The sequence below is a fragment of the Bubalus kerabau genome, chromosome 7 (assembly GCF_029407905.1).
Source record: "Bubalus kerabau isolate K-KA32 ecotype Philippines breed swamp buffalo chromosome 7, PCC_UOA_SB_1v2, whole genome shotgun sequence".
NCBI lineage: Eukaryota > Metazoa > Chordata > Mammalia > Artiodactyla > Bovidae > Bubalus > Bubalus kerabau.
In genome coordinates, this window is record NC_073630.1 from 99,107,858 (window position 1) to 100,215,089 (window position 1,107,232).

At 39.1% G+C, this 1,107,232-nt stretch overlaps 4 protein-coding genes and 3 long non-coding RNA genes across 8 annotated transcripts; 3 read left to right on the plus strand and 4 right to left on the minus strand.

The window, feature by feature from the left end:
• Window positions 1-48,568: 48,568 nt before the first annotated feature.
• Window positions 48,569-51,300, minus strand: LOC129658036 (uncharacterized). The gene is made up of 2 exons (XR_008717236.1): window positions 49,908-51,300; window positions 48,569-49,472 (listed from the first exon to the last, which is right to left on the minus strand). It is a non-coding gene; the product is annotated as an uncharacterized LOC129658036 (long non-coding RNA).
• A 240-nt stretch (window positions 51,301-51,540) lies between these two features.
• FGF5 (fibroblast growth factor 5) lies at window positions 51,541-74,716 on the plus strand. Of its 2 annotated transcripts, XM_055588901.1 has the most exons (3): window positions 51,569-52,248; window positions 60,392-60,495; window positions 73,333-74,716. In XM_055588901.1, exons 1-3 carry the CDS (start codon window positions 51,888-51,890, stop codon window positions 73,678-73,680), a joined length of 813 nt encoding a protein of 270 aa, XP_055444876.1. In that variant the 5' UTR covers window positions 51,569-51,887; the 3' UTR covers window positions 73,681-74,716. The 2 variants fall into 2 exon arrangements, with proteins under 2 accessions (XP_055444877.1, XP_055444876.1); XM_055588902.1 differs by lacking the exon at window positions 60,392-60,495 and having other exon boundaries at window positions 51,541-52,248; window positions 73,333-73,483.
• A 506-nt stretch (window positions 74,717-75,222) lies between these two features.
• LOC129658035 (uncharacterized) lies at window positions 75,223-111,996 on the minus strand. Its single transcript, XR_008717235.1, has 3 exons — window positions 110,667-111,996; window positions 101,239-101,301; window positions 75,223-79,002 (listed from the first exon to the last, which is right to left on the minus strand). It is a non-coding gene; the product is annotated as an uncharacterized LOC129658035 (long non-coding RNA).
• Window positions 111,997-123,273: 11,277 nt separating this feature from the next.
• CFAP299 (cilia and flagella associated protein 299) lies at window positions 123,274-820,043 on the plus strand. The gene is made up of 6 exons (XM_055588903.1): window positions 123,274-123,619; window positions 137,967-138,097; window positions 390,236-390,326; window positions 709,353-709,495; window positions 790,009-790,138; window positions 819,891-820,043. Exons 1-6 carry the CDS (start codon window positions 123,509-123,511, stop codon window positions 819,984-819,986), a joined length of 702 nt encoding a protein of 233 aa, XP_055444878.1. The 5' UTR covers window positions 123,274-123,508; the 3' UTR covers window positions 819,987-820,043.
• Window positions 659,042-659,797, minus strand: LOC129658037 (uncharacterized). The gene is made up of 2 exons (XR_008717237.1): window positions 659,693-659,797; window positions 659,042-659,337 (listed from the first exon to the last, which is right to left on the minus strand). It is a non-coding gene; the product is annotated as an uncharacterized LOC129658037 (long non-coding RNA).
• Window positions 820,044-905,781: 85,738 nt separating the features above from the next.
• On the plus strand, window positions 905,782-937,515 carry BMP3 (bone morphogenetic protein 3). Its single transcript, XM_055588905.1, has 3 exons — window positions 905,782-906,595; window positions 924,435-925,348; window positions 933,356-937,515. Exons 1-3 carry the CDS (start codon window positions 906,274-906,276, stop codon window positions 933,545-933,547), a joined length of 1,428 nt encoding a protein of 475 aa, XP_055444880.1. The 5' UTR covers window positions 905,782-906,273; the 3' UTR covers window positions 933,548-937,515.
• Window positions 937,516-973,015: 35,500 nt separating this feature from the next.
• On the minus strand, window positions 973,016-1,088,732 carry PRKG2 (protein kinase cGMP-dependent 2). Its single transcript, XM_055588906.1, has 20 exons — window positions 1,088,535-1,088,732; window positions 1,087,561-1,088,034; window positions 1,059,879-1,060,045; window positions 1,053,855-1,053,968; window positions 1,050,935-1,051,040; window positions 1,049,871-1,049,954; window positions 1,047,286-1,047,349; window positions 1,039,138-1,039,215; window positions 1,036,684-1,036,778; window positions 1,033,654-1,033,722; window positions 1,030,023-1,030,121; window positions 1,028,390-1,028,543; window positions 1,026,363-1,026,499; window positions 1,023,401-1,023,490; window positions 1,020,766-1,020,907; window positions 995,817-995,980; window positions 989,717-989,839; window positions 988,953-989,015; window positions 978,243-978,309; window positions 973,016-976,054 (listed from the first exon to the last, which is right to left on the minus strand). The coding sequence occupies exons 1-20, from the start codon at window positions 1,088,609-1,088,611 to the stop codon at window positions 975,959-975,961; spliced, it is 2,463 nt and encodes an 820-aa protein (XP_055444881.1). The 5' UTR covers window positions 1,088,612-1,088,732; the 3' UTR covers window positions 973,016-975,958.
• Window positions 1,088,733-1,107,232: the final 18,500 nt, after the last annotated feature.

A 1,107,232-nucleotide genomic window follows, 5' to 3' on the forward strand; every position in this document is an offset into this window, starting at 1 on the left:
TATGAGAGAGAGAGAGAAATGGCTAATTTTCCAGAGTAAACTTATTCTAATAAAAGCTCAGAAAGTTGCTTCTGACAGTTGAAGAGAACAGAGAAGACATCTAGGGTCTCATTTTTTCTTCCTAGAAACTTTTTGTAATAATTGATTATTAGGTGCATATTGTGGTATTTGTTGCCCATTCTATTTTCAAACAAGCAACACCGAAGAAAAATGATGTTCTCAGTCTCAAATATGCAGCTAGAAACTATGTGCCTTCTTAGAATATGTAACTTTCTCCTCTATTGTTTTTTCTACACAGATAACCAGATTCCCCAAGTTTCAGAGGTAAAAAATTTCAGTTAACAATGTGAAATACTGTTTATTCTGTCAGATTATATGGCTGCTTCACATCACTTTCATTGTCAATGTCACCAGCCTATTATACAGTGTCAAATTTCTCAATAGGAAGGTAGTTTCAGCAATAGAATATGAGAGAGGGGTACTGCATGCTTGAAACAACAGTTGTACTTGACAAGGACAAATTAAAGGTCATGACACATGTCATTAGGGAAGCAATTTCTATAGGTTTGGGGAGAAACTCAGATTGATCTATGACTTAAATTTCAACATAATTTAATATATCTGTTCCTTGAACAGATACATCTGTCAACTAATTACCATTATTGTTCTCTTTAAGGTAGCATTTTCCCCTGCATTGTACTAGAACAGTGTAATAATAATATGATTCCCTCTCTAGTAATCTATTATTATAATATTGTGTAATAATGAATGATTCCCCCTCTAGCAATCTAGACTTTCTTGGTGGCTCGGAGGGTAAAGAATCTGCCTGCAATGTGGGAGACCTGGGTTCAATCCCTGGGTTGGGAAGATCCCCTGGAGGATGGTAATCTATTCTCCACTTCCCTGGAGAATCTCCGTGGACAGAGGAGCCTGGTGGGCTACAGTCCGTGGGGTGTCAAAGAGTCGGACACGACTGAGCCACTAAGCACAACAGCTAGTAATCTATTATGAAAACGTTCCATTTCGTCTAAAGAAGGCATCCTAAGTACAGACCCATGGAATGGGTACTTTGTAAGGTAACTTTGTTTAGACTGCCTTGATTTTTTTCTTTTTATTATCCAAACGCACTTTCATTTGATACACATTCCAGGGAAGATGAATTTAAAAAGTCAAAGGTTTTTGTCATAATAAATGAAAAGAAATTTCTGAAGTCATACTTGTGAAATTCCAGGCATTTTCTATGGCTTCTAATAGAAAGCAGTTTTAAGATACTGAGATAATTTGGAAATATTGCTCACACTTAGAATTCTGAGTGTTAAGATAGAAACATGTCCCAGAAATACAGGCAAAATTGACCATGGTCCTTTCTGGTAAAATATTGGTCTGCCTAGGTATAAAATGTTATATTAAGCTTCAGTTCTATTATATACATTTACACATGTGCATGATAATAAGCTTATTTATATTCAACCAAACATTCATTTGGCATGCAGCCTAGAATACTCTAGTGTTGAAGAGTCAGTCAAACAAATGCCTGAGAGATTCAAAGTCTTTGTTCCTTTTTCAGTACCTCAAGTCAGAACAGTTGTTTGTGCTCTTGTTGCTGTACTCTGAAAAGCATCTTAATTGACAGGCTACACAAGCTGCCTAAACGGCTTTCTCAACCTTAGAGGTGGAGGCTTCATTTGGGGCTTGTATCTGCTGTCTTTTATAACTCTGATTACATCTGGTAGACAGAGTACCTGAAGAACTATGGCTGGAGGTTCATAACACTGTACAGGAGGCAGTGACCAAATCCATCCCAAAGAAAAAGAAATACAAGAAGCAAAGTGGTTGCCTGAGGAGGCTTTACAAATAGCTGAGGAAAGAAGAGAAGCAAAAGGCAAAGGAGAAAAGGGAGGATATACTCAACTGAATGCAGAGTTCCAGAGAATAGCAAGGAGGAATAAGAAGGCCTTCTTAAATGAACAATGCAAAGAAATAGAGGGGAAAAAAATAAACTGGGAAAGGCTAGAGATCTCTTCAAGAAAATTGGAGATATCAAGGGAACATTTCATGCAAGGATGGACACAATAAAAGATGGAAACAGTTCAGACCTAACAGAAGCAGAAGAGATTATGAAGAGGTGGCAAGAATACATGGAAAAACTATACAAAAAAGGTCTTAATGACCTGGATAACCATGATGGTGTGGTCACTCACTTAGAGCCGGACATCCTGGAATGTGAAGTCAAGTGGGCCTAGTCAAGTGGGCCTTAGGAAGCATTACTACAAACAAAGCTAGTGGAGGTAATGGAATTCCAGTTGAGCTATTTAGAATCCTAAAAGATGATGCTATTAAAGTGCTACATTCAATATGCCAACAAATTTAGAAAACTCAGCAGAGGCCACAAGACTGAAAAAAGTCAGTTTTCATTCCAATACCAAAGAAAGGCCATGTCAAATAATGTTCAAACTAGTGTACAACTGCACTCATTTCACATGCTAGCAAGGTAATGCTCAAAATTCTTCAAGCAAGACTTCAACAGTACGTGAACCGAGAACTTCCAGATATACATACTGGGTTTAGAAAAGCAGAGGAACCAGAGATCAAATTGCCAACATTCGTTGGATCATGAAGAAAGCAAAGGAATTCCAGAAAAATATCTACTTCTGCTTCATTGACTACATCAAAGCCTTTGACTGTGTGGATCAAAACAAACTGGAAAATTCTTAAAAAGATGCAGTTATTGGATTGCCTTAACTGTCTTGTGAGAAACCCGTATGCAAATCAAAAAGCAGCAGTTAGAACTGGACTTGGAACAACTGACTGGTTCAAAATTGGGAAAGGAGTATGACAAGGCTGTATATCATCACCCTGCTTATTTAACTTCTATGCAGAGTACATCATGTAAAATGTCTTGGCTGGATGACTCACAGCTGGAATCAAGATTACTGGGAGAAATATCAACCTCAGATATGTAGACGATACCTCTCTAATGGCAGAAAATGAAGAGGAACTAAAGAGCCTCTTGATGAAAGTGAAAGAGCAGAAAAAAAAGCTGGCTTGAAACTCAGCATTCAAAAACCTAAGATCATGACATCTAGTCCCATCACTTCATGGCAAATTGAAGGGAAAAAAGTGGAAGCAATGACAGATTTCATTTTCTCGGGCTCCAAAATCACTGCGGATGCTGACTCTGGCCATGAAATTCAAAGACTCTTTGGAAGGAAAACTATGACAAACCTAGACAGCATATTAAAAACCAGATATATTACTTTGCTGACAAAGTTCTGTACAGTCAAAGGTATGTTTTTTCCAGTAGTCATGTACAAATGTGAAAGCTGGACCATAAAGAAGGCTGAGTGCTGAAGAACTGATGCTTTTGAATTGTGGTGCTGGAGAAGATTCTTGAGAGTCCTTTGAGACTACAAGGAGGTGAAAGCAGTCAATCTGAAAGGAAATCAACCCTGAATATTCATTGGAAGGACTGATACTGAAGCTGATGTTACAATACTTTGGCCACTTGATGGGAAGAGCTGACTCTTTGGAAAAGACCCTGAAGCTGGGAAAGATTGAAGGCAAAAGGAGAAGGGGGTGGCAGAGTATGAAATGGTTAACTAGCACCACTGATTTAATAGACATGAATTTGAGCAAACTCTGGGAGATGGTGGAGGACAGAGGAGTCTGGTGTGCTGCAGTCCATGAGGTTGCAAAGAGTCAGACGCAACTTAGCAACTGAACAACAACATTCAGATGTTGGAATTACTGATGACTTAGGGAATGACCACTGCCCTTCCTTGCTTTTCTAGGTTTTCTTCAGTTCAGTTCAGTTCAGTTCAGTCACTCAGTTGTGTCCCACTCTTTGCGACCCCATGAGTCGCAGCACACCAGGCCTCCCTGTTCATCACCAATTCCCGGAGTTCACTCAAACTCACGTCCATCAAGTCAGTGATGCCATCCAGCCATCTCATCCTCTGTCCTCCCCTTCTCCTCTTGCCCCCAATCCCTCCCAGCATCAGAGTCTTTTCCAATGAGTCAACTCGGCCAAAGTACTGGAGTTTCAGCTTTAGCATCATTCCTTCCAAAGAACATCCAGGACTGATCTCCTTTAGAATGGACTGGTTGGATCTCCTTGAAGTCCAAGGGACTCTCAAGAGTCTTCTCCAACACCACAGTTCAAAAGCATCAATTCTTCGGCTCTCAGCTTTCTTCACAGTCCAACTCTCACATCCATACGTGACCACTGGAAAAACCATAGCCTTGATTAGACGGACCTTTGCTGGCAAAGTAATGTCTCTGCTTTTGAATATGCTATCTAGGTTGGTCATAACTTTCCTTCCAAGGAGAAAGCATCTTTTAGTTTCATGGCTGCAGTCACCATCTGTAGTGATTTTGGAGCCCCAAAAAATAAAGTCTGACACTGTTTCCACTGTTTTGCCATCTATTTCCCATGAAGTGATGGGACCGGATGCCATAGGTTTTCTTACTCCAGAAAAAGATATTGGAGACAGAAAGACCGTGGCATTGTTCCAAGAGTTACTACTCTTGGTAGTGTCCTGTGCAGAATGTACTGTTGGTAAGCGCCTAACTTTTCTGAACCTAGTTTTCTTCCCTGTAAACTGAACGTTGGAAACCACATCATGTTGTAAAGATTGGAGATGAAGTTTGGAAGTCCAAGCCACCTAGTAGGCAGTAGGAGCATAACAATGATTATTTTCATAACTGCATTTCCTGTGTCTTCATGAGTTTTCTATTTCCTTGGGGTTTCTCAACTTCATAAACGGCTTTCTCCTTTTTTGTGAATGACCCGAAGAGTCTTTGGTACTCTGTATAAAGAAGAGGATGGGAAACTGGGAAGCTATGACAAACCTGGACAGCATATTAAAAAGCATTTTTTTTTCCTACAGCAAAGCTTAGATAGTTTAACATAAGAATTTGTACAATAATTTTTAAAAATCTTTGGCCTCAGTGGCCTCTTACACACTAACTATGCCGCAGTCACCAGTGTTTGGGAGAGATCATTGGTCTTCAAAAACCATGAACTGACAGGATTTCAGCACAGTAAGTTTTCCAAATTGCAGTGTGTAGTACGCATAACAGTGAGCAAGGTCCTGGATAATACGGAGGAGGATGCCTAATTTAGACAATCTACTTTAAGTAAAAAAAAAAAAATTCACAGATACCCATCAGTTACTACTTTAAGGTTCTAACAGCGTCTTAATCTGAGAAACAAAGGCTTCACAAAATATGAGCTTACTGGGATTAAAAAGCATTTTTTAATATGAGGCTTCCTGGGATACGGATCATTTCTTGAGAATTGTAGGTGGAAAACTAAGACAAATAAAGTTGGAGTCTGAACTATGGATTCCACTTGACAGAGTAGGTTCCTTATCTCCCTTCAACATCTTCTGTAAAAATCCACTCCCTCAAGTCTCCTTCGGAAGCTCACCACTCCAGAGAGCTCCCTTCCCTGGTGGTCTGGTGGAGCCCAGGAATGCTGGCCTTTAGGGCACACCAGCCAGACCTGTTTGCTCACTCAAGTTTAGAGTGAGCAGCATGGGAGGTCCTGATAAGCTGGCTTCTTAAGCATGTAAGGTAGGTTCTGAGCACTTGAACAGGCTGGTGAGACAAATTGTCAAGTGGTCCCTAGGAAGTCTACATTAAAAAAAAAGAATAAAAGCATGAATTTGATTAGCAAACTGTCCTATTAGAGCCCTAAAAGATGATTCTACTTAGAACACTTTCAAATCTCTTATGTTTAACCTTGGAAAAGAATCATCTTATCTATCTCTTTAAATAGTGTTTCAGGACTCTTTTTTTTTTCTCCTAAATTACCTGGATGCTAGAAAAATTTAAACCAAGAAGGATGAAAAACTGGTGGTTCTGCAGTTTTCAATCTAAGGGAATTGACCAAGAAGAAAAAACAAAACATGGACAGTAGATGAAAGTAATACTATGCTCACACACTCATTTCATATTAATATTTCTCAGAATGGCTGTAGAAGAGATTTTCCCATTACTGAAATCTTATTTTTCCCATAAAACTATGTTATATTAGTTGAAAAGGACCTGTAAAGTTTTCCTTCTGAAAATCTCCTCATCTCAAGATGATTACTGATTCATAACTTATCAGAACTTAATTTTTAATTAATTTTAACTCTAATAAAAAATTACGGTTTTTCTGGTTTAGAAAGTAAAATGATCATTCCAGGAATTTTCAATGCTCTTTGGAACTGGTACAAGATTCCTATGTTTACTTGGAAATATGGTTTCTGAACATATTTCCTTTTATATTTGAGAAATTTCATCTAAACTATTTTTGCTCTTTGGAAAAAAAAAATGATTCTCTTCTTTCTTTTAATAGTAATATCTTCAGAGTGATTTAAAAAAAGAAATCTCATCTTTAACTTGGTGGGGACCTCTTTTACTTTTACTATTTTATCACTCTATTGTAAATCAACATCTTGTTTCCAATTTGTGCTTTTTAAGAAATTTCCTTCAAGATACTGAAGTCAGGAAACAACTGGTGATGGTTTGGGTCACTTATTCATCAGAGAGTCTAGGCCCCTGCAGAGAATCCACCCTATTTTTTTTTCTTGGTATACAGTTGATTTACAATGTTGTGTTAATTTCTGCTGTACAGCAACGTGATTCAGTTATACATATAATTATTTTCCACATATTTTCCATTGTGGTTTATCATAGGATATTGAATATATATCCCTGTGCTATACAGTAGGACACTGTTGCTTACCCATCCTAAACGTACTAGTTTTCATCTGCTGATCCCAGACTGTCGCTCCATCCATCCCCTGCATCCCTCTCCCTTGGCAACCGCCAGTCTATTCTGTGTCTATTTCACAGATAAGTTCATTTGTGTCATATTTTAGATTCCATGTATAAGTGATATCCTGTTCGTTGTTCTCTTTCTTACTTGCTTCACTTAGTGTGATAATCGCTGTCTAGGCCCGTCCAGGTTGCTGCTGGTGGCATTATTTCATTCTTTTTTATGGATCAGCCTTATTAGAAACCAGCAAGTGCTGTGGGTCAGGTTTGTTGGCGTGCCGTTGGCCGGAAAAGTGGAAGGTTGAACGCAGTGAAGCACTGGGTCCACAGAAACAAGTGCTGATGGGAGCCTGTCCCTCAATTCCCATGGGTCTAGACTGTGTCTGTCCTGCCCAACTAGAAATGCATTTTGGTCAATAAAAACTGTTCCATGTGTGAAACGTACTTTTTAAAGTTTATTTTAAATATATTAGATTATATCAGGAGAATTTGTGAACTCCTTTTGAAATAATGATTTTCAAATTTTTCAAACCATCAAAATAAATACATTATATTACTAAATGTGTTTTTAAAATATGTTATCCAGATCTATATCCTCAGCAATTTATATTCATAACAAAACCTTTATTTTTTTTAAATGGAGTCAGCTTTATACATGAAGCTAAGAGTCCACTAGAGGTCACTTTTTCAACTTATTTCCCTTAAAAATGGAAAAATTTAGCTGTGATTCCTGCCATTGAATCTTTTTTACATGCCTTTGTTTCCCATATTGGAATTTTTGACTCCTCCTAGAAAAAAATGTCTATATTTCAAACATTTTTCCCCTGAAATCTTTCTGAGACTGATATGTTCTTATGTTTCAAGCATATTTTCTATTGTGACATTTTAAATGATTAGATATCTAAGTCTGTATTAATTTTTGATTATTTAAATATCTCTTTGAACATTAGTATATAGAATACGTGTGACTATTTCATAAAGTTTTCATGGATTTTACAATGCTGTATTAGTGTGATTTCCCTGGAGGCTCAGTGGTAAAGAATCCGCCTACCACTGCAGGAGACTCTGGTTTGATCTCTGTTCTGGGAAGATCCCCTGGAGAAAGAAATGGCAACTCACTCCAGTATTCTTGCCTAGGAGATCCCATGGACAGAGGAGCCTGGCGGAATATAATCTGTGGGGTTGCCAAGAGTCAGACATGACCTAGCAGCTGAACAATAACTTTAGTGTGAAAGAATCAGACTAACTGCTATTACATTACTAGTAACAGTACTTGTGCATAAAAAGTAACTTTACAAACATATCTTTGTGTATATACAATCTTGTGTATTTTCCACTAAACCATCTGGCATAAAGGTATAATTTTCTGGCCTCCCAGTTCAATAAATGTCCTCTCCATAACTATATTGATTTTAAAACATTTTCAGTTATTAAAATTTACCCCAGATTAATGGTTTTTAAACTCAGAAATAATGCAGTGCAGTATCTCATTTCTCTATGAAATGGAGGCATTTAAAGGGAAATATTGTAGAGAGATTTATTCTTAGCTTCCAAAAGATTGTCTCTGTATCATTCACTAGACACTCATTCATGTAAATGATTCCTTTAACAACAAAGATCCCTTTAGCATAATTTTTACCAATGTTGAAAAGATCTTATTGAAGAAAATATTTGATATCTGAAAAAAAAGTTAAAATCATTCTACATATACTACTTAATTTTGATATTATGTTATTTTCATACTTGAATGTAATATATGAATAATTTCTCCATGTAAAGTACTGAAATATTACAGAAACTCGCTATAATCCAAACCTTCCCAAAGGTATGACACTTTATATGTATTCTCCTCTGACGTAGGTCTTGTAATAAAGAGTTACATTTAAATGTTTCAAACACCTATTAATAGAATATATACCTATATTTTGCTTTATGTACACATGTTTTAAAGATAAATATAAGATGCAACAAATTGTTCTGTCATTTATGTACTTGATTTTGATTTAATAATAGGTGTTGGAATTATTTACAAGTTGGTTCCTATAAATCTCTCTCATTCTTTTGATCTACAGCATGAAGTCTTTGAGAATGATTATAGTTGAATTCGCCATTTTCCTAGAGAAGTCCAGTTCATTTCCTTTTTTCTCTTAGAAACAGCGTGTGTGTGTGTGTGTGTGTGTGTGTGTGTGTGTGTGTATCCTCCTGTATGTGGTCAAGCATTCCTCTCCACAGGATTCTATGAAGAGAATTTCTAGGTCATAGGGAAGAAGCATTGAACACATTAGTTGATACTGCCAAGTGGCTCTTCTCTCAGGGTCTCACCAATGCCCTCTCAACCAGTAACAACTGGAGAAGAGCAGACTTCCCACACTGAAGCCAACATTCATTACCTATCTTTACATTTTTTTTTGTCATTTCTATGGTATCTCATGTCTGAAATTGCATTTGCCTAGTTATTAGTACTATTCGCATTCACCCTCTATCCATTCCTTTAGTGAGCATTTGTATTTCCTCTTTCGTGCATTTCTTATTTATATTTTTTGCCCATTTTTCTACTTCATCATTTGCTTTTTCTTTCTAATCTCGAGCAGATTTTATGTATTTTGAATACTAAGTGCTTCCTAGGTGAAAGTGAAAGTGTTACTTGCTCAGTCATGTCCCACTCTTTGTGACTTCATGGAGTGTAGCCTATGAGTCTCCTCTGTCCATGGAATTCTCTAAAGAAAAATATTGGGATGGGTAGCCATTCCCTTCTCCCAGGGATCATCCCCACCCAGGAATCCAGCCCATGTCTCCTGCATGGTAGGCAGATTCGTTACCGTCTGAGCCACCAGGGAAGCCTAGTTATATTTATGCAAATTTATTTTTCCAGTTCATTTCTTGACTTTTAACTTTATAATTTCTCTGTGGTAAAAAATTTTTAATTTTTAAGCTGTCAATTTACCAATTCTTTCTCTTGTAGCTTTAATTTTGGTATCTTGGTTAAGAAGATCACTCCAGGATTTCCTTGGGGCTCCAGTGGTTAAGAGTTCACCTGCCAATGCAGGGGACACAGGTTCAATCCCTGGTCCAGGAGGATTCCACAGGTCACAGGGCAGCCAAGCCTGTGCGCCGCAACTACTGAGCCCCTGGGCCCTAGAGCCTCTGCTCCACGACAGCAGAAGCCACCGCAAGGAGAAGCCCACACACTGCAATTAGAGAGTGGTCCCTGCTTGCCACAACTAGAGAAAGTCCTCGCACAGCAATGAAGAACCAGCACAGCCAAATATAAATAACATTTAAAAAGACCACTTCTACTCGCCAAACTTATAGTTCATCCAGCTATCTTATATCTTATATTTTCATCTAATTCTCATATAGTTTTATTGTTATAATTGTTGTCTTCAAATTTCATGAGGATTAGGTTTGTGTGTGAGGCACAAATCTCATTTCACTCTTTTTCCCAAATGGATGGTGAATATTCTTTATACCCTTTGATGTGTAGTTACATCTTCTTATTGATTTAAAATGTTATTCTTATGATAATGTAAATTTCCTTTCACAGAATTATTTCTGGGCACTTCACTATTAATTTATCATTATTAATGGATACTTATACAATATCACATTTTTAAAAGTAGCACACATTTGGCTATCTGGCATATCACACTCTTTTTTCTTCCTTAAAATGGCAAAATTAATAACAAAGTTACCTTCGCTATTTTGATTTACTCTTTCACATTAGTTTTTTTGTTGTTCTTAAATATTTACCTATTTATTTGACTGCTCTGGGTCTTCATTGTGGTGTGTAGGAAAACAGACACCATGTTTTCCTTTTTTTCTTTTAAAGAAATGTATTTATTTATTTGGCTGTGCCAGGTCTTAGTTGTGGCATGCGGAAGCTGGTTCCCTGACTAGGGATCGAACCCAGGCTCCCTGTGTTGGGAGCATGGAGTCTTCGCCACTGTATCATCAGGGAAGTCCCTCACATTGATTTTAGAATTAGCTTGTGAAGGTTACTGAAAAATCCTATTGAAAGTGAGAATTAAACTGAATTCACATGTTAATTCTGGGGCAAAACGATACGTACAGTCTTCTTCTCAGTGAATATATGTATCTAAAATTTTTAGGTCATAATATGTTCTTCAGTTAATGCATTTTCCTAAGACGACTGGTCTTACCAGGTTTATTCATGGTCATGCTACAATTATTGATATTGTGAATTAAATTTTTTATTCTTTCACCATTTCTCATGATTGCTTGTGTAAAAGAAAGCTAATTTTTGAAGACTGACCTGGTGCCTGTCTACCTAAAAGGATTAATTCTAAATATTCATTCTAATAGCTTGTCAGGTGACCCTCTTAGATGATTTTTCCATCAGTAATCATATCATCATTCAATGATGACAGTGTTGTTTCTTCCTTTCAAAGATTTATCCCTCATTTATTTTTCTGGCTTATTGCATAAGCTAGAATCTTGAAAATGTTGAATTGAAGGAATATTGAGCATCTATATCTTCTATTGGCTTTAATGAGGAAAATTTTAGTATGTCATTATAATGATTTTGCTAAAATTTTTGACAGTCATTCTTTATTAAGTTAGGGAACATGATGTTAGCATTTAATTTGTATATAACATAATAAAATGTCATTCTTGTCATACAGTGTAATTACTATTTTAAAAGTGTTAAACAATAATGGATTATTTTGTTGCTCAGTGCTTCAAATAAACTGCATACAATATGAATTAGTCTATTTGACATCTAATGTGAGTGAAGCTGGGGCTTATCCTTGAAAAATATTCAGAAGCAGCTAAAACCTTTGATCTGAGCTTTAGGTTTTCTTTCAACTGAAATTGTAGTCAAGGCTATGGTTTTTCCAGTAGCCATGTATGGATGTGAGAGTTGGACTATGAAGAAAGCTAAGTGCTGAAGAATTGATGCTTTTGAAATATGGTGTTGGAGAAGACTCTTGAGAGTCCCTTGGACTGCAAGGAGATCCAACCAGTCAATCCTAAAGGAAACCAGTCCTGAATATTCATTAGAAGGACTGATGCTGAAGTTGAAACTCCAATACTATGGCCACCTGATGTGAAGCACTGACTCATTTGAAAAGACCCTGATGTTGGGAGAGATTGAAGGCGGGAGGAGAAGGGGATGACAGAGGATGAGATGGTTGGATGGCATCACCAGCTCGATGGACATGAGCTTGAGTAAGTCCCAGGAGTTGGTGATGGGCAGGGAGGCCTGGCGTGCTGCAGTCCATGTGGTTGCAAAGAGTTGGAAACAACTGAGTGACTGAATTGAACTGAACTGAAGGCTGTTTGTCAGAGAAATCTGAACCAAAGCTGTAAAGAATGCACCACTGGTGTGGATTAAAATATAAAATACAACACACCTTTAAACTACATATTAATTACTTTGTCCAGTTTTTCCTAAGAACATTGATGCTTAAAACTAACCAACTACTAGGTACCCCACTATTAGTCTTGACATTGTTATAATGAATATCTCCAACCAATGATAGTATAGGGAGTCTGTGATTTATTTAACGGACATTTAAAGAATACTCATTTTTTGCCAGGCATAGAAGATGAATATTAAAGTTAGAGGAACGTTATACCTCTGAAAATCTGAGTCGATTCAATTGTCATTGTCATATTCTAGAAGTCAAAACAGGCACCCAAACTTAAACATTTATCCCTGGTGTACCACAACAGTTCTGAACATTCAGATATCCCCAGGACACTTGTGGAAAGTCCATCATGTCAGTACAACTTCATATAATCTCAGTCTCTCACACTTGAGTGTTTCAGAATCTTTAGGTGACATGCTGTCAGAATGGACTGAATGCAGATAAGAAAGTCCACTTCTCTTTTAACTCACATAGTAAAGAGATTTATAGAAATATAAGACAAGTCTTCTCTTCCCACTAAATTACTTTTGACTCTGGGAAATATGATTATTCTTCATAAAATATATACAATTTCTCATACTAAAAGCCTTGGAGTTATCCTTCATTCCTCTATTTTTCTCCTATTCTTCATGCAAATTATCAATGAATCCTGTTGGCTCCACATCAAAATGTATCACAGTATGATACATATCTCATCATCTTTGCCACTACCACATTGCCTGGCCCATGCAAAGATGGTATCAAGCCTGGATTATTATAATAACCTTCTATTGCTTCCCTTTAGTGAAGGCCTTTCTTAGCTTCACTGACTTGATCTGGCTTAAATTTTATTTTATTTTTCCATCTATTTTTTCTTTTTCTAAAAAAATCTTTTTGAAGTATAGTTGATTTACAATTTGCAATGTAATATTAGTTTCAGGCACTGTGTCTCTTTACTAAACTTCCCCATCTTTACAAAATCATTTATTATTAACAGTCCACATTATGAAGCTATTATTTGTCTAATTTTCTTGTTCCTTCTGAAATGTGTCTTGCGAATAAAATGCATTTCTACCAAAATTTTTCTTCATGAGTAAATCCATCATCAATTTTCAAGATGGAAAGGCAATTGTCTCCTTGTAAGAGTAGCAGTAGTAAATACTTTGCCTCTTCCAACTTTGGTCCACATGACTTGGTTTTCTGTTTTAAGTATTTGTATCTTCCAAACTTCAAGTTTTTCTAAACAAGTAGAAACTGAATTATCTTTCTTCATATGTATTTTATCATGTACTGTTTTCATTTAGTTGAGTCATCAGTAATGCACATTTGCAATGACTTTTATTTTAGAAGAAATATGGATAATAATAGAGTTTGTATTTCTTTATCATTTTGTACTTACCAAAGCATTTCATTTACACTTTCTCACTTAATCATCATAGTGACCCTGGAAATGGTCCACATACGTATTTTTTAGGCTTAAATTAATAAATAAAATTTTGTTTTATGTAATTTTAACCATTTTTATTTTTCTTTCTCATTTTATTAAGATATAATTGATGAGCTCGATAAAGGACAGAAATGGTATGGACCTAACAGAAGCAGAAGATATTGAGAAGAGATGGCAAGAATACACAGAACTGTACCAAAAAGATCTTAACGACCCAGATAATCACGATGGTGTGATCACTGACCTAAAGCCAGACATCCTGGAATGTGAAGTCAAGTGGGCCTTAGAAAGCATCACCACGAACAAAGCTAGTGGAGGTGATGGAATTCCCGTTGAGCTATTCCAAATCCTGAAAGATGATGCTGTGAAAGTGCTGCACTCAATATGTCAGCAAATTTGGAAAACTCAGCAGTGGCCACAGGACTGGAAAAGGTCAGTTTTCATTCCAATCCCAAAGAAAGGCAATGCCAAAGAATGCTCAAACTACCACACAATTGCACTCATCTCACACGCTAGTAAAGTAATGCTCAAAATTCTCCAAGCCAGGCTTCAGCAATATGTGAACCGTGAACTTCCTGATGTTCAAGCTGGTTTTAGAAAAGGCAAAGGAACCAGAGATCAAATTGCCAACATCTGCGGGATCATGGAAAAAGCAAGAGAGTTCCAGAAAAACATCTATTTCTGCTTTATTGACTATGCCAAAGCCTTTGACTGTGTGGATCACAATAAACTGTGGAAAATTCTGAAAGAGATGGGGATACCAGATCACCTGATCTGCCTCTTGAGATATTTGTATGCAGGTCAGGAAGCAACAGTTAGAACTGGACATGGAACAACAGACTGGTTCCAAATAGGAAAAGGAGTTCGTCAAGGCTGTATATTGTCACCTGTTTATTTAACTTCTATGCAGAGTACATCATGAGAAACGCTGGGCTGGAAGAAACACAAGCTGGAATCAAGATTGCCGGAAGAAATATCAATAACCTCAGATATGCAAATGATACCACCCTTATGGCAGAAAGTGAAGAGGAACTAAAAAGCCTCTTGATGAAAGTGAAAGTGGAGAGTGAAAAAGTTGGCTTAAAGCTCAACATGCAGAAAACGAAGATCATGGCATCCGGTCCCACTACTTCATGGGAAATAGATGGGGAAACAGTGGAAACAGTGTCAGACTTTATTTTTCTGGGCTCCAAAATCACTACAGATGGTGACTGCAGCCATGAAATTAAAAGATGCTTACTCCTTGGAAGGAAAGTTATGACCAACCTAGGTAGCATATTCAAAAGCAGAGACATTACTTTGCCAACAAAGGTCCTTCTAGTCAAGGCTATGGCTTTTCCTGTGGTCATGTATGGATGTGAGAGTTGGACTGTGAAGAAGGTTGAGAGCCGAAGAATTGATGCTTTTGAACTGTGGTGTTGGAGAAGACTCTTGAGAGTCCCTTGGACTGCAAGGAGATCCAACCAGTCCATTCTGAAGGAGATCAGCCCTGGGATTTCTTTGGAAGGAATGATGCTAACGCTGAAACTCCAGGACTTTGGCCACCTCATGCGAAGAGTTGACTCATTGGAAAAGACTCTGATGCTGGGAGGGATTGGGGGCAGGAGGAGAAGGGGAAGACAGAGGATGAGATGGCTGGATGGCATCACTGACTCGATGGAGATGAGTCTGAGTGAACTCCGTGAGTTGGTGATGGACAGGGAGGCCTGGCGTGCTGCAATTCATGGGGTTGCAAAGAGTCGGACACGACTGAGAGACTGATCTGATCTGATGGTATAAATTTAAGAGGTACAGCATAATGACTTGACCAACATATATTATGAAATGATTACCACAACAGACTTAGTGAACATTCTTATATAGATTTTTTAAAAAAGAAAAAAAAAATTTTTTCCCTTGTGATGAGAACTCTTAACAACTTTCAACTTTTATAAGAACTTCGTTGAAAATGATACAATAGGCTCCTTCTCCCTCTGCTAAAGAAAAGTTATAATAGAAAGACTATCAGGTCTTCATGGCAAACAAATAAACATAGCCATTTTGAGGTCAAGTCAGTTGGGTTGATTGCCTCTTATGGTTAGTCACAGTCTAAAAAGCACAAAAGAATAACTTTAAAAGAAATACATTTTAAACTTGCCCGGTGCTTATTTTCCAGCTCAAATGTAGAGTGTGCATAATCAGGCCAGGGTTTGTGTGTGTGCGCGTGTGTGTGGTAGTCTCTAGTGGGCTTCCCAAGTGGCTCAGTGGTAAAGAACCCACCTGCCAATGCAGGAGACACAGGAGATGAGAGTTCAATTCCTGGGTCAGGAAGACCCCTTTGAGATGGAAATAGCAACCTACCCCAGTATTCTTGCTTGGAAAATCCCATGGACAGAGGTGCTGGGTGCCCCAGTCTATGGGGTCACAAAGACTAGTATACAACTTAGTGAGTAAGCAGACACTGGTGCTGAGCAGAACTCAGTATTTCATGGTTAGAAAACATGAGTACAAACATATCACAAAACTAGACCCAAGCTTCAATTTCCCTGAAAATATTTCATACATTTTCTCCTTCCAAAATTTCAATTACATATATTCATTCTTGAGATTACAGTTGCTGTAAAATATTCTTTCTTACCATAGCAATATCTGAAGAGAATTTGAAAAACCATTCAGCTTTCACTGTTGGTCAAGTGAACCAACATTCCCTGTTCACATAACAGCATAGTTAGTAGAATCCAAAATGCATTCTAATTCTGACTATAGCATCCAGTTAACGCTCATGGAAATTATGTGTATATATTACATAATATTTATAATTATATGATGTATAAATATGTCCCTATAATTTGTAGTAATTTGACAGAGGCTCTAAGTTTTCTATTCTTAGGTAAGTTCTAACAAAGGTCTTACTGCTTGCCGCCTTCTTTACATGTTATTCTGATGACCGATTTCTATTTTAAATTCAGATTTCTCTTCCTTCTGCTCACTTTCCATTCCTTAAGCAGGGACTCTCTAATTCTTGGAATACCTTTGAACCTTCACACTTCCTCTCTCCATGGTTTCACTTTCCTTCCTTTTCCTTTCTCGAGTGTTCAGTTTCTCCACCCTCAGGTCCTTCCATCCCCTCCCCTCACCACTCCTTCCTTCCAGTTGGTATAGCTGACTAGGGGTCGCCAATTCCCAAAGAGGAGAAGGGAAAAGCATAGATTCCTATCCTATACTTTTTGGCTACTTTGCAGCTGTTTCTCTGCCTCTCCCTCTCCCTCTACCCTTGCCCCTTCCTTTCTGCGACTATTAACTTCTTTTCTATTCTCCCCTTTCCTCCTTTGGTAATTTCCTATAGCTTCTACTGGAATTCTTTCAATCATTACTTACTTCTTTTCTTTTCTTTCTTTCTTTATTTTATTTTTGGGTGCATTGGGTCTACATTGTGGCATGTGGGCTTCTCTTTAGTTGTGTCTCCGGGCTTAGGTGCCTGGTGGCATTTGGGATCTAAGTTCCCTGAAGAGGGATCGAACCTGCCTCCCCTGCATTGGAAGGCAGATTCTTAGCCACTGCACTGCCAGAGAAAAGTCTCAACTTACTTCTTATTCTTTTAGGTAGTAGTTACCATGTTGCTTTTTCATAAGGGCATCACTGACATGAGTTTGAGCAAGCCCTGGGAGGAGTTGATGATGGACAGGGAAGCCTGGTGTGCTGCGGTCCGGTCCATGGGGTCGCAAAGAGTCAGACAAGACTGAGCAACTGAACCGAACTGACTACCATGTTGCAGTTTCAGGATACAGGTAAAAAGATACGGCTACTGTTAAAAAAAAGAAACGTCAGTTATTTAAGTCACCAAGTAAAAGTCACACTGACCATTATCTTGGAGCTTAGACTAGAGGCTGCTGTCCCCACTCTTAGGCAATTCCAGTGATCTCCCATACTGCTTGAATATTATGAGTCATTATAGTGAATCTTGGGTTTCCCTGGTAACTCAGATGGTAAAGAATCCGCCTGCCAATGCAGGAGATGAAAGTTCAATCCCTGGATTGAGAAGATCCCCTGGAGAAGGGATTGGCAACCCACTCCAATATTCTTTCCTGCAGAATTCCATGGACAGAGGAGCCTGGTGGGCTGTAGTCCCTTGGGTCGCAAGAGTTGGACACAATTTAGCAATTAAAGAACAACAATAGAGGATCTTGGCTTGCCACTAACAATGTAGAAGTGAGTGCCCCTAGTTTTGCAAGAGGCCAATAAGGAATATTATAAGATAGTTATGCATTCATGAAAGAAACAGAATTGTGGATATTGTCAATGTCTTAAAAGAAATATCTGTTAAGTGTGTTAAGAAACCCTGAGGATATATTCTCTTGCTTATAGAGAAAAAGAAGCCTTATAGTTTAGCTTCCACGGCCCCATAAAAATGATTCACAGCAAAATTTAGTTAGTTCAGTCACTCAGTCGTGTCTGACTCTTTGTGACCCCATGAATTGCATCACGCCAGGCCTCCCTGTCCATCACCAACTCCTGGAGTTCACTCAAACTCACGTCCATCGAGTGGGTGATGCCATCCAACCATCTCATCCTCTGTCATCCCCTTCTCCTCCTTCCCCCAATTCCTCCCAGCATCAGAGTCTTTTCCAATGAGTCAACTCTTCGCATGAGGTGGCCAAAGTACTGGAGTTTCAGCTTTAGAATCATTCCTTCCAAAGAAATCCCAGGGCTGATCTCCTTCAGAATGGACTGGTTGGATCTCCTTGCAGTCCAAGGGACTCTCAAGAGTCTTCTCCAACACCACAGTTCAAATGCATCAATTCTTCAGCGAACAGCTTTCTTCCCAGTCCAACTCTCACATCCATACATGACCACAAGAAAAACCATAGCCTTGACTAGACGGACCTTTGTTGGCAAAGTAATGTCTCTGCTTTTGAATATGCTATCTAGGTTGATCATAACTTTCCTTCCAAGGAGTATGCGTCTTTTAATTTCATGGCTGCAATCACCATCTGCAGTGATTTTGGAGCCCAGAAAAATAAAGTCAGCCACTGTTTCCACTGTTTCCCCATCTATTTCCCATGAAGTGATGGGACCAGATGCCATGACCTTTGTTTTCTGAATGTTGAGCTTTAAGCCAACTTTTTCGCTCTCCACTTTCACTTTCATCAAGAGGCTTTTGAGTTCCTCTTCACTTTCTGCCATAAGGGTGGTGTCATCTGCATATCTGAGGTTATCGATATTTCTCCCGGCAATCTGGATTCCAGCTTGTGCTTCTTCCAGCCCAGTGTTTCTCATGATGTACTCTGCATAGAAGTTAAATAAGTAGGGTGACAATATACAGCCTTGACATACTCCTTTTTCTATTTGGAACCAGTCTGTTGTTCCATATCCAGTTCTAACTGTTGCTTCCTGACCTGCATATAGGTTTCTCAAGAGGTAGGTCAGGTGGTCTGGTATTCCCATCTCTTTCAGAATTGTCCACAGTTTATTGTGATCCACACAGTCAAAGGCTTTGGCATAGTCAATAAAGCAGAAATAGATGTTTTTCTGGAACTCTCTTGCTTTTTCGATGATCCAACAGATGTTGGCAATTTGATCTCTGTTTCCTCTGCCTTTTCTAAAACCAGCTTGAACATCTGGAAGTTCACGGTTCATGTATTGCTGAAGCCTGGCTTCGAGAATTTTGAACATTACTTTACTAGCGTGTGAGATGAGTGCAATTGAGCGCTAGTTTGAGCGTTCTTTGGCATTGCTTTTCTTTGGGATTGGAATGAAAACTGACCTTTTCCAGTCCTGTTGCAACTGCTGAGCTTTCCAAATTTGCTGGAATATTGAGTGCAGCACTTTCACAGCATCATCTTTCAGGATTTGAAATAGCTCAACTGGAATTTCATCACCTCCACTAGCTTTGTTCGTAGTGATGCTTTCTAAGGCCCACTTGACTTCACATTCCAGGATGTCTGGCTCTAGGTCAGTGATCACACCATCGTGATTATCTGGGTTGTGAAGATCTTTTTGGTACAGTTCTGTGTATTCTTGCCATCTCTTCTCAATATCTTCTGCTTCTGTTAGGTCCATACCATTTCTGTCCTTTATCGAGCCCATCTTTGCATGAAATGTTCCCTTGGAATCTCTAATTTTCTTGAAGAGATCTCTAGTCTTTCCCATTCTGTTGTTTTTCTCTATTTCTTTGCATTGATCGCTGAGGAAGCCTTTCTTATCTCTTCTTGCTGTTCTCTGGAACTCTGCATTCAGATGCTTATACAAAATTTACAGCAAAATTTACCAGCATGTAAAATTGGTTGATGGAATTAGGAATGATTAACTCAAAAGAAACCAGATAAGACATGATAACTGTCTTGAAATAGTTGAAGTACTATTAAATAATTAATAAATTATTTACTTCTGGAGGATTTTCTACTATATTTTTTTGCTTTTAGTATGTTAGGTACTGTTCTGGCTGGGCTTCCCAGGTGGTGCTAGTGGTAAAGAACCCACTTGCCAATGCAGGAAAAGTAAGAGATGGAGGTTCAATCCTTAGGTTGTGAAGATGCCCTGGAAGAGGGCATGGCAACCCACTCCAATATTCTGGCCTGGAGAATCCCATGGACAGAGGAACCCAATGGGCTACATTTCTAGAGTTGCAAAGAGTCAGACACGACTGAAACAACTTAGCACACATGCATGCACTGTTCTGGGTACATTTACTTATGGAGGATGATAATTGGACCAAAAGTGGAAACATATTTTTATTGTTTTAAATAAAGTAAGGGAGATTTTGCCCAATTGTACATTTTCCCCTCTATTCAGATTATATTCTTTTTTATGGCTTAGCTACTCTAGGTGAAAAGGATATTTTCTCCATCCTTTGAAAGATTCTATCATGTATTAATAAGTTGTTCATATACTTATATATGAATGATATACTAAACAGTGCTGTGCTGAGTCACTCAGTCATGTCCTACTCTTTGCAACCCCATGGACTGTAGCCTACCAGGCTCCTCTGTCTACGGGGATTCTCCAGGCAAGGATACTGGAATGGGTTGCCATTCCCCTCTCCAGAGGATCTTCCCAACCCAGGGATTGAACCCAGGTTTCCCTCATTGCAGGCGGATTCTTTATCATCTGAGCCACCAGGGAAGCCCATACAAAACGAGACTAAAGGAAATATATGAAGTCTTCTACCACAGTGGTTCTCAACTAACAACAGCTTTTCCCTCCAGGAGATATTTGACAGTATCTGGAGACTTTTTTTAGGGACATCACAGTTTGGGTGAGGTGCTACTATGTAGAAACTTGGGATGCTGTTAAACATCTTATTAACATAATGCACAGGACAGTCTCCCCCAAACAAAGAAACTTTTCTGAGGTTGAGGAACCCTGGCCTATCACAATAGTAGCCCATTCTACAGAGGTATTCCGAACCAGCCCTGCTTCCCAATTGTATTCTCCATGTCATAAGTAAATGTTAATTTACCCTTTCTCTTCGTTTTCTAGTAAACTCTTACTATTAGTTTCCCTTTCAGCCACTTGTATATTTGAGGTCGGCTTGATAAAGTTTTTTTTTTCTTTTTTAATTTATTTGGCCATGCCAATTTTTTGGCCTTGCCTGGTCTTAGTTGCAGAATGTAGGATCTAGTTCCCTGACCAGGGGTTGAATCTGGGGCCCTGTGCATTGGGAACATAGAGTCTTAGCCCCTGGACCACCAGGGAAGTCCCCAACTTCCTAAAGCTCTTATACTCAGATAAAAGAGAGAAGTACATTTACAATGCTTCTCTTGTGCTCCATACATTCTATCCATCTCCATCAGCTCCTGCTGCTCTATCTTCACAATGTATCCAGCATCCGACCACTTCAGTTTCTTTCACTGCAAATACCACAGTTCAACCACATCATCTCAGCACTAGATGACTTCAGTAGCCTTCTAACAGAACTTCCAACTTTGACCTTTGTGTCCCTGACAATCTATTGTCCACCCAAGAGCCAGAGTGACTCTTTGGAAAACTAAGTCAAATCATGTAATTTTGCTCAGAAACCTTCAACAGTTTCCCTTATCTCTTAGAATAAAATTCGCAATCCTTTCCATCATCTATAGGGTCACACATAATAAGCATTCCTTTCCTCTTTAACCGAAGGCTTCCTAGATATCTTGAATGGTAAAGAATCTGCCTGCAAAGCTGGAGACCTGGGTTGAATCCCTGGGTCAGGAAGATCCCCTTGAGGAGGGCATGGCAACCCACTCCAGTATTCTTTCCTGGAGAATTCCATGTGCTGAGGGGCTTGGTGGGCTACAGTCCATGGGGTCACAAAGAGTTGGACAGGACTGAGTGACTTTCACTTTCCTCTTTTACCTGTTCTTCTATAACTCATTGTCTCTCTGTTTCTATCACATTGGCCTCCTTGATCTACCTGAATTGCATCAAGCATGTCTTTTTCAGAATATTTTTTTTTCTCCATATCTGCACAGTTTGCTTCATCTCTCTGCAATGGCCATTTGTCAAAATTGTTCTTGAATACTCTATATTTTAAAAGCAACATTCTATCCTTCAAACAAATATCTCTATCTTGCTTACTATGATTAAGATTTCAGTGGTTTAATTATCATTATCCTCCCTTCACTGTGATGAAAGTTCAATAAAGGTCTAAGTTGTTTTGTGTTGTTATTTAGTATAACATTTCAAGCACCTAGAACAGCACCTGATACAAAATAAACACTAAGAAAAAACTTTTGAATGAATATTGCTCTTGTTCAGTGGCTCAGTCATGTCCAACTTTACAACCCCATGGACTGCAGCATGCTAGGCTTCCCTGTCCTTCACCAACTCCCAGAGCTTGCTCAAACTCATGTCCATTGAGTCAGTGATGCCATCCAACCATCTCATCCTTTGTCATTCTCTTCTCTTCCTGCCTTCAGCTTCAGGGTCTTTTCTAGTGAGTTGGCTTTTCTCATCACGTGGCTAAAGTATTGGAGTTTCAGCTTCAGCATCAGTCCTTCCAATGAATATTCAGGATTGATTTCCTTTAGGATTGGCTGGTTTGATCTCCTTACTGTCCAAGGGACTCTCAAGAGTCTTCTCCAGCACCACAGTTCAAAAGAATAAACCTATCCTATACCTATAGGTTGACATTTTAAAAAGTGAAGTGAAAGTGAAGATCACTCAGTTGTGTCCAACTCTTTGCAACCCCATGGACTATATAGTCCTTGGAATTCTCCAGGCCAGAATACTGGAGCAGGCAGCCTTTCCTTTCTCCAACCCAGGGGTTGAACCCAGATCTCCTACACTGCAGGCAGATTCTTTATCAGCTGAACCACAAGGAAAGCCCACTTAAAAACATTTTAAAAACCACCATTTAAAAATTATTATTAAGTATATCAGAAAACATAATATATTGTACAGTACTTAAATTAAACTCTGATTTGTAGCACAACTCTCTCCTCAGCAGGACTGACACTTTGGAATCCTGGAGGAACATCCTTTCATGTGAGACAATTTGTTAAAACAAACATGATAAAACATTGATGCAATTCTATCACAGTGAATTAAAATGTCATCTTACCGTATAGTTATGTAGTGACAAGGCAGAATCCAAATGCGGCCTAATAGCAGTCCTCAGTGACTCCTTATTTTATAGGACTTTTAATGCAATGTTCTGGCATCTGTGAATATTTACTCAATTGAATTGTATGAGAGAAGTGTTTTGTAATCATTTGTATTTAGCCATCTTGATATCTGGTCTCAACACAGCTACAGAGCAGATAGAATTGGGGCCGTAACAAGATGCTTAATCTCTGAGGCTCATTCTAAGAACTCTGGGTTCTTAGAGCACTTGGGGACACCCAGATGTGCCTCTCAAATCGTGCTTCCTTGAGTAGAAAAAAATCAAAGCCTCAATGACTGATGAAAAACAGTTATGACTAAAGTCCCTTTCTCTTTGTCTTCTTCTCGCTTTGTGGCTGCTGCGTGTGGACTGCCTTCTGGCGTGGGAGCTCTGGGCGACTCACACGTCTGCTGGGGTACCACCGGCTTCTCTGTCATCCTGCTGTGATTCCCTCAAGCTAGTTTGGGGCTGCAGGCCACCACTTCCATTCTCATCCCATTTCCTGTTTGTTCAGGAGGTACCTGCCATCCTGCTATGACAGTCTGTTCTGCCCGGCTCTCTATCCCCACGCCACTGTCTCTGCGATCAGTAGTTCCTGAACTCTGGTTCCCGACAGCTTGCCAACAGCACACTCTGCCCTTGTCATCTCTCGCCTATCACACCTGCTGCTGCCACCTGTTCCGGTACCTTGCCAACATCTCCCCTACCGCCTTCAGTGCTGGCTATGCTCCTGCAAGGGAGGAAGAATATTTTTTTCCTAATCAGTGGCTGCTGTTGGACAGTGACACAACCAAGCAGTGACGTCTGGGAAATATTATGTCGTCTGTCCTTGAGATAGTGCACTCACTTTCATTGTTGCCAAGACATTTAACCACAAAGCTCTGAGGTCTGTGGTGCTTACTGTTCTAGAACTCTCCCCACTGCCACCATCCCCCACCACGACTGCCAACTTTCTAAGAACTGCAACCTCTACCAATCAACATAAGATCCAACTATTAACTCAAACTCCTCCATTAAACTTGTTTTTAAAGTCTTCTTCTTTGATTCTCATATCAAAATTTAGCTATAGGGAGAGAAAGGGAGGGATATTTTGCCAAAGTCTGGTTTCAGCATTTCTGACATTGGCTAGGCTATAGAGATAAGTCAAAATCAAAGAGTCCTGTTATTTCTACTTCCCTGGTGGCTCAGCTGGTAAAGAATCTGCCCGCAATGCGGGAGACCTGGGTTCAATCCCTGGGTTGGGAAGATTCCCTGGAGAGGGGAAAGACTACCCACTCTAGTATTCTGGCCTGGAGAATTCCATGGACTGTACAGTCCATGGGGTCACAAAGAGTCGGACAAGACTGAGTGACTTTCACTTTCATTATGTTTACAGGTAAGTGTGAATTAAGCTTTTAGATTTTAAGGTGAATATTAAGTTGGTATACGATCTGTAAAAGATACATGATTAGGATGTTGATGGTTATACTGCATACTTCTGTGTGACGGATGTGCACTATGATAGTCTGTTTTTCTCCAAAGTGCCAAAGTGAAAACTGGGGATGAGAGAGACGGAAGGAAAATGAGTGAGTATGTTAGAGATTAACAAATTTTCAGAAAACAAGATTTCTTAAAAACTTGCATATTTATAGAATAATAGATTAATGGAGATGCAAAGATCAATAGAAATGAAGTGATATGACATGTTATGTAAGCAATAAACTATTATACACACGTAAGGATTATTATAAGCAGGTTATTTCCAAAGTACAGCTTCCAGAAACTGATCTCTTAAAATGGCAGTCTATTTCCTTTAGGAAATGCTCTCATTTTAGAAAAATTACATCAAGCCAAAAGCTAATTTCACTTACACTCTGTTCTAGAACATTTGATACAAAATAGTCCAATCTCATTAGCAAACCTTTCAAAGCAATCAAAGGTGTAAATGTAAAATCTAGAATATCTGTGATTTGTAAAAGTGAAGAATCAAGAGTTTTGTGCTGAGGGGTCTGTGGAGAGATATATAGCTTTTTGATAAGTGATCTGATAATATACATTCAAATAAAAATTGCTCAAAACCTTTGACTTAGCTATGCCACAGAAATAAAATCAAAGGTACATCTGAATGTTTTGCATTGTAAGTAATTATAGTTAAGAAAATACTGGAAACAACTGAAATAACCACAAAAGAATATATATTTATTCTTTTGATCCTATGGAATATAGAGTGATTATTTAAGATTATTTAAGAGGATTCATATGTATTGATCTAGCCTAAGATGGCTGCCTTTGGCATATTTTTATGTGAGGGAAGCACAACCATGTACACTATAAGATCTCATTTCTTAAAACAATCAGAAAAACAACCCAAATACATATATTTGGGGATATGTGTTTGAAATAGCATGGAAAAAGGCATGGAAGAATATACTATAAACAACGTTGATCAACTAAAAAAAGAAAACATAGGTCTTTTATATTTGAATAAGCTTGTATTCTTTTTTAAATTTAAATTATCTAACATCTAACATCCTGATGTTCAAGCTGGTTTTAGAAAAGGCAGAGGAAACAGAGATCAAATTGCCAACATCTGCTGAATCATGGAAAAAACAAGAGAGTTCCAGAAAAACATCTATTTCTGCTTTATTGACTATGCCAAAGCCTTTGACTGTGTGGATCACAATAAACTGTGGATAATTCTGAAAGAGATGGGAATACCAGACCACCTGACCTGCCTCTTGAGAAATTTGTATGCAGGTCAGGAAGCAACAGTTAGAACTGGACATGGAACAACAGACTGGTTCCAAATAGGAAAAGGAGTACATCAAGGCTGTATATTGTCACCCTGCTTATTTAACTTTTCTATGCAGAGTACATCATGAGAAACGCTGGGCTGGAAGAAGCACAAGCTGGAATCCAGATTGCCAGGAGAAATATCAATAACCTCAGATATGCAGGTGACACCACCCTTATGGCAGAAAGTGAAGAGGAACTCAAAAGCCTCTTGATGAAGGTGAAAGTGGAGAGTGAAAAAGTTGGCTTAAAGCTCAACATGCAGAAAACGAAGATCATGGCATCGGGTCCCATCACTTCATGGGAAATAGATGGGGAAACAGTGGAAACAGTGTCAGACTTTATTTTTCTGGGCTCCAAAATCACTACAGATGGTGACTGCAGCCATGAAATTAAAAGACGCATACTCCTTGGAAGGAAAGTTATGATCAACCTAGATAGCATATTCAAAAGCAGAGACATTACTTTGCCAACAAAGGTCCGTCTAATCAAGGTTATGGTTTTTCCAGTAGTCATATATGGATGTGAGAGTTGGACTGGGAAGAAAGCTGAGAGCCGAAGAATTGATGCTTTTGAACTGTGGTGTTGGAGAAGACTCTTGAGAGTCCCTTGGACTGCAAGGAGATCCAACCAGTCCATTCTGAAGGAGATCAGCCCTGGGATTTCTTTGGAAGGAATGATGCCAAAGCTGAAACTCCAGTCCTTTGGCCACCTCATGCAAAGAGTTGACTCATTGGAAAAGACTCTGATGCTGGGAGGGATTGGGGGCAGGAGGAGAAGGGGACGACAGAGGATGAGATGGCTGGATGGCATCACCGACTGGGTGGACGTGAGTTTGAGTGAACTCTGGGAGTTGGTGATGGACAGGGGGCCTGGCGTGCTGTGATTCATGGGGTCGAAAAGAGTCGGACACGACTGAGCAACTGAACTGAACTGAACTGAACTGAATATCTAAAAACATAAAACACATTTTAAAAAGTGAATCTAACTCTATGCTGATCTATAAAGGTACATGAAATTGAAGTTGCTTCTAGGATTTCTTCCGGTGTGGAAATTATACACTAATTTTCCCAGTCACAGTGATACATTTATACCTAAAGGACTCTCGGTTTTCATACACGCATCATTAAGGGTCCTGTTAATTGTTCAACTCTAATAAAATTATGGGAATAAAATCTTTGTTTTTTTTGAAGTACTCAATTTTAAATTGGGGTTGAAATTGGGACATCAAGGTAAATGTCAGAAAGTTATAACTTCCCAAAAAGGTGTAGTTCTTCCAATTCTATTTTCTGTGATAAACATCCTCAGAGCATTCAATCAAATAATATTTTTAGATCTTTTGTACCATATTGGCTGTGATTCTCTGGCTTTATTTTGAAATATGTTCTTCTGCTTTGTCAACAGTTATCTGTACTTAAAGTATCCTGATATTGCAATTGATTTTGAGAAGCCTTGATTCAGGGGAAATTTACACTGAGATTGTGGCAAACTAACAATCCCAAAGGAATTGGGAACATTATTTTAAAATACAGCCAGAGAATCACAGACAATATGGTAAAAAACATCTGAGAATATTATTATTTGATTGAATGATCTGAGAATGTTTATCATGGAAAATAGAATTGAAAAGATTATACCTTTTCTGGAGTTAATAATTTTTTTGACATTTACTTGCATGTATTCCCAATTTCAATCCAAATTTAAAATTGAGTCAATCATAAAGGAAATCAATCCTGAATATTCATTGGATGGTTGGAGGGATTAATGCTGAAGCTGAGCTCCAATACTTTGGCCACCAAATGTGAAGAGCTGACTTGTTGGAAAAGACTCTGATGCTGGGAAAGATTGAAGGCAGGAGGGGAAGGGGACAACAGAGATGGTTGGGTGGCATCACCAACTCAATGGACATGAGTTTGAGCATGCTCCAGGAGTTGGTGAAGGACAGAGAAGTGTGGCATGCTGCAGTCCATGGGGTCGCAAAGAATCAGACACGAGTGAGTGACTGAACAATACAACACAACAGTCCCAAGGTCTTTCACCTGTGTTGTGTTTGTGAATGTTTTAATGCAAGTGATGTAAGAGTCTCCGCCACATCTGTCTTGTACTGGAGCAAATGACTTTTTAAGGCTAAATGTAGGGCTTTATCATTCTCCATTTTCAGATTGACTGTGTTCATCATGTTAAAATTTGAAAAGGAACTAAACTGCACATATAGTACGATTAAAACAAGGAACTTTTCTGGTGATTCGGGGCCAAGACTCCACACTCCCAATGCAGGGGGCCAAGGTTTGATCCCTGGTCAGGGAACTATTAAAAGATCCCACATGCAGCAACTAAAGACCTCACATGCTGCAACTAAGACCTGGCACAGTCAAATAAATAAAAAATATATTTTTTAAAATAAGTAAATTAAAAAAATAAAGAAGACGGGAAAGCAAAATGAAAAGAAAGTTATGTAAAAAATACATATACTTGTTAAAAGAAATTTAAAAAAGAAAGTGTACTTGTGTTCAGTTATATCTATATCTTTGTGACCCCATAGACTGTGGCCCACCAGGCTCCTCTGCCCATGGAATTTTCCAGGCAAGAATATTGGAATGAGTTGCCATTTTCTACTCCAGGGGATCTTCCTGACCCAGGTATTGAACCTACATCTCCTGTATCTCCTGCATTGGCAGACAGATTCTTTACCACTAGCACCACCAGGAAAGCCCCTGAAAAAGAAAATAAACAGATCAAAATGACCGTGAGTATGGTTGAGTGTTAAGAATCACAAGTAATTTGCTCTCCTCACACCGTTTTGATAATTTTCTTTCATGATATTTCAATGAAAAGTTACATTCTTTTAAATAAAAAAAAAAAGACCTTCATCTTGTTTGTTTGAACAAACTGCTATATATCTGATGATGACATAAGAAAAAGAACCTGGGGACATTTAATCGTGAAGTAGCAAGAATTCCTAGTTGATGGGTGCCAATGTGACCTGTTTCCTGACCTAAAAGGCTAAAAGGCAAAGGGAATAGGGGATCAGTTGTTTAATGGGTATAAATGCTCAGTTTTGCAAGATGAAAAAGTTTCAGAAGTCTGCTTTACAACTATGCGGCAGTATTTAACGGTGCTTGAACTAACATTGTTTTAAAATGGTTAAGATGGTTAAGTTTTGTTTTATGTGTGTTTTACCACAGTTAGAAAAAAGTGTGAAAGGAACAAGCTTCAATGTTAGATATGGTGGATGGGAAAGGATCTGATCACTCAGAGCATCCTGGCTTGGTAGAGGGTGATTGTATAAATGGCAAAACTGAATATGTATGAAGAGGAGGAGGGGCTTCCCCGGTTGCTCAGCAGTCAAGAATCTGCCTGCAGTGCAGCAGACATAGGGAAGCAGGTTTGATTCCTGGATTGCAAAGATCCCCTGGAGGAGGAAGTAGCAACCCACTCCAGTATTCTTGCTTGGAAAGCCCCATGGACAGAGGAGCCTGGTGGGATCCGGTTCATGGGATCGCTAAGAGCTGGACACTACTGAAGGGACTGAGCACTGAGCACTGATGAAGAGGAGCAATTTGGAGAGAAAACATTAATAGTGTGGTGGTCTGCACCACCTCTCCTTTTTCCAAGTATTTCAGCGTTGCTTTAATAAGCAGTTCCCTGTGTATCTCCAGGGTCCCATCTCATATGGGAAATGTTGTACATATCTGCTTTTCTGCTCCAGGGCTTTCCTCTAAGGCATGCTGTTGCGACCTGGAAATGGGAGGAAGAGGGAATCAATGGATAATTGCTCCAACTTCCCCATTCTTCTATAAGTTAGTTTTGAGGCAGGTTCTACATGGTGCCCAATATGTCTCTAGTGAGTTTGAGCCCCAGTTACTGATGATGGTAATCAGTTCAGTAATCTATCCCTCCTTTTTTTTTGGCCTTTTCCTCAGGTCTGGCTTCATTCCCTCAACTTCCTCTTTCTGCTTTTCTGCTGTATCATTTTCTAAATAAACTATCTACACCCAAGCCTTGTCTCAGACTCTGAGTAAATCAAGATAAAGATATTGAATGATATTAATATTTAGGATACATAACATTTAGGAGTCATTGGGAGATTCATTGAAGATATCCATTAGAAGGTTAAAAATTAGTGTCATTGCCCCAAAAGTATAGTCTTTCCATTGTCTTGATCCATTTTGCTCTTCATCCTTTCAATAATTTTTCTTTCTGCCACTCATTTATATTTATCATTGTTCTCTGCTCCTTCTCCTATTTTACTGTTTTGCTTCTTTTTTTTTTAAGTCTGAGATCTTAAGAAAATTCACTGAAGAGAAATTTTGTTTAAAACACCTCACATTGTCCTTCCTCAAATGAATCATAGGTGACTGCCTACAGGTCTAGTTTCTGTTCAGAGATTATTTGGTCCCTCTTGAGTTTTTGGCCCCAGGATCACTCCAAATTTTTTCTCAATCTGATTGCTCTGAATAAGGGCATGTTCTCTTTTTTACACCTTTATTTCATCTGATGCAAAGTAGTGTTGTTAAAAATGATGTGAACGAATATAATAAAAGATATTTTGATTCTCCCTCGTCTTGTCAGTCTAAGAGAGGTTCGCTATTGTAACAAAGTAAGTTTTATTTTTTTAAAAAGACATCTCTAGGAACCCATTATGTCCATATGTCATATCTCATTGGATGCACAGTGTTGGAAATGTGGTTAAAATCTGGAGGAATCATGGATCTTTGGCACTTTTCCAAATGCTAAAAGAAATTCTTGCAATAATGAAAGGTGCTTGTGTCTGGGAGAAGTAAAGTCATTCTGTTTAAATCAAAATTGTTGTTTCAAAGAGAACAAAAGGGGAAGGGTATGGAAGAGAAATTATGTTAATCCACTCTCGTAAGTTAGAGTCTTCTTCCTCTCCTCATGGCAAGGATGCTGTGATCATGTTTCCTTATCCTAATCTGTCTGCAATTACAGTGATCCCCATCTCCTGGGGTATCAGTTTTCCGCTGTGCTTTGTTTCTCCTAGTTTTATATCTACTCTCTGTTGTCTTTTTCAGAAATAACTCTTTCCTACAATATTTATCACCTTTATAAGGTTTAGGGGACTTTGTTAGCTTGACAAGCTTAAAGAAAATCATTGGAAATTAGGCATTTAAATGACACCAATTCAAAATTTTTCTAACTTTAAGCAAAAATATTTTTTAAAAAACTAGAATAATCTAGTTTGTGATTAATCAAGGTGGTGATTAAACAAAAGTCAGAACTATCCTAAGATTGTATACAAGAAATGAATGACCCGTGCACTTTACATAATATGCGAAGCCATATACTAACAATCAGCATCACCAGGACTAAGATATACTCTTTCCATTATTTAATGTGGTTTATTTGAAACAAGCTGCAATATCATAGACTGGTGGCAGGTCTGGTCTCGTGCCACTTATTGGTCTGTAAAGCCTGAGATAAGGTAGAGACAAGTGACTTTTTCTTATTGATCTTGTGAGTTTGTAACATCTCTCTCTCTCTTTTTTTTAAAGACTTAGTGATTATCTAACCTAATTGCTTTTTCAGATTTTACCAGTTGAGAAAAGCCTGATAATATGGAGAAAGTGAGTAATGGTCAACCATGGAGTTGACTGATGGCAGAGCCAGAACCAGAAGCCATTCACTCCTTTCTTCACTTAGGCAACAAGTATCTCCTGAGTACATTCTCAGTCACAGGCATCATGTGGATTCAACTAGGGACCAAAATAGATAGATTCCTCTGGGATGGAGTTCATGGTAGAGATGTCCAGGCTGTTGTAGATCTGAAGGAGACATAAGAAAGAGAACTTGAGAACATCTAACTGTGGAGTAGCAAGCATTCCTCATTGATAGGATCTTGGCTGCTGGGAATGCCCTGTTCCCCCAGAGCCTAGAAGTTTAAGAGGCTTATAGCTTTTGTCTCCTCTTACCTGATCTGTTATTAAAGGATTGAATAAATCAGCACAGCTCTGTGCACATAGTAGAGTGAGGAACTAAGGAGAAATGGTCGGTCATGTACATTCCCTTGTAAAATCTTTCAGTACGTAAGCCTTACTCTACATGTCTGCTGGTTCTGTAGTAAGACAAAGTGAAAGAAATCTTTGTTAGCATCTTGGTTGTCTTTCTGGGCTTTCCAGGTGGTGCTAGTGGTTAAAGAAACCACCTGCCAATACGGGATACATGAGACTGAGTCAGGAAGATACCTTGGAGGAGGGCATGGCAAGCCACTCTAGTACTTTTGCCTGGAGAATCCCATGGACAAAGGAGCCTGGCAGGCTACAGTCCATAGGGTTGCAAAGAGTTGGATACAACTGAAGCCACTTAGCATGCACGCACGCATGAACTGTTGCCTGTCCTGCCAGTGTTTGAACCTAGATCAACCTTTGTGGCCCAGCCTGGCTTAGAGCTGATTGTCCAGTGAAAGCTACTAAAAAGTGTAACTGATTGGAGAAGAGAGACCGGTGGCAGGTCTGGTCTGATGACACTTCTTGGTTGGGAGAAGTTGATACGAGGAAGTCTCCATATTTAACTTTGTTTATGTGCTTTAGAAACCCTACTGCTTATGCTCAGCTATACACACTGATCTTTACTTTCACATAGGTTTTACTTGACCTTTAGAGGAAAATTGGTACAGTTGGTGCAGTTAAAAATTTAATAGTATTAGACTTATTTTATCCTAATGGCTAAAAAACTTGTTGAAATCCATTTTTTGGAGAGATTAGCAAGACCAACCACACTACCTCCCCTGCTTACAAACTTTTTTTTTTAATTGCAGTGTAATTGCTTTATAATGTTGTGTTAGTTTCTGCTGTACAATGAAGTGAATCAGCTTTATGTATACATATATCCCCTCCCTCTTGGATCTCCCTCTTCCCCCTCATCCCACCCCTCTAGATCATCACAGAGCACCAAGCTGAGCTTCCTGTGCTTTACAGCAGGTTCCCACTAGCTATTTATTTTATACATGGGTGTGTATATGTGTCGATTCTAATCTCCCAACTCATCCCATCCTCTTTTTTCCCCTACTGATACAACCATTAAGGACAGCAGTACAGAGGTTCCTTTAAAAACTAAAAGTAGAACTACCATATGATCCAGCAATCCTACTACTAGGCATATACCCTGAGAAAACCATAATTCAAAAAGACACATGTACCCCAATGTTTACTGCAGCACTATTTACAAAGCCAGGACATGGAAACAACCTGAGTGTCCATCGAGAGATGAATGGATAAAGAAGACGTGGTGTGTATATAGTGGAATATGATTCAGCCATACAAAAGAGTGAAATTGGGCCATTTGTAGAGATGTAGATGGACTTAGAGTCTGTCATGCAGAGTGATATAAGAAAGAGAAAAACAAATATTGTATATTAACACATATATGTGGAATTAAAAAAAATGGTACAGATGAACCTATTCACAGGACAGGAAGAGAGACCCAATCACACTCTCCACTTACGCAGTGTGGGAGATGGACTTTGGCTAATTATCTCATGAAAAGTCATGTAGGAAAAAGCAGTATAGATGCAAGTGTGCTAAGTAAGAATCCTTTATAAAGAATGGGGTACTTTGAAAACACAGGCCTTCATAGGAAGACCTAATTTAGATTCGAGTGGGAGATGAATTAGGGAACACGCTTGAGAGAAAACAGTTTTTAAGCATCTTTTCTTAAAAAAGAACAAAAGAGAAGAATCAGTTAAGGAAAATTACAGAAAGTAAAGGGCTTATTTTAGAAATCAGAAGCACATGTACCTTTCTTCTAATATCCGCCCCCCTCAATTCTCTGTATTTTCCATTTAAAGGACTGAATCTGTTACACGTTATCATTTATATTGCATTACCTATATCTTGGGCTTCCCTTGTGGCTCAGCTGGTAAAGAATTTGCCTGCAATGCAGGAGACCTGAGTTCGATCACTCGGTTGGAAAGATCCCCTGGAGAAGGGAAAGCCTACCCACTCCAGTATTCTGGCCTGGAGAATTCCATGGACTCTATAGTCCATGGGGTTGCAAAGAGTCAGACACGACTGAGTGACTTCCACTCTCACGTATATCTTAGAGCCAATTACAACTAAATGAAGGTCTTGACTATGATGATGATTACTATACTATGTTTTTGTAAAACTGAGATCAGTACACCAAAAAGAATGAAATTTTACTACATATAAAGCTTTCAAAGAAAGAGAACCAAAATAAAACAAGAGTACAGCATTGACTACTGTTGTCCGGTTGTTCCTTGACCTTCATATTAAGAAACAGCAAGTAACACAGAAATGTGCACGGGATTATGTGTGCTTCCTGGAAATTCGAATCCTCCCCTGGAGAATGGACTGTTCGCACTTGATATTATTTGAATGTTTTATGTTTCTAACCCAAGAAGGACTCTTTAATCTGCCTCTAATATGTAGACAGGCTGGGAAAATTCCTGCAAGAAAAATATTTCTTGTGACATACAGACGTAACAAACGGAGTGGCATTTGAAAGCTTTATTCTGGCATGACGTGACAGGTGTCTCTGTTATCTAGAAGAGATATGCTACCCGTGCTGGTAGAACCCATGATATAGGTGCCTGAATGTCACCACTCCAGTAATGGGAAGATGAGCGATCCTTATCCCATAGCCCACAAAACTTGTGTACTATTGTTGTTAACTTGGAGGCTGGCACTTCTCTGTGCGTCATCTGATGACACTGTCTCTGGTGTTTATGACAAAGGAAATCTGTTGCAATTTTTACCCATCAGGATAAAGAACATTTTCTTTTCCTTTCACAGAATTGAAGAAATCTGACTTAGAAAAGGAAGTTCCATTTAGACGCATTTGTTGATTTGCACCAGAATGTAAAGCCCTACGGCCTCCAAAATGATTTCACCTGAAGTATGTGAGGAACAGAGAGATTGTATTTTGATGGTTAACGGTATTGAGGCAACCAATGTGCCAAGGAAGGATAGTGCCGCCTTGTTTATGAGCCTTAGCTCCTTAGCTTTTATACCAATAATCAAAACAGCACTTGGCAGCAGAGGTTATCGCTGGTACCATTTCACCAATGAGGAGAGTCAGGCCCAGAGAGGTTCAGAAATTTGCTCCAGGTTGCAGAGCTAGGAGCGTTGTGCCTGTGCAGAAGACTGAATGTGTGTTTTACGTGCCAAGGTCAGGTGTGTTTGTGGAGAGGAGTAAGGCTGTTTAATTCATCCAAGCAGCCCTTAAGACTGATGTTTAGGTGCATGTGGATTTCTTCATGTTGGGCCTGCGTCTTGTGTCAATTCATATTAAAACCTCAGTATTGTACGTCCTGGTTCCCTGCATTTAAACAGAAGATATGTTCCTGTGATTCCCTTTAAGAAGCAGTAACCAAAGTGTCCCCCAGATTCTGCTTCCTTAATAATCCTCCTTTCAGTAGCAACAGATTGGGTGTGAAACAATTGCAGTGGAGGGTGCAAGAGTTTTATTAATCAATGCAAAGTTTATATATATATATATATATATATATATATATATATATATATATATACACACACACACACACACACACACACATATATTTTGACAGCACTGGGTCTTCATTGCAGCTTGTGGGCTCTTTGTTGCGACCCTGGGGCTTTTACTTATTTGTGGCATGGGGGCTTCTGGTATTGCAGAGCATGGGCTCTAGAGTTCCCATGCTCTCCAGTTGCAGCACGTGGGGCTTAGCTGCTCCATGGCATGTAGGTTCTTAGTTTCCCAACCAGGGATTGAACTCTCATCTCCTGCACTGGAAGGAGAATTCTTAATCACTGGGCCACCAGCAAAGTCCCTACAAGGGATAATGATAATTTGAAATTCATGATAATTTCAAATGTTTCAAAATGCTTTACCTTGGTAATAAACTAAGAGTGGTCTTTACCACTGAAATAGACAATTCTTTTATGATTTTTTTTTTCTTACAATGCATTGGCCTTTAAAATCTTTAGTCTGGGACTTCTCTGGTAGTACAGTGGATAAGACTCCATGCTCTCAATGCAAGGGGCCCTGGGTTTGATTCCTGGTCAGGGAACTAGATCCCACATGCTACAACTAAGACCTGGCCCAGCCTAAACAAATAAATATTGTTAAAAAAAATCAATAAAATCTTTGGTCTTAGACATGTCCTCAAATTTCCCCTAAGTTGCCTTGTTATAGTACACCTGCAATCCTGTTGCTTATCTTTTTCCAAACAAATCAAAACACATTATAGATGAAGCTTAATGCAGTAAAAGACCCTAAAATACTTTTTAAAAAATACCTTTTTTTTTTGGTACAATATTTCTTTTTTCTTTTTTTTGGCCATGCTACAGAGACATTTATAATCTTAGTTTCCCAACCAGAGTTGAAACCTGTGCCCCTTGCATTGGAAGCACAAGCTTAACTATTGGACTGCCTGGGAAAGCCCTAAAGAAAGCTTTGAAAAGTAATCAAAGGAAATTAGTATATAAGGAAAACTCTTAAAGCTGACTAGTTTGTGTCTCAGTTTTACTCACGGAGAAGATGAGGTGGAAAAAGAGTTTGTTCCAAGTGATCTCCTCTGAGCCCTCAGTCACTGTGAGATTATTCAACTCCATCTATGGGAGATTATCATTTGATTTGAAGACTAGTAGCTTTCTGTGGGGAGAAGGCAATGGCACCCACTCCAGTACTCTTGCCTGGAAAATCACATGGACGGAGGAGCCTGGTAGGCTGCAGTCCATGAGGTCACTAAGAGTTGGACCTGACTGAGCGACTTCACTTTCACTTTTCACTTTCACACAATGGAGAAAGAAATGGCAACCCACTCCAGTGTTCTTGCCTGGAGGATCCCAGGGATGGCGGGGCCTGGTGGACTGCCCTCTATGGGGTCGCACAGAGTCGGACACGACTGAAGCGAGTTAGCAGCAGCAGCAGCAGCAGTTTTCTGTGGTGTCAAAGTGTCTGCTACCAAGGTGTTCCCATGTGGAAATCTGAAGCTAACTCCCTTTCCTTTAAAGGGCGGACAGGTTATCTGGACAAATTCTCCAATCCTGCAAACTGCTGTACCTGCTAAAAGCCTTAGAGTCAGAAAAGATGACACACCAGTAACTCTTGCTGCCTTAGAAGTGTTAGTAGTATTAGGATCACTATTTGAAGAAGACAGTGGCCAGTACAGATTGGGCTTCTGATTTATTTATTTTTGGCCATGCTGCACAGCATGAGGGATTTTAGTTCCCGGATCAGGGATCAAACCAGTGCCACCTACACTGGACGCACAGTGTCCGAACCCCTGGACATCCAGGGAAGTCCTCAGGCTGGGCTTCTTTACTTTGATTATCTTCCTTTCCTTTAGCTTTCCTTAGAATAAGGCCGATAAATTTCATTCATCTCATGATTCACAAATGTTCACTACAATTGTCTTTCAGCTGCTGAAATACCAACAGGGAATCATAGTCCAACCTTGTAAAAAGCTGCTGGACCCAGCTCTTCTGTCACAAATTATGACACCCCAGTGTATTAAATTGACTTATTTTACTACCTGCATTTTTCCAAAGGCAGGATGAGTTGATTAAAATATCTTTATTTCATACATTGTTAGATTTTTTTTGTATGTTAAGGAAATGCATTATTTTGACAAATTTAACATAAACAATTCTAATTCTTATAATTATATAATTTGAATTCTAAATTAAGTTTGCATACTAATTTCACATTTACAGTCACACCTGTGTTTTTATTTACTTCTCAAAACAAAGGGCACCTGAACAGAAATTATTACCTCTATTTTTACAGAGAGTGAAATGAGGCTCTAAGGTTTGACTCATCACACTATTTACCTTGTGTGTGTGTGTTTACATGTGGAGGTGAGCTCCGGAATTAGAATTAGAGTATATTTGTTCTCATGAGAGATCTTTCTCACACCATCGCTCCTACTGTCTTTAAAAAACGAACTGAGTTTTGAAGCCCTGCAGGCGTCCACTCTGCTGTGCTGGAATTTTTAAAAATCTGGAAGCATGTGGTTTGCTTTGTTTTGTTCTTTGTACCACAGAGAGCCAGCAGGAATTCCCAGTGGTCAAATGGTTAAGACTTGGACTTTCACTGCTGTGGATCTGGGTTTCATCCCTGGTCAGGGAAGTAAGATCCCACAAGCTGTGCAATGTCACACACACACACACACACACACACAGAAGAGGCAGTTGCGTCGCTGTCACACTGTCTCGTAGTCCATCCCCACTTTCTGGCTCCTGATCTCTCCGTCTTTGCATTGTCAACACTACAAAATTCTTTGAGAAGGTAAGGTTTAAAGCCTAAACCTTACTTCCCCATGGGTAAGACTGGTGCTGACTCAATGGACATGAGTTTGAGCAAATTCCAGGAGACAGTGAGGGGCAGGGAAGCCTGGCGTGCTGCAGTCCATGGGGTCGCAAAGAGTCCGACACAACTGAGCAACTGAACAACGGCAACAAAAGGCTAACTGGTGGTTAGCATGTGCGTGTAAAACCAAGAACGAACCCTGATTTCTTTCCTTCCTTCTCTCCGCTCATGTCTAGGGTGGAGAGGGGTAGGTGGAGTTGTAAAGGAAACAAAGTGAAAAAATCAGAGGGAAATAATAGCAGCATCTCTGAGGCTGTTTTTCTCATTCAAAAACTATACAGTGAAATAAAGTATCTGAACTAGAAGGCTGTTTCTCCTTGTTCTACTCTCCCTGAAGCCCCTGGAGGATAAACTGAGAAGTGGATGTTTTAGTAATGAGCCCAGAATAAAGTATCTCTAGCTGGGGAGCAGACTGTCAGTCATTAAGTTTATTTATTCATTCAACAAATATTTATTGGGCACCCACAATATGTGTCAAACATCATTCTAGGTGGATGATAAATATTTGTAAACAGAAGATCCTTACCATTGTGGAGCTTACATGCTAGTAGGGTGAAAGAAGTCAACAATAAACACAACACAGAAGTAGATCGTATAGTGTATTAGAAAGTGATAAGCACTTCAAGCACAGTTGCAAGGGTATTGCTCCTAGAATCAGACTGAGCCTGAACCTCAGCTCTACCACTTCCTAGCTGTGTGACTTGGGTAAGTTAGTTACCTTCTCTGTGCCCCAGTTTTCTTATGACTATAAGGTAGACAAGACAATGGCACCTACTCCGTAAGATTGTTATGTGCATGAAATGAATTAATACCTGGCAAGAATGCCTGGCTGAGAGTAAGAAAGAACCACATAACTGTTTGTTAAACAAACAGCTGCTATGAAAAAACTTAAGAAAAGCAATGTGAATATTATGGAATATGAAGAGTGTAATTTTGTAGAGGATGGTCAGGTAATGTTTGAGAAGAAAACATATGAGCAAAACCTTAAAGGAGGGGACAGTTCAGTCAGTCGGTTCACTCACTCAGTTATGTCCGACTCTTTGTGACCCCATGGACTGCAGCACGCCAGGCCTCCCTGTCCATCACCAACTCCTGGAACTTGCCCAAACTCATGTCTGTTGAGTTGGTGATGCCATCCAACCATCTCATCCTCTGTCTCATCCTCCCCTTCTCCTCCCGCCTTCAATGTTTCCCAGCATCAGGGTCTTTTCCAATGAGTCAGTTCTTCCCATCAGGTGGCCAAAGTATTGGAGCTTCAGCTTCAGCATCAGTCCCTCCAATGAATAGTCAGGACTGATTTCCTTTAGGATGGACTGGTTGGATCTCCTTGCAGTCCAAGGGACTCTCAAGAGTCTTCTCTGACGCCACAGTTCAAAAGCATCAATTCTTCAGTGCTCAGCTTTCTTTACAGTCCAACTCTCACATCCATACATGACTATTAGAAAAACCATAGCCTTGACTAGACCTTTGTTGGCAAAGTAATGAGAATTTGTAATGGCAAAGCTTTGAGAACTGCCAGGCAGCAAGTGTAGCTTGAACGATGTGAGTCTGGGGTTCAATTAGGAGCTGGAAATCCACTGGGAGGAGTTTAGCTTTTCCTTTAGGCATGAAATGAGAGGTGATTGGCAAACACTGACTTTCCTTTTTAAAAAGATTACTACCCAGCATTGAAAATAAATTGAAACCGTGGAAAAATTAAAGGCAGGGTCTTTGGGGAGATGGTGATGGCTTATACCTGGGTGGTTGCAACAGAGATGTTAAGTAGTGGGTGGCTTCCGCGTATATTTGGAAGATAAAGCCGAAAGAAGGTCCTGATGGATTGCATATTGAGTGCAGGAAGGAGGAAAATCTAGAGTGAATCCAAGATTAAAAGTTCTTGTAGTGATTTCTCCTGTCTGCTTTCCTTACCTACAATTTTATTCATCCACCCCCGTTTCCTCTTTGTATCTAATGCCAAGATAGCTCCGAGACTAGGAAAAGTCATAATGTAGGGAAAGGAGAATGTATTTGTGAGAGATAGTGGGACAGAAGAGAAAAGCAAAATCTGTCTGGAAGAAGAATTTAAGGCTGATGGCTCCTCCCACAGAATATAGTGGAAAAGAGTTCCAACTGGAAAAGGATGCAAATGAAAAGGCTCGATGGCCCCATTTTTATATTTCCCAGATCTCTGGGCGATCTTCCACCAGATGAGGCAGGATCAAGACATTTCTCTGAGCTGGAATGTATTTCTATATATCTTAAAGATGGGGAACAAAAGGTTAGCAAAACTAAAAATAAATATTGGTGTTAAAATCCGTCTTTGAAAAGCGTAGGCTTATCTCCTCTCTCCTACCCAAACCTTCGTGTCATTTCATTCTCTTCCTTCTTTGTGTGTGGACATAACCATGTCTAAACTAAACTGTCAAAGAATAATTAATGAGTGTATTAGTCACTCAGTCATGTCTGACTCTGCGACTCTATGGACTGTAGCCGTCAGGCTCCTCTCTCCTTGGAATTCTCTAGGCAAGAATACTGGAGTAGGTTGCCATTCCCTTCTCCAGGGGATTTTCCAGACCCAAGGATCAAACCTGCATCTCCTGCACTATAGGCAGACTCTTTACCATCTGAACTACCAGGGAAGCTCAAATAATTAATAAGCGCAGGAACTGACACTGACTTTTTCCAGTGAAGTCTATTAAGCTCAATCTCTACACAATCTCTTTTTATACCTATCTCTACACAAATGCAGTGCAGTACCATGAATGTGCTCCAAAAGGTGATTTTTTTCAAGGAGGTTACATATGGAAAAACTTTCTTTGTCCTACTTTTTTTTTGCCCTCTCAACATTTCTCTCCAACCTCTCTTTTCTTCTTGCTTCCCATCCTCCACTTCCTTCAGCTGGATATTCATCCATAAAAGCCATTTACAGTTTGATGCTGCAAAACACTCATAGCTGTTAAACTAGTCTCCGTTGGAAAGGAATTTTCCTCGAATCTGGCCACATTCAGTCACTCACTAACAGATGTTGTGGCCCCAGGCTGCGTTTCTGGGGAGTAGGTAGAGAAAGAGGAAGGGATTCATCGACATCCTCTGTCAGAAGTCAATAAGCCATCATTCAACTCTCCCGGGCCCTAAGCAGGTGCTCTTTCCTTTTTTCTGACAATAGCAAAGGTTCCCAAGACCCAGATGACAGTCTCTATGTTAGCACTTAGTGGCTGTACTGACAGGTGTTTCTCTGTATAACCAGACAACAGGTGTTTGCCCGGTGCAGCATGCCAAAAGCCAAGGAGCCAGAGTAGAAAACAAAGCCCATTTGTGAAAATGATTACTGTAATTGAGAGCTACGGCAATGCAAACAATGAAAACTCATACACTTTCTGCAACTCACAACCTCTCAAATTCTTTGTCCCCTGGATAGAGGAAATGACAGACTACAAATCACCCAGCATTACAATATAGTTTTAAACGCTAAAGTCCTCAGTTCTTTGGGGGAAGAGATTGAAATGATGATTAGGGCGTCTTTTGAAACTATCCCTCATAAGGTTCTTCTTTTAAAATGTGTATCATTGTACTCTTGGGGGATTACAAATCAGTGTATGCTGAAGGAGACTGCCTTTGAGAGAGGTATAATTTGCTTGAGAGGCCTATATACCCCTAAATAAAAAGAAATAGCTAAGCAGTATTCAAATCACAATATGTCTGGGGGTGACCCTCATTACAGCAGAACATCCAGTTTGATCCCTGGGTCAGAAAGATCCCCTGGAGAAGGGAATGACTACCCACTCCAGTATCCTTGCCTGGAAAATTCCATGGATGGGGAGCCTGGGTCACAAACAGTTGGACACAACTGAAAGACTGAGCATGCCCCTGGGAGTTGAGCCGGGAGGCATGTGGTTTGTTCATTCTAGCTGTTACCTCGGAGAAGGCAATGGCACCCCACTCCAGTACTCTTGCCTGGAAAATCCCATGGACGGAGGAGCCTGGTAGGCTGCAGTCCATGGGGTCGCTAAGAGTCAGACACGACTGAGCGACTTCACTTTCACCTTTCACTTTCATGCATTGGAGAAGGAAATGGCAACCCACTCCAGTGTTCTTGCCTGGAGAATCCCAGGGACGGGGGAGCCTGGTGGGCTGCCGTCTGTGGGGTCGCACAGAGTCAGACACGACTGAAGCGACTTAGCAGCAGCAGCAGCAGCAGCTGTTACATACTGTGATTATTATTATTACTATTATTTTTGCCATCAGGAACATCTTTATTTTAATTAATTTATAGAAGTGGAAAATATATTCTTTTTTCCAGTAAACAATATAATTTTTATTCATCATATATGATTTAAAAACTCTTATATAGGGGCTTCACTGGTGATCCAGTGGCTAAGTCTCTGAGCTCCCAGTGAAGGTGCCTGGGTTCAATCCCTTTTTGGGGAACTAGATCCCATACACTGCAGCAAAGATTGAAGATCCCACATGCTGAAACTAAGACCCAGCAAAGCCAAAGAAATAAATTAATCAATTAAAAAAAATTCTTGCACAATTTTTGATTTTGTAGGTCTTTATATTCCTCTCTCCCAACTCCTTAGCCAAGTTTAAAAGTTTTATGCTTTTCATTTTGATTTTCTTAGTATTTAGTATTACATAGTAAAGATCATCGGAGAAGGCAATGGCACCCCACTCCAGTATTCTTGCCTGGAAAATCCCATGGACGGAGGAGCCTGGTGGGCTGCAGTCCATGGGGTCGCTAGGAGTCGGACACGACTGAGTGACTTCACTTTCACTTTTCACTTTCATGCACTGGAGAAGGAAACGGCAACCCACTCCAGTGTTCTTGCCTGGAGAATCCCAGGGACGTGGGAGCCTGGTGGGCTGCCGTCTATGGGGTCGCACAGAGTCAGACACGACTGAAGTGACTTAGCTTAGCTTAGCTTAGCTTAGTAAAGATCATATTTTATTTCAGTAATTATTAAAGGGATAAGTAATGTATCATGAAAACAGAATAATAAATAACTTATATACTGCGGTTATTGAACACCTTTGTATTGTGATTGCCAAAAGAATAGTCCAAGATTTTTTAGGTAGCTATTTTGCAGTGTTAAAAAAAAAAAAGAAAGAAAGATTGAAAGAAGTAAAAAGAGCAGTTCACAAATAATTCTTTTAGAGGTCATAGGAATGGGATGCTTTTTTTTTTTTTCAAACCACTTTTGGTTAAGCTGAAAAGTTTTTGAACTTCTCAGAAAATTCTTGATTTTAGAAAAAGTATGCAAGGAGTATTCCTCTAGAATGTTCTGCCTAAACTTTTCTCGGGGAAAAACTAAACTGACATGAAGCATCCACTTGCTATTGTTGATATCTTTCAAATGTTGTGTACTTCCTTTTAATGGTTCCATCTTCAATTTTGGTCCCCTTACCTCTTGAACACTGAAGAAAAATAAGCATCTTATTATGGGGAGAGGGAAATTTAGTATGTGTGGACCAGCTCTCAGACTTAGTATGAGAAATCAGCTTTGATCAAATTACTTTCTGAACAAATGGTCTTTGACTGGGCTGGTGAAAGGATAGGCCATGTGCCCTGGGTTTCAGTAGCTTCCTATCTGTTTATCACTGGTACCAGGCTTGGTCTCACTTCTGTTTTCTTCCTCCTGTCTCATCTGGCACAAGAGGGATGTCCTAGAAAAGACACTGTGCTTCCTTTCTCTCCTTCCCACCCCCTTCTGATTTTTCTTGAATGAGAGCCCTTTTCCTTATGGTCTGTCTCTCTGGATACCAACCAAACATCCAGAATGCTAAAGCTATTCCAATACCAGCAACTCTAACTGACCCTCTTTTTCTCTCATAGATGAGAAAAGTCTCTGATTCCTCATCCTCTTTGCCACCCAACTCACTTCTTATGGAGAATTAAGGCTGGAAGTACCATACCTCTCCACCTATGTTGAGAATGACCTCTCTAGACATTATTAGAGACACACTGTGCTGAGCGCTGAAGAATTCATGCCTTTGAACTGTGGTGTTGGAGAAGAATCTTGAGTGTCCCTTGGACTGCAAGGAGATCCAACCAGTCCATCCTAAAGGAGATCAGTCCTGAATATTCATTGGAAGGACTGATGCTGAAGCTGAAACTCCAATACTTTGGCCACCTGATGAGAAGAACTGACTTATTTGAAAAGACCCTGATGCTGGGAAAAATTGAAGGCAGGAGGAGAAGGAGATGACAGAGGATGAGATGATTGGATGGCATCACCGACTTGATGGACATGAGTTTGAACAAGTTCCAGGAGTTGGTGATGGACAGGGAGGCCTGGCATGCTGCAGTCCATGGGGTTGCAAAGCGTTGGACACAAATGAGCAACTGAACTGTGCCAGGAACAAAAGCAATCACTAAGAGCAAAGTGGGTTTTGCAGGGTATGGTGGCATTATCTCAAATCATGACCTTTCTTAGGGAGTTTAGGATTGAAATATACACCATCTGAGCCACCAGGGAAGCCCAAATTGTACACAATGCTGTATTTAAAGTGGATGACAAACAAGGACCTACTGTATAGCACAGAAAACTCAATGTTATAAGACAGACTGGATGGGAAGGGAGTTTGCGGAGGATGGATACATGTATATACATGGCTGAATCCCTTTGCTGTCCACCTAAAATTATCAACATCGCTTTTTGTTTTTGCTTTTTGGTTGTGCTGGGTCCTTGCTGCTGCATGTGATATTTCTCTGGTTGCAGTGAATGAGAGCTACTCTTGCTTGTGGGCTTCTCATTTCAGTGGTTCTCTTGTTGCTGATCATAGGCTCTAGGTGTGCAGGCTCAGTAGTTGCGGCACATCAGCTTAATTGCTGCATGCGGAATCTTCCTGGGCCAGGGATCGAAATCACGTCCCCTGCATTGGCAGGAGGACTCCTATACACTGTACCACCAGGGAAGTCCTATTATAACACTGTTTAATAGCTATTAGTTCAGTTCAGTCGCTCAGTCGTGTCTGACTCTTTGCGACCCCATGAATCGCACCACACCAGGCCTCCCTGTCCATCACCAACTCCCGGAGTTCACTCAGACTCATGTCCATCAAGTCAGTGATGCCATCCAGCCATCTCATCCTCTGTCTTCCCCTTCTCCTCCTGCCCCCAATCCCTCCCAGCATCAGAGTCTTTTCCAATGAGTCAACTCTTTGCATGAGGTGGTCAAAGTACTGGAGTTTTAGCTTTAGCATCATTCCTTCCAAAGAAATCCCAGGGCTGATCTCCTTCAGAATGGACTGGTTGGATCTCCTTGCAGTCCAAGGGACTCTTAAGAGTCTTCTCCAACACCACATTCAAAAGCATCAATTCTTCGGTGCTCAGCCTTCTTCACAGTCCAACTCTCACATCCATACATGACCACAAGAAAAACCATAGCCTTGACTAGACGGATCTTTGTTGGCAAAGTAATGTCTCTGCTTTTCAATATGCTATCTAGGTTGGTCATAACTTTCCTTCCAAGGAGTAAGCGTCTTTTAATTTCATGGCCACAGTCGCCATCTGCAGTGATTTTGAAGCCCCAAAAATAAAGTCTGACACTGTTTGCACTGTTTCCCCATCTATTTCCCATGAAGTGATGGGACCAGATGCCATGATCTTTGTTTCCTGAATGTTGAGCTTTAAGCCAACCTTTTCACTCTCCACTTTCACTTTCATCAAGAGGCTTTTTAGTTCCTCTTCACTTTCTGCCATAAGGGTGGTATCATCTGCATATCTGAGGTTATTGATATTTCTCCTGGCAATCTGGATTCCAGCTTGTGCTTCTTCCAGCCCAGCATTTCTCATGATGTACTCTGCATAGAAGTTAAATAAACAGGGTGACAATATACAGCCTTGATGTACTCCTTTTCCTATTTGGAACCAGTCTGTTGTTCCATGTCCAGTTCTAACTGTTGCTTCCTGACCTGCATACAGATTTCTCAAGAGGCAGGTCAGATGGTCTGGTATTCCCATCTCTTTCAGAATTTTCTACAGTTTATTATGATCCATGCAGTCAAAGGCTTTGTCATAGTCAATAAAGCAGAAATAGATGTTTTTCTGGAACTCTCTTGCTTTTTCCATGATCCAGCGGATGTTGGCAATTTGATCTCTGGTTCCTCTGCCTTTTCTAAAACCAGCTTGAACATCAGGAAGTTCACGGTTCACATATTGCTGAAGCCTGGCTTGGAGAATTTTGAGCATTACTTTACTTGCGTGCAATTGTGTGGTAGTTTGAGCATTCTTTGGCATTGCCTTTCTTTGGGATTGGAATGAAAACTGACCGTTTCCAGTCCTGTGGCCACTGCTGAGTTTTCCAAATTTGCTGGCATACTGAATGCAGCACTTTCACAGCATGATCTTTCAGGATTTGAAATAGCTCAACTGGAATTCCATCACCTCCACTAGCTTTATACTCCAATATAAAACGGTTTAAAAAAATCAAATCACAACTTTTGCACTCATGTGTCACCAGCACAAAGAACTATGTCTTCCATCTTCCATGGCTGGCCCTGGACAGAATAAGGGGCTTCTAGTACTTTAAGAAGAGAATGTATTTTCTCCAATTGGATATCATGTGCCGAGGTAACTGGGGGACCTATAGTGCTTTGGGACTCAGTGCATGGATGCACCAGAAGCTAAACTAGTCACAAAGTTAGTTGGAAAGCACCAGAAATTAGTTTTATGAGAAAAAGTAACTGATTCCATGCAGTCAATTCACAAAAGGTCTCCTTCTACTAGCAAAGGCTGCTTTGCTTTCTGACTTCACAGATACGGAGGAGACCAGGTGCCTGTGACCATTTCAAAGCAGCTGCCTCTTCAGAGAGGAGTAGTAGGCCCTGGAGAAAGAGGAGGAGATCTAACCTCCGGACCCGCAGAGTTCCTAATCACTCGTCAGCACCCTGCCTGTGCGCCCCTCCTCTCTGCTTCCTTGCCACACAGCCGGCCCTTCCCACCCTTCTCAGCCTGCTCCCGGCTCCTTTAGCCACAGGCTATTTGTTCTTGTAGTTGCTGCCAACTTGGCTGGTGAGAAGCCAGGCCTGGAGGAAACGGAGGGTCCTGGCAGGAACGTGGACTGAGGGCTCCAACGGGGTCAGTGCCCGGCTCCTCCCACAATGCAACTGTGCCTGCATCAAAAATCCTATGGAGCTAGAAGTCGCTGTGGGGTCAGCAGGGACCCTGTTAGCAAAAAAAAAAAAAAACCAAAAAACAAAAAACAAGTGGTGCTGCTGTCTGGATACAGCTTCTGAGTGTGTGGAAGGGCAGCAGGAATGGAGAGGGAGGGCCAGACTGAAGCCCTTCACGAAGGAAAAAATTTCTGAGATCCTCTGGACTTTTGCCTGCATGAATCAAGCCAAGAAAACCAGCCCTTGCCTTGCACTGTAGCAAACCTATACCAAGGTGGCGCTTGTGATAAAACTGGCCAGCCAATGCAGGAGACAGACCCGGGTTCCATCCCTCCTTGGGAAGATCTCTTGGAGGAGGAAATGGCAATCCACGCCAATATTCTTTCCTGGAGAATCCCATGGACAGAGGAACATGGCAGGCTACAGTCCATAGAGTTGCAGAGAGTCAGACACAACTGAAGTGACTGAAGTGACTGAGCACCTCCAGCAGCAGAGATGTGTAGAGACTGACTGGCTCTGAACAGAAGCCTGTGTGAGGTCCAGAGGCTCCCCCCAGCAGCCTAGTTCTTGGGTTGGAGAACCTTCTGGGAAACTGGTGTGCACTGTCCAGGGTTGCTCATTCAGTCTCATCATCTACCTCTGGTCCTTCCTTCAACCCAGCATGAAGCACTATAGATAGGATGGACCAAGTTTTGGCCTCACCTCTGGTCTCAGAGACCTCTGACCTCTGTTTCCAGCCAGAGGAAGATTGTAAATAGTAAGCTTATCCCTCACGTGAAGGGAACCTTGGGCGCTGACCTCTTCATCCCCATCTCTTTCTCCCTAGACTTTTGAGTACCAATCTAAGGATACAAGTCATTATAGCTTGCTTTTCAATTGACTCCCGTCCCTAGAGACTGGACCATAGGTACAGCTACAAAAAGCTAAGAGAAATTCACCTCCGGGTTCTCACGCAGAACTGGGGGAGGACTGGAAAGAAACTCAGGTGCTAGGGCTAGGAAAGGTAAGTCTAAGGAGATAGGGCTACTGAACCTGAGGCTGAGGGGTTGAGGAACTGAGGAAAATAAATCCCCAAAACTGGGGACACAGCTGATGCCTGGATGATTGGTGGGACCCATTAACCTGTTGGTTAGTTTTTCGGTGACCCTGTCAGGGGGCGATGAGTGGAAGCTAGCCTTGGAGGACCGTTTGCTTTCTCTCTGCAGGCAGCCAGGAGCACACACCTTCTCTCCGACCTCACTTCCGAGGCTGGGAGAGTGCAGGAATTAAAAACAGCATGGCGCACTGGCCTCGGGGCCTCCACCTAAGCCCTGGCGACCTTGACCAGGCTCATTGGCCTGTGAATGGACTGAGGGAGCGTCCCCAGTCAGGGGGCTTTTGATGATAAAGAAAGAAAAAAAAAGCGGTACAGGATTGCACTCTTTTGAGTGGAGCTGGTAGGAGTAGAGACCGGGTAGCCAAAACCGTGAAATGCGAGTTTTTTCGACCTCAGATGTGTGGTGGACACAGGCTCAGCTGATCTGCTGTGCCCCGAGTTAGGCAGGGAGGGCGCAGGCCAGGACGGATGCAGTTCGAAGAGAGGGGCGACTGGTCCCTTTCTCTACGGAGCTGCTGAGGGATGGAGGGGGGCTTGGCTGTTCAGAGCAGAGGACAGGCGCAGCCCTGTCTTCTTTCACTGTTCAGCTTGTTCTTTTTTTTAACGACCCAAATACATGTTCAGCCCTCTTCTAGATTTTTAAAAGTCCAGTGGTACCCACTCTACATGCTCCTGCACACCATACTCATTCAGTTTTAATCGCAACTTCAAAAAAAACAAAACAAAAAAAACACCCAGCATCCAGCAGAGTTGAGAAGGAATCTGAGATCTGATTTGCCAGACTCAAACCACTCTTCTCCACTGGTCACTCCTCCGCTTAGCGAATGCTCTGCTTTCCCTGACGTTTTACTCTCAGAGGAAGTCGGAGGGCACCTCCCCACCCTCCAGGTGCAGCTGAGCTAAAATTTGAGCAGGTGTCTTGGCCTTCTGGGGTCATCCCTAGGCAAAAGTTTGATCCCTGGCTGGAATCTTGCAGGAGATGAAAGGGATACAAGAATGGCTGTTTCACTGGGGGTGGGGTTGGAGAATCTGAAAAACAGAGGAAAAGAAAAGGAGGAATTTCACTGAGAGAGGCTCAGCCTCAGAGTCTCTTTGGCCCTAGGGTTTGGAAAGGAGGTTGATGGTGTTTTCAAGGTCAGTCACTTTCCTGCTCTTTCAGCAGACCCCCAGGGAAGAGGAGGGGGAGACACAAGCAACTGGATTTGCTTTGGAAAATCTTTGTCACTTGAGGCATAGGTGGTATACGGTGTCACAGGCAGGGGAACTTACTGATGCCATGGGTCTTAAACCCTGACAGCTTTGTCAGAGGCCCAAGGGCATCACCTGCAGAAGGCACAGTGCCCAGGCTCAGCATTCTTTACTCATTCATCCTGAAAAGAGGTAATGTCAGTCAAGGAGATTGTTGTGAGGGACCACCTGTCCTCAATCTCCACTTTCAGGATTGCCTTGCAAGGGTCTGCTTACCTGTGGTAGTTAAGCCAGAAGCCTAGAGCTTGAGCCAAGCACAGCAGAAAGAGAAGGGGTGTTCAGCCCAGGATGGCTTCCTACATAGGGCTTCCCTGGTGGCTCAGACAGTAGAGAATCTGCCTGCAATGTGGGAGTCCTGGATTTGATCTCTGGGTTGGGAAGATCCCCTGCGGGAGGGCATGGCAACCCACTCCAGTGTTCTTGCCTGGAGAATTCCATGGACAGAGGAGCCTGGCAGGCTACAGTCCGTGGGGTCACAAAGAATTGGACACGACTGAAATAACTTAGCACTGAAGTGATTTAGCATCTTATGCAGTATGTCAGGAGCATTGTGCCCAGGCCATGCACATCTGCGAGTGATGCACTCTTTCTTTCCCCTCTCTCCCTCCACCCAGTGGCTTCACTAAGTTGTCCAGGTGACTTTCTGTTTACAGCTGCCTTGATGTTAAGTATTCCAGCCAAGGAAGATTACCAATCCTGAAAAACAAACAAGTGCTTTATAGGCTTCTAATTATTGAGATAGGACTCCTCAAGTGGGACTCAATAATAGAGGAAGCAAGTTCTTCCCATCAGTCTTAGACCTTATCGGGCCAAATTACCTTATCAGGCCAAATTACAGCCTTTTCATTAAACTGAACGGTGAATAATGTACTAGAATGTAGTTTCAAGCTTCAAATATGTTTCCAGACGGAAATATTTCAAGAATGTAAGCCAGGTATACTTCTCAGATAAATGACAGTAGGGGCATCGCCTTACACGGGAATTCTCGGTTCTCAGATTTCCTGAAATCCAGAGCGCGCATCATTAATCATTCAGTGGGGTCGGCCCTTCAGTCAGTGGCAGCTCTGAGTAAGCTGAAGCGAGCCGTGAGCTAATCCTTCCTGCCACGGGGATCCTGGCGCGAGAGAGGACAACTGGACAGTCGGTCACATGCGTCGGTGGTGCCCAGACCCTGCCTCTCTTGCCGGGCTCAGAGCACGGTGGGCGTGTGCGCTCACCCTCCGGAACGCAGACCCGGAGCTGCCCAGAAGGAAAAACCGATTTGGCGGCAGGATGTTTAGCGCTACCAAGAGTTTCCCATCAGGAAATCAGCTCGAGCCCTGGCGTTAATAGCTTAAGGTGGCTCTCTAAACACTGAATAAATCCACTCCTTAGCTCTTTAGTAAATCAGTAGCCACAACAACGGCCAGAGCCTTCTACCCAGCGCGCCACACCAAAGCCTTCCCAAGTTGGGCTGCGAATCCTTGTTTGGTTCCTGGCGGCCAACACTTGGAGCACGGGCGGGGGATTCCTCCCCGCCGGGATGAATCCCGCCTCGGGATGCAGTTCCCGAGGCACCCCCGGGGCGGGGGTGGTGACAGTCGGGTCGGCTGGGCACCAGGGAAGTAAACTTGGAGACTGGATCCTGGGTAGGTGAGGGCGCGTTGCTGGGGCGCCAGCGTTCCGCGGAGGTGCGAGAGGATGAGAACTCACTCACTCGGCATTTCAAGCCCCCATCCCAGGGGCTCGAGCGGGGCTGAATTCGGCGCCGCGTTGGCTCTAGTGGAGGTGGCCGTGCGGCGCGTGAGAACTGCTGGGGTGCGTGGCCCGGGTGCGCGCGCGCCGGGCGTCGGGGTGCAGCTTCCCTCCGCCCGGCTTCCCCTCCCATTCGCCCTCTCCCATCTCCTCCCTCCTCCACATCCCCGCCCCTCCCCGCACCGGCCGGAGAGTACACAAAGCGGCGGGTGAGGGGAAGCTTCGCAGGCGTGCACGGAGCAGTGAGATCACTGGCGTTATAAATATCCCAGTGCCAGCGCCGAGATCCGTTCGGGTGGCCTCCCTCTCTCTCGCTCCCCACCTCTCCCTCTCTCTCTTCCCCGAGGCTATGTCCACCCGGTGCGGCGAGGGGGGCAGCGCCAGAGGCACGCAGCCGCGCGGGGGCTACGAAGCCCAGAACCAACCCTGCAAGATGCACTTAGGACCCCCGCGGCTGGAAGCATGAGCTTGTCCTTCCTCCTCCTCCTCTTCCTCAGCCACCTGATCCTCAGCGCCTGGGCTCAAGAGGAGAAGCGCCTCGCACCCAAAGGGCAGCCCGGACCGGCTGCCACCGAGAGGAACACGGGAGGCTCCAGCAGCCGCCGGAGCAGCAGTAGCACCGCGTCTTCCTCTTCTTCCCCTGCCTCCTCCTCCTCCGCGGCTTCTCGGGGCGGCCCAGGAAGCAGCTTGGAGCAGAGCAGCTTCCAGTGGAGCCCCTCGGGGCGCCGGACCGGCAGCCTCTACTGCAGAGTGGGCATCGGTTTCCATCTGCAGATCTACCCGGATGGCAAAGTCAATGGCTCCCACGAAGCCAATATGTTAAGTAAGTTGCTTGCTCTCCTCCAAAACGTGTCCTGAGCGGGTGGCGGGAGCATCGAGAGGGACCGCCGGTTATTCCCCGGGCTGTAAGCGCACCTTCCGGAGCCTGGGCCACTGGGATCCAGCCGGCCCTCCAAACAGCCGGGCGGGCTGGGTTGGAGGTGCGGCTGGGTGGCACGCACACCCTTACCGGTCTCGTGGGGATGGGGAATGGAGATTTCTGAGGTACAGGCTACCCCGAGGCTGGTGCAGACAGGCACCTTGTTTCCAGCTTGCCCTGGTCCCAAAGGGGAGCTCCAACCTGTGCCCGGAAGAAAACAAAAAATCTTCTTTCTCCTTGTTTAGTTTCTGTTTACCTTCTGCTTCTGTTTACCAGACTAGCATTTTCCACTGGGCAGCAAAGTGCACCCCTTTACCTGCCCATAACGGAACAGTTCTTTTAAAAATAACCAAATCTCACATACTCCCCTCTCACAACCGCTACCACAAACCCCAAATTGCTACATAATGTGTGTGCGTATATGTGTGTGTGTGTATCCGTATATGTCTCTTGTAGGTAGGTACATATTTGCACATCATATACATATAGGATATATAGGTATACCAGACGGGAGACCAGACGTTCTCTGATTGGAAGAAGACAGTGATCTAGAAAACTGGACACGTTTCGAGAGGGAGACGTGATGGACATTCGAATTATTAATTCCGGAGTTGGGTTTAGCAACGTTTAGTATCTTGAGACCATGACCAGACCTTGTGAGGAAGAGTGGCCGGCCTTTTGTCCTCCAAGGACAATTAAAGGAAAGTTCGGTATTTTAGAGAACATTTAGAGGCAGTTCAGTTCAGTACAGGTGAAAAATTTGTGGGTTTTTAAATTTAAGCCAAGTTTAAAATTTTCTTTCTTAGTTTAGCTCTCTCTCTCTCTCTTTCCCTCCTTCATTGTCTCCTCCCTTCCACTCTGTCGGAGTTTCCAGACCATCACTGCGGTTCCTGATTCTTCTCACTGTTTCTCCAAGGCAGCAGAGGGGAAAGATGTGTGGGACTGGGGACATCTCTGCGGACGTTTTCCTCGGTAGGGCCAGATGGCTCTTCCAGCTGGGGCTGGTCCAACAGATAGACTCACGGCCCGGGCCTCAGGGACCCAGGGAGAGCGGAAACGTGGCCAGGAGACAGCGCACAGTCATCCGGCCCGGAGTGTCAGCCTGGTGGCTCCCAGGTGTACTTAACTTTCTCTGCCTCAAGCCAGTGACCCCACAGATTTCTTCTTAACCAAGCTCCGGAGGAGCGGAGCGAGGGCGCCACTGAGGGGCTGGCAGCCGCCCCCACGGGGGGTTGGAGATGCGCACATCGGTCGGGGGCCGGCTGGCAAGCTCTCTCTTGGGAGTTCAGGAGGCGGGAAGTGGAACGCGAGCGCGTCCACGCCTGCCCCTTGCCCCTGACTGCTCCTACCGCCTCTGCCTTTAGCTTACTGTGCTGCCCGTGGTGAGGTGGCTTGGAGCACCGAACCCCAGAGACGGCCTTCCGTCAGCCCTAGCGAATGCCAGGGCCTCCCACACGCTCTTCAGAGGGGACTTTTTTTTTTTTTTTTTTAAAGAATGTATTTATTTTTGGCTGGGTCTTCCTTGCAGTGGCAGTCTTTCTGTACTTTCAGGCCCCGGCTACCCTTCCTTGTGGTGCATGGGCTTCTGATTGCAGTGTTTCTCGTGTTGCAGAGTGCAGACTTCACTAGTTGCAGTGTGTGGGCGCGGTAGTTGAGGCACAGGGCTTAGTTGCTCAGGGGGATATGCAATCTTCCCGGACCAGGGATTGATCCTCTGTCCCCTGCTTTGGGAGGTGAACTCTTATCCACTACATCACCAGGAAAGTCCGAGGGGCCTACTTCTGTGTTTTAAGGTTCATTGCACTCGTTAAACTTCTCGCCATATTTGGTGATGAAAGGCAAGGTCAATTAGGGTGAAGGGGAATTTCCGGAGATTTCAGGGTAAGCAAATGTTATGTCTAAGCAAGTGTTATTTCCATCTGTCCTCATTTTGTCCCACCCAGCTCTCCTTCCACCAGACATCAGAGCTCATTTCCCCACTTGTGGTAATCTTTCCCCCTTCCTCTTACAGGAACACTGTTTCTATTCTGTTCTTCCTGTTGTTCAGTAGCTAAGTTGTGTCTGATTCTTTTGAGATGCCATGGACTATAGCCCACTAGGCTCCTCTGTCCATGAGATTTCCCAAGCAAGAATACTGGAGTGGGTTGCCATTTCCTTCTCCAAGGGATCTTCCCAACTCAGGGGTCAAACCCACATCTCCTGCATTGGCAGGTGGATTCTTTACCACTCAGCTGCCAGGGAAGCCCATTCTTCCTGTAGTTTATCCCCAAACTCAGCCTCAACAGAGAATGACTTCTATGTTCCCAAGGGAAGATTCAAAGCTAACCTGCAAGGAGCCACAGGTTGGATCCCAGGGTGGGTAAAAGGAGGTGTTGGAGCGGGTTTTGGTGTGCTAGGGATCTCTGAAAACCAGACTCATTCCCACAGTATTTACCCTCTTCTCTTGGAAGAAACCACAAGAAACAAAGATTTTTTGCAGCTTAGGCCTTTTGGAGGGGAAGTTATAGAAAAGTATAGAAAGGAAAATGAGAACAGATCAACAGAGAATACATTCAGCTAAAGAAGAAAGACATTGGCCGGTATTTATTTCCAAGGTACCTTTTATTTTAAAATCCACTTTGAAAGATATCTTAACAAGAACAGACACAAAATGCTGCTTTGTTTCTTAAGCAAAACTAAATAAAAGTGCCTAAATAAACTTTCTTAATTTAACTAAGAAATTTAGTGCTTTCCTAATTCATTCCAGTTTATAACAGCAGCCTTTCACAGTTTAGTCTGTATCTTTTGCTTGTCTTTCAATCAATTCACTTATTCATTCATGCATTTGTTCATGTACCCAACACAGGATACCTAGCTCAGCAAGCTTGATATTCTGGTTACTTGATATTGGGTTAGTTGGGATTTTTTTTTCCTTTGCCTTCTATAGGATTTTCTCACAGAGGAAAGTATAATTTGTTTACATCATGGTGATTTTCAGCTTTGTGATGTCTGGAATGTCCTATACTGTATCATAAGATTTTGCTACCATTGATCCATGAAGAATTTATAAAATATGTCATGTTTAAAAGGATAGCATGTAATTTGAAAGTTTAAAATGAATCTCTGTCTTTAAGTAGCTGTGAAAGAGAAACAAGATCTGCTAATTGAAGTTGGTCATAGACCTTTTTGAAGATAGCACATGATGGTTTCCTGATACATATGTAAACACAGGAGTTGTTTATGGACTATTGGTTGGAGTAGATGAGGAAACATTTGCCCAAATCTCTTAAGAGATGCTGAGAGAGCTTGGACCATGAGAACCATGGAGGATACATCAGTTTTACCTCATCATCTAATTCTACTGTCTATGAGTTATCAGTGATGGAAAACATACATTATTCTGACACAGCTTGTTACTTCTGTAAAGAGTCAAAACTCTGCCATGAAACTGCATTCTAACAGGTTCTTCTAAACTCCATAATTTTCTGTAATGTTTGTCAGAAGAGAGAAATATATATGCGTGTATGTTTCATGTCTATCATTTGACATTAAAATTTTTCCAAAACCCTGAATATTTTTTGTTTTGTTATCAAAAGTACATTTCCCATAGATTTTGAAACATAATTTGTTTAGTTAAGGTATACCACTTAATATAGTCTTAGCTTCTCATACAAGAGTTATCCCAAGTTTTAAAGACAAGAATCAAGCTCACTGCACGTAAACTCTTATCATAGGAAACACTAAGGAGGGATGAAGATGGGCAAGACAGGATAGATCATAGAATTCCACTACTGAAAGAAAACAAAACTTTCCTTTAATTTCTACATTTTCAAGTTTAGTTTCAATACAATGCTTCTGTTGGCTTATCTTGGGCCACTGAAGAAGAGGCAGTCAAGTAACTGTCAGTTCAGGGAGCAAAAGCTTAAGGCTATAGCTACACAAAGACTAACCGTTCACATAAAATTATGGAGATTAGAGTCATGTATTTTGGCTAGCTTTTAAAAATCTGAATTCACTGTCAACCTTGATATTAATGCACAGTCAACCTTTATATAGTCCCCGAAGCCTAAATAAACCAGAATCTATATGTAAAAACTCAAGTGGCAAATTTGCTAACTTAATGAAGACTGCTAAACTCAGATTTCAAGACTCAGATTTGATAGTGACTTATCATGTTTGTTGCTGTGTGAAGCCAAGTAGAGAAACTTCAACTTTAAATGATTTATCTTTGAGAGTTTTCAGATGCGCTGTTGAAATCTTCTGAATACATGGAATATTTGTGTATCTTATTCACTGATAAAATAGAAAAAAGGGAGATGTCTACATAACTGTATCAACCATCATTGATAAGAGTCTTACTGTATTAAAAATTCTAGAGGGGACTAAGTGAACAAATCTAGATAGAGATTTTCTTATGGGAATAAGTTTACTTTGTAATGAACACCTAATGCTTGTAAGTGGATTAAGCAGTACGAGACCCTGAATCCTTGCATCCTTCAACCTAGATGTCAATCCCAGAATTCCACCAACAGAGAATAATTCCTTCAATTTAACACTGCTTTTTACTTTTGATCCTCTTAAATGTGAGCACCCTAGGAAAGATAACACATTGTCACTTGTACTTTAATGTGAATTAATTTATACTGATATCTCTCCCTTTCCCATTCCCCCTGCTGCTGCTGCTAAGTCACTTCAGTCGTGTCCGACTCTGTGCGACCCCATAGATGGCAGCCCACCAGGCTCCCCCGTCTCTGGGATTCTCCAGGCAAGAACACTGGAGTGGGTTGCCATTTCCTTCTCCAATGCATGAAAGTGAAAAGTGAAAGTGAAGTTGCTCAGTCATGTCCAACCCTCAGCAACCCCATGGACTGCAGCCTTCCAGGCTCTTCCATCCATGGGATTTTCCAGGCAAGAGTACTGGAGTGGGGTGCCATTCCCATTCCCCCAGCAGGACCAAAATAGCAGGAGATTACTAAGACATATATTCATACATGTGTACACATGGAGTATCCTGAAAAGGAAGAGAGGTAGTGAGATGATCAAAGAAACAATCCAACTTACAAACATTCACTGACTGTAATCTGAGACACTTGGCCTTCCACAGTTTTTCTTCGGGCTACCATTTGGGCTTCCATGGGAATTGTAAATTCCCATCAAATTTATTATTGCTGACTCCTAAGCAGAAATTACTAAAATTGAAAAAAAAATCAATTTTAGAGAAATGCTTTCTGAAATTTATATACGTGTGATTTAGTGCACATAGGTTTAAAACACTTAGAATTCTTTAATGAGTTATTGAGATTTGGCATAAAAATCAATAGGCCTGTGATCTTTTTAGGCAGGTGAGGGGAAAGAGGTTGAATTGTGGGGCTTGAAGAATCTACTCCAATATTCTATGAAAAAAGACATTGTGAAATTACTGTTGAAATGACTTTAAAACTATAATCTTACGAGTGTTCCCAATAGTACACTATAATTACATTAAAATTTAGAACATCATACCAAAGTTAACTTTTGAAAAAACAATTATTTCATTTAATCTCAGCTTGTTTCTTTCCTTCATTCTTCATAACTTGAAATATAATGATTTTTGTAGAATTATATTTTCAAGGTTTCAATTAAATATAATTTTCTTAAAATTATAAAATCCTTTTATTCTCAGGCAATATATCATTTTTTTGTACTGGAACTTACAAGAAAAGAAGCCATGTAGTATGTAATAAAATAACACTTTCACACATATTGTTTCATCTTCCCCATATTTAAAATGTATTACAATGCAAATTTTATATAACATATACATGCAATTGGGAAATGAGTTAAGTCAAAATGGGTCTTTCTTAAAAATAGAATATGTTGTCAGAAGCCAGTTATATAAACAAAATAGTTTCCCATTAAACAAATATTTACAGAGCCCTTTTGTCTTGACCTCTTAAATGTTAACCTGCAAACACATGAGAATTAATGAGAATTTTTTTCCCCCGCTAATACACAATAGATTACAAAACCAGGTGATTTTCCAGACAATAATACAGAAAACCTTTACCAATGCAGAGCCAGGAGTTAATTGAGGGAAACATACAATCAAGTCTTTTCTACCAACTCCACATTGTCTGTTTTGTATCTGTCATTCTACACATAGATGATTTCTTGTGTTCTCCCTGTCTCATTTTTTAACAGATGTCTACATAGTATTCTCAATTGTATTCACTATCTCCGAAATATAAAAAATCATTAATGCTATTTTCAATATCACCCCGTAATTTTGATAGAAATATAACTTTGCATCAGGTATTCTAATCATGCTTTATTAATAATATTATTATTATTGTATGTAGTAAATCTATCTTTACAAAGCATTCTGCGTGCTTTGTTACTATTTGATAAAATGATAATGCTTCTAAGTCTTTGGATACGCATCACAATCAGTCTGTATCATAACATCTATTATAAATTGAATTTTGAAAACATTTTGAAGAAAAGAATTTCTAAGACACAGTGTTGTTTTGATTTTTTTTTAGGAGTTTTTTTTCCTGAAAGCAAAAGTAGTTCCTTTCTAATAGTTTTTAGATTTGGGGGAGTTCGTTTTAAAGAAACACCTACTAATAAAGTGGTAGTGGTAGTTTTCTTGAGATGTGTTTTATTTACTCCAGGCTAAGAACACGTATTCATAAGAACAGTAGTTTCCCTATGAACTTTCTGTTCAAGTATTTTTTAAAAATGAAGTTGAATAAATAAGTGGCAGGATTTGCTACAGTTATAGGTATTAGGTCACATTATGCAACATTTAAGTGCTCTATAAAGATACTTATATATGTGTTTGTATGTATTATATACATGTATATCCACAATACACTGCTTCTTGTATATTGAATAATTTTATATATACTTCAAATACTGTAGGAGGAGATACTATGTTGAGAAAATCTGATGAACTTCCCTATTCATCAGAGTCCTATTGAAATATGCTAATTAGAATATATGCTCAAAATACTACAGATTGAAATATTGAGATTTTTTTTTTCCTTCTCTCTTCCACTCCCACTTGCTTCCTTCCTTTCTTCCAAGGCAGGTCCCTTTATAGCTTTAATGAATAATATTATTTTATCTTTTTTATTTTTGCAATTTGATGTAGGCAGTTAACAAAAAGCCTTACGCTTTTCTCTTGTTCATATGGCATTACATATGAGTTTATGGTAAACAGGCAGGAATTCCAATTATATACAGACTATGAGTTTCAGCTTCTTAAAAATACCCTATGAACTGTGGTGTGCAACTCTTTTGAACCAGTGGATGTGAACTTTCAAATTATTATAGGAGACAGAGGGACATAGACTTGGTAGTTCTCACTATGAAATACCAAATATAAATGATAACATAATAAAAATAATAAAATACCTCATGAGATTTTTTCCAGAAGAGTCATTCAAAATGCAAACCATAATCCATCAAACACTTCATTGAGCTAACAACCCCAAATTATCTATGGTGCTTTCAGTGTCTTGTTATGTGTAATCTTGAAATAAGCAACCACTAAATGATAGGGTATGATATATATTGATTTGTACTTTTATAATTATGGTCATTTGAGAAGAGGGGTTTTTTACTTCATTGAATATTGTTTTCAAGGCTTCCAGTGATTTATATTAATCTTGAGTGCAGTTGTATGTACTTTAATATTCACTGGACTGTCTTATCTTTGACAGAACAACAATGCCTGAGAATTATTTTGTAAAACATTTTAAACAGTCTTTTCCATTTCCTTAGAACTTGAAAAGATTCTTCTGTCAAACACTGATTACGAATAGTGACATCATTTTAGGAAAAAATGAATGCTAATGAAGCACAACCAAATTTTGAACCTTGAAATGTATCATTTTAAATGAATACTTGAGTGCTAAACCTTTTTTTCCTTTTACATAATAAATGTCACAATAAACAAGGATGTTCAATACTTTTTTAAAACATCACAGTAATAAGGAATGGAAAGAGTCTCTGTAGAAATTTAAATCTTCACAATGATATATAGAGGAGTCTGTGTTTTATTTTGGGATTTCTGTCATCCTAGGTATTTTGGAAATATTTGCTGTGTCTCAGGGGATTGTAGGAATACGAGGAGTTTTCAGCAACAAATTTTTAGCGATGTCAAAAAAAGGAAAACTCCACGCAAGTGTAAGTAGAACCACTTTATATTTGTTAAAGGTGTTATAGAGATTTTACACGTGTAAAATGGAATGAGTGATTTTCCAAATTGATAGATGAGACAATTTGCCCAGAGAACTTTACGTTTTTCATTTTTATAAGATTATGTGTCCATTAAACCAAGAGAATTGTATGTGTTTTTGTAAGTAATAATTTAAATATTTTATTTATTTGAAAAGATAATATAGAATCCACAAAAAGGTTTAAGGATAAGTTTATTTGAAAAAAGCGTTCTCTAAGTGATTGTCATTATTTATGTCTTAATAGTGGTCCAAGCAAGGAGAAACATTATGGAAATACGATATTATATTTTAAAGTTACATAGTGATGGTGATTGTGTAACTAGTAGATCATGTTCTTAATTTTAAAAGCTACTTATTATGTCAAAAATGGAGTCTAAGTAATAAAACATTTATTTTAATAAGTATGGTGGGAAGAAACCAATAATGAGATGATTTTGACCTTTAATAGAGAAATTTCATTTGAGACATTTTCATCTTGTAGTTTTTGTTATATCAAAAACAATTACTTCTTAAAACTACGAAGACTGATTCTGCACTCTTAAACACTTTTTTTGGACTAGTTACACAGTTTGTAATCAATTTATAAATTATAGATTTCTATGCTTTGTTCTGAAAATGCTCATTACTTGGGAAACACTAAAATGTTTTAAAGTTAGTAAAATATATTTAGCTTAATTTTCCTGTTGAGAGATTCTTTCATTAGTATTAGTGTGTATGCACAGCCCTTAAAGTTATTTATGCTTTGTCTGTGGTGTACAAAGTTTTGTCACACTAAATCATTTTAAAAAGCAGTTCTTCTTTAAAGCTACTCCTTTAATCCTTATTCACTTTAATTCTTATTAAATTGGAGAAATATGACTTTTCCAGTTTTCAAAGTATATAGGAAGTTTTAATTGAGCGCAGTCAATTGAAACTTACTAATTATGATTTCTGCTTTACAGAGAATTTCACTTGGTTTAATGTTTAAGACTTTGTTTTCCTTCCTCTAGCATCTAAAGGTGGCTTGTTAATAGCTTTTGGAGGAGATCATAAAACTGAAGCTATTTCTACAGTTATTTGGGCATTAAATGAGATAATATATACAAAGCTTTTTAGAACAATATTAGGTACAATGTAAGTGCTCAATAAATATTACCTATTATTAGATAATTCAAATTTAAATACAATAAACTACTATAATCTCAGTTTATTAAATCTTTGTTAACTTCTTCAATTATCCATTGCAAGAGTTATAGCTAGATTTACTTATCTCATTTTCTGAGCTGATTATTTTATTCTAGCAAATTACAATATTCATAGGTTTATAACCTATTTTAAGGGGCAAAGTTCTGCTGTGGAAAGCAGGACATGCCATTTTATTTTTAAAAAGATGTTCTAAAAATCCACATACAGAATGGAAAACAATCATCAAATGCTTCTGCACTGAATAACTTTTCTTCGATCTACTTTGGTCATTAAAGATCGCAACACCTTCAAACTCTAAGCATTATGATAATATGCAATTCCTGAAAAAAACTTCTGTTATTGGTTTGCTTATTTTGGGTGAAAATCTTAATTTTTAAAATATTCTGATCCAAGCCTTAGCACATGCAAAAAATAGACTACCTTGGCCAGCTTAAGGATAATTGTCGCAGCAAGCAAAGTATTACAAATGGATGCCAATTAGAAAGGTCAGACTGAAAGGTTAGGATACATGATTCCTCTGTCAAATGCAAGCAACAAATTTCCAGAAACTTGACCCAAATGTCTAAGGAAGGCTGGCCGAAATAATGCAGATAATGCAAAAACAGCATCTGTTATTCTTTCTCATCTTGGCAGGCTAAAAGTTATTTCATGGAATAATGACTTTTAAACAGTACAAAGCAAGCCTTGCTCTTGTCACTCATTGAAGCTCTTTGATATAAAAGTCATTCTGATGACTTTGAGCTGAATTGTAGATAAAAAATTAAGCCCTATGATTATGTGAATTTTTTTTAAACCAATTGTCCAAACCCACTGTCTCTTATTTGAGCTTTTATTAGCACTTTTTCTCTCGATAGAAACCTAATTAAATTATAAAGTGACTTATTTTTGAGGAAGTTGAATTTAGATATAGTATTAGCCCTAATGTTTATTAGTTATATGCCAGATGATTTCCTTCTTCTTTTCAGTTACTAGTTAAACATGTTGAAAAATTGTTCTTATAACTTTAAATATAATTATTTGATTTAGTTTGAATTTTGCAAAGGTTCAGTGTAAGGCTAAAATGCCTTACACTTTCAGGATTAAATATATAATTAAGTGAGTTGCTTTAAATTAATAATTGTGCAGAGGCATTTAAAGAGTAACTTTATAATCATTTCAAAAAATAGCTATATAAAATCATCATGTTGTATATCTTAAACTTACACAGTGTTGTATGTCAATTGTATCTCAATAAAACTGGAAAAATTTTAAATTAATGAAGAGTAACTTTGGGGTTCTATTTACAAACTGTGAACTATAAATGTAAAGTATTCATATAATTCTGGGGAAAGTAAACCCATAGTATGTCGAGAAATATTCATGGATTATAGTAGATTTTTCTTGTTTTATATAGTAACAATCAGACTATTACAAATTAGTTACTAGGTAGAGATAAAATATCTGTATATTTCTTTCAAAGTTCTTTCACTTACATTCTCTCATTACCTGGTTAGGTGAGGCAACAGTCTCAGTCAGAGATGTTAAATATTTTCCTAAGTTACCACAGTTAACAAAAACTTGAACCAGAATGCTGCTGCTGCTGTTAAGTCGCTTCAGTAGTGTCTGACTCTGTGCGACCCCATAGACGGCAGCCCACCAGGCTCCCTGTCCCTGGGATTCTCCAGGCAAGAATACTGGAGTGGGTTGCCATTTCCTTCTCCAATGCATGAAGGTGAAAAGTGAAAGTGAAGTCGCTCAGTTCTGTCCGACTCTGAGCAACCCCATGGACTGCAGCCTACCAGGCTCCTCCGTCCATGGGATTTTCCAGGCAAGAGTACTGGAGTGGGGTGCCATCGCCTTCTCCGTCTGAACCAGAATAACATGCTTTAAAAATTCTCTCTCCATTTAAATGCTATAATGCTTGGTATGGAAAATTTAGCTCGAAAGAAGATATTTTGTTTCATTTGGAACTATTTACACTATTTTCAGCTATTATTTTATGGAAATTAATAGTTGCATGTTTTAATAATATTTTTATGCTACATTTTAAAGAGTAAATACTGTGGTTCATCCTTAGACTATTTTTGCTTTCTTCTCTCTCTTTCTCTCTCATTCCAAGCTCTTTGGGAGGATCTTTTTCCCCCATCTACTTCTGTGTCTCCTGTATCTGATTTTAAAGTCTAGAAAGGAGGAGACGTGTGCACCATGAAACTTACCACACTGTTTTGTAAATGTTGGTCATTCAGTGTGATGAGAAGCTGCATCAGGAACCTCTTTTAGGATGTACTTCCGGAAGAGAAAGGAGATCTGTTTCACTCACAGAAAATCTTCTTTCAGAAAATGCTTCATGGTCAGTGGACACGAAGATGGTGAACAGTATTATCAGCCCGGAAAGCTCAGGTTTAGGCAACATTTATGCTGACCTCCTTTGTGTGCTAAGTTTGTTAATTCTGTAAGAGAAGTTTTATCTGGACTTCAGCCATCTCAGTGTGCTCTGCTCTGTGCACTCAGTCAACCAACACACTCATATTAATCTCCACGCAGCTCTGCTTGAGACCTTTAACTGCTGCTGCTGCTGCTAAATCGCTTCAGTCGTGTCTGACTCTCTGTGACCCCATAGACGGCGGCCCACCAGGCTCCCCTATCCCTGGGATTCTCCAGGCAAGAACACTGGAGTAGGTTGCCATTTCCTTCTCCAATGCATGAAAGTGGAAAGTGAAAGTGAAGTCGCTCAGTCCTGTCCGACTCTAGCGACCCCATGGACTGCAGCCTACCAGGCTCCTCTGTCCATGGGATTTTCCAGGCAAGAGTGCTGGAGTGGGGTGCCATTGCCTTCTCCGGACCTTTAACTGGAAGACCCTAAATAGACAATGCAGTCAGATCCCTAGTGTGCAGGTTTTTTTCAGCATCCGTCACAAGGATGAAGGTGTCTGGTCTTCTTCTCAAGATGCCTTGAGAATCACTGAGAGAAGCACAAGGTAATTGTTTCCCCAAGACCCTGAGGGTTAGTCAGAGCCTTCACTGTGGCCTCTGTCCTTTGTCCACTTACTCCCAGGCTGAGGTACTAGGTGAGGCTGAGCACCCTTCTCTTTTGGTCTCTCTCTGCCTGCCTGTCTGTTCATGCTCCCTCCTCACTCTGTTCTTGCTCTCTTCTCACGTTGCTTGTCTTTATCCAGAGTCTCATATACGGTGCCTTCCTGGATTTATCTGAGATGGGTCTGGATGTAAGAGAGGGAGATCTTGAATCTGGTAGTTAAATTGTGTCATTCTTCTTAAACCGTATTGTTTTACTTAATCTTTCTATTCCTTGGCTTTATCAGCTGTAAAAGGAAGAAAATTAAACTAACAATACAGGGTGATAGTGGAGCATTTTAAATGAGATAATACATATAAAACACTTAGAATAGTTCCTGGGAAGTATTCAGCATTTAATGTTAGAACAGATCTTCCTGAATTTGCTCTCAGGCAGCTGTTTCATGATCCTATATCCCCTCTCTCCTCTTTCTGATTTTGGGGTCAGGCAGCTGTGACCCCCTTGGATATTTAGACCAGCCTCAAATCGCATTCATTATTGGCCTTTTTGTTTTTTTCTTTAGGTCCCAACTCGTCTTGCATACAGTAACCTCTTATGTCCTGGGTTTTCCTTTTCCCAAGGAACTTAATTTGAAAGCAAGGATTTCCAATGGTCATAATCTCATAACTTTTTAAGATCCTTCTCGTGCATCGTGTTTTTTTCCCTTAAAAATCTAAATCTTAGAAAAAGTGGTTATCATGAATTTGTCAGTCTTTTCATAAACTATACGCGATCACCCATTGGTTGTTGGGGGAAAACATTTTAGCTTATTTTAAACATACAGAAAGAAGCATGTGGTGGAATTATTTTTGTTTCTCGGGGTTTTAGGGGATCATGCTTGGAAGGAAAGCTAATTGCAGAGTTTACGAAACAGGCATGGAATGTATGCTTGATCACCCTGAGCAAGGACTAGAAAAGCCTCCTTTCTTGGTTTCAGAGGGTGCCAGCTGGCTTGCCCAGGATGAGAGTCTGGACTGGACTTCCTGAGCTGGGGGCAGAGTGAGGAGGAGTCCGCAGCCCCAGAGCTGGGCATGTTTATTGAAAGGAGAAATGAAGGTTTAAGTGATGGCTATCATCATCATTAAAAAAATAATTTATTGGCCTCTGTAAAGGAATTGAATAGAAACTTCCCTTATCCTCTGTGTTGTGCTGTGCTAAGTCGCTTTAGTCACGTGTGACTCTTTGGGACCGTATGGACTGTAGCCCGCCCCCTCCTCTGTCCGTGGGATTCTCCAGGCGACAATACTGGAGTGGGTTGCCATGCCTTTCTCCAGGGTATCTTCCCAACCCAGGGATCAAACCCCTGTCTGTTATGCTTCCTACATTGGCAGGCAGGTTCTTTACCAGTAGCGCCACCTGGGAAGCACCCCCATCTTCTAAGAGCTTTCAATTTACACAGTAAAATTGAGTATCTAGTAACTCAGACTAAAAAAAAAAAAAATGGGTTCAGGATTCTACCTTTGCAGTAAATGTCAGTTTTCCCTTAATTTCACACTATGTTTATCTGGTTGTGCTGTGCTCAGTCATGTCTGACTCTCTGGGACCCCATGGACTGTAGCCTTCCAGGCTCCTCTGTCCATGGGGATTCTCCAGGCAAGACTACTGGAGTAGGTTGCCGTGCCTTCCTCTAGGGGATCTTTCCAACACTGAAGCTCTATTTTATTGAGGAAAATTACATGTAATGAATTGACTTGTAGCTTCAGAGATCCATTTCAGCCTAAAGTGAGAGATGGTGTTCTATGTCTCCAGTGGCTTGGGGAGTGGCACTTGTTTTTATCAGTATTTTAACATGGAGCAACTTTAGGGCAAGGTAGTACTGTACAGAAGCCTAGGAGATGCCCTTGGATTTGCACGTTGTTACTGAAAGAGCTTGAATCTAGGATTCAGTAGATGAGATTTAAGGCTTACCTTGGCATTTGGTAAATGTGGGGATTTAGAGGAACTAGTTTCTTTATTTTTCTGGCTGGAAAATCAGATAATAGCATCCTAATAGTTGTGGAATTATGTGAGAATGAAATAATATACATAAAACACCTGGCCTCAATAGCCCAGTTCTTTTGAGCAAGGTGACTCAGACAGTAAAGAATCTGATTCAATGCAGGAGACCTGGGTTCGATCCTTAGGTCAGGAAGATTCCCCTGGAGAGGGCAACCCACTCCAGTATTCTTGCCTGGGAAATCCCATGGACAGAGGAGCCTGGCAGCCTACAGTCCATTGGGTTACAAAGAGTCAGACATGACTAAGGGACTGAGGACTCATGCCTGAGCACTCACATATATTCCCTTGATTGCTCAGCATGAAGTATTGAGACACAGAATGGCCAGATTAGAGATTGCTAAGCAGGAAATATGGCCAAGCTCTGGAGATGGCACGGCTTGCCTACAACTGACCCATACAATGCTTGTGAAGAGTAGGAGGCCACCCTCAGGGTGCGTGCTGCCCTGTTCTGGAGTTCTCTGCTTGGGAGCAGTTGGAGCAGGGTCTGGCTTTCGGCTTTCACTCACTACCGAAGGTTGGTACTTTTGTGCTGGGAACATCCTGCACAACTGTACAAAACAGCCTGGGCTTAGGGCACTTGACCTGGGCAGTCCCATTGGCATGGGTAGTACTGGGAACCAAAACACACTGAAAGAACATAGAGGAACCGGAAGTAGGGATGCAGGCAGCAATAAAGTGTTGTTTTAGAGCACAATTTGGTCTATAATTGCGTTGATTACAGTCTATAAGAATAGTTTAATGATTTAATAATATTATATAGCCTTCAATAACATTTTAATTATTTGTATTTATTACTTAACTTTATAAAGTTTTGCAAGAGGCAAATCAAATAAAAAGTGAAATAAAGAATTAAAATTGATTAAATACCCCACAGACTCGAGGGTTTATACTCCAAGGCTTTGCTATTAGCCTGAATTCAATCCTCTTTATACACCTCTTTCATACATAATATATTTACTTCGATAGTTGCACATAATGAGAATTGGGACCCTATTAACATGCCCTCAGTTCACTTGCTATAAGATTCTCAATCATCTTAGAGCATGTTGACTAAGAAACAAAACTATATTAAGAGGTTTTAGAAAGTTTTTTAAAAATATTGTTTCAGAAAGAATTCTCTGGTTTAATTGACCTTCAGATTTCAATTAAGCAGACTTGTTCTTTTCTGGAATATTACTTTCTTTGAACTGAACTGAATTTGATTTTTCTTTTAAATATCCACTGTGTGCCCTCTCCCTGTGAGGAGATGAGTAGAATCAAAGCAAAGTGTTCTCCTAAGCCCAAAATTCTTGTTTTATTTAACAGCACTGTGTTGCCCCACCTCTGAATTATTTCCATAGTTTCAAGCAAAAGTAGTGTAATTTAGTTTTTATTTGTTCTGTCACTTAAGACTATTTTAAATTATGTAGAAATCAGCCAATTTAAACATTTCATTTTAATTTTGCAGTTATGGCTTGTTGACTGTAACTTATTTTTACACTTGCAAAATCAAGGAGAAATTAAAGAGAAAAATACAGATAATTTAAGTCAACAAAGAACACAGGCAGAACTATATTAAATTGTCTTTCTTCATAAAAATGGCAACCAGCAGTGTCTGGGATGTGATACATAGTCAATAAACATCTATTGAATAAATTCAGAAAAAAATGAATTAGAAACAAAGATAGGGGTTCTTTATGAACATGTTAATGATTGGTTTTGTTGTAGTGACTGATGGTGGTAGGATGAAGGTGATGTGGGTTCTGTTTTCAGTAGCTTATTTGAAATCTGATTCACCTCTCTACTTCACACCTGAACTGTAGATAAAGTCTTTATGTTGACTTCACTTTTTCTAGGGAAATAATCCAGTTCTTTTACTTATTTTTTAAGTTTTTAATTGGAGGATGATTGCTTTACAATGTTGTGTTGGTTTCTGCTATAAAACAACATGCTGCTGCTGCTGCTGCTAAGTTGCTTCAGTCGTGTCCGACTCTGTGCGACCCCATAGACGGCAGCCCACCAGGCTCCGCCGTCCCTGGGATTCTCCAGGCAAGAACACTGGAGTGGGTTGCCATTAGCGATAAATATACATGAATCTTCTCCCTCCTGAGACTCCCTCCCACCCCCACATCCCATCCCTTGAGGTTATCACAGAACACCACAGCTCTATTATTTTAAAAGTATATATTTTGCAAAAGGAGTTTTTATAATTCCAGAAGAATTTCAAAGGTTAAACTTAGCCTGGTAGATTTATTATCTAAAATTGTATAATGGCAAATGTACATTTAAATAATTCTGCCGCTTGATGACTCTGCTGTAGAGATGTTTAATGGGTAACGTTAAGGATAGCCATGCACTGCTTCCCTGGTGGCTCACAGGTTAAAGCGTCTGCTTCCATCCTTGGGCTGGGAAGATCCCCTGGAGAAGGAAATGGCAATCCACTCCAGTATTCTTGCCTGGAGAATCCCATGGATGGAGGAGCTTGGTGGGCTACAGTCCACTGGGGTTGCAAAGAGTCAGACACGACTGAGCGGCTTCACTTTCACTTTCATGCACTGCTTGGGGTTCCCATCTTGTCTGAAAAGGGCCAGGAATATTGACAGGAACAGTCAGTTTCTCCAGAAGAAACTAGATGTCCTGATGAAAAAAACTCACTGAAAGGTTCATTTCAAATGATTCTGTTCCATCGTAGCTGGAAGAATTTTTCAGACAAAACATTAAATTAGAAGTCAATTAAGAAAGCCAAAACTGTCTGACTGCCTTTGCTTCTGTTTCAGTGTGAAGTTTGGAATGGCTAAGGGCCTACAAGTAGTGTGTGGGTCCTCAGAATTCTATCTGTATACCCCATGTGACAATTAAGTGCCCCTTGAAAAACCTAGAGCCTGAACAGTCATCCTGGTAAAGGCTTCTCTTAAGAAAGAACATGAATCTTGAGCAGAGGAGGGGGAGAGGGAGAAAGTTTTTAGATGCAATAATTTTAGGGGCAGAATTGCTATAAGTTAGGTGTGTGTATGCATGTGTCTGTTGGTCATATCAATTTAAAAAAAAGACAGGTTTCTTCTTTATTTTCTTTGACACTGTTAGGAGAAAAAGGTTAAATTATACAGTGCTGCTAAGTCGCTTCAGTCGTGTCTGACTGTGCGACCCCAGAGATGGCAGCCCACCAGGCTCCCCCATCCCTGGGATTCTTCAGGCAAGAACACTGGAGTGGGTTGCCATTTCCTTCTCCAGTGCATGAAAGTGAAAAGTGAAAGTGAAGTCGCTCAGTCGTGTCCGACTCTTAGCAACCCCATGGACTGCAGCCCACCAGGCTCCTCCATCCATGGGATTTTCCAGGCAAGAGTACTGGAGTGGGGTGCCAACACTTTTAAAAAATTTGTCAAAATTGAATTAAGTAATCACTGCTGTCTTTATTTCAGGAAAATGATTTGTGTGTGTGTGTGTGAAACTGGGGTAGAAGTCAAGTCAAAGTTTAATGTACTGTACATTAGAAATGTTATTCAGACATATTTTAAGAAAAAAAATCTGAGGCAGGATGAATGTACGTGCTACTGTTTTTTAATGAAATCTTCCACACCCTTCTAAAATGCTTGTCCATTTATGTAGCAGAAACTATTCCAGAAGACTATTGCTGTTGTTCAGTTGCTAAGTTGTATCTGACTCTTTTCCACCCCATGGACTGCAGCACACCAGGCCTCCCTGTCTCTCACTGTCTCCCGGCGTTTGCCCAAGTTCATGTCCACTGAGTCGGTGACACTATCCAACCATCTCATCCTCTGCCACCTTCTTCTCCTTTTACCACATGACTACAGTTTTTATTTTACAATAAAACTTTGAGATTATCTAATTGAATGGGAGAGCACTGATATCCTTTTAAGAGCTAAGTTGATAAATCTATGTTTGGTTTGTAAGAAAGCCTTTTTAATTGAAAGCCAATAAGAACAATAAATGTCTCCTCTTCTAAAGGAATGTCAGCATAGCACCCTTGTCCTAGGTGTGGGCCAGTAAGTTAGGATGTGATGAGAGAAAGCCATAGACAATGGTTCTTTAAAACACTAGATTATAGCCTGCTAAAGACCCAGTCAAAGGAATCGCCAGTAGACAGATTCTCAAGATACATAGTTTCATAGCACTCAAATAAAGAGCTTTTTGATTGAACTACACTCTACACTCAAATGTAAATAACTTAGGTAGACTGTCATGTGTAAGATAAATGTGCTATTGGAAATACTCTGAGATTGGTTGTCTTCTGATATTGTCAGTACCTTTCAAAACTCAAAAATTCTATGTGGCCATCAACAGTAGGTATATGTAGATTGTTTTGCAGTGTTCAGACTTCCAGATACAGGGTTTGGATCTGTACTGCAGAAGAAAGCTTGATATTATTAGAGAAGCAAGGAAACTAGAGGACTGTTAGTTCCAGTGTGGAACTGAAGCAGAGCATATTAAAAAGCAGAAACATTATTTTGCCAACAAAGGTCCGCCTAGTCAAAGCTATGGTTTTTCCAGTAGTCATGTATGGATGTGAGAGTTGGACCATAAAGAAAGCTGAGCACCAAAGAACTGATGCTTTTCAACTGTGGTGTTGGAGAAGAATCTTGAGAGTCCCTTGGACTGCAAGGAGATCGAACCAGTCCATCCTAAAGGAAATCAGTTCTGAATATTCATTGAAAGGACTGATGCTGAGGCTGAAACTCCAGTACTTTGGCCACCTAATGCAAAGAACTGACTTATTTGAAAAAGACCCTGATACTGGGAAAGATTGAAGGCAGGAGGAAAAGGGATGACAGAGGATGAGATGGTTAGATGGCATCACCAACTCAATGGACATGAGTTTGAGCAAGCTCTGGGAGTTGGTGATGAACAGGGAAGCCTGGTGTACTGCAGTTCATGGAGTTCCAAAGAGTCAGACTGAAGGACTGAACTGAACTGAACTGATGGAACCTCTACGATATATAAAGAATTATATATATAAACAAATATATATATATTATATATAATATATATATAGTTGTTTAGTCACTAATTCATGTCCAGCTCTTTTTTCAACCCCATGGACTGTAGCCTGCCGGTCTCCTCTGTCCATGCGATTTCCCAGGGAAGAATACTAGAGTTGGTATTTAGTGTTTATATATATGGGTCAAGATACTTAGTATTCCAAAGCCCAAGATGTTTGTACAAATGTTCCTCCCTGAAATTGTAAAACCTAGTCCAGGATAGGGAATTCTACTTCTTTGGGAGTTAAGGACTCTTTTGTATTTGATGAAAGCTAAACTCCAGATCCTTTTCCTAGAAAAATGTTTTGATTCTCACAATAGCCTTATGGCTGCACGTATTGTGAACAAGGAGCCTAAAGCCAAGAACTCAACTGGCAGAACTAGCATTTGATTGCAGGTCTACTTGGCACCATCTCGCGCTCTTCCCCTATGCTGTGTTCATTCAACTTCCTCAGTACGGCACACTGAGCCTTTTCAGAGCTGGTACTGGCCTACTTTGTCATCTTTATCTCTTGGTCCTTTCTCTATGCATCCTAAGTGAAAGTCACATTGAACAACTTATAGTAGCTTCCTGATGACCTGTGAACACACCGTTGCTGTTCCCTGAAAAACCTCTCATGTCACCTGATTACTATTATCTCATTGTACTTTGAGACTCAGCTCAAAAGTCACTTTTTCTGGGAAGACCTTCCTGCCCTCTTCGCTGCCACCTCTATCCTTTTAGCTGTCTTGTACCCTCTGCATACCACTATCATAATTCCATTTATCAAACTGCACCGTGATGAATGTCTACTTCTTTGCTTATTCCACTGTTCTGTGAGCATTTTCAAGGGCAGGTGTGTGTGTGTGTGTGTGTGTGTGTGTGTAGAGGGAAAGAGAGAGGATATCTGCCTGAAGTGTTGCTAGTGACTCCAAAAGGTAATTTTTTTCTTCCTGGCATCAAATAGACTCTCCTGTATCACTGTGTGAAGATGAAATTTTTCCTAAAGAACTCTTAACACATGCAATATTAATAGGGCCATATGCTACCCTTTCTCAGCACCAGGAAGCACACTGATGAGACTGGAAACTGTATTCTTGTTTCAAAGGATAACATGACCCCATTTCTCTGAATGAATTCATGTTTTACCAGGCAATTGTTTCTTAGTAATATTAATATAGTACTATTTACTTTCTTGATGGTTTAGGAGGGGGAAAATCTTACGTTAAAAGTCAAATTTTTAACTAAAATTTTCAAAGTACGTTAAAGAGTGACAGAATTTAAATATATTGAATTCCTGTTATTTTAATATACACTGATATTATTTCACAATTCTGTAATTCATAGTAAACAACCAGCATTACAAAGATGAATGAAGTAGGAATATAGAAATGAAAATAGTAATTTTAAAGCAACTTTAAAAGAGGCAAATGTGTCTTTATAAAGAGAATGGAGTCGGAGAGCAGGGGCCAGTGGAATTCTTGTTTTTCTTTATAGTCTTCTATAAAGACTTCTTTATATTACATGCTGAAAATATTATCATTGCTTGAATTTCCTCCTCCTCTTTTTTTTTTTTTTTTTTTTTTCCTCTAGGCCAAATTTACAGATGACTGCAAGTTCAGGGAGCGATTTCAAGAAAACAGCTATAATACCTATGCCTCCGCAATACACAGGACTGAAAAGACGGGGCGGGAGTGGTACGTGGCCCTGAACAAGAGGGGGAAGGCTAAACGGGGCTGCAGCCCCCGGGTTAAACCTCAGCACGTCTCTACCCACTTTCTGCCAAGATTCAAGCAATCGGAGCAGCCGGAACTTTCTTTCACAGTTACTGTTCCCGAAAAGAAAAAGCCACCTAATCCCGTCAAGCCAAAGGTTCCCCTTTCCACACCTCGGAGAAGTCCTAACACCGTGAAATACAGACTCAAGTTTCGCTTTGGTTAAGACTTACTTTGGTTTTGTGAGAAACCATGGAGTCTCCTCAGGAGTTTCTGTAGCTGTCTTTCGTGCTCTGAAGACAACTTCTTGGACACAGCTTCAGCTATACACTACACTGTATTGAAGTCAGGTCATTTGTTTCAGCTTGACTGAAACAAAAATGTTTTCTGATAGTAACTGAACTGGAATTCTTTGTACCAATATAGGGAGTTCACGACGACATAAAGCCTTTTGCTTTATGCTTGGTGCATACAGGGATTCTTTTTCGGAAAGTTCAACAGTGGGGACTATGTATTTTTCTGACTTTTACAGATCAACCTGAAGAAAACATACATGATACATTTTTATTTTTGGTTTCCAAAGAATATTTTGATGGAGATAAGAGTATTTTATTAGATTTTGTTTTTTGTTTTTTTTTTAAAAAGTACCTCTGCATTGAGCATATTTTCTTACTTTTATTATTTCTAATTGATAAGATATGAAACAACCATTTTAATGCAGTTTATGAATTATAAATATGTTTATAGACCATTTTTAACACGTGGATTTCTTTTTCATTGTTCTCATTCATTGCACTTTTAATTTTTATTATGATTGTTTTTCTACCATACCTCAGATCATGTAAGTTTAATTTTACATCTTAAAATGTTTAAATTCTCTTCAACAGCACCAAAGGCTCAGCTTGTGTTTGTGTGTGTGTGTGTGAGTGAGTGTGTGTAAATTCATGATTTTATATATGGAATCCTGTCTCTGTGGTGGCTGGGCTATAATGGGTTAGAAGTAAGGAGAAAATGTAAGGAATTTTTGGTGGAATTAAAAGTTGAGGCAAGGAAAAGAATTAGAGGTTCAAGTGCACTGATTTTGCAGTGTTTATTGATAGCTAATTCTGCCTTGCCTTCACTCCCCGTTTTATCTACCCCCTGCCCTCATTCTTTAAAACTGGAGAAATAGATTTTATTCTGTCCATCAAGCATAGACTATGAAACCAGAGTGCTTAAAATACCTCCTCTATGACCTTCTGCTATCTCCACTGTATAGATCCACAGGGAGCAACCCACTTAGTGGAAAAACACGGAGAACCGAAGGAAATGAATCATGTAACAGTTATCCATGTCAAGTCCCATTATCTAAAATATTCTTATTACTCAAACACTCTTTGAGTTTCCTATCCTAAAGGTAACCACCTTAGTGAATAGATCTGCCCTTTTATAAGGAAAATTTCTGATGTATATTTTTAAATAGTTGGCTATGTGACATGGGAAACTTAATCTGATGAGTTGAAAATGGCACTTAAATGTCAACCCAAATACTGAATGTTCGGTATAAGACAGAAAATTTAACTGAAAAGAATTTACATAATTTATTTTCTTGGGTAATCATTTTTATGGAGTTCTATGAGATAGAAGTATTTTCTTCAGAAAGGTGGCAATAAAAATGGTAAAGCTAATGTTTAAAAGTATGTCCCACAGGAAGAGCAAAAATTATACACAGAAAGTTTGTGATTTGTATTTAAGTACATTTCTTTTCTTTTAAAAGATATTGCTAAACTTTTTTTTTTAGAAACACAGTATAGTTTATTTTGATTCACAAATGCAAAGTGGAAACGCAACAAAATTGAACTTACTACCATTTAAACAGATTGCTTTGTTTCAATAGAAACTATACACATACATATTATATATAATTTATATAAAATCCATCCATCAACTAAAACATCATATGTATATCTAGTATGGTGTTTTTATTATAGAACCAACAATCTGATTAAATGTTGCTTGCATTTAATGCATGACTTAAAAAAAATAAAATTCTACAAAAGTTTTAACTAATTTATATATTAAAAATCTCCTGGATTAAATGAAACAATGAAATTTTGCCAACAAAGGTGTGCCCAACTCTTATCTAATTATCATATTTTCTTACATACATGGTAAAAGCAAAAAATAATCCTCTAGTTTATTCTGATATATTGTTTAAAATTATACACTGTATATCAAGTTTTTAGTGCACATGAAAAATAAAATTGCAGAACAGGAGAGCAGTAGACATGTGTCCCAAAATGGGCAAGGAAAAGGTAGTATTAATGATGGCTAATAATAAAGTTAATACAAATGTTGTATTGGGCAAATATTGCTGGTAGTTTATGTTAAACTAAAAAACACTACCTTATCTTGTAATCATAATTTGATTTGATTAGCATATGGAAGTTAAAGTAGAATAGCTTTAGTAGAATATACATTATGCAAATCAAGACTCATTAATTTCAAAATTTAAAGCAAAGCTAAAAAATATTTAAATTACACTTCTCTTTAGTTTACTGGCCATAAACAATTATATTTAATTAAGTCTCACTGAAGCAGAAAGTTACTCAAATTAATTAATTGAAAGAACTCATGTAGAGGAAATATGTATAATTCCTGACTAATACGTAGCACTTTTTAAAGGGGTCTTTGCTTATGTAGTTTTTGGTGATTTTGAAGTAACTAGACCTACTGAATAGTCAATAAAGTTATTTAATTGTGATTGTGTTCACCTAAAAATGTCAATGAATTTTACATTACAGTTTAGGAAACTTGTTCAGAAGAGAGACAACAAACACCTTCAGACTGACATTTCAGTTTTATTAATTATATTTAATTTAGTTTTGATAATCTTTATTTGGAACATCAGTAGAGGTAAATAGAAGCTTTCAATAAGATGTAATAACACTGTGGTTTTTATTTCACAGAATATACCATCACTTTTTAAGGAACTCATTTGAGAGTGTGGCTTACATAGACCTTAGTTCTTTTAGCTGAGTTATAATGACTCAGCTGTACAAGATTGTGTGGTGGTGATAAAGGGTACTGACAAAAGATTTTCCAAACTTAACAATTTTATCATCTTAGATAACTTTTATTTCTTGGACCTGAGAATAAAACAACATAATTCTGGTAGGTAGATTTTCTATAAAGTTGATCTTGAAATAGGAAACTGAACAAATTTCTTAAATTAACATTTTTACCCTTCCAAAGGAAAGAGGCATTTAGCCATAACCTCTCACATTTTCAATAACAAAATGAAAATACTGCACTAACTAAAATCTTGAATTCTGGCACTATGTTTACAGCTGCAGAAAATTTCTTGTACAGTTAATTTTTAAAATGAAAACAATATTGTGGACACTGCAGCAATGGCATGCTAACAGAAACATCTTGTCCAAAGAATTCTACACCTTCTGTAAGATTTATTTCATTGTTACATCTAAATTTTGATTACTTAAAATATATATTTTTTAAGATCAATCATCTTTTTACACCTTTTCAAAGAAAGAAACTTTCAGGCAAATGAACATGACTCCTCTATTTTTCTTCTAGAAGTCAGTCCAATTGTACTGAAATAGGATTATCATATGATTAGGCATTAGTGGAAGAAAAGCACTGCCTGCTCTATCTCATTCCCTGGGAGAACAGGGAGGAGAACCCAGCCTGAGTCAGTAGAGGCATTTTTTTTCATCTGAGAATCACATACAAAGTTCAGATATACCATCAGACAATGGCACTACAAATCATCCGTGAGTATTTAAGCAATTTTATGTAATAAAAAGATAGAAATCAATAGCTCTTACATACTTTTATTTCAAATCTTCTTTTGTCCTGACTGACACATATTTATTTATCCAAAGTCACTCTCTAGCCTTATTCCACCATAGGAACTTGAACGCCATTTCCAGTTTTGTCATCAATGATTATGTGAGCCTTAAACTGTTGAGGTACCAAAAAGAAGACATGGTCCTCTTCAGATGGAACTAAAAGTCTGTCCAGATGAAACCGGGCAGCCATGTGAAAGGGATCATTGAAGAAGTAATATGCTATTATTTTTTAAGGCCTTGTCTTACATTAAGAAAAAAATTGAGTATGCCATTGGATTAAGAGATTTTAAATATAGGGATCAATCCCCGGCTTACCATTTTGTGAGGAATTTTGCAAATTTGTATTAACTGGTCAGGAATGGTCAGAGTAGCAACATTGTTCATAATAAATACCTCAAGATCTTAATTAAATATGTAATTTTTTAATATCTATGTTTTGACCAAAATACCACCTTCTTCATGAAGATTTCTGGAAATTCATGAAGAAATATGAATTATCTTTTCTTGACACCAGTCCTTCAAATAGGTATAGCTCATGACATAACTTTCTATCACCTTTCCCTTATTATCCAATTAATTTAGTATTTTCTGAGATCCTGCTTAGCTGAGGCACTCAGCAAGTGAAATGTTTCTTCATTTGCTCAATACTCATTCAGTATGTTCCAGGTGGAGGTGAATAAAAGTATTCATTGCTTTTGAACTTATGTAGAGAATATAGCTGCTCTCCTTGCATGCTGGCCAACCCAAATTCAGGCTAATAAAAAGAAAATAAGAAATGTTCTTAGGCGATAGCAATTTTGAATAATGTATTCCCCTGACTTTAACATTTTGTGGAGGCTATTGGACATTCTACTTATTCAAGGCACTAGCTACATAATTATAGGTTCCTTGAATGTTAGGTGCTCCAAAATGCTTATAGAATGGATAAAGGTGCTGAATAAGATTTATTTGATGAAGATGATGATGGTTAAGAGAAATTCCTGCAAGATATGAAATGGATCTAAACAACAAGAGTCAGAATACCGGCTGCCTCCCTCACTGTACATGGATTTCTCAAACACAAATCCGAAGCCCAGACTAAAAATATCAGGCACTCACAAGCTGCATTGAAGTATCAATAAATTTAGTTACCGTATGAAAGTTCAATTTCATCCCCAATCATAAAAATAGGTGACAGTGCAAATCCCCCCCCCTTTTTTTTTGGCAGTTTGCAGGCCAAACCAGCAATCCAGTGGGATGTCAGTAGGTATCAGTGGGAGAGTGAAGACATTACTTTTTGGTAATTTGTTTCTTGATGCTTCCCTTGCCCCTCCTCCTTTTTGCAGATAAACTCTCTCAGTGAAGACCGCGTTTTTCTGTACCCTACAGAGAGATTAGTGAATGCATAATCACACAGTGACAGGTCCAGTTCCAATGTGTTTCTCATTAAATTCTCTGTCATCCCCTCTGTGGGAAACTGGGAAATTTATCAGATTTTCCTACAGGGAGGTGAATTTCTGCTGAGGAGGCAACACAGTGTCTTTTACTCTCCGGAGTGCAATTATGGCTCGGCTTCCACAGCTCCGCTTCGTTGACCATCAGGCTCTCTTTGGGGGAGGTGTGCATTCCATAACCTGTCTCCATGCTTTGAGACATGTTATATATTTACATTTTTTAAAGTTGGCTAGTTGTTCTACATTCTTCTCCAGAAAAGGCCTCTGAAAGCAAGGGGAAATATACTATTCAGTGTACCGGAAGAGGCGATACCAAGACCTCCCTAACAGTCACCATCCTAATAGAAAATGAGACAGAACGTGTTTAAATTCTAGAAGAGAAAAGCAGTTTAAAATTGTATGTTCCCTATTTGTTCTCTCTCTTTCTCTTCTCTCTCTCTTTTTCATACAAGATGCATTACAAAGGGGTGAAAACATGTTTTCTGTTTAGGTAATGAAAGAATGGCAGTCATGCCAATGACTCCTATAAATCTCCTCTGAGACCTGCAGTTCCTCTAAATGATGATTAGGAGGAATGCCATGCCCATTTCTGTTGCCACATTTGTTATGTCACTGGGTTCTAAAACTGGTTCAGCTCTGAGAAAGTTTGTTTTCACCTTAGTAATTGTGTTGTCTGAGATCCTCAGCCTTTACCATCTGCACAGCAGGAGGACAAATGAGAAAAAGACATAGAGCCTGGCACTGGCACAGACACAAACCACAAGATCTCACTGCCACCTAAGGGAGGGGGTTCCCAGGTGGCACAGCTGTAAAGAACCACCTGCTGATGTAGAAGATACAGGAGACACGGGTCCCGATCCCTGGGTTGGGAAGATTCTCTGGAGGAGGGCGTGACAAGCCACCCCAGTATTCTTGCCTGGAGAATCCCATGGACAGAGGAGACCGGAGGGCTACAGCTCATGGGGTCACTACAGCCCACGGCGGTCGCGAAAGAGTCAGACATGACTTAGCGACTAAACAACAACACATCATTGAAAGATAACCCAATAGAGCATGGGAAACGGGAGGTATATTTTTCTACATGCACGTTAAGTTGCTTCAGTCGTGTTTGACTCTTGGTGACCTTATGGACTGTAGCCTGCCAGGCTTCTCTGTCCATAGAATTTTCCAGGCAAGAATACTGGAGCAGGTTGCCATGCCCTTCTCCAGGGGATCTTTCTGACACATAGATCAAACCGGCATCTCTTTTGTCTCCTGCTTTGGCAGGTGGGTTCTTTAGGACTGGAGCCACCCAGGAAGCTCCACATTTTTCTATGGAGACCTCTAATTCTGTCACAACACTGACCTGATAGCTGAGATTGGAAGATCAATGGCCATCTAATTTCAGTATTGCTTCGACAGGGAAAAACGGACTTGTGCTTCTCAGCATCTGATATATTTCTCATGATGTAGACGTCCATGGGATAGAACATGTGTGGGTTAAAAAATTGAAAGGGGAAAGTAGCCCTGACTTTGCCGTAACTTTTCAGCTCTTTTCTACCTGTCTGCAGGAAGCTGGACAATTGTTAACCATTTAGCACTTAAAACACACACATACCCCCACACAACACACACACACACTACCTCCCACCATTGGTCTTAAAGGATTATATCAGCTCCTTCTGAAAACAGCTGCTCCTTTGGGGGCTGCAAGGATTAGAGCAAAGCAACCTCCTCCAAGACATGTGAAGGGGTTGGCAAGTGTTGCTGCATCTACCTTGAATATTACAGAGGCACCCTTGCAGTGCCTCCAGCCAGAGTTCCTGTAACGCTGGCCTGCAGTCAATAAATATTTCATGTCTCTTGCCCCCAGGGTGTGCTCAGAGGACCACCCTGTTTGTGTCTGATTCGGCGCTCATGGCTTCGTGCTGTGGGCGGAAAGGTGGGTGTGGAGCCAGAGGCGGAAAGTGCAGGCAGGATCCAATGTGGTTAACATTTGGGATCATTGGTCTGGCTGTAGGGGATCTGCAGAATTCTTCATGTCAACACTCATTCTGGGAGACGGAGCAAGTCCACCAGAGGATTATCATCCAGCATCAGTGTGACTCACTCAAGGGTTAATAGAAGGAAGCATTCATAAGAGGTGAGGTTGCAGATTCAGAGAGAAATAGAGGCCTCATGGACTTCTCAACAGGGCTTTCACTGTTGAGTGTGTGGGTGTGTGTGTGCTCAGTTGTGTCTGACTCTGTGCAACCCCATAGACTGTAGCCTACCAGGCTCTTCTGTCATGGGATGTCCCAGACAACAGTACCGGAGTGGGTTGCCATTTCCTTTTCCATTTCACTGTTGAGGTAATGTAGAATGTCATCTCCCATTTAGGAAGGAAACTCTCAGAATTTCCCAAAGGCAGGCACCCAAATGGGAAAGGGTTCTTGTCTCCTTGGGGCTTCCCTGGTGGTTCAGATGATAATGAATTTGCCTGTAATTCAGGAGACTCACATTCTATCCCTGGGTTGGAAAGATTCCCTGGATAAGGGTATGGCAACCCATTCCAGTACTCTTGCCTGGAGAATCCCATGGACAGAGGAGCCTGGCAGGCTACAGTTCATGGGGTCCAACAGAGTGGGATGTGAGTGAAGAGACCTGAGCACAGCACAATCTATTTAGATACACAGCTAAAACACCTAAAGGGAAATGAATAGTTAATAAATTGTTGGCATTTGAACCTTGGCCCCTGTATTGTTCTATGCAGATTCCTTCTTCAGTACTATGACATTCATTCCCCAACTGCTGGAAATGTGCCCTTTGACCCTTAGGGAACTGTCCCATCCAAGGTTATACCCACTCCCAGGGACACCATGAGGACAGTGATTTGCTGTTTCAGAGATACAATAGCCTAGCCCTCTTGCCAGAATTTGTAATAAAAATGGAGGACCATACTAGCTTCTTCACTTCCTTACAGGGAAGGATGTAGATAAAATACAACACATTCAGTTTAATTAAAATCCCAGGTATAAACAAATAATGTTTTAGTATATTCAAATATTGCATGGGCACTCTGTATTTTTATTTATGAGATTTGGCAACTATACTTATGGATGTTACTCTCAAGAGGACTCCCCAATAAACCTGTGTACTACTCTGAAGTAGCTGAAGATTATTTCCAGATAATCCATTCTTCAGGAAAAGATTGTCGTTGTTATTCAGTTGCTAAGTCGTGACTGACTCTTTGGAACCCCATGGACTGCAGCACAGCAGGCTCCTTCACTATCTCCCAGAGTTTGCTCAAACTCATGTCCATTGAGTCAGTGATGCCATCCAACCATCTCGTTCCTCTGTCGTTCCCTTCTCCTCCTGTCTTCAATCTTTCCCAGCATCAGAGTCTTTTCCAATGAGTCAGCTCTTGCATTAAGTGGCCAAAGTTTTGGAGATTCAGCTGCAGCATCAGTCCTTCCAATGAATATTCAGGGTTGATTTCCTTTAGAATTGACTGATTTGATCTCCTTGTAGTCCAAAGACCTCTCAAGAGTCTTCTCCAGCCCCACAGTTCAAAAGCCTCAATTCTTCTGCGCTCGGCCTTCTTTATGGTCCAACTCTCACATCTGTACATGACTACTGGAAAAACCATAGCTTTGACTATATGGACCTTTTGGAGAAGGTATTATGGTCAATAAACACCAAGAAGTACCTTGAATTACAAAAATAACTTACAGAAGAACATGAAGAGATCTAGAAATTTGTCTTTCCACATTTGGGGGATCATAGTTCAACATTCTCATGGTCATAAAAACCTTTATACTCATAAACAATGCCAAATTCAGAAGTTTTGGTGGCTATACAAACTCTGAATTATTATTTATTCAGAGTGGGATCTTAAGGCATCAACCTTTCACTCCACCAAGATATTAGCTGGCAGTCTGCTTGTTTGTATGTTTTATGCTGAGTGGACTGCATTTTCCTAAAATTATACAAGGAGTGTAATCATTTTGTGATTTATCAGCAACATTTCTGAAAGTCTCTTAGAAAGTTTGTTACTCCCTCCTTCATGAAATACATTTTTTAGTTATTTTCCAAAGTGCCCTATTCTCCTGGTTAGGTTTGCTAGCTCAGTGGCTCCTTCTTCCTCATCTCTTTGGCTAACTTCTCTTGCACCTGACTTCTAAAGCTTGCAGATCCTCAGGGCTCAGGTTTTGGCTCTTTTCTACTCTCTCTTTCTTTCTCAAACTCACTCCCTGTGTAATCTCATCTCTGCTTTAAAAAACCATCTGTATGCTGATGACTCTCCAATTGAAATCTCCAGCCTCAATCTCTCCCAGAGTGCCAGGCTCACACAGTCAACAGCCTCCTTGACATTGCTCCTTGGATGTCTAACAGGAATTTCAACCTTAGTATGTCCAAAACAACTCAACTCTTGTTCCTGAACCGGTTAAGCTTCCAGGCTTGCACAGTTTAATAAACAGCATGATGATATATTTAGTGATGTGAGCCAAAAATCCAGGAATAATTCTTGTGCCTCCTCTTTCCTTCATAATCCTCATCCTAACCCTCATCAATCTACCAGTAACTCCTTTTGCCCAAACTTTCAAAATAAGTCCTGATTCCTACCACCCCTCTCTCTACTCTATACTTCAGTCCAAGCCACCCTCACTTTTCATTTCATTTACCCCTACAGCCTCTCAACAGGTCTATCTTTGTCTCATAAGAATGGATTTGACAGAGAAGTCAGAGTAAAATTTTTAAAACTTAAATGCTGTCACTGAGCAGCTTAGAACTCTTGAGTAGCTTCTCCACCCACTAGAATGAACCTGGTCCCTTCTTCACTCTTCCATCACATCTCCACCCTCGGCCAGCCTCACTCTCTCTACTCCAGCCACAATGGCCGGGAATGCCTTCCCTTGAGTTCTTCACCAGTTGCATTCTCTTTCTCCTGAGAGCTGTCCTCCGTGATGGCACTGTTTAAAACCTCTTCCTGAGCTGCTCCATCATCTCCTCCTTAGTTTCTTTAAGTGCATGTTACACACTCCTCAATGATGTTAAGTTCTTCTTGTGTTTACTGGATTCCCAAGGGGATTGTAAATAGTTGTCTCCTCCCAGTAGAATGTAAGCACCTTGAAGGAAGAAGCCACCCTGTTGGGTTTATTCACTGTGGTATCTTGGGCACCAGGCAATGTACCTGGCACATAGGAGTCACCCCGTGTTCACTGATTGAATGAACACATACCATCCATTTTGTTGCAAGTTTTCTTTTGAAAAATGCTAATTTGTTCCAATTTGATTGATACCAAAAGGAAAAACTTGAACAAAAGGTGAATTTGTGTTTGCCTACAGGTAATTCCAACCTGTCCATTCTAAAGGAGATCAGTCCTGGGTGTTCACTGGGAAGGACTGATGCTAAAGCTGAAACTCCAATACTTTGGCCACCTCATGCGAAGAGTTGACTCACTGGAAAAGACTCTGATGCTGGGAGGGATTGAGGGCAGGAGGAGAAGGGGACGACAGAGGATGACATGGCTGGATGGCATCACCAACTCGATGGACATGAGTTTGAGTGAACTCCGGGAGTTGGTGATGGACAGGGAGGCCTGGCGTGCTGCGATTCATGGGGTCCCAAAGAGTCGGACACGACTGAGTGACTAAACTGAACTGATATGTAATTTCATCCGGGAGAAATATTCTGTATTTCAGATGAACCAAATTGCATCGATGTGCATAATATATACTGCACACTTCTCATGAAGTCAGCAAGCTACATCTGTCCACATCTGGGTTTACAACTTTCCACCTGATTTAGAGCACCACCTTCAAACATTTATGGACGGAACATACATATGTTGGAAGTTCTAGCCCCCAGTGTATTTAAAAATAGGGCCTTTAAGAAGATAATTAAGTTTAAACAAATGTATAAGAGTGCGGCCCTACTCTGATAGATCTCATATAAGACTGATGCCCTAATAAGAGGAAAAGGCGGCCGAGAGCTCTCCCCACCCCTTATGGATACAGGCGCATGTGCACACAGAGGAAAAAAGGACACAGAGCAGGCAATCCGCTGAAGCCAGAAGGAGAGCCTTTACCAGAAACTGAGTGGGCTTGAACCTCAATCTTGAACTATGAGGAAATAAATTTATGTTTAAGTCATCCAGTCTGTAGGCTTTTGTGATGGCAGCCCCAGCCAAATAGTACAAACCACTTGAAAACTCAGAAGCCACATCTCTTCCAACAGCCACTCTATCACACAGTCCTGTGCTGTCCTTTCTCCTCTCAGCCTTTTTGGTATTTTTTCCTCTCCTTTTAAAAAAATTTATTTAATATTTATTTTTATTTCTTTGGCTCCACCACGTCTTGGTCATGGCATGTGGGATCTAGTTCCCTGATTAGGGATGGAACCCAGACCCCTTGCATTGGGAGCTCAGAATCAATCACTGGACTGCCAGGGCAGTTTCTCTCAGCTCTCTTTTATGATATAAGTATTGTCTCACATTTTTTCTATGGATCTGTCTCTGTTACTCACCCTGGAAGCTTAACTATAAGCAAACTTAAGACTTTTTTAAGGTAAAATGACATATTTATATATTTCTTAAACATTTAAGGTATATAAACTGTGCTGAGCCACCAGGGAAGCCCCAAGTTTATCCATATATTTGTGCAAATATAAATATATACAACTATATGGAGATATACATATATATATATAACAAATATACAGCAAAAAAATTATAGATGAAGCAAAAGATTGAAGCCTTAGGCATAAATTGTAATGTATTTTCTACTATCCCAGGCAAGCTTCTGTCCTGTATTTTCTGATATTAACCCTTATTTTTAAACATTACCAATTATCTTTGGTACATTCCAATTATGGAGTTGGTGATGGACAGGGAGGCCTGGCGTGCTGCAGTTCGTGGGGTCACAAAGAGTCGGACTTGACTGAGCGACTGAACTGAACAGAACTGAACTGAATTATCTTGAATCTGATCATTTTTGAAATGCTTTGTCTCTTTGTGGTGATACTTGCATTGGAAAAAGACATGAGGATATGACTTAGATAACTTCACTCCAAAGTCTTTCACTGACAGTGCTGTACAGATTGAAATTTTAAATGCTATATCAATGGATTCAATAAGTTAAGAGTTGGAGTCATGCTTTATTTCATTTTGAAGGTCAAATACCCATTATTATTATTAAATAATATCAGCTTCAAGTCACATAGTTCAGCCTCAAATAAAAATATAAAGTCGATTGACACATAAACTATCATTTTATTATAGTTAAGAAGCCATGTATTTTATTATCAGATGATATTTATTGAACATGTGTGTTTGTGGAAGTCACTTAATCTTGTCTGCCTCTGTGCAACCCCATAGACTTTAGTCCACCAGGCTTCTCTGTCCATGGGATTGTCTAGGCAAGAATACTGGAATGGATTGCCATGCCCTGCTCCAGGGGATCTTTGTGACCCATAGATTGAACCCGGGTCTTCTACATCGTAGGCAGACTCTTTACCATCTGAGCCACAAGAGCAGCCACCAAACATGTCCTGTGTGCAAATCTATAAAAATGACTAAAGAAGACTTCTTCTGTTAGTTGTTCCATTTGCTATGTACATTCTCTAATGGGGGACCCATTGGGTGTACTGCTTGTAACAGGAAAAGTAGCAACTGGCAGCTGTGCGTCTGTGTCCTGATCTTAGCCCTGCCATGAATTAACTGGAAGGGCTTGGACCTTTAAATGGGGCTTAATTTGACGATTCATAAAGTTTCCCAGCAATGTGAGCTGGTGTAGTAGTTCTGTAGAACAGTGGTCCCCAACCTTTTTGGCATAAGGTACTGGTTTAGTGGAAGACATTTTTTCCATGGATGGAGGCGGAGGATGGTTTCAGGGTGATTCAAGCTCATTACATTTATTATACACTTCATTTCTATTATTATTACATTGTTATAATAATGAAATAATTGTACAAATCACCATAATGCACAATCAGTGGGAGCCCTGAGCTCATTTTCCTGCAACCAGACAATTCCATCTGGGGGTGATGGGATACAGTGACACTTGAAGTGTGTTGCTTATGTCCAGTCTACTCTATAACCTCATTTTCGTTGCATCTCATGGTCCGTGGTCCAGAGGGTTGGGGACCCCTGCTCTAGAGAAACAGAACCAGTAGGATCTATTTATTTATATAGGTATTGGTTCATGTGATTATGGAGTCTGAGAAGTCTCAGGATCTGTTATCTGCAATTTGGAGAAACAGGAAAGCCAATGGTACAATTCAATCTAAGTCCAAACATCTAAAATCAGGAGCACTGATGTCTGAGGGCAGGGAAGGATAGATGACCCCTCTCAAAGAGAGAGAGGGAATCTACCCTTCATCTCTTGCTACTCTATGGGCTCTTGGTGGATTGAATGATACCACCTACACCGGAGAAGGTGATCTTCTTTACTCAGTCAGCCCATTCAAACATTAATCTTGCCTGGAAACATGCTAACAAACACATTTTTAGAAATAATTTTTAAACCAGTCATCTGTGATCCCTGAGTTGACATGTAAAATTAACCATCACAGCTGGGTTTTCTCTGTTTCCCCTTCAGCCCGGTTTCCTAGTTGGCTGCATTTAAGGCTGAACCACTGTTCAGGTTGTAAATGATATTGTGGAGAATACTATTCTTCCACCAGAACTCCACAGACCTCTGTAAGCTTCCTTTAGGAAGGCTCTAGTGGGAGAAGAGGAGTAAGGCAAAGTCTTCTGTAAGAACACATAGAACATGTGTGCACTCAGGAATAATCTACTTAATAATAATTACATACTATGAGGGGAGAAGGGGAGAGAATGTGTATAAGACATGGTTAGTTTAATCAATACAGTTAATTGAATGAATGAAACAAATTACCAATGATTTCCTTACTTTCTTTGCCGGTAGAGGCCAGCTCTCCAAGGTCTTTTAACAACATTCCACTGTAGGGTAGAAGGAGTTGATGAATTATTTCAATTCAGAGGTAACCAAAACTTTAAACTCTCCTACTAGATTTAAGGGGCTTCCCTGATAGCTCAGTTGGTAAAGAATCTGCCTGCAATTCAGGAGACCCCGGTTTGATTCCTGGGTTGGGAAGATCTCCTGGAGAAGGGATAGGCTACCTACTCCAGTATTCTTGGGCTTCCCTTGTGGCTCAGCTGGTAAAGAATCCACCTGCAATCCAGGAGACCTGGGTTCAATCCTTGGGTTGGGATCCCTTGAAGAAGAAAGGCTCTCCACACCAGTATTCTGGTCTGGAGAATTCCATGGACAGAGGAGCCTGTCCATGGGGTCGCAAAGAGTTGGACATGACTGAGTGACTTCACTAGATTTAAATCTTGTTTTCAACTTGACTTTCTCAAAATAAATCACACTTCCTAATACAGCTTCTATCAATCTACTGATATAGAAACCCAATACTCTTTTAAGACTTTTCTTTCTTATAGTGAATTATTTCCAAATTAAAAGAAAGAGGGAGAAAAATATGACTGTTTTAAATACAAATGTGACAAAAAACAAGACAAAGAGAAATATTTATAGTAAGATGTAGGAAGTTGCCTCTTAAATTGCTTCTAAGGCACTATCCAAATTTAAGCTTTTAAAATCACATAAAACTCACTAGTTGTAAACATGGTGATTGACCAGCTGCTATATTACTTATAATTTTAGTCATTTTTTGAAAATCTCACTGAAATGGAAAACCATAGTAATAGCCCTCAAAGGAACTGACCTTAAGACATGCTTCAATATTTTGGTGATAAGCCACACATTCAAATAGTGAGGTATTCATTCAGAAAGCTTGTGATCTTTTCTCTGAGAGAGCTAAGATTCATTTTCCACATATCTTGAGTGGGAGAAATGAGAACACTATTGTTATCAACAACAACAAAATGAGTGGACGGCTGAATTCTACAAAAGATGGTCTGTTTTGTCTTCAAAATACAGTAGAGGGCAAAGGAAAGGGCGCTTTAGGAAAAATGACACATATTTTTAGCAGAAATTATGACCACTCATGTCATCCAATAAAAAATATGTCTCATCTACATAATAGCTTCATGCTTACTATTGTGCTAATTGAACTATGTACTTTTGATGCATTCTCTATTCATGTGAAAGTGTGGGTAACAAGTGATAAAAGTCAACAGTCACGGCAATTGGACACACTGAAAATCTTTCTTCTATGACTCTGAGTCAGTCTCCTCAGTGGATTACTAAACACATTCCAGAAATCTCATAAGTTACTACTGGTCTAAAAATGGATATAATTAAAGATGAGTAAACCTACCGCAGAGCTTGATGTAATCTTTTACGGTAATTAACCCAAACTATTTACAATGGATTTTTATTCCACTTTTCTAAAGATTGCATATATGTTATTACAAGTTCATATATCTTTCCATTACAAAAGCAACTCCCCCTCCCACCCTCCACCTCCCCAACATAGTCACACAAAGTGAAGAGATATCTGCATTGTAACAGTTTTAGAGCAGGTAAGTCCAGTAACCATGGTTGTAAGTTTGATCACAGCCAGACCAAGATCTGGGGATACTACATGAATTTCACCACATCAGAAATTTACCAGTATATATCTCTAGGTTTGGGAGTAGTATGATTTGGATTGATAATTTCCAATGAGATATTGTTACAGGGAAGAGCTGACTCCATATTGGATCTGCTGCTTTCACTTTAACATTTCTTCCTGTTGCTTTTTTCACTAAAAGGATACTGTTTACACATAATGACCTGCCTTGGGGAGCGCTGAAACCTCTGCCTAAAGGTTAAACCATTATGTCTTTGTTCAGGATCCTGTCCACCTGTGGATGGATACAGGAAGGAAAAAATTAACACATTCTCTCCCCAAAGCTAGCCATTCAAGGAGATATTTGTAAGATAAATGGTCTTCAAAAAATTTTACTTCCTCACCTCCCCCCACTCTCTGTTCTATAAAAGAACCTGGCATCCAGACTCTGGTAAGATGATTATTTTGAGATATTAGTCTGCCATCTTCTCAGTTAGCTGAATTAATTGACCTATCATGCAGTGAGCAAAGGGAGCTTGGACTCAGAAAAAAATACGCTTGTCTCAACTAAGTTGCTTTTATTGCTATGCCACCAAGTTGCTTTACATGGTGGGGGAAAGGTGACTCTTTACTAAAATTCTCTCTTTTTTTTTTAACATCTGATTATGGCCAACCTAGATAGCATATTGAAAAGCAGAGGCATTACTTTGCCAACAAAGGTCCGTCTAGTCAAGGCTATGGTTTTTCCAGTGGTCATGTATGGATGTGACAGTTGGACTGTGAAGAAAGCTGAGTGCCGAAGAATTGATGCTTTTGAACTGTGGTGTTGGAGAAGACTCTTGAGAGTCCCTTGGTCTGCAAGGAGATCAAACCAGTCCATTCTAAAGGAGATTAGACCTTGGTGTTCTTTGGAAGGAATGATGCAAAAGCTGAAACTCCAGTACTTTGGCCACCTCATGTGAAGAGTTGACTCATTGGAAAAGACTCTGATGCTGGAAGGGATTGGGGGCAGGAGGAAAAGGGGACGACAGAGGATGAGATGGCTGGATGGCATCACTGACTTGATGGACGTGAGTCTGAGTGAACTCCAGGAGTTGGTGATGGACAGGGAGGCCTGGTGTGCTTTGATTCATGGGGTCGCAAAGAGTCAGACATGATTGAGCAACTGAACTGAACTAAACTGAAGTGTTATTAAATTCTAGAAAATAAGGATCCTTTTCTTGCTGTCTGGTAGTTTTCTCTTAACTCAAACTCTTAACTTTCCATAGTAAGGCTTTCCATTCTATGTGGATTCACTAAAACACCTATGAAATAAGGCCATTTCTGGATAATTAGCTCTGTCTTTTCCTTCATAATTGACCATTACTTCTTATAGTCCAGCTACAGTGCTCAGGGCTTTCACCCTATCTCTTTAGCCCTCATAATCACCGTATGGAGTATATAATTTCCCCCTTTTCGGGTTGATGAAACTGAGGCTGGGGGATTAAATCTTCCAGGATCACAAGGCAAAGTTGAGAGTCAAATCAGGTTTGTTTTTTGCCCCTGTCTTCCCCAAGTTTTAGCTTAAACAGTGTGTTCATCCTTGAAATTCTGTTATATATTACATCATTCAAAACCTAAATGCTTCCCTCTATTGAGAGTTATAGAAAGTGGGTTGGGGTGTCTAGGGTTTAGAAAAGAAGAGCAAATAGTCAGATGTAAATTTGACTTCCTGACTCTGCACGTTAGAAGTTTGTGAGTCCATGTGCTGGTATATAGAAGAGATGTAACAAAATGAGAAGTAACAAAAATGAGTGATTGGATAAGGATTACAGATATTGAATGACATGGTGTTGGAGAAGACTCTTAAGAGTCCCTTGGACTGCAAGGAGATCCAACCAGTCCATTCTGAAGGAGATCAGCCCTGGCATTTCTTTGGAAGGACTGATGCTGAAGCTGAAACACCAGTACTTTGGCCACCTCATGCGAAGAGTTGACTCATTGGAAAAGACTGATGCTGGGAGGGATTGGGGGCAGGAGGAGAAGGGGAAGACAGAGGATGAGATGGCTGGATGGCATCACTGACTCGATGGATGTGAGTCTGGGTGAACTCTGGGAGTTGGTAATGGACAGGGAGGCCTGGTGTGCTGTGATTCATGGGGTCGCAAAGAGTTGGACACAACTGAGCGACTGAACTGAACTGAACTGATATCACCTTGTATATCTTAAGATGCCCACTGATCTTTTAGGGTATCGAATCCTTTTTTTAACTTGTCCATCCTGATTTTTGGTGAATGACACACCATTTTACTTTCTGTAGTTACATCTAGATATCAGGGATTAATGCCATCTTTAATTTTTTAAGTTTTACATCAAAGAACCAAAAACAAATGGTAGGAATCAATTATCATAAAACTCAGGACCTGCATCCTGTTGTTGTGATACCTTTGTCTCATTAAAGTGTGACCTTATTGTAGCTGAGGAGTCGTTGAGAATATTTCCCTTTTTCTTAGCTGTCAAAATTCAGTTGATACATCACAGATCCCTAAAGCTATGTAGGGAACTCTTCCCTTAATTCCATTCGCTTCATTTCTAAGCATCTGTAATAGTCACGGCTGGGTTCAGTGAGAGTTCTGCTTGCCATGAGTGTGAGATCATGCCCTAAGTAATTATAGTGAGCATGCAATGAAAATATGTGGTAAGTATAATGTCAGGAAATCATGCAAATTTTATTATTATCAGTGAAGTGGTGGCTGGTGGAGAACTTGTCAGTATTCGCAACTTGAGGTTTCTAATTACCCTGATTTACTTGTAGCTCCATTCATAACCTTGCTGCTGTGTTGCTCCTGACAGTACTTTTGCATTTTGCAGGAAAGGGATAATACCACGTAAATAATTTAAAAACAATAAATCATTTAGAGTGGCTTTAAACCAAAACCTAATGCAGTAGCTGGCTGAGGACTTGCTACACTTGACAGGTAGCTGGCATGCAGAATTCATCTATGCATCATAAGTATTTACTTTAAAAATTCCCCAATCCAAATCAGGCAGGTTGAAGAAAAAATAAGACCTAATCCTCCTCCATCCTGAAGAGTCCATTTTACCTTCTTGAGGCAAAATGGGAAAGAGAGAAAATAAGTTCTGTATAGGATAGTAGTTCTACTTAAAACACAGATTTGCTGAGTTATGCTTGCTAAATGACTAATTAAGGCTGAGTCTACCAGCAGAGCTGGCTGAGTGTTGGAAGAGTTACACAGACATGCCTGTGGCAGCACCCCACCCCTCCCTACCCCCCATTTCACCCCTCCTTCTCCTCCCTGGCCCCCACTATAGGGAAAGACTGGAAAGACTGGGAGCAGGAGGAGAGAGCTAGCTGATACCTAACCAACTCCCAGCTACTTGCAGGGGAAGTGGACGCTCTTTCTCTTTGGTTATTTCTATTCACACAAAACAAAGCAGATAATGAAAAGCAGAAACCCATCGAGAAAAGCTTCAACTCAAAGAAAAAAGGTAGGACTCCTTCCATTATGCCGGAGGGAGTGCTGTGTCTGCCAGCTGCCTTTGGACAATTGAGTTCCTACTGGGTGCCAAGCAGGTCATTATCTCTTTTAATCCTCTCAACAATTTTCTGAGGTAGGTATGATTATCCCCTTTTATAGATAAGGAAAAAACCTGAGTTAGATTAAGTAATTCCCTGAGATCACCAGCTAGGGAAGTGACTTTCGGAATTAAGTCTGAATCTCTCTGACTCAGGCAGCGTTTTCCCTCCATCCCTTGCTTTGTACTCTCCATCCCTCTCTACAAGCCCGATTTCTTGCTTCAGTTCAGTTCAGTCACTCAGTCATGTCCGACTCTTTGGGACCCCATGAATCACAGCATGCCAGGCCTCCCTGTCCATCACCAACTCCTGGAGTTCACTTAAACTCACGTCCATCGAATCGGTGATGCCATCCAGCCATCTAATCCTCCGTCGTCCCCTTCTCCTCCTGCCCCCAATCCCTCCCAGCATCAGAATCTTTTCCAATGAGTCAACTCTTCACATGAGGTGGCCAAAGTACTGGAGTTTCAGCTTTTGCATCATTCCTTCCAAAGAACACCCAGGACTGATCTCCTTTAGAATGGACTGGTTGGATCTCCTTGCAGTCCAAGGGACTCTCAAGAGTCTTCTCCAACACCACATTCAAAAGCATCGATTCTTCGGCGCTCAGCTTTCTTCACAGTCCAACTCTCACATCCATACGTGACTACTGGAAAAAACCATAGCCTTGACTAGACGGACCTTTGTTGGCAAAGTAATATCTCTGCTTTTGAATATGCTATCTAGGTTGGTCATAACTTTCCTTCCAAGGAGTAAGCGTCTTTTAATTTCATGGCTGCAATCAGCATCTGCCCTGATTTTGGAGCCCAGAAAAATAAAGTCTGACACTGTTTCCACTGTTTCCCCATCTATTTCCCATGAAGTGATGGGACCAGATGCCATGATCTTCGTTTTCTGAATGTTGAGCTTTCAGCCAACTTTTTCACTCTCCACTTTTACTTTCATCAAGAGGCTTTTTGGTTCCTTTTCATTTTCTTCCATAAGGGTGGTGTCATCTGCATATCTGAGGTTATTGATATTTCTCCCGGCAATCTGGATTCCAGCTTGTGCTTCTTCCAGCCCAGCATTTCTCACGATGTACTCTGCATAGAAGTTAAATAAACAGGGTGACAATATACAGCCTTGACGTATTCCTTTTCCTATTTGGAACCAGTCTGTTGTTCCATGTCCAGTTCTAACTGTTGCTTCCTGACCTGCATACAAATTTCTCAAGAGGCAGATCAGGTGGTCTGGTATTCCCATCTCTTTCAGGATTTTCCACAGTTTATTGTGATCCACACAGTCAAAGGCTTTGGCATAGTCAATAAAGCAGAAATAGATGTTTTTCTGGAACTCTCTTGCTTTTTCCATGATCCAGCAGATGTTGGCAATTTGATCTCTGGTTCATCTGCCTTTTCTAAAACCAGCTTGAACATCTGGAATTTCAGGGTTCACGTATTGCTGAAGCCTGGCTTGGAGAATTTTGAGCATTACTTTACTAGCATGTGAGATGAGTGCAATTGTGCAGTAGTTTTAGCATTCTTTGGCATTGCCTTTCTTTGGGATTGGAATGAAAACTGACCTTTTCCAGTCCTGTGGCCACTGCTGAGCTTTCCAAATTTGCTGGCATAGGCTGCGTGGGTGCAGGAGGGCTGAGAGGAGCTACTCCATGTTCAAGGTCTGGAGAGGTGGTGGTGAGGAGATACTCCTCGTCCAAGGTAAGGAGCAGCGGCTGTGCTGTGCTGGGGCAGACGTGAAGAGATACCCCAGGGTAAGAGAAACCCAAGTAAGATGGTAGGTGTTGCGAGAGGGCATCAGAGGGCAGACACACTGAAACCGTAATCACAGAAAACGAGTCAATCTAATCACGAGGATCACAGCCTTGTCTAACTCAATGAAACTAAGCCATGCCGTGTGGGGCCACCAAGTCAGGCTTTCTCTACAACATTGTACTTCCAACAGACTTGTGGCTGCCAAGGGGGAGTGGAATGGGGGAGGGAAGGATTGGGAGTTTGAGGTTAGCAGATGCAAATTTTTATATATAGAATGGATAAAGAATAAAGTCCTACTCTATAGCAAAGGGAACTATACTCAATATCTTGTAATAATCTATAATGGAAATAATCTGAAAAAGAATATGTATACAATCTGAAATATAATAATCTGAAAAAGAATATATATATGAGAGTTAGACCATAAAGAGAGCTGAGCGCCAAAGAATTGATGCTTTTGAACTATGGTGTTGGAGAAGAGTCTTGAAAGTCTCTTGGACAGCAAGGAGATCAAACCAGTCAATCCTAAAGGAAATCAGTCCTGAATATTCATTGGAAGGACTGATGCTGAAGCTGAAACTCCAATATTTTGGACACCTGATGCGAAGAACTTACTCACTGGAAAAGACCCTGATGTTGGGAAAGATTGAAGGCAGGAGGAGAAGGGGACAACAGAGGATGAGATGGCTGGATGGCATCACTGACTCAATGGACATGAGTTTGAGCAAGCTCTGGGAGTTGGTGATGGACAGGGAAGCCTGGTGTGCTGCAGTCCATGGGGTCGCAAAGAGTCAGACATGACTGAGTGACTGAACTGAACTGAACTGAGATATATACACCACATACATGCTATGCTATGCTATGCTAAGTCACTTCAGTTGTGTCCGACTCTGTGTGACCTCATAGACGGCAGCCCATCAGGCCTCCCGGTCCCCGGGATTCTCCAGGCAAGAACACTGGAGTGGGTTGCCATTTCCCTCTCCAATTCACGAAAGTGAAAAGAGAAAGTGAAGTCGCTCAGTCGTGTCTGACTCTTAGCGACCCCAACGACTGCAGCCTACCAGGCTTCTCCATCCATGGGATTTTCCAGGCAAGAGTACTGGAGTGGGGTGCCATTGCCTTCTCCAACACCACATACATAGGTAGGCCAAAAAAGTTGAAGTTCATTTGGATTTTTCAGTAAGATATGGGAAAATTCAAACAAACTTTCTGGCCAGCCCAATATATATCTGAATCACTTTGCTGTACAGCAGAAGTTAACATAACATTGTAAATCAACCAGTCCTGGGTATTCATTGGAAGGACTGATGCTGAAGCTGAAACGCCAATACTTTGGCCACTTCATGTGAAAAGTTGACTCATTGGAAAAGACCCTGATGCTGGGAGGGATTGGGGGCAGGAGGAGAAGAGGAGGACAGAGGATGAGATAGCTGGATGGCATCACCAACTCGATGGACATGAATTTGGGTGAACTCCGGGAGTTGGTGATGGAGAGGGAGGCCTGGCGTGCTGAGATTCATGGGGTCGCAAAGAGTCGGACACGACTGAGCGACTGAACTGAACTGAACTGAATGCTTTAATTAAAAAAAAAAAATAAAGCATCCCTCTTCCACGCCTCCGCAAAGGGTCCACTAGCTTATTCTGTGAGCACCCCACAATAGGGCACACACATAGATTGCTTGAAACAGATGACTTCTGTTTTTGTTCTACACATTGCTACTTCCTGTCCCCCTCCCTCTACAAATAATCTCCCCAAGTTCCCAGCTATCCTGTTTTTTCATTAGGTGTTTCTCTTGGGGGAGACCTCACTTGACCTGTGAAAATGCCTTTTTTCTTCTTCTGAAATACCAGCAGTCAAATATTATTTCTTTAGATTAATGATTTTCAAACGTTTGCATAAGAATTACTTGGAGCACTTATTAAAACACAGATTGCCATCTTGTGAATTAAAAATGTGTAATACTTTGGCTCCTAGTAGACACTCAATAAATGTTATTTCCTTTTTTAGTCTACATTTTAAGTTATCCTCACATCTTCCCAATGTGAGGTTTACCCTGATGTTCCCCAGTCTTTGAATATCATTTTCCTATTAACGAACAACAGGTTTCTTTAATTAATGCATTTAGAAAAAGGAAAATGAAGGGTATTTCTACCCACTTATTTGTACTGCAAAAAGAAGCAAAATCTACCTGGCATCAAGAGACAGTGTGGTGTAACCACAGCTGTGCTGCCTTTATGGAAAAAGGTCATGTCTTTAGAAGGTTACTCCGTTCAAAGTTATTCAAACTTTGTTTTGAGGGAAAGAGGGCTGCTCTTTAAGAACTGAAAGTAAATGGCAGAGTCCAGCTAATGAAATGTGCCAGAACCTCTTTAAAGTTATGGAGAGGGAAGCACATTTGATAGAAGTTAGGTACTGATCAGAAGGGGCCTTGGCAGTTAGTTGTCAAAGAATCTTGCCTTCCATGGAGAAGATCTGTAAGGAATAAGGAAACTGGTGAGCTTTATCAACTGCTCAGAGTAGTAGTTCTTTTTTTTTTTTTTCTTTTAAAACTTAATTTCACTTGTTGTTTGTTATTTATTTATTTATATATTATTGGTTGTTCTGGGTCTTCATTGCTGCGCAGGCAGGCTTTTCTCTAGCTGAGACGAGGCAGGGGGCTACTCTTCATTGCGGTGTGTGGGCTTCTCATTGAGATGACTTCTTTTGTTGCTAAGCACAGGCTGTAGGAGCATGGGTTTCAATAGCTGTGGAGTACAGGCTTAGTTGTTCCGAGGCATGTGGGATTTTCCCAGACCAGGGATCGAACCTGTGTCCCCTATATTAGCAGGCCAATTCCCATCCACTGTACCACCAGGGAAGACCCTAGAGTAGTAATTCTTTCAGTGTGTCCCGTAGACCAGCAGCAATAGCATCTCCTGTGAAATACGAATTCTCTAGTTTCATCCCAGACCTAACTGAAGTAGAACCCTGGGCAAGGGCCCAGATCTGTGTTTTAGCAAGTCCTTCAGGGGATCCTGCTGAACAGGAACATTTGAGAACAGTCTTAGGGCAATTTTCCTAAAGAAAGACACCAAAGTGTAGATAGTACACTGACCTAAGATATGAGCTGTGACTCTGCTGTGTTACCTCCAGTGGAGTCTTTCATAATGACACTTTAAAAGTAGAGCAGGAGAAAGTTCCAGGTGATTGATTCTCAACCCTGGCTGTACATTTGAGTCACTTGGGTCCCTTTGAAAAATACCACCAACCATTTTGGGCTACATCCCAGCAATTTCTTTTTCCTTGACGTGGGCTCTAGGCTTTCATATTTTTAAGGCTTGCTCAGATGCCTGTAAAGTGGTGGCCTGGGTTAAGAATATCTGTTGTAGAGGCTTGAAGTTTGGAACTTGGGATACCATAAGAAAAAGTTACTGGTATTACTTTAAAGCATAACTTAAGTACTGCATGATAACAGCTACCAGTTAGCTGAGTTATCAGAACTCCTGTCACAGTTAGGAGATGGTCTAGGAGTGGGAAATGGTAACCCATTCCAGCATTCTCGCCTGGAAAATGTCATGGATAGGGGAGCCCGGCAGGCTATAGTCCATAGGCTTGCAAAGAGTTGGACATGACTGAAGCAACTGAGTATGAGTATACACACGTGCTAGAGTGCAAGGCCATTGCCACTGCTCCTAGTTAGCAGCCTTTGCAGACTGCTGGGCACATGCACAAGTAGAGTTGTGTGCCTTGAATTGAGCCCACTGCCCTTTTCACAACTATCCCCTGTGTGAAGGGAAAGTCATAAGACTCATGGAAAAAGCTTGGTCTCAGAGAAAGAAAATCTGCCCAGGAGTGCCGGCTTCACCACTAGCAACACCTACAATGGGGAAAAAAAAAAAAAAAAAAAAAAGACCTACAATGAGATCATATATAACCAGAGTACTCTGCAGCTGTGTCCTTGTCTGTACTACTCAGTAGGCTTCCTCCAGCTCTAAAATAAAATCTTTACTCATACCATGGCTTCCCTGATGGCTCAGCGGGTGAAGAATCTGCCCGCAATGCAGGAGACATAAGAGACACTAGTTTGATCCCTGGGTTGGGAAGATCCCCTGGAGAAAAAAATGTCAACCCACTCCAGTATTCTTGCCTGGGAAATCCCATGGACAGAGGAGCCTGGCGGGCTACAGTCCAAAGAGTCGTAAAGAGTCAGACACAACTGAGAACTAAGCACACACACACACATAGCTTCTTTAGTTTCATGCAAAGTGGACAATTGCACATTTGTCTGTTAAGAGCCAACATGGTCAATCACAGATCTCTAGCCTTGAGTCTTACTCCTTTGACTTTTTATTAAAGCAAAACTTTCCCCTTTGGATAAATAAGATGGATGTATGCATGCACGCTAAGTTGCTTTAGTCGTGTCGGATTCTTTGTGACCCCACAGACTGTAGCCTGCCAGGCTTCTTTGTCCATGGAATTTTTCAGGCATGAAGAACCCACTAGAGTGGGTTGCCATGGCCTCCTCTAGGGGATCTTCCTGTCCCAGGGATTGAACCCGAGTCTCTTATACATCTCTTGCATTGTAGGCAGGTTCTTTACCACTAGTGCCATCTGGGAAGCCCATTAAGATGGATGCTCTAAGGGAAATACAGAAACTGCTGAAATTAAGTTCACACTATGAACTGAGAGTGTTCATTTTACCTCCTTCAACTGTAAAATCAGTTGAAAGCAATCCATTCAGGTACCTGTACTATCATGTTTTCGTAAAAAGAATGGAATTGATTCTAGAAAGTATGAAGCTTCTCTGGCTGCCTTAAAAAAAAAAAAAACTACTATTAGATGTGCTTAAATTTCATTTCATGATACTTTTTGTTTATGAAGCCAACTTATAAGCTGAGAAAGGCTTGGACATTCCTGTCCTCTCATAAATGATGCTCCAGATATTATACTATTCTGAGAGGTACCATATGAAGCGTATCATATAATTATCACGGTCCATTCATTATGCTTGGTTTCAACTGATGTATTTGGAAACCATACAAGGATCAGATTCTAAATGGAGTACTTAGGCAGGAGATAGACATGACCTCTATCTTTATTGCTCACATACTCTATCCTTCTTACATGGTAATATTGTAAATCTTACTTCTTCTGTAGCAGAAAATAATTCTTTTCCCATCTCTCACTCGCTCTCTCACCCTCCCCTCCCCTTTTCATTCTAATTTAACATATCTCCAAGTATTATTAACTCTGAAAAATTCACTTAAGATGTTCATGTAAACATTTATTTATTTGGCTGCAGTGGGTCTTAGTTTCAGCATGTGGGATCTTCAGTCTTTGTTGCGGCACGCGTGGTCTTCAGTTGCAGCATGCAGAGACTCTAGTTGTTAGCACATGGGATCTAATTCCCTGACCAGGGATGGAATTTGGGCCCTCAGCATTGGGAGTGCAGAGTCTTAGCCACCATACCACCAGGAAAATCCCAAAGTTCATGTAACCTTTAATTTTTTCCAAGTCATAGGTCAATTGATAAATGCCAATTTTCATTCACGTGCTTTTGACAAGCTTCAAAATACATATGTCGGTATGGATATATATATGTGTGTGCACATGTGTGTGCGTGCACACACACACACACACACACACAAGCACATTTGCAGCCTTATTAGCAAAACCATTCCCTTCTCTTTAACCAAACCACGGTCTTGAAGGCAGGCACATGCGCCAAGGCAAAAGGCTGAACAAGGAAATATGAACTGGAGGAAATGAGACCTCTCCTAGTTTAAGATGCACAGTACTTTCTAACTAGCATGAAAGACTATTATCACAGAAGATAGAGATGTATGTGCTAGATATCAACAAAACTCTTTTACCTAACTGGCAGATGAGATTGAAAAAAGTTACTGTGATTCAGTAAGCAGTGCCTAGTTGCACCTCTTCCATATGGGTCTAGGAAGCTTATGAAGAATATTTTTTAGTTATAACAGCTATTTAAAATCATGTATTTTAACATGATGACTCTGGACGCATAGCTTTGAATTGCTATACCACAAAAGGTTAGAAACATTATAAGACACTCAATCACTTTGCTTTCAATTAAAATATATCACAGAAAAATTATGTACTATTTGTCAATAACCAAAATTGTTTAAAATGTTATGAATTACATTAAAAAATTTTTGTCCATACTCTAACCGTGTGAGACCTTAGTTTCCCAAGTTGAACCCATGGCCCTGCATCAGAAGGCAGGGTCTTAACCACTGAACCACTGGGGAAATCCCGTGAATTACATTTTTATCTCATCCTTTTCAATTTCATATATATTTATAACACATACATTATATATAATATGTATTACATATTCATCTTTCATGTTTATAAAGGAAGGTCAGCTATATAGGGGCCAACCTATAATAGAAAATTAGTAGCAAAAAGGACTGTAGGTGAATGAATTAGAGTATTGAGTTCATCCACAAAGGCAACTATAGTTTTTTTAATATAAAAACAGATTTAAAAAATAATAATCCAAAACCTCCACACATCTTATTGAAATGTTTCTGATACATATTAAGAGTTTGACAAGTAGAGTTACTTTGATGGCATAATTTGCATAGTACCTATGAGAATTGGGGAATTAGATGCTAAGAGACTTTCCACAATCCATTTTATAACCACTGATGATCAACCATACCTCCTGTTTTCTCTTCCATCATATCTGGATATAAACAAAATTTCAGGTGAGAGGAATTTCAAGCTGAAAAACAAAAGGGTGGACCAATAGGTAGATTGATGTATAGGTAGATGAGTCGAATCATTCCAGCCCCACCCCTTGCCTTACATTTTAAAATCAACTCTATTAATAAAAGAGTATTTGAACCCAACCCCCAAATTTTATATCTTTATAAATTACATAAAGTACTATTGTACCAATATATTATTATCAATAATATGTATCAAAACAGAGTAAATATTTTTATATTGGCTTATAGCATATTGAAGGGGACTATTTTTTGTATTATTGAGTTTTTTAATCTACCTTATCATCTCCCCCTATCTTTCACTAGGTATGAGATGTAGTTTTTGTTCAGTGAACACTTTTTTGAACTCCTACTATTTCCATATACAATACTAAGATCTCTAGGTGATAAATATTTGAAATAGGCTTGTCATATCTATCTATTGTGTGCCCAGTATCTCTGAAAAAGGTGCATCCTGGACATAATATAATAGCCCCTGTTGAATAAATGTAGTCATATGGTTCAGTGCAGGCTGTGGTTTGCTATTTGCTAGTCCTCTATCTAGGGAATACTGTCTTCCTGGAAGTAAGGGAGATAATAAAGTGAACGCTAAGGTAGAAAAGTTGGAAAATTATGTATAAAAGCGTTAGTCATTCAGTTGTTTCCTACTCTTTGTGACCTGGACTGGACTATAGCCCACCAGGCTCCTCTGTCCATGGAATTCTCCAGGCAAGAATACTGGAGTGGGTTGCCATTCCCTTATCCAGGGGATCTTCCCAACCCAGGGATTGAAATTGAGGCTCCCACATTGCAGGCAAATGCTTTATCATCTGAGTCACCAGGGAAGCCCATGTATATACATCATATATAGCCTATATGTACTTTATATGTAAATATATATGCTTTTATACAGCATATGTGGAGAAGGCAATGGCACCCCACTCCAGTACTCTTGCCTGGAAAATCCCATGGGCGGAGGAGCCTGGTAGGCTGCAGTCCATGGGGTCGCTAAGTCAGACACGACTGAGCGACTTCACTTTCACTTTTCTCTTTCATGCATTGGAGAAGGAAATGGCAACCCACTCCAGTGTTCTTGCCTGGAGAATCCCAGGGATAGGGGAGCCTGGTGGGCTGCCGTCTATGGGGTCACACAGAGTCGGACACGACTGAAATGACTTAGCATACAGCATATGTGGTATATATATATATGTTATTTATCTTGTGAATTTAAAGTGTTTCAGGAATATTAATAGTAGACAGTATCAATGCATATAAGAGGAAATTATAGGATATTCTTGTTAGCTCTCAATGATCATTAAAATAAATGTGAGTATAAGACAAATTATTAGCTAAGATTTTCAGATAAGTACATTAAGAAAGAAACATAATTCAAAGTCTATTTGAGAACTTACCATGTGCCAAGCATTGCGCTAATTTTTTCGATGTGCATTTTCTCATTTCATCTTTTATGATAATTCATAAGCTAAGTAGTTCTATTACTTTCAGTTTACAAAGAAGAGATTTTGTGATTTACCCAATATGACAGCCATGAAAGGGAAGATCCGAGATTAAAATTCTGATTATCCTGGTAAATAGCTAAGGCTCTGGAGCCAATGCTAGACTGATTTTCCTACCTCTTTACTAACAGGGATGCTCCAGTGTTTTCACTGAGATTAAAATCAACAGTATTTAAATACAGTTTATGGGGGCATGTTCGGATAAGTTACTTGTAAGTAAGCATTCTTGCGGTTTGTTTTGTTATGAATTAATGATAACTTAGGCTGTCGACTCTGCCAAACTTTAATATATGTTTGATAACTGTTTTTATAATTGTTAAAGCTTGGTCTTAAAAAAATGTCTGAGTGGTAACGGTCAAAAACATGAAATACAACCAGCTAGACTAGAAGACTAATTACTTAAACCGTCCCTGTGATTATATATATTTCCTTTATAGACGCATATAATACGAAAACATCTCAGAACAGGGGTGAAGTTCTATCACAGATTAGTCTGTTTCCTTCTGATGAGGGATTTCAAGCTCATCCTAAATGCAGGATCTTTCTCTGTGTGTCACTGCCTAACTTCCAGATAAAACTCCTTAAGAGAGATTTTCTCAGAGCAACATCATGGCCATATTCCTTATAATATACCTTGATTGTGGGGTAACCCCACTTCCTGGGGTCAGGAAGTTGCCCCTAAACTCAATGCCCTCCTTGGTAACATACTAACCCCTCAGCTGAGCTCCTTAATGAGTGCCTCAGAAACATAATTCTGTGAAGACAGCCATATGGGGATGATAGATGCATTTTGGACAGAGACAGAGAGACATGTTGAAGGCCTCACAGTGTTCCCAGAATCAGTTATATAATTCTTGACTAATTTTGATTGCTTTGCTATCAGTCTTGTGCCAAATTCTGGTAGTATTTTTTGTTTGTTTGTTTTTTAATTCAATGTGTTACAAAGTGATTGAAGGTTTTCTAGGTAGAGGAAAAATTAGCCATAGTACTCCGGGAGTTGGTGATGGACAGGGAGGCCTGGCGTGCTGCGATTCATGGGGTCGCAAAGAGTCGGACACGACTGAGCTACTGATCTGATCTGATCTGACAGGTATGTTTTGTGATGTGGCGGGGGCACGTACATTAAAACTTTAATTGGCGTTTTGTGGACTGATGTTCTAGTCTCTCATTTATATTACTACAAACTTACTGCCATAGTGATGGGATATTGCTTTTCTGTGCCTTTTTTTTTTTTTTTTTTTTTTTTAGAAAAAGAGATTAGTATTTATTTATTTATATGTTTTTGGCTGGGCTGGGTCTTCATTGCTATGTGGGCTTTTCACTAGTTGCAGCAAGTGGGAGCTACTCTAATTAACCATTCAAGGGCTCCTCATTGCCCTGGCTTTTCTTGTTGCAGAGCACAGGCTCTGGGGCACGCGGGCTTCAGTAGCTGTGCCATGTGGACCCAGCAGTTGTGGTTCCTGGGCTTTAGAGCACAGGCTCACTAGTCTAGTGCACAGGCTTAGTTGCTCCGGGGTGTGTGGGATCTTCCCAGATCAGGGAAGTCACCTAGGTCTCCTGCATTGGTAGGCAGATTCTTTACCACTGAGCCACTAGGGAAGCCCTGCTCTTCTGTACTTCTGATTGCTGTGTAAACCCTATTCTAAAGAAATTTGTCTTATTTTACTGAATCACATACTACTGGCCTTGGGATTGGTTAGGTAGCCTAATCCTTTTGGCATAAATGGTAATAACATTTTAATTTTTTTGCAGAAAGGTGACAGTTTTACTGTGGGAAGTAAAGCAGTCAAAGGAAACAATTGTCCAAGCATATATTAAAGAACAGAGAACAAAAAGAGAAGAAATATTTTATCAGAGAATCACATATTAGTGAAAAGTGCATGCATGCATGCTCAGTCCCTCAATCGTGTCTAACTCTTTGCAACCCTGTGGACTGTAGCCCGCCAGATTCCTCTGTCCCCGGGATTCCCCAGGCAAGAATACTGGACTTGGTTGCCATTTCCTACTGCAGGGGATCTTCTAGACCAGGGATTGAACCCACGTCTCCTGCATTGACAGGCGGAGTGTTCACTGCTGTGCCACCTGGGAAGTCCGTTAGTGAAAATAGATTTGATAAAACGGAAAAATCCATGTATAAATTCTTACATCTGGACTTATTACATTCAGTGATTTCATTAAGGTCAAAATGTAGTAAATGATTACTTTAAAAGCATTACTAAGAAGTAAAACTTTCTCTATTTGAGATAACATGTATTGTATATAGTAAATACTAAGGAATCAACTAAAACTTCCATTAGAAGCAGTGGACAAAATCAGCTGGGTTGTGGCATATAAGATAAACATATAAAAATCTATGTATTGTATGTACATATAAGAGTATATGTTCTAGACTCTTGAAGTGAACAATCCAAAAACAGAATCTAAAACGCTTTGATTATAAATAACATCAAAAGAATACAATGCAGGCTATAGTCCATAGGGTTGCAAAGAGTCAGACATGACTGAGTGACTAACACCATCTTCATTTTATTGATAAGATGGCAATATTTCCCATACTGACCTATAGATTCAACAGTTCCTAGCAGATTCCCAGTGTCTTTTTTGTAGAAATTGACATGCTGATCCTAAAATGTATATAGAAATTTAAAGTACCCCAAATCACCAAAACAATTTTGAAAAAGAAAAATTGGAGAATTATACCTAATTTCAAAGCTTACTACTACAAAGCAGCAGTTACTAAGACAGCATAGTATTGGCATAGGATAGACATATAGATTCCATAGAAAAAGACCCAATATATCTATGGTCAAAAATGATTTCAATAAAGATGCCAAGACCATTCAATGAGGAAAGAAGTGTCTTTTCGACAAATGTCAGTAGGACAACTGAATATCCATCCACCTTGAAAAGAAACGTTGGACTACTACTGAATACTCCATGTGAATATTAACTGGAAATGTGTTTAGTAGAAAATATAAAACTATACAATTCTTAAAAAAATTGGGGTCAGTCTTCATGAATGACCTGGACTTAGCAATGATTTCTTAGTTGTTGTTGTTGGATGGGAATGTAAAATGGTGCAGCCACTTTGGAATCTTTGGGAAGTGTGGCAGTTTCTCAAAAAGTTAAGCATGGAGTTACTATATGACCCGAGAATTCTAATTCCAGGTATATATTAAAAGGAAATGAAAACACATTCATACAAAGACAGACGCATTCATCTTCACAGCAGTATTATTCACAATTGCCAAAGCATAGAAACAACCCAAACGTCTGTCAGCTAATGAATGGATAAACAAAATGTGATATATCCATAAAACGGAATGTTATTCTCAAAAATAAGTATGAAGTATAGATACATGCTATAACACAGATGAACTAGATGCTAAGAGAAGGAAGTCGATCACAAAATAGCATGTATTTTGAGATTCCATTTACATAAATTGTTCAGAATAGGCAAATCTATAGAGACAGAAAATAAATCAGTGGTTGCCTAGAACGGGGTAGGAATCTGACTGGCTGGAGATGGTAACTAAAGGGTACAGGGTATCTTTGGGGAGCGATAAAATGTTGTAAAATGAATTGTGTTAATTGGTGGCACAACTCTTTGAATATACTAGAAACCATTGAGTCATACACTCTAAATTTGTGAATTGTATGGTATGTGAATTATATCTCAACAAAGCTGTGACCAAAACAGCATTATATCTGAGGCAGCAGTCACACACTTTTAATGTAAGTATCCAGCCCCTTCAACATGGGTTTTCCAGTTACAAAATACCTGTGCAAAATAAGGAAACATTTTTTAAGAGAACTTTGGTTTGGATGGAAAAACATCCAATGTACTTCAAAAATATGGATTCATTTAAACTTTGGTATGTCACGAGCTTATTAGCATTGTGAAGTTAATGGTTGTAAAGGTCAAGGGATGTGAAATAGGAGAACAAATTCTTTAGACTTTTTTTTGTTTTTTAACAGGTGCACCGTATCCAGAGAAACAGTTGGTGTAACCCTTACATCCATCTTTTTTGTTGATATCTCAGCAGAAAATACTATTTTCAGAAAGTATTGTCTTGCCAATGAGTTATACATTTACAACCTATCATTCTTGCCCAGCTATGAAAATAATCCTAGGGCACCGAACCAGAATCCTGAAGAGCTGGTGCAAGAGCCAATTCTGTTTGCTTCTTGCCTTTCTTTTGCCTCTGAGCCTTTCTACTTAATAAATCTGAAAAATGTATTAGTCACAGTGGTTTTGACTCTAAGCTAAAGCTCTAAGTGAGCTGTTGCACTTCTGAACTAAAATTTCCCTGCTCTTTGCCATCTCTCACCCTGTGCTTTTCCAGACCTAAAATGTCAAAGTATCAGGCAGATGGAATTACATTTGGAACGTTGGTTTGGTAGGGAATAACTCCATGCTTTTAGCAGATCTGTAATCGTAGTATTTTTAAAAACAGTAGACTGTTAATAAAGGACTCATTGAAACCAGTTCTCTGTCTCAAGTAACTATTGTGTTTAGATAAAATATTCAGTACTATGAAACAAAATCAGTACTGGCCATTTGCTAAGGTGTCTAGGAAGTTATTGTAGGCCAGATTTTTGTCTAGCAAACCTTTAGAAGAAAGGGTCTTAGGTAGATGGAAATACTTCAGTACTTTTTTGGGGGGTGCATCTTGGCTAAAGAAACTAAAACACTTCTAGCCTTATTTCAGCAGAACATTAGAGTAGCTTCCTTTCTGTCAGGGCCTTGTGCCCATGAAGCATCCGGCAAAGACATTCTGTTATACTTTGAAATGACTGGCATTATGTTTCCTTTACCTATTGAGCTTAGTCGCTCAGTCTTGGCCAATTCTTTGTGACCCAATGGACTGTAGCCTCCCAGGCTCCTCTGTCCATGGGATTCTCCAGGCAAGAATACTGGAGTGAGTAGCTTATCCCTTCTCCAGGGGATCTTCCCAACTCTGGAATCCAACCAGGGTCTCCCGAGTTGCAGGCAGATTTTTTACCAGCTGAGCTTTTTACAAAATTGCATTTCTGTGATTGGGAGTGCATTTTTTTTTTCTTATTGAATTTTGGACCTTCATGACTACAATTATGTCTCATTGCATTGCTGACTCTGGCTGGGGAAAACGTGAGGACGAAACAGAGCCAAAACAACTGACCAGGAAGTAGGAGTCCTTCTGGCTTCTAACACCGGCTTCTCTGTCACTATCTCTGCCTTTGGGTGATATTTCCATCATCCAACAAATATTTATAAGCACATACTGTGAGTACGCAAAGTATCGTCTAGATGTCTAAACTCATAAGATTTCAGTTTCTTCCGCTGTAAAATGAAACATGATTTTTAAGCTGTAAAGCTGATTATTCTCTTATGATCCAGAGAGCAGAGGTTAACACACTTGACCTCAGTTCTAGGGAACTCAGAAATTATACCCATATTTGTACACTTAGTACAATACTTTCTCATTCATAGAGAAGTTCTCTATTTTTAAGTGGTGTTTTGTACATGCCTTAAATTCAGTTTTGAAAGTCACTTTAAATGAAAATTGTGTGTGCGTGCTCAGGCCCACAATAAAGTCAGCAATGGAAATGTGACACTGGGCAACTTACGGTGTGGTGTCACAATTTTAAATGGCTGGAAATTCCCTCTACTTTGAATAGGGAGAAATGACAAGATATTTTGTTAGTCGTGAAAAACTGCTGGATTCTAGCCCATCTGCTTTTTTATTCGTCTTCCCTTTTTCAAGAAGAAAAAAAAAAGACCAAATGCAGTGAGGACCAATGTGGCAGCGGCCCAGTCGTGACTGGCAAGTGTTCTCAGTTGCAGTCACAGTAGTGTTAAGGGCCACTTTATAGACTGCCCTTTGCGGCTTTAGCTCTGCTCACCAGCAGTCGACTTCCTCGTGGTGGGAAGTCGGAAGGAGAAAACTGAAGCCTGGGCCCTGTATTTTTCAGTGGAGCCTACTTTTCTGCCCCCGCTCTTCCCCAGACTTAAGTGGCCAACAGAACAAATCCACCCAGGTGTGAGTCCTTACCTCTTGGACTGGGCTTTGGATACTGGGATTCCAGAATTCTCTGTTAACTGAGCCTCCACACTGCAGGTGTGCGGACTTTGCCTGAAGGGTGGTCATATCAGCTGTGGACCCTGATTAAACCTCTACGTGTGCATCAGGGATGAGAGGAGAGGGGAGGACTGGGCTCCAAGCCATGGAAACTGTGGGGCTGGGCCTGAGAGTAGATATTCACCACTCTTTAGAAGACATTCTCCTATGAGTATGTTTCCATGGTTACACCCTCTCTTCTACAAGGAGCACACATTTTCAGAACAATTTAACTCTAAACCCTGGGCAAAATGGTAAACTTGGTTAAGACCTCCGTTTGGGGGATGGGAATCATTGGTGCAAAAACAAGAACTGTAACATTTTAGTAGTGGCGAGAAGAAATATCAAGTAGAAGGAGAAGAAGGATTTGGGAGGATACTGGAAATATTTCTTGTCCTGGGGGGAAATAATATGGGTATTCACTTTGATATAAATCATTCTGGGTATTTTTCTTTAGGTGTGCTACAATTTTCAATAAAAGCATTTTTTACATTTTTAAAAAGCTTTTTAGAAAAAGATTCTTTGGTTCTTTTTTCTAAAAAGCTGTGGCGGATTCATTTTGATATTTGGCAAAACTAATACAATTATGTAAAATTTAAAAATAAAATAAAATTAAAAAAAACCTTAAAAAAAAAGAATCTTTTTAGAAAAGATTCTCTGTGCTGCATTTATGTATATCTCTCAGTCACGCTGGTGATTTCTTCTCAACACCCCATCACACTGTATTCCCATATGTTTATCACTATATGCTCAGATGCTCAGTTGTGCCCAACTCTTTGCAACCCCACGGACTGTAGCCCACCAGGCTCCTCTGTCCATGGGATTCTCCAGGCAAGAATACTAGACTGGGTTGCTATTTCCTTCTCCAGGGGATCTTCCCTACCCAGGGATCAAACCTGGGTCTCCTGCATTGCAAGTGGATTCTTTGCCAACTGAGCCACTAGGGAATCCCTGTTTATCACTGACTTCCCAGGTGGCACTCGTCGTAAAGAACCCACCTGCCAATGCCGGAGATGCTGGCTGCTCTTAATTGCCTACCAAAGAGTCTACCTCTCCTGGACCAAGCTCACTCCTTTGATTCCTCATCCTTTCCTACCCTGGGTCAACGTGACTAGGTCTCCATTTGTTCCAGGAAGTGCTGTGCTGCTCTTGGTAGCTTAATCAATGAATTAAATATATCTTTAATGATCCATTTACTAATTAATGTGTTCCTTGTCCCAGGCAACAAAAAGATTCATAATGTTGAAAGTTACTTCTGCTCAGAAGGCATTATAAGGAAAATAACCTCCACAGGGCTTCCTTTGTGGCTCAGCTGGTAAAGAATCTGCCTGCAATGCAGGAGACCTGGGTTGGGAAGATCCCCTAGAGAAGGGAAAGGCTACACACTTCAGTATTCTGGCTTGGAGAATTCCAAGGACTATATAGTCCACGGGGTCACAAAGAGTCGGACATGACTGAGTGACTTTCGCTTCACTTCACTTGAAAGGAAAACTCAGAACTTCCTGAGTTTTAGGAAGAAGAGTCCTCTGGGGAGGAATGTTCCCTCAGGGTCCCTGCTTGCTTGGATTTTTCTCAACCTGTTACAGTTTCTATCACTTTGTTACTGTCACCTGTGGGCCTCTCTCCCCCTGTGTGCATACAATCTCTTGTCTGTAGGCAAACTAATTTTTAACACCCTTCCCCCCCATTCTAAATACTAAAGTAGTACTTAGTATTTAGTAGAAAGAATGAAAGGATTACAAAAAACATAAAAATCTTGCTTACCAAGTGCCATCTGTTCTGCTATAACACAACTGCTGAAATTTACGAAACCTCGAGTTCTCAATAATCATGTAGGGAAACGATTATTCCAATAGGAAAAGGTAGGAGTGGGGGCAAGAAGAATTGAGTCAAAACAACAAAGTTATTTTAAGGAGCAACACTAATGATCCTTGGCTGGAATTTCAGGTAGGCTGCCAGGGGAGGTTTTGGCTGGCAGGCCTGATGCCCTTCAAACCACACCATATTACAGCTTTCACCTGTGGGTGAAGCTGTTTCTGCAGAGAACCATTGGCAGACGTAGAAGTAACCCTTAGATGTTGCTTTCCGGTTGGGGAGCCTCAGGCAGGAGCGCCACCCACAGGAAGCTGGAATAAATGCATTACTCGCGGAAAGATGAAAACAACAAAGAAGAAACATCCATCTCCAGACCAGAAGCAATGCCCAGGGTCATAACTGAGAAAATAGGGTAACATGTGGTGAAAAGGCAAAGTTAGATTGTAAATGGAGGAATAAAAAAATTCAGGAATAGAAAGGTCAGAAACTGGGTGGAACACAGTGTATGGTGCATGCTAAGCCGCTTCAGTTGTGTTGGACTCTTCGCGACCCTGTGGGCTGTTGCCTGCCAGGCTCCTCTGCCCATGGGATTTTCCAGGCAAGAATAGTGGAGAGGGCTGCCATGCCCTCCTCCAGGGGATCTTTCCGACCCAGGGATTGAACCGGCGTCTCTTACCCCTCCTGCATTGGCAGGCGGGTTCTTTACCACTAGTGCAACCTGGAAGGCTAGAGCACAGTGTATAGATTAGGGCAATTGGTTCTGGACCAAGACCCTTGAGTAGTGATTACAAACCAGCTTCAGGACTTCTTTGGTTGCCCAGTGGCTAGGACTTTGTGCTCCCAGGGCCTGGGGCCCAGGATCAATCCCTGGTCAGGGAACCAGATCCCACATGCTGCAATTAAGACCTGACACATCGAAGTAAGTAAATAAATGAAGAAGCCAGCTATCATGTGATGTCTTGGGTGCAGAGCTTATGGATTGAAGAGCTCTTGACTTAAAAAAATAAAGAAAGAGGGACTTCCCTGGTGGTCCCGTGGCTAAGACTCCGAGCTCCCAATGCAGGGGACTGGGGTTCAATCCCTGGTCAGGGAACTGGATCCCATGGGCTGCAACTAAGACCTGGCACAGTCAAATAAATAAACAATTTTTTTTTAAAGGAGGAAAACAAGGTCTCTGTTTTATGTAGCTCATTTCTCTTAATTAACTTCATTGTTTAACTATGACTTGAAGCTATAATTTATTATTAGTGTCTCTCAATAACGTAAGATAGAAAGGAGTTATAGGATTTGACCATGGTTCCCAACTAAATAAAAATAATTGAGCCTTGACTTTTTTAGAACCTAAACAAACACTTAATCTCTTAAATGTTGGCTTCGCAGGAAAATGGACTTATTTTTTTCTTGACCCAACAACAGGTTTGACAAGTGAAAGCCACTCAGTCATGTCTGACAAATTTCCAGGTCAGAAGATTGTGGGGTAGCCTTTCCCTTCTCCAGGGGATCTTCCCAACCCAGGGATCAAACCCAGGTATCCTGCATTGCAGGCAGATTCCTTACCAGCTGAGCCGCAAGGGAAGCCCAAGAATACTGGAATGGGTAGCCTATCCCTTCTCCAGGGGATCTTCCTGACCCAGGAATCGAACTGGGGTCTCCTTCATTGCAGGTGGATTCTTTACCAACAACACGTTTAATTACTTTTTTTCTCTTAGTATCCAAAACCTATTAATTAGGGTTTATTAGCATGTGGAGCAGAGAAGGCAGTGGCACCCCACTCCAGTACTCTTGCCTGGAAAATCCATGGACGAAGGAGCCTGGTAGGCTGCAGTCCATGGGGTCGCTAAGAGTCGGGAACAACTGAGCGACTTCACTTTCACTTTTCTCTTTCATGCATTGGAGAAGGGAATGGCAACCCACTCCAGTGTTCTTGCCTGGAGAATCCCAGGGATGGGGAAGCCTGGTGGGCTGCCGTCTCTGGGGTCGCACAGAGTCTGGCACGACTGAAGCGACTTAGCAGCAGCAGCAGCAGCATGTGGAGAAACAAATCAGTTACATAATCATATATATTATAATGATCAATAAATTATATAAGCCTATAATAGAAAATGTGCCAGTATTTCATAAAAATAATATAATTCTTCACTCTTGAATAATTATGCAGGCCAAACTTCTAGAAATCAGTAGAAGTTTTAATTTCAAAATTACTTAGCCTATTTTTAGTTCATTTTAAATTAACAATTAGATTTCCTCCTGCGTATTAATAATTATTTGGAAATGTTGAGTGATTTAGGGCAATCAGAATGTTTGCCAACAGTCACTTGTTCTTGGTAGCTGCTATTGTACTCATACTTTAAGGCAAATATTAGATTTTTTAAATTAAAGTAAGAGACAATATTCTTAAGCTACATTTTTAAAAAATTCAGGAATCTACACGTACACTCTTTCTGGAATATGTAATCTACTGGGAAACATTATGAAAGAACATAACATAAAAAAAAAACTCTTTTGCTCTCCAGAGTGGTTATCATGAAAGGCTCTCAGAGTACTTTGCAATCAATTTTTATGATCAGCCCTTTACAAAAACCCTCAAAATCCAGTAATTGACTCATAAACTAAATGGTAAGTGGAAAGGGGAAAAATTCAGAAGCACAGTGCATTACACATGGTATCATAAACAGAGGCCTAAGTTACCATTATTAATGCATTTGGTTATTGATAAGCATGCATACAGAGCCACATTTTTTGTGATAAAACTTTATCACAGACTCACAGCCATTTCAGGTCTGTTGCTGCCCTCGTCTCCTCGGTCTCAATGTTCTAGAATGCAAATCAGAGACATTAACACTGAGGTATGCGGGGAGGAAACGGTTTTTAAAGAAATTTGAAATTTTGAGACTAGCAAAAATTTTGAAAAAGAAAATATGAGCCAGTAATTGCATATGTCAGTAGATACTCTGAATGGACATGGAAAAGGGGTAGTTTTAGAAGAAAGGTAAAAAGAATCTGAGAAATAAAAAGGTTTACAGGTCCAGACAGAAAAGGCGGCAGCTGGGGATCCATTAACATGGTTGTACAAGAACACGTTTGTGACATATTCATTAAAATAACTTTACATTTAATGTGCATACTACTGAAACACTATAGTTGCTAGAAATATTCTCTCTTGGTTATTGACATTAATATTTTTGTGTGCCTTTGGCTAAAGTTGACCACATCATTTTGACCAAAGGTGACAGAGTCTATTTATATAAACTTTTCATTTTTCTTCATAAGTACATGCTATGGTATTAATATGCTTAGTGTTCATATTATTTGGCAAGGGTTAGCTTTATCTGTCTGAATTATCCTAAAAATAATGTTCATCTAATTTGTTTCTGTATTTAAAAATTAAAGTAATTATTGGGTAGATGTATTGGGTGGGTAGTGGTGATGGAGGCAGGTGGAGAAAGGAGAAGAAGAGAGATAATTATGAATAAAAGAAAAGATGGGAAATACACATTTTTTGACACTGACAAAAAATCTTGCCAACCATACTGAGATTTATGGTTATAAAATAACTTAGTACAATATGTATTTTCTTATCGCATGGGGGAGCAATTCTACTCTTTCCCCTTCTCAGAGACTTTCTTTAGGTTAAATCCAAACACTGAATAAACACATATGTTATGTTATATCACACAATTTTCCATCTAGATGTGATCTTACAGACCATCCAGTTCTTTTAGAGAAGACAAAATTATTTTCTGATTTCTTAAAACAAATTCCTGCATTCTTTCTATTAAGTCTGTTGTTCACACACAGGGCCAGTTTTTTTCACCTATATCCCATTCTGTATATTGTAAATATTTTTTATCATTTAGCTCCTATAAAATTGAATTGTCCTCATTTATTTAAAGATGTATTTCCCAAATCTGCTTAATTTATCTCCTTCTTTTCCTCCCCCCAAGCACTTACCAGTTCAGGACCTCTATCCCCCTTGCCTAAATTGTGATATCCTTGAAGATGTGAAGGACCAGGTTTTATTTTTTGTGGCACTTTCAGAGCCTTTTTGAGCTTCCCAAGTGACCCTAGTGGTAAAAAAAAAAAAACCGCCTGCCAATGCGGGAGACGTGGATTCAATCCCTGACTTGGGAAGATCCCTGGACAAGGAAATGGCAACTCACTCCAGTTTTCTTGCCTGGAAAATCCCATAGACAGAAGAGCCTGCAGGGTTACAGTCCATAGGGTCACAAAGAGTTGGGCACAAGTGAGTGACTGAGCCTGTATGCACACACCGTGCCTGCTCCAGTTATCTTAAATTATTGCTGAGTGATTAAGTTAATTGCTTTGATGAGTGTCAGTGGCAAAGATGGACCAAAACATCTTTTATTGTAATTATTGTGATAAATTTATCCATACTCAGAGAATGTTGGATATCCTGGAAAATTAGAGCCAAGTTGAATGAGTGAATTAGCTCTTAATGGAGTTGGCATCCCTTCCTTAAATGCTTCTTCTAGTGTTTAATGAAGACTAATGAAGGTTAGGTCCTCTTTTTGTGTTGGCTTAGTTGTGAGTGGGGTTGTTGTATTATTACCATGGCTGCAAAAACACTTTGCTACCTGATGAGCTCTGACATTGTATTCAGAGGCTAGAAAGAAGATGCTGATTTAAAATAGATCAAGTTTCTCCTCTGAGGAATTCTATAGAGGTCAGTGAGTATTTTAGAGGTGCTAAATATACTGCTCAGAAAAGCAGCTTGTTTCCACCTTGTCTCTAGAGTTTTAAAGATGTCACTTCTTATTTTCTCCAGAAATTTCATCTGAATTTTTTTTTACCTTCAAATCAGTACCTAATTATTAGAGTTTATTAAGTACTTGCAAGCTTTCATTAAAAACCAACCACATCACTGTATTTCTTATTTTGATCTCAAATGAAAATCTTTTGACTCTTATTTGAGGATAAAAAGTGCTCAGTTGCGCCTCTATACACTTTATCCCAGTAGTTTCTGGAATCCGTCTCTTCTACATGTAATGTGTGAGACGGTGAAAATGTCAGATGAAGGAATATGGAGGGCCTTGTTAGCCATGTTAAAAAAAAAAAAAAAAAAAGAAAAGAAAGAAAATTTAATCCAAAGGTAGTGGAAAGCCAATGGAGGTTTTCAGAGAAGTGTGATGAAATCAGATCACTGTTTTTAAATAAACCCTCTAACTCAGTTGTGAAGAGTGGAATGGAGAGGGTGCCCAAGGGATCTAAGGAAACCAGAAAAGAGGCTATCTTTGGAGTCTAGATGTCAGTTTCTGGCTTAGACAAGAATGCAAAAGCAATGAGGTTGGAAAGAAATCAAAGCCTTTAAGTGATTTATTTGGGAGAATGAAATAACAGGTCATGTATTTCAGGGGTAAAGCAAAGTCAAGGTCACAACTGTCTTCCAGGTTTCTTCCATGAACCATGGAGAGAAGAGAGAAAGATGTATTCTGAAGGAGGGAACACATGTGGAGCAGCAAGTTTAGGAAGCATGGAAGAGAAAAATTCAATTGTATACTCATTTTCATCTGGTGATGTCTTGTAGGCAGCTGGACTTGTGGGCTGGAGCTCAGGAGAGTGATCTGGCTAGTTATTTAAACCTGAGAATCATATGGATGTAGGATATAAGTTATGGATATAGACATACAGTAAGTCCCCTACATACGAACCTTCAAGTTGCGAACTTTCAAAGATGTGAATGTGTGTTCCATTACCGTCAGGCATGAGTGAAATTGCAGCTCGTCCTCTGTCTCCTATTGCTGACAATCCTTCAGCTCTACCATCTCCCACCTCCTCTCCCTCCTCCATCAGTAACTCTTGTTGCCTGTTTACTTGATGCCAGCCACCTGTATGCCAGCTGTTGTACTGTGCTACTGCACTTTTCAAGGTACTGTACTGTAAGATTAAAAAGGTTTCATTTCTGTTTGTTTTTTATGTATTATTTGTGTGACAAGTATTATAAACCCGTTACAGTACAGCACCACGTAGCCAACTGTGTTAGTTGGGCGCCTAGGCTAACTTTGTTGGACTTATGAACAAATTGGACTTATGATTGTGTTCTCAGAGTGGAACTTGTTTGTACATAGGGGACTGACTATAGTCTCAGAACGTATAGAGGCAGGAAAAGGCCTAGAAAAGAACTCTAAGACCATTGAACTTTTAAAAGCCAGTTAAGGGGAAGAGGAGCCTGCAAAGAACACAGGAAAGACAGCTCATGGAAAATCAGCCATCTAGTTGACCAACCAAACAACTGGTCACAGGGCAGAAATGATGTGATGGCAACTGAAGTAGAGTTTTGAAGAGACAAGAGTGGTCACAGACTCATATGCCCCTGAGAGTGACGTAGTATGAGAACAGAAAAAATTGCCTAGGAGGCCTTCCCTGGAGGTTCAGTGGTTAATACTTTGAGCTCCCGATGCATGGGGCATGGGTTTGATCCCTGGTTGGGGGACTAAGATCCCGCATGCCACTCAGCCAAAAAAAAAAAAAAATGCCTAGGATATCATCATTGCCTGTGATAAAGATAGTTTCAGTGGACCAGTGCATAACACTAGATTGGGAAGGGCTGAGCAGAAACTGTATGGTTAGAACATGGGAATAGGGGCAGTTGCTAACTCTTTCAGGAAGCTTTGCTGTGAGAGATGAGAGAGCTTGTAGCTGAAGTAGACTGTGGAGTGGAAGGCTTGTTTTAGGGTTCATTTGCTTGTTCTAAAAATGGGGAAAGAAGTGGGGGAGAGAGAAAAGGAAAGAGAGAGGAAGAGAGATAATGATACAGGAGTGAGAAGGTATAGTCAAAATAAGAAATCCTGAGAAGGCAGGAGAGAGCCAGGGTAGAATGAAGGTCTAAGAGGAGGTGAATCTCTTCTTTTGAAACCAAAGGGAAGAAATTAAAGCATTGATATGTGAGTAATCTCGTAGGATATCTAATCTGATACCTTTTACTTCCGTTGTGAAGTAGGAGTTAAGATGATCTGCTTTGAGACAGGAGGATATAGGGTTAAAGAGAGAAGACAAAGGAGGAAAAGTCACTGCAGAAAATAAGAGTGATTTGAAGGGAAAAACACATAGTAAGATCGGGGGTGGTGCCGAGCAACCACCTGAAACTGGCAGCTCTGCGCTGGTCGCAGTGGCCATCTGTTCACCTGCGATGCCTTCCGAGAGCGTTTGGCCCCTCAGCGGGAGTGGTGCATTAGGGGAGAGCCTGATATCCATGTAGGCAAAGAGGTTGAAGGAATTTTCAGTGGAATTGCTAGGAAAACCTTAGAGAGTCGCTGAGAGCCCAGTTCTGAGAAGATTGTTGCAGCTACCGTACCCACCATTTGTTCCAGAAGAGAGATGGTGAAGGCTTAAGTCTATGGGGTCACAAAGAGTCGGACATCACTTAGCAGCTGAAAAGCAACAACAACAGAAATCCCATAGCGCAGTAACTTCCAAACTTTTATTAGCTTCTGTCACATTCCAGGAATGCTACCCCATTCCTGGTAGCAGTTACCTCTGGCCTTTCTTATGGATCCTTCCTTTTACATTGTCAGAGGCCAGGAGAAAACTGGAATTATGACACCTGGACATATCATGTCTGCATGAGCTAGAAGCTGTGGAACCAGAACGCCAGCACTTTAGAATAACAGACGATGTGGAAGTCCAGTGATCTCATCACAAGAAATAAATACATTCAGTGTTGTTTTTATTACAAAGTGCAAAAGAGCTCTCCTTGACTGATGATTAAGCACTAGTCCTCATCTGCAACCCACAGGAAGTTCATGAGCAATAGGCAACATCAGACACAAGTCTCTTATCCTTTTAGAGTGAGCATTATGTTTCTCTTTCTTACAATATGGTAATGTATTAAGTGCAGTTTAATAGAACCTCAAGTTCTTACTCAGAGTGTTTAGCATCTTATTAGCATAATAAACAAGGCATTTTGTTTCTATCATGTCAACTTACCTAAAGTATGTTTTCTAGTCACTTTCCCAAATACCATGGTATATTGCTGGATATTTGGAAATAGAAAAGCACAAAGCTTAATTGGAAATTTTTTCATACACTTCCACTTATACTTTGGTAAGTATAATACAAAAGCCTTTTTATTTCAAAGAGATAATGATGCTTAGATTTTTGCCTACATTCCCATGACTTTTATTTTTATATTGTGTCATTTTTTAAACTCAGTAAACTGAACTAAGTGCTTCCCTGGTAGCTCAGTGGTAAAGAACTCATTTGCCAATGCAGGAGATGTGGGTTCGATTCCTGGTCGAGGAAATGGCAGCCCACTCCAGTATTCATTCATGTCCTGGGAAATCCCATGGACAGAGGAGCCTGGAGGGCTACAGTCCATGTGGTTGTAAAAGAGTTAGACATGACTTAGAGACTAACAGCAACAAAACTAAGCTAAATATGGTATATATTTTGTTATTCTTACATAGCACATGTTTCTTTCATCTTTTGGAGAATTGTTGTGAATATAGATAATCCTTGCTGGTCCTCTTGCAAAGAATGAAATATCTGGGATTGGGTGCTAAATTCAGGTTTCCATCTTTAAAAATCCTGGACTATAAGTAGGAATGCATGTTACCCAAAATAACTGATCATAACAAAGACTTTAAAATAGGAAATAGAGATCTGCCAAAGCTCATTAATTTCTCAGGCACAGGTCTGAAAGTGCTTTTAAACTTAAATTGAAGGTTAAGAAAAATACAATTGAATTAGGCCTACCATCATTCAAGCTTTTCTTGAGAAGTAAGGCTGAATTGATATTTTTTTCTTTCACTATGTATAACTTTGGCCACCTCATGCGAAGAGTTGACTCATTGGAAAAGACTCTGATGCTGGGATGGATTGTGGGCAGAGGGAGAAGGGGATGACAGAGGATGAGATGGCTGGATGGCATCACCAACTTGATGGATGTGAGTTTGAGTGAACTCTGGGAGTTGGTGATGGACAGGGAGGCCTGGCGTGCTGCGATTCATGGGGTCACAAAGAGTCGGACACGACTGAGCAACTGAACTGAACTGATGTATAAAGAAACTAATTTGTTGAAAATCATCCTCAGTGTTCTCCGTTGGAACACATTGCTAGATTCATTGACTTGAAGCATTTTCATGATTTTTAAAATTTAGATGTTTTAGGGATTCCTTCATCAAAGAGCTGATGGCCAAATGGTATGTTTAATGAGGTTTCCACCAAAAATACATAGTCACAGTGGATCCTAATAGAAGAATATACAGGCAAACAGTAATCTCAGATTTTACTAACATATAGGTCCTTGTAATCAAATTGCTATGGTTGAATAAACCCAAAGATTCCACCTGCAATGCAGGAGACACAAGAGATGTCGGTTTGATTCTCTGGGTTGGGAAGATGCCCTCCCTGTGTACGAGACAGCAAAAGAGACACTGATGTATAGAACAGTCTTATGGACTCTGTGAGAGAGGGAGAGGGTGGGAAGATTTGGGAGAATGGCATTGAAACATGTAAAATATCATGTATGAAACGAGTTGCCAGTCCAGGTTCGATGCACGATACTGGATGCTTGGGGCTGGTGCACTGGGACGACCCAGAGGGATGGTATGGGGAGGGAGGAGGGAGGGGGGTTCGGGATGGGGAACACATGTATACCTGTGGCGGATTCATTTTGATATTTGGCAAAACTAATACAGTTATGTAAAGTCTAAAAATAAAATAAAATTAAAAAAAAAAACAAGATGAAGAAAGAACATTTGTGAAAAATTAGGTTTAGTATTCTGACAGAATACTAAATTGAAAAGTTGAAACTGAAAAGAAATGATACAAATGATCTCTTCAGACTTATCCCAGAGAGTTCTGGAAAAATAAAGTACTTTATTGTTAAAAAAAAAAAAAAAAGGAGGAAATGGCAACCCTCTCCAGTATTCTTGCCTAAAAAATCCCATGGACAGAGGAGCCTGGTGGGCTACAGTCTACGGGGTCGCAAAGAGTTGGACACTACTGAGCAACTGAGGATGCCCACGCATGCCCGTGCACACACATACACACAGACAGACAGACAGACACACACACAGTTTCTCCAGATTCTTTATGGTTTCTCAGAATGCATGAGATCATGAAGGAGGAGGACTTCAAAGCTGATATGATAATATAAGCACTCTGGAGGCTTCAACAGTGACATGTTTTGTTTGTACGTGATCATCAGTCATTTTCTTCGTACCCTGTCTTACTCTAAGATTATTACCTCTGCAAACTCTTCATTCAAGCATTCAAAGCCTTCCTATCAATTTGCCTCCTTAGTCAGATTCCTTCCTTCTGTGCTCCTTCCCGGGTTTCTCACAACTGTCAAATTGATGTGCAGCTTTTTCCTACACAGAACCCAATCTTTCTTTGCCTCCACATCTTGGAATACGCCACCCCTTTTGCTTCTTTATTTGTGCTGATCCACGTTCCCTTTCACAATTTGACATATATATGTATTTCTAATAAATACAAAACCCCAACTTTGATAGTTAATTCCATGTGGCCCTTCAAACCTCGATTCACCTTTCTTTTTCTGGGAAAGCACGAGTAGTGAGTTGTTTTGCTATTTTTATCTCTAAGACTTTGGCCAATCCACTTAGATTCATTCTGTTTCCATATTACGAATAACGCTAGTGCTACTTTCCTGGTGGATTTGTAGTCATGATTAAACAAGATAATGCATATAAAGCATGCATTTAGAACAGGGCTGGCACATGATAAAGTTTAAATAAATATCATCATACTAAATCAAATATATATTTTCTAAGCCTTTCCTTGTGCTCAGTTCACTCAGAATAATGAGGAGACATTAGATAATCCAGAATACTGAGACCTAGATAACCCAGATGGAGAAGGCAATGGCACTCCACTCCAGTACTTTTGCCTAGAAAATCCCATGGACAAAGGAGCCTGGTAGGCTGCAGTCCATGGGGTCGCGAAGAGTCGGACACGACTCAGCGACTTCACTTTTACTTTTTACTTTCATGCATTGGAGAAGGAAATGGCAACCCACTCCAGTCTTCTTGCCTGGAGAATCCCAGGGACGGGGGAGCCTGGTGAGCTGCCGTCTATGGGGTCGCACAGAGTCAGACACGACTGAAGCGACTTAGCAGCAGCAGCAGCAGCAGCAGATAATCCAGAATACTGAGACCTCTGTCTCTTATCAGGTAGAATGTCTTAAACCACATGGATTTTTCCCTCTGTCTTGAGCTATTTGAATTTTCATGTCTTTTTAGGCATTAGATGACGTCAAAGTGTTGGTGGTTGTTAATTTTAGCACAGATACTAGTTAAAGATGTAATCCATTGTTGGTACTTGGGACAGTGCCTAGCATGCAGGGTGCACGCAATAACTGGTATTATTATTATTATTAATGTCATTGTATTATGAGTGTCCAGGGTTTCTTTCTCTTTTCTGTTCTCCTAAATCAAGACTACATTGTATTTAAAAATAATGTCCAAAGTGCCACTTAAAATGTAGTAATTAATTAAAAGACAAGTTACTGATATCCTAGAGATTATTGTTTCCAGCACTTAAAATCGAACATTCATGACATTCTAATTTTGAGAGGGCCTTTTTAAAGTAAGAAAGCTAACTCAAGGTGAAGTATCTTAACAGATGTTTTCATTAAAAATTTTTTTTGCACTTCTGTGGAAAGCTTCAAAATCAACTCAGTAAGTACTTAGAGAGCAACTACCACAGGCTCAAGTGTTGTACTATGTGTTAATTCCCAAGGATGATTTGTAGAACATTAAAATCCAAAAATGGATTCTGAAAAATTTTGCCAGCTGCCAGGGTGGATTACTTTAAATCCATGTTTTCAAAATGTAAAACTGTTCTAAAGGAAAAGTCTTTAGTAAAAACCTTTGCTTTCTAATTTTCCACAGATATTTTACCCTTTAAAAGAAGGCAGCTTCCACAGGCCAAGGTCTTTGTGTGTTTACTGAAACGTAAAGGTTAAAAAAAAAAAAAGTTAAAACAAGCTCCTGGGGCCAAAAGAAGTCTTCAAAGATATTTTCGTTCAGTTAGTTTCCTTTGGGAAATTCATAAATTCTTTCTCATATCCAAATCTTAGCAATAACTTAAAAATAGGTGGCCCAGTGGTAAAGAATCCTCCTGCCAATGCAGGAGACGTAAGAGACGTGGGTTCGATCCCCGGGTCGGGAAGATCCCCTAGAGAAGGGAATGACACCCCATTCCAGTATTCTTGCCCCGGAAATCCCATGGACAGAGGAGCCTGGCAAAGCTACAGTCCATGGGGTCTCGAAAAAGAGTCGGACTGACTTAGCAACTAAACAACAACAACAACAATTTGAAAATGTTATTAATGTTTCTTTTGTTAATGGATTTATTCACAAGTCCATTTCCAGAAATTTCTGTTTTGAGACACTCTGCAAAAATGGAACTTCAGTTACCAGAGAACTAACCTTGGTAATCTGGTCCTTCACAGCATTGTTTTAGAATGAGACTAGGAGCTCTGATCTGTAGTATTTTGTCTACATATCCTGGCAGGAGTTTCACCCTTTCAAATTTTGGATTGCAACTGCCTCTCTTCCAAGACTACTCATTTTTATCGAAGTGCGAGTCTACTGAAGTCGTCAGACCTGAACTTGGGGAGGGTAATTTGAGACAGTGTTCCTAGGAGTGAGGCGGGAACCTGAAACCGTAACCAGACACGGGGGTGGGATTAACGCCCCAAACTCCGCACCGGTTTCTAACTGATTGGAAGGGACGAAGTGGGTGGAATCTTCTGACCCTGCCCCCGGGCCTCCGTAGCTAGGGACGCTTCGGCCACGGCAACAGCGATGGATCAGGACGAAGCGTTGACCACCGTGGACAATATAGTCACGCAGTTCAACACCTACGAAGATTTCCTGGACTCGCAGATCACGACCCTGGACTTGTACTACCTGGAGGTAAGGGCAGCCGCCCAGTAGGGTGGCCACCGCCTTTGCGTTCCCTGGGTCCGCGCACGATCCTGAGCTCCCGGGTCGTGGGGTGTTCGCCCCCTGGCGGTAAATCTTGGGGACTGCAGGCGCGGCAGTTTCCCGACCGCGGCTCCAAAGCCACCGCGGTGGAGTGCCGCCGTGTCCGTGTCCCTACCTGCCCCCCGCCCCCTCCACTACCTGGGTCTGAGCGGCATTCCGGCCCCTTTTGTCCGTGGCGCCGCGCAGACCCGTGCCCGTGCGCACGCGCACCACACGCGCCGCGGAACCTCGGTTGTCTGCCCAGCGCCGCCCTCGCCGTCTCCTGGCCGCCCCGCCTCCAAAATCCTCCCTCTCCGAGCTGAGGGGCTGGATTCGGAGACCCGCGGAGACCCTTCCGGGGGCTGCAGTTCAGGTCTGACACCCTGTTTCTTTTCGCCAGTTTGTACCAAAGAACAGAAGGCAGTATCCTTCCAGGTGTATCTCGTGTTCTACTGGGCATTTGGTTCCCAGCTAGTTGGTTCAGAAAGCGCTTTAATTACAGGTACAGTTACAGCTCCCTGTAACTGCAGGCATAAGCTGACTCCTGTTTACCGAGTTGATGGAGCACAACTGTTGTTGACAGTTAAAAAAAAAAGCCTGCAACACAGCAAAATCGGACGTAATTGGGATTGGCTACAGTCCTCTGGCTTCTTAAAGGTGTTGGGGATGGGTGGGGAGCAAGTGGGGGGCTGGGAGGAGGGCAGAATGATTAAGTGCTTGGCCTCCTGGAGGAGAATCAGGATGGGGGGGGGGGTGTGGATAATGGGCTGCGGGTCCTGAGAAGCAGGATATGGACCGAATGTCCCTGTAGCCCTGATATAGTCCCCAGACCAGGCCGACTAAACGGACACTGACTTGGAAATTCTGCTGTTTTGGACCCAGACCCCGGACCCCCAAGTTGCCCCATATTTAGGCCAGAGAGAGCAAGCACTGCTATGTGGGTCCACTCCACATGTGAGTCTGAGAAGGATCTGTATCCTGCAGTGAACTCCGCAAATACTTATTCAGCACCACAGTCATTCTGTCTTTTAGTGGATTGAAATTTTTGGATTTGGAGTCCAAAATGATCGTATTAAAACTTAGATTTTACTTCAGTGGGGATTCCAAGGTCTGAAAAGTGCTTCTTCAAAACACATTTACGTGCTACATAGGAACATAATTTTTTAATACAATATATTTGACATGTTCACAATGCTTTCATTTATTTGTATATCCTTAGCTGCACTGGGTCTTTGTTGCTGCACTGTAGCTTTCTCTAGTTGTGGTTCTCGGGCTTCTCATTGCTGTTCCTGGGCTGCTTCTTGCCGTGGCTTTTCTTGCTGTGGGAGCACAGGCTCTAGGCGTGAGGGCTTCAGTGGCTGCTGCACAGGCGCTCAGTATTTGGGGCTTGCAGTTCCTGGAGCTTCAGTTCAGTTCAGTTCAGTTGCTCAGTCATGTCCGACTCTTTGCGACCCCATGGACTGCAGCACACCAGGCTTCCCTGTTTATCACCAACTCCTGGAGCTTGCTCAAACTCATGTCCAGGGAGTCGGTGATGCCATCCAACCATCGCATCCTCTGTCATCCCCTTCTCATCCTGCCTTCAATCTTTCTCAGCATCAGGGTCTTTTCCAATGAGGTAGTTCTTTGCATGAGGTGGCCAAAGTATTGAAGCTTCAGCTTCAGCATCAGTCCTTCCAATGAATATTCAGGACTGATTTCCTTTATAATTGACTGGCTTGATCTCCTTGCCGACCAAGGGACTCTCAAGAGTCTTCTTCAACACCACAGTTCAAAAGCCTCAATTCTTCGGCGCTCAGCTTTCTTTATAGTCCAACTGTCACATCCATACATGACTACTAGAAAAACCACAGCTTTGACTAGACAGACATTTATTGGCAAAGTAATGTCTCTGCTTTTTAATATGCTGTCTAAGTTGGTCTAAGCTTTTCTTCCAAGGAGCAAGAGTCTTTTAATTTCATAGCTGCAGTCACCATCTGCAGTGATTTTGGAGTCCCCCAAAATAAAGTCTCTCACTGTTACCCCATCTATTTGCCATGAAGTGATGGGACTAGATGCCATGATCTTAGTTTTTTGAATGTTGAGCTTTAAGCCAACTTTTTCACTCTCCTCTTTCAGTTTCATCAAGAGGCTCTTCAGTTCTTCACTTTCTGCCATAAGGGGGTATCATCTTCATATCTGAGGTTATTGATATTTTTCTTGGCAGTCTTGATTCCAGCTTGTGCTTCATACAGCCCAGCATTTTGCATGATTTACTCTGCATATAAGTTAAATAAGCAGGGTGACAATATACAGCCTTGTCATACTCCTTTCCCAGTTTGGAGCCAGTCCACTGTTCAAACTACTGCACAATTGCTCTCATCTCACATGCTAGCAAAGTAATGCTCACAATTCTCCAAGCCAGGCTTCAATAGTACGTGAATCGTGAACTTTCAGATGTTCAAGATGGTTTTAGAAAAGACAGAGGAACCAGAGATCAAATTGCCAACATTTGTTGGATCATTGAAAAAGCAAGAGAGTTCCAGAAAAACATCTATTTTTGCTTTTATGACTATGCCAAAGCCTTTGACTGTGTGGATCACAACAAACTGTGGAAAATTCTTAAGGAGATGGGAATACCAGACCACCTGACCTGCCTCCCTAGACTTCAGGCTTCAATAGTTGTGGCACATGGGCTCAGTGGTTTCAGCTGGAGGGCTCTAGAACACAGGCTCAGTAGTTGTGGCTCATGGGGTTAGTTACTCTGAGGCATGTGGAATCTTCCCAGCCAGGGATTGAACCTGCGCCCCCTGCATTGGTAGGTGGATTCTTACCCAGTGTGCCAGCAGGGAAGTCCAGGAACATAATTTTAAGGAAGTAGAAACATCTCACTTTAGTCCTATCTTTTCCATGAACAAATTGTGTGACCTTGGGCAGAAAATTTGATCTTTATGTGTTAAAAAAAAGCTGGGTGGTATTTCCAACATATTTTCTGACTTCAAAATCAAGCTTTTAATATTTTATACAGATAATATAAAGTTAAAATCATGAAGGTTCAGTTTTATGCCTTGCAATGGAAGTCACTGAAATAAATGAGGGGCAAAAGGTAGTGGGGCCAAACAGTGTTTGAATGTAAAATTTTGAATATCTAAATAAATAATAATGAAATATAGACAATAAATACCCCAATAGGATATAATTATCTTTGTAGCACATGTGCACAATTGCCAAGCTTCAGCTTAATATTGTTAAGAAAGGTTTCAATTTTTTTTAAGGCAGAGTTTTTCATGTGAGTTAGCAATGAAACTTATTGATTAGAAGTGAGAAATTAAAACTTTGTGTTATATTAATCATAATTTCAAAGGTCTCCAAAATGGAAAATGATGACTATGTTTGGGGGAAAGGTAAAGAAATTTACTTTTAAATTTGATGTTAGTTAAGCCATTTGCTGTCAGCCAACTTCTTTCACTGGCCACTTTAGTGCTGGCATGATGGGCACATGGAGGAAGACGGAGGCTACACATGGGCCCAGTGGCATGGGTGCCCTCTTGCAAAGGCTGATGTTGCTGAATATCTGACTCAAATGACAGGCGTTTGACTGTCAGCAACCAAGTTGAATACCTGCAATATTGCACCATTTCTCAAGGGAACCAACCAACCACTTGGTGGCAAATTGACCACATTGGCCCCTTCAACCTTGGAAAGGTCAACAGTTCAATCTGATAGGAACAGATACATTTGGTAGTAATGGATTTGCCTCTTCTGGCTGTAGTCATAAGTCTGCTCCACTATCTAATGGCCTATGGAGTATTTTTTTCATTACTATGGAGTATTTTTTTTTTTTCTCTTGGAAAAACCTTTTAAATATCATGAAACTATATCAAATGTTTTTCCCTTTCATGATGGAGGTAGTCATGGGTAACTAACCTGCTACCAAGTGGCTGGCTAATCCCTAAGACTTGGGCTTTTCATTTTCTTTTCCCAAAGCATTCAACATGCTTAGAAGCAACCAATGCCATTATCTTTCTTATTGCCACTAAATTATACTCTGGCAAAAAACACGTGGTTACCCAAAGCCCTGACTTCACTGCAGGTCTGTAAAGTTGATAAATCAAAACTTGGCCTCTGCACGTCACTGACTACAGCAAAATCTTTTCTACTGTAAAGAGGGCTTGTAATACCTTTAATAAGGTCAGAGAACCAATTCTAGGTAACCTAGAACCATTCAATCTGTCCTTTAAATTTCCATTCCTCTGGAATCATTGCCAGTAGCCAACTGTGACTCATTCAGGGTTCACTAAAAGAAGCAGAACATGCACACATACACACACATACACACACACACACACACAAGTAGATGCAAATATGTGTGTGTCATGTATGTTTACTTTTTTATAGAGATTTTCCCCTGCACCATTATGAGAACTGTTTAAATGGTTGATGAAGGGCTGTTTCTTTAGTGTCTGGAACCTGAAGTCATTAGGACAGACAGCCAGGAAGTAAAGTTACATGAGAAGTGGGGGAAACTAGGGGAAATGGACCTGTAAAAGTACGCTAGAATTCAAAAGGACAAACTGGAACTTGGATCAGGCTGTCACCTGTTCTACACTTCGAACTTTGATGGTAGGAAGAGATCTGCAGAAGAAGCTAATATCTTTAGTCACAGAGATAAACATACTCATACACCTGACCCAGGAGTTGGAGGAGGTAAAGGAGAAGATCCTGTAAGAGCTAGAACAACATGGTTGCTCTTCTTCTATCATCCAAATCTATTGCAAATGTCTCTTGGGGTCCAACCTAACTGTAACTAACTAAGGAAGGAAAGTTATGGAAACAAAGCTCTAACTTAGTTAAGTTGACAGAATACAAATTCACTGCATCTGTCACATTTTACTTTTCACAAGGAGACTGAATTAAAGTCTAACTTACATACTTAAAAATTAATAAAATGAAAATCATGTAATTTTCATAAGTCATTTATAGGATTTGTATAGCCCTGACATCAGTCCAGAAAATGATAGCACAAAATGGAAAGCTAAAGACTAATTTTACTAACTGAGTGAGAAATGAATCTAGAAATATAATAAGAAACAATAGATCATGTTGGGGGCCGGCGTGAGGCACTCCGCCCATGAGGCACTCCGCCCATGGCAAGATCAGAGACTGCTAAATACTACTCTTAAGTAGTATGGTTTATCATACGAATGCAAAGATGGACTCAGACAGGAAGGATTTTACTTCTCATCAGGAGTAATACAAGCCGTGGTATAATGGGATAACATTCTCTAAAATGCTGAAAGGTTAAAAAGTCAACCTGTAACACTAATCCAGCAAAAATGTCTTTCAAAAATTAAGTGAGATAACTGAAGAAATCAAAGAGAAAACAACAAGTTCCTGAAAAAGATAAAAGAGAAGACCAACAATCCAAAATCTAGGGGATGAAAGCAAAAGCAGTTCTAAGAGGGAAGTGTATAATGAAAGAAGCTTTTTAGGAAACAAGAAAAATCCCAAATAAGCAACCTAAACTTGCACTTAAAGGAACTAGAAAAAGACAAACAAACAAAACCTGAATTGAGTAGAAACAAAGAAACTGTAAAGATCAGAGCAAAAAATAAGTGAATAGAGACTAGAAAAACAATAGAAGAGATCAATGAACTTAAGTTATTTCTTTGAAAGGTAAATAAAATTGATAAACTTTTACCCAGTCTTATCAAGTGAAAAAGAGAGAAGGTCCAAACAAATAAAATAAAAAATAAAGAAGGAAATGTTATAATTGATACAACAGAAATACAAAGGATTGTTTAAGAGATTACTATGAACAACTGTATGACAATAAAATGGACAACCCTGTAGAAATGGACAAATTCCTAGAAATGTACACTCTCTCAAGTCTGAACCAGGAAGAAATAGAAAATATGAACATACCAATTACCGGTAATGAAATTGAATCAGTAATAAACTAACTCTCAGCAAACAAAGTCCAGGAGCAGATAGCGTCTCAGGTGAATTCTACCAAGCATTTGGGGAAGAGTTAACTCCTGTCCCTTTCAACACTTCAAAAAATTAAAGCAGAAGTAATGCTTCCAAACTCATTCTGCAAAGCCAACATCACCCAGATACCAAAACTGGACAAAGATATCACACACAGAAAAGAAAATTATAGATCAATATCCTCAAAAATCCTCAACAAAATGTTAGCAAACTGAATTCAATAATACATTAAAAGGATCACACACCATGGTCAAATGGGATTTATTCTAGAGATACAAGGATGGCTCAATATTCACTAATCAAAGGGCTTAATATTCACTAATCAAATTTCATTCAACAATTTATTAATGTGATGTTATTAGCAAATTGCTGAATGAAAATGATATGATCATTTCAATAGATGTAGTAAAAAGCTTTTGACAGTATTCAGTATCCATTTCTGATAAAGACTCTCAACAAAGTAGGTATAAAGGAAACATACATCAAAATAATAAAGGCTATATATGACAAACCCCCAGCTGTCATCATACTTAACAGTAGAAAGTTGAAAGCATTTTATCTAAGGTCAAGAATAAGAGAAGGCTGCCCACACTTGCCACTTTTGTTCAACATAGTATTGTAAATCCTAGTCATAGTGATTAGAGAAGAAAAAGAAAGAAAAAGAATACAAATTGGAGAGGAAGAAGTAAAACCACCACTCTTTCCAGGTGATATGATACTATACATAATAAATCCTCAGTCATGTCCAACTCTTTGAGACCTCATGGACTGTAGCTTGCCAGGCTTCTCTGTGCATGGAATTCTCTAGACAATAAAACTGGAGCGGGTTGCCATTTCCTTCTCCAGGGGATCTTCCCAACCCAGGGATTGAACCTAGGTCTTCTGCGTTGCAGGCAGATTCTTTACTGTTTGAGCCACCAAAGAAGCATTGCAGTGGATTCTTTATCATCTGAGCTACCAGGGAAGCCCCAATAAATCCTCAGACACCATCAAAAAATTATGAGAACTCATCATAAGATTAAGTAAAATTGCAGTATACAAAATTAATATGCAGAAACCTGTTACTTTTCCATATGCTAACAGTGAACTATCTGAAAGGGAAACTGAAAAAACAATCCTGTTTGTAACTGCATCAAACAGAACAGAATACTTAAGAATGAATTTAACTAAGGAGATAGATTACCTGTACTTGGAAAACCATAAGACACTGATGAAGGAAACCAAAGACAACACAAACAGATGGAAAGATATACAGTGCTCATTGGTTGGAGGAATTAGTGTTGTTAAAATGACTCTACTACCCAAGACAATCTATAGATTCAGTGCAAACCCTATTAAAATACCAGTGGGATTTTTCATAGAACTAGCACAAATTCTAAAATTTTATGGAAACACAGGAGACGTCAAATATCTAGAGCAACCTTAATATAGAAAGAACTGGATTTAAAACTATACTGCAAGGCTATGGTAATCAAAATAATATAGTATTGGCACAAAAGCAGACACAGATCAATAGAACAGAAGAGTGAGCCCAGAATGAACCCAGACTTTAGTGGGCAATTAATCTATGACAAAGAGGACAAGAATATACAATGGGAAAAGACAGCCTCTTCAATAAATGCTTTTGGGAAAACGCGACAGCTGTGTGCAAAAAGGTCAAACTGGAGTACTTTCTTATACTATGTACAAAAATAAATTCAAAATGGATTATAGACTTAAATGCAAGACTTGAAACTATGAAACTTCTAGAAGAAAGCATAACCTGTACATTCTTTTACGTTGGTCTGGGAAATACATTTCTGGATATATCTGCCCAGGCAAGGAAAACAAAAACAAAAATAGGCAAATGGTACTACATCACATTAAAAGGCTTTTGCATAGAAAAAGAAACTATCAGCAAAACAAAAGGCCGCTTAGTTAATGGGAGAAGATATTTGCAGATGATACATTTGAGAAGGGATTAATACCCAAAATATACAAAGAACTCATACAATTCTACATCAGAAAAACCCAAACAAGATGATTAAAGAAATGAGAGATAATCAGAATAGACATTTTCCACAGAAGATACACAAATGGCCAGCAGATGTATGAAAAGTTGCTTGGTGTCACTAGTCATCAGTTCAGTTCAGTTTAGTTCAGTCACTCAGTTGTGTCCAACTCTTTGCGACCCCATGAACCGCAGCATGCCAAGCCTCCCTGTCTATCACTAACTCCAAGAGTTTACCTGAACTCATGTCCATTGAATCGGTGATGCCATCCAACCATCTCATCCTCTGTCATCCCATTCTCCTCCTGCCCTCAATCTTTCCCAGGATCAGGGTCTTTTCCAATGAGTCAGTTCTTCACATCAGGTGGCCAAAGTATTGGAATTTCAGCTTCAGGATTGTTCCTTCCAATGAATATTCAGGACTAATCTCCTTTAGGATGGACTGGTTAGATCTCCTTGCAGTCCAAGAGATTCTCAAGAGTCTTCTCCAACACCACAGTTCAAAAGCTCAATTCTTCGGCGCTCAGCTTTCTTTATAGCCCAGCTCTCACATTCATACATGACTACTGGAAAAACCATAGCCTTGACTGGACGGACCTTTGTTGACAAAGTAATGTCTCTGCTTTTGAATATGGTGTCTAGGTTGGTCATAACTTTCCTTCCAAGGAGTAAGCGTCTTTTAATTTCATGGCTGCAATCACCGTCTGCAGTGATTTTGGAGACCCCCAAAATAAAGTCAGCCACTGTTTCCCCATCTATTTGCCATGAAGTGATGGGACCAGATGCCATGATCTTAGTTTTCTGAATGTTGAGCTTTAAGCCAACTTTTTCACTCTCCACTTTCACTTTCATCGAGAGGCTTTTTAGTTCTTCTTCACTTTCTGCCATAAGGGTGGTGTCATCTGCATATCTGAGGTTATTGATATTTCTCCTGGCAATCTTGATTCCAGCTTGTGTTTCTTCCAGCCCAGCATTTCTCATGATGTACTCTGCATATAAGTTAAATAAGCAGGGTGGCAATATACAGCCTTGACATATTCCTTTTCCTATTTGGAACCAGTCTGCTGTTCCATGTCCAGTCCTAGCTGTTGCTTCCTGACCTGCATACAGGCTTCTCAAGGGGCAGGTCAGGTGGTCTGGTATTCCCATCTCTTTCAGAATTTTCCACAGTTTATTGTGATCCATGCAGTTGAAGGCTTTGGCATAGTCAATAAAGCAGAAATAGATGTTTTTCTGGAACTCTCTTGCTTTTTCGATGATCCAGCGGATGTTGGCAATTTGATCTCTGGTTCCTCTGCCTTTTCTAAAACCATCTTGAACATCTGGAAGTTCACAGTTCACGTATTGCTTAAGCCTGGCTAGTCATCAGGGAAATGCAAATCAAAACCACAAGGTAACACCTCACAAATTTCAGAATGGCTGTTATCAAGGACAACAAATAACAATTATTGATGAGGATGTTGAGAAAAGGGAAACTTCATGCAGTGTTGAAGAGCATGTAAATTGCTGCAGTCACTGTGGAAAAGAGTATGGAGACTCCTCAAGAATTTAAAACTAGAGCTACCATATGATCTATCAATTCTACTCCAAACGAAATGAAAATATTAATTCAAAAAGACATAGGCACCCCTATGTTCATTGCATTATTATTTATATTAGCCAAGATATGGAAACACCTAAGTGCCATCAACAGATGAATGAATAAAGAAGATGTGGTTACAATAGAATATTACTTAGCCATAGAAAAGAATGAAATCTTGCCATTTCTGCCAACATGGATGGACCTAGAGGGCATTATGCTAAATGAAATAAATCAGACAGACAAAGACAAATACTTCTTGATCTCACCTATATGTAGAATCTAGAAAATCAAAACAAATGTACAGCTATGTTTAACAAAACTTAAGTAGAGTGATAGATACAGAGAACAAACAGGTGATTGCCAAACGGGAATGAATTGGAGGAGAGAAATAGATGAGGGATATTAAGAGATAAAGACTTCCAGGTGCACAGAATTGCGTGAGTCGTGGGTATGAAATGTACAGTGTGGGGAATAGAGTCAATAACTATGTAATATCTTTGTATGGTGAGATATTTGTTAATTAGACATCATGGTTATTATTTGATAGGAATATGAAATCTCCTTGCTGTGTAACCGGAACTAACAGTGTTATAGGTCACTGTACTTTAAAACAAACAAACAAACATATGCTTAGAAAAAGAGAGCAGATTTGTGGTTACCAGAGATTGAGGAGGGTGGAGGGAGGGGGAATTAAATGAAGGCCAGTGTAAAGGTACAGACTTGCAATTATAAGATGAATAAGTACTAGGGATATAATGTACAACATGACAAATACAATTAATGCTGCTTTATATCATTTTTGAAATGTGTTGAGAGTAAATTCTAAGAGATCTCATCCCAAGGGGGAAAAATATATATTTTTCTATTTCTTTAATTTGGTATCTGTATGAGACAGATGTGAACTAAACTTACTGCAGTAATCATTCTATGATGTATATAAATCAAATCATTATACTGCACACCTTGAACTTATATAGTGCTGTATGTCAATTATATCTCAGTAAAACTTGAAGAAAAAATTAAGGTGAAATAAATATTTCTTTAGTTAAAAAAAAAAAAGCCAAGATAACTTGTTGTTAGCAGGCCTGTTAAAAAAATATTTATTTTATTTATTTGGCTGTGCCAGGTCTTAACTGCGACACAAGGACGTGTGAGCTCAGCAAGTTGTGGTGTGTGAACACCTAAGTTGTAGGATGTGGGGTCTAGTTCCCTGACCAGGGATTGAACCTGGGCTCCCTGCAATGGGAGCATGGCATCTCAGCCACTGGACCACCAGGGAAATCCCTTAGCAGACCTTTCCTACAAGAATTGTTAAAGTTTTTGAGGTAGAAGGAAAATCGTGTATCTGTAAGAAAGTTGAATCTACACAAAATAATGAAAATCACCAGAAATGCAAATGAGTGAATGAATATGTGAATGAATAAAACTGTTTTATTTCTGTTTCTTTAAAGATAAGTTATTTAAAGATGATTAACCATTTAAAGTAGAGAGATGACTTGTGATTCCACCAGTTAGAACATGGTTATGGTTAAATGGGGAAACAACTTCAACTTTCTGCTTGATCTTGTCATTTTTTATAATACAAAGAAGGCTGAGCACCAAAGAATTGATGCCTTCAAACTGTGGTGCTGGAGAAGACTCTTCAGAGTCCCTTGGACTCTCAAGGAGAGAGATCGAACCAGTAAATCCTAAAGGAAATCAACACTGAATATTCATCGGAAGGACTGATGCTGAAGCTGAAGCTCCAGTACTCTGGCCACCTGATACGAAGAGCTGGCTCATTGGAAAAGACCCTGATGCTGGGTAAGATTTAAGGCAGGAGGAGAAGGAGAAGGAGATGACCGAAGAGATGGTTGGATGGCATCACCAACTCAATGGACATGAGTTTGAGTAAGCTCCAGGAGATAGTGAAGGACAGAGAAGCCTGGCATGCTCCAGTCCGTGGGGTCATAAAGAGTCAGACATGATTTAGCGACTGAAGAACAACATATTTGTGTCAGTGAGCACAGAACTATCCAAATGATTCAGTGTGGCTCTGGCAGGGTACACAACAATAATTCACTCCATATGCAAAGTTAATAGTGCAGTTGGGTTGGGTTTAATTCAATCACTGATGAATTATATGTGATGAACCATGGTTCCTTATACCTGGCTGGTTAGTTCCATAGCACACTGTGGTATAGAGCAGAAAGAGGTATAAGAAAAAGAAGAACTAGTCAATACAGCAACTTTTTAATGGTCTTTATTATATAAAATGCTCTGTTGACCACAGGCAACTTATGTTTTGCTGCTAGAAGAACCCCACAGTCTTACAGAGCTCAGCTATGAATTCTTCCCCTGAGCTTACTTTTAGTAATGTATTTAAGAAAATTTATACTCAAGTCATCTCATTTTTTGTAAGTCAAACTCAAAATCTGCATCCCTTTTCTAATAAATGTTGACTCCACTAGGTGGAGGCATTTGCTCAGTTTTGTGGTTCAGAGGAACGTAGCCTGGGATCGAGAGTATACTGAGCAGGGGAACAAGTCAAGAAAGCCCTGGCAAGCCCTCCTGCTTTGCATTGTCTTCACTTGGCAAATGTACCCATATTGCTACACAGGTTTCAGTATTTGCTTTTAGTGTTTAGCAAAGCAAAGTAGTCAGGTTTTCCATGTTGATAGTATCTGAATTTTTTATTTTGTTTGAGTAGTTTGAACTTTAAAATAGCCACTGTGGGTTGAATAGATTATTAACCATGAATTAAGTTTTCTCATTTTAATTCTGCTAGACAGAAAGTGAAGAAGAACTAAAGAGCCTCTTGATGAAAGTGAAAGAGGAGAGTGAAAAAGCTGGCTTAAAGTTCAACATTCAGAAAACTAAGACCATGGCATCTGGTCCCATCACTTCATGGGAAATAGATGGGGAAACAGTGGAAACAGTGGCTGACTTTATTTTTTTGGGCTCCAAAATCACTGCAGATGGTGACTGCAGCCATGAGATTAAAAGACACATACTCCTTGGAAGGAAAGTTATGACCAACCTAGACAGCATATTCAAAAGCAGAGACATTACTTTGTCAACAAAGGTCTGTCTAGTCAAGGCTATGGTTTTTCCAGTGGTCATGTATGGATGTGAGAGTTGGACTATAAAGAAAGATGAGCTCCTAAGAATTGATGCTTTTGAGCTGTGGTATTGGAGAAGACTCTTGAGAGTCTCTTGGACTGCAAGAAGATCTAACCAGTCCATCCTAAAGGAGATCAGTCCTGGGTGTTCATTGGTAGGACTGATGCTGAAGCTGAAACTCCAATACTTTGGCCACCTGATGGGAAGAGCTGACTCATTGGAAAAGACCCTGCTGTTGGAAAGATTGAGGGCAGGAGGAGAATGGGATGACAGGGGTTGAGATGGTTGGATGGCATCACCAACTCAATGGACATGGGTTTGGGTGAACTCTGGGAGTTGGTGATAGACAGGGAGGCCTGGCGTGCTGCAGTTCATGGGGTCGCAAAGAGTAGGATATGACTGAGCGACTGAACTGAACTGAACTGAGACAGTTCTTACATTCAGCAGTGATGTATTAAGTGAGGGTCTGTAACAATAAAATAAATGCTATTTTCACGATATTACAGACATTTTCTGTTTAATTAAGATGGTAATATAAGGGATAATATAAAATGTTAATATACATATTGTTATATAATACTTAGGGGTTTCCTAGGTGGCAGTAGTGGTAAAGAACCCGCCTGTTAATGCAGGAGATGTAAGAGACATGGGTTTGGTCCCTGGCTCCAGAAGATCCCCTAGAGGAGGGCATGACTACCCACTCCAGTATTCTTGCTGGGAAAATTCCATGGACAGGGGAGCCTGGTGGGCTAGTGTCAATAAGGTCACACAGAGTCAGACACAACTGAAGCAACTTAGCGTGCATGCACAGACAAGTAATACTTAAGCCTTTATATCAGTAACTTCTGGTAAAATATCACCTCTTCAGTGGGGAGATGCTTGTCTCTTTTGAATATGCTATGCAAGTAACAGAAATGTGTGTGACAATTTTTAAAATAACTGAAATATAAAAGGTCCAGAGAATTGTAGGGAAATATATATATATATATATATATATATATATATATATATTTTTTTTTTTTTTTTTTTCAGTTTGAAGCTTTTTGTGGTCATCTTGGGTTTCTACTTCTCTGTTTTTATTGGTACCGACATTATATGGAAACAATATCCTTCTACTCAAATAGGAAATTCATCTGCTCTTTGCTTTGTATTTGAAGTTATAATGCCCCGTGTCATCAGTTAATGGACTTCAAGGAAGTAGCTCTCTGAAGTATTGAACTTTCTGAAAGCAATCCAGTTTTCTTTTTTGTGCAGTTGCTTTTTATAAAGTCTTTTTTGTGTAAATACTGTTGTCTTGTATAAGTACTATTGTCTCTAAGTTTTATTGTTTTAAGAATACTTTATTAATTATCTACAGCTCTTCTCATAAATTGATTAAAAACATAACAGACTTTTGTCTTCCAATCCCTTAGAGGAAATTTAGTGCATGATGTTATTATCATTTTTTTGTCCCATCTTACATCTCTGGGAAAGGGATGACAAATCAGATGTTTATAAAATTACTGTTGGAAAGAATTCCAACTTTTCATGTCTAACATATCTTGTCTCATATTTAAATAACACATTTGCTTTTTCATTTGAAACAATTATTCCGTATACATTGATAAAACGTCTCATTCATCCACAAACCTAACAATCGATCTTCTTTTCAGGATGAAGGTCTGGCCCGCCAGTTGGTGGAGCTAGGCTACCGAGGTACTGGAGAGGTGGTGAAAAGAGAAGATTTTGAAGCAAGGAAGGCAGCGATAGAGATTGCAAGGTTGGCTGAAAGAACTCAGAAAAAGTAAGTGTCCATGTTCCAAACTGATTTTATATTACATTGTAGAGTCTGTGAAAAAAATCCAGTTTTGTTGGCATTGTGGTAATTTAGAAGCACTGGTTGGAACTGGTAGAACTTGGAATATTCTAAGTTGTGCAGATCAGGGATTGGAGGAACTGTGGTATGGTTGCAAGAAAGCCACAGGCAACTGTGAGCTACTAATTTAAAAAATATAGATACTGAAATATGGTCATCATACCAATAAAGTCCTATTAAAACACAATTCTATATAATTGGCTTTACACAAAAACTGCGAGTGATTTTTGCCTTTGTACTTTTGAGGCCTGTAAATCTTTGGCTTCATTTATATTCTCACGTTTTTGTAAATACTGATTCACTGGATTCTATTAGCAGTCACTGACTTTTGTTAATGTGACTCATACCTGGGTATATGAAATGTGAATTTAATAAAATACATTAAATGTATTAGGAAAGAGATGTACATCTAAAGTGAATAAACAAGTAAGACAATTTGAAAAAGTCTTGATAAGTAATTATCTATTTTCTTTTTAAAAGTTAATGCTAAAGTTGTAAATGTTGGAGAAGATAATTACTTCGAAATTGGTATATTATTCTTGCTGTTGTTGTTTAGTCATTAAGTCGTGCCTCTTTCTGACCCTATAGACGTAACCTGCCAGGCTCCCCTGTCCATAGGATTTCCCTAACTATGGTTGATTCTTGTTGATGTTTGACAGAAAACAACAAAATTCTGTAAAGCAACTATCCTTAAAAAACAAATAAATTAAAAAAAAAGAATACTGTATCTTCCCAACCCAGGGATCGAACCCACATCTCTTGCTTTGGCAGGCAAAGTTTTTACCACTGAGCCACCAGGGAAGCCCACATTATTCTTAGGTAACATTTAAAAAAAATACCCAGTAATTACGAGTAGAAATCTCCCATGGATTTGCTATAAAAATAACATTTGGTAGTGGACTGTGAATCTGTTCTGGAAATGTGCAGTTTTAATGGATCTTTCCATTAAAGTGGTGGTTCTCATACTTCAGAACCGTAGAATATTGGAATTTAATATGCTGACATTCAGTAATATATTAGTCTTCTGTTGCTGTCATAACACACTGCTACAAACTGCGTGGCTGAACACTACACAAATGTATTTATTCATCGTCCTATAGGTCACAGATCAGAGTACAGTGGCTTGGCTGGATTCTCTGCACTCTATCACAAAGTTGAAATCCTGGTGTTGGCTAGATTGAGTTCTTTTCTGGAGACTCTGAGAATGAATCTGCTTCCACACTCATTTGGGGCTTCTGTGATAGCTCAGTTGGTAAAGAATCCGCCTGCAGTGCAGGAGACCCCTGTTCGATTCCTGGGTCAGGAAGATCTGCTGGAGAAGGTATAGGCTACCCACTCCAGTACTCTTGGGCTTCCCTTGTGGCTTAGCTGGTAAAGAATCCGCCTGCAATGTGGGAGACCTGGGTTCGATCCCTGGGTTGGGAAGATGCCCTGGAGAAGGGAAAGGCTACCCACATGTGGGATGGGCCCCACATGTTTCCTCTTGCCCCATGTGGGAGTTCCTTTGTTCTCTTCTCTGCCCAGGTCCATTGTCGTGTTATTGGCAGCAGGGCCAGCAGAGTCTGAACACCAAACATGTCCTATACCTATTATACTGAGGATCACTTTGAAAATATGTGTGAACATCTGCCTGCCCGCCAACTGGTACCAACTTGAAAACATATGATTCTACTATGAGATTATTTGAGTTAGCTTCTCTAATGTGTGGGTGAGCAGCCCCATGCAGATCACAACCCTATTCTCCAGCAATCATAGAGCACTCATTAGCAGCAAGAGTATGTCACTTTCTTAGAATAGTTTCATGGATAAAAGTGGCTGGTTAAAGATATTGGGAGAGAGTATTTTGCTGGAAGAAAGCACAAGGTTGAAACAAATTCCTTAGTTGTTCGCTTCACAAATACTCATAGACAACCGTGCTACCCTAGGTGTTATGCTAGGTACGGGGGCTGTTATAGAAGACTTATTAGTCCCTGCCCTCCAGAAAACTGAGGGCTGGATAAAGAAAAGACAGTGATGTTGCTGGTGGGAGTATACATTGGGAAATAGTTTGGTGGTTCTTCAAATAGTTGTCATATGACCCAGTAATCCCACTCCTAAGTGTATATCCAAGGGAATTGAACACTTCAGTTCAGTTCAGTTGCTCAGTTTTGTCTGACTCTTTGTGACCCCATGAATCGCAGCACACCAGGCCTCCCTGTCCATCACCAACTCTCGGAGTTCACCCAGACTCACGTCCATCGAGTCAGTGATGCCATCCAGCCATCTCATCCTCTGTCGTCCCCTTCTCCTCCTGCCCCCAATCCCTCCCAGCATCAGAGTCTTTTCCAATGAGTCAACTCTTTGCATGAGGTGGCCAAAGTACTGGAGTTTCAGCTTTGGCATCATTCCTTCCAAAGAAATCCCAGGGCTGATCTCCTTCAGAATGGACTGGTTGGATCTCCTTGCAGTCCAAGGGACTCACAAGAGTCCTCTCCAACACCACAGCTCAAAAGCATCAATTGAACACAATTGACCACTGAAAAACTTATACACCAGTGTTCATAGCTGGATTATTCATAGCAGCTAGAAAAGGGCAGAAACTCCGGGACTTTCCTGGTGGTTTAGTGGTTAAAACTCTGAGCTTTCACTGCAGGGGGTATGGGTTCAATCCCTGGTCAGAGAACTAAGATCCCACATGCTGCATGGCATGGACAAAAGAGGGAAAAAAGGAAAAAAAATGGGGACGCAATCCAAATGTCCATCAACTGATGAATGGATAAAAAAATGTAATATACATAGATAACAATGGAATATTATTCAGTCATAGAAAGGAGTGAAATATTCTTCTCTGCTATGATATGAATAAACTTTGAAAATATTAGGTTTAGCAAAGGAGGCAGGTAAAAAAATTTATAAATTATATAGTCCCATTTATGTAAAGTGTCCACAATTGGTAGATCCATAAGGACAAAAGTAGATTTGTGGTTGTCTTTGTCAAGGTCTGGAAGGAACAGTGAAAGAAGAATGATTGCCAGTGGGTATGGGGTGTTTTTCTGGGGTGACAGAATGTTCTGGAAGTAGATATTGGTGATGGTTGTACTGCTTTGTAACTGTATTAAGAACCATTGAATTGTGGACCTTGGAAGTTTGAATATTATGGTTTGTGAATTATATCTCAACTTAGGAAGGCAGTTAAAACAGAAGATAACATATGCTATCATAGGTCTCACAGCAACACCCTGAAGTAGTACTAAGTCAAGATTTGAATGTGAACAGGGAAGGCTCTTCTTAAGGCATGTCAGCTGAATTTACTTTTAAAGGGCAAGTAGGAGTCAATGAGGAAGACAAGGGTATGAAGATGGACACACATTCAGTTTGCCTCAATTCATGATAAACTTGCCTTCTTCACAAATCATCCTCTCTACCTCTTTGTCTTAATCTGTACCTAGTCCTTTGCTAAGATGTCCCCCCACGTCCAACCCAAGTTGTACCAACTAGAGGTCACTCATTTCCACATTAACTGGGTTGGTGGCCGTGGTGGTGGTGGGTGAGCTCTGCATTCTCCTAGCTCCCTCAGCCTTTGCTTCAAAGCCCTCTCTGCTTCATTATCACATAAACACCATCTCTCATCCCCCATCCACTGAGATTCATGCCAGCTGGGTAGCTGCAAGGCAGAGACTTTTTGTAAAGGTTGGAAAGAAAGGATGGGATTAGTTTAGCTGGTGTTTACTGAGGTAGCTCCCCTCATAAGTCCTGGAGAATCTCTATTTGTAGTGAGAAGTTCAGTTGATTTCCATGGGTGATAGAGAAAAAGATGTTGACTATATGTACACAGGTTGGATATTGGATTATTGGGATCTAGTTAGTAGTTAATATCTGAGTAGTTATATCTCAGCCTGAACACTCTCCTGGATGACCTTGTAAGATCATCAGTCTCTTAGCTTTGGACCAGTTTATGTTTTTAGGAGATGAATTAGCTCTTTAAACTGCTTCTGAGATAATGACCTTATTTTTACTGAAATGCAGAATCTGAAACACAGAGGGCATAAATAGTAGCCCTGGAGGAACTGAGAATTGTACTGCTTGGCTGTTGCCATCTTCTTGAGAGACTTTGTGATGCGCCTTTGGGAATTCCTGTAAAGGGAGCTTGACAGGCATCTCAGATGCCAAATATATAGGGATCCCTGTGATCTTTCTTGCTGAAATAGAGAGGATATCTGTGGTGGTTTGGGCTTCCCAGGTGGCTCAGTGGTAAAGAATTCACCTTTCAATGCAGAAGATGCAGGAGATCTGGGTTCGATCTTCCCAGGTTGGGAAGATCCCTGGAGGAGGAAATGGCAACCCACTCCAGTATTCTTGTCTGGGAAATCCCATGGGTAGAGGATCCTGGTGAGCTACAGTCCATGGGGTTGCAAAGAGTTGGACATGACTGAGCATGCATGTATGCATAGTGATTTTGGAGAAGGCCCTATATTCTTTTATCCTCAAGTACATTGGGGACTAAATTTATAAAGTTGGACAAGTCCCCAACCTTTCTTATTCCAACCAATTGTCAGCTTATCATCTGTCCACTATTTCTAAGTGGAGTATGCTTCCTCAATTTATTTTTAAAAATAGGAGTTGGAAGTATCTATTAATTGATAGCATACTTTTCCTGAAGATGATGTTAGATACAAGGTCAAAATTTGTTTTATAATTCACTTTATGATCAAAAGGGAATACCACATGCTAGTGAATTAAATGAATTTCTGCAAGTTTAATGTTTTCTGCTAGTTAACATCTGATTTCTATAAAATGGTTTCACCTTTTCACTTTGTTTCAAGTAGTTTATGCTTTTAAAGTCATTCTTGTGCATTTAATCGTGCTCAAGCAAGAAATCTAGAGTTGTGGCTTGTCTGAGATTAGCTTCTCCAGGAAACAGACAGTGGGGGTCAGAAGAGACATTTGCTGGGGAAGGTAACACCTGTGAAAGGGAAAGTGAGGAAGCAGGACTAAGCAGGGTCAGAATCTTCTTTTTTTTTTTTTTTTAATATTTATGTATTTATTTGGCTGTGCTGGGTCTTCATCGCCACATGTGGGATCTTCAGTCCTGGTTGCGGCACTCAGGATGTTTTTAGTTGTGGCATACAAACTAGTGGCAACATGTGGGACTGAGTTCCCTGACCAGGCATCAAACCGGGGCCTCCGGTGTTGGGAGCACAGAGTCCCAGCCACTGGACCACCCGGGAAGACCCAGGGTCAGACTCTTTTTTTTTTTTGGCCAGTAAACAACTTAGTCTTTTATTTGCCCAAGGCCAGCTGTTGCAGGCATTGAGGCCCCAAGACTTCCAGAAGGGATGGGGGAGGGGGTGAGCCATCCTGCCTCCCAGGTGCTGCCTGCCCCATCCTGCTTCCTGCAGGAGATGGGAGAGTAGATAGAGTGGACACTTGCACTATCAAGTATGTCCTCAGTTTTGTGTGTGTGTCAGTCGCTCAGTCGTGTCTGTCTCCATGACGTCATGGACTGTAGCCCACCAGGTTCCTCTGTCCAAGGGATTCTTCAGGCAAGAGTACTGGAGCATCAGACTCTTGATACCAAAGTTACAAAGACTCTCCCAGCACCTCAGAAAGCTCCAGAGTAAAGGCTGTTTGTTAAAGTTTGGGTGAAGCGTTCAGGCCCTTAGTACCTCTTTTGCGTCTAGTCATTGCCTGAGGGTTGCCCTCCAAGTGTGATCTCAGCTTGAAAATGAGGCAGATCCTGGAAGGGTTAACAGCTGGAGGCTGTCATTTCAGCATCTTCCCACAGTCAGGCAGCGAGGCCTTTTTCCAAGGGGTATCTGAGTGCTGCATCCCCATGCCTGCTATGGATCACCCCATGCGATGTATGGATCCATTTTATGCTTGCAGGGAGCAGCTCTTCCACAGCACCAAGGGCCTTTCTCCCAGGGAGGTCATTCACAGGAGGAGACTTAGTGGGATGAGCTACAGTCCCCATCACTGCTGTTGGTTTGGGGGCCAGAGGTGGTTCTCATTATCTCATTCTACTGTTCATCCTGTATCTTCTGTCTTCAGCTGTCACCTCTTAGTCTCAACCATAAGATGATGGAGGCCATGGTAATCCTACTGTGCTCATGTTGAAGTGGCTGAATTTCTCATCCTCATTTAAAATTCTGTTAGGAAGTACCAAGAGGTACTTGGGTGAGCCACTCAAGTTTGTGGCTTGTTACTCTCTACCCCATTCTGTAACAGCAGTGCCATCTCTCTTGCCCATCAGCAAGAGTAACTCTTAACAAGACAGTGTCTCTCCATCTTGTTTGCTGGGATGTGGGCACAAGAAACTTAAGAGTGCTCACATGGAAGTCAGAGTTTGTAGTTCAGTGACACACTTGCTGTTTTTCCTGGTAAGAGTATTCTCAAAGACAGCGCCATATCCTAGAACAATATTGCTTCTGAGCTGGAACTTCAGCTGTGCCTCCTGTCGACTGTTCCAAACTATTGTTTTAGGCTGACAACTTCTGATGGGGCACTAAGTGATTTGGCCAGAGGATCCCATGATTATGAGCTCTCTTCCACACCTTTCTTTTGGTTGTACAGTGGGTTTCCTGGTTGGGGTGCTGTGTTGTATTGGATTTCATGCCTGTGGATTAGGCATTTTGTAGGCACCCAGATAGTGGTGCCAACTAAGGTCAGGTGGGCAGCAAAAAGCACATTCATATCAGGAATAGGTAGGTGTTCCCATGGGAATAAATTTTTGTCCCTTCAGGGGAGAGCAACTGTCAACAAGAGTTCATTGTTCTCCTCGAGGACTAATGCCCTCCCAGAGACTCAACATTGGTCTCTTTTGCTGGAAAATTGGACCTGGAGAAGTAGAGTAGCTGGATCTGCCTTAGTGAGTGGGAGTCTGCTGTTGGGTCCTTGATCTGTTGTACTTTGTTGATGTGTCTATCATGCTGGTGTTGAGAAGACTGCTGACAAGGCTGAGTGACATCAACTGGCTGAGCCCTTTTGTCTGTTTGGTTGTTTAGTGCATCATTTTTGATGGGTGTTATAAGAATCTTCACACTTGTACTCATTACCCTATATCCATCCATGTGACACCACTTCAGATATTCTTAGTTTCCACCTTTTTTCTTCCCAGTTTCCTGCCCAGCCAGTTAGCCCATTCACCATTGCCTATGACTCTTTGTTTTTCCTTATCCTTATGCCTATTTGTTTTTCCTTATCCTATACAGAGATGTATAGGGATGATCAGGGACTTCTCTGGCAGCCCTGTGGTTGAGACTCCATGCTTCCACTGCAAGGGGTGTGGGTTTGATCCCTGCTCAAGGAACTAGGATCCCACATGCTGGGCAATCAACAAACAAATAAACAACAAAAACAAAGTAGATAATCAGATGTGTCACTGAAAATTCTGCCTATTGGGAAGTTTTCTTTCTCACTGTAATTTACAGACATTCCTAGATTTTATGGCTTGAATTGGATTTTCCAGCAAAGGTTTGTTGAAATCCTGATCCCCAGTACCACCAGTACCACAGCATGTGACTTTATTTGGGAATAAGATCATTGCAGATATGACCAGTTGTTGTTGTTCAGTCACTCTCTTGTGTCTGACTGTTTGTGACCCCATAGACTGCAGCATGCCAGGCCCCTCTGTCCTTCATTATCTCCCAGAGTTTGCTCAGATTCATGTCCACTGAGTTGGTGATGCTATCTAACCATTTTATCCTCTGCCACCCCCTTCTCCTCTTGCCTTCAATCTTTCCCAGCATCAGGATCTTTTCCAATGAGTCGGCTCTTCACATCAGGTGGCCAAAGTATTGGAATTTCAGTTTCAGTGTTAGTCCTTCTGATGAATATTCAGGGTTGATTTCCTTTAGGATTGACTGGTTTGACCTCTTTGCTGTCCAAATGACTCTCAAGTCTTCTCCAGCACCACAATTCAAAAGCATTAATTCTTCAGCACTCAGCCTTCTTGATGGTCCAACTGTCACATCAGCATGTTACTACTGGAAAAATTAAAGCTCTGACTATATGGGCTTCCCTGATAGCTCAGTTGGTAAAGAATCTGCCTGCAATGTGGGAGACCTGTGTTCGATCCCTGGGTTGGGAAGGTCCCCTGGAGAAGGGAAAGGTTACCCACTCCAGTATTCTGGAGAATTCCATGGATTGTATTGTCCATGGGGTCACAAAGAGTTGGACACAACAGCGACTTTCACTTTGAGTATATGGACCTTTGTAGGCAAACTGATGTCTCTACTTTTTCATACACTGTCTAGGTTTGTCATAGTTTTCCTTCCAAGGAGGAAGCATCTCTTAATTTCATGGCTGGAGTCACTGTCCTCAGTGATTTTGGAGCCTAAGAAAATAAAATTATAATCAGTTAATTTAAGATAAGTTTGTATTGAAGTTGGGTGGGCCCCTAATCTAGTATGACTGGTGTCCTTATAAGAAGATGGCCATGTAAAGAATCTGCCTGCAATGCAGGATACCCCAGTTTGATTCCTGGGTTGGGAAGATTAACTGGAGAATGGATAGGCTACCCACTCCAGTATTCTTGGGCTTCCTTCGTGGCTCAGCTGGTAAAGAATCCGCCTGCAGTGTGGGAGACCTGGGTTTGATGTCTGGGTTGGGAAGATCCCCTATAGAAGGGAAAGGCTACCCACTCCAGTATTCTGGCCTGGAGAATTCCATGGAGCGTATAGTCCATGGGGTCAGAAAGAGTCGGACATGACTGAAAGACTTTCACTTCTCTTTCATCTGAAGACAGATACCCAGGGAAAATGCCATGTGACAATTAAGGATTCAAGTGATTACAGACGAAGGAATGGCAAAGATTTCCAGCAAGCCACCAAAAGCTATGAAAGGCAAGAAAAGATTCCCTTTAAGTTTCCAGAGTAAGCATGACCCTGCTGATACATCTTGATGTTTGGATTTTAGCTTCTGGGCCTATAAAGGTGATCAATTTCTGTTGTTTTAAGCCACCCAATTTGCAATGCTTTGTTGTAGTAGCCCTAGGACACTACTACACTGAGGAAGTCTTTATCTTGGAAAGCTTTGAAGTGGCAAATACCCACAATTTTTAGGATTTACTCTGTCTTTCGGAGTCCATGTGTCTTATAAAAGGTATGTGATGGCCGCCTCTTGTTCATTCTTTCAATCAATGTGGTGTCACTGGTGGAATTAATCAATGTTATGTTCTGTGGAATGTCCAGTTGGCCCAGATTCCATTTTGAAAGGGGATAGTTACTGTAGCCCCGAGGCAAAACTGTGAATGAGTATTGTTGTTGTTTATTGTGAATTCATTGATTTTGACCTCATTTCCCAATTGGCAGAGAAAAGGACTCACTCACCAAATCAATAGCTATATTCCATGTATTTGAAGTCATAATTTGTTCTAGCAACTCGCACAACAAATGCAATCAATACTATGACGTGAATGAGCTTGTGGTAGTCTACAGTCATATTCCAGGATCCAGTGTGGGGATTGTGCCAGTTGCTAAGTATGGCAATCTGAATTAGATGTTTGGATCAGTGACCCCTGGGTAGATCAGTAAGCACAGTGGGCCTGTTGTAAACTGACCCTTTCGTCAAATGGCCAGGACTCCATCTGTTATCTCCTCCCCACGTGCCTTCACTCTAATAGTGGGACCATGACGATGCTTTGGATCTCCAGATACCAATCTCAGCTGTGACCCTGCACCCAGTAGTCTATCAGCTGTCTGGGTATTCTCCTTTCTTTAGTGTCTGTTAATCTAAGTAAATGGTTGAAGATCCCTTTGGCAAAGAACAGAGGGACTCATTGCAACAGATACTTGATATTGGGTTACAGGTCCATTCCTCTAGGACAGGGTAACTTCTTCAGTCAGCAGGTTCCTAGTCTGATACTGGATCAGGTATGGATATTGGGCAAGATGTCCTAACTTCCTACTGTGATGGCTTCCTTCAACCTCAAATAATCAGCTTTGATTTCTTATTGTGATACACATTGAGTAGTACCTTTGTTGACGGAGCATCTGTTTTGCTCCAAGGGATGACATGTTCAACACACCAACTGCATGATTTTCTCCGCGTGAGGGTCCTAAGTGGCCACTCTGAGCTTGTTGGTCAAGTCCCTGGATTAAGCTCTTTATCTGAGTCTGCAAATTATGATATTGATAAATGCTCAGTATTAACTAGCTTTATATTATAACATCACTGAGATTACATTCTCAATTTTTCCTCCTTTCCTCTTTCCTTCTCTCTGCCTCTCTTTCACTTTTTTTCCTTCCACCAGTCTTTCCCTCCCTCCCTTTCTCTCCAACAAGCAAGTGATTATAGAGGGTGCTGATCTTTTTAGGAACGTCATGTCTATCTATACCTGTCAGCCTATCAGCAAATGTATCCATATTATTATACTTTCAGTTCAGTTCAGTTCAGTCACTCAGTCGTGTCTGGCTCTTTGTGACCCCATGAACTGCAGCACACCAGGCCTCCCTGTCCATTTCCAATTCCCGGAGTTTACTCAAACTCATGTCCATCAAGTTGGTGATGCCATCCAACCATCTCATCCTTTGTCAGCCCCTTCTCCTCCTGCCTTCAATCTTTCCCAGCATCAGGGTCTTTTCAAATGAGTCAGTTCTTCTCATCAGGTCGCCAAAGTATTGGAGTTTCAGATTCAGCATCAGTCCTTCCAATGAACACTCAGGACTGATCTCCTTTAAGATGGACTGGTTGGATCTCCTTGCAATAGTCCCTTTATAGGCAAATTCAAGGATGTCTTCTCAGATTCACCTTACTTGCTTGACTTCTTCTGATGCCTTTAATAGCAATTTGGAATTATCCATTTCTTCAAATATTCCCTACCTTTGACTTTTATTACCTTTAACCTTCCGTTTTCTTCTGTGTTTGCTATTGTCTACCAGCTTTGCTATATCTTCTCCTTTCTCACTAACTTGGATCTCTCCCAAAGGACAGTTCTTCTTCTTTTTTTTTTTTTTTTCACTCTTTATATTCCACTGTTTTCATATCTCAAACACTTTACGTTTCCAGTTTCCTAAACCAGATCTCCAGTCCTGACATCTTTCCTGGGCTTTTAGTTCCATGTTTGTTTTTTAAATAACTGTGTTGTTAAACCAATACCAAAATACCAAAAAGTCGTACTATTGTTCCTTTATAGAGATCCACTCCCCATACAAAGATTCCTTTTTAAGTGCTGGTAATACCATTTTAGAAAACTATAAGCATTATATTTTACAATATCTTCAAAAGACTATTTGTGAGCAATTCTAAAAGACAATTAACACTGGATTTCTGTTGAGTCCTTTGTTCAGATTTGTTCATACCTTCATATATTTTTCACTCTTCTTACATCTTGCTAATCCAATTTTTCTTCAGATTGACTTAGTTTATTACAATCTCACATGATTGCTCAATCTCAACTTTATCATCTAATACTATGCTGCCCAATCATATGTCTGTGGAACAGCCTTCAAAACATTTTCTTTCCTCCCATTCCTTCCTCTTTCCATTCTTTCTTCTTTCTAGCTTGTGCTCATGCTCAGTTGCTCAGTCATGTCTGACTTTTGTGAGCCTATGGACTGTAGCTCTCCAGGCTTCTCTGTCATGGGATTTCCCAGGCAAGAATACAGAATGGGTTGCCATTTCCTCCAACATGGGAATCTTCCTGACCCAGGGATCAAACCCACAACTCCTGCATCTCTGCATTGGAGGTGAGTTCTTTATCACTGAGCCACCTTGGAAGCCCCCTCTTTCTATCTTCAACATTTGAATTTTCATCCCTACAAAAGGATATTAGGTGGCTTGCAAGAGAAATAGGAATATCTCATAGCAACAAGACTTTGAAAGGTAGAAGATAAAGTAAAGGTGGAAGAAATGCAATGAAGCTGAGGTTGTATGCCAAATTTGGGAAGGTAATTCAAAGAGGAAAATATTTACATTACATAATTCATATGTCCACTTGGAACAACAAAACTATTGATAAGAAGTGTAGATATTCCTGGTTCTAAGAGCTATAGGGGAAGAAAAATTTTCCTCGACCATCTTAGAGTCCCTGAATGGGTTTGAAAATTAAACTGACAAGCACATTAACAGGAGAAAAGGATACAAATGTATTTAATATAAGGAGCCTTCAAGAGGAAATAAAAACCTAAAGAAACAGACCTAAGTAGTTTGTACTAGGTTTGATGAAGAATGGACAGTTGTCAAGGAATATGATCGGTTAAGGAGCATGAGATAATTACAGTAAACTGGAGAAACTTCGCTTGTTTGTTAGGATTCTTTTTGGCACTTCTTTGTCCTCAGAGATGCAGGGATTTTTCAGTATCCACAAATCAATCAGTATGATATACCACATTAACAAATTAAAGAGCAGAAACCACATGATCATCTCAGTAGATACAGAAAAAGCTTTTGACAAAATTCAACATCCATTATGGTAAACTCTCCAGAAACAACACTGTAAGTTAAGTATATTTCAGTAAAACTTAAAAAAACTACCAAGGTATTTGTTTCAGAAAGCAAAACTATGTCATGCCTAAGTCTCTTTCATTTAAGGATGTCAGAAACACAGAGTTTAGTTGATTTTGCTCTTCTTTCCATTCCATGCTGTTTCCTAGGGTGGGTATATAAGGAGAAAGAGGAATGTGATTGGAAATGAAGGATAAAGTAGGAAAACATTAAATTTTTTCATTAGAGAGGAGCCTAGCAAGGACTCATGGAAAATAAGTAAACAAAGCAATAGATATTTTCCACAATGCTATATATATTGCTCTCGTCTTTCAGCATATTTGATTAACTAATTTGCTTAACTGACAAATTATTTTTCTTATTGGTTTAAATTTTTTTTTGATGGGAAAATTCCTTTTAACCATCAAAGAGAAGGATGGTTTGATCTAGGAGAAGGATGGCAGAACCCCATTACAAGGGTCCTTTGATCTACTTAGAGATGTTCATTTCTAGTAATCAGTGCATAATAAGGAGGGGTGTTAGAAGAGGGATAAACAGGGTTTTTCCACTTTCTTATGGAGTCAGTTCATTACATCATAAACACCCCTGTTTGCCTCAAACACATTTTCAAGGGTAATTGTAAACATCCATTGAGAAAATAAAATATGTTTATATATATATATATAAATTTATACATAAACATTTCATGCCTAATATTCAGATAATTTAAAAATTTTATACTGTGAATTTTATTAGCAACAGTATTCATTTTATAGATGAGTAATAAGCATTACGTTCTTTCAAGTGCACAGAATCTTGCTAGTAGAATTATTCTAATCAAGATGATTAAAAGTGATCTTTTAAAATTCAAATGTTGAAACAATTTCCAGATGTGAACTGATTTCTTGACTTGACACAACTTATACATTCTAAAAAAAGACAAATTTTCTTTTAAACCAGAGGGGTTTTTATCTGTTTTTGCCATAACATTAAATGATTATATGTCACATCCTTGAAACAAATTATTGTAAAACTACTAGATTTTAACACTAAAATTTAATTTCTGTAATTGTTAGGTTAATATTATGACTTTTAAATTTTGTACTTGATTTAGTTTATATATTCTCTTTTTATTTACATCTATATGTGATTGCAGCCATGAAATTAAAAGCTTACTCCTTGGAAGGAAAGTTATGACCAACCTAGATAGCATATTCAAAAGCAGGGCATTACTTTGCCAACAAAGGTTTGTCTAGTCAAGGCTATGGTTTTTCCAGTAGTCATGTATGGATGTGAGAGTTGGACTGTGAAAATAGCTGAGCACCAATGAATTGATGCTTTTGAACTGTGGTGTTGGAGAAGACTCTTGAGAGTCCCATGGACTGCAAGGAGATCTAACCAGTCCATTCTAAAGGAGATCAGTTCTGGGTGTTCTTTGGAAGAAATGATGCTAAAGCTGAAACTCCGGTACTTTGGCCACCTCATGCGAAGAGTTGACTCATTGGAAAAGACTCTGATGCTGGGAGGGATTGGGGGCAGGAGGAGAAGGGGACGACAGAGGATGAGATGGCTGGATGGCATCACTGACTCGATGGACATGAGTCTGAGTGAACTCCAGGAGTTGGTGATGGACAGGGAGGCCTGCGGTGCTGGAGTTCATGGGGTCGCAAAGAGTGGGACACGATTGAGAGACTGAACTGAACTGAACTGTAGATGTATCCATATATCATAGATCAATGATGTATACATATATGGGCTTCCCAATTGGCACTAGTGGTAACCCACCTGTCAATGCAGGAGACATAAGAGACATAGGTTTGATCCCTGGCTCGGGAAGATCCCATGGAGGAGGGCATGGCAACCCATTCCAGTATTTTTCCCATGGACAGAGGAGCCTGGCAGGCTGCAGTCTGTAGGGTTGCACAGAATTGGACACAACTGAGGTGAGTTAGCACGTGTGTGCACACACGTGTGCACACGCACGTGTGCCCACACACACATACATATGTATTTAGAAACAAACTTTCATGGCAGTGAATCATTTGCCAGTACAGTGATCTGTGTATATTTTGTGTATAACACAATAATTAGTCGTATTTTAAGTATCATTTGCTAATATCTGCCAAGCACTGTAGAGCATTTTATGTGTTTTAACTTAGTTAATGTTCACAACTGTCTTCGTGGATATAAGTATAATTATCTCCATTTTACAGTGGAAAAACTCAGTACATAGAGTTTACAAACAAGTTTAAACAGCCCTTAAGAGGCAGATGTGGGGGAAAGCTCAAGCAGCTTGGTGTTAGAACCTGGATTCTTACACTCTGGATTCTACACTCTCTTACCTCATATAATGAAATGTGTCATTAAATGCCATATCCTCAGAACAGAGCGCCTTCCTCATACGTTGTTCTCTGTATTCTCAATCTGTATGTGTTATGACTGAGGTAATATTAGAGTGAAATCATAAGCACCAGTACTACTTGATAATATTGAATTGAGAGAGGAAGGCACGAAATGCAGGTTTATCTTTATCAGAATCCAAGTAACTTGTCTCATTCACTTTAAGTAACACATTGGGCAATAGAGCTTTTTGATGACTAAACCTTCATGTCCTTAATATGTTTACTTTAACACAATATTAAGTCAGTTCTGAAAAGGTGCAGGTGTGTTTGGGTAGCTTTTCTCTCTAAGTAGTGAATTTGTAACATTAGCAATAATGTTTTTGCACCTGGATTTGGACGGCGATAACAGACTTTCTCAGCCTAAGAATAAATTTGGACTCCTTTAAATTTTTTTTCCTCCTCTGATTTAAAAATATTCTAAACCTAAATAATTTTGGAAAACCCCACAGTAATAAATAAAATTTGTTTACTTAGGTGCAACAAAATATTTTCTTGTAACAGGGATTGTTTCTACTTGTAATAAGTTTATAATCTTGAAGCAAAAGGGGCTAGATTCAAGGCCGTCATTTGTGGAGTCCGAGGCTGTTATGCACAGGCTTAAAATGATTCTGCTCTTCTGAATCCTTTTCCTCTTTTACTTCAATATTAACTGGTGGTTCTGATTTGTTTCTTTTGTGAACATGAAGCTTGTTCCTGATGTAGAGTCTGCACTGGCCTTCTTTTTGTTTGGAAAACTCTTCTGCCTAATTGATCATTATGTTGTTGGTTTCCTTTTGTCATTCAGATCACAGTCCCTATCTCCATATCTCCATAGAGGCACCCCAGACTTTAGCCATGCAGTCGCTCACTTCAGCACTGCTGTTTTATTCTTCTCTGAGGTCAGAAACTTCATAGGTTTTGTTTGTGTTGATTGATAAAATGCAATTTTTCTTTCTTTCTTTTTTTTTTTTTTTTGCATTTCTTTTTCTTGGGGATGGTCTTGATCACTGCCTCCTGTACAATGTCATGAACCTCCGTCCATAGTTCATCAGGCACTCTATCTATCAGATCTAGTTCCTTAAATGTATTTCTCACTTCCCCTGTATAATCATAAGGGATTTGATTTAGGTCATACCTGAATGGTCTAGTGGTTTTCCCCACTCTCTTCAATTTAAGTCTGAATTTTGCAATAAGGAGCTCATGATCTGAGCCAAAGTCAGCTCCCGGTTTTGTTTTTGCTGACTGTATAGAGCTTCTCCATCTTTGGCTGCAAAGAATATAATCTGTTTATAATAGCCAGGACATGGAAGCAACCTAGATGTCCATGAGCAGATGAATGGATAAGAAAGCTGTGGTACATATACACAATGGAGTATTACTCAGCCTTTAAAAAGAATATATTTGAATCAGTTCTAATGTGGTGGATGAAACTGGAGCCGATTATACAGAGTGAAGTAAGTCAGAAAGAAAAACATCAATACAGTATACTAACGCATATATATATGGAATTTAGAAAGATGGTAATGATGACCCTGTATGTGAGACAGCAAAGGAGACACAGATGTAAAGAACAGAGTTTTGGGCTCTGTGGAGGGGGGTGATTTGGGAGAATGGCATTGAAACATGTATAATATCATATGGGAAACGAATCGCCAGTCCAGGTTCGATGCAGGATACAGGATGCTTGGGGCTGGTGCGCTGGGATGACCCAGAGGGATGATATGGGGAGGGAGGTGGGAGGGGGGTTCAGGAGTGGGAACACGTGTATACCTGTGGTGGATTCATGTTGATGTATGGCAAAACCAGTACAATATTGTAAAGTAATTAGCCTCCAGTTAAAATAAAATAAAAAAAAAAGAATATAATCAGTCTGATTTTGGTGTTGGCCATCTGGTATGTCCATGTGTAAGAGTCTTCTCTTGTGTTGTTGGAAGAGGATGTTTGCTATGACCAGTGTGTTCTCTTGACAAAACTCTATTAGCCTTTGCCCTGCTTCATTCTGATTCGAACTCCAAGGCCAAATTTGCCTGTTACTCTAGGTGTTTCTTAACTTCCTACTTTTGCATCTCAGTCCCCTATAATGAAAAGGATATCTTTTTTGGCTGTTAGTTCAAAAAGGTCTTCTAGGTCTTCAAAAACCGTTCAAGTTCAGCTTCTTCAGCGTTACTGGTCGGGGCATAGACTTGGATTACCGTGATATTGAATGGTTTGCCTTGGAAATCAACAGAAATCATTCTGTCATTTTTGAGATTGCATCCTAGTACTGCGTTTTGGACTCTTGTTGACCATGATGGCTACTCATTTCTTCCAAGGGATTCCTGCCTACAGTAGTAGATATAATGGTCATCTGAGTTAAAGTCACTCATTCCAGTCTATCTTAGTTTGCTGATTCCTAGAATGTCAAAGTTCACGCTTGCCATCTCCTGTTTGATTACTTCCAATTTGCTTTGATTCATGGACCTAACATTCCAGGTTCCTATGCAGTATTGCTCTTTACAGCACCAGACCTTGCTTCTATCACCAGTCCCATCCACAACTGGGTGTTGTTTTTGCTTTGGCTCCATCCCTTCATTCTTTCTGGAGTTATTTTTCCACTGATCTCCAGTAGCATATTGGGCACCTACCAACCTGGGGAATTCATTTTTCAGTGTCCTTTCTTTTTTTCTTTTCATATTGTTCATGGGGTTCTCAAGGCAAGAATACTGAAGTGGTTTGCCATTCCCTTCTCCAGTGGACCACATTCTCTCAGACCTCTACACCATGACCCCTCCGTTTTGGGTGCCCCCACATGGCATGGTCTAGTTTCATTGAATTAGACAAGGCTGTGGTCCCTGTGATCAGATTGGGTAGTTGTCTGTGATTGTGATTTCAGTCTGTCTGCCCTCTGATGCCCTCTCTCAGTGCCTACTGCCTTACTTGGGTGTCTCTTACCTTGGACGTGGGGTACCTCTTCATGGTTACTCCAGCAAAGCGCAGCTGGGGCTCCTGACCTTGGACATGGGGTAGCTGCTCCCCGCCCCTGCGCCGCCCAGCCGCTGCCCCTGCACTGCCCAGCTGACGTCCCTGCACCGCTGGATGCAAAAAATGCAAAAAAGCAAAATGGCTGTCTGAGGAGGCCTTACAAATAGCTTTGAGAAGAAGAGAAGTGAAAAGCAAAGGAGAAGAGGAAAGATATACCCATTTGAATGCAGAGTTCCAAAGAATAGCAAGGAGAGATAACAAAGCCTTCCTCAGTGATCAATGCAAAGAAATAGAGGAAAACAATAGAATGGGAAAGACTAGAGATCTCTTCAAGAAAATTAGAGACACCAAGGGAACATTTCATGCAAAGATGGGCTCAATAAAGGACAGAAATGGTATGGACCTAACAGAAGCAGAAGATATTAAGAAGAGGTGGCAAGAATACACAGAGCTGTACAAAAAAGATCTTCATGACCCAGATAATCATGATGGTGTGATCACTCACCTAGAGCCAGACATCCCAGAATGTGAAGTCAAGTGGGCCTTAGGAAGCATCACTACAAACAAAGCTAGTGGAGGTGATGGAATTCCAGTTGAGCTATTTCAAATCCTAAAAGATGATGCTGTGAAAGTGTTGCACTCAATGTGTCAGCAAATTTGGAAAACTCAGCAGTGGCCACAGGACTGGAAAAGGTCAGTTTTCATTCCAGTCCCAAAGAAAGGCAATGCCAAAGAATGCTCAAACTACTGTACAATTGCACTCATCTCACACGCTAGTAAAGTAATGCTCAAAATTCTCCAAGCTAGGCTTCAGCAATACGTGAACTGTGAACTTTCAGATGTTCAAGCTGGTTTTAGAAAAGGCAGAGGAACCAGAGATCAAATTGCCAACATCCGCTGGATCATGGAAAAAGCAAGAGAGTTCCAGAAAAACATCTATTTCTGCGTTATTGACTATGCCAAAGCCTTTGACTATGTGGATCACTACAAACTGGAAAATTCTTCAGCAGATGGGAATACCAAACCACTTGATATGTCTCTTGAGAAACTTGTATGCAAGCCAGGAAGCAACAGTTAGAACTGGACATGGAACAACAGACTGGTTCCAAATAGGAAAAGGAGTACATTAAGGATGTATGAAAGTGAACAGTGAAAGGGAAGTCGCTCAGTCGGGTCCAACTCTTCACGACCCCATGGACTGCAGCCTACCTGGCTCCTCTGTCCATGGGATTTTCCAGGCAAGAGTACTGGAGTGGGGTGCCATTGCCTTCTCCAGTGTTCTTGCCTGGAGAATCCCAGGGACGGGGGAGCCTAGTGGGCTGCCGTCTATGGGGTCGCACAGAGTCGGACACAACTGAAGCGACTTAGCAGCAGTAGCAGCAGCAGCAGCAAGGATGTATATTGTCCCCCTGCTTATTTAACTTATATGCCGAGTACATCATGAGAAATGCTGGGCTGGAATCAAGATTGCCGGGAGAAATACCAATAACCTCAGATATTCAGATGACACCACACTTATGGCAGAAAGAAAAGAAGAACTAAAGAGCCTCTTGATGAAAGTGAAAGAGGAGAGTGAAAAAGTTGGCTTAAAGCTCAACATTCAGAAAATGAAGATCATGGCATCTGGTCCCATGACTTCATGGGAAATAGATGGAGAAACAGTGGAAACAGTGGCTGACTTTATTTTTGGGGACTCCAAAATCACTGCAGATGGTGATTGCAGCCATGAAATTAAAAGATGTTTACTCCTTGGAAGGAAAGTTATGACCAACCTAGACAGTATATTAAAAAGCAGAGACATTACTTGCCAACAAAGGTCTGTCTAGTCAAGGCTATGGTTTTTCCAGTGGTCATGTATGGATGTGAGAGTTGGACTATAAAGAAAGCTGAGCTCTGAAGAATTGATGCTTTTGAACTGTGGTGTTGGAGAAGACTCTTGAGAGTCCCTTGGACAGCAAGGAGATCCAACCAGTCCATCCTAAAGGAGATCAGTCCTGGGTGTTCATTGGTAGGACTGATGTTGAAGCTGAAACTGCAATACTTTGGCCACCTGATGTGAAGAGCTGACTCATTTGAAAAGACCCTGATGAGGGGAAAGATTGAGGGCAGGAGGAGAATGGGATGACAGAGGTTGAGATGGTTGGATGGCGTCACCGATTCAGTGGACATGAGTTTGGGTAAACTCCTGGAATTGGTGATAGATAGGGAGGCCTTGCGTGCTGTGGTTCATGGGGTTACAAAGAGTTGGATACAAATGAGTGACTGAACTGAACTGAACTGATATGCAGTATTTTTTCCTCAGCCACATGTAAGCTCTGTATGAGCAAGTGTCTTTCTTTTGCTCACTACTGTCTCACCAAAGTCAACTATAGTCCTGATGAATAGCAGATTCTCAGCTACTAGTTGAATAAATGACTTTGTGATTCAGGAGTTGAGAGCGCCCGGTGCTGGATGTGTTTTGGACAAGGTAACAGTAAAATGGGCTTTGCAGGTGGTTCAGTGGTCAAGAATCCACGTGCAGTGCAGGAGACATGGATTCAATCCCTGGGTCAGAAAGATCTCCTGGAGAAGGAAATAGCAATCCACTCCAGTATTCTTACCTGGAAAATCCCATAGACAGAGGAGTCTAGTGGGCTACAGTCCATGGGGTCGCAAAAGAGTCAGACGTGATTCAGAGACTAAACAACAATAGTAAAATGGTTTGTCATCCAATCTGTAACACTAATGTTTATCTAGTATGGACAGTCAAGTCCTAGATACGACACCCATAGCTTTGCAACATAGTTCAGCAACTTAACCCATGTACTTGAACCCACATTGTTAAAAAAAATTCCCATCACAAAACCTATACCTACATACATCTTTTAAAACTTTACTTCTCTGTGAAACTATGTACTTGGGCAAATTGCGTCTAAGTTAGATTGCAAGTCAGTGGCAATAAATAACAAGTCAATTGTCAAGTAGCAACTATATATATATAACATATATAGTATATAAATATACATAATATAAAATTTATATCCGTTGTATAAATACATTACATAAAATTTTCCATCTTAACCATTTTAAAGTGTACAGTTCAGTAAAGTATATTCACATTATTGTACAACCAATCTTCAGAACTTTTTGGTCTTGCAGAACTGCAACTATATACTTGTCAAACAAAATTCACTCTTTCTCCCCTCCCCCAGTCCTGGCAACCACCATTTTACTTTCTGTCCCTGTGAATTTGACTACTCTCTCGAAGATATCTCATATAAATGGAATCATACAATATTGTCTATTTTATGATGGCTTGTTTCATTTAACATAATGCCCTCCAGGGTTCATTCACGTTGTAGCATGTCCCTGCCCACTTTTTGGTCTTTGATGGTCAGCCTCAGAACTGTCATGGCACGTTTGAGTATGTCGTTTAGTTTGCTGATGTGTTGTTGTTCAATCATTAGGTCCTATCTGAATCTTTGTGACCCCATGGATTGCAGCACTCCAAGCTTCTCTGACCTTCACTGTCTGCTGGAGTTTGCTTAAACTCATGTCCATTGAGTCAGTGATGCCACCAACCATCTCGTTCTTTGTTGCCCCCTTCTCCTTTGCCTTCAGTCTTTCCCGTTATTGGGGTCTTTTCCAATGAGTTGGTTCTTTGCATCAGGTGGTCAAAGTGTTGGAACTGCAGCTTCAGCATCAGTCCTTCTAGTGAATAATCAGTATTTATTTCCTTTAGGATTGACTGGTTTGATCTTCTCGCTGTCCAAGGGCCTCTCAAGAGTCTATTCCAGCAACGCAGTTCGAAAGCATCGATTGTTTTGTGCTCTGCTTTCTTTATGGTCCAACTCTCATATTCATACATGACTATTGAAAAAACCATAGCTTTGACTATATGCACCTTTGTTGGCAAAGTGATGTCTCTGCTTTTTAATATGCTGTCTAGGTTTGTCATAACTTTTCTTCCAAGGAGCAAGTGTCTTTTAATTTCATGGCTTCAGTCACCATCTGTAGTGATTTTGGAAAATAAAATCTGTCACTATTTCTATTGTTTCCCCATCTATTTGCCATGAAGTGACAGGACCAGATGCCATGATCTTAGTTTTTTGAATGTTGAGTTTTAAGCCAGCTTTTTCACTCTTCTCTTTCACCTTCATCAAGAGGCTCTTCAGCTCCTCTTAGATTTCTGCCATTAGAGTGGTATTATCTGCATATCTGAGCTTGCTGATATTCTCCTGGAAATTTATCCAGCTTGTGATTCATCCAGCCCAACATTTCACGTGATGTACTCTGCATATAAGTTAAATAAGCAGGGTGACAGTATAAAGCCTTAACATACTGCTTTTTCAATTTTGAACCAGGCCATTGTTCCACATCCAGTTCTAACTATTGCTTCTTGTCCTGTATACAGGTTTCTCAGGAGGCAGGTCAGGTCGTCTGGTATTCCCATCTCTAAGAATTTTCCACAGTTTGTTGTGATCTACACAACAAACTGATGTGTTGTAATGAGTGTATACTGAAATTCAAGGTCGAGTGGAAGTCAGGTCATCTGATGTGAGGTTATGAAGGGTCATAGGGTGGGTCATACATTTGCATTGTTATACATAGAACAGAGATGCATATTGTCCTCTCTTCCATACATTCCTTAGATTGTGTTCTGCTATTTGAGGGAATGGTTAAGAATGACAAATACCCATAAGAGGCTCTGAAATTATGGGACAAATTGGGAAGAAAATTCCCTATTAAAAAAAAAATAATTTCTAAAATGAAAGCATAGTCTTTCTTCTACTTTTTTCTTCAAATCATTGTAACATTTTTCTTTTTACATCTTTCAGTTTTAGCATTCCTAAGCAATAAAATGGACTTTCCTAGTGGCTTAGATGGTAAAGAATCCACTCGCAATTCAGGAGACCTGGGTTCGATCCCTGGGTCAGGAAGATCCCCTGGAGAAGGGAATGGCTACCCACTCCAGTATTTTTGCCTTGAGTATCCCATGGACAGAGGAGCCTGGTGGGCTATAGTCCATTTGGTCGCTGAGTCAGACACAACTGAGTGACTAACCACACATACAAGCAATGACGTGGTCAAGTGATGGTTTAAAACATAAACAACTGATAAATATATGTTTTATGGAACTATTCTAGCTTAACATGTTTGTGATGGGAGAATTTGTACATAGTTTGGTATCTTCATGAAGGTAAATAGAAAAAGAAAAAAATTATGAGAAATTTAACTGGTTCCAAACATATTAATTTATAATAGTTCAAAAAAATAGTTATTGCCAATTCTAATACCCTTAGAAACATATCCCTTGGTACATGCATTCAAACATTTAAAGCAATACAGGGGTCAGAAAATGTTTAACGTGTATTATTAAGAAGTAGTGTCTAGATTAAAATTGTAAAACTCGAATCAGATTTAAAATGTGTGTTGAGTCACCATTTTCACAAATTCATTGACAAATTCATCTGTAACTTTTAACTTTTCAATTATTACATGTTTACAAGTTACTCCTGTAAAATCTGTCAGGTTGTATCATCTTAAATTAGAAGAAAATGGATTTCTATGTACATGTGAAGAAAACAGATTTCTTAAATGTCATCAAGAGGTAAACATTGATGGTTATTTCATGGATTGTATGAATTTTGATTTTGTTTTCACAGCTTTTCTATTTTAGCTTTTATAGAAGGTAGAAAAATGTTCTGAAGCCGTGTGCTTCTAAATTTGGTCCTTACTGACAGGGAGGAATTATTTGAAGCACCTGAAATCTGATCTGAGCCTTGGAGAAAGGTACCACAAGATGATAGCGTACATGATTACAAAGCAAGGAGGATTAGCAAGAGCAATATATTTTTGGAAAAAAGGGCAAGCACACCACTTGGAATGTTTTATCAAGAGAGGGATACAGAAGTGAAAAGTAATCCTTCTGCTTTATTTGGCATTATTGCTGTGTTCGATTTTGGTCTTTGCATTTGGCAAAGTATATGGAGACTCTGGAGAAGGTCCAGCGAAGATCAGCAAAAGTGATGTAAGGAATGGGGACCAGCTCCTACGAGAGGGCTCAGTGGGATCAGGACTGTTTAACTTGGAGAAGGGAAGACTAAGGGGTGATTTAACTGTCTTCAAGTATTTGAAAGGTTATTATATAGAAGATGCAGAACAGATGTTCTTTACTTCCACAGGAGAGCAAATAAAAGGAAATAGTTTTAAATTGTAGCAAGAGAAAAAGTTCAGTTGGTCATAAAGATGGACATAACTATGAAGAAGGGATTAAACACTGAAACAGGTAACCAAAGAATACAGGGAAATCCAGTCCTGAGAGATCTTTAAAACTAGGGCTGGATAGCCATCTGCCTAGGGAGCTTTAAGTATCTTCCACCTCAGTGCAGTGAGTTACCCTGTTTCTCGTTTTGAAACTCTTCCAGCTTTGAGATTTTATGCTCGTTGTTTCTACTCTTGGAGTTACCTGAAAGACAGTCAGTTAGGAATAACTGTCTATCCAAGGACAGAGGCTAGATCTCAGAAAAGGCAGAGATCAAAGGGCTACCTGGTGTTCCCCTGAGTGTCTCTGATCTCTTCCTAACCCCACAGGTATTAGTGAGTGGATCAGAGAGGAGAAACCTGTTTCTCACCTGTTCATTTGTAGAACTATGTGTAGAAAGAACTATATATGTTCTTTCTTCTTAGAACTTTCTCAGTATGTAGTGATTATTTAGGAAATTATGCTAGCTACTGTGATACGGAAGGTCATTGTACTAAATTGTCTCAGTCGTAGGGAGGTGGCATGTTTCTTCTTTCACAGATAAGGAATCTGAGACTTCAAAGAATTATCTTAAGGTCCTTCAACAAGTTAGCAAGAAAAGTATTAATAGGACTCCTTTTAGGACTTCTTGTTTGTCTCATTGTTCTAAGGAGAGGTTATACTCATGTAGAAGTATTTTCCAAGTTATATTAATTTTGTTATATATTATATTTATATATATATACTTTACATATTAATTTTGTTAATATTTCCAATATTAACAGAAGTTGATAATGGCAACTTTTGTTAATATTAAGAATAGAATATGGGTACAAAAGTAATAACCTTCATTAGGAGAATATAAGGAAATATGTGTTCAATAAATAATGACCAAGACTTCGATTTGAAGTTGAATCTGGTGATGTGTTGTGATATGTGTCATAATTAAGGTGCTCGCCTTCAGTAAAGCAGCACTGTATGTAACCAGAGATGATTATTTCCTTTGGCCTTTTGATCCACAATTAGGACAACTGAATAGTGGGCCCATGAATCACAAAGCCTTTACAATTCAAGTAAACTTTGAAGTTTGAGCATCTGCATTTCCTAAAGACATGAGAGACATGGCATATTGCAAACTTCCACAATTAAATTAAACACAAAATGATAATATAACTATTTTAGAGTAAATGTAAATGAATAAAATAGTATGTGTTTGATGTTTGATTCACTGATTCTTCACTGTCCTCCATCAGTGCTTCATTTAAATTTATCACAGCCTGAAGTTTGTATAGAGTTAATCTGACTTTTTGTATTTCTAGTAAAAAAATACTTCTGGGAACATCCAACCAGATGTAAAAAATCAATTTTCTAAACTAAAAATTAGCAGTGAACATACTACAGAATTTATCTTGTTTTTTAGAAAAATAATACCTTTCTCATTAATTTATTCAATTAAAAACTTTAAAGGCACTACAGCTAGGTGTTGGGAGCTCTTAATTTGTTAGGGTAGTAGGAGTATGAATTCTTCTACCCTGTTTTGTTACTGTTTCATTTCTATGATTCTTGGGAAGCTTATCAGCCAAATAATGTTAAGAGCACTTGAATGTTATTTTCTGGAATAAAATTTCTTTTTGCCTAATGTCTCTTTTATATTCTGTAATTTAGACTTCTTTTACTTCATGGTAAAGAGAAAGAAACAGGTAACATTTATTGACCACTCAGGGCTTCCCAGGTGGCTCAGTGGTAAAGAGTCTGCCCGCTAATGTAGGAGACGTGGGTTCTGTCCCTTTGTCAGGTAAGATCCCCTGGAGAAGGAAAGGGCAACCCACTCCAGTATTCTTGCCTGGAGAATTCCATGGACAGAGGAGCCTGGCGGGCTGCAGTCTGTGGGGTAGTAAAAGAGTCGATCATGACTTAGCAACTAAACAAGAAAAATTCAGCTTTCACTGTCAGTGCCACTGAAGGCATCATCTATGGTGTCGTCAACGAGTGGTCTCTTTCAGGTGTTCCTCTAAATGCTCTGCCAGTACTGTCAAATCCTTATACTCATCCTATTGAGTGGGGCTTTGATTAGGCTCCTTTTATGGGATGAGAAACTGAGTGTGTACTGTGCAGACCACAGTCACAGAGAGGTTAACTAATGACCCTTGTCACTCAGCTAGAAAATGGAAGAGTAAGGATTCATGCTCAGGCAATCACATGACCACGCTTTGGACTTCATACCATGCTGCCTGTTCTTTTGGAGACTGTTTGCCTGTGTAAAATCTTATCATTGTCATTTCAGATGTCCCAAGTTTTCTGCATTTTATTTCTAATTAATAGCCTGAATCAATCTTGAGTTCTTCTTATTTTTTTTTGCTTATTAAACACTAATCATTAAAACCTTTACAATACAAATAAATATTTGTTTATTCTAAGCTGTGATTTAAAGGGACTTCTTTTGTATGACACATTTTAGGGTAAAAGTTAAGCATGAAAAAACTCCTTTTGTTTCGTTAAGGAACTTACAGTTCAGAGAGATTAACACGCAAATTCAGCTAGATATATTTCTTGAAGCAGAATGTGCTAACTGGTATGAGAGAAGTATAAACAACATATTCCAGAAGCACAGAGGAGGGAGAGTTTCATTCTCATGAGGCAAGTGTAGAGCCATGGAGCTTGCCATAGGGTGAGAGAGCTAAAGGATCTGTATTAAATAGGATAACAACAAGACCTGTGTGCACAGACAATGTGCAGGACAGGGAGGAGGGACATTCTTGCCAGTGGCTTATGCCCACTGAGGATATGGGGGGATGCGGCACCATGTAGATTATGTCTCTATTATTTGCTGGATTATAGACATCAGGAAACTGTACCTTGACACCCACCCACACACACCCACCCACCCACCAATCTGGCTACTCACTTTTTAAAATCAAATCTCTGGTTAAAGTAGTCTCAGTTAATTGGGATGGTGATTGTTTTCCTTAATAGGTATGCATTTTTTAAACCTCAGGAAGATTTAAAACAGAGTGTAAAAGCGTTTAAGACTCAAAATTTTAGAGCACTGATATCTATGTGTTAAGGAAGAGTCTTCATAATTAGTATTGTATTTGCTTAAAATGAGCAGATCTTGGGCTTTTAAGATGATATCCTAGTAGCTTCAAGTTAAAATGTGTAATTGAGTAAGTTGTTTCAGCTTGTTTTTTATATAAAAGTTTCTAAATTTATATGTTGTATTTGGACATTTAAGGGCTTCTCTGATAGCTCAGTTGGTCAAGAATCCACCTGCAATGCAGGAGATCCCCCGTTTGATTCCTGGGTCAGGAAGATCCTCTGGAGAAGGTATAGGCTATCCACTCCAGTATTCTTGGGCTTTCCTTTGTGGCTCAGATGGTAAAGAATCCACCTGCAATGTGGGAGACCTGGGTTTGATCCCTGGGTTGGGAAGATCCTCTGGAGAAGGGAAAGGTTACTCACTCCAGTATTCTGGGCTGGACAATTCCATGGACTATGTATGTCCACGGGGTTACAAACAGTCAGACACGACCAAGCCACTTTCACTTTCAGGATATTTAAGAAAGCTTAAGATTTCTGTTTTTATGTGTTTAATTTACTAAATATATAAAAAATACTTAAGCATTTTAGAAAGTTTTCTCTTAGTAAGACAAAGTGTTTAAAAAGGAAATTGAATATATTGAGTTTATGATGTACTTTAGTATGTGTGAAGGTATTTAGTTTTAGAAATAGATCCAAATGTCAATCAAAAGCTACTTAAATAGACCCTTAGAAGTTTCTCAGCTTATCACTGAGATTTATTAGCAGAGTTTAAAAGGCTAAAAGATGGTTGTTTGTATCCCAAAGCTGCCTGTGTGATGACATCAATAATAGTGGATCAAGGCTGATTGGAATGGGTTTTAGAGAGAATGGGAGGAGTGGAATTGGAGAGCACGGTCCAGACATTGGTGTCATTACTTGGGTACTGACTGTGGTGCGGCTGCAGCTTTGAGGCCTCACCCTTAGATGACTGCACGCAGCAGCCTTCCTGGGAAGAGACCAGGGCTGGGGGAAGAGAACAAGGCTGTGTATGAATGAATTCACCTGTGATGCCTCCCAGGATGGGATTCAGGAGCTGGAGATACAGCTATACCGGCAGGTGCTTACAGCTACAGAGGTAGCTTATTTCCTTTCAGTTCAGTTCAGTCACTCAGTTGTGTCCGACTCTTTGAGACACCATGAATCGCAGCATACCAGGCCTGCCTGTCCATCACCAACTCCTGGAGTCCACCCAAACTCATGTCCATCGAGTCGGTGATGCCATCCAGCCATCTCATCTTCTGTCATCCCCTTCTCCTTCTGCCCCTAATCCCTTCCAGCACCAGGGTCTCTTCCAATGAGTCAACTCTTCGCATGAGGTGCGAAGTTTCAACTTCAACATCAGTCCTTCCAATAAACACCCAGGACTGATCTCTTTTAGGATGGACTGGTTGTATCTTCTTGCAGTCCAAGGGACTCTCAGGAGTCTTCTCTAACACCACAGTTCAAAAGCATCCATTCTTCGGTGCTCAGCTTTCTTCACAGTCCAACTCTCTCATCCATACATGACCATTGGAAAAACCATAGCCTTGACCAGACGGACCTTTGTTGGCAAAGTAATGTCTCTGCTTTTTAATATACTGTCTAGGTTGGTCATAACTTTCCTTCCAAGGAGTAAGCGTCTTTTAATTTCATGGCTGCAATCACCATCTGCAGTGATTTTGGAGCCCCTCAAAATAAAGTCTGACACTGTTTCCACTGTTTCCCCATCTATTTGCCATGAAGTGTTGGGACCAGATGCCATGATCTTAGTTTTCTGAATGTTGAGCTTTAAGCCAACTTTTTCACTCTCCTCTTGCACTTTCATCAAGAGCTTTTTAGTTCCTCTTCACTTTCTGCCATAAGGGTGGTGTCATCTGCATATCTGAGGTTATTGATATTTCTCCTGGCAATCTTGATTCCAGCTTGTTCTTCATCCAGCCCAGCATTTCTCATGATGTACTCTGCATATAAGTTAAATTATTTCCTTTAGCAAAACCCTATTTGTAACATGCAGATTTCTGAGGCTGAAACTCACTCTACAAGAGTGAAAGAAAAGCAAGAAGAGTCTGGAAGGGGCCAAGAGTCTGGAAGGGGCCAAGAAATTGGAGGAACCATGGAGAGTAGATGCCTTAGAATTCTGGATGAAAAGGACAGAAGCCTGTTTGGTGGCTCAGTCTCATAAGGCCAGAGCCCAGGAATTGCGAAGTCAGGAATGAAGCTTACTTTTTCTGTCTCTCCAGTGTCTCATAGTTCCTCACTTCTGCTTTTGTGTGCCTGTCTGTGTCATTCTTTTCAATCTTTAGCTACAAACCTGCTCCACTATTACTCTGGGTTTATGCCTTAAAGTGACAGATACAGCCTTAGATGTCTCTCCATTCAAGCCATCAGAAACTCATAAAAGGCGTGAGTCACACTGGCAATAATTGTGACGGACCTGGATCCAGTTACTTATGGCTGAAAGAGCAAAGTCTAGGGTCCATTGCCCTCTTAAGAAGCATGAGGATCTTTGAAAAGGAGACTCAGTTGTTGTCTTGCAGTGTGATGAGCCTGCAGGACATGGGTGGGCAGTTGTGCAGTGGCATATGGCTGGGAAATGCAGCTAGAGAAGAATATTATTCCAAATCTAGTTTTTAAATAGAAACCAGTTCAAAACTTTATCCTTAATAATCAAAGGATTTTTACATAGTTCTGAAGTAGTTTTTCATCAAGTTTAAGGAAGAAAATAAAGCATAGTAACCAGGTTGGTGGTTTTCAAAGGTTTTTGCTTTTCCTTCACCAGAAACTTTTTGCCACTAAAATCTCATGTGTAGCACCAAAAGACAGAACAGATGCGGGTGGAGTGCTATTGCAGAAGTATTTTCAAGGGGCATGGAACCCTCCCTGCCCCATTCTTTGAAATATATATTTTATATCCTAATAGGTTCCATCTTCTATTTCTAGTCCCCTTTCTACCCATAACATCCACGTGAAACTATCCTTGGGGTACCTTAGAGGAATTGCATCTTTCTTGGTATGTTTATTTTGATTATACATATTCTTCATTTGGGGTGAGGTATCTGTTAAGGTCTTAGGTCCATTTTAAAAATCAGGTTGTTTGTTTGGTTTTAAGAGTTCTCTGTATATTTTGGAAAACTCTCCTTTATCAGATGTGTCTTTTGGAAATACTGAAAGTCATGACTTGCCTTCTCATTTCTCTCTGTTGGCTTTTTGAAAAATATTCTTTTCTTGAAAAACTGCTGAAAGCATGCAAAATTATCATTAGTATAAATGCTGGAAAGGCAGTTGATACCCATATTGCCAGGGTTACTAAAAAGTTATGTCCAGTCAAGTTGAGTCGCTCAGTTGTGTCCAGCTCTTTGAGACCCTGTGGACTGCAGCACGCCAGACTTCCCTGTCCATCACTAACTCCTGGAGCTTACTCAAACTCATGTCCATTGAGTCAGTGATGCCATCCAACCATCTCATCCTCTGTTGTCCCCTTCTCCTCCCACCTTCAATCTTTTCCAGCATCAAGATATTTTCTAATGAATCAGTTCTTTGCTTCAGGTGGCCAAAGTATTGGAGTTTCAGCTTCAGCGTCAGTCCTTCCAATGAACATTCAGGACTGATTTCCTTTAGGATGGACTGGTTGGATCTCCTTGCAGTCCAAGGGACTCTCAGTCTTCTCTAACATCACAGTTCAAAAGCATCGATTCTTCCATGCTCAGCTTTCTTTATAGTCCAACTGTCACATCCATACATGACTACTGTTAAAACCATAGCTTTGACTAGAAGGACCTTTGTCGGTAAACTAATGTCTCTGCTTTTCAATACACTGTCTAGGTTGGTCATAGCTTTTCTTTCAAGGAGCAAGCATCTTTTAATTTCATGGCTGCAGTCACCATCTGCAGTGATTTCACAAATATCTTAATTATGGGATGTGTTTTTGATGGTCTCTTTGACTTTACCATCAAAATTATGGTTTTGTTACAGGACGAAATTGTCAATACTGTGTTCTAATTATTATTTACCTCATACATATTTTATTATTCTAATTTCTATATTGTTTTATTTTTGTTAGCTTTTGACGAAAGACCTACTATCCTGCTTTTGAACATTTATAATTTAAGACATATTTGTCTGAAATGTGTTAAAAGCAGATATATTCTGTATCTCAGCATATTTGGTATAAATAGCTGGACTACTTATCTGTCTGAAATTGTAAATTCACACATTTCTGTGCATCAGAAAGAAAAGAAATATGGCAAGTTTTTCTGTGGCATTTACATAAACTTTGTCTCACCTCTCACTACTTTGAGTAAAATGAGCACAATTGTTATAAAATTCTATTTTAATGAGCAAATTAGATAATTGTTGTTGTTTGGTTCCTCCAGTGAAAGCCAGGCTTCCCTGTCTTTCACTGTCTCCTGGAGTTAGCTCAAACTCATGTCCACTGGGGCTTCCCTGGTGGCTCAGATGGTAAAGAGTCGGCCCATAAAGCGGGAGACCTGGGTTCTATCCCTGGGTCAGGAAGCTCCCCTGGAGAAGGAAATGGCAACCTACTCTAATATTCTTGCCTGGAGAATCCCATGGACAGAGGAGCCTGGCAGACTGCAGTCCATGGGATTGCAAAGAGTCGGACACAATTGAGTGACTTCACTTACATGTCCATTGAGTCCGTGATGCCTTTCAACCATCTCATCCTCTATTGCCCCCTTCTCCTCCTGCCCTCAATCTTTCCCAGTATCAGGGTCTTTTCCAATGAGTTGGCTCTTTGTATTAGGTGGCCAAAATATTGGAGCTTCAGTTTCAGCATCAGTCATTCCAATGATTATCCAAGGTTGATTTCCTTTAGGATTGACCGGTTTGATCTCCTTGCAGTCCAAGCGACTCTCAATCATCTTCTCCAGCACCACAGTTCAAAAGCATCATTTCTTCAGTGCTCAGCTTTCTTTATCCAAATCTCACATCCATACATGATGTGATAATACATGGAGTTATTTTAGAAATATAAAATACTGGAAAAGACCTTGATGCTGGGAAAGATTGAAGGCAGGAGGAGAAGGGGATGACAGAGGATGAGATGTTTGGATGGCATCACTGGCTCTATGGACATGAGTTTCAGCAGGCTCCAGGAGTTGGTGATGGACAGGGAAGACTGGTGTGCTGCAGTCCATGGGGTCACAAAGAGTCGGACATGACCGAGTGACTGAACTGAATAACTGATTTTATAAATTACATCGTCGTATTATAATTACTGACTTAAAATGAGTTTAAATGATCTCCTGTGTATAGATGCTGAAGCTTGGCGGTTTGGTAAAGGCCTATAACATTGACACTCAGAAAAGAAAGACACTGTGACAGGAGTGCTATCACAGCAGCTCATCAGCAGTAGAATAGCCCCGTCCTGGATGTGAGGTCAGATGCAAATGCTCTGATGTTGTGCTGCTGGCTCTTTCCTTGAGGTGGTACTCAGCATGTTCTGTTTCTGTTTTGGCACTATTAGAGCATTTTTTCCTACTATAGAAGGCTTAGTTTCACAATTGGGTGGCAATTCGAAATCCAATTATCTTTTCTGTTTCATTACATTAAAGAGTGTTTCCAGGGCTTTGCGCCCAAGATGCTGGGTGATGCCTTGCCATGTATTAGGGAGGTTTTGACAAGAGGGTGGTTATGACATGTCTCATGATTCTATGCCTCCCAGCCACCCTCTCTGCCCTTAGATCTTATGTTCTGCTCTGTTCCCATTAAAACGCAGCTCTGGTTTTCTTCTCCCTAGCTTATAAACCCTCTGACAGTTTTCCCTCACTTATTGTTTTAACCTACTTTTCTATCTGATTCCTCACAACTCATTCATGTTTTTGTTGTTCAGTTGCTCAGTTGTGTCTCTTTGCGACCCCATGGACTGCAGCATGCCAGGCTTCCTGTCCTTTACCATCTCCCAGAGTTTGCTCAAACTCATGTACACTGAGTTGGTAATGCCATCCAACCACCTCATCCTCTTTCGTCCCCTTCTCCTGTCTTCAATCTTTCCCAGCATCAGGGTCTTTCGCAGTGAGTTGACTCTTCACATCAGGTGGCCAAAGTACTGGAGTTTCAGCTTTAGCATCTGTTCTTCCAATGAGTATTCAGGGTTGACTTCCTTTAGGATTGACTGGTTTATCTCCTTGCTGTCCAAGGGACTCTCAAGAGTCTTTTCCAACACCGAAATTTGAAAGCATCAATTCTTCAGTGCTCAGCCTTTTTTATGGTCCAACTCTCACATCCGTACGTGACTGCTGGGAAAATCACAGCCTTGACTATATGGAACTTTGTTGGCAAAATAATGTCTTTGCTTCTTAACACGCTTTCTAGGTTTGTCATAGCTTTTCTTCCAAGGAGCAAGCGTCTTTTAATTTCATGGCCTTAGTCACCATCCTCAGTGATTTTGGAAACCATGGAAATAAAGTCTGTCACAATTTCCATTGTTTCCCCATCTATTTGCCATGAAGTGCTGGGAACAGATGCCATGATCTTCATTTTTTGAATGTTGAGTTTTAAGCCAAGTTTTTCACTCTCCTCTTTCACCTTCATCAAGAGGTTCTTTAGTTCCTCTTTGCTTGCTGTCGTAAGCGTGGTGTCATCTGCATATCTGAGTTTATTGAGACTTCTCCTGGCAATCTTGATTCCAGCTTGTGCTTCATCCAACCCAGCATTTCACATGATTTACTCTGCATAGAAGTTAAATAAGCAGGGTGACAGTATACAACCTTGATGTAGTCCTTTCCCAAACTGGAACCAGTCTGTTGTTCCATGTCCAGTTCTGAGTGTTGCTTCTTGACCTGGATATAGGTTTCTTAGGAGGCAGGAAATGTGGTCTGGTATTCCCATCTCTTTAAGAATTTCCCACAGTTTGTTGTGATCCACACAGTCACAGGTTTTAGTGTAGTCAATGAAACAGAAGCAGATGTTTTTCATGAATTCTCTTGCCTTTTTTTAAATGATCCAACAGATGTTGGCAATTTGATATTTCATATTTATAAGTATTATTCATATTTATTTCATACTTACTTTCACTAAAATAAGCTGCTCTTTGTGGCTTACATAGGGTTTTCACTGATTGCTTCTTTGTCTTTTCCCAGCCTGTTGTTTGTTCATTTGTTGAAAAACTATATGTTGGGGCTGCTTCCTGCCAGGCACTTGTTCTTCTAAGAAGACCTCTTTCTTAATTTCCTCATATACTGTACAGTCCCTGTTATTCAAAACCCAGCTGAAACACTTCATGAAGCCTTTTAAGATACACCTTGATAGCCCAATTCTCCTTTTCTTCTGAGAACTCATTACCTATTGTCATATTATCTGTATTTTTCTCATGTCACATTTTCTCTAGTCACATTCAAGTTTATGATCATGACTTATGAAGGCTTTTAGTGCTTCTGTTTGATTATAATCTCCTTGAGGACATAGACTATGTTTCAGTCCTTCTGCTTCCCTCATAATCCCTTGGACAGTACTTTGTAGATCATCATAGGCATTTGTGGAAAAAATAACCAAAATTATATTTTAAACTAGTTTTAATTCAAATTGATTTCCATCTTGAGAAATTAGGAGGCCAGTATATCTACTTTATGACATTTTGTGGTCTTGGTACAGCAGCTTTCTAAATAATTAGCAATTACTGATTACTTACATTCCCATGAATTTTTATTTCCTTCTGTCTTGTGATTCTCTTACTTAAAATGTTTAGATAAGAAAGGTAAGTAGGGGAAATAATTTAAGACCAAATCAAGTTTTAAACCTCGGTTCCCCAAACTCATTGGAGAGGGGACTCCATGAAAGAACTTTACGTATTTTTGACTTAATTTGTGTATGTATGTATTTATTTTTTTTTATGAATGGACTTTCAAGGGCCTGGGAACTCCATGATACTCTGTGCAGATCTTGCAGTGGGTGAGTCAGTGGTTTTTATCCAATGCTCAAAGGTGCCTTTTACACAAAAATAAAGCAAAACAACAATAACAAAAACCCTACTATTCTCATTGGTCTTCTTTATCCTCATACTTTATCCTGGCATTTCAAAGAGTGTCACTGATGTGAAAGGCTTTTGAGGAATTAAATCCTATATATGAATTAATTTTAGAGATTATTGTTGTCAGCAAGAGTCCATACCATAAAAATAGTCACTTGATATAATTCTATAAGACACCATTCATCAGTAAGACTTAGAGAAGTGAATGTCAAAGTTGTTTTCTTCCCCCATCTTAATGAGATAAAATACAATGATATGAATTTAACGGTCCCAAAGGCTGGTGCACAATGTTGAAAGAACAGGTGATTTGTTCCCTATATAGTAAAAGAGTGAAAGAATGATTCCTTGCTTGAAGCTGGCCAAGGCTTAAGGAAGCAGAGAATGCGGTGATTCTGGGATGTCACTCTCGGTCCACTAAATTTGGACTCGTAACTGTCCACCATAATTCAGTGCCCTATAAAGTTGTTGGTATTTCAGACCTGATGGAAAACAGTCCTCTGTAGCTGAGGAAATAGTTTTCCCCTTTACTAATCTGAAAGCATTGCTTTTTCCAGTGCTACCCAAATTAAGAAGAGAATCTTCAGCTTAGCCCTCCACTTCATGGTAATGAACTTCGTTTCTAACTGCATCTCCCGGGACTTTCTTATGAGGAATCCAGGTTTCTTACAAATGAGGTTACTTGCAGAGCCTTGCACTTTCTTAGCTTTTTACTTTTCCTCATCTCGTTTTTTGTTTGTTTGTTTTTTCTTAAATGGAATTAACTAACTCAATTATTTATTTAACCATTTTTTATTGAGTAAGTACCCTGTACCAGGACTGAGCACCAGGGATTCAATGATAAGATATTTTAGGCAGTCAACACCCTGCCCTGGACATGTGAGTAATTAAATAGGGCAAAGTATTACTAGGTAGTCTGGGAAGATCCCCTGGAGAAGGAAATGGCAACCCACTCCAGTATTCTTTCTGAGAGAACCCCATGGACAGAAGAGCCTGGCAGGCTACAGTCAATGGGGTCACAAAGAGTCGGACACGACTTAGCGACTGAGCAACAACAACAATCAGTAGATGATCAGTATAAATTTTATATATGTGAAGATGTATATAAAATCAGCCTTATAGTTATTTATACATTTTCTTGTAGAGAACCTATTTTCTTCTGCTTGGATACTTTTACTGTGTATGTGTATACACATACACACACACACACATACACACATATATATATACACCAGACAAACATTTTGACCATCTATTAATACATTTTTACCTATGTGCCTTTCTTGAAAATGTTATTTTAATAAGTATTCTTTCTGGTCAGCTAATTTTTTACAAGGAAACTGAGAATACTCAATAGAGAAGACAGTCTCTTCAATAAATGGTGTTGGGAAAATTGTAAATTCACATGTAAAAGAATGAAACTGGACTCCTATATCATACCATCACAAAAAGAAAATGAAATGTATTAAAGACTTTAATATAAGACCTGGAATCATAAAACTCCTAGAAGAAAATGTAGGAAAAAGTCTTCCTAAATCTTTGCAATGATTTTTTTTTTAATATGTAATCTAAAGTACAATAAAGTAAAAACTAAACAAGAAAAATCTAGGAAAAGAAAATGGCAACCCACTCTAGTATTCTTGCCTGAGAAATCCCGTGGACAGAGGGGCCTGGTGGGCTTTAGTCCATGGGGTCACAAAAGAAGCAGACATGACTTAGCGACTAAACAACAACACATCAAACTAAAAACTTCCATATAGCAAAAGAAACAATCAACAAAATAAAAAGATAGCTTACAGAATGGGAAAAAATATTTGCAAATATATTTGTAAATTATAAATTTGATATCCAAACTATATAAAAAACTCATACACCTTGATAGCAAAAAAAAAAAAAAATCAATAAAAAAATGGGCAAAAGACCTGAATAGACATTTTCCAAGGAAGCTTTATGAATGGTCAACAGATAAATGAAAAGGTCGGCTCAGTATCACTATTAGGGAAATGCAAATAAACACCACAATAAGATGTCAACTCTTGCCAATTAGAATGGCTGTCATCAAAAACATAAGAGATAACAAAAGTTTATGAGAAGATGAAGAAAAGGAGAGCCTCTATGAACTATTGGTGAGATTGTAAACTGGTACAGCCCCTTTGGAAAACAGTATGGAGGATTCCTCAAAAGAATTAAAAATCGACCTATTATGATCCAGCAATTCCATATATTCCATATATCTGGGACTATATCCACAGGAAATGATAACATTATGTTGAAGACCTACCCGTTGCTGTCCATTGCAGCATTATTTATAATACTCAAGACATGGAAACAACTTAAGTGTCCATCAACATATAAATGGGTAAAGGAAAGTGGTGTATATTGGTAAAATGAAGTATGGTTTAGCCATTAAGCAGGCGAGCCTGCCTTTTGTGATGACATGGGTATACCTAGAAGATATTATGTTAAAGTGAAATAAAGTCAAACAGAAAGGCAAATACTGTATAGTCTCATTTATATCTCAAATCTAAAAGAAGAAAAATAAATCTGAGCTCATTGTATAAGAGATTAGATTTGTAGTTACCAGAGTTGGGTGAAAGTGGGAGGGGTAATCGGAGGAAAGTGGTCAAAAGGTACAAACTTCCAGTTATAAATAAGTATTGGTGATGTAATAGACACATGATGACTAACACATGATAGCTAAATTTGGTGACCTGGAGTCCTTTCCTCAATGTTTGGGGTCCTCCTCTGGTTCCTGGGATCTGCTAAGATGGGTGGTGGGTTCTGGAGCAGCCCCTGGCAAGTTCTGGACAGTGTGAGCTGCAGTCCCTGTGTCTTCCGCTAGGGGGGTTCTCCAACTTTCTTCCTTGAGAATGGAAGCCAATTAGATGTCCTGAGAGCTCTGGGACTTGAGTTTTCGGGTCATTTCAGCCCATTTCAGTTGGGCTAGAGTTCTAGGAGAGGCAGTCTGCTGGGCAGACCCCTCTTCTGACTGGTGTAGCATTTCTTTCTCTGACTGGGCAGCACTGAGTGACAGGAATGGTGCTGATATACTGATTATTGGTAACTCACTCACGCATGTCAGTGAACAAATGCAGCATTCTGGGAGACTGAAAGAGTCTTGGGCTGGAACCACTTGGGTGTAGGTATTGTCATTGTGTTCCAAATGTGGTGCTGCCTTGAGGTTATACATCCTGCTCTCAGCAGCACCCCTGCCCCCCACCTCTGCTAGCATCCCCGAAGGCCACCCACCTCTCTGCAGGTGGTCCTCCTAAGTGGCCAAGTTCCTGCCCTCTGAGAACTTCAGAAATCATTGCTCTCAACAGCAGTGGGCCCTCTTGATTGGTATCCCGTTTTGTCTCGGATCTATGTAGATGTATGTTCTCCTAGTCAATCTTAAGCCATGTTGGAAGAGAAGGACGTTCCTTGCTCCAGTGGGACTCTTCTCTCACCGACCATGGTTCTTCTTCTAACCAGCGCTCTATTGTCAGTATGTGGGAGGTGGGGTTACAGTTTCAAAAGAGTTCACATTCGATGAATTCAGTAATTATTTATATCCAGAAGACTTCAAGAAGAGACACTATTGGAAGATGTTTGCTCTGTGTTACAAAGCTCCGAAGACAAATTTATCATGACCAGAAAAAGGACTATTATTCACACTTTCCTGCATGCTCTGGGTAAGACTTGCTTTTGTAAAGCAAGTGTCATCTTTTGAATGTCGCTGGATGCCAGCATTCATGAGTGGCACCACGGATGAAGCAACTTCCTTAGGAATGATTCAATTAGCGTGAAAGACCTGGTACTGGAAAAGTAGAGAGGCAAATATTATTTCAATATAAACAAGTTCCAAAGAGTCATGGTGATATGAGTAATAATAGCATTTTTACCTTTTTCTTGCCAAAGGGGATAGGAAATTAATCAAGAACATGAAGAGAGAGTTCCAGGACCTGTTCAAGAAGAAATGGTACCTAAACATGAAGAGGAATTGTCACATGTATTATTGGAGTGAACTTGAGTTCACTTGCCAACCGCACAGCAAAGCCAGTTTACTGACACTATTGGGTGGTCATGAAGGAAAGTATAGCATTTATTGCAGACAGCAAACAGGAACAGGTAGCTTGGGCTCAAAAGGCCTGAACTCCCTGATGGCTGTCAGGGAAGGGTATTTGAAGGCAACATTTGGGGTGAGAGTCTATTCTTTGGAACTCAAGGAAGGCCTAGGAGACTAAAGCTTTTTTTCCACCACGGAAACCCTTTTTTCTCCCAGGGAAGCCCTACAAACGGCGGAGGACAAAGAAAGGCTTTTGTACTCAGGAAGACCCCACAGGGTCCCACTTGGTTTCAGTCTCCCTCTTTCTTTGATATTTCTCAATCCTAAGAGGAACAGAGGGCAGGACAAGAAAAAGACTAATGTTTTGGATAGAGAAGTTAATTGTAAACCCAGTTTTTGGGACACCCAGATTCACATGCACTCATTGGACCCTAAAAAAAAAAAATTTAAGTGCTTGTTTTCTACCCATTTTCCTCAATTGTCATCAATCACTAGACATTGTATAGACTCATGAATTTTTGAAGTAAATCATTTAACCAACTGGGTTATATAGATAGGGACCTGATACATTCTAGGGGCAGCCCAGCCAAGAATCAGCATTTGTCCACGAATTATTGGAAGATATGGTACCATCTGTTCCTGGAGACTATTCTGTTTATTATTATTAGTCATTTTTACCTCTTTCAAGGCCTAACCCATAATTTCTCACATGACTTTTTTTCACGTTGTACATTGAGGGTGTATGGTAGGCTATCAGTAAATAGTTGTTGAGTGAATAGTAGTTGCTTAATACATGCCTGTTGCATTGAAAAGGATAACTGTATAACAATGGCACAGAGAAAATTAGCTCTTACTCCTGGTAACTATTTTGCCATTGGAGAATGATAAAAAGTATTTTCCAATTATAATCTAACACATTAACTGCTGCTGCTGCTGCTAAGTTGCTTCAGTCGTGTCCGACTCTGTGTGACCCCATAGACAGCAGCCCACCAGGCTCCCCCATCCCTGGGATTCTCCAGGCAAGAACACTGGAGTTGGGTTGCCATTTCCTTCTCCAATGCATGAAAGTGAAAAGTGAAAGGGAAGTCGCTCAGTCATGTCCAACTCTTCACTACCCCGTGGACTTCAGCCTACCAGGCTCCTCCATCCATGAGATTTTCCAGGCAAGAGTACTGGAGTGGGGTGTCATTGCCTTCTCTGAACACATTAACTACTACACTTAAATTTCTGAGAATACACTTACATAGTTCTGGAAAAACCTTTGCTAGATCAAGGATTATTCTCACCCCTTCTTTTCCTTGGGGAGAACTGATTCAGGCTTGTGTGAAGAAAGTGTTTAGTATTGTTTTCTTGGTTCTGTTATCTGTTCCTTGGTCTTTTCACTTAGAATCTTTATAAAACAGGTGTATAAATAGAACTATTTTCAATGAAGGGGAACCTTGCCCTTCGCAAGCCTCTGAACAGTTGTTTTCTGCACCTGCAGCAATAAAATTCGAGAGAGATAATGTATTGAATTTTAATCACATGCCGCCTTGTTACATATTCACTGTTTAAAAACATTCCGTTTATCCTGGAGTTGTTAGTAAAAGGGCGGTGTCGCCATTAAGCCACTGAATGGCCTGGGGAGTGATTTTACACTGGGGAATGATTATAGTCTTATGTAAAAATAGCAGACTCTTAGGTTAAAGTGAAAAAGACTGGTAAAAATGCTTGATGAAAGCTGTGCTCACTAGAAATGCTTCAATTGAATGTGTGTGTGTTTAAAATTATAGATGAAGTTGGATTTTTATCTCAGTACGCAGAAAGGGATCATTAAGTCTACAACTATGAGTATTAAAATTTTGATAATATTCTATATTTAGTAAAACTGGTCTCTGAAGCAAAGAGGAACATTTTTTTGTCTCTCTGAGATATGCCTCTTTTTGGCATAAGGATCCTCTTTGCCTGGTGTTTTTTAAGAAGCAGCAGATACAGAGAAGTTTCAAAGACTGAATAGGGGAAGTTTGGGCTTTCAAGGTGGTGCTGGTCACATGGACCACAGCCTGGTCTAACTCAATGAAACTAAGCCATGTCGTGTAGGGCCACCCAACATGGACAGGTCATGGTGGAAAGTTCTGACAAAAACGCGGTCCACTGGAGAAAGGAATGGCAAACCACTTCAGTATTCTTGCCTTGAGAACCCCATGAACAGCATGAAAAGGCAAAAAGATAGGATACTGAAAGATAAACTCCCCAGATCAGTAGGTGCCCAATATGCTGCTGGAGATCAGTGGAGAAATAACTCCAGAAAGAATGAAGAGACAGAGGCAAAGCAAAAACAATGCCCAGTTGTTGATGTGACTGGTGATGGAAGTAAAGTCTGATGCTATAAAGAGCAATACTGCATAGGAACCTGAAATGTTCAGACCATGAATCAAGGCAAATTAGAAGTGGTCAAACAGGAGATGGCAAGAGAGAACAACAACATATTAGGAATCAGCGAACTAAAATGGACTGGAATGGGTGAATTTAACTCAGATGACCATTATATCTACTACTGTGGGCAAGAATCCCCTAAAACAAATGGAGTAGCCATCATAGTTAACAAAAGAGTCCAAAATACAGTACTTGGATGCAATCTCAAAAATGACAGAATGATTTCTGTTGATTTCCAAGGCAAGCCATTCAATATCACAGTAATCCAAGGCTATGCCCCAACCAGTAGTGCTGAAAAAAGCTGAAGTTGAACCATTTTTGAAGACCTACAATACCTTCTAGAACTAACACCCAAAAAAGATGTCCTTTTCTTTATAGGGGACTGGAATGCAAAAGTGGAAGTCAAGAGATACCTGGAGTAATAGGCAAATTTGGCCTTTGAGTACAAAATGAAGTAGGGCAAAGGCTAACAGAGTTTTGCCAAGAGAATGCACTGGTCATAGCAAACACCCTCTTCCAACAACACAAGAGAAGACTCTACACATGGACATCACCAGATGGTCAGTACCAAAATCAGATTGATTGTATTCTTTGCAGCCAAAGATGGAGAAGTTCTATACCGTCAGCAAAAACAAGACCAGGAGCTGACTGTGGCTCAGATCATGAACTCCTTATTGCCAAATTCAGACTTAAATTCAAGAAAGTAGGGAAGACCACTGGACCATTCAGTTATGATGAGCTAAATCAAATCCCTTATGAAGAAACAGTGGAAGTGACAAATAGATTCAAGGGTTTAGATCTGATAGAGTGCCTGAAGAACTTTGGATGGAGGTTGTGATATTGTACAAGAGGCAGTGATCAACAAAAAGAAATGCAAAAAGGCAAAATGTTTGCCTGTGGAGGCCTTACAAATAGCTGAGAAAAGAAGGGAAAGGCAAAGGAGAAAGAAAAGATATACTCATTTGAATGAGGAATTCCAAAGATAACAAAGAGAGATAAGAAAGGCTTTCTCAGTGACCAATGCAAAAAAATAGAGGGAAACAATAGAATGGGAAAGACTAGAGATCTCTTCAAGAAAATTAGAGATACCAAGGGAACATTTCATGCAAAGATGGGCACAATAAAGGACAGAAATGGTATGGACCTAACAGAAGCAGAAGATATTAAGAAGAGGTGGAAAGAATACACAGAAGAACTGTACAAAAAAGATCTTCAAACTTCATGACTCAGAAAACCAAAATGGTGTGATCACTCCCCTAGAGCCAGACATCCTGGAATGCAAAGTCAAGGGGACCCTAAGAAGCATCACTATGAACAAAGCTAGTGGAGGTAATGGAATTCCAATTATTTCAAATCCTGAAAGATGATTTTGTGAAAATGCTGTACTTAATATGCTAGCAAATTTGGAAAATTCAGCAGTAGCCACAGACTGATAAAGATCAGTTCCGTTCCAACCCTGCTGCTGCTGCTGCTAAGTCGCTTCAGTCGTGTCTGACTCTGTGTGACCCCACAGATGGCAGCCCACCAGGCTTCCCCATCCCTGGGATTCTCCAGGCAAGAACACTGGAGTGGGTTGCCATTTCCTTCTCCAATGCATGAAACTGAAAAGTGAAAGGGAAGTTGCTCAGTCATGTCTGACTCTTAGGGACCCCATGGACTGCAGCCTACCAGGCTCCTGTGTCCAAGGGATTTTCCAGGCAAGAGTACTGGAGTGGGGTGCCATTGCCTTCTGCAATTCCAATCCTAAAGAAGAGCAATGCCAAAGAATGTTCAAACTACCGCACAGTTGTACTCATCTAACATGCTAGCAAAGTGATGCTCAAAATTCTCCAAGCCAGGCTTCATGAATACGTGAACCATGAACTTCTAGATGTTCAAGCTGGATTTAGAAAAGGCAGACCCAGAGATCAAAATGCCAACATCTCTTGGATCATTGAAAAAGCAATAAAGTTCCAGAGAAACATCTTGGTTCACTTCAGTTCAGTTGCTCAGGCATGTACCACTCTTTGTGACCCCATGAACCGCACCATGCCAGGCCTCCCTGTCCATCATGAACTCCCAGAGCCTACCCAAACCCATGTCCATTAAGTTGGTGATGCCATTCAACCATCTCAACCTCTGTCGTCCCCTTCTCCTCCTGTCCTTAATCTTTCCCAGCATCAGGGTCTTTTCAAATGAGTCAGCTCTTTGCATCAGGTGACCAAAGTATTGGAGTTTCAGCTTCAACATCAGTCCTTCCAATGAACACCCAAAACTGATTTCCTTTAGGATGGACTGGTTGGATCCCCTTGCTGTCCAAGGGACTCTCAAGAGTCTTCTCCAACACCACAGTTCAAAAGCATCAATTCTTTGGTGCTCAGCTTTCTTTATAGGCCAACTCTCACATCCATACATGACTGCTGGAAAAACCATAGCCTTGACTAGAAGGACCTTTGTTACAAAGTAATGCCTCTGCTTTTTAATATGCTATTTATGTTGCTATAACTTTCCTTCCAAGGAGTAAGCATCTTTTAATTTCACTGCTGCAGTCACCATCTGCAGTGATTTGGGAGCCCAGAAAAATAAAGTCCGTGACTGTTTCCACTGTTTCATCTATTTGCCATGGGGTGATGGGACTGGATGCCATGATCTTAGTTTTCTGAATGTTGAACTTTAAGCCAACTTTTTCAGTCTCCTCTTTCTCTTTCATCAAGAGGCTCTTTAGTTCCTCTTCACTTTCTGCCATAAGGGTGGTGTCATCTGCATATCTGAGGTTATTGATATTTCTCCCAGCAATCTTGATTCCAGCTTGTGCTTCTCCCAGCCCAGCGTTTCTCATGATGTACTCTGCATATAAGTTAAATAAGCAGGGTGACAATACACAGCCTTGACATACTCCTTTTCATATTTGGAACCAGTCTGTTGTTCCATGTCCAGTTCTAACTGTTGCTTCCTAACCTGCATATAGGTTTCTCAAGAGGCTGATCAGGTTGTCTGGTATTCCCATCTTTTGAAGAATTTTCCACAGTTTATTGTGATCCACAGTCAAAGGCCTTGGCATAGTCAATAAAGCAGAAATAATGTTTTTCTGGAACTCTCTTGCTTTTTTGATGATCCATTGGATGTTTGCAATTTGATCTCTCGTTCCTCTGCCTTTTCTAAATCCAGCTTGAACACCTGGAAGTTCTGCTTTATTGACTACACCAAAGCCTTTGACTGTATGGATCACAATAAACTCTGGAAAATTCTTCCAAAGATGGGGATATCAGACCACCTGACCTGCCTCCTGAGAAATCTGTATGCAGGTCAAGAAGCAACAGTTAGAACTGGACATGGAAAAATGGACTGGTTCCAAATGGGAAAAGGAGTATGTTAAGGCTGTATATTGTCATCCTGCTTATTTAACTTATATGCAGGGTACATCATGCAAAATGCCAGGCTGGATGAAGCACAAGCTGGAATCAAAATTGCTGGGAGAAATATCAATAATCTCAGATATGCAGATGACAGCACCGTTATGGAAGAAAGCAAAGAAGAACCAAAGAGTCTCTTGATGAAAGTGAAAGAGGAGAGTGAAAAAGTTGGCTTAAAGCTCAACATTCAGAAAACTAAGATCATGGCATGCAGTCCTATCACTTCATGGCAAATAGATGTAGAAATGATGGAAACAGTGAGGGACTTTATTTTGGAGGGCTCCAAAATCACTGCAGATGGTGACTCCAGCCATGAAATTAAAAGACGCTTGCTCTTTGGAAGAAAAGTATGACCAACTTAGACAGCATATTAAGAAGCACAGACATTACTTTGTCAACAAAGGTCCATCTAGTCAAAGCTATGGTTTTTCCTGTGGTCATGTATGGATGTGAGAGTTGGACTGTGAAGAAAGCTGAGCGCCAAAGAATTGATGCTTTTGAACTGTGGTGTTGGAGAAGACTCTTGAGAGTCCCTTGGACTGCAAGGAGATCCAACCTGTCCATTGTAATGGAAATCAGTCCTGAATATTCGCTGAAAGGACTGATGTTGAGGCTGAAACTCTAATACTTTGGCCACCTGAACTGGCTCACTGGAAAAGACCTTGATGCTGGGAAAGATTGAAAGCGGGAGGAGGAGGGGATGACAGAGGATGAGATGGTTGGATGGTATCATCTACTCAATGGACATGAGTTTGAGTAAGCTCCAGGACTTGGTAACGGACTGGGAAGCCTGGTGTGCTGCAATCCATGGGGGTGCAAAGAGTTGGACACGACTGAGTGACTGAACTGAGTGGTAAAGAATCTGCCTTCCAGTGCTGGTGACATAAGAGATAAGAGTTAGATCCCTAGGTCAGGAAGATCCCCTGGAGAAGGGAATGACAACCCTCTCCAATATTCTTGCCTGGGAAATCCCATAGGCAGTGGAGCCTGGTGGGCTACAGTACATCGGTTTGCAAAGAGTGAAACACAACTGAGTGACTAAACGGCAGCAGGAAGAAACGTTTACATTCATAAGAGAGGTCTCCATTTTTAAGGATGTTTCCCAGCTCTAATGGGAATAGGAGGATAAACAAATCTCTGGAAACTCTTTATCAGTGGAGAAGGCTGTAACTTAAATCTGCATAACAACCTTGGTGGTGGTTTAGTTGCTAAGTTGTGTCTGACTTTTGTGACCCCATAAACTGCAGCCTTCCAGGCTCCTCTGTCCATGGGATTTCCCAAGCAAGAATACTGGCATGTGTTGCCATTTCCTTCTCCAGGGGATCTTCCTGACCCAGGGGTTGAACCCACATCTCCTGCATCAGAGGTGGATTCCTTACCCACTTAGCCACCCAGGAGGCCCTGCATAACAACCTTAACCTTGCTTATTGTGCTTTGCCTGATAATCTCCCATGACTGGCTCCCTGTCTCCCATCTGTTTAGTTGGAGATCATATTTAAGATGATGCTTGGGCCATTTCCTGGGTACTCAGTTTTTTTGGGCATCTCCCATATTTGTAAGAGGTGTGCATAGTATTAAGCTTCTGTTTGTTTTCTCCTGTTAATCTGCCTTTTATTATAGGTGATCTCACCTGAGAACCTAGACGGGTGGAGGGAAAATGATAATTCCTCCCCTGAACAACCAAAGACAGTTTCATAGTGTTCCTATGGATGTTAGTTTTAATTTTGTTGTTAGACTTTTTAAAAAAACATTAGACTGAAGTTTATCATATCGACTATTTCCACACTCTTTAACCGGAACAGATTCAATGTTTATTTAATGGAGATTATTTTAGTTATTTTTAAAGAGGATTATGAGAGGAAAAAAGTTGTTTTTATTGGCCTTTATTTTTTCACTCTATATTTTAATATGATCAATACATCATGTTTTGCTGTTTTCTGGAAGGTTCTAGATATTTTCTTTGGGATGTGGAGTTCTCTAATATGGAGTACATCTTAAAAGATGGGGGATACATGGAGATGGAAAACTATGTTTTTTTATCCTCAAATTAAAATAGTACATAAAAAATTAAAATGTAGGAATTTCTGTGAACATATGCTAGAAATTTACACATATGTTACACATATGTTAGAATTTAGGTTATGTGTACATTAGAATTTTCATTGATTTGGCATAACATAGGGTGGGATTTCCCAAACTTACTTGTTCATAAGAATCTTGTTGGTGTATTATCCGAAAACTGGGTTCACCTCTTGGTGGGTGTCAAGGCAAAAGGCACAACCAAGCCAAAGATCTAGAGAGAGTGAAAGTGAAAGTGTTAGTTGCTCAGTTGTGGCTGACTCTTTGTGACCCCATGGACTGTAGCCCACCAGGATCCTCTGTCCATGGGTTTCTCCATGCAAGAATAATGGAGTGGATTGCTTCTCCGGGCGGGGGGAGGGGTCTTCCTGCCCCAGAGATTGAATCGAGTCTCCTGCATTGTAGGCAGACTCTTCACCGTCTGAACCACTGGGGAATCCCAAATGTCCATTACTTGAAATAGTATGGAAATTTTCGAAAGTAGTGTGTCCTTGAACAGCAGAATTAGGGAAGTTTTAAGCTGAAGGTCATGTATATTCATAAAGAGGCTTGAGCACAGGAGAATTCAGTATAGAAGTGGGGCAAAGGTTGACAGAGTCTTGTTCAGTTCAGTCTCTCAGTCGTGTCTGACTCTTTGTGACCCCATGGACTTCACACCAGGCTTCCCTGTCCATCACCAACTCTCAGAGCTTGCTCAAACTCATGCCAGTTGAGTCAGTGATGCCATCCCACCATCTCATCCTCTGTCATCCCCTTCTCCTCCTGCCTTCAATCTTTCCCAGCATCAGGATCTTTTCCAGTGAGTCCATTCTTTGCATCAGGTGGCCAAAGTATTGGAGTTTCAGCTTCAGCATTAATTCTTCCAATGAATATTCAGCACTGATTTCCTTTAGGATGGACCGGTTGGATCTCCTTGCAGTCCAAGGGACTCTCAAGAGTCTTCTCCAACACCACAGTTCAAAAGCATCAATTCTTTAGCGTTCAACTTTCTTTATAGTCCAACTCTCACATCCACACATGACTACTGGAAAAGCCATAGCTTTGACTAAGCAGGCCTTTGTTGGTAAAGTTAATTAAAGTCAAGAAAGGTAAATATCATCATCCATTCTCCTACTTGGGTGAGGGCCTTTAGTTCCTACAGAATTCAAAGATATGTATCAGGTTGTTATGTATATTCCTTGAGGAGGAACTCAGAATCTGTTTCATTGAACAATGGTTTTTCCAGTAGTAGTCATGTGTGGATGCGAGAGTTGAACCATAAAGAAGGCTGTGCACTGAAGAATTGATGCTTTTGAAGTGTGGTGCTCTCGAGAGTCCCTTGGACTTCAAGGAGATCAAACCAGTGAATCCTAAAGGAAGTCAACCTTGAAGATTCCTTGGAAGGATTGATGCTGAAACTGAAGCTCTAATACTTTGGCCACCTGATGTGAGGAGCCAACTCATTGGAAAAGACCCTAATGCTGGGAAAGATTGAGGGAAGAAGGAGAAGGAAATGACAAAGGATGAGATGGTGGGATGGCATCACTGACTCAGTGGACATGAGTTTGAGCCAGTGCTGGGAGATAGTGAAGGACAGGGAAGCCGGGTGTGCTCCAGTCCACGGGGTTGCAAAGAGCCAGAAACAACTTAGAGACTGAAGAACAACAGAAACAGCAACAACAATTCTTTATTTTTTAAATTTAAATTTATTTATTTTTAATTGAAGGATACTTGCATTACAGAATTTTGTTGGTTTCTTCCAAACATCAACTTGAATCATGAATCAGCCATAGGTATACATATGCCCGCTCTCTCTTGAAACTCCCTCCCCATCCCACCCCTAACAGTTGTTTCTTGACTGCTTTTCCTTTGTCCTTGCCTTCCCTCCCTTCCCTAAAGATCCTTAGTTACTGAGCTCTGTTTAAGGACAGGCACTTTTGCCAGGCTTAGATCACAAAAGGGCTTAAACCCAAAATAGCTTCTCTTATGTCAAGAAAGCCATGCCTGGTTCTCTTTTTCCAGGGATCTCCCTACCCTATCTGCTTACAAGAGGACTTCTTGCTTATGTAGATTCTTAGGTCCCTTAGGCCTACAGAATCAGAATCTCCATGGGGAGGGCCTAGAGTGCTTGTTTAGAATAGAAACGTTGAGTAATGGCTAAGAACAGATGTTAGAGACTAGAATATCTGAGTTAGAACCTTGAGTTCATCACTTTTCCACCTGGGCTTCCCGGGTGGTGCAGTGGTAGAGAATCTGACTGCCAATGCAGATGATGTGGGTTTGATTCCTGGACAGGGAAGATCCCCTGGAGAAGAGTGTGACAACCCACTCCAGTATTCTTGCCTGGAAAATTCCATGGACAGTGGAGCCTGGTGGGCTACAGTCCATGAGGTCAAAAAGAGTTGGGCACAACTACTGGAGCAAAGCTGATCCATGGAGGAAGTATTATTGAAAAAGGCTCTACACCTCAGTTTTCTTATATATAAAATAGGGGCAATGGTAATACCTACTAAGAGGGTTGATGTATGGATAGAAAGAGATGTAAATTGTATCATGTATTTAGCACAATGCCTGGCACTAGTTAACATTCAGTAAATATTAGCTGACTGTGGCTCAGATCATGAACTCCTTATTGCCAAATTCAGACTTAAATTGAAGAAAGTGGGGAAAACCATTAGACCATTCAGGTATGATCTAAATCAAATCCCTTATGATTATACAGTGGAAGTGAGAAATAGATTTAAGGGACTAGATCTGATAGACAGAGTGCCTGATGAACTATGGACGGAGGTTCATGACATTGTACAGGAGATAGGAAGCAAGACCATCCTCAAGAAAAAGAAATGCAAAAAACCAAAATGGATGTCTGAGGAGGCCTTGCAAATCGCTGAGAAAAGAAGAGAAGAAAAAAGCAAAGGAGAAAAGGAAAGATATACCCATTTGAATGCAGAGTTCCAAAGAATAGCAAGGAGAGATAAGAAAACCTTCCTCAGTGATCAGTGCAAAGAAATAGAGGAAAACAATAGAATAGGAAAGACTAGAGATCTCTTCAAGAAAATTGGAGAAAGCAAGGGAACATTTCTTGCAAAGATAGGCTCAATAAAGGACAGAAATGGTATGGACCTAACAGAAGCAGAAGATATTAAGAACAGGTGGCAAGAATACACAGAAGAACTGTACAAAAAAGATCTTCAAGACCCAGATAATCACGATGGTGTGATCACTGACCTAGAGCCAGACATCCTGGAATGTGAAGTCAAGTGGGCCTTAGGAAGCATCACTACGAACAAAGCTAGTGGAGGTGATGGAATTCCAGTTGAGCCGTTTCAAATCCTGAAAAATGATGCTGTGAAAGTGCTGCACTCAATATGTCAGCAAATTTGGAAAACTCAGCAGTGGCCACAGGACTGGATAAGGTCAGTTTTCGTTCCAGTTCCAAAGAAAGGCAATGCCAAAGAATGCTCAAACTAATGCACAATTGCACTCATCTCACACGCTAGCAAAGTAATGCTCAAAATTCTCCAAGCCAGGCTTCAACAGTACGTGAACCATGAACTTCCAGATGTTCAGGCTGGTTTTAGAAAAGGCAGAAGAACCAGAGATCAAATTGTCAATATTTGCTGGATCATTGGAAAAGCAAGAGAGTTCCAGAAAAACATCTATTTCTGCTTTATAGACTACGCCAAAACCTTTTACTGTGTGGATCACAATAAACTGTGGAAAATTCTGAAAGAGATAGGAATACCAGACCACCTTGACCTGCCTTTTTCTGTATGCAGGTCAGGAAGCAACAACAGACTGTTTCCAAATAGGAAAAGCAGTACATCAAGCCTGTATATCGTCACCCTGCTTATTTAACTTATATGCAGAGTACGTCATGAGAAGCTCTGGGCTGGAAGAAGCACACGCTGGAATCAAGATTGCCAGAAGATATATCAATAACCTCAGATATGCAAATGACACCACCCTAATGGCAGAAAATGAAGAAGAACTAAGAGCCTCTTGATAAAAGTGAAAGAGGAGAGTGAAAAATTTGGCTTAAAGCTCAACTTTCAGAAAACTAAGATCATGGCATCCATTCCCATCACTTCATGGCAAATAGATGGGGAAACAGTGGAAACAGTGGCTGATTTTATTTTTTTGGTCTCCAAAATCACTGCAGATGGTGATTGCAGCCATGAAATTAAAAAAAGCTTACTCCTTGGAAGGAAAGTTATGACCAACCTAGACAGCATATTCAAAAGCAGAGACATTACTTTGTCAACAAAGGTCCTTCTAGTCAAGGCTATGGTTTTTCCAGTAGCCATGTATGGATGTGAGAGTTGGCTTATAAAGAAAGCTGACCGCCAAAGTATGGATGTTTTTGAACTGTGGTGTTGGAGAAGACTCTTTAGAGTCCCTTGGACTGCAAGGAGATCCAACCAGTCCATCCTAAAGGAGATCAGTCCTGGGTGTTCATTGGAAGGACTGATGTTCAAGCTGAAACTCTAATATTTTGGCCACCTGATGCACAGAGCTGACTCATTTGAAAAGACACTGATATTGGGAAAGATTGAGGGCAGGAGGAGAAGGGGACAACAGAGGTTGAGATAGTTGGATGGCATCACTGATTCAATGGACATGAGTTTGGGTAAACTCCGGGGTTAGTGATGGACAGGGAGGCCTGGCGTGCTGCGGTTCATGGGGTCGCAAAGAGTCAGACACAAGTGAGCTACTGAACTGAACTGAATTGAAATATTAGCTATTACCATTTGTAGTATAATACTTAATACATTTTCAAATACATTTTCTCAAAAAAATTTAAAAAATCCACTAGATAGTTAAGTAGGTTGAGTATTATTTAATGTGAGAATCAAATGAACTGAAATGCTGTTTCCACTCTTTGAGGCTAGTTCAGTCTTCCCAGCTTTTCCTTAAAAGAAAAGGAACTTGGAGAAGGAAATGGCAACCCACTCCAGTGTTCGTGCCTGGAGAATCCCAGGGACAGAGGAGCCTGGTGGGTTGCCATCTATGGGGTCGCACAGAGTTGGACACGACTGAAGTGACTTAGCAGCAGCAGCATGCACATATATTCTGCACATTTATTCACATATGGCATTTAAATAAGCATATTTAAATGCTATATTTAAAAAATATATAGCATTTTCCTGAAGTAAAATACTGCAACAGATCTTAAAGGCAGTTTTTGTTATATTGTCTATAAGTTACTTTTAAAAACATATAAATAGCAAGTGTGATATATATGTGTAACTTATTTTTAAACCACATCTGTTAACATTTGAAATGACCTAGTCAGGAATCCACAGACTGAGAAGTTAGCATTTCAAACAGAGAATTATCTAAATCTGCAAGAGATTCTATTAACTACCATAAATGATTTTAGACAAACATTTTCATTGATTAAATGTGAATTTTTAATATATATGAATTAAGCACCACCACTTTTGCATGGCTGTGGTAGAAGAACTAGGAGTGTCCCTCAGTTTAATCCATCGGGATTGGTACAGATACATAGACTTTCCTTCAGTCTCGTATCCCAAGACTTAAAGGATGGGCCATTGTGTGATTCAGTCAGACACTTAGATCAGCTCATCCGGCTTGCAGAAAGCTGTGTTTGTCTCTGAATCTTTCATATGAGGCTCTTGTTGGAGCCTAGTGGCCCGTGAGGACTTCATCTTGCTGACAGACCTGGGTTTGTGTCCCTTTGCCATAAATGCTTATACACGTGGCAGAATTCATTGTGCAGCTAACTTTGTTTTCCACGTATTCTAGTGGTGAGTTGTAGAAAAGGAGACTTTCAGCCCTCACTTGCCTTTGATCATTAGAGCCTACTAAGCAAGAGATATTCAGGGGGGAAAATGTGACCAATTTTGAGTGACCACTGTTAAAAGATAAATGAGGCATAGTAAAATTTTTAAAAAGTTTATTTGAACAAAAGTTGATTTGAACTGGGCAGTGCCAAACCAGAAGTCGTTAGGAGTACTCCTTGGACAGGAGCCAGGGTAAAGCCTTACCTAGAGAGGATGCAGAAGCAAAGAAAGGAAATTGCTGATTGGCTATAGCTTAAAGATTGAAGGCAAAAGGAGAAGGGGGCGGTAGAGGATGAGATGGTTAGATATCATCACTGGCTCAAAGGACATGAATTTGAGCAAACTCTGGGGAAATAGTGAAGGACAGAGGAGCCTAGCATGCTGCAGTCCATGGGGTCGCAGAGTTGGACACAACTTAGCGACAGAGTAACAACAACAAATGACGTAAAGCCCTGTTGGCTGTTTGTGATTGGTTGTCCTTAGCATTTTTTTAAAATAGAAATATATTTGTTTTAATTGGAGGCTAATTACTTTACAACATTGTATCGGTTTTGCCATACATCAACATGAATCTACCACGGGTGTACACTTTTAATTTCATAACCTTGAGGCATTTACAGGCTGAGATTTTGTTTTGCCTACATAGGCCACCCAGGCATTAGCACCACTTCAATCTGATGGCTTGTTTCATTAATTTAACATCACATAAGTTTATTTAAGTTCACACATATCTCCTAGTTCCATTGCAGTTTTTAAAGTTGAAGGTCAAAATCTTGGGCATTTTAGTATTTGTTTTTCAACCCTTGGTATCATATTCTTACTCAAAAGAGGCCATTCTCCATCTCTCTTCCAGTTCATTAGTAGTTTGAAATAGAACATGGCAGGAATGTTTGCGTTCGTGGGTGCTAAGTTGCTTCAGTCAGGTAGGACTCTTTGTGACCCTATAGACTGTAGCCTGCCTGGCTCCTCTGTCCATGGGATTCTCCAGGCAAGATACTGGAGTGGATTTCCATGCCCTCCTCCTGGGGATCTTCCTGACCCAGGGATCAAACCTGTGTCTCTCTTGTCTCCTGCATTGGCAGATGTGTTCTTTCCACTGGTGCCATCTGGGAAGCCTCAGGAATGTTTACGAGTTGGCAAGCTTTAGAAATTCCCTCACCATCCTCACCAAGAGCTGTTTACTAAACATGTAGCTGGCCTTTCATGGAATGGTGTTCATTCTGATAGGTCTGTATTCATGATTCACTGGCTTTAAAAAAAGATTCATACTAGTACCCCTGCAGTAGAAGAACATGAAAACAGTGACAGATTTTCTTTTCTTGGACTCCAAAATCACTGTGGATGGTAACTGCAGCTGTGAAATAAAAAAATGCTTTCTCCTCAGAAGAAAAGCTGTGACAAACCTAGACAGCGTATTATAAAGCAGAGACATCACTTTACCAAAAAAGGTCCAAAAAGGACTGTATGGTCAAAGCTATGGTTTTTCTAGTAGTCATGTATGGATGTGAGAGTTGGACAATAAAGAAGGCTGAGTGCTGAAGAATTGAGGCTTTTGAACTGTGGTGTTGGAGAAGACTCTTGAGAGTTCCTTGGACAGCAAGGAGATCAAACCAGTCAATCCTAAAGGAAATCAACTGTATATATTCATTGGAAAGACTGATGCTGAAGCTGAAGCTCCAATACTTTGGCTACCTGATGTGAAGAGCCAACTCACTGGAAAAGATCTTGATGCTGGCAGAGATTGAGGGCAGGAACAGAAGAGGGCAACAGAGCATGAGATGTTTGCATGATATTTCCAGGGGCTTCCCTGGTGACTTAGATGGTAAAGAATCCATCTGCAATGTGAGAGACCCAAATTCCATCTCTGGGTGAGGAAGATCCGCTGGAAAAGGAAATGGCAACCCACTCTAGTATTGTTGCCTGGAGAATCCAGTGGACAGAGGAACCTGGAGGGCAGTTGGACACGACCGAGCAACTAACATTTTCACTTTCACTTTTAACCGACTCAATGGACATGAATTTGAGCAAACTCCTAGAGATAATGAAGGACCAGAAAGCCTGATGTGCAGCAGTCCATGGTGTCACAAAGACTCGCACAGGACTGAGTGACTGAACAACAAGAAGAAAAAGGTCAGCAAATACATAAGAAACTCATAAATGTCTGGCTTTTTTTCTGGGCCACCATAGCATTGTTGGAAGAAGACGTGGAATACAGTCAGCTAGAAGCACAGAATTGGTGGGGGCCTTTGGCAGAAGAGGTTGGTTGAGAAAGTATTCAGAGATATAACCCAGATAAAACCCAGACAGGTAATGGAGCTGAACAAAAACAATCTAAGATTCATGTATTAATTTCCACAATCATCTCTTAATTTTCTGTTGATAATAAATACTGGTAGCACATTTCTTAATCTTTATGTAAATGTTTTTGAATATAAAATTTTATTTTGGGATATTTGTAGATTTAGTTGTAGATGTAAGGAATAATAGAGATCCCATGTATCCTTTAGCCATTCCCCCCTCAGTGGTAACATTCTACAGAAATATAACACACTGTGGCCTTGATATTGACATTGATGCGGTCAAGATAGACAACATTTTCCTCACTACAAGGATCTCTTCTGGTATATGCCCTCATATAACCATAGTCACTCTCACTCACCACCACTCCTTCCTTATAACCCTTGACAACTGCAAATGTGTTCTTCATTTCTATAATTTTGTCATTTCAGGAATGTTACATTAAATGGAGTGGTACAATAGGTAACCTGGGTTGGCTTTTTTTTTTTTTTTAACTCAGCATAATTTTCTGGAGCTTCACTGAGGTCATTGTGCGTATCAAAAGTTCATTCCTTTTTATTGATTGGTAGTTATTCATCATATGGATTGTACCACAGTTTGTTTAATCATTCACCCATTGAAAGATACCTGAGTTGTTTTGGCTGTTATGAATAAGGCTGCTATAGACATAGGTGTACAGGTTTATCTTGTGAATGTGATTTTTTTTATTTCTCTGGGATATATGCCCAGAAGTGCAATTGCTGGGTTATATGATAATCACATTTCAGCTTTTTAGGAATATGCCCAACTTTTTAGAGTGTCTGTATCAACAGCAAAGTTTGAGTGATCCAGAGTCTCTGCATCCTTGCCAGCTTGTGGGGTTGCTACTGGTTTTTGTCTTAGCTTTCTCGCAACTGTAGAGTGATATCTCCTTGTGGTTTTAAGGCATTCCTACTGGCTACTGATGCTGGCCATCTTTTCCTGTACTTACTTGCCACCTGTGTATCTTCTTTGTTGACATGTCTCTTCATGTCTTTTGCCCATGTTCTAGTTGCACTTTTTTTTTTTAACTGTTCTTTATGTATTTTAGAGACTAGTCCTTTGTGTGGTTTGTAAGTATTTTCTTATGGACTGCAACTTGTCTTTTCACATTTATTACATGATCTTTTATAGAACAAAGGTTTTTAATTTTGACAAATTCCAATTTATCATTTTTTTCCTTTTGGTGTTGTCTAAGAACATTCTGAGAGTCCCTTGGACTGCAAGGAGATCCAACCAATCCATTCTATTTTTTTTTTTTTAATTTTATTTTATTTTTTAACTTTACAATATTGTATTGGTTTTGCCAAATATCGAAATGACTCTGCCCCAGGTATACATGTGTTCCCCATCCTGAACCCTCCTCCCTCCTCCCTCCCCATACCATCCCTCTGGGTCGTCCCAGTGCACCAGCCCCAAGCATCCAGTATCGTGCATCAAACCTGGACTGGCGACTCGTTTCATATATGATATTATACATATTTCAATGCCATTCTCCCAAATCATCCCACCCTCTCCCTCTCCCACAGAGTCCAAAAGACTGTTCTATACATCAGTGTCTCTTTTGCTGTCTCGTACACAGAGTTATTGTTATCATCTTTCTAAATTCCATATATATGCGTTAGTATACTCTATTGGTGTTTTTCTTTCTGGCTTACTTCACTCTGTATAATAGGCTCCAATCCATTCTAAAGGAGATCAGTCCTGGGTGTTCTTTGGAAGGACTGATGCTAAAGCCGAAACTCCAATACTTTGGCCACCTCATGCGAAGAGTTGACTCATTGGAAAAGACTCTGATGCTGGGAGGGATTGGGGGAAGGAGGAGAAGGGGACAACAGAGGGTGAGATGGTTGGATGGCATCACCGACTCAATGGATATGAGTTTGAGTGAACTCCGGGAGTTGGTGATGGACAGGGAGGCCTGGTATGCTGCGATTCATGGGGTCGCAAACAGTTGGACATGACTGAGTGACCGAACTGAACCGAACTGCTGAACATTCAGCCTAAACCTTGATTTTCAAGATTTTCTTTTTTTTTTTCCCTCTAAAAGTTTTGTAATTTTGTGTTTTATATTTTCATTTGTGGTCCATTTTGAGCTGATTTTTGTATAAAGAGTAAGACTTAGTTTAAGTTTCATTTTCTGGCTTATGAATGTTTAATTGTCCAGCATTTGTTTATTTAAGAGGTGATTTTTTTTTTTTTACATTGAATTGCTTTTTCACCTCTGACAGATATCAGATCAGTCAGATCAGTCGCTCAGTCATGTCCGACTCTTTGCGGCCCCATGAATCGCAGCACACCAGGCCTCCCTGTCCATCACCAACTCCCGGAGTTCACACAGACTCACGTCCATCGAGTCAGTGATGCCATCCAGCCATGTCATCCTCTGTCGTCCACTTCTCCTCTTGCCCCCAATCCCTCCCAGCATCAGAGTCTTTCCCAATGAGTCAACTCTTCGCATGAGGTGGCCAAAGTACTGGAGTTTCAGCTTTAGCATCATTCCTTCCAAAGAAATACCAGGGCTGATCTCCTTCAGAATGGACTGGTTGGATCTCCTTGCAGTCCAAGGGACTCTCAAAAGTCTTCTCCGACACCACAGTTCAATAGCATCAATTCTTCCACGCTCAGCCTTCTTCAGAGTCAGTTGGGTGTTATTTGTGTGGGGCAATTTTGGCTTCTCTGTGCTGTTCCAATTTCATTAGTTTCTTCTCCTTACTTTTTTTCATCCTTCTGCTTGCTCAGGGTTTATTTTGCTCTTCTTTATCGAGGTTCTTGAAGTAGGAGCTTAAACTATTGATTTGAGAATTTCCCCCTTTTCTACTGCAGTAAGTTCATGCTGTAAACTTTTTTGTCTCAGCACTCTTAGCAGTCTCCCATAGATAGATGCATTTTTGTTCTGTTCAATGTATCTTTAAATTTTTCTTGAACTTTTCTTTTTCTTCTATTTATTATTTGAAAGTGAAAGTGTTAGTCACTCAGTTGTGACCCCATGGACTGTAGCCTGTCAGGCTCCTTTGTCCATGGAATTCTCCAGGCAAGAATACTGGAGTGGGTTGCTATTTCCTTCTCCAGGGGATCTTCCTGACCCAGGCATCGATCCTGGGTCTCCTGCATTGTAAGCAGATTCTTTACCTTTGAAGTGTGTTATTTAGTTCCTAAGTGTTTGTAGATTTTCCTGTTATCTTTCTTGTTCATTTCTAGTTATTTTCCATTTGGAGAACCCACTGAATGTGATTTGAATTATTTTAAATTTTGAGACTTGTTTTATGTCCCATAATATAGTCTATCATGATATATATTTCTCATGCATTTGAAAAAAATGTGTATTATGCTGTTGTTGGGTTAATTGTTCTATAAATGTTGCGATTCTTTTGGTTGATGATGTAGTCAAGTTCTTCTGTATACTTGCTGGTTTTCTGTCTGATTGTTTTATCAGTTGTTGAGAGAGAAGTGTTGAAGGCTCCAAGCCTTCAGGATCCAGGGGATCTTCCTGACCCAAGGATCGAACGTGGGTCTCCTGCATTTTAGCTCTACCACAGCCATCATAAATAATTTCCAGCAACAGGTAACAAGTGTTTTGAGGAAAATTGGACTTCATGGTAAAAAAAAATGGTACATAACCTATCCCACTTTTGTGTATTGATATGGTAGCAACTCTCAAAAGTTGTGTAGTGAACAAATTCCTGCTTAAAGTTGTCTAATCTAGCATTTAATTATATAATTCTACATGCTAATAATTGTTGTTTAATTGCTCAGTCATGTCTGACTCTTTTGCAACCCCATGGACTGTAGTCTGCCAGGTTCCTCTGTTCATGGTATTCTCCAGGCAAGAATATTGAAGTGGGTTGCCATTTCATTCTCCAGGGGATTTTCCTGACCCAGGGACTGAACCTGCATCTCCTGCATTGGCAGGTGAATTCTTTACCACTGAGCCACCAGGGAAGCTCTACATAATTAAACTTTCTCTCCAACATATTTCATTTTGTTTTACTTTGCCTGTCACCAGTTAACAAAATTTAGTCTATTAATACCTATTAAAGCTAATTTTAGCTTGGGGAATATAAATTCAAAGTAATTTGTTTCCTGTAATATGTGGGATGTTATATGATGCACTGATATAATTAATCTTTCTTGGCTTTTTAAAGAGGTAATAACAAATCTGTAACTTTATTGTCATTTCCTCTTTAGGACGTTTTCTTAATCTGGATCTTATGGGCCTTTTCAGGTTTCAATGAATGGCATGAATAGTCCCCAAATTGAGTATGGTATTTTGTATAAGATGTGCACATTTCTGTAGAGAGGGCTCGTTGTTTTACTGTTCAATCCTCAGAGAGTCATGTGACCCTTGCAAGATTAAGATCTAATGTTCTGTAGGATGTAGGTGTCACCATTAGTGAGTGTAGTTTTTTATTTCTCAAATCAAGGTACTTCATAAACAGCAATTTATGTATCTAAACAAGAAATAAAGGTACATTGCAATATATTGGTGAAGGCATTTAGGACTTTTTGTTTTTCTTTCAACTACCTATAATGCTTAGAAGTTGTATAAAAGGGCAGAGGAAGTCATACTCATTATGTTTTTATATTTAATAGCAGATGCAAATTTTATTTTTCATTGTGGTTTACTTTCCTGATGTGTTTTTCTTTGTCCATTTATATTAATTCACAAATGGCTATTTAATGTCTACTATCTGCCACGTATTAAATATCTTATTATATATCATGAAATAAGAAGAAGAATCATCAGGTGATTTTACAGAATAGCTCTTCATTTGAGCTTTACATTTCTCAGAAGATAATTAGTAAGGTTAATATGCTACACATTGCTAGACATTGAAGAAACTGTATTCCTCTCCCCCATGAAAAATCAGCAGAAATTTAGGGCTGCAATTTTGCAGTTTATTGAGCAGCCCAGCTTGCTCCTGTTTGTTACTTTAGACACCTGTTTTGATGCTGTTCCTTGGCTCTGTATTACAACTGTTGTTGTTTAGTCCTTAAGTTGTGTCCAACTCTCTGCGACCCCATGGACTGTAGGATTCTTTTCCACTGAGCCACCAGGGAAGCCCCTGATTATAGCACTTTCCATTAATGACTGTCCTTTTATTTCCAGTTGGATTCTTGATTCTCCAAAGTTTCTGTTTTCATTCTTCCACTATTTGTATCCATCTAATATCTTCTTATTAAAAGTATATTTTATATTGAAAACAGGGGCAATTTTTTATCTGTATTCTATAAAGTGATGTGGGCAGAATTTAGGTCACAGGGTATAATTTTAATAATTTAAGAATTCCTCATGGGAATGAGGAATGGCTGGGGGTGCAAAATCAGAAACCCTGACTTCAATAACATCATATTTTAAAAAGCTGAATTAATTACTCTAAAAAAAAATAATGTACAAGTGTAATAACATGTGAAGAAAATGTTTCCTTGGGAGAAAAATGAACTAATTATGGTAAAAATATTTCAGCAGAAACAACACTGCATTCTTTTAAAGTGAAATCATAAATAGAGGTAAACTAATATTTCCGGAATTATTGACACTCTATACACAATGTGTGTATTTTTCTTGGCCTTCAACATTTTTTTCCACTAAATCAGATTCATTGCATTTGGCAAGATTTTTCAAAAAGAGCATGAGGTTATTTGTGGGATGTGTATTTGACATGTTCACACAATGTACAGTTCATAGTTCAAAGTTGAAATCACAGCACTGTTTTTCTTGACAAGAATTCTCTCTGGCAAATTGCCTAGGAAAATTCTGGTAGATTTGTTTGCATCCCACCCAATATTCAACTAATATTATAAAATCAGTCATCAGCTGGGACTAACTAATTGCTCTAGAATTATTTACTGAATAAGATGACTCTCCATTAGACTTGCTGAAACAATTGTTGTTTAGTCACTAAGTCTTTTCATACTGTTCATGGAGTTCTTGAGGCAAGACTACTGAAGTGGTTTGCCATTCCTTTCTCCATGCAGGAGGAGAAGGGGACAACAGAGAATGAGATGGTTGGATGGCATCACCAATGAGATGAACATGTTTCTGATTTTGAGTAGGCTCCGGGAGTTGATGATGGACAGGGAAGCCTGGTGTGCTGCAGTCCATGGGGTCACAAAGAGTCGGACACGACTGAGCGACTGAACTGACTGAATCACTAAGTCAAATCCAAATTTGTGACCCTATGGACTGTAGCATGCCAGGCTCCTCTATCCATGGGATTTCCCAGGCAAGAATACTGAAGTGGGTTTCTATTTCCTCATCAGGGGATCTTCCCACCCAGGGATTGAACCCGCATCTCCTGCATTGGCAGGAAGCTTCTTTACAGTTGAGCCATCTGGGAAGCCCCTGCTGAAACAATAGGACACGTTTAATTGAAAGACTTAAGTACTCTTTTACCTAAAACTTGATTGGAAAAATATATGTTGAATTTGTATCTTTGATAATATGACAGTTATATTATTGGTAACTTGGGAAGATCCCCTGGAGGAGGGCATGGCAGCCCACTCCAGTATTCTTGACCTGGAGAATACCATGTATGGAGGAACCTGGTGGGCAGTCCATGGGGTCGCAGAGTCAGACACGACTGAAGTGACTGAGCATGAACATGCATATTATTAAAACTTACACGATATACAGATATCTAGTCTTGCATATCTCAGGATAAAATCTAGGTAGGAACTCGGTAGAAATGTTCTGCTCTAACTTCACTTAATGACATGTTACTGTTGCACCCTGCCTGTGCCATCAACATTCTTCACTTGTTAATTTATTTTGGTGGCTATAGTGCTGAAATTTTATGTCATTTTGAACTATAAACTCTGCCTCATGGAAAGTATTGTGCCACATTCAGAGAGTTTAGACTCCAATTGGCAATGGTAGCACGAGTCTAAAATTTGATTTTAAGAGTGTGAGCTTGTTGCTAAATCCAAGTTTGTGCGCCCGACACACAGTGAGGCCAAACAGACTGAAATGTCGGAATTTGGAACTGAGAGCAGTTTAATATGAGGGCAAAGCAAAGTGAACAGGCAACTGATGCTAAAAAACTGCCAAACTCCCTGACAGTTTTCAGAAAAGAGGTTTAATTTTAAAGGCAGGATTTGGGGTGAGAACTGCAGGGTACATGACTTTCTTCTGATTGGTTGGTGGTAAGGTAACAGGGCAGTGCTCCAGGGATCTTGTGCTCAGCCTGAAGTTACCATCCTCCACCTGGGTGGGGTCCTTACTTCCTGCAGGAGAACTCAGATAGTTAGGTATATCTCTTGAGAAGGAGCTAAGATTTTATCACTGCATTATAGTTTGACTTCCCTGGTGGTTTAGTTGGTAAAGGTAAAGAATCTGCCTGCAATGTCAAAGACTGGGATTCAATCCCTGGGTTGGGAAGATCCCCTGGAGAAGGGCATGGCTACCTACTCCAGTCAGTATTCTTGCCTGGGAAATCCCATGGATAGAGGAGCCTGGCAGGCTACAGTCCAAGGGGTTCCAAGAGTCAAATACAACTTAGTGACTAAACCATCACATTGTTTGACAGCTTTTCCTTTATCTCTGCATTCCTTCACTTTCCTGATTAGTAATGGTTTGCACCTGATCTTTGAAACTCAGGGAAGTAAGTTTAGGTGGCTGACGCTTTTCCCTACAAATGAAAGTGGGGACACAAAAAGGCCTTTTTTTCTTTTAAACTTGGGATGGCCCCACATGTCCTGCTCAGTTTCAAGCAGTCTGTAAAATGTTATATAACTAATGTGATTCTAGTGGAGTTCTTCAGCGTCTGTCAATTAAGAGCTGTAATTTGTAATGTAATGTGTCATTGCAAAACATTATATAAAATGGCAGTGTTTGTAAATGTGCAAGGTTTAGGTAAAATAAGTAATCTGGATACTAAAGCAGAATTAGGGATGCAAATTGTTGTTTTATTTCCAAGTTTTTCTTTTCTAGATACTGTTACCTCTCTAAATTTTGTAAAGTAGTGTCATCTAGAACCTGAGATTTTACAGCAAAGTCCTACTTTTTTCTAACAATGTTTATGAACAATTTACCATCATTTAAAATGTTATTTTGCATTGCTTTATTTATATTCATAACAAAGATCTATTTGTTTATTAATATGCATTTATTTAACATGAATTATGTACCAGACACTGTTCTAGTCACTCAGAATTTACTATTGTCATTTTAGTTGCTAAGATGTGTCTGGCTCTTTGTGACCCCATGAACCATAGTCTGTGAGGCCCCTATGTTCATGGGATTTTTTCCAGGCAACAATTCTGGAACGGGCTGTCATTTCTTTCTCCAGGGGATCTTCCTGACCCAGGGACTGAACCCACATCTCCTTCATTTGCAGGAGGATTCTTGTCTGCTGAGCCACTAGGGAAGCCTTAAGAATTTACTAATGACTAAGAAAAGACTTCCTGTAATAATGATGTTCACATCACTGCAGGAGAGAAGACAAACAAGACCAACAAATCCATTGGCCAATTCTCAGTTCTCATCTTGCTTGACTTATAGCAGCATCAACACAAAGGATCTTTTTCTCTATTTTGCAACAGTTTCTTCACTTAGCTTTGGGATTTCCCCAGGTTTTCTTCTCTGGCTGTTTATTCTCTATTTCTTTTGCTCATTTCTCCTTATTTTCTTGATTTCTTAATGTTGAAGTGCTCCAGGATTGTCCTTGAACTTCTTGTTCTTTTTCCATCCTTGATGGTTGTATTTATTAGCATGGCTTTAAATACACTCTCTTCTCTGACAACTGCCTACTCATTAATCTCCAACTTGGACTTCTCCCCTGATCTCCAGATTCACCATGGATTTGTTTATTCTATATGTCTTCCGTATAATCTGATACCCACAAAGTCCTGATTGTCTCTTCCAGATCAGCTTGTCCTGCAGGCTTTTCCATTTTAGTAAATGGTAACTCTAGCCAAAAATCTAAGTTACCATTCACTTCTCTTTCTCTACTAACACATCTCCAATCCACCGTCTTTTTGATCTCATTACTCCTCATTTTCCCAAGTCCAGCCATTCTAGCCTCCTTGCTATTGCTCCAGTACATCATATATGGTTCAGCCTTAGGGCCTTGTGCTGGATCTCTCATCTCCCAGATAAACTTACCTTGTGAGACTCTCCCTGACCAATCTGTTTTAAAAATTGTATACCCCTTCCCCCCATAACTGTTCTCTCTGACATTTAAAAAAAAAATGTTTGGTTTATTTATGTTCCTTGTTTTTCTTCATTACATCTATCCCTGTCTGATATACTATATATTTTACTTCTCCTGTACTTTTTCCTAGCTTCTCCCTTTTCTAGAACATGAGCTCCATGGCCAGGAAATTTCATGTTTTGCTCTGTACCAAAAGTGGGATCTGGCCTGCAGTAAGTCCTCAGTGGAGTGAGTGGCTCCAGTGCAGAGGAGCCACGTCTCTGCAGGGTTCCCCCCGTCCTTCTTCCCTCATCATATCTAGTTCTTCAGGCACCCTACTATCCACCCCACTTCCTTCCATCCATCCCTGTCTTCCTTTTCCTAGTCCCCCACATCCCTCCACCTCCTCCTTCATTGTTCTTAATAAACTTGGAGAAGCCACTGAGTTAAGGCTAGTTTTCTATTCATGGCTCTCTGGTTGGCAGTCATTTGGTCACATGGTAAATCTATGTCTCGTTTGTCTGATGTATAAGCTGCCTGGATATCATAGAGAAGCCTCTTCATCTTCATGGTCCCTGCCTGCTAACCATTCTATTTGAATTCTGCTGCTGGTGGCTCAGCAGTCATTGAATGCCACTGATACGTGGCTGCAGAAGTTCTGTTTGGGAAGTGGCTGGTTCCTGTATGAGTGTCCCAGCTGCTGCCCGCATCACGGCTCTGGATTACCCTCCTCAGTACCTGAGGTGATACTGTGCTGTATTCATAGACTCATTTATGTTCTTCATGGTAGTAAATTGTAAGCTCTATGAGGATAGGAACATATTCTGAATATCAAGGCCAAGGATGGTGCCTCATTCATGAAAATAAATATTTATTGAATAAGGACCAAATATCTAAATTTCACTTATAGAAAGAAAAATCTAAAAACAAATAAAGATGGAAGCTATTTTATAATGGTAAAATATTGGTAATAAGCACATCACTTTTTCTTTCATTTGTCTTGTCTATGCTCTTTCTGGAGCTTCCCAGGTGGCGCTAGTGGTAAATAACCTGCCTGCCAATGTAGGAGACATAAAAAGACATGGGTTTGATCCCTGAGTCAGGAGGATTCCCTGGAAGAGGGCATGGCAACCCACTCCAGTATTCTTGCCTGGAAAATTCTGTAGACAGAGGGGCCTGGTGGGCTACAGTCCTTAAGGGTCACAGTGAGACATGACTCAAGCAACTTAGCATGCACACATTCTTTTCCTAAGAGAAAGTCTTTGTAGTTTTTGGAACAAGGTTTACAGTTCTTATACAGCATGCATCCTACTTTTTTGTATACTTTTGTTCATATTAATGGGAATCAGGCATTGTAGAGAGGGGAATAAATTGGCCTAGATTGCCATCTTGTCCAGAATATTTTCACTAGTGTTTGCTTTTTAATGACAAATATTTCTCAGCTTTTACTCACCTTCTATGCCTGATAGAGCACTAATCAACTGTCCATTATCACAGAACAAAAATTTACTCTTATCAGGAGACTTAAAAAATATGTTCTTGGTGTTTTAGGGCAGGTATTGAGCAGTTGTTTTCCTGTGCTTAATTGTCCTTAATTTTTTTCTCATCATCTTTTCATTCCCAAGTATGTAAACTGTGGAGTAAAAAATAAAGAGTTATAAAAGGCTAAAGATGTATAATTTCTGTTAAGACATTATCTTGTGGAAGAAACAATCTGGATGTGTCATGTACCTGAATGGTTAAAACACATTTTATATGTGTGTGTGAATAAGTCATTTCCCTTAATGTGTAGACAGCTTTCTAAATACTATATCTGTGATATAGTATGCTGTGATCTATAGCAATGCATTCCTAAAAATGATCTGTGGTGATAGCTAAATGCTACAGGGTATTAGATCTGGTAGACAGAGTGCCTGAAGAACTATGGATGAAGGTTCACAACATTGTATAGGAGGTGGTGACCAAAACTATCCCTAAGAAAAAGAAATGCAAGAAGGCAAAGTGCTTGTCTGAGGAGGCCTTACAGATAGCTGAGAAAAGAAGAGAAGCCAAAGGCAAAGGGGAAAGGGAAGATATACCCATTTGAATGAAGAGTTCCAAAGAATAGAAAGGAGAGATAAGAAAGCCGTCATAAGCGAACAATGAAAAGAAATAGAGAAAAATAATAGAATGGGAAAGACTAGAGATCTCTTCAAGAAAATTGAAGATACCAAGGGAACACTTCACGATAAAGGACAGAAATGACAAGGACCTGACGAAAGCAGAAGAGATTAAGAGGTGGCAAGAATACACAGAAGAACTGTACAAAAAAGATCTTCATGACCCAGATAACCATGATGGTGTGGTCATTCACCTAGAACCAGACATCCTGGAGTGTGAAGTCAAGTGGGACTTAGGGAATATTGCTATGAACAAAGCTGGTGGAGGTGATGGAATTCCAGCTGAGGTATTTTAGGTCCTAAAAGATGGTGCTGTTAAAGTGCTGCACTTTCCAGATATGCCAGCAAATCTGGAAAACTCGGCAGTGGCCACAGGACTGGAAAAGGTCAGTTTTCATTCCAATCCTAAAGAAGGGCAATGCTAAAGAATATTCTAACTATGGTATGATTGCACTCATTTCACATACTAGCAAGGTAATGCACAAAATCCTTCAATCTAGACTTCAGCAGTACATGAACTGAGAAATTCCAGATGTACAAGCTGAATTTAGAAAAGGCAGAAGAACCAGAGATCAAATTGCTAACATTCCTTGGATCATAGAAAAAGCAAAGCAATTCCAGAAAAACATCTGCCTCATTGACTACACTAATGCCTTTGACTGTGTGGATCCATAGTAAACTGTGGAAAATTTTAAAGAGATTGGAGTACCCAATCACCTTACCTGTCTCCTGAGAGACTTGTGTGTAGGTCAAGAAGCAACAGATAGAACCACACATGGAACAACAGATTGGTTTTTAACTGGGAAAGGAGTATGTCAAGAAGGACGTGTGTACTATCACCCTGCTTATTTAACTTAAATGCAGAACACATCATGCAAAATGCCAGCCTGGATGAATCACCAGCTAGCATTAACATTTGCTGGGAGATATAACAACCTCAGATATGCAGATGATACCATCCTAATGGCAGAAAGCAAAGAGAAACTATTAAGCCTCTTGATGGGGCTAAAAGAGGAGAGTGAAAAAAACTGGCTTAAAACTCAACATTCAAAAAACTAAGATCATGGCATCCGGTCCCATTACTTCATGGAAGGTATAAAGGGAAAAATTGGAAACAGTGACAGATTTTCTTGGGCTCCAAAATCACTGCTGATGGTGACTGCAGCCATGAAATTAAAAGACATTTGCTCCTTGGAAGGAAAGCTATGACAAACCCAGACAGTGTATAAAAGGCAGAGACATCATTTTGCTGACAAAGGTCCCTATAGTCAAAGGTATGGTTTTTCTAGTTGTCATGTATGGTTGTAAGAGTTGGACCATAAAAAGGACTGAGCACCGAAGAATTTTCTTTTGAATTGTGGTGTTGGTGAAGACTCTTGAGAATCCCCTGGACTTCAGGGAGATAAAACCAGTCAATCCTAAAGGAAATCAAACCTGAATATTCATTGGAGGGACTGATGCTGAAGCTGAAGCTCCAGTACTTTGGCCACCTGATGAGAAGAGCTGACTCATTGGAAAAGACCCTCGTGATGGGAAATTTGAGTGTAGGAAGAGAAGGGAGCAACAAAGCATGATGTGTTTGTATGGCATCACTGACTCAATGAACATGAGTTTGAACTAACTCCTGGAGACAGTGAAGGACAGGGTAGCCTGGCATGCTGCACTCCATGGGGTTGCCAAGAGTCGGACTCAACTTAGCAACTGAACAACAGCCAGAAGGATTGGAAGAATAGAAAAGAGAAACATCTGTGGAAAAGTGAGAGTAATACTTCAATGAAAGTATTGCTTCAAGTTCTGCTTTTCTCAGTTTCTCAAAACTACAGATGAATTAGTTTATTCTTTATATAAAAGCACACATAGCTTTGATGTTTATGAAGAAGTAGTTCCCTTATTTGTTATTGATTTTAATTTACTTGAAAACCATTCCAATTTTAAGCAAATAATTACATGTCAGAATTTCATGCTAAATGTGCAGTTTTGTGTGTGTGTTACTTGCTCAGTCATGTCTGACTCTTTGCAACCCCATGAACTGTTGTAGCCCACCAGCCTCTTCTGTCCATGGAATTGTCCAGACAGAAATATTAGAGTGGGCAGCCTTTCCCTTCTCTAGGGGATCTTCCTGATCCAGGTATGGAACCTGGGTCCCCTTGATTGTAGGCAGATTCTGTACTATCTGAGCCATTTTTTTTTTTTAACTAAAATCTAAGTATAAGGTTTGGTATAATATGAATATACAAGTTTGGTGTAATATAAAATTTACATGAATAAATGCAAATTAATTCATTTGCTCTTAGCATAACCTTCTCAGCATAAATTAAAAAGAGGTATTTTATTTGAAATTTTTAATTTATTTTAAGAAAAAAATTAATTTGGGAAAGTTTTATTTTCTGTACAATCATTGGGAATAGTGTTGAAAATTTCTTTCTTATATTATTTGTATATTATTAATGTTTTACATCTATATTAGATGGGTATAGTGCTTCATGTTGCCAGTATTATCAAGTAAGATGCTGCCAATCTCTTTCACATGTCATACATTTAAAAATATGTCTTGGGTGTCCAACATGGTTATGGTCCCATAGCAAGGACTCAAAAAATATTTGTTAACTGGTCACTTTATTCATTCTTTCCATGCTGTAATTATTTATCAAATATTGATTATGTATCAGTTAGAAACAGCAAGAGAATTCCAGAAAAACATCTACTTCTGCTTCATTGACTATGCTACAGCCTTTGTGTGGATCACAACAAACTGGATTCTTAAAGCAATGGGAATACCAGACCATCTTACCTGCCTCTTGGGAAACCTGTATGCAGGTCAAGAAGCAACAGTTAAAACCATACAAGGAACAATGGACTGGTTCCAAATAGGAAAAGGAGTACATCAAAGCTGTATACTGTCACCCTGCTTATTTAACTTATATGCAGAGTCCATCATGTGAAATGCCAGGCCGGATGAAGCACAAGCTGGAATCAAGATTGCTGGGAGAAATATCAATAACCTTAGATATGCATATGACACAACCTTTCTGGCAGAAAGTGAAGAGGAAATAAAGAGCCTCTTGATGAAGGTAAAAGAGGAGATTGAAAAAGCTGACTTAAAACTCAGCATTCAAAAAAAATATATATATCAGGACATCTGCTCCTATCCCTTCATGGTAAATGGATGAGGGAAAAATGGAAACAATGACAGACTTTATTTTCTTAGTCTCCAAAATTACTGAGGATGTTGACTGCAGCCACGAAATTTAAAAGACGTTTGCTGTTTGGAAGAAAAGCAATGACAAACCTAGACAGTGTATTAAAAAGCAACTTTGCCAACAAAGGTCCATACAGTGAAAGCTATGGTTTTTCCAGTAGTCACATATGGATGTGAGAGTTGGAATACGAAGGATGAGTGCTGAAGAGTTGATGCTTTTGAGCTGTGGTGTTGGAGAAGACTCTTGAGAGTCCCTTGGACGGCAAGGAGATCAAAACTGTCTATCCTAGAGGAAATCAATCCTGAATATTCATTGGAGGGACTAATGCTGAGACTGAAGCTCCAATACTTTGGCCACCTGATGTGAAGAGGCAACTCGTTAGAAAAGTCCCTGATGCTGGGAAAGATTGACTGCAGGAGGAGAAGGGATGACAGAGGATAAGACAGTTGGATGGCATCACTGACTCAATGGACATGAGTTTGAGCAAGCTCTGGGTGATGGTGAAAGACAGGCCTGGTGTGCTGCAGTCCATGGTGTCACAAAGAGTTGGACATAACTGAGTGCTGAACAACAACAAAAATTTAATGCAAAAGATGAGCTGCAAATTTACATTTATTTATGCCACAATTTATATTTGGATGTTGTGCCTTATAAAATATTCTATAAATATCATTAGGTGAACAGTTGTTCTTAAAATAATGTTCTAGTCAACTTAGTTCTTTTTCTTTAAAATAGGATATTGTTGGATTTGTGTTTTTATTTTTTTAATTAAAAAAGATTTAAAAAATTTATTTGGCTGTGGATTCTTAACCACTGGATTACCAGAGTAGTCCCCTTAGTTCTTATTGTTTTAATTCTGTTTCATAATACACTAACATGTTAGATCCAAATAATGTCACTTGTTTTAAGGTTGTCACTAAGACTGTTTTTTGCTTCCTGATATCCATGATCCTCTTTTCTATAATGAAAGGACTCCTGTCTTGTAGCAGGGTGTGTGACTACAGAGTAGGGATGACATTTGCTAAGCTCCTTTGGATGTGATATATGCAACCTTCAGACTTGCCTTGAAGGGAGGAAGAGTTGTCCCATGGCTAACTTTTTCCTATCGTGCTGCTTTGAGAAGTGTTTGTGGTGATGGGTTATCTTGTATCATGTGGATAATAGCAGTATCTTAGAGATGACAGAGCTACATGATAGAAAGAGCCTGCATGCCGTCTAATGCTCAATTGTATATGACTATTTGTGACTCCCTGGACTGTAGCCTGCCAGGCTCCTCTGTCCATGGAATTCTCTAGGCCACAATACTAGAGTGGGTAGCTGTTCCCTTTTCCATGGGATTTTCCCAACCCAGGGATCAAACCTGGGTCTCCCATATTCATTTCAAACTTACATCCTAACTAAGAAAGAATTTGGTATTACCAGACAGGGGTGTATAAAAGTGGCATAACCTAGCTCTGTGTTAATATGTTTAACGTTTGGGAAGCAGAACCACAGATATTGGAGATTGAAATGCTGGTTGATCCTTGATAAGCTTTGATATGGTTGTTGCTTTCAGTATTTTAGAAGGCACATGAAATGTTGACAGAGGCCATACATAACATTTGGGGAAATCATTGCAAAGCTGCAGAGTTTTCATGTGTGTTGGCAGCTGCTTGCTCCTCCAGCAAATTTCTATGACAGAGATGAACTCAAGCTAGAGTTAACCAGTCTGTGATCAGAGGTGGAAAGGAATACAGTTCTCTTAAGAAAAGCTCTTTGTGTCAGGCTAGCAAAATAATTTCACTGAGAGTCCTATAATTTGAGGCCTTTGAGGGTTGAAAAAGTCAACTTCTGTATTCCAAACCCAAGCAATCATAACTGGTAGCTTCAAAGCCACTGCCTTAGTAGGAGATAAGCTCAATGCCCTGCCAGATTTGGGAGCCAGACCAGAGGCACAATCAAATTAAAAAAGTATTGCTTTTCCACCCTTACAAGATGGTTTAGATAGCCTGGATATAGCTTCCATCCAGAGAAGGGGTAAGGAAAATACAAGCATCTTCAGGTTTAAAGACTACACTCAGATTAAATCTTTGGCTATAGTTACTTACATATGGAAGTAATCCAAAACAAATTGCCTGGAAGCTTGCTATGGTTTTGAGGGAATTGTATGGCTACAGAACAACAACACAGACTGCAAAAGCCTGTAATTGTTCAGCCCTTTAGGAAATTCCTCAGCCGCCAAATCTGGACCAGCCAGGAGCAGGCTACAAAAACACTTCAGTCTTCAAGGAGAGCAATCTTGTAAGGCCTACTGGATTCATAGCAAGGGAGGACAAAAGATAAGAAAGCTCCTTCTTGGGGATAGAATTATAGGCTGTGTTAGAAAATGGACATTTCTTCCCAGGAAAGCAGAATCAGGGCCTTCCAGTTGAGACTAGTCTATTGTTGGCTCATGGAATATTTGTAACTCCTACCTAGTAGGATTTGATCATTGCCATGGCCCAGTGGCGGCTGTAAGTTTACCTATCCCTCTTTGTTTAGTGGGGGCAGCTTAGTTTGCATTATGCACTTTGTTTATAAGTTTTGAGTATTGAGTGTATGGGCACAGATTAACTTGTTGTAGTTTGTAGGCTGCTAAACTATGAGACTCCACCTCCATGATTAGTTAAGGGAAAGCATTATATGTCATCCAGAGAGGAGAGACTTTTAGCTGGGTGCAGTAACCAGTGGGTAGTAATGGGCTTCCCAACTGGCTCAGTGGTAAAAGAATCTGCCTGCCAATGCAGGAGACACAGGTGATGCAGGATTGATCCCTGGGTGGGGAAGATCCCTTGGAGGAGGAAATGGCAACCCCCTCCAGGGGAGGCAAAGAGTTGGATACTACTGAGCATGCACATAATTACATTAGTATTCCTTTTAGCAACAAGTATAGAAATGAGAAATCCATGGAGAATTGCCTGCCAACTGCTTTTGCCAAAGTCATTTATGAGTTTCTAATTTTTGTTCTAATGTGCCCTTTTCCTACTTATCTAACTTGAGCTTTTACAGCTTACAGCTCTATTGTCATTTTACCCATTCTGACTTAATTGTACCATTTTCTCTAGAGTTTCTTCTTATTCCTTTGACTTAAAAAAAGTATTTTATTTTTAGATGCATTGGGTCTTTGTTGCTGCACGTGGTCTTTGTCTAGTTGTGAGTGGGGGCTACTCTCGAGTTATGGTGCACGGGCTTTTCATTGTGGTGGCTTCCTTTGTAACAGAATATGGCTTCTAGGGCACTCGAGCTCAGTACTTGTGCTCGTGGGCCCAGCAGCTGCAGCTCACAGGCTTAGTTGCCCCATAGCATGTGGCATCTTCCCAGACCAGGGATTGAACCTGTGACCCCTGAACTGACAGGTGGATTCTTAACCACTGGACCACCAGGGAAATCACCCCTTCGCTTCTTTATTCATTCTTTCCTCCATTTATCAAATATGTTTTCAGTACTTCATATACTCCAAGCAGTCCTGTAGGCACCAAGAAGTGAACAATATGGAAAAAGCACCTTTGTTTTCTTAAAGCTAGCAGGGGAAGCTTAAGGTGAAGTCAGGTAATAAGTGAGATAAATTAAATGATGTGTAATGTTTTAGATGGGGCAAGTACTAAATGGGGAAAATAATGCAAGGTAAAGGAATAGAGAAATAGGAAGATTAGGGTAGGTTACAGTTTGAGAACAAAGGTTTTACTGAGGAAATAGCATTTGGATAACCATCTGAAATATGTGAGCAAACCTTGAGGTTATTTGGGCCCTATTTGAGGGTTGATGGAAAAGGCCTGGGCTTCCTAGGTGGTGCTAGTGATAAAGAATCCACCTGCTAATGGAGGAGACTAAAGGGATGCAGGTTTGATCCCTGGGTTGGGAAGATCCCCTGGAGGAGGGCATAGCAGCCTTCTCCAGTTTTCTTGCCTGGAGAATTCCATGGACAGAGGAGCCTGGCATGTACCAGTCCATGGGGTTGCAAAGCATGACTGAAGCAACTTGGCATGCATGCATGGAAAAGGTCTAGGAAAAGCCAACAGGAAATGCAAGACCTTGAACCCATGGTGGGCCTCCTATGTCTGAGGACTAGCAAGAAAGAGCCCTGTTACTTATTCCTTTATTGTCTATCTTCCAAAGGTCATCCTAACTCTTGACAATATAAAATTAATTTTATTTTTTTCTTCTATAAATTTATGGTTTTGTGTGTGTGTATTTGTGAGACATGCTTCATCCATTTGTAATAGTTAAGGTAGAGAGTTCTCCAAAAGGTATATAGTTTTTCTAAGATAATTTATTCATTAATCTTTTACTTTCTCCATTGATTTTTAATGTTACCTTTGTCATTTAAGAATTAAAATAAATTCTTATATGAATAGGCTTTTTTTTTTTACTTCTGTTCCATTCCTGTTTGTTGATTTTTAAAATTCATTAAGAAGCTATTTTAATTATATGACTTTTTTTTAGAAATTTCTAGACTGTCCTCCTTATTTTTCCAATTGAAATGTATAATTCTTGTGTCCAATTTCAACATCTTCTAGATATTTTAATTTATGTTGTGCTTAATAGATGATAGATAAATAGATAAATGAACATGGCAACTGTATTATGTTGTCATCCCACACAAGATTATGATTTATTAACTTATTTAAATATTATTTTATACTCCTCAGTACTTAAAGTACAGTAACATGTCTTTTTGGTTATTGGGTTTATAGTTGTGGGCTGTGCTGTTCTAAGCCAGAATACTGGAGTGGGTAGCTGTTCCCTTCTCCAGGGGATCTTCCCAACCCATGGATCTTCCCAACCCAAGGTCTCCTGCATTAAAGACAGATTCTTTACCAGCTGAACTACCAGGGAAGCCCTGGGTCTATTGTTATGCCTTTTTCTTGTTCAGTTGTGTTTAAGTCTTAGTAACATTGAACATAATAGAGAAATACATATCTCTGGACTCAATTTTAGCATTTAATGTGCTTTATTGTTAGCCTCAAGTAATTCTTAGAATTCAAGTTGAAATTATTTTATTATTCTAATTAAATTATGACATATCCCACATAGAAAGTTGTCAAACTTTCTAAATGTCAATATTTCTAAATGAGAGTTTTGGTGTTCTGGGCTTTGCATACAAAACAGTGATGAGAGGGTTACTGATCCTGAGACAGGAACATAACCTAAGTGATATAATCTAATCTTTTGTCTCCCCCTGGATAGAACTCTGTGAAACCCATCAAGCAAGACAGTTTAATATACTTTTTGGAGATTTAAGTCAGACAAGAAGATTCACATATTCCTCTGGTACAGTCCACAAATTATAAAGTTGTTTTGCAGGTGGTTGTATATCCCGATGGGGTAAAATATTCGGGTTTGTTTTGATTTTTTAGTCAAAGTTTGCATGATGGCATGGAGACTCTCCCATTCACTTTCCTACCATAATCTGATTATTATGTAAGTCCTGATGTTTATCAATAAAGTTCTTACTTTGTAGGTACAAGTCAAATATTCATTTTTTCTTAAGATTTAGTTTGCTCTGAATTTTCACAATGAACTCATTTCATGCTTAATTTTATTTTTATCACTCACCTATTATTAGTATTCACAAATAATTACTTTGTTAGTTGCCGACATTCTTGTTTTCCTTTTTTTCTGTTGATATTAAAAATTTGTTATATTAACAATTTGATTATATTGTTTCAATGATTTGTTGATATTAACACTTTGCCAAGGCTAATTCTTGATGGAATTTCATAATTTAAAAAAAATCAACTTCTGAACCATTTTTAAGTATATAGTTCAGTTTTTTTTTTATTATTTTTTCATTTGGCTGCACTGGGTCTTAGTTTTGGCATAAGGGATCTTTAGTTATGGCCTGTGGGATCTAGTTCCCTGACCAGGGATGCAACCTGGACCCCCTGCACTGGGAGCTCTGAGTCTTAGCCATTGGTCACCAGGAAAGTCTGCATAATTTTTTTCATGTAGGTGTATAAAATATTTACTTTTAAAAGCAGATAACTGAAAACAATTTAATAAAGTTATCGAAGACGATTGTGTATCTTACTGGGTTTAAAAATGTATTTTTAAAAAACATTTACAGTGATGATTTTAATTGATATTATGATTATATTTTTGAATTTTCCAGGATTACAATGAAACGGAATAATATTTTTATTTGGAGGATAATTGCTTTGCAATATTATGTTAGTTTCTGCCATAATCAACGTGAATCAGCCATAGGTTGACATATGTCCCCTCCCTCTTGAACCTTGCTCCCACCTCCCACCCCATTCCACCCCTCTAGGTTGTCACAGAGCACTGGGTTTGAGAAACTGGATAATTCATCAATATTTTCTGCTTTGCTAACCACATTTTTCATCATCAGATTCTCAATCCATTTTGTTATGTGTAATTTCTACGAATGCCAACATCTAAAAAACACTGACAAATTTATTTTCTGAAGTTAGAGAGTCCCACAGTCTCCTTCAGTACTTTATTTTTAATTGGATTCACTATTTATGGATATTAATTTTTCATCAAAAGGTTAACTTCCTTCTCAAAGCTAAAAAGTTACTTATTCATAAGGTAGACTCTCTTGTCATTAATTCAGATAGGTTTTTTGTTCCCTAATAATTTCTGCCTTCTTCTGCCTAAATGTCTTACTTGCCTGGAAGAGATATGCAGTTGAGCAGTGGAGCAAAGTACAATATATTAGCACAAAATTAAAAATGAAACCATTATTTTTAGACTGCTTATAACAATGTCAAATCAAAGCCCAAGAAACTAGTTTTAGAGTTAATTCCTGATACCAGAAAAAAAGATATCTCATATCACTGCAAACCTTTAATTTTACCAGCCTGTATAAAAACTTATCCATACTGTATTTGATACCAAAAAGGGAAAGAGAATAAAAAGTTGCCTCTTCAAATAATGTGTTAGTACATACGTTGACATTTCATATCAAATATGAGACAGACAATATGAATCCAGAAGATTGGTACATCAAAAAATTTTCATTACACATGGATGATTTCACAAAAGTAGTATACTTACCGATATATTACTGCTTGGAATTCTTGAAGACAAAGGCTTGGAAGAATATTATTTATTCCAATGAAGCTCTGTATCAAACATCTGAGAATAAAGTGGTAAAGGAATACTTGAAACCAATAATATACTGAAGAAGCACTCCCCAAAATATCTGGGTGATGAAGGTTATATGAGGTTATAGGAAAGCATCTTGAGATTTACATCAAAAGTTCTCTTTATACCCTAGAATTCAGAAATACATTATTAATTAACATTAGAAATATTCACATATGTCAATGTTTGTCCATAGATCTATAATCTGTATTAAAAGATGTTACAAAGATTGTGATGGGTACTAAAAATGAGGATAATTATATACATAAAGTGATAATTAAATCCAAGCTGATAAAATACCATTTTCATCTTTATTCAAAGAAATATGTTCAGAACATAATTTCATACTGAAGTACATTGGTGACCCAAGGAGAGTTAGGCAAGAATTTATACAATTATTGATAAATTGTGTGTGTGTGAGAGAAGGAGGGATGGAGAGAGAGAGAGAGGACGAGATATGAAAGAATGTAAGGAAGTGGAGGGGCTGGTTTCTTTGCCTGTTTTTTAGAGGTGTTGTTGGCTTTCAAAACAGTGTACTTCACTGATATTTTTTCAGCTTCCAAGGAGCTTAATTAAAGTATTTTAGCAGGTACTAATAGAGTTAATAGAGACATTTGAATCTTGAAACTTTAAGATGAGCAGAGCAACATCTGTGTAGGCTTGAGGAAAATCTTTAATATTTTTAAATAGTTGAAATTTTAAAATCAGCGTTACTACAAGACTACTCACTGTTAAATTTGTCACACAAAAAAGAAGGAAGTGAAAACTGTTTTAAAGGACTGATTGCTCCTGTGACATATAATTTAAACAGAATTATCTGAATTCTGGTAATTTTACAAGAAAGCAATGGAAATACAAGCAACATATATTCATTTGATACGGCCTACTTTGTGTGAACAAAATGTGTTATTAATATCACTATGAAAAATTTAAGGAGATCATCCTTAAACAGTTTTGACAAGGATTTGTGTATAGCCATTTTGAACATAAAACCATATACTAAAGCATTATGCCCACAGAAGAAATGTCACATTTCTTATTAAAAGTAAAAAAATCTTTTTTTGGAAAGTGCATTTATAGTCAATATTTTAAATCTTCCCTAATATTTTGTATTTTATATTATAATCATAAAATGCAAAGAACATGTAATACTTTCTTCTCTTAAGTCTCATAGTTGCTCCCAGGGGCAATTTTGTAAAAAATTTATTTTAATGTGTGTCATAAAAAAAAAGGCTGTTAGTCACTTCTTTATAATTCAGCAGAGGAGACTAGTGAGTCAGTAACTGGTGAAATTATAAGGGCTGAAAAAAACAGCAGCTTTGGAGATGGCAGTGGTATAAAAGATTGTGCTAAATGAGTTGGATAATTTTCATCAGACTAAAAGCACATGAGGTAAATCTAAAGTAGCTTAGGGAAGACAATTGTTCTTGGGAAGCTGAAAAAGCTATGTTGATTTTTAATAGTTTTTCTCTTCTCTCTCTCTCTCTTTTTTAAAGTAATTATCTTCTCAGTCACATAAAGCATTTCTATAATGCCCTGAGCAGCTTAAAATGGGAACAGTCGCCCAGGCTGTACCCAACCCAGCAACTAGCGCCGTCTAATTCCACCATCTTTCTCAGATAGTATCTGGTGCATGCATGCGAGCTAAGTCACTTCAGTCATAACTGACTCTCTGTGATCCTGTGAACTATAGCCTGCCAGGCTCCTCTGTCCATGGGATTCTCCAGGCAGGAAATACTGGAGTGGGTTGCCATGCCCTCCTCCAGGGATCTTCCCCACCAGGGATCAAATTTGTGTCTCTTATGTCTCCTGCATTGGCAGGCAGGTTCTTTACCACTAGTGCCACCTGGGAAGCCCAGTATCTGTGAGTGAGAGGGTACTGTATTAGTTTGCTCAGGCTGCCATTACAAAGTACCACAGACTGGATGGCTGGCTTGAACAATAGAAATTAATTTTCTCATGGTTCTAGAGGATGGAAGTCCAAGATCAGAATGTTGGCAGGGTTGGTTTCTTCTGAAACTTCTGTCCTTGGCTTATGGGTGGCTGCTTTCTTGCAGTGTGCAAGCATCCTTGGTATTTCTTTCTGTGTCTAAATTTCCTTTGGTTATAAGAGTACCAGTCAGATAGGAACAGGGTCTACCTGTACAATGGGAAAGGAGTACGTCAAGGCTGTATGTTGTCACCTTGCTTATTTAACTTATATGCAGAGTACATCATGAGAAATGTTGGACTGGAGGAAGCACAAGCTGGAATCAAGATTGCTGAGAGAAATATCAATAACCTCAGATATGCAGATGATACCACCCTTATGGCAGAAAGTGAAGGTTAACTAAAGAGCCTCTTGATGAAAGTGAAAGAGGATAGTGAAAAAGTTGGCTTGAAACTCAACATTCAGAAAACGAAGATCGTGGCATCTGGTCTCATCACTTCATGGCAAATAGATGGGGAAACAATGGAAACAGTATCAGACTTTATTTTTTTGGGCTCCAAAATCACTGCAAATGGTGACTGCATACATGAAATTAAAAGACACTTGCTCCTTGGAAGAAAAGTTATGACCAACCTAGACCGCATATTAAAAAGCAGGGACATTACTTTGCCAACAAAGGTCTGTCTAGTCAAAGCTATGGTGTTTCCAGTAGTCATGTATGAATGTGAGAGTTGGAGTATAAAGCTGAGCACTGAAGAATTGATGCTTTTGAACTGTGGTGTTGGAGAAGACTCTTGAGAGTCCCTTGGATAGCGAGGAGATACAACCAGTTTCCATCTTAAAGAAAATCAGTCCTGAATATTCATGGAAGGACTGATGTTGAAGCTGAAACTCCAATACTTTGGCCACCTGATGCAAAGAACTGACTCATTGGAAAATACTCTGATGCTGGGAAAGATTGAAGGCAGGAGGAGAAGGGGACGTCAGCAGATGAGATGGTTGGATGGCATCACTGACTCAATGGACATGAGTTTGAGTAAGCTCTGGGAGTTGGTGATGGACAGGGAAGCCCTGCATGCTGCAGTCCATAGAATTGCAAAGAGTCAGACAGCACTGAGTGGCTGAACTGAACTGTACAACATATTTGACTTTAATTATTTTTAAAGGCCCTGTCTCCAAATGTAGTCACTCTCTGGGTTACTGTGGCTTGGGACTTTTGCTTATGAGTTTTAGGGGGATACAATTCATCCCATAATAGGGATCCAGCAGTGCAGTTGGGACATTGTAAGGGCTTATTTTTAAAAAATTTAAGTTAATATTTCTCAGTGTAGGAATGATTTTCATGTTATTCTGTAATGATAAAGGAAACATAGTCCTGTCTAGCATATAATTAATAGTTATCTATAGATAAACTGCTTCCATTTAAGCCTTTTTAAAATGCTTGATTTAGTGTTAGCTTTAAATCTTTTGACAATATAATCCATTTATTTCCTTTCCTCTTTGACAGTAGTTATAAAGCATTATACTGTTAAAGGATGGAAACTTCCAGTGGTTGATCTTTAATTTAGTCTCCTCCTCACTTTCACCCATTACTCTAACAAACTATGCTGTAGAGAAGATGGAGCCTCATTTAAGACTGACTTAAATTACTCAGTGAAAGACTAGATCCCATCATATCTAAAGCCTGATCCTGTTACCTGGAAAATTGTTCCTAGGAAACTGATGGCACACCAGTAAACACTCAGGTTCTGCAGTCAACACTCAGAAGAACGCTAGGGATGTTACCATTGATTTGTGCCTCCTGGGCACAAGCATGGTTGCTGAGGGTAGAAATATAAACCCATTGGAAGAAATATAAAGGAAACTTCTAGAAGGTCATAGGGACTTCCCTGGTGGCTCAGCAGTAAAGAATCTACTTGCCAATGGAGGAAATGCAAGAGATATGTGTTCTATCCCTGGGTAGGGAAGATCCCCTGGAGAAGGAAATGGCAACCCACTCTAGTATTCTTGCCTAGGAAATCCCATGGAGAGAGGAGCCTGGCAGGCTCCTACAGTCCATAGTGTTGCAAAAGAGTCACACATGACTTAGTGAATAAGCAACAGCAAAGAAGGCCATAGGAGATCTTCACTGTAAACAGATAGGACTCCAGGCTTTCCTGGTGGCTCAGTGGTAAAGAATCCTCCTGTCAGCGCAGGAGACACGGGCTCGATCCCTGATCTGGGAAGATCTCACATGCCCAGGAGCATCTAATCCTATGTGCCACAATTATTGAGCCTGTGCTCTGGAGCCCAGGAACTGCTACTACTGAGCTCACAGCTGCAACTACTGAAGCCCTAAAGCTTGTGCTCTGCAACAAGACAAGACATCACAACGAGAAACCCCCTCTTGCCTCAACAAGAGAAAAGCCTGCACAGCAACAAGACCTAGTACATCCATAAATAAATAAACTTATTAAAAAAGAGAGGGAGAGAGACCCTGATAATAGATGTTTGGTGGGGATTTGAGGCAGAGAAGTCTGCCCCCGGCTGGGAGCATCACACGTCGTCACTGGTGCGTGTAGTAAGCTGTATGTTGTGAATGGAGTCCTTTCCTTCTTTAAAGGAGCGATGTAGTCTTAGCATGCCTGGCTCTTTGGGTATCTTTTAGTCAGTTATCCTGTTGGGGAAAACAGGCCCTCAGCTATTTATTTCATTTCCCACTTCTTTCCCTTGATACAGAGGAACACCCAACAGAATAAATTACAGGACACGTAAATCCAAATTAGTTTTTTCTGGCTACTGTCATTTCTGGGAAAGGGAAGTGGATAAAATTACTTTTAGAATTTCTTCTGAGAATTGTTGGTCTCTCAGTTTGTGAAGGCTCTGGGTATCCTGTGTGGAACTAGCTGAGTTTATGTTTAACATGCTGCTGTTTGGGTAAAGACTATTGTAAAATACATCTGATGGTTTATTTTAGATGACGGAAATTTAATGCCTTTTGGAGCTAAAGTTATTATTGTTAATATTGTGAACATTAAAAGGGCCATCAAACCAAGCTGAATGAGAACAATGCAGTACAACAATAAGTTTGAAAAATAAGGTAATTAAATTACTGTATTTTACTTGATTACTTGTTAAGCAGTAGGAGTTTTGGGGGTAGATTATGGGATTTGTTTGAAGGGATATAACACATTTCCCCAAATGAAAACATCTGTCTTCATTGATGTTTTCCATTAGTCATCTTCAGAGACATTAATTTAACTTAAAACAATTCACACGACTCTGTTGATGATTAATTTGAAAATGATGTTTGCATTATTAGTTGAAGTCAGAGACACCATGAGAAATGGTAGTAAAAACAGATCGCTATGATGATGCCTTTGGTCCTTAGATTGTTTACATTAAAGTGGCCCCTGGTGTTTGCATAGGGATTGAGAGCAGAGGAGAAACTAAAATTGGCACAAGTTATTAAAATGCCTGACTCAAAGAGTCAACATAATCCCTGCACAGAGTCTCATAGAAACTGCAGTCTTATCGAGTTTCATGTGATTGACAGTAGCTTGCACTTACCCATTATTCTACAGGACTAGAGTAAGCAGGGAGAACTCAATCCCTTTTATTTATTTATATTTAAGAAAAGGTTTTAAAATCATAAAAGCTATTAGAAGAGATCATGCTTTTATCTAATGAATCTTGTGTATCACAAACATTCCAGTTTTTAATACACAGTAGAGTTTTCTGTGAGCATTCAGGCAGAGGCATTTAAACTCCTTCAAGAATACTCTCATACTAAGAGTGTATTGTCATATATCATCCTTTTAAATCATTTGTTCCCAAATTTTAATGTGTATGTATCCTGTCCTATATATCTTAATTAGTAAGGATTTTAGCTGAATAAGGGTAAAGAATCCACCTGCAATGCAGGAGACCCCGGTTCAATTCCTAGGTCAGGAAGATCCGCTGGAGAAGGGATAGGCTACCCACTCCGGCATCATTAGGCTTCCCTTGTGTGGTTCAGCTAGTGAAGAATCTGCCTGCAATGCGAGAGACATGGGTTCAATCCCTAGGTTGGGAAGATGCCCTGGAGAAGAGAAAGGCTACCCACTCCAATATTCTGGCCTGGAGAATTCCATGGACTGTATAGTCCATGGGATCGCAAAGAGTTGGACACTACTGAGCGGCTTTCACTTCACTTCACTTTTGTTGAGTTAAGATGCAAAGAGCCAACTCATTGGAAAAGACCCTGATGCTGGGAAAATTGAGGGCAAAAGGAGAAGGAGGTGACAGAGGATAAGATGGTTAGATAGCATCACCGACTCAATGGACATGAGTTTGAGCAAATTCCAGAAGATAGTGAAGGAGAGGGAAGCCTGGTGTGCTGCAGTCCATGGAGTTGCAAAGAGTCAGACATAACTGAGCAAGTGAACAACAAGCTTTATTATCTAAATTTTCAGCAAGCTTTAGAAGTGCTTTTCTAAAGAATAATTTTTAAAAATTCACATATACCTATTCCTTAAATTATTTCTTAAAAATAATCTCCCACAAGCCTGATGTTCTTTTTTTCTTAAACCAATCTAGCTGTTTCCCTAGCATTTAGCTTTGTGGTTACTGTTGAGTATAGCTTAAGAGTAGCTTTAATAAGAGAAGATATTTGGTTTGGGGAAGATATTTGGTTCACAGTGACACACTAATCACACAATACTGTGTCCTTTATCATTTCAGACACTCCAAAGGGATTAAATGTATAAACACATCACAGTGAAGGTAATAGGTGACCATCAGTAGCTGACAATTTTCAATGATTTTCTGTTAGACAGAAAGCAATTTGGGGATAGCAATTTGAGAGGATAGAAGGATCTGGGACCTGAGAAGGAGTAGATTTTTATTTTACTGAATCCTGGAGATCCTCAAGATTCTAGAATGCCAGTTCTGATGAAGAACAGAAGTGAAGAGTGAGTTGAAAAACAAGACCATTTATATCTATACATGGAAAGGCTTCCTTGGTGTCTCAGACAGTAAAGAATCTGCCTGCAATTCAGGAGACCTGGGTTTGATCCCTGGATTGGGAAGATCCCCTGGAGGAGGGCATGGCAACCGACCAGTATTCTTGCCTGGAGAATTCCATGGACAGAGGAGCCTGGCAGGTTACAGTCCATGGGGTTGCAAAGAATCAGACACGACTGAGCAACTAACATTTTCACTTTAACTTCATGGACGGTCACAATAATGTTATACTTCACAGGGTCGACAAAATACCCAACAATGAGCATCAACCCACTTAGGCAAAAATCAGAGGGTTCTTCCTTTTACAAATAAGTGACTGTCTGAATTGCATGCAGACAGTTGGTGTGGGAGTTCGTGCCCAGATCGAAGACCTTAGCATTCTGGGAGGTAGGAGTTCTCCAGCGTGAGGACCACCTCCCCACTGAAACGTTCCACCAGCACCCATGTGCCCATTCCCACATGTTTAGGTTTTTATCGGCTCATTCCTAAATGTGAAGAGATAACTAGGGTCAACAGATATTTAAGGAAAACTTGAAACATAAGAAAGAAAAATTAAGGTAAACATATTAAAAAAAATGCCCATAGATGGACACATGATCACAAATGAAACAGATATTTATTCAAATTATTTGGGGATTTTAGTGAATCCTCCCACCACACACTCATACACACTTTCACTATTAACACTCTATTCATTATTCTTAAAAATAAGGATACAGTGCTATCCGAAAGCAATATGGTGAACAAGAAAGATTTTTAAAAGTATAAGCAAAATAAAAGATTTAAAACGTAGGACCAGTAAAGTTGAAGAAAATTCCTAGAAAGCAGGAAAAAATATATACTGACTGGCCTATTTCATTTTCTATTATATTTGTTGTTCAGTCGCTAAATCGTGTCTCTTTGGTGACACTATGGGCTGTAGCCCTCCAGCCTCCTCTCTCCATGGGATTTCCCAGGCAAGACTATTGGAGTAGGTTGCCACTTCCTTCTCCACAGGATCTTCCTCGATGCAGTATGTCCTGCATTGGCAGGCATATTCTTTACCACTGAGCCACCATGGAAGCCCTTTTCTCACACAGAACCCAAGGAAATAAAGCACCTCCTTGAAATGTCTTTAAATTTCTTATGTTACTGTTTTCAAATACAAAATCTGACAGTCACCAGTGTACAGTATGCAGTGATTCACATATCAATGAATTATCCTTTATTCTTTCATTATCTGGTATTGATTGAGCATCTACTATTGATCTATCATTACTCTAAGCACCAAATAGTGACCAGTACAGTGATCAAGGGAATTCCCTGGTGGTCCAGTGGTTAAGATTCCATGCTTTCACTGCTGAGAGCATGGGTTCAATCCTTGGTCAGGGAACCAAGGTCTCCACAAGTCACAGAGTGCAGGCAAAAAAAAAAAAAAAAAAAAAAAATCAGTGATCAAAACATACAAAAATTTCTGTATTCACAGAGCTTATGTTTTCATTGGGAAAGATAGGCAATAAACAGAAACCAAAAAAAAAAAAAATAGTATGATAGATGGTCATAAGTACTTTGAAAAAATAAAGCAGATCAAGGAGATAGGAAGGTGCTGCTTGGTATGGGGTTTGGAAGAGGACTTTTTAAAAAATACTTATTTATTAATTATCATTTTTAAAATTTGGCTATGCCAGTTCTTCATTGTCGCATGTTGAATCTAGTGCCCTGACCCAGGCCCCCAGCATTGGGAGCATGGAGTCTTGGTCACTGGACCACCAGGAAAGTCCTGGGAGGAGGATTTTTGGAGGGTTAGAATCCATAGAGTTTGTGTTTCAGGCATATCAAATTAGAGACGCCATGTAGAAATCCAAGTAGAGATGGTAAGGGCGGTTGGGCAAACATTTTGGAGTTCATTGGAGGGGTCTGGGCTGGAGATACTGATTTGTGAACTGTTCAAGTATAGTAATATTTAAAGTCACTTGAATGGATAAGATAAAGAAGAGTTACAGGGAATGAGCCGTGTAATATTCTTAACATGTAGAAGTTCACACCATGAGGAAGAACTTACTAACAAGAGACTGAGAAGGGTTAGCCAGGAAGAGACCAAAGGGAATATGGTGTTCTGGATACCAAGATTGGAAGGTATTTTGGGAAGGAGGCAGTAATCAATCATTCCAAATGATTTTATAAAAAAATGTTTTCATCTGCAAATGGGTAGTGGCAGTGCTCTTCTTATTTTATGAGGCTATGAGCTGAAACTCTAATACTTTGGCCACCTCATGTGAAGAGTTGACTCATTGGAAAAGACTCTGATGCTGGGAGGGATTAGCGGCAGGAGAAGGGGATGACAGAGGATGAGATGGCTGGATGGCATCACCGACTCGATGGACATGAGTTTGGGTGAACTCCGGGAGTTGGTGATGGACAGGGAGGCCCGGTGTGCTGCAATTCATGGGGTCACAAAGGGTCGGATATGACTGAGCGACTGAACTGAACTGAACTGAGAGTAAGTAAAAATGGAAGCGTTACATTGCATAAGTAGTTTGCACTACACCAAAATGTAGCCACTTCAAATACAACTTTGAAGTAAGCAGAGTAGAAACAAATTATTCAGTCAACCACTCAATTGAGAGGCAAGGGTCACACCATTTGATGATCCAGAGCCAGGATTTCCTACCGCACCCCCCGCCCACCCCACCCACCAATAAATCACATGGGAAATTGAGTAACTGTCTTTGTTATTTGTGTATGTCTGGACAGAGGAGCCTGGTGGGCTGCCGGCTATGGGGTCGCACAGAGTCAGACACGACTGAAGTGACTTAGCAGCAGCAGCAGCAAGAGCATCTCTGAAACCTGGAATCATTATTGGGGCATGTTGGAAAGTTGTTTTTGGTAATTTCCCTAGTTTGGAGATGAGGCTACCCGTTTGTGGTATTTGAAAACATATTCTTTTGAGTTTTCACACTTTTGCAAAATTAAGTGGAGTCATAGATGTTTATCCACTGAAATCCCTTTGGGTTGGATGGATTGGCAGAATAGCAGGAAATATGCTTGCTTTTATTTATTTATCTATTTATTTTAAAAATATAAATTTATTTATTTTAATTGGAAGCTAGTTACTTTACAATATTATATTGGTATATCCTTTGGGTGCCTAGAGTACTGTTAAGACTCCACTTATTATAAATGCAGCAATATATGTTAATTGTTGAGATACTATTTTTTGGTCCTTTGCATTTTCTCTCCTCATTTATTTTCTTAGAGATTCTGCTTAGTGTTCTGAATGGTAGAGAGAACCCAATCTTTGAAGGTAAGGAGAGGAACAGAACAGCTTTTCTTCCTGATTCAGCAGGATGGAGGTTGTCAGATCTTCTGAGTAGGAAGGAATCCATTCCCACCTTAGAGCAGTGCCTTGCACTGTGGGCCCAGGGAGCCCGGTCCCTAAGAACGGAGAGTCCCAGCCACACCAGCTGTGACACAGCCTTCAGCTCCCAGGGCCAGTGCGGCTGGAGGCAACGAATGCCATTCTTCTCTCACCTCCAGGAGGCGCTGGAGCAAATTTGTGTGTAAGAATTTCATATAGCAGCAGTCTCCTACCTTTTTGACACTAGGGACTGGTTTCATGGAAGGCAGTTTTTCCATGGACAGGGTTGGGGAATGGTTTCAGGCTGATTCTCAGAAGGATTACAGAGTCTAGATCCCTTACACGTACAATTCCCAGTAGGGTTCACGGTCCTATGAGAATCTGATGCCACTGCTGATCTGACAGGAGGCTGAGCTCAGGTGGTAATGTGAGTGATGGGAGGTGGCTGTAAATATAGATGAAGCTTCATTTGTACACCCGGGGCTCACCTCCTGCTGTGTGGCCTGGTTCCTAACAGACCTCTGCTATAAAGTACCCTAATGCGTACTTCTGCCCTTGAGATCTTAGGCAAAGAACTCAAATTCAAGACTTTTTAGTCATAGCTTTTCTTCTGAGCCAGTCCTCTTTTGCTGGTTCTTCCCTGCCCCATAGATCATTTTCAGATGCCTTTCTGACTTCTTTAGCTACGTTCTACTGTAACACTCATTTCTCATAGTATGCTTCATACGACGCCTTTGCCCTAACTGAAGCTAGCCCCCCCTGCTGAGGAGATGATTTTGCTGGCAACTATCTGCCGTAGAGATCGTTTATACACTGCATGTTTAACTGGGCTTGTCATTCCCTATTGGTTTTCTAGACCATTTCCTGCATCTTCCAATAAAAATCTTCCTTCTGCTTCGAAACTTATTCCTGACATCCATCTCCATCCTTCTGTGACATGTTTATCTGTGACATCTCTTGTATTTGTCAAGTATTTTGGCAACTAGGTCAAAATTTTATTTGTCATTCCAAGTGCTTTCATTGTTTATTGTTACTTCCTGTGGTTCACGCAACTCTTGAAAGTTCACAGTTCTTATGATAGCTTGACAAGTGGCTACATTCTGGAACCTCTCATTCTCTGTCTTTGGACTCCAAAATTCTACTATCTTTAGTTCTAGTCACAGTCTCTGCTATTTCTAGTTTTCTGTTTCTTACTCAGAAATCCTAATCTCCAGTTCCTTAACTGCTTCATCTCTCCTTCCCCTTCTAGTAAAACTTCATTTTTAAAAAATCACTACTTACATCTTCCTTTGCTTGAGTTCTCAACCTCTTAGTCTGTCTCTGTCTTTCCCTCTTTCCTTCCCCTTCTCTTCCTTCCTCCCTCCCTTGCTTTGTTCCTGCCTTCATCTTTAGTTTTTTCTTTGTATTTCTTTTTATCTAATCTATCTATCTATGTATCCATCCATCCTAACTTATTGAAACTTATACCCTGTGTCAGAAACTTGGTTAAGTTCTTAATCTAAAACCTGTCTTTCTCTCTTTCTAGCACTCAGGCCTCCTGTTAGGTTTTGGCATATGTCTGAGGTCTAACCAACAGGCTGTGAATAGAAATGATGTGTGCCACTTTTGTATGAACCTCTGGCATGACCCTTCTTCTTTCTCCCAATCCCATCTGCTGGTTGGATGACAACACTCGAGGTGTTCTTGGAAGCTGCCTGTTAAAGACAGATGGGCCTTGCTATCTTGACTTCCTAAAGACTTCATGAATAAATCCCTACTTCTATTCCAGATAATTTTAAATGAATGAGAAATAAGCTTCTTTTGTGTTAAATTATTGACATTTCTAAAAATTAATCTGTTATAGCAGTTCATGTTATCATAACCTAAGATAGATCCAGACCTCTGCTTTTTTTTTTTTTTTCTTCCCCATGTTTGGTCTGCCACTGAGTGGTACTGGAGAAATTCATACCACTGTGTGGATTAGTACCAAAATCTACCACCTTCAACTTTGGCTGGATTGTCAGTTTTGCTCAGTGATCACTCTGGGTGTCATATTACATCTTTTCCTCATTTCCCCCAATAACTATTTTTTTTTTAAATTTTATGAACATGCTCAGTTGGGTATATGATTTGTATCCTATGTTATAGAAATATGAAAGACCTTGATAAATTGGAATTCTTTAAACTTCTATTCAACTCCTATTCCCCCTTCCCTTCATCTACAAGCATGCCTGCCTTCATCATGTCCACTTTACCCTCATACAATGAAACAATTGATTCTCTTTCTTTTTGAGGTTAATAATTCCACTTGGATATCCATCTCATTTATCTTCTTAGAGCCTTTGGTCCACCTGGGATTCTTAACAGGGCATTCTTAACAGGCTAATTTAACCCACCCTTGTATTTCCAACATGAAACATAGTACATGACACATACTGGGTGTTCAAAACAAGTTTCTTCAGTGAGAAAATAAATTGTATTTTCTTTATTGTATTTTCAACATCATCCTTTCTACTGATATTTTTCCTCTTCAATATAGAGTCAATTCTGTTCCTATGAAATACAAATGGAAGTAAATAAAATCTTCTCAACCTTTAAACTCCTTGAATTCCTACTCTATTTCTTTTCTATGAGCAACCTTTCTGGGAATTATCTATATGCACTCTCCTTCTCAACCCACTATGGCTAGACTTCTCTCTCCCTTGCTTCACTAAGATGTTTTTCACCAAGGTCAGCAGGACTTTGTAGTTCTTGAAATAAAAGAACAGCAACACTCTATGTTAGTTTCCTTGACTTCTCTGCTGAATTTCACACTGTTGTTACTCCCCTACCCCCACCATAACATGTTCCCTTGTCACATAGTTTTGCTCTTCTTTTTATCTCTCTGCTCTTGCCCTCCCACCATCCGTTTGTCTGTTCATGCTGGCGGTACTGATTTGCTTTCTTCTCCGTTTATAGACTCTTAGTGATCTTTTCCCACCAATGCTTTCCCAATTTACAACAGCTCAAGCCTCTTCCCAGTTTCAGATCTATTTATTCAACTGTTCACTGGATGACCCAAATGTCCTAAAGTCCTCTCATCAGCCTATTATCTGGAGAAGCTTCTCCCTCTCCCTAATATTCCTTTTAATGAATATCGAAGTCATAATAACAGCCTGTATTGGAAGTGTTAGTTTTTTTTTTTTTCTTTATCATACCACTTTAGTCTAGACTATTAGAGACTGAGGTAGTAATAGCAGAAGAAGATGATTCCTCAGGACAACAGGATAGGACCAAGTGAATATCTGAGAAAAACCACAAGTGGAAGAGGAATTTTTGCCCACCAGATTGTTTCAAAGTTGTGGATCTGAAAGAAGAAAGACTGCCTGCTGCCCCCAAATAGTGAATAGGAGAGGAAAAAAAATCTTCAAAATTTATCTTCTGGTAATGGCAAGTCAGAATAAAATGATTAAATATTAAAACTTTTTTTAACACAAGGCTTATCAAAACTTTTACATAATAGAGGAAAATAAACATGAGACTAAACATTCAGAAGAAAAGTAAAACTCCTGAAAATCCTGTGTAGCAAGTGGGTACTTTAGAAACATGATCATGGGAATGAATGCTGTAAAACTACATGAAGAGAGAACATGAGATATGATCAAGAAACTGTTATGAAGAATTTAATGAACAAAAGGAAATGACCTTAAAGAGATAAAGACATAAATATGACTCCATCCAACCATCTCATCTTCTATCACCCTCTTTTCATTTTCCTCTAATCTTTCCCAGCATCAGGGTCTTTTCCAATGAGCCAGTTCTTCACATCAGATGGCCAAAATATCAGAGCTTCAGTTTAATCATCAGTCCTTCCAATGAATATTCAGGGTTGATTTCCTTTAGGATTGACTGGTTTGATCTCCTTGCAGTCCAAGGGACTCTCAAGAGTCTTCTCCAGCACTACACTTCAAAAGCATCAGTTCTTTGGTGCTATGCTTTCTTTATAGTCCAACTCTCACATCCATACATGACTACTGGAAAAACCAGAGCTCTGACTAGAGGGACCTTTGTTGGCAAAGTAATGTCTCTGCTTTTTAATATGCTGTCTAGGTTGGTCATAACTTTTCTTCCAAGGAGCAAGTGTCTTCTAATTTCATGGCTGCAGTCACCCTCTGCAGTGATTTTGGAGCCCCAAAAAATAAAGGTCACCAAAGTGCCACACAGATGGACAGGTCATGGTGGAGCTTTCTGACAAAACGTGGCCCACTGGAGAAGGGAATGGAAAACCATGTCAGTATTCTTGCCTTGACAACCCTGTGAACAATATGAAAAGGCAAAAAGATAGGACATTGAAAGATGAACTCTGCAGGTTGGTAGGTGCCCAATATGCTACTGAAGATTAGTGGAGCAATTACACTAGAAAGAATGAAGAGACGGAGCCAAAGCAAAAACAATGCCCTGTTATGGATGTCACTGGTGATGGAAGTAAAGATGCTGTAAAGAGTAATATTGCATAGGAGCCTGGAATGTTAGGTCCATGAATCAAGGCAAACTGGAAGTGGTCAAACAAGAAATGGCAAGAGTGAACATCAACATATTAGAAATCAGGGAACTAAAATGGACTGGAATGGGTGAATTTTACTCAGATGACCATTATATCTACTACTGTGGGCAAGAATCCCCTAGAAGAAATGAAGTAGCCATCATAGTAAACAAAAGAGTCTGAAATGCAGTACTTGGATGCAATCTCAAAAACGATAGAATGATCTCTGTTCATTTCCAAGGCAAACCATTCAATATCACAGTAATCCAAGGCTATGCCCCAACCAGTAATGCTGAAGAAGCTGAAGTTGAATGGTTCTATTGAAGACCTACAAGACCTTCTAGAACTGACACCCAAAAAAGATGTCCTTTTCTTTATAGGGGACTGGAATGCAAAAGTAGGAAGTCAAGAGATACCTGGAGTAACAGGCAAATTTGGCCTTGGAATGCAAAACGAAGTAGGTCAAAGGCTAACAGAGTTTTGTGAAGAGAATGCTCTGGTCATAGGCTCACATGAACAAATATTAAAGCTCTGCCAGTCAGACCTCTTCTCCATTATCCACAAATGTCTGCAACATTTCATTTTTAAAGTTAAGACTGATTTAAAATTAGAGATGCACAAAAGTATCAAGACCATACCCAAGAAAAAGAAATGCAGAAAGGCAAAATGGTTGTCTGAGGAGGCTTTACAAACAACTGAGAAAAAAGAAGCAAAAGGCAAAGGAGAAAAGGAAAGATATAGGCATCTGAATGAAGAGTTCCAAAGAAGAACAGAGAGATAAGAAAGCCTTTCTCAGTGATCAATGCAAAGAAATAGAGGAAAACAATAGAATGGGAAAGACTAGAGATGTCTTCAAGAAAATTCGAGATACTAAGGGAACATTTCATGCAAAGATGAGCTCAACAAAAGATCGAAATGGTATCGACCTAACAGAAGCAGAAGATATTAAGAAGAGGTGGCAAGAATACACAGAACAACTATACAAAAAAGATCTTCATGACCCAGATAACCACGATAGTGTGATCACTCACCTAGAGCCAGACATCCTGGAATGAGAAGTTAAGTGGTCCTTAGGAAGCATCACTATGAATAAAGCTAGTGGAGGTGATGGAATTCTAGTTGAGCTATTTCAAATCCTGAAAGATGATGCTGTGAAAGTGCTGCATTCAATATGCCAGCAAATATGGAAAACTCAGCAGTGGCCACAAGACTGGAAAAAGTCAGTTTTCATTCCAATTCCAAAAAATGGCAATGCCAACGAATGCTCAAACTACCACACAATTGCACTCATCTCACATGCTAGCAAAGTAATGCTCAAAATTCTCCAAGCCAGGCTTCAACAGTATGTGAACCTTGAACTTCCAGATATTCAAGCTGGATTTAGAAAAGGCAGAGGAACCAGAGATCAAATTGCCAATATCTGTTGTATAGTTAAAAAAAGTAAGAGAGTTCCAGAAAAACACCTACTTTTGCTTTATTGATTACGCCAAAGCCTTTGACTGTGTGGATCATAAGAAAACGGAAAATTCTGAAAGAGATGGGAAAACGAGACCAACTTACCTACCTCCTGAGAAATCTGTATGCAGGTTAAGAAGCAACAGTTAAATCCTGACATGGAAGAATAGACTGGTTCCATATTGGGAAAGGAGTATGTCAAGGCTGTATATTGTCACCCTGCTTATTTAACTTATATGTAGAGTACATCATGAGAAATGCTGGGCTGGATGAAGCACAAACTGGAATCAAGATAGTCAGGAGAAATATCAATAACCTCAGATACACAGATGACACCACCCTTATGGCAGAAAGTGAAGAGGAACTGAAGAGCTTCTTGATGAAAGTGAAAGAGGAGAGTTAAAAAGTTAGTTTAAAACTCAACATTCAGAAAACTAAGATCATGGCATCCGATCCCATCACTTCATGGCAAATAGATAGGGAAACAATGGAAGCAGTGAGAAACTTTATTTTTTTGGTCTCCAAAATCACTGCAGATGGTGACTGCAGCTACAAAATTAAAAGGCACTTGCTCCTTGGAAGAAATGCTATGACCAACCCAGACAGCATATTAAAAGCAGAGGTATTACTTTGCTGACAAAGGTCTATCTAGTCAAAACTATGGTTTTTGCAGTAGTCATGTATACATGTGAGAGTTGGACTCTAAAGAAAATTGAGAGCTGAAGAATTGATGCTTTTGAACTGTGGTGTTGGAGAAGACGCTTGAGAGTCCCTTGGATTGTGGGGAGATCTAACCAGTCCACCCTAAAGGAAATCAGTCCTGAATATTCATTGGAAGGACTGATGCTGAAGCTGAAACTCTTATACTTTGGCCACCTGATGTGAAGAAGTGACTCATTGGAAAAGCCCCTGATTCTGGGAAAGATTGAGGGCAAGTGGAGAAGGGGACAAGAAAGGATGAGATGGTTGGATGGTATCACCGACTTGATGGACATGTGATTGAGCATGTTCTGGGATTTGGTAATGGACAGGGAAGCCTGGTGTGCTGTAGTCCATGGGGTTGCAAGGAGTCGGACACAACTGAGCAACTGAACTGAACTGAAAAGTATCTAAATTCTAGCCAAGATCATGTTATTTTTGGCCACCTTTAGCTAAATAACAAGCAAACTAATTTTGACTCTATTTTGTAAAGTCAAAGGAAAAATATTGCACATTCTAGTAAAGAACTTCTATGCCAAGTTTAAGCCTGGATCCAATGTTAAAACTAACTTATAACTCCCTAAAATGTAGAAGTTTGCTAGAACCTTAACATTACTGTGCTGCCAATTGCTTACTGTTTCATTTACTTACATTACTGGTACTTAAGCTAAAGGAAACTGAATGTGGCTGATTAAGACATAAGAAACTATGTACTGTATTTTCTATGTAGTTTACTCTTTTAAGAAAGTGATGATTTTTACCTAAGAAATGAAGAAGGTGACCTTCATGGCCACTCAAAATGTTGCAGTGCTAAATAGTACACCCAATAGTGTGTGATGCAGAACTTTAAAAACAATGAGTGTTTTTCAATATTTAAAACTTTGCTCTGAACATGTCAGAGCTTTACAGATGAGATATATTGTCCAGGATCCCAAACTTCAAAGGCCTAAAAAATAAATTGCAAACTAGCAAACTTTTGGTTTTTGTTTTACTTCCATTATTTTTGTAACCTTTCCTTTTAAGCACACTTTTTGCTTTTTCCATTTGCAGATAAAGTTAGTAGTACTGAAATAATTCATTTTAAAATAAATTTGAAATGGGTTGAGCTTTCTTTGAGTTGTACCAAATGACATAAAACTGTGAGTTTCAGAGATTTTATATTTTCTCCTACCTTGTCATAATATTTTGACATCTTCTAGTGAGCTTAAAGTTGAAAAATGTACCTGGACTATTATTGATTAATAGAAAAACAATGATCCTATAAACTGCAGGGAATACTTCTGTCTTTTACTTTTTCAGTCATTTAATTTTCTATTCTGAAAGATAAATCTGACTAGCATCTTTTTCTCTTCTATGATGAGCCTAATCTTTTTTTTTAAAGTTTGAGAGTGGTAGTCACTCAGTTGTGCTGGATACTCTGTGACCCCCTAGACTGTAGCCTGTCAGGCTCCTCTGTCCATGGGATCTCCCAGGCAAGAATTTTCATTCCAATTTCACTGGAGTGAATTGCCATTTCCTTCTCCAGGAGATCTTCCCAACCCAAGAACTGGACCCTGGTCTCCTGAATTGCAGGCAGATCCTTTATTGCCTGAGCCACCAGGGAAGCTGATCTTTTTATTAAGAATGGCATTAAAATGATAAATTATGTCAATGGTTCCTTTGAAAATTATTTTACCATGATGAAGTTGTTTTCAGGTATTGATTTGCAATTGATAGTGCAATAAAAATTACAGTTCTTGGGTGTGTGTGTGACTTAAATGATCTGGGTTATTTTATTAAATACCATGCATTGTATGTTGTTTAGTTGCTAAGTCATGTCTGATTCTTTGCAGTCCCATGGACTGTAGCCCTCCAGTTTCCTCTGTCTTCCACTACTTCCTGGAGTTTGTTCAAACTCATGTCCATTGAGTTGATGATACTACCCAACCATCTCATCATCTGTCGCCCCCTTCTTCTGCCCTCAGTCTTTCCCAGTATCAGGGTTTTTCCCATTGGATGTACTGGACCTTATTTTCTAGCAGGCAGAAGTCAAGAATAGATAAAGATAGAATTTGACATTTCTGTTTTATAGAATACTCTAATTTAGGTAACAAAAATGTGAGAGGTACTGACTAAGCTGACAGGAGGAGAGTGGTGATGTTGCTGCTGCTGCTGCTGCTGCGTTACTTCAGTCGTGTCCTACTCTGTGCAACCCCATAGACAGCAGCCCACCAGGCTCCCCCGTCCCTGGGATTCTCCAGGCAAGAACACTGGAGTGGGTTGCCATTTCCTTCTCCAATGCATGAAAGTGAAAAGTGAAAGTGAAGTCACTCAGTCGTGCCCGACTCTTAGCGACCCCATAGACTGCAGCCCACCAGGCCCCTCCGTCCATGGGATTTTCCAGGCAAGAGTACTGGAGTGGGGTGCCATTGCCTTCTCCGAGTGGTGACATTAGGAGGTCATCAGTTCAGTTCATTTCAGTCGCCCAGTCGTGTCCGACTCTTTGCGACCCCATGAATCGCAGCACACCAGGCCTCCCTGTCTATCCCCAACTCCCAGAGTTCACTCAGCTCACCTCTATCAAGTCAGTGATGCCATCCAGCCATCTCATCCTCTGTTGTCCCCTTCTCCTCCTGCCCCCAGCCCCTCCCAGCATCAGAGTCTTTTCCAATGAGTCAACTCTTCGCATGAGGTGGCCAAAGTACTGGAGTTTCAGCTTTAGCATCACTCCTTCCAAAGAAATCCCAGGGCTGATCTCCTTCAGAATGGACTGGTTGGATCTCCTTGCAGTCCAAGGGACTCTCAAGAGTCTTCTCCAACACCACAGTTCAAAAGCATCAATTCTTCGGTGCTCAGCCTTCTTCACAGTCCAACTCTCACATCCATACATGACCACAGGAAAAACCATAGCCTTGACTAGACAGACCTTTGTTGGCAAAATAATGTCTCTGCCTTTGAATATGCTATCTAAGTTGGACATAACTTTCCTTCCAAGGAGTAAGCGTCTTTTAATTTCATGGCTGCAGTCACCATCTGCAGTGATTTTGGAGCCCCAAAAAATTAAGTCTGACACTGTTTCCACTGTTTCCCATCTATTTCCCATGAAGTGATCCCTGTAAAAGGAGAAACAGGGAGGGATGAAGATTCCTGTGTTAGGAACGAAGTGATAGAGAGTCTCAGAGGCAAAGATCCCTTTTTGGGATTTTTTGGATTTGCCTCACAGATCCTGAGAGCAACATGAGATCATTCTTCAGGACTGGAACCTGGGAACCAAGTGCTTCAATTTTCTATATATATAAATCACCACCCTTCCATCTCTTCCACGTTCTAAAAACTGTTGTTATATTATGAGGAAATTAAAATAGATCCCTCTCCCTCCCTTGGGAGAGTGAAAGAGAAGGAAACCAAGGGAAGCAATGGAGTGACACAAAAAGAAAAAACAAACCAAACCAGGGCACAAACTAACAAATTGCAGCCTTCCGATACATTTTGGAGTTTTTCCTTCATGTGTTAACCCTCTGTAGACTGTTCTTTTCTTCGACCTACTTGAGCAAGGCTTCTGAGACATACAGTCCCAAAGAAAACAAAAAAGGAGTGCCTAATGAATAAACACTTTGATTGATTAACATTCACAGCCCTGAGGATTGCAGCCCAGCAACTCAAGCTGTATTTCACATGCAGACGAATGTAAACTTCTCTTTCATTCAGTGGCCGTAATTTCTGGGAAAACACAGATCCTCTCACAGGTTGAGAGAAGCACAGAATCTACAGGTTTTGAGGGCCCCAGCTGCAGTTTTTTAATTTCAATGAAGATACCTGAAAATAATTCAGGGTACCTTAAAAAACTCAAATAAGTTCCTAATAAGTTAACTATGTTGTTGTTCAGTCACTCAGTCGTGTTTGATTCTGACAACCCCATGGACTGCTGCACGCCAGGCTTCTCTGTCCTTCACTATCTCCCAGAGTTTGCTCAAACTCATGTCCATTGAGTCAATGATGCCATCCAACCATCTCATCCTCTGTCGCCCTCTTCTCCCCCTGCCCTCAGTCTTTCCCAGCATCAAGGTCTTTTCCAGTGAGTTGGCTCTTTACATCAGGTGGATGAAGTGTTCAAGCTTCAGCTTCAGCATCAGTCCTTCCAATGAATCTTCAGGGTTGATTTCCTTTAGGATTGACTGGTTTGATCTCCTTGCTGCCCAAGGGACTCTCAAGAGGCTTTTCCAGCACCACAGTTTGACCAATTCTTTGGTGCTCAGCTTTCTTTATGGTCCAACTCTCACATCCATAAACGACTACTGAAAAAACTATAGCTTTGCATATATGGACCTTTGTCGACAAAGTGATGTCTCTGCTTTTTAATATGCTGTCTAGGTTTGTCACAGCTTTTCTTCCAAAGAGCAAGCGTCTTTTAATTTCAGGGCTGCAGTCACAATTTTCAGTGATTTTGGAACCCAAGAAAATAAAGCTTGTCACTGTTTCCATTTTTTCCCCATCTATTTTCCATGAAGTGGTGAGACTGGATGATGATCTAACTATGAGCTAATAATCAAAGGAAAAAAAATCTGTTTTTTTGTGACATCATGAATATTCATTAGAAGGACTGATGCTGAAGCTGAAGCGCCAACACTTTGGCCACCTGATGCGAAGAGCCAGCTCATCAGAAAAGACCCTGATGCTGGGAAAGATTGAAGGTAGGAGGAGAAGGAGGTGACAGAAGATGAGATGGTTGGATGGCATCACTAGCTCGATGGACATGCGTTTGAGTGAACTCTGGGAGATGGTAAAGGACAGGGAAGCCTGGCACACTGCAGTCTCAGATCAGATCAGATCAGATCAGTCGTCCAGTCGTGTCCGACTCTTTTGCAACCCCATGAATCGCAGCACACCAGGCCTCCCTGTCCATCACTAACTCCTGGAGTTCACTCAAACTCATGTCCATCGAGTCAGTGATGCCATCCAGCCATCTCATCCTCTGTTGTCCCCTTCTCCTCCTGCCCCCAATCCCTCCCAGCATCAGAGTCTTTTCCAATGAGTCAACTCTTCGCATGAGGTGGCCAAAGTACTGGAGTTTCAGCTTTGGCATCATTCCTTCCAAAGAAATTCCAGGGCTGATCTCCTTCAGAATGGACTGGTTGGATCTCCTTGCAGTCTAGGGGGTTGCAAAGAGTCAGACACTACTGAGCGACTGAACGACAACAACAAAAATTGCAGACCCAAATGTCTTCGACTTAAATATTTTAAAAGATGGCACAAAGTATAAATTAGTGCCCTTTTGAGCCCATATCTTTCTAGACCCTTTCTGCAAAAAGGATAACAAGTGTAAGTCGTGGAATACCACCAAGATATTCATTGTTCTGTTCTTTCAAACAAAAGGAACCAAGTAATTGCAGGTTTTAAAAATTGTGAATTGCTTATCAATGTCTGAAGCAAGGAAACATGCAACAATTTCTTTTGAGTATTTTTAAAATAGATATGTATAAAAATAAAAAATAGGTACAAAATATTTAGAGCTATACTTCAAAATGTTTAACCTGAAGGTTCAGTTTGGAGGTATGGTCCTGCTTATGAAGTGTTGACCAGCACTGGAACTATAAGTGATTATGGGGGCCTTCTTCTTTTTTTAAATTTATTTTTATTTTTGGCTGGGTCAGGTCTTTGTGGTGAGTGAGCTTCTCTCTAGTTGAGGTGTGCAGGCTCAATAGTTGAGGAGGCATAGGCTTAGTTGCCCCACGGCATGTGGGATCTTAGTTCCTTGACCAGGGATTGAACCTTTGTAAGGTTCAGTTGTAAGGTGGATTCTTATCTGGGAAGTCCCCTCATGGAGGCCTTCTGCTCCTGGGCAATTGTTTTCCTTCTCATTCCCTTGAGGCTAACTGTGGTAGAGAGACTTATCCTCTTCACCAGCCCACTCCAAATCACAGAGTCAGCTAAAGACAATATTTCTCATCCCTCAGCTCTTGAATTCTGTTTTCACCCCTGAAGCTGACTGCAGGTCATCATTACCACCCCATCAAATGCTCTCTCACCCCAGGCTGCTGCAGTCTTGCATTACGTCAGACCTTTGCTCTGCAGGATATCTGTACAATGAGAGCAGCTAGATACGTGTATCAGCACCGAAGGAGGAAATATCTGCATGCTAAGGTTTTGTTTAGAAGCTTGAAGGAAGGCAATCCTATGCCTGTCCCTCAGTTACAGAGAAGAGATGGTTCTCCATCTTTTACAAGGAAGATTCTGGGGTCAAAATTCTAGCAGAGGGCTGCGGATAAGCCTGTAGAGCTGTTGTCCCGAAGCTGTATTTGAATAGCAGGTCCACTGATTTTCTCTTAGTTTGTGTTTTCATGTGTGGATTTGAGACAGGGATGTGTTGGAGCTAGCTTTCACGAACTAGCAAGACCACTGGGCACTTCTCTTCCCAGATAGGCCATCAGTTGGTAGCCCGAAATTGGCCAAGGTGGTTGTATTTATGCCTTTATACCATGTGTGCTGGCAGATGCTATCAGTCAGGGCCCCTGTCTCTCCTCTAGCCAACCCCAGCCGGATTTGGGGATATTGATGGTTGATTGGAGCAGAGCTGCTAAAGCCATTCTAGGTCAATGACTTGGTGGCACATATGTCTTAACCACTTCCTAAAATGTAGACCTTGTTTCTTTCATTTTTCTTTTTTTTCTGATCTTCATTTTGCTTTTGGTTTCCTCTCCAGACTAATCCGCCTCTTGCTCTCCAACTTTCAGTATTCTACTTTTCTCATAAAGTCGTCTGCCTCCTGAATCTCTTCCCAGAAAATTCCCCAATTTTTTGCCTTGTCTCAGTTTGGCAGGCGTCTAAACCTGCACCTTTACACCTGCATCCCTCTTGTTAAATGTGGGAGAATATTTTCCTTTCATGGGCTCTCCAACACAGGAATATGTAGTAGAGACTAAATAACGTAGATTTTAATGCTAAGTGCGATGATGCAAGTGGGGATGAGAGTCAGCTTACAGGAAGAAGAAGTTGGTACCACATAGGTGTGGTGTTACATATGATTTGTTTGTTTGTTTTTTGTCCTTATATGTAATCCACATTTTTCACTATGAAATGAGATTGAACAAAAGAAATGTGACCACTGTAGATATCTTAAATAAAAGAAGATAGTGAGAACCAAAGTGAACATTGGTTTGTTAGCTTTAGAAAACTCATTGGCGAATGTGGTTTAGAAAAGGGTGTTAATTACAGTAGAATAATATCCAGCCTTTACAAGGAATGAAGTTCTCATACATATTATTAATACAATATGGATGAATCTTAGAGCAAGCCAGGCACAAAAGGACAATATTGTAGGAAATATATAAAGAGAGATAGTAGATTAATTTTCATCAGGAGCTGGAGAGAGGGGTGATGGAAAGTTATTGTTTGATGGGTACAGAGTTTCTGTTTGGGATAATGGAAAGTTTTAGAAATAGTGATAATGGTACAGAAAATTGTGAATAATTAATGCCACTAAATTGTGTTCTTAAATATTGTTAACATAGCACATTTGTGTTATATTTATTTTACCACAATAGAAAAATACCTTAATTGAAAAAAAAAAAAAAAAAAGAAAGTGGTGTTATTTATAGATACCACCTGGGTCCTCTTTCATTATTCTTTATCTCAGTGACTGGACCTGCATTACCAAATAAATTTGGATGACTAATAAAAAGCATTCAGCAAAATACCCTATTAAGTGTGATATATATTTGGAAGCTTTCAAAATTATAGGCCAGTACTTCTCAATCTGTAATCTCTGACCAGCAACATCAGCATCATGTGGAAATTTGTTAGAAATATAAATTCTCTGTCTGCATCTCAGGTCTACTAAATCATGATCTCTGATGGAGCTTGGGCCCTGTGATTTGTGTTTTTCACAAGCCTTCCAGGTGATGGATGCTTGCTGGCTTTGAGAACTAGGTTTTTAGGCTGTGACCACAGAACTGACTGCCAATGAGGTGGTATCTTTTTGTCTGAAGTAGAACATGGGATTTGGAGTAACAAGATGTGCAGAAGTCTTGATGATAAAATGCATGAGAATTTACTATTTATGTGACCTCGGGCAAGCTACTAAGTTTTCTCATTTATACAGATGTTTTCTCATCCATTAAGTTGGGATAATATCAGTACTTAATTCAAAAGGTATTTATGTGAAAACACATAAAATTATGCATTATTATTCATTTAATATTAATAATAGTATTAACAACAGCAATACATAGGAGGATGCTGGGTTAGGCTGTTAGGAAAGGACATTATTTAATATATTATCTGTGGGCCTTCAGTTGAAGAAAGGAGGAGAGAAATTTCCTTTAAATTTTAATGACAGAGAGACTTCCCTGGTGGTCCAGTGGCTAAGACTCCTCATTCCCAATGCAGGTAGCCCAGGTTCAATCCCTGGTCAGGGAGCTAGATTCCACATACCACAACTAAGAGTTTGCATACTGCAGCTAAAGATTGAAGATGTAGCATGTCACAACAAAGACTGAAGATCCTGTGGGTGAAAACAAAGACCCATTGCAGCCAAATAAATAAATAAAAATAAATAAAAAAATAACTATTTAAAATGTTTAATGACTGGAAAAATGACTTATCTGCAAGAAATAAGTGCCCCTGTTTGTTTCTGCTAATGAGAATTATATAGTTTTTCATGTGTTCATTTTTAGTTTGGTTGATAAGATACTCGGCCAAATTTGATACTCAGTCCCATCAATTACTTAAGACTTTTTGTGTAATATGTACTTCTTTTCATTTTTTTATGTGATTCTATTTTTAAAATTCATCCAATTTTATTTGTTGCTAAGTCATTTCTGACTCTTTGTGACCCCATGAACTGCAGCATGCCAGGCTTCCCTGTCCTTCACTATCTCCCAGAGTTTGTTCAAATGCCCATTGAGTCATTGATGCTATCTAACTATCTTATCCTCTGTTGTCCACTTCTCCTCCTGCCCTCAATCTTTCTCAGCATCCAGGTCTTTTCCAGTGAGTCAGTTCTTCGCATCAGGTGGCCAAATTACTGAAGCTCCAGCTTCAGCATCAGTCCTTCCAATGAATATTCAGGGTTGATTTCCCTTAGGATCGACTGGTTTAATCTCCATCCAGTCCAAGGGACTCTCAAGATATGTCCCCAATTATAACTTCCTTTACACTTACTTTTTATTTTGCCTTAGTAAAAAATGGAAGAGAGAAAGAAGGAAAATACCTAGGTATATCACTTGATTTAGTAAAATAACTACTTAAGAATGCTAGGAATACCAGGAAAGTCTCCATATTGAAAGAATTCCTCTGTGTTCTTTCTGTGGTCATAAGATTTCTTAGGCTTAGCCTCTCCTCTGCATAATGAAAAATGATTTTCCAGTACCATGTAGTGAAAAGAGCCCTAGCCAGTATTTAGAAAAACCAACCATATGCCTCTGTCACATTGGACATGCTATATGTTCACTTCCCTCATCTCTTGAATAGATTATGAAGATCAAATAAGAAAATCTATGTAAAAATGCTTGGTAAATAACAAAGCTATGCACAAGTTGAAGCTGATGTATATAAAATTTTGATCACATAGATACCATTTGTTAAATAAATGAGTAAACAATGAACGAATGGATTCTTCATCTGCCTTTTTCTCCTTCTCTCTCTCTCATTTGTCATGCCTGAATGTATTGGCTTCTAGAACACAGTTTAGGACAATGTTTTAATAAAGGAAATTCATTTTGTCATTAAGAACATGGTGTTCATTTCATGTAGCTATAACCTCAAATGGAAATTGATATTTTTAAGTACCTAAGACAAATGTAATTGTTGTTATACATGTTATTACTGAGTCACTTGATGTCATTTAATGGCACATACTTGTTTTTATTTTCTTCATATTCAGTTGCAGATATGGCAGTCTTCTCAATTTCATGAGAATATTTTGTTGACCTTAACATTTGTCAGTTTTGTGAATTAGGAATGATAGCATGACATATTTTTAATGAAATCTTGGGATGCATTTCAACAGTCTAGCAAAATGTCATCTTTCACCCAGCAGAAAACTGACTCAAGAGAAATGCTCAAAACTGACAAAATAAGATAGGGGAGAGAGAATATATTTTAGCAGAGAAGTTAATTACAAATTTATTTATTTGTATTTATAGTCAGTCATTTCATATAGTCAAACAATTTGAAAACAATATGAAATGGAGTTAAAGTTACTTCTATATGAAGTAAGTAGACATTATTAAATAGTGATACTAATGACATTAATAGCTATTTGACATTATTAAGAGGCACTGTATAATGCAGAAAACTACCCTCTGCTGGGAGATATCACAATTAGTCCAGTTTGCAAAGGAAGCCCTGAGACTTGAGAATTTACATAATCTGCTCAAGCCTCACAGTAGTGGGTTGTTCAGCTAAAATATGAACTGAGACTGTCTGCCTTTAAATCCTATATTTATTACCATTTGCTACCCTATGGGTTATTGTACACTATTTTAGCACTATTTTTGATAACAACAGACGGATATATGGGAAAACTAAACCAACCCCCAAAAAAAGACTCCAAAATAAAGCCGAAAACAAATTAAAAAAAGCAGAACCCTAAAAAATAAAAAATCCCCATAAACCCAAACCTATTAACAAATGTTATTGATACATTTATTAGTCTTCTATTGCCATAGTCCTAATATATTTTTGTAAAGCACTGCCGTGCCATTTAACAGACATTGGCAGGAAAAATCCTCTTGTGGCATTAATTCCATGCAACCATAAAAAGAATCCTTGCTAAATGCCAGCAAATGAGGTGGTAATAACTTCAAACTTCTTTACTCAGCAGGGAGATGCTCAGCAGGGGTAAAAAAAAGATCTGCTTTCCATCTCAAATTTTTCAGTGTAAAACAATGATATTAGGTTCAAGTGTTCTTCATGACCCCTTTAAGATGAGGATGTATTAACATGCGAGTTAAGATGTAGCAGTTTCACAAAAACGATCTATTTTCAAAATTTAGCATTCAGACTCCACAGCGTGACTGCCAGTGTTTCTTTAGCTGCTCGATGGGAGAGACCTTGCGCTCCTTCCCACACACCTGTGTTTACATTGAGGCCTTGGCAGCACATGACCCTGCAGCCATCCCTCACAGCACTGGGTTTGCCTTCAGCCATGGCAAGCCGCACTGTCCCTGCACTCTCACTGGCTAGCACTGTTAGAATGTTGACTTAGGAGTCCTAAGCTTGGAATTTAATATAAATCAGTTTGTTGAATTTCACTCATTTTAGAATGTTACACAGATATTTTCTTAAATCCTAAACTGGAATTGATTATGTCGTGTAAATACTGTGGACCTTTAAAAAGGGAATGGGGGCGTTGTTTTCATGTAACTTTTTTGCTTTATATGGACTTAAGATATTTCTCCCCATTTGCATCTCTTGGAAAATAGGGATCATGGGCTTAAAATGAGTTGGTTATTTAGCAAAATAGATAGCAAGAGAAGAGGGGGATAATATTTCTTTGAGGCTTCTTAGGTTTCAGGTACAAGATATTAAGGCAAAAGAAATCTAAAACAATACAACTTTGGAGTGATGGTTTAAGTTTTTAGATGCTACTTTTCATGAAAAAATTGATGCATAATTAATCTTTTCATCAAAGTATATGACATTGCTTTTAGAGCCTAATGAATGAATAGTACGTAGAATGCATTGACCTCTAGATTTCTCAGGAAATAGCAGGTACTGTGGCTATATTCAACTACATGAGTGTGACTGATGTGATTAATTGATTCTTGAAAACTATGCTTTCCTAAAGTTCATTCCTGAAGAAGATAATCAGTTCCTGCCCACAAGGAACTTAACATTGTTTAGGGGTTAGAGATAAGCAAATAGATGGTTACAAAAAGAATAAATAAGAGAATTGCAGAATCCACAGGAGGCTCCTCTAATCAAAATGCTGTGTGGTCAGGGAAGCCTGAGCAAAGAGGGAGATACAGTCAAGTTCAGACCTGACAGCTGAGTAGGGGCTAGCCAGGTAAGGCTCTGGATAAAGAATATTCTAGGCAGCAGGTAGAGATGTGTGAATTCCCAAAACCAAAAACAGATTTCTACAAAACAAATTCCATAAAATGAGTCTAAAGCCAGTATGATTAATCCTTCGGAAAGGGATATAAGGTTTAACTTTAAATTTATAATTTCTGATAGGTTTAAATCATCCCATCTTTAAAAAAGAATCTAAGGTGCTATTTCTTTAGGGAGGTGAACTGTTTCTCATGGAATATCTCTTTTATTTATATATTTTGTGCCCTTTTGGAGTAAAATGGAAAGGGCCCCACTCGTTCAAAAAAAATTAGAAATTTTGTTTCAGTCAGTGAACTACTAAAAAGAGGTTGGTTATAAGCTATGTTAGAACCAAAAATTTTTTGCTATTAAAATTTTTCTAGTATTAAAAGATTTTATTATAAATCATTCTTTTTACTACTTAAAATATATTTTGACCATTTAAAGTTATGATTTTAAAATGGAAGTTAAATTAATTAAATGAATAAATTTAAAATATAAATTTAATTAAATTAATGAATATTTTGAAATCAAAGTTGAAATTTAATGAACAAGTTCTGGGGATCTCAGGTACAGTATAGAGATTACATTTTGTGATACTGTATTGCATACTAGCAAGTTGCTGTGAGAGTAGATCTTAAATGTTCTCACTATAATATAGTGGAAATATGTGATATAATGCAGGTGTTAGCTAAGACTGTAGTGGAAATCATTTTGCAATATCAAGTATATTAAATCAACATGTTATATACTTTAAACTTACACAATGTTAGTATTCAGTTATATCTCAATATAGCTGGAAAAACATTTAAGTTTTCATCACATTGTGGCTGTCTCGAGTTTCTCCAATTTTATATTACCACTATTTTCATTAAGCAAAGGAACATGCTGAGTACTGAGAGTAGGAAAAATGTGTTTATTTGAACAATAATGTTTGAGTACCTAATTTATCTGATAAATATTATTTTATTATATATACATTTAACTTACTGAATTATAAATCTTTTCAAAAAGCTGAGAAGTGAGGTTACTGACTTAATAAATAATACTCCTTATTTTAAAAATGGAAATAAAAAAGTGATTGTAATTAGAAAAATTTTTTCTATCTAGAAATTTCCTGCTGCTGCTGCTGCTAAGTTGCTTCAGTCGTGTCCGACTCTGTGCGACCCCATAGACGGCAGCCCACCAGGCTCCCCTGTCCCTGGGATTCTCCAGGCAAGAACACTGGAGTGGGTTGCCATTTCCTTTTCCAATGCATGAAAGTGAAAAGTGAAAGTGAAGTTGCTTAGTCGTGTCCGACTCTTAGCAACCCCATGGACTGCAGCCCACCAGGCTCCTCTGTCCATGGGACTCTCCAGGCAAGAGTACTGGAGTGGGGTGCCATTGCCTTCTTCAAGAAATTTCCTAGATGGGGCAATAAATTTAAAGTCAGTTTCTGAACACTTAAGGTTAATAAGGTATTAAATAATTCCCTTTTCATCTATAAAAAACAAACAATCTGAGACAAATTCACTTTTCTTTTTTGACATGGTAGGGTGGGATGAGCAATATATATATTCAAATTGAATTTAAAACCATTTTCTGAGGGCCAGTTCAAGATGGCAGTTTAGGAAAATCCTTAAGACTTATCCCCTCCCACAGACATACCAAATCTACATCTCTGTTTTGAACAATTCCTTCTAAAAAATACCTTAAAACTAGCTTATTGGTCCTCTCCAACAAAGGTTAAAAAGGCTACATCGAGGCAGTAAGAGAAGCAGAGATGTGGTCTCACAAAAATTCCACCCTTCCACAGTCAGGAGGAAGTCTTACAAACACAGAGTTTCTTTCTGAAGAGCCAGGTGTTCATGCTCAATATCAAGCACCCCAACCCTTGGAGCCTGCACCATAAGAGGAGCCCCCAAAAGGTACGGCTTTGAAAACAAACAGGACATATTCAAGAGGCCCACTGGGGTATAGGGTACAGAAATTTCACTCCTAAAGGACTCACACATAGAGTCACTCACCCTGGGACACAGCATAAAAACAGCAGTTTGAAAAGCACATAGACCATATGTCTATGTGCTAATCTTAAAACATCTGTTGGAGGGGAAGGTGCCTATTGGCACTCTCTCTGGGAACAGAAGTGAAAGTGGGTGCCATTTCCATGTTCTTCATCTATCTTGCTAGCAACAGTGGGTGTGACCTGGTCCCAGACTCTCCTACAGTCCCACAAAAGCTGGTGGGTGTGCCCCAGCTTCATGCTTACTCACGGACCTGCTAAAGTCAGCAGGAGCACACTCGCCCCACTGTCCTCTTGTTCAGTTAAAGTATGTGGGGTACACAATTCACACAGAGAAGTCTTGTTGAGCACCTGGCTCTGGTGGCATCAGGTTGTACATTTTTGGTCCCTGCAGAACTGAAAACAATCAGAGAGACAGTTTTTGTCAGGCTTTGCACAGACAGTAGACTTCAACACATCCCCAGTCATCCTGTGAAAAAGGCCTACTGGAGCTTCCGCCAGAGCAATAGGCTTCAGGTTTTCCACATATCTAAAGGCTACTGAGTTGCTCGGAGTTTATGTGGGCTGGAGGAACCATCTTTCCACTCTCCTGTGGCCTTGCTGGAGCAGGAAATGGCAACCCACTCCAATATTCTTGCCTGGAGAATTCCATGGAAAGAGGAGCCTGGTGGGCTACAGTCCATGGGGTCACAAAGAGTCGGAGAAGACTGAGTGACTAACACTTTGGCCTTGCTACAGCTTGCCAGCACTCCCAGAAAGGAGTTGATACACCTGCCTGGACCCCTGATTTTTGTACCTTTCTTCAAGAAGACACATCCAGATCACATGCTCAGGAGGCCAGCAGGGTTTATCTTTGAGGTTCCACAAGACAGTATGTGTGTATCTGCTTTAAAAGCTGCTGCCTGAGGGTCTGGCTTATCAGCCTGAAACTAGGTTCTAACTGAGATCTCTCTGTCTGGAATGCTAACAAGTCTTGGCACACCCTCAACAACTAGGACCTATCAAGAATAAATCAGGCTGCTTAAACAATCACAAAGGTTCAAGAGACAACTAAGAACTAGGGCAAGGTTGAATGATAAAGTTCATTTCTTACATAAGGCCACTCCTTCAAATAGGAGGGAAGGAGTCCTCCCCACCACCCCCAAGTATATAGAAGCAAACGTGGAGAGTCAAATAAATGAGGAAATGGAGGAATATGTTCCAAATGAAACAATAAGATAAAATCCCAGGGAAAAAAATCCTTAATGAAATGCAGATAAATAATTTAGCATATCCCTGGGATTTCTTTGGAAGGAATGATGCTAAAGCTGAAACTCCAGTACTTTGGCCACCTCATGCAGAGTTGACTCATTGGAAAAGACTCTGATGCTGGGAGGGATTGAGGGCAAGAGGAGAAGGGGACGACAGAGGATGAGATGGCTGGATGGCATCACTGACTCGATGGACGTGAGTCTGAGTGAACTCCAGGAGTTGGTGATGGACAGGGAGGCCTGGCGTGCTGCGATTCATGGGGTTGCAAAGAGTTGGACACGACTGAGCGACTGAACTGAACTGAAAGAGTTCAAAGTAATGGTCATAAAGATGAGACCTTCAACAAAGAGAAAATATAAGAAAGTAACAAATGGAAATTGAAGTTGAATTACAGAATATAATAACTGTGCTGAAAAATATGCTAGAGGCATTCATCAGAAGACCAGATGAACTAGCAGAAAGGATCAGGGACCTGGAAGGCTGGCCAGTGGAATTCATCCAAACAGAATAGCAAAAAAAGTGTTTAAAAGTGAAGGTATCTTAAGAGACCTATGAGACAACACGAAGCAGAACAACATTTACATTATAGGAATTCCAGAAGAAAGAGAGAAAGGGGGCAGAAAACTTATTTGAAGAAAATAATGGCTGAAAATTTCCCTAACATGGGAAGGAAATACAATCCAGATCCAGAAAGCCCAGAGAGTTCCAAGTAAGAGGAACCCAGAAAGATTTACACCAAGATGCATTATGATGAAAATGTCAGAGTTCAAGAGTTAATCTTAAAAGAGCAAAAAAAAAAAACAAACACACTTTTTATATACAAAAGAATCTCCCAACAACTATTAGATTTTCAGCAGAAACTTTGTAAGCCAGAAAGGAGTGGTGTGATATATTCAACGAGCTGAAAGGAAAAAATTTCAAACAAGAATAATCTGCCTTGTCAGATTATCATTCAGAATTGAAGGGAGATAGTTTTTCAGACAAGCAAAAAGTAAAGGTATTCATTACCATTAAACTGGCCTTGCAGGAAATGTTAAAGGGACTTCCTTAAGGTAAAAAATAAGGACACTAATTAGTATCAAGAAAACATATGTTTATGAATATCTCACTGGTAAAGGTAAATATGTAGTAAAGGTAGGGGATTGATAACTTATAGAGCTAGTACAAAGGGTAAAAGGCAAAAGTAATAAAAATAGCTGCAACTATAATAATTAGTTATATAGAATAAAAAGCTGTAATATGCAATGCCAAAAACATAAAATGTGGGAAAAGAGTAAAAATATACAATTTTAAAATGTGTTAGAACTTAAATTGCCAAGAACTTAAAATAGACTGGTACTCACACACCACTCATACACACACAAACACATGCACATACATGTATATGCATACATACATAATAGGCTATTAAGTATGAACCTCTTGGTAAATACAAATGAAAAATGGACAGTACATACCAAGAAATAATGAGAATGAGTTCTAAGCATAACACTAAAGAAAATCATCAAACCATAAGGGAGGAGAACAAGAGAAGAAGAAACAGAGAGGAGCTACAAAACAGCCAGAAAACAATTAAGAGAAATGTAAATGGGCTTAATTCTCCAATCAAAGTAAGTGACCAAATGGATAAAAAACAAGACCCTGTATTTGCTCCCTATAAGACACTCAGTTCAGATGTAAGCACACACACAGACTGAAAGTAAAATGATGGAAAAAAGATGTTTCATATAGGCAGAGAGCAAAGAAGGCTGAGGTAGCTATATTTACATCAGGCAAAATAGGCTTTAAAACAAAGTGAAAGTGAAGTCACTCAGTCGTGTCCGACTCTTTGTGACCCCCATGGACTGTAGCCTGCCAAACTCCTCTACCCATGGGATAGTCCAGGCAAGAATACTGGAGTGGGTCGCCATTTAAAACAAAGACGGTAATAAAAGATAAAGATGATCATTACATAATGGTTAAGGGGTCAATCCAACAAGAAGATATAACATTTGGAAATATTTATTCACCAAACATAATCTGAGCCACAGTCAGCTCCCAGTTTTGTTTTTGCTGACTATATAGGCCTTCCCCATCTTTGACCGCAAAGAATATAATCAGTCTGATTTCGGTATTGACCATCTGGTGATGTCCATGTGTAGAGTCATATTTTGTGTTGTTGGAAGAGGGTGTTTGCTATGACCAGTGCATTCTCTTGGCAAAACTCTATTAGCCTTTGCCCTGCTTCATTCTGTACTCCTAGGCCAAATTTGCCTGTTACTCCAGATATCTCTTGACTTACTACTTTAGCATGCTAGTCCCCTCTGACGAAAAGGACATCTTTTTGGGGTGTTAGTTCTAGAAGGTCTTGTAGGTCTTCATAGAACCATTCAACTTCAGCTTTTTCAGCAGTACTGGTTGAGGCATAGACTTGGATTACTGTGATATTGAATGGTTTCCCTTGGAAATTGAGAAAGTAGGGAAAACCACTAGACCATTCAAGTATGAGCTAAATCAAATCCCTTATGATTATATAGTGGAAGTGACAAATAGATTCAAGGGTTTAGATCTCATAGACAGAGTACCTGAAGAACTATGGATGGAGGTTCATGACATTGTACAGGAGGCAGTGATCAAGACCATCCCCAAGAAAAAGAAATACAAAAAGGCAAAATGATTGTCTGAGGAGGCCTTACAAATAGCTGAGAAAAGAAGAGGAGCTAAAGGCAAAGGAGAAAAGGAAAGATATACCTATCTGAATGCAGAGTTCCAAAAAATAGCAAGGAAAGATAAGAAAGCCTTCCTCAGTGATCAATGCAAAGAAATAGAAGAAAACAATGGAATGGGAAAGACTAGAGATGTCTTCAAGAAAATTAGAGATACCAAGGGAACATTTCATGCAAAGATAGGCACAATAAAGGACAGAAATGGTATGGAACTAACAGAAGCAGAAGATATTAAGAAGAGGTGGCAAGAATACACAGAAGAACTATACAAAAAAGATCTTCATGACCCAGATAACCACGATGGTGTGTTCATTCACCTAGAGCCAGACATCCTGGAATGTGAAGTCAAGTAGTCCTTGGAAGCATCACTATGAATAAAGCTAGTGGAGGTGATGGAATTCCAGATGAGCTATTTCAAATCCCCAAAGATGATGCTGCGAAAGTGCTTCACTCAGTATGCCAGCAAATTTTGAAAACTCAAGAGTGGCTACAGAACTGGAAAAGGTCAGTTTTCATTCCAATTCCAAAGATAGGCAATGACAAAGAATGTTCAAACTACCGCACAATTGCACTTATCTCACATGCTAGCAAAGTAATGCTCAAAATTCTCCAAGCCAAGCATCAGTAGTATGTGAATCATTAACTTCCAGATTTTCAAGCTTGATTTAGAAAAGGCAGAGGAACCAGGGATCAGATTGCCAACATCTGTTGGATCACTGAAAAAGCAAGAGACTTCCAAAAAACATCTACTTTGCTTTATTGACTACGCCAAAGCCTTTGACTGTGTGGCTCACAAGAAATTGTGGAAAATTCTTCAAGAGATGGGAGTACCAGATCACCTTACTTCATCTGTATGCAGGTCAAGAAGCAACAATTAGAACTGGATATGAAACAACAGACTGGTTCCAAATTGGGAAAGGAGTATGTTAAGGCTATATATTGTCACTCTGCTTATTTATCTTATATGCAGAGCACATCATGCGAAATGCCGAGCTGGGTGAAGCACAAGGTGGAATCAATATGCAGATGATACCACCCTTACGACAGAAAGTGAAGAAGAACTAAAGAGCCTCTTAAAAGAAGAGATTGAAAAAGTTGGCCTAAAACTCAACATTCAGAAAACTAAGACCATGGTATCTGGTCCCATCACTTCATGGCAAATAGATGGGGAAACAGTGGCAACAGTGAGAGACTCAATTTTTTTGGTCTCCTAAATCACTGCAGATGGAGACTGCAGCCACAAAATTAAGACGCTTGCTCCTTGGAAGAAAAGCTATGACCAACCTAGACAGCATATTAAAACACAGAGACATTACTTTGCTGACAAAGGTCTATCTAGTTAAATCTATGGTTTTTGCAGTAGTCATGTATGGATGTGAGAGTTGGACTATAAGGAAAGCTGAGTGTCAAAGAATTGATGCTTTTGAACTGTGGTGTTGGAGAAGACTCTTGAGAGTCCCTTGGACTGCAAGGAAATCCAACAGTCCATCCTAAAGGAAATCAGTCCTGAATAATCATTGGAAAGACTGATCCTGAAGTTGAAACTCCAATACTTTGACCACCTGATGTGAAGAACTGACTCATTGGAAAAGACCCTGATGCTGGGAAAGATTGAAGGCAAGAGGAGAACGGGACGACAGAGGATGAGATCGTTGGATCACATCACCAATTCAATGGATATGAATTTGAACAAGCCTTGGGAGTTGGTAATGGACAGGGAAGCCTGATGTGCTACAGTCTGGAGTCACAAAGAATTAGACACAACTGAGCAACTTAACTGAACTGATTCACCCAACATAGGAGCAGCTAAATATATCAAGCAAGTATTAGTAGACCTAAAGGGAGAAACTGACAGCAATATAGTAATAGAGAACTCTAACACCCTAGTTATGTTAATGGACATATCATCCAAACAGGAAGTTAATAAGGAGGCATTGTCAGTGTCACATTGGATAAGATAAATTTAATAGACATATAAAGAATATTCCATCCCCCAAAAGGAGAATACATTTTTCTCAAAGGTACACAGAACATTCTCCAGGAAGGCTCATATGTTAAGCTCCACAAGTCTCAATCAATTTAAGAAGATTTAAATCATTTCAAGCATCTTTTCCAACCATCTGGAAATGATTCCAAGCATTATTTCCCACCAATGTGTGCAAAAGATACAAAGTATTATAATAGACTGCAATGAATAATTATACACTAACCAATTGGACAAGTAGAAGAAATGGATAAATTCCTAGGAACATACAATCTTCCAAGACTTAATCATGAAGAAACAAAGTCTAAATAGACTAATTATTAGTAGAGTGATTGAAACAGCGATCAAAAATCTACCCCGAAATGAAAGTCCAGGACCAGGTTGCTTCACTGTTGAATTCTACCAAACTTTTAAAGACTTCCGAGATTCTCAAACTCTTCTAAAAAAATGAAGAGGAGAGAATGCTTCCAAATTCACTTTAGAAGGCCAACAAAGCGCACAAAAACAAAATTATAGGCAGTATCTCTCACCAAAATGTTAATAAACCAAATTTAATGATGTATTAAAAGGATCATATGCCATGATCAAGTGGGATTTGTTCCAGGGATGCAAGGATTGTTTAACATCTGCAGATAAATTACTGTGATATGTCATGTTAATAAAATGAAGGATAAAAATCATATGATAATACCAATTGATGCAGGAGAAACTTTTGAGAAAATCCAGCATCCAGTTATAATAATAAAAAACCTTCAACAATGTGAGTACAGAGGGACTATATCTCAACATAATAAAGGCAATATATGACAAACCCACAGTTATCATCATACTCATGGTGAAAGTTGAAAACTTTTCTCTACGATGAGGTATAAAATAGGGATGCCCACTCTCACTACTTCTCTTAAACATAGTATTGAAAATCCTAGCCGTAGAAGTTAGGGAAGAGGGGAGGAGCTAAGATGGCGGAGGAATAGGACGGGGAGAACACTTTCTCCCCCACAAATTCATCAAAAGAACATTTAAATGCCGAGTAAATTCCACAAAACAACTTCTGAATGCCGGCAGAGGACATCAGGCACCCAGAAAAGCAACCCATTGTCTTCGAGAGGAGGTAGGAAAAAATATAAAAGACAAAAAAAGAGACAAAAGAGGGAGGGACGGAGTTCCGTCCCGGGAAGGGAGTCTTAAAAAGAGAGAAGTTTCCAAACACCAGGAAACATTCTCACTGCCGAGTCTGTGCTGAGCCTTGGAAGCACAGAGGGCAACATAACAGGGAGGAAAAATAAATAAACAATTAAAACCCACAGATTACGAGCCCTATGGTAACTCCCCCAGCAGAGAAGCAGCGCAGACACCTGCACCCACCACTAGCAAGCGGGGGCTGGGCAGGGAGGCGCGACGCAGGCTGAATCGCTTAGAGTAAGGATCTGGCCTGAATACCCCGAGCGCTACCTGAGTGAAATAATTTGGGCTGGCAAACCAGACTGTGGGATATCTACCATGGGAAAAGCCAGCCCTAACCCAAGACACCGCCAGGCCCGTGCACGGAGCAAAGGACTGTACAGAGATAGCCGACTGCCGACCGTCCCCCTCCGGTGACAGGCAGCCAGAGCTGGAAGGGGGCAATCACAGCCCCAGAGAGACATTATCTACAAAACTGTAAGCAGGCTTCTTTGCTAACTAAAACTTCTTGGGGTTCTGGACAGTCAACATCTGCTTGAGAAGGTGCGCCAGTTGTACATCCAGATAACCGAGCGGCAGGGAAGCGATAAGTCGCAGCAACCGGGCTCGCCAAACACCTCATCATTGAAAGACAAGTATATGTCTTGTCTTTCTTGACTGAGCTGCTTGGACCTGGGAAGGGCACAAAACGCAGGCCCAACCGAGTCTGAGCCTCTGAGGACTACCCGAGTGCCTGAACCTGAGTGGCTTAGACCTGGGAGGCACAAGCAGCCCAGGGCTGGCCGTGGATGGTTCCCGGCGGAGCAACCTAGAGCCTGAGCAGCGGGGGCAGGGAGGCTACATGCGCCGTGAGCCGGGGCAGGCACAGTGTGGCTGAGGCACTGCGAGCACACGCCAGTCTTATTTATTTGCAGCGTCCCTCCCTCCCCACAGCACGACTGAACAAGTGAGTCTTAAAAAAAAAAAAAAAAGGTGTCCACCACCGTCCCCTTTGTATCAGGGCGGAAATCAGACACTGAATAGACCAGCAAACAGAAGAAGCTATAACAGAGGGAACCGCCTTGGAAGCAACAGGCAATAGATTAAACCCCCGTGATTAGTACCGACTACATAGGAAGGGGCCTATAGATCTTGAGAAATATAAGCCGGACCAAGGAACTAGCCGAAAATGAACTGAATCCACAATACCCACAACAACATCAGAGAAAGTCCTATATATTTTTTTACTATTTTTACAATCATTGTTTTTTCTTTTTTTTTTAATTAAAAAAAATTTTAAGTCCTCTATTACTCCTTTAATTTTCACTTTTATAACCTACTATTACTTTGCAAAAAAAAAAAAAAAAAAAAAGACCTTTTTTTTTAAAAAAAAGCAAACCATGTATATATTTTTTATAACTTTTGTGACCTTGTTTTTTTTCTTTTTTCTTTTCTTCTTTTCTTTAACATTGTATTTTTGAAATTCCAAACTCTGCTCTAGATTTTTAATTTTAGCTTTTTGGTATTTGTTATCAATTTTGTATCTATATAGTTTTTTATAACTTTTGTGACTTTTTTTTCCTCTCTCTTCATCTTTTCTTTAATATTGTATTCCTGAAATTCCAAACTCTACTCTAGATTTTTAATTTATGCTTTTTGGTATTTGTTATCAATTTTGTACCTATATCTTCTTTATAATTTTTGTGACTTTGTTTTTTTTTTTTTTTTTTCTATTTCTTTTTCTTCTTCTTTTCTTTAACATTGTATTTTTGGAATTCCAAACTCTACTCTAGATTTTTAAACTTTTGCTTTTTGATATTTGTTATCAATTTTGTACCTATATTTTCTTCATAATTTTTGTGACTTTTTTTTTCTTTTTCTTTCTCTTTTTCTCTCTTTCTTTTCCTTCTTCTTTTCTTTAACATTGTATTTTTGAAATTCTAAACTCTACTCTAGATTTTTAATTTTTGCTTTTAGGAATTTGTTACCAATTTTGTACCTTTAAGAACCCAATCTTCAGTACCCATTTTTTACTAGGGAGCGAGATTACTGGCTTGACTGCTCTCTCCCCCTTCAGACTCTCCTTTTTTTCCACCAGGTCGCCTGTGTCTCCTCCCTAACCCTTCTCTACTCTACTCAACTCTGTGAATTTCTGTGTGTTCCAGACGGTGGAGAACACTTAGGGAACTGATTACTGGCTGGATCTGTCTCTCTCCTTTTCATTCCCTCCTTTTATCCTCCTGGCCACCTCTGTCTCCTTCCTCCCTCTTGTCTTCTCTGTATAACTCCGTGAACATCTCTGAGCGGTCCAGTTGTGGAGTGCACATAAGGAAGTGATTACTCGTTAGCCCACTTTCTCCTCTATTGATTCCACCTCATCTCATTCGGGTCACCTCTAACTCCCTCCTCCCTCTTCTCTTCTCCATGTAATGCTGTGAACCTCTCTGGGTGACCCTCATGGTGGAGAAACTTTTCATCTTTAACCTAGATGTTTTATCAGTGGTGCTGTATAGAAGGAGAAGTTTTGAGACTACAGTAAAAATAAGACTGATAACTAGAAGCAGGAGGCTTAAGTCCAAACCCTGACTCCAGGGAACATTAATTGACAGGAGCTCATCAAATGCCTCCATACCTACACTGGAACCAAGCACCACACAAGGGCCAACAAGTTCCAGGGCAAGACATACCAAGCAAATTCTCCAGCAACACAGGAACACAGCCCTGAACTCCAATATACAGACTGCCCAAAGTCACCCCAAAACCATAGACATCTCATAACTCATTACTGGACAGTTCATTGCACTCCAGAGAGAAGAAATCCAGCTCCACCCACCAGAACACCGACACAAGCTTCCCTAACCAAGAAACCTTGACAAGCCACCTGTACAAACCCACACACAGTGAGGAAACACCACAATAAACAGAACTCCACAAACTGCCAGAATACAGAAAGGACACCCCAAACTCAGCAATTTAAATAAGATGAAGAGACAGAGGAATACCCAGCAGGTAAAGGAACAGGATAAATGCCCACCAAACCAAACAAAAGAGGAAGAGATAGGGAATCTACCTGATAAAGAATTCCGAATAAGGATAGTGAAATTGATCCAAAATCTTGAAATCAAAATGGAATCACAGATAAATAGCCTGGAGACAAGGATTGAGAAGATGCAAGAAAGGTTTAACAAGGACCTAGAAGAAATAAAAGAGAGTCAATATATAATGAATAATGCAATAAATGAGATAAAAAATACTCTGGAGGCAACAAATAGTAGAATAACAGAGGCAGAAAATAGGATTAGTGAGTTTGAAGATAGAATGGTAGAAATAAATGAATCAGAGAGGAAAAAAGAAAAACAAAAGAAATGAGGGCAATCTCAGAGACCTCCAGGACAATATTAAACGCTACAACATTCGAATCATAGGGGTCCCAGAAGAAGAAGACAAACTCCTCTGAAGGTTCTTTAGCCTGCCTGACAGGCTTGTCTGGCCACATGTGATTGCTCACGGCCTCCCAACTGTGAGAGGCACGAGATGCTTTAAACCTTCTAAAAACAGGTTCCTTAGAAAAGTGAGAAAGCTATTAGTATAAGTATAATGGGCTGATTAGAAATTGTATTGGTGAAGGGTTTTTTCATTTGTTAAGCCAATGTTTGTTGCTAAGTCTCCATATCCCCTGCCCTTACACACATTAATGAATATATAAAAGAAGTAAGTATTAACCTTTGATATAAATCACGTTAGACCTTAGGCTAAGTAAATTCTTTCCTTAACTAAAACCCACTATACCCTCACCCTATAGGAATGTAACTTTATTTGGGTGGCGTCTGTTTAAGAATAATCACCCCTGGAGAAATAAGTGTCCTGGTTGACTAACCGCTGTCACAAGGAGAGGGTCATAAATTGTCAGCAGGCCCCCTGGCCAGAAGATGATGTAACACCCCTAAGACCTCTGTATACATTTGTATGAAGCACCTGACTTTGATAAAAGTCAGGACTGCTGACCCCACGTGACTTTTGCATAATATCTCAGTGTATAAAAGTAGACCATGGGAAATAAAGAATTGGGATCAGTTTCTCGAAATACTGGTCTCCCCATGTTGCTCTCTCTCTCACTCTGGCTGAGTCTCCATCTGGAGCGCGGAACCCACCATGCTTACTAATTATGCCTGGGCTTCTAAGATCCGACCGGGGAGGCCTCAGTGTCTCCTCTCCTTCGGGAGAACGGAAGGACGCCTGTGGCCTACGTAAGTGGTGCAAACTTCTTGTCTTGAAGTTTTATTGGTCCCCCGCGTAAACCAAGCTACTCAGCCTCTTTTCTCCACTGAATTTTCCTACTGAGCTATCCTCATTCTATTACTCTTTATATCTTTGATGAATAAATAATTAAATAGGTCGCCGACGCCGTCCCCGCTTCGAATACCCTGGATCAGCCGGGGCTGGACCCCAGGAGTCAACCACTTGTAAAAGAATGAAACTAGAGCACTTTCTAACACCATACACAAAAATAAACTCAAAATGGATTAAAGATCTAAATGTAAGACCAGAAACTATAAAACTCCTAGAGGAGAACATAGGCAAAACACTCTCTGACATACATCACAGCAGGATCCTCTATGACCCACCTCCCAGAATATTGGAAATAAAAGCAAAAGTAAACAAATGGGACCTAATTAAACTTAAAAGCTTCTGCACAACAAAGGAAACTATTAGCAAGGTGAAAAGACAGCCTTCAGAATGGGAGAAAATAATAGCAAATGAAGCAACAGACAAACAACTAATCTCAAAAATATACAAGCAACTCCTGCAGCTCAATTCCAGAAAAATAAATGACCCAATCAAAAAATGGGCCAAAGAACTAAATAGACATTTCTCCAAAGAAGACACCCAGATGGCTAACAAACACATGAAAAGATGCTCAACATCACTCATTATCAGAGAAATGCAAATCAAAACCACTATGAGGTACCATTTCACGCCAGTCAGAATGGCTGCGATCCAAAAGTCTACAAGCAATAAATGGTGGAGAGGGTGTGGAGAAAAGGGAACCCTCATACACTGTTGGTGGGAATGCAAACTAGTAAAGCCACTATGGAGAACAGTGTGGAGATTCCTTAAAAAACTGGAAATAGAACTGCCTTATGATCTAGCAATCCCACTGCTGGACATACACACTGAGGAAACCAGAATTGAAAGAGACATGTGTACCCCAATGTTTATCGCAGCACTGTTTATAATAGGCAGGACATGGAAGCAACCTAGATGTCTATCAGCAGATGAATGGATAAGAAAGCTGTGGTACATATACACAATGGAATATTACTCAGCCTTAAAATGAATACATTTGAATCAGTTCTAATGAGGTGGATGAAACTGGAGCCTATTATACAGAGTGAAGTAAGCCAGAAAGAAAAACACCAATACAGTATACTAATGCATATATATGGAATTTAGAAAGATGGTAACAATAACCCTGTATAAGAGACAGCAAAAGAGACACTGATGTATAGAACAGTCTTTTGGACTCTGTGGGAGAGGGCAAGGGTGGGATGATTTGGGAGAATTGCATTGAAATGTGTATAATATCATATATGAAACGAGTCGCCAGTCCAGGCTCAATGCACGATACTGGATGCTTGGGGCTGGTGCACTGGGACGACCGAGAGGGATGGTGTGGGGAGGGAGGAGGGAGGAGGGTTCAGGATGGGGAACACATGTATACCTGGGGCAGATTCATTTTGATATATGGTAAAACCAATACAATATTGTAAAATAAAATAAATTAAAAAAAAAGAAGTTAGGCAAGAAAAATAAAAAAGGGTATTTAAATTGGAAAGTACCTCCACTAGTTTGTCAGGAGAAATAACAGTAACCTCAGATATGCAGATGATACCACCCTTATGTCAGAAAGTGAAGAAGAACTAAAGAGCCTCTTAAAAGAAGAGATTGAAAAAGTTGGCTTAAAACTCAACATTCAGAAAACTAAACTCATGGCATCTGGTCCCATCACTTCATGGCAAATAGATGGGGAAACAGTGGAAACAGTGTCGGACTTTATATTTTTGGGCTCCAAAATCACTGCAGATGGTGATTGCAGCCATGAAATTAAAAGATGCTTACTCCTTGGAAGGAAAGTTATCACCAAGAAGTGACTTAGCAGCAGCAGCAGCAGATAGCATATTCAAAAGCAGAGACATTACTTTGCCAACAAAGTTCCGTCTAGTCAAGGCTATGATTTTTCCAATAGTCATGTATGGATGTGAGATTTGGACTGTGAAGAAAGCTGAGTGCCGAAGAATTGATGCTTTTGAATTGTGGTGTTGGAGAAGACTCTTGAGAGTCCCTTGGACTGCAAGGAGATCCAACCAGTCCATTCTAAAGGAGATCAGTCCTGGGTGTTCTTTGGAAGGAATGATGCTAAAGCTGAAACTTCAGTACTTCGGCCACCTGATGCGAAGAGTTGACTTATTGGAAAAGACTCTGATGCTGGGAGGGGTTGGGGGCAGGAGGAGAAGGGGACGCCAGAGGATGAGATGGCTGGATGGCATCACTGACTCGATGGACGTGAGTTTGAGTGAACTCCGGGAGTTGGCGATGGACAGAGAGGCCTGGCGTGCTGCGATTCATGGGGTCGCAAAGATTCGGACACGACTGAGCGACTGAACTGAACTGAGCTGAACAAGTCCATCAAAAAGTAGTTAGAATTATTGAAAAAATTCAGTGAAGTTTAGACACAAAATCAATTTATAAGTTCAATTCATAAATATCTGTTGTGTTTTTATACACTAACTTTGAGCTATAAGAAAGAGAAATTAAGAGAGAAATGCCATTTACTACTGCAGCAAGAGAATAAAGTATCTAGGGATTAAGTTCACCAAGAAGGTTAAACACCTGTATGCCGAAAAATTTAATACTTTGATGAAAAGAAATTGAGGAAGATGGCAAATAAATAGAAAGAAGTTCTGTGCTCATAAATTGGAAGAATGACTCTTCACATTGACTGTTGTGTAAGGGCCAGAGTATAGGGGAAAACAGAAGTAGGCATGAGCCAGTTAACAGGTACTGCAGTAGCCCATGCAAGAAAAGATCAGCACTTTTTCTGGGGAGATAGTGGAGCAGGACCCAGTTAGGAATCCTTTTGTTTTTTTCAATTAGAGGGTCAGGATATACTGATAGATTTGATATGCAGAGTAAAAGAGAAGAATCAACTTGGATGTCTAAGTTGATGTCTAAGTTATTGTTTTTTGTTTTAATTTTTTAATTCAAGGATAATTGCTTTTCAATGTTGTGTTAGTTTCTGCTCTACAACAACTCGAATCAGTCATAACTCTATAGATATATCATATCTCCTCCCTCTTGATTCTCCCTCCCATCCCCATTCCCCTACATCCCACCCTTCTAGGTTGTCGCAGAGCACCAGGTTGGGCTCTGTGTGCTATACAACAGCTTTCCACTAGCTAGCTATTTTACATATGGTAGTGTATATATCGGAGAAGGCAATGGCACCCCACTCCAGTACCCTTGCCTGGAAAATCCCATGGACGGAGGAGCCTGGTGGGCTGCAGTCCATGGGGTCGCTAAGAGTCGGACATGACTGAACAACTTCACTTTTACTTTTCACTTTCCTGCATTGGAGAAGGAAATGGCAACCCACTCCAGTGTTCTTGCCTGGAGAATCCCAGGGATGGAGGAGCCTGGTGGGCTGCCGTCTATGGGGTCACACAGAGTTGGACACCACTGAAGTGACTTAGCAGCAGCAGCAGCAGTGTATATATGTCGATGCTACTTTCCCAATTCGTCCCACCCTCTCCTTCCCTTGCTGTGTCCATAAGTCCACTCTACATCTGTGTCTCCATTTCTTTCTTGCATCTAGGCTCATCAGTATCATCTTTCTAGATTCCATGCATGTGTGCTTAGTCGTGGCTGACTCTTTGTGAATAGATATACACATTAATGTATGATATTTGTTTTTCTTTCTGACTTACTTGACTCTGTATGACGGGCTCTAGACTCATCTGCCTTACTACAGCTGACTCAAATTTGTCCCTTTTTATGGCTGAGTAAATATTATTTTTGGCCTGAGAAACTAGGTAGATTTTGGTGTCATTTACTGAGATGAGGAAATGTGTGAAAGCAGAGGGTTGTTCTGGGGACATGAAGGGCATATCAGTAGTTTTTGGACACATCAAAGTTGAGATAGCTTCTGTCATCCGTGTGAACCTCTTAGGTCATCTCTTGATATGTGAATTTTGATCTCAAGCCAAAGTCAGGCTACGAGCTGTACATTAAAAAAAAAAAAAAAGAATCATCAAGGAATATTTGATGTTTAAAGCTAATTTAGTGGGTCTTATTGCGACTCTCCAGGGAGAGTGATGGAGTAAAAAGGACCAAGGACAAAGTCCTAGGCAATTTTTGTCTCCTCCAGTCTCCCAGCTTCGGAAATCACGTCTTCAGACGATAGAGTCTACTGCCCCTGCTTCTTGGTGTTCTCTACAGACTTGAGTTTAAGCTCCTGGATTTGTCTGTCTTTTCAAATTATTAAAAGATAAACTGAAGTGTATGAAGAATTTCAAGAGTTCATTTTTTGAGCAAAAAGTGGTTTTAATCATGCAGAACCAAACTGGAAGTGGTTAGGAGAGCTCTGTCAACAGGAGTTCAGAGAGGAACTTTACAGAGAAAAGGCAGAAGCAAAGCAAGGAAATTATTGGTTGATGACATCTTACGGCCTCCCTGACTGTTTCTGATTGGTTGTCCTTAGGTTTTGATTTTGTAACCATGAGAAATTTATGGCTTAGATTTTGATTTATTTACTTATGTAGGCTTCCAAGACATTAGAGTCACCTCAGTCAGATGACTTATTGTTTAAATAATTCAATGATCCTTATGCCCATCATACTCTCAGAGGTTCAGTGAGCATGGAGATAAACCTTCCAGTCTGGCCACTCAGATCCTGGCTCTCTTCTCCTCCAATGAGTTTCCCTGACAACAACCTTATGCATCTCATCCCACCATCAGACTCTAGATCTTGCATTACTAATATCTGCAATCCATCCACGATCACAATGTCAAGGTGATGACATCACAATGTCTCAGCACTACCACCGAACTTTCCACAGTTCTCACTCTAGTTCTCTAGATTTATTCTCTGACTCTCATGAGCTCTATAGCTCATTGTTCCTACACCTTTTAAAAGTATCCCTAAAGTCTCTATTCTCCCATTTCCCTCCCAACTTGGTTTTGATTCCATGGTCCATCATTATAATCACTCCCTTGCAGACACTGTCAACTCACTTGCGTCTATTTTCTGCTTTATTATTGTTGCCTGGCAAGACTCCAATGTTGGTTAAATCCAACTCTCCTCTTTCTCCACACCTGCACTTGCAGACCTGAATATAGCTGGAGAAAATCCTGCAAAAGTGACTAGTGTCATTAAAAAAAAAAAAATGTATTGGTGGATAGCTGCTCTACAGTGTTGTATTAGTTTCTGCTGTACAGTGAAGTAAATCAGCTATATGTATCATATGTCCCCTATTTTTTGGATTTCCTTCCCATTTAGGTCACCACGGAGCACTGAGTAGAGTTCTCTGTGTTATGTAGTAGGTTCCAGTTAGTTATCTCTTTTGTACATAGTAATGTATAATGTCAGTCCCAGTCTCCCAGTTCATCCCACCCCTCCTTTTTTTGAATTCATGAGAACTAACCTGCATGAATCCCCTTACTGCTCCAGCAATCCTTCTACATTGTTCCTTAGGCCATTTGTTTACTCTCCCTCTTTCCTAAATCAGTGGTCTTCAAACATTGCTCATTTAGTCCTAAGAATTTTGAAATACATTCCTCATGTATTTTTCAAGTTTATGTCTAATAATTTCACCATAATTTCAATTGTTCTAAAGGATGTCACACCTGGTATATTGGATGCCACTTTTTAAAATGTATCCAGTGGTAACTAAATGCCAAAGCAGATATGTCCACTCTTTCCCATTTAAAAGGTCAAACAAGCTATTCCATAACACTTCAAAATGTTTATCACTGATGTTTCTTCCTGACTTTGATTCCATTCTACTTACCCCACAGGATTTTATTTTGTGCTAATGACGTTTTCTTTGTGTTTGCTAGCCTTTCATTTATTACCTTATCATACTTATCTGGAATAGCAATGCATATAAATAAAATTTTAAGAATTCTTTTTATTGTATGAGCATAATCCTCTAATTGTTAAAGTAGTTAATGGATTATTATCAGTACAAATATTTTTTGTAAGCAGCTGACCAAATAAAAAATCTTTTATGCATTTTGAAAAATAAGAAGTTTAAAAACATTGCTGGAAATTCAGTGTCAAAAGAGACTGACAGTTTTTAAGCAGCAAAAAATATGTGCACCTAATGAAACCATTTTGTTTCTGAATGCAGTAGTTGGATATAAATTGATTCTATTTCCTTGCATGTTCCTTAGATGGAAGGAACTTTCACTCCCTGTCTTCATGTATTTATGATTTAATTGATTATCTTTTTATCTTTGAAATTAAAATCCTTGGTTATAAAGACATGGCTGTAGTGGAGAGCCCTGACAAAAGAGGTATACTTTGGAGGGTAGGAGTGAGAGAAGAGGGTGCTGATACATTGATGCCACATTCACTAGACTGATATGCCTAGTGTCAATTATCGCAATTCAAAATGATTGTAGATACTTTTGAAAAGTATGATTCCAGAAGAATTATCACATGAGTATAAACTGTGATATATAAGGGAAAAAATAGTAGGATTTTGGTCAATTTAGTCTACCAAAGTGAAAAGTAAGGGGTGATATAACAATTTTACAATAGCAAGCATACTATCTTGGTGAATATTTACTACATTGAGTTGGATTATGTAAAAGTGGAAGTTAAGGTTGCCAGTTTATGAGTAGCCTCTATTTTAAAAAAAAGAATGAGATGTAGGGGCTCTAGGTGAAAAAATATAATTGGAAAAATGTGAAAAATTATTTAAGAATTAGACATGAAGTATCCAAAGAAAACTTGAAGGTATCTTTTCTGTCCCTAGCCTTTTAAAGTACTCTCTGCATGAGGTTACTATCTTTATGGGATATAAGAATTTTGTAGTCAAGTAAATTTGAGAGGTGCTTAGTTAGAAAAAAATCATACCAACGTTTTAAAATTAGACTTTAAATAAATGCTTCTAACATTCATTGTTTTTTACAACTGTTAGGTAAGACTAGAACACATCTTTGGTCAAAAGTACAAATGTTTACCACCAACTGACAAAGTAATGAATTATTTATTATAAAAACTGGTCTATTTGGAAAAGTAGCATTGTAAACAAATTGATTAAATAAAAAATTAAAACTAGTTATTTTAATGTTAAGTGGTCATGTGAAATTACTGAAACATTACTACAGAGCTACATTACTTTTGTCCAATAAACTTGTTTAGTTCAGTACATTTAGACTACGTCTTGAAAAATCTTTATTGTATTGGTACTAACTAAATTAAGTGGACACCTGGAACATTTACACATTTTGGGAGGCCTTAATAGAACCAAGTGACAAAAAGCTCACAGCCTATTGCCATAAAGCTGAAACACGTGTTCTGACTTATGCTGGCCAAGTATCTGCTGATAGTCATATCCAGATTTTTTAAAAATGGTTATACCCAGCTGTAACAATTTAATGTGAACCTGGGCAATACTTAGTTGATATATTCTTTTCTTCATATACTAGGGCATTTTCCTTAAAAACAAATTAATACAAAATTTTAAATTGTGTGTTCTTTGTTCAGGTATTATTCGCATGCTTCTTTATTGATTGTATAGTACTCCAAGACTGAAAGTGTCTAAGTTGATATTGTAAAGAAGCTGCTAGTTGCTTATTGGATGGATTGTTTCAGATAATTGCATTTTTAAGATATTATATTCCAACCAAAATAAATTTCCAGTTACACTATAAGTAGAAAAACCTCTGAAGTTCTGGTATTGAATTTGTTCATATTATTCATAGCTCAGTTCAATTTATAAAGAGTGTAATATAATATGCATTTGTCCATGAAGTCTGTTTTTAAAAAATCATTCTATATTAAAAATTTAGCTCATAAATTTATCTAAACAAGTAAGTGTTACTGTTAAAGATCAATCGATGGCCAGAAAGTCAATCATTATCTCTGGAAAAATGTCAGAATGCCCCAAAGACATATGTTTAGACTATTGGTCTCTTTAAGCCATGAAAGCAGAAATGTCATGTTCAAAGACTGACTTTGTCATGTGTGGCAGAAGGAAAAGCATAGTCATAGATACTTCCAAGAAGAGGCAGCACTTTGCTGAAAAAGCTTAATGTCAGTAGGGGCAGCCAACAGATATTCTGAGGACTTTAGGTCTGACTTCTAAAGACATAGTCTAGACAAGGATGCCAGTACTCCACTGAAATGAAGATGCTCTTGTCAAGTTCATACCTTGTTGTTTCAGAAAAAGTTTCCATATGCCACAGAACAAAGTAATGTGCTAAACTAATTAATTACTACCATTTAAATCCCTCAAAACTCAAAGCAAATAACATGTTTTAAGACCTATATGTGGGTTTCCCTGGTAGTCCAATGGTTACGAGTCTGCCTTGCAGCACAGGGGACACTGGTTTGACTCCTGGGTGCCTGCGTACCAGAGCTACTGAGCCCACATGCCACAGTACTGAAGCTGCACACCCTTGAGCTCATGCCTGACAACTGAGGAAGCCATTGCAGCCATGCAGCGAGAAATCTGGGCATCAGAACTGAATGGTAGCCCCTGCTCGCTGCAACTAGAGAAAGCCTGTGCACAGGCAAAATTAAGTAAAAATGTTTTAAAAAGATCTATAAGTATTGGTGAAGTATTGATTTTTTTAAAAAATCGACAAAATTGAAGCTCACTTCAGAGCCTGCACTCAGTTTAGGGCATTTAAAAAGACTCTATTGAAGGCATAAATTCATCTATTTTACTGGCTTTGCAAAGTACATATGAAATAATTTTGTTAATATGAATTTTATTTTCTTTAGAGAATTTCGATTACTGACCATTAGCAACTCAATATGGATAAAATTTTAAAACTAGAAGGAAACTTGGAGACCTAGTCTTTACTTATTTAACAGAATGAGGACACCATGCCTGACTCTGAGGGCTTAAAAATGAGTTGTTTAAAAATTTCATGCTAATTAGTGTCAGAACTGGGACTTAAATACAGGTGTTCCTACTTCTAAGCTGAAAATAGAAAATATAATTGAACAAGTATGTACTTACTGTTATCAGTTAGCCTATGATGATAGCAGTGCTACCGTGTATCCCCCGTCCTCCCATTTATTCTGTCCATCTAAAAATTTTCCAGTATGTCTGGTTTGTTTCGGACCTGTTGTTGCTGATGTTTAGTCACTAAGTCATGTTCGACTCTTTTGCAACCCCATGGACTGTAGCCCACCAAGGCTCCTCTGTCTATGGGATTTTCTAGGTGAGAACATGGAGTGGATTGCCATTCCCTTCTCCAGGGGACCTTCCCAACCGAGGGACTGAACCCACGTCTCTTACTTGGCAGGTGGATTCTTTACTACTGAGTCACCAGGGAGGCCTGTTTAAGACCTAGTATCTGGCTAATGCTCAGTATCACACGTTTAATTTAGAAATCCTATTTCAAGAAGCGAAAAGACAGAATCTTTTGTGTTCTGGTATATGTGACATTATTTGAAAATATGGGAACACACATGTTTTGAGTGATTATATGAGAAAGGATTACTGTTTAAAACTGGATAGTAATAAAAGAAGTAGAAGAGTCAGACAATCTTGTATAATGGCCCTGTAACCTCACAGGTGGCAACTCTATCTGGGAATATACAATTCAAGCAAAGAGTTTATGATGCTTGAAGTTCTTTTACCAGAAATGTGTACTATATCAATAAGAAAGTACATACTGCTCCTTGCAGTAACATCAGTACTGGCTCTAACTGCCTCTTCTCTTTTCTCTGACCTTAACGAGATATTTATTAGAGGACGAGAAGAAATTCAGAGTGAAGTCTCATGGACTGTCACTTTTGTCTAAATGACATTTCTATCATTGGTTTCATAATAATATTACTCCAAAGTATTCCTTTTGGGTAGATCAAAATACCATTCAAGATTAAAATACTCTTAAGAAATCTCTTATTAGGTCATCCAAGAAATGAGAAAGTTTTAGCACATGAACTTAATAAAATGTCTTGGCATGCAGGCCCAGAGTAACATATGCATTTGAGGAATTATTTTTTTCAATTTTATGTATTTAATTAATTTATTTTTCACTGCACTGGGTCTTCATTGCTGTGTGTGGGCTACTCTCTAGTTGGGGTGTGCAGGCTTCTCACTGTGGTGGCTTCTCTTGTTGCAGAGCATGGGCTTTTGAACATGGGCTCAGTAGTTGTGGCCCACGGGCTTAATGGCCCTGAAGGACGTGGAATCTAACCAAACCTGGTATTAAACCATTGTCCCCTGCACTGGCAGGCAGATGCTTAAACATGGACCATCAGGGTGGTCCAGCAATTGTTGAAGTTAGTAAAACAATAAGGAACAAAGCAGTAGAGAATAAAGAAAAGTGTGAAAGTGTAGTTGGTCAGTTGTGTCTGACTCTTTGCGACCCCACAGATTGTAGCCTACCAGGCTCCTCTGTCCATGGGATGTTCCAGGCAACAGTACTGGAGTGGATTGCCATTTCCTTCTCCAAAATTAAAGAAAACCAGGTGCAATTTTAGCATTCTCTTTCTTTTTACTTATGTTTTAGATGCATTACATTGATGATTTCTTTTTTCTATGGATAAAAGTATTTTAAAAAATGTTTGCATCATTCTCAATTTTGTCTTCATTATATATTGCATTTCTCTGTAGTCTTTTGAAATGTGTGTATAAACAATATTAAAGTGTACTTATAACTAGATGAAGTATGGGGTAAGTTTTTAAAATCCTGAATGAAAATATAAAAAGGTCCTTAGGAGTTTTCTGTGGTAGTCAGTTCCAAACTGTCTACATCAAATGTTAAAACTATTTTAAAAGTTGTATTCTTAAAACTTGCCTTCCTCACTCTGTATGACAGTTCCTAGGTCCATCCACATCTCTGTAAATGACTCAATTTTGTTCCTTTTTATGGCTGAGTAATATTCCATTGTCTATATGTACTACATCTTTATCCATTCATCCGTTGATGGACATTTAGGTTGCTTCCATGACCTGGCTATTGTAAATAGTACTTCAGTGAACATTGGGGTGCATGTGTTGTTTTTTTTTAATTTTGTTTTTTTCAGGGTGTTTGTCCAGTAGTGGGATTACTCGGTCATATGATAATTCTATTTTTAACGTTCAGAGGAACCTCCCTAAATCCAAAAAGAGAAAAACAAATATCCTATATTAACACATATGTGTGGAATTGATAAAAATGCTATAGATGAACCTGTTTTCAAGGCAGATATAGAGACACATACGTAGAGGGGGAAGGAAGGTGGGGTAAATTGGGAGATTGGGACTGATGTGTAGACACTGATATGTATAAAATAGGTAACTAATAAGAACGTGGTGTATAGCACAGGGAACTCTACCTAATGCTCTCTGGTGACCTAAATGGGAGTGAAGTCCAAAACAGGGATATATATATATATATATATACATACATACACATATGGGTTTTCCTGGTAGCTCAATGGTAAAGTGAAAGAAAGTTAAGTCGCTTGCTCAGTCGTGTCTGACTCTTTGCGACCCCGTGGACTGTAGCCCACCAGGCTCCTCCGTCCATGGGATTCTCCAGGCAAGAATACTGGAGTGGGTTGCCATTTCCTTCTCCAGGGGATCTTCCTGACCCAGGGATTGAACCCAGGTCTCCTGCATTGCAGGCAGACGCTTTAACCTCTGAGCCTCCAGGGAAGCCCAATGGTAAAGAATCCACCTACAGTGCAGGTGATGCAGGAGACGGAGGTTTGATCCCTGGGTTGAGAAGATCCCCTGGAGGAGGAAATGGCGACCCACTCCAGTATTCTTGCCAGGAAAATTCCATGGACAGAGGAGCCTTGTGGGCTATGGTTGCAAAGGGTTGGATGACTGAAGTGACTGAGCAAAAAAAAAAAATAAAAAAGTATGCATATAGCTGATTCACTTTGCTGTACAGTAGAAACTAATACAACAGTAAAGCAACTATACCCCAATAAAAAAACAAAACAGAACTTTCCTCTTTTTTTCTTTCTTTTGTCCCAACCACATACCTTTGTGAATCAGAGACCTGGACTCCTGCTTTTGTTGTTAATTATTTAAATCAACTCTTAATCTTTAGTTAAAATATTTTCTTTTATCACAAATAATTAGGACACTTGAATGTTCAAATTACTGTATTACTTTTGTGTAAAAAGTTTTTTTGAGTTTATAAAATTTTATTCTGTCTTGGATTTATATATATATGCGTGTGTGTGTGTGTATGTGTGTGTATATATATAGGAGAAGGAAATGGCAATGTATAATCATATGCAGAAAGACACCACACCCAAATTTAAGGTATCCTAGAGTACTGAGTACTATACCTTACTGTTAGTGGTTGATTGTCTGTTGTTCTTTCTTTACTTAAAAAAAAAAAAACAACTTTCTGTTTTATATTGTAGTATTGCCAATGAACAATGTTGTGATAGTTTCGGGTGCATAGCAGAGTGACTCAACCATCATATGCATGTACCCATTCTCTCCCAAACTCCTCTCCCATCCAGGCTGCCGCATAACATTAGCAGAGTTACCTCTGCTATGCAGTAGGTCCTTATTGGTTATCCATTTTAAATACAGCAGTGTATACATGCCCATCCCAAACTCCCTGATTATCCATTCCCCCGACCTTTCCCCTCTGTGCAAAAGGTTTGAAACAAGTTCCTTTGATGACTCTACTATAGCATTGAAAGTTGGCAAACTGCTTGGCAAATACATCCTGGAGTTATGATCTATCAGGCTGCTAATTATAACTTTATTTTTTATTGACCATTAAGACTATTCAGCTCTCTGCTCTTGTTGGCATCTATGGCCATTGAAGGCACCTTCTGATTTTAAATTTGCTCTCTTTGTAGAATTTTCTGTTCTGAGGAAACAGGGTAATAACTTGCAAACTTACTAGTTAAAATTCTCAGTGCAAATTAGCTGTCTGGTTTTACATCAATTTCTCAGAGGTTTGGTTAGCAGGAATCAGTATCCCCTTAGCCTTATTACCTGTGACAACCAGCTGGTGTGACCTGCCAACTGCTTCAGGCATTTTGAGTCTTATTTGCAACTTGACTTTATATTTTCTAGACCCATACTATCTCCTGTAGACTATATCATTCTACTAAGCAGAACTTTCTTCTTGAATGTCAAGTCCCAAATATATTTGGGCACTTTCTATAGCTTGGCCTCTTTTCTCTCCATTTCTAGGTGCTGCTCTATGTGTAACATTATTTCAATTATGTCAAATGCTTTGGAAAGATGTATAGAACTTCTATCACCAAAGGCATACAAAATAATCAGTTTAGTAATTTTAGTAATTACTTTATTATTTTAGCAATAAAGGTACATTTAATTTAAAAATTACTTTATCAACAATGACCTTTGTCAACTATGAAGATTTTGTTCATTTAAAAAAGTAACGTGCATTCTATTGTTTCCTGACATTTTGATTTCACAAGTCACCATCTACTTTTGTTCTACTTTATCGGTGTCCATCCTATAGAGTGTAAGATCTGTGGGTGCAGAAACCTCTTCTGTTCTGTATTTACTCTCCCTTTGTGAAACAGTAAAGTCAGGGGTTTCTGGACTTAGCTGTAAGGGTCTCTTCTTACATGGCAAATGTATTGATATCTTTCTGCCTTAGGTATAGCCTCTCAAGGCTCTCTGAATCCTTACCTTTGCCTCCTGATTCTGTATCTTCTAAACTGAGCTTCTTTGGCACTTGGTGTTTCTGTGTTTCAGCCTGCCTATGCTGTCTCTTTTACAGAGCTTCCTGACTTTGATTTCACAAGTCACCATCTACTTTCTTTCTGCTTTACCAGTGTCCATCCTATAGAGTATAAGATCTGTGGGTGCAGAAACCTCTTCTGTGTCATTTACTAGTACTATCTCTGGATAAAACAGAGGTTAGATATTATATAAATGCTGAACTGAGTGGCTCCTTATCCTAATTTTCTTCTTCTAGAAATGATATAATTTATATATTCTGAGAATTCCCAATTTATGTTCTTCACAGTTACCAAAACTTTTCTGGAGTTTTGTTGTTGTTGTTTAAATCAGTGCTTAAGAAAAATAAAACACATTTGTTCTGTGATCTCATAGTTTGAAATTCAGTGCATTAAATAGTCATTATGTATAAGATTTAAACCATAATAACTATCCAATAATTCAGTAAAATGTTCTACAGAAGGGATTACTGCCTTTTAAAAGGCAATTTAACCCATAAATATTTACTATATAAATATCATTTTCTCTAGTATTTCTACAAAGAGGGTGTTTTTCTTGGTTAATTAATCTTGTTTGTTTCTCCATTTTACAAAAGACAAATTTTTCATTTTAACAGTGCCTGAGTAGCTTGTCATTCTCCTAGCAAAAAGTTCAATTTAGCACTTAACAATATTTGGCAAGAGTAAAAATATTCTGACATGAAATACTTTGTTTATATATTTAATTTTGTCTAATATGAATATCATTATGTTACAGATAAAAATTATTTAACTGTAATGAAAATAATTGTAATATGCTTCTCAGGAAAGACCACATGTTTTATGTGATGATTGTTTTAATGAGCAAGATCTTAAAAAAATTCTAAGGATAATTTTATGGTTTAAAAATAGAATTAATATAGGCTGGACACCAGATTTTCTGTAAGTTTAACATGTTCATAAAAATAGAGGTATAGCAAATTAAACTTAGAATTCTGAATTCCATTTGATAAAAGCACTTAAACAATAATGAGTTTTGCTCAGGCTTTAAAAAAGAACTCATCTGGAAAATATGTTCTAAAGGACAACACATGTAATACACATACAAATACCATAGTTAACATTCGTAAACAGGACATAAGAGTAATATAGCCATTTTTTCTCTATTTAAGGAAATGTTTTATTGTAGTTAGGTTGACACAATATTGGGGCTTCCCTGGTGGCTCAGATGGTAAAGAATCTGCCTGCAATGCAGGAGACCTGGGTTCAATCCCTGGGTCAGGGAATATCCCCTGGAGGCGGGCAAGGTAACCCACTCCCATATTTTTGTCTGGAGAATTCCATGGACAGAGGAGACTGGTAGGCTACAGTCCATGGGGTTGCAAAGAGTCAGATATGACTGAACATCTAACATGGACACAATATCACACAGCCCATATCTATATATAATAACTCTGAAAAACTACATTTCTTTCATTATCACCAGATTTCATAGGTTAATATTTTTGACAATCCAGTGTCAAGAAAAATTAACAACAGAGATGTTTGTGAAAAGTAAATAAGCATAAAGTGGCTCATGGTAAACTTGTTCTTTAGCTGGGGCAGGGAAAGCAATTGTGACCAATAGAAGGTCAAGGCAGAGAACTCTTGTGTAGGATAAAGTGAAGGGACTTGGAAGTATGTGTAAAGGAGTTAGGAAGAAATACAGCTTGGTATAACATAATGCTAGTTGCTAATTTAAATAGTTTCAACCAGCTCTGAAGTATGTATAAGGCTGTCTCTCTAGTTGTATGGTACTTGGGTACACGTGTAATGCCTTATCCTTCTGGTCTGGGCCCAAATGGCAGTTATGTTGAGCAGTCTTCCTTGATCCCTTGAGTTAATGAAGGCATCCTCTGCTGTTTAACTCTATGTCAATTTTGTTTATTTCTTTCACAGCATTTTTTAAAATTGCAATTTATAATTATCTTGAGTTTTTCAGGCATTTGGTATTGTCTTTTCCTCCACTGAGCTGAAACCCTTGACTGCTGAGACCTAGCCTGGCTTTCTCTCCCTCTTTCCCGTTGCTGTAAACCACCTCTGTGTTTTAGTGACTAGAATATGATACACATAGTCAATATTGGTGGAATAAATGAATATGTTAAAATATGTCATTGTGTGTGCTCAGTCGCTCAGTGTTGTTTGGCTCTTTGTGACCTCATGGACTGTAGCCTACAGGCTCCTCTGTCCATGGGACTTCCCAGGCAAGAACACTGGAGTGGGTTGCCATTTTCTTCTCCAGGGGATCTTCCTAACCCAGGGATCGAACCTGCATCTCCTGCTTGGCAGGCTGATTCTTTACCACTGAGCCACCAGGAAAGCCAATTATATGTGGTAGACTCAGAAAAATAAAAATGATCATCTGCGATAGTTAAGAACCTTAATTCCAGTATATCTGACTCTAAGTCCATCACTTTCTCAATTATAATCTAAAGATAGATGTGTATCTCTTTTACCTTATGTTTTAAAAGAAAACCATCACAATTTAAATGCTAAATTTTATTTTGTTTTGTTAATGCATATAAAGCTAGGCTAGATTTTATGGATTTGGTGTTCATCCGCAGAGTGGAAATTCAGTAATAGCTATGTTTTACAATGAAAGTAGCAAGGGGAAGGAGAAGGAAAAGCTATTTAATTTGGCTGAAACTCTGATTTCCTTCTTGAAATATATCCTTATACAGCTTACTTTCCTTGCAAAAAAGGATCTGCAGCAAGAACAATTTTTACCTATTATATTTAAAATAACATTTTAGGAAATCATATAAACATCACAGACACATTGAGCTGCCAATTCTTGGTCATTGTGAGATTTTTAGGATGGGTAAAAAAAATTGTAGTTGGTTTCACTTTATTTGGAAGAATATTTTCTTTAATTTCTACCAAAGTAATTATATGATTCATATCAAATTTTTGGTTTAAATTTTCTTAAAGCCGTAATGCAATATTTGTAATTTACAAGTGACTTTGGCCATTTCTTTCTTTCTTTCTTTCTGTTTTTTTTTTTTTTACTTTTTAAAACATTTTATTTTTATAAAATTTTAGAGGTTACTTTCCATTTATAGTTATTACCAAAAACTGGCTACATTTTTTGGGTATATAATATATCCCTGAGCTTATCTTACACCCTAGTATTTGCACCTCTCACTTCCCCTTTTCCATACTCACCCTCCCCCTCCTTTCCACTGGTAACCAGTAGCTTGTTGTCATTTCCTTTTTTTTTTTTTTTTTTTTGGATGGAGATTTCCTTAAGTGGTTTTGATAAATGAGACTCTCAAACAGAAATGTGTTAGTTATATTAAAAAAAAAAAAAAGGTAAAGAATAGAGAACTAAATAAGATAAAGTCCATGTTTATTATTCTAAAAGTAAATTTCTATAAAAATGATACATATTCAGTATAGAAAATTTCAAAAAATAAGCAAAAAGTGATAAAAAATTGCCTGTAATTCTGTCAACTGGTTTTGGTATATTGATATATATGGTGGGCTCTGTATGGTGTTCAGTCACTAAGTCATATCCCCGCTTTTATGATCCCAGGCTATAGTCTATGGGATTCTCCAGGCAAGAATACTGGAGGGTTGCCATTTCCTTCTCCAGGGGATCTTCCCAATCCAGGAATTGAACCCAGATCTCCTGCATTGCAGGCACATTCTTTACTGACTGAGCTATGAGGGAAGGCCATCTATCTCTGTGAATCTATATTTTATATACTATTTAAAATTTGGATCATGCTATACATTCCATTTTGAAACTTACTTTTTAACCTAAGAGTATATTATGCGCAATATCCAAAGTCATTGGATTTTTCTTGGGTAACTTATTTATTTATTCATGAGTATATTTTTAATAAAAATTTCACATATTTAAGGCATACAACATGAAGATTCAGTATACATACAAATTCCCACAATTAGCACATCTATCACCTCACATATTTACCTTTTTAATTTATTTATTTGTTTTGGTGAGAACACATTAAGTACTACTCTCTTAGCAAATTTTAATTATGCAATATAATATTATCAACTGTCATCACCCTGTTATATATTTATCTTATAATTGAAGGTTTTTACCCTTTAACCAGCTTCTATTTCTTCCTGCACCAAGCTCATGGCAACCACTGTTTCCACTCTGTTTCTATGAGTTCTACTTTTTTTTTTTAAAGATTGTGCATATAAGTGAGACCATGCAGTAATAGTCTGCCCTCCCAATCCATCGGTTTTGCATCTATGAATTCAGCCAGCCACAGATAGCAAGTATTTGAAAAAGAAAATTCTAGTAAGCTCCAAAAAGCAGAACTTGAATTTGCTTTACACTAAAGCAGATGACACCACCCTTATGGCAGAAAGTGAAGAGGAACTCAAAAGCCTCTTGATGAAAGTGAAAGAGGAGAGTGAAAAAGTTGGCTTAAAGCCCAACATTCGGAAAACTAGATCATGGCATCTGGTCCCATCACTTCATGGGAAATAGATGGGGAAACAGTGGAAACAGTGTCAGACTTTATTTTTTTGGGCTCCAAAATCACTGCAGATGGTAACTGCAGCCATGAAATTAAAAGATGCTTACTCCTTGGAAGGAAAGTTGTGACCAACCTAGATAGCATATTCAAAAGCAGAGATATCTTTGCCAACAAAGGTCCGTCTAGTCAAGGCTATGGTTTTTCCAGTGGTCTTGTATGGATGTGAGAGTTGGACTGTGAAGAAAGCTGAGCACTGAAGAATTGATGCTTTTGAATTGTGGTGTTGGAGAAGACTCTTGAGAGTCCCTTGGACTGCAAGGAGATCCAACCAGTCCATCCTAAAGGAGATCAGTCCTGGGTGTTCATTGGAAGGACTGATGCTGAAGCTGAAACTCCAATACTTTGGTCACCTCATGCGAAGAGTTGACTCATTGGAAAAGACTCTGATGCTGGGAGGGATTGGGGGCAGGAGAAGGGGACGACAGAGGATGAGATGTCTGGATGGCATCACCGACTCTATGGACATGAGTTTGAGTGAACTCCGGAAGTTGGTGATGGACAGGGAGGCCTGGCGTGCTGCGATTCATGGGGTCGCAAAGAGTCGGACATGATTGAGCGACTGAACTGAACTGAACTGAACTACTTACATAGCATTTGTTTAATTTACAATTATTTATATAGTAGTTACATTGTATTAGGCATCCTAAAGAAGACTCATAATATATGAGAAGATGTGCATAAGCTATATGCAAATACAACACTTTTATGGAAGGACATCTGTGAATTTTGTGTATCTGTGGGGGGTTTTGGAACCAATATCTCATGGGTACTGGGGACAATTGCATTTGTCTTCCTTTGTCTGGGTTATTTCACTTAGCATCATTCCTTCCAGGTTGATACATGTTGTTGCAATTGCCAGGATTTTTCTTTAAAGACTATAATATTCCATTGTATGTGTAAGCCACACTTTCTTTATTCATTCATTTGTTGAAGGATGCTTAGGTTGTTTTTATACCTTGGATGAGGTGAATAATGCTTCACTGAACATGGGAGTACAACTAACCCTTCAAGATAGTGATTTCATGTAACATAATTTTTAATGTCAGTATTGTAATATGGATATATTCAATACCATGTTTAGTTTAGGATTTATTACATTTTGTATTTCAAATTCTTTTCTTGCATTATAATGATAATATGCTTAATATAATAATGATAATATGTTTCAAAATTGAATTTGCATCCTAGACCACTAGTGTTCCTAGACACTAATAAATATTTTTACAATGTAATGTTTTAACCTTGAATGTAATGTTTCTGGCATTAACATTTCTACATTATTGTACATACCACTAACATTTACCCATGGACTTTTTTCATCCCTTTAATTTTTACCTTTTCTTGGTATTTTTATATATGTTGATATATGTTGATGAGCTGTGTTTCTTATTAATAATGTGTGTAGGCTTTTTTTTAATATTCATCTAAGTGGAAAATCACTGCTACTTAAGAGGAGAATTTAACCTATTTTCAATATTTTTTGTATAATTAATTTTAGTGGATGGGTGTATGTGGGTACAATTTAGGTACAGGAGCTACTTTGGTCATTTTAGTTATATCTTCTCCCTTTTTCGATTGAGGTATAATTGACATATAATCATTGTATTAGTTTCATCACAACACAATGATGTGATATTTGCATATATTGTGAAATGATAACCACAATAAATCTAGTTAACATTCATCTCCATCAGTTCAGTTCAGTTCAGTCGCTCAGTCATGTCTGACTCTTTGCAACCCCATGAATTGCAGCACGCCAGGCCTCCCTGTCCATCACCAACTCCCGGAGTTCACTCAGACTCATGTCCATCGAGTTGGTGATGCCATCCAGCCATCTCATCCTCTGTCGTCCCCTTCTCCTGCCCCCAATCCCTCCCAGCATCAGAGTCTTTTCCAATGAGTCCACTCTTCGCATGAGGTGACCAAAGTATTGGAGTTTCAGCTTTAGCATCATTCCTTCCAAAGAAATCCCAGGGCTGATCTCCTTCAGAGTGGACTGGTTGGATCTCCTTGCAGTCCAAGGGAGTCTCAAGAGTCTTCTCCAACACCACAGTTCAAAAGCATCAATTCTTCGGTGCTCAGCCTTCTTCACAGTCCAACTCTCACATCCATACATGACCACTGGAAAAACCATAGCCTTGACTAGACGAACCTTTGTTGGCAAAGTAATGTCTCTGCTTTTCAATATGCTATCTAGGTTGGTCATAACTTTTCTTCCAAGGAGTAAACGTCTTTTAATTTCATGGCTTCAGTCACCATCTGCAGTGATTTTGGAGCCCCCAAAATAAAATCTGACGCTGTTTCCCCATCTATTTCCCATGAAGTGATGGGACCGAATGCCATGATCTTCATTTTCTGAATGTTGAGCTTTAAGCCAACTTTTTCACTCTCCTCTTTCACTTTCATCAAGATACATAGTTACAAATTTTTTGGTGATAAGACCTTTTCAGATTTACCATATCAGTAGCTTTCAAATATTTATTTTAATATTATTAATTATATTTACCATGCTGTATATCACATTCCTGTGTCTTATTTGTTTTAAAACTGGACATTTTTATCTTTTAATTTGCTTCACCTATTTCACCACTCCTCATACCCTGCCTCTGGCAACCACCAATCTGTTCTCTGTATCTAGGAAGTGGTGGTGTTGTTTTTTAAATTATACATATAAATAAGATTATGTGATACTTGTCTTTCTCTGGGTCTGACATATTTCACTTAGCATAATGCCCTCAGAGTCCATGTGTGTGGTCAAAAATGGCAAGATTTCATGTTTTTATGGCTGAATATATTCATATATATATATGTGTGTGTGTATATATATATATATATATATATATATATATATATACACTCCATTTTCTTTATCCATCAATGCACATATAGGTTATTTTCTCTATCTCCTCTTGAGCTTTTCTCCTAAGATTAATAATAAAATCAATATTTCTCTGATTAAAGCCCATACTCTGAAGTATGATGGCAAAATGTCTCATAACTTCCAACTAAACTTTACCATTTCACATCTAACATTTATTTATATAAAATAGCCATAAATAGCCAGCCTAGCTCTAAGGAATTTAGAAACCTACTTTATTGAGTTCATTTTGCTGTTGTTGCTGTTTTAATGATAAGCCAATGTATTTGCATTTTGAAATAGTCACATTTTGGTTTTTTTGGTCGGGGGGAATCTTACCTAAACTTCTATTTAGTCCTCAGACTATTGCAATCAGAATAGAACTCCCATCTCAACCAAAATTGCCCTTGTGAGCATCATCAGTGACTTCTAGTTAATCAATCCATTGATCATTCAATACTGCTCTCCTAACTAATGTCTCTTGATGCTTTTGGCATTATTGCAAAGAGGTTCCCAGAAGAATATGGTAGGACACCATCAGAAAGTGATCCCTTAATCAGCATTCTTTGGGCAGCCTTCTTATATGCATAGAAAATGGTTTTGTTCAGTTTTCAGTCTTTGAGTTTGTTCTTTTCTGATTATTAATTTCCCCTTGGGAGAACTTGTTGAAAAGCTGTTTCCTAACTTTTCCTCATATAAGAGCCTGAAATATTCAATTATAATAAAATCCTTAAATTTAGACCTGTGTAGATTATAGAACATGAATAAAATTATGCCAAACTACCGCATTTTAAATTGCAATAATTCTATTTCAATATACTCCATCTTCTCATTTGTTGAAATAGCCAGCTATTTTGTTGAAACTGCTGTCAAAGCAATAGTAAATTTATTCTAAAATTTTTTAATATTTGTGGTATTTGGCAGTATATTCAGTAAGTCTTTAATTACATCTGATAGAAATACAAGTTCCATCTGTCTTGCACGTGCGTCCTACTCAAAGGATGGCACCAATGCAAGTCCGTTTCTGATGCTCATAAATAAGATACCAACAAACCCACAATATTGGTACAGACTGTTCTGGACCAGGTCCTAAAATGTTAACCACAGGAAGTGATTTTAGTTCTTTTTTTAAAACCTTTTTAAAAAAATTTTTTCCCTCCATCAGACCGCCTACGTGCTCATTGTGGCACTTTAGGTTTCCTGGATCTTCTAAGTGCTCAGAATTACTGGAATAACCAAATGGAAGGCAATCTTATTTAATGACATAAAATGTTAGACATAGAACTAAAGCGATAGCTAGCTAAGTCTGATCATTCTAAAATGAAGGTTTTTCAAAAAAAGACCACTAAAGCTTGTAAAATGTGTGGTCACAGCAAATACAGATCAGCGCATTAACAGTCAACCTTTCTGATAATTTGTAAGATAATTTGTAATTCATAAGCCTTCATAAGTCTAGCTTACCTTATTACCACTCTTCGACATTTGTATTTACAATATTGAGTTATTTGCTATTGACATTTAAATTTTAAATGCAAACAAAAATACTAAGAAGGAAATTAGTGTGCTGTACTTAATAGTTGACTCAATTTTTCTCAGTAGGTGCTTTCTTTTGTAATTAAAATAATGTGTTATTAATATATATTTATATGAAAATATATAAACTGCAATTAATTTGTTTAATTTGTTAAATTAATTTTAAAATTAAAAAGTATTCATATAACTTTGGATAAGTTTCTAAGAGTTTCCTTAGCAGTTTGGATTTGTCTCAACATTTCTGGACACACAGTAAAATTTCCACAGTGTTCACAGATGGCTCTGTTCTTGATGTAGTGTTCTCTTTTCTTCTTTATGACATAAGAGAGAAAATGACGCATATGAAGTTTAGTAGTTTGGAAAATATTTTTTCATTTTTTAGGATGAATTTTAATTATTTTGATCATTTTGCTAAGGTTATCATTCAGTTTTGGTTCTGTTCTGCTGAACTGTCTAACATTTTACCTCATGGTAAATAATTTGAAATACTTTAATGTTTTGTATGATCCATTTAAATTATTTTGATCAAGATGGCTGATCTTATAAAAGACTATGATATAATATCTCTCCCCATGTTTTTATATTATGAAATGCTTAGATGAATGAATCAAATTCGATGCGTTAAGTTTTGTAACACATACCCACTTATCAAGTACATTAAAACAGCAATTTTCCTTTACTCAGGTGGTTCTTTTTTCCAGATAGAAACTGGCAAATAAGAGATTATGACTAAGTGCTCTTCATTTACTGAGAATTCAGTATGGTGCACAATTAATAAAATCCTTGTGGTAACATAAGCTTAGGTGGGGGAATGGACAAGTGTAGAGAGGGGCAGAAAAGTGTCATTAACTTCCTGAAGGGCATGTGAGAGAAAATGTAAGATCCAAAGATCTTTCTGTAGGATTTTGAAAGACCATCTCCTCTCCATGATTGGAATTATTGAGTTATCACAGAAAACACGAGGAATTACATGAAACTATAAACTGAGATTGTTCTCCTTTAATGTCTGAATAAGCTTACTCTCAACTCTTGATTTCTCCAAGACATCCTTATAGTTATCTTTAGCATGGAATTTCTTTAAGAGGTAGTCTGTGTTCGTTGATTTTACTTCTCAGTCCTTAAATGTCAATATGATTTCCTCCCACCTTTTTATGAGTTCTTCTGGAAAAAGCTAGGTTCACTACTGTTTATATCTACATCTTACCCAGTCTCTTTATAGCATTTGTCACTGAGACCAGTACTTCCTTGATAATATCTTAGCTTCTGCCTATAGTGGAGAAGGCAATGGCACCCCACTCCAGTACTCTTGCCTGGAAAATCCCATGGACGGAGGAGCCGGGTAGGCTGCAGTCCATGAAGTCGCTAAGAGTCGGACATGACTGATCGACTTCACTTTCACTTTTCACTTTCATGCATTGGAGAAGGAAATGGCACCCCACTCCAGTGTTCTTGCCTGGAGAATCCCAGGGACGGGGGAGCCTGGTGGGCTTCCGTCTATGGGGTCGCACAGAGTTGGACACGACTGAAGTGACTTAGCAGCAGCAGCAGCAGCAGCATAGTGTTACACCTCTCTCTGAGTTTATCTTCTGTCTCCAAGGAAATTTTTTGGGTTGTTTCCCCTGAATCTGCTTCTTTAGTCTAACCTTGTTGTTGTTGTTCAGTCACTAAGTTGTGCCTGACTTTTTGCTTCCCCAGTGACTGCAGCATGCCAGGCTTCCCTGTCCTTCACTATCTCCCAGAGCTTGCTCAAGCTCATGTCCATTGATTTGGTGATGCCATCCAACCATCTGATTCTCTGTCACCCCCTTATTCTCCTGCCCTCAATCTTTCCCAGCAACAGGGTCTACCCTTACTAGTTAGGTATCTTACATACTGTATTTTGTCGTCCTTTTGGCTGTTTTCCTTTGTCTATCTCATTTATTCCTATGGCTTCAACTTCTGAGAACTCCCATTTTACATGCATACAAACCCCTTTCTTAGCTCATGAGCCTGCATCACCCACGAAGCATAATTACAAGCTGTGGTAGGTGTTAGAATAAAGCTCAGGGGAGCTATGGAAATAAAGAAATAATTTAGAAAAATAAAAGGGAGAATCTGACCTGTTGGGAAAAGGTAGTTGAAGAAAGCTTCCTGGAGGAACTGATTGATGAGGAGGCATTTGAAGGCAGTGGTGTAAATGATGTTGTGAGGAGGTAGAAGAACAAGCAAGATTCTTGCATGCTCTCTAAAACTGAATTTGCCGAACATCATTCTCATAGTAGCAATACTAAAATCCTGCAGTGATATCTCATCATCTACAGAATAAGGGTAAAATCCTTTAGCCTAGGACTTGAAGTCCCTCATATCCTAGACTCAAGTTAACTTTCATCTGATTTCTAGCACTCCCTCTGATCTACTTTGTTGTTCAGTTGCTATGTCGTGTCTGACTCTGTGACCTCATGGATTGCAGCAGGCCAGGCTTCCCTGTCCTTCACTATCTCCCAGAGTCTGCTCAAACTCATGTCCATTGAGTCGGCAATGCCATCCAACCATCTCATCCTCTTTTGCCCCTTGCCCTTCTGCCCTGATCTACTTGGTTGCTTCCTAAACTTCAATGTACATTTAAGACTTTATCATTTGTTTTACACTATTTCTTTACCTGGATTGTCCTCTTTCCTCCACATTTTGTTCCTGGCCAGCATGTCTTATGTATCATTCAAAGCCCAGTGAAATATGATACCTCTGTAAGTCTCCTACACACTGGGTTTTTGCAGAACATTTTGCAAGACTTTATTATGTTCTTATCATATCTTGCTCACAAGAGGTGTCGTTGTATTGATGCTCAGACCATGGCTGAGACTGAGAGTCAGTATCCTGTTTCCCCTGATTGTTACCTGTGCAATCTCGTATAAGCTAATGATAATACCTCCTTCATCAAGTTGTTGTAAGGGCCATAGGTATTTATTTCTTAGAATAGTAACTGACTTAACATTAAGCAGTCAGTTTCTTAGTTATTGTCACTTTAAAAAAATTATATATCATCCTGCACATTTAAGCTACAACTCTTTTGGAGACAGAAGCTATCCTTATTAACCTTTTTGCTGGCCACAAAGTAAATGAAAAAATAGATATTTGCAAGATTGAGTTTTCTATTTCTCTGAAATTCTTTGAATGACATTCTTACCACCACCTTTGTTTTAATATCTGTTCATGGTTTTGTAGGAAAAGAGAATTGTGGTAATGAGATTTAATTTCTCTGTTACTTGAATTAATGTCTATGCACTGACTAATGTCTTGATATAAAGTACTCAGCATATGTGTAACTGAATCACTTTGCTGTACACCTGAAACTAACACAACATTGTTAGTCAGCTATACTCCGATATAAAATTTAAGAAATAGAAGTACTCAGGAAGCCCTTGACTGAATTGTGAAATAGACAAAAATTGTCTTTTCCCCCTTTCATTATTTCCCCAAAGTTCTTCTCCTATTCCTAATCTCAAATAGCTATTCTTTTTCTGTCTCATGAACTTCAACTCTCAATTATCTGACAGGCATTTCAAAAGCAATAGTATGTAAGAAAATAACAAATGGATTAATGCATGGATTGGTGTGAATGATTGTCAGTGTTATAATTCTAGAGTTGGTTGTTCAGTTCATGGAAGTTCAGTATAAAAAAGGAAAAGTTGATCATATGTGGCCCATGATAATTAATCTAGTTCTATGAACTGAAGTCTACCTGACAATATTTTCCATTTTTAGATTATAAACCTGCAGTACTTTCTAGAGTTATTTACATTTTAATGGAGATCTGAATTTATTTCAAGGAATTCATCTCTTAGTCATTTGAAACTCAACGTCTGATTGTCCTATTATCTCCAGTTCTAGAGATTTTGGTTCTCCTATATCTTATGTCTGCTCACACTCTTTCACAGATGTTTATTTCTTCATGTTCTGAGGAAACAAATATTTGTTAGTATGTGGATAGTTGGGGAAAGGACTTGTCCATATCAGCTCAGGTCACTGTGTTGCCTCAGATTCCTGAAGGCATTGCTTATAGTGAGATTTAAGATTAACAAGCCTTGGACAGTGTGATGGAGGGACATTCTTTGGAGTATCACATGGTTTTCCCACTTTGTTTATGGGTAGATCCTGATTATACTTGAGAATACTGTCAATGTGTTTGGGAGCCTTTAAAACTGTATCATCTAAAGAGAATTGAGGCAATTTCCTAAGTAGTACTTTTAGAGAATTGCATTAATTTTATAATACTAACTTTAGAGGCATTACTTTCTTGGATCTTTCACAAGTATTCTTTTGGAAGATTCACTTTTAATTAAAATCTAATCTATCACCAAATCGAGTTGATCCCAGTTCAAAAAGAGATTTTAAATTGATTGACATGTGCCAGTTTTCACTGCCACTGTTCTGGTCCAATTGTGTCACTTCCTCTGCAGAAAATCACCACACTGGCCTCCTACCTGGTCTGGGCGCTTGCTGTTGGCTGTTGGGCTCTTCTTCTCTGCAAGCTTCTCTCTGATGCTTTTACAGCAGATACATTATGGGTGCCAAGCTCCAAACCTCAGGAACTTTTGTGATGGACCCTTAGATTCCATAAGCTTCACTTATTGGAGATTTGTTATATTTCCTTGATTCAAAAACAATAAATTACAACTGATTTCCATATAAAGACAGATGACACTTTTGTGTCAGTTTTTTATTTATACTGTACACTATAATTAGTCAGACCCCAAAAAAACTTTAATTATACTATCTAGATACATTTTTAAAGTTGGTCTCATCTGGTAGACAAGAATAATACATAATTGAGACCTCAAAATTATGTCATGTCTGCTGTACCCTAGGAAAAAACAAAATTTAAAAAATCTATATTTAGATTATACTGTGAAAGGTGTTATTTCTCTAGGGGAAAGCAGTTAGTATGAATTTGATTTTTTTCCTACTCATTTATTTATATTCTGAAAATTTCCACATTTATGCCTATTTAATATTAATATCCAAATAAATTGACCCATACATGCAATAACTTGCTTCACAGAGACGTGCTATGTAACAATATTTTTCTGTGATATAGTTCAGTACAACAATTATTCTTCTATCATATGGTAAAAAGATATAACTTTTTTCTGATTACAACCATTTCTATGAAATGGATGGTCCTGTAAAAGCAATTGTTTCTTTTGATTTATTTTCTGTCTAAGGTAATAAAATAAAGAAGAAACTTTTGCAATAAAAACTTAGTTGTATAAATCTTGTAATGACCATGTCCTGTATCAAGTATGTCTTGTCTTCAGATTCCCTTCATCTTGTCAATTTTAATCAGTTCTGTTAACTATACAGGGCTTCCCTGGTGGCTCAGAAGGTAAAGAATCTGCCTGCAATGCTGGAGACCTGGATTTGATCCCTGGGTTGGGAAGATAACCTGGAGGAGAGCATGGTGACCCACTCCAGTTTTCTTGCCTGGAGAATCCCTATGGACAGTAGTCCGCCGGGCTCTCTGTCCATGAGGTCACAAAGAGTTGGCCACGATTGAGCAATTAAGCACAGCACAGCAGTGATTATGTAAAATAAATTTACTGGAAAAATAATACTCTGATGTATATATACACACAATGTGTGTGTTGGAGGAGGTGGCCAGAGAAAGAGAGAAGACACACCATAAAAACCAGGGAGAGAGAAGACTAAGGATGATGTGGTAGATTATAATTTAATTTTAAGGTTTCTTTTATAACAAAATTTCATTTTAGCTGTTAATTCAACAGACAGTAGCTGAATATCATCTACACTTTGATAATCGTCAGTTCTTACAGATAGAAGGTTGTGGTTTATATTAGTTCCTATAAAACATTTCTAGGTGATTTTAGTATCTTTTACTAGAAATAGCAACCCAGTCCAGTACCCTTGCCTGGAAAATCCCATGGATGGGGGAGTCTGGTAGGCCTATAGTTCATGGGGTCGCAAAGAGTCGGACACGGCTGAGTGACTTCACTTCACTTCACTTCAGTTTAGCAGTTTCTTGGCCTACTATCTTCTATTTATGTCATCTTCCAGTCTACTTTAGTTTCTCAGTTCCAGTACCATAATCTTGACCTTATCATTGTTGGTAAAGTCAACCTATCTTTAATCTCAGTTTCAAGGAGACCATTCTCTGACCACCTTTTATCTCTACAATTCACTTGCACAATGACACCAATTTCAAAGATTCTTCAAACCCATCATGACCTTACAATTCCCTTATTTTATGCCTTTTTTCACTACCTACTCACATTTCTCACATTCTCACTCATGTTCCCAGTTGCCACTTATCCATTCAAATGCCGCGGTCCATCACTATAACCACTCATTTTCAGACCCAACTGCTTACTCCTGTGACCCTTTCTCACTCTTTCATATTTACATGATATAATCCAAAATTTGAAAAAGCTGACTTTCGACTTTGTGCCTGTACCTGTGGAGCTGAACATGTCTAGAAAAAAATGCTATGTTGAAACTCACTCCTAAGCTCACAATCATCAACCCATGTGCCTTATTAGTGTTTTCAGTAGTCCTATTACATTTACCTAATCCATTTGCTTTCCCACACTCCTCAATGACTTTTTTATACCTTATTCCATCTTTTCAAAACACCCCACCCTCACTCTCATTATCTTCACTCTCAGCTGATAATCCTTCTTTTCATCTTCCTGAGATACAGAAACAATAAATAAAAAATTTAAAAGCTACTACCATTGTAGCAAATCTACATTGTACAAATCTACACTTGTACCCTTATGCTTTGATCTTCCTCCTTTTAAAAATTAATTAACTGATTATGCTTCAATCAAAAGCTAATATTTTCACTGATATACTAGAGCCCATCCCCTCTTGCCAGCTTAAGGACATCACTCCAGCCACCCTCTCTTCTTTCAACATAAACTTTTTTCTCACTATTCGGTCAACTATGTCAGTGGAAAATTTTTATGTAATTTTTCTCATCTCATAAATCTCTATCTTTAGTCCATATTTCACACCAGATATCACCTCATCTCTCTGTTTCTCTTTACAACAAAACAATACTTGAGATACTTATTTGTACTTTCTGCATGCAAGCCTTCTCCTGTTACTATTTCTCACTTTAGAAAAAATTATATTCAGATTTATTGATTAGCACCATGTGGTATACAGGATAAGTTTTATTCTTTCATGATTTCTTGAACTAGTGAGCTTTATATAATTTTTCCATTGACTATATTAAAACTTTTTACTTTCTGTCATCTTAAAAATATGGCTTTTTAAATAGAGTCTGACTTTTAAAAATTCTCAATGAGAAGATACTTAAATGTGACATTTCACTTTTAAAAAATTTCATGAGATATTTTGTGCTTACCTTTGTGACACAATTTGTTGTTGTTCAGTCACTCAGTCATGTCCGACTTTTTGTGACCCCATGGACTAGAGTGTGCCAGGCTTCCCTGTCCTTCACTATCTCCTGAAGTTTGCTCAAACTCATGTCCATTGAGTCGATAATGCCATCGTGGTTCGATGTAACCTCATCCTCTGTAACCCCCTTCTCCTGCCTTTAATCTTTTCCAGCATCAGGGTTTTTTCTAATGAGTTGGCTTTTTGCATCAGGTGGCCCAAGTATTGGAACTTCAGTATCAGCCCTTCCAATGAATATTCAGAACTGATTTCCTTTAGGATTAACTGGTTTGATCTCCTTGCAGTCCAAGGGACTCTCAAGAATCTTCTCCAGCAATACAGTTTGAAAGCATCAGTTCTTTCATGCTCAGCCTTCTTTATGGTCCAGCTCTTACATCTGTACATGGCTAGTGGAAAAACCATAGATTTGACTATATAGGCCTTTAATATATGTGACACAATAATTACCATTTTATCTTCAGTTCACTCAGTCATGTCCGAATCTTTGCAGCCCAATGGACTACAGCACACCAGGCTTCCCTGTCCATCACCAATTCCCGGAGCTTGCTCAAACACACATCCATCGAGTCAATGATGCCATCCAACCATCTCATCCTCTTCTCCTCCTGCCTTCAATCTTTCCCAGCATCAGGGTCTTTTTCAGTGAGTCAGTTCTTCCCATTAGGTGGCCAAAGTGTTGGAGCTTCAGCTTCAGCATCAGTCCTTCCAATGAATATTCAGGACTGATTTCCTTTAGGATGGACTGGTTGGATCTCCTTGCAGTTCAAGGGACTCTCACGAGTCTTCTCCAACACCACAGTTCGAAAGCATCAATTCTTTGGTGCTCAGCTTTCTTTATGGTCCAACTCTCACATCCATACATGACTACTGGAAAAGCCATAGCTTTGACTAGATGGACCTTTGTTGGCAAAGTAATGTCTCTGCTTTTTAATAAGCTGTCTAGGTTTGTTACAGCTTTTATTCCAAGGAGCAAGCGTCTTTTAATTTCATGGCTGCACTCACCATCTGCAGTGACTTTGGAGCCCAAGAAAATAAAATCTGTCAGTGTTTCCATTTTTTCCCCTTCTATGTGCCATGAAGTGATGGGACCATTTTAGGTTGGTGTTAATTATATTCACTAATATGGAAAGTAGTTTATTAGCAATGTTGTCTGGTTTGGTCTTACTGAAGGATACTATGACTTGAAATACATACCCATATATTTCTGTCATAAAGTTGCAGGGCCTTTTTTCTTGAACTTGCTCTAACCAGGTTTTTTCCCTCCCCATCTCTCCACTGAATCTACTTCTACTCAGGTCACCACTGATCTCCACGTTGCTTTTTCCAGTGGCTGATCCTCAGTCCTGGTATGACAGAGACAATCTTTTCTTCTCCTTTTTCTCTTTTAAAAACACTTCATTCTTCTTGAAACATCTCTGCTATGTTTCTAAGACTCTTTCAGGAAACCGTACCCTCCTACCTCATTGGTCATTTCTGCTCAATCTCACTGACTGACTACTTTTCATATTCCATACTAAAAAAGCTTGGGTACTCTGGAACTAAGATCTTGATCTCTTCATATCCACTTACATGTTTTCACCTCCAGATTTATACTTTCAATTTAGACTTATTTCCCCTAAACTCCAGACTTTTATATTCAGATGCCTAATGGATATCTCTACTTAGATGTCTACCAGGCAGCTTAAACTTACCATGTCCAAAACTGTACTGTACTTCTAACCTCTCATTCCATCCAAACCATCTCTTCCCACAGGCTGTCTCATATCAGGAAGCAGAAAATCCATCCATCCAGTGGCTCAGGTCAAAATATATGTATATATTTGAGTCATCTTGATCCTTCTCTTCCTACCTCACCCCAAATCAAGTCTGTCAACAAATCATGTAAGATCTATCTTGAAAATATAAGTAGAATTGAATCATTACTCACTAACTCTACTACTACCTTTCTCATCTAAACACCACTTTTCTAGTCTGGAATATTATGTGCCATATAACAGCCTCTTAAAAGGTCTGCTTGATTCTGTGCCGTTTCTGTTCCCCCATCACTTTCTTTTCTCAACTCAGTAGCCAGATTGATCGTATTAAGTTATATCAGTTTAGTTCTCTACCCCAACTTTCACTATAGATCCTTTTCCTTCACTGTACAGGTCAAAATTCACAGAATGACTTACAAAGCCTACCCAAACTGTCTTCTTTTCACCTTTCTGACCTTACGTCTTGCCAGTCTCCCCATTACCTACTGAGTTGGCCAAAAAGTTCTTTCAGGTTTTAGCCAACTTTTTGGCAAACCCAATACTTCAGAGAAGGCACATTAACCTTACACATGTTGCACAAACTCCTAACTCAAGGACTCTGCTCTTGTTCTTCCTGCTGCCTGAAACACTCTTCTTCCAGATCATACTGTTCCTCATGGATCATACCCTTTCCTTCTTTGCACCTTTTCTTATGCAGCCAACCATACCACCTACCATATGACTGAATGGATATTTACTTGCCTAATGTGTTCATAGTCTGTCTCCACATTGGATTGTAAGTGCCTGGAGGGTAAGGATTTTCATCTAGTGTTTTCCTTTGCTGATTTTCAAGTGCCTAGAACAGTGTCTGGCTAGGTTAATAACAAAGCTTATAAAACGAATCAACGAGGAAAACACAATGCATATATTCTCCATTTTCACTCTCTAATTTTATTCATTCTTCAATTGTTATTTGATCCATTACCTACTTTGAGAAGGCTTTATTTCCCATCCTGCCCCCATATCAAGAGTGAATTAGCTGCACCTCTTACCTGCAGTCATTGCATCCTATACTAAGCTGTATTTTTGTACCTCATCACCCTGCCTGTTTTCATACGTGTCATCATGGAAGGCAAATACAAAGTGTTTACCACTACATGTTCAGTACCTGCATCCTAAGAGCTTTTCAAATAATTATTTCTTGAATAAATGAATCACATATATATCCTTTATTGAGATTCTACTGCATCACAGAAATAGTATGTGTTGTACATCTCATATTTTCTTGAGGATCATCTTTATTGTATGCTAAGATTTGTTTGATGTTTTCAAAACTCCTCTTAAATAAATGGGTATCTTTTGAATTAAATATTAAAACGTTGACAACCTTGAAAACTTGACTCTAGTAAATGTTTTGAATGATATCCTCATTAATCTTTGATTAATTTTCAGACCATATTTTCTCTCTCAGGGAATGGTGTTGATTAGTTGCCTGTTACCAGATTGAAAGTGAAGTCGCTTAGTTGTGTCCGACTGTTTGTGACCCGTGGACTGTAGCCCACCAAGCTCCTCCGTCCATGGGATTCTCCAGGCAAGAATACTGGAGTGGGTTGCCATTTCCTTCTCCAGGGGATCTTCCTGACCCAGGGATCGAACCTAGGTCTCCCACATTGCAGGCAGACGCTTTAACATCTGCACTACCAGGGAAGCCCTTAAATACGAGAATACAGTCTCTCAGAAAACCTCCTATAGAGACATAGAACTTCAGATCCAAGTACTAACATCAAAGATTTCAAGGGAGGAAAGGAAGCCAGGTAGAAAGAAGAAGGGAGAGAAGGCGGGAGATGGGGCAAAAGGGGTGGCCTTACAGACGTCTCCTGCCACCTACAGATACCCAGGTGTTATGGGACTTTTCCCTGGGCCTCCAGAGAAGGGAGGACTGGAACTTGGCCCTACCAGAAATCAGATCAGACCAGAACAAGAATTCAAGTTCTCTGCCAAGAGGAGGTGATCAGTCTCCAATCCTCAGCTCAGGCTGAGGGCCCTTTGACCAGATTCCTGCATCCAGGACTGAGGGACTAGAAAAACAGGGAAGGATAGGAAGAGTTAAGGAGAGGAAAGAGAGAGGGAAGAGGAGAGATGTCAATAAAGTCTCTTGTTCCTTACCCGGTCAGGGCACTCTGGCTAGTTGTCCACGTCAGGAGGAGACCAGGAACAAAAGGGTCCTAGTTGTGGCTGCTGGGTCTGGTCCATTGGCAGGCAAGCTGGCCCCTGAGTACCCCGAGTGGTCAGGATGTCAGTCTCAGCAAAGAAGAGTCCCCGCCAGAGTTGCCATTTGTTGCAGGAAGGCGGACCCCTCCCAGGGCCCGAAACTGGCCTCTTGTCTAAAACTCGGAAATGAATTGTCCGAGGAGACCCATGTGCTGACAAAGCAAGAGATTTTATTGGGAAAGGGCACCCGGGTGGAGAGCAGTAGGGTAAGGGAACCCAGGAGAAACCCTAGATAAAATCCAAGTTCAACAGGTTCAATAATCTTTATTAGTGTTATGATCTTTATTTTATTTTATTTAAAAATATTTTGGAGTATAGTTGATAAACAATGTTGTGTTAGTTTCAGATGTACAGCAAAGTGATTTAGTTTTACATGTGCATGTATTCCCTGTTTCTCAGATTCTTTTCTCATGTAGGTTATCATAGAGTATTGAGTAGAATTCCCTGTAGGTCCTTGTTGTTTCTCTCTCTTATATGTAATAGTGTATGTTAATCCCAAACTCCTGATTTATCTCTCACCCCTATGTTTCCCCTTTGGCAGCCATAAGTTTGTTCTCAATATCTGTAAGTTTGTTTCTATTTTGTAAATAAGTTAATTTGTGTAATTTTAAAAATTCAATTCCACATAAATTTGTATGATATTTCTTTTTGACTTACTTCACTTAGTATAATAATCTCTAGGTCCATCTATATTGCTATAAATGACATTATTTCATTCTTTTTGTGGCTGAGTAATATTCCATTGTATGTATGTGCTGAATCTTCTTTATCTATTCATCCATTGATGGATATTTAGGTTGCTTTCATGTCTTGGTTTTTGTAAATAGTGCTGCAATGAGCATTGAGGTACATGTGTCTTTTAAAATTATCTTTCTGGGTATATGCCCAGCACTGGGATTGCTAGATCTTACATGCTCAGTCACAGTTATGTCTGACTCTTTGCTGAATCATATGGCAACTCCAGTTCTAGGTTTTCTTTTTTTTTTTTTAATATAAATTTATTTATTTTAATTGGAGGCTAATTACTTTACAATATTGTATTGGTTTTGCCATACATCAACATGAATCCGCCACAGTGTACACGTGTTCCCCATCCTGAACCCCCTCTCCCACCTCCCTCCCCATACCATCCCTCTGGGTCATCCCAGTGCACCAGTCCTGAGCATCCTGTATCATGCATCGAACTTGGACTGGCGATTCATTTCACATATGATATTATACAGGTTTCAATGCCATTCTCCCAAATCATCCCACCCTCACCCTCTCCCACAGAGTCCAAAAGACTGTTCTATACATCTGTCTCCCATACAGGGTTATCGTTACCATCTTTCTAAATTCCATAGATATGCATTAGTATACTGTATTGGTGTTTTTCTTTCTGGCTTACTTCACTTGGTATAATAGGCTTCAGTTTCATCCACCTCATTAGAACTGATTCAAATGTATTCTTTTTAATGGCTGAATAATACTCCATTGTGTATATGTACCACAGCTTTCTTATCCATTCATCTGCTGATGGGCATATAGGTTGCTTCCATGTCCTGGCTAGTATAAACAGTGCTGCGATGAACATTGGGGTACATGTGTCTCTTTCTATTCTGGTTTCCTTGGTGTGTATGCCCAGCAGTGGGATTCCTGGGTCATATGGCAGTTCTATTTCCAGTTTTTTAAGGAATCTCACACTCTTCTCCATAGTGGCTGTACTAGTTTGCATTCCCACCAACAGTGTATGAGGGTTCCCTTTTCTCCACACCCTCTCCAGCATTTATTGCTTGTAGACTTTTGGATAGCAGCCATTCTGTCTGGTGTGTAATGGTACCTCATTTTGGTCTTGATTTGCATTTCTCTGATAATGAGCGATGTTGAGCATCTTTTCATGTATTTGTTAGCCATCTGTATGTCTTCTTTGGAGAAATGTCTGTTTAGTTCTTTGGCCCATTTTTTGATTGGGTCATTTATTTTTCTGGAATTGAGCTGCAGGAGTTGCTTATATATTTTTGAGATTAGTTGTTTGTCAGTTGCTTCATTTGCTATTATTTTCTCCCATTCTGAAGGCTGTCTTTTCACCTTGCTAATAGTTTCCTTTGTTGTGCAGAAGCTTTTAAGTTTAATTAGGTCCCATTTGTTTATTTTTGCTTTTATTTCCAATATTCTGGGAGGTGGGTCATAGAGGATCCTGCTGTGATTTATGTCAGAGAGTATTTTGCCTATGTTCTCCTCTAGGACTTTCATAGTTTCTGGTCTTATGTTTAGATCTTTAATCCATTTTGAGTTTATTTTTGTGTATGGTGTTAGAAAGTGTTCTAGTTTCATTCTGTTACAAGTGGTTGACCAGTTTTTTCTTAAAGAGCCTCCATTCTGTTCTCCATAGTGGGTTTTATCAATTTACATGACCACCAACAGTATAGGAGGGTTCCGTTTTCTCCACACCTTCTCTAGCATTTATTGTTTGTAGACATTGTGATGATGGCCATTCTGACTGGTGTGAGGTGATATTGTAATTTTGATTTGCATTTCTCTTATGATTAGTGATGTTGAGCATCTTTTCATGTGTCTCTTGGCCATCTATGTGTTTTCTTTGGAGAAATGTCTAGTATATTTAGATTCTCTGCCATTTTTTAATTGCGTTGTTTGTTTTTTTGATATAAACCTGCATGAGAGAAAGAAAGATAGTGCTAAATCATGTCTGACTTGCGATCCCATGAACTGTAGCCTGACAGGCTCCTCTGTCCATGGGATTCTCCAGGCAAGATTACTGGAGTGGGTTGCCATCTACTTCTCCAGTGGAACTTCCCAACTCAGGAATTGAAACCAGGTCTCCTGCATTTGAGGGAGATGCTTTACTGACTGAACTATGTGGGAAGCCCAACCTGAAGACCTGAATGAGCTGTTTGTATACCTTGGAGATTAATCCTTTGTGAGTTCCTTTGTTTGCAAATATTTTCTCCCATTCTATGGGTTATATTTTCATTTTATTTAGGGTGTCCTTCGATGTGTATGAACTGTATTTTAACATCTTGCTTCTCTTTGGAGGAAAGAGGTCAAGTTGCTTTAGATGAATCTAACTTCTTATAATATTTCCTTAAGAATTAACTGACTTCATTTAGAACTTAGGTGTAATGATGAAAACCAAATGTTGACTATACTTATGGTAAAGTTTAAAACAAAGTAAAAATTGATTTTCATTTTATTTCTGAAACCAAATACAACAGAATATCATTTTAACAAAGTCCAGTTGTTTCACATTTTCAAATATTTTAAAAGCCTCATAATGTCTTCAAATAGACCACCACACATTGCATAAATTTGTAGGAATGTTGCTGGTCTGGAATAAGAATGTCAGTCCTGCAGTCAGCACCATATGTATTTTTCAGAGATTCAACTTTATAAAAAATTATCAAGATTTTAGGAATTTTGAAGCAACAAAATGAGATGTAGAAAAAACAATTAGAAGGTGTCTTCATGTCTAGCCTTATTCCTTATTTAAGGAGTAAAAATACATATTTTAGAAGATATCCATAAATTGTTAAAATAAATTTTATTTATAAATGCTTATAGTCATTTTGGCTATCTGAAAAATGTATATAAGTAGAGCTATCATTTCTAGATTATGTTAGATACAGGAAATGTCATTTCACACTTTTATTCTAACTAGTTCTATGAAAAAATTAACCTAAGTGTAGTTGTTTTAAAAAGATATTATATGCTGCTGCTGCTAAGTCGCTTCAGTCGTGTCCGACTCTGTGTGACCCCGTAGACAGTAGCCCACCAGGCTCGCCCGTCCCTGGGATTCTCCAGGCAAGAACACTGGAGTGGGTTGCCATTTCCTTCTCCAATGCATGAAAGTGAAAAGTGAAAGGGAAGTTGCTCAGTCGTGTCCGACTCTTAGCGACCCCATGGACTGCAGCCTTCCAGGCTCCTCCGTCCATGGGATTTTCCAGGCAAGAGTGCTGGAGTGGGGTGCCATTGCCTTCTCCAATTATACGCAAGTTACATTAATTTTTTTATGATTAAAAGTTAGCAATCTTTATTTAAATTATTTTGGCTTACAAAGAACAAAAATGTGACATTTGTATTTTGAAAAAAATTATTTTGAAAACTTAATAAGTTAGTTTTCTGTTTTATTTTTTTATTTTTATTTTATTTTTTTACTTTACAATATTGTATTGGTTTTGCCATACATTGACATGAATCTGGCACGGGTGTACATGTGTTCCCCATCCTGAAGCCCCCTCCCACCTCCCTCCCCATCCCATCCCTCTGGGTCATCCCAGTGCACCAGCCCTGAGCACCCTGTATCATGCATCAAACCTGGACTGGCGATTTGTTTCACATATGATATTTTACATGTTTCAATGCCATTCTCCCATATCATCCCACCCTCACTCTCTCCCACAGAGTCCAAAAGACTGTTAAATACATCTGTGTCTCTTTTGCTATCTCCTATACAGGGTTATTGTTGCCTTCTTTCTAAATTCCATATATATATATGCGTTAGTATACTACATTGATGTTTTTCTTTCTGGCTTACTTCACTCTGTATAATAGGCTCCAGTTTCATTCACCTCATTAGAACTGATTCAAATGTATTCTTTTTAATGGCTGAGTAATACTCCATTGTGTATATGTACCACAGCTTTCTTATCCATTCATCTGCTGATGGGCATCTAGGTTGCTTCCATGTCCTGGCTATTATAAACAGTGCTGTGATGAACATTGGGGTGCATGTGTCTCTTTCAATTCTGGTTTTATTGGTGTGTATGCCCAGTAGTGGGATTTCTGGGTCGTATGGCAGTTCTATTTCCAGTTTTTTAAGGAATCTCCACACTGTTCTCCATAGTGGCTGTACTAGTTTGCATTCCCACCAACAGTGTAAGAGGGTTCCCTTTTCTCCACACCCTCTCCAGCATTTATTGCTTGTAGACTTTTGGATAGCAGCCATTCTAACTGGCGTGAAATGGTAGCTCATTGTGATTTTGATTTGCATTTCTCTGATAATGAGTGATGTTGAGCATCTTTTCATGTGTTTGTTAGCCATCTGGATGTCTTCTTTGGAGAAATGTCTGTTTAGTTCTTTGGTCTTAAAAATTAGAGTAGAAATAAATGCAAAAGAAACAAAAGAGACCATAGCAAAAATCAACAAAGCCAAAACCTGGTTCTTTGAGAGGATAAATAAAATTGACAAACCATTAGCCAGACTCATCAAGAAACAAAGGGAGAAAAATCAAATCAACAAAATTAGAAATGAAAATGGAGAGATCACAACAGACAACACAGAAATACAAAGGATCATAAGAGACTATTATCAGCAACTATATGCAAATAAAATGGAAAACTTGGAAGAAATGGACAAATTCTTAGAAAAGTACAACTTTCCAAAATTGAACCAGGAAGAAATAGAAAATCTTAACAGACCCATCACAAGCATGGAAATCAAAACTGTAATCAGAAATCTTCCAACAAACAAAGGCCCAGGACCAAACGGCTTCACAGCTGAATTTTACCAAAAATTTAGAGAAGAACTAACACCTATCCTACTCAAACTCTTCCAGAAAATTGCAGAGGAAAATAAACTTCCCAACTCATTCTATGAGGCCACCATTACCTTAATACTAAAACCTGACAAAGATGCCACAAAAAAAAGAAAACTACAGGCCAACATCACTGATGAACATAGATGCAAAAATCCTTAACAAAATCCGAAGAAACAGAATCCAACAACATATTAAAAAGATGATACATCATGACCAAGTGGGCTTTATCCCAGGGATGCAAAGATTCTTCAATATCCACAAATCAATCAATATATTAATTTTAAGAATTATTTCAGACTCAATAATCCTTTATTAGAAATGCACTTAAATAATTGTGAATCAAGTTGGGCAATCAACCTATAAACATTCTGCTGCTGCTGCTAAGTCACTTTAGTCGTGTCCGACTCTGTGCAACCCCATAGACGGAGGACCACCAGGCTCCCCTGTCCCTGGAATTCTCCAGGCAAGAACACTGGAGTGGGTTGCCATTTCCTTCTCCAATGTGTGAAAGTGAACAGTGAAAGTGAAGTCTCTCAGTCATGTCCTACTCTTAGCGACCCCATGGACTGCGGCCCACCAGGCTCCTCCATTCATGGGGTTCTCCAGGCAAGAGTGCTGGAGTGAGGTGCCTTTGTATGAAACCATTTGTAGCTGATAGTATTTTAAAGTATTTCCCCCACTGCTTCTGCAGATTTTTGGTGGATCTCGGTCCATCAGCTACTCAGTATGCTAGGGAAGTCTTTGTTCATTTCTCCAGAGAAGGGAATACTCAGAAAAATTTTGAGGATCAAGGGAAAAGCAAGAGAATGATTACATTCAAGAGTGTGTAGGGATGGAGATGGGGAGAAATTCAAAGGAGAGTTGATAATGGTTTTGATTCAGTCTTGGGGATCCCAGAGAAAATAGCTTATGGTGAAATATGTCAGATTTGTGATCTCCAAAGAAGATTTAGCTTCAAGATCAGGGACCAGGCTTGATCACCCAGGGCTCTTATGTGACAGAAGTTTTATTGCACTGAAGAAGAAACTGAGAAAGCTTCTGACGTAGACCCACTTCTACAGCATCAGTTAAGTTCAGTCGCTCAGTCGTGTCTGACTCTTTGAGACCCCCATGAATTGCAGCATGCCAGGCCTCCCTGTCCATCACCAACTCCCAGAGTTTACCCAAACTCATGTCCATCAAGTCGGTGATGCCATCCAGCCATCTCATTCTCTGTCATCCTCTTCTCCTGCCCCCAATCCCTCCCAGCATCAGGGTCTTTTCCAATGAGTCAACTCTTCACATCAGGTGGCCAAGGTATTGGAGTTTCAGCTTCAGCATCAGTCCTTCCAATGAACAACCAGGACTGATCTCCTTTAGGATGTACTGGTTGGATCTCCTTGCAGTCCAAGGGACTCTCAAGAGTCTTCTCCAACACCACAGTTCAAAAGCATCAATTCTTTGGCACTCAACTTTCTTTATAGTCCAACTCTCATATCCATATATGACCACTGGAAAAACCATAGCCTTGACTAGATGGACCTTTGTTGGCAAAGTAATGTCTCTGCTTTTGAATATGCTATCTAGGTTGGTCATAACTTTCCTTCCAAGGAGTAAGTGTCTTTTAACTTTATGGCTTCAATCACCATCTGCAGTGATTTTGGAGCCCAGAAAAATAAAGTCTTACACTGTTTCCACTGTTTCCCCATCTATTTCCCATGAAGTGATGGGACCAGATGCCATGATCTAGTTTTCCGAATGTTGAGCTTTAAGCCAACTTTTTCACTCTCCTCTTTCACTTTCATCAAGAGGCTTTTTAGTTCCTCTTCACTTTCTGCCATAAGGGTGGTGTCATCTGCATATCTGAGATTATTGATATTTCTCCAATCTTGATTCCATCTTGGGAATCTTAACTGTGACTGTGTCTTAAAATAACAAGTTTAGCCAGAAGGTTCTTGTTAAGGAGAAACATGTCCTTGAGCAAGATACATTGTTGTTATATAATCATTAGTACAGAAAAGAGTGACTGAACTCAACTGAACAGAGCTTAAGGAAAAACATACCCTTGAGCAAGATGAGTTGTTTTGTTGTTTAATCATTAGCTCTGGGCTTAAGAAAGTTAGTCTTAAAGACTGTTGTCATAAAAACTCAGAGTTTAAGGAAAAAAACCTCTTATGTGACTAAAACAAAGCAATGTAGAAAACATTTGTCCCTGTCTCCTCCTAGAAAGCCCAGGAATCCTTTCTCCTCCTTCACCTCCTCCTCCTCCCCCTCCTCCTCCTCCTCCCCCTCCTCTTTCTCCTGCCCCTCCTCTTCTTCCTCCCCCTCCTCGCCCTCCTCCTCCTCCTCCTCCTCCTCCTCCTCCTCTGGGACTCAGGAGTTCTTATCAACCTACCTAAGAATTAACTCTCTCACTGAGTACCCTTCTCTAGTAGTTGAGCCCCAGGTGAAGATCAGTAGAGATCTCGGTTGAGATCCCAGAGCAAAACAGACCTAGACCTCCTTATCCTATGGCAGAGTCTATCAAGCGTGTCGAGAGGGGTCTACTCCAGGGAGCAGAGATGCCTGCATAACACCTCTAAGCAGCCTGGCCTGAGGTTGACCCGTAACTTTCTCATGGACCACCATGCTCTGCAGTGACTGAAAATCTTCAGGCACACCCAAGAGGATCGTGAAAATACAGGAGAGAGTTACTGGACAAGGTCTTATGGATGAGAATTAGGTTTGACAGAATTGTAACCTGACTAGACTAACTTCCAAGGATCAGACCACAGATGAGGTAAGATTCAGTAGCATGGACAGATGTCACCATGGACCAACCACCCCTGAACCCCACTGCCTATGTTTTATTACTCTGTTAGACCCTTGGTGTGTAGACTCAATCCTAAGCAAAAATCCTAGAGTTTGGATGAGTTCAGAGATTAAATTGCTAGATAAAAATAAAGGTGTTTTTTGTTTGTTTTCCCCTCACAACTGAATATATGGATAGAGCTCCATACCTACTTCAAATATTTTTTTTTTTTTCAAACAAATTGAAAGGGTATGTTTTAGCTTGTACATATCCTTAACTCAATAGATAACCCACAATCATATGATGACAGTGGAGAACTGCTTAGGTAGGTACGTTTCAGGGGCCATATAACTGGCATGTGGAGTACTTTATACAGCCCTGATTGGCAAAAAATAACTTTTACGAGTGTAGAATAGTGATTACCCTCACCTTCAGAACATTTGAGATCTATACGAGAGGAGAATCCAGATAGTTTTCATTTATATATACAAAAGCACTATGGGTAAATCAGTTTCTATCTGCTGTGCTGAAGAACAAGTAAAAACACCACACTCAGAGATTTCCAGGCTTCCGGATCCAACACTGATTAACTTCCAAGTTCATGGAGGATTGCCTCCTCCCCTCAGTGTTTATAGGTTTTCTCTGGAACACAGCTCTCCAGACACCAGAACAAGCCAAATGACAAGTTGCCAACAGAGAAATATGGGAAACAGTGGAGAGTACTTTTTAAACTGAGGCCCACAAAACTTCTAAAGCCAGAGGTCAACTCTAGAAGCTTAGCCTCTGTTGGATATAAATCCTGAAGATAACATCTTGACCCCAGATGCTTCCATGATGATCTTGGTGACTAATGAAGGGAATGAAGGAAGATGTTTAAACCACAGAATATAGTGTGGTTGGAATTAGATACCTAACTATGGCTGATATAAATTAAATGTTAAACACATTTGCTTATATATTCTAAATATGTGAAATTATGTAATTTTTGTTTTAAACACCTTATAAAAAGTAATAGCGTGGCACCCCTTTATTTTTATTAGTTTATAGCATGCTGAAATATATTGTTCAATCTTGAATTTATGTGAAAGCATTTTAGAACAGGCTTGAGTACAGGAGGTGGAATTAAATGCGAGAATTTATTGACAATAGGACTGCATGCTGAGGAAACAAATTTAAGCTGTATTTGCTTTTACATGAAGTAGGCCTTACTTGAAAGCTGAATAAATAACAAAATCCTTGTTATTTTCATGTGTGAATGTGGCTTTTAGTCAAAAATATATTGTTATATATACTCATAGCAATTTTCCTTAGTCAGACCTTCAATCTTGACATTTAAGTGTGAATATTAGAAGTCTATATTATGATCTTATAAAATTGCCTATTTCTGAAAAAAATAGTAACTAGCAACAGAATTTATCAGGTAATAAATAACTTGAAGAACACTACACATTAGGGATATATCATTATTATTTCTGCACATAGGATTGACTATTACAGATGTTAGTATTAATGAATCAGCAACAAAAAATAACCATACATTTTGAAAGTTGAATATTTGTTTCATTGAGATAAGTAATGATGACACTATCTAGAAAAAATCATGAATTTATCACAAAACTCATTCCCTGATCACCCTTTGCCTGCTTCTAGAAACTACTTTTAAAAAATATTGTTGGAACTTATATCTCATCTCTTTCAAGATTCTGTTGTTTCCTCATTGTTCACAGATTCCTCACGTTCAGAGCCAGCTCCCTGGGGAGTGACCTGTGTAGTTGCAGAGTCCTACATTTAGAAGGCCCAGGTTCAATCCCTGGTTGGGGAACTAAGATCATACATGCACATGGCCAAATAGGGGGTGGGAAAGAAGAAGGGCTGCTTGCTTAGTTTAAAGCTCTGTAATAATTTTGAACAACATGCTCCACATTTCATTTTCTACTGGGTCTCATAAATTATGTGGGAATCCTTCTCCTAATGTTCCAAACAGAATTTATTCTCCTTTTTGTCTTTATACTTCTTTTGTACCAGTCTGAACTATCATACCAAGTTACACTATAGCTTGATTAGCATCTACTTTCTCAGACAGTTGTAGTAGATGCTCTTGGTACTCAGTTCTCTTTTACCAGCCAGCTTACTCGTCTCCTAGATGCTGTGAGTACTAGCCTTCTCCAGAGAATTGTGCTGCAGATGCAGAAGGCCCTCTGCCTTCAGGTGAAACTGCTCTGCCATGCCATGCATGTTGCACAGCTCCTTGTGGTCTCCCGTAGGATCAGCTAAAGTCTAAAGTAAACTTTAGCTGAGCCTACAGCCTTGCTTTGGTTTATCCTCTAACTTATCCTCCTTCCCTCACTGCTCTTCTCCTCTGAGAATTCCCTTAATGGTACAGAAGTATCCGAATCCCTGTCTCAGGCTCTGCTGCTAGGTCTTCCTGTCTAAGGTACACAAGACAATGATATTTACAGGGGAGGAAAGTAAAGGGACTTGAAGAGAGATGTTCACAGTTAAGTGGAAGTGGTAAAAATGTTGATACCGGTAAATGATTATGTCACATGTGTATATTATAATTCTCTGAGTAATACTATGAAAACTATGCAAAGAGATAGAGTCAAAAACACTATAAATCAATCAAGTTGGAATCCTAAAATATATTCAGTTAACCCACAGGAAAGCAGGAAAAGAGAAACAAAAGAATGAATTTCAGGAGAAAGAAACAGAAAAAAAAAAAAAAAAATGGAAGTCTTAAGTTCTAGAGCATTAACAGCTCAGTGATACCACTCAAAATACACCAATCAAAACACAGATTGGCAGAATGAATTAAAAAAAATACAACCAGATGTTCTTTGCAAGAGATTCACTTCAAATTCAAGGACATAGTTAGGTTGAAAATAAAGGACTGAAAAAAGTATACATGAAAATACTAATTAAAAAATCAAGAGTAACATATTAATATCTGGCAAATACCAGGGCCAATAAAATTACTAGGAGCAAAGAGCATTGATAAAAGGATGAATTTATGAGAAAGACAAAATGATCCTAAATATTTATACACCAAACAATAAAGATTCAAAATTTAAGACGCAAAGCTGAAATGAGAATTAGACAGATCTACAATTATAGTGGGTGTCTTCAACACCATCCCCTTGGTAACAGATAGAACTACTAGATAAAGTCAGCAAAGGTAAGAAAGATCTCAACAATGTACTGAAACCAATATCTAATTGACATATATAGAACACTCCACTCAACAAATAAAGAACAAGTGCCCATGGGACATTCAGATAAATAGAATAATTCCTTGGTCATAAAACAAACCTCAACAAATTTGAAAGAATTGAATTCACACATAGAGTGTTGTCTGACCATAATGTAATGAAACTAGAAATCAATAACAGAAAGATAACAAAAATATCTCTAAACATGTGGAAATTAAATAATACACTTCTAAATAATCCATGGATCAAAGAGAAAGGCTAAAAGGAAAGAGAAAAAAATTTTATAGAACTGAATGAAAATGAAAATAAAATATTAAAATAAATTGACTGCAGCTGAAGTGTCATGTAGAGGGAAATTTATAATTTATAAATTGTTTATAATTGACAGCTTCCATTGGAAATGTGGTAAGGCCTTAAATAATCTGAGTTCTTATCTCAGAAAGTAGAAAAAGAGAGCCAGATAAACCAAAAACAAAGAAATCCAAAGCAAAAGGAGGGAAATAATAAAGATTATTGTAGAAACAATGACATAGTAAAGTAGGAAAACAATAGAGCAAATAAACTGAAACAAAAAATCCATAAAAGTAATAAACTTCTAATAATACAAAAAATAAAAGAAGAATGAAACAGACAATATTAGAAATAGATAGTACTCCAAATTCTTCAGCCATTAAAAATTAAGAACTTAATAATCTGAATAACTTTAATATATTGGATGATATAGAAGAAAGTAGCCAATTCCTTGAAAACCACAAACTATCAAATTTCAACCAAGATGAAGAAAATAATTTCAATAGCCCTTGAACAATTAGGAAAGTTGAATTCATAATTAAAAAATTACTGAAAAAATATCACCACATCCAGATAATTTCAGGAGAGATTTCTAGTAAGCCTTCAAAAAGAATTAACAGTTATTTTAAAGTCTCTTAGAAAATAAATGAGATGGGAATACTTCCGAACTCATTTTAGAAGGCCAGTATTATCCTACAGTAAAGCAAGAAAAAGATAATAATGCAAATAAGACAACATGAAGAAAAGTATCTCAAATAAATTCAGACTCAAAATTTGTCAGCAAAATATGAACAAACTGAATTCAACAATGTACAAAGAGAATTAGTGGAATTTATTCCAGGTGTGCAAGGCTTGTTCAGTTTTCAAAATCATCCAGTGTAATTCACCTTGTCAACAACTTAAAGAAGAAAAAGCATATGATCATATCAATTGACAGAGAAAACATTAGAATAAAATTCAACATAGTTTATGATAAAATTCTTAGGTTAGAAATAGGATGCATTTAACAAAGCATGTATGCTGGAAATTCTTTAATATGCTTATGAAAGAAATCAAAGATCTAAATAAATGAAAAGGTACTACTGGGTTCATGGATTGGGAGCTCAGCATAATAAAAATGTCATTTCCCTTCTACCTGATCTACAAGTAGAATGAAATTCATGTAAACTTTCATCAAGCTTTTTTTTTTTTTTGGTAGATGTAAAAAAGCATATTCTAAAATTTATATGTAAGGCACAGAAGTAGAATAGCTGAAATAATCTTAACAAAGAATAATAAAGTAAGAGGGATTGATGTATATACACTACTGATACTATGTTTAAAATAGATAACTAATGAGAACCTACTATATAGCACAGGGAACTCTACTCAATTCTCTGTGGTGACCTAAATGGGAAAAAAATCAATAAGAGAAGGGATATATGTATACGTATGACTGATTCACTTTGCTATCCAGCAGAAACTAACACAGCATTGTAAAGCACCTATATTCCAATAAAAATTAAAAAGAAATAAAGTTGGAGGAATCACTCTACCTGTACTATTTACTACATTCTACCGCATAATGTTTACTGTGCAGATTCAGCAATAAGGATGGTGTGCTATTGGTAGAGGGATAAACTAGTCAGAATAGACTACAGAACCCAGAAGAAGATGCACACAAATATGCTCAACTGATTTTTTATGAAAAATGCAAAAAAGTTCAGTGAAGTAAGGATTGTTGTTCAGTCTCTAAGTCGTGTCCAACTCTTTGCAACCCCATGAACTGCAGCACACCAGGCTTCCCTGTCCTTCAGTATCTCTCGGAGTTTGCTCAAATTCATGTCCACTGAGTCAGTGATGCCATTGAGCCATCTTATCCTCTGTCACCCTCTTCTTCTCCTGCCCTCAATCTTTCCCAGCACCAGGATCTCTTCCAGTAAATTGGCTCTTCACATCAGGCAACCAAAGTATTGGAGCTTCAGCTTCAGCACTAGTCCTTCCAATGAATATTCAGGGTTGATTTCCTTTAGGATTGACTGGTTTGATCTCCTTGCTGTCCAAGGGACTCTCAAGAGTCTTCACCAGCACCACAATTTGAACGCATCAGTTCTTCGGTTCTCAACTTCTTTATGGTCCAACTCTCATATCAGTACATGACTACTAGAAAAACCATACCTTTGACTATATGGATGTTTGTCGTCAAAGTAATGTCTTTGCTTTTCAATACACCGTCTAGGTTTGTCATAGCTTTTCTTCCAAGAAGCCAGCATCTTTTAATTTCCCAGCTGCAGTTACTGTCTGCAGTGATTTTGGAGCCTAAGAATATAAAATCTGTCACTGTTTTCACTTTCCCCCCATCTATTTGCCATGAAGTGATGGAACAGCATGCCATGATTTTAGTTTTTTGAATGCTGAGTTTTAAGTCAGCTTAAAGTAAGAATAGCCTTTTCAACAACTGGTGTTGGAATGATTGGATCTCCATCGGTAAAAGAAGGAGGATGAACACATGTATACCTGTGGTGGATTCATTTTGATATTTGGCAATATCATCAACTAATACAATCATGTAAAGTTTAAAAATAAAATAAAATTAAAAAAAAAAAGGAGGATGAAAAGGAGAAGGAGAAATAGGAGAAGCAGAAGGGGAGCATCTCAACTTAAATCTCACATCTTATGTGAAAACTAATTCAAACTGTATCATAGAATTAAATACAAAATATAAAAATATACAACTTTTAGAAAAACAGTTTAGAAAATATTCAGCCCTTAGAGCTATTCAGATGTTCTTAGATGTGATACAAATAGCGTGATCCATAAAAAGAAAACTGAATAAATTGGATTTCATCAAAATTTTAAGTTTTGCCATGTGAAAGTCCATGTTAAAAGGATGAAAAAAACTACAGATTGGGGGAAAATATTTGCAGGCTATTTATTCAACAAAAGGTTAAAATGTAGAGTATATAAAGAACTCTGGAAACACAACAGTAAAAAAAAACAACAACAGAAAATGGAAAAAGGACATGAAGAGGCATTTCAGTGAAAAGGAAATACAGATGGCAAATAAGCACATGGAAATATGTTCAACATCAAAGAAGCACAAATTAAAACCTCAATGAGGCATTCCTGCACATCTATCAGAAGGGAAAAAATGAAAAAAAAAAATAGTAACAATACCAAGTACTTGAGAGGATGTGGAAAAACTGGATCTGTCACAGGTGGGAATGTAAAATGCTACAGCCTCTTTGGAAAACAGATTGGCAGTTTGTTATAAAACGAAACATGCAATTTCCATATGACCCATTAATTGTCCTCCTAGGCATTTATCCTAGAGAAGTGAAAACTTATGGTCACTTAAACTCCTGTAAAGTTCATAGCAGCTTTCTTTGGAGTAGCCCTAAATTGAAATAAGCCCCAGGGCTCTTCAGCAGATAAGTGATTAAACAAACTATCATGTGTATATACCATCGAGTACTGCTGCTGCTGCTGCTAAGTCGCTTCAGTCGTGTCCGACTCTGTGTGACCCCATAGACGGCAGCCCACCAGGCTCCCCCGTCCCTGGGATTCTCCAGGCAAGAACACTGGAGTGGGTTGCCATTTCCTTCTCCAATGCATGAAAGTGAAAAGTGAAAGGGAATTCGCTCAGTCATGTCCGACTCTTAGCGACCCCATGGACTGCAGCCTACCAGGCTCCTCTGTCCATGGGATTTTCCAGGCAAGAGTACTGGAGTGGGGTGCCATTGCCTTCTCCAACCATGGAGTACTTACTACTCAGGAATAAAAAGAAAGGACCTGATTCAGACAGCAAATTGGATGAATATCTAGGGAATTCTGCTAAGTGAAAAACAGCCAATTGCCAAAGGTTACATACGTTGGTTCCATTTGTAGAACATTTTAAAAAATTGAAGCCCAGTTGATGTACAATATTGTATGTTACAACTGTATAATATATGATTCAAAAATCTAAAGGTTATATTTCATTTATAGGTATTATAAAATATTGGCTATATTCTCTGTGTTGTACAGTGTATCACTGTAGCTTGTTATATACATAATAGTTTGTACCTCTTAATCCCCAGCCCCTATATTGCTGCTCTGCTGTTCACTCTCCCCACTGGTAACCAATAGCTTATTCTTTCTATCTGTAAGTCTGCTCCTTTTTTGTTCTAGTTTGCTTTTTTTTTGTTTTCAGTTATAGTGACTATTAAAAAAAAAGGAGCAGACTTACAGATAGTTTTTGTTTCTTTTAGACTCTAGTTATAAGTGACATCATACAGACTGTGTTTTTCTCTGTCTGACTTATTTCACTCAGCATGTTCTGTGCTTAGTCGCTCAGTGGTGTCCGACTCTGCAACATGGGGTAGACTGTAGCCCATTAGACTCCTTTCCATGTGGATTCTCCAGGCAAGAATTTTGGAGTGGGTTGCCATGCTCTCCTCCAGGGGATCTTCCAGATCCAGGAATCGAACTGGGGTCTCCTGCATTGCAGGCAGATTCTTTACCAGCTGAGCTACCAGGGAAGCCCTCACTCAGCATAATACCCTCCAAATTATAGAGCAGTTTTTGAATAACAAGATTTTAGAAATGGAGGACAGATTAGCGGATATCTGAGGTTAGGAACAATGGAAAGTTGAAGGTGGAAGGGAGATGGGTGTGGTTACAGAACTGAGTTCAAGTCCCACTTCACTTATCTGTATATTATCTTGGGCAATCTCTTTGTGCTTCTCCCCAACTGTAGTAAACATACCTACCTACTTCATGAATGAACTAGGGTAGTACATATAAGAAGTTTAAAAAAAAAAAGTTTTGAACTTCGGACACATAGAAAGCATTCTATTGATGTTGGTAATTATTACTTTTGACATGAAATACGGGAGATGCCCATAGCATTTGAGAATTTATGTCTGAATGCATTATAGCTATAGTCACTGTTATTTTGTAAATGACTTTTCCTGAATTGATAAAATGATTGCATATCTTAATTTGGCTAAAATTTTCTGTGAGGGAATAAAATTTTGGTTTAATTTAATTGTAATACATTGAAGTATTCAGAACTACTTATTCATATTTTTCCACTAAAGTGAATATGACTGATGTTTTCATATCTATTTTTTGTTAGTCAGTAGTTAGTGATAATGAAATCGTTCATTGAACAGCACTTAGGGTGAATTTATTTGCCTTGAATTTATTAAAGACCAGAATCTTCAGACAAACCATATATAGCATTTATAAAACTATTGACCCCAGGCCCATCACATGACCTAATGATTGACTAAAGAGAGTCTTTATGTATCTTAATATGTCCAATAACTGTAGTCAAACCAAGCATAAAATAACAGGTCCTCTTCTCTTTCAAGTTGTATTAACTCAGGAATTGCCTTAATGCTAATTTCTTTTAGGATAATAGTAAGGCTCACGACACTGATGTTAAGATTTCCTATGAAAACCTGAGAGACTCATAGAGGCCTGGAAGTGGATTTTTCAAAATTATGAAGTTTTAATGATTGACAGTTTTAATTATTAACATTTATAATATATATATATACATGCACGCACACACACACACACGCATATATATATATATATATATTTTTTTTTTTTTCTTTTTGGAGAGCATCCTTCCTTCCCTGCTTCAGTTTTTTCAGGACCTCAGACAATCAAACTGTTCATCTCTAACTTCAAACACTTAGGTATGTGAAATCAGATTAAAACGAGGGTTAAGTACAATCACAGAAGAGGAGAATAAGGAAAAGGTCAGTTCTGCTTGGCCGTGAAGGCAGGTACACGTTGTACACAGTATATACTAGTACCTTGGGAATTTTTTAAAATGTAAAATAGAGCACATCTTTTCCCATCAGTCATATCCCTGACTGACTACCTTGATATCTACTGATTTGAAGAATCAGAAAGTGGGAGAAAGTGAGAGAAAGTGATGCAACGTGGTATACTAGGAAGAGTTATGTCTTGCTAGAGAAAATTGTTGTAGTTTAGTTGCTAAGTCATATTAGACTGTTGCAACCCGATGGACTGTAGTCTGCCAGGCTCCTCTGTCCATGGGATTTCCCAGGCAACAATATTGGAGTGGGTTGCCATTTCCTTCTCCAGGGGATCTTCCTGATCCAGGGATTGAACCCAAGTCTCCTGCAGTGGTAGGCAGATTCTTTACCACTAAGCCACCTGGGAAGCCCTGACAAAATTGTATTTAACTTACAGAGCAACATGCTTATGGAGCATGTGTGGAAAACAGCTCTGAATGGCAGTACTCAGTATAGCGACACATATTTTAGGCCCAGATAAGGATGCAGTCCTCACAGCTTTTAGTGAATAAGTTACATGTTATATGTGTGAGCTGCCCAACAAGATAACTATAGCCATTTAGTAGGGGTTCTATAAGCTAAGAGCCCCAGTTATGCTCAAGAGGTTACACTGCCTGGGTTCAAATCTCCAGCTGTACCATTTATCAGCTGTGGGTCCTTGTGTAAGTTGCTTAACTTCTTATTGTCTCAATATTCTCATTTGAAAATATGGAAATAATAATAGTTACCTGCTAGAGTTATTATTAGGAGTAAGTATTGCAACTCCATGGACTGTAGCCCACCAGGCCCCTCTGTATGTGGGATTTCCCAGGCAAGGATACTGGAATGGGGAGCCATTCCCTTCTCTAGGGGATCTTCCCAACCCAGGGATCAAACTCAGGTCTCCTACATTGTAGGCAGATTCTTTTCTGTCTGAGCTACCAGGAAGTCTAAGATTACTGTACTGGGTGGGTATTTTCTTCTTCAGGAGATCTTCCTGACTCAAGGATTGAACAGGAGTCTTTACCATCTGAGCTACTAGGAAACCCCTCTTAGAGCAATGCCTAGCACTTAATAACCATTCAATAAATGGTATTTTAAATTTTGTTATTTGGAAATTTACTAATAAATTCTGTACAGAATTCAAGAGAACTTGCCTACTTTTACTTCTACCTTGTAGTGATTCAAGATTCTTCGCCCTTTGGTGCCTGTTTTCTACATCTATTGTTACATTCTTTAAAAATACGAAATTTGAAATATTTTTTACTCCATGTAATTTTTAGATATGATTATGTCTGGCTATACCAGGGAGGATTTTTTATTAATAATCATAATTATAAAAATCTAATTTTCTTTATTATGTTTCTTATTAACATATCTTAGAAAACTGAAAGATTGTAAATAGGAACCAGATGCTATGAATCTTTAACATATAGCTTCAAAGTCATTGCAGATTTTTAAAGCTAAATACCATAAAAAATATTTAACTCCCCAGAACAACGGTGGAAAGATACATAAGGTAGAAAGCACACAAGTGAGGCCATATGTCTATTCGTATATCACAATTCCACTGTTTAAATTCACTCTGAAAGCCAGCTAGTGAAAAAACAGTGCAAAACCAGTTGGTTTGTAGTTCTTATTTTTACTTAAAAAGTTGCCTGTTTAAATAAAGAACATTCCATGTAATTAAAACTTTTATTAAATTCAATCAAGGAGCATTTGAAGCTATAGTTTATAAAGTACAAATTTGAAAATTCAATTTTGACTTAAATGCTAACAGATTGTAAGTAACTGTACCTTACCCTCAACTGTACCAGTCCCAAAATAAGATATCAGAGGAGTCAAAAGTCCAAACACCAGGGACAGATTGTGTAAGTTAAAATCCGAGGTTTTATCCTTGCTGGGAAGGACAGGGAACCCTGGTGTGCTGCAATCCATGGGGTCATAAAGAGTCGGGGACGACTGAGCCACTGAACAACAATCCTTGCTGGAGGCATGATTCTGACTACGGGGAAATTATTTAGCCTCTCTGTGCCTCAGTTTCCTCATCTGTGACACCAGTTAAAATAGTACCCAGTTCATCGGGTTTCTGCAAGGATTACAGAATGTATATATTCTGTGTGTGTGTGTGTGTGTGTGTGTATATATGTATATACATAGTGTAGAGTTGGTCACTCAGTTGTGCAGATACTGCAACCCCACAGACGGTAGCCTGACAGGTTTCTCTGGCCATGGGATTCTCCAGGCAAGAATACTGGAGTGGGTTGCCATTCTCTTCTCCAGGGGATCTCTGAACCCAGGGATTGAACCCAGGTCTCCTACATTGCAGGCAGATTCTTTACTGTCTGAGCTACAGAGGAGTCCTGTAGCTTTACTGTCTGAGCTACAGGGAGGTACTATATATATGTATATGTATGTTTACACACACATGTGACTGTCTATGTAATAGACACACACATTAATAAATATGTTGTGTGTGTGTATAGATGAGTGTGTGTGTATATATGAGTGTGTGTGTGTGTGTGTGTATATATATATATATATGTATAAAATATGTATGAAAAATTTTCATGTCCCTATATTGGGCTTTCTCCTAAACCATTATTGTTAATCTTGCTGCCTTTCCTTAGGTATGAAAGAAGAGAAATCAGACTTTTCAAAAACACCTTCACTGGCCTGGCCTGGGAAAAATAATGAAGCTGCTGAAGTTTGTTTTTTTGTCGTATGCTTTCTCCCTTGAACTTGGGTAAACTCCAGGAGATGGTGAGAGACAGGGAGGCCTAGCGTGCTGCAGTCCATGGGTTTTGCAGAGTTGGGCACAACTTTAGCAACTGAACAACAGCCTCTCTTTCTGTACCCTTGTCTCTTTTCCAGTACTCAGTACACTCTTTTTAGCTACTTTTATAAACATAATGCCTTTTAGCTGCCACACTGGTTTTCTGAAGTCCATTTCTCTAGTGCTTTCCTTGTGTTTGCCTTATCACAAAGTGTTAAAATAACTTCTTACCCTCTTGCCCATTCCCACCAGTTCGAAACTGTTTTTTTTTTTTTAAACCTGGTCAGCACCTGGGACCACACCTATTTGTAAATACACACTAAGTTGTGACGTACTGGTAGCCTTACCTGTGGCTTCTTTCCTCTGATAGGGGAAAAAAAAAATCTGTGCCTCTGCGCTGGAGTAGTGAAGTTTGAAATGTGCATTTTGATTTGTATTAGTGGGTATGAGTAGTTGGAGAGGTGGCTGACACCTTTGAGGTGAAGTAGACTATAATGAGAAGTAGGTAGCCTTGGTCCTCATATTTAGTGAAAATAAATGTCATGGAAAAGTAAAAACAAGACTCTAGAAACATAAGCAGTCTTTATTTAGAGTCACTGTCTTCCATTTACTTACTTAGAGTACTATTTATTTCTGTAACTGCTCCTAAGCTACTACCTAAAATTTTCTTGTGTATTTTCATAACTTTTTGAGAAGGGGATACATAAGAACACAGATGTGGGTCTTGTTTACTTGTTATATTTCCTACGGTAGATGCTAAATAAATGCATGGTGAATATAAGATATAGAAATGGACCTATTTCTGGCTTCCTTCTGGCTTATTTGCTTCAACAGACTTTTTGTTTTTAAATAAAATTTGAATTTTTGTGAAGTCTAAATAAAAATTGATAATGAATAGAGAAATCTAAAAAACCTGTTCAAGCACAACTTCTGCATTTTTAACTCTGTTTTATTATTTTTTATTTTTTTAAATATAAATTTAATTATTTAATTGGAGGTTAATTACTTTACAATATTGTATTGGTTTTGCCATACATCAACATGAATCCGCCACAGGTGTACATGTGTTCCCCATCCTGAAACCCCCTCCCTCCTCCCTCCCTGTACCATCCCTCTGGGTCGTCACAGTGCACCAGACCCAAGCAACCAATATCATGCATTGAACTTGGACTGGCGATTCATTTCATATATGATATTATACATGTTTCAGTGCCATTCTCCCAAATCATCCCCTCCTCCCTCTCCCACAGAGTCCAAAAGACTGTTCTATACATCCGTGTCTCTTTTGCTGTCTCGCATACAGGGTTATTGTTACCATCTTTCTAAATTCCATAGATATGCGTTAGTATACTGTATTGGTGTTTTTCTTTCTGGCTTACTTCACTCTGTAAAATAGGCTCCAGTTTCATCCACCTCATTAGAACTGATTCAAATGTATTCTTTTTAATGGCTGAGTAATACTCCATTGTGTATATGTACCACTGCTTTCTTATCCATTCATCTGCTGATGGGCATCTAGGTTGCTTCCATGTCCTGGCTATTATAAACAGTGCTGTGATGAACATTGGGGTACACGTGTCTCTTTCCGTTCTGGTTTCCTCGGTCTGTATGCCCAGCAGTGGGATTGCTGGATCATAAGGCAGTTCTATTTCCAGTTTTTTAAGGAATCTCCACACTGTTCTCCATAGTGGCTGTACTAGTTTGCATTCCCACCAACAGTGGAAGAGGGTTCCCTTTTCTCCACACCCTCTCCAGCATTTATTACTTGTAGACTTTTGGATCACAGCCATTCTGACTGGCGTGTAATGGTACCTCATTGTGGTTTTGATTTGCATTTCTCTGATAATGAGTGATGTTGAGCATCTTTTCATGTGTTTGTTAGCCATCTGTATGTCTTTTTTGGAGAAATGTCTATTTAGTTCTTTAGCCCATTTTTTGATTGGGTTGTTTATTTTTCTGGAATTGAGCTGCAGGAGTTGTTTGTGTATTTTTGAGATTAGTTGTTTGTCAGTTGCTTCATTTGCTATTATTTTCTCCCATTCTGAAGGCTGTCTTTTCACCTTGCTTATAGTTTCCTTTGTTGTGCAGAAGCTTTTAAGTTTAATTAGGTCCCATTTGTTTATTTTTGCTTTTATTTCCAGTATTCTGGGAGGTGGGTCATAGAGGATCCTGCTGTGATTTATGTCAGAGAGTGTTTTGCCTATGTTCTCCTCTAGGAGTTTTATAGTTTCTGATCTTACGAAAATACACATATGTACCAATGGCAACTACATTATTCCTAGGGCTAAGAGCCTGAAGGGAATGCACAAAAGATGCTGACACAGCTGCAAGTGAAACCAAAGCCATCGCAATACAAATGGGTTTTAACCAGTTTTTATCTCGGAGTGTTTCATTGACCTTCTCTGGGATAGTCAGGCCTGGGTATTTCCACAGCTCTTTTGAAGAGCACTCAGCAAATAAATTCACAACAAAAGCCATTTTAGGGGGAAGTAGTTGGGCAATAATATTTAAATCACTCGACAAATAAGTGATTTCAAGCAGTTATAATGTAACTTCTGATAATCACCTTTAATCCATTTTCAATTCTCAACTAATATGTTAACTAACTCCTCATTATTCAGCTGCAGAGAAATTACATTGGAGCCTTTGTGCAAACATAATCTCTGGATATCAAGACCAGGAAAGTTTAGATGTATTGGATGATTAAGTGGTATTAATATTGAGAAAAACAATGGTTTGTACTTGCCTCTGTAGGATTAATTTCAATTACATCTAGTCCCACATTTGACCTTTTTAGAATTCACTTTTTCTATGTGTACATAAATGATTGATGATAATGATTAAAATAAATTATATAATAGCATGTTTTTAAAGTAATTCAGTTGAACGCATAATAGTAGCTCAAGAATATTTCCAATTGTAAACTAAGCTGGGTTCAAATTTTTTAACTTTGCTGCATTTTCATTTGAATAAAAATGTGTAGAAGAACTATACATTCACTCTTTGGTCCCCTGATAATAAGGAGACCACTTTCACTTTTGACTTTATCTGGATAATCTCAGGTTGTATCAGTTGTCCCAGCATAATAATTCATGACACTGTCTTCTATTCTCAAAAATGTTGTGCTTTCACTAATAAAGCATGCTACCTAGTACAGAGAATTTGTTTGTGATGTACTTTTATAGTCTAAAAAATTCTGGAACTTATCAGATTGTGAGTCACATATAATGGTAGCTAGTCATAGCAAGCATCAATTCCTCTGCTTTGTCATACTTAGCATTGCTTCTTTATGAGACATTCCTCCAAATATTTTGCCATGTTCTTTAAAATAAAAAAGTATTGCTCCTTTCTAGTATGTTTTATTCCGAACGTTCACAAATACAAGCTCATTTTTCCCCCTAACATAGTAACATGTTAAGATTTTCATTTCTACAGTACTTAGTAGTTTGTGTTATTTTTCAGAAGAGGAAAGATCTTTTGAAAACCACACCTTCATTAGTCAATTTCATCCTTGGGTAAACTCTTGGCTTCTGGAAATGTCACCCTGAATGTAGTATAATGTTTACTATGCAGCAGGCACCTAATAGATATTTGTTAAATGAGTAAATGAGTAGTGATGATAGTGTTCTAAATTTTAAAAATATTACTTTGTTTTAGTAAATGGCATTATTTTTCAAGTCATCCAAGCTACAATGGGAATAATAAAATTCTTAACTTGAGAAATAGCCAATCACTAGTATCTATATTTATTAGGATACACTACAAGAATTAATTAAATTATCCCATGTGAGATAGTAACTGAGAAACCTTAACCCATATATGTTTCAATATGAGGGAGGGAAAGAGATGATGTGGAGAGGAAAGTTGTTGTTCAGCTGCTCAGTCATGTGCGACTCTTTGAGACCCCATGGACTGCAGCACGCCAGGCTTCCCTGTCTTTCACCATCTCCCGGAACTTGCTCAAACTCATCAGTTGATGATGCCATCCAACCATCTTGTCCTCTGTCATCCCCATTTCCTCCTGCCTTCACTCTTTCCCAGCATCAAGATCTTTTCCAATGAGTCAGCTTTGTGTCAGGTGGCCAAAGTATTGGAGCTTCAGCTTCAGCACCAGTCCTTCCTATGAATATTCAGGGTTGATTTCTTTTAGGATCGACTGATTTGATCTCCTTGCTGTCCAGGGGTCTCTCAAGAGTCTTCTTCAGCACCACAGTTTGAAAGCCTCAATTCTTCAGCACTCAGGCTTCTTATGGTTCAGTTTTCACAGCCATACAAGACTATTGGAAAAACCATAGCTTTGACTGTACGGACCTTTGTCAGCAAAGTGATGTTTCTTCTTTTTAATACACTGTCTAGATTTGTCATAGCTTTTCTTTCAAGGAACAAGTGTCTTTTAATTTTGTGGCTGCAGTCACCATCCACAGTGATTTTGGAGCCCAGTAAAATAAAATCTGTCACTGTGTTCACTTTTACCCCATCTATTTTCCATGAAGTAATGGGACCAGATGCCAAGCTCTTAGGTTTTAAATTTTGAGCTTTAAGCCAGCTTTTTCACTCTCCTCTTTCACCTTCTTCAAGAGGCTCGTTAGTGTCTCTTTGATTTCTGCCATTAGAGTAGCATCTGCATGTCTGAGGTTGGGGAGGGGAGATTGCTTTGCTCTGCTAAGTTGCTCTGTCATGTCATACTCTGTGTGACTCCATGGACTGTAGACCGCCAGATTCCTCTGTCCATGGGAATTCTCCAGGCCAGAATACTGGAGTGGGTTGTCATGCCCTCCTCCAGGGGAGGGGAGAGTACCATAAAGTAATTGAATTTCTTGTCATGGTGAATGGTATACCCATTAATTTCTTCAGACTTATTATTGAAAATGTATCAATAATTATTCTGGAGCCCCTTAAGAATATACTTTCCATGTTATGTTACAAATTTCTGTCTTCAGTGAGGTGACTTGTGATTTCAGCCCAACATCAATTAAGAAATATACACCATATTACAGAGGAGAAGACCTTGAAGGCTCATCAGTAGGCCATGAACTTTTCAGACAGTAATTTGAAAGAAAGTTTGAGAATTGCACTTAAAGGAATGGGCTTTGCTCTTTGATCATGTTATTAATCTTTCAGGAATTTAATAACGCTTAAGCCAGTTTTACAATTAAACTAAGAGGTAGTTGATAATGACAATAAACTTTAAGTGTCTGTAATAGCATATGATGGGGAATAAAAAGACCAGAGTTTTAAAAGTTTTTAATTCTTTAAGTCAATTGGAAGAGAATTATTGGCATCAAAATAGGCTTTGACTGGCAAGCCACTATCAAATTAAAATAATTGTTTAAAGCCCTCTAGTCCCTTGATGTTGCAATCGAATCCCATTAAAGACTAAGCTCTATATCCCCTAGTTATTCCTTCCTAACCACATTTTTGTATACCTGGTGTATCTTTCCCTACTTTCTCACTCCTTCCACTTAGTTTCATACACCTCTTTTAGTTGTTAAAAAGGAGTATAATTTTGTGTCCTTTTTAGGAAAAAGAAAACTAATGAAGATAAAGCGTCATTGCTTCAAAGTTAAATAACTACATATTGAAATTTCTGGAATAAGTAAAAAATTGCCCTTACTGGGTGGCCAAATCCCTCTCCCTCTGTAATAGGTGAGAAGACAGAAAACAGGCATACTGATGTAGCTGTTTGTACCTGTGTTGGCAGAAAATTGAAGGGATTCTCTGTTGTTTTGTAATGCTAAGGTTTTTGTTTTATAGTGAACAAGGAAGTGGCCAGAGCTTTGAAATGAGTGGAGACTTTTTTTTTTTAAATGGCTGCACGAGGACTGGAAAGAGCATTCACTAGTGATACCTGGAAGTAACCTCGATAGCAGCGAGTGCAGGTCACAGATCTTTAGTGACACTGACATGCACTTCTTATTTTCTCTAGCAAGATACAGCTTTCCAGATTTAGAAGGCAGACATTCCACTTAAACTGCGTAGATGTATTATAGGGACAAGCAAGGGAGTTGAGGACATAGTAACAGCAACTGATACATTGCACTATGGAGTTGAATATAGGGGAGATAGAGTGGAGATATGATGAGTGTATTTGATAGGCAGAAAGTAGAAGCATTAGAAATTGGATACCCGGGCTTCCCTGTTGGGGCTCAGTGATAAGGAATCCACCTGCCAGTGGAGGAGACACAATTTTGATCCCTGGGTGGGGAAGATCCCCTGGAGGAGGAAATGGCAACCCATTCCAGTATTCCTGGAATGGGAAATCCCATGGACAAAAGAGTCTCATAGGCCACAGTCCATAGGGTTACAAAGAGTCAGACATGACTTAGCAAGTAAACACAACTAAACAGCAACAACAATAAGATACTTTATAGCTGGTAAAACCATAATTCTTCAGTATTTGAGGGGAGGATTTAAGGATTATTAAAAAAAAAAAAAGACATTGGATTTGTTACTAAGATTCAAGTCCTGGTGCAAGGAGGGAAAAACTGAGTGATTTGCTACATACTAAACAACCAATAGGGCTTCCCTGGTAGCTCAGAGGGTAAAGCATCTGCTTGCAATGCAGGAGCGGAGAAGGAGATGGCACCCCACTCCAGTACTCTTGCCTGGAAAATCCCATGGACGGAGGAGCCTGGTAGGCTGCTGTCCATGGGGTCGCGAAGAGTTGGACACGACTGAACGACTTCACTTTCACTTCTCAGAGCTAGGATTATAGACAGCTGCTGTTGTTTGAGTTTCAGAGTTTAGCAGTGAACCAGTTACAGGTGATGACAAGACCCAGGGTGTAGACAATAGAGCTGGGTGGAAAGTGGAGTAGAAGTGAGATTCACTAAAGAGGAGGAAGCAGAGGAACTGAGATGTTAAGATTGTACCTTTGAACTTTGAAGATGCTCAAGTTGATATTAGCAATTTGTGTATAGGAAATAATGCTGAGAGAAGTGCAAAGACTTCAGCGAATGTGGGGGGAATGGCTAAAAGATTGATAGGTAAATAGTAATGAGGTAATTTAGGCAGTAGAAAGCTGGGATGCTCCATGAGCCTTTAAAGATAAAGGTTCTCATGGAATTATGTTGTCAAAAAGATCTAGCGGTATCACTGAGGCTCTAGGACAATGGTAGCTAATTATCTTGACTCTAACATAAAACACAATATGAGAAAAAAAATGGATTTTACTTGTGAGTTCCATATGGGAGAGCCTGGTTTGAATCAGGGCAAGCACATAGAGAAAACATTCAGTGAAAATGTTCAGAATACATGTCTTTTCCTTCTTTGTGAATACTTTTTTTGGAACCACTCTCTTTTAAGAGATAGGAAAACCAATGTTCCATCAGATGAAAGGAATTACAGAACTGTATGGAGACATGAATTTAAGAGAGAGAAGATGATGATGAAGCTTACGCCTTGGGTGGAAAGATTACAGGACTGTGTGAGGCATGCTGGCTTAACATGCACAGGTTGTCTATAAGTTAGTCTATGCTTGGAGCCTCATTTTGAGTTCTGAGCACATAATTTTATGATTCATATAGTGTAAGAACTATAGTAAGTGAGTGTTGGGATGGAGGACAAAATGAGATATAGGCTTGCCTGCCTCTTGCCTGCCCCCAAATCTCCAAATCTCCATTTGAGGCAACCATTATTTTGGGGTCTCATTGGAGAGCTGCCAACACATTATTGGAGACAGTATGAAAGAAGCACGTGTTGACTCTTAAAGCTCTTTATTTGATTTTCTACGTGTTCACTCTGTTTTGAGTACCTCACATGTTTAATTGTATCATGTGACACAACCAGAGAGAAATAAGCCTCCTATCTAAAACATTGTTCTGGGAGGGGCATTCCCTAACTAATTTTATCTCCTCTGAGCACCAAAATATTGACTTTTACCAGCTAGGTGGGGTGAATTTAGTGGCATACTTTAGAGTTAGTGCACTTGGCCCTGTTCTCTATCAACATTCTTTCTGTGATAACCTCCTCTGACACACTAGGGAGGGCTGTACTTCACTCTGATATGCCCAAATAATCTACTTATTGTTTAAGGTTCTTTTTTTTCTTAAAATTTCCTCCTTACCTTTAATATGAAAAGTGAAATTGCTAGTTGCTCAGTCGTGTCTGACTCTTTGCGACCCCATGGACTATGGTCTGACAGGCTCCTCTGTCCATGGGATCCTCTAGGAAAGAATACTGGAGTGGATTGCCACTCCCTTTTCCATGGGATCTTCCCTACCCAGGGATCAAACCCGCATCCCATAAGTCTCCTGCATTGCAGGTGGATTCTTCACCGTCTAGACCACCAGAAAAGCTCACCTTTAATATGGAACAGCCAAAACATTTCCCAAGAAGGTAGTGATGTGAGCATCAAAGTAAATTCCTCATTTTTATTCCCTCCCATAATAACAAATGGGCTTCTCTGATGGCTGAGTAGTAAAGAGTCCACTTGCAATACAGGAGACATAGGAGATGTGGGTTTGATCCCTGGGTCAGGATGAACCTCTGGAGGAGGAAATGGCAACCTATTCCAGTATTCTTTCCTGGGAAATCCCCATGGACAGAGGAGCCTGGCGGGCTACAGTTCATGGAGTTGCAAAGTCGTATATGACTTAGGACCAAACAACAACAGCACAACAAAAATTTGGCATTGATTCATCCACAAATGAAACTGCCCCTGTGGGAGCTGTGGGATCCAACACCATCTGCCAAGGGACCCAAAAGAGTCTCGCCCACCTGTGTATCGGGTAATAGGCTGACAGACCTCAGTACCAGCTGTGGACCCTGCTGTGGCCTGTGAACCAGTTCCAGCCCTCTCGCAGCAGGCCAGAGCACCTGGAGAACACCGATTCAAGGCAGTTACCCACAGAGGAACAAGAGAGCCTTTGTGAAAGTTCAGGTTTCCAGAGAAGAAGTTGTAGCACTCCGCTGGAGAAAAAAAATAAAATATGAGTTTGGATGAATTGGAGTGGATGAGAAGAAGAGCTTGACTTTGCCCCCATCACCCCACCCCTGGGAGGCACAGCTTCGGCCTAAATGAGACCCATTTGGTCTGAGATTTCTCCTGTGGGAGAAGGGAGACCTGGTGAATGAGTGTGAGACTTGTCCAGTGGTGAGGCATTTTGCCAAAGAGACTCATTTCTCTCTCCCAGCCTGTGTGCCTGCGTGTATGCTGTAGCTTCAGTCGTGTCCAACTCTTTGAGACCCCATGGACTCTAGCCCGCCAGGCTCCTCTGTCCATGGGATTCTCCAGGCAAGAATACTGGAGTGGGTTGCCATGCCCTCTTCCAGGGGATCTCCTCAACCCAGGGATCAAACCTACATCTCTTATGTCTCCTGTGTTGGCAGGTGGGTTCTTTACCACTAGGGCCACCTGGGAAGCCCCTCTCCCAGCATCCAGAGTCCTAAACTGAGTGCTTCATGAGTGGACAGCAGTATGTGGGGTGGGGGTTGGGCTGGGGGTGGAAGGACATTGGGAAAGAGGCCGCTATGAATCTGAGAGGGTGTTAAAGAAATGTAGTTTCTGATGGCTGCCTAGTGGGCTCCATTAGGAAGCTGGCCCATGAGCTACCGGGGAAGCCTTATGTGTGAATTCCCTCAACTGGCCCATGGGCACCCCCAGTACCTGCATGCTTTTCCGGCTCCCCCTGCTCTACTGCAGGCTCGTTGTGGTCACTCCAGAAAGCAGAAAGCTAGCAAGCATGCAGAAAAAGCAGGTCAGGGCCTGTGGGCCAGAGGGAAACCACTAAAATGTTCCATGGTATGGCTTCCTTAAGAACAACAAAGAGGCTGTCAGTAGCCAGCCTGGTGCTCTGCAGGACTGAGAGAAGACATACAAGCTTAATCATTATGCCAAGAACAAGAAGTGTGGAGCAGGTATATTCACACAGGATCTGAGAAAGCCTCAGAATCTCTAATAGGACTGATGGAAGGTATAACTACACTCAAGTCAGTCAGTAAAGATTGGAGGAGGTGACTGCTAACACAGAGGTGAAGACAGCAATACAAAACTACAAGAAACATGAAAAATCAAGGAAACATTATGAAAGATCATGAAAATCAGTGTATGTGGGCTCAGTAATGTCCAACTCTTTGCAACTCCATGGACTCTAGCCCACCAGGCTCCTGTGTCCATAGGATTTTCCCAGCAAGAATACTGGAGTGGGTTTCCATTTCCTTCTCCAGGGTTATCTTCCTGACTCAGGCATCAAACCTGCATCTCCAGTGTCTCCTGCACTGGCAGGCAGATTCTTTACCACTGAGCCACCTGGGAAGCCCTGTAATCTCCCAGTAAATAAAGCCAAAGACGTGGAGAGCTATGATTTATCCAATACAGAATTTTAAGAAAGTACTTTAAGAGAACTCCATGAACTACAATAAAACACACAAAGACAATTCACTGAAACCATGAACACAATGAGAAATTTAATACAGAGATAGAAATCCTAAAAAAGAACCAAACAGCAATTCTGGAGCTGAAGAATTCAGTGAACAAAAAAAAAAAAAGTGCAGTAGGAAGCATCAAGCACAGAATAGACCAAATTGAAAAAGAATCTGTGCATTAGAAGGTAGGAATTTGAAAACAAAGGAAATGATTACCAAGAAGAAAGTGAGGGAGATTGGGTTTGACATATACACTATATAAAATAGATAACTAATAAATAACTACTGTGTAACAAAGGAACTCTACTCGGTTCTCTGTAATGACCTTTATGAAAAAATAATCTTAGAAAGAGTGGACCTATGTATCAATATATTTATTACTGATTCACTTTGCTGTACAGCAGAAATTAACACAACATTGTAAATCAAACTATACTCCAATCAAAATTAGTTAAAAAATAGGACTGCATTCTTTAGGGGATATGTGTTTTCTCGCTATAAGCAGGTATTATCATATGGAAAGTGTTTATGTTAAAATACCCAGCTTTAGTACTTATTAGCTGTGTAACTCGGACAATCACAAAAAACGAGCCAGTCTGAACACATGGACCACAGCCTTGTCTAATTCAATGCAACTAATCCATGCCATGTAGGGCCACCCAAGATGGAAGGGTCATGGTGGAGAATTCTGACAAAATGTGGTCCACTGGAGAAGGGAATGGCAAACCAATTCAGTATTCTTGCCTCGAGAACCCCATGAACAGTATGAAAAGGCAAAAAGATAGGACACTGAAAGACGAACTCCCCAGGTCAGTAGATGCCCAATATACTACTGGAGATCAGTGGAGAAATAACTCCAGAAAGAATGAAGGGATGGAGCCAAAGCAAAAACAATACCCAGTTGTGGATGTCACTGGTAATAGAGGCAAGGCCCGATGCTGTAAAGAGCAATATTGCATAGGAACCTGGAATGTTACATGAATCAAGGCAAACTGGAAGTGGTCAAACAAAAGATGGCAAAAGTGAACGTCGACATTCTAGGAATCAGCGAACTAAAATGGACTGGAATGGGTGAATTTAACTCAGATGACCATTATATCTACTAGTGTGGGCAAGAATCCCTTAGAAGAAATGGAATATCCATCATGGTCAACAAAAGAGTCTGAAATGCAGTACTTGGATGCAATCTCAAAAACAACAGAATGATCTCTGTTTGTTTCCGAGGCAAACCATTCAACATCACAGTAATCCAAATCTATGCCCCAACCAGTAATGCTGAAGAAGCTGAAGTTGAATGGTTCCATGAAGACCTACAAGACCTTTTAGAACTAACACCAAAAAGAGATGTTCTTTTTATTATAGGGGGCTAAAATGCAAAAGTAGGATGTCAAGAAACAGCTGGAATAACAGGCAAATTTGGCCTTGGAGTACAGAACGAAGCAGGGCAAAGGCTCATAGAGTTTTGCCAAGAGATAGCACTGGTCATAGCAAACACCCGCTTCCAACAACACAAGAGAAGACTCTACACATGGACATCACCAGCTGGCCAACACTGAAATCAGATTGATTATATTCTTTGCAGCCAAAGTTGGGGAAGCTTTATCAGATCAGATCAGTCGCTCAGCAAAAACAAGACCGGGAACTGACTGTGGCTCAGATCATGAACTCCTTATTGCCAAATTCAGACTTAAATTGAAGAAAGTAGGGAAAACCACTAGACCATTCAGGTATGACCTAAACCAAATCCCTTATGATTATACAGTGGAAGTGAGAAATAGATTTAAGGGATTAGATCTGATAGAAAGAGTGCCTGATGAACTATGGACAGAGGTTCGTGACATTGTACAGGAGACAGGGATCAAGACCATCCCCAAGAAAAAGAAATGCAAAAAGGCAAAATGGCTGTCTAGGAAGGCCTTACAAATAGCTGTTAAAAGAAGTGAAGCAAAAAGCAAAGGAGAAAAGGAAAGATATATTCATTTGAATGAAGAGTACCAAAGAATAGCAAGGAGAGATAAGAAAGCCTTTCTCAGGGATCAATGTAAAGAAATAGAGGAAAACAACAGAATGGGAAAGACTAGATATGTCTTCAAGAAAATCAGAGATACTAAGGGAACATTTCATGCAAATATGGGCACAATAAAGGACAGAAATCATATGGACCTAACAGAAGCAGAAGATATTAAGAAGAGGTGGCAAGAATGCACAGAAAAACTGTACAAAAAAGATCTTCTCGACCCAGATAATCATGATGGTGTGATCACTCACCTAGAGCCAGACATCCTGGAATGTGAAGTCAAGTGGGCATTAGAAAGCATCACTATGAACAAAGCTAGTGGAGGTGATGGAATTCCAGTTGAGCTGTTCCAAATCCTGAAAGATGATGCTGTGAAAGTGCTGCACTCAATATACCAGCAAATTTGGAAAACTCAGCAGTGGCCACTGGACTGGAAAAGGTCAGTTTTCATTCCAATCCCAAAGAAAGGCAATGCCAAAGAATGCTCAAACTACTGCACAATTGCACTCATCTCACACGCTAGTAAAGTAATGCTCAAAATTCTCCAAGCCAGGCTTCAGCAATACGTAAACCGTGAAATCCTGATGTTCAAGCTGGTTTTAGAAAAGGCAGAGGAACCAGAGGTCAAATTGCCAGCATCTACTGGATCATGGAAAAAGCAAGAGAGTTCCAGAAAAACATCTATTTCTGCTTTATTGACTATGCCAAAGCCTTTGACTGTGTGGATCACAATAAACTGTGGAAAATTCTTCAAGAGATTGGAATACCAGACCACCTGACCTACATCCTGAGAAACCTGTATGCAGGTCAGGAAGCAACAGTTAGAACTGGACATGGAACAACAGACTGGTTCCAAATAGGAAAAGGAGTATGTCAAGGCTGTATATTGTCACCCTGTTTATTTAACTTATATGCAGAGCACATCATGAGAAACGCTGGTCTGAGTTGGATAAAGCACAAGCTGGAATCAAGATTGCCAGGAGAAATATCAATAACCTCAGATATGCAGATGACATCACCCTTATGGCAGAAAGTGAAGAGGAACTAAATAGCCTCTTGATGAAAGTGAAAGTGGAGAGTGAAAAAGTTGGTTTAAAGCTCAACATTCAGAAAACTAAGATCATGGCACCTGGTCCCATCACTTCATGGCAAATAGATGGGGAAACAGTGGAAACAGTGACAGAATTTATTTTTTGGGAATCCAAAATCATTGCAGATGGTGACTGCAGCCATGAAATTAAAAGATGCTTACTCCTTGGAAGGAAAGTTATGACCAACCTAGACAGCATCTTAAAAAGCAGAGATATTACTTTGCCAACAAAGGTCCATCTAGTCAAGGCTATGATTTTTCCAAGAGTCATGTATGGATGCGAGAGTTGGACTATAAAGAAAGCTGAGCCCTGAAGAACTGATGCTTTTGAACTGTGGTGTTGGAGAAGACTCTTGAGAGTCCCTTGGACTGCAAGGAGATCCAACCAGTCCATCTGAAGGGAGATTAGTCCTGAGTGTTCATTGGAAGGACTGATGTTGAAGCTGAAACTCCAATACTTTGGCCACCTGATGGGAAGAGCTGACTGATTTGAGAAGACCCTGATGCTGGGAAAGATTGAGGGCAGGAGGAGACAGGGACAACAGAGCATGAGATAGTTGATTGGCATCACCAAGTCAATGGACATGGGTTTGGGTGGACTCCGGGAGATGGTGATGGACAGGGAGGGCTGGTGTTTGTGGTCCATGGGGTTGCAAATAGTCGGACTCGACTGAGTGGCTGAACTGAACTGAAATGGGATAATTATATAACCTCAGCTTCTTAAACTATAAAAGGAGGATAGGTAGTAATGATCTGTTTCAAGCATTGTTATTCAATAATTTAGAGCATTATCTAGTACACATGAAGTATCAGTAAATTTACTGAGTGTGTTCTGAAATGTACCTTCATTTTCATATGATAGCCTAGTTTTTTTTTCAAAGTAGGAATGTATCTCCCAACTCAAACCAAATAAAGATTTTTAAACAAAAACAATGAAAAGGTAACCTCCGGAATCTGTGGAATATAAGAAATTATTTGCAGTCCATATATGTAATAAAAGGATAGCTCATACAACTCAGAACAAAAACAATCTGAATAAAAATTGGGCAGAGGATCTGAATAGACATTTTTCTAAAAACAACATACAGATAGCTAAAAGGTGTATGAGAAAGTGCTCAACATAACTAACATCAGGGAAATAGAAATTAAAACCAGAGTGTGATACTGCTTAGGACCTGTTAGAGAGAGTCTTATTCAAAAGGCAAGGAATAACAAATATTGGAAAGGATATGGAACAAAGAGAACCTCTGTGCACTGTTGATTAGAATGTAACTTGATGGATTTGTGCAAAACAGTATATAAGTTTCTCAAAAAATAAAAAGTACAAGTATCATATGATTCAGAAATCCCACTTCTGGGTATACAGCCAGAGGAAATGAAAACAGGATCCTGGTGAAGTACCTATACTTCCATATTTATTGCACCTTATTCACAATAGCGAAGATATGGAAACAACCCAAGTGTCCATCAAGGATGAATGGATGAAAAAATGGTGATATATATATATATATATATATTTCTCTTGTTGTTCAGTTGCCAAGTCATGTCCGACTCTGTGACCCCATGGACCGCAGCATATCAGGCCCCCCTGTCCGTCACCATCTCCTGAAGTTTGCCCCAGTTCATGTCAGTTGCATCGATGATGCCATCCAGCCATCTCATCCTCTGACACCCTCTTTTCCCTCCACCCTCAATCTTTGCCAGCATCAGGGACTTTTCCAATGAGTTGGCTATTCGCATCAGATGACCATCAAATCACTTCACCTTAAGCATTAGTCCTTCCAGTGATTATTCAGGGTTGATTTCCCTTAAGATTGACTGATTGGATTTCCTTGTTTTCCAATGGACTTTCAGGAGTCTTCTCCAGCACCGCAGTTAGGAGGTATCAGTTCTTTGGTTCTCTGCCTTCTTTACCGTCCAGCTCTCACAACTGCACATGACCACTGGGAAGACCATAGCCTTGACTATACAGACCTTTGTCAACAGAGTAATGTCTCTGCTTTTCAACACACATAGATACATATATAATGGAATATTATCCAACCATGAGAAAGAAGGAAAAAATTCTGCTATTTGGGACAGCATAGACAGACCTTGAGGACATTATGCTAAGTGAAAGGTCACCTGTGAAAAGTAAATACATGTATGATAACACATATGTGGAATTTAAAAAAAAATTAAACTCGTGGAGACAGATAGTAGAATGGTGGTTACCAGGGCTTGAGAGCTTAGGGATATGGAGAATGTTGGTTCAAAGGGTAGAAATTCCCAGTTAGAAGATGAATAAATATGGAGCATCTAGTATACAGTATGATGTCTATAGTTAACAGTTCAGTTCAGTTCAGCTGCTCAGTTGTGTCCGATCCTTTGCGACCCCATGGACTGCAGCATGCCAGGCCTCCCTGTCCATCACCACCAACTCCCAGAGTTTACTCAGACTCATGCGCATTGAGTTAGTGATGCCATCCAACCATCTTATCCTCTGTTGTCCCCTTCTACTCCCACCTTCAATCTGTCCCAGCATCAGGGTATTTTCAAATGAGTCAGCTCTTTGCATCAGGTGGCCAAAGTATTGAGGTTTCAGCTTCAATATCAGTCCTTCCAATGAATATTCAGGACTGATTTCCTTTAGGATGGACTGATTGGATCTCCTTGCAGTCCAAGGGACTCTCAAGAGTCTTCTCCAACACCACAGTTCCAAAGCATCAATTCTTCAGCACTCTGCTTTCTTTATAGTCCAACTCTCACATAGTTAACAGTACTGTATTATATACTTGCAAGTTGCCAAGAGAGTAGATCTGAAATGTAATCCTCACAAAAAGGAAATGGTAATTATATCATGTGATGGGGGTAGTAGTTTATGAGACAGTGGTAATCATTTTGCAATATATAAGTGTATCAGATGAGCACCTTGTACCTTTTAAACATACACAGTGTTAATTGTGTTATGTTATTGTTATGTGTCAATTATATCACAATAAAGGTGGAAAAAAGTTGCCCATGGATCATCATTAAATAGTCCCTGCAAGCAGTAGCTCAGCTGTAATACACTTTCACCAAATCATGCCCCACTAGTGTGCAAGTTCAAGGTACTGAGTTCAGCATTGTATGTGAGAAGATGACACCTTCGTGGGCCATATATACTCAGGCATAAGTAGTTGTACTAGCAGAAAACACTCAAGTAATATATAGTTTAAGAAAGGTGACTTTAAAGACAGTAGAATTACACATGTTTTAAAAATTAAAACTACAGCTATAGTTATGCACATTTAAGAACACTTGTAAACATTTAAATTATGGTGTAGCTTATTCTATAAATAATTTAAGGAACCTTAGGATGAGTAAATGGAGCTGTCCTGGTGGCTCAGACAGCAGCTACAGGAGACCCAGGTTTGATCCTTGGGTTGGGAAGATCCCCTGGAGAAGAGTGTGGCAACCCACTCCAGTATTCTTGCCTGGAGAATACCGTGGACAGAGGAGCTGGGTGTGCTATAGTCCATGGGGGTGCAAAGAGTCAGACGCAACTGAGTGACTTTCACTTTCAGAGTAAGCAAACATAATTTAGAAACAAAAAAGAAAATGAAGAAAAAGTAAAGATATTTGGAATTAGGTCTTTGATGTCTATGAAAACACATGCCATAAATGTGAATATGCTCATGAAAATGGGCCACCAATTTAGGTTTTTTATCAGTCAATTAAAAAAGGAGTAACAGACTCACAGAGATAGAGAACAAACTAGTGTTTACCAGTCAGTGGGGAGGGGCAATAGAGCAATATAGGAGTTGGGAATGGGAGCTATAAACCATGGGTGTAAGACAGGCTCAAGGGTGTATACCATGGGGAATAGAGCCAATATTTTGTAATAAATGGTAAATGGAAAGTAAGCTTTAAAAACTGAATAACAAATAAAAACTTTAAAAAAATGAATAGAAAAAAAGGAATTATGTAAGAAAAGAAATAGAGAAAGCTTTTGCCATTTAAGCAATGACACCGAATAAATAGATAAAAGAAATCTTAGAGTCACTTGAAAATGTAAAAATAGTACAAAAAAGTTAGGTATTAAAACAGAGTCATAGTGATTTGGGGTTCATTCCTGGAGGATTAAACTGATGAAAAACAGTTCTTATATATATTGTCTAAGTAAGAAGTGAAACTTTCACCAAATGACAATAGATTTGGTGCAGATTTTCCCTAGGCACAATAAGAGATAAATTTTATTCTGATTCTTATATGACTAATGCAAAATTGATGTTCACTTGAATATTTTATTCCTTGATTTAAATTGCAGTGGTTTCTATTTCTGTTATATGAAGCTAATGTTTTCATACTTGAATTTTATGGCATGTAGTCTTTGGCTTCGACAAAAGTAAGAGAATAGTTTTATTTTACCATGTATAAAATGTCTTGTTCTGTGCCATTTTCTGAAATGGTAAATTACTTAAGTAAAATTTTAAAGAGTTATTTTACCACTTTTGAAATTTTCCTGAAATAAAAGGTAAATACAACAAATAAATGATACAGTAAATTCAGTTCCGTTCAGTTCAGTTCAGTTGCTCGGTCATGTCCGACTCTTTGCGACCCCATGGACGGCAGCACGCCAGGCCTCCCGGTCCATCACCAACTCCCGGAGTTTACTCAGACTCATGTCCATTGAGATAGTGATGCCATCCAACCATCTCATTCTCTGTCATCCCCTTCTCCTCCTGCCCTCAACCTTTGCCTGCATTAGGGTCTTTTCAAATGAGTCAGCTCATCGCATCAGGTAGCCAAAATATTGGAGTTTCAGCTTCAACATCAGTCCTTCCAATAAACACTCAGGACTCATCTCCCTTCGGATGGACTGGTTGGATCTCCTTGCAGTCCAAGGGACTCTCAAGAGTCTTCTCCAACACCACAGTTCAAAAGCATCAATTCTTCCATGCTCTGCTTTCTTTATAGTCCAACTCTCACATTCATACATGACCACTGGAAAAACAATAGCCTTGACGAGACGGACCTCTGTTGGCAAAGTAATGTCTCTGCTTTTTAAGATGCTGTCTAGGTTGATCATAACTTTCCTTCCAAGGAGTAAGCGTCTTTTAATTTCATGGCTGCAGTCATCATCTGCAGTGATTTTGGAGCCCCCCAAAAATAGTCAGTCACTGTTTCCACTGTTTCCCCATCTATTTGCCATGAAGTGATGGGACCAGATGCCATGATCTTAGTTTTCTGAATGTTGCGTTTTAAGCCAGCCTTTTTTACTCTCCTCTTTCACTTTCATCAAGAGACTCTTTAGTTCTTCTTCACTTTCTGCCATAAGGGTGGTGTCATCTGCATATCTGAGGTTATTGATATTTCTCCCGGCAATCTTGATTCCAGCTTGTGCTTCTTCCATCCCAGCATTTCTCATGATGTACTCTGTATATAAGTTAAATAAGCAGGGTGACAATATACAACCTTGACGTACTTCTTTTCCTATTTGGAACCAGTCTGTTGTTCCATGTCCAGTTCTAACTGTTGCTTCCTGACCTGCATACAGGTTTCTCAAGAGGCAGGTCAGGTGGTCTGGTATTCTGATCTCTTGAAGACTTTTCCAGTTTATTGTGATCCATACAGTCAAAGGCATGAAGGGGAGATTATTCCTAAATACTCAAAATTTTGAATCTCATGCACAATTCTGATTTTTATCACAGTATGCTCTTGAACAAATCTGTTTACAGTGCATTTCACCGATTTGCTGAGCATACTTCTCTGATGTAAAGGTTTTGCTGGGATTCAGAAAGTTGTAGTGGATCATATGGGTAGCAGACCACCAAACAGTGACCATGACTATTTTTTGATGCAAGTTTGGCTTTGGGAAGTGCTTTGGAGCTTCTCTGTCTACTCACTGAGCTAGTCATTGCAGGTTGTATAAAATCCACTTTTTGTCACATGTCGCAATCCAGTTGAGAAATGGATTGCATATTATAGAAGAGAATGACACTTCAAAATGATTTTTTTTTTGATTTTTGGTCAGCTCATAGGCACCCCTTATCAAGTTTTTCCTTTCCAATTTGTTTTAAATGCCAAACTACCATAGAATGGGTCAATGTTGAGTTCTTTGGCAACTTCTTCTATAGTTGTAAGACAGTAATCTTTGATAAGTGCTCTTGGTTGGTCGTCAACTTTTGATGGCCGGCCACTGCACTGCTTATCTTCAAGGTTCTCATCTCCTTTGCAAAACTTCTTGAACCACCACTGCCTTGTACTATTCATCAGCAGTTCCTGGGCCAAATGTGTTGTTGATGTTGCAAGTTGTTTCTGCTGCTTTATGACCCATTTTGCACTAAAAAAATATCACTCAAATTTGCTTTTTTGTCTAACTTCATTTCTGTAGTCTAAAATAAATATAAAATAAGCAGCAAGTAATAAGTCATTAGCAAAAAAAAAAAAATAAAGCGAGACGTGCACATTAAAATGATGTATAACATAACCACATTTGTTTAAGAGTGCATTCTAATATTAAATGGCAAAGTTCGACAATGCAAAACCACAATTACTTTTGCACCAACCTAATGAAAGATGCTAAAGCTGAAACTCCAGTACTTTGGCCACCTCATGCGAAGAGTTGACTCATTGGAAAAGACTCTGATGCTGGGAGTTATTGGGGGCAGGAGGAGAAGGGGACGACAGAGGATGAGATGGTTGGATGGCATCACCGACTCGATGGATGTGAGTTTGAGTGAACTCCAGAGTTGGTGAGGGATAGGGAGGCCTGGCGTGCTGCAATTCATGGGGTCACAAAGAGTCGGACACGACTGAGCAACTGAACTGAACTGAACTGAATGAAAGATGAATCTATGTCCTGCTTGAAATAGATTATTCAATATTCACTATATTATTTGGGTTCACTCTCACCTTCCATGGAACTGGGAGGCACCTAGAACTCCTCTCACAGTCTCGCTCCCAGTTTCTGGTCAATTGCCTATATCTACCTCTTTTACCTCAAAAATATATCCAGAAGATTCTTTTCTCCTATCCATCTTCAATGCCACTTCTCTATTTCCAATCTACTTTGCCACTGCTCCGATCTCCTTTATTTTTTCACATTCTGTCAACATATTTCAGGCCCTTAGGATACTCCTCTCTAAACTACACCATAAGTTCAGTTCAGTTCAGTCACTCAGTTATGTCTGACTCTGCGACCCTATGGACTGCAGCATGCCAGGCTTCCCTGTCATCACCAACTCCTGGAGCTTGCTCAAACTCATGTTTATCGAGTCGGTGATGGCATCTGACTGTCTCATTCTCTGACGTTTCCTTCTCATCCTGCCTTCAATCTTTCCTAGCATCGGGGTCTTTTCCAAAGAGTCAGTTCTTCGCATCAGGTGGCCAGAGTATTGGAACTTCAGCTCGGCATCAGTCCTTAAAATGAATATTCAGGACTGATTTCCTGAATAAACATCCCTGTATTTAAAAGAAAAATCATATTGCACTTTTCTAAATCTCTTGTCTTTATCCTGGCTCTTTTCCAGTTTGTCCTTCAACTGCATTCAATTGCTTTTAAGGGATATATTTAAAAAATGCATTAAATTTTCCATGCATCATTCATATTGGGTAGTTTATTTTATTATTAAATCTATGTTTGAGGAGAATTTTAGATATACACATATATGTGGAGAAAATATAATCGTTTTTTTTAAAACTAGCATGATTTACTGGAGTTTTTCAGGTTGAAGTTATTGCCATTTTTTATGGAAAATTTTTGTATTATGGTTTTTCTAGAATATTTTATTATAAAATAATATATATTTATTTTAAAAGTTAAAAAAATAAAACTGAAATAAAAAGTGGAAGTCTGTCTATATCCTTAATTCCCTCCTTGGAGTAAGCTACTGAAAATATTATGGTAGTCATTTTTTGCACATTTTTTAATAGAAGGTAGTTATAGTTTTTATGTATTTACACATGCAGGTACTTACTACATGTAAATGGAATAATATAAGATATTGTGGCCTTTTTCATCATTTACAAATTTATTTTTTATATATTTTTTATTGTGGTAAAAGTCACATAATATAAAACACACTATTTTAACCATATTTATCTGGTTGGCCTTAAGTGCATTCACATTGTTGTGCAGCTCTCACCATCATCCATTTCCCAAATTTTTCACCTTTCTAGATTCTGTCTCCGTTAAACATTAACTCCCTTTCCCCCCTCCCCACCTCTCCACCCTTTGGCCCCGGGCACGTATCAATGTATTTTGGATATCACTTCACTTTGTGGATATAGGTTTACATCATTACTTTAATATATGGATGTCCTATAGTTTATTTAACTAAGTTCCTATTGGTGGACACTTAGATTTTTCCTAATTATTTACTTTTATCAAAATGCTACAGTGCTTACACAGGAAAGGAAACCATCAACAAAAGGAAAAGACAGTCTACAGACTAAGAGAAAATATTTGCAAACAATGGGACTGACAAGGGTTTAATTTTCAAAATACATAAACAGTTCATACAGCTCAACATCAAAACCCAAAACAACCCAATCAAGAAATGAGCAGAAGACCTAAATATATATTTCTCCATAGAAGACATATAATGGACAAAGACACATGAAAAAATGCTCAACATTGCTAATTATTAGAGAAATGCAAATCCAAACTACAATGGGGTATCATCTCACCCTTGTCAGGATGGCCATCATTAAAAAGTCTACATATAAATGCTAAAGATGGTGTGGAGAAAAGGGCACCCTCCTACACTTGTTGGTGGGAATGTAAATTGGTGCAGCCACTATAAAAACAGTATAAAGCTTCCTTAAAAACTAAAAATAGAGTTACCATATGATCCAGCAGTTCCACTCTTGTGCATATATGCAGACAAAATTATAATTTGAAAAGATACCTGCACCCTTATGTTCATAGCAGTACTATTCATAACAGCCAAGACATGGAAGCAACCTAAATGTCTATCAACAGATAAATAGATAAAGAATATGTGGTACATATACACAGTGTGATATTACTCAGCCATCAAAAATGCCATTTTCAGCAACATGTATGGACCTAGAGGTTATCATACTAAGTGAAGTAAGTCAGAAAGAGAAAGACAAATATATGATATCACTTACATGTGGAGTCCATAAAATGATACAGATGAACTTATTTATGAATCAGAAACAAACAGAAACTCACAGACATGGAGAACAGACTTGTCCTTGCCAAGAGGTAGGAGTTGAAGGAGGGATGTATTGGGATTTTGGGAATAGCAGGTGCAAACTATTATATATAAGATGGATAAACAAAAAGGTCCCACTGTATAACATAGGGAGCTATATTCAATATCCTGTGATAAAGCATATACATACTTTTCATATATATGAATCCCTTTGCTGTACACTAGAAATTAATACATTATAAATCAACTCTACTTCAATAAAAATAAATTTAAAAATTCTGTAGCTAATATCCTTATACTAACCTTGTATTAAAACTTTGCTTTGTTTTATTAGAATATTTATGTATTAAATTCTGAGAAGTGGATCCTTGTACTAAACTATGTATATTTTTAATTTTAATAGATATTTCCAAATAGTCCTCCAAAACAGTTTTACCAATTTACATTCCTAAAAGTGGGCTATGAGATTTACTGTACTCAGCTATCACAGGCTATTATGAAACTTCTTTTTTATCTTTTCAAATTCCTAAATGAAAATGGTACCTCACTATATTTTTACCTGTACAGTTGACCCTTGAACCACATTGGTTTGAACTGTGTGGGTCCACTTATATGTGGATTAAAAAGATAAATAAATATGTACTGCGGTATTATAAGACCTGCAGCTGTTGAATCTGTGGATGGAGAGCTCCTGATAATGAAGGCTGGAGGGCTGACTATAGATTTAAACTTTGATTTTTCAACAACGCTGGGGAGGTTGGTGTCCTTAATCCCCATGTTGTTTAAGGGTCAGAAGTACTTAGTTAAGTTTGAGTGATGTTGAGCAACTTTTAACACATTTATTCATGACAAGAACATTGATCAACCATATTCACAATACTGCAGTCATTGAGACCGCTAAAATTCAAGGATTTCTTTTGACCTCCAGGAGACTGTTTATATCTATGCCTAGAAGATCATGTTTGAGCACTCTCTAAGACATGAAAGAAGAGTAATATGTAGATACTTACTTGAGAACATATGAAATATTTTGGATTCATATTGTACAAGGAAAGACAGACGATTTGACTTAAATTTCTAAGACCATGGACACTATGATTGAACATAAACTTACTCATTCTGATGAAATACTATAATGTGTTCATTACTGGGTGAATGTTTTTATTGGCCAGGCATCTTAGTTAAGAATGGGAATTGACTTGGATGATTTTTTTAATATTAATCCACTGATATCTGAGAACAGAGTAATGGGAATCAAAGCGTATACCACTGAGTTTTACAACAGCCAAGCCTTGGAATTAACCCTGGAACACTCACTTCTCTTGAAACTCAATAGTGGGTGAGATCATTGAAGGAGAGTACAGCTTAGAAGGCAAAATACCTAGGACAAATTATGGAAGAACTCAAACTTCTTTTATTTATTTTTATTTTATTTTATTTTTTTTCATTTTTAAGATGTTGTGTTGGTTTCTGCTGTAGAACAACGCGAATTAGCTATAATGACACATTAGCCTTTCCTCTTGAACCTCCTTTTCCTCCCCGCCCGATCCTACCCCTCTAAATCATCACAGAGTGCCAGGCTGGGCTCCCTGTGATATACAGCAACTTCTCCCCAGCTATCCATTTATTCATGGTAGTGTATCCGTGTTGATGCTACTTTCTCCATTCGTCCCACTCTCTCCCTCCCCAACTGTGTCCACAAGTCCACTCTCTACATCTGCCTCTCCATTCCTTCCCTGAAAATAGGTTCATCAATACCATTTTTCTAGATCATATATATATATATACACACACACACACATTATTATGTATATAATACATAAAGCCTGTGTAACAGGCTCTAGGGAACTCAAACATCTATTTTACACAGTACTCTTTCTTCTACTTTCCTCGCAACTCCATCTTTGTTTCCTTTGCAGGTTAATCTTTCTCTTTCCAGCCATAAAATGTTGATCTTACTGAAGGCTCAGTTCTAAGTTGCGTCAACTTTTCACTTTATACTTTTTTTCTAGATAATCCAATATCATGCCCATTGACTCATACATAATTTACACACCTATGTATACATTTATACAGCTAGCCCAGAGTTTCTCAATCTTATCATTATTGATAATTTTTGTGTTTGTCTTTTGCTTTTTGACATATGGATCATCTGTCCTGTGAATTTTAGGGTGTTTGGCAGAATTCTTGTTTTTTCCCACTACATACCAGTAGTAACCTCCATTTGTAGCAATCAAAAATGTTTCTAGACATTGTCAAATGTTCCTGAGGGGCAAAATCACCATTGTTCTAGCCAAAGGCTTATTTTAGCCCCATATATACAAATATCTAATTGCCATGCCTCTTGAATATTTCAAAAAACCTCAAATTCAAAATGCCCAAAGTGAAACTAGTTGCGGAACTCCTGTCTTTAAACCTGGGTGTTTCCCAGTCCTTGTTCACTCAATGAAAAGCACCTCACCCTCTAGCTGTGCAAACCTAGCCTTGATATCATATCTTCTTTTTCTAGATGTATTTGTTTTCTAGTGATATGTGACAAATTACCACAAATTTTGCACCTTAAAACTGGAACAGGCTTATTTTGTTACAGTTTCTGTGAGTCAGGAGGAGTCCTCACACAGCTTTACTGACTCCTCTGCTGAGGGTCTCACAAGGCTGCAGTCAAAGCCTCAGGTTTTCATCTCATTTGAGATGAGGTTAAATTTTACCTCAAGCTCCTTTTGATTGTTGGTGAAGTTCGTTTCACTGTGGCTGTATGAGCGAGGGCCCTGCCTGTTTGCTGGCTGTTGTTTGGAGGCTGTCCTAGAGACTGCCCACAGTTCCCTGCCATATGAGCGCCTCAATAAGCAGTTCACGGTATCTGATATTTGCTTCTCCAGGGCCAGTAAAAGACTCTCCCTCTCTCCCGTTTGCTAAGACAGAGTCTTCTATGGCATAAGGTTATCAGGAGAGTAAAATCTCACTACCTTTGCCACATTCTGTTAGTTAGAAGAAAGTGACAGGTTCCACCTGTGCTCAAGGAGATAGGCTTATTCAAGAGCACAACTCATTGGGGATCATCTTAGGGTGTTACTAGAGAATCAGTCTGGAAAAGGCAATGGCACCCCACTCCAGCACTCTTGCCTGGAAAATCCCATGGACGGAGGAGCCTGGTGGGCTGCAGTCCATGGGGTCGCTGAGGGTCGGACACGACTGAGCGACTTCACTTTCACGCATTGGAGAAGGAAATGGCAACCCACTCCAGTGTTCTTGCCTGGAGAATCCCAGGGACGGGGGAGTCTGGTGGGCTGCTGTCTATGGGGTCGCACAGAGTCGGGCACGACTGAAGAGACTTAGCAGCAGCAGCAGCAGGGAATTAGCCCATCACCAACATCTGTGAATTTCATCCACCAGCTTCCATCTGTCTTCTCTTCAGTGTTTATCATGAAGCTGTCCCAGCCTATCATCACCACTTACCTAGATTGTTGCAGTATCTTCGTTAATATTTGTCTATATCTGTTTCCCTAGTAGCTCAGTGGTAAAGAACTCACCTGTAGTGCAAGATTTGACCCCGGGATCAGGAAGATTCCCCTGAAGGAGGAAATGCAACCCACTCCAGTATTCTTGCCTGGAGAATCCCATGGACAGCCTGGCAGGCTATAGTCCATGGGGTTGTAAGAGTTGGACATGACTTAGTGACTAAAACACCACCACATCCACTCTGGCCTTCTCCAGTCCACTCTCAACCACGTAGCCCATATGATCTCTTTGAAATGCAAATACGTTCATGGCTTCCTTTTGCTTAAATCTTTTTGAAGTCTTTCAAGAGTTCTTGATGTGATTAAACTCCTTAGCAAACTGTTATTCAGTTGTGTCCAACTCTTTGTGACCCCGTGGACTATAGCCTGCCAGGCTCCTCTGTCCATGGGGTTCTTCAGGTAGGAATACTGGAGTGGGTAGCCATTCCCTTCTCCAAGGAGTCTTCACAAACCAGGGATCTAACCCTGGTCTCCTGCATTGCAGGCAGATTTTTTACCATCTGAGCCATCAGGGATTCTTAGCAAAATTTCCAGGATCATTTTGGCTTCTTTCAAATCCTTTGTTTTCCCTGTCACAGGATTTCTGTATGTATTTTCTTCCTTTGCCTAGAAAGATTTTACACCTTATCCTTCACCCAGATCACTTCCTCATGGAAACTTTCTGACCTCTATGAATATATACTCTCCTTATGACAAATTCTTCCTCTTGGAATTTATAGTGGTCTCAATATTATAAATGAGTTTATGATTAGTTGAATAATCTCTCTCTCTTTTCCACTAGGCAACACACTTTATGAAGGCAGAGACTATGTCTGGTCTTGCTCACTCTTTAGCCTCTGCATGAAGCACTACGTCTGGATCATAATAGGCATTTAAATCGTTTTGTCTTAGTGGATGCATGATTGATCAGAGAGATAATACAGGAAATTGGAATCATATAGGAGATACGGATACTTTGGTTTTTTAATATCAACTGATTCCAGAATGAGAACTGTACATACATGTACTACTTACCAGTTATGTATCTCACAGTTTATGTGGATCAGGAGTCTGAGTGTAGCTCAGCAGGGTCCTTGGCTTGGGATTTATTATGATTTGAATATTTTATCTCTGGCCCTTCACACCCCCCTGCCCCTGACCTGACCTCACCATTCATATGTTGGAAGTCCTAACCTCCAAAGATGATGATATTAGGAAGTGGGGTCTTTGGGAGGTGCTTAGGTCATGAGAATGAAGCCCTTGTGAATGGTTAGTGCCTTATATAAAGATGATCCAGAGAGGTCTCTGTCCTTTCCACCATGTGAGGACAGAGAGAGAAAGTGCTGGCTATGAACCAGGAGAGTCAGCCCTCACCAGGGAATGCGATTATGCTGTTGCCTTAATCTTGGACTTCCAGCCTCCAGAACTGAGAGAAATAAATTTCTGTTGTTTATAACCTACCCAGTCTGTGGTATTTTGTTACAGCAGCTGGAATAAACTAGATAAGCTGCAGTTAAATACTTTTAAAACTTCAACTGAGATGAACTACTCAGCAATTATAATCAAGAAATTAAGAAAATATATTCACTTGGAAAATAGCTTGAAAAAGTACATTTTGGCATAAGAAACACAAATTTCATTATATAAGAATAAACAGAAGTTCAAAGTGAAAAATAATTCTCGGTTCCTTCAGAGCTCCAAATCTTTCTGCTGCTGCTGCTGCTAAATCGCTTCAGTTGTGTCCGACTCTGTGTGACCCCATAGAAGGCAGCCCACCAGGCTCCCCCATCCCTGGGATTCTCCAGGCAAGAACACTGGAGTGTGTTGCCATTTCCTTCTTCAATGCCTGAAAGTGAAAAGTGAAAGTGAAGTCTCTCAGTTGTGTCCAACTCTTAGCGACCCCATGGACTGCAGCCTACCAGGCACCTCTGTCCATGGGATTTTCCAGGCAAGAGTACTGGAGTGGGGTGCCATTGCCTTCTCTGCAAATCTTTCTACTACCCGCTTAAAAAGGTCTTTCATGCAAATTCTCCTAACACATACTAAATCAAAATCATAAATCTCTAGAGACTAGTACTGTAGCTTCTACTACTTATGCCAAGGTATATTTGTGTGTGTGTATATTAGTTGCTTAGTCATGTCTGACTCTTTGCAACCCTGTGAAGTGTAGCTTGCCAGGCTCCTTTGTCTATGGGATTTACCAGGCAAGAATACTGGACTGAGTAGCCATTCCCTTCTTCAGAATGTATATTTATTGAAGAGAAAATTTAAATGAAAAAATCTGTATGTCATCTCTTCAATATCATTCTGTCTTTCCAATTAAAACAGAAATAAAACCTTCTAAATATTCTAATGATTTTTAATAATGAGTACAAATTTTTTGTATTCATAAAATCCTACAATTGCAATTTATAGCTTTAAAATTGAATGAGATATTGCCATTTTAAAATGGGTTCTCTTGGCAATCTGTTATTTTAGTAAATAAGGTTATTCTGTAGTTTGTAAGGTAGACAAACAAATGTGATTCTAATTAAAACTAACAAACAAATGTAAATAAATAGACAAATAGGCAAGTGGAATGGATTTACTTAGCTGTTCTATTGTATCATGTCTTATATCACTGTTATTATAATTATATGAATAGTTTCCAGCCTAGCTATCTCTGTGCACATCCTAAGAACCTAATATCTAGTTCTTGAACAAACACGTATACAAGGCCTTTAGTATGAGATGTTACAATTGCTTTGAACTTTTTCCATCTCTTTCTAAAGCATACTGTATGAGAGCAAGATACCAGTTGTGTGTTATTTGGGCAGATACTTAAACTTTTTAAGCTACATTTTCCTCATTCAGTACCTACATCTTTTTATTGTGAGGTACAAAGAGCTAAGGCTCACAGTGCATAATAGAATGCCTGCTGCTGCTGCTAAGTCGCTTCAGTTGTGTCAGACTCTGTGTGACCCCATAGATGGCAGCCCACCAGGCTCCCCCATCCCTGGGATTCTCCAGGTGAGAACACTGGAGCGGGTTGCCATTTCCTTCTCTAATGCATGAAAGTGAAAAGTGAAAGTGAAGTCGCTCAGTCGTGTCCAACTCTTAGCGACCTCATGGACTACAGCCCACCAGGCTCCTCCATCCATAGGATTTTCCAGGCAAGAGTACTGGAGTGGGGTGCCATTGTCTTCTCCGAATAGAATGCCTAGTTCATACTAAGAATATTCAGGTAATATTAGCAGTTGTTATTTGCTATTTGAGACTTCCATGCTGGCTCAGCAGTAAAGAATCCGTCTGCAGTGCAAGAAACACAGGAGTTACAAGTTCGATACTTGGGTCAGGAAGATCCCCTAGAGAAGGAAATGGCAACCCACTCCAGTAATCTTGCCTGGGAAATCCCAGGGACAGAGGAGCTTGGTGGGTTATAGTCCGTGGCGTTGCAGTCGGACATAACTTAGTAACTAAACTACCACCACCATTTGCTGTTGATATAAATTCATCATCATCTTCAAGAATTGTGTTCCTCAATCTCATGTCAAGCTTGCTCATCATGGAATCACTGGAAACTTCCTTGTAAGTACTTTTAATATTAACCACTAACATTTGTTTCCATAAAAAATATTATCCTACTCAGATTGGAAGCAGTTTTCATGACAGATTAGTATAGGAAGTTGCTCAGTTGTGTCCGACTCTTTGTGACCCCATGGACTATACAGTCCATGGAATTCTCCAGGATAGAATATTGGAGTGGGTAGCCTTTTCATTCTCCAGGGGATCTTCTCAACCCATTTCTCTTGAAGTGCAAGTGGATTCTTTACGAGCTGAGCCACAAGGGAAGCCTTTCAACAATACATGAACTGTGAATTTCCAGATGTTCAAGCTGGTGTTAGAAAAGGCAGGTGAACGAGAGATCAAATTGCCAACACCTGCTGGATTATTGAAAAAGCAAGAGAGTTCCAGAAAAACATCTATTTCTGCTTTATTGACTATGCCAAAGCCTTTGGCTGTGTGGATCACCACAAACTGTGGAAAGTTCTTAAAGAGATGGGAATACGAGGCCACCTGACCTGCCTCTTGAGAACCTGTATACAGGTTATGAATTAACAATTAGAACTGGACATGGAACAACAGACTGGTTCCAAATAGGAAAAGGAGTACGTCAAGGCTGTTTATTGTCACCCTGCTTGAGTACATCATGAGAAATGCTGGGCTGGAGGAAGCACAAGCTGGAATCAAGATTACCGGGAGAAATATCAATAACCTCAGATATGCAGATGACACCACCCTTATGGCAGAAAGTGAAGAAGAACTAAAGAGACTCTTGATGAAAGTGAAAGAGGAGAGCAAAAAAGTTGGCTTAAAGCTCAACATTCAGAAAACTAAGATCATGGCACCTGGTCCCATCACTTCATGGCAAATAGATGGGGAAACAGTGTCAGACTTTATTTTTGGGGGCTCCAGAATCACTGCTGATGGTGAGTGCAGCCATGAAATTAAAAGACACTTGCTCCTTGGAAGAAAAGTTATGACCAACCTAGACAGCATATTACAAAGCAGAGACATTATTTTGCCAACAGAGGTCCATCACATCAAGGCTATGGTTTTTCCAGTAGTCATGTATGGATGTGAGAGTTGGACTATAAAGAAAGCTGAGTGCTGAAGAATTGATGCTTTTGAACTGTGATGTTGGAGAAGACTCTTGAGAGTCCCTTGGACAGCAAGGAGATCCAACCAGTCCATCCTAAAGGAGATCAGTCCTGAATAATCATTGGAAGGATTGATGTTGAAGCTGAAACTCCAATACTTTGGCCACCTGATGTGAAGAACTGACTCATTTGAAAAGACCCTGATGCTGGGAAAGGTTGAGGGTGGGAGGAGAAGAGGAGGACAGACGATGAGATGGCTGGATGGCATCACTGACTCAATGGACATGAGTTTGGGTAAACTCTGGGAGTTGGTGATGGACAGGGAGGCCTGATATGCTGCAATCCATGGGGTCATAAAGAGTCAGACACAACTGAACAACTGAACTAACTGTGTGTAGGAAGAGACTTGGAGGGTTTTTAGAGAATTTATCTGTGACCCTTTTCTGTTTATTGCATCTTTCTTACATGAATCCACCTGCAATGCAGGAGAACCTGGGTCAATTCCTGGGTTGGGAAGATCTCCTGGAGAAGGGATAGGCTACCCACTCCAGTATTCTTGGACTTACCTGTTGGGTCAGCTAGTTAAGAATCCACGTGCAATGAGGGAGACCTGTACTCGATCCCTGGATTTGGAAGATCTCCTGGAGAAGGGAAAGGCTACCCACTCTGGTATCCTGGCCTGGAGAATTCCATTGACTGTATAGTCCATGGGGTCACAAAGAGTCGGACATGAGTGAGAAACTTTTACTTTCACAATATTTGCCTATGTGGGTGTTGGCAATGACAAAGCTAAAGGACAATGGCACCCCACTCCAGTACTCCTGCCTGGAAAATCCCATGGACGGAGGAGCCTGGTGGGCTGCAGTCCGTGGGGTTGCTGAGAGTCAGACACGACTGAGTGACTTCACTTTCACTTTTCACTTTCATGCATTGGAGAAGGAAATGGCAACCCACTCCAGTGTTCTTGCTTGGAGAATCCCAGGGACGGGGGAGCCTGGTGGGCTACCGTCTATGGAGTTGCACAGAGTTGGACACGACTAAAGTGACTTAGCAGCAGCAGCAGCAGCAGTATTCCTAAAATGCCACTCTTTTCATTCACCCAGCTTTTACAAAAGCCCTCCATGACTTTCTGTTGTTTGGAGAACAGTGTGCAAAGCCAAAATCAGAAAGTGAAGGTCCCTCTATAATAAGACCTTTCCTGGGACTTCCCCAGTGGTCTAGTGGTTGTAACTTTGCCTTCCAATGAAAGGATTGCATTCAGTCCCTGGTCAGGGAACTAAGATCCCACATACCTTGAAGCCAAGAAATCAAAACACAAAACAGAAACAGTATTATAACAATTTGAATAAAAATTAAAAATGGTTTACATTAAAAAAAATCCTAAAAAAAAAAAAAAAATCAAGTCTTCCCCCATCTTTCACCAAATGATTCCTCTTCCCCCTTGAACACTGCCTCACCAGGACTGGTCTGCTCTCCCTTTCACTGGAACTGCCTGACCATGCTCACCTCTGCACTTCCATTCGTCTCCTTTTCATATCCTGGTGAACCCCCTCTGTTTCAGAGTTTATTAAATCTTCACAGCTTCTTATGATTGCTTTTTCCAACATTATGTGTATGCCTGAAAAAAAGGGATACTCTATGGCATTGTTACATTAAGAAAATAATTGTTGGAGAAGGGCGGTTAAAGAGCTTAGCCATCTCAGACCTTGAAGAAGGGAATGCTTGCTGTTTTCCTGGCTGACAAATCTCGTAAGCTGTCCATTAGGTTTGCAAGCAGCTGAGGGGTTGGCTATTACCCCCTAACTTCCTTCTCCTGTTTACTGATTCAGAGCCCCACCTATCTTTTGGTTAATGGACAATTCTTACAATCTGGTAGATTATTGATTAAGATTCTTGGTTTCTCCTGTGGTTGTGTGTTATTCTCATAAATCTCCAGAAGGGGATACATCAGAAGCTGCTGGATAAGGAATTCCCCAATGGTCTAGTGGTTAGGACTCTGCACTTCCACTAAGATCCTGTGAAAAGAGTGGCCTGGCAAGCTACAGTCCATGGGGTCACAGAGAGTCAGACCTGGCTGGGTAGGCACATGCACATTTCTATAAATAAATGGAAGGGGATACATCAGAAACTGCTTGATTGGGATTTCCCCAGTGGTCCAGAGGTTAGGACTCTGTACTTCCACTGCAGGGGTTATGGGTTCCTACCAGGGTCCAGCCGCGGTGGATCCAGGGAATTCGAAGCAGGGATGGCATCGGCGAGGATCAGGAAACAATTGCTTAATTAAATGTTAATTAAGGATATAAAGAGTGGCTAAATAAGGATAACTCAGTGAGGAAGTTCAGTGGAGAAAAGAGGCTGAATAATTCAGCCAGAAGGTGAGAGAAAGAACGACATGGGGAGACCAAGTTTCGGTGAACAAGGCCCGCACTTTATTTTCCAAAGTACTTTTTAAACCTTAAGTTATGCATAGAGGATAATGGGGGAAGGGGTAGAGTCATGCAGTAATCCAGGCTTTCTTCCTGCAAACTTATCATATGCAAAAGTTTAGGTGATTTTCATCATCTTCTGGCCTGGAGGCCTGTTAACATTTTAAGACCCTTTCTTCAGAAAACTTATTTTTCTCTAAAGGTGATTAGTCAGGCGCAACCCTCCAAAAGCATTAGATAAAGTTGCATTCCTATAGGGCAAAGGTGTGGTGGGCTATAACAAGAAAAAGAATTAACTCAAGGGTCCAAGGTTACAAACATTAAAGCTACTACTTACACCGAGTATATTAATCAATACACTGCCAGGGACACAGCAGGTAAGGGATATGGAGACTTAGCAGCAAACATTGGCCCAAAAAGTGAAAAACCCTTCACCAATACAATTTCTAATCAATCTTTTAACTGCTCAAAGGAATCTGTATTTAGACAGTTTAGAACATCTCATGCCTCTCACAGTTGGGAGGCTCTGAGCAATCACATGTGGCTGGAAAAACCTATTCAGGCAGGCTAGAGTTCTTCCAAAGGAGTTTGTAGGTTGAAACACTATCACACCCAGGAACTTTATTAACTGGAGCTGTAAGTTAACTCTTTTTTTTAGAGAGAGGTAGTGAGGGACAGCCCCCCATAAAGTCAGAGGTGTAGGTGAAAGCACAAAGCAGAAAGTAGGCAGACTCTGGTTTTGGGGGTAGATGCTCGAGAATTTCCAGGGGGACTCCTGAGGCTCGATCCCGCCTTTGCGTATGCTGAGCCTCCTTCCTCATGACCTTTGCCAGGGGCGGAGCTCCTGCTCCCGGCAGGTTCCATCCTTGGTCTGTTAACTAAGATCCCACGTGCCTCATGCCGTGGCAAAAAAAAAAAAAAAAAAAAAGAAGGAGCTGCTTGATAGTTTCCATCTTACTGGAGTAGCAGTTGTAGTCGCTCAGTCATGTCTGACTCTTTGCAACCCTATGCACTGTAGTCTGCCAGGTTCCTCTGTCCATGGGATTCTCCAGGCAAGAATATTGGAGTGGGATGCCATCCCCTTCTCCAGGAGTTCTTCCTGACCCAGGGATTGAACCTGGGTCCTCTGATTGCAGGCAGATTCTTTACCATCTGAGACACCAGGGAAACTCTATCTTACTGGGAGCCCTTCCATATTTGAATTTAATGCCAATCCTTAGAATTCCTCTAATCCTCTTTTGTGCCCATTAGACCCACTCCCCTGTATTTGAAACCTCATCCCACTTACTGCATCTTTACCTACAACATGCTTAAACCATTTGGTTTGAAAAGAAAAAGGCAGTCCTTTCCTGTATCTCCTAGCCCTTTGTCTTTAGAGTCATGGATTATGGAAACTCCTGTGTCCGTCTGTCTCCATGACCCCATTTGCAGTGGACAGCATGGAGAGATGGCTCAGTCCCTATCTTACTCTCTTCAGGCTGCCATAACAAAAATACCATCGATTGAGTGACTTATTAACAACAGATATTTATTTTTCACAGTTCTGGAGGATGGCAACTCCAAAATCAAGACTGCTGATCTGTGTCTGATGAAAACCTGCTTCCTGATTCACAGAAGACTGTCTCTCACTTTGTCTTCACAGAACAGAAGGAGCGAGGGAGCTGTCAACCTACTATTCTTGACAATATTCCTCTTTTAGAAAAAAATCTTTCCTGTTTTCAGCTGATGGTTACTAAGTTCTGCTGTTCCTGCCACTTCACTCCCCTCTAACCTCTACTCTAGCCAGACCCGGTTATTTGTACTTCCAGAAACATGAGATGTTGTTCCTCACCTTCTACTCCTGGTCTTTGAACTTGCCCTTTGTTTTCCCTTCAGAAATTCCATATCTCTCCCATATTCTTTGCTGTTCTCACCATCTTCCAGACCCAGGTCACAAGTCACTGCCAACCCCACAACCAAAAATGTGACTTTACAATCTCTTGGGCAATGTTGTATTTTTAATCACAGTGTCCCGCATTGTATGATAATTATTTGCAGTCCTGTTTTCATCACTAAACTGTATGTTCATTGATTCATTTCTCTTGGCATTCACAGACCTAGACAGCATAGTAAAAAGCAGAGACACTACTTTGCCAACAAAGGTCCATCTAGTCAAAGCTATGGTTTTTCCAGTAGTCATGTATGGATGTGAGAGTTGGACCATAAGGAAGGCTGAGTGCTGAAGAATTGATGCCTTTGAACTGTGGTATTGGAGAGGACTCTTGAGAGTCCCTTGGACTGCAAGGAGATCCAACCAGTCCATCCTGAAGGAAATCAGCCCTGAATATTTATTGGAAGGACTGATGCTGAAGCTGAAAATCCAATACTTTGGCCAACTGATGCGAAGAGCCAACTTGTTAGAAACCCTGATGCTGGGAAAGATTGAAGGCAGGAGGAGACGGGGACGACAGAGGATGAGATGGTTGGATGACATCACTGACTCAATGATATGAGTTTGAGCAAGCTCTGGGTGATGGTGAAGCACAGGGAAGTCTGGCATTCTGCAGTCCATGGGGTGGCAAAGAGCTGGACATGACTGAGTGACTGAGCAACAACAAAGTATTATATCTGGCATGTAACAGAGAGCTAATGATTTTTCTTTAATCAAGAAGCTCAAGAAGTTTCTTTTTTGTTTGTCTTTAAATTTATTAACTTGGCTGTACCAAGTCTTAGTTGTGGTATCTTTGTATGCTGTGCTAAATTACTTCAGTTGTGTCTGGCTCTTTGCGACCCCCTGCACTGTAGCCTACCAGGCTCCTGTGTTCATGGGATTCTCCAGGCAAGAATACTGGAGTGGGTTGCCAAGCCCTTCTCCAGGGGATCTTCCCAACCCAGGAATCGAACCCTGCATTGGCAGGTGGGTTCTTTACCACTCGTGCCACCTGGGAAGCCCTATGCTTAGTTGCACGGGATTTTTAGTTGAACACAAACTGTTAGGTGAGGCATGTGGGACCTCGTTCCCTGATCAGGGATCGTATCTGGGCCCCCCTGCATTGGGAGCTCAGAGTTTTAGCCTTTGGACCACCAGAGAAATCCCGAGAATGTTTTTTTGAATGAGTGGATGAATGAATGCAGTGGCACAGGAGACTGAGGAGAAGAGACAGAACCAGAGACACTTTAGGTACTAGATTCATTAAAGCTTCATAACTGTTGGTTTGTGAGAAAGAAAGGAGCTATCTGTCAGGGAATAATAAAATACCAGGTAGTGATGAACACTGTGTCATGAAGACAAATAAGAATGTTTAAACAGAAAAGGGTGGGGGTGGTATTTTCAATAGTCTCACAATGGGTTCATCAGGGATGCTGCTGCTGCTGCTGCTAAGTCGCTTCAGTTGTGTCTGACTCTCTGTGACCCCATAGATGGCAGCCCAGCAGGCTCCCCCGTCCCTGGGACTCTCCAGGCAAGAACACTGGAATGGGTTGCCATTTCCTTCTCCAATGCATGAAAGTGAAAAGTGAAAGGGAATTCGCTCAGTCGTACCCGACTCCTAGCGACCCCATGGACCACAGCCTACCAGGCTCCTCTGTCCATGGGATTTTCCAGGCAAGAGTACTGGAGTGGGTTGCTTTTGCCTTCTCCATCATCAGGGATGACTTCTCAATTATGTGACCGAGTACAGCAGTGAGCTCTGTGGATATGTGAGTGCAGAGTGTTCCAGGCAGAAAGAGGCACACATACAGAGCCTTGAGATGGAAGCATGCTTGACTTGTTTGAGAAATGGCAAGGAGAACGGTGTGGGTTGGGGGAGGGAGTTAGAGACGTGATCAGAGATGCAGGAGTTGGGAGGGACATGACCTTGGAGGCTATGCTATGCCTTTGGATTTTATTCTGTGTGAGATGGGAGGTCTTTGGAGGGTTTGAGCCAAGCAATGACACAATCTGACTTAAATTTAAAAGGATCACTCTGGCTGCTATACTGAAAATCAATTATAAAGGGACACGGAGGCCAATTAGGAGACTTGCAATAATCCCAGAGCAAGATGGTGGTGTCTTGGACTAGGATAAGAGCAGAGCAAATGGTGAGAAGTGCTCAGATCAGATTCTAATAGGTACATTTTTGAAGTTAGAGCCAATAGGCTTTACTTGTGGACTGGATGAGAAAAGAAAAGGGCCCTTCCTGGATTTTGGACTTGAATATTCTACAGTGATTTTAAAGACAGTGTATTCAAAATGAAACTCATTCTCTCCAGCTTTCATTTCGGTATTTAAATTTAAGCATCCCAACATTTCTTTCTTATTCTGATCACCTTTTCTCCTTTCTGTGTCTACCCAAACAATTCCTAAATCCTGACACCTTTACTGCCTTACTGATACCAAATACATTCACTTCTATTCACCCACTCTCTTATTTCAGGCCATGAAATGACCTGCTTGGATTACTCCCACAAGCTTCTATATCTCCCTTTAGTAAATATCTCCATTTCAATCTCTCTGCAGGTAGCCAGAACAATCTTTCTCAGTGAAACATTTCAGTGATTTCTAGACTCTCTGACCTAGCAGTCTTCTCTCTTGCTGAATTCTTAAAGCCGCTGTGCCTTGCACCTTTGCCTGCGCCATATTCTCTTATGGGGCTTCCCTGGTGGCTTAGTCTGTAAAGAAGCTGCCTGCATTGCAGGAGACCTGGGTTCAATCCCTGGGTCGGGAATATCCCCTTGAGGAGGGAATGGTGACCCACTTTAGTATTCTTGCCCTGAAAATCCCACAGACAGAAGAACCTGGCGGGCTACAGCCCATGGGGTCGCAAGAGTCAGACATGACTGAGCGACCAAACCACCACATATTCTCTTACATTCAGCCCTTCGCATGTGCTGTGTTCTCTGCTAATCGGAGCACTTCAGTTCCTTTCTTGGAATAGGTGTGACTTGTGTTTTGGGTCTCAGTTTAGTCATTTAAATAGCTTAAGAAACTTTCCCTGGTTCATTTTTAGAATATAAAGTGTCATATTACATGAATTTTTTTTTTCATTTTCTAGTTGAATTTTCATAAAATACTCAATGCTTTTGTATCTCTGTGTTGTATTGTTCATTTTCTCTCAATCTGTGCTTATAGTTTCATTCATTTACAGTAAAATTAGTTGGCCCTTTGAATCATCCAACTTGTGTTTTAATTATTGCTGGAATACAGTCATGTGTTTCACATGAACACATTTTTATCTTGAATTTTTGTAGAGAAACATTTTAAAGAGCTATTTTGGAACTACTGTGTTGTGTTTTTGTTTTTCTTTTCTCTGTGTGTGGAGAGAGGCCAAGGACTCTTTGCTCACCTGTACCTGCTTATTCCCTGATTAGGTACAGTGCCTTCCTTTTGTTGATAAACAAGGTAGGTTGTAAGAAAAACCCAATGAGGTGAGGGGACCTGTGGATGCAAAGGAAGGACAATGCATTACTTATAAATTAACTGCATTAGAAGACACCAGATTTCCCTTTCTTTGTGTGAGTGCTAAGTCACTAAGTCATGTCCGACTCTTTGTGACCCTATGGACAGTATCCCGCCACACTCTTCTGTTCGTGAGATTCTCTAGGCATGAATACTGGAGTGGGTTGCCGTGTCCTCCTCCAGGGGATCTTTCTGATCCAGGGGTTGAACCCGCGTCTCTTATGTCTCCTGCATTGGCAAGCAAGATTTTTACCATGAGTTCCACCTTGGAAGCCCTTTCTTTGATATAGTACAACATTTTTAAACACCTAGTGTCTTGTTTGGAGAGCAGTATTTGAATAGTGAGGGAAAAAGAAATGTGACCTGAGGGGAGAAATTGTATTAAATCACCAAGACAAAATATTTTCCTTACAGACTGTAAATACTGGTTTTTAAAATGCATGTGAGTTAGCAAAGCAGGTCACACGTTCACCAGTGTGGCGAGGATATTTATGTGAAATACACAAGGGGTTTTGGCTTCCAGATGTTTGCCTTGGAATGTGATTGCAATGCCATCACAGATACATTTGAAAGTACATCTGCGACTATGATGATGGTGTTTCAAAATTTGAAATGGAAAGAATAGCAGAATAGATCATGTCAATATTGGTGATTTCTTTCAGAAATAGTAGAGATTTTATTTGTAAGATATAACTACTTCTTGAAACAGTCAGTGAAAAACTTTTAAGATACTTTAAAATAACCTTGCTACCAAGATTATGTTTTCTGGAGAATAGCATTTGTAGAAATTGTATGCAAAAAGAAGGCAATTTAAGTAAACTGTAATCTAGACCTTTTTTCTGAAATCTAAGGCTTTTCTTCTTTATATTAACTAATAATGTTCATCAAGAGATTCAACAAGTACTTATTATCTTCTATGTGCCAAAGGTGTTCAGGTGCAAGGATTAACCAGTTAACAGAAAGTAAAGTCCCTGCTTTGTTAGAGGTTACTCTGTACAGGGAAGAGAGACAATAAACAAGGAAGACAGCATTGTAAGTTACAAGGATGATAAATGTAGGGAAGGAAAAGAAAGTAGAAGAGGTTGGATACAGAATGCTGGAGGAGAGTCATTTTCCATAGCGTCCCCGCCAGTGCCTAATCAATATTCCAAGGGCACAGCCAAATAAATCGAAATAAATATAGGAAAAAAACAAAGAAAGTGAGGGGAAAGCCAAGCAATTTTGGAGAAGAAAGTGTTCCAGGCAGAGTGAAATCATGTGCAAAGAGCTTGAGGCAGACATGTGCTTCCAGGAGTGGCTAGAGGTGATAAGTAATAGAGCCGATAGGAAATGACATTCAAGATCTGTGATGTGGGGCTGGGTGATGGCAAAGATCACATGGGACCTTGTAAATCAATATGCAAACTTGAAGTTTTGTTTTGGAAAAATACTGGAATCTTTTAGATGGTTAAAAGCAGAGACAAAAATGATTTACATTTCAGAAGTCTGACTGTGGCTGCTGTGTTGAGAGGCAAAGGAGGAAGTGGGGAGACCAATTAAAAGTCTAGTTTCATAATCTATGAAAGAGATGAGGATAGCTTGATCATGATGGTAAGGGAGTGGAAATAGGAAACGATGGCCAAGTTCCAGATATATTTTGAAGGTAGCTTTCAAAAGATTTCCTGATGTGCATGCTCAATCATTACTGTCTGACTCCTTGCAATTCTATGGGCCTTAAACCCACCAGGCTCCTCTGTCCATTGTATATCCCAGGCAGTAATACTGTAGTGGGTTGCCATTTCCTTTTCCATGCGTAATTATTTAAATGTTAAAGTATTATATGTGAAATATGAGTGAAAGAAAGAAATCATGATTTAAGATTTTTTACCTTTGCATTTCTTTTTATCATTAAAAATTTTATGCATAGTTGATATAAAATGTGTTAATTTCTTCTGTACAGTAAAGTGACTCAGATATGCATAGTTGTATATTCCTTTCATATTCTTTTCCTTTATGATTTGTCACAAGATATTGAATATAGTTGCTTATTCTATACAGTGGGACGTTGCTGTTTATCCAGCCTGTATATAATAATTTGCCTCTGCTAATCCCCAAATTAATCCCATTCCTTACTCCCTTATCTGCCTCCTGCTTGGAAATCACAAATCTATTCTTTGTATCTGTTTTTGTTTCATAAATAAGTTCATTTGGTATCATATTTTAGGTTCCGCATATAAAATATGTCATAATGACATTTGTCTTTCTCTTTCTGATGCGCTTCACTTAGACTGATAATCTCTAGATCTAACAATGTTTCTGCAAATGGAATTATTTCATCATTTTTGATGGCTGAATAATATTACATTCATCTGTTGATGGACACTTAAATTGCTTCCATGTCATGGCTATTGTAAATAGTGCTGCTATGGACATGTGCACGCTTAGTCGCTTCGGTCATGTCTGACTCTTTGTGATGCTGTGGACTGTAGCTCATCAGGCTTCTCTGTCCATGGGATTTTACAGGCAAGAATACTGGAGTGGGTTGCCATGCCCTCCTCCAGGAGATCTTCCTGACTCAGGAACTGGACCCGTGTCTCTTACATCTCCTGTGTTGGCAGGCGTCTTCTTTACCATCAAGGCCATCTGCTGCTGTTCAGTCTCTCAGTCATGTCTGACTCTTTGCAACCCCATGGACTGTAGCACACCAGGCTTCCCTGTCCTTCACCATCTCCCAGAGCTTGAGCAAAACCATGTCCATTGAGTTGGTGATGGTATCCAGCCATCTTATCCTCTGTCATCCCCTTCTCCTCCTGCCTACACTCTTTCCCAGAATCAGGGTCTTTTCCAATGGTTCAGTTCTTTGCCAAAGTATTGGAGCTTCAGCTTCAGCATCAGTCCCTCCAAGGAATATTCAGGGTTGATTTCCTTTAGGATTGACTGGTTTGATATCCTTCAGTCCAAGGAACTCTCAAGAATTTCCTTGAACACCACAGTTCAAAAGCATTACTTCTTTGGCACTTAGCCTTCTTTATGGTCCAACTCTCACATCCATACATGACTATTGGTAAAACCATAGCTTTGACTATATGGACTAAATGGACTATCTTGGCAAAGTAATGTCTCTGCTTTTTAATACACTGTCTAGGTTTGTCATAGCTTTTCTTCCGAGGGCAAGTGTCTTTTAATTTCATGGCTGCAGTCACCATCTGCAGAGATTTTGGAGCCCCCTGAAATAAAGTCTGCCACTGTTTTCACTAAAGTTTCCCCATCTATTTGCCATGAAGTGATGGGACCGGATGCCATGATTTTAGTTTTCTGAATGTTGAGCTTTAAGCCAACTTTTTCACTCTCCTCTTTCACTTTCATCAAGAGGCTTTTGAGTTCCTCTTCACTTTCTGACATAAGAGTGATGTCATCTGCATATCTGAGGTTATTGATATTTCTCCCAGCAATCTTGATTCCAGCTTCTGCTTCATCCAGTTCCGCGTTTCTCATGATGTACTCTGCATAGAAGTTAAATAAGCAGGGTGACAATATATAGTCTTGATGTACTCCTTTCCTAAAAAACAGTCTGTTTTTCCATGTCCTAACCCTTGCTTCTTGACTTGCATACACATTTCTCAGGAGGCAGGTCAGGTGGTCAGGTTTTCCCATCTCCTTAAGAATTTTCCATAATTTGTTATGATCCACACAGTCAAAGGGTCTGGCATAGTCAATAAAGCATAAGTAGATTTTTTTTCTAGAATTATCTTGCTTTTTCAATGGTCCAGTAGATGTTAACAATTTGATCTCTGGTTCCTCTGCCTTTTCTAAATCCAGCTTGAACATCTGGAAGTTCTAGGTTCATGTACTGTTGAAGCCTACCTTGGAGCATTACTTTGCTAGCATGTGGAATGAATGCAATTGTGCAATAGTTTGAACATTCTTTGGCATTGCCTTTCTTTGGGATTGGAATGAAATCCAGTCCTGTGGCCACTGATGAGTTTTCCAAATTTGCTGGCATATTGAGTGCAGCACTTTTAACACCATCATCTTTTAGGATTTGAAATAGCTCAGCTAGAAATCTATCACCTCCACCAGCTTTGTTCATAGTGATCTTGACTTCCTACTCCAGGATATCTGTCTCTAGGTGAGTGATCACACCATCGTGGCTATCTGAGTCATTAAGATCTTTTTTATATAGTTCTAGGTTGGGAAGATCCACTGGAGAAGGGATAGGTTACCTACTCCAGTATTCTTGGGTTTCCCTGGTGACTCAAATGGTTAAGAATTCACCTGCAATGTGGGAGACCTGGGTTCAATCCCCAGGTAGGGAAGATCCCCTGAAGAAGAGAAAGACTACCCACTCCTGTATTCTAGCCTGAAGAATTCCATGGACAGAAGAAACTGGCAGGCTGCCAGGGGTTTGCAAAGAGTTGGACATGACTGACTGACTTTCACTTTTATTTTCTGTGTATTTTGCCACCTCATCTTAATATCTTCTGCTTCTCTTAGGTCCATACCATTTCTGTCCTCTATTGTTCCCATTTTTGCATGAAATGTTCCCTTGGTATCTCTAATATTCTAGAAGAGATCTCTAGTCTTTCCCATCCTATTGTTTTCCTGTTTCTTTGCATTGATCACTTAGGAAAACTTTCTTATCTCTGCTTGCTGTTCTTTGGAACTCTGCTCAGATGGATATATCGTTCCTTTTCTCTTTGCCTTTCACTTCTCTTCTTTTCTCAGCTATTTGTAAGGCCTTCTCAGACAAACCATTTTGCCTTTTTGCATTTTTTTCCCCCTTGGGGATGGTTTTGATCACTGCCTCCTGTACAATGTTATGAACCTCTGTCCATGGTTTTTCAGCACTCTGTCTATAAGACCTAAACTCTTGAATCTATTTGTCACTTCCACTGTATAATTATATGGAATTCGATTTAGGTCATGCATGAATGCCCTTGTGGTTTTCCTTACCCTCTTTAGTTTCAGTCTGAATTTTTCAATAAGTAGTTCATGATCTGAACTCCAAGTCTTGTTTTTGCTTACTGTATAGAGCTTTTCCATCTGGTTCCAAATAGGAAAAGGAGTATGTCAAGGCTGTATATTGTTACCCTGCTTATTTAACTTCTATGTAGAGTGCATCATGAGAAACTTTGGGCTGGAAGAAGCACAAGATGGAATCAAGATTGCCGGGAGAAATATCAATAACCTCAGATATGCAGTGGAGAAGGCAATGGCACCCCACTTCAGTACTCTTGCCTGAAAAATCCCATGGATGGAGGAGCCTGGTGGGCTGCAGTCCATGGGGTCGCTAAAAGTCAGACATGACTGAGTGACTTCACTTTCACTTTTCACTTTCATGCATTGGAGAAGGAAATGGCAACCCACTCCAGTGTTCTTGCCTGGAGAATCTCAGGGACAGGGGAGCCTGGTGGGCTGCCATCTCTGGGGTTGCACAGAGTTGGACACGACTGAAGCGACTTAGCAGCAGCTGCAGCAGCAGCAGCAGATATGCAGATGACACCACCCTTATGTCAGAAAGTGAAGAGGAACTCAAAAGCCTCTTGATGAAAGTGAAAGAGGAGAGTGAAAAAGTTGGCTTAAAGCTCAACATTCAGAAAACTAACATCAGGGCATCTGGTCCCATCACTTCATGGGAAATAGATGGGGAAACAGTGGAAGCAGTGTCAGACTTTATCTTTTTGGGCTCCAAAATCACTGCAGATGCTGACTGCAGCCATGAAATTAAAAGACGCTTACTGCTTAGAAGGAAAGTTATGACCAACCTAGATAGCATATTGAAAAGCCCAGGCATTACTTTGCCAACAAAGGTCTGTCTAGTCAAGGCTATGGTTTTTCCAGTGGTCATGTATAGATGTGAGAGTTGGACTGTGAAGAAAGCTGAGCACCAAAGAATTGATGCTTTTTAACTGTGGTGTTGGAGAAGACTCTTGAGAGTCCCTGGGACTGCAAGGAGATCTAACCAGTCCATTCTAAAGGAGATCAGCCCTGGGTGTTCTTTGGAAGGAATGATGCTAAAGCTGAAACTCCAGTACTTTGGTCACCTCATGCGAAGAGTTGACTCATTGGAAAAGACTCTGATGCTGGGAGGGATTGGGGGCAGGAGGAGAAGGGGATGACAATGGATGAGATGGATGGATGGCATCACTGACTCGATGGACGTGAGTTTGAGTGAACTCTGGGAGATGGTGATGGACAGGGAGACCTGGCGTGCTGCGTTTCATGGGGTCGCAAAGAGTCAGACACGACTGAGCAATGAACTGAACTGATAGAGCTTCTCCATCTTTAGCTACAAACAATATAATCACTCTGATTTCAGTATTGATCATCTGGTGATATCCATGTGTAGAGTCATCCATTGTGTTGTTGGAAGTGGGTGTTTGCTATGACCAGCACGTTCTCTTGGCAAAACTCTGTTAGCCTTTTCCCTGCTTCATTTTGTATTCCAAGGCCAAACTTGCCTGTTACTCCAGGTGTCTCTTGACTTCATACTTTTGTATTCCAGTTCCCTATGATGAAAAGGACATCTTTTTTTGATGTTAGTTCTAGAAAGTCTTGTAGGTCTTCATAGAATCATTCAACTTCAGCTTCTTTGTGTTTGGGGCATAAACTTGTATTACTGTGATATTGAATGGCTTGCCTTGGAAATGAACAGAATGAAATGAACATTCTGTTATTTTTGAAATTGCACCCAAATACTGCATTTTGGGCTCTTTTGTTGACTATGAGGGATACTCCATTTCTTCTAATGGATTCTTGCCCACAGTAGTAGATATAATGTTCATCTGAATTAAATTTGCCCATTCCAGTCCATTTTATTTCACTGATTCCTAAAATGTCAATGCTCACTCTTGCCATCTCCTGTTTGACCACGTCCAATTTACCTTGATTCATGGACCTAACATTCCAAGTTCCTATGCAATGCTGTTCTTTGTAGCGTTGAACTTTACTTTCACCACCAGACACGTCCACAACTGGGTGTTGTTTCCACTTTGGCTCAGCCTCTTCATTCCATCTAGAGGTATTTCTCCACCCATCTCCAGTAGCAATTTGGACACCTGCCGACCTGGGGAGTTCACCTTTCAGTGTCGTATCTTTTTGCCTCTTCATACTGTTCATGGGGTTCTCAAGGCAAGAATGCTGAAGTGGTTTGCCATTCCCTTCTCCAGCGGACCACGTTTTGTCAGAACTCTCCACCATGACCCTTCCATCTTGGGTGGCCCTACTGCGTGGCTTATAGTTTCATTGAGTTAGACAGGGCTGTGATCCATATGATCAGTTTGGTTAGTTTTCTGTGTTTTTCGTTCTGTCCTCTGATGGACAAGGATTAAAGGCTTGTGGAAGCTTCCTGATGGGAAGGATTGGCTGTGGGGAAATCTGGGTCTTGCTCTGGTAGGCAGGGCCTGCTCAGTAAATCTTTAATCTAATTTTCTGCTTACGGGTGGGGCTGAGAAGCCAGCTATAAACATAGGGAACATATATCTTTTCAAATTATAGTTTTATTACCTTTATATTTCAGTTTAAACACTGCTTTTTAATGTTCAGAATACAATTTTAAATATTTCTTAAATTGTGAAATCAAGTGCTTGCTAATTTTGCTAGTTTTTTGTTATTTCAGTTTGTGGTTCAAAGATTTACTTTAAAATGTTACTCTATTTGCAGCTTATATAATTGTCCAATTTAGAATTAAAATTTTCATTATAATACTAAACTATAGTCTTTTATTATCTTTCAAAATCTACAGAAAAAAAAAAAACAGGCTATATTTTATTCTCTTAGCAGCAACTGATAGTGACCTATTGAATATCCATTCTTTTCTTCATTAAACATAAATCTCTGATTTGTTTCAAGATGGAAATGTGCCCAACTAATTATAATCACTTTCTCAGCTTCCCTTTCAACTAGACGTGGCCATGTGACCCATTTCTGACCATTCAAATGTAATAAGCAAGCACAGGTGATAAGACTCTCGGAAAGATTTTTTAAGGTACAAAGATGAAGATGACCTTGTGTTATGCCATACTACCTTCTCCTCTTCTTCCTACTTAGACTGGAGCCATCTTAAAATCTCAGTTGAATATTTAATCTCTTGGACATCTGAATATTTGGGGTCTATCTTATCACAGTTTAATACTTCTACTTTTTAAACAAGAGAAATTAGCATATGGAAGAATGTGTCGCTTTTCTAGATATTTTATTGCTAAGTGTTGGGAAGGGTTTGTCAGAAGGGTACATGATATTAAAAAAAAATAGTAATTAGTTCATTATAAACTCCTTGACTTTTTTGTTCATTTCTCTGCAACATTCTGGGAAAGAAAGGCATATTTATCTTGCCCTTTTCTCTGTAGTTTGAGTTAGAATTGTCTTCTTCTCTGTCTCTTAATCATTATGCGTTGGCTAAGGCTCAGTTCCCTCATTTGTAAAATAAGGTCAATAGTTATTTTCTCATTAGTTTTTTTTGTAAGGATTAAATGACATAATATTGGCAAATTATGTAAATCCCATGAAATCCTATAATCTATATCTTGCACAAGGTAAAAGCTAATTGAATGTTAACTGCTATTATCATTGGGCTTCCCTGGTGGCTCAGATGGTAAAGAATATTGTAAAGTTATAAAATAAGTAAATAAATAAAATAGAATCCTCCTGCAAGGCAGGAGACACTTGTTCAGTCCTGGATTGGGAAGAGTCCCTGGAGAAGGGAATGGCTCTCACTCCAGTATTCTAGCCTGGAGAATTCCATGGACAGAGGAGCCTGGTGGGCTAAAGTTCACGGAGTTGCAAAGAGTCGGACATGACTGAGCAACAGTGCACACACACTATTCTTGCTGCTGCTATTTCACTGATATGCAGAAAGCCATATGTTATTTGGATAACACAGTAAAAAATTTTGCAAGTAAAGTTTAAGTTGAGCACATTGTTATAAAGCAGAAAGAGAACTCCCCAGGGCTGCCGTCTATGGGATTGCACAGAGTTGGACACGACTGAAGCGACTAAGCAGCAGTAGCAGCAGAGAGACTACAGATCTGATGCTGCTAAGCAAGTACAAAGGATCTCCTACAATGCGAAACCTAGTGGATAGCTAAGTATTTTTCTTTACGTTTTTTCCTCGTTATTTTAATGTCACTCGGCCCAAGCATCTCAATACTAACAGACTTCTTAATAATTTATTATACTCCTGTTGTGTCTACTTTCCATCTGACAATGTCTAAGCCTTGTGTATACTCTGCCTTATTGAATTCCTTGAAAGTATTGTCTCCATTTGAAAAGCTTTTCACCTGCTCTACTGTAATCTGAGTTGAGCAATCTCACGTGCTTGTCTGCAGAACAGGATTTAAGTACTCATTAGAAATATTAAATCCAGAGGCAAGCACAGGTGCATGAATTCTGGCTTTAGTTTCATTTGCATAATAGTAGCTGGGTAATTGAAGCTGTCAGTTGTTACCTGGCCAAACACAAAAGATAAAAACACTGTATTCAAGCATGGGTTCCTAAATCCGTCTACTTGAATGAATGTTGTTACCATTTATTAGTATGCACAGGTGTGGAATGCTAGGATTCCTATTTATAAATTCATTTCCTGGAATGTTGCAGTCCCTTCTTTAAACCTTATTTTAGACTCCTCTAGCTAGAAAGGAAATTTTGGCCACTAAATACTTTTTTCCTTTCAGGGTGGGTGCCTTTTGCAATTTTAATTATAGAAGAGCATAACTGTTGGCAAAACAAAGCTACTGGGTTTCCGCCCTCAGAGAAACTTTAAAAAAGGATTGGGGCTCGATTCCATGGACTAAATATGTAAGACCCAGTCATTTCTCACAGTCTTCCAATGTTTGAAACCAAAGACAAAATATTTTGTGTTTTTTGGTGTTGTCAGTGGGAAGGGAATCCAAAAAAGAGGGGATATATCTATGCATATGGAGATTATCTTTGCTGTACAGCAGAAAATAACGTCATAAAGCCATTATATTCCAATAAAAATAAAAAAAACCCTTTCTAACAAAAATTAAGCAATATATCTCAGAAACTTTTTTAATATCCCAGTGAATTCTACATCATATGCATACATACTCCAATGACGTTCTTCATAGAGTTATTTATAAGACAAAACCTAGGAAACTTTCCATAGTAAAATGTGGATGCTACATACAATTGAATCCTGAGGTGATCTTTAAAGTGATAAAGATTTGGGAGAATGGCATTGAAACATGTAAAATATCATGTATGAAACGAGTTGCCAGTCCAGGTTCGATGCACGATACTGGATGCTTGGGGCTGGTGCACTGGGACGACCCAGAGGGATGGAATGGGGAGGGAGGAGGGAGGGGGGGGTTCGGGATGGGGAACACATGTATACCTGTGGCGGATTCATTTTGATATTTGGCAAAACTAATACAGTTATGTAAAGTCTAAAAATAAAATAAAATTAAAAAAATTAATTCAAAATAAAAGATATTAAAAAAAAAAAGTGATAGTATAAAAAATCTGTTCTATGACCTGGGAATATGTTCATAATTTCTTAAGTAACAAATATAAGAAATATAAAAATCGTAAATATAAGAAATATAAACAACAAATATGTTGCATAATATTACATACAAATGGTGGTGGTTTAGTTGCTAAGCTGTGTCCAACTCTCGTGACCCCATGGACTGTATCCTGCCAGGCTCCTCTGCCCATGGGATTCTCCAGGCAATAATACTGGAGTGCATTGCCATTTCCTTCTCCAGGGGATCTTCCTGACCCAGGAATTGAACCCGGGTCTCCTACATTGGACGCAGATTCTTTACCGAATGAGATACGAGGGAAGATACATTATACATTATATACAAGTAATGGAAATACATATAACTGTTGATTAGATCTAGTACTGTGCTCAGAAGAATTGCAGGGCAAATAATATCCTCAGTAGGAAAGAATATTAAGATTTATTATCAACCTCTGCCATGGGTAAAGCAAAGGATACTAATATCTGAATGTTATATATTAAAAATTCATGCCCCAAACAGTAAACGTGGTCACTTCTGGGTGAGGAGATTAAAGGGGATTTAATTTTTTTTACTTTTGGTTACTCGTCATTTTCAAACCTTTGAGAAATTATTTTATTTTATTACATTGAAAAAAACCCCAACAAAACTTTTTTAGGGATCTTTCCTTAAAAGCACATTATCCACAACTTAAAGAGAAAACAGAAAGAAAGCAAAGTTTTTCTAATATACTTTTGTGAAGGTTTAAAAGGTTCAGATAAGTTTTATGACATTTTTATAGGAGGTAATTCCATTGGCAATATATGCTGGCCTGGTCTTAGTAGTTAAATATACTTAAGTACAATGCACAATTATTCTTAACAATTAGAGATAAAAAATCATGTCTTATGATTTTGATGATTTTCTTTGAGTTTAACAAGTTTGCTTTTGTTCTGTTTATCTACAGAAATGATATGATTTATTGTGATATTAAAAGAAAATTTTCCACAGACAATTTACTGATTTAGTTGGCTTTTATTTAGTGAATCATGAAGGATCTAGTCTAGAAAATATCAATACAAGGGAGTTTCAAAGAGTTATACAAGGTGAAGGGGTTTTATAGACCAAAGTAAGCAAGAATAAAGAATTTATACTGGAAATTTGCTGATTGGTTAAAGCAAGGTTATTTTCCTTTTGTTGTTGTTTATTTGCTAGTCACGTCTGACTCTTTTGTGACCCCGTGGAGTATAGCCCATTAGGCTGCTCTGTCCATGAAATTCTCCATGAAGTGGGTTGCCGTTTCCTTCTCCAGGGAATCTTACTGACCCAGAAATCGAACCCACATCTCCTGCATTGCCGGCTGATTGGGTTCTTTACTGCTAAGCCACCAGGGAAGCCCAGCTTGCCTTTTGGTGGAGCAAAGTATTGGAGGCAGGTCAGGTCACTTGTGCTGAGTAGACATGTGTTGAGTGGTTAACTTAGTTCTTCCTTTTCTGAGAGAGTCAAGCATGGAAGCATAGTTAAGTTTCGATTTGGTGATATGTGGCTAAGCATGCATTACTCTATCTTGGGCCTTATCTAGTTCAATAGTAGTAATTAGTTGAATATAAAAAAATAAAAATTTTAATTTATAGTTTTATGTCTGGAATATAAAAATTCTTGTTTCAGAAAGTAAATCATGGGCTCATGTTACTAAAATAAAGACATTTTATTTTAAAATATTTATAGGACAAAGATATTTTAAGAGTCACACTAGGAAATTTATGAATGGCATCTGCCAATTTAAAAAAAGTAAATGGAATTCCTTAGTCATCAGTATTTTTTAATTTATTTTTTTTATTGATGGATACTTCTTTTACAGAATTTTGTTGTTTTCTGTCAAACTTCAACATGAATAAGCCATAGATATACATATATCGCCTCCCTTTTGAACCTCCTTCCCCTCTCTCTCCCCATCCCATCCCTCTAGATTGATACAGAGCCCCTGTTTGAGTTTCCTGAGCCATATAGCAAATTCCTGTTGGCTATCTATTTTACATATGGTAATATAAGTTTCCATGTTACTCTTTTCATACATCTTACCCTCTCCTCCCCTTTCCCCATGTCCATAAGTCTATTACAGGGGCAGCAATGGAGAAATAGACTTATATTCATCAGTATTTTTAATTGAACACAGATTCTTTTTCCTTTTTTAAAAAACTTAGGAATGATTGAAACCTTTGAATGATAGGAATAACCAAAGAATTTTTAAGAATATCAAGAAATCTTTTAAAAATTCTAGATTCAACGGGGTTTTTTTATTTTATTATTTATTTATTTAACCTCCAATTAAAATAAATAAATTTATATCAACGGGTTTTTTAACTTGATTTCTGAACAGTAAAAGTAATAAGGATTAAAAGAGAACTTTCATTCCATCTGTGCCAGTCCTGGATGAGATGATGGGACAGAGGTACATGACAGAGGAGAAAGATTCAGAGTTTAGCCAGGTTGTGAGTCTGCCTATTTATTTGAGAGGAATCATCTTCAACCTGGGTACAGCAAAGTACACATCATAAAAATATAAAAAGTTAAGAATGAAGCATATTTACTAAGTCTCATTATTTTTAGCGCCCGCAGCTCACATGTTAGGTGTAGAATAGAATGGCCATTTTGTTTTCAAAGTTATCTCTTAAGAATGAGAGACCTGAGCGGGGATCCTTCTTCATTTTTCCAAAGGGGAAGAGTTGAGTTTCAGAGACTATAGACTGAGGACTTTCATGTCAATCCCAATCCTATGTTGGAATATATAATACACAACTGATTGGTGGACACTTAGCAAAGGGGAGATATTAACACTAGAAGAGAAACTTGATTCTTTGTAATAGAAATTTAACAAGTTCTTTTCCTGTTTTGATAAATTTACAAACTTGATAGTCATTCCTTTAGCCTTATGCTATAGTGGGTATGACTGAATACCTTGGGCAGTTAGCTAAAAGTGACTTTAAGGTTTTTTAAAATCAGTATGTGTCAACAGCATGATGTACGTGCTTACACGTGTCGAGCACAAATGGTTTGTCATTGTACCCTTAGTTAAGTTCTTACAGAGTATAGTTCTGAGTTGTGAGAACTTTATTTTGTAGGAAATAATTAAAATTGGGGATTATTCAGAGGAGGATCATCAAGCTAATGAGAGCTCTAGAACCATGTGTATTGAAGTTATTAAGGAACTGGTAATGTTAAGCATAAAGAGGTGACTTTTATGTGGTCACAGAAAAGCTACACTCAATGTTGAAAATATAACTGATTGTTGGACATGACAGTGGAGCTTTGGAAAATAAAGTAGAAGCGTTGGGTGGTAATTACACACAGGAAAATTTCAGCTGTCTCAGGAACCATTTTCTAGTTCTTAGAACTGCACAACTATGGGATAATCGCCTATAGAAATTTCCTGCCATTGAAAATCTTGCTGCAGAATCCAAATTAATGCCTTTCAAGGATGTCACTAAGTGGATTCCTACACTGGTTAGGAACCCTTAGATCCTCTGATTTAATGACTCTAGTTTTTTTTTGTTTGTTTTTTTTTTTTTTTACATAAGCTAATCTGCAGAATTATTCCACTAGATAACTATGAGTCATGGTATACATGTATCATTTAAAGGTGTTGTAATTATGCTACTCTGAGATACATTAGATAAATACTATTTCATTAACAAAATCTAATAAAAGAGTGCTACATCATCTACAACTGTTAGATTAAGGTACTGTAACATGTTTTGTATAAACAACAGAGTTCACATTTCTGCACTGTGACTTTCTTAGTAGGTTTTTAATTGCCTCATAGCTCTAAAGACATCTTCAGATCAAGAACAAGTTTAAAGGGCATATTGGTGGTTTTCCAAGGAAGTATCCTAAACTGAAATTTGTCTACAATTTCTCTCACTAAATTTAATTAACAGGAAAAGTTTCTGTTAATAAAATGATCTCATTTACTTAGTAGATGTACTGGCTATTTATCACATTTGTGGCCTTACAACATCTTTGAAACACCTGTTCTATATTTGGATAGTTCCTCAGATTATATGCCTTGGACTTATGGTCTGAGATTTGTATCTTGGATTTTGTTTTAATTAGGTATGGTAAGGTGGCAGACAAGGGGGCATCTGCCTTTGAAAGAAGAATTTATTACTTATATTTTCTAAGAGAAGGGACCTGCCATGTCACAGAGGGCCACATGGAAAGCACCAGGTTTTGTCAGGTTGCAGAAACAGGAGTGAAGGGGAGAGCATGACTGAGAGCCTTTATCACGTTTTCTGTGGGAAAGGCAGGCAAGGGAAACCAGTAAAGACTGGCTAGATTGAATAATCTCAGAACGCTCTGGGCAATGGGTACAGTGTCTAGTTCTTTGGTACCTGGTGGAGCATGATTTAGTACAAGAGGAATGTTGGCTTGATATGTGTGAGGTAGGTAAAAGAGATGGTTGGGAGAATGGAGTCTTGATTGGCTGGAGGGTTTGTTATATCACTTTCATATCCCTGCAGAAGCTGGAATGGAAGGGAGATATAAACAAGTTTGGCTGTTAATTTATCTCTGTGATTATTTGGTACCAAATAAACAAATATAGAATTAACAAAAAATAGAGAATGCTTCCTCAAAGTAGAAGTCAGGATCTTTATCTTAGCCTCTCTTGCTTCTAGAGCACATACATGTGACTTCAACTTACAAATCTCTTGATTTGCAAGAGATCTGTACTTGGAGGTGTCCAAGATGAGGGAATCAAGCACACTGGGAATACTTTTTTTTGGTGGGTAAAGCATCTAGTTTTGGGGTCCTGCAGTGGAGAAGCTTTTGGAATCTAGTCTTAGTATTTTTGATATGAGCCATGCAGTCTATAAAAGCACAATGTCTTGGTTAAGTGCAGAGGCCATAGTGTTTTTGCTAAAGCTATCAATTCAGTGTAATTGAGTATTTTTCCATAGCTTCTTTTTCTGGATTTCTGACCTTTTTCAAAGTTATATGATCTCCCTAATATCCTTTGATAAATTTGATTTCTGCTTAACCTTGCTAGAGTGGATTCTGTTATTCACAATTAAGAACCTTGAGAGATACAATGACTTTCTAAGAGTTCACATTTTCCTGAATTGTCTTTTAATAAATAGAGAAGCCAGGCATAAATAGTTGAAAGTATATTTTACCTATTTTAATTAAACATGAATATCAATAAAATAATTATACTTTGAAACATAAATACCTACTGTACCATATGAGGAGATGGAGAAATTGTAAGCAGGTTCAGCAAATAGTATGTTGCAAAACTCTATAATTCCAATACCCCAAACAAGGACAGGAAATCAAAAATAGGCCAATTAACTTGTAAATTGTAGTTGTAAATATAGACTTTTATGACTATTTTGATGGCACAAAGAGATTTAAAGGAAAACAACTCTTTATGATGAGCAACTTTAGCCAGAAACCCAAACAAAGTCTGTTTATGTGGAACAGAGAAAGACAGAGCTGGTGATCATACATCAGAATATCCAGCACACCCTTACCCATGGATAGCAAGCTGAAAACCTCTGGTTCAAATAAGAATGATGAAGTGTATATTTTCTCTATGTAGCTTTTATTTCCATGATGTAAAGTAAATAATGTATGCTTGAAACTTACAAATAATAAAGAGTTCTTAATGTCCCACAAATGGCCCAAATATTTTTTCTTATGCTGTATAAGAAATTTTGTAGGGACTAGTAAGGAGCTATCTAACAGACTTTTTTCAACTCTTGAAAAACTCACATGTTTCTTTGATGAGGATTTTTATTCTTGATAATTATCAAAGCCACTAACCACAGAGAAGGATCAGAGAACCAGATGATTCAATTCTTGCTCTGATTTCTGTGTCCTGGTCAAATGAAAACCTTGTTTTAAGAAAGAAATTTGCTTTCTCCAAGATATTTAGTAATGTATTTTGCATTTTCCAAGAAACATGATGGAGATTTTGTTTTATGTGATTTAGACGTAATATGAACAGAAAATAAATGTTTCATATGACAGGAAAGATAATTGTGAGAAATAATATACATGCTGTTTTTTATAACTTTCTTTAGACATTGAAGAAATATAATTTCTCTGTTTATGTATATTCCAGATAAACATGGTTAAGTTTATTTGAATTCTTTTTTTCCATATTACTTCATTGTGGTTGGTAGTTTTGACCATTGTAAGGATTAAACATTCTTCAAAGAGACAGTTGGGTTAGTTAAATCAAAGTTATAAATGTGTTAAATATGTACATTTGCATATGTATATTATGAGTATTTTTCTTCTTAACATTTTGTATTAGTTAAGAGAACCTCAGAGTATTTTTGATGTAGTACTATATGCCTTTTCTACAGGCTTATTTGGCACTCATTGTACCTCACTTGTAACTTTTTAAAGGAAGCATGTATAATCACATTTCTTCTTCTAGTTTTTATAAAAGTAACTGATTCAGTTCACAGACATTTGTGGAAGCACTGTGCTACTCATTGGGTATGCAGAGTTAACTAAGATAGACGAGGTTCATGGTCTCATCAGATTCAGCCCAGTGAGGATAACAGACATTTCACAATTAAACACAAAAATAAATGTTATAGGTGCCAAAAAAGAAAAGAATTCTATGTGAATTTATGGGAAACCTTAAATAAGGTGGTTGGAATTCTAAATAGTTTATCAAAGTACGAGGCCACTACTGAGCCACTGGCCAAGGACTGACAAGCAAATCAAGGTTAGAAGGCATATTCACAAGAAAAATAAGAAAAAGTCATGAGAGTGAGGATGTAGAAATATCCAGCTACGTACTTAATCATGGAAACTCTTAAGATTATAAGAAATTTAGTTTGTATATGACTGCAGCGTTTTGTCTTTTCCCCATGAAGGGAACTGTGGCCCTATCAATCTCTTTTGTCAGTTGTTTGTGAATTAAAACTCTGATCAGGATGTGATGGTTTGCTTATCTCACTATCTTATGTAATAAAACTTTAGTTTTAATCTGCTGTATTTTCAAGTGCTATACTTATCTTTGATTGAAGCTGTGTAATTGCCTAAATTAGAAAGGAGATCAGGAAGGGCTCTCTGAGGAATAGACATTTAACCTGTTATATTATAGATAAACAGGAATTAGACAAAAAAATTCTGGGTGGTATTTTCAGCAAATATCTGTGGGGAGATCTCAGGTGGGAAAAAGCATCACAAGTGTCAAGAACTATACACTGACCAGCACGACCAGGGTAGTGAGAGGAAGAGAGTGGCAAGAAGACTCTTGCAAAGCTTTTAGAACAGGTTTGTGACCTTTATATTTTATTCTAAATTCTATAGGAAACAATTAATTAGAAGGGTTTAAGCAAGTAAGCAACTCACATACACATATACACATGCAGACACATATATTTTTAGGGTACTGTGGCTTCAGTGAGGAAAACTGGAGATAAATTGAGAGATGCCAGCTAAGAGGCCTTTTTAAAATATGATATTAAACTAAATGATGATGATGTATTAGATTTAGGATAAGTAGAGGCAAAGTAGAGGAAGTTGAATGGATTCTAGATATATTATAGATGGAGGCTTAGCAAGACAGTGAAGAGTGATGGGGTTCCTCGTGACTCAGATGGTAAAGAATCTGCCTGCAACACAGGAGGCCTGAGTTTGATTCCTGGGTGGGGAAGATCCCCTAGAGAAGAACCCACTCCAGTATTCTTGCCTGGAGAATTCCATGGACAGAGGAGCCTGGCAGGCTACAGTCCATGGGTTGCAAAGAGCTGGACATGACTGATCGACTTTCACATTTTCCATGGGGGTAAAGGTGAATGCAGCCATGAAATTAAAAGATGCTTGCTCCTTGGAAGAAAAGCTATGACCAACCTAGACAGAGTATTAAAAAGCAGAGACATTACTTTGCCGACAAAAGTCCATTTAGTTAAAGCTATGGGGTCGCAAAGAGTCGGACACGACTGAGCGACTGATCTGATCTGATCTGATGGTTTTTCCAGTAGTCATGTATGGATGTGAGAGTTGGACTATAAAGAAAGCTGAGTACCGAAGAATTGATGCTTTTGAACTGTGGTGTTGGAGAAGACCCTGAGAGTCCCTTGGACTGCAAGGAGATCAAACCAGTCCATCCTAAAGGAAATCAGTCCTGAATTTGCTCTGGAAGGACTGATGCTGAAGCTGGAATTCCAATTCTTTGGCCACCTGATGTAAAGAACTTACTCATTGGAAAAGACCATGATGCTGGGAAAGATAGAAGGCAGGAGGAGAAGGGGACAACAGAGGATGAGATGGTTGGATGGCATCAATGACTTGATGGACATGAGTTTGAGCAAGCTGCAAGAGTTGGCGATGGACAGGGAAGCCTGGCATGCTGCAGTCCGTGGGGTCGCAAAGAGGTGGACACAACTGAGCGACTGAACTGAACTGAAAGAGTGAGAGGGAAGGATATTACCAGATTAAACTACTGAAAAATTTACAATGTTTCTAAAAAAATTTTTTGTATGTTTATGCACATACTTGTTACACATATATTAATAGATGTTCTGTGAAATGACAAAACTCATTCTATGGTCAGATAAATTTTGGAAACACAGTTTAGGGCAAGTTAGAAAGATTACTATAAGACTTTTCAGTGTCTTTAATATACTATTGTAAGGTGTAGATTGTCAGCGGGGTGACCAAAAAACTCTTGTATTTGTTGAAGTTCTTGTAGTATTTTCCTGAATGTGCTTTGTGATTTGCTGCTTAAAAGAGTAACTGAACTCTCATATAAATTTAATTGTTCATATTAAATTCTGATTTTGAATAATTTTTTCTTTTAACTTACTGAGAGTATTTATAAGATAAATTTTGGGATTTAGCCCCAACTCATGTCCCAAATTCATAGACATGAATTTGATCAAATTCTGGGGAATAGCAAAGGACAGGGAAGCCTGGCATGCTGAAGTTCGTGGGTCACAAAAAGTGGGACATGACATAGCAACTAAACAACAACAACAAAGTTTTACGCACTATAACATTAGTCCTTCAAAGTAGATTTTTGTCTGTTCAAGAATCATTTATTGAGCTAAATATTATCTTAGACATATATTGCATATAAAATTATAAATAAGACATGAAAATTGTGTCTAATAAGCGTTTAACCAATATTAATATTTATTGATTGATGTTAACTGCATGTACACTTTTATATTTTAGATGAATCATCTGAACCTTATGTCACCATATCCAACTCTTTCTTTCTTGCATTTACTATTATCTGCATAGGTTTGGCTCATTTGATATAGGCCAATTTTACTTTTTCTTAGCCGTGTCTCAATTTAATGCTTAAATGTCTTTAGATTTTTTTTCTTGGGTATTATTGGACGTGAGTTTGAGTGAACTCCAGGAGTTGGTGATGGATAGGGAGGCCTGGCGTGCTGCAATTCATGGGGTCGCAAAGAGTCGGACACGACTGAGTGACTGAACTGAACTGAACTGATCATCATCTTAAGTGGCTTCTAAATAGGTTTGTTTTATGATTTGCTATCATTAATTATGCACCTTGAAAATAAAGTTAGAGTTTGACCCTGATCCCTCATCTTTTAATCCCTACCATTCTTATCCTGAAATTAATATAGTTCCTAACTAAATGTCCCATACGATTCAGGGTATAGCAATGTATGTAACATAGGCTATTTTCTAAACCTTTAAAAGTATCACTCAACACACACACACACACACACACACACACACACATACACACAGATACACACACAGACACATGTTCTAAGTATGAAATTTAAAGAAGAAAAATTACCTCTTCACATATACTGGTCTATGCTATAACCATATAAGGAGAGCTTCTCAGTCATAATTTTCCCCCTTTCTGGAAGTGGTGCATTTTACAAACTTAGCAGAAAGTTGATAAAGAAACTTATATATATATATATATATATAAATGTATATATATAGTTAGTGCTGGGTAAGTGACATGAGGCATGCCACTGGTAGCTTTGTTAACTGTTTAAAACATTTGTGCCAATATTTGGTCAGGTGTCGACTTCCCAGTGTAAGCCAAAACTCCCATAACCATGGAAACTGTTCAATTGAAGTATGTGAGCAATAATAATATTTTTTAAATCATTTACTCTGTGGAGTTTCAGATATCATATACTAAGTGTAGTTTTTACAATTACTTGTTCATTTTATTCAACAATAAAATATGTGATATTAAGATCCTTACAAAGACATTTCCTGTACATTAGATTATGTCAGTAGCAATGAAATTTTTATAGTAGATTTTTCAGCTGACAACATGCCAGAAATATCAAGATGACTAACAATCTATGCTTTAAAAAATGACTTCCTAATCTAATTATTTCTTGTAAAGGATAGCACATTTTTAAAGTATCTTTAATTTAAAAATAAAATACATGATAGATAGACCAATGTTTATTCTGACAATATATACGTTGTTATTTCTAATTCATATATATTTTTAGTCCAGGTATCAGCTAAATGTACTATAAATAATATCTTGTGTTAAATTTTTTTCTCTTGGAATAGAGTTTAGTTTTATACATGGAAATTTATAGCTACATTCCTCCAATACTAAACCTAAGACTTCTTCACATGACTAATACTTGAATTTTTGTGTATAAAAGATTTTCTTTTTAAGTTATATATAGAATTTTTTAATCTATTAATGTTTTTAAAGAAACTGTAACTGTTTAATTTACTTAAAAACAATACAATTCTTTGCCTTTCAAGGAAGTATTTAGATACAAATAGTTGTTCAAATAATCAGATCAGATCAGATCAGTCACTCAGTCGTGTCCGACTCTTTGCGACCCCATGAATCGCAGCACACCAGGCCTCCCTGTCCATCACCAACTCCCGGAGTTCACTCAGACTCACGTCCATCGAGTCAGTGATGCCATCCAGCCATCTCATCCTCAGTCGTCCCCTTCTCCTCTTGCCCCCAATCCCTCCCAGCATCAGAGTCTTTTCCAATGAGTCAACTCTTCGCATGAGGTGGCCAAAGTACTGGAGTTTCACCTTTAGCATCATTCCTTCCAAAGAAATCCCAGGACTGATCTCCTTCAGAATGGACTGGTTGGATCTCCTTGCAGTCCAAGGGACTCTCAAGAGTCTTCTCCAACACCACAGTTCAAAAACATCAATTCTTCGGCGCTCAGCCTTCTTCACAGTCCAACTCTCACATCCATACATGACCACAGGAAAAACCATAGCCTTGACTAGACGGACCTTTGTGGGCAAAGTAATGTCTCTGCTTTTGAATATGCTATCTAGGTTGGTCATAACTTTCCTTCAAGGAGTAAGTGTCTTTTAATTTCATGGCTGCAGTCACCATCTGTAGTGATTTTGGAGCCCAGAAAAATAAAGTCTGACACTGTTTCCACTGTTTCCCCATCTATTTCCTATGAAGTGATGGGACCAGATGCCATGATAGACTCCTATTTGTTTTCCTTATTGGGGTAAACTAACAAATAAGTGATATGCTTCCCAGGTGGCTCAGTGGGTAAAGAATCTGCCTGCAATGCAGGAGGTGCAGGAGACATGAGTTCTGTCCCTGGGTTGGGAAGATTCCCTGGAGCAAGGTATGTAAACCCACTCCAGTATTCTTGCCTGGAAAATCCCATGGTCAGAGGAGTCCAGGTGGCTACAGTCAATAGGGTTACAAGAAGTTGGACATGACTGACGTGACTGAGCACACACACATGAGACTTTAGTTAATAAAATGTATTAAAATATTGCTTGTTTAAATTGGACTATGGTACTGGTTAACACAGGTTATCACAATTGATTACTTTTATAATTGGGGAAATATAAATAGATTCTGGACTCCCCTAATGGCTGAGTGGTAAAATATCTTCCTGCAATGCAAGAGAGTGGGTTTAATCCCTGGGTCAGGAAGATCTCAAGGAGGAGAAAACAGCAACCCACTCCAGTATTCTTGCCAGGAAAATCCCATGGATTAAGGTGGGCTACAGTCCGTAAGACATGACAGCAAGTAGGTCAGGTCAAATAGACTCTGTTTTCAATGAAGTAGACAGTGCCTACAATTGGAAATAAAGAAACAAAAATATCTTTTACCTGGCCCTGACCTGTTAAATATTTTCCTAAAATATATATAATTATGCCACCAACTCTGAGCCAGCCAGGTGAAAGTCCCAACCAGAATAGCATGGACCATAGGGCTTTTTATTGGAAGTGAGTGGTTTATTTTATTATCTAGACTTTAAAGTCTTCTAATATGTCTCCTAAGTATTTGTATGGTCTAGAATATTACAAAGGAAGCTCTAGAGAGAAAAAGAATTATAGAAAAAGGGAAATATTTTGCTAACATGAAAGCTGACTTTACAAAAATTTAAATACATTTCGAACAAGAGCTTATTACTACATCCAGTAGCTTTATTCTTAGAGCATGTGTGAATGAATAGCCAGTTATGAATGGGAGACAAATTTATGAAATGAAAAGTAAATGAAAATAAAATACGTCTTTCCATTCCCTGAATGTAAGAATCATTTATTTGGAGCATAAACATAAATGTTTATATTTTCCATAGGAAATACATTTCATTCCACATCTTCTAAGTAAATATGTATTATGATTATCTCTTTTTATGCAAAGCACACCACAGCTTTAAATATCTGCTTTGTTTTGCTCACAGTTTTGTGAGTCAGGACTTCAGGAAGGGCTCGTCTGGAAATCTGGTCCTTGCTCAATAGACTCTGCGGCGGCTGGAGTTAGAGGGTCCACTTCCAACATGGCCTCTTCACTGATATGCTTATGCCTCAGTATTCTGTCTACCAGTGTCTGTCTGTCTCTCTCCTTCTCTCCAAGTGGCAGCTCCTGCTTCAGGTTTTCTCCATGTGACTTGGGCTTTTCACAGCATGGATGTCTTAAGTGTAGTTGGCTTACATAGCAGTTGGCTTCTAAGACAGTATGTTCCAAGAGAGATGGGGAGAAGATGCCAGTTCAATTACCATCTGGTAATTAGAACTGGTACAGTGTTACTTCCCTGTATTCCATTGTTCAGAATAATCAGATTCAAAGAGGTGGAGAAAAAGGACTACTCCTGTGGAGAAGGATGGCATGAGCACAAAGAAGATGCTATTTTGCCATTTTGAAAAATGTCCAATAAGTCTTTTAAAAAACAGTGGTCTAGACAGATACTTTATGATTAGTGTATTTGGAAAACTACACATCTTGATTGGAGCATAGGGAGAGACAGATGAAGAGATTCAAAATTTAGATGTCGAAATATAACTTTACTACACGAGCTGTCTTTTCCTGTTTTGATCCTTCATCAAATAAGGAAATGCAAGCATATGAAAATATGTTCGCTTTTGTTTATAATAAGATAAATACAAAAAATGTACTGTTAGTTTCTCACCTATGAAATCAGCAGAAACCTAGAAGCTTTGGAATATACTTTGTTGATGAGAGTATGCAAAAACTTGTAAATAATATTCTTATAAATGACAGAAAGGACTACCGAATGGCCCACCCATTGAAGGAGAGTTTGATAATATTTAACAAAATAAAATACTCATTTATTCTAACCAGGAATTCTACACCTAGGAATTTATCCTAAAAATATACTGGCAAAAATATGAATGACCGATGCCCAAAGCTATACATTAAAGCAGTATTTGTCTTAGTAAATAAGAGGGAGCAACCCAAATGACCATCAGTAGCCAAGCGACTGTACTGGAATATATCCATATAGTAGAGTACTATGCAACTAAGAAAGGAGTGACAATGTCTCTTACTACTATGTTGTAATTTTCTGACTGTAATGTAAGTGAAAAAGAAAAGTTGAGATAAATGGGTATAAGATGCTACTATTTACAAAATAAATATAAAACTAGCAAGATAATAGATAGATATGCTTATCTTTGAAAAATAGCAATTAAAAAAGCAATATCAAGTCAATCCTTTTGTTTAAATTGAGGATCTATATAGAAGGGAGGGAATAGAACAGGATAGAAAAAAACTAAGGAAGATGCAAGCTAGGCTTCTTTAAAATCTCTACATTGTAGATTTGACTTTAGGATTCTAAGAATATTTTCTATAATCATAAGGAAAAATTTTACATATCTTAAAAACTTAAATAAAATTAATAAATGAACCTAATTGTGTACATAACTGGGATCACAGTTACAAAGAAGGTATCTTTTTCAAGTGTGGTGACTTTATTTTTTTGTTAATTTTAAAATTTCTTACTCATGCTGAGTATCATGCAGGATGCTAATTCTTTAACCAGGGATCCAACTTGCGCCCTCTGCAGTGGAAGCATGGAGTCTTAGCCAGTGGACCATCAAGGAAGTTCCCAAGTATGGTGACTTTAAAACACAGTTATCTGGTCATGTGTCCCTAGTGGGATATAGCTTAAAAGGAAAAAAAAAAAAAAGATTTGCATATGCACCTTAAAGTATTTTCAAAGCATATTGTTGATGATAATATTGGCTTATGATAATTATCATAAAACTTATGATAAAAGTTTTATTATCATAAAACTTATGATAATAAGTTTTATTTGGGACTCTATGATAAAGCAAATGAGATATTAGCTCTTTCCCTGGTGGTTCAGTGATAAAGAACCCATCTGCCAATACAAGAGACACAGGTTCAATCCCTGCATAAGGAAGATCCCTTGGAGAAGAAAATGACAACCCACTCCAGTATTCTTGCCTGGGAAACCCCATGGACAGAGGAACCTGGAAGGCTACAGTCCATGAGGTCACAAAGAGTCAGACACAACTTAGTGACTAAACAACAATAAAAATGATGTATTATGTTGGTGTTTTTGAACTTAAGGATTTTTGCTTTTGGATGGAAGGAGACTGATTGTAAGAATAAGGCACCTTGTATAAGGAGCGTAATTCACTGAGGGCCCCGTCAGATGCTCTTTGAAACCTGTTGTCCATTTGTACCCATGCCACACCTGCCATAGGCTGCTTTCCCCCAATGACTGAGTGTGGCAGGAATATTAAGGGTGGATCCATTTCTGGGAGCCATAACTCTTTATTGGCTAACTTTGGTTCAGGGACTTAGAGCTTTGCTGAATCTTCCTTAGCATAGCAGTTTAGGATACTTATTTCTCTCTCTGACTCTCTCTCTCTCTCCTCCTTCCCCATTCTAATGCTGTCCCATCTTTTCTAAACTCTTCTTTGTCACTAAAGGTCAGAATTATATCCCAGTTCTGCAATTCTTATTGAAAGGGTAACACAGAGGTTCATACAGGGGGACAACAGGAACCAAGGCTTCCTAACAGCCTTCTTTAGGTATCTTTCCCCCTGAGGTCCCACATGGATACTCCTCTCCTTCAGTATACCCCCTCCTACTGTATCCCCCTCATTTGTATACTCTTCTGCTTTAAGTACCCATTGTCTTGATGCTTGAAAGTCTCTACCTGCCTCATATGGTTGTTGAGAACTGCAGCGTGGCTTTTCTGCTTAGACTGCTTTTCTCTGGTGAGTAGTTGCCCCCTGGAATTTCATCATATCAGATTCTCTTCCTCCTTGTATAGAATTTTTCAAACATTATTAACAAGAGACACACACATACAGACTAGTTATAAATAGCATCAAGATGTTGAGCCTCAAGACCTTCAACTTTCTAAAGCCTCGTGTGCATGATCGACCTCAGTGTTCTATTGTAAATGTAAATAATATTTTTATGATGTAAAGCAGTAAGACGGATACCTGAAGAGAGTTTAGAGGCTAGTATATCAAACACGGGGTTATTTGCCTTGCTTTCTGTTTTCTCATTGGCTTGTATAAATATAACCAGGAGATCAGGGAGTATATTTCAAATCAGATAAATGATTTAGTTGCCTCTCAGAGGAGAGTGAAAGTGAAGTTATATTTTAATGTTTATAGAATAAAAGCGAACATATTCAGAAACTAAGAACTTTTATTTCCTCTCTAAGTTGTCTTTTTTCTCCCCTCAAAGTGTGAGAACATCTTATCCTACCATATTTAAGGACTGACTTGATAAATTTGCCAAAAGTACCAAGAAATGAGGAGTCCATTGACACTTTCTCACACAGAAGCCAAACCATTTTGTCCCCTCAAAGACAAGCACAAGTTTTCCTCCAGGGGGAGTGGAGTTTGATGTAAGATACCACAGATTTCAGGACTCCCACTTGGGTTTTCCTCAAAATAGAAAATGAAAAGAAACAGCTGTCCAGGGTGTGTGTTAGCACTTCTCGTCTTTCGTCTGTGTTCTTCTGACAGTTAAAGTTTTTCCCAGAGATGCTGAGAGCTTTACTGTACGTTTGATAACTTAAAAACTCTTTCACACAGAAAAGGGTGGGAAGGTGGTGCCATTCATCTTCCTAACGGAAATTTGATTCTCATTCCTTCTCACCAATAAATGAACCTCATTCCTCAAGTATTCTACTCCTTTTCTGAAAGTTATTAGAATATAAATTGATGACCTCCTGGAAATTCTATGGAAATCATAGTATGTAGTGTAAAAGTTCTGCATTCATAAATCTCTCTAAATGCAATCCTGACTGACCTGACTCCTAAGGACCATTGTTTCAATTACATTTGAAGAAAAGAAAGAAAGAAAAACCACCAAGAATAGATTACAAGAAAATACAGGAGACTCAAAAACCACACACTGGATTTAGCTCCATTGTTTTTTTCCTTTTGAATCTTCAGAAAATTATCCCTTGGTATTAAAGGTAGATTCTCCTATTAATTTATACTCAAAGGAAAGGACTTGAAATTGCTCACTGGTTGCTTTTTTTCCCCTTCTGTACATTTTCTTGTATTCGTTCTGTTATTCAGAGGACATGTAGATCAGACGTAAAAGTATGTACATACGAAACATAAAAGTAATCAGGGGAAAGCAAATTAAAGGCATGACAAGACAGTACAAACACACCAAATTACTTGCTATGAAAAACTCCAGTATAATAACACATATATATGGAATTTAGAAAGATGGTAATGATAACACTGTATGTGAGACAGCAAAAGAGACACAGATGTATAGAACAGTCTTTTGTACTCTGTGGGAGAGGGTGAGGGTGAGATGATTTGGGAGAATGGCACTGAAACATGTATATTATCATATGTGAAACGAATCACCAGTCCAGCTTCGATGCATGATACAGGATGCTCGGGGCTGGTGCACTGGGTGACCCAGAGGGATGGTATGGGGAGGGAGGTGGGAGGGGGGTTAACACATGTACACTCATGGCGGATTCATGTCAATGTATGGCAAAACCAATACAATATTGTAAAGTAATTAGCCTCCAAATAAAATAAAAAAAAATTTTAAAAACTCCTAAAATACAACATTTGGGGAGTGATGAAGATCAAAAGGAACTCTCATGTTCACATGGATCAGAAAGAACCCTCATTTTCTGGTAATGGTAGTGTCAGTTGGTTCAACTGTTTTGGAAAGGAGTTGGCATTGTTTTGTAAAGTTAAAGTTACAAATAACCTACAACACAGGTATTCCACTGCTAGCTACATTTCTTAGACAAATTTCTGCTCAGGACACATGTACAGGAAATTCTGGTTTATAATAGACCCAAAGGAGAGACAACTTTGAGGTCTATGTTAATAAAAATGATAAATAAATAGTTGTATGTTAATATAAAAGAATTCAGTGAAAATGAGAGTCAACCACAAGCATCAAGATGTGTGGAACATACAAACATGTTAATGAAAAGAAACAAAATTTGAAAAACACATACTTCATGATACCATTTGTAGAAACTTCAAAAACAGGCAAATTAAACTACATTGTTTAGGGGGTACAGTGATACTTATGTGATAGAAGGAAATGGTGATCATGAAAGTTGAAGACATATAAGCCAAAAGCAAGGAAGTGGATTTCATAAGAGTGAGAAAGTGGTTACCTTTGGTGATGGTGGTGATGGGAGATGGAGTTGTGAGCAGGAAGGAATAATCGGAGTTCTACACTGTTGTCATTGATCTGTTTCTTGACTTGGTGATAAGTTACAGGGGTTGGCTTTGAAATAATTGGTTAACTCTATATTTAAGTTTCATGCTGTTTTTATGTTTGTTAGTTATATTTCACATATATCCTATAATGAGTATATTATTGTTTAAATTCACATTCAAGATAAGAAACAGAAAGTTTTTCTCTAGGCTATTTGAGGCAAATTCCTATGGTCTGTCATTTGGGCTTTTTAAAATTTTTTGTGGTTACATGACTTGAAATTGCTTGCACCTTGCTAAAGATAGCTGGAGAGGAACAAATAATTGTCTGTCGTAACTTAATCTAGCATATCTCAAGAGGTCAGTTCAGATCAGTTCAGTTGCTCAGTCGTGTCTGACTCTGCGACCCCATGAGCTGCAGCATGCCAGGCCTCCCTGTCCATCACCAACTCCTGGAGTTCACTCAGACTCATGTCCATCGAGTCAGTGATGCCATCCAACCATCTCATCCTCTGTCATCCCCTTCTCCTCCTGCCCCCAATCCCTCCCAGCATCAGAGTCTTTTCCAATGAGTCAACTCTTCGCATGAGGTGGCCAAAGTACTGGGGTTTCACCTTTAGCATCATTCCTTCCAAAGAAATCCCAGGGCTGATCTCCTTCAGAATGGACTGGTTGGATCTCCTTGCTGTCCCAGGGACTCTCAAGAGTCTTCTCCAACACCACAGTTCAAAAGCATCAATTCTTCAGTGCTCAGCCTTCTTCACAGTCCAACTCTCACATCCATACATGACTACTGGCAAAACCATAGCCTTGACTAGACGGACCTTTGTTGGCAAAGTAATGTCTCTGCTTTTCAATATGCTATCTAGTTTGGTCATAACTTTCCTTCAAGGAGTAAGTGTCTTTTAATTTCATGGCTGCAGTCACCATCTGTAGTGATTTTTGGAGCCCCCTGAAATAAAGTCTGACACTGTTTCCACTGTTTCCCCATCTATTTCCCATGAAATGATGGGACCAGATGCCATGATCTTCCTTTTCTGAATGTTGAGCTTTAAGCCAACATTTTCACTCTCCTCTTTCACTTTCATCAAGAGGCTTTTTAGTTCCTCTTCACTTTCTGCCATAAGGGTCGTATCGTCTACCTATCTGAGGTTATTGATATTTCTCCTGGCAATCTTGATTCCAGCTTGTGCTTCTTCCAGCCCAGCATTTCTCATAATGTACTCTGCATATAAGTTAAATAAGCAGGGTGACAATATACAGCCTTGACATACTCCTTTTCCTATTTGGAACCAGTCTGTTGTTCCATGTCCAGTTCTAACTGTTGATTCCTCACCTGCATATAAGTTTCTCAAGAGGCCAGTCAGGTGGTCTGGTATTCCCATTTCTTTCAGAATGTTCCACAGTTTATTGTGATCCACACAGCCAAAGGCTTTGGCATAGTCAATAAAGCAGAAATTGATGTTTTTTTGAATTCTCTTGCTTTTTCAATGATCCAGCGGGTGTTGGCAATTTGATCTCTGGCTCCTCTGCCTTTTCTAAAACCAGCTTGAATATCTGGAAGTTCACAGTTCATGTATTGCTGAAGCCTGGCTTAGAGAGTTTTGAGGATTACTTTACTAGCGTGTGAGATGAGTGCAATTGTGCGGTACTTTGAGCATTCTTTGGCATTGCCTTTCTTTGAGATTGGAATGAAAACTGACCTTTTCCAGTCCTGTGGCCACTGCTGAGTTTTCCAAATTTGCTGGCATATTGAGTGCAGCACTTTCACAGCATCATCTTTCAGGATTTGAAAGAGCTCAACTGGAATTCCATCACCTCCACTAGCTTTGTTCGTAGTGATACTTTCTAAGGCCCACTTGACTTCAAATTCCAGGATGTCTGGCTCTAGGTGAGTGATCACACCCTCGGGATTATCTTGGTAATGAAGATCTTTTTTGTACAGTTCTTCTGTGTATTCTTGCCACCTCTTCTTAATATCTTCTGCTTCTGTTAGGTCCATGTGATTTCTGTCCTTTATCGAGCCCATCTTTGCATGAAATGTTCCCTTGGTATCTCTGATTTTCTTGAAGAGATCGCTAGTCTTTCCCATTCTGTTTTTTTCCTCTATTTCTTTGCATTGATCGCTGAGGAAGGCTTTCTTATCTCTTCTTGCTATTCTTTGGAACTCTGCTTTCAGATGTTTATATATTTCCTTTTCTCCTTTGCTTTTCGCTTCTCTTCTTTTAACAGCTATATGTAAGGCCTCCCCAGACAGCCATTTTGCTTTTTTGCATTTCTTTTCCATGGGGATGGTCTTTATCCCTGTCTCCTGTACAATGTCACGAACCTCAGTCCATAGTTAATCAGGCACTCTTATCTATCACATCTAGTCCCTTAAATCTATTTCTCACTTCCACTATATAATCACAAGGGATTTGATTTAGGCCATACCTGAATGGTCTAGTGATTTTTCCCTACTTTCTTCAATTTAAGTCTGAATTTGACAATAAGGAATTCATGATCTGAGCCACAGTCAGCTCCCGGTCTTGTTTTTGCTGACTGTATAGAGCTTCTCCATCTTTGGCTGCAAAGAATATAATCAATCTGATTTCGGTGTTGACCATCTGGTGATGCCCATGTGTAGAGTCTTCTCTTGTGTTCTTGGAAGAGGGTGTTTGCTATGACCAGTGCTTTCTCTTGGCAAAATTCTATTAGCCTTTGCCCTGCTTCATTCCGTATTCCAAGGCCAGATTTGCCTGTTACTCCAGGTGTTTCTTGACTTCCTTCGTTTGCATTCCAGTCCCCTATAATGAAAAGGACATCTTTTTTTGGGTGTTAGTTCTAAAAGGTCTTGTAAGTCTTCATAGAACTGTTCAACTTCAGCTTCTTCAGCATTACTGGTTGGGGCATAGTTTTGGATTACTGTGATTGAATGGTTTGCCTTGGAAATGAACAGAGATCATTCTGTTGTTTTTGAGATTGCATCCAAGTACTGCATTTTGGACTCTTTTGTTGACCATGATGGCTACTCCATTTCTTCTGAGGGATTCCTGCCCGCAGGAGTAGATATAATGGTCATCTGAGTTAAAGTCACCCATTTCAGTCTATTTTAGTTCTCTGATTCCTAGAATGTCAACGTTCACTCTTTCCATGTCCTGTTTGACCTCTTCCAATTTGCTTTGATTCATGGACCTAACATTCCAGGTTCCTATGCAATATTGCTCTTTACAGCATCAGACCTTGCTTTTATCACCAGTCACATCCACAGCTGGGTATTGTTTTTGCTTTGGCTCCATCCCTTCATTCTTTCTGGAGTTATTTCTCCACTGATCTCCAGTAGCATATTGGGCACCTACCGACCTGGGGAGTTCCTCTTTCAGTATCCTATCATTTTGCCTTTTCATACTGTTCATGGGGTTCTCAAGGCAAGAATACTGACGTGATTTGCCATTCCCTTCTCCAGTGGACCACATTCTGTCAAACCTCTCCACCATGACCGGCCCGTCTTGTGTGGCCCCACAGGACATGGCTTAGTTTCATTGGTTTACCAGGCTGTGGTCCCTGTGATTAGATTGACTAGTTTTCTGTGATTATGGTTTCAGTGTGTCTGCCCTCTGATGCCCTCTTGCAACACTTACTGTCTTACTTGGGTTCTCTTACCTTGGACGAGGGGTATCTCCTCACTGCTGTTCCTCCTGACCTTGAACGTGGAGTGGCTCCTCTTGGCCCTCCTGCGCCCGCACAGCCACTGCTCCTTGGACGTGGGGTTGCTCTCTCAAGAGGTAAAACTTGCTAACATTCTCCATAGGATAAAAGAAAATCTGAAATAGCTCCAAGTTGTACCAAAGAAGTGATAAGACAAGCAAGACAGAATATTGCAAGAAAAAAGGTGGGAAATGAATTCTGAAGAGAGGAAAAAACCATGTTATAAATAGAATTGTGTACCCCATCCACCCCACTTGACCCTACCAAGTCATATGTTGAAACCCTAATCCCCAGTGGGATGGTATTTGGGGGCTGACCTTTGAGAGGTAATTAGGTTTAGAGGAGATTCTGATGGCTGAGCATTCGTGATTGGTTTAGTGTTCACATAAGAAGAGACACCAGAGAATTTGCTCTTGTTCTCTCTCTGCTGTGGGGGGACCCAATGAGAAGGCAGCCAGGTGCAGGCTAAAGGAAGTGCTCCCCAGGTACAGAACATGCTGGTACCCCAACTTCAGACTTCTGATGTACAGAACTTGATAAATTTCTGTTATTGAAGCCACCCAGTCTATGGTATGGTAAATTCCATAGTATTTTGTTATGGCAGTCTGAGCTGACTATTGGGCTTCCCTGGTGGCTCAGATGGTAAAGAATCTGCCTGTAATGCAGGAGATGTGGGTTCGACCCCTGGGTGGGGAAGATCCCCTGCAAATATACAATGATACATTGAGGAAAGGAAAGTGAGGGTTTACCAATTAAAAGATAGTTATAAAACACTTTATTTAGGGGAAAGTAAGATTTTTCTTCTCCTAATTTATGCAAAGGACTAAAGCAAAATGTATCGTGTTGTCCTGGAAAAGTACAGAATCATCTCTCCCTGACAAAGTAAAAGACTATGTTAAAGTACTATAAAAACATTTCCTACTGAAACACGCAAATGAATTATCTAAAAATTCACACATTGTTTTAATTGAAATTATGTATTTTTTAATCAAGTTTGCCAACAACTTTTTTTCTATTTTGGCCTTTAAAAAATCAAAGTTAAATTATTTGAGACCGTACAAATACACATACTTACAAATCATTTTCTCAGTAAACTTATCATGGGAAATAAAGCTACTCATGAAAAACTGCTCTTTCATAAATTAGTGTGCTTGTGTCTAAAGAAGATAATATTATAGAGTTTTTATAATAAATATTTTACCCATTTACTATTTTTTACTTTACTCTGCACTTAATGTTTCCAAACCGAATATACAAAACATCCTTTTAAACAAACTGAGGTACAGAGAGGTTAAATTAAAACACATTTTCAAACAAGTACTAATGAGCTGGATATAAATTCTAGAAATATGAAATGTGAATGTGGGTTATTTAAACAACATAATTAAATCATAAAACCAGTAGCTTAATTTTTGAGGATTAAGAATATATTTAGAGTCATTCATGTAGAATTATATAAATACATTTAGCTAATGATTAAATAAGGTTGGTAAAAATTAACTCATACATATGACTTTTACCCTATTTTGAAAGTGTGGTGGAGTGTAAACAACATAGATGGAGTGTTTGCCTTTTGAAAACTTATAACCCTCAGATTTTGTAACAGAAATACTTCACTTCTTAAGGAAGTGACTCCTTTTGTAATATTTATTTAAGCAAGGTTTCTCAGGTCACTGACTGTTAAATAAATCTAGTTAAGTAAGAGTAAATCATGTTAAAGATTTAAGAATTCCTTACCACACACTCTGTATTACCTTTCTTTCCCAGTATTTCTTCTTGCTGAGAAGTTTCAGGTTCTCAGATGTAACATGTTATAATAATTGATTATTTATATAACTTTTTTTTACCCTGCTGCAAATAGCTTAGGGCTTTTAGACTGTATCCTCTCTGTTCCTAGTTTAGATAACAAAAATACTATTATCTTCCTCATAGAGGTTATAAGAAATGATGTTAAGTCTGTGTATGTAAGACTTGAATAATATTAAAAAGGAACAATATTGTCTTCATGTATTGTCAGTGTGGCAGTCACATTTCTTAAACTGATTATAAATAAATGATGTTTGGTGCTTGATGATGGAGTATGATCATTTTAAATTAAAAGTTTAAGGCTTCCCTGGTGGCTCAGATGGTAAAGAATCTGCCTGCAATGTAGGAGACCAGGGTTTGATCCTTGGGTTGGGAAGATCCCCTGGAGAAGGGAACGGCTACCCACTCTAGTATTCTTGCCTGGAGAATCTCATGGACAGAGGAATCTCATGAGCTACAGTCCATGGGGTTGCAAAGAGTTGGACACAACTGAGCAACTAACACACACAGCTGCTAGGCTACTTAGAGATTATTCAACTCATCATGAAACCCAGGTTCAGAAAAACTTGATGACTTGGACTAATCAGTTGGTAAGTGAGTAAGAATTAAAGACTGATGTCCTGTCTTATATTTCAGTTTGATTTCCATTATCTCATGTTTCCATTTTAAATACTTAACATTTTGACTATTTAAAAAGCAATTCATTTTAATTAGATAAATTGTGCAGTCTCCTGGGGTATCTTCAGTATATTACAGATTAGGTTAAAGTCTAATTTGATCATCAAGCCAATCCCACAACAATATCTTTGTTGAAAGAGTGAGCATTTCATATGGTGAAAGTATCAGTTTAGATTAAGTTTAGTTAGAAATAGGGGTTCCCTGGTGGCTCAGATGGTAAAGAATCTACCTGCAATGCAGGAGACTTGTGTCAGGAAGATCCCCTGGAGAAGGAAATGGCTACCCACCCCAGTATTCTTGCCTGGAGAACTCCATGGACAAAAGAGCCTTGGAGAGCTATAGTCCATGGGGTCACAAAGAGTTGGACATGACTGAGAAGTTAACACTTAGTTAAAAATAATTGAAAACCCCAAAGTGACAGTGACTGAAACCAATTATAAACTCTTTTTATTTAGTCTTATATTCCAGAGATTTTTCATGTCTGATAAACCTGGGAATAAATTTGATCTTCCTTGACACTTGCATAAACGTCTATTCCTAGGAACAATAACAATTCAGTAAAACAGTAAGTTGCAAAATATGTAATAAAATGAACCACTCACAAAATGATATTGATACAATATATACTTTTATGGGTACATGAGTATATGCATAAACAACTGAAAAAACTGAAGGCTGTGTGCAAAATGATAATGATGGTTACTTTGGATGTTTAAGGTCGAGATTGGTAATCTGATTGGACTTTATCTGTAATGTTATAAGGATTTACAACAAAATAAGGTGTGTTTGGGGATAGGAAAAGTGGGGAGTAGACTTACTGTACAGAAATCTTTAGGACTGCTGCAGTATTGTTTTTTTTTTTTCTCCTGGTTATGTTGCCCTCTGAGATTCCCAGACTCCCCACAGACCTGCCAGTGAGAGGGGGTCCTGCTGTTTGGAAACTTCTCCTCCTTCACGACTCCCTCCCCAGCATGGGTCTCTGTCCCTAACTCTTTGTCTCTCTTTTTGTCTTTTACATTTTGTCCTACCTCCTGGTAGGAAAGGGCTGCCTTTCTGGGTGCCTGGTGTCCTCCGCCAGTGTTCAGAAGTTGTTTTGTGGCAGTTGCTCAGCATTCAAACGATCTCTTGATGAATTTGCTGGGGAGAAAGTGGTCTCCGCATCTTATTCCTGCACCATCTTTGGACCTCCCCCTAAAGTAACTTAAAAAAATTTTTTTTTTATTGTGGTAAAATTCATATAATATGAAACATCCTATTTTGACTATATTTGACTGTATGGTTCAGTGGCACTATGTGCATTCCTATTGCTGTGTAGCTCTCACCACTCATCATTTCCCAAATTTTTCACCTTGCTAAACTGAAACTCTGTCCTCATTAAACACTAACTCCCCATTCCCCCTCCCTCCCCTCTGACCCCTTGATCCTGTCATCTACTATTGCACTTCCGGATTCTATTAACTTGACTATTCTAGGTATCTTGTACAAGTGGAATCAAACAGTATTTGTTGCTCTGCGGTATCTTAACTGGATAGCCATCATATCAATTATAGGTTTTGTTTGTGAACAATAGAAACCAATTCCAATGAACTAAATCAAAAAGGGGGTTACTGGAGGGACACTGATTATTGTAGATTTGAGGAAAAAGTTGAATGATGAGGCTATCTAGTAGGAATTAAGGACAGCTTAATTCAGCTTAATACAACTCCAGTTTCTTCACAACCTTGGATCTCTCTCTTTATGATATGCATTCCCATAAGGTGACGTGACATTGGCTAAGTCTGAGGCATAGTCATCAGCTGAGCTTTGGGAGGTAAGAGCTGTGAGTGAGTGGGTACCATTTACTGTGTCACCAGAGCAAAGAATGTGAGAGGGACCATTTTCCAAATAAAAAGTGTATGTGTGCTCAGCCACTCAGTTGTGTCTTGACTCTTTGTGACCCATGGACAGTAGCCCGCCAGGCTCCTCTGCTCATGGAATTTTCCAGGCAAAAATACTCAGTAGAGTGCCACTCCCTTCTCCAGGGGACTCGATCCAGGGATCAAACCCACGTCTCTTACATCTCCAACATTGGCAGGCAGATTCTTTTACCACTAGTGACACCTGGGAAGCCCTCCAAATAAAAATTAGGGTTCTGTTTTCAAAAAATGCGAAGGTTGTCAGGAAGGCAAAATCAATAAGTGTCTATAGCTATCACAGAAGAACACAGACCGAAGTCTATCTCATTTCTTCAACCATAGTTTTTAGATGTTCTGTGGGTCTGTGGAAAGATATTCTTCTGTGGAGCTAAGTTTAGTGATCATACTGTCCAAAAGTGTCTTTATTTTGTTAAAATGCAATCAACTGCATGAACACATTTTCTGTACCTTTAAATTTTGCTCAGAAATTCTTTTCTTTATTGCTCTTGTTTACTGAGCTATGTACTCATCTTTGGTTATGCTGTTGAAGGCAATGGGTACATGGGATACTGTTTACAAATATTTACTACTTTTCCGTAGGCAGGATTATCCTTTTCCATTCTGTTGATTTCAGGCATGGCACTTGCTGTCTCCAATGAAATAGAGTGGAAGTGACATGAGTCTCTTACAGGCAGATGTTCTAAGAGCCAGCAAGTGATGGTGTTCCCTCTGCACAGTAACAAAGATGTCTCAAATAGAGGTTATTTTCAGGAGCCTCCCAGTACATCCATCCAAGGTGAAGAGCCACAGTCAACCTGCTGTGGATGCACAGCTTTTTGAGAAACAATCATTTGTAATTTTAAACCACAGAGATTTGGGGGTATTTGTTACCACAGTATAAGCTAACCAGTCCTGACTGAAACATTTGTAAAACTAATTTTCTGTTCAGACTTCACAGATAATTTCTAACTCATTGTGGTTTTAAATATTTCCTATCATAAGTAGGAAATTAGGTAGAAAGTGATGAAGTGAAGAGAAGATTATTTTGTGAGCATTGGAGAAGCAATACTTCTCTCTGGGCAAGCTTCTGACAAAATAAATTTGATATTTTGGAGATTTAATGTCAGAAGTACATAGGTGTATTATAATATGGAAGACTTACTTTTAAATAGAGCAACAGATTGAGAAATTTCTCAAACATATGATTCTCTCCATTAGTACCAATTAGTAGTTATTTTTATGTATAGTTAGATGTCTGGTGGCCCAGTGGTAAAGAATTTACCTGCTAATGCAGGAGATTTAGGAGACATGGATTTGATCACTGGATTGGGAAGATCCTCTGGAATAGAAAATGGCAACCCACTCCAGTATTCTTGCCTGGAAAATTCCATGGACAGAGAAGCCTGGTGGGGTACAGTCCATCAGGTTGCAAAGCATTAAACATGACTGAGAGACTGAGCATGAACACACAGGTGTTTTGATTGTTAGTTGATATTGATACTATGCGTGTGTGCATCCTAAGTCACTTCAGTCGTGTCTGACTGTGACCCCATGCACTATAGCCCACCAGGCTCCTTTATTCATGGGATTCTCCAGGCAAGAATATTGGAGTGGATTGCCATGCTCTCCTCCAGGGGCTTTTCCCAACCCAGGGATCGAACCCACCTCTCTTACATACCCTGCATTGGCAGGTGAGATCTTGACCACTAGCATCACCTGGGAAGTCCACTGATCCTATAAGCCAAGGCGTATAAAACTAGTAAAGAAGAAGCTGACAAGTTATGATTAGTTTAATAAGTTGCATGTATTGTTCAACAAAATAATCATTAGGTTACATGTTGTATATGCCCATATTGATTTAAAGAAACCTGGTAATAATCTCTCTTCAACTTTTTAGAAAAAGAAATCCCAGGTCTATTTCCCTATTAAGTATTTCCCAAATCTACCTCTTCTTATTCTTACCACTGCTGCTTTAAGTCACGTCTTCATTATCTCTTACCAAAGCTCTCTAATTAATATTTCCAGTGTGCTTCTCCTCCAGGTTATATTTATCACAACCACTGGATGCTATAACTAAAATACAACATTGACCATCGTATTTCCTTGCATATGACCCTGTGGTTCAACATGTCCTAGAAGACAAGGTTCAGGCTCCTTAGTGTAGCATATAAGGACTTCCTGGAAAGGCAGCATGGCCTGTTGGTTATGAGAATGAGTTTTAGAACCACACTTCTGGGGTTTGAAAATAGATCTGCTCTAAATTAGCTGAGTGACATTTACTAAATATTTACAACAGTGTGTCTATAAAAATGTTAGCTTTTGTTAATTTTATATGGTTTCTCCCTCACTTCCTGTACTTACTCTCTGATTTTTAAAAAAATTACCCAAGGATAATGATTACCCAATTAATTTTTTAATAATTACTCAATGCTTTCCTGGTGGCTCAGACAGTAAAGAGTCTACCTGCAATGTGGGAGATTGGGTTCGATCCCTGGGTTAGGAAGATCCCTTGGAGAACAAAATGGTAACCCACTCCAGTATTCTTGCCTGGAGAATTCTGTGGACAGAGGGGCCTGGGAGGCTACGGTCCACAGAGTCACAGAGTCAGACATGACTGAGCAACTAACTTCCACTTTCAAGGGTACCTGGCAGATTTTCATCTCTATTCTTGAATTCCTTTGTAATTACTCATAACTCTTTGCCTCTTCCACTGCCCCCACCCTCCAACTGGCTAATGCTGTCTCATCTTTTAATGTTTAGTTCAATGATAGCTTTAAAGCTTAAGACTAAGTTGACTTTTCTTCGACTACCTAGGATATTTCTCTTATGAACTCAAAATCCATCCGTATCTCTATTATTATACTTATCACACAGTATGATATTATAATGTTTCTGTATCTACTGACTTCTATGAGACCACAGGCAACTTGAGAGCAGGAGTCATATCTCATTAATTTTTTCTTAGTATAGTTCCTGGTGCATAATAGACACACAGTAGAAATGTTTGTTGAATATATAGAATATTGCCAAATAAAGAAAGGATTATTATTTTGTAATTACTTTTGAACTCACTCTTTATTTTGTGGTTCAGTGTTGGTTGATCAAGATCATTGTGATAAATTTCCTTTAAAATTTATTTCCAGAGAAAGTCATTTCTCTCTTGTATTCTTAATACTTTTTTTTATTTGACAAAGAGAACCTAGTTTCCTGTCTTGCCTTGAGTATCTCCACTCATAGAGTTAAAATAGTGTTCTATTCCAGTAACTGAATTGGCCTAAGTGGCTAATATTTTACTTTTATTATATTAAATAATTGTGCTTAAATTACAGTCCATTTTAAATTATTGTGGGTAGTGAGGAGAGTACATAGTTTCAAATTCCATGACATGATAAAAAGAATAAAATGGACATGTAAGTGCAATTAACTGTATCTGGCATGAGTATTGATATTATTTATAATCTTGATTCCAATTATTTTAAAATAAAGACTCTAAAACTATATGAAATTAAATTTAAGAATCTGATAGTTTATTATAACTATGTATGATTTATAATGATTGTGAATTGTGTATACTGTTTATATGTAGTTTTCCTGTTGAAGGAATTGTCACTTGAAATAAAGAAGGCTGTTTTTTTGTACCCAGATTATTTTCAATATATTTGTTTAGCTAATATATTATAACTGGATCTGCCTTTTTTTTTTTCTTAGGACACTAACAAGTGCTGGTAAAGACCTACATGATAATTTTCTGAAAGCTTTGGCAGTGAGAGAAGAAGACAATCGCAGTGGAAAAGTGAGCGTGAGTACATTTCATTCAGAGATTAAAAATGTATACCTTAAAGGCACATTCGCATATAATATCTAGTTAGTTAATAATATAATTTTAAATACTGTCTCTGAAAGGTAGTTCATTAGGGATATAATAGAGCTCTTTATTATTGGAATATATGTGGAAAAATTATGTCAGTTTATATCTGTAGAAGTAGCTACATGGTGAAAAATATTAGTATCATTCTGCATATTTGTTGTGGAGAAAATGCCTATATGTGGCAGACTGGTTGTCATCTCCAACTTTGTGCTACTGCTATGTTGAAATTCCTGCTTCTTTTCAGCCCCATCTCTTAACACTCATCTTGAAGGTTTTCCCACTGCATACCTGATTTTATGCTGTCTCTAGAAGATAGAGTCTTCCCTATAGTCCTACGTTGGGAGGTGTGTTAGAAACCACATAATGGAGAAAGATGATTTTGAGTCATCCAAGGAGGATATGCTTTTGCTTTACTAAAACTTGTGCTAAATCAGATATTTAAAATCGCTAATATTATTTGGAATATTTACTTTCATGTTTTACTAATATAATACTGGTGATAACAGTCTTCTGTATGTAAAAATAGACAAATATTCATGCTGAAACTGTAATGAGTGACTTACAGGAAAAGAATCAGAAGTAGCAGGATGCAAATTTTAGAGCAACAGGAAAATATGTTATAAGAGTGTCTATTTTTACCTAAGTTTTCTCAATTAAAAAAGTCGTATTTTTTTATCATGTCACTTGAAGATGTCACATGCAGATAAAATACTCAGTGTACCTCAGAAAGGAAAAATATCACTTCTTTGGTTAGGTAATTGTATAGAATGATCCTGGACTTGAAATCAGGGGAAGTTTCTTGGTGGAAGTGGGCTGAGTGAAATTTAAAAGAGGTGAGGTTGGAAATATGGGTGGACACTAGACTTGGGGGATTTTGTAAATCACAGCAGAAAAGTTGGAATTTATCTGACTCTTTTTGGAAAGAGCAGCTAGAAAGGAGGAAGACAGGTAGAAAAATGTGGTGTCATAGTAATCCATGGTAAGGATCTTCAAGAAAAAGCAAATGATCATCAGTGATCAAGCAGGATAGGTCTGGAAAAGGATCTGTTGTGCTTGGAAACATTTACTTTAAAAAATACTTGACAAGAACAAATTCTATCCATAGTAAGGACAGAAGTCAGGTTTCTCAGGGTTGAAAAATGGCCCATGGTTAGGCAGTAGCACCAAAAAACACAAACAGCTTTAGAGACCCGAGGCCCATGTTTTGTTCCGAAATGGTCTAATGCCTCTCAAAAATGCCTTTTTAACCTTTCTATCCCATTGGTATTTCCTTTAACAATGAATAACAGCATCATTCACTTATTTACTCAATCAGAAGTATGTCAGTTATAATAAACTCTTAATTCTTTCTCACCCATGTTGACTTGAGCTACTGCTGCTGCTGCTAAGTCGCCTCAGGCGTGTCCAACTCTGTGCGACCCCATAGATGGCAGCCCACCAGGCTCCCCCGTCGCTGAGATTCTCCAGGCAAGAACACTGGAGTGGGTTGCCATTTCCTTCTCCAATGCATGAAAGTGAAAAGTGAAAGTAAAGTCGTTCAGTCATGTCTGACTGTTCGCAACCCCATGGACTGCAGCCCACCAGGCCTCTCTGTCCATGGGATTTTCCAGGCAAGAGTACTGGAGTGGAGTGCCTTTGCCTTCTCCGGAATGAGCTACTAAGTTCTTCTAAATATGTCAAATTACATCACTTTTCACCATCTCAAATAGCATTTATCTAGAGTCAAACCCCCATCACATCTTAAATATATTACTATAACAGCCTCTTAAATGATAACACCTGTTATCATTTTCTTGGCTGCCTCTGATCTATTTTCCAATCTCATGCTTCTTATGCACCTGCTCAAGCCTGGAACTGTTTTAGTCTCTGGGACACTGGGACACTGACGAATCTGTGACCTTAAAGCATTTGTATTTTGGAGCATGAGATAGAGAATGCTATGCTATGCTAAGTCACTTCAGTTGTGTCCGACTCTGTGCGAGCCCACAGACGGCAGCCCACCAGGCTCCCCCGTCCCTGAGATTCTCCAGGCAAGAACACTGGAGTGGGTTGCCATTTCCTTCTCCAATGCATGAAAGTGAAAAGTGAAAGTGAAGTCGCTCAGTCGTGTCCGACTCTTAGCGACCCCATGGATTGCAGCCTACCAGGCTCCTCTGCCCATGGGATTGTCCAGGCAAGAGTACTGGAGTGGGGTGCCATTGCCTTCTAGGTGAGTAAAACAAAAATGGAACAGTTAATTTCAACATTGGATGAGTGCTATGAAGAGTACAGAATTAGAATATCAGATATAGAGATTGAATAGACAGTAGTTGGATGCTTTAGCTACTGTGTATAGGAAAATCACTTTAAGGAGGTTACATCTGTTGAGACTGGAATGAAATGAGGAAGGTAGTCGTGGAATGTGAAGAGTAAGACATCCCAAAGAGATAAATATTTGAGAGGGTGCAATACATCCCATTAAGAAGGAACGTGTATTAAAGTCTCCCGAGATAACAGCAATCATGGCATAATCAAGAGATGATAAGAAAACTGAAATGATTGGAAGGCAGTTATTGAAGGAGATTATAAAGACAGATGAGGTCAGAGAAAAGGTCAGAAGCTGGACCATACAGATTATAAGGAATTTTTATTTTATTCTTTTTTAATGTTTATATTTATTCTTTTATTACTGTGATAGGAAGTCAATGGATGGATGATGTTAAGTAGAGAAGTGACATGATCTGGCTTCCACTTTAGATTGACTTCACCACTGCTGTGTACAGTAGGATAATATGGGGAAGAAGTCAAGCAGAAGCAAGCAGATAAGTTAGGGAGCTCTTCTAGTCAATCAGCAAAAGAAGAAGCTCTTAAAACAGGATGGTTGTAGTTGAGATAGAGGGAAGTTCATCTCAACTGAATCGTGTCCATGTTTTAGAGGCAAAGCAGACAAGACTCAGTGATGGATTGGATGTAAAATCTTAAAGAAAGAGGAAATTAGGATGCCTTCTAGGTGTATCATTTGAACAGGTGGGGATGATGGTGGCATTTTGTGTGGCTGGGGAACTTATTTCAGGAATCAATAATGAAATAGTTCTATTTTGGCTACATTAATTTTGTGATGCCTATTAGATGCCCAAATGGAGAATTGGATTGGTCATTTACATATATTGGTTTGGAAATTGTGAGAAGTCTTGGCTTGCATATAAATCTGAAGGTTATCAACATCTAATATTAGTCACTCAGTCGTGTCTGACTCTTTGAGACCCCATTGACTGTGACCTGCCAGCCTCCTCTGTTCATGAGATTTCCCAGGCTAGAATACTGGAGTGGGTTGCCATTTCCTTCTCCAGGAGATCTTCCCAACGCAGGGATCCAACTCAGGTCTCCACCATTGCAGGCAGATTCTTTACAACATCTAAATGGTATGTAAAATCATGAACTTGCAAAAGTTAAGTTAACCAGGAAGAGAGTATGGGTAAAAAGAGTGAGGTTCTATGACAGATTTTTAAGACACTCCAACATATAGAGATCTGAAATGTGTCGAAGAAGTAGCTAAGGAAGCTGAGAAATAGCACGTAGGAGAAAAATCAGGTGAGAGCCATGCTGTGAAAAGAAAAATTAAAAAAAAACTCCAAGGAAAGAATGCTCACCATGGCAATTGCTGCTGAGAGAGGCTACATAAGAGGATGTATCAATTTCCCAGGGCTGCCATAGGAAATTACCATAACCCAAGCGGCTTAAAACAACAGAAATTTGTTCTCTCACAGTTCTGAAGGCTAGAAGTCTGAAATCACAGTGTCAGCAGAAACATTCTGAAGGGTCTAGGGAAGAATCTGTTCCATTCCTTTCTCAGTTTCTGGTGTTGCTGACAATCATTGGTGCCGGGGTCCAGCCCCGTGGATCCAGGGAATTCGAAGGGGAGACGGCATCCGCGATCAGGAAACAACAGCTTATTTAAATGTTAATTAAAGATATAAAGAGTGGTTAAATAAGGATAGCTCAGTGAGGAAATTCAGTGGAGAAAAGAGGCTGAATAATTCAGGTAGAAGGTGAGAGAAACAACAACATGGGGAGACCAAGCTTTGGTGAACAAGGCCTGCACTTTATTTTCCAAAGTAGTTTTTATACCTTAAGTTATGCATGGAGGATAATGGGGGAAGGGGTAGAGTCATGCAGTAAGCCAGGCTTTCTTCCTGCAAACTTATCATATGCAAAAGTTTAGGTGATTTGCATTATCTTCTGGCCCGGAGGCCTGTTAACATTTTAAGACCCTTTCTTCAGAAAACTTATTTTTCTCTAAAGGTGATTAGTCAGGCTCCACCCTCCAAAAGCATTAGATAAAGTTGCATTCCTATAGGGCAAAGGTGTGGTGGGCTACAACAAGAAAAAGAATTAACTCAAGGGTCCACAGTTACAAACATTAAAGCTACTACTTCCACCAATTATATTAATCAATACACTGCCAGGGACACAGCAGGTAAGGGATATGGAAACTTAGCAGCAAGCATTAGCCCAACAAGTGAAAAACCCTTCACCAATACGATTTCTAATCAATCTTTTATTTATTTTTATTTTTATTTTTTTCTTTTTAAAGTATAAATTTTTAATAGATACTAATTCACATAGTTCAGAATTTGAAGTGTAAAAAAGGGTATAAAGTTATCTCTTAAATACTACCCTTGTCTTTCATATTACCCCTGTCTTCCGGCCACCCAGAAAACATTCCCAGAGGCATACTGCATCTACTACAATATACTCCTTACTTGTTTTCACTTGACTTGTGAACTGCATTGGATATAGTTTCATATCAGTAAATTAAAGTCTTCTTCAAGTTTTTTTTTTCCAAAGTAAACATACCATTTTACATTCCCACTAGAAATATATGAAGTTCCAGTTTGTCCAAATCCTCAACACTTGTTACTATATTTTTATTATAATCATCATAGTGACTGTGAAGTAGTATCTCATTGTAGTTTTGGTTTGCATTTCTCTTGTGACTAATGATGTTGAGCCTCTATTCATGTACTTTATGGCTATTTGTAGATCTTGTTTCGAGAAATATCTATTAAAATTCTTTGCACATTTTTAAATTGGGTTGTCTTTTTGTTATCGAGTTGTAAGAGTACTTTATATATTCTGGTTAATAGACCATTGGCTATATGATTTGCAACTTGGATATATGATTTCCCCATTTTGTGGGTTTCCTTTTCATTTTCTTGATGATATGTTTTGAAGCACAAAAGTTTCTTTTTTTTAATATTTATTTTATTTTTGGCCTTGATGGGTCTTTGTTGCAACACATGGGCTCTTTGTTGCTTCATGGAGGCTTTCTCTAGTTGTGTAGTATGTGCGCTTCTTTAACTGCTCAAAGGAATCTGTATTTAGACAGTTTAGAACAGCTCATGCCTCTCACAGTTGGGAGGTTCTGAGCAATCACATGTGGCCGGAAAAACCTATTCAGGCAGGCTAGAGTTCTTCCAAAGGAGTTTGTAGGTTGAAACACTATCACACCCAGGAACTTTATTACCTGGAGCTGTAAGTTAACTCTTTTTTCAGAGAGAGGTAGTGGGGGACAGCCCCCCCGTAAAGTCAGAGGTGTAGGTAAGAGCACAAAGCAGAAAGTAGGCAGACTCTGGTTTTGGGGGTAGATGCTCGAGAATTTCCAGAGGGGCTCCTGAGGCTCGATCCCGCCTTTGCGTTCGCCGAGCCTCCTTCCTCATGACCTTTGCCACGGGCGGAGCTCCTCACGCCGGCTCCCGGCACACTGGTTTACTTCGGTTGGTTTGTAGAGACATCACTTTGATCTCTGCTGCTGTCATCACAAGACATTTCTCCTTGTGAACCTGTGTTTGGGTTTTCTGTTCTCATAGAGGCACCAGTCATATGGGATTAGCAACCCCCTACCCTGAATATGACTTAATATTAATTCCATTATGCCTACAAAAAAACCTATTTCCAAATAAGGTTGTCTTCACAGGTACTAGAGGTTAAGATCTTAACATATATTTTGAGGGGGACAGAATTCAATCCATGAAAAACCCATCAATTCAACAGATAAAATATTTGCTGTTGTTTTGGGTAGGTAAATATCATGGATTGTACTGGCAAGGGCAGTTTCAGTGGAAGACTGTGGTTAAGTGTCTCCTTAGAGTAAGTAAAGAAAAAGTTGTATAGGTGAAGATAAGGAAGATCAACTGTTTTTGAGGATTTCTGCAGTGAAGTATCACTTAGATATTGATTGATAACTGGTACAGGGTCAAGAGTCCAGGAAATTTATTTTATTATGCTTTAAGATGGATCATTGTTGTAGTTCAGTCACTAAGTTGTACCTGACTCTTTGCCGCCCCATGGATTGCAGCACGCCAGGCTTCCCTGTCCTTCACCATCTGCCAGAGATTGCTCAAACTCATGTCCATTGAGTCTGTGATGCCATCCAACCATCTCATCCTCTGTTGTCCCCTTGTCCTTTTGCCTTCAATATTTCCCAGCATCGGGTCTTTTCCAACGAGCCAGCTCTTCACATCAGGTGGCCAAAGTGTTTATTAACCAAGTTTATGTCAATGGGAATGACCCATAGAGAGAGGAGTGTTGATGCTGTAGAGGACAGAGGGGATCTTTGCTGGAGGAATGGGATTCAGAACACAAGGAAAGGGCTTGCCTTTGAGAGAGGAAAAGGCCACTCACAGGAGGGAAAAAGGAATCTATAGGTCTATGTATTAGGTAGACTGGTGAATTTGGATTTGGGAAAATGAGATAACTCTTCTGGGAGTTTATTTTTTTTTTTGACATTGCTGCTAAATGACCTTTAATTACATCAGTATAGGTTTGTTTTTTTTCCCCCCCCCTTAGAAAAACATCCTAAATTTAACTTTTTTGAGTCATTTAATGTTTGGTAGGCTGTCATTGATTTGGAAACTAGCATCTTTTTTAGACTCGTTGCTGACTCTGAAAATAACATATGGTCACTTGTTTGGACCTTTGAATTTGTGATACTATTATAATCAGCAGAATGCATGTCATTGTATCAAGGGCAGCATTTAAGGCTTAATTTTCTGTATCTAGTCTTGTCTTAATGAAGACTCCAAATTGTTTTAGAGCAAACTATTTACAACAGAATACAGTATGTTTTAGAAAGATCTAATTATCAATATTAAGATCATAAGCTTACTTAAAAGCCATTTACTAAATGGATATGCTTTAAAAAAGTAATCCTATAAAATATACAATATTCATGAGATTTGAATCTATATTAATTTGCTGTCAGCAGAAATTATATGTGAATTTTATGAGGTCTGAACTCTCCAAGGGAAATGACTATTTCCTGAGCATTGAGATTTCTCTGCATAATGCATAGATACAAAAATACATGGAGAACTTCATTTCAGGGGCACATTTGCTACTCTTTTTGTTTCGTCTTATTGAAAGTAAATAGTAAAAATGTTATGATATAGTTTTAGAACTGGCATACTTGACCTGCATGGCCTAATAAGATTTGAAGCTCTAATTTTGCAGCGATTTTCCCAGGTAATTTTCTTTAAATGTAGCTAGGAAATAAGAAGAAGATGGGATTTACTTTCCCACACTCATAACTTTTGAGTATATTTTTAAGTTTGGTGATCCCAGGTTTCAAATGCTATTTAGTGTAATTGGATCTTTTTCTGAGTGTCCTCTTTCTCCCTCTGGTCAACTAATTGCAAATGTGATTTATTAGTTTTTTTTATGCTTTGAGTTGACACTGTTATAGAGCCTGGAATTTAGAAAAAGCAGGCCTCCTCTCAGTCCTTCATCCCCAGGAGCCCCCACCTAATATTTTCAATGTGTAAGTTATAAGGTTATTTGCTTATTATACACATTTATACAGTCCCCACAAAGCTGCTGCCTGGGGATGTAGTCTTGGGCTATGCCCTGGGAGAGAATAGGGTTTTATGAAAATTAAAAGTTTATAGAGCTGCTATTTAAAGACTAAAATTTCTTGAAAATGTACTTCCTTTAAAGGTTTCAGTGGTTCAGATGTTTTAGACATAGATATTATTTCTATAAGTTCCTTTTAAAAGAAATGTGATAGACAGAGTCGTGTCTGACTCTGTGCGACCCCATAGACAGCAGCCCACCAGGCTACCCCGTCCCTGGGATTCTCCAGGCAAGAACACTGGAGTGGGTTGCCATTTCCTTCTCCAATGCATGAAAGTGAAAAGTGAAAGTCAAGTCGCTCAGTCCTGTCCTAACTCTTCGTGACCCCATGGACTCCAGCCTACCAGGCTCCTCGGTCCATGGGATTTTCCAGGCAAGAGTACTGGAGTGGGGTGCCATTGCCTTCTCCAAATGAAATGTGATAAGCCAGAGGTAACTCAGTTGAATTCAAGAATTAGTATTATTTCATAGTTACCTATGAATGTTGTATATAAATGTTGTATATAATGCTTGCAAAATACTATGTATGTATAGTATCTGAATATGTATATATCTATATCAGTTCAGTTCAGTTCAGTCGCTTAGTTGTGTCCGACTCTTTATGACCCCATGGATCGCAGCACGCCAGGCCTCCCTGTCCATCACCAACTCCCGGAGTACACTCAGACTCATGTCCATCGAGTCAGTGATGCCATCCAGCCATCTCATCCTCTGTTGTCCCCTTCTCCTCCTGCCCCCAATCCCTCCCAGCATCAGAGTCTTTTCCAATGAGTCAAGTCTTTGCATGAGGTGGCCAAAGTACTGGAGTTTCAGCTTTAGTATATAAACATATACAAACACCATGTATAAGTATATATATATATGTAGATATGTATGCATAAGCACACATTATTTTACATCTTTTCCAAAATACTCCATTTTAAATTACTATGATGCTGCATGTTGTTTAGACAAAGCATTGAGCCTTATGTGTAATTCATGTACAGAAAATGTTTGAAATAATTTTGAAGTACTTCAAATGTCAGGTATCATGAGTATTTTTTCCTAGTAACAGAGTATTTAATTATATTTTAAATGCAAGCTGTTCATATAAGAAAACATTTCTACCTCATACCTCATAAATTTCAGATTTAAAACTTCTTTGAAGACTAAAATAGCTAACCATTTTCTTCTCATTTGTAAGCAGATTTATTGTTTCCTGAGAAGGTGTAATTTTCTGATTGCTCCATCTATGAAGTGTTTAACACTGTCCCCACAATGAGGCATTTATTAAGAATATAACAAGTGCTTAGAAAAGCACATTAAACAGGTCTGGTTCTAGATGGCCCGAAACTCAGATCAGAAGCAAATCATAGTGATGCTGGTGGACATAAAAAGTTCTCAGAAAGCTGAACACATTGTGTAAACATATGTTGTTGTTGTTCAGTTGCTCAGCTGTGTCTGTGTTGCAAAGAGTCAAACATGAGTTAGCAACTAAACAACAACCACAGTAAAGAAAAGACTAGATAAACAACAGAGTGAAGAGGTAAAATGGATTATGCTGAGATGATAATTTCTTCCTAAATTGCCTTGAGGTATTTATGTAGTTGATAAATCTTTTTTCTCTCCTATCTTGGTATCTATGACATGATTATTGTATAGTTTCCCAACTGTCTTCTGATTTTTGATCTCAGTCTCTTTCTTGGACTGACTACTGTATATCTCAGTTTGAGCTCCATTTTTTTCATTATATACATTTCCCCTTGGTGAATCACCCAGACCCATGAACTCACTACTCTATGCTTCTTGCTACCTAAAAAGAGGCTTACCTCTGTTTGCTTCCTTCTATTTATTAATTTATTCAATTATTTATTAAATGGTGACAACTTGTTCTTTAGAAGGCCTTGTATCAGCTTCTGGGGGAGGCAGTGGATGGCAAGTGCCTTAAGGAGTTTAGAGCTGCTTGAAAAATAAAATGTATGATCCAGTAAACATACAGATAAAGCAAAATTGAAAGTGTGATAAGTGCTATTGATATGAATGAAAAACACAAAAAGTTTTGATTGCGTTTAAGTGGGTTGAGAAATGATACGATCAGATTTTCAGACAAAAAAAGATCAGTGTGTTTTCAATATAGAGAATAAATGATAGAAAGCATAAAGCAGTTGCTTTAATTTTTGCAATACGATAAATGCATTTCAAGAGCTAATAAGAGAAGATGAGATGGTAGCCTGGACCAGGAAGATGACAGGGAAGATAAAGAAGATTTGAGAGTTATTTAGAAGGTAAACTGGGCAGAAATTGGTAAGTGGATATTGCTAAGGAGGGGACTGAGACAAAGGGAGTGGCCATGGATGTTGGCCTTCACAGTTGGATAGAAGGTGCTACTACTCTTTGGGACATGGGACACTCTAAGATTGTGAATGGGGCACAGAGATCATGGCTCTGATTTTGGACATACATATTTGATGAAAGACATTGTTTAGGTATTAAGTAGAGATCTGGAGAAGAAGAATTCTTGGACTGTATTCCAATGTTTATCTCCACATTTTGCTATACCTCAAAATACTTCATTTAATCTCCTCCTAAACCAAATTTCTGTTCCTCTTCCATTCCCCAGGTATCACATCCAGTTGGTGACCAAACCTGGTCATCTCTACCTTGTGTATATGTCTCAGATAAATGTGGGGGAGATGGCAAGGAAGCCAAAGAGGTCTGAGGACTCCACTGTGCTGTGCTCAGTAGTGTGGATAATGTCCTGGAGGTGATGGGTATCCCTGAAAGAATTTAGTCACAAATGGTCTGTGTGATCAGATGTGTACTTAAGGGTACAGCAGGGTCAGTACGTAAGATAAGTATATGTCTGTAGGGATAGGACGGGGAGGTCATTGTGACGTTACAGATAGATAATAAAAGACTAGAATAAAGAAACGACAAAACGAATAGTGAGAAAAAGATGGATTGGAGTAATTCAGGAGATAACTTTGTTTTGATAAGGAAATGGTGAGAGGGAGCTTTGAATACTATTCATGCATTTCTCTTTGGAGAATGCGATGGCATATATAAGCAGCTGATGATAATTTTATTAATGGGAAGAGGAGTGTGATCCTGGCTTTAGAGGTCTAAAGTTCCCAGTTTACCACTTACCTAGTATTAACATTTGCCAAAGGACTATTAAGAGTACCCTCATCTTAATATCGGGGCCTCCCAGGTGGCACTAGTGGTAAACACCCCTCCTGCCAATGCAGGAAATGTAAGAGACTCAGGTTTGATCCCTGGGTTGGGAAGATCCCCTGGAGAAGGAAATGGCAATCCAAAACTCCACTTGCCTGGGGAATCCCATGGAGAGGAGCCTGGTGGGCTTCAGTCCTTAGGGTCGCACAGAGTCGGATGCAACTGGAGTGACTTAGCACACATCTTAATACTGATTGAGCACTGAAAAGAAAATATAGGTTAAACATTTGGCACAGTGCATGATAAAGTGAAGTGAAGTCACCCAGTCATGTCCGACTCTTTGTGACCCCATGGACTGTAGCCTCCGTCCATGGGATTTTCCAGGCAAGAATACTGGAGTGGGTTGCCATTTCCTTCTCCAGGAGATCTTCCCAATCCAGGGATTGAACCCGGGTCTTCCGCACTGTAGGCAGACGCTTTACCATCTGAGCCACCAGGGAAGTCTACACTGCATGATACATGATAATAATTTAGTAAATAATGTGATTTTTCTGGTAAATTATAACATTGCTAGAGCTAAAATTGTAAATAAAATAGAAATTTTAGAAAGTATGAAATACTTTTGTTAAGTTTCTAAGGTAAGTATTGAACAGTTTTGAATCTTTCTTTAGAAAATATTGTAGAGAGGGTTCCTTGAGACCATAGATACTTGCAGATTTTATTAGAAATCTAAAGATTGTCAGTCATTGGCAAGATATTATAGCAGTCAGAATATTTTCTAAAAGCCTTTATATTATAGATTTTTTAATGTTATAGGAAACCACAGTCCATTTCATTAGTTTTCTGCTGTGTGCAAGCTTTGCTACTTGCATAATATTTGCTATTTTCCAAAGACAAAAAGGACAGGCTGTCCCTGCAGGGTTTCTAATGTAATAGGATTATGTAACTCTTTTAAGTTAGTGACCTGGCAGGGTAGGGGTGGGTGACAGGAGTTGTTATTTTTTGAGATGGTAGTAAACAAAGACTCCAGCATTTATTGATTCCACTAAAATAGTCCTTTCCTGATCAGAGACTGATGAGGATTGAAATGGAGGGTCACACGCTGTTCTTGGTTGGGGAAGTGGATCCTGTTGACACTTATTTTCCCACTGAATGTTGACTGTGTAAACAGTTACATGGCTGACCCGTTTGGGCTTTGAAATATGCATTATTGAAGCTGGTATAAAAGCACTACTTACAGATTTTCCTTCAGAGTCATTCAAAGAAACTACTGTATGTGGCTCAGGAAAACCTATGAATTAGGCAGTTCCTAATATACCCATTTCCTGTGTTGAAATCTCTATGAAACATAAGATTGCGTTGTATATGACCAGAAACATTGTGCTGACATGATCTTTTCCCTCCTTGCTGTTTTCCAACTTCTATAAAATGTTCCCTTTCAGGAAAATGAAGGTATTATACAGATGTTTATTTCCTTTTTAATTGAATCCATGCTTGTCCACTAATAAACCCTATGGAAATTATATGACTCATACAGTTTTACCTTCATTTTAAACAAATTACATCAATGTTTGGAAAACAGAATGCACATCAACTTCTATGTCAATAAAAAATGTATAGTCAAATAGATCTTTAATTTTTTATTTCCTGGATAAAAGTATGATACAGAGGCAGTGAGAAATTCTAAAGAGTAGAGATTATGGAGCCATATTCATCTGAGTTTGATTCTGGGATTTCCTACTTATTATACACTAAGTTCTTCAACTTTACAATCTGAGTTTACCCACCTACCCTATGGGGATCATAATTTTCATATAACTGAGATACTTCTAGAATAAAATTATACTGTGTTCTAATCTTTAGTACATGTTGTGGGTGTGTGTGTGTTTGTGTATGTGCCGTCAATACTCATGTCTGAATCTGTGATCCCATGGATTATAGCCCGTCAGGCTGCTCTGTCCATGGAATATTCCAGGCAAGATACTGGGAGCAGGTTGCCATTTCCTATTCCAGGGGAATCTTCCTGACGCAGGGATTGAACCCACGTCTCTTGTGTCTCCTACATTGACAGGCAAGTTCTTTATCATTAGTGCCATCTGGGAAGCCAGGTGGATCACAACAAACTGGAAAATTATTAAAGAGATGGGAATACCAGACCACCTGACTTGTCTCCTGAGTAATCTGTATGCAGGTCAAGAAGTAACAGTTAGAACTAGACATGGAACAACAGACTGGTTCCAAATCAAGAAAGGAGTAAGTCAAGACTATATGTTGTCACCTTGCTTTTTTAACTTATATGCAGAGTACATCATGCGAAATCCCAGGCTGGAAGAAGCACAAGCTGGAATCAAGATTGCCAGGAGAAATATCAGTAACCTCAGATAGACAGACGACACCACCCTTATGGCAGAAAGCGAAGAAGAACTAAAGAGCCTCTTGATGAAAGTGAAAGAGGAGAGTGAAAAAGTTGGCTTAAAACTCAGCATTCAGAAAACTAAGATGATGGCACCTTAGTCCCATCACTTCATGGGTCCCATCACTTCATGGCAAATAGATGGGGAAACACTGGAAACAGGTCAAGTGGGCCTTAGAAAGCATCACTATGAACAAAGCTAGTGGAGGTGATGGAATTCCAGTTGAGCTATTCCAAATCCTGAAAGATGATGCTGTGAAAGTGCTGCACTCAATATGCCAGCAAATTTGGAAAACTCAGCAGTGGCCAGAGGAATGGAAAAGGTCAGTTTTCATTCAATCCCAAAGAAAGGCAATGCCAAAGAATGCTCAAACTACCGCACAATTGCACTCATCTCACATGCTAGTAAAGTAATGCTTAAAATTCTTCAAGCCAGGCTTCAGCAATATGTGAACCGTCAACTTCCTGATGTTCAAGCTGGTTTTAGAAAAGGCAGAGGAACCAGAGATCAAATTGCCAACATCCACTGGATCATGGAAAAAGCCAGAGAGTTCCAGAAAAACATCAATTTCTGCTTTATTGACTATGCCAAAGCCTTTGACTGTGTGGATCACAATAAACTGTGGAAAATTCTGAAAGAGATGGGAATACCAGACCACCTGATCTGCCTCTTGAGAAATTTGTATGCAGGTCAGGAAGCAACAGTTAAAACTGGACATGGAACAACAGACTGGTTCCAAATAGGAAAAGGAGTACGTCAAGGCTGTATATTGTCACCCTGTTTATTTAACTTATATGCAGAGTACATCATGAGAAACGCTGGACTGGAAGAAACACAAGCTGGAATCAAGATTGCCGGGAGAAATATCAATAACCTCAGATATGCAGATGACACCACCCTTATGGCAGAAAGTGAAGAGGAACTCAAAAGCCTCTTGATGAAAGTGAAAGTGGAGAGTGAAAAAGTTGGCTTAAAGCTCAACATTCAGTAAACGAAGATCATGGCATCTGGTCCCATCACTTCATGGGAAATAGATGGGGAAACAGTGGAAACAGTGTCAGACTTTATTTTTCTGGGCTCCCAAATCACTGCAGATGGTGACTGCAGCCATGAAATTAAAAGACACTTACTGCTTAGAAGGAAAGTTAGGACCAACCTAGATAGCATATTCAAAAGCAGAGACATTACTTTGCCCACAAAGGTTCGTCTAGTCAAGGTTATGGTTTTTCCAATGGTCATGTATGGATGTGAGAGTTGAACTGTGAAGAAGGCTGAGTGCCAAAGAATTGATGCTTTTCAACTATGGTATTGGAGAAGACTTTGAGAGTCCCTTGGACTACAAGGAGATCCAACCAGTCCTTTCTGAAGGAGATCAGCCCTGGGATTTCTTTGGAAGGACTGATGCTAAAGCTGAAACTGCAGTACTTTGGCCACCTCATGCGAAGAGTTAACTCATTGGACAAGACTGATGCTGGGAGGGAATGGGGGCAAGAGGAGAAGGGGACGACAGAGGATGAGATGGCTGGATGGCATCACTGACTCGATGGACATGAGTCTGAGTGAACTCCAGGAGTTGGTGATGGACAGGGAGGCCTGGCGTGCTGCGTTTCATGGGGTCGCAAAGAGTCGGACACAACTGAGCGACTGATCTGATCTGATCTGATCTGATTTTTTTTTTTGGACTCCCAAATCACTTCAGATTGTGACTGAAGGCATGAATTTAAAAGATGCTTGCTCCTTGGAAGAAAAGCTATCACCAACCTGGACAGCATATTCAAAAGCAGAGACATTACTTTGCCAAGAAAGGTCCATCTAGTCAAAGCTATGGTTTTTCCATTAGTCATGTATGAATATGAGAGTTGGACTATAAAGAAAGCTAAGTGCTGAAGAATTGATGCTTTTGAAATGTGACATTGGAGAAGACTCTTGAGAGTCCCTTGAACTGCCAAGAGATCCAACCAGTCCATCCTAAAGGAGATTAGTCCTGGGTGTTCATTGGAAGGACTGATGCTGAAGCTCCAATACTTTGGTTACCTGATGCAAAGAACTGGCTCATTAGAAAAGACCCTGATGCTGTGAAAGAATGAAGGCAGGAGGAGAAGGGGATGATAGAGAATGAGATGGTTGGATGGCATCACCGTTGTGATGGACATGAGTTTGAGTAGGCTCCAGGAGTTGGTGATGAACAGGGAAGCCTGGCGTGCTGCAGTCCATGAGGTCACAAAGCATCAGACAGGACTGAGTGAGTGACCTGAAGTGAAATAATATGTATTGTGTTAGCTTATGTCCTCTAGACAACAGTTCCCAACCTTTTTGGCACCAAGGACAAATATTCCACGGACCAGGGTTGTGGGGGTGTGGATGGTTTCAGGATGATTTAAGCACATTACATTTTTGTGCACTTTATTTTTTTATTATTACATCAGCTCCATAATTAAATCAGCTTTACCTCAGATCATCAGGCATTAGATCCTGAAAGTTGAGGACCTCTGCTCTAGAAGCAGAGTCTGAGATGCAGATTTTGGGGTATGTGATTTAGTGAGAAAGGTCTCTTATGTGAAACCTACTAAGGGAATGAAGGAGGCATGATTGTATAGAGGAAAACGAAGGCAGAAATGTGGTTTCATTGGAAATCTAGCCTCAGTCTGATCAGGCAGGGATCTCGGGAGCATGAATTGTATGAGATCTATTCTGCCTGAGATAAGGGGAATGTGCTTATATGTATAATTTCTGTCCCCTCTCCTGTCTCCATCTGTTAATCCTCAGCTGTCACAGGGGTTGGGGGAGAGGGAAAGTGACTCAAATCACCTAAAGGCAGTCCTTTTCGAAGGGAATGCAGGTGTGAACCATTAACCATTAACACATGCAGCATCTGCAGCTGAGTGACCAGCCTACGAAACGAACCTAGGAGGCCCCCACCAACATGTTCTGAAGGTGCAAAAGTTTTTAGTTTCAGCCATATTTGAAAGAAAAGAATGCCCCCTTTTCAATACTGTAATCTTATATAGGCAAAAATATTTTTTAAATAGTTAAATTCATCAATTATTTTTATATGAAAATTTAATTATATCTTTGGTGTTCTCAGTTGCTGCATCTAATATCCTCTTTCCATGTATTATACTGCAGAAGGCTCTTCACTTACAAATAATCAGAAGTCCAAACACAGTTTTGAGGTCCAGAAATGTTGTGCATATTATAAACTTTCCCATTTAAATCTTATTTGCGCTAGAACCTTTTCCCATATAGAACAGGGACTATTTTGTTTGGATTGACATAATCAAGCCAGTGACTCTACTTAAGAATGGGCAACCAGCATCATGTTTGAGGGTATTCACAAAAGACAGGTTTGTGAGTATAAGAAAAAAGTCATCATAAAAAATGAAGATACAGTTCATTACTTAATAAACACTACCCATTTTCAGATCAAGTACAACATATTTTGGATGCTTTTGGTTGTTTGTGGAATATGAAAAAGAGTAAAGTTGATACAAAGTCACCAAAATTTGAAAATGAATCTCTTTGCCATATTATGGAGCTATTATAGCCCCAATATTCTATGCAAACAAGTTACCTTGGTTCTTTGTCTAATGGTGAAATGCAGTAGGATTGTTTAGACAGTAACAGAGGTCTGAATATCCTAAGATTGCATCACTTCTCTCCACAAATGAAAATAGAGTTAAAAATTGTTAAAAAAAAAAAAAAAAAAGGTGTGTGGGGGAGTGCCAATATTCTAACAGCAAGTGCCCTGATGTGAAAGATTATGTGAATTTCCAAGTCCACAATCCCTTAGCTACCAACCTAAAATCCATGAAGTTCTGAGACAGCAGGGGAGTACATTGTTACATGCACTTCAGAGAGAAATTTGGCAATATCTGGTAGAAATAAACATGAGTACAAGCTTTAAACTAGTAGATATATATCTAAGAGAAACTGTCAATTGTATATATATACTAATATATATGAAGATCATTACTCGCAGGTGCATTAAAGCATTGCTTAGAATAGCAAAATAACCTAAATGTTCTTAAACTTGATAATAAACTTGTGGTCTCTTTATGGAATGGGATACTGTACAGCATCAGTCTGAAAAACTAGGTGTATTCTGTATATCAACATGGAATCATCTTAAAAACACCATGTTAAGTTAAAAGAAAAAAGGTATGTTCCAGAGTGACATGTGCAAGATGACCTTCCTTCAGTCACTAACAAGCTCTGTTCCTTTCTTTGTCTTAGTTTCCTTATCTGCCTATTGAACTAATAACAGTATCAGGTTAGTAGAATGGGTGTGAGAATTAAAGGAACTAATCACTGCAGATGGTGACTGCAGCCATCAATTAAAGACGCTTACTCCTTGGAAGGAAAGTTATGACCAACCTAGATAGCACATTCAAAAGCAGAGACATTACTTTGTGAACAAAGGTCCGTCTAGTCAAGGCTATGGCTTTTCCAGGAGTCATGTATGGATATGAGAGTTGGACTGTGAAGAAAGCTGAGCGCTAAAGAACTGATGCTTTTGAACTGTGGTGTTGGAGAAGACTCTTGGGAGTCCTTGGACTGCAAGGAGATCCAACCAGTCCATTCTGAAGGAGATCAGCCCTGGGATTTCTTTGGAAGGAATGATGCTAAAGGTGAAACTCCAGTACTTTGGCCACCTCATGTGAAGAGTTGACTCATTGGAAAAGACTGATGCTGGGAGGGATTGGGGGCAAGAGGAGAAGGGGATGACAGAGGATGAGATGGCTGGATGGCATCACCGACTCGATGGACGTGAGTTTGAGTGAACTCCAAGAGTTGGTGATGGACAGGGAAGCCTGGTGTGCTGTGGTTCATGGGGTCACAAAGAGTCGGACACGACTGAGCAACTTAACTGAACTGAACATAAGCAAAGTGCTTGGAACTCTATTTGGACAACAGTAAATTATCAAGAAACACCATTATTACAAACATTTACATAAATCTTAAAAACATACAAAATAACTGATTTTTTAATGGATATATCCATGTTCCAATTTTATAAAAACTGCGTGGCGACAATGTACACAAATTTTGGAAATTGTGCAAGGTAAGAGAAGGTTGGAAAGAGGGGAGAATAATAGAACTGGAGAGCAGGCTTTTATGTAATGCTTTATTTCTTTAAAATTTATGATGCCAGTTAGAGTGAATGTAAAGATTTAAGCTTAACTGGATGTTGGCTAAGGGGTATTAGTTATGGTAGTTATATTAATAAATGCTATTTATGTTTATCTCTTTGCAATTGTTTATGCTTAAAATATTTCATAGTTATAAATGTAAGCAAAACAAGATTGTGATATTTTTAGAAAAAAAATTAAATTATTATGCTAGTAAAATTTTTATAGGGAAATAAACAAAAAATGCAGCCAAGAGGTCAAACATAAAGGACAAACTTTGGGTGGCAGCTCACAACAATTCTTTTTCCTCTGGGAAAGGAGCCCAGATCCAGAAGAGGGCCCTTAGAGGCCACAGGGGTCCTGCTTTTTCCTGTCTATCCCAGATGATTGATTCATGTTGGGTCAGTAAAATGTATTCTGGTGTGAAGCAATATTCAAGAAGATACACAGGCTTGCAGACACTAAAGCTAAAAGAGACAGTCTAACTCCAAATGCTGGGTTCTTGGAGTTGCCTATGGATCTTCTGTTGTATTTTGAACATTCAATCCTACCTTTGAATCTGGGAGATATTACAAGAGCATCCAACAAAACCTCCATTTTGCTTAGAGTTCAGTTCTTGGCTCACAGCAAAGAAATCTACAATCTTAAAATTAGTAGTTTATCTCTGATGCAGAGAGGGTAATCACTTAGCAGAATCCTTCTGTGGGCATAGATTATTTCCAGTTTCATCCAGAGGAGACTTCCAGAAGCATTTCAGAGTTGGAATCTATGGATTCATACTCTGTCCAATTCTTTGTGACCCCATGTACTGTAGCCCTCCAGGCTCTCTGCCCATGGAATTCTCCAGGCAAGAAAACTGCAGTGAACAGCCATTTCCTTCTCCAGGATATCTTCCCAACCCAGGGATCAAACCTGGGTCTCATGCATTGCAGGCAAATTCTTTACCATATGAGCCACCACAGGAGCCTCAATAAAGCTATTCAGTTCAGTTCAGTTCAGTTCAGTCACTCAGTCGTGTCCTACTCTTTGTGACCCCATGAATCGCAGCACGCCAGGCCTCCCTCTCCATCACCAACTCCTGGAGTTCACTCAGACTCACATCCATCGAGTCAGTGATGCCATCCAGCCATCTCATCCTCTGTCATCCGCTTCTCCTCCTGCCCCCAATCAATCCCAGCATCAGAGTCTTTTCCAATGAGTCAACTCTTCGCATGAGGTGGCCAAACTACTGGAGTTTCAGCTTTAGCATCATTCCTTCCAAAGAAATCCCAGGGCTGATCTCCTTCAGAAAGGACTGGTTGGATCTCCTTGCAGTCCAAGGGACTCTCAAGAGTCTTCTCCAACACCACAGTTCAAAAGCATTAATTCCTCGGCGCTCAGCCTTCTTCACAGTCCAACTCTCACATTCATACATGACCCCTGGAAAAAACATAGCCTTGACTAGACGGACGTTTGTTGGCAAAGTAATGTCTCTGCTTTTGAATATGCTATCTAGGTTGGTCATAACTTTCCTTCCAAGGAGTAAGCGTCTTTTAATTTCATGGCTGCAGTCACCATCTGCAGTGATTTTGGAGCCCCAGAAAATAGAGTCTGACACTGTTTCCACTGTTTCCCCATCTATTTCCCATGAAGTGGTGGGACCGGATGCCATGATCTTCGTTTTCTGAATGTTGAGCTTTAAGCCAACTTTTTCACTCTCCACTTTCACTTTCATCAAGAGGCTTTTGAGTTCCTCTTCACTTTCTGCCATAAGGGTGGTGTCATCTGCATATCTAAGGTTATTGATATTTCTCCCGGCAATCTTGATTCCAGCTTGTGCTTCTTCCAGTCCAGCGTTTCTCATGATGTTCTCTGCATAGAAGTTAAATAAGCAGGGTGACAATATACAGCCTTGACGTACTCCTTTTCCTATTTGGAACTAGTCTGTTGTTCCGTGTCCAGTTCTAACTGTTGCTTCCTGACCTGCATACAAATTTCTCAAGAGGCAGAGGTGGTCTGGTATTCTCATCTCTTTCAGAATTTTCCACAGTTTATTGTGATCCACACAGTCAAAGGCAATTCTGTGTACTTAATTTGTCACACAGCAATTCAAAGGTAAATTGCTACAAATTTTTTGAGATATATCATGCAAAATGTGTAACAAAATGTAAAATTAATGGGTGTGCCAATTGTGATGATATACTAAGAGCTTTTATTTTTTTTGTTTTATGTTAATGAAATTAATGTAGACTTTTAATGAAATTATTAACATAAAAATTTATGTTAATGAAATTATTAACATAACAGAGGATTAGATGGTTGGATGACACTGATGGACATGAGTTTTAGCAAGCTCTGGGAGTTGGTGATGGACAGGGAAGCCTGGCGTGCCACAGTCCATGGGGTTGCAGAGGCAGACATGATTGAGCGACTGAACTGAACTGAATGAAATTATAAATCTGTTATTCTGTGTAACTGAGAAAATGTTTACATATTGTTTTGTATTTGGACATGTGCAATGGAGGCCAAGTATATTCATGAGGCTGACAACTGATTCAACATATAGTAATAGTTCTTTCTTCAAATCCATAAATTTTAAGGAAAAACTTGTTAAAATTAACAAATAGGATGATTTTCATAACATGAGTGATACAAAACAATGGGAAAAGAGGACTTTTTGATATATAATATATGCTATTATATATGAATGGATTAACTAGGTCTTCTGTCAACAGGTTTCACTTCCCGAAATTAAGAGGATCTCTTTATGAGATCTTCTTTAGAAGATCATAAAGTAGAAACTTTATGAAGTTTCTACTGAAAATCAGCTGTCAGGAAAGAGGTTGACTGTAGTATATTAAATAATAGAGCTTCTTCAAAACAATAAAAGGGATACAACAAAGATTACTCTTTAAAATTTATTAACATTTTTGCTCAACCTAATTTGCAAAACGTGATGGTGAATTTGAAAGAAAGTTGCAATTTAATGTTTGTGCTATCAGAAGAAAATTATATTCAAAACATTTTTTCTTTTGATTTTTCAACTGAATATAATTTAGCACTTTAAGAGGTTAGTAGATAGGCTCTCAACAAGATTTGGATCACAAACAAATTTAGCAATCATGCTAATTTCTGTTTTCCTCCTTAACTCCAGTATGTGGTGAATTAAGTGCTCTCCTTTTTTTTTTCACTTTCTCTAGAGCAGGGGTTATAGCTGTACACACAGGACAAAGTTATGTTTCTTTAGATGAGGAAAACAGTGCAGTGTTGTCTGGTGCTCTTCTTTGGACATTTTATATGTCTGACCAGTGCTGGTCTCTATATTTACTAAACCTAGGGAAAGAGTTTCAAGGAGAGGGACAAGATCTGAACCAATGTCTCATTAAAGCCAAGATATCAAAAATACCTGCTTCCTTTGACATGGGTTGGCGGGGGGAGCTCAAATAATACATTTTTACTCAACTTTAATCCTTGAGTGTTGGAGGAAAACTCTCAAAAGGGTCAGTTTATCTGTTACTCTTTTTTTTTTTTTAAATATAGCTTTGTTCCTCTTCATATAGATAGAAGCTTTGACTGTTTTTAGATTACAGTTATATTTAAGATAATTATCTTCTGTTGACTGCTCATTTTTTGTTGGCTCTTGTAATTTGTCAAATTTATTAGCATAAGCTGATTCATAATACTCCTTGATCATTTTACCATTTGTAAGATCTGTAGTGATATCCACTCTCATTCCTGATACTGCTGGTTTCTGTCTTCTCTGTTTTCCTGAGCTGTCTAGTCTGAAGTTTATCAATATTCTTGGCCTTCCTATAAAAACAGTTATTTGTTTCATTGATTTTCTTATTAATTTTGTATTGTTTATGCCTTTGATGTCTGCCCTTTATGATTTTGTTTCTCCTGCGTACTTTGGGTTTATTTTGTGTGTGTGTGTTTTTCTTAAGATGAGAGTGTAGGTCATTGATGTGAAGATTTTTTTTCTTTTATCATATCGGTATTTTAGTGCCATAAATTATCCTCTAAGTGCTGGTTTATCTCCAGCAGGTATTTTGATAGGTCATGTTTTAATTTTCAAAAATTCATTTGATATGCAGTACAAATTACTTTCTGATTTTCCTTTGGATTTCTTTTTAATCCATGGGTTATCTAGAAGTTATTGTCTAGTTTCCAAATATCTGGGAATTTTCCAGCTTCCAATATGCCAGCAAATTTGGAAAACTCAGCAGTGGCCACAGGACTGAAAAAGGTCAGTTCTCATTTCAATCCCAAAGAAAGGCAATGCCAAAGAATGCTCAAACTACTGCACAATTGCACTCATCTCACATGCTAGTAAAGTAATGCTCAAAATTCTCCAAGCCAGGCTTCAGCAATACGTGAACCATGAACTTCCAGATATTCAAGCTGGTTTTAGAAAAGGCAGAGGAACCAGAGATCAAATTGCCAACATACGCTGGATCATCAAAAAAGAAAGAGAGTTCCAGAAAAACATCAATTTCTGCTTTATTGACTATGCCAAAGCCTTTGACTGTGTGGATCACAATAAACTGTGGAAAATTCTGAAAGAGATGGGAATACCAGACCACCTGACCTACCTCTTGAGAAACCTGCATGCAGGTCAGGAATCAACAGTTATATCCGGACATGAAACAACAGACTGGTTCCAAATAGGAAAAGGAGTACGTCAAGGCTGTATATCGTCACCTTGCTTATTTAACTTCTATGCAGAATACATCATGAGAAACTCTGGACTGGGAGAAGCACAGCTGGAATCAAGATTGCCAGGAGAAATATCGATAACCTCACATATGCAGATGACACCACCCTTATGGCAGAAAGTGAAGAGGAACTCAAAAGCTCTTGATGAAAGTGAAAGAGGAGAGTGAAAAAGTTGTCTTAAAGCTCAACATTCAGAAAACGAAGATCATAACATCCGGTCCCACCACTTCATGGGAAATAGATGGGGAAACAGTGGAAACAGTGTCAGACTTTATTTTTGGGGGGGCTCCAAAATCACTGCAGATGGTGATTGCAGCCATGAAATAAAAAGATGCTTACCCCTTGGAAGGAAAGTTATGACCAACCTAGATAGCATATTCAAAAGCAGAGACATAACTTTGTCAACAAATATCCGTCTAGTTAAGGCTATGGTTTTTCCAGTGGTCATGTATGGATGTGAGAGTTGGACTCTGAAGAAAGCTGAGCACCGAAGAATTGATGCTTTTGAACTGTGGTGTTGGAGAAGACTCTTGAGAGTCCCTTGGACTGCAAGGAGATCCAACCAGTCCATTCTAAAGGAAATCAGTCCTGGGTGTTCATTGGAAGGACTGATGTTAAAGCTGAAACTCTAGTACTTTGGCCACCTCATGCGAAGAGTTGACTCATTGGAAAAGACTGATACTGGGAGTGATTGGGGGCAGGAGGAGAAGGGGACGACAGAGGATGAGATGGCTGGCTGGCATCACCAACTCGATGGACATGCGTTTGAGTGAACTCTGGGAGTTGGTGATGGACAGGGAGGCCTGGCATGCTGCATTTCATGGGGTTGCAAAGAGTCGGACACAACTGAGCGACTGAACTGAACTGAACTGAAGCTGGTCCCAGGGTCTAGGATTAATGTATTAAATTTGATTACTTTATGCCTCTTTTTCCTTTACTGTCACAGTTGTATCTTTTGAGATCAACAGGCTGAAGTGGTGAGTCACTGATTTAACTGATATTCTTTCATCATAGTATTGTGTTCTTACGTGATCCTTGAGGAGACTGGAGGTCTTTATTTTGTTTTGGTTGTTTTCTCTGTTGCCTAAATTACTTCTATGTCCTCTGGGGTGAATAATTTTGTATTTATTTTTGTCTATCATGTTGCAAGACTTTTTTCCTCCCAAACTTTTAGTAATCTTTGGTTCTTCATTCATATTTAAGAAAGAGGCAATCTAAATGCTGACTCTGAGCTCTAATGGGTTTTGCATCAACCTACGACTGGTCAGGGAGCCTCCCATTAGGCACAAGCTATCTTAATTGTGGAAGACTTAGTTCTGGAGCACCAAGTGCTTGTTCTGATTCTCCCCAGGGATTTTGTGCACTCTCTTTAGATATTATTCTTCAGTTCTTTGTCTGGGTTTTTGAGGGGCGTAATTGTCTAGCTACTGATAATTCTGTTCATGCAGGTGGAGTATATTTTGATTGGCTTTCTTATTTATAGGTCACTTCTCATTGTTTGATATTATGTAACTGGAATCTCTGAGCTCTGAGCTTCTCCAGGGTTCAGCTAATAAAACTGGTTTTCTTCTTAGATTCAGTCCTCTATATACTCCTTCCTGCCAGCCATTCTTCCTTTCTTCCTTTGTGAGTGGGTCCAATTATATCTGATTCTCTTTTATTATTATTAATATTAATAGGTATATTTTAATCCCTGATAGTTACAGAGCTTTATTTTTTCAAACAGAATCATGCCATTGTATCCTTACTGCCAGGAATCATTTGATAGGGGCATAGTACGCTCATGTGTATGTGCGCTCAGTTGCTCAGTCGTGCCCAACACTTTGTGGCCCCATGGACTGTAGCCCACCAGGCTCCTCTGTCCATGGCATTTTCTAGGCAAGAATAACTGGAGCAGATTGCCATTTCCTACTCCAGGCGATCTTGACCCAGGGACCAAACCTGTGTCTCTTATATCTCCTGCACTGGCAGGTGAATTCTTTTCCACTAGTGCCACCTGGGAAGCCTGTGTTCTCATATATGTGTATAATTTATAAATTATACAAGAAAAGGTGCTGTTCATTGATTAATGTAATTTTTTATAAAGAAGATTTTCCCATATGTTAGAGATTTCTAGGAATATAGGAAATATATGTAAAAAATGATGCAGAAACTCTTTGGGAATTATGTTGCAGGGGCTTGTTCAACACTTTGTATATATGTTGTTGCTTTGTAATAGATGCTATTTGATAGGCTAGAACGAAATTGATTTTTTAATTAAATGCTTTCTACCAGGTTAAACGTAATCAAATAAAATGACATCTCAATTATTTGAGAACTAATGCGCTGAAATGTATATAAAATTCAACAAAATGCTATTGTTCTGAAGACCTAAGTGACGAGGTGTCAATGAGACGATGCTGCATAACACTTTGGTATCTGTAGTCGAGTTTGTACTTTATTAAGCACGTATTTTCTTGTATGTTTTCCAAGGTAGTGGAGTTCCTCAAGATTCTTGGAGTAATATTTGGGCAGGAAAAGCATCCAGTTCTATAATATTTTCTCCTTTGGGGGTAGTTGGCTGGGAATGAACTATGTAGCACCCATATCTGGCCCTTGATGAGGGTTCCCATCACAGTTACCAGGCTGTGTGTGACTCACTGGGAGGAAATAGATTTAGGAAAACAAAAGATCTGATTTTCTCTTGTCTATTTGGAGTCTGGGGGATAGAGATACTGTGGAAGGAAGGCAAGGAGAAGGGAGAGAGGGAGGAGAGAAAGACAGATGCATTTGACACCAATGTTATCATGAATCATAGAATCTCAGAAAAGCAGAGTGCATCTTATTCAGCCCCCTTTCCAATATGAATCAACCTTTCCAGCTTCTTTAACAGAATGGTTTAAATACTTGCATTAGTGGAAGCTCAGTTCTCTGTAGGCTGTCATGTATTAATATATTTCAGATCTAACAGAGCTGGGAAAAATCTACCACCTTGGTTACTTGTCTTCTGGAACAACATAAAATAATGCTACTGCCACTCTGGTTTTTGAAGATGGATTTCAGTTTTTTCTTTTACATCTTCTGTCCTTTTTAAATTAAATGTCTTATTTCCTTCAATCACACTTTACTTAAACACGCAGTGTTTTGACTGATTTTTTACTTGGTACTCCCTAATTTTCAGTATCCCTTTACAAGCTTATTGGGATTCCCTCATAGCTCAGCTGGTAAAGAATCCACCTGCAATGCAGGAGACCCCAGTTCGATTCCTGGGTCGGGAAGATCCCCTGGAGATGGGATAGGTTACCCACTCCAGTATTCTTGGGCTTCCTTGTGGCTCAGCTGGTAAAGAATCTGTCTGCAATGTAGGAGACCTTGATTCGATCTCTGCGTTGGGAAGATGCCCTGGAGACGGGAACAGCTACCCACTCCAGTATTCTGGCCTGGAGAATTCCATAGACTGTATAGTCCATGGGGTTGCAACAAGTTGGACATGAATGAGCAACTTTCACTTCACTTTACAAGTTTATTAAGATTGAATTATAACCTACATATGAAAGTGAAGTCACTCAGTCATGTCCGACTCTTAGCGACCCATGAATCCTACCAGAATCCTCCGTCCATGGGCTTTTCCAGGCAAGAGTACTGGAGTGGGTGGCCATTTCCTTCTCCAGGGGATCTCCCCTGATCCAGAGATTGAACCCGGGTCTCCAGCATCGTAGGCAGATGCTTTACCATCTGCACCACCAGGGAAGTCAAGTTGTAAATGTGCAGCTCCGTAATTTACCATAATTTGATCAGTACCCAGAGTAAGAAAAATAGTGTTACAGATATCAAATAAACCCCCTCTATGCCCGTTTATTCACTACTCTCATACCCCCAAATATAATCATATTCTAATTTCTAATACCATTGAACAGTTTTGTCATTTTTGACATATTTTATAAAATTAGGACCAGATTGTCTGAATGTCTCACAGTTCTGTTTACAAGAGTCACCCATGTTGTTGTGTGTAGTTGTAGTATATACTAATTCATTTATGTGGTTTTTCCACTATATGATAACATGATTTATTTTTGTTTTACTGTTATGCACAGTGGATTGTTTACAGTTTGGGGCTGCTATGAAGGTGCTGTGAACATCCTTGTACATGTCTTTGTGTACATATGTGCATAAGCTTTCTATTTCTATTGGATATATACTTATAAATAAAATTGTCAGATTATAAGTTATTTATATATATGTTTAATTTGAGCTTCTCAGGTGGCACTAGTGGTAAAGAACCTGCCTGACTATGCAGGAAACATAAGAGATGCGGATTTGATTCCTGGGTTGAAAAGATCCCCTGGAGAAGGGCATGGCAACCCACTCCAGTATTCTTGCCTGGAGAATCCCATGGACAGAGAAGCCTGGCAGGCTATAGTCCATAGGATTGCATAGAGTCAGACACAACTGAAGTGACTTAGCATGGACACGTGTTTAGCTTTAAGTAAGTAGATAATGCCAAATGCTTTGTAAAGCAATTGAGACAATGTACATTCCCAGCAGTCATACATAGGAGTCATGGCCCCAGTCTCATTAACATTCATTTATTTTAAATTTTGATCTTAGAAATTCTCATAAGTGTGTGATGTTATCTCACTGTGATTTAAATTTGCATTTCTCTGATTATTGATGTGGTCTTCCGTATGTTCATTAGTCATTTGGATGTCCTTTTTGAGAAGTGTCTGTTCAAGATTCTTCCATTTGTCTACTGTAATTTTGGCCTTTTCATAATTGATTGTATTTTCCATATGTTCAGCATAAAATTTATTTGTTGATTGTGTGTGCGGCAGATATCTTCTCCCACTCTGTACCTTGACTTTTTCTCTCAATGAAAGTTCCCAATTTTGATGTAATAGTTCAATTCATTAATTTCTTCCTTTATGACCAGAGCTTTAGTTTTATCCTGTTTTACATATCTATGCTATCCCAAGATCATAAATATATACTCCTATGTTATCTTATAGTAGTTTTATTGTTTAATGTTTACATTAGATATGTATTTTGCCTGCATTTACTTTTTCAAATAGTATGAAGTAGAGGTCAGCTTCCAGTGAGATGCCTGTTATATCAGTACATCCTAGCAAAGATGTCAGGCAGGCACAGATATAAAAATTTGGATTTCCAAGTAGAGTTCTATATTGAAGTTAAAGTTCTGGGAGTGTTTAGTGTGCAAATGCTCAGTTATGAGATTGCTGTTACTAGAGAAGTGAGCATAGGTTGAGAAGAAACCTGAAGACAGAGTCCAGGGACACTCCAGCGTGTCACCTGAATCTTCACTCAGGGCTCTGCTGGGTGCGAATGTGGAGGACAGTGTACTATCATAGGGTAGCGTGTACTCCATAATTCTGACTGTCTGGATATCACCTTCAGTAGCGCATCCCATGACCATGTTGGCTTATGCCACAGTCAAGTCAGAATATAAACTTAGTTCAATGTCACGTAAGCTAGAATATCATATTTTAAAATATGAGTTGTTATTAAGCCAAATGCTTCATTCTGTCCTAATGGAGTTAACTAGTTGGCATACAAAAGCAATGATTTGTATTTTTTTTTTTTTCCTTGAGCATTTTATGAGCTTTTCATGTTCCTTGAGTTATTTGTCCCAACCTATCAGGATATTTTGGGATTCTAAATAATGAATCCAACATGTTAGCTATGTCTCATACATCCGGACATTCAACACTTTCAGGTTTGATAAGTAAGGGATTAATAGGGATTATTGGATACTGTAAGGTCATATCTTGAAATCTTTGACACTAGAAAGACTAGAAACCTTTCTAGATACACTACAAACCTTCCTCTTCTAGCTGACATTGTTCCCAAAACTTGTTTGAGCAAAGCTGTTCAACTGTATGTAACTTACTTCATCCCGGTCATATTCCCTTGGCTCTTCTAGGAAGGGAACTTTCCTAGAACCTTTCTCTCAGCTTCTCATGAGAGAAGCCATCTTTCTTTGAATTCTCACTTTATGTCGCCTAATGCTGCAATCTCACCCCCATTCTTGACAGTGTAAATCACTTCCAGTGTCAATTTATTTCACTTCTGCCAAAAGGGATAGCCAAAAGATGGTATGATATGTGCTCAAATGTCACAGTTGGCCTCCAGCCACCTCCAGCAATGTGAAAGTAAAAATTGTGCAGAGTAACTTTTATTCAGCCAAATGCAAAAAGAAAAAGTCTCTTAGCATGAAGACATTTCAGTTGCAACATTTATGAAGTGCCTGTTTTATGCCATGTGCTATTTTAGATGCTATGAGGAGTATAATATGAATTATGGTTCCCTGCCATCACACTGTCTATCTGATCTAGAGGTCTGTCACTTACATTGCTGTTGAGCCCACAACTCTATAATTTTCTTAATTTTTCGCATAATTTGTTCTCCAGTCGTTGCCTGTGATTTCATTGCTTCTTTAAGACACCTCTATAAGTTGTTACAAGGCACTTTTCTAAGTTATTTCTACAAGTGACAGTATTGGACTCTTTACATCCACATGCTTAGTATTCATATCCTGTGAACCACCTTTTCTTCTATACTGTCATACAGAGTTTATAATGAGAAATAAGAAAAAATAAGAACAGAGTCTTTTAGAGGTTAAACCATATAGTTTCTGGCCAGCAGGGTCTAGAAAATGAATGCCTTCATCTCCAGTTCTGTTCTTTTTTTTTCTAGTCCACAAACTGTGACTTCAAAATAGCAGAGGCATTGAATTTAAGGACCCCTAGTAACCGTGAATACAGACTCAACTCTCTCTTAACTCTACCTCATGACTGTTATGAATGCCATGTAAAATGAGATACTGCTGCTCCTGATCTTAGGGGCAGTCTACTACTATTACACTCCCAGGAAATATTTGAGGTCTGAAACTTGTGTCTCGGTTACAAGGGATCATTTATTCCTGAAATATTTGCAGTAGTATTTTTATAAGGCATGTGACCAAATCATAATATGTGCCTTTAGCAGTGAAGGGATAAAGGTGGTTGATTATCAGTAGGAAACTTGGATGTTATATACTTGAAATCAGGATACAAAACAAAACAGACAGCTCAAGATAGAAAAGGGAAAAATTAGTAATCCATGAATAATAAACAGGAAAAATATTTTTAAAAGGTAGGATGTCAGAATACCTCTGAGATCAGTTTAACATATATGATCCGCACTTATGTATAGCAGATTACCTAAATTCAAACTGACCTTGGCCACTGTATGGAGGCAGTATTTTTGAAAGAATGAGCTGTACTAAAACAGTTTCTGCAATATATTAGGCACAACTATGCTTTCCTTCCATGTTAGGCACGCAGAACTTTTTCCCACCTGTTTATTTTTCCTTAAACAAATATATTATCTGATATAACTTGTCCAAAGAAAATTTTCTCTTCCTCTATATGAATGAACTCCCCTCTTACCCTTTTGCTAAATCCTGGAGTTGTGATGTAGTTCAGGATCTTATATTACATCCATGTCACTTTTTGGAATCACTTCAATGGTATAGTGACTTGAATTATTTTCAAGCATTTAATCAGCTTCTGTTTAAGTCGATTTTCTCCTTTGATGATGTAAATTTATTTTCCAAATGCAAATGTATGATAATACAGATTGGACTCCCTGTACTGTTATAAGATTTGAAACAAATAATAAGCTTTTGTCTTAAAGTCTTTTATAGCTGTAAAAAGTAGAAAAATTAAAAATGTTTTATCAAGTCTGTACTGTAGGTTTCATGTATGTGTGTGCTAAGTCACTTCCATCGTGTTCAACTCTTTGTGACCCTGTGGACTGTAGCCCAACAGGCTCCTCTGTCCATGAGATTCTCCAGGCAAGAATACTGGAGTGGGCTGCTATGCCCTCCTCCAGGGGATCTTCCTGACCCAGGGATCGAACCTGCGTCTCCTGGATTGGCAGGCGGGTTCCTTACCACTGGCACCACGTATGGCAGCTATTAAATACTGTAGTCGTTTATTTTCTTTTGATTGTTGAAAATTTAAGGTGTTATTCCATGGGGATGGATGGCTCCTAAAGAAATGGTTCTGAGTGTCCAAAATGTAAGGAAGAAGTTTTTTAATAAATGGATTTAGACTTTGTGGGAAAAAATACTAGGTGTCTAAGTCAAAGTTTTAGATTTATAATTAAGCTGTGATATTTACTTGTTTGAGCTCTTTGGGAAAATAATATGCCTTTTCTGTACCTCAGTTTTCTCAGCTATGGATTCAAGGTGAAAACTGGCTCTTGGTCATTCAATTATGGAACACTTTAAATGAGATAGAGTGTGTAATGTTCTTAGTGAGTGCTCAGTAAATATTAGTTATTACTAAAATACAAGAAGAGTATTATATAAAGTAGTGATCTTCCCAGAGGGTTGAAGAAAGGAACAACTAGGAAAAATTAAGAAGTTTCAGTTACTTTTAGTGGGCTTCCCCAGTGGTTCTGATGGTAAAGAATCCACCTGCAGTGCAGGAAACTCAGGTTCAATCCTTGGGTCAAGAAGATGCCCTGGATAAGCGAATCGCTACCCACTCCAATATTCTTGCCTGGAGAATTCCATAGACAGAGGAGCCTGGTGGACTTCAGTCCATGGAGTCACAAAGAGTTGGACATGACTGAGCAACTAACACTTCTGAAATTGAGACTCAGAAGTAACAGTTTATTATAGCTATATTAAATACCTAAGAAGGTAAATTGAGGAGGTTAAAGTTTTAATCTCACTGTTTTATCATATAGCATTGTTTGTGTAATATATAAAATTAATTTTTATTGGAGTATAGTTGCTATACTATGTGCTGACCATGGGACAGTTGCACTTATCTCCCATGCTATAAGGTCATGCTTAAAATCTTGCATGCTGACTTCAGCATTATTTGAATCAAACCCTTCCAGGTGTCCAAGTTGGATTTAGAAAAAGAAGGGGAACCAGAGATCAAATTGGTAACATTCACTGGATCACAGAGAAAGCTAGGGACTTCCACAAAAACATCTATCCCTGTTTCATTGACTGCACCAAAGCCTTTGACTGTGTGGATCATAATAAACTGTGGAAAGCTCTTAACAAAATGGTAATACCAGAACATTTATCTGTCTCTGGAGAAACCTGTATGCAGTTCAGGAAGCAACAGTTGGAACCAGTTCAAGAGTGAGAAAGGAGTATGACAGGGCTGTCTGCTGTCACCCTGTTTGTTGAATCTATACACTGAGCATATCATGAGAAATGCCGGACTGGATGAGTTACAAGCTGGAATCAAGATAGACAGGGGAAACATCAACAACCTCAGATATGTGGATGCCACTCTATTGGCAGAAAGTGAAGAGGAACTAAAGAGTCTCTTGATGAAGGTGAAGAAGGAGAGTAAAAGAGGTGGTTTAAAAATAAATATTAAAAAAGCTAAGACCATGGCATCCAGCCTCATTACTTTATGGCAAATAGAAGGAGAAAAGGTGGAAGTAGTGACAGATTTACTCTTCTTGGGCTCCAAGATCATTGCAGATTGTGAATGCAGCCATGAAATCAGAAGATGTTTGCTTCTTGGCAGAAAAGCTATGGTGAACCTAGACAGTGAGGTGAAGAGCAGAGACATTACTCTGCTGACAAAAGCCCGTATAGCCAAGGCTTTGGACTTCCCAGTGGTCAAGTACAGTTGTGACTGTGGAGGAGGCAGAGTGCTGAACAACTGATGCCTTTGAACTGTGGTGCTGGAGAAGATTCCTGAGAATCCCCTGGACAATAAGGAGATCAAACCAGTCAATCTTAAGGGAAATCAACCCTGAATGCTCATTGGAAGGACTGATGCTGAAGCTGAAACTCCAGTATTTTGGTCATGTGATGCAAACAGCTAACTCATTGGAAAAGTCTCTGATGATGGGAAAGATTGAAGGCAGAAGGAGAAGAGGGTGTCAGAGGATGAGATGTCTGGTATCACCAACTCAATGGACATGAACTTGGGAAAACTTCAGGAGATGGTGAGGGACAGAGAGACCTGGTGTGCTGCAGTCCATGGGGTTGTAAAGAGTTGGACACGACTGGGCAACTGAATAGCAACATAGTTGCTTTACAATATTGTATAAGTTTCTACTGTATGGTGCAATTAATCACCCACACATATGCATATATCCCCTCAGTTTTGGACTTCCTCTCATTCAGGTCACCCATTAAGTAGAGTTCCTTGTGGTGTATAGTATGTTCTCATTAGCTATCTATTTTATACATAGTATCAGTAGTGTATACATGTCAATCTCAATCTCCCATCTCCTTCCACTCCCCTTTTCCCTCTTGGTATCCATACATTTGTTTTCTCTATCTGTGATACAGGGTTATTTAAAGTGGAAATTTGTGCTTTGTTATTGTTGTTTTAAGTCACTAAGTTGTACCCAACTCTTTGCAACCCTGTTGACCGTAATACCAGGCTCTTTTGTCTATGGGATTTCAGACAAAAATACTGGAATGAGTTGCCACTTCCTTCTTCAGGGGAACTTCCTGACCCAGGGATGGAACCCTCACCTCCTGCTTGGCAGGTAGGTTCCTTACTGCTGAGTCACCAGGAAACAATAATTCAACTTTTGCCTACATTTTGAGTTTATCTGATTAAGATAAGTAACATTTTTCACTTGATGAACTTTCCTTGATAGAAAATATGCCATTTTTGTGCATTTTGAAATATAAGTGTATGAATAAATAAATAATAAATACCACTGGAGTTTGAGGGCATTATATGTATATCCTTTCTCTGTTCTTCACCTAAATTTGGATTTGATTGAGAGAATATCCTAAGGTCAGATGGAAAAAGATGTTGTTCTTCAAACAGATAAATCTCTATTGAATTGATGTTTATGCTAAAAGCACATGCACTTGCTATTGCTACTATTTTTCCCGGGATAGGTTTTGGAACAACTAGCCTAAAAGGGAATGCTTTGCTCTACAGCAGACTTTAATTTATCTAGGATCACTCTGGCGGCTCAGTGGTAAAGAATCTGCCTGTCAATATAGAAGTCATGGGTTCAATCCCTGGGTCAGGAAGATCCCCTGGAGAAGGAAATAACAACCCACTCCAGTATTCTTGCCTGGGAAATCCCATGGGCAGAGGAACCTGGTGGGCTACAGTCCATGGGGTCCCAAATGAGTCAGACACAACTTAGCAACTAATCAACAATGAGATCACTATACCACTTCACACTTACAGCTTTATTAGCTCCACCCAGTTGAGAGAAACAAGGATTACCAACTTGTCCAATTCTATGAGGTAGAACAAAGCAATTTTCTTAAAAATCAAGAGGTTCTACAGCTTTCTTATCCATTCATCTGCTGATGGACATCTAGGTTGCTTCCATGTCCTGGCTATTATAAACAGTGCTGCAATGAACATTGGGGTACACGTGTCTCTTTCAATTCTGGTTTCCTCAGTGTGTATGCCCAGCAGTGGGATTGCTGGGTCATATGGCAGTTCTATTTCCAGTTTTTTAAGGAATCTACACACTGTTCTCCATAGTGGCTGTACTAGTTTGCATTCCCACCAACAGTGTAAGAGTTCTAATGAGGTAGATGAAACTGGAGCCTATTATACAGAGTGAAGTAAGCCAGAAAGAAAAACACCAATACAGTATACTAACACATATATATGGAATTTAGAAAGATGGTAATGACAACCCTGTATGCGAGATAGCAAAAGAGACACAGATGTATAGAACAGTCTTTTGGACTCTGTGGGAGAGGGAGGGGGGGTGATTTGGGAGAATGGCATTAAAACATGCATAATATCATATAAGAAACAAATCGCCAGTCCAGGTTCGATGCAGGATACAGGAAGCTTGGGGCTGGTGCACTGGGATGACCCAGAGGGATGGTATGGGGAGGGAGGTGGGAGGGGGGTTCAGGATGGGGAACACGTGTACACCCGTGGCAGATTCATGTTGATGTATGGCAAAACCAATACAATATTGTAAAGTAAAAAAATAATAATAATAAAAAATTTTTTTGAAAACCCATAAAAAAAAATCAAGAGGTTCTAAGTAAGTGTAAATGATGCATACCTAGATGCATACCTGTTAAAGCTGGACTACTTGGCAAGATCATTGGCATTCACTGAAGTTGTATAAGATGATCAATATTCTAAATGTTCTAGCCTAAAAAATAACCTAACAAAATAAAATACATTTGTACATATAAACATGGAAAGTGAAAGTGAAGTTTACTCAGTCATGTCCGAGTCTTTGCGATCCATGGCCTATACAGTCCATGGAATTCTCAAGGCAAGAATACTGAAATGGGTAGCCTTTCCCTTCACCAGGGCATCTTCCCAACCCAGGGATCAAACCCAGGTCTCCCACATTGCAGGTGGATTCTTTACCAGCTGAGTCACAAGGGAAGCCCAAGAATACCAGAGTGGGTAGCCTATCTCTTCTCCAGTGGATCTTCCTGACCCATGAATCAAACCGGGGTCTCCTGCATTGCAGGCAGATTCTTTACCAACTGAGCTATGAGGGAAGAATTCAAAGGGCTAAAAGCAGACAATGATGTCATTTTTTTTCAAATTTCAAGATAATTAAATGAAAAATTATTGAAACTACTAAGTAAAAAGACAAAATATCAGTTCTTTGCTTTTTGTCATATCATTCCAGTATAAAATTGAAATATAAAAAGTAATCATTAGGTTTAGGTTGTGTGGGTGTGCTCAGTTGCTCAGTCATGTCCTATTCTTTGAGACCCTACAGATTGTAGCCCTCTTGCCAGGCTTCTCTCTGTCCATGGGATTTCCCCATCAAGAATACTTGAGTGGCTTGCCATTTCTTCCTCCAGAGGATCTTCCTGACCCAGGGATCGAACCAGCATCTTCTGCATTGGCAGGTAGATTCTTTATCACTGAACCACCAGGGAATTCATCAGCCTGGTGACTAACTTCTTTTCTTACCTTGGTTGCTTAGCAGGAAGCTGGCTCAGCAGGTGTGAGTTAGTTCAATAGAAGAATAGTCACTGGGGTCCAAAGGCAATCCCTTTCAAACAGGGCCTCTCCCCTGACAAGAAAGTTTCTACTGATACAGATCACATAGATTTCCTTGGCTCTTAGCCTTACACATACATGGGGCGTTACTGATGCCAGTTTCCTCTCTGCTGGAAAGTTGGCCATGTGCACGTGGATTTGAGCAGTGGATGATGAGCACTGAGGGCTGGGCATGCTGTGTGCTCTACTGCTTCTCTGCTTATCAGTTTTCTCTTGATAACCCCCATATTCTGTCTGCACTGTGAAATGGTGGTGGTGTGTGCCCATGACTAGCAACTAGGAAGTAGAGAGGGACAGTCATGTTTCAAGGTAAATACAGGGACAACCATCAAAAGCCAAAAGTATGAATTACTTGGCTCAGATGGTAAAGGATCCATCTGCAATGTGGGAGACCCGAGTTCGATCCCTGGGTCAGGAAAATCTCGAGAAGGGAATGGCTACCCACTCTGGTATTCTTGTCATGGACAGTGGAGGCTGGCAGGCTACAGTCCATGGGGTTGCAAAGAGTCAGACATGACTGAGCAGCTAACACACACACACACGAATTATACACTGCATCAGAAAGGCAGAATGGGTAGATGTCAGTGAACTTGGATTGGACACCTGTCCTCTGAGGTCAGTGTGATACTAGAAGGAGAAATTTAATCTTAAGAAGATCAAAAAGAGATTGATGATGAAGAGAATTTCGAGCTATTGGAATATTTTCCTCAGAGAAAGTGTGTTTAAACTAGGAAGAAAGGAATTGAGTTTATTTTGCACTGGCAAGATCACATATTTTGCCACCAGTTGAAATGAAGGATCACAAGGTAAGTTCAGTTACAGAGAAAAAATTTTAAAGCTCCATCTTTCATGACTCAGTTATAAAAATTCAAAACTCAATTAAAAGAGAAATTGTTATTTGTATTCTAGTTGAGGTCATGTTAAGATAAATTATTTGTATTTTTAAAAATAGGAGTTAAATGATTTCTCTTGGAGAGATCTGTGCAAATACATTTCCTTTGGAACAGCATTTACTTTTCAACCAAATGCTTACTAAGCATGTCTTTGACTTTATTTTCCAAAGGTAAAAATTGGCCTAATGGAAGAAGAAAAATATCAAAATGATTTTTCTACTGTGTTTTCGTAATAATCATCTTTCCTTAAACATAAAAGAAGTTATACTAGTACATCTAACTCTAGATACAGGCTGGAAGACTGAAAAAGATTGTATCACCAAGAGGAAATAACATTAAAAAATCCTCCTACTGATTTACTACTGTGTTGTATGCGCTAGTCATGTCCAACTCTTTGTGACCTCATAAACTGTAGCCCGCCAGGTTTCTCTGTCCATGGAATTTTCCAGGCAAAAATACTGGAGTAGGTTGTCATTTCCTCCTCCAGGGGATCTTCCCGACTCAAGGAGATCAAACCCACTTCTCTTGTGTCTCCTGCTTTGGCAGGTGGATTCTTTACCACTGCACCACCTGCAAAGCCCACTGACTTACTACATCACCTTTTAAATGAAAGAAATGGAAACAAATGTCAAGAATGTGCTTTCAAAATGAGCTTTTTGCTTGTGGTATTTCATTCTGGCTCTAAACATAACCTACAAATGCAATGAAAAGAGGACATTTGTTTTTACAGAAACCAAAACCAGTTTGTTTTGTCACCTACTCTGTGACATTTCATTATGCCAGCTGTTGTTTTTCTGTTTTTGAATCTTTTCCTTTAGAAATAATTTTAAACTATTGAAAAGACACAAGAATAATACAATATCTGTATACCTTTTACCCAGATTCACCTATTGTTAGCTATTATTTTTAATGACACTTGTCAAAATTTTACTATGTTGAGTACTAAAAGCTAGTCATGCTGCTTTCTATTGTGGGTTTGATGTGCAACATTCCTGTTTCCAGGGATGGTGAGCTCTGGCCAGTCCATGTAAGTCCTCTTAGGGCAATGGGAATCAAATTACCTTTCTTTTGTAATCCTTAGGGAGGCCTCTCCACTTGTTGACGGAAGAGTCAGTGAAGCTCCCAAGAATAGGTATAGAGTTTAAAAGTTAAAGTCCCATTTTCCAATCTCATTACTGCTTCTGAAACTAACAGTATCTTGTAAATCTTTCCAGAAACATTCCATGGATGTACAAAGATATATGGCTATTATTATAGCAACAGGCACATAGTTGTAGACACATGAAGAGGTATAAATACATTTGTAAATGGAATTACAGATATAGATTTAGAAATAATTTTCCATATATACTCTAATGGGATTATGCTGTATATGCTTTTCTGCAGCTTGCTGTTTCCATGTGGCAATAAATCTGAATTCATTTGTGAAGCTGGTCATATAGATTTGTCTCAATCTTTTTTAAAAACTGCATAGTATTTCATTGGGTGTATATGCCATAATTTTTAATCTATACCACAAATGATAAGCATTTTTTTTTTACCTTTTTCTGTTATAAAACTAATAAATATGCTTAGCTTACCTGAGAGTTTCTGTAAAATAAATTTATAGCAGGGTGTGTGTGGATTTAAATTGTGATAACCAGTTTTTAGATAATTTTGACAATAATTGATATTTCTTGTGTTTGGAAAATAGTATGCATTCAGAAAATATTTACAGAAAAAGGGAAGGGAGGAAAAGAGGTAGACAGGGAGCGAAAGAAGTAGTGAAGGCTAGTCTCTTGGGGACAGTTATCTTTACCTACGTGAAGAAGAAGATGGACCTTTCAAACAAGATTATGATTGCTTTTATTTAACAGTTTTCTATTATGCTTTATATTTTTGAATTTATGTACTTTTTATGTTGTGTAATTTTTATATCTTTCAGATACAAACTTGACTGTTACTTCATTAGGAGGAATATAAAAAATAGAATGTTAAATAATCTTATTGTATGGTCTTGTCATACCCTAAACTTCTTCATCACACCTGCATTTTCTTTCAATATCTGTCTCCTTAGATAGACCAGAGGCAAGAAGCACCATAGGAATGAGATCATGTCTGTTTTTTCAGTGTATTCTCTAAATAAGGATGTTTAGGTGTTCAGCATTTGTTAAAAGCAAAAAGGTGGGGAGGAGAGAATTAGAGAGACACAGAGATAGAGAGAGAAATGGACACAGAGAGAGAGAGAGAGAAATAGAAAGGAAGGAAGGGAGGGAGGGAGAAGAGGAAGGAAATGAGCAGGGTGATGATGCCAGGAGTTAGAGCTGTAAATATGGGGGAAATCGGTGAAAACCACTGCAGACAGTGACTGCAACCATGAAATTAAAAGACACTTGCTGCTTGGAAGAAAAGCTATGACAAAAATAGACAGCGGATGTAAAAGCAGGGCCATCACTTTGCTGACAAAGGTCAGTATAGTCAGAGCTATGGTTTATCCAGTATGTATGGATGTGACAGTTGGACCATGAAGAAGGCTTAAGACCAAAGAATTGATGCTCTCGAATTGTGCTCCAGAGAAGACTCTTTAAGAGTCCCTTGGACAGCAAGGAGATCAAAGCAGTCAATCCTAAAGGAAATCAATGCTGAATATTCATTGGAAGGACAGATGCTGAAGCTAAAGCTCCAATATTTTGGTCACCTGATGCAAAGACCCGACTCCTTTAAAAAGACTCTGATGCTGGGAAAAATTGAGGGCAGGAGGAGAAGGGGGCAACAGAGGATGAGGTTGTTGGATGGCATCATCGACCCAATGGACATGAGTTTGAGCAAGCTCTGGAAGAGAGTGAAGGACAGGGAATCCTGGTGTGCTGCAGTACATTGGGTCACAGAGTAAGACATGACTGAATGACTAAACAATAACAAGGTGAAAAGTCAATGGTAAGAAAGAAAAAAACTCACAGGTATATGACTGTCAGTATTTTCTGACTTTAGAATTGAGAAACATTGGGTCATTTTCCTGAAAACCAGAGGAGTTGACCGTAGCTTAGTTTCTGACTGCAGAGTGAAAGCTGTGAGTGTTGGAAGGTCTAGAGTAAGAAGGATTGTTTGCAGGACTTGCTTTTCCATTTCAGTGATACAGAGAGAACTAGGAGAGGTATCACTGTAAAGATGATACATGCTTTCTACTATTAATGCTAGGAAAATATGAATATAATTCCAATCATGAGTCCATCATAGAGGGGCTATTTGGAAATTGCACTGGACTCGAAGCTTATGTAATTTAATAGCATGGGTTCTCTGAGGTGGTTTTGCTTATTTTTATTTTAGATTAGAGTGTAATATAGTAGAGACATTTATAAAACATTTCCTAGCTGAAATTTCTTTTTGAATCTAGTACATCATAATTATATAACTCTTCATCTTAATATTTCTCAATGTCTGTATATACCTGGTCTTCCCCAGTGGCTCAAATGGTAAAGAATCTGCCCACAATGCGGGAGACCTGGGTTCAATCCCTAGGTCAGAGAAGGTATTTATATAATTATACTATGTAGAGACATTCACACTAAAGAAATGAACCGTCTTAAATTCAATACCATTCACAAGTGTTGCTAAACATAAAACAGTAAGAAGTAAATTATTCAATTTATAAGCTTCTTGCTTTTTCTGTTTCACTTTCATTCTTGGGCTTGTGTGTTTTCGCCAACATTTAAAAGTGGGTTCTTTGCCATATATCAACATGAATCCACTACATGTATACAATATTGTAAAGTTAAAAAATAAAATAAAAAAAGATAAAAGCAAGAATTAAAAAAAAAGTGGGTTCTTGAAAGGAAAATAAATGATATATTTAATTATTAACAGGTTGCATATTTTGTTCATTATTTCACTTATCGGTATGCCTGACTGATGGCTGATTCCAGTAATAACAGAGAGTGGGCTTCAAAGTTTACTCTAATAGGGTGAATTGTTAACCTATGGAACATGCCTCATTTGGATTTCCTCTCAATTATCGGAGTTAAATCAACAGGAGGCTGATGCTGCTCATACCTTTAAGAAGAAACTGGCAGAAAGTAGTGCTCATGGCAAAGTTTCCTTTACAAGTTAGGAAAACATTTTGGCTTCGTCCTACGTATACTACACTCCAAGGTCTTTTGCTACTGTTTTCCGAATTACTCACTGACTTGATGAATGGCAGTTATAAGTAGTGCTTTTATTGCAATACACAGATGTTGGTATTTTCCACAATTTTCTGGAGGTAAATGGAGAGCTTTCATATAGAAAAACTTATTTCACATGTAATAAAAGAACCTAGATTTCTATTTTTTAAAGATCCATACAACTCCTAGATTTTTATTTTTACTTATTTTTTAAAGAAGTCTATTTAAAGAGCCTGTCTTTCTTGACATTGATAGAAAGCAGATGTTACCTGATGGGATGAAGCCAGGAGGTTTAACCCAGAATAATACAGAGATAGAAACATCACACTAGTATCTCAGACGGTAAAGCATCTGGCTGCAATGGGTTCAATTACTGGGTTGAGAAGATCACTTGGAGAAGGAAATGGCAACACTCCAGTATTCTTGCCTGGAGAATTCCATGGACAGAGGAGCCTGGTGGGCTACAGTCCATGGAGTTGCAGAGTTGGATATGACTGAGCGACTAACACACACACAGAAACATCATGTCAAGGGTCAGAAATGGCTTAGAATTTTAATATACGACTGAGTAAAGCTAAGAGAGTAGGTGTGTGTGTTTGTGTGTATAAACTTGTGGGTATGTATGGAGAGAGAGAGAGGTTCAGATGGAGCTGATGATGAAAGTTCAGTTCAGTTCAGTCACTCAGTTGTGTCCGACTCTCTGAGACCCATGAACCACAGCTCGCCAGGCCTCCCTGTCCATCACCAACTCCCGGAGTCCACCCAAACCCATGTCCAATGAGTCAGTGATACCATCCAACCATCTCATCCTCTGTCATCCCCTTCTCCTCCTGCCCTCAATCTTTCCCAGCATCAGGATCTTTTCCAATGAATCAGCTCTTCATATCAGGTGGCCAAAGTATGAAGTTTCAGCTTCAACATCAGTCCTTCTAATGAACACCCAGGACTGATCTCCTTTAGGATGGACTGGTTGGATCTCCTTGCAGTCCAAGGGACTCTCAAGAGTCTTCTCCAACACCACAGTTCAAAAGCATTAATTCTTTGGCACTCAGCTTTCTTTATAGTCCAACTCTCACATCCATACATGACCACTAGAAAAACCATAGCCTTGACTAGATGGACCTTTGTTGACAAAGTAATGTCTCTGCTTTTGAATATGCTATCTAGGTTGGTCCTAACTTTCCTTCCAAGGAGTAAGCATCTTTTAATTTCATGGCTGCAATAACCATCTGCAGTAATTTTGGAGCCCCCCCAAATAAAGTCAGCCACTGTTTCCACTGTTTCCCAATATATTTGCCATGAAGTGATGGGACCAAATGCCATGATCTTCATTTTCTGAATATTGAGCTTTAAGCCAACTTTTTCACTCTCCTCTTTCACTTTCATCAAGAGGCTCCTTAGTTCTTCTTCACTCTCCGCCATAAGGGTGGTGTCATCTGCATATCTGAGGTTATTGATATTTCTCCCGGCAATCTTGATTCCAGCTTGTGCTTCTTCCAGCCCAGTGTTTCTCATGATGTACTCTGCATATAAGTTAAATAAGCAGGGTGACAATATACAGCCTTTTGACATACTCCTTTTCCTATTTGGAACCAGTCGGAGGTGAAAATAAGGAAATGTTTTATGAAAATATTCTATGTTAAAATTCAGTTCTCCAAATAATTTGGCATTACTTTCATTCATTCCTTCCTTCCGCTTATTTTAGTTTTTACTGGACTGTAGTTGCTTTAAACAGTGTTGTGTTAGTTTCTGCTGTGTAGGAAAGGGAATCAGCTTTATGTATATATGAATGAGTGCTCAGTTGTTCAGTCATGTCCCACTCTTTGTGACCCCATGGACAATAGCCCACCAGGCTCCTCTGTCCATGGAATTTTCCAGGCAAGAATACTGGAGGGGGTTGCCATTTCTTACTCCATGGAATCTTCCCTGACACAGGGACTGAACCTGCATCTCCTGAGTCTCCTGCATTGGCGGGCAGATCCTTTACCACTGTGCCATCTGGGAAGCCCCTATATGTGTAAATATATCCCCTCGTTTTTGGATTTCCTTTCCATTTAGGTCAGCACAGAGCATTGAGTACATTTAAATTTATTTCAGTTGTTTTAAGTTTGCAAAGTGTGTGAGACTTTTAATTAGAAATTATAATTCAATATAAAGAAATGTAGGGATGAATTTCTCAGAAAAGTTTCCAAGGGTTTTTTTTTTTTTTTTTTTATAACTATACCGTTTTCTTTTTGAGCACCTTACTATATTCAGAAACTTAAGACTGTTTCAGAGGAGGGAAAAAAGCTTACATTTTGTTAAATAACGTGACTTTGTAAATCAGTAAGACTTTTGCCTTGTGTATAATTATGTATACTAGCAAAGCTTTACATAATGAAATCTGAATAATATTCATAGTTGTTAATTTTTTCCCATATGTCTGCTTTATCCACACACATAGCCTTCCCTGTTATCAACATCAATGGAATGAGGGATGTAGGTTCATCAATTCATTACAACTGATGAACCTACATGGACGCATCATGATCACCCAGTGCCCATACTTTACATTATAGTTGACTCTTGGTAATGTACATTCTGTGGGTTTGGACAAATGTAAAATGACATGTACCCATATGCCCTGAAAATCCTTTGTGCTCTGCCTTTTCATCACTCTCCACTGCCTGGCCCCCAAACCTTTGGCTGTACAGTATACTTGAAATTTGCTATGAGAATAGATCTGTGTTCTCACCAAGAAAAAACTGATCTTTTACTGTCTTCATAGTTTTGCCTCTTTCAGAATGTCATATAGTTGGTATTGTACAGTATGCAGCCTTTTTCGGGTTGGATTTTTTTTTTTTTTTTCACTTAGCAATATGTCTTTAAATTTCTTCTTTGTCTTTTCATGACTTGGTAGCTCATTTCTTTTTAGCACTGAATGTTATCCCAGGGTTCATTTATCTATTCATTTTGGTTGCTTCCAAGGTTTAATAATTAACAATAAAGCTGCTCTAAGCATCTATGTGCAGGTTTTTCTGTAAGCATAATCATTCAACTCCTTGGTGTAAATATCAAGGAATTCTCCAATGATTTTTTGATAGTGCTTTGAATATTTAAAATTTCCCTACATTTTGTTTATATGGCATTAATGGAATTTTTTTTACAGTTTCTATTTTATGTGCAGTAGTATGTTTTTGTAGCTTTTCACCAATACCTAGCCTGTCTAGATATTAACCTGTTTGTATGCTACCTTCTGTGATTTTTTTGTGACCATATATCTGTGCCAACTAGTGGATTTGTGTCAATAAAAATAATGATTTTGTTTGAATAGTTCATAAATGACCCTCAAAATGATAAAGTGAAATGAAGTAAAAAATTCTAAATGATGTTTGAACAAATCAAATGAGTTTTCATAGTTATCGCTTTTGAATTGTATCTCACCAATATTTTACCCACTGAAAGTTTGTTAAAACTTTAAGGCAGAATAATATTCATTAATATCTATAGGTTTTCTGGTAACTTACATATTCATTTAATCTGTATTTTATGAAGTTGTAATTTATTATTTGAAGAGATTTCAGTTCCCCTTTCTGATCATATTAACAACTTCTTTAATAGAAGTTCTAATAATAATAAATAACATCAATAAGATGCAGAGGGAAATGAGTCTTCTCTCTGTTCACAGAAGACCATTACACTGGTTTCAAAGTTGTGAATACCCTAGACTTACCTGAACCCCCCCAATCCACCTTGATTGGACATAGCATTGAAGTAGTAAAAAGTTGCACACTTAAGAAAAAGAGAGCAATTTCCCCCCAACTTTATTGAGATATAATTGACACATAAAAGCCTTATCTATTTAAACGTACAATATGATGTTTTTATATATGTAAATATCATGAAATCATTACCACAATGAAGCTAATTAACATGTTCATCATCTCACATACTTTTTTCTTGGTGAGAACACAGATCTATTCTCATAGCAAATTTCAAGTACACTGTACAGTATTATTCACTACAGTTATCATGCTGTACATTAGATCCTCAGAATCTGTTCATCTTATAACTATCCTTATACCCTTGACTAACATCTCCCTGTTACCTACCCCTCCACAGCCCCAAGCAACCACCATTCTAGTCTTTTCTTCTTTGAGTCTGACTATTATAGTTAAGATTCCACATATAAGTTAAATCATATGGAACTTGTTTTTCTGTGTCTGGCTTCTTTCATTTAGTGTAATGTCCCCAAGGTTGATCAATATTGTTACAGATAGTAGGATTTCTTTCTATGCCTTAATACTATTTCATAATTATAATCTTATAGCTGAATTTTATATATATATATATATATATATATATATATATATATAATATATGTGTGTGTGTTATCTCTTTGAGGTCCAGATATCATTTCCTCTGGCTGTATAGCTGGAAATGGGATCTTAGTTTTAAGGAACCTCTGTACTATTTTTTGCAATGGCTGTACCCATTTACATTCCCATCAACAATGTACAAGGGTTCCTTTTTCTCCATATCCTCTTCATTGCTTATCTCTTAATGTTTTGATTATAGCCATTCTCTGACAAGTGTGAGGTGATATCTCACTGTGGTTTGGATTTGCATTTTCCAGTGATCAGTGGTGTTGAGCACCTTTTCAGATAATTGTTGGTCATTTGTAAGTTTGCTTTGTAAAAATGTCTATTCAGATCATTTACCCATTTTTTAAACCAGATTATTTCTTTTTTGCTGTTGAATTGCATGAACTCCTCATATAATTTGGATATGAATTTCTTATCAGGTGTATGGTTTGCCATTATTTCCCCCCAAAGAGTTAATTCTAACAAAACGCATGCTATTATTATATCTAAAGAGAAATAGCCACTTGCTTTTTCTCTCCCATTCTCTCCCATGTCTTTCCTGTGATACTCATTACATTCTTCCTTACAGTAATTTGCACTCACATATTCTCTGCTTCATGTTTTAAATATTTTTCTTAAACTCAGTGTTGCTATGCCCAGTTCCTTAATGATAATAGTACAGAATGTATGTTGGCTTAGTTAACCAATATAATTTAAAGACCTTTTATCAGAATGGACCTTAAGCTACAAAGTCCTTTGGAACCTTCTTGTCAATACTGTATAATCTACAAAAGTGAAATAAGATCCTTCCTAAATGTAAAACTATGGTTCATGTTCAATGATAATTATAAAGGCTTTTTACATCTTAAATCTTGTGATTAACCCAGAAACTTGCTGGCAGGAGGGTTTCATCAGCCCTGGTTCAATTGCTCCGGGTGGCCTATAACCATTATGTCATTATCAGCTGCAGGGTGAGCTAGTCTCACTGTGTGTAGGTTCACTAAGTTGGTCTATCAGTTCTCCAGGAGAAAATGCAAATAAACGGGTTCCAAACCCCTTCAGAGCACACTGTAAATCTTTGTAACTTCATGGCCGAATGGTAAACCGCAGGACCACATGACTCAATTCCCTTGAGACAGTCATGTTATTCCTGTCAGACTTTTCGTCCCTCATACATCAGCTGGAAGCTTTCATCTCCTTTTAAAGTCATGGCCCCTCAAGTAGGGGTGAAATTACACCTGTCAGTAATAAATGTGCCCAGTACTCTATATCATTCTGTCATGTCACAGAAGATATTAAAAGGAGGCAGAGCTTATTCCAAATTGTTAGTAACACTTTTTCCCCCTTTTCTCCACAGTACGTTTCAATACCTTCCAGTTGTGTAATTATTGAGAGAATTTAAAACTTTCTCACCTAAGATAGTTTTAAAAATATTCCCCATAAATTGAGGAGCCTTGAAGAAATTAGCTTCCATGTGGACTATACGTTATATTCAGTAACTGTGTTAAACTTCTTTGACAGAACGATTTAACTGTATACATAATCTACAACGGCAATCTAAATGTGCCCCTTAGCACACTTGTTCTGTTTATTTTTTGTACGTTACCCTCTGATAATTTTCTGTTTGCCTGTAATACCATACGGCAGGTGCACCTGGAGCACCACCGCTTTATTTACACAGAGAACAAAGTTAATGTTTTATCAAATGCAGGTCACACCTGGGTTGAGACATTAGTAGGAAACAGGGTTCAAATCAAAACTGCGACTTGCTCTTAGCTTGATATTTGAACTCCATTGAGCAAACCCTCTTGAGTTCTCTTGAAAGTTCTGAGAACTTAGTCTCTTAACTCCCCATTTACTGAAGGATGAAAGGCAAGCTGGGAGACTGAAATGCATTACTTGTAGCTACCACCCCTATGATAGATCTTGACCTAAACAATGAGAGACACTGAATGGTGTCATTACTCCCCACAACATGTACTTCATATGCTGTCCCAGGTAGAGAATTCTTGAAATACATTTGTGTGTGAGGGAAAACGTTTGGGTCAGTGTCCTAAAACTGAGCTATAGAGGAGTGAATGCATATTGTGTGAACTTCACAAATCTCTGATAATGGCCATGCTCTAAAGGGTTTTTGTTGTCAGTGTTATCCCTCAAGGAGAGAGTATGGGCCAGTTATTTTTAGATTAGTGATCCAGTGAAGAGTACATGAATACAGTTATCTACTAGAATTGTTATATTTTGTTTGCCACAGACATGGTATTTTATTTTTTCAGAGCCCAAAGGAAATAATATAATTCTTCGTTTCTATACCTTTCTTTCTCATCCTGTGCTGTCCTTTCTCTTATTTCGCCTAAGGATAAAAATAACACAGCAAGCTAAAGCACAGAGCCTAAAATTTAGTGAAAAGGATAGATTGACTTGCTTATTACTAAACTAAAGAATTTATCTCAAAAGAACAATATAAATTTGATTTCTCTGAAAATGATTACACTAGAGTCTGATGAGAAAAAAAAAATCCTAAAGTATCTATTTCAAGCTTTATCAACTAATATGGCTTAGATGGTAAAGATTCTGCCTGCAATGCAGGAAACCTATGTTCTTTCCCTGGGTTGGGAAGATCCCCAGGAGAAGGGAATGATTACCTACTCCAGTATTCTAGCCTGGGAAATCCCATGGACAGAGGAGCCTGGTGGGCTACAGTTCATGGGGTCTCAAAGAGTGGGACATGACTGAATGACTAACACTTTCACTCTCATCCTTATTTACAGAAACCCACCCTAAACCATATGTAAGGCTAAAAATTTATTATTATTATTTAATATTATGTGGTTTATTGTTTGTTTCTTTTTAAATTTTTTATTTTATATTGGAATATAGTGGATATGTGACATTGTATTATTTTCAGGTGTACAACAAAATTATTCAGGTATACATATACTTACATCTATTCTTTTTCAGAATTTTTCCCATATAGGTTATTACAGAATATTGAGTAGTGTTCCCTGTGCTATTTAGTATGTCTTGTTTATTATCTATTTATTTATATATAGTAGTATGTATGTGTTAATCCCAAACACTGAATTTATCCCTCCCCTCTTTACCTTTTGGTAACCATAAGTTTGTTTTCTGTATTTGTGAGTCAATTTCTCTTTTTAAATAAATTCATTTATATCATTTCTTTAGATTTCACATATAAATGATATCATATTAATATATGATATCATTTATATGTGAAATCTAAAGAAATTTATATGTGAAATCTAAAGTCTTTCTCTGTCTGATTTACTTCAATTAGTATGACATTCTCTAGGTCTGTCCATATTGCTGCAAATGGCATTCATTTTTATGACTGAATAATATTTCCTTGTATGTATGAACCACATCTTCTTTATCTAGTCATCTGCCAATTGCTTCCATTCATCTGTTGGTTGCTTTCATGTCTTGGCTATTGAAAATAGTGCTGCAGTGAACATCAGGGTGTGTGTATCTTTTGAATTGTGGTTTCTCTGGATATGTGCCCAGGAATGGGATTGCTGGATCATACAGTAGCTCTATTTTAGTTTTTTAAAGAAACTCCATACTGCTCTTCTTAGTGGTTTCACCAACGTACATTCCCACCAACACTGTAGGAGGGTTCTTTTTTCTCCATACCCTCTCCAGCATTTATTTTTTATAGACATTTTGATGAAGGCCATTCTGACCAGTATGAGTGATGTCTCAATGGTATGGACCTAAAAGAAGCAGAAGATATTAAGAAGACGTGGCAAGAATACACAGAAGAATTGTACATAATAGATCTTCATGACCAAGATAATCACGATGGTGTGATCACTGACCTAGAGCCAGACATCCTGGAATGTGAAGTCAAGTGGGCCTTAGAAAGCATTACTACGAACAAAGCTAGTGGAGGTGATGGAATTCCAGTTGAGCTATTTCAAATCCTGAAAGATGATGCTGTGAAAGCGCCACACTCAATATGCCAGCAAATTTGGAAAACTCAGCAGTGGCCACAGGACTGGACAAGGTCAATTTTCATTCCAATCCCAAAGAAAGGCAATGCCAAAGAATGCTCAAACTACTGCACAATTGCACTCATCTCACACACTAGTAAATAAATGCTCAAAATCCTCCAAGCCAGGCTTCAGTGATATGTGAACCGTGAACTTCCAGATGTTCAAGCTGGTTTTAGAAAAGGCAGAGGAACCAGAGATCAAATTGCCAATATCCGCTGGATTGTCGAAAAAGCAAGAGACTTCCAGAAAAACATCTACTTCTGCTTTATTGACTATGCCAAAGCCTTTGACTGTGTGGATCACCACAAACTGTGGAAAATTCTGAAAAAGATGGGCTACCATACCAACTGACCTTCCTCTTGAGAAATCTGTATGCAGGTCAGGAAGCGGACATGGAACAACAGACTGGTTCCAAATAGGAAAAGGAGTACATCAAGGCTATATGTTGTCACCCTGCTTATTTAACTTATATGCAGAGTACATCATGAGAAATGCTGGACTGGAAGAAGCACAAGCTGGAATCAAGATTACCGGGAGAAATATCAATAACCTCAGATATGCAGATGACACCACCCTTATGGCAGAAAGTGAAGAGGAACTAAAAAAGCCTCTTGATGAAAGTGAAAGAGGAGAGTGAAAAGGTTGGCTTAAAGCTCAACATTCAGAAAACGAAGATCATGGCATCTGGTCCCATCACTTCGTGGGAAATAGATAGGGAAACAGTGGAAACAGTGTCAGACTTTATTTTCTGGGGCTCCAAAATCACTGCAGATGGTGATTGCAGCCATGAAATTAAAAGACGCTTACTCCTTGGAAGGAAAATTATGACCAACCTAGATAGCATATTCAAAAGCAGAGACATTACTTTGCCAACAAAGGTCCATCTAGTCAAGGCTATGGTTTTTCCAATGGTCATGTATGGATGTGAGAGTTGGACTGTGAAGAAAGCTGAGAGCCAAAGAATTGATGCCTTTGAACTATGGTGTTGGAGACGACTCTTGAGAGTCCCTTGGACTGCAAGGAGATCCAGCCAGTCTATTCTAAAGGAGATCAGTCCTGGGTGTTCACTGAAAGGACTGATGCTAAAGCTGAAACTCCAGTACTTTGGCCACCTCATGCGAAGAGTTGACTCACTGGAAAAGACTCTGATGCTGGGAGGGATTGGGAGCAAGAGGAGAAGGGGATGACAGAGGATGAGATGGTTGAATGGCATCACTAACTTGATGGATGTGAGTTTAAGTAAACTCCAGGAGTTGGTGATTGACAGGGAGGCCTGGTGTGCTACAATTCATGGGGTCACAAAGTGCTGGACATGGCTGAGTAACTGAACTGAACTGAACTGAATAATTAGCAGTGTTGAACATCTTTTCATGTGGCTTTTGGCCATCTTTCTGGAGAAATGTCTATTTAGGTCTTCTTTCCATTTTTTGATTGGGTTGTTTATTTTTTTATATTGAGCTGCATAAGCCATTTATATATTTAGGCTGTTTGTATATTTAGGCTATTCGGTGTCTTTTGTTTTCATACAAATTTTAAGTCTTGTCAACTGTATCATTTGCAAATATTTTCTCCCAATCTGTGGGTTATATTTTTGTTTTGTTTATGATTTCCTTTGCTATGCAAGAGCTTTTAAATTTAATTATGTTCCATTGTTTATTTTTGTTATTTTTATTGCTCTAGGAGGTGGATCAAAAGAAGATCTTGCTGCAATCTATGTCAAAAAGTCTTCTGCCTATGTTTTCCTCTAAGAGTTTTATTGTATCTGGTCTTACATTAGATCTGCAGTCTACTTGGAGCTTATTTGTGTGTGTATGGTGATAGAAAATATTGTAACTTCATTCTTTACATGTAGCTCCAGTTTTCCCAGAACCTCTTATTGAGGAGACTATCTTTTCTCCATTGTATATTCTTGTCTCCTTTGTCATACATTAATTCACCATAGGTGTGGGGGCTTTTTTCTGGGCTTTCTATCCTGTTCCATTTATATACAATTCTGTTTTTGTGCTAGGACCATACTGTTTTGATTACTGTAGCTTTATAGTATAGTTTTAAGTTGAGGCATCTGACTCCTCCAGCTCCATTTTTCTTTCTCAAGATAGCTTTTGCTATTCAGGGTCTTTTGTGTTTCCATGCAAATTTTAATAATTTTTTTGTTTTAGATCTGCAAAAAAAAAATTCCATTGATAATTGGATAGGGATTTCATTCAGTTTATGGCTTGCCTTGAGTAGTACAGTCAATATTAATCCAATCCAAGAGTATGGAATATCTCTTCATATGTTCATTTCATCATCAATTTCTGTGGTCAGTATCGTATAGTTCCCAGAGTACAGGTCTTTTGCCTCCTTTAGGTATGTTTATTCCTAGGTATTTTATTGTTTTTGATGGGACAATATGTGGTATTGTTTCCTTAATTTCTCTTTCTGATCTTTCATTGTTAATTTATAGAAGTGCAACAGATTTCTTTGTATTAATTTTGTATTCTGCCAATTTCAGGAATTTATTGATGAACTCTAGTAGTTTTTTGATGGTCACTTTAGGATTTTCTCTGTAGCTGTGTGTGTGTGTGTGTGTGTGTGCGCACTAAGTCACTTCAGTAGTGTCTGACTCTTTGTGACTCTATGGACTGTAGCCTGCCAGCTCCCCTGTCCATGGGATTCTCTAGACAAGAATACTGTAGTGGCCTCCATGCCCTCCTCCAGGAGATCTTCCAAATCCAAGGATTGAAACAGCGTCTCTTACGTCTCCTGCATTGGCAGGCAGGTTCTTTACCATTAGCACCACCTGGGGAGCCCCTTTCTAGGTAGACTATCATATTATCTGCAAACAGTGAGAGTTTTACTTCTTTTTTCCCCCTTTGGATTGTTTTTATTTCTTTTCTTCTCTGATTGTCATGGGTAGTACTTCCAAAAATATGTTTTGTGAAATTTTTTTATATAAAAAATTTGTGAGAATTCAATTATTCCCATTTCTGTACTCAGATCATCCTTATACCAAATAACTTTCTATGGTTTAATTTAAAGTTTTGTGATACTATTTTCACTTAAACAGAAGTTGAGCAATCCTCTCAATCCTCTCAATTAAGTGTGAAATAGCTTTGAACACCCCAAACCCTAACATTGCTCTTTGGACTCTCACTAGAAGTCTTCCATTTAATACATAGTACTTAAGAAGCTGGTTTTTCTGTTCTATTTACCTTTAGAATATAAGAAGCACCAACCTTAAAGAATTAAGTACGATAGAACAGAAAAAATAACAGCCATGGAGGGAAAGGAAAATAACAGTAATGTACTAGATATGTTATTAGGTTCTTTCACATTTAATGCTCAAAACTGTACGTGAGGTACATTACTTGTTGCCCCAAAAAACACATTACTTGTTTCCTAGGCTAAGGCATAGGGCATAAGGCACGCATTTTTCTTCAAGACTGGTAAGGAACAGAACTGGGATGTTAACTCAGAATATTCCCTCAGGGGTAAAGAATCTGCCTGCCAATGCAGGAGATGCAGCAAGGTTGATCCCTGGCTTGGGAAAATCTCTTGGAGAATGAGATGGTAACTCACTCCCAATGGGACAATCTCTTGGAAAATGAAATGGCAACCCACTCCAGTATTTTTGCCTGGGTAATCCCATGGACAGAGAAGCTGCTGGTTTACAGTGCATAGGGTCACAAAAGAGTTGAACATGACTTAGCGACTAAACAACAGCAAAATTTTACCTTAAATGAGTGGGGAAAAGTTAGAAGAATGACAAGTCACCTATATAATGTAAGTGTTGTCTAGTGTGTTTGTCAGAGAAAGAAGTAGTAGAAAATTCATTTTAGGGAGATCCATAGAAATGGGTAAAAGCTACAGAGCTTTGAAGTCACTGGCGTCATGTCTTTTCTGGAACCTCTCATTTTCTAAGGATAATTAAGACATTATTTCACATATTTTTGTTGTCATTGCCTGAATCATTTAACTCTAAATCTGATGGGACCCCTATGGTGTTGCAAATAAATTTAAGTAACTCAGTTCCTTAAATTCAATTCATTATAATCCCAAATTACATTACTTCCTCCATTCTCTTTGCAGAACTTGGTCACATCCATAATGTCAGTCAGGACAAACAGAAGCACTTGTCCTCTGCCCCATTTCAGTTGGCTTTAGTGTTTTACTGATATGCATCCATGTAACAAAATTTTGCAAAATGCAGTCCACACGTGACCTCCATGAGAAACCCCTATGTTGCTTTTGTAGAATGCTGAATTAGTTCATCGGGAACTGAGGCTTAAGCACTTAAACTCTGAGAACCACTTTCAGTTCATCATTTCCTTTTGTACATATGATGGTGCTGTTTTGAAACTGATGCTGTTTTATAATCCATCTACACCTGCAAGGACTAATGCTTGTTCAGAACACTGTTGACTGAGACAAAAGTGATGGGAAAGACAAGAATCTGTCTTCAGTTTATAACTCTGAACACTGTTGGCCATGCTTTTCCCTGTATCTTTGCCAGAAAAGCAGGCAGGCACATATTTGATTTATTTTCTCTAATTATTTTAAGTTATTATTACTGCCTTCCAGTTAGTATGGAATTGGGTTTTGTTAATTGCTGCTATGGTTCATAGGCCCCTGTCCTATTTTTAAGTACATTTGTTATCTTTCCATTTTTTTTCTCTCTGTAAATATAACAAATGATCCATTTACAAGTTAAGTTCACCCCAACAGATTGTTAATGTCAGTTTGGACTGAAGTTATATTCTTCCTATCTTAATGAGAAGAGTTTTGATTAAAATTTGCTGCTATCTTTGCATATTTCAAGTCTCAAGGGGTGATTCAAAACATATAGAAAGAGTGTTCCTGATAGAAAGTGTCTTAAGAGGTGCATTTATATGACTAATAACCATGTGGTGGCAGCCAGCAGCTCTATATTTAATAGAGATGACAGACAGTCCATAGCAGTTGTGAGGCACTGACTCTAAATTAAAGGCAGTTCTACTGAAAAGGAGCTCTTGATGTAACAGATATCACAGATACTCTCATTGGAGAAGTTGGCACTGATTGGATGTGGGTGATGTGGAAGAACTGGTGCCAGATCTATTCTGGAAAAGCATAAGTTACTATGTTCTTGGAAGTCTGGCTGCACTCCTGAAAAGTTAACAGGCAAAATTCATGTAGTTTGTTTGACAGAGAAGTTGGGTGATATGGGAAAATGCTTTTTTGTTTTTTAACTTGGAAAAATAAATTTTGACAATGTCTGGCAATGTGGCTCTTTTTAAATGTGGTTACAAGTCTTTAAATGAATTAGGGGAAAATTAGGGATATACAATTAAGAGACACAAACTACTATCTATGAAATAGATAAGCAACAAGGATATATTGTATAGCACAGGGAATTATGGTCATTATTTTGTAATAACTTTTAATGGAATATAATCTATAAAAATACTGAACACTATGCTGTACACCATAAAATATTATAATACTGTAACTCACCTATACTTCAGTAACAAAAAAATACTGCTTTGAATGTCAGTTAATGGGACTTCAGTGTTAATAGAGCTTGATGTCAAAACTAGATAATGAAATTTTTGGTTATCCCCTGCCTCAAAAAAAGTAGATATATTAGTCCCACTTATCAAAAATTAAAAAAAAAATTGAACATCACTGTTATGAATATGTTGTTTGAAGGTGACATGTTTGAAATGTTTTTGATCAGAAGAGAAAAACATGATTTTAATGTCAACATAAATAAGACACCTTTGGTTGCACTTACACCAAAGCTTTGTGAGCTATATTTAATTATAGATTCACTTCCCATTTCTTCAGTGATATATTTAAATGTTTATTAACTAATTATATTTTAAACATCATTTTATTATGGATAGCCTCACTGGTGAAGAGTACTAAAACATCATTTGTATCTTAATAACATACTTTACTTATTCGAAAATCTCTTCATTTTATTGCATTAACTTTTTCCTTCTTTCTGTGTAGTCAATAAATTTTGGCTAATACTGAGAACTGAAAGTACTAATATTTACTAATATGAATAAATTAGTGTACTAGTCTTTAGAAATCCTGATTTGAGCTTAGGGAACTGCAAACAGAGTGCAGAATTTAGAAACTGTTGGCTGTTTACTGGTCAAACATTGTTCGCTGGCTAGGTAAATAGTGATATGGAAGCAAACTTATATAAGTACAAAGTAAATAGCAGTGTATTTACTTTTTTCTAATATTTTCAACTATTTATAACAAAGTATTGTGGATTCCTGAAGCCAAACTTCTTTACACAGTAAAGCTTTCAGAATATTTAAATACCCAGCTGCAGTGTGTCTACCTGGGAAAAGAAAACTGGCACCACTGATCCACCCTGGGTTGATGCATCTTGGTACTTCCAGCAATGGTAGCTTAGGAATAATTTCTGTCTTCTGTATTTAACTCCACAACCTCTGCAAGAATTTTAAGACATTGTTAAAGAATCACATTATTGCTTGTGGGAATGGCGTTTAGCTGTGTGGCAATCTGGGCCCTCATGGTCTCCTTTAAAGTAGAGCAATACCATTCCTTCAGGAGCTTGGGAGCTGGTAATTAGCCTTAGTTATCCACCGCTTAGTTACTAACCTTCTCCAGGAAAGGGCTTCCCTCGTGGCTCAGCTGGTACACAATCCACCTGCAATGCAGGAGACCTGGGTTCGATCCCTGGGTTGGGAAGATCCCCTGGAGAAAGGAAAGGCTATCCACTCCAGTATTCTGGCCTGGGGTCCCAAAGAGTGGGACACGACTGAGCAACCTTCACTTCACTTCTCCAGGAAAGAGTAGCTATTTCCTTTGATTGCTCAATTCAGCTTCATATGTCTAAGAGTTTACCTCACATAAAATTATAACAAATATCACCTTGTTTTGTATTATGTTGTATTATATTCTATTTTCATGTAAATTTTATTTGTGTGTCTTCCCAAGTTAACTGTGAACTGTTTACTTTGGGTGCCAAGACTGGAACCAGACCAAAGTGGCTCTTTTCTGTGAACATAGCAAAGCCTTCTGGCTGCCCCTAAACATGTAAAATTACAATGAAGAGTTGCTGCTGCTAAGTCGCTTCAGTCGTGTCCGACTCTGTGCGACCCCATAGATGGCAGCCCATCAGGCTCCCCCATCCCTGGAATTCTCCAGGCAAGAGTACTAGAGTGGGTTGCCATTTCTTTCTCCAATGCATGAAAGTGAAAAGTGAAAGTGAAGTCGCTCAGTCGTGTCTGACTCTTAGCGACCCCATGGACTGCAGCCTACCAGGCTCCTCTGCCCATGGGATTTTCCAGGCAAAAGTACTGGAGTGGGTTGCCATTGCCTTCTCCGCTGGCTGCCCCTAAACATGTAAAATTACAATGAAGGGTTGCTGCTGCTAAGTCGCTTCTGTTGTGTCCAACTCTGTGTGACCCCATAGATGGCAGCCTACCAGGCTCCCCTGTCCTGGGATTCTCCAGGCAAGAACACTGGAGTGGGTTGCCATTTCCTGCTCCAATGCATGAAAGTGAAAAGTGAAAGTGAAGTCGCTCAGTCGTGTCTGACTCTTAGCGACCCCATGGACTGCAGCCTACCAGGCTCCTCTGCCCATGGGATTTTCCAGGCAAAAGTACTGGAGTGGGTTGCCGTTGCCTTCTCCGCTGGCTGCCCCTAAACATGTAAAATTACAATGAAGGGTTGCTGCTGCTAAGTCGCTTCTGTTGTGTCCAACTCTGTGTGACCCCATAGATGGCAGCCTACCAGGCTCCCCTGTCCTGGGATTCTCCAGGCAAGAACACTGGAGTGGGTTGCCATTTCCTGCTCCAATGCATGAAAGTGAAAAGTGAAAGTGAAGTCACTCAGTTGTGTCCGACTCTTTGCGACCCCATGGACTGCAGCCTACCAAACTCCTCTGTCCATGGGATTTTCCAGGCAAGAGTACTGGAGTGGGGTGCCATCGCCTTCTCTGACAATGAAGGGTTACAAATGCCTTATAACCTATAAGCATCTCGTGGCTATTAATGAAGGTCAAGTATGGAAAGAATAAGCTTTTACTCTTTCAGGTCTTTGAAGGAAAAATAAGAAGTCAAGCCAGGTATACTTTTGGAATTAAGATGTAGGAGGTATTGTATAAAGTCAAGTTATTTTTGAAGAAAAAAGTATTATCTACAGTGTGTAAAATTTTTCATCTCATGTATATGTAAGTAAAGAGAGTAAACAGTTTTTCTCAAACAGAGGGATAGGACTGAAGGACAACCAAGCAAATAATAATTTGATAATAATTAAATCTAAGTCTTTCAAATTTGTGACCAAGTGTTCTTATATTCAGAGTTATGCCATGGACACAAAGATGTTAAGGACCTCTACTGTTTTAGGAAAAAATTAGAGCTATATAAAAATTATTTAGAGGTGAAATAATATGAAGTAAAGATCAGTGAAGTCTTTGAAGATAAAATGGAAACTCAAACCAAAATCATATAAATCAGGAAAGGAGTTTTTTCTGAAGGGTCTTGCAGCCAAATCAGTCACATAAGCTCTGACTATTTCCATGATTTTTAATTACTAATAAGCTAAAAAATACATTATATAAATTTTTCTTAATTCAGAATTGAAGGTGAGATACTTAATGACAAGTGGATTTTTATTTAGTGTAGTTACAGTAGGGTTTACTATGTTATAAACAGGACAAACTCTTACTTAAAATAACTATATTCTAATAGAAATGAAATAAAAATAAATTTTTTATTTAAAATACCTATGAAACTCATATACCATAAACTATTAAAACATGGAGGAAGTGTGACATCTATACATGTAATATTGATTACTCTTTTGGCTTCCTGGACTCAGTTTCAATGTGTGTGTATATCTGTGTGTGTGTGTAGGGGGGGTGGGCGGAATTTGAATTATTTCTGACAATGTCTACTTGGAGATAGTATCACATTACCCAGGTAAAGGGCTCAATCAGTGACATGAGACCATTCTCCACTTCAGATGCCAATCACAAGTCCCACTGACTTTAAATCAGTGGTTCCCCATGACCCCCTCCTTGGGTTCAGTTAATTTACTGGAATGGCTCACAGAATTCAGAAAAGCCTCTTTATTCACTAGAGTACTGATTCATTGGAAAGGATAATAAAGAATATAGGTCAGTAGCCAGTTGAAGGAATGCATAGGGAGAGTCCCAGGAAAAATAGCTTCCTTCCTTGTGAAGTTTGGTGTCTGGTATGGTGGCACCTGGAAGTGTTCTCGTTCACCAGCCTGGGTTTCTGAACTCCCTCCTTTTGGGTTTTATGGAAGCTTCATTGGTTATTTTTGCTCAGGTGCTCACTTGTGTCTGACTCTTTGTGACCCCACGGACTGCAGCATGCCAGGCTTCCCTGTCCTTCACTCTCTCCTTGAGTTTGCTCAAACTCATGTCCATTAAGTCAATGATGCTATCCGACAGTCTCATCCTCTGTCACCCGCTTCTTCTACTGCCTTCAATCTTGCCTAGCATCAGGGTCTTCTCCAAGGAGTGAGTTGTTTGCATCAGGTGACCAAAGTATTGGAGCTTCATCTTCAGCATCAGTCCTTCCAATGATACCCAGTACTGATTTCCTCTAGGATTGACTGGTTTGATCTCCTTGCAGTCCAAGGGATTCTCAAGAGTCTTTGCTAACACCACAGTTCAAAAGCATCAAGTCTTCAGCACTCAGCCTTCTTTATGGTCCAACTCTCACATCTCCTTCATTACCTGGGCATAGTTGATTATATCTTTCAGTTCAGTTCAGTTCGGTCGCTCAGTCATGTCTGACTTTATGCGACCCCATGAATCGCAGTGTGCCAGGCCTCCCTGTCCATCTTTATCCACTGGTGATTGATATAACCTCTAGCTCCTCTCTCTCCGTGGAAATCATGGGGTCGAACTGAAATTTTCAACCCTCTATAATCACATGGTTGTTTCTCCTGGGCACCAGCCCTCATCCTTAGTATTTTCCAAAAGTAACCTTCCATAGTATAAGCTCAATTGTTATGGAAGGGGATTTGTTGAGAATAACAAAACACCCATTTCACCTTTGCAGCTCAGAAGCCCTTTCAGGCACTCAGGATAAGAGACAAATACAGTCATAAAAATTGTTCCCATTCTTCTATTGGCTTATAAAATTCCAAGTGTTTGGGAAGCTATAAGCCAGGAACTGTGGAGGAAGAGGAAATATGTGTAAGATTTTGTCATCTGAATGACCAAATCTATATTTCTTATAAATCAGGATATCGCATTTAATAAAGTGATCTTTGGTTATCTTTCAGTTTTTCAGTCATTCAAAACTCAGGTTCTACATTGAGTTGTTGAATATTTTATTTTATTAGGAGGTAATTGACTTATTTGTCTGAATATGTGAAAATAGAAACTAGATATGAAAAGAATTACCTATACAGCATTAAAATCCAGTAAGAATCAGTTTACCACTTTACCACCAAAGTTAATAATCCAAAAACACTGCAGATGGTGACTGCAGTGATGAAATTAAAAGACGCTTGCCCCTTGGGAGAAAAGCTATGACAAACCTAGACAACATATTAAAAAGCAGAGACAAGGGTGCCCACTTTCATCATTACTATTCAACATTGTTTTGGAAGTTTTGGCCACAGCAATCAGAGCAGAACAAGAAATAAAGGGAATCCAAATTGGAAAAGAAGAAGTAAAACTCTCACTATTTGCAGATGACATGATCCTCTACATAGAAAACCCTAAAGACTCCACCAGAAAATTACTAGAACTAATCAATGATTATAGTAAAGTTGCAGGATATAAAATCAACACACAGAAATCCCTTGCATTCCTATACACTAATAATGAGAAAACAGAAAGAGAAATTAAGGAAACAATTCCATTCACCATTGCAACGGAAAGAATAAAATACTTAGGAATATATCTACCTAAAGAAACTAAAGACCTATATATAGAAAACTATAAAACACTGGTGAAAGAAATCAAAGAAGACACTAATAGATGGAGAAATATACCGTGTTCATAGATTGGAAGAATCAATATAGTGAAAATGAGTATACTACCCAAAGCAATTTATAGATTCAATGCAATCCCTATCAAGCTACCAACAGTATTCTTCACAGAGCTAGAACAAATAATTTCACAATTTGTATGGAAATACAAAAAACCTCGAATAGCCAAAGCGATCTTGAGAAAGAAGAATGGAACTGGAGGAATCAACCTACCTGACTTCAGGCTCTACTACAAAGCCACAGTCATCAAGACAGTATGGTACTGGCACAAAGACAGAAATATAGGTCAATGGAACAAAATAGAAAGCCCAGAGATAAATCCACGCACATATGGACACCTTATCTTTGACAAAGGAGGCAAGAATATACAATGGATTAAAGACAATCTCTTTAACAAGTGGTGCTGGGAAATCTGGTCAACCACTTGTAAAAGAATGAAACTAGAACACTTCCTAACACCATACACAAAAACAAACTCAAAATGGATTAAAGATCTAAATGTAAGACCAGAAACTATAAAACTCCTAGAGGAGAACATAGGCAAAACACTCTCCGACATACATCACAGCAGGATCCTCTATGACCCACCTCCCAGAATATTGGAAATAAAAGCAAAAATAAACAAATGGGACCTAATTAAACTTAAAAGCTTCTGCACATCAAAGGAAACTATTAGCAAGGTGAAAAGGCGGCCTTCAGAATGGGAGAAAATAATAGCAAATGAAGCAACTGACAAACAACTAATCTCGAGAATATACAAGCAACTCCTACAGCTCAACTCCAGAAAAATAAATGACCCAATCAAAAAATGGGCCAAAGAACTAAATAGACATTTCTCCAAAGAAGACATACAGATGGCTAACAAACACATGAAAAGATGCTCAACATCACTCATTATCAGAGAAATGCAAATCAAAACCACTATGAGGTACCATTTCACACCAGTCAGAATGGCTGCGATCCAAAAGTCTACAAGCAATAAATGCTGGGGAGGGTGTGGAGAAAAAGGAACCCTCTTCCACTGTTGGTGGGAATGCAAACTAGTACAGCCACTATGGAGAACAGTGTGGAGATTCCTTAAAAAACTGAAAATAGAACTGCCTTATGATCCAACAATCCCACTGCTGGGCATACACACTGAGGAAACCAGAAGGGAAAGAGACACGTGTACCCCAATGTTCATCGCAGCACTGTTTATAATAGCTAGGACATGGAAGCAACCTAGATGCCCATCAGCAGATGAATGGATAAGAAAGCAGTGGTACATATACACAATGGAGTACTACTCAGCCATTAAAAAGAACACATTTGAATCAGTTCTAATGAGGTGGATGAATCTGGAGCCTATTATACAGAGTGAAGTAAGCCAGAAAGAAAAACACCAATACAGTATACTAACGCATATCTATGGAATTTAGAAAGATGGTAACAATAACCCTGTGTACAAGACAGCAAAAGAGACACTGATGTATAGAACAGTCTTATGGACTCTGTGGAGAGGGAGAGGGTGGGAAGATTTGGGAGAATGGCATTGAAACATGTGTAATATCATGTATGAAACGAGTTGCCAGTCCAGGTTCGATGCACGATACTGGATGCTTGGGGCTGGTGCACTGGGACGACCTAGAGGGATGGTGTGGGGAGGGAGGAGGGAGGAGGGTTCAGGATGGGGAGCACATGTATACCTGTGGCAGATTCATTTTGATGTTTGGCAAAACTAATACAGTGTTTGAGGTTTAAAAATAAAGTAAAATTAAAAAAAAAAAAGCAGAGACATTATTTTTGCCGATGAAGGTCCTTCTAGTCAAAGCTATGGTTTTTCCAGTAGTCATGTATGGATGTGAGTGCTGGACCATAAAGAAAGCTGAGCACTGAAGAATTGATGCTTTTGAACTGTGATGTTGGAGAAGACTCTTGAGAGTCCCTTGGACTGCAAGGAGATCCAACCAGTCATTCCTAAAAGAAATCAGCCTTCCGTGTTCATTGGAAAGACTGATGCTGAAGCTGAAGCTCCAATACTTTGGGCCACCTGATGCAAATAACTGACTCTGAAAAAAAAACCCTGGTGCTGGGCAAGACTGAAGACAGGAAGAGAAGGTGACAACAGAGGATGAGATGGTTGTATGGCATCACTGAAATGATGGACATGAGTTTGAGCAAGCTCTGGGAGTTGGTGATGGACAGGGAGGCCTAGCATGCTACAGTCCATGGGGTTGCAAAGAGTCGGACATGACTGAGTGACTGAACTGACTTAAAATAATCTGAAAAGATCCATACTCCAGTTCACACTTCATCATGATATGTTAGGTAAGGTTGTTGTTGTTCAGTCACTAAGTTGTGTCTGACTCTTTGTGACCCCATGGACTGCAGCACTCTAGGCTTCCCTGTCCTCCACTATATCCTGGAGTTTGCTCAAGTTCTTGTCCATTGAGTTTGATGTTATCTAACCATCTCATCTCTGTTGGAAAGATTGGAGGCAGAAGGTGAAGAGGGCGGCAGAAGATGAGATGGTTAGATGAGGTGTTAGAGATGGATCCCTTATCAAAACTCACTGAGTTGAGTTGGCACGGTGGCCATGGTCTGCTCAAGGTGGCGGCCTTTCTGAGAGCACTGAAGGCCCTTCTCTTTAGAGTGACTTTCTACTTCCTTATATTTTTTTGATAGTTGACCTTACTGCTTTGAGACCTGTGGCATTTTCTGAATACATTTAGGGTTGGAAAACATCTAATAACTCATTTCCTTAACCTTTATTATCCTCTCCAATCATAAAAAGAAAGAAAGATGAAAATATTTTATTTAATGTGCCAGCCATCTAACTAGATGCCTTACATATATTATGTATCTAGAATATAGTTAAATATTCAGCAGATACTTAACACTGTTGAAGGACTGAAATGCAGTATATTTTCTTTCATCTTAAAACAATGCAAACAAGTCTTCAGTAAGCACCTATTAAACCTCTCACTCTCTAAGCTCCCATCACTGGCTGTGACAGTTCATTTGATTTGCCCATGGAAAATATCTGCCTAATTATACAGTTTATGTTTAGGCATATATTCCAGGATGATTATGTCTAATGCACTGGTTGGTAATATTTCTTTCTCTATTGCAATGGAATAAGCTGAGGTTGAGAGAATTTGTCACAATGCTGTTAGCAGCCCATTTTCTGCTATAAAAATGACTAAACACTCTTTAAAATTGTTGTTTTCCAATTTCCATATAAACCCATTGATATAGTTGTGATGGTTGGTGATGGACAGGGAAGCCTGGCATGTTGCAGTCCATGGGGTTGCAAAGAGTTGGACATGACTGAGCAACTGAACTGAACTGATGCTCCTGAAAATACCATCAACAATCAGAAGCATTGAAAGAATGAGATAGCATAGAGGTGTGGAAACAATTTTAAAGTATGTGATATAAAATACAAGTATTTTGTCATTGTTATTGTCTTTAGGTTGAATGCAATCAGTTCAGCTCAGTTGCTCAGTTGTGTCTGATTCTTTGTGACCCCAAAGACTGCAGCATGCCAGGCTTCCCTGTCCATCACCAACTCCTGGAGCTTGCTCAAACTCATGTCCAATGAGTCGGTGATGCCATCCAACCATCTCATCCTCTGTCGTCCCCTGCTATATATCTTCACACTTTACATTTATGGAAAATGATACCAAAAAAATCTATCAAACAATACACACTAGTCTCAACACCTGTAGGCATATATTCCACTGGTCAAGGCTGTCCAGTGAATTTATAGACAAGAATCTTTGGAGTTGAATGTTTGCCACTACCCATGATCTTTGATAAGAGAAATAATACAGTGTATAACTTTACTTATGGAGGGTTTATCAGTGGACTCCAGAGGGGAATAAAAAGAACAATTTGTTGAAAAGGGGGTGACTGCAGAGTCACTGGGATGTTGTGGTGATGAAGGAGATGTGTTTCCCCTCTCAGAGATAATGGAGAATGTCTGAAAGGGCTTTGTAATTGACAGTCATTGTGACTTTCTCCAAAGATGTTCACAAAACAGTTTTGAAATGTTTTTAATAGGTATTTCTTTTGTATTTTCTGTTTGATCTACAATCAAGTGAATTTAGACTATGTTACTCTTGCTTCAGGGTGATGGCTTGATTCCTGATGCCATATTGATAAATTGATACTGAACATCTCATCCCTGTCAACCTTCTCATCACTTGATTTAATTAGTTCTTTGAGGTCCTGTTTAATCAACTCTACACTGACTGAGTGATAGTCTCTCCTTTCTCTTTTTTCCTCCTTAAATATGTGCCTTGTAGGAAGTCAGAGGACTGGCTATACAGCAGAGTAGAGCTGGGTTCAAATTTTGGCCCAACCACTTTTTTGCATGAGATTTTTAGCTATTTATCATCTATAAATGTTACTTTCCTAGTACATAAAATGAGAAAAATAATTTCTGCCTTTGGGGATTGGTTTGTGATGAAGACTAAATAACACAAGTATGTAGAACATCTGGCCTGGAGTATTTAAATAAATTGGAGCTATTGTGTGACTTAGACAATACGTAGTGGCAACTGTAATGTTCATATAATTTATCTAATCATATTTTGTTCATTTCAAGGCAAGTGAAAGACATACACTTTTAAAATTTTTATTTATTTATTTTTGGCTGCACCGGGTCTTCATTGTTGCATGCGAACTTTCTCTAGTTGCGGCAAGGGCAAGAGAGAGCTGTGCTTTGTGGCTCTGTGCAGGCTTCTCATTGTGGCTTCCCTTGTGGAGCACAGGCTCTAAAGTGTGGGCTCAGTGGTTGTAATGCATGGGCTTAATTGCCACCCCACCCCGGTTTGTGGGATCTTCCCGGACCAAGGATCGAACTCATGTCCCCTGCATTGGCAGGTGGATTCTTAACCACTGGACCACCAGGGAAGTTCAAGCTTACTTTTTTAATAGCTGCTGCTGCTAAGTCGCTTCAGTCATGTCCAGGGTCCAACTCTGTATGACCCCATAGACAGCAGCCCACCAGGCTCCTCTGTCCCTGGGATTCTCCAGGCAAGAATACTGGAGGGTGTTGCCATTTCCTTCTCCAATGCATGCATGCATGCTAAGTCGCTTCAGTCATGTTCGACTCTGTGCAACCCTATGAACAGCAGCCCACCAGGCTCCTCCATCCACAGGATTCTCTAGGCAAGAGTACTTGAGTGGGTTGCCATTTCCTTCTTCCTTTTTAATAGCAAAAGCTGGATATCTGCCATTTCAGTAGGTATAGTTCAGTGATAGCTAGTGATCATAGTCCTGACTCTAAATACGTTCCAAATTACCCAATTTCTTAGAAAATAAAAACAAACAAACAAACAAACCACGAAACTAGGTGATGTAGTATGTTGAAATTTTGAGAGTATTTTAATAATGCAGTTGTAGATCCCATGGATGGAGGAGCCTGGTGGGCTGCAGTCCATGGGGTCGCGAAGAGTCGGACACGACTGAATGACTTCACTTTTAACTTTCATGCATTGGAGAAGGAAATGGCAACCCACTCCAGTGTTCTTGCCTGGAGAATCCCAGGGACAGAGGAGCCTGGTGGGCTGCCGTCTATGGGGTCACACAGAGTCGAACACGACTGAAGCGAATTAGCAGCAGCAGCAGCAGATAGACTATTAATAGTTTTGCTAAAGTATATGATATACAGGCATACTACATCACAACTATAAATCAATATCTCAGGATTCTTATTTTCTGTTAAGGGCTTGTTTATAAATATACCTTTCATAGTTTCCTAAAAATTATAATTTATAAATAAGTTTCCTTGGTATAGTATTTGAAAATATTAATTCTCTTTATATTTTAGAAACAGAAATAGTTTTATATTTTGATTTTCTTACTTGAAGATCTTCAATTTTTCTTCTACTTGGATAAACATGTCAAAAGTTTGAAATAGCCCATGGGCCTGGAAAATGCATTTCTTTAGGGTCATGGGACTCATTCAAAGAAGGACAAGGTTATGATGATTAAGTTTTCAGCATATACATTTACATAATATTTACAATATGGCATTAAAATTATTATATTCATTGCATGCTATTACTATAGACAGAAATTAATGATCTATTTATTAAGTAATATATTGACCATAACTGCATAATGTTTTTATAATTATTTAAATGATATTACTTGTTTCATGGTAGATTTTCTATGAAATAAATGCCAAGAATAGGTAGACTTGTAAATTATTTTTTTACTCAAATACACTTGAGTCATGTTAACTTATTACTTTCAGATCAGTTCAGTTGCTCAGTCATGTCTGACTCTTTGTAACCCCATGAATTGCAGCATGCCAGGCCTCCCTGTCCATATTACTTTAGGACAGTACATTTTAGAAATTAATTAGGTCTAAATTGAGACTGGACTGTCACCAAATCTGCTTAATGACACGAAGATTCTATTTAGACTGTTAAAATATAACAGTTAAAATAGAAACAGAAAGCAAAAAGGAAGTATGATCAGTTGTAGGGCTATTCATAAAATAGTTTCTTCCTGTATTAGAAAATAGTGCTGTATAAATTAATTATTAAATAACATTAAACTGGTATAGTCACTAGAATTATCTTCTTGACTTTAATAAAAGATACAAAGGTACTTTAATAAAAAGTCCAGTAAAAGTGTTGATTTAGTGATTATTGAATTTTACCAGATTGGTAGATAGAAATAGTAAGCTCTATTGCTATTTTATAATTGATTTTATATGAATTATTTGTTGAGACAGTATTATATAATATATATGTCTTATTAAGTGTATTTACATATATTTTATTGACTGATAAATTATATAAATGTCATTAGATTTAACACAGACACTTGAAATAGATGCTGATATAAGTATGAAGCACAGATTATGAATTAAGGACTAAGGCTGGAAATTAGTAGGTGATAAAATTAAACATTAAAAAATAAAAATATATATGGTGGGATTCCTGGCCATATGCATTTCTTCCCTTTTAATAATTTTCCAGTAAGTAAACATCCTTATCTTTATACTTTTTTGTATATTATAATCCTGGTACCTCAGATTATCGAGTATTTGAATGTTTTTCATTTTGAAAATGAGAAAGCACTTCACATTGTATCTTGCATTGTTCTAACATAGTTCTGACTGTATAAACATATTGTTTTCAAAGCAAGTTACATAAATTTTTTTCAAATCTTTTCTTTTTGATTCATATCATCATGGATTATGATTGCTTTTATCATGTTAACAATAATAAAAGTATTTTAGAAAATTAGAGCTATTCAGACCATTTTTGCTGAGGTTTCATGTTGTAGTTCATATTATTGATATATTTAGTTATGGTATGAACATTTTTAACAAAAATTATTTTCTTGTATCAAAATTATTTTTATAACTATGAATTTGTTTTCAGAAGGGCCCAAAATGCCTGGTTATTATTAATACTTAATTGTTTATTTCCTATTTTCCCTATATATTTATTCATCATTTTTTATGTGCTTAGCAAATGTTAGATGCTGGTAATGAAGTCTGACAAGTCCCTGGATATCATGGAAATTAATGCTCCATGGGAGAGGTGGACAATAAACAAGTAAATAAATGAAGAAAATCTAGTGATAACTACAATACTATGAAGAAAACAAAGAACAAGAATAAAGACTTATATGGAACAGACTAATTAACATATACATACTTATGAGAATATATACACTTGCTACTTTTCATATGTATAAGTGAGAAGTAAAATCATTTTTTGGTGAGGAGGTGTTTTTTTGCAAGTGTCTTTGTATATATTTAACACACTGATAATTGAACTAGAGAAAATGTATTATCAAGTAAATAGAAATTAAATATTTCCTAAAATAGCACTAATGGAAAAATTTTAAACCTATTTACCTGATTTGTAAAAGAAAAGAGCTTAAAAATTGTCTTTTGTTTGAGTAATATAATTTTAATAAGCACTCCACATTGTGTTGAAAACTCACAATATGAAGAATGAAAAATTTTATGTGAGTGACTTATTTGATACAACAATTAAGCCATAAAAATTTACTGAAAGAACGTGCATTAAACATGGTTGTTTTTCATCTCTAAAATGCCATTTTGAAAAAAAAAAATTTATCTTATCACTCATTTCTTCTTAAAATCTGGAAACTTGTAAATCATATACATTATAGTAGTAGAATCCTCTTAAAATCTAACATTACTACTTAACTCTTAAAATTACAGTTTAAAAATTAAATTGTTGATTTTAATAGGTTTCATTACTTGGTTTACTGTTTTGTACTTAGGACACATTTTATTAGATTATGTCATGCTTTTAGGATTTAACATATGACAGGATACTATCAGGAATGTAGATTCTTGAATTCTGAGTCTAATTAAGATTATAACTACACCGGCCATTAAAAAACAAAATCTTGTTCCTTTGCTTGCTTCTGAATTTCATAGGAGAATAATTTATTTTGAAATGTACTTATATATACTGATTATATACTTTGCTCAGAGACCAAATTTTGTACAAGAATGCCAACTTCGTTAATATGTGAGAAGCAATATTTCCTGAAACTAATTAGTCTTAACTACAGGTTTTTCTTCATGGCTTAATGATTCTCTCTTTAAACATTTCTAATAATGTAGAGAATGGGAAACTATGGAACTATTAAAACAAAAAGCTGAGTGTGAACTCTTGCTGCTGAGAGAAAAGCTTTTGAGATAGCATACAATAATGAAGAGTAGAGGTGAAGGGATGAAAGCTAAATCAAGTTCATTTCAAATCAACTCTGCTATCAGCTTCTTAGGCAGGATGATCTCTATGGTCCTCAGTGCCAGCATGTGTAAATTAGAGAAGGTAATATGTTCCTCAGATTGTTGGTTTCATTATATATATGATATAATAAATATAATATAATAGCACATTTAAAAGAGTGTGCATGTTATTTTATAAACACTGTTAATGATGCAAAGAGCTGACTCATTTGAAAGGACCCTGATGCTGGGAAAGATTGAGGGCAGGAGGAGAATGGGATGACAGAGGATAAGATGGTTGGATGGCATCACCAACTCAATGGACATGAGTTTGGGTGGACTCCAGGAGCTGGTGATGGACAGGGAGGCCTGGCGTGCTGCAGTTCATGGAGTCGCAGAGTCAGACATGACTGAGTGACTGAACTGAACTGAACTGAATGTTAGCCATTATTTTATAACATTTTCACTTAGTTGTTTAAGCATTCTACCTTGATTACAATGATCGTAAAGTGGTGTGATCTTAGAACAGCCATCCCAAACGTTTTTTGAACCATGGACTGGTTTCATGGAGGACAATTTTTCCAGGGACTCAGGACAGGGAGATAGATGGTTTTGAGATGATTCGAGCCTATTACATTGATTATGCTGCCACTGACTTGACAAGAGAGGAGCTCAGGTGGTAATGTGAACAGCGAGGAGTAGCTGTAAATACAGATGAAGCTTCAGTTGCCCACTACTCACCTCCCATCATGTGGCCTGATTCCTAACATGCCACGGACTGGTACCAGTCCAGGTGTTGGGGACCCTGGTCCTAGAGCATATAGGTTGAACATGTGTAACAAAATATGCTTTTTCTGGTAGGCCACTATAACTGAATTATTAGATTGCATCTAAAAGCACAGCCACGTTGGACCTACTAATTTGAATTTTCTAAGCTTCTGAAAGCATTTAGGGTACGCTTTTTTTTAGTTCTTTGGAGACACCATTATAAATACCTGAAAGTGAAAGTGAAGTCGCTCAGTCGTGTCCAGCTCTTTGCAACCCCATGGACTGGAGCCTACCATGCTCCTCTGTCCATGGGATTTTCCAGGCAAGAGTACTGAGTGGGGTGCCATTGCCTTCTCCAGAGCATCTTCTCAACACCTAGTATCATTAAATTGTAGTTGTATTAAAGTTACAGTTGACTAAGAGTTCCATTTAGTGAAGACCAATTAAACTTGAATTGTTAAAATGTCAAAGATGTAGGAAACCCACTGTCTAACCTGAAATGATTAATGTGAATAGTGAAATACAACAAACCTTATGTATTCCACTGAGACCATTGCAAATCATTTCATATTATGCTATCTCCCAAAGGAATTTAATATAGGAAATGATTAATTGTACAAAAATCATACTTTCTTAATATAGGCATCCTTAGAGTTCAGTTCTGGAGAAGGCGATGGCACCCCACTCCAGTACTCTTGCCTGGAAAATCCCATGGACGGAGGAGCCTGGTAGGCTGCAGTCCATGGGGTCGCTAAGAGTCAGGCACGACTGAGTGACTTCACTTTCACTTTTGACTTTCATGCATTGGAGAAGGAAATGGCAACTAAGATGAAAACAGCTGAAATAGTGACTGTCATATGTACCTTTTCTCAACATAAAATGTGCTTTGTGAAAGAAAGCAACCCCTACAGAATACTTAATCTGGAATGGACTATCCCTACCATAAATTAAAGATCTAGAATCTACTTTTTCTTCTCCTTTTATTTTTTCGCCTACTGCAAACAGTCCAGTGTTCTTGCCTGGAGAATCCTAGGGATGGTGGAGCCTGGTGGGCTGCAGTCTACGGGGTCACACAGAGTCGGACATGACTGAAGTGACTTAGCAGCAGCAGCAGCAGCTGAGTTCAGTTCAGTCGCTCAGTCATGTCCAACTCTTTGCTACCTTAGAGTAATCCTTAGAGTAATCTAGTTTTATAAAATTCTGTAATTCTTAGAATTATAAAGTAGGAAATTAATTTCATTCATGTTTATAGATATTTTTCATTTGTAACATTTTAGCTCATCTTGAGTTTAGTATACATTAAACTAAGATGAAAACAGCTGAAATAGTGACTGTCATATGTACCTTTTCTCAACATAAAATGTGCTTCGTGAAAGAAAGCAACCCCTACAGAATACTGAATCTGGAATGGACTATCCCTACCATAAATTAAAGATCTAGAATCTACTTTTTCTTCTCCTTTTATTTTTTCACCTACTGCAAACAGTCATCCTATAACAAACAGTTGTCTTATAACTAACAGTCACTTGCACTCTTACTTTACTTGACTGAAGTGAAGTGAAAGTCAGTCATGTCCCATGGAATTCTCCAGGCCAGAATACTGGAGTGGGTAGCTTTTCCCTTCTCCAGCAGATTTTCCTGACCCAGGAATCAAACCAGGGTCTCCTGTGTTGCAGGCTGATTCTTTACCAACTGAGCTGTGAGGGAAGCCCATTTTACTTGATTACATTTAGACTAAATAATACTCAGTTCAGTTTGGTTCAGTTCAGTCGCTGAATTGTGTCCGACTCTTTGTGATCCCATGGACTGAAGCATGCCAGGCCTTCCTGTCCATCACCAAGTCTCCGAGATTACTCAAACTCATGTCCATTGAGGTGGTGATGCCATTCAACTATTTCATCTTCTGTTGTCCCCTTCTCCTCCTGCCGTCAATCTTTGCCAGCATCAGGGTCTTTTCCAAGGAGTAAGTTCTTCACATCAGGTGTCCAAAGTATTGAAGTTTCAGCTTGAATATCAGTCCTTCCAATGAACACTCAGGACTGATCTCCTTTAAGATGGATGGGTTGGATCTCCTTGCAGTCTAAGGGACTCTCAAGAGTCTTCTCTAACACCACAGTTCAAAAGCATCAATTCTTCAGTGCTCAGCTTTCTTTATAGTCCAGCTCTCACGATCATACCTGACAACTGGAAAAACCATAGCCTTGACTAAACAGACCTTTGCTGGCAAAGTAATGTCTGCTTTGTAATATGCTGTCTAGGTTGGTCATAACTTTCCTTCCAAGGAGTAAGCGTCTTTTAATTTCATGGCTACAGTCACCATCTGCAGTGATTTTGGAGGCTCCCAAAAATAAAGTCTGACTCTGTTTCTACTGTTTCCCCATCTATTTCCCATGAAGTGATGGGACCGGATGCTATGACCTTCGTTTTCTGAATGTTGAACTTTAAGCCAGCTTTTTCCACTCTCCTCTTTCACTTTCATCAAGACGCTCCTTAGTTCTTCTTCACTCTCTGCCATAAGGGTGGTGTCATGTGCATATCTGAGGTTATTGATATTTCTCCTGGCAATCTTGATTCCAGCTTGTGCCATATCCAGCCCAGCGTTTCTCATGATGTACTCTGCATATAACTTAAATAAGCAAGGTGACAATATGCAGCCTTGACGTACTGCTTTTCCTATTTGGAATCAGTCTGTTGTTCTGTGTCCAGTTCTAACTGTTGCTTCCTGACCTGCATACAGGTTTCTCAAGAGGCAGGTCAGGTGGTCTGGTAGCCCATCTTTTTCAGAATTTTCCACAGTTTGTGGTGATCCACACAGTGAAAGGCTTTGACATAGTCAATAAAGCAGAAATAGGTGTTTTTCTGGAACTCTCTTGCTTTTTTGATAATCCAGCAGATGTTGGCAATTTGATCTCTGGTTCCTCTGCCTTTTCTAAAACCAGCTTGAACATCTGAAAGTTCACGGTTCATGTATTGTTGAAGCCTGGCTTGGAGAATTTTGAGCATTACTTTACTAGCATGTGAGATGAGTGCAATCGTGCGGTAGTTTGAGCATTCTTTGACATTGCCTTTCTTTGGGATTGGAATGAAAACTGACCTTTTCCAGTCCTGTGGCCACTGCTGAGTTTTCCAAATTTGCTGGCATATTGAGTGCAGCACTTTCACAGCATCAACTTTTAGGATTTGAAATAGTTCAACTGGAGTTCCATCACCTCCACTAGCTTTGTTTGTAGTGATGCTTCATAAGACCCACTTGACTTCATATTCCAGGATATCTAGCTCTAGGTCAGTGATCACGCCATCGTGATTATATGGGTTGTGAAGATATTTTTTGTATAGTTCTTCTGTGTATTCTTGACACCTCCTTTTAGTATCTTCTGCTTCTGTTAGGTCCATACCATTTCTGTCCTTTATTGAGCCCATCTTTGCAAGAAATGATCCCTTGGTATATCTAGTTTTCTTGAAGAGATCTCTAGTCTTTCCCATTCTATTGTTTTCCTCTATTTCTTTGCACTGATCACTGAGGAAGGTAGGTTTAATTTTTTATTTTTTTAAAAAATGCAACATTTTATGAAAAGCTAAGATAAATTCTCCAAAACAAAATTGCCCTCAAGCTTAGTGTATGTTAATGACTGCTGTGTACTCTTTATCTGTAACTTATTTTTAGATTTGAAATTAATAAAAGAAAATGTGAATAAAAAAGCAGATTATTTCATTGTTTTTCATGCTTATTTTCATTCTCACAACTGCTCTCTGATTCCCCTCAGGTAATACAGCAGTAATTTGTTAGGAAGTGGATTTTTATGACCCATGTTAGTATTGAAAGTAGCAACAGGCATTCATCTGTCAATAATAGTATTCTAACAACCATGGGCTCTCACTTATTGAACTTTACTACCTTAGCAACTGCAGAGCATTTGGAGATCTTAGATCTTTTGTTAAATATGGCCCACTAATAATTGGATTGTTTTACATTCTGATAGAATTATAAATTATATGTTTCCTGGAAGAAACTTTGCATAAATTCACTAATACCCAAAGTAAATGTACCATGAAAAGCAAATCTTATCTGCATTTCAGCTAGTTAATAGGAGTACTATATTATTACCTAAATAACAAAACTTTTGGATATGACCTCAGTTGTCATGTATTATGGCCACTAATATTCTTCAGAGGGTTTAGAGAATAACAGCCCATCCTTCCCCTGAAAGCTCACTCTCTTCTTCAGGGTTACAGACAGGAATTAGAGAGGGAAAAAGAGGGCCTCTGCCTGGTAGGACAAAACAGCAGCCTTAACCTTGGCTACTCAAGTGGTATCAGATGCCACATTCTCAAACCCTTCCTTTTCAGTATTAAAAGTTCAGTTATGGATGAACATTTATAATTACTTAGAAAAATTTTGAGTGATTCTGAAAGTTTACTTTTCAAAGAAAAGCAATAAAAAATAAAATAATTTGCAAAAAGGACTTAAAAAAAAAAAAACAAACTTATTCACAAGTTGTAGCATTTAGCTTCTTAGCATTTGTCCACAAGTTGTGAAGGGGATCCTCAAGTGACTATTGAAATGTTAGGGTTTGATAACATTCACTTGGACCAGACAACTTCGCATTACAAATGAAGAAGATCAGAAAGACTAAGAGGCATGCTCAAAGTGACATAGCTGATGGAAAAGCTTGCTCTAAATGAACATATTTTGCATTCCTATGTTTAGGATTTGCACAACACTATATATAGAAGGCTATAGAGCAGGAGTGGGCCGACTATGGCCTGTGAGCCAAATCCAGCCTGCTGTGTGCTTTAGTAAATGAAAGTTTATTGGCTTACATCTGTGTTCATTCAATATCATATTGCTTATGGCTACTTTTGTGCTATTTGACAGTATATTAATTATAACAGACTGTAATACCCCCCAAATATAAAGTACATATTATCTGGCCTTTTACAGAAAAAGTTCACCAAACTTTTTCTGTATACAAAACTAAGGTATGAGGATATGCTAATGAAGAGAAAATTGAAATACTTTTATAAAAAGTGTTGCTCAATGTGCCTATCAAAAAATAGTTTGAAACTTTACTCTGAATTTCCAATCAAAAATAAAGATTATGGCCATCCATGAATGTCATAAAGCCTGAGTCTTTCGTTAATTACTTTTGTTCATTTTTTAAAGATCAAGAATCTGAAACCTATTGTATTACATTTAATGAAGATAAAATGTTAGTATGGAAAAGCTATATAAAAGGTATGGATAATATTCTCTAAATTGTATTCTAACAAAATAGAAGGAAAATGAGAAAAGAAATCATTGTCAGCAAGGTATAATAGATATGATATAATGTACAGTAAGAAGGGGAAGTGATAGACATGCGATTTCATTTTTGTGAAACTCCCTTACTTTGGAAAGAAATGGTTGTCAATGCCTGCGCATTTCCTTGACAGGTTATCCCACACTGCACAGTGGCAGCATTTGTCTTTGGTCTGTGGACCTAAGACATTCAGTACTGATGGGGCCTTGTTCAGTACAGGTAATAATAAGATGGTCAGTCAAGCAACCGAAAGATCGAGTTTAAAGTTAAAATTAAAGAAGAATTCCCAGCACTATAGCATTTCATTTTATGTAAAGCTCCTCACCAGCCAGGCTCGTTTACTTGTCATAGGTCCCCAAATAAGAATATAAGGTTGACATGAAAGATATTAACATGTAAGGTAGCTTCATTCCATGGAAAAGGAACTAAAAGAAACACTAGAACAAGCCTATTAGATGACTTAAAAGAATGGCAGAAAGAGTAATTAACAAAAGTCTCTAATCTCTATCATGTCCTTTAAAAAAATAACATGTCCAAGCAGCAGTTCATCCAAAGGTCATGGAGCCTTACTTCCCGGTTTTCACTGGAGAAGCCACTGTTAAATTAATATTATTTAAATTATTATTAAAGCATCAGTACAATGTTCTGATGCTTTTGTTCTGATTTCTTTTGTCACACATAGTTGTCTCTCAAAATATTTAATGTATAGTCTTATGGTTGATTTCTAGCAATAAAGACAATTCTTTTTTAACTTTCTATGTGTACTTAACATTTAGATGGGAGGGAAACTGGTGACTTCTGCAGTGTTCAGAGCTCAGGGTGATTCACCTTACCAAACCATCTTGTGTTGATGGATGAGGAAACTGAGGCTCAGAGAGCCTTTATTTCCAGAGTTACACAATGAATGAGAGCGTGGCTGGCAGGCAAGAAACAAATGACCCCAATCTCTGTCATAGACTCTTCTCACAGTGCCACTCTAATTCCCCACTTGGAGAACTTTAATTCAGTTTCCTTATTGAGATATGGCAAGGAGTTAAGTTATGACAAAGAGCTCCAATTTGAGGACATTTCCTTCAATGTTTAAATATTATTGTGTGCTTTATTGATATGGGTGCTTGTGATACTATACGTTTTGAAGCATGTTTAGCCATTCTTGGTAGGTCTAGTCATGGGTCCCCAGATGAGCATACAGGGTGGGCATGAGAGATACAAACAAGTAAGGTAGCCTGATCCTTATTTCTCATTCCAAAGAAAAGGAGCTGGAGACTTCCCAACTCAGAAGCGCTAGGACAAGCCTATTAGATGACTAACACGTGGAGTCTTGGGTCACATTTTCCTGAGACTGGAAGCGCTAGATCAGTCTTCAGTAACTAGATCAAGTCCCTGACCAGAGTTTCTGGATCAGCAAAGCTATCACATTTCCCAGTATTCTGTTGTTTCCCCATAAGTTATCATTGAATGTAAAGTACTGCAACAATGCCAGGTGTGATTCCCTAAGGGAGCAAGCAGCGATTCTTATATTTGGTGAACATATCAGAGCACTCATTGTTTTTCAGATTGTCTTAACCCACTCAGGCCACCGTAACAAAATGTCTTGGGGTAGGTGACGGAAACAACAGAAATGTATTTCCTCACACTTTCTGGAGACTGGAATTCTTAGATCAGGGTCCTGACATGGTCAGTTTCTGGTGAGGACTCTCTTCCTGACTTCCAGATGGCCAGCTTCTCAATGTGTCTTCACACGGCAGAAAAAACAAGGACAAGTTCTTTGGTTTCTCTTCTCCTAAGGGGAGTAATCTTATCATGAGTGTTGTAACCCCCTCCCCTGACTTCATCTAAACCTGATTACCTCCCAAGGGCCCCATCTCTAAATATTATCGCAGTTGGGATGGGAGCTTCTGCATATGCATTTTTGGGGAGGGAAACACAATTCAGGAGCTACACCAAGCACGAAGGACACAAGGGTAAGACATAGACGTTTCCTCTAGCAGGGAAGACGGACTTAAACAGAAAGTATCACAATACAATGCAAACAGTGCCATCAGGGGCCATTTCATCTGTTATTCCTCTCATAGAAGGACATGGAGATGTGTTTTTGGTGTGGAGAATGCAGAGATGCCATTCACAGTAGGATCAGCTACATCATTTGTCAGAGGACCAGTGCAAAGTGAAAATGGAGGGGCTCTTTTTCTAAAATTGCTAAGAATTTCAAGGCAGTGACAGTGAAATATTAAACCCAGTATGGGCAAAGAACAAATATTGTATGATTCCATTTATGTGGGCTAGCCAAGACAGTCAAATTCAAAGAGACAGAAAATAGGTGAGGGGCTATAAGGGTGGAGGAGGGGAGAAGGAGATACTATATTTTTTAAGGACTTTTAGTCTGGGGTGATGAAGAAGTTCTGGCAGAGGATGGTGGTGGCAGTTGCACAACAATGTAAATGGACTTAATGCCCCTGGATTTGCACTTAAAAATGGTACAGATGGTAAATTTTATGTTATGGCTATTTTACCACAGGGAAAAATAAATGAACCAAGCATGGGGCTCTTCTGAGTCCAGGGCACTATGTGGCTGCTGGGAGGTATACTCTGATTTTTAGCAGCGAGGAAAATGTTTAGTCTTTAGATCTGCTGGAATGCCAGAGGAGTGTGTGTGTGTGTGTGTGTGTGTGTGTGTGTGTGTGTGAGAGTGTGTGTGCACGTGCATGTACCTGGGCTGGCAGGAGATGAGAGTTGGAACAGTAGACTGAGACCAGGTCATTCTGACCCACAGTATTGCTTGCCTCCCCTAAGAGGTTTGCCCTTGTTTCCTCTTAATTAGCCACCTGTTTTGTTCAGGTATACATCCCTTGGGCACAGTAATCCTGTCTCAAGTTCTGAGCTTAATACTGATTAGCCTATCAAAACCGAGCAATACTCAGAGGATTCCCATTGCCAGTGGTTAGTTAAGCAGCAGCCCCAAATTTGTCTTCATATATTTTCCTCCGTGGAGTGCTACGAAACACATGTAGTCATGTTTCAGGATTAGTCCTGGGAATTGTATAATTCCTCCGAAGTGAACTCTAGCAGTGACACTAGATATCACCTATAATACTCATTGCATTTGTTTAAATGTCGTCTGTTTTTTCTCTGTGTCTATTTTCTGGTGAATTATTATTTTCCTCCTGTGTGCACATTACTTACATTCTGCATCTAGAGGGTTATTCAAGATTAATGAGTGGCCCCCTGTGTATAGAAAGTGACAACCTCTGCAGGTTATTATTTTTTGTTTTTACCAATTGCCTTTTTTTCTTTTCTTTTTTAAAAGTTAATTTACTATTACTTTACAATATTGTAGTGGTTCTTGCCATACATTGACATGAATCAGCCATGGGTGTACATGTTTCCCCCATCCTGAACCCCCCTTCCACCTCCCTCTGCATCCCATCCCTCAGGGTCATCCCAGTGTAGTGCCCCTGAGCACCCTGTCTCATGCATCAAACCTGGACTGATGATCTATTTCACATATGGTAGTATACATGTTTCAAGGTTATTCCCTCAAATCATCCCACCCTTGCCTTCTCCCACAGAGTCCATAAGTCTGTTCTTTACATCTGTGTCTCTTTTGCAGTCTCTCATGTAAGGACACTGTTACCATCTTTCTAAATTCCATATATATGTGTTAATATACTGCATTTGTGTTTTTCTTTCTGAATTCCTTCACTCTGTATAATAGGGTCCAGTTTCATCCACCTTGTTAGAACTGATTCAAGTGCATTATTTTTAATATCTGAGTAATATTCCATTGTATATATGCACCATTGCTTTATTATCCATACATCTGCTGATGGACATATAGGTTTTTGCAGGTTATTAGAGAATATCATCCATCCTTTGCTCAGCAAAATCCAGATGAAAATATTTTACATTTCCATGCAAGTATTAATGTGATATGTAAATAAATATGCTATGTTCATTAATTAAATTTTCTGTATATTTCTGTCACTATAGATAGAAAGTATTAATATCTGCTAAATATGATTACAGATGAATTATAGGAGTTTGAAAAATTTTATTACACAGTGTACTATTTTGCAAGACTTATTTTATGCTCATTCAAGCATTTTAAAGACTAGATCATTGTATCTGTACAGATGTAACATCATTATATCCAAAACTTAAAAGTCATTTCTGCAACATTAATATATTCATCATAGTATGAGTGAAGTGAAAGTCACTCGATCATGTCTGACTCTTTGCAGCCCCATGGATTATAGTCCATGGAATTCTCCAGGCCAGAATACTGGAGTGAGTAACCTTTCCCTTCTCCAGGGGATCTTCCCAACCCAGGGATTGAACCCAAGTTTCCCGCATTGCAGGCAGATTTTTTACCAGCTGAGCCACAAGGGAAGCCCAAGAATATTAGAGTGGGTAACCTATCCCTTCTCCAGCAGATCTTCCCAACTCAGGAATCAAAACTGGGGTCTCCTGCATTACAGGCAGATTCTTTACCAACTGAGCTATCAGGGAAGCCCTGATAGCATATTTAGCTACATTAACGTTTTCTCTTTTAAACTCAATATCACACTGGTATTTATCTGGAGATTTCACAACACTTGATCCTTTTTAACACCTTAGTTTAATTACTTTTTAAATTAAGTATGGACTTCCTTGGTGGCTCAGATGGTAAGAATCCACTTGTCAATGCAGGAGATGCAGGTTCAGTCCCTGGGTTGGGAAGGTACCCTGAAGAAGGGAATGGCAACCCACTCCAGTATTCTTGCCTGGGAAATTCCATGGACAGAGGAGCCTCGTGGATTACAGTCCATGGGTCACAAATAGTTGGACATGACTGAGGAACTCACACACACACACAAATTAAGTATATACTCTTTAGTAGGTGTTGTGCTAGGTGCTAAACAGAATTTAATCATGAATAAGTAATCTATGCTTTTGAACTGTGGTATTGGAGAAGACTCTTGAGAGTCCCTTGGACTGCAAGGAGATCCAACTAGTCCATTCTGAAGGAGATCGGCCCTGGGATTTCTTTGGAGGAAATGATGCTGAAGCTGAAACTCCAGTACTTTGGCCACCTCATGCAAAGAGTTGACTCATTGGAAAAGACTCTGATGCTGGGAGGGATGGGGGCGGGAGGAGAAGGGGACGACAGAGGATGAGATGGCTGGATGGCATCACTGACTCAATGGACTTGAATCTGAGTGAACTCCGGGAATTAGTGATGGACAGGGAGGCCTGGCGTGCTGCAATTCATGGGGTCACAAAGAGTCGGACACGACTGAGTGACTGAACTGAACTGAACTGAAGTAATCTACCCACAGCTTACATTTCATACAAAAGTGCAGATGAGTGTAACAAGGAACAGTAGAGAGGGCATCACATGGATATGGCCACAGAGTGGGGGATATTCACAAATCATGAAGCTGAACAGTAAAAGTTGTCATATGAGTTAAGCAAATGGTATGAGAAGAATCTATGTAAGCTGAAATTAAGCAAAGTACAGTTTGTCAGTACTTAATGAAGTTGTCATTCGGGTAGCAAGGAACCTGCAAAATCAATGGTAGGTGCCTACTTCAGGAATCATGGATATTTAGGGGTAACTAAGGGATAACTAAATGAAGCTAACAGAGGGGAATGGTTCTGCATTTAATAGGGTCTTAAAGACTATTTCTGAGAAGTTTGTAGTTAATCTGAGGCTTTTAGGAAGTTAAAAAAATTTTTAAATGGCAAATTATTATTCTAAATCTTCTGTTTAGGAAAGATTAATCTGTTAAGAGCGTGAAGAGTCATTTAAACTATGGAAAGATAGAGGTCATAGGATCCAGTTGGAAGGGATACGGTAAACAGAAAACCTCAGGGGAGTTGGCAACAGACAGAACTTGGATTTAAGCACTGTCCTGAATAATATAGTTGGCTGGGGAAATGAATGCTGGCATTATTAATTGAACTAGGAAAGTCAGGAGAAAAGTTGGCTTATGAGAAGATATAATTAATTCTGTTTTGGCATTTTATAAATTAATAGAAACTCTTCAGGTCCACTGTGCCAAAATTACCACTGTCTACCTTGATACTTCAGTGAAAAGTCAATAGTTTTACAAACACATCATAGATCAGCTACATTGTCTACTACATGCAAGACACTACTTTAAGTGCTGGGATATGTAATGGTTAATAAAACAGACAGAAATAAAGACTTTTCCCTCATGGAGCTTACATTTGGTGTTAGAAAAACAGCAAAGGACACTTGAACGAAATAGGAAAATCCAGAGAGATGCTAAACTGGAATAGAAGCAAAGGAATTGTTTAAACAAAAAGAGAGTGATCTACTGGGCCACATGCTGCTGGTAAAGTAGTGAAGTGGAGTGAAAGTCACTCAGTCATGACTGACTCTTTTTGACCCCATGGACTACACAGTCCATGGAATTCTCTAGACCAGAATACTGGAGTGGGTAGCCTTTCCCTTCTCCAGGAGATCTTCCCAACCCAGGGATCGAACTCAGGTCTCCTGCACTGTGGGTGGATTCTTTACCAGCTGAGCCACGAGGGAATCCCACTGGTAAAGTAAGAGTAAGATAAATAAATGGTCATTTGGATTTGGTAAGATGAACATTGTTGGTGACTTTATGACAGTAGGTGAGTGGGGTGTGTCCAATTTAAATTAAAAAAAGAGGGAATGAGTATAAAAGACTCAGCCGCTTATTAGATGATTATGGTGTAATGAAGAGTACGGAAATAAGCCAGGGCTGATAGAGGGTTTGTGAAGTCCTTAGCTTGTCTGTTTTGGAGTGGATGAAATTGTAGGATATTTGTTTATTGATGAGAAAATCCATTAGAGAAGGAAAAGTTATGATTAAGTAAAGGGAGGAATTCTAGAGCAATGTCTTTGAGTAGATAAGGGGCAATAGCATCCAGCGTACAAGTTGGGGAATTGGCTTTTGGATGGGAAGATGGATGACTTATCCTAGTGGAAAGTGGAGTTTGGGAGTCCAGTGTAGATGGATATGATTGAGGGAATTTGTGAAAGTTCTGTACTTACTGCCTCTATTTTCTTTGTTTCAGAATAAAAAGAATCAAAGAAGTTACTAAGAGTGAGTTTTTTGTGTAACTCTCATCAATAATCAGAAAGATATTATTGTATAATAGATTTAATGGAAAAAACAGTTTTGTTTTACAATGTAATACACCTTTTTAAAAGACAGTTGTAGGCATTATAGGATGTTTTAATATCTGTATGAGATATGGATTTTTGTGTCATGTGAATTATAAGATAAAGCATCAATAGCTCTGATGTCCCTCGGTGGAAAAGTAGTTGAATGCATTATGGTACATCCACACTGGGGACTACTGTGTAGTTATTAGAAAATGAATTTGTTAGTTCCACAGCTGCTTGACTGGAGGGATTTCCAATGTATCTTTGTCAGGTGAGAAAAGTTCCAGATACGGGTAATATAGTTATTATGATCCCAGATTTTATAAAAATGAAGCAAGTGTCTTGTGTGCATTTTTGTATATCACATTATTAATATAAAAAGCAATTAAAATGGATATATAGTGACATATTAGCATTTTGTAGAGTGAGAATGAAGGTGTGATGGAGACAACAGTAGCTTTATTTTTATAGATCTTTTCATTGTTTCACTGATGATAATGAGTATACTTTTTTAAAATTAAAAGTTAAAGAAACTTCCCTGGCAGTCAGTGGTTAAGATTCTGTGCTTCCAACATAGGTGGCACGGGCGGGTTTGGTCCCTGGTCTGGGAACTAAGATCCCACATGCCTCCTGGTGTGGTCACATATTAAAAAAAAAATTAAAGAGCAAACAGATCCAGAGATTCTGAATTATTCAATATCATCTTTATGTAACACAATATCTTAAAAATTGTTAACAGACTTAATTCCTTTTTATGGTTCTTTTTATGAAAAGTATCTATATCAACTTTTTCATATTTTCCATTTGTTGTGGTTTAGTCACTAAACCGTGTCCATCTCTTTTGCAACCCCATGGACTGTAGCCCACCAGATTTCTCTGTCCATGGTATTTTTCAGGCAAGAATACTGGCGTGGGTTACCATTTCCTTATCCAGGGGATTCTCCTTGGGCCCTGGGGATTGAATCCGTGTCTCTTGCATTGAAAGTAAATTCTTTACCACTGAGCTTCCAGGGAAGTCTATGTTCTTCATACTACTATTTTCTTCCTGTATCCCCATAGAATGACAGATTAATTGGTAATTGGGTTGAAGGAGATAATAGTAGGTATCTATGTGTTCTATGAAGCCTAATTCAGATGAGCAGGATGGCAACTTGTGTTCCTCGGGTGTACTTGATGACCTATGGAGAAGAATTTTATGCCAGATGCAACTTGCTGCCCCTGTAAACGGGCTTATGTGTGACTCTGGGCCTGTTGCCTAATTTCATGAATAAATATTTCTCATGCTTTGTTATGAAATGAAATAATTTTTAAAATGCCGAATTCATAGCAAAATGTGAGCAAAGAAAGAAAAAAGGATAATAGTTGCAGAAGTATTTTTCACCCCCATTCTTACTGATCTTTCATCAGTGTTTATCACTTTGAGTTGAGCTTTCCTTCTTGGAAGACTTTATTAACTGAGCCTCTATGACATAACGCACTCCCACAGAAGTCTCACCCCAGTTATGTCTTCCAGTTCAAGCTTCTTGCCTGGGTTTCAGTGTACCTACTTTAGGTACAGATATTCTTCACTAGATCAAAACTTGAAACCTGACATTGCTCAAGCTGAACTCGCCATCTTTCCCATTGCTGTTCTCCAATATTTGCCGTCTCAACAAATGTTGAGGGTCCTTATAAATGCTTAGAGTCCTTATAACTGTAACACACAGTTGCAAGAGAGGGGGAACCAGAGACATGGCTATCCTTTATCCAATTGTGGAGATGTACTTCAGCAGCTAGCAAAGAAGTGTGGCCCACAGTTCAACAGTTTATAAAGTATTTCATCTTATCCCTCCAGAAGCCAGGAGAGTGATCTTAGAAGTGGATTCTCTCCCAGTTGAGCCTTCAGAAAGTCCAGTCTTTAGCGTCTTTTATTCCCTTTGATTTTTTCTGTTTCCTTAGACTGTATTCATTTCCTGTTGCTGCTGTAACCAACTACCACAAAGCTGGTGACTTAACACAAATTCATTGTTCTAAGATTCTGGAGGTCAGGTGCCTGAAACAGGTATCACTGGGGTAAGATAGGACTTCAGTCCTGCTGGGGCCTCAAGGGTAGAATTTGTTTCCTTGCCATTTCCAGCTTAGGGTGACCACCTACATTCCTTGGTTTGTGATCTGCCTACCAGTGATGGGATGCATCTTTCTCATACTGCCATCTTTTGTGTTTCCCCTTTTCTGCCTCTCTTTTTGATTATGAATACATTAGGTCCATCCAGATAATCCAGGATAATCTTCGCACCACAAAATCAACTGATTAGTAAACTTAGTTCCATCTCTAGCCTTTAACTCCCCCTTGCCCACTTGGCAAGTTCTAGGGATTAGAATGTGAATACTTTGGGGGCCACTGTTCTACCTAACGGGCTTCGCTGGTAGCTCAGCTGGTAAAGAATATGCCTGCAATGAGGGAGACCTGGGTTTGATCCCTGGGTTGAGAAGGTCCCCTGGAGGAGGAAAAGGCTACCTACTCTAGTATTCTTGCCTGGAGAATCCCAAGGACAGAGGAGCCTGGAAGACTATAGTCCATGGGATTGCAAAGAGTCAGAGAGGACTGAGCAACCACAGCATAGCACGGCATTCTACCAAACACATGGGTTCACCCTTAAAAAATGTATGCAAATCGATATGCACACACACCAAAAGGAGAGTAGAGTGGGGTGTCAAATACTTATCAAGTAATCAAAGGGAGAGAATGTGGGAGCAAACGTAACGTGAATGGCATGAGTGGTGATGGGGTCAGGAATATTCTCTCCTCTGATGTGTTCTTAGGTGTTCCAATAAAATCACACTTGTCCAGTAAGAGTTCAATGGATACCTTTGGAACCACAGGAGACTAAGAGGATGGCACAAATTGGTTATTGGCGATAATTAGTGCTTATTCTTCCCCCATGTCTAGGCTATTTGGTGACAGTGAATTTCTGTTGCCACACTTGTTCAGAGTGGCTGGAGCTATGCAATTGGGAAGATCAATACCAGCTGAGTCCCCGCTTTTATTAGCTCCCTTTCTTGGGCGAAATACAACTTATGTCTCCACCTAGAAAATGAAAAATTCTCTTCCGCTTCCACAACCCGAAGACATTTGTGGCCAATGCTAGTCTAAAATCATAATGCCAGGGAAAACTCCCTTCTAAATTGTAGAGATGCTGTGCTGTGCTTAATTGCTCAGTTGTGTCCAATTATTTGCGACCCCATGGACTCTTCTGGTAGAGTCCTCTACCAGGCTCCTCTGTCCATGGAATTCTCCAGGCAAGAATACTGGAGCAGGTAGCCTTTTCCTTTTCTAGGAGATCTTCCCAATCCAGGGATCAAACCCAGGTCTCCTGAACTGCAGGTGGATTCTTTACCATCTGAACCACCAGGGAAGGTCCCATACTGTAGAGATAATCTGACTTTATTTGTATTGAAAGAATAGATGAAATGTCAGTTATTCAATTTGATGACACTGAGTGCAGGAGGTTTGACTTTATGTGATGCAAGTAACTGCCTAGAGTCATAGCTGATTTAAATTAGAGTTATCTTCAGAATTTGAATTAATAAATATTTTAGGTCACCCTTTAACAGTCTGTTGCAAGTCATCTAACTTAGGAAATGTAAAATAACTAGGAAAAAAGGGAGAACTAATAGCTCTTTGGGTACTTGAAATATCTTCCCATCACTCGGATTAATTTTGAGGTGGGTAAGGGACATTTGGCTTCTATTGTGTGAGGTTCTTTCTATTACCTGGCATATTTTCCAAGGCTTTCATGACTCAGAAGGTTAAGTACTGGTTGTGCCTTTTCTCACAAACAATAAGTAGCAAGTAAAAATGAGGAAAGCGCTTGGTAGACGTTATCTGCAAAGAATTTTTGTTTAGAACCCTTGTTTTTACTGTGGTTGAATGACTTTCAGTCTGAAATATTTGAAATTTAGCATGATCTCCCAACTTGTGGCTGTTTCCACTCTTCAGCTTTTAGGACTGAGCTTTTAACACACAGTCCCTGAAAAGTCAACATCCATCCCTAAACATGGTCCCATCTTTGAGCCACAAGTTAATGAGAATGGACTATTTCAACCGCCAAACCACAACAGTGCCTCCAGTGTCTGTACTCTTGCTTTGAGTTACCATAGAAGCATGTGTTCTGCATCTGTGTTAGAAGGGTTAGCCTTGACATTCCTTCCTCCCATGGAATATTTGTTTTTTTTTTAAAAAAGAAAGGAGCAGATGTGCTTCACGCAGATATGATATTTGGTCAGACTGGAAATTCTTCCACCATGTCTTTCCTGTCACTGAGTAGTACCACACCAGGGCTGGCCTTCTGTATCCAATTGAAACTGATGACTGCTGGTGACTTACTAATTATAATAGATCTACTGTCTAGAGTACAAGTGCTGTAATTTATTCCAAAAAGACCCTTATTCCCAGTTTCACATTTACAATTTCAACATTTAATCAGTTATCTCCTGTGTGAACCACTCTTATTTTTGAGTGTTTTGAAAGGTTAGAAAAAAAGCCATCCAAATCATTTTGAAAGTTTTATTAGAAAACAAGGCATGTGTCACACTTTTCACATATTCATTTCTGGAAAATCATGCACTGTAAACTGAAAATCACTCAGTTGTGTCCGACTCTTTGCAACTCTGTGGTTTATACAGTCCATGGAATTCTCTGGGCCGGAATGCTGGAGTGGGTAGCCTTTCTCTTCTCCAGGGGATCTTCCCAACCTAGGAATCAAACCCAGGTCTCCTGCACTGCAGACAGATTCTTTACCAGCTGAGTCACCAGGGAAGCTCATGCACTGTAAGGATCTGGTTTATTTTACTTGGGCTTCCCTAGTAGCTCAGCTGGTAAGGAATCTGCCTGTAATGCAGGAGACCTGGGTTCAGTCCCTGATTCAGGAAGATCCCCTGGAGAAGGAAATGGCAACCCACTCCAATGCTCTTGCCTGGAAAATTCCATGAACATAGGAGCTGGGTAGGCTATAGTCTATGGGATCGCAAAGAGTCGAACATGACTGTGCAACTAACTTTCTTTCACTTACATAATGAAATCCAGGTCCATCTATTTTGTCCCAACTGGAAGATTTTCCTTCCTTTATATGGCTATATGCTATGCTATGCTAAGTCACTTCAGTCGTGTCCCGACTCTGTGCGACCCCATAGACGGCAGCCCACCAGGCTCCCCCGTTCCTGGGATTCTCCAGGCAAGAATACTGGAGTGGGTTGCCATTTCCTTCTCCAATGCATGAAAGTGAAAAGTGAAAGTGAAGTCGCTCAGTCGTGTCCGACTCCTTGCGACCCCATGAACTGCAGCCTACCAGGCCCCTCCGTCCATGGGATTTTCCAAGCAAGAGTACTGGAGTGGGGTGCCATTGCCTTCTCCGATATGGCTATATACTATATATATAATACTATTCCATATTATATATACATATATATGAGATATACATATATACTCACGTGTACATATGTATTATGCTTTCTGCATCCATTCATCCATTGATGACGTTTGGGTTGCTTTCATATCTTGGCTATTGTGAGTTATGCTGCAGTGAACATGGAAATTCAGGTGTGTCTTCAAGATCCTAATTTAAATTCCTTTGGATAAATACCCAAAAGTGAGATTGCTGGATCATATGGTGGTTCTATTTAATTTTTTGAGGAAAAATAATGGTTGCCCCATTTTCATTACCACCAACAGTGTGTAAGGGCTCCCTTTAACTCCACATCTTTACCAACAATGATGATGATGTTAGTCATCCCAACATATTGATGATATTAATCATCCTAACAAGTGTCACGTACTGTCTCATATGATTTTGACTTACATTTCCCTGATGATTAGTTATGTTGAGCATATTTTCACTTACTTTTTAACATCTTTGGAAAAATGCCTTTTTGGTTCATTTGTCCATGAAAACCATGCATTTTGACTGGTGAAAGTCACTGTCTCCATTCAGACATAGACTCCAGATAATGTGGGAATCCTTGATGTTGGTTTGTTCTTTTTTCCACCTTCCCTTTCCTCCCTTCCTCTGCCCCCCTCTCTTCCCTTTCCCTCTTTCTGCCCCTTTCAAACTATAAGCCACACTTAGTTGTGCTAATAGCATAATTCTCTGGGGGCTCAGCAGTAGAGAATCCATCTGCAATGCAGGGGATGCAGGAGAAGCGGGTTCTATCCCTGGATCAGCAAGCTTCCCTGGGGAAGGAAATGGCAACCCTCTCCAGTATTCTTGCCTGGGAAATCCCATGGACAGAGGATCCTGGAGGGCCACAGTCCATGGGTTCACAAAAGAGTTGAACACAACTTAGCAACTAAACAACAGCAAATTGTGCTCATAAAGTAACATAAGTGCAGAATGGATTAACAGATGTTTCAATTGTATAGTAATTTTCCGATCTGACACTGTGATTTTGAAACATAGTGAAAGTGAAAGTCACTCAGTCGTGTCGGACTCTTTGTGACCCCATGGCCTATACAGTCCAGGCCAGAATACTGAAGTGGGTAGCCTTTCCCTTCTCCAGGGGATCTTCCCAACACAGGGATTGAACCCAGGTGTCCCACAATGCAGGCGGATTCTTTACCAGCTGAGCCACCAGGGAAGCCCAAGAATACTATAGTGGGTAATCCTTCCCTTCTTCAGTGGATCTTCCCGACCCAGGAATGCAACCAGGGCCCCCTGCATTGCAGGTGGATTATTTGCCAACTGAGCTGTGAAACATAGAGTGAAACAAAAAGGCTCGAAACTGGATTTCAATTCAGTTTTTCAGTTCTTTGAATGTATAAGTATTTCTAAGGCATTGAAAAATGAAGTATACAATATAGTTTTCTGTTCAAGTATATGAGCAATTCTCTTTAAAATAATGTGAATCAAATCATAAATACTATGTAGAGCGCATCTGTGTCAGTGGACTCCATACCTCTGAGCAGAGAGCAGTGGCCTTCAAACCAGGTGCTAGTGAATGCTAGGGTTTTGTAGAGACCCTACAAACATTCCTTAAAATATAATTTAAAACCTCTCACGTGTGTTGTAAAGCTTTTTAGGTCCTTCAATTTGTCAACTTATTAAGACAAGTTGTTTTTTTTTTTTTTTTTCACTGTAGACCATGAAATAAACTCTCTTTTCATCACCATGATGAGTTTGAGCAAACTCTGGAAGATGGTGAAGGACAGGGAAGCCTAACATGCTGCAGTCCACAGGGTTGCAAAGAGTTGGACACAGCTGAGCTACTAAACACCCACCACCATCAAGGTGAAGTTGGCTTATATGATAACTGTTTCATCAAAAGGATGACTTCATCTTCGCCCTGGTCATGTTGCAAAGAAAAACTTATTTCCGTGCATGTTCCCTTATATAAAATTGTGGAAGTAACAATTTTACCACATTCAGAACCACAGATTGCAAAGGTGACTCTACATATTTCATAAGCCATTATATGTACAGATGTGCATCACATAATTTATAAATATACATACATGTGAATATATGCTGCTGCTGCTTAGTCACTTCAGTCATGTCTGACTCTGTGCAACCCTATGGACTGCACCTGCCAGGTTCCTCTGTCAATGGGAACTGGTGTTTGTATATATATATATATATGTATATGTGTCCCTTTCGTCTTGAACCTCCCTTCCACCCCTCTAGGTTGTTGCAGAGCCCTGGTTTGAGTTCCCTGAGTCATACAGCAAATTCCGACCGGCTATCCATTTTACATATGGTAGTGTATATGTTTCCGTGGTACTCTCTCCATTCGTCCCACCCTCTCTTTCTCTCTCTGTGTCCGTAAGTGTGTTCTCTATGTCTGCATCTCCATTGCTGACCTGCAAATAGACAAGAGTGCCCCCTCTTGCCACTATTATTCAACATAGTTTAGGAGGTTCCAACTGCGGCAATCAGAGAAGAAAAAGCAATAAAAGGAATCCAGATTGGAAAAGAAGAAAGATCTCACAGTTTGCAGGAGATATGATATGATACATAGAAAACCCTAAAGATACTATCAGAGAATTGCTAGAGCTAATCAGTGAGTTTAGTAAAGTTGTAGGATACAAAATCAATACACAGAAGGCCTGTATATAGAGAACTATTGATAGAAGAAACCAAAGACAACATAAACAGATGGAAAGATACTCCATGTTCCTGGACTGGAAGAACCAATATTGTGAAAATAACTATACTACCAAGTGCAGTCTACATATTCAATGCTACCTCTATCAAATTACCAACAACTTTTTTCGCAGAACTAGCATATCAGTGTTTTAATGCTGCTGCTGCTGCTAAGTCGCTTCAGTCGTGCCCGACACTGTGCGACCCCATAGATGGCAGCCTGCCAGGCTTCCCCGTCCCTGGGATTCTCCAGGCAAGAACACTGGAGTGGGTTGCCATTTCCTTCTCCAATACGTGAAAGTGAAGTCACTCAGTTGTGTCTGACTCATAGTGACCCCATGGACTACAGCCTACCAGTCTCCTCCATCCATGGGATTTTTCCAGGCAAGAGTACTGGAGTGGGTTGCCATTGCTTTCTCCGCATATCAGTGTTTTAATGGCAAGTACTAAAATGGTATCATAGAAAGATTTCATATGTATTTTATTTTTCTTCTGTATTTTATATTTCTAACCGGAAGTCCAGATATCGTTAAGTAATTAATGCAATAGTAAGCCTGTAAATCTACATTTCATTAGTCCCTGAACTATGAAATTATTCATTTCCTCTGAAAGTCCATGGTAGGATAGTGAAAGTGAAAGTGTTAGTTGCTGAGTTGTGTCCAACTCTTTGCGGCCCCATAGACTGTAGGCAACCAGGCTCCTCTGTCCATGGAATCTTCCAGGCAAGAATACTGGAGTGGGTAGCCATTCCCTTCTCCAGGGGACCTTCCTGACCCAGGGATCAAACCTGGGTCTACTGCATTATAGGAAAATTCTTTACCATCTGAGCCCCCAGGGAAACCCCAGTAGTATAGTCTGGATGTTCAAAATTAACAATAAACTTGGTAGAAGCCCCATGCACTCCTGCTCCCTCTGGCTGTGCTGTATGCCAGCCAGTCAAGAGCAATTTATTTTTATTTCCAAACCTGTCTGTGTTAGTTGTTCTCTTATTTACTAATACATTAAATTTATATTTAATTGTTCATATAATTAAATGGTATGAAAAGAGATGAAATTTGGGAGCAAAAAGAAATGTTGTTTCTAAGACAAGTAAGTTAAATGCTTTGGAAAGCTTTGGTTACAATCACAGCTAAATTAGGTGTAGAAAAAAATGATGAATTATTGGAAAAAGAATCATCAAAATCTAGATGATTTTCATGTGCAAGTTGCTTCTAAAGTATTTTCAGTTCCGCTATGTCTTAAAGACACTAGACTTCATACGTGATGCATTGGAGCAAAAAGGAATGTAAGAAGCTCTGAGGAGCAGCTGCTTACTTAGAAAACACCTTATCCATAGTTTTAAAATGGCAACTATGCGAACCTTTGTATGTTTTACATAAAAATTAAATGGTTTGTATCATTTTCTAGAAAGGGCTTCCCAGGTGGCTCAGTGGTAAAGCATCTGCCTGCCGTTGCAGGAGTCGCAGGTTCGATCCCTGGGTCGGGAAAATCCCTTGGAGGAGAAAATGGCACCCCACTCCAGTATTCTTGCCTGGAAAATTCTGTGGACAAATAGGCCTGGTGGGCTGCAGTCCATGAGTTCGCAGAGTGGGACACAACTAAGCCAGTGAACACGCATGCAGGCATCCTTTTATAATCCTCTCCGTAAGTGTTTTTTTTTCTTTTTTCTTTTTTTTTTTTTATGTATCGACTACTTACCAGTCTAACTGAGTCAGTGGAGAGGATATCTACCATAACTCAACCGTGATATTTCCTTTTACCCTCTTTTAATGCTTCCAGGGCGATGTTATTGAAAGATATCAAAATTGAAAAGGTGCTAAAAATCTATTACCACTTTCAATTTAATTGTGTGAGTCATAATTTTTTTTAATATTGTGCAACCTAAAGAAAATTTAAAAATAAGGGAAAAACTACAGGTGATAGACATGAAAATAAATGTTACTCCGATTCTTGTTTCAAATGTCTCTCAAAGTAGCCTCATTATTTTCATTGAGTAAGTACCAAAAAAAAAAAAAAAAGTAAAGATCATAAATGCAAACAGAAGCAAGAGATTTTAAAACACAATTTAACAGGTTGAGAGATTTATGTAAGTTTTCATCAAAAAAGTATTTCTTTATCAAAATGTGTCTCAAATACTCTATTTTAGAGTGTACAAAAGTGATTCAGATGCTGCTTGAGCTTCCTAGCAACAGAGGAAGAACAGGATGCTATCAAATTGACACAAAGGGAATCAATAAGCTTCATTTTCAGTAAGAGGATAGGGGAGACGTCACATAGGAAGTAGGTTTAAACTCAGCCTTAAAATTTTCTGGCAAATAGAGGGAGAGGTAATTTCTGAGAGTGGAAACTCAGCAAAGGATGGTACAAGAGCAACAGAGACTATTTATAGAGAAGGGTAGAAGCTCTTGGTTGGCTTCCCTGGTGGCTCAGTGTTAAAGAATCCGCCTGCCAATGGAGGTGACGCAGGTTCACTCCCTGGGTCGGGAAGATCCCCTGGAGAAGGAAATGGCAAACCACTCCAGTATTCTTGCCTGAGAAATCCCATAGACAGAGGAGCCTGGAGGGCTACAGTCTGTGGGGTCACAAGATTGGACACTACTTAGCGGCTAAACCATGACTGCTACCAGAAGCTATTGGTCCTGGAGTTTGGGGAGGGAGAGAGCTGCCTAAAGACCAAGGCATTGGTCCTTTCAAATAAAGTGGCTTTTTTGAACCACTGATGTTGCCTAAGTCTGAGAATGACACAATTTATGGAACATCTGTTGAGATGGGTATAAAACATTCTAGAAGAACCTGTGAAGCTGTGACTAATTCTGCCTGTAGGAAAGCTTCTTTATAGAGCAGATGATGCTTCATTTTAACTTGATGGATGCATATTTCAGATCTGCTTGTTGGTCATAGTTTGAAGGGAAAAATAGACCAGAGGCAGAGACAGTGATATGGATATGATATGGATAATGGAAAATAATTTAAGACTTTAGTCCAACAATTTCTATCTTTAGTCAATTTTAAGGCAATTACTGTTGATGTTTAAAAATAAATTCCAAATTCATGGAATTGAAGATATTTTCATGTCCTTCTACTTTATTTGTCCTTTTCCCTTATATTCAGAAAGTTCACCATGAAGTAAGCATCTTGGAGTCATTTGACTAAAATGAAAAAATTAATTTAAAAAATCTTTCTATCAAAACCGGTCATTATTTCTAAATAAAATGAGAGGTAAAATAAAAGTACAGTTTTATTGTATAGAAAGATAAAATGTTTGCTCAAGTTGTTGTATTATTAAAAGACAACTAAAATTGGATTTTAAATGTTTTTGAAAGGTTCCTAATTGTTGTCATATGGTTCAGTTTCATGTATGTTTAGGCATTAAGTACTTGCCATCCATAAATCACTGAAGAATATGTTCCTTATGAAATGAACTTTCAGTTGTATTCATGATTAATAAAAGAAAGAGGTACAATTGTATCATTTTTTTTTTTTCAATACTGTTCTGGCTTTCAGTTAAGAGGTTAGCATGTAAATAGTAAAATAATGACAAAACAGCTTCACTGTACAGAAATACCTATATAATACTTATGGTATAAGAAATATGAATACATTTCACATGTAGAATCATTTAAAGTATATTGGGAAGGTTAATATTTGCAAGATTTGCATACTTCATAGTATTTATAAATTGAGCGCTATAATTTTTGTGTATTAGTGTACTTATTTTTGAAATAACAATTTTAAATTAATACTTAGTGAAAAATTTTTAGAAACCTCAATAAAATAAAAAAAAAATTTTTATCCTACCATCCCCCCAAAATATTTTGTAGGATATATCTTTTATGTATACATAAAACTATATATAAGTATAAATATAAACTATATATAAATATAAGTAACCTACTTATATTTTTTACTGTTTTCTTATAAAATTTATATTGATACTTCATTTTTAAAACTTAAGTTCTTAGCATATCCTTTAGCATATTTTAATATTATAAATCATTTTTTAAATTATGGGATCTTAATCGTTCACACGCTAGTAAAGTAATGCTCAAAATTCTCCAAGCCGGGCTTCAGCAATATGTGAACCGTGAACTTCCTCATGTTCAAGCTGGTTTTAGAAAAGGCAGAGGAACCAGAGATCAAATTGCCAAAATCCACTGGATCATGGAAAAAGCAAGAGAGTTCCAGAAAAACATCTATTTCTGCTTTATTGACTATGCCAAAGCCTTTGACTGTGTGGATCACAATAAACTGTGGAAAATTCTGAAATAGATGGGAATACCAGACCACCTGATCTGCCTCTTGAGAAATGTGTATGCAGGTCAGGAAGCAACAGTTAGAACTGGACATGGAACAACAGACTGGTTCCAAATAGGGAAAGGAGTTCGTCAAGTCTGTATATTGTCACCCTGTTTATTTAACTTATATGCAGAGTACATCATGAGAAACGCTGGACTGGAAGAAACACAAGCTGGAATCCAGATTGCCGGGAGAAATATCAATAACCTCAGATATGCAGATGACCCCACCCTTATGGCAGAAAGTAAAGAGGAACTCAAAAGCCTCTTGATGAAATTGAAAGTGGAGAGTGAAAAAGTTGACTTAAAGCTCAACATTCAGAAAACGAAGATCATGGCATCCAGTCCCATCACTTTATGGGAAATAGATGGGGAAACAGTGTCAGACTTTATTTTTCTGGGCTCCAAAATCACTACAGATGGTGACTGCAGCCATGAAATTAAAAGACACTTACTCCTTGGAAGGAAAGTTATGACCAACCTAGATAGCATATTCAAAAGCAGAGACATTACTTTGCCAACAAAGGTTCGTCTAGTCAAGGCTAGGGTTTTTCCAGTGGTCATGTATGGATGTGAGAGTTGGACTGTGAAGAAGGCTGAGCGCCGAAGAATTGATGCTTTTGAAGTGTGGTGTTGGAGAAGACTCTTGAGAGTCCCTTGAACTGCAAGAAGATCCAACCAGTCCATTCTGAAGGAGATCAGCCCTTGGATTTCTTTGGAAGGAATGATCCTAAAACTGAAACTCCAGTACTTTGGCCACCTCATGCGAAGAGTTGACTCATTGGAAAAGACTCTGATTCTGGGAGGGATTGGGGGCAAGAGGAGAAGAGGACGACAGAGGATGAGATGGCTGGATGGCATCATTGACTCGGTGGAGTCTCAGTGAACTCCGGGATTTGGTGATGGACAGGGAGGCCTGGCGTGCTGCGATTCATGAGGTCGCAACGAGTCGGACACGACTGAGCGACTGATCTGATCTGATCTGAATGGTTTACGTAAAGGTTATTGTATTGGTGTTTTTGTTTTTTATTTAGCCAGTCATTTGTGGTTGGCATTTACACTGTTATTATCACCCTGATGTAACTATGAAGGTGAACTGCCTGAAACTTAAATATTTGGCCCCATCTCCTAGAGGGCAGTACAGGGATGTAGGCAGTAAGCATCTTAAGGCTTTTGATTCATAGTGTGAAAAGGCCATGTAGAAGGCAATGGCACCCTACTCCAGTACTCTTGCCTGGAAAATCCCATGGATGGAGGAGCCTAGTAGGCTGCAGTCCATGGGGTCGATAAGAGTCAGACACGACTTAGGGACTTCACTTTCACTTTTCACTTTCATGCATTGGAGAAGGAAATGGCAACCCATTCCAGTATTCTTGCCTGGAGAATCCCAGGGACGGGGGAGCCTGGTGGGCTGCCGTCTATAGGGTCGCACAGAGTCGGACACTGAAGTGACTTACCAGCAGCATTGAAAAGGCCATCCAGCTTAAATGCCTACTTTCTTTAAATTTTGCCATCCCAGGAATCATCAGTATTTCATTATTATTTTTGTTATTTTTAATACTTTGGAGTTTTCTGTTTAAAATTATTTATTTGATATCGATTGTTTTACATTTATTGACAATTTGCATTTTTATGAGTATCTATTATTCCTGTGAATTTATATTATGCCTTTTGTCATTTGATTTTCCTACTTTTGGATTCCAATTCCCTACAATGAAAAAGACATTTTTATTGGTGTTAGTTCTAGAAGGTTTTATAGATCTTCATAGAACCAGTGAATTTCAGCTTCTTCAGCATCAGTGGTTGGGGCATAGACTTGGATTACTGTGATTTTTAATGGTTTGCCTTGGAAACAAACAGATCATTCTTCATCTTTCAGACTGCACCCAAGTACTGCATTTCCAACTCTTTTGTTGACTATGAGGGCTACCCCATTTCTTCTAAGGGAATCTTGCCCACAGTAGTAGGTATACTGGTCATCTGAATTAAATTTGCCCATTTCCATCTATTTTAGTTCACTGATTCCTAAGATGTCGATGTTCACTCTTACCATCTCCTGCTTGACCATGTCCAATTTACCTTGATTCATGGACCCAACATTCCAGGTTCCTATGCAGTACTGTTCTTTACAATATCAGATTTTGCTTTCATCACCAGACACATCCATAACTTAGCATCGTTTCTGCTTTGGCCTAGCTGATTCATCCTTTCTGAAGCTATTCGTAATTGCCCTCTACTCTCCCCCAATAGCATATTGGACATCTTCCAACCTGGGGGGCTCGTCTTCCGGTGTCTGATCTTTTTGCCTTTTCATACTGTTCATGGGGTTCTCAAGGCAAGAACGCTAAAGTGGCTTGCCATTTTCTTCTCCAGTTTTCTCCTCTTGTCCTTTGCTTTGGTATTTTGTTTATGGCACATGCGTGTGTGTGTGTGTGGTCTGAGGCTGTAAATGGGCACATAAAAGGAAAAAGCACTCAGATAAATTTTCAAATATTAATCCACTACGTATTGATATTATTCCGTTTCATTTAGGACAAAGTCAAAGCCTATTTAAACAGTCCATATATTTATGAATTTGAGGATTCACTTAGGTTGCAAGGTTCCTTTCTCTTACAATCAGAAACTAGGATACACTCTACTCAAAATTAGTGTATTTGGGTGATTTTGAAAATTGAACAGAAGAGAGAATTCCTAGGAAAATGAAAAGCTATCTTATGCTTAGAGATAAAAATCGGTGGTATGATTAAGTCTCTCAAAACACTCAAGACAAATTAGGCTGTGATTGTCACAACAAAATTTTCATTTGATGAGAACTTGAAGCTGACTGCATGGTTGCCAATAAATGTTTCCCATTAGACGTGACACTGGACATTTTAGATGATGAAAGACTGTTGTTAATGGATGTAGAGCTTCAACGCCAAAAATATTTCATCAAGTGGATTCTCTGCATGCGGTGAAGTTTCACCACGTACAAATATTTTATGAACAATATTTTAGAAAATACATATTTATGTAGTTGGCAAAGCTGTAGAGAAAAGTAAAAAATGAAAAACATGAATCTTAGGTTAGTAGTTACCTCTAGGAGAGAGAAGAGGGAGTGTGATCAAAGTGGGTAAACAGGGGCAACACATGTGCTGAGAATGTTTAAATTGGTGGTAGTTACACAGGTTGCTGTTACTATTATCCCTTTTATATACCTTATGCATAGGCTTTGTTTGAATAAGCTGTTAAAATATATTTTAATAATTTTTAAAATCACAAAAAATATCTAAAAACAGTGATAGTCAAAACTTCTTAATGTGTTCTATGTGCCAGGTACTCCCCCCACCTTTTTTTTTCCCCTTTCCCCATCATGTTCGCACACTGTATTGTCCTTCTTATTTCTACTTGCATCTAAGTAAGTTTATCTTTTTTTCTGTTCTGACAGACATCAACAGCAAGTGGTAGAATGTAGAATCAGATTTTAAAAGCACTGTTTTAGGAACTATTAGGTATAAATGGGGGCCGGGGGTGGGATGATACATGTTTATTTTAAAAAATTCTGCATTTCATCTCTAGTGTATCCTTTAAAAATATATATTTGATGTATGTTTAAACATACATCCAGGATAGTAAAATAATGCATATATATATGTATATATTTGTCTCAGTAATAAAAAAGGCACAAATGTAAAATACTTCTGTGCTTTATTTTTGCCTATTGTGCATATTTTTAAAAGGTTAACAAAGACAGGCATACAGCTAGGATATTTATGGAATATAGGCTATTTAGGAAGGGATGGATAAAATTAAGCATTTTGATAAAATAAAAAGGGCTATTCATTAAATCCTGTCCATCTAACTTAAATATAATGTATAATAAATTTCACTATTTGGTTTCCCAATTCTCCTAGAGGAAAGTACTTGTGAGATTAGCATAGGCAAAATAAGTGTAAGAGCTGACATCCTGAGAGCAAAGGCAAAATTAGAAATTATTTCAAAAGTGATTACTCAATTATATAATATTTTATATAATACAAGATGGACATTCATGATGTGGTATCAAGAAACACTTCACTTTTATATTAAAATGATTTTCATTTTCACTAAAATTATTCAGTTTATCACTTGAATTATTATACTCCAATATTGAATTTTTTTTCCCCAGACTAAGACTTTTTTTCTCAATAAATTAGACAACAATGTAGTGTTCTTTTCTTGCTGGACATTTCATGTGACTGTTTTATGAAATCATTCACTGTCATGAAGTCTGTGTCCAGTCTACCTATATACCAGTAATGTCTGTTATGTAGATATAGGTATACACAGCATGCTAATTAAGGAAAATTCATTTTCATATATAAATGCAGTAAGCAAATATTAAGCTGATTTTTTTTCAGATGCTCACTCATTGCAGTTACTATATTTCAGTTATAAGATTTTCTTCAGATTGTGGCTACCTGATGATAAATCTCCATGAATATTGGGGTACTGGGGAATGATGGACATCTTCTGAAAGCTGATTAATAGAATCAACAGTAGCGATACACTGTTGCGTTCCTGTGTATCTTCTAACTGCTCATGTTCAAGGAAGATGAAGCATATTTAGTGATTCAGTATGCTCTCAGAATAGAGGGGCAAGAGAAAGAAAGACCTAAATTTAGATGGCAGGTATTTAGGTTGTATTTATTGGTTAGTGCAGATGGCTCATGGAGATTTCATAAACTCTGCATTGCTCCAGAGACCTGATAGATTTTATTAGGTCTTGTTAAAGTCTGATGCTGGGAGGGATTGGGGGCAGGAGAAGGGGATGACAGAGGATGAAATGGCTGGATGGTATCACCGACTCGATGGACATGTGTTTGAGTGAACTCCGGGAGTTGATGATGGACAGGGAGGCCTGGCGTGCTGCAATTCATGGGGTCTCAAAGAGTCGGACACGACTTATTGACTGAACTGAACTGAACTAAAAGTCTATACTGGGGCTTCTCAAGTAGTGCAGTAGGAAAGAATCCATCTGCCAATTCAGGAGACACTGAAGATGTGAGTTCGATCCTTGGGTAGGGAAGATCCCTTGGAGTAGGAAATTGCGAAGAGTCAGACACAGCTGAGCAAACACACATACCTATACACTCTATACTAAATAATGTGTATACAGTTCTTGGTCTCTTTCCTTTTTTCAGCTTCTTGGTCACTCTGTATTTAGATCTGATTGACCTTGCCTGGAAAATCCCATGGACAGAGGAGCCTGGTGGGCTGCAGTCCATGGGGTCGCTAAGAGTCGGATACGACTGAGCGACTTCACTTTCATTTTTTACTTTTATGCATTGGAGAAGGAAATGGCAACCCACTCCAGTGTTCTTGCCTGGAGAATCCCAGGGACGGGGGAGCCTGGTGGGCTGCCATCTATGGGGTTGCACAGAGTCGGGCATGACTGAAGTGACTTAGCAGCAGCAGCAGCAGCAACCTTACCATGAAATATTCCGGTGTTAGTGAATGAAAGAGTGTGTATGTATGCTCAGTCATATCTGACTCTGCAACTCCATGGACTGTAGCCCGCCAGGCTCCACTGTCTATGGAGTTTTCCAAGCAAGAACACTGGAGTGGATTCCCATTTCCTATTCTAGGGGATCTTCCTGACCCAGGGATCAAACCTGCATCTCTTGCATCTCCTGCATTGGCAGGTGAATCTTTACCACTCAGTTCAGTCACTCAGTCGTGTCTGACTCTTTGCGACCCCATGAATTGCAGCACGCCAGGCCTGCCTGTCCATCACCAACTCCCAGAGTTTACTCAAACGCACGTCCATTGAGTTGGTGATGCCATCCAGCCATCTCATCCTCTGTTGTCCCCTTCTCCTCCTGCCCCCAATCCCTCCCAGCATCAGAGTCTTTTCCAATGAGTCAACTCTTCGCATGAGGTGGCCAAAGTACTGGAGTTTCAGCTTTAGCATCATTCCTTCCAAAGAACACCCAGGACTGATCTCCTTTAGAATGGACTGGTTGGATCTCCTTGCAGTCCAAGGGACTCTCAAGAGTCTCTTCCAACACCACAGTTCAAAAGCATCAATTCGTCAGCACTCAGTTTTCTTTATAGTCCAACTCTCATATCCATACATGACCACTGGAAAAACCATAGCCTTGACTAGATGAACCTTTGTTGGCAAAGTAATGTCTCTGCTTTTGAATATGCTGTCTAGGTTGGTCAAAACTTTCCTTCCAAGGAGTAAGCGTCTTTTAATTTCATGGCTGCAATCACCATCTGCAGTGATTTTGGAGCCCCCCAAAAATAAAGTCTGACATTGTTTCCACTGTTTCCCCATCTATTTCCCATGAAGTGGTGGGACCAGATGCATGATCTTAGTTTTCTGAGTGTTGAGCTTTAAGCCAACTTTTTCACTCTCCTCTTTCACTTGCATCAAGAGGCTTTTTAGTTTCTCTTCCCACCTGGGAAAATGTCAATGGAAATATGTCCACAGATACACCATCTATATTGTACTTTTTTATTAATTTTTGCAATTTTATATTCATTATTCTTAATTACTGTTTTTAAAGATTAATAGATAATTCCATTTATATAGGTAAAAATATTACAAGACTTCTGTTTCCTGTTCTCCTTAGTCAAACCACACCCACCACCAAAGGGAATATTTTCATAAAAGACATTAGGGGTGAATTCTAGGGTGATACCACCTAATTATCAGTATTAGCTTATTTTATTTATAAAATAATGTGGTAGGAGTTTGTGTTATGCAGAATTAACAGAAGATAGTGAAAGTTACCAAAGAATCTGATTAATTTGAATAGGTTTTCTCCATTAAATTATTGATTAAGTATCAACTGTCTATTTATCATTTCCAGTAATTAATTCTTTGCTAAGCAGTCTCTCTAGCATGATGGATAGAAAGAAAGGATTTACCATGAAGTAAAGGTGACACTGGAAACTACTAAGGATTAGCTTTCTTCCATAGGTGTCTGATATAATATAATTGAAATACTGATTTTAAAAGCAAATATCCTGGAGTCATTGCAGGAAATACATTTCATGTGTCTTTAAATTTGAATCTATATAAAAGCTAAGAGGGATCCTGGGTAGACAGAATTGGTATGCTAAGTGGGAGCTGCAGCTGTGTTGGCTTCGCAAATGCTTTGCATGTGTTGTTCTCCAAGAGCAAATAATAAAGCAGTCCCCTCATCGTCCAAGGCCATGAGAATATTTTTTTCCCTTTTAATAATAGTCCCAAATATGATCTTCATTTTATTTTCTTAAAATGTTTGAAACAGTGAGCAGACACTTCAACTTGAAGACACAGCTGTTCAGTTGATCAGGCACAAAAGAAGCCCAACAATATCCTCAAAGTGAAATTGAAATTGCAATTATGTGGATTTAAAGTACTGAATTTATAAATGTGCCCCTCCCCCCAAAGAAAGTTGGAAAGCTGCCAACTGCATTTTATGACAACGACCACACATATCACAAAGAAATTTACATTTTGTCGCCCTCTTCCCTTTATTGACATGTAAACCATCTCCTTGCTCTCTACCACTTACTTCTATTTGAAGGTGGAAGTCAGGTGCTTGGAAGTTGGTTTAATGATTTCCTCTCATTTGTTCTGGATAAGCAGCTGCACTAAATTGTATAGCGTCATTTTGAATATGCATAGACCAAAGCTCAGCTCCAATCAAAAGGAAAGTCTGACTTTATCTTCTTGGCTATTTCAGTTTGCATTGAACATTTTTAAGGCAGAACGATTAATGCTGCATTTTGATACCATGCAAAATGGACTATTATTGTTATGGGATCTTTGAGACATATTTTAAGCTACTTCATGTTCACTTTGAAAATTCTTAACAGCTTCTGACAAAAGCTAGAGAAATTTTTCCTTTAAGTTTCCAAAAAAATCTATTTAGTTTTCTCTATAATTGCCCCTTAAAATTATTAATACTATATTTGGTTGTCAAAGGTAATCATTGGCTTTGTCAAAGCCATGTGAAATAATTAATATGATTCCTGCCATATATTTTTCATTATTAGGACAAAGTGAAAACTTTTTGACTTTTCATTAGTTTTCATTTTTTAATTCAATTCTTGAGTTTGTCCAGCTATACATTTGTTCTATTTTTAAATTATTTTTTTTTAATTCATTTTATGGAAGTATAGTTGATTTATACTGTTCATGGGGTTCTCAAGGCAAGAATGATGAAGTGGTTTGCCATTCTGTTCTCCAGTGAACCATGTTTTATCAGAACTCTCCACCATGACCCATCTATCCTGGGTGGCCCTACGTGGCATGGCTCATAGTTTCATTGAGTTAGACAAGGCTGTGATCCACGTGATCAGTTTGGTTAGTTCTCTGTGATTTTGATTTTCCTTCTGTCTGCCCTCTGATGATGAGGATAAGAGGCTTGTGAAAGCTTTGTGATGGGAGAGACTGGCATGGGGAAAATAGGTCTTGCTCTGGCAGGCAGGGCCATACTCAGTAAACCTTTAATGCAATTTCTGCTGATGGGTGGGGCTGTGTTCCCTCCCTGTGGTTTGGCTTGAGACCAAACTATGGTAGGGATAATGGGCTCCAAAATCACTGCAGATGATGACTGCAGCCATGAAATTAAAAGAAACTTGCTCCTCGGAAGAAAAGCTATGACAAACCTAGACAGCATATTAAACAGCAGAGACATTATTTTGTCAAAAAAGGTCTGTCTAGTCAAAGCTGTGGTTTTTCCTATAATCATGTATGGATGTGACAGTTGGACCATAAAGAAGGTTGAGCGTAGAATAATTGATGCTTTTGAACTGTGCTGTTGGAGAAGACTATTGGGAGTCCCTTACACTGCAAGATCAAACCAGTCAATCCTAAAGGAAATCAATTCTGAATATTCATTGGAAGGACTGATGATAAAACTGAAGTTCTGATACTTTAGTCATCTGATGACAAGAGCTGACTCATTATAAAAGACCCTGATGCTGGGAAAGATTGAAGGCAGGAGGAGAAGGGGATGACAGAGGATAAGATGGTTGGGTGGCATCACCGACTCAATGGACATGAGTTTGAGCAAGCTCCAGGAGATGGTGAAGGACAGGGAAGCCTGGCGTGCTGCAGTTCATGGGTTGCAAAGAGTTGAACATGACCGAGTGACTGAGCAACTTCAACAATAGTTAATTTATGATGATGTGTTAATTTCTGCTATATAGCAAAATGAGTCAAGTATACATATAGATACATTATTTTCATAGTCTTTTCCATTATGGTTTATCACAAAATATGGATTGTAATTCTCTGTGTTGTACAGTAAGATCTTCTTGTTTATCCAATCTATATATAGTATTTTGCATCTGCTAACCCCAAACTTCCAATCCATCCCTCCTCTACCCACTACCCCCTTGGCAACCACAGCTCAGTTCTCTATGTCTGTGAGTCTATTTCTGTTTCGTAGATAAGTTCATTCGTGTCATATTTTAGATTCCACATGTAAGGTATATTATATGGTATTTGTCTTCCTGACTTCATTTCTTTTTTAATTTAACTGAAATTTTTAATGTTTTGAAAATGTTAGCTCTCTGAATATACCTTATTATTACCTTGACTTGGCATTTATTGTTCATAAAATAGCTTCAGATTTTTTTCATAAAAATCTCCAAACAAAAAGAAAAATATTGATTACATTTGTATTTGGGGTCAGCTTACACTATTTAAAATAACACTGTAAACATGTAACTTTTATCTATGGTAATCCTGTTTCATGAAGATTCTAAATGCTAAAGAATTCCTTGGAAGGAAAAAGAATATTTAAAGTGTAAAAATGTTTTGATATCCATTATTATGAGTTTTGAAGTGGCAAATGACTTTGATTTATTATTAACATTTAATAAACATTTTCCAAATGTTGATAATAGCCACCTGATGTGTATCATTGAAATATTTTTTAAAATATATTATTTGTATTTCTCAAAATTATGAGATATCTTGGGTTAGACTTGTTTCAGATCAGATCAGATCAAATCAGTTGCTCAGTCATGTCCGACTCTTTGCAACCCCATGAATTGCCGCACACCAGGCCTCCCTGTCCATCACCAACTCCCGGAGTTCACTGAGACTCATGTCCATCGAGTCAGTGATGCCATCCAGCCATCTCATCCTCGTCGTCCCCTTCTCCTCCTGCCCCCAGTCCCTCCCAGCATCAGAGTCTTTTCCAATAAGTCAACTCTTCGCATGAGGTGGCCAAAGTACTGGAGTTTCAGCTTTAGCATCATTCCTTCCAAAGAAATCCCAGGGCTGATCTCCTTCAGAATGGACTGGTTGGATCTCCTTGCAGTCCAAGGGACTCTCAAGAGTCTTCTCCAACACCACAGTTCAAAAGCATCAATTCTTCGGCACTCAGCCTTCTTCACAGTCCAACTCTCACATCCATACATGACCATTGGAAAAACCATAGCCTTGACTAGACGAACCTTTGTTGGCAAAGTAATGTCTCTGCTTTTGAATATGCTATCTAGGTTGGTCATAACTTTCCTTCCAAGGAGTAAGTGTCTTTTAATTTCATGGCTGCAGTCATCATCTGCAGTGATTTTGGAGCCCAGAAAAATAAAGTCTGACACCGTTTCCACTGTTTCCCCATTTATTTCCCATGAAGTGATGGGACCAGATGCCATGATCTTTGTTTTCTGAATGTTGAGCTTTAAGCCAACTTTTTCACTCTCCTCTTTCACTTTCATCAAGAGGCTTTTGAGTTCCTCCTCTTCACTTTCTGCCGTAAGGGTGGTGTCATCTGCATATCTGAGGTTATTGATATTTCTCCCGGCAATCTTGATTCCATCTTGTGTTTCTTCCAGTCCAGCGTTTCTCATGATGTACTCTGCATATAGGTTAAATAAACAGGGTGACAATATACAGCCTTGACGAACTCCTTTTCCTATTTGGAACCAGTCTGTTCTTCCATGTCCAGTTCTAACTGTTGCTTCCTGACCTGCATACAAATTTCTCAAGAGGCAGATCAGGCATGGGTAAATCTGTTGCTCACTTCTAAAGATTTGATTGAATTCTCTTTGTCACATTTGAAGGTATTAGTCATTTAAGTTTTTTGCTTCTTTCAAAGTCTCCCTCTACTCCTATACCTGGTACTTTTTCATAGCAGCATCTCATGCCTCTGCTAGCCTCTTAACTTTATCTGAATTTTATTTGTGTTGTATATTCCTTTCTTAATTAAGTTTACCCTGGGTACTTCTTCACCTACCACCCCAAGTTTTCACCTTATGCTTAAGGCTCTCAGATCTTCTCGATTCTTTCCTCTGAACTCCAGAACCATATCATCAAACTGCTATTGGAAATCTCTACTAAGTTTTTCTACAAATACTTTAAACTCAGCTTATCTAAGTAAGACTTATCATTTTTCATTTTCCTCTATTCCATCTGATCACAGCCCCATGTTTCCCCACTAGTACTTGAATAGGCTGGGAACACAGACATCATCCTGTAGATACTATCTTCCTTCTCAGATTATCTCCCACAATATTCATCAAGGTTTATCAAGTGTCTCATTCAATATCAATGCCAACCCCTTTCTATTTTAACTTCTCGTATTCTATTAATAGGAGCTGGAAAATAACAAAGTTACGTAATTCTAGACTGTCTGCTGCTGCTGCTGCTAAGTCGCTTCAGTCGTGTCTGACTCTGTGTGACCCATAGACGGCAGCCCACCAGGTTCCCCCGTCCCTGGGATTCTCCAGGCAAGAACACTGGAGTGGGTTGCCATTTCCTTCTCCAACACATGAAAGTGAAAAGGGAAAGTGAAGTCGCTCAGTCATGTCCGACTCTAGCGACCCCATGGACTGCAGCCTACCAGGCTCCTCCATCCATGGGATTTTCTAGGCAAAAGTACTGGAGTGGGGTGCCATTGCCTTCTCCACCTAGACTCTCTAGGGAAGAGCTAAGCGAGAAGATGCAGTGGTCAAACTCAACAAGCATTGTATGTTCTGTCGAACTGTGGTGGTTCCATCTGGTTTTTTTTGACAGCTGAAGCAGACTCCCTAACATTCAAATTCCCAAGGGAATGAAGAGTGATTACACATTTCTTCTGCGTTGCCTTCAATTTCCATAGTCTGGCATTCAAGACTCTCCCAGATCAGCTCATCTACCTTTATTTTCTTTTTGTCCTTCTATTACTCTGTACTACAGACAGACAGAACTGTTTTTATTGTTCATACTTAAATCATAATTTCATGTGGTTAAGTGTCTATTCCAAATTTTCTTCCCATATGGAGCTGTAACCTCACCCCCACAAATGTAGTCTTACTGTTCCTGGATTGCTTCAATTCTGTCACTTCTCTTATCATTTTATACACTGGAATTCATTTATTTACAGGATGGTTTTTCTCTTCTATAATTTCTTAAGAAATAGTTTATATTTTCTCTGTATCCCTACATCTTTTAGTTTTGGGAATTTGAATATTTAAATATTTTGGATAAATAAATGGTTTTTATTAAGAATTACTGAAGTACGAATGTAATTATTGACCAAGATTTTATATCGTGGTAAAACAGCCTAAAATTTGCTATTTTTTGACTGTACAGTTTAATTGCATTAAGTACATTCATGTTATTGTGTAGCTATTAGCACCATCCATCTCTGGGACTTTTTCATTTTTCCAGACAGAAACTTTCTACCTGTTAAATCAACACTTTCCATTTCACAATAACTAGCCCCTGCCCTGGGGAACCGCCCTTCTACATTCTGCCTCTATGAATTTGACTACCCCAGATACTTCATGTAAGTAAAATCACACAATATTTGTCCTTTTGTAACTGTTTGTTTCATTTAGCATAGTATCCTTAAGGTTCATCCAGGTTAAGAATTTCATTCTTTTTAAAAATTGTATAGTTTTTCATTGTATGTATATACCAACATTTTATTTATCCTTCATCCATCAATGTGCATTTGGGTTGCTTCCATGTTTTGGCTGTTGTGAATATGCTTCTTTGAATATGAGTGTACACATATCTGTTCAAGTCCTTGCTTTCAGTTATCTTGGACGTATACCCAGAAGTGGATTGCTTGATCATATGACAATTCTATATTTAACTTTTGAAGGAACTGCTTTACTTTTTTTCATTGTGCCTGTACTGTACAATTTTAAATTTCCACAAGCAGTACTCTCATTTCTCCACATCCTTGCCAATACTCCTTATTTTCTTCTTCTTCTTCTTCTTCTTTTTTTTTTTTTTTTGGTAACAGCCCTTGTTTTTAGTAAGTATGAAGTAGTATAACCTTGTAGTTTTGATTACAATGCCCTCATAATTAAGGATGTTGAGCACCTTTTCATGTGCCCATTGCCCATTTTTATGTCTTCCTTGGAAAAATGTGTATTCAAGTCCTTTGCCTTATTTGTTAATAGAGTTGTTTATTTGTTTTTGTTGTTGTTGAGTTATAGAAGTTCTTTTATACATTCTAGATATTAATCCTTTATCAGATATATGATTTGAAAATACTTTCCATTTTATGGATTGCCTTTTCACTCTGTTGATAGTGTCCTTTGGTGCACGACAATTGCAATTTTGATAAAATCCAATTTATCTACATTTAATTTTTTGTCTATCAGTTTGGTGTCATATGTAAGAAATCATTGCCAAAACCAGTAGCATGAAGCTTTCCCCTTTTGTTTCTTGTAAGAGTTCTATAGTTTTATATCTTTGTTTAGGTCTCTGATCCATTTTGAGTTCATTTTTTGATTGTGCTTGAAGGTAAGGGTCTAACTTCTTTTTTCTGTATGTGGATATCCAGTTTTCTCAAAGAAAAAAGAAAAAAACTATTGAAAAGACTGTTCTTTCTCCATTGGATGCTCTTGGCACCCTTGTTGAAAATCATTTGAGCATACATTTGAGGGCTTATTTCAAGGCTCAATATTCTATTCTCTTTGTCAACATGTCTCTCATTAAGCTGGTACCACACTGTTTGATTACTTTGTAGTAAGTTTTGAAATCAGGAGATGTGAGACCTCCAACTCTGTTGTATTTCAAGGTTACTTTAACTATTTGGGATACTTTGAGATTTCAGATGAATTTTAGCTGTCAGCCAAATTTCTTGTCTTCCCTTTGCTTGAAAATGTATTCACTCAGTCATGCCCAACTCTTGCAACTCTGTGGACTATACAGTCCATGGAATTCTCCAGGCCAGAATACTGGAATGGGTAGCCTTTTCCTTCTCCAGGGGATTATCCCAACCCAGGGATCAAACCCAGGTCTCCCTCATTGCAGGTGGATCCTTTACCATCTGAGCCACCAGGGAAGTCCAAGATTACTGGAGTAGGTAGCCTATCCCTTCTCCGGGGGATCTTCCCAACCCAGGGATTGAACCAGAGTCTCCCACATTGCAGGTGGATTCTTTACCAGCTGAGCTACCAGGGAAGCTTAGTTACACAAATATCGAGAAGAATAAAAACAATTAGTATTCCATCAATTTTTAGTGTCAAAGAACTTGAATATTTTTGGATATTAATAATACACAAACCATTAGAGTACAAAGAAGACAATGTTATATAATGGAAACAACCTTAGAATAGCAGTTGAGAAGTTGTGAGATTTTGGTTGTAACTTCTAACTACCTTTGTGGTCTTCAGGAAGCTATTTAATCCATCTGGGCCTCAGTTTCTTTTTTCTCATTGTGAGATCATTGAAATTGATTATCTCTAAGATGTGCTCTAACTCAGATTTGTATGAAAAGTAAAATCTTTGGAAACTCTGCAAGATAGTGTTTTAGTTCCTTTCCCTGCCTATTCCTAGCTAATATTATGCTTATGAAAAACAGTCTTTCTGTCCATCAAATGTATATTATGTGTATCTCTTCCTCTGGCAGAGGGGAATCTCTCTTGTGAATTCTGTTCGTGCTTGTGTTTGTTAATGTTCCATCAATCAGGAGATTGATGAGGTGGAAGTTTAACAAAGGATGAAAGACAAGTTGTACCCAGGTGTGCAGAAAGGAGTAAGTTGCATAAACAAGAAAAACCACAAGAGGTTTAGCACCAGAGGCAAACAAGTATGAGAGGCCAGTCAAGAAAAGGAGGTGGGAAGCCTGTGGAACTGAAAAGTTTGGCACTGGACTGCTGGAAACTGGGGCAGTAGAGGATACTTTTATTTAGGTATCTGAACTAGAACTAGGACTACCCACTTCTTTAGTTGCCTGGGGACCTAGAGATATAGAAACAGAGAAAAAGAGCTATTCCTGAAGTGTTGAAAGGGAAGAGGGAAGCATAGAAACAGGATGCAATTAGAAAGAGGAGGTAACATAGCATACACTAGCCAAAGGCAATTTAACAGATGGCAAGATGTGTAAGATGCTTATTGTGATGCTGGCCAGTAACTCTGTTTCCCCAGTGACTTAGTGGTAAAGAATCCGCGTGCAATGCAGGAGGCACAAGAGACAAGGGATTGATCCCTGTGTCAGGAAGATCCCCTGGAGAAGGAAATGGCAACCCACTTCAGTATTCTTGCCTGGAAAATTCCATGGACAGAGGAACCTGGCAGAGCTACAGTCCGTGGGGTTGCAAAGAGGCGTTCATGACTGAACATGTACTTACCAAATACTCAGTAAAGTCCCCTAAGCTCATGAATGCTTTTGTATGAGAAAAATTTTGGTGCCTGGGAAATCCCATAGACAGAGGAGCCTGGTGTGCTACAGTCCATGGGGTTGCAAAAGAGTCAGATGAGGCTTAGTGACTAAACAACAATAGCAATCTGACAAAGGGCTATCTTTCATGCCAGCATTCATGTAGCCTGATGCAAAGGCAACCCTTGGGGATTCAAGAACCTGGAGAATGTTAGACCATCAGACGTCTCCAGAACTTTGGGGAAGGCTTTGGAAACTTATGACTTCAGGAGCTGGTGAAGAGAAAGGGTACAAGATGATATTGGAATACCTGTGAAACAGAAAAGAGAGAAATTCCCTGTTGAACAGGCTGATTTCAGTGAGATATACAAAAACGGTTAATTTTGTTTTCCTCCAACTGCTGCCTTCAAATTTGTCCTGTGGAATCTGCCTTCTTTTTCCCTGGACAGTATCACAGTCTTATTTTGTATTTTTTTCCCCCACTAAAAATAGTCTTATAGCTAATTCAAATTCACTTTTAGTTTTTAAGAGTCCGGTCCAGTCTAAATCAAACCCTTGTACTAATGTGCATTTATTATCATCAGATAAGGTCTCACATTACATTTGGGGTAGGAAAATGTGACTCTGTTTTGTTTATTTTATATTCTTTTGAATAAGAATAACAGTAGCTAAAACTTGAGTGCTAAACTTTGCATTCTATATGCATGCACATTTATTCTTTGTAAAAAACTTACTGTTGCCTCCCTCATGTAAATGAGGGAACTGAGACAGAAGGTGAAGTCTCTTTCTCAAAGGTCTTATTTTCATTGTTTCTTCCCCTGAATCTTTCTCATCAAGGCAGCATTTTACACGTATCACTTATAGATTTCATTTTTAAAGTTGCACTCCATCAATTCCGGCTCATTGAGATCCTTCCAGTGTTTCTGTCATCCCACCTCTTTCTCCTAGCTCTTGAAGGCTGCCAGTGGATAAAACCTTCCCTGTCATCATCCCCGTTGTTGATAAAAAGATTGAACAGATTGGTACCAAGAGCAGAGCCTGAGGTCCTCTGCCAGAGAACACTCCTCATGTTGTATTCATTTATCCTTCAACAGTCTATGAGTGCTGTTGACTTACAGGTTGTGAATTAACTCTCATTCAGCCCATTGAGAAAAATCTGGTTCACAGATTTTATCAAATTCTTTCTCCTTCTCTAGTATAACACATCTATCTCAAAGATAATATGAGAAAAAATTGCTGTTCTATGGGCAGATGTGACGGTGGTGGAAAGAATACAGTATAGATATGAAGCCTCTGTAAACTATTATTTATAGGTTCACAAAGGTGAAGATATCTCAAGGGGTCTCCCAATATGCTTTTCTTACCATTACATTAATAATTATATCATTTAATTCTATAAGTCCTCATGCTTCTTAGTGACAAAACCTAGGGCCTGATGTTTAAATTTTCACAAAGTCAAAAGTCCTGGAGAAGTTCCCCTTATTGGAGCAAATATTTTCTTTTGTATCATTACCAAAAGATGTTTAATAGAAGATACCGATGTTCATTTTATAACATAAAAACTACAGGTATGCTTGGAAAATCTCTACTTTCTTTTAACTAACCTAATATGGATCTATCTACATTGAATGTAATAAAATATCTCTTGAACATATTTTTATTTTTACCTTTTAAAGTTAATGAGTTCCATATGTTTACCACTTAACTGCCTAAAATAACTATTTTTTAATTTCTAAATAATTTTAGTTTTGAAAAATAGCACAAAATTAAATACATATCGTCCCTGTAGCTCAAACGGTAAAGAATCTTCCTGTAACTCAGGAGACCCAGATTCTATCTCTGGGTTGGGAAGATCCGCTGGAGAAGGGAATGGCAGTCCACTCCAGTATTCTTGCCTGGAAGATTCCATGGATGGAGGAGCCTGGCAGGCTACAGTCCCTGAGATCACAGAGTCAGACACGACTCAGCGACTATCACTACTGCTCCTACTGTTTATACTGTGCCTTATCCGTAGCAGATGCTCAATAATCACTTACGTAAAGAGCTTTTGTGTTATATGGAAATCTAGTCCATTTTCTTTTCTGTATTTTAAAACGTCTTTCTTTGAGTGTCTAGGAGTGCACATTAGTTCTAGTCTTAATATTGGGAGAGAAGTTCATTTATATAAGTTTTAGGATTTTAAATACTTTAATCATATCTGTTTTTATCTTTCACTTTCTAAACTGGAGTCTCAGTTGTTCTCAATATCGTCTTGTATGAGAGGTATATACCATCCTTGCTCATTGCAGCTGTCCATTTCTGAACCTTTGCCAGATTAATTATATATTTTCTGTCCCACACATGATTAATCAGAATGTAAGCTTTCAGGTCTGAGTGATCATTATTGGTTGTTTTCAGGGCATCAGAACATTTTTCTTTGCTTTATTTCTGTCATTGATCCTGACATATCTTTTTAAAAACCTTTCTAACTATTATATGCTGGTTTAATTCTTTAGAATAAGTAAGTCATTAATATTATCTAAATACGAACCTTTCTGTTCCAAATGAATTCCATTTTCTCTTGTTCTTTACCCAGTGATAAGGTTTGGCCACAATTAGCCAGGACTACTAGTCTTTTTGGAGAAGGCAATGGCACCCCACTCCAGTACTCTTGCCTGGAGAATCCCAGGGACAGGGGAGCCTGGTGGGCTGCCGTCTATGAGGTCGCACAGTCGGAGACGACTGAAGCGACTTAGCAGCAGCAGCAGCACTAGTCTTTTACATCATTAAAAACTCTTACTTCTATCACCTTCACACTTTTCTTTTTCTGAGTAAAAGAATATCTTTTTATAGATTCTATCCTGTCTGTTTACAGTCTCAAAAGCCTGTTTCTCTTTTCTTGAAGCCTATCCACTTCAGACATATGTGTACATGTTCCAGTAAAGCCTCAGAAAAAAATTTTAATGGATATAAATGGTAAAATACTAAAGTTCATATAAAGGGTGTGATGATATTGATATGTATTATTTGTGTGATGGTGGTTCATCCGGTAAGTTGTGTCCAACTCATTGTGACCCCATGGACTCTAGCCCATTATGCACAAATTAAAGTATATTAGAAATTATTTAAAATTTGTTTCTAATGTCGCTTTCTGAAGGCAACAGAAATAGGAGACTTATTCATAAAACCAGAATTGAACACTCTATGCAGTTCTGTCATCCTTTTAAATTTTCAGATAAAGGAGACTTTGAGGCTGGCCTCACACCTTCACCTAAGATTTCTCTGGAGTTTTCATCACTTATCCTAAGAAGCTCTTGTTCAGCAAATGAATTTTCAGAATGTTATTAAATTTAGGTTACTAGTTTCTTAGATTTAGTTTGAGATCTCCGAGGGGAAAACTCCAGAGCGTCACCATTAGCTACCCAATGCATAACGTCTGCTTTCAAAACAATGAGCAGGGAAATGTGACCCCGTGCTTGGGAATTGAAATCTTGCCAATTGCACTGAAGTGTTACATTCATTATGTCATACCACACACATCTGATAAGGGAAGACATAATGCTGTTGGATAGGCTCTTGTATACAAGAACTCTCTAGGTCAAGTAAAGGGCTGTTTTTCATTTAATAACTGAACTATGCAGGTGCTAATTTGGACCATATGTAGGACAATGCAGAAATATGTTACTCTGCAGTGGAATGGTAGCATGTGTGTGAGTTGATAGCAAGGGGGGGGGTTTGATTAATTAAGGTGACTATGTTCTGGTTAATTTAAACCGTGGAAATCAATTAACGTAACTTTGTAAAAACATAAAGCTTGCAGAAAACTGTCATAACGCTGAAATTTTTTCTGTTCCTTCTCTTCATACACCCTGACTTTTTGAAGCTCCCGGTGGACCAGTTCATCTGAGAGAAACATATTGGACACAGGGAAAGGCCAAATGAGAACTGAGGCAGCAATTGACTCCCTCATTACATATGCCTGCCATGGGATCTACAGAGTGTATCTGGCACAAGAAATACTGAGTGATTCAGGTTCTTAATATTTTTCATCTTCTTGTGGGAACTAAGTTAGAAAAAAGGGCCCCAGAGGTAACATGCTAAGAACCATTTTCAAGATTTAATTGCAAATTTGTACTAACCAACCAATACGTAGATATAACCTATGTATTGAGGATTAAGTAAATCCATGAGAACTTTGATGAAAATTTTGTTTGAATGCTAACCCCTAAGAGAACTTTTTAGGTTGTTGACCTATCCAGTGAAAGCCATGTTTCACAACCTTCTGCCCTCCAGTTGCTCATACGCCTCTCTAACATTTTTATATTTTCTTCTTGTTTGTTCCTTTTTTGAGATTCTGTTATAAAAATCCTCTTATTTTCATTACATGTATTGTGTGCTCAGTTGCTCAATTGTGTCTGACTCTTTGCGATCCCATGGATTATAGCCTGCCAGGCTCCTCTGCGCTTTGGATTTTCCAGGCAAGGATACTGTTGCGGGTTGCCATTTCCTATTCCAGGGGAATCTTCCTGACCCAGGATCAAACCTGCATCTCTTGCATCTTCTGCATTGACAGGCAGATTCTTTACCACTAGTGCCACCTGGGAAGCCCTGTTACATATAGTATTCTCCTACTAAAATTATCATTAGAGATGAGTAATATTTTGGTTCATTATGATCACACAAAGGCTTGTGAAGAAAAATTTTTATTACCCTACTGGGTACAGAAATGCTGCCCCCCAGGAGGAAAAGGGGGATGGTGGGATAAATTGGGAGGTTGGGACTGACATATATATGTGTTGCTGCTGCTAAGTTGCTTCAGTCGTGTCTGACTCTGTGTGACCCCAGAGATGGCAGCCTACCAGGCTCTTCTGTCCCTGGGATTCACCAGGCAAGAACACTGGAGTGGGTTGCCATTTCCTTCTCCAATGCATGAGAGTGAAAAGTGAAAGTGAAGTCGCTCAGTCGTGTCCAACTCTTCGCGATCCCATGGACTACAGCCCACCAGGCTCCTCCGTCCATGGGATTTTCCAGGCAAGAGTACTGGAGTGGGGTGCCATTGCCTTCTCTGATATATGTGTATGTATGTGTGTATATATATATAGACATATATATGTGTATATATATACACACATACATACATATATATATATATGTATATATACACTATTGATACTATGTGTAAAATAGGTAACTATTGAGAACCTACTGTACAGCACAGGAAACTCTATGTTCTGTGGTGACCTAAATGGGAAGGAAATTCAAAAAAGAGGGGATATATTTAAACATATAGCTGATTCACTTTGCCGTACAGAAAAAACTAACACAACATTGTAAAGCAACTCTACCCCAATAAAAAAAGAAATGCTGCCCTGGTTCTCACTATTTCATGGGTTTTCATTGCTATTGCACAATGATAGGATTTATTGAGCAGTGGTAGCACTTAGATGCCATTCTTAATTCTGAGAAAAAAAGATTTCCAGAGAATACAATTATTGATCATATCTTTGGCACTTTATCAGGATATGAACTTTCCTGAGCCTAGATTTCTACTGTGATGTGAAGCATCTGTCCTGCGAAATGAAAGCATGGACTAAATTTCCTCCAAAGATGCATGTAAAACTGATATCCACCCTCCAGTGTAGTGATTTGTAGACCATGTGCATGGTATAACATTTTTGTTTTTCCCTTTATACTTACAACAGAAATCCCCTGAGTTATCTGCCTTACAGACATGTTCCTATTTCTCTAGAACTTTCTAACTGAACTTATCACCTCTAAAACACCCACACCCATCAGTTTCATCAATCTCTATAAAACGTACTTTGCAAACGTTACCCCTTCTCCTTAGAAAACACTCTTGCCTCTAAAATAAATCCTGAAACCCAAGTTTCAAGAGAATCAAGTCATTACGCCATCTGGCCCAACTTACCAGTCCACTTCCTCTCCTTCTACCCTCCAGTATGTCTCCACTTGAGCAAGGGTGACCCATCACTGGACTTCTGAAACTATTTGGTCAGCTCTTCTCTAATCTGTGCTCGCCCAATTCCATTTCCCTGGAATGTGCTCCTCCCTCCGCTCTATTTATTAAACCTCGATATTTCACATTCTTATCTCAAGCTCCAGCTCTACCACCCATGATGTCCTCAGCCTCAGAACTCTTGAAATTAGTTAGTGTAGAATCTCAGAAGTTGCATACCTAAAGGGGGCTTTATAAGTGACCTGTCTGAATAAACTCATTTCAGTAAGAAAACTGAGAGCCATGGAAGATAAAATTAACAGCTTGCTATTGCAAAAAGCTTAAAAAATACACAGAGAAAGGTTTCGTCCCTGGGGAGAGGAGGAAATCGCAACTGTAAATTCTTTGAGATTGGGATTTGCGCCTTATGCTTGTCACCTAGCAAGTGTGAAACGGGTGCTTCGTAGATAATTTGATGATGACATCCTGAGAAGCTTCACATGATAGAATACAGTGGGCATTTTTAATCATCCAAAGTAAAGGCTACGTAGAAAACGTAGAGGACTGGCTTCCATCATTAGAAAAGCTGCAACAAAAATAATTTGTAAAAATTATTCATTCATCTCAGCAGATTAGTGCTATCAAAAACAGCTATTAGTAGCTATCAAAAACAGCTGCATTTAATCATAATGGAAACGAGTGCTAGTACTTACTATTTATACATAAAAATGATTTTAAAAACTTCTATTTTAAAGTTTGTTATGAATAAAATTGTCACTGCCCTAACAATTGTGGTGTTTCTGCCTCACCACTTAATATTGGAAATACAACGGTTGAGTTCTGAAAGTCACACATGGAGTACATTCTTTGGAATCTTCTTTGTTTGATCACTGCCGAACAACATGCAAAGCTTTGTATTTTTTCACCTGAATAAATAGTGCCCTGCATTTCACCCTTTGAGGTCAATACATATGTCTCACAAGACAGGCGTTCTTCAGCTCTTTTCCTGCAGATTCCAATGAAAAGCAAAAAGCTCAGCACTCATACCACCTGACTAAGAGTGGAAGGGCCTGTGTTTCTTATTCTTATTTTGCAAGGCAAGATTGTGATCTCCACTAGTTTTATATATGGTGATGTTTTCTCACTAGAAAAGAACTGTATGTATCTATATGCCTCTCTCAATTTTGTTTATCTACCAACATAGCTTTAAAGCAGATGACTTGTCAAATACTCTGAATATTTGAATTTCATTGTAATTTGCAATAACCGGTGTGCAAAAGAGTTGCCAATATCTGCACAGTGTTTGTGAATTTAATGATTATTTGTCAGGATAATTAATGTTCAATTGATATCTTGAATTCTAACTTGGCAGTAGCCCTTTAAAAAGTTTCAGCTTTCATTACAAATCATTTATTTATTATTTATAAATGTTAATTGTGGGTAGAGAACTTGTTTACTATTTTAAAGAAATCTCAGATTATCTATACCATGTATTTAGTTAAAAGTGTTTGTTTTGGGCCTGTCTTGAATTTGACACTTTTAAAATAACATTAAAAAAAAAAAAACTACTGTGATTTAATTGTGCAAAACGAATGTATGATCGGAGAAGGCAATGGCACCCCACTCCAGTACTCTTGCCTGGAAAATCCCATGGATGGAGGAGCCTGGTGGGCTGCAGTCCATGGGGTCGCTAAGAGTCCGATATGACTGAGCGACTTCACTTTCAATTTTCACTTTCACGCAATGGAGAAGGAAATGGCAACCCACTCCAGTGTTCTTGCCTGGAGAATCCCAGGGAAGGGGGAGCCTGGTGGGCTGCTGTCTCTGGGGTCGCACAGAGTCGGACACGACTGAAGTGACTTAGCAGCAGTAGCAGCAACGAATGTATGATAAGTTTTAGAGTACAAAGCAGAAACAAAAACTTCATTTGCATAGCTTCAATGAGTCTCCATAACTTGACGTTTTTTTTAGACACAGGGACCAGGTTTGGGGAGCTGAAATTGTTCTACTGGTTACTGGATATTTAAGGTTTGCTAACAAATACTATACACTCTGTAGTATTTGGAAATGTCTCATAGTAGCATCATTAGACAAACCAAGTTTTCATTTAGATGTGATGAAAGCCAAGTACATATAAATGTGCACACGGTTTTCTCATTTGGGCACAGGGAAATATTTCTATAGTACTTTCACACCTCGTCATTCATGTGGGGAAATTATTTGATGTGTTGTTAATTAATAGTGTGGACTACTCTGGATAATCTTAGATATATTAGAAAACTGATTTTATTAGCAGATCTTACCAATTAAGTCTAGTGATAATATATGGACCGCTAGAAACTTCTTGTTTATTTTTTGTTTGTTTGTTTGTTTTTTAAACACCTAGATTTTTCCCACTTACTTTATTCCAGGGGCAGCTTCCTCACATGTCTTGAGGTCCAATTGCCATTCTTGGCAGATACCATCACTACCCAGATGGAACAACTTGTATTCTGTGAGTGCATGCTAAGTTGCTTTAGCCATGTCCAGCTCATCTGGACTGCAGCTCATCAGGCTCCTCTGTCATGGTATTCTCCAGGCAAGAATACTGGAGTGTGTGGCTATGCCCTCCTCCAAGGTATCTTCCTGATCCAGGGATCAAACCCACATCTCTTATATATCCTGCATTGGCAGGCAGGTTCTTTACCACTAATGTCACCTGGGAAGCCCAACCTGAGTTCCATCCATCTGCATATTCTTTTTAAAATGAAAATCTGGCCCAAATGGAAATGAGCATCTGCATAAATTTTGTTTGTATTACTCCCCACCACCAAATCCTCAAATGATCCCCTCCTTTAATAGGCTAGAGTTGACTGTATCAGAAATTGACCAATACAAACCACATCATTATCATCTTAAATGCTATAAAAACTTGGACATAGACAAACCAAAGTCTCATATATGAAAAATTTTTAAAATTATAGAAGAACAATTTGACTCACTATGTCTTAAAGTTAGTAATTTCAAAGTTATTTGTTTATTGAGTCATTTGTTCAGTGGACATGTAAGAAAGAGAAGAAAATGGATTTATGAATCTGTGGACTTCCTGCCCCATGCAAAGGAGGACCTCCTGACATCAGTCAAAAGTGACAAATGATAATCAAATACCAAGATAAGAGACAGGAAAATAAAGAAAGCAGCACATGATCTGTAAAAGTATAGTGAATCCAAAAACTTCATCACCTGGTCTCAAAAGTGTTTCTGTCTTTAATAATTACTGTCTACTGAGTTCTAGATAGTAAAGACACAGAATGGTGAATAAGGATCTAGAACAGTGAGTAAGGATATGGACATTGAAGATTTAGAGCAGAAGGCTTGCCTGGTGATTCAGTGGTAAAGAATCTGCCTGCCAATGCACGACTCACTGGTTCAATCCCTGGTCCAGGAAAATCCCCCATGCTGCAGAGCAACTAAGCCCATGTGCCGCAACTACTGAGCCTGTGCTCTAGAGCCTGGGAGCCGCAACTACTGAGCCCGCGTGCCTCAGCTACTGAAGCCCACATACCCAAGAGCCTGTGCTGCACAACAAGAGAAACCGCTGCAATGAGAAACCACGCACCACAACTCTAGAGTAGCTCCCACTTGCCACAACTAGAGAAAAGCCCGCACAGCAATGTAGAACTAGCACAGCAAAAAAATATATAAATCAATGTTCCAAAAGATTTTTATTTTTTAAAAAAGATGTAGAGCAGAGGATAAAACAGACAAAGCCCCTCTTTCTGTATAATTTATGTTCTATTTTGAGGAGACAGACACTAAACACACAAATAAAAATAAGCTTGATCATTTTATGGGATAAATGCAAAAGGGAATAAAAACAAGGTATGATAAAAACGTACAATGGGTGGTTATGGAAGGCTTCTCTGAGACAGTGGCATTTGAGGGGAGGGCTGCTGCTGCTGCTGCTGCTGCTAAGTTGCTTCAGTTGTGTCTGACTCTGTGCCACCCCATAGATGGCAGCCCACTAGGCTCCTCTGTCCCTGGGATTCTCCAGGCAAGAATACTGAAGTGGGTTGCCATTTCCTTCTCCAATGCATGCATGCATGCTAAGTCGCTTCAGTCATATCCGACTCTGTGCGACCCTATGGACAGCGCCCACCAGGCTCCTCTGCCACAGGATTCTCTAGGCAAGAATACTGGCTGCTAAGTCACTTCAGTCGTGTCCAACTCCGTGCGACCCCACAGACAGCAGCCCACCAGGCTCCTCCGTCCCTGGGATTCTCCAAGCAAGAATACTGGAGTGGGTTGCCATTTCCTTCTCCAATGCATGAACGTGAAAAGGGAAAGTGAAGTCACTCAGTTGTTCCCTACTCTTAGCAACCCCATGGACTGGAGCCTACCAGGCGCCTCCATCCATGGGATTTTCCAGGCAAGAGTACTGGAGTGGGGTGCCATACTGGAGTGGGTTGCCATTTCCTTCTCCGGAGGGGAGGGCTGAATGTCTAGAAAAGCAAACAGAGGGACTGATGAAAGTATTCTAGGCAGAAGGAAGAGTAAGTGCATAGACCTTGAGGCATAAATGAGCTTAACGTGCATGAAGAAGTAAGAAAGGCCAATGTGCTTGAACGGCAAGTACTGGGAAGAGTAGTATGAGAAGAGAGTGGGAGCAGGCAGCCAGACACAAATCACATGTTACCTTTTGTGAAGAGAAGCGATTTGAATTATAGTCTGTTTTGTCAGTGGAAAAGATGAAGTGAAGTTCAGTACCCTTGAAACATATTGATGTTAAGTACACACCGCTGTATTTAAAATGGATAATCCTTGAGGACCTACTGTTTTACACATGGAACTTTGTTCAACATTATGTTGCAGCCTGGATGGGAGGGGAGTTTGGGGTAGAATGGATACATGTGTGTGTATGGCTGAGTCCTTTCCCTGTTCACCTGAAATATCACAACATTGTTAATCAGCAATACCCCAATACAAAATAAAAAGTTTTTTTTTACAAAGTATTATGGAAAATGATGGTAAGATGTTATGGAAACATTTGAACAACATTTTGGCCAACCCAATATAAGGACTAATGCTCTTATAAAGATTTGAATAAAAGTAGAGTTAGAACGAACAGTAAGCAGGTCAGGTTTATCTGGAAAATTACAAAGTCTTTAATATTACTGGCACAGTTTGAATTTACTGAGTCCCTATAAGCTCACTGGCACCTCGGAAGTCATTTAACAGTGATATTTAAATTCTGCAACTTCTTTCTTCTTTACAGTAAGTGCCTTAGGCTCCCTGACACCAGGGGAGTATAATTGATATACCTCGCCACCTGGCAACCTAGTTGTGACTAAGATTAGTCAATATTATCTCTAACATGTTTATGACAGACTTCTTCCAAACAGGTTCTGCATTTGCTCTGTTGTACTGGGCAGGCTCTCTGTTGGGCTGTGGGTGGCCTGTCAACATTTCACTCTATAGCACTTCATTGCTGTTTCAACAGATACCATGTTATCTGTGGCTGCTTTTCCAGACCCAACAGTTCCCAACCAATGGCCACATTGCTTCCAGATGCAGGAAGCACACTTACTATTCCACCAGGAAGTGCCAGAAACACTCGGAATTCCCATAGTGCCCAAGATGGGAAGCAATCTGTGGCAAAATGGATAACGGGAAGGTGACTTTCTCTCCTCTGACTTAGACTTTATTAGACGATCCCAAGATGCTGTTAGCTGATATTTTACAGCTCTTCAATTGTTGTTGAGTCGCTAGGTTGTATCTGACTCTTTGCAGCCCCATGGACTGCAGCATGCCTGCTTCCCTGTCTCTCACTATCTCCCAGAGTTTGCTCAAAGTCATGTCCATTGAGTTACTCCTACCACCTCACCCTCTGTTTCCCTCTATCCTCCTGTCCTCAGTCTTTTGCAGCATCAGAATCTTTTCTGATGAGTCGGCTCTTCACATCCGGTGGCCAAATATTGGAGCCATAACTGGTGCAGCCTTCCACAGTTCCTCAGTATTCCTACATTCAGCTATGACACTGGCAATTTTTGTCATGTGTGTGCTAGTCCCTCAGGCGTGTCCAACTCTTTGAAACCCTGGGGACTATAGCCCGCCAGGCTCCTCTGTCCTTGGGATTCCCCAGGCAAGAATGCTGGAGTGGGTTGCCATTTACTTCTCCAGGGCATCTTCCTGACCCAGGGATAGAACCCAGGTCTTCATTGCAGGCAGATTTTTTACCGTCTGAGCCACCAGGGGGTGGAAAACTTTTTCACATCAGGTACTATTTATATTTTGGTCTTCAGTTGTTATAGACAGTCAAGTTCCAGAAGAAAGAGTTGAAGGAATAGTCATTGTGATCTATTTGGAAGAGCTCCTTACCTCTGATAGCCAAGGGCTTTGTTACTAATGCAAGTTCATTTGTTGTACATTGCCATGTGGATTTGCTACTGGTGCCTCAACCTCAGTATGTCCAAAATTAACTCATTGTGTTATTTTTCACACTTACCCTGACTCCTAATCTCCTATCCCTTTTTTCTTTTTTGTCTAGTTTTTGTTTTTTTTGAGTTTATTTATTTTTTGGCCTTATGCTTACAACTCTCCCAGTCTTCTGCTTAATAGACTGCTGAGTTATCACACATACCTGAACTTCAGCTCTGGACACAGTCTATACTCAATTTGGAACTCCCTAGTTACACATGTGGATGAAAGTGACAAGAGTTGGCACTGAAGAGGTAAGCAGTTTCTGATATTGAAACTTAGTTTTTATACTCAAAGTAAATTGGGACCATTGAAGCAGGGAAGTAACTCATCAGAATTTAATATTAGACAGATCCTTTTGGCAGGATTAGGGTAGGGGGATTGGAAAGAACTAGAAGCAAAGAATGTAGTAACCATATAGGTGAGATAAAATGAGAATCTGAAGAGATCTCTTTTTTAGATATATAGGAGCTAAAATAAGCCGAGTATGAAATACTAACACAATAAAGGAGTTGAAAAGGAAATTGAGAAGTTAAATGTGACTTTCATCTTCTTGGCTTCCAAGTTGAGGTAAAAAAAGTAAAGTTTGGTTAAATGTACAGATTCACAAGGCAGAACACTGGTTTTACTATTTACTAGCTGTGTGACCTTGGGCAAGTTACTTAAGCCTTCTTTTCATCAGGTATGTATAGTTATTACTTCCTAGGATTTTTTTTTGACCACTAGTAAGTTAATGTTTGTAAATTCTTAAAACAATACTTGGTATGCAATAAATAGTTTTAGTTATTGCCGTTCTTCAGTTTAGTTCAGTCGCTTAGTCGTGTCCGACTCTTTGCCATCCCATGAACTGCAGCACGCCAGGCCTCCCTGTGCATCACCAACTCCCAGAGTTTACCCAAACTCATGTCCATCGAGTCGGTGATGCCATCTAACCATCTTATTCTCTGTCGTCCCCTTCTCCTCCTGCCTTCAGTCTTCAAATGTGTCAGCTCTTCACATCAGGTGGCCAAAATATTGGAGTTTCAGCTTCAACATCAGTCCTTCCAATGAACACCCAGGACTGATCTCCTTTAGGATGGACTGGTTGGGTCTCCTTGCAGTCCAAGGGACTCTCAAGAGTCTTCTCCAACACCACAGTTCAAAAGCATCAATTCTTCTGCACTCAGCTTTCTTTATAGTCCAACTCTCATATCCATACATGACCACTGGAAAAACCATAGCCTTGACTAGACGGACCTTTGTTGACAAATGTCTCTGCTTTTTAATATACTGTCTAGGTTAGTCATAACTTTTCTTCCAAGGAGTAAGCGTCTTTTAATTTCATGGCTGCAATCACCATCTGCAGTAATTTTGGAGCCCCAAAAAATAAAGTCTGACACTGTTTCCACTGTTTCCCCATCTATTTCCCATGAAGTGATGGGACCAGATACCATGATCTTAGTTTCTTGAATGTTGAGCTTTAAGCCAACTTTTTCACGCTCCTCTTTCACTTTCATCAAGGGGCTCTTTATTTCTTCCCTTTCTGCCATAAGGGTGGTGTTATCTGCATATATGAGGTTATTGATATTTCTCCCAACAATCTTGATTCCAGCTTGTGCTTCATCCAGCCCAGCATTTCTCATGATGGGGAATGTGCATATAAGTTAAATAAGCAGGGTGACAATATGCAGCCTTGACGGACTCCTTTTCCTATTTGGAACCAGTCTGTTGTTCCATGTCCAGTTCTAACTGTGGCTTCCTGACCTGCATACAGGCTTCTCAAGAGGCAGGTCAGGTGCTCTGGTATTCCTATCTCTTTCAGAATTTTCCACAGTTTATTATGATCCACACAGTCAAAGGCTTTGGCATAGTCAATAAAGCAGAAATAAATGCTGCTGTAGTTTGTACTTAATATAATATTATTTTAATATTATAAAATGAGTGGTAATGGTGCTGCTAATTGGAATGGGCTATAGAAGAGGCAAAATATACTTGAAAATTAAGATTATGTTTTAATTTAGACTTACTGAGTCTGAGATGTCAGTCATATTTCCAGCTAATGAAGTACTACCAGAAGATGAGCCTGCAGGTCTAGCAAGGGCTCTCGATAGAAGAATGTAAATAGGCTAAGGTTGCCTTCAAAAACGTGCTAGGGTTTGGGAACTAAACAGAAACTAGTGTATTCGGGAATAAATAAAATGAGAATGTGGTGATAGAATATCTAGCATATTCTTTCAATAAGTTATAGATGAGAGAAAAATAGGCATGACAGTAGCCAGAGAGAGGAAGAAATTTTTAATAAAGTTTTTAAAAATAAAAGTTTTAAATATTTTAAATGAAAGAATAGCTTTAATATATTTATAGACTGAGTTTGTATAAAACCAGAGGAGGGAAAGGAAAGGAAAATGCTTAATAAAAATCAAGATTAAAACTAATATTAACTGTTTACTAATGGAAAAGACATTTATTCTGAGCAGCCACTGTTCTAAGCATTTACATGAATTATCTCACTGGACCCTCAGAAGCAAGCAAGATGGGTACCAGATGAGGAATCTTGAAGTCTAAGAGGCTAAGCTGGAGTGCGTGACCTTGAACCCAGGACTGCCTGTTACCAAAGTTGTTATCTCTAGGTACTATATGATTTTGCTTCCCATACTTGGAATGAAAGGGATAATGGACAGTGATCCTTAAAACAATAGTAGAGATTACAATAAAGAGAAAAAAATGGAAAAATAAAAGTAATAATCTATAATGGAAGAGAATGTAAGAGAAGTATATATGTGTATATATATATATTTATTTATATATGTGGATCACTTTATGTACATCTGAAACAAACAAGATACCATAAATCAACTGCATTTCAATAAAAATTTTTAAATGGAAAAATCAAAAGCATCAAAGAGTTGAGGATATGATTTAAGAATCTTTGGGTTGGGTTAGAAAGAAAGATATTAAATGAGTAAAGGGATAAAGAAAACATATTTCTCATACCTTCAGTTCAGTTCAGTTGCTCAGTCATGTCCAGCTATTGGCTACCCCATGGACTGCAGCACTCCAGGCTTCCCTGTCCATCACCAACTCCTGGAGTTTGCTCAAACTCATGTCCATCGAGTCAGTGATGCCATCCTTCTCATACCTTGGCCCCTGTTAAAATAGAAATTATATTTGTATTAAAAATGTCTAAATCTTGATATTCAATTATCAAATCCCAGTCACCAAAAAAGTTTAATGAAGTTACTTGTTTTTAAAAAATTACCTAAAATTTTTGGTTCTCTTGAAAAAGTGCTAAGACTCCTTTGGCTATAAGGATTGAAAATGATATTTAAAAGTATTAAACCTAATCTAGATGCATGGGATGAGGGGGTTGGAGAGAAGTTCAAGAGGAAGGACTTGGATATATATCAGTTCAGTTCAGTTCAGTCTCTCAGTCCTGTCTAACTCTTTGTGACCCCATGACTTGCAGCATGCCAGGTCTCCCTGTCCATCACCAATTCCCGGAGTTCACCCAAACTCACATCCATCGAGTTGGTAATGCCATTCAGCCATCTCATCCTCTGTTGTCCCCTTCTCCTCCTGCCCCTAATCCCTCCCAGCATCAGAGTCTTTTCCAATGACTCAACTCTTCGCATGAGGTGGCCAAAGTATTGGAGTTTCAGCTTTAGCATCAGTCCTTCCAAAGAACACCCAGGACTGATCTCCTTTAGAATGGACTGGTTGGATCTCCTTACAGTCCATGGGACTCTCAAGAGTCTTCTCCAACACCACAGTTCAAAAGCATCAATTCTTCAGCGCTCAGCTTTCTTCACAGTCCAACTTTCACATCCATACATGACTACTGGAAAAACCATAGCCTATATACATATATGTATATGTATACATATAGCTGATTCACTTCATTGTACTGCAGAAACTTTACATTGTAAACAACTATATCTCAATTCCAAAAAAGAAGAAATATATTTACATTAAAAAAGTAATAATCCTAGATGAGAGTCCATTTATCTACACTGGTTTTAGGCAGAAAATACAGAGAGATTTACTGATGTGTGTCTATTTTTTTTTTCCCCACCAGAGTTTAAATGTGGTTAACGGGGTAATTGTTAGCAGAAACCTTTTCCTTACAGCAATGTTGGTGGGCTTTAAAATCCCTTGTACTTAAATTATCTGTTTTCCCCCTTGTTTTAGCTATGCAGTATTTACTCCAGAAGGGGAAAAAATTCCTACTGATTCATACCAGGCTTATAAAACAGAATGTGTGCTTCTACTTTTTATAGGCAAATGAAATAGAATGATTATAAACAATGAACTTGCCAACGTGATACAGCTAATCAGCTTGTTTAAACAAAATCCATACCAAGTGCCAAATACCTGCCATCTTGTTAAGGAACAGTTTGTGTTCTTTGTATATGGCCAGATTTGATTCCCCAGAGATTTGATGCTATGAGGCTGGAATTCAATTTGTATGTGGTTAGGAATGATATTAGGTTCTAGACACACTGCCAGGGCATATCTTTTCAAACAGGTGGGAGAATGAGGCAGAGTGGAAAAACTCTACGGTGATGCTTGAGGAGATGCATAAATAGATTTATTTTTATAATAGCCTTTCAAGAATCTTCTTAGCCCTTTTCCATTACTCAAGTTAATCACAAATTTAGGAAGTTCTCTTTACATACTTTGTGTTTTCTTTAGCTTAATGCAGTATAGAGAATGTAATTCAATGTTTATAAATATTCATTTTTCAGAAACCCTTTTTACATATGTTTCATGAATCCATATTTAATTTACTTCATTTTCCCCTTCTGTTAAAGAGACATTTAACAATTAAGAAAACGTATGGCACAGAAAATTTGTCTTGGAAATTCTGCAGGAATAAATTACTTCTCTGCTTTAATATACTGCACTAAGCTGTTTTTTTAGTGGAATGAAGATAAATATCTTACCAAATGTCTAAAATATTGGCATCAATGAAGGCTAATCTAAATGTCTGTGATTGATATTAGGTTATTCTAGAACACTGTACTCAGATAAGACCATATGACTAGGGTCCCTTTTAAAGTTATGGGTCCCTTTTAAAGTCATTGCTATTTGGGTAAATTCTGGAATTTTATTGAATATTTTTTCCCGGCCATTTTGTCTTACAGCATCTGCTAAGTAAGAAATAAATGGATCTGCCAATATTTTGCATTTTGATATTTAAAAAATAAACATATGATATCTCAATTAAGTTTTCCTATATTAAGTATTTCACCCTAGTTAATTTCTAGTGGGGTTTAAAATCCTATATCATATAACAAATAAGCCTCATCAGATAAACTGGAAATTATTCCAGTTGAGTCTGTCTTCTGATTCATAGAGCATTTCGAGACTAGCCTTGGAAAAATTGACATAATGGAAGAAAAACTGCTTAACTTTCTGGAAAGATGTTATGGAAATAAACTGTGCTAATGCCATCTTTCACAGTTAGATCAACCTTCAGCTCAACATATACTCAGCTGTCTTTTTCCTGCTTAAGTCTATTTCACCCTCCATGACCTGTCCGGTCTTAGTGGGACTAGAGGGGAATCTACTCCCTCCCCTTGATACAAACATAGCATTTGTCTGCTAATAAAGAAGTTAATAGGTCCTTTTTCAGGTTAACTTCAATTAACATCTGTAGTTTTCTTATTCATTAAACTGAAATCTTTCTGACCAAAGACTGGTCTTTGTTTGGACCTGGATCTACTGATCTGCTGTCTGTAACTAACACTCTATGACCTCGAGGAGATGTCAATTTCTGAAAGACTGGCTCAGTGAGTAAAGAATCCACCTGCTATGTGGGAGACCTGGGTTTGATCCTTGGGTTGGGAAGATTGCCTGGAGACGGGAAAGGCTATTCACTCCAGTATTCTGGCCTGGAGAATTCCATAGACTGTATAGTCCATGGGGTCACAAAGAGTCGGACACAACTGAGTGACTTTCACTTCAATCAACAGTACATGAATAATCTTGATTCTTCACTTCCATACAGAAAAATACTCAAATTTCTGCTCAGTTTTTACAGAGCAATATCTAAGCTGAAAACCAGGTAAATGGATGCACACATCTGCTTATTACTGTGAGAAAATCGAACATCTCTTTTCTCAGGTTACTTTCCCTTAAATTGTGATATTTCTGTGAAAATGCTCCTTGCCTCTGTTGTCTGCACCAACCATTTTTACTGGGTCTTGGGAAAGGTGGCAACCTTTGGTGTGATTATGTGATGAAAGAAGTGTGGGCCAGGTACTCATCTGACTGGGCAGATCCTGTCTGTTCCACTTTAGCTAAAACCTTTGACTTCTCTGGGCCACCTTTATTCTTCTTTATTCTTTTAAAAATTAACTTAATCAATGGAAAGAATATGATTCAGTGTCCAGAACATAGAGAAAAATCAATAAGTCAAAAATCAGTGAATTAATGCATATAGATAGTTATGCACATATCAGGTCAGCCTATGGACTTTGCCACAGCAGGCACCTTAAAGCTATCATATATGATAACTCCATGAAAAAAATGAGTTTCTCTGGTGGCTCAGATGGTAAAGAATCTGCCTGTAATGTGGGAGACCTGGGTTCAGTCCCTGGGTTGGGAAGATCCCCTGGAGAAGGTCATGGCTACCCACTCCAGTATTCTTTGCTGGAGATTTCCATGAACAGAGAAGCCTGGTGGTCTACAGTTCATGGAGTCTCAGAAAGAAGGATAGAACTGGGTGACTAATACTTTCACACTTTCATGAGGAAACTTAGAAGGAATGCTATGCTATGCTATGCTATGCTAAGTCACTTCAGTCGTGTCTGACTCTGTGCGACCCCATAGACGGCAGCCCACCAGGCTTCCCCATCCCTGGGATTCTCCAGGCAAGAACACTGGAGTGGGTTTCCATTTCCTTAGAAGGAATAGTGACATATATATTTCTAAAAGGGCAAATTTGTTTGGAAGGCTAAATTATTGGTTCAATAGGTTCCCCATTATAGTTTGAACAACCTTGTGAAAGAATGTCTTAAAAGTCCATAAGAAATATTGTAAGTGATGTTAAACAGTTAGTTTTCCTCATTTTTAACCAGAATATCCTATATTAGTGGCTTATTTACACATTCAGATTTCTTTTCACTGTATTTCATGTATTAAGTGAAATATAATGTATGAAAATGTCCGTTATGATAGTGGTAAAGAAAGCTGTGAACTGTTATCATGAGATAAGTATGTAGATAATTAGAACTGGTCTAAAGGCAGAGGAATATAGAGAAATAAGTGATAGGAAGTAGAAAAAGATGAGAATATGGGACTAAGAAGGGTAGCTGAGGTCACTGGCTTACCCATTTTCTTGAATTTAAAGTGTATTCTCATATTTTGGTGGCTTTAGAGGTTGTGAAATATTTCTTTGCTTAAAAAAAAAACTGTAATGAAACCACTGGATATACTACATAAATACTGATATTCTGAATTCTCTACCTGGAGAAGGAAATGGAAACCGACTCCAGTATTCTTGCCTGGGAAATTCCATGGACAGAGACGCCTGGCAGGCTACAGTCCATGGGGTCACAAAGAGTCAAACACAACTTAGCAACTAAACAACAACAACAGCCATCTGTCATATTCTACTTTCCCAGCCCTTTTTCCTTTCTTTCCCTGCAACTGCCCAAGAACACACATGTATTTCCCTCCAAACATGTTGTCATTTTGTCTTACCTCTACACTTCTATTTTGATGTCTATCTTAGTCCATCTTCAGCTGACAATATCCTGCACACTTCTTCATAAATCTAGACTAAAGCAAATTAAAAAGCCAGTGCCTAGAAAGGAAAAGAAGGAGAAAATGTAGGTTCTCCTTTTAAAAATTTGTTAGCAAAAAGAAAGAGAAAGGTGGGGATAATATTGAAAGTCCCTGAGGGAGATTTCTCTTTAACTTTTTTTTGTCCTCATGGGTGTAGAGAATTTTGCTTTAGACTCGAAAACTAATAGAGAGGAAGAGAAAATTGTATAGCCTGGGAAAATGAGAAAGCTTGATAGAGAAAATCTGGAGGAGGTGAAAATAAACAGTAAGGACGTAAGATGGGGGTGTGTATCTCGCATCTAGGCAGTTGTATGTGATAAGGCTTCAAAGAGATGCTGTAAAGTTACTCATCTGCTTCGGGAAGTAAGGAGGAACGAATAGCTGAAGACGTATGTAGATAGGTGAAAGGTGAAGAATTTGAGTGAACTCATTATAATGGCCTGCATCTTCTCAGAACTTAACTGCTGAAAATGAGAAATACAGGGTTGGAGGAGGATACTTCAGAAGAGTAGAAAAGTTCTGGAAGGGCTATCATAAGAAATAAGATAGGTTGCCAGCTGAATTTAAGGAATGCAAAGTTAAACTGAAGATCTAGTTGAGGTCAGTTGCATATAGAGATGATGCAAGTTGCAGTTAAGGAATCTCATATTTTGTTCATTTCTAAGAATAATGCATAATGCCGTACAGTTATATTTTATGATTAGGTTCCTGATAGATATAGCAGATAATAGGCATGATTACATGTCAGTGTTATTGTTGGCAGGCTTCCCTGGTGGCTCAGATGGTTAAGAATCCACCGGCAATGCAGGAGACCTGGGTTCAATTCCTGAGTTGGGAAGATCCCTGGAGAAGGAAATGGCAATCCACTCCAGTATCCTTGCCAGGAGAATTCCAAGGACAGAGGAGCCTGGTGGGCTACAGACCATGGGATCTGTTATTGTCGGCAAAAGATCAGACATTCCTGAAACTGCAGGAGCAGCATGCCTTTCTTCAAGCCTTTAATTTTAATAAAGGATAAATATTAGTTGCTAAAACAATCTCATGTAATAGCAGCCTGTCCTAGATAGAACTATATTTGCAGATGTACCAAGAACTTTTGGAGGTTTCAGTCAGTTCTGATACATTCTGTTTTAGAGAATGTTGATATACATGGTTTTATATTATTGGAGTTGTCAGTTAAGAAGAACTAAGACTAAAGAACTAACATTATTTTACCATTTTAGATGTGATGATAGAAATTGGATAAGCCTCACCCAGTTTTTGAATAGCTAGGAGATCATATAGTCGTTGGCTTTAGACTTGACCACAGGTTCAAGTAGAAACTAGAAATGGTAATGACAGTGAAATCAGAGGCGATACGGACAAGAGTGCTAGCAGTTTTGTCTTGGAAAGAAGAAAGGGAGAAAATGCAACTTCCTCTTTGCCTATATCCCCAATTACATAATAATAGGGTAATAGTAGCTGCTGTAGAAAATGGTCCACAACATTTATAACTATTTGAACAACTAGTTTATTTCTTGCTCACAAAACACTGCAGAGCTATTCCAGTTTAGTGGAAAGTAAGAAATGTTTCATTCCACTCAGTCATTCAGAAACCCAGCTTAATGGAAGTCTCTGTCATATTCAAGACATGGTTTCCAAGGTTGTATAGTTGTCTCCTTCCAATGAAAAAATGAGAAAGATCATGGAAGTTGGCTTCTGGGAAGCCTGATTTGCTGATATAGAAGTGGAGCACATAGATTGTGCTCATGTTCTATTACCAAAACTCTGTCATGTGGCCAAACCCAACTGTAAGGAAAGATAAGAATATAATCTACCTGTATGCCTAGGAGAAGAGGAAAAGAGGTGTGGAACAACTTATAGTCGGTGCTATACTAACTGCTTAGTAAGTGTTGCGACAAAAGTACTGGTATATTCACCTAATAGGGAAAGTTATCTCCTGCTGCTGCTGCTGCTAATTCGCTTCAGTCGTGTCCGACTCTGTGTGACCCCATAGACGGCAGCCCACCAGGCTCCCCCATCCCTGGGATTCTCCAGGCAAGAACACTGGAGTGGGTTGCCATTTCCTTCTCCAATGCATGAAAGTGAAAAGTGAAGTGAAGTCACTCAGTCGTGTCTGACTCCTAGCGACCCCATGGACTGCAGCCCACCAGGCTCCTCCATCCATGGGATTTTCCAGGCAAGAGTACTGGAGTGGGGTGCCATTGCCTTCTCTGAGTTATCTCCTACCTAACCCTAATCTCCATTTAAAGATTAGGAACACATGGCTGGTTTCCCTTCAGTTGGCTCTTGCTTGAATACATTTTTAGCAATTAACCTCATTATCTAGCATTCAAAAACTGCTGAATAATTTCAGAATTCACCTACTTAATACCATTGCTACCAATTCAGTTCAGTTGCTCAGTCATGTCAAGCTCTTTGTGACACCATGGAATGCAGCACACCAGGCTTCTCTGTTCATCACCAACTCCTGGAGCCTGCTCAAACTCATGTCTGTTGAGTCGGTGATGCCATCCAACCATCTCATCTTCTATTTTCCCCTTCTCCTACCTTCAATCTTTCCCAGCATCAGGGTCTTTTCCAGTGATTCAGTTCTTTGTATCAGGTGGCCAAAGTATTGGAGATTCAGCTTCAGCATCCATCTTTCCAATGAATATTCAGGACCAATTTCCTGTAGGATTGACTGGTTTGCTCTCCTTGCAGTCCAAGGGACTCTCATGAGTCTTCTTTAGCTCCAAAGTTCAACAGCATCAATTCTTTGGCACTCAACTTTATGATCCAGTTCTCACATCTATACATGACTACTGGAAAAACCATAGCTTTGACTATACATACATTTGTCAGCAAAGTAATATCTCTGCTTTTTAGTATATTGTCTAGTTTCATCATACCTTTCCTTCCGAGGAGCAAATGTCTTTTAATTTCATGGCTGCAGTCACCATTTGCAGTGACTTTGGAGCCCAAGAAAATAAAGTCTGTCACTGTTTCTATTGTTTCCCCATTTCTTTGCCATGATGTGATGAAACAGGATGCCATGATATTTGTTTTTTGAATGCTGAGCTTTAAACCAGCTTTTTCACTATTCTTTTTTACTTTCATCAAGAGGCTGTTTAGTTCCTCTTGGCTTTCTGCCATATGGGTGGTATCATCTGCGTATCTGAAGTTATTGATATTTCTCCTGGCAATCTTGATCCATACTGGCATTTTGCATGATGTACTCTGCATTTAAGTTAAATAAGCCAGGTGACAGTATACAACCTTGACGTACTTCTGTCCCAGTTTGGAACTAGCCTGTAGTTCCATGTCCAGTTCTAACTGTTGCTTCCTGACCTGCATACAGGTTTCTCAAGAGGCAGGTCAGATGGTCTTGTATTCCCATCTCTTTCAGAATTTTCCACAGTTTATTGTGATCCATGCAGTCAAAGGCGTTGTCATAGTCAATAAAGCAGGAGTAGATGTTTTTCTGGAACTCTCTTGCTTTTTCGATGATCCAGCGATGTTGGCAATTTAATCTCTGGTTCCTCTGTCTTTTCTAAAGCCAGCTTGTACATCTGGAAGTTCACAGTTCATGTATTGTTGAGGCCTGGCTTGGAGAATTTTGAGCATTACTTTGCTAGCATGTGAGATAAGTGCAATTGTGCGGTAGTTTGAGCATTGTTTGGCATTTCCTTTCTTAGCAATTGGAATGAAAACTGACCTTTTCCAGTCCTGTGGCCACTGCTGAGTTTTCCAAATTTGCTGGCATATTAAGTGCAGCACTTTCACAGCATCATCTTTCAGGATTTGGAATAATTCAACTGGAATTCCATCACCTCCACTAGCTTTGTTTGTAGTGATGCTTTCTAAGGCCCACTTGACTTTACATTTCAAGATGTCTGGCTCTAGGTGAGTGAGCACACCATAGTGGTTATCTGGGTCGTGAAAATCTTTTTTGTACAATTCTTCTGTGTATTCTTACCACCTCTTCTTAATATCTTCTGCTTCTGTCATCTTTCAGTGTCTTGTCTTTTTGCCTTTTCATACTGTACATGGAGTTTTCAAGGCAAGAATACTGAAGTGGTTTGCTGTTCCCTTCTCTAGTGCACCATGTTTTGTCAGAACTCTCCACCAAGACTTGTCTGTCTTGGGTGGCCCTCCCCAGCATGGCTCATAGTTTCATTGAGTTAGACAAGGCTGTGATCCAAGTGATCAGTTTGCTTAGTTTTCTGTGTTTGTCATTTCTATTCTGTCTGCCCTCTGAGGGATAAGCGTAAGAGGCTTGTAGAAGACCTGTCCCATTACTATAAATGACTCTTAATTACGATGAGGCAATGTAGAAAATTCTTGGTTTTTCAAGGAAACAAACTTTTATCCCCACTTTGTGAGAAGAATGAGTGCATTTCGACTTGAGAAATGGATAATAATATTCATTTGTTAAAGTAGTGGGATTTTATATGTTTTTTCATTAAAAAATTTTTGCTGTTGCTTCGGTATTGTTTATGCAATAAATAAAAGTCCTTGCTTTTTAATGTTGAGTGCAGATTTCTCAAATGTGTGTAAGTCTCCACATTATATTAGTGTATAGATTATATTTAAAAGGCTACTATGAAATTTTCAAAATTCAAATTATAATTCTCTTACAGTTTTGACTTTAAATATAGCTCTTGGTATGTAGCAAGTATACCCAGATGCATTATTTAAAAAATTGTCATCTTTATCTGCCTTTGTTAATGTAGTCTGGGTTATGTTTTAAGAAAATATTATTTATTTTTCTTATATTTGGGAGTTGAATTTGTGTGAACATATATTAAAATGTTAAAATTTTTAGTTAAGACAAATGAGAATATTCGAGAATCCCTATACTGTCTAAGGATTAAATGAAAAATTATTTACATTAAGTCTTGGTCACACTAGTTAGCACACGCTTCAGAGTTTTAAGGAATAAAGATTTTGCCCAAAAGAAAAGTTTTCTGGGAAAAACATGAATTCAAGTCAGATTTGGAATTATTAGTCTTTTCTCTCCTAATGCCCTCCCAATATGCAAATTCCTGATAATCATAAATGAAATCCTATATGGAATTATAGCCTGAATAATAAGGATAAAATAAGGAGAAATTTATAAAAATTTTATAGATATATTGAATTGCTTCCTACTGTGGCATAGAATATTGCGTGTCAATGTTTATGCTTCTGTGTATATACCATGAGTGTATGCTTAGCATGCATGTAAGACTGAGTTTTCTATTTTCCCTTTGCTCTCATAACAATTCGTTAGAGAGAGAGTTACCAAATGGGCTTATGCTACAGTCAGTTTCGAGAACATTTTTGTAGATAATTAGATATTCACCTGAACTTCTCTGGTTTCAATCATGAACATGAAACATTGATTTCATCACTTATAATACCTACCAATATATCTCTTTACCTAGGAGGTTGTTCTTGAAATTTAGTACACATAGAAACTAACTTCATGGCTAACGAAACATATAGATTTCTAATGAAACAAATTAAAGGAACATGAATATACATTTATGTTCCATGGATATACATTTACTAAGCACCACCTCTTAATGTTTGCTCCATGTCAAGAAATGCTGCCTTAAGGAGTGCATCAAGTAATATTTCAGTGTGTGACTTTTATCACGCATCTTGCATCAAGTCTTATATGAAATGATGTTTCTGAAATGAATATTGTGCCATCCATATTCAACTTAAATTCTATAGTGACACATGAAGTTCCTGATTGAAAACCCACTCTGTTTTGCCTTTGAGCATGAAACATCTATGCTGTCCAACAAGGACTGGGAAATTATGGTCTGTGAACCAAATATGGCCTGTTTTTGCCGGGCCTTTAAGCTGAGTGGTTTTTACATTTAGAAATGGTTAAAAAAAAATTAAAAGAAGAATATTTCCTGATGTGAAATTATATTCAAATTTCAGTACTATAAAATAAAGTTTTATTAGTTTTATTTATGCTTATCTTTTTATGTATCCACCTGTGACTATTCATACACTCTAATGTCAAAGCTGAGTAGCAGCCACAGAGACTGTATGCTATGCTCTCATCTCTTTGCATTGCTGTTCAGTGCACTTCCAACCACAGTGACACCGTTATAATTCTGTAGTCTTTCAAGTGCCACATGTATGGTCATACCACATGATTGGCAAAGCAGTGGCACTGTGGTTTCGCAAAAATAATAAAATAGGTCAACATCACCAAAGTGAGCACTCATCAGTAATATTCCCAATTAACAAGAAAACAGCATTCATAAAAATTAGAAAACTAAAATTTAATATTGCATCATAGAAGAATTCCTTCTCAAAAATACAAATCAAAATGAAGATGCAACCATAGAAAGTTTCTGAGTCATTCATTTGTTAGTTAAGCAAGGAAAGCCATTTTCTGATGTTGAGTTAATTAAATCATCTTTGATTGCAGTAGATTAAGAAATTTATCCAGAGAAAACAAACTTAAGACAAATGCCTTCCAAGGGATGAATATACTCAATTAAAATCATATTTTTGTATATTGATATCAGTATTTGGCAATACTTGTCTTTGTAAAAACTCATTTTCAAACATGAAATATGTAAAATCTCATTAAAGATCAGCATTAATGGATAAGTGTTTGCGGTTAATTTTGATGATAGGGAACAATGCATTTGTCAGTCTCATCATTTGCAAGTACTTTCTCTCATTTCATAGATTGTCTTTTCATCCTGTTGATGTTTTCTTTTGCTGTGCAAAAGCTTTTAAGTTTGATTAGGCCCCCTTTGTTTATTTTTGCTTTTGTTTCTTTTGCGTTAGGACCTAAAGAAAGTATTGCTATGATTTATTTCAGAGTGTTCAGTCTATGTTCTCTTCTAAGAGTTTTATGGTTTCAGGTCTTACATCTGTGAGAATAACCTTATATGGAAATAGGTTCTTTGTAGATGTTACTGTTTTTCAGTCACTTGGTCGTATCCGACTCTTTGCAACCCATGGACTGCAGCATGCCAGGCTTCCCCGTCCTTCTTTGTCTCTCAGATTTTGCTTAATCTCATGTCCATTGAGTCAGTGATGCCATCCAACCATCTCATCCTCTGTAGTCCCCGTCTCCTCCTGACCTCAATCTCTCCTAGCATCAGGGTCTTCTCCAATGAGTCAGTTTTTCACATCAGGTGGTCAAAGTAGTGGAGCTTCAACTTTAGCATCAGTCCTTCCAATGGATATTCAGGGTTGATTTCTTTAAGGACATCATTTTGCCAACAAAATGTTCCTCAGTGTGTATGCCTAGCAGTGGGATTGCTGGGTCATATAGCAGTTCTATTTCCAGTTTTTAAAGGAATGTCCACACTGTTCTCCATAATGGCTGTACCAGTTTGCATTCTCACCAACGCTGTAAGAGAGTTCCCTTTTCTCTACACCCTCTCCAGCATTTATTGTTTGTAGACTTTTAAATGACAGCCATTCTGACCAGTGTGAGGTACCTCGTGGTTTTGATTTCCATTTCTCTAATAATGAGTATGTTAAGCATCTTTTCATATGTTTATTAGCCATCTGTATGGATAATGTCTTTGGATAAATGTCTGTTTCGTTCTTTGGCTCACTTTTTGATTGGGTTGTTCGTTTTTCTGGTATTGAGCTGCATGAGCTGCTGCATGTATATTTTGGAAATTAATTCTTTGTCAGTTGTTTCATTTGCTATTATTTTCTCCCATTCTGAAGACTGCCTTTTCACCTTGCTTATAGTTTCCTTCGTTGTGCAAAACCTTTTAAGTTTAATTAGGTCCCTTCAGTCTCATTTTTATGTAACTTGTTTTCTTCTTTTAGCTTTATTGGTTAATCAGTCATTTTATCAGTCTCTCAACCAACACAACTTCATCATATCTTTCTCTCCATAATCTTTATAATTACCAATAATGTACTTTGATGTTTAAGTTGTCTTTTACTTTAGACCATGCCATAATTATCATTTATTTTGCATATTAAAATTTTATAATTTCTAGGGCATTCACAACCTCACCATTACTATAACTCATCTTGCCAAGTATTTATTTATTTCACAGTGCTTCTTAATCCTCACTCTTCTGGTTCTAGACATTGAAAATAAATTCTAGATTTCCAGATGTTTTATTCAACTTTATTTCTGTCTTTTTTCTGGACAGTAATCCCATTATTTCCACCTTTGAATATTTTAAAACTTCATTGAATGAGTCAGTTGCTAAATTATAGCTATCTGTGCAGCAAGCAAAATTGGAGTAAAGGAGCAATTTCTTCTGGTTCCAGAAAGTATCATTGTTCATTTGGCCATGTGTCTCAACTGCTCTAGCTGTGATGAATTAGATTAAGTGGTCTTTGAAAGAGGAAAATTTGGAGCAAGGAAAATTTCAGGAATCTGATGAGGGACTCTCTGAAGTTCCAGGGTACACAAACTGGGAGCTTTCGTTTATTTTCATCCATGAGGCACAGGTAGTTTGAGCTTGAGATTGTTGGTTTCAAATAAATGAATCTGGACCCAGTTTCAATAGCAAATGGGAATGCATAACCGAGTGGCAGCTGCTCACCAGCAAACTCAACACGGGGCAAGTTTTCAGTTGAATTGTTTCATTTGGTGTGATTTTCACAGCTTGATCATCTCATGTTTGCACAATGTTTTCCTGCTAGATTTTAATCAGTTCTCCTCTTGAGCTGGCTAAATTAAAAAAAGAGTGAGTGAGTTTAGTTTAGTGACTCAGTCATAGACATCGGACTCTTTGCAATCATGCGGACTATAGCCCACAAGGCTCTGTCCATGGAATTCTCCAGGCAAGAATACTGGAGTGGGTTGCCATTCCCTTTTCCAGGCATCTTCCCGACCCAGGGATTGAACCTGGGTCTCCTGCATTGCAGGCAGATTTCTTACCATCTGAGCTAGGGAATAAAAAAAAAAAAAAAGGACTAATCAAATTATGCTTTATGATTTTATACTTTTTATTGAGCTATAATTAACATATTATATTAGTTTCAGTGGTACCATAGAGAATCAGCATTTTTGTACATTATGAAATGATCACTTCAATGAGACCAGTTACCATCAGTCACTATACAAAGTTGTTACAGTATTATTCACTATATTCTCTGGTTTTCATAACATTCTGAGACTTTTTTTTAATGGGCTTTTACATTTTTGTTGTCTTTGCAGACTACCTAGATAAGAGTCCAGTCCTAGTAGGAAACGCCTTTTTTTTTTTTTTTTTTGGCTTTTTGCTCTTTATGTGAATATATTCCAAATTCTTCTTACTTTACTGAATGTAAGTAAAATTGAGTATAACATGCCACATGATATTTTCCATTTTCTTTATTAGATTCAATGTATGATTTACAGTTGCAATTATTCTCTTTGTGCTGCTGCTGTTGCTAAGTCGCTTCAGTCATGTCCGACTCTGTGCGACCCCATAGATGGCAGCCCAGCAGGCTCCCCCGTCCCTGGGATTCTCCAGGCAAGAACACTGGAGTGGGTTGCCATTTCCTTCTCCAATGCATGAAAGTGAAAAGTGAAAGTGAAGTCACTCAGTCATGTCTGACTCTTATCGACCCCATGGACTGCAGCCTACCAGGCTCCTCCATCCATGGGATTTTCCAGGCAAGAGTACTGGAGTGGGTTGCCATTGCCTTCTCCGATTCTCTTTGTAGAGATGTTCAATTGAGAAAGACTGTCAGTTGGTATTTTTCTTACAAAGTTTGCTAAGATTCTATTTTAAATTAGTGTAAAATATTTATGAGAAAATTGTCTTTCATGTTAGTATTTTTACCATACTGAATGAAGTACATATGGGCCTGTCCAAATAGCTTGTTCAGTGGAGAGAGTCACTTAGGCAATTTTAAAAGTTGTTATACTATACACTCAATCTTTGATCACTTGCACACAAAAACTATCCAAGTAAAAATGTAGTTAAGAGCAAATAACATGTATGGTTGATACATCATAAGAACATGCTCTTGAATTTGAACTTATAGTTATTAATAACCAAAAGCACAACATAAAATACTAGAATAGATGACTATAAGCATTGTTTTCAAGTATAAAGAAAAATATATTTAGAGAGGGAATCAGGGTATGGTTAATTTGATATCTGATCTGTAGCATATCAATCTTAAACCTGTAAAAGTCATACAAAATAAATGTCAGCTCTGGTTTTACTATTATAAATACTATAGCTATTAACACTTTAGCTGTTTTTTTCCAATAGCTAGAAACAGTATATTCAACCAAAGTGAACCCAGTAAATGTTTTAATGAGGGCAAATATAGTCTTATAACCAAATGTTCTTTACATTTACATATCAGTCAGTGGCTTGGAAAATGCATTATTATTATTATTTTTTTTTTGAATTTAGCTGTTTGATTCTTCCACATGTTTTACGTTTGTTAAAAGATGTGGCTCCTTTGAAAGACATTTGAACTACAGCCTCTCTGTTGTATGGGTAAATTAAAGCAAATGATGTTGTTGTAAAATATAAAGACAAAAGAAAATTTTGCCAATGTTGCAAACAAGTATAAACCTGTAATACATATAAATAATCTGGCTTAAATATCAAGGTTGTCAGAAGCACTGCTATATATTTCTGCTATCCACCTTCATATTTTGATATAAATCACTAACCCTATGATTAAGAAATATTACTGAGGAAGTTTCTTCCCAAGTTTAAATTTATTCTTCAATCTGAGTGGGTCAGTGCTTCACTTATGCCCTAGTAGTTCAGATGCTGGACAGTCTGATTCAGCAAAGGTCCACAGTGTTCCGCCATCTATAAGCTAGGTAAAGTGTAACACAAACACAGACTGGCTCCTCTGAATCATCAGGAATAGGGATGAACAGGAAGCATATTTTGCTAAGTCAACACTTACACATTGATCCAGATTTCTCTCAGGTTGATGGCCATGTGAAAAAAATCTTGGTTTTTTCCTAGAACAATGCTGCTGCTGCTAAGTCACTTCAGTCGTATCCGACTCTATGCGACCTCATAGACGGAAGCCCACCAGGCTCCCCCGTCCCTGGGATTCTCCAGGCAAGAACACTGGAGTGGGTTGCCATTTCCTTCTCCAATGCATGAAAGTGAAAAGTGAAAGTGAAGTCGCTCAGTCGTGTCCGACTCTTAGCGACCCCATGGACTGCAGCCTACCAGGCTTCCCCGTCCATGGCATTCTAGAACAATGCTTCAACCTTATTAGGAGCTCAGGCATATCTGAGGGAGAAAGGGAGGAAGCCTGGGCCATTTGGTAATACAGACTCTTTATTTTAAGGAAAATGAGAGTCTCTATTACCAAATGTGACAGTTATTGGACTTCCCTGGTGGCTCAGATGGTAAAGAACCTGCTAACAATGCAGGAGACCCGGGTTTGATCCCTGGGTCAAGAAGATCCCCTGGAGGAGGGTGTGGCAACCCACTCCAGTATTCTTGCCTGGAGAATCCCATGGACAGAGGAGCCTGGCGGGCTACATACAGTCCATAAGGTTGCAAAGATTTAGTCATGACCAACAGTTAGAACTGGACATGGAACAACAAACTGGTTCCAAAGAGGAAAAGGAGTACATCAAGGCTGTATATTGTCACCCATATTATTTAACATATATGCAGAGCATATCATGAGAAACACTGGGCTGGAAGAAGCACAAGCTGGAATCAAGATTGCCGGGAGAAATACCAATAACCTCAGATATGCAGATGGCACCACCCTTATTGCAGAAAGTGGAGAGGAACTAAAAAGTCTCTTGATGAAAGTGAAAGAGGAGAGTGAAAAAGTTGGCTTAAAGCTCAACATTCAGAAAACGAAGATCATGGCATCCGGTCCCATCACTTCATGGGACATAGATGGGGAAACAGTGGAAACAGTATCAGACTTTATTTTTTTGGGCTCCCAAATCACTGCAGATGGTGACTTCAGCCATGAAATTAAAAGACACTTACTCCTTGGAAGGAAAGTTATGACCAACCTAGATAGCATATTGAAAAGCAGAGACATTACTTTGCCAACAAAGGTCCGTCTAGTCAAAGCTATGGTTTTTCCAGTGGTCATGTATGGATGTGAGAGTTGGACTGTGAAGAAAGCTGAGCACCGAAGAATTGATGCTTTTGAACTGTGGTGTTGGAGAAGACTCTTGAGAGTCCCTTGGACTGCAAGGAGATCCAACCAGTCCGTTCTAAAGGAGATCAGTCCCGGGTGTTCTTTGGAAGGAATGATGCTAAAGCTGAAACTCCAATACTTTGGCCACCTGATGTGAAGAATTGACTCATTGGAAAAGACTCTGACGCTGGGAGGGATTGGGGGCAGGAGGAGAAGGGGACGACAGAGGATGAGATGGCTAGATGGCATCACCAACTCGATGGACGTGAGTCTGAGTGAACTCCGGGAGTTGGTAATGGACAGGGAGGCCTGGCGTGCTGCAATTCATGCGGTTGCAAAGAGTTGGACAAGACTGAGCGACTGAACTGAACTGAACTGAACTGAGTGACTAAGCATGCACACACGCATAATTATTAAGCACATAGTGAACGATAACATAAATCACAGTTATTTATCCAAAGCATACTAGAACATGTTTACTTATACCTGTGTATTGACAGCTATGCATATATATTAAGTAGTGTACAACTGATTGATTTCTCATTCTGTGTCTGATAAGCAATAATAATCAATAGCTATTCGGAAACTATCAAATTTATCTGAATGTCACATGGAGAAATTGATTTCAGAATACTGAGAAAGGTAAATCAAGATTGAATTATATAAGGCTGTGGTGATAGTAGAGTAGCTGAACAAATTTCTATTTTTATGGGGTTAAATATTGGGGCTTGAAGAGAGAAGAGAACTCTGTAACCAGCTATCTCAAGGTCAAAAAATCTGAGGAATGTGAGCTGGGAGGGCATTTTATCTGAACTTCATTACTTGAGGCCCAGTGTGGAAGGAAGTGAAGTTTTCTCACTGGCCAGGATGATTGAAGAAAATAGTTTTCCTTTGAGAGCAGCATCCAGAAAACTGCAAAGGAAATTTGATTCTTAGGGTTGCCAGAAAGAGACAAACGTGGGACTGAAAGAAAAGAAGCTCAAGTAAACTTACTAGGGAAGCAAGTTCTAATTCCAGCTCTGGCAATAAGCTTCTGGGTGATTAAGGCAAGTAACCGTCTCTCTGAGCATTGGCTTTCTTATTGTTAAAATAACTATGTTGGGATATCAAGCATTATAGATTGATGACCTGGTCTTTACTTTGAAGAAATGATTGCATGTTCAGCTGCTCAGTCATGTCTGACCCTGCAAACTCATGGACTGCAGCCCGCCAGGATCCTCTATCCATGGAATTCTCCAGGCAAGAATACTGGAGTGGGTTGCCATTTCCTCCTCCAGGGGATCTTCCCCACCCAGGGATCAAACCGCATCTCCTGCACTGGCAGGCAGATTCTTTACCACTGAGCCATCTGAGAAGCCCTTGAAGAACTGAAGTGAGACTTTTGTTCGTGATGTTTAGATTTGAATCTAAAGTCTCAGTGAAGCTTGTATACATCCCCTGTTTCTATCAGGATTCCCTTGCTCCACCTTTTGTTCTCCTTGCACGAGCACTTGCTTTGCCCTTGACAGTGTTTGAATTTCAAACCTCTGTACCTCTCTTTCTACTGTCTTTTAGGGTTTTTGCTTGTTTGTTTGCTCTGAAATTCCACTAGTTCCTGCAGATAATGATAGAATGAACAATAATACTGTCTAATTATTGGTTCCTTTTATGTGCTTGCGACTAACCCTCAGAACCACCTTAGAACATTCAGAAAACTAAGATCATGGCATCTGGTCCCATCACTTCATGGCAAATAGATGGGGAAACAGTGGAAATAGTATCAGACTGTATTTTGGGGGGCTCCAAAATCACCGAAGATGGTGACTGCAGCCATGAAATTAAGATGCTTATTCCTTGGAAGAAAAGTTATGACCAACCTAGATAGCATATTCAAAAGCAGAGATATTACTTTGCCAACAAAGGTCCGTCTAGTCAAGCCTATGGTTTTTCCAGTGGTCATGTATGGATGTGAGAGTTGGACTGTGAAGAAAGCTGAGTGCCAAAGAATTGATGCTTTTGAACTGTGGTGTTGGAGAAGACTCTTGAGAGTCCCTTGGACTGCAAGGAGATCCAACCAGTCCATTCTAAAGGAGATCAGCCCTGGATGTTCATTGGAAGGACTGATGCTAAAGCTGAAACTCCAGTACTTTGGCCACCTCATATGAAGAGTTGACTCATTGGAAAAGACTGACGCTAGCAGGGATTGGGGACAGGAGGAGAAGGGGATGACAGAGGATGAGATGGCTGGCTGGCATCACCGACTCGATGGACGTGAGTTTGAGTGAACTCCAGGAGTTGGTGATGGACAGGGAGGCCTGGCGTGCTGTGATTCATGGGGTCACAAAGAGTCGGACACGACTGAGCGACTGAACTGACTGACTGAACATTATGTTTATCTACAGATAATGAAACTGAAATAAGGGATGCTAATGACTTGTCTGAGGCCACATAGCTTGTGAGTAGCAGGGCCGGGGTCTTAGTTCTCACCTAACTGAAACTGAGATTGAAAGTCTTCCCTTTATTCCATACTTCCTTACACTATTGTTCACTATTGCTTTTTTTTTAATTTTAAATATGGACCTGAAAAGTGGAAATATGTAGTCTTCTTGGAGATGTTCTCGTCCAGGGTGATATATTTTCTAATTATGCTGGAGAAATGAGTTACTATTTTTCATTAAGATGAGGTTACTTCAAGGTTAGACCCTCTTAGTAGGTTTAAGAGAGATTTTTTTTAACCAGGCATTGTAGAACACAAGTTCTAGGAATTGATTCTGTTCTCTTAAAGCAGATTAAAATGTACAATTGTGGTTATTATCCCAGTGTTTAAAGTTTCATTTTTTGCTTGCATTTCTAAAATGGACTATCCTTTGTAATGTTAATTTTACTAATATTAAATTTTCATGTTAGTAATGAAGAGGCAATAAGTTTAACTTGTCATTCAAAAAAGTTCTCAGAAGATTAATTGGGTTAAACTGGTGAGCTTACACATGCTGAAGCAGTGGTTTTGACTGTAGCCACACGCCTTGAAAATGAAGGTATAAGTCTCTGAAATGCCCCCTTTATATAAGGTATTTGGTTACTTCTCAAAAACCATACTGCCCTGAGAACCATTATCTCCTAAAATCTGCTCCTTAAGTACTGTCTGAATCATGACTATTTAGCATGCTGAGAAAAAGAAAACCCTCCATCTGTACCACAGTTAACATTGCAAAGCCAGTACAGCCAGGACAGAGTAGATTAGAGTAATTTAAACTTATATATCAACAAAAACTTCAGATAAGTACTAAGTCCAGAATCTAGGTTATATGTGATAACATAAAAGAATGAAGACGACCAGCTAACAATGGCAATCTTCATTTCTTAGCTACTAGCTTGAGCTTGTACTGCTGGCTGTACAAAAGAAAAAAGAAGAAACCTTGTTTTGACTTGAACAAATTCAATGTGTAAGTCAGTAATGACTAATTGTATAATCCATACTTAACAATTTTTAATTATATTCTTCAATAAAATGAATAAACTGTAAACTTTCAAGTCAACCAAATGTATTGTAATATATCCAAAGCCTTAAAAATTTTTCTTATTCTTTTAAAAATTTATTTACTTTTAAATTAATATTTACTGGGATATAACTGATTTGCATTGTTATATTAGTTTCTGCTATACAGTAAAGTGAATCAGTTATACATATACATTATAGCCACTCTTTTTTACATCCTATTTCCATGTAGGTCATTACAGAGTATTGAGTAGAGCTCCCTGTGCTATACAGTAAGTTCTTATTCATTTCAGTGCTCAGTCGTGTCCGACTCTTTGCGATCCCATGAATCGCAGCACGCCAGGCCTCCCTGTCCATCACCAACTCCTGGAGTTCACTCAGACTCACATCCATTGAGTCAGTGATGCCAGCCAGCCATCTCGTCCTCTGTCATCCCCTTTTTCTCCTGCCCCCAATCCCTCCCATCATCAGAGCCTTTTCCAATGAGTCAACTCTTCGCATGAGGTGGCCAAAGTACTAGTTACCTATTTTATTACATAGTGAAAGTTGCTCAGTCATGTCCAATTCTTTGTGACCCCATGGACTGTAGCCTGCCAGGTTCCTCTGTCCATGGAATTCTCCAGACCAGAATACTGGAGTGGGTAGTCATTCCCTTCTCCAGGAGATCTTCCCAACCCAGGGATCAAACCCATGTCTCCTGCATTGCAGGCTGATTCTTTACCATCTGAGCCACCAGGGAAGCCCTATTTCATAGTAGTGTGTATGTACCAATCCCAATCTCCCATTTTATATCTCCTCCCTTTCTTTCCCCCTTGGCAACCATAAGTTTGTTTTCTACATCTGTGACTCTATTTCTGTTTTGTAAATAGGTTCATTTGTACCATATTTTTAGACTCCACATATAAGCAGTATCATATGACATTTGTCTTTCTCTGACTTACTTCACTCAATATGACTATCTCTAGATCCGTCCATGTCATTGCAAATGGAATTATTTCATTATTTTTTTTTTAATTTAGATCCAAAAATGTTTTAAAAATCAGATATAGAAATGATTTGGAATCATTTGTCCTTCCATAATAGCTTGATTAATTTAACAAGTCAGTGAATGGTTTGTCCAAAAATAATCTGTTAACCTATAGATTTAACAAAATGACACTAAATATTCTGCCTTGTTCATATACATGAAGATTGTTTTGTACACTCTGACCAATGTTGTACTTTGAACCTGCAAACAGAAGCTTTTGTATGCCTTCATTTTCTCAGTTCTCTGTCTAGAGTACCCTATTAGAGGGCTGTTTTTTCCATCTCTTCATTCTTTGATAGTCAGTAATGTGCCAAGCACTGTTCGGGTTCTGGGGGATAGTAGTGAGCCAACTGTTTAGTTGGGAAACTAGGGTGAGGATGTGAACACTGTTCCAGAATACGCAAGAGTTAACCCAATGGATGGGCCATGAGAGTGTGTTTCAGAACAGCAGAGAGACTGGAGCAGAGGCACGGAGGTGAGAGACAGCACTATGTATAAAGGGCTAAAGCTGAATGATGTTAATGGGCCATAAAGTATTATAAAAGGAAGAGTTGAATGGCAAAAGCTTGGCTACAAGGACTCAGTTAATGGGTTTGAACCCCTGTAGGGAAGCCACTGAAGAGCTGAAGTCAGAAAAATTGCATATCCAGCTGTGTAGGAGGCAGCTGAGTGCAATTTTGAGAAGAGAACTCTCAGATGTTAAGGCAAGAGGCCAAGCAGGAGATGATGATGGTCTGAAATAGGTTGCTTTTATTCCATAGAATAATAAATTGTTTTCTAGAATGTAGAAAGATTTTGAGGTTATCAGGAGAATCCGGCACAAGCATCACCAATAGCAACGATGGTAACATCAGTAGCAACCAGAACTTAGAGCATGCTTACGGGTGCCAGGCACTCTGCCAAGACTTTACATGCTCTGGGGCAATCCTTCCTGTGATTTTGTGAGTTAGGTACTTTTATTATCTCCATGTTTAGAGAAGGTCACACAACTAGGAACTGAGTGAGCTGAGATTCAAGCCAGATCATCTTATAGCTATGGTCTTAACTACCATGCTATGCAACCAAGCTTATTTAGTTTATAAATTTAAGTTTGCATAAAATAATAATGACTTTCAGAATAAAAATTGGATAAATTTGTCTACTAAAATAGTCAAGTAAAGTGGACTTTGTGACTATTTTCACTCTTGATAAAAGTGAGAGGAGAGTGAAAAAGCTGGCTTAAAACTCAACATTCAAAAAATGAAGATCATGGCATCCAGTCACATCACTTCATGGCAAATAGATGGGAAAACATTGGAAAAAGTGACAGGCTTTATTTTCTTGGGTTCCAAAATTACTGCAGATGGCGATTGCAGCCATGAAATTCAAAGATGCTTGCTTCTTTGAAGAAAAGCTATGACCAACCTAGACAGCATGTTAAAAGCAGAGATATTACTTTGCTGAAAAACGTCCATCTAGTCAAAGCTATGATTTTTCCAGTAGTCATGTATGGATGTGAGAGTTGGACCATAAAGAAACCTGAGCACTGAAGAATTGGTGCTTTTGAACTATGGTGTTGGAGAAGACTCTCGAGAATCTGTTGGAGCAAGAAATCAAACCAGTCAATCCTAAGGGAAATCAGTTCTGAATATTCATTGGAAGGACTGATGCTGAAGCTCCAATACTTGGGCCACATGATGCAAAGAAAAGACTCACTGGAAAAGACCCTGATACTGGGACAAATTGAAGGCAGGAGGAGAAGGGGACAACAGAAGATGAATGGTTGGATGGCATCACTGACTCAATGGACAGGAGTCTGAGCAAGCTCTGGAAGTTGGTGATGGATAGGGAAGCCTGGAGTGCTGCAGTCCATGGGATTGCAAAGAGCCGGACGCGACTGAGCGACTGAACTGAACTGCCCATACTTCAAAGAGGCATTTAACTTCCAAGTTTGAACTCATTTTGACAGGTGCTTAAACTGCAGAGGCATCTGCTCATACCCAAACAGAAGCAAGCTGCAAGCAAGCCCTATTAAATGTATGAAGCAGTAGAATACATCTTCAGTCCTTTTTGTCTGTTCATCCTTATTTCTTGTTGATTTTTATCCTCCTCCCTAGGTTATCTGTGATTTAATGCTGTCTCTCCCACCTCTTGGAATATAAGTTACCTGAGAAGTTGATTTTAACATTTATGTTTAATAGTGATTCAGTGGGATATTGCTCCTAGAGGGTATTTTTATATGAATAATGGATTATAGGTGGAGAAGGAAATGGCAACCACTCCAGTATTCTTGCCTGGGAAATCCCATGGACAGAACAGCCTGGTGGGTTACAGTCCATGGGGTCTCAAAGAGTCAGACAACTTAGTGAATAAGCAGCAACGTGAGTTATAGAAGGATAGAAGGGAAGAGAGAGGCTTCAGAAGTACTTGAAAGAGTTGCTTCCTAAAAGGACTAACTCATTTTAAAATAATCATCTCATGTGATGAATATAAGCATGCAAATTGCAGCACACAAAAAAATCCTTATTCAGATTCTGTCCTTCAAAGCAAATATCTGATTATAATCTGACTTCTGCTGGGATATGATTGCCTGGAGAGGGTGCACTGGGGAAAGATTCAAGTATCTGGATACACAGGCAGTTATAATTCTTAACTTCAACCTTAAAATGGCATCTAGTTCTAGCTGTTAACTGTCTATGAGCTTTGGTTCCTGTGAGTCAGTTTCTGAGATGCAAGTGGGTTTCCAGAATGCTCCCAGATCAAATCTCTAAGTCTGACACACTAATGATAAGCTTCAAGTAATGGTGACTTCATCAAGGAAAATGCTGCCTTTCAACGCTCCTTTGCAGTAACTTAGTTTGTCTTCCTATATTACACCCTTACCTTGCTCTATGTCCCTTCCCTTTGGAAATTCTTACAAGACCTCTTTAGAAATTCAAATTGTAAGTGTCTCCGTCTTGGAAGGGAGACAGAGCTCTGAGAAAGAGTTGGCCTTCCCATTACCTTCAGACCATATCATGTAGGAAAATTGAGCGAGTTTTGGAAATCTCCTAATCATACTTCCGACACTGATGACTTCTTAAATTATTGGAAGGAAAAATATCAATCCTGACAGCTGACAACGTTTTATAATTGCATTTCATCAAAGAGTTTATTTTATTTTAAAGCTGCCTAGAGTTCTTACTGCATTCCACATGGCTGACTTTTGGCAAAGTTAGGAATACTGATAGTCTTACTAAAACCTCATAATTTTCCAGGTAGTTCCCTGTCTTAAACAATAAATCTCGTTTTCTCTTCTCAAAGTTATTTGACTTCCTGGGCAGTGTACCAAGTTGGGCAGATGTTTTGAAGATGTTCCGATCAATCCAAATTAGGAAATAGGTATTTGAAGTTCACTAGATCAACATAATGGTATTGAAACTTGGCTGTGTGATTTGGGTGGAACACGGTAAAAGAAACACAAAAAGTTTTACTGCTTGTGTATGACCCAACCTTTGAGAGGAGAAAAAAATGACAAGTTGGCTTACTTCAGATATATTTTGATCTCCCTTGCAAATCCTGGCAATACTTAGGTCTGCTTGCTGTTGGTAATAACGGATCAAGAAATATTTTCCACAAAATGTTTTGTTTTGTGTTTGTGATGGCATAAATTATTTTTGTTTATGATTTGGAAATAGCATACCTTTTAATTTCCTGAGGGTCATCATAAACATTGCACTTCTGAAGGACTAAATGAGCCTACAAAGTGTGGTCAAAGAAATATATTTCATTTCTCATCAGTTAACATTATGGGTGAGTGCTTTTCAGAAATAAAGCAGTTGTGTTTTTTTTTTTTTAATTGGAGGATAATTGCTTTACAATGTTGTGTTGATCTCTGCTGTAAAACACTGTGTAAACACTGGTTTCATATACATATATAATTATATGTATATAGTTATATACATACATACATCTCCTCCCTCTTGAGCCTCCCTCTCACCCACTCCAAATCCTGTCCTTCTAGGTCATCACAGAGCACCAGCTGGGATCCCTGGGTTATATAGCAGCTTCCCATTAGATAGATGTTTTGCTATGGTATGTACATGTTTCAAAAGCATTTGTTTAAAAAAAATTAAAAATTCATTTTAAATATAAAATACACATTTTTCACTTGAATGTATGTCTTCCTTAAATACTGACCATGTGAGCACCCCATACACTCTTTGTAACATTGCTATGTACAATTTAATGGAATATAATGATTTTAAGAAGTTTAGAGTTTATTATCCCCATTTTATTGGCAAGGATTGCAACACTCATAAATTTAGAGCTGTGATTAAAAGTCACATCCAATGTTGTTTCCATCAACCTTTGAATTTGTACCCATTTCAGTGTACCAAAGACATAGCAAACCTTTAGTACAAGCAATTGTTATTTTTCTTGGACCCTGATTTGACTTTGATTATGTCAGAAACGGAAAATGATTCTATTTGTAAACCTACTAATAATGGCATAATTTTCATAAGACTGAAAGAACTTATAGGTTCTTATAGGTTGTAACCTGTAAGTCTATAAAACTCCAAATGGAAATAAGGCAGAGAACAGACTTTGTTCAGTAAAATAGAGTAAAAATGTCAACATGATAGCTGTGTTAGTAATCCCTTTAAATCTTCGAAGTGCTATATTAACACAATGTGGCTTCTGTACAGGTGTCTTACTTGTTCCTTTTAGTGGCCCTGTGAGAGAAACAAGGGGCATAGTAGTTTCCTTTGCAGAGAAGAAAAAGGAAGCTTAGAAAGCTAAGATATCTAATGTCTGACAGCAAGTGAATATCAGTAAGAATAAGTCTGACTTGTAATATATGCTATAACTAAGTTAATTTGAGCTTTAATTGAGTGCATTGATGACATGCGCAGACCTGCTTATAGCCATGCAAAGACAATTTGAATGTAATCACTTCATTATGTCTTACCTTAAAGCATTCACTCCCAATATGTAAATTTACATCTTGTATATGCGTTCCAGTTCTTCTATTACCAAGCTACATGACTTTTCTTCATTTATGATATATTTTGCGGCCACTTTTCTTATTTATAATAGAAATGATCATCCTACCCCCTTATAGTTTATGCCACTGAGTAGAATAAAATGACATGATAAAGCACATAGCTCTTAGCCTGGTACATAGCTAGTTTCCTATAATCTAGTTTAGTTAAGTTTGAGTATGTATACATTCAATTCATAGCTATGGATTAAAGAAACTTAGCTGGTTCTAAAGCAGTGCCAGTCCTGAAGGTCTCTGAAGGTCTGACATCATTATCAATAGTAGAGAAGTTACTTGAGGATGCAGATAAAATGTAATCATTGTATCTAGACCTCTGGAGGGATGTGCTTGCATATTCTCTATGTCTGCTTCAGATCCAGATTCTAGAGTTACCTCTGGCTGTACGTTGAAATTTGCACATCTGTTGCTCATTCACTAAGTCGTGTCCATCTCACTGTGATGCCACGGACTGCACCATGCCACGCTTCCCTGTCCTTCATTGTCTCCCAGAGTTTGCTCAAATTCATATCCATTAACTTGGTGATGCTGTCTAACCATGTCATCCTCTGCCATCCCTTTCTCCTTTTGCCTTCAGTCTTTCCCAGCATCAGAGTCTTTTCCAATGAGTCAATTCTTCACATCAGATGGCCAAAGTATTGGAACTTCAGCTTCAGCATCAGTCCTTCCAATGAATTTCAGGGTTGATTTCATTTAGGATTGACTGGTTTGATCTCCTTGCACATCTGTTAGGGAATTTATTCATGTACTCAATCATTGATTTGATAAATAATGAGTTATCAACATTGTGCCATAGTTTGTATGTGCTGGGGCAACAACAATGAATAAGACAGACATATCTCTTCTTTTTGTGGAGTTTACAATATATTGAGAAGATATACAACTAAAAAAACTATGAAAAAATGTGATGAATATTATGATAGGAAAATTTTAGGTTAGGGCAAGGGACCACTTCGAGGAGTCTAGCCTAAAGGGAATGGCTTCACTAAGGAAGTGAGTGTTAAAGCAGAAAACTGAAGGATGAGTTGAGTTGGGTGTTTTTAAATGAGAAGAGAACCAGAACGTCTGGCAGTGATTTTCTTCTGTGTAGTTCCAGCTTCTCCCATGACACTTGAGATATACAAAGTCATATTTGAATGCTTTGTTGTGACCACTGTGTGTTACTGGAAATAAACTCAGGTCAGCAGAAATCACATATGACTACTAGTTTTTCTTTCCAACAACTGGTAGACAAAACATCTAAATTCCTTCAAAATGTATCCTGGAAAGGCCTGTAAGTTATTTATGTCTCAGGATCATTGTTTTAAAAAATGTCTAACTTTATATAAGAATACACTAATAATAATGAAAACAAGTGCTACCATATTCCAGTGCCTGCTATGTATCAAGAAAGCCTTTGCATTCATTAGTTCTGATCTCATCAACCTCATAAAACTGATATTTTTATCACCATATTGTACAAATAAAAACTGAGATACAGCTTGTTTAATTCTTATTTTATTCTGTTAATCAGGAAATTTTTATAAAATATTACATGTGACTGTTTGCTAGTTGAAACATTTGACTTCCCCCATTTCACAAATACTTTCTTGTTATTAATCACCATAATTTTTGACCATTTCTATTTTACAATTATAATTGTGTGTTAATTCTCCAGTATCAACTATTTTCTGTAAATTCTCCTTTAAGTTCATATTTGGTGATAGCAATGCCCTACTATTTGTTGAAGCCAGAGTCTTTGTAACTCAAGGAAAGGTAAGAGAGAACATGAACAGGTGAATAATACCCAATTGTGTTATGGTGATCATCAATATAGTTTTTCTACATAGGCTGTACAATAATTTGGCTGTACACTATATGGCATTAGTAAGTTTTTGGGACACTGCACTGAAATATAGGGAACAAAAACTATGAGTGGTTCAAACAATACTCAAAGAGAAAGAAAAGAAAAGAAAAGCATGGCAGATTACCAAGCTTCTTCTGGGACAAGGACCAAGTCTTCAACTGGGTATCTGTTGTTCCTACATTATACTCAAATTTTTGGTGAACTGAAGAATATACAGGTGGTCTGAAACTAACACAGCACTGTATATCAGCTATACTCCATTAAATATTAAAAATTTTAAAACCTAAAAATATACAGGTGGAGAGGAAATAATCTCTTCAATAAGAAATGTGTTTAAAATGGTTATTTTCATCAGTGGAAACATGTAGGAGCAGTGTCTCTGTATAATATTTTGGAGCAGTTGTCAAGACTGAAAAATTGATGATAGAGGGACTTGAGGAGATTTAACAGAAGTCAGAGAGAAGGTTTTAAAAGTATTGAAAATAAGAACAAAAAATACGGTAATTCTTACAGATGTATTTGTATTTAAAAAATCAATTATATCTTAAGCTACAAATAAAACATCAGTGTCCTGAAGTAAAAATATTACAAAATTATTCTTCAATCATAAAGCAATAAAATTATCAATTATTCATAAAAGAAATACTTAAAGATTTTTTCATCTGTAAATTAAAAATAAAATCTTCCATTAAACAACTTTCAGATAAAGGGGGAAAATAAACAGAATAGAATGTGCAAAAAGTAATAATAAAAATACTACATATCAAGACCAACAGCATGCATTTAAACAATAATCAGAAGAAAATCTGAAACTTACCAAATTAAGACTTTTACTGTTGCTATCTTAGTGTATAAGTAGAGAAGTAGGAGGAGAAGCAGATGAATGAGATATCAACCTCAGATGGTTAACAAATAGTTAAAGTATTTTCATATCTGACTATTGTGGAGTAATGGGGACCAGATTTACTTTCTTCATGCAACAGCTAAAGAAATGGATGAAAACATATAAAATAAATTATATGGAATCTATAAACCCACAGATCCAAAAAACACAATGAATCCCAAGTATAAGAAGAATAAAGAAAATTATACCAAGGCACATCAAAATCAATATCCTTAAACTGAGTGATAGAGAAAAAAATCTTAACAGTAGCAAAAAGAAGGGGAGGAGAGAAAAGATACATTACATGCAGAGAAAGATAAGGGAGGCAGGATATTTCTGTTAGGAAACAACACAAGGGGGAAGACAGTGTAGAAATGTCCTTAAACAGCTGAAAGAAAAAACTGTCAGCCTAGAATTTTTTTTTACCCAACAAAATTATTATTCAAGAAACTAGCAAAATAAAGACCTTTTCAAACATAGGAAAGCTGAAATAATTAATCACCACCAGACCAGTACTAAAAGAAATTTTAAAGGATTTAGCAGAAGGAGAATTACACCAGACAGAATCCTGGATCTTCACAAAGGAACAAAGAACACCAGAAATGGTAAGTATGTGGGTAAATATATTTTAAGATGTATTTAAGTATATTTAATGGGCTTCTCTGGTGGCTCAGCTGGTTAAGAATCTGTCTGCAATGTAGGAGACCTGGGTTTGATCACTGGGTTGGGAAGATCCTCTGGAGAAGGGAATGGCTACCCACTCCAGTATTCTGGCCTGGAGAATTCCATGGACTTTATATTCCATGGGGTCACAAAGGGTCAGTCACGACTGAGACTTTCATTTACTTACTTAAGTATATTTAATAGATAATAAACTGTTTAAAGGAAAAATAATGACAAATTGTGGCTCTAACGTATGAAGAAGCATAATCTATAAAAGGAAAATTGATAAGTTGTACTTTATAAAAATTTAGAATGCCATTCTTCAAATGATGCTCTTAGTAGAGTGAAAAGATAAGCCATAGACTGGGAAAATACTTTTAAAACATTTATGTGATAAAAGATCTGTATCAAGAATATATAAAGAACTCTCAAAATTTAATTATTAGACAACAAACAATGCAGTAATCAAATCAGGCAAATAACTTGAACAGATACCTTACTAAAAACAATACAGAAATGGCAAATAAATACTTGAAAAGACATTTAGTGTTACTAATCTCACTAAGAAATAAAAACTAAAATCATAATGAGATACCACTTCACACCTATTAATATGTCTAAAATAAACAAGACTGATCATACCATCTGTTAGCAAGGATGTGGAACTCTCATATTGTGCTAGTGGGAATGTAAAATAGCACAGTCACTTTGGAGAATTTTTTGACAGTTTCTTTTTTTTAATTTAAATTTATTTATTTTAATTAGAGGCTAATTACTTTACAATATTATATTGGTTTTGCCATACATCAACATGAATCTGCCACAGGTGTACACGTGTCTTAATGACTAAACATTCACCTACTAAATGACTTAGTAATTGCCCTAGTTAGTTATCAAAAAGATACCCTCATACAAAGACTTATACATGAGTGGTCATTGGAACATGATTCATAACAGCCCCAAACTGGAAACAACCTAAATGTCCATTAACAGGCTCAGTTCAGGTCAGTCGCTCAGTCATGTCCAGCTCTTAGAACCCACGGACTGCAGCATGCCAGGCTTCCCCGCCCATCACCAACTCCTGAAGCCTGCTCAAACTCATGTCCATCGAGTTGGTGATGCCATCTAACCATCTCATCCTCCATCATCCCCTTCTCCTCCCCTCTTCAATCTTTCCCAGCATCAGGGTCTTTTCCAATGAGTCAGTTCTTCACATCAGGTGGCCAAAGTATTGGAATTTCAGCTTCAGCATCAGTCCTTCCAATGAATATTCAGGACTGATTTCCTTTAGGATTGACTAGTTTGATCTCCTTGTAGTCCAAGGGATTCTCAAGAGTCTTCTCCAATACCACAGTTCAAAAGCATCAATTCTTCTGCACTTAGTTTTCTTTATGGTCCAATTCTCACATCCATACATGACTACTGGAAAAACCATAGCTTTGACTAGATGGATTTTTGTCAGTAAAGTAATGTCTCTGCTTTTTAATATGCTGTCCAGGTTGGTGATAGCTTTTCTTCCAAGGAGCAAGCATATTCTAATTTCATGGCTGCAGTCACCATCTGCAGTGATTTTGGAGCCCAAGAAAATAAAGTCTGTAACTGTATCCATTGTTTCCCCATCTGTTTGCCATGAAGTGATGGGACCAGATGCCATGATCTTCATTTTTTGAATGTTGAGGTTTAAGCCAGCTTTTTCACTTTCCTCTTTCATTTTCATCAAGAGGCTCTCTAGTTCTTCTTCACTTTCTGCCATAAGGGTGGTGTCATCTGCGTATCTGAGGTTATTGATACTTCTCCGGACTATCTTGATTCCAGCTTGTGCTTCATCCAGCATGGTATTTTGCATGATGTACTCTGCATATAAGTTACATAAGCAGAGTGACACTATACAACCTTGATGTACCCCTTTCCCAATTTGAAACCAGTCCATTGTTCCATGTCCGGTTCTGTTTATTCTTGACCTGCATACAGGTTTCTCAGGAGAGAGGTAAGGTGGTCTGGTATTGACATCTCTTTAAGAATTTTCCAATTTGTTGTGATCCACACAGTCAGAGACTTTAGCATAGTCAATGAAGCAAAAATAAATGTTTTTCTGGAATACTTTTGCTTATTCTATGACCCAGTAGATGTTGGCAGTTTGATCTCTGGTATCCTTTAGCAGGCTAAAGGATAAAAATACAGTAGCCTACCCATGCAAATACAAGTAGGAATATGATCAGATCAGATCAGATCAGTCGCTCAGTCGTGTCCGACTCTTTGCGACCCCATGAATCGCAGCACGCCAGGCGTCCCTGTCCATCACCAACTCCTGGAGTTCACCCAGACTCACGTCCATCGAGTCAGTGATGCCATCCAGCCATCTCTTCCTCTGTTGTCCCCTTCTCCTCCTGCCCGCAATCCCTCCTAGCATCAGAGTCTTTTCCAATGAGTCAACTCTTTGCATGAGGTGGCCAAAGTACTGGAGTTTCAGCTTTAGCATCATTCCTTCCAAAGAAATCCCAGGGCTGATCTCCTTCAGAATGGACTGGTTGGATCTCCTTGCAGTCCAAGGGACTCTCAAGAGTCTTCTCCAACACCACAGTTCAAAAGCATCAATTCTTCCGCGCTCAGCCTTCTTCACAGTTCAACTCTCACATGCCGGGGTCCAGCCCCGGCTGATCCAGGGTATTCGAAGGAGAGACGGCATAGGCGAGGGTCAAGAAACAACTGCTTAATTACACTTTAATTAAGGATACAAAGAGTAATAGAATGAGGATAGCTCAGTAGGAAAATTCAGTGGAGAAAAGAGGCTGAGTAGCTTGGTTTACACGGGAGACCAATAAAACTTCAAGACAAGAAGTTTGCACCACTTACGTAGGCCGCAGGCGTCCTTCCGTTCTCCCAAAGGAGAGGAGACACTGAGGCCTCCCCGGTCGGATCTTAGAAGCCCAGGCATAATTAGCAAGCATGGCGGGTTCCGCGCTCCAGATGGAGACTCAGCCAGAATTTGGGAGAGAGAGTGACATGGGGAGACCAAGTTTCAGTGAACAAGGCCCGCACTTTATTTTCCAAAGTAGTTTTTATACCTTAAGTTGTGCATAGAGGATAATGGGGGAAGGGGTGGAGTCATGCAAGGACAGCAGTTCCTGGTTCTAATCTAAGCCAGGCTTTCAAACTTATCATATGCAAAAGTTCAGGTGATTGACATCATCTTCTGGCCCGGAGGCCTGTTAACATTTTAAGAAACTTATTTTTCTCTAAAGGTGATTATTCCAAAGTCAGGCACCAGCCTCCAAAAAAGCATTGGACAAAGCTGCATTTTACATTTCTATACACCCATTATATCAATCAATACACTGCCAAGGACACAGTAGGTAAGGAGTATGGAGACTTAGCAGCAAACATTGGCCCAACAAGTGAAAAACCCTTCACCAACACAATTTCTAATCAATCTTTTAACTACTCAAAGGAATCTGTGTTTAGACAGTTTAGAACATCTCCTGCCTCTCACAGTTGGGAGGCTCTGAACAATCACATGTGGTCGGAAAAACCTATTCAGGCAGGCTAGAGGATTTCCAAAGGAGTTTTTAGGTTGAAACACTGTCACACCCAGGAATTATTAACTGGAGCTGTAAGCTAACTCTTTTTTCAGAGAGAGGTAGTGGGGGACAGCCCCCCGTAAAGTCAGAGGTGTAGGTGAAAGCACAAAGCAGAAAGTAGGCAGACTCTGGTTTGGGTGGGTAGATGCTCGAGAATTTCCAGGGGGACTCCTGAGGCTCGATACCGCCTTTGCGTATGCCGAGCCTCCTTCCTCATGACCTCTGTCATGGGCGGAGTTCCTCATGCTGGCTCCCGGCAGTGATAGAATTCCAGTTGAGCTATTCCAGATCCTGAAAGATGATGCTGTGGAAAATGCTGCACTCAATATGCAATATGCACTCAATATGCAATATGCCGGCTCCCGGCACTCACATCCATACATGACCACAGGAAAAACCATAGCCTTGACTAGACGAACCTTTGTTGGCAAAGTAATATCTGTGCTTTTGAATATGCTATCTAGGTTGGTCATAACTTTCCTTCCAAGGAGTAAGCGTCTTTTAATTTCATGGCTGCAGTCACCATCTGTAGTGATTTTGGAGCCCGGAAAAATAAAGTCTGACACTGTGTCCACTGTTTCCCCATCTATTTCCCATGAAGTGATGGGACCAGATGCCATGATCTTCGTTTTCTGAATGTTGAGCTTTAAGCCAACTTTTTCACTCTCCTCTTTCACTTTCATCAAGAGGCTTTTGAGTTCCTCTTCACTTTCTGCCATAAGGGTGGTGTCATCTGCATATCTGAGGTTATTGATATTTCTCCCGGCAATCTTGATTCCGGCTTGTGCTTCTTCCAGCCCAGCGTTTCTCATGATGTACTCTGCATAGAAGTTAAATAATATGGGTGACAGTATACAGCCTTGACGTACTCCTTTTCCTATTTGGAACCAGTCTGCTGTTCCATGTCCAGTTCTAACTGTTGCTTCCTGACCTGCATACAAATTTCTCAAGAGGCAGATCAGGTGGTCTGGTATTCACAAGTAGGAATACTACCTTGCAAAAAAAGGAATGAATTGCTGATACATGTTACTACAAGAATGAAATCCAAAATGATTATGCAGAGTGAAAGAAGTCAGATAAAAAGAGTCCATAGATGATTCCATTTATACAAAATTCTAAAAATGCAAATTAATTTATAGTGTAAGAAAGCTGTATGATTGTCTCCTGATGAGAGGTTGGAGAGAAGTAGGAGGAAGGTTATGGAGGCAACAAGAAAACTTTTGTGGGTAGTATGTTCATTATCCTTATTGTCAGGATGTTTTTACAGATTTTAAGCAGGTAAAACATAAATAGTGTGCTTTAAATATATGCATATTTTAATGTATGTCAATGGTACCTATTAAAATATAAAAATAAATAAATGGATTAAATACCTACATCCGCTCCCCCCAAAATATCTATATAAACAACAACAAGCCAAAGGAGAAATTATTAAATAGAAAAGTAAAGATCAATAAGGTAGACAATGGAAAAAGTCTACGTAACAAATAACTCAAAATCCTGGTGTTATGAAAAGAACTAACAAAATAGACAAACTTCCAGCTAATTTCATAAGACAAAAAAGTGAGGGGACACAAAATTATACAAAATAAGAAATGATAATATGTAAATCACCATCAAAACAAAAAATATCATTTCAAAATATTCCAGAAATTTTGCTCCTGTCCATATCTTTGTTTCCTTGAGTTCATTTCTTCATAGACATAACAGCAACTGCAACAACTATTTAGAAGTTAGATACACACACTTGTTGTGGATAAGACGATTTTATCACTGACGTGGCTTAGAATTGTTGGCTCATGCTAATGATAAAAAGCTAACTACTTTTAGTTGGTTTTATTCTTAATTTTTCTATACACTGTACACCCCTTTCTTGCCTATAGGACCACTACATTTGTCCCTTCCTTGATATATCATTACATCCAATTACTTCTTAATATTTCTTACTGAGTAGTTTATTTCCATATTTTTCTAATTCCCAAAATATTTTTTTCTCTGAATGTTTCTCTTTTTATATTATGGATGAACTACACCCTTTGAACCCTTTGGGAATACTAATTTTATATAATTTGAGGTTTTTATTATACTTTATTCATTAGCATCAAGAGACAATATTTCCTCTGAATCTCCTTTTCAGTTTGTCTTTTTTTTTAATCATCTTTGTTTTATGTTAGAAACTCTCCACCAATGCCTAGAGATCTTTGGTTTATTTATATTGAAGAGAATGCACTGAAAAAGTCAATTTGGAAGGTCTCTAGCCCTGTGACTGACTTTTTCCCAAAGATACAGAAGTATAGATTTCACTATACCAAGTAAGGGACAAAGTATAGTCTCTTTGTCCCTCACTTCATAATTCTCTTTGCCCTTGTGAGTTTAGATGATTTTTATCCCTTTACTGTTACTTCTTAGGCTTTCCAGAGGAGCAGAGGTAGATGGGTGTGTTCAATCTGCCAAATTTATTCAGAAGCTTGGACTCTTCCTGTATGACATATTTAAATTAATAACATTAAAATTTATATACTGAAGCTGTCTGTAATTTTCAAGTGTTTGGGTAGGTTTTCTTTGGCCATTTTAAAAAGCTGTTCCATTAGGCGATCACGAATACCTGTTAAATTTAACTTAGAAGAGAAAAGAAAATGTCTCTTATAAAGCCTCCAAATACATTCATTTTCTGCCATACTTCCTTTAAATATACTTAAAAATAAAACAAATATGTTTATACAACCTGTGTTCAAAGTTGAATAAATAATTATCAAATAATGAGGGTTAAAAGTAAAGAAAAAATAAAATGTATCAAGAAGATACTTTTTTTTCCCTACACACTTCACTGGTGCTGAAATGTGTTATGAGCTATCTTTCTTTGTAATGCTTTTGGCACTTCAGTTCATGCAGATCAAAACTAGCATATGTTCTTTCCCTGATTTTCCATTTCTTCACTAACTTAAACATTGTGGGGGCTGACTATATTACTCACTGATGGTGGACTAAAGTAGTTAGCTTGAAATTGATTTAAATTAAATCGGATATTTCAAAGATACAAGCCATGTCTTGACAGCATTACCACAGCATCCATGAGATATTATATAATCAGTTGGATACAGATATGTGTTTATCAATTGATTTGTTCTTATCTAGGAATACTTTTCATGATTGTATTGTTTTTCTTTCAGTTCAGAAATTTACTTCAGAGAAAATCTAAAGGTTTCTTTTTTCCACACCCTATCCCCTAGGCTTCCAGCAAAACTAAACTAAAAAATAAGTAAAAGAAAATAAATCATCTTAAGTTAGGGCAATGTGCTATATATTCCAAGATAACATTTTTTTAAGGAAAATATTTACTTTCAATGTGAAAGAACTTCTATGTATCCTTTCTAGAAAAAATATTTTTATTCAGCTCACTAGTAAGATATTCCATAGTTCAGCATTCCAGGTCATTTAATGAAGGTGTCTACATGTTTTTATTTTTCTTCCAGAATATTTTATTTACTATTTTACTACTATAATATTTTAAAATAGCTACAATATCTGCAGAAAATTATTTAACTAGGCTGTACTTTAGTTTACTACCCTAAAGGATAAAGAATATAGAGTATGAATTTTTTAACTTACATATGCTGTCATGTATTATTGCTTTAAGGACAACAAATGCCTAGAAAATTATGTAGAGGAGGGGAAGTGCAATGGACCCTTGAGTTAGACTACCTGGATTCAGACCTTGATCCCACCACTTATTATCTTATAGAAGAATGGCCCTTGGTGTCCTCATTTTAAAAATAAGGCTACTAATAGTACCTCATAGAAACATTAAGAAATTTAAAGAAGGGTAACACACAAAAAGAAAAGGCAATGGCACCCCACTCCAGTACTCTTGCCCAGAAAATCCCATGGAAGGAGGAGCCTGGTGGGCTGCAGTCCATTGGGTCGCGTAGAGTCAGACACGACTGAGAGACTTCACTTTCGCTTTTCACTTTCATGAATTGGAGAAGGCAATGGCAACCCACGCCACTGTTCTTGCCTGGAGAATCTCAGGGACAGGGGAGCCTGGTGGGCTGCCGTCTATGGGGTCGCACAGAGTCGGACATGACTGAAGCGACTTAGCAGCAGCAGCAACACACATAAAAAGCACTACATAGCTCCAGTTACTTAATAAGAACTCAATGAATGTTGTGTAATAATTGTCATTATTATCATAAACTAGAAATATTATTATTATTATTATCATTATCACCAAGTCACAGAAGATCATTTTAAGATATTTCCCTTTATTCTGTTGTTAGATTTGGGACAGCTCTTTAGGTCTTGATTCCTGACTTCCTGGGCATCCATTGATCAGCAAAATACATTTCTGAGAATGGTCTAGAAAACAAATATGAACTTACTGGGAAAATAGGAAATTTCTCATCCTATTTTGAAGTGATAGCAATATTAATGAATTTGTAAATAGAATTTCTTTTTGCAGCCATTAATTGGCATTCTAGGAAAAACTCAATCATGCATTTAATGAATCACAAAAGAACACTTTCTATGTATAAAACCATGAATGTCAGAACATATTACAGTTTAAGAATTAATAGCAATAGCAAAGTTTCAGTTGGTTTTGGAAAGGAAATTATCCTTATTATTTCCATATTCAAACCTCAGTTAGTAATCTTAAAACTGATATGATTTATTATACAGTAGTGATATTCTTTTTTAATCCTCTTATTTTTCCAAACTTGTGAAATATTATTTCTTATAATCTTAAAGCTTTTTTCTTCAGTTTTGAGTCTGAAAAACTTTGGCTTAGCACTTTCCACATAGTCCAGTGACAATGGAGTAATAAACTAAAATATATTCTGGAAAAGCAAAAACCAGTAGACTGAAAATGTTACCATGGATTCTGTTTTCTTTAAAAAAACAATACTCTTTTTCCAATAGCAACATTTATGATAATTCTTTCATTTGCTCTTGACCCCTGATTTATGAAACTATTCAGAGCCATATTCTGTACTTATCTTTTCCTATTATAATTTCATTCAAACTCACATTTCCTTCTGTCTTCCCAACTGATCTCATCAAGTGAAGTAGGAGACTGGAAACTGAATTCCTTCCTTCTTCCAAACACTCTGCATTCAGTCAATCATCATGTCATGCATTTTGCTTTTAAACAGTCTGTCAATTCCATTCCTCTCTCTGTCTTTTCTGTCCTTGTCTTAGTTTCTGTTCCAGCTCCAAACATGAGGACTTGAAGAAATAATCATCCTTGAAACATAGCCTCAAACCCATTCTTCTTTCTACATTATTGACAGTATGCTATCTAGAAAACGTGATCCCTTTAGAAGTCACACATTGCCCACAGAATAAATCTAAGCTTTTTAGTGTGAGAGACAAAACCCATCTTTGCTGGTTCACGCCTACCTGATCAGTATCTTGTTCTCACCTTTGCACCAAAGGTATACTCAGTTTTTAAAAGATGCTTTTGCTCCCCCAACCCACATTCAACCAAAAGAGATCAACTCCTTTTTGCTGACATCAGGGAAAGTGAGTTTGACTAACCAAGACAAAGTTTCTTAGATAGATGAAAAAGAAGATTGTAGGTTGCTGTTCTTGACTGTCCTTCAATGGTGAGGTTGAAATTACACAAAATAATGGAAAGTAAGCTGTATCTTTATCCTAGTAAATATCTGTACTCTCGGAGCTGCCACAAAGCATTCACAGATGTAATAGTCGTCTGTGGAAGTGAGGACACCAGTTTGGTCTCATAGGCAGAACAGTATGACAGGTTTGGTTTATACCAATGCCAGGTGGGCTTCCCTGGTGGCTCGGACAGTAAAGAATCTGCCTGCAATGCAGGAGACCTGGGTTTAATCTCTGGATTAGGAAGATCCCCTGGAGAAGGGAATGGCTACCCACTCCAGTATCCTGGCCTGGAGAATTCCATGGACTTCAAGAAGAGCCTTGTAGGCCACAGTCTATGGGGTCGCAAAGAGTTGGACATGACCGAGCGACTTCCACACACACAATACCAGGTCAGAGCTCTTTTTGGTTGCTGACCCCTCAGCCTCAGCATTGCCACCTTAAGCATACCTGGAAGGAAATTCACATGTGTTTGTGGCTGGCAGTCTCATCAGCAGGCAGCTTCAAATCATCTTCTGATAGTCAGGCGCTGATGCCATCGTCTTCCCTTGAGTGAGCTGGATTTGTGATTCACTTTTAACAGATAGAATACAGCAGAATTTATGGTATGTCCATCTTGGGATTGGGTTATAAAAAGACTGTGGCTTCCTTCTTGAGCACTCTCTCTTAGATCACTCATTCTGGGAGAAGCAAGCTGACATGTTATGAGCAGGCCTGGGGAGAAAAACACTTGAATGAGCTTGGGAATGAATCCTTTATTCCAAGTCAAGACTTAAGATGACTGTAGCCCTGCCCAACAGCTTGACTACAACCTCATGAGACACCCTGAGATAGAGGAACCCAGGACCAGATTCTTGGCTCACAGAAACTGTGAAATAATAAACATTTGTTGTTTTAAGCTGCTAGATTTTAGGAGTCATTTGGGCAGTGGATAACCAATACACTGTTCCTTACAGCTGTCATACCCCCGTGCAGTACACTGGCTGCCTTTAGGCTAATTACACTGCCAAAGTACTGAACAGCTTTAGCAATTACCATATACACTGAGTTGTTTCATTTCTTCCCTCCTTTTCATATGCCTGCCTTCTTCCTGTCTGCCTTTCATGTCCACTTGTTTTCTAGTCTTACCGTGAGATTTCCTGAGATGGTAAACTTAGACATGTACTTCCTCTGGTTACTTCTATGCTTTGTATCTATTGTTGACATTCTATTGTAATGATTTGAGAGATCCTCTGACTCACAAACGCATAACCTAATTCTCTGTGCCTCTTTTCTCTGTGTGTGTGTTTAAAGATGACACTTCTTTTCTCAGAAAATAAAAAGTAAAACATTTGTGAGGGTAGTAGTTGCCTGATTTATTTTTTTAACTTTTCAAAGCTTCAATATGTCAATCAAATCACATACTAAAACAGGTACAGTATTGTTTTTCCTATCGTTAAAATGAACGTTCAGTTAGACTACATGGGTAAACAAAACAGGCACAGTCAAACAACCAGATCTTTTGCATTTTAAAAATGCCCTGTGGGCAGTTTTCCTTGAAACCTCCACTGACAATAAAAAGAAAGGCATGCCTGAGGAAATGCACAATAATGGCTTGTAAAATAACTTTCAAATTACAAGGAGGCAAACGTTCTGGTTTCTGTCAGGGCCCAGTGGCCATTACCAAGCTTTAATGGGTGCAGGTGCAGTTGGTTCTTAACATGTTTTGTTTTTACTTAATCCAGTTATCACTGGCTGTTACCCCAATACCCACTCCATCTGTTCGCCCTCATCCTTCACTCATTTAGCACTGCCTCGGCAAGCTCAGTTTGCCAATGGAAAGGGAAAAGTTCCTTGATTTCATCATTATCTAGTAGGGAGTGACCTTGTATTCTTAAATTCATTGACCTAAAACTATGAAGACTTTGGCAGAGTTGATTTTCATCAACTTTTCATGCTTTTCCTCATAATGTCAAGATTATGACCAGTTCATTTTCTAGGTATAGAGCTCTGAAAAACGGCTGACTTTTAACCTTATCATCAACCCTCAGTGTGGTTCTTTGCTAACTTGTTTCTATCTTTCATAATTTTTATTATCAGCTTCTCATGTGTTTGCTATGCTATAACCCCTAATTGCTTCATTTCTGAAAGCTTCCATAAGTTTTTCTCTTTGTTATAAATGTTTTCTCCTTTACAATTTTGGGCAAAGATTTCCCTGCATTAAAAAAAAAAAATATTGTGTGTTTTGAGTTGTAGATACTGAAAGCAGGAAAATGACCAATCTGATTAGAAGTGTGCCAGAAAGGGTGGAATATTTGAAAGAAATGGCTCACTTTCATGGTTTTCCTTCATAAATCTTGCTGTTTACTTGGAGAAAAGCCACAGATACTCTGGGAGTTTGCTTAAAGAATCACACACCTTGAACTATGAGTTCTGCTTGCTGTTTCCAGATGCAAGGTCTGGAAATGACCTTCCATTTCCAGCAGGCCGTAGAATGACCTGCTGCCTACTCTTCGATTACACATTAACCTTGCTTTCTTTGCATTTTGGGCTTCCCACGTGGTTCAGTGGTAAAGAATCCACCTACTAATGCAGAAGATGGGCAGGTTCAATCCCTGGGTTAGGAAGATCCCCTGGAGAAGGAAATGGCAACCCACTCCAGTATTCTTGCCTGGAAAGTCCCACAAACAGAGGAGCCTGGAGGGTTCCTCAACTTTTTAATAATTGAGACGTTGTCTTCCCTTTTGACTGGAAATACAGAACACAGTGAGAACACATAAGAGGATTAGTTAAGAAATGCATATGAGTTTTAGCCAGGAAAGAAAAGAAACAGCAACTGGAGAGAAATTATTTTGCAGTACTATAATGTTTAATTGGGCTTCCCAGGTAGCACGAATGGTACAGGACCCACTGGCCACTGCAGGAGACATAAGAGATGCGGGTTCGATCCCTGGGTTGGGAAGATTCCCTAGAGGAGGGCATGGCAACCCACTCCAGTATTTTTGCCTGGAGAATCCCATCCATAGGGTCACAAAAAGTTGGACATGACTGAAGTGACTTAGTAAGCATGCACACAATGTTTAATTATTACTGTTCGGATTCACCTTTTAGAAGCAAAGTAGCAATTGTCTCTAATGGTAATTATTCTTCTCTTTTTTCCCCCATGAATTTTCCTTGAAGCATGTATTTTCTGACACCCTTTCCTGGGTCTCCACACTGAGTAATTATCACATTGCATTAATATTTTCTATTTAGACTTTGGGCTCATTCTTTTCTGTATTCTTTATGTTAGAAAAGAGTCTGTTATATAATAGACACTCAACAAATGTTTTGAAGAATGGAAGAAAGAAGAAAGAATTTCTATGTATAATTTTCATCATCTTCTAAGAGCTATGACAATTTTAGCATTATTCTAAATAGTTAATTCTAACTCGATTAATTATAAGCGTTATGAAGTGTTTGATATGGATTACATTTAAAGCTACCAGGAATATACATGTATACTACTAAATCAGTATTAATTGGGCCCACATCTGTAATGTGGGGCCCTGCATCCATAATGTAATTATGGTTGCTTATCATCTATCTGTATGGCTATAATTTTGAGACCATAATATATTATGTTCTGCATATAATAATTTTGAAATCTATATAAATGTACCAGCCTAAACAATAACTGAAAATCTATGAATGGCTATTAAATATAAATTAACACTTGTAAAAGCATGCAAATAAACTTTTAATGAACTATTAAATTACTGTTTAAACTTATGCCAACTAATATACTCTCAGCTTAACATAGGGCATGAAAAAGGGTATAAAATAAAAAGTGTCCAGCATCCTTATAGGAAAAATGAGGCATTTTCTAATAAAAATTATTAAATGTATTTATTCACTTCCTCATTCAGGAAATAAGTACTGAGTTCCTATAAAGTGCTAGGTGTCATTATAGTTCTAGGATGTAACAGGAGATAAAATAAATTCCCTGTCCTCAAGGAGGTGAAATTACATTGGTGGATAGAGGCCAATAAGCATATCTGTCATATTCTGATGATAAACCGACACAGACAAATAGAAAGAAAGAATAATATCAGCCTCTGATAAGTGCAATGAAGAAAACTGAAGGGTCAGAGAATGATGGGCTATTTTGGTAGATGGTAAGGGGAGAACTCTTTATCAGGCTGAAGGTGTCAGGAGCTGAAAAGATTTTCTGCAAGTGAGATAATTTCAGAGAATATACGACTTTGTATTTTTTACATTTTTTGAAAAGTAGTTAATTTACAGTGTTGTGTTAGTTTCAAGTGTACAGCAAAGCAATTCAGTTATACATATATGTATGTATATATTTTTAGATTTTTTTCCATTATAGGTTATTATAAAATACTGGGTATGGTTCCCTTTGTTGTACACTAGGTCCTTGCAGTTTACCTATTTTATATAAGGAGTATATATATGTTAAGTGCAAACTTCTAGTTTATCCCTCCCCCGACTTTCCCTTTTGGTCACCATTAGTTTGTTTTCTATGTCTGTGACTCTATTTCTATTTTGTAAATAAGGTCATTCATATCATTTTTTAGTTTCCACATATAAGTGATGTCATATCATGTCTTTCTTTCTCTGACTTACTTCATTTAATATGATAATCTCTAGGTCTATCTATGTTGCCAAAAATGGCATTACTCATTCTTTTTGTGGCTGAGTAATGTTCCATTGTATATATATACTCCACAGCTTCTTTATGCATTCAAGACTATATGACTTTAGATAAGAGTGAGATATAGGAGACCAACTGTGGATGTCCAGGGAAGCCAAAAAATATCGGTCTTAATTCAGTTAGACATGCTACTTTAGTGTCCTACATTTAAAAGCTCAAGACAAATTCAACTCAGGAGGCAGTGGTGTATCTTTCAGAAAATGTGACTCCCTTCGGCAACTTATCTTGATCTTTCATGTGTGAAAAGGTGATTTAGGTATGTATGTAGACAGTAGTACTGTTTATGAAAAAAATTGGATATTATGTAAAAAATTTATCTTAGAAAGTATGACATCAGTTGACTTCATTGCATCTGTTTCTGTCATTGACTCAAAGTAATTGTGTAGTTTATTGTCAAATTTAATATTTATATTTCATTGAAAGTTATGAGTATATATCTATATATACATACATTGAGTGTGTTCACACACACACAATATATCAGTTATATATGATATGTTTCATTCATAGCAAGATTCAAGCAACTTTCAAACTTATTTTGTTAAAGATCATTAAAATATTAGGGTTTCTTTGAGATAAACTGGCAAATAATAACTCAATGGCAAAAAATTGGATATTATTTTTATTTCTAGGAAGAAGGTGGGTTGAAGTCATTGATTTCTTGTTTTAAGTTTAGATAGCTGGTAACATTTTCAGACAAGATAGATTTATATGTTTTCTTCATCAGCAGTTGAGAGTTGGATCTCGGAGGACATGTTGCCAATAAAACAAAATCAAACTGTTTCCCTCACACTTACTGAGATATTGATTATGCAAGGAATTAATAAATATTAGTTTTTAAAACAATATATCTAGATAGATAAGGCAATTCTTATTTCTTCTTTATAAAGGAGATCTAAATCCTTGCCCTAAAAATCATAAAGATTACTGTGAAATGTGCTTTTAAATTCATGAAATACACTTGATTTCAAAAAGTTAATGTACTGTCATGTGTGGTCCTAAGCTAGGCTTCACTCCATGTTATCAGTGGTCACTTTTAGTACATAATTCATTGAATTTTCTATGCTAATCCTGCAACCTGGAATGTGAATGCTAAAGGAGCAATTTTAAACCAGCACAGAAATATTCAGCAAAAAATATTTGTAGAACTAGGACTTATACACATGTTAATTTGTTGCTAGAAATGACAAAAAAAAGAAGACAAACTTTAAACATCATAACAAAACCTAATTCTTTAGACAATATATTTACTTACACCATTTTCTATGCACACACACATACACCCAAACACAGGTTTATCTGATCCCATGGTTAACTTTGACCTCTGATAAAATAGGGGATATATCTGATGATAGCCATTAATAGATGTGTATAAATGATTATAAATATAAAGTAATGTTAAATTGAATTTTGGGTCCACACTTGGTTTTCATGAACTAGTTTCTGGCTTAGTCTACATAGGAATCTTTATAAGAGACTATTCAGCTGCACAGTGGTATTTGAGAATGAGTAGAACTGAAATCTATAAAATATGACTTAATTTGCCACATGTCAGAAGCCATAAAAGCAAATGTATCTAAAGTTCTTTCATGCCTACAAGTATAACACAAGTGGTCTTTTTCGTCACTTATAGTAAATATGATTATTGCCAGATTGTAAATATGGACCCAGGTTCTTCCTTGGGAAATTCAGTCTAATCTGTTTTCAACTCTTTACAGATGTGAGTTTTCCATAAAGATAATATCTTTGTACTTTGCTACAAACTTTAAATTATATTATTTAATTTATCTCTTAAAGGTATATGATAACATTATATATGTGATTCAAGCTAGGACTAAATCTTCATGATTTTCTGTAAAAGAAGAAAAGGATAGGAAAATAAGATGGCAGTTTCTTCACAATAGAGACATCTATCTCATTTTAAAGACAGCAATATAATGACCTTATCAGAGTGCTATTGCTGTCTTTCCATCGTCCAGATGTCCTAGAAAGAATCCAGAGACATTGTGCCTCATTTAGGTCCTTACCGCAATCCCTTCTGTGTTCTCTGTCTCTGTTTTAGCCCTCCTCCAAACCTGACCAGTCAGCTCAGAGATGTTTAGGCAATGTGTGTGTGCTCAGTCGTGTCCGACTCTTTGCCACCCCGTGGACTGTAGCACACCAGGCTCTTCTGTCCATGGAATTTTTGAGCAAGAATACTGGACTGGGTGCCATTTCCTTCTCCAGGGGATCACCCCAACCCAGGGACTGAGCTCACCTCTCTTGCATCTCCTGCATTGGCAGGCAGATTCTTTTTCACTGAGCCACCTGGGAAGCCCCACAAACAACAGTAAAAGAGTGGAAAATAGTTATTTAGGCACTCATTTTCACCTTTGAAAAACCTGATTTACAAATTTTACTAATGCAGGTCAGCCATTACATTTTGTATGCTAAAGCACCATTTTTGACAAATAATCCTGCTTCTCTGCCTATGAACACCTCCTTTCTTATCTTTTGTGTTTTTGTTTGTTTGTTTTCCTTTTGTAAGGCTGTTCACTTTATTCCTATTAACACACAAGATCTACCCAGCATATAAATTATTCTCCAAGAATCATTTACATGGTTGATAGGAAGTACATTGATTTGTTAAGAATTTGACCACCTATTATAATAATGATGAGCCTCAAATTTCTCCTCAACTTGAGAAAGCGAGTTTCATGATTAGAAAGAATCCAAATCATCTCAGATACAGATCACTTTTAAAAATTATGCAACATACTACTCCACTGGTTGAGAAGTTGGGTTGGTCACCTTGTATGTGGCACTGAATATTTCTTAAGGATAAGGAAATGTTTCTGATAGATGAATAAAAACATCCTGAACTAAGGCTTGCCCTACCAAATGGAATTTCCAGTGTATTATTGGTTTCAACCAGGACAAAACCAAACAACTCATCTGGCTTAAAAACATAATAGTAATAATAATTGAAAAGGACAGATAGAAACCGACTTTGAAATGAATATCATAAACATACAAAGTGGCTAAGCCAATTCCACAGTGTAGGCGGGTATTCAGTCAGAGGGAAGGACATGATCTCTAAGCAGCGGGGAAGCAAACATTCAGAAACGGTGACTGCACAGCACTGTGCTGTAACATGTCAATACTCATGTTTGGCGATTCATCCAAAGGCCATGTGCCTTAGCCCATCTTGCAGTCAAATCTTAAAGGGATATTTCTAATCCGGTCCTCTGAAAGTTTTCAGATAGTTACAGGCAGGGAAGCAAAACTTGTTGTCCTATACTCAACAAAAATAATGTTTGAATAGGGTAACATTGTATTTTAAGAGCTAACCTATATAAAGATCTTCAACTAGTCTTGATATCGTTATCTCATTCCATCCCACCTGCAATCCTATGAGTTATCCATTGTTATACCCACTTTGCACACAAGGAAACAGAATGAGAAGAGTTAAGGAGTCAGTGAAAGGCTAATGCTTGACAGTAAGTATGAAACTAATGATATAGGTTACATAAAAATGATATCACTAAAATGACCAGCAGATCCAAACAGAATATGAACCAAACCTTAATTAATTAAGTTGCAGCTTGAAATATTGTACATTGGATATGCTATACCAAACAAAATTGCCTTTTTATGTTTCTAGTAGTGAAAGTGAAAGTTGCTCAGTCGTGTCCAACTCTTTGTGACCCCATGGACTATACAGTCCATGGAATTCTCCAGGCCAGAATACTGGAGTGAGTAGCCTTTCCCTTCTCCAGAGGTTGAACTTTCCTTTCCCTTCCCAACCCAGGGATTGAACCCAGGTCTCTCATATTGCAGGCAGATTGTTTATCACCTGAGCTACCAGGGAAGTCCCAGAATACTGGAGTGGGTAGCCTATCCCTTCTCCAGCAGATCTTCTGTACCCAGGATTGAACCGGGGTCTCCTGCATTGTAGGTTGATTCTTTACCAACTGAGCTATCAGGGAAGCCCATGTTTCTAGTAAGTCTTCACTAAAAAGATTGCATTCAATTTGAGAATTGTGTTTATGTCTCCTTTAGTAAAAATGAATTATAGAGTAGCATTTTTACTTGTTTATAAAATTGTTATTTTAGAACAGATTTAGATTTATAGAAAACTTGTGAAGATAATATAGAGTTCCCAGATATCACATACTCAGTTTACAGTACTAATAATGCCTTATATCAGTGTGAAACACATCAGAATTAATGAGCCAATATTGATTCATCATTATGGACTAAAGTCCTACTATATTCAGATTTCCATAGTCTGTGCTGAAGATCCTTTTTGTATTCCAGGATCCTTTCATTAGGCTCCCCATGGCTTCTCTGTTTCTGAAGATTTGACAGTTTTGATGAGTACTTATCAGAACATGTCTCAGTAGGGATTTGTCCTGTAAGTTTTCATTTGCCTGATGTGTGTCTTGAGCTAAGAAATTTCCTAAGGAATTCAAATTCTAGAAAAATTTCCTAGAATATTCTGGCTTTCAATCCTATCTGAGTTGAGATAGTCTAGTCATGGTGTAAAAACCCAAGGTACAATCAATTTACGACCTGTAGCATTTCTGCAAGTAAAAAATTGGAAATATCACAGAAAATAAAAAGGATCTCTGCCTGAGTCTTTGTTCAACCACTTATTAGGTTTTTGTACCTAAGCAAATAATTTAATATTACAGTTTACTCGTCAGTCAAGGGCACTTTCTACTTTAGAGAATATTCTAAGGATTAAAAGAAAGAACTCACGCTAAGTTTCTAATATAGTTCCTTGACATAATAAGTTATTAATAAGTAGTAGTTTTAAAATATTATTAAATTATTATTAAATAATAATTTGAATAAATATTAAATAATATTATTACATAAAGTATTATTATTTTATATTATTAAGTATAAAAATATTATTAGATACCACATATAAAGAGTTGGACACAGAATAGGGTTTAATAAGAGTATATTAAAATTAGTGATTTGAGAAGTCAGTTAGTCAGTTCAGTCACTCAGTCGTGTCCGACTCTTTGCGAGCCCATGAATCGCAGCATGCCAGGCCTCCCTGTCCATCACCAAATCCCGGAGTTCACTCAGACTCACGTCCATTGAGTCAGTGATGCCATCCAGCCATCTCATCCTCTGTCGTCCCCTTCTCCTCCTGCCCCCAATCCCTCCCAGCATCAGAGTCTTTTCCAATGAGTCAATTCTTCGTATGAGGTGGCCAAAGTATTGGAGTTTCAGCTTTAGCATCATTCCTTCCAAAGAAATCCCAGGGCTGATCTCCTTCAGAATGGACTGGTTGGATCTCCTTGCAGTCCAAGGGACTCTCAAGAGTCTTCTCCAACACTACAGTTCAAAAGCATCAATTCTTCGGTGCTCAGCTTTCTTCACAGTCCAACTGTCACATCCATACATGACCACTGGAAAAACCATAGCCTTGACTAGATGGACCTTTGTTGGCAAAGTAACGTCTCTGCTTTTGAATATGCTATCTAGGTTGGTCACAACTTTTCCTCCAAGGAGTAAGCGTCTTTTAATTTCATGGCTGTAGTCACCATCTGCAGTGATTTGAGAAGTAAGCTGACTTAGTTTGTGAAAATATTTAATTTGGAAATATATACTATTATCCTACAGGAAGTAACATTTTTGCACTTGGTTTTACTAGAATCTATTCAGCTTTTACAGTGCAAAATTTGTGTTATTCATTAAATTTAGAGGTTGATATCAATCAGGTTGACAAGACTTCTTTCAGGAGCAGAGATGGGTCAGCTCCTTGGTGTCTCATCACTCTTGAGTAGCTAATTATTAAAATTACATTCATAGTCAAACAACAATTAATGCTATAGTGAAAATAATCTGGTATTGGAACAGACCGGCTGATTTTATAGACATCTATTCAAGTGGGTAGTGAAAATAGAAAAGATAGTATATAGTCTTATTTGTAATGCATTTTTCATTTAGCCTGGGATAAGTAACGTAATCAAGCCCATTCAGAGTGTGTCTACACAAATAAGGCCATTAGAAAAGCAAACTAGAAACTAGGAAATGGTCGACAGAATATGACAAGCTGGGTATAAGATTGAGCGATCATGATAGTAAGTACTGGCCTTTGTGTCTATGGCTTTAAAGAAACCAGAATGGGCTCAGTGGAAATTGGGCTCTGAGCCCAAGAAGAATTAGGCAGGGAACCTAAAGGAAATTCAATGTTCTCTGCTTCTTCTTTCTGCTTTCTATTTAATTTGGTTTTTGGAACAAATCTCTATTTACAGGACAATTTTAAGTTTATCTGAAGCAGGTGGAAGAGGGTTGGTTTTGAGTCTACAGATATGGCAAAGCAGAGAAAGACATAGGGAAAAAGGAGAGGGCAACCACTGGTGTATGTCAGAGAGAATGTGGAAAACTTTACAGTTATAATTTGATGCTCTTTAATATAAAGGAGATTTATAGCTTTTGCCTGGATGAGTGTGGTGTCTGATTGTTTCTGTTTCACAGTTTAACTAATCTAGCCTCCATTATTAGAATAGAAATGTAATAATATCAAAAATGAACTGTAGTAGTTTGACTTACTAGACAAATTTCCATTTATTGATTCCGTGTATTTGTAAAGTATATCTAAATATAAAGAGGAGTTGGAAATGGTAAGTCCAGTAGGAATATAAATTGATTTGCTCCAAGCAATATATAGTGGCTGTTTATACATGTGTTTTATGGCAAAAATGTTTCTTAACATTTTACTAAGTAAAGTTTCCGAATATACCTGCTATGGAAGAAACTTTAAGATTTAATATATAAAGAGTATGTGACTAAGAAATTTACAAATGAAACTTGCTCAACATTTCTAATTTTTCAATAAATGTAAATACTAGCTTGATAGTGACATTAATCTTACTAAATGTAGTCAAATTATGTTTTACGCAAAGGCAATAACAATTATCACATCAATTCCAGACACCAAATTCTAAGGTGGACTCAGGAGTAAACTGATTGAAACAGTTGGCAGAAATACCTCAAATAAACAACTATTAAATGTGTGAAATATTAAAACATAAGCAGATGAAATAAAAAAAAATAACTTCTTTCCAGGTATAGGGACTAGAGTTGTCATTTTTGAGTGGAAGAGCTCTCAGATAGAATTTGTTGTTCAGTCATTCGGTCGTACCTGACTCTTTGTGACTCCATGGACCACAGCACACCAGGCTTCCCTGTCCATCATGAACTTATCGATATTTTTTCCCACAATCTTGATTACAGCTTGTGCTTCATCCAGTCTGGCATTTCATATGATGTTCTCTGCATATAAGTTAAATAAGCAACGTGACAATATACAGCCTTGATGTACTCCTTTCCCAATTTGGAGCCAGTCTGTTGTTCCATGTCCAGTTCTAATTGTTTCTTCTTGACCTGCGTACAGGTTTCTCAGGAGGCAGATAAGGTGGTCTGGTATTCCCATCTCTTGAAGAGTTTTCCAGAGTTTGTTGTGATCCACACAGTCAAGGCTTTGGCATAGTCAAAAAAGCGAAATAGATGTTTTTCTGCAACTCTCTTGCCTTTTTGATGATCCAACGAATGTTTGCAATTTGATCTCTGGTTCCTCTGCCTTTTCTAAAACCAGCTTGAGCATCTGGAAGTTCTTGGTTTATGTACTGTTGAAGCCTGACTTGGAGAATTTTGAGCATTACTTTGCTAGCATGTGAGATGAGTGCAATTGTGAAGTAGTTTGAACATTCTTTGGTATTGTCTTTCTTTGGGATTGAAATAAAAACTGACCTTTTTTAGTCCTGTGGCCACTGCTAAGTTTTCCAAATTTGCTGCCATATTGAGTACAACACTTTCACAGCATCATTTTTCAGGATTTGAAAGAGCTCAACTGGAATTCCATCACCTCCACTAGCTTTGTTTGTAGTGATGCTTCCTAAGGCCCACTTGACTTCACATTCCAGGATGTCTGGCTCTAGGTGAGTGATCACACCACTGTGGTTATCTGGATCATTAAGATCATTTTGTATAGTTCTTCTATGTATCTTCTTAATATCTTCTGCTTTTGTTAGGTCCATACCATTTCTGTCCTTTATTGTGCCCGTCTTTGCATGAAATGTTCCTTTGGTAATTCTAATTTTCTTGAAGGGATCTCCAGTCTTTCCCATTCTGTTGTTTTCCTCTATTTCTTTGCACTGGTCACTTAGGAAGACTTTATCTCTTTTGTTATTCTTTGGAACTCTGCATTTAGATGAATATATCTTTCCTTTTCTCCTTTGTCTTTAGCTTCTCTTCTTTTCTCAGCTATTTTTAAGGCCTCCTCAGACAACCACTTTGCCTTTTTTAATTTCTTCTTGGGGATAATTTTGATCAGTGCCTCCTGTACAGTGTTAGGAATGTCTGTCCATAGTTCCTCAGGCACTCCATCTATCAGATCTAATTCCTTGAATCTATTTGTCACTTCCACTATATGATCATAAGGGATTTGATTTAGGTCATACCTAAATGGTCTAGTGGTTTTGCCTACTTTATTCCATTTAAGTCTGAATTTTGCAAAAAGGAGTTCATGATCTGAACCATAGTAAGCTCCTGGTCTTGTTTTTGCTGACTGTATAGAGCTTCTCTTTCTTCAGCTGCAACAAATATAATCAATCTGTTTTCAGTATTGACCATCTGGTGATGTCCATGTGTAGAATCTTCTCTTGTGTTTTTTTTGGAAGAGGGTGTTTACTATGATGAGTGTGTTCTCTTGGCAAAACTCTGTTAGCCTTTGCCCTGCTTCATTTTGTATTACAAAGTCAAACTTGACTGTTAGAGGAACCAAAAATAACACAGAACATATGCAATTAATGAATTGAATGATTGCGTGAAACTAAGGTGATGTTTATTATATCCTAATGAGTTGTTTATATAAATAAGGTCTAAAGAATGCAATTTAGCACATTAAAAGTATTAATATATAGTAAAAATAAAAGTTGAGACCAGAGAAAAAGGCATTTTGACCAGGATCTTGAGTTCTAGCTAGGTTTGTTGCTCAAAATCTCTTATTTTTGAAGAAACCTTTTCATGTTGGAACCATCCTTAAGTTGGGATTTTTTTTTATCTGTAAATAATATTGGTATGCAGATTAATTGAATCTGGCATAGGCTCCAAATGAAAGCACTTAGAAATTGGTAAATGCCATGTGGCTCAGTGGTAAAGAATGCACCTGCTGACGCAGGAAGCCATGGGTTCAACTCCTGGCTCAGGAAGATTCCCTGGAGAATGAAAAGGCAACCCCCTCCAGTATTCCTGTCTAGGAAACCCCATGGACAGAGGAGCCTGGCAGGGTACAGTCCATGGGGTCACAAAAGTCAGACATGACTGAGCAACTGAGCACACATGCTATGGAAACCAAATATTAATATCTCTGTTAAAGGAATGTGCTCCTCCCAAGTTAGCACATTCAACAGCCTTCACACTGAACATGTTTCTGCATAATAATTATAATCACAAAGAATTCAGACTCATTTGGTGGTCTCATTGTTTATTGCTTCAAAAGAACAAAACAATATTAAAATTAATGAACTTTTAGATTGTCAGTATAGCTGCTGCTGCTGCTGCTAAGTCGCATCAGTCGTGTCCGACTCTGTGCAACCCCATAGACGGCAGCCCACCAGCCTCCTCTGTCCCTGGGCTTCTCCAGGATAGAATACTGGAGTGAGTTCCCATTTCCTTGTCCAGTTCATGAAAGTGAAAAGTGAAAGTGAAGTCGCTCAGTCGGGTCTGACTCTTCGTGACCCCATGGACTGTAGCCTACCAGGCTCCTCCGTCCATGGGATTTCCCAGGCAAGAGTACTGGAGTGGATTGCCATTGCCTTCTCTGGTCAATATAGCTAATATTTCTAATTTCCGATATAGCTAGAATTCCCCATTTTGCAAAAGTGGGGAAAAAAGAACAGTAATGGCTACATGCACAAACAATAAATATTCCTGGGTCCAAGCTTTCTTTAATTTTTTAAAGAAAGAGCAAAGTGGAACTAGAAAGCCTTAATGAAATGAATCCATGAGCAACCAAGTGGCAACCTTGTATTTAGAGTCCAGCTGGCCTACAGATGAGATGAGTCCATTTTCTGTTTCCACTCCAGATGCCATGACATCAGCATGTCTATGGACAATACTCTAAGCATCCAGACCTGTTTCCCTCAAGCAAGGCAATAGTTATGAACAGTCTAGTTTCAGTACTAATCAAATTACTTTGACAAGAAGCAGTCACTTAAAAAAAAAAAAAGGAGGGTGCCAAGCCTGTTGGAACTTAACCTTAAGCATAGTGGTATGCCTTCAGAGCTATGCAATTGTCAGCAGAGGGCTTCCTAATCTGCTCAGTGGGATTATCAGTGGTTTAAGGGAGCTGTCCTTGAGTACCCAGCAGTTAGCAGGTACACACTTATCACATCAATGAAATGATTTATCCCACTGAGTAGAGTTGCTGGGATTTAACAGGCACTTGTCTGGATTTCTTAAAAATCACAAGCAAAGATTGATATATATCATGTTCTTTCTCTTTCCCTTTTTCCACGTCTAATTGCTTCATTCTTGCAATGGTGCTTTCCATATTTCCACAGGTTTCAGCCATGTAGTTTGTCTTGGAATAGGAAGAGGCAATATTAACCAACTAGTGATGATTTTGTTTCTGTGTACATGTGTGCCCGTTCCCCTCTGACACAAATTTTACCTAATTAATTAAAATGCTTTCTGATATGAATAAGGGGATTCCTTCATTTCAGTGAGTTTGATGTGATGTATATGAGAGATGACATAGTTCTTATGAAATATGATTTAAAACTGAGCAGAGCTTTGGAAGAGAAAGATTGGGATGGTTAGGAAGATAGAAGAAACACCAGGCATTTGAGTTGTCTCTGATTTGGGCTATAACAAATAATTCTCGGGGACTTGTGCAAACATTACTGTGGGAAATATTGCATGTATGTACCTATACATATGTGTGAGTATACACATCATTTCCAAGGCAAACCATTCAATATCACAGTAACCCAAGTCTATGCCCCAACCATTAATGCCAAAGAAGCTGAGGTTGAACAGTTCTGTGATGACCTACAAGATCTTCTAGAACTAAAACTGGAAAAAAAAAAAAGATGTCCTGTTTATCATAGGAACTGAAATGCAAAGTCAAGAGATACCTGGAGTAAGAGGCAAGTCTGGCCTTGGAGTACAAAATGAAGCAGGGCAAAGGCTAATAGAGCTTTTCCAAGAGCACACACTGTCATAGCAAACACCCTCTTCCAACAACAGAAGACATGCCTCTGCACATGGACATCACCAGATGGTCAATACCAAAAGCAGATTGATTATAGTCTTTGCAGCCAAAGATCGAGAAGCTCTATACAGTCAGCTGAATCGATAGACATATTTATGAAATATAAGTAGAATTGCTGGGCCATAGATTGTTTTTAGGCCCACATTTAGTAGAAAATATTAACAGGTATCCATAGTAGTTTGCTCAAAATCCTTCAAGCTAGGCTTCAACAGTATCTGAACCAAGAACTTCCAGATGTACGAGCTGGATTTAGAAAAGGCAAAGGAACCAGAGGTCAAATTTCCAACATCCACTGGATCATAGAGAAAGCAAGGAAATTACAGAAAAACATCTACTTCTGCTTCATAGACTATGTTAAAGTCTTTGACTGTGTGGATCACAACAAACTGAGAAAAATTCTGAAGGATATGGGAATATGAGACCACCTTACCTGCCTCCTGAGAAATCTGTTTGCAAGTCAAGAAGCAACAGTTATAAACAGACATGTAACAGTGAACTGTTCCCACACTGGGAAGGGAGTATGTCAAGGCTGTGTATTGTCGCCCTGCTTATTTAACTTGGTATGCAATTAGTAAATCTTAGCAAGTACTAAAGTAAAACTTAAGAAGATAAATCTCTCATTTTAAATTATCATTTATGCTATAAAATATATTTTAAAATATGGCACATTTCACTACTTAGTTATTTTAATGTAAAATTTCTAATACTGTAAGAGTAGGTTATACAAATGCATGATAAATTATTTAGACTGCATAAAACAGAATTATAATGAAAATCTCTCTGATACCCTTATAGAATTACACTTGAAAATGGAAATATTTTTAAAAATTAGAGGGTGTCACTTTAAAGTATTCATAATATACTTGACATATCTAGATCATTGTTAGTGATTTGCATACTTAAGTGGGAAGAGGCTTCTACTCTTAGTTCTCAAGTTACTGTTAGACTTTGTAGCATTCTAATATACTTTCATATAACTGCTGAGTTTACATGTGGAATAATGCTGTTATCAAGATCATTACATGAATGATCACAATGAAATCCATCCATAAGAACCATAAATCTTATATAATAGGAATCCACCTGTGGCTTTATGGTCTTGGAACTCAGCCATAGTTTTTCAAAACCAATGAAAGTACACTTGTCTATCAGATGGGAAAACACAGAGGTCATTAATTATATTCTTTCTTTATCTTATGGGCTTAGAGTTAATTAGTATTATTTACAGGACAGACTTTGTTTTTGATTTAAGTTGTGTTGAAAGACTTAGCCCCTGTGTGAGTTACTTTTGCAATATCATGGTTTGATCATGTTGTGAAGACATCAGAAACAAAACATGCTTTGGATTATGTGCTGCTGCTGCTGCTGCTGCTGCTAAGTCGCTTCAGTCGTGTCTGACTCTGTGCGACCCCATAGACAGCAGCCCACCAGGCTCCCCTGTCCCTGTTGCAAGTTAATATCATGTTCAGAGTTTCAGGAGTTTGGTTCACCTTTTCTAGCCAGTTTATGACAGAGGCTTGATAAAGGAGGAAGGAGGAAAAGGAAAGCATGGGGTCCAGTCAGCATAATCAATTTCCAAACACAAAGTCTATCAAGTAGCATGCCTGCAGAGCAGTGAAAATTGAAGGGAGTGAGAAGCTTTGTTTAAAAAAAGAGATATTATCTTTCTAATTTTATTTATCTTTTAAAATGTATTCATTGAAAAATTCAGATTAATGTTATTACTTTCATTATTTTCTAAAATGGTCAGTTATTTTTTTCTACTCTGCCTTCACTGAATATCAGAGTCATGGCTCACTATTTATTAAAAGATTAACTGACCAACATGGGCTGCGAGGGGAGTAGAAGAAGAAGGGAAGGAAGCATATGAAGACAAAGGGAAGACAGAAAGAGGAAGTAGAACAAAAAGGAAAGGATGCGATCTCGGCTCTCGGATGTCTGAAATATTCCCATGTACGATTATCTCTAGCTAAAGAGTGCAATTATATACTCTCTTAGTTTGCAAAGGCTGCCATCACAAAGGACCATACACTGGCTGGCTTCAAACAATACAAATGTCTTTTTTCACAGTCTGGAAGCTAGAAGTTCAGGATCAAGATGTCAGCAGGGTTGATTTCTTCCAAGGCCCCTTTTGAGCTTGGCTTGTAGATGGCCTTCTTCTCGTGTCTTCATGTGATCATCCTTCTGTGTATTTCTGCGTCATAATTGCCTCTCTTTTTAAGGATGCCAATCCCTCATTTTAGGCTTAGGACTTCAACATGTGGATTTGGGGAGAATACAATTTTAGTTTCTATAATAGATTTTTGAGTAAATTATAGTACAAAGACAGTAGAACAATTAATTCCAGCCAAGGAAATTTGGGAGAGCTTCATGGTAGAGAGAATATGTATTGTTAAGTTCATATACATATCATCACATGATAACAGGTTTGAATTTTAGGGCTAAGGGCATTTTCAACAAACACTTAATATACTAAGTATAATAATATATGTATGAGTCAGGTTAACTTTTCAGGAAGCAAACTAAGTATAATGTCCTTAGCTATTATTTATACAGGAGAAATGTTGAAACATTCCAAACCCTCTGCATTAATATTCAATTCAAAGAAACCTTCTGTATCAAAGATTGTTTTAGTTATAAGCACACACATAGGCTGTCTTCCAAAATTATTTCCAAATGTATGTGCACTAATATGTTTCCCTGTAGTTTTACCTCTTTGCTATCACTCTGGAATAAAGATTTTAAATGAAAAAGAGTTAGGTATACTTAGTTTAAAAGGGGAAAAAGTCCATTTTTTATTATGTTTAGGTTTTAAAAAATTGTTATAAACAAAGAAAAAATTGTAAAGGTGTGCAAGCATTCTAATTTGAGTTATATTCTTTTTGACAAATGTGAAATCTTCTTTTGAAACGGAATGGAGTTCTATTTTTGTAAAACATAATCAGATTGGTTTAAGTTCAGCCTACATTTCTGTTGTTTGCAATTATATCCATACTGACAAGGAAAGATTGCATTTACAGTGTAATTACTGTTATTTTTCCTATGTATTAACTTAATATGTCTGTTATAGACTGAATGCTCATTCCCCTCTCAGTTCATATGTTGAAACCTAACCCTCAAAGTGATGGTATTTGAAGGTTGGGTAGGGCCTTTGGGAGGTGATTAGGTCCTGAGGACAGAGACCTCATCAAAGAGATTAGTGTCCTTATCTAAGAGACCCAGAGAACTCCTTTCTCCCTTTTACCATGTGGGGACAGCCATCAGTGAACCAGAAGGCAGATTCTCACCAGACATTGAATCTGTTGTTAATGTCTCATGTAGGAGAAATATATTAGCAGTTCTCCATAGTAGTTCTGACACTTTATACTCCCATCAGGAATGTATGAGGCTTACAGTTGCTCAAGAGTCTCAGCAAACTTTGAGATCTGTCAGTCTCTTTTTTAGCTATTCTAGTGAGCTGCATTTCCCTGCAAAGTCTAATAGAGTTGACTATTTTTTTAAAATCTTCATTGGCCATTTGGATATCTTCTTTTGTGAAGTTGTGTGTTTCAGATTTTATTGAGTTGTCTTTCTATTGTTGATTTGTCAGAGTTCTTTATCTTGTTTTGATTTGAGTCCTCTGTTAGTTACGTTGTGCAGTAGGCAGAAATCCCTAAGCTTGTATGATAAAAATTTGACGAATATGATTAAATTAAGGATGCTGGGATAAAGAGATTTTCCCAAATGATCTGGGTGGACTGTGAATGCAGTCATACATATAATTTTAAGAGGAAAGCAGAGGGGGACTTGGCACAGACATAGAAGATAAGGCGACAAGGTGTTAGAGCCTCCTTGATGTGACTTCAGAAGCCTGAAGAAGCAAGAACCTGATTCTCCCTCCAGGGTCTGCTGACAATTTGATTTTGACCCACCGATGCTGATCTCAGCATAGTCATCCAGAACTGGGAGAGAATATGTTTTTATTCTTTTAATTCACTGGGTTTTTGGTACTCGGCTAGAGAAGCTGACACACATGGGTTGCACATGTCGTCTGTGCTGTGTAGATTGCATTTGCATTCACTAATGGTGTCTTGAATAAATGGAAGGTCCCCAGATAAATGTACTCCTATTCATTAGTCTCTTTCTTGTGGTTACCATTTTTCCTGCCATGTTTCAGAAATGTTTCCCTGTCCTGATAACATGCAGATACTCTGTTGCGTTGTTTTGCCATTCATATTTAAATTTACCAACCACTTAGAGGGGAGCTATTTGACCTTTACACATCCATAACAGTTTTACAGACATTTTGTCAATTTGCACACAAAATTGGATGAATTCTGAATTTTATTGACTTGTAAAACAATTTTGAGAAAATTGAGAGCCTGTAAAGCTCTGTAAACCTTTTCAGTTTATGGATATGATATTTCCTAATATTCAACATTTACAAAAATTTTATTAGATTTATTTCTAAGTGTTTGATGTCCTCATTATAAATGGTAACTTGAAAATGTCCTTTTCTTTACTCCTTGTGGCTGTTAAATACAAATATGGTTGGTTTTTTTTAAAACATTAACTTTCTATCAAGCCAAATGGTTAAACTCACTTATTTACTCTAAAAAAGATCGTTTGCATTTTCTGTATACACAGTTATATACAAATAAGCTATTACTTTTCTTCTAAAACTCATAGATGTTGCTTTTTTCTTCTTTTTTCCTTTTTAAAAAATCTCATTAGGGAGGCTTTCCACTAGAATTTGAATAGAAATACTCACAGTAGACATCTATATTCTTTCCCTGATTTCAGAGGGAAAGACTTACTACTAAATATGAGGTTGCTTCGATTTTTTTGTTGTTGATTTTCTTTATCAGATTGAGACTAGTCCCCTCTAATCTTAATTTTGCTGGGATTTTTAAAATCACAGATTTACTGATGCTTTGTTCTAGATATTATCTGAGAGAATAATTTTACTTTCACCATTTTATTCTGCTTAATGTGTTGAATTACCTAAACTGATTTTCTAGTATCAATAAGCCTAACCAGATAATGACATATTATTCTGTTATATATGACTACAATTCATTTGTCAATATTTTGAACATAAATATTTGTAGCTATATGCAGAGTACATCATAAGAAACCCTGGGCTGAAAGAAGCACAAGCTGGAATCAAGATTGCCAGGAGAAATATCAATAACCTCAGATATGAATATGATACCACCCTTATGGCAGAAAGTGAAGAGGAACTAAATAGCCTCTTGATGAAAGTGAAAGAGGAGAGTGAAAAAGTTGGCTTAAAGCTCAACATTCAGAAAACGAAGATCATGGCATCTGGTCCCATCACTTCATAGGAAATAGATGGGGAAACAGTGGAAACAGTGTCAGACTATTTTTTTGGGCTCCAAAATCATGGCAGATGGTGATTGCAGCCATGAAATTAAAAGACGCTTACTCCTTGGAAGGAAAGTTATGACCAACCTAGACAGCATAGAAAGCTAGAGAAATTACTTTGCCAACAAAGGTCCATCTAGTCAAGGCTATGGTTTTTCCTGTGGTCATGTGAGAGTTGGACTGTGAAGAAAGCTGAGCACCGAAGAATTGATGCTTTTGAACTGTGTTGTTGGAGAAGACTCTTGAGAGCCCCTTGGACTGCAAGGAGATCCAACCAGTCCATTCTAAAGGAGATCAGCCCTGGGATTTCTTTGGAAGGAATGATGCTAAAGCTGAAACTCCAGTACTTTGGCCACCTCGTGCGAAGAGTTGACTCATTGGAAAAGACTCTGATGCTGGGAGGGATTGGGGGCAGGAAGAGAAGGGGACAACAGAGGATGAGATGGCCGGATGGCATCACCGACTGGATGGACGTGAGTTTGAGTGAAGTCCGGGAATTGGGGATGGACAGGGAGGCCTGGCGTGCTGCAATTCATGTGGTCACAAAGAGTTGGACACGACTGAGCGACTGAAAACTGAACTGATATACATCAATGAGATCAGCCTGTAATTTTCTCTGGCTATAATGGTTTTTTTTTTTTTCATATTTTGGCATCAAGAGTATCTTAGCCCCATAAAACAAGTTTGGATGTATTTTCTTTTTTAAGTATTCAGAATAAGTATTTATGAGCTTGACATTGTTTCGTCCTCAAATGAATAGTGAAACATTAATGAAACTATGAGGCAGAGTTTTGATGTAAGAAAGATTTTTATTTATGGATTCGATGAAATTGTTTTCTGCTTATTTCAATGTCATGGGTTATGCTTTTCTAGGAATTTTAAATCATCACAGATTCTCCAATTTTCTTGCATGATTTTTGTAAAATTCTTTTATGACCTTTTTAAAGTCTGTATAATCTGAAATAGTGTTCAACCTTCCAAATGATTATGCTTTCTCTCTGTCTCTCAAAGCCAGTATCACCAGATGACATTATTATTATTATCAAAAATCCGAATGTTTCTCTAAGGTTCTCTCTATTGCTTTTATCTTTTTTATTCCCTTCATGGTGTTTTTCTTCATTTATTTTTTATTGTTTTTCTGTCTCTCTCTGAGATTAATGCTTAGGGATTTTTTTAAATTTTATCTTATTTTTAAACTTTACATAATTGTATTAGTTTTGCCAAATTTCAAAATGAATCCACCACAGGTATACATGTGTTCCCCATCCTGAACCCTCCTCCCTCCTCCCTCCCCATACCATCCCTCTGGGTTGTCCCAGTGCACTAGCCCCAAGCATCCAGTATCATGCATCGAACCTGGACCGGCAACTCATTTCATACATGATATTTTACATGTTTCAATGCCATTCTCCCAAATCTTCCCACCCTCTCCCTCTCCCACAGAGTCCATAAGACTGTTCTATACATCAGTGTCTTTTGCTGTCTCGTACACAGGGTTATTGTTACCATCTTTCTAAATTCCATATATATGCGTTAGTATACTATATTGGTGTTTTTCTTTCTGGCTTACTTCACTCTGTGTAATAGGCTCCAGTTTCATCCACCTCATTAGAACTGATTCAAATGTATTCTTTTTAATGGCTGAGTAATACTCCATTGTGTATATGTACCACTGCTTTCTTATCCATGCATCTGCTGATGGACATCTAGGTTGCTTCCATGTCCTGGCTATTATAAACAATGCTGTGATGAACATTGGGGTACACGTGTCTCTTTCCCTTCTGGTTTTCTCAGTGTGTATGCCCAGCAGTGGGATTGCTGGATCATAAGGCAGTTCTATTTCTAGTTTTTAAAGGAATCTCCACACTGTTCTCCATAGTGGCTGTACTAGTTTGCATTCCCACCAACAGTGTAAGAGGGTTCCCTTTTCTCCACACCCTTTCCAGCATTTATTACTTGTAGACTTTTGGATCGCAGCCATTCTGACTGGTGTGAAATGGTACCTCATAGTGGTTTTGATTTGCATTTCTCTGCTAATGAGTGATGTTGAGCATCTTTTCATGTGTTTGTTAGCCATCTGGATGTCTTCTTTGGAGAAATGTCTATTTAGTTCTTTGGCCCATTTTTTGATTGGGTCATTTATTTTTCTGGAGTTGAGCTGTCGGAGTTGCTTGTATATTTTTGAGATTAGTTGTTTGTCAGTTGCTTCATTTGCTATTATCTTCTCCCATTCTGAAGGCTGCCTTTTCACCTTGCTAATAGTTTCCTTTGATGTGCAGAAGCTTTTAAGTTTAATTAGGTCCCATTTGTTTATTTTTGCTTTAATTTCCAATATTCTGGGAGGTGGGTCATAGAGGATCCTGCTGTGATGTATGTCAGAGAGTGTTTTGCCTATGTTCTCCTCTAGGAGTTTTATAGTTCCTGGTCTTACGTTGAGATCTTTAATCCATTTTGAGTTTGTTTTTGTGTATGGTGTTAGAAAGTGTTCTAGTTTCATTCTTTTACAAGTGGTTGACCAGATTTCCCAGCACCACTTGTTAAAGAGATTGTCTTTAATCCATTGTATATTCTTGCCTCCTTTGTCAAAGATAAGGTGTCCATAGGTGCGTGGATTTATCTCTGGGCTTTCTATTTTGTTCCATTGATCTATATTTCTGTCTTTGTGCCAGTACCATACTGTCTTGATGACTGTGGCTTTGTAGTAGAGCCTGAAGTCAGGTAGGTTGATTCCTCCAGTTCCATTCTTCTTTCTCAAGATCGCTTTGGCTATTCGAGGTTTTTTGTATTTCCATACAAATTGTGAAATTATTTGTTCTAGCTCTGTGAAGAATACCGTTGGTAGCTTGATAGGGATTGCATTGAATCTATAAATTGCTTTGGGTAGTATACTCATTTTCACTATATTGATTCTTCCAATCCATGAACACGGTATATTTCTCCATCTATTAGTGTCCTCTTTGATTTCTTTCATCAGTGTTTTATAGTTTTCTATATATAGGTCTTTAGTTTCTTTAGGTAGATATATTCCTAAGTATTTTATTCTTTCCGTTGCAATGGTGAATGGAATTGTTTCCTTAATTTCTCTTTCTGTTTTCTCATTATTAGTGTATAGGAATGCAAGGGATTTCTGTGTGTTGATTTTATATCCTGCAACTTTACTATAATCATTGATTAGTTCTAGTAATTTTCTGGTGGAGTCTTTAGAGTTTTCTATGTAGAGGATCATGTCATCTGCAAACAGTGAGAGTTTTACTTCTTCTTTTCCAATTTGGATTCCCTTTATTTCTTTTTCTGCTCTGATTGCTGTGGCCAAAACTTCCAAAACTATGTTGAATAGTAATGGTGAAAGTGGGCACCCTTGTCTTGTTCCTGACTTTAGAGGAAATGCTTTTAATTTTTCACCATTGAGGATAATGTTTGCTGTGGGTTTGTCATATATAGCTTTGATTATGTTGAGGTATGTTCCTTCTATTCCTGCTTTCTGGAGAGTTTTTTTATCATAAATGGATGTAGAATTTTGTCAAAGGCTTTCTGTGCATCTCTTGAGATAATCATATGGTTTTTATTTTTCAATTTGTTAATGTGGTGTATTACATTGATTGATTTGCGGATATTGAAGAATCCTTGCATCCCTGGGATAAAGCCCACTTGGTCATGGTGTATGATCTTTTTAATGTGTTGTTGGATTCTGATTGCTAGAATTTTGTTAAGGATTTTTGCATCTATGTTCATCAGTGATATTGGCCTGTAGTTTTCTTTTTTTGTGGGATCTTTGTCAAGTTTTGGTATTAGGGTGATGGTGGCCTCATAGAATGAGTTTGGAAGCTTACCTTCCTCTGCAATTTTCTGGAAGAGTTTGAATAGGATAGGTGTTAGCTCTTCTCTAAATTTTTGGTAGAATTCAGCTGTGAAGCCGTCTGGACCTGGGCTTTTGTTCGCTGGAAGATTTTTGATTACAGTTTCAATTTCCGTGCTTGTGATGGGTCTGTTAAGATTTTCTATTTCTTCCTGGTCGAGCTTTGGAAAATTGTACTTTTCTAAGAATTTGTCCATTTCTTCCACGTTGTCCATTTTATTGGCATATAATTGTTGATAGTAGTCTCTTACGATCCTTTGTATTTCTGTGATGTCTGTTGTGATCTCTCCATTTTCATTTCTAATTTTATTGATTTGATTTTTCTCCCTTTGTTTCTTGATGAGTCTGGCTAATGGTTTGTCAATTTTATTTATCCTTTCAAAGAACCAGCTTTTGGTTTTGTTGATTTTTGCTATGGTCTCTTTTGTTTCTTTTGCATTTATTTCTGCTCTAATTTTTTTTTAATTTAATTTTATTTTTTAAACTTTACATAATTGTATTAGTTTGCTTTAATTTTTAAGATTTCTTTCCTTCTACTAACCCTGGGGTTCTTCATTTCTGCCTTTTCTAGTTGCTTTAGGTGTAGAGTTAGGTTATTTATTTGACTTTTTTCTTGTTTCTTGAGGTGTGCCTGTATTGCTATGAACTTTCCCCTTAGGACTGCTTTTACCGTGTCCCACAGCTTTTGGGTTGTTGTGTTTTCATTTTCATTCATTTCTATGCAAATTTTGATTTCTTTTTTGATTTCTTCTGTGATTTATTAGTTATTCAGCAGCGTGTTGTTCAGCCTCCATATGTTGGAATTTTTAATAGTTTTTCTCCTATAATTGAGATCTAATCTACTGCATTGTGGTCAGAAAAGATGCTTGGAATGATTTCAATTTTTTTGAATTTACCAAGGCTAGCTTTATGGCCCAGGATGTGATCTATCCTGGAGAAGGTTCCATGTGCACTTGAGAAAAAGGTGAAATTCATTGTTTTGGGATGAAATGTCCTATAGATATCAATTAGGTCTAACTGGTCTATTGTATCATTTAAAGTTTGTGTTTCCTTGTTAATTTTCTGTTTAGTTGATCTATCCATTGGTGTGAGTGGGGTATTAAAGTCTCCCACTATTATTGTGTTATTGTTAATTTCTCCTTTCATACTTGTTAGCATTTGTCTTACATACTGCGGTGCTCCCGTGTTGGGTGCATATATATTTATAATTGTTATATCTTCTTCTTGGATTGATCCTTTGATCATTATGTAATGACCATCTTTGTCTCTTTTCACAGCCTTTGTTTTAAAGTCTATTTTATCTGATATGAGTATTGCTACTCCTGCTTTCTTTTGGTCCCTATTTGCATGGAAAATCTTTTTCCAGCCCTTCACTTTCAGTCTGTATGTGTCCCCTGTTTTGAGGTGGGTCTCTTGTAGACAACATATGTAGGGGTCTTGTTTTTGTATCCATTCAGCCAGTCTTTGTCTTTTGGTTGGGGCATTCAACCCATTTACGTTTAAGGTAATTACTGATAAGTATGATCCCGTTGCCATTTACTTTATTGTTTTGTGTTCGAATTTATACACTGTTTTTGTGTTTCCTGTCTAGAGAATATCCTTTAGTATTTGTTGGAGAGCTGGTTTGGTGGTGCAGAATTCTCTCAGCTTTTGCTTGTCTGAAAAGCTTTTGATTTCTCCTTCATACTTGAATGAGATCCTTGCTGGGTACAATAATCTGGGCTGTAGGTTATTTTCTTTCATCATTTTAAGTATGTCTTGCCATTCCCTCCTGGCTTGAAGAGTTTCTATTGAAAGATCAGCTGTTATCCTTATGGGAATTCCCTTGTGTGTTATTTGTTGTTTTTCCCTTGCTGCTTTTAATATTTGTTCTTTGTGTTTGATCTTTGTTAATTTGATTAATATGTGTCTTGGGGTGTTTTGCCTTGGGTTTATCCTGTTTGGGACTCTCTGGGTTTCTTGGACTTGGGTGATTATTTCCTTCCCCATTTTAGGGAAGTTTTCAACTATTATCTCCTCAAGTATTTTCTCATGGTCTTTCTTTTTGGACATTTCATTGCACTCCAGAGAGAAGAAATATAGCTCCACCCACCAGAACACCGACACAAGCTTCCCTAACCAGGAAACCTTGACAAGCCACCTGTACAAACCCACACACAGCGAGGAAATGCCACAATAAAGAGAACTCCACAAACTGCCAGAATACAGAAAGGATACCCGAAACTCAGCAATTTAAACAAGATGAAGAGACAGAGGAATACCCAGCAGATAAAGGAACAGGATAAATGCCCACCAAACCAAACAAAAGAGGATGAGATAGGGAATCTACCTGATAAAGAATTCCAAATAATGATAGTGAAATTGATCCAAAATCTTGAAATTAAAATGGAATCACAGATAAATAGCCTGGAGACAAGGATTGAGAAGATGCAAGAAAGGTTTAACAAGGACCTATAAGAAATAAAGAAGAGTCAATATATAATGAATAATGCAATAAATGAAATTAAAAACACTCTGGAGGCAACAAATAGTAGAATAACAGAGGCAGAAGATAGGATTAATGAATTAGAAGATAGAATGGTAGAAATAAATGAATCAGAGAGGATAAAAGAAAAACGAATTAAAAGAAATGAGGACAATCTCAGAGACCTCCAGGACAATATTAAACGCTACAACATTCATAGGGGTCCCAGAAGAAAAAGAAAGACCGTGCTTAGGGATTTTGATTTTCTTCTTCTTTCTCCTTGATTTTTTTTTTTTTTTTTTTCTGTTCTAATATATTTTAGGTGGCTCCACCCTGAACTTTAGGTCTTCCCTTTCAACAGTGCCTTAGGAGGTCTTCCTACAACTTCCTCTCCCTCTCCCAAGGGTAAGAAAATGACTATAGGCAATGTTTGCCATCCTTCTGGGGGTGAGGGAAAGGGGCATTTTTTCTTTAGACCTAGGCTTAGGTAAGCATTTTGTCAATGGGTGTTGAAATAGGGCATTCTCAGTGATCCTGTCCCAACCCCAGATTTAGTTCAGTTCAGTTCAGTTGCTCAGTCGTGTCTGACTGTCACCCCATGGACTGCAGCACGCCAGGCTTCTCTGTCCATCACCAACTCCTGGAGCATGCTCAAACTCATGTCCATCGAGTCGGTGATGCCATCCAACCATCTCATCCTCTATTGTCCCCTTCTCCTCCTGCCTTCAATCTTTCCCAGCATCAGGGTCTTTTCCAATGAGTCAGTTCTTCACATCAAGTGGCCAAAGCATGGGAGTTTCAGCTTTAGCATCAGTCCTTCCAAAGGGTATTCAGGACTGATTTCCTTTAGGATTGACTGGTTGGATCTCCTTGCAGTCCAAGGGACTCTCAAGAGTCTTCTCCAACACCATGGTTCAAAAGCATCAATTCTTTGATGCTCAGCTTTCTTTATAGCCCAAATCTCCCATCCACACATGACTACTGGTAAAACCATAGCTTTGAGTAGACAGACTTTTGTTGACAAAGTAACATCTCTGCTTTTAATATGCTGTCTAGGTTGGTCAGAGCTTTTCTTCCAAGGAGCAAGTGTCTTTTAGTTTCATGGTTGCAGATTATGGAGCCCCAATTAATAAAGCCTCTCACTGTTTCCACTATTTCCCCATTTGCCATGAAGTGATGGGACCAGATGCCATGATCTTAGTTTTTAGAATGTTAAGTTTTAAGCCAACTTTTTCACTCTCCTCTTTCAATTTCATCAAGGGGCTCTTTAGTTCTTCTTCACTTTCTGCCATAAGGGTGGTGTCGTCTGTGTACCTGAGGTTATTGATATTTCTCCCAGCAATCTTGATTCCAGCTTGTGCTTCATCCAGTCTGACATTTCACATGATGTTCTGCATATAAGTTAAATAAGCAGGGTGACAATATACAGCCTTGACAAACTCCTTTCCCGATTTGGAACCAGTCTGTTGTTCTATGTCCAGTTCTAACTGTTGCTTCTTGACCTGCATACACATTTCTCATGAGGCAGGTAAGGTGACCTGGTATTCCCATCTCTTGAAGAGTTTTCCAGAGTTTGTTGTGATCCACAGAGTCAACGGCTTTGGCATAGTCAATGAAGCAGAAATAGATGCTTTTCTGGAACTCTCTTGCTTTTTCGATGATCCAGTGGATGTTGGCAATTTGATCTCTGTTTCCTCTGCCTTTTCTAAATCCAGCTTGAACATCTGGAAGTTCATGGTTCACAGACTCTTGAAGCCTGGCTTGGAGAATTTTGAACACTACTTTGCTAGCTTGTGAGATGAGTGCAATTGTGTAGTAGTTTGAACATTCTTTGGTATTGCCTTTATTTGGAATTGGAGTGAAAACTGACCTTTTCCAGATTTGTGGCCACTGCTGAATTTTCCAAATTTGCTGGCATATTGAGTGCAGCAGTTTCAGAGCATTATATTTTAGGATTTAAAGTAGCTCAACTGGAATTCCATCGCCTTCACAAGCTTTGTTCGTAGTGATGCTTCCTAAGGCCCACTTGATTTCACATTCCAGGATGTCTGGCTCTAGGTGACTGATCACACCATCGTGGTTATCTGGGTAGTGAAGATCTTTTTTGTACAGTTCTTCAGTGTATTCTTGTCACCTCTTCTTAATATCTTCTGCTTCTGTTAGGTCCATACCATTTCTGTCCTTTACTGTGCCCATCTTTACATGAAATTTTCCCTCGGTATCTTTAATTTTCTTGAAGAGCTCTCTAGTCTTTCCCATTCTATTGTTTTCCTCCATTTCTTTGCATTGATCGCTGAGGAAGGCTTTCTTATCTCTCCTTGCTAGTCTTTAGAACTCTGCATTCAAATTGGGTATATCTTTCCTTTTCTCTTTTGCCTTTTGCTTCTCTTCGTTTCACAGCTATTTGTACGGACTCCTCAGACAACTGTTTTGTCTTTTCACATTTCGTTTTCTTGGGGATGTTCTTGATCACTGCTTCCTGTACAGTGTCACAAACCTCTGTCCATAGTTCTTCAGGCACTCTATCAGATCTAATATCTTCTAATGGCCACAGGACTGGAAAATTTTAGCTTTCATTTCAGTCCCAAAGAAAGGCAATGCCAAAGAATGTTCAAACTTCACAATTGCACTCATCTCACACACTAGCAAAGTAATGCTCAAAATTCTTCAAGCCAGGTAAACAGTATGTGAACCATGAACTTCCAGATGTTTAGTTGGATTTAGAAAAGGCAGAGGAATCTGAGATCAAATTGCCAACATCCGTTGGATAATCAAAAAAGGAAGAGAGTTCCAGAAAAACATCTACTTCTGCTTTATTACCTTCTGCTTCTAGTACCTTCTAATACTGGATTCAGGTCTTGACTATATATGTATGCTCCACCTCCCTCCTGCCCCAGAGGCAGAGTCGAGTTTTTCCTAGTTTTCTTCTTCTAGTTACAATGAGTTTTCAAGATGTTCCTATGGTGATAGTGTTTGTTCCCATTTTGCCACCATTTTCAGGCTTCCCAACCACCCTGCCCAAAGGAAATAAGAGGAATGATATGATCAGGTGTTATGCCTTTTCTGAAAGTGGTTGCTCTGCAACTTCTCTAGGCCTGCACCTCATATGTACTTTCTTGTCACTCATTGGTCATTTTTGCAAGAAGAGTCCAAGTGTTTGTGTGAATTTCTCTTGTGTTTGTGGTTCTCATCGTCTTCTATATTATCCTGCTATCCCACAGTCAGCATTCAGCAATTTGTTAAAAATTATAGCTGAATTCTTCTAGATGTTCACTTAGCTCTACTCCACTGTAGGTAAGCAAGTGTATGTATTCTGTTTTTCCTTAGGTTTCCTGTTGTTGAATTCAACTCTCTGGTATGTTCAAGAAAAGCTGTATGTATGCAGATTGCCAAAGGTGTTGTAAGAGTGGCAGCAATTCTCTTTCCTTTTACCTACCTCCTGTGTGGAACCAGCTTTTCATTTTTAAGTCATAGATAGTCAAGAAGTTATAAGAATCTTAGTCTTAGAGGTCCAGGCAGTCTAAGGTTTTCTAGGTCAGTAGTAATCAAATGAGATTTCCCTGGTGCCCGCCTCAAACAGTAAAAAGTCTGCCTGCAATGCAGGAGACATGGGTTCAGTCCCTGGGTCTGGAAGATCCCCTGGAGAAGAGAATGGCTATCCACACCATTATTTTTGCCTAGAGAATTCCATGGACAGAGAATCCTGGTGGGCTACACACCATGAGGTCACGAAGAGTCAGACATGAGTAAATGACTAACACTTTCACTTTCAGTAACTACTTGAGATAGAGCCCAGACTGAAGAGTTAGGTAAGTGAGCAGTGGTGTCATTTGTCTACTATTGTTGCCTGATTGTTTTTTGGAAAGAATCAAACTGTAACATTTGGTCTGCTCTTGGAAAGAGGTGAGTAGGACCAACAGTTGTGTTGTTGTATGCACACTCAGTTGTGTCCAATTCTTTGTGACCCCATGGACTGCAGCTCACTAGGATACCCTGTCCGTAAGATTTTCCTGGCAAGCATACTGGAGTGGGTTGCCATTTTCTCCTCCAGGGGATTTTCTCAACCCAGGGATCAAACCCCTGTCTCCTGGGTTTCCTGCATTGCAGGCAGATTCTTTACTTCTGAGCCACCGCAGAAGCTCATAGGCATTAGGCTAAATACAAAATTGCCTCCTCTGGAGTCAGAGCTAACAAAAGAAAAGCAACAACCAAACAGATATCCTCAGTGAAAAATGCTAAACACGTAAAAATGCTAAAAATGTAAGACGTTAAAATTTAGTACTTCTTTCCATTTCATTTGATTGATTTTGCAACTATTCTTCAATGTTTTCTCAATTATATAGTGTGACAGAGTACTTTGAGAATGAAATGAAAGGATCATAAATCATGTAGAACAAATACTTAGATGACCGTGTAGAAAATTCAGCTATTCAATTATTAAGGTCACCCTTTACTCCTCAGGGTGATAGGTGGTTAATGAAAGTAGAAGTTGAGCTAAATGAGAAGTGGAAATTCAGCATAACCCAATTAATGATAAATCCTAGATAGATCTTTGTCAGTGCTTGAGTGTCTCAAAGGCTGCCTTTCTAACTTTTGTTCAATGAGCCGTGGTTTTCATTAGAACTCCATGGCCAGCAGAAACATCCGTTTGGTTCATTTTACTAGCAAGTATTTTTGTATTCTTACATGAATAAATAAAAAAAACTGGCTCAAGCAGACCCGTTTCTTTCCTCTGGTGCTTCTGTTAACAAAGGGCTAGTGTCAGTCTTAGGGAAGGCTTCCTGTGCTGCTTGTGGCCTCTCTCATTAGAGATATCAGAGAACTACACTGTGAGGACCCTGCTCTTGCCCACAACACTTCAGAAGTGGCAGTTGGGTTTTTGGTCTTTTCGTATCTTGTTTTTCATAATTTGACCCAACTGCACATGCATGCAATTATTTTTAGTGCCTTATAGTGTCTTTGTATTTTGTTGCTGGAGGAGACTTTTGTCCAGGTGCAAGCATTGCAGTGAAGGATCCCAGACCCCAGCTCGCCTCATTTTCAAAGGGGCCCATGTATCACTGCTTTGCAGTTTAGGTAGTTTTAACACAGAAAATACTGTACCTATTGTGAATCAATTGTAATAGTTCTCCAACTAGAAAATCAAATGTATTAGATTCATCTGTGTGGCTTCACTAATTTTACTTTTTATTTTCTGTGCCCCAAGGTTTTCATTTTTTTTCTTTCTCTAAAGGAAATACGGTTCAGATATTTGGCTAGTTGCCTTTGCACAGTGTCACTGCATCTATTTTTATTTATATAAAGAATAATATGATTTATTCACTAAGGATAAAAACGTGTGATTATTTTTCTTCATTCAACCACCATCAGGGAGCTTAAGATTTTTATCCCACAAGCAAACTCAGTTGACAGACTCCTCCGTACTCTGTGACAGGACTTGGCAGACTATGGCCCACAGGCCAAATCCGGTCCATCACTTGTTTCTCTATACTCAGGAGCTAAGAATGGTTTTTTTGTCTTTAAAATTATTTTTAAGAAACATCAAAAAAGGGTAATATTTTATGACACATGAAAATTGTGACATTCAAATTTCAATGTCCATAAATAAAGTTTTATTGGCTCTATGTTTGCTCAATATTTTCAAAAATTTATTGAAATGGTCATAGTCATTTGTCTTTGAAATATTTTGATGGCTGCTTTCTGCTCTGATGGCAGAGTTGAGTAGCTGCCACAGAACTGTATGGCCCGCAAAACCTAAAATACTTATCTGCCAATTTACAAGAGATGTTTGCTGGCCTCTGCTGTATATAGAGTATCTAGATTGATCAAGTTCAAGAATATTTCAAAATAAAGAAGTTGTGGCAAACAGTAGATGATGCAAGGGAATGGATATTGCTATCATTACATAGGATTCATGATGTCCTAATATGTATTAGATATTTACAAAATAATGTATTTAATATTTGTGGGTACACGCAGCTAGTATTGGGCTTTCCCGATGGCTCAGCATAAAGAATCTGCCTGCAGTGCAGGAGACACAGGAGACACGGGTTTGATCCCTGGGTGGGGAAGATCCCCTGGAGGAAGTAATGGCAACTCACTCTAGTATTCTTGCCTGGAGAATCCCTTGGACAGAGGAGCCTGGAGAGCTACAGTCCATGGGATGGCAAAGACTTGGTCACGAATGAAGCAGCTTAGCATGCCTGCAGGCAGCTAATAATGATAACGCTTCAAGAATTCACACACCATGTTTTGAGTTCTAATCAACTTTAAAATAATAACAATGATTACTCAAACCACACTTAGAAATCAATACTGTTGTTCTTTTCTCATAATCATTGTATGGTTTTTCTTGTGTTATGACATCAGTTTTTATAATCTCTTTCATCATTTTATATAAGACATTTGTTGTTGTTGTTGTTCAGTCACTAAATTGTGTCCAATTCTTGTGACCCCATGGACTACAACACGCCAAGCTTCCCTGTCCTTCACTATCTTCCAGAGTTTGCTCAGACCTTTTAGGTAGCTCAGTGGTAAAAAATCTGCCTGCAATGCAGAAGATGTTAGAGACATGGGTTCAGTCCCTGGGTTGCAAAGATTCCCTGGAGAAGGAAATGGCGATCCACTCCAGTAATCTTTTCAAGGGTTCCATCCCTGGGTCAGGAAGATCCCCTGGGAGAGGAAATGGAAACCCACTCCAATATTCTTACCTGAAAAATTCCATGGACAGAGGAGCCTGGCAGACTATAGTCCATGGGCTCGCAAAGAGTTGGACACGACTGAGCAACTAAACACACACACGCACAAACATATAAGACATTAGACAGATTTTTTTAAAAAAGAGAAAGCAATATTATAATTAGAAATAAAATATCAGCTATTTGATAACTAATTAAAGCTCAGTTTTTTAAATATATCATTAATCAGTGAAGTATTTCACATTCAAAATTCAGTAAAAAGTAATTTTAAAATTGTATTTCTCATGACTACAAACAATTGAATTTCTCACCAATGGGGATATCAGTGTTTCAGGAAGTTTTCTGTAAGAATTTTTGTTATTTTAATTTATGTTTATTTATTCAAAATACTTACTCATTGCTAACTTATTTATGGCAACCTTTTATTCTTTTACAATTTTTTTCCTAGTGTCAAAACAATGCCTTTAATCCTGAAAGCTTCAGTAGTTTCTTACCAGAGCAAAGATGCCATTATTCATATTACTAGTTCATTATTATATATTAGCAAGTTAATGTAGACATTCTTCATTGTTATAAAGTATTTCCTACTTTTTCACAAAGTCAGATTTTTTTTCATATTCCCAATCTAAATTGAATTAAACTGATGTTTCCTCATGGACTTATGTTTCCTAACACATTCATTACATAAACAATAAAGGATAATTGTTTCTAAATGACTTAATTCTGTGGACCTAAATATAGCAATACAAACATAACAATACTTCCCTTTCAAAATTTGTATTAATTTGATTGCAAAAAAAAAATGTATGTCAGTCATATTACAGATGGTATATTTTCTAAGGCTATCAAAACAGAGAATTTTATATCAAAGATGGCCAGAAAGCAGATGTAAACTTTCTCAGATATGGATAAATTAAGGGTAAATTGTACTGGACCCACCAAATGCCTATCATCTTCTAAATATTAAAACAGCAGGAAAGCATTATTAATATTTTTTTGTATGATCCTGGGTTCTTATGCTTAAAATTAACTTTGAAAAAGAAATGGTGAAGCTCACTCAAGTTATTTTGAAAAGCATATTTATATTTTTATAAAAAATAAAAGTCACGACTACAAAAAGACATAAAACTTGGTTTGTGTCATATTCATGCCTGAAATTTCTGATTTTTTTTTTTAGTATGGTTCAAATAACTTTCATTTCATAAATCTTTTCAAATGCCTCTTATGTACTAGGCACTATGTTAGGTTCTGAAGGAGGAGGTAAAGTTGGTCAGTATGTAGACCTGACTCTCCAGATAGTTACAGTTCAACAGTTAATGTAGAATTTTGACAGTTCTTTTGACATTCTTTGGCCAACTGTGTGTCAGATAAGATTATGAGAAACAAGATTTAGAGTGTTAGTGTGAGCTCTGATTAAAGAGAAAAACTTGAATGCCATGGTGATTCTCTGAACTTCATTTGTCCTCATTAAAAACTTTTGAGTAGGAGGTAGTTATGGTCATGCATGCATGCTGAGTTGCTTCAGTCATGTTCAACTCTTTGCGATCCTATGGACTATAGCCTGCCAGGCTCTCCTGTCCATGGGGTTCTCCAGGCAAGAATACTGGAGTGGCTTGCCATGCCCTCTTTCAGGGGATCTTTCTGACCCAGGAATCAAACCCATGTCTCTTATGTCTTCTGCATTGGCAGACAGGGTTCTTGGTACCACTTAGCACCACCTGGGAAGCCCAGTTATGATTATAATTGTAGTTAAAAATCATAGAAGGAGAAATGTGAGCAAGATTGTCTCTTATTTCATTTGTTTGGTTGTCATTTAATTTTTCTCCTTTCAACCACTGTCCTCACCTATGTTAAGAAATTGGGATAAAGATATCAAGTTAATAATATTTACTATTGTATATCCATGGCAATTTTGACACCACCATTTCATTTCCTTTTGGAATTGTTTTATTGTAGTTCTGTTGCTAGAGTATAGGACAAACTTTCCATAAACATAGACAACTGGAATTATTTGATGTCCGTGTTACAGGGATTTAACAAAAATAGAAATAATGATGATGTACACAACTTTTACACTAAATTTATTCACAAAATTAAGTCTGTAACTTTATCCCATATTTATTTCTGATTTTCCATAATATTATTCACCTCAATATGGACCTACTCTCCTTAAGTTTTTTTTTTCAGTATATATTAAAAACTGTCTAGATTCATCACAGCAACTTTTTACTTGGGATTATGTTATGGGTAAGTTTGCCCACAACTGCAAACAGCCTGTTGACAAGTCTGGAAAGCATGTCCAAAGCCAGAGAAAAATTATTTAGCTTACCCTGATTTAGTTGGCTTTATGATTTTCATAAACTTTTCATAAAGCTAGACTGTCTTTTTAAAATTTCCATATTGGTTCCATTTTTATTTCTGCAGTGAAAATCTCCTTGGAAATCACTAACCTGAATTTTGATCTCTAGAATTTTTAGCAAAGTATGAAATAACCTCAAAGAGAGAGTAGTGCTTATTACTCTTTGTATCAATTAGGGCTTCAATCAGAAAAGCAAACTACAATGGACATCATGGAATAATGGGACCTTACAATAATGGGACCTTAGATGTTACACAGTTGTGAAAGAAGATGATGAGTAATTAAGTGTCTGGGAGGAAGACGAGCTGGGTATAGAGCAAAGAGAGTACAAACTAGGACCCACCACCCCTCGTAACTATGTCCAACATGTCTAACCTCACTGACATTCAAAGCCCAGTAACCACTAGGTAATTTCTAAACCTTGTGCAAATTTCTCTTTAGCCCTCCTTTAGCCAAGAACTATCCAGGGAAGGGGATTCTGAGACACAATTTTAACTTAGCTAAATTGAGATAGTACAAAACTACCACACTGCTCTTTAAAAAAAACAAAACACACACACACACACATAATGTGTGTGAGTTGCTCAGTCATGTCTGACTCTTTGAGACCCTGTAAACTCTAGCCTGCTAGGCTCCTCTGTCCATGGGATTCTCCAGGCAAGAATACTGGAGTGGGTTGCCAGTTCCTTCTCCAGGGCATCTTCCAGTCACAGGAATCAAACACAAGTCTCCCCATTGCAGGCAGATTCTTTACCATCTGAGCCACCAGGGAAGGACAAAACTACCACATTCCCCTTTTTAAAAAATCACATAATATAGTTTCACTTATTTTACCATTATTTAATAAACATTTACAGGTTTCCAGGCTCCTTGTTGGGGGCTTCTGAGGTAGCTCAGTGGTAAAGGCTCACCTGTCAATGCAGGTCACAAAGAGCACACACAAGCTCCATGTTATCTGTTAAAGATACAATTCTAAACAAGAATTCCCCATCTCCTCAAAATTCAACATTTTTTAGGGACAAAAAAAAAAAGTAAGAAACAAAATAAAAGTGTGAGTAGAAGTACATGTTAAAATGAGAGAGAATGGCGAGACCCTCCCCAAAGAGTTCACCAGAGAAGCCTCCCTGGGCAACGAGGCATCTAAACTAATACCTGATTTGTGGACAGATGTGATGGATGGGGGAAGAGAAATGCAGGAAGGAAAATAAAATGTGAAATGCCCCAGAACCAAGACATATCACGGTGTCTTGGGAGAACTGAGAAACGTTCAGGATAACTAGAATACCGAGACTTGATGAGGAATGGGCAACCTGTGATGAACAAATTACTGGTTTTGGTGGTGGGGGAGAGGGGACTGTTACACGTATAATTAATTTTTTTCCTGTCCCCATACTCATTTTAATAGTAATTCAGTTATTGGAAGATTGTCATATGAAAGTTCTTCTGATCCTGGATGAGTGCATTTTGATTAGTAGAATTGTCTCTCACAGCAGATGTTCTAGAAATATATCAAATAGAAACTGCATTTTATTTTAAAATCTCAATTTAAATTTGCCTAAGAGTATAATATAAACAAGAGCATATGTTTAAGCAAATGTTTTTTTCTTCTCTCTCCATATCCTCTTAGCAACAAGGCCTTTCCTTCTGGGTGGTCATTATGGTGGTCTTTGTTTTTATACAAAGGAAAATATAGGAGAACTCTCCTGTAAACTAAACCACAGTGGAATTTTGCTTAGAATTGGACTACTAAAGAAACCGCAATCATGTATTACTTCCTGTGGTTATTATCAGCATGGTCATGATGTGCTACACTATTCAAAACTGAAAAATTGATGTATTTGTAGGGAAGGGAGAATAAAGAGAAAGCTTCACCTTAGATTCAAATACCCAAGGTATAAATACTAAAATGGATATTTAGTGAAGTAGATGACTATGCATTATATACAGAAAAAAATAAAAGATTTTCTCTGTTTCTACAATGATCAACTCTATAAGGGACAAAACTTAATAATAAATATAAAATAATTAGACAAGTAAATAATAATTAGACAGCTTACCAAAAATATGGAGGTTCAAAATAATGTAATAAGCTCCAATCCAATTTCCAGTGGAACTCTATGCAGTTTTAAAGATGATTTTAGTATTTCTTTTAGGTAATAGCCTATGTTAGGAGGCCATAGAGGATCTTACATAGTAAAAAAAAAAACCCCACAAATCTACAATATCTAATAATGTGATATTGGTACAGAAATAAACAGATGAATATGGAGGAATAGAAAATACAAGAACAGAAATATGAATATCTTTATGCACATTTATGTGTGTTTGGGATTCAAATATAATAAAGTATCATTTTAAATCAAAAGGTAAGTGGTTAATTGTTCTATAAATGGTGCTGGATTTTAACTTGGTATAAAACATAACAGTATGTGCATATATTATATTTGATGCAATTCTGATCAATTCAGGTTAAGTTTAGAAGTTGAAAACCTACATTTCATTTCTTGCAAGTTGATGAACTAAGATAACACGAAAGACTTCCCACATATACATAGAAATGCTGAGGATGAAATATAAAAACCAAAAGTTTCCCTCATGGATAAAAATCACAAGAAAGAAAGATACTTGAAATAAATAACACGCTTCCCCTTCTGCCTAGGACAGTCCTGCTGTCCAAGTGTAAGTGGACTTCCAAAAATATCTCAGTTTGGATGAATCCAGTAATTATAAACAGGAACTAGAAGCTCATGAACTATTAATGCACCTGGTCCCGGTGGGGGTGGGGGGGGATAGAATGCTGTGGAAAAGGAGTTGGTACTTTTGATGTCAGTAAATTAGAGCATAAATTTAATGCTCATATAGGAATAGGAGATGAAGTCTTGAACCCACTGGAAGAGGGGAATTGGGGCCCTTGATGTCTGTACTATGGAGAATGATATACTTCTAGATCCCCTTTTAATAAAAGATTTATTATTCCAGTTGTTAGGAATGCCTGGCAGAGAGACCTTTGCTATGCACCCTTTGGAAATTGTCTCAACTAAAGAGAACTATTTCACCAAAGCACAGGGCTCCCAGTGACTAAGCAGCATGGGTATAAGGCCTGACCCTGTTTCTTCGGTGAAGAAACAGCTATAAAGGGCCATTGCAACTCCAAAGGCGCACATAAGGTCACGAGAGGCATTTCACATAACTGCATGACAGCTCAACTTCTCCACGGTCCAATCTTATTTCCTTCCTTTTCCTTCCAGAGGTGTTAATCCCAAGAGCATTCCTAACAAATGACTTGAGGACTAAACTCTTTTTCAGTCCGTATTTCAGAGAAACCAATCTGTGACATGTCTACTGGGTGAAAGATTGAATTAGAAGTAATTCAATCTTCCTGCCTAATGGCACAGGAAGGCTCCTTGTTTTTTCCAAGATTCTGGATGTTGTTCAGTCACTAAGTCATGTTCAGCCTCTGCGACCCCATGGACTACAGCACACCAGGCTTCCCTGTCCTTCAGTATCTCCCAGAGTTTGTTCAAACTCACATCCATTAGTCAGTGATGCTGCCCAACCATCTCATCCTTTGCTGCCCACTTCTCCACCTTCTGTCAATGCTGAAGCTGAAGATCCAGTATGTTGGCAATCTGATGCAAAGATCCATAGGAAGGGGGAAAAATGGCAATTTGAGAAATATTTGCTGAATGTGGGCCTAACCCATGTTGAGGTCAAAATTTACTCCATCCATGTGGTTCAGGAAGCCTTATACTTTATAAAACATATCAAGAAAATTCTCTATAGATTAATTGGTAAACATAAATGTAATAAAGAAATAGAGTTGCAAGAATGTAAGATAGTTTGGAGAAGGCAATGGCACCCCACTCCAGTACTCTTGCCTGGAAAATCCCATGGACAGAGGAGCCTGGGGGGCTGCAGTCCATGGGGTCGCTAGGAGTCGGACACGACTGAGCGACTTCATTTTCACTTTTCACTTTCCTGCATTGGAGAAGGAAATGGCAACCCACTCCAGTGTTCTTGCCTGGAGAATCCCAGGGACGGGGGAGCCTGGTGGGCTGCCATCTCTGGGGTCACACAGAGTCGGACACAACTGAAGCGACTTAGTAGCAGCAGCAGCAAGATAGTTAGATTGAGAGTTTAAAATTAGTGTTTTTAAATGAACAGATTTAACAAATAAAATAATTGGGTCATCAGAAAGAACAAGACGGTATAAAAATGTTAAATTTTAAAAGAACTAACATGAGCTTATAAAACATAATAAAAATACTGCAATTAAAGGAGGTGAAAACCTCAAGGGACAGATAAAATAGCTTTAAAGAAATGGAAGAGAAAATTGGTAATTCAGAAGATAAAATTTAAGAAATTAGTCAGAATGCTGTACAGAGATATAAAACTTTATAATTAATAGGGTGATTATCACACACAGATGACAAAACGAGAAGTTGAGCACAAATCTTCTATAAGTTTCAGAAGGACAGAATAGAGAGAATGGCAGTGAAGCAGAACTTGAAAAAATACTATCTAGAAGGGACAAGAGAGGGGTAAGGGATTCAGTTTAGTTCAGTCGCTCAGTCCTGTCTGCCTCTTTGCGACCCCATGAACTGCAACATGCTAGGCCTCCCTGCCCATCACCAACTCCCAGAGTTTACCCAAACACATGCCCATTGAGTCGATGATGCCATCTAACCATCTCATCCTCTGTCCTCCCCTTCTCCTCCTGGCTTCAATCTTTCCCAACATCAGGGTCTTTTCTTTATTGTTCAACTCTCACATCCATACATGGCCACTGGAAAAACCATAGCCTTGACTAGACAGACCTTTGTTGGCAAAGTAATGTCTCTGCTTTTTAATATGCTGTCTAGGTGACTGCAGCCATGAAATTAAAAGATGCTTACTCCTTGGAAGGAAAGTTATGACCAACCTAGATAGCATATTCATAGTATGAGATGTTATAAAACAGGTATTACTATCCTGTTTTACTGATTCACTAACTTTGGCTTAGTGAGTCTGTTCTAGAATTTTATGAGGGTGACACAGTTTATTAGTAGAATCAGACACCACTGAGCAACTAACACTCTCACTTTTGTATTAGATTTATATTGCTGTGCAACACATTATCATGAGCTTAGTGGCTAAATTTCCATTTATTATCTCACAGTCTTATAGGTCATAAGTAGTACATGCCCAGCTCAGTCTACTGTTCAGGGTCTTACCAAGCCTGGTTCTTATCTGAAGCCTCAGGACCTCCTCCAAGCTCATTTGTTGTTCAGTTCAGTTGCTCAATTGTGTCCGACTCTTTGCGACCCCATGAACTGCAGCACACCAGGCTTCCCTGTCCACCAACTCCCAGAGCTTGCTCAAACTCATGTCAATTAAATTGGTAATGCCATCCAACCATCTCATCCTCTGTCATCCCCTTCTTCTCCTTCCCTCAAATCTTTCCCAGCATCAGGGTCTTTTCCAATGAGTCAGTTCTTCTCATCAGGTGGCCAAAGTATTGGAGTTTCAGCTTCAGTATCAGTCCTTCCAAAGAATGCTCAGGACTGATCTCCTTTAGGATGGACTGGTTGGATCTCCTTGCAGTCCAAGGGACTCTCAAGAGTTTTCTCCAACACCATGATTCAAAAGCATCAATTCTTTGGCAGTCTCCTTAGCTTAAAGTACAAACATTTCATCATCCAAATCATCTTAATGAAGGTACAGATGAGGTTTCTACTATAATCCATAAATACAACTCCTAGGACATACTGCCCTCCCTCTGTGGACTTGTTAAAGAGAATAGAAAAGTAGTGTGTTCACAACATTCCCAATGTATCTGATGAGACAAGTGTATCAGATGATAGTTGTAAACAATTGGCTCAAAAGAAGAGAAATGGAAGGTCAAACTGAGTCACTGGTCCAAAGCAGTTCTGTTATCTGGAGTTTCTTGACTACTTTGTTAAAGGTTGTGAATAATTCTCTGTGGTCTTCATTCCACTCTCCTGGCTCTATGTTTCACTAAGTCACTCTTTTTATGAAAAGAAGTTTGCAGATGAGTAGTTTATCCACCTGCTTATTGGCAGTAGAATTTTGGTTATGGAGGGTGGTGATCCCACAGCCTCCTTTCATTTTGTACTTCTGTCCTTTGGAGAAGGGAATGGCAACCCACTCCAGTGTTCTTGCCTGGAGAATTCCATGGACAGAGGAGCCTGGTGGGCCACAGTCCATGGGGTCACAAAGAGTCAGACACAGCTGAGCAACTAAGCACATCAATGTCCTTTTCACCAAGCTTGAAATGTTTGTACTAACAGAAAATTTTTCAAGGACTTTAGGGCCTTCCATGGATTTGTATGACATTGACTCCATTTAGACAAAAGTCGTATTTACAAATCTTTTTGAGATAACTCCTTTGTCTTTGGCTCCTCTTTGTAGAGGTCCTCTAGTTTGGTTGAAATGTGTGAGACAACTGATCTCTTAAAATAGCCATAATTTAAACACAGGCCTCTTTTGCTCTGGAGCTCCTTCTTTTAATGTTAGGTTATACTGTCATCTTCTAGAGTTATTTTTGAGGCATATTTTGTAATGATAGCTTACAGTGAACCATGTCAGATTTGTGATCTCCGAAGAAGAAAATTTAGCTTCAGGATAAGGGACCAGGCTTGACCAGTCAGGGCTCTTGTGTGGCAGAAGTTTTATTACAGTGAAAAAGGACAGGAAAAGCTTCTGACATAGACATCAGAAGGCGGAGAGTGCCCCCCTCCCCCCACTAGTCTTAGCAAGGGAGCTATATACTTTTTCAATTGGTTATTATAGTAAATCAAAAGAATCTTTCAAGGTTGTAAAGGTCTTACCAGACCCACTCCCACAATTTACATTTTAAGATGACAGGATTAGAACTAACAATAGAAAGCTCTTACCAGACTCACTCCCACAATATACATTTTAAGATCACAGGATTAGGCAGAAGGTTCTCAAGAAGGAGAAGTATCCTCAAGCAGGATACATTGTTGTTATATAATCCTTAGTACAGAGTTCAAGCTGAGTTGTTTTGTTGTGTACTCATAGCTCTGGGTTTAAAGAAAAAAGAATCTGTTTTATGTGACTAAGACTGAGGAATGTAGTAAAAATAGTTTGTCCTTTTCTCCTCCTTGAGAACCCCAGACCCCTTTCTCCTCCTTGGGGACCCCAGACTTCTTATCATCTACCTAAGAATTGCTGACTGTATAGAGATTCTCCATCTTTGGCTGCAAAGAATATAATCAATCTGATTTTGGTGTTGACCATCTGGTGATGTCCATGTGTAGAGTCTTCTCTTGTGTTGTTAGAAGAGGGTGTTTGCTTTGACCAGTGCGTTCTCTTGGCAGAACTCTATTAGCCTTTGCCCTGCTTCATTCTTTACTCCAAGGCCAAATTTGCCTGTTACTCCAGGTGTTTCTTGACTTCCTACTTTTGCATTCCAGTCCCCTATAATGAATAGAACATCTTTTTGGGGTGTTAGTTCTAGAAGGTCTTGTAGGTCTTCATAGAACTGTTCAACTTCAGCTTCTTCAGGGTTACTGGTCGGGGCATAGACTTGTATTACCGTGATATTGAATGGTTTGCCTTGGAAACGAATGAAGATCATTCTGTCATTTTTGAGATTGTATCCAAGTACTGCATTTCAGACTCTTTTGTTGACTATGGTGGCTACTCCATTTCTTTGAAGGGATTCCTGCCCACAGTAGTAGATATAATGGTCATCTGAGTTAAATTCACCCATTCCCGTTCATCTTAGTTCGCGGATTCCTAGAATGTCAATGTTCACTCTTGCCATCTCCTGTTTGACCACTTCCAATTTGCCTTGATTTATGGACCTAACATTCCAGGTTCCTATGCAATATTGTTCTTTACAGCATCGGACCTTGCTTCTATCACCAGTCCTATCCACAACTGGATGTTGTTTTTGCTTTGGCTCCATCCCTTCTTTCTTTCTGGAATTAGGGAAGAAGAATTGACTCTCTCGGTAACTTAATATGTTCACGCCAGAATTGATGTATATGCTTTTTCAAAGTATCAAGCACAGGTCAAATTTATTTACCTCTGACCAGTCTATGGGGTCACACAGAGTCGGACATGACTGAAGCGACTTAGCAACAGCAGTAGCCGTAAAGAGATAAATCCATATTTGCTAAGAAATATAGGTATTTGATACAGAAATATTTTACACATATAAACATTAATTGCAATACTGGATGATAGAGTTAATATAACTAAATTTGTTCTCCTACCCAATCAGTTCCATTGAATATAATATATTACATGATCTCAACCAATAAAAAGCACTTTGGTACATTGTGTGCATCTTTTCAGTTTATATTATTAGTTAGAAGCTTATTTGAGTAATAATAAATGGTAAAGTATAACATATATTTTTCAAAATCTCACTTAAGCATCTAGGCTGACTCTAAGCATCCAGAGCTGATTGGTAGAGACCCATGTTCCTTCCATGTTGTTGCTCAGTTCAGTTCAGTTCAGTTCAGTCACTCAGTCATGTCTGACTCTTTGCGACCCCATGAATCACAGCATGCCAGGCCTCCCTGTCCATCACCATCTCCCGGAGTTCTCTCACACTCACATCCATCGAGTCAGTGACGCCATCCAGCCATCTCATCCTCTGGCGTCCCCTTCTTCTCCTGCCCCCAATCCCTCCCAGCATCTGAGTCTTTTCCAATGAGTCAACTCTTCGCATGAGGTGGCCAAAGTATTGGAGTTTCAGCTTTAGCATCATTCCTTCCCAAGAACACCCAGGGCTGATCTCCTTTAGAATGGACTGGTTGGATCTCCTTGCAGTCCAAGGGACTCTCAAGAGTCTTCTCCAACACCACAGTTCAAAAGCATCAATTCTTCGGTGCTCAGCCTTCTTCACAGTCCAACTTTCACATCCATACATGACTACTGGAAAAACCATAGCCTTAACTAGACGGACCTTTGTTGGCAAAGCAATGTCTCTGCTTTTCAATATGCTATCTAGGTTGGTCATAACTTTCCTTCCAAGGAGTGTCTTTTAATTTCATGGCTGCAGTCACCATCTGCAGTGATTTTGGAGCCCCCAAAAATAAAGTCTGACACCGTTTCCACTGTTTCCCCATCTATTTCCCATGAAGTGATGGGACTAGATACCATGATCTTCGTTTTCTGAATTTTGAGCTTTAAGCCAACTTTTTCACTCTCCTCTTTCACCTTCATCAAGAGGCTTTTGAGTTCCTCTTCACTTTCTGCCATAAGGGTGGTATCGTCTGCATATCTGAGGTTATTGATATTTCTTCCAGCAATCTTGATTCCAGCTTGTGTTTCTTCCAGCCCAGCATTTCTCATGATGTACTCTGCATATAGGTTAAATAAGCAGGGTGGCAATATACAGCCTTGACGAACTCCTTTTCCTATTTGGACGCAGTCTGTTGTCCCATGTTCAGTTCTAACTGTTGCTTTCTGATCTGCATATAGGTTTCTCAAGAGGCAGGTCAGGTGGTCTGGTATGCCCATCTCTTTCAGAATTTTCCACAGTTTATTGTGATCCACACAGTCAAAGGCTTTGGCATAGTCAATAAAGCAGAAATAGATGTTTTTCTGGAACTCTCTTGCTTTTTCGATGATCCAGCAGATGTTGGCAATTTGATCTCTGGTTCCTCTGACTTTTCTTTACAAAGGGCATTATAAACATCAGTGGAGACTAGTGACAAAAATGTCAAGAGTTGCTAGAAAAATTGCGGTGCAAGCCTCTGATTACTTCAGAGGATGTGAAGAAAAGAGGATATGACTGACATATAAAGACATGGAGCACAATTGCTTGGGGGAATAAGTTATGTTAATTTCATTCAGCTCTTATTCAGATGATGCTCCGTTTCAGGGAACTCATTCCCTAGGCTGGATAAAATAGTGACTCTACATAAGTCATTAAACTAAATCTCACATATAACTGGATTAATATTTCTCTAAACCACTTGAGAAAGTACATTTTCCTAATATGAACTCTTTATAACTATCATTACTATGATTTTAGTGATATAACCACAGAATCAGCATAGCTCTCATATATGGGATATAATCAAGTATCATTTAAATATTATTTAAGAATTGTGGCCTGGCATACTGTTAGAATATGAAACAAATTCAGAATAGTATGGAGCAGAGATACATGGAATCCTGGTAAGTAGGAGAGTGAGTAGGGTGTGACAAACCAGACAGAAGATATTTTCTGCTTAATTTTCCTGAGTTGAGAGACCTGAGTTGGTGCTCTTAGCCAATACCAGGTAAGACTTGAATCCATGGTTGTTATAGTAACCAGTGGCCCAGTGTGTCCCTCACTGGCAAGGGAAAAATCCATCTGGATGTCTGCAGTCTATTTTTTCTTTCACTCAGCAAAAAATGGTGATCCCAATTTTATTTTTTCCTTAGTAGATTGCTGTGGTTCAGTCTCTAGGATGTGTCCCACTGTTTGCGACCCCATGGACTACAGCGCAGCACATCAGGCTTCCCTGTCCCTCACTATCTCCCAGAGTTTGCTCAAACTTATGTCCATTGTGTGGATCTTTTCCAATGAGTCAGATCTTTGCATCAAGTGGTCAAAGTATTGGAACTTCAGCTTTAGTATCAGTCTTTCCAATGAAGATTCAGGGTTGATTTTCTTTAGGATTGATGGGTTTGCTCTCCTTGCAGTCCAGGGGACTCTCTTCAAGAGTCTTATCCAGCACCACACTTTAAAACACGAGAAGTATTAAAATTGCAAGTGTAGGTTATACAGAGTAAATTATAAGGATAACCTTATTATGTATTTGTTAAATCCAGAAATACATATTTTGTAATATTTTATGTCATTTTATTTGATATTTAGACAATTTGAATGAGAGATTTGGAAATAGTATTTAGCAGGTGAGCCTTAGATTCCAATTATATATGTATCTGAGTAATTTTTTTGAGACTTACAATTTGTAGATCAAAAGTTATAAAAGAAGTTTTTGTGTTATTAATGAGTCTTAAATGTAATTATGCTTCAGAGTTTAATATAGTTGGATTGGGAAAGCTACATAAGTGCTCTAGCAAACTACTAACTGAGAGTAATTGAATTACTATGAAAGAAAGTTAATCACAAATTTATACATGAACTATAGTGAAAGTGTTTCAAGATATTTAATTGTTTGTTAATGTAGGGATTGTTAAGAAATTTGAATTTGTTTACATTATACTGATTAAACACTAATCAAAACTCTCCTGGAAGATATTGTTAAAATTTACTCAATTTATAAAAAGAATAATGAAGAAACATTTAAAATAACTTAAAATTTTAATTTAAAACCTTAAGTAAAATAGATCTGTGATGTGTATTTATTAAATTTAGTATTAATTTAAGGAACCCAAGCAGCTAAATTTTCCAGGCACAAGAATTAACCTCATGGTCACGAAAATATGACATAGACAAATATCTCCTTACAGGAAGGATAAGTTCAGTTCAGTCACTCAGTCATGTCCTACTCTTTGCGACCCTAAGAATTGCAGCACGCCAGGCCTCCCTGTCTATCACCATCTCCCGGAGTTCACTCAGACTCACTTCTATCACATCGGTGATGCCATCTAGCCATCTCATCCTCTGGCGTCCCCTTCTTCTCCTGCCCCCAATCCCTCCCAGCATCTGAGTCTTTTCCAAGGAGTCAACTCTTCGCATGAGGTGGCCAAAGTACTGGAGTTTCAGCTTTAGCATCATTCCTTCCAAAGAACACCCAGGACTGATCTCCTATAGGATGGACTGGTTAGATCTCCTTGCAGTCCAAGGGACTCTCAAGAGTCTTCTCCAACACCACAGTTCAAAAGCATCAATTCTTCAGTGCTCAGCCTTCTTCACAGTCCAACTCTCACATCCATACATGACCACAGGAAAAACCATAGCCTTGACTATCTTATTTTGGTTTTGATTTGCATTTTCCTGATAATTAGTGATTTTGAGCATCTTTTCATGTGCCTGTTGGCCATCAATCTGTATGTCTTCTTTGGAAAAATGTCTATTCATATCTTCTGCCAATCCTTTAATTGATTGGGTTTTTTTTTTTTGATATTGATTTGTATGAACTGTTTATATATTTTGGACATTAACCCCTTATTAGTCATATCACTTGTAAATATTTTCCCCCATGCAGTAGGTTGTCTTTTCATTTTGGTGACAGTTTCCTTTGCAGTGCAAAAGCCTTTAAGTTTGATTAGATCCCATTTGTTTATTTTTGTTTTTGTTCCTGTTGTCTTATGAGATGGATCAAAAAATATTGCTATGATTTATGTCTAAGAGTATTCTGCCTATATTCTTTCCTAAGAATTTTATGGTTCTCGGTCTAACATTTAGGCCTTTATCAATTTTGAGTTTACTTTTATATATAGTGAGAAAAAATGTAGCAGTCATTCTTTTACATGTAGCTGGCCAGTTTTCCCAGCACCACTCATTGAAGAGACTGTCTTTTCTCCATTGCGTATTCTTTTTCTTGTCTAATTGCTGTGATTAGAACTTTCAATACTAGGTTAGATAAAAGTGGCAAGAATGGGCATCCTTGTCTCTGATTTTAAAAGAAATACTTTCTTTTCTCTATTAGATATCATAAATGGCCTTTATTTTATTGAGTTGTGTTCCCTCTATACCAACTTTGATGAGGGTTTTTATCATGAATGGATATGGAGTTTTATCAAATGTTATTTCTGTGTCTAATGAAGTGATCGTATGACTTTCATTCTTTCTTTGGTTAATGTGGCATATCACATTAATTGACTGCAGATAATCAACCATCCCTGCATCCCTAGAATAAATTCCACTTGATCATGGTGTATGATACTTTTTATATACTGCTAGATTCAGTTTGCTAATATTGTTGAGGATTTTTACATCTGTATTCATCAAAGATATTGACCTGTAGTTTTTCTTCTTCTGTAGTGTCTTTTATGGTTTTGGTATCAGGGTAATAATGGCCTGCTAGAATTAATTTGAAAAATAGGCAAACTTTCTGGAAGATACTTCGGTGGTATATTCTTTTATCTATTTGCTGTTTCTAAATATTTATGGACAAAGATATTCATCATGTGTGTGCCTACTAAGTCACTTTAGTCATGTCCAACTATTTGTGACCCTATGGACCATAGCCTGCCAGGCTTCTCTGTCAAAGGGATTCTGCAGGCGAGAATCCTGGAGTGGGTTCCCATTTCCTACTCCAGCGGATCTTCCCGACTCTTAAAGTCTTCTTCATTGGCAGGCAGGTTCTTTACCACTAACACTACCTGGGAAGCTCATTCATCACCATCATACTTATTTTAAAAATTGAATAAAACTAAATGTCCAAAGAAAACTAAATGTCCAAATAAAAATTGAATAATAAGCTGTCTTCATTTGGTGAACTGTATATGATGTAGCTATTAAAAACTTTGTTTTCAGAATAACTGCATGAGAATATTGCTTAGTGGAAAACTAAGCGATAAGCCTATGTATAAATATGCTTCTAATCAAAATGAATATGTAATATGGACAGATATATTTGTAAGTATAAAAGAAGACTAGAAACTATTACATCATAATTTTAGCATCTCAGGGTGCTAGAGTTACAGATTTTAAAATGTGTTTTACTTATAAATATCTCCATATCCAGGTCTTCCTCAGTGGTCATATGTTATCTTAATAATTATAAATAATAAATGATTTAACATTTAATCATACAAATAATGGATATTGAATTTTGTATAATCATTCATTCATTTTACCCACTAATTCATCACTACACCTCTTCCATCTTTCACACATTGTGTTTATTTTCTTGTGATTTGGCTCTGTTTAGTTGATATATTTTTAGATCATCTAGTTAATAAATTTGGGGAATGAAATTAGAACACATTCTTCCAAATTCCAACCAAGCATTCTTTGCCTGAGACTACATTGCAAAAAAGGAAATAATTTGAAAATTAACTAAAAGAAGCACCAGAACACTAAAAGTGAAGAAAAAGAAATCAGTGCAAATATGTTTGTATGAAAGTTTTAAATCTTGGGCTTGTGAGAATTTTGGAGAATATTTTTGAAAAACTGGTATCCAAATAAAACAAGTTTGTGTGGGACGTAAATTCATAAACAAAATGGTTATATGAAGTGAGAAAGGCATGAGTCTTTGTTTGCTTCGATATTATTTTTAACACGTTGAAATATTCCAGTAAGTGATTTGAATTGCAATTTAGGCACCAACTGAGTCAACAAAATAAATACGACAATTTGATGCCATTTGAGGATATTGGCATTTTATAAAAGAAATTGTCTTGCAGAGTAGATCGTGGTTCTGGCTTGGGTTGCATCTCTTTTTCTTTTTTTTTTTTTCTCCTCTGGATGGAGATTGTTGCCACCAGGTTCAAAGTATTCTCTTGCCAACTCTAACACCATGGAAATAATTTAAAAGGTGCAATGCATGAAATGCTTCAAGGTAATGAGGCTTTTATAACTGTTTAGGATACAAGGATACCCTTGTACAGGTGATCAAGAGAGGGAATGTACAGATATATCATGCTAATTTGGCAATTTTCACGCTTATTTTAGGACCATAGCCAAAATCTCATCAAAGTGTGCTTCTCTACAATATTTGAGCAAACTCTGGGAGATGGTGAAGGACAGAAAAGCCTGGCATGCTGCAGTCTATGGGGTCGCAGAGTCAGACACAACTGAGCAACTGAGCAATAACAACAATAATCTCAGGTCATAGAGGTTGCTCAACCTCTACTTAAATGTTTCTAGAACAAAGAAATCTCAGTCTCTCCTGGGTTCTCAACTGGGATTACAGATATTCTGTGTGTGTGTGTGTGTGTGTTAGTCACTCAGTTGTGTCCTGCTCTTTGTGATCCCATGGACTGTAGCTCGCCAGGCTCCTCTGTCCATGGAATTTTCGAGGCCAGAATACTGGAGTGGGTTGCCATTCCCTTTTCCAGGGAATCTTCCTAATCCAGGGATTGAACCCAAGTCTCCAGCATTGCAAGCAGATTCTTTACTGTCTGAGCCACCAGGGAAGCCCCACAGATACCATAGGAGTGCCCAATTGAGCTTTAGGGATCAGATAACACCTTGAAGTTACATCCACATTTTTTGATTCCTGTGTTAGTTTTCATGTCTTAATTCTCCAAAACGTCAGCATCCTCAAAATATTAAAAATCACTGCAGAGGTAGCTGATTACATTTTTCAAGCAGATTGAGTAATTGAAAAACTGAATTTTATATCTAGTCAAGGCTATGGTTTTTCCTGTGGTCTTGTATGGATGTGAAAGTTGGACTGTGAAGAAGGCTGAGCGCCAAAGAATTGATGCTTTTGAACTGTGGTGTTGGAGAAGACTCTTGAGAGTCCCTTGGACTGCAAGGAGATCCAAACAGTCCATTCTGAAGGAGATCAGCCCTGGGATTTCTTTGGAAGGAATGATGCTAAAACTGAAACTCCAGTACTTTGGCCACCTCATGTGAAGAGCTGACCCATTGGAAAAGACTCTGATGCTGGGAGAGATTGGGGGCAGGAGGAGAAGGGGACGACAGAGGATGAGATGGCTGGATGGCATCACTGACTCCATGGATGTGAGTCTGAGTGAACTCCAGGAGTTGGTGGTGGACAGGGAGGCCTGGCGTGCTGCGATTCATGGGGTGGCAAAGAATTGGACACGGCTGAGCGACTGAACTGAACTGAACTGGTATATATATATATGTGTATATATATATACACGGCTTCCCTGGTGGCTCAGAGGTTAAAGTGTCTGCTTCCAATGCGGGAGACCTGGGTTCAATCCCTGGGTAGGGAAGATCCCCTGGAGAAGGAAATGGCAACATACATACATATATAAATTCTGAAACAAAACAAAATAAGTCTAGTCACTTGATCTGTTTATAACCCTTTCAATAGAACAACAAATTCACTGCTGCTGCTGCTAAGTCGCTTCACTATTTATTCCTAAAATCTCTCTCACTCTAAACATTCTCATTTTCTTAAGTGTTTCCTTACTGACGACTTTTTGCCCCATCACCACGGCCACGCTCTTTTATACATACTCCACTTTGATCATTATTGCTTCTTGAAGTGTGGTTCCATCTATGCAAATTTCAGGTGTTATCCTATCCACACACACAACAAGGAGGATTAATTCTCCTCATATTCTGTTCACTCATCTTATATTAATAGAGAGATACTTACCTTTTGGAGGGAACCATAACAAATGTTTCTCCTCTTTGAATATCAAATAATTTTTTTGTATTCAGATGTAATATTTGCTTAATTCCATAAAGGAAACTGAAATTATGCATCCCCAGAGATGTGGGTTCGATCCCTGGGTTGGGAAGATCCCCTGGAGAAGGAAAATGTTACCCACTCCAGTATTCTGACCTAGAGAATTCCATGGCCTGTATAGTCCACAGGGTCATAAAGAGTCGGACATGACTGAGCAACTTTCACTTTCACTTTCGTTCTTACTCCAGCTCCCCCAGCTACTTTATTTTCTCTTTTCTATGACTAGGACATTTCACTGTTCAGCCTTACCTTCTGTCAAGTCATTCATGTGCTTGCTTTGACTTTTCATTCAGAGCAGGCAAAGTTGTCTGTCTGCTGATCTTATTTCCTCCCAAATTTCCCAGGAGAGCATATAGAGAAATACAAGTCATACAGATGTGAAACACTGTAGTTTGATTCTTAGTCCAGTCTCTTATTATTAAAAATTGTTGTATGATCTTGAATAGTTTAGTTGACATTTCAAAACATCAAAGCATTCTTCATCTATAAAGTGGAAATATTAATATCCAATTCATAGCATTATAAGGATTAGAGAAGATTGTCTATACATTTTTTTAGATTAACTTTATTCTTTCCCCTTTCTACATTTAATTGTTAACAGTGTTCGTATTTTTATTATATTATATGCCTATAGAAGAAGACTGAGGAATGCTTGGTAAATGCTTAGTGAATTTTAGGCCTCATACCACATGCATGCCTCTACTCTTTAACATATTCTCCTCCTACTGCCTCACACCCCACACTGTCCTTTTTCTTCAGCTTTAGCCACGCTGGCTTTCTTACTGTTTCTAAAACATTCCACACAAACTCCCATTTCAAAGCTTTTGATTTGCTGTTCACTTTATCTGAATCACTCCCTGCTTCCCTCCCCCTTCCTTCCAATTAAAGAAGTATTTCTTATCTTCTACTTCATGTCTTTATTTTTCAAGTGAAGCCAGCCTGTCAACTTCATAGCACTTGCTCTCCTCCAAACACAGGAGATAAACCTTGAATATCCTGACATGCTAGAAATCACGGAAGCTCTCAAACAAGACCAGGGTTGTATGGAAGACAGTTTCATCAACAAAAAGAAGAAGGATACATAGATGAAACATCTGTTTCTGGCTATTATGGAGTAATCTGTATCAGGCCATCCCTTTTATTGAGTATTATTATAAAGGCAGGATGAAAAAAATTGATAAATAAATAAAATGTTTTAAAGTTAATCAATGAATTACCAAGGCGGCCAGCATTTGAAAGCTTCACATTCCAGAAAGAAATTTAGGTGACTCAACTCTTTCTGCCAGTTTTCCCCGTAGGATAGTAGTCAAATCTCAGACACAGCACTAAGGTGAAGCAGAAAGCAATAACCTAAAGCAGGGGTCAGCAAACTGCTACCCGAGGGCCAGATCTGGTCTGTTGTGCAGACCGTGCTCATTGGGTTACATAATGTCTGTGGCTGCTTCTGGAGGTCAATGGCAGAGTTGAAAGGATTTATCAGACTTCCTAGCTTGTAAATCAGGTATGTCTTTATGTTTCTTTCACAGAACTGGAAGGAAAAATCCTGGATTTTAGGGCTGCTAACTGGGTGGAATCGCTGATCCAGGAAGATCCCATGAAGAAGAAAATGACAACCCACTGCAGTATTCTTGCCTGGGCAATCCCATGGACAGAGGAACCTGGCAGGCTACACTGCATGTGGTACCAAAGAGTTGAATGAGACTTAGCAACTGAACAGCAGTGACAGTGATGTACTAGAAAGGGAATATCAAAGTGTCAAGGCGTGCTGGAAAACACGTTTTTCAGCTGAGGCCTCTGAAAAGCTATATTGTGACTAAAACCAAATTCAAGATAGACTCCACAAAATGCAACACCCAACTTTGCTTCCTCTAAGTCCTTGAATGGATTGAAGTCCTTGATTTATACCAACTCTTCTTAACAAACTGAAGAGTAATAAATCTTTTCTGAAAGAATACAACTTTATCCAGAACTTCTACAACTTTCCATACTCAGTGCCTGACATGTAGTCAATAACTACCAGAAATATCAGGAGACAGCACAAGGGAAAACTAAGAGAGGAAAACAAATACATAATAAAAAGGAAACCTAAAAGTGTCAAGATAGTGAAGTTACCAGTTACAGTAACTGAGCAACATATATAAGAAAATAAATGACAGTATTGGTAACTCACCACAGAACCATAATAAGGCCCAAATTACAAATTTTAAAAGTGAAAAATACCATTAATCAAAGTAGGGGATTTGGAAGAGAACAGATACATGTATATGTATGGCTGAGTCCCTTCACCACTCACCTGAAACTCACAACATTGTTAATCGGCTATACCCTAATACAAAATATTTCTGGTGTTAAAAAATATAAAGAAAGTAAGAGCACAATAGATATGTTTGTGTATTCAGTCGCTAAGTCATGTCTGACTCTTTGTGACCCCATTGACTGTAGCCCGCCAGGCTCCTCTGTCCATGGGATTTTCTAGGCAAGAATGCTAGAGCGCATTGTCATTTCCTCCTCTGGGGATCTTTCCAACCCAACCCAGGGATTCAACCCATGTGTCCTGAATGTCCTGCATTGCAGGTGGATTCTTTATTGTTGAGCGGTTGGAGAAGCAAGCAGATAACAACTAGACTAAAGCAATAAAAAAAAAAAAAAAGATGGAAGACATACAAGGAAGGGTAATAGACATGGGTCCCGATGAAAAGCCTAAATGCTTGTCATATGGGCGCTAATATAGAGGAGAGAGAGAATGAGGTAGAAACACAAATTTGAAGAGATACTAGTCCTTTTTAAAAATATTATAAATGAGTGAAAAGAAGCTATACTTTCTACATTTTCATATATCTTCTGAAAATGTAAAGCTGGAGAAAACTGTAAAAACAGCCAGAGATAGAAAGGAAAAAAATGACATTTCCATCAATGAAGCTACAGTAAGACTGGCACCTATTAACTTGAACTATGGAAATTTGATGAATCTGATCAAAGTTCTAAATATATAACTACAAAAGCCACAGGATGATATTAAATGTCATCATGTCTGCCATGCTGTGCTTGCTAAGTCATTTTAGTCATGTCCAATTCTTTGTGACCCTATGGACCACAGCCTGCCAGGTTCCTATATCCATGGGATTCTCCAGGCAAGAATACTGGAGTGGGTTGCTGTGCCCTCCTCCAGGGGATCTTCCTGACCCAGGGATTGAACTCACATCTACTGTGACTCCCACATTGTAGGCAGATTCTTTACTGCTGAGCCACTGGGGAAGCCACATCACCAGGTATAAACACAGCCAAATCCAGAAGGTCAAGAAGAAAGAGGAGAAGGAGAAGAGTGGAGGAGGAGAGGAGAAATGTAGGAAGAGAAGGAGGAAGAGAGGAGGAGATGGGGACAGGGAAGGAGACGGGGACGGGGGAGTAGGAGAAGAGCACAGTGAATTCCCTACACGTGAATGAGTTCTGTTCTAGGAGCCTGTTCATAAGTCCAATTGGCTCAGAAGTCCAACAAAATCAGCCTCGGTGCCCAACTAACACAATCAACTATGTAGTACTGTACTGTAACAGGTTAGTAATGCCTGTCACTGCTCTTTCACACTTGTTTCTGGACATCCTGGGCTTGAAGACACCGCACTACTGTACTATACAGTAAAGTACACAAAAGCGCAAGCACTGGTAGAGGATGCACGCGTGTGACAATGTACGCCAGACACACGAACTAACTTAAGTGATGGGACAGGAAAACACGTGTTTGCATCTTTGAAAGTTTGCAACTTGAAGGTTAGTATGTAGGGGACTTACTGTAGAAATGTAGAAAGAGGAGGATGAAGAGAAGGAAGAAGAAGGAAAAGAGGGAGAGGAATGGGAGGGGGAGGGGGAGGAAAAAGAGGAAGCGGAGGAGGGGAAATTATTTTGAAATGCATATTAACCTTATGCGTTGTTGGAACTTTGCACGTATCCTATTTCGATAAACTCAGAAAAGACTTTTGTGAAACAGCTGGGGAAGTGTAGGTGTGATAATCCTATTTTGTGTTTAAATTTATTTTTAATTGGAGGATAATTGCTTTACAATATTGCGTTGGTTTCTGCCATATGACAATGTGTATCAGCTATATGTATAATATAGCCCCTCCCTCTTTAATTAACATATTTTTAAAAGCCCTTAACTCTTAGAGATATGTACCAAACTGAACACAGATAACAATATGATATTTATGATTTCCTTTAATATAATTCAGTGGAGGTGTGGCTAAGTGGGTGAACAAGATTTCCCACGTTGATAATTTTTGAAGCTGTTGATGAATACAGGAAATATACTACCATATTTGTATTTTAGAACCTTTCTGTAATAAAAAGGCAAAATCATAAAAAGAAAGAAATAGCTAAAAATAGCTTTTAGCTCTTTGAGTTGAACAAAATGAGCTTGCAATTCACATTTAAGAAGGCGTATCTGTGGAATTATTTTACTACACCTAAGTCCCAGGTATTTCCACAGAAACACGAAAAAGTCAAAGCAACAGTTCCTGATTCCAAAGTTTCAGTTCTTTAATAGTGACTCAGGATCACATTTTTTGTTTCTTCTGGGAACTCCCTGGCAGTCCAACCATTAAGACTCAGGCCACCAAGAATATAAACATAAAACATTGTGTTTTAAAATTTCTGTGCATCTTTTGTCTAACATTAATACATCATCATTTCAAAGATAAACTATTTGTATGCATCATTGCTGTATAAGAATCTTTCTGGTTCCTGGAAGGAACCTTCTAAATCCTTGAAATTTCCTGAGTAATAGGAGTGTCTTAGTTATTCATGAGCCCCTTGGATCACCTCTCAGTTTATGCTAAGAGATGAACTGACTCAGGATGGGAGCTGGGCACCAGAAAGACCAACCAAGAGGCTTGGGGCTTGGAGCAAGCCTAACCTTGAGGGATGAAAGGGCAGAGATTTGATATGAGTTCAAGCAGATGATCAATGATTAAATCAATCAAGCCTCCCCTATTGGAAAAAAAAAAGGCTCAGGCTTTAATTGTTCTGGACCTGAGTTCATCCCCAGTGAGGGAACTAAAATTCTGCAAGCTGCACAGTTTGGCCAGAAAGAAAAAATTCTTTCAAATTTGTGCTGTAGGCACTGTACAAGACTTCTTAGCTGAAGTGAAATAGAAAATCACAAACCACCTCTACAGAGTGTACAGAGTGTGCTTTATGCACCAATTTGGTGAGGAATAGGTAAGCACCTATATCTCTGTATAATATTCTAGAATAGTAGATTATTTTTGAGATTTAATCTTCAAGGGATACATTCCATAAAGTAGAGAAAGGATAGCCAACAAGAACTTGTCTGTCACCACCCTTGATCTAATCTGTTGGAAACTAGAATAAGATCATTTGCAAGACTTGAGGGGGAAATGATTGAGACTTTTGTTGTTCATCCAGTAACTGTAAGGTCAGCTTAAGTTAACATACTGTACATTGATTTTCTTTGGCCCAGCCCATGATGCAAACATTGAGATTTCATAGTTGAGTAGACAGGATAGTTGAAGTAATTGGGCTGATTATACAGGATAGGCATATAATTTCAAATGAGGGAGTGGAACAGGTGTAGTGTCTAAATTAACCCAAATCACTAAGCCACAGTGAATAATAATTCATAGCATCACTTAGGTAATATAATAACATGGTGTAGCACATGGAGTCTGGAATCTGACTGGCCCTTCCAGGTGTATCTATGCAATTCCAGGCAAGCCACTCAAGCATTGTGCCTTAAAGTCCTCTGTGGAATGTGATAATCATACCAACTAGGTCATGTAATTCTTATGAGTCAGGGGAGAGATCTATTCTTTTTGCCCAGTATCCATTTTACCCTTCTTCTAATCCTGAGTCCTTAGTATCTCGGTTTTTCTCTGGTAAGCCACCCCTTTCCCACTTTTAACCCGTGTTCATAACAGAAAGCATGTGATTCAACCTGGCTCTATGATTGGGTCAGAGACGTTTACATCGTCCAGTGAGAAAAACAGAGATACAGAGAGAATTTTTCTAGGATTTTTGGGAGAGAGGGACATTTTCTTTACCACTGGACTGGAATCGAGAAGAATGTGAGTCTGAAATTGCTATAAGCCATCTCACTGGGAAGAACTTGAGAACTAAAATAACATGGGAGGAAGGTGGAGCCTAAGCATGCAGTTAGACCAGGCAGAAATTGTTTAAGCCCCCTAATCCAGCAGTTTGTGAAAGAAGCTTGCCTTTTACTTTTAGTTACTAGAACTGCAAAATTCCTTATTGCATAAGGGGAGTGGGAGGGTTGAGTTTAAGCCAGTCCAAGTTGGGTCTTCTGACCCCTGAAGTAGAAAGAATGCTAACCAGATGAGGTTTACATGAGTATATATATATACATATATATGTATATGTATAAACTAGGATAGCGGACAGGAAAAATGCACACTGGTGCTCAGGAATATAACACTTCTGTGTATTCATTATATTCTAGATACTGTTCTTGTTCTGTTGGCATCACATAATTATCTCATGTAATCCTTACAATCTATTAGGCAAGGTATTTTATTTTACCTATTGTGGCATAATAAATTACACCAATGTTTAACATTCATGTTTCAGTAAGTCAGGAGCTTACAGAATAAGGGATCAGCTTATTTAATCCTGGTCTGACTCATAGTCTTAACAAGAGCTTTCAGTTAAAATATCTTTTGGGATTGCAAATATCTGAAGACTTGACTGGGGCTGGAGGATCCACTTTCAAGCTAGAAAAATAAGTGATCATCTAGAGGCAGAAGCTTCACTGTCTTTCATGACTGAGTACTGGAAGTGACACTCTGTCACTTACATATCATTCTATCGCTTATACAAGTTATTCCTATTTAATGTAGGGGCGGGCTACATAGGATGTGAATACAGGAGGCAGGGACTGTTGGGGTCTGGCTAACCACACAGAGTATGCCATTATCTCTGTTTTAAATATGAGAAAACTAAGACTTGGAATAAATAATTTGTCCAAAGTCAATAGCTGTTTGGCGATTGGACATGACTGGGGACTTAGCTAGTCTTTTGTCCAGGACCTACTCTCTTATTCACAATGCAATGCTTTCTGGTTAACTATCTCAGTAGAAGTTATCCTTTATTACTTATCATGTATCCAGCAACTCATTTGCCTTCATAAGTGAATGTAAGAACATAGAATATAAAACTTATTGTCTATCTCTATCACTTTGATATTGAAACATGTATCTGAAGGCTTAAGACAATGTATCCTTGCATAAGTCTGTTTCAAAAGTTTTATGTATATTAAAGCATTTTGAACAACTACCCTGGTGTCTCCATTGGCTAAACCCAATCAGAAACAAGCCAGTTTGGGAGCCTTGAATGCACTTCTCAGAGTTATCCTTCAGAGCATAAAGCCAGGCAGAAATAGGCAAAGAAGTTCCACAGAGCAAGAGAATTATGAGCCCAAATCCCTACACCTTTAATTAGCAAATAGCTTACTTGGAAATAAGTGATTTGTAAGTAAAGTGAAAAATTAGCCCCATGCAGAGCACATCTTCTCCTGTGAGAACTCCAAAACTACAACTCACTGCTGAACAACCATCAACTGGAGAATGTTGGATCCCCCACATTCCAAGATACCCCACATCCAAGGGCAAAGGAGAAGCCCCAGAAAGATGGTAGGAGGGGTGAAATCGCATTTAGAATCAAACCCCTTACCTACCAGAGATGCTCAGAGGGCTCAAACAAACCTTGTGTGCACCAGGACCCAGAGACCCCACAAAGACTGAGCCAGAACAGTGTTTGAGTGTCTCCTGTGAAGGTACAGGTCAGCAGTGGCCTGCTTCAGGGGCAGGGGCTCTAGGTGCAGCAGACCTGGGTATAGCATAAGCCCTCTTGAAGGAGGTCACCATTAACCCTACCATAGAGCCACCAGAACTTACACATGACTGGGGAAACAGACTCTTGGAGGGCACAAACAGAACCTTGTGCACACCAGGACCCAGAAGAAAGGAACAGTGACCCCACAAGAGACTGATCCAGACTTGCCCATGAGTGTCCAGGAGTCTCCGGTGGAGGGGTGGGTCAACGGTGGCCTGCTGCCAGGGTTGGGGGCACTGAGTGCAGCAGTGTGTGCATGGGACCTTTTGAAGGAGGTCCCCATTATGTTCATTGCCTCCACCATAGTTTTGCCTCAGGTAAAACAACAGAGAGGGAACACAGCCCCAGCCATCCACAGAAAATTGGATTAAAGATTTACTGAGCATGGCCCCGCCCATCAGAACAAGACCCAGTTTCCCCTCAGTCAGTCTCTCCCATCAGGAAGCTTCCATAACCCTCTTATCCTTATCCATCAGAGGGCTGCTGCTGCTAAGTCACTTCAGTCGTGTCCAACTCTGTGCGACCCCAGAGATGGCAGCCCACCAGGTTCCCCCATCCCTGGGATTCTCCAGGCAAGAACACTGGAGTGGGTTGCCATTTCCTTCTCCAATGCATGAAAGTGAAAAGTGAAAGTGAAGTCACCCAGTCATGTCCAACTCTTAGTGACCCCATGGACTGCAGCCTACCAGGCTCCTCCGTCCATGGAATTCCCCAGGCAAGAGTACTGGAGTGGGGTGCCACTGGGCAGACGGAATGAAAACCACAATCACAGAAAACAAACCAAACTGATCACATGGACCACAGCCTTGTCTAACTCAATGAAACTATGAGCTTGCCATGTAAGGCCACCCAAGATGGACGGGTCATGGTGGAGAGTTGTGACAAAATGTAGTCCACTGGAGAAGGGAATGGCAAAGCACTTCAGTATTCTCTCCTTCAGAACCCCATGAACAGTATGAAAAAGCAAAAAGATAGGACACTGAAAGATGAACTCCCCAGGTCAGTAGGTGGCAGCATAGTATGATATGGGAGATCAGTGGAGAAGTAACTCCAAAAAGAATAAAGAGACAGAGACAAAGCAAAAACAGCACCCATTGGTGGCTATGACTGGTGATAGAAATAAAGTCCGATGCTGTAAAGAGCAATATTACATAGTAACCTGGAAGGTTAGGTCCATGAATCAAGGCAAATTGGAAGTGCTCAAACAGGAGATGGCAAGAGTGAACATCGACATTTAAGGAATCAGCAAACTTAAATGGACTGGAATGGATGAGTTTAACTCAGATGACCGTTATATCTGCTACTGTGGGCAAGAATCTCTTAGAAGAAATGGAGTAGCCATCATAGTACACAAAAGAGTCCAAAATGCAGTATTGAATGCAATCTCAAAAATGACAGAATGATCTCTATTCATTTCTAAGGCAAACCATTCAATATCACAGCAATCCAAGTCTATGCCCCAACCAGTAAAGAAGAAGCTGAAGTTGAACGGTTCTATGAAGACCTACAAGACCTTTTAGAACTAACACCCAAAAAAGATGTCCTTTTCATTATAGGGGACTGGAATGCAAAAGTAGGAAGTCAAGAAACACCTGGGGTAACAGGCAAATTTGGCCTTGGAATACGGAATGAAGCAGGGCAAAGGCTAATAGAGTTTTGCCAAGAGAACGCACTGGTCATAGCAAACACCCTCTTCCAACAACACAAGAGAAGACTCTACACATGAACATCACCAGACAGTCAACACCAAAATCAGATTGATTATATTCTTTGCAGCCAAAGATGGAGAAGCTCTATACAGTCAGCAAAAACAAGACCAGGAGCTGCTGTGGCTCAGATCATGAACTCCTTATTGCCAAATTCAGACTTAAATTGAAGAAAGTAGGGAAAACCACTAGACCATTCAGGTATGACCTAAATCATATCCCTTATGATTATATAGTGGAAGTGAGAAATAGATTTAAGGGCCTAGATCTGATAGATAGAGTGCCTGATGAACTATGGATGGAGGTTCGTGACATTGTACAGGAGACAGGGATCAAGACCATCCCCATGGAAAAGAAATGCAAAAAAGCAAAATGGCTGTCTGGGGAGGCCTTACAAATAGCTGTGAAAAGAAGAGAAGCGAAAAGCAAAGGAGAAAAGGAAAGATATAAGCATCTGAATGCAGAGTTCCAAAGAATAGCAGGGAGAGATAAGAAAGGCATTCTCATTCATCAATGCAAAGAAATAGAGGAAAATAATATTGGTATTCAATATGCCAGCAAATTTGGAAAACTCAGCAGTGAACACAGGACTGGAAAAGGTCAGTTTTCATTCCAATCCCAAAGAAAGGCAATGCCAAAGAATGTTCAAACTACCGCACAATTGCACTCATTTCACACTCTAGCAAAGTAATGCCCCAAATTCTCCAAGCCAGGCTTCAACAGTACATGAACCATGAATGTTCAAGCTGGATTTAGAAAACACAGATGTTCAAGCTGGATTTAGAAAAGGCAGAGGGACTAGAGATCAAATTGGCAACATCTGCTAGAGCATTGAAAAGCAAGAGTTCCAGGAAAACATCTACTTCTGCTTTATTGACTATGCCAAAGTCTTTGACTGTGTGGATTACAACAAACTATGGAAAATTGTTTAAGAGATGGGAGTATGAGACCATCTGATCTGCCTCCTGAGAAATCTGTATGCAGGTTAAGAAGCAACAGTTAGAACTGGACATGAAACAACACACTGGTTCCAAATTGGGAAAGAAATACATCAAGGCTGTATATTGTCACCCTGCTTATTTAACTTCAATGCATAGTACATCATGCAAAATGCTGGGCTGGATGAATCACAAGCTGGAATCAAGATATCTGGGAGAAATATCAATAACTTCAAATATGCGGATGACACAACCCTTATGGCAAAATGTGAAGAAGAACTAAAAGAGCCTCATGATGAAAGTGAAAGAGGAGTTTGGGGAGGAGGGAGAAGGGTTCAGGATGGGGAACACATGTATACCTGTGGCAGATTCATTTTGATATATGGCAAAACCAATACAATATTGTAAAGTTAAATAAAATTAAATTTAAAAAATAGGCATGTAGGATATTATAAAATAGTGGTGAAATAACAACTGTGGCTTTCAAAACCAGTTTTGTAACAAAATATACAAAATAGATTTTCATGTAAAAAAAAAAGAGGAGAGTGAAAATGTTGACTTAAAACTCAACATTCAGAAAACTAAGATCATGGCATCCCATCCCATCATTTCATGTTAAATAGATGGGGAAACAGTGGCTGACTTTATTTTCTTGGGCTCCAAAATCACTGCAGATGGTTACTGCAGCCATGAAATTAAAAGACGCTTACTCCTTGGAAGGAAAGTTATGACCAACCTAGATAGCATATTCAAAAGCAGAGACATTACTTTGCCAACAAAGGTCTGTCTAGTCAAGGCTATGGTTTTTCCAGTGGTCATGTATGGATGTGAGAGTTGGACTATAAAGAAAGCTGAGTGCTGAAGAACTGATGTTTTTGAACTGTGGGGTTGGAAAAGACTCTTGAGCATCCCTTGGACTACAAGGAGATCCAACCAGTCCATCCTAAAGGAAATCAGTCCTGGGTGTTCATTGGAAGGACTGATATTGAAGCTGAAACCCCAATACCTTGGCCACCTGATGCAAGGAGTTGACTCATTGGAAAAGACCCTGATGCTGGGAAAGATTGAGAGCAGGAGGAGAAGCGGACAACAGAGAATGAGATGGTTGGATGGCATCACCGACTCAATGGACATGGGTTTGGGTGGACTCCGGGAGTTGGTGATGGACAGGAGGCCTGGCGTGCTGCAGTTCATGGGGTCACAAAGAGTTGGACACGACTGAGTGACTGAACTGAACTGAACTGAACTGAATGACAAAAAGAAAACTCTTTAAGTGTTTTTCTCATCATTGTGGTTTTGGCACTTCATCATTAGCTTATCTTCATTTATTTATTATTTATTTAAAGATTGTTATTTTCTGTGTGTTTTGTGCTCAATAGTGTCCAACTCTTTGCAACCCTAGGTACTGTAGCCCAGCAGGCTCTCTGTTCATGGGATTTTCCAGGCAAGAATACTATAGTGTGTTGCCATTTCCTCTTCCAGGGGAATCTTCCCCACCCAGGAATAGAAACGGCATCTCTTGTGTCTCCTGCATTGGCAGGCGTATTCTTTTCCACTGTGCCACCTGGGTTTCTTATTTTACATATGTTAAATATTCCCTGACAAAACATATGGTTATACTTTCTGTATATACCCTACTTTACACATATACCAATGGTATCCCCCTTACCCCTGTCCTTGAGCTAAGGACAGTATGTCTAGAATTTTTCTTTCAGGTCATCTCTAGGACCACATTTTCTTTCTGTTTCCATGGTTAAAATTTCAGTCCATAGTCTAATTACCTTGATAAGTCTCTGCTGGGCTCATGCATTAAATGCCCCAAACATTTATTTACTAAAATGAAGATATGAAATTATGGAGTCTTATATAAACACACTTCTTTTGGATAATGATGACATAGCAATAATAGTAAGAGTCCTTAGAAGGCATGGAGCATAAAATGTCAGGATAGAAATTCTGACCTTTGACGTATACAGAGTTGCCTATGGAAGCCATATGAATAGATATTTTCCCCAGTGATTATGGTGGCTCAGATGGTAAAGAATCTGCCTGCAATGCAGGAGACTTAGGTTCAATCCCTGGGTTGCAATCTCCTGGAGAAGCAAATGGCTATGCATTGCAGTGTTCTTGGGGGGATAATCCCATGGACAGAGGAACCTGATGGGCTACAGTCGAATTGCAAAGAGTCAGACACAACTGAGTGATTGTTCACAACTAACACTTTTTTTTTTTTTAATGGAAGCCATATGAATAGATATTTTTCCTAGTGATTACTGGAGCCAATATTTTTCACAGTGCAACTTTTTTTAAATTGACAGAGTCTATAATTGGTTTCATCAATATAGGAAAGTGCCTAGCTTCAAAACATAGTTAAAGTAACTCAGAGCACTAAAATAATATTTTTGAGGTACCCTTCTCGAGTCAGGCAATAAAACACAATGTTCAGGGCCAAGCAGAACATAATAATAATAATAATAAAAACCTAGTAAGTCTTTTTATTTTTTTCTTTTAGTGTCAGAGAGGACCTCCACATGTTTTCTAGAACACTTGCAATTTGGAATTGCTATTGTCTTTGGCTCTGATTTAACAGTAAACTAGTTAACCTAAATTCTAAGACACTCGTGATAGACATGTGGCTGGTGAAAAAGACCCTCTGTTTAGTGGACTATGGTTTTTGCAGAAAGAACTGCAGTCCTCCAGACTATTTTAATGTTATGGCTTTAAATGGATAATGGTAGTGCAATTAAGTCATAGTTTGGAGTGGAAAGGACATGGAGGAGATATTAAAACCAATGAAAACACTGCTGACCAAATTACTTCGGCTCTTTGATGGGGCAGATACATCAGATTAAAAAGTGGTGATTTGCAACACTGTGTACATACTACAGTCCAAGAGTTGTTGACTTTCAGATTGATGAAGCTGTAAAGAAAAGCTGCCACCTATATTCTTGCTCACTTTTCAAATATGAACTACTTAAGAACTGATCTAATTATGGACTATAGTCCTCCGATGAACATTAATAAAAGTTTGACCAAATCTAAATTATGCTTTCCATAACCTTTTTAAAGTAAAAACAACAACAACAACAAAAAACCCTCTACCAATTATAGTAACAGTGCTGTGTAGGAGGTTTGCAAATATATGATACATTTTGACAGCTGTTTTTTACTGGAATCCTATCAAGACAATCACTAAAATATTTTGGAATGCTTAAAATGAGGGAATGCTAAATTTGTAGCTGTGCCTCGGCCACTGGAGGCCCCAGAGTGGGAAAGTGTTTTTTGGTTGCTATTGTGCTACCCATTATTGAAGTCAGCCACATTCTGTCACTCAGATTCCCCAGTAACTGATACAAAATATTCACTTATTAAATTAAAAAAAATTTTTTTGGAATGTAACTGCTTTAGGATGTTATGTTAGTGTCTGCTGTACAATGAAGTAAATCAGCCACATGCATACATATATCCTCTCCTTCTGGACCTACCTCCCACCCTCCCCTCATCCACTTCCCCCAGGTCAACACGGAGCACTTACGCACAGCAAAGGAAACCATTAAAAAGGCAAAAAGACAACCCTCAGAATGGGAAGAAATATTTGCAAACAGAGAGTTAATCTCCAAAAGATACACATAGTTCATGGAGCTCCACATCAAAAAAATCAAATATTCATTTTACCTTTAAAATTAATATTACCTCACCGCTCAAAATGTTTATACCATTTTTGTTAAGAATCGTGTCCTTCTGACACAATCAATAAAATGGGCAGGTAATATATTCAGAGATTGTCCCTATGAAATGGGTTTGATGATTATCAAATAATACTCCCCAACTTGCAGATAACAAATTGCTGGAGAGCAACAGGAAGGAATAAATGAGTGTGTAGAGCTCACGCTTGACCCTCCCATTATTAGTAGTTTCATAGATAATGATGAAGTTGTTGCTATTGTTCAGTCACTCAGACATGTCTGACTCTTTGTGACCCCATGGACTACAGCACACCAGGCTTCCCTGTCCTTTACTATCTCCCAGAGCTTGCTCAAACTCATGTCCATTGGTTCCATGATGCCAACCAACCATCTCATCCTTTGTCACCCCCTTCTCCTCCTGCCTTCAATTTTCCCCACCATCAGGACCTTTTCCAATGGGTTGGTTCTTTGCATCAGGTGTCCAAAGTATTGAAGTTTCAGCATCAGTTCTTCTAGTGAATATTCAGGACTGATTTGCTTTAGAATTGACTGGTTGGATCTCCTTGCTTTCCAAGGGACTATCAAGAGTATTCTCCAACACCACAGCTGAAAAGCATCAATTCTTCGGCATTCAGCCTTCTTTATGGTCCAACACTCACATCCATACATGACTGCTGGAAAAACCATAGCTTTGACTAGATGGACCTTTGTCGGCAAAGTAATGTCTCTGCTTTTTAATACACTCTCTAGATTTTTCATAGCTTTTCTTCCAAGGAGCAAGCATCTTTTAATTTCATGACTGCAGTCACCATCTGCAGTGATTTTGGAGCCCAAGAAAATAGTCTCTCCCTGTTTCCATTGTTTCCCCATCTATTTGCCATGAAGTGATGGGACCAGATGCCATCATCTTCGTTTTTTGAATGTTGAATCTTAAGTCAGTTTTCTCACTCCCTTGTTTCACCTTCATCAAAAGACTCTTTAGTTCCTCTTCGCTTTCTGCCATAAGGGTGGTTTCATATGCATATCTGAGGTTGCTAATAATTTTGCTGATAAAGTACTATTTCCTGTTTTCTGTCCTATGATCTATCCACGTGTGTGTGCTGTCACTTCAGCCATGTCCAACTCTTTGGACCCTATAGGCTATAGCCTGCCAGTCTCCTCTGTCCATGGGATTTCCCAGGCCAGAATACTGGAGTGGGTTGCCATTTCCTTCTCCAGGGGATCGTCCCAACCCAGGGATCGAACCTGTGTCTCCTCCATTGGCAGGATGATTCTTTAGCACTGAGCCACAAAGTAACAAAGGTACTCTAGTAATATTCTGTTTCTTGATCTTGTTATGTTTCGGAGTTCTTTCAGGTCTTTGCTTTTCTCTTCTTTGACAGATTCTTTATTTTCTGAAGACTTTGGCTTATTGTCTTTGGTGCACTTCTATAGTTGATCCTTCTGCTTCAGCCATCATCCACCCCGGAGGTTCCTGCCTCCACGATGGTTTGGTTTCCCCCCATGCTGAGTTTTGTTATTGTTGTATGTATGTGTATATATGTTTTATTTAGAAGAAAGCTAACTCGAACTTTAGTTAAAATCACTTTTTAGGGTCCTTCCACCCTTCTTCCTCCCTCTGTTTACTCCATCTCAGTCGCCTTTGCTTATATGTATCCAGCCTAGCTGGGTTCCTGAGCTGGAACTATCTGGAAGCACCTGAGTGTCAGGATTCCCTTCTTACAGTTCTCTCCTTCTCTGCCATCACTGGACAGCAAAGCATGTCCCGCACATTGTCTAAGAACATCCTGAGGAAGCTCTAGAAATTCATAACAGGTAGCCAACAAGAAACCCCAATTTTGCATCAATTCCAGGTCCTTTTCACAGTGGGTCCCTTATTTGCTCCAGGCCTTATATCAAGCAGCATATGAGACAAGACCTGCAATATTTAAGGCATACACACAGACTCTAATTCCAGTTTATCTATTCTCATCCCCTGTCTCTTACTTTCAATTCCTACCAGTGATGTTCTTTCCTCTCTGCTTTTGTTAATGTTGTCCATTCTGCCTGGAAAAAAACATTTACAAATCCTCCCCACACCTCAAGTGTCAGTTCCTCCAGGAAGCCTTCTCCCAAATCTTAGTTAACCTGTGTGTTTCTTTTTTAAAATTTCTTTTATTGAAGTATAGCTGATTTAAAATATTGTGTTAATTTCTGCTGTACTTCAGAGTGATTCGGTTTTTATATTTCAGAATATGAAAAAGATACACATTCTTTTTCGTATTCTTTTCCATAATGTTTTACCACCAGATATTGAATATAGTTCCCTGTGCCATCCAGTAGGACATTGTTGTTAATCCATCCTAGGTACAACAGTTCGCATCTGATGATCCCAAACTCCCAGTCCATCCCTTCCCTACCCCCTATCCTGACAACCACAAGTCTGGTCTCTACATCTGACAACCACAAGTCTGGTCTCTACATCTGTGAGTCTGCTCCTGTTTCATAGATAAGTTCATTTGTGTCACATTTTCAATTTCACATATAAGTGATACCATATGGTATTTGACTCTCTATCTGACTTGCTTCACTTAGTGTGATAATCTCTAGGTTCATTCATGTTGCTAAGAATGGCATTGCTTTGTTCTCTTTTTATGGCTGAGTAATATTCCATGTTTGTGTGTGTGTGAGGGGGTATATACACATATATATATACACACCACATCTTTTTCATTCATTCATCCATTAATGGGACATTTCTCTTGTTTATATATCTTAGCTATTGTGAAAATAGTGCTTCTGTGAACATTGGGATACATGTATCTTTTGAATTATCGTTTTGTCTGGATATTTGATGCCAAAGAGTGGGATTCTGAATCATATGATTATAACTCTTATTTTTTAGTTTTAAAGGAAATGCCATCTGTTCTCCATACTGGCTGTACCAACCTTTTCTCTCCTGTGTGTTTCTTGTTAATCCCTGTGTGTTTAGGCCCTCAAACTTCAGTGTGCACTGAAATAACCTAGAGGACTTGTTGCAGTACAGATTCCTGAGTTTCTGTTTCAGTGGATCTGAAATGCAGCCTTGGATTTTGAATGTCTAGTCTCTAGGGGTAATTAGTCTCTAGGGGAAGTTGATGCTGGTAATGTAGGGCTACACTTCAAGACTCACTGTTCCAAGTTCTAATCAAACATGGAAAAATTATAAGACTATGTAGAATTTCCCCAATTCAACTGTGAACCCTTTGAAGGCAAAGGACTTGGTCTGAAACCCATGGATGCAGAGCCCTTGAATGTGGAGGGCCTATTGTACAATGACATTCTATATAAGGGACTTGAATACCCAGGGAGTTCGGTGTCTGAGGGGGTCCTGAAACCAATCATCCTGTGGATGCCGAAGGACAACAATCCAGTTGTCTTTTCAGTACTTGAGCATGATGCCTGACACTCAGTAAGCAATTAATGAAAAGTGAAGAAAGTGAAAGTGTTAGTCAGTCATGTCCGTCTCTTTGCAATCCCATAGCCTGTAGCCCACCAGGTTCCTCTGTCCATGGAGTTCTCCAGGCAAGAATACTGGTGTGGGTTTCCATTCCCTTCTCCAGGGCATCTTCCTAACCCGGAGATGCAACCTGGGTCTCCCATACTGTAGGCAGATTCTTTACCCTCTGAGCCACCAGGGAAGCCCATCAATGATGCTGACAAATAAAAGATTATAGAATTAGGAGGCAGGATGAAATGCATTTCGTTGTACCAATAACTAGCTAAACTAGCTGTTCAGGAACTTGGGTATCTAACTTTAGCTGTCAAGTCTTCAGTTTCCTCATCTATACTTAAGGATTAAAAACTAGTATACACATTATCTGCTTATTTTATTAAATTAAATTATTGACATATGTTGGGCTTCCCAGGTGGTGTTGGTGGTAAAGAACCTGCCTGCCAATGCAGGAGATATAACAGATGTGGGTTCAATCCCTGGGTCATTAAGATCCCCTGGTGGGGGGCAGGGGACATGGCAACCCACTCCAGTATTCTTGCCTAGAGAGGCCCATGGACAGAGTAGCCTGGCGGGCTATAGTCCATAGGGTCTCAAACAGTTGGACTCTACTGAAGCGACTTAGCATGCATGCATGCATTGACATGTTACATATATAAATATATGTTTGATATAATCCTCTCTACTGGTTTTGGTGTATGTGTGTGTGTATGTGTGTGTGTGTGTGTATAATGATAAGCTCACTGTTAGTGCATCTTAAGTACTTAGTAAGTGGTTTCTTATTAGAATTATGAATAAACTTGGTTGAAAAGTCTTTCTTCTGGCTACTAACCACATTAACTGCACAACTTGTACTGGTCAGCTTCGATGGAGGCATGGGACTGGGCAGTGGAAGCAAGAGGAAGAACAAAGTTATTCTATACAGAACTTGAGGACACATGGTAGGTCTCTGAAACAGGATTTGCTGTGGTAACTGGAAAGTCCTTGTTTATTAAAAGTGGTTTAGGGTTAGACAATATGTTCTTGAATTTTCAAAGCTTTAGTTTTCATTGGAATGGATAAGTCTTTAAATTAAATGTGGTTAACTTAACATAAACATCTAATACTTTCTTCATCTCCTATATCTGCTCTCTTTGGAATACCGCCAAGTCACTGGAGAGTTGCTGAAATACAGTTCTTGAGTAATGATTAACATATAGCGTGAGGTTAGTTTTCCATCTGGAGAACTAACCATTTTACATGTGTGTACACTTAAACCCTGAGGGATTCTGACTAAGAGAAAATCTCAGATTCTAGGAAGTATAGGTGAATAGCTATTATGTGATTGAAATATACAACTGTCCTCTTCTAACCAGTGTTGGGGAGAAGGCAATGGCACCCCACTCCGGTACTCTTGCCTGGAAAATCGCATGGACGGAGGAGCCTGGTAGGCTTCAGTCCATGAGGTCGCTAAGAGTTGGACACAACTGAGCGACTTCACTTTCACTTTTTGCTTTCATGCATTGGAGAAGGAAATGGCAACCCACTCTAGTGTTCTTGCCTGGAGAATCCCAGGGATGGGGAAGCCTGGTAGGAGGCCATCTATGGGGTTGCACAGAGTTGGACACGACTGAAGCGACTTAGCAGCAACAGCAGCAGCAGCCAGTGTTGGGCAGGAAAAAAGGTGCTTCAATCTGTCAGGTCTTAGAGATGTCACTGAAGTTATTCTCACCATCCAAATCCTGAAAACTGAGAAGTATCTTGCTCCTATGTTGGAGTGATTTAAATGCCAAACTGATTTCTTAGTATATTTAGGTTGGGGCCGCGGGGGGCAGTTAGGAGGAAAGCAGAATGAATTTTAGGAAAAGACAGTTGATTTCAGTTAGAACCTAATCTGCTCTTACTTTAAATCGTCTCATTAACTTTGGTAGAACTTAATACTGATAGAAAGTTACCTGATATAGAATTATTAGAAGATGAGTTTGTTAAAATTCTGCTAAATCATTCTCTCCTAAACGTCCTTATAAATCAATGCTCAATTACTTTCACCATCTGCAAATGAAAAACCAAACATTACTAAGTGTGTGCTGTATTTAAGCTCTTGGACATGAGTTTATTCTTTACATGGCTGATGTTCATCACTGCCCTAGAGATGAGCAAATAGAAGCTCTGAATAAGAGATATTGCTCTGTGATGACCTAGAGGGGTGGGACGAGGGGTGGGTGGGAGGCATTCTCAAAAGGGAGGGGATATGTGTGTACATATAGCTGATTCACTTTGTTGTACAGCAGAAATTAACTCAATATTATAAATAAATTATACTCCAATAATAAAAAAATAAGAGACAGAGATTTGCCCAAGAAAATAACACCTAGTAAGCAGACCTGGGACCAGTTCCTGATTGCAAGTCTAGAATTTAACACATTTCAACTAAATCCTCCTTATCAAGAATGAAAATCTATTCGCCTGTTCATATATTTTAAAATTGCATTGACTTTCTCTATATGTTAGCTCTTCAATTATTTTACTGATTATAGACCACTCACTTAAAAGTTAACTTGCTTTTGAAAAACTGGAATTGTGCCTTCTTCGTTTACATATTCAACTTGTCATGACTAGGTAAAGGTAGGTACTAATATTTTTAGTCACTCAGCCATGTCTGTGTCTGACTCTTTGTGGCCCCATAGATTGTAGTCCACAGGTTCCTCTCTCCATGGAATTTTCCAGGCAAGAATACTGGAGCAGGTTGTAATTTCCTATTCCAGGGGAACTTCCAGACCCAGAGATCAAAACTGCAGCTCTTGCATCTCCTGCATTGGCAGGTGGATTCTTTACCACTAATGCCACAGGAGAAGCCCAGGTGCTAATATGCACACATGCATGCTAAGTCACTTCAATTATATCTGACTCTTTGTAACTGCAGCCCACCGTCTCCTTTGTCCATGGGATTTACCAGGCAAGAATACTGGAGTGGGTTGCCATGCTCCCCTACAGGTGATCTTCCTGACTCTGGGATTGAACCCGAGTCTCCTGCAGCTCCTGCATTGCAGGTGGATTCTTTACCACTGAGCCACTGGGGAAGCCCGGGTACTAATATACTAGTATTTTATTTCCTTAGTATAAATCAGTAGGAGATTTGCTCAGGATTATCCAACAAATAATTCAGTCTATATCACAATAGACTCTCCCCGCATATCCATTTTTTTGCATTTCCATGCAGATTCCTGTTCTTTATTGCATAAAGTAAGATCAAGTGTTATTTTTACTGAAGCTATTTAAGAGTTTGAAAACCACTAGTTTCCATTAGATGCACAGTTTCCTTGAAATACGAATTTACCTGTGGCCAAAGAGTGTTCTCCACTGTTTTCTAGTTCACACCACCACTTTGCACACAGATTTGTCTTAATTGTCACAATGTGATTTTCTTTTTCATAGACAGTGGAACTCTCATCTTGAACCACCATCAGCACATGAGTGTGTGCATGCTAATTTGCTTTAGTCATGTCTGACCATTTATGACCCTATGGACTGCAGTCCACCAGGTTCCATACACATGATAAACTAGATTTCCCTGTTAAAGCTATCACAACCATCAGATATGAGCAAAGAATATTTAATTAAGGATGAGATTAGTAATGGCAATGAGATTAGTAAAGGAAATGGCAACCCACTCCAGTATTCTTGCCTGGAAAATTCCATGGACAGAGGAGTCTGGCAGGCTACAGGCCATGGGATTGCAGAGTCAAACATGACTGAGAGACTGAGCATGCATGAGATTAGTAATATTTCACCTAAAATACTAAATAGCAGAAATGGTTCTCATGCTAAAATTTTAGTGGAATACTTATATTTGAATACATCTTAAACCAAGAGCTATGTAAGTGAGGCTTTGCAATTTCTAATTGTATAATGCCAAACATACATGCCTCCTTCCTCAGGAAAAAAAAAAAAAAACCCTCTTAAATTTCCAATGACTAGGTCTTAACTGCCTAAAAAAATGAACAAAGTCTGAAGTTGAATTTTCTGATGTTGCAATTTTTGCTATTATTTTAGAGAAAGGAAACATATTACTTAGCAAGTCTCCTTTTGTTTCATGAATATAAAAGATAAAATTTCCCTGTTATACATGAGGAATTTAGGGGGGGAAAAAAACTGTTTAAATACGCCAACTTTAAATGTCAGACAGGCTGGATTTGATTCCTACCTCTATGTCTCCTAACTGTGTGAACTTGGACTAATATTTAACCTCATTGATTCTTAGTCATGGGGATATCCATGGAGATAGTGATACCTACTTTTAAGAGCAGTAGTGAAGATTAAGTGAGATAATCCACAGAAAATATTTAGTTCCATGCATCCTAGTGATTGTGAATTAAACAACATTTAGAGAAGGTAGAAATGCATTAGAACTCTAGAAATTCTAGGTAAATTGTAGTGCTGGTATTTGATGCTGTCATTATAGCGATTATGAATTTTAAGCATAATGTCATTGATTTAATCATGAAAATGTTATTTTTTTTTTTGGTCTTAGTAGTTACAGCAATTACTGAGATATGGTACATGCTTTGATAAGTTGAAAATAAACCCTCCACGCACATTAGAACCTAACTTTGAAATCAGGGAATGAATATATTATTGATGAGAAAAAGTAAAATAACACATGTTTTACTGCACCTTTTCAAACCCTTAAATACATGCAAGCTGACTTAGAAAGAAAATAAGTCTGGGGGTAATTGCCAGTGACTAGAAATTTCAGAGTTAAGTCATATTGTGGCCTACATAAATGATCCATATAAGCTCTGCTGCTGCTGCTGCTAAGTCACTTCAGTCGTGTCCAACTCTGTGTGACCCCATGGACTGCAGCCCACCAGGCTCCCCTGTCCCCAGGATTCTCCAGGCAAGAACAATGGAGTGGGTTGCCATTGCCTTCTCCAGTGCATGAAAGTGAAAAGTGAGAGTGAAGTCACTCAGTTGTGTCCGACTCTTAGCGACCCCATGGACTGCAGCCCGCCAGGCTCCTTCCAGGCAAGAGTACTGGAGTGGGGTGCCATAGAACCTCACCAAAAAAGGAAATCGAGACCATATTCCCTCTCAGAATGAAATATTGACAGATATATGTTTATATGCCTGTGGCGGATTCATTTTGATATTTGGCAAATCTAATACAGTTATGTTAAGTTTAAAAATAAAATAAAATTAAAAAAAAAAAAAAAAACAACTTCCTCAGTTGCGCTGTTTGGAGAGACTCTGCTTGGGAAGTATCCCTGGTGTCCTTCTTTATTACTGTAAGAAATAAATCCTCCTCTTCCCAAAAAAAAAAAAAAAAAATTGGAGAAGGAAATGGCAACCCACTCCAGTGTTCTTGCCTGGAGAATCCCAGGGACAGGGGAGCCTGGTGTACTGCCATCTCTGGGGTCACACAGAGTCGGACATGACTGAAGTGACTTAGCATAGCATAGCATGTTTAAAATGCATAAAATTTTGATTATCCACATGTTCTTAAAAGAATGGCAGATGACATTAAAGAGCAGGATTATCAAATATAAACAACTTTGACCAAGAGCTACTAAACAGAAAGCACATCAAATCTTTTGAAATTCATTACCTGAAGTCACAATAAATTTTATCTGAAAATTTCCATAGTGTAGTTATCAGATTACTATATGTAATTTTATGTATGTGACTTTACATTTTTATCAGGCAATAATTTTCTAATATGGCCATCTACTACTTGTGAATATTAAAATTAATATTTATTTGAAATTAAATTAAAAAATGGAGTCTCAGTGGCACAGAGTTGGTTCTTCAGTAACAAAAAAATGAGACTATGATCTCTGTTTTACACTACTGACTTACTAAAGCTTTTGTAGGCAACTGGCAGAACTATGGACATCCTCAGTGGCTCAGTGGTAAAGAATCCACTTGCATGCAGGAGACTCAAGAGATGTGGGTTCCATCCCTGGGTCAGGCAGATCTCTTGGAGGAGGAAATGACAACCCACTCCAGTATTCTTGCCTGGAAAGTCCGATGGACAGAGAAGCCTGGTGGGCTACAACCCACTCGGTCTCAAAGAATCAGATACAACTGAAGCAAACAGAGCATGCTCATATGAGCCTGGTAGAACATGCTCATATGAGCCTGGTAGAACTATACAGCAAAATTATATCTGGATTGATTTGGTCCCATACAAAAGTTGAGTTTTCTGACTGAGTTGCAGTGGGATTTAGGATTCTTTTGGGTTAAATTCCCAAACTATCACTAGATGAGTGAGTGCAAAAATGCATGTTAGTGATTGTGAATTAAACAACATTTAGAGAAGGTAGAAATGCATTCGAACTCTAGAAATTCTGGGTAAATTGTAGTGCTGGTATTTGATGCTGTCATTATAGTGATTATGAATTGTAAGCATAATGTCATTGATTTAATCATGAAAATGTTATTTTTTTTTGGTGGCTGTGGGTTTGAGACAGTATTGTTAGGCAACTAGTCAAAGGTTAAGTTAACCACACTTGGAATTTCTTTTCTTTACATCCCTACATAAACAAAATCAGCATTTTGAAACGTTTGTTCAGATAGGTTTTCTACATTTATTCTTTCCATAACCCAGTTTGTGTAGGCAATTTGAATTTTGCAAGATCAACATATATCCATGTACGACTCTTAAGTCTAACTGAAAACTTTGTCATCCAATATTTTGGGTGTATTTAGCTGTGGACTCTGGAGAAGGCAATGGCACCCCACTCCAGTACTCTTGCCTGGCAAATCCCATGGACAGAGGAGCCTGGTAGGCTGCAGTCCATGGGGTCGCTAAGAGTCGGACACGACTGAGCGACTTCACTTTCACTTTTCACTTTCATGCATTGGAGAAGGAAATGGCAACCCACTCCAGTGTTCTTGCCTGGAGAATCCCAGGGACGGGGGAGCCTGGTGGGCTGCAGTCTATGGGGTGGCACAGAGTCGGACACGACTGAAGTGACTTAGCAACAGCAGCAGCAGCTGTGGACTCAAAGGGAGATTCTGAGCTTGCTCTTCCCATGTTTATCTAAAAGTAGGGATCTAACGGGACTTCTCTGGTGGCTCAGTGGTAAAGAATTCACCTGCCAGTGCAGGAGACATGGGTTTGATCCTTGGGTCAGGAAGATCCGCTAGAGAAGGAAATGGCTACCCACTCCACTATTCTTGCCTAGGAAAGCCCATGGACAGTGAAGTCTGGCAGTTACAACCCATGGGGTTGCAGAGTCTGACATGATTTAGTGATTAAAATAAACAAGGGATCTAATGATATCCAGTTTGTTTATGTTATGACCATGTAATTGAGGGACACCTATTTCTTATGCAACAACAAAGACAATGAATTTTGAGATTTAAAAAGCACTTTATGCTATTAAATGATTACTTTTTGAAAAAATGGTTTTGAGACTTTTTTACCTATGATAGTTATTCCTCTCCCACAAGAGTTTATGAAATAAAACTCATGAATACCAATACAAATGTTGAAGTGTACCAATTTTTTTAATCAATAAAGTGGGCATCTTTTATGACTTTAAAAATTTTAATCAAGTCTTCTATTGAATGAAATTCAAATAAAGAGGAAAAAAATGCACTGTGGGTCATTACCTAAAAAAGTGATTGACAAGAAGTTGACAGGCTGTTCATTAAATTTACATAAATACAAGAGAATAAAGGCTGCATTTTAAAGCATATGTTCCAAATCAGTTTTGGAATTATTAAGTCAGAATCTTGCTTTTTCCAAGCTAACAGAGAAATCATGAAGTGGTATCAGTCATGCTCCACTTACCACTGGTGGATTGTTTTCAGATTCTTCTCAAGTTCTGTAGAGTTATATCATCAACTGGGAAGAAGGACGACAGAGAGCAAGTTAGTTGTCCACCAAATTGAAACAGGCAAAATTTTGTGCATAAAAAGATGCCTCTAACGCTCACAAGAATGGATTAAGTAAAATCTCAAAACCATTCTTCCCAAAGCACTCTTTACATTCTCACATTCAAGCTCCTGTGACATTCAGTAGAAATGCAATCCTTATGTTTCTGATTCATTTTCAACTAATTCAGCACAACAATGTTTTGCAAGCACTTTTTGATGTCAGAGAAACATGTTGTGTCTCTCTATGAAGCCTTTTTTTTTTTTTTGCTGAAGCAGGAAGTCACAAATTAACCTAAAGAACAAAGCACTGTATTTTTTAAAATGATTTAAATGTTCAAAATGAATTAGCCTAAGACTTTTCAAAACAGGATTGTTTTATTCATCATTTTAATTAAAGAATTTGAAAACATTCTTATCTCCAACACCTTGTTTATTTAACAAGTGAACACTAGATGCTAGGATTGTAGAAATGGAAAGAGGGAGTAAATAACTAATTTTAAATGAATTTTGAATGCAATGGGACAGATGTTCTAAAACACAGGCGTATCTGTTTTGAGGCCTGGCTTTGCTCAAGAAATGTGTTTTTAGAAGTGGGTGAGTGCTTTGAGTTGTGGTATATATGACTGTGGTATTGTTTATTTTCCACTTCTTATTCTCATTCTATCATATTTCATTTTATAAGAATAATAGAATTATGGGTTCTCTAATACATGCAAGGAGATCAAATCAGTCAACCCTAAAGGAAATCAATCCTGAATATTCATTGGAAGGACTGATGCCCAAGTGGAAGCTCCAATACTTTGCCCACCTCATGTGAAGAGGCGACTCATTGGAAAAGACCCTGATGCTGGGAAAAATTGAAGGCAAGAGGAGAAGGGGATGACAGAGAATGAGATGGTAGGATGGCATCACCAATTCAATGGATATGAGTTTGAGCTTACTCTGGAGATTTTTTCTTAATTTCTCTTGTGATACATGTATACAGTGGAAGCGAGAAATAGATTTAAGGTACTAGAGCTGATAGACAGAGTGCCTGATGAACTATGGATGGAGTTTTGTGACGTTGTACAGGAGATAGGGATCAAGACCATCCCCAAGAAAAAGAAATGCAAAAAAGCAAATTGACTGTCTGGGGAGGCCTTACAAATAGCTGTGAAAACAAGAGAAGCAAAAAGTAAAGGAGAAAAGGAAAGATATAAGCATCTGAATGCAGGGTTCCAAAGAATAGCAAGGAAAGATAAGAAAGCCTACCTCAGCAATCAGTGCAAAGAAATAGAGGAAAACAATATAATGGGAAAAACTAGAGAGCTCTTCAAGAAAATTAAAGATACCAAGAAAACATTTTATGCAAAGATGGGCTCGGTAATGGACATAAATGGTATGGACCTAACTTAAGCAGAAGATATTAAGAAGAGGTGGCAAGAATACACGAAGAACTACAAAAAAGATCTTCACGAACCAGATAATCACAATGGTGTGATCACTCACCTAGAGACAGACATCCTGGAATGTGAAGTCAAGTGGGCCTTAGAAAGCATCACTACGAAGAAAGCTAGTGGAGGTGATGGAATTCCAGTTGAGCTCTTTCAAATCCTGAAAGATGATGCTGTGAAAGTGCTGCACTCAATATGCCAGCAAATTTGGAAAACTCACCAGTAGCCACAGGACTGGAAAAGGTCCGTTTTCATTCCAATCCCAAAGAAAGGCAATGCCAAAGAATGCTCAAAGTACCGCACAATTGCACTCATCTCACACACTATTAAAGTAATGCTCAAAATTTTCCAAGCCAGGCTTCAGCAATACGTGAACCATGAACTTTCAGATGTTCAAGTGGTTTTAGAAAAGGCAGAGGAACCAGAGATCAAATTGCCAACATCCACTGGATCATGGAAAAAGCAAGAAAGTTCCAGAAAAACATCTATTTCTGCTATATTGACTATGCTAAAGCCTTTGACTGTGTGGATCACAATACACTGTGGAAAATTCTGAAATAGATGGGAATACCAGACCAACTGACCTGCCTCTTAAGAAACCTGTATGCAGGTCATGAAGCAACAGTTAGAACTGGACATGGAACATCAGACTGGTTCCAAATAGGAAAAGGAGTACATCAAGGCTGTATATTGTCACCCTGCTTATTTAACATATGCAGAGTACATCATGAGAAACACTGGGCTGGAGGAAACAAAGCTGGATCAAGATTGCCGAGAGAAATATCAATAACCTCAGATATGCAGATGACACCACCCTTATGGCAGAAAGTGAAGAAGAACTAAAGAGCCTCTTGATGAAAGTGAAAGAGGAGAGTGAAAAAGTTGGCTTAAGGCTCAACATTCAGAAAACTAAGATCATGGCATCCATCCCATTAGTTCATGGGAAATAGATGGGCAACAGTGGAAACAGTGGGAGACTTTATTTTTATCAGCTCCAAAATCATTGCAGATGGTGATTGCAGCATGAAATTAAAAGATGCTTACTCCTTGGAAGGAAAGTTATGACCAACCTAGACAGCATATTGAAAAGCAGAGACATTACTTTGCCAACAAATTTCCATCTAGTCAAGGCTATGGTTTTTCCAGTGGTGATGTATGGATGTGAAAGTTGGACCATAAAGAAAGCTGAGCACTGAAGAAATGATACTTTTGAACTGTGTTGTTGGAGAAGACTCTTGAGAGTCCCTTAGACTGCAAGGAGATCCAACCAGTCAATCCTAAAGGAAATCAGTCCTGAATATTCATTGGAAGGACTGATGCTGAAGCTGAAACTCCAATACTTTGGCCACTTGATGCAAAGAGCCAACTCATTGGAAAAGACCCTGATGCTGGGAAAGATTGTAAGCAGGAGGAAAAAGGGATGACAGAGGATGAGATGGTTGGACGGAATCATCGACTTGATGGACATGAGTTTGGGCAAGCTTCAGGAGTTGGTGATGGACAGGGAAACCTGGCGTGCTGCAGTCCATGGGGTCACAAATAGTTGGACACGACTGAGTGGCTGAACTGAACTGAAAAAAGAATGAAATTGTGTCATTTTCAGAGATATGGATGGATCAAGAGACTGTCGTACAGAGTGAAGTAAGTCAGAAAAAGATAAAAACAGATATGGTATATTAACCCAGATATGTGGAATCAAGAAAAATGATATAGATGATCTTACTTGCAAAGCAGAAATAGAGCCACAAATGTGGAAAACAAACATATGGATACTGATGGGGAAAAAGCAGGGGTGGGATGGATTGGGAGGTTGGGACTGACATATATACACTGCTTCTGCTGCTGCTGCTGCTGCTAAGTCGCTTCAATGTCTGACTCTGTGTGACCCCATAGATGGCAGCCCACCAGGCTCCGTCGTCCTTGGGATTCTCCAGGCAAGAACACTGGAGTGGGTTGCCATTTCCTTCTCCAATGCATGAAAGTGAAAAGTGAAAGTGAAGTCGCTCAGTCATGTCCGACTCTTTGCGACCCCATGGACTGCACCCTACCAGGCTCCTCCGTCCATGGGATTTTCCAGGCAAGAGTACTGGAGTGGGGTGCCATTGCCTTCTCTGATATATATACACTACTATGTATATATTGGGAATTCTCAGGTGGATGGGTGATAAAGAATTCTCATGTCAGTGACGTGAGTCACAGAAGATGGAGGTTCAATCCCTGGGTCAGGAAGATCCCCTGGAGGAGTAAATGGCAACCTACTCCAGTATTCTTGCTGGTATAATCCCATGGAGAGAAGAGCCTGGCGGGCTGCAGCCCATGGGGTCGCAGTCGGACACGACTGAGTTACTTAGCACACACACATGTATACATTAGATAACTAATGAGAGCTTACTGTGTAACACAGGGAACTCTATATACTCAGTGCTCTGTGGTGACCTAAATGGGAAGGAAATTCAAAAAAGAGGGTATATATGTATACATATGGCTTATTCACTTTATGTATGCATACGTCTCCTCTGTACAGCAGAAACTGACACAGTAGTGTAAAGCAACTATATTCCAATAAAACATTTTTTTTTTTTAATGTATTGGTTGACTGTCTTCTTACCCTAAGTATTTTATGCTTGACTCCGTGCAACATAATGTATGGGTTAAGAGCAGTGATCCTGGAGTCTGTCTTCTTTGGAGTAAATCCTGTCTCTAACGCTTACCAGTAGTGAGTCTTTGGACAAGTTACTTAAACTCTCTGTGCTTTACTTTTCCCTTCTGTAAAACTGACGCTTAGTGGAGTTAATAAATGTAAAGGCTTTAGAGTTCAGTTCAGTTCAGTCGCTCAGTCGTGTCAGACTCTTTGCGACCCCAAGAGTCGCAGCACGCCAGGCCTCCCTGTCTATCACCATCTCCTGGAGTTCACTCAGACTCACGTCCATCGAGTCAGTGATGCCATCCAGCCATCTCATCCTCTGTCGTCCCCTTCTCCTCCTGCCCCCAATCCCTCCCAGCATCAGAGTCTTTTCCAATGAGTCAACTATTCGCATGAGGTGGCCAAAGTACTGGAGTTTCAGCTTTAGCATCATTCCTTCCAAAGAAATCCCAGGACTGATCTCCTTCAGAATGGACTGGTTGGATCTCCTTGCAGTCCAAGGGACTCTCAAGAGTCTTCTCCAACACACAGTTCAAAAGCATCAATTCTTCGGTGCTCAGCTTTCTTCACAGTCCAACTCTCACATCCATACATGACCACTGGAAAAACCATAGCCTTGACTAGACGGACCTTTGTTGGCAAAGTAATGTCTCTGCTTTTGAATATGCTATCTAGGTTGGTCATAACTTTCCTTCCAAGGAGTAAGCGTCTTTTAATGTCATGGCTACAATCACCATCTGCAGTGATTTTGGAGCCCCCCCAAAATAAAGTCTGACACTGTTTCCACTGTTTCCCCATCTATTTCCCACGAAGCCATGATCTTTGTTTTCTGAATGTTGAGCTGTAAGCCAACTTTTTCACTCTCCTCTTTCACTTTCATCAAGAGGCTTTTTAGTTCCTCTTCACTTTCTGCCATAAGGGTGGTGGTCATCTGCATATCTGAGGTTATTGATATTTCTCCCGGCAAGTAGTGCTTAGCATACTCTTAGATTTTATGAGTGTCAGCTATAATCTCTTGAACATTGATCGTTTATATATAAACTGTGAGGCAATAACACTCTTATAACCAAAATATTCAAATAACTAGAGTACTCATAGCTTAGCTAGGTAAATGAGAGTTTGCCTATCTGTTTTTTACCTGTGTATCTAACAGCAGACTCATTAGAAATATTAGGAAAAATACCTTTAAGTGGCATTGCTAATCAATTTGGGAGCCTAATGGAGGCATATATATTGTCAGTATATTAGCAAATATGACTGAACTTAAGAAAAGTTACTTTGTTCCTATCCATATAGTTATAGACTTCTGTTGTGGTTTGTGAAATTTTCATTAAGATACTACATAAATTTAAACATTTAACTATTTATTAATTTCATTCTTCTCCCCTGTTTCAACACTATTTCTACTGATTTGCTCTTATTACACATGCTCCTTATCTCCTTTATTTATATAATTGGTCTCTAGACATTTTCAAGGAACATTACTATCTTAGAGTATTATTACATTCTAGATAACCTTGAAAAACTGAGAACAGTCAAACTCACAGAAAATATGATGTAAAGAAATGAGAGCTGCCTTGTTTGAGAATTTATTATCTTATCACTTAATCTTTCCAGTCATCCCATTATTATCATTTCCACTTTATAGAGACAAGAAACTAAAATACAGAGCAGCTAAACTTTACATTGTCATTATTAAAATTTTTCATTTTGAGAATGCAAACAGAAATTTCAGGGTGTAATGTGTAGGTTGTATATATTAAAGACATCTTGAGAATGGGTTCCATTATAGATGATATTAAGAGACAGAAAAATTACATTTACATGTCTTCACTATGCTCTTTGTAACTCTCTTACCAGAGTGCAATTTTGGTCACCACACACTTTAAAAAAGAAAAAAACCACAAACCTTCAGAGGAAAAGTGATATAAATAAGGTCTTTCCACTGAATTATAATGCTTCGTGAAAGCAAGGACTACATATCTTTAATTCATAAAATAAATGATTTTAAAGTAAAGCAGAATTACCTTTAAGAAATAATCTTTGAATGCCTATTCAGTGGATAGTAATGTGCTAAAAGCTCTGAGAATACAGACAAATATAATAATCTCTGCACTCAAGAATTCCATAACATTCTTGGGGAGAATTGTAGTAATTAATAACATGTAAAATAATAATCAATCAGCTATAAGAAGGAAGTCTTAAATGCCAGAACAGTAAAATACCAAATAGCAACTCCAGGAGGTTGTGCACTCACTTCTCTCTGTATATTCTTAAAAATGAGGCAAGTCAAATCATGCTGATTGATTTAATGATTGAAAATGACTATTTATTGAATGCATTCTGTGTGTCAGTCATTAGCACACAGTCATTGGTTAGCACACTGCCAATGATATTATTTAGCATCAAGTCCTGTTAAAGAAATTAATTCATAATTCTTCATCTTATGCCTCTGTTTACATTATCAGAAAAAGACTCTTTGCTTGCTTTCTAAAACCATGTCACTTAACTTCAGTCTATTAGGTATTTATTGAACATTTACTTTGTAGCAGACCCTGTACTAGGGTCCGGAGTTGTGAAAATGTCCTTGAAGAACTTTCCTATGGCAGTAAGATACTGAATCAAATATAATGTGAAAATACTAAGGAATTCACTAATGAGATTTTTTTCAGATGTTTCAAAGCTTTCATACCGGGGAGCCTCAGTTCAGTAATGATACATCTTGGATTAAAATGAAAATATAACCCATTTCACTGCATCACAATTAAAAGTCAGGGTTGAGGATGGGATGTAGGTAGGGGGAACCTCATTGGTAGGAATTTCCCTATTTCAAAAATTTTCATGCAGATGTCAAAAACGAAAACCCAGGAAGAGAAACTGCCTGTGGACTGCAAGGAATTTAAACACTGTCAGTCAGGAGCAAAGAAAACAAAGGGGGAAATTGGCGCTTTGTTCCATAACATGGAACTTAAAAATTGTATGCATCTATTAAAGGCTTCTGTATGTAAATATTGAAAAGTTCGTAAGACTGCATTCCAGTATTTTCATTTTGATACTGAAACGCTGAAGTATTGAGTCGAACCAATTCATTTGGCCATTAAAATTTCCTAAGATCCATATGTTCACCATTATGACAATACCATATTCATTGGTTACCAAGCAGAATTCTATCTGAAGAAGGAATTTGGCGCTCATAGATCCTCATATGCTGCTACCCTGGATGACCTTTGTGAAGGCATTTGCATGCCTAACGGTGGAAGCATTAGTTTAACCTGAAATACCAAACATGGGGATATGTTTGTCAGCCTGTATTTTAAATTATTTTCCTACAGAAAAGCACCTGAATCTCATGAAAAAAAAGAAGTTCAACTTAATATTGAATTCAAATGTATACTCCACAGTGTTCTAAAATACATTGCTGATTCTGACATGCAGGAAATTTATTGAGTTTTGTGAAGTAAAGATCTTTGATTTCAGTATACGTTACGCAGTCAGCTCTAATGCTTTTGCATTGAGTATGTAGTGATCCTTTCCTGTCTTTCCATAAAATAAGCATCTCAAATGCTGCTAACCTGCCACTTCATGCGTTGCACATGTTAGACATTAACTTATATGATAAGCATCTCTTACATGTGACACATTTAGGACTAGAGGCTTGCAAGAGTCTTGATTCTAAGAGCCACAATTATAGGTTAGAACTTATTCTCCCTTTTTATTTGTGGTTAAGTTTTAATGTGGTCATGGTACATAGTCCCATGATTTACAATCAGATGGATTAGCCACTGACTTATGCCTCACATAAGCATTATAAATTCATACGCATACCTTCCAGATGCAGGGAAAATGCAGAGATATTTTCATAATGGATTATTCAGACCATTTTGAGTGGGGGGTGGGGGGAACCAATCCAAAGCAAAAACAGCTTTTACATATGGCATCCATGGCTGTAACACTCACTATATTGCAGAAAATGCTCAGATGAAGCAAAAATGTCCTGACAAAGACCAAAAGAAAAAAATAAAATAACCCAACAAACTATTTTTAACTATAGCTCAAGCTGTCAAATTTAGAGTAAACCTTTTGCCTCTAACCACATTTGCTGCAGAATTCTTCTGGCTAATTGCAGGCTACCCTTGCATTGCACCAAGACATCTGTACCTTGGCACACCCTGTAATTACATGGGAAGGGATCACTCATGATTTTGTTGATAGTGTATTACAGCTAAATCCTTTGGGTGGGAATGGGAGGACCGCGTTGTTTCCATCTAGGTGACAAAAAGTACAACTTTTAAGGAAGTAAAATTGTCCACAGAGTAAACCATGCCATTGCTCGATGATAATGTTTCATACTTTTTCTTAACTGCATACAGAGACTCTTTATGTTCTATGAAAGAGAAAGAGAGAAGGGAAAGAGGGATCTCTGCACAGCCAGGATGATTCCCTCCAAGAGTATGTTTGAAATGAATCATAATTACCCCCGTCCTGGTTTAGGAAGTTATCGATTCTTGACTGCAAAGATATTATTGACTGCAAAGATTCTTCATGCAAATGTCTTCTTAGCAGATTGCAACAAGATCCTCATAAGTAAGAAAGAGAAAAACAAATATCATATATTAACATATATGTGGAATCTAGAAAAATGGTACAGATGAATCTATTTGCAGGACAGGAACAGAGATACAGACAGGCATAGAGAACAGACATGTGGGCCCAGCGGGGAAAGGGAAGGGTGGGAGAAATTGGAAGATTGGGATTGACATGTATTCACTACCATGTGTAACATAGATAGCTAGTAGGAACCTGCTATAATACATAGTGCAGGGAGCTCATCTCAGAGCCCTGTGATGCCTGTGAGAGCGAGGCTCAAGAGGGAGGGGATCAGTCTTGCACATTCAATGGAAGGGCTGAAGCTCAAGCTGAAACTCCAATACTTTGGCCACCTGATGCGAAGAACTGACTCACTGGAAAAGACCCTGATGCTGAGAAAGACTGAAGGCAGGAGAAGGGGACGACAGAGGATGAGATGGTTGGATGGCATCACCAACTCGATGGACATGGGTTTGGATGGACTCCAGGAGTTGGTGATGGACAGGGAGGCCTGGCATGCTACGGTTCATGGGGTAACAAAGAGTTGGACACGACTGAGCAACTGAACTGAATATATATATATATATATATATATACATATATACACATATAGCTGATTCACTTTATTGTACAATAGAAACTAACATATTGTAAAACAATTATACTTCAATCAAAAAAAAAATACCCCTCATTCTTCAGTGTTTTCTGGACACTACCCATTGGTGCAATGTTCCCATTTCCCTGTTTCTATCATGTAACACACCCTCTATAAAACTTCAGTGACCACATTCCTTACAGATTAGAGACCAGATTCCCATACCTGGCTTTAACAAATTTCCAAAGCTGTCCCTAAACTCCTCTTCTTGGTGTATCCCTTCCTAACATCAGTATGGTATTTGGAAATGCACATGGCCTAGTGAATTTAGATTGTCCAGGTTTCAAGTCCAGTCACATTACTCACCAGTTGTATGACTGAAGGCCAGTGGTGTAACAAGTTTGAGCTGCAATATCTTCATCTAAGTGGCTCTAATAATTTCATCCACATTTTAGGGTCTTGGTGAAATTTTCAAATACTAATGAACATGTCAAACACTTATAGACTGCCTGGCATATAGTTCAGTCAGTTCAGTTGCTCAGTTGTGTCCGACTCTTTGTGACCCCATGAATCACAGCAGTCCAGGCCTCCCTGTCCATCACCATCTCCCAGAGTTCACTCAGACTCACGTCCACCTAGTCAGTGATGCCATCCAGCCATCTCATCCTCTGTTGTCCCCTTCTCCTCCTGCCCCCAATCCCTCCCAGCATCAGAGTCTTTTCCAATGAGTCAACTCTTCGCATGAGGTGGCCAAAGTACTGGAGTTTCAGCTTTAGCATCATTCCTTCCAAAGAACACCCAGGGCTGATCTCCTTCAGAATGGACTGGTTGGATCTTCTTGCAGTCCAAGGGACTCTCAAGAGTCTTCTCCAACACCACAGTTCAAAAGCATCAATTCTTCGGTGCTCAGCTTTCTTCACAGTCCAACTCTCACATCCATACATGACCACAGGAAAAACCATAGCCTTGACTAGACGGCCCTTTGTTGGCAAAATAATGTCTCTACTTTTCAATATGCTATCTAGGTTGGTCATAACTTTTCTTCCAAGGAGTAAGCGTCTTTTAATTTCATGGCTGCAGTCACCATCTGCAGTGATTTTGGAGCCCCAAAAAATAAAGTAGGACACTGTTTCCACTGTTTCCCCATCTATTTCTCATGAAGTGATGGGACCAGATGCCATGATCTTTATTTTCTGAAAGTTAGGCTTTAAGCCAACTTTTTCACTCTCCTCTTAGCACTCATAAATTCAGAGCTGTTTTATTGCTGTTGTTGTTTATTGGAGCATACACACCAGGGATCATCTGGCTAATCTTTCCTCTAGAAGTATATTATCTGACAATCCATGTCCAAATTATTTTTTGAACTTGCCCAGTTTTTAGACAGATCTCATTGTCTAGTAACTCACTTGTGACTTACCAAGTCCTTGAAAAAATTTAATCAGAGTCCTTTACCTCTGTGAGCACTAGTTAGCCATCTCTAGCAGGTTGAATGGTATCCCCCCAAAATTCATATCTTGTCTTCTCTTTTTGCCTTTGCCCGTGTATATGCCTTGGTTCCACAGAAGGACTGTAAACTTTGTAAGGTTGAAATCTGATTCCCACACATTTTTATACCACTGAGAACAATTTTAACACTGTGCAGTACAGTTCAGTCACTCAGTCGTGTCTGACTCTTTGCGACCCCATGAATCACAGCACGCCAGGCCTCCCTGTCCATCACCAACTCCTGGAGTTCACTCAGACTTACATCCATTGAGTCGCTGATGCCATCCAGCCATCTCATCCAGGCTTAAGAGCTTTAAGCCAACCTTTTTACTCTCCTCTTTCACTTTCATCAAGAGGCTTTTTAGTTCCTCTTCACTTTCTGCCATAAGGGTGGTGTCATCTGCATATCTGAGGTTATTGATATTTCTCCCAGCAATCTTGATTCCAGCTTGTGCTTCTTCCAGCCCTGCATTTCTCATGATGTACTCTGCATATAAGTTAAATAAGCAGAGTGACAATATACAGCCTTGATGTACTCCTTTTCCTATTTGAAACCAGTCTGTTGTTCCATGTCCAGTTCTAACTGTTGCTTCCTGACCTGCATATAGGTTTCTCAAGAGGCAGGTCAGGTGGTCTGGTATTCCCATCTCTTTCAGAATTTTCCACAGTTTCTTGTGATCCATACAGTCAAAGGCTTTAACACTGTAGGATGTGATAAATATTAATTAGTCCAAATCACCTCTGAATGTTATGAATAATAAGATTCTGTAAATTTATTGAAAAATCTGCCATAAAAACAATTCATTTAAATGTCAAGATATTTTTAGACTCCTGAAACTTCCTTGGACTGCAAGGAAATCTAACCAGTCAATCCTAAAGGAAATCAACCCTGGATATTCATTGGAAGGACTGATGCTGAAGCTGAAACTCCAGTATGTTAGCCACCTGATACAAAGTGCTGACTCATTAGAAAAGAGGCTGATGCTGGAAAAGATTGACAGCCGGAAGAGAAGGGGGTGACAGAGGATGAGATGGTTGGATGGCATCACTGACTCAGTGGACAAGAGTCCATTGAGCAAACTCTGGGAGATAGTGAAGGACAGGGGAGCCTGGCATGCTGCAGTCCATGGGGTCTCAAACAGCGGGACACAACTGAGCGACTGAATGATAATAACAACAAATTACATATTTAAAATATGCAAATTGTATATTTAAATACCTTTTCAGTGAGACATGTCACCTAAATAGCCAGAAACATCTGTATCTAACATCAATTGAAAAAATAGGATATATTCCCCCAAACAAATATAGTAATTACATATAATTATATTGCTGTCATAGTGAAGCTATTCTTTAACATATGACTTAATTATATATATATTGTGTTCAGCTATGATAATAATTTGTTTCTCATGTAAATTCTTTAAATGAAAATGTTCGCATGCTTGGAAACATGTAATCCAAATTTGCTGTATAAGTTAAAGTGACGGATGTGTTAGTGACTGTTTCACCAACTTGTTGATATTTATTTCTTCCAAGACCATGACTAACGCCATGGGTTTGATCTCCTTATGGCCTGGTTAGTTTTGCAGCTACAGACTATCCCCTTTGCCATAGCTGGCTGACTCATAAATCTGTGGTCATTAAGAGAAGTGATCTGTCAATACTGGGATAGTTGAAAAGGCAGTGAGTTGACATGCTGTATTACTGGAGAGCTGGATATAAATGGCTACTAACATTGAAGATAGGGCATTTGGCACTTGAGACGTGAGAAGTTAATTTTGGCGTAAACTGAAGACCCAGAGCCAGAAAATTGATATAAAGGAGAGTAGGTGTAAAAGCAGAACAAAACACAAAGGCAGAAATTTGGTAAAAAGGGAATCATAAAAAAAAAAAAAAACAAAGCTTAAAAAAGAAAGCTTAGAACAAGGCAGGATCATGGGAGGTAATGAGCTTTGCAGGTCATGCTAGCAGTAAAGAACCCACCTGAGAATTTAAGAGACCCTGGATTCGATCCCTGAGTCATGGAAGATCCCCTGGAAGAGGGCATGACAACCCACTCAAGGATGCTTGCCTAGAGAATTCCTTGGACAGAGGAGCTAGGAGGACTATGATCCATAGGGTCACACAGAGTCAGACACAACTGAAGCAACTTGCATGCACACACACACATAGGAAGTAATAAATCCATGAAAATGCAATATATAAAGTGGCTGAAAAACAAAAAGGTTATATCAAAGGGGATTACAATAGCAGCCACATAGTTTCAACAGTGGGAGATAAAGTCTCTTTTTAATGAGTCAGTAATATTTGGCAAAACCAATACAATATTGTAAAGTTTAAAAATAAAATAAAATTAAAAAAATATGTATATATATTTATACATTCCAAATTTCCAAAAATTAAGCTTGTAAAAATAGTGACTAATATGTGTCTATCATGTACCCAGTAAGATGAGTCAACCACTGAGTCATAGCTGGAAGGAACTGTTTTCTGATTGCCTTGGTTTTTTTTTTTTTTTTTTTTTGCTTCAACATTTATTGACCATCTGTTAGGTACCATAAGCTTCTCTGCACACATATTCCCTACATCCCACAAGATTTCCTCTTGTGGTTGGATGTATTGACACTATTAAGGTACTGGTGACAAATGTTTTGATAGAAATTTGTATGTTGAGAGATTATATATTACAGAAAAGAGTCACCTCCTTTGGAATTGAGCAAGGAAAGTGTCTCAGATGAGATGGCACTTAAACTGAAGAAGGAGGCTCTAAAAGTGGTGGAAGCACTAAAATTTGTCATGAAAAGTAGCTTCCATTTCTTCCACTGGTGACTCAGATGGTAAAGCATCCACCTGCAATGTGGGAGACCCAGATTTGATCCCTAGGTTGGGAAGACCACCTGGAGAAGAAAATGACAATCCACTCCAGTAATCTTGCTGGCAGAATTCCATGGACAGAGGAGTCTGGTGGGCTACAGTCCATGAAGTTGCAAGAGAAGGACACAGTTGAGTGACTAACACTTTCAATTTCAATTTACTGAGTCACCTACTATTTTCATGGCCCTACAAAGAGCCTGATACCCCTTTAGAGCCTTCCAATCTGATCTGGGTCTTGCAATCCAGTGCAAAGAACCAATATGGTCAAATTAGCAGAAATAGTTAGTCCATTATTTTCAAATAGAGGAAGCATTCACCTTGTATTGGAATGGCTATGGAGGAATCACTTTGGTCAATCATTATTTACATAAATAACTTTCAGATCAGCTTATTTTAAAGACTGAGTACAATATGGTTGTGACTTCTACACTAATCATTACAATGTATATTGGTTTCATATTTCACATTTGGGTCTAACAGTATCACTAATTTGTTTATTTATAAGCTACTCATTAAAGTCGGCAGACATTTCTTTAAGAGATTACTGACAATCCATGTGAAGTGTTATTTTCTATTCTATTGTTCTCTTAACTTTCAGAATATATTAAATTAGAGGAGAAAACTGTTGTTTTAAGAAACACGTGTATACCTGTGGCAGATTCATGTTGATATATGACAAAACCAATACAATATTGTAAAGTTAAAAAATAAAATAAAATAAAAAAATAAAATTTTAAAATATTTTAATCTTAACACTTCATTATACAAGACAAATGCAAAAACCTATCATCACATATTAAATAGGATCTATATAAATGTTTACTTAACCTGTATGCACAAATGTTGATATCCATGTGAAAATATACATGATGAAATTCCACTTAACACAAGTGAAAAAAGTTTATATTTCCAAAGTTAGATTGTCATTAAATAGATGACAAAAATCATTATATTGAGTCTTTGACATCATAAACTGAGAAGCAATTTTCTGTGACTCAACAGCTAGATTTATGAAAGGCAGGTTTCCATGAACAAAGGAATTTTTCTGGAGTTTAGAGGTTTACTCTTAAAACTATATTAAACTCTTCAAAGGATTCTTTTTTTTTTTTTTTTAAATCAAAGAGCATTGTGTATAGGATAGCAAGACATGGCCAAAGTAGTTCTCTATCTGTGTTTACAGGAAGGACATCTTTTTTTAATCCCAATACATTTTTTGGAAGTAGGTGTCTTTTTCAAACAATAAATCTTCTGGATTTGTCAATAAAACATATAAATGGCTTATCAATTAAATCTGTACCAAATGAGACAGAATTTATATGAATCAAGACTTTGATTTTATTGACATAGAATTCAGAAGTGTAGAAAACTGGAGTTCATTTAAACATCTATTGAGTAGGGAGGGGACATGTGGAGTAGGAATAATGGGTTTATAAGACTAACAAATGAACAAATTAAAATAACATCATCACTCTGACAAAAATCACTGTCTGAAGTATAAACATAGATATGAAGCCAAACTTGATGTAGCCAAAAATTTGGTATAATTTCTTACCCAGAATAAAAAGGAAAATTTGAAGGACTATTTGAAAAATCCTCAACTTATTATAAAATCAATTTACCCCATTTGTCTGAAATTATTGTTATTGCTAAGTAAGAATAGACTGCATTTGATCTTGTTTATTTTCTCTTTCTTAATTAATTATATTTTTAAAAGTCAGGGTCCCTTGTTTTACACATTCCAGTCTGCTGTGACTGCTTATATGTTAGTTAGCCAGCTCTCCAAAGAACTGGAAAGTTTTGTTCAGCAAAATAATTTTTCTTTTTCTGTCTTCTATCATTTCTCTATCCCAGAACTCTTAGAAGCAGACTTCTGCTGCCCAAAGCTTGGTAACGTGTGTTTGAACAAGTTGAATTCAATTACACTTCATCACTTCTCTTAAACAAGTGAGCTAATGATGTTTTTTTTCCTTTTAAAATGTTGTTGAGACATCCACACGTGTTCCTCAGCAACCCCCAAACTTGTTAAAAGCACGTGCCTATTTTATGTTCTGGAAGTGTACTTGATGTTGGCATTTGGTATCAAACCCAGATGGACATGAGTGTCATCATGTCATTAGTAAACCCATAGAGAGACATTTTTTTTTTTCATGTTTATAATGTATTTTGAAGGCCTTTAGATAATTTCAACGAAGGGGGAATATTTGAACCAGAACATACATTCCATTGAAAAGTATGCAAGAAATTAACTCCCCAGTGAGTTTTGTGTCCATATGATTTTTTTTCTAAGATTCTTTGTAATTTGGGAGTCATGTTAATGTCTCCAAATAGTTTAAGCTCTATAAACGTGATTTAAAATACTTCCTTGGAGTATTTAGCAAAAATTAGTTCTTTTTCCTTTCAACTATTCATGTTAAACGAATGTTAAAAAATCTTCACTTTCTTTTTAACAAATTAAAGAGTTTGGCTGAGAGGAAGTCCCTAGTGAATACTGACACTAGAAAAATAAGCAGGGCAAAGCCATAAAGACAGTTAAGGGAGGAAAAAAAAAAAAAAAAAATAAGGACTAAGATTTGCTCCTAGGATAAAGTCTGCATTGAAAATTCTGACCTAGGTATCAGGATAGTGCTCCAAGACATATAGAATCTAAAAACATGCCACTCATATATCTCAAATTATACATATTCTGTGCACATGCACACACAAACACATGTAAGAAATAGTTCGCCTATGCAACTACTCAAGTCAGAAGCAAGTTCGTCTATGCAATCAGCACCTATCTTGCCCAAAGGCAAATTGGAATGATCAAATACAAATATGAACAAATAAACCAAACTTGCCAAACATTTGATGAAAACCAAACTTTAAAATTGGCATTTAATGTACTTAGAGTTGAGAAGATATTGCATCTATAAAATAAAATTAAGCTACTAAGAAAGAGAAATAAACCCTCATAAAATTAAAAATGTGTGTGTGCTCAGTCATGTCCAACTCTTTGCTGCCCTACGGACTGTAGCCTACCAAGCTCCTCTGTCCATGGAATTTTCTGGGCAAGAATACTGAAGTGGGTTGCCATTTCCTACTCCAGGGGACCTTCCTGACCCAAGGATTGAACTCTCGTCTCATGCATTTCCTGCATTGGCAAGCGTATTCTTTACCATTAGAGCCACCTGGGAAGCCCGAAATTAAAAATACTGGAGTGGGTTGCTGTTCACTTCTCCAGGGAATCTTTCTGACCCAGGGGTCTAACTCGGTCTCCCGCATTGCAGACAGATTCTTTACCATCTGGGCCTACCAGGGAAGCTCCAAAAGCAAAACTATTAAGTGTCAAATGTGCCAGGTTTCCTCCCAACTCTGTTCTAACCCCTTTGTACCATACCCTAGTGTGTGCTAGAGACTAGGAAGTCTGTCTTTCTCAAACTCCTTTCCCTCTCGTGTTCTGTGGGGGACTCTTTGCTCACTTCTTAAAAGGCGAATGTTGTGTGTGAGGTTTGGAGGGCAGAGGAGAACATGCCGAGGTGGAGGCCACACTTGAGTTGGTCTTATTGTGTCTGCTGGCAAGTACAGTCAGGGAGGCATCTGGCTTTTCTGAGGCAGCTCTTGCCAAGTTCCAAGTGTCTATCCTCTGGCTTCGGGGGCCCCCAGAAGCAGCGTGTGACATCTCTTTACTTCACGTGACATCACGTGTACTGCTACCTGTCGGGGCTGCGGCTGCAGGGTCCTGTAGCAAGCAGAGGTGTGATGAAATGGTACTTTATCCCTGGGCTGGGGCTGAGGCACTTAGTTATGGAGCCAGCACTCGTGGTGGCAGATTCCTCACAGGAGCAGAAGCAGCAGCCCCCAGGCTGGCCAGTTCCATTATGTTCTGGAAGTTGTTCCAGCACTTCCCAATTACAGACTGCTCCTCCTGATCTTCAAATGATTTTGTAAACATCTAATTTAATCTACTAAGAATTTTTTACCTTATCTAGCCAGATTGATTGAAACCCTGATTGATATATGTGATCATCTAAATAATACAGCTTGATATATATGAGTTGAAGCACAAAATAGATACATTTTGAAGATTGAATTAATGAGTTGGAAGATCAAACTAAAGTCGTCTCTAAAATTTAACACCAGAAGACCTAGAGGTAGAAAATATGAAAGAAAAACCAAAGCACAAAAGGTATAGTTATGATTTCCACTACTTGTCTAATAGGAGTTCTAGAAGGATAGGACTAAGAAGATGCAGGAGAAGAAATAAACTATGATGTGTCAAATGTGTCAGGTTTCTTCTCCACTCTAACACCTTTGTTACATACCCTATTGCGTGCTAGAGACTAGGAATTCTGTATTTCTCAAACTCCTTTCCCTCTCGGGTTCTGTGGGGGACTTTGCTCACAGAACAAAGAATAAAAGAAATTCCTTATATTGAAAATATTTTTCAGAGTCAGGTCTCAAGAAGTCAATAACTACAGACCCTTTCTGTTTTAATTATAATTAATGTATAAGAAGATTGAAATAATAAACCTGAATAAACTCAAAAAAGAGGAAGACGTCAAAATAAACAGATATTGAATGATGAGGTATTTGTTTAAAAATTAATAAGATGACAGGAAAAATAAGGTAGTAAAAATTGCTAATCAAAATAAACATTAATTAGTAACACATCTATTAAAATAGGTACTGTATCGATCAATTTGTTATAAGCACACTGTGGAGCCCTAAAAGTCTCTCCAAGTCAATCATAACAATAAAATATAACATGTAGCAAAGCAGTGTGTTAATCATGATCACAATTATGTTTGAACATTGTTTACAGTACATATGTTTAAATGTGAATGCATAGGTAAAGGGTTAGAATGTTGTCATTCAGTTGCTCAGTCGTGTCCTACTCTTTGTGACCCCATGGACTGCAGCATGCCAGGCTTCCCTGTCCTTTACCATCTGCTGGAACTTGCTGAAACTTATGTCCATCGAGTTGGTGATGCCATCCAACTATCTCATCCTCTGTCATCCCCTTTTCCTCCTGCCTTCAATCTTTCCCAGCATCAGGGTCTTTTCTAATGATTCAGTTCTGATCAGGTGGCCACAGTATTGAAAGCTTCAGTATCAGCCCTTCCAATTAAATTCAGGGTTGATTTCCTTTAGGATTGACTGGGTTGATCTTGCAGTCCAAGGGACGCTCAAGAGTCTTCTCCACCATCACAGTTCAAAAGCATCAATGGTATACATCAATTTTTAAAAAGTTTTTGTTGGAGTACAGTTGATTTACAATGTTGAGTCGATGTCAGGTGTACAGCAACTTGAATCAGTTACACATATACATATATCCACTCTTTTTAGATACTTTTCACAGATAGGCCATCACAGAGTATTGAGTAGAGTCCCCTTTGCTGTACAGTAGGTCCTTATTAGTTATTTATTTTTATATAGTACTGTGTATATGTCAATCCAAATCTCCCAATTTATCCCTTCCTCTCTTCTCATCAAATTTTTAACAATGTTTCACTCTGAATAGGAATTGAATTGGGAGTGGGGATGGAAAACTGCAGTGAATATTTTTCACCAATGAAATAGTTGTTTAATATTTGTAACATTAAAAGTAAGAAATATTTTCCTACTATCAAAAAATAATTCTATCGATGAAAAACATTTTGTATTAAATAAATCATTATACATACATACATACATAATCACAAAACTCCTATCTGACAGTTTCTACAAAACCACCTATAAAGTCAATGAATTGGTAGGGTATGTCAGAATTACAGAATAAGATTTTTTAAAAATACACTTTATTTAGGATAATGATTCATAGAAAACACATGCAAAAAATCACCATCAGATGGTCAACACTGAAATCAGATTGATTATATTCTTTGCAGCCAAAGATGGAGAAGCTGTATACAGTCAGCAAAAACAAGACCAGGAGCTGACTGTGGCTCAGATCATGAACTCCTTATTGCCAAATTCAGACTTAAATTGAAGAAAGTAGGGAAAACCACTAGACCATTCAGGTATGACTTAAATCAAATTCCTTATGATTATACAGTAGAAGTGAGATATAGATTTAAGGGCCTAGATCTGATAGATAGAGTGCCTGATGAACTTTGGACGCAGGTTTGTGACATTGTACAGGAGACAGGGATCAAGAGCATCCCCATGGAAAAGATATGCAAAAAAGCAACATGGCTGTCTGTGGAGGCCTTACAAAATAGCTGTGAAAAGAAGAGAAGTGAAAAGCAAAGGAGAAAGGAAAGATACAAGCATCTGAATGCAGAGTTCCAAAGAATAGCAAGGAGGGATAAGAAGGCCTTCGTCAGCGATCAATGCAAAGAAATAGAGGGAAAAAACAGAATGGGGAAAACTAGAGATCTCTTCAAGAAAATCAGAGACACCAAAGGAACATTTCATGCAAAGATGGGCTCGATAAAGGACAGAAATGGTATGGACCTAACAGAAGCAGAAGATATTAAGAAGAGGTGGCAAGAATACACAGAAGAACTTCTTGTACAGAAAAGATCTTCACGACCAAGATAATCACCATGGTGTGATCACTCACCTAGAGACAGACATCCTGGAATGTGAAGTCAAGTGGGCCTTAGAAAGCATCACTATGAACAAAGCTAGTGGAGGTGATAGCTCAAGCTATTTCAAATCCTGAAAGATGATGCTGTGAAAGTGCTGCACTCAATATGCCAGCAAATTTGGAAAACATAGCAGTGGCCACAGGACTGGAAAAGGTCATTCCAATCCTAAAGAAAGGCAATGCCAAAGAATGCTCAAACTACCGCACAATTGCACTCATTTCACATGCTAGTAAAGTAATGCTCAAAATTCTCCAAGCCAGGCTTCAACAATATGTGAACCGTGAACTTCCAGATGTTCATGCTGGTTTTAGAAAAGGTAGCGGAACCAGAGATCAAATTGCCAACATCCACTGGATCATCGAAAAAGCAAGAGAGTTCCAGAAAAACATCTATTTCTGCTTTACTGACTATTCCAAAGCCTTTGACTGTGTGGATCACAAGAAACTGTGGAAAATTCTGAAAGAGATGGGGATACCAGACCACCTGCCCTGCCTCTTGAGAAACCTATATGCAGGTCAGGAAGCAACAGTTAGAACTGGACATGGAACAATAGACTGGTTTCAAATAGGAAAAAGAGTACGTCAAGGCTGTATATTGTCACCCTGCTTATTTAACTTATATGCAGAGTACATCATGAGAAACACTGGGCTGGAAGAAGCACAAGCTGGAATCAAGATTTCCGGGAGAAATATCAATAACCTCAGATATGCAGATGACACCACCCTTATGGCAGAAAGTGAAGAGGAACTCACAAGCCTCTTGGTGAAAGTGAAAGAGGAGAGTGAAAAAGTTGGCTTAAAGCTCAACATTCAGAAAACGAAGATCATGGCATCTGGTCCCATCACTTCATGGGACATAGATGGGGAAACAGTGGAAACAGTGTCAGACTTCAGTTTTGGGGCTTCAAAATCACTGCAGATGGTGATTGCAGCCATGAAATTAAAAGACGCTTACTCCTTGGAAGGAAAGTTGTGACCGACCTAGATAGCATATTGAAAAGTAGAGACATTACTTTGCCAACAAAGGTTCGTCTAGTCAAGGCTATGGTTTTTCCTGTGGTCATGTATGGATGTGAGAGTTGGACTGTGAAGAAAGCTGAGCACCGAAGAATTGATGCTTTTGAATTGTGTTGTTGGAGAAGACTCTTGAGAGTCCCTTGGACTGCAAGGAGATCCAACCAGTCCATTCTGAAGGAGATCAGCCCTGGGATTTCTTTGGAAGGAATGATGCTAAAGCTGAAACTCCAATACTTTGGCCACCTCATGCGAAGAGTTGACTCATTGGAAAAGACTCTGATGTTGTGAGGGATTGGGGGCAGGAGGAGAAGGGGACGACAGAGGATGAGATGGCTGGATGGCATCACTGACTCGATGGACGTGAGTTTGGGTGAACTCCGGGAGTTGGTGATGGACAGGGAGGCCTGGCGTGCTGCAATTCATGGGGTCACAAAGAGTCGGACATGACTGAGCATCTGAACTGAACTGAACTGACCTGAATGATTTGTGAATGGTTGTAAATAAGATTCTTCCAAATTTAGAGCCAATATGTAAATTATAAGAAAGATAAAATAAAATGTAGAATCTACATTAAGTATGGAAAAAATAAGGAAAAAGTTATCAGTGTACATTCAGCAGTAAAGGAAAATGCATCCTTCAAATATAGAAAATGGTATAATGGGACTATTTCAGTTTGAAAATAATTATCTTTTAGTACCATCACTTTTTTTCCCCTGACACAATGCAAATCAAAAAACTTTCTGGTATTTATTTGTTTTCACAAGCAGATTTTTTTCTCAGCTGTCAGTGAACACAAATATTTTGTCCTCATGTCAGTTATATATACTCAGTAAAACTAATAAACTGGAGTTTATGTGTTTATATATATATATATAATTCTTATGAATTGTATTAATGTGAATTCATTCACAGGGGGTGAGAATACATGGGCTATAAAACATAATATATTAATATACAGACTGATAAGTAAATTATAATAATATCATTTACATGTAAATATTCACAGTTAAGTATTTTGTAGTGGCTTCCCTGGTGGCTCAGATGGTAAGCAATCTGCCTGCAATACAGGATGCCTGGCTTCGATCCCTGGCTCAGGAAGATCCCCTGGAGAAGGGAATGGCTACCCACTCCAGTATTCTTGCCTGGAGAATCCCATGGACAGAGGAGCCTGGTGGGCTACAGTCCATGGGGTCACGTCATACACGACTGATCGACTAACATTTTCACAATATATATTTGTAAGTACTGATATATGAATAAATTAAAATTAATTGCTTAATAATATACAAACCCAACTACCTTAATGTGGTCTTCTTGACCGCAAAATACAAATTGGATTGGCTTATTTTTTTATACCATCATGCAACTTTTCTTCACAAATTTTATTATGGATTCTACCTGTATATTAACCCATGTAGATATTTGTTAATAAAATAAAGTAAGTTTAATTTCACTAGATTTAAAACTTTATGAGAGAAAGGGCCATCAATGATTCACATTTAGAACATACCTGATATCATAGTATGTAATTAGAATTATTTCTTCTTCAAAAGCAATTTTTACATAGGTCTAAATATTTGTTCCCAGCTTTTCTTTGCCTCTTAATTTTGTGTTTTAAAATCAAGGTTTTATAAAAAATTTTTATTAATCTTTTTTTTTTTAATTTATGGCTTTGGTGGAATGCTTGGTATGTTCATCATCATCATCCCAACTTTCTTCTGAATCTATTATTTTCTTCTAGTGCTTCTTTAGTTTCCCTTTTATATTTTAATAATTTTTGCATCCATGCTAAGTCCCTTCAGTCATGTCTAACTCTATGGACTGTAGCCTGCCAGGCTCCTCTGTCCCTGGGATTCTCCAGGCAGTAATACTAGAGTGGGCTGCTATGCCGTCCTTCAGGGCATCTTCCTGACCCAGGGATCCAGCACTTCTCTTATGTCTCCTGCATTGGGAGGCAGGTTCTTTCCCACTAGAGTCACCTTGGAAAGTGATTTTTTAAACTTTTCTTAGTTTGTCAACTTTTTCCAATAGCTTTTTTTGAATAAACAATTTTTTCACCAGTATTTTGAAACACTTCTTTTTCATATACGAAATTACTTTGTAAGGGTTAATACTTACGTCTCATATCTTTGATTCCATTGCTCTGACAACATCTTAGCTGGTAATAGAATATTAAAGTTTAACTGTAAATGCTTCACTACTCTTCTGTTTAATATATTAGATTCTCTTACATTCTTTCAAGGATATAAAAGGAAAAGTTGCATCAAGCCACCTTCACCCACCAAAAAAAAAAAAAAAAAGAATCTAGATGTATAATAATTTGCTGAAATTGGAAAAAGCAAATCAAAGAGAGGCATTAGAATAGAGATTCAGAGAGCCTTGGTAACAGTTTTGATGCAAAGAATTCAAAACAATATTTCACATTAAAATGTGATGTTCTTGTCATCATTTCCCTGTTAGTGAAAAAGTGAAAATGTTAGTCCCTGTCATGTCTGACTCTTTGTCATCCCATGGACTGGGGTCTGCCAGGGTCCTCTGTCACTGGGATTCTCCAGGCAATAATACTGGAGGGGGTTGCCATGTCTTCCTCCAGGAGATATTCCTGACTCATGGGTCAAACTCAGGTTTCTTGCATTGCAGGCAGATTCTTTATTGTCTGAGTCACCAAGGAGGCCCAATAAAACCCTGTTTCACCAAATGAAAAAAGATTATATACTGTCCAGACAAATGATGACTGGTGAACCAACCCTTCTCGGCTTCCCCTCCTCCCCCAGGCTTCATATTGCCTACTTTGAAATGCTATCTTTTTAACCAGACTTTAATATTCTTTCTTGTTAAGTCATTATGGTATGATTCAACTGAATTAAATAAAACTCATTAAAAATCTCTTTAAAAAAGAAAGGAAAGAAATATCTTATATTCAGTTCAGTTCAGTTCAGTTCAGTCCCTCAGTCGTGTCCGACTCTTTGTGACCCCATGAATTGCAGCACGCAAGGCCTCCCTGTCCATCACCTACTCCTGGAGTTCACCCAAAGTTATGTCCATCGAGTCGGTGATGCCATCCAACCATCTCATCCTCTGTCATGCCCTTCTCCTCCTGCCCCCAATCCCTCACAACATCAGAGTCTTTTCCAATGAGTCAACTTTTCACATCAGGTGGCCAAAGTATTGGAGTTTCAGCTTTAGCATCATTTCTTCCAAAGAACACCCAGGACTGATCGCCTTTAGAATGGACTGGTTGGATCTCCTTGCAGTCCAAGGGACTCTCAAGAGTCTTCTCCAACACCACAGTTCAAAAACATCAATTCTTCAGCACTCAGCTTTCTTCACAGTCCAACTCTCACATCCATACATGACCACAGGAAAAACCATAGCCTTGACTAGACGGACCTTTGTTGGCAAAGTAATGTCTCTGCTTTTGAATATGCTATCTAGGTTGGTCACAACTTTCCTTCCAAGGAGTAGGTGTCTTTTAATTTCATGGCTGCAGTCACCATCTGCAGTGATTTGGGAGCCCAAAAAATAAAGTCTGACACTGTTTCCACTGTTTCCCCATCTATTTCCCATGAAGTGATAGGACCGGATACCATGATCTCATTTTCTGAATGTTGAGCTTTAAGCCAACTTTTTCACTCTCCACTTTCACTTTCATCAAGAGGTTTTGAGTTCCTCTTCACTTTCTGCCATAAGGGTGGTGTCATCTACATATCTGAGGTTTTTGATATTTCTCCCGGCAATCTTGATTCCAGCTTGTGCTTCTTCCAGCCCAGCGTTTCTCATGATGTACTCTGCATATAAGTTAAATAAGCAGAGTGACAATATACAGCCTTAATGTACTCCTTTTCCTATTTGGAACCAGTCTGTTGTTCCATGTCCAGTTCTAATTTTTGCTTCCTGACCTGCATATAGGTTTCTCTGAAGCTCATTCAAGGGGAGGTAAACTCAACAGGAAATGGCCCATGAGGGGAAGGAAAATACTTTCACTTCATAGTGTTAAAAATAAGGTTTGGAAATTATATACATGTAACTCATAGTGGGACAAATGGTTGCTTAGCAGACTTGATAAGCAAAGTGAAGTGAAGTCAAGTCGCTCAGTCGTGTTTGACTCTTTGCCATCCCGTGGACTGTAGCCCTCCAGGTTCCTCCATCCATGGGATTCTCCAGGCAAGAGTACTGGAGTGAGTTGCCATTTCCTTCTCCAGGGGATCTTCCCGACCCAGGGATCGAACCCAGGTCTCCTGCATTGCAGGCAGATGCTTTAACCTCTGAGCCACCAGGGACCAAGCCGACTTGATGGATACCTGCAATACAAGAACTTAATGTGATTTTCTTTGACTTGGGCATATTGGGAAGTGATTGTATATAAAATTGATTTTGTGCATGGCAACAGAAAGTTGAAAATGATAATGTGAGCATTCAGTCTTCAACTAGGAGAAGAAGCTGTGTAGGATTTATGAGGACTTCAAGTAGGCAACAGGAATTTCAGAGAGTGAAAACGAACTGTCTGCGGACTTCAGAAGTCACAGGAGGTTTTTGTAACAGCCTAGGTGCAAAAACGCTGACTAAATTCAAGCTTCATCAGGGAGTGCAGGAGACCTAAGACTTATGGTTAGGAGTATTAAAAGTGTGTTAGCTGAAAAGGAGAGATCAAGTCACCTGGTAGATTTTGGAGATGATCAAGAGAATGGCTTCACACAAAAGCTGTACTAATGAGCCAAGCAAATCCACAAGAAACAAGCTTTCAGGTCAGAAAATCCAGGGAAGTGGTCAAAATTAACTTGATGTCTAGATAAATAAAAAGAAAAAAAAACAGCTAATTGGTGTAGAGGAGGAAATTGCTGTAACTTACAGTCTCAACAAGAGTAAGTAAGAGAGCCACAGAAGTATTTATTTCCAGGCTACAGGAACGATCTCTATGAACACTGACCTTAATCATTTCTATTTACCTAAACTGAAAAAATCCATCGGGAAACATCCCAACTCATAAAATCCAAAACAGCTTTTAGCTTGAGTAAGTACTGTGAGAGTCTTAATATAAAACTGACAAAAACAAATACAACAGTGTGTTGTCAACACCAGGCTCCTACTATTTTAGAGACCTTTAAAAAGGCTCCCTTCTCATGGGCAGTCAAAGCCTGACGAGTTTTCCCAATCCAAAGACTAACTAGCTAAACTTCCTGAGAACTGCTGAAAATTTTTGGAAATATATTTTCTTTCTTCCTCCCTTCCTATCTTCCTTTCTTCTTCTTCTGTCCCTCCCGCCCTCCCTTCTTTCTTTCTTTCCTTCCTTTTTTTCCCCTATTTTTCCTTTATTTCTTTTTTTGCCTCCAAAATTTTTAGAAGTGATAGGAGAATTACACATGAAAGTGGCTGTATCAGAGTAGCCAGAAGAAATACTAATAATATAATAAAGCTTGAAATAAATGATGATTTCCTTGACTTCTAAACACTCATTTAATAGCATGTGGATTTATACCTTAGTAAATTTACAGTATAAGAAATATAACAAATATACAATCACTATAACATCTTATACCATAACATCAAAGATTGATGGTGATATACTGGGGTTATTTGGGCTTCCCAAAGCTAGTGGTAAAGAACTGCCTGCCAATACTGGAGACAAAAGAGGCGTGGTTCCATCCCTGGGTTGGGAAGATCCCCTGGAAGAGAAAATGGCAGCCCACTCCAGTATTCTTGCCTGGAGCATCCTGTGGACAGAAGAGCCTACAGGCTGCTGTCCATAAGGTCTCAAACAGTTGGACATGACTGAAGTGACTTAGCATACACAAATATTAGGGCTATTTATTCGCATATCTTGGGCCTTCCTGGTGGCTCAGACAGTACAGAATCCACCTGCAGTGCAGAAGACACAGGTTTGAGCCCTGGGTTGGGAAGTTCCTCTAGAGAAAGGAATGGCAACCCACTCCAGTATTCTTGCCTGGAGAATCCCATGGACAGAGGATCCTGGTGGGTTACAGTCCATGGTGTCGCAAAGAGTTAGACACACACACACACACCCTTTCTAAGTAGACTAGGGACCAGGTAGTGATGCATTCATTTAGTCACTGAACAAATATTTATTGAAATTCTACTGTAGGAAGGGCTGTTCCAGACCCAGGGCATGCAAGAAGAAAACCACAAAAGCTCTGACCTCAGGAACCAAAGCTAGAGGTTACTGAGAACAGAATCAGTTCAAGAGATAAATACCATGGAGATAATAAAGATATAAGTAAGTAAGTGTTAGTCGCTTAGTCATGTCCGACTCTTTGCAACCACATGGACTGTAGCCTGCCAGGCTCTGTCCATGGAATTCTCCAGGCAAGAATACTGGAGTGGGTTTCCGTTTCCTCCTTTGACCCAGAGATTGAACCAGCGTCTTCTTCATTGCAGGCAGATTCTTTACCACTGAACCACTGAGGGAGCCCCACTTGACCACATCCCTTTAAATATAATAAATAGTGTCCACAATATTATTAGGGTAGTTATGGGGAAGGGCTACCCATTCCAGTATTCTTACTTGGAGAACTCCAGGGACAGAAGATCCAGGCAGGCTACAGTCTATGGTATTGCAAAGAGTCAGACACGACTGAGCGACTAACACTTTTTTTTTTTCAGTTATGGGGAAAGATAGACAAGATGATCACAGAGCTGAATTATCATAAAACAAGGATGCTAAGTAATTTCTAACAATGGGCAATTCCTTCAGCAGAAAAATGTTTTTTGAATATTGCATTCAAGATATTAAACCTGATATGCTTTGAGTGAGCCTAGTAAGGAAACCAGTAACCTTCCCAGTTGTATGAAGGTATATTTGAGAAATTCATCACCAAGCAACCTTGATAAGAGGCACCATTCTTGTTCTTTTGGTCTCTGAAAATGTAAGTTGAGGAGGAAAGGATTTCCCATTTTTAAAAGATGTTTATTTCTTTTTATTCAACTGTGAGTAATAATAGATTTGAAAAACAGAATAGTTCAAAATCATGTGAACGGTTCTCAGCTCCTTTAATAGTAGCCCCCCTCCCTCACTTTTGGAAACCAAAGTACACAAACAAACTCCTGAAGAAGAGAACTGCCTCAGAACCAAGCAGAGGATCTGTTCTGGTAAAAGCTAAACTGGAAACGCAGCACACCTGCTCGCAGCCAGTCCCCCCCTCACATATCTCACACGGCCTTGCCGTGTGAAGTCTCGTCCAAGTCAAACAAGTAGCGATTTTAAAGTAGCACCTAAAGAGGAACTCGGGCAGAGCTGGCCAGCAAAACCCCAGGCCCTAAACGTCCCTGCTGCACAGGCTTTATTTTCATTTCCTTGACCCATTTACCGAGAGTTGTTACTGATGGCCCGCTAGGCCTCCCCTGTACACAGCACACCAATAATAAACAGAGGCCAGCTGACACCCAGAGACACCTGCAGAACACTCACAGTGCAGGATTGTTCATCCAAGGGGGGGCGTTTGGACCAGGGGGTGGATGGGTAGCCATCCGCAGACTCCGTACACACACACGCACACACACACACACTCGCCTGAAAGAAGTTTACCAAGGACCCTCCTGAGGGCCTGCTGAACTGCCAAGAGAACTAACAGAAAAGCACCGCTGACTGTGGAGAGCAGTGTGTGAAAAGGCCTCTGTGCGCAGTCATCCCCTTGTATCCCAAGCACTTGGACTTGCTGAAATTAGTTTTGCAAAAGTTTGGTAGAAATTGCATGCAAGCGTTTGCACAAAGACTGGAAGGCATGGAGCTTATTATTCCACTTTCTCGGGCTCCAACTCCTTATTTATTCATAAATTACATATTTGCCAATGAAAATACTTTGTTGAAGGTCTGATCAAGCAGGTGCCTTCAAGTAACCTGAAAAGCCTTCACTAACATTTGAAAACTTTTCAGAACTGGGTTTCTTGGAATTGACAACAAAGGCCTTTTTTTTCTTCTATGAATTCAAGTTTGAAATATTTTTCTAAATAATTCAGAAAATATGATTTAAGTTGGTGATAAATCAATAGGAATATATGTAGTAACACTCACCATGTTATGAAAGAAATATTTAAAATATATTCAAATATAATAATTAACATCTTTAAGGAGCCTGCTTGGTATTTTAAATATTCAGTAGACTCAATACTTTTAATTAATATGGATTCATGACAGGAGAAATAAAGGAAAGCTGATTTTTGCAACTGTGTGTCTTCCAAAGCCTAAGATTCAATTTACTTACAATATTTTTGAACTGGATAAGCTTTATGAGAGGGCATAAGAATAGAAAATTATTGAATCCAAAGATATATTGATATCATAACATTACCGAGGGCCACATGAGAGAGACAGAGCATGGAAACTAAACTTCAAACCTCTAATACAAAACGCTCTTTCTAGAATATTGTACAGCCTAACCTGTGCTCATCTTATTTCAGTATTCATCAATGGTACAGTAATTTTCTGTAAGAAAAATGAGTAAGCAATTGTGTACTATCTTTAAAATTTAGAGATTCTAGCAAGTTGAAATCGTTTGGTTTTCTCTCATTTTTTTCTCATTAACAAAGTGCATCTGTCTGATGGTCTTTAAAATCACTTACATCAATCTTAGGAATAGTCCAAACCATTCTTGGACAAGAGAGAACACACCAGCTGTGGTTTAAGCAGCAATGCAGCTGTAGAAAGTATGTGAGCAAAACCTGAAGCTGGAGAAAAGCCAGTTTGCCTTAAAAAATTCCACCTGGACCTACTTAGCACCTCCTCCCTTACCCTAACCCTAAACACATGCCCTTGGACTCCACAGGGATAAGAATGAAACCTGGAGAGAGCAAGAGGCTTAGTCTTAGTTTGTGTTGGCAAGATTGTTCCAAGGCCCTTCTATTTCCTGCTTCCCATATACCTCTCCTTTCACTCCAACAGACAATTGAAACTCAGTATAGCCAGTAGTCAGTCGCTGCTACATATTAATAAATCAGAAACTGTAACAATTCCTTCATATTGCCCTTTTATTATTTTTATGAAAGAAATCCAAGGGATATACTGGACACCTTCTTTCATTGCATGTAACCAGAACAATTTAAATAATAAATGTATTTATTATTTGTGCCACCTGGGCTGGTACAATGCTTATATATGTACATTTTTTCAGCTATTAAAAAATTTCAAAAAACCCTTTCCGTGTTCATATTTTTCCTAATGCTTATTCTTAAATATATATACCACTTTTGTACATCTAGCAGCTGAAATATAGATATTAAAATTCCTTTAGAAGACTCAGGAAATTTATTATGCCTTTGTTTATTCATTCATTCATTTATTCAACAAATATTAGTTACTATAGCTTTCACTAACTTCATATATCTCTTTTGTGCCTGATCTATTATGCATAGATCATAACATTTAAACTTGCAGTAATGCATAAAGTAAGTACTATGATTATTCCCCTTTTCTAGATAAGGCAACTGAAGTTCAAAGAGGTTAAGTAACTTGCCCAAGGTTACCCTGCTAAGAAGTTATAGAATTAATATTTGAATAGAATCGCTTTCAAAAATGTTAATTATAGGATCTAGGCACCAAGTATATGAGGGTTCACTGTGTAATTCTTTCACCTTCTCTGCATGTTTCATAATAAAATGTCAGGAGTAAAATCACTTTTATTTTCATTTCCATGAAGCTTTCATTGATATGTCATATCATGACTCATTTGATATTCATTTGGAGCCACATTATGAACACTAATGCAAAATTAAGACACTCCTAGATAAACAAAGCTGAGGAAGTTCATTACCACTAGACCTGCCTGCAAGAAATGCTTAGGCATCCTGCAAGTTAAAATGAAAAGATGCTAGCCAGTAATTTGAAGTCATATGAAGAAATAAAAATCTCAGTAAGGGTAATCATAGACACTGATGATAAAATCTTCACAAAATCCCATCAAACTGAATTCAGCAGCATATTAAAAGAATGATACATCATGAAAAACTGGGACTATCAAATGCAAGGATAGTTTAATATATGAAAATCAATTAATATAATACACCATATTAACAGAATGAAGAGGGGAAAAGCTACATGATTATTTCAGTCAATGCAGAAAAAGCATTTGACAAAATTCAACATTCGTTCATTATAAAAAGATTTAACAAACCAAGAATGTATAGAAACAGCATCAACATGCTAAAATCCATATATGAAAAACCCATATATGAACATCACAGTCAAGGTGAAAAATGGAAAGCTTTTCCTCTAATAACAACAAAAAAGTAAGATTGCCCTCTCTCACCACTCTTGTTCAGTACTGGAAATTCAACTGAGAACAATAATAAGAAATAAAAGGCACCCATATTGGAAAAGAGGAAATAAAATTTTGTCTTTTCACAGATAATATCTTATATGTAGAGATCCCTAAAGATTTCATTAAAAGAACTCTTGAACTAATAAATTATTTTAGAAAAAGACAAGATTCAAAGCACATTTCTATATGCTAACATCAAACAATCTGAAAAGGAAGCTAAGAAAACAGTTTCATTTACAATAGCATCACAAAGAATAAAATACTCAGACATTAACTTAAGAAAGTAAAAAAAAAAAACAAAAACTACACTGAAAACTGTAAAACATTGCTAAAAGTAATTAGCCATAAGTAAGTAGAAGCACATTCCATGTTCATGGATTAGAAGAATTAATATTGTTAAAATGCCCATACTACTCAGCATGATCTACAGGTATTATGCATCCCCCATAAAAATTCCAATGAAGTTTTTAAAGAAATAGAAAAATCCATCCTAAAATTCATATGGAATCTCAAGGAACCTCACATAGCCAAAACAATCTTTAAAAAGAGCAAAGCTGGAAAACTCTCTGATTTCAAAACTTACTACAAAACTCCAGTAATGAAAACAGAATAGTACAAAAACAGACATATGTACTTCAATGGAATGGAATAAGGAGCCCAGAAATAAGCTTCACTTACGAGGTCAAATGATTTTCAACAAAGGTTCCAAGACCATTCAATGGGGAAAAGGAGAGTCTGTTCAGTAAACTGTACTGGTGAAACTGGATGTAGACATGCAAAAGAATGAAAGCAGATCCTTACCTACCACCTTATACAAAAACCACCTCAAAACAGATTAAAAACCTAAAAGTAGAAAGTGAAACTTTAAAACTCTAAGATAAAAACAGGACAAAAGCTTCGTGACATTAGATCTGGTAGTGATTTTTTGGGTGTGACCGTAAAGACACAGGCAACAAAAGAAAAAAATAGATGAATTAGATTTCATGAAAATTTTAAAATTATGTATCATGAAAATTTAAAAACTTTGTTCATCAAAAGATTCTATCAACAGAATTTAAAAGGCAACCCACAGAATGAGAGAAAGTTTTTGCAATTTGTGTATTTAATAAGGGATTAATATCCCAAATATGTAGAGAGCTCCTACAACTAAACAATAAAACCAAAACAACCAGATTCAAAAATCAACAAAAGGATAGACATTTTTCCAAAGAAGATTAAAAATGGCCAATAAACACATTAAAAAATGCTCAACATTGCTAATCATTAGGGAGATGCAAACCAAATCTGCAGGGAGATACACCTCACACAATTAGGATGGCTGCTATCAAAAAAAGAAAACCAGAAGATAACAAATGCTGAGAAGGATGTAGTGAAATTGGAACCATGTGCACTGTTGATGGAAATTAAGTAGCATAGCTTCTGTAGAAAATAATATGGCAGTTCCTAAATTTTTTAAAAATGGAATTGCCACGTGTGTATGTACTCAGTCACTCAGTCATGTTTGAATCTTTGTAACTTCATGGAGTGTAGCCCATCAGGCTCCACGTTGGTAGAATTTTCGGATCAAGAATACTGGAGTAGGTTGCCATTTCCTACTCCAGGGGACCTCCCAACCCAGGGATTGAGCTTGAGTGTCCTGCATTGGCAAGCAGATTCTTTAACACTGTGCCACTGAGGAAGCCCAATGATCTAGCAATGCCACTTCTGAAAATATACCTAAAAGAACAAGTAGAGTATCAAAGAAAATATATTTGTACACCCATAACCCACTCCAGTGTTCTTGCCTGGAGAATCCCAGGGACAGGGGAGCCTGGTGGGCTGCCATTTATGGGGTCGCACAGAGTCGGACACGACTGAAGTGACTTAGCATGATCATAGCAGCGTTTTTCACAACAGTTAAAATGTTGATGTAACCCAAGTATCCATTGAAATAAGTAGATATTGCATATACCAGTCAGTCCTATATACACATATACATATATAAATATAATATACAATGGAATATTATTATCCTTAAAAAGGAAGGAAATTCTGACATATATTACAACATGGATGAACTTTGAAGACATGCTTACTGAAATAATTCAATCACAAAGATGAATATCATGTAATTCCTTTTATATGAGGTACCTAGAGTAGTAAAAAACCATAGAGACAGAAAGTATGGTGGTGATTACCAGAGAATGGAGGGAATAGCGAGTTGTTGTTTAATGGGTATAGAGTTTAAATTTTGCAAGATGAAAAGATTTCTGGAGATGGATGATGGCAATGGCTACATACCAATATGAATGTAACCCCACTCTACTGTTCATGGGGTTCTCAAGGCAGGAATACTGGAATGCAATAATACTGGCAGGAATTCTCCAGGCCAGAATATTGGAGTGGGTAGCCTTCCCCTTCTCCAGTGGATCTTCCCGACCCAGGAATTGAACTGGGTTCTCCTGCATTGCAAGCAAATTCTTTACCAATTGAGCTATCAGGGAAGCCCCTCAAGGCAAGAATACTCAAGTGGTTTGCCATTCCCTTCTCCAGTGGACCATGTTTTGTCAGAACTCTCTGCCATGACCCGTCTGTCTTGGATGGCCCTACGCAGCATGGCTCATAGTTTCATTGACTTAGACAAGCCTGTGATCCATGTGATCAGTTTGATTAGTTTTGTGTGATTGTGGTATACATTCTGTATGCCCTCTGATTAATAAAGATAAGAGGCTTGTGGAAGCTTCCTGATGGGAAGGACTGGCTGTGGCAGAATCTGGGTCTTGCTCTGATAGGTGGGGCCATGCTCAGTAAATCTTTAATCCAATTTTCTGTTGAAGGGTGGTGCTGTGTTCCCTCCCTTGTAAGGGAGGTAAGGGTAAAGGTAATGGTGACCTACTTCAAAAGGGCTTATGCCATGACTGTTGTGTTCAGTGCTCCTGACCCCACGGCAGCCACTGTTCACCCATGCCTCTGCCAGAGACTCCTGGACACTCACAGGCAAGTTCGGCTCAGTCTCTTGTGAGGAGTCACTGCTCCTTTCTCCTGGGTCCTGGTGTGCACAGAGTTTTGTTTGTGGCTTCCTGTTTCTGGGCTGTCTGCTCTGTAGCTCTGTGCTGGGGCTCATATGCCGCCCCTCCCAGGTCTGCTGCAGCCAGAGCCCCTGTCCACGTGGCAGGTCACTGCCGACCTATGCCTCCTCTGCAGGAGACACTCAAACACACAAAGGCAGACCCTGCCCCCTGCCCCCTCCTCCCCCTGGAGTGTGGGGTCCCTGGGTTCTGGTGCACACAAGCTTTTGTTTCGGCCCTCTGATAGTGCATAGGAATTTGGAATGTGAGGTCCATGAATCAAGGTAAATTGGAAGTGGTCAAACAGGAGGTGGCAAGAGTGAACGTTGACATTTTAGGAATCAGTTTACTAAAATGGACCAGAATGGGTAAATTTAATTCAGATGACCATTATATCTATTACTATGGGCAAGAATCCCTTAGAAAAAATGGAGTGGCCCTCATAGTCAACAAAAGTGTCTGAAATGCAGTACTTGGGTGCAATCTCAAAAACGACAGGATGATCTCTGTTCATCTCCAAGGCAAACCATTCAATATCACAGTAATCCAAGTCTATGCCCCAACCACTAATGCCAAAGAAGTTGAAGTTGAATGGTTCTATGAAGACCTCCAAGACCTTCTAGAACTAACACCAAAAAATAGATGTACTTTTCATCATAGGAGACTAGAATGCAAAAATAGGAAGTCAAGAGATACTGGAATAACAGGCAAAGGAGTGGAGTACAAAATGGCCGTGGAGTACAAAATGAAGTAGGGCAAAGGCTAACAAAGTTTTGCCAAGAGAATGCACTGATTACCGCAAACACCCTCTTCCAACAACACAAGAGATGATTCTACACATGGACATCACCAGATGGTCAATACCAAAAACAGATTGATTGTATTCTTTGCAGCTAAAAATGGAGAAGCTGTATACAGTCAGCAAAAACAAGACCGGGAGCTGACTGTGGCTTAGATCATGAACTCCTTATTGCAAAATTCAGATTCAAATTGTAAAAAGTAGGGAAAGCCACTAGACCATTCAGGCATGACCTAAATCAAATTCCTTGTGATTATTCAATGGAAGTGACAAATAGATTCAAGGGATTAGATCTGAGAGATAGAGTGCCTGAAGAAGTATGGACGGAGGTTCGTGACACTGTACTCCAGGCAGTGATCAAAACCATTCTCAAGAAGAAGAAATGCGAAAAGGCAAAATAATATACAGGGTATTTACTCATTTAGAAATGCTGGGTAACTGTGCAGTTTTGCACAGATTGGGCATAACAGAAGTAGGGCTGCAATCAAAGACTGTTCAGTCCCACACCTGTGCTTGTAACCACTGCTTATACAATCAGCATCTCTTTAACTGGGTAGACAATTTGGCCATTTCCTGAAGAATAGTGGGAGATATCCCAATAGAAGTTAATTCTGTTTATCCCAATGTTTCTCAGCCTGGCTGCAAGTCAGAATCACCTTTAGAATTTTTAAGCCATTTCCTGAAGAATAGTGGGAGATATCCCAATAGAAGTTAATTCTGTTTATCCCAATGTTTCTCAGCCTGGCTGCAAGTCAGAATCACCTTTAGAATTTTTAAAATCAAGGCATGTCTGGACTATACCCATGGAGTAAACGTATAGAGAGGTATCTGTATTTTTCTAAAACTTCTCAGAGTTGCCAGGGCTAAGAGCCACCATGATATATGGTTTATGGTAGTGTTTTTCAAAATGGGAGAACAAGACTGCTGGCAATAGGAATTCAGGAGTACTTATAAAAAATGCAAATCCTAACTCCCCTCCCACGCTTCGAAGTAGAATCTCTTGGCACTGCATTTGGCAACTATTAGTATGTGTTTTTTATCTGCATTCATACTATAAAGATATTTTAATAATAAAAACGATATCATTAATTTTCCAAATATGTAATACTGACATTATATATCGAGAACGTACCATTTTAGCATATAATAATTTTCTGTTCCTTTTTGTTTAATGTTTAAAAATATAATACTCCATTTCCTGTCACTCCCAAATCAGTCACTAGTGTGTTACAGAATGCAAACCTCTGGATAGGTAGGAACTGGTACTTCATAATGGTGTTCCATATAATTTTGAATGTCAGAACTGTACTATTCCCATTCATAAAAAATCTAGGCCATGGCAAGTTTACAGGAGCTGTTTCCAAATTAAGCTTCCACAGAAAACATGTGTCACGTTTGTTTTTCTGTGTCAAAACAATGAACGCAATATGAATGGATTTTCACTCCTCTGATGCTTCAAAATATTTGCTTAATGCGCATGGACTTTGAGTCTCCCCAAGAGCTGGCCTCCTGTGTATCTATTAAGACTGTCAGGTGTGGTCATGCAGGCTATGTACTGCACAATTCAAGGGGGCACCATGCATATTATATGCAACATGGTGCCAACTCCCAGAGGTAATAATTAAACCCCAAAGGAATTTTTAAATTCTAAATTTTCTTATTTTACTATTTTCTATGATATCACATAAGGAAATATGTCTTTTACCTGAAATGAGGCATGTGCATTTTTGACTAAAATGACTTGAAGGCACATTGATAAATAAAAGAAAAGCAAGACATGTACTCATCAAAGATAAGGTCACTGATAATTTGGTTCTAAAAATTATATTAAAAAAGAAAACCTGTGGAAGCTAGTCAAACACAAAAAATTCATATAATTTTCAAAAATAATAGATTTTAAAGAAAATTTGAAGTTCTAATGTTTCCCTTATTTGGTTTTAATTTAAAATGTAAACATTTAACATTATTTACTTTAATCTTGACTGTTTATGTAAACAACAAAATCCTTTTTAATTCATTCTTGAAGTAACAGTGTTTGCTATCACAAAACCTGAGGTACCACTTAGAGAATGTGTGTTTTTTTTTTAATTACAAATATATAATGATTTAGTAAATATTTTATCAAAGATTCCAATGCAAAAATTTTCACTTTACATTTATGATAGATATCTCAAAATTTCAAGAAATTTGACAATTGTTAACATTTAGAGATATGTAGTTTAAAAAAACTTATTCTTAAAAATAATCAGATATTTCTCTTTTACTCTTGATTTGTTTTGCTTTTCTAAACTTCTAAATCCAAATATTATAAAAGAGTCTAATTGTGAAATAGTCATTGCTGGGGGAGAGTATTATATTTAACTTTTGTGAGTTTATAGTAATTATATTTTCTTAAACATACATTTTACTTTACTCAATTAACATGGGATTATGCAAAATAGACTTTGCAGTATTACTAAGCATAGTAACCAAAAGTGGGTGAACTATTTTTGATAATAAAAGGCATAAATTACAAGCCCATAAGCCTATTTTATGAAGTACTATCCATTTAACTTCAGAGTGCTGTTCAGTTCAGTTTAGTTCAGTCGCTCAGTCGTGTCCGACTCTTTGTGACCCCATGAATCGTAGCATGCCAGGCCTCCTGTCCATTACCAACTCCTGGAGTTCACTCAAACTCACGTCCATCAAGTCGGTGATGCCATCCAGCCATCTCATCCTCTGTCGTCCCCTTCTCCTCCTGCCCCCTATTCCTCCCAGCATCAGAGTCTTTTCCAATGAGTCAACTCTTTGCAGGAGGTGGCCAAAGTACTGGAGTTTCAGCTTTAGCATCATTCCTTCCAAAGAAATCCCAGGGCTGATCTCCTTCAGAATGGACTGGTTGGATCTCCTTGCAGTCCAAGGGACTCTCAAGAGTCATCTCCAGCACCATAGTTCAAAAGCATCAACTCTTTGGTGCTCAGCTTTCTTCACAGTCCAACTCTCACATCCATACATGACCACTGGAAAAACCATAGCCTTGACTAGACGGACCTTTGTTGGCAAAGTAATGTCTGTGCTTTTCAATATACTATCTAGGTTGGTCACAACTTTCCTTCCAAGGAGTAAGCATCTTTTAATTTCATGACTGCAGTCACCATCTACAGTGATTTTGGAGCCCCAAAAAATAAAGTCTGACACTGTTTCCACTGTTGCTCCATCTATTTCCCATGAAGTGATGGGACCAGATGCCATGATCTTCATTTTCTGAATGTTGAGCTTTAAGCCAACTTTTTCACTCTCCTCTTTCACTTTCATCAACAGGCTTTTTAGTTCCTCTTCACTTTCTGCCATAAGGGTGCTGTCATCTGCATATCTGAGGTTATTGATATTTCTCCCGGCAATCTTGACTCCAGCTTGTGCTTCTTCCACCACAGAATTTCTCATGAGGTACTCTGCATAGAAGTTAAATAAGCAGGGTGACAGTATATAGCCTTGACGTACTCCTTTTCCTACTTGGAACCAGTCTTTTGTTCCATGTCCAGTTCTAACTGTTGCTTCTTGACCTGCATATAAGTTTCTCAAGAGGCAGGTCAGGTAGTCTGGTATTGCCATCTCTCAGAATTTTCCACAGTTTATTGTGATCCACACAGTCAAAGGCTTTGGCATAGTCAATAAAGCAGAAATAGATGTCTTTCTGGAACTCTCTTGCTTTTTCCATGATCCAGCAGATGTTGGCAATTTGATCTCTGGTTCCTCTGCCTTTTCTAAAACCAGCTTGAACATCTGGAAGTTCACAGTTCACGCATCACTGAAGCCTGGCTTGGAGAATTTTGAGCATTACTTTACTAGCGTGTGAGATGAGTGCAATTGTGTGGTACTTTGAGCACTCTTTGGCATTGCCTTTCTTTGGGATTGGAATGAAAACGGACCTTTTCCAGTCCTGTGGCCACTGGTGAGTTTTCCAAATTTGCTGGCATATTGAGTGCAGCACTTTCACAGCATCATCTTTCAGGATTTGAAATAGCTCCACTGGAATTCCATCACCTCCACTAGTTTTGTTCGTAGTGATGCTTTCTAAGGCCCACCTGACTTCACATTCCAGGATGTCTGGCTCTAGGTCAGTGATCACACCATCGTGATTATCTTGGTCGTGAAGATCTTTTTTTGTACAGTTCTTCGCGTATTCTTGCCACCTCTTCTTAATATCTTCTGCTTCTGTTAGGTCCATACCATTTCTGTCCTTTATTGAGCCCATATTTGCATGAAATGTTCCCTTGGTATCTCTAATTTTCTTGAGGAGATCTCTAGTCCTTCCCATTCTGTTGTTTTCCTCTATTTCTTTGCATTGATTGCTGAGGAAGGCTTTCTTATCTCTTCTTACTATTCTTTGGAACTTTGCATTCAGGTGCTTATATCTTTCCTTTTCTTCTTTGCTTAGTGAAGACAAATATATTCAGGTTCTTGAACATGAAAATATATTGAATATGGATAGTTAATGTCAACACTTGTTTACTTGGGAACTAAAAACCCATGAGACCTCCCTAACACTAATCTGGCCCTGCCCAGCTACCTGCTTCATTATAATTGATAGCATTATCAACATTTCTGTTAAGAGAGAAATACCATGTTCTGGACCTACTGTGGGCCACACAGTGTGTGAGGCAGGAGCTTTTACCAAATCAGGAGGGAAGGAGAAAAGGCAAAACATAAATGAGACAATTATGATGCCCCTAGGCAGTGCTAATAAGCTTAATAAGGAAATACATGATACTATTGATTAACATCATGTTTAAGGATTTTTCTCTATATTTCATACATCTATTCTGATTCTTCCTCAATAGCATGACCACTTAGTTATTGGAGATATTTTAATGAATAAATAATTTTCAAGCAAACAGTAGAATGTACCCTGCATGGAAAACTGTCTACCAGAGTATCCCTGTTCTAATGAAGGGAAAAAAAATTTCCTTTGTAGATGTGAAATCACATTTGATCTCTTTAACATTAACATTACTCCAACAATGATACACAAGACAACCCCATATCAACCTTTTCAATGAAATCCAGGGATGAATTTTTGGCCCAGAGTAGAGAAATGGAAGCCCGCTGAAAATGCCCCAAATCAGCAGTGTATTAGAGACTAAATGGAAGTGATAAATTTGCAAATGTATAGGTAAGAAGAGTAAAGTGATAAAGTTTTAGTTATTTCAGACAGGAAATATTTGCTCTTCCCTAACTCTGTGTGAATGAGTAGTCTGCCAGGCTCCTCTGTCTGTGGGATTTTTCAGGCAAAAATATTGGAGTGGGTTGCTGTTTTCCTCTTCCAGGGGATCTTCCTGACCCAGGGATCAAACCCCTGTCTCCTGGGTCTCCTGCATCACAGGCAGATTCTTTACCCTCTCAGCTATTGGGGAAGCGTGTTCTCTAACCATATATACATCTAAAAAAGCAATATACTCAATTTTTTTTCTTTGTTTTCTGGTTTGTCTTTGTTTTTCCTCAAAGCACCCATACATCTCCAATTCATTCACATGACCTAGCATTCAATATTTTCTGAATGGATGAACAAGTGAGTATTTCTAGTCTGCACTAGTGATTAAAGACACTGGACGATACTAAACAAGCTACAGGCATCCTGAAGTGACCAGGGGCCAGGTGTGCAGGAAAGGCTATAGTCCCCTAATTTGTGAAGTGCCTCCCCTCTCATGGGTTGCTGTGAACATTATCTGAGACCATAAAACTCTTCCCCAAGCCAGGGATCAAACCTGCATCTCCTGCATTGGCAGGCGAATTCTTTACCACTGTACCACCTGGGAAGTCTTAGGTAGGTTTTATTTATAGGTATTTTGTTGTTGTTGTTGCCATGGTAAATGCAATTATTTCCTTAATCTCTCTTTCTGATAGTTTGCTGTTAGTATATATTATAGAAATGCAACATATTTCTGTATATTAATTTTGCATCCTGCAACTACTGATTATTGATGACCTCTACATGTGCTAGCAAAATGATGATCAAAATTTTTCAGGTGAGTCTTCAACAGTATGTGAACTGAGAACTTCCAGATGTTCAAGCTGGCTTTAGAAAACGCAGAGGAACCAGAGATCAAATTGCCAACATACACTGGACCATCAAAAAAGCAAGAGAGTTCCAGAAAAACATCTACTTCTGCTTATTGACTATTCCAAAGCCTTTTACTGTATGGATCACAACAAACTGTGGAAAAATCTTAAAGAGGTGGGACTTCTATACTACCTGACGTGTCCCCTGAGAAATCTGTATGCAGGTCAAGAAGCAACAGTTAGAACCAGACATGGAGCATGTCAAGTCTGTATATTGTCACCCTGCTTATTTAACTTCTATGCTGGGTGCATCATGTGAAATGCTGGGCTGGATGAAGCACAATCTGGAATCAAGATTGCCAGGAGAAATATCAGTAACCTCAGATATGCAGATGACACCACCCTTATGGCAGAAAGTAAAGAGGAACTGAAGAGCCTCTTGATGAAAGTCAAAAAGAAGAGTGAAAAATCTGGCTTAAAACTCAACATTGAGAAAACCAAGATCATGGCATCAGGTCCCATCACTTCATAGCAAATAGATGGGGAAAGAATGGAAACAGTGACAAACTTTATTCGGGGGGGCTCCAAAATCACTGTAGATGGTGCCTGCAGCCATGAAATTAAAAGACGCTTACTCCTTGGAAGAAAAGCTATGACCAATCTAGACAACATATTAAAAAGCAGAGACGTTACTTTGCCAACAAAATTCCATCTAGTCAAAGCTATGGTTTTTCCAGTAGTCATGTATGGATGTGAGAGTTGGACTGTAAAGAAGTGCTGAAGAATTGATGCTTTTGAACTGTGGTGTTGGAGAAGACTCTTGAGAGTCCCTTGGACTGCAAGGAGATCTAACCAGTCTATCCAAAGGAAATCAGTCCTGACTATTCATTGGAACGACTGATGCTAAAGCTGAAACTCCAATACTTTGGCCACTTGAGGTGAAGAACTGACTCATTGCAAAAGACCCTGATGCTGGGAAAGATTGAAGTCAGGAGGAGAAGGGGATGACAGAGGATGAGATGGTTGGATGGCATCACCAACTCAATGGACATGAATTTGAGTAAGCTCCAGGAGTTGGTGATGGACAGGGAAGCCTGGCATGTGCAGTCCATGGGGTCACAAAGAGTCAGACACGACTGAGTGACTGAACTGAGTAGTTTTCTGATGGCTTTTTAAGGATTTTCTATGTATAGAATCTACCTGCAATTTGGGAAACCCAGGTTTGATCCATGGTTTGGGAAGATCTCTTGGAAAGGGGTATGGCTACTCACTCCAGTATTCTTGCCTGGAGAATTCCATGGGCAGAGGAGCCTGGCGGGCTACAGTCCATGGGGTCACAGAGTCGATTAAAACTGTGTCATCTGCAAACAGTGACAGTTTTACTTCTTTTCCAATTTAGATTCCTTTTATTTCTTTTTTCCTCTGATTGCTGTAGCTATAACTTCCAAAACTATTTGAATGAAAGTGGTGAGAGTGGGCATCTTTATCTTGTTCCTGATCTTAGAAGAAATGCTTTCAGCTTTTTCTCACTGAGTACGATGTTGGTTATGGGATATTTTGGATGACCCCAGAGGTTCTTATTAGTACATAAAGGAGAGGCTTGCACCTCTAGACAATGGGCATCCACTTACAGAGAATAAGTCAGAAACTTCCCTGACACACTGACTCCAAATATCTCTGCCAGTCTCCTCTCATTTTGGAAATGTGTTCAGCAGAACCAAAAACCTTTGTTCCTTTAGCCAAAAACCTTATTTCCTTAAAATATAAACGCTTGACTCAAGTCCTACATGTTGCCTTCTTATTTATTTTTTTTCACTGCCAGTCATTCTTCAAGTTCTCACAATAGTTACCTTCAACCACTTCTTGAATAGTGCTTCCCAAATTGTAATGTGCATATAAATCACTTGAGGATTTTGTTACAATGCAGATTTCAGTAAAACTTATTCTATAAACAAAATGCAACTGTGTATAGCATCCAGAGTAAAAACAAAAAACAAAAAACAGATTACTACCAACATTCCATTAATACATTGCAGTCAGTTGGATGGTGATTCCAAAGTTATCAGGTCCTAATGCTAGATACCTGTGAGTGTTACCATATATTGTAAAATTTTTGTAGATATTGAAATGAAAAAGAAACTTCTGTAGATCCTTGAAATAATAGAAAGAATTATCCTGGATTATGCAAGCAGGCTTCAAATGACATCACAAGCGTTATAAGAGAAAGACAGAAGGAGATTAAACACACATGAAGAAGGCATGTGAACACAGAGACAGATTAGAATGAAGGGATGTAGCTGAATGAGACCACAAGAAGTTTAAAGAGACGACAGATGCTACTCCTGGAGCCTCCAGAACTGAAACATACCTACACCTTTAATTGGGGATTTACAGCCTTTGGAATTGAGACAAAATAAACAACTGTTGCTTTCAGTCCCCAAGTCTGTGACAATTTTCCTAGTAGCAAAAGGAAACAAATACACCATCTTTAATTATATTTTTTTAAATGAAGTATCTCTCTTCTTTTGGTGCCATTAAGACTAAACATACTTTTCTGAGAACTCTTTTTAGGCAACCTGAAGGAAATGAGCGACAAGTCCTTTGCCTGTTATCTTCATGTTACTGCATAACATCACTTGCTAATTTTGTCCATTTTAACTTTTGGTTTTAGATATGATTACATATTTAGTACTGAGAAATTTCTGTGTCTCAATTACTGAGATACTGCACCCATTTACTTAATTCTTTAACTATTGCAGTTCTTAAATTGATTTAGCACTTTGGCCCTAAGCCTGACTGTAATTAATGTTATGATTTGAGTTTTCTACATACCCCTGGGTTGGAGCTAATATTTAAATAACTCCTTCTAATGAAGATAATCTAAACTTCTTGCTACATTGTTTTCTCTGCAATTTGCAACAAATTACCACAAAGTTAGAAGCTTAAAACAACACAATTTCGTATCTTACAGTTCTGTAGTTCAGAAGTCTGACATAGGTTTTATTAGGCTAAAGTCAAAGAGGCAACAGGGCTGAGTTCCTTTCTGCAGAATTTATGGAGAGAATTAGTTTTCTTACCTAGCTTGTAGAGTTTGCCCACTTTCTTTGGCCCATGGCCCTCTTCCTCCATGCTCAGTGCAACTATGTTGCATATTTCTGACCCATCTTCAAGAGTCACACCTCCTCCTTGTTCACAGCTGGAAAATCTTTTCCCCTTTTTAAGGACCCTCATGAATATTGGGTTGACCCAGATAATCCAGGATAATCTCTCCTTCTCTAGGTTCTTAACCTCAATTACATATTCAGAGTCCCTTTGCCATGTAAAGCAACCTATTTACAGGTTCCAGAGATTAAGACATGGACATCCTTAGGGTTCATGTCTTTCTAGTTCTACAACCTAATTATGATGAAATAGGAGATTTTAATATTTCATATAGCTTTTAGAAAATGAGTCTTCTTGATTTTTTAAAATCTTAACTGTATTTTCTGAAGTCACTCATTTTAAATAAAATACTTATTTAAAATATTATTTATTCAAATATTTTCCCCTTGCATAGTGCTGCAAAATACAATTCTTGGCTTTCAGCCATTTTCGGAATCATTATTGTTAGAGTGGCTTCCCTGCTGGCTCAGCAGTAAACGAATCCACCTACAGTGCAGAAGACCACCTGCAAGACAGGCGACACGGGTTCAATCCCTGGGTTGGGGAAATCCTCTGGAGGAGGAAAAGGCAACCCACTCCAATATGCTTGCCTGGAAAATCCCATGGACAGAGGGGCCGGGTGAGCAGCCGTCATGGGGTCGCAAGAGTCTGACAAGAATTAGCAACTAAACCACAATCACCACCACATTGTGAGAGTAGTTTTTATACTGGAATTTCTATTTTTCCTGAGTTAAGGATATATAATAATTTTAGTTCTACTATTTAAAAATGTTGTTTAGTGACCTGCTAGATGATCTTTCTTGAAGTGAGTAATAAGAATTATCCTATTTTTAAAAGTCAGCAAACTGAGATGGATAAATTGGTTATACCAGTAGATATCCAAATGGAAAAAAGAGCTAAAATAAGAGGTCAAAAATATTTTATCTATAATCGTTTTTGTGATTTTTTTTTAATTCTGTAATAATAAAGTTATTGATTCACTGCATTTTTCTAACACATGTGTTGCCTAAATGTTAGAGAAAACTCGCAGAAATCTGTTGATTTTTTAAAAATATAAGTGGACATTTCTGCCTGTCTCAAATCTACAGATTCATTAAAAATCTATTTCTATTCCTCTCTTCCAATGAGTCTTTCCTGATTTTACCAGCCCACACTGATATGATTCTTTCAAAGGTTTAAACTTTCTTTGGTATATTGTTTATTTGGTACATGTGAGCTGCCTTGAATTATGCATAACTTTTTATATGCATGAACATTCTCTTTCAAATGAATTGTGAGCTACTTGGTGCAAATGACGTTCATTATATTTCTTCATATTCCTCTCATGCTTATCACACTGTTCTGCCCATTGTAGGTAATTATAGTACATTTGTTGATGGGCCAGCAGTATCACACTCCCATCCTCATCATCATTATCTGCATCATCAGTCAGCATTTACTGAGAAAATGACAAGTCGTCGTCTGCAACAGCAAAGAATGTCCTCAGAAATGCTTAACACATGTTTTTCTTGCATCATACACAGGAAACCAGTCAATCCTAAAGGAAATCAGTCCTGAATACTCATGAGAAGGACTGATGCTGAAACTGAAGCTCTAACACTTTGGCCATCTGATGCGAAGAGCTGACCTATTAGAAAAGACCCTGATGCTGGGGAAGATTGAAGGCAGGAGGAGAAGAGGGCAACAGAGAATGAGAAGGATTGGATGGCATCACTGATTCAACGGACATGAGTTTGAGCAAGCTCCAGGAGATGATGGACAGGGAAGCCTGGCGTGCTGCAGTCCATGGGGTCTCAAGGAGTCAGACACTACTGAGCCACTGAACAACATAGGAAAGGAAATGCTGTTTTATAGTGGTGGATTCATGGGTCAGTTATGAGCACAAAAAGACAGTGTGATCTAATAAACATTTTAAGGGATTTAAAAAAAAAAAAAAAAAACAGGAAATCTGCCTCCTACTCCTTCAGGTCTTCACTAACAGATTAACTTTAGACAACCTAAGTCATCCTGGCCATTATGCTGTTTCCTCATCCAGGACAATTGCCCCTCTAGCAGTTTCTTCCCTATGTATTAAACCAGGATATACTGTAGAAGATAGTTCACTTTAATAAGGTAAATGCCTCATAAAAGCCAAATTCTCAGCCACTGTCATTGTAAACTCACATTCTCAAATGGAAATTCCCAAGGGACTAAATGGTTTTTAAAAGACCTTGGATTTCTCAGGATATTGGCCCAGGAGTGGGATTGCTGGGTCATATGATAGCTCTACTTTTAGTTTTTTAAGGAACCTCCACACTGTTCTCCATAGTGGCTCTATTTACATTCCCACCAAAAGTGAAGAGGGTTCCCTTTTCTCTGTACCCTTTCCACCAACCCTCTCCAGCATTTATTGTTTGCAGATATTTTTGATGATGGCCATTCCGACCAGTGTGAAGTGATTCCTCATTGTAGTTTTGATCTGCATTTCTCTAATAATTAGTGATAGTGAGCATCTTTTCATGTGCCTGTTGGCCATCTGTATGTCTTCTTTGTGGTGACCTAGATGCGTGGGATGGGGTTGGTGGTGAGAAAAAGAGGTCCAAGAGGGAGGGGATATATGTATACATATTCACTTACTCAAACAGCAGAAACTAACACAGCATTGTAAAGCAACTGTGTGTGTGCGCTAAGTCACTCACTCTTGTCAAACTCTGCGACCCCATGGACTGTAGCCCACCAGCCTTCTCTGTCCATGGGATTTTTTTCCAGGCAAGAATACTGAAGTGGGTTGCCATTTCTTCCTCCAGGGGATCTTACTAACCCAGGGATTGAACCCGTGTCTCTTGTGTCTCCTGCACTGCAGGGAGATTCTTTACCACTAAGCCATTGGGGAAGCCCCCAAAGCAACTATACCCCAATTTTTTTTTTTAGTGAAAAAGAAAAATAAGACATTTTCTATGGAATACCCATTTAAAAAATCCCCTGAATGTATTTTAAGGTAATAAAAGCCCCTTCTGTTTGTGGTGCCAACCTAGAGCAATTTACATGCCTTTCTTACTTCTCAGAACTTGAAGTTTCTGGAAATGTCCAAGAAATTATCAAAGTCCCAGGAAGGAAGACCCCAGTCAATGCTGAAGCTTAATTTATCTGACGTGTTATTGTACCTACTCTACAAATTGCATTCACTCTACAGATGACGAAATTGCCTTACAGGATTGTTGTGAACTGCAAATGAGTTAACTTTTGTGAAAACTATCATGCAAAGACATTGCTTTTAGGTGTTTAACTCAGGAAAATTCAATAAGTTCATCTATTAATCTATCTGCATCGCTAATGTAAATAAGTATCTATTTATGAAAACTTCACCAATTTGACATTTCAGGTTTGAATGATCCACATTCAAATTCATGTTTCTCATAATCAAAATATGTGGTTTCAACTAGATGGTATATGTTATGTCCTAATCTTCATTAATTAATAAGGTATGTGTGAGCATGCTCCATCACTTCAGTCATGTCCAACTCTTTTGGACTGTAGCCCTCAAGTCTCCCCTGTTCATGGGATTCTCTAGGCAAGAATACTGGAGTGGGTTGCCATGCCCTCCTCCAGGGGATCTTCCCTACTCAGGAATTAAATCCTTGTCTCCTGCATCTCCAGCATTGCAGGCAGATTCTTTACCACTGAGCTTCCTGGGAAGCACCAATTAATAAGGTATAGCATCAACTGTTTCTGTGGCTGTGCCTATCAGTAATGTTTATCATAGGCTTATTTTTTTTGTGTGTGTGTGCCTAAACAAGTCATACAGGCAGAAAGGACTTGGATGACTTGATATTTTAAATTGATGACAATATAAGTAGATAAGTTGGTATTTTGTCTTAAAGGTAAATGCTACTGGGTTGTTTGGACATAATTATCATGGTTAAGAGGAAAGGTATTTTAAATGGGCAGATAACAAAGATAAACACACATTTATTATTTTTGTAATCTTGAGATCACAATGTTGTATCTGCACATTACCCTTAAACCACATCCTGAATGTTTTGAATTTCAGAGAGTTTAGGATTAAGGGCAGTTCTTTTTATCTAATGCTTATTCTCAGAGTTTGCTTTTATTTTTTTTCCCTAGCATGATACATAAGAGTTTTAGGTTCTTTAAAGATCCTCTGGACTTATGAGCAAGGGAGAAGAGGATCAAGATGATCTTATTTTTATTTAATATTTATTAAGCACACAAGTTATTCCAGAATTTTTGGAAAACACCAAACTAAAATAGCCTCCCCAAAAATGTGTTTACTTCTTAGATTTTTAGATTCAGATGTCTAATCATTCCTGCCACTTTCCTTTTACACATGAGGAAAATGAGTTGCAAAAGCTTAAGTTGCTCATCTCTGGTCATATAGCTGGTTAAAGGCAGAACTGAGACAAGCCTCTGATGTTGTCCTTCCTACTCAGGCTAGACTCTTTCCACTGTCTCAAACTGCCACTCATAACAACTAAATCTTTCCAAGAAGGATAAATATGTTATTGTGTGTGTGCTAAGTTGTTTAGTTGTGTCTGGCTCTTTGCAACCCTATGGACTATAGCCCACCAGTCTCCTGTGTCCTGGGATTCTCCAGGCAAGAATAGTGGAGTGGGTTCCTTTCACCATACATTAGAATATAGGAAGACTGGCGGCAAAGATGTTGTCTTATTTATCCATGTGCCTGGTGGGCTGCAGTCCATGGGGTCGCTAAGAGTCGGAGACGACTGAGCGACTTCACTTTCACCTTTCAGTTCCATGCATGGGAGAAGGAAATGGCAACCCACTCCGGTGTTCTTGCCTGGAGAATCCCAGGAACGGGGGATCCTGATGGGCTGCCATCTATGGGGTCGCACAGAGTCGAACACGACTGAAGTGACTTAGCAGCAGCAGCAGCACACAATAACAATGAACACTTTACACATTGAATAATGGAGCTGCTGACTGGTGCTCCTTTTCACATGGCATTGGGATCAGTGCATCACCTTTGACTGAGGTAGGCATATTAATTCAAGCCTAGCTGTTCAATTAGCCTCACTTTTGTGGTCTCATTGTCAATAAAGGCCACAAACTCTTTTTATCTAAAAGGAAATATCTCTAGAGCACTGATTTTGAAAATCTTAATGCTCAAAGTGACTATACAAAGGTACCTGTACAAAGGACATTTTACACCCCCCACCTAAATTGATGTCCCAACCCAGTCCTGACTGTATTGTTCTGCCCAGATGAGCAGACAGTCCACACAGGCTCAAAAATTCCCTTTACAATATACTCCTTGAACATTTATAGAAACCAAGGAAGTAATTAAAATATTACAAGATTATGCTAGATAATATAAGTTATGGACTTTCCAGGTGGCACAGTGGTAAAAAAAATCCTCCTGCCAATGCAGGAGACACAATAGATGCTGGTTCAATCCCTGGGTCAGGAAGATCCCCTGGAGTAGGAAATGGCAACCCACTCCAGTATTCTTGCCTCAAAAATCCCATGAACAGAGAAGCCTGGCAGGCTACAGTCCATGGGGTCCCAACGAGTTGAACACAACATAGTGGCTGAGCACACAATGTAAGTTACATCTAAGGTAGTGTTACAATTATAAACTGAGAGTGAAGTCGCTCAGTCGTGTCTGACTCAGCAACCCTATAGATTATAGCCTGCCAGGCTCCTCTGTCCTTGGGATTCTCTAGGCAATACTGGAGCGGTGCCATTTCCTCCTCCAGGGGATCTTCCCAACCTAGGGATAGAACCCAGGTCTCCCACTTTGCAGGCAGACTCTTTACCCTCTGAGCCACCTATATTTCAAACTAAATCAAAAAAATTATATTTGATCCTCAGACAACTAAAACTTGTGTGACAACTAAAACTTTAGCTAATTGGATGCTAAGACAATAATCCAAGCAAACAGGTACCTCTTTTAAAATGAGGCTTTTGTCCCAAATCTGATGATGAGTGAAACTAAATGAGAAGGATGCCTTTTTGTCTGTACTACATTTTGTCCTAAGTGACCCAAAATACTTGAAATAAACTGAGAAGAACTTCTTGTCTCCTTTTCACCCAAACCTTCTTCTATAAATCTTTGTTTATCAGTCTAATGAGAAAGTCTTGGCAAGAAAACAGGCCAGAATCTCTTTCTAAGGCCAAGAGGAAACTAGCTAATCTGTTCCCAGTTTTTCTCAGTGTGTTAGCAAGGAAAAGAGACTGCATGCCCCTAGACACATCCTGGAGCCTGACTCATCCCTTCTCCTTGGGGCTGGTATGAGGGAGAAGATCCATACTTTGTCTGGACCTTCCGCTGGACAGAAAAAACAAATTACACTTAGAAGAAGCTGCAGCATGTTATTGGGCAATATCCACGGGCTACTGAATCCTAATCCTGTCTCCACCACCTACTGTATGGGTGAACTTGGCCAAGTTATTAACCAGTTCTATCCTGGATGCTAGGAAATGGTTAGCACCTCTTATAACATTTTCAAATCTCTAGCTAATTTCTTTGTCCCTTCCTCACCATCAGGGTGGTAGAGGGGAGGTTGATCATAACAGGGATGAAAATGGACTTAGGTATCAGACAAATTAGGTTTCTAATTCTAGCTCTGTCAAATATGGCTGTAACTTGGGGAAATTACTTCTCTCAAATCACAGTTTTCTAATCAGTAATGTGGAGGCAATCTGTGTGCTTATTTAGCAAGTTCACTGCAAGTACTAGGTGAGATGTTTGTGTGAAGTGTTTGCATGTGCATGGAAACACTTGCACGTGAAAAATGAAATGCATGTCAAGTGTTTAGCACAGTGCATGGTCCAATCTGCAGAGTGCTGGACTCAGTCTGATCATTTAGCAAATACTGGATTTTAATAACAATAGCTGAAGCTTGAGCATGAGCTTAAATGAGACCTGGGAAGAGGAGGCCTTTCAACCACCTGCGATCTTAGACTCAGGGTCACCTCGGGCATCTAAAAAACAGTTGCTCTTTCACGTGATTCAGCCTAAGTCCTTAGGCTATGACACCAGGTATTGCCAACAAAACCCCCAAGGAATCATGAACTTAACTCACCTTAAGTTTTCATTGGCATCTGGTCCCATCACTTGATGGGAAATAGATGGGGAAACAGTGGAAACAGTGTCAGACTTTATTTTTGGGGGCTCCAAAATCACTGCAGATGGTGACTGCAGCCATGAAATTAAAAGATGCTTACTCCTTGGAACGAAACTTATGACCAACCTAGATAGCATATTGAAAAGCAGAGACATTACTTTGCCAACAAAAGTCCGTCTAGTCAAGGCTATGGTTTTTCCAGTGGTCATGTATGGATGTGAGAGTTGGACTGTGAAGAAAGCTGAGCACCGAAGAATTGATGCTTTTGAACTGTGGTGCTGGAGAAGACTCTTGAGAGTCCCTTGGACTGCAAGGAGATCCAACCAGTCCATTCTGAAGGAGATCAACCCTGGGGTTTCTTTGGAAGGAATGATGCTAAAGCTGAAACTCCAGGACTTTGGCCACCTGATGCGAAAAGTTGACTCATTGGAAAAGACTCTGATGCTGGGAGGAATTGCGGGTAGGAGGAGAAGGGGATGACAGAGGATGAGATGGCTGGATGGCATCACCAACTCGATGGACATGAGTTCTGAGTGAACTCCGGGAGTTGGTGATGGAAAGGGAGGCCTGGCATGCTGCAATTCATAGGGTTGCAAACAGTCGAACACGACTGAGCGACTGAACTGAACTGAACTGAAGTTTTCATTTCCTTAAGACTCTTTGCAGGAGTGGGTGGTGGATAGGGTTTGAGGGTCTGGAGTATTCTTAATAAATCCAATCTTATCACCATTTCTTCAACCATAATGTAAGTCAGATGCCAATTTGCTGCCTAAAACGTGACTAAAAATGAAAGTGTTAGTTGCTCAGGCATGTTTGACTTTTTGCCACCCTATGGACTGTAGTCCGCCAGGCTCCTCTGCCCATGGCATTCTGCAGGAAAGAATACTGGAGTGGGTTGCCTTTCCCTTCTTCAAGAGATCTTCCCAACCCAGGGATCGATCAAATCTGCGTCTCTTATGTCTCCTGCATTGGCAGGTGGGTTCTTTACCAATAGTGCCACCTGGTAAGCTAAAACATGTCTAAATAGAATTTATGTCTGTTGGGCTCATGTTGGCTTGCAGCAGCCCTCTAGTCCTGAAGGTTAGGGCAAAGTGTTATATGTCTCAGTTGTCTTTTCTGCTCTGTCCTCCATTCGTATCACAGCACAGTCTGCTCCAGTCCCACACTTTCTTCTAGGAAAGAGCTTTGAAATTCCTAAGTGATATCTTTAAATTAAAATTTGTGGTGCTCTGTTACAAGAAACTACTCAGTGACTGCCTAATGCATTTAAGTCAAATTGAAAGCTATTCTTAGAGCCTCCTTAGTCTACAGAATTTGAGTCCTACTTAATCCTAAAATTTATCTCATGTCCTCCCTTCCCTGCCCCCTTCTCTAGTCTCACTATAATCTGGACACAATGACCTTTCTACTGTTAGGACAAGCCAGTTTATTTCCTGTAGGAAGGCCTTTGGATTTGCTATTCCTTCTGCCTGGAATGTTATTCCCTAGCATCTTCCCCTGGCTTTCTCATTAGCCAAGTTTCAATTAAAACATTTCCTTCTCAGAGACGCCTGATTCTACCTCCCTGTCTAAAGTAGCTAGGTTCTTTCCAATTAATAGCCACTCCATTGTTCTCATAGCACAATGTCTCTACTTGCAATTATTTGTTTACATATTTATGATTCTTCTTTCTTTACTGAAAAGCATTTTACTGAGAGCAGGGACCTTATCTTATTTACGACTCATTGTCAGTGCCTGGAACAGTGATTTGCTTATAGGTTCCCAATAAATATTCATTAAATATGAAAATGAGTGAATGTCCTGAAATTTTCCTTTAACACACTGGTCTCTTACTTCCCGTTTCCATATGTCTGAAATGTGTTCAGCATTGAATAGCAATATTTAGGACTTTTCTACTTTTATAATAGTTATCTTTTACTTAATCCTTGTAACTTTCCATGTGGTCACCCTGCCTTTCACATTCTAGGTAATGCTGCATGGACTTCTTTTGTTCATTTGCTTACTGACGGCTGGGTGGGGTGCCATCACCTCTCTTTGGGGTCTGAGGAAGAAGAGGTGGACACTTACTAAACCCTTGGATAAGTCTTAGTTTTCTCCAGAAGGTCCACAAAATCCTCCAAGAAGGCGAGGTCGAGGAATAAGAGAAAATGCACAGATGGTAAAGGATAAGTTCATTCCAGATTTCTGGATGGAGAAGTTGTCTGTCTTCTTCATTAGACTGTGAACTGCATGAGGTCAGGTTCTTACTTTGTTCAGTATTATTCCAGCACCTAGGACAGCACCCAGTACACTCTCATCTCCCATTAAGTATATTTGAACGAGTCCCTCCAAAGCATAGTATTAAGTGATTAACTGTATTCAGAAGCCTATATTTAAAAAAAATATAGACGAGTTTTCTAACTTAGGATTGTATGGAGGCAATGAAAAGATCTTTTGAAGTTGACAGAATCCAGTCTATAATGAGAATGATAAATAATTTATTACACATTCATATTCAATGAATTATAGAACCTCACTATATAGTGAGTTCAGATATCAATTTATAGTTTCTTCTCACTAAGGATGTGGTTTTAACCCATAATTAGTCTTGTTAATTGATGAGACTGTGTTCTGGCTTTGTCATATCCTCATTGTCAGGATGCAGTTATTCCACTGGGATGACCACACTGTCAGCCTCTATTATTTATGGTTTCTTAGTCTTCTAAGGTACCTGAAGCCCTTTGATCCAAACCAATAACACCCTGCAAAATTCTAAGTGCCTATAAGCTTGCTAAAGAGAATCCATATGTACCATTGTAGTCATTTTTCTCTTATTCCCAAATGGTCCCCTATTCTCCTAGGCAATTGTATTAGGTGTATAAGATGAATGTTCCATCAATGTTAATGGTGGAAAGGAAATAAAAATCCCCTGTTCATAAGAATCATTTTGTTTTTGGAATCTGAATTGAAAACATAGCCTCCCTTCCCGCCTGCTGCCCCACAAGCCAAGCAGAGGCTTCATAGTCAAGTTGTTGTTGTTCTTTAGTGGCTCAGTTGTGTCCAACTCTTTGCAACCCCATGGACTGTAACCCACCAAACTCCTCTGTCCACTGGATTCTCCAGGCAAGAATACTGGCCTGGGCAGCCTCTTCCTTCTCCAGGGGACCTTCCCAACCCAGGGATCAAACCCACATCCCCTGCATTGGCAGATGGATTCTTTATCACTGAGTCACCTGGGAAGCCCAAGTTAGGTATATATAGTCAACAGCGTGGGTACAGATCCCAGCATTATTAGTAACTATTCCTCATACCTTGGTTTTATTTCTTCAGAGCCTCTTCTGCTCTTCTCTGCACCCTCCTCTCTGCCTAAGAAGGCTGGTTCTATGTGACTACATGCATGGTATCAGGGCTCTGGCCCTAGTTAGATATAGTCAGTATGAGGCTCCAGCAGTAAGGTATTTATTCCCTTGATCCTCCTTCTACTTACAGCTCTTTCTGTCGCCTTGACATCAGGTAGCCACTCTTCTCCAGCATGTTTTCAGTCTGTATATTTTTCTCTCCCTCTTGGGCTTTGATAAATTCTGCTACTTGGGGTTGAGGAGAGGTTTGTGGCAGGAATAGTGTCAGTGTCAGTATTCATAGCCCTGGCTTCAGGCAGTATCCCTTCTGGTGCCCCTTCGTACCATCCATTAATCCCTGCATAATAAACAAATATTGCCATTATATTCTGTTGGAATTCTGACATGTTAACCATGTAAGCCTGCACCCTAGTACCCCCTGCTTTGGTTTTCTTATCTATAAAATAGGATAATTAATGTTACCTACATTGTGGGACTCCTGTTAGAATTAAATGGGACAAGATTAGACACATAGTAAACACTCTTTTTGACTGCGTGGGCGCAGGAGGGCTGAGAGGAGCTATTCCACGTTCAAGGTCAGGAGGGGCTGCCGTGAGGAGATACCCCTCTTCCAAGCTAAGGAGCAGCAGCTGTGCTTTGCTGGAGCAGCTGTGAAGAGACACCCCATGTCCAGGGTAAGAGAAACCCAAGTAAGATGGTAGGTGTTGCGAGAGGGCATCAGAGGGCAGACACACTGAAACACCGAAATCAGCATGATTATGTTCTTTGCAGCCAAAGATGGAGAAGTTCTATACAGTCAGCACAAACAAGACCAGGAGCTGACTGGCTCAGATCATGAACTCCTTATTGCCAAATTCAGACTTAAATTGAAGAAAGTAGGGAAAACCACTAGACCATTCAGGTATGACCTAAATCAAATCCCTTATGATTATACAGTGGAAGTGAGAAATAGATTTAAGGCACTAGATCTGATAGACAGACTGCCTGATGAACTATGGACAGAGGTTCATGACATTGTACAGGAGACAGGGATCAAGACTATCCAAAGGAAAAGAAATGCAAAAAACCAAAAAGGCTGTCTGAGGAGGCCTTACAAGTTAGCTGTGAAAAGAAGGGAAGTGAAAAGCAAAGGAGAAAAGGAAATATATAAGCATCTGAATGCAGAGTTCCAAAGAATAGCAAGAAGAGATAAGAAAGCGATCAATGCAAAGAAATAAAGGAAAACAACAGAATGGGAAAGACTAGAGATCTCTTCAAGAAAATTAGAGATACCAAGGGAACATTTCATGCAAAGATGGGCTCGATAAAGGACAGAAATGGTATAGACCTAAGGAAGCAGAAGATATTAAGAAGAGGTGGCAAGAATAAACAGAAGAACTGTACAAAAAAGATCTTCACGAACCAGATAATCACGATGGTGTGATCACTGACCTAGAGCCAGACATCCTGGAATGTGAAGTCAAGTGGGCCTTAGAAAGCATCACTACAAACAAAGCTAGTGGAGGTGATGGAATTCCAGTTGAGCTATTTCAAATCCTGAAAGATGATGCTGTGAAAGTGCTGCACTCAATATGCCAGCAAATTTGGAAAACTCAGCAGTGGCCACAGGACTGGAAATGGTCAGTTTTCATTCCAATCCAAAAGAAAGGCAATGCCAAAGAATGCTCAAAGTACTGCACAATTGCACTCATCTCACATGCTAGTAAAGTAATGCTCAAAATTCTCCAAGCCAGGCTTCAGCAATATGTGAACCATGAAATTCCAGATGTACATGCTGGTTTTAGAAAAGGCAGAGGAACCAGAGATCAAATTGCCAACATCTGCTGGATCATGGAAAAAGCAAGAGAGTTCCAGAAAGACATCTATTTCTGCTTTATTGACTATGCCAAAGCCTTTGACTGTGTGGATCACAATAAACTGTGGAAAATTCTGAAAGAAATGGGAATACCAGACCACCTGACCTGCCTCTTGAGAAACCTATATGCAGGTCATGAAGCAACAGTTAAAACTGGACATGGAACATCAGACTGGTTCCAAATAGGAAAAGGGGTACGTCAAGGCTGTATATTGTCACCCTGTTTATTTAACTTCTATGCAGAGTACATCGTGAGAAGTGCTGGGCTGGAAGAAGCACAAGCTGGAATCAAGATTGCCAGGAGAAATATCAATAACCTCAGATATGCAGATGACAGCACCCTTATGGCAGAAAGCGAAGAGGAACTAAAAAGCCTCTTGATGAAGGTGAAAGTGGAGAGTGAAAAAGTTGGCTTAAAGATCAACACTCAAAAAAATGAAGATCATGGCATCTGGTCCCATCACTTCATGGGAATTAGATGGAGAAACAGTGGAAACAGTGTCAGACTTTATTTTTTGGGGCTCCAAAATCACTGCAGATGGTGACTACAGCCATGAAATTAAAAGACGGTTACTCCTTGGAAGGAAAGTTATGACCAACCTAGATAGCATGTTCAAAAGCAGAGACATTACTTTGCCAAGAAATGTCCGTCTAGTCAAGGCTATGGTTTTTCCAGTGGTCATGTATGGATGTGAGAGTTGGACTGTGAAGAAGGCTGAGAGCTGAAGAATTGATGCTTTTGAGCTATGGTGTTGGAGACGACTCTTGAGAGTTCCTTAGACTGCAAGGAGATCCAACCAGTCCATTCTTTTTTTTTTTTTTTTAATTTATTTTATTTTTAAACTTTACATGATTGTATTAGTTTTGCCAAATATCAAAATGAATCCGCCACACAGGTATATTCTAAAGGAGATCAGTCCTGGGTGTTCTTTGGAAAGACTTATGCTAAAGCTGAAACTCCAATATTTTGGCCACCTCATGAGAAGAGTTGACTCATTGGAAAAGACTCTGATACTGGGAGGGATTGTGGGCAGGAGGAAAAGGCGACGACAGAGGATGGGATGGCTGGATGGCATCACCAACTCGATGGACATGAGTTTGGGTGAACTCCGGGAGTTGGTGATGGACAGGGAGGCCTGTCGTGCTGCGATTCATGGTGCCACAAAGAGTAGGACATGACCGAGTGACTGAACTGAACTGAACTGAAATAGTCTTTAGAAGTTAGGTCTTATCACTAATATTATTTTTTTGCATGGTGACACTTTTTGTGAAGCATGGTTGAATAAATAGTACCTTGGCAGATTATATTGCTAGACTTTATTTAATCACCTCAAATACAAAACTGTGTTAATTATATACCTTTGAGATATCATATTAAGCATACAAATTTAGATAAAGATATGACGTCCAGCCTGAAAGGACTTCAAATACTACAATATAAAATAGGAAAGTACACAGAGAAAAATATATATGTTTTTAATTTTGGTGACAAGCAGAGGATATTCCCAATATAAAAAATATTTATTAATATTAGTGACAAGCAGAGGAAATTCCCCAATTGCTCTACTTTCAGAGAGAAAATCTTTGAATATGAGAAAGGGGTTATTGTTGAAAGTTTGAGGAGAGAAGATATGAAAAAAATTGGGAGTGTGGGAGAGAGAAAGAGCTTATCATAGACAATTACTATGTAAGTGCTATATGAGTTGGACTGTGAAGAAGGCTGAGCGCCGAAGAATTGATGCTTTTGAACTGTGGTGTTGGAGAAGACTCTTGAGAGTCCCTTGGACTGCAAGGAGATCCAACCAGTCCATTCTGAAGGAGATCAGCCCTGGGATTTCTTTGGAAGGAATGATGCTAAAGCTGAAACTCCAGTACTTTGGCCACCTCATGTGAAGAGTTGACTCATTGGAAAAGACTCTGATGCTGGGAGGGATTGGGGGCAGGAGGAGAAGGGGACGACAGAGGATGAGATGGCTGGATGGCATCACTGACTCGATGGACGTGAGTCTGAGTGAACTCCAGGAGATGGTGATGGACAGGGAGGCCTGGAGTTCTGTGATTCATGGGGTTGCAAAGAGTCGGACACGACTAAGCGACTGATCTGATCTGATCTGATATAGGTACAAAGGAGTTTATAGTCTTTTTTTTTAATCCAGTCGTTCTAGTTTTCTTTTTCTCTAGCCAAAATCAGTCATTGCTATGTAAAAAACAATAAAAGGAATGTTGGGTTGAAACCACATTGGAATTTTTTTTCATGAGTGTGACAGGATGTGTGCAAGAAATTTGAAAAGGTATGCAAGTGAACAATTATAATGCATGCACCATGGACTCTTAGCTGGATAAAGAGAGAACTGACTATATAAACAGAATAGTAAACAGTGATGAAACATGGTGGTTTAATGAATCAGCAGCTCAAAGATCTGAAAGGGTGCCAGCATCTGTGACCTAGAAAGATAGGAGGTAGATGTCAGAGAGGTGCATGTTTGCACAGAAAATTTTAGAATCATGTAGTTAAAGCAAGTGCAGACATGAGACTTTCCTGGTGGTCCACTGGTTAAGACTTTGCCTTCCAGTGCAGGGGATGTGGGATCAATGCCTGGTTAGGGACCTAAGTCTCCCATGCCTTGAAGCCAGAAAACAAAAACAGAGAACAAATGCAATATTGTAACAAATTCAACAAAGACTTTTAAAATGTTCCATTAAAAAAAAAAAAAAACACCTAAAAGAAAAACAAAGCATAGGCACCCATTGTAGAAAATTTAGAAAATATCATACTATATGCAGTATACACATTTGTGTAAGGGTGTGTTTCTGAAGTTATTACTTTTCATTATGCATCACTGTATCAATGATATAAGATTTAATTATTGCAACTTTATATCTAATAATGCAAGTTCTGCTGTTTATTTTTCCTCTTCAAAATTATCTTGGGTAATGTGAAGTGAAGTGAAAATCACTCAGTCATGTCCAACTCTTTCTGACCTCATGGACTGTAGCCTGCCAGGCTTCTCTTGCATGGAATTCTCCAGGCAAGAATACTGGAGTGGGTTGCCATGCCCTTCTCCAGGTGATCTTCCCAACACAGGGATTGAACCCAGGTCTCCCCACTGCAGGCGGATTCTTTACCAGCTGAATGTTAATCTTTATATTTAAGGTAAAATTTCAAAGAATCAAAAGTAACCCACTGGTATTTTGCTTAAAATTTTAATACATTTATTTTGTAATAATAAATTTCCTTCAGCAATGTAATCTCTGGTTTTTTATGTTAGTTTATGTTATTTTAGAAAACTTTCTCATAAAAAGTGTTTGGAGGAGAGTTATAATTTTAAAAAAGCAGAATTCAAATAAAGGTTGCATGTGAAATATTCCAATAGGTTATTGCCAATGCAAGACCAAGCTATTTTTGTTAATTGGAGTAAAATTGCTTTACTATATTGTGTTAGTTTTTGCTGTCTAGCTATTATTGTATTTTTGTATAGATATTTTATATTGGTTTCGGTTAACTATCTCTGATTTTCTAAGTAAATTATCAGTTCATATGCAAATAAAATAGTTTTTCTTTTTTCCAGTACTTAGAGCTTCTATAATATATCCCGACGGACCTCTCTAGTTTTAACTTGGCTATTTCTCGAAGCACATGTTTTGGGGTTTCCAGGTGGCACTAGTGGTAAAGAACCTGCCTGCCAATACGGGAGACGTAAAGAGACTCGGATTCCATCCCTGAATCAGGACGATCCCCTGGAAAAGTGAATGGCAACCCTCTCCAGTATTCTTGTTTGGAGAATCCCTTGGACAGAGAAGCCTGGCAGGCTGCAGTCCATAGGGTTGCAAAGGGTTGGACACAACTGAAGCGACTTAGCATGCATAATATATACTTTTTTGGTTTTTTGTTGCTGTTGTTTTTTAATTAATTCTTACTGAAGTATAGGTGCTTTACAATGTTATGTTAATTTCTACTGTACAGCGAAGTGAATCAACTAAACATACATTCATCCCTTCTCTTTTAGACTTCCTTTCCATTTAGGTAGGTCACCACAAAGCACTGATATTACTTTCATTCACTAAAATTTCCAGAATATTTTGGATACTACAGTGAGATGAGGCATTCCTAAGTTACTCTTAACCTCATTAGTGATGCAAAAAAGAAACTTTTTTAAAATATGGATATTTTTATAATCTAAAAGAGTAAAAATAGTAAAGTCAATAATTCCCCTCAGAAATAAAATCTCTAATTGTCAAAAAATAAGCAAAATTTTTAGGTTCTATATGGTAAATACTTAAATTGCAAAATAATGGCTACCATTCTCCACTTTGTCCTTTATCCATGTCCGTTTGCAATGATACTTTGCAACTGCTCCCATCAAGAGAAGTCACTCTGCCTGCCTCTGAAACTGAGCTGCTTTGTGACCTGCTTTGGGCAACATGTGGTCATGGTGGTCTAGTCACTCAGTCGTGTCCAACTCTTGTGACCCCATGGACTGTAGCCCACCAGGCTCTTCTGTCCATGGGATTTCCCAGGCAAGAATACTGGAGTGGGTTGCCATTTCCTTCTCCAAGGGATCTTCCCAACCCAGGGATCGAACTGTGGTCTCCTGCATTACAGGCAGATTCTTTACCACTGAGCCACCAGGAATTCCCCTCGGCAACAGAATGTGGAAGTAAAAGCTTGCTGGTTCTTAGAATAAGCTTTTAACGGGAAAGACAAAGAACCATCTTCCCCATAACCCTGAGAACTGTGTGAACAGTTATAACTGTGAACAGTGAAAAGATATATCTAACTGCAAATGAATAAGAAGATATAGAATTTTGAAATAATTATCAGCATTAAAAAATCATAAAACAATTTGTATCAGAGAAATTTATAATGGAAATTTTAAAATGTTAGAAAACAATTGTTTGTCAAAACTTAGACTTCATTTAGCCAAATCATTTCTCTTCCAAACCAAAAGGATTCCCTAAAGCTAATGATTCATAAAAGCATTCCAGGATCTTAAAATTCTAAGAAATAAAAATTCTTTCTTCATTTGTCTTTTTCAGGGGGCATGCTGACAGTCTCAGGAGGGAATTACCAGAACTTAGCTTGTCAGACAGCTTTCATACCCTGAAATGGATGGTTCAGTTTTTATGCAGCAACATACTGCTTAGTATGCTTTTTTACAAGTGACTTTGGCTTCATTGTTGAAAAAGTCCGATTTCAGTGTATCAGGTTTATGTCTCCTCATTAGTGTTTGGCAAGAAAAATCAGGCAACATATGTACTCAGCCCATAACAACTTTATGAATTTGTATTTTAATCCACTTCTGGGAAAAAGACAAGCAGCCAAAGATCCAAATGATATATTAATGGTCTAAATTGTGCTTTAATTCATCTTCTCCCAACACATGAGAAGTAATGAGGACCTAACTCAGCATTCCATAAGTTTTTTGGTTCACACTTGAGGTCACAGACCATCTCAGTAAAATCTCAGTTTCCACATACTTTTTAGTATCTGAGCTCTCACTTCAATTTCAAGAATGCTTGTGTCTTGATATTTATCGATACCTTCTTCTTATGTTTTTCATTGCTATCATTTTTGTTACTTATAAATTCGTGTCTTTTGCTTCCTTGCTTGCTCAGACGTTCTGTTATCTCTGTGCGACACATAGTCTGTAACCCACCAGGCTTCTCTGTACATGGGAGTCTCCCAGAAAGAATACTGAAGTGGGTTGCCATTTCCTTCTCCAGGGGATCTTTCCAACCCAGGGGTTGAAGCTGCATCTCTTACATCTCCTGCATTGTCAGGGAGATTCTTTACCAGTAATACGATCCATCTTTTGCCTAGGTTGCAAATAAACGTAGAACAACAAAGGTCCATCAAATCAAAGCTATGGTTTTTCCAGTAGTCATGTACAGATGTGAGAGTTGGACTAAAAAGAAGGCTGAGTGCCGAAGAATTGATGCTTTTGAACTGTGGTGTTGGAGAAGACTCTTGAGAGTCCCTTGGACTGCAAGAAGATCTAACCAGTCCATCCTAGAGGAAATCAGTCCTGAATACCCATTGGAAGGACTGAAGCTGAAACTGAAACTCCAATACTTTGGCCACCTGATGTGAAGAAGTGACTCATTTGAAAAGATCCTATGCTGGGAAAGATTGAAGCCAGCAGGAGAAGGGGACAACAAAGGATGAGATGGTTGGATGGCATCACTGACTCAGTGGACATGAGGTTGAGTGGGCTCCAGGAGTTGGTGATGGACAAGGAGGCCTGGCATGCTGCAGTCCATGGGGACGCAAAGAGTTGGACATGACTGAGTGACTGAACTGAAGTGAACTGAGTCATGCATTCAAATGAATATCATTTGATTTCCTGAAATACTTGTACTGGTTATAACTTGACTTATTCTAGAAAGGATTAAAGGGTCATATCTAAGGACAATGAACATTTTGGAAAATTTTCTTCTATAAACATAACATCATCATTTAGAAGAGCTCTTCAGTATATGAAGTATAGTTTTCATGTGTCTTTTGGGAAATTAACTGTGATTAAAAAGTTATTAGAGTGAATAAAACCATATACTGTGTGATTCCATTTATATGAAAAAATTCAGAAAAGGCAAGTCTATAGAGATACAGAGTATATTAGTGGTTGCCTGGGACCTGGGGATGGGAACAGGGATGAATGCAAATGGGCACAGGGGATCTTTTCTGGGTGATGAAAATTTTCTAAAGCTAGATTGTATTACACTGCACTACAAATATACTAAAAACTATTGAATTTTACACTTAAAACTTTGGTATGAATTTTATGTTATATAAACTATACCTCAATAAAGCTATTATATTTTTTAAAAGAAAAAGGTTAGTAGAGAAATTTAAAACAATTATTTATAACATTTTCTAATTCCTGTTGAAACAATCAGTCCAGTTCAGTTGCTCAGTCGTGTCTGGCTCTGAGACCCCCATGGACTGCAGCAGGCCAGGCTTCCCTGTCCATCACCAACTCCCAGAGCCTGCTCAAACTCATGTCCATCAAGTTGGTGATGCCATCCAACCATGTCATCCTCTGTTGTCCCCTTCTCCTCCTGCCTTCAATCTTTCCCATATCAGAGTATTTTCAAATAAGTTCGTTCTTCACATCAGGTGGCCAAAGTATTGGAGTTTCAGCTTCAATATCAGTCCTTCCAATGAATATTCAGGACTGATCTCCTTTAGGATGGACTGGTAGAATCTCCTTGCAGTCCAAGGGACTCTCAAGAGTCTTCTCCAACACAACGGTTCAAAAGCATCAATTCTTCAGAGCTCAGCTTTCTTTATAGTCCAACTCTCACATCCATACGTGACTACTGGAAAAACCATAGGTTTGACCAGACAGACCTTCGTTGGCAAAGTAATGTCTCTGCTTTTTAATATGCTGTCTAGGTTGGTCAGAGCTTTTCTATCAAAGAGCAAGTGACTTTAAATTTCATGGCTGAAGTCACCATCTGCAGTGATTTTGGAGCCCAAGAAAATAAAGTCTGACACTGTTTCCACTGTTTCCCCATCTATTTGCCATGAAGTGATGGGACCAGATGCCATGATCTTAGTTTTCTGAATGTTGAGTTTTCAGCCAACTTTTTCACTCTCCTCTTTCACTTTCATCAAGAGGCTCTTTAGTCTTCTTCGCTTTCTGCCATAAGGGTGGTGTCATCTGCTTATCTGAGGTTATTGATATATCTCCCAGCAATCATGATTCCAGCTTGATTCCTGGCATTTCGCATGATGTACTCTGCATATAAGCTAAATAAGCAGAGTGACAATATACAGCCTTAACGTACTCCTTTCCCAATTTGGAACCAGTCTGTAGTTCCATGTCCAGTTCTAACAGATGGTTCTTGACCTGCATACAGATTCTCAGGAGGCAGGTCAGGTGGTCTGGTATTCCCATCTCTTTCAGAATTTTCCACAGTTTGTTGTGATCCACACAGTCAATGCTTTGCCACAGTCAATAAAGCAGAAGTAGATGTTTTTCTGAAACTCTTGCTTTTTTGATGATCCAATGGATGTTGGCAATTTGATCTCTGGTTCCTCTGCCTTTTCTAAATCCAGCTTAAACAACTGGAAGTTCACAGTTCACGTACTGTTGAAGATTGGGTTGGAGAATTTTGAGCATTACTTGCTAGCATGTGAAATGCGTGCAATTGTGCAGTAGTTTGAACATTCTTTGTCAATGCCTTTCTTTGGGATTGGAATGAAAACTGACCTTTTCCAGTCCTGGGCCACTGCTGAGTTTTCCAGATTTGCTGGCATATTGAGTGCAGCACTTTCACAGCATCATCTTTCAGGATTTGAAAGAGCTCAACTGGAATTCTGTCACCTCCAGTAGCTTTGTTCATAGTAATGCTTCCTAAGGCCCACTTGACTTCACATTCCAGGATGTCTGTCTCTAGGTGAGTGATCACACCATTATGGTTATCTGGGTCATGAAGATCTTTTTTGTAAAGTTCTTCTGTGTATTCTTGCCACCTCTTCTTAATATCTTCTGCTTCTGTTAGGTCCATACACTGTCTGTCATTTATTATGCCCATCTTTGCATGAAATATTCCTTTGGTATCTCTGATTTTCTTGAAGAGATCTCTAGTCTTTCCCATTTTGTTGTTTTCCTCTATCTCTTTGCATTGATCACTGAGAAAGGCTTTCTTATCTCTCCTTGCTATTCTTTGGAACTTTGCATTCAGATGGATATATCTTTCCTTTTCTCCTTCGCCTTTAGCTTCTCTTCTTTTCTCAGCTATTTGTAAAGCCTCCTCAGACAACCATTTTTCCTTTTTGCATTTCTTTTTCTTGGGGATGGTCTTGATCACTGCCTCCTATACAAGGTCATGAACTTCTGTCCAGAGTTTTTCAGGCAATCTGTCTATCAGATCTAATCCCTTGATTCTATTCTATATTTTGTATTGAATCTATTTTATATGTTGAAACAGTAGAGGACTCCAAATAAGAAAACTTTTATTTAGTAGAACTTGTCACACTCAGGCCGAAATAAGCCTGATTCTTCAAAGGGGTTCCTATTATACCCATTCTGGATGCCAAAGTCATAACTTTATTGTCAATTAGATCCATCCTGTTTAATACCTACAAAGATTGCTTGAATTTTTACTTCAAAATGCATTCAAAGTTTTAACTGAGAATGAATAAACAACAAATGAATTGAACTGCAGCCTAAACATAATTATATGCACCTAGGTAATGGAATTCTGATATAATTATTCCATTTCCTTATCCAGGAGGAATTGACAAAACTCTTATTGTATTGTAACTACGGAAGTGACAGTAATGCAACTTTTTTAAACCAATATGTAATATTATAATTTTCTGAGCTTTTGCCATATACAAGTCATTGTTGTGTGCTGAGCAAAAACAGTCTTATTTAATTCACACAGCCACCCTAAGAGGCAGGTGTTATGACCATTTTGTAATAGAGGAAACTAAACCTTAAAAATGATAACTAACTTACTAGTGTCACAGAGTAAATAGATGGCAGGGCCAGCATTTGGATCCAGGTTTTGTGTGTCTATGCAGAGTGTTGGGATTCATGGAAGTGTGTAAGGATATGTGCCCCACTGTAGCTGAATGTCCTTAGGGAGGTTCCTCAAACTCTCAGTTCTTTGAGGTCCTACATTTATAAAATGAGGATATTAATGCTATCTAATGGGGGAGCCTGGTGGGCTGCTATCTATGGGGTCGCACAGAGTCGGACACGACTAGAGTGACTTAGTAGTAGTAACCTTTATATATGTGTGTGTGTGTGTGTGTGTGTATTTTAGAGAATTAAATGCAATGATAAATATGAAGCTAATATTTTGCTCAGAACATAGTATTTTATTAATAAATGATAGTAGTATTAATGGTAGGAGTAATTAGTATTGACTTTATATATATATACACACATTTTAGAAGGAATATATACATTTTGTAAATGAATACATTAAATTAATTAATCAAGAGTATTAGTTAACTTTATTCTAATTCTCTAATTACCTCTCAACTCTTCTGTTTCACTATTTTTTCTGTTACCCTTCCGTATGCTTTTTAATGATATGTTTTGAAAGCTATATGTCATTCCCTGACTATTACCAATTACTGTAACTCAATAGTTTTGGCTTCCCTGATAGCTTAGTTGGTAAAGAATCTGCTTGCAATGCAGGAGACCCTGGTTCAATCCCTGGGTTGGGAAGATCACCTGGAGAAGGGATAGGCTACCCACTCCAGTATCCTTGGGCTTCCCTTGTGGCTCAGCTGGCAAAGAATCCACCTGCAATGTGAGAGACCTGGGTTCAATCCTTGGGTTGGGAAGATGCCCTGGAGAAGGGAACAGCTACCGACTCCAGTATTCTGGCCTGGAGGATTCCATGGAGTGTATAGTCCATAGGGTGGCAAAAAGTGGGACATGACTGAGTGACTTTCACTTTCAATAGTTCTAATCAGAGTTTTAAAATAATTCATAATGCAAGCTGTTCATTTGGAAGGTTTTTCATTTCACTGATTATTTTATTTTACTAAAAAGTTTTTAAATATACTTTTATACATATGTACTCATACTTGGAAAGACATGAATGAAGTAATTTTCATTTTCTCTGTAAAGATTTTTGTGAAAACAGCTTCTTGCAATTATTTTTCTAGGTTTGAAATCATAGAAATTTTAATTGAACATTTAGCTTTTCTTGAAGATAAAAAAAAATCATAGATATAATGATGACAAGAATTTCTATTGGGAAAGAAGCCATATTTGCATGTTGCTTACAAACTGGTCAAATAGGGCTAAAGGTATGGGTCTGACAACACCTAAATGTGAACTTAGAAGTTTCATGCAAGACAGAAGGAAAAGATTATTCTGTTACTCTGTAAAGTAAAAAGACAAACAGGAAGAAGAGAGAGGTTGCAAGAAGGCTTAACCACAATATCATATTAGCTCCAGGTGTACCACATAGTAATTCAATATTTTCATGTATTATACTCTATACAAAGATATAACACTACATTGACTGTCTTCCCTTTGCTGTATATTACATCCTTGTAATTTATTTATTTTATACCTAGCAGCTTATGCTTCTTAATCCTCTCGATCTATTTTGTCCCCTCTAGTAACCACTAGTTTATTCTCTGTATCTGTGAGTCTGTATCTGTGAGTCTGTTTCTGGATTTTGTTATATTTGTTTATTTTTTAGATTTCACATATAAGTGAAAACATACAGAATCAGTCAACTATAGTTCAATAAAAAAGAAAGAGAAAAAAGAAAGAGGAGGCTTAACTAGTTAAATGCTTAGGTCCAAGCAGGATTTTGGATTCTTGTTTATTTTGTTATGGTTTGTTTTGTTATTTTGGGGGTTGTTCAGTCTGATTTGGTGTAGAGACTTGCTGGATTTTGCAGGAACCTGATTAAGGGCACAGGACTTATGAATACAGAGAGGCATTAAGAGTTTGAACAATCCACCCAAAGACACACAGCGAACATGGAGGGAATCACACTTACACCCAGTTTGAATTTACTTGAAGTTATCTCATTTCAAAAAAACCCCAAAATCTCAGAATTCACAAAAATCACAGAGCAGGCTCTTATTTCTCAAAGGCTGGAGAAGTAAGATTTCAAATTTATTTAGATTTCTATGGATAGAGGGCCTTTTAAAAAAAACTTTTTATCTTGTATTGGGGTATAGCCAATTAAGGGCTTCCTTGGTGATTCAGACGGTAGAGAATCTGCCTGCAATATGAGAGACCTGGGTTCGATCCCTGGGTTGGGAAGATCCCCTGGAAGAAGACATGGCAACCCATTCCAGTATTCTTGCCCTGAGAATCCCCATAGACAAAGGAACCTGATGGGCTACAGTCCATAGGTAACAAAGAGTTGGGCACAGCTGAGCAACTCAGCACAGCACATAGCTAATTAAAAATGTGATAGTTCCAGGTGAACAGTGAAGGGACTCAGCCATACATACACATGTATCCATTCTCCCTCAAACTCCCCTCCTAGTCACCTGCCATATAACTTTCAGCAGAGTTCCCTGTGCTATACAGTAGGTCCTTGTGGGTTATCCATTTTAAATATGGCAGTGTGTACGTATCCATCTCAAATTCCCTAACTATCCATTCCCCTCATCCTTCTCCCTGACAACCATAGTATGTTTTGTAAGTCTATGAGTCTCTTTCTGTTTTGTAAGTAAATTTATTTGTATCATTTCTCTTTAGATTCCATATATAAGGGATGTTACACAATATTTCTCCTCTGGATAGAGAGCTTTAATGCACATGGGAGGAATATATATATATATATATATATACAACAAAAGTATATTAACATATATATATATATAACAAAATGATACATATTTTGCTTATTGTTGCTTGTATCCAACTAAGTCAGGCTTAGTCGCTCAGTCATGTCCAACTCTTTGCAACCCCATGGACTATAGCCCACCAGGCTCCTCTGTCCATGTGGATTCTCCAGGCAATAATACTGGAGTGGGTTGACATGTCCTCCTCCAAGGGATCTACCCAACCCAGGGATCGAACCCAGGTCTCCCGTATTGCCGGCATTCTAGACAATCAGTAACTTTACCCATAAGAACATTAAACACTAAAGATGTTTAGGCACTTGACTAAGTTAAAAGCTAAATAATCAAGCTTATATAATATTTTATAATCTATATTCTATAATATTTATGGGTTTATTCCCTTTAATCTAGAACTTAATAATAGATATAAGTTTACTACAATGCTCATTTGTGTCCAACTCTTGTAACCCACTAGGCTTCTCTGTCTATGGGATTTCCCAAGCAAGAATACTGGAGTGAGCTGCCATTTCCTCCTAAACTCATGTATTAATGTATGTTGCAAGTTAGTTTTTAGATTTTATCCACTACTCGTATTTGTTTTTAGCAGAAAAGTCAGTAACAATATCTGCTATGCTATTCTGCTGGAAAACTGTCTGGTCCATCTCTTATTTTACTTGCTTGAACTCCAAAATCACTGAGGACAATGACTGCAGGCATGAAATTAAAAGACGCTTGCTCCTTGGAAGAAAAGTTATGACCAACCTAGACAGCACATTAAAAAGTGGAGACATCACTTTGCCAACAAAAGTCCACACAGTCAAAGCTATGCTTTTTCCAGTAGTCATGTACAAGTGTGAGAATTGGACTATAAACAAGGCTGAGTGCGGAAGAGCTGATGCTCTCAAACTGCGGTACTGGTCTTTTTTTTATATATAAATTTATTTATATTTTAATTGGAGGTTAATTACTTTACAATATTGTATTGTGAGCCCTTTGGCCAGCAAGGAAATCAAACCAGTCCATCCTAAAGGAAATCAATCCTGAATATTCATTGGAAGGATTGATGCTGAAGCTGAAGCTCCAATACTTTGACTACCTGATGTGAAGAGCTGACTCACTGGAAAAGACCCTGATGCTGGGAAAGATTGAGGGCAGGAGGAGAAGTGGGCAGCAGAGGATGAGATGATTGAATGGCATCACCAACTCAATGGACACGAGCTTGAGCAAAGTCTGGGAGACAGTGAAGGACAGGGAAACCTGGTGTGCTGCAGTCCATGGGTTACAAAGAGTCAGACACAACTTAGCAATTGAATAACAACAGAATCTCATTTTGAAAGACAGAGACAAAAATAGAGAGAAACAGAAGAGCTTTTTGTTGTTGTTATTGTTAATAGAGTTCCATTTTGAAAGTAGAGGACTTATTCTGGGCCTTTTTTCCATCTCCATGTCCCTGCATGACTTGCTAACATCAGGAACAGCCATGATGGAATAAAGATTATAAGTACCTTTCAAACAGCATATGAAATATTAATAGACCATGGCCTCATTTAAGTTGGGATAGCAACACTAGTTATTGCTTTAGTAGTGTGAGAGTTTCTGGAAGTCTCTTTGAGTTACTAACCATTTGGATTTTGTGTTGTATAAACTAAAAGCTAAGTGACTAAAAGCGTGGAGAAATCTATATAAATTTAACTGAGAGTTATGTAGGTGTAATGAGAAGGACTATGGATTGAGTCTAATTTGACCACAGGAATAGTAATGAATGTTTGTTCATCCAGTCATTTCTGAAGGAAACATCACTAATCCAGCACAATATTCCTTCCTCTTGTGCTAAGAAAGGGCCTCAGGATTCTTCTTAGCACAGTATTCTCAGCACCCAATGCCATACCAGAGTAGGCTGAAAGACTACATCAGCAGAGTAACAAATAATTGTAAATTATATCTCTGTTTTTCCATTTTTAAGTTGGCATGTTTTTAACAACATATTTTCATAAGTGTAGCAGGGAAAAGAATTATTTCAATTTTCTAACATCACCCTTTTGGAAACTATGCTATCTAAGGTAACCCCTGTAAGTGCTCCCTATAATTGACTATACAAAGACCCAACAAGTAACTATCCAGTAATTGCTCAAGAGGAAAAGGAAATCTTATTTACAGATTCCTCCAAATATAGAACTTCGCCATGAAACTCTACACTTTGATCTAGATTTGGAAATGAATACATTATAAGCTTTTCCAATTACAGTTAGAGTTTTGTCTTGTTTTTTTTCTCCCTACCCCCCACCCCCACCATAGAACTTGAGATCGATGTGATTTGGCTTGACAGAGAAAAGACTACACTTCTTCCATTTCCGTTATCTTATTCCCACTTTAGGGCCTTTCTATCAACTGTTCCCCTTGATTTATAGGCTCCTATGCAGATGGTCAACACCGAAATCAGATTGATTATATTCTTTGCAGCCAAAGATGGAGAAGCTCTATACAGTCAGCAAAAACAAGACCAGGAGCTGACTGTGGCTCAGATCATGAACTCCTCATTGCCAAATTCAGACTTAAATTGAAGAAAGTAGGGAAAACCACTAGACCATTCAGGTATGACCTAAATCAAATCCCTTATGATTATACAGTGGAAGTGAGAAATAGATTTAAGGGACTAGATCTGATATATAGAGTGCCTGATAAACTATGGAATGAGGTTCGTGACATTGTACAGGAGACAGGGATCAAGACCATCCCCATGGAAAAGAAATGCAAAAAAGCAAAATGGCTGTCTGGAGAGGCCTTACAAATAGCTGTGAAAAGAAGAGAAGCGAAAAGCAAAGGAGAAAAGGAAAGATATAAGCATCTGAATGCAGAGTTCCAAAGAATAGCAAGGAGAGATAAGAAAGCCTTCCTCAGCGATCAATGCAAAAAAATAGAGGAAAACAACAGAATGGGAAAGACTAGAGATCTCTTGAAGAAAATTAGAGATACCAAGGGAACATTTCATGCAAAGATGGGCTCAATAAAGGACAGAAATGGTATGGACCTAACACAAGCAGAAGATATTAAGAAGAGGTGGCAAGAATACACTGAAGAACTATACAAAAAAGATCTTCATGACCAAGATAATCACGATGGTGTGATCACTCACCTAGAGCCAGACATCCTGGAATGTGAAGTCAAGTGGGCCTTAGAAAGCATCACTACAAACAAAGCTAGTGGAGGTGATGGAATTCCAGTTGAGCTATTTCAAATCCTGAAAGATGATGCTGTGAAAGTGCTGCACTCAATATGCCAGCAAATTTGGAAAACTCACCAGTGGCCACAGGACTGCAAAAAGTCCGTTTTCATTCCAATCCCAAAGAAAGGCAATGCCAAAGAATGCTCAAACTACCACACAATTGCACTCATCTCACATGCTAGTAAAGTAATGCTCAAAATTCTCCAAGCCAGGCTTCAGCAATATGTGAACCGTGAACTTCCTGATGTTCAAGCTGGTTTTAGAAAAGGCAGAGGAACCAGAGATCAAATTGCCAATATCCGCTGGATCGTGGAAAAAGCAAGGGAGTTCCAGAAAAACATCTATTTCTGCTTTATTGACTATGCCAAACCTTTGACTGTGTGGATCACAATAAACTGTGGACAATTCTTCAAGAGATGGGAATACCAGACCACCTGCCCTGCCTCTTGAGAAACTTATATGCAGGTCAGGAAGCAACAGTTAGAACTGGACATGGAACAACAGACTGGTTCCAAATAGGAAAAGGAGTACGTCAAGGCTGTATATTGTCACCCTGCTTATTTAACTTATATGCAGAGAACATCATGAGAAATGCTAGGCTGGGTGAAGCACAAGCTGGAATCAAGATTGCCAGGAGAAATATCAATAGCTCAGATATGCAGATGACAGCACCCTTATGGCAGAAAGTGAAGAGGAACTAAAAAGCCTCTTGATGAAAGTGAAAGTGGAGAGTGAAAAAGTTGGCTTATAGCTCAACATTCAGAAAACGAAGATCATGGCATCCGGTCCCATCACTTCATGGGAAATAGATGGGGAAACAGTGGAAACAGTGTCATACTTTATTTTTTTGGGCTCCAAAATCACTGCAGATGGTGACTGCAGCCATGAAATTAAAAGACGCTTACTCCTTAGAAGGAAAGTTGTGACCAACCTAGATAGCATGTTCAAAAGCAGAGACATTACTTTGCCAACAAAGGTTCGTCTAGTCAAGGTTATGTTTTTTTCTGTGGTCATGAATGGATGTGAGAGTTGGACTGTGAAGAAGGCTGAGCACCGAAGAATTGATGCTTTTGAACCGTGGTGTTGGAGAAGACTCTTGAGAGTCCCTTGGACTGCAAGGAGATCCAACCAGTCCATTCTGAAGCAGATCAGCCCTGGGTGTTCTTTGGAGGGAATGATGCTAAAGCTGAAACTCCAGTACTTTGGCCACCTCATTCGAAGAGTTGACTCATTGGAAATGACTGATGCTGGGAGGGATTGGGGGTAGGAGGAGAAGGGGACGACAGAGGATGAGATGGTTGGATGGCATTACTGACTCAATGGATATGAGTCTGGGTGAACTCTAGGAGTTGGTGATGGACAGGGAGGCCTGGCATGCTGCGATTCATGGGGTCGCAAAGAGTCGGACACGACTGAGCAACTGAACTGAACTGAACTGATGCTAGGAAAATCCCATGGATGGAGGAGCCTGGTAGGCTGCAGTCCATGGGGTCGCTAAGAGTTGGACACGACTGAGCGACTTCACTTTCACTTTTCACTTTCATGCATTGGAGAAGGAAATGGCAACCCATTCCAGTATTCTTGCCTGGAGAATCCCAAGGACGGGGAAGCCTGGTGGGCTACTGTCTCTGGGATCACACATAGTCAGATACAACTGAAGCGATTTAGCAGCAGTAGCAGCATGCTAGATCTCTACATGGCTTACCTCTTCAGCCTTCAAGTCTTGGCATAAAGATCTTCTCAAGGTCTTTTCTGATCACTCTACCTAAAGTAGCCTTTAACACTATGAACTTCTCTAGCCAATCATCTTCTTTATTTTCTTTATGACACTTATCACTCACTGTAAGCGTTGTTTTCTTTTCATGTCTATTGTCTACTTCTGCTTACCTCAACATAAGTTCCAAGAGATCAGACCTTTACTGCTCTGTTTATCACTGTATCCGTGGCACATTCAACAATGTCTAACATGTTGTAGCCATGCAATGATATTTGTGAAGGAATTAAGGTAAAGGAGAAATATGTACTTTCTGTATATTTTTGACCTATGGAATTAATTTTGTTAAGAGATTTCAACTTTTAACTGTTAAAGAGGAGAGACCCCATTTCTATTTTTGTAACAGAAAATATATAGGTGCTCAAATGGAAAAAGAGTGTAGTGATTCTTTTCTTTTAATCAGAAGGACAGACACATGAGCCTGGGTTTAATCTGAGTTTTTCAACTTACTAGCTGTATAAGGATGGAGAAGGCAATCCACCCAGTACTCTTGCCTGGAAAATCCCATGGGCAGAGGAGCCTGGTGGGCTGCAGTCCATGGGGTTCCAAAGAGTCAAACACAATGGAGCAACTTCACTTTCACTTTTCACTTTCATGCATTGGAGAAGGAAATGGCAACCCACTCCAGTGTTCTTGCCTGGAGAATCCCAGGGACAGGGGAGCCTGGTGGGCTGCTGTCTCTGGGATCACACAGAGTCAGATACGACTGAAGCGACTTAGCAGCAGCAGCAGCTGTATAAGGAACTCAACTTCTTTGTTTCTCAGTTTTTAAGTTAACAAAATGATGACAAAGAAAAGACAATAAGGTTGGAAAAACACATTACAAACACTTAAAATAATGTCTGTCATTAGGAATAAATTATTAAATAAATTAATAAATGTATTTCAAAAACTGAAAATAATGTATTACAAACACTTAAAATAATGTTTGTCCTTAGGAATACTTCTAGAGTTATTTATTGAAACTGTTATATACAATTACTGTAAGTTATTTAGTGTTAGTTGCTCAGTCCTGTCCAACTCTTTGCAATCCCATGGATATAGCTTTCCAAGCTCCTCTGTCTGTGAAATCTCCAGTCAAGAATACTGGAGTGGGTAGCCATGCCCTTCTCCATGGGATCTTCTCAACCCAGGGATCAAATCTGGCTCTCCCCCATTGCAGGCAGATTCTCTACTATCTGAGCCACAAGGGAAGCCCTCAATTGCTGTAAATGAACATTATATGCATATTTAGTTAACTTATCATGAATTTCTTCACTGTCAGGAGAAAGTAATAATACCTATAGGCTCATTGTAAGGATGAAACGTAAAGCCCTTAGAATAAGCTGTAACACACATATCACTCAATAACTGTAGATTTTATTATCATGTAAAATTTACTCAAATGACTCTCATTCACTTACTCTTTCTCCATTCTCTGTTTTTCTGTGTTACTAGTCCGTGATTTTTATTCGTGACAAAAATTCTCATGGGCAGGAGGTGTCAGGATACATTGATTATGCCCACAGGCTGAAGACTGAAGATTTTGAAGTCTACTTTAGTGGAAAGAAACGACTTCTTCCAAGACCCACAGATATGAGGTAAAGTGTAACACATTTCTCACACCTTCAATAAGAGAACAAGCTTCTCAAGAGTAAAGATAAAGGTTATTTATATTCTGGAACTCCAATGTATATATAATAGGAATGTAGTAAGAGTGGTTGGAATAAAAAAGTAAGTAAATTTTAAAATGGGGACTGAACATAGATGCATATTTTCCAATATCAGGCCAATGAAGGGAACTCTTCAGAGATGAGATAAGCAAATTCTCAGTGACATTTTTAAATGATAAGTAGAACCTAAAAATTGCTAATCTCACAGGATCTTGCACCACTTGGGACTTTGCCTGTCTAGAAGCCTCAAGAGAAGTCCAGGGAATACATTTTCCTCTCACTTTTTTTTTTTTTTTTTTTTTTTTTGTCACCAACCAAAGTCCAGGCCTCTGAGTAGCTCACGCTCCTTTCTTTTCACCACTGGCCTATTTGGATATTTCTTCTACTCATGGTTGTTTTTACTAAGCCCTACCCTTTCTTCCAATGCCCTCATCCCATAACATAGGATCTACTCAACAAAGTCAATCCATGCACAGATCCTGATCCTGCTCCCACCTTCTGAGTAGCTCTCAAGCTAAACTTTTATTCCACACCTCTCCCTTATGCTAGAACACAATAGTCCTAGCAGCATTCTGCTTTATCTCTTCACTGCTGTATCCAGATCATGTTTTGACACTTAAAACAACACTTCCTCTGACATCTCGGCCATACTACTTGCTGTCCTCTAGACTTCCTAACCCATCACCATTTCACAGACACACTCCTTTCCCTATCCAACCTTGATGCAGAGCAAAATCATTTAATTTACCTCTTGCACTAATCCCTGCTGCCCATGACTTTTTTGTGCTTTGATGGTGTCTATCCTGCTAACCCTCAGGTTGATTGAGCCAGTCATCCTCTTGTCTGCAAGATCCCTGGGAAATGTTGAAGGAAATTTTGGGATATTTCAGAAAAGTGTGGATGGCTGCTACCAATAATTTATGGTCTCCAAATTCAGCCAGGCCCTTTGTGGCCCTCAGCCATCCATCTATATGTTTTTTCTCAGTTCTTAATTTCATCATTCTCCCCACCGCCCCCAATAGTCTGAAGCTTAATCACTTTCTCAAAACCATTGTTCTCAACTCTGACCCTGACTCCTCTCCATATATGATTTGCCTCACATTTCAGAGAGAACATTGGGTCTAAACAGAGAAACCACTGCCTAATCTGGCTCTCTCTCAACCCAAATCAGCTTCCTCATTAGCAGGTGCCCCTCTCAGAGTGTTCTTCTGATTATTCCTGGTCACCATTCCATTCTGGCCGCTACTGGCTCCTGGGCTCACCATCTACATGCAAAACACGTCCATCCCTAACTCTCAGAACACCGCCATGCCGTCTTTCCCTCAGCCAACCTCTCAGACATTCAATCTGCTGCAAACTTGTACACATTTCCCCAACACAGCAAGGCTTAGGATTTCCCAAGAACCATGGGGGAATGTGTGCCCTAAGAGTGACTCAGGGCTTTCTGGAAACATTTCTGAAATAAAATGTCTGACCACAAGTACTTGTACTTGCTTTTATTTTTAATATATTTATATATTTGGCTGCATCAGGTCTTCGCTGAAGCATGCAGGATCGTCACTGTGTCCTGTGGCTCTTTCGTTTGCAGCCCACAGACTATCGTTGTGGCCCGTGGGCTCACTGGCAGTGGCACATGGGCTTAGTTGCTCCACAGCTTGTGGGATCTTAGTTCCCTGACCAAGAATTGAACCCACATTTTCTGCATTGCAAGGCACATTCTTAACCACTGGAACACCAAGGAAGAAAATTGTTTCTTTCTTAAAAAAAAAAATCAATAGTTCATTTTTATTAAATGAAATACATTCATTTATTCTCACCACATTTTTCCAGATGCAGAAAAAAAAGAACTCCTTGACTTGGTTAGAGCTAATTTATTCAACTTTTTTTTTTTTTTTTTTTACCTTTCACCCCTCTTTCCAGTGAAGCCATGCTTCATCTATTATTCTCTTTTTTTCATGCTTTCTCATACTGATGCTATCAGCTGGCTCGTTTATCTCACCTCTAGACAGGCTGAAGCTATTTCTATATTAAAGAAATCCTTTTTGAATTCCAACTGTTGACCTACCTCTCTTACAGTTTGCAGCTAAACTCTTCAAAATAACAAGTATCTTCAATTCTCACGTCTCATGGAGGTGATAACCCACTGTTATTAGCCCTCTGCCACTATTATTCAAATGAAACAACTCCTGCGAAAATTATGAGTGACTGCCAATTTCAAACTTCTATGTGCTATTTTCAGTTCTCATCTTATTTAACTTCTCTACATCATTTGACTACTGTTGCTGAATCAGTATGCTGATTAATTCTTTCTTCTCAAATCTATTCAAATACTCTAACATTTTATATCAGAATCCCTCATTGAATCCTCGCCTTGTTTATTTCAGGCATGATGGTAATCACCAGAGTTCATTCTTGGACTTCTTTCATACCATGTGGGTGATTTGATCACTTTTCTGGATTAGAGTTGTCTTTGAAAGTAGAACAGATCTCTTTATTTAAGACCAAATTATCCTGCTACTCACTTGAGAACCTTCTGAATATCACAGTTCAGTTCAGTCACTCAGTCGTGTCTGACTCTGTGACCCCATGGACTTCAGCATGACAGTCTTCCTTCTTCATCACCAATTCATGGTGCTTACTCAAACTCATGTCCATTGCATTGGTGATGCCATCCAACCATCTAACACTCTGACATCCCCTTCTCCTCCTGCCTTTAAACTTTCCCAGCATCAGGCTCTTTTCCAATGAGTCAGTTCTTTGAAACACCAAAGTATTGGAGTTTCAGCTTTAGCATCAGTCCTTCCAGTGAATATTCAGGACTGATTTCCTTTAGGATGGACTGGTTGGATCTCCTTGCAGTCCAAGGGACTCTCAAGAGTCTTCTCCAACACCACGGTTCAAAAGCATCAACTCTTCAGTGCTCAGCTTTCTTCACAGTCCAACTCTCACATCCATACATGACCACTGGAAAAACCATAGCCTTGACTAGATGGACCTTTGTTGGCAAAGTAATGTCTCTGCTTTTGAATATGCTATCTAGGTTGGTCATAACTTTCCTTCCAAGGAATAAGCGTCTTTTAATTTCATGGCTGCAGTCACCATCTGCAGTGATTTTGGAGCCCCCAAAAATAAAGTCTGACACTATTTCCACTGTTTCCCCATCTATTTCCCATGAAGTGATGGGACCAGATGTCATGATCTTAGTTTTCTGAATGTTGAGTTGTTGTTTTTTTTTGTTTTTTTTTTGTTTTGTTTTTTTTTTGTGAGCAAGGCCCGTAGCTTTATTTTCAAAAGGGGCTTTTATACCCTAAGTTACACATAGAGGATAATAGGGGATGCAAAGTCAGCAGTCTTTGATGCTTATCAAAAACCAGGGTTTCTTTCCTGCAAATTTATCGTATACAGATGGTTTAGGTGATTTACATCATCTTCTGGCCAGAAGGCCTATTAACATTTTATGACTCTTTTTTTTTTATTTTATTTTATTTTTAAACTTTACATAATTGTATGAATGTTGAGTTTTAAGCCAACTTTTTCACTGTCCTATTTTACTTTCATCATGAGGCTTTTTAGTTCTTCTTCACTTTCTGCCATAAGGGTGGTGTCATCTGCATATCTGAGGTTATTGATATTTCTCCCGGCAATCTTGATTCCAGCTTGTGCTTCTTCCAACCCAGCGTTCCTCATGATGTACTCTGCATAGAAGTTAAATAAGCAGGGTGACAATATACAGCCTTGACGTACTCCTTTTCCTATTTGGAACCAGTCTGTTGCTCCATGTCCAGTTCTAACTGTTGCTTCCTGACCTGCATATAGGTTTCTCAAGAGGCAGGTCAGGTGGTCTGGTATTCCCATCTCTTTCAGAATTTTCCACAGTTCATTGTGATCCATACAATCAAAGGCTTATATCTTTAACCTACCAGAATTTAGTACTGTATATGGTAGTTGGTAAGGGTCCACTTTTTTAAATTGGAATATAATTGCTTTACAATATTGTATTAGTTTCTGCTGTAGAGCAAAATGAATCAACCATATGTATACTTATATCCCCTCTCTCTTAGACCTCCCTCCCACCCTCCTATACCATCCTTCTAAAGAACGGCCTTATGGAACAGGAGGGGAAATGGAAGATCTAATCTTCCATTGACATATACACACCTTTTGTTCAGTCACTAAATCATATCTGACTGTTTGCAGCCCCATGACCTGCAGCACGCCAGGCTTCCCTGTCCTTCACTATCTCCCAGAGTTTGCTCAAACTCATGTCTATTGAGTTGGTGATGCCATCCAATTATTTCACCCTCTGTCTTCTCCTTCTCCTCCTGCCTACAATCTTTCCCAGCATCAGGGTCTTTTCCAATGAGTTGGCTCTTCACATCAGGTAGCCAAAGTATTGGAGTTTCAGCTTCAGCATCAGTCCTTCCAATGAATATTCAGGGTTGATTTCCTTTAGGATTGACTGGTTTGACCTCCTTGCTCTCCAAGGGACTCTTAAGAGTCTTCTCTAGAACAACAGTTCAAAGACTATCAATTCTTGGGTGCTCAGCCTTCTTTATGGTCCAACTCTTACATCCGTACATGACTAATGAAAAGACCATAGCTTTGACTATATGGACCTTTGTCAGCAAAGTGATGCCTCTTGCTTTTTAATATGCTGCCTGGATTTATCATAGCTTTTCTTCCAAGAAGTAAGCATCTTTTACTTTCATGGCTACAGTCACCATCCACAGTGATTTTGGAGCCCAAGGAAACAAAGTCTGTCACTGTTTCCATTTTTTCCCCATCAATTTGCCATGACATGATGGGACCAGATGCCATGATCTTAATTTTTGAATGTTGAGTTTTATGCCAGCTTTTTCACTCTCCTCTTTTCACCCTCATCAAGAGGCTCTTTAGCTCCTCTTTGCTTTCTGCCATTAGGGTAGTATAATCTGCATATCTGAGTTATTGATATTTCTCCCAGCAATCTTGATTCCAGCTTGGAATTCATCCAGCCCAGCATTTCACATGATGTACTCTGCATATAAGTTAAATAAGCAAGGTGATCATGTGTAAAATAGATAGCTAGTGGGAACCTGCTGTATAGCACAGGGAACTCAGCTCAGTGCCCTGTGAAGAGTCCACTTTTTGTTTTCTGTATTACTAATAATTTGTCCTAGCAATATTTATTGAAAAGTCCACTATCTCTTCCCCCACATACACAATACAATTTGTTTCAAAGGTTGATTCTGCATGTGATAGGTTGCTCCAGGGCTCACTCTTTTGTTTTATTTGCCTTTACTTAAAATAATGGAATCTTACTCATTTGTTATATGTTCAAATTAATTCTTGATATAAAAAAAGGCAATTTCTTCATCTGGTTTTTCTTTTTCAGGAATATCTAGTCTATGCTTGCCTTTTACTCTCTCATATAAATTTCAGTCAACCTCTAATGTCCACACACAAAAAATGGTGTAATTTTGATTGCAATTGCTTTCGTGTTATGCTTAAATGTACCATTGATTGGCATCTTGATGACATTAGGTCTTTCAGTTATTTATTTACACTTATTTATGTCCTCTTTAATGTCTTTTCATAATATTTTGTAAATTTATCAAATATAGGGTTTTATCATCTTGGGTTTTTTTTTTTCCTCCTTGGTGCCAGATAATTTCTGACCTTTCAAGCAAAATAAACTATATTACAAAGATGGCACTTTACAACTTTTACCACATTGAGTTTAAGCCATCTATCAGAACCAGACTTCAGATTTTTTCACTCAAGAGATCTGATGCCAGTAAATGACTTAAACAGTTGTTGCTAGGGAAAAAATATCTTTGGTATCCATAGTTCCATGGTCAGTTTGATTCAGAACTAAAACAAAGACTTTAAAATTAAAACTTTCCAAAGGTTCCTTTCTATTTATCTTTTGACATGCTATTTTATTCTATGTAGGAAGAGACAGTAGTTCTGTAATTCGAATCCTGTCTTGCACTTTTACTGAGGAAAACATAAATATCAGCAGACAGCTGCAACTATTATGAATTGCAGCAGTAGAGAGGGCTGGGAACTTGATGATCTTGTCAGCTCAGACTTCATCTTGATCATGTGTTTTCGATTCAGTCCCTTCCTCTGGGCATGACTGTGAACAACCTATAAGCAAATGCCATGCTACAGTTTACCAAGTTCCTTTACACTGTCCTACAACAACTTAGTGAAATAAGCTCAACAAGCATTATTCTCAACATCCAAGAGAGGATAAAAGAAGACAAATCATTTGCTAAAGTTCACAAGTCAAACAGTGGTAAGTGAGAACAAGTTCTTAGGAATTCACTGTTCACTTCCAGAACTCTCTTCTGGGTGTAAAAGTGTTTGTGTCTTGAAGACAATGCACTATGTAGAATCCTTGAGTTATATTCTGCCCCCCACCCCCCACATTGAGCTGTTTAAATTTCCATATTTATGTATTGTTGAACAAAGATGTAATGTCTCCTGTCGAGCTCTACTCATGCCTCAAATAGAATTGTCATGAGGAAATTAAAATGTTCTCTTTTTATGTTTCTTTTTAGAGAGTCCATGAAATATTCATACCCTTGACCGAGGAATGCCCCTAAATACTAAAGCTTTGAGAGGTATTATTGTCAAATTTCCCTTGCAGTCCCATTGTCTGTTTTATTAAAATGTTGAACGTGCCAAATCTCTGAAGTTAGAATTATAAAGTTGTGCTTATCCTGTGCTTAAGCTCATTCTCATGAAAGCATCTGGTAACACGTTGGCAAGTTCTCAAGTTTAAAACAAAAGGAGTAAATGATTCAGTGCTTCTGCAAGTGATCTGTAAAATAGTGTTTATTTTGAAATTATTAATATTGTCCCACATCTGAATATGGTGACTTGCCATTAGAATATCATTTTAGCCTCTTCAACAAATATTCACTGAATTTGGAAGGGGAAGAAATGCTTTGGGAGTAAAAATACTGATGGAGGGAGACCTGCCACAAATACCCAGCTCCTAGATATTGAAACTGTGTGGTCCATGGACAAGGAGCAGTGACATCACTTGAGAGCCAGGAAGAAGTGAAGTATCTCAGGCTCTGTCCCAACCAGCAAAGCAGAACTGGCATTTTAATATGATCCCCCACACGGTGTCTCAGATGGTACAGAATCTGCCTGCAATGCAGGAAACCCAGGTTCCATCCCTGGATCAGGAAGATCCCCTGGAGAAGGGAATGGCTACCCACTCCAGTATTCTTGCCTGTGAATCCTGTGGACAGAGGAGCCTGGAGGGCTACAGTCCATAGTGTTGGAGAGTAAAGACATGACTGAGCAACTAACACTTTCACATTTCCCTTTCTGCATTTCAATATGCATGTTTAAGTTTGAGAAGCATAGTCTAGACCTGTGCTCTACAGTAGGGTCACCACTATTCATATACAAGTAGTGAGTACTTTCACTTTAACCACACTGACTAGCCCTGAATTCAGATGTGCTACAAGGGTAAAGTACACACCTGATTTTGAAGATGTTATAAAAGTATAAAATATCTTACCATAAATCTACATTTATTATATGTTAAAATAGTGATATGCTGGATGTATTGGGTTAATGAAATATCTTTAAAACTATTTTCACCTATTTCTTTTTACCTTTTTCAGTATGGCTACTAGAAAACTCAAAATGACGCACATGTCTCCTTGTCTTGTGGCTCACATTATATATATATGTGTGTGTGTGTGTGTGTGTGTGTGTGTGTATATACACACACGTCCCAGTGGGTCAGATGGTAAAGAATCTGCCTGCAATGCTGGAGGCCTAGGTTCAATCCCTGGGTTGGGAGGATCCCCTGGAGAAGGAAAGGGCCACCCACTCCAGTTTTCTTGCCTGGGGAATCCCATAGACAGAAGAGCCTGGTGGGTTACATACAGTACATGGGGTCACAAAGAGTTGGACACCACTGAGCGACTAACAACTTAACTTTCACACACACACACACACACACACACACACACACACACATATAAAGAATCCGCCTGCCGAATAGAAGATGCGGGTTCAATCCCTGGGTCAGGAAGATACCCTGGAGAAGGAAATGGCAACTCATTCCAGTATTTTTGCCCTTAAAATACCATGGTGGACAGAGGAGCCTGGTTGGTTACAGTCTATGGGGTCACAGAAAGAGTCAGACATGACTTAGCTGCTCAACAACAACAACATATGTGTATACATACACACACACACACACACAGCACTGGTCTGGTCTACTGGTCCGCAGCCCAGAGATTCACTCCCATCCAGATCGTTAGGACCAGTACTGGTGTTAGGTAGATGTGCTACATTAATAAGACGTCATAGGCCAGAAATCACCAGTTAGTAGTATCTGGCTGCCGACATGTTTTATTTGGGCCTGCACAATATATTTAAAAGTTGGGTCAATGTCCTAGAAACAGAAAATGTCACATAAAATATTTTGAGTTGCTGATTCTCTAAAAACTGATAAGGTCTTCCCACACTGAGCCTGCACGCTCTCATCCCAGCCATGATCTTGAATCAAAAAGCAGCTGCTACTTAAGACGGGGTATGTTCTCACCACATTGACAGAGACTTGGCGGTGGCTCAGACCATAAATAAAAATAATCTGCCTCCAATGCGTGAGACCTGGGTTTGATCCCTGGGTCAGGAAGATTCCCTGGAGAAGGGAATGGTCACCCACTCCAGTATTCTTGCCTGGAGAATTCCATGGACAGAGGAGCCTGGCAGGCTATAGTCCATGGGGTTGCAAAAAGTTGGACACAACTGAGCGACTAACATTCACTTTTACTTCGTGACCACTCATACTTAGGCATCTGCACTGTCATCCTTAAGTCACTCATTCATAACACCTATGAGATTCTTCTAGACATTGGAGTTTGTGACCTCCAGTCTAAATTACCACCTAATGTTTTCAAGGGCTTCCCTTGTGGCTCAGCTGGTAAAGAATCCACCTGCAATGCAGGAGACCTGAGTTCAATCCCAGGGTTGGGAAGATCCCCTGGAGAAGAGAAAAGCTACCCACTCCAGTATTCTGGCCTGTGTCACAAAGAGTCAGACAGGATTTATCCAGTTATGACTCCTTTGCTCAATCCCTTTGGGTGGGTTTAACTTCAGTCCTTGGGCTCTCTTAGGTTGTCCCATAGCACTGGGACTAGGCTGAGTCAAAGTCTAAGATGACTATATTGCTGATAAAAATTAACTGAGCACTTACCATGCATAACGCTCTGTGCTAAATGATTTATATACGTCATTTCACTTACACCTTACAGGACTTTGGCCACCTCATGAGAAGAGTTGACTCATTGGAAAAGACTCTGATGCTGGGAGGGATTGGGGGCAGGAGGAGAAGGGGACGACAGAGGATGAGATGGCTGGATGGCATCACCGACTCGATGGACTTGAGTCTGAGTGAACTCCGGGAGTTGGTGATGGACAGGGAGGCCTGGCGTGCTGCGATTCATGGGGTCGCAAAGAATCAGACACAACTGAGCAACTGAACTGAACTGAACAACAACCTTATGGGTTAGGAATATTTTTTACATTTTAACCTCAAAGAACATGCATCATAGTGGTATTAACTGGCTTAACCAAAATTACACATAGATAATTGTACTCACAATCCAGGACCAAATAGAGACCTGTGGAACTCCAGATGCCATGTTTTTTGTTTAATCAATGCTATATGATTCTACTTTAGGATTTTGTCATGAAAAGATATTTTTCTCTTTGGTCTCATATCCATATCCTAGTAATTGTCAGGCCATATATTTCTTTGCAGATGTGTATCTGACTTGACAAGACCTAATTTGAGGTTGTTTTTCAGAACTTTAAGCAATCCTGCTATCTAAGGTTAAGACTGGGGAATTTCAGCCATCCTGTACCCACCCTTGCCACTTCCTCCTTTCAATGAGCTTGGCAGAAAACAACCCTTTGTACTTAACCAGGCCTTTATTTTCAGTCTGTGTGAGTAAAAATTACAGTGTCCCACAGCTTTGTGTGTGGAAGAGCTCTGGACAGAACTAAAAGTGGCCTTTAATTGTGGCTTCAGCCTAAAAATCTTTAGGGAAAAATTGGCCCTGACGTGTTGAACCTCAGTTATATCCCAGGATACTTTTAGAATCTATTCATATCCTCTGAACTGTGGCTCACATAATTTTTGTAATATTTACTTGGAATTCTTTTAAAAATAAATTTAATTTTCCAATAATTAACTCATTTGAATTTTTTTCCTATTCCTAAGCTAAACATTTAGTATTCTCTCTCATGGGAGACACAAGGGTGGAGAAGGGAGATCTGAAAGATGGACCTCCTCCTGTTGGTCTATAAAACCCAAATATACTAGAACAGTTCCTACCAAATTTCTACTGAAATATTTGTCTGCATCATTATATGGTAGAATTTTATCCAGGCTGTTTGGCTCATTGCTTTTTAAAAAAGTCAGAACCCCAGAACTAAATTATAGTATATTTAATTGTTTAGAATGTACTCCCCTGAGTACATTTAATTATTTAGAATATTTAATTGTTTAGAATGTACAATTAAATTATATTTAATTGTTTAGAATGTACTCCTCTGAGTACATTTAATTATTCACTTAAGGTTTACCCAGAAGCTTATGTCTCTGGGTAAACCTTAAGTGAATAATTAAAGATCTGAGATAACCTCTAGTTCATTGACAACATTACTGTGGTTCAGTTCAGTTCAGTCTCTCAGTCGTGTCCAACTCTTTGCGACCCCATGAATCGCAGCACGCCAGGCCTCCCTGTCCATCACCAACTCCCGGAGTTCACTCAGACTCATGTTCATCGAGTCAGTGATGCCATCCAGCCATCTCATCCTCTGTCGTCTCCTTCTCCTCCTGCCCACAATCCCTCCCAGCATCAGAGTCTTTTCCAATGAGTCAACTCTTTGCATGAGGTGGCCAAAGGACTGGAGTTTCAGCTTTAGCATCATTCCCTCCAAAGAAATCCCAGGGCTGATCTCCTTCAGAATGGACTGTTTGGATCTCCTTGCAGTCCAAGGCACTCTCAAGAGTCTTCTCCAACACCACAACTCAAAAGCATCCATTCTTCAGGGCTCAGCCTTCTTCAGAGTCCAACTCTCACATCCATACATGACCACAGGAAAAACCATAGCCTTGACTAGATGAAACTTTGTTGGCAAAGTAATGTCTCTGCTTTTGAATATGCTATCTAGGTTGGTCATAACTTTCCTTCCAAGGAGTAAGCATCTTTTAATTTCATGGCTGCATTCACCATCTGCAGTGATTTTGGAGCCCCCAAAAATAAAGTCTGACACTGTTTCCCCGTCTATTTCCCATGAAGTGATGGCACCAGATGCCATGATCTTCGTTTTCTGAATGTTGAGCTTTAAGCCAACTTTTTCACTCTCCTCTTTCACTTTCATCAAGAGGCTTTTGAGTTCCTCTTCACTTTCTGCCATAAGGGTGGTGTCATCTGCATGAGGTTATTGATATTTCTCCCGGCAATCTTGATTCCAGCTTGTGTTTCTTCCAGTCCTGCGTTTCTCATGATGTACTCTGCATAGAAATTAAATAAACAGGGTGACAATATAGAGCCTTGATGAACTCCTTTTCCTATTTGGAGCCAGTCTGATGTTCCATGTCCAGTTCTAACTGTTGCTTCCTGACCTGCATACACATTTCTCAAGAGGCAGGTCAGGTGGTCTGGTATTCCCATCTCTTTCAGAATTTTCCACAGTTTATTGTGATCCACACAGTCAAAGGCTTTGGCATAGTCAATAAAGCAGAAATAGATGTCTTTCTGGAACTCTCTTGCTTTTTATATGATCCAGCAGATGTTGGCAATTTGATCTCTGGTTCCTCTGCCTTTTCTAAAACCAGCTTGAACATCAGGAAGTTCACGGTTCACGTATTGCTGAAGCCTGGCTTGGAGAATTTTGAGCATTACTTTACTAGCGTGTGAGATGAGTGCAATTGTGCGGTAGTCTGAGCATTCTTTGGCATTGCCTTTCTTAGCGATTGGAATGAAAACTGACCTTTTGCAGTCCTGTGGCCACTGGTGAGTTTTCCAAATTTGCTGGCATATTGAGTGCAGCACTTTCACAGCATCATCTTTCAGGATTTGAAATAGCTCCACTGGAATTACTGTGGTTATGACAGTATTATTCTTCATACAAGATTTTTTCCAATATTTAAAAATATTGGTAAAATATACATAGCATAAAATTTACCATTTTAATCATTTTAAGTGTACTCTCCAGTGATATCAAGTGTATTAAAATTGTGTAACTCTTCCAGCTTTTATTATAAAACTTTTTTTAAAAATTTGAAACGTTGGAAGAAAAGTACAATAAATGCCAGTATACTCACAACCTAAACTAAACAACTGTTAACATTTTTCCAAATATGCTTTAACTTTTTAGTACATTGGTATTTGTGTGTGCGTGCCATTTTAAAGTAGCTTACAGATTTAATCCCTAAATATTTTTTCACTATTCATCTCCTAAGAATGAAAACTTTCTCCTTTATAGCATTACCATTATCAATGTAAGAAAATTAATAAGTATTTCCCACTATCATCTAATATCCAGCTCATATTCAAATTTTCCTAATTGTTTCAAAATCTGTTTTGTAACTGGTTTTGTAAACTATCATTCAAATGATGTACAAAAATTGCATTGCTTATGTATCTTGACTCTCTTTTACGCTAAGATAGCACCTTCTCCCTCAGTTTCCAACAAGATATGTGTGTGTGTGTGTATGTATATATATATATATGTATATATATATGTGTGTATATATATACATATATATATATATATATCACAACATTGTTTTTTTAAAGAGATAAGGCCAGTTGCCTTTTATATTATCCTGCATTCTGGACTTGTCTGATTGTTTCTTTGTAGTATTTTATTTGTTTCTCTCATCTCTGTATTTCCTTTAAACTGGGATGGGAGGTAATTCTAAAAGTTTGATATATAAGTGTAAATATTTTTTCAGTAGGAATTCTCTATTGGTGAGGACTATGTATTGTATCATATGAGAAGGCACTTAATGTCAAGTTGTCCTGTTGTTAGTGATGCTCAGTCTGACCCCTACGTTAATGAAAAATGATTAACTATTTATTGTGAAAGGATATATTTTATTTCCCTTGGGAAAATTTTATAGTAACTAAACTAGTATGAACATTTATATATGTGCCTATTTCCTATTCAAAAATCTACATTGGTTAAAAGAAAGACTATTAGTAGCAAGTTAACCTTGATATACAGAGATCTTTTTAAAAAATTTTCTAAAGTAGAAGCAAAGACAGTATTTGTTATAACAGAATTCAAATAGAGTTAAAATTATATGTAGAAGGACTTCCTTGGCAGTCTAGTATTTAAGCCTTCGCCTTTCAGTGCAGGGGGTGTGGGTTCAATCCCTGGTCAGGGAGGTAAGATGCCACATGTCTCATGGCCAAAAAAATCAAAACATAAAACAGAAACATCGCATTGAAACATGTAAAATATCATGTATGAAACGAGTCGCCAGTCCAGGTTCAATGCACGATACTGGATGCTTGGGGCTAGTGCACTGGGACGACCCAGAGGGATGGTATGGGGAGGGAGGAGGGAGGAGGGTTCAGGATGGGGAACACATGTATACCTGTGGCGGATTCATTTTGATATTTGGCAAAACTAATACAATTTTGTAAAGTTTAAAAATAAAAAAAAAAACAGAAACAGTATTGTAACAAATTCAATAAAAACTTCAAAAATACTTTTAAAAAGTTATACTGTAGAGCTATCAGAAATTATAAGCAATTTCCAATATGCAGATAAACTGTGCACCAAAACCGCACTTACCACTTGGAGCTCAGAACCATTTTCCTAAAGAAACTATGCATCCATTTCCTAGGTCACCTCACAAAATGCCAAACCCATTATTTCTATTGAAAAATTAATTTTGTTGTATGTAGCAAGAAGAAACATAATGACATCAAATAAATGTCTCCAGTGTCCTGAAAGTTCCCTGCCTCGGGTATATGGTGACCATTTCATTTGGGCTAATTAAATAGATAGGAACACAACTATGATCATCTTCCTTAAGACAACATAGCTGTGACCATCATGGAATCAAAAAAGTAAGATAACACATTTCAGGGAACACGTCTTGCTCTCTAGAATAGCAAGCAAAATCTAATCCTATTTGAATACATACACATCAATACATTCTGGGTAGATTCTGTTCAAAAGTCCAACCTTCATAACTTAGAGAACACTATAAATCTGGTAATGACTGAAAACCTAAATATCTAAGGATGTATGCTTAAGTGTAAATCTCACAGATGAGAAGAGGATTAATGACTTTGTTGTTGTTTAGTTACTAAGTTGTGTCTGACTCTTTTGCAATCCCATGGACTATAGCCCACCAAACTCCTCTGACCATGGGATTTCCCAGGCAAGAAAACTGGAGTGGGTTGCCATTTCTCTCTCCAGAGTATCTTCCCAACCCAGGGATCAAAACTGTGTCTCCTGCATTGGCAGGTGGATTCTTTATTGCTGAGCCACCAGGGAAAGTCAACTAATGACTTGCATAAGCACAAAAGGATAGATGTAATAGTAGTGATGTGGATTACATTTTTACACAGTCATGCTATCTATAGAATTTAGAGGAAACTATGGAGAAAACAAAGATGGAAGCAGGGAAAACAGAAGCTATGGGATCTGAAATGTCAGCTTTCTCTATGGCAGTTCAAACACTGGATTTTCTGATAAAGATGATCTAATCTTGGGTTTTAAACTTTAGCATACATCTTAATCACATAGAATACTTGTTAAAACAAGATTTATGGGTCCTACTACCAGAGTTTTTAACTTAGTAAAATTGAAGTAGGACCTGAGAATTTGTATTACTAGCAAATCCTCAAGTAATGCTGATGCTACTTAGTCCACGGACTATACTTTAAGGACCACTGGTCCGGAGGATGCCTCTACCTCCTTCTTTAATGCTAGAAATCAGGGCTGCCTGAAGGAAAGCTGGTTTTGCATAGCAAACAGTGACAGTTTTACTTTTTTTTTTCAATTTGGATTCCTTTTACTTATTTATTTTTCTTCTCTAGTTGTTGTAGCTAGGACTTAAAAAAAACTATGTTAAAGAAGTGATGGGAATAGATGCAGAGAATGAGAAATTAGAAGTTTTTAACAAATAATTATAAAATATAAAGAACCACCAAACAGAATTACAGAATACAATAACTGAAATGAAAAATACACTACAAGGAGTCAATAGTAGACTAAATGAAGCAGATGAACAGATCAGTGAGCTGGAAGACAATGTAACGAAAGTCACTGCTATCAAACAGAGAAAAGCAAAAACAATGAAAAGGAACGAGGACAGTTTAAAAAATCTCTAGGACAACATCAAACACGCTAATATTCACATTACAGAAGTCCCAGAAAGAGAAAAGAGAAAGGGCCTGAGAAAATATTTGAAGATATAAGACCTGAAAACGTCCTTAACCTGGGAAAGGAAACACTCACCCAAGTACAAGAAACGCAGAGAGTCTCTCATATAGTATTAACCCAGAGAGGAATATACCATGATGCATTATAATCAAAATGCAAAAATTAAAGATAAAGAGAATATTAAAAATAACGAGAGAAAAGTAACAAATAGCCTACAAGGGAACTCCCATAAGGCTATCAGTTGATTTCCATTAGAAGCTCTGTAGGTCAGAAGGAAGTGGCATGATATGTACTTAGAGTGATAAAAGAGAAAAGTCTACAACCAAGAATATTCTACCCAGCTAGGTATTCATTAAATTTGATGGCTGTAAAATCAAAAGCTGTACAAATAAGCAAAAGCTAAAAGAATTCAGCACTACCAAACCAGCTTTACAACAAATTTAAAGGATCTAAAGGATCTTCTCAGGCAGAAGAAAAAGACACAACTACAAACAAGGAAATTATAAAATGGAAAAGCTCACTGATAAAGGCAACATACAATAAAGGTAGGAAATCATCCACGACAAAGCTAATGGGGAGGTTAAAAGACAAAAATGGTAAAATCGTTTGTATTCACAATAAGCAGCTAAGGGATACTCAAAACAATTAGATGGAAAATATAAAGCCAGAAACAGTAATTGTGAGGTGAGGAGACTACAAATGCAAGATATCTAAAATACACTTGAAATTAAGAGATCAGCAACTTAAAACACACATGAATAAATATAGATTCCTATATAAAAATCTCATGATAAGCACAAAACAAAAATCTATAATAGATATATGAAAAAGGAACCCAAACATAAGACTAAATTTAGTCCTCACATCACAAGAGAGGAGAACAAAAAAAGAAGGAGGAAAACACCCTACAAAAACAAATCCAAAACAATTAACAAAATGACCATAGGATAGACATAACCATTATTACCTTAAATGTAAATGAACTAAATACTCCAACCAAAAGACAAAGACTGAATGAATACAGAAACAAGACCCATAGATTTGCTGCTTATAAGAGACTCAATTCAGATCTAGAGACACATACAGACTGAAAGTAAGGGGATGGAAAAGATATTCCACACAAGTGAAAATAAAAATAAAGCCAGAACTGATATATTTTTATCAGACAAAATAGACTTCAAATTAAAGTCTGTTACAAAAGACAAACAGTATGTAATGGTGCAAAGATCAATCCAAGAAGACAATATAACAGTTGTACATATGTATGCACCAACATAGGAGAATCTCAATATATAAGGCAATGTTACAGACATAAAAGGATTTTGTGGTCAAGGGAACAATCTGTGTGTTATTTATTTTTTTAATTTTCCCTACCCCTACTTTTAGGAGTAAAAATGGTCATTTTAAAAGAACTAAATAATTCAGTTTACTTTGATGGCTTCTCAATTTGTATTCATAAACAAATGCAAAGAATGAAGCCAAAATCCAGATACAATTATGCTTTAACTTTGTCTATTTCTATAAGAAGATCCAGAAACATACCAAAGTTTCACATATAGTCCTAAGCATACTCAGTTGAGAAGGAAAACCCAATTGCAGTTTGCCTGAGCACTGGCATTCAGGAATGATTAATGTAATTCTTTGATTTCCTGACTGTCCCACATTAGCTCAATTATATATTATTTAGCTATGGAAACAGCAGTACAATGTATATATTCAAACTCTCATGTACACACAAACATTGTAAAGACTTATTAACACATTAATATTCTGTCATTTATGTTCCATCACACATAAATTTGTAAAGGCAAAAAGAAGGGAAGTTAACTTGTTGATGACATAGGTCTAAAAACCCCTTACCAACATTTTTATTCCTTTAACTCTCATCATGTTTACTTTATATCAACATTTATATTTTATTTTTACTTATTTTTTACATAATCATTTTTTAAGACCATGAATCAGATAAGCCCTCAAGCTGTGTCATTCTGATTTATGAACACACCTTACAATCCAGGAACATGTGCATGCAGTTCCAACCCAAAATTTAATGAAATGGAATAATGGCACTTTAAATGGTTTAACTTCTTTAGTCAGAACCCAAAATTCAACCTCTCATTTCCCTCTCATACCTTCAAATAAGGAAAGCAATAAACAAGTCCAACATGAAAAGGCAAATCACTGGGAATGCCAACATGCCTTCTTATTAGTTCCCATAGTTCTATCCATTATCATCCACCTGAATAGAGGTCTGCATGTCAGACCTTTGGGGTTTTAAAGTGGGAAGTATGCTGTGTGCTTAAGTCCTTTGTCTGTGATGTACTGTCAAGAAAGTGCAGAAATGAACACAGAAAAGAAAGGGAAGGAGAGAAAATTATTGCTTTGGTTTTTCAGCTCATGTTGATTGTAGCCACTTTAAAGGCATTGGGTAAAATACTCAGTAGAAATTGGTTAATCAACCTTTAGTAGGAAGGAACAATATTAGAAACTTTCTCAACTTGCTGGGGAGGTCTTTTTAAAAATTTTTCAAATGCATACTTTATGTTCTTTGTAAATCAGGTCCTTGTTTCCACTAGTTTTCAAAGAATATATAAGATTTGAAGGATGCAGAACCAGATAATGATGTTTCATGGTTTTCTATAGTCAAGTTTACTTGAATACTTGCAGAAAATGTATATATGTGTGTATATATATATATATATGTATGTATATGTATATATATGTATGTAATATATGTATGTATATGTGTATATTCATATGTATAGGAACTGTCATGAAGAGATTTTAGTCACTGTGTCTATGAAAGCCATATAGGATTAACCCATAGTTTACACTTGTATAAAGATGAAAATGAACTATTTAGCTCATCTGGGAAGCAGCTGTGCAGAACTGTGGAAAGCAGTGGTAAGAAAAAACCACGATTAGGTAAACAAAGCAACAGAAAGATGGTGAAAAGGGTAAAGGAATAAGAAATTAGAATCCATTCAAACAAAACTTAACTTGGATGAATGAGGAAGAAAGTCTTTTTATGCCAACTCAGTAAATGTTTAATATTGAAAAGCATGGTTCCACATCTGGCTTATGTTTAATATTGTAAATATCACTGCTTTGATTTTTTAATTTTATTTTTGATGTAAATTTTTGTTTATTAACAAAAATAAAATTCAGTGGAGAGATGTATTAATATTACAAGTGCTAAATATTTCAAATAAAATATCAAAATACAAAATCATACCTGTTCTCTAGCATGTGTTGCCAAAACCCACTAAAGAAGAAAAGTGAAAATATTGGAAAATAGCAAACATTTTTATTGTTTGAATATGAGTCATCTAATATATTAAATACTGGCTCAGACGGTAAAGCGTCTGCCTGCAGTGCGGGAGACCCAGGTTTGATCCCTGGGTTGGGAAGATCCCCTGGAGAAGGAAATGGCAACCCACTCCAGTACTCTTGCCTGGAAAATTCCATGGACTGAGGAGCCTGGTAGGCTACAGTCCAGAGGGTCACAAAGAGTCAGACACGACTGAGTGACTTCACTTTCACTTTCACTGTGAAAATTCTCAAAATAGCCAAAAGACTAGTCTCTGTGGTATACTTGTAATACAGTATGATTTTGAAAGTGACCATAAATCATTTAAAAGGAAAAGAGGAAGTAAAAATGTTTCATTTGTATTAATTTTTTTGAGGACAGTATTACAATGTTTGTATGCAGTAATGAACTAGCTTCAAACTGAATTATTTCTTAATTTTCTGAGGAATTACTCTGAGGGAAACTTCTACTCTTCAAGTCAGCCAAACACATTGACATTTGGCTACCAAAGGCTTCCTGGCTCTTCTTCATAGGGCTTCCAAAAGTAAGGTCATATGTAAGTCAGTTCAAAAAAAGAAGACAAGTGGAATAAATTGGGGGTCTACCAACATTGGAAGAGAAATAAATGAAATTGAGCAATAACTTTCCTCTACTTCTCCATGTAATAATAAAGATAATAACTTACATTTATGAGGTTTTAGCGTATTTTCACACTTTGTCATTTTAATGCTCTTCACCCATACATTTTATTTCACCTAGTAATTATTACACAATGACTCAAATGTTATTCTATAAATGCTATAATAAAATATCTACAGAGTATTACAGATTAAGGTATAATTAATTAATCATTTGTGAAAGTACAGGAAAGGCTTCTGCAAGAAAATAATTAGAAATTTCCTTGAAAAAACAAGTAGCAGAAAAATGAAGGACAGGATGTTCCAAACATAAGCAAGAGCAAGAGAATGTTTGACAGATTTTAGGAATAGTGAGTAACTGATACCTATTGAGCAATCTGAAGTTGTTGAAGCTGCAACTTCAAAACTCCATTACTTTGCCACCTGATGCAAAGAGCTGACTCATTGGAAAAGACCCCGATGCTGGGAAAGATTGAGGGCAAGAGGAGAAGGGGGAGACAGAGGGCAAAATGGTTGGATGGCATCACTGACTCAGTTGACATGAGTTTGAGCAAATTCCAGGAGACAGTGAAGAACAGGGAAACCTGGCATGCTGCAGACCATGGGATTGCAAAGAATTGGATACAGCTGAGTGACTGCACAACAATTCAGCAATCTTGGTCTCCTTTATATAGCATAGTCTAGGACCAAACTGAAATGAAATATATAATACACATAAAGAAAGAAGAAGGTGGACTGGCAAGGAAAATTTTTTTCAGATGGTATTCCAAAGCAGTTTCTATAACTTCAGAAGAAATTAAACATTTTATAAAATTTTGTTATGAAATTCAATAATTATGTTAACAACCTGCTATGAGATAAGCTCTGTTTGAGGGTTGTAATTCAACAATCAACAGTAAAGGTCTAACTTCTCTTGAAGTACTTATACTCTGGCAGACAGAAACAAAAATTACTAGATGTAACGACCAAGCATTTTAGTTGCAGACAGTAGAGTCTACTAAAGTTGGCTTAAGCACAAAGAGATGTAATAAGAATATAAATAATTCATAAAACCATTTGGATGACAAAAGAAACAGACTCCAGACTGAGTTTCTACACTTGAGCCACACTGCAGAACTGAACTGATAGAAAGTCGCAGCTTCTACCACCATCAGGAAACTACATGATCAAGAAGCTTCTACCACAATTGACAGCTCCAAAAACATGCTGCTTGTGCAGGAATCAGGAGCTGCAGTGAATCTTCTGCCACATCTGCCAGTTCTAGAACCATGCCTTTTCTACCAAAATCTGTTTGAGAAAAATTATTCCTTCTGTCCTGTTTCTCTCCCCACATGACTTAGTTCCAAATTAATTACTCCTGTGAGAGTTTGTCGTTGGTGGAAACTGAATCACCTGGAGAAACTCAGCTGCAGTGTAATCTTAGGAAGGTAGATTTTAGCTCTCTCACTTCTGCAGTACAGGAAGGCACACCAGAAAGGGATTACAGTGGATACTGAGTGGAACAGTCCATGGTATCTGACAAAAGTGATGAGTAAGTTGCATGACTTACATTTTTTAATAACTAATTTCAAAAAAATAAATGGCTGATGCTAAGAACAAGCAAGCAGGAGTAAGGGTTGCTTTTCTGAGTAGGTAAAATGTAGAATCATTCGTAAAAGAGGACAGTGCTTCCTAACTTTCCCTATAAAGAGTGAGGAAAGATGATTTTAGGGAAAGAGATTTTATAGAGGGTAGTAATAGAGTGAGATCTCTAGAACTAAGCTGAGTTAAAATCTTGCTTACTTTATAATCATGGGCAAATTATTCAAATTCTCTATTTTATTATCCTTGTTTATAAAACAAAGATAGTATTACTACCTAAGAAGGTTACTGCGAGGATTGCATGATTTAGTGTGTATAAAGCACTTATAACAGTGACTGGTACATAATATGTACAGTAAGAGAAAAGGAGGGGGGTATTTTTAACTTTTCCAACATGTTAAGTTTGAGTTATCTATGAGATAAGTCTAGAACTGAGAAGTCTAGAGAAACAAATTTGAAAGTGATTCAACAGATAATTAGTACTTAAATCTCTGGGAAGGAATATTACTAACCACAGACAAGAAGAGAGGAGATGTATGTATAAATGCCAAAATTTTAGATCCTGGGAAAGGGACCTGGTAATGAAAACTGAGAATGCAGGTACAGTGGCATGGGAAGAAAAACAGAGGACAATCATAGCATGGAATTCAAGAAAGAAAAGTATTTCAGGAGTGAGGAAGTGATGGAAAACAGTATGTAACCACCTCAAAAAATTAAACACCAAATAGAATGACAGTGTCATCCAGAAATCCCACTTCTGGGTACATATCCAAAGAAAATGAAAAGAGGATATTAAAAAGTTATCTACATCTGAATGTTGTTCAAATAAAGAAGATGTTGAATATGTTATTATATATATATATAGAGAGAGAGAGAGACAGAGAATTACTATATATATATATAATTATTCATACATGAGGAAGAAGGAATTGCTTCCATTTGCAACAGCATGAATGGACCCTGGAGGCATTATACTAAGTGAAATAAATCATACAGATAAAGACAAACACTTTTATATCATTGGTATGTAAAGTTTAAAACGATGAATGTATAGAAACAGAGACAAAATGGTGGTTACCAGGGGCTGGAGCAGGTAAAGGGAAATTTTGATCAAAAGGTACAAACTTTCAGCTATGAATAAGCCATGTGGATCTAATGTACAGCATAGAGATTATAGTGAATAATACTCTCTCAAGTACCTGAAAGTTGCTAAGAGAGTGGAGGTTAAATGTCATTACCACAAAGACGAAATATTAATTATCTGATGTGATTCATATGTGAGCTAAACAATGTGGTGCTAATCACTTTGCAATATATAAGTGTATCCAATCAACACAATGTACACCTTAAACTTATACAATGTTATATGTCAATTATAGCTCATTACTGAGCTGTGGAAAACAGAAAGAAGAAGTACATCTGTTGATTAAGATGAGGGTTTAAAAAATGTCCATTGTGTCTGGGAATGTGGAGAATATTGTTGCTGTTGTTCAACCGCTAAGTCATGTCCAATTGTTTGCGACTCCATGGACTCTAGCATTCCGGGCGCCTCTGTTCTCCACTGTCTCCTGGAGTTCCCTCAGATTCATGTCCACTGAGTCAGTGATGCTATCTAATCATCTCTTCCTCTGCTGCCCTCTTCTCCTTTTGCCTTCAGTCTTTCCCAGCATCAGGGTCTTACCAATTAGTTGGCACTTTTCTTCAGGTGGCTTCCCTGGTGGCTCAGATGGTAAAGAGTCTGCCTACAATGTGGGAGACCCGGGTTCAATCCCTGGGTTGGGAAGATCCCTTGGAGAAGGAAATGGCAACCCACTCCAGTATTCTTGCCTGGAAAATTCCATGGACTGAGGAGCCTGGTAAGCTACAGTCCATTGGGTCGCAAAGAGTCGGACACGACTGAGTGACTTCATTTTCTTTCACTTTGCTTCAGGTAGCCAAAATATTGGAGCTTTAGCTTTGGCAACAGTCCTTCCATGAATGTTCAAGGTTGATTTCCTTTAGGATTGAATATTAGTGACCTTTATAAGAACAGGTTCAGTTATGTGGTGGTTGTATTGGTAAAACTATATTGTAGTGGCTTGAAATAACTTGGAGGTGGAGAAAGAGAAATAGCATGAGTAGAAAACTCTAGAAGTTTGATGAGAAAAAGAAAATGAAACAGGAAGAAATTCTGTGTGTATATTGGTAGCAATAGATGATAACAGTAGTCAATCATGGAAGAGAGACATGAGAATGAAGAAAGTTCTTCAGGACAAAAGAGCAAAATGGAAAGGAAAAAACATTTAAATCATCCCATCCTTTGTTGTTGTTGTTGTTGTTCAGTCGCCCAGTTGTGTCCAACGCTTTGTGACCCCATGGACTGCAGCACGCCAGGCCTCCCTTGCCCTCACCATCTCCCGGAGTTTGCCCAAGTTCATGTTCATTGCATTGGTGATGCCATCCAGCATTCTAAATCAATTCTTTTACGTTTTTCTTTTACTATCTTACGTTTACTTTTTTTTTTTACTTTTACTTACTCACACCACTACAAACCGTGGTGTGAGGAGGGAAGAGGTGAGTGTGATGGAGACAGGGGAAGGGCTGGAGGTCGGACTCCCAGGCAGGGGTTGGGAGGCGGGGGAGGGAGTGAAAGTGAAAGTCGCTCAGTCGTGTCCGACTCTGCGCGACCCCATGGACTGTAGTCTACCACACTCCTCCGTCCATGGGATTTTCCAGGCAAGGGTACTGGATTGGGTTGCCATTTTCTTCTCCAGAGGATCTTCCCGACCCAGGGATCGAACCCAGGTCTCCCGCATTGTAGGCAGATGCTTTACCGTCTGAGCCACCAGGGAAGTCCTTTTACTATCTTATAATTACACAATTTGCGACCCCATGGACTTTAGCCTAACCGGGTTCCTCCATCCATGGGATTTTCCAGGCAAGAATACTGGAGTGGGTTCCCATTTCCTTCTCCAGGGTATCTTCCCGACCCAGGGATTGAACCCGGGTCTCCCACATTGTAGGCAGACGCTTTACCGTCTGAGCCACCAGGGAAGATCCAATTGCACAGTGAATATAGTAGGGAAAATATTAACATAGCAATGACCTTTTCAGGTTATATACCTTATATTTAAAGAAGCTGGACTTTGGGATCACTCAACCTTCATTTCTTGGGCAAGTGTTTTGAATTTTATGACCCTTAGTTTCTACATCTTATATAAGTTGATAAATAATATCTTCCTCAAATGATAGAGGATATGATCAATATGATATTGCATGTAAATTACCTAGTATGAAAACTATCCCATAGTGTATGTTTAATCTATTAAGGTATTGTTAATCATTTCATTAAGTGTTGAGTATCAATGAGTAAGAAGTTGGTAAATTAAATACGGAATCTAAAGGAATTTATGAAGGTCCATAAAAGTGTAAATTTTCACTCAGTATCTATCATGTTAACTATACTTGGAGAAAAATATATGAAGCACTAGAATAATTTTTGTTCTAAAACTGGAAAATGGACAGCTGTGGAATAGAGTGAGTAAAATCACAAGCCACCACCATAGGTAGAAATTATGCAAAATCAGGTAGCAAAGTTGTCTATCAAGGCAGGACTCTCCTTGGGACATGAATGGGTAGAGGAGGGATGTGTAGGGATAAACAAAATATACCCAGTACAGAACAAAACAGTTCCAGGTATAGAATCTGTAGCATAAACTAGAACATGCACACATACACACACTTGAACACATTACATAGTAAGTAATTTTGATATTTGAAATCCATTGCTTTATCAAAGGGCTGATCCTGAATTTTTTAGTAGCTCTCAGGATCCACTGGAGACATTCTCTTCCCCTTTGGATGAAGCCGTATAATGATGCACTGGATGTTACAGGATACTCTAATTAAACATTTTGGATCTTTCTAAAAATAAAAGAACAAAAATCACTTGCTTCCATATTATACATCATAGTAAACTTAAAAAAATGTTTTTTCTAATTTTTATCTTATTTTTTATTGGAGTTTAGTTGCCTATTTGGCTTCACTTGGTCACTTCTAAGATGCTCATGATCCTTAGGTATTGCCAAGGGGATATGACAGTTCATTTTAACTGCTTGGAACTTTAAAACCCACTGACATTAGTTCACCATCTGAATTTTCATCTTATTCCACTGTCTAGAATGACAGGTTTCTGGACTACAGATTTAGTAATTATTAGTGTTTTATCCTCTTGGCTCAGTCACTGTCATCGCTCTCATTTCTTTCAGATATGCATACATAGTTTAGCTTAAATATGACTAGAGGATTATTAAGCCTACAATTTCCAAAGAGATTTTAAATTGAATCTTCTTTTAAAGTTTTAGAATAGCTTTCATTTTTCCTTCTCAAAGATTGCCAGTTGAATTCTCCCCTTTCTTCCTGAGTCGACCAGCTAATTTTTGGCTAATGTTTGCTTTCTCTCTCCATACTTTCTCTTTCTCTCTCTCCATACTCGAATCCCTTCATTTCTAAAACTACACACAATTGCATATATATATATATATATATATATATATATATATATATATAGTATATATCCTTTCTGAAAAACAGTTTAACGTTCAAGAGTGGCACTTTTAAATAATAAAATATGATGTTTTTCATCTGAATGTGGTGCCTCCATCTTTCTCAGTGTGACATGCCCTGAAGTTACATTTCTTTGTACAAAAAGTTTGAGCATTTTCCTTAAGGAAAAAGAAGTTGCAGAACATTTAACCCATTTGTTGTTCAGTCGCTAAGTTGTGTCCAACCCTTTGCGACCCCATGCCCGCCCCACTCCTGTGTCCATGGAATTTTCCAGGCAAGAATACTGGAGTGGGTTGCCATTTCTTCCTCCAGGGAATCTTCCTGACCCAGGGATCGAACCCATGTTTCCTGAATCTCCTGAGTTAGCAGACAGAGTCTTTACCACTGAGCCACCTGGGTAGCCTTCAATAACTTAAATCATCTGGGTTACTTATAATGCCTAAGTGAGTGAGTGAGTGAAAGTGGCTCAGTCATATCCAACTCTTTGCAACCTCATGGACTGTAGTCTGCCAAGCTCTCTGTCCATGAAATTCTCCAAGCAAGAATACTGGAGTGGGTAGCCATTTCCTTCTCAAGGGGATCTTCTCAACCCAGGTATCAGATCCAGGTCTCTCATTGCAGGAGGATTCTTTACCAGCTGAACCACCAGGGAATATAAATGTAATGTAATTAGTCGTAGATACCATTTATAAAATAAATAAATAAATGCTATGTAAAGAGCTGACTCATTGAAAAAGACTCTGATGCTGGGAGAGAATGAAGGCAGAAAGAGAAGAGGCCAACAGAGGATGAGATGGTTGGATGGCATCACTGATTCACTGGACGTCAACTTGGGCAAATTCTGGGAGATTGTGAGGGAAATGGAAGCCTGGCATGCTGCAATCCATGGGATCATGAAGAGTCAGACATGACTTGGCAACTGAAGAACAACAAAGAGTTGCCAGAATATGAAACATTCAAGTTTTGCTTTTTTGAACTTTCTGGATTTTTTTTTTCTCTGAATATTTTCAATCCACATTTGGTTAAATCTATGGATCGAAAATACTCAGGAAAAAAAATACCAGAAAGCTCCAAAAAGCAAACTCAAAATTTTCATCCTCTGGCAATTCTTGACATAGTGTTTAAATTGTATTTACAACTATTTACACAACATTTGCATTACATTAAGTACTGTAAATAACCTAAATGATTTAAAATATACAGGAGAATATGCATGGTTTATATGCAAATAACTCCACTACATCTTATATAAAGGACTTGAGCTTCAGTAGATTTTGGTATCTCCAGGATGTGGATGCTAAGGGATGACAGTATATCATCAGCCTTTGCTTTAAGAGAGGTTGGTTGGTTTGCCAACACAGAAGGAACAGTTTCAACAGAACATCACTTTCTATAAATGCACACTACTGGAAGTAATTTTTAAAGAAGTTGATAAACATTTTACCTTCAACTAGATTTTATAACTGTTCAAATACAAGAATAAATTATTTTACCAGAGTAAAATGGTATACAGACATACCTCATTTTATTGTGCTTTGCAGATATTGCAGGGTTTTTTTTTTGTTGTTGTTTTGTTTTGTTTTTACAAATATAAGGTTTATAGCAACTCCATCCATTAAGTGGGCTTCCCTGGTGGCTCAGATGGTAAAGACTCGACCACAGTGCAGGAGACCTGGGTTCGATCCTTGAGTTGGGAAGATCCCCTGGAGAAGGGAATGGCTACCCACTTCAGTATTCCTGCTTGGAGAATTCCATGGACAGAAAAACCTGGCAGGCCACAGTCTATAGGGTCACAAAGAATCAGACACGACTGAGTGACTAACACTTTTCACTACATCCACTAAGCCAATTAGTACCATTTTTCCAACAGCATTTGCTCACTTTGTGTCTGTGTCACATTTTTGATAATTCTCACAATATGTCATTATTATTTTATTTGCTATGGTGATCTGTGGTCATTGGTTTTTGATGTTATTGCAAAAAGACTGTGACTCGCTAAAGGCTTGGATGGATGATTGCATTTTTTGGCAAAAAAGTATTTTTAAGAATATCATATTACTTATTTATTTTTATTGAAGTATAGCTGATTTACAATGTCGCATTACTTTCACATGTACAGTGTAGTGATTCAGTTATTTTTTTCTACTTATATTCCATTATAGGCTATTATAAGATAACAAATATAGTTCCCTGTGTTATACAATAAATTCTTATTGCTTATCTATTTTACATATAGTAGCTTGTATCTGTTAATCTCATAGTCCTAATTTGCTCCTCTCCTCTCCCTCTCCCCTTTGGTAACTGTAAGTTTGTTTTCTATGTATGTGAGTCTGTTTCTGTTTTGTATGTAGATTCATTTTTATTGTTCTTTTAGATTCCACATGCAAATTATATCACATAGTATTTGTACTTCTCTGACATTTCAATAAGTAAAATATTCTCTAGGACTATCCATATTGCTGCAAATGGAAATATTTCATTCTCTTTAGTGAGTAATATTGTTGTTGTTCAGTCACGAAGTCATGTCCAATTCTTTGCAACCCCATGGACTGCAGCATACCTGGTTCCTCTGTCCTCCACTATTTCCCAGAGTTTACTCAAATTCATGTTCATTGAACAATATTCCATTGGTCCATTGAACAATATTCCATTGGTCCATTGAGTGATAGCCAATCATGTATAAATATATATACCACATCTTAAGCCAGTCATCTGTTGATGAGCACTTGGGTTGTTTCCATGTTTTGTCTATTATAAATAGTGCTTCTATGACCATTTAGCAAAACGTATTTTTAAAATAAGGCGTGTACATTGTTTTTGAAGACATAATGCTATTGCACACTTAATAGAATACAGTACAGTATAAAACTAACTTTAATATGCACTGGGAAATCAAAAAAATTGTGTGACTTGCTTTATTGTGATAGTCACTTTATTTAGGTGGTCTGGAATCAAACTTGAAATACCTCTGAGCTATGCTTGTATATAGGACATTATGAGAGTGGTTTATTGAAGTATGTATGAAGTGAAAGTGAAAATATTAGTCACTCACTCATGTCTGACTCTTTTTCGATCCCATGGACTATAGCCTGCCAGGCTTCTCTGTCCATGGGATTCTCCAGGCAAGAATACTGGAGCGGGTAGCCATTCCCTTCTCCAGGGATCTTCCTGACCCAGGGATCGAACCCCGGTCTTCTGCATTGCAGGCAATTCTTTACTGTCTGAGCTGTATATTTACACGTAAATATGCCATGTATGTTGGAGAAGGAAATGGCAACCCACTCCAGTATTCTTACCTAGAGAATCCTGTGGACAGAGGAGCCTGGTAGGCTACAGTCCATGGGGTCGCTAAGAGTTGGACACGACCGAGCGACTTCACTTTCACTTTTCACTTTCATGCATTGGAGAAGGAAATGGCAACCCACTCCAGTGTCCTTGCTTGGAAAATCCCAGGGATGGAGGAGCCTGGTGGGCTGCCGTCTATGGGGTCGCACAGAGTCGGACACGACTGAAGCAACTTAGCAGCAGCAGCAGCATGCCATGTGTGTATACATAGTATAAATCATGAATGAATATTATTATGCTTCAAAGAAATTGAGATTATTTCAATATGTTAGTATAATTGCATATAAAGCATTACAGCCTAAAAAGGTTATTATATTTACTTAGAAATTTTCAATGGAAGATAAGTCTTTTAATGAATTTATTGGCAAAGACAAAGTGGGAAAACCTAAATCTTTGGTGAGATGATATTGGAAGGTTACTACCTTTTTGGTTAGAGGAGGGTGTGGAATACTACAAAGCATCTTTTGTTTTGACAGCGTTTGCCCCACTAGGACACCCTGACCTCAGAAGTCAAATCACGTCTGTTTGCAGACGTGTCAGGAAAAAGAAACCCTCAGTGTTGCTGTTGTCCACATCCATGTATCATTGTCTGCATAGCCCAAGAAGAGATTTTTAACTAGTGGTCCAGCAAGGAACCTAAATTCCAAAGCAACTAGGGAATGGAAAATGGAGAAATTTTACCTCTACTTATCATCCAGAAGGCAGATTTCTAGTTCTATCACAGTTACATAGATAAAGATTGAAATCAAAAGTAAAAAACTTTTCATAGGAAATTATTTTTATCATAACACGTATTTTGGTTGTAATTCTAAAGATAACTTACTTTTAGTGATGACAAATAGCACACAAAAGTATAGAGAAAATTAAAATCATCTTTAATTTTATCACTGTAAGATATTACAATTATTCTGATTTATTTCTCTCTAGTATTACTTTGTGTGAAGATACATAGTTGGCAATAGCAAAATTGATTATCAATATTGTTGTTGTTGTTCATTTGGTAAGTCATGTCTCACTTTTTGTGGCCCCATGGTCTGTAGCACACCAGGCTCCTCTGTCCTCCACTATCTCCCAGAGTTTGCTTAAATTCATGTCCATCGAGTTGGTGAGGCTATCAATAACAGGTACAGGTATATATTTTTTTGGTGGTGTTTAGTTGCTAAGTCATGTCTGACTCTTTTGCAACCCCATGAACTGTAGCCTGCCAGTCTCCTCTGTCCATAGGATTTCCCAGGTAAATCTACTGGAGTGTGTTGCCATTTACTTCTCTAGGGGATTTTCGTGACCTAGGGATCGAGCCCATGTTCTATTTGGCAGGCAGACACTTTGCCACTGAGCCACCTGTGTTAGTTGCTCAGTCATGTCCGACTCTGTGAGACCCCATGGACTGTAGCCCAGCAGGCTTCTCTGTCCATGGGAATCTCCAGGCAAGAATACTGAAGTGGATTGCCATGCCCTTTTCCAGGGGATATTCCCGACCCAGGGATCGAACCCAGGTCTCCTGCATTGCAAGCGGAGCCACATTACCATCTGAGCCACAAGGGAAACCAAGCTACCTTGGAAGCTTTATATGTGTGTGTATAGTTCCTAATGTATATTTACAGATCCTATATGTATAGCTGTATATGTATAGATCCTAATGCAGCTCTTTTTTTCAAAATTCTAATCATGCTTTCATGCAAGATTATTTCAATTACTCTTAGAAAGTCTTTTTCAGAGCACACATCTTGCTCAACTTACAATGAGGTTATGTCACCATAAACCAATCAATAAATTGAAAATATCATAATTGAAAATACGTTTAATGCCCCTAACCTACCAAACATCATAGTTTAGCCTAGCCTGCATTTAACATGCTTATTGAAAATGCATTTAAAACACCTAACCTACCAAACACCATGGCTTAGCCTAGCCTACCTTAAACATGCTCAAAACACGTAACAGTAGCCTATCTAACAGAGATAGAAAGCTCTATTAACAGTAGCTCATCTAACAGAGAGCCTCTTTTATAATAGAGTGTCAAATATCTCACATAATTTATTGAATCCTGTACTTAAAGTGAAAAGCAATGGTTGTATGGGCACAGAATGATTGTTTTCCTTCATGACCACATGGCTGACTGGGAGACGTGGCTGCTACCACTGCCACCGCGAGAGAGTATTGTACTGCACCAGCCAGAGAACAGATCCAAATTCAGAATTCAAAGTCCAGTTTCAGCAGAATGCTTTCACATTTACGATGTATTCACAGCAGCCTAAAGGTGAAGAATTGTAAGTCAAAGCATCATTAAGTGTTGTAAGGAAGTTCCTGATATATACATTTAAAGAAATCTATCAATTAATTCAGTGAAACCTACTAAATAATTGTGATTACCTATAGCATTCACTCTAGGATCACTCTAGTGGCTCAGAAGGTAAAGTGTCTGTCTGCTATGCAGAAGACCCAGGTCTGATCCCTGGGTTGGGAAGATACCCTGGAGAAGGATATGGCAGCCCACTCCAGTATTCTTACCGGGAAAATCCCATAGATATCGGAGCCTGGTAGGCTACCGTCCATGGGGTCGCAAAGAGTCGGACACGACTGAGCAGCTTCACTTTACTTCAGAGCATTCACAGTGGTGTAACTCAGAGTCATTGATCTCAAGAGATTTTTTTATTATTCCATGCACTTATATAGGGATTCATAGAAAAATAAACTTAAATTTGTCCGTGATCAGGAACACAGAGAAACATTTTCTGAATTGCCCAAAGACATATATACTGAGTAGAAAATCTATCAGTTTTTACTTGGCATACACATAATAGAGGTAATGTTATTTATATATTTATTTATTTATTTTTAAAAAGGCACTTCCTCAATGTCTCAGTGGGTAAAAAATCTGTCTGCCAATGCAGGAGACATGAGAGACGTGAGTTCGATCCCTGGATGGGGAAGATCCCCTGGAGAGGAAAATAGCAACTCACTCCAGTATTCTTGGCTGAAAAATCCTGCGGCCAGAGGAGCCTGGCAGGCTACAGTCCAAAGGGTCACATAATTCTTACAATGTATTAATACTTCCATACTTTAGATGCTGCTTAGAGCAATAAACATGCAGTACAGTTAGGTAATTACCTATGAATTTAGAGTAAAATTGGAAATTTCCCAGTTTCAAGTGTACTGTTTTTGAAATTATTGCCTTCGTTGCTCTCTGTCAAATATGATGCTAATTGTTACCCAGTTGAATCCAGCAATTCAGTTAGAGGAATGAATATGTTTGGTCTGAGGAATGCTGGATTCAAGCAGCGCATCTCAAAAAGTGGTTCAGAGTCAGGCTGGAAACAGCTTCAATATTCTTAGAGTTGTGGAGTGTGTATCAGCAAGTCTGAGTGAGACCTGCTGCAGTAAAGACATAAAGACACTCGCCTCTCTCCACCCCATTCCACCCTTACGTCCTGGTCAGATTGGCGGGTGGGGCCCTTTTGCTTAGATTCTATGGGGAACCATTTCAGAAGCTCTAAATTGCCTTGTTGTTAAGTCGTGTCCCACTTTTCTGCAACCCCAAGGACTATAGCCCTCCAGGCTCCTCTGTCCATGGGTTTCTCCAGCAAGAATACTGGAGTGGGTTGCCATTTCCTTCTCTAGGAAATCTTCCCGATCCAGGGATTGAATTCACATCCCTGGCATCTTCTGCATTGGCAGTGGTTTCTTTACCACTGAGCCACCAGGAAAGTCCCTAAGTTGGATAATTTCATCTTTCTGTTTCATATCCTAGAGAAGGGGATGTTCTTTTCCTCCTCATTTTCCTTGAAGGACTTTTTCCTGGGGTTTGACTTTCTTTACAATTGATGTGGTAATATGTAGATGGACTAGGCCAAGATAAAAGGGACAAGCAAGTTGTTCAGTGTGTTTTTTATAGGCCTTAAGTCAACCTCATCCAAGAAAAGCCATCCGTGGTTCAGCCTAGTTCTCGTGAGAACACACTGGAATTTGGGACAAAAGCCTAATAATAAAAATCATCAATGTATACATCTTAGTGAGAAGAAGTGAATCTTTTGATGTGCAGTAAAACTGATATTGACCCTTAGGGAACGGGTGATATGTATCATAAGAAGCAAACATGAGTACCTTAAGCCTTTGTTACAGGCAATAAAAACCATGTGCTAAATATGAGGGGAAAAAGCATTGTATGGTGGGAGATAAATAGAAAATGGTTTTGCAATATGAGAAGCCGTTGATCTAATATCCAACTTTATGATATTTAAAAGTATGTGTCAGATAATGAAATTCTACATGAGACAAGTTTGTAATAAAACATGATCCAAATTTTATAAGTTAAAACAATTTTTAAAAGAAATAGTACTCCCACTCAGTATACTTTGGAAAGGTCCCCATTTCTTGAGATTGAGGAAAACTGGAAAGACTTAATTAAACTAAAAGAACACTCTTTTGGTTATAATGCAACCCTGTGAACTACCATCTGGCTAACTTTCATCATTTCAATCATTTGATCATTTCAGCCCATCAAATTCATGGTCACTGTATTTGAATCTGGTTCATTCAGTGAAAAAAGCCAGGAAAAAAGAAAAGTGTTAGTCACTCAATCCTGTCCGACTCTTTCGCAACCCCATGGACTGTAACCCGCCAGGCTCCTCTGTCCAAGGGATTTTCCAGGCAAGAATACTGGAGTAGGTTGCCATTTCCTTTTCCAGGGCATCTTCCTGACCCATGGATTGAACCCAGGTCTCCTGCGTGGCAGGCAGATTCTCTACCATCTGAGCTACCATGAGTTTCTAAACCAAATTTATTGGTGAGTTTGCCCATAAATAAGGACTGCCAGCTAATTCCTGCTCCTCAACTGGCACCACTGGGTTGATTTCCATTGTTCCTTCTAATCACTAAAATTGTTTTTAATCAGAAACTTTATCCTTTAAAAACGATTAGAATTCTGAAGACTTGGCTGGACATGGCAATAATATTCTTAGGGCTCGAAGAAAATATATTGACAGTGTTTTCACTCTGAATCTCCCTCACCCAGAACGGTTGCCAAGAAAGCATCAAGCCCACCAGGAGAAACCTTTCAGAAAGCTTAAGGGCGTCCATGCCCCATCGCCTTGTTTCTGTGGAGAAACCATTCTTTTAGTTACCGTTGGCTTTCAGTGCTTTTACTCTGTGGCAAAGGGCCCATCCCTGCAATTTTTTATCATGCTTTTTCATTTTGAGGTTAACAAGCAAATGCAAAAATGATTTCAAACCTTTGCTCAGGGAACCTGAAGTGCCTTGTTCATCGGTACTGGTATTTTTCACTCTCACAAACCCTTGTGCCACTTTTTCAGTGGTCCCCAGTAGTCACTGTTAATGAGCGTGTAATAAACTGTAGTGTAGCAGTTGAGACACTTTATGTCCATATACGATGATGACTTGACTGCAGATAGTGTATGAATCCTGCGGGTTACATTCATCAGCACTGTGAAACCAACCACCCATGAAATACAAAGTTTGCTTGATTTATTTTGCTGATAGGATATCCCATAGAGTTTAAGCTTTAATCTAATACAGTTATGTAAAGTTTAAAAATAAAATAAAATTTAAAAAAAAAAAAAAAGAATACTTTTTTGAGTTTAGGTTTTGTTTTTTCCCCCACATCTTTGTTTCATATTTTGAGACTATGGGTTCAGCGTGACATTCCTACCTGCTTAAGTAACAAGGTTTGGGAAAAATTAGTGGAGAAGTGATTCACACTAGAGTCGCTCCCATGCCAGGATTTTATTCTTCTAAACTTCGCTTTGGTGATGCACCTGCTCCTACACACTAGAATCAGGAGAGAGAAAATATTACTTTAAGTGCTGCTTCTCTTTACATCTCCAGATGAAAATGTCCTTAGGAAGTAAGTGTGCAAGCCAGATTGCCTTGTGGGCACTGGTGTACTACACCTCAGATAATATTGCTAAGGTGGTTCAAACTGTCAATTGACATATTTGCTAAAGCAGTTTGCAAGTTCATTGAAGTGATCTTTAGGTGCTAATGCTCACCTCTTTCATCACCACTTTACTCTGGTGCATGATCTGTACCAAAAGCATATCTCTGGATTGAATGCTAATGTTTTAAAATGCATTTTAAACACACACACATTCACGTGTATGTATACACACAGACACATATATGAACTCACATTCTGTCTTAGTCGCACCTGATTTGAGCCCTCAGATGACAAGTCATGCCCTGATGCTGACATTATGACTCAAACTTTGAGAAAGTCTCATAACAAGATAAAGGCTTTTTACTCTACCAAATGTATATGCAACTTTGATCATTCTCACAATTCTCCCCAGTTTTCCAAATGCATACTTAGAACATACATCTAGAGAGGCGTTTGATTGGATTTAAATCTAAATCAGTTTTTCCAGTTGCCTTTAGCTTTTTTACTAATTGACTACTAACAAATAACTGTATTTTGTTCAGTAGGCACCAAGCTTTCGTAATGCCTAGCCTAGTTCATGCTTGCAGTATAAAAGGCTTCAGCATTTTCTAGAAATTATCTGGATATTTGTTACAAGACTGAGTTTCCTTCCAGTTATGATACCAGATTAAAATTTGTAATTTAATAGTGATAATATTAATAATAAATTCATAATTAGCTATCCTAAACAGATATCTCATCCTCTGTCACCCCCTTTTCCTCAAGTCCCTCGATCTTTCCCAGCATCAGGGTCTTTTCCAGTGAATCAGTTCTTCACATCAGGTGGCCAAAGTATTGGAGCTTCACCTTCAGCATCAGTCCTTCCAATGAATATTCAGAGTTGATTTCCTTTCAGATTGACTGGTTGATCTCCTTGCAGTCCAAGGGACTCTCAAGAGTCTTCTCCAGCACCACAATTTGAAAGTGTCAATTCTTTGGCGCTCAGCCTTCTTTATGGTCCAACTCTCACATCCGTATAGAAAGAAAAAGAAAGAAAGAGAAGTTGTTCAATTGTGTCCGACTCTTTGCGACCCCTCAGACTGTAGCTGACCAGGCTCTTCCATCCATGGGATTTTCCAGACAAGAATACTGGAGTGGGTTGCCATTTCCTTCTCCAGGGGATCTTCCTGATCCAGGGATCGAACCTGGGTCTCTCGCGCTGCAGGCAGACTCTTTACCATCTGAGCCACTATATGACTACTGGAAAAACTATAGCTTTGACTATAGAGACCTTTGTTGGCAGAGTAATGTCTCTGTTTTTCAGTATACTGTCTAGGTTTGTGATGAGATGGTTGGATGGCATCACCAACTCAGTGGACATGAGTTTGAGCAAATTCTGGAAGATAGTGAAAGACAGGGAGGCCTGGCATGCTGCAGTCCATAGGGTTGCAAAGAGTTGGACATAACTTAGCGACTGAATGGGCAGATATAGGAAGTGAATCTATTATATAATGGTCTAATGAATTCCAAAGGAATACATACTGATAATATGTATTTTAGAGTCTCAAAAAACATTTAAATTTGATATACAATGTAAGATTTGCCATTCTAAATTTTTCATTCTGAGAAAGCTTTTTTTTCGTTATGACTTGTGTTTCTTAAACTTCAAGTGGAAAGAGAATTTACCAAAATTTTTAAGTTCTTACTCACTTTTACAAGTTCATTTTGATATTCCAAAATAATAAACAAAATCTATGTGATTTTAAAAAGAACAAATGGCCCATGTAAAACTTAAAAAAGTATGCTTTAAATTCTTCTATTCAATCTCAGTATTCTGAAGTAGGCTTGAAATGATAACAGGTTTCTAAATGGTTCAATTTAGTGAAATAATTGAATTTTTAAAACTATAAATGGAGTTCAATGAACCTACTATTAACTGTGTGTTTAATAAAAATTGCTTGAATTGACTCATGCTTTAAAAAGTCCACAAATTGATATTTACATCTAAATTAAATAATCAAGGAAATGGTCCAGAATAACTAAATATATATTTGATCATAAAAAGTTCTCTTAGCCTAGCAGATTAGCACACCAAAATTTATATTTGAAATTTATCTCCAAATAGAAAATTTATTTTACATAAATTATTGACTTCATTAAAAATGGGTCAATGTTATAATTTTCTATTCTAAAAGTAGAATAGTCTAGGAAATGTAAACTCAGAGTTCTCTACAAGATTTGTGCCATTTTCTCTAATTCTCAAGATAGATTACTAGAAGTGCTTCCAAATTTAAAAAAAGCAATTTGTATAATTCAATAAATGTTCAGTAACACTTTATCCTAGAAACTTTTTCTAATCCTTGGCTTTTAGCTTTTTGACTCATTCCAAACTTAACATTTTAGTCGTAAGTATTTTATTTAAAGTATTTACGCATTTACAATTGAGCACTTGAGAGTGTTTAAATATAACAAAGAATAGATGGTTTGTCCTTTTCTGGTTACTTTGTCTCTCATCTGACCCACTATTTCAAAGTTTTTGCTTGTTTTTTTTTTTAAGCCACCTTTTATATAAAATATTCTTTTCTGCTACAGTCACACTCTTCCTATTCTATTCTGCCAATTCACATTTGAAGAAATTATTCTGACACAAGTACAAATTGGTTTCATAAGAATTTTCACATCAAATATACTAGTGAGCAAAAGCCATCACAATATTCTAAAGTAATTATCCTCCAATTAAGATTAATTAATTAAAATTTTTTTAAAAAGAAGAAAGAGAACCAAACTGTTTTTTTTTTTTGGTTTAATTTTATAACTAAGGCAGGTGTTAGATAGATTTGGAACTAGGTATCTATTCCAAATGGTAGATTTTTCCTTTTTTTTTTTTTTTCACCATTTATTTGTCTGTATCCTAAAAGGAATTTAAGTTGAGTACATTCATCATCCAAATTGATGTCAGGCTTAGATTGTTAGGAAAATATCTGGCTACAGTAAGATTCGGCTAATTCTGTAAATCTCATGAAAAGTTTCATGTCATACCAAAGTACATCACACCAACCTTTAAAATTATACCACATACCAGAGGAAGGAAATCAGAATTGCTTCTGTCAGGATCAACATAATGAAATAAGAATTTCTTGAAAGGGAGAATGATCTATAACAAAAGGAAGAGGCATTTGTTTTACATTCAAGAAACCTGTGTCTATTTACTTGGTCTTTTTTACACCATGCAAAAATGGTTTATTCTCTGACATTGTAACTGACTTACAACTGTATTTCAAAAGCAGGATTTTTCCAGAGTTGTTCAAATAAAAAAAATGTGTATTTTACTTTTTTAAGTTAAGGCACGCTGACCTCAAAGCAGCAAACCAACATTACTTAATAGCTTCTTTTTTCAGAGAGAAAATATTAAGCATCTGGCCCCCTGAATGAAATGCTTGATTTATTGAGAAGAGTCAGTAGTCTATGGACCTTTCAGCCAATCTGCCAGAGTAAAAATGAACAACAATAATCATGTGCTAATAAGAGCTATGATCTTACCAGTAGCCAAGTACTAATGTGAGAGCTGGACCATAAAGAAGGCTGAGCGCCGAGGAATTGATGCCTTTGAATTGTGGTGTTAGAGAAGACTCTTGAGAGTCCCTTGGCCTGCAAGGAGATCCAATCAGTCAATCCTAAAGGAAATCAACCTTGAATACTCACTGGAAGGACTGATGCTGAAGCTCCAATACTTTGGCCACCTGACACAACCAGCCAACTCACTGGAAAAGATCTCAATGCTGGGAAAGATTGAAAGCAAATGGAGAAGAGGGCAGCAGAGGATGAGATGGATGTATAGCATCACCGATTCAATGGACATGAACTTGGGCAAACTCTGGGAGAGTCTGTGAGGGACAGAAAGGCCTGGCATGGTGAGTCCATGGAGGTCTCAGAGAGTTGGACACAACTTAGCAACTTGAACAACAACAAAAGTAAGAGCTAGATGCAGTGAAAATGCAAAAGATATGTAAAATGCAATGTCTTTTCTCCATGAACTTATTCTATCTCCACAGCAAAATTAACATTTAGGCTGCAGTTAGAGAATACTTGGGTATCAGATTATCACCACCTATCTGTCTTTACCAGGCACCAGGTGAGGGGCCCATGATCAGAGGGCAAGAAGAAGTTACAGTCCTAGACCAAAGAGCCTAAGGCAGGCCCAGGTGTACACAATGCTCCCTTATCAGTCAGAGTCAAAAGATAACATCAGTTAGAAGAACTAACTGGCAACACTGAGCAATAGTGTCCAAAGCTCTTGGGAAAGATAGACATGGCCAGCCCTGGAACACTGCCTTCTTCAGTGTGTGGGACCTTTGGAGGCCATGGGATGCTGTAGACCTGAGCAGGGATGAAATCTTAAAGGACAAAGTAGACACATGCATCAGGGGTAACCTGGTGTCCTGAGCACTTTCTGTGTCAGACATAAGTGAGGCTCACTCAAAATCAGCCTCAGCCCTATTCTAAGCAGCACAGTCTCCTGTGATCACATGCTATAGGATCCAGCTAATGGGACCAGGAAGACTCCAAAAATATGCGTCCTGGAGCTCCTTGAGTCTTCTGACAGATAATAAAAGAATGAGTCAGGGATAAAGAAGGGTCAGAGAGGACCTTGAGGGGGAAAATGAAGACCAGGGAAAACATAGGTCTTGGTGTGTTCTGATTCTCCACACATATAGCATTGCCTTCCATAGTTGATCTCCACCACCAAGTACCACTGCAAGGGTACTTTGACATTTTTTTAGAAATGCACTCCCAACAATGGGGTCCCTGATGGAAGCCCTGCTTCCCTGGGCCTAGAAGCAGTACTGGCAGAAAGAATGGCTGGACCTAGTCTTAGATAGATAGTAAGGGTCCAGACAAGAAGAAGGACTTGACAGTAAGCAAAAGAGAAAGGTTGGGAGATAGCAACAGAGACAGTCCAAGTGAGAAAGAAGAAAACAAGTTCCGTGTATAAGCAGGGAACAAACTAGCCAGTGACTACTTGAAGGTGAGCTGTGGTGGACACCTTGGGCTGGCTGTTTGTTTTTGGCACTAACTTCCATTTAACATGCCTTAATATACTTTGCAGAGAAGGCGATGGCACCCCACTCCAGTACTCTTGCCTGGCAAATCCCATGGACAGAGGAGCCTGGTAGGCTGCAGTCCATGGGGTCGCGGAGAGTCAGATATGACTGAGAATATACTTTGAAATATGGAACTAAAAATCACATTGCTCAGACTCCAGTAGACCTAGGATTCTGAACAAGGAATAGGTTTCCCTGCCTCAATTTGGACAATTGTTTATGGAGAGGGAGACGGATGGTCAGCATCCAGCCTGGGAGTGTGGACTATGATGGGGACAGAGCTGAGGCAGCTTCTTACTTGGGCAGGGAGCGCCCCAGTGTTCACAGAGGCTGTGTGGTTCTGAAACCCACAGTTTTAGAAGGGTGTGATGTGTGCTTAGTCAGTTGTGTCTGACTCTGCGACCCCATGGACTGTAGCCCACCAGGCTCCTCTGTCCATGGGGATTCTCCAGACAAGAATACTGGAGTGGGTTGTCATGCCATCCTCCAAGGGATCTTCCTAACTCAGGGATCAAACCCAGGTCTCCCACATTGCAGGCGGATTCTTTATCCTCTGAGCCACCGGGGAAGCCTAGTTATAGAAGGGTTTCCTTCATTTGACATCCAATTTCTTTATTTCCCCCTTTTCAGTTTATTTTGAGATATAAGCTACAGACAATAAAACTTTCTAATTTTAAAATGTACAGCTTTGGCAAAACTAATACAATTATGTAAAGTTTAAAAAATAAAATAAAATAAAATGTACAGCTTGTGAGTTTCAGCAAATGTATACAGTTATGCAAATAGCACCATAGTCAAGATATAGAATATTTTCATCATCCACTAAAATACAACTTTTGCCCCTTTGCAGTCAATCTCCTACCCCCACTCCAGCTCAAGTGTTCTGCTTTTTGGTATCACAGTATGATTTTTCTTTCCTGAATGTCATAAAAATGGAATTAAACAGCATGTAAGGTTTGAAGTATGATGTATTTCACTTAGACTAATGCTTTTGAGATTTATCCATGCTGTTGCAGACATCAATGCTGTTTTCTATTGCTGAGTATGACATATGCCACAATCTGTTGATCCATTAACAAGCTGACAGATATTTGAGTTCTTCGCAGTTTGTTTCTAAGAATAAAATGACTGTGCACTAAGTCACTTCAGTCTTTTTTTTTAAGTTTTTTTTTTTAACTTTACAATATTGTATTGGTTTTGCCATATATCAACATGAATCCGCCACAGTTCAGTTCAGTCGCTCAGTCGTGTCCGACTCTTTGTGACCCCATGAATTGCAGCATGCCAGGCCTCCCTGTCCATCACCAGCTCCTGGAGTTCACTCAGAGTCATGTCGAGTCTGAGTGATGCCACCGAGTCAGTGATGCCATCCAGCCATCTCATCCTCTGTCATCCCCTTCTCCTCCTGCCCACAATCCCTCCCAGCATCAGAGTCTTTTCCAATGAGTCAACTCTTCGCATGAGGTGGCCAAAGTACTGGAGTTTCAGCTTTAGCATCATTCCTTCCAAAGAAATCCCAGGGCTGATCTCCTTCAGAATGGACTGGTTGGATCTTCTGGCAGTCCAAGGGACTCTCAAGAGTCTTCCCCAACACCACACTTCAAAAGCATCAATTCTTCGGCGCTCAGCTTTCTTCACAGTCCAACTCTCACATCCATATATGACCACTGGAAAAACCATAGCCTTGACTAGACAGACCTTTGTTGGCAAAGTAATGTCTCTGCTTTTGAATATGCTATCTAGTTTGGTCATAACTTTTCTTCCAAGGAGTAAGCGTCTTTTAATTTCATGTGCCCAACTCTTTGCTCCCCTATAGATTGTAGCCCGCCAGGCTTCTGTATGGATGGGATTCTTCAGGCAAGAATACTAGAGTGGGTTGCCATGCCCTCCTCCAGGGGAATCTTCCTGACCCAGGCATCAAACCTGATTCTCTTATGTCTCCTGAATTGGCAGGCGGGTTCTTAACCACTGGTGCCACCCAGAAAGCCTTTAAAATGACCATGACGATGAACAAGTCTTTCTGTGGATTATTGGATACAATAAGCTCATGTTTAACATTTTGAGAAAATGCCAAACTGTTTTCCAAAGATTCTGTAGTATTTTTCACTTCTACCAACATTTTATGAGTTCCTTTTTCTCCACATTCTTGCTAACATTGGTATTGTGAGTCTTTTTAATTTTGGCTACTCTATTGTGTATGTAGTTTCAGTTTGTTAAGCTCGGCACCATTGATATTTAAGACCAGATCATTTTTTCTTCTGTTTACTGTAGGATATTTAGAAACATGCCTGTCCTCTACCCACTAGATGCCAGTAACATCCCTCTAGTTTTAACAACTAAAACTGTCTCCAAACTTTGCCAAATGTCCCCTGGGGGCAAATGATCACCTTCTCATTGTGAGCCACTAATGTAGTGGTTTCATATGAGTCAGTTATTTATATCAGGTGGCCAAAGTATTGGAGTTTCAGTTTCAACATCAGTCCTTCCAATGAATATTCAAGACTGATTTCCTTTAGGATGAACTTGTTGGGTATCCTTGCAGTACAAGGGACCCTCAAGAGTCTTCTCCAACACCACAGTTCAAAAGCATCAATTCTTTGGCACTCAGCTTTCTTTATAGTCCAACTCTCACATCCATACATGACTACTGCAAAGACCATAGCCTTGACTAGACAGACCTTTGTTGGCAAAGTAATGTCTCTGCTTTTTCCTTCCAAGGAGCAAACATCTTTTAATTTCATGGCTGCAGTCGCCATCTGCAGTGATTTTGGAGCCCCCCCAAAATAAAGACTGCCACTGTTTCCACTGTTTCCCCATCTATTTGCCATGAAGTGATGGGACCAGATGCCATGATCTTCGTTTTCTGAATGTTGAGCTTTAAGCCAACTTTTTCACTCTCCTCTTTCACTTTCATCAAGAGGTGCTTTAGTTCTTCTTCTTTCTACCAAAAGGGTGGTGTCATCTGCATACCTGAGGTTATTGATATTTCTCCCAGCAATCTTGATTCCAGCTTGTGCTTCTTCCAGCCCAGCACTTCTCATGATGTACTCTGCATAGAAGTTAAATAAGCAGAGTGACAATATACAGCTTTGACATACTCCTTTCCTGATTTGGAACCAGTCTGTTGTTCCATGTCCAGTTCTAACTGTTGCTTCCTGACCTGAATACAGATTTCTCAGGAGGCAGGTCAAGTGGTCTGGTATTCCCATCTCTTGAAGAATTGTCCACAGTTTATTGTGATCCACACAGTCAAAGGCTTTGGCATAGTCAATAAAGCAGAAATAGATGTCTTTCTGGAACTCTCTTGCTTTTTCCATGATCCAGCAGATATTGGCAATTTGATCTCTGGTTCCTCTGCCTTTTCTAAAACCAGCTTCAACATTCTTATCCCTTTTTAAGCTGCACATAGAGTATCTTTTTCTCTGTTCTTTAAGATTTCTCTTCTTGTCACTTATTTTCTACAATTGGTATATTTTCCACAACTTTTGGTGTATTGCTCCCTTGGTGCATTTTTTTAATGTGTCTTCTACTTGAAGTTCACTGAGCCTCTTACTACTGCAGGCTTATAGAGTTCACTAAGTTTGGAAAATTTTAGAAGTCTATTTTTTCAATTATTTTTTTTTCTGAATTCCCTCTTTACTGTCCCCTCTGGATCCTCCCTCCCTCTCCTACTCTCCTTTGAGGACTCCAATTACACGTATGTTAGCTCACTGAACTTCTATTAAGTTTTTTTGTATACCTTCTGTTACTATGTCTTCAAGTTCACTGGTATTGTTTTTTCTTCTGCAATGTCTAATCTGCTCTTAATCCTATCAAATTTATTTTGTCTTTCCAGTATTATATTTTTTCTCTAAAATTTCATTTGGATTAGTTTCATACATCCCAAGTCCTCTCTTTACCAGGTACATTTTAAAGCATATTTGAAAGATATTTACTGACTGTATTATGAACTAGTCCCATCATCTTTGTCACTCTGAGTCTATTGTCATTAGCTGATGTTTTCTCCTGGCTGAGATCACATGTTCCTACTTCTTTGTATATCTAGCATATAGATTAGAGCTGGGAACCTCCCTGGTGGCTCAGCAATAAAGAATCCACCTGCTAGTGCAGGTGACATGGTTTGATCCCCAGGAAGGTCCCCTGGAAAAGGAAATGGTAACCCACTCCAATATTCTTGCCTGGGAAATCCCATGGACAGAGGAGCCAGGTGGGCTAGAGTCCACAGGGTCCCAAAAGGGTTGAATTGAATACAACTTACTGATTAAACAACATTGTAGATTTTAGATTTGGGGATGCTGGATATTTTTGTATTGCTTTAAATAATGTAGCACTTTGTGCTGAAATGTAATTAAGTTACATGAAATCAGGTAGATCCTTCTGACATTTGTTTTCATGCTATGCTTGGGCAGATTCAGAGCACTGACTCTGCCCAATAACCCAGATATTATGAGATCTATGGTCCAGCTGAAGGGAACATGAACTACTTTTATCCCTTGTGTGAGTCCTGGGAACTCTTCCTCTGACACTTTAATAAATCCCTTATTTGTCAATTCAGCCAAGGCAGGTTCCAGAAAATTCTAACTGAAAGCAAATAATGGTTGCTGGGATTATGTAATTAGGAGTAAATAAGTTATAAAAGACACTAAAAGTCTAGCCAAGTAGCCAAGTTACAACTTAGTGTAAGAGTAAAGATTGAATATGAATTTGAGCAAACTCCAGGAGACAGAGAAGGACAGGAAAGCCTGGTGTGCTGCAGTCCCTGGGTTTGCAAAGAGTCAGCCATGAGTCAGTGACTGAACAACAATAGCAACAAAGATGGAACTATTATTGATTATTGAAAAGGTAACTGATAAATACAAAGGAATAAAGTCTGGGGTGAACTAATTTATGGTGGACATTCAAGAAAAGAAGGTCTTGAAAAAGAGAGCCCAGGGGAGCAATTAAGTAATATACTGTTTTCCAACAATGACGAGTGTGGAACAGCAGAGAGAAAATGGTTAATACGAGCAACATTTGGAACGATGAAATTATCTGAGAGGAAAGGCCTGGTAACAAACTGGATATAATGATATTAGGAATGGAAAGGGAAAAGTCAAAGCTGACTCCAAGATTTCTAGCCAGGGTGATACTAAAAGAAATGGGCAAGGAAAAACAGCTTTCAAGAGGAGTGGATGAGCAAGTTTTGGACTTGTATTTTGTGATGAAGGTGGCATATCCAAGTAACCACTATTGAAAGACAACAGACTGTTTTACAGATCGTATATTCAGTCAGGAGACCTAAGTCTGGACAAAAAATGCCATGGTCAATATGGATGCGTTTAGTCACTTTTCAAATGTATTACTCTTCAAAATTCTGTCCTAATGTCAATCTTACTTTGGTAAAAGAAAAACTAAATAATAATATTTTCTCTGTTTTAGATTTTGAATACTTTTTGGTTTCTAGACTTGAAAAGGAATTAGAAATATCATAATAATGCAAGGAAAGCTATTCTTCTGTGTAATTACTTACACAAGTATTGGAAGCCTCGCATAAAATGTTGTGTTTGAGGGAACTCCAGCCCATATTCTTTACCAGAATTTTGGCCAACCTTCAGATAAACAAGCCTCCAAATTGTTCAATAGTCACCACCAGCAGTTGCCAGGCTAATTCTTTCATTTCCTTTCCATGGCACATTTCCCAAAGAATCTGAGCCTTTTGTGCTTTGAGCAAAGATTTCATACAGCATAAATAGGCTCTAGAAACACAATGGATGGGTTTTTTGCTCATTTTGTGGTACAGACAACTTCCAGAACACAGCATACAATTTTCTGTTCCGTACAGTTTCCTACGGTAGCAATTCATTCACCACTGTTGGTCTAAATTAATCATTAGACAAAAACATAAATTACAGCATTCCGGGGGACCTTAGAAATCACCAACTCCAGATGCTTTATTGTATAGATGCAGAAATTGTTGGTAAGAAATGGTACACTTTCCTGTCCAGATTAATGATGAAGTTAGAACTAGAATTTAAAAAGATGTCTGCTCAGTGCCACATGTTATACCGTTAGCTTTACTCTTTGCAAATATTTTTGAAGTCTCTCTTATCATGGGAAGATGCCAATCAAGCATGATTTCTTTGATCTATTCACCTTAAATATCAGTACCTTGTGTGGCCCTAGTTTTCTATTACATTCATAAGCAACTAGGTAACACCAGGTTATCTCCAGAGGCCCTACAATGACTCAGTTGATTTCACAACACATCTAAAACTAGTGTTTTGCCTGTATCTCTTTTGTTACTACATGCCTTGACTCTAATTATGAGATAAATTTTTAGTTTCCATGGCTATGAATAACAAAGTCAGTTTTCTCCCCCACTTTAAAATGGTGGGGAAAGCTAACAAATGATAGAATTTGATTTATGACTAATCATATCTAGCGTATTCTTGTAGACCTCAATTTACCAATGATTTATTTTCCAAAAGTTTGCAGACTATTAGAAACATTTACTGCATTTTCCCAACAATGTTATGTATCAAAGTCAGATCTGTTCAATATTATTACTTTGATAGTGGGTTTGTGTGTGCATGTCTGTAAACTTTTAATAGCAAACTGATAACTATCTTTTATTTACAGTAAGTGGTTTATGTAAAAAAAGAAAACTTGTTTATAAGTTCTAATATTTATATATAATATCTAACATAGTATGGGCTTCCCTGCTGGGTCAGTGGTAAGGAATCTGCCTACCAATGCAGAAGACATAGGTTCAATCCCTGGGGTAGGCAGAAGCCCTGCAGAAAGAGATGGCAGCCCACTCCAGTATTCTTGCCTGAGAAATCCCTTGGACAGAGGAGACTGGCTGGCTACAGTCTATGGGGGTTGCGCAATAGTCAGACACAATGTAGCAACTAAACAGCAACAAGATTACTTTGCTGACAAATGTCTGTCTAGTCAAAGCTATGGTTTGTCCAGTAGTCATGTATGGATATGAGAGCTGGACCATAAAGAAAGTTGAGTGCTGAAGAATTGATGCTTTAGAACTGTGGTGCTGGAGAAGACTCTTGAGAGTCCCTTGGACCACAAGAAGATCCAACCGGTCCATCCTAAAGGAAATCAGTTTTGAATAGTCATTGGAAGGACTGATGCTGAAGCTGAAACTCCAGTACTTTGGCCACCTGATGCGAAGAACTGACTCACTGGAAAAGACCCTGATGCTGGGAAAGATTGAAGGCAGGAGGAGAAGGGGACAACAGAGGATGAGGTGGTTGGATGGCATCACCGACACGATGGACATGAGTTTGAGCAAGCTCTGGGAGTTGGTGATGGATAGAGAAGCATGGTGTGCTGCAGTCCATGGTGTCACAGAGTCGGACACGACTGATCAACTGAACTGAACTGAACAAGATATTATTCAATAGCATAGTTTTCCCCACACAAAAGGTAAACTATTTTCTACCCTGCTCAGGCACAGGCTTCACAATTGTAGCACCAGGAGAGGAGGAGAGTGGGGAGGGAGGGAAGAGAGGCTGATGGAATCTTACAGGCAGTGTTTAGGTTGCTTCAATAGCAAGTCTTATATCAGGGTAAGCTCTAGGTTTAGGGAACTGGTTTCTGAGCATGAAAGTTCTATTTGTCTATCTGTCTGTAAGGAAACTAAGAGGAAGTAAAAGATCCATAGACTGTGATGATGGCTCAGTTGTCCAGCAGCAGCACAAGCCTCCCTGTCAATCAGGAGGGTAAAGGAAGATACACACAATAGCTTGTGTAATTATTGGTTGTAAATTGTGTGGGCAAAATCCAGGGAAGATCTGTAGTTTTCACAATCTGGTACTGAACCCAAAACCTTAGGGACTTGCATTTACTTTCTTCTTACTATTTCAGTAAGTACACATTTTGTTCTCAATTATTAGTTCCTAAAGCATGCTACAAGGAGCAAATTACAAAACAGAATATTCCTACTTAGAATGGTTTCCAGATTCCACAGTTCAGGTTATAATCCAGTGTATTATATCAGTATTTAACCTCCATATGTTTTAATAACCGTGTTGAATTACCATGCAACCCTCTAATTCAAGTTATTGGACAGATGTAGTACATGCAGTTCAAGAATTTAGCCTCTGGTCACAATCATGTCTAAGACAGAAGTGCAGTCATCTGCAGTTCTCAGCACATTATAATTCAAGTGGGCAGAATATTATATTATAGTTTGAGGCTATTGCAATGTTTTCCATCTTCAACTATTAGCATGCGATCCTCAGGTGAAGTTGAATTATCCATTACTTACACTTAAGCAGCTCTCTCTTTTTCCAAGCTACATGAGAAACTATTTTCCCTCTGAGTCAAATCCATGACTCACAAATTCAATATGTTTGGATCATTTCATTCCTAGGTGGGCATAGTTTTCTATTGTTTTGGTCCAAATTTATCTCTGGTTCACATAGAATCAGGACATCAAGTTCATTGAAGGAAAAATTAGTAAGTATTTATTAATTCCAGGCCAAAGTTAGCTAAGACTATTGCAAAGATTGCCATCCAGATAAAATCAAGGGAGCTAAAATTTTCTTATGTGAACCTAAGTCCCTTAGGTGTCAAATCTGAGTTATTGGAAAAGACTCTGGTGCTGGGAAAGATTGAAGGCAAAAGGAGAAGGGGACAGTAGAGGATAATAGGGTTGGATGGTATTACTCACTCAATGGACACGAGTTTGAGCAAACTCTCAGAGATAATGAAGGACAGGGAAGCCTGGCATGCTGCAGTTCATGGGTTGTAAAGAGTCAGACATAACTTAGTGACTGAACAACAACAAAAAAGAAATGCCTCCATTTGAAACTAAGTTGAAACCTCTTTTTCTTTAAATTTTATATTGAAACTTATTTCCTCTTCTTTATTGGTATAATAATTTTTTAACTCAAAGATAGGCCCTTAGTTCCAATATTTCTTTTTATTCTTTGTTTTGTAGTTAGTGTCCCTGCTGGAGAAGGCAATGGCACCCCACTCCAGTACTCTTGCCTGGAAACTCTCATGGAAGGAGCAGCCTGGTAGGCTGTAGTCCATGGGGTCACTAAGAGTTGGATACGACTGAACGACTTCATTTTCACTTTTCACTTTCATGCATTGGAGAAGGAAATGGCAACCCACTCCAGTGTTCTTGCCTGGAGAATCCTAGGGATGGGGGAACCTGGTGGTCTGCCGTCTATGGGGTCACACAGAGTCAGACATGACTGAAGCAACTTAGCAGCAGCAGCAGCAGTATATATGAGCTTTCTAGGATACCCCATCTAGCTCCACAATGTCGGCCACACAAACACAGCTTCTTCCTTTAAAGGATTATCTGACCTGTTTGGTTTTTTTAAGTTTTAGTAAAAACTTGGACTTGCAAAATCTCCTCCATGAAAAATACTACTCTCATATGATGCACTTCCCCATCTCCAACCCTACCCCAGGATCATACACTGAAGTTAACTACACTATACGTCCCCTTTCAAACTTAAAGATCAAGACAAATAATCCTGGACAAAATTCCTTCCTGGCAAATAAGTTCATAAGCAGAATTTGTCAGTATCTGTCAGACAAATATGGAGCTAGACTACTAGCTCCTCATTCTGAATGTGACTCTCATCTCTCCTATATTAAATACACACTGGATCCCACTGAAGATGAAAGTAGTATTTCCTAACTAAACCAAATGGAGTCAACAGTAAGCCAATCAATGGTGGTGGGTCATATAGTATATCATACAGATTGTAGGTTCGTGTACCTAACCTGCCTCCTGGACCACAGGAGAGGCCAATATTCATGACTTAAGTTTTCACTCGATGTCCTTAGGTCTTGAGAGGGTATGTCACATGATTGACCTCTTAGTCTTTAATTCTAGCCCTTTCTCCTACTTTCCCTTCCTGTAATGCATCTTTTTAGCTCCTTTCTATGCAATGTCTCTGACCTAACCTGCACTAAAATATGTGCCCTTTTACTACAAAATACTGATGCCCCAGCCTGCAGTCACTTTTTGTTGCTTATTAATAATGTCCAGAAGTCCCTTGAAAGTCCATGACTTCTTTCTGTAACAGGAAGCAGGGAAACCTAGCTTTACTTTCTGGTGCTTTTGGGGGGTATACATGGGGAATTGGGAAAGGAACAGTCAAGGTAAGGATGAGGACTTCTATTCTGGGCTGTGGCTGACTTTTCCTTTTTTTTAAGTAACTTATAGTAAACCCAGTTTATCAATAAAATATCATTTTCCTATCAAGAGTTACTCAACCTAATCCTTATAAAACCCACAAATTCCTTCTGTGAACCTGACATTTTTTTTTTTAATTGGAGTTTGGTTGCTTTACAATGCTGTGTTAGTTTCTGCTGTACAGCAAAATGAATTAACTGTTGTTATGGTTCAGTAGTTAAGTCATGTCTGGCTCTTTGCGACCCCATGCACTGCAGCAAGACAGTTTTCCCTGTCCTTCACTATTTCCCGGAGTTTGCTTAAATTCATGTTCATTGAGTCAGAGATGCCACCCAACCATCTTATCCTCTCTTGTCCCTTTCTCCTCCTACCTTCAATTTTTCCCAGCATCAGCATCTTTTCTGATGAGTCCGCTCTTCGCATCAGGTGGCCAAAATATTGGCACTTCAGCTTCCAGTAAATATTGGAATGACTGAATATTCCAATGAGTATTCAGGGTTGATTTCCTTTAGGATTGACTGGTTTGATCTCCTTGCAGTCCAAGGAACTCTCAAGAGTTTTATCCAGCACTGCAATTCAAAAGCATAAATTCTTTGGCACTCAGCCTTTTTAAATATAAATATAAATAAATAAATAAATATATATATATATATATATATACCCTTTATTTATCACCACAGAGCACTGAATGGAGTTCTCTGTGCTATGCAGTAGGTTCTCCTTAGTTATCTATTTTATACATAGTATCAATAGTGGATTTATGTCAACCCCAATCTCCCAACTCATCCACATGCCTTCCTTGGTGTCCATATGTTTGTTCTCCAAGTCTGTGCCTCTACTTCTGCTTTGCAGGTAGATTCATCTGTACTATTTTTCTAGATTCTACACATATGCATTAATATATGATATTTGTTTTTCTCTTTCTGGCATAACTTGACTTTTACCCTATTTCTCATGAATTAAATAACTATTTTCTCATTTATTAGTTTGCACACGTGTCTCCTTCCAGTCTAAATTTTTTTGACACCATTTCCCCCACATTAATTGACAAATCCAAGCACCAAGCCTAATTCTCATATTCTTAATCCCCAGGTTTGAGGAGAGCAGTTTAGTTTATCCTCTGACACATCATTCATTATTTTATTTTCTAAATTTCTATCTATGAACCCACTATACATTGGGCAGTGTTAAGTGATTTTATCTTATTTTTTAATAAGATGGTTGCTTTACAATGTTGTATTAATTTCTGCTGTAAAATAAAGCAAATCAACTCTCTCTATATATATAGTGAAAGTGAAAGTGTTAGTCACTCAATCATGTCCAGTTCTTTGCAATCCTATGGACTATAACCCGCCAGGCTCCTCTGTCCATGGAATTTTCCAAGCAAGAATACTGCAGTAGGTACCATTCCCTTCTCCAGGGGATCATGCCGACCCAGGGATGGGACCCAAGTCTCCTGCATTGCAGGCAGATCTTTTACTATCTTTTGGATTTACAAAAGAGAAATAATATACAGTTTCTTCCCTCAAGGAACACATCATCTAATAAAAAGTTAGACATAAAAAAAAAGTTAGACATAGACAATTATAAAACGATTTGGAAATAGAGTGATAGAAATATGCCCAAAGTATATCTAATTATAGAGGAAAATATAGAGTGAATTCACTGGGCGGGGAAAGGCGGTAGGGAAGACAAGGCTTCATAGAGTAGGTCCCCACAAAACTCATTTTTAAGGAATGCATAGGCGTTTCCATTCATGGAAGATGGGGAAATGGCATTTTGGCTGAGGGAAAGGCATGAACAAGGTTGTAAAACTGAAAAACAACATAATACAGGAAAGAGAACCTATTTGTCATTCAAGGTTGCTACAGCATAAACCTCAAACTGGGAGCAATAAGACATGAAGGGCCTTGCAAACCAAATTAAGAAGCTTGGAATTTATGCTATATGTGATGGTGAGTCATTGAAAGGGATTTGCATCAGGAGGCAACATGGTTAAATCTTGAGCATGAGAACGCCCTGCAGGCAATGTTGAAGGTGGATTAAATAGATATAAGACAGGAGGCAAGGAGACAATAAACACACTAAAGGACTGGATTAGGGTGATGGTGGAGGAGGGCAGGATGACAAGGAGACCAGTAGGAGAAATATTCACAGAGGGAAACTGGCAGAACTGAGTGGAAACAGGCTGTGTGAAGAGGGGAGTGTATGCGTGCGAAGTCACTTCAGTCGTGTTCGACTCTCTGTGACTTCATGAACTGTAGCCCGCCAGACTCCTCTGTCCATGGGATTCTCCAGGCAAGAATACTGGAGTGGATTGCCATCCCCTCCTCCAGGGGATTTGCCAAACCCAGGGATCAAACCTGCATCTCCTGAAGCTCCTGCATTGCAGGCAGATTATTTATTGCTGAGCCACTGGGTAAATCCGGAGAGGGGAGAGTCAAGCACAATTCTAAATCTAAAACATGAGTGTCTCCGTCAACAGAGATACCAATTAATGTAAGAAGGAAAATCCAGGATAACAGAAGTTCAAGGGGAAGATCAAGCACTCCGTATTGTATATATGGCATTTAAAGTGCCACTAGAGGGGCTTCCCTGGTGGTCCAGAGGTTAAGAATCCACCTGCCAATGCAGGGGACACTGGTTTGATCACTGGTACAGGAACTAAGATCTCACATGCCAGGGGGAAACTAAGCCTGTTAGCCACAAACTATTGAGCCTGCCATACTAGAGCCTGAGCTCCACAACAAGAGAAGCCACTGCGATTGGAAGCCCTCAAACCACAACTAGAGAAAGCCCCCACGCAGCAGCGAAAACCCAATGCAGTCAAAGGTAAATAAACAAACAAAAATGAAGTAAAGAGCCAGTGGAATATCTAATATACAGTAGATAGTTATGTATTTCTGAAGCTTTGAGATATGTAAGCAGAGAAATGGATGTGGAATTTTAAAAATATAAGTGGTAACTAATACATCTTGAGCAAAGATGAAATTATCCAAGAAAGTCGTTCTTTATATTGTTGTTGTTGTTCAGTCATTCAGTCATGTCTGACTCTTTGCCACCCCATGGACTGCAGCACAGACAGCTTCCCTATCCTTCACTATTTCCTGGAGTTTGCTCAAACTCGTGTCCATTGAGTCTGTGATACTATCCAGCCATCTCATCCTCGGTCACCCCCTTCTCCTCCTGCCTTCAATCGTTCTCAGCATCAGGGTCTTTTCCAATGAGTCAGCCCTTTGCATCTGGTGGCCAAAATGTTAGAGCTTCAGCTTCAGCATCAGTCCTTCTAGTGGATATACAGCATTGACTTCTTTTATGATTGACTGGTTTGATCTTCTTGCTGCCCAAATGACTCTCAAAAGTATTCTCCAGCACCACAGTTCAAAAACATCTATTCTTTGGTGTTCAGCCTTCTTTATGGTTCAACTCTCACATCCATACATGACTACTGGAAAAACCATAGTTTGGAATAGACAGACTTTTGTCGGCAAAGTGATGTCTCTGCTTTTTAATACTCTGTCTAGATTTTAAGACTCAACATTCAAAAATCAAATAAATATCATGGCATCAGGTCCCATTACTTCATGGCAAATAGATGGGGAAACAATGGAAACAGTGACAGACTTTATCTTCTTGGGCTCCAGAATCACTGCGGATGGTGAGTGCAGCCATGAAATTAAAAGATGCTTGCTCCTTGGAAGAAAGACTATGACCAACCTAGACAGCATATTAAAAAGCAGAGACATTACTTTGTCAACAAAGGTCCATCTGGTCAAAGCTATGGTTTTTCCAGTAGTCATGTATGGATATGAGAGCTGGACCATATAAAGAAAGCTGAGTGCCGAAGAACTGATGCTTTTGAACTGTGGTGTTGGAGAAGACTCTTGAGAGTCCCTTGGACTGCAAGGAGATCCAACCAGTCCATCCTAAAGGAAATCAGTTTTGAATAGTCATTGGAAGGACCGATGCTGAAGCTGAAACTCCAATATTTTGGCCACCTGATGTGAAGAACTGACACACTGGAAAAGACCCTGATGCTGGGAAAGATTGAAGGCAGAAGGAGAAGGGGATGACAGAGGATGAGATGGTTGAATGGCATCACCGACACGATGGACATGAGTTTGAGCAAGCTCCGGGAGTTGGTGATGGACAGAGAAGCCTGGCGTGCTGCCGTCCATGGTGTTGCAGAGTCAGACATGACTGAGTGAGTGAACTGACTGACTAGATTTGTCATGTCTTCTCTTCCAAGGAGCAAGCGCTTTTTAATTTCATGGCTGCAGTCACTGTCTGCAATGATTTTGGAGCCCAAGAAAATATGTCTCTGTTTCCCCTTATATATAGGTATAAATGGTTAAATCTTTGGCCACTGGTGATCAACTCAATCTCTGGCTCCTCCGAGTAGCATCTCTCCCCTCCCTGGAGGTCTGAGGGTGCAGCTGAAAGTTCTAATCCTCTAATCACAAGGATGGTTCCTCTGGCAACCAACTCCCATCCTGAATCTATCTAGGCCCCCACCAAGAGTCTTCTCATTAGCATACACTCAGAGATGGTTGAAAGGGGCTTAAGATACATAATAGAACACCCTCCACTCACCCCTGCTACTCAAGAAATTACAAGGGTTTGGAAGACCAAGCTGTATTTCTTATTATATCACAATATCACAGAAATCCATACTGAAATTTTTTCAGATAAAATTATATAAAGTTCAGTTCAGTTCAGTTCAGTCGCTCAGTCGTGTCCGACTCTTTGCAACCCCATGAATCAACTTGCTAATCTGGCTGGTAAGAGTGAGTTTGTGAGACGGGAGAGATGAAACTGAAGGACGGGGGGCGGTCCTAAGATGGCGGAGGAATAGGACGGGGAGACCACTTTTTTCCCCACAAATTCATCAAAAGAACATTTGAACACTCAGTAAATTCCACAAAACAACTTCTGAATGCCAGCAGAGGACATCAGGCACCCAGAAAAGCAGCCCATTGTCTTTGAAAGGAGGTCCTCTATGACTCCTTTAATTTTCATTTTTATAACCTACTATTACTTTGCAAAAAAAAAAAAAAAGAGAGAGAGACCCTATTTTTTAAAGCAAACTTCATATATATATATATATATATATATATATATATTATAACTTTTGTGAATTTGGTATTTTTTTTTTCTCTTTAATATTGTATTTTTGAAAATCCAACCTCTACTCTAGATTTTTAATCTTTGCTTTTTGGTATTTGTTATCAATTTTGTACCTTTAAGAACCCAATCTTCAGTACCCATTTTTACTTGGGAGCCAGATTACTGGCTGGATTGCTCTCCCCCTTTGGACTTTACTTTTTCTCCACCAGCTGTATCTCCTCCCTCCCCCTTCTCTTCTCTACCCAACTCTGTGAATCTCTTTGTGTGTTCCGGGATGTAGAGAACACTTAGGGAACTGATTACTGGCTGGATCTGTCTCTCTCCTTTTGATTCCCCCCTTTATCCTACTGGCCACCTCTGTCTCCTTCCTCCCTCTTCTCTTCTCTGTATAAATCCATGAACATCTCTGAGTGGTCCAGACTGTGGAGCTCACATAAGGAAGTGATTACTGGCTAGCTTGCTCTCTCCTCTTTTGATTCCACCTCATCTCATCCTGGTCACCTCTATCTCCCTCCTCCCTCTTCTCTTCTCCATGTAACTCTGTGAACCACTCTGGGTGTCCCTCACTGTGGAGAAACTTTTCATCTTTAACCTAGATGTTTTATCAATGGTGCTGTATAGATGGAGAAGTCTTGAGACTACTGTAAAAATAAGACTGAAAACCAAAAGCAGGAGGCTTACGTCCAAATCCTGAGAACATCAGAGAACTCCTGACTCCAGGGAACATTAATTGACAGGAGCTCTTCAAACGCCTCCATACAAACACTAAAACCAAGCACCACCCAAGGGACAACAAGTTCCAGAGCAAGACATACTACGCAAATTCTCCAGCAACACAGGAACATACCCCTGAGCTTCAATATACAGGCTGCCCAAAGTCACTCCAAACCCATTGACATTTCATAACTCATTATTGGACACTTCATTGCGCTCCAGAGAGAAGAAATCCAGCTCCACCCACCAGAACACTGACACAAGCTTCCCTAACCAGGAAACCTTGACAAGCCACCCATACAACCCCACCCACAGTGAGGAAACTCTACAATAAAGAGAACTCCACAAACTGCCAAAATACAGAAGGCCACCCCAAATACAGCAATATAAACAAAATGAAGAGACAGAGGAATACCCAGCAGGTAAAGGAACAGGATAAATGTCCACCAAACCAAACAAAAGAGGAAGAGATAGGGAATCTACCTGATAAAGAATTCCGAATAGTGAAAATGATCCAAAATCTTGAAAACAAAATGGAATCACAGATAAAATGCCTGGAGACAAGGATTGAGAAGATGCAAGAAAGGTTTAATAAGGACCTAGAAGAAATAAAAAAGAATCAATATATAGTGAATAATGCAATGCTGCTGCTGCCAAGGAGCTTCAGTCTTGTCCAACTCTGTGTGACCCCATAGACGGCAGCCCACTAGGCTCCTCCATCCCTGGGATTCTCCAGGCAAGAACACTGGAGTGGGTTGCCATTTCCCTCTCCAGAATAATGCAATAAATGAGATAAAAAAACACTCTGGAGGGAACAAATAGTAGAATAATGGAGGCAGAAGATAGGATTAGTGAGGTAGAAGATAGAATGGTAGAAATATATGAATCAGAGAGGAAAAAAGAAAAACAAATTAAAAGAAATGAGGACAATCTCAGAAACCTCTGGGACAATGTTAAATGCCCCAACATTTGAATCATAGGAGTCCCAGAAGAAGACAAAAAGAAAGTCCATGAGAAAATACTTGAGGAGATAATAGTTGAAAACTTCCCTAAAATGGGGAAGGAAATAATCACTCAAGTCCAAGAAACCCAGAGAGTCCCAAACAGGATAAACCCAAGGTGAAACACCCCAAGGCACATATTAATCAAATTAACAAAGATCAAACACAAAGAACAAATATTAAAAGCAGCAAGGGAAAAACAACAAATGACACACAAGGGGATTCCCATAAGGATAACAGCTGATCTTTCAATAGGAACTCTTCAGGCCAGGAGGGACTGGCAGGACATACTTAAAGTGGTGAAAGAAAATAACCTACAGCCCAGATTACTGTACCCAGCAAGGATCTCATTCAAATATGAAGGAGAAATCAAAAGCTTTACAGACAAGCAAAAGCTGAGAGAATTCAGCACCACCAAACCAGCTCTCCAACAAATGCTAAAGGATCTTCTCTAGACAGGAAACACAAAAAGGGTGTATAAACTCGAACCCAAAACAATAAAGTAAATGGCAACAGGATCATACTTATCAATAATTACCTTAAACGTAAATGGGTTGAATACCCCAACCAAAAGACAAAGACTGGCTGAATGGATACAAAAACAAGACCCCTATATATGTTGTCTACAAGAGATCCACCTCAAAACAAGGGACACATACAGACTGAAAGTGATGGGCTGGAAAAAGACATTGCATGCAAATAGAGACCAAAAGAAAGCAAGAGTAGCAATACTCATATCAGACAAAATAGACTTTAAAACAAAGGCTGTGAAAAGAGACAAAGACACTACATAATGATCAAAAGATCAATCCAAGAAGAAGATATAACAATTATAAATATATATGCACCCAACATAGGAGCACCTCAATATGTAAGACAAATGCTAACAGGTATGAAAGGGGAAATTAACAATAACACAATAATAGTGGGAGACTTTAATACCTGACTCACACCTATGGATAGATCAACTAAACAGAAAATTAACAAGGAAACAAAGACTTTAAATTATACAATAGATCAGTTAGACCTAATTGATCTCTATAGGACATTTCACCGCAAAACAATGAATTTCACCTTTTTCTCAAGTGCACACGGAACCTTCTCCAGGATAGATCACATCCTGGGCCATAAATCTAGCCTTGGTAAATTCAAAAAAATTGAAATCATTCCAAGCATCTTCTCTGACCACAATGCAGTAAGATTAGATCTCAATTACAGGAGAAAAACTATTAAAAATTCCAACATATGGAGGCTGAACCACACGCTGCTGAATAACCAACAAATCACAGAAGAAATCAAAAAAGAAATAAAAATTTGCATAGAAATGAATGAAAATGAAAACACAACAACCCAAAACCTGTGGGACACTGTAAAAGCAGTGCTAAGGGGAAGATTCATAGCAATACAGGCATACCTCAAGAAACAAGAAAAAAGTCAAATAAATAACCTAACTCTACACCAAAAGCAACTAGAAAATGAAAAAATGAAGAACCCCAGGATTAGTAGAAGGAAAGGAATCTTAAAAATTAGGGCAGAAATAAATGCAAAAGAAACAAAAGAGACCATTGCAAAAATCAACAAACCCAAAAGCTGGTTCTTTGACAGGATAAATAAACTTGACAAACCATTAGCCAGACTCATCAAGAAACAAAGGGGGAAAAGTCAAATCAATAAAATTAGAAATGAAAATGGAGAGATCACAACAGATAACACAGAAATACAAAGGATCATAAGAGACTACTATCAGCAATTATATGCCAATAAAATGGACAACTTGGAAGAAATGGGCAAATTCTTAGAAAAGTACAACTTTCCAAAACTGAACTAAGAAGAAATAGAAAATCTTAACAGACCCATCACAAGCACAGAAATCAGAAATCTTCCAGCAAACAAAAGCCCAGGTCCAGAGGGCTTCACAGCTGAATTCTACCAAAAATTTTGAGAAGAGCTAACACCTATCCTATTCAAACTCTTCCAGAAAATTGCAGATGAAGATAAACTTCCAACTCATTCTATGAGGCCACCATCACCCTAACACCAAAACCTGACAAAGATCCCACAAAAAAAGAAAACTACAGGCCAATATCACTGATGAACATAGATGCAAAAATCCTTAACAAAATTCTAGCAATCAGAATCCAACAACACATTAAAAAGATCATACATCATGACCAAGTGGGCTTTATCCCAGGGATGCAAGGATTCTTCAATATCCACAAATCAATCAATGTAATACACCACATTAACAAATTGAAAAATAAAAGCCATATGATTATCTCAACAGATGCAGAGAAAGCCTTTGACAAAATTCAACATCCATTTATGATAAAAACTCTCCAGAAAGCAGGAATAGAAGGAATATACCTCAACATAATAAAAGCTATATATGACAAACCCACAGCAAACATTATCCTCAATGGTGAAAAATTGAAAGCATTTCCCCTAAAGTCAGGGGATACAAAGGATCATTAGAGACTACTATCAGCAATTATATGCCAATAAAATGGACAACTTGGAAGAAATGGACAAATTCTTAGAAAAGTTCCTAAAGTCAGGAACAAGACAAGGGCGCCCACTTTCACCACTCCTATTCAACATAGTTTTGGAAGTTTTGGCCACAGAAATCAGAGCAGAAAAAGAAATAAAAGGAATCCAAATTGGAAAAGAAGCAGTAAAACTCTCACTGTTTGCAGATGACATGATCCTCTACATAGAAAACCCTAAAGACTCCACCAGAAAATTACTAGAACTAATCAATGAATATAGTAAAGTAGCAGTATATAAAATCAACAGACAGAAATCCCTTGCATTCCTATACACTAATAATGATAAAATAGAGAAATTAAGGAAACAATTCCATTCACCATTGCAATGAAAAAAATAAAATACTTAGGAATATATCTACCTAAAGAAACTAAAGACCTATATATAGAAAACTATAAAACACTGGTGAAAGAAATCAAAGAGGACACTAGTAGATGGAGAAATATACCATGTTCATGGATCAGAAGAATCAATATAGTGAAAATGAGTATAATACCCAAAGCAATCTATAGATTCAATGCAATCCCTATCAAGCTACCAACAGTATTTTTCACAGAGCTAGAAAAAAAAATTTCACAATTTTTATGGAAACACAAAAAACCTCGAATAGCCAAAGCAATCTTGAGAAAGAAGAATGGAACTGGAGTAATCAACCTGCCTGAATTCAGGCTCTACTACAAAGCCGCAGTCATCAGGACAGTATGGTACTGACACAAAGACAGAAATATAGATCAATGGAACAAAATAGCCTAGAAATAAATCAACCCACCTATGGACACCTTATCTTTGACAAAGGAGGCAAGAATATACAATGGATTAAAGACAATCTCTTTAACAAGTGGTGCTGGGAAATCTGGTCAACCACTTGTAGAAGAATGAAACTAGAACACTTTCTAACACCATACACAAAAATAAACTCAAAATGGATTAAAGATCTCAACGTAAGACCAGAAACTATAAAACTCCTAGAGGAGAACATAGGCAAAACACTCTCTGACATACATCACAGCAGGATCCTCTATGACCCACCTCCCAGAATATTGGAAATAAAAGAAAAAATAAAGAAATGGGACCTAATTATAATTAAAAGCTTCTGCACAACAAAGGAAACTATAAGCAAGGTGAAAAGACAGCCTTCAGAATGGGAGAAGATAATAGCAAATGAAGCAACTGATAAAGAATTAATCTCAAAAATATACAAGCAACTCCTGCAGCTCAGTTCCAGAAAAATAAATGACCCAATCAAAAAATGGGCCAAAGAACTAAATAGACATTTCTCCAAAGAAGACATACAAATGTCTAAAAAACACATGAAAAGATGTTCAACATCACTCATTATCAGGGAAATGCAAATTAAAACCACAATGAGGTACCATTTCACACCAGTCAGAATGGCTGGGATCCAAAAGTCTACAAGCAATAAATGCTGGAGATGGTGTGGAGAAAAGGGAACCCTCTTACATTGTTGGTGGGAATGAAAACTAGTACAGCCACTATGGAGAATAGTGTGGAGATGCCTTAAAAAACTGGAAATAGAACTGCCATATGACCCAGCAATCCTACTGCTGGGCATACACACCAAGGAAACCAGAACTGAAAGAGACACATGTACCCCAATGTTCATCGCAGCACTGTTTATAATAGCCAGGACGTGGAAGCAACCTAGATGTCTATCAGCAGATGAATGGATAAGAAAGCAGTGGTACATATACACAATGGAGTATTACTCAGCCATTAAAAAGAGTACATTTGAATCAGTTCTAATGAGGTGGATGAAACTGGAGCCTATTATACAGAGTGAAGTAAGCCAGAAAGAAAAACACCAATACAGTAGTATACTAATGCATATATATGGAATTTAGAAAGATGGTAACGATAACCCTGTATGCAAGACAACGAAAGAGACACAGATGTATAGAACAGTCTTTTGTACGCTATGGGAGACGGCGAGGGTGGGATGATTTGAGAGAATGACATTGAACATGTATAATATCATATGTGAAATGAATCACCAGTCCAGGTTCAATGCATGATACAGGATGCTCGGGGCTGGTGCACTGGGATGACCTAGAGGGATAGTATGGGGAGGGAGGTGGGAGGGGAGTTCAGGAGGGGGAACATGTGTGTGAATTCATGTTGATGTATGGCAAAACCAATACAATATTGTAAAGTAATTAGCCTCCAATTAAAATAAATAAATTTATATTAAAAAAAGAAACTGAGGGACGCTTTGTAGATAATTATTGATGCTGGATAATGGGTACATGGGGATTTCTTACCTAATCACTCTACTTTTAGGTGTGTTTGAAACCTTTCACTAAACATTTTTTTAAAGGGGAAGAAGAGATTACTTGAGTCTGTCAATAAATATTCTAGGTAAAGGTTTTGTAAAACTTTACCCAATGAAGTGTCCTCTGATATTTTCTACTCTTTTCTATACCATTCTGGATTTTCATTCTGGCTCTGGCCCAGCAAATTGATTTTGGAGTTCAAAAAAGAATCACAGTATTTGCTTTTTAAAAACCACTATTCTCTCTCGATGCTCTGTCTCCTAGTCTGCCTTTTTGATTGCTACTGTTAGTTGAAAAGTGAAAGTCACTCAGTCATGTCCAACTCTTTGCGACCCCATGGCCTATACAGTCCATGGAACTCTCCAGGCCAGAATACTGGAGTGGGTAGCCTTTCCCTTCTCCTGGGGCTCTTCCCAACTCAGGGATTGAACCCAGGTCCCCCACACTGTGAAGGCAAATTCTTTACCAGCTGAGCCACAAGACAAGCCCAAGAATATTGGAGTGGGTAGCCTATCCCTTCTCCAGCAGATCTTCCCCACTCCTGCATTGCAGACGGATTCTTTACCAACTGAGTTATCAGGGAATCCACAGACCCAGTTTAAGTAAGAATTTGGCCCTCTGACTGCCTGGCCTAGGAGTTTGGACCCCGTAGGCTGATTTCAAACCATCGTTGTTATAAATAATACTGTAGAGAGTCTTTATGTACATATCTGTCTATGGTTCCTAGAGGTGGAATTGCTGGGTCAAGTGATATAAATTCTTACAAGGCTTATTCTGCACATTGCCAAATCTCATTCCAAAAATGTAATAATTTGCACCCTCACAAGCTATCAGTGTGTGTGTGCTTGTCTCATGATACCGTCGCTAGTTGGTAGTAATACACACTTTTTAATTATTCTCCATTTTAAAAGTCAAAAACATTTGTTTTTTTTTTTCATTAGCAGTGCTCATTTTAACTATTTGCTGGCCATTATTTTATTTTCCATGATCTATCTATCCTTGGCCTCACCCAACATTTTTTTAAAAGGACTAATGTATTTATTTATTAAATATTTACTTAATTAATTTATTTGTTTTATTTGGCTGCACTGGGGCTTAGTTGTGGCTCTCATGATCTTTCTTGTGGCATGTGAACTCTTATCATGCAGCATGTAGTTCCTTGATCAAGGATCAAACCTGCAGCACCCTGCATTGGGAGTGGGAGTCTACCCACTAGACAACCAGGGAAGTCCCTGGTCTCTTCCAAATTTTAAAGTTAGGATCCCTGAAATTTTTAAAATTACTTTGTAAGAGAGTATTATAATTTCAGGATATTTATGGCACACATTTTTCCATATTTACTGCCTCTATTTTTATGACTTCTCTTGACATAAAAATATTCTAAATTGTTATGAAGTTAAATTGGTCTATCTTTTCCTTTAGGATTCCTTCCATTGCTTTTAAGCTTAGGAAATCCCTCAGTATGTGCCAATCAAATAAACAGTAGCCCACATATCCTCCCTTTCATTTCCTCTGGAGGCTTTGTAACATTCAATGTGTATTCTCTCTCAATCTTCATATTCTGTCTTTACTAAGCAAAATATTGCTCATTTACCTTTTTATGTTTTGTCATTATTATCAAGTCCAAATGCTTGCCAAAGGCATATCTTACCAGCTTCTCAAGGGTTAAACAATAGGTTTTTCAATGCAGTGTTTTACCCAACTATAATAATCTCTGCCATTCAATTTTCAGTGGGATATCTGGTACTCTAGTCATACTGGTGAGAGTTATGCTTTGTACAAACAAAGGCGGTGCTTGAGTATGTGATGTAGTTGAAGGAGTGTCAGTACACAGCCTCCCCTCCCACTCAAAAATTTGTTCTCTTAGAAGTGACAGAGCATACATTCCTACAGTGTCAATCCATGACACCAGCAAATGAAAGAAGACACAATTCTTCCACGCTAATGCGTAAGTATCTCATAATGTCCTGACCCAAAGCTCTTAGCAGGGCAGATGAAGACCAAAAGAGAAAGAAGGTAACAGTAGACCCAAGAGAGAAAGAGAAACTGATTCTGAAGATGAAAGTCAGTTTTAAATTGACAGCAGTCTTATGGTAGCAAAGGGAAAAGTTAAATATTTGTTGGAAATAACTTAAGTCCCAGGTGCTGCAAGAGGCTCTGGGAGCAGTCAAATAAAACCTGGTTCCTACCCTTATGAGCCTGCATGCATGCTCAGTCGTGCCTGACTCTTTGCTATCCCATGGACTGCAGCCCACCAGGCTCCCTGTCCATGGAATTTTCCAGGCAAGAATACCCTTATGGGGCTCACAGGCTAATTGAGAAGGTGATGGTTTGGTGCTTTAGTCACTAAGTCATACCCGACTCTTTTGCAACTCCATGGACTGTAGCCTGTCAGGCTCCTCTGTCCATGGGATTTTTCAGGCAAGAATACTGGGGTGGGCTGCCATTTCCTTCTCTAGTGGAATCTTTCTGACCCAGGGATTGAACCTGCATCTCTTGCATTGCAGGCAAATTCTTTACTGCTGAGAGACAGAAGAGTAAATCAATTGTTACAAGACAGAACATTAATGTTCCTAAAAGAAGAGTATCAGGATTTCCCAGGTGGTCCAGTGGCTAAGACTCCACACTCCTGATGCAGGGGGCCCAGGTTCTATCCCTGAACAGGGAACTAGATCCTACCTGCCACATCTAAAAAGATCCTGCCTGCTACACCTAAAGATCCTGCATGCTGCAACAAAGACCCGGCACAGCCAAATAAATAAATATTTATAAGTAGAGTGTCTATTCAGCACAGAGACTGGAGGAGGGATTATGTGATAAGAGATTTGGAGAAAGAGTAGCACTCAACAAGATAAGAAAAATAAATGCAGAGAGGGCAATCCAGGCAAAGAAAACAGCATGACTGATGGTTAGAGAGGCACTGGCAGGGCATGGACTGGCATGTTGAAAGAAATGCATTGTGGAAAAAGCTTAAGAGAAATCTGGGGTTGGGAATAGGTGGGGTGGCCAAAGACGCAGCTTCCAGGTTTTGGAGAGTTTGTGTGCTACACTCTAGAGTGTGGTTAGAAAGCCACGGGTGTCAGAAAAGTATTTTTATCAGGGATGTCATATCTGATGTGCTATCCTGAAAGATACCTGTGATTACAAGGACGATAGGGGATGCAGACAAAGCTGAGAGGCTGATTGTGAAGGAATTGTATTAATTCAGGTGCATCATACATCATGCAGCATTTGGAGAGAAGAGGATGGACGTGAGAGGTTAAGGAGATACAATCTATAAGACTTGACAAGAGAGGATGTAGAAGAGGAAGTGGGAAAAGCCTGAAGTAACCCACATTTCTAGACTGGGTGACTGGGTGGGTAGTGGTAACACTTACTGGTGATTCATATTCATCCAGTCATGACACATAAACATGATAAGACATTGCTTCTTCTGTTTCAGTATTAAAATTAGCAAAGAAAAGAGAAGGACAATCATTGCAGGAAAAAGACTGAGTAGCAGGTAGGGTCGTGAAAAGAGTTCTGGCACAAAGTCAGTGTAAAGTAATAGTTTCACTTGTGAAAATACAACACTGAAAACCTGATTATTTGAATGAAGAAGACTTTCAAAGGACATATGTCAGATGAGGAAAGAGAGCTGGATGAGCAGCTCTGATTCTTTCCACTTCATGTTTTTCTCCTCAGTTCTTACTCCCATCACCATGATGGGCCCCAGAGAATAGCTTCTTCCATTTTCATTCTATCCCGGAGGAGCCAGAACATCTTTTCCTGGCTTAGCTTTGCACAGTTGGGCAGACAGACCTTTAAAAAAAAAAAAAAGATAGCTTACCATAGCATCTACAGAAATAAAACTGCCCAATGAAAAGTCAAAGTCTATAAAGTGTTTGGCTCCCCTTTCTGCCTAAGGTTGTTTTCCTGCTATGTGGCTTCTCATTGCTTTAGTCTTTGTTGTTTCAGTGGTATTTTTGTTATTTCTCCCTGATCACATTCTAATTTTAACATATTCCTGCTTTACCAATCGGGAGTACAAAATGAGGTCACATTCCTTTTAACATTCAAAATAAATGTTGAGCCTCAGGTCCATCCCAGCCTCCCAACTGTGATAAAATGTTTATTTCCTCCTCAACATACTTCCTTAAGTTAATCCTAAGGCCCTTGCAAACGCCTGATGTCTTAGCTTTTTAATGCCAAGTAACAAATTACCACAAATTTAGCAGCTTAGAATAACACACATGTCACCGACCGTAGGTCAGCACGCCATGGCTGGATTCTCAGTTCAGGGTCTCACACGACTGAGATGAAGGTAAAACTGCATTCCTTTTTGTATGCTCTGGGGAAGAACACACTTCCAAGTCTATTTAGATTGTTGGCAGGTTTCAGTTCCATCTACTTATTCAGCTGAGGTCCCCATGGCCCCTCCATCTTAAAGCCAGCAACAATGCACCAAATCCTTCTCATACTTTGAATTTCTGTGACTTCTCCTGGCTTTCTTTTCTGTTTTTAAGGACTCTTATGATAGCATTACCAGGCCTTCCTGGTGGCTCAGCCAATGCAGGAGACATGGGTTCAAGCCCAGGGTCAGGAAGATCCCCTGGAGAAGGAAATGGCAACCCACTCCAGTATTCTTGCCTGGGAAATCCCATGGAGAGAGGAACCTGGCCAGCTACACTCCATGGGGTCACAAAAGAGTTAGACACAGGTTGGTGACTAAAACACCAACAACAATAGCATTGTGCCCATCTGGATAATCCAGAATCTTTTCCCTATATTAAGGTCAAACAATTAGTAAAGCCCCTTTTGCCAAGCCATATACAATATTGTGGGCATACCATCAAAGCATAGAGATCACAGAAGATATTTTGAATTCTGCCTTTCGAGTCTACCTGTTCCAAAGTGGTTAAGTCTTTGTCACTATCTTTTGAAGGACACAAACTCACAAAACCATTTTCATTAGCCACAGAACCCCCTTTCAACAAGTTGTTTCTGTTGAAACCAAGCCACCTAGCAGTTTGGGTATCTTCCCTTCCTAGAGGATCGTAATTCAAGCACAGAAACTCCAGCCTTCTTGAGATCATCTTACTTATACTGCCAAATGATCCCATTTCCTAGACAAATGTACCATACCATGAGTTTTAACAGTCAGTTAATGCATCTGCCTGGTAAAATTCATATCCACTGAAAAAAGTACTTCGGTGACTTGGGATTTCACTTCTAATGTGGGCAGTGTCCCTCCAGGTATAGCAGCAGAGAAGGCAGTCTCTCTTCTCCAGCGTTACATTCCTCCACCACAGCTTCATGTTGCCTAAATGTTGTTTCATAACACTCACCTAGAATATAGCTCTAAATTGCACATCTTTTTAACAAATTCAGAGCCATTTCACCTCAAGGCACAATTATAGTGCCTGAGCCTGAAGGCTAGGCAGTCTTCCTCACAACATACCTACAATCCAGTTTTCACATCCGCTTTCATTCTCTAGTCTCTAGGACCCATGAACCACCATAATTTCTTCTCCCTAATATACTGACATTTCTTTATTAAAATGCCTTACCTTGTCACATAGTCATGACTAAAAAATTATAATTCTAGAAATATATCCATAGATATGAAGGAAAACAATAGTGATTAGAGGCCCGAATCTTTCTACTTACAGAAAGATCAGTAAACCTGAAGAACATCTCAATATTCACAGTGTAAAAATGAAGGTATGTTGCTGTTTCAATAGTTCCAAATAATTTCATATTCACAAAATTTGAATTTTTCAAGATCTTCCAATAAAGAGAGTATTTTAAACCAAAGAATGTTTATTATCTTTAAATAAGAGAACTTTAATCTTATAATTTCCTTAGAAGTAACAGAGATAACTTATCTATACAATCTCCTTGTTGTTGTTCAGTCATTAAATCATGTCCAACTCTTTGGGATCCTATAGACTTCAGTACACCAGGCTTCCCTGTTCTTTACTGTCTCCCGGAGTTTGCTCAAACTCATGTCCATTGAGTCAATGATACCATCTAACCATCCCAGCCTCTGTCATCCTCTTCTCCTTTTGCCTTCAGTCTTCCCCAGCATCAGGATCTTTTCTAATGAGTCAGCTCTTCTCATCAGGTGGCCAAACTATTGGAACTTCTGCTTCAACGTCAGTCCTTCTAATGAATATTCAAGACTGATTTCCTTGAGGATTGACTGGTTTGATCTCCTTGCTGTCCAAGGGACTCTCAAGAATCTTCTCCAGCACCACAGTTCGAAAGCATCTATTCTTCAGTGCTAAGCCTTCTTTATGGTCCAACTCTCATATCCAGACATGACTACTGGAAAATGCAGTCTCCTTAGCCTAAGATAAATGCACACTAGCCCCTAAGAGAACAGTTATCAATAATAGCCATCAAATTTTGGTCATTTTCTCATTTCTTTCTTGCATTTGACAAGGGGTTGGATGTCCTTGTTATTTTTTTATACCTTCTATTCCTTTTGGTTCTCATGCCACTGTCTTACTCCTCTTACATTTGTATGAAATTCCTTTGTCTCCTTCTCACATTCTTCTCTTATGTATACCAAATGTAAATTGTAACATCAAAAACATAAAATGTGTCCACAAATAGCAAATTCTGGTGAGAATGTGGAGAAAAAGGACCACTTGTACACTGTTAGTGGGAATGTAAATTGATGTAGCCACTCTGAAAACCAGTATGGAGGTTCCCCCCCCCAAAACAAAATAAAACTTCCATATGATCTAATAATTCCACTGATGGGTATGGATATAAAAAAATAATGAAAACACTAATTTGAAAAGCTACTTCCACCCCAGTGTTCATAGCAGCAATATTTACAGTGGCCAAGATTTGGGAGCAACACAAGTGCCCATCAAGAGATGAACGGATCAAGAAGAGTCTATATATATATATATATATATATATACAATGGAATATTATCAGCCCCCAAAAGAATGAAATAAATGATGCCATTTTCAGCAACGTGATGGAACTAGAGTCTATTATGCTTAGTGGAGTAAGTTAGACCGAGAAATGCGAGATCTAAAGAATAAAACAAAATACATTAAAAAAATGTATTTAACAAAACAGAAATAGAGTCATAAACATAGAAAACAAACATATTTACCAAAGAAGAGAGGGAGAGAAGAAGGAAAAAAATAAGAATATAGGATTAACACAGATACAAATGACTATACATAAATTAAACAACAAGGATTTATAGTATAGCACAGGGAATTATATCCAATATCTTGAAATGACCTATAAATAAATGCCCTGCCTAACACATCATTATTCTGGACATTAACAACAGTATAAAGTTCTTGGTAAGTGACAAAGCACTACATCAATGCAAAATAACATTATTGACAGTTGTTTCAATAATAATATCAGAAAGAGAATGAAATTAAGGTAGGGGTCTCTGTGACACCCAACCCATACATGCACCCTTCCCTCAGGTTTCTGCCTTAGCAAAGTGCTTCCTCTTCATCTTCTTCATGAGGAATGGCCGGATAGCCTAATTACTCTAAGACTATATAGTGCCATTCTCTCTTGACCTTGAGATTCTCACTCTGTGATTTGGAACAGAGAGGTATTCCAGGATGTTTCTAATATTTGCTCCCTTTGAAAAATCAGAAAGGGCTTTGTGTAACTCTCTTTCCTTACTCTGGGGAGATATGGTAATGAGTAGATCTGTTATTATCACCTACTCCTTTCCTATTACATGCAGGTAGCAATGAAACATTCCACACACCTTGCCAGAAGGCTGGGATCCACGGTGAGGAGGCCGGCATGGGAGTATGGAAGCAGATTTGGAATACTTCCTCTGAATCTTTCTATAAGAAGGATTCCTCTGATCAAGGGTTACATTGTTCTTTACCCTAGGGAACTTATCACAAATATTCAAGTATCCCATATATTATAACATTTATCTTACCCTTAACACCTTCCATAACCAGTCCATATACTTGACATTGCACTTTGGATTTAGAGCAGGTAACATGGTGAACATGCCAGACAGGTGCCCATCTGTCTTCTGACTCAGTGGCCTTCTGGCAATGAACACTCCCTTTTATCCACATGCCTTCAAGGGAGAGGAGAGCCAACTTTGCCAGTTCTCCTTGCTTCCTTTGCTCTCCCTGAAGGGAAGACACACCCAAAGTTCTCTGCATTTTGGTGGGAGACCAGTCCATATTTGATTCTCAATCCACAGCAATTCATTTTCTGCCTCATTAGTATGAAACTTCTGAGAATCTCTTGTAAAGGTTAACACTAATTGATATATACTCATTTTTCAGGCTCCCCAGGCGGCACTAATGGTAAAGAATCTGCCTGCCAATGCAGGAGACCTGAGAGACACAGGTTTGACCCTTGAGTTGGGAAGATCCCCTGGAGAAGGAAAAAGCAACCCATTCTAGTATTTTTTGCTGGCAGAATCCCATGGACAGAGGAGCCCGCAAGAGTCAAATATGACAACATACAAATTTTTCAGTTCTTGTCTAACATTTAATGTCCTTTCTACCTAGAATGCTTGGCCCTGTTTCTTTCCATCAGGAAAATCTCATTAGGAATATATCTTACCAAGATACATATTCTTTTTTGACAGGACAGTCCAAAAATACCTTACACAAATACCTATTGTATCATTTCTCAGGCTGTATTATAATCCTTCTTTTTTATTTTTGATGTGTTGAATTGAATTGAATGACACTTCTGACTACCTGTCACTAGGGCACTTAATATTTTCAATTATTTTAATAGTTGCAATAGATTGGTCAACAGTTATCTATATTTTCCCAACTGGAATATGCATTCATTAAATAGCTGATTGAGTTAGAGATACATTATATAGCCATGAATAGGAGCCAAGTTAACTAACTTTTGGAAACACTAAACTTTAGATTTCATATCCTTACCAACCAAAATAACTGATCAAACATATTTTTACAGGGAATATGATATTTCAGGAAATTAGTTTGTTATACAATGTTTTACTGCTTTGATAGTATTTGAAAAATAGAAAAAGAACAGGAGTGTTTATTATTCTAGATTAAATTTCATGTCTCTTTACCACAATTGCAATTTCATATAATTTTTCCACAGCAATAAAATAAAAAGGATCAACCATAAGAAAACATGTTTTAGCATTTTTTAAACATCTTTATCATAGTTTTGGCAAATCTATGGCAAACCTTTGGAAACAGTTTAGACAAACATTGGATAAATCAGCTCTAAAACAGCAGCCTTTAAATGGTCTGTAGGTGTGGCGACCACACACCTCAGTTTTCCTGGCATTGTCTGAGCTTACTCTTATTGTCTTGGCACAATTGTCAGCAGCTTCTTTTTTTCTCAGTAAGATCCTAGTTTGGACAGTAGAACTGTAGCCATCCTACTTACAGACTGTCTACACTGAGATTAAAAAGGAGACAATAATGTTTAATGCCTAAATGTCCCCATGACTCAGATAAAACGCCCTGAATTTTCATTTTTCAATAAAATCTTTGGATTTCACAAAACTGTTTTTGTAAGTTTTTAAGTTTATTTCTGTTTTTATAAATTTCCTTTAAATATGATTCTCTTTTTTCCTAAAAATTGTATCTTATAAATATTCTTTACTTTTCTCTCAAATGAAATGTGTTTTAACTTTATAAGCATATTCAAGTATTAGGTACTATAAATGCCTACTGGTCCAACTCTTTAAAACCCAGGAAGATTCCATTATTAATGGCGATTGAAATAAAAACTCCCTCCTATTCATTATGAACTGTTGGTTATACTCATAGGGAAAATCTCTTAGGTGCTAATAGGTTCTCTTTCAGTAATGTGTTCTCTGTGATGTCAAATTTCCCGTTCATAGGATAATGATCTTTTTTTCCCCTGCTTTAGGTAGTGGAGACTACAATTGTTATAGTCATTATTTTTGTTCTGGATTCACCCTTAAGATGTTGGCTTGCCTTAAATGTATTTCTATGTGCAAAATTTTCTAATCTTTGACAGCATTGTCCATTATGCTTCCATAGCTTCCCTAAATATGCCACTTGAAGGAAGATATTGAACAAAATTAGGACAAAGCATTTTGGGGACAAAGGCTTTGAACTTTACTCCCCCTGGTGGTCCAAAGCCCTGTTTCCCTGTGATGTAATAAAAATATTTTTTTCTGATACTATGAGTCATCATGTAAAATAGATGACAAACAGGTAATTGTTTCCAAAAATACGCATAAGGACCCATTGTCACTTAATGGACAAATTTTACACATATTCATCTCAACTCATTATTCTAACTTATTTATATAAGTTGTATATAAGTATGCTCTTATATAATAAAATGCCCAATTACTAGGATGTTTATCATGGGGAGCAAATGGTAATTTGTTCCGTTATTCCAAAACCTTAATCAATTTCACACAAATCATCCATTTATGTCCTTCAACTTTACATACAGTATGTTTGAACTTTTCTACAAGTGTGTTCTAGATCTGAACATTTACACATAAATTAAAATAACATGCAAGAATTCACTGAATCAAAGGAGGCTTTCATAATAATAGACTATTTCCATTGTGAAGAGCCTTTGCAATATATAGGTCAACCTCTAAATTTTAGATACAGAAAATTTAAACAATTGCTTCAGAGTTCAGATTTAAGTCCCAGATCAATGTTCTAGGTGAATTCTCTTAATTACCTTTTAAAATAATTTTCTTGCTATTTCTTTGTTTTAGTTCTGTAGTAATTGAAAATAATATAATCAATTGAATGATGAATGATAATAAATATTGGCATTGTATCATTAATTTAGTTTATGAATATTTATTGAGTGCTACTTGATAGAAACAGTGTAGCAAGTGTAGAATAAACAGGTTTGGAAGATGGGAAAGAAAAAAATTACTTTTTGATATGTTGACATTGGGGCTTCCCTGGTGGCTCAGACTATGAAGAATCTGCCTGCAATGAAGGAGACCCAGGTTCAATCCCTGGGTTGGGAAGATCCCCTGGAGAAGGAAATGGCTACCCAGTTCAGTATTCTTGTCTGGAAAATTCCATGGACAGAGGAGCCTGGTGGGCTACAGTCCATGCGGTCGCAAAGAGTCATACACGACTGAGCAAGTAACACTTCATGCTGTGATTGAGATGCTTGTGGTTTGTCCTAGTAAATACAGTTGAGCAGGTGATGTGGATCAGCAATTCAGGGAGAGAACTGAGATGGAACATGGTTTGGGGTAAGCTGGCACAGAGAAGATAGACTTCATTATAATGCATTAGGAGAATATGAGTTTGAGGAAGTTTTTAAATCTCTTTTCTCCTTTTTCTTTCTTTTTTTATTCCTCTTCTTTCTGTGTTTTACTTCTTTCTCTCTGCCTCTTTATGTCTGTCTGTCTTTTCCTTGTTTAGCTGAAATTTATATGTGTGTGTTAGTTTTGAGAAAAATTGTATAGGGAAATGAGTTTGATTATATTAGAGAAATGTTGAGTAACTATTGAAGTATCAAAGAAGACAATAAGGAATGGAATTCAGAAAACAAATATAGATTTTTTTTTATCTTGAAAAATAAGAGAGGCTTTCATTCTGCACTAAAGGGAGGTTAGAGAACACTGTCAATATGAATAAATTTGCAAGTGAAGGGATAGGATCTTGACCATGCTTCCATTTAGTGTCCTTTTTTTACTAATAAACTAAGAAGTAAGGTAATTTTCTGATAGTAAAGAAGGAAGTGGAGGAATAGGATGCATGAATAACATAATGAAAGATATAGAAAGAGAACTAGAATATGTAAAAAGTTACTCTGTAGGATCCAGAATTGGGGGTTAGAATTTGAAATTTAGAATTACATCTATGGTACAGTCTGTTGTTTACAGCAAGAATTGTCAGAAGACTATATGCAGGAACAGAGAAGGCAAACATTTGAACTGACCGAGAGCTGGTATTTATGAATACCAAGAGGGTCTATTGAGCTAGACAGTTGTGATTATTGGCAAGTGTCTCAAGAAGGAGAGAAGTTAAGAAATTAGTTGTTACAAATGAGAATTAAAAAGGGTGATCTGGGGAACCCAAGGCCTCAATAAGTGCAAAACAGTACTGTAGAAGAACTATCAAAGAATACTAATAGACAATAAAAATTCAAATAGAATTATGAGTTATAATAATATCTAGAATATCGAGTTGGATATAGATGGCTTAAAAGGAGTGGAATTAAGGTTTAAATATACATTAACACATTCTGCATTGACAATTACTTTGCCACTGTAAAGAAATTAATAAATAGCAGATTAAAAAGAATGTTTGGGTTGGTGACATCAACGAGATAGCAGAGTAGGAAGCCCTGGACTCTTCTTTCCCTCCACAGATACACAGATTCAGTAACTATTCCCAGACAAATTCCCTTTGTAAGAAATCCAGAAACAACTGAAATGTCCGCGTACCCCCCAGTCAAATGAAAAGCAGCCTTAACAAAGCCAATAGAGATTTGAGACACCCTCTTACTGGATTACCTTTTGCCAGCTTTGCATCATACGATGCAAAAGAAACCCTCTAGCTCTCAGCTTCTCCCAGGGGAAGCAGGGATTGGTTTCTGTACCCAAACTCCCAGCTGTTCTAAGTGCGGCTCCCCAGGGAACTAACTTCCATTTTGCCAGTCTTGGACTTCTGTTGGGTCAGGCACATTCTATGCAACTGGAGGGAAATGGTTACAGCATCTTGGGCTGGTAGACATCATATATCCCACTCACTGCTCATCACAGAGCAAGGGACAAAATCCACAGCTGCCTGCCTCTTCCTGGGAAGGGAGAAAGTTAGAATGGGCCAATGAATCTCTATCCAAGTTGATAGGTGGTGGTCTTCTCCTGTAAAAAACCAGTTCATGAAGACTGGGAGAGGCATCTACTTTGTCTAATATGCAGGCAGCAACACATAAAGTCAAGGAAAATCAATCAGGCAAGAATGTTCCCCCCAAAAGGAATGAAATAAACCTCCAGATGCTGACCCTAAAAAAAAGTAGAAGTGTGTTAGTGTTAGTCACTCAGTTGTGTCCGACTCTTTCTGACCCCATGGACTGTAGCCCACCAGGTTTCTCTGTCCATGGAATTCTCCAGGCAATAATATTGCAGTGGGTTGCCATTTCCTTCTCCAAAGAAAAGTAGTAATCTGATATATATACCTGAAAGAGAATTGAAAATAACTTTCAGAAAGGTGCTCACTGAGGTCACGAACACAATGCATGAACAAAAGGAGAAACTGAACAAAGATAAATATTAAAAAGTACAAAACAAATCATGGAGCTAAAGACAATAATCAAACAAAACCCACTAAAGTGTTTCAACATCAAACTAGATCAAGCAAAATAAAACACTGGTGAATTTAAAGACTGGCCATTATCCATTCATCTGCTGATGGACATCTAGGTTGCTTCCATGTCCTGGCTATTATAATCAGTGCTGCGATGAACATTGGGGTGCACGTGTCCCTTTCAATTCTGGTTTCCTCGGTGTGTATGCCCAGCAGTGGGATTGCTGGGTCATAAGGCAGTTCTATTTCCAGTTTTTTAAGGAATCTCCACACTATTCTCCATAGTGGCTGTACTAGTTTTCATTCCCACCAACAGTGTAAGAGGGTTCCCTTTTCTCCAAACCCTCTCCAGCACTTATTGCTTGTAGACTTTTGGATCGCAGCCATTCTGACTGGCATGAAATGGTACCTCGTTGTGATTTTGATTTGCATCTCTCTGATAATAAGTGATGTTGAGCATCTTTTCATGTGTTTGTTAGCCATCTGTATGTCTTCATGTTGATGTATGGCAAAACCAATACAATACTGTAAAGTAATTAACCTCCAATTAAAATGAATAAATTTATATTAAAAAAAGAAATAGAAGATCAAAAAAAAAAACAGTCATTGGAAATAATTAGGTCAGAGAAGCAAAAAGAAAACAATGAAGAAAAGTGAACAAAGCTTAAGTGAGTTATGGGATACTGTCAAGAAAACCAATACAAGCAGTATAGGATTCCCAGAATGAGAAGACAGAAATAAAAGACCAGAAAACTTACCCAAAAAATAATAACTGAAACTTCCAAAATCTGAAAAAGGAAATGGATATCCAAATCCAAAAAGCTTGTTGTTGTTCAGTTGCTTGGTTGTGTCCAACTCTCTGTGACCCAAGGAGTGCAGCACACCAGACTTCTCTGTCCTTCATGATCACCTGAAGTTTGCTCAAACTCGTGTCCATTGAGTCAGTGATGTCATCCAACCATCTGGTCCTCTGCCCTCTTCTCCTCTTGCCCTCAATCTTTCCTAGCTTCAGGGTCTTTTCCAATGAGTTGGCTCACTGGAAAGCCAGTGAGGCCTCAGGAAGTCAGAGTATTGGAGCTTCAGCATCAGTCCTTCTAATGAATATTCAGGATTGATTTCCTATAGGATTGACTGGTTTGGTCTCCTTTCTATCCAACAGACTCTTAAAAGAGTCTTCTTTCAGCAACACAGTTAAAAGCATAAATTCTTAGGCACTTAGCCTTCTTTATGGTCCAACCCTCACATCCATACATGACTACTGGAAAAACCTTTGTTGGTAAAGTGATGTCTCTGATTATACAGACCTTTGTTGCCAAAGTGATGTCTCTGCTTTCAACACACTGTCTAGGTGGATTTAATAATCAATTGACATCAAATTTCACGGAAACAAGACAAGTAAGCTATAAAGCCCTGCTGTACAGTGTTGTACTTATAGTCAACATAATGTACACTTAAAATTTGTAAAGAGAGAAGGTCTCATGTTGGGTGTTCTTAATATAATAAATTAAATTTTAAGAAAGAGTACTTGTTTTAGAGCCTATAGACTGGGTTTGAGACTGTATTCTACTACTTGCTAGTAATATAAATTTTAAATATTTATCTTCTCTTAGCTCCAGTGTATGTGCTCAGTCATGTCTGACTCTTTGCAGCCCCATGGACTGTAGCCCGCCAAGCTCCTCTGTCCATGGAATTTTTCAGGCAAGAATACTGAAGTGGGTTGCCATTTCCTACTCCAGGAGATCTTCCTGATCCAGGGGTCAAACCCACATCTCTTTCATTTCCTGCATTGGCAAGCATCTTCTTTACCACTACAGCCACGTGGGAAGCCCCTTAGCTCCAGTGCCCTCATCTATATAATAGGAATAGAAATAAACAGTATGCAGGATTCTTACTAAAATCAAATTAATCTCCATAGAAGAGATATATCATAATGCTGTTACATATTAAATATATCATCTCATATGTAATTTTTTTTATGATAAAGCCTTTTTATACCTCCTGCCACTTTAGGATCCTGCTTTCTCTACTTTTCCCTCTTCACATCATGGAAACAAATTCAAGAATAGTTCATCCTAAAAAAAAAACTGACCTTTAATGTTTTATATCCTTTTCAGTGCTGTCCTAGTTTTCTTGTTTCCTTCACAACTAAATTAATAGAGGAATTTTTTATTCAATGATCTTTTCTCATCTTCTCTTAAATTCTCTATAACTGAATTTTGCTCCCACCATTTTACTGCAACTGTTTTTTTGTAATATCCTTCCAAGTGAAAATGTGGATGAACTCTTTTCATACATTATCTGAATTGTAAAGCATTTGGCACTGTAATCTTTCCTAAAGTACTGTTTCTTTATATATTCTCCTCTCTTCAGATTTTGCAATAAAATAACTCTCCTGGTTCTTCCTGATGCTTCAGATCACTATTTTTTAATTTCCTTTACTGATTCCTCTTCTTTTCCTATAAAATTGACATTCCCAGGTTTCACTCTTTTTTAAAATTTTTTTATTTTTATTAAAGTTTTTTTTATGCGAACCATTTTTAACATGTTTATTGAATATGTTACACTATTGCTTCTGTTTTATGTTTTGGTTTTTTGTCTGCAAGGCACATGGGATCTTAGTTCCCCAATCTGGGATCAAACCCTCACCCCCTGCATTGGAAGGTGAAGTCTTCACCACTGAACCACCAGGGAAGTCCCCCAGATTTCATTCTTAATCACATTTTCTCCTTTGTCTATCTCAGTCACCTATTGGAATTTAAATACTGCTGGTACTGCTGGTACTCCATCTAAGCATGCTCAGCCAGTCAGTCATGTCCAGCTCTTTGCAACCCCACAGCCTGTAGCCTGCCAGGCTCCTCCATCCATAGGATTGTCCCAGCAAGAATACTGGAGTGGGTTGCCATGTCCTCCTCCAGGGGATTTCCCCAACTCAGAGACAGAACCCACATCTCCTGCATTGCAGGCAAATTCTTTCTGCTGAGCTACTGGGGAAGTCCCTTCTCCATCTAAGAAAACTCTAAGTTTAGAAATGTATCCATTACCTATTTATTTTGTTAATATACATTTAGTATCTGCCATGTGTCAGGCATGGGCTGTAACAGGGAATTGGAAATATGGCAATAAACAGCACAAACCAAGACCTTTGCTTTCATTTTATTGGATATTTCCTGAGGATTTCAAGTTGAACACATTTAAAACTGAAATAATCCCCTTCTATCTCCTGCAATCTGTTCCCTACCTTGTGTTTTATTTCCTAGTAAACATTAATAATTCTATCCACTTAGGTATTCAAATCAGAAATCTGAGAGTAATCTAGACTCTTGTTGACATTTTTCTCATAACCATTAAATCCACTTTTCAGTATGTTATTAAATCCAGTTCCTCATTTTCATCCACAGACACACTTCACGATCACCTGGGCTCTGTATGTATAAAATGATATAGCTTTATGCCTACTTCATGGTGTTGACAATAAGATTAATGATATAATAGATCCCTTAGCCTCAAAACATTACCCAGTACATGGTGCTTATTAAATGTGTTAGTTATCATCATTAAATATTAATAATTATTAGCTATTAGAATTGGCATTTGAAATGAAGCTTATTACCCCTCCCTGAATAGGAGAACAAAAAGTATTGACCAAAAATCCAAGTCACTTCATCAAAAGTACCATGTGCTAGACAAATTGATTTTCTTACATAAAAAGTGTGTATATATACATATTAATATATATTCAAAAAATCTGCCTGAACTTCAATGAGGCTTTTCATTTGAAGTCTGAGCAACAAGATAGGAATGTGTGATATAAACCATGCCCCTCAGAGTATAACTATGACTCAAGCATTTTACTGAGATTGTCTCTATCTATATATCTCAGAAAGACACACACATAAAGTTGAGAGTCACACCCATGTCCCTTATTCCAGTTTGTCAGTCTCCTAACTGAACACCCAGGAGGATGGAGGTCAATTTATCTTCCTTATTATGAATTAAACTGAATTGAGGAACCCAGTTTGAGTGTGAAGTCAAATTGTCTTGTAATTCCTTTTCTACTGGATTGAATTTACCACCAGTACTATTGGGGGCTTTCATGTCATCAACCTATTGAGCACTGAGCCTGCCAAAACCTGGCTAAAGTGAGGACCTAGAAAGCATGAACGTTCAGCTCCTGCCCTCAATTCGTTAATCAGATAGTCATTCCTGCTCTCTTGGGAAGGGTTGACAAAACAGACAGAGGTGGTTGGAAAACTTCTTTTGCTAACTCTACGCCTCAGAAAGGGCAGATGTTATTATGTCTTGACCATAGAAGAAGTAAGAGGGGAAGAGAGAGACTAGTTCTCACTCATATGCACCCCTGAAGATATATGATCTATACAATCAGTTTTTGAATATTAAAATATTTGAAGGTAAACATATCACATTTTCAGGTAATAGCAAAATGTTGATGCCTCAGAAGACAATGTAATTCAGGGTGACTTTAATCAATGAAATCTACTCTTTCAAAATGAAGAAGAGCAGTAATAGAAGGCAAAACAACCCAGAAATAGGATAAGGGGGAAATGATTAAAAATAAATATTAAAAATATTTGAGATGCATACTGGGCTGTGAGCTATACATGTCTTATCTCAACAGCTGTCATTTTAAAAGCAAACATATATTAGAAATGTGTTAATGGGAATAAGATATGTAAAAATAAGTATGTTGAGGATGCTTCTAACACATAACAGCATTATATTTGTATTGACAAATAGATATAAAATAAGACATGGAAAAAATACAAAGTTTCCATAGAAGATCATCCAAAGAAATAGTTGAACAGGCAATGCTGAGTGGAAGAAAGAGTATGTGTGTGCTTTGAAACATACAGATCTGGGTTGAAATATTAGATTTAGAATGTTAACTATACTAGTTGAACTCCTCTGATATCTGTCTTGTCTGCGAAGTAAGAGCAGTTTCATATGGATGTTGTTGTAGAATACATCACATCATACCTGGCCTGTGGTCACCTCTCAAACACAAGTAGTTTTCTTACTGCCTGGGAAACATATCATTGAAAAATAGAGCCTTAAAGAAACAAATTAATTGGTTTTGAATGAAAAGAGGTGACTTAGCCTACTTTTCCTTCCAGTAAACAGTCTCTTATTTAATACTCTGAATACTCAATAACCTGAAGAGTCTGAGCTAGAAGAAATAGCCTTAAATTGCAACAATTTTCTTCTTCCTGGGAATATAATCCTGGAATAGGCCCTAGATCTTAGAGTGTCCAAACCAGGAAATCATGCAAAATAGTCATAAATATGTATCTAAATGATTAAGAACCCAGTCTAATCTTTTCTGCAAGAATTTTAATCATACCTGTGGTCTGCATGGTTCTACAGACTATGATCTTATCCATTTATCTTGAAGTTGACCTGCCCCAAATATTGTCTGGAATACACTTGTCCATTTAATTCATTATGCATATTAATTCCTAATAAATATTTATTTTTATAGTTTTTACAACTGGGACAGTCATATTGCTGTTTGGAATTCAACTCCCAACTACCAAGTGATTGCCGATAATCCAGAAGGCTTACTTTTCAAATACAAAAGAGACAGAAAAATTCTCAATGTGGACCCTAAGGTACATCTGCTTTTACATTTATGAATCTCATCATATTTATTGTATCTTTACTATCACTCAAAAATTATTAAATAATTGACCTTAAGTTTTTTTTTTAATTTATAAATGAAAAACTATGTGGAAACAAGCGTCTACTATCCTTAAAGAAAGAAAAAACTTCAAAACTTAATAAATTATCAGAAATCAACAGGGAAGAATTTGGGGGGAATTTAAATGGAACTCACATGTGGGAACACTCCTCTTTGCCTCGCAGCAGACTTAGGTCAGAGAACCAGTAGACTTCACATCCATTTTTTGCTCTGATTCTGTGGAGTCTAGTCACTGAATTTGGTGATGAGTCATTTACAGAAGAGAGGCCCTCATCTCACATACATACGCAGAATTCTAATATCCCTTTTTTATATGTGACTAACACTGAAGGCATTGGCACTCCAGTACTCTTGCCTGGCAAATCCCATGGACGGAGAAGCCTGGTAGGCTATGGTTCTTGGGGTCACTAGGAGTCAGACACGACTGAGGGACTTCACTTTCACTTTTCACTTTCATGCATTGAAGAAGGAAATGGCAACCCACTCCAGTGTTCTTGCCTGGAGAATCCCAGGGACGGGGGAGCCTGGTGGGCTGCTGTCTCTGGGGTCGCACAGAGTCGGACATGACTGAAGCAACTTAGCAGCAGGAGCAGCAGCAACACTGAAAACAATATTGTCTTCAATGCATTTGTGAGTGTTCACTTATGAATAGCAGAGAAGTATATGTGCACACCTTGTCTCTGATAGTGCCTCTTTACTCATAAATGGGTGTCAGAAAGAGAAAATGAAAGTTGCTCAGTCCTCTCTGACTCTTTGCCACCCCATGGACTGTAGCCTGCCAGGCTCCTCTGTCCATAGGATTCTCCAGGCAAGGATACTGGAGTGGGAATCCATTCCCTTCTCCAGGGGATCTTTCCAGCCCAGGGATTGAACCCGGGTCTCCCACATTGCAGGCAGATTCTTTACCATCTGAGCCACCTGGGAAGCCCCAAATGAGTGTCAGCACACTATCACTTGAGGCAAATTATAGAAAACCTAATAAATAGCATTCACAGAGTCTTTTCCTTTTTGTAGACTAAACTACATACATAAGAAAACATATAAAATGATAATAGCATTATTAATATGTGTGGAACAAGTTTTTGAATCAGTTTTGAATGGCATCACACAGACTATTTTAAGGCTTGATTTTAACCTATGCCATATACATATACCAAGAATGTATGCCATCAATTATAGTTTTTGTGTATGTCTTTGAAGAATCATTACTGAATCCAAACTGCTATTTGAATAGTTTGAATAGCTTTAATTAATAAACACTCATTTCCACAATAATCAATCATGAAATTTCAAAGACTTAATCAATAATCCATGAAACATAACATTTTCCTCTTTTTCCTGGAAGATTTTAACTCAAAAGATTCATGGTGACTCTGAAGGAAAGGTACTTCCAAAATCCTGGAAAATAAGGATTTGGATAATTAATAATAGAAGTATATGATTTTATATTATATTATACATGTATAAAGTATATTGGTCTTCCTGGTGTCTCAGACAGTAAAAGAATCTGCCTGCAATTCAGGAGACCTGGATTCAATCCCTGGGTTGGGAAGATCCCCTGGAGAAGGGAATGCCTACTCACTCCAATATTCTTGCCTGGAGAATTCCATGGACAGAGGACCCTGGCAGGCTGCAGTTCATGGAGTTGCAAAGAGTTGGGCACAACTGAGCAACTAACACTTTCATAAAATATATTATATAAAAGAATTGTTAAGTGAGACATCCAGTGATATTTGAGTACTTGCTCAGTTGCTCAGTAGTATCCAACTCTTTGCAACTCTATGGACTATAGCCCACCAGGCTCCTCTCTCCATGGAATTTTTCAGGCAAAAATACTGTAGTGGGTTGCCATTTTCTCTTCCAGGGGATCCTCCTGATCCTGGGATCAAACTCCCATCTCCTGTGTCCCCTGCATTGGCAGATGGATTCTTTACCACCGAGACACTTAGGAAGCCCCTATTTGGGTACTTACATTCCTTTAATTTTTTTTTTTTTAATCTTTTTGAAGGATAAAAACTAATGAAAAGAATGTTGGTCTTAGCACTAATAAACAAAATTCTAGGCCTTTATTATTAACTGGCTTCATGGTTTTGAGAAATTCACTTAACTTCTCTAGGCTTTGCTGTTCACAGCTGGAAGATGAGACTTTGTTGTTGTTGTTTGATCTCTGGAGTCCCTCTAGCTTTACCCAGGCCCAATTTGAAGAGATTCTAACTCAACTAGGCCTAGAAGTACATATTTTCATAAAGCTACCAGTGTGATTCTGCTGTAGATTGTCCATGAACCACAATTTGAAAAAGTCTTCCCTATAAAAACAATAATCTCAAGATCTGGTACTTTGTGTCCCAGACACAAGTGTTCTCAAACAAAACAGAACACATATATTTTCATTTTTATGGACTAAATATAAAATTAGCATGTATATCACCTACTTAATTTCTTAACTTATTTACCCTCTTCAAAGAGCCATAATCATTTTATATTTCATGCATCAACACAATAGCTCTTACAAACCTACAGGCAAGTCAAGAAATAAGCTAATAAGTCAAGTTTTTCAAACTACAAACAACAATTTGAGTTACATCTTTATACTCAATATCCTCCCTAACAATTCTGCTTAAAATTCTTCCTAAGATGAACATCTCATAATTCCATCTTTAAAGACTATAAAATATTAAGAACCATACAACTCAACTCTCCTTTTCCTTTCCTTCAAGTACTCTCTTTGAGATATTTTACGCCTGAAATTAAAGAGGTTGAGATATATGAAAGGTGGAGACAGTGGTAAACAGGATGTGTTTCCTTTGTACAACACAGATGTAGACTCATTAATTCTGAAGTGTGGTTCCCTTGAAACAGAGTTGTTTGTAAATGGAAAGAGTGGAAAAAAGAAAATCTTGCAGGTCTTAGAACAAGTAACATGAGTTCATTGGTTAAGAAATTCCAAATGCAATAAGAGTTTGGTTGCATTGAAAACAGGACCACTGGCTTTAACTTCCCTGCAGCTGTGTAACATCTGGAACAAATAAGGCCAGTTTCTATTTCTGAGTGAAGAATGCTTGTCTGAGTGATTCACACCCACCAAACTGTTTCCAGTGTATTATCTTTAGAAGGATTGAGTGGACACACTTTGTACTCACTGCTCTGCATCATCTGCACAAATGAAAAAAAAAAAAGGAATTTTCCTTTTGCTTTTAGGAAACATTAACCATGAAAGAGTTTGCTTTGAGTCTTAGCCTAACATAGGTGGTCTAAAAGTTTCATAATCTACTAATGAGAGATTGTTTAGAATAGTTAAAATAGGAAAAAAAAAAAAAAACCCTTTCATACTTACACCTTTTTTTTTTTTTCCTTTCCCCTCCCCTCTTCTATTTACTAATGTGAGAATAGAACCTATCACCTGGAAAAATGTCTGGTTAATAGATACTCAATAAATATTTATGGCATAAATGATTGAATGTATGATTCCCTCCAAACAAAAATGCAATGCTATACATAACAACAAGGGGAGGCGTATATTATGTCACTGATGCTTGAGGTAGCAGTAACAGAAACGGCACAGTCACACCACTCTGTATTGATCCAAGTAAGTCAGAAAAAATAAATATAGGAACTTATTGGTGGAAACAGCTAGTAGCGTGGCCATAATTTGAGACTTTGTTGAAGTTATGCAGGAATCTTTATTTTAGTATGTACTTCCAAGTGTTCTTGTGCAGCCCCAGGAATATGTAATTTAATCCATCTCAAATTCAGACTGTTAGAATATGTTTTTGATTTATGAACAAACTGACACAAACAGGTTAAATGACTTGCTCAGGGTCACAGACTTCTTTATTAGTAGAAACTAGTGATGAAACTTAAACTTAAATGTGAGACACCATAGGGAGCATAAAGATGAGCGTATGAGTTCAACACTTGCCCTTTAAGTGCTTGCAGGATTTTTAAGAAAACAGGCATGTAAAGAATATAAGGGCAACCTAAGGAGGAAAGTGATATGCTACAAAAAAAAATAGAAATGCTTTGGGGATTCAGGGGGGAGATGACTTTCGATCTAGGTCAGGGAGAGCATTGGAGATTGTTAAGGAATAATGGAGGAAATGATCTTTCATTGAAATTGAAGAATGATTAGGAATTGAACTCATAGAGATGAAGATGATACCTAGAAGGAAACCTATGAGTAAAGATAAGGTTGATGAGTATAAAACAAAGGAAAGGAAGACCTAAATAGCTAAAGCTAGCTGTTGAATTAGCCTGGAGAAGGAGTGGAATGGGAATAAAGCATGAAAAGATCATGAAAAGCCTTGAATGCAGAACTGGTGAGGACCTTGGACTAGTTCAGATCAGTTCAGTTCAGTCACTCAGTCCTGTATGACACTTTGCGACCCCATGAATCGCAGCATGCCAGGCCTCCCTGTCCATCACCAAATCCTGGAGTTCACTCAAACTCATGTCCATCGAGTCGGTGATGCCATCCAACCATCTCATCCTCTGTTGTCCCCTTCTCCTCCTGCCCACAATCCCTCCCAGCATCAGGGTCTTTTCCAATGAGTCAACTCTTCACATGAGGTGGCCAAAGGACTGGAGTTTCAGCTTTAGCATCAGTCCTTCCAAAGAACACCCAGGACTGATCTCCTTTAGGATGGACTGGTTAGATCTCCTTGCAGTCTAAGGGAATATCAAGAGTCTTCTCCAATACCACAGTTCAAAAGCATCAATTCTTTGGCGCTCAGCTTTCTTCACAGTCCAACTCTCACATCCATACATGACCACTGGAAAAACCATAGCCTTGACTAGATGGACCTTTGTTGGCAAAGTAATGTCTCTGCTTTTCAATATGCTATCTAGGTTGGTCATAACTTTCCTTCCAAGGAGTAAGTGTCTTTTAATTTCATGGCTGCAATCACCATCTTCAGTGATTTTGGAGCCCCAAAAAATAAAGGCTGACACTGTTTCCACTGTTTCCCCATCTATTTCCCATGAACTGATGGGACAGGATGCCATGATCTTAGTTTTCTAAATGTTGAGCCTTAACCGACCTTTTTCACTCTCCTCTTTCATTTTCATCAAGAGGCTTTTTAGTTCCTCTTCACTTTCTGCCATAAGGGTGGTGTCATCTGCATACCTGAGGTTATTGATATTTCTCCTGGCAATCTGGATTCCAGCTTGTGCTTCTTCCAGTCCAGCGTTTCTCATGATGTACTCTGCATATAAGTTAAATAAGCAGGGTGATAATATACAGCCTTCATGTACTCCTTTTCCTATTTGGAACCAGTCTGTTGTTCCATGTCCAGTTCTAACTGTTGCTTCCTGACCTGCATATAGGTTTCTCAAGAGGCAGGGCAGGTGGTCTGGTATTCCCATCTCTTTCAGAATTTTCCACAGTGTATTGTGATCCACACAGTCAAAGGCTTTGGCATAGTCAATAAAGCAGAAATAGATGTTTTCTGGAACTCTCTTGCTTTTTCCATGATCCAGCGGATGTTGGCAATTTGATCTCTGGTTCCTCTGCCTTTTCTAAAACCAGCTTGAACATCTGGAAGTTCATGGTACATGTACTGCTGAAGCCTGGCTTGGAGAATTTTGAGCATTACTTTACTAGCCTGTGAGATGAGTGCAATTGTGTGGTAGTTTGAGCTTTCTTTTGCATTGCCTTTCTTTGGGATTGGAATGAAAACTGACCTTTTCCAGTCCTGTGGCCACTGCTGAGTTTTCCAAATTTGCTGGCATATTGAGTGCAGCACTTTCACAGCATCATCTTTAAGGATTTGAAATAGCTCCACTGGAATTCCATCACCTCCACTAGCTTTGTTTGTAGTGATGTTTTCTAAGGCCCACTTGACTTCGCATTCCAGGATGTCTGGCTCTAGGTGAGTGATCACACCATTGTGACTATCTGGGTCGTGAAGATCTTTTTTGTACGGTTCTTCTGTGTAGTCTTGCCACCTCTTCTTAATATCTTCTGCTTCTGTTCAGTTCAGTTCAGTTCAGTCGCTCAGTCATGTCCAACTCTTTGGGACCCCATGAATCACAGCAGGTCAGCCCTCCCTGTCCATACCCAACTCCAGGAGTTTACTCCAATTCATGTCCATCGAGTCGGTGATGCCATCCAGCCATCTCATCCTCTGTCATCCCCTTCTCCTCCTGCCCCCAGTCCCTCCCAGCATCAGGGTCTTTTCCAATGAGTCAACTCTTCGCATGAGGTGGCTAAAGTATTGGAGTTTCAGCTTCAGCATCAGACCTTCCAATGAACACACAGGACTGATCTCCTTTAGGATGGACTTGTTGGACCTCCTTGCAGTCCAAGGAACTCTCAAGAGTCTTCTCCAACACCACAGTTCAAAAGCATCAGTTCTTCGGTGCTCAGCTTTCTTACAGTCCAACTCTCACATCCATACATGACCACTGGAAAAACCATAGCCTTGACTAGAATGCTTCTGTTAGATCCACACAATTTCTTTCCTTTATCAAGCCCATCTTTGCATGAAATGTTCCCTTGGTATCTCTAAATTTCTTGTAGAGATCTCTAGTCTTTCCCATTCTGTTGTTTTCCTCTATTTCTTTGCACTGATCACTGAGGAAGGCTTTCTTATCTCTTCTTGCTATTCTTTGGAACTCTGCATTCAGATGCTTATATCTTTCCTTTTCTCCTTGGCTTTTTGCTTCTCTTCTTTCACAGCTATTTGGAAGGCCTCCTCAGACAGCCATTTTGCTTTTTTGCATTTCTTTTCCACAGGGATGGTCTTGACCCCTGTCTCCTGTACAATGTCATGAACCTCCGTCCATAGTTCATCAGGCACTCTGTCTATCAGATCTAGTCCCTTAAATCTATTTCTCACTTCCATGTATAATCATAAGGGATTTGGTTTAGGTCATACCTGAATGGTCTAGTGGTTTTCCCTACTTTCTTCATTTTAAGTCTGAATCTGGCAATAAGGAGTTCATGATCTGAGCCACAGTCAGGTCCCAGTCTTGTTTTTGCTCACTGTATAGAGCTTCTCCATCTTTATCTGCAAGGAATATAATCAATTTGATTTCAGTGTTGACCATCCGGTGATGTCCATGTGTAGAGTCTTCTCTTGTGTTGTTGGAAGAGGGTGTTTGCTATGACCAGTGTGTTCTCTTGGCAAAACTCTGTTAGCCTTTGCCCTGCATCATTCTGTATTCCAAGGCCAAATTTGCCTGTTACTCCAGGTGGTTCTTGACTTCCTACTTCTGCATTCCAGTCCCCTATAATGAAAAGGACATCTTTTTTGGGTGTTAGTTCTAAAAGGTCTTGTAGGTCTTCATAGAACCATTCAACTTCAGCTTCTTCAGCATTACTCATTGGGGCATAGACTTGGATTACCATAATACTGAATGGTTAGCCTTGGAAATGAACAGAGATCATTCTGTCATTTTTGAGATTACATCCAAGTACTTTATTTTGGAGTCTTATTGAACACGATGGCTACTCCATTTCTGCTAAGGGATTCCTGCCCACAGCAGTAGATATGATGGTCATCTGAGTTAAATTCACCCATTCCAGTCCATTTTAATTCGCTGATTCCTAGAATGTCGACGTTCACTCTTGCCATCTCTTGTTTGACCACTTCCAATTTGCCTTGATTCATGCACCTGAAATACCAGGTTCCTATGCAATATTGCTCTTTACAGCATCAGACCTTGCTTCTATCACCAGTCACATCCACAGCTGGGTATTGTTTTTGCTTTGGCTCCATCCCTTCATTCTTTCTGGAGTTATTTCTCCACTGATCTCTAGCAGCATATTGGGCACCTACCAACCTGGGGAGTTCCTCTTTCAGTATCCTATCATTTTGCCTTTTCATACTGTTAATGGGATTCTCAAGGCAAGAATACTGAAGTGGTTTGCCATTCCCTTCTCCAGTGGACCACATTCTGTCAGACCTGTCCACCATGACCCATCTGTCTTGGGTGGCCCCACATGGCATGGCTTAGTTTCATTGAGTTAGACACGGCTGTGGTCTGTGTGAAAGATTGGCTGGATTTCTGTGATTATGATTTCAGTGTGTCTGCCCTCTGATGCCCTCTCACAGCACCTACCATCTTACTTGGGTGTCTCTTACCTAGGTCGTGGGGTATCTCTTCAAGGCTGCTCCAGCAAAGCTCAGCCACTGCTCCTTACCTTGGAAGAGTCACCCCTCCTGACCTTGAATGTGGAGCAGCTCCTCTCAGCCCTCCTGCACCCTCACAGCCACCGCTCCTCGGACATGGGGTAGCTCCTCTGGGCCACAACCCCTCACCTCGGACGTGGGGTGGTGGCTGAGAGGAGGTATCCCATGTCTGAAGTCAGGGGCGGCAGCCGAGACGAGCTATCTTGGACTAGACTTGATGGGAAATAGGGAAATATGCCCAGGCTCTTGTGCAGGGAAGTAACAGGATGCAAGTATGTTTTAAGGAGATTAGAGAGTATAAATTAGGGCAGACTAGGGAGAAAGACTGGAGAAGATGAGACTATAACAATCAAAGAGAACTAGAACCCAGGATCGCACTGTAGTTAGAATGTTTCTGAGTTAGGTTTTTAATACTGCAAGTACCTGATCATCCAAGAAAAGACAAAACTTAAAGAATATATCAATGCAGAAAAGTGGTTGAGAAATGACATTTTACTCCAACACTTAGGAAAGAGAAAGAGAGAGAGGGAGTTCTAATGCTGGATAAGAGTAGAGAAAAAGATAAGCTGGATGGATATCATTTAGTTCATTCTGTCACCTCTTTATTCTTCCTTCCATCCTCCTCTTCCTGTGTTTACTGGCACTGTGAGGTATAAAAAATGAATCAGAAAGTTGGCTTTCTTTCCCTAAAAAAGCTTACAGGTTAACTAACTGGTGGGTGGGTGGGTGCAAAAATATAATATGCACAGAAATGGAAAGCTGGAAAGTGACCTGACAAGGAAGAAAATGCTCTAAGAATTCCAAAGGAGGCAGAAATTACTTTCAACCTAAAGCATTCATAGGGCTTCCCTTCTGGCTCAGCTGGTAAAGAATCCGCCTGGATTGTGGGAGACCTGGGTTCGATTCCTGGGCTGGGAAGATCCCCTGGAAAAGGGAAAGGCTACCCACTAATATTCTGGCCTGGAGAATTCCATGCACTGTATAGTCCATGGGGTTGCAGAGAGTCAGACACAACTGAGTGACTTTCACTTCACACGGCATTCAAAAACAAGTTAGTGAAAGAAATGGCATCTGAACCAGATTTTGAAAGATGGATGTGATGAAAACATGAGAACAAGAGCAGAAAGGGTGTTCTGGTAGGCAGGACCTTCACATAGAAAGGTGTGGAAGCACAGGGCATGAGGCTGCGAGAGAAGGGAGAGGAGCTCCTTTTGGCAAGAGTCATTCTCAGCACTGACCAGACATCGAATATTTTATAGTATTTCATGCCTGGCCTCTTCAGCAAAAACTGTAGTTTAATTGGTGTGGGTGGAAGGTCTGCCTGAACATCCATTCTTTTTAAAAGTTCCCAGGTAAGTCTTAAGTGCAAGCAGGGTTGAGACCAAGGTACAGGAAGGAGAGAAATAGCAGAGAAGTTTTGGGAGAAACTTGAAGTCCAAGAGTGGAAGCCAAATCTAGTGAGTTTTTGCCATTCTGTAAGTTCAACGAAAATCTGTACCATTTGTGTCAAGACTTATAATCAAAATTTCTGAGTATGAAAATGATTAAGCCATCCTGAAAGGAGGTTATTTTTCTGCTGGCTAAATTCCAATGGTGTACAAAAAAAAAAAAAAAGAAAATCAATTGTATGAAATTAGGGCTTCCCAGGAGAAGGCAATGGCACCCCACTCCAGTACTCTTGCCTGGAAAATCCCATGGACGGAGGAGCCTGGAAGGCTGCAGTCCATGGGGTCGCTGAGGGTCGGACACGACTGAGCGACTTCGCTTTCACTTTTCACTTTCATGCATTGGAGAAGGAAATGGCAACCCACTCCAGTGTTCTTGCCTGGAGAATCCCAGGGATGGGGGAGCCTGGTGGGCTGCCATCTATGGGATCGCACAGAGTCGGACACGACTGAAGTGACTTAGCAGCAGCAGCAGCAGCAGGTGGTGCTAATGGTAAAGAACACACTTGCCAATGCAGGAGACTGAAGAGACACGGCTTCAAGCCCTGGGTCAGGAAGATCCTCTGGAGAAGGAAATGGCAATCCACTGCAATACTCTTGCCTGGAGAATCACATGGACAGAGGAGCCATGCAGGCTACAAACTATGGGGTCACAAAGGGTTGGACACGACTGAAGAAACTTAGCACGGCATGTTCTTTCTGTCACTTTATGTCTAATAGAGTGTATTTAAATATAGTTGCTAGACAAATGGTTAATAACAAAACAAGCAAATAAAAAATATGTTAAAAGATCTTAAAGATGCGTGGTTTTTATTAGACGTGTGTGTTTGTGTGCTTAGTCGCTCAGTCGTGTCTGACTCTTTGAGACCCATGGACTGTAACCCGCCAGCCTCCTCTGTCCATGGAATTCTCTAGGGAAGAATGCTGGAGTTGGCTGCCATTTCCTCCTCCAGGGGATCTTCCCAACAAAGGGACTGAATCCATGTCTCCTGTGTTTCCTGCACTGCAGGTAAGTTCTTTACCCACTGAGGCACCCCAAATTAGACATAGTAAATAGAAACAGAAGACACTATTATATCATAAACCTTTCTGGTTCACCCTGAGTGTCACTGAACTTGAAAGTCATGTGTAATGCAGACTGCACTGATTTAGCAGCTGTATTTCTGATCTCTTTACATATCGATACTCTTCGCCATGCAACGGGAGCTCCCCAATCCAGTCTCCTCTCTTGGAAAATCACAATTGTTCAAACATAAAAATGAGATATGCTGGAATGCAAACTGTTATTACAAGGGCTCTTCATCTACATCCAGCCTACCAGGACTTGTTTAGTAGCAATTTCCTCGACTTCCAGATAGCATTTCCCCTTCCTCTCTCTTCACACCAGCCAGTCAGGAGAGCCCTAGGCTTTATCCTCCTAGGGATTCAAACTGCATCTGTCTGTGGCAAGGCCCAGGAATCCCCATTTTTTTTTTTTAATTATTTTACTGAAGCATGGTTGACAACATTGTATCAGTTTAGGGTGTATAGAAAAGTGATGCAGTCATACAAATATATATAGTTTTTTTCTTTTTCAGATTCTTTTCCTATTCAGGTTATTTCAAAACACTGAATATAGTTCCCTTTGCTATATAATATGTCCTTGTTGTTTATCTATTTTATATATAATATGTGCATATCTGTTACTCCCAAATTCCTAATTTAACCCCCACCCTACCTTTCCTCTTTGGTAACCAAAGGTTTGTTTTATATGTATGTGAGTCTATTTCTGTTTTGTAAATAAATATGTTTATATCATTTTTTTGTTTTATATTTCACATATAAGTGATATGATATTTGTCTTTGTCTGATTTACTTCACTTAATGTTGTAATCACTAGGTCCATTCATGTTGCTGCAAATGGCAATATTTCATTATTTTTTATGGTCAAGTAATATTCTATTGTATATATGTATATACAACATAAATATGTATATATATTATATACAATATATATATACTTTGGCCACCTGATGCGAAGAACTGACTCATTGGAAAAGACCCTGATGCTGGGAAAGATCGAAGGCAGGAGAAGGGAACAACAGAGAATGAGATGGTTGGATGTCATCACCAGCTTGATGGACATGAGTTTGACCAAGCTGGAGAGTTGATGATGGACAGGGAGGCCTGGTGTGCTGCAGTTTATGGGGTCACAAAGAGGGGGACATGACTGAACTGACTGATATATGTACCACATCTTCTGGATATTAAACTTGCTTCCATGTCTTAACTATTATAAATAGTGCTGCAATGAACATTAGGGTACATATATCTTTTCCAGTTACAGTTTTTCCAGATATATGCCCAAGAGTATTTTCAAATGTCTCTACTGGTGAGCTTAAAGATTAGCTTATTTGATACAAGCTCTTTAGCAAAGTGATATTTTATTAGCTATTGCTTCAGTGCCAGCAAATTTGGAAAATTCAGCAGTGGCCACAGGACTGGAAAAGGTTAGTTTTCATTCCAATCCCAAAGAAAGGCAATGCCAAAGAATGCTCAAACTACCACACAATTGCCCTCATCTCACACTCTAGCAAAGTAATGCTCAAAATTCTCCAAGTCAGGTTTCAACAGTACTTGAACCATGAACTTCCAGATGTTCAAGTTGGATTTAGAAAAGGCAGAGGAACCAGAGATCAAATTGCCAACATCCATTGGATCATTGAAAAAATGAGAGACTTCTAGAAAAATATCTACTTCTGCTGTATTGACTATGCCAAAGACTTTGAGAATGTGGATCACAATAAACTGTGGAAAATCCTGAAAGAGATGGGAATACCAGACCACCTTACCTGCCTCCTGAGAAATCTTTATGCAGGTCAAGCAGCAACAGTTAGAACTGGACATGGAAAAACAGACTGGTTTCACATTGGGATAGGAGTACGTCAAGGTTGTATATTATTACCCTGCTTATTTAACTTATACGCAGAGTACATCATGAGAAATGCTGGACTGGATGAAGCACAAGCTAGAATCAAGATTGCCAGGAAAAATATCAATAATCTCAGATATGTAGATGACACCACCCTTATGGCAGAGAGAGAAGAAAAACTGAAGAGCCTCTTGATGAAAGTGAAAGAGGAGAGTGAAAAAGTGGCTTAAAACTCAGCATTCAGAAAACTAAGATCATGGCATCTGGTCCCATCACTTCATGGCAAATAGATGGAGAAACAATGGAAATAGTGACAGACTATTTTTGGGGGTTCCAAAATCACTGTAGATGGTGAGTGCAGCCATGAAATTAAAAGACGCCTGCTCCTTGGAAGAAAAGTTATGACCAACATAGACAGCATATTAAAAAGCAGAGACATTACTTTGCCAACCAAGGTCCATTTAGTCAAAGCCATGAGTTTTCCAGTAGTCATGTATGGATGTGAGAGTTGGACTATAAAGAAAGCTGAGTGCCAAAGAATTGATGCTTTTGAACTGTGGTGTTGGAAAAGACTCTTGAGAGTCCCTTGGACTGCAAGGAGATCCAACCAGTCCATCCTAAAGGAAATCAGTCCTGACTATTCATTGGAAGAGCTGATGCTGAAGATGAAACTCCAATACTTTGGCCACCTGATGTGAGGAACTGACTCACTGGAAAAGACCCTGATGCTGGGAAAGATTGACGGTGGGAGGAGAAGGGGACGACAGAGGATGAGATGGTTGGATGGCATCACTGACTCAATGATCATGAGTTTGAATAAACTCCGGGAGTTGGTGATGGACAGGGAGGCCTGGCACTCTGGTGCAGTCGTGGGGTCGCAAATAGTCAAACACGACTGAGCAACTGAACTTGACTCAACTCATGGTTTCACTATGCAGGGAACATAAGAGACACAGATTCAGTCCTTGTGTTGGGAAGATCCCCTGGAGGAGGCAAGTCCATAGGGTCACAAAGAGTTGGACACAACTGAAGCAACTTAGCATGCACACACCTTTTCATATGTCCATAAGGTAATCAAACTTCATTCTTCTAAAGCAAGCTATAAGTCAATAGTCTTAATTTTATGTAGTCTAAACTACACATTTCTGAGATTGCATGAACCAACTAGAAAGTACAGACCACACACCAAAGGCTTCTGGATTAACTCCCACCACAATACCAATGACCTCAGTAGATAACTTCCATTGATAAGTTGCAGCTATTTTTCCTTCCTTACTTGGATCATGATAGAATGAAGATGACGATACCCATTCTTGCTATCATGGCCTCACCAAGAATCATTTTGTCAGGCAGATCAGTCCAGAGGCTCACATGAAACATATGTGACAAAGACTTGTGAAACATACACAGAACCGTGGGGCAGAAACCATTTTTGGTCAATTTGCCATTGTATCTCCAGTGCTAGGGTATGGTAGGTGCTTAGTAAACATCTGTGGAATGAATAAACTGAATATTAAATATTTGCTAAAGAAGAAGGAAGGTCAAAAATAATCCTGGAAACTTTTGAGGTTAACTTTAAAATATTTTAGGGTCGTAGACACTCGAAACATATGTAGTGCTAATGCTATTTTTAGTTGAAAATTGCCTGAGTAATTGACTCTGGTACTTTTCTCTCCTTGATAGGTGAGTTAACCCTGGGGGTCCTTTCCTGCTTTGGAGTGCTGATTCTAGGTGTCCAGGGCAAGGGCAAGGTGTTAGGTACTTAGTATTTTATTATATTTAAAAAGTAAATGTATAGTCATTATTGTCTGATGCTGCTGCTGCTGCTAAGTCGCTTCAGTCGTGTCCGACTCTGTGCGACCCCAGAGACGGCAGCCCACCAGGCTCCCCCGTCCCTGGGATTCTCCAGGCAAGAACACTGGAGTGGGTTGCCATTTCCTTCTCCAATACAGATGCCAAAAACCGGAAAGTCAAATTTTATTTTATTTTTCTATAAGCAAAAGAATAGCTAGGTGAACAAGGTTTAAAATTAAACATTACTTCCAATGACAACATATGTTTTGTTTTTGGTGGGGGAGTGACTTGTTTGTTTGCTTAATTTAGAGGACCATTGCAGCAATACCTCCTTACAGTTCCTGTCCCTCTGCTCCATTCCTCCCAAGCCATCCTCCACCCAAACACTTGCTATATTAGTAGGAAAGGTGTTAATTGCCTCCTAATGCTGCCTCCCAATTCACTGACTATGTTAAAATCAGATGGAGCCTGTCATAGGCTGGAAAATTCTCTTCTCAAAATGGGGGCCCCTAACATTCCTACATCCTTTCTGCAGATGGTTTGAATTTATTCTCTTGAAGCTCCACCCTCCCAGCGAAGGTCCTCAGTTTTACAGGTTGTCTTTTTACAGGGTTCAGATATATTTCCTACTGGACATTTTTAAGAAAAACCCATACTGAACAGAATAGGCTTAAGAGAAGCCACGCTTTCTTTCTTGAAAGTCTCCAACAGCGTTCTCTCACCTCCGCACAACCTTGAGTTAACGGGCAGGGGACTCTTACTGAGTCACCAGCACCACTTTTTTGGCTCCTGGGTTTTCCTCAGAGGCCTCTTTGTAAGTACTGCTTTTAACTGTGGCACGGTCGCAGTTATTAAGTAAAGCTGAGGCCTTGCCAGTTTTCTGGTTTTGCTGCCCAAATTACTGAATGTTTGGTTGATTATAGCCCTAAAACACCCACATACTCAGAAGCTTTTAAATGTTTTCTCCCCTTGGGCAATCACCTGGTATACCTGAAGTGAAAGTCTACCACATATAAATTAAGTATTTACTTAACAAACTGCTGCTAAAATCAATGGCCTTGAGGAATACATTAAAAATTACACAACAGAGATTAACTTTTATGAATTAAAACTCTTAAAACTTAAATGCTATGCCCTTTTTCTGACCTGGAAAACTGATTTTAATTTTATATGCAGTATTATGAAATAACCCCTTGAGATAAGTACGTTGTTGTTAAGTCCAATGTAGGAATGAACTCATATACAAGGTGTGGCACAGAAAAGGTGAGCTGGAAGAAAGAAAAAAATTAAATATATAATTTAAAATTATATATATATATATATATATATCAATGCTTAGTAATGAAAGTGTGAATGACAACCCTTCACCATCCAAGTATATTATCTTAGTGAAAATAAAAGTATATATTTATGCTGCAGTGAAAAGAAAGTATATAATAAAACATACATGACAAAGAAAATCTGCTGTGTTAAGCTTCTGATTAGAAGGACACCCTAATCAAACATTATGCCAAAAGTCAGTTCAGTTCAGTCACTCAGTCATGTCCAACTCTCTGCAACCCCATGAACCACAGCATGCCAGGCTTCCTTGACCATCACCAACTCCCGGAGTCCACCCAAACCCATGTCCATTGAGTCGGTGATGCCATTCAACCATCTCATCCTCTGTCGTCCCCTTCTCCTTTTGCCCTCAATCTTTCCCAGCATCAGGGTCTTCTCAAATGAGCCAAAAGTAATACAGACCAAAAGAGAAGTGAGAATGGAGAAATTTGAGAAAGACAGCTTTAGCTTCAATTCGTGCTCACTTTTTTTTACAAAATGTGTTACAAATCAGTACAAGGACTATGGAAAAGAATGGAACATTTCCTTTCCTAGCTGAATGAAAAGATTAAGTAGGAACAAAATAGTCGTTTCCTTCATGGTTTCAAAGACCTGATAACTAATGTCAGAGAGGCAGGTGCTATAAACACAGGAGTCAGGCATAGTCTCTGTTGGTCAAGACCACAGTCAAGGAATTATTGTTTATTCAAAGAGAGCATGATTTCTTCTCAATCTTAACAGCTAAACAAGTAGTCAAGTCTCATGACTATTTAACAATTCATCACCCCATTAGATGCTTACAGCTTCTGAGGCACTGAAATTCCAAAGCAGGTTGAGGGGTACTGAAATATGTTGGAACATGGAACATGATAGCATGAACAGTGATCAAGCCTCCTGGCCGGGGAGAAAAATCCCATGCTGATAACCTCTAAATGGTTATTGCTAGTTGGGAGAGCTTCAACGTACATATTAGTGGCCTGGATGATGTATATTGCTCGAAAAGCTGAAGCAAGAGTAAAAAAATCATGATAAGACAAAGAAACAAATGGCAGCCCCCAACTTGGTAACCCAGAACACTACCTCACAAGCACACGAGGCTGCTCCAGAGACTAGACTCTCAACCTTTTAGGAAACACAACTAATTTTAAAACTCTGACACATTTTATAGATTTGCTCAGAAAAGAAAATGCACACCTGCTGTCATACACAGAGTAATATAAAAATATTTTAGGATATTCAGAAACCTGCCTAAGCCTTTTAATGAATTCCACTTGAGACCTGAGGACCTAGGACTCTCCAAAATGCCCGAGAGCAGTTCAAAGGAGCTAGAAAAAGAGCAGGACAAGTGGGGAAGCCTGGGGAACACCTCCTAGGACTCAGAGAAAAGCTGTTTAAGAGGGGCAATAGGGAAAATGAGTTGGAGTTAAACTTTTATCAGCTTTGTGATTAGGGTAAATTCCTTAACTCCTCTGGACCACTTCTCTACCTCCATTTTCTCATCTGTTAAATCTATTAAAAACAACTACTTTACACAAGGTTGTTGTGATGATTAAATGAGAGAATGTGTTTAATGTGCTACTGAATTGGGCTGGGTAAACAGATATTGCTTCCTGCTGTTGTACCAACTTAGAAGAGTGAAAGTTGTTAAAAAGTAGTTATTGTTAAAACTAGTAAAAGTAGTAGTTGTTAAAAAGTAAAAAGCTAATTGTGGTAGATTAAAAAGTGGAAATAATCCCTATGTCCATGACTGACAGCAATAATTAATTTATGATACATCATAGCAGTGAAGTAATATTGTTGTTATTGTTGTTTAGTCACTAGGCCATGTCCAGCTGTTTTGTGACCCATGGACTGTAGCCCACCAGGCTCCTCTGTCCATGGGATTTCCCAGGCAGAAGTACTAGAGTGGGTTGCCATTTCTTCCTCCAGGGGATCTTCCCAATGCAAGAATCAAACTTGCATCTCCTGCAATGGCAGGCAGATTCTTTACCACTGAGCCACCAGGGAAAGTGAAAGTTGCTCAGTCATGTCCAACTCTTTGCCACCCCATGAAATACGTAGTCCATGGAATTCTCTGGGCCAGAATACTGGAGTAGGTAGCCTTTCCCTTCTCCGTGGGATCTTCCCAACACAGGGATCAAACCCAGATCTCCTGCATTGCAGGCAGATTCTTTACCAGCTGAGCCACCAGGGAAGCCCTAGCTAAAAATGAGTTAAAACTATATGTACTGAATTTGCTGTGTTAATGTGGATAGATGTTTGTTTACACTGCTGCTGCTGCTAAGTCGCTTCAGTCGTGTCCGACTCTGTGCGATCCCATAGACGGCAGCCCACCAGGCTCCCCCATCTCTGGGATTCTCCAGGCAAGAACACTGGAGTGGATTGCCATTTCCTTCTCCAATGCAGGAAAGTGAAAAGTGAAAGGGAAGTCGCTCAGTCATGTCCAACTCTTCGCGACCCCATGGACTGCAGCCCACCAGGCTTCTCCATCCATGGGATTTTCCAGGCAAGAGTGCTGGAGTGGGGTGCCATTGCCTTCTCCGTTGTTTACACTATCAAATGCAAAAATCAAGCTGTCAGTTCAGTTTAGTTCAGTCGCTTAGTCGTGTCCGACTCTTTGCGACACCATGAATCACAGCATGCCAGGCCTCCCTGTCCATCACCAACCCCTGGAGTTCACTCAGACTCACCTCCATCAAGTCAGTGATGCCATCCAGCCATCTCATCCTCTGTCATCCCCTTCTCCTCCTGCCCCCAATCCCTCCAAGCATCAGAGGCTTTTCCAATGAGTCAACTCTTTGCATGAGGTGGCCAAAGGACTGGAGTTTCAGCTTTAGCATCATTCCTTGCAAAGAAATCCCAGGGCTGATCTCCTTCAGAATGGACTGGTTGGATCTCCTTGCAGTCCAAGGCACTCTCAAGAGTCTTCTCCAACACCACAATTCAAAAGCATCAATTCTTCGGCACTCAGCCTTCTTCACAGTCCAACTCTCACATCCATACATGACCACAGGCAAAACCATAGCCTTGACTAGATGTACCTTTGTTGGCAAAGTAATGTCTCTGCTTTTGAATATGCTATCTAGGTTGGTCATAACTTTCCTTCCAAGGAGTAAGCGTCTTTTAATTTCATGGCTGCAGTCACCATCTGCAGTGATTTGGGAGCCCAAAAAAATAAAGTCTGACACTGTTTCCACTGTTTCCCTATCTATTTCCCATGAAGTGATGGGACTGGATGCCATGGCATCAGAAATCTTCGTTTTCTGAATGTCGAGCTTTAAGCCAACTTTTTCACTCTCCATTTTCATTTTCATCAAGAGGCTTTTGAGTTCCTCTTCACTTTCTGCCATAAGGGTGGTGTCATCTGCATATCTGAGGTTATTGATATTTCTCCCGGCAATCTTGATTCCAGCTTGTGCTTCTTCCAGTCCAGCTTTTCTCATGATGTACTCTGCATATAAGTTAAATAAGCAGGGTGACAATATACAGCCTTGACGTACTCCTTTTTCTATTTGGAACCAGTCTGTTGTTCCATGTCTAGTTCTAACTGTTGCTTCCTGACCTGCTGTGAAACAGTATAAATAATGTTTTATCCTATAAGGGGCTTCACTGGTGACTCAGAGGTAAATAATCTCCCTGCAATTCGGGAGACCCAGGTTTGATCCCTGGGTTGAGAAGATTCCCTGGAGAAGAGAAAGGCTACCCACTCCAGTATTCTTGCCTGGAAAATTCCATGGACAGAGGAGCCTGGTGGGCTACAGTCCTCAGGGTGCAAAGAGTCAGACACGACTGAGTGACTAATACTTCACTCCATCCTCTAAAGCACTCGTCTTTTATATAAGAATTTCCTACTCATGGACACTTAGGTTGGTTTCCATTTTTCTCCCTAGGTTTAAACAACAACTCTCTATAACCAAGTTTCTGATTTTTTTCTTTAAGATGGACACCTAAAAAGGAAATTGCTTAGTCAAAAGATACGTACATTGTAAAACTTTAGAAAGATATTGTCAAATCACTTTGCAGTTAGACCATATCAATTTACAGTTATACCTAAACTGTTTAAAACTGCCAAAAACCATGCTCTATTTTGCACACTTTTGAAACTTTGTTAATCTTATAGTTAAAATTTATTAGAGGCCACTTTAATTTTCACTTTATATCATTGTCAGGAGTGAAAATTTCTTTCACATATGTGTTTGTATACTATATTTCTTCTCCTGTATTAGTTATTGCCCTCTACACAATTCTCTATGGAGTTTGAGTAGTTTTTAAAATTAAATTTTAAGTATTCTATATATAAAAGGTAGACAACTTTTGGCAGTCATATTTTAAAGATGCATTACAATTTAAATATCTATCTTAACATTTATGTTTTTGGCATACGAATTTTAAATTTTTGTATAGTCCAAACCATTGTCCCATTCTGATTTCTTCCTATTGTTACTATGTTCAAAAAGATTCCTATACTAAGACTGGGCAATATTTTACTGATAGTTTCTTTTATACAAAGTTTTTGGTTTCCTTTATACATTAAAATCTACAATTTTTCTCAGGTTTTATAGAATAAGGTTAGAGTCTTTTTTACTTTGTTCAGTTATTCTTTTCCAGTAATTTTTAATAGGTGACCTTATCCCAATATCTTGTTTTACTTGTATTTTATATTTGGCTTGGAGTCCCATCTCTCCTAGGACCTAGTAGTGACTTCAGGCAGAAGTCTTTTATTAATAGCAATCCTTACATGCTGTGAATTTGAAGTCAGTTTTCTAAGTGCTAAATTTCCTCAACCAACTGCAATGTTTGTCATTGTTGCTGTATATGTGAGATTATTTCTAGCACTCTTATTATCTATTGTTAAGGAACAATTTTTAAAAGAAAGTAGAATCATGATTCTCAGGTAGAATGTATATGTATTTTTTTTAATTTTATTTTAAATTTTATTTTATTTTTAAACTTTACATAATTGTATTAGTTTGGCCAAATATCAAAATGAATCCACCACAGGTATACATGTGTTCCCCATCCTGAACCCTCCTCCCTCCTCCCTCCCCATACCATCCCTCTGGGTCGTCCCAGTGCACTAGCCCCAAGCATCCAGTATCGTGCAATGAACCTGGACTGGCAACTCGTTTCATACATGATATTATACATGTTTCAATGCCATTCTCCCAAATCTTCCCACCCTCTCCCTCTCCAACAGAGTCCATAAGACTGTTCTATACATCTGTGTCTCTTTTGCTGTCTTGCATGCAGGGTTATCATTACCATCTTTCTAAATTCCATATATATGCATTAGTATACTGTATTGGTGTTTTTCTTTCTGGCTTACTTCACTCTGTATAATAGGCTCCAGTTTCATCCACCTCATTAGAACTGATTCAAATGTATTCTTTTTAATGGCTGAGTAATACTCCATTGTGTATATGTACCACAGCTTTCTTATCCATTTATCTGCTGATGGACATCTAGGTTGCTTTCATGTCCTGGCTATTATAAACAGTGCTGCGATGAACATTGGGATACACGTGTCTCTTTCCCTTCTGGTATTTTTTACTAAACTGAATGTGTCAAAGATTTTTAACTCATTAATTAATGACAAACTGGTAGCTATTAATATTGATGCCAAGAAAAATTCAGAGCAGAGGCATATAAAGGGAATAAGAAATTTGGAAATGAATTTACAACTAGATGCACAATTGGTCTACTAAAATCAATACAAAAGTTAGTTGCAGTCTACCAAGTACAACTGTCTTGCATTTATACAGATGCGAAGTTTTAAAATCATTATCTGACTTTGAGAACTTACAGACTTGTAATATCAAAGATGAAAAAATCTAAATGAGCATTCAAGATAGCCACTATTTGATATGTAATTCTCAAAGTCTCTTACAATTTTCCCTGAGAGCCTCCTCTCCTCTTTTTATCATAATAATTTCAAAGAAAGATTATTCTTATAAGATAAAGCTGCTCTCATTAGATTTGTCTGATTTTTCACATAGATGCAACAAAAGGTTTATTTTACCATTTTGGGTAAGCTGCCCATGTAAACTCTAAATCCATATAATTTTGAACAAACACATGTATACCTGTGGCGGATTCATTTTGCTATTTGGCAAAACTAATACAATTTTGTAAAGTTTAAAAATAAAATAAAATTAAAAAAAACTAAATTAAACTGAGTTTGGAAATTTTCACAAGAAATCTCAAATTGGATTTTTAAAATCCTCTATTATTTATTGACCTGAGGCTAGGAAACCAAGCCCAAGGAATGCCCTCCACCATATTTCACCTGAAATACCTATAAATTTGCATAAATTCCTCTGTTTACTGCTGCTGCTGCTAAGTCACTTCAGTTGTGTCCGACTCTGTGCAACTCCATAGACGGTAGCCCACCAGGCTCCTCTATCCCTGGGATTCTCCAGGCAAGAACACTGGAGTGGGTTGCCATTTCCTTCTCCACCTGTGTTCACTAGGTCTCCCAAATATTTTAAAGTTAGTTACATAGAGTGTGTTTCCCAGCTGGCACTAGTGGTAATGGGCTTCCCTCATGGCTCAGCTGGTAAAGAATCCGCCTGCAATGCGAAAGATCTGGTTTCGATCCCTAGGTTGGGAAGACTCCCTGGAGAAGGGAAAGGCTACCCACTCCAGTATTCTGGCCTGAAAAATTCCATGGACTGTGTAGTCCATGGGGTGGCAAAGAGTTGGACACGACTGAGCGACTTTCACTTCACCAGTGGTAAAAATTCTGCCTGCTTATGCAGGAGACAAAAGAGACGCGGGCTCAATCCGTGGGTCAGGAATATCTCCTGGAGGAGGAAATGGCAACCTGCTCCAGTATTCTCTCCTGGAAAATTCCATGACAGAGGAGCCTGGTGGACTGCGGTCCATGGGGTCACAAGGCATTGGTCATGAATGAGAGACTGAGAAAGCATATAATATACAATATTCTTGGACTTTTTAAGTCAAGGAATAGGTCAGCACTTTATAGGCATTGCTTCCATTCAAGTATGACATTCTAGGCAAGGCTTTGGTTTTTCAATTTGTTCAATTATGTCATGTACAATTATAGATGACAGAGCCTTACTGAACCTAGGCAGATAACTAAATGGCCATGAAAAGTAAAGAGACAATATAAATTTCTGAATCCTAGAGGAATAAGTGGGTTTCCCTTGTGGTTCAACTGGTATAGAATCCGCCTGCAGTGCGGGAGACCTGGGTTTGATCCCTGGGTTAGGAAGGTCCCCTGGAGAAGGAAAAGGCTACCCACTCCAGTATTCTGGCCTGGAGAATTCCATAGACTGTATAGTCCATAGGGTTGCAAAGAGTCGGACATGACTGAGGAATAAGTGGGAATCAGCTATCATTTTTAAATCATTTTAAAATGTTTGGCTTCATTTTACAAAAACAGACTTTACTAAATTGTATGTGTTACATATTACTTAATGAAATGGAGATAGGGTGATTCTTAGATATCTGAAAATAGAACATTAAATAATATTCCAGACAAATAGCCACAGCAAAATTTCTCTTAAGAGTTTATTCAGCCCAGTTATAACTGATTCCTGCTCCAGTGGATCTTTGGTTAGCTGTCCTATGCTGTCCTCTCTTTTGGCCAAAACAGAACCTGGAAATCCTGACTCAGTCCATTGCGGTGCAGATTGAAAGCTGTCTAATCTATGTTAGCTCAGCTTTGAAGTGTCAGTAATTGACATACCTGATACAGTTCTTTTCTACAATATTCTGAGACTTTTCTTAGTTGAAGACACAGATTCTCACCTGTAACTATAAGAGACACTTCCGGGAAGCATCAGAACAAAACAATACTACTATCTGTAGATAAGAGGGACTTAAAATAGGTGAGTGATTTATTACTAGTAATTTTCAAATGTGAGCAGTCTGATGAGAGTTCAGAATAAGAATAATGCAGAAAACAGAAAAGGTTACTTCTCTCTCTGACATTCAAAACAAATTCCCTGCCTCTTCTCCAACCCCAAAAAAGAAATATGATAAACCGTCTAAGGATAATGATTAAATTTATTTCAGAAGGAGTTTGTGAATGCTATAATTGATTCAGAAAAGTGAATAAAAATAATTTTATAAAAGAAAAAATATTGAGATATGACATAAATAATCCTGAGATACAATTGTTTGTACCAGGAACATCAAGCAAGTGGCTTAGTAAGGTCTGCAGTAAGACCTAAACAATTGTATCTTTAAAACCAGTAGTTGAAATGATGACACATAACATTATGCTACCATTGTCTAATATCATCAAGCTCAGCAGCACCAGAACTCTGCTATATATAGGAAAAGCTGGTGGAAATATTCCTAAGACTTGGAATCAGTGTTCTCCCTGAGGGTAAAGCCATATCATAAGACAGCAAGTTCAAAGACATAACTCCAGGGACTTCCCCCCAAATTTTTGAAATATTTATGTTAATAGCATTATACCTATACAAGTCTACCTCAGCAAGGCTGAACACCCCTTCTGATTTACTAATAGCAAATCTGCCCACAAAATTCTACAGAAAAATTAAGCTCTTTCTGGCAGCTCTCTTCAAAGGTGAAAAAATAAATCTTTGTGATTTTTTTCCAGGCCGTGTGGGAAATCTCAAAGATAGTTTCAGGTGTAAAATATCACTGGAAAGTTTAATTTTTTCAATACTTAGGATTCAATTATAGGAAGGCAAAAATCAGTTTAAAAAAGTTGTCAGAGGATATTTGGACACTTGATTAGGATAGGATCAGGATGCTGTGAAAACAATACCGAGTTAACTGTTTAAACATTTAAAACAATACATTTATAAATTAACAGTACATTAACATGACTATAAAGAACCTTCAGTTCAGTTCAGTTCAGTTCAGTCACTCAGTCATGTCCGACTCTTTGCGACCCCATGAATCACAGCACACCAGGCCTCCCTGTCCTAGCTCTTTATAAATGAGGAATTTTTGTTCCTTGCTTTTGTTTCTTATTTTTCTTTTTCTTAAACAATTAAGAATGTAATAAATTCAACATAAAGCGCAGAAAATTATTCCTGTAAGACTTGGAATATTTACTACCTAGACAGTTACACAGAAGGTTAAAAAAAATACCTTTTATATAGTAGGTAAAGGAATTAACCAGTAAGCAAGCCTATCAAGATAGGGCAAACTTAACTGAAATTTTAGCATGTCATTACTGTTTTCAGAATCAAGTACTATAAACCAAGGCAAACAAAATTTACTTTCAAATTTTGTCCTTCATTTTCCTTTGTTATGTCACAGCAATTCTCAGGAGATCCATGAACTCAAAATAATTTATATATATATATATATATATATATATATACACACACACACACACACACACACTAAGATGTTATTTCTGTTAACATTTCAATATGTATTCATCATAGCTATGGTCAAATGAATCACTATCTTAAATTTTCTCAATTTCCACTTCCAATATAGTAAATATTGATAGTTATAACTCATATAAAAATTCTTTGTGGTTCTCAGTAAGTCTTAAGATTTTACAGGGGTTCTGAGATATAACAGAAGAGGAAAAAAGCCTGAAAAGCACTACTATTGCATATGTAGTTATTTATATATAATTATATCAGTATATAGTGTAATTATATAACCATATATAAATTATAAATCTATATAAATTGTATAAATTATATTTATTAATATATACATAATAGCTATATAAGTATATAAATTATATATATAATTGTATATACAATTAATACTATATATGTGTGTGTTAAATCACTTTCAGTCTTGTCCAACATTTTGTGACACTATGGACTGTAGCTCTCTAGGCTCCTCTGTCCATGGGGTTCTCCAGCCAAGAATACTGTAGTGGGTTGCTATTTCCTTCTCCAGGGTATCTTCCTGACCCAGGGATCCTCATGCCTCCTGCATTGGCGGGTGAGTTCTTTACCACTAGCACCACCCAAGAAGCCCAATACTATATATATAATTACTGTGCTGTGCTGTGCTTAGTTGCTCAGTCGTGTCTGAGTCTTTGCAACCCCATGGACTTAGCCCTCCAGGCTCCTCTGTCCATGGGGATTCTCCAGGCAAGAATACTGGAGTGAGTTGCCGTGCCCTCCTCCAGGGGATCTTCCCAACCCAAGAAGCGAGCCGGGACTTCCTACATTGTAGGCGGATTCTTTACCAGCTGAGCTACCAGGGAAGGCCCTATATACTATATATATATATATATATATATAATTACTACTATATAGTGTACATATATATATATATATATACTGCTACTATATACTGTTATAAAACCTCCACTATAAATGGAAAGGAAATCTAAAAAGGAGTGGATATATATGTATCCATATGTACATGTATGACTGATTCACTTTGCTGTACTGCAAGAAACTAACACAGAATTTGACCCAGAGGGATGGTTTGGGGAGGGAGGAGGGAGGGGGGTTCGGGCTGGGGAACACATGTATACCTGTGGTGGATTCATGTTGATGTATGGCAAAATCAATACAATATTGTAAAGTAATTAACCTCCAATTAAAATAAATTTATATTAAAAAAAAATAAAGCAGCTATACTCCAATAAGAATTAATTGAAAAAAAAATACTCCACTATAGGATAAGACTATTTTCTCTTTGAAACACAAAAGCAAAGAAACTGTGGTATTAGCCTATCCCTGTTGCTTGTGATGGGGCTTCCCAGTTGGCTCAGTGGTAAAGAATCCACCTGCCAAAGCAGGAGATGCGAATTCAATCCCTGGGTAGAGAAAATCCTCTGGAAAAGGAAATGGCACCCTACTCCAATATTCTTGACTGAGAAATCCCATGGACAGAGGAGCCTGGTGGGCTATAGTTCACAAGATTGCAAAATAGTCGGACAAGACTCAGTGACTAAACAACAACAACATTGCTTATGATGTCTTCTCAACCATTCATATTAATTATGATTTTTCAACCAAAGTAACTCTATTTCATGGAGAAAATTATAACTAAGAATTCCTTTCTTCCAAAGACATTTTAACAGACAAGAGAAGTTTATGTTGTATCTTTGTCTGCTGCTGCTGCTAAGTCATGTCAGTTGTGTCCCACTCGGTGCAACCCCATAGATGGCAGTCCACAAAGGCTCCTCCATCCCTGGGATTCTCCAGGCAAGAACACTGGAGTGGGTTGCCATTTCCTTCTCCAGTGCATGAAAGTGAAAAGTGAAAGTGAAGTCGCTCAGTCGTGTCCTACTCTTCACGACCCCCTGGACTGTAGCCCACCAAGCTCTTCCACCCATGGGATTCTCCAGGCAAGAGTACTGGAGTGGGTGGCCATTGCCTTCTTTGCATCTTTGTAGAGCCACACACATATCTTTTTAAAGAGAAAACATGAACATGTTCAGTAACATGACCCAAAATAGGAACTTTTCATTGGCTATAAGCAGAAGTATATAAACTTAAAGTTAAGTTTAATAATTAGGCATCAAATTTTCAGTATTCTATCATGATTAGAAGTTATCTGGATATCACACGAATATTTTTTATGCTATTTAATCTAATAGCTGTCTAAGTTTTTATGTTACCTAAAGATCTGAGTAATTATATTCACGTTGACAGTAAAAAACAAAATTACTGATGAAATTAAGTTGTCAGAATAATGATTTTGTTGAATATGGATTTCCCATTATATTACACATTGTATCAGAGTAGTGTTAGTTTATTTTATCAGTAGCATCAATAAGCTTAAGAAAAGCAAACACAAGTACAGTAGAATAAAATATATGTTTATGTTATACCTAACATTGATAAATCAGAGGAAAAGCTGTTTGTGTTAAACCAAAATTATTACACTACTCTGATTTGCCAAATATTTATCTCGATTGTGTGACCTTAAAATTTTAAATCATTTCTGTGAGAATACTCTTTAAGCATAGCACATTAAAATTATCCAAACTCTGGACTTCCCTGACAGTCCAGTGGTTAAGATTCTACACTCCCAACATGGGGGACATGAGTTTGATCCCTGATTGGGGAAGATTCTCATGTTGCATGGACAAACAGAAAAAAAAAAAAAAGTATCAAAACTTTAATTTCCACATTTTCATGGAATTTTATAAATATTTGACTTACATAAGAACTTATTTACATAAGAGCTCTACAGGACAATCAGAACAGAGTTTCTTTAATTTAGGAGACTTCTAAATCTAATTTATTAATTCTCTCCAGAGATAGAAGAATACTGTGTACTCATACATAAAGATGCAAAGGTCCTTCTGAATTCTAAACATATATACACACAGACACATAGGGATCTTGTAGCTTCAAGTCTAAACATAAACACAACTCAAGAGTAAACTCAAAAAAGTAATCTGCCCGTATATCAAAAAAGTTGTCCTCTCTCCTACTGGGCATGAGATTCTTAATTTCTTCAAAAAAGACAAGTAGACAAATAATGGAAAAATAATAACAAATCGGATTTTCTGTTGTTTCTTACTCAAAAAAAGAATAAATCTCAGTAATCTATTCATCTGTTTACAGAAAACGCAAAGGTTAAGCCATAAAATCAAGTTCCAAATCACAGTTGTCAGCAAGGGGAAATAATTTATTCATTGTAAAAGTTCCAAAAGCAAAAACAAAATGCAAACATAGTAAAAAGGGAAATATGCGAAGAAACAGAGGATCAACAAAGTTCAAGTTCTGTTGCTACTAGGGATTTGGCAGCGGAAACCAAGAAATAAAGAGTTTAAGTCACCCAAGAGAAACACGCTCCAGCTACTCAATCTTTTTAACTGTCAGGTGGATCCACGTTGCATCAAATTGGAATCTCCAAAATGTTTACAAGATAGTGTTTCTAAAAAGGATATAATTGTGACTGTCATACTGATGTAAAATGAATGTGTCAAAAATTTTGTTTATTCATAAATTATGCAATGAACAAGTAAGATGTCGTAAGCAGTTCAATGAAGAAGTAAAAAATCAGAACACATTTAGGGAAAAAGAAAGGTTGAAATTAATTTACAAATTAATGTAAAAGAGGTCTCAAGATGAAGCAATAATCAGTGGTGTGCCACTTAGCACAATTAGTTTGCATCTTTGTAGAGAAGAATATTTTGCATTATTATCAGTTTTCTCCAACTTAATGAGTTATAAAATAGCACAAACATAGAATAAAATGTGGATGGGTAAGCCACTCAAGACACTCACTCTTTTTGTTTTCCCCATTTCAAAATATTTACAATTTTACTCATTCTTTTAACAGAAGATGGTTCTGATATATTTTTTCTCACTAGCACAAGAAATTGAATACCAAGGGGAAAAGGTAATATCAAAGCTTCTTTCTAGTCCCTGATCTAAATTCCTATCATCTCTTCCTACAAGAGAAGGAGAGAGAGCAAGTGACATCATGCATTCTTTTGTACATCAAATACAGGAAAGGGCCAATGACTAATATTAGATACTATCTGGCTCTTTTCGGATCTGTCTTCTCTCTTATCAGTACCACATTAGTGAATACTTTCTCCCACAGGGTCTCTCTGGGGGCCTTCTAAGTATGGCAAAATATCTGTGTAAAAGGACCAAATCTTTTTTTCACGGATTATAATGTAGAGGGGGGGACATGTAAATCAAATAGCTATCAAACGAGTAAGAAGCTATTCATGAAACCCACCATGGACAGGTAGTTAGTTCCACGAGTCTGAACCAATTCCAAATCTGAGACATTTTTATTTAACAAACTTGAAATCAAGATAGGGTTCTTTTTAACTTATTACCCTGCAATCACCTGTGTGTGCAAAGCCCTTTCCTGGGAATTCTGCAGTTAGTGACCCGTGGGGTTCAGCAGAGTCTAGACAAGTATGAACCTGCAACACCGCTTTGATCCTAGATGTCTTCAGTAATGTCACAGGGCCTCAGAGCTCCTGACTGGAATTATCACCACTCCTGGGAAAAGAATCTGGGGGGAAACGTGGATATGTTTCCATGGATACAACTTTCTTAGTTCTATTTGCTACAACACTGAAGCAAGAGGAAAATTCATTTAATGTGAATTATGTGCATGGACTGACCTGACTAACAACATGATTGTGTATTTTAGGCTCAACCTGGTGAGAACTCTACTAGAAGCCCGATCCTAACAGAGCTCTACATACAAGCTGTCATTTTTGACCACGTTTCCAGAAGAAAGACTTAACGACAAACATGGTAGATAGTTCCCCCCCTAATGGCTTGCTAAATGTAAATGACTCCTATGACCAGAAGCAAATCAGAATAATAAGTGAGTCCAGTAGCTATAACGCAAATCAGAATAATAAAAGTTAATAAAGAAATTAGAGAGGAAATCATGATCTTGACTGTCTTTCTGTGGTACTAATATTGTCTTAATCTGCTTTGAGGTTTTTCTAATTTTTCCCCCCTAAACACTGAAGCTGATTGCAGTAATTCGTGGGAGAAAATCTTACTGCTTCTTCAAAGATTAAGTAATTAGTGACTTACATTGTACCTCAGATTTTCCACGTTTCCAAATGTCCAAAAATGTCTTAGGTCCTAATATTGCCAAACAGAGTTAGGCAAAGCCTTATGCTACATGGCAGTGCTATCTCCTAAAACCATTGAATTTGATGTTAGTCACTCAGCTATGTCCTCATGGACTGTAGCCCACTGAGCTCCTCTGTCCATGGAATTTTCCAGGCAAGAATCCTGGAGTGGGTAGCCATTCCCTTCTCCAGGAATCTTCCTGACCCAGGGATCAAACCCAGGTCTCCTACATTGCAGGCAGATTCTTTACGATCTGACGTAAGAGGTTGGAAGACTGTCCAAAGGTTTTTAAGGTTTTCATTAGCACTACACGAGTAAATTGGAGAAGGAAATGGCAACCCACTCCAGTATTCTTGCCTGGAGAATCTCATGGACAGAGGAGCCTGGCGGGCTACAATCCATGAGGTCACAAAGAGTCGGACACGACTGAGTGACTAACACATACACATGAGTAAATATAATCTTAAGTATCCCATGAGTTGATGTATAAAATGATTGAAGTGTTTAATATGTTCATAGGCCTAGACAATGTGAATTTCATGACAATAAAGCTGAGAAAATGAAATCTAAAGGAAACAAGAGATTTTAGAGAAATGAGGACCTTATAAGAGTGAAGAACACATTTTCCTAATATGCCCCTGCAGGTGACTTTTGGGCAGAAAAGATATTCAGAGGCCGTTTGTGAATTTAGATTAATATTTGGCTCTCAGATATGCAGATGACACCACCCTTATGGCAGAAAGTGAAGAGGAACTCAAAAGCCTCTTGATGAAAGTGAAAGTTGAGAGTGATCAAGTTGGCTTAAAGCTCGACATTCAGAAAACGAAGATCATGGCATCCGGTCCCACCACTTCTTGGGAAATAGATGGGGAAACAGTGGAAACAGTGTCAGGCTTTATTTTTCTGGGCTCCAAAATCACTACAGATGGTGACTGCAGCCATGAAATTAAAAGACACTTACTCCTTGGAAGGAAAGTTATGACCAACCTAGATAGCATATTCAACAGCAGAGACATTACTTTGCCAACAAAGGTTCATCTAGTCAAGGCTATGGTTTTTCTAGTAGTCATGTATGGATGTGAGAGTTGGACTGTGAAGAAGGCTGAGCACCGAAGAATTGATGCTTTTGAACTGTGGTGTTGGAGAAGACTCTTGAGAGTCCCTGGGACTGCAAGGAGATCCAACCAGTCCATTCTGAAGGAGATCAGCCCTGGGATTTCTTTGCAAGGAATGATGCTAAAGCTGAAACTCCAGTACTTTGGCCACCTCATGCAAAGAGTTGACTCATTGGAAAAGCCTCTGATGCTGGGAGGGATTGGGGGCAGGAGGAGAAGGGGATGACAGAGGATGAGATGGCTGGATGGCATCACTGACTCGATGGAGGTGAGTCTGAGTGAACTCCTGGAGTTGGTGATGGACAGGGAGGCCTGGCGTGCTGCGATTCATGGGGTCGCAAAGAATTGGACACGACTGAGCAACTGAACTGATCTGATCTGGGGCTTCCCAGGTAGTGCAGTGGTAAAGGATCCGCGTGCCAATTCAGGAGACCCAGGAGATGTGGGTTCAACCTCTGGGTCAGGAAGACCCCTGGAGTAGGAGATGGCAACTCAATCCAGTGTTCTTGCCTGGAAAATTCCATGGGCAGAGAAGTCTGGTGGGCTGTATAGCCCATGGGGTCACAAAGAGTCAGACATGCCTAAGCACACATGCTACTTCTCTTCCTTCCCATTGCCTTCCTTCCCTTTCTAAGAAATCCAGTTCTAAGGCAATTAGGTGGAGCCAAGCAAGGCTCAGTGTCAGGGTTGGGGTGGGAGAGCCCAGAGTAGGTTGTCCCCAGTTCCAATGCAGTGAGCAGGATGTATTCATGGAGGAGGTGATAGTCTGGTTCGAGGTGTCAGATCCCAGTGTGGAGTAGTAGAGTGGTGTGAAATTAGAATTGGATGTATTGGTGTGATCTCTTCATTTTCAGTAAATACAACAGATACAGAACATACACCTCTGTGTGTATGCATTCATATTCCAACACTCTGTCCACTGAGACAACCTCAGAGCAGCAACACCCCATGTCAGCGAGCACACCTCGCACCCAGATCTTCGTTTCTCAACACTATTTTCTCCCAAAGGAAGGAGGGATCCATAGGAAAATAACTGATTCTAGGACTGAGGCAGGGAGAGTTAAAAAGTCTGGAATCCCTTTCTGTGCCAGAAAGCAAAGACGTTCCAGAAAAATGAAATGAACTTATCAAAGGAACACAGACTCCACCTTGAAAGGGTTCTCACTGGCCAAATTTGGTACAGGTTGGGCATCAAATAATGAAAACAGCAGGTATAAAATAGGAAACCATGAGTCTATACAGATCTACTTAAATGAATAAATGGAAAGTTTGACGAGGAGCAGAATATTTACATGGTATCTCCCACAAAATACTTATTACAGAGAGAACAATGCAGAAGCTTGGAATACACCACTTTTAGTAAATGATCAAAGAGCATATGACTAGTAAAGAGGTGAACTGAGTTTGTTCTTCACCTAATTAAGGTGCAATAGAAGAACTCTGCATCCCTTTTGTAGAAATCTTGCCAAAGTTGCATAGCTAGTATTTAATCAAGAGAAAACACAGACAAACCCAAATCCAGGGACATTCTACAAAATAACTGACTGGCCTGACATCTTCAAAAGTGTCAAGATTATCAGAGTAGAAGACTGAGAAATTATCCCAGGTTGAGTGAGACTAGAGAGACATAATATTCAAATTCAACATGGGGAATTCCCTAGTGGTTCAGTGATTAAGATGTGGTGCTTTCATTGCCAAGGATCCGGGTTCCATCCTTGGTGGGGGAGCTGAAATTCCACAAGCCAAGTGGTAAGGCCAAAAAAAGAAATGCAACACAAGATTCTGAGTTTTATCCATATCTTCTAAAGGGAATTTGGGGACAATCGGTGAAAATTGAATGATTTCTAAAGATTAGATGGTAGTAATGTAAAAATATTTATGTCCTGATTTTGATGATTATGCTGTGGTTATATTCAAAAATGTCCTTGATTGCAGGAAATTATACTAAAGTATTTGGGAGTCAAAAGGCATCATGTCAGCAAATTATAAATATTTCATGGGGAAAAAAACTTTATTCTGAATTTGCAACATTTCTGTAAAGCTGGGATTGTTTTTGAAATAGGATAAATGCTTGACTTATTACATTTACAAATTCAAAACATATATTTCTGCTTTATTGACTATGCCAAAGCCTTTGACTGTGTGGGTCACAATAAACTGTGGAAAATTCTTAAAGAGATGGGAATACCAGACCACCTGACCTGCCTCATGAGAAATCTATATGCAGGTTAAGAAGGAACACTTAGAACCAGACATGGAACAACAGAGTGGTTCAAAATTGAGATAGGAGTACATCAAGGATATTTATAGTCACTCTACTTATTTAACTTATATGCAGAGTACATCATGCAAACTGCCAGGCTGGCAGAAGCACAAGCTGGAATCAAGATTGCCAGGATAAATATCATTAACCTCAGACATATGCAGATGAACCATGCTTATGGCAGAAAGCAGAGAGGAACTAAAGAGCCTCTTGATGAAAGTGAAAGAGGAGAGTGAAAAATCTGGCTTAAAACTCAACATTTAAAAAATGAAGATCATGGCCTCTGGTCCCATCACTTTATGGCAAATAGATGAGGAAACAATGGAAACAGTGACAGGCTTTATTTTCCTGGGCTCCAAAATCACTGCAGATGGTGATTGCAGTCATGAAATTAAAAGACTCTTGCTTTTTGGAAGAAAAGCTATGACAAACCTGCTGCTGCTGCTAAGTCACTTCAGTCGTGTCTGACTCTGTGCGACCCCATAGACGGCACAGGCTCCCCCATCCCTGGGATTCTCCAGGCAAGAACATTGGAGTGGGTTGCCATTTCCTTCTCCAATGCATGAAAGTGAAAAAAGTGAAGTCGCTCAGTCGTGTCTGACTCGTCGCAACCTCATGGACTGCAGCCTACTAGGCTCCTCTGCCCTTGGGATTTTCCAGGCAAGAGCACTGAAGTGGGTTGCCATTGCCTTCTCCAATGACAAACCTAGACAGTGTATTAAAAAGCACAGATATCACTTTGCCAACAAACATCCGTATAGTCAAACTATAGTTTTTCCAGTAGTCATGTGAGAGTTGGACCATTAAGAAGGCTGAGTGCTGAAGAATTGATGCTTTTGAATTGTGGTGCGGGAGATGATTCTTGAGAGTCCCATGGACTTCAAGGAGATCAAACCAGTCAATCCTAAAGGAAATCAACCCTGAATATTCATTGAAAGGATAATACTGAAGCTTAAGTTCCAATACTTTGGCCACCAAATGCGATGAGCTGACTCACTGGAAAAGAATATGATGCTAGAAAAGATTGAGGGAAGAAGGGGAAGAGGGCAACAGAGGATGAGATGGTTAGATGGCATCATCGACTCGATGGACATGAGTTTGAGCAAACTCCAAGAGATGATAAAGGACAGAGAAGCCTGGCCTGCCGCAGTCCATGGGTTGCAAAGAGTTGGACATGACTGAGTGACAGAACAATACAACAACTTATATTTTAAATATATATACAAATTATTTTTCTATCCATAGATTTGGTGAAATTTTAGCAATTATTTTTATGAATTCTATAGTGTAGTTAACTAAAATCCTGTAAACATTTTAAATTTTATTTATGAGCTTCATTACATTCAAGTTTCTAATGATTTCAATTTTCCAACTAACAAGCTTTCCTACAGATTTAAGTAACTGTCATAAATTTAATAAATTAAACTTATAATGATTCATGTTCTCATAAAAGTTTCAATATAGTTCATAAATTTATAAGATTTTAATTTAAAATAGTCTGAATTAATTATTCAAATATCATATTTTATTTTAAAATAAAAATAACTTTTATCCACAATTAATTTTCTCTTAATCCCTTTGTTTTTAGGAGCTGCCTCCCAGGTGAGTGTAATTTAGATATTTTTTTTTAATTGAAGTACATTTGACTTACAATATTGTGTTAGTTTCAGGTGTATAGAAAAGTGATTGAGTTATACATTTTTCATATTATTTTCCATTATAGGTTATTATGATATACTGAACACAATTCCCTGTACTATTTAGTAAATCCTGTTGACTAGCTACTTTATGTATAGTAGTTTGTATTTGTTAACCCCATACTCATAATTTATCCCTCTGCCTGTCCCTTTCCCCTTTGTAACCATAAACTTGTTTTCTAAGTAAGTCTCTCTGGTTTTGTATACATTTTAAATTAGAATAATAATGCTTCTTATTGTTCAGTCACTCAGTCATGTCCGACTCTTTGCAACCCCATACATAGACGGCAGCATGCCAGGCTTCCCTGTGCTTCACCATCTCCTGGAGTTTGCTCAAACTCATGTCAGTTGAGTCGGTGTTACCCATTAAATAATCTGGGCTTCCCAGGGGGCACGTGTCAATGCAGGAAACGCAAAAGATGCAGTTTGATCCTTGAGTTCAGAAGATCGCCTACAGCAGGAAATGACAACCCACTCCAGTATTCTTGCCTGGAAAATTTCATGGACAGAGGAGCCTAGTGGTTTACAGTCCATGGGATCACGAAGAGTCAGACACAACTGAGCAAGTAAGCACACACACACACACACACACACACACACACACACACACAAATTAGATTATCTATCCCTCATATGCCAGTGTTTCTTAAAAGTTTTAGCTATTTTAAATATTTTTAAGTATCAGTTCAGTTCAGTCACTCAGTTGTGTCCGACTCTTTGCAACCCCATGAATCGCAGCACGCCAGGCCTCCCTGTCCATCACCAACTCCCGGAGTTCACTCAGACTCACCTCCATCGAGTCAGTGATGCCATCCAGCCATCCCATCCTCTGTCGTCCCCTTCTCCTCCTGCCCTCAATCCCCTCAAGCATCAGAGTCTTTTCCAATGAGTCAACTCTTCGCATGAGGTGGCCAAAGGACTGGAGTTTCAACTTTAGCATCATTCCTTCCAAAGAAATCCCAGGGCGGATCTCTTTCAGAATGGACTGGTTGGATCTCCTTGCAGTCTAAGGGAATATCAAGAGTCTTCTCCAATACCACAGTTCAAAAGCATCAATTCTTCGCGCTCAGCCTTCTTCACAGTCCAACTCTCACATCCATACATGACCACAGGAAAAACCATAGCCTTGACTAGATGGACCTTTGTTGGCAAAATAATGTCTCTGCTTTTCAATATGCTATCTAGGTTGGTCATAACTTTTCTTCCAAGGAGTAAGCGTCTTTTAATTTCATGGCTGCAGTCACCATCTGCAGCGATTTTGGAGCCCAAAAAATAAAGTCTGACACTGTTTCCACTGTTTCCCTATCTATTTCCCATGAAGTGATGGGACCGGATGCCATGATCTTCGTTTTCTGAATGTTGAGCTTTAAGCCAACTTTTTCACTCTCCACTTTCACTTTCATCAAGAGGCCTTTTAGTTCCTCTTCACTTTCTGCCATAAGGGTGGTATCATCTGCATATCTGAGGTTATTGATATTTCTCCTGGCAGTCTGGATTCCAGCTTGTGCTTCTTCCAGCCCAGCATTTCTCATGATGTACTGTGCATATAAGTTAAATAAGCAGGGTGACAATATACAGCCTTGATGCCCTCCTTTTCCTATTTGGAACCAGTCTGTTTTCCATGTCCAGTTCTAACTGTTGCTTCCTGACCTGCATATAGGTTTCTCAAGAGGCAGGGCAGGTGGTCTGGTATTCCCATCTCTTTCAGAATTTTCCACAGTTTGTTGTGATCCACACAGTCAAAGGCTTTGGCATAGTCAATAAAGCAGAAATAGATATTTTTCTGGAACTCTCTTGCTTTTTCCATGATCCAGCAGATGTTGGCAATTTGATCTCTGGTTCCTCTGCTTGTTCTAAAACCAGCTTGAACATCAGGAAGTTCACGGTTCACGTATTGCTGAAGCCTGGTTTGGAGAATTTTGAGCATTACTTTACTAGCATGTGAGATGAGTGCAATTGTGTGGTAGTTTGAGCATTCTTTGGCATTGCCTTTCTTTGGGATTGGAATGAGAACTGACCTTTTCCAGTCCTGTGGCCACTGCTGAGTTTTCCAAATTTGCTGGCATATTGAGTGCAGCACTTTCACAGCATTATCTTTCAGGATTTGAAAGAGCTCAACTGGAATTCCATCACCTCCACTAGCTTTGCTTGTAGTGATACTTTCTAAGGCCCTCTTGACTTCACATTCCAGGATGTCTGTCTCTAGGTGAGTGATCACACCATCGTGATTATCTTGGTCGTGAAGATCTTTTTTAAGTATAGCTATTTCAAATATTTAAAATAATTCATATATTTAGATTGCTTCTATATTTATTCCCAACATTTAAGACACAAAAATTAATTATGCCATCAAAAGTAATTTTTACATTGCCTTCTAAATTGAATGTGTGTGGTGTGTTAATCGCTTCAGTAGTGTCCAACTCTTTGCAACCCCATGAACTGCCACCCACCAGGCTCCTCTGTCCATGGGATTCTCCAGGCAAGAATTCTGAGTGGGTTGCTGTGCCCCTCTAGTCAATATCTTCAACAGTTTCTGCCAGTGTAATTGTTGTCTAGCTAGAGAGATGGATTCCATGTTATTCCTACTCCATGGTCACGTTAAGTGCGGATGCACTTTTGAGGCCTACACAAACGGCAGAAGGCTTGAAAAGAGTGACTGAGAAGGAGCGAAGTGCTTGGGGCCTGAGCTCCAGGCGCTAAGAAGCCACATGCACCTTAGCATCCCCCAGTTAGCAGGCATAAATGCTAGCAGGAACTCAGGGCACGTGATCTGCATCCCACCAGCAGCACAGAGACTTAATTTAATGAACTGAATTTAATGACTGAATAAAGTGTGGTGTTGGAGAAGACTCTTGAGAGTCCCTTGGACTGCAAGGAGATCCAACCAGTCCATCCTAAAGGAAATCAGTCCTGGGTGTGTTCATTAGAAGGACTGATGTTGAAGCTGAAACTCCAATACTTTGGCCACCTGATGCAAGGAGTTGACTCATTTGAAAAAACCCTGATGCTGGGAAAGATTGAGGACAGGAGAAGGGGACGACAGAAGATGAGACGGTTGGATGGCATCACCAACTCAATGGACATGGATTTGGGTGGACTCCTGGAGTTAGTGATGGACAGGGAGGCCTGGCATGCTGCAGTTTATGGGGTTGCAAAGAGTCAGACCTGACTGAGCAACTGAACTGAACTGAACTGAATGTAATGATAGTAAATATTGAACAGAGTATTTGTTTGCTGGGGATGCCATAACAAAATACCACAGACTGGTGGCTTAAACAATGAGAATTTACGTTCTGACACTTCTAGAGACTGTAAGCCCAGGATCGAGGTATTAGGAAGTTTGGTTTCTTCTGAGACCTCTCTTCTTGGCTTGCATATGCCATGCTTCTTGCTGTTTCTTCACTCAGTCTTTCCTCTGTGCAGGCATCCCTGGTGTCTCTCCACGTGTCAAAATTTCTTTTTCTTGTGAGAACATCAGTCAGATTAGATTAGATTCCACTGTAATGGTGTCATTTTACCTTGGTACCACTTCAAAAGCTGTTTCTCAAAGTGCAATCACATTCTGAGGTACCAGGGTGGAGGGAGGGAGGAACAGAACTTTAGACATGAATATGAGCCCATAACGTGTGATGTGGACCACAAATACCCAGGACATTCTCAGGATTAGAACCTCTGGGCCAATGCAAAGCCAAGACTAGACTTCTGAGAGTTCCAATATCATGTCTTTTTTTTTTTAATTTAAATTTATTTATTTTAATTAGAGGCTAATTACTTTACAATATTGTATTGGTTTTGCCATACATCAACATGAATCCGCCACGGGTGTACACATGTTCCCATGCAGCTGGCCTTGGATTCAGATGTCATGTTGCCTGATTTTGTAGCCTGATTTAAGTTTGCAGCACCCACCCAGGTTGATTGATATTCAATGAATCTATGTAAGATTTCATTCATGTTCTGTCACTCAATCTTGTCCAACTCTTTGTGGCCCCATGGACTATATAGTCCACCAGGCTCCTCTGTTCATGGAATTTTCCAGGCAAGAATACTAGAGTGGGTTGCCATTTCTTCCTCGAGGGGATCTTCCCAACCCAGGGATGGAACCCGCATCTCATGCATCTCCTGCATTAATAGGTGGATTCTTTACCATTGAGCCACCTGGGAAGCCCCTATTATATATACTTTATATCAACAGAGCCACAACTCCTATAAATGTTTTAAATGACATGTCCTTGTGTTGAGCTTAGCTCTCACATCTTACCTTGCCCTGTGATCACAGTACTAAGGTCAAACTAATGCGACTACTGGGAATTGGAAACTCCTTCTATGAAAGTTCATTGAACTGACTTTTACCCAGGAAAGAAGAGACAGCGATTAGAGAGCTGTTACACATGAGTCCAGGGTTCACAAAGAAAGTAATTTTAACCTGAAGCTAATGGTCAAATGCAGGGCCAAGGAAAGGGGCTATGTGAAATGTATATGAGCATCAGCAGAAGAATGGTGAGCCAAAGACACAGGACCAAAGAATGAACTAGCCGACAAAAAGGAAATGAAACCAGAAATTGAGCAATGCAATAAAGAGTAAAGAGCATTAAGAACCAGACTGTTTGGCAAGCTGATGTTGGTAACTGGCCAAATCACTTTATCTCTCCAGACTTTGGCTCTTGAAGGTCTCTTCAAAATCCAAAACATCTATGATTTCTCCTTGTTGTTTTTCTAATCTATTTATAGATTCCCTCAGCTGAACAGAATAGCCTTGCAAGTTAAGCACAATTTTCTACAAGTGATAGTTTAAAGGCATTGTCCAAGACTGGTTGCAAGTGATGGCTATCCGATCTGAAGCTTTCTTGTAAAAACACTGAGCTGTCTCCTAGGATTAAAGAAAGGAATATGTCTGCATCGCAGGAATAATCATCATCATACACTGTCAGAAGTCCTGCTCAATCCCATTACTGTGTTGTTCTCTGTGCATCATATTCTCTTCCAACAGAACAGCCTCTCTGTTTCTCTGGGTGTGCACCTCTCACTCTCTCTTTCTCTCTCTCTCTCCACCCCCTTCTCTTCCTCCCTCTTTCCTTCCTTCCCTTCCCCCTTCTCTTTTTACCCAAGTCCAAAATCCCAGAGAAGGGAAATTTGACTCAGCATCATCCAGGAGCCCGGTGCCACTAAAATTTAAAATCTAAGAAGGTCAGGCTATGCAGATTTATGTTCTCCTTTGGGCTTCCCTGGTGGCTCAGATGGTAAAAAAAATCTGCCTGCAATACAGGAGACCTGGGTTTGATCCCCTGGTTGGGAAAATCCCCCAGAGAAAGGAATGGCTACTCACTCCAATATTCTTGCCTGGAGAATTCCATGGCCAGAGGAGCCTGGTGGGCTACAGTCCATGGAGTCACAAAGAGTCAAAAACAACTGAGCACACTTTAACTACAACACTTAGTTAAAGTGTGTTTAACTAACACACTTTAATTACAACTATGACAGTCTTGTGAATGAATGAGAATCTTCAGAAAACCACATAGTTCTGACTAAACAATGCATCCAGTTCAATGGAGTAGAGAGTGTGAGTAGAAGAGAATAAAGGGAGAAGTCTGGGATACTAAAGTACTCAATCGTCCCTCATAGATCAGTCGGTAAAGAATCTGCCTGCAATGTAGGAGACCCAGGTTTGACTCCTGGGTCAGGAAGATCTCCTGGAGAAGGAAATGGCTACCCACTCCAGTATTCTTGCCTAGAGAATCCCAAGGACAGAGGAGCCTGTCAGGCTATAGTCCATGGGGTCACAAGAGTCAGACATGACTTAGCAACTAAACCACCACCAAGGTACTCAGTCATTGGAGCAGCAATTCATTCTTCCTCTTTTACTGGTGGTGACAAAAGGAGGAAAAGCAGCAGTGACAATGTGACTGGATGAATACTCTTTCTGTGCAATTCCTGCTTTATACTACAGTTTTTGTAAGATAAGAAAGTATATACTTAGAACTACCTGATCTTTGACCAGCATCCTCAAATTTTATTGTATTTCCCAGAATAGTATGATTTAAACAGTTAACAATAGCCAGAAGCTATCTTAATCTCAAGGAAATTGAAAGAAAATATCTACTTATTTAGGGCTTCCCTGGCTTTACCTTCTGGGCTCAGAAGGTAAAGCGTCTGCCTGAAATGCAGGAGACCTGGGTTCAATCCCTAGGTCGGGAAGATCCCTTGGAGAAGGAAATGGCAACTCATTCTAGCACTCTTGCCTGGAAAATTCCATGGACGGAGGAGCCTACTAGGCAGTTCATGGGGTCACAAAGAGTCGGACATGACTGGGCGATTTCACTTTCTGCTTATTTAATTATGAAGGACACAATGTAGGAGACCTGGGTTTGATCCCTGGGTTGGGAAGATCCCCTGGAGAATGGTTACCCACTCCAGTATTCTTTCTTGGAGTGTTCCAAGGACAGGGAAACCTCAGAGGCTAGAGTCCATAGGGTTGCATAGAGTCGGACGTGGCTGAGCGACTAACACACACGCGCACACACACACACACACTTACACACTTGTTTTTTTGCTTCTTGTGAGCCAGATACTCTTCCAGGGACACGATAGAGAATAAGTGCTTCCCTCAAGAAATTCATTAACTTGGGTTAAAAAGCAATCTCAGGCACATTCGGTTTTTATTTTTGCTCTTGATACTACTGCTATTATGAATTAATTTCCTCCTCATTACAGCTACCAAAAGACTGTTGTAGATGTGACATGAATTGGCCAAGACTTTCTAGAACCAATTAAGTCAAGAGGATGAAGATGCTGGTTTATTGAGAATACCACTAGTGAACTGTTTCCCAAAATATGTTCTGTAGCACACCAATCTTTTTACAGTATCTTCCAAAAGAAAAAATATTCTGTGGTCAGATAAGGCTGTGAAATTGCATACTGCAGATTTCTCCTCAAGACTCACAATGTGACATGTTATTGACTCTGAGAAATTCCAAAATAAAGAGAGCTCTGTAAGTTTGTTTAAGTTCCCACACAAATTGTCTACTGATCAACACCCCTCCATTTTCACCATCAAACACCTATTAGCATCTGAGTTACTTGAGATTTTCTGTTGTTGTTTGGAAGCCACATAAACAAATCTCACACATTTAAGTGGAAATAGGAGTATACTAGAATCCAAGGATGGAGAAGGCAATGGCACCCCACTCCAGTACTCTTGCCTGGAAAATCCCATGGATGGAGGAGCCTGGTAGGCTGCAGTCCATGGGGTGGCTAAGAGTCAGACACGACTGAGCGACTTCACTTTCACTTTTCACTTTTCTACATTGGAGGAGGAAATGGCAACCCACTCCAGTGTTCTTGCCGGGTGAATCCCAGGGACGGGAGAGCCTAGTGGGCTGCCGTCTATGGTGTCGCACAGAGTCAGACACGACTGAAGCGACTTAGCAGCAGCAGCAGCAGAATCCAAGGAACAGTTGAAAGCCAAGACTCAGGAAAGAATAGAGAATTCTGGAAGCCTCTCTGTCAAACACTGTCAGTAAATAAAGCAGAGCTCCAACTACTTCCCAATCTCTGTCCGTCAACCCTAAATTTCAGAGTCTCAGGAGACGAAGCCTGGTGAGCCATCAGAGGGCTGGGAGTCTGCTACATCAGTCAGCAATGGTAAAGGTCAGATGGTAGACATACTACCTGGAGCTTCATCCCTGAGTCTCAAGGGCTGTTTCTAGAGAGGGGAGATTATCCTGAGTTTGGAAGACACCCAAGAAATGCCTATTATGAAATCTCTTGAAACGAGAAGCTCGCATTGTTAAAAACCATTCATATGATGCTGACTTGATTTATTATTAATATTTTAAATGGGGAGAAATATACTCCTATTCCTAACATTGCTTTGAGACTTAACCAGAAATGGATGTCAATATTTCCTTCCAAATGCAGTTTTGCCATCAACTGAAATTATTATTATAAATAAAATTGTTATACAGTGTATATAAATTTATATAAATGTATATATAAATTTTGAGATGCTTTCCAGGTAACAATGCATCTTGAATTATTTCTTCAGTAGACTATCCAAATTTCTTTGCTCATATATTATTTGAGATTTTTGCAACTCTCTTTATGAGAATGTTTCTGTGTATGTAGTTTTATTTTCCTCCGTGCCAATAACACTTTATTTATGGACACTGAATATTGAATTGTATGTAATATTTTAATTAATAGAATTTATTTTATTGGATTGATTTGAGGTTTATGAAAAATTGAGGACAAAGTATAGTTTCACCTCTTCTGCTCATACTTACACAACTTTCCTTGTTATTAACATCTCGCATTAATGTGCTATATTTGTTACAATTAATAAACCAAATTGAAAAATTACTAAGTCTATAGTTTATATTAGAGATCACTCTTTGTCCTGTTGTTCAATTCTGTGGGTTTTGACAAATGTATACCATTTTGTATCCATCATAACAGTTACCAAAGCAAATATCCAAATATCGAGACTTAAATATTCCCTGGGCTTCCCTGGTGGGTCAGTGGCAAAGAATCCATCTGCCAATGCAGGAAACATGTGTTGAATCCCTCAGTAGGGAATGGCAACCCACTCCAATATTCTCGCCTGGAAAATTCCATGGACAGAGGAGCCTGGTGGATTATAATCCATGTGTGCATGCTCAGTAGCTCCACTGTGTCCGACTCTGTTATGACTCTATAGACTGTAACCCCCCAGGCTCCTCTGTCCATGGAATTTTCCAGGCAAGAATACAGGAGTGCCATTTCCTTCTCCAGGGGATCTTTCCAATCCAGGGATAAAACCCATGTTTCCCGCATTGGCAAACGGATTCTTAATCACTGAGCCACCAGGGAAGTCTGGGCTACAGTCCATGAGGTTGCAAAAGAATCAGACAAGACTTGATGACTAAACAACAACAAATAGTCCCTGTGTTCCACCTAACTCACCCCTCCGCATCTATCTCCTTTAACCTCTGGCAACCACTCATCTTTCTACTATATCTATAGTTTTGCCTTTTCCAGAATATCATATCATAGAAATCATAGTCTTTTCAGATTGACTCATTTTGCTTAGCAATTTGCATCTCATTTTCCTCAATGTCTCTTCCATGGCTTGAGAGCTCATTTCTTCTCAGTGCTGAGTAATAGTACATTGTCTGGATGTACCGCAGTTTATTTATCCACTCACCTATTGAAGGACATCTTGGTAGCTTCCAAGTTTTGGCAGTTATGACATAAAGCTGCTATAGATATCTGTGTGCAGGTTTTTGTGTGGACATAAGTTTTCAACTCATTTGAATATATGTCTAGGACTGTGATTTCTGGATCATATACTATGTTTAGCTTTGTAGGAAACTGTCAAAGTGTCTACCAAAGTGATTATGCCACCAGCAGTGAATGACAGTGCCTATTGTTCTATATCATTGTCAACATTTGGTGTTATCAGTGTTTGGATTTTAGCCTTTGTAGCAGGTACTGATGGCTCAGTGGGTAAAGAATCCATCTGCAATGCAGGAGATGCAAGAGATGTAGGTTCAATCCTTGGGTCAGGAAGATCCCCCGGAGGGGTGCATGGCAACCCACTCCAGTATTCTTGCCGGGAGAGTCTCATGGACAGAGGAGCCTGGTGGATTATAGTCCATAGCGTTGCAAAGAGTCAGACATGACTGAAGTGACTGTGTTTATATGCAGTAATGTAATAGTATCTCATTGTTGCTTTAATTTGCAATTTCCTAATGATGTGTGATGTTGAGCACCTTTTCATATGCTTATTTTCCATCTGTATGTCTTCTTTGGTGAAATATTTGTTCAAATATTTTGTCTGTTTTTTAATGAGGCTGTTTTCTTATTGCTGCATTTTAAGTGTTCTTTGCTTATTTTGGATACAAGTCCTTTATAAGAAATGCTTAGCAAATTTTTTTTTTCCTAATCTGTGGCTTTTCTTTTCACTCTCTTAAAGTATATAATAGAGTTTTTTCAACTATCTTTAAAAGACTCTTTAAAAATCAAAGCTGGCTTTTTCCATACTTGAGAAAAGATTTTATGTAGAATTTGGATTATCTTTTTTTTAAGTTTGACATAATTCTCAACAATAAAACCACATGGCTCAAAGCTTTTCAGAAGAAAAAAATTGATTATTTCTTATAAGATAAATAAGAGAAAATACTGTTTTTTATTTCTTGAGCCAACTTGAATGCTAAATTTGTCTCAGAAGTAATCTACTCCATTGAAATTTCCTACCATATTTTCATAGAATAGTATATAATGTCTTTGTAGTTTATTTCCTCTATACTTTTTTGTGTTATCAAATATCTAATTCCTATTTTTAAAATTTGTGTTTTATCTTTTCTTTTAATTGTATTTATAAGCTATTTGGTTTTAAAGGACTACCATGTTATTTTTTAATTGATTGTGATGCTGATTAATTTGATTTTTATTCTTCATCACATTCTTCTTTATGCCGTTTTACAAGTGATCTGTTTTTATCCAAACTCTTTGAGTTGCCCTTAGTCATTTTTTTATTTCTGTTTTTTTTTTTTTTTTTTTTTTTTTTTAAATAATGAATGCTTTTAACACAAAATCTTTCCTTGTGCTTTGGCCACAATCAACAAAATTTGAGAATTCATGTTCTCATTTTTATTATTTTCTAAGTACTCCATACTTGTAGATTTGTATTTGTCTTTAGCCTAAAATTTTTATGGGATTCTTTTTAAATTTCATTGTAAACCTAATTATTTGTATCTAAGGTTGTGAACAGAATTTGTCATTTTATTGCAGTGTTGTTGAAGAACCTTCCCTTTATGGTTCCTACTTGGGAGATTTTATTGATATTTTATTTGCAAGTTCACTTACAGTTATTTATTTTTTTTTTTAGTTTAGTGCTCCACAGATGGTTGAAAAAACTGAGTATTGTTTTAATACATATTTAAACTTTATTAGTGTATTACCAAGTACCTATATCTCTTATTTTATCTGTATCTTTGTATATGTATATATCAATATTTATGTATGAATATATATATTTTGGCCCATCAGAGGCTAACAGAGATATAACCAAGCTGTCTAATAAAAATAATGTTTATTATTACTTTTAAATCTAAATGTTTTTGCTTAATTTTGAAAGTCTTCCTTTGCTATTCTTCATGGCATTGTCAGCATGGATTACACCTTTACTTAAAGAAAAGAACCTTCATTTTCCTTTTTTTATCACCCAAACTCTATTTTTTTTTCCTGAAATTTAAACTACTGACCCTACTTTATATCTGTATTGATTTGTCTGATAAATAAGAGTCCAATTGATTATGACTCTCAACATTTTTCATCCTTTTGTATGAAAGTATGTATTCTGTATGTATTCTGAAGGTATAAGCCTATACTCTTCTATTTAAGTTACTTCAGACATGTCTGACTCTTTGAGACCCCATGGACTGTAGCCCACCAGGCTTCTCTGTCCATAGGTGTCTCTAGGCAAGAATACTGGAGTGGATTGCCATTCCCTTCTCCAGGGGATCTTCCCAACCCGGGGATCGAACCCATGTCTCTTAAGTCTCTTACATTGGCAGGCAGGTTCTTTACCACTAGCACCACCTGTGGGCCCTTACTATTATCATTTTAATATAGTTTCTCTTTCAAACTTAAAATCAGTTTTGTAGCAATATTTATGATAGATATTCTCTGTTACGTTCTTAAGGTGCTTGAGTGTCCCTTTATAATCCTTCAGTCCTTTTATAGGATAAAATCTCTAGTCTTAAATTGTAATACTATTAAGTAATTTAATGTTTTTATTCCAAAATTATTTTCTCATAGCATGGAAACTGAAAAGTAGAAAACCAGAAGTCAAGTCTCCTCACAGATCAGGGGTAAATCTTCCTTGGTGCCTCAGATGGTGAAGAATCTGCGTGTAAAACAGGAGACCCAGGTTCAATCCCTAAGTCAGGAAAATCCCCTGGAGAAGGGAATGGCTACCCACTTCAGTGGAGAATTCCACTGAATTCTTACCTGGAGAATTCCATGGAGGGAGGAGACTGGTGGGTTACTGTCCATGGGGTCGCAAAGAATTGGACACTACGACTAAGGGACTTATACTTTCACTTTCAGGATGAAGTAAGTTAGATGCCTGGGTTTGAAATTTAAGGAGATACTTAATCTCAGGGTGCTTCCTTCAACCTGTAATGTAGGTGCCTCATTCACCAAGATCTTGTTTTCTTATATTCACTCCAGTACAGAGAAGACACTACTGCTGATGTTTTCCTGTCACTCTTTCCAGGAAAGCATTTGTGGTTGCATGTATATGTGTGTATTTTCCTAAACACTGATACTTAAGATCATTGCTAGACCACTCCTCATTGCTTCACACTTAGAATGAGGGTCACCCACTCACTTCAATAAATATTAATTAAAACACCTACTGTTATAAGCATTTCATTGTTGTTGTTCTTGTTTAGTCGCTAAGTTCATGTCCAACTCTTTGCAGCCCATGGACTCTAGCCTGCCAGGCTCCTCTGTCCATGGGACTTACCAGGCCAAAATGCTGGAATGGGTTGCCATTTCCTTCTCCAGGAGGTCTTCTTGACTCAGGTATTGAACTCCAGTCTCCTGCATTGGCTGGCATGTTCTTTACCTCTGAGCCACCAGGGAAGCCTGTCCTGGGCATTTACACAACACAAAGACAATGAACACGAACATGCTTCAGTCTTCCTAAGTATTGCATGCTATTCCATTAGATAGATGCACCATAATGGTTTTAACCAGTCTGGTATTGATGATATTTAAGTATTTGTTGTCACAAACTGTACTTTTGTTAACATCCTTTTTCATGTATTTTTCTGCCAGGAAGTGAATATACCTGTAGGAGAAATTCCTGAACATAGAACTGCAGAGTCAAAAGGTGTGTCTAATTGTTGATAGGTATTATCAAATTGCCACCCCCAAATTCATAACCCTAATTCATAACTCTAAAGTGTAGATGGGAGGAGCCAAGATGGCGGACGAGTAGGACGGGGAGAACACTTTCTCCCCCACAAATTCATCAAAAGAGCATTTAAACGTCGAGTAAATTCCATAAAACAACTTCTGAATGCCGGCAGAGGACATCAGGTACCCAGAAAAGCAACCCAACTCTTCGAAAGGAGGTAGGAAAAAATATAAAAGACAAAAAAAGAGACAAAAGAGGGAGGGATGGAGCTCCGTCCCTGGAAGGGAGTCTTAAAAAGAGAGAAGTTTCCAAACACCAGGAAACCTTCTCACTGCCGAATCTGTGCCGAGCTTTGGAAGCACAGAGGGCAACATAACAGGGAGAAAAAATAAATAAACAATTAAAAATCGCAGATTGCGAGCCCTAAGGTAACTCCCCCAGCGGAGAAGCAGCGCAGACGCCTGCACACGCCATTAGCAAGTGGGGGCTGGGCAGGGAAGCGCGGCCCGGGCAGCGTCGCTTAGAGTAAGAATCTGGCCCAAATGTCCTGAGCGCTATCTGGGTGAAATAATTTGGGCTAGCAAACCAGACTGTGGGATATCTACCACGTGAAAAGCCAGCCCTAACCTAAGACACCGCCAGGCCTGTGCACGGAACAAAGGACTGAACAGAGATAGCTGGCTGCAGACCTTCCCCCTCCTGTGACAGGCAGCCAGAGCCGGAAGGGGGCAATCGCAGCCCCAGAGAGACACTGTCTATAAAACTGTAAGCAGGATTCTTTGCTAACTAAAACTTCTTGGGGGTCTGGACGGTCAACATCTGCCTGAGAAGGTGCGCCGGTTTTACACCCAGATAACCGAGTGGCGGGGAGGCTATAAGTCGCAGCATTGGCGCTTGCCAAACACCTCATCACCTGAGCTGCTCGGACCTGGGAAGAGCACAAAACGCAGGCCCAACCGAGTCTGCGCCTCTGAGGACTACCCGAGTGCCTGAACCTGAGCGGCTTGGACCTGAGAGGTCAGCCCAGGGCTGGCCTCTGATTGTTCCCGGCGGAACAACCTAGAGCCCGAGCAGTGTGGGCAGAGAGGCTACACGCGCTGTGAGCGGGGGCAGACCCAATGTGTCTGAGGCACTGCGAGCGCACGCCAGTGTTATCTGTTTGCAGCATCCCTCCCTCCCTCCCCACAGCACGGCTGAACAAGTGAGCCTAAAAAAAAAAAAAGTGTCCTCTACCATCCCCTTTGTGTCAGGGCGGGAACCAGACACTGAAGAGACCAGCAAACAGAAGAAGCTATAACAGAGGGAAACGCCTTGGAAGCTACAGGCCATAGATTAAAACCCTGTGGTTACTACGGACTACATAGGAAGGGGCCTATAGATCTTGAGAAATATAAGTCAAACCAAGGAACTAGCCAAAAATGAACTGAACCCACAATACTCACAACAAAACCAGAGAAAGTCCTAGATATATTTTTACTATTTTTACGATCAATCTTTCTTTCTTTCTTTTTTTTAATTAAAAAAAAAATTTAAGTCCTCTATTGTCCTTTAATTTTCACTTTTATAACCTATTACTTTGCAAAAACAAAAAAAAGACCCTATTTTTTTCTTCTTCAGCAAACTTCATATATATTTTTTATAATTTTTTGACCGTGTTTTGTTTTTTTTTCTTTTTCTTCTTTTCTTTAACATTGTATTTTTGAAATTCCAAACTCTACTCTAGATTTTTAATTTTAGCCTTTTGGTATATGTTATCAATTTTGTACCTATAGTTTTTTTTTTAATTTCTGTGACTTTTTTTTTTTCCCTCTGTTTCTTTCTCTTCTTCTTTTATATAACATCGTATATTTGCAATTCAAAACTCTACTCAAGATTTTTAATTTATGCTTTTTGGTATTTGATATCAATTTTGTACCTGTATTTACTTTATAATTTTTGCGACATTGTTTTTGTTGGTTTGTTTGTTTTCTCTCTTTATTTTTCTTCTTCTTTTTCTTAACATTGTATTTTTGAAATTCCAAACTGTACTCTAGATTTTTAATTTTTGCTTTTTGGTATTAGTTATCAATTTTGTACCTGTAGTTTATAATTTTTGCAACCTTGTTTGTTTTTCTTTGTTCGTTTTTTCTCTCTTTCTTTTCCTTCTTCTTTTCATTAACATCGTATTTTTGAAATTCCAAACTCTACTCTAGATTTTTAATTTTTGCTTTTATGTATTTGTTACCAATTTTGTACCTTTAAGAACCCAATCTTGCAGAACCCATTTTTCACTAGGGAGCGAGATTACTGGCTTGACTGCTCTCTCTCCCTTTGGACTCTCCTTTTTCTTCACCAGGTCGCCTGTATCTCCTCCCTAACCCCTCTCTACTCTACCCAACTCTGTGAATTTCTGTGTGTTCCAGATGGTGGAGAACACTTAGGGAACTGATTACTGGCTGGATCTGTCTCCCTTCTTTTCATTTCCCCCTTTTATCCTTCTGGCCACCTCTGTCTCCTTCCTCCTTCTTCTCTTCTCTGTATAACTCCATGAACATCTCTGAGTGGTCCAGTTGTGGAGTGCACATAAGGAAGTGACTACTGGCTAGCCCACTCTCTCCACTATTGATTCCACCTCATCTCATTTGAGTCACCTCTAACTCCCTCCTCCCTCTTCTCTTCTCCATGTAACACTGTGAACCTCTCTGAGTGACCCTCACAGTAGAGAAACTTTTCATCTTTACCGTAGATGTTTTATCAATGGTGCTGTATAGAAGGAGAAGTTTTGAAACTACTGTAAAAATAAGACCGATAACTGGAAGCAGGAGGCTTAAGTCCAAACCCTGACTCCAGGGAACTCCTGACTCCAAGGAACATTACTTGACAGGAGCTCATCAAATGCCTCCATACCGACACTGAAACCAAGCACCACACAAGGGCCAACAAGTTCCAGGGCAAGACATACCAAGCAAATTCTCCAGCAACAAAGGAACACAGCCCTGAGCTTCAAGATACAGGCTGCCCAAAATCACCCCAAAACCATACACATCTCATAACTCATTACTGGACATATCATTGCACTGCAGAGAGAAGAAATACAGCTCCATCCACCAGAACATCGACACAAGCTTCCCTAACCAGGAAACCTTGACAAGCCACCTGTACAAACCCACACACAGTGAGGAAATGCCACAATAAAGAGAACTCCACAAACTGCCAGAATACAGAAAGGACACCCCAAACTCAGCAATTTAAACAAGATGAAGAGACAGAGGAATACCCAGCAGATAAAGGAACAGGATAAATGCCCACCAAACCAAACAAAAGAGGAAGAGATAAGGAATCTACCTAATAAAGAATTCCAAATAATGATAGTGAAATTGATCCAAAATCTTGAAATTAAAATGGAATCACAGATAAATAGCCTGGAGGCAAGGATTGAGAAGATGCAAGAAAGGTTTAACAAGGACTTAGAAGAAATAAAAAAGAGTCAATATATAATGAATAATGCAATAAATGAAATTAAAAACACTCTGGAGGCAACAAATAGTAGAATAACAGAGGCAGAAGACAGGATTAGTGAATTAGAAGATAGAATGGTAGAAATAAATGAATCAGAGAGGATAAAAGAAAAACGAATTAAAAGAAATGAGGACAATCTCAGAGACCTCCAGGACAATATTAAACGCTACAACATTTGAATCATAGGGGTCCCAGAAGAAGAAGACAAAAAGAAAGACCATGAGAAAATACTTGAGGAGATAATAGTTGAAAACTTCCCTAAAATGGGGAAGGAAATAATCACCCAAGTCCAAGAAACCCAGAGAGTCCCAAACAGGATAAACCCAAGGGGAAACACCCCAAGACACATATTAATCAAATTAACAAAGATCAAACACAAAGAACAAATATTAAAAGCAGCAAGGGAAAAACAACAAATAACACACAAGGGAATTCCCATAAGGATAACAGCTGATCTTTCAATAGAAACTCTTCAGGCCAGGAGGGAATGGCAAGACATACTTAAAATGATGAAAGAAAATAACCTACAGCCCAGATTATTGTACCCAGCAAGGATCTCATTCAAGTATGAAGGAGAAATCAAAAGCTTTTCAGACAAGCAAAAGCTGAGAGAATTCTGCACCACCAAACCAGCTCTCCAACAAATACTAAAGGATATTCTCTAGACAGGAAACACAAAAAGGGTGTATAAATTCGGACCCAAAACAATAAACTAAATGGCAACAGGATCATACTTATCAGTAATTACCTTAAACGTAAATGGGTTGAATGCCCCAACCAAAAGACAAAGACTGGCTGAATGGATACAAAAACAAGACCCCTACATATGTTGTCTACAAGAGACCCACCTCAAAACAGGGGACACATACAGACTGAAAGTGAAGGGCTGGAAAAAGATTTTCCATGCAAATAGGGACCAAAAGAAAGCAGGAGTAGCAATACTCATATCAGATAAAATAGACTTTAAAACAAAGGCTGTGAAAAGAGACAAATAAGGTCACTACATAATGATCAAAGGATCAATCCAAGAAGAAGATATAACAATTATAAATATATATGCACCGAACACGGGAGCACCGGAGTATGTAAGACAAATGCTAACAAGTATGAAAGAAGAAATTAACAATAACACAATAATAGTGGGAGACTTTAATACCCCACTCACACCTATGGATAGAACAACTAAACAGAAAATTAACAAGGAAACACAAACTTTAAATGATACAATAGACCAGTTAGACCTAATTGATATCTATAGGACATTTCATCCCAAAACAATGAATTTCACCTTCTTCTCAAGCGCACATGGAACCTTCTCCAGGATAGATCACATCCTGGGCCATAAAGCTAGCCTTGGTAAATTCAAAAAAATAGAAATCATTCCAAGCATCTTTTCTGACCACAATGCAGTAAGATTAGATCTCAATTACAGGAGAAAAACTATTAAAAATTCCAACATATGGAGGCTGAACAACACACTGCTGAATAACCAACAAATCACAGAAGAAATCAAAAAAGAAATCAAAATTTGCATAGAAACGAATGAAAATGAAAACACAACAACCCAAAACCTGTGGGACGCGGTAAAAGCAGTCCTAAGGGGAAAGTTCATAGCAATACAGGCACACCTCAAGAAACAAGAAAAAAGTCAAATAAATAACCTAACTCTACACCTAAAGCAACTAGAAAAGGAAGAAATGAAGAACCCCAGGGTTAGTAGAAGGAAAGAAATCTTAAAACTTAGAGCAGAAATAAATGCAAAAGAAACAAAAGAGATCATAGCAAAAATCAACATAACCAAAAGCTGGTTTTTTGAAAGGATAAATAAAATTGACAAACCATTAGCCAGACTCATCAAGAAACAAAGGGAGAAAAATCAAATCAATAAAATTAGAAATGAAAATGGAGAGATCACAACAGACAACACAGAAATACAAAGGATCATAAGAGACTACTATCAACAATTATATGCCAATAAAATGGACAACGTGGAAGAAATGGACAAATTCTTAGAAAAGTACAACTTTCCAAAACTGAACCAGGAAGAAATAGAAAATCTTAACAGACCCATCACAAGCACGGAAATTGAAACTGTAATCAAAAATCTTCCAGCAAACAAAATCCCAGGTCCAGATGGCTTCACAGCTGAATTCTACCAAAAATTTAGAGAAGAGCTAACACCTATCCTGCTCAAATTCTTCCAGAAAATTGCAGAGGATGGTAAACTTCCAAACTCATTCTATGAGGCCATCATCACCCTAATACCAAAACCTGACAAAGATCCCACAAAAAAAGAAAACTACAGGCCAATATCACTGATGAACATAGATGCAAAAATCCTTAACAAAATTCTAGCAATCAGAATCCAACAACACATTAAAAAGATCATACACCATGACCAAGTGGGCTTTATCCCAGGGATGCAAGGATTCTTCAATATCCACAAATCAATCAATGTAATACACCACATTAACAAATTGAAAAATAAAAAACATATGATTATCTCAATAGATGCAGAGAAAGCCTTTGACAAAATTCAACATCCATTTATGATAAAAACTCTGCAGAAAGCAGGAATAGAAGGAACATACCTCAACATAATCAAAGCTATATATGACAAACCCGCAGCAAACATTATCCTCAATGGTGAAAAATTGAAAGCATTTCCTCTAAAGTCAGGAACAAGACAAGGGTGCCCATTTTCACCATTACTATTCAACATAGTTTTGGAAGTTTTGGCCACAGCAATCAGAGCAGGAAAAGAAATAAAAGGAATCCAAGTTGGAAAAGAAGAAGTAAAACTCTCACTGTTTGCAGATGACATGATCCTCTACATAGAAAACCCTAAAGACTCCACCAGAAAATTACTAGAACTAATCAATGACTATAGTAAAGTTGCAGGATATAAAATCAACACCCAGAAATCCCTTGCATTCCTATACACTAATAATGAGAAAACAGAAAGAGAAATTAAGGAAACAATTCCATTCACCATTGCAACGGAAAGAATAAAATACTTAGGAATATATCTACCTAAAGAAACTAAAAACCTATATATAGAAAACTATAAAACACTGATGAAAGAAATCAAAGAGGACACTAACAGATGGAGAAATATACCATGTTCATGGATTGGAAGAATCAATATAGTGAAAATGAGTATACTGCCCAAAGCAATTTATAGATTCAATGCAATCCCTATCAAGCTACCAACAGTATTCTTCACAGAGCTAGAACAAATAATTTCACAATTTGTATGGAAATACAAAAAACCTTGAATAGCCAAAGCGATCTTGAGAAAGAAGAATGGAACTGGAGGAATCAACCTACCTGACTTCAGGCTCTACTGCAAAGCCACAGTCATCAAGACAGTATGGTACTGGCACAAAGACAGATATATAGATCAATGGAACAAAATAGAAAGCCCAGAGATAAATCCACGCACATATGGACACCTTATCTTTGACAAAGGAGGCAAGAATATACAATGGATCAAAGACAATCTCTTTAACAAGTGGTGCTGGGAAATCTGGTCAACCACTTGTAAAAGAATGAAACTAGAACACTTTCTAACACCATACACAAAAATAAACTCAAAATGGATTAAAGATCTAAACGTAAGACCAGAAACTATAAAACTCCTAGAGGAGAACGTAGGCAAAACACTCTCTGACATACATCACAGCAGGATCCTCTATGACCCACCTCCCAGAATATTGGAAATAAAAGCAAAAATAATCAAATGGGACCTAATTAACCTTAAAAGCTTCTGCACATCAAAGGAAACTATTAGCAAGGTGAAAAGACAGCCTTCAGAATGGGAGAAGATAATAGCAAATGAAGCAACTGACAAACAACTAATCTCGAGAATATACAAGCAACTCCTACAGCTCAACTCCAGAAAAATAAATAACCCAATCAAAAAATGGGCCAAAGAACTAAATAGACATTTCTCCAAAGAAGACATCCAGATGGCTAACAAACACATGAAAAGATGCTCAACATCACTCATTATCAGAGAAATGCAAATCAAAACCACTATGAGGTACCATTTCACGCCAGTCAGAATGGCTGCGATGCAAAAGTCTACAAGTAATAAATGCTGGAGAGGGTGTGGAGAAAAAGGAACCCTCTTACACTGTTGGTGGGAATGCAAACTAGTACAGCCACTATGGAGAACAGTGTGGAGATTCCTTAAAAAACTGGAAATAGAACTGCCTTATGATCTAGCAATCCCCCTGCTGGGCATACACACTGAAAAAACCAGAAGGGAAAGAGACACGTGTACCCCAATGTTCATCGCAGCACTGTTTATAATAGCCAGGACATGGAAGCAACCTAGATGTCCATCAGCAGATGAATGGATAAGAAAGCCGTGGTACATATACACAATGGAGTATTACTCAGCCATTAAAAAGAATACATTTGAATCAGTTCTAATGAGGTGGATGAAACTGGAGCCTATTATATAGAGTGAACTAAGCCAGAAAGAAAAACACCAATACAGTATACTAACTCATATATATGGAATTTAGAAAGATGGTAACAATAACCCTGTGTATGAGACAGCAAAAGAGACACTGATGTATAGAACAGTCTTATGGACTCTGTGGGAGAGGGAGAGGGTGGGAAGATTTGGGAGAATGGCATTGAAACATGTGAAATATCATGTATGAAACGAGTTGCCGGTCCAGGTTCGATGCATGATACTGGATGCTTGGGGCTGGTGCACTGGGACGACCCAGAGGGCTGGTACAGGGAGGGAGGAGGGAGGAGGGTTCAGAATGGGGAACACATGTATACCTGTGGCGGATTCATTTTGATATTTGGCAAAACTAATACAATTATGTAAAGTTTAAAAATAAAATAAAATTTAAAAAAATAAAATAAAATTAAGTGTAGATGAAGAGTAAGATGCACTGATAATACATCTTAGCAATCTTTTCATTATTTGCATCTCTAAAAGGTAAATATTTGTTTTCCATTGTAATTTTAAGTTGTATTTCTTTAATCATGAGTGAGTTTAAACATATTTTTATGTATTTATTGAATACTTTTATGTGTTTTTGCATTTTTGCCTACTTCTTATTTTTATGTTCTTTATTTTCTAGTTTATTTGGGAAACTTTGGGCTATATGAAGAATTATTTTTTTTCTGAAATATGCAATGCAAATGTTTTTCTCACTTTTTTTTTTATTTTCTGTGGTAACATTTGTTGTGCAAAAGGATTTAATTTTTTAGTAGTCAATTTCAATTGTGCTTAGCTTTCATATTTCATGGCAGGAAGACTTGCCCACTACAAGATGGTAATAACATTTAAAATTTTCTTCTGATACTTTTATTGTTGTTTAGATGTACATTGTACATTTGTGATTTATTTTGATATAAAGAATGATGCAGAAAATTAAACATAATGTTTTTCTCAAATAGCTATTAATTTGTCCCTGTATTTTTCAAAATAATTAATTTTTTCTTCACTAATTTAAAAATCCCAAGTTTATCACAATAAATTCACCTTTCTTTTTGTTTATTTCTTATATCATTATCTAATGTATTGCTGGGTTATTGCATGCTTTAATTTCTTTTTTCTTGTAATTGCTTTTAATGTCCTTTAAAGAAAGCTTATCTTCATTACTTTTTTTATAGTTCACACAACAATTTTTTACATTGTCTTTAATCTCATTTGTCAAATTCCAAAAGAGCATACAAGGGCTGTATGCATTTAGAGTAACACCTGTCACATAGTAAATACTCAAAAATTTTAGCCACTTAAATTAATTGTCCAATGAAGTAAGCTCTTTCTAGACCTTGACAAGATGGTGACATTTCCATTGTCTCCACTTAGAGAAGGCAATGGCAACCCACTCCAGTACTCTTGCCTGGAAAATCCCACGGACGGAGGAGCCTGGTAGGCTGCAGTCCATGGGATGGCTAGGAGTTGGGCACGACTGAGCAACTTCACTTTCACTTTTCACTTTCATGCATTGGAGAAGGAAACGGCAACCCACTCCAGTGTTCTTGCCTGGACAATTCCAGGGATGGGGGAGCCTGGTGGGCTGCCGTCTATGGGGTCGCACAGAGTTGGACACGACTGAAGTGACTTAGCAGCAGCAGCAGCCACTCACTCTGCACTTGGATGTTGCTTGAATTCTCTACTCATATATTCCTCAACCATAGCAGAATGCATGCAGCTGTCATTAGAAGTTATTTTTATTGTGGAGCTCTCCAGGGCTGTTAGGACTTTCTCCTATGCTCATTGCACAAAGCACCAAAAATTATTGGGACAATTAATTGTTTTTCCTAGTATGCACTTTTACCAAGATTCTTCCTATATGTCCAGGGGTCTTGTACCTGGGGCATATATACACATTACTGCAAGGGTTCTCTCTTCTTCTTGTCCAGTTATTTTAAGAGTGGTAAAGTAATGGTGGGACTTCCCAGGTGGCACTAGTAGTAAAGAACCTGGCTGCCAATGCAGGAGACATAAAGAAACTTGGTTTGATCCCTGGTCAGGAAGCTCCCCTGGAGAAGGAAACAGCAGCTAACTCCAATATCCTTGTTTGGAGAATCCCTTGGACAGAGAGGCCTGGCATGCTACAGCACCCATGCCAGAGAGCAATGCTTTTACTTTTTTTTTTTTTTTTTGGAATATAATTGATTTACAATGTTGTGTTAGTTTCAGGTATGCTACAAAGTGAATCATTATACATATACATATATCCACATGTTATTAAAATTAATTTCCCTTATAGGCCATTACAGAGTATTGAGAGTTCCCTGTGCTCAGTTCTTATTAGTTATCTATTTTATATATATATAGTAGTGTATATATATGTCAGTCCCAATCTCCCAGTTTATCCCCTGGTAACCATAAGTTTGTTTTCTACATCCATGACTCTACTTCTGTTTTGTAAATAAGTTCATTTGTACCTTTTTTTTTTTAAGATTCCATATATAAGTGATATCATATGATATTTGCTTTTTTCTGTCTGACCTACTTCACTTAGTATGAAAATCTGGAGGTCCATCTATGTTGCTGCAAATGGCATTGTTTCGTTCTTTTCTATTCCTAAATAATATGATGTAGATATAATGGTCATCTGACTACCGCAGATGCTCAAACTACCGCACAGTTGCACTCATCTCACATGCTAGTAAAGTAATGCTCAAAATTCTCCAAGCCAGGCTTCAGCAATACATGAACCGTGAACTTCCTGATGTTCAAGCTGGTTTTAGAAAAGGCAGAGGAACCAGAGACCAAGTTGCCAACATCTGCTGGATCATGGAAAAAGCAAGAGAGTTCCAGAAAAACATCTATTTCTGCTTTATTGACTATGCCAAAGCCTTTGACTGTGTGGATCACAATAAACTGTGGACAATTCTTCAAGAGATGGGAATACCAGACCACCTGACCTGCCTCTTGAGAAATCTGTATGCAGGTCAGGAAGCAACAGTTAGAACTGGACATGGAACAACAGACTGGTTCCAAATAGGAAAAGGAAGATGTCAAGGCTGTATATTGTCACCCTGCTTATTTAACTTATATGCAGAGTACATCATGAGAAATGCTGGACTGGAAGAAACACAAGCTGGAATCAAGATTGCCGGGAGAAATATCAATAACCTCAGATATGCAGATGACACCACCCTTACGGCAGAAAGTGAAGAGGAACTAAAAAGCCTCTTGATGAAAGTGAAAGAGGAGAGTGAAAAAGTTGGCTTAAAGCTCAACATTCAGAAAACGAAGATCGTGGCATCTGGTTCCATCACTTCATGGGAAATAGATGGGGAAACAGTGGAAACAGTGTCAGACTTTATTTTTGGGGGCTCCAAAATCACTGCAGATGGTGACTGCAACCATGAAATTAAAAGACGCTTACTCCTTGGAAGAAAAGTTATGACCAACCTAGATAGCATATTGAAAAGCAGAGACATTACTTTGCCAACAAAGGTCTGTCTAGTCAAGGCTATGGTTTTTCCTGTGGTCATGTATGGATGTGAGAGTTGGACTGTGAAGAAGGCTGAGCACCGAAGAATTGATGCTTTTGAACTGTGGTATTGGAGAAGACTCTTGATATTCCCTTGGACTGCAAGGAGATCCAACCAGTCCATTCTGAAAGAGATCCGCCCTGGGATTTCTTTGGAAGAAATGATGCTAAAGTTGAAACTCCAGTACTTTGGCCACCTCATGTGAAGAGTTGACTCATTGGAAAAGCCTCTGATGCTGGGAGGGATTGGGGGCAGGAGGAGAAGGGGACGACAGAGGATGAGATGGCTGGATGGCATCACTGACTCCATGGAGGTGAGTCTGAGTGAACTCTGGGAGTTGGTGATGGACAGGGAGGCCCAGCATGCTGAGATTCATGGGGTCCCAAATAGTTGGACACGACTGAGCGACTGAACTGAACTGAACTGAACTGAATATGATGTATGGGCTTCCCTGGTTGGCTCAGCAGTAAAGAATCTGCCTGTAACACAGGAGACTCAGATTTGATTCCTGGGTCAGAAAGATCCTCTAGAGGAAGAAACACAACCCACTCCAGTATTCTTGCTTGGGAAATCACATGGGCAGAGGAGCCTGGCAGGCTACAGTCATGGGGTCCCAAGAATCAGAAACAACTTGGCAACTAAATTACTACCAACCAATATAATGTATATATGTACACATCCTCTTTATCCATTCCTCTATTGATGGACATTTAGGTTGCTTCCATGTCCTGACTATTGTGAATAGAGCTTCAGTGAACATTGGAGGTGCATGTATCCTTTCAAATTATGGTTTTCTCTGGGTATATACCTAGGAGTGGTATTGCTTGGTCATATAGTAGGTCTACTTTTAGATTTTTAATAAACCTCCATACTGTTCTCCAGAGTGGCTCTTTTTTAGTTATATTCTTCAGAGCCCTGAAGTTATAGTAAAGCCTTAAGACCATTTCCGGAGAAGGCAATGGCAACCCACTCCAGTACTCTTGCCTGGAAAATCCCATGGACAGAGGAGCCTGACCCCAGTCCATGGGGTCGCGAAGAGTCGGACACGACTGAGCAACTTCACTTTCACTTTTTACTTTCATGCAGTGGAGAAGGAAATGGCAACCCACTCCAGTGTTCTTGCCTGGAGTATCCCAGGGACAGGGGAGCCTGGTGGGCTGCCATCTCTGGGGTCGCACAGAGTTGGACACGACTGAAGCGAATTAGCAGCAGCAGCAAGACCATTTCAAAGGGTCATAGAAAGCAGAGCTAATGGAACTCCAAGACTCCTGTGCGTTTTCAGCCACAACAGTTCTTCTTTATGTTTCAAGAAATACTTCATTGAGACAAATGATGAAAAAAAAATTTATGTTTATTTATTTGTCTGGCTGTGTCAGGTCTTAGTTGCAGCACACAGGATCTTTAGTTGCAGGGTGCAGATTCTTAGCTGCAGCATGTGGGATCAAGTTCCCTGACCAGGGACTGAACTCGGGTCCCTTGTATTGGGAGCAGGGAGTCTGCACCACTGGACCAGTAGGGAGGTCCCCAGTGAAATTATTTTTAAAATAAAGGTTGGGGAGGGGAGAACAAGGGAACAGAGAGAGTCATATCCAACTTCCTAGTAGTATAGACCAGGGTTTGTCAGCATCAAGATTATTTATTCTGGGGACTACATGCTTCTTCCTTGCAGGTGGAATATTCTGTGAGCTATAGGGTGTACATCAATAGCTTTGGCCTCTAGCTAGTAGCAATCCTCACACAACTGTAACAGAAGAAAATATCTGCGAACATTGCCAAAAATCACATGGTTGGCAAAACCGTCCCCAGTTGAGAACCATAGGTATAGATCATACCTTGGCATCCTGAGGCTGTTTTAGCGGGCACATGAAGCACCTTGTATCTTCCTTCAGTTTGACAAGTTTGCTCTTGATAACAAGTTATGTTTTTCAATCCATTCTATCAGACTTTAGTTAATAGACTTTTCCTCCAGGCTCTATTCAGTTCAGTTCAGTTCAGTTCAGTCACTCAGTCAGGTCCCACTCTTTGTGACCCTCATGGACTCCAGCACACTAGGCTTCCCTGTCCATCACCAATTCCTGGAGCTTATTCAAACTCATGTTCATAGAGTCACTGATGTCATCCAACCATCTCATCCTCTGTTTTCCCCTTCTCCTCCTGCTTTCAATCTTCCTAGCATCAGGGTATTTTCCAATGAGTCAGTTCTTCTCATCAGGTGGCCAAAGTATTGGAGTTTCAGCTTCAGCATCAGTCCTTCCAATGAACATTCAGGACTGATTTCCTTTAGGATGGACTGGTTGGATCTCCTTTCAGTCCCAGTGACTCTCAAGAGTCTTATCCAACACCACAGTTCAAAAGCATCAATTCTTTGGCACTCAGCTTTCTTTATAGTCCAACTCTCACATCCATACATGACTACTGGAAAAACCATAGGTTTGACTAAATGGACCTTTTTTGGTAAAGTAATGTCTCTACTTTTTAATATGCTGTCTAGGTTGGTCATAGCTTTTCTTCCAAGGAGTAAGTGTATTTTAATTTCATGGCTACAATCACCATATGCAAAGATTTTAGAGCCCCCAAAAATAAAGTCTTCACTGTTTCCACTGTTTCCCCATCTATTTCCCCTGAAGTGATGGGACCAGATGCCATGATCTTGGTTTTCTGAATGTTGAGTTTTAAGCCAACTTTTTCACTCTCCTCTTTGACTTTCATCAAGAGGCTCTCTAGTTCTTCTACACTTTCTGCCATAAAGGTGGTGTCATTTGCATATCTGAGATTATTGATATTTCTCCCAGAAATCTTGATTCCAGCTTGTTCTTCATTCATCCAGCCCAGCATTTCTCATGATGTACTCTGCATATAAGTTAAATAAGCAGGGTGACAATATACAGCCTTGATGTACTCCTTTCCCGATTTGGAACCACTCTGTTGTTCCATGTCCAGTTCTAACTGTTGCTTCTTGACCTGCATAAAGATTTCTCAGGAGGCAGGTCAGGTGGTCTGGTATTCCCATCTCTTGAAGTATTTTCCACAGTTTGTTGTGATCCACACTGTCAAAGGCTTTGGCATAGTCAATAAAGTAGAAGTAGATGTTTTTCTGGAACTCTCTTGCTTTTTTGATGATCCAACAGATGTTGACAATTTGATTTCTGGTTCCTCTACCTTTTCTAAATCCAGCTTGAACAATTGGAAGTTCATGGTTCACGTACTATTGAAGGCTAACTTGGAGAATTTCTGAGCATCACTTTGCTAGCATGTGAGATGAGTGCAATTATGCAGTAGTTTGAGCATTCTTTGTCATTGCCTTTCTTTGGGACTGGAATGAAAACTGACCTTTTCCAGTCCTGTGGCCACTGCTGAGTTTTCCAAATTTACTGGCAGATTGAGTACAGCACTTTCACAGCATCATCTTTTAGAATTTGAAATAACAACTGGAATTCCATCACCTCCACTAGCTTTGTTCATAGTAATGCTTCCTAAGGCCCATCAGGCTCTATTAGATTTAATAATTGAGTGTTTATATGGTTAGGACAGAGGAGCCTGATGGGCTGCAATCCATAGTGTTGCAAAGAGTCAGACACAACTGAAGTAATTTAGTACACATGCAGGTTAAGAAACCTGCATTGAGTCCTCCAATGTAATAGCATTTAACACCAGCCTTCTTCAAGACTTTAAATTGTAAGTTAGTGTCATAGTCATGAGAAAATGATTAATTAATGATGAACAGCGAATAAACATAAATCAAGCAATGTTTTCTCACTAGTGGGTTTCAGCCTCCAGTAGCCCATGAAAACATGGATAAGAATTGGCCCCTGGTAACTGATACCTTGAATAAGTCTTTGCTTTACTTTCATTTTTTCTCACTTAACCACCTTGATTTCTCTGACATTTCACTTGCTCTGTGCTTGCACTTTGGAAACACTACCAGCTTTCAAATCTTCCTTTTGGTCCTCCCGGTCCTAGCCACTGATGATTCTTATTTTATAATATCTGTTTTTAAAGATCATGACTGTCAATTTTGAAGAAAAACAATATTTTATTTCATTTTCAAATGGCTCATAACTTAAAAAAGAATATTATTTGAAAAATTTCCTCTTCTCAGACATAATTTCCTCCCCAAAAATATGAACATTCAGCCAGTAATGCGTTGTGGTTATTTCTTTTAGGAAATCAAATAAGTAGGTGTTTGCTAATATGATTATGTAATAAGCAATATTTAAAGTTGAAAAATAATTTCTGCCTTCTCTTGGCAGTTTATTAATTCCATAGCTGGCATGTGATAATGGGGGAAAATGTACTTACTATGCAAGTTATAATCAGGTGTCAAAGTTAAAAGATAAGTGAGCTTATAAACCAAATCTTTAGTTTGTAATTTGCCAGTTATTTTTAAATTGGTCGTTGTTTCTTTCAAATTATCACTGTAAGGAGGGTGATATTATAATGATGAGAAATTCCAGTCTTGGTTTGAAAGTGTTCAAAGAAAGTTGAAAACTTGAAAATCAGATCCAAATGGTTGGGCAGCAGGTAAGGGTAAAATCAAACAAATAAAAGCCTTCAAGAATCTCCTGGAATCCGCCACAGGTATACAATATTGTAAAGTTTAAAAATAAAAAAAAAGAATCTCCTGGAAATGTAAGTGATAAAAAGCCTATGGATTTGGAATTGCTGCACCTGAATTCACATTTGCCAAATTCTGCAACTGTTATTGCTGACTGTAACTCCACCCAGCCATACCTGTAATGCAAAGAAGGTACCACATGCCTTCTTTCTTCATTTCTCCCACATCATAGATACCAACACAACCCAGAAACCTTCACCAGCCTTAGGCTTAGAGGATTCGAGTTCATTTTCTGATGTTCTACCCACTGCAATTTACTTGAGTAAGTTCTTTAACTGCTCTGGGCCCATCTTAGCTGTGTGGCTCTCACCTGTCTTAATTCCTGACTGCAGCCAAACACAATCTAGAATACTGGGTTTAGGACCCATAGGAAGCCCCCTCATCTGGGTTTAAGACTAGTTTGTGAGCACTCCTCCAGTTGTCACCTGATAAGAGTCTGCCTGCAAGTCATACCATCAACCTGAAGGCCTGCATCTGAAACCGTCATAGACTTTGAAGTGCCTAGAAATATGAACATTCGCTACCTAAGCAATGACATTGTTAAAGTGTGTATTCCTTTATTAATCTATACAACAAGTACTTACTAAGCACCTACTAGGTACCGGGCAATCGTCTAAGCCCCAGGACTAAAGCAGTAAATAATATAGTCAACGTCCTTGATCCAAGGGATCTTACCCACACCCCCCCCATCCACCAGTGAGGAGCAGAGACAAAAGACAAAGAAACAACCAAGAATAGCTTCGTTCTATAACTTAAACTATGCTTCTAAGATTGAGACGCAACTGTAGCATGAGATAAATAGCAATGATCTTCGACTCAAGAGACCTGCACTTGTGTGCCAGTTTATTCTTTTTTTTTTTTTTGGTTTGTTTTTAATTAATTTTTATTGGAGTATAGCTTCTTTACAATGTTGTGTTAGTTTCTATTGTACATCAAAATGAATCAGCTGTATGTATCCACACATCCCCTCTTTTATGGATTTCCTTCCCATTTAGGTCACCACAGAGCACTGGGTAGGGTTCCCTGTGCTCTACAGTAGGTTTTCATTAGTAATCTATTTTATACATAATCGGGTATGCATGTCAAACCCAATTTCCCAATTCATCCCACCTTCCCTTTCCCCCCTTGGTGTCCCTATGCTTGTTATCTACATCAGTGTCTCTGTTTCAGTTTATTCACCTTTTAGCTGAATCATTTTAAGTAAATGACAGATTTTAATTTCTGATCCTGTTTCCTCACATGAAAAAAAAGGAATCATCATAAACATTTTTTGTTAGAATTAACTGATATAAGGCTGAAACAACCTCTTGCAATAAAATATTGAAAAACAAAAAATATTTACTTATAAGGTTAACGTTGCCTTCGACAGCACATTCTTTTTCAGCATGTCTATGTCTTCTTTTAATTATCCTTTATGATTAGTGAACAGTTCAAAAATACACAAAAGTAGAGAATTCTTCCTCTTGTCTAATGTAAAATGCATCCTGATGTTCTGTTAATTTTAGCAGAGCATCAGTAGGCAATGCAGAATGACACAGGCTCAGGGCCAGGAAAGAGGTGGCTAAATCCCAAATTAAATACAGATGATCCCATCTCAACTGTTAGCATTTTGAGGCACAAACCTCAATACCCTGATATTAGACTGAGATTCCAAAGCTTGATATTTTCATATGTTTCTTTGAAATGGATGCAACCACTTTAAAAAATGCCAAAGAAATTTACTGCACATAATGAAGTTTAAGGGTGGAAATATTAAATGTCAAGTCAAATGTTTGCTCTTCAGTCTGAAATCTGACAACATAAAATAGAAAATATTATAAATTAGAATTCAGTTTGGGGACTACCAATTTTGCTCCATTAATTGTGTTCATTTGACAAGATGCAGTCTGTTTTTTATTTTTTTAATGAGCATTATATAAGGATGTTTCATCTAAGTTGATATACCACATCATCAATAGGGGTATGTATAGTCCATTGATGCAGGAACATATATTTCTACTATATTTCTATGCCTCAGCTTGTCTCCCAAAACTCAGATGCATTTTACCAACTGTCTTAATTTCTCTGCCGGAATAATTCACTGGCACATTAAGTTCAGCAAATTTAAGTGGGCTTTTCTAATTTCTCTAGCAGGAAATGAATAATTTCTCTCTTCTGGGCTTTCTTTACCACTGTTTATGTCTCTTAATTTTGTTTTATTTCCTTCAAACTTCCTAATACAAAAATGTTGTTTTGTCCTTATTAAATCTAAGAGCTTTACAGGAATAATTATCTTGACTTTTATCTTTGAACCCCAAAAGAGTTCTGCTGCTAAGTTGCTTCATTCATGTCTGACTCTGTGTGACCCCATAGACGGCAGCCCACCACGCTCCCCCGTCCCTGGGATTCTCCAGGCAAGAACACTGGAGTGGGTTGCCGTTTCCTTCTCCAATGCATGAAAGTGAAAAGGTGCTATTGCCTTCTCTGCCAAAATAGTTCAGGTCATTGCAAATGAATACTCAAGAAAATTTTTGTTGAACAAAAAGAATGAATAAATAAATGTGTAGAAAATGCACACATTTATATAACTTCCTCATGACTTGTTTAAAGAACTGGTGTAACATCTTTGGTCTGCTTTAAAAGGAACACTTTAAATCTTTAAAATGGATTTTATTGAATTAAACCTTTGTTACTAGAGAATAAATATCAGAATATGGTTTTAGAAGACAGTCATAATAAAAATCTTCTGACACATCAATATCATCTAGGTCTCTCTATAACACACAATGCAATAAACATTGTAGATAATCTTTAGGCCATAAGCATTCTTGTACTCTGAACAATTTCCCTACAGTTGATATGATTCTTTAATGATGTTCCAATGTTTATTTCTCCATTCTCTGATTTGCTTATTTTTCCATATTTTGAAAATGACAATGTTGTTGTCTCTAAACAATGTCAGCCCAGAGCCCTAGGCAGACAGAGTGAGACAAATGTGCCAAACATATGGATGACAGGGGAATAGTTTTCCCAGAAATGATAACCACATAAAAGTGTTAAGAATGTCCTCCTTAGCTTTTGGATTTTTTTTTTTACCAAATGTCTTGCAAATTATATGGCCTGAAGTGGGAGTCATACAGAGGGGTAAGAAAAGTAGTTCAGTATTTTCAGAAAAGAGAATCACCTTCTTGAGATACAAAACAACTTCAATATTCCTACAGAATATTTGTAACTGAAATTGGGGTCCAGGTTCTTGCCACTCAAAAGCCAATATAGAGGCCAGTTTGGTGCAAAGGAAAGTTGGCTTTATTTTGGATGCCAGCCATCAGGAGGAAGGGCAAACTCCTATCCAAAGACTGAATCCTCCTCCCTAACAAGTGGACAGTGGCTTTTACAGGCAGAGAGAGGGGGTTACATGGGAAAACAGCATAGTCAGCTCTGATAGTCATCTTGAAATTGGTCATTGGCCTTATCAGCATCACCTTGACTGTTTTAAGTAGTTAATATTCAGTCCCAGGGTCAGTTTGTTCCCATTTCCTTGAGGACATTTCATGGAATTGTGAAAGCTTATGTCATGGCTACAGTCTGGTCATCATGTAGTTAACTTCTTCCACCTGGTGGAGGTTTCAGTATCTATGAAGGATATGACAGGATATAGCTCAGAATATTGTCCATAGCCCTTGAGAAGAAAGTAAAGGTCCTGACTATGCTTAACGACTATACATCTTCTTTGTTTTCCTGTGTTTCTGCATGCTCTCATTTCTCTAATGAAACTTATTCTTTGGGGAAACTTTTTCCACAGACAAAAGGCAGGGTGAGGACATGGGGAGCAAGGACCATAGGGTCCTGCTCCATTTCATATTGACTCTGCTTCTAAAAGGGCACTTTTTGAAAATATTTCTATAAAACTAGAAAATCGGTACTGCCGGATTTAGGAGAATAATATTTAGGAGACATAAAGGGAGAAGTCATTCATTGATATTGGGGACATTGTGTACTGAATACCTTCCCTGCTGGACACTGGACTAGGAATTGGGAAAGCCAAAATTGGTATTATAAGGCTTTGCCTTCAAGAAGCTTAAATTCTCAGCCACTTCACACTTGGTTAATTCACAAGGAGGCTAAAGGGCTTTCCATGGCTTATTTTCTGTGATTCAACTTGTGGTAAATTGACCCGCTCCTGAGAACTTCTAAGGATTTCTGAGAACTGAGAATATAGTAGTGGGAACAGACAATCAGATGATTTCTATTAAATGGGATAGAATATGACAGACGTTTTCAAAAGATTATCTGGTAGTCAAAGCACCAAGACAGCTTTCTGGATGAGGTGATCCCTAAGATTTGTCCTGAAGAAGGAGAAGGAAAGAAACAGCCAAGGGAGAGACAACTACAATAAGAGATTTAGAGCGAGAACACAAAGCATTTGAGGAGCTCTGCGTAGACGAGGCAGGCAGGAGCAAAGTGTCTGCAGCAGGGTGTGCCCTGTGGGACGTGAGGGAGAGAGAAATGACAGCCAGACCATGAAAGTCCCCATGCATACCACCCAGGCATTTGTATGTTGTTTTGACAAACCTGGGAAAACTAGACAGAGAAAGCTAAACTACCAATAGGATGGAGGTAGGACAAAATGGAAGAAGGGGCACTTTAATTTACAGATTAGATGACATGAGATTGAAGACAGAAAAGGAGAGACTTGATTAGTTCTTGAGCCTCCATAGGCATGTGACTGGATTGTTTGGCATAATGGAAACATGGAGCTGGAGAGATAAGAGACAAGAGGGTCACTTAGGAGGCACGTGCCATAATTCATGACAGAATCATCTGACAGTGATAGAACTCTAGGAAGGAGAAAAAGGATGTGAGAACTATTGGGGAAGTAGTGTTCATGTGATTTATAGACCCATTGGCTATGAGGGAGGGAGACATGGCAGAGGACCTCGTGATCTCCAGGCTGGGAAACAGGCAAAGTGATGACCGCATTAAACCTAGTGGAAGTGGCACGGAGTTCATCATAGAGAAAAGCTTGCTTCGTTTATTTATTTTGGCCACGAGGCAGGTGGAATCTTGGCTCCCTTCCACCCCTTGCATTAGAAGATGCAGTCTTAACCACTGGACACCAGGAAGGTCTCACTTGCTTTATTTATTACGTTGACTCGCATGTATTTGCCCAGCATCTTCATGGAGTAGCTGAAAGTTACCCAAGAGCTACAAGTGTATCACTTAGTATGATTTTTCATTTAAAATGTTTTCTAAAATGTTGCCCAGATATGTCATTAATACATAAATGAGATGCATGAAACTGACTCTTTGTGACCCCATGGTCTATACAGTCCATGGAATTCTCCAGGCCAGAATACAGGAGTGGGTAGCCTTTCACTTCTTCAGGGGATCTTCCCAACCCAGGGATCAAACCCAGGTCTCCCTCATTGCAAATGGATTCTTTACCAGCTGAGCCACAAGGAAAGGCCGACAATACCGGAGTGGGTAGCCTATCCCTTCTCCAGCGGATCTTCCTAACCAGGAATTGAACCAGGGTCTTCTGCATTGCAGGTGGATGCTTTACCAACTGAGCTATCAGGGAAGCCCTGACTTTTATGCCGCTCTCTTAGAATTATTTCTATATGTTTTAACTTGGTCAAAGGAAAAAGCATTAATATTTGGCAAGTGCCTATTTTATGCAGGCACTGTTTTAGAGTGTTTCTGCATAGTATATCCTCTAACACTCACAAAAGTTGAAGTAAATGATGTCCAAGAAAGTTCAGGAAATGGTAGTCATCTCCGATGATAGCCTAAACTTTAGCTTTGTAAGTTACAGGTTTTCTGGGCCCAAGGCCTCAGACCGACAAATGTTCTTTTCTGAGCACAAAGACAGGCCATAGACAGAATAATACTTTATCTTTTGAGGGCACTTGGCTTTGTACATCTTTGGTAGAGTGGTAATCCATTTGGTCTCATGGTGTGTGAAAGGTTAAAATTGTAATATATCCTTTGAACACTGGATGGCAATATTCTGAATAGGCTAGTCCACTTCCCTGTGTCGGGGACAGTCTTACACAGGGTTTATATAACAAAGCTTCTGAAATCCTATTCAGTCTCTGGCTTTCTGAGCCTTGCATGATGTTTTTGCCAATAGGGAAGAGAAAAACTAATTTGGCTAAAGTGCCAATCAGTCCATCCAAATGCTTGCAACAGGTCAATCATATTATCCTGAATGATGGAAACAATACACATGATAAATTAACTCCAGGAGGCCAAGAGCTAAGTTTTCTCATAGTGAAATTAAGAAGTTGAACACATTCAAATAATTTCTGCCTCAGTGCCAAATGTGAGCTTCAATAATTTTGCAGCTTTCACATCTGATGAGCATATTCTGAAAGGGGTATGGTTTGGGTGTGAATATGTTTCACTGTCCCCCAAACTGGGGAGTCTGTGGAATCTTTTATCACATGGGTGTCTTTGGGACAGCATAACACCAGATTCTAGAGAAGGACATGGCAACCCACTCCGGTATTCGTGCCTAGAGAATCCCATGGACGGAGGAGCCTGGAGGGCTACAATCCGTAGGGTCGCAAATTAGAAATGTGAGGTGGGAGATATGAGAACAGTGTCAGTTGGCTGAAATTTGGTATTAAGATAAAAGGAGAAGGATTGTGTGTGAAGATGAGAAGAAGGGGCTCATTCTCTGAATTATTTGTGCATGTATGACTTCCCCTATCCAAAAGAAGAAATGTGGAGCTAGGTGTATTTTGATGCTTTCTGTTTGTTTGTTTTGAGAGGCTCAATTATGTGACCTGCAGCCAGACTTGTACAATTTCAGAAAGTCATATGTCAGGTCCCTTGGTGGTTCATAGGCTAAACTCTAGGAAAGTTCCTCCAATTCCTCTAACTTTTCAGAGCTAGACCTTAATGATAGATTAGAAATCAAAGCTAATGAATAAATTCCTGAAGCCAGCCATGTGTCATAAAAGCACAGGTTTTGGCCATTTCCCTGGGCAGTATCTCAAACTGGTAATAAGAAAAAGTAGTATTAGGAATTACATTCAACCAAAAGCACCTGGTGAAGCTCAGTTCTCGGGAATGCCTGTCAGAGCTGACCCTGCTTCAGGAGCAGATGTGTACTCGGGTCAGATGGGATTTATCCTCATCAATCCCAGCTTGCTCTCCTAAACTCCTCTGCCATTCTCTTTACAGTGCAAGTGATGTTATGAAACACTGGGGAAAATATTATACTTTAAAACAAAGAGCACTGGCTGCAAAAAGTTGTTCCCATGAGGAAAGCATATGATGTGTGTATACCATTTAAGTTTTGTCTTCAGTCGTATAATATGATTTCTGTGTGAGTTTAACTGAGATGGCTGAAATATACAGAAGATGCTGAGATATGAGATCAAAATTGTCCTAAGCTTAAAAAGAAAATTATCAGAAAGCAAATCAATTTTATTGGATTTAAATCCCTCTAATTTCTAAATCAGGGTAGAATTGGGGATAATTATATCTTCTCTGAGTAGGTGATCATCAGTTTCTGAGTTTATAGCAACATAACAGCAGTAGGCTAAAGAAAAGTATTCTGTTTATAAATAAGAGAATATGCATTCATTTAAGCCATAAGGGAAGTAAAACGTTATTTTTCTACTTGCATGTGCATTCCTATTTATATGTTATATATGCAGCTTTTAAAAAGCTTCAATGTATACTATTTCTAGACTGTTTATTACACTTGTAGAGAGGCAATGATGAAATAGGCATGCGGTTGTGGAGGGATGTTCACAGAGGTCGTCATCTAAAAATCCAGTGGATCTTAAACTTGGCTCAATAATTGGCAGGTCTTTTAAAAATATGTATTCTAAGCTACATCCTAGCTCTAATGAATCAACATCTTCAGGTATGGCACACTCATATACCGTCATTAGGAATGATGAGATAGCCCCTTCTGTTGGGTGTCATGGCCCAGCAGACAGCACCCTGGAAGACTCTTTTCAAGACAGCACAGACCTAACCACCATCCTAAACGCCCCTTGATCTTCAGGAAACAACATGCTTCATTCCCCTGCCAATGGGCAGCTTACCAACCTGTGGCCTTCTTTCCTCACCCTGCTGGCTTCCCACTTTCAGAATTCTCCAGGAGGGAAGCAACCACTAATCCTTATCCTGAGGGAACATGCATTGAGATCATACCTGGTCCTTTGATCCATGCCCATGGCTGTACTTCAGCCCAGTCAATATCTGGTGCATGCCTGCCCAATCTCCTTATATGTTTCTTTTTTTTTTTGTTTTTGTTTTTGTTTTTGTTTTTTTGTTTTTTTTTGTTTTTTTTTTTAATTTTATTTTATTTTTAAACTTTACATAACTGTAAAAAGAAGTATCCTCTCCTTTTCTCTCAGCAGAGAAAGGTCAAACTATTTCCCACTCTGACCTATTTCTTTAAGAAACTGATCTTTCCAAATGGTAACTTTCTTTGCTATATGCTGGAGATAGAGGAAAGATAGATAGTTAAGAGACCAGCTCATTCACCATGCAAAAAGGGGAGATAAATTTAATAATTCTCTTTAGAATAGGGGAATGTTTATTTAAGAATGTTTTCAACTCTCAGCTTTAGCCCATATTCAGGAAGTCACCTTAACACTCTGTTCCATAAGTATTTAAACTCAGTGAGCTGAGTTCAATAATAAAAATATTATGATGGTTAATTTTATGTATCTACCTGACTAGCCATAGAGTCCCCAGATATTTGATTAAGCATTATTTCTGGTGTGTCCCAGAGAGTGATTTTGGATGAAATTGATGTTAGAATCAATAAACAAAGCAGATTGCCCTTCCCCAATGTGAGTGGACATCAATCCTATCCATTGAAGGACTGAATAGAACAAAGAGGGTTGAGTAAGGAAGAATTCTCTCTCTCTCTGCATGATTGCTTTCAAGCTGAGACGTGGGTTTTCTCTTGTCTTCTGACTTGGATTGAAACGTATCTTTATCTCTCCAGGCTTTTACCTGGGCTTGGACTCTCCAGGGTCTCTGTCTTGGTGACTGCAGATCATGGGACTTCTCAGCCTTCATAACTGTCTTTTAGCCAACAGATAGATAAATAGACAGACTGCTAGTCTGTTTCTCTGGAGAACCTGCATACAGACATGTAATTCCTTCTCACACTCCTTGCTAATCTGATTCTGTTGGACTATTGGCTTGCTCACACCAACCCTCCACCCAAGAGTCCATCAGACAAACCTTATCCTATAGCTTTTCCCTTCTCTGCTTATTCAAAACCCATCTCAACTAGCTTGCATCCATTCAGTTCAGTTTTAAATCTCTCTACTCTTCAGAGACTTTTCATGCTAGTTGCTAAAGTTTTGGCAGCTTCACGTTGACCATTGTGGGAGTATTTACACCACAAAATTGATGAATGTAAAAATCAGGGTTGGAGGGAAGGGATCCAGTTTTACTGACACCAATCAAGGGGAATAATATTAAATTTGACTTAAAAGGACCTCTTCTGAAGATCAGTGCTCTATCCTGTAAGAATGAATGTTACATTAAAAAATGCCAATGAAAGGTTTGTTGTTTTTTTTTTTTTTAAAGTAAAGTGGTAAAAAAAAGAGAAAGAAAATCTGTCTGTCCCGCCTCTGTCACCCAGGCTGAGCCATCAGAGACTTTAGCAACTGATCTCTTCATCTGCAAAATGAAGAAGATGGCAATCATATAATAATGACAAAAGTATGATATATGTGTGTTGAAGTGCTTTGTAAAATCTAACATAGGATGCACATATTTATGTTTTAATTATTATTTCAAATTCCTTAAGATTGGGACCTTCCTTTCTTCTTCTTTAGCTACTTCCCAACTATTAGCTCAGTACCCGACTATGGGGCTGTTTTCTTTATTTCCTGAATATACACTAAGATTTTTCAAAGTTAACAATACAAAATAATCTCCACATGGGAAAAAGTCAAAGGCATTGTAGCCTTAACTCTGTGTCCTTGGAAATATGTCCTCCATTTGGGAAAATCCCTGTTAATTATGGTCGCTAGGAGCTCAATCTTATCTATTATTTAATTGCCATTTTAATAGAGATAGTCTTAAAATTCAGGAAATGAAACAACATAGAAAAGATACATAAAGGCTCTTGAGGTACAAAAGACCTCAGGCACAGATCAAAAACATTATCACCATGATTATTATAAGAGAATGAAACAGGGGTTCCTAATCATATTAGTAAAGAAAAAGAAATAAACTTTCCATTGCCAAAGTGTGGTATTCAGTATTATGGAATCAATTCACTTTCTAATATGAGTATAACATGACTCATAGCCAATTACATAATTTGAAAACTCTACCAAAAAGTAACAGCAATCTTTCAGAAAATAATCCAAAATTCAATAAAGAACTTGTTCTCTCAGTTTATTTAAAATGTTCAATAACCTTTTCATTTTTTGAACAATGACAAATATTTAGTCAGTCCAAATGGTAACTCCTTAAAGACCCAACAATTTGCAATCCACTTTCTTTATATATTCATATATGTATGTATATATATAATTTTATTTATTTGTTTATTGGCTGTGCTGGGTCTTGGTTGCTGCTCCGGCTATTTCCTAGTTGCCCTGAGCGTGAGCTACGCTTTGGTCGCAGAGCATGGACTCTAGGGAGTGTAGGTTTCAATACTTGAAGTACATGGGCTCAGTAGTTGTGGCTCATGGGCTCCAGAGCACAGGCTCAATAGTTGGGGCACGTGGGCTTAGTTGCTCTGGCACATGTGGGATATTCCGGGATCAGTGATTGAACCATCTGCTCTTGCACTCAGCCACCAGGGAAGCCCTGTGATCCACTTTCCATAGTCCAGCTTCTATAGAATATATGTGGGCAAAATTTAGTGGCATCCAAGTGAAAGTGTTAGACTCTCAGTCATGTCCGACTTTTTGTGACCCCATGGGCTGTAGCCTGGCAGGGCTATCTATCCATGGGACTCTATCCATGGGATTCACCAAGCAAAAATACTGGAGTGGGTTGCTGTGCACTCCTCCAGGGGATCTTCCCAACCCAGGGATTTAACCCATGTCTCTTATGTCTCCTGTATTTGCAGGAGGTGGGTTCTTTACCACTTGTGGCTCAGTTGGTAAAGAACCCGCCTGCAATGTGGGAGACCTGGGATCTTCCCTGGGTTGGGAAGATCCCCTGGAGAAGGGAGGGGCTACCCACTCCAATATTCTTGCCTGGAGAATTACATGGACAGAGGAGCCTGGAGGGCTATAGACCCTGGGATTGCAAAGAGTCGGACACAACTGATCGACTAGCACTAACTACCTATGTATGATTGCATTCAAGATACATCTAGCGAATAAGTACCATCTACCAGTCTCAAAGGTATAAAAGATATCACCTGCTTCTATGGGGCCTACTAAATAGCAAGGAAATGGTTAACTAAGTAATATAATTTAAGTGAAAATGACTTAGGTGTGTCTGACTCTTTGCAACCCCATAGACTATACAGTCCATGGAATTCTCCAGGCCAGAATACTGGAGTGGGTAGCCTTTCCCTTCTGCAGGGGATCTTCCCAACCCAGGGATCAAACCCAGGTTTCCTGCATTGCAGCCAGATTCTTTACCAGCTGGCCCTCAAGGGAAGCCCAAGAATACTGGAGTGGGTAACCTATCCCTTCTCCAGCGGATCTTCCCGACCCAGGAATTGAACTGGGGTCTCCTGCATTGCAGACAGATTCTTTACCAACTGAGCTATCAGGGAAGCCCAATCATATAATTTAATGTAGCAATAACTGAGCGGTACAGTATTCTGTGGAAGTCTGTGGCAGAAGCAACTACCTGTGTCATGGGATCTGTGGGTGTGGAAGGGAGAAAACCCTAGGGAAGTCTCTGAAAGCTCATGTGTAGCTTTCTTCTCCCTCTCTTCTTTCATTTTCTCCTCTAATTTATTCTCTATTTTACCTTATTCCAAATATTTTTCTTTTTCTTTTCCTTGTCCCAACCTACCTAGTATTAGACCCTTTAGTCTTTCTGCATTTGGAACTGACATTGGACTTGAGCAACAATTCTCTGTAAAGTTGAAACTGACTTAATTCATATCTAAAGTCAGTTTCCTAAAACCACACAGAAACCTACAGTCTTGATAAGTGTGTGAGCCCTAAACTTGTAATCAGAAGATCTGGATTCAAATTGTGATTTTGCTGAGCAATAATAGCCGTGTGTGGCTGAAAATAAATAACCTCTCGGAGTCTAAGAGTCTTCATGTTCGTAATGAGCCTAACTTACAGGGATGTTAAAAGGAGAAATGTAGTGAAAGTAGTATATAAAATGAAGAGTAAGTCAAATAAAAGCAATCTTATCATCAAAGGAACAAATAAACCCAAAAAAAAAGATATAATTTGACTCATTTGGGAAGTGTTTTAGGAGACTGTTTTGAAATACATAAAAAGTTGTACCTCAGTTGTGCCTTTACAAAATGAATCAGATTGCAGAGCTGAGATAGTTGGGGCTGTATTGTGCAGAAAATTATTTTGTTTTTAATAGATTTTGTTAGAGAAATGTCTAAGCAGTTGAACATGACTGACAGGGTTTGGAAAAAAAACTTTTTTAAGACTATATATTCATCATGTATTTTATTCTTTCCATTTGTATAGCTTTTTAAAGATAGAATGAAACCTTCTTACCATGTGAATCTGGGAAGCTTCTTAAGCATAGAATGGATTCATTTAATTGTTCAAAATACTTAGACATGGATTTATATTATTGTCTACAATTTTTTTAATCCAAAAAATATTGAGCAAACTACACTTTATTTTTCACAACTACAGAATGCTCAACAAATCTAGCAGCTTAAAGGAAAACATATATAATAATAGTGAATTACCTTGATCTTTCCATTTACAAGAGACCCTCATCTAGGATCTAGAGTGGCAATCCACTCTTTTCTCATAGTATTTCCGGATGGTGGGCCACTTTTTAGCAGAAATTTTTTGGAAGGATGTGTATGTGTGTATCTATACATGAAAGATTTTGTCTACTTTGTTTTCTTGTAAGATAATTTTTTTTTTTAAGTTTCCCCTCTCTTTGGACAAGGCCACATTTAATTCAAGACATTTTAGGAAAACTACTTATATTTTGCTTGTTTATTAATTCAACCACTCTTTGAACAAATATTTATAGAGATCTAGTATGTGCCCGATAACCTTTCAAGGGTTATTTCATCTGTCACGACAACACTGCCAGAGAGTTTGGACTGAGACAAACCAAGTCAATTCTGTCAAAAGCATGCATAGGTGTTCTGTCATCCATATCTTTGTGGAATTAATTTGCTCATCTAAGCATTTGGGCAAACCTGGGTCTTCTGCTTTGCAGGCAGATGCCTTACCATTTGGGCCACCAGAACTCGGAAGATGGAACAGAAATCCTACTCCTATCCAGAGGGTCTGCCACCTAGTGGTGAAGTTTAGCAAAACTTTTTGTTGTCGACTAAGATCACAGTTTTCTTCATAATTGTATTTTTCTCAGCTCTAGATAAGGGTCAGCTTTGCTCAGCTACCTCCAATGAGAAATGCAGACACATTTACATGATGATAAACCAACAGGCAGAAATTCTAGGGATAACAAGAAACCCCTTTGGCTCTCCCTTCTTCAAGGAAAAGGCAAAAGTGCACCTCCTAATTAATGGTGCTTCCTGTGAGAGGGGCATAACACCCATATGCAAAAAAAAAAAACAAAAAACAAAAAAAAAAAAAACCATGCAGGAGTAAACTGCAAAGAGATTTGACAAAGAATTCAGTCTACTGAACTAGAATTTGGCTGCTTCTGGATTCTTAAATTAAGTGCCCTTTTGTTTCTCTGACTTTCAACAAGGGTATTAGCAAGTCTTTTCCTCTTGGTTTCCTGCTTTTTTAGCGTATAAAAATACACATTTCAGTATTCCTCACCAAATGACAAATATGAAGTGTTTGGGAATTTTCAGAGCAACAGTATTTTTGCAGACACTGCAGTTTGCCAAAAATTCTGAAGTTGAAGTCTGAGGAGAATGAGACTTCATGAAGAGACCAGGCAAAAAGTCGATCATTCCTAAGTCTCGTGTCGGCCTATAATGTTGTATTTCGTGTTACAATCCCATCCTGACACTGAAACATTCATAACACTGAGATCTGGGGCCAGGATGAGATGTTGTTTTGGAGTGGGGATGAATCGAGTCACTCATTCTCAGATAAAACGCACCCACAGTCAAGAGCTCCATGACTCTCTGTGAGACAGATGGGAAGTCCTGATGCATACCAGGCCACTGTTTTCCAGCAAAGAAAACAAAAACCCAGGTGCAGAATGTATTGGAACAGTGCAGATGGGCCTTCAAGGGTGTTCACTGTTTACAAGAACAGGAACGGAGCTCTCATCATTGAGTGACCGCTCTTCCTGGGGATCTGTTTCCCCCAGCTGGTCTCAAGCAGCATATTCCCCCCACCCGGCAACAAAGGCCCAGGCAGCAGCTGTCAATGACCTCTGGCCCTTCAAAGGGAGAGTCTGGGTGGCTGCTCTCACCCTGTCAAGATGTGCTAATTATGTGAATGCTGAGAGTCAGACACTCCACACTAGCTTGGTTTTTCTATAGCCCGTCTGCCTCCCACACATCTTTCTCTTGTCTGCAGTCTTTTTAAGGAAAACAATTTACATCTGTTTCTATACAGATTCCTGGCATCTCTTCCATCCAGTTGTATGTTATCAGCTCCCAGTTCTGTCTGAAACGTGCTGTTATTCGGGGAGTTGCAAGTCAGCTCTAAGAAGAGGAATTTGAAAAGAGAGAAGGGTCCTCTTGATACCTACCCTACGCCATGTACCTGTCTGTCATTTGTAGACAAAGCTTCATCTGATCATCGTCATAGCCCTTAGACGAGAACATGGCTGTTCACACTTGGCGGTCAAGGAAGCGGAGCTGACACTCTTCACAACTATCTAATCGCTCCTCCTCACTTCATCTTTCACATGACCTCATTTATCTTTGTTAAAATTCTATTTCATACACCACTGCCCTTCCTTGACCTAGTCAAGGAATTACAAACTACTCCATCTGCTTTTTAAGAGGTAGTCTCAGCCTAACCTGTGTAAACTATTCCTCATACAACTAAGACTTCTCTCCCTTCCCTGTCTTACCCTTTCTGTTCGCTCTTCTGCCAGGGAAACGCTACCATGTTTTGCAGATCAGCACAAGTATCAAGTCACTGATGAAAGCTTTTCTCTATCTTTAATATATGCTACATAACTCTTATCATGTTAAACTTAGTGACTCTCAGTCCATTAAAGATGATTTCGAACTATCTATGCATGCACTGAAAATCATTACCATGACACAATATTATAATGATCTCCATGGGACACTGTATTAAATATCATGTAAGAAGAATTAGGGGCTTCCCTGGGGCTCAGACTGTAAAGAATCCACCTGCAATGCAGGAGACCCTGGCTCGATCCCTGGGTCGGGAAGATCCCCTGCAGAGGAAATGACAACTCACTCCAGTATTCTTGCCAAGAGAATCCCACGGACAGAGGAGCCTGGTGGGCTATGGTCCCTGGAGTCACAACACGACTGAGAAACTAACACTTTCAACACTAAGGAGAATTAGAGAAAAGAGGTTACATTTCTGATCTCTTCTGAGCTAGGCTGAAAGAGAAACAGAAAGTAGAGAGCTGAGTCACATGATACAATATGAAAGTAAGCTTCCAAGTAAGAATTTCTTATCATTTGAATTTGTCTAGAGATGTTCAAATCAAAGATGTTCAGATACTTGTATTCTGTGAGGATGGCTCAGGTGAAGGAAAATTCATATTGCATCATTACAATTGATGAAACCTATTCGTTATTTCATTTTATAATTTCATTTTATACATAAGCAGAGATGTACCAATGAATGCTAAATAGCCTTTCTGAAATAAAAAGGGGCCTTGATTTGTAGTCTTTGCCAACTTACTTAGTGCAAATATTTCTACTACGACTGTTTCAGTTTCTAACTGCTAATGTGACATCTCCTATCACAGAGTTAGAAAAATTATGCAGACAGTCTCTTCAGTTCAATTCAGTTGCTCAGTCATGTCTGACTGTTTGCGATCCCATGGACTGCAGCACCCCAGGCTTCCCTGTCCATCATCAACTCCTGGAGCTTACTCAAACTCATGTCCATTGAGTCGGTGATGCCATCCAACCATCTCATCCTCTGTCATCCCCTTCTCCTCCCGCCCTCAATCTTTCCCAGCAGCAGGGTCAAAATTTTCCAGTGAGTCAGTTCATTGCATCAGGTGCCCAAAGTATTGAAGTTTCAGCTTCAGCATCAGTCCTTTCAATGAATATTCAGGACTGATTTCCTTTAGGATGGACTGGTTGGATCTCCTTGCAGTCCAAGGGACTCTCAAGAGTCTTCTCCAACACCACAGTTCAAAAGCATCAATTCTTTGGCACTCAGTTTTCTTTACAATAGTCCAGTCTCTTAGGAGGTAGTATGAGCCCCCTCCAGCACGCCTCTCAAAAAGCCACATATTATTTCTATTAAGCAGATGAGGAAACTGAGGGTCAGAGAGGGTTGTAACTTGTCCAAGACCACCTTGTAGATATATAGAAGGCATGTGCTTTCAGTCTGGTATGTGAGATTACAAATTCCATTCTCCTCTGCTAGAGCACACTGTCTAGACAGCGTCAATAAGTGATGGCATTAAGGACATGGAACACATGGAGCATTTCTCAGTTGCTTGATGCTTCTCCCAGGAGTAGGGAAGCCGAACACAAAGGAATAGTCACACGATGGTCAAGTCTACAGTAAAAGGTTTCAACAGAGGAGAAATTTCTGGTAGCATATAGTGATGATTTTCAGAAAGAGAGAAAGATGAGCAGGAATAGAGCTTTTGCCTTTGCACGTAATCATCTCTCTACTTCTACAACCCCTCACTTTCATAGAGACACTACTTTCCTCTAGCCCTTAACTTAGCCACACAATGAACTTCTCCCTGTAGTTTGTATTTTTTCCCCTCCCTCGTTTCTTTCCTTCCTTCCATTCTTTTTCCTTCCTTCCTTCCTTCTTTCCTTCATTTCTCCTATCTTCTTTCTTACTTACTTCCTCTCTTCCTCATTTATGTCTTTGCCTAACACTATTTTATTGTTGTCCCTTCATTAACAAGGATCTGAAATAATATATGACACTGTTTACCAATGAGGTATATCATATATAATTCATCCTGCAAAAGTCATTTGGCCAAATAGGATATTAAAAAGTAGTTACAGAGTCAGGATATGTTAATGGAGTGCACAAAAGTGTGTTGTGAGAGTCAAATACATTTGCCAAGAGGCATAAAAATACTCTCATTAAAAGTATAGAGTGAAAAATTAATCTGTGGGCTATCAAGCACTATTTTGACTCTTCTCAGTATGAATAAGGGGCTTTCCTGATGGCTCAGATGGTAAAGAATCTGCCTACAATGCAAGAGACCCAGGTTTGATCCCTGGGTTGGGAAGATTCCCTGGAGAAGAAAATAGTAATTCACTCCAGTGTTCTTGCCCTGAGAGTCCCATGGACAGAGGAGCCTGGTGGGCTACAGTCTGTAGGGTCACAAAAAATCAGACACAAATACAAAAGCATGAACAAACCAAGGTTAAAGTCTAAATGTTTGTGTATAAAACTTTCAGATCTTCATACCTTACAGAGGAAAAAAAAAAAGATTATAGAGCTGTAAAGAATACACAAAGTGCACTTCCTTTTATTCCCATAATGAACCTGCCTGATACACTGTTTAACACTAAAATGAATTTCTAACTTAACAACAAGAACCAATTCTCTGATCGTTGACATGGTGTATCAAGTGAAATTCAAAACAACTCATGAAGAAAAGAAGCCTTCCAGTTAAACCAAATGATGTTTTTAAAAAGTCACACACTCAGGAATCACTTTGTAGCCCTTGGCTTTTGGTCTGAAGTATTTATTCCCAAGGGGAGAATCGGCCCCTCTCCTGCCCACCAGCACCCTCTTCACGTCTCCCATTTGTCAAGCCATTTGTCAACACACAGCAGTCTCCAGAGTGCCTGGACTTTGTCAGATTCTCATCTGGGAAGCAAAGCAAAGCTGTCTAAAGTCACTCGCAGAGCCACCTCCTTACAATGACCAGAACCCAGCCTTGGAGAAGCCCGGCCCCCCCGCCAAACCATGCTCATGGAACAGAGCTCTCTGAGTAGCCGTGACACACCTACCTAGAGAACCATTAAAAACTGGAGGAGCTGAAGGGACAAGAAACAGGAGTTGAGACCTGGCTCTGAGCATCTCCAGGCCTCAGTCTCTTCATCTTTACATGAGATAGCATCTGGACCAGAGGATTTCAAACTTGTTTCCAGCTTTAAATCTCTGTAGCACAAATAAAGGCATCACTAGGCTGTAGTTTACTTTTTCAAGTGCTAGATAAAGTTTGAGGATTCTACAAGTAAAATATTTTAACTTTCGGGGTATGTGTCCCAAGTGGACAAAGTGAGACTTACTCATGTGTGCTTTGGAACTTGGCTTGGTCATCCTGGACATTCTGAAATGAGGGATACATAAGTGAAAGAGCCCAAGAAGGGGTGCTATCTGTCTCTGCAGGAGAGAAATAGTGGGAAATCCAGTTAGCACCACAGTGGTTAGATGCTTGAAGTAAGTATACCAAGAAAGCAGCATCTTGGTGGCATCACCATCCTCTGTGGTCTAGTCCTTAGCATCCATGGTTGGTTGTTTTTCAGTTGCTGAGTCCCGTCCGACTCTTTGCAACTCCCTGAACTGCAGCACACCAGGCTTCCCTGTCCTTTACCATCTCCTGGAGTTTGCTCAGATTCATGTCCACTGAGTCAGTGGTGCCACCCAGTGTATGGTTCGGAGCATATTAATAGATATTTCACTTCTCTTTGAGATGAATAGAGTCTAAAAAATTGCCTCACATTGATGAGGTAATGATAACTGTCACACAGGACCCTGGAAAACACTTTTCCCACAGTATGTATTTTAGGACATACTCACTACAGCCTCACTGGGGCTTCCTAGGTGGCTCAGTGGTAAAGAATCCGCCTGTCAATTCAGGAGATGCAAGAGACAAGGGTTCGATCCCTGGGTCGAGAAGATTCCCTGGAGGAAGAAATGGCAACCCAGTCCAGTGTTCTTGCCTGGAGAATCCCATGGTCAGAGGAGTTTGCTGGGCTACAGTCCATGGGGTAGCAGAGTGTTGGGCATGAATGAACAATGGAGCACATGTGCATGCAATACTGCATGGCCTAAGTAAAACTTACAGAATCTGATAGGGCCTAAAATGCAATTCTAGAAAGAATTATAACAAGAAACTATACTGTTGTACTGTTCAGTTTGGCTGTGTCTATTCGGTCCCCGGCACATGAGAAACTAAACTCCTCTCAGAAGAGGCCTGGTAAGCAAGCATGAAATAGGTGCAAATGGGTTTGGATTAAGTCAACAAAAACATCATCATGTCTGGATCCACAGGGGCACCTCAGTTTTGGCCAGATCTAATCTGCGCTGATAAATCCTTGCTCCATGTCTTCCCTGACCATTCCCAATCTCCCTTTGATGCATGCCATCAGTTGGTGTGCAACAACATCGATGAGGCTGTGGCTCTTGTTTTTATCTTCTGAAGAAGCCTCTTATATAGCTGTTACAATGGGATGCTTTCCTGATTGTTGCTACTGTTTAGTCACTAAGTCGTGCTCCACTCTTTTGCGATCCCATGGACTGTAACTCACCAGGATCCTCTGTCCATAGAATTTTCCAGGCAAGAATACTGGAGTGGGTTGTCATTTCCTTCTCCAGGGGATCTTCCTGACCCAGGGATCAAACCTGCGTCTGCTCCATTGGCAGGCGGGTTCTTTACCATTGAGCCACCAGGGAAGCCCCACTTTCCTGATTGCACTTCTGCCAACTCTTTCTTCAGCAGGGAATGGTTTTGCAGTTAATTTAAATAGCTAGCAGTTATACACCCTGCTCTAAGGACATCACTCATGTTGTCTTTATTAATCTTAATTAATTAGACAACCCTCTGAAGTCATTACTATTAATTGTCCTCATTTTACAGATGCAGAAACCGAAACTAATACAATTATGTAAAGTTTAAAAATAAAATAAAATTAAAAAAAAAAAAGAGGTCAGGTAAATTTCTGAGGGTCACACAACTCTAAGCATAAAGCTGAGCCCCAGTTCATTCTCTTATCCACCCTGATTGTTTCTGAGAATATTTAATATGCTTATTTTTGCCATTTTTATTCTTTGATGATGACAAAACCTTCACATTCAGCTGACACTTTGAAGAAAATATTGTGAATATAAGCATTAAGGGTACAAATGACTCAGCATTATATGTCACACACAGAGAAGAATACTTAAAGGAACACAGTTGCCTTTATAATATCCACTTGCCATCTTTCCATAAGCATAGCACCCATCCCCATTCAGGGATTGTCTTAAAATTGCATAATGTAAATTCTACACACCAGTTGTCACTGGGAATATAAAACCAACTGGATGAAACAGTGTGATGTAAATAATGTACCATTTCTTCCCTCTGGCTGTATCAGCCCTCCTATGTGTGTCTGGATGTTTTTACTAAGAGATTATATCATGGCCATAAGAAGTTAATTACACCTTCTCTTTCATAATACTATCCTTACCACATCTCTGTCTTCTAGGTCAGCTGAACTAGTTCATCCTTTTAATATTTACGTTTGAAAGATTCCTTTGAAGCTCCATGGCATCAGGAGGTGAGGGTCTGCAGGAATGATAACAGGCCAGACACAAGCCCTGTTTCTACTGTTTCCTCTCTTTCATGTAAAGACCTTACTTTCAACATCCTGAAATTTCCACTCTGTACTCACCAATGTAGCTGCTGGGTTTCTGTCAGAGAGACAGGGTTTTTGGAATTTTCCAAAGAAGTGATTCAGGAAGCTGTAACCTCTATTAGAGTCTGGACCTGGACAATAGTTCTTCTTAAGATGTTTGTTTTGGTTTTTTTTTTTTTTAATAAACAAATTAAAGGACCAAGAATTTCTGTCTTTCCCCCTCCCCTTCCCTTGCTTTGATTTTATGTTTGGTTGCTAAATAGGGGCCAGTTTAAAATATTTCATTTAAGGAAACTCCCAGCAAACTTTTCCCAATTGAACAGGCAAAAAATACTATAATGTTGCATTAATTATAAATAATACAAAGAATTTTATTTTAGACTTCATGCTTTACCAAGTAACTCAAGTATTCAATCAATACATGAATTACCAAGGATAGAATATTACAACCAGTCAGTGAAAGATGAAATGATTCCATTCCAAGTGAATGACTAGATGGATACCAACAGGCCTTGAAAAAGAATATCAATTTGTCTTTCATTCTAAAGGAAGGAAGAATATCAAATATTCACCTTCTGCATAAGGTCTATGGTTAGCCACTTAAAAAACATGTATACAATATCAAATCTCCCAAGGATTTCTGAGACAATCTTGATTTCAAACATCCTGCCGTGTTCACCCAAGAAAATTACTGAATGTCTCTTTTTAATAATTATAATATTAACAGTAATATAGAGAGTATATTCAGTTCAGTTCAGTTCAATTCAGTCGCTCAGCCATGTCCAACTCTGCGACCCCATGGACTGCAGCACACCAGGCCTCCCTGTCCATCACCAACTCCTGGAGTTTACTCAAACTCATGTCCACTGACCCAGTGATGCCATCCAACCATCTCATCCTATGTCGTCCCCTTCTCCTCCAGCCTTCAATCTTTCCCAGCATCAGGGTCTCTTCAAATGAGTCAGCTCTTTGCATCAGGTGGCCAAAGTATTGGAGTTTCAACTTCAACATCAGTTCTTCCAATGAATTTTCAGGACTGATTTCCTTTAGGATGGATTGGTTGGATCTCCTTGCAGTCCAAGTGACTCTCAAGAGTCTTTTCCAACACCATAGTTCAAAAGCATCAATTCTTCGGCACTCATCTTTCTTTATAATCCAACTCACATCCATACGTGACGACTGAAAAACTATATAGCTTTGACTAGATAGACCTTTGTTGTCAAAGTAATGCCTCTGCTTTTTAATATGCTGTCTAGGTCTAACTTTTCTCCCAAGGAGTAAGCATCTTTTAATTTCATGGCTGCAACCACTATCTGCAGTGAATGATTTTGGAGCCCCAAAAGATAAAGTCTGCCACTGTTTCCACTGTTTCTCCATCTATTTGCCATGAAGTGATGGGACTGGATGCCATGATCTTTGTTTTCTGAATGTTGAACTTTAAGCCAGTTTACTATTTGTCAAACTACGCATCCTAAATTTTTATTTGGAAAATACGGTCATAAAAGAATTTTACTTTCTCTGTCATCATAGGCTTTATGAGGGTGGCCTTTTAAAATGTATTGGATAGAACTTGGACTAAAATGAGTTAATTTTAGGAGTTCATGTTTTTGAAACCAGATTGCTTGTGTTCATAGCACAGTCCCCATATTTTACATAATTGTGTGAACCAAGGACTGTAACTTAATCCCACGGAGCTTTAGTTTCCTCATCTAAATTGTGACTAAGAGTGTGCATTCCATTGGGTTAAGATAATTTAATAAGATAATGAAGATAAAGTCCTTTCAGTTCAGTTCAGTTCAGTTCAGTCGCTCAGTCCTGTCTGACTCTTTGTGACCCCATGAATCGCAGTACGCCAGGCCTCCCTGTCCATCACCAACTCCTGGAGTCCACCCAGACTCACGTCCATCGAGTCAGTGATGTCATCCAGCCATCTCATCCTCTGTCGTCCCCTTCTCCTCCTGCCCCCAACCCCTCCCAGCATCAGAGTCTTTTCCAATGAGTCAACTCTTAGCATGAGGTGGCCAAAGTACTGGAGTTTCAGCTTTAGCATCATTCCTTCCAAAGAAATCCCAGGGCTGATCTCCTTCAGAATGGACTGGTTGGATCTCCTTGCAGTCCAAGGGACTCTCAAGAGTCTTCTCCAACACCACAGTTCAAAAGCCTCAATTCTTCAGTGCTCAGCCTTCTTCACAGTCCAACTCTCACCTCCATACATGACCACAGGAAAAACCATATTAGTACCAGTAAGTTATTACCTTGCTCAGTCGTGTCTGACTCTTTGTGACCCCATGGACTGTAGCCCACCAGCGTCCTCTATCTATGAGATTTCCCAGGCAAGAATACTGGAGTGGGTTGTCATTTCCTTCTCCAGGGGATTTTCCCTGACCCAGGGATCAAACCGGTGTCTCCTGAGTCACTTAAATTGGCAGGTGGATTGTTTACCACTAGCGCCACCTGGGAAGCCCCAGGTTATTACCTTAATTGCTCACTAAAGGAAGACCCTTTAGAATGGCAGGAGCACCTTTTGCTCCTTACCTGCCTCCATACATTTTCAAATGAATGGAACTGCCTATTACCCCAGGCCCAGATTATTTCAAGTATTGCATCAAAGATAAACTCCTTTGCTATTTTATTTTCTGGTTTGTATATTATTAAGCAATGATACCTATTTTTAAAATTATATATCTTATGTTCAATGTCTAATGAAAGGTTATCAAATGAAATATGTATATGGCATTTTTTTTACTAGAGATAAGAAATATTTGTACATGACCTCTTTTTCAATGCCCCCCTCCAAAAACAACCTATATAAAAGTAATAATCCTAAAAGGCACATAAGCAGGAGAATCTGAGGAAACAAGAATCCATTCATTCTTGAAAAGTAAATGTTACAATAAACAATTACAGAAGTTATAACTGATGCCTGCAGAAAACCAGTTCTCATGGATCTGCTATGGAAAGGATGGATGGCATAATATGTAAGAATCAACTATGTAACGCTGAAAGTGATTCAGTCATGTCCAACTCTTTGCGACCCCATGGACTATGCAGTCCATGGAATTCCCCAGGCCAGAATACTGGAAATGGGTAGCCTTTCCCTTCTCCAGGGGATCTTTCCAAGCCAGGGATCAGACCCATGTCTCCTGCATTGCAAGAGGATTCTTTACCAGCTGAGCCACAGGGGAAGCCCTTGTAGTGCTTAAGTAGAGTCAAAGCACCAAGGGGTGAGGGGAGGGGATGGGGAAGTGGGAGGAGATTTATTTATTGCAAAAGAGTTGGACATGACTGAACGACTAAACAACAACAACAACAACTTTAAACCACATAATCTAACATAAATACCTCCCAACCTTGCAGTTGACACAGCCTCACTCATAGTAGGAATTCAAGAAATGTTAGCTGGATGGATAAATACATAAATGAACTTGATCCTGAACTATAAGAGGATAGAAAATGCAGACTAATGTGCTGTGGCTTTGTTTTATTTTTCTTTCATGTGTTTGGCTTTTGGCAGAATTGTGATCAATTAACTTCCTGTTTCAAAGTAGTTTCTTCTTTAGGAAAATGTATATATGTTCAGTTCAGTTCAGTTGCTTAGTCATGTCTGACTATTTGCAACCCCATGGACTGAGGCACCCCAGGCCTCCCTGTCCATCACCAACTCCTGGAGCTTGCTCAAACTCATGTCTATCGAGTCGGTGATGCCATCCAACCATCTCATCCTATATCGTCCCCTTCTTCTGCCTTCAGTCTTTCCCATCATCAGGATCTTTTCCAGTGAGTCAGTTCTTCACATCAGGTGGCCAAAGTATTGGAGTTCCAGCTTCAACATCAGTCCTTCCAATGAATATTCAGGACTGATTTGCTTTAGGACCGACTGGTTGGATCTCCTTTCAGTCCCAGTGACTCTCAAGAGTCTTCTCCAACACCACAGTTCAAAAGCATCAATGCTTTGGCACTCAGCTTTCTTTATAGTCCAACTCTCACATCTATACATGACTATTGGAAAAACCATAGCTTTGACTAGATGGACCTTTGTTGGAAAAGTAATGGCTCTGCTTTTTAACATGCTGTCTAGGTTGGTCATAGTTTTTCTTCCAAGGACCAAGCGTCTTTTATATGTTGGATTGGCCAAAATATTTGTTCCAGTTTTTCCATACTATCTTACAGAATAATAATAATCATAATGTTATAATTTAAGAATCCTTCCTACCCCAAAGGGTTATTGTGACTTTCAAATGGGAGCACTCGAATTTACAAATGTTCTATGTAATTAAGTACTTTTTATATCACTTCCTTAGAAAAAGTGAAAAGCCCCTGCTACACTTGTACAGATCTCAACCCTTTCAACCTACCTTCACGTTATCTAGAGGTGTGGGGATGAGGCTAAGGGTAGAGTGGAAAATAGCGAAGGGAGCATTGGTACAGAAGAAAGTTGGAAAGTCTTCAATCATCTTTGCGATAGTTTAGAGGGATTGTCTGAAGAACAGGTGAATGAGAGAAGGAAGTCACCATTGCTTCCCTCTGTAAGTCAAGTGCTGGGTGGTTTATAGGAAACAAGGTGTGAGAGTCCCTGAGGAAAAAGGTGAGAGACAGCAGTTACAGCCATAAATGGAAGAACAGTCATCGCAGGTTCAAAGTGTGAAAAGCAAAATTAGTCAAGCACTGCTATTTTAAGTTTCACTTGCACTCAAAGCAAGCAATATGTGAAAAGTTTAGCCCCTTGCCCCTGCTTCTGAAAGCAGAGGGGAGACACACCATAAAGAGGAATGAGGGTTTCCTGTGTTAAAATATTAATTATTTGTGGGTGGTATTTTTTAAATATAGCCAGGAGTTGCTATTGAAATGCAAATGTGTGTTTATTGCCCTGAAGGAGATGTTGTAAAATAAGAAAAAAAAAAAAATAGACAATACCCAGAGCTGGAAATTGCCCCCTGGGCTAAGGGCAGATGTTGGGTAAGAGCAAGAACAGGCAGAGAAGACAGGAAGAAGGGAGGAGGGGCCGGGAAAGGAAGAAGTAGAAAAGACCAGTGTGGACATCCCATGAGAACTGATTAAAAAGTCTCAGCTGCGCCAGACTTTGTCACAATTCAAGAAAAGCATCCCAAGATCTATGGGTGGAATGGTCAACTACTGAGAATGGAAAGACTCTCCCCAATAGAAGCCTATATGGTCAAGCTGATCTTCCTGCCTTTATCATGTGAAATGATACATATCCCCTCCCCATAAAGTAAAAGTTGACTTGGAAATAATGCAGCCTTAGAGAACCCAGATATGGAGCAGAATAGCAGTATCACTAGAGATGAAATAGAGAAGAGGCAGAAAAGGTCATATCTATGTAATATTTGATTGGAGAGGTTTCCCACTAATCTTCCTTAACCACTGACTGGGGACAGGAGAGGAAAATGGAAGACTTACTAGGAATGGGCCTGGAAGAAATAGGGAAAAACCAATATTTGGCCAATCCAAAATATTTTTGGAAATATTAGGGAAATAATCAAACTCCGATTGTTTCATCACTTTCCCACTTTAAGCCATACTTGAATATGAATAAACACAGCAGCTAAAAACAACACCTACACAACTTCGTGACTGAACAATGACAAACTTAGACACAATCATTCATGAACCGTTGCTGTTTCTGGATAATTTACTATGTAAAGGCAAAATGCTAAGGAAATTTGAATACATACAGGTGGGCTGGGAAGCAAGATCAAAAACTAAATTCATACTTCTGTGTCTCCTATAGACTCCAAGTGCCTTTGTGTGTGATTCCACGAATGTTAACATGAAATGTCGCAGAACTACATATTCCATTTAGAGGCTGAACTGAAGTCAAATGGTATTTAAATATCAGTTTTTGAATTGATTTGTTCAATCAAAAATTTTGATGAGCAACTTTGCTCGTGGTCCGGTGGCTTAGACTCTGCTCCAAATGGAGGGGGCCTGGGTTCCACCCCTGGACAAATAACTAAATTCTACATGCTGTAACTAAAGATCCTGCATGCTGAAACTAACAGCCTGTGCAGACAAATAAGACATGTATATATTTTTAAAAGCTATGATGAGTGCTTCCTATATGCCTAACACCCTGCTGAGTCCTGGGATAGAGCTGTGAGCAGAGGTGGGCATTGGAGAAGGAAATGGCAACCCACTCCAGTATTCTTGCCTGAGAAATCCCACGGTCAGAGGAGCCTGGTGGGGTGTAGTCTATGGGGTTGAAAAGAGTGGGACACGACTTAGTTTCTAAACAACAAAAACAGAGGTGGGCATAGCACATAAACTTTGTGTCCAGATCACAGAGATGAAAGAGTGATAATGAACTACCCTAAGTTCATGCCCTAAGTTACCCAGACTTTTTATCCTTAAGCAGCTGGACAACAAGAGACCAACCATTAGATGTGTTTTTAATCAGGAAAAAAAAAAGGCGGAATCAATTTATACTGCAGAAAGATGATACTAATTATATGCAAAACAGATAAACAGGAAGGAGATTCAAGGATTTGAAAGGCTGGAAAACTGTGTCAGGTTACTGCATAACAGTACTTGGGACAAGGAAATGTGAATTGAAGTGGTATCGGTGAGAAGATTTTTAAAAGGATCAGATCTTTACCAGAAGCTCTGGCAAAACTTGGGAACAATTAAAGACAGAGAGTAAAAGAGGAAGACGGAAAGATTACAAAATGATGAGAAGTTTTTGGTTGAGAAAGTCCACAGGATAGAGAATAATTCCCTAATATAAATGACCTAAGTAATTCTGAGGACGATAGAAAACCAAGAAATTAGTAAGTTTTCCTTAAGCTGCTCGTAACTGATAAGATGTGTCAGAATGCTCACAGCTCTCCAGGCTCTGGGGTCAAGAGTGGTTCTTAGATTTCTAGGTTTCTTATCTTAAATTCATCAGTGAGATCCTTAATGTTAACATATGTTGCATTAGAGCTAAGTTTGTTTTAGAGTTGGTGGAGATATCCTTCATTACGCCAAAAAAAGGTAAGTGTCGGAGGAAGAAAAACACGTTTGAGAATGACCTCTTATTTACGCTTAAGGATATGGCTTTATCGAATCCGCTCCTTTCAGAGACCAGTAGATCTTGTCAGAATACACTAGGTCTCAAGGATCCCAAATTTAAAATTAGAGGGTAAAGATTAAGGATGAAGTGTAAAGAACATTGGATCAGGAAGAACTTTTTTCTCTCCCTAACTCTGCCCTGCCACTTACTAGCTATGTGTCTTGGATAAGAAAAGCAACAAGCACACTGCAGCTAAATACACACACCCAGACACACACAAACACACAACACTGGGAAGTTGGTGGCATTCATTCATTTGTTTATTTGTTCAACTAGCCTTTATCGACAGCCTATTTGTGCTAGGCATAGTTCCCTACACTGGGGGATGCCAGAAAAGGAATTATACGGTACTAATGGTGAAACTGGGCTTCCCAGGTGACTCAGTGGCAAAGAATCTTCCTGCCAATGCAGGAGACTTGGGTTCGATCCCTGAGTCAGGAAGATTCCCTGGAGAAGGAAATGGCAACTCTGACTGGAGAACTCTTCAGGATCTCTTGGCTGGAGAATTCCATGGACAGAGGAGCCTGGTGGGCTACAGTCATGGGGTCGCAGAAGAGCCTGACATGACTTAGAGACTCAACCACAACAGTAGTGAAACAGAAGGCAACACGGTGTTGGGAGCACTTCCAGGGTGGACTGTAAAGCTCCCTTTGGCTGTGGAGAGTCTTCATGAAAAAGTAAGATCTGAACTCTCGCAAGGGTTGAACAAGTATTTGCCACGTGTACCCACTGTGGATGACATTCCTACTAGGAAGAATTGACTAAGGATCAGAAAACTAAAACCATTGTATTGACATTTAAATGTTATATTTTGAAACCAGTCTCATAAATTTAAAACTTAGAAGTTTTCCTTTCAGGAGAAAAATACATTTTCTTTTGAGAAGAGGTTCATAGAATGTAAAGAAATTATCCTCTTTGAGAGGAATTAAGGAATTTTAAAGTCTCAAAAACAGTTGAGCAACATTAACATTCCCATATTTTCTGACAAAGATAAAAATGTTTTAAAATAGTAACATTTATTCAATATATTTACAACATTCATGAGTTCCTACAGATATTTCTCTGTATTTCATTCTTCTTTATTCTACTGAAAAAAACGTAATGACCTTAGTAAAAAAAAAAAAAAAAAAGAAAAACTCCCACCAAGGATTCTGTTCAATTGTATGAGCATTTATAGAAGCTTCCTGATTTTTTAATCAGTGTTTAATATTTATGACTGAGAAAATTGAGGCAATAAGAATTTGTCTTTCGAAACAGTTATTCCATAATCCCCATGTATCCACACATGAAGATTCAAAGTAGGTCTAACAGGCAACAGTTTTTGCCTCCAACTGTAACATTCCAAAAATGTTCTCCCTTGTTTCTTTGAGATGTAGGTTATAATATGTATTTTTAAAGGTAATTTTTAGAAATGATGCATTGGACAAACACTGCAACATTTTCACTAAATAATCTAGAATGAAGTGATATAGGATTTTGAAAGGGAAAAAAAAATCTAGCTATAATTTACTGAGTTTCTACTTTGTGCCAAGCACATTACATTCCCTTATTGTGCTCAGTCACTTCAGTCGTGTCTGACTCTTTGCAACCTCATGGACTGTAGCCCGCCAGGCTCCTCTGTCCATGGGGATTCTCCAGGCAAGAATACTAGAGTGGGTTGCCATGCCCTCCTCCAGGGGATCTTCCCAACCCAGGGATCAAACCCGTGTCTCTTAGTTTGCCTACGTTGTCAGGCAGGTTCTTTACCTCTAGTGGTGCCCAGAAAGCCCACATTATCGTAATCAATCCATATAACACCCTTGAGAAATAGAGTTAATTCTTGTTCTTCACAGTAGCGACCTCTACAAAGTCACCACAAACACTGCATTAATGGCTATGGAGCCATTGTTCCTGGAGAAATAGTGGGTTATATTCCTGGGAGTCTCTGGTCATAATATTTTCATCAACCAGTCAATACATAGCTTCTTTTTATGTGTGTCTCTGTTTAAAGACACCTTATCTAATATATATTGTTGATTTATTAACACTGAACTCATGGCCAGCATTTAGCCATAACTCCTGCCTGAGTGAAGTTTATATAACTCATGGATTTTTCCCATAAAGCACATCACAACGTTGTGCTAAAGAACACTAGACACACTTGAACACTATGCTTAGAGCCATACTGGAGGCAAAATCACCAACAAAAAGAACAAAAATGTAAAAAACATGGCATCAGCTAGCCTGTAAAAAGGACACCGTTTTAGTATGAGAGCTGAAATAAGATGGTGGCATGTTGCCTTGTTCAGCTTCAGCTGGGCATGTGCATAGTGGGCAATTCACCTTTTTCACCACCCTGCACATGTCCATGAATGCCTGCAAAAGTGCCAAATATTGATTTTGAGAATACAAATAAATATTAGCGAGTAGGTGAACTTGCAAAGACAGAATCTGCAAATAATGAAGACTGACTGTAATTATTATTACTCCTATTTAATAGAGTACTAAAAATGTCGAGAGCTTAAATAATTTGCCCGAGGACATCCAGAAATAACTGACTAGGAAATAACTGAATATAAAAATTACTCAAACTTAGCCTCATGTAGGGACTTTAATTTTTTTTTTCAAATAGTCAATGTGCCAGAAGGTTTAGGAACATAGGTCCTGAAACTGAGTGGCTAGGTTCAAATCCTAGTTCCACCATTTACTATGTGTTTGGCCTTGGCAAATTGGAACCCCTCCAAGCCTGATTACCTCACTGGTAAAATGGGGATGATAATGATCAGTACAGAATCAGGTGATTGTGAGGATTAAGCCAAGAATCCCTGGGAAATGACCAGCACAGCTCTTAGCTTCTGAAAGTGCTCAGTGACTGTTAAGGGCTTCAGTTCAGTTCAGTTCAATTCAGTCGCTCAGTCATGTCCCACTCTTTGCAACCCCATGGACTGCAGCATGCTAGGCCTCCCTGTCCATCACCAACTCCCAGAGTTTACCCAAACTCATGTCCATTGAGTTGGTGATGCCATCCAACCATCTCATCCTCTGTCATCCCCTTCTCCTGCCCTCAATCTTTCCCAGCATCAGGATCTTTTCCAATGAGTCAGTTCTTTGCATCAGGTGGCCAAAGGATTGGAGTTTCAGCTTCAACATCAGTCCTTCCAATGAATATTCAGGACTGATTTCCTTTAGGATGGACTGGTTGGATCTCCTTGCTAGACTCTCCTTCAGAGTCTAAGGGACTCTCAAGAGTCTTCTCCAACACCACAGTTCAAAAGCATCAATTCTTCGGTGCTCAGCTTTCTTCATAGTCCAACTCTCGCATCCATACATGCCCACTGGAAAAACCGTAAGCACTGTACTGCCCTTTCTATTGTTGACATATACTGACCATCAACAGAGTCAAACCCTAAAATAGGAACATAGTATTTGTATACTCGTTCCAACAACCTTATGAAAAAAATTTTCAAGTCCCCTAAAAGTCATTAGTAGAGAAATCAAGATTTGATTTCAACTCTTTGACTCCAGCCAATGTACTCTTAACACATCCTCCCACTGCCTCTCGGTCCATTCCTGCAGGATCTGTATGTGAAGAACAATTATTTCCTTGGGATGACATGCACCATAACATAATGTACTATCCTCTTCCATCTGCTCTGTGCTTCTAGATATTATTTCAGATCAACTGGAAATTCTTTAATTGAAAATGAAACTATTTCATCACCCTGAAATATTCTTTACAGTTCTATGCCAATTTTATTATTTTAAAAAAGCTCATCTTCACGTTTTGTGTCCTATTAGTTGCTCAGTCGACTCTCTGCAACCCCATGGACTGTAGTCTGCCAGGCTCCTCTATCCATAGGGATTCTCCAGGCAAGAATACTAGAGTGGGTTGCCATGCCCTCCTCCAGGGGATCTTTCTAACCCAGGGATCTAACCCATGTCTCCTGCATTGCAGGTGGATTCTTTACCATCTGAGCCACCAGCAAAGCCCAAGAATACTGGAGTGGGTAGCCTATCCCATACAGTCACTAGCCATATTTTTTCCTAGACTTCTTTTTTTTTTTATTTATTTTAATTGGAGGATAATTACTTTACAATATTCTGATGGTTTTTGCCATACATCAACATGAATTGGCCACAGGTATACATGCATCCCTCACATCTTGAACCCCACTCCCACCTCCCTCCCCACCCCCATCCCTCTGGGTTGTCTCAGAGCACCAGCTTTGGGTGTCCTGCTTCATGCATCGAACTTGCACTGGTCATCTATTTTACATATAGTAATGTACATGTTTCAGTGCTATTCTCTCAAATCATCCCACCCTGGCCTTCTCCCACTGAGTCCAAAAGTCTGTTCTTTATGTCTGGTGCCTCCTTTGCTGCCATGCATGTAGGATCATTGCTTTTGAAATATTTTAAAACCAATTGGTTTGAAATATTCCATTGCTTCCTCAACACTGTAGTATTGTAGACACCATATTTTTCAAGAGGCATTTAAAGTAATGTGACCGCAGTGACTAATTTTATGTATCCATTTGGCTAGGCTATGGTGCCTGTTTCATCAAAGACTAATCTAGATATGGCTTCGAAGATATTTGTGCATGTGATCAACATTTACAATCAGTTGAACTTAAGATTATTTTCCAGAGTGGGGTGGGCCTCATCCAATTAGTTGAAGGTCCTGTAAAGAAATGTATTTATTTGGCTGCGATGGGTCTTAGTTTTGGTATGTGGGTCCTTTTAGTTGCAGTATGTGAGATCTTTAGTTGTGGCATGTGGGATCTTTAGTAATGGCATGTGGGATCTAGTTCCCTGATTAGGGATCGAACATGGACCCCTTGCACTGGGAACATGGAGTCTTAGCCACTGGACCACAGTTGGACTTGCAACTCAAGTCCTCAGTTGCAAGACTTGAGAGCAGAAGAACCCTGACTAATCAATGACCAACTGTTTTTGTTTTCCCAGGATAGATTAAGTGGGACATGGACTTTTCCATCCTCTGCCAGGACAGACTTGGACAAATCAAGACAAGTTGGTCACGCTACCTTAAAGTTTATCTTCCCTGCAGCAAATCACAGGAGGAAAAGAAATATTAGTGTTATACAGATTTGCAGAATCTTTCCAATTATTGTTGGCACAAGTTCTCTAGCCAATCACAAGTCAGACTATATTAACTTAGCACTGCACTATCTTGCGTGGGTGTATGGTAAAGTATACATAACACAAAATTTACCTTGTAAACCATTATAAAGGTACACACCAGTGTGCAATCATCACCACTAGCTACTTGCAGAATTTTTGCATCACCCCAAACAGAATCTCATATCCATTAAACAGTCACTCTCCTCAACTCCTGGCAACCACCAATCTGTTTTGTCCCTCTATGGGTTTGCCTACTCTGGCAAATATATCACAGTGAATTAAAATGCTGCCTGAAGGAACTCAACAACACGGATTATGAGAAAGAATGAGGACAAGTGTATTGAGTTCTAAATCATTTATTCATGCATTTGACAACTGTTTATTAAACAGCTACTATGAACCAGATGCTTTTCACAATAATGAGGCTCTAACTGTCCTCAGAGTCATGGCGTTGACACAGAGTATCAGTCACTAGTGGCAAAATGGTTAGATGTACTGAGTTTGTGGGAAAATGGAAATGAAGCCAGTGTAAGTCAGAGCCTTGGTTTTTCTTGTCCTGTTTCTGTGTGGACAGAGATGGGGGACATCAGGAAGCAATTCTTCTCAGCTGGCACGAAGACAAGTGTGGCCACAATGGAAGAGCAGGAGGATAAGAATCAACTGTAGTCATGGAAAAGAAAAACTTCTGCTTTTTCATGGGATTAAAAAAAAAAATCTATCCAACTGCTTTGAATGGTGCTTAGCTACGCAATCGGATATCACTCTCTGATAAGAAATACTATAAAACACCTGTGTTAGGTAATAAAAGTCAACAACATCCCCTTCCTATCAGGACTTCATCTTTATTCATCAGTGGTTTGTAGGACTTCTACCATGGCCTGGCAGGGAGATCCGAACAGGTCCACCTCTCTACTGAGCTGGAGATAAGTATTTCCACAAATCTTACCATTATGATGCTATGTAGATCATGTTTACAGTCCTGTAATAAAGCCACTAATAACACTTTGTACTTATGAACTGCCTCCCACTGAAAATCTCAAATGCTTTATAGACCATAAATTCTCCCAACACCCTTCATGAGATAAAGAATAATTACGCTGCCCCAATAACAAAAACCAGAAACTAGCTTAGCTGAATGACTTGCCCAAGGCCACTTATGCAAGACAGAAATCCAGTTGTTCTGGAGATTAAGTGGGGCCCATTCTGGACCAAAGGGTTGATACTTGATCCCAGGGACTGTTTCCATTTCCCCTTTCTTTTTCTACCAATTTCTGGCAACTCTCGTAAGTTTCCCTCAAGGTGTTAACTGATACCAGTTGATAATGCTTAAGGTGTTAGCCTTCCCAAGGATATCTACCTTTTATTAGGGAGCTCTTGAAGCCTGGCTGGATTTCAAGAACTAAGGAAAGGAGCTCTTTGAACTGCTGATGAAAAGTTTGTTCCCTTCTCCACCCTCCTACACTGTTGGTGGGAATGTAAATTGGTACAGCCACTATGAAGAATAGTATGGAGTTTCCTTTAAAAAAAACTCAAAATAGAGCTACCATATGACCCTGCAATCCCACTCCTGGGCATATGTCCAGAGAAAAACATGATCCAAAGGATATATGCACCCCAATGATCACTGCAGCACTGTTTACAATATCAACCTAAATGGAAGCAGCCTAAATGTCCATCAACAGAGGAATGGATAAAGAGGATGTGGTACATATATACAATGGAATACTACTCAGCCATGAAAAATGAAACAATGCCATTTGCAATACCATGGATGGACCTAGAGAGTGTCATACTGAGTGAAGTAAGTCAGATAGAGAAGAAATATCATATGACATGCCTTATGTGTGGAATCTAAAAAGATTATACAAATGAACTTTCTTACAAAATAGAAACAGACTCGCAGACTTGAACAAGCTTATGGTTGCCAGAGGGAAGGATGGGGGGAAGGGAGAGTTAGGGTGGTTGGGATCAACCACTGCTATATTTTAAATGAATAATCAACAAGGACCTACTGTATAGCACATGGAACTCTGCTCAATGTTGTATGGCAACCTGGATGGGCAGGGGCTTGGGGGAGAATGCACACATGTGCATGTATGCCTGAGTCCTTTTGCTGTTCACCTGACACTATCACAACATTGTTTGTTCATCAGCTATATCTCAATACAAAATTAAAAGTTAGAAAAGCAAAAAAAAAGAAAGTTTGTTCCCTTCTCATCACTCACACCATGTACAGCCCAGGGGACCATTCACCCCCTGCCACCCAGGAGACTATCTCCAGAGAGAAAGCTCTTATCCTACTCCATCAGCCAGCGTACCTCGAGGTTGTGCTTTGGCTTAACCACAGAAATGGAAAGAAAGGAATTATCTTTGTGGCAAGAACTTTCTGACATCAGGACCCATCTGGCTGTATTAGGCAGCAGGATCCCTGAAAATACTTTATCGCTCCATTCTTTATGCCCAAATATTGTTAGTGAGTGAATTCTTTCTTGACATGGGCTGGGAATACAATCCAAACACTGCCGCCAGGTGGGATCTCTTTCAACTAGCAGGACAGACATTTCCCACAGAACTTCCAAGATCAACAGCATTTAAGACCTCCTTCTACCTAAATGGGAGGAAATGGAACAGTTTGAAACCACTAGAAACATACCTGGTTGTCCATTGCCCTTTGTTGTTTAATCGCCAAGCTGTGTCTGACTCTTGCGACCCCTGCACTGTAGCCTGCCATCGCCCCTTGTTGAAACTTATATCTCATTTCCTAAAGCAATTTCAAATGGTCTGTTACACATGATTCAAAAGGAAAGTGAAACTTGAAGTTTAATAGGGACTAGAGGCTGAGGTTTACTGTATGATCATTGACACATATTTTATGATACGCATCAAGGTATTGGAGAAGGCAGTTTTACACTTACATTATGTACAAGTGCTGAACACACAGAGAAAAATATGGGGGGAAAATGTGTTACTCCCATCTTTTTTATCACTGGACGAAAAATAGTACTGATTTTCTTTAAAAAGGAAATTTTTTTCTGCTATCAACCTGAACTTCCTCTATATACAGCCCTGTTGAGGCTTGAGAGATAATAGACTATCCCAAATTGAAAAACAGAAAGCTTCTCTTTTTCAGCTTCATGTCATCTTCGGTGGCAGAATTCATATATCACTATTTGTGCCTCAGTGTTAGGGGCTTCCTTGGTGGCTCAGAGGTAAAGAATCTGCCCATAATGCAGGAAAGCCAGGTTCGATCCCTGGGTTGCGAAGATCACCTGGAGAAGGAAATGGCAACCAGAATTCTTTCCTTGGAAATCCCAAGGAGAGAGGAAACTGGCAGGCTATAGTCCATGGGATCTCAAAGAGCCGGACATGACTGAGCGATTGAGCAGGCATTCACGTTCTTATTTCAACTGCTTTTCTAAAGGGTATTTAATGGAGGCAAAGCCCTCGCCCATGATTCTTGTCCTCAGGAACTGCATTCTAAATAGAGATGCAAATGTACACAAATGCTCATTTTGTATGGTCAGTTAGCTTCTCATATGCTTATATATTAGATATAATAATAGCCTGGAGTCATCCAGAAAGACTTTATGGGAAAAATTTCTAAACTGTGCTGATCTGGAGAGGATTCACTTCTGGGTTTGGGTTGGGTTTCACAGTAGGAGGAAATTTGCACTAGAGTTTTAAAGCAAGAAAAGCTGCCACAGCAGCATGGATAGGAGGGGAGTTTGGAGGAGAATGGATAATATTTGGGGCTTCCCTAGTGGCTCAGTGGTAAAGAAACCGCCTTGCAATGCAGGAGATGCAGGAGACAGGTTCAATCCCTCGGTTGAGAAGATCCCCTGGCAGAGGGCATGGCAATCCACTAAAGTGTTCTTGCCTAGGGAATCCCATGGACAGAGGAGCCTGGTGGACCACATCCATAGGTCGAAAAGAGTCGGACACAAGGGAAACAACCTAGCATGCACGCACACATATACACAGATTCATACATACGTATGGTTGAGTCCCTTTTTTGTTCACTTGAAACTATCACAGCATTGTTAACTGGTTATACTCCAATAAGTGTGTGTGTGTGTTAGTCACTCAGTCGTGTCTAACTCTTTGTGACCCCATGGATTATAGCCTGTCAGACTCCACTGCCCATGGAATTCACCAGGCAAGAATACTGGAGTGGGTAGCCATTTCCTTTCTCCAAGGGATCTTCCCGACCCAGGGATCAAAACCAGGTCTCCTGCATTGCAGATAGATTCTTTACCATCTGAGCCACCAGGGAAGCCTATACTCCAATATAAAGAAGTCTATTTTATAAAAAGTACAGCTGCCACAGAACAGCATCAGATTGCTTAAGGGCATTCCTTGTCAACTCCTTAGAATTCAAAAATATACGCTGAACTAGCTACAAAGATAATCATGAATCCCTTTTTAATTATTTACCCTTCCTTCAAAACATGGGTTGCAATAAAAAATGTGTTGCGTACTTAGTATAGATGGAGGATAATCAAAATGGAAAAAAGGCAGGCTTTGGTCTTGCTGAGCTCAGGATCTGTCAGTTTCCATTCAATGTTAATTCCAGTTCAGCCAAATCCTACTCAGCTTGCCCAGCGCTAGCCAGACACTCCTGCTCTGTTTACAGCTCAGCAATAGTTACCAGGATTGAGGACGTGGATACCTGAAGTATTTATACAGCGTTTGTGCAATCACTCTTCATTGCCTAGTAAAAGACGGGTTTGCAGAGGCTGGCTCCTTGCCAGAGTTATCTAGATCTTCATTTCATAAGGTAAGAATTTACCCCAGAGTTCAAAAATTGAAAAACAGGGTGGAGGAGTTGTTGGTGGTAATCACTTGTGGTCAAAGAAAGCTGTTTGCTTTTCTGTGGGCAGATATCCAGGGGCAGTTTGAAATGACTTCCCTCAAGGAAGAAACGACAGAAGAACACCTGGAAATCCTGAAGTGAAAGTAGAGAATAAAACTAGTTTCCAGTGGAGATATTTATCACATCTATAGCCTCTATCTGTCTCTATTTTTAAAGGATTCTTCACCGTAACTAAGGCGCTTCCCTGGTGGCTCAGCGGTAAAGAATCTGCCTGCGATGCAGGAAACATAGGTTCGATTCCTGGGTCGGGAAGATCCCCTGGAGAAGGGAATGGCAACCCACTCCAGTATTCTTGCCTGGGAATTCCCATGGGCAGTGGAGCCTGGCGTGCTACAGTCCATGGGGTCACAAGATTTGGACACAACTTAGTGACTAAACCACCATCACCACACCATACCTAAGGAACTTTAATTGATCCTGTTAAGATTTTTACATGGGTCATCTGAGCAGTTACACCTAGAAATTTATGTGCAAGGTGAAAAGGCAGATGGTTGCAGCCATGCCAATGACTGTATCCCGGGTTGCTGAAGTGAAAAATGAGATCACCTCCCTCCAGGGACTGGAGGGTCAGAAACCTCTTTAATCCACAGTCCTATTGCCAACCATCTCAAGGACTGCATGCAGGTAGGACCAGTGGGAAAGAGGAAGGACAAACGGAGGTAAAGTTAAGAGAGTGAGATGATTTCCCTGATGATCCAGGTGTTAAGAGCATGCCAATGCAGGGAACACGAGTTTGATCTCTGGTCCAAGAAGATCCCACATACTGCAAGGCAACTAAGCCCATGCCCCACAAGTATTGAGACCATGCCTAAGAGCCCATGCTCTGCAAAAAGAGAAGCCACCATAATGAAAAGTCCACTCTCCACAACTAGAGAAAGCTCACATGCAGCAATGGAGACCCAGTGCAGACATAAATAAATAAAATAAAATAAGAAGGGAGTGGGAAAAGGTAGACAGAGACGGGGGCGGTGGTGAGCCTGAAGGCAGAAGAGGAATGAGACAGCCACTTGTATTTCTGCATTGCCAGCTAATCCTCACTCTTGGGGGCTTAGAGGCATAGTTCCCTGGGAGAGTACTATGAAAATATGAATGGAAATGCTCACTGAATTGCATATGGAACCACTTCCAGGGCACAAAACACTTTAAATATTATGCTTTTAGAAAGTCAGTTTAAGAACCAGTCTCCAAAAGGATGAGTGAGAATCGAGAGATGAATTCTAAGAGGAGATTGTTCATTTGTTTTAATGTAACAGCTTTTCCCCAAAGAATAAAACTAGCAAACTGCCATGTACAGAAACAGCTAAGTCCAAGAGACAGATATATGGAGGAAAATGGTCTTTAAGAGACTGTAAGGATCGAAACGCAAATTACAGCAGAAGGATGCCACCTGAACTGCCTGCAGGAAGAAACTGATCAGGATGGTGGGTCGAGTTCCACAAGCAAATCCCACAGACAACATGTGGAAAACAATGGGCTAGGCACCCAAGGAGACACTCCAACCGCCAAACCACAGAAGACTAAATGAACAGCCAGGGGAAGGAGGGCGTCGATACGGGCTTGCAAAGTTTCTCATGCTGTCATTCAAGCATGACACTAAGCATTCTACCAAAGGGAGAATATCCACTGTTACAAGTAAAATTCTTAAAAAGAACAAAATAAAGAAAAAAATATACAAATTGTTTTTTTAATTTTTTTAAATAAAATTATTTTCTTTTTCTTGGGGGAGGGAGAGATGTAAAGGCATATCCTCAAAGCATCATTATCAGTTGAAATTATCAGTATAGGTGGAATTGAAAATACAAGGAGAAATATGACCAGGCATTTAAGTTAGTTATAAAACTTTAGTGAGCATGTTGTTCTGATATGTTCGTTATGAAGCAGAATCAACGTAGTTAAGCATTAAAAAAGGATGCAATCCCTTCAGAGTATAATTTCTCTAATTTTTTATTAAGCAGAAAAAAGTCAAAATACTGTGTGATTCTAAAGAGACAATTAACACAGAGATATATTCTATGCCCTAGGCATAGAAAAAGGAAAATTTGAGAAGTTATACCCCAAGATGCTAATTTTGGTTTTGTTTGGGTCCTATGATGACAGGTGATATGAAAATATATAAAATACTGTTTCTGCCCTCAAGGATCTGACTAATTCATTTTCCTTATTATATTGGTTTAGTCATCCTTAATTTTCATATCATTCAAATTTTAAGGACTGTCTTAGTTGAAAGGCAGTTGAAATGAATTCAGGGGAAAAAAGAAATAAGCAAAAGCTAAAATCAAATTATTTTATATTATAAGAAAATAAACATTTTTTATTCTATATAGTTAGACAAGAAAACAAATGTGTTTGGTTAAAGATATCTGATGTAACACCCCTTCAGCTCATCACTATTCAATTGGATTCTGTTCCACAAATATTATATTAAGCATGTAATGAAATGTAAGGAAATTAGAGGAAGGCAGTGGAGCTAAACAATGAATGACTCTCCCTGCCTTCAAGGCCTTTGTATCTAACAAGATGTCAGATCAATGTAATGACACTTCCATCTCTCTCCAACCCCAAGTCTATGCCTGGATTCTTATCTGATTTTCTAAGGACAGAAAATAGGACTGAGCCTCTGGGAGAAATCCTCTGAGTGACTGAATAGTCTCAATGTAGATCATTAAGAAAGGGTAAGATCCTCAGTCTCTGGAAAGCCCTCAGCAGGTTCTCCTTCAATCATTATGAATAGATTTCCCTTCACTCAGGTCTCAGTTCAAATGCTGGGCCCTCGAAGAGATGCCTCCTGACCACCTTACCATTCTGGAACACCCCAACATCCCCATCAGCGCCTTCCACATAGACACACTATTCTGGGGCTTATTGCATTGTTTTAGCTTCATGGTCCTTCTATGAAATTCTTAAATCTTTGGTTTTATTGTCCATTTCTCTTGAAATATAAACTCCTTGAGGATAGGATTTCAAAGGTCTTTTGTATGGCTATATCCCCAACTTTTAGAACAGCATACGGCTCATAATGTATGGTCAATAAATATTTATGAACAAATGAGGAAGCACCTGCCTCTGCCTCTCTGGGTCTTGCTATCTTGACCCTAAATTTAAAAAAAAAGTAAGCAATCAGTTTATTCCCATTGCATCTCTAGCACTTAGAGGGATTTCTGATACATGGCGGATGTTCAGTTAAATGTTGCTGTTGTTCAGTCACTAAGTCATAGTCGACTCTTTGCAACCCCATGGATTGAAGCACACCAGGCTTCCCTGTCCTTCACTGTCCCCTGAAGTTTGTTCAAATTCATGTCCATTGAGTTGGTGATGTTATCTAAGCATCTCATCTTCTGCTGCCCCCTTCTCCTTTTGCCTTCAGTCTTTCCCAGCATCAGGGTCTTTTCCATTGAGCCGGCTCTTTGCATCAAGTGGTCAAAGTACTAGAACTTCAGCTTCAGCATTGGTCCTTCCAATGAATGTGCAAGGTTGATTTTCTTTATTTTATTTTATTTTTAAACTTTACAATATTGTATTGGTTTTGCCAAATATAGAAATGAATCCACCACAGGTATACATGTGTTCCCCATCCTGAACCCTCCTCCCTCTTCCTTCCCCATACCATCCCTCTGGGTCATCTCAGTGCACCAGCCCCAAGCATCCAGTATCATGCATCGAACCTGGACTGGCGACTCGTTTCATATATGATATTATATGTATTTCAATGCCATTCTCCCAAATCATCCCACCCTCTTCCTCTCCCACAGAGTCCAAAAGACTATTCTATACATCAGTGTCTCTTTTGTTGTCTCGTATACAGGGTTACTGTTACCAACTTTATAAATTGCATATATATGCGTTAGTATACTGTATTGGTGTTTTTCTTTCTGGCTTACTTCACTCTGTATAATAGGCTCCAGTTTCATCCACCTCATTAGAACTGATTCAAATGTATTCTTTTTAATGGCTGAGTAATACTCCATTGTGTATATGTACCACAGCTTTCTTTAGAATTTATCTCCTTGCTGTCCAAGGAACTCTCAAGAATCTTCTCCAGCACCATAATTCTAAAGTATCAATTCTTTATCACTCAGCCATCTTTATGGCCCAACTCCCACATTCGTACATGACTACTAGAAAACCTTAGCTTTGACTATATGGAACTTCGTTGGCAACATGATGTTTCTTCCTTTTAATACACTGTCTAGGTTTGTCATAGCTTTTCTTTCAAGGAGCAAGTTCTTCTAATTTCATCACTTCAGTTAAACAATTGTTAGCTAAAATGATGGTAGGACAGTAGCCAGGAAGAAAAAGATCCCCAAAACAGAAAATCAAAATGTGGTGTAAATCAGATTATGGAGTGGTATATTGATCTGTGTGTTTATTTCCATGAACCTTTAGTCAATTATTGTCTGCAAGTTCCAGGCTTGCTTCAGTTGTGTGTCAAAAATCAAAATTAAATTAGATGTGGGTTCAAGCTTAGCCAGAAAGTGACAGAAGGTGTATCAGAATCCCTTAGTGCAGTGCAGGAGTAAAAATAGGAATCAGTCAGAGAAAGATGGGGCAGATGGAAAATCTCTGGCAATGACGAGTCAGATGAGAGGTCCAGCCACTTCTTCCCCAGGTGGATATTCTCCCATTGCTGCCAACCCCGAGGGAGCTGGTTTTTATTAGAGAAGCAGCTATTCCTTTATAAAAGTAAACAAAAGCAGCATATGACAGACTCTCTTAAGTGTTATGAGAGGTACTAAACGCTATGAAGATTTAAAGGATTAAGAGCTTACAAGCCATTGGACTGATTAGGAATCGCTGCACAGAAAAGGTAGAATCTTCAGATGGGTCCTGAGGAGTACAAACCAGGCCAAGGAAGGCTGCAAGTGAAAAAACTGAAAAAAGCCATCTATTATGGCTGGAGCACAGGGGCTATGTGGGAGAGAACAGAGACACACCAGAAAATTAGGTTGAGGACAAATTGTGGAAAGCTTATGAGTACCAAACTGAGGATTTATTTTGTTTTGTTCACATTTAGTTTGTAATAGGCAACTACTTATAGATTTTTGAGAAAGTTTATACTGTTACTGACCAGCTTCCCAGGTAGATTAGTGGTAAAGAATCTTCCTGTCAATGCAGCAGATGCAGGAGATGTGTGGGTTCAATCCCTGGATTGGGAAGATCCCCTGGAGAAGAAATGGCAACCCACTCCAGTATTCATGCCCGGGAAATCCCAGGGAGAGAGGAGCCTGGTGGGCTACAGTCTATGGGATCACAAAGAGTCGAATAGGACTGAGCATACACACGCACGCAATATTGTTACCAAACTAAGTTGTAGGAGAATAAATCTAGTAGCAGTGTTTAGATGGTTACGATGTTAAGCAGGATTCTAAATTGATTCCCAGTCATTTGTATAATTTCCGTTGTCATTGTAAGAGAAAGCTATGGATATGATGGGATATCCCTTTGGTGATTCCCTTATGCTATTCGGCAAAATTGAGTTTAGGAAAGGAAGGTTATCTTGGGTGGGCCTGACCTCAGCAAGTCCTTTAAAAGGATAAGGACTCTTTCTGGAGAGATTAGAAGGTATTTAACATGCAGGAAGTTCTCCTGTACTGGTTTGAAGATGGAGAGGACCACATGGTAGAAATGGCAGATGGCTTCTGGGAGCTGATAACAAAATCTGGTAATAGCCAACAAGAAGATTAGACTCCAGCCCTACAACTGTAAGGAACTAGATTCTGTCAACACATGAATGAGCTTGGAAGAAGATTCTTACTCAGAACTTTCAGATAAGAACACCACACATTCGGTACCTTCAATCTGAGACCCTGAGCAGAAACCCAGATGAGCCCACCTAGATCTGACCTACAGAACTGTAACATATGGGTGTTACAGTTGGGTGTTGTTGAATGCCAACAACAATGGGTGTTGTTGAATGCCAACAACAATGGGTGTTGTTGAATGCCAACAACAATGGGTGTTGTTGAATGCCTCTGAGTTTGTATTTCTTATGCAGCAATATAAATCAAATACAGTTGGAGTAAGGAGAAAATCAAATACAGTTGGGAGACTATGACTTTTCTGCTGCTGCTGCTGCTAAGTCACTTCAGTCGTGTCTGACTCTGTTGGCAGCCCACCAGGCTCCCATAGAGGGCAGCCCACCAGGCTCCCCCATCCCTGGAATTCTCCAGGCAAGAACACTGGAATGGGTTGCCATTTCCTTCTCCAATGCATGAAAGTGAAAAGTGAAAGTGAAGTCGCTCAGTTGTGTCCAACTCTTAGCAACCCCATGGATTGCGGCCCACCAGGCTCCTCCATCCATGGGATTTTCCAGGCAAGAGTGCTGGAGTGGGGTGCCATTGACTCTTCTAGATCAGAATAAATTAGCAACTAAATGAAAGAGATGGCAATAAAAATAAGGACGGATGGCAGAGATATCAAAAAGATAGCTTCATGTGACTTAGCAATGGTTAGATATGGTGGTCAGAAAGAGAAAGAGGCAAATGTGACTCTAAAAGTTGAGACCTAGATGACTAGAAGGATAAGGATGCCATTCACAGGAGAATGTGGAAATCAAGAATAAGAAGGTGGGTTGGGGGTTCAGTTTCATTACAGAGGCACAGAATTTATGATGTCAACAAAACTTATAAAAGATGGAGTCTTAAATTCTATAGGGAAGTTTAGGGTAGGAAAGTCATTTTGAGGACTTTCTGGTAAGTAAATAAAAGTACATAGCTAAAGTGAGTTAACTGAGGAAATAATTGGAGGAAGAGATGGGTATGAAGTTGATGTATGAAGAAAGGCTTCTGGGATCCTCTTACACCTCTGTGTTCTTGTTACTTCCTCTGCCTGGAAAATCCTATGTAAAATTGTCCTGGAAAGCCACCTATTTAACCTTCAAATCCCAATTGAAGTATCATCTCCTCTATGTAGCACTTGCTGCTCTATTCAGCCATTCAAAATTATTTTAAGGTTTCTTAAGTGATAATATTCCTGTCTCCCCAGAGGGATAGGTTTCCAGAGGATAGGCAACCTTTCATTTCATCTCTGTATTATCAATACCAAAAGAAGCATCAGGAACACAACAGACACTAAGCATCTGTTAAATGAATGAAACAAAGATATGTGTAATCAAAGAGATAGGAAGAAACCAGAATAGATAAGATAAAAAAGGAAGAGAGTTTTCAGGAGAGGGTGATAAATAGTGTCAAACCCTTAAAGATAAATGAGAATGAAGCTTTAAGGGGCACGGGGGTGGGGGTGGGGGCTGGGGAAGTAGGGATGGTGGCGATTGGATTGCTGATAGAAGTTTAGTGCCTAATACAAGGACAGTTTCAGTAGAGTACAAAGATCCTATTTCAGATGGTAAGAAATAAAATGAAGTGATGTGATTATACGTAATGAAAAAGTGAGATATTAGGTATAGACTGCTTTTTAAATAAGTTCAGAGATCAAAGAAAGGAATAGGATGAAAGTTTTTGAAATGGATAAGAAAAAGAGTTTTGATGTTTGTTCTTGTTTTTAGAGTGTAGAAAAACTAAACAAGTTTATAGAATAGAAAATAATAAACGGATTGAAGATTCATAGACTCTCAACATTGGGAGGGTCCTTATAACATTCCTTGTCAGTTACTTTACATTTTCCATTGTCCCTTCTTCCTTGATAACTGAATTCAGATCCATTTTAAAGTGGCAATGTTCCCAGGCCAGACAAGATGCTTAATTTTCCAGTTCCCCTCATTCAGATATGGGCTTCCCTGGTGGCTCAGACGGTAGAGTCTGCCTGCAGTGTGGGAGACCCAGGTTCCATCCCTGGATTGGGAAGACCCCCTGGAGAAGAAAATGGCAACCCACTCCAGTATTCTTGCCTGGAAAATCCCATAGATGGAGGAGCCTGGCAGGCTATAGTCCCTGAAGTCATAAAGAGTCAGACACATCTGAATGACTTCACTTTCACTCATTCAGATAATCTTGAACGCTTACAGGCAAGGATGGCCATGAAAAGGTTTAGACCAATGAGGTTTAATAGATAACAGTCAGAACTCTGAGAGAGAGTTTGCCTCTCTTGATGAAACAGAAAAACATATGATTGGTGCTTTCCTTTCCTCCTTCTTTCTTCCTTGAGCAAGAGCTCAATGGCTGGAGTTGCAGGAGCCATGTGGTGACCCTGAGGCAGCAAGAAAGGGAAAAGATGAGTCTCAAAAACATTAGTAATGGCATTGTCAAGTGACTGAACAAATATCAACAGCTCCTTAACTTCAGACTTCTTGCAACAGGAGGAAAAATAAACCCCTATGTTTAAGCCACTGTGAATCAAACCCATATATATGTATCCTTGCAGCCAAGTAAGTTTGCAGTTAATAAGGCTTTAAATATCTTTAATCAACCTTTCAGCATTTGAGTTAGTTCTAAAATTTCTCCAAGTTGGTTACCTCCTTCCAGAGGCAGGAAATTGATTAGTTATTAAAACTTTCCAGACCATTTTAGACAGTTTGGACCATTAGAGAGTTAGACCATTGGCTTGCTCTTCTCAAAAACATTCTATAGTTCCCTACTTTCTCCTTGATTTGGCATTCAAGGTCCTCCATAAACTCATTCTAGCCTACAATCCATTTCTATTTCCTGTACTCTCCAGCATATACGCTCTCTTCAAATCAGATCAACCTTTGTCCCAACAGACACAGCCTTATTGACAGGGCAAACTCATTCTTACTTTTTGCAACTTATCTGTTACAGATATACTTTTCTAAATTGCAAGTCCTTTATGTTTGACTTGTCTAAGGTCCTACATTTTTCAAGGCTAAATAAAGCCTCTTCTTTTCTAGGAAATCTTCTCTGGCTACTCCATTTCCCATTGATTTCCTCCTTTTGATTGACACAGCAAATTGTGACTTAAGTCTATGGTTGAACACTACTTCTTCCATTATTTGCTGATTGTCTCATGTGGGTTTCCTTGATTCACTTGCTGTTGCTGCTGCTACTAAGTCGCATCAGTCGTGTCCGACTCTGTGAGACCCCATAGAAGGCAGCCCACAAGGCTCCGCCATCCCTGGGATTCTCCAGGCAAGAACACTGGAGTGGGTTGCCATTTCCTTCTCCAATGCATGAAAGTGAAAAGTGAAAGTGAAGCCGTTGTCATGTCTGACTCAGTGACCCCATGGACTGTAGCCCACCAAGGAGCCTCCATCCATGGGATTTTCCAGGCAAGAGTACTGGAGTGGGGTGCCACTGCCTTGGTTAAAATGCTCCAAGCCTAAGACACATTCTTCTTACATATTTTTCCCACAACTACTACTGCAGCCTTCTGTAAGCATTCAATGATGTGCCAATGGGACATTTTAAGAAAATAAATGTACATATTGCTTAAGAGGGCTAATAAGAGGACATGTATACATGCATATGTATAGGCTTCCCTGCTGGCTCAAACAGTAAAGAATCTGCCTGCAGTGTGGGAGACCTGGGTTCAATCCTTGGGTTGGGATCACTCACTCGCTCCCTCACTCATATATGTATATACATATATACACACACACACTTACACACAGACATGATTTTGTGGTCAAAAGTAGACTTGAACTCAACAGAAGCCACTAAAATTCCAAATTGGTGTTTGCTGTTATTTTAAATTGTAGAAATGTCTCTCTTCAACTCTCCTTGTATTTAGGAAAAGAGAATGATAAGTGTCCTCTGTCTGATTCAGTGGTTGACTATAACAGTTACTCTCTAAGATAAAAATAGGAAATTCCTATTATTAAAATTTAAGACAAATTTTAACCAACCAGACCCAATAAGAAACCCAACCATGTATCACCACTGTATTCACCTCAGAAGTTCCTTGTTCGTATAGCTGCAAATCTTTCATGCATCAAATAAGCCAGAAGCTCAGCCAGAATCATGAATCCTATTATTGGTCTCATTTTGGGAGAAGGCATCTAAAGATGCCAGCACTCTGTGATAACTTTATCCATCCAGATCTGTGAACTTTGATAAAAGAAACATTGGCCTATAGTCTTAAAGTATCATAAGATGGCATCTCAAGGTATTCTGATGCTGTGCTGTGCCGCTCAACAATGTCCGACTCTTCTCGACCCCATGGACCCTGCCAGGCTCCTCTGTCCATGGGATTCTGCGGGCAACAATACTGAAGGGGGTTGCCAGGCCCTCCTCCAGGGGATCTCTTCAACCCAGGGATTGAACTCAGGTCTCCCACATTGCAGGCAGATTCTTTACCATCTGAACCACCAGGGATAAGATGGCATCTAATGGTATTGTGATGAGGGAACTACTACTCCCAATACAATTTGATTTTTTTAAATAAATGGATTATATTTTATTGTGTGTGTGTATGTGTGTGTGTTTGGCCACTTCACAAAGCATGTGAGATCTAGTTCCCTGACCAGGGATCGAACCTGTGCCCCCTGCATTGGAAGTTCGGAGTCTTAACCACTAGACCACTGGGGAAGTCCCTCAGTTTGCTTTTAATTCAGTTCCCCAGGAAGTACTCAGAGTGTCTGACATGCGTCGTTTCTTTGTCATTGATGAACATGATGCTGCTGACTTCATCTGTTTCATCCCTTGCTCCATCTTCTGGGGAGTAGTTTAGTTGCAAATGAGCCACTTTTGGTTCAGAATCTGGCTGCTGCAAATGTTCTTCATCTTGCTAGATTCCATTCACATTTTTTCTTTTATCAACTCTTGCAATTACGGATGAGAGTCCAGCTAGGGATCATTCTACCCGCTTAACATCTTGTCATCTCATTACTCTAAATGTAATGGCTGGTCACTAAAATGCAAAGATAGGTATGGCCTGGCCTCTGTATTAAACAAAAACACACAAACAATTCTCTTAGCTCATAACTGACTCTTCTAAAACATGTGCTAGGCACTGCACTTTCCTGGTGGCTCAGATGGTAAAGTGTCTGCTTCCAATGCAGGCAAGAAATTGCACCCCACTCTAGTACTCTTGCCTGGAAAATCCCATGGATGGAGGAGCCTGGTAGGCTACAGTCCATAGGGTCACAAAGAGTCGGACACAACTGAGCAACTCCACTTTCTTCACTTTCAGGCACTGTACTAACTCTTGACATGGACTGTCACATGATTTTTTTCTTATTTACAACAACACTGTTGACAGGGACTATTAGTTTATACTTATGACTCTAATAAGAAAATGGAAGCATGAAGAAGAGAAAGTACATCTAGGAAGAAGTAAGGATAGGCATTGAAGACATGTGGTCAACTCTAGCAGTCATAGCACAGCTTCTGCAAATGAAGAACTGTGTCAAGTATAAAGCAGCAGAAGTAGCAATGGAGCTATGCAGACTCCTTACCTTCTGACCCACCAGGGAATTCCTATGGAGCTATGCACCAGCGCTATGCACCAGAGCTAAAAGAAGGGAAGTCTTGGGGATGGTTTCAAAAGGCTGGAAGGCGAAATTTCAGCAATGCAGACTGGGGCTGGGAGAGACCCAGAACTATGTATTCAAAGCTCAGAGGAGATCACCAAAGCAGATTTTTTTCTTCATTAGGTATCCTCCCTGGGTAGGTTATAAAGATGTGAGAAACACTGAAGGCAGGCCAAGAAAGAGGAGACAGCTCACAGAACTGAGAGAGAGCAAAAAGCAGAGGGAAAGAACCAAAGATTCACAGGGAAAAACCAAAAAGGGAGAGAATTTCCAGGGCCTATTGAATTTTGCAATTGGGTCTTCATTATTAATCACAAAAGCTATTATGTTCTTGATGCCAGGCAAAGATCACACACATGATCTCACTTAATCCTCACAACCACCCCTAAAATATGTGTTATTATCTGCAGAACAGTTCCGGGGGTGGCCAAGGGCAAAATCCAAACCGCAATGGGTTGAGAAGTGACTGAATGGGGAGAATGTCGTCTGCATTTGGGATGAATTTGGGATAAAAAGAGATTGAGTCTCCACTGAAAGCTAGCCAGGGTGCCAGTCACTTTAACCCTGTCTTCTATTGTCATCCAAGCAAAACTCTGAAAGGGACATGTCCTCATTCACCTTCAAAGAAGAAATGGAGATTTGGAAGCCCACTGTGATACTACAGCCTATATTCTTTTTCATAAACTCTACTCTGCTCCCATTGAGGGAACAGATAAGTTGCAACTGACATTTACTGAAGTCTTTACTGCACCAGGCCAGGCACTGTGCTAAAAATGTGTCAGCCTGTTAAGTCGCTTCAATCAAGTACGATTCTCTGGAAGCCCATGGACTGCAGCCTGCCAGGCTCCATGGGATTCTCCATGGGATTCTCCAGACAAGAATACTGGAGTTCTTGTCCAGTATTGGGTTGCCGTCCCCTTTTCCAGAGGATTTTCCAGATTCCAGGGATCAAACCCAAGTTGTTTATGTCTCCTGCATTGGCAGCCGGGTTGTCTTCAGCTAGCACCACCTGGGAAGCCTCTGCTAAGAATATTTACATGAATTGTCACACTGAAGCTTCACTTTAAATGCTAGCTTCATTACTGATAATGAGATGATTAAAGGCTTGAGCTCAGGAATCAGATTCCCTGAGTTAGGAGCTCAGCTCTGCCATCCAGGAGAGTCTTTGCCTCAGTTTCTTCATCTGTAAAATGGGCTTTACTGCAAAAGTTGTTTCAAGATAGCACACTTGATATCAAAAGAACAGTGAGTAGCTAAGGCATGATTAGCAACTCTGAAAGTCCGCTCTGGATTTCAGCCTCTCCCAGAAATCCTTCTGTTTCACCACCACCCACAACCCTGCAGAGAATCCTCCTGAGGGGGAATGTGGCCGGGGGGTGGGGGGGGGGCGTGTTTGCAGGGTGTTTGCTTGTTTATTTGTTTTAAGACTGGACTGAGTCGATTTGGCGCATATTTATTTCCTGAGAACCGGGGGACTGGGTGGAGAGTGGATGAGGTGCAAAGGGAAGATGCAGAAGAGAAGGAGCTTTGACGGGTAAGCTCTCGGGGAGCCTGGGGAAGCTGGCAACCCGGCACAGGCGCAGGTGCGTGGTCCGCCACCTGATCCCCAGAGGCCCAGGAAAGGAACTGAAGTTGGTGTTTTCTGTTCACATCTTGATTTTGACTGGAATCAGAGGAGAAAGAATCCAGGAAGTTTATTTTTCCTCTCCCTTCTTGCTGGCCGGGACATAGCCAATGTTCCTGAAGAGATTAAAAAATAATAATACCCCGTGCCTCCTACCCTTTCTTTCTTCCTGGACCTTCTCCTTCCCCCACTTCCTCCCCTCTACCAACCCCACCTCTACTTCCTCTCCTCGCCCTCCCCCTGCTGGCTAACTGGCTACTTCCCCCTTCCCTTCTTTCGGGGGTAGAGCGCGGTCCCTGCTGCCTTCCAGGGCGAGGGAGAGCGCGAGATTGGCTGCGGACGGTACAGATCAGCCAGGGAACCGAGTCTGTCTCTCTCTCCCTCTCTCTCTTTCCCCCTCTTCCCCCCTCCTTCTGTTGCACACCACACACACGCACACGCGCACACGTACACACACACACACACACGCAAACACTCAAAACTCGGACCGGCCGCACCGCGGCTGCTCCAATCCTTGCAAAAGACGAGTGAGCGCCCTCCGGTCCGCGCTCCGCTCACCCGGCTCCGGCTTCTCGCCCGACGCAGCGCTAAGTCCCGGTGCCCTGCGCGCCCGCTTCGGCCGGGTGTCCCCGAGAATAAAGCGGGGAGGGAGGGTACAGACAGATCAGAAAACACGCCAGCCACACACGCTGCGACTTCAGCTCTGGCTGGGAGTCCGAGGGGAGACGGCGCCGGCAGCACCCTGCGCGGGTGAGGTCCGTGCGGCCGCCGGGGAAGAGCCCACCTGCCGGCCCGCGATCGGCCGGCGCCAAGAGTGGGGCCCATCGTGGTCCTGCTCGGGCAGCGTCCGGGCTCCGGGCGCCCTCGCCCCAGCTAGTTGAGAGTTTCCACCCTCGGCTCTGCCGCCGGAGGAACCTCGGAAGCACCCGGTCCGCGCCTCGGAGGGACCTCCCCTCCTTCTCCCAGGACGCAGCAGCGGAGCGGACCTCGCGATGGCCGGGGCGCGCGGGCTGCTCCATCTGTGGCTGAGCTGCTTGTGTGTGAGCCTGGCGCAGGGACAGAGACTCAGGCAGCCCTTCCCGGAGCTCCGCGTGGCTGTGCCGGCCGACCGCGCGGCAGGTGGCGGCCCCGAATCCCCGCTGCAGCCCCTCGACCAGGTGTCGGAGCACATGCTGCGGCTCTACGACAGGTACAGCGGCGGCCGAACGGAGGAGGCGCGGACGCCCGGGAACTCGGATCGGGGCTCGCAGTCTTTGCGCCCCCAGCTGCTGCGCGAGGGCAACACGGTTCGCAGCTTTCGAGCCGGAGCCGCAGGTGAGTGCCGGGGCGCCCCCTTTCCGCGATCCCGTCCCAGGGGTCTCCCGGGACACCCCCCACGGCTTCCTCGTCTGCCCCCCGCGTTACCTAGAGACGCTCCCTCGCCCTGCAGCTCACCCTCCCCGCAGCCCTTCGGTGCCGTCACATCCCGCATTCCATCCGTGACCTAAGAATCAGCCCAATTCTAGAGTCTGAACGGAGAAGGAGAAGTGGGAGAGAAGGGCGCCGAGACCTGAACCGGGTCGGCTGGAAGAAGGAAGCGCAGGAAACCGGGAAAGGGGCTGCCCCCCCCCCCCCTGTCCAGGGGGGTCCTCTTGCCCTGGATGTCTGGAGCTCCCTTGGGGCAACCTATGCCGATGTTAAGTCTTAAGTCGGTCAGCGGAAATTCCCTTGGACAGGGCTATAGCCGTGTTTACCTAGAGGCAGATGTTATTTTATGCCAACCCCAGGGCACCAGAGAGAAAAGTCACACTTGAACTAGACGCCTTCCCCTTAGCCCTTTAGACAGTCACTTCTCCAGACCTTCCACCTTCTCTTAACTGGCGTCCTCTGTGTTTATATTTGACACTTTCTACTTGATAGTCCCTTGGTGGCAAACAACGCAGACTAAACCAGGTGCTCGGGTGTTTCGATTATTTAAAACCCATCTGGGCAAACGGGACTGTACCACCCACCCTGGGTGGAGTTGGGACGGAGGCGAGCAGCCGGTGGATGTAAACACCTCTTGGAATCTGCCGATGAAAATTTGCTCATCCCATTTTCAACACACAGATCACTGTGGGCTGAAATTCACGGCTTAACAAGGTTTCTCCTGGCCCCTGTGGTGAAGCGAATAACTTATGCTAACAGCCTGCCTCCCCTGTGCTAACAGCTTGAGGGAAAGTTTCCTGGACGCTAACTCGGTTTATATGCTTTGAGGATGCACCCGGCTTTTTTGTTCACTGCATTCACGATGAAGGGAAATGTAACTGCAAAGCCTGTCCTCAGTGAACCGTTGAAAAATAGCCAAGAATCTTCAAGTTAGGAGGCCATGCCTGATGCTCTCAATTCTGTCAGAATCACTAGAAAGACATATCCCAAAGCTTTGATACGTAGGACTCCTGGAAAAGAGGAACACCACGAAAGCATTCATCAAGGAAAGCCCTAGGCTGACAGTGTAAATACACTCTAGAGCACCTCGCCTTGATGACATTTACAATAAATGTGAATTATGCTTTCTAATGCAGAAGTCTCTAGCTGGAGCCTGAGCTGAATCAGATTTCGCTTTCTTCTGAAAACCATGAGCATGATCTATAAGGAGGTGGCCTCTGCTAAGGAAAGAGAAGCCTGCTCTTGGTGTGTCAGCCCCTGGAGAAGGCTGTCCTGACAGCTGACCACACCAGTGACTGGCCTGTTCAGTGCAACTCCAAGGGCAGAGCTCCATGAAAAAACAGTGTGGAAGAAACCAGAGAAGTTGGGTGGGCAAGGCAGGTGGCAATAGTGAAGATAATCCAATCATTCTTACCTCTATCTGCATTTTCTTGGTAATATTCCTAGGGAGTCTCCAAGGCACCCAAGAGATGAATAGTATTTTTGGAATCACAGATTTTTAGTATGAATCACAAGGTTTGGAGGTGGCATGTGAGTTTGATTCATTCACACCTATTCTATAGTGTTTTTGTATGTTTGTTTTAGACTGAGGGAACCGTGAGTGAGAGATGGATAAGGATTTGAATATCTCAGGCCCCGTTTACTCTTTGGCTTCAGCTCACTCTATGCATTATAATTTCAGAGTGTCCCTTATCAGCCTCTCTGTAGTCTTAGACCATCAAATGATAAACTCTGATACGGAGGCCAGAAGTTCCCTTGAAATGATGAATTGCAGCTGAAAGCATATATACAAGGCTGTGCGCCCTGATAAGAAAAGTAATTCCTTTAGCATCCTAGAGACTGTCTTAATGACTTATTTATCAAATGTAGACACCGGTTTTTGTGGAAGCTGAAGTGTCCTGTTACTATACTGGAAACTCCTGGAGAGGTGGTTCGTGTTGGACTCCTTCCAAGAGTTTAGTTACTAACGCACTAAAAAGACCTTATTAAAAGCAGTTCTGGCTTTAATAAGGCCCAACTCCAGGAAGGTGCTAAAGCTTTCGTGTGTCTCTCTCCTTTATATGTATCAGCATTTCCCAACACCCTTCATCTTGTGACATGTGTTCTAATGTAGGTGAAAGATGCTGTCTGCTTTAATAAATTAGATATGTTTTCCAGTTCACAGTGTTGAGGTTTCACAAACATATGTGCTTCTCTGGGCCAACGATGTTACAGATTTTAATGGAAGGTCAGGTGTGTGCTGTTGTCTATGGAGTGGCTGCTGATTCGGCACACTTTCCCCATGCTTATTCAGGCTGAGTTATAGCCTTAGAGCCCTCTTTGCTCCTTGGAACATACCTGATTAAAATTATTTATTGTTCTAAACCTAGAATATCTTTGGTTGAAATTTAGCTGCTGTGGTCTCCCTCTGATTACCTTCTACTTAAACTATTACTTGATGGTGGGTGGCATTCATCCTAAATACACTTTCTGCTAACCCCTTTCTCCTCCCTCAATGCTATGCAGTTGGTGAGCCAAAACCGTAAGTTTGGAGCACTCATACGTCTTTTTGTGGTGTGTAAGTGTTTATATAAAGATAGGTTTTATCTTTCTCTTTGTAAAAGGTAATTTACAAAATTATTGATGACAGAGAAGTTTGGCTTTAGAAAAACACACCATCTCGAAGGAAGACAAGAGGGACATGAAATCAGCTTTTATTTTCGTCTTAGTTGAAGTTGTCCTTGGCTTCTATGTAATGAAAGAAGAATATTTTGCATGAGGTTTTCTCCTGGCTTGATCCTTGAAGATACATACTTTGTGTTCATTAGTTTCTCATCATTTCCATAGTCACTTAATCTTATTTTTCTTAATCATAAATTTAACCTCTTTAGGGAAAGCGATTAACGCACAGCTGTTCTTATTAGGAAACTATCATTATTTTAATTTATGACATATAACTACAAAAGTTTGCATTTCAGTGGATTTATGTCACCTTTCAAGAAAAATGATACAGACTTTATAGACAGAAAGAAAAGAAAGTTGAGAAAAGTCAGACCCCAAAGTGAATATTTTCCTTCAATGAGAAAGAAGAGAGTCTTTCCTACTGTAACCAAAAATCTTTAAAAATGAAGAATTAAAATGTGACATGTTTCTGAAGTGCAAGGCTGAAATATAAGGCTTTAGAAAGGATGTAGTGACGGGCTGAACAATCATTCTAATAGGAGCCAGTTTTGTAAAATGTATGGACTGGGGGTGGGGAAGCATCATTGTTAGTGGGTTTGATGGCAAGGGGCTATTACAACATTATTAAAACAGAGTTACCTAGAAATTTCTGGCACCTAGAATTTAAAGAATACTTAGATTATCTGATGTTTTTATTCAGAGGACAATAGTACATCTGGAGAGGGGGAACTGGATGTGCAGCTGCTTTGAATTACACTCTACTTTGAATACATGATAGCCCTTAATGAAGTTTTTACTGTAACAATCAAGACAGCTTTACAATCTCTGACATTTAAAAATCCATAATGCCATGAATTCTAGATTATCTATGCTAATGGAAAAGAAAAAGACTGTTACATTAAAAATAATTTAAATTTATCTCTTTAGTATGGTTAGACACACTCAGAGAGACCAGGAGAACATAAGGGTCAATGAAAAAAGTCCCCTAAGTAGATAATTCACTCAGGGAATATTTGTACATTAAAACTATGTACATAATTGAGAATATATTAAAAGGGTTACAGACATTTTATCTAAGCAGTGGAAGTTTATAAGCATTTGATTGACCCAGTTCAGGTTTTTCTAAAAATTAGTTAGAGACGTGAATGTCAGACCTGATCTTAAACGTTTTGGAATTACACAGTTTCATGTTTGAAAGAGGCTATAAAGAAAGCAAGCCCAACCCTTTATTTAAATGGAAGAAGAAATGGACATCATGATATATTTGCCAGACAAGTTTTCAAACATACTGAGCTCATCTCAAAATTTCTAATCATCTTATCTGATTTTCTAGGAGAAGATTTTGTAAAAGAGGATATTTAAAAGTCGTTAAAAGATGTTACATAAAATTGCATTCCATGATCAAGTAAGTTTGGGAAAAGTTATCAGTTTACTTTGGGACCTTTCAGGGCCTTTAAAATGCTCATGAACCCTCTTAAGAGTGGATCACTTTCTCCTCATAAGAGTACTTTCGAGAATTGTGGTTCTGAGACATCTATCTGGGGAAATACTGATTCAGATTCTTCCTAATTTCTCAAGAAAGAATATATGCAAAATTCAAGTGAATCTTATGACTGAACACTATGTCATTTCTCATTTGTTTACTCAGGATATTTACTTACACTGTTAGTTTTTGGACTTGAGTCCAGTTGGCATTGTACAGTTAGCTCTCCATATCCCTGGGTACCAGGAATCCAACTACAGATTAAAAATATTCACAGGGAAAAACTTCAGAAATTCCCCAAAAGCAGAACTTGATTTTGCTGAATAATAAATACTCTAGAGATGATTTAATGTATACAGGAACATGTATGTAGATTATATGCAGATACAATGCCATTTAATTTTAGGGACTTAAACATCTGTGGATTTTGGTATCTGCAAGGGTCCTGCAACCAGTTCTCTGAGAATACCAAGGGCCAACTGGACCATCTTCCTGATTTTATGTTTTAAATTTCTCTGGATGTAATTTTAGAGCCTCTGTCATTAAATTTTATTTTGCCTCTTTTTATGAATTCTCCATTATTTTCTTCTATAGGATTAGTATTTATTATTTTACATCAATCTGGTATTATTCTTTTAGAAGAAAGCCTTCTTTATTTGTGGAAAAATTCACTAGAGATCATACTTATTACTTTGTTAATGTTTTATCATCATCAATCCCTTGGTTATAGATACCTGTCAAAGCCCTTATATAATCCCATTGTTTGTTGTATTTATTAGATATAATAAAACTCATACCTATCAAAAAGCCTAATGAAAATTATTGAGCAATTTTGTATATGCTATTCAGGATTTTTCTGCCCCAACATCAGAACTTTTCTCCTAAAATTTGGAAGGTTTTCCCATCCATTAAATTTGTATATCCTAGGCTTCCCAGATGGTGTTGATGCTGCTGCTAAGTCACTTCAGTCGTGTCTGACTCTGTATGACCCCATAGACGGCAGCCCACCAGGCTCCCCTGTCCCTGGGATTCTCCAGGCAAGAACACTGGAGTGGGTTGCCATTTCCTTCTCCAATGCATGAAAGTGAAAAGTGAAAGGGAAGTCGCTCAGTCGTGTTCAACTCTTTGCAACCCTATGGACTGTAGCCTACCAGGCTCCTCAGTCCATGGGATTTTCCAGGCAAGAATACTGGAATGGGTTGCCATTTCCTTTTCCAGGGGATCTTCCCAACCCAGGGATCGAACCAGGTCTCCCGCATTGTAGGCAGACGCTTTACCATCTGAGCTACCAGGGAAGTCACCTGCCAAACAGGAGATATGAGAGCCACAGGTTCAATCCTTGGGTCTGGAAGGTGCCCTGGAGAAAGGCATGGCAACCCACTCCAGTATTCTTACCTGGAGAATCCCACGGGCACAGGAGCCTGTCAGGCTATAGTCCATGGGGTCACACAAAGTCTTGGACTGAAGCGATTTAGCAAGCATAGCACAGTAATCAGGATCTTGATAACTTTATTTCAGTGATATGATGGAAAGAAGTTTGGCTTCATAAATAGTTTCTATTTGAAATTTCCTATGCTGAGTTTCAATTCAGAGTGAATTTTTATGATTATGTTCCTAACCCATGAAAATAGAGTTTTGTAATGGACACAGTGACATAGTATTAATCAAGTGACACAAGTTTACCAAGGTAATATGTACTTTGGACCATAGTAAACTATGACATTGTGACCAAAGAGCCCTCGCCTATGGGATATACTTAGAAATTCATAAAGCCACTAGTCTAGTAATACGTTAGTAGTGGTTGTGTCCTAGAATATTGGTACCTAAAGCACTCTTGGTAACACACATTTTCAGGGATGGTATTATTAAAGGTGTGGATGTTTCTTTATTTGTCTAAAATGTCCACATGTAAGTCATAAAGCCAATTGACCATGTGTTTTATTGAATCCTTCAGTGATCTACCTTCCTTTACGATCCATTGTTTCTTGGCAGTAGAACCACAATAATGCAATGCCTTGGTTTTGCTTGGGCATTATGAATAAAGTGCTTGGACAAACTGATCCTACTATATTTCCGACTTCAGTATGTTCTTACTTTCCTGAGGGAGTAAATATTAAATATGCCTTTAAATATTATAGTGAGTAAATGTCAAATGTTCCCTTTATAAAATGATTATATCCAATAGCTTTAATAATGAGAGATTCTCTGCCGAGTCCTCTGATTTAAAGTTAAAACTACTGAGGCCCAACATGAACTTATTTGCTTTTTCGGCCAAGAAAATTTTAATTTAACTGCATGGAATTAATCTAAAGACTGAATGGAGTATAATTGCTGCACTTAGGTATGGGTTAAGATAAATGGTTTTCAAGAAGAGAAGAGATTCCTAGAGAATCTAGGATTAAGAGCATTAAGAGATCTTGGCTGCATTGTTAATTAATAAAGTCATCTAATATTTCCAGGCCTATCAAATGGGTTAGCTCATACCTACTGTGCTAGTCTCAGAAAGATGGTGAAATGTAGTTGAAAAAATCGAATGCAAAAATGCATTTGGAAGTCCCATGTAAATGAGATCGTCTTAATACTTTGAGATACTGTCTTTCTCTCGCTCCCCACAAAACCTTAAACATACCTAACACAGTAATACCACGCAGTTGTTTGTGGAGTAGAGGATATATCTGGATAGCAATGTAAGCTTGAAGAGGCTGTAGTCCTCTTGTAATACAATATATGCTAAATTTCCATTCAAGAAATTACTGTTTCTGTCCTGACCTTGGTGGCTGCATGGAGCAGAATTGCACCTCTTTGTAGTGATTTCTTGAAGTTAGTTTTTCTCCAAGTATGCTCCCTGTGTTAGCAGCATCAACATCACCCAGGGAACTTGTTAGAAATCCTCCAGCCCACCCAGACCATCTGAATCACACTCTGAGGGTGGGCACAGAAGCCTCGGTTTTCACAAGCCAGTAAGGTGATTCTGACGCCTGTCTGAGACACTGTTCTAAACTCAATATCCCTGGAGTGATGACTATCTTATAACAGGCGTCTGAAATTCAGGATTGATTAACCTCCTAGTTATGGTCTCATCTGGCCATTTTAGTGGGTCTTTCCCTGGACAAATGGTTTATTAATTTATATAAGGGTAAGTTTCTTTCGCTTTGGATGGTATATTAATGTTTTTATGACACCTTTACCCTGGGGAGGAGTTCAAAAGTAAGTTAATAAAGACGTCTAACCCTTCTTTCCCAGCTGCAGAGTTCAGGGCCTAATAGGTTTGCTAGAAAATGGGTGATGGGGCAGGGATCAAGTTTCTGGAGGGCAAATAGCATATTTCATTTCAAGCTTGTATTTTGAGGGCCTGGCATAGGTGGCCACACAGTAGGCACTCGGGAAATAATTCAGTTGAGCTGAATTAGGTGTTCGGGGGACTAGGTAAGAGAAGATAGTAGAAAAGCTATCAGCTAGGCAACAGATGCTTTAAAAATAATTGAAAGAAATTTCAGTTTAAGAGTTTCCCCAAGACATTTTACCATGAAGATGTGGGACAAAGCCTTTCTACTTTATACACTGTTCTAGTAATGTTTTTCTCCTGATGAAATGAAACTCCATAGGATACTTATTGCCCAGAAGGCCTTTTGCTTTGGGAGCTTAAAATTTTTTTCACTTTGTTGTGAAGTAGGAAACACTCAAGAATCTGGTAAATTTGAACAGTGGCTCATTCATTGTTAAATATTTTAAAATATTTTTCAGGATATCAATGCTCCAGACCATGCAAAGTGCTAGGAGTTCAAAGATTTATCTGGACATGGGTCTACCCTCTGAGAGCTCACAGTCTAGGAATGCCCTTGGGTGGAGGCTGAGAGTAGATAAACTTGATTAGTGAACATTTTGTTGTTCTAGAAAAACATACATTATATCATCTTTGGCCGTGTTTTACTTTGGACATAGAGGATGGTTGTTTTGAGATCCCATAAAACTCAATCATTTGACTGGAACTCTGCAAGAAAAACAACGTTCTGACTGTGTTCTATTTAGAATCTCTCCATCTCTTGATGCCTGGAAACTGAAGGTGGCATAGAGGAACTGTAGCCTTGGCGCCATAATCAGCAGAGAGTATTCAGCCCGTGACTATGAGCATATATGGCCCTGTCCTAGGCACCCCGGCATTTCTAGCAGCTGTGCTTTGTTTGGAGAAAGGGATGGAAAAAAAAGAGTTGTTCTTAGTTACATATTTTCTGTATGACTAAAATGTTTTTGCTGCTTCCTGGGGATTTAACTAATCATCAAGATTTCATTTAGTCTATTTGTTTTAAAATCAGACTTTACATAGAAAGCTTTCCATTGTACGTTCTATTTCCCTTTGAAAACGTTCTGTGTGGGCCAGCACGAAGGTGACCTCCCACTCCCCACTCCCCGGGCCTCGCCTCGACTCCTCCCTGAGAGGAACTGAACCGTCACAATAGTAGGGCTGGTCTCAGGTCTTAGTTTCTTTGCAGAGTCCTGGGTTTCTTGACGAGCAGGTGCTTTCTTTTCAGAAGAAAACTAATAGATGTTCTGCCTTTATCTGATAACCAGACCCACCCCTCCCCCAAAAAAAAATTTTTTTATATAGGTAATAGAAGACCTGGGTTCCTCTCCAAAATCGATGCTCACTGGCTGGCTGACTTTTAAGGTCCTTCATTTTCATATTTCTACAATGAATGTGTATGCATGCATGCTGAGTCGCTTCAGTTGTATCCAACTCTGCGACTCTATGTATTATAGCCCGCCAGGCTCCTCTGTCCATAAGATTCTCCAGGCAAGAATACTGGAGTGGGTTGCTACGCCCTCCTCTAGGAGATCTCTCGATCCAGGGATTGAACCCGAGTCTCCTGCATCTCCTACACGGCAGGCAGATTCTTTACTGCTGAGCCTTGGGGGAAGCCCTCTACAATGAATGCTGCTGCTGCTGCTGCTGCTAAGTCGCTTCAGTCGTGTCCGACTCTGTGCGATCCCATAGAGGGCAGCCCACCAGGCTCCCCTGTCCCTGGGATTCTCCAGGCAAGAACACTGGAGTGGGTTGCCAATTCTAGTGCTCAGCAAACAGTAAGAAAACAGCACCACCTATTGGTAGTTACATTTTGACATCTAAAAACAGTACCTTGGAAAGAGCTGAAAGTAAAGCCGAGTATAGTTCCTTGCAGGAGATCTGAGAGGTTATCTAGTTCACCTTTCACACCTTCCCTACTATAAAGAGATCCTTCGGTAAGTCTTGAATTATGGCCGTCTCTCTTCTGTCTGCCTGGCCCCATAGAAGGGTCTCACCATCAGGCTACACACTTAGAGTCATTATTTACCTTGACCTGGATTCTGCCTCCATTCAGCTATCACCTTTAGACCTAATTCTCATCTTTGACACTGACAAGAAAAACCCTGATCTCTCTACGGCCCCTTGAGTATTTGTAAACAATTCTTAAGTCATTGGTTAACGTTTTTTTGGGGGTTTTTTGTTTTGTTTTTCTTTCCTCCAGAGCAGGTATTCTGTAACTCCAATGTGTAAGAAATAACTTTAAGACCAACATCTAGGTTACTTTCCTAGCTACTTTCTTTTATTTTAATAAACTAGTTAAAGTTAGAGCACCCAGAATAAGCATGAAATTGTAGATATGATTGAATTGTGTGGCATACAGTTAATGCTCTCTAATACCTGAAGACTATAAAGTGCATCCTGAAAATACATAAACCATTGTTCTGTAACCTGATAACACTTGCCATTGCTTTCAATAATATTATTATTATATTTTGCTCTTAGTAATCAGAAAGTATGCCTCCATTTTCAGATTCATTGATTCCAAATAGGTTAATATCAGAATATTTCAGAAGAATGGAAAAAGTGAACAGGAAAGCATTTTCCATTCACTGATATGCCAACATAGATATCTTTTTCACAGACAAATCTGTGCTTTGCACAGTGAAGAGAGAGAAGGCTATTGAAAAACTCCTGCTTTTAAGTATAGGAAAAGATACTTTTTTGAACAGTTAATATAAAATCAAAAAAGGCATGAGAGTAATGGAACAGATATTATTAGCATATATTTCATCCTGCAGGAAAGTATTTGTTGACTTGTTTTGGGGAACAGAGCATTGACTTGTATGGAAATGAAATGCTTTAAATTCAGGGAAGACAAAAATAAAGTATGGGTTAAAGAAATCAAGGAATGGTTTGTGAAATGGTAGAGACTTATTGTTTTAAAAAAGGTGGGGAGGAGGGAAGTCTAGGACAGGCAGAGGTAATGTATTCCTTCACCTGGGTGGGAATGGCAAAGGCTTTGCGTGCCAGGGGTCATATAATGCTGTAAGTTAGGAGCTAAATGTCAATTGGCCATTCCTTTTCTTTTAAAAAAAATTTTCATTATTTAAAAAAAATTTTCTTAATTATTTTTAAATGTTTTTCTGGCTGTTCTGAGTGTTCGTTATGGCACACAGACTTTCTGTACTTGCACAGGAGGTCTCTAGCAGTGTGAAGCTTTAGTTGCCCTGCAGCATGTGGTAGCGCCCCTACCAGGGATGGAACCCACGTCCCCTGCATTGAAAGGCAGAGTCTTTATTTTTTTTTAAAGGAAGGCAAATTCTTAACCATTGGACCACCAGGGAAGTCCCTGTCTATTCCTTTTCTCAATTTAAGCAGCTGAGACATCTGTAAGGACTTCGAATAACTAGGTTAATTTGGGATTTTTTTTATAAATCTCCATTTAAAACATTGGAAATATTGCTTATGCAAAAGCTTCCAGATATCCAGCATCACTGACGACTACAGTGTGCTCCTCTTATCGCCTCCCCAACAATCCCTTTTACCCTCATTCTTTTTTTATTTTTCCCCGAAGTACAGTTGATTTGGGCTTCCCCGTGCCTTAGCCAGAGAAAGCAATGGCACCCCACTCCAGTACTCTTGCCTGGAAAATCCCATGGACGGAGGAGCCTGGTAGGCTGCAGTCCATGGGGTCGTGAAGAGTTGGACACGACTGAGCAACTTCACTTTCACTTTTCACTTTCATGCATTGGAGAAGGAAATGGCAACCCACTCCAGTGTTCTTGCCTGGAGAATCCCAGGGATGGCAGAGCCTAGTGGGCTGAGTCGGACACAACTGAAGCAATTCAGCAGCAGCAGCAGCGTGCCTTAGTGGTAAAGAATCTGCCTGCCAATGCAGGAGAGATGGTTTGATCTCTGGGTCAGGGAGATCCCCGGAGAAGAAAATGGCAACCCACTCCAGTGTTCTTGCCTGGAAATTCCCATAGACAGAGGAGCCTGCCAGGCTGCAGTCCATGGGGTTGCAAAGAATGGGATAAGACTGAGTGACTAAGCATAGAAATATGTCCTTAATAAAGGAATGTGTGTTGCTTTCCAAGAAAATAATCTCTTGCCCAACTTACATTTTGGTTTGCATGTTCATGTTTAGCAAATTCCTAATTCTTCCCTGCATTTGGAAAAAAAAAAAAAAAAAGCCTTTTTTCTTTCCTTTTGAACCACGTGACCACAAAAATGGTGGTCATCCCACTGTCCAGGAGAAAGTTACTTTGAACCACGAATGTGAGCCATGTATGCAATTTAAAATTTTTAGTAGCCTCATTAAAAATATGAAAAGCAAAGGGTGAGATTACTTTTGATAATATATTATATTTTAAATGTTCTGCACCCACACCAGCAAGCAATACTCAAACACCAACAGGGTGTTTGAGAATTCAACCGAATTCTGACACTGTCTACCTAAAGCGAGCATCCACATTCCGTAGATAAAGGGCTCAGTCCTACAAGACTGTCCTCCACTTCAGACGTCAGTCCCAAACCCAGATGGTTTCCTGTGCTTACGACCTTTCTGTGCTTATGACCTACCTGTGCTTATGACTACAGATTGGAGGTTCCCACAACCTCTTCCTTGGGTTTGATTAATTTGCTGGAGTGGTTCACATAACTCAGGAAATGCAGTTACTCACTACATTTCTACTTTAGGATACAACTCAGGAACAGCCAGGTAAAAGATGCACAGGGCAAGGTAGGGGAAGGGCTTGGGGATTCCTTGCTGTCACCAGGAGCATCACTTTCCCCAGTCTCCACATATTCACCAACCTCCAAGCTCTTCAAACCTTGTGTTTTAGGTTTTTTTTTTTTTTTTTTTTGTATGGAGGCCTCATTATATACTCATGGCTGATTAAATCATTGGCCATTGGTAACTAATTTCCAGCTCCTCTGCCCACCCAGACATCTGGGCTTAAGGGTGAATCTGAAAAATGCCAAACCCCTAATCACAGGGTTAAGTTCCCAGGCAACCAGCTCCCATTCTTTGTGGGCGCTCAGTTGCTCAGTTGTATCCGACTCTTTGAGACCCCATGGACTGCAGCCCACCAGGCCTCTGTTCATGGGATTTCCCAGGCAAGAATACAAAGTGGGTTGCCATTTCCTTCTCCAGGGGATCTTCCCAATCCAGGAATCCTTGTCACCTGCATTGACAGGCAGATTCTTTACCACTGAGTTACCTGGGAAGCCAAGATTATTTGGCCTCCAAAACCACCCCATTAGCATAGAAAGGACACTTTATGGCTCTCATCACTTAGACATTTCCAAAGGTTTTAGAAATTCTGGCCCTGAAAGAGAGAGAAAGACCAAATATACATTTCTTGGTATAAATCATAATAATCATAATATTTAGCCCAGTGTTTTCAAATGGTATGATTTCAACACATAATCAATATAAAATATTCACTTGATATTTTATACTCATTTTTGTGCTGAGGCTTTGAAACTGTGTGTTTTGTACTTACAGCACATCTGAATTCAAACTTAAGTGCCTACTTGGACATTGCTGTTCTAGTTAGCTAACATTCATTGAATTTTGTCCTGTGTGCTGTGTACATTACCTGCATTCTTTCAATTAATTCTCAGAGCATCTCTGCTGATACTATTGGGCTCATTTTACGGGTAAGTAAACTAAGGCTTGAAGAGTTTAGATAATTTGCCTGAGAACAGCTACTGGTGGTGGATTAATCACTAAGTCGTGTCTGACTCTTATGACGCCGTGAACTGTAACCCACCAGGCTTCTCTGTCCATGGGATTTTTCAGGCAAAAATACTGAAGTGGGTTGCCGTTTCCTTCTCCAAGAGATTTTCCTGATCCGGGGATCAAACCCTTGTCTCCTTCCTTGGCAGGCGGATTCTTTACCTACCACTGTGGTAGAGCTGAGCCTGGGCCATAGGGCTTTGACTTCAAAGGAAGGCAATCAATTAAAATTAAAGCCATCAGAAGAGGTATATGGTAGATTATGAGACACTCATGAGATTTTATCAAAGGTTAGACCCAAGGTGGGGACTGGTTAACAGCAGGAGGCAAAGTGTTTGTAAGAAGGAAATAGTTTGAAGCCAAATGTAGGGGAAAGAAGCAGGACTGGTTTCCTCAGTAAGACACCACCACCCACATCCCTTGGAGTTCATTTCCGCACTCCAGAGTGTTCCTTTGGCAACTATCCCATTGCCACATACTTTTCCTTCCATTTTAACTTCCATTTGGGTAAAAGTATATGCTCTGGTAACTGGTATGAATCAGAGCTAGAATCGGAACAAGCCTGATGCCGTGGCTTTCTAATAAAAGTCTATAAAATATTATCCTGATCTCACTGAAGAAGGAAATGGCAACCCACTCCAGTATTCTTGCCTGGAAGATCCCATGGATGGAGGAGTCTTATAGGCTACAGTCCATGGGGTCCCAGAGAGTCGGACACAACTGAACAACTTCACTTGCAACTTTTTCATGGACTATACAAACCTTCACAAATGGCAGTTTCCCCCTTTTCCTTCACACAGTGTTAGAAAGGAGTGAAATATGTGTCCCAGATGAACTTCCCCTGTACTTGGGGACTCAGTGAACTCATTTTAAGTTTCCCATCTTGCTAAAATGTTTTGTTTTTACTGAAATATGTTTCTGATCAATAACATAATTTCAAAATTGCTTGTATGTTTCCAGAACAAATCTATGTATGAAACAAGTGTGTGGAAGAGGGTTCAAGCTCTGGTGCCCATCCCAGGACTGGGGATTCTTGAGTGTAACCTCAGCCTTACTATTAGCTCATGAGATGATCTCAAGAGCAGGAACCAGCTTCTGCCCCTGCTAATCAGTCACCCCTTCTGTTACTCCTCGTTTCTGCATTTGAAAAATTGGAAATACAGTAGCCTAGTTTCAATAATTTCATCAAGCTCTAGAGAAGCAATTGCCCTCTTAAATTCATGTGATATCATAAGCTTTATTTTTTGTTGTATTAAAATTTATTTATGTATTTGGCTGCATCAGGTCTTAGTTGAGCTCGAAGGATCTTCATTGTATCATGTAGGATCTTTCCTTGCAGCACTAGGGCTCCAGAGCACAGGCTGCTCAGTAGTTAACAGAGTGCAGACTTAGTTGCTCCATGGCATGTGGCATTCTTAGTTCCCTGACAAGGGATCGAACCCATCTCCCCTGCGTCACAAGGTAGATTCTTAACCACTGGACAACCAGGGAAGCCCCTAATCCCATAAACTTTAGACAAGCTCCACAAACAGCATTATCTTCATGACACTTCAAATGCATGACTCAGTTTTTTCAGATACACTATCTGAAGATAGAACTATATGGTCTTGCTTACCCACCTTCATCCTGCACCCTTAATTTTGTAAGGCAGATAGAAAGTATAATCCCCAATTTATGCTTAATATCAGCACTTATAATAATAATAATTTATACTTAAGAAACACTTACTGGACCCTTTGTGATTTGATTTACACACATCTCACTTAATTCTGCGGAGAAGGCAATGACACCCTACTCCAGTACTCTTGCCTGGAAAATCCCATGGACAGAGGGGCCTGGTGGGCTGCAGTCCATGGGGTCGCTAGGAGTCGGACACGACTGAGCGACTTCACTTTATTTTTTCACGTTCATGCATTGGAGAAGGAAATGGCAACCCACTCCAGTGTTCTTGCCTGGAGAATTCCAGGGATGGGGGAGCCTGGTGGGCTGCCGTCTATGGGGTTGCACAGAGTCGGACATGACTGAAGTGACTTAGCAGCAGCAGCAGCAGCACTTAATTCTGATTGAGTGTGTGCTAAGTTGATTCAGTCACATGTGACTCTTTTGCAACCCTATGGACTGTAGCCCACCAGCCTTTTCTGTCCAAGGAATTCTCCAGGCAAGGATATTGGAGTTGGTTGCCATGCCCTCTTCCAGGGTATCTTCCCAACCCAGGGATTGAACCTACGTCTCTTATATCTCCTGCTTTGGCAAGCAGGTTCTTTACCACTCTTGCCACCTGGGAAGCCCTTAATTCTGATGACAGGACTATTATTCCATTTAATGAATGAGAACACTAACTTTTCCAGTTACATAGTTAATAAGTGGCTGAGCCAGAACTTGAATCAACGTGAATTTACTTCCACCAATGCTTGTAACCAGGAGGCTAGACGCTGCTTCTGATAAGACACTATTATGACACTGTACCAAATTTATAGGAATAGTTTTTGGTAGTCTCATTAAGAAAGGTCAGAGCTTTCAGCTCTCATACCACTAACTTTATGATTTTCATTTCAGTAAAGGAAAGAGAATATTAGTAAATATGGCTGATCCTTGCTTTCATCTTTATCCAGTTTGTAAAATTACTCCTGTTATCTTTTGTTTAGCTGAAGTGGAAATTACATAATTTAAACAGAGATATTTTTAAGTAAACAGCTCAGGAACATTTGGTAGTTTCACAATGTTAGGCAATCACCAAGTTTATTTAGTTCTAAAATATTTCTATTATCCCAAAGGAAAACCCCCTACCCATCAAGCACTTTCTCCACATTACTCCCTCCCCTCAGCCCCTGGCAAACACCAGTCTGCATTCTGTCTCAGTGGATTTACCTTTAAGGGATATTTCACATAAATGGAATCATACAACACGAGACCTTTATGGCTGACTTCTTTCATTTAGCACAAGGTTAATATTTTCAAGGTTCATCCACACTGTATGATGTATCAACCCCTTTTTCCTCTTTATGGCTGAATAATATTCCATTGTATGACTATATCACAATTCAGTTCAGGTTTTCAGTCGTGTCCAACTCTTTGTGACCCCATGGACTGCAGCACACACCAGGCCTGCCTGTCCATCACCAACTCCCAGAGTTTACTCAAATTCATGCCCATTGAGTCAGTGATGCCATCCAACCATCTCATCCTCTGTCATCCCCTTCTCCTCCTGCCTTCAATCTTTCCCAGTATCAGGGTCTTTTCAAATGAGTCAGCTCTTCACATCAGGTGGCCAAGGTATTGGAGTTTCAGCTTCAACATCAGTCCTTCCAATGAATATTCAGGACTGATTTCCTTTAGGATGGACTGGTTGGCTCTCCTTGCAGATAATATCACATTTATTTATCCATTAATCCATTGATGGACATTGATTTTTTTCTGCCTTTTGGCTATTGTGGAGAGTAGTGCTGTTATAAACATGTATTTACATGCACTTATTTGAATACCTGTTTTAAATTCTTTGGGGTTTATACCTGGAATATTGTGGGATCATGTGCCATTTCTCTGTTTAACTTTTTGAGGAATTGTCAAACTGTTTCCCACAAGAGCTGAACCGTTTTACATTCAAACCAGCAATGTAAAAGTGTTCCAATTTCTCCACATCTGAACACTTACTATTTTGTTGTTTATTATTATAAGTGTCAAATGTGTGTCAAATGGTACCTCATGGAGGTTTTGATTTACATTTTTCTGATGACTAATGATACTGAGCATTTTTTCCTGTGCTTGTTGGCTATTTGTATGTCTTTGGAGAAATGTCTGTTTGAATCCTTTGGCTATTTTTTTTATTGGTTTGTTTATTTGTTGTTGAGGTGTAAGAGTTATTTTTATATTCTGGATCCTGTGCTATGCTGTGCTTAGTCGCTCAGTCACGTCCAACTTTGCGGCCCCATGGACTGTAGCCTGCCAGGCTTCTCTGTCCATAAGGATTCTCCAGGCAAGAATACAGGAGTGGGTTGCATGCCCTCCTCCTGGGGATCTTCCCAACCCAGGTCTCCTGCATTACAAGCAGATTCTTTACCATCTGAGCCACCAGGGAAGCCCAAGAATACTGGAGTGCGTAGCCTATCCCTTCTCCAGGGGATCTTCCCAACTCAGGAATCGAACTGGGGTTTCCCGCATTGCAAGCAGATTCTTTACCAGCTGACCTATCAGGAAAGCCCATCCTGGATCCTAGGTTTTATTATGTATTATATAAGATTTGAAAATATTTTCTCCATTCTGCAGGTTGTACAAACTTTCTTGATAACATCTTTTGATGCACATAATTTGAGATTTTGATGAATTTTATCCAGTTTATCTATTTTATCAATTTATCTATTTTTATTTCTCTTATTTTTTTACTTGCACTTTGAGTGTCATATGTAAAAACCAGCTATCAAATCCAAAGCCATGAAGATTTTACTATGTTTTCTTCTAAGAGTTTTATGATTTTAGTGCTTATATTTAGGTCATTCATTCATTTTGAGTTAATCTTTGTATATGATGTGAAGTAGAGAGTCCTTTACTCCTGTTTACTTCCTTTTTTTTTCCTTCCTAGGAATGCTTGAAAACAAGGAACTGCATATTTTTAACCTGACTTCTCTAACTAAGTCAGAAAACATTTTATCTGCCACACTATATTTCTATATCAGAGAACTGATAAATATAAGCCTGAGTTGTCCTGTGTCCCAGGAATGCTCACATCATGCCCAGAGGAAACACATTCAGATTGACCTCTCTGCGTGGATCCTCAAATCCAGTGGAAACCAAAGTCAACTCCTGGGCCATCTTTCGGTAGATGGAGGGAAACCTCATCGAGACTTTGTGTCCTGGCTGTCAAAAGACATCACCCAACTTTTGAGGAAAGCCAAGGAAAATGAGGAGTTTCTCATAGGATTTAACATCACTACCAAAGGACACCAGCTGCCAAAGACGATGACACCCAGTCCTGAGCCTTATATCTTGGTGTATGCCAATGATGCTGCCATTTCTGAGCCGGAGAGTGTGGTGTCGAGCTTACAAGGACACCGGAATTTCCCCACTGGAGCTGTGCCCAAACTGGACAGCCACAGTAGGGCTGCCCCTTCTATTGAATGGAGGAGGAGGAAGCGCTCTACGGGGGTCCTTCTGCCTCTGCAGAACAATGAGCTTCCTGGGGCAGAATATCAGTACAAGGAGGATGGAGTATGGGAGGAGAGGAAGCCTTACAAGACTCTTCAGACTCAGCCCCCTGACAAGAGTAAGAACAAAAAGAAACAGAGGAAGGGACCTCAGCAGAAGAGCCAGACGCTCCAGTTTGATGAACAGACCCTGAAGAAGGCTAGAAGAAAGCAATGGATTGAACCCCGGAATTGTGCCAGACGGTACCTTAAAGTGGACTTCGCAGATATTGGCTGGAGCGAATGGATTATTTCCCCCAAGTCCTTCGATGCCTATTACTGCTCCGGAGCGTGCCAGTTCCCCATGCCAAAGGTAGCCATTGTTTTTTGTCCTGTCCTTCCCATTTCCATAGTGTGGAAAGACCCAAATTGAATGTGTGTTTTCATTTACAAAATCCATCTGGACCTTTATTCATTGCATTCTAAAGTGTAATAGGTAACATGGTTATGTTTGGTTTTTCTTTACTGGTTGTTAAAGTAATATGAAGTCAATATTGGTATGAAGAAGGATATGAGAAAACAATGTATGCATAAAACATGTTTTTTGCACTGCTTCCAAACACAGTGCATATTCAGCTACATGATCACATGTGAATTTATGCCTGTCCACAACAAGGAAGCCCCCAGTGGTAGGAGGCTGACCTTTGAGGGGGTATTTAGGGAATGAGTGAGTGTCATGAGAGCAAAAGGAAGGACTAATTGGATTGGTGCCCTGATACAGAACATTTTTGATAGTCTCTTGTGAGATGAATTGTCGTCATGGGTGTTAGGATCAGGGTTGGGCTAGGAAAACTTGCCTCATGAAATCCACCAGATGCTTATTTCATTTGCTTCCCTGATAAATATCAAAATTGGAGTCAGAATAGGGCACAATAACTCTGGTGACTTCTAAGACTCATTTTAACTGCTAAGAGCTAATCCATGTCTCTTCTAAAATCAATAGGGACTGAACCTTTAGCTTATCAGTACTCAGTATCCTGACAAATGTATTCTCAGAAGCCTCCCCAACCCCACTTCTGTCTCGCACAGCAAGTCCAAGTGACTGTACTCTGAATTTAGAATTAATAAAACATATTGGTGCCCCCCTGACCTTCGTTAAGCTTATTGCTGCATTTCCATTCTTAGCCCATAACAATTTGAGTCTGATGTACAGTGAAAAGTGATCCTGGCAATAGAATTCAGAGAATAAATAGGAGTGGCTTGTTTTGTTTTGTTTTAGTTTTTTGCAAAACTTGACATGGATCAACTTCTGCTATTGTATGTTAATTGAGAAAAACCCTTTGTCTCAAAAAGTGACCAACTTGTGCTTATAGGTCTTTAAAGGAGCATGTTCATGTTACAGGCCTGTGATCACTGGAATGCTAAATGTAACACACATGTAAGACAGAAGGTCAACTAAGCAAGGCCAGATCAGCCTCAGGGCCAAGAACTTGATTGAAATCCCATTTTCCTGTTAGGATGTCTCGGAAGAACAAGCTTGCTACATTTTCTAGACCTTGTGGATTCCAGGTTTTGTCAAAGCAAATACAAAGTAGGGATTGTAGACATTTATAATGATATAAATAGCCTTATCTTATCTAAAGATTATAAAGGACATTTTATTGATCAATAGAAACTTGATCAAACTGGGACAGCATTTAAAACACACCAACAAAGATGCCAAGTATAACAGGCAGTAATGAATCTTTACTCTACAGTGGGGCTTGCTTTGTGGCACTGAGAGGCAGAAATGGATTCAAAATATCTCTAAACCTGGGATGACTGATTTTAAGTGGGTCTCTGAGTTTTCCAAATAATTCCTCTCTCTCTCCTAAACTGTGATTTTTTTTTCCTAGGTTGCCTGAGGAAGTTTTCCTCTTTCCTTTTGACTCCAGATTTTAGGACCCAGAAAGCTATGGTCACGTGGACATATTCAGTCAGTTAGCTGACCTGGGTTGGTCTCCATAATTGCCCCAATTTGCCTCTCCCATCTGTAATGGCTCTGCTTGTTTTTCCTGTTCAAAAACCTTGCTGTTGTTTCCATAGATCTTCATCATAGTCCTCAGTGATCTAAAGAATAACAATTTAAAAACGCATGAGGGATAAGAATAGAAGAGATAAATTTAAGGAAAGAAGTATATTAGTGTAACAGGATGATTAAAGGGTACATCCTTGATCATAGCCGGGTTTCTTAACCTTAAGGTACCTGCAAATTGCCTGGGGATCTTCTTAATCTGTATGTTCGGTTCTGATCCAGTGGTTTCAGGGGTAAAGCCCAAGATTCGGTGTATCTAACAAGCCTCTAGATGTTACTGATGCTGTTGGTCTGCAAACCATCCTTTGAGTCGTTGAATCCTTTTGGCTTAAAACTTGGCTCCACTTCTTACCCGCTGTGGTTTTGAGGTGGGGAAGTTCCTCTAACTTTCTATTTGTTAGTTTTCTCATCTTTGAAACAGGTACTAGGGTAAATAAAAATATCACAGTATCTGCATTATAAAAACAATGGGGAAATGAGATCATCGAGCACCTTGTGCTGAGTAGGCTCTCAATGAATTTTTTGCCATTATTAATGGCCGTGGCTGAGACTGAAGAGAATAGAAAATCCAATGTAGGGAACTGGAAAAAAAAAACACAGGAGTAGGGATCAAAAGAATAAAAATTGTGGGACTTCCCTGGTGATCCAGTGGTTAAGACTCTGCTTCCAGTGCAGGGGGCATGGGTTCAGTTCCTCCTTGGGGAACTAAGACCCCACGTGCTGTGCAGCATGATCAAATAAATAACATGAAATAAAATATTAAAAAAGAACAATAGGTGTAAGACAAGGATAAGTTTTGTAAATGTTTCTTATCCCTTTTTAAATGTCACAAGGCTTTAAATAGGATTCTCCCTTCAGCCCAATAGTTCATAAGCTCTTTGGTGGGTAGAATCAAGAGAGTATCCATTATAGCAACTGAACACATGCTGTGCTTGTGTCTGACTCTTTATGTGACCCCATGGACTGTAGCCCACCAGGCTGCTCTGTCTGTGGCATTCTCCAGGCAAGAATACTGGAGTTGCCGTGCCCTCCTCCAGGGGATCTTCCCAACCCAGGGATCGAACCCAGGTCTCCCACATTGCAGGCAGATTCTTTACCATCTGAGCCACCAGGGAAGCCCATGATAGTATTTGTCAAACCTTGGAATGGCATCCAAACTACAGGGAGATGTCATGTAATAGGGATAAGGGTGGAGTCTTCTCTCCAAGTTGGAGAATTCCTTTTGCCAAGTTTCGAGTGGAAGTCTGGCTGTGACATGGACATCTCAGTCTTTCATCACCTTGTGTGGACCTGCTTAACTTTTGAAGCTTTCTACTGATTCCCTGTAAGCCTTCCAGGCCTTGTGTCTTTCAAGTGGTACAGTCACCAAAACGATGAGAAGCTTGAAGCGGTATGAAGCTGTGACATCAGGGGTAATTAATCACTGTCCCTGTTATCAGCCCAGTGTCCAGCATGGTAACCAGAGTCAACTATTTAAACAAAAATATAGTTTTTGAACCACAGAGGAAAATAAGGCCTCTGACCAGATCAGTACAAATGCATGTGGAATAAGTGAGGTGCCAAAGACCTTTCAGACTGGACATATACATTCTGCCCCAGAGAAAAGTTCTCCCAGGCCAGACTCCTCGGCTGGCCCTCCTTCCTTCTGGCCTCCCCAGTGACAGCCTGCTCTCTAGAGCCGGGCTCTTCATCTGCAAAAGTCGACAACCTGTCTGTAATTCAGAACAGCTGTGCTCTGCCTTTCCCAAATTCCAGGCTTTGCCCTTTCCCTGATTCCAATTAGATAGTTTCTGGGCTATCACACCCATGTGGGTTGGACTGGGAGAGCATGGAGCAAAGCCCCATGGCCTGAGTCAGGAATGAAGGCTCAGAGCTGATGACATTCTCTCCCCTGCTAATGCACTTGTAATCGAATTCAACTCGAGGACATCACCCGCAGCTTGGCAGGTGAGGGCCTGAGCACGGCAGATTTCATTCACAGACACGGCAGCTTGGATTTTTCTGATTTCTAGCCCCTACAGCCAATCTGTTCCCCCAGGGAGAGACCCCTGGCATTCTGCCATGAGATGAAAAATACCCATATAGCTGTAGCCAAGTCTTAGGCCTTGGCCTCCCCTCACCACCAAAGCAGAGATGGAAAACAGAGATTTCAAATGAAAGTGATTGAGCCATTGTTGCTGACAAGAGGTCCAAGGGAACCAATCTAGGATTGGAGGAGTGAAGGTATTTTTGCATGGAGTGGTGCAAAGGTTGGGAACAGCAAAGACAAAGAATTATGGACCAAAGAAGCTAAACACTTTGAACCAAGCATCCTCTCTAAACAAGAAATTCACATGGAATGAGTTCAAAATGATGCAGTCTCAATTAATGTCCTGAGGTTTCCAATTTCAATCTCTGATCATGAAGATGAGCTCTAAAAATCCTAAATCTTGGTGTATTGAGTTACCTAAGCAAAAAAAAAAAAAAAAAAAACCTAAATAGATACTGATGTCCTGTTTCACCCACATTAAAAAGTGAGACTGGGGAGGAAAAGGGCTTCCCAGGTGGCTCAGTGGTAAAGAATCTGCCTGCTAATGCAAAAGACAGAGGAGACGTAGGTTCAATCCCTCGGGTCAGGAGGATCCCCTGGAAGAGGAAATGGCAACCCACTCCAGTATTTTTGCCTGGAAAATCACATGGACAGAGGAGCCTGCTGGACTACAGTCCATGGGGTTGCAAAGAGTCGGACACAACTGAACAACTGAGTGTGCACCGGGAAAAAAAACACAGGTCTGCATTTGTCATCACTGGGATTCTTAAGCTGCTGTGAAGAGAGACCTGAGAAACGTAATTGGAACGCAAAAACAAGTGAAAATGATAGACTGGCAAATGTTCCACACCAGCAAATGGTCACATGGATCTTTTGTGTGTGGCTTAATTATTCCTGGTCATGGCAGCTGGATTTCACAGTGAGAAAGAAAGGGGACAACTCCCTAGAAAACAGAGAGGTTCCTGATAAAACATACCACGGACAATCAAGGGCTTGCTGGATTCCAGCGAGCCTACCAGAAACTGCTCATTTGTGAGTTAGAGCTTTTAAAAAGGACAGGAATTTTCCTAGGGAACACCCATGAATATTTTCCATATCTGTGCTGGGTCATTAGCTCAGAACCTTTTATTTTTGTTGATGGGAATTATTTCCACAGAAATAGGTGCAATGGAGGGTATGTTATTATTTATAAGTATTTCATCCATTTGGCAAGTATGTATTCAGTGCCTAGAGAACGTTCTCTGCTCCAAGCACCGAGGACAAGCAATGCACAGCTGGATTTATGGATCAAGTCCTTGTCTACTTAAATATATGAAAATTAAATTGTATAGGAGTCAGTAAAACATTAACAGTAACAAAATATTGTCAGAAAATCTATGGCTTTAAAAAAATCCTTTGGGGTGTTACCATATGCTGTTTGGATGACTGAATTTAAAAATAAATCAATAGAGATAAGTGGATGGCTGCAAAAGTTTTCTTAAGAAATCGCCTGATCCTAATGAAAGAGCAAACGGTGGCCATTGGTACAGTGGCTATTGGTACAATCGTAGTTTGTCAATTACATGAATAGCGTTGATGCCACAGGACACAGGAGATGCAGAATAGAACAAGAGAGACTTCTTATCCTTAAGGGAAGAAAATACCCTTCTTTGCAAAGTTAATTAATTGTAGGTTAACTACTCTTCCAGGAAAAAAGAGTAGATAAAGGAGCTGGCCATCATCAATACTAACTTTAAGGTAATTTGTGCCTGTTAGCAACCATGTTGAAGTCTAATGCATGGATAATTTTTTTCACTGAAATTGAAAGATGAGATGAGACAAATCAGATTTGCCCTTTTCCTGCCCACCCCCCACCAAAATCCTATTATTTTTTAACAATGTGCCAACTTTCTACTTATTTGCTTCTCCTTTGGCTTATGTGTACTCTTAACCTTTCCATATGTTTCAGTTTCCCATCCTGGGAGTTTTACGTGTATAAAGTTAGAATACCAGTTCACTGGGAGCTGAGGTGCCTCTGAAACGTGGCTCAAAATCTTGACATTAAAAAGCCAGCATTTTGGCTTAAATCCCATTCCTGAATTGACATGTGATCTCTGGCAAGTTACCAAAGACCTGTTTCTAAATTCTTTCTAATGGATTTCATCTGCTTAAAAGAGACATCGGGGAGAACTGATGTTGAAAAGTGTGGCATTGCTCAGGAAGAAGGTCTTACCACACTGGCAATTTCTAAACATTCTGGGCTTGGAAAAGTGACCGTTCTTCAATGCTGAGCTGAGCTGGAAAGGGCTCTCTAAATAAAACCAAACGTCTCCCATGTATGGTAACGGTCCCACTTGGCATTGCTTGGGAACAGATTTTATTCAGGCTTCTTTGGTCAAACTCTGACAGCCATAAAGTAATCTCAGGCCCCCTGGATTATTCCTAGAGGATATGCCCCAGGTTTAGAAAACTAAAATGCTACAGCATTAATGTCTGTACCCATGGAGCAACAGTGACCCCCAGTGGCCAACAGTGTGGTCCTCTTAATCAGCATCCATTCATCAAGTGAAGTTGTTCAGTCCAGCCTACCAGGCTCCTCCATCCATGGGATTTTCCAGGCAAGAGTTCTGGAGTGGGTTGCCATTGCCTTCTCTGTCCATTCATCCAGGTGGTAACTATTAAATAAATCAATGCCTCTTTACATTGGGGGCTTCCCAAGTGGTGCTAGTGGTAAAGAACCTGCATGCCAGTGCAGGAGACATAAAGAGAGATGGGTTTGATTCGCTGGGTGAGGAAGATCTTGCATGAAGAATGCTTTGGACAGAGGAGCCTGGCAAGCTATAGTCCATAGGGTTGCAAAGAGCTGGACAAGACTGAAGTGACTTAGCATGCACTTGACATATTTGTGTTATTTTCAAAACAAAGTATAAATATCACTATAGCAGTGGCAAAAATCTATGTTAAGTTGGTGCTTGTTAAGCGTTCTTTGTGACTAGCTCAGGATCAAATTGTTTTTTTTTGCAATCCCATTATCGAAAACACCCTTCATTCAGTCACCCAGTCGTGTCCGACTCTTTGCAACCCCATGAACTGCAGCATGCCAGGCTTCCCTGTCCATTACCAACTCCTGGAGCCTGCTCAAACTCATGTCCATCGAGTTGGTGATGCCATCCAACTATCTCATTCTCTGTTGTCCCCTTTTTTTCCTGCCTTCAATCTTTCCCAGCATCAGAGTCTCTTCCAGTGAGTCAGTTCTTCTCATCAGGTGGCCAAAATATTGGAGCTTCAGCATCAGTCCTTCCAATGAATATTTAGGACCGATTTTCTTTAGGATAGACTGGTCTTAAAACACCATGACCTGACCTGAAGTCGCTCAGTCGTATCTGACTCTTTGCGACCCCATGGACAGTAGCCTACCAGGCTCCTTGGCCCATGGGATTTTCCAGGCAAGAGTACTGGAGTTGGTTGCCATTTCCTTCTCCAGGGGATCTTCCCGACCCAGGGATCGAACTCAGGTCTCCTGCATTGTAGGCAGACGCTTTACCATCTAAGCTACCAAGGAAGCCCTGAAAACACCCTGCTGTTGCTGCTGCTGCTGCTAAGTTGCTTCAGTCGCGACCCCACAGATGGCAGCCCACCAGGCTTCCCGTCCCTGGGATTCTCCAGGCGAGAACACTGGAGTGGGTGAAAACACCTTAGGATGTACTAATTCCCTGTTTGAGGACTAAATCATTTTTAATTAAATGATTCCTGCTTAGAAAACCAGATTTGAGTTCTCACTCTCCATGTCTGTATGACTTTATATGTGTCATTCAAGCTTTTTGAGTCTATTTCTCTATCTATAAAATGGAAGAAATGGTGGTTATGTGGTAAGGATTAGAAATACTACACAGAACATCCCTACCACCTGAAAAAAAGGGAAGTGTTAGTCATTCAGTCGTGTCTGACTCTTTGCAACCCCATGAACTGTAGCCCACCAGGCTCCTCTGTCCATGGAATTCTCCAGGCAAGAATACTGGAGTGGTGTGCCATTCCCTTCTCCAGAGGATCTTCCCGACCTAGAGATTGAGCTCAGGTCTCCTGCATCTCAGGCAAATTCTTTACCAATCAGTCTGAGTAGGCACTTAGTCGATAACAACCATTTTGTTGATGGTTATATTGGAGATTGGACTGAATGTGTGATGATGTCAGGGATTTATTAATTTGTTGAACCAAATCCATCATATATATTTTTTAGTGGGGGCTGGAGAGGGGAAAAGCCATTCTACCTAACCTGTGTTCTCCCTTTTCGTTCCTAGTCTTTGAAGCCATCAAATCATGCTACCATCCAGAGTATAGTGAGAGCCGTGGGGGTCGTCCCTGGAATCCCCGAGCCTTGCTGTGTGCCAGAAAAGATGTCCTCACTCAGCATCTTATTCTTTGATGAAAACAAGAATGTGGTACTTAAAGTATATCCAAACATGACAGTAGAGTCTTGTGCTTGCAGATAACCTGGTGAAGAACTCATCTGGATGCTTAACTCAATCATTAGTTTATTTTTATGGACTTTTTTTTGCACGGCCAATGCATTTCATTTCAAAAGATTTTTCAGTAGTCAAAGGCGAATGAGCAAATAGACTGATGATTTCCACCAAGGAGAACTGGACTGTATTTGTTTCTGAATGTAACTCAAAGCAAGATTAAAGTAAATATGGAAATTTTTTTCTTTAAAAAAAAATTACACAAGAAAAACAATCACTCAAACTGTTTTTAGAACTGTTGGAGAACACACTGATTTATTTTTGTAATGGGCTTTGAAAATAGATTGGAAACAAACAATAGCTTATCATTGATCTCTGCTCACAGAAATAAAATAATTTCCTATTTTAAAGCAGGCTTCTTGCCTTAGATTCCTGGGCAACTTAGCAAGTACTAAATAATTCAGTCAGCTTTGATGTTTATCTTAGATTTGTGGAGACTATTGTTTACCTGTGTTTTTCTTTACAGATCCTTGTGTGACTAGCTGAGTGGGGGATGTGTGCTGAGTGTCAGTGTGTATGGATGTGAACACACTCCTAGGGACGTGTGCCCTCTTTTGGAAGATTGGCTTAACGTGATTTTATAATTCAGTCTGCATGGGATTCTTGTTTTTTTCATTTCATGTTCTGACAAGCATCATTCATTTGTGAGAAGTTTACCAAAATGGATAGAGTGATCCAAGAGGGTATACAAGAGTTACCCCTTTCCTCAGCCATTTATTTGGAAATACTGATGCTTTCATTTCATGGCCCTCACAAGAAAGGCAACCAGCAACCCAGTTTTCAAAAACCCATATCTAATTATTCTTCTGTATCTCTCTTCCACAAGTGCTTTCATTTGTTCTTTTAAATTGAACTTCAACATGCAATTAATTCTCTTGATATACCTTTGCTTCCTATAAAGTAATCAATAGATACCAAGGCTCAGTGGATGGACTATTGGAGATTTCTTTAAGTGACCAATCTAATCACAACCTCAAGTCCACATCTTTGTTCACCTACTACATCCACGTCCAGACACTTTTTCATGTTGATCATGGCTTTTGGTTCAGACAGGGAATCTATTCTTTAGTAAAGCTTACTATAAATTATCCAGCAGGAAAGGGAATTGAATCTATACACTTATTGTTTTTTTTTCCCTATTTCCATTTGTCATAAATATCTCCTCTCACACTTTTGCCTTTGAGAAATTGTTTCAAAAATCTTTTCTTTGCTCTGTTTATGTGTGTGACAGAAATGTTTTCAGACCATGGATTGTTGTTGACGTTCTCTCTGTGGTTAATTGTTATCTAAGTTCAGTCTGACCTGATTAGAGTCAGCTAAGGCAATGGCACCCCACTCCAGTACTCTCGCCTGGAAAATCCCATGGATGGAGGAGCCTGGTGGACTGCAGTCCATGGGGTCGCTAAGAGTCAGACACGACTGAGCGACTTCACTTCCACTTTTCACTTTCATGCATTGGAGAAGGAAATGGCAACCCACTCCAGTATTCTTGCCTGGAGAATCCCAGGGATGGGGGAGCCTGGTGGGCTGCCATCTATGGGGTCGCACAGAGTCGGACAGGACTGAAGCGACTTAGTAGTAGTAGTAGTAAGCCATTTCAGGAGCTGTGAAGTTATCGGAAGACACAGAATACATGGAGTTTTGTTCTGTCTGTCTGTAGTTATCTGTGGTAGTTCGTAATTTTATGTTAACTGAGCATCTACTTTGTGAAAGACATGTGTTAAGTGTCTTCACTGGTAAAAATAAAGAGGCAGACTAGTTAAGCTGGAAGGTCCTTCTGCCACCAAAAGTTTGGGTTTACAGTACTTGTTATATCACACATATCTTCCTTGAATGGATGGTAATGACAGAGCTAAAACCCTGCAAGTATGGCTGCTCATAAACCAAAGGCAGAAACATCCTGTTCTTCTGTGTTTGCAAATATGGCATTCCCTGCCAGTTAAATAGTATTTCTGTCTCATTGGAAACCCATTAAAAAGAGTACCACGAAAAGACGCTCTTTGACACTTTTGGAATGTGTGTTGATTCCGTGAATGAGAAACACCTGTTCTAAATGATGAATGAAGTGCTGGTACCTGAGTTGCTATGGTTTCTTCTAGTTCATTTTTTTGTTCTGGTATCATACAGATTCAAAATTAGATAAGGGATGAAATTATTTTCTACTAAATTTTATCAAAAATTTGAAACACAGTTATATAATAGAAGTGACCCTGTGTGTGGCTGCTCTACCCTGGTCATGCTCTTTCTGTAAATATAACTTTTATTTCATTGGTAGATTGGGTGAAATTCATAATTAAGTTTTTTCTAGAGATGTATCTACCAAAATCTCTTAACAATTCCCAGTTTTCTTTCCCAGCCTTCTTCTCTCCAGATGTCTGTCAGTTACCTTTAATTTAAATTTAAATTGATGCTCACTTGTTATAAATTAAATTCTATAATGGCCCAAAAAAATCTCTAAATAATAACTATTTCCAATTTTGAATCAATTGATATGACAAAATTAGAACATAATAAAAGTCACTGGATTTACTTTTAGCAATCAAAATAGCTTTTGACTAGTAGTAATTTTTCGGCACGCTTGTAACCATTATTAATTATCTCCTGCATTGAAGCCATATTATGGTATAAATGGGAAAAAGTTTAGTTCCCCAAAATAAAGGAAAGTTACTTTTTAGGGGGTTGAAGCAGAGTTTGCAGTAAATGAGTTAATATTTTAAGTAATAAAATTTTACATGAAATAGTTGGAAAATTGAGTGACTATGTCACAATTTGTTAGATACTAATGTCTATATAATTACTATATAAACTTTTTATAAATCTCCTGATTTAAAGTGATATTAATGAGAAGAGAAATTGCATTTATATTAATAATGCCATTTTCTAAATCATGCATCTTTCTTTTCCTCTCCCTTTCTCTTGAAACCACCCTATCACCCCTATATGAGACACATACACACAGTTAGTTGAAAATAATTTTTTTTTCCAAGAACTATTCTGTTGAATTCAAATTCAGGGGCTGCTGATATAGTATTATCAAAGTATTTTGTTGTAACCTGTGTAAATAATATACCATTTACAGGATGTGGGGTTGTAGAATTTAAACTGGAAGATTGGACTCTGTAGATCTCAGGACTATAATATTCCCGATCAATTTGGACACTCACCTAGCTATATATTAACTGATGATCATTTATTCACTAAGCTAGGATTTTTTTTAACCTTAACATTTCAGAATAAAAAAAGTTTGTTGCCCATTTATTATTATCATAGGCAATCATATGTGTATAATGCTAGTATCAATCTGGCTTACAAAGATTTTTTTTATATATAATTACATTATACACTTTAGTCTTACTTTTCTCTGTGCTAACAAGTAAGTAATGTCTGGATATTGACTTGGTTGAATCAAGGTTGGGTCAGAAAATAGTTCTGCATACCTTATGTGTAAGATTAAATACGAGATTAAATAAGATACCTTGGATAAGTCTGACTTCTCTGTATATCTTTTTTTCCCTTGGGAATTGTATTTTAATGTAGTTATAGCACTTAAATGATCCCCTTCTCCAAAAAACCAAGCCTTCCCTTCAGCTTTCCACAATAGTTTCTGTAAATGTTCTAGTTGAGAACTGAATGCTTGTACAGTTGATGGCAATTTAAAAAATATATATTATATATGTATATGGAAAAACTTTAAAGATGCTTTTAATTTATTTAATGACTGTTGCCTTCCTATCTATAATGGTAATAATTTTCATATTTAGATGATAAGAAAAAGTTCTTTTTACTAGTCACTACAGGCAGAATGACAACTGGTTCTCTAGTACAGTTACTATAGGAGCGTATTGCAGGGAAACTGTAAGGATGCTTCAGTACTGATGTGTAAGCTTTGCTGGCTTTGTATCGCTTTCCTCCAGTAATGGAGAGCTTTTCTCTATACAGTATGGAAATAAAATTGCTTAACTGAACACTTCCCCGTTCTCTTCTACTTATCATTGGGAAAGACTGCATTTTCACAACTTGAGAAAGTTGAAAAACTGCTGCATCTGAAAAGAGATAACAAAACTTAGGCACAGAGTCGAACATTTTCAAATAGTATCATGAATGAAGCATCATAACCTATTAACAACATAACATGAAACATAATTAACACTGTGAAACAATATATATACACCGGTATATATATATACATATCAATTCAGTCACTCAGATGTGTCCGACTCTTTGCGACCCCATGAATTGCAGCACGCCAGGCCTCCCTGTCGATCACCAACTCCCGGAGTTCACCCAAATTCATGTCCATCGAGTCGGTGATGCCATCCAGCCATCTCATCCTCTGTTGTCCCCTTCTCCTCCTGCCCCAACCCCTCCCAGCATCAGGGTATTTTCCGATGAGTCAACTCTTCGCATCAGGTGGCCAAAGTATTGGAGTTTCAGCTTCAGCATCAGTCCTTCCAATGAACGCCCAGGACTGATTTACTTTAGGATGGACTGGTTGGATCTCCTTGCAGTCCAAGCGACTCTCAAGAGTCTTCTCCAACACCACAGTTCAAAAGCATCAACTCTTCGGCACTCAGCTTTCTTTATAGTCCAACTCTCACATCCATACATGACCACTGGAAAAACCATAGCCTTGACTAGACAGACCTTCGTTGGCAAAGTAATATCTCTGCTTTTCAATATACTATCTAGGTTGGTCATAACTTTCCTTCCAAGGAGTAAGCGTCTTTTAATTTCATGGCTGCAGTCACCATCTGCAGTGATTTTGGAGCCCCAAAAAGTAAAGTCTGACAAGGTTTCCATTGTTTCCCCATCTATTTCATACATATATACCTATGTACATATATATATGTATGTATATATATACACACCCATAAGGGGAATATCAGAGATTCAGCTTGAATCATTTCATTTTTTCTCTCTCTCTCTCTCCCTCCCTCTCAGTCATTTCTTGTTTAACCACACACTACACTTACAGATACCTTGTGTGAATGCCCATATCACTGTTTTGACAGTAACTTTATCTGTCATTGTTAACATGTTCATGTACACATTTTAGGATGATAAGCACCTATTTAACTCATCTGATCATTGAGATGTATTTCACCATTTTTGTTTAGGCTATACCTTTCTCTCTCTCTAAAAAAAAAAAAAATGACCTCAGGTTAAGAAATAAAATATGCTTTCTTATTATTCTCCTTCATTTAATTGATCTATTCAGACTGTGTCTACTTAAAAACCATAGCATTTTGGAACTACCAGGCCCTTTAAAGATCATGTTGAACAAACTCTTTAACCTCTCTGTGCCTCACTTATCTCATCTATGAAATGGGGCAATAAAGTTCTTGCCTCATAGGATTGTACAAGGTTTAATGAGATATACACATAAATTTTGGACTTCCCTGATAACTCTGTAAGAATCTGCCTGCGATGCAGGAGATCCTGGTTTGATTCCTGGGTCAGGAGGATCCTCTGGAGAAGGGATTGGCTACCCACTCCAGTATTCTTGGGCTTCCCTTGTGGCTCAGCTGGTAAAGAATCTGCTCGCAATGCAGAAGACCTGGGTTCGATCCCTGGGTTGGGAAGATCCCCTAGAAAAGGGAAAGGCTACCCACTCCTGTATTCTGGCCTGGAGAATTCCATGGACTGTATAGACTACGGGGTCACAAAGAGTTGGACTTGACTGAGCAACTTTCACTTTTCACTTTCACACATAAACTACATTGCCAAGCACCTGGAACAGAATGAAGACTCAGTTATCATCAACTGCTATTATTATCTAAGCCAGTCTCCCCATTTTCCAAATGAGGAAGTGTAGACATGCTGTGGTTTGCATCTGTTTGGATGTCTACTTGCCACGCCATCCTCTGAAAACTGGCTTCCACCAACAGCGATAGATTCCTTGACACTAACAAAGATGAGCCCCGACAGTTCAGTGACAGAAGAATGAAAGGCTCACTGTTATATCTTACTTCTTGCAAAGTAAGGAGATTAGCTACCCTGTTGCTCAAGATATCCAGTTTCTGCTCCTGTCCTTGGATGACATAAGATTTCTCTGCAAACTCAATAATGTGCTCACTCTTCCTTAAGCAGTGTTTGTGCACATGTCTGTAAATGGCAACCAAAAGAATTTTGACTGACATACTGAGTTATTGAGTATGCCTGGTGCCATATGACGAACTACTGAAAAAACTGGTATTAGAATCTTTCATAACATCATGGAGACAGCAATGTCTTTGAGATTAAAAAGCCTTGTGTTAGAATCCCAGCACTGCCTATTACCACAAGGATGACATGTGCCCTTGACGAGTCACAACTGGGTCTTCATTCCATCAGTGTGGTCAGTTCTGTGACTCCCAGTCAGTTCAGTCACTCAGTCGTGTCTGACTCTGCGACCCCATGGACTGCAGTGCACCAGGCCTCCCTGTCCATCACCAACTTCCAGAGTTTACTCAAACTCATGCCCATTGAGTTGGTGATGCCATCCAACCATCTCATCCTCTGTTGTCCCTTCTCCTCCTGCCTTCAATCTTTCCAAGCATCAGGGTCTTTTCAAATGAGTCAGCTCTTCACATCAGGTGGCCAAAGTATTGGAGTTTCAGCTTCAGCATCAGTCCTTCCAATGAATATTCAGGACTGGTTTCCTTTAGGATGGACTGGTTTGATCTCCTTGCTGTCCAGGGGACTCTCAAGAGTCTTATCCAACACCACAGTTCAAAAACATCAATTCTTCGGTGCTCAACTTTCTTTATAGTCCAACTCTCACATCCATACATGACTACTGTAAAAACCATAGCCTTCACTAGACAGATCTTTGTTGGCAAAGTAATGTCTCTGCTTTTTAATATGCTGTCTAGATTGGTCATAACTTTTCTTCCAAGGAGTAAGCATCCTTTAATTTCATGGCTGCAGTCACCATTTGCAGTGATTTTGGAGCCCCGAAAAATAAAGTTAGCCACTGTTTCCCCATCTATTTACCATGAAATGATGGGACCAGATGCCATGATCTTTGTTTTCTGAATATTGAGCTTTAAGCCAACTTTTTCACTGTCCTCTTTCACTTTCATCAAATCTGTGACTCTTAAAGACTTCCAAAAGAGTCGCTGTTGTAATTTCTTGATTCAGTTCTCCTGTCAGAGGAATTGCCTTGAAATATCTCTTGTGATAAGACTTTGTAGCTATCAGAAGATATGATAGAGGTTAGGGTTGACAAGAAGAACTCAGGACAAATCCAAATAATCCTGTAAATCAGTTAGAACAGGCACACCTTGGAGATGTCGTGGCGCTGTTTCCAGACCACCACAATAGAGCAAATATTGCAATAAAGTGAGTCACATAGTTTTTGGTTTTCAAGTCTGTTTGAAAATTATGTTTACACTGTATCATAGTCTAGTAATACTCTTAAGAGTCCCTTGGACTTGGAGAGCAAACCAGTAAATCCTAAAGGAAATCAACCCTGCATTTTCACTGAAAGGACTGTTAGATAACAACACTAACTCAATGGACATAAATTTGAGCAAACTCCGGGGGATAATGAAGGACAGGGAAGCCTGTACACTGCAGTCCATGGAGTCTCAAAGAGTCGGACATGACTTAGGGCCTGAACAAAAATAAAATTAAGTGTGCACTACCATTATTTCTTAAAAAAAAATACAGATCTTAATTAAAGTACTTTATTGCTAAAAAATGCTAACCATCATGTGAGCCTTCAGTGAAGTGTGATCTTTTTACGATAACAATATCAAACTTGACTGATCACGGATCATCACAACAAATACAATAATAATGAAAAAATTTTAAATATTGTGAGAATTACTAAAATGTGACACTGAGACACAGAGTAAACAGATGCTGTTGGAAAACTGGTGCCAACAGTCTTTCTTGACACAGTTGTCACAGATTTTCAATTTGTAAAAATATAGTATCAATGAAGTGTGAAAACAAGTGATACTTGTACTCAAGATTATTTGCATTGTACAAAACCCTATCTTAGTTAGTGGAGATCTACTTGATGATTCAGAACATCGATATCTAAGTTTTCCACCGTCTCAGAATTGGATTAGATATATGTAACTAACATAAAAAGGATGTGTATGTGCTAAGTCACATCAGTCATGTCCAGCTCTATGTAACCCTATGGACTGGAGCCCCTTGGGCTCCTCTGTCCATGGGATTCTCCAGACAAGAATACTGGAGTAAGTTGCCATGTCCTCCTCCAAGGGATTTTCCCCACCCAGGGATTGAACCCACGTCTCTTATGTCTCCTGCATTGGCAAGCAGGTTATTTCCAACTGGGAAGCCCATTATAAAGTGTATATCAGCAAGTAATACTGAAACATTATCACTGTGGGTGAAACCACAATGGGGAACCACTGTGGGGAAAACCACAATGCCCCAATGCTCCAGGGTTATACCTTTAGATCCACAACACACAAAATTTAAGAATCCACAAGTCTTTTCTTCATACACTTATGTTCACAAAAAAAAAAAAAAAAGAAAGAAAGAAAGATGTTCTTGTGGTATGGGTTTTTAAATTTAACTTTGGTTATAATGTTCATTTTTTATAATTTTGGTTATAATATTCATGAATTTGAACAAAAACTCTGGGAGACAGTGAAGGACAGGGAAGCCTGGTGTCCTGCAGTCCATGGGGTCACAAAGAGTCAGATACAACTTAGCAAGTGAACAATAGCAGCAGTTCATTGTTTCAGCTGTATTTGATATCTTCTAGCCCTGGCATTGCTAAGCTCTGAGCTTGTGTGCTTTGCTATATATTCCTTCAGCTCCTGGTGCCCTCAGTTTTCTCCTTCAATGATCTTTAAAAGCCTTTCCTTCTCAACTGTACCAGATTCTATGATCCAAACATTCTTACTAAAGCTCCTAGGCATTTTTTGTCCTGTTCACATCTTAGGGAGAAGCAACAGAAGTATTGATGAAAGGGAGAGTGAGCAGCAGGTGAGAAAGTACAAGGAGAATGGTTCAGTCCACCCTCAACTGAGACGATCTGAGATTCTCACTTACCTCACATGATGGCGTTTTTGAGAATCCTCCACCTTTCATGCCTGTCACCTTTCCAGGTGACCCAGTGATAAAGAATCCACTTGCCAATGCAGAAAACACAGGCAGGTTCAATCCTGGGGTGGGAAGATCCCCTGAAGGAGGAAATGGCAATCCACTCCAGTATTCCTGCCTGGAAAATTCCATGGACAGAGGAGCCTGGCAGACTATAGTCCATGGGGTCACAAAAGTTGAACACAATTGAGCACACACACATTCATTGTCTCATTTTAATAGGAAAATAATTCTTTAAAATGAGGTTCATCTGTCATTAATTAGAGAGCGTAGAAGAGGGGTTGGGGCTCAGACTTGGAGCCAAACTAGAATTAGAATCCCAGCTCTGTCTCTTGTTAGCTGTGTGACCTGGGGCAAGTGATTAACCCTTTCTATGCTTCCGTGTCCTCATGTGTAAGACAAGAGTGAAATGCACAGTCTATTTTACAGAGTTGTGAGGATTTCTTGCAGCACTTAGACTTGTCTATAGCACAGATAAATGTTCTAGAATGTTAGCATCTTGATGTATTAAGAACATTTTATACATTTCCATGAATGAGTCTTCACTTGATGCTGAGAGGGAGAGTCTCAGGGATTATCCTTATTTTACTGCTCAGGGAGAATCATTGGCTTAACTGAGGTTAGAGCCATGCTAGTGTCAGAACTGAGATTCAAGCCATGGGAGACTCACCCTAATTGTCCCTTTCTTTTCTACTCTGCTTCAGATGTCTGGAAAAGGTCAGTTTTCATTCCAATCCCAAAGAAAGGCAATGCCAAAGAATGTTCAAACTGCCGCAAAATTGTACTCATCTCACACACTAGGAAAGTAGTGCTCAAAATTCTTCAAGCCAGGCTTCAGCAACATGTGAACCAAGAATTTCCAGATGTTAAAGCTGGATTTAGAAGAGGCAGAGGAACCAGAGATCAAACTGTCAAAATCCGCTGGATCGTGGAAAAAGGAAGAGAGTTCCAGAAAAACATCTCTTTCTGCTTTCTTGACTATGCCAAAGCCTTTGACTGTGTGGATCACAATAAACTGTGGACAATTCTGAAAGAGATGGGAATACCAGACCACCTGACCTGCCTCTTGAGAAACCTGTATGCAGGTCAGGAAGCAACAGTTAGAACTGGACATGGAACAACAGACTGGTTCCAAACAGGAAAAGGAGGACGTCAAGGCTGTATATTGTCACCCTGCTTATTTAACTTATATGCAGAGTACATCATGAGAAACGCTGGACTGGAAGAAACAGAAGCTGGAATCCAGATTGCCGGGAGAAATACCAATAACCTCAAATATGCAGATGACACCACCCTTATGGCAGAAAGTGAAGAGGAACTAAAAAGCCTCTTGGTGAAAGTGAAAGAGGAGAATGAAGAACTTGGCTTAAAGCTCAACATTCAGAAAACGAAGATCATGGCATCTGGTCCCATCACTTCATGGGAAATAGATGGGCAAACAGTGGAGACAGTGGCTGACTTTATATTTTGGGGCTCCAAAATCACTGCAGGTGGTGACTGCAGCCATGAAATTAAAAGACGCTTATTCCTTGGGAGCAAAGTTACGACCAACCTAGATAGCATATTAAAAAGCAGAGACATTACTTTGCCAACAAAGGTCTGTGTAGTCAAGACTATGGTTTTTCCAGTACTCATGTGTGGATGTGAGAGTTGGACGGTGAAGAAAGCTGAGTGCCGAAGAATTGATGCTTTTTAACTGTAGTGTTGGAGAAGAATCTTGAGAGTCCCTTGGACTGCAAGGAGGTCCAACCAGTCCATCCTAAAGGAGATCAGTCCTGGGCGTTCATTGGAAGGACTGATGTTGAAGCTGAAACTCCAGTACTTTGGCCACCTGATGCAAAGGGCTGACTCATTTGAAAAGACCCTGATGCTGGGAAAGATTGAGGGCAGGAGGAGAAGGGGACGACAGAGGATGAGATGGTTGGATGGCATCACCGACTCAATGGATATGAGTTTGGGTAAACCCTGGGTGTTGGTGATGGACAGGGAGGCCTGATGTGCTGCAGTCCTTGGGTTTGCAAAAAGTCGGACGCAAATGAGTGACTGAACTGAACTAAACAGAACTTAGATAAAGCCATCAGAGATATGTATTCTCTCCGAGTTCTGAAAAATTTGGAGGAGATAAAGGCATCACTTGATCAGTGTTCAGATCTGCAGCCTTTCCCCTGGAGCTGAACTTCCCTACCCATCTCCACATGGTGTAGAGACTGTCCTGTGAGCTGAGGTCCTGCAAGATGGCAAAATGTGCGTTTTGAATAGATAATTCTGAAAAGGGAAAAGTCAGAGAGGGGCTGAATTGTGCCCTTTCAGTTTCCACTGATGCCGAAGAATTGATACTTTTGAAATGTGGTGCTGGAGAAGACTCTTGAGAGTCCCTTGGAGAGCAAGGAGATCAAACCAGTCAATCCTAAAGGAAATCAACCCTGAATTCAATTCATTGGAAGGACTGATGCTGAAGCTATGATACTTTGGCCACCTGCTATGAAGACCTGACTTATTGAAAAAGACTCTGATGCTGGGAAAGATTGAGGGCAGGAGGAGAAGGGGGCAACAGAGGATGAGATGGTTGGATGGCATCACTGACTCAGTGGACATGAGTTTGAGCAAACTCAGAGAGATAGTGAAGGACAGGGAAGCCTGGTGTGCTGTAGTCCATGGGGTTGCAAAGAGTTAGACACAACTGAGGGACTGGACAACACACAACATCAATCAGATCAGTTGCTCCCCTTACAAAGAAAAGATGGAGACAGGAAATAGATGCATTGCTCCCACACTGTTCCTTCACAGAGAAGACAAAGGACTGGTTGCTCCCTGTGTGGGAGACGTGAATTAGGGTGTAACTCAGAGACTCCTGCAATTCCTGCCATGCTGTCATGTGGGAAAATGAGGCGCACATCCACTACCTCCCATTCAGCTCAGAGAAACGAAGAGACCAAGAGCACAAGTAACTGTAATCTTCAGTCTTAATATGTCCCCACTGAGAACTAGGGAGCAATTGGTGAATGGCTGGTTCTGACTCTGTCACTACCGGGATCTTTGTTCCTCTTCCCCTGGCGAGGCCACTCCTCCCCCAGGACTTGTCTTCCATCATGTTCCCTTGTCGACTAAAAACAGATGCACAATGTTAGAGTTGCGAGTTGTTTCATTTGGGGACAAAAGGAGAACTGCAGCCTGGGAGACAGAACCTCAGATGGCTCTGAGACACTGCTCCAAGGAGGTAGTGGTTGTTGTTGCTGTTCAGTTGCTAAGTCACGTCCAACACTTTGCGACCCCATGAACTGCAAGACACACCAGGCTTCCCTGTCCTTCACTATCTCCTTGAGTTTGCTCAAACTCATGCCCATTGAGTTGGTGATGCTATCCAACCATCTCATCCTCTGTCGACCCATTCTCCCCCTGCCCTCAATCTTTCCCAGAATCAGGGTCTTTTCCAATGAGTCAGCTGTTCGCATCTGGTAGCCAAAGTACTGGAGCTTCAGTTTCAGCGCCAGTCCTTCCAATGAACATTCAGGGTTGATTTCCTTTAGGATTGACTGGTTCGATCTCCTTGCTGACCAAGGGACTCTTAAGAGTTTTATTCAGTACCACAGTTTGAAAGCATCAGTGCTTCAGCACTCAGCCTTCTTATGGTCCAACTCTCAGATCCATACATGACTACCAGAAAAACCATACCTTTGACTCTGTGGACCTAGAGGTAGTGGGGGTAGGTCAATATATGTGATTTTGGTGAAGGGGGTGTGAAATGAAATCAAGCACTTATTTTACAAAAGTTTTTTTTCTGCTAGTCTCGAGGAACAGATGTCACCACGAAGGGATTTAGTACTTTTCTAGATATGAGGAGATGCAAGCATTGGGATCATGAAATCAGTTCCTAAAAATATCTAAGTATATAAAGATCTGTTCCACCAGTTTCTCTGGAGCACAGAGTGCCTCACTCTCCACCCTGAACTCCCTTCTGGCCATGTGGAAGGTCAACAGCTGCAGCAAGACAGGATTCAATCTTCACAGAGGCAGATGGCAAATCCCCTTGGCAAGTGCCAATCTGTAGTTGACACTCTCTTGGCAAATGGGGTAGCAGTAAAGCCCCATTGAAGAAAGGCGAGGAATGGGGTAAAGTGACTTCTCCAACATAAATTTTGATCTGAACTGCCTTCTTTCACTTTTGAAATCATAGAGAGCATTTATCATCGATCTAAAGGGGACAAACACAATATACAGTAATCATGACAGGTAGCTGTTGGGATTTGCTTTGAAGAGTTCCCCTGCCCTGTTTACTATACCTATTTTCTCCAGATCCTGTGGATGATGTGGGGGGGGGGGGAATCATGTTTGATTTGCCTCAAGGTTGTCTGGGTATTTGAGCAGGAACCTGTAGGAAGGGAGCAGTCCATCCCGTGAAAAAATGGGAGGCTTATGATAATTAACAAGGTTAGAATAGGAAGCTTACTTAAGGGTACTAATTTTGGTTTGTGACAACTTGTTTCTGACAACTTTGGTTTTCATTTTGTATGCTTTTTTATCTGGGGCACCGAAACACTGCTGTGAGGGCAGTAAGAAATCCAGTCCTAGAGAAAGTGAGACTGGAGAGTAGCAGGTGTTTCCCTTCCCCCACATTTCCTTCATCCCAGCTCCATACCCAATATCTCTTGTGTTCGCTCTGTTTCACACACACACACAGATGCTAGGTCCACTGCAGTGTCACTGAAGCAGGGAGGGAGTTATACGGCTATATTTCAACTTCTTGACTCAAAATATTAGCCAACTGCATTTTCAGACTCAAAACACAGGCAGAGTGCCATGAGGCTCCAGTCAGAACCAACCCCCAGCTCACGGGGGCTCAGGCCAGATGTGAGTGCAGCAGTTCAGAGGTGAGGCAATTATGTGCAAGAACCATGTGACAGAGCTTTTCCCAAAATGGACTTATTTAAGAGAAACATTTTGGTGTTTATAGGACTTCAGCTCTGCTTTCTGGAGATTTTCCATCACTATAAATACTGACATACATACATATGAACAAGCACGGACTTTTAAAATTGGGTCCAGCATATGTAATTTCATTAAGTCATCTTATTTGTTAGAAATGGGAGAAATTAATGACACAATATCGAAATGTTGGCAGTCGAAACAGTCACATTGACAAACACTCTCTGGAAACTGGAGCCCATACTCTGGTGTCAATCACATGAGTTGGGGAAACTTGGAGCTGTTGGTCATGTTTGGGTAATTTTATAGTGTAGAGGTGGATGGCCTGCCTGGCAGGGGAAGATGCCCCCAAGAGATATCTGAGCCCTGTGGGGCTGTGCTTTTTATTTCCTTTGATCTGAAGCTCACTTTGTAACACTTCCAAGGGACGACATATCACAAAGAGAAGTTTAAGGATGGATGAGTTAGGCTAAAAACACTTAGAAGTTGCTCGTTGCCTCTCAAGTCATCAGTAGTTATTTCCTCTAGCAGAGTGGTATAGGAGTTTTGGGGTTTTGTTTTGTTTTTATTAAAATATAGTTGATTTATTGGGTTGGCTAAAAAACTTCATTTGGTTTTTCCATAAGATGTAACAGAAAAAGCTGCATGAAATGTTCTGGCCAACCCAATATAGTGTTATGTTAATTTCTGCTGTACAGCAAAATGTATCAGTTATACACATGTATACATTTTTTTATATCCTTTTCCATTATGGTTTATCACAAGATATTAAATATAGTTCCCTGTGCCATACAATACATGAGTGCTCAGTCATTCAGTTGTGTCCAACTCTTTGTGGACTACAGCCCGCCAGGCTCCTCTGTTCATGAGATTTCCCTGACAAGAATGCTGGAGTGGATTGCCATTTCCTCCTCCAGGGGGTCTTCCTGGCCCAGGGATTGAACCTGCCTGTCCTGAATTGGTAGGTGGATTCTTTTACCACTGAGCCACCTGGGAAGCCCCGTGCTATACAGTAAGACCTTGTTTATCCAACCTATATTGGGAGTTTGGGATTAGCAGATGCAAACTATTATGTATAAGAGTTATTTCTAAATTCTATTCCACTCCAACTAGTTACAGAATTAAGATCTAGAACTCATCATAAAGATAAGATATTTCTGTCTTGTAGAAGGCAGACTCCTCTACTGCATTCTGCCTTGAACTTCTTAATAGAGACATAAGAAAATGACCCCATGGTGTGATAACAAGGGTCAAATCACCCAAACATGAGTATGTTGATTTAAATTAAAATGTTATATTTTATTTATATATTTTAAAAATCTTAAAGAATATTGGAGTCTATTATTCTTTCTTAGATCTCTTGCAGCTTTCTGGAATAAATCTGAATCTGTGAGAAGGCTCAATAGCCCAAGAATTGCTATCAAGCACATATAGATGATGGTCTACAAATGTTATTTAGGATACAAAGAAAAAAATAAGTGTAAAATGGAATGACTGAAAATACACATTCAATATTTAATGATTGAAAGAATTTTCTTTTACATTTATTGAATTTCTAGGAAAATGACAGTCAAGTCTTAGACATTAATGACTGATAAAAAATATTTATTTTGCTTAAAAATCTACCTACTCAAGAAAAGAAAAGAAAATGTCTCTTTTGAACCACCAAAAATTTGAATAACATTAGATGATCAATGACATGAGGTCCTGAGTAGTAATTTATTCATTAACTGATATAAACAGTAGTGGCTAAAAGTGAAGGGACCCTAAATAAGAGGCTCCTCAGAAGTTTGAATGACAGGCAACTTAAGTTTGAGTTTTGGCCCAAGTTTTAAAGGTCTAGCATCTGATTCTAAACCATCAGAAAAATTCTCTCAGTGGACCTAAAAGTTGGGAGAGCTTGGATCTAAGCCTGCACAAATACAGTGGTCACTAGCCATACGTGGCTATTTAATTTCAAGTTAATTAAAACAGAACAGGGACTTGCCTGGTTGTCCTGGTGGCTCAGAGGGTAAAGAATCTGCCTGCGATGCAGGAGACCCAGGTTCAATCCTTGGGTTGGGAAGATCCCCTGGAGGAGGGCATGGCAACCCACTCCAGTGTTCTTGCCTGGAGAATCCCCATGGACAGAGGAGCCTGGCGGGCCGTAGTCCATGGGGTCACAGAGAATCAGACACGACTGAGCGACTAAGCACAGCACAGCACCAGGGGTTAAGACTTCACCATCCAGTGCAGGGGGTGAGAGTTTGAGCCCCAGTTGGGAAACTGAGATCCGACATGCCTTGCGGCCAAAAAACCAAAACATATACAGAAGTAATACTGCAACAAATTCAATAAAGACTTCTAAAAGTGGTCCACATCAAAAAAATCTTTTAAAAAAATTAAAATGGAATAAAATTAAAAATTCAGTTCCTTAACCCAACCACCCATTTCAAGTGCCCAATAGCCACATCTGTCTAGTGGCTACCTTACTGAACAGCACAGACATAGAACATTACATCGTCACAGAAAGTTCTCTTGGACAGTGATGATCTAAGGGATAAATAGGAAGTAGTTTTACTTTGAATCTTTAAAAAATGTTTTCTGTTTTATGTCCCTCATCTGGAAGTGGTGCACTGTCAAAGATATAAAGAAAAAATATTACATATAAAATAGAAAGATGTTCATGCCTGCGTGTGTGCTAAGTCCCTTCAGTCATGTCTGACTCTCTGTGACCCCATGGACTGTACTCTGTCAGGCTCCTCTGTCCATGGGATTCTCCAGGCAAGAATACTGGAGTGGGTTGCCACTTACTTCTCCAGGGGATCTTCCTGACCCAGGGATAAAACCCGAGTTTCTTGCATCTCCTTCATTGGCAGCAAGGTTCTTTACCACTAGCACCACCAGGGAAGCCCCAAAATAGAAGGATGTATATATATAACTTTTGTTGTTGTTGTTGTCCAGTCACTTAATTGTGCCGACTCTTTGCGACACCATGGACTGCAGCACGCCAGGCATCCTTGTCCTTCACCCGGAGTTTGCTCAGACTCATGTCCATTGAGTTGGTGCTGCGTTGATGCCATCCAGCCATCTTGTCCTCTGTCATCCCCTTCTCCTCCTGCCCCTTCAGTCTTTCCTGCCATTAGGGTCTTCTAATGAGTCGGCTTTTCACATATATTTATATAACATATATAAAGATATAATATTTATCTGAGATCCTTGGTCAATATGCAGGCTCTAAAAGATGCAGCACCCTCCTGGATAACTAAAATTAAAAAACAATTACAAGTGTAGTTTATTAACCCCGATTTATTTTTCATACTTAATTTAATATGTTAATCACATTCTAACCTAAAATCTGCCTCAGATCATTCCTCCTGGCTCTGGATCCAGTTTTTCCTCATCTGCTATTTATGATACAGATGTTAATTACCAGACCCAGCTGTGCTACTCTTTCAGGCCTTACATGACTTCCCACAGAAAGCACCCAACACCTTTCCCTAGATTCTAAACAACTTCGTATGATAACATTAAATCTGTCCTCAGTTATTTCCGATCCATTCAGTCCACTTTTGCAAGAAATTAGTCTTTAGCTCTTTTTGAACATTTGGAATATGTTCACACACACACACGGACGATAGATAAGTTAAAAACTCTTAAACCATTTCACCCTGTTTCTCATCGACAGTTATCTGAATTCCTTTTTAAGATTTTTTTTCACGTGGACCATTTTTTCAAGTCTTTGTTGAATGTTATAATATTGCTTCCATTTTATGCTTTGGTTTTTTTGGCTGCAAGGCATGTGGGATCTTAGTTCCCTGACCAGGGATTAAACCTGACCTTCCGCACTGGAAGGCGAAGTGTTAACTACTGGACGGCCAGGGAAGTCCCTCAGTTCCTTTATGATGACTCTGTTCATTCATTTTTCTATAAGGGAATGACTTGACAAATGAAACGCATTTATTACCACCATGTAAACTGTTACAGGAAAGGAAATCACAGCACTGTGAAAATTATATTACATACTTATATCACACAAAGAGGTGAAATGGTTCTCCAAATTTCTTGTCCCTCCTTATTCCTTTGAGCTATAGATTGATTGCTATTAAAATAAGTAATAAATATTTTTAAATAATTATGTCAGAAGGGTAGCCGTTTTCAAGGCTAAAATAGAAAGTTGGTATAAACTAGACAAAAGCAGTCAGGTTCCGACTCACCAGTCGCTTCTCCGTGTGATGTGGGTCTTTGCCCAGAGAAGCTGAAGGGAAATTGTCAGTCTCTATAACCCAGAGAGAATATACTTGCTTTTTGTTTTGTGAAGGACTTTTGTTGTTGTTGTTCAGTCGCTAAGTTGTGTCTGACTCTTTGCAACCCCATGTATTATAGCCAGCCAGGCTCCTCTGTCCACCAGATTTCCCGGGTAAGTATCCTGGAATGGACTGACATTTTCTTCCTCAGAGGCTCTTTCTCTGAACCAGATATCTAACCCACATCTCCTGCATTGGCAGGCAGATTCTTTACCTCTGAGTAACCAGGAAAGCTCTTTGAAGGACATGTGTCCCTCTAAAACCCTTTTTAAAAATTGTTTTTAACTTTCTAGAGTACACAAGCCTGTGTCAACTGACTGGAGGTGCTAATGTCTCTAGACTAAGGATGAGGTCATGTGTGTGAAATATAGTCTTAGTTATGTATTTGAAACGTGTAGGTAGCTCTAGGATATTTTACTCAGTATCCCATCTACAGAGATGAATGGATAAATGAAAATGAGCACTTAAAACAATTATTTAAAAATAATTATGTCAGAAAAGCAGCTATTTCCAATGCTGAAACAGAAAATTGTGGATATTTTTCCATTCTTGCTTACAAGTCAGTTTAGAGAAGTTCATAACTGAAGTTAGGATTTTTGAAGACCAAACAGAGCAACGATAGGTAATCAAGATGATAACGTGGATACATCCGGCGTTAAGGTTGAGAAGTGTTCATAAACTCTGATTGAGAAATCTGTAAATACGTAGACTTGTTTACTTAGAAAGCTTGTAGATTTAAACAAGAATCCTATAAAGACTGGAGAGTGAAGAGTTGCAAGCCCTTGGTTTGGAATCCTTCCGTGGCTCAGAACAAATGGTTATGCTTCTCCTTATCACAGTTTTCCTCTCACTGGATGCAGAAGAACTCTGTCCATGCTGTTCTCTTTCTCATGTGTGGTGAATAGACAGAGATGCCTATGTGTTCATGCACACATACACACTCACACACACACAGTTTACACAAAGTGCTTTTCCAAATACTCTCCCCCACCAAACAAATCTACATTAAACTCCCTCCCGTCTCTCTGATGCACCTGCATTCTGATTTTCTGGCTAGGAAAGAGAGAGTGGAAACTTTTGGAAACTATCAAACGCCTCTTAAATCAGCCAGGTAAATGAGTTACACATGGCTTTTAGTGTTCATGGGAACTCCAAAATAATATTGTAAGGAATAAATGCAATCCACAGTAATGCATGGAAACCTACCGACAGCCCGTAGTTTATTCCAGCATTGTGAATCTTCTTGTTGTGGAAATATTTTGTGCACTGTAAAATACTATACACCTTTTACTTATTAATGCTATTGGTTTCTATGCATTGTATCTATCAATTCATTCTCAATTCCCAGTAATCCAAACCTAATAAATCTTCATGGTTTTCTAATTGTGAATAAGAATGTTAATGATAGTCTTATTTTACAGGTATTTTGTAAATAATAGAAACAAAAGTCATAAAATTCCAAGATCTTCGATACGAATAATAATGCTAAAAATATATTATATTTGCTAAGCAATGGACAATACTAATTTATTTTCACAGCAATTAGTTTAATCTTTTTTAAAATTTTATTTTATTTTTTAACTTTACAATATTGTATTGGTTTTGCCATATATCAACCAATAGCAGAACCCAAGACTTGGAAAAGTTAAAGTAAATGTTAAAGCTCTAAAAGTTAACAAAAGGTAGACTCCATCTGAATTCTGCTTCAAATCTGAATTAGAACAGCATAACCATTATGACTGACAGATTCACTCTATAAATGGTGCTTACAACTTATGACAAGTGACAAAAAGGATGCCATTCTGTGAGATTTTATTATTCCAATTTTATGAATATTGAAAATGAGACCCAAAGATGATAAGTATATTTTCTAAATTTAGATAGCTAATTACAATATTCTTTCATTTTTTGATTCTTTTATTTCACAATTATTTCATTAGTGCTATTTTTATGTATCCATTCCACAATTACTTATGGAGCATTGTGCCAGGCATTCCATCAAAGCTGGAAATACATGCTTAAAGAAGATCGTTTTAGTGCTTGCTCTCAAAGTGCTCACAATCTAGTGGGCAGGTGATTCAGCAGGCAAGGCAAAGGGACAGGCCAAGATGCCAAGGAGACCAGGTAGTGTCCCGCCGTCTCAAAAATTCCCAGCACGTTGTACAGAGAGCAGCAGTCAGCAACCTCTATTCTGGACCCAATAGGCAATAGAATTGATTGTTGCTGCCTCAGGCTGACCATCACAGTACAATTATCCAACTGCTAGAAAGCTGGGCTTACAGCCAGGAACCACCCAGAAAATGCAAGAGCCATTTCCTGGCATCTGAGACTAATTGTTCCAAGGCATCTGGTCATAAATTCTATAATCATTTACTGAGCACGTACAATATGCTAGGCACCAAGGATGTAAAGTCACATGGCACACTGAGGGGACACTGATGTATAAGCCAATGATAGGAATGCAGCATGAACTCCAGTACTCTTGCCTGGAAAATCCCATAGACAGAGGAGCCTGGTGGGCTGCAGTCCATGGGGTCGCTAAGAGTCAGACACGACTGAGTGACTTCACTTTCACTTTTCACTTTCATGCATTGGAGAAGGAAATGGCAACCCACTCCAGTGTTCTTGCCTGGAGAATCCCAGGGACAGGGAAGCCTGGTGGGCTGTCGCCTATGGGGTCGCACAGAGTCGGACACGACTGAAATGACTTAGCAGCTTAGCAGCAGGGCAACATCGCATTCTCCCAACCCACGTCCCATAAGGAAACCATCCAGATTCCATGCTGATAATAAAACACCAGCCATTGTGAATGTTGTACAGTTCAAGGAAATCAGATTAAGAAATTTATAACCAGAATGATCATCCATCTTAACTTGCCCTGGTCAGTTCCCAAATTAATCTTGCATTGGCTTAATGAAGCACCTCCTTGTGCCCTCAAAATCAATCTCGTTCATTCGATAAGTGATATGGTCACCCAACTTGTGTCTAATGGAGGTTAATACTTGCTTTAATATACAGTACATAACTTAATTTTCATTTCTGGAGCACATGACTCATGCAAGCATAGGGCTAGCTGTTGTTGGCACCACACCCTTCCTGAGAATTAGAGGCAATGATATTACTCCTGCTCTTCAGATGAGGGAAATAAAATTTTAGGGAATTCAGTTACTTACCCATGCATCACATAGATATTAAACAGTAATGCTAGGATTTGGGATCTTCATAGTATCTAGTGGAGTAAGTCTGACAACAATATTAAGGACTAAAGAAGACAATCCCTAGAGAAGCTCAAGGCTTCCCTAGTGGCTTAAGACAGTAAAGAATCTGCCTGCAATGCGAGAGAACTGGATTTGATCCCTGGGTCAAGAAGATCTCCTGGAAGAGGGCATGGCAACCCACTCCAGTATTTTTGCCTGGAGAATCCCCATGGATAGAGGAGCCTGGCAGGCTACACTCCATGGAGTTGCAAAGAGTTGAACAAGAGTAAACTAAGTACAGCACAGAGAAACAGGTGGGAGACAATCAGGACCTGATCCATAAATGTAGACATAATGCTCACCACTGTGTCACCCTGAGCCCAGGAAAAGACTGTATCCTCAGCCATCCCTACCACCCCCGTGTCTACGCTCAGCTCTCACTGGCCACTTCTTCAGCTCTGACACCTGTTTGACCACAGCACACACACTACTACATGGAGGGGTGGCTGCAGGCCAAGGGGATGTGTCCAGACCATGCAAACTCTGTTACCCAGTCCTTTTCAGAGACCTCCCTTGTGTCTTTGCAAGTTTCCTTTTTATCTCCTTGCATGTTATCATGCCTAAGGGATATGAGAAGAGAAATTTTTTTTTACAGTGAAATGGAACTTTTATGGTCTGTGAAAGATACATCTCTTTTGTTAGTTCTTTTATTTACCTCTATAGTGCAATAAACCGAAGCAGGAAATTACACGTTCAGATTAGGAAACATTGTGGAAGATGTAGTTAGAGATTTTTGTGGAAGTTTGCCCCGGTTACTCCAACTTTATTCCAATCTTCAATAAATGTTGCTTAATTGGCTTATCTGATAATAAAAGCAATTTATCATGATTGTGGGAAATACAGACAACCAAGAAAGATATAAAAACAAAGTGAAAATTGTAATTTCATCACCAAGAAGCTACAGTACTGTTTTAATTTATCTTTCTGGATATTTTTCCATGGTAATGAAATGAGAAAAAATGTTAGTCACTCAGTCATGTCCAACTCTTTGCAACCCCATGGACTAGGGCTCGCCAGGACCCTCTGTCCTTGGAATTCTCCTGGCAAGAGTACAGGAGTGGGTTGCCATTTCCTTCTCCAGGGGATCTTCCTAACTCAGGGGTCAAACTCTGCTCTCCTGCATTGCAGGCGGACTCTTTATTGTTTGAGTCACCATGGAAGCTCTCATTAAATTTTGTTAAAATACAAAGTTTTAATTTATATCTTTCTGGATATTTTTCTGTGGTAATTCATATGCATATAAAATTCATTGTATTATTAAAATTGTGACATTCTATATTTATTATTTTCTAAGCTCAGTCTTCTTCAGTTCAGTTCAGTTCAGTTGCTCAGTCATGTCCAACTCTTTGTGACCCCATGAATCACAGCTCGCCAGGCCTCCCTGTCCATCACCAACTCCCGGAGTTCACTCAGACTCACGTCCATTGGGTCAATGATGCCATCCAGCCATCTCATCCTCTGTTGTCCCCTTTTCCTCCTGCCCCCAATCCCTCCCAGCACCAGAGTCTTTTCCAGTGAGTCAACTCTTCGCATGAGGTGGCCAAAGTACTGGAGTTTCAGCTTTACCATCAGTCCTTCCAAAGAACACCCAAGACTGATCTCCTTTAGAATGGACTGGTTGGATCTCCTTGCAGTCCAAGGGACTCTCAAGACACAGTTCAAAAGCATCAATTCTTCGGCGCTCAGCCTTCTTCACAGTCCAACTCTCACATCCATAACCACTGGAAAAACCATAGTCTTGACTAGACGGACCTTTGTTGGCAAAGTAATGTCTCTGCTTTTCAATATGCTATCTAGGTTGGTCATAACTTTTCTTCCAAGGAGTAAGGGTCTTTTAATTCCATGGCTGCAGTCACCATCTGCAGTGATTTTGGAACTCAAAAAAATCAAGTCTGACACTATTTCCACTGTTTCCCCATCTATTTGCCATGAAGTGATGGGACCAGATGCCATGATCTTCGTTTTCTGAATGTTGAGCTTTAAGCCAACTTTTTCCACTCTCCTCTTTCACTTTCATCAATCTCCTTAGTGTACTGTAAATATTTTATGTTATACATGTAAATCTATAAAATTTTTTCTTTGTAGTATAATAGTAGTCTAATATGTGGCCCTATGCCAATTACTTGGGCTTCCCTGGTGGCTCAGAAGGTAAAGCGTCTGCCTGCAATGCAGGAGACCTGGGTTTGATCCCTGGGTCAGGAAGATACACTGGAGAAGGAAATGGCAACCCACTCCAGTACTCTTGCCTGGAAAATCCCATGGACAGAGAAGCCTGGTAGACTACAGTCCGTGGGATCGCAGAGTCAGACACGACTGAGCGAAATAGTAAAATATTTAGAGTTGGTAGGTTATTGTTGGTTATTTGCTATTTCCTTTACTTTACTACTATACATGGAGAAGGAAATGGCAACCCAGTCCAGTATTCTTGCCTGGAGAATCCCATGGATGGAGGAAACTTGTAGGCTACAGTCCATGGGATCACAAAGAGTTGGACACGACTGAGTGACTTCACTTCTCTTTACTACTATACAAAATGCTACAACAAAGATTATTACAAGTACATTTCTGTGTAGCTGTCCATCCAGCTGTTTCTTTTAGATATACTAAAAGTGGAATCTTTTCCATTTTGATTGATATAGTCAAGCTTTATTTAGATAGGTCAGCCAACACACACTCCCATTACTCCTGTATGGAAGGATACCATGGTGCACTCAGTATTCGTGATTACTTTGCTCCTCTGACAAGAATTTTAAAATTTACTGTTACTAACAATTAACTTTAGATAATTGCATAATTAAATAGTAATTAAAACTAATTTCATTGCTTAAAAATTAATTTAACGTATCTCAGACTTTTGATTCTCTGTAATTCTTTTCTGAGAATGACCTGTTAATGTCCTTTGCTCATTTTATCTCTAAGGAATCTTTTTTTAAATTATTCATTTGTAAGAATTCTTGATACATTAAAGATATAAAATTTTAATCTGTTACTCATGTTCCCAAGGCTTTCCCTGAGTGGTCATCTGTCTTTTTTAAATTGATTATGAGATATGTGTGTATATATTTATATGTATATATTTACATAAGTGTTCATACAGAAAGACTAGATGTGGACAAGAATATAGCCCTGGACAGTCACAGACATAGAGACAGTTTAATATTCTTGTCACCTTCTCATTCCTACACCTACGAGTAATTATCTAACCCTCAGACATCTCCAAGGAACTCTTGTGATGCTTGGGTATGAAATTTAGTAACTTTCAGAAAGTATTTTAGATATTTACCCTTTAAAAATTTATCTCTTTCTTGAACTTTAAAGTCGTTGAGTTTCACAAAGCACTCGACAGAGGGCAGAAGGCCTGGCAGGTATGAAATAGACAAGTGGTGAAAACCTTTGCGTCTCACCTTCTCACCTTAGACACGCCGACTAGGTCCTTCAGAGGTTTACCCCCAGGACCTGCCAGAGGTCACACAGCAGAAATGATGCTCCTGAGGCTTCACTCAGTACTGCGCCGACCATCCTCTCTTGTTTCACACAATAATAAAACACATCACACAAACCATCCCAGTGAGAAAAGTACCATAGAACCAATAGGGTCTCAGCCACACAGGTTCCTACCTGCAAAAGGAGGGTAGCAGAGTGCCTGAGATTGCATGTCTTGTTGTTGCTGTTGTTTTATTTGGTCCTTTCAGCCCCCTCTGACCACAGCAGCAAGTTGAATCTCATGAACAAGGCTGGTTGATTTGCTTTGGTGTGAGGTCTCTTTCTGGAAGCAGCTAGAGCCCGGCGTGTATTATGACCACTAGATGGAGTCCAGTTATTAGTCTGAAGCACCAACACTGCTTGTTGAAGGGCATCCCAACTTCCACGGTTACCCAAGTGTGACTGGCCATTGTGCACAAGTTCTCGGACAGCCCTTGCTTCCAAAGGGGACAATTCTAGACAACCCTGGAGATCAAAGGGTTTTGTCTTTTTCTTTGTTGTGAGCAAAGTATCCTTTTGTGAGGCTCTTCAGTGGAATTTCAAAGAGGCTGCATTTAAATGTTCCTAGACCAGGGACGGGGGAGCCTGGTGGGCTGCTGTCTATGAAGTCACACAGAGTCGGACATGACTGAAGTGGCTTAGCAGCAGCAGCAGACCCCCTACTTCCCCTCCTCCTCCTAACTCGCTCCTTTACTTTTATTGTTCTTAAAGAGAAAGAGTATTCTGTGAATCCCATATGCTCATCCCAGTGCTTCCCTGCCAATGTAGGAGACACTGGAGACATGGGTTCGATCCCTGGGTTGGGATGATCTCCTGGATGGGGAGGAAATGGCAACACACTCCAGTATTCTTGCCTGGGAAATCTCATAGACAGAGGAGCCTGGAGGGCCACAGTCCATGGGGTCACAAAGAGTTAGACGTGACTGAGCACAGATGTACTCCTACTTTCTCTGCCTCTCTTACTCACTCTCTCTCCTTCACCTTTATTGTTTTTAAAGGGCAAGAGTGTTCTGTGCATCCCTCAGTCAGATATTTCTGCCCCCAAAGCATTCTGAGTTTCCACTCAGGTCACCACAGTGCATTAAATACAGTCACCTGTGTTATATAGTATGTTCTTATTTTTTAATCTATTTTATGCCTAGTATCAATAGCATATATGTCTCAATCCCAGTCTCCCAATTCCTCCCATCCCCTTTTTCCCCTTAGTATCCATACGTTTGTTTTCCAGTCTGTTTCTATTTCTACTTTGTTTTGTAAAGCAACTCTACTCCAATAAAAATTAATCGTTAAAAAAGTATTATGAGCTATTAGATTTGCCTGGTGAGAGAATATTGCTGCACTGAAGTAATAACAAAAAAATCAAGAAATAGTTTCACCTCTTTATTTAAATGCCACATGGATCTACAATGGAATTCCTCTTGATCACACATATTCAATTAAAACTTTTTCAGTAAATTATATTCAGGAGTGCCTTTTGTCACATTATTATCTGATCAGTTTTCACAGAGAATGTGGCAAATTTTGCAAATGCCGTCTTTTTCCATGCTTTGAATACTTATTAAATTTGCGCGATTTTTAACAGTCATTACCATGCATTTCCCGGACCTATCAAATAGAAACACAAATCAGATGTGCCTGAAAGTGGGGCAAACAAAACCCAGAATGGCAGTTCTTACTCTAAGCACTAGAGCTTTTTAAAATTCAAAATCATTCCACTTCACTTGTACAAAAACAAATTGCCCCAGCTTCCCTGGGGGGCTAACCATCAGTTGAGTTAACTAAATCCTTGGTTAAAAATACAGAAAATAGCATCTTATATACATTAATATGTCTAATATTTAGAGAAGGCAATGGCACCCCACTCCAGTACCCTTGCCTGGAAAATCCCATGGACGGAGAAGCCTGGTGGGCCACAGTCCATGGGGTCGCTAAGAGTCAGACAAGACTCAGCGACTTCACTTTCACTTTTCACTTTCCTGCATTGGAGAAGGCAATGGCAACCCACTCCAGTGTTCTTGCCTGGAGAATCCCAGGGACGGGGGAGCCTCATGGGCTGCCGTCTATGGGGTTGCACAGAGTCGGACATGACTGAAGCGACTTAGCAGCAGTAGCAGCAGCAGCATGTCTAATATTGTTCACCTCTAAGTAGCTCAAGTTGGTAACAAGTGTGACAGAGTTCCCCTGTATCCACCTTCACATTACTTAGCTTGAGAATGATGGAGACATTTAAAGGAGGCTTAGGAAAATAATCAACCATTTAACTGCATGGTAGTAGAGTACCATAAGTATAACTTACAAGACAGAGGAAGATTTTTAGGTCAAAACAAAATCTTTCTGGTATATATATATATATATATCTTCCCAGGTGGTGCAGTAGTAAAGAATCCACCTCCCATTGCAGGAGATGCCAGAGCACAGGTTCAATCCCTGATCTGGGAAGATCCCCTGGAGAAGGAAATGGCAACCCACTCCAATATTCTTTCCTAGATAATTCCATGGATAGAGGAGTCTGGTGGGCTACAGTCCATGGTGTCACAAAGAGCTGGACATGACTGAGAATAACTGTCTCTTGTGTCTCCTGCATTGACAGGTAGATTCTTTATCACTGAGCTGCATGGCAAGCTCAGTTGGAGTTACCTTATTTTAAATTCTTACAGTGTTTTAGCAAGCTCATAAAAGAATAACCATTTTCCTCTGAGTACTATTTAACTATATCCCAAAGGTTTTTGAAATGCATTGCTCATTTTTAAAAATTAATTTCTACCTTGAAACTTTATGTTTTAAAGTCATCTTTACAACTCAGAGTTATTTGGAAAAAAAATGTAATTTCCTACTGAATAGTTGTTTAGTTCTATTATTGGTTCTAGTTTTATTGCCCTACATACTTGGTTATTTTTTCCAATCTACTTTTTAGTGCACCAAGTATCTCTTTGGTAAATCTAAAAACCCTTTCCCCAAAATTTAATTTAACGTATAACAATTTTAATTTGGATGAAGTGCTTTTAAGTGAAATGAATTTGATAATTTTCCATCATTAAATTTGTGTTTTGGAAAAAAAATAAACACTAGCAGAAGTACAAGTGGTAACTGATGGAGATGTAGAGTGGAAACAAGAAGAACAATTCTAAAGCACTCAAATAAACCCAACAAGAGATGATGTTATCCTGAACAGAGACAAGAGATGCAGAATGAGGAATTATGTTTTGAACTGAGTTTATGGTCACTAGAAAATTTAGATGGATGCGATCAGAAATCTGTTGGCCTGCAGCTTAGCAGTAAGGTCTGGTATGGAGATAAGAACTTGGAGTTACAGTTACACAGGTAGTATTAAAAATAGTAAGTATAAAGGAGGTGGAGTCATCTGTAAGGAGTGATGGGCCAAAGGAATTGAGAAAACTGGTGAAAGTTTGATTTGATAGAGAGCAGTTATGAAGAATGAAGACAGAGTGAATACCAGAGTCCTAAATTGAGGATTAAGTCCAAAGTGTTGAATTGATAGTTGTATCTTTATATAGGTTAGTTGGCCTGTTACGCCATGGAGGCCAAGTTTGGCACTCTTTGACCTTCTAGCTAGAGAACTGGTCAGAAGAGCAGGATTTGGGGGATGAAAGATGAGGAGTTGTCTTTCAGACATGCTTGCACCAAGTACAAAAAATCTAACATAGTAGAAGTTGAAAATATAAATGCCCAGAGTTTGAATAAGAGTAGGAGAAGGCAATGGCACCCCACTCCAGTGTTCTTGCCTGGAGAATCCCAGGGATGGGGGAACCTGGTGGGCTGCCATCTATGGGGTCGCACAGAGTTGAACATGACTGAAGCGACTTAGCAGCAGCAGCAGCAGTAGCAGAAGTAGCTGTGAGCTCTAATTCAGGTAATAAAACAAATTAAAAGATGAATGCAATCTGGCAAGTGGAAGAGGAAGGTGTGAGTAGAGTGGTGACCCAGTATTTAGCAAGCAAATAAGAATTTTACTCCAGGCCTGAAACTGTTTACTTGGGAGGCTACACACTCCAAAAATATTGGCATTCCCCTAGTTTGGGTGGCACTAGTGATAAAGAACCCACCTGCCAATGCAGGAGACGTAAGAGGCACTGGTTTAATCCCTGTGTCAGGAAGATCCCCTAGAGTAGGAAATGGCAACCCACTCCAGTATTCTTGCCTGGAGAATCTCATGGACAGAGGAGCCTGGTGGGCTACAATCCATGGGGTTGCAAATAGTCACACACGACTGAAATGACTTGGTACTCACACAAGCACTAGTTTACAAGAAAGTACATTTTTTCTCTTGATATCAACACATTACTTTGAGCCCAAATGGTATTGTTTATTGTTTCTATTAGTCTATATTTTCACACTTGGCTTGAATGGATTTCTGATGTGTGTCCATATATCCTTAGGTTACCCTGTCCATCTAGAGAGAAGTTGGAGTAAAGGATAAATTGGTTCATAATATGATTCTATAGGTAACTTCCCTGAGTAGTCAACAACCTTTTGAATATATACTTCTTCCCACTAAAAATAACCTTGTTCACTTATCTTCACATTTGCATGCTTGCAAGTATGCATTCATCTGCATGAATGCAAGTCATAGAAGCAAAAATAAACCAGTAAGACTTATGTGAAAACCATAAGATAAATTTGATGGCACAACCCTGCTAGGAATACGCAGAATTCAGTTTGAGTTGGAAAAAAGTAAAGAAAACTAACCACAGAGGGCTAGGAAAGCTTCCCTGGGGTCTGTAGATTGGGTCTATTCCATAGAAGAGGGGTATGCAGACTCTTGCAAAGGAAAGATGTGATATATCTAGGAAATGAAGATGATTTTTAGAGCATCTGGTATCCCAACTCTGCTTCATTCCAAAAAAAAGCTAAAACAGTAGCAGAAATTGAACTTAGCATGAAGAAGGATTAAAGCTAAAACACTCCACCATCTAAAACCACTACAACATTTCTTTTATATGATGTACATATTTTGACTGACACCTGGAGCAACATATGCTTGAGGATATTTTTGAGCACTACTGTTATGTCTGGTTTAAATTAGTCCATGAAAGGCACGGACTTTTAACTAGTTTTGCACCCAGAAAATACACCATACAATGTGTAGGATTTAGAATTGTTTTTTCCAGTTTTTTTAAATCCATGCTGACCTTCAACTATGACTATAACGCACACCGAAAGTCCTTTAAAAATGTTGGCTGAATACATGTTTGACGTGTGTTAGTTTCTTTTCCCTCCAGGGTAAATTTTCCTCATCTATTAAGTAGTAGAAACAATTGCTTATAAAATTGAGGCATAAAGTTCAACTGAGATAACATTTATTTATTTATTTTATAATCTTATTTATCTATTTTTGGCTTTGCTGGGTCTTCATTACTGCTCGGGCTTGTCTCTAGCTGTGGCGAGCAGGGGCTACCCTCTGGCTGTGGTGCTTGGGCTTCTCAGTGTGGTGTCTTTCCTTGTTGCGGAGCACAGGCTCAGTAGCTGGGGCACACGGGCTTAGCTGCTCCGCGGCATGCGGGATCTTCCCAGACCAGGGATCAAACCTGTGTCTCCTGCCTTAGAAGGCAGACTCTTTACCACTGAGCCACCAGAGAAGCCCTGAGATAACATTAATAATGTACTTAGCACACTGCCTGTCAATAAATGCTTAAGATGTTAATCCTTTTCCTTTTTTTTAATCTTGAACAATGTAATCACCAACATCTGGCAATCTCATCTGAAAAATTACTGAGACCACATGCTGTTCTTAGAAAAGGAATATTTTTAAATTATTTGTAATCATACACACACATATATACTTACAGGTACATATGTACACACCTATATATATATACCTGTATACATCTATTTACTCACCTAGAACCTTGAAAAATCTCAATAACTGTTCTTATTTCTTCTTCTCTTTATCTCATTCTTCCCATCCAAGCCTGTCACCTGTTACTTCCCGAAACACAGCCTCAATCTACCCATCACTCCTTTTATGACCCATCTGACATTCTAGTCTGAACCAGTTCCCATTAGTTTTCCCCTGAATTAAATATTTCAACATCCTGCTAACTGGTCTGTCTGCTTCCTTCACTCCCCTATCTATGCTCCTTCAGAGAACAGTCACCAGTATGATCTTTTGAAAACATAAATCAGCTCAAGTCACTCTCCTGTTCTAAAGGGGGAAAAAAAAATCAAGTGGCTTCATATTTTTTGGTGATAAACCCAAGCACTTTATATGGTATAGGAAGTTTTCCTAATCTGGTCCTGCCTACCTCTCTGAGCTCTCATTATTCTGGAAACTTACAAGACTTCTTCCTGTTTCCTCAACATGCCAAATTCATTAATACCCCAACATTTTTTGCATTTATTTTATTTATTTATTTTTTTGCATGGAACACTTCTTCCTAGACTGTATCAAGATTGTTTCCCTTTTAGCATTCAAATCTCATCTCAAATGTCACTTACTCCGGAAAGCATTTCCTTACCAGTTATTCAAAGCCATTCTCACCTCTCCTCAGGCTCAGTCTGTCACATTAGCCTATTTATATTAACAGAGTTTATCACTGTGATGAAAAACAGTTTATTTATTTTTGCAGAGTAAATAATTCTCCTTTTGAATTACTAACATGATCTTGTTTTTGCCTTCCTTAGAATAAATCTTGGTTCTTCTCCAGAAGCATCCACCTGCCTATTAGGATGAGTTCCAGTAGAGTAGCAGAGAAAGTCTCAGCTGACATTAAGCTTCTGGAAGTCAAAAGCCAAGCTTTGATCCTGAGAAAGGATTATCTAAATTCCTCTATCTCCTTTAGCTTATAAAGGATCAGGCCTTGTTAAGAGACCAGAGAATTTTGTGTATGTAAGAAAAGTCCAGGGAGAAAAGAAAGAGGGAAAAGCCTACCCTTTTCTAGCCAGAGGGAACTGTGAAAGGAAGGAAGGAGGAGAGGACACCCTTGCTCCCATTTGGGACTCAAGCTGCTCTAGAATAAATGTCAGCACAGTAACTTTGGGGACACAGCGTGGCCTGCAGTACAAGGGCGTGTGTGCTCAGTTGCGTCTGACTCTTTGCAACCCCATGGACTGTAGCTTGCCAGGCTCCTCTGTCCATGGGATTTCCCAGGCAAAAACACTGGGAGTGGCATGTCATTTCCTACTCCAGGGGATCTTCCCAACCCAGGGATAGAAGCCGTGTCTCCTGAATTGGCAGGCAAATTCTTTACCACTGAGACATCTGGGAAGCCAAGACTCTGAGCTAGTTCGTCCTAGGTCCACATGCTTTCTGCATTGTGAAAACAAAACCTGTAATTCTGAAGGTCTGCTAGGTTGCTCCTCAGAGAGCATCACCTTAGTAGGTGGCTTTGTAGTGAGCAGGTCAAGTAAAGCTGGAAGGGACCACAGTCAATCCCTAAAGGTGCCAGCAGTAACCACAAGGAAGCTGAGTCATTGAGGGAGGGCTTGGGCCTTGTCTCAGCCTAGAGAGAACAAATGATGGGCTTCTCCAGCCATAGACTTCTGCCATGAACATCAGTCAAACACAGAGCAACCATGTGGGTATCTGAACCTATGAGCCTTGTCTCATTCTCCATCTTGGTCAGGGACATAATTAGAAGAGAGGCTAAATGAGAATCTGAGCAATTTTGTTTAAGAGAGACTGAATGTTTTCTCAAACTCTGTGATTTACCCGAATTTCTTTGTTGTGTTGTGCTTAGTCACTGTGTCCAGCTCTTTACAACCCTTTGGACTGTAGCCCTGCAGGCTCCTCTGTCTATGGGATTTTTTGGGCAAGAATACTGGTGTGGGTTGCTGCCAGGAGCCGGCATATTGCATATTGAGTGAGGATCTGTAATAGCTCAACTGGAAGTCTATCACTGCCGGGAGCCAGCGTGAGGCACTCCGCCCATGACAAAGGTCATGAGGAAGGAGGCTCGGCATACGCAAAGGCGGGATCGAGCCTCAGGAGTCCCCCTGGAAATTCTCGAGCATCTACCCCCAAAACCAGAGTCTGCCTACTTTCTGCTTTGTGCTTTCACCTACACCTCTGACTTTACGGGGGGCTGTCTCCCACTACCTCTCTCTGAAAAAAGAGTTAGCTTACAGCTCCAGTTAATAATTCCTGGGTGTGACAGTGTTTAACCTACAAACTCCTTTGGAAATCCTCTAGCCTGCCTGAATAGGTTTGTCCAGCCACATGTGATTGCTCACAGCCTCCCAACTGTGAGAGGCACGAGATGCTTTAAACCTTCTAAAAACAGGTTCTTTAGAAAAGTTAGAAAATTATTAGTATAAGTGTAATGGGCTGATTAGAAATCGTATTGGTGAAGGGTTTTTCATTTGTTGAGCCAATGTTTACTGCTAAGTCTCCACATCCCCTGCCCTTATACACATTAATGAATATATAGAAGAAATAAGTATTAACCTTTGATATTAATCACGTTAGACCTTAAGCTAAGTAAATTCTTTCCTTAACTAAAACCCACTACACCCTCACCCTATAGGAATGTAACTTTATTTGGGTGGCGTCTGTTTTAAGAATAATCACCCCTGGAGAAATAAGTGTCCTGGTTGACTGACCGCTGTCACAAGGAGAGGGTCGTAAATTGTCAGCAGGCCCCCTGGCCAGAAGATGATGTAACACCCCTAAGACCTCTGTATACATTTGTATGAAGCACCTGACTTTGATAAAAGTCAGGACTGCTGACCCCGCGTGACTTTTGCATAACATCTCAGTGTACAAAAGTAGACCATGGAAAATAAAGAATTGGGATCAGTTCCTCGAAAGACTGGTCTCCCCATGTCTCTCTCTCTCTCTCACTCTGGTTGAGTCTCCATCTGGAGCGCGGAACCCACCATGCTTACTAATTATGCCTGGGCTTCTAAGATCCGACCGGGGAGGCCTCAGTGTCTCCTCTCCTTCGGGAGAACGGAAGGACGCCTGCGGCCTACGTAAGTGGTGCAAGCTTCTTGTCTTGAAGTTTTATTGGTCCCCCGCGTAAACCAAGCTACTCAGCCTCTTTTCTCCACTGAATTTTCCTACTGAGCTATCCTTATTTCAGCCGCTTTTCTCCACTGAATTTCCTCACTGAGCTATCCTTATTCTATTACTCTTTGTATCCTTAATTAAAGTGTAATTAAGCAGTTGTTCCCTGACCCTCGCCTAGCCGTCTCTCCTTCGAATACCCTGGATCAGCTGGGGCTGGACCCCGGCAGGTTGCCATTTCCTACTCCAGGGGATCTCCCCATCCCAGGGATCAAACTCGTGTCTCCTGTGTCTCCTGCATTGCAGGCAGATTCTTTACCCGCTGCGCCAACAGGGAAGCCCCTAGAACCTCCTGTTTGTTAGTCCCTCCACTGTGTCTGACTCTTTGCAACTCCATGGACTAAAGCCCCAACAGACTCCTCTGTCCATGGAATTCTCCAGGCAAGAGTACTGGATTGGGTAGCCATTCCCTTCTCCACAGAATCTTCCCAACCCAGGGATTGAACCCAGGTCTCCTGCATTGCAGGTGGACTCTTCACTGTCTGAGCCGCCAGGGAAACCTCCTGGGGAGCTAATAAATCCCACAGAGGACCAGGCTGCTTCAAGTGGAATGGGGCCTACGCCTTGATACTTGTATTAGTCCCCATCAAATGCTGATATCAATCAAAATTTGAGAACCATTCCCTAAAAGGATTGTATAAATTATTTCATTGGATTAACTTTAAACTAGATGAGACTTTTCATGTCCTCTCACTAATCAATAGGTGGAAGCCCAAAGGGTATAAGCTACAGATACAGCTTTTAAATTTGTATTTTTTCTATGAATATCCAGATCTTATGTTGAATTACATTTTATAATGCCTTCCATCTGTTTAACAATTTACAGTTATCCTCTTAGAATTAGAATATATGCTTCATGATGGAAGGAGTCTGGTCTATGTTGATCACTGGTAATCACCAGGTCTGGTACAGAGAAGACACACAAATACGTGTTGAAAGAATCCTTCAATCAGTTGGTTCATTAACTAGTTATGTAATTTATGCATATTGTATTTAGTGGGGAGAATTTGGTGTCAGAAGATACTCTGCCTGAGGATGATAGAGAAGGTTGGGGGGATAAGAGTCAGAAAGTCTGGCAGATGCATAACTAGATATTACCTAAAAACAGCTAAAAACACCCAGCAAAGTAAATCACCTGCTGCTAACAACCAAAAGCCTTAACTTGCATCTGTAAAAGTTTGAGGCAAAGATTTAAGTAAAAGCTTAATGCTGGACAAGCCTGATAGGGTATGTCAGTCACCTGCCTTTAGAGTGATTTGATGGAGTGGACTCTGTATTTGATGTTCCCCAGTCCTTTCTTTTTTTCAGTGATTTTTCTAGTATCTAGCCTAGCTCTCTGTTTCAAGTGTATTTTTTAAAGTAAATGTTCTTGATCATAAAATAGAAGTTCAGTGTATAAAATGTAGCAATAGATAAAAATATCCATGATCACACTGCCTTGAGATCATCACTGTTCACCTACCAGGTCATCCAGTAAATATGAATATAGATTAGGACTGTGAATTTGGTCCTTCTGCTGTACCCTCAGTGCCTAGTAGAGTGCCTGGAACAGTGCTTAATTAATAAGTGTTGAATGAATCAATTAAGAAACACATTAAATACTTTTCTTCACATTCACTATGCCTGAGTATAAGAGGGTTCCTCTTAATCCTAGCCTTTCTTTACTTTCTTTGGCCTTGATTCATGGATCAAATTTTTAAGTATTTCTAGTTATACCTGAATATTTTCACTCTTCTTACCCTGTTCGGTCTACTTGGTTTCCAGGATTGATACATTGCCAGTGTCTTCCTTGAGCTCATATTTTCTTCTGCTTCTTATTTTCTTTTCCCTTTTTTTAAAAAATAAGTCCATTTATTTATTTTTGGCTGAACTGGGTCTTTGTTGCTGCACATGGGCTTTCTCTGGTTGCTGTGAGTGGGGTCCACTCTCTAGTTGTGGTGTAAGGGCTTCTCATTTTGGTAGCTTCTCTTGTTGCAGAGCACGGGCTCTAGGCATGGTCTTCAGCAGTTTTGGCACACAGGCTTAGTCATCCTGCGGCATGTGGAATCTTCCCAGACCAGGGATCAAACTCGTGTCTCCTGCATTGGCAGGGGGATTCTTAACCACTCGACCACCAGGGAAGTCCTGCTTCTTATTTTCTTAATGCATGTCCACCTGGTTTTTTCCTGAGGAAGTTAATATTTATCAAAACAAATTTCTTGTTATTTTTATTATACCTTTTTAAATTCATAACAAACAATTAAATAAACAAAAATGTTTTGGTTGTATGCTTTCCAAAACTGAAAATGCTCCAGGTTGAACTCAGTGTAGAGCTTGTCTGTAAACCGCCTGAGACAAATGGATATTGCCGGTTTTAGGTGAGTCACGTGGCCTGTGCTCTGTATACACTGATAAGTGAAAATGGGTAGAAAGACAGGAAGCAGATCTCATTAGTTAAAGATTCTAAATAAATTACATAAGAATAATGATATATATAGGTTTGAAATGGAGTGACTTTGTACTGTGTTAATTCAGCTAAGCCAGAAATATATTCCCCAGATTTCCCTTCTCTATGCAATTCTGAGTCTGACTTTGCCACAAGAGGCATCTGCCTGTATCTGTGAGACACCTCAAATGTCAGTGAGTAGCAGCCATATTTATATTCTGGAGATCGGCGCAAGGCCAAGCACAGCGGCACCTCGTGCACATTTCTGTTGATACACTGGCTAGCGTTGGTGGTGAAGGGCAGTAGCCAGGCTTGTGGTTCCTCCAACTCCAGCCAGACTGCTCCTTTGGCATCTGCCAATGCTGAGCCAGGTGTATAAAAGTGTCAGCTCATCCCACAAGCCATCTGTATGGCCAAAGTCAGCAACCTTGAAAGACTGACATAGATCCTCATTTGTCTTTATGGGTTCTGGTTTGCCAGTTTATCTTCTCCTGTTCACTTTGTTCTTGTCTCTCCCGCTTCATGTCTGTCTTTCCTTCCCAATCTAGTGGTTTAATTCCTACACACACATTTCTTATTTCACCATTTCTACAGGTCCCAAATCTGGGAGTTGCTTATTCGGCTCCTTTGGCTCATGAACTCTCACTAGGCTTTGACCAAGTACTGGCTAAGGTGATATTTTCATCCGGAGGCTCAATCAAAGGAGTATCTACTTGCAGTTGGCAGAATTCGGTTCATCACAGGCTGTGGGACTGGGGGCCTCGTTTCCTTATTGGCTGTTGGCCAGTGGTTTCCTTAATTATTTGCCACATGAGTTCCTCCATAGAGAAGTTCACATCATGGCAGCTGGCTTCCATCGGAGCAAGCAAATGAGAGAGAAAGCGAAGGCAGGCAAGACAGAAGCAGATTCACTTTGCAACATAATCTCAGAAGCGACTTCCAATCACTTTTATTCTATTTGTAGAAGGAAATAACTAGATTCAGTCAACACTCAAGGGAAGGTGATTATAAAAGGGCATGAACACCATAAGCTGGACTCATTGAAAGGCATCTTTTTTTTTTTCTGTTGTTGTTTTTAAATATTTATTTATTCATTTGTGTCTTAGTTGTGGCACACAAGATATGCAATCTTCTCTGTGACATGTGGTCTGTGTTAGTTGCGGCTGTGGGATCTAGTTTCCTGACCAGATATCAAACCTGGGCCGCCAGCATTGGGAGCACAGAGTCTCAGCCACTGGATCACCAAGGAGGTCCCTGGAAAGCATTTTTGAGGCTGACTACCAAGCCTTTCAAATAGGCAAAAGGCTTTCTCAATATCTTAAGCATGTGCTACACACATCTTCTATTTTTAAAAAATAGAACTTCTAAGCATCATTTTTTCCATAACGTCCTCACAGAAAAGATTTGTGCATGTAGCTTTTGCCTAATGGAGTGGATCATGAATTCATACATAGGAAACTCACCAAATTTTTAAAGAAAATATATCAGCTTAGAGTAAAGAAAGAGAGACAAATTGAAAAAAGCATCTCTACCATCAAACATGTACAGTCGGGAAACAGGCTAAGAAGTCTCCTCAGTGGCAAATACTAGCCATATCTTACAGAAAAAAAAAGGGGGGGGTAGCTCAGAGGCAAAACCAAGAGTCTACAGGGTGGAGCCAAGAGCTATGGCAAACAGCTCACAGGGAGTGGGACTGAGCCCTAAGCAGTGAAATGGTAACATGCATCAGACTAAATTTCAGAATTCTACGGAAGGCTTTGTGCTTCTAATTTTCTCACTCTTGGAATGCAAGGATCTGTTGTGGTTATCCTTTGGTTGTCTCACCATTCAGTGCTGTGAGTGTAAGAATAGATGTCTTGTTAACTTAGGTCACAGGCGTTTCGACCTAAAAGAATATATCCAAGGAATCACATCTGAGGTGTCCTCATCCACACCTGAATGGAACTTAGATGACAAGATCCCAGACCTTGAGTTTGAGTCTGATATCATGAGATGATCTTTTTACAGAGGCTCTTGAGAGGGAATGAATTCATTTTGCATAAGGTAGTAATATAAGTAGCCTGTGGCCAGACAGTGGGTTGTGGTGGGTTTAAAACTTTCTTGCAAATTCTTTGAAACTCTCATTAAGAAACGGAGCCTCTGTTCCCTCCCCACAAATCAGGTGGGCTTGTGCTTCCACCCGTAGAATATGGCAGGAGTGATGAGTTCTGGTTCATAAAGTTTAGTGCTGCTTCTCCTTGTTGACTGGAACTCTTGCTCTCAAAGGCACACAAAAGGAGTCTGACTACCCTAATGATGTCATAATGTGAGGAATTCAAACCACGTTGAGGATATGTGTAAGCACGCTGGACAGCAGTCCTAGTCTTTGAGTAGTCCCAGCCTGGGCTCCAGATACATGAGTGAACAAGGCTTCAGGTAATTATAGCTCTCAGCCACTGAGTCACCCCAGTCTTTCCACCTGACGTCCCAGACACTGTGGTGCAGAGACAAGCCATCTTTGTCATGTGCTGTCCAAATTCCTGACCCACCGAATCTAGAAGAAGAATCCAAGCAACTAAGAGGTGAGTGAGTGGAAGTCACTCAGTCATGTCCCACTCTTTGAGACCCCATAGGCTGTAGCCTGCCAGGCTCTTCTGTCCATGGAATTCTCCAGACCAGAATTCTGGAGTGGGTGGCCATTCCCTTCTCCAAAGGATCTACCCAACCCAGGGACTGAACACAGGTCTCCCACATTGCAGGTGGATTCTTTACCGTCTGAGCCACCAGGGAAGCTCAACTAAGAAGTTGTGGGTGAATCTGTTATATTGTTATAGCAACTGGAACTAAGCCATGAAAAACCATCACAGCTAAATTGAAAATGAAAGGCATATTTGAGGCCAATATTTAGCTTTCAAGGCAGTTAATAATCAGTGTTTTATAATTATTTTAGAATCTTGTGTGAATGAAATAATGATGTAAATACTCCTAGTATAATACTTGGCAATAAAAAATAAGAGTTTATTATTATACCAAAAGATATATATGTATATATTTATTTCCAAATGGTTATTATCAATGACCTACAAGAAATAATATTTTGGCCCAATGTTCCAAAACTTTACATGTACCACCTCTAAGTTATAGATGAATAAATATGTGGTTTGTTATTCAAGGTCACACATATCTAGGAAGAGCAGGAATTCAAACCCATAGTATTTTACTCCCAATTTTTTCCTTTTCATCACAACATTTTCCTCACCCCAGACATTTTAATATTTAGAGAAAATAGGAAATTACCATTGTGAAAAGCTGACCCCACAGAGAAGAGGCTCAAGAATGAAAAATCAACATTTTACCCAGAAAAGACAGATTAGGAATGATTTAATGATTAGGAATATGAAGGATCTGTATATAGGGGAATACTTTTCTGTATTTTCTAAGAATACCTACATATCTAATTTATAAAAAGTTAAAATTTAGAAACTTAGGTGCGCAGTGAGCTCTTAATAAGCACTTCATTTTGGTGAGGATTAACTCTTCATATGCACTAAAGCTTAACTATCTTTACTTCATGATTTAAAACAAAAAGAAAAGATTGACATTGTATTTAATTGATATGGTTGGCATACAGATACCAATGATACACAGAGTTCAGGACTAAATGGTTATTAAGGCCCCTTTAATTCTAACAGAGATAGTAACAGTACTTTCCATCTATGCAGCATTGATTATTTCATTGAAATTGGTAAAGGACTCTCTATCAACTTACTCCCCAAAACAGGTCCCTAACATAGGTATTATTTTAGTGTGCCTTTTTCTACAGGTGAGAAAGCTAGTACTCAAAAAAGTGAAGTCATTTTCCCAAGGTCATCCAGCTACAAAATAGAATTGGGTTTATATTATGGTTAGGTCTCTCATTTCTTCATCTTTATAAAGTACTCTAAAGGAAACCCAATAAAATCACATGTGGAGATTATATAATGGCATGGCCAGTCATAGCCAAAGTAAACTTGTAGTACTCTAAGTTGGTTTTTATTTGTATATATGCAAGTTGTTTTTGAATTACAACTACTGATCACCTTTGAGAATACCATTGCTAGTATAACTGTACAGTTCTAATATTAACCTAATACACAAATTTCCTACATTTATAGGTGGGTAATTGAAAAATATATACATGGAAAAACATACAGTGCTTACAAACCAAATGCAAATAAAACTCTTTAAAAAATCTTAGAAATTCATTAAGCGGGTTACGTCAATCCTATTAAAAATGCTTCATCTATGTACAACTTTAAAAATACTACTCCAGGAAACAAAAATTCTTTGGTTCAGCAAAAAGATTCTAAATGTGGAAATATAATTTGTTAAGGATGCACCTTCTTGGGTGGGGCCTCACTCATCTGTTTTAACACTTCAGAAAGCAGATAACTGATTCTCCGAATGCTGAAAATATGGGTGGAGTGTGGGTAGAGGTTGCTTTTCCTATAGAACATCAGCATATGGAAATATAACCAGGAGCTTGAACAATGCAGAAGCTTCATTAATGGAACTTTTCAATGCAGAAGAAACGTTATTTTTACTCTGCTAGATGAGAAAGGTGGAAAGTCGGCTTCCTATCCATTTGGAAAGGAGGGAGGGAGAATAATCGTGATTGATACATAAAAACATTCTACTAGCAAAGTTCTTAGGCACTGGTATCCAACACTATTGAAACAAATCTACCCATCATTTGGAAGACTACAGAGGAGACAGGAGGGGACTTGATGCTGGGTGTCCTTGTTACTGGGCATTACTTCTCGAGCGGCTGGCCTGCCTTAAATATCTAAAATTATAAATAGTCCCATGACTCACACATCTTTTTAAAAAATTATTAATGCAACAGTGATTTTGGTTTGCATCAATATTTGCCAATGGGATTTTCATTAAAAATTAACTGTGTTTATTCTATACTCTTGGTTTATTAATAGCAACAGTCACAGAACTGGCCAAAATATCTCAGAGTCTCAAAGAGTCAACATTTTGACCTTTTGGAAGTTTTTCTCCTCCACAGGTAAGGGGAAGGAAAAGCCTTCACAATCTAGTTTCTGTATGTTTTCTAAGTTGATTGTGAAAATATTTAATATGTAAGATAAAACTTTTCCAAAGGCCCCTCAATTAACCACACGTTACAACCACCTCTCACAAGACTTTTGCAAAGTCTCTGAGGTACCACAGCTGGTCACAGGAAAATAAAAAATATTTTTTGCTTTGTTTATTTTTTCTAAGTTCTCCAATACAATATAATTACCTGGAAGGAAGAATTAACTCATTTATGTTAGGAAGTGGTACCAAGGACTAATATTCAAATTTGCCTTTCCCCAGACTACTTTCAGAAGCATATTAATTTATTTCTAGGTTGAATGCAGGTGAAAATCAAGAATTTCTATTGACTACCACGTTTCCTGCAAACCACAATTTCAAGATGCCATGATGCTTACGTGAGATTGTTGGGAAAGGGAAATTTTCCAAAATTAACCCTTGTTCTTCCTTCTCTTTGAATGACCTAGTTGCTCAAGGACAAGACATTTTTTAAACCTTACTAGGACTTAAACAAGACAAGAATGATAAGGATGGAGCAATAGATTGCAGAGAAGATAATGTCCCTTTAACAAAAATGGTTCTGACTTCGAAGAGGGGACTAAGACAGCCTTCAACATTTGAGAAAAGCAAAGAATGGAACACATGAATAATTCACAGCATCTAAATGAGACATTATAATTCAGAACCACCTCTGCACCCACTCTCGCCCACCCCCAGATCATGGGTAGGGATTTCGTTTCTCTAATGGTCTTCCAAAAGATAGTGTCAAACTCCAAAGAGAAATGATCAGTGTTGGATTGCTAGGACTTCTAGTCCTCTCGATTCTGTAGGCAGTGATCATCTTTCCTTCTCTCAGAAGTCTTTGTCCCAGCCTGACAGCTCATCTGGAGGCACCCCCCTTTCAGGAGGATACTTGTCAAAGTAGCTGTGATCTGTGGGTCCACTGAGCTAGTAGAGAAAAGATGAAACCAAAGGTGAGGATAATGTTGACAAAGCATGCTAGAACACATGGGAATGCTCCCTGTATCTGAACACTGATTTTATACTGCAGCCACTTGTAAGGTACGCATAAGGAAAAGATGACCAGTTATCAGTTTTGAATCACACTCTCAACCTCATGAGATCTCCCCTTTAGAACAATGGATTGGATTCCAGAATTACCTTTGATAGGAGCTACCTGGCCTGAGAAGTTATTTCTGAAAGAAAAGGTGAAAAAAATGATATCTATTTTTCAAACTGGAAAACATTTTAAAAGGAAATACTTTTTCTTTAAAAATGGGTCAGAATCCTTCTTCCATTTTGTATGTTTCTCATCAATCGAAATTTTATATGGCTAATTGACCCATATAAAGTCTCCAGAAGTTCAAACAATGGGAAAATTCAAAATGTTTGTTTTGAATGACTTCGTTGAAAGAATGAAATGACTCTGGTGTTCAGTTACTCTGTAAATCAAGTGGTTTCCAATTTTTAGTCTTCAATTTTCATTAGTATCTAATTGAATTATCAGCTGGTAGATAATTGAAAATACTATTTAGAATCCATCATAATGAGTTTTGGAGAGACAAGGAGACTACTCAGGTGTTCAAAGTGACATTTTATTACAAAACCCTCCACTCTTATTTACTTATTTACGTGAACACAACTCTTAGCATGTTCATCTATTGGACTGGCCAAAAAGTTCATTTGGGTTTTTCTGGAAGATGGTATGGAAAAACCTGAATGAACTTTTTGACCAACCCAATATATAAAAATAATTTTTAAGAGAAATAGAACTGATGTGGAATCTGGTTCCACTTATTCATAAATAATATTTATCCTCAAGTACATTAAATAATTTCTTTTCAAAGCATTTTGCTTAATAATTACTTTAAAATTTATAATGTATTTATGTTGTTTGATACTGCATCTTACAAAAATGTAATTATAACTGAATTCAGAAGAAATATCTGTGTTGCCAACAAAATCTTTACTCTCACAAAAATTTTAAATTAAAAAAAATTAAAATTTAAAGTTTTTAAAGGATGAGCAAGAAGGCTTTCCAGCATAAAAATCTTTTATATTAGGATAAAATTTTATAGGGAACATCTAACGGAAATATGGAGATAGGCATTCAGAGAGAAAAATGAATGATATGATATTTCTGTCTGTATTTTAAAATTATTTTAAAAATAATTATTTCTGTCCAAAAAGCAACACTCAGGGACTGAACACTGGAAATGTAGCTAGTCGGAATTAAGATGTGATGAGAAGTGGAAAATCCACTTGAGATTTTTGAAAATTTAGAAAGATCTCATTAATATTTTGTGTTGGTTACAATTTGAAATATAACATGTAAGGGCTTCCCTGGTGCTACCAAGGGCTTCCCTGGTGGCTCAGCTGGTAAAGGATTCGTCTGCAATGCAGGAGACCTGGGTTCAATCCCTGGGTTGGGAAGATCCCCTGGATATGGGAATGGCTACCAACTCCAGTATTCCAGCCTGGAGAATTCCATGGACTGTATAGTCCATGGGGTCACAGAGAGTCAGACACGACTGATTTTCACTTTCGTTTTCACATGTGGAAATAATAATCCTTAATGTAGTAAAATAATTAAAACTAATTTCACCTATTTCTTTTAACCCTTTTAAATATGGCTACTGGAAGATTTTAAATTGCATATAGGTTCATATTATATTTCTAGAACCATCTTTCAGCCTGACCAACACTGATGACCTTGGGACTTAGAAATGAAAGTGTTAGTCACTGAGTCATGTCTGACTCTTTTTGACTCCATGGACTATACAGCCCACCAGCCTCCTCTGTTCATGGAATTCTCCAGGCAAGAATATTGGAGTGAGTAGCCATTCCTTTCTCCAGGAGATCTTCCTGACCCAGGGATCCAACCTGGTCTCCTTCATTACTTAGATTCACATGTAATGCATTCCTAAGAGTTGAGCTAAGGTCCATTGAACAGGTAATAGAATCATATTTGGATAGAATCACAACTGCAATGACATTTTAACTTAAATTTAAAAACTTAACATTTTTAAGATCTATTATACACATACACTTGAGTGTGCACACATGATCACACACTTAAAATCTGTTTACAAAAACACCTAGAAAAAAATCAAGAGAGCAATATCAGCTACCATACCTCTCTTTGTAAAGGTGATGGAAGATTTCGTGCTTTCAGTCCCTCCCAATTAAAACCATTTAACCACCTGAGAAATGAGAAAAGCACAGAGAAATATTACTGATCTGATACACTATTAGCATGTCATGTTATCTGTCAACCCATTCTGTTGCCTGCTTCCTGCCTACAATGGTGTAGCTGTAAGTAATCAGAGAGAAATACTCACTGTGCCCACAAACACGCACACACACACACACACGCGCGTGTGTATCTCACATTAAATCCATGCCCACGAACTTCCAGGGAGGGGGCTTTAGTGTCTCCAGCAGTCAGTCTAGATCTCCCTGTTTTTCCACTCATTGCCACACCCTTTTAGACTCAAAATTCATTCTTTGTCTTCTCTCCTCAAACTTTCAGAAACTCCTCTCCATCCTCACTCCCAATGATAGCCTGGCTTCCTATTTCATGAAGAAAATTGGAGCAGAAAAGGGAACTCCTACGATTTTTCATCAGCATAATGCTACATGCAAGTTCAGGAGCTAAGTCATGTCTGACTCTTTGCGACCCCAAGGACTGTAGCCTGCCAGGCTTCCTCTGTCCATGAGATGTTTCAGGCAAGAATACTGGAGTGGGTTGCCATTTCCTTCTCCTATGTACCTGCCTATGTACCCACATCTGTGTGTTTCCCTTCTCTCCTGTGCCATGAATGCATTGCCTTTGCTTCCAGTTGAGGTCAGCCCCTCTACTGTGTACTTGATCCTGTAGACATTCTTTATTCAAACATGCTCCTTAAAATCTCACCTCTCCTGAATTTTCTCTGCTGGTGCATTCAGATCAGTGTGGAAACAATGAAATTCTTGCAACCACAAAGCACTCTCCCTTCATCTGAACTTTTCTCCAACTCTCACTCCAGTTCTCTGTTCTCATTGGAAGAAAACTTGAAAGAGTAACCTAATCCCTGTATCGACTGCAGACAAAAAAATTGCTGCCTGCTAATGCCAAAGAATGCTCAAACTACCACACAACTGCACTCATCTCACATGCTAGTAAAGTAATGCTCAAAATTCTCCAAGCCAGGCTTCAGCAATACGTGAACCACAAACTTCCAGATGTTCAAGCTGGGTTTAGAAAAGGCAGAGGAACCAGAGATCAAATTGCCAACATCTGCTGGATCATGGAAAAAGCAAGAGAGTTCCAGAAAAAACATCTATTTCTGCTTTATTGACTATGCTAAAGCCTTTGACTATGTGCATCACAATAAACTGTGGAAAATTCTGAAAGAGATGGGAATACCAGACCACCTGACCTGCCTCTTGAGAAACCTGTATGCAGGTCAGGAAGCAACAGTTAGAACTGGACATGGAACAACAGACTGATTCCAAATAGGAAAAGGAGGACGTCAAGGCTGTATATTATCACCCTGCTTATTTAACTTATATGCAGAGTACATCATGAGAAACACTGGGCTGGAAGAAGCACAAGCTGGAATCCAGATTGCCGGGAGAAATATCAATAACCTCAGATATGCAGGTGACACCACCCTTATGACAGAAAGTGAAGAGGAACTCAAAAGCCTCTTGATGAAAGTGAAAGAGGAGAGTGGAAAAAGTTGGCTTAAAGCTCAACATTCAGAAAACTAAGATCATGGCATCTGGTCCCATCACTTCATGGGAAATAGATGGGGAAACAGGGGAAACAGTGGCTGACTTTATTTTTCTGGGCTCCAAAATGACTGCAGATGGTGATTGCAGCCATGAAATTAAAAGACACTTACTCCTTGGAAGGAAAGTTATGACCAACCTAGATAGTATATTAAAAAGCAGAGACATCACTTTGTCAACAAAGGTCTGTCTAGTCAAGGCTATGGTTTTTCTAGTGGTCATGTATGGATGTGAGAGTTGGACTATAAAGAAAGCTGAGTGCCGAAGAATTGATGCTTTTGAACTGTGGTGTTGGAGAAGAATCTTGAGAGTCCCTTGGACTGCAAGGAGGTCCAACCAGTCCATCCTAAAGGAGATCCGTCCTGGGTGTTCATTGGAAGGACTGATGTTGAAGCTGAAACTCCAATACTTTGGCCACCTGATGCAAAGAGCTGACTCATTTGAAAAGACCCTGATGCTGGGAAAGATTGAGGGTAGGAGGAGAAGGGGATGACAGAAGATGAGATGGTTGGATGGCATCACCGGCTTAATGGACATGGGTTTGGGTGGACTCCAGGAGTTGGTGATAGACAGGGAGGCCTGGCGTGCTGCAGTTCATGGGGTCTCAAAGAGTCGGACATGACTGAGCAACTGAACTGAACTGATTCCAGTAAACACTGAATGTTGCCTGCACTGAAGCCATCAGCCACTGTAGCCACCTGGCAAGGAATTTGAGGTGGAGTAAAACATAATACTGGCACTAGATAGTTGAGATATATACCAAAATAATAATTTCAAGAAGATGCCCAGACTCTTGCTTCTTCTCATATATAGAAAAGCAGTAAAATCATTGACTTGTGATGTCTTTTATTTGTGATTAGCCATAAATGTTTTTTCTCTCTTTTTTAAATTGAAGTATAGTTGCTGTACAGTATTATATGTTACAGATGTACAATACAGTGATTGACAATTTTGAAAGGTTATACTCCATTTATAGTTATTACAAAGTTGTCTATATTTCCTATGTTGTACAATATATCTTTGTAGCTTGTTCTTTACCTAATACCTAATAGTTTGTAGGTAAATTCTTACTCCTCTACCCCTAGATTGCCCTACCCTGTTTCAGCAGTAATCTTCTGATGTCCTACTACATGCTTTTTTCTTAAGCAAAAACTCCTATATGTCCCAGCTTTCCCTTACCTCTCTGGAGCAGTTTCTCAGAGATAGCTGAGAGGCTACCTCCCAGGCTATCGTCCTCAATAAGGTCTTTGAATAAAACCTAACTTGCAACTTTTAGGTTGTGTGTTTTGCTTCAGTCGACACTACCCATATTCTCCTAGGCATACTTCAGTCAGATTTCACCCTCTCCACTCCATGACATTGCCTCGGTTAACCTCACTGCTATCAGCATTTGCCACAGCTCATCACTCACACTTACCCATCACTCACACTTATCCAAACACTTCCTTTGCTTTGCTCCAGAGACATACTCTTGTTCTGGCTTTCTTCCTACCTTCCTGAGTACTTTTTCTCCTTTTCCACTGCTATTTCCATATGAAGTTGGTGTGCCCTAGAGCTCAGTCATTGGACCTGTTCATTTTTCTACTACCCTCACTTTGTAGGTAATCTCATTCAGTCTTATGGCTTTAAATAGCATGTACGAACTGATTACTCTCAAATTTCTATTTCCATTCAAGATCTCCCCACCCCGTTGCTTTAAGGGCTCATATCCATTACTGCCATTCACTATCACCCCAAAGAATGCCTAATGGGTATCTAGCAACAATCAGGTACACATTGAAGCTCCAAATTTTCCTCAATAAAGTTGTCTCAACTCTTCCAGTTGTTCAAACCAAAGACTTTGGAGTTATCCTTTGTCTCACATCCTGTCTCAGTTCATGAGCAAATTTAGTCAGCATTATCTTCAAAATACATTGGTATTCAGAACCCTACAAATACTCAATACCTCCATTCTACCATCATGCACCAAGCCATTAGTATTTCTTGCCTGTATTATTGCAATAACCTCCTAACAGGTCCTCTGGGCTTCCCAGGTCACTCAGGGGTAAAAGAATCCCCCTGCCAATGCAGGAGACTCAAGAGATGTGGGAGTCTCTTCCCTGGATGAGGAAGATCCCCTGGACTAGGAAATGGTAACCTCCTCCAGTATTCTTGCCTGGAGAATTCCATGGACAGAGGAGCCTGGAGGGCTACAGTCCATGGGGGTGCAAAGAGTCGGACACAACTGAGTGCACACATGCATGCAAACAGGTCCTTCTACTTTTGTCCATGGGAAACAACCCAGCAGCAAAGGCAATCATTGAAAATGTAAGTCAGGTCACATCATGCCTTTGTTCAAAGCTGTCCAATGCTTTCAATTTCACTTAGTGTAAAAGGCAAAGTCTTCACCATGTCTTTATTATAACCCAAAGACGTACAAAATCATCCTTTCAACCACCACCCTTCCCCCACCTTACGATTGTCCTACTTTTCTCTTTCTTTCTGTTTTGTGCCTTTGTCTCCTCAACATTCTTCCAACAAGCTAGGGATGCTCCCAATTCAAGGCCTTTGCATGTGAGCCCCTGTAAATGAATGAGTCTTTCCCCAGATTTCCACTTGATTTGCTCCCTCAACAGTATCAGATATTTTCTCAAAGGTCATTTCTTAGAGAGGCCTTCTTTGGGAGACCCAAGTTCAATCCCTGGGTCGGGAAGATCCCCTGGAGAAGGAAATGGCAACCCACTCCAGTACTCGTGCCTGGAAAATTCCATGGATGGAGAAGCCTGGTGGGCTACAGTCCATGGGGTTGCAAAGAGTCAGACATGACTGAGTGACTTCATATTCTTTCACTTTCTTTGGCCATCCAGTCTAACATGGCAAACCTTCCCCATTCCCCACACCACCACCCCCAACCCCACTGCATATTACATCCCATCCTTTCTCTATTTTCTCTCCTTAGTACTTAACGCTCTGTAATATCTCTACTATACACTTTACGTAGCTATAATATCTTCTTTATTTTCTTTCTCCCCAACTAGAATGCAAGCTCCACGATGGCAGGGATGCAAGCTCGTTTCCAAAGAAGCATCACTAACACTTGGAACAGTCCATGCTAAGTTGCTTCAGTTGTGTCTGACTTTTTTTGTGACCCTGTGGATGACAGCCTGCCAGGCTCCTCTGTCCATGGGATTCTCCAGGCAAGAAAACTGGAGTGGATTGCTATTTCCTTCTCCAGGGGATCTTTCCAACCAAGGGATCAAACCTGCATTTCTTATGTCTCCTGCACTGGCAGGTGGCTTCTTTACCACCAGCGCCATGGGAAGCCCACTTGGAACAAAACAGGTGCTCAAATAAATGTCTGTTGAATAACTTAATGAGTCTACAACAAGAGGACACGTTTACACAGGATCTCTAACTATCATGTCTTACAGCATCACATTGCCATACTGTGATGCTCTGGATGAAATGTATTTAAAAAGCTCCAAGAGAAAAAGTATCTTACAGTTATCTGTAATGGGATGAATCTGAAGGCCAGATGAAGTTCTTTCATTTATTGCTTCCAAATCATTAATCTAAAAGGACTGATATGGTTTTTGGGATACATACCAGGCTTGGTGAGCTGGAGATTCAACACCAGAAATGAGGAGACCTTGCTTCTCTCAGACAGAAAAAAAATGTACTCTGTCTCTTAGAATCTTATGAAGCACATGGAGTAATACTGTTTTGTATAATACTGATCTTTTCTGTTGGGACACTGAAGTCACTTCAGTAAGTCAAGAAAAATGTACACACTGCTATATACTTATTAATAAAATGGATAACCAACAAAGACCTACTGTATAGCACAGGGAACTCTGCTCAATGTTATGTGGCAGCCTGGATGGGAGGGGGCTGGGGGGGAGAATGGACACATGAATACGTATGGCTGAGTCCCTTCCCTGTTCACTGAAACTACCACATCATTGTTAATCAGCTATACCACCAATACAAAATAAAAACCTAAAAAAAAAAAAAAAGAAGAAGAAAGAAAAGAAAAAGCACCAATCCAGGGCTTAAAAATAAAAGTACAGAAAGTCGATTTGGTCCCAGGAATCAAAAACAACAAAGACCCTGCTTTTAAGATATTTTTATTTTGGTAGGAGGTCACAAGTAAACAAACAAGTAAGTACTACAAATACTTACATTAGTTTCACATACTAATAAGTAATAGAGAATAAAGAGAAGACATAAGAGAATAAAATGGTAGAGGTTGACTGGGATGGGGATGGGTTGGAGGTACTGCTTTTTAGCCAGACTGATATCTGAAGAAGTGATATCTGAATTAAAGCCATAATGAACAGAATGGAGAAGCCATGGATAGATTTCTGTCAACGGCTTTCTAAATGGAAGAAAGTGATGAAATGAGCAGAAGTGTAGTGAATGGAGGGAAAACTAGAAAAACATATCATGTCTGAGAACCAGTCAGAGGCCAGATCCTGTAGGGTCTTGTAGAACATAGAAAGGAATCAAGATTTTATGCTTAGGGGAAAACCAGCAGAAAGTTAGAAGGAAGTGATGCGATCTAAGCATGTTAAGACAATTATGGCTGCTATGTGAAGAATATCCACAGGCGGGGGTGGGGGGTGGGTTGTGCAATGGGAGAGTGGTGGGAGGTGTGACAAGGCAGGCTGGGAGGTTTTATGAGACCTTCACATTCTTCTGTCTGTCAGCTGGACCCACAGTTAGGTTTTTCTACCTTTTTCAATCTCTTCCCACATAGAACGGTTTGGGGTCACTCCTTGACTGGATGTCCCATCCTAAGTCTAAGCTAAGCAAGAGAAAAAGTACTAGAAACAGAGGGCAGGCTTTAGTACATTCCATTTCAGATGTCATGCCATTCTTCACCCAAAGTGCCATTTTTGCCTAAGTTGCTGAGTCTTTAAGCAAAGAGTGGGAGTCAGACAGCAGTGCTAGCTGTATGACTTCCCCTGTCCTTGCTGCAAAACCGCAGAAATCTTCTGCTTGATCCACCCATCAGCTTCTTTGGACAGACTGAGGCTCCATTTTTAGGGATTTCTGGGCACACAGTTCTGTGGATTCGTTTCTTTTACCACCAAAGTCTGCCACAATTCCTTTTCACATATTTTACAATGCTCTCTACCCAGAAGCTACTCCATAAATATTAATAAAAATCATTACTGTTACTCCACTGAATCAAAGAGCCTATGCATTTCTTGTTGAGTACTTGTTACAATTTGACTTATGGCAATATTTACTTAACATGAGTGGTTATTCACTTAACACTTGGCCTTTTTGACACTAACCACATTTTAAGTAATCCAAGTGCCAGCATGCACTCGTGTGTGAAAAATATTCACTAAAGAAATATTAGCAGCAACTGTACATAAATTGCTTCTTCATTTTTAGAAGACTTGTAGCTATTCTTGAGAGCAAAATTCTAGAGACTCGAAATATTAAAGGTAACATTATGAGACTGGAAAAAAATTACTCCTGGACCTAGCAGGAAAGATTTAATTGTACCCTACAAATATATTATCCCTCTTTTTAGACAGGCATGACTGGTACCTAGTTAATAAGTTAACTCACAAAAAGGAGAGAGAGGAACTCTATTTTTAGGAAAGACGATTTAACACAGACTGGACAAACATTTGACAATAGAACATGTTTAACTGTATTGTTTTTAAAAACAAAATTGAAGTAAACGGCTTTCTAAGAAAAAAAAATGTTTTACCTTAGAGAGGAGCTGGAAAATCTGATAGCAAATTTTAGAAATTTTTTTTGTTTTATTTATTTATTTAGGCAGCGATGTGTGGCATGTGGGGATCTTAGTTACCTAGCCAGGGATTGAACCTGTGCTCCCTGCATTGGAAGCAAGGAGTCTTAACCACTGGACCTCCAGGGAAGCCCAGAAAGAATGTTTTCTCAAAAAAAAAAAAAAAAATCCAAGAATATCCTGGGTAGAGAAGCTATATATGCCTTGGAGACTTATAGAAGGTTCTGCTGTTGCTGCTGCTAAGTCACTTCAGTCGTGTCCGACTCTGTGCGACCCCATAGATGGCAGCCCACCAGGCTCTGCCATCCCTGGGATTCTCCAGGCAAGAACACTGGAGTGGGGTGCCATTTCCTTCTCCAATGCATGAAAGTGAAAATTGAAAATGAAGTTGCTCAGTCGTGTCCGACTCTTAGCAACCCCATGGGCTGCAGCCCATCAGACTCCTCCATCCATGGGATTTTCCAGGCAAGAGTACCGGAGTGGGGTGCCATTGCCTTCTCCTATAGAAGGTTCTAGAACACTCCTATTTGAAAGCAGAGAGAGATCTATTTTTCAGCCCCACATGCCCCAGCTTTGTATCCTAAGAATCACTATGAAAATAAGATGAAATAATGGTTTTAAGCTCCCTGCGCTCACCAGAAGGCACTGTGTAAATTTGGTGCATCTTATTAGTGAACTCTGCCCTACACACGGATGCTTCAGCTACTTGGCAAAAAGCACCGTCTGTTAAAAAGCATGGGCAAATTAATCCCTATGGGGAAGGGAATTCAAAATTCTTCATTACCACACTAAATTGAGAAAGTCCTTTAGCATCAATTTGCATGTGCATAAAATTCCAATTTGACAGTTACATTTAAATGAGCCTCAGGTAAATGAGAAGCAAGAGATAAAACTGGAACCTGTTAACAATTATATCACTTCTATTTTCCAACTACCTCAGAGCAGCCATGAAGATGCTTCTTTAATGAGACAAAAGAGGACAATACACTGGAAGAGGGACTTTAATTGGCAGGACTTTTGTTTGTTCAATAAGAATGGTATATTTATGTGTCTTTTTATCATGAGAGAAGAAACTGTGATAACAGCATGTAGGAAGAGAGAGAAATTGGAATCTAAGATAAATAATAAACTTTACACTGAAGACAATCCAAAGGCTCTAAGAATAAAGAACAGTCAAACACTCTAAGCATTTTGATGTCTCTGAAATCCACAGATGTGTCTGTCTGTCTCCATCTCTTCCCTGCTCCCCACCCTCTTCCTGATATATCCTGACTCCTTATGGAAGAGCCCAATATGAATTTACAATGTTGAATACATGGCTTTATTTCAAGAGAGCTCATGAATAGATAGAGCAGGGTTGGCAGCCCAGGATTTTTTTTTTAGCTGCACCACTACTGTTCAGAAAAATGGACAGTGTTTCTATTCAGCAGCATCTCTCCCTTTATTTTCACCCTGTGGTGATTTGCCTCTAATTCTTCAGTAAAAACATCCAGAGAGAAATAAAATATGGAGAGGTGTTTTCCTCTCTGAAAGTGAACACAGCAGTGTGCTCAAAGGTTTTCACAAATGAAATTCTCAAATTTATTTTTTTTTGTACTATCAAGAGCTGATAGTCTCTATTTGCAATTCAAGCACAAAAGCAAAACATCTTGAGGATGGCAGGATTTAGCCAGGCATAGATTAAAAACAAACAAACAAACAACTCCAAGGCTTGAACTTCCACACATGCAAACAAATCAGAGATTTTATGTTGTGGAGGTTATTGATGGTTTTAAAGGCCAGTTTTAGAAATTCACAGACCTGAAGAGGTGCATATTAGATTACTACATAAGGATAAAACATGGTTTGAGGTTTTGTGGAAATCAATGTACCTTACCCGAAAAAGTAAAGTACAATATGAGACTTTAAAATGTGCAGAGCTAACATCACTCATTATCAGAGAAATTCAAGTCAAAACCACAATGAGGTACCATCTCACAGCAGTCAGAATGGCTGCTATCCAAAAGTCTACAAGCAATAAATGCTGGAGAGGGTGTGGAGAAAAGGGAACCCTCTTACACTCTTGGTGGGAATGCAAACTAGTACAGCCACTGTGGAGAACAGTGTGGAGAGTCCTTAAAAAACTGGAAATAGAACTGTCATATGACCCAGCAATCCCACTGCTAAGCATACACACCGAGGAAACCAGAATTGAAAGAGACACATGTACCCCAATGTTCATCGCAGCATTGTTTATAATAGCCAGGCTATGGAAGCAACCTAGATGTCCATCAGCAGACGAATGGATCAGAAAGCTGTGGTACATATACACAATGGAGTATTATTCAGCCATTAAAAAGAATACATTTGAATCAGTTCTAATGAGGTGGATGAAACTGGAGCCTATTATACAGAGTGAAGTAAGCCAGAAAGAAAAACACCAATACAGTATACTAACACATATATATAGAATTTAGAAAGATGGTAAAGATAACCCTATATGTGAGACAGAAAAAGAGACACAGATGTATAGAACAGTCTTTTGGACTCTGTGGGAGAAGGCAAGGGTGGGATGATCTGAGAGAAGAGCATTGAAACATGTATATCATCATATGTGAAACAGATCACCAACCCAGGTTTGATGCATGAAACAGGTGCTCAGGGCTGGTGCACTGGGATGACCCAGAGGGATGGGATGGGGAGAGAGGTGGGAGGGGGCTTCAGGATGGGGAACACATGTACACCCATGGCTGATTCATATCGGTGTATGGCAAAAACCACTACAGTATTGTAAAATAATTAGCTTCCAACTAAAAGAAATAAATTTTAAAAATAATGATAAAATAAAATGTGGAGAGCTAGTCAAAGGAAAATTATGTTTAAAATTAATGTATAAAATCAATTAAACTGAAATAGAAGGCTATTTAATAGTTGGTTTAGTTAACCCATTCTCTTGAATATGGATAACAATGATAGTATCCTACTTTAACTGCAAATCAAATGTCAAAATTAGGATTTGATTCCTTTACAGAACCCAAGATAATATTGGAAAATAATAAAGATAGCAGCAGATAAAAAGCGAAGTTGCTATAACCTCAATATGTAATTTTGTGATTTGTTTTGTAATTTTATCCGTACTTGGTAGGAACTTCCAGCACTGGCGAAACCACACTGATATTGATCTTTGTAACTGCAGCTAGTACAACACAGATGAGAAATAAAGCACCAGAAAGGGTAAACTGAGTGTCTGGGGAGGGCTCTTGCAGCATACTGAGAAAAGCTTCAAGATGACCACACTTTAAAAATATTTCTATATTTTCTGGGCAGAGAAATATGTACCTGTGTTTCTTAATGTCATTGATTCCATTCTTCAGATTTCCCAGTCTTTCTGTTGGATTTTGCCTACAAAAAAATTTTAAGTCAGCTTATAATAATTATGCTTGAGTGAATTTTACATTAAAATTTAATGCTTTTTCTTTATCCATTCATTCATTTTGTCAGTAATATGTATAAACCAGGCACATTTGTGTATAGGGAGACAGAAAACATATGCCCTCTCTGGAGGAGCCACAGTCCAATTACAGTCAGAAATATGAATATATGTATCTATATATCCCAGTATATAGCAGACAAAGATGATTCTCAAAGATACCCTGAATAATCTGGATAACTTTTAAACTATAAGAAGGTACTGTGGTTCTATCATATGAAGGAAATTCAAACTCCTAGTACACACCATAAAATAGAAAACATGTAGGTGCATGCTAAGTCACTTCAGTCATATCTGACTCTTTGCAATCCTAGGGACAGCCAGGCTCCTCTGTCCACGGGATTCTCCAGGAACACTGGAGTGGGTTACCATGCACTCCTCCAGGGGATCTTCCCAACTCAGGGATCAAACCCGTGTCTCTTATGTTTCCTGCATTGGCAGGCGGATTCTTTACCACTATCCACCTGGGAAGCCCAAAGTAGAAATGATTTTCTTTAAATATACTCTAGCTACATAGAAAAGTACTATAAGTAAATACATATCTAACTTTAAAATCGCAGCAGAAATAAGAAGCCTTCCTTAAAAACAAAGGATTTTTAATAGTCATTCTCACCTGCAAAGCCTCCGAATCAGATCCTCAGGTCGTCTTGTTATCTTTCTGGGAAAATCCATTTTTTCAATGCCTTTGAGAATCAGATTGTAGGTCATCATTTGGTCAATCCCAGAAAAAGGAGGGCTAGAGAAAAGCCAAAATAGGACATTAGGACCCACATCTGAGACACATTTACAGCTAATATTCCACCCTCCCTCTTTCCCTCCTTCCCTCTCTCTCATAGGTTGTTTTATAGCAAATCTGCACATATGCTAGAAAATAATCTCATTACTTGAATACCACTTAAAATACACACATATACACATAGACATACAGGTAATCTATCGGGTGGTGATAATCACTGAAAAGAAAAATAAAGGGGAGGACAGAGAGTGAGAGAGAGGTGTGATGTTTTTAGACACAATGGATAGTAAAAGGGCTTCAGTGGTAAAGAATCCACCTGCCAAGGCAGAAGAATGGTTTTAATCCCTGGGTCGGGAAGATCCCCTGGAGAAGAAAATGGCAACCCACTAAGCCTCTCTCATATGCTGACAATTAAGCAGAGATGAGAATGAATCACACTGTTCTCTTGTAGACAAAGAATTCCAAGACAGCAAGGAGTCAGGAGTGGACGTGGGTTATTGTTGGAACAGGGAGGACAGTGTTGCTGGTGGAGTTAGTAAGCAGGACAGTAGGATAAGAGATGAGGGTCACATGACTGTAGACCCGGTGGGCTATGGGAAGGACCTGGGAATGTGTTCTAATTTACAAAACCCAAAGTAAGGTTTTAAAAATGTGTTGATGGACTTCCCTGGTGGTCCAGTGGTTAAGATTCTATGCTTCCACTGGAGGGGTCGTGGAGTCAATTGCTGGTCAGGAAACTAAGATCCCGCATGCCAGGTGGTATGACCAAAAGGTAGAAAAAAAACAAAAAGCAAAACAAAACAAAAAAAAATGTGTTGAAAATAAACTGTGATGGTTCTAGTGGTGGGGGAAGGCAGGGCTGGTAGCTTAGACAAGAACAGTAGTGGTGAAGGTGGAGATGTGATTGGATTCCAGATTATTTCCAAGGAAGTCAACAGGATTTGCTAATGGGGTGAATGTGGTATGCAGGAGAAAGCAAGGATTCAAGAATGATGCTAAAGTGTTTTGGGGGGTTCCCTGGTAGCTCAGCTGGTAAAGAATCCACCTGCAATGCAGGAGACCTGGGTTCGATCCATGGGTTGGGAAGATCCCCTGGAGAAGGGCATGGCAATCCACTCCAGTATTCTGGCCTGGAGAATCCCTATTGACAGAGGGGCCTGGCGGGCTGCAGTCCATGGGGTCGTAAAGAGTCGGACATGACTGAGTGACTGAGCGACTAAGCACAAAGTGTTTTGATCTATGGAACTGAGCTATTTTTACTAAGACTGGAGTGGGCTAGGAGTACAGGATGCAGAGCAGGTTATGAAGAAGAGAATCAAGAGTTATGTCTTGAACATCCAAATAGAGATGCTAAGCAAACAGTTGAACTTAGGAGTCTGGCATTCAGGGAAGAGCCTAGGGCTGGAGGTGTGGTTCTGAGGAATTCTAGACAGCATTTATGGCCAGGGGACTTGACGTTATCACCCAAGGAATGAATAGGTAGAAAACAGGTCAAGGACTGAAGTGACCTGAGGTCAGGAGGACAAGAAGGATCCAGCAACAGATACTGAGCTGGAGACTCTAGCATGGGGACAGAAAAGAGAGTATTTCAAGGCCACTGTTGCAACAATGAATAAGAAAGTTTACAATAGCTAGGAGATGGAAGCAACCTAGATGTCCATCAGCAGACAAATGGATAAGAAAGTTGTGGTACATATATACAATGGAATATTATTCAGCTATTAAAAATGTATTTGAGTCAGTTCTAATGAGGTGGATGAAACTGGAGCCTATTATACAGGGCGAAGTAAGTCTGAAAGAAAAACACCAATACAGTATATCAATAACCTCAGATATGCAGATGACACCACCCTTATGGCAGAAAGTGAAGAGGAACTAAAAAGCCTCTTGATGAAGGTGAAAGTGGAGAGTGAAAAAGTTGGCTTAAAGCTCAACATTCAGAAAACGAAGATCATGCCATCCGGTCCCATCACTTCATGGGAAATAGATGGGGAAACAGTGGAAACAGTGTCAGACTTTATTTTTCTGGGCTCCAAAATCACTACAGATGGTGACTGCAGCCATGAAATTAAAAGACGCTTACTCCTTGGAAGGAAAGTTGTGACCAACCTAGATAGCATATTCAAAAGCAGAGACATTGCTTTGCCAACAAAGTTTCGTCTAGTCAAGGCTATGGTTTTTCCTGTGGTCATGTATGGATGTGAGAGTTGGACTGTGAAGAAGGCTGAGCACTGAAGAATTGATGCTTTTGAACTGTGGTGTTGGAGAAGACTCTTGAGAGTCCCTTGGACTGCAAGGAGATCCAACCAGTCCATTCTGAAGGAGATCAGCCCTGGGATTTCTTTGGAAGGAATGATGCTAAAGCTGAAACTCCAGTCCTTTGGCCACCTCATGCAAAGAGTTGACTCATTGAAAAGACTCTGATGCTGGGAAGGATTGGGGGCAAGAGGAGAAGGGGACGACAGAGGATGAGATGGCTGGATGGCATCACTGACTCGATGAACATGAGTCTGAGTGAACTCCAGGAGTTGGTGATGAACAGGGAGGCCTGGCGTGCTGCAATTCATGGGGTCGCAAAGAGTCGGACGCGACTGAGCGACTGATCTGATCTGATGGAATTTAGAAAGATGGTAATGACAACCCTGTATGTGAGACAGCAAAAGAGACACAGATATAAAGAACAGACTTTTGGACTCTGTGGGAGAAGGTGAGGGTGGGATGATTGAAAGAATAGCATTGAAACACGTATATTACCGTATGTGAAACAGATGACCAGTCCAAGTTCGATGCATGAAACAGGGCACTCAAAGCTGGTCCACTGGGACAACCCAGAGGGACGGGATGGGGAGCGAGGTGGGAGGGGGTTCGACACGAGGGGACACATGTACACCCGTGTCTGATTCATGTCGCTGTATGGCAAAAACCACTACAATATTGTAAAGTAATTAGTCTCTAATTATAATAAATAAGCTAATTTTAAAAAAAAAGAAAGCATTGGGAATGAACCACTGAATTTGAGTAACATGTTAATGCATAGACTCTGCTTTTAAAATCACTTTCATACCTACACTGTTGTGTCATTTAATTTTTGAAAATTAAAGATGTTTTTCACAAACAACTCTGCCGTATTTTAGTCACGCTGCAGACGGGAGGATACTGAGAGCTCCCACTCTTTGTAATAAACTTGAAACAAGTTTGGTGCACCAACTTTTCAATAATCTATGTTTCACTCATAAATAAAAAGAGGTAGGAAACAAAAAACATCGCTCTAACATCTTCAACTTATTTATGGATTTACAAGTAGGTAGTGTTTTGTTTTGGTTTGGTTTTTCAGTTCTTTTCTTATCTTCATTTACCTCCTGACTTTAGGGCATTTAAAATGAACCAATGTAATTTTGTAAAGTAAAAAAAATAAATAAATAAAAATAAATCAATGAAAAAAAAATTTTTTTTAATAAAATGAACTGTCCCCATACCCTATCCCAGGAAACCTTTATAAAAATGATTTCTCAACTTTTTTTTTCATATTTTATTTTTAATTGGAGGATACTTGCTTTACAATGTTGTGCTGGGTGTACAAGCTGTACAACAACTTGAATCAGCTGTAAGAATACTTATATCCCCCTCCCTCTTGAATCTCCCTCCCACCCATCCCCCACTCTTAACTTCTTTAGGACAACTCAAGACCATTTTGGCAAAGAATCGTTCCCCTTTCCTATTCCCTCACTTTATTTCCACACTTCATGTAACAATGTATTCCAGCTGATGAAGACAGAAATGTATGTTCTCCAGGCACCTACAAGAGCTGTCACGTATCTGTTAGAAATGCAGCTGACTTATTTTCCAGAGACAAGAAAACCAGTTCTTGAAACAGAAATCCTTGTGTCCTGAGACCGTACGCAATTTTCTCTCTAAATGACTAGCAGGACATTTTTCTTTTCTTTCCTTCAAAATCTTAAGCAATGAATATTTGAAAATATTTGATATTACAGATAATATCAAATAATCTTTCATGTGGACAAGGATAAAGAACAGAGCCACACATAATCCAATACTGAAATTTGCAGTGTATAAAGTTCAAGAAACTCTCCTTTGGTAAAGTATGTGCTGAGCCTTGAATCCCCTGAACTGGGCTCATTCCAGCATTTCTTATGCAGTTCCATATGCAAATCCTCCCTGAAATCAAGACTGAGGATATTTGGTTGTAAAGGCTTAAAAGGATGACCAAATCAGTTCATGACAAATGGAGGTAGAAAACTGACCTGAGTGCTGTGGGTACATCCATGCATTATACTAAAAACTCATTTGTATAAGGCACATGTGTTTAATAAAAAACGTGTCTCATTTGGAGTCAGAAGACCTGAGATTAAATCCCAGGTCTTAGTGGTAAATCTCTGACCCAGTCCTCTAATCCATAACATTTAAATCATAAAATAATCATAATACAAATTTAAACCTTAAGATAACAAAAATTCCTGCTTTAACTTCCATATAAGTTTGTGAAAACAAAACTAGATAAAACAGATGTAAGTGCTTTGTAAGCTGGCAAAGGCTTTACAAATGTGAGGTAATATGTGTTTGTGCACATATGTGTATAAGTGTGTGTGTGTGTGGGCATGACTGTTTGGGATCCTGAATTCATTAATATACAGCTCTTTATCACTTCAGGAATGACAATCCAATTTTAACTTGTAAAACTCCTGCTGTGTCTTGTCTCTGGTCATCAGCACCTCTAGAAAGCAGTTGACAAGGGGATTAAAATTTAAATCCAGCAATGCTTTCTTCTTTTAGCATTTCTGGTTAATGATTTATTGGGATGATGGAAGAATATGGTTAAATTTAATTGATCAATGGATTTAATGGAAATACATCTGCTATTTTCTCAACTGAAAAAAATATATGAGGAAATAATAACAGCCCACAACTTCAATTCTCTTTCTTATTTTGATTATGAAGTCCCAAAACTTTCACTTAGTATAGTGAAGTTATAGTTAAGTATTAATTATACTTAATATAAAAGTATATAGTTATATATATATATATAATATACACATTAGTATATATATAAATATATATCAGAGAAGGCAATGGCACCCCACTCCAGTACTCTTGCCTGGAAAATCCCATGGACAGAAGAGCCTGGTAGGCTGCAGTCCATGGGGTCGCTAAGAGTCGGACACGACTGAGCGACTTCACTTTCACTTTTCACTTTCATGCATTGGAGAAGGAAATGGCACCCCACTCCAGTGTTCTTGCCTGGAGAATCCCAGGGACGGGGGAGCCTGGTGGGCTGCCGTCTATGGGGTCGCACAGAGTCGGACACGACTGAAGTGACTTAGCAGCAGCAGCATTAATATATACATACTATATAGAAGTATATATTAAGTAAAATTATACTTAATATAAAAGTATATAAAGTATTAATTATACTTTATATAGTATCTATAACAACAGGCCTTGCCCCTCTAGGTGCATGCATGAGTGCTAAGTCATTTCAGTTGTGTCCTACTCTTTGCAACCCTACAGATTGTAACCCCCCAGGCTCTGTTGTCCATGGGATTCTCAGGCAAGAATACTGGAGTGGGTTTCCACGCCATCTTCCAGGGGATCCTTCCAATCCAGGGATCGAACCCATGTCTCTTTGTCTCCTGGATTGGAAGGAGGGTTCTTTACCACAAGTGCCACCTGGGGAGCCCTTCTAAATAAACTATAGCAGTTTTGTACTCCTTTGCTGTACCTTCCTGAATATTTTCACCATGTTATAACCTAGAAAGCATGCTATACAGGACATAACGTGAAGAGGAAAAGGCATCATGCTTAATCAAAAACACTTCCAAAATGTTAAATTCTTTTATATATATATATATATGTGTGTGTGTGTGTGTGTGTGTGTGTGTGTGTGTGTGTGTGTTATCATGAGTAAGTTATTTTTGCAGTTCTCTGAAGAAGAGGCTGAACACAACTTGAAGGTACTTACTTGCCCGTGAGGAGCTCATATACTAGAATTCCCAGGGACCAAAAATCCACACTGAAGTCATGCCCTTTGTTGAGAATGACTTCAGGAGCTACATACTCTGGAGTTCCACAGAACGTCCATGTTTTCTGTCCAGATCCTATTTTCTTAGCAAATCCAAAGTCAACCTAGAAAAGAAGATCAAAGAAATCTTCAGAGATCATAAAACTCACACTCTTCTTTAAATCTCCCTTGAACTTCTTAAGGGTTTCCCTGATAGCTCAGCTGGTAAAGAATCCACCTGCAATGCAGGAGACCCTGGTTCAATTCCTGGGTTGGGAAAATCCACTGGAGATGGGATAGGCTATCCATTCCAATATTCTTGGGCTTCCCTTGTGGCTCAGCTGGTAAAGAATCCGTCTGCAATGTGGGAGATCTGGGTTCGATCTCTGGGTTGGAAAGATGCCCTGGTGAAGGGAAAGGCTACCCACTCCAGTATTCTGGCCTGGAGAATTCCATGGACTGCATAGTCCAGGGGGTCGCAAAGAGTTGGACACTACTGAGCAACTTTCACTTTAACTTCTTCAGTCTTCTTTCTTTGCCTCCACCCTCCCCTTCACACCACACACACATACTCACAAACACTGACTCTCTCATTCAGGGCCAAGGGTAAACCTCATTACACTGGAGAAAGTCCCATGCACACATCTCTACACCCAGGACTCCTAGAGGACTAGAGGGCTGGTTTAGGAAGGGGCTGTGTGCTGTTCTCAGTCACTCAGTTGTGTCCAACTCTTTGAGACCTCATGGATTGTATGTAGTCCACCAAGCTCCTCTGTCCATGGGATTTCTCAGGCAAGAATATTGAATTGGTTTGCATTTCCTTCTCCTGGGGACTTTCCCAACCCATAGATCGAAACTGCGTCTCTTGCAGCTCCTATGTTGGCAAGTGGATTCTTTACTGCTAGTGCCACCTGGGAAGCCCTTTAGGAAGGGGAGATCCTTCCAACCAAGGTGAAGTTCAGGACAAGCAGACCAGTAATTTTCAATATCAACAGTGGCATTCATTAGGAAAAGAAAAGGGGACAGTGACTGACACTTTTGCACTTCATATCATAAAAGGAAATTGAGGATTTGGAAAAGGAACCATTGTTGAGGAAAAAAGGGCTTAAAATTCTAAACAGTCTTGAAAAACCTTTGTGCACAATGCCTGCAAAAACTTCTCAAGGCTGGGAGTCAGAAGTAAAAGCCAGGATCATCCCATCTCAACTTTGGCTGGACTCTGACACCCTCAGTCCCTCTCAGGGTGGTGGGCGATGGGTAGCACTTGGATTAACTTATTTATTCTGAAAAAATACAGTCTGCACTTACAATTGGCCGAGCTCTGTGCTATAGATACAAAGTGGACTAGAAGAACTTTGGAGTACTGGGATTGCTTAAACAGACATGTGAGAATAATAAAATGCCACGTGAGGCATGATACAGAAGATGATGTAAAGTATAAACTCAGAGAGCCCAAAGACATGGACTTCTGGCACATCAGGGAGAAGATGGCTGGGGAAGATGCCATTAGGAGCTGACAGCTGAGCTCAGTGCTGACTGAGCGTTGGGAACTCTCCCAGGGTGATGTATGGGCACTGCCCTCATCTGTCGCTTCAGAATAGGTCCCTCCACTTCTCTGAGACTCTATTCAATGAATTCTGTGCACAGAATAGAGACTGGAAATAAGACTGGAGCACAGAAGACCCACTCTTTGAATCGAGGCTGTGTATATGACTGAAGTTCTGCCCTGCAAAACAAACAGCTGGTTTCCTTCCACGGGGTGACTTCGCGTGTAGCTTTCATCTCCAAATACATACAGACATTATTTTAGTAAAACCACCCTCCACCTCCCTCAAGTAAACACACACAAATTATACCTGGGCTTCAACATGCACATTTTAATAGCTTTATTACACATGGACTATCTCAATAATATGGCAGTAATCTTGACTAAAAAAATTAAATAAATCAGGTTAACATCAAAATAGGCCCTCATCTAAAAAAAAAACATGGATCAGTCAACTATAAAATCCAGCCCTCATTTCTTTATTCAAGTATTAATATTTAAAATATTTGTCTTACTTTTAAAAATCTCTTAGAAATTGATCTTTTTACTAATGCTTTTTGTTATGTATTAGAAATTTTTCCTAATATTTCCTTATTAGAAAGAGGGAATTTAAACAACCTAATTTGAAGCAGGTTTTAACTGTTTTCTTTCATCTACCAAAAGGACTCACAATGATTATACCTAAGAGATGGCTGGGAATATTATGAAATTAAAATTTGCAACTTACTGAGGCTAGCATATCTACTTACTCCTGAGAGGAAGAACCAATATGAAAATCCTAGCTAATTTTTTAAAGACAAATTTAGGAGACAAGAAAACAATGCTTATACCTGCATTTTCACGAATGCAAATGGAAATATTATATTTTGTTGTTTTATAACAGCCTTTCAACTCATTTTTTAAATTGCAAGTAAGTTTTCCTTTTAATGATGACTTAAAGTTCATTAGATACTGAAGATACATTTTTAAAAGTGATACATTTTAATTTGAGTATCTGGTTTTGCTTTTGTACTTACATACTAACTGAAAGAGATGGCAGTAATTACGTTAAAATTTAAGACTTATGAAAATTTCCCACTTTCTTTATCTCCTTTGATCTTATCAGCTTTAGTCTAAACCATCTGGTTGGAGAAAATCAACACTCAGACCTCTCTAAAGTGAGGTGCCAAATAGAAGTTCCCAGATCTTCTGATGTGAAGCTCTGTGTATTCTCTATAAAAATCCACACTACCTCTGTCTTGAACCAGCATGGATACCACTACAAAGCTTCAAACTTTTATTTAACCCTTTCTCTTTTAGGCAACAGAAATGTAAGTTCTTTCCTTTATTCAATGAATGTTTATTGAAAACCACTATGTACCAAACACTAGGGTACAGACAAAGCCCCCAATCTTCTTAGAGTTTACATTTACGAGAAAGAAAGAAAAAATAAATAAAAATATATTATCATATAACCAATAAGGACCTACTTATTGTTCCCTACAAGTTCCCCGTAAGTTCCCTACTGTGTAGCACAGGAACTCTACTCAGTATTTTATAATAACCTACAAGCTAAAGCTGAATCTCCAGTCCTTTGGCCACCTCATGCGAAGAGTTGACTCATTGGAAAAGACTCTGATGCTGGGAGGGATTGGGGGCAGGAGGAGAAGGGGATGACAGAGGATGAGATGGCTGGATGGCATCACTGACTCAATGGACATGAGTTTGAGTGAACTCCGGGAGTTGGTGATGGACAGGGAGGCCTGGCATGCTGCAATTCATGGGGTCGCAAAGAGTTGGACATGACTGAGCAACTGAACTGAACTGAACTGCACAAGGGAAAAGAATCTGAAAAAATCAAAATGACTTTGCTGTGCACCTGAAACTAACACAACATTGTAAATCAACTATACTTCAATTAAAACTTTGACAATATACAATAGCATACATAATATTACCAGATATTAACATATGCTATGGAGAAATATATAAACATGTACTGAGATCAATATGAATTACACTCTAAACAGGGTGATTAGAAAAGCCTCTCTGGGGAGGTAGCATTTACGCAGATTTGAGCAGAAATCTGCATGAAATAAAAATAAGAGCTCTGTAAAAAATCTGAGCAAGAGTGATCCTGACAGATAAAGAGCTAGCACCAAGGCCCTAGCCTTCGGGAACATGCGTGGTGAAGATCAAGGATTGCCAAGAAGGCCACTGTGGCTGGGCCATAGTGTGTGAGGAGAAGAGGCAGGAAGTGAGGCCAAAATTGTGGAGTGGCCCAGTAAACCACAGAAAGAACTTCAGACTTTTTTTCTAGGAGGCCATTGGAGGATTAAGAGAAGAGGTGTGCATGACATGACTAATGTTTCAAAAGGATCATTCTAGAAGAAAAGAAAATAGAGACCTCCTCTTTTTAAAAAAGCTTTTTTTTTTTTTCTTAGCAGAACTGAGCTTTTAAGAAGAATCTCTGGAGAAGCTACACTCAGGTTTTCCCTTGTCACTATTAAATTCTCATTATGAAAGTCAACTGAATATTATGCTGAAATCTTAAAAACATTGCCTCTGAAGATTTTAATAAACCAGAAGGTTCTAGGATGTTTCTATACTTATAGCAATGATTGGTTCTTTCAGAAAGAAAAAAAGAAAAAAAAAAATTAGCACTGTGGCTTGATGGAGCTGGTATCCAGTAAATGCTAGCTTTTTCCCAGAAGTTTCTCTCAGGGACAGAAAATTTGTCAGATATTGGTTCTCTTGGTCATATAAAAAAAGGATACAAAATGACCAGTCTAATTAAGCCAGATGATTCATGGGACACAACATTCCAAAAAAAATATTTATGTGGCATTTTCAGGGCACTTTCTTTGCCCAAGTCTAGACAAGGGTAAAATGGAATCTGTTTATTCTGTCCACCAATAACCAAAGAGGATTTTGTGTTCTTGTGATACTAAGGTCCATCCACTGAAATGGACAAGAGTGGATGGCTTCCACTGAGGCAACAGTGGGTGAGAGAGGCAAAAGTATGGGATGCATGAGTCTTTCACAGCAACATCCCATTCTTTCTGGAGCTCTGGTGACTCCCCTGAAAGACTTAGAGTGCTTAGTCAAAAGTAGAAAGGATAATGGGGTGCTTTGCATACATAAGAGCAAACAAAAAAATCAAACTGCAGACTTCCTCAGTGGTCCAGTGATTAAGAATCCACCTTGCAACGCAGGGGATGCAGGTTCAATCCCTAGTCGAGGAACTAAGAGCCTGCATGCCTCGAAACAACTAAGCCCCAGTGCTCTGGAGCCTGCATGCCACAACTAGAGGGTCCGTGGGGCACAATGAATGATCCTGCACTACGCAACTAAGATCCCCTGTGTCACAACTAAGACCTGACTCAACCAAATAAAAATAAAATCACTGGAGGTTCATCTCACATGATGCTGCCTCTTTGAAACCCTTGAATTTACAAAATTAATTCCTTTCTCTTACACAGTTCTTTAACAGATTCTGTTCCACAATGACCTACCCTTTGGCACCATCTTCTAGTTGCCTGGGAATAAATCTAGCTCCTTGGGGAAAGGCATCACATCCTAATAATTTTTTACCCGCTACAGCATTTGTAGCACAACAGATGTTCCACATGTGTTTGGTGAAAGAATCTGAATGAAGCGATAACCCTTAACATGTTTCAGTATGATGTATTTGTATCAGATCAGATCAGTCGCTCAGTCGTGTCCGACTCTTTGAGACCCCATGAATCGCAGCACGCCAGGCCTCCCTGTCCATCACCAACTCCTGGAGTTCACTCAGACTCATGTCCATCGAGTCAGTGATGCCATCCAGCCATCTCATCCTCTGTCGTCCCCTTCTCCTCCTGCCTCCAATCCCTCCCAGCATCAGAGTCTTTTCCAATGAGTCAATTCTTTGCATGAGGTGGCCAAAGGACTGGAGTTTCAGCTTTAGTATCATTCCTTCCAAAGAAATCCCAGGGCTGATCTCCTTCAGAATGGACTGGTTGGATCTCTTTGCAGTCCAAGGGACTCTCAAGAGTCTTCTCCAACACCACAGTTCAAAAGCATCAATTCTTTGGTGTTCAGCCTTCTTCACAGTCCAACTCCCACATTCATACATGACCACAGGAAAAACCATAGCCTTGACTAGACGAACCTTTGTTGGCAAAGCAATGTCTCTGCTTTTGAATATGCTATCTAGGTTGGTCATAACTTTCCTTCCAAGGAGTAAGTGTCTTTTAATTTCATGGCTTCAGTCACCATCTGTAGTGAATTTGGAGCCCAGAAAAATAAAGTCTGACACTGTTTCCACTGTTTCCCCATCTATGTCCCATGAAATGATGGGATCGGATGGCATGATCTTCGTTTTCTGAATGTTGAGCTTTAAGCCAACTTTTTCACTCTTCTCTTTCACTTTCATCAAGAGGCTTTTGAGTTCCTCTTCACTTTCTGCCATAAGGGTGGTGTCATCTGCATATCTGAGGTTATTGATATTTCTCCCAGCAATCTGGATTCCAGCTTGTGTTTCTTCCAGTCCAGCGTTTCTCATGATGTACTCTGCATATAAGTTAAATAAACAGGGTGACCAAATACAGCCTTGACATACTCCTTTTCCTATTTGGAACCAGTCTGTTGTTCCATGTCCAGTTCTAACTGTTGCTTCCTGACCTGCATACAGGTTTCTCAAGAGGCAGGTCAGGTGGTCTGGCATGCCCATCTCTTTCAGAATTTTCCACAGTTTATTGTGATCCACACAGTCAAAGGCTTTGGCATAGTCAATTAAGCAGAAAGAGATGTTTTTCTGGAACTCTCTTGCTTTTTCATTGATCCAGCGGATGTTGGCAATTTGATCTCTGGTTCCTCTGCCTTTTCTAAAACCAGCTTGAACATCTGGAAGTTCACAGTTCACGTATTGCTGAAGCCTGGCTTGGAGAATTTTAAGCATTACTTTACTAGTGTGTGAGATGAGTGCAATTGTGCGGTAGTTTGAGCACTCTTTGGCATTGCCTTTCTTTGGGATTGGAATGAAAACTGACCTTTTCCAGTCCTGTGGCCACTGCTGAGTTTTCCAAATTTGCTGGCATATTGAGTACAGCACTTTCACAGCATCATCTTTCAGGATTTGGAATAGCTCAACTGGAATTCCATCACCTCCACTAGCTTTGTTCGTAGTGATGCTTTCTAAGGCCCACTTGACTTCACATTCCAGGATGTCTGGCTCTAGGTCAGTGATCACACCATCGTGATTATCTGGGTCATGAAGATCTTTTTTGTACAGTTCTTCTGTGTATTCTTGCCATCTCTTCTTAATATCTTCTGCTTCTGTTAGGTCCATACCATTTCTGTCCTTTATCGAGCCCATCTTTGCATGAAATGTTCCTTTGGTATCTCTAATTTTCTTGAAGAGATCTCTAGTCTTTCCCATTCTGTTGTTTTCCTCTATTTCTTTGCATTGATCGCTGAAGAAGGCTTTCTTATCTCTTCTTGCTATTCTTTGGAACTCTGCATTCAAATGTTTATATCTTTCCTTTTCTCCTTTGCTTTTCACTTCTCTTCTTTTCACAGCTCTTTGTAAGGCCTCCCCAGACAGCCATTTTGCTTTTTTGCATTTCTTTTCCATGGGGATGGTCTTGCTCCCTGTCTCCTGTATGGAACCTCATTCCATAGCTCATCAGGCACTCTATCTATCAGATCTAGGCCCTTAAATCTATTTCTCACTTCCACTGTATAATCATAAGGGATTTGATTTAGGTCATACCTGAATGGCCTAGTGGTTTTCCCTACTTTCTTCAATTTCAGTCTGAATTTGGCAATAAGGAGTTCATGGTCTGAGCCACAGTCAGCTCCTGGTCTTGTTTTTGCTGACTGTATAGAGCTTCTCCATCTTTGGCTGCAAAGAATATAATCAATCTGATTTTGGTGTTGACCATCTGGTGATGTCCATGTATAGAGTCTTCTCTTGTGTTGTTGGAAGAGGGTGTTTGTTATGACCAGTGCATTTTCTTGGAAAAACTCTATTAGTCTTTGCCCTGCTTCATTCCGTATTCCAAGGCCAAATTTACCTGTTACTCCAGGTGTTTCTTGACTTCCTACTTTTGCATTCCAGTCCCCTATAATGAAAAGGACATCTTTTTGGGGTGTTAGTTCTAAAAGGTCTTGTAGGTCTTCATAGAACCGTTCAACTTCAGCTTCTTCAGCATTACTGGTTGGGGCATAGACTTGGATTTCTGTGATAGTGAATGGTTTGCCTTGGAAACGAACAGAGATCATTCTGTCATTTTTGAGATTGCATCCAAGTACTGCATTTTGGACTCTTTTGTTGACCATGCTGGCTACTCCATTTCTTCTGAGGGATTCCTGCCCGCAGTAGTAGATATAATGGTCATCTGAGTTAAATTCACCCATTCCAGTCCATTTCAGTTCGCTGATTGATAGAATGTTGACATTCACTCTTGCCATCTCTTGTTTGACCACTTCCAACTTGCCTTGATTCATGGACCTGACATTCCAGGTTCCTATGCAATATTGCTCTTTACAGCATGGGACCTTGCTTCTATCACCAGTCACATCCACAGCTGGGTATTGTTTTTGCTTTGGCTCCATCCCTTCATTCTTTCTGGAGTTATTTCTCCACTGATCTCCAGTAGCATATTGGGCACCTACTGACCTGGGAAGTTTCTCTTTCAGTATTCTATCATTTTGTATTCTATCATTCTATCATCTATAATCTTCACCAAAAATGAATTAGCAACTATATGCCGATGTTAAAGATGACAAAATGAAAGTCTAGGGAGATTATGGAAACTGGAGATGAGACTGTAATGAGGGTCCAAAGTAACCTTCCCATTATACATAAATTCATGAGTAAGTAGATTTTTAAGGGAAAAGGAACAACATATGTTAAGCACACTGGTGGGATAAGCTTCACTGTCACTTAATAAGTACAGCTAATAATGGTCTGGCAAAAAAGTACACAGTTAGAATCAATGATTACTTTTAGTTTTCAAGTTAGGAAATACTTGACACATACAAAACAATGTGACATATATGCAAATTTTAATGCATGAAAATAAAAACACCCCTGTGTCCACCTCCAGTTTAGTAATTAGAACAGAACTGATACAGCAGCATGCTTTGTTCCTGCCACACTGTTCTCCTGTCACACTGTCCTCCTACCCCTTGCCAAGAGGTCACCATTACCCTGACTTTTGTGTTTATCATTTGCTTGCCTTCACTTCTAATTTTCCCACATATTTAATTATCCTTACATGATCCAGTCTATACTTCTAGAAGCTGCTTCAGTCATGTCCAACTCTTTGCAACCCTATGGACTGTAGCCTGCGAGGCTCCTCTGTTCATGGGATTCTCCAGGCTAGAATACTGGAGAATGCTATATAGTTACAATTTTTAAAATTTTTAGATAAATCTTATCAATTCTTGGACAAACTGCCTTTTTTTCACTTAAAACTATATTTTTGAATTTAGCCCATATTGGAGTACGTTTATACTGCTGTATCACACACCATTGAAAGAATATGCTATAAATGTTCTAAACTTTTTTGAAAAATGATTTCCCATCATGATGCCATAGATGAAAATTTGTCTTATATCTATTAGTGTGTTATCACAAAGAAAAGTTTCTATTAGCATCATTTCTCATCTTGCTTACTGGACATGTGTAAGGTAGAACTTCTGAGTCAATGATATGGTATGTTCAACTTCACTACACATTTTCAAGTTAATTTCCTTAGGTACTATATAAGCAACTCCTTCACCAGCAGCAGTGATTAAGAGTTGCTATTGCTATATATCCTCACCATCCTTTAGTGACATCAACTTTTATTTTTTGCCACCTGTAAGATTTTCTGCTGGTAAAGAATATGCTGGCAGTGCAGGAGACCTGGGTTCAACCCCTGGATTGGGAAAATCCCTGGCAGAGGTCATGGCAACCCACTCCAGTATTCTTGCTGGAGAATCCCCATGGAGAGAGGAGACTGGAAGGCTGTTGTCCAAAAGGGTTGCAAAGAGTCGGACATGAGCGAATAAGCCATTAAGTATTATATCAGTCAGTTCAGTTGCTCAGTCGTATCTGATTCTTTGTCATCCCATGAACCACACAGCATGCCAGGCCTCCTTGCCCATCACTAATTCCTGGAGTCCACCCAAACTCATGCCCATTGAGTCGGTGATGTCATGCAACCATCTCATCCTCTGTCGTCTCCTTCTCCTCCTGCCTTCAATCTTTCCCAGCATCAGGGTCTTTTCAAATGAGTCAGCTCTTTGCATCGGGTGGCCAAAGTATTGGAGTTTTAGCTTCAACATCAGTGCTTCCAATGAACACCCAGGACTGATCTCCTTTAGGAAGGACTGGTTGGATCTCCTTGCAGTCCAAGGAACTCTCAAGAGTCTTCAAAACCACAGTTCAAAAGCATCAATTCTTCGGTGCTCAGCTTTCTTCACAGTCCAACTCTCACATCCATACATTACCACTGGAAAAACCATAGCCTTGACTAGACGGACCTTTGTTGGCAAAGCAATGTCTCTGCTTTTTAATATGCTATCTAGGTTGGTCATAACTTTCCTTCCAAGGAGTAAATGTCTTTTAATTTCATGGCTGCAATCACCATCTGCAGTGATTTTGGAGCCCCCAAAAATGAAGTCAGCCACTGTTTCCACTGTTTCCCCATCTATTTGCCATGAGGTGATGGGACCAAATGCCATGATCTTCATTTTCTGAATGTTGAGCTTTAAGCCAACTTTTTCACTCTCTTCTTTCACTTTCATCAAGAGGCTTTTTAAGTTCCTCTTCACTTTCTGCCATAAGGGTGGTGTCATCTGCATATCTGAGGTTATTGATATTTCTCACAGCAATCTGGATTCCATCTTGTACTTCTTCCAGCCCAGCGTTTCTCATGATGTACTCTGCATAGAATTTAAATAAGCAGGGTGACAATATACAGCCTTGATGTACTCCTTTTCTTATTTGGAACCAGTCTGTTGTTCCATGTTCAGTTCTGACTATTGCTTCCTGACCTGTATACAGCTTTCTCAAGAGGCAGGTCAGGTGGTCTGGTATGCCCAACTCTTTCAGAATTATCCGCAGTTTTTTGTGATCCACACAGTCAAAGGCTTTGGCATAGTCAATAAAACAGAAATAGATGTTTTTCTGGAACTCTCTTGCTTTTTGCATGATCCAGCAGATGTTGGCAATTTGATCTCTGGTTCCTCTGCCTTTTCTAAAACCAGCTTGAACATCTGGAAGTTCACAGTTCATGTATTGCTGAAGCCTGGCTTGGAGAATTTTGAGCATTACTTAACTAGAGTGTGAGATGAGTGCAATTGTGCGGTAGTTTGAGCACTCTTTGGCATTGCCTTTCTTTGGGATTGGGATGAAAACTGACCTTTTCCAGTCCTGTGGCCACTGCTGAGTTTTCCAAATTTGCTGGCATATTGAGTGCAACACTTTCACAGCATCATCTTTCAGGATTTGAAATAGCTCCACTGGAATTCCATCACCTCCACTAGCTTTGTTCGTAGTGATGCTTTCTAAGGCCCACTTGACTTCACATTCCAGGATGTCTGGCTCTAGGTCAGTGATCACACCATCATGATTATCTGGGTTGTGAAGATCTTTTTTGTACAGTTCTTCTGTGTATTCTTGCCACCTCTTCTTAATATCATCTGCTTCTGTTAGGTCCATACTATTTCTGTGCTTTATCAAGCCCATCTTTGCATGAAATGTTCCCTTGGTATCTCTAATTTTCTTGCAGTGATCTCTAGTCCTTCCCACTCTATTGTTTTCCTCTATTTCTTTGTACTGATCACTGAGGATGGCTTTCTTATCTCTCCTTGCTATTCTTTGGAACTCTGCATTCAGATGCTTATATCTTTCCAGTTCTCCTTTGCTTTTTACTTCTCTTCTTTTCACAGCTCTTTGTAAGGCCTCCCCAGACAGCCATTTTGCTTTTTTGCATTTCTTTTTCTTGGGAATGGTCTTGCTCCCTGTCTCCTGTACAATGTCATGAACCTCATTCCATAGTTCATCAGGCACTCTGTTGATCATATCTAGTCCCTTAAATCTACTTCTCACTTCCACTGTATAATCATAAGGGATTGCTTTAGGTCATACCTAGGAAAGACTAGAGATCTCTAGTGAAAGAGAAAAGCGAAAAAGTTGGCTTAAAGCTCAACATTCAGGAAACGAAGATCATGGCATCTGGTCCCATCACTTCATGGCAAATAGATGGGGAAACGGTGGAAACAGTGGCTGACTTTATTTTTCCAAAATCACTGCAGATGGTGATTGGAGCCATGAAGTTTAAAGACGCTTACTCCTTGGAAGGAAAGTGGCTGGATGGCATCACCGACTCAATGGACATGAGTTTGAGTGAGCTCCAGGAGTTGGTGATGGACAGGGAGGCCTGGCGTGCTGTGATTCACGGGGTCGCAAAGAGTCGGACACGACTGAGCGACTGAACTGAATAGTCTAGTGGTTTATAGACCATATTATATTGTGATTTTAATTTGCACTGCTGCCCCGCTAGTAATTTGAGCTAAAGCATTATAATTTGTTCTGATATCAGAGAGAGTTCCCCTTTCCCATGTTCTCATCTGCCCTCAGAAATGTCTTGGCTGTTCTTGGCCCTTGGTCAGTCTGTATAAACTCTAGAATCAGCTTTTGCCAAGCTTCAGGGAAAGCTCTCCTGGAATTCCACTGGAAGTGAATCAAATCTGCAGATCCTTTTGGAAATTATTGATACCTTTAGAATGTTGACTCGTCCTATTTTTAAACTCAGTACATCTTTCTGAGTGAGTAAGGGTAATGCTAGCCACAGCAACAAACATCAAGAAAGTATAAACCCTTAAACTCTACATTAATTTCCTTCTTCCTCACATAATGGGTTTTCCTGAGCAGTAGGGAAATCTCCAAGTAGTAGCTCAGGGACACAGACTCCTTCCATCTGAGGGCTCTACCGACCTCCAGTCGGCTGTGTTCATTGGCCATAAGCCAGAAAGACTGAATAGAAGTCAGCTGCACCACACACCATCAGCCCAGGTCAGCTCACATTTCATGAGATAGAACTATGAAACACCATCACAATGAGCCATACAAAAGGTGGGGGATGGGGGAGGATACTCTAGCTCTGTGCCCTAAAGAAGAGAGAATGAATCTATTATTTTAGGTCTTTTAGTATCTTTCTATAACTTTGTATAAGCTTCTCAATAAAGCTTCTACACATTTTGCCAGATTCATTCCTAGACACATAGTTTATTTATATGATATGTATGCTTTTTGTAAATGGCATCTGTATTCCTATTTATCAACTATGCTTCTGGTATTTAAAAATACACTGAGTTCTTGCTTTATTAATCTCACAATTAGCAACCATATTGAACTTTCTGCTAAATTCTGATAATTTGCTGTTATATTCTGGATTTCTACAGTTAATCATGTCACATGGGAAAACAGGTTTTGTTGTTTATGTTCCGATCTTTCTTTAAATTTTATCTATATCTGACTGCATTGGGTAGAACCTCTGGTAAAATAGAAGTACTTATACCACGACTTTTAAAAGCATAGCTTCAAATGTTTCATCATTATGGTTACTCTAAATTTTTGTTAGGTATCTTTCAATGGATTAATAAAATTTATTTCTATTCCTAGTTGCTAAGAGAATTTATCATGACTGAATGTAGAAACATCAAAATTGCCTCTGTAGCTATTGAGGTAATTATTATATGTAATTGTTTTTATTTTTTAATCTATTAAGTGGTGACTTGGTTAGATAAAATTTTTAATGTTAAAAGCAATGCTTGCTTTCCTGAGATATAGCCAGCCTCCAATGATTTGCATTAATTGTACTATTCAGTTTGCTAAGATTTTGCTTATAAGTTTTACATTTAATTCATGAGTGAGGTTGGACATTAATTTGCCTTCCTTAGGCATTTTGTTTGAAGAATCAAGTTTACACTAGTTTTATAGAATAAGATGGAAATTATCTTGCACTGTATTCTAAAGAGTCTGCATAAAATTCATATTGAAAATCCTTGAAGTAAATTTTCTAGATCTCACGTGTTATGGACTGAATGTTTGTGTCTCTCTAAAACTCCTCTTAAAACTCTAGTCCTCACTGTGATGATATCTGGAGGAGGGGTTTTTGGGAGTAATCAGGTCATAAGGGTGAGGCCCTTATGAATGGGATTTGTGCCCTTAGGAAAAAAAAAAAAACAAAACAGAAGAAAGATGATTTCTCTCTCTCTCTCTCTCTCTCTCTCTCTCTCTCTCTCTCTCTCTGTGCCATATGAGGACACAGAGAAGATGGCTATCTGCAAACCAGGAAGAGAACTCTCACAGGCCCCAACCATTGATATATATATATATATACTGTATACTATATTAGGGTTTCCCAGGTGGCAAAGAACTCCCCTGCCAATGCAGAAGACAAAAGAGATGCTGGTTCGATCCCTGGGTTGAGAAGATCCCCTGGAGGAGGGCATGGCATCCCATTCCAGTATTCATGCCTGGAGAACCCCATGGACAAATGAGCCTGGTGGGTACACAGTCCACGTGGTCACAAAGAGTCAGACACGACTGAAGTAACTTAACACACACATATACACACACCTATAATGCATTATATATAGCAACAGAGCTGCTCAAATAATTTCGAATCCATGTAAATCTCTGCTATAACTATAGTCATGTTCACTCATAACAGCATTTATCTATAATACTTCTCTTTTTCTTTTGTTCAGTATTTTCACAGTTTGTTAGTTTTATTAGTCTTTCCAAAACATCCTGGTTCTGTATCCTTTTATTTTATGTTTAATTAATTCTTTATTTTTTCCTTATTTATTTTTTATTTTATTTTATTTTATTTTTTCCTTCTCTTTTCTTTTTACCCATTTTCCATCTTCTTAAGTTGAATGCATATTTAGTTCCTTTTTAGCCTTCTTTACTTCCTACTTGAAACATGAAAAGTTATAAACATTATTCCCACTATCATTTAGTTGCAACACATATGTGTTGATGTGTAGTATTCTCTATTGTGCAACTCAGTTCTATAATCTTGTTAAAATCTCTCCTTCACTGATCCTTGAATTATTTTGAAATATCCTTAACATTCCAACAAGATGAATCTTTTTAGTAGTTTCTTCCTGATTTTTAAATTTTGTTATTGATTTTTATCTTACATACTTTGATGTCACTGAACAAAACCTTTACGTTCTTATTTTGGGAGTGAGGAGCAAACTGCCTCATCGGCCTTTCATTCATTCTTCTATGCTAAGCAGTGTACTAAGTCTAGCAGTAAATACTGCAGCACAGTCTGATATTATGAGGCAATCAGGGTAGAGGGGCCGAAAGATCATAAAGAAATAGGTAATAATACCAACATTTAATGTGTTTTCTTTTTTTTTAATGTGTTTTCTTATACCATACTCAATAGAAATAAGATTAAGGTATTCTGTGTGAAAATGAGGTATACTATTCAAATGAGTTAAATAGCTTAATCATACAGAGCATTTATTGATGAAAGACAACTGAGATTTATTGTATTACAACAAAGTTTTTCCTGCAGAAGGCTAGCTACTGTATAAATTCTGCTTGGGTTGAGAACAAGGTCATTTTTTAATTCTTTAAATACTGTCCTACATCTTAGTATCAACTCTGATTCATTCATGATAACCAGAAGGAGGACTTGATCATGATTGCCTTCAACAGCTCTCCTTCGGCCTTGAAAGAAAAATTTAGGAAAATATTGGATGGGCAGATAAGAGTTAGTGATGTGAGAATCTCCTTGGTCCATTAGTAGTATCTGCTAATCCTTAATCTCCAACCTAGTATTTTTCCCGATGGAGACAGCTTGGACCACATGGGCTCCTTGTGGGACTGAACCAGTGTGGCATTCTCAATCATGAATCAGGGAAGAAGAGTAGAGTTAAGTCTTCATCCCTCATACAAACACATTCTCTGTAATTAAAACCAAAGAGCAAGCCTCTGTAGTTTCTAAGGAGACACTTTGAAAATCCAGACCTTCTTCCTACTTAAGTCTTTTCTCCAGGCTTTAGCTGGTTAGTCTTTGCTGGGGGTGAGGGAAGCCTTTCTTTACTATAGTCCTTAGATATCTGACCTCTCACTGATATTGCTAAGAAATGATAAAGGGAGATGAAAATGCCACTTATTAAAATTTGAAGAATAAGGCCAAGGTCATCCTTTAAGGAGTCTTTCATCCTCGAGTTCATTAATGTCTGAGTCTGGGCTGCCCAGTGTCCACCCAGATGTGCATTCCTGACATGCTGGGCACTACACCACTAGACTGCACTGCCCTTATCTCTACTGCGACCCCCTCAGGACCTTCTAGCAGAAGAAGCGCTGCTAGACTGCCAGCCCAATTTCTATTTTTTTTTTTAATTTGCTGAAACTTGCTTGATGATCCAGTATATGATCAAATGTGGTAAATGGCATCCTGTAAATATTGGCAACAATATTCTACAAATCAATTATATCAAGTTGATTAACTGTGTTGTACACATCTTCTAAAGTTTAATGATTTTCAGTCTGAATGTTCTTTCAATTTCTGTGAGAGGTATAGTCATATTTTCCTACAGTTGTTCATTTCTCCTTATGAGTTCTGTCATTCAGCTTCTTACTTTTGAAGGATTTTCATAGGTAATTGAAAGATCAGGATTTTTACATCATCATGGTAAAATGAACCCTTTATCATCATATGGTAACCCTTTCTATCTCTAGAAATACTTCTTCCCTGATACCAACATAATGAAACCTGCTTTTCAATTTGTTGAATATTTCCCAGACATATTATTTTCTATCCTTTTCATTTCAACCTGTCTGCACCCTCATGTTCTGGTCTGTCTCTTGTAAACCTCATGTAGCTGATTTTTATTTTTGGAATCTATTTGGCAGTGTTTGGTTTTTATCTGAACAGTGAAGTCTATTTACATACATTAGATTTCTTTCTCCTTTCAGATTGTGTTTTCTCTTTGATTTTTTTTTTCTAGGCTTCCTGTTCTCCTTTGTTGCCTTCTTTTAAAATGACTGACATCTTCTTCCACTTTGATTCCAATTACACCTACTCTCAGCTTACACGATGCTGTTTTTCAGTTATTTAGCATTTTCTCACAAAATGGCAACCCACTCCAGTATTCTTGCCTGGAGAATCCCAGGGACAGAGGAGCCTAGTGGGCTGCTGTCTATGGGGTCGCATAGAGTCGGACACGATTGAGGCGACTTAGCAGCAGCAGCAGCAGTGATAATTATTACATTATAGCATAATTTGGAAAAAATCTAACCACATGTTTACATTTTTCTATAGTCACCACTCCCTACTACATCTCAAACCTTTCATCAGGGATTTTCCGTCTCCCTTAAGCACATGCTTTGGATGTAAGTGGTTAACTCTTTATCTTTGTTGAAAAATGCCTTTATTTCACCCCTCTTGAAAGATAATTTCTCTAGATTTGTAAGTCAAGTTTGTTGGTTATTTTCTCTCACAATTTTAAGATATTATTCCATTGCATCCTGGTTGCTATGGTTGCTGTTGAGATGTCAACTGAAAGTATAATTTTTACTCCTTTATGTGCAAACTGTTATTTCTCTTTGATAGCTTTTAAAACTTTCTCTTAGCTTTGGTTCTGCACCATATTATAATAGCCAACATCCAAGATAGCCTCAATGATCCCCTTCTCCTGGTATTCAGAGGTGACCTCTCTCACAGTAAATCAGGCTGGCCCGACATGGCCAACGGAAGACACAGGGAAGTGCCAGTGTGACTCTGAGTCTTGGAAGATAGTGTAGCTATTCCTAGGTCTCTCAAATGACTCATCCTGGGGAGAGCCAGCCACCATGCCTTGAGGACATTCGATCCAGAAAGAGAAAGATTCATATGGAACAGAACTAAAGTCTCCAACTAACAGCCAACACTAGTTTGCCAGCCAGAGGAGTGAGTCACCTTGAATGCGGATCCTCTAGCCTGAGTCAAGCCTCCAGGTGACTGTGGCCCCAGCCAACACTTTGCAGAAACTTCCTGAGAGACCATAAGTCAGAACCATCCAGTTGAACCACTCCCAAACTCCTGATCTGCAGAAACTGTGAGAGTTCAACCAGGATTCTTGCTGTTTTAAGCCATTAAATTTTGGAGTGATCTGTTACACAAAAGCAGAATCTACAATAAATACAATTTGTCTCAGTTGGGATTTGTTGGACTTCCTTTACCTGAATGGGCTTTTTTATTTTAAATGTTTTCTGGAAAATTCTTAGCCATTATTCCTTTAAGTATTTTTATCTCATTCTCTATATTTTTACCTTGGACTCCAACTGAACATTTTAAGAACTTCTTGCTCTATTCTCCAAGTCTCTTCATTTCTCTTATTTTCAATCTTTTTTGAGCCTCTATGCTTTATTCTGAAATTTTATCTTTCAATTCACTGATTTTTCTCTTTACTTGTGAATCATCTAATATTTAACCTTTCCATTTTTCAAACTGATGTATAATTTATAAGTGATAAAATGCACAGACTTGGGGAGTACAATTCATTGAATTTTGATGCAGATTATAATCTTGTAACCACAACCACCATATGGTCAAGAGACAGACATTCCCATTATCTCAGAAACTTCCCTCCTGCCCTTCTGCAGTCAAATGATCCTCCCAGAGGCTACCATTGTATTAATTTCTACCATCTATTTTACAACTTCAATAAATGTAATCATAAAGAGGCTAGTAGAGGCTAATCTTCTGTATCTTCTTTTCGCTCAACATGCTTTTTAAAATTTATTCATGTTATTACCTATACTAATTTATTGTTGAAAAGTTGAAAGTGAATGTCACTCAGTTGTGTCCAACTCTTTGCGACCTCATGGACTATGCAGTCCATGGAATTCTCCAGGCCAGAATATGGAGTGGGTAGCCTTTCCCTTCTCCAGGGGATCTTCCCAACCCAGGGATCGAACCCAGGTCTCCTGCATTGCAGGTGGATTCTTTACCAGCTGAGCCACAAGGGAAGTCCATACTAATTCATTGCTTTATACTATTGAGAAGAGTTCGGTTAATGAATACACTACTATACATTTATACCTTCTATTGGTGATGATTATTTTGGCTCTTTCTGATTTGGGACTTTCAGGAAAAAGCTGTTATGAAGATTCTTGTCCAAAATTTTTGAAACATTATTTCATTTTTTGGGGATAAATACCAAGGAGTGAAATTTCTTCCAAGGAATAGAATTTCTTGTCATAGAATAGGTGTATGTTTGACTCAATGAGAAACTGACCAACTATTCTTCAAATGGTTTTCTAATTTTGTTTTCCTACTAGAAATTTAGGAAAACTTCCTCACCAACACTTGGTATTGTCAATCTTTAAAATTATAGTCATTCTAGTGGGTGTGAAATGGCACATCCTTATAGTTTTAATTTGCTTTTCCTAATGACTATTGATGGAGAAGGAAATGGCAACCCACTCCAGTATTCTTGCCTGGAGAATCCCAGGGACAGAGGAGCCTAGTGGGCTGCCATCTATAGGGTCGCACAGAGTCAGACACGACTGAAGCAACTTAGCAGCAATGACTATTGATATTACTTATTGACCATTCTTATGTCTTCCCTTGTAATTTTTCAAGATCTTTGATCATTTTTTACAAATTGGATTGTCTTTTATTATCGAGTTTTTTATATATTTCTGGATACATGTCCTTTGTCATGTAATGATACATTGCAAGTATTTTCTACCAGCTTGTGGCATGACTATTCATTTTCTTTACAATGTATTTTGATTTTGATAATGTTTTAATTTTGATGAAGCTTAATTATTAAGGACTACATGATTGTGCCCCTCCCCGCAAATTTGTATGTTGAAACCCTAAACCTCAGTGTGATAGTATCTGAGGGTAAAGCCCTTGGGAGCTAATTAAGTCATGAGGTGAAACCTTCATGAAGAAATTAGTAGCTCTGTAAGAAGAGACAGAAGAGAGCACTCTCTCTCTCTCTCTCCTCCATGCAAAGAAGACAGAGGACAGTTGTCTGTAAGCCAGGAAGTTGGCCTTGGCCACATATTAGATCAGCCAACACCTTGACCTTGAACTTTGCAGCCTCCAGAACTAAATAAATTGTTGTTTAAGCCACCCATTCTATGGTATTTTTGTAGTAGTAACCTGAACTTTTTATGCTTAGTACTATTTGTGTTCTAAGAAATCTCTATCCCATGTTGTAAATATATCATCTTATGTTTACGTATACTTCTGGATGCTTTATGGGTCCATGATCCAGCTTGATTTAATTTTTTTATATAATGTAAAGTGCAAGTCATGTTCCTTTTCTGTTGCCATGTATATCCAATTGTTTCCGCAATACTTGTCGAGAAAACTAGCCTTTCATCCTTTTCCAAAAATCATTTAACTATATATGTTTATTTCTGGACTTTATTCTTAGATTAAGCCATTTATCATACTGCCTTGATTACTACAGCTTTATAGTGAGCTTTATAATATCATCAGTTATTATAAATTCCTTTTTTATTCTTCTTTTTTCAAAGTGGTTATTGACTTTCCTAAACTGCATTTCTTTGTAAATTTTAGAATAAACATCTCTGTTTCTAAAAATGGCTGTTCCACCTTTTATTGCAATGGTCTTAAATATGTACATCAATTGGAGGAGACTGAACATCTTATCAACTATGGAGTTACACAATTTATGAACATAGTATATTTTACCTTTAGTTAGTTTTCTGTCAACAAAATTTTGTATTTTTCAATGTAGGGGTCTTACACATTAAATTTATTCATAATTTTTTTATAATTTTTGATATTACAAATGGCATTTTAATTTCATTCTTGAATATTTACTGCTAGCACATAAAAATTATTTAATAAATTTTTATTTGTATATTGACTTTGTACCTATAACTCTGCTTAATTTATTTTTCCTTTCCAGAATTTGTTGGTAGATTTTTCATGCTTTTCTACATAAACAATTGTGTTGTCTTCAAATAAAGACAGGTAGACTCTTCCTAATTTTTGGCCTTTCACTTCTTTTTTGTGTTTCATTTATTTTGCTAAGATCTCTGTTATAATGCTGAAAAAACTGGTGAAAGAAAATAATCTTGTTTTGTTCACAATCTAAATAGAAAATATTCAATATTTCACTGTTAGATACAATGTTAACTAAAGGTTTATCCTCCATATCTTATACACCAACGAGTGCTTTGAAATGAACAGCTGTATTGATGTGGATTTCACCCAGTGCTGTTCTTTTTTTTCAAAGTTTGAATGTCTATTGCTTGTTGCTCTATAATGTTTTCACACACTTTTATACATGTATCATAATTAACCTCAGCAAGATTAGTCCAATGCAAGCTTTTCCACCATTAATGAAAATTCCATTTAATATTTAATTTCAATTATGATATTCTGAATTTCTTAATAGAAGTTTTATTTGTGATGTTTTTTCTAAACAGGTTAGATCTTTTTTGAGAGGTTCTGTTCCTTACTCATTTGTTAGTTCCTCTCTTACTTTTAAAAGACTTAGACACATTTGTTTTACATTCTGTATCTGATTACTCCAATTTATGAGACTCTTACATTCCTGCCAAATAATGCTCCTGGCACTTTATCGCCTCACACATATTTTTATTTTATTTTATTGGCATGAGTTTATATTCCCTGGAAGTTCATCTCTGGGAATTCTCTGTAACTTGAATTGAAAGAATATTCTTCCAGAGAAAATATACTTTGATTCCTGGAAACTTGGTCATGCTACCAACATGGCTCCCTTTTCATTTAAATTTTTGCTTGGGCATTTCCATCCTGAAAGACTGGGCACCCAAAACTCCAGGAAAGCCGGCCTATGGCCAAGTATCCTTAGAGCAGACTCTTTGGTTCCTCTACCAAGAGACCAATAATGAGAAAAGCATGTCTTCTTGCATGTACTCTGCCTTTAGAAATTTGATACCCCCCTGCCTCCTTTTCCTGTTTTTCTGAGAGCACAATCTGTATGATCCCTGGCTCTGGACAATGTTCTCTGATTCAACTTCCCACATTGCCCAGGTCCAAAACTTGGTCTCCTGTTCCCAGAGGGTACAGAAACTAAAATAAAACCTCTCTAGGCCACCTAGAATCGCTGGGTGACCGCAAGACAGGAGATTCAGTGTTTGAGTTCCACCCTTCACTACAGACCAAGTTTGGTTCTCAGCCTCAGGGGAATCCAAATGTTGTCTTATAAACTCAGCCACGCATATAATACTGCTTTTCATGTTTCTTCCAGTACTTGAGACTTTTTGTAGTAAGAGAAAATCAGCATATTATATCTAGCTTGATATATAGGTAGAAATGGAAATATTCAGCATTTCTTAATCTCTAAAAGCTTTAGTTATTACTCTTCATTTGGCTGGTTAGCAAATGAGTTAGCTGGATGGATGGATTACAATGGCTACAGAAGAGATGCTTATAGACCTCTATACCTACAAAGGCAGAATATGATGCCCGATTTCTTAAAAACAGGTATTAAAAAAGAATGAATTTAATGGATATCTGCATCCCTCATGATTATTTTACTTCTAGAATATTCCAAAAGGCTTCTCTAAAGAGTTGTAAGATGCATAGCCAATGAAGGAATTGTGGAGAAGACAAGTGATCAAGGCCTTGAGTTAGTACCTCACCAGTTCTCAAAGCTGTCTTTCATAGATAAAGTAAAGCTTGAATGGATCAAAACATTTCTTGGAAGTTAGCCAGATTTCACAGGAAAGAACTTACTTTACTCCTTTCCTATGGAGAGAAATCACTTAGCAACTACACATAATAAATTTAATTCCTAAGGCTAAACTGCACACTATAACATGTGGATGATAAAACCTATCTCATCAATTGTTAAACATATTAACTGCAAAATGTTCAGCACAGTAGCTTTATACATTAAGCTATTATTAATGTTCTGATATGAGAACCTTTTAATATCTTTGTAATATCTTTGTAAATGTTAAGTTCAGGCATGGTTTAATGTCCTTGAGCTCCTGACAAGATGGACTCAGTTAAAATCAGCCTGGGTTCCCCCTTCTAATGGGGTTCCCTCCTGAGGTCCAAAATGCCTGGTTTCTCCTCAATTATGACAACCCAGTTCTCTTATCTGGAAGAGGAAATGGCTACCCACTCCAGTATTCTTGTCCCCCAAATTCCCATAGACAGAAGAACCTGGTGGGCTACAGTTCCTGGGGTTGCAAAGAGCCAGATATGACTAAGCAAATGAGCATGCAGTTCTCTTATAGTTTTGTACCTAAAGCAGTTTACATGAATGGTAGCATTTTTTTTTGTCTTGTGACATGCAAGGGGCTTCACATTAGGCATTGTATCCATTACAAAGATGCATGACAAGGAAAGTCTCTATACCTAAGGGACCTATAGAATCAGACCTTGTGTTCTGATTCTCGACCCTGCTTGACCTTAGAATCATTTTAAAAAATATTTTTTTAAACTACCAACATTCATATGTACATCTTTTCTCCTTCTTCAGACAATAGCTATCTTGAGACAGAAGCCATACTATCTTCTTTTCTTATTCCTCACAGCCAATCCCTCTATGTAGCAGAAATCCATTAAAACCTATTTAAAATCATTATATAAAAATGCTAATGACATACAGATGGCCAAGAAGCACATGAAAAGATGCACAACACCACTAATCATTAGAGAAATGCAAATCACACTATAATGAAGTATCATCTCACACTGGTCAGAATGGTCATCGTCAAAAAATCTACAAACAATAAATGCTGGAGAGGGTGTGGAGAAAAGGGAACCCTCTTACACTATCCGTGGGAGTGCATATTGGTACAGCCACTATGGAGAACAGTATGAAGATTCCTTAAAAAACTAAAACAGACCTACTATATGATCAAAAAATCCCAATCCTGGGCATATATCTAAAGAAAACCATAATTCAAAAAGATACATGTACCCCAATGTTCATTGCAGCGGTATTGACAGTATTCAGGACATGGAAGCAACCTAAATGGCCATCAACAGAGGAATGAATAAAGAAGGTGTGGTACATATATACAGTGGAATATAACTTAGCCATATAAAAGAACAAAATGATGCCATTGGCAGTGATATGGATGGACCTACTGATTGTCATGCTGGGTGAAGTAAGTCAGAGAAAGACAAATATCACATTATGTTGCTTGTATGTTGACTCTAAAGGAACAGTACAAATAAACATATTTACAAAACAGAAGCTTAGTCAAAGATGTAGAAAACAAACATGATTACCATGGCAGGAAGCAGGGGAGGGATAAAACGGGAGACTGGGATTGACAGATGAAAAAAAAAAGTGAAAGCTTTAGTTGCTCAGTCATGTTTGCCCATGGAATTCTCCAGGCAAGAATACTGGAGTGGGTAGCCATTCCCTTCTCCAGGGGATCTTCCTGACCCAGGGATCAAACTCAGGTCTCCTACATTGCAGGCAGATTCTTTACTGTCTGAGCTACCAGGGAAGCCCATACAAACTACTATATGTGGAACAGGTAACTAATAAGAACCTACTGAATAGCACAGGGAACTTTATTCAATACTCTGTAATGACTTATACGGGAACAGAATCTAAAAAGAGTAGATATATGTGTGTGTATAACTCACTCACAGCAGAAATGAATACATTGTAAATCAACTATATTCCAATAAAAAATTAAGAACGCTAACAAACATTAAAATGGTAACATTTTATGCTAACATTAATATGCTAGCAAAATCCAATTTTAAAGCAATTCTATTATCTGCATCCTAGTCGGGGGGCGGGTTGAAACATTCAGTTCTTAGGCTAGAAAGAATGTACTTGTAACATCATTCCCTGTGTTAAGTACGCTGATTTAAAAGGCCATATCTCGAAAAGTAAAAATAACAAGTGAGCCAAAATTAAAAGATAATTGCTTTGTAAAAAGGGTACTGATGTACCTATTTGCAATGGAGGAACAGAGAACCAACTGGTGGACACAGCGGGGGAAGAAAAGAGTGGGACAAACTGAGAAACTAGCATTTGAAACATACACATGACCATGTGCCAAACAGAGAGCTAGTGGGAAGTTGCTGTATAACACAGGTAGCCCAGCTTGATGCTCTGTGTCAACTTAGAGGAATGGGAACAGCTGGGGGTGCGGGGGGTGGAGTGAGAGAGTGACTCCAGAGGGAGGGGATGTACGTATACTTATGACTGATTCACAGTGTTGTATGGCAGAAACCAACAAAACATTGTAAACAATTACCCACCAATTAAACATAAACATTTTTTAATTTAAAATAAAGGTTTTAAAAAAAAAGAGAATTGCAACCAGAGCACAACTCTATGTTTAGAAATATCTCACAGGATAAGAATTTGTCTTACCAATTTAAGATAGCCCTCAGCATCTAGAATTAAGTTTTCTGGTTTCAGGTCTCTGTAGATAATACCTAGTCGATGCAGGTAATCGAATGCTTCTGTCACACAAGCAACACAGAACTTGGAGGTGGGTTCATCAAAGCTGCCTCTGCAACGAAACCATTTTCCTTCTTAAAACTCTAGACATCCTGGTTGCAGATTCTAGGTGTCAATTATAATATTATATATTTATGCAATATAAATGTTTTATAAGGCATTAGCACTAAAAAGTACTTCATAGCACCAATGAATCAGATCATAAAGAAATTTAGGTGAATGCTTGATGCCAACAAGAACCACTTTACTAAAATTTACTAAAATTAAAATGTCTACATTCAAACAATTGTTTCTGGTAATCACATCCAAACATACAAAATGGAAAGGATAAGAAAACAAGACTTTTTAAAGACAACTATGGAAAACTCTGGAGAAAATGCAACTATTTCAATGGAGAGGTTGAACCAGACTTGATTGCTTGACTAAATTGAGTCCAGTGTTCATTTCCATTTCCTGTTTGTATACTTTGTAATATAATCCATGTAGAAACAGGGTCATAACTCTTTCCTCTTTGGTGCACCTTGATGATACCAGACTTGCCCTGTGCCAGCACTGTGTGTAGGTTTACACGCTAAATTATTAAAATTTGGTGTTGATTTACTTCATGGTATAATAGAAAGCTATTACACTTTGGCTTCCCTTGTGGCTCAGATGGTAAAGAATCTGCCTGCAATGTGGGCAACATGGGTTCAATCCCTGGGTTGGGAAGATCCCCTGGAGGAGGTCATGGAAAACCACTCCAGTATTCTTGCCTGGAGAATCCCCATGGACAGAGGAGCCTGGCGGGCTACAGTCCATGGGGTTGCAAAGAGTTGGACATGACTGAAGCGACTAAGTACCGCACATAATAGAAAGCTGTGGCTTTGGAATGGAGGAAACCAGCTTCAAGTCCTGCTTCTTCCCCTTACTGAATCCTCAGGCCAGTTGTTCAGCTGTTCTGACCCTCAGATACCTGTCTTAAAATGGGTTTACTACTGACTTAACGAGGCTGTTTTATGGATATGGCAAAGTGCCTAACGGGTACTAAGAACTGCCACCACTAAATAGACTTAGATATTCTAAAAAGATTTGCCTGTTAAAGCAATGATGGGAGATGCAGATGCTTCTGTAGGTATCATGCAAGTCTCCTCAACACATCCAGGCTTACCTCATCCTGATCCATCCATCAGTATGTTCCTAGTACAACAGATAAATCTCTGCTTGGATGCTCAAAAGTCTGTTATTACGTAGGTATGTGATTTTCAACCGTGAATGCACATTAGAATTGCCTGAAAGGCAGCTAAAAATCATTTTCTGGCCCTACTGCAGATGAACCAAATAAGTCTGGCATCAGGGCACAGCATTTTTACTTTGTTAAAGCTCCCGTGAGATTGTGAGGTGAAGCCGGGTTGAGAACCACTGGCCCAGGGAATGCTGCCTAAATGTCTGACCTGGCATTAACCACCACAACCTAATGCAAAGCTACCTCTTCTGTTGCTGTTTTCTATTCAAACTCTGCTCTCACTCAGCAAGTAAAAGACCTAATCCTACTCCAACTTTCCTGATTCTTAAATCAGTTCTCATCCTTACTGTCTTTCCAAATTTTGTCTTTAGAGTTTAGCTCAAGGCCTTTCACGGCCATCACATTTTTCTCTCTTTCCTCTATTCTGAGCTCAGTGCCCACAACACTTATTGGACATTTACTTATGAATTGCCAACTTCTTCATCATATTTATTTTCCACATTAAATAATGGAATGTTTTAAAATTGTATATTACATTATCTCCCAAAATATAACCCAAACTCACTGGAGGAAAATGTTACATGGTTTGGGGTTAGAAAAGTGTGCATTGTTTAGAAAACCCCCATACCGTCAACTCTGAAGCCTTGTATGTAGGTGGAGCTCAGTGAACACCTATGATTTTGATTGTGTGGAAATCACTCCTTTTGTGAAGCTGAATCTTTGCAGACATGTCACTCCACTTTTCAGCCCCAACTTCATCACTCTCCACCCCTTTCATCATCTCCCTTCTCAAGATTCAGAGTCAGTAACATCTGGATTTATACTCTGCCTCATATTAATCATGTGATATGGATGGTTGACACTGTAAGCCTGGACTTCTTTAATCTCTAATACGAGAATGATAGTGACTACTGGTACAGGGGGCCTATTACATGATTACAATGTCAGCTCATAAAATATCACTATTACTACTTGTTTATCAATTTGTTCTTAGATTCATTTCTCTTTTTTAAGACATTTTTAAAGATTCTTTATACGGACTATTTTTTTTTAAGTCTTTATTGAATCTGTTACAATATTGCTCTGTTTCACACTTTGGTTTTTTTGGCCATGAGGCATTTGGGATCTTAGTTTCACAACCAGGGATTAAACCTGTGCCTCCTGCATTGGAAGGCAAAGTCTTAACCACTGGAGAGCCAAGGAAGTCCCTTAGACTCATTTCTTAGTGACTTTCTTCATGTTTCTTTAAATGGTCATAAATACAGCATCCTTTAGGCCAGGCAGGAATAGACAAAAGTTATTACGTATAATTCTTTTCCTTACCTGTCTCTTAATATACTCCAGAGCTCCCCACCTAAGCAGGCCTCCAGAAGCATGTATACATACTTATTGTCCTTGAAGGTGCGATATAATCTATGAAAATAAAAGAAAAACACGATTATTATTAGAAATCCCATTTTAAAACATCTTCAAGTTTGCTTAAAAGCATCATCAATAACTTTTTGAAGGATGGTCCTCATCTCCTTTCAAACATCTTTCAAAGACACTGGATGCTCACTGAACACTCTGATCCTTACTGCTCCCCTGGTTTTTCATCTGCTGATCCTTTTACTTGGACTCCCCTTCACACTACCCACAGACTTTCTTAATCTCAGTTCCATGGTAATAAAAGTGTTATCCACCCCTCAAGACCAAGCTCTGGGGCCACTTTCCTGATTAAGTAGCTCATTAACCCCCCTACTAAATACAGCCTTTCCTTCCTCCCCAAATCCTGAGATCTCGGCATGGTCTCCTTTAAGATCTGCCTTGCATATCAGGGCTTCCCTGATGGTTCAGTTGGTAAAGAATCAGCCTGCAATGCAGGAGACCCTGGTTCAATTCCTGAGTCAGGAGGATTCATTGGAGAAGGGATAGGTTACCCACTCCAGTATTCTTGGGCTTCCCTTGTGGCTCAGTTGGTAAAGAATCCGCCTGCAATGCAGGAGACCTGGGTTCGATTTCTGGCTTGGAAAGATTCCCTGGAGAAGGCAAAGGCTACCCACTCCAGTATTCTGGCCTGAAGAATTCCATGGAATATGCAGTCCATAGGGTCGCAAAGAGTCGGACACGACTGAGCGACTTTCATTTTCACTTTGCATAACAGTTACTCATGCCTGTGTTTTATGTCTTCTAGTTGGTATTAGGAAACAGACTCTAAGACAGAAATTTGTAAGCAGTCAGTTTACTGGGGAATGCTCTTGGGACCAACACCCATGGGGGAGGAAGAAAGCAGACTTGGGCAGAGGGAGAGCTGGCCTGTAATTTCACAAAAGCCTCAGCTTCAAGGACCTGAACCATCACTCGATGCAGGATGTACCTGAAGAAAGAGTATGGGGCCAGGTGGGTCTCTTCACCTTGGAGCAATGGCTAGAGAGAGAATTAGTCAGAGTCCCCAGCTGGCAAGACTCCCAGAAGCTGGAGGAATGACAGTCTCAATCCGGATGTGGGATGTGGGCAGGGTACCATAGCACCAGGCTAATGCATACAGCAGGACAGCCATACCACGTACAGACAGCAGAAGTAATCGAGTAAGTGTTTCAGTATGGGCTCTGGATCCAAGCTGCCTAGGCTTGAGTCCCTGACTGGCCATTCGTTAGCTAAGTGACATCAGTTTTCTTACTGCTCTTGTTAAACAAGGAAAATCATAACATTTATCTGTTTTATTTTGAGGATCACAACAAATATATATATTCATTTGATTACATATTGATTATATGTAGTTATATTATTTATTTTATATAAACAATATAAATAAATTACAAGATACATATAAATTATATAATATAATGTAAATATGGCCTTCCTTAGTAGCTCAACTGATAAAGAATTTTCCAGCAATGTAGGAGACCTGGGTTCAATCCCTGGGTTGGGAAAAACCCCTGGAGAAGGGAATGGCTACCTACTCCAGTATTTTTGCCTGAAGAACTCCATGGACAGAGGAGCCTGGCTGGCTACAGTCCATGGGATCACAGAGTCAGACATGACTGAGCAACATTCACATTTACCTTCAATATAAATATAATAATAATATAATATACACTTTAAATATATTATATAAGATATATATTTTAAAATTTTGCTTAGAAGACTGCCTGGCACATGTTACTTTCTCAATAATAAATGTTGTCATTAACATTTATTCTTAATATGATTATTGCCCTACTCTATGCCAGCTACTTTGCAAAGGGCAGGAAATGAAAAAATGAATAAAATCTAATCCATGCCCTGAAGCTGTTCATGATAGTTTTTAATGAATTATTGATTAAAAGAGGGGAGGGACACATAGTTTATATAAAAATGATTGGATGACTTTATTGCCAGTATTGCCTGGGTTCAGACTTTTTTTTATCTTGAAAAAATATGGGTCTGAGAATATGGATAGGCAGGAAGACTCTCTCAAGGCATTTGATCAAAAAGCATAAATTCTCCTCATTACAGAGGCACTTTACCTCACCCAGAAATCTCTAAAACTACACTCTAGGGGCATGAAAATAGGTGTGAAAATATGTGCCTTAACTGGCTTACACCACTGACCCATGAATTCACAAGAGAGCCATGGCTTAGAATATGTTTCTGTTCCAAACTCTGGGATAGCTACAGAAAGAACAGGAACTGTAGGGAAGTGTTTCTTCTGGCATCTGGCATTGCAAGGACCAGGCTTCCCCATTGGCTCAGATGGTAAAGAATCTGCCTTTAATGCAGGAGTCCCAGGTTTGGTCCCTGGGTCGGGAAGATCCCCTGGAGAAGCGAATGGGAACCCACTCCAATATTCTTGCCTGGAGAATTCCATGGACAGAGGAGCCTGGCTGGCTACAGTCCATGGGCTCGCAGAGTCAGGCACCACTAAGCACCTGACAACTGCAGGGACCGGCTCCCGGGCAGCCTAAATGTGTCCAAATGCCACTTTTTGCAGAAATTCAGCACGTCCCCTGAGGGGTTCTAAATGAATCCTTGCTTCCCATTTCTGCATTAGGTCTGGATTAAATAAGTCATCAATTTATTAAAACAGTAATTTTATATTCACACACGTACACACCCACACATACTTTCCTGGGGTTTACTCAAGAATAAAAAAATCTGGATTCTGACTTCAGTTCTCAAACTTCCAATATTTTATGTATCGTCCCTGTGACTAGGCTGGAGAATTCAGAGAAGGGCCTCCTCTTCTTCCTCTGTCCGCTTGCGTAGAAGCACTCCAAAGAAGAACCTAAGATGCTAAAATTCTGGGAGTGAAACGCTCACTTACTTCACAATGAAGGGTGAGCATAGCTCTTCCAGGATCTTCTTTTCTGAGTAGACATGCTCCTGCTGCTTCGTGTCAACGATATGTTTCTTCCTTATACACTTCATAGCAAAAGCAACGTTCTCATTTTTTACCTTAACCTAGAGGAGAAGAGAACGAGCCCTCAAAATGAACTTACTAGGAAAGATCTGCAATATCTATGTAAAACATGTAAACCAGCAGGAGTTCAAATCCTTTCACAGTTAAATAGCATGGAAGCTTTTCACCACTTTATCCCTCTAGGAGCTGAATTTTATCCAGGTGTACATGCTTCCTTTTCATTGTAATTTCCAAAAGAATTCACATAGTTGGAACATGGTTCTAGAATGTTTGTATTGAAACAAGAAAAATATTCTAGTTAGAAGTTTGAGTGTATAGAAATCTCTTTGGTTTTGAGGATATGACATGAAAAGCTTGGTCCAGAATTGCCAAAAACTGCTCTTTTGTAATAGTCACTTGTTTTGAGTTTCAAATAAAACCTATTTAATCCAAGATTCATATCTGTATGATCCAATCTGCTAGCCACTGGTCACAAAAAGCTATTTAATTTTAAATTGATTAAAATTAAAAATTCAGTTCCTTCATTTGTACTGTCCACATTTCAAAAGCTCTCCAGTCACATCTAGCCAGCAGCTATGCTATTGGACACGTGGATACAGAACACTGCCGTCAGCGCAGAAAGTTCTATTGGAGACCATGCTTTAGATGGACAAATAGGATTTTCTTTTAAAAGGAAATTTTAGAAATTTAATAAGTATTTATTCAGATAGGCTTAAAATTCCATAAGCAGACTATCTTAGACAAATAATGAAATTGTGCAGAGTTGGTTGCTCCCTCAATTTCGCTCAGAGTTTGCCATTAGTTGATGCCCAGACTTTCAAATCAATGGTGGGATTATTGTTTCAATTATTATTATCTAACCATATCAAAACAAACCTCAGCATTATCAATTCAATCATTTGCCATGATTTTGATGAAAAATACAGCACATGGCTCTCTTATCCCTCCATATGGCATAAGAAACACTACAAACTCTCTGGCCTATTAAGAAATCATTTCTGCCCCCCTTTGACCAAAAGAGATGAAGTATTGACTTGGTGTAGAGTGTACTATTTGGAGTCTCCTGGCAGCATTTCAGATCTGCTCACACCCAGGCCACCCAGCAGATGGAGGTGTCATCATAGTTCCCAAGGTTAATGGACAGTGAATGGTTACAGATCTGCTGGGCAAGGAAGGGCTCAGAAGTCACCAAGGGTTCAGCATCATCTCTACCCAGTAAAGTCACAGGTCACTGTTCCATAGTTTCCTCAGAGCATCTGACTGCACGGCTCTGCTACTCTTTGGAAGCTGATTATAAAGCTCAGAAGGGTGTGATATGGAAGATGCAGCTGAAATCAGACTATAAATTCCCAGCTGTCTTGATCAGCACTACAGAAGGCTGCTCTTCAAACATCTCCTTGCATTCAACTTCTTTTTTTTTTTTAATTTGGATAGAAAATTTTGAACAACCCAAAAATAGGATCATGAAAGCCAAATACAGACATGGCAGAGGAATTATTTAAGAAATGAAACCACGGTATTAAAGATTTCATTTCTGTGACCCTTTCACTGGACACATTTTTGTTTGCTTTATATAGAGTTAATGCATCGTGAGTATATGTATACATGTTACTGCTAAGAAATACACATTTTATGTTTTATAGCCTATGGGAAAAGTTACTTGGTACATTCTCTAATAGCTGCCCTCAAGAAAAAAAATCACAAAAGGATGTGGCATAAGTAGACTGAAATAGCAGCTATATTACTACAAGTTATTTAGTAGCACACACCCGCTATTATAAAAAAGAGTGAAAACTGTACTCTCAATTTTAGTCCAAAGTAACGTTTGGATAGCAATAACAATGCATATATTCCTCCAAGATACACTGGAATACAAAACAAAACAAAAGTCAAAAGGCTTCTCTCAGATGCTTGAAACGTAAACCCCTTACAAGCTCAACTCTTCCGAACCCACCAACGCCCAGTGTTGCGATAATCTCAAGGTTCTGGAAGGGGGATGATGAGGAAAATCTGGCCACTTTCTCCTTCAGTTGAATCATCTCCAAAGAGAGTGCTTTGGACAGCTTCCAGCTAGACATGGATCTCCTGTATGAGAAAAGCGAAACTTTACAAATGATCCCTTAGGCAAAGCAGGGGTCACGGCACACACAAATCCACCCTTACAACAGTCTTATTTCTGCCAGTAATTACTGCCCATAGTTGCCATAAGAACTTATCTCAACTTTTATAGGATCAGATTCAGTACATCTGGGGAGAGAATCAACAGAAAATACAAATAAAAAAACAGATACACTCACACACAATAAAAAAGATAAATGTCAGACTGAGTCAGTGAGTGGTAAAAGTAGGTGAATTGTGTGGTATTTGAGATACATCTCAATAAAGCCGTTTAAAAAACAAAGAGTCAATGAGAGAAAAGAAAACCAGAAAAGAGAGCCATTTCCTTTGCTGCACCTACACGAGGATACTGCACTGAGAAGCTTTGCCATATTTTGCTATTTTTGTTAGATTTTGAAGATTTCTCTGGCTGAACCAGAATAACTGCTTTGTAAAACATGAAAAATACATTTCTTACTTTACGCTTAAGTATTGTTATTTGGAAATACTCATTTTCCCCTCTTAATTAAAGTTTACTGCTCTGGGTTATATATTCATGAACCATTCTTACTACAAAAGACCTTTGGCACAAAAACTGCAAACATATTCCCTGCAAGAAAAAATATATATATGCAGTCTGCCTGAATGCTCTAATTTAACTCAAATATCAGTCTTCCAGAACTTTTGACTCTTCAACTTTAATGGTATTGTCTGGTGAATACATGCTTAAGTATTCATTCTGCAAAATGTTTTAGCAAAGGATTTTCAAATAATTTTAATTCTACAAAGATTTTTTTCCCTATGAACCAAAAACTATTTTCATCAGTATTACTACATTTAGAACCCAACACAAAACCACTTGGGCAATAAATAGCTCTCTTAATTTTTTAAAAATATTTTTTTTGATGTGGACCATTTTTAAAGTCTTTGTTGAATTTATTAGAATATTGTTTCTGTTTTATGTTTTGGTTTTCTGGCCGCAAGGCATATGGGATCCTAGCTCCCTGGCCAGGGATTGAACCTGCACCCTCCGCATCAGAAGATGAAGTCTTAACCACTAGACTGCCAGGGAAGTCCCACTCCCTTATATTCTGAAATAAGCCAGGTGCTGAATGCTATGCTATTCCTTGGAATTCCTGTTTGATTTCTATAAGCAAGAGAGACTTCCTTTCTGAATTAATATCCTTTTGAACCAAGTCACCAGTCAACGTAAAGAACTCTTTCCCAAGGCCTCCTATCAGGAAATTTCTCCCAAACATTACTACTCATCACCAAAAATAAGAAAATACTTATAGACTAAAATAATATCTACACTAGAGGTAATTGGTATCCTTTTTGTGGAAGAATAATTTAAAACAACTCCCCCAAATTTTCTAGTGACAAAAAAGTTACCAATCACACCCTTCAGTCCCCTTCTTCATCAACTGCCAGAAGTCACATCCAGCTTAGAAAAATATCTCCACTTACTTTGCATGTCTTTTTTCATCATCCCGGTTCAGGTTTGCCACATACCCTTCAAGATATTTTTGGAGTTCTTCAAAAGTCCCCACTGTTTGGTTGAATGTTCTAAATGAATAAAAAGAAAAAAAAATAAAAATAAAAAGCTCAGGGCTGAGAGTTAACCCCTGCAACTTGCCATTCTTCTTAAGCTCATGAAAGCCTATTTGTATGATTACTGAAAACTTTGCAAACTATTTTTCAATAACTTATTTACATTCAAGTTGCCATCACATGTAGATAGGATAGTTTTGGAAGTTACATAATTGATACCATGAGTTTCTGAAAGCAAAGAGGCTATCAGTGAGAAGAGACAACATTTCTGTAATTTTCTGCCTTGTGGTTCAGGTTTATCAATATTGTTCTTTGTTTTTAAGAAGATTGTGGAAAGGAAATAGGCTACATGATTTATTTACTGGGAGGTGAGTTTGGGGGAGAATGGATACATGCAAAGAGCTGATTCATTGGAAAAGACTCTGATGCTGGGAGGGATTGGGGGCAGGAATAAAAAGGGACAACAGAGGATGAGATGGCTGGATGGCATCACCGACTCGATGGACATGAGTCTGAGTGAACTCCGGGAGTTGATGATGGACAGGGAGGCCTGGCATGCTGCAATTCATGGGGTCACAACACAACTGAGCAACTGAACTGAACTGAACTTAACCTATACTTACATTATTAAGTATATCTTTTTTTTTTTTTAGATTTTTTGATGGGGGCCATTTTTAAAGTTTTTACTGAATTTGTTACAATGCTGTTTCTGTTTTATGTTTTGGATTTGTGGCCGTGAGGCACATGGGCTCTTAGTTCCCCAGCCAGGGATCGAACCCACACCTTCAGTAATGGAAAGTGAAGTCTAAACCACTGGACCACTATGGAAGTCTGGATATTTTTCATTCCCCATTCAAATCTACTCTCTTCTCTACCCTGCTCTGTGAACTGTCCTTTGCTACTAGAGAAGTGAGAAACAAAACAATATTATTTCAAATTTCCAAGGGTTGAAATTTTCAAGTAAAAGTAAATACTTCTTGTATATGTCACCATTACCTTGCTATGAAACTAATTGAAGGATTGTTGTAAACAAATTTTATGTTTTAACTGCAAGTGACATCGGTGTCAGAGTTCTCTAGAAAATCTCTGCAAACTAAAACCAAGTTTAAACAGCTACAACATTCCCGTTGTAACTTTCAAATATGTATTTTTAAAAGAGATGAATTAGAAAAGAAGAAATAAAGAGCCATTGGCTTTCAGCCACTACATTGCATTGCAAGGATGGTGCCCTTTATTCAGACAACATCTGGATCATTTCCTGTATGCCAAGGACTCTGTCAAATGCTGGCACAGCAGCAGCAGTGAACAAAGTAAATGCTTCTGTTCTCATGAAGGAGCTGAAGTGTGGGAAGACAGATGCTAAACAAAGCCATCACATCAAGTGTGAACCATGGCGTGAGGGCACTATGGGAAAATTATCATGGGATCCTAATCTAGCCTTATAAGTGATAACTACAATGATCATACAATTTATCATCCAAAATGAATGCTTTTCAGACTGAATGGGACAGCCAAAATATTAGAATAACCAGAACTGTCCCAGGAAATTCAGGATGTAGGTCAACAGTCATACCTGACATCCAGTTTCTCTCACACACAGAATAAATTCATGTAACTTTTAATGTCTCACTGTGTCTAACAGGTCAGTACCTTGTATGTTATAAGAATCTCAACCATGCATATGTAAATTATGCATTTGAAAAGTATACATTTCCAAATAATTTATAAAATCTATAAAAACCACTCAATCCTTTATATGGATTATGAATACATGAGATATTGCACAAACATTTGGTTAAGTGATTACAATAAATTTTTAATCCTAGCATTTCAGAGCAATTCATAAGATCTTACCATATACACACAGCTAAAGCTCTTTAGTGCACACATTTTTAAGGAACTCATACAGAAAACAATGCAATACCATATCAATGTATTTGAGAGCTGGCAGCAAAGATTACCTTCATCTGAACATACCTGCACTTTCTAACCCCATGCCTTTTTATTTTTTAAGTTTTACTTCACCTGGAAAGACTTCTACATTTCCTCTTTGCCTAAAATTTTAAGCCCCAATTTCACACTTAAAAAATAAAGTAAAACTTTTCCCGCTTCACTACACTGTGACTGCTTTTCTTTCTGAACACATGCTGTGGGAACCTAATGGCATGCTGGAAAGACTGTTAAAAGGAACTAGAAGACCTGGGCAGGAGGCTTTGCTCCATTTCAGATGACACTGTTGGGGCAGTTCTTGAACTGACCTGAACTCACTTTCCTTATCTGTTAGGGAAAGATTAAAGAAACGCAAAGTGATACTAAGAATTGTTACTCTATGTGTAAAGATGAATGTTAACTAGACTTACTGTAGTGATCATTTTGCAATATATACACATATTGGATGATTATGTTGTACCCCTGAAACTAGTATAATGTTATATGTCAATTATACCTCAATTAAAATATAATTAAATAAATAAAAATTGTTAATTTTTTAGGCATGTTATATTATTGTGGTCATATATTACAAATAACACTTAGCTTTTAGAGATGCTACTAAAATTCATAGACAAAATAATTTTATGCTTCTGATTTGCTTGAAAATAGTATGCAGAAGATAGGAAGGAGATGGCAAAGTGGTACAGGTAAGGTTTTAAATGATAATCGCTATACTTGCAGGACACAATATCATCTTATTTTTTAATATGTTTGAAACTTTTCATAATAAAAAGATTTTATAAAATAATCCAAAGTTCTTTTCAGCTCTAAATCTCTATGATGCTATGTTCAATAAATAGTGTATTTAATTAGCAATCAATTACATACTCCTGTGACAGTCGTCATTATACTATTTCATATCAGCATTTCATAACAGTATGCCCTGTTTCTTTGACTACACGTGGCCTAGCTCTGGTATACTTGAATTTCCTTTTTTATATCTAGATTTATATCAACAAATATTCAACTGATTAATGACAGATTGAAGGAGTCAGATTCAAATACGATTTGAAGTGAGTTAAGGACACAATCTGAGATACTCTAAAAAATAACCTCAGACACTTAGAGATTAATGTTGACACACATCTCTTCCAAATTACTACAAATGTTAAAACTTCTCTGGAAATACATCTAGCTAATAAGCATTTCATATTTTGAGAGAGATAGGTTTTGTTAAATTTTTGACTGCTTAGAGCATTTTACAAATAAATTATGAAACTCATCAGCGTGTGGTGTGTGGAAAAATCCATGAGTCCTAACAAGCTTGTTTCTCTGGAAGATGCAGAATTTAAATCAGTCTATTGCTGATATTTATGTACAAACTCTGCTCACAAAATATTTAGCCCGTCAGCATCTGCCACTGCCACAGACAGATTCAGATCAGAAGGCCTGGTTCCTTCCCATGAATTTTAATAGAATGTCCTCGCAGCTGAGGATTGGCCAGCGTTTCCAAATGGTGATGAATGGGAAGACAGATGGGCCCTTGGAGTAACAGAAGGCCGAGTCTTCAAAGGTGGCAATTGCCGGCATTCTCTAACAACATCAGTATACTCACTCTCGATCTATAACCAGGCATGCGACATCATTTTCCTCGGCGATAATGTTAGCTGATCTGACATCTTCACTGCAGACAAAAACAGGAAAAGTCAATTTTCTAGTGAGAAATTAGACATCTATTTTTATTAGCGAATCTGCGACTGATATGAAACACCATCACTTAAGCCTTCCAAAGATGATGTGTTTCTGTAACATCATAATTTACACTCCACCCCTTCCCCCCAAAAAAGGATTTGAAATGTGTCCTAAAAATATGATGTGCACGAGGAATCCAGAGGAGAATAAGATAAATGCTCTGGGAACGTCAAGGAGTCAGTGAGCGCAACCATGTATGGAATTTCATTCTGTGTTCTGTGCCAGCGCAACTAAAATAGCTCTCCTGTGATCAAACAGGAACTGCTAATTAATAAGCAGCCAAAATTGAAATGAACTGATCAAAGAAATTTATAAGAAAACCCTTGAGTGAGTAACTTATAATGAACCAAACAAGAAAACCCAAAGAAAGTGCCATATCACCCAGTGAATTAAAGAAACATTAAAACCTTTCATTTTATAGTCTAAGATGTACAGTTTCCATGAAAATCCCTGAAATCAAAACATGTCTTACAATTGACAGTGAGTCAGAGTGTAATTAATAGCTCTGTCTTTCTTTCTCAGGGGTAGACAATATATTAGTAACTCTTACTGTTGTTCCCTTAAATACAATGAGTTATGGCATATGATCTAATGATGGTAAATTTAATTACTAATGAATACCAAGGGTCAAGCATCAGAGAAAGTATTTCTGTAGGTACCTTTATTTATATTATTTTTCTTCCTTTATTAATCACAAACTAGAGACCCCGAGGAAAGGTACATCCATATGATACCCAGTGCTCTGAAAGTTATTGTATTTAAGGTAGCCTATAGCAGCAAGCATATTAAGACTGCTTTTAACAACTTCACCAAAAATGGCATCACACAAAGTAGAGTCCCCTCATCTTCCATTAGTGACAGGACAGGGAAAACTTTGACAGCCTATCTCTCATTCCACAGAGGTCCCCGATCCACATCACTGGCTTCCAGAGACCTTCAGACATAACCCACAGCCCCTCCCAAGTTTACAGGGTCCTAGGTAGAAAACATTGGTGAAAACATTTCATCTTAACGTGCTTTTGAGTTGGGAGCTGGGTAGCTTATTCTCGACTTGTATGTGTGTAGATATCTATACAGATATGATCCTGGATATTGGTCAATTATTTGATTTGTAAGTTCAAAAAAAAAAGAGGCATGGCATCCTTTTCACTTGTCAGTGTCATGATTTTGACTAGGAATATCCTCTACAAAAAGTTTATAAATATTAGATGTTTACAAGTACACATATGTTTCTTTCATAATAACTGTGTAAGTGTCATAGATTTATTTTTGCACATAAAATGCTGAAGGAACTCCTGGGGCTATTTAACATTAATTCATGGAAATACACAGAATATAAGGAATACTGAATCAGTCAGTGGCCCTAAAGAGAGACAGCATAAAAATACACAAAAATGAAAAAAATATATGTATCCAACTCTCCTTCTCATTGACTCTAGCTTTACGTTTTAAATGCTTTGGGGAGCAGAGTGTCTTTATTAAATATAAATTCCCATGTTTCTCATGGGAAAATACTATAATTGGCTGGCTGCAACAGAGAGCATAAGTTATTTCAGATCCAGCATAACCAGACAGCATTTTTTTCTTTCAAAGAGTTATTTTGAGTCTATGGTGTATTTATAAAGTTCTCTGCACTTTTAGTAATTTTGCTTTAGTAATTTAGGCTTTAGTAATTTTGCTTGGGGGTATGACAAAAGTAATGTGCTAATGTTAAGAACAAACACATTGAAGTCTTGAATAATATTACATGATTGTATTACGAGTATATTCATATTCTGTCATAAAAAAGCAAATAAGAAAAGGATTATTTCCCTGTTATTGAAACAAGTTCATTACCAGCTAGAAAACGGAAAACAAAAATTTAACTTGTCTTTAAATTCAATTTTTAAATTGTTTACAAAATAACCATAACTTAGCTTACTAAGTTTTTAAGTAGTTTAATTTTCTTTAAAAACTAAGAGCTTTATGATTTTTAAAGAATCAAATTTGTTTTCAGGTAATTTATGAAGATTTTTTCATTGCTCTGTACTTAATGTAATCCTAACATGTCAATCAGCAGAACTTGTAGGCTTCACAGACAAAAATTAAAAAGGAAGAAATATGAGCAGAAATGCTACTCATTTTTATAAGCATAAAGATGAAATAAAAAGTATTTAGTAATAACATAAATTTTAAGTGTTTTCTTAACTAATTTCAAGCATTCATTTAAAAACATGTAATTAAAAAAAAAGTGTGCTGTTCAAAATTCTAACTTGATCTTTTATAAAGTTATCTTATTTAAGAAATTTTTTTTTTAGACTTGAGGTTGTTTTCTGAATTTCAGGAAGCACATAATGCCTTCTGAGACATTTGATTAATCTTTACAAATGTTTTTCCATAAGTTAGGTCAACAGTAAATAAACTCATATCTCAAAAGGCCAAAGGTTCAGGTAGAAATGTCAAATACACTATTTTGAGCTGTTTTTAAAACTTGCAAAATGAGCCTATAAAAATCCTTAAGAAAATATTACTTTTGACATAATGATTTAAAATCACAAAAATATGGGAAGTCATTATTTGATCATTTTTAAAGGGTAAAACAGGAATATATAAAAACACGTTCTTACAGGAAAATTAAAATTTTCAATTTCTTTCTCTCTTTTAAACTAAAAATTCTAATAGAACACCAATTATATTTTCACTAGCAAACTTAGAAGACTTCCCGAATTTCTTCCTCTGGAAAATTAGTACACTTATTTCCTGCTTAACAATGAAATTTTAAGAAGTCAGTAAAATTGCTGTTTATTTCCTTGATAATTGGTAGCTCTATTTGACAACTCTACATGGGTAAGAAGTACACATGTAAAACAACCAAAGAATTATTTAAGTGTGGTATACAAATTCATGAACTCACCTGATAAGAGCTTTTTCTCCAAAATATTCTCCTTTCTGCAGTGTTTTTATGAGCTGTGGTTGATCATGGCCTTCAGTACTTTGGGTGACTTTTACCTAAATGATGTCAAACAATATAAGAAAAGAGAGAGAGAAGAAAAGGAGAATCTGAACACATACCCATTCAACCAGACTCTCCTGAGCCATTTAAACTTGACTCAACAAGGAAAAAAAGACAAGTCTTTGCTTTATTCTTGCAGTAGTTACAATCATCTAACTATAGTCATTTCATTTGGGTGGACTGAGAAATCCTGTGATTCAACACGATACAATGACTCCAGCTTTTGTAAGAGGAAGGTTTCGTTCAAATCTCACTGCTCAAAGTATTTTACATGAATCCAGTTATTTATTCCTAGGGATGCTCAAGGAAAATAATAATGGCCCTATGGGAAATTTATTTTTTCAAAAGATCAAACGGGGTTTACAAATCAATCAAGAATAAGACTGAATATCAGGAATTCTGAATCTCATGTTCCTGACTAACTTGATTTCTGTGTACCCTCTAAAACTGAAAGAAAAATGAGTATATGGAGGAGAGTCCACAACTTTCATGAGAGTCTCAGTGTGATCCACAGTCCAGGAAGCCAGAGTCAAACAAAAATGTCAATATTCCTTTTTGCAGCTAGAATTATTCCAGTTCAACATGCTAAGAAGTGTTGCTTTGTGCTGGTTTGAAGTTCTGATGAACATTTATTAATAAATTTCAAAACGTTTAAATGATAAATGCAATTTGTTTATTAACCAGAATTCTTTCAAACCATGAGGTCCAGGTTGGGGAGAAATGATGAAAAGTGGTGCAGAGTGTTCAAGAGTTTCTGAAACTATTTTGTCAATTTTTTTCCATTGCTGGGGGCTCCGTCCAAAGTGGAACATCAAAGCAGTTTACAAAGGGCAGTGTCTAACGCTATGATGATAAACTCTTCCGGGGAAGAAAGAGTGTCAGTAAAAAGCTGACCCTTCAGAGACACAGATGCTTAAGATTTTATCCTTTTCTTCAGTATTTCACAAATGCTTTTTGTCTCTGAGGAACATTGCAAAGAGTCAACCTAGGAACAACTGGCAACATATTATCCACTCAATATCTAGGTAAAGGAATATATTTCATCAGTTCAGTTCAGTCCTCAGTCGTGTCCGACTCTTTGCGACCCCATGAATCACAGCACGCCAGGCCTCCCTGTCCATCACCAACTCCCGGAGTTCACTCAGACTCCATAGAGTCAGTGATGCCATCCAGCCATCTCATCCTCTGTCGTCCCCTTCTCCTCCTGCCTCCAATCCCTCCCAGCATCAGTCTTTTCCAATGAGTCAACTCTTCGCATGAGGTGGCCAAAATACTGGAGTTTCAGCTTCAGCATCATTCCTTCCTAGAAGAAATCCCAGAGCTGATCTCCTTCAGAATGGACTGGTTGGATCTCCTTGCAGTCCAAGGGACTCTCAAGAGTCTTCTCCAACACCACAGTTCAAAAGCATCAATTCTTCGGCGCTCAGCTTTCTTTACAGTCCAACTCTCACATTCATACATGACCACTGGAAAAACCATAGCCTTAACTAGACGGACCTTTGTTGGCAAAGTAATGTCTCTGCTTTTCAATATGCTATCTAGATTGGTCATAACTTTTCTTCCAAAGAGTAAACGTCTTTTAATTTCATGGCTGCAGTCATCATTTGCGGTGATTTTGGAGCCCCAAAAAATAAAGTCTGACACTGTTTCCACTGTTTCCCCATCTATTTCCAACAAAGTGATGGGACCAGATGCCATGATCTTCATTTTCTGAATGTTGAGCTTTAAGCCAACTTTTTCACTATCCTCTTTCACTTTCATCAAGAGGCTTTTTAGTTCCTCTTCACTTTAGTGTAAATATGTTGCATATATTAGTGCAAATTTTTCATCAGCATCTAAATCAACTTGAGCTGCTGTGTATGAATTCAAGTTCTCAATCATATTGTTCTACTGCATGATGCCTGATTGTGCTGTCAGTTATCTAGTTCATTCTCTACCTGTTGTTTGTCTACCCGTGGGATGGGAAAATATTACAGCCCTCAATCTAGAACGCTTGGGCTGAGAATCACACAATCATAGCTGGAAGGGACCCTTAGAAATAATCCAGTCATTTTACACACAATGAAATGAGGTCCAAAGAAAGTCAAGTGACCTAACTAAGGTCACCAAGAAATTACTATTGCAGCCGGAACCCATGATAAGTCTCCTGTGGCCCCAAACCCAGTGCTCAGACCGCCTTCCCTTCCCCCTCCTCCAACCCTCACTTCCCCAGGTGTCTTCTGAGCAGAAGCTCCGTTACCTGCTCAACGCAGACAGACAACTTAGGCTGCAATGCACAACACTGCTGCTTTTATGGCAAACAGATTTGAAATGCTTCTTTAGATTTATATTAAGCAAGCTTTCATTAATATTTACCTTTCCTTTTGCTAAAATGAAAAACGTACTTCCTTCCTCGCCCTCTCTAATAATGTAATCTCCTTTGTCATAGTATTCCTATTGGGATGAAAGAAAAAGAAAAGGTTAGATGCAGCAGAGATATACAGATGAAGACATAAATGAGACGAACATTCCACACCCATTTCTGCTATTTTTTGCTTATTGTAACTGATCTTCTTAAATATTGTAGTCAAAAGCCATGGAAAAGTAAGAAGACTTTTGCTTGTTTACCTGAATTTATGTTTATCTTTCACACACACACAAAAAATATTCACCTGGAATACTGTCAGGCATGGACACGGAATACATGAAGAGAAATGAGAGAGGTAATTATGAGAGATACGCAAGTGAGCTTCACCCAAATAATCTAAATATAAGCTGTTGAGGGAGCTGCAACAATCTGAAACCGGGTCTAGAGTTTAGAAAAAGGGCAAACATTATCTTATAAATTGAAAATACTATCCCCACTGGGTATGGAGGAATATCAGTCTCAATTCTTCTTCTTTCCAGAGCAATGGTTGGAAACATTATACACAATCCATACGAAAGGAGCTCTTTCATACAGATTCTCTCCAAAGATTTATATTATGAAAGGTTGACATTAGAATTTTTTACATGTAAATTCTGTTCTTCAACAAAGTTTAAACTCATGAAATCTCAAATTATCACTTATTTCTTCGTTTCCCTCATATAAGTGTGTATAATCAGAGAATTTTTAGGCAGGGAAAAGTAATTCATCCACCTGTCAGACCAAAAGAGTAATTCAGTCTCTTAGAAAATACAAGATGGATTAAACTGTCCATCCCTACTTTCCTTTAATTTGATATTGCCTCAGAGTCATAGAACTAAGATGGATATCTTAATTTATACAAGCAAAAATGGGCTTATTTAATTTTTGTAAAAGGCATAAAGAACAACATAATAGCTCCCTTATTTTTCTTTTAGAGTTGAAAATAAAATCCAAACAACACTACTTTTGTGTCTGCTATATTTCAGTACCTTTTTTGGTTATTTACACTTAAAACAGATTTACACTATAGAATAAGTATTACTCCTGATACTAATAAACATGCCTTTTATTTACCTAGCACAGTGTACGTTTTGCAAGACATTTCAATGTCTTGTGGTAGGAAGCACAGTATCTTCAGGGAAAAAGTACTTTCAAGCCATAGAAATATAGATTCAAATCTATATTCTACATTCAAATCTATATTCAGTCAAAGTGATGAATTTCACTTTCATCAATCCACAAAATTCAAATAACATTTACTTTCAAAGATTGAGAGAATGTAAGTACATTATTTTTCTATTGCATCTGTAAGAAAATAACCACATACTTAATGGCTTGGAACAACCTCCATTTATTATCTCAGTTTCTGCAGGTCAGAGAGTCGAGGCATGGTGTGGCTCAACAGAATTTCTGTGTTTTGGGTCTCTCAAGATTGAACTCAACATGTGTCAGAAGGTCTGTGTTCCTTTCTGGAACTTGCTCTCAAGTTTCATCATATTGTTGGAAGAATGTAGTTCATGGAGGTTGTAGAACATGGTTCCATTTCCCTGTAGGCTGTGAGCTGGGGGCTGCCTCTTAGCACCCAGAGACTTCTTTCCTGTCCTTTCATAGAGCCTGCTATGTTTCAGAACCAACAGTTACACATGGCATTTTTCATACACTTGGAATCTCTCTGACTTCCACTTCTGCTGCATCTCTCTGACTCCAGCCAGAGAAAATTCTCTGCTTATAAGGGCTCGTGTAATAATATTTGACCCACCTAGACAGTCGAAGGTAATCTCCCTATTTTAAGGTCCTAAACATTAATTGGGCTTTCCAGGTGGCGCCAGTGGTAAAGAACCTGCCTGCCAATGCAGGAGCCGTTAAGAGATGCAGGTTCAGTCCCTGGGTTGGGAAGATCCCCTGGAGGAGAGCATGGTAACCCACTCCAGTATTCTTGGCAGTACTCAGGGCTTCCCTGATAGCTCAGTTGGTAAAGAATCCGCCTGCAAGGCAGGAGACCCCAGTTGAATTCCTGAGTTGGGAATATCCACTGAAGAAGGGAAAAAGCTACCCACTCCAGAGTTCTGGCCTGGAGAACTCCATGGACTGTATAGTCCATGGGGTCATAAAGGGTCGGACAGGACTGAGCAACTTTCACTTTCATTGGGCTTCCCTTGTACCTCAGTCAGTAAAGAGTCTGCCTGCAATGCAGGAGACTTGGGTTCGATCCCTGGGTCAAGAAGATCCCTAAAGAAGGAAATGGCAACCCACTCCAGTATTCTTGCCTGGAGAATTCCATGGACAGAGGAGCCTAGCAGGCTACAGTCCATGGGGTCACAAAGAGTTAGACACAACTGAGTGACCTTCACTTCACTTTCCTTCACTAGAAACCTTAATTACATATTTAAAGTTGCTTATGCCATGTAACATAACACATTCATGTTCCAGGATTCAGGGTCTAGACACTTATTTTGGAGGAAGTCCATTTTTGCCTACCACAAGAAGTCAACTAAAGATAATAATTTTTGATGAATTAAAAGCACCTGAAACATAGCAAATGATTAATGATTGCTATGTTAAGGAGGAGGATGAGAATGGTTTGCTTAGCTGTTACTTAAATCTGACTTCAGTTTCCTATTCTGTCGAATTGAGATGGTATGATCTACCACTCCTAACAATGTGCAGGACTAGGTGAGACAGTCAAGTTGGTGACTGTTAATTCCTGTGAAAGAGGCTGTGAGTTGGTCATCAATGTTTTCCACAGGTAAACTGCATTCCCCAGCCTCCCTGCTATTAGCTGTAGCCACGGGATTAACTTCCAGCTGTAAGAGTCTGAATAGAAGTGACACATGCCATTTCCATGCCAAGCCCCTGATCCGTTGCAGACATGTGCCTTCATACTTGTGCCCCAGTGGCAATGGCATGACCAGGAGAGATCTTGGGAGAGGGACCATGTTAAAGATGGCAGAATAGCCACCAGCTCAAGTTCTTGAAGGATTCTGTATAGCCACCCAGGACCATTCTCCCTGGACTGCTATGTGGACAAGAAACACACTTCTATTTTACTTGGAAAATAATATTTTGAGTTTTTTTACATCACAGGCTGCTTACTCAACTTTCTTATTTTAGCTCAATCACAAATGTTGACTCCATTCAAGCACGATTTTACTGTCGAGATGACTGTGATCCAGGAAGGTTGAGTGACCACGATACCTCAGTCCAGGCATCTTCATGAGAGAGCGAAGGTTCAGTTCTCTTTGCTGAAACTGCTGGTTTTAGGGGTGACATGGGACACACTCCTGTTTCAATCAGCCTGCTCTCAGTCTCTCCTGTTCCCTTCTCAATCCCAACCCCTATTACCCAAAAGGAATCGAAGGAATCTGGAGAGCTTCTGAATTGCTAATAGGCTGTTCCTTCAGTTATGATATAGCCTCTGGTCTGCGTGGATGTGCAGCTTTAATTTCTATCTGTCAGATAAGCTAAGAGGGAGAAGCTGGAAAGGGAACACTGAGAAAGAGCTTTGTTGTTTCCTAAGCGGCAAGATTCCTAACAGTATTTTTCCTAGTGATGGGTCTTTGTCATCCAAAACCATGGGAGGAAGATAAATAATACCTCCCAGTGTGTTGACAGTAACTTCATAGATCAGAAAAGGCTGGGGATGTAGGTCAGACCAAAAATATATAGTGGTAAGTACTGGCTACGATGCCAGACTGGCCAGTGTTTGTCAACTGGGGAGTATAGCCAGTCTAGCCAGGGTGGTCACCAAGACCAAAAAGAGAACTGCAAACATTGTGGTTTATTGTCCTGCGGTTACACTGCAAAGGGGTCCCTTAGAGGAGCAAGAAGCCGTAGACCCTACCCTGTGAAGCAGTGGTTTTTGGTAATTTTTTTACTCTGGCCTATAGTAATTAAATACATTTTACATGTATGCCCACATACACACATGTGAGCATGGACACACATATTTGTATAAAACAAACATATTTGAACAATACTTATGCTTACTACTCGGATTTTTTTTAAATTGTTCCTCTAAATTGATTTGATGACCTACTAATGAGTTGTGCCCCGCAGTCTAAAAAAGATGTTTTAAAAGAAGGTGTCTAAAAACCCTAAGAGTAGTTATTTAGTATTATGGTAAGACAGGAAAAAAAGGAAATCAATTCCAGGGCAAACTGAGAGGCAGAGGTCAGAAGAAAACATAAACAGCAACAGTTAAAGATGAAAGAGTTTTTTTATGTAAAGAAAATGCTCATTCTATGATAGCAAAATGCTAGAGCCTGAATGTCTGTAAATAGAAAATATGAAACTAGAATTAAAATCCAAGTTGATAGAAGGCAAAGACAAAGAAGAAAGCCTATGATTGCCTTAGCTTCTTCAGTGTGTGGCTTGAAATCTTCATTACAAATACGTATTGATGATGCACAGAGGTATGATCACACACACACACTTATCCACACACACACCCTGCATCATGTGACCATTTACCTAAGTTGATTGTTTAAAAAACTGTATACAGAATAGCAAAACCCATCACATTATTGTAAAGTAATTATCCTCCAATTAAAATAGATAAATTAAAATACACACACTATATTCAGTTATTTGGGTTTGTTACCAGCTGTTTTTTCGCTTGTCCAAGTTATTTATCTCAGAAATTTTAAATCAAACATATCTGGATCAGGTGAACCCTGTCAACCATTCAGGCATAATTTAGTATCTGATGCCTATCAGAGCCTACAAAATGAAAACCAACAGCAATTCCTCCATTTAGGTGAACAGTATGGGATTTTGTAACTGAAACACTGAGAAAGCCCTTAGAGATGTGGTCTACCACGCCTTTATTTGATAGATGAGGAGACCTTGATCCCCACCACAATTAACGTCTGCAATGAACAGACACTTGACCACAAACCCTAATCTCCAGACTTTGGATTAGTTAACTTTCTCACTGAGCAGCCCAGACTTTAACTAACAGGTCCATAAACTGGCAAAATCCACAATTATCTCAACTTTCTTATGGTTCTGGGTGTAATCATTAAATTGAGAAAAAACTCACTGGCTTATGCAAGTGTTAGCAGGAAATACAAGAAAGGAAGATTAGACTTTCCAAAAATGATAAAAAATGGAAATCTTATGAATGAAGAGGCAGACTGTGGCAAACCCAAAATACATGTATTCTTTTCATAATTTTAAACTTTAATAAGCCTAAAAATTGTATGGCTAAAGTGTGGATATCTGAGTCCTTACCCCAGAGTTTCTTATTCAGTAAATGTTGAGGTAGTATGTGGGAACCTGCCTTTTTTTATTGGAGGATAATTGCTTTACAATGTTGAGTTAGCTGCTGCTGTACAAGAGCGTGAATCAGCTACATGTGTACATATATTCCCTCCCTCTCAAGCCTCCCTCTCTTCCCCTTCTCCCCAATCCCACACCTCTGGATCATCACAGAGCACCAAGTGGAGGTCTCTTTGTAATACAGCAGGTTCCCACTAGCCATGTATTTTATACATGGTAGTGTATATTTCAATGCTCCTCTCTCAATTCGTCCCATCCTCTCCTTCCTCTGCTGTGCCCACAAGTCTATTCTGTCTTTCTGTGTCTCTATTCCTGTTCTGCAAATAGGTTCATCAGTACCATATTTCTAGAGGGAATCTGCCTTTGAAGCAGCACCACTGGGGATCTGATGATGGACAAGGACAGTCCACACTCCCTACCCCCACCCCACTCTTACTACACCTCGTGTCATGAAAGAGGCATGTCAGAGTCGCAGTGCCAGGGCCACTGGGTCAAATTACCAAATCTCCATACCAAAAAATTAGGTGACTTTCCCATCCACCACACACTCAAATCCCAAACTTCCTGGATCGATTGCCACCAGAGGAAGCAGAAACTGTCCCTCTCCTGTCTTTTATACTACACAACTGCCAGGTGCAGAAGTCACTTTGTCATTTTCATCATCATTAACAGTTACACGGCATCCAGAATCTGTGACACGTTTTAGGATGTACATCAGTTAACTCTTAAAACACACCAATGAATATGTTGCTACTCTTTCCACCCTCCTTTTCCCATTAGAACACGAGAAGAGGTTTAAAGGCGATGTCTGCTTCTAGAATTGAATGCTCTGGATGATTTATGCTAAAACAAGAAATGCTTTTGGAATACCGCACATTCAGCCCATTTGGTCCAGGAGCTCAACAGACAAAGTCTTAACAAGCTCATAAGATCTACTGGTTGGTGATGGGAAATTCCGATGCTCTCCCTGTACCCTCTGCACAAAAACTTGAAACCACCCAAATCAATTCCTAAATAGCACACCAGATTCAGCCTGCTTTTCTCAAAGATTATGGAGCCAGTTGGTGGGACAGCTGGCCCTGGAGTTCAGCAGGGGCTCTGTCATAACTCCAGTGCATTAGTGACTGGCTGCTGTCAGGACCCTGCTGATGGGTTATTAGTCCAAGCTATGCTGGTAAATTATATACTTTTCTTAGCGCTAAATAGATCCCATGACTCCCTTGTTAATCACTTTCGAATTTGAGAATTTTCACACATTACAGAGACACATTTGTTTGCCAGGTATGAATAAAGAGCCCTTTATAAACCGTGCTGCTGTCTGCAAAGGCGAATATATAATAAAGCCTTTCTAGGGTGTTTTAAATGATGAGACTTTCAAACTCGAACTGTGTGTTAATTAATACTAGGTTGGAGCCTCCCCCCACCCCCTATATATTCTGTAGCTATTGCCTGTGGCTGCTATAAATATGTCTAATTTACCATTTATTTTTAATGATACTAAATTTTAATATTTGCTGTCAGCATGGAATTCCCCTCTGGTGAATCTACTCTATTAGTATTATATTAAAAACAGATTTCCCCGGTTCACAAAAAAATACATGGCCTCTCCAGCTTTAAAAAAAAAAAACACTCAGAAATTAGGATGAATTATTAATTTGTAACATCTGTGATTGGGTTATGTTACACTGGGAAAATCCCATGAGATGCAGGCAAGCAGTCCTCTTGAAAATGACTTCATATCTGAGTGCTCTGGGGACACAAGGCCAGCAATGTGTCAGCATGGCCTGTCCCTGATGAATGGCTGGATGGGTTCCATGAATTGTAAATGGAAACATTACTGGTGTCACTTACACTTGAGGATGAAATGGTTGGTGTTCCCTTCTCAACAGATATTAGTTTACATTGTATATTGTGATTGACAGAGGCATGAATCTGTCAACAATCAGTCTGGAGGGGTTTTTTTTTCTCTTTGTCTCCCACTGAGAGCAGCTTTATAAAAGCTTAAAGTGGACATGTGATTCCTTTCCTATTCCGTACTACCTTTAAATTCCCTAAAAGCGATTTGGGTTTCAATGAAATTAACTACCCCCCCCCCCCACCAAAAAAAAGTTAGAAGTTATTTACTTTGAATATTAATCTCTGAAGAGGTTTTCTTATAATGCATATTATTAGAATCCAAGGTACATGTCAGAAAAGCATTATTCACGAAAAGACTTGACTAGGCTTGGACTAGAACCAACCATCTGTGTGATCCCTAATATGAGTTTTTGAACACGTTCCAATATGCCTCTTTTCCCTAGATGTTAAAATAGGTAAAGTGCTTCTTAAGTGCAGAGTTTGTTTGGATTTTTTTTTTCAAATGTCTTTTCATAGCCTAGAGTTTTCAAGTATGGAATATTTCATAGCTTGATTCAGAAGCTTGTCAGGAAAGTTCCAATAATATCCTTTCTCTACTCCATTACCAACTTATGCATCATTGACTCCTTCATACTAGGAATACTCTGTAAAGGACTGTGATGTTAATTGGTGAAAATGAAATGCATCTTGAGTAAGGCAGATTAGTTTTATACAACATACTAAAAAAGATTAAAATATGTCAATCTTTACATATGCAAATCCAATTTTCTTTTATATATTTCAGAAGAGTCCCTGAATCCCAATCGAGGCCCTTAATTCAGTGTGAGTTAGCCTAAAGTTTTTCTACTGTGAAAACGTTTCCTGGTTTCTGTAGACCAGTAATCACCATCTTTTCCTTTTTATTCATTTACAAGGTTAATAATGATGAGATTATACAATCTTTTAATGAAATATATTTTTTTTACTTTAAAATTTCTTACCACTTCCAAGCAGTCAATGATCTTGGTTAGTTTATCTTCAGGTAAATTCTTCAGCAAGGATACACTTCAAAATTAAAAAGAAATCTTTATTTAATTATCTTCCTGAATTAAACTACAAATACGCACCTCTACATAGATTTATACATGCATTTAAACAAATATTTTTCCAAAGTAAACCTCCGTATATATCATACATAAGTAACTGAATTTCAAAATCATATTGTAAATACACTGAAATTATACGATCACATAAAACAGCAGACATTTATCCTAGGCAAATAAAAATTGTAAGATGCCATGAAAGGAAAATGACCAAATTTTGTTTAGAGAAAAAAAAAATGTTTACATTTATTGTTGGCTTTCAAAGTGAATCACATTCAGAAATGTGTACCACATCTCAAAATCTCTTTTATTAGCATGAATGAGGTCCTCCACTTCCAGGGGAGGATCAGAGTTTCATCTAAATCCTGTAATTAAGTTAAGACTGAATCCAGGGGGAACACAGGAATTAGCATGGAAATCATCTTTGATTATTAGTCATATTGTACAGTCTTTTAAAATTAATGGTAGCCAGAGGCATGTAATAAGAACATTTTTACAGATAATAATAATAATCAGAGAAGGAAAAGAACATTGAAATTATTTGAAAAAACAAAAATTCCACTCAGTATTATTAACTAATCAAAATGCTTAAATTGTACTTTTAAAGAAATTTCTACTTTACCTATTTTCACCCAGGACTGTTGATAGAATTTCCATAAAGTAAATACTTTTTTCTTACCATCTAAAATTTGACACCGCTAAGGAAAACAATGATGCTCCTCCATAAATACACGATTGGGTCTGATTTTTCAAAATGAGAGGTCTAAGCTGATTCTCGCACAGTGCTTCAGGAGGCATGTATCCAGGAGCTGTGTCTAAGAACTTTTGCATCTGAATCATTTGTAATTGCGAAACACTGGAACACCCCCAATGGTAGAGAAGTAAATGCACTGTGGTTGAATCAGATGACAGAACTCTACAACAGAAGAAATGACTGCACTAACCAAGCATATGAACCTTAATAAAAGGAACTGAGTAAAAAAATTGACTGGCAAAAATAATGCCAATTTTGTAAAATTCAAAACTAGGCTAAACCAAGCTACGGGCAAAATAATAAGGAATACCAACTAGATGAACCTTAACAAAAGGTACTGAGAAAAAAAATTGACTTGCAAAAATAATACCAATTTTGTAAAATTCAAAAGTAGGCTAAACCAAGCTAGAGGCAAAATAATAAGAAATACCAAGGTTATGATTACCAAACTTCAGAATATAGACTAATCCAAGGAGAGGAGATACCCCAAGGAAGGCTAGAAAATGACCACAGGAGAGCATATGAGAACCCCAACAGCACTGCTAACTTTCTACTTATATTGGGCAGTAGCTTGATACACTCATTCTGTTATTATATCTTATAACTTACATATGTAGTGCGCATCATTTGATATATGTCAAATATTTCATAACAAGCTCACTCAGTAGGGCCTGACTCTTTATAATCTATGGACTGTAGCTCGCCAGGCTCCTTCAGTCCATAGGATTTTTCAGGCAAGATTACTGGAGTGGGTTGCCATTTCCTTCTCCAGGCAATCTTCCCGACCCAGGGATCGAACCCGCATCTCCTATACTGCAGGTGGATTCTTCACCACTGAGCCATCAGGAAAGAAGATGTAAATGGAAAAAGAGCTTGTTGTATACTATGAAGCAAACACAAATGTATTTCTCTAATATGTCTTCTTGCAGATGAAAAGGTAAAAGGGTTAACCAGAACCTTTTTTTCTGTATAGTGGCATTTACTGCAAGGGAATATTTTTTGTTCCTTTGGTTTAATTGATTAACACATGCCAATCATGAAAGTTCTAATTCTGGTCCAAACTGGGATCTATAATGTTAGTGAAAAATATGTCATATAAGCTTATCAACCCTTAGGGGTTGGTAAGGAAATTAATATGAGGAAAAATCTTTAATCTGTCTCCTATCTATGAAGGCATAGATTAGGTTTATCTTGTTCACCACTGGATTCACAGTGTTTAGGCCTGGAATACGTATTGGTTGAAAAAATGTATGAATGAGATAACAAAAGGAAGAAAGGAAAGTAAAAAGGAAGGAGGGAACGTGCACTAGTAAATTCTCTTGAGTTCCTTCCACTGAGGCAGAACACAGTAGATTTCAAGGGAACGAACCACTATTGCCTAATGGCTCAGGTTTTATCTCAGACATGATGCAACCCATAGACACTGGTTTATTTATGTATCCCCATTTGGTCCTTGCATTAGTTTTAAATACAGACCTGTGTTGCTCAGTTGCTGGATTTTGAGATAACCTGTGGCTCAGACAGTAAAGAATCTGCCTGCAATGCAGGAGACCCAGGTTCAATCCCTGGGTTGGAAAGATCCCCTGGAGAAGGGAATTGCAACCCACCCCAGTATTCTTGCTTGAAGAATTCCATGGACAGAAGAGCCTGGTGGGCTACACTCCATGGAGTGGCAAAGAGTCGGACACAGCTGAGCAACTAACACAAATACTCAGGTAGACCCCACAACCTGATGGATAAGGCGTTGATTAGCATATAGGTAAGGCATCTGCTTGTCATTACTGCAGCTCTCTTGCAGGAGTCATTATTGTGTCTGGGAAAGAACATCGGAGAGAGTCCATATGAAAAACCTCAATGCCTGCAATGTTCTACTTATTAACAATGCCTCTGTTCAGTATTCACTGAGTCCTCACTAGGGGCTAGGCACTGCACATTTCTAAAATCATTGACTCTGCAGGATAGTTATGCAAGATAAACTTAATTATACTTAAAAAGAACTCAGAATTTGTTTTTGGAAACTGCAGGATATTTTATTGTTGTTATCACTTATCATAGGTTACATATTGTTACAGTATACATTGCAGCTTCAGAGACTGTCAAATCTCCCCCAAAACACACAGAAAGATTTTAAATAATAAACTTATACTTTCCAAAAAATGTGTTTTAATGTGTTTCTGACTTTTTTTAGCTAAATAAGTACTTGTTTCTCTATAATTTAATCCGTCCAAGTAGTTGGAGGTTCAGAACAGTTTACAAAATATGTATGTTTCAAGGCTCCATGTCATGATGGCAAGCATAATAACATTTTTGGCAAGTTAATTTGCTACAAATAATAGTAATTTGGAAGATAGTGTTTCTATGCCAATGAGAAAATGTCTCAGGTAAAGCAAATAAGGACAGTAACATAATTTAATATTATTTTAAGCAAAGCATTATTACCTTTTGTTATTGACTTCCAAATTATAAGATATCTTTAAAAGTCAACTGAGCAACCCAAATGAATATTTTAGGAATTTTGTGGACATTATTCTATACTATGTGAAATGACTCCATCAACACAAGGGCAAAATTAGCAAGAGAAATAAATCAGTGAAAAGGCTAATGGAAATGAAATACAAATTTTCATATATAGTGGCACTTACTGCAAGAAAATACTTGTGTTCCTTTGGCTTAATCATGTGGAAAATGCTTAAATAAGAAAAGCGATAGTAAAATAATTACTCTTATAAAACCAACATACCCACAGTATGGCTAGACCACCTTCTCTTTCTGCCATCAATGCGTTACTCTTACCTTCTGAGGAAGTTTCTGTACTGTTCATCTCTAGCTTGAGCTGTCCTTCTCATTATATTCTGGAATACCTCTCGATCTAGTGCCCATGTTTTAACATTGGTAATAGCTTTAGAAAAATCAAGAAAATAATAAAACCCTGTGGAGCTCTTATATTCAGAAAACATTCCAAAATGTTAATCAATCAATTTTTCATGTACAGTCATAAAATTATCTTTCTTGGAAAACGCATTATTTAAACATGCAAAATGGAAGGAAGTAGTGATGTAAAGAGTAGGTAATTTTATAAAATCATTTTTGGCTTTGAAATGAACCATGATTTGGAAGTGAGCAGCAAAAGATTTCCATTCTAATTATGTTTTGCTTAGGATGATATTAAAATTAGTTTGCAATTCTTAATTACACACTGCATCATCAGGATGTATTTTAGATTTGGGCTGTGATACATAAGAAAGCCAGCCAGCCTGCATCTATTCCAGAAAGTGAAGAATTCACAAGCAGATAATTGAAAGTTAAAGGTCTCTGCTTGTGAGTCTGTTTTTATGTCTTTTTATGTTGTTTAGACACCGTTGCTAACGAAAGCCAATATATTTTAAGAATCTCTATGGTTACTTTTACATAAAATATATAAAATCACTTTCAAAGAGATTATGCAAGACAGTTTTTGAGACGCCTTTTCATAGGAAAGACATTAAAAGCAAGAATATAATCTAAAAAGGAAGAGAAGCAGAAGTCACTCCAAAAAATCTATATGAAATTATGATAGTGAGATTTTTTTTTATAGCAGTGATGAGAGCCTACAGAATAAACCAAAATCAAAACCTCTGGTTTACTAAACTTCAGAGTGAATTAGAATTATTTTGACATTTTTTTTTTTTTTTTTTTTTTTTTTTTTTTAATGTTGTTATAATTATTCTTTTTTTTTTTTTTTTTTTTTTTTTTTTTTTTAATTTTATTTTATTTTTAAACTTTACATAACTGTACTAGATTTGCCAAGTATCAAAATGAATCCGCCACAGGCATACATGTGTTCCCCATCCTGAACCCTCCTCCCTCCTCCCTCCCCACTCCATCCCTCTGGGTCGTCCCAGTGCACCAGCCCCAAGCATCCAGTATCGTGCATCGAACCTGGACTGGCAACTCATTTCATACATGATATTTACATGTTTCAATGCCATTCTCCCAAATCTTCCCACCCTCTCCCTCTCCCACAGAGTCCATAAGACTGTTCTATACATCAGTGTCTCTTTTGCTGTCTCGTACACAGGGTTATTGTTACCATCTTTCTAAATTCCATATATATGCGTTAGTATACTGTATTGGTGTTTTTCTTTCTGGCTTACTTCACTCTGTATAATAGGCTCCAGTTTCATCCACCTCATTAGAACTGATTCAAATGTATTCTTTTTAATGGCTGAATAATACTCCATTGTGTATATGTACCACAGCTTTCTTATCCATTCATCTGCTGATGGACATCTAGGTTGCTTCCATGTCCTGGCTATTATAAACAGTGCTGCGATGAACATTGGGGTACTCGTGTCTCTTTCCCTTCTGGTTTTCTCAGTGTGTATGCCCAGCAGTGGGATTGCTGGATCATAAGGCATGTCTATTTCCAGTTTTTTAAGGAATCTCCACACTGTTCTCCATAGTGGCTGTACTAGTTTGCATTCCCACCAACAGTGTAAGAGGGTTCCCTTTTCTCCACACCCTCTCCAGCATTTATTACTTGTAGACTTTTGGATTGCAGCCATTCTGACTGGTGTGAAATGGTACCTCATCGTGGTTTTGATTTGCATTTCTCTGATAATGAGTGATGTTGAGCATCTTTTCATGTGTTTGTTAGCCATCTTTATGTCTTCTTTGGAGAAATGTCTATTTAGTTCTTTGGCCCATTTTTTGATTGGGTCATTTATTTTTCTGGAGTTGAGCTGTAGGAGTTGCTTGTATATTCTCGAGATTAGTTGTTTGTCAGTTGCTTCATTTGCTATTATCTTCTCCCATTCTGAAGGCTGTCTTTTCACCTTGCTAATAGTTTCCTTTGATGTGCAGAAGCTTTTAAGGTTAATTAGGTCCCATTTGTTTATTTTTGCTTTTATTTCCAATATTCTGGGAGGTGGGTCATAGAGGATCCTGCTGTGATGTATGTCAGAGAGTGTTTTGCCTATGTTCTCCTCTAGGAGTTTTATAGTTTCTGGTCTTACGTTTAGATCTTTAATCCATTTTGAGTTTATTTTTGTGTATGGTGTTAGAAAGTGTTCTTGTTAAAAATAAAGATCCCTGGGCCCCATTGCCAGAGATTGTTTGGAGTGGAGCCTTAGAATCTGCATTTTTATCAAATACTGCAACAATGCTCACTCAGATAACCCAGTCCCAAACACTGAGAAACACTAGATCTAAGTTAATTCAGAAGAAAACATGATATGACCATGAATAAAGTCAATAAAAACAAGAACCCTAAGGAAAAGCAATTGAACTAATCTCAAAAATCACTCAGGAAAACCCTCATTAATTAATTCATATCCTTTTTGATATTTACACATTTTATTGGTATAATTACTTTTTCTGATTTATAATATGGTCATCACCTCATGGAGAATAGAAAGCAAACATTCTGGATGAGCCAAAGACAAATATCTACATAGTAAAAAGTTGACATTGGCAACTAAGGCAAACACTAGAATCAATTATGTTTAAAGCCATATTCACATTTTAAATACAGGTATCCAATGGGAAGGTTTCTTTACGCTTGACTCCTTCAGACAAGTGCTTCAATATAAATCCTTTTATGAGCATTGCCTTTCTATTAGTAAGAGCATAAGGGGCACAGCAGGAGAAAAAATGACCCAGGATGCAACAGTGACTTAGATTGTCTTTAACATTGTGTAGCAATTGAAAACTAGAGCATTTCTTCTTCTGTTACCTTTCACGGAGGCAGTTCTTGTACAGTTGTATAAAATGGCTAGCTCCCCAAACGTGGTCCACATAGGGATGGATGACAGCAGTTTCTCGCCTTGGGACACCTCTAGTCGACCCTCTATCAAGTAGGATGCAAGAACACACAAATAAGCAAAATCCATTGAGATTCCATACATTAAAATAAAACAAGCAGCAGGTACACAAAGCATCTAGGTGAGATATCTTACGATTCTCATTGTAATAAAGTGGTTAGGAATGCAGACTGAAGCCCACTCTCTATTAGTTGATTAGCATTAAGAGGTACCCACTCTGCATGGGTTCCTTGTCAATAACAGAGATAAAATTAATCACATTTACTTCATATCGTGGTGATAAGTAAACAAGTTACTATAAGTAGGATCACAGAACCAGAGATGGCACACAAGTGCCACCTAAGTGTTAGCTCTTAGGAATTTCCTGGTGGTCCAGTGGTGAGGACTCAGCGCTTCCACTACAGGGGACGTGGGTTTGATCCCTGGTTGGGGAACTAAGATCCTGCAAACTGTGCAGAGCAGCCAAAATATATATATATATAGTCAGTGTTATTATCCTTACAAAGCTCTTTCCCTGAAGCAGCAGATGGCAAGTGTTTCATTTAAATTCATTCTACTCCCCAAAAAATGCAGCACAAGATACTTCTTTTGTACAAGAAACAGAACAATCACTGCATGTCCTGAAAACACAACAAAGGTTGTTTACACTGCTGGAAAGACTAACTTGTCACAACTGAGAAGTGTGCTGGCCCTGGTGTCAGCCTGCCTGGCTCTGACTAGTCACTGGCTGTGTGACCTTGGGTAAGTTACCTCATCATGCCTTGTTCATTGCTTAAGCCCTCATTCATTGAAGTGAATTAATAAACGAAGTCACTAAGAAGAGTGCTTGAGAAAAATAGTAGCAAGAGAATTAAAAGACAAGCCACAGACTGAGAGAAAATATCTCTTTTGCAAAAGATACATCTAATAAAGAACTGTTTTACAAAATACATTAATGCAAAGAACTCTTAAAGTTCTTCAATAAGAAAACAGCCCAATTAAAACGCAAGCCAAAGACTTTAACAGACACTCACCAAAGAAGACATACAGATGGAAAATAAGCTTATGAAAAGATGCTCCACATCACATTTATCAGGGAAAAACAAATTAAAACAACAATGAGATATCACTCTACCCCTAATAGAATGGCCAAAATTGAGAACACTGACAACACCACGTCTTGGAGAGGACGTGGAGCAATGGGAACTACCATACGCTGCTGGTGGAAATGCTAAACGGGACACCCAATTTGGAACAGTTTGGTGGTTTCTTACAAAATTAAACACACTCTCACTGTACAATCCAGCAACTGTGCTCCTTAGTATTTATTCAAAGGAGCTGAAAACTTAGGTCTACACAAAAACCTACACACAGATGTTTATAGCAGCTTTATTCATAATGGTCAAAACCTGGAAATGACCAAGATGTCCTTCAGTAGGTAAATGGATAAATAAACTGTGGCGTGTGTGTGTGTGTGTGTGTGTGTGTGTGTTAGGCACTCAGTCGTGTCCAACTCTTTGGGACGTCATGGACTGTAGCCCGCCAGGTGGGACCCCATGGACTGTATGGACTGTAGCCATGGACTGCAGCCCGCCGGGCCCCAGAATCCTCTGTTCATGGAATTCTCCAGGCAAGAATACTGGAGTGGGTTGCCATTTTCCTCTCCAAGGGATCCACCTGACTCAGGGATTGAACCCAGGTCTCCTGAATTGCAGGCAGATTCTTTACCACCTGAACCACCAGGGAAGCCCAAAACTGTGATACATCCAGACAATGAAATCCTATTCAGTGCTAAAAAGAGATGAGATACTAATCCATGAAAAGACAAGGCAGAATCTTAAACACATATTACTAAGTGAAAGAAGTCAATCTGTAAAGGCTAAATAATGCATGATTCCAACTATATAACATTCGAGAAAAGGGAAAATGATGGAGAAAATTAAAAGATTAGCGGTTGCCAACAGTTAGGGGGAAGATGAATAGGCAGAGCACAGAGGATTTTCAGGACAGTGAAAATGCTCTGCATGATATTATAATGATGGCTATATATCATTATACTTTTGTCTCAACCTATAGACTTCACAACACCAAGGATGGACTTCGAATGATTATAATGTGTCAATGTAGGTTCATCTTTGGTTATTAAAAACAATATCTTTCTAGTGAGTGATGTTAATAACAGGAGAGGCTATGGATATGGGTAGAGGGTATATGGGAAATCTCTGTTCCTTCCTATCAATTATTCTGTAAACCTAAAACTGTTCTAAAATTAAAGTCATAAAAAGAAAGAGCACTTGACAACAATCTTTAGCTAAGCAGAGGTTGAGGGGAAGGAGAGGTAACTTCCTCACAATTCTTCTGCCTGGGTAATTCTCTCCTTTCCCTTCAAACAAATGCAAACAAACCCGTAGTTAATCAAGTGTTAGTCGCTGGGTCCTGTCCAACTCTTTGTGACACCATGGACTGTATCCCACCAGGTTCCTCTGTCCATGGAATTCTCCAGGCAAGAATACTGGAATGGGTAATCATTCCCTTCTCCAGCAGATCTTCCTGACCTAGGGATTGAACCCTGGTCTCCTGCGGTGAAGGCAGATTGTTTACTGTCTGAGTCACCAGCGAAGCTCATTAGCTAATTAAAACCATGTGTAATAAGACCTATATTCTTAGAGGAAGAAAATGGCAGGGTTATTTCTCTTTCCCTTGAAGAATTGGTCTTTCCTTCTCCTAATTCACAGCTAAGCACAACAGCTCTGGGTCAGCTCTGTCTACCCAGTCATTCAATGCACCTGATCTGAATACCTATGTTGTGACAGGAGCTAGTCTGGATGCCAGACAGATAGGGCAGACAAAACAGAGAAGATATTTACTCTGTTAGAACTTACACTCTAGTAAGAAATAAACTCCATTTTGGCTCCAAATCTTATAAGTTAGATATGCAATTTAATAATTTCTCATTATAACCAAATTCTATTCCATCAAAACCACTTAGCTGTACTGCTGAGTTGCTATCATGGATCTTTATGCATTTCAAGTGTTTTCCTAACTGGTTATGGCTCATGGGATTTGAACCACACCGAACATGATACAGAATACCAAAAGTTTAAGCTTAAGTATGCTTTTACTAGTTGCTATTCTTGCTATATTTTATAAAGGGGAGATTTTGAATAATGAACTAATTTGCTGAATCAGTTCAATCACACAATCCAACCCTTAGATCACACTGTAATTAATTCAAATATGAAATCACCCAATTTTCATTTCCATGTGTGCTATAGACCTGACTTCAGTAACTATATTGATACTGACATCTATCTTTTCAACCCCTTCTCTCCCCAAACCTTTCATCAGAGTCACTAGCAAGGAACAAGACAAGCTGACATGAGTTTCTAATCCTTCCTAGCAGGTTTCATAAATATTGGTTGACTTAAGCACCTATCTACTCTTTCCTGAGTGTTCTAGTGTTGCTAAAGCAGAAGTGAAATATCCAAGAGAAAAGCTGAAAGAGGGGGAAATTGCTTAGGGTCACCTATTCCTAAAACTTAAAGGCTGGCTAAATTAAGAATACGATTCACTTCTTGGGTAGAATAATTACTTGGGGATGACTATAATTTTAAGTGTGCCTACAAACATGTATACGGCAAATAATATACTAGTAACTATGAAACTGTCAAGTTTAAAGAATCAAAATATAGAAAACAACCTTTTACACACTACCAATAGAATAAAACGTGTGAGTGCATGCTAAGTCGCTTCAGTCATGTCTGACTCTTTGCGACTCCGTGGACTGTAACACACCAGCTCCTCTGTCCATGGGGATTCTCTCGGCGAGAATACTGAAGTGGGTTGCCATGCCCTCTTCCAGGTGATCTTCCTGACCCAGGGATCGAACCCACATCTCTTACGTGTCCTGCATTGGCAGGCGGGTTCTTTACCACTAGCACAACCAGGAAATCTGATAGAATAATACATGCATATTAATTTGTTTGGACAGGCAACTTTTGCTCCACACCTAAGGCCTCAAGGAAACAAGAATCGTAAAAGCATTGCTCCTCTTTGTTTCTTAGTTTCTGTAATTCTTTTCACCCCTCCTTGCTAAACACAGATCTGACTAAACTTGTACCGCTTACCAGAATGTAACCTCCCATAGAAATCATTTATTTTTTTTAATATAAATTTATTTAATTGGAGGCTAATCACTTTACAATATTGTATTGGTTTTGCCATACATCAACATGAATCTGCCATGGGTGTACATGTGTTCCCCATCCTGAACCCCCCTCCCACATTCCTCCCCATACCATCCCTCTGGGTCATCCCAGTGCACCAGCCCCGAGCATTCTGTATCAGGCATCGAACCTGGACTGGTGATTCGTTTCACATATGACATTATACATGTTTTGATGCCATTCTCCCAAATCATCCCACCCTCGCCCTCTCCCACAGAGTTCAAAAGACTGTTCTATACATCTGTGTCTCTTTTGCTGCCTCGCATACTGGGTTATCATTACCATCTTTCTAAATTCCATATATATGAGTTAGTATACTGTATTGGTGTTTTTCTTTCTGGGAATCAGTTCTAATGAGGTGGATGAAACTGGAGCCTATTATATAGAAATCATGTCTTATTCACATATGTCTCCCTCAGAACTCTTAAAGCCCAAATATGGGCTTTGATCATATTTGACCGTAAATAAAAATTTATAAATTTGAAAAAGCCTTGTTTAGATGGCCAGGAAGCAAAATAAAAGGCCACAGCACATTCCAGGTTAGCAGTCCATCTGGGCAAGCTAGTTAACTTTTTTCCCTAAAACTCAAAAAGTTGAGGCAATTCAGAATTTTACAGAGCATTCAATAACGACAAGTCCTGTTCAGATAATTTCTTGCTTCTGTATCCAAAAAAAAAAAAAAAAAAAATTGTTGAATTCCACTACAAGATTTGATATGCATTTGACATGCATCTGAGAAATAAATCCTTTTCCTTCTAACTATTATGATCTACCTAGCATGGAAGCATGTTCAAGTGATCGGGTATGGAGGAATTCCTTTAAATGGTTCTAAATACACCAGCCTTAATTTTAAGGCATTTCATTTGACTTATCTATTGTGTGCACCACGTAGGAAGTCCAGCTGTTGGTTAAATGCAACTAAATGATCTTTTGAAATCAATGGCATTGAAACATGTAAAATATCATGTATGAAATGAGTCGCCAGTCCAGGTTCGATGCACGATACTGGATGCTTGGGGCTGGTGCACTGGGACAACCCAGAGGGAGGGTATGGGGAGGGAGGAGGGAGGAGGGTTCAGGATGGGAAACACATGTATACCTGTGGTGGACTCATTTTGATATTTGGCAAAACTAATACAATTATGTAAAATTTAAAAATAAAATAAAATTAAAAAAAAAAGAAATCATTGGTATATAACCAAACTATCTAACAGAGCCACAAAAATAACTGTTTTCTTTTTCATGGTACAACAGTGTAAAAGGTCAGCACAAGCAGTGGCATTCTGAATATTCTAAACACCTTTCTAAAGTTGTTAAGTGTCACTGTGATTAATAAGTATGAACTTTCAAATCAGATTGTTAAATTTGCATTCTGTCTCCACCACTAATAAGCTGCGTGGCCTTGGGTAAGTTACTTAACCTCTCTGTGACACAGTCCACATCAGTAACATGAAGATATTAGCACTTGCCTAACAGAATTAGTAAGCTGAAATGAGATCTCTCTATTAAATAATCAGTAGGATGCTAGACATACAGAAAGCATTCTATAAATATTAGTTATTAACATCAGGATGATTCGACCAACAAATATTATTATTTCATGAACTCAATCTGTTATATTTTCTACAAATAGAACAACCAATTTTGCATTTTTATAAATATGTGCAAAAAATCATTAAACAATAGGCAAATATTTGTTATATGATAACTGTAAAAATCTGTGAAACCCACCTGCCAGTACAAAGATATGGTTTCCTGGTTCTCCTTGCTTAATAATGTAGCTCCCTTGCTGGTAGTTTCTCCCATACATGCATTCCACCATGTCTTTGATCTGCTGAGGATCCAATCTCTTCAGAAATTGATTTTTATTAAGGGCATCTGTAATGAGCTTCTTCTCACTGATGTAATGGAAAGGAAATGTTGAGTTACAATTAGTGAAAAACATCTTTATTCTTAATATTACTACCCATGTGTTTACAACTTTAACCAGTCAATCCTAAAGGATTTCAACCCTGAATATTCATTGGAAGGACTGAAGCTGAAGCTGAAGCACCAATATTTTGGCCACCTGATGCAAACAGCTGACTCATTGGAAAAGACCCTGATGCTGGGAAAGACTGAAGGCAGGAGAAGGGGGTGACAGAGGATGAGATGGCTGGATGGCATCACCGACTCAATGAACATGAGTTTCAGCCAATCCTAGGAGACAGTGAAGGACAGGGAAGCCTGGTGTGCTGCAGTCCACAGGGCACCAGAGTCAGACACGACTTAGCAACTGAATAACAAAAACAATAATTCACAACTTTTCCAGCAAGGACAAAAAGTCTTTTCTGGCTCCACCAACACTTGACCCTTATAACTACCATTCATTATGTGGAAATCCTTTGAAAATATTTTTGAATATTTTTCTGTTAATCATAATGAAATCAATTTCATCATCACTCTTAATTGTCATCATCACAAATGTAGCAACCTTCAAGAACTCTAGGTGCAATACTAAGGCACATATGATTTTTAAATGGAAAAGGGGCAGGTCTATTTGATAGAAGGTTATGTAAGAGACTATAACACAGTACTTACCTAATTCCTATGGTGCTAGTCATTTTTATCTTATTTAACCCTCACTACTATTCTGTGAGATAGTGACTATTTCTACTTTTAGAAAAGTAGACTAAAAGCTGGGCGTCCCAGGTGGCACTAGCTGTAAAGAACCTGCCTGTCAAATGCAGGAGACTTAAGAGATGGCAGTTCGATCCCTGGGTTGGGGAGGACACGGCAATCCATTCCAGTATTCTTGCCTGGAGAATCCCATGGACAGAGGAGCCTGGCGGGCTACAGTCCATAGGGTCGAAAAGAGTCGGACACGACTGAAGGACTGAGCATGCACACACAGACTAAAAGTTGAAAAGCAACTATTTCCGCCCCCTCCCAGGGTTTAAATCTAAGTCTATGAGTCTGAAGTCTGTGCTGCTTCCATTCCATCTCTTTCTTATTCTGAGCTGGAGAAGTCGCCTCCCCTGGGACTCATAAGGTTTGATCAGACATAGACGGTGATGGTGATAGTTTGGTTTTGCTTATGTTTTAACTCTTACTATGCCTAGACTAGACAGAACCTACATTTACAATCTCACAGCATATTTAGTCCCCAAATCAGAGGTCCATTTGTTGATAATCCTAGAACACTTCAGTTTCTTTTGGAAAAGAAGTAGCTCAAAGCAATTACCTAATCATCGTCACCATAAATTTAAAATGTTCTACTTAGCATATTATATTGGTAGTTATCTTAGAATTATGTGCTGGAAGAAAAGTTGCCTTGTGGGCTAAGTCAGAAACTTTACACAATATATTTGCTTTCACTCAAATACAGTGTTTTGTTTTTGTTTTTGTTTTTTTTAAATCAGAGTTTTTTCCTGTATTTTTCATTCAAACTCTCTCCCATCCCTAGCTTTGTGTTTAAAAATTGTGATCTTTTCTACACAGCAAGTTCTCAAGGGATTTCTCTGGAAGTCCAGTGGTTAGGATTCAGCACTTTTACTGCCAGGGCCCAAGGTTCAACCCCTGGTTGGGGAACTAAGACCTCACATGCCTCATGGTGCAGCCAAATTAAAAAAAAGAAAGAAAGAAAGAAAGAAAGAAGGTTCTCCAATCCAAAGTAAAAGTTCATGGAATCAGTACTTTATGATCCTCTTCATCAAGTCATAGGCTCCATGAAGGAAACAAAACACTCTTCTATAGAAATTCCTTCTTCCCTATAGTGACTCCCTCAGCATCAGAGTCATCCAGACTCTCAAAGTACCTTGAAAACTTCCTTCCTCTTTCATTTAATCTATCACCAAATCTTGTAAATTCTCTTTACAAAATATCACTGTTATCCATTTTAGTTTCAACTTCCAAGGATGTCACAACATCCAAGAAAAAAATTCTTAGGTCTGGATGATTTTAACAGCTTCCTTTTGGTTTTTCAGCTTCTAATCTCTTACCCATGTCAGTCAGTTCAGGCACTCAGTCGTGTCTGACTCTTTGAGACCCCATGGACTGCAGCACACCAGGCCTCCCTGTGCTTCACCAACTCCAGAGCTTAATCAAACTCATGTCCATCAAGTCAGTGATGCCATTCAACCATCTTATCCTCTGTCAGCCTCTTCTCCTCCTGCCTTCAGTCTTTCCCAGCATCAAGGTCTTTTCCAATGACTCAGCTATTCGCATCAGGTGGCCAAAGGATTGGAGTTTCAGCTTCAGCATCAGTATTTCCAATGAATATTCAGGACTGATTTCCTTTTGGATGGACTGGTTTGATCACCTTGCCATCCAAGGGACTCTCAAGAGTCTTTTCCAACACCACACTTCAAAAGCATCAATTTTTCAGCACTCAGCTTTCTTTATGGTCCGACTCTCACATCCATACATGACTACTAGAAAAACCATAGCTTTGACTAGACAAACCTTTATCAGCAAAGTAATGTCTCTGCTTTTTAATATGCTGTCTAGGTTGGTCATAGCTTTTCTTCCAAGGAGCAAGCATCTTTTAATTTCATGGTAATTACTTACCCCTGTAAGTGGTAATTACTTATCCGTGTAGTCCATCCTATACCATACTATCAGATTAATTTTGGTAAAAAACTGGTTAAAAAAAAAAAAAACACATCCTATACCACACTATCAAATTTAGTTCAGTCAGTTCAGTTGCTCAGTCATGTCTGACTCTTTGTGACCCCACGGACTGCAGCACGCCAGGCCTCCCTGTCCATCACCAACTCCCGGAGTTTACTCAAACTCATGTCCATTGAGTCGGTGATGCCATCCAACCATCTCAGCCTCTGTTGTCCCCTTCTCCTCCTGCCCTCAATCTTTCCCAGCATCCGGGCTCTTTTCAAATGAGTCAGTTCTTCAAATCAGGTAGCCAAAGGATTGGAGTTTCAGCTTCAGCATCAGTCCTTCCAATGAATATTCAGGACTGATTTCCTTTAGGATGGACTGGTTGGATCTCCTCGCAATTCAAGGGACTCTCAAGAGTCTTCTCGAACATCACAGTTCAAAAGTGTCAATTCTTTGGTGCTCCGCTTTCTTTATAGTCCAACTCTATCAGATTCATTTTGATAAAAAACTGACTTCACTCTGATCTCATTCTTCCTTTATCCACTAAAACCATTAATTCACTCAATTAATATAAAGTGAAAAAAGACTTTTGCAAGATGCGCTTCTTGGGGGACATCTGTGGACAATACCGTAAAAGCTCCAGCTTTCACAAGCCTTTCACGCTAGTGTCATATTCCATCAAGGATTTCCTCAATGCCCATACATCCCATTTCCCAAAACATGTTCCCAGAAGCACTGTTCCTTTATAAACAAAAATTTGTTGAGTTTAGACAATTTGGGGAATTCACCATGCACACTTTAAAGTTTCAAAGAAATCTTGCAGTAAACAAATCTGTTTAAATCAATGTGTTCCAAACCTCAACATCTTCTGTATTTCTTTGTTTGGCTTAGCTTCTATTAACATTGCATGGAAGTATTATGAAAAGCCTTTTGCCCATAGAAGAAAATTAACACCCCACAATGTGGTATTCCCACATTTCTCATCACATGCATCCACTCTATACATCCAGTACTTACTCCCTAGAACAAATCCTTTGTTACAGATAGACTGGTAACCTCATGGTCTCCTATGCCTGCCAGCTTCATCCTCAGACTTGGCACACGTTTTCTCCTTGACTTTAGTTTCTTTTCCCCTCGGCCTACCAAATATTATACATCTAACAAGAAATCCCTTATGACTGATGCTGCCTGCATACAGTAGCTCACACACCCTTTTATTCTATCCCAAACTCCTATAATATGTGTTTTCATGACCATTCACCTCAACAAATTTAAAAAGCATTTACTAAAGACATAAAAAGCAATTAGGCATCGTCCATAGCCTCAAAGAGTTTCTAGATTCGTTTAACTTAGTTTAGTACATAAACACATTGTAATATACTTTTAGAAAAGAGTTCTATGAGTTTTTCTCCAAAGTAATTCATAAATTCTTGGACAAGTGAGTCTTGTCTTGAATTATCTGTTTATGAAGCTACATACAATAGTGATTAAGTGTATGAACTTTGCCACTCCTTCTCTAACTATGATATAGGCCAGCCATTATAAGCACAGCTCTCCCTGATCACATAAAACAAGTATAAAAGCTGATTGAAATATATATTTACAAACCTGCTTGATAGCATTGGAGACCTATCAACACAGCAACAGCTTGATGAAGGATGATCAACAAGAGAACATGAACTTGACATTCACCTCTTCTTTTCCCTCTAAGGCATTTACTGATTTGTAGGCAGCACTGAGCAGAGTTTTGGCAGCCTCAAAGAGTTTGGAAGACACAACTCAGTGTTTAAGACACACCAAGACAGATCCTAGTAAACCTATGATTACAGATGGGACATCAAAAGAGCTGTAACATAGAAGTAAAGACTAACCCAAACAGGAATAAAAAAAAAAAACTAACTTTAAAACTACAAATCCTATTTTGGCTAAAATTATTTGCCCTCGCTTAACTGCCTATGAGAAGCAAAGGTAAATCTTTCTGTAAGATGTTCACAAAATCTAGGGCTCAAATTTTCTCTACATTTTTTTCTATATGGAGTGCCTGGCACGACATAAAAAATTACCAGACACACCAAGAGAAAAGATCAAATGGATGAAGATGAAGAGGAAAAAGACAACAGAAACAGATCCACAGTAGATTTTAAAATTGTATGTATCAGGTAAAAACTGTAGTATAACTATGTTTAAGACAATCAAGAACAAAATGGAAAATGTCAACTGAGAAAATGAATCTTTTTATGAATCATATAGAGATTCTAGAATTTAAACATACAATACCTGAAGTCTAGAACTCAATAGATGGGTTTAAAATCTATTAAATCACAGCTGATAAAAATTAGAAAATGAATATGGGCAGGCAGAATATATCCAGATAGAAGACTGGATGGAATCTAGGATAGAAAGAAGAACAATAAAAACAAAATATTTGGCAAAACTAATACAATTATGTAAAGTTTAAAAATAAAAAAAAAATAAAATAAAAAGTAAATTTAAAAAAGAAAAAAAAAAAACAAAAGCAAAATACAGAAGACGTATAAGGTATGATAGAGAAGTTGAGTATATGTATAACTGGGCCCCAAAGAAAGGGGAAAAATTAGTCTGAAACAATCTATGAATGCATCATATCTAAGAATTTTCTTAAACCAGTGAAAATATATCAAGCTATGGACAAGATGCACAACAAATGCCAAATAAAATATATACATAAAAAAGCATGTTTAGTTCCATCATAGCCAAATTATTGATAACCAATACAAAAGAAAAATCTGTAAAGCAGCTGGAGAAAACAGGCGTTATTACCTTCAAATGACCAATAATAGGACTGACTTACTCGCCAACATAAATTATGGAGACCAAAAGACAATGGAATATCTTCAAAGTGCTTCAGAGTGCCTAGTTCAATATCTTTACTCAGTGAAAAGAGCCTTTAAAAATTAAAGGAAAATGAATACATATTCCAAATACAATTCCATTGGCAACAGACTTAACAGAGAACAAAATGATCCCAGATGTTAGAAGAAAGAAACAATGGGAAAAGTAAAATGTGGGTGACTAAAGGAAGCTCGTCTTCATAAAAGAGTAATAATAATACCTTGTAGACAGGGCTTCCCTGGTAGTCAAGGGGCTAAGACTCCATGCTCCCAATGCAGGGGGCCTGAGCTGAATTCCTGGTCAGAGAACTGGATCCCACGTGCTGCAGCTAAGAGTTTGCATGGCACAGATAAAAGATCTCACATGCCACAACTATTCATAAGACCTGGTGCAGCCAAATAAATAAAAATAAATATTCAAAAAATAAGAATAATACCTTGTAGAGTTTGCAATACATGATAAATGTATGAAAACAAGAGCCAAAATTGCATGATCAGAAAATGGAGCTGATATAAATTTAAGGTCTTGGTATTGATAAAAGTATTAATCTATATTGGAAATTGAACGAATTAAGAATGTATGTTACAATTTGGGTAACTCCGACAAGATTAGTCTAAGAATGTTTAACTAGAAAGCTAACAGAAGAGAAAATGGAATAATAAATATACTTAATTCAAGAAAATGGGAGGTAGAGAAAAAAGAAATCAAAGTGAAACAAATAGCAAGATGCTAAAGTTAAACCCAAACATTTTTATTTACATTAAATATAAGTACATTAAATATCTCAATTAAAAGACAAGGTTGTCAGATTGATAAAAAGAAAGAAAGAAAATACCAAGTATATGTTGCTTATAAGAGGTATACCTTAAAGATAATGATATAGAAAACTTTAAAATAGAAAGGCAGAAAATGATATACTATGTAAACACCAACTATGGGCATGGGTGTGTTTTAGTCACTCAGTCGTGTCCAGCTCTTTGCAACCCTATGGACTGTAGCCCGCCAAAGCCCCGTGTCCATGGAATTCTCCAGGCAAGAATACTGGAGTAGGTAGCCATTTCCTTCTCCAGGAGATCTTCCTGACCCAAGGATCAAATTCCAGTCTGCTGCATTATTGGCAGATTATTTATAGTCTGAGCCACCAGAGAAGCCCAATTATAGGCATACCACAGAGATATCGCAGGTTCAGTTCCAGACAGCCACAGTAAAACAAATATTGTAACAAAGTGAGTCACGTAAATTTTTTGGTTTATCAGAGCATATAAAAGCTATCTTTACAGTATATTGTAGACTATTAAGTGTGCAATAGCATTATGTCTAAAAAAAATGTCCACACATTAATTAAAAAATACTTTCTTGTGAAAACATACTAACCATCATCTGAGCCTTCAGTAACTCACAGTAGTAATATCAAAGATCGCTGATCACAGATCATCATAACAAATACAGTAATAAAAAGTTTGAAATACTGTGAGAATTATCAAACTGTGATGCAAAGATATGAAGTGAGCAAACTGTTGGAAAAATGGGGCACCAATAGACTTGATGGACACAGGGTTGTCACAAATTTTCAATATGTAAAAAATGCAATATCTTAAAATGCAATAAAGTGGATGCACAATAAAACAAGTTCCGCCTATGTAAAGAAAATTTTCCTTGATACAGGAAAGTAGGCTTTAATGAAAGATATTATTTCTAGAAATAAAGAGCAATATTTTATATTGATAGCATCCGGAAGGTACATATATTTTAAATCTTTATCCATCTAATTAGATATCATCAAATTGACAAAAACAAACTGACAAAATTAAAAGAAGAAATAGACAAACACAACCATTTTGAGAGATTTAATATATCCCTCTAAGTAACTAATAGAATAAGCAGGCAAAAATTAGTTAGAAAATAGAAGATCTAAACACTTGACTATCAAACTTTACTTAATCTCACGACCTAACTGACATGTTAAAAAGCTGTATTCCAACAAATTCAGAATAGACATTCTTTTCAATTACATGTGGAACCTTCATGAGAACTGACCATATGAGGATCATAAAGCAAATCTAACAAATTCCACAAGATTGAATAATACAAGCATATTCTTTGAAAACAATAGAAGCTAAAAATTTAAGCTAGAGATCAGAGACAAAATCAATAAAAAATAATCAGAAAATCCTCAAATGTTTGACAACTGAGTAATATATTTCTGAACAGCCCACTGATTAAGAAAGATCAAATCATAAAGAAGTCAGATAAAATTTTGAAATAAATGATAAAAATGTGATTTTTCAAAACTTGTGGGATCCAGTTAACTCAAAACTAAGAGGAAAACTTACATTATTAAATAGATTACAAAAGAAAACCGATTAAAAATGAGCAACTTAAGTGAAAGTGGTTTAAAGAACTAGAAAAAGAAAAGCAACTGAGCTTAAAAAAAGGGAAAAGAAATAACAAAAAAGAAGCAGAAAATAACACAAAAGGAAAAAGTGCAATGAAGAGAATCAAAACAACTCAAAATACTTTATTTGAAAAGTCTAATAGAATTGATAAATTCATGCAGAATGGGACGGTGGAGGGGAAGGTTAGGAGGGTGGGGAGAAAGAATAATTGCTAATGTTAGAAATGAGAAAAGAGACATCACCGTAGATATTACAGATATGAAAAATGAGGGGATAGTATAAATAACTATTTTTAAAATTTAGATTAAAAGAAAATTCCCCAGAAAAATACAGTATACCCACACTGAAATTTAAAAGAGAGAGAGAGAGAGAGAAAAAAAATCTGATTAACAATAAACAGATAAAAACTATTCCGCAAAGAAAATTCTAGACCTAGGTGACATTATCTTTAAGTTTTCCAGATATTTAAGGAAAAAACATTATTAAGCTTATATAATCTTTTCCAGAAAATAGAAAAAAGAAATTTTTTCCAACTTATTTTTTAAGCAAGAATGGCCTAATAACAAAAACACATATTACTAGAAAAATTAAAGGTTAATATCCCTAATAAAGATAGGTACAAAGGTCAAAAACAAACACATCTAGACCAGACTAAAAATCAACATAATTAACCAAATGAAAAGGGTAAAGGAGTAAAATACACAGCAAAATCTTATTGAATGAAGAAAAAGTATTTGATAAAATTAAACACCCATATATGTTTTAATTTTTTTTTTAAAAAAAGAACTTAGTAAATTAGGAATAGAAGGGAATTTTCTTAATCCGATTTTTTTTTAAATCTGTAAAACAAAACAAAAACAGAAAGTATCATATCATTTTCTGGAAATGCTTTGCTTCAGATATTAGAAATGGGACACTTCAATTTCACCCTGAATAAAGAGTCTGAGCAAATTTAATACAAAGAGAATAAAAGAATGAAAAAGGAAAAAAAGTGTATCAAAGATACAAACACAGGAAAAGAAGTAATAAAACTGCCTTTCTCTCCAAAAAACATAGTTATATAAATGGAAAACTCAAAAGAATGTACAGGCAAAACCATCAAAATTAATAACTGATTTCAAGAATCTTGCTGGATTCAAGGTCAATAAGCAAATTCAGTTGTATTTCTATATCCCAGAAGCAAAGTAAAAATGCAAAATTTTAAATGACATCATTTTTAAAAGATCAAAAATATCAACCAAATAAGATTATATATAACAAAATGTGTAAGCCTTATACAAAGTACAAAATAAGAGAAATGAAAGAATATGTCAATAAATGGAGGCATATTAGCAGATCATGAATGAGAAGACAATGTTTTTAATGATGTCAATTGTAGTCAAATTGATCAGGTTCAATGAAATCTCAGTAAACATCCTAAAAAATTTTTTATGAAAATTGACAAGCAATTTCTAAAATTCTTGGTCATATGAAAGCCCAAGAATAGCCATCACAGCACTGAAGAACAATAACAAAACTAAAAGACTTAAAGTAATGGATATCGAGAATTACTATTAATCAAAATAATTGAGAGACTATACTCTTGGCACAAAGATGGACAAAAAGACCTTTGGACCTGCACTGAGAGACCAGAAAGCCATCCAAACATACATAGATGCTTGATTTATGAGAACAGCGGTACTACAAGCTACAGGGGGGAAGCAGACGTCAATGGAGAATACATAAATTAAAAAGCGTTCACCCTTGTTAAACATCAAGGAAAAGCAAGTCAAAGCCACAATGAGACAGCACAACATAAACATACCATAAACACACCCACCAGAACAGCTAAAATGAGAAAGATTGACAATGCTAAATGCCAGTGATGATGGAGAGTAACAACGCTCATACAATGCTGGTAGGGGTGTATATTTGTTCAACCATTTTGGAAAACTACTCACAGTATTTAGCAATCTATATTAAATGTGAATTTAGCTAAATTGTACCACCCAGCAATTCCACTCCTAAGCATTTTCATTGTTGTTTAGTTGTTAAATCGTGTCTGACTCTTTGCTACCCTATGAATTGATTACAGCCCACCAGGCTCCTCCGTTCATGGGATTTCCCAGGCAAGACTAGTGGCGTGGGTTGCCATTTTCTTCTCCAGGGAATCTTCTTGACCCAGGAATCAAACCCACGTCTCCTGTTTGGCAGGTGGATTCTTTACCATTGAGTCACCTGGGAAGCCCACTCCTAGGTATACACCCATCATAAATCATATATAAATAAAAAGATATGTGCATAACTGCTCATGGAAGCATTATTTGCTAAACACCAGAATCAACCAAATGTCTATCAATAAGTTGAACTGATAAACCATGGCACAGTCATGCAACAAGCACTATAGAGCAATGATAATAGCGAACCATTGCTACACACAACATCATAAATGACTCTCAGTATATAAACTAAAGAAGTCAGACTCCATAGAGTCCATACTCTATAATTCCATTAACATAAAGTTAAAAAGTAGGCACAGTAATCTTTGATAATACGAGTGCTACCTTTGAAGTGGGCTTCCCAGGTGGTGGTAGGGGTAAAGAATCTGCCTGCCAATGCTGGAGATGTAACAGATGCAGGTTCGATCCCTGGGCCAGGAAGATCCCCTGGAGGAGGGCATGGCAACCCACTCCAGTATTCTTGCCTGGAGAATCCCATGGCTAGAGGAGCCTGGAGGGCTACAATCTATAAGGCCACAAAGAGTGGGGCATGACACATACACATTTGAAATAGATAATGTTTAGGGATTGCAAGGGAGCAGAGAGGCTTCTGAGGTACTGGTAAGGAAGATTCTATTTCCTGATCTGTTTGGAGGTTACATGGGTGTGTTCATTTTACGATTTGAGCACATCAATTAAAAATCCATTTAAAAGCTAAAATGTGTATATGGCTTTGGAGGCAGAAGATCCTAGGTTCAAATTCCAGCTCTGCCACTTCCTAGCTGCGTGACCTTGGTCAAGTCGCTTAACCTTTCTGAACCTCAGATTTCTCCCCTGTAAACAGAGCTGAGTAATCATAACCTATGTCATACAGATGCTATGCACATTAACTACGATAAGATGCCAATATATTCCTAATAAATGGCAGTAATACTTGTAGTTGGCAATAGTAGTAGTTATAGTATGCTTTTGTGTGGGGAAGAGTGGGATGGGAAAAGTTCTGGAAACCGCAAAGAAGCACTGCAAAGACCCTATGCTCAATTCAAAGTTCCTCCAATAGGGCTGGATCTCGAATTGATGCCCATCAGTGGCAGGTCCATTGGTAATCCTTTTGTAATCCTTTTATACCCCCAACTTATATAATCAACATTCTTTGAAGCAATAAATTCCTGTCCTCTCGGTTGCTTCAGGAAGTTTAATTTGTCAAAGTCCACTGACAGTTCTTGTTAAGCCAGGCTCTCCATCTTCCTTCACTGGTCCTGTTTACTACAGGCCTGCGTTCTCTCTGTTTGTTTTTGTCAGGTCATAGAATGTGTCTTGCAAACTTCTTTGCACAAAGCTCAGTGCCCAGCAGGGACCAGGGGCCTCCACCTACTTTCTTATCTGTCAAGTATTTCTTGTGAGCACAAAGGCCAAGGCAAATTTACTTGTGTGGCATTTCATAGCTTAATCGTATGTACAAATAGAAAGCATATGATAAGGCATATTTGTTGAGGGCCCAAGATCTAAAGCTGTAATACCAGGGCTTGATTCCTAATTCTGTCGCTTATGAGTTGTGGAACCCTGGGCAAGTCACTTAATCTCAAGTTTTCTCAGCTGTAAAATGACAATAAACACAGTCCACAGGTCAATGGCACCCCACTCCAGTACTCTTGCCTGGAAAATCCCATGGACGGAGGAGCCTGGTAGGCTGCAGTCCATAGGGTCCCAGGGACAGGGGAGCCTGGTGGGCTGCCGTCTATGGGGTCACACAGAGTCGGACACGACTGAAGTGACTTAGCAGTAGCAGCACAGGTCACAGGATTTCTATGAGAATTAAGTTAGTTAACCATACAGAGCACTAAGAATACGGCCTGGCACATAAAATACATCACAGAAGCGATAGTGGTACTATTATAAGTCAGCAAGTTATCAGCAACTTAAAAATCTCTGAGTTAACACAGCTCTAAAAGTACTATACTTGAGATCCAGTGCTATTTATTAAAGGAGACTCTTCATGATGTGAATAAAACTTCTGACAGTTCAGACCCCTCGCCTGTTCAGCCTCCCTATGCTCAGGGTACCCCAGGCTCACAGATCTCCAGATGTGCCAGGCTACTTTGTCTCCCAGCCATCCAATCCTCCTCAAAACCCAGGTCAACGCCGGCTCTTCCATGCAGGTTTCCTTGATCCCACAGAGCAAATGGTGCTCCTTCCTTCCTTCATACACCCATCTCTTAGGACATCAATCACACAAGACTGCAATACATTTTATTTCCCCAAAGAGACTGTGATCTTCAAGGGTGTGATTACCCTTTCCTCATCCTCTACCTAAAATCCAGAATGGCATCTGGCACAACGTAGGGACTCAACAGAACTAACACTAAAGCACATTTAATTTCCAGCTTACAAAATCTGGGTACAGAGAAAAGAGTGGAAATGGGAAATGCCAGTCACCCACAAAACAGGCACAGAAAATAAGCAAGATAAGGCTTCTCTGGTGGCTCAGATGGTAAAGAATCTGCCTACAATGCAGGAGACCTGGGTTCGATCCCTGGGTTGGGAAGATCCTCCAGAGGAGGACATGGCAACCCATTCCAGTATTCCTGCCTGGAGAATCCCCATGGACAGAGGAGCCTGGAGGGCTACAGTCCATGGGGTCACAAAGAGTCAGACATGACTGAGAGACTAACACTTTCACTTTTCACTTTCAAAACTTTTTGAGTAATAAACCAGCAAGAAATAATAGCTAACAAATGCATACATTTATAATTTGAGAAGCTAGCATGAAAAGCTGAGGTCATTCCATGGGTAATCAGAAAATGAGCATGACTTCCTCCTGTCAACCCTCTTACTCTATATGGCCCATGTAATTAAGTATAGTTGTAATTTAATCATGTTTACTGTTACTTCATGCTTACAACATTTCTCTCTCCCTTTCTTAAATGTGTGCAGATGATCCAGTTCCTGGGAGCATCCAAGAATAGAGTTGAACAATGAAATGTTGAAAACAACCACAGCTTCTAAGGCTGTTAATCTGACACACACAATGATGGGCATTATCATCATCGTGCTGCGTGGTAATTAGGTAGAAATGGTAAATAGTTCTCTTAGACGTCAGTAATGAGCATTGCTCTTAAAGTGTCAAATTGAATATTTCTGGGGTCAGCTGCAGGAAGGCCTGCTCCTATAACAAAATGGTTCTCAATTGTCACTGCACATTAGAATCATCAAGGGACCATCTGTAAATCCTGTACCCAGGGTCCTCACCTCAAACGGATTTAATCAGATTCCTTCAGGGTTGCACCAGGACATCAGTATTTTTTACTACTCCCCTGGTGATTACAATGTGCATTTGCACTTAAGAATTACAGCTGTAAACAAAACACAAGGGAGTCAGAAGCTGCTTTTTTCCCCTCTATTTTCCCACAGTGCTGGGAACAAGCCTCCATTGAAGGTTCAACAAGCAATCAATCAGTTACTATTAAGAAATTAGCAGCTGATTAATTAATAATCAATTGATGTTCATTTTTCACAAGATTTTGCTATATCTGATTGTCCTTTACAAGATAACCAATAAATACAGGAAAGTGACAATCATTACTCTTATTCCTTCTTCCCAGCATCCTATATGGAATCTGAAACAGCCTGGCACTTAGGGACATGCTGTCAAATCAGCCTCAGGCATTAATTTTTTTCAACTACGGTAAAATACACAACACAAACTGTTGTGTATTTTACAACTATTACAACCATCTCAACTATTTTTAAGTGCACAGCTCAGTAGCATTAAATGCATTCCCAATATTTTGCAACTCTTGCCACTGCCCATCTCTAGAACTTTTCTCATCTTCCCAAACTAAAACTCTGTACTCATTAAACAATAACTAAAACTCTGTACCCATTAAACAATAACTTAAACAATAACTCCTCCCAGCCCCTGGAAACCCATTCTACTTTATGTATCTAGGAATCTGACTCTCTAGGTACCTAAAATAAAGTGGAATGATAATATTTATTATTTTGAGGCTGACTTATTTCACTTAGCATAATGACTTCAAGGTTCATTCATATTGTAGTATGAAAAGGAAGGCTGAATAATAATAATAATAACCCTCTTAAGGCTGAATAATAACTCATCATATGCATGCACTCCATTCTGTTTATCTATTCATCCATCAATGGGCGTTTGGATCATGTGAATATGCTACTATGAATATGCATGTACAAGACTCTGGGCTTTTTATATATGGCTTTACATATCCAGCATGGCCAACATTCTATGCCAGAGAATCTCACACCAGAGATGCAAAGGAGCTGGTATGGTGTGCAGAACTCCAAGATGGCCCCATGATCTCTATCCATCTGGTGTCATACTCTTATGTAATCTGCTCCCCTTGAGTGGAGAGGGAATCTGGGACTTGCTCCTTACCAACAGAATATGGCAACTGTGACGGTAGGGTTGGCCAGTGTATGTTATATGAGACTTCGTCTTTTTAGCCAACAGTAATAAGGGATTCTCCAGGTGGCCTGAAGTAGTTAGTGGCCTTGTTGGGAGATGGCCCCTGTGTAGGACATATGTGACCAGGAACTGTGGGCAGATCTCATACCAGGAATTGAGAGCAGCCCCTGGCTGACAGCCAGCAAGAAAATGGGCACCTCATTCCTACCACCACAAGGCACTGAATTCTGTCAGCAATCACTGGAGCTTAGAGAAGGACATCCTCCTTTTAGAGAAAGCTCTAGAAAAGGAGCACAGCTGGTGGATACCTTAACTGCAGCCTTGTGAAACTCTGAGCAGATGACCTCATAGCTTTGACTCCTGACCCACGAAATGCTAAGATAACAAATATGCATTGCTTTAAGCTGCTAAATCTGTGATAACTTGTTATCCAACAATAGAAAACGAACCCACCAGAGTTTCTCTGAGTTTCTAGTTCCAAGAAATATCAAATAGTATCTTTCCCTGCTCACGTTTTACTTCTCTTTTCCTCACCTCATCTGGAGACAAGAGACTAGAACCTACTGATCTTTTCCTCCATATTTCTCAGAGCTTGATAAAAATTGGTGCCTGAAATTTACTAATTACAATGAATGTGTCATGACAAATACTCCTAGAAGAGTTAAAAGGAAATCAGGAGTTCCTGGTCATTCACGCTTTAATATGAATTACGTATAAATTATCTCCTGGCCATTCTTGACCATAGATCTTGAAAAACAAGAACAAAAATACTCTGTCAAGCAAGACTATGATGAAAAATCTACAACTCAGCAATGCTTCTAAGGAAAGTTGGCATGGAGGGGAGCAGACAAATTATCTTAAAATAAGACTTTAAAAAAGAAAAAGGTTTAGTTAAAAGATAACTACAACAAATGGATCTTTCACATAGAAGGTATTTCCAGAGTCTAAAAACTTTTCCTTGGCTTTACATTTTCTCCCCCCTTCTTGAGAATTCAACTGCAGTTTAAAAATGCTAGAAAAAGTCAGCAATAGGCGCTAAGCTGCTCAGACTTTGCAGCTCTGGAAACTGACTGCACTGGCAGAAGTCAGTGATGATGCCTCCCTCTGATTGGACAGGCTAGGAGAAAAGGCCACTGTCTTCTCATTCATGCTATTTCTGCCACAGTCTCTCCTGGCACTCTAGCAAGGAAATGGGCAGTGTCTGGAATGGCATGAAATGTGTGTGAAGGAAAAAATGGGTCAGGAAAGAGTAACTCATTTCAGAAAACACTTAAAAGCCATAAGTGGCTCTGCCCAGTCCCCCAGGCTCTGCCCAGTCCCCCAGGACAGTCATTCAAAGCCAACCCTCCTATCTATTTACAATAGCCAGGACATGGAAGCAACCCAAATGTCCATTAACAGAGGAATAGATAAAGAAGATGTGGTATATATACCATGGAATATTACTCAGCCATCAAAAAGAATGAAATAATACCATTTGCAGCAACATGGATGGACCTAGAGATGATCACACTAAGTCAGACAGAGAAAGACAAACATCAAATTATATCACTTATATGTGAAATCTAATCATACAAATGAACTTACAAAACCAAAATCGAGTCACAGATACAGAAAACAAACTTATGGTTACCAGGGGGAAAGGTGGTGGGGAAGGAGAGAGAAATTGGGAGATTGGGACTGACATATACCTACTACTAGATATAAAAGGATTCGAATAATGACCTGCTGTAAAGCACAGGAACTCTGCTTAATACTCTGCCATGACTATGGTCTTCCCTGGTGGCTCAAATAGTAAAGACTCCATCTGCAATGCAGGAGACCTGGGTTTGATGCCTGGGTCAGGAAGATCCCCTAAAGAGAGAAATGGTTACCCACTCCAGTATTCTTGCCTGGAGAACTCCATGGACAGAGGAGTCTGCCAGGTTATAGTCCATGGAGTTGCAGAATAAGACACGACTGAGCAACTAACACTTTCACTTCACTTTTTCAATGATTTATATGGGAAACAAATCTAAAAAAGAGTGGATATATATATATAACTGATTCACTTTGCTGTACAGCAGAAACTAACACATTTTAAATCAACTATACACCAATAAAAATTTAAAAAAACAACAACAAAGCCAGCCCTGCTATATTCACCTGGAGTAACTTATTTAGAGGCAAGCAGATCCACAAACTGCTATAAATATCCTATAAATTAAAAAGAGAGCAGGCAAAATATAATGAGTGCAGGTTTCAGAGTTGTTCTGATTACGTGGCAGCTGTCTTGGCTTCTAGGCGACAGGTTACCCAGCTTCAGGAACTACTGAAAACCAACATGGGCTGGGTACTTATGCTTGGTAAGCCTCATACAATAACACTCACCCAGCAGGCTTGCCTGGCCTATATTAGGTACTAGAAATTGGTACTTATGGCCACTGATACTAGTCTAATGCTGATAGTGGAAGAAAATTAGAAGCAAACAAAATAAACATGTAAGTGAAAGAAATGAGGGAGAGAATACAAAAAGAACTAAGAAAGAAAAGAACAAAATTAAAGAATTCAATACTCAGTAAACATTTGTTGAACTGAATGTGTCCATCTGAAGACGTAAAGGGAATTATCCAAGGATATTGGGTCAAAAATGGCTGTGGGTTTTGCATAATATAAAAATATCACAGAACATGCTATAACTCAGGAATGTCAAATGCCAGGCAAGGGCAAGGGGGCTCCGAGTTAGCTCGGTACTTACAAAAAGCGCTTAGATTTTTTATTCTTCACAATGATTAGTCCTCGAGTCCTGAATGTTTCCTGAGGCTTAAATAAACATTTTCTCTAACATCTAGCGACTGATAGACTGGGAGATGTGAGGATAAAGCAAGAAGGAACAGAGAGAAACTATAAACCAAGCTGAAGGTAATTTGAGAGGTTGACAGGGGACTCAGTGGGGTGCAGGGGGAGAAGAGCCCACACCCTTTGGCTTCTAGAGAGAAGGAAGAAAAGGCAGGGTAGGAAGTGACAGGGGCTGGGTGCTGAAGTTGAAAAGCACTGCCCATCCCCTCCCCCACCACTGCCCAACCCCAAGGGGAACCATTCACTTTGCAGGCTGCACACAGTGCTAGAGAACACACCTTTCCCCACCAGGCAGACTCGCACTGGCAACTTGGTTCAGCAGATGACCTTGAGCAAGCTGTTGAATGCCTCTGACCTTTCATTTCACCTTTGGTCTAAGGTTAAAGTTAACACCTACCTCCAGTCTCCACGAGATAATGAACATTAAACTACAGACCTCTAGCAGTTAGCCAAACAATCGGTCTTCTCACCCCATTCCTGAGTAGCCAGCTCTGACCTGGATGTCTAAATGCACGTTATTGCTATTAAACATAACCTGATTTCAAGCACTCTGACAACTTTTAGCAGACACAGAATCCAGATCCCTTCACTCACAGCTTCACGGCCATGATATCACCTCATAACTGGACCTTTCTCTCTTTCCTTCCCTTGTATTTAGTGAGAGCTTCATTTCTTTTTTTTTTTTTTTTTTTTTGCTTGTCTGAAGACATAGGTTAAGACAATAGTCACAAGTATATGCATGAATGTTGTTAACTGTCCAACTAATAATTAAGAGTCTGTACATACACTCTTAAAAATCCGCAATAATCTATGTAAAATGTAAATAAAGACCCTCTCAAAACAGCAACATCTAAGTCACTACCTCCTGGAAGAAAAAAAGGTTTGTTTCCCTTCCACACTCAGCAAAAATTTCCTCCACTGCAAACTGATAACAGGGCATCATTTTCTCGAAGCACAGTTTTCAGGAAGAAATAACAATAGCAGGGAGCTGTTTGCAACCGTACCAAAAAAAATTAGAAATATATCTATTTGGTGGCTCAGAGGGTAGGTAAAGCATCTGCCTGCAATGAGAGAGACCCGGGTTCGATCCCTGGGTCAGGAAGATAACCTGGAGAAGGAAATGGCAACCCACTCCAGTATTCTTGCCTAGAGAATCCCATGGACGGAGGAGCCCGGTGGGCTACAGTCTATGGGGTCACAAAGAGTCAGACACGACTGAGCAACTTCACTTTCTTTCTTTCTAACTATATATCTAATTTTTTATAAGGCCAACCAACTAAAATATAAAGAACCCTCTCTAATTTTCATTTTGGTAAATTTGTTACAATGGACTTTTTTTTTTTTTTTGGAGTATACTTGACTTGAATACCAGACCACCTGCCCTGCCTCTTGAGAAACCTATATGCAGGTCAGGAAACGACAGTTAGAACTGGACATGAAACAACAGACTGGTTCCAAATAGGAAAAGGAGTACGTCAAGGCTGTAACTTATATGCAGAGTACATCATGAGAAACACAGGGCTGGAATCAAGATTGCTGGGAGAAATATCAACAACGTCAGATACGCAGATGACACCACCCTTATGGCAGAAAGTGAAGAGGAACTAAAAAGCCTCTTGATGAAGATGAAAGAGGAGAGTGAAAAAGTTGGCTTAAAGCTCAACATTCAGAAAACGAAGATCATGGCATCTGGTCCCATCACTTCATGGGGAATAGATGGGGAAACAGTGGAAACAGTGTCAGACTTTATTTTGGGGGGGCTCCAAAATCACTGCAGATGGTGATTGAAGCCATGAAATTAACAGACGCTTACTCCTTGGAAGGAAAGTTATGACCAACCTAGACAGCATATTAAAAAGCAGAGACATTACTTTGCCCACAAAGGTCCGTCTAGTCAAGGCTATGGTTTTTCCAGTAGTCATGTATGGATGTGAGAGTTGGACTATAAAGAAAGCTGAGTGCCAAAGAATTAATGCTTTTGAACTGTGGTGTTGGAGAAGACTCTTGAGAGTCCCTTAGACTGCAAGGAGATCCAACCAGTCCATCCTAAAGGAGATCGGTCTTGGGTGTTCATTGGAAGGACTGATGTTGAAGCTGAAACTCCAATACTTTGGCCACCTGATGCGAAGAGCTGACTCATTTGAAAAGACCCTGATGCTGGGAAAGATTGAGGGCAGGAGGAGAAGGGGAGGACAGAGGATGAGATGGTTGGATGGCATCACCGACTCAATGGACATGAGTTTGGGTAAACTCCAGGAGTTGGTGATGGACAGGGAGGCCTGGCGTGCTGCAGTTCATGGGGTCGCAAAGAATGAGACATGACTGAGCGACTGAACTGAACTGAATTGATACAGCAAAAGTGATTCAGCATGTGTGTGTATATATATAAATATGTATATAAAATGTTCTTTTTCAGATTCTTTTCCAGTTGAGGTTATTACGAGATATTGAAGACAGTTCTGTGATACACAGTCTTTGCTCTGAACAGACTTTTTTTTTTTTAATATTTATTTATTTGGCTGCATAAGGTCTTAGCTGCAGCATATGGGACCTAGTTCCCTGACCAGGGATTGAACCTGGGCCCCCTGCATTGGGAGCACAGAGTCTTAGCCACTAGATCACCAAGGAAGTCCCTCGAATAGATAGCACATTTCTTGGTTTTGAATCCCACTTCCAATAGTAAAAGCTGTGTAACCTCAGGCAGTTATTTAATTTTGTATGCCTCAGTTTCCTCATATATAAAATGGTATATAATAATCATATCTATTATGATTGTCATAATACTAATACACATCTCATATGTTTGCTTTGAGGATTAAATAATTCCATATTTGTGAAGCACTCAGAGTGGTGTCTGGCATATCATTAGTGATGTATGCTGCTGCTGCTGCTGCTGCTGCTGCTAAGTCGATTCAGTCGTGTCCGACTGTGTGACCCCATAGACAGCCGCCCACTAGGCTCCTCTGTCCCTTCATTCCATGGAAATACTTTTGCTCAGTAGAAGAGCCACATTTTTAGAAGGCAGATTGAAATGTTCAGCACTGCTTTAGAAACGATGAACAAATGATAACAAACATACTCTTCCTTGCTGTTTTTCCATATCTTGTTTAAAACGGTGACTCACGAGCACGTCCCACTTTTACCTATTCTGCTCCTGGGGTGGGAGTGACAAATGAGACTAATTGTCCTTCCGAACACTAGAGTCAACATCTGAAGTCAAACAGCAAGTCTTTGTTTTATCTTTCCTTTCCAAAGAACAATAGTTTCAAATGATAGTCTAAGTGTTCTTAGTGAAAGGCAGTCATACCAGCAACTTGCCAGATGTCTCTGATTAATCTGCCCGTGTTCCACCAGACATTCTGCATGAGCTTGTAATTTTGTTCTGCCAGTGCTGAAGTTTGCTAAACAACGTCTACAGAGACAGAAAATTTAATTGCAGTAAAAGGTCTGACCTCTGGAGACACGGTTGTCTTGGTGTTCGAGGCAGGTCAAACATGGACAGAAATGCGATCTGAGCTCTTTCTTGCCCACCTTTGCCCTTGATATTCAGTTCGCAGCCTTGAGAAGCACTGTGCTCATTTTGGAACCCATTCGTGCCCCTCCAGATATATCACAGTCTGTATCACCAGATCAAAACCATTCTCTGTGTCCTTTTCACACAGGCCTGAACTCTGAGGATCCAGCACCTGGTGAATATTAATGAAACAGATAAGCGCCACTCACCTCTGCTTGGAAGAAGCCAGGAAGCACCATTTTTCTTCCTACCAGCGAATAGGGCGTATCAAAATAGAGCAGACTGGTGCCCAAACTAACCTGACTAGAGGCCTTTAATCTTTGTGGGTTGCTTTAAGAACACTTGTGTAAGCAGATAGGGTCGGGGACCCCCAGGAGAAGCGAACCAGCTATCACTTTGTTGACATAAGAGAAGCCATTTTAAGCCTTAAACCATTTTGTGATCTAAGCCTGGTCCCAATCCTTGCCCTCCATCAGGCCAGAATATAACTTAACCATATCAGAGACAATAAATCAGCTGTAAAGATTCCCAGGTTCTATTTCAAAAATAAAGATCAGATTGAAACACATTCTTGAACTATTTTGCAGGATCCAAAACTCCCTTGAGTCTCAACCACCAGACTAACTGGAACCTAAGGAATGATGATGTGGACCTTTGCTGACCTTTGTTGATTTTAATCGGCTATAGCCAGGACTCTCTCAGTCTTTGCTCCAACTCTGTGCTGAATTTGCCCCTGCTCCAGGCCCTCCATGAATAGGCATACACTGCTCAAGACTGTCGGAGAAGGCAATGGCAACCCGCTCCAGTACTCTTGCCTGGAAAATCCCATGGGAGGAGGAGCCTGGTAGGCTGCAGTCCATGGGGTCGCGCAGAGTTGGATACGACTGAAGTGACTTAGCAGCAGCAGCAGCTCAAATCTGTTCATAAATAAGCACGCACTCTTAGCTTAAAACTTGCCCAGTTTTGCTGTTAGGGACCTACTGCTTTGAGAAATATCCCCAGTGTTCTCTTTATCTCTGCAAGGAATAAATCCTTCCTTCTCCCACTCTTTGGCTTGGTAGTGTCTTTGAACTTGACATCCACCAAGAGGAAAATCCAGTTTTCAAGTAACACCAGGCTTTTGGAGAGAAAAAAATCTGATTTCAAAGTCAAGAATCTTGGGTTCTAATCTCAGCTCTGACACTTACCATAGCCTATTCTGCAACTCCCCTGCACCTGTTTCCTCACTTCTCCAGTAGGGGAGAAGCATGAAGCAACCTCTAAGGTTCTTCCAGCTCTAAATCTTCTATAGTTATCATAATAAATTTAAATCAGAGATCAGAGTATTTGATATACTGTAATGCTCTGACTCATCATGATTTATGATAGTTCAGTAAGGCTGAGGACCTATAAAATGGGCTATGTGCCCACACGGCTGTGTGCTTCTGATGATCTCAAATGGTCAGTGGGCGCACAGCCACATCCCTATGAAAGACTGTGATAAATTGCAGATTTATGCAGTTGAAGATGACATGGTATCCACCCCAATTCGACCAGCTCATTCGCATTTTCTATGACTCTGTCATGATACTGAACACAGGTCTTAGCTTGTCTATAAAGTTCTCCCAAACATGACTAGGTCATTATTCTAATCTCAGGAGATAGCGGTTACAGTTGAAACCACATCAGCCAGAACTGCAGTATCCAATACAGTGGTCATTAGACCCATGTGGCTATCTAATCTTAAAATAAGTTGAAATTAAAAATTCAATTCCTCAGGGCACGTGGCACATGTCTAGGGCTCAAGAGCCACGTACATACTATTGGCTACTGTATCAGGCAACACAGGTTATAGGATGTTTCCATCATTGCAGAAAATTCTCTGGGACAGCACTGGGTTATTCTAGAACCTGATCTTAAAAAGTAGCCCTTTGAATTTTGCAGAAGACAAATTTCAAGAGTTCTCCAATGCCACTAGAGCATACAAGTTCCTCCAAATAAAGCAGGGAGCTGTAACTATATCATGTAAGCTACCCCTTAGGTCCTACTAGTACACAGAGATGGCATGAGTGGGCTGCCTGGCAATCGCTTAGGTTCACTTGCATTTATAGTACATTTGAGCCCAGGGGCCTCAGCAAACTCAGACTGCGGTAACATGGGTTTGAGAGTCTCTCATGAATTCCTGAATCCAAACCTTCAAGTTCCACATGTGTCATTTCCCTCAGATGATGTTCTCTGGTTTATCCCAGTACTACCTGTCTCCCTCATGCTGTTGATTGCAGGAGAGCTCGGAGTCTCCCCTCACTTTCTTGCTCACTGTTAAGTACTCATCAGAGACCACCTTTCTGACAAAAAGACAAAATAGACACCCAATGGCTTTTGGATTGAGGGTGTAGAGGGGGACCTGATCCAAAAGGTAGTTAGCACATATTAGCAGAGACAAGATTAGTCATGAACTCAGCCAGAAAACTTTATAAAGTTCAACAAATAAATCAGGAGAACCTAAAAATACCGGGTTGGCCAAAAAGTTAGTTTGGGTTTTTCTGAACCATCTTACAGAAAAACTCTAATGAACTTTTGGGCCAACCCAATAAATGAAGGCACCATTTTGACTGATATCTGAAAATTCTCTAATGTCTAATAGGAGTTGCTTGGAAAAGTAGCCAAAACAATGGATACTGTCCATAATAATTGTATCAGTGAATGGCAATCCCATCTTTTCTAACTTCTAGAAAGTTATTTCTTACAAAATTAATGAATTAAAATACTCAAACTTTACTTAAAGCCTTTCTCTCAAGCTGGAACTACTGGAAAATGGAAAGTGAATTGTAATACTGAGAACTTTCAAAAAACTGGAATACTTTAAATCTCTGAATTGGTGATGTTAGCTCTCTGTGTTTAACCCATTATTCCAGACTTACGGGGAAAGACTTTTTGGAAGGGAAAACTGAGGCATAAATGTCTGCAAGGGGAAATAAAACAAAGACCAGTCAATGAAAAAGAGTAGCTCCCGTATTCTAATTATTTTTTCCATTTAGAACCAAAAGGCTCTATGAAAGCATAAAGGGATTATGAAGACATAAAGGATTTAATCTGGTCTCTTGAGGACTTAATCATTACAGAATCAATTATCCTGTTTCTTCATCATGTCCCTAATGCAAACTTGTACTCCTGGGCTTGCCTTTAAGATGTTTGAGGGGAATCATTGCTCATCCTTACTCAAGGGCTATAAGGTCTTTCCTCTTCTGTGTCCCACTCACTACAGAGGTGCTTTGGCCCAACAGTGAACTGTGCCTAGCTGCTGATTTCCTTTATCTTGTTAGAATACTGCTGCTAAGTCGCTTCAGTTGTGTCTGACTCTGCGCGACCCCACAGACAGCAGCCCACCAGGCTCCCCCGTCCCTGGGATTCTCAAGGCAAGAACACTGGAGTGGGTTGCCATTTCCTTCTCCAATGCATGAAAGTGAAGTCGCTCAGTCTTGTCTGACTCTTAGCGACCCCATGGACTGCAACCTACCAGGCTCCTTTGTCCATGGGATTTTCCAGGCAAAAGTACTGGAGTGGGGTTAGCTTATAAAAATCAAGAGGAATGCATTTATCTTGAGCGGTTTTGTTACCTAACACCAGAAATACTTCTGGTGTATATACTTAAATGGACATAAATAGTGGTATAAATACTCAAATGGACATAAATCTTTGGAACAAAGTAATTGAAAATAATCTTCCTTCATGAGGTAAAATCTGGTGGGATATGTAGGAAGATGGTAAAAGAAGATGAATTGCTATTACATTCTCTCACACTTCTAGATATACAAGCACATTGCTATCTGAAAGAATTTTTGTGGGTAAATAATATATTGTGCTTATGTATGGTATACATGCATGATATATTGTGCTTATGTAAGGTATATATACCTTACATAAGCACAATATATCATTTACCAACAAAAATTATTACCTGCAAAAATTATGTATACTATACATAAGCACAATATATTAATTACCCAGAGAAATTTTTCCAGATAGCAATAGGCTTGTATATACAGTAAAGTTTACCAGGAGAAATATCAACAACCTCAGATATGTAGATGATACCACCCTAATGACAGAAAGCAAGGAGGAACTAAAGAGATTCTTGAAAGAGGATAGTGAAAAGCTGGCTTAAAACTCAACATTCAAAAACCTAAGATCATCGGATCCAGTCCCATCACTTCATGGCAAATAGAAGGGGAAATGTGGAAGCAGGGACAGATTTTCTTGGGCTCCAAAATCACTGCAGACTATGTCTGCAGCCATGAAATTAAAAGATGCTTGCTCCTTAAAAGGAAAGCTATGACAAACCTAGACAGCATATTAAAAAGCAGAGACATCACTTTGCCGACAAAGGTTCATATAGTCAAAGCTATGGGTTTTCCAGTAGTCAGGTGAAGATGTGAGAGTTGGACGTTAAAGGTTGAGTGCTGAAGACTTTTCAAATTGCAGTGCTGGAGAAGACTCTTGGCAGTCTCCTGGACAGCAAGGAGATCAAACCAATCAATCCTAAAGGAAATCAACTTTGAATATTCATTAGAAGGACTGATGCTGAAGCTGAAGCCCCAATACTTTATCCACCTGATGCAAAGAGCCGATTCATTAGAAAAGACCCTGATGCTGGGAAACACTGAGGGCAGGAGAAGTGGATGACAGAGGATGCAGATGGTTAGATAGCATTACTGACTCAATGGACATGAGTTCAAGCCAACTCCAGGAGACTGTGAAGGACAGGAAGCCCGGTGTGCTATAGTCCATGGGATACAAAGAGTTGGACACAACTTAGTGTTTCAACAACAACAAACACTATACAGTCGGGCTCTCTGCAACCCCATGGACTGCAGCCCACCAGGCTCCTCTGTACATGGGATTTCTGAGGCAAGAATACTGGAGTGGGTTTCCATTTCCTCCTCCAGGGGATCTTCCCAGCCCAGGGATTGAACCCAAGTCTCTTGCGTCTCCTGCATTGGCAGGCAGATTCTTTACCACAAAGCCACATGGGAAGCCCCAATATAATGCATAATAATGATAATTATTATGTACATATATACCTTATACATCAAAAGAGAATACTATGATGTTCAATTGAAAAACAAGTATACGTTTGTAAGCAGCATTTATAATTTCTGAATTCATATCATTAAAAATAAATAATTATTATGTTTGCAATGGGAATAGATAACACTTGTAAACCAACAAATAAATAAACTCTTGGCTTAAAAAAAAATTCTTCTAAACTCCAATATTAAACAGATTCTTTCAGCCACACAGTGTTATGATTAATACTCCAGCATGACTTGTTTCCTTAACAAATATTTATCGATCATTTACTATGTGCCAAGCATGGTCAACAAACTGATGAATTAAACCTCCCTTTATAATCTTGTTGTCAAAATTAATCACTTATTTGTTTAAGTTAGATGTTTTATCTTGATTTACATAACTTATATGTAAATAAATTAAAAGCTGTTCTCATTTCACAAATCTTGCATTTTGAAAGAGGGATCCAGGCTCAGACAAGATAATCAAGGCAAAATATCTAATTTCAACTAAGAAATTTTACTCACTTAAAACAGTGCAGAAAGGAGACCCTAATTCATAATGTTTCTAGTCAATCTTTCCTGGTTAGGAAATTCAATCTTTAGCCAGAAAAGGATACACACACACACATACACACATGCACACAGGAGAAGGCTGTGGTAAATAATTACATTTCTTTTAAAGATCCTTAATTTTAAAATTACTTCTAGCTTGTAATTGTTGCCCATGCCTGAAATGCTCCACCTGGTCTATGTTCCTTTTTCTCCTTTGGGTCTCAGTTCAAGGTCACCTCCTCTGCCTGGCCTCAGTGACAATCCTAATTCTGTTGCCTCCTTGCCCTTCTCACCCCCAACCCCAGATACCACCCACTATGCTGTCTGTTTCATCATATAATTTGTCTCAATTAACAATTACACAGTGTTTACTTGTTTCTATGTATACCATCCCCGCAAGAGAGAGGCTCTGTGTCTATTTATTCACTAATATATACTTAGCATCTAACACGGAGGCTGGCAGAGGGCAGTGCTCAAGTGAAACTGTGGGATGAATGAATGAATTCATCCCCTTTAGAGGTACCAGCTTATCCCTTTTTCATGACTCTTAAAGACTAAAGTGCTAAGAAGTGGCTTTTGCTATACATACTCTTAATACTGTGTGATTTGTGTATACCGTTAAGTCCACTTCTACAAGAAGAGAGAAGGGTAGTCTTCCTAAAACTACCTTTTCACTCCCCTAGGGTTTTCAAGATCACAGAAATGACTTTTGTAAGCTCAGCTCCTCGGTTATACAAATCACGAATCAAAGTCGAGGTACAACACAAGTTCTGCTTTCAAGAGAAGTCCCAATTCAAGGGAGACTCTGTGGCAAAGCAAACCACTTCCTCAGCCCCTCTATCCAAAATCTGAAAAGGTTCATACACTCTTGTCCACTGAGGAGACTCAGTAAATAGCACTCTAAGGTTTCATCATACGAATGCCATCAGAGCCAAAAAGCTGGGGGAATGTCTTACCTGGAGTCCTTTCTGACTCTTGCTTTCTCAAAGGAAAATTCAGGGGGTTTGTTGAGGTCATAGGTTCGGGTGGTCGGCTCGGCGGACACTCCAGCCTTCGCTCCCCTCCTGCTGTGGAGGGAGACCAATCCCGAGGTCTTCCGCTGAACCTCAAGAGGCACTTTGTCCGGGGACGCCCGGGGCAGGCTTCCTCCCTGCAGGTGCACCACATCCTGAAGCTTGTTCAGCTGGATGCACTTGTTCTGGAGCTCCTCCGTGAGCTCCGCGATGGCCACAGTCTGTTTGGACAGCTGCTCCCGCAGCTCCTTCAGGTGGTACTCCCGCTCCTGGATCTCAGCATCCTTCCTTCTCAGCTCTCTTTCCAGCTCTGTCACCCTGCTCCGGAGGGCGCTGGCGGTGAGGTTCCCGGGGTACCCATCTGGATTCTTGGAGTGTTTGGGTTTCACCGAACCATTTCCCATTTTGCTCAAGGACCTGAGAGACGGCACAGAATCGGAGGTTACCTAGTGGAGTTTCCGGCTTCCCAGGTGGCGCTAGTGGTAAAGAACCCGCCTGCCAATGCAGGAAATATAAGAGATGAGGGTTCCATCCCTGGGTCGGGAAGATCTCCTGGAGGACAGCATGGCAACCCACTCCAGAATTCTTGCCTGGAGACAGAGGAGCCTGGCAGGCTATGGTCCATAGGGTCACAAAGAGTCAGATACGACTGAAGCAACTTAGAACTGCATGCCTTGGAGTTTCACTTTCCAGCGGCCCCCACTGCTCCTCTTGTTCTACTCTGTTTCATAAATGGAAACACAGGACTCATGGCTCTTCGGTAAGCAATAAATTCCCCACCCTTCCAGAAGGAAAGCCATGGATTGACTTCATTGGTTCCTCCCTGAGGAGGGGCTGGTGCTTGGGTTCCTTCTCTCCCATCCCATTGCTGGCAAAAGCATCACACCTAAGCATTTTGCACAAACGGCCTGCCTTACCTGCTGTTCTCTTTGGTTGCTCTCTCTGGACAGCTGTCAAAAGCATCACAACAGAACCGCCATTCGGATGTCAGCATGGCCAAGACAGAATGCCAAGGAGCAACTACTGCAGCAGAGGCTTGTTAATGTCACAATGTTCACAGCTCCCTGAGCAGCTCCACTGAGAAAGCTGCCCCTGATTTAGAAAGCAACACATCTGCATTCCTCGGGGTGGGAGGAGGCAGAGCTGGGGTTGCCTCATTAGCACTTTTCTCCAGCTGTAGGTGCCTATTAAGTTTGGCTTTTCTTTTTATATATATATATATATTTTTAATATTTTTTTAAATTTTAATTGGAGGCTAATTACTTTACAATATTGTCATGGTTTTTGCCATACATTCACATGAATCAGCCATGGGTGTACATGTGTTCCCCATCCTGAACCTCCCTCCCACCTCCCTCCCCATCCCATCCCTCAGGGTCATCCCAGTGCACCAGCCCTGAGCACCCTCTCTCAGGCATCGAGTTTGGCTTTTCTGGCAATGCTCGCCATTACAAACATGTGGATGGCAGTTTGTGCATGAGTGCCTGATTGCTGTCACTTCAGTTGGGTCTAACTCTTTACAGCCCCATGGACTTAGTCCTCTGTCCATAGGATTCTCCACGCAAGAATATTGGAGTGGGTTGCCATGCCCTCCTCCAGGGGATCTTCCTTACCCAGGGATCAAACCTATGTCTCTTACATCTCCTGGATTAGCTTTTTAGCACTAAGGCCACCCGGGAAGCTGCTGGATGGCAGTTACCAGAAGGTAAAAACAAGGATGGGGATTCTTTCATATTCTTTACTTTATATCCCCAAACCAAGATTGTCCCAAAAAATGACCACCTATGGTCCAATGCTCTATTATTTTCCTGAAAAGAATATCCTCAGTGTAGGCCTCAAAGCAGTTAGTTACTCCTCCAATAAGTCTCAGGAGGTAAAATGCAGATTGGGGAAGGTGAGGCAAGATTTTAGTTGATTCAAAAACATTTCTTTTGGTTCAATAGATATGTATTTGTTTTAACATTCATTACAAATTATAAATAATTGGCACCAGAAAAATTTGAGGTTTAGTTAGGTATTTAGCTTTTCTGAGTCTATTCAATGAAAACAGAAAAGAAATCATCTGTGGTTAATAAACACATATGAGCAAAATCAAAAAAGAGAACTCAAAAGGCTGAAGACTGGAAAATACTGCTTTGATTAAGTATCATAAGGTTTAAGTCTTTTCAGACTAGCTATTGAAATGCCGTACTTTTGTGTGTGTGATTTTTGACAGCCATTACCCAAGAAACTTGTAAACTAAGTTTGAATGACGCTCATTATCTAATATATGAATAAAATGATGGAACTTTGAAGTTATAAATCCCACATATTCTTTCCTCACTCTCTCTCTCTCTCCAAGTTTCAAGCTCAGAGAGAAATGAAATGCTTAAACAGATTTCACTGGCTCTACCAGAATCACTGTGACCTCTAAAACAAAGACAACAAAGACAAAGACACAAACAGCCTCTAAGTTTCAAACAGATGCATCCCAGTAGCTAATGCAGATCACCTAAGATAGATGGTAGAACCAGAAAATAAATATACTTATAAAAGCAATCTTGCAATACCCAGACATTCTTTATAGAACTCAGGTTCAAAGTAGGCATTAATAAACATCAGCCTCCTAAGACTTGCCTTAATATGTTGCAGAGATGTGGCAGGTTTAACCTTTAAGCTTCTGTTGACTTGGCAGCATTTACTGTTCTTATATATTAGGAATATATAAAAAGGTTAAGACTAGAACTCAAAGATGTGGCCCTGGACACCAAGGTAACCTGAATAAGCAATTAAGAAAATGTTAGATTGGGACTTGAGAATAAACTTGAATGAGATTCTGAATGACAAGCATAAGAAGGGTGCCCCAAAGGGACCTTAAATGAATGTGTGCACGTTTTTAACATGCAGCAGTGAAATATTTTCTAGACGTGCTTTTCTGATTCATGGACAAGCATTTCTAATCCAAGGCAGGATAAAGGCAGAAGAATGGGTGGGGGGAAAGAAATTGTCTTATAAAGAACAAAAGTAAGCACAAAAACTTTTAAACCTAATATTAAACTAAACTAACAACTCATTCTTTATTTATAGAAACAATTGCTTCCTAAGACCTAACTGTCATGTTCTGTACCAGGGGCACAGTTCCAAGAATTTGAAGTCAAATTTGACACAGAGACGAGTTCTAGCATTCTAAATATGAAAAGCCTTAGGATCATTTTTGCTCTAGGTATGGTAGTCAAAACATTCTGTACCAATTCAATAATTTTGCAAATTCGAACTACAATTAGGTATAGGTGGTTAAATCCTCCCAAAAGACCAGCTATTCTCTGGTTTTTGTTTGCTTGTTTTTAAACTTTTTATTTTGTATTGGGGTATAGTGGATTAACAAACAATGTTGTAATCGTTTCAGGTGGACAGCAAAGGGACTCAGCCATACATATATAAATACATGTATCCATCCTCCCCAAACTCCCCTCTCATCCAGACTGCCACATAACACTGAGCAGAGTTCCATATGCTATACAGTAGGTCCTTGTTGGTTATCCATTTTAAATATCCAGCTACTCTGTGGCTTTAAAGACATCAGTTTGCAAACTGAATAAATCTCTGGAGCAGTTTAGAATTCCAAAGAGGGATGAAATAAAGTGAAATAACTAACCCATCTTCCAGGTCACTAATTTAAGATATGTAAGGAAGCTACCAAAGGACTCAATAAATACTAAGTCTGATTTCTTAGTTCACCTATTTCAATTTTGGTGTCTCTCAATCCAAAGCTTCGAGTGTCTGGCTTCATAAAACCTAATTAGACTCATTTTGTTTCCTGTCTGTCTCAGTCATTAAGAGAGAAAAGCCATTTCTCAAATATGTATTACTAGTCACAATTGAACCACAGGATGTTGTTCTATCTAGCAACTATAGGTTCTTAGATCATTCTTATAATCAGAGAACAGCAGTTAAAGTAAGAAGAAATGACCTTGGAGATAAAGATCAGGAATTTTTTCCTCCCAGCTTTATTGAAATACAATTGACATACAGCACTGTATAAATGTAAGGTTTACAGCATAATGATTTGACTTATACATATCAGAAAATGATTACCACAAGAATTTTAATGAACATCCATCATCTCACACAGATACAAAATTAAAGAAATAGAAAAAATTTTCCTTGTGATGAGATCTCTTGGGATTTCTTAACGGCTTTTCATATATAACATATATAACACTGCAGTGTTAATTATATTTATCATATTGTGTATGACACCCCTAATACTTAATTATCTTACAACTGGATGTCTGTACCTTTTGATTGCCTGCATCCTACCCCCTGCCCACCTCTGGTAACCACAAATCTGATCTCTTTTTCTATGAGTTTGTTTGTTTGTTTTCAAAGTATAAGAAATAAGCATGGAGACAAAGATTAGGATTTAACATAAGCAATGGAATCAAGCCAGCCAGGGTAAGAAAACAACCTGCCTTTTCCCAGCTGGGTAACCTTCTATAAATTACTTCAATTTCTCAATTTTCTAATCTAGAAAGTGGATATATTCATCTTATAGATTTATTATGAAGATTATGCTTGTAAGGTATCCTGTGCATTATCTTGTGTGTGGTGGTTTAGGTGCTAAGTCATGTCAGATTTTTACAACCCAATGAACTGGAGCCCACCAGGCTCCTCTGTTCATGGGATTCTCAAGGCAAGAATACTGGAGTGGGTTGCCATTTCCTTCTCCAGGGGATCTTCCTCACCCAGGAATCGAACCCAGATCTCCAGTATTGCAGGCTGATTCTTTACCGACTGAGCTGTGAGGGAAGCCCTATCTGGTGTGTAGTAGGCACCAAGTAGCTTTTATAGGATGTGACTAGCAAGGAACTTGGTGACTTGGTATGAGGAAATGTCCAGAGGGCACCATTACTGAATGGGAAAGAACTCTAGTAGACTGGATGTCTTCCAGACAAGAGGGTTTTAAAGATGAAAATTATTGGGATGAGAGAGAGGGGTGTGCTTACTCTGTCTGGATTAAGGAAAAAAGTCATTCTGGAACAAACATCCTGGGATACCCTCCCAGTAAAGAGAAGCCCCACGGAAAGATGGAGAATAGAAAGCTTCATGAATGTCCCAGCCCAGGTTCTAATATGGCAAGGACTCCTCCTCTGCAATTCCTTCATGTAGCCTCTATCTATTTACACAAGTTGCACTGAAAACCTTAAACCAAAAGGGCCCATCTAAATGTCTTTGAAGGCAACAACAACAACAATAACAACAAAAAAATGTAGTTCACTTTGAAGGAGATATTCTTCTGCAGCCAGGGACAGGAATGAGGAATATAATGAGCAGTGGCATTTAGCAAAAGAGAGGAAAATTATATAAAGTTATAAATTATTATTACATTAATTTAATCGCGATGTAGGAAATGCCACGCAGCAGAGGTAATTAGAAGAAACACAGGAAAAGGAAAACCAACTGTGGAGGCTCCTGCAGGCAGATTAACACCTGACAGCCAGCGTGGTAGGAATTAGCCTCTGTTGTCTGTTTTCCCTCCAGCTCTAAAGTAGTTTGAAACCAAAATCTCAGCTCTGATCGAGATAGTATCTATGTTTCTCTCTACCCATCTGGATTCTGACATATATATCTGTAAATACAGGAGATGGCGCAGTGCTCGCTAATGTTATTGAGTCAGAGTCCCAGTGTAAGCACTTTCAATCAGTATTCATATGCCCTTGGCCATGATATTGGGCATGAGTGTGAATGATGGAAGAGACAGACAGACACATAGACAGATGGACAGATAAAATAATGCTGCATATCATTTACAGTCATTAGAGGGTTAAATGAGATAAATCATGATAAGAATTTAGCACAGTGCTTGATATATAGTGAGTGCTTGATAAGCATTAAATATTACTATTGTTATTACTGTTAACATTATTCACCCAATAAAATAACTCATTTTAGTGGAAAAACTTATCGATCAACAAATACATACTAAAGCAACAAGACATCATAGGAGAACAAAGTCAGAGAGCTAGTACTACCAGACTTCAAGACTTACATAAGGCTGCAATAATCAAGAAAACATATTGGTAAACAAATAGATCAATGGTACAGAATAGAGAGCCCAGAAACAGACTGACAAAAATTTAGTCAACTGATCTTTTATAAAGGAGCAAAGATAATTCAATGGGGAAAGAATAGTCTCTTTAAATAAATTGTATTGGAACAACTGGAAATCCATATGCCAAAACAAAGAATCTAGAAAAAGATTTATCTTCCACAAAAATTAGTTCAAAATGGATCAAAATCCTCAAAATTTGTGAAACACAAACTATAAAACTCCTAGTAGACAATAGGAAAATATGGAAGTGATCTTGAATTTAGTGATGACTTTTGAGATAAAACACCAAAAGCACAATTTATGATGAGGAAAATTGACAAGTTGGACTTGATTAAAATTAATAACTTCTGCTCTGCAAAAAAAAAAAAAAAAAAAACAGAAAGAAAGAAACAAAAAAGCCACAGACTAGGAGAAAGAATTTAGAAAACACATATCTAATAAAGAACTACTATCCAAAATACATGAGGAATTCTTTATATTCAACAATAGGAAAGCAAACAATCCAGCTGGAAAATGGGCAAAAGATTTAAACAAACACATATCACATGTAGCATATAAGGATATGAAATGATGCTCAATACCAAATATCATTAGAGAATCTCAAATTAAAACAATGAGATACCCATGCTCCCTGGTATTTATCCAACCAATATGAAAATACAAGCCCTCACCAAAACCAGTACACAGATGTTTACAGCCGTTTTACTCATAGTTGTCAAAGCTTGCAAGCAATTAAATGTCCTTCAGTGGATGGATGAACAAACTATGATGTATACAGACCACGGACTATTATTCCGTGGTGAAAAGTAATAACTATCAAGCCCTGAAAAGTCATGGAGGAATTTTAAAGGCAGATTGCAAAGCGAAAGAAGTCAATCTATAAAACCTGTATGATGTTAACTCTTGTATGACATTCTAGGAAAAGATGGAATCTGGAGACAGTAAAAAGAAGTGGTTTCCAGGAGACTGGAGAGAGGAAGACAGGAATGAATAGATGGAGTCTAGGGGAATTATTGGGCACAACTATTCTGTATAATATTGTTATGGTGGATACATGTCATTATATATTTGTCCAAGCCTACAGAACTGAACAACAAAAAGAGCGAACTCTAATGTAAACTATGGACTTCAGTTAATTTTCCATATTTGCTCATCAGTTGTAAAAAAAAAAAAATTATCACACTGATCCAAGATGTTAAAAATAGGGAAGGGGAGGGAAGATTATGGAACCTCTCCATGTTTTTTACCTTATTTTTCTGTAAACCTAAAACTGCTCTAAAAAAAAAGAAATTCTATTAATTAAAAAACAAAACAGGTACTAGGAGTGAATGCAAGGACGTTAGTAACATATTCAGGGACCAGGCTGAAATGTATGATGGTGAAGGAGAGTGATGAGAAGTAATGTTGAAAAAGTAAGAAACCAGAATAAAATACTGAAAATTGTCATATGCCATTTATGGTATCTGGATTTTAGTGTAGGTCTAGCGAAGGAAATGGCAACCCACTCCAGTGTTCTTGCCTGGAGAATCCCATGGACAGAGAAGCCTGGTAGGCTGCAGTCCATGGGGTCACACAGAGTCGGACACGACTGAAGCAACTTAGCAGCAGTAGCAGCAGCAGCTTTTTTCAAGTAATATGGTCAGGTTTGTTCTTTAGAAAAATAAATAGATTTTCTGGCAATTAATATGAAACAGACTGAAAAGAGCTTAGAGGAAAAAAGGCAAAATCAGGCTACTGCATCAATCCAAGAAAAAGGGGATGATAAAATATCAGGAAGAATGTCAACCCTATCCTAATATCTTGAACTCAAGAAAAAATGGACCATTTCCATGGTAGCCAAAAGAGAAAAACACTATCATAGAGTATTTGGCCAAAGATATGGCTAAAGGCAAAAACTCTGCAATTGCCTTCCTTTCAATAAATCATGAAAAGTAGAAAAGGTTCTTTTTCATGAAATGGGCAGGTTAGCCTGAAGTCACATGAATTATGCAGGCTTCTCCAGATAGTTTTTTAAGTAGATATGAAACCGATGCATCCGGTGTTCCTCTCAACTTGTCTCACCAAATGTCTTTTAGAAAATAATTAAACATAGTTGAGTATATAAACCCTGCTGCTCCTGCCAGAAGCAAACACAAAGGGTTGCCCTTGTGAGAAACAGTGCAATTTCATATCAGTTACACAATTAAAAGCACCTGACCTTGTGACTATTAAGCTTGGGCTCAGTTTTGAATCTACTGCTTGTTTTCTTTGGGCATGGCATCTTAAATTGGGGAGTTACTTTCTCTTGTCAGGCAGTCATATGAGCTTCTTACTGTGCCAAAGTTTCAGCTACTCCTGAGGCTATATCGTGCAGTGCCCCAAACCACCTCACTCACCATGTAAACACCCCTCAGAATGTTTACAGTGAATCGTATAAACACGACATATCCCATATGTTGTGGCATTCCATTCAGCTATTTTTGGGGTGCCACAGTCTCAGGTAAGTAGGTAAATACACAGAAATGCAATTTTATAGGTGTAGATCCAGAGATGGTAGCTGATGGAATCTGAGCAATGATAAGAACAATAGGTTTCCTATGTGGCACCAGTGGTAAAGAACCTGGCTGCCAATACAGGAGACATAAGAGACACAGGTTCAATCCCTGGGTCGGAAAGATCTCCTGGAGGAGGGCATGGTAAACCCGCTCCAGTATTTCTTGCCTGGAAAATGCCATGGACAGAGGACCATGGTGGGCTACAATCCATAGGGTCGCAAAAAGTCAGACACAACTGAAGCGACTTCCTATACACGCACAAGAAGAAGAAGAAAGATTTAGTAGTTCCCATTGCAGCAACTGGGTAAGAGAGGATGTTATTAAGCAAAATGAGGGGGCAGATTTGAGGGATATGACAATGAATGTGATTTTGGACAGTTTGTGGAACCTGTGGAAACTTTAAGGTCAAGAAGTTCAGTAGGTGGTAAGATGCTCAACATCACTCATTATCAGAGAAATGCAAATCAAAACCACTATGAGGTACCATTTCACACCAGTCAGAATGGCTGCGATCCAAAAGTCTACAAGTAATAAATGCTGGAGAGGGTGTGGAGAAAAGGGAACCCTCTTACACTGTTGGTGGGAATGCAAACTAGTACAGCCACTATGGAGAACAGTGTGGAGATTCCTTAAAAAACTGGAAATAGAACTGCCTTATGATCCAGCAATCCCACTGCTGGGCATACACACTGAGAAAACCAGAAGGGAAAGAGACACGAGTACCCCAATGTTCATCGCAGCACTGTTTATAATAGCCAGGACATGGAAGCAACCTAGATGTCCATCAGCAGATGAATGGATAAGAAAGCTGTGGTACATATACACAATGGAGTATTATTCAGCCATTAAAAAGAATACATTTGAATCAGTTCTAATGAGGTGGATGAAACTGGAGCCTATTATACAGAGTGAAGTAAGCCAGAAAGAAAAACACCAATACAGTATACTAACGCATATATATGGAATTTAGAAAGATGGTAACAATAACCCTGTGTACGAGACAGCAAAACAGACACTGATGTATAGAACAGTCTTATGGACTCTGTGGGAGAGGGAGAGGGTGGGAAGATTTGGGAGAATGGCATTGAAACATGTAAAATATCATGTATGAAACGAGTTGCCAGTCCAGGTTCGATGCACGATCCTGGATGCTTGGGGCTGGTGCACTGGGATGACCCAGAGGGATGGAATGGGGAGGGAGGAGGGAGGAGGGTTCAGGATGGGGAACACATGTATACCTGTGGCGGATTCATTTTGATATTTGGCAAATCTAATACAGTTATGTTAAGTTTAAAAATAAAATAAAATTTAAAAAAAAAGAAGTTCAGTAGGTGGTAAGAAATGAGGAACTAGCAACTCAAAAAGGGGAGCTGAAAATACTTAGCAATCATAAGTAGAGGCTGAAGCTGAAGAAGTAGATAAAGGTGCCAAAAAGATAGGCAATGAAAAGAGGAAGAATGTTTAGGTCTATATGGAGTATGAGAGGAAAACTAGACATGGTAAGAAGAAACTATTGTGTTAGGGAGAGGTTGCAGAGGGATTAACTGTAAAAGATGGTTGAAGTAATACTGCAGGGACAGAATTTCTAAAATAAAAGTAGTATAAAGTATTGGTTGCTCAGTCATGTCCAACTCTTTGGGATCCATGGACTGCAGCCTACCGGTCTTCTCTGTCCATGGGATTCTCCAGGCAAGAATACCGGAGTAGGTAGCCATTCCTTTCTCCAGGGGGTCTTCCCAACCCAGGGATAGAATCCAGGTCAAGCAGATTCTTTACTGTCTGAGCCACCAGGGAAGCATGTAGTAATTAAATGGGTGCACACAAGACGGGAGTCAAAAAAAGATTCCAATGTTTTGATCTTGGCAGGCTGGAAGGAAGGCAGTACTATGAACTCATTCATTCATTAAAAACGAGTAGAGCACCATCTATGGGCTAGGCACTGTGACACTGACCACAGCCAAGAGAACAAGCATGCTCTAAGGGGAAGGAGATGAGTCCATATATACATTTGTTGAGTTTGTTGAAGTGCCTGTGGGTCATCAAGGTGGAAATGTCTAGCAGAGAGCAGAAAAAAAGAAGAAAGATCAAGGCAAAAGAATACTTGGTAGAAGAACTGAAGTCCCACGAGTATTAATAAATGAGATCACTAAGGGAAAAGGGGGAAAATGCCTCTGTTGTTATGGCACCCCACTCCAGTACTCTTGCCTGGAAAATCCCATGGACGGAGGAGCCTGGCAGGCTGCAGTCCATAGGAGTCAGACACGACTGAGCGACTTCACTTTGACTTTTCACTTTCATGCGCTGGAGGAGGAAATGGCAACCCACTCCAGTGTTCTTGCCTGGAGAATCCCATGGACAGAGGAGCCTGGTGGGCTGCCGTCTATGGGGTCACACAGAGTTGGACACGACTGAAGCTTAGCAGCAGCAGCATGAATAATATTTATAGAAGAGGAGAAGGAGATGCAAATAAAGACAGAGAAGGAACAGTTGTACAATAAGAAATCCAGAAAGATAAGATAAAGCCATAAAGAGAAGATTTCCAAGAGGTGAACAGGCTGCAGTTGACAACCCACAGACCTATCACAGCAAATGAGATCAGAAGGAAATATACTGAATTTAGTCTTTCACAGAAGACCTGGGATAGAAACCAGATTACCAAGAACCCTGGAAAGAGCTGACACTGAGAGTAGGGACTTCAAAATGGTACCATGGTTCATGCAGTGGATTTTTAGAAAAGTGAAAACTTGAGAGTACCTGTAAGACCAAAATAATGAACCAGTGAATACAGAGAAAATGAAAACAGAAGAGATGAGATAATTGATAGGGAAAATAGCCTAGAGGAAGCAAGACAATATGGGATCAAAAGACTTGGGCAGCATCCAGACAACATATGCCTGCACTGGGAGGTGGATTAGCCCTTACTTGTAAGGATTTCAGAGGAGTGAAATGCAGCATTTCAGGTAAAAGAGAAAGATCTCTCTGTACCATCTTTTTATGTCCTTTCCTTTAGTTGCGCAATGTTCCAATGGGAAAGGTAGCCTCGATCTAATTCTACAAAGAGAATTATCTACCATATGATCTTCTACCCTCCTGTGTAAAAGCTAAGCAGTAGTACTGACAACAGCCGCTGTACGTTATGTGGGATGCTCGCCTTCTCCAAGAGTTAAATAGTAACTTGCAAAGAAAAGAGACGATTTCTGAGGAACCGTTGGGGGAAGGGGAGCGCAGGCAGGTAGGTGTCTGCCGCTGGCTTCCTTCATAAAGAGGCCCCTGGGAACTTAGGCGACGAGATGAACAGAGCGTCATCCTTTCTACCTGTTCATTCTGCCTGCGTGGTTTCTTTGTATTTTCAGCCAGGGTCAACTGCTATGCATCTGTACCCTAGTTCTTCTCAAACTTGAGCCCCTTGCTTTTTCCTCATCTCCAAAGCGACAGATTCGTTTTTGTTCGCTCTTGTTTCTTCACCAGGAAAAACAGAGCGAAAAAAAAAAAATGTGAAAGCGCCTCAAGGTGCCGAGAGTGACACAGGACACCCACACAAGTTTACAAGTCCTCGCCCAAGTCCTCACCTCCCAGCCGCTCCCCGGAGCTTGGAGAAGCGGAGCCGGGAGCGCCCGCCCTGACGGCCTCTCCAAGCCCCCAGCCCCGAGCAGCAGTCTCGCCGGCCGCCCCGGGCTAAAGGCTTGAGAACCCGAAGACTCCCGACCCGGGCTGAGCGCGCCCCTCCCTTCCCCAGTCGAGCTTCTGGAAATTCAGTAGCCTCCCTCTGCCTCCGGGAGCTCGCGGCCGGCTGCCACACCGGAGCCAACGCACCGCGTGCACACGTCCACACGCCAGCAGCTCAGGCGCGGGAGCGCTGGGTGTGGAACCCAGGCGCACCGCGCGCCCAGGCGGCACCCGCGCGCACCCGGACCCTTGCCCCCCCGGCGCCCCCCGGCGGCCCGAGCCCCCCGCCCGCCAGCCTCACCAGACAGCCGGGTAACTTTCCAGGTGCGCAGCTGGTCCCCTCGGCGCCGCCGCCGCCCCTGCGTCTCGGCGTCCGCTCCCTCGCCGCCCTGCCTCCCCAGCCGCCCGCGGCGCCCCCGCCGGTCGCGGGTCAGTGTAGCCAGCCCCGGCCGGGCGCGGGGCGCGGGGCGCGGGCCCGGGGCTGCCGGCGCCGCCACTCGGACTACGTGGGAGCCGGGTGGCCGGCGAGCGCTCTGCGGGCGGGAGCTGCGGCGTCTCGGGTGCTGCCTCCTGGCTCCACCGCGGGGGCCGGTGCAGAGGAGACGCGCGGGGAGGGAGAGAGAGGGAGGGAAAGAGGGAGGAGAGGAGGAGAAGGAGGGGGTGGGGGTCAGTCGGGGCGGTGGCGGGCAAGAGCAGGGAGCCGGCTTCCCTGGAGGTGGGGTCACCCGCGCGCGCACCCGCACCGGCCCAACCTTTACTCTCGAGACACGCCAGCAGCGACAGCTGCAGTCTGCACTTTATACCCATCCCCTCCAGAGTGGGGCAACTAAAGGAGGGAGATAACATCGCGGTTGTAAGCAAAAAAAAAAAAAAAAAATTTCATGTTGTTATTATTATTTCTATTTCAAGTGTGTGGGACGAGGGGAGAGGAAAGTTCAGGGAGGTGTTCATCTTTTCCTTCTCCTCCCTCTCTCCTCCCCACCCCCAGCCCCATACCAGCCCCCTCAGCCCCATCCCCAGGTCTGTTTTCTCTGCAAGCTGTCTCCCACCTCGCCTTTGCTCCCAGAGCACAAACAGGCGCACGTACCCTGGACGTGCTCTTCTCCGCTGTCACACGAGTGCCCTTCTAGAAGACATGTGACCCCGGAGCAGACTGGCCACGCGCTCTTTTCCGGACTCTGGAGCCATATAACTTGCCTGTAGTTTGCCCGTTTACATGATGCGAGGAGGGGGCAGAGGTTTGCACCGAGTTTCCAGGGACCTTCGGAATCTGTAGGTCTCCTGGCAGGGAGCTCTCTTGATCACCCAAGCTGGTAATGCTCTCCCCGTCGCCTTTCGATTACATGTTTTGTTTTGTTTTGTTTCCCCCTGAGGCTCACATTATGGTTATATATATATATATATATATATAGCCCCCACCGCATTATTTGCTGTGCCCTGGAGTTGTGAGATCTCTGTGTAGCTTGTGCCCTTTGCTCCTGCCTCCAGAGGAATTTCACTGGTGAAATCCGCGGAAGACAAGGGCAGTTTCTTTGCGCAGGGAAGGGAAGTACAGTGAGGGTCTATTCACTGCGCCTCTAGAGAATGTTGGAACCCAGCTCCCTTGGGCTTTAAACCACAGTGAGGGCAGTGGGAATCATGGAACCCCGGTCTGCACTAGAACATACATAAACTTATAGAGAAATTGGGCCCACATAAAATATGTTGAATTGGGCCATTACATTTCAAAGAAGGGAAGATGTAGTCCTGGTTTGTGTGTGTGTGTGTTATGTGCCGCTAACTGGAAAAAAAAAAAAAAAATCAGCCAAAGTACAGAGTAGTTTTTCAGGAACATAAGCCAGAGTCTTTCCATTTCACGCAGGTCCTCGAAATAGCCCAACTGGAGCACACGGGGATGGAAAAGAATTCCACAGGAAAAAAGAAAATAATGAATTAAGTCACTGTAATAATGGCCATTTAAATCAATGGCCTGGATTTTTATGAACAGTTAAACAAAAAAAGAGAAAATCAGAGATTTTCAAAGTCCTTGCATTTAATTTAGTTCTTGGGAGAGGCTGGGGGGCGGGTGCGCTGTGTAGCTAGTTAATGGGTCTAAAAATTGGTGTTTGGGGCCAGAACTTGCATTTTCTTAATGAACTAGAATAGGATAAAAATATCAGGGACATTATACACAGTACAAGTAAATGTGCTCTATAAACCTTTAGTTTTAGTTAGATATGTAAATGTGTGTGTGTACTGGTTCAGCCCTGTAATATGTATTTTATTACTGTTCCTTGAGATAAAACTTGAAAGGTACTGTTGGAATGCAGGCTGCTGCCCAGGGCCTGAGTCTGAGGGAGAGCTTAGGTTCCTTCCTGGTGAGCCTGGGCTCTGTCAACAATGCTGAATTGTAGAGAACAAGGCAGAGGGTAAGGAAGAGGAGGAGAAAAGGGACCATGTTTGAGCTCTTTATTCATTCTTCCCCCAAATGTGCTTGAGCAGTTTCTATGACTCCAGTCCAGTGCAAAAATCTGAGAACTCAATGATGAACAAAGTCATCATGCAACCTCAGCACTTGAGAATCCAGAAAGGGAACCAGACGTCAAACAAATAAACATTGGATTAGCTATATATGTGATACATGCTAGGTAGGAAAATATGAGAGTAAAAATGATGAGGTCATAAGTTAGACGTGGGAGGCTACAATTAATAATTAAACCAATTTAAAAGGTCTTCAATGATAAGGAAATTTGTTTCACATGGCAAGAAGTCCCAAGGTCAAGAGGCTCTGTGATAAGTTCAGCTCAGTGCTGTCAGGAAGGCCCCAGGCCCTCTTGGGTTATTCCCTGCTGCCACCTCCAACTTGGCAGCCTGGTACTTGGGGTTGCCCCACCTATGGTCCCAGGAAGGCGGAACAGCTCTTGCTAAGACAGACAGTCCTCACAGTACCCCATGGTAACAGTATTATTTTTTCAAGAGTGGGAAAATCTTTCTCAGAAGCTTCTAACCGACTTCTCACTCGTCATCAGTCCAAACTAAATCACATACCCACGTGTGAATGCTGGGAAGAGGGCCGGGGGTGGAGGGGACATTACTGTGATTGGTTGAGGCTCTTCAGGATGTGCCCTTGAACTTTTCAGGACTGCCTTCTTTGAGGATACCTAAATAAAAAGGAGAACGTGGCAATGGATGTTGGGGAGCCAATCTAGAGTCGGCTACAGGAGCTCAGGAATGATGTCTCAGGAAAAAAAAAAAGACATTTAAAACTGAAGATGAGTAAGAGTCAGCCAGGAGTGAGGAGGACACAACTTCAGGCAGATGGAAATCCTGCGTGCAGTGTGACTGTGCCACGTGTTACAGGTATACATGCAATTTCTCATTTGCTACGTGAACCCTAAAAATTAAGTGTACCTGTGGAAGCCAGCTCAAACAGCTAAATAACATGATCAAGTTTACAGAGTTCAGACATCTCAGAGCCAACTGATCTGATTCAAGAGCCTAAAATCTTGATTTCTGCTGTTATGGAGACAATGAGACTCCAGAATCCACTTGCCTTTTCCAGAGCCTAAAATCTTGATTTCTGCCTCTATGGAGACAATGAAATGCCAGAATCCACTTGCCTTTACCCTGCCATTGACTGAGGAGCAGCACCCGCTCCAGATTGCCTCTGGCAAGTTTCCTCTGGGCCCACTGGTTAGTACAGAATACGTGTTCACGAATAAACCCTCCAGTCCTGAGTGTACCTCTGCTCCGCAGGCTGTCACGGTCCATGCCAAGCTCTGTCACCAGAGTGCTAGGGTGTCAAAGCTTGGAGGTGGCTTGAGGTGTGGTAGGGTAAAATGCCCATCTTTGTGTTACATGCAGAGAAGCTCTTCACCAGCTTCGGTGTTTTAGAGAAATCGGTTTCTCCTACTTTCTTTTTCTTTCATGGACTTGCATCCAGGGAACTGAGCTGGGAACAGATTACTTCTCCTGAACTCAGACTCCCAAGGCTCTGCACACAGGTTCATCTAGCCAGTGGCCTATTCTCTTGGGATAAATATCCTCACTGGAGACTCTGTAGTTGCCCTGGCACTTGACCACCGCATCAGATCACAATATTTGAGCTCAATTTAGAGCATCCCTTGGTGCAAGCTGAGCTCTCTCCTATGTGCCACCAGATGAAGCCCTTCTGAGGACATGAGGGGAGTACAGCCACCATCTTGGTTCCCGCTCATTTCTCCCTGTCTCTTTGGTTCTGCTCCCTTCCGTCTTCTTTCAATCATCTGCATGATTGCATGTCTCACCACACTGACCTCGTGAGCAATCATTTCAGTTACAGAAGCCAGAACCTTAGGTCACTGTGCCCTTCTTTCACTGCAGCATTGCCAAAGCTTAACCCAAGAAAAATACTATTTGCCATTGACATTCTTGCTCTCCGGGGGCCAGCATCCTTGATCTGTTTATGAAACGGGGCCAGTTGATTCCAACATCGTGTTTCTGCAAACCTCCCTGCAGCTCACAATCCCTTTCTTCACCTCAAAGCTGTTTATTCCTTCCGAGTGAAAGTGTAAGTCACTCAGTTGCGTCCCATGGATGGACACGACCCCGTGAATGATACAGTCCATGGAATTCTTCAGGCCAGAATACTGGAGTGGCTACCCACTCCAGTATTGCTTCTCCAGGGGATCTTCCCAACCTAGGGATCAAACCCAGGCCTCCTGCATTGCAGGCAGATTCTTTACCAGCTGATCCACCAGGGAAGCCCTTCTGTCTGAGAATTTGCTCTAATTCTGCAGAATAGTGGGTATATGACCACAGCAGTGTGTTGCCCCAAGTGGTAAAGACTTGTCCGCTTGTCTCTCTCCTTTCTTGAACATCAGAGCAGGGACTTTCTATGTTAACTCTTGTATCTTTGGAATATACATAGCTCAAGTCTTTTCATAAAGCAAAAAGCAACACCACCCCCCACCCCACCTCGCAAATTCTACTCTTTAATCTACTATCTCAATTTTCTTAAAAAACAAACAAAAGTCTTCCCTGGTGGTCCAGTGGTTAAGAATTTGCCTTGCAATGCAAGAGTCACTGGTTCGATCCCTGGTCCGGGAAGATCCCACATGCCATGGAACAACTAACCCCGTGCACCACAACTACTAAGCTTGCACTCCAGAGCCCTGGAGCTGCAACTACTCAGGCCAAGCTCTAGAGCCCATGGTCCGCAACGAGAGAAGCCACCGCAATGAGAAGCCCGAGCACTGCAGCAAAGAGTAGTCCCCACCGTCTGCAACTAGTGAAAGCCTGAGCAGCCACAAAGAGCCACCACAGCCAGTAAATAAATAAATAAGTCTTTATTAAAAACCAACAAAAAATAAAACACAAAAACTAGTTGGAGAAGGAAATGGCAACCCACTCCAGTATCCTTGCCTGGAAAATCCCATGGATGGAGGAGACTGGTGAGTTGCAGTCCATGGGGTTGCAAAGAGCCAGGCACGACTGAGCAACTAACACACACACACACAGACTTGAGAAAGAACCCTGTGGGAACCTATTACTCACATCACACAATCAGGCCTGGTGCACCTCTGCAAGAGGACCATGGCTTCAAATTGGCCAGATGCCTCCCTGCTGATTGCCAGTGGGGAGGCGGATGAGCCTCGTGCCTGTTGACTCACATGCATTAGGGCAATTTCCAGGCCCCTCCAGACAGCAGCCAGAGCCTACATGTGTTCCCCTGTTTGAACTGACCAGTCTCTTGCTCATGCCCTCCTTGAAAGCCCTTCCTCCTTTACCTAGTCCCACTCATCCTGAGCTTTCCCCGGATTCTGTCCTTAGCCCCTTCTTCCTTCCTTTCTTCCCTCGCTCCCTCCATCCCTTCCTTCTTTACTCTCTCTCTCTTCTTGTAGCTTCAATGATCACTTCTCAGGGGAAGTGATCCCACTTCCCCTTCTCAGGTGGGAATCCTTTCTTCAGAACTGCACTTTATCTCAGCCCTTCTAGGGCTACTTATCCCTTTCTTCTTGTTCAGTCCCTCAGTCGTGTCCGATGTTTTGCGACCCCGTGGACTGTAGCACACCAGGCTTCCTTGTCCTTCACTATCTCCCAGAGTTTGCTCAAACTCATGTCCATTGAGTCAGTGATGCCATACAGCCCTCTCATCCTCTAACACCCCTTTCTCTTCCCACCTTCAATCTTTTTTTTTTTAAACTTTACATAATTGTATTAGTTTTGCCAAATATCAAAATGAATCCACCACAGGTATACATGTGTTCCCCATCCTGAACCCTCCTCCCTCCTCCCTCCCCATTCCATCCCTCTGGGTCGTCCCAGTGCACCAGCCCCAAGCATCCAGTATTGTGCATCGAACCTGGATTGGCTTCAATCTTTCCCAGGGTCTTTTCCAGTGAGTTGGCTCTTCACATCAGGTGGCCAAAGTATCTCTTTCTGCTTTCGGTTGCAGTTGTCTATCTGCGTTTCTTATCTCTCCTACTTGACTGTAAACACCTGGAGGGCATGGTTCACATCTGATTGTCTCTGCTGAGTCTCTCACAGCACTCGCTGAAAGTCCAAATCCTAGGGATAGAGAGCGTTGTGACTTATTACCTAGCAGAATTGTACTTGAGGTTCTGAAATTCTATAGAAAGAATTTGAAATGTGTTCTTGATTTTCCTTCTGGAATAAAGATAGTTGTTTGGAAAAATAGCACAATTTAGAAATCAATGACCTACATAATTAACAAACAGGTAATGATGAATTTTACTACAAAAGACCAACATATGAATGCATTCAATGTTCTGTTTTTATCTGCATGTTCTGAGTTTCAGTCCCACGTGCACTGACGCTCCTCAGTAGTGATTTTTTTTTCTAGTTATGGATGTCACCAGTGCACTAACTAGGCACCAGGCTCACACTGTTTGGCATCCCACGTCCTGTGCTATTTCAAAATCCATGGGGAATATTTATCCATCACTTTTTTCCCTCTAATAACCTTTGTGTCCGCTCAACTTCAGGCATTCACTGCCACAGTTAGACCTGGAATCTCCTCTAAAATCATGGAGGTACAATATGCACCTCAGATCAGCTGGCCCTCTCTGCCCCCAAGGCTTTAGCTCTTCGCCTGTCTTCTCAGACACAGTGGCTTCAGCAGTGTCTCATGCCATTCCTCTGGTTGTAAGGCCCCGGTGAACACTGCCGTGGACCTCAGTCTCCTCTGGAGGGAGACCAGACCAGCATGGCCACCCTAACACCCACCTCAGGGTGCCTCTGTGGCTCCAGCTCCCAGGTCTGAGCTGACTGTATTGCAGGCAGGGGAACCCCTTCCAGGGCTCTAAAGTGGGCTTTTGTCTAACACTCAGGAACGAATTGTCCA

Coding starts and splice junctions, on each gene's coding strand:
- FGF5 (XM_055588901.1), top strand. CDS start 51,888: ATGAGCTTGTCCTTCCTCCTCCTCCTCTTCCTCAGCCACCTGATCCTC. Junction 52,249..60,391: donor CCACGAAGCCAATATGTTAA/GTAAGTTGCTTG, acceptor CTGTCATCCTAG/GTATTTTGGAAATATTTGCT. Junction 60,496..73,332: donor AAGGAAAACTCCACGCAAGT/GTAAGTAGAACC, acceptor TTTTTCCTCTAG/GCCAAATTTACAGATGACTG.
- CFAP299 (XM_055588903.1), top strand. CDS start 123,509: ATGGATCAGGACGAAGCGTTGACCACCGTGGACAATATAGTCACGCAG. Junction 123,620..137,966: donor TGGACTTGTACTACCTGGAG/GTAAGGGCAGCC, acceptor TCTTCTTTTCAG/GATGAAGGTCTGGCCCGCCA. Junction 709,496..790,008: donor CCAAGACCCACAGATATGAG/GTAAAGTGTAAC, acceptor TTATTTTTATAG/TTTTTACAACTGGGACAGTC.
- BMP3 (XM_055588905.1), top strand. CDS start 906,274: ATGGCCGGGGCGCGCGGGCTGCTCCATCTGTGGCTGAGCTGCTTGTGT. Junction 906,596..924,434: donor CTTTCGAGCCGGAGCCGCAG/GTGAGTGCCGGG, acceptor TTTCCTTCCTAG/GAATGCTTGAAAACAAGGAA. Junction 925,349..933,355: donor GCCAGTTCCCCATGCCAAAG/GTAGCCATTGTT, acceptor TTTCGTTCCTAG/TCTTTGAAGCCATCAAATCA.
- PRKG2 (XM_055588906.1), bottom strand. CDS start 1,088,611: ATGCTGACATCCGAATGGCGGTTCTGTTGTGATGCTTTTGACAGCTGT. Junction 1,020,908..1,023,400: donor TGGAGTATATTAAGAGACAG/GTAAGGAAAAGA, acceptor GTTTCGTTGCAG/AGGCAGCTTTGATGAACCCA. Junction 976,055..978,242: donor CATCACCTTTACAAAGAGAG/GTATGGTAGCTG, acceptor TTTCTCTACTAG/CTCAGTGGACCCACAGATCA.